This window comes from Geotrypetes seraphini, chromosome 6 (assembly GCF_902459505.1).
Source record: "Geotrypetes seraphini chromosome 6, aGeoSer1.1, whole genome shotgun sequence".
Taxonomy (NCBI): Eukaryota; Metazoa; Chordata; class Amphibia; order Gymnophiona; family Dermophiidae; genus Geotrypetes; species Geotrypetes seraphini.
The window spans coordinates 155,478,104-156,610,558 of NC_047089.1; the positions used below are offsets into that span (position 1 = coordinate 155,478,104).

Sequence of the window (1,132,455 nt, forward strand, 5' to 3'; positions counted from 1 at the left end):
ACCAAAATAAAACACAAACTTTTGTCAGGATTTTTACCAAGCAATCCAGTCTTCTCAAAAACAAAACTCAGTTTCAATATCATACACAATAAAGTTTCAAACTCAAATAGCAAAAGGGCTCTGTATTTATCAATGAGCCTCAGCTTCAAAGTTCTTTCAAAAAGAAAAACTAACAAAAAGAAAACAGTCTCTTTCCTTTGGTAGTACACTTGGATTATGGTCAGTGACACAGCACTGCATTCCTTCAGCAATGTAAATTATGCTGACCAGGTGGTGTGCTCCACGTGTTGTAATATCGCTACAAAATAGAGCCCTCTATCCCACCTCAAAACGTGGGGCTAAATCCCCCGCCACACTGGCTGGATAAAGTATAACCCAAAAGATTATCAAATGTCAGTTTTTCAGTCTCAAATTCCAGTGCTTCCCTGCTTCAGTTTCAGCAGGGCAAAACACATTCTCAAAAGAAAAAAAAAACCCAAAACAGTTCACTGTCCAAGGCAAAAGAAATTGAGATACTTTCTAGGCAGATTTTGTACTTGCCTTGGAGAGACACACTTCCATGGGTTGACTTTCTGAATGAACCTCTGTGCCTGGTTCTAATTCCAATTCCATGGCTTGTGGAACTTCAGAGAGGTCAGGAGTCATCTCAGTCCCAGCTTCAGCAATCTCCATGCATTCTGGTGTTTGTTGGTCCTGCAGAGCTCTTAGTCCTGAGCTAGGCTGCCAGTACTTTCCTTGTGACTGTTCTCCTCCTCTCCAGTTCTCCCTCTGCTTTTCCAACTGCTCAGACCTGAGATTAAGGAACTTGCAGCCCTGCCCAACCTTCCCAGGTGCAAAGCATTTCCGGTCACAAGACCTGGGAAGTTGAGGGGGAGGGGAAGTCTGTAGCTCAACCCCTAAGCTCCCTCTGCTGGCTTTAGTAGGAATAGCAGGCAAAAAGGAAAACTGTTCTTTAGCTTGGTCAGAATGGGCACTAACTGCTCCAGGCATAGGCCTTATACTAGGGCCAATCCTAGCAGGCCTACCTCGCATACCACATACCCCCCCCCCCTTAAACGACTGCTAGGGGTGGGCCTATGCTTATCCGGGTCCTTTTCTCCCACCCGGGATAAAGCATCAGCATTGGTGTGTAAATGGCCAGGCCTATGTATGGTTTTATATCTGAAAGTTTGCAAAGCCAGCTACCACCTGGTGAGTCGGGCATTATTATTTCTCATAGAATTTAGCCAACTCAATGCAGCGTGGTCCGTGACCAAAGTAAACTCTCGGCCTTCCAGATAATGGTCTAGGCTCTGCATGGCCCACTTGGCTGCTAAACATTCCAACTCAACCGTGGCATAATGTTTTTCATTATCATGCAACTTCCGGCTAAGATAAAGAATTGGATGTTCTAGCCCTTCTACCTCTTGACTCAGAACCGCACCTAAACCAGTTTGTGAGGCATCCTTTGTAGCACGAATGGGAGTTGGAAATTTACTGATGCCAACACTGGTTCAGAGCACAGACAAGTCTTGAGGTCATCCAAAGCCTTTCTACTCTCCACGTCCCACCGCAACTTGTCAGGCCTATTTTTTTTAAGCATTTCGGTCAGAGAGGCAGCACGGGTAGCAAAGTGAGGAATAAACCGTCGATAGTACCCTACCAACCCTAGGAATCCCCGCAACTGCTTCTTGGACTCCGGTTCCGGGTACTCTCTAACACATTGGATTTTATCCACCAAGGGCTTTATCACCCCCCTTCCTACCAGGTATCCTAGATATTTGACTTCCTTTTTCCCCACACAGCACTTCTTGGGGTTGATAGTAAGGCCTGCCTCTCTTAACGCTTGTAATACTGCCCGCACTTGCTCTATGTGCTGGGCCCAGGTTTGGGAGTGAATGACAATGTCATCCAAGTAGGCTGACGCATACTCCTGATGCCCCCTTAGGACTTGATCCATTAAGCGTTGGCATTAAGCAGCAGCTCCATGCAAGCCGAAGAGCATCCTAGTAAATTGGAACAAGCCTAAGGGGGACCCAAAGGCGGTCTTAGGTTTTGCAGAGGGTGTAAGCGGGATCTGCCAATAGCCTTTAGTGAGATCCAAGGTGGTAAGATACTGTGCCTGTCCCAACTTATCTAACAATTCCTCCACTCTGGGCATAGGGAAGGCATCAAACTGGGAGATAGCATTCAACTGACGGAAGTCAATGCAGAACCTGGGTGACCCATCTGCCTTGGGCACGATTACAATAGGGCTTGCCCACGGACTCTGGGAAGATTCAATAACCCCCAGTGCTAACATCTCTTCTATCAATTCTTGCACCAGACCCTTCTTCTCTTCCGACAGACGGTATGGTTTAACCCTTACTACCTGTCCTGGAAGAGTTTGGATATCATGACTTACTAGAGTTGTATTCCCCGGGATGGGAGAGAACACATCCCCAAACTCCTCTAGTAAATCTTCTACTCCCTTCTTCTGTGAAAGAGTAAGTTCCTCCCCCATATTAACCTGCTCAGGTAAATTAAACTCCCCGACCTGAGGTCCGAATTCATCTTCCTCACAGCGTTGAGCAATGAGGGCTAAGGTTTGACGCTCTCTCCAAGGTTTAAGGAGGTTCACATGATAAATTTGTTCCCTCCCTTTTGCATCCTTGACCTTATAATCTACCTCATTCACTTGCTGAACAATGGTAACCGGACCCTTCCACTGAGCAAGAAACTTATGGGGATCTTTGGGAATTAAGACAAGGACCTGTTCGCCCACCTGCAACTGTCTGTCCTGGGCTTTTTGATCATAATAAGTTTTTTGTTTCCTTTGGCTTTTCTCCATCTGAGTTTTACCCTTCTCCACCAATTTCTGAAATCTTTGCTTGAGATCGCCCAGGTAGGATATTATATTAGTTCGACACTCAGGCGGGGGGTCCCATTTATCTTTCAAAATATCCAGTAAGCCCCTGGGCTTCCTCCCAAATAACATTTCATAGGGGCTAATACCTAACGACACTTGGACTTTCTCCTGACTAGCGTATAACACCCACGGTATCATCAAGTCCCAATCAGTCAGTTCCTGTCGTGCTACCTTCTTGAGCATCAGCTTAAGGGATTGATTGAATCTCTCCACTAACCCATTCCCTTGAGGGTGGTAGGCTGCAGTTTTTATATGCCTTATCCCAAACCTCTGCCAGAAGGCCTCCATCTCCAGGGAAATAAAGTTACTCCCCTGATCCGTGAGCACCTCCCTCGGAAACCCCACCGAACAGAATAAACTGACCAGCTCCTTGGTAATGTTCTGAGCTGAGGTTTTCCTCAATGGGAAGGCCCACGGAAATCTGGTGGCAACATCCATCACCACCAGTATGTACTGGTAACCTCGTGGCGTTTTCTGTAATGGCCCGACAATATCCATGGCCCATCTACCTAAGGGTTCCTCCACCCAAGGAATGGGAATCAACGGAGCTTTACAGGGTTTTTGTATCGCTAGCTTCTGACAGGTAGGGCAAGAGGCACAGAACTGTGTTAACTCCTGGCGCAATCCAGGCCAAAAAAATCTCTGTAAGATCTGTGTCTCAGTTGCCTCCACGCCCTTATGCCCTGCCAAGGGATGGTTATGTGCCATTTGAAGCACCAAGGATCTAAAACCTTGTGGCACTACCAATTGTTCCACCTTGTCATCTTGCCCTCCTATGGTACTAACCCTGTATAATAGACCCCTTCTAACTTTCATATTAAAGGGCCCTTTATAAGTGGTCCCCACCTGTTGCCATGCAGCCCGTAGGGATGGGTCAGCTTTCTGCTCTGCCTGAAAGGTGGGAAAGGTCTCTAGTACCCTTTCAGGAATCGAGGGGACTTCCCTTTGCTGAGCCGCATGACCAAGGGCTTGTCTCCTTTGCCATTTCTGGCGCTTCACCTGCGCTTTAGAGGGATGCGACACTTTCTCTTTCCCTCTTTGGAAGAGTTCTCCTTGAAAGGGAAAGGTATCGCCTAGAGTCTCCTCAGAGGTTTCCTTCTTTTCACACTGGGCCTGCGTACTAACCAGAGCCTGCTCCGGGTTCCACTCTATTGGCCAACTTTTCCAATCACGGCCCAAAATCATTTCATAGGGTGCCCCAGGAACCACAGCCACCAACAGTTTCTCCTCCCTGGCTCCATATTGGACTCTCAACCAGTGGGTCATATAGTCATGGATGTCCCCATGAATGCACCTAATAGAGACTTTAGGGCCCTCTAGACTGGCCTCCTCTCCTTTATCATAGATAGCGTCCCAAACCTGTTCTTTTATCATGGATTGGGAGGCACCACTATCCAGAAAAGCCACAATAGAGTGTCCATTAATCTGTACAGGCACTTGATACACCTTTTTGGCACTATCATCGGGGAATTGTATCCCCAACAAATTCATGCTTTTCCCACACTTAGTCTGTACATGTCCCCGTGTGTCCCCCTTCCAACCAGCTATAATCTTGTTACCGGCTGTTTTAGGGTCTTGAGCTCCCCTCAAAGACTGGGGTGTACTCTTGTGGGACCTATTCTGAGGTCTCGACTGAATTCCCTGTCCCCTACCCAACCACCTACCCCCCTGGGCCTCTCCCGCAGGTGTAGTGATGTTCAGGGAATCTAAATAGGCCTCTGCCAGGTCGATTACCTGGGCTAAAGAACGACTACCATGTCTCTGGATCCAGGCTTTTAAACTTTTAGGCACCGCCTCAAGAAATTGCTCATGCAATAATTCGGTGAGCAAAGCCTGGGCATCACCAAGACAGGGTTGTAGCCATCTTTCAGCCAATTTTCTTAACCGGTACAAGAGTGCTTTGGGCCTTTCATTTTCCCCCATTTGGGTACCCCTGAATTCTTGCCGGTAGTGCTCCCTAGTGAAGCCTAGATAGTCTAAGATGTGGTTCTTTATGGCCCTGTAGTTACTGGCTAGCTCAGGACTAAGAGTCTGATAGGCCGTCAATGCTGTACCGGCAAGGCACGGTATCAGTCTTGTAGCCCACTGTTGCTACAGCCATCCTTTCAAATGCTAGTAAAAAGTCATCAGGAGCATCTGTGGGACCCATCTTACACACTTGCATGTTATTCAAAGTTTGTAGTCCTACCGGAGATCCTATGGTTGCCGGAGATCCAGCTATAGATCCACCAGTAGTCCCTTGAAATAACTGGGCTAGTGTTCTTGTCTGGTCCGCCATAGACTGAACCAATTCTTCATGCCGCCGCCCGGTCTCCGCCTGACTCGCTCGCCAGAGGTCCTGGTTGCTTTGTAGCACGACTTTCAAATACTCCGTCTGCTTCTGTCGCTTGGAAGCCAAGAGGGTAAACAATTGTTGGAGATCCATGGTGAGGCTGGAAAAGAAAAAACAAAGAAAAGAAACCCAAGTGCGGCCTTTTTTTTTTTTTCCTGGCCCACTCCCGCAAGCTAGCCCCAGCTTATGCCCCCCAGTCAATTTATCACTCCCGTATCCTCAATCAGCTGCCCCCAGGGTACTCTTACCCGACAGACTGATGAGTCTGAGCCTTTGGGTAGTGATAGCTGGACTTGGCACTCTGGAACACAGATGGGCTCACTCCGGCTTGGCTTCTCCGTTCCCTTCCACGACCTTCACCGTCACGGACTCTCCCACAGGTCGCTGTTGCTTGACTGCTGCACTCGTGCACTTGTCAACTCCAACAGATGAATCAAAACAAAACTTTAGTCCTAACTTCAGGCTTAGTCCTTCGCAGTCTCTCATGGAGGTAGAAAAATCAAATCCCATGAATGATACCACGTTTGTAACCCACACTCTCAGGGCAATGTGTCCAGGACTGCGGGAACAAGGATTATGCCCTTGTGAGCCACGGAAGGCTCCACAAGGAAGGAAAAAGCAAACCACTTTAGAATTAGGATTTTGCCCACAAGTCAGGTAAGTTTTCATGAAAACCAGGACTGGATTTATTTCAGTTGCCAAACAGTAGAACCAAAATAAAACACAAACTTTTGTCAGGATTTTTACCAAGCAATCCAGTCTTCTCAAAAACAAAACTCAGTTTCAATATCATACACAATAAAGTTTCAAACTCAAATAGCAAAAGGGCTCTGTATTTATCAATGAGCCTCAGCTTCAAAGTTCTTTCAAAAAGAAAAACTAACAAAAAGAAAACAGTCTCTTTCCTTTGGTAGTACACTTGGATTATGGTCAGTGACACAGCACTGCATTCCTTCAGCAATGTAAATTATGCTGACCAGGTGGTGTGCTCCACGTGTTGTAATATCGCTACAAAATAGAGCCCTCTATCCCACCTCAAAACGTGGGGCTAAATCCCCCGCCACACTGGCTGGATAAAGTATAACCCAAAAGATTATCAAATGTCAGCGTTTCAGTCTCAAATTCCAGTGCTTCCCTGCTTAAGTTTCAGCAGGGCAAAACACATTCTCAAAAGAAAAAAAAAAACCCAAAACAGTTCACTGTCCAAGGCAAAAGAAATTGAGATACTTTCTAGGTAGATTTTGTACTTGCCTTGGAGAGACACACTTCCATGGGTTGACTTTCTGAATGAACCTCTGTGCCTGGTTCTAATTCCAATTCCATGGCTTGTGGAACTTCAGAGAGGTCAGGAGTCATCTCAGTCCCAGCTTCAACAATCTTAGTCCTGAGCTAGGCTGCCAGTACTTTCCTTGTGACTGTTCTCCACCTCTCCAATTCTCCCTCTGCCTTTCCAACTGCTCAGACCTGAGATTAAGGAACTTGCAGCCCCGCCCAGCCTTCCCAGGTGCAAAGCATTTCCGGTCACAAGACCTGGGAAGTTGAGGGGGAGGGGAAGTCTGTAGCTCAACCCCTAAGCTCCCTCTGCTGGCTTTAGTAGGAATAGCAGGCAAAAAGGAAAACTGTTCTTTAGCTTGGTCAGAATGGGCACTAACTGCTCCAGGCATAGGCCTTATACTAGGGCCAATCCTAGCAGGCCTACCTCGCATACCACAGTCCGCTCTGGCACTCTCTTTGACATAATTTCTGGGACCCACGCATAGGAAGTGACGTCAAAGGGTGAGCCGACACCCACACGAGCATGCTGCTCACACCGGAGAAGTTAAAAAGGTACAGGGAAAGGGAAGGGGGGGAGCACGCATGTAGTGGGAAGAAAGCGGGGGAGGGGTGCCACCACCCAGGGTGCCACTCACCCTTACTATGCCACTGACATAAGGTACAACATTTGAAGAGAAAAAAATCAAACCACGGGCAACAATGCAGTAAATACAAGAAGTAATAGAACCGGAATCTAATAAATTCACACCATAAAAGAAACAAATGCATAAATAAAACAGAAAAAACACAAAACAATATATCTAAAATCAAGAAGCTGAGATCTAGATAAAAGGAAAGCATAATCTAGAAAATATACAATTCATGACCCCCCCACACTTTTACAAAACCGTGCAAGATGTATTTTAGCACCAGCCGGCACGATGAATGCTCTGCTCCGATAGTCATAGATTTCTATGAGCGTCAGAGCAGCGCACAGCATTCAATGCACCAGCTGTGCTAAAAACCTGTTGCAGGGTTTTGTAAAAAGGGGAGGGGGGAGAGCCAATAAGAAGTTAATTTATTAGCTTTTAAGAGCATACCTTTCCCCTCCCCCCTTTTACTAAGCTACGGTAGAGCTTTTTACCGCGGCCTGTAGTGCTAAATGCTCCAACGCTGCTCTGATGTTCATAGAATTCCTGTGAGCGTCAGAATATTTAGTGCCTGGGCCGCTGTAAAAACCTCTACCAAGGCTTAGTAAAAGAGGGCCATAATTTTATAAGCTTTCTGTGTAGGTGAAACATTGATTTACATGCAGATAGAGGCAATTATAAAATTACTGAGACTAAAGAAAAAATATCTGGAGTAAGTAAAAGTATTCTGGGGCAGGACTGAGGGTGGAGTTTAGACATAAATATGTATTATAAAATATGCACAGATAACATAACTTAACATAGCTTTATTCTTCTATACCACCATAATCAAACAATTTCTAGGCGGTTTGCACAGAAGGCTGGACAATCAGTGAAATACAGATAATTACAAATACAACACATTACTTAACAGATGCACATAATATTTGGTGAGAGATCTGCACATGCATCGCTGGATATTTAAGTTTGTTTAAGGGTGTGGCATAGTGGTTAAAGCTACAGTCTCGGCACCCTGAGGTTGTGGATTCAAACCCCACGCTGCTCGAATGATGAGGATGATCTTTTGTCTAAGCGGCTCAGTCTGGATGTGCTTAGACAAAAGATCATCCTCATCATTCGAGCATTTTTATTTTTGTTCATCTGGAGATTTGGGACCCCTGATGAAAGCTATTATATTAACCGAAACATGGACCATGTAGGGTCTTTTGGCTCAAACTCATTTCTACCATCTAGATCAGTGTATCATGCAAGATTCCAAGTGTGCCGTGAGGCACAAGGGATGGGGAGAGGCGCCAGCACCAGCTGACTGCCTACAAAATATGCCTCTCCTCCTCTCCAGTGCCTCTCCCCCTCTTTGCGCCTTTTCTCTTTGAGCACAGTCCACTGGCAGCTTAGAGCCCCCGTCTGGAGGGCCTTCTCACATGTGTGGTAGTTGATGTGATGATATCACGCATGTACGTGACATCATTGCATCGAAGTCCGCACACTTCCGGATGCCCTCGAGCCGTGGCCACCAGTTTAGTGTGCCGCAGCTTCCCAGAGTTTGCAAGACACTGATCTAGATACTGGCATAGACTTTTGCATAGACTGATATCGTAGCTTGCCAGCTAAATTGATATACTTGTTGGATCAAGTTACCATTCACTGCTACTATACTGCTCGACAGCTGTATTTGGTCTTATTGACTGACTTATTTGTGAGAATAACCCAGTCCATCGACTCCACTTCCTCGTTCCATATAGGACACAAAAAAATCAAGGTTTGATACAGATTGGTGATAAGAGATATGATAAAACCAGAAAATTAACAACAGTGTCTCATAATACAAGAAATGGCATAGGCACCATATGAAACTATCAGGTAACTGATGTCAAGCAAACAAAGGGGCATGAATAATCCACCTGGATCTGTGGCTGTGGAGTGGAATGGAGTAGAGTAGAAGCCTAGAAGTTGGAATGGCAGGATTCAACTCAGACGAACAGGAGATGATTACATCCCAAAACTTGGAAAGTGACAAACAAACAGCGAAGGAAGAATGATGTGTTTAGGCCCCAACAGGGCCTGCCTCAGGAGTCTATTAGCAGGTTGATGTATAGCCTTCTGCCTTCTTAAGAGTATCCTGTATCACTATTTGAAACGGAACAATTAGCAAAATCACTTTACCCTATATTGCAGTGTCCCACAAATTTTTTGTAGTCGTGGCACATTAAACTCGGTGCCACGGCTGCAGGGCATACGGAAATGCACAGAAGTTGATGTGATGATGTCATGAGCATATGTGATGTCATTATGTTGACATCTACACATGTGCAGAGGCCCTCCAGATGGGGCCCTGAGCCTGCTATCACTATGCCTGTGAGGAGGTGCTGACTTACTGACTTACTATAGGACGTGCCTCTTGCCGCGAAAGGGATGTCCTGTAAGAAGTCAGCCAGCACCTGTGTCTCTCCTCACCGGTGTCTCACGTACACAGTTTGTCATACACTGCTTTATTGCCTCTGATGCAAACTTAGGGGCCCATTTATGCTAATGAGAAAAATGTGCTAATAGAAAAATTAGTACTTGGGCCATTAATAGGAAAATTGGCCATTTTACTCTGGTGAAATAAAGAGATCTTAGCGTGCCCTTTTGTGGGTCATTCTGGCACACTAAGGCCATTTTTACCAATAGAGTAAAATGACTGATTTTACTATTTTTCCTATTAATGGCCCATGCTAATTTTCCCATTAGCTCGTAAGCCTCTACCTATTTTGTAGGCAGTAGGGAGTCACGTACTAAATCTGCACAGAGCACACCCACTCTCTACCCTAGACCTATAAATAAATTTTATTTTTTTAGCACATAAGTAGGTGGTGGTGGTGGTGGTGAACGGTACCCCATCCGAAGCATCGGACGTGATCAGTGGAGTGCCGCAGGGCTCGGTCCTGGGCCCGATTCTATTTAACTTATTCATAAGAGATATGACGCAAGGACTTAGAGGAAGGGTATCACTGTTCGCTGACGACGCCAAACTTTGCAACATAGTAGGCAAAAGCTTATTACCTGATAATATGACACACGACCTACTGTTGCTGGAACAATGGTCAACTACTTGGCAGCTAGGCTTCAATGCTAAAAAATGCAAGATAATGCACCTGGGTAAGAGAAACCCGCGTAGAACTTATGTACTAAATGGTGAGACCTTGGTTAGGACCAAGACGGAACGCGACCTAGGGGTGATCATTAGTGAGGACATGAAGGTTGCCAATCAAGTGGAGAAGGCTTCCTCCAGGGCAAGACAAATGATGGGGTGTATCCGCAGAGGTTTCATCAGCAGGAGACCTGAAGTTATGATGCCGTTGTACAGAGCCATGGTGAGGCCTCTCTTGGAGTACTGTGTTCAGTTTTGGAGACCACACTACCGAAAGGACGTGCTGAGGATCGAGTCGGTTCAGCGAACGGCCACCAGGATGGTCTTGGGGCTCAAGGATCTCACGTATGAAGAAAGATTTAAAAAATTGCGGCTGTACTAACTTGAGGAAAGAAGAGAACGGGGAGATATGATTGAAACATATAAGTACATCACGGGACGCATCGAGTCAGAAGATGATATCTTCTGGCTCATGGGACCCTCGACTACCAGAGGGCATCCGCTGAAAATCAGGGGAGGGAAGTTTCATGGCGACTCCAGGAAGTACTTCACCGAAAGAGTAGTGGATCATTGGAACAGACTCCCACTCCAGGTGATAAAGGCCAGCAGCGTGACGGATTTTAAGAGAAAATGGGATACTCACGTGGGATCTTTAAGGGAGTAAATTCAGGGGAGGAGATACTGGGAATGGGCAGACTTGGTGGGCTATAGCCCTTTTATGCTGCTTTTTTCTATGTTTCTATGTTTCTAAGTAGCGTCCACACATCTCCAAATTACCATGGGACACCTCAGCAAGCCCTGTAGTAAGCCATTTTTAGCTGTGGTAAGCACGGGTCAGTGCTTACCGCAGCATTGTAAACGGGCCCTTTAGTAGGTAAGTTGCTGGAATCAGTGAAATACCTCCTTTATCTCAATTTAACTGGCCTTGAATTATTACTGGAAAGGTAGAAGCCAAAATTTTGAAACAAGATATTTGTCAGGGCAGAATAAAAATATATAGGAATCAAAGCCACCACATACAAACCATTAACATCTTCTGATCTAGCCATGGACATATTACTACTACTGCATATCATTTCTATAACGCTTCCAGGTGTACACAGCACTGTACATTAAATACGTACATTAAACACGTGCTTGATAGAGCTTACAATCTAATCCACAAACATTGATCCCTAGACACATGCCCCTTATTCAGTCGCCAAAGCCCCAAACCTTGTTCCAGCTATAATGTTCCTGGCTATAGCCACACAGCTCCAGCTATATCTCTATTACCCTTTTGTGTAAATTTTAGTTTAAATTTGCAATACCAGTGTTATCTTATAGCACAGAAGTGTGTCAATTTTTTTTATATTTCTTCAAGAATATTTTAATAGTTTTGCCTCTTTAACATCCTTGGCACATTTTAAAACTTTAATGCAATCTTTCTGGCAAGAAAGCATTACCTACATGAGCAACTTTTCTCCCTCCTATGTCATAGTCTGATATCATGCTAGGCTATATCCATTGAAAGAAGACTGCTGGTCCAGCATTCATGAGTCTGGCTGGAAGTAAACGGGAATCTTAACTATCCTGTCTAAACAGATGGTCCCCGTTGTTTGGTAATTGTACAAAACACGCTATCGCCAATTAAACATTTAAATTTATTAAAAGTTATTTCATAACAGAATAATCTTACAAGGCTCATAAATAATTATGATATGTACAATGGAAATTCATCTTTTTACTGCCATCTTGCTGAAGGGAGGAATTCCAATATGCCAGATAAATTATATCATTTATATACCTTTGTTCCTACCTTCATGTGATTGGCTAAAATATTCCTCCTACCATATAAGGCATCTCACACATAGTAGGCTTTCGCTTAACAAAACATTTGGCTTTTACAGGGAACAGGCTTAAAGAAAAGGTTTACAAGATATAACAGTTAAATTTGCTTATAGTAATTTACACAAAATATGCATCACAATGTATATATTTCAAATGAACTCCCCAATTCAACTTAGAACAAAATTTTACCAAAGAAATACAAAACTTATATATTGAAGGCAAACAATAATTGTACCCTTAGACAAAGAATGTATTTTTTTAACCAGCACCCTTCTTATAGCCTTAAAGAATGAATCACTGGCTCTCTCTGACCAAAATTACCTCTGGAAAAAGCAGCTGACAAGTTTCACACAGACACAAAAAGAAAATCCATGCACAGTAGCAGCCCCCCTTAATGAGAATAGCTCACGTGTTTAGATTAGAAACTAACCTGAGGTCTCAGAGGCCCACACCAACACAAGTAAAGGGACTTTTTGCATTCCTACGTTGTTTCACGAGAATACCTACTTGTGCTTTGTATTTGTGAAAAGGAAATAAGGATTCCTGAAACCTAATTCAGTATTATACTATTAAAGAAAGTTATAATATTCAGAATAAAGACAATTCAACCTCCTCCCATATTCCTAAACCAGGCAAAATAACTGACCTTTCTATATCCTAGGCCTCTCAAAGGTCACCAGAGATAATCTCCACATGTTGTATCTGGGTTTTCCAAAATCTCAAGTTTTATAGTATTAGTCTTATCAAACATTTAATATTTAAATACACACAATTCACACATTATCCATCCATTTCATTCTCTCCTGGATCCAGGGAAAACCATTCACATACATACACTTATATGATAATTATTATGAAAACACATATCTTTAGATATAGACTGTCTTGCTCAGAAATTTGATATCCTATCCCCCTTGTCTACGAAACCGCGCTAGCGTTTTTTAGCGCAAAGAACCTCACTTAAAGGCCTGCGCTGCTCCCGGTGCTAATTGAGTTCCTGTGAGCGTCGGGAACAGCGTGGGCCATTCAGCGCAGCTCCCCGTGCTAGAAATCGCTAGCGCAGTTTCGTAGAAGAAGGGGTACATCTCTTCCTTACCACTACTAAGCTACAGAACCATCTGGCATTAATTAAGCCATAAGGGTTTTAGGCGTGAAACTGAACTGTTTTAGACAAAGAAAAAGGAGAAGAACTAAGAGTCCTTATAATTTTTCCTTCACCGCTATAAATATTTTATATATGCAGAGCCAATTATAATTTTGCTTATCCAGCAATTAATTTACATAAATATTGAATATTATTGTCCCCTTTGTTTATATCTCTTCCTGGTCTTTTGTTACACATCTTCTAAAAGTTTTAATTGTGTCTGCATATAAGACCCTCTGGCCAGAACATAGAAAGGTCTCTGTCACGCCCTGCTATTTATTCTGCGCTGTTTGCACTAGGCCCCTATTCAGAAGGTACCCATGCATGTGTGATGGGAGCACTGCCTCAAATTGTTAGACAGTAAACTGGGCAGTGTTTCCATACTGGGCTTCATGGATGATATCACCCCCATATGTGAGAATATCTTGGCCTGCTTGTCCTTGGAGAAATAAGGAATTTTTTCTAATTTTTATTTCTTTCCTAACTACAAGTAACAGTATTTCTCATATGGTCTGCCGACCACAGGCAGGGAAATATTTCCAATTTTTTGTATACTTAATGCACATCTTTAGACATTCTGTGGAACAGGTAAAGGGGATAGGACTTCTGTCAGGGTTTCCACAGCTGGCATTGTGCTTGTTGCAGGTTTTCGGGCCTCGCTGCATCTTTGTCAGGTAGAAACCGACTTTTCAGCCACCATGGCTTTCTTCAGGGTATGCTCTGAAGTCTGCAGTGTGACTTTGTAAATAGTGGGTTCACTCACCTGATTGGGAATAGGGCAGTCTGCCAATTTGAATTCTGGTGGGACTTGATGTACCACTTTCTCTTTATGGTTTACCCCAGTATTTTTCAACTCGGTTCTGGAGTACCCCCTTGCCAGTCAGGTATCCACAATGGATATGCATGAAAGAAATTTGCATATAATGGAGGTAGTATATGTAAATCAAGTTTATTCATATTCATCGTGGATATCAGAGTGCTGAGGTTGTAGCTCTAACCACTACACCACATTCTCCAAGCAGGATGGTTGATATGTTACTTTTTTTTTTCCCATTCTGCTTCCAGGTACCTGGAGACCTGCCAGCTCTGTCAGGCTTGTGAAAGATGCTGTGATCTTCAAATCTACTTTGACTCTCACTAGCTATGCAGCAAGGTTACCTTCGCCCCATGGTGTATGCACTGGCTGCCACCTCTGTTTAACTTTTTTTTTTTTTTTTTTTGCAGCTTGCAGAGCTGCTTTGCTGTGAATCTTTTAGATTTCAAGTAAGCTCTGCATTCCCTAGAGCTAATCACTGACTTTAAAAATGATTGGCTTAATTCTAGGGAGATGCTAGGCATACCTGCTTCTACTTGCAGCACATGGGAAAATACCAAGTCAACCTGCCAGCTCAGTATGCAGCCAACCTGGCATCAGAACAAACCACTTTAATTTCCTTACAGGCAGCCAACTCTATTCTAATAAACCAACTAAAACAAATTTAAACATGCTTAAGTTCCTAAAAAGAGTCATTACCACTCTAGCACCAAAGAAAATCAATAAAAAGGTTTACTGATCACCACTGCACCTGTTACTTCTCCATCTTTGCAGCAGTAGCTACCTGAAGGGCTCAAAATACCAATTTAGTTTAGAGGGAGGAAGACTTCGGAGCAATGTTAGGAAATTCTTCTTCACGGAGAGGGTGGTAGATGCCTGGAATGCCCTCCCAAGGGAAATGGTAGAGAGGAAAACGGTGGTGAATTTCAAAAAAGCGTGGGATACACATAAAGGATCTCTTAATTAGAAACCAAAGGATGTAAATTAAAGAACTAAGGCCAATACTGGACAGACTTGCATGGTCTGTGTCCCATATGTGGTGATTTGGTGTAAGATGGGCTGGGGAGGGCATCAATGGGAACTCTACTAACTTGAAACATGAGGATATCCTGTAAACAGGATGGTTGGATAGGCTGGAGAGAGCTTGGATGGCAACTTCAGCATTTGGAACCTAGAACAATACCAAATGGACTTTACAGTCTATTTTCCAGAAATATCAAAGAAGAGACAAGTTAATTTAATCATTAATTTTTAATGGGTATAACTAATGAGCAGACTAGATAGGCCATTCAGGTCTTTATCTGCCGTCATTTACTTTGTTACTATGTTAAATGTTTTGAAGGTTTTTTAAACTGATCATTTATATTGTTTACTAGTGTTTAAGCCCGTTACATTAACGGGTGCTAGAATAGATGTCTGTCTGTCTTTCTCCTGCCTCCCTGTCTCTTTCTTCCTTTCTTTCTGTCTCTCTCCCTGCCCCGTCTATCTTTTTTCTTTCTGTCTCTCTCCCTGCCCTGTCTATCTTTCTTTATTTATTTCTATCTTTCTTTCTCCCTCCCGTTGTCTATCTTTATTTCTTTCTTTCTATCTTTTTTTCTTTCTGTCGCTCTCCCTGCCCAGACCCTCACTGAAGCCGCCTTCCAGCGGTGCCAGCTAAGGGATCCCTTGCCCTTTCCTCAATCCAGCTGTGGTCAGTTGCCCGCACACTCCTGGCGGGGGAGGGGAGGGGTTCCTTTCGCCGAGGTGGTGGTGGCCCACCCCATCCATGCACTCTCTCTCTCCTACCTGCACTCCAAATGCCTGCTTCTCTCACCCACCCAAAGCCTCTCTCTCTAGTGGCTATCCCATGTCTCTCTTCTCCTCACCAACCCAGGCCCCAACTCCCAATCAGGCATCTCTTTCCGACCCCACCCAACTATCATTCTCCTCCATGTCCTCCACCCTCATCTCATGATTGATTCCCTTGCTCCTGCCCCCAACTGACCATTTAACCTGCCAGTTCCTTCTTCGGACAGATGGGAATGATCTCCCTCTCCCCCCTTGATCCAGGGGAGTTTACTTTTGAGGGTGGTCAAAGTCGCGGGCATCGGGAGTTTTTGTTGTTGCAAGCTCCCCTTCCCCCCTAAATGCCAGTGATTGTTGGGTTGGTTTTTTTTTTCCGGCAGACAGAGAGAGGGCGGGAGGGGGGGAGTGGCTGCTGTGGTGATCTGGCCGACCCCTTGCCGGAGTTATTTTTCAGTTTAAAGGTGCCGCCGCGGCTCCTCTAATGATCCCCGCCTGCATCAGAAGTCTTCTCTGAAGCAGGTGTGGCTCATGACAGGAAGCGCGGCGGCACCTTTAAACTGAAAAATAACTCCGGCAAGGGAGCCAGCCAACTGGCAGTTCAAGTCGGAGCTTCGGTCTGGCCTGCTCCCTGCTCGCCTTGCCGTATTGTATTTTTTAATTAAAAGACGCGGCAGCGGCTCCTCTCATGATCCCCACCTGCGTCGGAAGTCCGCAGGGTTAGGGTTAGGGTTAGGGGTTAGGGTTAGGAAGTCCGACGCAGGCGGGGATCGTGAGAGGAGCCGCCGCCGCGTCTTTCAACTAAAAAATACAATACGGCAAGGTGAGCAGGGAGCAGGCTAGACTGAAAAACAGGATGAAAAACAGAACCCTAAGCGCGCATGCGCACTCCTACCTGTGGGTCCGTACAGCTCACGGAAAACAGGCGCACGCAGTGGGAGTGCGCATGCGCGGCTTAGGGTTTTATTATATTAGATAGATCAGTAATTCAAATCAATCAAATGACAACTGGGGAGGGAGGAGGGAAGAGGATATATTGACCTACAAGGATCTACAATAAATTACTAACCAGAACTTTAGTAAGTGGTTAGGTACATTTTGGAAATGGAACAAAAAGAAAAAAGTTAATTCCATAATTGTAGTGCTCATACTTTCTACATTCCACATGATTACAGACCGAGTTTCATATCAACTAGTACCTAGACGGTTTACAATGCGAAAAAAATTAAAACAAGGGGGAGGCAAGAGTAAAATACATTGAGATAAAATAATTTAAAAAGGGTGGTAAGTGAGGAGTGGAAAAAACCATAAGAGGGGATTGTGCTTCTTAAAAGCGGTTGGAATTCATTATTGTGGACAGAATAAGTAGGTTGGAGGAATTGCCCATTCTTAGGTTAGAAAGCGTCTCCAAATAAGAAAGTTTTTAGATTGATCTTAAATTTGTCCAATGATTCTTCCAGTAGGATATTCAATGGGAGAGCATTCCATAGGGTGGGGGCTCTGACTGAGAATATAATATTGTGCGTAGTATCGTAGAATAACTCTCTAATGGATGGAATAGTTAATAAGTTCTGACTGTTAGATCGTAGTGCTCGAGGGGAGGCATAAGGGATAAGATATTTACCAAGAAATGCTGGTGAGTTGGTAAGTTTGATCTTGAATGCAAGTAGAAGTATTTTATAGGTTGTCTGGTGCGAACAGGGAGCCAATGGGCCTCACAGAGTAAAGGGGTGACGTGATTTTATTTCCTTGCCTTGTATATGAGTTTAATAGCCGTGTTTTGGATGAGTTGTAGTCTGTGTGTTTCTTTTTGCGTTATCACCTTCTACAAAAAAGAAAATCTAATCCTTCAACTTCCTCACTTCCTCTTTTTGCGTTATGCCATGATATAAAGAGTTACAATAGTCGATGCGTGAGATGACAAGTGAATGAATCAGCATCCGAACTGAGGAAGGGTTAAGAAATGAGGTTATGGATCGTATTAATCTCAATTTGTTGAAGTTACCAATGTGTTGAAGTTACCTGAATACATTTCACAGTATCTAAAATTTCAAGTTTCACAAACACATGCTTTTCCAGAACAGTACAGTAAGTCCTAATAATCACAATGGACTTCTGTCCTTAATCTGAAACAACAACAAACAGAACAAAGCTGATAATATCCCATATTTCATGTTTGCTCAGTTATTCTCTGTCTGGCAAGAAGACAAACTTCCCAGTATGCTGGAAAGGTTAGCTAATACATGTTGTAAATTGGGGATTATTTTCAATCTAACATATTAGTGTTACATGTCTAACATATTAGTGCTGTAGTCCACAGAAATGATTTTTCAAGTTGAGACAAATCTAAATCTATCAAGCATCTATTAACATGGAAAGCCATACGAATCCTTCTGCATGCCTTAATGATCTCACATTTAGACTACTGCAATTCTGTCCTAAAAGATATTTATGAGAAGGACATGCACCGCCTCCAACTTATACAGAATACAGCAGTAAAGCCACAAATTCAATCATATGAGCCCTGTGTTAGAAGCTGGATATTGGCTTCCAATTAAATTTAGAATAATTTTCAAGAAAATTTTTTGTGTGTTTTCAAGCACGAACAGGTTGTTCCCTGTCATTTCTACCTAAACATATTGTGCCATATGTTCCGGGTAGAACTCTGCACTCAACAATTCCTCCTACAAAGGCCATCGAGTGGCCAGTTTTAACCACTTCCCTTATGAATACATGATGACAGGTTGTGGGTCCAGTTCGCTGAACTGAACTTCCAATTGCTCTACGATCTATTTCTTCACTTATAAGGTTTAAACAGCAACTTAAAGTGCATCTCTTTTGGGCTGCTTTTCCAGAGGTTCAGACTATCTAGTCTATGGACTCTATGGGTCGTTTTTTAAACTGGGAACCTGGGGGGGAGGGGAAATGTCTGAGTGGCATATCTGTTTTATCTCCTTTTCTTTTAAGAAATTGGCATTCCTTTCTTACTTTTTTTATTGTAAACCACTCTATGGATATTGAATCCACAAGTGGATGAGCAAATTAAAGAAATCTGAAACCTTGTGTCTCTGGGATGGTTTCTCCATTTTTTGATGACTTAGGAGCCTATGAAATAACATTTTAAGTGTAGGTTAAAGGTCTTTTGAGCATGCATCTTGTGACAAACCCAAGTCCGTTTCGGGTTTTGCCCATAACAAACCCGAATCCGTCCTGGGTTTTGCCCCAAGGATCAGGAGAAAACACATTGAGTCTAGATGCAAAAGAGCTGATCAGGTGGCATGCCAATTGACAGAGCTAGCTGACTACTGCTCAGATAGCGAGATGGAGTCAGAGGAGGCATGGCAGGAAAAGGATGGGCTGGAAAGCTATGCCCAGTTTAAACCTGTCCCTGCCACTGTTAGAAGTTTACTTCCTTTTGAGCAGCCTGTGCCTATAAGAACTAGATCTAGAAAGAATCCTGCCTGTAATCATAGGGAGCAGGCTAGGGTATGGAAAACTCTTCCCCCACCCAGTCTGAGGGGGAGTGGCTCTCCATAGGATAAAACGAGTCTCTTCAGAACAGGAAGGGGAAGGAGGCACACTGGAGAGGAGCAGCCAAGAGAGAGACAAACAGCAGGGGAGGATAAGTTCCTCTCTACCCTACCTGCAGTGGCTGGTGACACAGACTGGTAAATGTCTGATGCAGAGGAGATATGTTCTTATGATTTCATGTAATGTAGGTTTTTCCTGCAACTACCAGGCTGGAGCCTGTATTTGATTGATTGGGCCAGTGGCTGAAATAAAGTGTTTTTGTTTTGCCATATCTGACTGAGACTCATTACTTTGCATGCCCACTAGGCTGATAATAAGCCACGTAAAGTCCTGAAGGGTTGCTTAGTGGTAAGGGACACGCCGGACCAGAGAACTGTGTCACGTTCCCGTGGGCTCGCTGCATATTTCAAGAGCGTGGGTGTGACATTCTACAAAAGCCTCAAATATTTTAAAATCATAAGTGTTTGAGGCTTGGGTGGTTAAGGCAGAGCTTACAGGAATGGGACAGGGACAGCGACAACGACAAAACTCATGGGGATGAGATGGGGAAATTGAGTTCTTGCAGAGATGGGGGAACATTTGTTCCCATGTCATTCTCTATCTCTGATACTGCCATGCAAATGTAGTACATTGAGGTCATTAATATTAAAATGATCATTCCAAGCGATTCTCTATAATCGCTGAGTGATTTTCTAAGCTCGTTGTGCCACATTTGCAACTGAAATTTACCAATTGGTCTGAGCTGTCATTGCCTTAATTTCTGATCAGTGCCTGAGGACTGATTGGCTAAGGAACTGACAGGAAAGTAAGGTTTGATAGCTCAGACCGCGCACCCCCCACGCAAATTAAAATAAAAAACAAACAAATTGAAGATGAGCGTTGCACAATCACCCAACACTTCTACCCCCCTCTTGCAGCAGAAGAGATGCCCACTCCCTTCTGCCGCCAAGCAACGCCCACTGACAACCTCCCGGGCAATCCCCTGGCAGCGGGAGAGATGCCCACTCCTTCCTGCCACCGTCAAGTGACCCCCCACCTGACATCCCCCAGCGGTGGGAGAGATGCCCACTCATTCCCGCAGCCATGCAACACCACCTGCCACCCTCCTGTGCCTCCAATGATTCCCGCCCCCTCCCCCTTACCTTGCTTACAATGGCTAGCCAGAAGGATGCCTACTTCCTCCAGTCAGGAGGCCTGCCTCTTCAAAATGGTGGGCCTTCCCCTCCCTGGTGCATCCCATAGGAGGAGCCTTAAACAACCTGGGCAATCGGAGCCTTAGGCCCCTCCCCAGTGCATTCCAGGATACACCAGAGAGGGGCAGGCCCGCCATTATGAAGAGGCATCCCTCCAGCCAGCCAATGTAAGCAAGATAAGGGGGATGGGGCAGGGGGTTGTCAGACGCACAGGTGGGGGGTTGTGTGGTGGCAGGAGAGCATTGGCATCTCTCCACTGCCGGGAAGTGTTGAGGGGGGTGTTGTTTGGTGGCAGGAGGGAGTGGGCATCTCTCCCGCTGCCAGGGGGTGTCGGGGGGTGGGTGGGGCATTGCTTGGTAGCGGGAGTAGGGTTACCATATCTGAAGCTAAAAAAATCCTAGACGCATGGACCCACCCCATTCCACCCCCACTCCCACCCTGTTCTGCCCCCAGCCCCGCCCTGTTCTGTCCCCAGCCCCACCCCCATACAGCCTTATCTCTTCTTTCCTGCAGGGTCTGGAGGGCCTCCGAGCATACACGGATGCATGTGATGTCATCTGCGAATGCTCAGAGGCCCTCCAGATACGGCGGGGCTTTACAAAACCTAGACAAACATCTGGTAACCCTAGGCAGGAGGAATTGGGTATCTCTCCCACTACCGGTTAGCAGTGTCTGGTGATTGTATGATGTGGCAGGAGAGAGTGGGCATCTCTCCCACTGCCGGGATAGGGGGGTGTTGCTTGGCAGCGGAAGTGGGCAGCTCTCCCGTTGTCGGGGGGGGGGGTGTATGTCAGGTGGGAGGTTGCTTGACTTTGGCAACTCGATTTGTTGTTGCTGTTGGGCTTTTTTTTTAAACGTTTATTCTGGAAAATTTACCCCACCCTCTGTAATTGGCTTTTGCAAAGATCCTAAAGCAATTCTAGCTTTTTTACCCAGCCAAATAAATTTAATAAGAATAGTATTCAATTTTTTATAAAAAGACCCCTGAAAATAAACCGGTATCATTCCCATTTGATAACAAACCAAAGGCAAAATCATCATCTTTACTGTTTGTATTCTCCCCCACCAAGACAGATGCAATAGGTTCCAATGCTCACACGTTTCTGATACCTTTAATAATATGGACTTTTCATTTATTTGCAACGTTTCTTCCAAAGTCTTCTGTATCCAGATACCTAAATATTTTATACCTCCTTCTTTCCAAAGGAAATGGAACGTGTCAAATAAACCCTTGGAACAATTAACATTTAAAGGAAGAACCTCTGATTTACTCCAATTTATCTTATAACCTGAAAATTTACCAAATTTATCAATCAATTCAAGTAAACATGGAATGGTGGTCTCTGGATTTCTCAAATGAAGTAAAATATCATCTGCATAAGCAGAAACTTTATATTCCCGACCTGCATAAGGAATACCTTGAATCGCCTTCATCTGCTGAATTGCTAATAACAAGGGTTCTAGAACAATATCAAACAGGAAAGGAGATAATGGACATCCCTGTCTAACTCCCCTCTCCAGATGAAACTTTTATAGTTATCATCAGGCCTATATTATGCGCCAGGGAATGTATTGGATCCTCCCCGAGCTCATGGAACATCTTCCAGACTGACTATATTTAGAGAGGAAAATTATGTCCCCTATCAAACTATCCCATGTATTAAGTATCAGATTACCTAGTTATGCTAGGAATAACAGAATTTTATTGGATACATGGAAAACAATTAAATTTATTGATAAATTAACAGATGTTCCTATAATAAAATCTACTTTACAGTCCTTATGGTTAAACTCCAAGATACAAGTGGGTACTGGGATTGCCTGGAAGAACTGGATGCAAGCAGGAATTCAAACATTAGATGATGTTATATCTAATGAGAAGCTGCTTGAGTTTTCACGACTGCAACAAGCATTTGGTATTTTAAATTCTCAATATTATAGATCATTGCAGTTGAAGAAGGCTATTCAGAGTGGGTTCCCTGAATGGAAAAATTTAAAAACTTATTATAGCTTGCAGATCCTTTGCTATCAGACAGATTTAGTAGGACATCAGGCCGCTCAGTGGTACAAATTAATTTTGGAATTTTTAAATAAAAAGCCAAAAAATAGTCTTAGAGACATTTGGAGTATCGATGAGCACATGTAAATTTAGCGAATCTTCACTACTTTCCACCTACCTCATTTGCATGAGTATTTTTTGGTGAATGACTTGGTTTTTTTTAATCGCTACAATAATGGCTGCGACAGCAGCCCATTGGTTTTTAATGCAAATTTTTGAGAAACTAGCCCTAAGTGAACATGACTAGGTAGCCATTAATTTGCTGGGACCCCTATGAAGAGAAATACTCCCTTCAGATGTGTCTCCTACTAGAAGCATCAGAGTATCTTTCTGACTGAATAATGGGGTAGATGTACGGTTACAATATGCATGGCTCTAGAAAAAGGAGGACAGATTGCGACATCTGGGTTTTACTTCCATTGCTTACAATGGAAGTAAAACCCATCTGTTTCTATCTTCCTTATATCCATTTGCTTTCAGTGGATGTAAAACCCGGATGTCTCAATCCATCCTCCTTTTTCTGGAGCCATATGGTAACCTTAGGTAGATGAAAGTGAGAAACTATTTATACCTAGACACTCACTGGATTGGAAGGTGTTTCTAACAGTGAGGTGTGAACAAAAATCAGATCTAATAATGTAATAAGTGAAAATGTAATACTTTATAGTTAAAATTTACTTAAACATGGAATAAAAAGACTTCCATGGTAAAAGGAAGTCTTTGGCGAAAGGACCCCATAGTCAGAACAGACTGACTATGGGACCCTTTTACCAAACTGCAGTGACAACTGGCCTTAGCACATTTTTATCTGGGTCATTCTTGCACACTAAGGTCATCTTTACTGCAGGGATAAAATGGCCGATTTGTCCATTCTCAGTATTAATGGCCATGTGAAGATTGTCTCATTATTACGTGGAACCTTATTGTATGGCAATGTAGCTACACTAACCGATTAGCACAGAACACACCCACTCTGCGCTCCAGAGCTAAAAAAAAAAACAAATTATGGTTTTTTAGCATGTTAGCGCACAGACATCCAAAAATTACCATGGGATGCCTCAGTGCACCCCCACGGTAAGCTATTTTTTTGCTGCAGTAAGCATGCACTAGTGCTTACTGCAGCTTAGTAAAAGGGCCCCTATATTTTTCTCTGTCCTTCAAGGGTTCTGACTTACATTCATTGGTTAAAAAACCTCCAGTATACTTGAAAATGTGAGATTTTTTTTTGTTCTGTATTTTGAGTGGAGTCTATTACCTCCTGGGCCTGATTAAGCAGCCCTTTAAACTCTATTTGAAAAAACCCACTGGTCATTCTGATTCCAGCAGAGAGAGGAGGAAGAGAGTCAGCTGATTGTCCCGCCTCTCTCCACCTGAGGATTCTCAGCTAAACTGAGGCCCTACCTACCACCTCCTGGGCTTGATTAAGCAGCCCTTTAAAGAGCTGCGTGTCAGATGGGCCTGCACCGTCAGCGGGCCCCGCCAATGGGCCCTTTTTGTGGACCAAATAGGACCAAGCTAAAACTTCCGCTCAACTTCACCCATAAGTAACAACAGTCTACAAAGCTGTTTAATTGAGGACCACTGCATCGGAGGAAATCACTCTTCAAATCCACCTTCAAGTTTCAAGGCACCCCAATTTGGAACTGCCTCCCAACCTGACTTCAGACCTCCTCCTGTCTTATTGCTATGATCCATAATGTTTATGTTGCTAACCTTATTAATCTTATGTATGCCGCAATGATTCCCAGTTGACAATTGTGGGATATAAGAAACAATATGGTATGGTATTATTTGCTTTGTCTTTTAGGCTTTGTTCATGTTGGTCTGTTTGTTGTCTTACAGACTGCTACTTTTATAGCACTTCTGCTTCTTTTTGTAATGCTCTGCTTTAAAAAAAAAAAAAAAATAATTAATAAAGGACCTTGAATTAAAAACGAAATCCTCCTGTAAATTTTATTGTAATGATGCAGGTGAAAAAGCAATATATAATTTAAAATCACTGTATTAGAGCTAAACTAGAAAATAAAGTGCATTTATACTTGTTTGTAAGCAAAAATAGTAAACGTGCACTTATCTTATTTGACCCAGTAGGGCCACTGTTTCCCCCTTCTGATTGGCTGCCTCAGGGGTTTAAACACTTGCATACACAGCTCCATAATAATGTAGATACTCAGTTCAAAATTATCACAGCCACTCTCCATTTTTTTTCTGCCAAGCTAAAGAATGCAAATCTGCAACACAAAAAACACAAAATCAAAATTCACTACACCATTCCCAAACTAGTTATATAAAAGTGCAAATTCAACTCACTACTGCAGTTGGAGCTGCATCTAGACGCAATCAGAGCCGAACACTGCAATGGCACCGATATTTAAAGAAAATGCCAGCACACGTGCATACGCATTCTCTGTGCCTTTCCACGATTGCCACTAAACAACATCATTCCACAATCAGAAAAATGTTTGTTGTGTTTTTTCCACAGACAGATCTTTCAAGCACTGCTGTGATGTAAACAAGCAATACACTCTCTTAAAGAAATACATTCGAGTCAGCATTGGGTTCTAGAGAACTAACCCCCTACCTCTCTATTATTAAGCCACAGTGGAGGTTTCTACTGTGGTTCGGAGCGCTAAATGCTCCGACGCTCATAGAATTACGGACGGTTTCAATGATATCTACAAGTACTCCCAAGTCTCTTTCCTGGAGGCTCTCTCTGAGTATAGCACCGGACATCCTGTATTTGTGCATATGATTTTTGTTACCGACATGCATCACCTTGCACTTATCCACATTGAATCGCATTTGCCATTTCGCGGCCCATTCCTCGAGCTGTTTATCTGCCACCCTTTATGTGAAGTTCACAGCAGTGCCCTCTAAGTTGTCTCTGTTGCCATTTCTAGACGTATGGTGGTTTGCCTTTCGAAAATAGGCATTTTCTTACTGCTGACTTTGGATGTTTAGCGCCATATGTCCAAATATGTTCCTCTGAGCAATGGAAAAAGGAAAAAGTCTCGTGTTTGTTATGTATTATAAGTAAATCTCTCACAGTAATAATGATCTTCCCTTTTCTGGAAGAAGTCAATAGAATAGTTTGCAAAGTCAATTACATGAGTAGACTATCCTGGTTGAAAATTGTACTTTGGACTGCTGCAAGGAGAATAGGGAGTCTTTCAGCATGAAGTTCAGTGTGAATTAAAAGAGGATAGGGCTGTGCTGCTGACAAATGTTGAATTGTCCATGTTATTTCTGGCCTCCCTTGTGACTTCAGTTTGTGTGCTCTCCAGAATTTAGAACTACATCTTTTTTTCTGTTGCTCTATTAAAAAGTACCACATTTTACTAACATTCAAAGATACTAAAAAAAATTAAGATAGCATTTAAAATATACATAAATAACTAATGTTTTAATTAAAGTTTTATTAAGATCAGGCATATAGAATTTTAAATGACAATTTTATAACCCAGTGAATAGTTATAACAGAAAATTGAAGTAGTATAGATTTTTTTATATAATTAAAGGCTAGATTAGGTAGAAGCAGTACTTTTCATTTCTTATCAGGAAAAGCTGAGCTGTGCCTGTGTCACAAAAATGCTATAGTGATGTCATTTATGTGCCTCAGAGTCAGTGGCTGATGGTTGATGTTTGATGTGAGTGATATGCTGCAGGATATCTCTTGCTCTGGTTGCTGTGGAATATAAAAGGTGGAGTGTAAGCAGATGGCTTCTTAATTTGGACAGTTATGAGGAAGATTAGGTGATATCATATAGGATTATAAAGCTTTCTACTTCATTCCAAGCACTCAAAGGTACTGTAGGCCTCCTGATAGGCTGGGTCCTGGATACTGGCTTAGTCCCCGGACAAAGGAAAATGAGTTATTGGCTTTTTCTCTACTTTCTGCTGTCCAACACAGAGAACTCAGAAAATTCTGAACTTCAGACCTTGAGGGATTGGGGCCTGGAAACCAAATCGCCTGAGGTAAAGGAAAAGGAGAACAGAATTCTTCCATTCATGGTTTGTAAGGCCTGCCTTAGAGGGAAGACAACCCAGGATTTGTAAGGTAAGATTTTCTAGTTCTGAAACCCTGCATGAGTAGGTTTGGGATGTCTGGACTGCCCAATTTAGGATCCCAGAAGTCAAGTGTTCTTCAAGATTGAAGAAGGTAGATGTCTAGAAAATCAGTGAGGTAGTAAAACAATTGTCCTATAGGCTCAGTGAGCCAACACTAGGGTTACCATATGGCTCCAGAAAAAGGAGGATGGATTGAGACATCCGGATTTTACTTGCAAATAAGGAGGACAGATGGAGACATCCGTTTTTTACTTCCATTGAAAGCAATGGAAGTAATACCCGGATGTCTCAATCCATCCTCCTTTTTCTGGAACCATATGGTAACTCAGCACGACCGAACACCAAGAGATGTGACTAGGAGAAGTTGGGAGAGGAGTGCTTATTTGGAGGTTTCTCCAGGGTTAGGGTTACGAGACACATCCGGGCATCTGGAAGGCTTTTCAAAACCTGGCACTTTGTATGGGTTTTGAAAAGCTTCCATCTTGGGACCGCGTCGGGAGGGCATCTGCACATGTGTGGACGCAATGCGGTGGTGTCACGCACATGCGAGCGTGTGTGTGACATCATTGCATCACACCCGCACATGTGCAGATGCCCTCCCGATGCAACATCGAGCACGAGAACAGGTTGAGGGGCGGGGCTGGGGGGGCGAGGCTGGGACGGAACAGGTCGTGACTTGGGTAGAATGGGGTGGGGCTGGGTGGAACTGAGTGGGCCTGGGGGAGGGCCATGGGTCTGGATTTTACAATAGTAAAATCTGGTAAGCCTACCCTGGGTTCAAGGATTCTGGGCCTCCCTGCAAAAAGCTGTGCATTACAATGCTGTACTAAGCACCAGTAAAGAATATTCTAATACTTATACTCCCAATGTACTGAACTAATAGCCTACAAATTACCACTGGGTTATAAAGTGTGCACTGTCATAAAAACAGTACACAATGCAGTGGTAAGATGCAATGGTTTGCTGTGTCATGAGTACATAGATCCCTTTCTATCAATGTGTGAATGGGGATTAGCTCACATACTGATAGGAAGGAAGATAAAATATAGGCCATTTCATTTCTCCTTCCTCCTGTCCCCCCACTCTCTATCACATGAAAAAAACACCCCACATTGTGATGTAATCAGCCTCGCTTGATGCTAGTAACATCCGTGGTGGCCCAAGTACTCCCTTGCCTCCCAAGCCCACAAATAACCCGAGTGAGCTCTCCTCCCTGAATACCCAACCCTTCTAAATTAAGAGGCAGGAATGATATCCACTTGCCCCTCTTTCCTTGCTGCCGTTTAAAAAAACAAAATGGCAGCTCTATGCCCCATGTGGTACATCAAAACAAAACAGCACAGGATCAGTCAGTCAAATAAAGTACAACTCCCTCCCACAGCATCCTCGCAAGACTGACACGAGTTTGGTTTTCAAGGGTGACGATGCTGAGGACCTGAAAGAAATCTCGGTAAACCTGGAAGATGTACTGAGTCAAACTGACAAGATAAAAAGAGTGATAAATCACCTGAATCGGATGATATACACCCTAGGGTACTGAAAGACCTCCAATGTGAAATTGCTGATCTGCGGTTTAGCCTTCTGTAATCTGTTCTTGAAATCATTTGTAGGAAAAAAAAAATCATCCATAGTACCTGAAGATTTGAGAGTGGCCAATGTAATGCGACAGCATTGTTGCAATAGTTTTTGAGGCCCCAGAACTGGTTAAAGTCAGAAGGAAAATTTAAAATACATCTTGTACATGTTCATTAGGAAATTCCTGAAAACCCGACTGGGTTGTAAACCTGGAGGTCCAATACTGAGCACCCCTGCTCTAGAGAAAGGGATGCAAAAGAATACCCAAAAGGACTTGGGACTCTGGAATTGATCAGTAGAGACAAAGGTTGTACCTTGGGGATGAGGCATGAAGCCAGAGATATCTCCAAGAGATTGGAGGGCATGGGTCACGAGTAAAATTTATCCCCATAAGAGCAGAGATTAGAGAAATTTGCTTCTTGCTTTTAGAAGACAGGCTGTCAGTACAAAAAGATATAAACAGGATGGAGTCGGTCTAGAGAGCTACTAAAATGGCCTGTGGTCTATGTTATAAGGCGTATGGGGACAGACTCACAGATCTCAATATGTATACTTTGGAGGACATGCGGAAGAGGAGAGATATGATAGAGATGTTTAAATAACTATGTGGCATAAATACGCATGAGGCGAGTGAGAGATCATGGGATGAAGTTAAGAGGTGATAAGCTCAAGAGTAATATAAGGAATGGTGTCCTGGTAAAGGCGGTGGAGACAAAGACTGTGTCTGAATTCAAGATAGAGTGGGACAGGCACACGTGATCTCTTAAGGAGAGGAGGAGATGCTGTGGCAGGGCAGATTGGATGGGCCATTTGGCCTTTAACTGCCATCATGTTTCTCTCCTGATTTGCTTGCCCAGCACTACCACCTAGTATATACGAGTTCAAAGGAGAGCGTTGTTCACTTCGTACAGCAAGAAGAGAAGAAGACAAACTAGATCAAAGCACTGCAGCACAGATACAAGGGGGTCCCCCAGAAGTTAGGGCACCTCCATAAGACATTCATTAGCAAATCCTGAAGCCATTAAACTTATAGGGGATCCTTCAAAATTGTGCTTGTGAATGCAATAGAGTAAAAACCTTGGAATTATCACCACAGAAGGGTATATTCTGTACATAACTTCCACGGAAGAATCTGACTTTTAGTTTTGGGAACATCATCCTTTTTGTGCAGACCAGTCATTTAACAATGTTAAAGCAGCTGCCTAAGGACTCTGAAGTTACATTTTTTTTCTCAGTTTAGGGAAAACACCTGGGGATGTAGTAAACCCCTAGAAACCCTTGTGTCCCAATTGCCAGTAGGATCACAGGATGGGAGAGACTATACTTGTACTTATAACAAAAAAAATTATTGCTAGTGATCAATCAAAGCATCATTTGCCAAGAAAAAATGAAGGTAAAAAAATACAGTCCATCCAGAAACTATATGGATGTCAAAGGAAATGGATTTATTTGCAAGGCTCAGAGTCTGTATAGCTGCTGATCCAGCTGACCTGATTTTAAGAACAATCACGCTAGCAAACTGACTGAATGTATCCTATATATGAACCAACAAAAGACATATCTTCTTGCAACTTATTCACACTGCGATACTGGCAAATGTGCAATATTATTACGGCTAGAAATTTCTGACATAAATCTTCATATGTATATCTCATTCATGATGCATGAATACTTCTCTTGCACATCTAAGGATCTGGGCTCTACATCAACATACAGGCTGGAGAAAGAACAAAAGCATTTGTCTATTTACTGTGAGCACTGAATAAATCTGTTGAAAGCAACATAGATTACAAGCTAACTGCAACAAAGCACGGTCATACAGAAAAAGGTAACAAAAATGTTGACACTTCTCTATGTGAAGTAGATTCATTGCTATAAAGAAACGCAGAAAATTCATAAATCAAGGCCGGAACGTTACAATCCATTGGTACAAACTGATCCAAATTACTCCTACTGTTTTTGCCAACTATGCATCTTTTAGTGTTCTTGGAAATAAATTGACATTATGTTTACAGGTTTAAAATGTTCTTGCCCACAAGGCACTCAAGTAGTCTAGGAAGGAAAGATATGTATATGTGACCCAGGTGTTAGCCCCTATTTCTGGACATGCTGTGTGTCACAAGTAAAGCCTGTGCCCTGGAATCAGCATGAATCCATATCTACGGTAGTAATTTTCCATAAACTAGCTATGAACCCTCACCCCTTAGGAGGGACTGGGAAGGAAGGTTTGTGTAATTATACACTGCGGAAGGCATTCTGTATAAACAATGCTAAGATTTTGATGCTGGAAAAAATTGGCATGCACCAATAAACAGTTCTCCAGGCTGATCATTTAGATCCCATTTCCACACCAAAAATTAGGCTTTGGTATTTATATAACCTGAAAAGTGTAAATGCTGGTGCCAACTCCAAGCATTTTGTAGCTGGAATGGAGCTTTTAGGAATGTTCCTGCCGGTTCACTGGCCAGGTCCCCTTTTGAGTTGCCCACTAGGGAATTTAGGTACATGGGGCTAAAGAATAAGACACAAGGAGATGTGCACACAAATTTCAATTAGTCAATTCACTGCAATAATTTCAATGAATTGGCTCGTAAGCTAATTAAGTTGCGTGTGGACTTTGATTTGTGTGAAAGTTTCAGTGCCGAAATTTTGGCACCATATATAGAATCCAGGGGCATGTTTCAAATAACAAGATCCTTTTTTTATATAAAAAAATAACAAATAAATGGCTGGGTATAAAATAATGGCAAGAGGAAATTTAAAAATAAGCAAAAACCTACTATAATTCAAATAAATCTACAAAGGCAACAAAGCAATGGATATAGTAATGTCTATCTGGATGCTTAAGTTTAAAAATATTTGGGGAAAGACCTCAAATGCCTAAGTGTTAAAATGCTCTATACAGAAACACTTGGCTCACAGTTTCTGATAAAGCATATATACAGTGTAGCCTGATATGTATTTTGAAACATCATGTGAACAAATGAAAATAAATGCATTTCAATTAAAATTTGTAATCACAATTAATACACATTTAAAGGTATGCTTTTAGGGGCTCCTTTTACAAAGTTGCAGTAGAGATTTCTACCTCAGAACCAGTGAGGTAGAAACCTCTACCCCAGCTTTGTATAAGCGTTAGTTATTTTTAATTTTTATTTTTTTTTTATAATTCTTTATTGATTTTATAACTTACATCAAGTACATCAACATTGGTATTAACATTTTAACATAGATATATCACTTGAAATTCTACAATTAATCTTATCAAATCAAATTTATCCCCTTCCCTCCCATCCTTTTAGATTTCATAAAAACATTTTCCAATAATAAATACCCCCCTCCCCCCGCCCAATTTCCATTTGTACTAATCAGGGAAGAAAAATATATACTCATTCTTTACAATAATCTGATAATGGCCTCCACACATCCTGAAATTTATTAAAGTTCCCTTTTTGAATGGCTAATGTTCTTTCCATTTTATAAATATGGCATACTGAATTCCACCAAAAACTAAAGTTCCAACTTTTCCAATTCCAACTTTTCCAATTAAGTGTTATTTGTTGTATGGCAACTCCTGTCAAAATGAGCAATAATTTATTATTTGTAGAGGATATTTGACTCTTAGCTCTCATCTCCATGCCAAATAATATTGTATCATAGGATAATGCCACATGATTTTCTAATAAACAATTTATTTGACTCTAAATTGATTTCCAAAATTCCATAATAAATGGACAATCTATATATATAAAATCGGATGTATGTATGTATGTGCTGCGATCACGCAAAAACGGCTTGACCGATTTGAACGAAACTTGGTATGCAGATCCCTCACTACCCGGGATGATATGTTCTGGGGGTCTCGCGGCCCACCTGCACACGTGGGCGGAGCTACAAACAGAAAATCAGATTTCACCCATTCATGTCAATGGAAAAAATGTAAAAAGCTGCCATTCTCACAGTAATTCAAAAACGGATTGACCGATTTGAACGAAACTTGGTATGCAGATCCCTCACTACCTGGGGTGATATGTTCTGGGGGTCTCGCGGCCCACCTGAACACGTGGGCGGAGCTACAAACAGAAAATCACATTTCACCCATTCATGTCAATGGAAAAAATGTAAAAAGATGCCATTCTCACAGTAATTCAAAAACGGCTTGATCGATTTGAACGAAACTTGGTATGCAGATCCCTCACTACCTGGGGTGATATGTTCTGGGGGTCTTGCGGCCCACCTGCACACGTTGGCCGAGCTGCAAGCAGAAAATCAGATTTCACCCATTCATGTCAATGGAAAAATGTAAAAAGATGCCATTCTCACAGTAATTCAAAAACGGCTTGACCGATTTGAACGAAACTTGGTATGCAGATCCCTCACTACCTGGGGTGATATGTTCTGGGGGTCTCGCGGCCCACCTGCACACGTGGGCGGAGCTACAAACAGAAAATCAGATTTCACCCATTCATGTCAATGGAAAAAATGTAAAAAGATGCCATTCTCACATTAATTCAAAAACGGCTTGACCGATTTGAACGAAACTTGGTATGCAGATCCCTCACTACCTGGAGTGATATGTTCTGGGGGTCTTCCGGCCCACCTGCACACGTTGGCTGAGCTACAAGCAGAAAATCGGATTTCACCCATTCATGTCAATGGAAAAAATGTAATAAGCTGTGGGACCGATTTGAACGAAACTTGGTATGCAGATCCCTCACTACCTGGGGTGATATGTTCTTGGGGTCTCGCGGCCCACCTGCACACGTGGGCGGAGCTACAAACAGAAAATCAGATTTCACCCATTCAGTCAATGGAAAAAATGTAAAAAGCTGTGGGACCGATTTGAACGAAAATTGGTATGCAGATCCCTCACTACCGGGGGTGATATGTTCTTGGGGTCTCGCGGCCCACCTGCACACGTGGGCGGAGCTACAAACAGAAAATCAGATTTCACCCATTCAAGTCAATGGAAAAAATGTAAAAAGCTGTGGGACCGATTTGAACGAAACTTGGTATGCAGATCCCTCACTACCTGGGGTGATATGTTCTGGGGGTCTCGCGGCCCACCTGCACACGTGGGAAGGGTGGGTTCACCCAATAATGTATATGTTCTTGCTCCTGGAGGTGAAACTAAAAATGTTGTTTATAATCAAGTTTTGTGTTAGTTGTATTGTATTCATTTTGTCAAATATTTCACATTATAATTTGAATATTGTACTTTTTATAAAGTAAAAAAATATTTTCATTCACCACTATAAAGTATCTTTATTTGAATCCATTTACAGTGTTATTGCTATAATTAAATACCCGTGCAACGCCGGGCCATCAGCTAGTAGAATAATAAATGGTCTAAAGTTCCTGTTAGCTATTTGTTTTCTCACTGCAACCCCTTGTGACTCTGGACAACCCACCATTGCCTTGAATCACAAGGAGCTGCTATGAGTTTATCTTGTTGGGCAGACTGGATGGACCATGCAGGTTTTTAAAATCTGCTATCATCTATTATGCTACTATGATTATTATGCGCTAGTGATTCCTGTATGGCAAATGCGATGAAACCAAAGATAATGAATGGATTTTGTCGCTTTTGCTTCATAGGACTCAGTGGCAGCATTGTAAAAAAGAGCCCTATATAAGTATTAAATAATTAATATACCTTTAATTATGCAATCAATTTCAATTACAAGTTTTAATTGAATAGCCCTAAAAAAAGAATAGAATGTAATGAAAAAATAAGAAATACAAATTGAAAAATTATAAATTACAGAATCTAAAAGAACGTGCAGAATAGCTATAAACAGTTTTACAGTTTTCATAGCTTACATCAGAAAAGAAAGCCTTAAAATAATACTTGTGAACACAGAACATTATGCTCAAAATCAATTTGCACTAAAATTTGCCAAATTTAAGCTATTTGCGCGGTGTACACGGAGTGGGTCTGTAGAGTGTTCTTTTAACTTAATGCCAGATCTTCAATTTAGTCAATGACATCGGCAGTGCACATTCTTTGGGATCGACTATTTCTGGGGCGGCATTTGAAATCACTGGTAATAATAACTAACAATCGTGTGAATAACTTTCTTCAGTCCACCCAGCTGACCATTGTTTTTTTAGGAAACATTTAAGAAACTTGTTTGCTCCATACTACTGCATCTTCAACTAGTTCAAAATGCAGCAGTAAGATTCATATGAAACTACATTGGCTGCCCATAACCACGAGGATCTCGTTTAAACTAGGCATCACTGCTTTTAAGATCCTAAGAGGGAATGACCCCGCCTACCTAACAGAGTTAACCACCCTACTCCAGGGTGCCTCAACACAATGGTCTCAAACTCGCGACCTGGGGGCCACATGCGGCCTGCCAGTTACTATTTTGTGGCCCTCAGTGTGTTTATCATAACCACCCAAGTAAAATAAAACAGTTTCTTGATCATGTCTCTTTAACTATAATTTATAATATTATTATTAAGACTTTTAAAGATATATAAACTATAAAGAGTTTTACCTCAGGCAAAATTGTCATTTCTTTAATAAGACATTAACTGGTTTTTTTTCTGCGGCCATCCAAGTATCTGCAAATCCAACATGTGGCCCTGCATAGGGTTTGAGTTTGAGACCACTGTTCTAACAGATATCCCATCAGATATCTTTTCCATTTAAAATTATCAGCGTACAACCAGGCAAATTACCTTATCCAATATCAATTAGCAACATGCTGGAACCAACTACTGCTTATTTTTTTTCCCCCCATACTACTACTTACATTATGATCTTGTGACACCACTAACTCGGGTTCAGAAAACTTTTAAAAGTATTTTTCTACCAAGACAGAAAGATAACCCTGAATTACCTGAATGGCAATTGTGAAAGCCCATTCCTAAACTGTCTAATGCAACTCCAAGGACAAAATGAAGAGCCAACGATGACCTACTTGTAACTATGTATTTGTAACTACAACCTAATTGTATTAATAGTTGTACTGATCTACCTATACTAGCAACCATATTGAATATCTGTATTAAACTGTCCACTGCAACTTTCTGGATAACTGACCCAACCTCTTATAATGTAATCTGACCTTGAACTGAATAAGGTAAAGGCGGAATAGAAAACTTAATTAACATGACATAAAATTTTTTGTCTCAGAAATTTTATTATGTTGCATATCTTCTAGTGACAAACTTGTGTTGACTAGCTTTAAATAATTTTGTCATAATTAATTCCTGATTTGCAAATATTTGTCTCACTATCTATTTGCTGCATGATCATTTTATAGCTCTGTCATAGACCTATTTATGTAACAGATTTATTATTTATTTGTTCTGGAGAAAAATAAAAGAGGTCCTCTTTCTCACTTAGGTAGTAGAGCTTGGGACAGCGATAGACTCTATTCCATAAAGCAGGAGGAGACACAATTGAGTGCTTAATTCTCTAAATCTGGTCTGGAACATCACACTTGGCTTTAAGAACCAGATCAGCAAACACGCCAGGTTCAGTGTTAAAGCAGCCATAGTGAAAGGTTCCTTTTTCTTCCAGGCTGCCCTGGGGAAGCCCAAACCAATGGGGTCTCTGAAATCTCACAGAGGGAGATAAATAAAAAAGACTGGGGTATGTCTGGAGGTGCACCATATCTAAACTGAAGAGAACAAGAACTAGAGCCTGGATTACATAGGCCTGGATTAATAAAACAAAGTCAACATTGATTTAGGGCTAGATTCATTAAACTCACCTTTGCTGGGTGATCCGTGGCCGAGTCTTCCCAGGCAACCGATTCGCTACACTACCTCATGCAAATTAATGCAATCGGAGGCACGCCCCACACCGACCCCAGTGCTATCAGGCAGAACAATCCTGACGCATGTGCAGACTATCTTCTTTGCCTGTAGATGGTCTGCGCGTGCGCTTGCTCTCAGCACAAGCGAGGAAGGAGGAGAGGGGATCGAGAAACTAGGCAGGGAGACGAAGAGCCCGGGGCAGGGAATAGGAGCTAGAGGCATGCAACAGGCCCTGGCAGGATCCGAGTGCCAAGTGACTGCCCAGGATAAGCTAAGCCGGTCCCGCAGACTCTGGAGTCAGACCACCTGGCACCGCAGACATTTTTTATTTCACTTTATATCTTGGATTTGAGATCCTACCATATATATATATATATATATATATATATATACAGTGGTACCTTGGATTACGAGCATAATCCGTTCCAGGAGCATGCTTGTAATCCAAAATGCTCGTTTATCAAAGTGAGTTTCCCCATAGGAAATAATGAAAACTCGCTTTGATGCTTTCCCCCTCCCCCCCGAGAACCGGCATTGCTCCCCTCGAAGGCCCCCCCCCCACAATCAGGCACCCCCCCCTGCCTTGAACCAGCACCCCCTGCCATGATCCGACCCCCCCGACACAATTGGGCACCCCCCCGCCACGATCCGACCCCCCCCGCCACGATTGGGCACCCCCCGACACGATCCGACATCCCCCCGACACAATTGGGCATCCCCCCGCCGCTTCTTACCCTCATCTGGGCACTCTTGAAGATCGGCCTCCTCGTCTGCTGGGCCTTGAGAATCTGAGCATGCTCAAGACCTGCGAGTTCACGTTCACGTTCAGAATGTGAACTCGCAGGCCTTGAGCATGCTCAGATGCTCAAGGCCCAGCAGACGAGGAGGCCGATCTTCAAGAGTGCCCAGATGAGGGTAAGAAGCGGCGGGGGGGGGGGTGCCCAATTGTGTCGGGGGGGGTTGGATCGTGGCGGGGGGGTGCCCAATCGTGTCGGGGGGGTCAGATCGTGGTGGGGGGTGCTGGTTCGAGGCAGGGGGGGCGCCGGATCACAGGGAGGGGCTGCCGGATTGCGGGGGGGGGGGGGTGCTCGTAAATCGAGCCATGCTCGGTTTCTGAGGCACCGATTTTGCAAATGTTTTGCTCGTCTTGCAAAACACTCGCAAACCGGTGCACTCGTAAACCGAGGTACCACTGTATATATATATATATATATATATATATATATATACCATATCCTACCATATATGTTTTCCATGACCCCTCCATATGTGTTTGTTTTTCCTTAAATGTTTCTTTTTCTTTTCTTAAAAAATTTGTAGTTCACCCCTTTTGCCTTTTGTACCAGTTTGTAATAGAACGCCAAAATTTGTCTATATTATCTTGTTTTGTCCTCCCCAATTTGTTAATTGTTATTTTAAAAAACAATTGTTATACGCATTGAAATATATGATATTGCATAGATAACAAATCCCAATAAAACTTGAAACTTGAAACTTTTAATACCGCACAGATCCGAAAGCGCCCTGACCAAGAAATAATTTCTCACAAGTCCCAACTCTCTGCTTAACACAGACTGGAACAGCAGAACATGCCACAGTGCAGCCTCTTTTTAAACCCATGGGTTAAAACTGTGGGTTTAAAACATGGGCTCGCACTACAGGGAAGGACGACAGAGAGCAGGAGATTCGGGGTGGCAGAAAGTAGGAGAGTCGGCAGGGACGTGAGTGACTGGTCCTCAGCAGTCGCTTGTTTTCGGATCGGCCAGCCCAATCGGTGTTCCTTCGTTGGTTTAGTGAATCGCTGCCTTCCTACTTATGCATGCATTTCCCTTCATTTACATGTGCGGATCGGATCGGGTGCAGTCAGGATCGGCCAGAAGGTTAGTGAATCAGGTTGGGGTCGCAAACTGCTCAGGACACGATTGGTAAGGTTAGTGAATTTAAGTTAAGGGAAATCTTTGAAGGGGTGATTAAACGTGGATAGTGAGCTGTTAGTTAGGGGATAGTAGATAATACCTTATTGTGGATTAAGAACAGGTTAAAACTGTATTAGCTGAAGGTATTTCCATAGTCTGCATGTGTGACTGAGGCGAAGATTCAGCTAGTGTGTATATCCTGGGATTTCTAGCTGTTTGATTTGTTGTGTTCCCCCTGTATGAGTTACAATATTTGCAGTACTGTGAAACTGAGATGGTGCAATATATACAGTGCTGCCTTTTCACAGATAGGGTTGATACAGTTTGAATCATTGAAGTTAATGACTCGAAATTATCATTTAAATCCCAAGTAGCAAAAGTAGTGCAGATTGCATACTTCGCAATCAGAAAACTACTCCAACTGAAATATTTTTTTTTTATCAGGCTGGGATCTCAGACAAGTTTTACAAACATTAATGCTTTCAAAGCTTGATTACTGCAACGGTATTTACTTGGGCCTTCCATCTGCCAGCTTGAAAGCACTACAGATTGTTTAAAATTCAGCAGCATGTGTTTTGATTGGGGAAATCACGATATGAACATATTACAGTAATTCTAAAGAAACTGCTTTGGTTACCAATCTGCTACTGAGTATAATTTAAAATCTTGAAAATAATCCATCAAGGGTTACATGGTATTTTGCCAGATTATCTCACTAAATGCCTGAAAATATACAAACCAAATAGAGCATTGAGATCAGAGAATAGAATGTTCTTAGACGTACGAAAGAGAGATGAAATCAGATATGCTACCACCAGAAAGTCATGCAAGTCCAGCACTCTGGAATGAGTTGTCTGGAGTGATAAGATTTTGTAATAATGTAGCACTGTTTAGAAAATTTCTTAAGACACGTTTTTTTCTCTTACCATTTAGTTGATTTTAACAATTTATATAGATGTGGGATGGTCCAATAAGTTCTCAATGAAAAAAGAAAATGAGGTTGACTGATGGTTTTTCCCCATTTTTAGTACATGTAGGTCTTGTAATGTGATGTAAGCTGTTTAGAATTTAAGCAGATTATAAATTTTTAAATAAGTAAATGCTATTTTGGTTGGGCATTAACTATGCAGCTTTCAAGTGTCTTTTTTGCAGGGTTTTATGTCACTTCACAAAATGTTTCAAGTGGAAGCTGAGTGTATTCCCAAAGGGCCTGATTCTATAAATGGTGCCTAACCATGCCTAACTTGTTGACACCATTCCAAGTGGTTGTCAATCAACTGCTAGATATCCTTTATAAAATCACGTCTAGTGGCACCTAGGCTTGATTAAGATAGGCACCAGTATATTAGGCCAGGTTTTACCTGTCCTAATTTACCAGTGCTGCCCATCTTGCATGCCTAGGGATGCCTAAGTTTACCATGCCTACTTTTCAGGTAGGCATTGCTAGGCATCAGAGGGTGCCTGGACTTAGGTATAACTAGGGGTTTCTTTTACGAAGGTGCGCTAGCATTTTTAATGCACGCACCGGATTAGCACGTGCTATAGCACGCGCTAGTCGAAAAACTACTATCTGCTCAAGAGGAAGCGGTAGCGGCTAGCACGTGCAGCATTTTAGCGCTCGTTATTCCGCGCGTTAAGGCCATAACGCACCTTCGAAAAAGGAGCCCGAGGTCTCACATGGATATCCATGCACAACTTTAATTTTTTTAAAAATTGGGTTTTAATGGTGTGCTTAATTACCATACCATTTAACCAATTAGAAGACAATTGTGTTACACGTAAAACTAAGTTAAGCATCGCTAAGACCCAAAGGTATACTACAGTTTTAATACTTATATATTTTTATATGCTGAATTATAACGTAAATGTCCTGGCTCAATTATTGGATTATGGACCCTGTTACAGAATTGGGATTAACAGGTTTATATTGAAATTCTGTCCCATTCTTTATAGCAGGGGTGTCAAATTCAATCTCATAAGAGGCCGAAATCTAAAACCCAGGCTAAGTCACGGGCTGAATTTTTTATTAAGATACTTAGCCTTAGTAGAAGTATAGATCCTTCCTCACTCTGAGACACCATATCACATGCCATCCTCATGCATTAATCATGCTCTGAAAATAACAACACGCACAGTCAGGCACTTGTGTGGAGCGCCCTAGCTTTCACACTGGGACTGGGTCCTTCTGTCTGCAAATGAGCACTGAGGCAGCACGGTGAGACGCTTGGAGTGCTGCTGGGAGTGGGGCAGCGCGTTCAGGCGCTTGGATCGTCACTGGGACTGGGGCTGCACAGTCAGGCGCTTGGATGCAGCACAGTCACCATGAGCCACCTAAAACGGCCAGGCGGGCCGGATTCGGCCCACGGGCCTTGTGTTTGACCTGTGTGCTTTATAGTCTCCAACCTTCATTTCCATATGGAGGAATTCATTATATGATCATTTCAAATCATATTTGTTTTAATGAGTGGTTGAAACTATCTAAAAAAGTTTCTAAGGCTTTTGGGACTTCTTAAAGGGTATCTTTTATAGCTAATTTGAAGGCGGGAGAGGGCTGTGATGTACAGATGCCACGTTGGTTTGCCTCCCCCAGTATTTCCTGGCTTGCCTTTCCTGTGCTCCCCAAATACTTTTGTCTAATAACACCACTATGGAGTGGGAAAGATGGGGAGGGAGAGGAATGGGGAAGATGGTGTATATAGAAGTGGGGATAGGGAAGGTGGGGGAAGGGAGTGGGGGTTGTGGAGACCCCATGTCTTATTGAGGGTAGATGGGCTTAATTACAGAAAAGAGCATTGAAATACTTGAAATATCACACTGAATATAGTTCTGCTTCAGCAGACCAAGCTTACCATAGGAGAGCATAAAAAAAGTGAAAAGAAGATGGTGTGAGGAGCTGATGTACTCTTCTTTTACTTTGAAGAGGGAGTTTGCCATTATAGTTCATAAAAATATTCAGTTCATAAAATATGAGAAAGGAAGGGCTAAGGATGGAAGAGCAGTATGGGTAACAGGTAGGATTGATTGCTGAAAGCTTAGTGTCCTCAATAGATATATAAGTAATAACTAGTAGTAGTATGGGACAAAAAGAGATTTATTTTTGAAATATGAGATAGGGAAATTTGGCCAGGTGACTAAGGGACATAGAATAAAAGGTAGATAGATGGATTTCAGTCTGGATAAACTTGATAGATTGGGTGTTACAAGAAAGGGTAGAGAAGGGAGGGACGGGAACTTAGGGAGGCTATGGAGTCTTATGACCTCATCAGTGTGTGGAGAATAAAGAACCCAGGTTACAGGGAATTGTTTTGTATTTCACAGCAACACTACTCTTACTGTAAGATAGATCATCTATTAGTGAAGCAGCAAATAGGATCTAAGATATTGTAGGCGCATATATACCCCATCAGCTTATCTGAGCATGCACTAGTTTAGAATATAGGGAGTAGATTGACCCAACACTGGAGATTAAATGTTGGAGTGATACATAAACAGGCAGTGAACAGTAAACTAGTGAAGGCATAGTAGAAATTTATGGAGTTGAATGATGATGGGCGGACACCTTATTACCTACTGCTGTGTTGTCAGGTGCTGACAAGGCGTATGCAGGGGGAGGGAGGAATACTGATTGTCTCTAAGCAAAAAAGCAGAACGAGGTGAAACTGAAGCAGTGACACTGAAAGAGGGAGAATAATAAAGTCTATAATAGGATGATGGACATGAAGCCGAGAATAGAGGTGCTGGAAGGGGAGAAGCAAAAATTTATATGGAGACTATAGAAGAGACACTTTTTAGAATAGGGTATCCACGCTAATAGATTATTGGCATGGCAATTGAAAAAGAGAAGTGACATAATAGGACGGGATGGAAGAATGGTAAAAGATAATGCCAAAATCACAGCTGATTTCCACCACAATTATTAGCTTCTTTACCCTTCTGGGGCCATATAGAAAATGCAAAATTATATTGCTAATGCCAGTTAGAAAGTGGGGAGAGGGAAGGATTTTAAATGGCCAGTCAGTGGGGTAGAAATTGAGCAAGCAATTTAAGAGTTAGCCAAAGGGAAAGCTACAGGGAGAAATGGGTTCCCAATGGAATATTATCAAGCAACGTCAAAATGGTGGGGGGAGCTATTAGAAAGAATGAGGCTCTCCAGAACAGTGGGTTGCCAGAAACCATGTATAAAATAGATATAATGGTTTTGCACAAAGAGGGTAATCCTGAAGAGAGATGTGAGAGTTGCAGACCAATCAATTTCTCAAACTATGTTATGAAGATTGTGGCCAAAATTCTACCCAATAGACCACTGTATGTTCTGCCAAAAATTGTATACCCTGATCAAACAGGATTTGTGAAAGGAAGGTCAACTGTTGACAATGTAAGGTGACTGAACAGGATCAGACTGAGATTGATCTGGGCCTCCAGGCCCTAAGGGTCATAGAAACATAGAAACATAGAAAAAAGCGGCAGAAAAGGGCTATAGCCCACCAAGTCTGCCCATTCCAGGTATCCCCCCCCCTGAATTTACTCCCTTAAAGATCCCACGTGAGTATCCCATTTTTTCTTAAAATCCGTCACGCTGCTGGCCTTTATCACCTGGAGTGGGAGTCTGTTCCAGTGATCCACCACTCTTTCGGTGAAGAAGTACTTCCTGGAGTCGCCATGAAACTTCCCTCCCCTGATTTTCAGCGGATGTCCTCTGGTGGTCGAGGGTCCCACTAGCCCGAAGATATCATCTTCTGACTCGATGTATCCCGTGATGTACTTATACGTTTCAATCATATCTCCCCGTTCTCTTCTTTCCTCAAGTGAGTACAGCCGCAATTTCTTTAGTCTTTCTTCATACGTGAGATCCTTGAGTCCCATTACCATCCTGGAGGCAGTTCTCTGAACCGACTCGATCCTCAGCACGTCCTTTCGGTAGTGTGGTCTCCAAAACTGAACACAGTACTCTAAGTGAGGCCTCACCATGGCTCTGTACAACGGCATCATAACTTCAGGACTCCTGCTGACGAAACTTCTGCGGATACATCCCATCATTTGTCTTGCCCTGGAGGAAGCCTTCTCCACTTGAGTGGCAACTTTCATGTCCTCGCTAATGATTACTCCTAGATCGCGTTCCTCCGTGGTCCTAACCAAGGTCTCACCATTTAGTACATAAGTTCTACACGGGTTTCTCTTGCCCAGGTGCATTATCTTGCATTTTTTAGCATTGAAGCCTAGCTGCCAAGTGTTTGACCATTGTTCCAGTAGCAGTAGGTCGTGTGTCATATTATCAGGTAATAAGCTTCTGCCTACTATGTTGCAAAGTTTGGCGTCGTCGGCAAACAGTGATACCCTTCCTCTAAGTCCTTGCGTCATATCTCTTATGAATAAGTTGAATAGAATCGGGCCCAGGACTGATCCCTGCGGCACTCCACTGATTACGTCCGACGCTTCGGATGGGGTACCGTTTACCACCACCTTCTGAATTCTGCCGCTCAGCCAATCCCCAACCCATGTAGTTAGAATGTCTCCTAATCCTATCGATTTCAGTTTGTTCAGTAATCTTCGATGAGGGACGCTATCAAATGCTTTACTGAAGTCCAAATATACCACGTCCAGTGACTCTCCGGCGTCCAGTTGTCTGGTAACCCAGTCAAAAAAGCTAATCAGATTAGATTGGCAGGATCTACCCCTGGTGAACCCGTGTTGGTGTGGATCACGGAGATTTTCTTCATCCAGGATTGTGTCAATATGCTGTTTGATCAGTGTTTCCATGAGTTTACACACTATAGACGTGAGACTCACTGGTCTGTAGTTTGCTATCTCTGTCCTGCAGCCCTTTTTGTGGAGTGGGATTACATTGGCGGTTTTTCAGTCCAAGGGGACCCTTCCTGTGCTTAGGGAAAGATTGAAAAGAACAGATAATGGTTCTGCCAGGACTTCCCTTAACTCCCTGAGCATTCTGGGGTGTAGGTTATCCGGTCCCATGGCTTTGTTTACTTTGAGTCTTGATAGTTCGTTGTAGACACTGCTGGGCGTGAATTCGAAATCATGAAACGGGTCTTTCCGGTTATCTCCCGTCTGAAGCTGTGGACCAGCTCCCGGCGCTTCGCGGGTGAACACTGAGCAGAAGTATTGGTTTAGTAATTCTGCCTTCTCAGAGTCTGATTCAGCAAAGTTACCGTCCGATTGCTTCAAGCGTACTATCCCATCTTTGTTTCTTTTCCTGCTCCTGATATAGCTGAAGAAGGATTTATCCCCTCTCTTGATTTTCCGTGATAGCTCTTCCTCCATTCGGAGTTTGGCCTCTCTGACTGCTGTTTTGACAGCTTTGGATCTGTCTAGATAGTCCTCTTTTGTCCCCTCTCTGCCTAAATGTTTGTAGGCGATAAATGCGTCTTTTTTCTGTTTAACTAGGTCTGAAATTTCTTTACTGAACCATTGGGGTCTTTTGTTTCTCCTGCGTTTACTTACTGTCTTTATGTATCGGTCTGTTGCTTAATGTAGTATGGACTTCAGAGACGACCACATATCCTCCACATTGTCAGTTTGTGCTTGTTTATGTAGTTCCTGATGGATGAAATCTGCCATGCAGTTGAAGTCTGCGCCTCTAAATTTGAGAACTCTTGTTGCTGTGTTTGTTTTTGGGTATCCTTTCCTGAGGTTGAGCCATACCATATTATGGTCGCTGGAAGCCAGTGTGTCTCCTACTGAGACTTCCGTGACACTATCTCCATTGGTGAGGACTAGGTCTAGTAACGCCTGGTCCCTGGTGGGCTCCAATACCAATTGCTTGAGGCGTGCACCTTTTATGGAGTTTAATATTCTTTTGCTGCTACCCGTAGTCGCGGAGAGTGTGTTCCAATCTGCATCTGGCATGTTGAAGTCTCCTAGCATTACTGAGTCCCCGCACAGTGTGATATTCTCTATGTCCTCGATTAATTCCATGTCTTTATCTTCCTGTTGCCTGGGAGGTCTATATATCACACCAAGGTATAGGCATTTTTCATTCCCTCTGGCCAGATTCACCCAGAGGGATTCCCCGGTGTATCTAACATCTGTGATTCTGGTGGTTTTGATGCTTTCCTTAGTGTATAGCGCTACTCCTCCTCCCAATTTACCCACTCGGTCGCAACGAAGTAGGTTGTACCCTGGTATAACCATATCCCACCCATGCGATTCCGTGAACCAGGTTTCGGATATCGCTATCCCTAACCACTATTAAAATGATTAAACTAGATGGAAGTTAGGGGAGAGTAGGCTCCTTAGTGTTGTAGACCCCTTGAGCGCTGCCCTATTGTACCAACAGTCAGTCCACCCCTATTTATGAACATTTTTCAGTGGTTAAAACAAAATCAGAAACAGGTATTGAATGTGATGTTGGATGCAGAGAAGGCCTTTGTTAAGGAGGTGTGGAATTTCTTCTTGCACACCCTGTCGGAGAACCTAGGGATGCGAGATGAATTCACACAGTGGGTGAGGGCCCTTTATTGGAGGCACTATTCTCAAATCATAGTGAATGGTACTAGATCAGAGGAGTTCCAGCTATAAAAGGGGACCAGACATGGGTGCCCCGATCCCCAAAGCTGTTCACATTATCGATAGAACCGTCAGCAGCACACATATGTTTGAAAAAGCAAATACAGGCTGTCGGTATCGGATGAAAGTATGGCAAAGCAATGAGGTATGCTGATGATATTTTGTTTGCTGGAAGGTATGTGGCATAAGAGGTTCATTTAATCATTTATTGTAGAGCTGTAGGCAGTACAGTGGTTTTGGGAGGAAGATTGGGGACAAATAGGAATGTGGATAGGCTGGAATAAACCTCTGGATGCCAAAATAAATTGGAGAAAAGGGAATTAGTACATAATCTTTTGATAGTGATTAGGCTCATTGACAGTCAATGAAGTGCTACTATTAGGCCCATGGTAGAGATTTGGAGACAGAAGTGGGGTAAAATGATGCAATATGATAAACTCACATGTTTGCTGTGGTGGAAGTAGACAAATTTGACAAGATTTGGGGATGATTGATAGGAAGGGGAAATGTGGGTATTAGGTAGATGGGGAAGGGAATGGCCATAGAATGGGAAAGGTTCAAGAAGACGAGTGGGGATGGGGATAGTAGAAGTTAAGATGGAGAAAAAATTGGGATGGCATAAGTGAAAAGACTTGAGGTGAAAGTCATGAACGGGGATATTTTGCAGTAATCACAGATATGTTCCAGCTCGATATCCCAGGGGCAGTTGGGGTGATGAAAAGGGAAGATGAAAGAGGGAAGAGGTTGGCAAAGAGGGACAGGGATGGTTTGTATGTCGTATACAGAGAGTCATAGGATTTATTGCCAGTTAAGTGGTTACATTATCACTATGGAATTGCCTTATTTGAAGGCTTGGTTTATGTAATTAGTTTTGGCTGCTCTGCTTTGTGATCAATAAAAATTGAATGATTAAAAAAAAGTAAATGTAGCATAATGATTCAGTCTATTTACAGCTGCCTCTCTAATAACTGACAATCAATTCCCTTCCCCCTTAAACAGGGACTAATGTGAGAAAATAATGAGGTACAATCTCCATTTCTTTTTGCACTCTCACCATCATTTCCTTTTACCCTTCCTTTTTTCCTTTTTGCTTCCCTTGTTCTCTTCAATTCTTCCCTGCACCATCTAGGCTGTCACTCTTCCTCTGCCCTCTCTCACACACAAGCCCAGCTATTCTCATGCTGTCCCTGACTTCCCCCCTTCTCTATGGTTCCGTTCACTAAGCGCTTCAGCCACATGGCCCTGGCAGCAGTTCTTGTGCTACTGGTGTATCTCAGCCTTCTGGCAGCTGGGGGAGGGGAGCCTGCATGGCATCCTGAGCTGATATTTTGACGGCAGAGCAAGCGCCAGCTCAGAGTGGTGGCAGTTCATACTGCCCAATCTGTTATCATGTAAAGCAGCGTCTCTCAAATTTTTTTTTTTTTTAGCTCTGGCACACTAAATGGAGCAAATGTTTTTCACGGAACATTATAATTGAAAATAAAAAAAATTGCAAAACAAATGAAAAATTAAATGTGAGAGTTATTTATTTAAAGTTCTTTAAGTTATGTATGGGTAATTGTAACAACAGGGAAACTAAATTAGATATGAGTAGAATAGAATTGCTAATCAATGCGATGGATGTGCTTGCTTTTGAGTGCAAATTAACATAAAACGTGGCTCGATAGTTGACAAGTTAACATGCATTTTGTCATCTACCATCTGCAATCGCTCTCTTTTTTTCTCTTTAATTTATGTCAGAGCTAAAAATACAAGTTCCCAAAGATAAGAAGATCTGAAGGGTAACAAAGCCTTTGTTGCTCAGGTTAGGATAACTACTACATAAAAGATAAAAATAAAATTACTTGCCTTTTCAATGACCAATCAAATCAAAGAATGATGCTTGTCTGAGCAGTTGTACCCTTATGCATGCAGATGCTCATAACATTGACAGACTTTTGCATACGCTATCTATGTCATCTATCTATCTATTGCATAGCAATTCTATGTCATCTATTCTAGTGTATACTTATGAAGGGAATTTTTAAAAATAAAGTAAAATTCTGGCACACCTAGAACCTCTTCGGGGCACACCACTGTGCTGTGGCATACAGTTTGAGAGACACTAAAGTAGAGTAAGACTGTTATTTGGTTTATGGCATAGGAAAAGCGAAGGGATGTCTGTGAAGAATACAGTGAAATATCTGGCAAACAGCAAGGGAATCCTCTTCCTGTAGATATTTGGCTTAGATGAGCCTCTGGATGAAATAGCAACATTGGGTTCAATATTCAGTACTATCTAACCCAAGTGCTATTGTAGGGTCAAAATGTAGGGTCATGAAATAGTTAACTGTTGTTTAAAATATTGCTCTGGCCTACATAGCTAAAAACAGTGTATAATCTATTGACTGCATCTGCCTGAAATGTATGTCCTTGCCCTACCACATTGTAAGCTGAATAGATAAGAGTTTGAGCCATGATGTGCCCTGCCCTTCTGTACATGTAGCCTTTAGACCTGTAAGATTTAGATAAGCAGAGAAATGAGCTAGTTTCCTATAGGACTATAAGTTGTATCCCTGAGCCTATCATAAGTGCTGGCTTAGGACCAATAATAATTGTAGAAAGTTATAGAAGTAACAAATGAAAATTGTAGTTTTTGCATATATTAGTTTGCGAAAAGGGCATAAAAGTCCGTGTATTTCCTGTTTCTGACACTCTAGTAGGCAGGCTATTAACTGCACTAGAGTCCCGGCATGCTGTGAATAAAACTTGTATTTTCTTCACGCCTCTGACTTTGTGTATCCAAGTGACCTTTCATTTGGCTTCCGAACAGGGACTTGAAGGTCTCTTGACCACTGGTTACTCGATTGGTCACTTGTTTCTGGTCCTACGGCTGATATGTCTGCTTAGCCGGCTGCCTTCCTTTTGGGGGGTTGGCAGACCTCAGGACGTTGGACCGCTTCAACTGACTTATCTAGTCTCAGTTTAAAGTACAAGAATCTGTATCTGTATCTGTATCTGTACCTGGAGTGGCCACTATCTGGTAAGTGGGGATTGATCATCCCTATCCTGTCTCTCGTCTCCTGCCTAGTAAGCCACGTGATCTGTCGCTGAAAAGTTGTGGGAAAGGGATTCTAGGAACTGTTATTTTCTGGTTGAGTAACTGAACTGAAATCTGTTGTGTTTTGTGTGTTTGAGAGTGTCTGAGACGTCCTTGAGGACGAAGCGAGTGTGGACCTGTTAGTACTGCGTTTCCCTAGTCCAGAGATGGGCGGGGCCAGGAATTCAGGGAAGTGTTTTTGTCCTCCATTGCACAATGGGGGGATGTCTGTCTACCTGTGGGGATCCCTTGATATGTTAGCTAATTTTAAAAAAGGAATTTGTCTTTGATTATACTTAACAAATCAACCCTTATTTGTCTGTGCCAGTTAGAATGGCCGATATTTGGTGTGGGCTGGCCCCCTCTGGCTCCCTGGAAGAGGACATAACCCGTTAAGTTTTTATGCATTCGTTTGCTGTCGGTTCCTCTTCCAGTCAGCCTATTTTGCATTCCTATTGGAAAACCCTTCACCGTCCTTGCTTCAGACCTTGCCAAATTCTTCCCTTCATCTGATTCCCAAGTCCTGCAGTATCCCGGGTTTTTTTATGAGTTCTGTCTGTCCAAATGTATTAGTGAAGTTTAAACTGTCAGTTGTTCACAGCATGAGAGGAGAGTACTTTTCCTTTTGTGCTGATAAGGGCCATGAAGTGTGTAGCACTTCCAATGTGGTTTCTCCTGAAACAGATAAGTGGTTTTGCATTTGAAGTTTTTGGCTATGTTATAAAATGTATATGCATATTCAGAAATGCATATAAACGAAAAATATGATTTCTGGAACTTATATTCCATGCTAAAAAGAAGTTCTTTGTCCAAATTTAGTAGTTATTTGTCTAAATTTAAAAATTCTGAAAAGGACTACATCTGTAATTTGATCTCTTTGATCTTTAAGCAACTCTCTCTCCTTTGTGAAATTCTGTAGGAAGGGGGAGTAAGTCTCTACTGAGACCCATGTTGATTGTAAAAAAAAATAAAAATGAACAATGTTTAAACTTGTGAGTACAGTAAAACTTTGGTTTGGGACATAATTTGTTCCAAAAGTATGCTTGTATTCCAGGGCACTAGTGTACAAAAATATACATACTTGTATTGCAAGCCCTTGCTCGTTTGGAACAGTCACTGCATTCCTGCAGCGTCATATAGAGAGGAACCATTGGCTCAGTTGTGAAAATGTGATGTTTCTATACTGTATGTATGTGTATTGCAAGACGTTGCTGGTATAGCAAGTTAAAATTTAATCATTGCTTGTCTTATAGAACACTTGCAAACCAAGTTATTTGCAATCCAAAGTTTTACTGTATATTCCAATCTTTGTTTTGTATTTCTGTATATAAAAATGTAAGTTTAGGTATAACAATGTAATTTTTAGGAATACTTTTGTATTGAAGTAAATATTTTTGCCAGTCAGCTGATAGTGAAGGGACTGCTGCTTTAGAGAGCGCTTGTGTCAGACTACCCTGCTTAGTGGGTGGATCCAGAACTGCATTTAGCTTAATTTTATAAGTCAGCTCTTTGGGGTAGGAACCTGATATAGAATAGGGATTGAGAACAATTCTTATGTGTTAGTACACATCTTAAGTTCAATTATTTTGTACCTTCTCTAATCTTTTGTAAACCACATAGCTCTTCACGGTATTGCGGTATATAAACTGTTATTATTATTATTTATCTGAGTCTTTCAGATAGTGGGTCTGCCTTTTAAATTTTCCTGTGGCCATATTTACATTGATTTCAAGTATGCCTTCCTCATGTCACCTACCTTGGCTTTCAAATCCAGGTCCCTTCCTACACCGAGGTCTAGGCTGTCTGTAGTCTCCCTGTCCCTGATAACTGCAAGGCTCTGAGCACCTTTCTCAGTATTGCAGGATACTGTCTCATCTGGATCCCTGATTTCTCTACTATTGCTCGTCCTCTGTATGATTCCACCAAAGGCGCTGACTCAGCCCCTTTTGTCTGGACCCAACTTCAGGAGCGGTTTTTCGCTGCCTCCAAAAACTTCTGACTCAGGCCCCTGCCTTCTGGCCCTTCTGCCCAAGAAGCTGAGCTTTATGCCCTCACTTTTGCCCTGCGCCACTCTGCCTCTCAGTCTTGCAATATATATATACTGACTCCAAATATGCTTTCCTTAACTTGCATTCCCATAGGGCCATCTGGAAACATCGAGGTTTCTTTATAGCCTCCGGCCGCCTGATCCATCATGCTCCCCTCATTCTTGACCTTCTTGAGGCCGTACAACTACCCTCATGTGTTTCTGTTATGCACTGCCATGCTTACAGACGCGTGATGGACCTTGTCTCTCGTGGCAATGCCCTTGCCGACCGCACAGCCCGAGCTGCCAGTCTCTGCCCCCTCTTTCGGCTCCTCTGTATACAATCATTCCTTTTCTGGATTCCCTTACACCCCAGTACGCTTCTCAGGAACAGACTTGGGCATGCATTATTTTGGGCCAGTCTGTCCTGAAAGGGGGGTGGATACAAAATGCACCAATTCAAGTGCCAATCCAGACCCACACACTGATACTTCAAACGCAAGCACAACACCCTCATAGTTATTCCTCAACACCTGGCCCTCACGATTGTCAAAAGATGCCATGATCTGGCACACTCTGGAGAACCCGCTATTAAAATTGACTCTCAAGAGACATTTCTTTATCAATCACCTTGATCAGCTAGTCCGGAATATGGTCCGACAGTGTGTTGTCGGTTCTAGAATAAAATTCCCAATCAGATGACTGCCACCTCTTGGATACCAACCTATTGGAACATATCCGATGCAGGTTCTGTCTGTAGATTTTACCCACGCCCATTTCCCGTTCCCTCAGTCACTTCCTAGTCTTCACAGACACCCTGACTAGATGGGTCAAAGCCTTCCTTACTTGCACTGAACGCGCCAGAGACGTAACCAAACACCTCCTGAATATTTCCGTGCTTTGGTCTCCCTGTTTCTATAAGCAGTGACAATGGCCCTGCTTTCATTGCCGATGTTGTCCAACAAATTGCTCAGGCCCTCCAAATTGAATAGAAATTATATGCTGCTTACCATCCTGAGAGCTCTGGTCAGGTCGAAAGAATAAACAGAACTCTTAAGACCCTTCTCACAAAATGAATTGAAGAAACTAATCTGTCCTGGCCTGTCCTGCTGCCTTCTGTTCTTTTTCAGATTAGATGCATCCCATCTAAGCCCCATTTGAGCTCATGTCCGGCCGGCCACCACCCATTGTGAACCCAGATCCTGGTTCCTTTGCTACTCTGGGATCAGATATCCTCCAGAGTCAGGTCCAGTCTTTAGCTAAAGCCCTTTAAGAGCTCCACAAATGGGTCCTGGAAAGGGCCCCACTATCGATAGCTACACAAGTCCATGGGTATGTCCCTGTAAATACAGTATGGCTAAAACTTGGAAGTCAGACCCCCTGAAACTTAGGTGGATAGGTCCTTTTACTGTAATAATTTCTTCTCTTACAGTTGTCAAGGTGTCCGGACATGAAACTTGGTTCCACTACAACACGGATCTTCAGCTGAAGCTTTCTAAGACCTCAAAAGTTCTGAATATTTACCACTGTACTTAGCAGGTGTTCTGAATATAATTCTTTATAAGTGTTTGAGTTTAATTGACTTCCTGTGGTTCACACTGCCTTTAGCAAGTGTCTTGAGTATAACTGTTTGAAGTTTTCTAAGTTGTGCCTGAAAGAAAAATGAGCTTCCTATGTTAGTATATAGATATGATATTTGTGTTGCCCTCACTTATGTTTCTTTCTTCTGTATTTTGTACTTAACAAGTGCAGTCCCTTTGCCTGATGTTTGTTTGCATGAAGGAGTTAAGTACAGAAAATGTCAAACATTTGAGGGTATTTTCTGTTTTCAACCTACTGGTGATGAAGTTTAAAAGTGGGCGGAAATCTGCATTGATGATGTTGAGGGTCCACTTATCAACTAGACTCTTATTGTAGACCCCACTCGCCCGGTGTCTTTGTATTGTGATACATGTGTGCTATTTGATGTTTCTCAAGGTCATGGTACTACCCCTAATTCAGTTTTGTGTGGCTCCCTAGATTGACAGCGTTATTATAACAAATGTGCTAAGTATATAGGTCTGTATAACCTGATGCATTTAAGAACTGCCCCTATGAGGAAACCTTCACTAATGGTGGAGCCTGTCCTTTATGAGAAAGAATACCCCGTCTGCCTCCCTTACTATAGGTCCTAGCTCCGGCCCCTTGTGTACTACAGGCTACTGTAATCCCATGGTTTTCACTATCACTGACCCATATAACTGGAATGCCAATGTCCAAGTCCAGAAGGCCAGAGACTGCATGGCATTGTATATTGATGGTAAAAGGTGAGACTCAGGTACTGATGTATATGTCTGAATTGTATCCCGCTCATGTGCTCCTGTCCATCACTCTTTGGTGTTTCCCCAGTTTTATGAAAGTAGATACTGATATCCTGTAATCACTAGAAATCTGTTTATATAGTTTGCTGAAACTATAGGTCAGACTCTTAATGTTAGCAATTATTTTGTATGAGGAGGGACTGGTATGGGAGAACAGTGGCTATGGGAGGCAAAGCAGCTGGACATGTTAAACCTGACTTCACAGACCCTCACTTTTACGTCAGGTCCACGACCTTCACGATGGGCCTTGTGAACCTCCATTGTTGCTTCCCACTGTCTTCAGCGCCCTTCAGACACTGCTTAATGGAACTTCCTATGAATTATGGTCAGCTCCTGATAGTTGATATTGGCTCTGTGATCCGTTTGCCTACTCTTGGTTGCCTGCTTAATGGACTGGTACATGTGTGCTTTGCATGATCCGTCCCAGCTTCTTCCTGTTACCGCTGGCCGATGGTGAACACCTGGGAGCCCCTGTATTCAACACCAGAGGTCGCCAAAAGTGGTCTACTTCCACCAATTCCCTTAAAATAGGTGAATGGGGTGATGACTGGCCTGCAGAATGGATCATTGCTGCTTATGAACCTGCCACATGGACCGAGGATGACACCTGGGGCTATCGGACCCCAATCTATATGCTGAACTGCATTATTTGTCTATAAGCTGTACTTGAACTGATAACCAATGAGACCTCCCGAGCTTTGAGTACCATTGGCAGAGCGAATGCTAAAATGCGCACTGCTATTTATCAGAATCGTCTAGCTTTGGACTATTTACTAGCTGCTGTGCCTGTGATAAATTCAACCTCTCCAACTGCTGCCTTGAACTTGAGTAAAGTGATTGAAAACGATGTGGATCGTATCACCAAACTGGCTCATGTTCCTGACCAGACCTGGCGTGACCTTACTGCAGACTGGATCTCTGGTACCTTCAGCTCCTGGTTGCCCTCTGGTTCAGCATTGAAGATCATCTTGCTGGTTGCTGCCCTGTCTTCTCTGCTCCTTTGCTGCCTGCCCTGTATGGTCCCCATAGCCATAAAGCTGCTCCACTGAACTATGGACTCTGCTGTCAAACGTTCCACTGCTGCATTGGCCCTCTCCCAGTATCGTCCCTTACCCACTGGGGACCCCGACTTTCCTGACCCCTAACTTTATTTTGTCAGGCTTGGCTCCTTAGGTACGCCAGCCTGAAAGGGGGGAATGTAGGGTCAAAATGTAGGGTCATGAAATAGTTAACTGTTGTTTAAAATATTGCTCTGGCCTACATAGCTAAAAACAGTGTATAATCTATTGACTGCATCTGCCTGAAATGTATGTCCTTGCCCTACCACATTGTAAGCTGAATAGATAAGAGTTTGAGCCATGATGTGCCCTGCCCTTCTGTACATGTAGCCTTTAGACCTGTAAGATTTAGATAAGCAGAGAAATGAGCTAGTTTCCTATAGGACTATAAGTTGTATCCCTGAGCCTATCATAAGTGCTGGCTTAGGACCAATAATAATTGTAGAAAGTTATAGAAGTAACAAATGAAAATTTTAGTTTTTGCATATATTAGTTTGCGAAAAGGGCATAAAAGTCCGTGTATTTCCTGTTTCTGACACTCTAGTAGGCAGGCTATTAACTGCACTAGAGTCCCGGCATGCTGTGAATAAAACTTGTATTTTCTTCACGCCTCTGACTTTGTGTATCCAAGTGACCTTTCACTATGTATGTATCATCAGAGCTGAGGGCTAGTTCCTCAACAGAGCCTTTTGGGCCAAATGGATGATATAGTTTTTTTTTTTTTTAATTTATTATTTATACTTTTACAATTTAACATGTCAATCAGTACTTGAAGGAAATATAACAATCCAATAAGAAAAACAAATATTAATTATAAAATAATGCCACATAGTAACTATGAGTAAAGTCCACAATCTGAGAGGAGAAGGAATCAATCACTTCCAAGGGTAGTTGGTTTCAAGAAATAAACTAAATTAATACAATACAAATAACAGAGTGCAGTTGGAGTTATTTAACTAATGGCCTGCTGGGTTGATTCCATGGAGGTATCTGGAATTCTTGTGGTTACTTTACCTTCAAGAAAAAACTGCAGTTGATCGGGTTCATAAAAAATATATCTATTACTCTGATAAGTGATGCAACATTTACAGGGGAAACGTAATTGAAAAGTTGCCCCTAAACTCAAAACTGACTGACGACAAGCCAAGAACTTCTTACGTCTGGCTTGTGTCCACCTAGATACATCAGGAAATATAGAAATTTTGAATCCATGAAATTCCACCTTTTCAGTCCTATAGAATAGACGAAGAATTGCTTCTTTATCTTGAAGAAAGACAAAAGTTACCAATAAAGTGGCTCTAGGCAATAAATCTTCTTGCGATGTCTCCAGCATACCAGTGAGATCCAATTCTCCCGGTATGGCATTCCCTTTATCTTTATCCTCCTTTGGTAAATTTAGGTAATATATCTTTTGTAATGGTGGCATGTTATTTTCAGGAAATTTCAAAATAGTGTTCAAAAAGGAATGAAATAGATCCCTAGGAGACTGAAACTTGGAAACAGGAAAATTTAAAAGTCTCAAATTCAAGTTCCTATTAACATTTTCCAAATTTTCAATTTTCCTAGCAAGTAAAACTTTCTCCTTAAGTTGTAAATTAGTAGTAATCTTCCCATCTGCCACAGATTTCTCCAATTTGTCCATTCTAAGAGACTGTTGCTGGAGTTTCTCTTCAAAAGTTTTAAATTTACTATTAGTATTTTGTGTGGAAAGTACAATTTGGGAGCATACCTTATGTAAAGTCTCCATAGCGCTCCATAATGCCTCCATGTCGATCACCGCTGGTTTAATCAGGGGAGCGGGGGTAGCTATTCCGGGGGACTCCACCATAGGATCCATCTCCACCTTCCCCGCTTCCCGCTGACTTTCAGGTCCTCCGGTTTCCGATGCTGACTCTAAGGAAGTCAGCAAGCTGTGGTTTCCATCCGGGGTCAGGGGTGAGACCTGCAGCGCCGCCAGAGACATCAATTCCGGCGCTTCCTGTGCGTCTGAGGGCGTCCCCGACATCATCCCGGGACGCGGAGGAACTCCGGGCCCAAAAGAGCTAAGCAAAACGTCGCCTTCCAGGACCGAGGTCTGCCCTCCTCGGTCTGCGGATGCGCCCTCTCCAACTGGGACAACATAAGATGTTATTGCCGCTTGCCGAGTCAGTGAAGTGGAAGAGGAGGCAGGAAGCACACTCCTCTGCTTACCCCTGCGCTTGGGCATAGCAGGTAAATTCTATAAGAAAAAGTTGAAAAATTGAAGAAAATGCCGAGCAGAGCAGGAGCCACTTGATAGCTCGACTCACTCCGACGCCATCTTGATTCCCCCCTCCCTTGGATGATATAGTTAAGGATATATAGATATCAACCCTCTTTCTCTGAAAATCCTGTTTTAAAAAGTTTATACTGTTACAATGGATTGCACCAGACTTTAGCCCAATGGCACAATTGAAGCAAATGAAATTGTAAGCTCTTTTGAGCAGGGACTGTCTCTTGCGTGTTTGAAGTACAGCACTGCGTGCATTTGGTAGCACTATAGAAATAACACATAGTAGTAAGTGCAGTAGATGAAGAAAACAATTGCTCTCATGAGAGGCCAGAAAGCTAAGAAGCATTTTTTTAAAATGTGGAATGCATATATAACAGCTTTACCCATGAAGGTCCAATCTGCTATATTGAATGATTTAGATGTTTAATTTTTCACTTGCCTGGGGCTGGGTCTCTGTCTCCCTTGCTGCTTTATAGTGATGCATATCCTTTGATTAGATATGGAATAATTGTTGAAGTGTGTGTAGGTGTAGGGTAAAGCAGTGTTTCTCAACTTCTTCAAGACAAGTACCCCCTAAGCCTAACAAATAACAATTGAGTACCTCTGCCCAAGCTCCGCCCCAGAGCTGCCCAAGCTCTGCCCCAGACTCCACCCCTGATTTCACCCCCATAATAATAGTATTAATTGAATTACAATTTCTTCCATCCATTTTTCATATAAACACAATATAATCTTATTAATACATAATGGTAGCCACAAAATAAAAAAACCCACAAAACACTACGCAAAGAAAATGTTAATTATCATTATATTCAGTTTTTTTCAAAGAGGTTAAGGCAGATGACTTTAAAATATGCAATGTCACCTCAGTAAGCGGTTTGACCACTGGGGACCCTGCCTGCCCGTCTACCCTCCCCCCCAGAAGACACTGTTGGGGATCCCTCCCTCCCTGCCTGCCTCCCTCTCCCCCAAAGCTGACCCAGTTACTTGATGGAGCCACACTCGCTCCCTCCACCCCCAGCGAATTCTATGCAAGGACAGCGTGAGCAGCTGTTCACACGCTGTACGTGACTGGCCCACAAGCCTTCCCTATGACGTCAACTCTGATGTTGGAGAGGAGGTTTCTGGGTCAGCCACTTACATACAGCGTATGGGTCACGTCCTTGTAAGTAGTTCACTGGGGTCAGAGGGAGAGAGTGTGGCTCCGTCAAGTAACTGGGTCAGCTTCGGGGGGAGGGGAGGGGTGCAGGCGGGCAGGCAGGGAGGGAGGGAACGGCTTCTACTGAAGGGCAGGGAATATCCTCTGCAGTGGCCAGGCCGTGTACCCCCAACAAGCAGCCCGCGTACCATACCATGTGTTGAGAAACACTGGCATATAAGTCTGTGTCTGTGTGTGCCTGTCTCTCCCTCACTGGAAGGGGTGGGGGGTCATTAGAAATTTCATCTGTAGTTCTGAGAATTATGTTGTTGTGATGCTTTGCATATTATTGTTCTATGTTATACTAGGTTCTCTGTGTAGTTGATGACCTAATAATGATAATTTTACATTAAATGGTATTCTAATCACCTCTGTGCCCAAACTGGCTTACATGCCCCCGACCTGCCCATGCCTCCTTTGAAGTTGCACATTCTGGAATGTGAGCGTGCAATATATGTAAAAATGACTAAGGGCAATTATATGTGTAACTGCTAATTGGTACCAATCAAGGCCAATTATCGAATTAAGATTCACATTCAACTGATCTCATTCTACTGTATATCTTGTGCATGAAAATTTGCATGCTTGTTTGAAATTTCAGCATGCAAGTTTAAAGAATTAAGGGGTATGTGTATAAATGTTTAGAATGTTGCCTTGGAAGACATAGTACCACTCAGAGAAAAGTGTCTAAGAAGGGCATTTTTGAGATGACATCCAAATCCGAGTTTGGATGTTTTGCAGACGATGTACATAAATCCAGTAGTGAACATGACCATTTTTGAAACAGAAAAAGTCTATTTTTTGTTTTGAAAATGGTCATTTTTCCATTGTGCTTGTCATCAGTGCATCTATCTTTTTTAACCATTTTTGAAAAAAACATCGAAAATAAAAATGCACAAAATAAGCCGTTGGGATGTAGGAGGAGCCAGCATGTTTATTATCATCATTGTTTAAATTCTGCCTATCAATGGAGGTTATCTAAGTATTTTTACATTCAGGTACTCAAAGGGCAACAATAAACAAAGAATCCAACAAAGCTGCAGTGAAATATCCAGTTGAAAGACAAAGGAAAAAACTGCTGTGATGATGTACAAGATACCAAGTTTTTAATGAGCCTTCACGTCTGCTCAGCTGCTCACTGCTGATTCCAGTTTTTATCCAGTTATCCATCAGGTTTCTTTGTATTGACATACGCTAGGACCCCTGAGGAAGGAGTGTTCTTTGAAAAATGGACCATGTCGGGTCCGGGTTCATCGATCCTTTTGGATGCAAACTGTTTTATTATTATATTTTAATATATCTATATTTTTATTACTGTTCATTAAAGACTTGGTATCTTGTACATCATCACTGCAGTTTTTTCCTTTGATATTCAGGTACTCACCATTTTTACCTATCTGTCCTGGCAGTGGCATAGTAAGCTGAGGAGGAGCAGTCTGACCCAGGCACTGTCTTGGTGAGGGTAGGCACCCATCCTCTTCGCCATCCCCTGCTCCTTCCCCTCGCCCGCACTGCCACACATGCATGCCACTTCCCTTCTTCCATACCTCTGTAACATTCCTGGTGCAAGCAGCAACCCCCAACCTGATGTTGCGCCAGCGTTGGCTCTTCCTCTGACGTCACTTCCTGGACCTGTTACAACATTATTATTAAATGAATGGAACTCCACCAATAAGCTATACACCCTCTCAAAGAGAGGAATATATTTTATAAAGAAATATTAAATGGGGATAATTAGCTCGCTTGATTATAATTTAGCTCTGTAATAATAATTAAATATAATATATGTGAATATTTATTCAAGAACTAAGGGCTCCTTTAACTAAGGTGCGCTAGTGTTTTTAGTGCATGCAGCAGATTAGCGCGCGCTAACCCCATGCTACGCAGCTAGAACTAACGCCAGCTCAATGCTGGCATTAGCATCTAGCGCGCACAGCATTGTAGCGCACGCTATGTCGTGCGTTAATGCCCTAACACAACTTAGTAAAATGAACCCTAAGACTCAAAACATTTATAAGCAAACTGAAAATTTATTTCTTTTAGAGCAAATTTATTTCTTTTAGAGCAAGCATAAAATCAAGCAGGTAGAACAGTAGGATCGTTAAGCAAAGATAATAGGATACACCGACAAATTATTATTAAAGCAGAAGGATCAATTGATATGGATTCAAAAAGTTACTCACGATGTGAATAGTCCTTAAAATGGAGAAGAGGCCACATGGCAGGGACAAGCACATGGTCTAGAAGCACATGGTTGTAAAGAGATTGAGTGATGTTGCAGCATAGTGATCCAGGGAAAAGAAAAAAAGAGATAGAGCACTGGCCCATCTTCTGGCTTTATAGATGTGGCTGGCTTGAAAACTGGACCCATGTTGCATAGCAATTGTCCCATCCCTGAGGCTGGCATCACTTCCAATTATAGAGCAGTCTTTCAATTTCCTCTGTTTCTAGGTGATGTCATGATTGAATTACAATGACTTAAAATGGTGTCCCAGTACAGAGTATTGTTATTGTCCTTGCTGGATGTGGTATGAATCTATGTCTGAGTGGTTTAAAATGGAGGATCTCTCTGTTTCTAGGCAGATGAGGTCATCTGATTGAATCTTCTTTGAGTGGCTTAAAATGGTGTGATGAGCTTCTATTGTTCTTGCAGACTGGAGTAGTCCAGAGATGAATTTGGCGTGAAGAGATACTGGCCTACATCTTGTTCCACTGATACACCTTCTATTATGGGGTAGTAGAGTTCAGTTTAGTTCTGGTATCCACCCTGGCCATGTCTTTGTCTTATCTGAAGGTCGGTCTTCCTTTTTGTATTCCATTGAATGGGTGCATTTAACACTTTTCTGAACAGATGGCTGTGCTGGCTCAAAGACCAAGTCAGAATTTAAATCCATCAAAATTACTCATTTAACTTAAATTCAAATAGAAGTTCACTTTACTATAAATCCATAATTTAAATCACATCCTGTCTTGGGTCAGGCAATAATTCCAGCAAACTTAAATAATTTACCTCCAACAAAACTAAATATATCCTGCTACATATTTTAACTCCAAGCAGAATTATAACAATAAGCAGAATTATATTTTCATATCAATAGTGTGCCCATGTGATCTTTGTTACATAGGACATACAACAAGGAGTTTGAAAACTAGATTGTTTGAACATCATTCAAATATCACACACAGGAGACAAGTAGATGTGTTGACTCGCCATTGCGCTGAAAAAGAACATTCGTTTGAGGAATTTAGATGTTATGTACTTGATCATATCCCAATTACAGCATGCAGAGGGGTTGTAAAAGCCAGACTATACCAGAGCGAGCAAAGATCGATTTATTTCTTGAATACCATCTAGCCCATTGGTTTAAATCAAAAAATAGAATGGTTTGTGTTCTATTAAATTAGAAGATTTTTGTTCCTGTTTTTTCAATAAAGTTCGGTTAATAGAGTTTCTGGTGGAAGTGATGTCATGATATTGGGAGTTACAAGTCAGATGCCATTGTGGAGCCAAATTGTGAATGGAATAGGAGGGAACTCCCTGAAGCAGCCACTTGTTGGTGAAACAAGAGCCTTGTTGGATTTGGACACCGGTTCCTTGTCTTCTCTTCAGTGCCGAAAATGTGATTGTGATTGTGGGAAGATCGTTGCGTTTTTGGATTGCGATCCTGGTCTTTAACAACAGCTGTGAAGATAAGTGAAACCTTCCTTAAGCTTCTTTTTCCTGTTCCCTGTGCACATTGGTGAAATATGTTCCCATTTTGAAAGATTACATTTTGAGTAGTGGAATTTTTTTGTCCATGATACAGATTAAGAATGGCTGAAAAACTCATTGGGTTGCCGTCTGCATATGGAATTAAGTTGAGGCTTTTTCTCTACTTTACTTAAATGGTTTTTCAATGGGTAGTTCCACCACTTGGCTAATAACATTTTTGGGGGTAATTAATTTAAACATTTTTATCATATCTCCCCTCTGCCGTCTTTTCTCCAAAGTATCTAATATAATAAAACCCTAAGCGTGCATGTGCACTGTTACCTGCGTGGTTCCGTTTTCTGTGAGCTGTAGGGCCCCGCCTGCAAGTGCGCATGCGCGCTTCTACTCCCTCCATCCCTCACTGTAAATTTGCTGCTGTCGTTGCACCCTTCCCCCCCCTTGCACCCTTTCCCGGCACACAAGAACCCCCCATTGACCCTCCCACCACGAGACGCACAAACCTCCCTCCCGGCTCCAGCAGCGGCCACATCACACTAAAGACGCTGTTTCGCGGCCTTCCCATGCTCTGATTTCCTTTACCGGCATCTCTGATGATATCATTAGAGATGTGGCAGAAGAAATCAGAGCATTGGAAGGCTGCGAAGCAGCGTCTTTAGTGTGATGCGGCCGCTGTTGGAGCCGGGAGGTTTGACGGTCGTCTCGCGGTGGGAGGGTCAGTGGGGTCGGCTGCATGGCGGCGATAGTGGCGGGGTGGAGAGGGTTCTACTGCACAGGGGGATGGCTGGCAGGCAGGTTGGCTTTGGAGGGTGCGGGAGGGACAAAGTATGGAAGGCAGTGACGGGGAGCAGGGAAGAGGTGCTGCTGGACTGGGGGAGCAGGGAAGAGGGACCAGGGGACCAGGGAAGAGGTGCTGCTGGTGGAGGGGGGAGAGTTCTACTGCACAGGGGGATAGCAGGCAGGCAGGAAAGCTGGCTTCGGAGGGTTGGGGTGGGACAAAGTCTGGAAGGCAGTAAGGGGGAGCAGGGAAGAGGTGCTGTTGGACCAGAGGAGCAGGGAAGAGGTGCTGCTAGGCTAGGGGAGCAGGGAAGAGGTGCTGCTGGACAGGGAGAGCAGGAAAGAGGGACCAGGGGAGCAGGGAAGAGGTGCTGCTAGACAGGGGGAGCAGGGAAGAGGGACAGGGGGAGCACGGAAGAGGTGCTGCTGCACAGAGAAGTGGGTTGAAGGAGGGAAATGCTGCTGCTGCACAGGAAAATGGAGGGGGAGGGTATGCTTCTGCTGCTACTGCACAGGGAAGTGGAGTGGGGAGGGAAATGCTGCTGGTGAGAAAAGGGGGCTGGGGCTGAAAGGGAAAAGATGGGAGAAGGGGGCTTGGGGGGTAAAAATGGGTTTGGAGCTGGAGCTGGTGCTGAAAATAGGGGACATGTGAAGGAAGGAGGCTTTACTAGCACCCGTTAATGTAACGAGCTTAAACACTAGTACAGAATAAGATCTTTAAGTCTGTCCCCATATGCCTCATGACGAAGACCACACACCATTTTAGTAGCCTTCCTCTGGACCGACTCTATCCTTTTTATATCTTTTTGAAGGTGCAGCCTCCAGAATTGTACACAATATTCTAAATGAGGTCTCACCAGAGTCTTATACACGGACATCAATACCTCCTTTTTCGTACTGGCCATATATATCTCCCTAGCTTTCGCCGTCACCTTTTCGACCTGTTTGGCCACCTTAAGATCATCACATACAATCACACCCAAGTCCCGCTCTTCTGTCATGTAAATAAGTTCTTCACCCCCTAAACTGTACCGTTCCCTTGGGTTTTTGCAGCCCAAATGCATGACCTTGCATTTCTTAGCATTAAATTTTAACTGCCAAATCTCAGACCATTAAACTAAACTAACTAAACTAAAGCTTAAGCTTATATTCCGTACCTTCTCTATGAAGACAGAGCTTCACCAGGTCTTTCTTCATGTTATTCATACCATGTGTGTCTACTCTATTGCAGATTTTGGTATCATCCGTAAAGAGGCAAATTTTCTCTCGGTAATGTCCAGATCTCTTCTAATTTGTAATCCGCCTAGAACCGCAAGGCACAGGCGGAATATAAATCACTAATGTAATGTAATGTAATGTAATCAATGGAGATTGCTCTGAGGAAAGGGATGATACCAGTGGTGTGCCTCAAGGTTCTGTTCTTGGGTCTGTTCTTTTTAACATTTTTATAAACAATATTGCTGAAGCTGTCTAATATTGCAGCGGCTGTCTAATTGTATTCCCAGAATTTTGAGAGTGCTCTGTATAGGATATTTGATTGCGTTTACTTCCAGTTCTGTTAGTGATGGTTTTTGTTCCTTCTCTAGTAGTAGGAATTTGGTTTTCTCTGCATTCAGTTTCAGCTTATGATTCATCATCCATTTTTCTACAGTTTCCAGTGTTGTTTTCAGGCGTCCATTGGAGATGGGGTCTTGGATGTCAAAGGGGAGGATGATGGTTATATCATCTGCATAGCTGAAAGAAGTTATATTTAGGGCATCTAGGGCAGTGCCTAAGGAAGCTATGAAGAGGTTGAATAGTATGGGCGATAGAGGGGATCCTTGTGGTACTCCGCAGGGGTTTGTCCAAGGGTCGGATAAAAGATCTTTTGTCTTAACTCTGTATGATCTTGTTTGAAGGAATCCTTGGAACCAGTTGTGAACTTTACTTGATATTCCTATGGCATCTAGTATCTGGAGAAGTATGGGATGATCTACTAAGTCAAATGCTGCTGAAAGATCGAGTTGGATGATTAGTAACTTGTTTCCTTTGCTGAGGTGCTGTCTGGCTATATCTAGTAAAGATACTAGTAGTGTTTCTGTGCTGTGATTAGCTCTGAAACCAGATTGAGTTGGATGCAGAATGTGGTGGTCTTCTAGGTAATTGGATAGATATTGTGCTACTAGACCCTCTATGAGTTTGATGTATAGTGGGATAGAAGCGATTGGTCTATAATTTGTTGGGTTGTCTATTGGGCCTTTGGGGTCTTTCAGTATGGGGTGATTATGATTTCACCAAGTTCCGGATTATTACCCTCTGTTGCCTTCCACCCAACCAGTTCTTGACCCTGCCCAAACCATGCCTCTAATATGCCCTCTTGAGATATAAATCCACTTTGGACAAGTACCATAGAAATCCGTCAATAAAATATGTTTCAAAAACTGGAAGGGTATGGTGAGAAAAATGTCCATCTGCTCCTTTATACCACATTTTGGATGTTTTTCTTTTTTGAAAATGAGCCCTAAGAGTCCAAATGCTCTCTGTTAAAGAGTCTTTTGTTTCACATCTCAGTGTAGGATGGCATAGCATGGCTTTGATTCCAATAGCCCCCAAACCTAGGGTTACCAGATTTTACTATTGTAAAATACAGACTAATGGCCCTGCCCCCAGGCCAGTCCAGTTCTACCCAGCCCATCCCCATTCCACCCAAGTCATGCCCCATTCCCCGGGCCCCTCAACCTGTTCTCATGCTCGGAGCTGCGACAGGAGGGCATCCGCGCATGGGCTGGTGTGGCACAATGATGTCACATGCATGCTTGCAAGCGTGTAACATCAGCACATTGCATCCACATATGCGCAGATGCCCTCCTGACACCATCCCGAGCTGGAAGCTTTTCAAAACCCGGACAAAGTGCCGGGTTTTGAAGAGCCATCTGGACGCCCGGACATGTCCCCGAAAAAGAGGACATGTCCGAATAAATCCGGGCATCTGGTAACCCTACCCAAACCTAGCAAGAGTCCATGATTATATGCCAGACATCGAATCACATTTAAAACAATTCTTTGATTGGATGATGGGAGGAGCAATAAAATACAGGTGTTCGTATGAAAAATTTATGAACAATGGTTGAAGTGCAGATGGACAAAACAGGCCAGGATGCACTATGGTATCAGACTGGTTTAGGTCAGTGTGCTTACAATGCTGCTATCCAAGGACATATTTGTTCAGCCTATCATGTGGAAAGTCCCAGGTTCAGGATCACACAAAGAACAATGAACAAAATTATATTCAGTGTTTCTAGACAAACAACATGTCCTTGTCAAAATTCATCATACAATACATTAAGAATCCATGACAGTATGATTATGATGCAGTCAGATCTGGTTCATAGATCTGCATTAAGCTAATGCAGGCATTATGCACACAGACAGCTATGGCAATATAAACTTCTACAGCACTTAAATTTAGGTGCCAGCTTATAGAATTGTCCTTTATGCATTTCATTTTACCTGCATATTGGGTATGCTTTATTAAAGCTGATTTCTGCATGTAAAACACTTTTGCAGCCAAAGACTTGCTTTAGAAAAAGATCCTTTATATAATTAGGCCCTTGGAGGTCCCATCAGCCCAGTCCCCCAGGATTATTAACACAGAGAATCTAACTATGATCTATACACATGAGATAATGAGGTCAGCGAGGTTAGAGCCGCATTGAGGAAGTCCAGATGGTCCCTGCACCGATAACATACAGCAATACAACAGAGTGAGGAAAGAGAGAGAGAGCAGAGCACTGCTACTTGTCAATTAACGTTAATTAGTTTTGTAAAGTGCATGCGTGACCCTCCATTTTCAAGGCACTCCATGAAAACCCATCGAACAGATTCAGAGACTGCAGAATTTAAAAACTAGCTGCAGTAACTGAAACAGAGTTTCTGGGACGGTGGATAGCTACAGCTGCATGGCCTAAGGGATGTGTCACTCGGCCTGTCACAGAAAAAGCTCCATACAATGAGTGTTGCTGAAAAATATACTTTTACCAAAACAAAAATCCACCAAACAGTAGAAAAAGGTAGAAAATCAGAAAAGACAGATGATATAAGGAATTTGCATGCTTGCTTAGGGTCTCCTGAATCCTCTTCTCCTGCTGACACAGTAAGAAGTACTTAAAGGTCCTCAATATCTCTCCTTATACATCATTGGGGGATGGGAGTGTGTCAGTGACCTCTGGGGGGGGGGGGGGGTGCATGGGAGGATGGTCATGCTTTCATCCCTCAAGTGATAATCTGATCACTTTTTTGGCACTTATTTATTGTTAAAACAAGTGTAGCCCCAAACGTCCATATTGTGCCCTGGACGTTTTCTAAAATGTTCGATTATTGCAGGAAAACAGAAACATGATGGCAGATAAAGGCCAAATGGCCCATCTAGTCTGCCCATCCGCAGTAACCATTATCTCTTTCTCTCTCCGAGAGATCCCAATGTGCCTATCCCAGGCCCTCTTGAATTCAGACGCAGTCTCTGTTTCCACCACCTCTATTGGGAGACTGTTCCATACATCTACCACCCTTTCTGTAAAAAGTATTTCCTTAGATTACTCCGGAGCTATCACCTCTTAACTTCATCCTATGCCCTCTCATTGCAGAGTTTCCTTTCAAATGAAAGAGACTCGACTCATGCGCATTTACATTATGTAGGTATTTAAACATCTCTCATATCTCCCCTCTTTCCTCCAAAGTATACAGAATAAGATCTTTAAGTCTGTCCCCATATACCTCATGACGAAGACCACACACCGTTTTAGTAGCCTTCCTCTGGACCGATTCTATCCTTTTTATATCTTTTTGAAGGTGCAGCCTCCAGAATTGTACACAATATTCTAAATGAGGTCTCACCAGAGTCTTATACAGGGGCATCAATACCTCCTTTTTCATACTGGCTATATCTCTCCCTATGCAACCTAGCATCCTTCTAGCTTTCGCCGTCACTTTTCAACCTGTTTGGCCACATTAAGATCATCACATACAATCACACCCAAGTCCTGCTCTACTGTCATGTACATATGTTCTTAACTTTACCCTTCTCCTCTACCGCCAATTCCAGACTTCATTCCTTTCATCTAGCTGCCCCCTATGCCTGGAATAAATTTCCCTGAATTTGTCCGCCAAGCCCCTTCCCTTGTTTAAAAGTAGACTGAAAACCCACCTTTTTGATATAGCCTTCAATTCATAACCCGTCCCCCTTAACTGTATCAATGGCATCCTGTTTGTTTGTTTAGATTGTAAGCTCTTTTGAGCAGGGACTGTCTTCTTTGGTAGTGCTATTGAAATAATTAATAGTAGTAGTACAGTGGTAGTAAAGGTCAATTTTCAAATGGCATTTAGATGTTCAGCACTGTGCCAGATGTCTACGTGTGGTTTTGTTCCATTTTCAGTGACAGTGCACATGTAAGATTATGTGTACACTCAGGTGTGAGCATAGTTTTATATGTACTGTATAGAAAAATGGGTATGAAAAGGGAATTTTTGGGGGGGAGGGAAAGGGGGTGGGAGTCACTCTATAACTGGGAGTTGTAGGAGCCTATTTTAGGAAGGAAAGTAGGTACCTACTTTCCTTAATATAATACTAGTGTAACAGCAAAAATATGTGCCCATAAGTTAAGTGTGCACCAAAGTGTGTGGGGTGTAGTGGTTAGAGCTACAGCCTCAGCACCATGTGGTTGTGGGTTCAAATCCTGTGCTGCTTCTTGTGACCCTGGGAAAGTCACTTACTCCTCCTCTGCCCCAGGTACGTTGGATAGACTAAGAGCCTGCCGGGACAGATAGGGAAAATGCTTGAGTACCAGATTGTGAACTGCTAAATACACCTTGTCCGGGAAGTATATAGAAACCCCTTTCCCTTACACAGGTAACATATAGAATAATGAATAATGGCCAGGACGGAACCTAACCACACCCAAATTCCGGAAGAAACTGAAAACTCATCTATTTGGCACCTAATTACTTGTATCCTCTTCTCCTCCTGTATCTCCTCCATTGTCCTCCCTACCCTCTTCTAACCCCTTCCTCTGTAATGTCGCCAAGAGCTTGTATAGGTATGTGCAACGCACAAATGGAAGAAATAAATAAATATATAAGGGGGTGCTGAACAGTTCTCAGCCCAACCAGCTTCCTAAATTCTGAGCATTATTTTGCCACTGTAGCGGAAAAGAGTGTTATTTTATTTTGCAATGTGCCAATTTGCAGAATTGTAATGTAGAACTCTAAGCCATCATGAAGTTCCAATTCCTGCAGAAGAAAACTCCAAAGGAAATCCATGAATGTATGATGCAAACATTGAGTAACAAATGTCAATCATACGCCACAGTGAAGAAGTGGTGTGCAAACTTTCAGCATGGAGACCAAAGATGCAGCAAGTTCTGGGAGGCCTCAAACAGTGCCAACTGTTGACCATGACCTGATTTTGGCAGATTGATGAATATCGGCTTAAATAACTGTTGAAACACTACAGATGTCCAGGGAACATATTGGATGTATAATCCACGAGCAGCTGGGCATGCAGAAGCTGTCAGTCATGTGGGTGCCCAAAATGTTTGAATGCTGATGAGAAATGACATTGAGTGGACACTTCCCAGGTAATTGTGCTGTGTTTTCAGCGAGCTGGTGCCAACTTTTGGGAATGACTAGTTACTGTTGATGAAACATGGTTACACCATTATGATCCCGAGACAAAACAATCCATGCACTCGGGTTCTCTAAGGCCAAGGAAATTCAAGACTCCAAAATCAGCAGGAAAAGTCATGGCCACAGTGTTTTGGGATCAGAAAGGTGTTGTAATGACTGACTATCTTCCAAGGAGACAAACAGTTAATGCAGAATGCGACTGTAACTTGCTGTGCTGATTAAAGGAGGCATTGAAAGAAAAAAAGGAGTTCTCTTTTTGCAAGACAATGCTCCTGCTCACAAGGCTGGCAAAACGATGGATGTTTTGACGCAGTTGGAGTATCATTGCATAGACCATCCACCCTACTCACCAGATCTTGTGCCATCTGACTATTTTCTATTTCCAAACCTTAAAAAGAGTTTGAAAGGGCGACAGTTTTTAAGTGGTTTAGAGGTGACTGCAGCAGTGGAGCAGTATTTCAGTGACCAGACATTAGAGTATTTTTTGGAAGGATTACAGAATCTTCAGACACAATATGCCAAGTGTGTTGAACTTAGGAATAACTTGTAAGTTTCATGGCTCCACATCATTCCCTTCTTGGTTGAGCTGAGAACTTTTCAGCATCCCCTCATGCAGTGGTGTACCTAGCATATGTGACACCCGGGGCCCATCACTATTTCTGTTGTGTTGCATTTTATGCAGAGTCCAGCTTCTTAGTGGTTCTTTGTCTGCGTATTTCTATTTTATCCCCCCTTTTACAAAACCATAGAGTGTTTTTTAGCGCTGGCCGTGATGGTTACATGCTCCAACGCTCAGAATTCTATGAGTGTCCATGGCTAAAAACTGCACTACCGTTTTGCAAAAGGGGGAAGGGTTAGTTGATGATTACATATTCCATACTAGGCGAAGGTGTTTTCTGTGTTCTGTGTGTTTGAAAGACATGGTTTTCTGTTAGCATTGACTGTGCAGGACTGATCTGTATTAGTCTGTCTTGTTTAGTTTTACAATGGGTGTATTGATGTTCCGCTGCTCACTGTAGTATGTAAGATGCTGCCTTTTCCTAGGTACAATCTTGTTTTGCGACGTGTGGATTCTTACTAAAAATCATGTTTTTCATATAGATTGGGAAAGGGGGTGTAAAAAAATAATGGGCCCTGGGTGTCACTTATGCTAGGTACACCACTGACTATTACTACTGCTATTAATTATTTCTAGAAAGCTACCAGACGTATGCAGTGCTGTCACAAAGGAGACAATCCCTGCTCGAATGAGCCTACAATTTAAACATTACACACATAATCAGCACTTAACTATTGGCGGAATTCCGTAAATGCTGTCCAAAGCAGTGACATAGTAAGGGGGGGGGAGGGAGAATGCCCCAGGCACCATCTTCGCAGGGGGCACCGGTACTAATGCCTCTCCTCCTCTTCCATTTACCTCTTTAAACGTTTGTTGTCATGAGCAGCATCTTCCACCTGCTGCTCACAGCGGCAACGGCTCCCTTCTGACATCACTTCCTTGTTCTGGGACCAGGATGTGACATCAGAAGGGAACTAAGGCCGTGGTGCGCAGCAAGAGGAAGATGCTGCTTGCGCCAGTGATCATTTCAAGAGGCACATGGTGGGAGGGGGGGCACTCAAGCAGCAGGGAAGAGTGGCAAGGGCACTCAAGTGGCAGGGAAAAATGGAGGGCGCACATCGCAGCAATGCCAGGTACCACTGCCCAGGCGCCAACCTTCCTCACTACGCCACTGGTCCAAAGTTAGGTGCTCGGAAGATTTGCGCTATGCTAGTATCCATCAAAGGGCACTCGGTACAGAGTTCTCACGTCTAACTTTGGCCACTGCACATACTTGTACATCTGCTGAAACCTGGTATAAATGTTGGCTTGCAACTAATGGAAGCTGGGCACATAAGTGGCCCTATTCCGTAACATCATGTCTCATTTCTGGAAGCAAACAAAACAAAACTGCAGATCTGTACAAGACGTAGGCAAAATTTATTGTGACAAAATAAATATATGTAAACCCTTTTACCAATCAAGGGACCCGACACGGTCCGTGTTTCGGACAAACCTTCGTCAGGGGTCCATGGTAAAAAAGGATAACAAAAAAAGTCACAAAAATTGTAGAGTAGCAGCAAAATGTTAGCAACGTCGAGATTCGCCAACTGCAATAAAACGTCGCAAAAAGTAAAAAATGCTATAGGAATGCTGGGATAATAAGTGAACAGAAAAACGTTAAAAATGTCGCAAAGATCATAAATGATTTAGGATTAGGAGCTTTGCCTGCCATTGCTATTGTGACTGAATTTCTGCCAATGAATCTGACCTCTTGCTAGGGGCAGGGTGAAAGAGGATAGGTGAACAATGTGAAATGCACCTCGATGCACTTTTACATTTTTCATGTAACTTACTGCCCCGATCCTAATCTCTTCTGATCACCCCCTCTTCCCTTGGGTGCACAGAGAGAGGAATGACTAGCAGGAAAAAGGAAGCGAAAACGCATCTGAATGGTAAGAACTCAATTAGTATACTGCATACAGTTCTGGAGACAAAACTGACATCTTTCCTGTGGATAAAGTAGGTAATGATGGTTGATTGTAGGATGGACCTGTTGTGTTGTGTTTATTTCAGCTACTCCTTGCTGCCCCCTCCTCCCGAAGCTGCTGATCCAGGCACCCACCTAGTCTTGCCTCAGTTTACGGTCTCCCTTGTGCATATGGGTCTGCAATAACCACCACGTGACTGATAATGAAACAACAAACAAAACTGGAAACATGAGGGAAGATTGATGTCATTTTAAGGTTGATAATATTTCACACATAGAGGCTAAACTTATCTGCCCATCACCTGAGCGGCCAGTTTTATTGCAATGCTCTTCTATCATCGCCTCAGTTGAGCTCCAGGCATATTTAAGTGCCTTTGTTCTCACACAGGGACTAAGCAGCCTAGAAATAAAGATAAGATAGAAGAATCAGGAAAATATTTCCTTTTACATTATTGCACAGGGAAGAAAAGGCTCAATAGTGCTCAAACTGCTTTTATTTGACACCATGGGTAATCCTGCTCTTTTTCAAGCTTTGCTCACAAGGGTTTCTTCAATTTTCTGCCACTAGGGAAATTATTCTTTCTGAATACAACCCTTGTAGTCAAATACCAGCTTTCTACCTCTTATCATGTTAAGAGCTGAAATTTCTACAGCCAGAATTAAGCTCTCCTGCTGTTTTGGTTTCAGCGCAGAAACCTGTATTTTCCTCTAGGAAACTGTCACTTCTTTAAAACTTCTCCTGCAGAAGGAGTTCTCAGGTAATATTTTTCTGGCTCAATTAAAAGCTCTCATCAGGCTTGATGAGAGCGATCCAAGATGGCTGACGGTCTCCTAAGCTGAGCTACACGCCGGAGGAGATTGTTAAAAAAAAATTTCTTAGGGGAAGTTATTTACCTGATCATGCTGAAGAGGAGAGGTCACAGCGCCGCTGGATCCTCGCGGCGCCCCGGCGTGTCCTCTGTCAGAAACATCGAAGAACTCCTTCGTCGAATGCAGGATATCCCGGCAGCGTCGGCACCCCCGCTGGAGACGCCTCGGAGGGGCGAGATTGAGGCGGTCTCCTTGGGTTTAGAAACTACGTTGAGCCCCAACGCAAGGGCACCTCCCCCATCTCCTCAGATTACTAGCTCCCCGCGAGTGGAGGAGCTACCGGCGGAAGGCATGCACCAACCCTTGGAGGCCAGGAAGAACATGGAGAGGAGCAAGGAAATGGACTCCCTGAGCTTTCAGGAGAGCCTAGGAAGCACTGAGGACTTGATAACATCTGGGACTACCCTAGTCCAGGAGAAGGAATGCCAGGAACAGATTACAACTGGTGAGACTATTCAAGCTATAAATGTTTCCTATGCTATAGAAAAACCCAGGGAGGTAACACTGGATTCTATTTGGGACCTTGTTGCTGATCTGGCTAAGTCTATAAAGCCCCAGCTTTTGCAGCTGGAAAGTAAAATTATACTTCAAGAAACTGATATAAAGAATATGAAGGTTGAAATAGATGAATCCAAGAACTCTAATGTGAATATACAACAAGAACTAAAAGTATCAAAACAGCTTAGTGAAGCATTAGTAAAAGATAATACAAATTTACGCAGAAAAGTGGAAACTCTGGAGAACTTTTCCAGTAATAATAATCTTCGACTGATTAATTTTCCTAGGATAGCTGCTGTGACACCTAGGGATATGTTGAAACGTTATATGTTGGAGATTCTAGGAATTTCAGAGGATACATTACCACCACTTACTCAAGTTTACTACTTGCCTATGAAAGGTATTGAACCACCATCCAAATTACAGGAAGATAATCAACCACTTAATGTCTCAGCAATGCTGGAACTTTCGGACAGAGAGACTGCATCTGCGGCAACATTGCTTCTTACTGTAGCTCTTGCACCAGATAAAAACTGGTTGCTTAGACTTTTCTTTAAAAATAAAATGAAAGAATTTCTTGAATATAAAATTTTAATGTTCCCAGATTTGGCACGAGATACTCAAAAAAGAAGGCGAGAATTTCTTATGATGAAGCCAGGGGTTATATCTCTTGGAGGGACTTTTTTTCTACGACATCCTTGTAAATGTGTAATACAATATCATATGAAAAAATATGTTTTCTTTTTGCCCTTCCAGTTGACAGCCTTTCTGGCAGGAGCTCGATTGGACGAAGGGAAATAAAAGTGAAGTGCAGTTTGAATTTAATGGTATCCTCTCTCAGCTAAAGGGACCTTGTTTCCTTTTATATTTGATTCAAATATTTTGTTAATATTTGTTAATATGTTCGCTATACTTCGTCTTGGATCTAAACGGAGGGCTTGAGCTGAAGTTAAGCTAAATATTTATTTATTTGACGATTATGTATTTTAATTCTTGAGTATTATTTGTTTGCTTTTCTTCAACTTTCTGTACAAGTGGATACTTGATTTGTAAAATTTAAAAATTTGATAAATAAAATAAAATTAAAAAAAAGCTCTCATCAGAGGGGGCAGCGAGGGGGTGCTTTGCATTTTTCGCTCTTTCTGCAGTGGGACAGATGCTGCAAGTGTAATTCTGTATAGATCACTTAAATTAGGCGGCAGGCTGAAATACTTAGACAGTACTTATCATATTTTGAAGCTTCCAAAAGCAAAAAGAAACCATTTTTTTCTAGGCTATATTATATACAAAAGTAAAGTTAGTACAATATGGGGACAGATTAACCTCATACTGGAATCAACAATCCCTTTGACGTATGAGACAGTTATATGTGGAACATTGCTGTATATTAAGCCTCCCATGGATCGCTACAAATGCAGGCTTTTCCTAATTATGACAGGGATTGCTATGCAAATGATAACCCGCAATTGGAAAAGTTGCGACCACCTTAACTTTCCTTTTTGGTGGGCTAGTTTATGTTTAAGGTTACAAATATGAAAAGATGAATGTTGATATATTGGGGCATAGCAATTTTTAAAATTTGTTTTGGGATCCGTTGGCATCCTTTGTTACTTCAACATAGTTGTCTTTTATTTTTGTTTATATCTATACATATCCAGGATGGGGCAGGTGGGGGGGAAATCTTTTTGGCTTATTTCTTAATTAAATTGTTGGATGGGAGGGGAGGAATATTTTTCTTCTGCATTGTTATTGATGGAATTTAAGTGCTTACGTTGATTATTAATGTATGTACAATTCTCGGCACTTTGTATTAGTTTAATAAGCCCTTATAAGTTTAATAAAGATTAATAAAAAAGTAAAGTTAGTGGGGACTAAGGGTATAGTGAATGTTTTTGCATGTACCTGAGACCCCTAATTTGATGGCATTTTTGAAAGACTCTCAGGATATAATTTCTAAATGAGCACCATTGTTGGTATCTTTTGTTTCTGTTCAAGACAAGGGATTGACTATGAAGGCAGATTTTCAGAATAAAGAAATCCCCTTATGTGGTCAGAGAATACAACTCTTTCCAGATGTGGCTCGTTTGACCCAATTGAGACGTAAGGCTTTTTTTTTTAGCGTTAAAGACATGATTGGTATCTATTAATTGAACTTTTTATTTGAAATTGCCTTGTAAATGTTTACTAACACTAGAAGGGAAGAGCTATATATTCTTTGAGCCTGATCAATTGTTGGATTCAATTACTGCTAAAGGTGCTATGTTAGCAGGTCCTTTAATATAATATTCTTTAAAAATGGTGGGAGGAAACGGTCTAAGAAGTATTTGGCACAATTAAGTTAGGATTATATTTTCCTTTATTTTCCTTAATTATTGCCTATTAAATTTAGTTTCTCTGTATTTCCCTTTCATTAATGTGGACGTTATCATATATTTATTTTCTTTTTCATTGATGATGTGATTTGTTTAAACATTTCTGATATCACTGATTTACAAAGGTGCGCTAAGCTTTTTAGCGCACGCTAAACGCTAATGCGTGCATGTTATTCTATGGATGCATTAGCGGTTAGCGCATGCGTTGATTTAGCGCACGCTAAATCCGCGCTATAACGCTTAGCGTATCTTTGTAAAAGAGGGCTTTAGTGCCCTTGACAACCATGATTGAAATATTATTGAGACTCCATTCTATATGTTTTCATTCGAGTTTTTGTGGCAATCTTGTGCTTTTTCTTTTTTGGGGGGGTCCATCTTTTGGCATTAGTGCTGGTCCATTATAGGAGAGCATTGAGCACAGATTTTTGAGTGCCATTCATACGAGTAAACACAAGCCACCTAATATTCAACTGGCAGCGATCAGCATTTAAAACTTCCACCGTCCCTGGCTATTTTAGTCCCAGATATTCAATGTTTGACCATGTGTGGCAAGGTGAACTAAAAATCCGATGCTACCTAAAAATTGGCCAGGACCTGAATAATTCTTTTTCTACTCCCCCATCCCCTTGAGACCGTGACATTGACAACCTCCCTCTCCCCAGGAATGATACCACAACATCTCTCCCTCCAGGCCTACTTCCTATCCATAGTGGTCCAGTGGGGGCAGAAGCAAACCTCACTCAATCTTGCCCCTAGCAGCAGCATTTTCAAAATACCTCACAGCAACTTTGCAGTACTCCAGGCAAGTCAGTCAGTGATGAAACATTATTAAATATGGCTTAGGTGCCCTTTTGCTTTCATTATAGAGTGATTTTACTTTTTATTGTATTATAAGATCATGCTCTCTTTTAAATTGTGCAAAATTTTAATCTAAACCATATTGAGCTCTTTTGCAGGGATGATGCAGTATATAAAACAAAGGATTACTTTAAATTCCTTCCATTATTGTGGACAGAGATCATTAATATTTCTTCAATCCTTTATTTCTCTCGTTATAATAACTTTATTTGTTATCTCAAGTTATATTACTTTGAATGTAAATTAAAAATGTTATAAATAAAAAAATTACTAAAAAAATTAGAGAACAGTTTGGATTTGGGAGACAGTTGAGAACAAGGTTCCTTCATTATTAGGCAATACCCAGTCTGAAACTGCAACCAACTTATTAAATGATGAAAAAATTATGGCTTAGAGGTTGTTTGGAAGAAATTTTACAATAGGATGCAAATTAGCTTCTGGATCCTTTACACAAGGCCCTAACAAAATTTAATAAGAGGGAAGGTCATGTGTTCTGATATAGTTTCAAGTTTATTTAAATTTCTTATACTGCCTAATCAGCCTTCTAGGCGGTGTACAAATTTATAAAAACAGAAAACAAACTTTAACTACGATGCAAGTTTGAGGAGGCAATACATCCCCAAACTGTAACTCTAAAAACTTTTAAAAACTATTAAAAACAAAGACAAACAAGAACAAAAGGTAAAAGGCAAGAACGACATTAGGCAAAGTAAAAGAGAACAATTAGGGAAAAAAACAATAGGGAGGATTGCTGTTAAATTCAATAGTATTTTCGCTCAATTGCCCTTATAAGGACAGTTAGGTCTCAAAGGCATCAAGAAAGAGAAATGTCTTTAGCTTTGTCTTAAAGTTCTTAAGATTTGATTCTTCGCGTAAATAATTTGGAATACTATTCCAAAGAGAGGGGGCAGTGACAGAGAAGATAGTAGACCTCATTGTATATATAAACTTCAGTGACGGTATAGAGAAAAGGTTATTAGCTGTTGATCTTAGGGACCTAGAAGGACTATAAGGGGTAAGAAGATTATTTACAAATTCAGGTTGATTGTTTTGTCTAGTCTTAAATGTTAACAGAAGAATTTTGTAAGTGATTCTGTGTTCCACTGGCAACCAGTGAACTTCTTGCAACATGGGGGTGACATGGTCGGATTTTACTATCAAAGTTAACAAAACCTGAGTATGTATAGAACAAAAGCAAACACTAGACACAACGAGTTCTATAACATAAATGTTCCAGAAACTCTGCGGTGCAACAGCGGAGAATCCTACTGAAAGATACAATTAAAAATTTTTATAAGTGAAGGAAGACCTTAGTGCAGGATTGTATAGTCAAATAAACGAATAAACGTTCAATACTGCAATCCGTGTATCATCCCAGACCACACACCTCACCATCATAGAATCTTCCATGCGAGATACTAAATAGTGTCAAAATAATAAAGTGAAAAAAACACTAAGGGCTCCTTTTACGAAGCCACGTTAGCGGCTTTATCGCACGTACCTTCTAACCCCCGCGCTAGCTGAAAAACTACCGCCTGCTCAAGAGGAGGCAGTAGCGGCTAGCACGGCCGGCAAATTAGTGCGCGCTATTACACGCATTAAACCGCTAATGCGGCTTCATAAAAGGAGCCCTAAAACATTTAAACGCTCACTGTGACAAATCTAGCTCTCTTTCTAGCCTTGGCACAGGATTAGCTAGGAAGAGCAGTAAGCCCTTATGCAGGAGAGCTGACCAGGTTGGCCCTGCCAATTATGAAAGCACTGACTTTCCTTGTACCGACATTGAGCCAGATACTGACTACCAGGGAGAGTTCAGTCCAGTTGCAAGTTACTCTCCCAAGCCTGCTATTAGATCTCAAAGGAACTCAGGAGCTAAGAAACAACAGCTCCCAGAAGGCCAGAGTCATAGCAGGAAGTTGTCACATAGGCAGACACAGCTGCAGAGAGAGCTTTCTCCCTTCCCCCCTCTTCAGAGCAGGGAGGGGAAAATTGGAGCCTGTTAAAACAGGGCAGCTGAGACCCAGAGTTGGGGAGGAGCAAAGGGGGCTGCAAGGAGAGCCTCAGGGGCAGCAAGGCTTGCCTCTCCAGCTGAATTCTGACGAGCTGGGCAAGGATTGGGACATGGTAGACATTTCAGATGAGCCTGAGATTACAGCTGAGAGGCAGCTAGAAGGCTGGGAACCCATGGACATTAGTGTGCTGGTTATTCCTGGATGGATACTGGATGCAATGGACACAAGCTGAGCAAGGTTGGAAGTGTTTTTGCTATTTTTGGTTTCTTTCCTTTTTGTCTGAAAGTTTTGGGACTAAGTTTGTTTGTATGGTGAATTGTTTGAGCTTCCCAGAGCTAGCCTCTGAAGCACTCAAGAACCTGAACTGTTGCCTTGGACTGTGTAACATTCCAAACTACATATTTGTGTTCTTCCTTCTCAGCTCAGCTGGAGGCTAATTAATTGAAGATAAGATACTGAAGGAACTGAAGTAAAAGCTGCTTTGTTTACCTCATTGGAATAACTACAAGACGGCATTGTATCTTCCAAAACAGACAATATTCGTTTATTGTTAGTATAAAAACTTACAGTATTACAGCAGCAAAGACATATTGGAAAAAAATATATTGGCAGTTCAGAATATGCAATGGAGAGAAGAATGTGCACCCATATGCTTAGCAGGGGGCTAGCAGTTCCCCGTAGCATAAGTAAGTGAATCTCTCTCGCTTTACCTAGAATACACGTGTTTTTTATACAGAGCAATTCTTCCTTTGTTCCAAGAAAGTCCATCCCCGAATTCTGGTTATGTAATTCCCTATTGGTATATAAAAATAATGTAAATCTAACTCCTCCCTTCCGTCCACGCCTCTCTCACCTCCACCCCCCCTCCCTAGTAAAAGGGGGGCCTTGCAGAAACAGAGAACTCTTGGTGAACTTTCTTTCCCAAGCGCTGAGATCACTTTATCACTTTGTAGATGCTAATTAGTGGTTTTACAATTCTGTGCATATTCGGGATGCTGTCCTTGTAAACTGAAAGTTGGCAAAGGTGACCTTTCAACAATCCAGCTGTCTGGTTCCCATAGCGTGGTTCAGAGACAGAGAGCAAATGTTTTGGTACCAAGTTCTTTCATCTCTTTACACCCACATGAGCAGGGCTCCTTGCTCATTATAAAGGTTTTATGGCTTTCTAGGGTGTCTGGCATAAGTCTTATAGCACTGATAACAGTTCAGCAGAACCTTGAAGGGATATCCTCCCAGCAGGGAAACAAGAACATCATTGTTAGCATTGCAAAGGCTGAAGATGTTTACAAACAGCAAGGTACAGGCTGGGCCTGGCTATGGGAAAATATGTCTGTAGTGTCCAGCATAGTGTCCAGCATACACAAGTGAAAATATAGGTCTGTAGAGTCCAGTTGAATCATCTGTATGTCCAGGTTATACATGTCAGAACATAAGACACAGAGGAGCTCCATGTGAATGAGTTCCCTATCTGCAGGTATTCTGTGGGAGAGCTTCAAGGTTAGCAGTTTTCCTTTTTGGTTTTGTAAAACTTTATTTTTCATACTGCAAGAGTTTTGTTTGCTCCTCTCTCCTGCTCTTTCCTGGTAAGGGACTATTGCTGGGACTATCCTAATCTCAGAGGGCTGGTGAAGAGGACTGAGGGAGAAAGACTAAAGTCCAGCCAAAGTCTTGTATGATTTTGTGTTTTAAATTGGAGCCAGGTTGTTGTTTGTGAAGCCAGTGTGGCCAGGTTGGCCCAGAGCTCTATGTTTTGGTTCTTATACAAAAATGTATTGAAAAGTACTGCAAACTGCTAATAATACCAGGCAGTTTAACCAGAGGTCAAAAATAAAAAGTACACCTTTACTTTTGGACATTCCTGGGTGTGTGCGTTTTCCCTTGCCTGTGAACATTGGACCTATTGTTTTCACCCTAGGCAGTTGCCTAGATAGCCTGAAGGATTCTCTGGTTGAAGGGAACGCACTGGGAATAGTTACGGTCACGGTGAACCCGGCTCGCTGCGGTGATCAGGAACCTGTGGGTTGCAACATCACAATGTTGCACTAGCACAGTTTATGAAACATAAAATCAACTGCACAGTCTTGAAACTATAAAGAGACAAATAACTTATCTCAATGGGAGATCTGAAGACCCACGCAGCTCCCGAACTGGTTTCAGGACAAAAATTCAAATGTGTGGTAGTAACTTACTGCTTACTGCTGGAGAAGAAATCAACAAGAGGTTCAACTGAACTCAGTTTTGGATAACATCCTTCTTCAGGAATCTACAGTAGTTAAGGTTTCAAAAAGCAGAAGTGCTGACAAAAGCATGAAAGAAGCAGTGGAGAGGTAATGCTTTACTATTTGAACAGGAAAAACCGGAAACTAGAAGAACGTCACAAAACAGAAAAAAAATTAAATCAAATAATGGTATTCCATTCGATGTTCTCATTTAGGCCTGCTGGATATATCGAGTTCATTTCAAAAATCCAATATTGTTCCCGATGTTGTATGAAACATTTTTTATTGCCCAGAAAATTGCGGGGCAATGTCTCAATAATGAACCACCTGAGCTGATCAAACGTGTGCTTGAATTGAAGACAATGAGGGATCATGGGAGCTGTAGTTGTAGCTGTAAAGAGTCTGCTCTTGTGTTCTATTAGATGAGTTTTTATTCGCATGAAAGTGCGCCCCACATAAATGAGTTGACACGGGCAGATGATAATATAGACGGCCCAGGCAGTCATACAAGTTGTTTTTGTCTAAGAGTATATATCTTGTTAGTTTGTGGATTAGTCCACGTAGTGCAAGTTAGAGAAGTATCACACATAGTGCAAGAGGTGCATGGTTGATGACCTGACAGAGAACCATCATCTGACTGGACTAAGGTCCATTTATATTTTAACAAATTGCCCAAATTCTTTGTTCTTTTCTTGGCAATGCAGGGGCCTTGGTTAAATAATTCATGCACAGAAAGTATGTGCCAGTGACGACGAATACTGGCAGCTACTTTGGCTGATCTGTCAGAGTGTGTTAAAATGCAGACCCGTTTCTCCAAAGGAACTGTAGGTTGAGTTTGGAGAAGGACAACTGGATCAGCATACAAAGCACGATGATACGCCTGGCGTATGGTCCAGGCAGGGTAATTCTGTGCTTTGAATCTGGCTTTCAAAACCTTGGCCTCTTTCTTAAATTCCTGCATAGTGGAACAGAGCTGCGTGGGTCTTCAGACCTCCCATTGAGAGATATGTTATTTGTCTCTTTATAGTTTCAGGACTGTGCAAACAATTTTATGTTTCATAAACTGTGCTAGTGCAACATTGTGAGCATTTACGTGTTTTAGTGTTTTTTCACTTTATGATTTTGACACTATTTAGTATCTCGCATGGAAGATTCTATGATGGTGAGGTGTGTGGTCTAGGATGACACACGGATTGCAGTATTGAACGTTTATTTGACTATACAATCCTGCACTGAGGTCTTCCTTCACTTATAAAAATTTAAAATTGTATCTTTCAGTAGGATTCTCCACTTTTGCACCACAGTTTGTGGAACATTTATGTTATAGAACTCGTGTCTACTGATATATTACTAGGCATTAGGCGTGATCATTTTGAGTAATGGCACAGTACCTGGGAAAGGAAAGAGTGGACATTGTTCCACCTCAAGGTCAGTTTGAAGGAAAGAGGGGGTAATACTGCTTCCCCAAATGACATAGGATGAAAGAGTAAGGTCAAACATTTTCAACCCCCCTCCAGCTGTTGCCGCCACCACTTTTGCTCCCTACTCTCTCACTCACACCTATAGCTCAGCAAGTCAGTATGTTCCCTTCTCAAACCCTCTTTATGCTGGAACTCCATCTTAGAGAGCTAGTGACAGGAAAATTAAAGAGTGAGAAGCCCTGCAGAGCTTTCATTACCTTGTGCTTTGAAAGACTCTGCAGTGTCCCATTCCATATGGTAACAGGAAGTACAAGTAAACATATACTGGTAGACTCTTATCGACACAAGAACCACTAAATATATATATTTAAAACAAATGCTAAACCAAAATAAAAGTGAATGATTTGTGCTTAGTTAAATTAACACCCAGCCGCTGGCAGAGGTGTTCCAATCTACATCATCGAAGAATGCAAAAGAAGGTCACAAATAAGACCCCCTCGTGATTTTCCCAACGTTCTGTTAAGTGTAACTGACCCTCAGAAATGCCACCAGCCACTCAAATGTGTTTCATAGTGGTTGGATTTATACATTACATCCTCACCGGGTTACTTTGATCATTTTTTCAAATTCGTGAATATATTAATTTTTCATAAAGTGCAAAGGTAAAACTTCTTTTTAAATATAAAGCTAATACTTAGCTTAGCTTAGGTAGTCCATTCTAAAGGATACTGTCACCAATATGTTTCATCCACCATGGGTTTCATCTATGGAATGGTCGCGTCGTGGGAAACCAATTCTAGTTGAGGATCCTAACCCTGATGAAACCCGTGGTGGGTGAAACATGTTGGTGACAGTATCCCTTAGAATGGACCACCTAAGCTAAGCTAAGTATTAGCTTTATATTTAAAAAGAAGTTTTACCTTTGCAGTTTTGCATTTTATGAAAAATTAATATATTCACGAATTTGAAAAAATGATCAAAGTGACCCGGTGAGGATGTAATGTATAAATCCAACCACTATGAAACACATTTGAGTGGCTGGTGGCATTTCTGAGGGTCAGTTACACTTAACAGAACGTTGGGAAAATCACGAGGTGGTCTTATTTGTGACTTCCTTTTGCATTCTTCATTGATTCTTACTTTCCCATATTAATAGACCTTTTCAACAGTCCAATCTACATCATAGCATACCCTGCCTGACTCCTAATAAATCGTCCACAAAAAATCTTATAATCAGTTACTTATCTTGCTGGGGTCCAGACTCTAGAGCTGATTTTTCATTTTCAGCAGGTTGCTGCCCACTTCCACTGCAACAATACCACCTCCCCCCTCAAAAAAAAACAGTGAAACCCGCACATAAGGAGGGCAAAAGAAAAAGCCACTTAGATGCCCCAACGGAGCACCAATAAGAGAACATGTCCAGGGAAACTTGGACATAAGGTAACCTTAAGCAAAATAGGCAAACTTGGCCTATGTTCCTTGAGGGATCACTGGAGAAATGGTGTGGCTTTAGGGGGACTGAATTGGGGGAGGTCATAGGTGGGTTCTTTTGAAGGAGGCAGGGTTTTCCTAGGAGTGGTGGCAATTGCCTAGGGGGCCCCAACCCAGAATGGTGCTGGGAAGGGCAGCATGTCGGGAAGGGAACCAGTTGGCTGCCAGAGCTTAGTTTCTCCCAGGGGTCATGGGGACAAGCAGCTCTTGAAGTAAATGATCACCACTGCATACAATTGCCTTTGCAGAACCTCAGAGAAGTAACCAGCTCAGTGAAGGGTAATTATTTTTCTTGCAGAAGTCAGTGTGTGAAGCCTTTATGAGGCACTGGTTTTGTTTTTTTTTAATTTTTGCACATTAATGAGCTGCTTTGCATAACTAAGCATGATAGCATCTCATTAATGCAGAATTTACATAAACCTTCAAGCAAAATGAATTTTGTGTAAATGCTTACTTCTAAGATGGCCCATCTTGCATATTTTTTTGCAAGGGGAACTTGGTACAGAAAATGTAACAAAAGCAATGGCATTTTAGTATATTTGTGAACTTGCAAATGTTTTGCAATTTTTGAGAAAAAAAAATTGTTGCATTTTGGACATCAAGGCATATAAATGAAATTCAGAAATATTTGAAACACAGCTTTAAAAAATAAGAAAAGAGTCAGTGACTGTAAAATAAAAATTGGCACACTGGAAAGTTGATTCCACAGCTAACATTTTTAAGAGGCCAAATATTAGGGGCAGGTGTATTAACATGCAGGAAGATTTTGCACTTACAAACTTTAACTGTAAGGTGCAGTCAAGTGCAGAGTCATTGAGGGAAATTCAGGGTAAGGGGATGGGGGAGGGGAGTGCCTACAAGTGCCCTGTATTTACCACACAGGCCTTAAGGCCATGCAGAGCAGCTGCACTATCAGGTAGAGGGCTGACCAAATTTCAGTTTCAATTTCAGTGCCGAAACTGACCCCAAATCCAAATTCAGTCTCGTTTCAGTTTTGGCTTTAAATGAATGCTTTTGGCTGAAACTGAAATGATGCAGTGTTTCTAAAATAGGTGCAGAACCCTGCTCCCTCTCCTCCCCCCCCCCACCCCAAACAAAAGCAGCTCCCCTAGGACCTTCCTTACAAGTGTTGGTAGTCCAGTGGTGCAATTGGGGCATGAGCAATCCCCACTCTTTCTTGTTGCTGCTGGCTCCATTTTCAAAACTGCTGCTATGACTTTAAATGGCAGTCTCAGAAGACTACCACCAGAAGTCGCAGCAGCCATTTTGAGATTGGGTTGGAGCAATTGTATATACAGTCTCGAAATGGCTGCTGCAACGTCTGGCAGCAGTCTCGCGAGATTGCTTCTTGAAGTCATGGCAGTCATCTTGAGAATAGAGCTGGCAGGTGAAGGAGCGAGTGGGTTAGGGTTAGGGTTAGGGTTAGACCTGACTGTACCACTGGAACACCAACGTGTGTAAGGTAAGCTCCAGGAATGAGCCTATAGGTGGTGGTAGAAGTTCAGGAGAGGAGCTACTTTTGTTGAAGGAAGATGCCTGGAGGGGCATTGCTCCTGTTTGAGTGGGGAAAGAGGGGTGCAGCACTGATTAGAGGTGACCAGTTTCAATTATGGTTTCAGTTTTAGCTGAAACCAAGTGACAAAATTTTGTTACAGGTTCTGTTTTGACTGAAACAAATTTTAAAAAAAAAGGTTTTGGTTATTTTCTCAAACCACACAGGTGTAACAATAGATAATAATCAATTCTAAAAACCCCTACAAAATTGCTATGTAAGTGTCAAATGCAAGGCAATTCATCAGAGACTCGGCTATACAATAAAGCGAAAATGGAGAAAAATGCCTCATAAGATCATTATGACAGCTACATGCACACAGTATACTAAGGCTGTCTCATATTCTCATCGCCATTAAAAAAAAACTCCACATTGCTCTCAAACCAGGTCTCAAAATGAAAAAAATGAAGGATGTTAGGGTGCACAGGAAGAGGTATGGCCAGTAGGAAAAGGAGGTATTGATGCCCCTTTATAAGACTCTGGTGAGACCTCATTTAGAATATTATATACAATTCTGGAGGCCGCACTTTCAAAAAGATATAAAAAGGATGGAGTCGGTCCAGAGGAAGGCTATGGGGACAGACTTAAAGATCTCAATCTGTATACTTTGAAGGAAATGCAAAAGAGGGGAGATATGATAGAGATCTATGTGGCATAAATGCGCAGGAGTCGAGTCTCTTTCATTTGAGAGGAAGCTCTGGAATGAAAGGGCATAGGATGAAGTTAAGAGGTGATAGGCTCAGGAGTAATCTAAGGAAATACTTTTTTACAGAAAAGGTGGTAAATGTGTGGAACAGTCTTCTGGTAGAGGTGGTAGAGACAAAGACTGTGTCTGATTTCAAGAAAGCCTGGGATAGGCATGTGGGATCTCTTAGAGAGAGGAAGAGATAATGAGTACTGCAGATGAGCAGACTGGATGGGCCATTTGGCCTTTATCTGTCATCATGTTTCTATGTTATCTTAATAGCGGCGATCCACGTCCTCTTTGTGCTCGCAATCCAAACTTTATCATCTTTGGATCCCACATTCAACCTGACAAGGGTCCTTGTTTCGCCAAACCTCTGCTGCTTCAGGTGTATCAATAATCCAAAACTCCATGCTTACTGCTTCTACTTCTTAATCATGAAGGCTTGGAACAGCAGGGACACTCAAACCGCACTCTTTTATCTATTCAGTATTCTACTTCCAGAGCAAACATCACTTTCGGAACCTCCCCCCCCCCCCCCCCAAACCACCAAACAAACCCATACACACATGCACAAACCGCCTCCCCCCCAAAAAAAAAAAAAAATACATGCCAATCAATTCTGTGGTTAAGCCCATTAAGACCGACTATTCAGCCAGAATATATACTGTTCTTTTTGAAATAATTTCCGTTTGAAATTACCCCGTCTCTGGGAGAGAAAAATAGAATTAATTACTGCACACTTGAACTCAAAGGAATGTCCTCTTTCAGCACAATGTGTACCCAATCGATCAACACCTTTTTGATGTTAAATATAACGATGTTCAAAAACATCCTTGTTTTCAGAGGACGTGAGATTTGTCCTGTGTAGCACTGCCGGCAAAGACAAATCAGCATATACACTACAAATGCTGAGATATAAGTGTTTTTTGTCTTGCTTTGAATTTGCAATCCTTGTGGAAATTGAATGACCTGTCCTTCCAACATAATGGCACAAGCAGCACAACCACCACCACATTTATAATGTCCCAGAATATCTTGTTTATTTTGAGACCAAATATCTGATTATTGGCCTAACTGCTCTTTTAAATTTTGACTTCCACTGTTTGCTAATACACATTCAGACTCCTTAAAGCAATCGTATACCTGCAGCATTTTCCAATATTTGTGAATGCTTTTGCTACTGAAGGAGATAATTTAGAAAACCACAATGCACAAGGTATCTTTAAGCATTCAGAGGCTTTTGCGCGATAACTTATCAAATCTCCCCTTGGATACCATAGTGCTCTTTTCTTAGCTTTTTTAACCACTGAAGAGGGATACTTACATTCAATAAATTTGTTGCTCAACATTGTGGCTTGTTCCAAAAATTATTTATTAGAGTGACAAATACACCTGTAGCATAAAAACTGGGACACGAGAAGGCTATTTTTAAGTTGTGCAGGATGTGTACTGGAATAATGTAGTTAATGTATTCTTGTCTGTAGATTTATGATAGATCATAGTTATAAATTGCTGTTCTTCCTTCAGTATTTGGACATCCAAAAAATGTATTGAAGTCTTATGATATGATAACTCAAATTGAATTGTAGGATGACATTTATTTAATATTCAACAAAACTTAGCAAAATATCCACTGGATCTGACAACAATACAAAAATATTATCAATAAATCTACACCATAATTTCTCATTGGAAACCTCCAGCAGCATATACCCATTTTTTGCTCAAATCTGGCCATAAGAAATTTGCTATAGAAGGAGCAAATGAACCCCCTATAGCCACTCAAGACAACTGTTAATACAATTTACCATAAAAAAATTAAAATAATTGCTACGCATAGCCAATGTCGTTAATTCTTCCAAAAATCTGTAGGAACCAAATGTGGATGGTCCCTTTGCTCCAAATTATCCCAACTTCATAAGACTGAATATATTTTTTATAAAGGAGTTTCTCCAGTCATAGGTCAACCCCCCCCAACACACACACACACACACTTTGTTTACCACTGTATTGCAGACTTCAAAAAAATTGCAAAAATATGTCTAAGCACAGTTTTCATAGATACAATCCCATATCACTCACAGCTTACAACCATAATTGTGGGAAAAAAGCAAGTCTAGCTCAGTCTCTATCGATATACAGGTCTCCCTCTATATTTTTTAGGCTTTGCTAGTGAGATTATATAGTTTATTCCTCTTTATAACTTCAGTGCAACAATATAATAGTCACATTCGTGAAAGAGAATCCCTTACTCCCTCAGATACTTGTTATAGAATTATTCCTTTAAAGCAGAAATTAGTGCAATGAAAGGTTGCTGCCCTTGACCCCAAATCCAGAGCAATCTATTTGATATTTATTTGAAAGGCTTACCAAACTGCCAAGTGTTTATTTCTCTTCTGAAGGAGTAGTTTGAAATGCAGCCTTCAAATCTATAATACCTTTTAGTGTGAGGTGGCACAAAAGACATTCAAAGGGTTTAATTAGATGGTCCTTTTCATCTCTTGTTTTATCAGTAAGAAATATAAAGTACCAGAGAGAGAATACCAGAGTCGAAAAGAACAGAAGCATCTTGTAGAAGATATAATGTAATCCACCCCCCCCCCCCAATTAACTTGTAAATAGTACTGGAAGAAGGTAACACTGATGTGTGATTCCATACAGAAAGAGAAAACAGGAAGACATAGTATTGCATACTCTGGACTGGATTTCTACAGTTAGGCCCCAAATAGTTAAATAATGTGTGTTAATGTATACTATTAGCAAATGGATAAATAATGGATGTTAATGTGTTTTGTTAGCACATAGGCCTCAAATGGGTAAATAATGCACATTAATGTGTGCTATTAGCAAATTGATCCCTGTGGTAGTGTGTCATAATAAAGTGTAAATCAAAGTAAGGCTTTACTTTTGGTCCTATCACAGACTCAGGCTCAAACATAAGCAGCAACCACACTGACAATTCCACATTTTATAACTATTCTGTTTTTTCTGACTTCTTGAACACAGTTTCAAGTCATTCACATATAAATCCAGGCCTGGGACACGCAGATCTGGATTGTCATCAATAAATCAAGGCAAACCTACTCTTGGCAGACTTTTACCTATAGACTGTGAAGACCTAAGCTTGAAGCAGCTACTCTCTTCCCAGGAACTCACCCACCTGGTACTGTGACCAACTTGGAACACACTTGGAAGCTTTCTTCTTTGGGATATCCCCATTCAGTAGCATAGTAAATGACAGCACAAAAAGACTTGAACAGTCCATCCAGTCTGTCCAATAGTCATACACCTTAAAAATTAATGATTACATTGTCTTTTTTTTTTTTTTTTTTGGGGGGGGGATAATTCTGGGGCCTACCTAAACATTGGAGCCTCCCACCAGTCCTACCTGTAAATTGGAGAGAAGGGGGTTCATTCGGGGGGGGGGGGGGGGGGGGGGGGAAGGAATTACAGAGGCCTTAGGGTAGGGAATGGGATACCAGACATCCAGATTTACCCAGACAAGCCCTCTTTTCAGAGGACTGTCCAGGCGTCTGAATGACTTTTCAAAACCCAGCACTTTGTCTGGGTTTTGAAAAGCTGGTAAGATCGTGGCTGAGTCTGGCATGCATCTGCACAAGTTCGGATGCGACATCATCACGCCACATCTACGCATGTGCAGATGCATTCCAGACCCGGCCCACAGAGGCGAAGTTTGCGTAGGGCTGGGGTTGGGAGACAGAACTGGGTGGGGCTGGGGCAGAATGGGGCGAGCCCAAGGGCGGAACAGGGCAGAGCCACGTGTCCTCCTTTACAAGATGCAAAATCTGGTAACCCTACCTTAGGGAGCTCAGGAAGGATTTTTTTTTTAATAGTTATGTGATCCCAGCCTGATATTCAGCCAGGGCCTGCATAACTTGCTTATGTAGGTCCAGCTGAATATCGGCTGGGCCCATATAAACTCTAGCAGCCTGCCCACTTACACTTAGTCCCCAGTATTCAGTATCGGTGCCCAGACATGGCTGACCACCGCCAGCAGAATATTTGGGAGTCAGCTTCTCCACTATGGCCATGTCTCCATGAGTACAAACCAAAAAATTGACCCTTTATTCCCACAGGCAATGCAAATAACAGCGAAAACATAAATATCTGTGTCCACACCTCTCTATAGTTTAGGTCCTGGATATATTTTATGTGGATTATCCAATTGTACATTTTTGAATAAAGCCTGCATCTTGAACATCATCTCCACAGATCTTTTTGTTTTCCGTGTCTCCATGAGTGCCACTTTTGCTCTTTGATAGTAGCATAGCAAATGATGGCAGATAAAGACCTGAATGGTCCATACAGTCTACCCTGTATTCACAATTTCATGATTAAATTAAAATGTCTTTTTTTCTTTGCTATTTCTGGACCATAGACCTTAGAAAACTACGCGGTACTGACCTTAGTTTCTAAATACTGGAGTCGCCGTTGAAGCTCACTCCAATCTATCCAAATCATCTCATTTGCAGGATTTAGACCATGAAAGTTAACCCATTCCTATTCTATTCCTCTGTGTTCATCCCACGCTTTTTTGAATTCCATCACAGTTTTCCTCTCCACCACCTCCCTCAGGTGGGCATTCCAGGCATTCAGCACCCTCTCCAACATTACTCCTAAGTCTACCACCCCTCAATCTCAATTTATGTCTTCTAGTTCCATAGATTTCTTCATAGGTTTTCTGCTTCTAATGTACTTGAAAAAGTAATTACTATGAGTTTTTGTTTCTGTGTCAAATTTCATATTCTCTTTAAATATGATTGAAGTCTACAAAATCCTGAGTGGAGTAGAACAGGTACAAGTGGATTGATTTTTTCATAAAGACTAGGGGGCACTCGATGAACTCACAGGGAAATACTTTTAAAACCAATAGGAGGAAATTTTTTTTCATTCAGAAAAGTTAAGCGGAACGCATTGCTAGAGATTGTAGTAAGAGCGGATAGAGTAGCTGGAAATTGGTACGACGAGCGAGGTGATTAAATTTGCAGATGATACGAAGTTACTCAGAGTTGTCAGAAGGATTGCAAAGACCTGCAACGTGACATAAACACGCTCAAGAAATGGGCCGCGACATGGCAAATGAGGTTTAACGTGGATAAGTGTAAGGTGATGCATGTCGGTAAAGTTAAAAGAGGATAGATTCCGTACAAACATAAAGAAGTTCTTCTTCACCCAGAGGGTGGTAGAAAACTGGAATGCTCCTCCAGAAGCTGTTATAGGGGAAAACACCCTCCAGGAATTCAAGACAAAGTTAGACAAGTTCCTGCTGAACCAGAACATACGCATACCAGACCATTGGTCTGACCCAGTAAGCAGGGCCGCCATCAGAAATTTCTGGGCCCCTTACTGAGCAATCCTATTGGGCCCCCCACGCACCCCTTCCCCCCCACCCCCGACACTCCCCCCCCTTCTTCCATGGGCCGAATACACACATACTTTTCTGCTAATGCTCCACCTAAGCCAGTCCCGTAAAATCTTCTCACGTCCATTGGGTGATTTGGCATAGAGGAGATATTCATAAAAAGAACGTCCGTCAAGATCTTTACTCATAGACTGTGCCATTTGCTTTAAATCATCTTCCATCATTAATCCAAATTGCACAATTCTTTCTCTGTCTTTGTCCTGAATGGCATCTGGCCACATTGCTGGATCCTTCCAGTCAACAAATTTATAAGCAAGCGCGGAGAACGCATTTTTAAACAAATGTAGTTTATCCTTGTACTCCTTATGTAATTTTAATCATCTATGGATATGTTTGTATGTTTATTGTTCAAATGGTTTTATTTATTTCCCCAAATTTATTTTTGTTATACGCATTGAAAATATTTGATATTGCGTTTAAATCAAAATCTCAATAAACTTGAAACTTGAAACGAGTGCCCGTGAGATTGTGGGAGGGTTAAATACTCAAAACTTAGAAAAATAACAATTTACTTAAAGTTTTTGCTACGCCAGTTTTCTGGTATCTTTATATACAGTGGCATACGTAGCATATGTAACACCCGGGGCCCATCATTTTTTGACACCCCCCCCATCTGTAAGAAAAACATGATTTTTAGTAACAAACCACACATCACACATGAGTACCTAGGAAAAGGCAGCATCTTACATATTGCAGTGAGCAGTACATCAATACACCCATTGTAAAACTAAACAAGCCAGACCAGCACAGATCAATCCTACACCGTCAATCCTAACAGAAAACCATGTCTTTCGAACACACAGAACACAGAAAACACCTTCACCTAGTATGGAATATGTCATCACAAACTAACCCCTCACTCTTTTACAAAACTGTAGTGTGGATTTTAGCCACAGTGGTAACAGCCCTGACGCTCATAGAATTCTGAGCATCAGAGCTGCTACCACTACGGCTGGCGCTAAAAAACGCTCTACTGTTTTGTAAAAGGGGGGATAAAATAGAAATACACAGTTTCAACGCTCTAGCTCAGAGGTGGCCAAACTTTTTGAGCTTGTGAGCTACTTTAAAATGATCAAGTCAAAATGATCTACCAACAATAAAATTAAAAAACACAAAGCACACTATACGCTGAGAAAATGTTAATTATCATTCCTATTCTGGGTTTTTTTCAAAGAGGTCAAGGCAGATGACTCTATGCATTGTCACCTCAGTAACAATCATACAAAAATAGACAAATATACCCTCCATCCTTTTTATTAAACCACAATAGCAGTTTTTAGCGCAGGGAGCTGCGCTGAATGCCCAGCGCTGCTCTTGACGCTCATAGGCTCCCTGCACTAAAAACCACTATTGCGGTTTAGTAAAAGGGGACCATATTGTAAAATATAGACAGCAGATATAAATTCAGAACTGTGCATAGTAAGTGAAGGGAAGTTTTCATCTCTGGGAATTTACCCAGTTAACTATTAAGTTATTTGGGCAAATTCCTTTGAAAACTGTGGTAATACTGCCTCCACTTTGCTAAATTTAAAATAAAATCATTTTTCCTACCTTGTCTGGTGATTTCTGGTTGCACTTTCTTCTGACTGTGCATCCAATCTTTCTTCCCTTCTATCAGCCTGTATGCTTTCTCTCCTCCACACCTCATTCCCTCCCCCAACTTTTTCTTCCTCTCTCCCTGACCTTTCTGTTTCTCTTCTTTCCTTCTGTCTCCCTGCCTGCCCCCTTTCTTTCTTTCTCCCTGCCGTTCCCCAAGCCACTGCCACTGCCGCTGCCATCGGGGAACAGGACCCACCAATGGATAACAGGCCCCAAAGCCGACGCCGACGCATGCTCTCCCTGCCAGGCAGCGATTGGCTGGCCCGAACTTCCTCTCCGACTGCAGAATTGACGTCGGGGAGAGGAAGACTGATCGGCCCGATAGATTAGATCGCCAAGACAAAGTGAGTCCTGGGTGATCGACTCACTTTGCCTTGGCGAGCTACTGGCGCCCCTGCCTTAGAACACTGCCTAGGACCCTGGGGGAGCCCGGGCCCCCTGTCAGCTCCGGGCCCCTGAATGCAGGACTGGTAGTACTACCCTGATGGCGGCCCTGCCAGTAAGGCTATTCTTATGTTCTTAGCCATTTTAATCAATGCTTTGCCTGAAACTTGCCAGTGTTTATGTTGCTTCTTATTTTCTTCTTTTAGATCATTTATACAGTTTTAAAAGATGTTCTTTTGGCTCTAATAGCCTTTTTTTCACTTCACCTATTACCCCTGCTGGCTATCGTTTCATCTTTCTTTCTCCTTTATTAATTCATGGAATATATCTAGTCTGGGCTTCTAAGAAGGTATTTTTAAACATCAGTGCCTGATTTGAAGTCCTACATTTTGTGGCTGATTCTTTTGTTATTTTTTTCAGGGGAGAGAATAGGCACTCTTGCACTAATTAGTTATCACATCTACAAGCGTGGGACAGGCATATGGAATCTGTTAGGGAGAGGAGGGAATAGTGGATGTCAGACCATGGGAAAAATTTCAAGCTATCAGAAGGAGAGGAGAAAGATGCCAGACCATATGAGGGGAAGGGGGAAGACAGAGTTGTCTGACCATAGAAGAGGGATGAGATGGTGCACAGGGAAGGAGAGGAAGGGGAGACAGAGAGAGGAGATGGTGCATAGTAATGGGTGCGGCAGGGAAGAGATAAGAAGAAATGCTTCTTATGGATAGATGGGAGTAGGGGAGAAGATGGTACACATGAATAGATGGGAAGGAAAGAGATGAAAAAGTAGATAGATTATTAGAAGAAAACAGAAAAATGGAAGAAATTTGAATGCTAAACGTTAATGATAAAGATGGATGTATTCACCAAATTACTAGACAGGGTACTAATAGATTGAGAATGTGGAAGATATGAAACAGTATACAAATAGTATACCAATTTATATTGATTACACTCAACATATTTCCTCTCTTTTGAAAAACTGAAAACCAGCCATCAATTGATATGATTTCCAATATGCTCAGGGATATGAAGCTCTAATGGGGAGTGTTTGCCCCCCTCACGGAGCTTTCTGTCTGTTAATTTATTGGCATATATTAAACTTCAGTCAGGCTATAAAATATTAGAAAAGAAAAAAAGAATAACAGAAAGAAGATACACAACAAAGAAATAATGAAAAGCATAGATTGATTGAAATCAGTACAACATATATTATGACTGGATGGAAAGCTCCATGAGGGGGGCAAACACAACCCATTAGAGCTTCATATCTCTGAGCATATTGGAAATCATATCAATCAATGGCTGGTTTTCAGTTTTTCGAAAGAGAGGAGATATGTTGTGTAATCAGAGAAAGATGGATGTATGGTAGAAAGTGAAGGAGAGAAAAACAGCAAATGGATAAGGTGGCCCTGGATACACAGTTAGGAGCACAGACAGAAGAAAGTGCAGCCAAAAACTGTGAAAAGAAGGTTTGAAAAATGGAAGGTAGGGGAAATGATTTTATTTTCAATTTAGTGATTGAATTGTATCAATTTTGAGAATTTACAACTACTGTCTATATTTTGCACTATTCAGGAAGAAATGCATTTGTTTATTTTTTTTCTCTGGGGTTGTACTGCATGCAGAGTCTTGAATCTTAGGGTTTCGTTTGTATATATTAGTACTTTTAGTTTTTGGTCCCTTATTTGCATAGGGGTTTTCTGTGTTCTGGTAGGAATGAATGTTAAGTGTGCTTTGTGTAGTTTAATTTTGTGGTTAACCATTATGTGGTGTTAATAAGATTATATTGTGTGTATATATGAAAAATGAATGGAAAAAATGGTGTTACAATTAGTACTATTATGAGGGCGAGGTCTGGGGCAGAGATTGGGTGGGATCTGGCCCACGACTTAACCTGTGTTTTAGATTTCGGCCCCTTAATGTGATTGAGTTTGACACCCCTGGTTTAGAGGGAACATAAAGATGTAATTCTGCCTCCTCCTTCTTTGGGGCTGCGTAGGCCAGTATAATGATGTCCTGTGTGGACATAAGCAACACCGGCTTCTCCTTCCAGCTCACGTGGGCAGTCAAGAACACAACCCTTAAAGGAGATGAACCTAGAAGCCTTAAATAGCCAAATGCTCAATGCACACAGACTTCTTAAACACAACACATACTCCTCCCCCTTTTACTAAACCATGTTAGCTGAATGCTCCGCACTGCTCTCAATGCTTATAGTGTTCCTATGAGCATCAGGAGCAGCACAGAGCATTCAGCGTGGCTCCCTGTGCTATTAACTGTTATCGTGGTTTAGTAAAAGGAGGGGGGGGATAATGTCTGTTATAAATGAGAGGAAAAAGGATCTCAGAAACCTACTCAGAATATGGCAATAAAAAACTTATCTGAGACTTACCAGTTCCAGATTTAAATCACTAATCCTAAAAATAATCCTCATATATTCAAGCACTCAATATGCCGACAACTAATATCTATTCACACTTTTTTTTTTACTTTTTAAATTATTCTTACTATTTTTTTTACTGCATGCTATATACAAGTACCTCTATTTTCTTTACTGCATATTGTATATAAGAAGACAAATGACACAATATAATGTGCTGGTGAAATTAAAAAATTACAGAAATTCAAACACTTGTTTCCGTGAACAGTTATTATCATAAGTGACAAACATTTATAACAGACACGTATTATGTGTTGTATTTAAGAAGTCTTTGTGTGCGTTGAGCGGTGGACAAGAACCCCAGCACCTGGATTTATCTGGTGTTTTTCTGGACATCCGGCAATTCATGCAGAATCCTGATGTCTGCAGGTGAAAGGTAAAGATTCTAAGTATGGCCTATTGTACATACTGCAGCCTGCTTTCAGTTGACTCCCATTAAATATCTTTTCTCGTTATCACACATAAGTTGTTAGTCTCAAACAGCGCAATAGAGCACATGGCACTCAGGCCCATTTGTAAGGATAATGAATTTGCAGTATGTTTCCTAATTATCTACTTTTTAGCATAACATTAGGCGGCAAGCCTGTTACTTTACCCTGGCATTGCTTAGTGTGTGGGCTAATTACTCTGAAGGCTGGAGGCCACGCTTATATTTATGCAATAACCACAGATGGTACATACATATTAATGAAAATGTTTTACGGTGAGTATTGGCATTGAAGGACACAACAGAATTAAAAATACAATCAGGACAGTTCTATAAATTGGCATCTCAGTCTAGGCGCCCCAATGCTTAGCATCGTTTCTATAATGGCATGTTGGCGCCAAGATTCTCTTTATAGGATGGTAGAGTGAGTCAGCATTGGCGTACTCTTGTTTAGGCACATCCAATTACTCCATGTCAATGGCAGGCGTAGGCGTAATTTCTAATATTCTATAAATTGCATGCATGCCTGGATGACAGGCCTATGACCTGCCAATGCTCCATCTACATATATGCCATCTACCCTTGCAGTTAGGCTCTATGGCACATAGGCACTACCTGTGTATAATATGTAAACCACTTTGGTTATATCATAGAAAGGTATCAAATGCATAACCTGTACCCATACCTAAAGAATAGCACCTAGTGTATATAGGCACCTATCAATTTATAGTGCTTTTGATGCTTGGACCACACCCTTCGAAATGAAGGCATGGATGCCTAAAGCAAAGGAGTGCAATCCTCTGAAGGCTGGAAGTATTGGTGGGATAGATGAGGGTTATAGATACAATACTTGGTAATTATATAACAATACTTGAATCTCCATCCTCATCTGCATTTAATACCTACTGACTTCCTTATAAAATTTAGTAGTATCTCTATGAATCAAAATTATATTTTGTTTAACAAAAATTTTTTACCAACAATGTTGAGGAGTTGCAATGGGAGCTTCTTTTGCTTCCACTATAGCAAACCTATATATGGCTACATTTGAGGAGAAATGGATTTATAGTTTTGGCCACTTCAGATATATCAGTGGTTGGGTCTGCTTCATTGATGATATCTTTTGTCTTTGGAAAGGACCCATAGAAGAGTTTCACCAATTTGTAGCATATATTAATACATGCCATCCAAAGATATGATTTGAAGTGCAATTTCACCCTAGGAAGGTTACATTTTTGCATGTTGAAGTAGAAATTGTTAACAGAAGGTTTGAAACCACTGTTTTCTCCAAGAGGATGGATAGGAATTCTCTGCTTGCATTCTCCAGTATGCACCCACATCCATTGAAAGCAAATATTCCGTTTGCTCAATTTCTGAGGTGTAGGAGAATTTGTAGAACTGATAATTTATATGAGGATAGGTCTGCTGAATTGAGGAGAAAATTGGAAGATAAAGGGTACCCTGCACCTATTATGAATAAAACATATAAAAGAGCCCTGTATAACCCTAGGGATGAGCTGCTTGTATATCAGGTGAGAAGTGTAGGAATGCCCCACAAAGGAAACACACACACGCAGTCTTAGAATCGGGAGGAGGCGCTAGTAAGGGCTAGCTCCGAGTTCCTATTTATTATGCTTCTAAGATAATGACATCATAGTAACTGCCTCATTTACACATCTCATGATTGGTGGGTACAAAGGTACATGGTTTTACATTGTAGATACAAAGATAGGTACATACTTTTACCTCGTGATTACCCTCCCTTTACCTCGTGCTTTTACCTCATGATCATCCTCCAACTCAGCACTTAGACAAGGGCCTGATTAACACGTTGTCAGGGCCTGAGTCTTTGCACATCCTGAAGGCCTATCAGCTAATGTCCTTTCCTAATAAGGACTGCTCAAATAAGATAAGCATGTGACAGTCCAAAGGTTATAATACATACTCCTTAAGCTAACTTAGTCTTAAGCTCAGGGCCTGCACGTAGGCAGAGTCTGATTGCTGCCCATATAAGGAATAAGGGAAAAGGGTAAACTTGTGTCAGGTTAATATGTGACAAGTCATGCTAGCATTTTCCTTTACTTAGAAGTGCTGTATGGCGAGAAGAGAGAGGAATGGGAATAATTCAGAATTCTTTCCCAGGGGCACATAATTCTTTCCCAGGGGCAGTGAAATCAGTGTGCCGATTTCGCCCTGTTTCAGAATGGTAGAATGGCTTCCCTACAGAGAAGTCAGCTGGAAGTGGTGTTGCCTTTTATGTCCAAATATACAGTACTTTCTAGAAAGTGGTTCATCCGCGTCTAGCGCTATTGAAAGTGCATTCTTGTTTTGAAGACTTCAGAGTGATGTTTTCATTTGAAAGAAATAAAAATTTGGGAGATTGGTTGAGCCCAAATGTGGCAGATGTTGAAGAAGAGATAATGCAAGATGGAGAGACTAGTCATAAGGAATGTGGCCAATGTACAGTCTGTTCTATTATGGTTGAGATGAAAGAATTTAGACATCCAGTTACACAGGAGTTCTACTCCCTGAGGAGCACTATAAATTACCTTTATATGGGGGGTGATTTATTTAATTTGGTGTAGTTGCTCTCTGATATATGTCAGTCAAACCTCAAGATCATTAAAAATGTGGTTGTTAGAACTTTGCTCTTGTTTGAATACATGGAGATTGGAGAATCTATGAGCTGGACATGGCACAACACAAGGGTCTAAATTTAAAGATAGAATGGTCCAGCATTGTCAGGTCTAGCGTTCTGTGTTTACTTGTGTGAACTACATTTGTCAAAGGCGTGGTTTACTGCTGCCTGAAGATTTAAGTGGTTACCTGGGAGGAGACATATTCACCATGGAATCAACTGAGAATTTGGATAAGTTAGAACATTTGATTCTCAGTTTCATTATACTGGTATATGATAGATTGTTGGTGTTTTTACCCTTAAGGGTTTTCTCCTTGATGTCAGCCATGCTTAGATGATTTCTTAAGGAGTGGAGGTTTTTTACACCTATGAAGGTCAACTGAGGTCTTTTTCTCCACTTGTTATTTTTTGTATTATTCTGGTGGTATTTATGATTTTGAAAGCAGTTTGTTGCATATATGAGAAAGCTCAAGTGTTAAACACTTTAAGCTGAGTGTGTGGGTTATTAATAGACTGAAGTACCTTAATAAAAAGTTCAGCCCACGACTTAGCCTGTGTTTTAGATTTTGGTCCCTTATGTGATTGAGTTTGATACCCCTGTCAACAGATTTATATTCTGCACCCCTGTTTAACAGATTTATATTCTGCATTATTACTAACTTTTCTAAGTGGAGTACATCTCATCAACATACATAATTAAAACAATTAAAACACATATCCAAAAACAATTTTCAAGACATAACAGTACAAAAAGGTGGTGTCTCCCCAGGGCCAGATTAATGTTATTTTGGACCCTAGGCAAACATACATTTCTGGGCCTCCCTATCATTTATGCTGGGTTTTGGAAAGTCCATCCAGGATCAAGAACAGTCCTCTAAAAAAGAGGACATGACTGGTTTTTCCGGACATCTGGTAAACCTCTACCCAGCTCCACTAAGGCCCCAAACCATTCACACCCATCCACCTAATAATACATGTTGCTAAGGCCTTCCCTCTCCCCGACGAGCTTTCCCCACCCACTAGTACAACCAGAGGATATCAGTGTGGGGAGGAGGTAGTGGCAGGTTTACACTTTCCCTACACTACATCATACAGCAAATTCTTTGGCAACAAAAATAAATGATGTGAACTACTGCTTATTTCCACTGTAAAACAGTGATTGAATAAGAAAACATAGTTTGTTTCCATGTATAAAATTGCAAAGGGCAGCTTCCTGCAAGGTTGTGGGTCCCCAGGTTTGCCCCTGTTTTATCTGCAGGTGATATAACTGGAGCAGAACAACACAGGTAGACATGCTGTTTGCCTCACCTTTCCTATTTCTACACACACCATGGGCCTTTTTTTGCAGAATATATGTATACCAGCCTGGGAAAACATGTTTACTCAAGCATTCAACTAGTACCTCCTTAGTGAACATATCTACATCATTTTGAAAACTGTCCTCCCAAAGCAGGGCCCTCCTGAACCTTTTCCATGTAAAGGGCCGTAAAGTGGACATTCGAAAACTCCAGAGGCCACCAATATACAGGGGCTATGGAAAAGTAGAATCAAAATTATATATATATGTAGGAAGCAGAGAGATCAATCTTTTTTTTTTTTTTTTAGTTCAAAAAACTTTTATTGAATTTTACAGGTTACATAAAAAAGATAACCAGAAGTAACAGAATTCAAAGTGTACATCACCAATAGGAGAAAGCATGTACTGAAACATCATATATATGCATAGAAATAGCAATATTGATAAGTAGATTAAGCAGTTCAATAATACAATGAAATGAAAAGCAAGAGGTTAAGCATTACAGAATTGAAGAAGAGGTTTCCAGACAGCAAGAAATCTATCCATCGTGTTAGATTTTTCAGCAAATATTCTTTCATACTTGCCCGTGAGGCACAGAGCATTCCACCACATATGGAAGTCCACCCTAGTGAGGTCCTTCCAGCAGAATAAAACTGTCTGAATCGCTAAAGTCATCATTATAGTGAACAACCTGGATTCATCATTATCCATGGGTTCTAAAAGAGCTTGAGACATTACAATGATGATGGGATAGGACAAAGTATCAGATAGTTCCAGAATGTCACAAGTGACTGCCCACACTTTACTCCAATAGACCTGTACATGTGGACAAGAAAAGAGTAAATGTTCTAATGAACCAGTCGCTTGAGAGCAGGACCAACATAAGGAAGACATAGTAGGATTGATTCTATTAGACAGCACAGGGGTCCACACTGCTCGGTGAAGGAGAAAGAAAATAGATTGCAAGAGTGAGGCCGATCTAACAGCTTTGAAGAAAGTCAACCAAAGTGCAGACCAGTCAATAGCATCAGAGGGTAGGTTGAGGTCTCTGCACCATTTCACTTCAGATTCTAGTGGGCTCGAAAAATGAGCACGCTGGAGCAATTTGTACCACATAGAAGCTTTGGAGAATCTCCTGGGAATGGTGCGAAGTAGTATGTGTAGACCAGGCTCTTCTAATCGCATTCGAGTTTTGGGCAAAGAATGTGTAATGCAATGACGTAACTGGAGCCAGCTAAAGTATTGAGAGCCAGCAACACCCCAGGTTTCCGAGAATTCTGAGAAGGACATCCAGTCTTCCGCTTTCATCAAATCACGAACCAGCCAGATACCCCGGTTTTGCCAGTCCCGCCATGACACACAGGAGTCTGAGATTTTAAATAAGTTATTGTTCCATAATGGGACCAAAGATGAATCTTTCCAGCTGGATGTGAAGGTGGAGTCAATATTGTCAACCGCAGTCTTATAGGCTAAGAGAATGTTGTCCCGCTTGTCAGATTTAGACAGAACAATGCCAGCCATATATTTCAACTGTCGTTCTCCATATAATGCACATTCAAGTGGGAACCAGGCAGGAGTATCATAAGTATTAGAGAGGTGGTATCCTAAGACCCACTGGCGCATGATAAAAGCATGATGGTAGTGTACAAAACAGGGGAAATTCACCCCACCTGAACTGCGAGGTGCCTTCAACTTAGCCAAAGCTATGCGGGGTTGTTTGTTTTTCCATAAAAACTTCACAAGGATAGAGTCCACTGATTTGTAAAAAGAAGCTGGTAAGTGAAAAGGAAGCATGGATAAGATGTAATTAATCTTGGGGGCGATCATCATCTTAATGGTTTCAATCCTACCCCACCAAGATAGGGTCAGCGGGGACCATTTGGCGATTGATGTCTTGACAATATCCAGCATATGATCTACATTCAGGTGCATGGTTTCTTCAATTGTAGGACCAAACAAGACTCCCAAATATTTCATGGAGCTGGCCGTCCACTTCACACCATGTACCATTATATCTGATTCCGCTGCCGGGCAGTTTAAAGGCATCACCTCTGTCTTGCTCATATTTAACTTGTAACCAGAAACTTCTGCATATGCCGCAATGTCAGTGAGCAGGTGAGTGAAAGAGGGAGGCGTGATGTATAATAGGATATCATCGGCATACGCCGAAATCTTGATCTCCTGAGGTTGTTCTCCAAATGTGAATCCAGATATATGCGGATTAGCACTGATGCGCAGTATCAGGGGCTCTAACGCAAGGTTAAAAAGTAGTGGTGATAGAGGGCAACCTTGCCTGGTGCCTCTAGTAGGGTGGAAGGCTGATGACAACGAACCATTGATGTATGTTCTAGTGGTGGGCATAGAGTAGAGTACCTTGATTTTGTTGATAAAAGCTTCATCGAAGCCAAACCAGCGTAAAGTATGGAAAAGGAATGGCCACTCAATCCGGTCAAACGCTTTCTCAGCATCGAGCCCGACCGCTAATAGTTCATGCTTCTGACTGTGCACTTGAGCGATGATGTGAGAGAAAATCCGAGTATTGTCATTAGAAAAACGTCCATTAATGAAGCCACTTTGGACCGGGGAAATGAGTTTGGTGATGACAGCTTGTAGTCGTGAGGATATCAACTTGGCATAAATTTTTGCGTCCACATTTATTAAAGATAGCGGTCTATAGTTAGTGAGACATCGTGGATCCTTGCCAGATTTAGGTAGTACTATGATGTGAGCTTCGGTGAAAGAGCCAGTAACCTCGCCAGAAGAAATTAGGTGTTCAATAAACGGTAAGTAAAAAGGGATCAGTACATCCTGAAACTCCTTGTAGAACTCTACCGTCAATCCATCTGGACCCGGAGCTTTCTTAAGGTTCATAGAATGAATCACCAATGAGATTTCCTCAGAAGTTATTGGATCATTTAGTCGTAGGTTATCATTCTCGTCCAAACAGGGATGTGGGATGTCGTCCAGAAACTCTTGAACCCGATGTGGGGATTGCAATTCAGAAGTATATAATGATTTATAGTAAGCCATGAAAGCTTGTGAGATGTCAGAGGTCTCATTAATTTCTGTACCAGAATCCAATTTGATACAAGTGATAAGTGCTTTTTCTTCTCGTTTTTTAAGGAGATTGGCCAGCAGGTGCCCACATTTGTTATTCTCAGCGAAATAGGATGCTGATTGTAGAAAAATCGCATGGGAGGCTTTGGTGCTTAAGATTGAGTTATAGTGAAAGCGGGCCTTATTCAGACGTAATAACAGTTGGACATCACAAGGCGTTTGTTGATGTTGTGCTTCCAGGACTCTAATTTCATTTTCGATACGAGTGCGGTCTGATTTCAATTGTTTGTGTTTAGCAGCTGTATGGTTGATTATAACACCCCTGATAAAAGCTTTAAAAGCATCCCAGCAGCATGTCCATGATGTCTGATCTGGCGAATTGAATTGGAAGTATTCTTGGATCTTAGATCTTATTAAGTCACAAAACTGCGTATCCAGTAAGAGAGCATTGTTAAAACGCCATTGCCTCGTGCTCCGAGCAGCAGCTGAGCCTTTAATCTGAATAGTAACTGCAGCGTGATCAGAGACAGTTATTGGTAGAATATCAGCATCCATAACTGAAGAACTCAACGATTCACTTATAAGAAAGAAATCAATGCGTGAATACGATGAATGAGGGGGAGAGTAGAAAGTAAAAGCCTCCGAATCAGCATGTTTGTGTCTCCAGATATCTTGTAGGTTGACATTTTTAATAAGATCTTGTAATGCATACCAAGATTTGGTTTTTTTATATGTGCATTTAGATTTTCTATCTTTGGTAGGGCTTAAGACCATATTAAAGTCGCCCGCTACAATCAATTTTGCAGTAGTGTTCTCCAACAGTGATTCGGTAATGGCATGAAAGAATTCAGGTCGATCCACATTCGGACCATACAAATTAAATAAACAGAATTTCTCCCCAGCATAATCAATCAGGACTTTTACCCACCGGCCATTAAGGTCATTAGCAGATGAGATGACAGCAATATTGCTATTTTTCCTGATGAGAGTGAGTACTCCGCCTTTCCTGTCTATGGCAGGGGAATAGTATGGGGGTAAAGCCCATGGTAAGTGAACTTTAGCAGATGTATTGCTGTCCAAATGAGATTCCTGTAACATAATGATGTCAGGGTTATGGTTATCTAGATAAGCTAGAATCTTCTTCAATTTGACTTTGTTATTGAGACCTTTTGTATTCATTGAAATGAGTTTAAGAGACATTATAATAGAAGAAAAGAATGTTCAGGAGCGTGAGTGAGTGAATAGTACAAAAGTGTGTCAACTGCAGGTACATAGAAAGACATATCAAAAAATAAGTCAGTACAAGCTGAATAAGACTGGGTTTAAGAAAAACAAGTGGTGCACACCATGAATTAACTGAAGTGGAAAAAAAACCACTTCTAAACCATAACAGTGTGAGTGCGGCTGAGGTAGCCAGAAGGCAGGGAAGAACCCGAGCCCCCCTCATCATGTAGAATTCCATAAACAGACATAACTAAGTTTAAAAGCAAAGCGAAAACACAGCCAAAGTGCAATAGATCAACACAGACATAGTAAAGCCAAGCTAGTCAAATAAAAGCAAACATAACTGAGCATCTACTATATAGAAAAGTACATATTTTTCCTGAGGTGCCTGAGACCAAGATGTTCACCGCTCTTGTATTCAAACCTGATTGATTGGAGTTGGTGCATGTTGTTCAATAAAGGTTGCCAGCTCTTCCGGGTTGAGAAAGTCTTTGGTGGAATTATTTAGGGTCACCCTCATACGAGCAGGATATAGTAAGCCAAATCTTGCATTCAAAGCTTTCAGCTGCGGCCTGTAGGAGAGAAGTTGTTTGCGACGACGGGCTGTAGATTTGCTCAGATCTGGAACAAACAAAATGGTGGAGCCCTCATGCTTGATCGGGGCTCTTAGCTTAGCCCGCTGCATGATTTCCAGGACATGTTGATATCTGAGTATCTTTAATACCACAGGTCTGGGCCGCCGGTCACCAGCCACGAGGGAGGAAGGGACTCTGTGTGCCCTCTCTACCTCAAATTCCCTTTGAAAGGTAAGATCCAGGAGTTGAGGGATCAGTGATTCAAGGTGCTTGATGAGCTCGCTATCACGGCCATTCTCCGGGAGCCCTAAGATGCGTATGTTACAACGTCGGGACCGATCATTACTATCCTCCAGGTCCCGTTCCAAAATGGCAATACGATCTGACCTTTTCCGGAGCTCAGACACATGCAACGTGGTCGCCTCCATTTTAGTTTCCAGCGTGCACACTCTAGTCTGCAGTTGAGCAAAGTCTGCTGACATGCTTGTGATTTTATCATTGATTTCCTCTGTGCATGCTTTGGTTTCAGTGGCCAGTTCTTTGAGTTCTCTTAGCTCAGCGAGAATCTCGCGATTAGTGTCCCCGGAAGAGGCAGGAAGCGGCGCTTTTGAGGGGGAGAGTGGCTCAGGTTTGTGTCTCTTGTTTACTTTTTTGTCCGACATCGCGGCGGCGCGGCGGCGCGGCGGCGCGGCGGCGCGGCGGAGGAGCGAATATAAAAAAAAAGAAATAAAAGAAAAGAATAGTAGAGCCCTACCGGCGGCTGTGCTCGCGCTCCGCGTGAAGTTATACGTCGATTCTGTTATGCTGATCCACACAAATGGAGGGAGATCGCGGGAGCTCGAAGTTCAAGCCGCCATTCCGCTCGGGCTCCAGCCACGCCCCCGAGATCAATCTAAATATCATACACACTACCACTCTGTTGCACACTTTTAATATTTTAAAATGAGGACCAGTGGTCAGTGCTCTCGCATTAGACTTATCTCCAATTATTTTTAAGTCTTAAATCTTCAAAGATTACTCTATTAAGAGGATGGGGTTCTCATATCCCCGTGCACTGCCAGCAGTTAACTTAACAGCCTCACTAGAAAGGGAAACAATCTCATCGGCCCTTCTCCTCCTCCTGCCTAGCGTTCTAGCAATCAATAATCTAAAAAACTTAGCTTAGGCAGGGAATGCACAAGTAGTTGTTCAAATGATGGAATTTGCTGTCTTCGCTGGTCCGCTTCTGCCGTGCATTGGGACATGCTACGGAAAAGTAGCCTTGGAACAGCAAATAGTGGTTGAACAGTGGAAGGTTTAGAGATAAGTGTAGAGGTAGGTATAAAATTAGTCAGGGACCGATGCTCAGGCAATATGCCTGTTGGGCCACCGCGTGAGCGGACCGCTGGGCGGGATGGACCTCTGGTCTGCCCCGGCGGAGGCGACTACTTATGTTCTTATGTTCTTAATAATTTTACAACCAACTAACACCAGAAGAAAAAAAATGTACCGCTTTTTCCAAACAGATGGGGCAACATGCCACACTTCATGAACCCGTTCCAGTGAGTCGCGTGAACTGTTTACAGAGGAGCAAACTACGAGCAAGGGGTTATGGCCACCACATTCCCCGGACTTGTCCACATGCGATTTTTATCTATGGGGAAATTTAAAGCAGAAAGTGTACACCAACAATCCACACACCCTGGATGAACTCAAGGAAAACATCACAAACACTATTCGCAGCTTCACTGTTGAAGAGGTGCAAGCAGTATCAGCCAACATGATCTGATGTGTCCAAAAGTGCATAGACGTGAACGGGGACCACTTTCACCATCTGTTGTAACTTGTGGGTAAGTGAATAAAAACAATCCACTTGCTTGTTCAACTTGTCATACTATCGCATATGTGCATGTCAATATGACCGTGCAAGCACTTGACCCTGTGAAGCTTCAGAGGGCCTTTTCTCTACCCGCAGTAGCAGTGGGGGGGTCATTGGATTCGAGGGCCACAAAAATTGACTGGTGAGGTCATGCGTTGGAGACCACTTTCCCAGGGGCTTAGCCAGACACCCAATTTTAGGTGGGTCTGGACCCCAGTTGGGTGGGCAGAAGATCCCATTTATCCCTTTCCCACCTCATAGATGTGCTGCCACTGGGTGAGAAAGGGAAAAATGGGATCTGCCAAAGTAGGTCTGCCTGAGCCCACCCAGGCCCACCCGTTGCTATGTCACTGCACTGTCCTAAAGGAATATTATACTGTATTGCAAGCATGTGAAACTCAAAGGCTGACACAGGCCAAATAAACAAGGTTTAAGTTTATGCGGGCCGCAATAAAGCAAAAATGTCATTTTTCTTAGAAACAGGTTTATTTTGAAAAGTACAGTATAAAAAAAGAACAAGAGCAACGATAAAATTAATGTTTTCTTCCTGACACTTGGCATCTCTTCTCTGCTACTATTTTTCCTATTTCAGGGAAAATCTTGTCCGCAGTGATTACTTTTAAAACTGACCCAAAGTGAATGTCAGTAATTCTGGATCTGATAGGAGACTTATTTCCTTTCATAAGCGTAACTAACTGCTCGCACCGATAAGTACTTCCAAACATGGAAAAAATTTCATATGCAAATTTTTGAGTATTTTCAAACCTGGCTGGCAAATATTTGTAAAATTCAAGCAAGCCAACTTCACTGTATTTTGTCTTCAAATCTGAATGGCACTGGGTCTCAATTGCTTCCATTTGCATATGATTACAGTAGGAACTGATTCTATATTTATTGAGAAAATCAAAGAAAATGTGTCTTCCAAAGATTTAAAATCTGCAAATCTTGTTTCAAACTCAGTTCTAAGGCTTAACATTTCTCTGTGTATTTTTGATACGATGCAATTTCACCTACATTTGATTTGTTTATGTTGCATGTCAGAAAGTGCGTTAAATCTTTATTTTTCAACTGCTTTTCCCAAAGAACTAGCTTACATTGGAATGCTTTAACTTGATCACACATGTTCGTAATGATCTGATCTTTTCCTTGCAGTTTTAAATTTAAATCGTTTAAGTGTTTTGTTATATCAACTATAAAAGATAAATCTTGTAATTATACTGGATCAGAAAACAACTTTGCGTCTTGATTTTTAGTTATTAAAAACTGACATATTTCTTCTTTCAAGTCCCAGAATTGTTTAAGGACCTTGGAACAAAATAGCCAACATACCTCAGTAAAGTAGGACAAACCAGAATATTCGCTTTCTAATTCACTTAAGAAAGCAGAGAATTGTTGCTGATTTAAGCCTCAAGATCTTATGAAATTGATCATTTTTATGACAAATGACAACATATTTTCCATGTTTATTACCTTTGTGCATAATACTTCTTGATGTATGATGAATCTTGGATCCGTCACAATTTCACTTTGGTTTTTTGCAGTAATGCCACAAAACCATTGGTTTTTCTGGCCATTGAAGGAGCTCCATCTGTAGCTACAGAAGTTAGTTTTGACAGAGGTAAATTGTATTTTTGGAGAAGTTCATAAAAACAATTTAATATATCTTGTCCTGTTGTAGTGAAAAGCATTGGTTCTAGTTCCAATAATTCTTCAAAAATGTTGCATGCACAAAGAAACATAGCTAATTGAGCTAAGCCCCCAATGTTCGTACTCTCGTCACAGGCAATGGAAAAAGCTATTCTGGTTGTCCCAAGCGCCTCAGGCCCCACCTGTGGGCGGGGTTTAAGCCGCCTGGGCCAAACCGGCCCCATTCCGGAGCCAGCTGGCCTGCCGGCCGGGCGGACTTGGCACCCGTCCGTCCGGCCTACGTTGACAAGGTATGGAAGGTGGGAGTGGGGGTAGGGGGGTCGTGGGGTCGGCAGGGGGGTTGCGGGTCAACGGGGGGCTGATCAGGGGTTCGGGGGCAGTCGTTGGGGGGAGGTCGTGTCGAGGGCAGGAGGGCCTGGGATCCCTCCTGCCCGTATTATAGTGAGGAGTGGGGGGGGTCTGCCTGGGCAGGAGAGGGTGGGCTCCCTCCTGCCCGATCTTGTAGGGGGTGGGGGGTGAGAGGCCAGGAGGGCTTGGGCTCCCTCCTGGCCCCATCGGACTTGGGGGGGGGGGGATTGGAGATCGTGGGGCAAGAGGGCTTGGGCTCCTTCCTGCCCCAATCTTCATTGGGGGTTCGGGGGTGCCGCGGGGAAAGAGGGCTTGGGCTCCCTCTTGCCCCAGTCTTCATTGGGGATTCGGGGGTGCCACGGGGCAAGAGGGCTTGGGCTCCCTCTTGCTCCGATGTTGTCGGGGGGGGTGATGTATCACGGCAGGAGAGATGCCTCATCTCCCCTACCGCGATGCCATCACTCCTCTACCTGAACTGCCACAACCCACGGCAGGAGAGATAGGGCAGCAGTTCGGGTAGAGGAGTGATGGCATCGCGGTAGGGGAGATGAGGCATCTCTCCTGCCGCGATCATTGCTGTAGGGGGTAGGCAGGTTGCTGGGGCCGCTGAGCTGATCGCAGCAGCCATGATCAGCTCAGCGGCCCCTTTTTCGGCACTTAGACCTGTTTTGACTTCGTCTAAGTCAAAACGTATAAGTGCCGACTAGGCAACCTGCCTAAAGTTTTGATTATACCTGCTGCATACCTAGGTCTAGGTCAGCCCACGTCCCGCCCTTTCCCCTCCTCTAAAAGTGCCTCTTTTCTCTCTGTGCGTTTAGAGGCAGGGGAAAGACCTAAGCTGGTTTTAGATACGTCTAAAACCAGCTTTGATTATGGGTATTTGGATGATCAGGCTTTTTGATCGTCCAAGTAGCCATTTAGGCCACTTTTTTTAGATGATTTTTTTTTATTTTTTTATTATGAACCCCATACTGAATACAAAGAGCTGAAATAAATGAGTAATCGTTAACACAAAAAAAACGTTTCAATATAAATCAATATCTTTTCTTAAATATTAACTTACCAGACACAGAATAATTGCACAAATTAATAAATGTAATGTAAATAAGCCTGTACTCATATTTTTATTGTACTCGGAAGTTGAATTATTTCCTGTTAGGTGCACCAAGCAAGTCAATACAAGACCAATGGCATGGTAGGTATTACTATCATCTGATTCAATGCTAGTATTAGTGGGGGGAAATGGTGCGTTATGACTAGAGGCACAAACTTCTCTTGGGTACCAAAAGTGTCCGCATCGTAGTACTTAATAAGAATAAGCAACTGGCTATACTCGTATGTTGTATCGTTGTTATCGACTGGCTTAGCTAAGCAACTGCTCGACACCAATGAATTGTGTGAGAAATTTCGCAACTCTAGTTATGACTTATTGGATTGTGAATTGGCAACAAAGTTCTTCTCTAATTGTTATAAGCTTACAGCCTGTTTTACAAAGTCGCATGGCAGCAACCCCAAAGCTCTTTAAATCTCTATGGGCTTTGGGGCCGTTACCGCGCAGCAGCCGCTAGTGCGGCTTTGTAAAAGAGGCCCTTAGTGTGCTTCAAGGTGAAAATCAATGTAAATTAAACCTACACCGAAATAATTATATATATATATATATATATATATATATTTGATACATTTTTTTTCTTCAGGCGTCCTCAGTGTGAAAATATAAGCTAGTAGAACAGAGAGTACCCCGTTCAATTGCTTTACTTTTGCAATGGCATATCAGTTCTATGCTACACCCCATCATAGGACCACCATTGTGTATGTGGGGTTTTTTTTTTTTAAATAGTGAGTTAAATCAATCATTAAATAAACAGTGCTAGTGATATATTTTTATTTATTTAATTTATATTTCACATATCCTACAATTCTATTCGGATTACAAATTATTCAGGTACTCAAGCATTTTTCTCAGGCTCACACTCTATCTAATATACCTGGGGCACTGGGGGATTAAGTGACTTGCCCAGGGTCACAAGGAGCAGTGTGGGATTTGAACCCACAACCCCAGGGTGCTGGGCCTGCATATCTAACCACTGCACCACATACTCTCCATATATATCCTTTGAAGCACACTTTATTTAAATAATCATTGAAAGCTCAAGTCCAGGTTACACTTCTCCCTCCATATTCGCAGTTTCCGTATCTGCGGTTTCACTTATTCGTGATTTTTTTTGGCTGCTGACTCCGCCCCCCCAAATTACATCATCACTAAAGTTATTTTTCCTTTTACAGCTCTGGGTAAAGAATCGCTGCTGCGAAGGCGTCTTAGATCGGGGACGGAGGGGGGGGAGAGGGCACTGAGCTGGGAAGAGCTGCAACCTCGGCCCAGAGAGACAGAGGTATGTCACGGGCAGACATGACTTATTGGGAGGAGGGGAAGGGAAGCTTCGGTTTGGTTAGCCAGAGGAGGGGAATGTGTTACTGGTCCGAACGGCACTTTGGTGTTAGAAGGGACGTGGTCGACTTTGTTACGGGGGCAGCGGATGGCAGTACCCCTCACTGCAGTAAAACCCAGCCGCTTGCAGTATTTTCCCATGGATTGGTTCTTTTGTGCTCCCAATAATCGGAGGTGCCTTCCTACTTCCTCAATTGCACCGTAATGGCACTCCCTATGCTAGGGGTGTCCAACCTGCAGCCCAAGGGCTGCATGCGGCCCCGTGAAGTATTTTGTGCAGCCCCAGTCGAGGGCGATGCAGTGTTTTCCTCTGCTGCCCCCGGGTGTTTATTGTCTTGCTGGCTCCCTCCTCTGTCTTGCTGCAGCGTTTGCGCGGCCCAGGAAACATTTTTTTCAGCCAATGCAGCCCAATGAAGCCAAAAGGTTGGACACCCCTGCCCTATGCTATAGATCCCATTAATAATATTGGATTTAGCAGTTTCGTAAAACTTGAGAATTATGAGAAGCAGCAGCTGTGTTTTCATTTATTTTAAAACCAATTTTATTTTTTAAAGTATTTTAAAGAGTTTAAGGTAGCTTGATTCCTAAAAATGTTTTTCTCATTTTGTGCCTATTTTCCCAAACCACGAATAAATGTTGAAACGTTATTCGCGGTTTCAATACTAAAAACGCTAACTTTTATTAAAAGCCGCAAATAATATTTAAAAGTTATTTGCGGTTTTTCGGTATTCACGGCTATGTTGTGCCCGCATCCCCGTGAATACGGAAGGAGAAATGTACTTATCTCAATGAACCAGTGGCGTTTGTAGGTCAATATGATCGGCTAATTAATCTGTGCAATAGCATTCAATTTTTGTGGCTGGCTCGGTCCAACAGAGCTCAGTTTCGGGAATCACCCCTTCATCAGGAACCCTAAAAATTTCCAAGTCAAGCCATTAGTAACTGTGAACTCTATTAGCTGGTGGCAACAAGAGCTCCTGGAATCAGTGGCGTACCTAGGGTATGTGGCACCCGGGGCCCATCATTTTTTGACACCCCCCCCCCCCCCCCATGTAAAAATTTTTTTTTTTTTTTTTTTTTTTTGCAATAACCATGAAATGGAATAAATGGTCAGAATAGAAACAGGCAGTGAAAATTTTCTTTTATTGAACCTCATATATGTAACCATTATTCCAAACATAACAAAACATAAATTATGTCTAAATTGTCATGACATTAGAAGTACATATGGAGTAGTTGCAGGCAGTGGTGTACTTAGGGTATGTGGCACCCAGGGCCCATCATTTTTTGACACCCCCCCCATCTATATGAAAAATATGATTTTTAGTACCAATCTACATATCGCACCACAAGTGTGTACCTAGGAAAAGGCTGCATCTTAAACACTGCAGTGAGCACTAGAACACCAACACATACATTGTAAAACTAAACAAGCCAGATCCCGCACAGTCAATTGGTCCTGTAGTCAATGCCAACTGAAAACTATGTCTTTTTCATACACACAGAACAGAGATACACCCTCGCCCAAAATGGAATAATCACAAACTAAAAATAGAAATATGTAGACAAAAGTTAAACTGATCCGCCAAGAAACCAGACCCTGGATACAATGCAACACCACAAAAAACAGTAACACATGTCCTCTAATACAGTGCAAAATATAAAGACAGTAGATGTAAATTTGAAAAAACTGATACATAACAATCACCACTTTATAAATTAACAAATAAAAATAAAACAAATAATGAGATATAAAAAAATACAATTTTATTGGACTAATCCCCGTAAGCTCGGTCCCCATACCCGCAAACCACCTGATTCCATCCACACAAGCCTTGAATTGTTTATATTAAAGTATAAAAAGAAACAATATTCTGTACAATTGTCAATTTATAAATCAGCGTCTTCTCCCCACTCTCTTCCCCATTTCCCTTCAGCATCCTCAGCCCACTCTCTCTCCACTTTCCTTCAGCGCACGCACATAAAAACAAGCAAGTAATTTTATATCATTTTCATTCTATTCATTCATAGAAATTAAAGTCTAGATAATGCCAGTCACATAACAAAACATGATTTTACAAAAATAATTCCCTGCAGTCAAGCCTGCAAGGATTATTAGATGTCTTTCAGCAGTTCCCCTCCCTCCCTCCCCCTTACCTTTGTGGCCAAGTCAAAATGATCTACCAACAATAAAATTTTAAAAACACAAAGCACGCTGTACGCAGAGAAAATGTTAATTATCATTTATATTCCGCGGGTTTTCAAAGAGGTCAAGGCAGATGACTTTATGCAATGTCACCTCAGTAACAACTATACAAAAATAGACAAATATTCCCCCTCCCTTTTTACTAAACTGCGATAGCGGTTTTTAGCGTAGGGAGCTGCGCTGAATGCCCCACGCTGCTCTCGACGCTCATAGGCTCCCTGCGCTAAAAAACTCTATTGCGGTTTAGTAAAAGGGGGCCATAGTGCAAAATATAGACAGCAGATATAAATTTTCAAAACGGACACATTTTGATCACTAAGTTGAAAATAAAATCATTTTCCCTACTTTTTTGTCTGGTGATTTCATGAGTCTCTGGTCCTTCTTCTGATCCTTCTTCTTTCTCTCTCCCCCTGGCTCCCCTCTTTATTTCTGCCTTTCTTTCTCTCTCCTCCTGGCCCCCCTCTTTCTTTCTGCCTTTCTTTCTCTCCCCCTTGACCCCCCTCTTTATTTCTGCCTTTCTTTCTCTCCCCTTGGTCCCCCTCTTTCTTTCTGCCTTTCTTTCTCTCTCCCCCTGGCCCTCCTTTCTTTCTGCCTTTCTTTCTCTCCCCCTTGACCCCCTCTTTCTTTCTGCCTTTCTTTCTCTCCCCTTGGTCCCCCTCTTTATTTCTGCCTTTCTTTCTCTCCCCTTGGTCCCCCTCTTTCTTTCTGCCTTTCTTTCTCTCTCCCCCTAGCCTGCACAAAGCCATCGTGCCGATTTCTCCACTTCCACGATTCTTTCCCTACCCTCACCCCCAAGCCAGCAGCCGATTTCTCCCTGCTCCTTCCCCGATGTCCTGATGTCCTGAACTTCATTGGGCAGCAGCAGCATTCACAATTCACTGATGTTGCCCGCTTCAGGCCTTCCTCTCTGTCGGGTCCTGTCTTCATGAAAACTGGAAGTAGGCAGGACCCGGCAGAGAACAAGGCCTGAAGCCGGCAACAGCAGCGAATTGTAAACGCTGCTGCTGCCCGAAGAAGGTAATGGAGCACCGAGGCAGTCCGCTTCTCCCCCCTCCCAGCCGAACCCCCGCTGACCCTCCTATCTCCCCCCCCGTGAGCCTTTCCGACCTTCCCAGCGAGAGCAGCAAACCTCCTTCGCGGCTTTCTCCTCCCTCTGCCGCGTTACTGATGACGTCATCAGTGATGCGGCAGAGGGAGGATAAAGCCGACGCTACTGGAGGGAGGTTTGCTGCTTTCGCTGGGAGGGTCAGAAAGGTTCACTTGGGGGGGGAGAGAGATAGGATGGTCAGCGGGGTTTCGGCTGGGAGGGGGGAGAAGCGGTCTGCCTTGGTGCTCCAAGGCCTGGCGCCATTACCTTTTTCGATAATGGCGCCGATGCTTCTTTCGCTGGGAGGGTAGGAGCGCGATAGGGACCGGGCCAGCTGTGCACCCCCCCCTAAGGCGGCACCCGGGATGGACCTCCCCCTCGCCCCCCTTGGTACGCTACTGCCCTGGGGAAACAGCCTGCAACAAGATCGCGCGATGCCAGAGATTTTTGCCTGCTTCGGCTGTTTCCTCCGCCGCGGTCCCGCCCCTCCTCTGACATCAGAGGAGGGGCAGGACCGTGGCGGAGGAAACAGTCGAAGCAGGCAAAGATCTCTGGCATCGCGATCTTGCTGCAGGCTGTTTCCAGACGCGACACCCGGCGCAGGGGGGGTAACTGGACCGGACCGGGAGCACCCCCTCAGGGCTTGGTACCCGGGGCGGACCGCCCCCCCCCCGCCCCCCCTTGGTACGCCACTGCCTGGAATGAATAGAGAAGAATTTTCTTACCAATTGTGATAAAGTGTTCTTCATCTGGGTTGTATTGAATTGATCAATTTACCTATTATTTATTGGATTGTGAAAGCAGTGTATTAATTTTTTAAATTAAAGTTACTCAGTGGCAGCAGGAGAAGGAGAACGGGTTGTTTTATTTTTGTGACTTAGATGCCTTGCCTCTCTTTTGGGCTCCAGATCAGTGCCATGTTCTGAGGCTCTTGGGTTTTATTTTTTTCAGGGGAAGCCAAGGTGCAGATGATACCCTCCGGTGGTAACAGCCTTTGAAATTGTTGAAGGCGGCCACCAGAGGTAGAGGGGGTGGGGCCCAGCTCACGACACAACTCCTGGCGGTGGAATTATTATGCTTGCCAGCCGGGAGGGAAGAGAGGAGCCTGTTTGCGCATGCACTGCGCAGAAGACTGGGGTCTGACTGGCACGGCGGTAATGCGCACCCGTAACAAGTGCACATGCCAGCATGCCAAAGATGGAGAGAGGCCTGAGGGGGCAAAGCAAGGCCCGAGAGGGCTGAAGGAGGCCCAGAAGGGCTGAAGGGAGGCTCCGGAAGCTATTGTGGACCTGGCAACGGAGCTGGGCCGCAAAGATGTTTGTTGTAGGTCACAAGTTTGACATGCTTGCTGTATTGTGATGTTTTGAAACTATTATTACAAAATTCCTTAACATCACCTACTGTTCACAATCACTCTTAGTATTAGGAAAGGTTAATCATAATATCATTAAGCACACGATAAGACCCTGGGCATCACTCCTAGTTTCTTTGTCTTTTCTTTTTGATTTCCACCTTCCTGTGGTTTAGGAATCTTGCTTTCTCTTTCCTATGTGGACTGCATGATTATATTATTTCTTTTATGTGCTATGAGTAACCTTCATATTATGGTGTTTCCTAACATTTCTAAATTTCTTGTCAAAGTGTAATCTTTGTTTAATTTTAAATGCAAATAATAATAAAAAGGACCCTGTGCTAGTGATGCGTGTGATGATGTCACAAACACTGACTGTGATGCTCAGGAAGAGCACGTTGTGTCTGCTCTCCAAGGAGATTCAGTTGATGGCTTGTATCAAAAAAGAGTAGGAGAGAAAATGAATACACTTGGATATTCTGGGAGAGCTGGACAGAAGATGCATTCCCTTAGGTTCCCGATGACAGACAGAACTGGATCCAGCACTTTCAGAGGTAGGAAATCAAAACCTGAAATACATTGTAGTCTATTTATTAAGGTGCAATTGGCTAATACTATCTTACACAGATAATTATTATTTAGTGTTCTCTTCCCTGCTTTCTTGCACCCTTTCAATCCATTAAACTGAAATAAAGGATCACAAGTTTAAAGAAAACAAGGAAAGGGATTCTGGCATGCAGGACATTTTCCTTTCAACGATAGATAGTTATCTATGTAAGCATGGCCTAACTTAGGGAGGAGAATTAGGAAAGGTGAAATTAGGGTGACTTCCACAGGCCCATTGTGGTCTTCCCAGACTGAAGGAGGAGGCAGTGTGGAGGAAGGGCTGAAGCACTGCCATCAATGGTGCACTGTGGAGGAAGAGCCTGCCATCATCACTGCCTTCACAATGCTCTATGCATAAGGAGAGTGCTTACTCACTTGGGAAGAGGAAATGTAGGTGCATGCTTGGGGTCTTGGAAGGGAGAAAAAGGGAATGTGCTTCTTGGAGTTTGGAAGGAAGAGGAGAGTTTTCAGAGGTTAGGGAGGGAGACAGGAAGGGGAATCTGCTTGATGGGATCTTGGAAGGAGGAAAAGAGGATGGCTAAAGTTAGAAAAGGAGATAGTACTGGGTAGGTCCATGGGAACCCTCTTCTAGCCCTGTTCTTCAAACTTTCAATGTCAGTTGGGGGGAGGGGGCGAGGGTATTGCTGATCATGGGGAAGGGGAGGAGGGAAGAAAAAAAGGGTACTGCTAGACATGGGGAGAGGGAGAGGTGCTACTGGACAGAGGAGGATCAAAAGGGAAGGGAGGATAGGTACTGCTGGATATGAGGAAGAGAAGGAGAAGTGAGAAGGGTTACTGCTGGACATAGGGAGATGAAGAGGTGCTACTAGATGAGAAGAGGGAAAAGGAGGAAAAGTACTGCTGGACATGGGGATGGGGAAGATGGAAGGGAAAGGGAGAAGGGGTACTGCTCAACACAGGGAGAGAGGGAGAGGTGCTGCGGGACATGGGAAAGAGGACACAGGGAGAGGGAGAGGTGCTGCTGGACAGGAGAGAAGGGGAAGGGAGGAGAGCTACTGCTGGACATGGGGAGAGGGAGATGTGCTACTGGACAGGAGTGGAAGGAGATGTGCTACTGAGCAGGGGAGGAGGAGAAGGGAGGATAGGTACTGCTGCATATGGGGAAGGGGAGGAGGGAAGAGAGAAGGGGTACTGCTGGACATGGGAGAGGTTGGAAGGGGTACCTCTGGAGACAGGGAGAGTGAGAGGTGCTGCTGAACAGGGGAGGAGGGGAAGAGAGGAGAGTTACTGCTGAAAATGGGGAGGAGGGAATTGGAAGTGAGACGGGGTACTGATGGACATGGGGAGAAGGTGCTACTGGATAGGGGAAATGGAAAGGGAGGAGATGTACTGCTGGCTATGGGGAAGGAGGAGGGAAGAGAGAAGGGGTACTGCTGAACATGGCGAGAGGGAGAAATGCTGCTGGACAAGGGAGGAAGAAAAGGAAGAAGTACTGCTGGATATGGGGAAGGGGAGGAGGAAAGAGAGGTGTGCTGCTGGACAGGAGAAGGAAAAGAAAGGGAGAAGAGGTACAGCTGGGCATGGGGAAGGGGAAGGAGGGAAGGGAGATTGGGTACTTCTGAACATGGGGAGAGGGAGAGGTACTGCTGGACAGGGGAGGAAGGAAAGGGAAGGGAGGAGAGGTACTGCTGTACATGGGGATGAGGAAGACAGAAGGGGAATGGAGATAGAGTAACATAGAAACATAGAAAAAGACGGCAGAAAAGGGCTATAGCCCACCAAGTCTGCCCATTCCAAATTACCCGCCCCCTGGTTTCACTCCCTTAGGGATCCCATGTGAATATCCCATTTTCTCTTAAAATCCGACACGCTGTTGGCCTCAATCACCTGCAGTGGGAGTTTGTTCCAATGATCCACCACTCTTTCAGTGAAGAAGTATTTTCTGGAGTCGCTATGGAACTTCCCTTCCCTGATTTTCAGTGGATGCCCCCTGGTGGTCGAGGGTCCCATGAGGTAGAAGATATCTTCTTCCGACTCGATACGGCCCGTGATGTACTTAAACGTTTCAATCATATCACCCCCTCTCTTCGTTCCTCAAGTGAGTGCAGCCTCAGTTTATTCATTCTTTCTTCATACGTGAGATCCTTGAGCCCCAAGACCATCTTAATGGCCATTCGTTGAACCGACTCGATTCTCAGCACATCCTTCCGGTAGTGTGGTCTCCAGAACTGAATGCAATACTCCAAGTGAGGCCTCACCATGGACCTGTACAGCGGCATCATAACTTCAGGTCTCCTGCAGACAAAACCTCTACGGATACAACCCATCATTTGCCTTGCCCTGGAGGAAGCTTTCTCCACTTGATTTGCAACCTTCATGTCATCACTAATGATCACCCCTAGATCACGTTCCGTCGTGGTCCTGGCCAAGGTCTCACCATTTAGTATGTAAGTTCTGTGCGGGTTTCTCTTACCCAGGTGCATAACCTTACACTTTTTAGCATTGAAGCCTAGTTGCCATGTTGCCGACCACCGTTCAAGCAGTAGTAGATCCTGCATCATATTATCAGGCAAAACGCTTTTACCTACTATGTTGCAAAGTTTAGCGTCGTCGGCGAACATTGATACCTTTCCTCTAAGTCCTTGGCTCATATCTCTTATGAATAAGTTGAATAGAATCGGGCCCAAGACCGAGCCCTGCAGCACTCCACTGATCACGCCTGACGTTTTGGATGGGGTACCGTTTACCACCACCCTCTGAAGTCTACCACTCAGCCAATCTTCAACCCATGTAGTTAGAGTGTTCCCTAATCCTATTGATTTCAGCAGGGAAATATCAATGATAATTTAAAGGGAAATATCAATGATAATTTAGGAGTCACTCTAACCCAAAAGGGGATCTCTTCACAGGTATGGAAGGCTATGTATGTTAATGCACACAGCTTGGGCAATAAAATTCTAGAATTGGAGACTGAGATAATAAATGCTGACCTAGACGTGGTAGCAATATCAGAAACCTGGCTCACGGATTTGCATGGGTGTGATATGGTTATACCAGGCTGCAATCTATTACGTCGCGACAGAGAAGGCAAATTAGGTGGAGGAGTAGCACTATACACTAAGGATAACATCAAAACTACCAGGATTACAGATGTTAGATACACTGGGGAATCCCTCTGGGTGAATCTGGCCAGAGGAAATGAAAAATGCCTGTACCTTGGTGTGATATACAGACCTCCAAGACAACAGGAAGATAAAGACTTAGAACTGATTGAGGACATAGAGAACATCACTCTACATGGGGAGGGAAAGGGAGGAGAGGTACTGCTGAACATAGGGGAGGAGGTAAAGTAGAAGGGGTACTGCTGGAAATGGGAAGAAGGAAAGGGTAGGGAGAAGAATACTGCTAGAGATGGTGAGAGGGGGAGGTTCTGCTAGGCAGGGGAGGAGGGAATGTGAACGGAGGGGGGATACTGCTGGAAATGGTGTAGAGGGAAGGGGTACTGCTGGACTTTAGAGAGGGAGAGTTAATGCTGGATAGAGTAGGATGAAAAGGGAAGGGAAGTATTGCTGGACAAGGGGAAGAGGTAGACAGAAGGGAAGGGAGTAGGGGTACTGCTGGACATGGAGAGAGGGAGATCTGGTGCTTCACAGAGGAGAAGGGAAATGGAAAGAAGGAGAGTTACTGCTGGACATGAGGAAGGGGGAAGAGGTACTGCTGGGCATGGGGAAGGGGGAGCAAGAAGAAGGGATACTGCTTGACATTGAGAGAGGGAGAGGTGCTGCTGGACAGGGGAGGAGGGAAAGGAAGGATTAGTACTGCTGGACATAGGAGTAGGAGGGGAAGGGAACAAAGAAGGGGTACTGCTGAATGTGGGTTGAGGGAGAGGTGCTACTGGACATGGAGAATGGGTTGCTGGACATTGAGAGAAGGACAGGTGCTGCTGGACAGGCGAGGAGGTAAAGGGAGGATTAGTACTGTTGGACATAGGGGAAGCGTGAAAGGGAACAGAGAAGGGGTTCTGCTGGATATGGGTAGAGGTAGAGGTGCTTCTGGACAGGGGAAGAGGGGAATGGAGGACTGGTGCTTCATTCCTTTCCCTTCGCCCAACCTTGTTTTCTCATGCCTCTGCATCATCTGGTGCCTTCAAGGTTTGAAAGTGTGTGGGGGGAGGAGGGGGGCATCATCACTGATCAGTCAGGTACATCATAAGGTTTCCCTTTATATTGTCCCGCCTATGCAAGAACAGGAAGTTGTCCAGAGGGAAGACTTCTGGGTAAAAGGTTGACTTTGATTGGTGATACTGCTGATATATCAGAAGACTGCAGCTTCAGGAAGCAGGAGGAGAAGAAGAAGACATCAGACATCAGGTGGGTGAAAGGTAGGGTTACCAGACGTCCAGATTTACCTCTTTTTAGAGGACATGTCTGGGCCTCTGGACAGCTTTTCAAAACCTGGCACTTTGTCATCAGGAGGGAATCTGCACATGCGCAGATGCAACACGGTGATGTCATGCACATGTGCACATACATGTGACATCATCACATAACACCTGCGCATGCGCAGATGCCCTCCCGCCATGGCTCTGAGCACTTGAGAGGGGCGGGGCTGGTGGAACTTGGCGAGCCTGGGGACGGGGCCATGGGTCCGGATTTTACAAACATAAAATCTGGTAACCCTAGTGAAGGGAAGTGAAATATACTAAGCATAATATTAAGCGATAAAAACAGCCCACACTAAAAGGGCTGCGATGAACTGTCCCATCCTGAAAGGGTTGCTTTGAAAAGGCCGTGCTGAACAGGATCTAGAATAGAATAACTACATCAAACTATATAACAAGTACACTAAATCAAACTGCATTCTGGATCTCTGTCCCCCTGACATTATGAAAGCAGCCCCAGTAGACTTTAAACTAACATTGTGGAACTATCTGACCGATAATTTAAAAAATGGAAAATTCCCAACTAATAATGGTCACATTATAATTACCCCAATTCCAAAATATCGTAAACAATCCTTAGCATCAGTAACCAACTATAGACCAGTAGCATCCATTCCACTCTTCGTAAAAATCATGGAAGGTCTGGTACATACCCAGTTGATGGATTACCTTGATCAGTTCTCTCTTTTACATGAAACCCAATCTGGCTTCAAACCTCTGTTTAGCACCGAGACAGTGATTGCGGCGACCCTGGATTACTTACGCTGCTTATTTAGCAAGGGCCATAAAGCCCTGATCATGCAATTTGACAAAAGTTCGGCCTTTGACTTGGTGGATCATGAGAAATTGTTACAATTCTTAGACGCAATTGGCATCAGAGATGAGGTATTTGACTGGTTCCCAGGTTTCCTTATGTCCCGCACCTATCAAGTACGTTTCAATTACAACCTCTCTAATACCTAGAGAAACCCATCTGGCGTTCCACAGTGGTCACCATTATCCCTACTGCTCTTCAATGTTTACATGTCATCACTAGGTGCACAACTGGCCCAGCAGGGTATAAAATTATTTAGTTACGCAGATAACTTTACAATCATCCCATTCACTACTTCTCTCTCTGAAGCTACCCCCATGGCAACAGAAACACTAAACTTGATGGAACAATGGACAACAGAATACAGACTGAAGCTTAATTCAGAAAAAACGAAATTCTTCGTAGCCTCGCCACACCCACTTGTCACTACGACATCACTATACATTAACAAACTCAGCTACCCTATTCAACCTACAATGAAGGTTCTGGGGGTAATTCTGGACCAAGACCTAACCATGAAAGACCAAGTGGACTCCCTAATCAGAAAGGGTTTTTTTCACTCTCTGGAAGCTTAGGTCCATTAGAGCATACTTTGACGCTTCATCTTTCAGAATTCTGGTACAATCCCTAATACTAAGCCATCTTGATTATTGTAACATCGCCCATCTGGCAATCTCCCAGAAGAACATGCAGAGACTGCAACTGGTACAAAATGCGGCAGTCAGGTTGATCTTTGGGTTGAAGAAGTCCGATCACATAACCCCTTCCTACCAACTCCTACACTGGTTACCAATGGAGGCATGTGCGAAGTTCAAGCTGGGATGTTTTTGCTTTAAGGTACTATCCGGTTTAACCCCTAAATATATAACTGACCTCTTCTCCTTCTCAACCAATAGATATAAGAGAAGCGCACACCTGAAGTTCGTCTCCCCACCGGTTAGAGGATGTAAATTTAAAAGACACCATCAACATCTTCTCTCTTATCAAGCAGCCTTATGGGGCAAATACCTGGAAAAACTAATTATACATGCAAATAACTATGGTGAATTTAGGAAACACCTAAAAACGTACCTGTTCTTGAAGTACCTAGGTAGCGGATCTGCACAATCTCTCCCATCACAATCTCCCATCTCAATCTCTCCCATAACAACTGATCCCTTAAACTGTTAGCTACTAATCTCCAACTATGTAAGTTACACTCAATTTGTAGCATCTTTCTAATCATTGTAAACCGCATAGAACTTCACGGTCCTGCGGTATATAATCTGTTATTATTATTATTATCCCATTCCAAATGTCTGGTAGTAGAAATAAAGTATTGTTCCTATACCACAATTTTAATACTGTATTTATAAATTTCATATGGGTTGCAAGGAGAATGTGTAGAACAGTGCATCGCAAACTGTGTGCCGTGGCATACCAGTGTGGCTCCTGAGATTTCAGGTGTGTCGCCAGACACTGGCGAGGAGAAGAGTCGTCCATGCTGGCTGACTCTCCTCCCGGCCAGTGTCTTTCCTCCTCTCCCCACACCTCTCGGATCCCTCCACCCAAGCGGGTCACGGCCAGATGGGCCTCTTTGCATGCGCCGATGCGATGACATCACGCATGCGTGTGACATCATCGCATTGACGCCCACACACTTCCGGGTGCATTCTGGCCGGGGCACTGGATTTAACTGTTATAAGTTTCTCTTATTCTAATTTGTTGTATTTTATCTGCATCGCATGTACTAGCTATGTTTGTTGTGAACCACCTAGAACTTTTTCAGTATGGCGGTATATCAGAATAAAATTATTATTATTAACTAGTCGTTAAGCCCGTTACATTAACGGGTGCTAGAATTTATGTCTGTCTATATTTTTCTTTCTGTCTCTTTCCTCCCTCCATTTCCCTGTGTAGCGCTGTCTCTGCTTTCTTCCTCAGTCTGCACTCTCGAGCTGTAACATTACTGCTTAGCTTTTTCTCCCTGCAAGCATCTCTGCTCTCTTTCTCATCCCCAGTCTCTTTGCTATTTTTCTCTTCTTGAGGGGTCTCTGCTCTCCTTTCTCTATATGTTCCTGATTCCTGCAAACTTCTGTTTTCTCTGTATGCTCTTGATCCTGTGTTTCCCTGTAGGTGTCTTTTCCCTTTTTTTTTTTTATTCCTTCTTCATGTATGGTTGATTTATTAAAAGTTTTTTTCTTTTTCCTATTTGTTGCATGCCTGTCTCCTTGGCCGCTGTATGTTTCTAATTTTTTGCTTTGTGTGTTTGTTTGTGTTTTTTTGCTGATTGTCTACTTGGTCGCTGTCAGTCTGTCTGTCTCATTGGCTGCTGTATGTCTGTATGCCTTTTTTTCAGTCTAACTCCTTGGCCACTGTATGTCTGGAAGGTTTTTTTTCCTGAATTTATCCTTGGGCATTGTAATTTTTATTTTTTTCTGTTTGTCTCCTTGGCTGTTTGTATTTTTTTGCTGACTCTCTGTCTGTCTACTTGGACGCTGTATGTAAGTATGTCTGTCTCCTTGGCTGCTGTATGTCTGTTTGTCATTTTTTTTCCTGTGTCTCTCTCTCCTTGTCCTCTGTGTTTTGTTATTTTTTCAATCTGTGTCTTTAGCCCCCTGTCCTTCTGTGACTGTCTGTGTGTCTCTCTCTACTTGTGCACTGTTGTTTGTTTGTTTTTTTCAATCTCTCTTTAGCTCCTGATCCCCTCTCACTGACCCTTGCGCGACTGCATGTAATTCCGGTTAGGTTTCCATGGCAACCCTGCTCGCGGGTCTGTGAGTGTAGGGCCGTTTTGTCGGGTCTGGCGGCGCCGGGTTGGGAAGAGTGCTGGTAGCAGCCGCGTCGAAATCGGAGCCCTGCCACTGCCGTAGCACTTTCCCCTCTGCCTTGGTCCCGCCCCTTCTCTGACATATGGGACCGCGGCAGAGGGAACGTGTTACGGTGGCGGCAGGGCTCCAATTTCAAAGCAGCTGCTTTTAACATAGGCGGAGCTGAACTGTACCTGATGGAGGAAGGGAAGGAACGGTGGGGCAAATTTGGTCAACGGCAGGAATTGTTTGGCGGACCAAGCACCGTGAAACCGTGAGGAAGGCCGCCGCAGCCTCGCAGCTAGGTAGGGGGACAACAATGGCGCTTATGCTCAAGCCCCCGCCGCAGCTCCTCTCTCGATCCTGGTGCGGTTCGAGAGAGGATTCGTAGTGGCGGCTTGAGCATAAGCGCAATTGTTGTCCAAGTTGCCGAGTTTGGTGACGTAAACCCGCGCATGCGCACTAAAAAAAAACGCGACGGATCAGGGAACACGTTTTTTTTAGTGCGCATGCACGTCCTACCATTTTATTATATTAGATGTGCCACCGGACGAAAAGTTTACGAGACACTGGTGTAGAGTACGATACAGAACTGAGAGTTTATAATGCAATTCTGTTCCATTCTTTACTCTCAGATAGAAAAATGCTTTGAATGATAGCTGTAACTCTGTGTGGGAGGGGAGGGGATTCTTTGTATGTAAATCACTGTTGGAACTTGCTGTTCTGTGATTCTTTCAAAAATCCATCCCATGGCCAACATTACAGCTTTCGGATTATGATGATACTTTCATACCGAAAGCAGTAGATGGCATCACACTCTTGTTATTCAGATTTGCCAAGGGCAATCCAAACTTCTTTATTATTAATTCTAGGAAATCACTATAAAAATATTAGTGAGTTCCATTCTGTTGCTGATTGCTTCATTATGCTTTATGGGGTAAATATTCAGCTGACGACGGGGCAGTGTTTTTTTAGCTGCTGCTGGCATTATGCTGAGATATTAAACACCGGGCCATGTCCAGGCTTCGGAACTGAATATATGGGTTTCTATGACTGGCTATCTGTTATCCACTTAAGTGTGATTTTCAGAACTTAACTGCCTATGTGAAACTAAATAAGGAAAGGTCTGTGTTTTTATGTAGTCCGGTTTATCTGATTAGCTATGTTGGTTAAGTGCTGATGATGAATATTGGTACTTAACCACATAAATGTTGACCTGGCCCCTGGACCACCTGCAAAATAAATGTCTGGTCCAGAGGACAGCTATTAAAAGGGTCTTTGGTCTCTTACCAAAGGTTAGTACAGCTTTCTGCTCCAAGACCTATAAGAATGAAATGAGTCTTGTGGCTGATAACATGAGCTAATCCGGTGTCTCTCAAACTTTTTTTTAGCTCCGACACGCCTAACAGAGCAACTGTTTTTCGTGGCACATTTTATAATTGAAATTATAAAATTGCAAAAACATAAAAAATTAAATTTGAGAGTTATTTATTTAAAGTTCTTTAAGCGATGTATAGAGGTAATTGTAACAAAAGTGAAACTAAAGCATATAGAATAGAATTACTAATCAATGCGATGGATGTGCTTGTTTTTGAGTGCAAATTAATTCAAAACATGACTTGATAGTCGGTAGTAAACACAGACTTCATCATCCACCATATGCATTTGTTCTCTTTTTTCTATTTAATTTCTGTCAGAGCTGAAAATCCAAGTTCACAAATGTAAGAAGATCCAAATGGTAACTAAGCCTTGATTGCTTTGTTGCTCAAGTTAGGATAACTACTGCATAAAAAATAAAAATAAAATTGCTTGGCTTTAGTTTTCAAGGACCAATCACATCAAAGATTGATGCTTGTTTGGGCAGTTGTATCCTTATGCACACAGACGCTTATAAAATTGACAGACTTGTGTACATGACGTACATGTCTATTCTAGTGTACTGTATATTTATGAAGTTAATTTTTTAAAAAAGTAAAATTCTGGATTTCTTGTAGCACATCACTGTGCTGTGGCATACAGTTTGAGAAACACTGAGCTAATCCCTAGCAAAAGACCCCCAAAGCTTGAAGCTCTCAATATGTATACTTTGGAAGAAAGGTGGGAGAAGGAAGATATGATAGAGACATTTAGATATCTCTATGGCATAAATGAAAGAAAGTTCTGGAATAAGGTCATATAGGATGAAAGAGAAAAGGGGAAGATTCAGGATCCTCTATAATAAAACCCTAAGCGTGCATGCGCACTTAGGGTTTCATGTTCCCTGCCACCGTGGTCTCTGTTTCTGTGCCGAATTTGATTTTCGAACATGGAGGCAAGGAGAGCAAGGAGGCAGGGAACACGCCGGCAACTCCCCCCTCCCTCACCAGCCGCTGCTCCTCTTCAAAGCAGCCTGCTGAGGAATAGCGGCCGGCTGTAGCGAACCTCACAGGCCACTCTCCACCTCGTTAGCACGTTGCCTCTGATGCATGGGATCGCGTCAGAGGGAACGTGCTACCGAGGTGGAGAGTGGCCTGTGAGGTTCGCTACAGCCAGCCGCAATCCTCAGGCTGCTTTGAAGAGGAGCAGGCCAGAAGACACCAGGAAGCCGGGATGGAAGGAGGGTAAGAACGGGAACAATACAGGCAGGCAGGGGGCCAGGGTGAGAGGGAAAGGGGCCTGCTTTGGGGGGGGAGAACAGAAGGGGGCCACAGAGCAGGCAGGCATGGCACGAAAGGGGGCTGCTTGGGGGAGAGGGGTGTGCTGGGGAGCAGACAGCAATCATGCTTTGCTCTGGGAGGGGGGAACAGAAGGAGGGCATGGAGCAGGCAGGCATAGCACAACAGGGGGCCAGGGGGAGAAGGAAAGGGGGCTGCTTTGGGAGGAGGGTGTGCTGGGGGCCAGACAACAATCATGCTTTGCTCTGGGAGGGGGGAAAGAAGGGGGCCATGGAGCAGGCAGGCATGGCACAACAGGGGGCAAGGGGGAGAGAGAAAGGGGGATGAGAGACAGACAGGGGGTTAAGGAGAGACACAGACAGAAAGAATGAGAGACAGACAGGGGGCCAGAGAGACTGACAAAAAGGAAGACAGACAGACAGCGTCCAAGGAGAGAGAGACAAAGAAAAAAAGACAGACAGACAGCGGCCAAGGAGAGAGAGAGAGAGAGAGAGAGAGAGAGAGAAAGAAATAAAGACGGACGCATACATCTATTCTAATACCTGTTAATGTAACGGTATAGACTAGTAAGGAAATATTTCTTTACAGAAATGATAGCGAAGACAAAGAGTATTTTAAAACTCAGTGAGGGAGAGGCAAGGATAGTACATGGAATGAATGAACAACTTTGTTAAGACATGTAGGGGCCATTTTACTAAAGCCGTAGCAAATGTACCAATGCACAGCTCATGCATGTCTTTTCTGAGCACTAAAGCCACTTGTGATGCAGCTGGAAAATGGCACCTTTACCCATTTTCTGAATTAATGCTTCATCTGTCTTTTATTTACGTTGAATATATTCTTAATAGGGCTCTCAGTAGGCAGCACCTGATATTTTCATGTGTTCCTGTTGAAATCTTCTGAAAAGTGTTTAAAATGATGGAAACTGGATTAATGTGTCTTATATATGGTACCGGTACACTCAAATGTGCAACTACAGTGTGAGGCACAAAAAGTAACCCCCTAGAGATGTTTTTTCTGTTTTCTTAGCAACTGCTTGGAATTTTACTATGAAATTTTACTTTATTTGTTATTACTATCTATGCTTATGTGTCTAGTGAAATGAGATACAGTAATCTTTACACACAGTGAGGTTACAGACTTTTTATCAAGACCACTCAATGATTTTTTTGCATTCAAAAATGTTTGTACTGTAAAACTCTTTTATTTTTTTAAAAAAAACCAAATAAACAACAACCCTGGGGTACCAGCATACTGTTAAGGACATCACAGTGATGTGGAGCTAGATGCACTAAAAATACTCGTTAAGACCGTACGAGTCACTGCGGGCTGATTTTTTTTTGCCAATTTCTAAATAGCGATATTCAAATGGCTTCTCATGCAAATGAGCTTTGCGGAGGGCAGCCGTAATCCCATCTGAAGACTCGTTTAGAAACCGGCTTTCAGAAATGCGAGAACCAGTTTGGGGAAGCCCAAACAGCTGAGCAGCAGGAAGTCCCAAAGCAGTCTCCTGGCACTCAGCTGTTTGGGGCTTTTTTCGTTTAAAAAAAAAAATGGCACAGATGATGTGTGTATGTGTTACTTACGCACAATATCTGCTCCATTAAAAAAAAAAAAGTTGACGCCCCCCCCTTACAACCCCTGGAACAAAAATAGAGGTAGGAGGGATACCCATTCCCTCCTACCACCGGGACCCCCCCCCCCCACTGAGCTGAACCCCCTCCCACTGAGCTGAACCACCCCCCTAACTAGGATACCCCGTACTTTATAAAAATCAGCAGGAGGGATGCCCACTCCCTCCTGCTGTCATGACCCCCCATGCCACCGGATACCCTCCTGGCCCCCCGCTGAACCACCCCCACACCCCCATCTTGGGATGCATGGAGAGGGGTCTAAGGCCCTGATTGGCTTAGATGCCTAAGGCCCCGGGAAGGCTCGCCATTTTGGAGAAGCAGGCCTGTGAGCAGGAGGGACTGGGCATCCCTCCTGCTGTCCTCTTCATGTAGAGGTACGGGGTGATTCGGGAGGTGGTTCAGGGGGGCTGGGTGGCAGGAAGGAGTGGGCAAACCTTCTGCTGATTATTTGTAAAGTGTGGGGAAAGGGGGAGGGGTTTTCTGGTAGGGGGTCCTGGTGGTGGTGGGGGGGATGGTCAGCTCAGTCGGGTTTTTTGTGGTGGTAGGAGTGTGTGGGCATCCCTCCTGCCTCTATTTTTGTTCGGGGGTAGGGGGGCTTGACTTTTTTATGGGGCAGATATTCACACATCCGTGCCCGTAGTTGGGGTTTCAGGGGATGGGGGAGGGGGGTGCCGGCTTGAGGGAGTGGGCATCCCTCCTGCTGGGGATTGTTATGGGGTTTGTGGTAGGAGGGTGTGGGCATCCCTCCTGCCGAGGACAGTGTATAAACGTAGCTTAAGATGATTAAATATTGTTTAATAGTGATACATAATTATGATGACTAAATAAGTATGTAAAATTTCTCTTGAAATTCAAAGCAGTTGCTGAGAAAATGACAAAAAGAAGCAGCTTTATGGTTTCATACTCCTCCAACTCAGGGGCAGATCTCACATACTGGGGTTATTCCTCTAGCTTGTTGCAGCCATCACACTGAATCATTCCAGGAACCTTGATTGAGCTATGTAGTAAAAACACACCCCATTCTAAATTTGTATGTTTTTTTTTTTTTTTTTTAATCATGTTTATTAAGGAGTCAACAAGGGAGACAAGCAAATACAGTATGAATACAGGCAAACAACAGCAGCCCGAAAAAGAATACATCAATTGTAGAAATGTGCCCCCATTGTTAGACTTATACAAAAGCAAAGCCTTTTTTTTTTTTACTTTTAGGACTTTTACTTTATTTTATCACTAATGCAATAGCTCCGCCAATTATGTACGATCACAAATTGCAAAATCTTTAAATGTGTGCAGGATGCAGCCAGAATCCTTATTTTGCACATATTTGTAGGCAATTGGATTTTTTTAATCAATAGATTTTTTTTAAATTAAAGACAAAAGATAAGCACAAATGACAACCGCAATACAACTGCCATATGTAAAAAAAAAAAAAAATCCAGCACCCCTCCATTCAAAGTCCCCCTCAACCTCCTCCCCATATGCCCCCCCCATTCAGACAATACATTTATAAAAGTTACCCCATTCTTCAATTAGATGATCACAACCGCATGTAGATGTCACCTATGAAGGAACAGCACAAGACTAGATTTCTGGCTATGCTGAATCCTGGCACATCTGTCATTTTCCAACAAAGGGTGAAAAGATACCAAATAACAGTTTTGTAGGGTGGGGCAGTAGGGTGATCTGCCCCTGTGTGCTGCACTATCCCCTCTTAACTCTAGTGTGTGGTCCATCCTCCAAGCCTTCCAATCCGTGCCTTCCTCTAGTTACCACCCCTGCTGTTGCTTCTTCTCCTCCTCCAAACTAGCAGTAACAACAGCAGCAAAACAAGTTAAAGCTATTATGATTATGAAGAGACCCGTACTCTACTTACCCACATCTCATGGCTGCCAATCCCATCCCGGTAACATCACTTCCCGTTCCAGAGCAGAGCTGGCAACTACAGGTAGGTAAAATGCAGGCCCCCATGATCATGACATCTTTAAGTTGTTTTACCAATGCTGCTACTGACAGATTGAAGCTGGAGAAAGGAGTATGGGGAGGAACAGAGAGGAGAGATAAAGATGGAGATAGAGGGGATGCTGGAATGATTTATGTAAAAAGTAGAAAGGGGTACAGGCTGGATGGAAGGAGGAGGAGTAGGTGCTGGATAGATGGGAGAGAGAGGGCAGACATTGGATGGAAGGGGAGCGAAAGAGGATAGATACCATATGGGAATGAGGAGAAGGCAGACAGAATGGAAAAAAGAGAGAGGGCGGACAGTGGATGGAAGGGGCAGAGAAATGGCATATACTGAATGGAAGAGAGAGGGAAAATAGATAATGGATAGAAGAGGCAGAGAAAGAGATCAGACACTGGATGGAAGGGAGGGAGAGGGTCATAGGAGCCAGCTCTATGGGTGCTGTGTGTACATAAGCATCCCCAATATTGAACAAACTTCTCAATTGTGTTCAAGAAGAGGTAATTTCCATTTGGTTTAGCACCCCAATAATGAAAAGGTGACACCTATGTGGATGGAAGGAGCAGAAAAAGGCAGAAAAAGAGGGCAGATGCTGGATGGAAGAGAGAGGACAAACACTGAATGGCAGGGAAAAAGAAGGCAGATGCCAGATGGAAGGAGAAAAAAAAGAGAACAGATGCTAGATGGAAGGAAGAGAGAGGGCAGACGCTGGATGAAGGGACAGAGGAAAAAATGTAGATGCTGGATGGAAGGGAGAGGACAAACAATGGATGGAAGGGGCAGAGAAAGAGGTAGATGCTGCATGGAAGGGAGAGAGTGAAGAGAAGATGAGGAAAACAGAAACCAGAGACAACAAAGGTAGAAAAGAAGACATTTTACTTTTAATTGTTGCTGTGTTCTCTTATGCTTCTGTGGCTGGTATCATGATTGTTGCTGTTTTCTGGGTCTCACCATATCTGCTTTTGCCCTCACAGATGCTTTTCTTGAGCTTTGATGGTTGTCTGTTTCCTGCCGGTTTTTGTTGTTCCTCACACACGCCAGTGTCCATTCATCCCCTGATGAAGGCCTCAATGGATGCCAAAACTGGGATCCTAGTTGGGACGATCTAGGCATGATCTAGATTTAGTTATATGGACATTATACCATACACTGTGTCTATTTTTATAGTATTTTACTATTGACTCAATAAAGTATTTCCTTTGATTGATATTTTGACATCTCTTAAGCCTCTTGTTGGGTTTCTGCGATATTTTTGAGGCAAATTCTTCTTTCTCCTGTTTTGTTCTCATATTGAAACATTTGTTCTACCTACTCAGATGCGTCAAAACCTGGACAACGGAGACAATCATGACGCCAGCTGCAGAAGCATAAGAGAACACATTTTTCTTTTCTTTTTGCTTTATAATAAAGTAGTATTGTAGCTGTGTTAAAAACATTTATAAATAGAACATGGAAATAGTAAAAAATGTATTAAAATTAGTCCAATAAAAAGATCACATTAATTCCTCTGTCAGAAACCAAAATCCCATTCCTCAGGTCAGGACATACTGACCAGAGAAAGGAGGTTTTGGCGGTGACGGGTCAAAAGCGCGCGAGGACAAAGGCACGCCGACAACTGAGCACACCGAGCGCTGAGAGCAGGACTTAATCACGCTGAAGAAAACCCGTAATATAAAGGGCTCTGACGGGGGTATGGGGGGGAGGGAACCCCACACTCTACTTAATAGGGATCGCACTGCCATGTTGGGGGGGGGGGGTTGGGCAGTATAACCCCCCACATTATACTGAAAACTTAACTTTTCCCCTAAAAAACAGGGAAAAAGTTAAGTTTCCAGTATAATGAGGGTGGTTACAATCCCCCCAGCCCCCCACAATGCCAGCGCGATCTCTATTAAGTAAAGTGTGTGGGGGAGGGGGATTCCCCACCAACACCCCCTTTAAAATATGTTTTTTCTTCGGCGCGATGAAGTCCTGCGCTCAGTTGTCCGCGTGCCTTTGTCCTCACACGCTTTAGACTATGAACCGGTTTTGGCCTATGAAAGCTAATTGAAAAATGTAATAGTCTAATTATCTTATATTCTAATTTTTGTTTTATTTCTATTTCTTATCCCCTCTCTTACTAATCCGTGATAGACGTTTCTACTGCGGCCCAGGGCGCTAAATGCTCTGACACTCATTGGAATTCTAGATAAGGACATAGATAATGAATAAGGGAGCTTTCAGAAAGGACTAGTATCAATTTTGAAGTCTTAGGGGCTCATAATCGAAAGAGAAAAACATCCAAAAACCGGCCTAAGTCAGCACTTGGACGAACATTTCTCAAAAAAGTCCAAGTGCCGATAATAAAAATGGGTTTTGAACGTATTTCTAAACGACCTAGGCCTTCATAGTGCTGCTGAATGACCAAAGCTAAATGGGGCGTTTCGGGAGGCGTGTCAAGGACGGGAGTTGGGCGGGACATGGGCCGGCTTAGACTTAGTTGTACAGCATGTATAACCTAGACGGAACTTGGACGTTTTGACTTAGACCATGTAAAATATGGTCTAAGTCACAAAAACCCACCTAAAGTCACCAGATAAGCACTGCAAACACATAAAACAGATCCCCACACACTACCCCAGTGATCACCAACCCCCCACCCCCATAAAAATTTTATTCATAACTTTAAATTTCAGCCTCCAGACCATCATCACCTGGCTGCCTGGCATAGGAAAGCCTAGTCGTCCAGCCCAAAAGCAGCTTAAGTCGTTTTGGTGGTGGGTTAGGGACTCATGGAGAGGAGGACCCATTGCCATAAGCCCCTGTAATCACTGCATTGATACTTAAATATGTGCACTTTCCCATACACCCCCAAAACCCTTTTATACTGGCATATAAGTGGCTCCTGCAGCCATAAGTGCTATTAGGGTGGTAGATAATTGGGTCTAGGGGATTCTGGAGGTGGTTTGGGGGTCTCACCGTAACCTATAAGGGAGCTGTAGGGAGGAGAATACATGGCACCCTTTTTGTGAAGTTCACAGCAGTGCCCTGTAACGTACCCCACTATTTAGGTGGCATGTCTGGGTGTGCAGTCCATCACTTTGCAGACCCCTCCCACATCCAACAGGGCTTGTTCTAGGCGTTTTGGACTTGGACGGAAAGTTAGACAAAAATGTGGTATAAAGATAGATGATTTAGTGGCTTGGACAATCAGATCGGCAGGACGTATAATTAGACGATTTTCAAAACGAAAAAAAAGTTGGACGTATCTTTCGAAAATGTGTCTTAAGCTCTTTTTAATTTTGGACGACTTGCAAGATGGACGTAAACGGATTTAGACATCCCTTTTGATTATGCCCCTCTTAGGGTTTATAGAACAAAACAAATGCCAATGTAATTTGGGCATCCTTTGCTCTTTTAGAAAATAATTATATTAAGAAATAGTGGAAGGCAAACCAGACTTAATGCTGGTGGGGGAAGGGTACCAAAGTTTCTAAACATGGAAATAAAACTGAAAAACACAGTATATTCTTGCCGGGGCGGGGTTGCGAAGACGAACGATTCAGAGATTTGGGCTATCTGCCTGTATTCCCCATCCATACACTGCGTACGGCAAAACCACAGAAAAGCACATAGCAGAGTGCAAGTACACTTCTTAACAACTCCCTCCAGGGGGCGCTGCATCGCAAGAAATATTCGGTTTCCCCCCCCTCGCCCAACATTCGCACGAAACTTCTTGCGAGCTCGCCCGGATTCTCTTGGATGTATTTCCGCCGCTCTGACGCTGTACCGAGCCCGGGTCTGGTTGGACAGCAGGAAGCAAATAATTTGGCCGAAATTTGGAGCCGGAGAGAGGCTGAACCGAAGCGCCGATCGCGCTCTTGAGCCCTCCTCGCATTCGCAGGTGGGACGCTAGAACCGGACCGAAGCCCACTGGTCCCACTCCCAGCTGCAGCGGGGGGAGATGGCTGGCGTCGGGAAAGGGAGCTGTCACTTGCCGAGCGCTCCTCCGACTCGCCTTGGAGGGATAGCCGCATCCCCTTAAAGCCTCGGTCACTTGTTCTTCAGCTCACTTTTGAGGAGTGGAAAAAAATGCCAGCGCGAAATTACGCACAAATAACACGGGGAGCGCAGTTGGCGTGGATTTACGGAAAGAACTTTTTTTGCCTACTTTCCACAAGCTGATGATTCCTGGATAATTTTCGGTCTCGTTTTGTCGTTCTGTCAAGTTTGACTGCAAGGGGCAAGTCGTGATTTTTTTTAAATAAATCGAAAGGAAATTGGTTTGGATATGTACCTGCAGTTTATTGTATTCCTTGCACTGGGGAAAAGGAGGATAATCTGAAGGTGTGCAAGCCTCCATTCACCTTCTGCCCCTGCATCGCGTCTAAGGCTGACTGAAGACCTGGAAATTTGGGGAACTCGTCGGGCAATTTCCCTTTTTTCTCGCGTTCTGGATTTAGTGGGATTGGATTTTTGTGTGATTCTCCCCCCCCCCCCCGCCCCCCCCCCCCGGCTGGAGGAGGACAGGAATCCTGTTGCTGGAGGCGTGGAGGTGGAAAGCTGGCAGCGCTTCTCGGGAGAGGGACGGAGGCAGACGGTTTCGCCGAGAGTCAGCAGCCCTGCGGCAGTCGGATGCAGCCGGCGCGTCCGGAGCATTTCTCGGCCTGCCCCCGACCGCTTCCAGGCGAGGAGTCGGAGGCGAAGTCCGCGCGCCCGAGCGGCTGCCCCGACCTCTCCCGTTCTCGGATTGAGCGCGCGTTTGCGCTTTGCTTCGTACATAAGGACCAAAGGGAATAGAAGAGGCGCTCCTGGATCCCGCTCCCCCGATGGACGTGTGACCTGGTTTTCGTTTCTGCCTGGCCTGGTGGCTCTTCTGGCTCTGCTTTGTACCTTTTCCTTGGATGTGTGCCACTGCCCACTAGTCTAGATGCTCCTAGGGGCGTCCTGGCTTTGTACTTCCAAAGGACCGCAAAAACCAAGTAAGGGCGAGGAGGAGGAGAGGAGGCGAGAGAGGAGAGGAAGGAGGGAAGGCGGCGGCGGTGGCGGAGGGGGCGGCAGCGGCGGCGGCGGGGGAGAGATGGACGAGTCCTCGCTGCTGGATCTGCTGGAGTGCTCCGTGTGCCTGGAGCGGCTGGACACCACGGCTCGGGTCCTGCCCTGCCAGCACACTTTCTGCCGCCGCTGCCTGGAGAGCATCGTCAGCTCCCGCCGAGAGCTGCGCTGCCCCGAGTGCCGCGTCCTGGTGGAGTGCGGGGTGGACGAGCTGCCCGCGAACATCCTGCTGGTCAGGCTGCTGGACGGCATTCGCCAGAGACCCCGGGGAGGCGGCAGCGAGAGCCCCGTTGCGGCAGCCGCCGCTGGGGGGAGCCCGAGAGCCAGCGGTGTTCCAGCACGCCCCCCAGCCGCTGCTGGCGGCACGGCAACCCGGGGAGCCTTGCTGACAGCAAAGGTGGGTGACAATGGTTTAGCACTTGAAAGGTACCCTTCTCACCCTCTAAAGCAGGGATCTCAAAGTCCCTTCTTGAGGGCCGCAATCCAGCTGGGTTTTCAGGATTTCCCCAATGAATATGCATTGAAAGCAGTGCGTGCACATAGATCTCATGCATATTCATTGGGGAAATCCTGAAAACCCGACTGGATTGTGGCCCTCGAGGAGGGACTTTGACACCCTGCTCTAGGGGGGTTAATTTTTCTTGCCTCACCATATACTTTTCTTATATTCTATCATAAAAGCATCCACTGACCCTTTTATTGCCTAAATTGCAGACACCCTCACTCCCTTTACCCTTAATCTTAATCCTTACCTTCCATTCTACAAGCCAGCTCTGTGGGTGTTTGTAGTATTGAGCAAATTCCTTGATTGTGTCCAGGTCAGGGCATGTTCTGTTGTGTTTAGCACCCCCAATTATTTTGAAAAGTTGACTTCTATGCAGTGGCGTACCTAGGGTATGTGGCACCCGGGGCCCATCATTTTTTGACACCCCCCCCCCCCCCCTCATGTAAAATTTTTTTTTTTTTTTTTTTTTGCAATAACCATGAAATGGAATAAATGGTCAGAATAGAAACAGGCAGTGAAAATTTTCTTTTTTTTTTTTTTTTTTTTCCAAAGTATTTTTATTGCGAATGGCAAAAGGTCCAGACAAGCAACCATGGTCTGTACAGAAACTTATACATTATCAAAAAGAACACAGAATGAGAGTAACAGCAACAACAAGCATGAACAAGCCTCTCCCAAGAGAAAATTGCCAATGAGAGGCATAGCAATACACAACAAAAGGCCAAAACTTGGGGCAAGCAAACAAATCCCACCCCAGAACCCACAAGAATAATAAGCCGGACTAGACCCTCAGCCATATTTTATAATGAAAAAAACCCCCACAAGCAACAACACCCAGACCGCTCACCAGACACACCAATCCGCACAACAAGCACCCAAGAAACACCCAGCCACCACCCAGACAAAACTACCAGACACACCTACCCCACCAAGCCCAGACCCAACCCCCCCTCCCCAGAGAGTGCAAGCGCAAAGTGGACCGTGAAAAGGGCAGCTGCAGAAGTGGAAAGCCCCAGATAAGTAGGTTAGCTAAAGAAAGCCCACAGATAGAAGAAATCAGGATAACAGAAGTTCCAACAAATGCTCCCACAGAAAATTTTCTTTTATTGAACCTCATTTATGTAACCATTATTCCAAACATAACATAACATAAATTATGTCTGAATTGTCATGACATCAGAAGTACATATGGAGTAGTTGCAGGTGATGCTTGGGACAGTTCTGATTATGTTAGTTTGGTTTTATGTGTTTTTTTAATAGAAGGGTTTTTATTTCTTTTTTTAAGGTTTTGTAGTTTGTGGTCGAGGTCAATAGGTTGTAGAGTTGGGGGTCAAGTGTTGCAGCTCGAATGGCTAGGAGGTTGTCGAACAGTTTTTTTCTTTTGACGTTTTTGGTTGGAGGGTGTGTGAATGGTGCGTGAGTTCTCCTATGTCTGTTTGAAGTGGATTGAATTATTTAGCTGAAGAAATTAGTTACCCCCCCCCCATTCCACACACATTAATTCTCTTCCATTTTTGTTCCCATTATAAAAAAACACTGATAAGTTCCCAGGAAAAAAATACATTAAAATAAGAAGTGAAAACAAAGGCCCCTACAGATGAGAACATAACATAAGAATAGCCTAACTGGGTCACACCAATGGTCCATCATGCCCAGTAGCCCATTCTCATGGTAGCCAATAGTGCTGCCCGATTCAGAGAAAAATATTTCATTCGATCCGATTCACCCTGTTGAATCGATTTTTCGATTAGATTCACTGTTAATGACACCGCTTTTTAAGTTTAAACAAAGTATAACAATAAATTTCACAACAACAATAAATTTCACAAAGTACTTAAAAAAAAAAAATCACATTTTTCCATTAAAGCAGTTCTGGAGACATTTGCTTGAACAGTCTTTTTTCCCAGTCCATAAGCAAGCAATATGAAAAAGATTTCCTTAATTATCTACTCAAACATTTTTGCTATTTACTTTCATTGTACCTATACTATTATTCAGTAGAAAAAATGGACTTAACTGTGCAGGAAATGAATCTCCTCATACACCCACCATATAGTGCAAAAATGTGCAAAGGTCTGTTTTTTTCTTTCGATCACTACATAGCCTAATGCCACACAAGCAGCGCTGTTACAAACATATTCTGAAGGTCAATGCTAAGGTTGACAAAGTTTCCTTCCTTGGACCAGAAGGAGATACTGACAAACCACTGGAAGAGATTCTAAAACAACTACCCAGAAATAACACCCAAAGACCCACTCAGTGTGTGAACCAGTTGAGTGGAGTGGACTAACTGGGGGTGGAAATGGGCCCAGAGTTTGCTCAGCAGAATTTCCCAGACTACCTCTTCCTCTCAACACACTGACATGCTACCACCACCACCAACACTAGGAACACCTCACCGAGTATGCCAGCAATGCTTATAAACTTTATAAAACACATTATTATATTTTCTTATAAAGCATATATTTTAACTGAACTCAGCCTTGCCATTCACAAAAATAGAAAAGTTCCCATTTCAAGCTGTCTCATGTACACTTTTCAAATCTAACATATTGTAATCACAAAACAGAAAATAAAATTATTTTTTCTACCTTTTGTTCTCTGATCAATATTCAAATCTTGTTGGTCCCAGGCTCTTGTTGTCTTGCTTGCCAGGGTCTCCTTTCTCCGTGCTAACCATCCGTCTGCCATCTCTGTTCTCCCCTTCCGTTTCCCTTCCCTCTCCCGGAGATCTGGCATCTTTCCTTTTTTTTGTCTCCATCCACAGATTCACCTTTTCTCAACTCCCCACCACCCCAGGATCCACCATCTCTCCCTTTCTGTTCCCAACTATCCTCCTATCCAGTATCTCTATCCCCCCTCCACACCATCCCCTGTTTCCAAGTTCTCTCCCTTTCTGTTCCTTCCCTCCCTAAATCCCATTATGCACCATCTCTCTCCCACTCCTCTGTTTTTAGACCCATTATTTCTAACCCCCAAAGTCTGGCATATGCATGTATCTTTGAACCCCCCCTTCCCTCTCTCCCTCTGTGTACTTTTACACAGGGAACCCCCTCCCCCGAAGGTCTGTCCCCCCTCCGAAGGGCTACACCCCACCCCTGAAGACCTGCACCCCCCGAAGGACTTTACCTCCCACCCGAAGGTCTGTCCCCCTCTGAAGGCCTAAACCCCACCCCTGAAGGACTGCATCCCCCCCCCCGAAGGCCTGCACTCCCTTGAAGGTCTGCACCCCCCCGAAGGCCTGTCCCCCCCTTGAAGGCCTGTCCCACCCCCTTGTAGGCCTGTCCCCCCCTTTAAGGCCTGCCTGCCTGCCTTTCCCCCCCTTGAAGGCCTGTCTCCCCCTTGAAGGCCTGCACCCCCCCTTGAAGGCCTGTCCCCCCCCTTGTAGGCCTGTCCCCCCCCTTGTAGGCCTGTCCCCCCCCTTCTAGGCCTGTCCCCCCCTTGAAGGCCTGCCTGCCTTTCCCCCCTTGAAGGTCTGCCCCCCCCCGAAGGCCTGTCCCCCCCTTGAAGGCCTGTCCCACCCCCTTGTAGGCCTGTCCCCCCTTTAAGGCCTGCCTGCCTGCCTTTCCCCCCCTTGAAGGCCTGTCTCCCCCTTGAAGGCCTGCACCCCCCTTGAAGGCCTGCACCCCCCCTTGAAGGCCTGCACCCCCCCTTGAAGGCCTGTCCCCCCCCTTGTAGGCCTGTCCCCCCCCCCTTGTAGGCCTGTCCCCCCCTTGAAGGCCTGCCTGCCTTTCCCCCCTTGAAGGTCTGCACCCCCCCAAAGGCCTACACCCCCCCCCGAAGGTCTGCACCCCCCTGAAGGCCTGCCTGCCCCCCTTGAAGGCCTGCACCCCTTGAATGTCTGCACCCCCCCCTTGAAGGCCCCCCCCTTGAAGGCCTGTCCCCCCTTGAAGGCCTGCCTGCCTGCCTGTCACCCCCTCCCCCTTGAAAGCCTGCTTGCCTGCCCGCCCGCCCCACCCTGAAGGCCTGATGCCCCGACCCCCCCCGCAGGACCGCTCGCCCCCCTGGCCTCCCCGCACCACCTATGAACAGCCGCAGCAGGATCGCGAAGTCAGCGTCGGGTACCAGCCCTAAGGGGGTGTTCCCGGCCTTGCCGTTCAGTCCCCCGCCACCCCCGAAGGACCGCTCGCCCCCCTGGCCTCCCCGCACCACCTATGAACAGCCGCAGCAGGATCGCGAAGTCAGCGTCAGATCCCTGCTGCTTCCTGCGCCACGGTCCCGCCCCTCCTCTGACGTCAGAGGAGGGGCGGGATCGCGTCGTAGGAAGCAGCGCAGGGATGCTGACGCTGACTTCGCGATCCTGCTGCGGCTGTTCATAGGTGGTGCGGGGAGGCCAGGGGGGCGAGCGGTCCTTCGGGGGTGGCGGGGGACTGAACGGCAAGGCCGGGAACACCCCCTTAGGGCTGGTACCCGGGGCGGCCTGCCCCCCCCGCCCCCCCCTAGGTACGCCACTGCTTCTATGCAGTTACCCTCTGTCATCCAATCATACACTCATTCCCCTCTTTCACCTTTTCTTTTAAAAGAACACACACTAACTTGCTTCCACTTCTGTCTTAAAAGTACATACACATTCAGTTTTCACTCTCTATCCCAGTGTCTTGCAAACTTTCTCGAGCTGCGGTACACTAAAGCAGGGATCTCAAAGTCCCTCCTTGAGGGCCGCAATCCAGTCGGGTTTTCAGGATTTCCCCAATGAATATGCATTGAAAGCAGTGCATGCACATAGATCTCGTGCATATTCATTGGGGAAATCCTGAAAACCTGACTGGATTGCGGCCCTCAAGGAGGGACTTTGAGATCCCTGCACTAAAGGTAGTGGCCGCAGCTTGAGGCAACCGTAAGTGCGTGGGCATCACCGTGATGACATCATGCACATGTGTGACATCATCATGCCGATGTCCGCGCATGAGCGAAGGCCCTTCAGATGGGCCCCGAGACTCCTGTGTGTGTGTGTATGGGGGGGGGGGGGGGTGCCAGCAGGGAAGTGGGCCAGAGAGCAGAGGCACTGGCGCCCAATGATTGCCTGCAGGCGAGAGGCACGTCTTATGGGCAGTCAGCTGGCGCCGACATCTCTCCTCCTCCCCAGTGTGCCGCGGCACACCTGAAATCTCAGGAGGCTCACCAGCGTACCGTGGCACACAGTTTGCAATACACTGCTCTATCCTAAAAGCACATTCACTCCCACCTCCTTCATGCTAAAAACCAGGACTCGTTTTATTACTGGATTTGCTGTTACTTGGTTTAGCTGGTGGTTAGTGTTTATTGAAGTCTGTTTAATATGATTTAATAACTTTCCATTAAAAAAAAAAAATCAGATCATAGTACTGATAGAAAATCATGGAAGGGGAGGAGGAAGACATGGGGAGCTGGTGAGCAGAGAACAAGGAGCCACTACTTTGCTGTGGGCTCTCCAGGGTTGTGACAGTGAACTTTTGACACAGGTTAGGAGCTGGTGACCTCCTCTAACCTACTGCTAAAGTACCCACATGTTGCAGGGCTAGTCTGAGCTTGCTTGCAATGTTTTCATTAGTATGGTAGGAGTTTGTTTTCTACTGTGCCTTTTCAACCAGGCTGTTGCCTCTTGGCTACTACCTCTTTCCAGTTGTCCCCTTCACCCCCGTGTTTGCACCCTTATAGCTTTGGTGCAGTGATCTCAAACTCAAACCCTTTGCAGGGCCACATTTTGGATTTGTGGGTACTTGGAGGGCCTCAGAAAAAATACTTAATGTCTTATTAAAGAAATGACAGTTTTGCGTGAGGTAAAAACGGTGTCAGGTCAAAAGCGCGCCGGGACAAAGGCGCGCCCAGACAATTGAGCGCAGCGCACGCCGCTCTAAATTACTGTTTTTAGGACTCTGACGGGGGTGCGTGGGGGGAACCCCCCCCCCACTTTACTTAATAGACATCGTGCCGCATTGTGGGGGCGTTATGGGGGGTTGTAACCCCCCACATTTTACTGAAAACTTCACTTTTTCCCTGTTTTTAGGGAAAAAGTTCAGTTTACAGTAAAATGTGGAGGGTTACAACCCCCCAAGCCCCCCATAACACCGGCGCGATGTCTATTAAGTAAACTGGGGGGTTCCCTAACAAAACCCCCCGTCGGAGCCCCTAAAAACTGCAATTTAGAGCGGCGCGCGCTGTGCTCAATTGTTGGCGCGTGCTTTTGTTTTTCGTGCCGTTGTCTATGAACCGGTAAAAACTCTTTATAGTTTATAAATCTTTCCTTTTGGCTAAGTCTTAATAATAATATTGTAATTTATAGCTAAAGAGACATATGATCAAGAAGCTGTTGTATTTTACTTTGGTGATTATGATAAATATACCGAGGGCCTCAAAATAGTACCTGGCGGGCAGCGAGTGTGAGACCACTGCTTTGGTGAGAGAGCAAGGCAGTGCCTTAGGGACGTGCAAAGTTCACTGAGATTTAGGGCTACTTTTACAAAGGTGCACTAGCGTTTTTAGCGCACGCACTGGCTTAGTGTGCACTAGCCGAAAAACTACCGCCTGCTCAAGAGGAGGCGGTAGCGGCTAGTGCGTGCGGCACTTTAGCGCGCGCCATTCCACACGCTATTCCGCACGTTAAGGCCCTAACGTAAAAGGAGCCCTTAGTGCTGTTATGGCGCTGTGGAAAGCATTCCTTGTCACTGCTAAAGACAAACAGCGGAGATGAAATGCAAGAACCAGCTCCTGCATTGTTTTCCTATTTACCATACTTTGCATTTGACTGTTGATGGTTTTCATTTGTATTATATCGAATATACTGCACTACGATTCAGGTGTACTGTGATTCAGGTGTACTGTGTCAAAGTTTTGCCAGTTTGTGTAAGAATATCTAGCTGTAGGTTAATGAGAACGTTCATTTTATTAAGCGCCTTGAGAAAACCACACACTAGAGCAGAGTGACCTGTCCGTACGGCTGCAGAAGTTCAAGACTTTAAGAGCAGCTTCAGCGCAAGAATTGAGTTGGGTACAAGACAGCAAGTACCCTCTGGGCAGGATTTGTAGCAATACTAGGAAAAGTAGCTTTCTTTGCTCCCCGACCATTTTTTTCTGTACATAAGATTAACTTCTAAAGACCCTGGCTTTATAGTGCTCAGTAATATCATGTTTCCTTCAGTTGATCTCACAGTTCCACAATCTGTGGCAGTATATATATCGCATTTCTAGGTCATCCGAAGGTTGTAATCGCAGTTAGAAAACAGGTTAATATGTGACCAAAAAAAATGGAAAGAGTACACTTTATTTAAGGCAAGCAGGGGGAGAGTGGCCAGAAGCCTGTAAAAGAACATTTTTTTTATTGAAGGACATCAATGCGATACTTTCAGAGAACTGCTAGACCTGCTAACTAATCAGGGCCCCTGGTATAGGAGTTAAATTTATTCCGGTTATGCTGCAGAACAAACTCTTGCGGAGATCCTGTCCCCTCAGATTTTTTTCCAGCCTTGCATTTGCAATAGAAGCGGAAGGATTTTTAGATACAGGAAAAAAAAAAATTCTACCAGAGGAGTCCTACTGAGTTATTATACATGCATAAATTTCATTATTTAAGTGCTGTAATTAGGTTTTGAGTTATTTTTATCTGTACAGTACCCCCTCCGAATCTGCGGTTTCAGTACCCGTGGATTCAGTTATTTGCGATTTTTGTTCGGTGGTTTGTAATAACAGAAATGCTGCATCCCGGACCTTCTCCAAACCTTACCTGGCGGTCTAGCGGCGACATGGGGCAGGATCGATCGTCCTACACTCCTGCCCTGTGCAGAGCCATCATCAAAATGGCTGCCACGAGTTCCCATTGTAGACTACAACGGGAACACGCAGCAGCCATTTTGATAATGGCTCTGCACGGGGCAGGAGCATAGGTCAATTGATTTTCCCCCGCGTCACCACTAGACCACCAAGTAAGGTCTGGGGAAGGTCCGGAATGCAGGAGGGAGGCGGGGGTGGGTCAGAACCGGCCCTAAAAATTATCCGCGATTTTTCAATATTCGCAGGCTGGCTCTGCCCCTAACCCCCATGAATATCGAGGGTCTGCTGTACTGTGGATATAGTTAGGTTTATGATTGCTGAAATTTGTAGTAATGTCTAGTTTTCATTGTTATGATCCACTCTGAACTTGTGGTAGATGCTGAATATACTGTACCGTATATACTCAAATGTAAACTGAGATTTCAGGGCCAAAATATTGGCCCAAAAATGGGAGTCTCGGAATATATTTGGGCTAGTGCCCACCTGCCCCCCCCTCCCGGACTTGTTGCAGGCCTCTGCTGGGCCGTCAGGCTTTGCACCCCCTCTCCCCTCCCAGCACTGTCCATTGTACCTCCTCTCTGCCGATACCCTGCATGCTGCTGTGCCTTCTGTATGACCTGCGTACCTGGAACCCCTGGTGGTCCAGAGGTGTATGGCAGGAGCGAGCTTTCTGTGCTCCTGCCCTGCTGCTAAGCCGGTCGCTGCCGTGAGTTCTGATAGTTCAGCTTTACCGAGCAGGAATGTGCTTTGGGTGCTGCTGCTTGGCACTGAGTGGCTTCCTGAATGGCTCCCGCAAATTCTTGTCAGACTCGCTGCAGCCATTCAGGAAGCTGCTCAGCAGTACAGCTGAACTGCCAGAACTTGCGGCAACGACTGGCTCAGCAGCGGGGCAGGAGCGCAGGACCACCAGGGATTACAGGTACCTGGGTCATACAGAAGGTGTGACGGCATGCAGGATATCAGCAGAGAGGAAGTACAATGGACAGGGCAGGGAGGGGGGACAGGGTGCAGAGCCTGGGAGGGAGAGGGACAGGGTAGAGAGCCTGGCAGGGCATGGAGGAAAGGGGGCTGGGTGCAGTGCCTGGCAGAGAGTGGGGATAGGTGCAGAGCCTGACAGGGAGGGAGAGGTGCTGGGTACAGGTCCTGGCAGGACAGGGCACTTGAATATTAAGCCCCCTGTCTAATATTCAAGTCACCCAAATATATATTTAGGAATAATTGATTGCCTCGAGTGCACTAAACTGCAAACAGATATGAACTAATGTGCACACAGGTGATTATAACACACACCTTCTAACACTTCTCAGTGCTCAGAGAAACGTTTTTAGCTTTTGAGACCTCTGGGTGAAGCAAAATTTTAGCCCACTACTGATACGGCTCAATTCTCAATCATTGCACTGGTCCCTGCAGTATCTTTAAGTATAATACTCTCTCACTTTTTTTGCTTTTTTAAATTCTTTTTTAAATACTTAACTTCAAAACAGACTTAGCTTTTAATGCAGGGGTTCAACGGGTTCTGACGTGTTTCGCCATGCTGCCTCAGAGAACCCGCATCAACACGAACTTAATTCTACCCCTACCATGTCTGCAAAACATAAAAACAATACAAACAGTATACCCAATGTTCTAACTAGTTTATCTCTACTGCTCTTATATAAAATTCTAGCACACGCTGACACACAGTACCTGTTTTTGCTTCAACCACTCTTGCTAAGACACTGACCCTACAAACTCCACCCCTTTTATACAACATCCATCCAACCAGGATATGACCCATCTAAACTCCACCTCCTGCCCTCCTGATAGGTCAATGCTCCTCACAAAGTGTCGGTCACAAACATTAAAGGTACCCAGCGGTCTCATAAGTTAAAAACGGTTCTCTGAGCACTGAGAAGTGTTAGAAGGTGTGTGTTATAATCACCTGTGTTCACATTAGTTCATATCTGTTTGTAATATTCGAGTCAACCATTTTTCTCCTTTTTGGGGGTCTTGACTTATATTCAGATAGACTTATATTCAAGTATATACGGTAAGATTTTATATTGTATTGTATAAAATGTGTGGGAGTTGAATTGTTTTCCAGTAACCACTATTACTGTTAGCATTTGCCTTTGAAGTTGTGCTCCCTTGTCTAAGTTTAGAAAATTATTTTGCATGATAGCTCAAGCCAAAAGCCTGAGTTCACTATCTTCATTTCTGATTACACTTTGAAAAGCTGCCAGTTACTTCTTAATATAAGAATTTAGGATGTAATTTGGATGCCACTTATGGAGGTCTTGAAAAATGGAGCTTAAAAGGACCTGAACAAGACATTTACAGTGGCCAGTCAGTCCAAACTTCCGCTCTCCTGCCCTAAGTGTGCCTAGCATTTCTAGACAGAAGGAACATGGAAGAGTGGGGGGGATATCAGTGGACTAGTAGAGTATTTCATAAGCAGTTTTAATCTTTAGAACAGACACTTTGGTCCTCTTGATGGTTAGGCTGAACTGGGTTTTGGTATATTTAAAACACTAATGATAACCTCATGGCTTGATAACCTCATGGCATACTGTAATTCTTTCAGTGTGCTAACAGTTCAGGCCGTTCTCTACCATATTCTGTGACGGCAAGGAGTTGTAATTCTTATGGAGTATCACTATCAACTTGATCATGTTAAATTTGGTATTTTTGGTGAAATCAAGAGATTTTTATACTACTATGATATATTCATCACACCAGGATCATGAACTCGGGTCATCATTCTTATTTGTCAATCTAACCCCTGCTAAGAGAAGGCAAGCACCATTTTGAATAGGACAGTTGGTGCTGGGAGGTGTTCTCTTGCATGTGTTGCCAGTTGTACTGCTTGCTGGGGTGTACAGAGATGAGAGAGATTCTGCCTGGGGATGGAGGGTATAGGGATGAGAGAGATGCTGGCTGGGGGTGGGGTTGTACTGCTTGCTGGGGTGTACAGGAATGAGAAAGATGCTGGCTGGGGGTTGGGAGTGGTGGTAGGAGGAATAGGGCACTCCTGCTGTGGACATTCAGGGGGAGGGTGCTTTGGGGGTTCTGGCAGGAGGGACTATCGCGGCCGCTAAACTGATCGCGGCAGGGAGATTTCCTTGCTGCGGTCAGCTCAGTGGCAACCCGATTCTCTAACCGGCACCTGTGACACGGACGCCAGTTGGAGAATCGTGGTGGTTAGGCAGATTTAGGCGTCTGTCCATGAGGACAGAACAATTCTATATAGAACGTCTGTGTGTGATTCTCTAAAGCCGCTTAGGCGGCTTCTGAGACTGGACGTCCTATACAGAATCCAGCCTGTTATGTCCAGAAGTGTGAAGAGCTTTTAATTTTGGGAAGGACTTTTATGTTAAGTACTTGTTTTTATTGTGTTTTTCCTGAATGTTTTGTATTTGAGTTTATGGTCTTTTTTTTACATCATTATGGACTGTTTGGGATATGTATAGTGTATAAATTAACAGTTTGTATTTGGGTGATGTATTTGTTTAATAAATTAGAGGCATTTCCAGCAGCAATTGTTTGGGCTACTCCGACACAAGTTGGGCTAGAATTTTCTTTTGCCATCTGGCAACCCTGCTGCCCATCTCAGTGGTGATGCTGACCATCCAGACATGTTCAGTTTGTGATGCAATCACATAAACGAAACATGTGCTGGTGTTGGCAATTCAGGGAGCTGGAGCCAACGGTGTCAGGTCAAAAGCGCGCCGGGACAAAGGCGCGCGCAGACAATTGAGCGCAGTGTGGAGACACGCGCCGCAGAAAATTACTGTTTATAGGGCTCCGACGGGGGGGGGGGGGGGCGTAGGGTGGAAACCCCCCCCACTTTACTTAATAGAAATCGCGCCGGGTTGTGGGGGGTTTGGGGGGTTGTAACCCCCCACATTTTACTGAAAACTTCACTTTTTCCCTGTTTTTAGGGAAAAAGTTAAGTTTACAGTAAAATGTGGAGGGTTACAACCCCCCAAACCCCCAACAACGCCGGCACGATCTCTATTAAGTAAACTGGGGGGGCTCCCCAACAAAATCCCCCGTCGGAGCCCCTAAAAACTGCAATTTTCTTCGGCGCGCGCCTCCGTCTTGCGCTCAGTTGTCGGCGCGTGCCTTTGTCTTTCGCGGGGTTGTCTATGAACCGTAGCCAACTGCTAAGGTGGGCAGTAGCTTTCTCAGAGTCATTGTGTGGGGAGGGTCTACAGCTGGTGGTTCTTGAGGATCCCTGCCAGCTCAAGTATATATATTTTTTAATTTGAGAAGGGGAGGGGCAGCCAGTGGCCTCACTCAAAATATGCTGTCTGGCAATGCTGCTACCCTGAAAAAAATCACAGCCAATTGCTGTGTGGTTTTTAGATCCCTTTCTATCTGCCCACATCTGAATTAGAACAAGGTAGTAATGTAAAATAGAAAAAAAGGGAAGCAAGCCATTATTCCTCTGGGGGAGGAGGACACAGGGTGTAACAGGAAGCTGGTGAGCAGCAGAGGACAAGGAACCACTACTTTGCTGTGGGCTCTTTGGGTTTTTGACAGTGAACTTTTGACACAGGTTAGGACATGGTGACCTTTTGCCCTCTGCGGGCATTCTCACATGTCTGAGTTCACACACTGTAGAACTGACTTGAGTTTATGTCTCTCTGCTTCCAGAAAAAATGTCATATGAACAGGAGCTGTTATCTAAGAATCGTAAAGAAAAAAAAATAGGAATGGAAAGCTTAGCACTTCAATAGAGGGGGAAGAAGCCCTCTAAAGGGCTATGAATTAAGTTTGCAGCTTCTTAAAGCCTCGGCTGTCTCTGTGCCCCGAAGCACTCATTGCAGGGGACAGAGGAAGACTGTACTCTGTACTCGCTCACAGGACTTCTAGAAAATTTGGTGGGTCTGTATACAGGGCAAGATTAACCCTTCAGTAGGCCATAGGCAAAAAAGAACACTGTTTCCCTCCCTCTCAACCCAGCATCTCCCTCTTCTTGTCTCTTTCTTCCCCACATTCAGTGTCTGTCTTTTCTCGTGGAGAAGAAGCAGACTTGGGGACCTGTTTGGCCAATCTGCGGAAAACTTTGTGGAGCTTGGAGACTGTTTTCCTAATAGTTTTGCTCGCTTACTGATTTGCAGGGGCTTGAGTGCAGGTTGTTAGGCATCCACCGGAGGGGGTGGGGAGGGTGGGGGTGGGTGGGTGGGGGGGGGGAGGGCTCAGCAGGACTTTTCTGGGTTCTGGCTGCAATTTCGCCTTCTGCCCTTTGTGTAAATGGTTCCTCAGGGGTTGAGGATCAGTCCAACTTTGGTCCGACTGACAGTCCGAAGAGCTCAACGTTTGGAGGACTGGCTGATTGAGGCAGAGATTCTTCTCCCAGATCCAGCTACTTCTTAGAACTGAGGCAGGCTGCAGAATCTTTAGAGCAGGGATAAGGAACTACGGTCCTCGAGAGCCGTATTCCAGTCGGGTTTTCAGGATTTCCCCAATGAATATGCATTGAAAGCAGTGCATGCAAATAGATCTCATGTATATTCATTGGGGAAAACCTGACTGGAATACGGCTCTCAAGGACTGGAGTTCCCTACCCCTGCTTTAGAGCATGTCACAGTGATCAACACTATTACAGCCTATGGGCAAAATTGGGAGGTTCTGAAAAACCTAGTTTTGAAGATTTCTGCCACCTCCTCTAGGATCCCCCACCTCTAAAATCCTCTTTTCTGTGTTTTTTACTTTTAGTTAAGGCTTATTTAAGCTGTTTTATGGTGCCAAAATGCTGTCGTGGTGGCCATCTTGTATGTCCCAATTTTTTTTCCAGAGTTCTTCAGATCTTTTAAATCACCTCATTTTGCCTCAAAACAGGCAGGGATGGAGTCCTCAGGCTGTTTTAGCCCTAATTCATGCCGGTTTTGCATTGGATAGACTCCGGAAGAGCGCCCTTGCACCATGTGCTTTGCAGCACATGAAGGGGAGGTGGGAGCATCGGGCTTAGCCTCCCCTTTGGTCTCTAGAGCTGAGGAACCTCTGGGGTGCCTGTCTACTAAGAAAAAATCCCTCCCAGAGCGTAAGAGCGTGGTAGCCGTGGAGCCCAAGAGATGCAAGGTAGAGTTACCTAAAGGGGACTCAGTAATGCCTTGTAAAGCCTTTTCTCCTAAATTTGTGAATTTGATGAAGAGAGCTTATTTGAATACCTGGGATCCTTATATATGAGGTCTGACAGCAATAGCGATAAGGGGTCACACAAGAGGGCTTGGGCTCCCAGAGCACATCAGGATCATTGGCAGAGGCTGACCAGGTTCCAGTGGACATTTCTGACAGGGACTTGAAGGGCGTGGGATTAGTCTGTATGCCCTTGCTTTCAAAGAGATACAGGGTTGCAAACAGGAGCAAGTACTCAGAAAGCAGTGGTGGCCCTTGAACAAGGGGAGGATCTCACAGTATTCTGGCTGTTCAAGCCTTCAGCGCAGTTAGAGCTCATTACTGACTCGCTGTAGGCTCCTTCCACTCAGTGTTCTGTCCTGTACAGAGTGAAAGAGCCAACTGGTTCTATCCCAGTCCCTGGAATACTTGACAGTACTATTCAACATGGCAGAAGGCCAGGTTTGTCCCCCATAGGCATACAAATAGAAGCTTTGCATTCAGATAACAGACATGACGGCCAAGCCAGCTCTGCTTGGTAGTATCTCCTCCATGGCAGCCACTATAGAAGTGGTCCCTTGGGCAAAGGTTCACATGTGTCCTTTCCAGAGTGCACTACTATCTCGGTGGTCCCCACAAATGGACTCCAGATGATTCTCCTGTGATCTCTAGAATCCTGCTGCAGTATGAGTTGGTGACTCTATCCACAGTTGTTATTATGGAGCATCCCACTCAGAATAACATCATGGGTGATTCTCATAACAGATGCCAGCCTGTTTGGCTGGGGAGGCCATTGCAACAGATGCCCAATCCAGGGGCCGTGGTCGGCCTTCCAGGGAAAATGATCCATCAACAGTGCAGCTTTGGGCCATTCGATCAGCATTACAAAGCTGGAGAAGAGTCCGTTTTCCTTTCAGTTTTCGGTGGTTGGCAGCTTTTCAGTATAGTGGGGGGAGGGGGGTCCTCGGGTCCCGCCCCAACAGGAGCGCAAAGACTTGTACATGTAGTGTGGGGGAGGGGATTCCCCCTCACAGCGGTAACGGTAAGGCTTTAAAGCGGTGGGACTCGCGCAGTTGTTGGCTCGCCAAAGTCCGGCGTGCTTTTGACAGGTCACCATTTGAGGCTTGTGCGGTTAAGGCAGAGCTTACAGGAATGGGGCAGGGACAGGGACAAAACTTGGGGTGACAGGATGGAGAAACAGAGTTCCTGTGGGGACAGGGACAAATTTATCCCCATGCCATTCTCTAGTTAAGACCCATTGGGAGATGTCTGATTTCCTCCTTCAGTATACTCTTCCCGTAGAGATTTACCAATAAAAAGATTTACATGATAGGGTGAATACTTCACAGAATAGCAAACCACCCAGGGAGAGTGGTCCTCATAGCTCCAGATTGGCCACGTAGGCTATGTGTCTTCAGAGGGACCAGAGTCTCAGATTACAGGTACAGCCTGATCTTCTATCTCAGGGCCCAGTGGTCATAGAAGATCCAGATTGCTTTGGTCTTATATCATGATTCTTGAGCATGTGACATTAGAGCACACAGAATACTCAGAAGTAGTCATTGCTACTCTTCTCAGAGCCAAGAAGCCTGCGCTAAGGCATGGGAAATATTTCAACACTGGTGCGTGAAAGAGAAGGTGGTGCTAGCTTTCCTCCAAGCAGGTCTTGACAAAAACTTCACAGTGGCATCACTTATGGTCCAAGTGGCAGACCTGTCGTGCTTCAGAGCTGTGGACATTAAACTCCCCTGGCTTCTCATCCAGACAGAGGGTACTTGCATGTCAACTGGTCCAGTTTCAAGGAGAGTCCTCATTTGACATCTTTCATGGATATAAAAATGTGGCCCAAATTAAGGGGCCCCTAACTTTGGATCTAGTTGAGACCATACCACAAAACTTTGGATATCTTCATGAGAGGCTCCAACATATTCCCTAAAAGAATTTCATTAATTTCTGAGATGGTCAAGTGGGGAGCTCTGGACCACTTGACATGTTATTACCCCATAGCCAGGCTCAGACCACTGGTAAAACAACTGTTTCCATCATGGAACCTTAATGTGGTTTTGCACGGCCTCAGTCAAGCTCTGTATGAGCATATCCAAAGTTGTCCTTGTTGGATCTTACTGTCAAGACCATTTTCCTCATGGCCATTATGTCAATGAGATGAGTATCGGAGCTGCAGGTCCTTTTGTGCAGAGAGCCCTTCCTCAAGATCATGGAGGTAGAAGTTTCCTTGTGCATGGTCTGTCCTTTTTGCCGAAGGTCATTTCAACGTTTCAGCGTTTCATGTCAATCGAGAGTAAGATTACCAGCATTCCATTCTTCTTATGTGTTCCTATATAGGGCTATTGCCTGCTTTGGAACAAACTGAAGGGGGCAGCAGAGCCCTCTGGAGAAGGAAGAGGAGTTGAAAACCTGGAATGGATTCCTTCTGCATCACTCACGAGCATAGGGAGAATTCCCTTACTGACCTACTAGAAAAGATATTATCAAGGTAAGAACCTAATCTCTTTTTCTGTTTTCTCTCCTCACTCTCTACCCTCAGTCCATCATCATTACCCTTTTCCTTTCTCTAACCCAGGGCCGAAATCCAAAACACAAGCTAAGTCGCGGGCCAGACCCTACCCAATCTCTGCCCCAGACCCCATCCCCATAATAATACTAATTATAACACCATTTTTTCCATCCCTTTTTCATATATGCACACACAATATAATCTTATTAACACATAATGGCAATGGTTAACCACAAAATTAAACTACACAAAACACACTGTATGCTTTTCAGCATTCATTCCTATCAGAACACAGATAACCCCTATGCAAATACGGGACCAAAAACTAAAAGTGCTAATATATTAAAAAAAAAAAAACAAAAAAAAACACCCTAAGATTCAAGATTCTGCATGCAGTACAACCTCCAGAAAAAAAGAAACAAATGTATTTCTTCCTGAGCAGTGCAAAAGATAAACAGCAGATTAAAATGCTCAAAATTGACACAATTCGAACACTAACTTGAAAATAAAATCATTCCCCCTAACCTTTGTTGTCTCCCTCAATGCTGTGCTTCCCTCCAGCGGGTGACTAACCTTCTGGCCAGCTCCAACCTGGCTGTTTTATGCAGCCCGCAGTCTGATGCCCCATGCTCCCTCTTCCTCACAGCCGTAGTGTGCACAGAGCTGCGTGCAGCGGCTCCTTGTGCTTCCTGCACCTGAACCGGAAGCCTTCTCTCTGACGTCGCAATGTCAGAGGGGATGCTTCTGGATGAGGTGTGGGACGCGCGAGGAGCCGCTGCATGCGGCTTCATGCACACTACGGCTGTGAGGAGGAGGGAGCTGGCCACAAGGTAACACTGTGGGCATCGGACCGCGGGCCGCATAAAATGATCAGGCAGGCTGGATTTGGCCCACGGGCCTGATTTTGACACCTGTGCTCTAACCCACCCCTGTCCATGCTTTTTTCTCCGCCCAACCAGGCAGAAAATGTTGTATTAAGGTATAACACCAGGCCCTCTAAACTATTTGGATCCTAGGCATGTGCCTAGTTTGCCTATGCTTTTAATCCAGCCCTGTCTCCAAATTGTCAGTAATTCAGGCAAATTATTATTAAGGCCTGAGCAAGCGCAACTAAATGCTCTGGTGCCAAAACTGGATACAGCTGACGAAGGCATCAGAGCTGAAAATAACATCTTTTTGTCACTGTGGTAATTTGAGGCCCTGCACTTACGATGTCAGCACTCATCACTCACAAGCTCTTTACCTGTGAGTATTATTGTCCAAAATTGCAGGCGGAAAGGAATCCAGGAAGGAGGGCTTCTGTACCTCAGTTTTCTGAGGGCTGATTATATGACAGTTGTTTAACCTAAGCCATATGTGAACCTTGAACAGCTGGTTAGTTTTCCCACAGACTTGGCTGGATCTCTACCAAAGGATGTGTAAAACTGGACATCGTCTGTATATATAAAACAATGACGTCCATAACTTCATGTGAAGTTCTCTATGGATCTAAGTTGTTAAATAATATGAGAGAAAGACTTGACTCCTGGGAACCCCAAAGCTCAGTAACTAAGGGGATGAAAGACATTTCCAAGGGTGACAAGCTACATCCTGTCAAACATGAAACAAACCATTTAAGTACTGTCCCTCCAATTCTTTTTCCTTTTAAACATTGCAGTAATATTGTATGACTCACTTATCAAAAAGCACTGAATAATCAATCAACACCACAGTACACTCTGATCCCTGGTCTAAGTCTTTCTTCAGATCATCTGTTAATGCCAATAATACAGCTTTGAACCATAACCTGCCCTGAAAAGTGTCTGGCCGGGATCCAGGATGAACCATGAGTAGAAAGAGAGATTAGTTCAGTTCAGTTTATTTGATATACTGCTAATAATTACTTCTGTGGTTCTCCTGTTCGTACAGCTCAATATGCCATTAACTTTTGCGCTGCCAGCACTGTATTTCTGTGTTATATTTGTTTTGTGGGCTGCTATAATTGACTTCTGACTGTCAGCCAAAACACCTCCATCTCCTGATGAGTGGAGTTTATTCTCACAGCGTTCTACGCAACTCTGTTTGTATGCGACTAATAGTGCTGCTTTAGTCACATTTTCACAATAACACAAGACTGTGGATATACAGACTTCCGAAGAAGGCTTTTGTTCGCCGAAACACGGACCGTGTTGGGTCCTAGGAACTTTTACTGTACATCTTGACTTTTTTATGACTATCAGTAAATATTATGGTTTTAATTTTAATTTTTCCTGCATCAGCGGCAAATTCTTATGTTCTTATATACAGTACTCACTTTTTATGTTGTGGCTTATTTTTTTGTGGTTATTATTTACCCCTCCTCCATTTGTTTATTTATTTAATTTTCTATACCATTCTCCCAAGGGAGCTCAGAACGGTTTACATTAATTTATTCAAGTACTCAAGCATTTTTCCCTGTCCATCCTATTGGGCTCACAGTCTGTCTAATGTACTTGGGGCAATGGGGGGATTAGGTGACTTGCCCAGGGTCACAAGGAGTAGCGTGGGTTTGAACCCACAACCTCAGGGTGCTGAGGCTGTAGCTTTAAGCACTGCGCCACCAGCTGAAGCAGGCTTCAGGAGCCACTGTGACTGTGACTGCTGGGGGGAGGGAATGATAAGTGTTGGGGCTCTGGGAGACTGTGGGTGCTGTGCTGGATGGGGGAGAGTGCTGTTTGTAGGTTAGGGAGGAGGGAATCCTCTCTTCAGTTGTAACATCAAAGACATTATTCACATCTGAAAGAGACTTGTATGGTCTCGATAGCACTTGCCCAGCATTTTTAAAAATTCACTTTCACATCTAAAATTCAGATTGCTGACTTTCCTTTTCCAAGGCAAAGTACATGTGGGTACATAAGTAATTTTCCTGCATATGGGCTGCAGCTATCATAATGGTCGGTGAAGTGACTTGCCCAAAATTGCGGAGAGCGATAGTGGAAGAAGTGGAATCTGAATCCTGGGTTTGCTGGTTCTCAACTTGCTGCTCTAACCATGAGACCGCTCTTCCACTCAGTGAGTCACTAAAATCCATTAACAAGTGTAGAGAAACTAGTCTATTCCAGGAGCTCATACAGCTACTCAATCACTCATTTAAAATTAAAGGGAGAGATATTTGAAAAAAGGGATTTATGTAGTTAACTTCAGAGTTAACTGCATAAATCCATTTGTTTTTCATTTTGGAGCTGTCTAATGCGTCACTTTTGGCTGGACAGTTTGATGGAAATTTTTGTGTTGGTCTTAGTCTCTTTTTTTTCTGATTTCCTCTTGTCTTCCTTTTCCAGATTATGCTTTCCTTGACAGTTTTCTTTCCTGTTTTCATCACTTCCTCTTCTCTCCCACTGATTCCTATTTTTCCCTTTCATTTTCCTTTATTTTGTCTCTCCTTTATCTCTAAATTCAGCTAATGTGGGGTTTACTGTGTGGTAAACAGGAGCTCAGACCTGCACTACTGTTTGCTGTGGTAAAAAGACAGCTGCTGTAGTAAAATCCCCACATGAGCTGCTCTACACAGGAGAGGGTGGGATCTGGATGGAAAGAGGAGTGGCTATTTGTGACAGCTAGTGCACGGGTTGATACCATGTGCTAACTATCAGGAATGCTGCGCTACGAGAGGTACCCAATCCTCCTTCACTCAGTATCCCCCTCCCACTCTCCCTCTGGTCGCTCCCCCCCTCCAATCATGACCCCGAGACCCAACACTCCCCCAAGTCAGAATCCTAACTGTCGAACTCTTACCTCACCCCCACTCAAGCACCCCAACCCCCTCTTACAAATTTCGGGCCATTTGAGCCCCCAGCAACAGTACCACACACCCTCCTCAATTCAATCCTGTCTCCCACCACAGAAACCTGGCTCCTCACCTTCTTCCCACTCCTTCAACCTCACCCCTTTTGTGCCCTATTGGGGGGCGGGGAAAGGGTCTATAGAGTTATTAGGTCATCTGGGACAGTAGCAGTCCCTCTCTGCTGTCACCTGGGTCTGTGTCTCCTCCAAAATGGTGCTTGACCCCCTGGCAGTTGTGGCGAGGCACAGTGGAGACGACCACTGCCACTCCGCAAGGAGAAGAAGGGCTGGCATATTAACCAGAAAGAGCTTGGAAAAGTATGATCCATACAGCAAAAACCATTGGATATGTTTTTGTTCTCAGCTGATATAAATAAAGTTTAAAAAAAGAAAGAGCTGTTTACAGTTGCTTGAGATTGAGGGCACTGGCCAGTAGAATTGGGGAACAAGATGGGACTGGCGATGCAAAGGGTAAGCGTGCTGATGTGGCAGGCTATGCTGAATAGGGGAAGAATGCTTTGGGTACATTCTTTGGCTGTTGGAGAGCAGAGTACTGTGTCAGGGTTCATAGACAATGGCGCGAAAGACAAAAGCACGTGCCGACAATTGAGAGCAGCGCGTGCCGCCGCGCCACTCTAAATTACAGTTTTTAGGGGCTCCGACAGGGGGTTTTGTTGGGGAACCCCCCCAGTTTACTTAATAGACATCGCGCCTGCGTTATGGTGGGTTTGGGGGGTTGTAACCCTCCACATTTTACTGTAAACTGAACTTTTTCCCTAAAAACAGGGAAAAAGTTAAGTTTTCATTAAAATGTGGGGGGTTACAACCCCCCACACCCCCCACAACGCCCCCACAACACGGCGCAATGTCTATTAAGTAAAGTGGGGGGGTTCCCCCCCCATCGGAGCACTAAAAACTAATTTAGAGCGGCGCGGTGGCGCGCGCTGCGCTCAATTGTCTGGGCGCGCCTTTGTCCCGGCGCGCTTTTGACCTGACACCCTGTGTCAGGGCTATTCTGGAAAGTGGAATGCATTATATGCAGGGCTTTTGGTATGAGTTGTTTATTTAAAAAAATGCAATTCTATAACAGCACTTGCAGTTATGCATGCCTTGCGTGTTTAAGTGCACAACAAAGTATCCCTTTTGTGTGTAGGAGCAGTACACGCTATTCTACAAGGGCATATGTAAGTGCTATCATATGTAACTGCATGGAATGTACATGGGTAGGGCTGCCACTTACACATGCAACCTATAGAGTAAGTTATGCACATTGCATGTAAGTGTACCCATTTACACCTGCTATTAAACTGGCATAGTTGAAACAATGCAGGTTTATGCTTCTACTCTATTCTTTTTTTTTAAATTTTAAAATTTATTTATCATTTTCATATTAACAATTCAAGTATAAACTTATACAGATAGCAATATAGGTACAGAATGGTACATTAAACAACAAATAAAATTAAAAAGAAAAGATGTCCCCTTATTGCTCTAGTCCTCAATAAATGAGATCCAAAAGGTGGATGGCGGAATAATAGAAAGAAAATACAATAACTGAAGATTAAAGAACTGATCGGGTTGATATCCAGTTGACATATACACCTCAATAACTTAGTTAATTAGGGCATTAAAATATAGCTTTATCTTTCTCCAGTCGCGACATTGAAAGGAAAGCAGTCAATTGGAAAGGTTCAAAGAAGACATACTTTTGTGAGGAATAATGAATCACACATTTGCATGGATATCGTAAGAAAAAGGATGCCCCTAGTGCCAAAACCCCAGCTTCTACTGTATTCTATAACAAAACCGAGGCTCCCAGATGCCATTATGGACCAGGTGCAACACTGGGGTGCCTTCAAGGGTGTACCCAGTTATAAAGCCACCTCCAAAATGTATTGTGAAATAAATGACAAAGCAACCCAATGAATATAATCGGAAAAGAAATGGACAGCTGGATTTTAAGCCTATTTCAGAAACCGTAATTAGCTGAGCAGTAAACCCTGAAAGTTACATTTTATCAACCCTAACTACAAAGGATAAGGGGGGAGGCTGCTGAAAGTGGTCACGGGAGTTCTGTAGACACGGGATCATATGATCGGGATGAGCTGGAGCACTGAGAGTGAACAGGAACCCAAACGCAGCATGTAGATGTGCTGTGCGTTGTAATTATTGCAAGTTTAGCATGCAAAACACAGATCGCTTCTGCTGAAACACAGCTGCCCTGAAGTTTCACTGATATATAGATAATGTTAGAAGGAAGCATATAGCTAAAATTACCACACGTTCTCTTTGCTTGGGAAGTTCGACTTGTCAGCGTTACTACATTTAGCTGAAGCTTACCATTTATAATAATATATGTTTAAAGAAGAGAAAAGAACATCGGGTTTTTTTCTATTTGAAAACAGAATTTTAATTCCAAATCTGGAGTTAGGAAAGGTGATTCTTCAGAGCCTTGCACTGTAACATCAAACTTCCTTCCCACTAGCGCATGCAATGAATTTTGTGAGTTCAGTAACATTTGCAACTAGTTAAGCCTGGAAGATAATTCCGATTCTAAGCCTTAAACAACAGATTCCAACAGATAAAGGCCCCCTTTTATCGAGCTGCAGTAGAGAGTTTTAGCGCGGGCCTGTGAGGTAAATGCTGCGACGCTGATTCAATTCCTATGAGCGCTGGAGCATTTACCTCGCTGGCCTGGGCTAAAATGCTCTACTTCAGCTTGATTAAAGGGAGCCAAAGTATTTTGTAATCATATCTCTAAATACTTATTCAAATTTTGTATTTAACTGGCAGTTTGGATTTGGACTGAGCTCAGTAACTCAAAGCAATTTGCATTCAGGTGGAATAGGTCTTTGCCCATCCGAGAAGGCTCCTAATCTAAATGAGAACATAAGAACAGCCATACTAGGTCAGACCAATGGCCCAGCTAACCCAATTTTCTTTTTCCAGCAGTGGCCAATCCAGATCACAGTACCCAGCAGAAACCTAAATAGTAGCAACATTCCATGCTGTCGATCCAGGGCAAGCAGTGGCTTCCCCCACTTCTGTCGCAATAGCACGCTATGGACTTTTTCTCCAGGAACTTAACCAAACCTTTTTTAAACCCAACTACGCTAACCAGTGTTACCAAATTCTCTGGCAACAAGCTCCAGAGCTTAACTATTCATTGAGGTCCCAATTTTACAGTATACAGATCACTTTAAAAAAAATCAGTGCCGACTATAAAGGTTATAATAAGATGAACTGGTTTCAATGAAAACAAGTCTATAAAGTGTGACCCAATGTGACTTGTAAAAAAGCTCAGAGATATGAAACTCTGAAGGGAAGGCTGTTAGACCTCCCTGAAAAAGAGTTCACCTTCCAGTCATAGCAACTTAGCAAGTCCGTGGTCACACTTGAAGACTCAAATTGTTATCTTTGAAAAAGTCAAAAATTCTTAGTCTTTCCACTATGTGAGGTAAATATCTTCTCTTAGTTAACATAAAAACTGCCACCACTATAGTCACTTAGCTCTGAATACTGCTTTAGGGGGGTCCCAACGCGGCCCCGTTTCGATCTCTGCTTCAGGAGACCCGATGTGAATAGTTTCCAGAGAGTAACAGGTGTAAGCATGAGAATTAATCTGCAATTCTTCATTAGTTGATTATTTTTACATGTCGTGGTGTTCAGTTACGTCACAGCTGAATCTAAGTTGCTATGACTGGAAAGGTGAACTCTTTTTCAGGGAGGTCTAACAGCCTTCCCTTCAGAGTTTCATATCTCTGAGCTTTTTTACAAGTCACATTGGGTCACACTTTATAGACTTGTTTTCAGTGAAACCAGTTCGTCTTATTATATCTAAAACTTTTTCTGGTTTCTTTTTGTTTGATACTTTATCACCCTGAACTACTCATAAAGACTATAAAGGTTAGACACACTCAAATTCTATAAAGCCCACCTAAAGTTAGGCGCCTATATTGCCATGCCCAGCCTAAGTAGGCACCTAATTCAATTAATAGGCTTAATTGGTGCCATTTGGCACTTAAAATTTATTTTAATTGAAGGTAATAGAATGCTAGGCACAATTCTATAAAAGTTGTCCAAAGCATCTCTCTAAAAGTAGGCGTGGTTAGGGGGCAGATCTTGAGTGTTTTTTTTCTTTAGTTATGCGCATGATTATGGAATATGGATTAATGTGTGCTTAAATTATAGGATGCATAGGTCTAACACTGCTTAGGCAGCGCTAAGCATGATTATACTGTATACAGTTGGCGAGATCCAGACAACTGCAGCAATCAAGTGATTCACATTTACCCATTCCACACCACTCAAAACACTATGAGGCGGACTCTGGTTTCTGTGCCTGCCTCTTTTCAACCATTTCTATCCAATCTGCCAATGGGGGAGGTCACAAAAGTTATTTTTGGACTGTTTCCTTCTCTCCACTCCCCGCCCCCCAGCCTGTTCTTCCAGCCGATGATTTGGCCCTTCACTGTAATTCCCAGGTGTTCACTAAGTACATATCACTAAAATGCAAGTGTATTGGGCGTCCTAGCAAACCTTCAGCCTGGCATTCCCCCCCCCCCTCCCCACAAACATTTAGGCCCCTTGTCTCCGCAATAATTACATTACATTACATTACATTAGGGATTTCTATTCCGCCATTACCTTGCGGTTCAAGGCGGATTACAAAAGGTTAATTTAAAAAATACAGAGTTACAATGATTAGCTAGAGAGGTAAGTTGTAGATTTTATAAACATTAACGAGTTGTTGAGGTTGAGGTGGTTTGTAAGAGAATTAATAGTTGGTCATAGTGGAGGTTCTTTTGTTGTTGTTAGTGCAGTAATGGGTAGATCAGATGTCGGTTTTAGAGTTACTGAGAGGTCGTGATGTTATTGCTGCTTCAGGAATTTCTTGAAAAGTGTGGTTTTTATTTCTTTTCTGAACGTCCTATAGTCTGGGGTGGTCATCAGAAGGTTGGAGATCTGGTTGTCCAGCCTTGCGGCTTGAGTGGCTAGGAGGCCGTCGTGTAGTTTTGTTCTTTTTACTTCCTTGATTGGGGGGGGTATGAATGGGGAGTGTGTTTTTCTGTGTCTGGTAGTGGGTGCTTGGATGAGGCGATTGTTCAAGTATGATGGGCTGTCTCCGTGTAGGGTTTTAAATAGTATGCAGTAGAATTTGAATTGGATTCTTTCTTGGATTGGAAGCCAATGTGAGTTGATGAAGGCTTCAGTGATGTGGTCATGTTTTCTCAATGAGTAGATGAGTCTCAAAGCTGTATTTTGGATTGTTTGGAGTTGTTTAATCGTAGTTACAGGGCAAGGAAGGAAGAGGATGTTGCAGTAGTCCAATATACCTAGTATTAGGGATTGTGATCTCCCGGAATAATCTGGGTAAATGGGATAGTAACATAGTAAATGACGGCAGATAAAAACCTGCACGGTCCATCCAATCTGTCTAACAAGACAAATTCATGGCATATGGCATGATGTGATATAGTCTATGCATACTTAATCTTGATCTGTCTTTGCCATTTTCAGGGCACAGACCATAGTAGTCTGTCCGGCACTGATCTACTGGAGTTGTTATCTAAACTTACTCAAAGTTTATTTAATTTTGATATACTTCTAATGGCGAACCTTCAGGGTGGTTTACAATAATAAAATTATTATAAAATATGTGAATAAAAGTTACAACCTTAAAGAGAAATAGTGAAAAGTAGACATGTTTCAGCCATCCAGTCGTAGTCTACCTGGCCTCATAGATCTCCTAGAAAATGTAATTATTTCCAATGTCAATGCAACCGCATAGAGTTAAGATTTAAGATGTCTTTTAAATATTTGGTTTGACGATTCTATCCAGTTCTGTCTAGTCCAGAGGTTCCCAAAATCTGTCGGTTCTTGGCATCCTTAGTATTTACTAATTTTTTCACGGCGCCCCTAGGCAATATATTTTCTTCTCCCCCAACCATTGCCCACTGCCTGTTGAGTCCTACCTTTGCTGGCAGGGATGGCCAATCCTCACCTTCTGAAGACATCCACTGCTTGAGCTCCCCCTTTATGCTGCCTGGACAGCGAGGAAGTTGGCAGTGTGCTTCAGCCACCAACACTGGCATTCACATGCATGCTGAGGTCATGAACTGAGGATGCACTGAAGCATGCTGCTGACTTCCTATGCACAGACGGCTTGGAGGGGGAGCTTGGGCAGTGGATCTCTTCAGCTGGTGGGGCTTGGGCATCTCCACCAGTCATTTTGGAGGGGGGCCTTAAAATATCCCATGGTTCCTCTGTTCTAGAAAAGAGTTAGGTGGGGTTTGGAGGAGAGTGTGGTGTAGTGGTTAGAGCTACAGCCTCAGCACCCTGAGGGTGTGGGTTCAAACACCGCACTGCTTCCCTGTGACCATGGGCAAATCACTTAATCCTCCACTGCCCCAAGTACTTTAGATAGATTGTGAGCCCACCAGGAAAGTGTTTGAAGTACCTGTATATAAACCACTTTGAGTGTGGTTGTAAAACTACAAAAAGGTGGTATACAAGTTCCAATCCCTTTCCCCCTGTTTGAACCTGTGCCCCTTGGTTACAGCCCACTCCTCTGTATCTGAATTGAAGAAAGCACAGGATAAGTACATTGGATCTCTAAGGGACAGGTAGGGATAGTAGATAGCATGGATAGACCATTTGGTCTTTATCTGCCTTCATTTTTCTCTGTTTCCTCTGTGGGTTTGCTGTGGCACTCCAGGGTGCTGCAGTGCACAGTTAGGGAACCGCTGGTCTAGTAATAATCAGGGCACAGACCGTACTACTCATCCTCCATGCTGGTGAAAGTACCGCCTGTTGTTTCTTTGAGTCTGTGTTGTTGTTAGGCTCTATTGTTTTGCCCTGACTGCAGCTGCTCTTTGCTGCCCCTTCAGAAAGTCTCTGCCCTAGGTGATTGCCTAGCTTGCCTGATGGTTGGGTCAGCCTCGCTTAACTGAGGCAGGCACCCACTTTCTGGCGCAGGAGAATTTCAATGCTGAAAGAGTCAGCAGCAGGCGAAATAACTATTCCATCTCATAATGTCCTTGCAGCGTTCACCTGATGAGGCAAGTCCAAGTAAGTGGTTATCTTTCCGTAGGGTTTCCATAAAAATTATGGGGTTGATTTTCAAAAGGCTAACTGTCACATAAAGATAAACAGATGATTTATCTGCATAAGTGCTTTTGAAGATCCGTTCAGCTTAATGTAAAGGAAAAGAAAAATCGCTGTTTAATTTAATTGCTTTTGTGTTTCCAAGCATTTTACACCTTCGGATTGCTATTCTGCCCAGCTCCAGCAATATCTTTTTGGGAACAGTATCAGAATTAATGACCAGAAAATTGATAATATGCGGCCATTTTCAAAATGCCTGGCTACAGAAAGACATTTTCTAATTTCATAGGACTCGGTAATTCCTTGCACCTCCCAGGGGTTTTGCTCCTCCACTTTGCTGAAATATTGAGGGCAGATAGGAGGTGAAAGGTGGTGAGAGCATTTCAGGGGTGCTATATGTAAGGAAAGACACTGCCAATTCTGTGCATTCATGGGCAAGACAGCTGTCAGTAAAGGGGAACAAAGGTAGCTAAAATACAGAATCATCTTTGGATTAGTTTTGACAGATGCAGAGCTGCTGTGATGGAACTTGTTCATGTGTTGTAGTTTGAAGGACCATTATTGCATTTTACCAGTGACAGAAAGGAAGCTTTTTGCGAATGCACTGGTTGCTTCCTTTCCTCCATTACACACTGTGTAGCCTGCTGCATGACTTATCTTCCACTATGCTCGTATAGCCCTTCTCCTCAAATTACTTCATTGGCTCCCTATCTTTCCCATATACTGTTGACAGTCCTTTCACTGAGCTACCAGTGCATTCATTCTGCAGTTCCTCAGTACCTCTGCTCTTTTATTCCTCCCTATACCCCTCCTTGAGAACAACATTCATTAGGTAAGTCACTCTCTTATCTGTATCCTTCTCCTCCACTCGCACAAGCTCCAGACTCTGTTCCTTCCCATCTTGCTGTGCTAAATGCTTGAACTATGCTTCCTGATTGGGTAGGTCATGCTCCCTCTTTGGCTGTATTCAAATCCAGGCTAAAAGCCCACCTTTTTTGAGGTTGTTTTTAACTCTTAACCCCTTATTCACCTGTTCAGTATCTTATGTTGTTTTAATCATTCCCATAATAAATATAACTCCCTAATCCTTTGGGCTTGTCGTACCACTGGGGCTTGCGTGAATCTGAGAAGCTAAAAACGATGCCGTCGGTAGTTTCACTACCAGCAGGGCCTTCCAAGGTGGACAGGTTTCAGCAGAGATGTCAGACAAACGATGCACCACTCATCTCGGCAGCAGCAGATGGGCAATGTTGGAGACGAAGGATCGCGTTTGTTGTGCCAACATTGAATTTATATACTGTGTAGAAGAAAGGCCCGGCAATCAACTTCTGTATTGGGCCACGAAAACTTGATGATGTTCATCAAGACACTAGGACTCAAACATGAGCAGGTGGCACCTAACAATCCTTTGTCCGTCCTGTTTGTCTGTAAGGTCTGTTGAGCAGGTGACTGTGACATATGTATTTGTGTACCTTTGATTCTATATAGGTCACCTAAAAACCCCCAATGCTGAGCGCAATTCTATAAAAGTTAGGTGCACTGTATAGAATCACGCTTAGTGCTACCTAAGTGGCGTTAGGTGCTAGCCCCCACTTAGGTGTCCTAATTTTAGGCACACCAATTCTTGAGACCGCACCTTCAAAATAATATAAATAGGATGGAGTTGGTCACTTTTACTTTTGATCCAATGGAGACAAAGAATTGTCTCTGCATACAGCTGCTTGGCTTTTTAAAGTCATCCCATTGATTTACTCATCGTTAATCTATATTTTGTTTGTACATTATATGAGGAGAGTTACAATTTAGGAATCAAGGATACTCTTATATCTTGGCATCCCAAGTCCTCTAAATTTTCTTCACACTTCTATCTCTAACCCTCTGTTGTAGTTCCTATTTCTTCTAATGTAAACCGCGCCGAGCTCTACGAATGTGGAGATGATGCGGTATACAAACCTAAGGATTAGATTAGATTAGAAAACAGTACTCCGCATTGAGGAAAAGACCCCTGAGGCAGGCCTTACGGCCGAATAAAGAGTGAATAAAAAGATTGAGCATCGCAGGTCTTTGTTTTTCTTTGCTTTTCCTTAAGGAGGTAGAATCTCCTGTTTGAGTGTGTCGGCATATCACTTCTAGTGCATGAACCTCAGAAGGGGCCAAGACCAGGGGAAGAGCGTGGCTGGATTATGGGAGGTCCTAAAAGTTAGTTGCGCTGTTATAGAATAGCTTGATCTGCATACAACTTAGGCATAGATATGTAGGTCTGATTTTTTATTGACCTAGGGCTCCTTTTATGAAGCTGCATTAGGCTTTTATATCACTGGCCACAACTGCATTAACTCTGACGCTCATAGAATTCCTGTGAGTGTCGGAGCTAATACTGCTGTGGCCAGCGATAAAAAAGCCTAATGTGGCTTTGTAAAAGGGGTGGGGATTTAGAGTTTGTAATTTGTTGGACCTCACCGTCTATATTTAAATAGGTGTACTTAAACGCTAGCTGTATGCTAAGCGCAATTCTGTACACTGCATATAACTTTCATAGAATCATGCTAAACTTCCTTTTTGGCACAGATTTTTTAGGTGCTATACAAAGAATATGGCTCTAAGGGAATATCTGGACGATCTCCTTTGAGGGGAAGTAATGCAGTCTGAGGAAGATAATAGATCATTTCTGTGAATTTATAATTCAGGTCTTGATTTCTTTTTTATATAAATTTTCCTTATGCAATCTCCTATTTTCTTTTTTGGAACTCTTAATGGACGACTAGAGACATATTTAAGTTGGGGTTTTATAAACTTTGATTTTATTTTAATATTTGATGTCATTTTTTTATTTTGTCTTAATCGTTTTTACCCTACTCAAATGTATTATGAATATAAGCCGCTTTGAAATTTTGTAAAGGCGGGATAACAAAATTTAAATAAACTTGAAATTTGAAATAAATAAATGAAACCATAGCGCTACCAGATGCATGCAGCACTGCACAGAGTCACAAAGAAGAAGAAAACAGTCCCTGCTCGAAAGAGCTTACATTCTAAACAGCCAAGACAAACAGTTTGTCATGGATACAGTTAAGGGGAACGATTAATCAGCTGGCTGGGTTAATGATTGAAGGCTATATTAAAAAACGTAGGTTTTCAGTCTGCTTTTAAACAAGGGAAGGGAAAGGGCTTGATGGACAAACTCGGGTAATTTATTCCAGGCAGCTAGATGAAAGGAACAAAGTCTGGAATTGGCAGTGGAGGAGAAGGGTAAAGCCAAGAACAGCTTATCTGAGGAACGGAGTTCTCTGGGAGGTGTATAAGGAGAGAGAAGTGAGGAACGATATTGAGGGGCAGCAGAATGAACACACTTGTAGGTCAGCAATAAGATCTTGAACTGTATACGATGGCAGATAGGGAGCCAGGTTGGTAGCGAGGTTGGTAGAAGATGAGTCGAACAGCAGAGTTTTGCACAGATTGCAAGGGGGAGAGGCGACACTGCGGATACCAGTTAGAAGTAGATTGCGGTAATCTAAGTGTGAGATTACGAGAGCGTGGACAAGGGACCAGGTATTGTGCTCAGAGAGGAAAGGGGCAAATTTTTGGTGATATTGAAGAGCTAGAAGCGAAAGGTCTTAGCAGCTTGTTAGTTGTGCGTAGAAAATGCTGAATCGCTGTTAAATTTGACTTTTCCATACAAGATTGATTTTGTATGGCTGTACTTTAATTTGCATAAATAGCAAAAAAATTAACAAGTGTTGGAATTTTTGACATGCAGAAATTGACTTTATGCATATTGTTTCATAAGTGAACATGCATAATATCTGCTACTTTCCTGGGCTGGGCACCTTATCCATGTATGCTTTTAGAAACATAGAAACATGATGGTAAATAAAGTCCAAATGGCCCACATACCTATCCCACATACCTATCCCAAGCCCTTTTGAATTCAGACACAGTCTGTCTCCACACCACCTCATTCTTAAGACAAAAGCTGTTCGCCAATCACAAATGCTGAATAAAGTGATCGTATACTTTGAACTCTTTCGTCTTGTTGGATTTGGCAGAAAGGCAGGCATTATTAAAGGCTGACCTTTAGTGTTGAATTTTGGCAGCTGTAATTGACTGCTGTGGTGTTTCTTTTCTTGGGCTAACAAGCAGGCAGCATCCATGAAATTGTTTATTTTGTCCCTTTTCAATAACTTTTTGTCTCTGAAATGAATGTGGTGGTCGTGATCCTTGCAAGTGTTATTAACGTGAAAGAAAATCTTAAAACAAAACCACTTTAAAAGAAATGCTGAAAACCAGGAGGAAGGAGGAAAAAAATAAGGGTCAGCTTATAGCTGCTGATTCTAGCTGCTTGCTTGCTTGCTATCCTAGAAACAAAACACTGACTCCTAAATTTTTGCTGGGCTCTAGACCAAATGGAGTGATCTGATGGGTTGATGTTCTAAGTAGTTTAAACAGACAAACAATTCTGGAGAACGCACATTCAAAATAATATAAATAGGATGGAGCTGGTCCATAGGGCTGCTACAAAATTGATTAGTGGTGTTTGTCATAAAGCATATGGGGACAGACATGTAGACCTCAATATGTGTACTCTGGAAGAAAGGCAGGAGAGAGGGGATATGATAGAGATATATTTCTTGTATACCGCTATACCAAAAGTTCAAAGCGGTTCACAACAAAGGATAACATACAGCCAATATTTAAAATACAAGATAAACAATTAGGCCCTGATTCTGTATAGGACGCCCGGGAGAGGCGTCCTATTCAGAATCGGGCCTACACTAAACCCCGATTCTGTAACCGGCGTCCATGTTACAGATGCTGGTTAGAGAACTGGGTTAGATTAGACATGGCCAGCTACACTTATCGCAGCAAGGGATCTCTCTGCCGCTATAAGTATAGTGGGCCGCGGCCGCCTGTACGATTGCCGGCAGGAGGGTGCCCAAACCCTCCTGCCAGAAGATGCCCCCTCAATACTACCGATCGCTGGCAGGAGGGTGCCCAAACCCTCTTGCCAGAAGATGCCCCCCGACACTACCGACCGCCCCCCGACACTACCGATCACTGGTAGGAGGGTGCCCAAACCCTCCTGCCAGAAGATGCCCCCCCGACACTACCGATCGCTGGCAGGAGGGTGCCCAATCCCTCCTGCCCGAAGACGCACCCCCTCCGCACCCTCCCCCCCCACACTAACAGCCCCCAAACCTCCACCCCACCAAACTAACCTTTTCTTTTGGCTAGACGGGTCTTGCCCGTCCAGCCGGCAGGCCCGCATCGTTGAAATGAGGCGGGCCCGCCCCTTCCCGGCCCATCCCGCCGAAGCCTAAGGCCTGATTGGCTCAGGCTCTAGAAGCCTGGACCAATCAGGTCTTAGGCATAGCGGGTCCGCCCATCCCCATTTAATCTAAGGCCTGATTGGCCCAGGCTCTAGGCCTAGTTCCTGTCTAAAATATGTAAACTGCTTTGGTTGTGTAAACCACACAGAAAAAGCAATACCGTATTTCCCCATATATAAGCCGCGGCCTGTGTATGGGTTTTGCAATCCAAACATTGGGTGCAGCTTCCTTATATGGGGCGGCCTATCTAACCACATCGTAGATAAGCCGCCCCATTAGTATACTCCCCGTACCTTTTAAAATAATGCAGCTCCCTCGCTGGCCTTCTGCCACTTTCCTCCTGCAATGTTGCGGCAGCAGGAGTCATCTTTTCAGCATCTATCCACCACTGCACTGCTTCCTCAATGCCTCAGTGTCAATTCTTGTGGGACTCGCGTGCATGAACCTCAGAAGGGGCCGAGACCAGGGGAAGAGCATGGCTGGATTATGGGAAGTCCTAAAAGTTAGGTGCGCTGTTATAGAATAACTTGATCTGCATACAACTTAGGCATACAACTGAGGCAGGCATTGAGGAAGCAGCGCCGTGGTGACTAGATGCTGAAAAGATCGCTCCTGCCCTGCCCTGCGGCCGCAACATTGCAGGAAGCAGCTGGTGGAGGTACGATATTTACCGGGGGGGGAGGGGGGAAGAGATGTATAGGCCGCCCCATTTGGTTTTAAAATTCATAAATAAGCCGCGGCTTATCCAAGAGTTTTAAAACATGTATAGGCATTTTTTCGGCCTTTACATTGAGGCGGCCTATATGCAGGGAAATACGGTATATCAAGTCCCATCCACTTTGCCCTTTAAGAGATAATAAGCTCAGGAGTAATTTAAGGAAATACTTTTTTACAGAAAGGGTGGTAAATGCGTGGAATAGTCTCCCAGTTGAGGTGGTGAAGACAGACTGTGTCTGCATTAAAGAAAGCATGGGGCAGGCATGTGGGTCTCTTAGAGAGAGAAGGAGATAGTGGATGCTGCAGATGGGCAGAGTGGATGGGCCATTTGGCCTTTATCTGCCATCATGTTTCTCTGTTTAAGAGGCTGGTTAAATCGCTTGAGCAGAGCTATCTGCTGGTATTCAGCAGCACTTAACTGGTTCGTGCTAACTGCCATAGCGGTAACTATTTTGTAGGTGGTCTGGGGGCGGAGTCAGCACTTATACAGTTAAGTACTGATATTTAGCACTTAGCCACCTAAGTTAACTGGACAAATCAGACCACATAAAACTCAGTCTTTATATGGCACAAGTGCTGACTACTGCGCTTAAGTACATAAGAGAGAGCCAGCCACACACAAGATGGATATTCAGTGCTGATGTTGGGACATGGATGTCATTGAATAAGGGGCATAAAGCCAATGGAGGCTAAACACCCCCCTCCCCCTGCACTGAGGGCTAGATTCTATAAATTGAGGCCGCCTAGCGACACCTAACTAAAATCCATGCTTAACCTAAATTACTTCAATTACCTTAAAATTAAAAGTTAGGTGTGGAATTCCATGCGGCGCCCAGCGACGCCTAAGTGGAGGAGCCTTCTGATGCCTAATGACACCTACCTGAAAAGTAGGCGTAGTTAGGGACGGAGAATAGGTATGGTTGACTTAGGCATCAATAGGCTTCCGAGTTAGGCACTGGTAAAACCTGGTCTAATATACTGATTCTTACATCCAGAATTCCTAGCAATGCCTAAGCATGCCTAGACACTGCTAGGTAAGATTCTATATATGGTGCCTAGTGGTTGATTGACAGCTGCTCCGAGTGGTGCCTACAATGTAGGCTCTGCTAAGCAACATTTATAGAATCTGACCATGATTGCTGCTGGCTGAATATTTTCCTCTTAGTTTTTTTTTTTTACTATATGGCTATGATTGGAGTAGCTGCAATGTTACTGTCAGAACAATTAAGAATGACTAGGCTCCAGGCTTGTCAGACAGGCAGAGAAATTACTACATATATATTTACAATCCATATTGGTTTGATCTCTCTGCCTGTTTAATATGTATAAGAAATACCCGGCCTATTTTGTATACCATTTTTAGATGTTACTCTTTGCAATGTGCTTGTATGATTTGCTTTTTTTGAATGTTCTCCTTCTTTGAAAATTAATAAAGTTTCATGGATTAAAACAAAAAAAGATAAAAGCCATATATGGCCTATCCAATGTGCCCATCCTTACCATCTACTATCCCTTCTTTTCTCTTAGGGATCCTATGTGCAGTAGCATAACGAGGATGGGAGGTGCCTGGGCCAGTGGCACCCCCTCCTCTCCGCACCCCTGCTCCCTCTGCCCCAATCCTCCTGCGCCCTCCTCTTTGCCTCCTCCGCTCCTTCCGCGCCCCCACGCAACACTCACGCCATCCCTTCCTACCCCTGTTCCTCTAAATCTTTTCCAGCACAAGCAGTTTCTACGCCTGCTGCTCGTGCTGGCTTTACCCCTGACGTCACTTCCTGACTTCGCGACCCGGAAGTGATATCAAAGGGAGCCAGGTCTGTGCGAGCAATGGGCTAGAGTAGTTGCTTGCGCTGGCAAAGATTTTAAGGAGGTACGGGGGGGGGTAGGGGGGTAGGGAAGGGAGGGCGTGAGCGTGGTGTAAAGGGGTGGAGAGATGCTGATGCTACCACCAAGATAGTGACTGGGGCGGTCTGCCCCCTGCCTCCCCCCCCCTTTTAGTATGCCACTGCCTATGTGCTTGTCTCATGTTTTCTTGAATTCAGAAACAGTCTTCATCTTCACCACCTCTACTGTGAGGCTGTTCGCTGCATCCACCACCTTTTCCAGTGCATTTTTGCTATTAAAGAGCCTGTACTCACCTAGCAGACCATTTTTCAGGAGTGAGGTGATCACTGAGAAACCCACTCCACAGTAGCCAGACCTCCTGCAAACAGCCACAGAATAATAATTTCTCTGTCTAGATTCGATTCAGTTTAGCAAGGCCTGCAGCTGTCATAATTGCCATTGATCCAAAAGACTAAAATTGGGGATGAAAGAAAGGTGATGACTGCTGTAAGTTTGCCAAGGCTGCACTTTTGAAATGTGCAATTGCTTGTAGAACGTGAGAGGTGCTGAATCCATTTTGTGCTCTATGGAGTGTATGTTCTGTGGCAAGCATTCTACAGCAATCTTCTGCATATTCAGTGACTTTGATAATTCCTCCTCCGGGGTATTGAAAGACTTGTAGGTGAGAAAGGAATTATTCCCTAATAGAATTAAAGTGACTTTTTGACCCACAGGATATTTGTTATCAGGAAAATGAAAGTATTTCGAATAGCTGAACTGAACAGGATTAAGTTTTCCAGTAAAAGTATACTACCACTCTCCATGGAAGGACTCCTTAAGCTCCTAATTATTCTCTCTCTTTCTCTCTACTACTACTATTAGTTATTTGTACAGCACTACCAGGAGTACGCAGCACTGTACAGAGTCATGAAGAAGACCATTCCTGCTCGAAGGAACTTATATTCTAAACAGACAAAACAGGACGCCATGGATACAGTTAAGGGGAACAGTTAATCTGCTGGACGGGTTGAGAGCAGTGGGGTAATGGATTGAGCAGGAGAAAAGCAGCTACATAGAGAGACAGAGGGAGAGAGAAGCCAAAGGGGAAAAAGCAGATAAAACAGCAGGAGAGAGAAGCAGAGGCAGGAGACCAAGAGGGGAATCGGTGAGAGTTAGCTCCACCCACCCCCCGATGTCCACCACCGAAGCTCCGCCTTAAAAGGGGAGGGGCCAACAGAGCAGAGTTGATCTGAGCAGGAGAAAAGCATATATATTTACTGTAAGTTGCAATAGTCTGTTCAACACAAGTATGAACTGAAGCACTTATCTTTGTTGTTCATCTGCTGTTGCTATTTCCTTATTTTCAACTAATACAGAACGGCTGTTCCGGCATTTGCAATTTTGTGCTGGTAAGCTCTGTGTCCTCGGGTTCTACAAAGCTTGGTTTCGAGGCTAAAAGCCACGTTGGTGTAAATTTCTAGCATGCCGTGGGAAAACTGACGTTATGTGCTTCCAATCTGCTGCCTGAGTGATGAGGACTTATGTAAAATGTTATGGAGCAACAGGTAGAACTCTGGCTGCCCTTGTTGAGCAGACTGGATGGACCATACAGATCTTTAACTGCCATCATTTACTATGTTACTATAACTTTTCTATTTTGGGAGCTAAGTTTATTGGATAAAACAACTAGCTATTCACTAATACATGAGGACCAACACCAGTCTGCATTTAGGTCCTGATTCTATAAAAGACACCTAAAGTTAAGCACCTAACTTAATCTATTTAAAAAGCCTTAATCGGCGCCATTACTTGAAAATTACAACTAAAAAAAATGATTAAATTAGCAATTAGTCCAAGAATTTTTATTAGGCATTTACAAGGAAATTCCAGAAGAAACGTTGCTCCCAAGGTTAATACCTCAGGTCGCATTGCCAGAAACAATTTCCTCCTTTCCTGTATGTTCCTTGTAACATCAGGGAAGATCGAAACTTTTCTTCCAAAAAACAACGTTTGAGAGTTATGAAAATAAATTCTCAAAATAGTGTTAAGGTCTTGTTCAAAGACCAAGGAAACCAGTAACATAGCTCTCTCCATTTCCAAAGACAGTGAAGATTCCAATATTTCAGTGAGATTTAGGAAATTTTCTATATTATGAATTTCTTCTCCAGTGGTAGCACCTGGTTTCTTTTTATTAGCTTTTTGGAGTGAAATATACCTTTTTTGTCTCAGAACAACTTTGAGCGTTTCTGGATGTGAAGAAACTGGCAACTGGGAAAGTTTAGTAAGATCTCAAGATAGTCATAAGGAAAAAATAAGATGGGAAAACCAAAAAAACAAACAAACAACCCAACCAAAAAAACCTCTGTGCATTGACGATGTTCCTAAATGGACTTTATTTGAAAGTGTCAGAGTTCCAAAGGTACACTGAAATCATCCACATAAAATAATTCCATCCACATAAAAATAAATCACCCACATAAGAGCCTTAAAGGACCTAGTCCGCTAGGGATACAGGACCCAACACGGTCCGCGTTTCGACAAAAAGTCTTCTTCAGGAGTCCCTGGGGGTCCTATAAAGGTGAGTATGTGGGAAACAATTGTGTGGTGAGCCGGAAGTGAGACACTGCTTGCATAAGATGGGACCATAATTGCTGTTAAGCTTTTTCATGTGGTGTTTGTATTTTATTTAAGTTTCTCCTCACTTATTGTCAGTGATTGTGGTCTAAGAAAGAAAGAAATTGTTTCCTTTTCATAAAATATTAGTTTCCTTTAAATTTTTCTTTCTGTATTTCTTGAACAAGAGATCTCTTGTGAAATAATGTTAAAATTTAATAAAGAAATAATAAAAAATAAAAATAAAAAAATTAGCAATTAGCTGCCACCCATCCTGGTGCAATTAACTTGGCAGGCGCCTATCACTTCAAGGTAGGGGGTCTACTCCAAGGTGCCTACCAGAAAGTAGGTGTGATTAGGTGTGGATTGTGGTGAGTTTTGACTTAGGCGCTAACTGAGGTGCACTCATTTAGACCAAGAAAACACTAGAGTGTGCCTAAGCTTTCAATGCCTACCAGTGCCTAAAACTGCTTTAGGTGCCACTAGGCCTGATTGTTTAAATGTCTCCAAACTTGTGATTGACACTTGCACTTCTCGGCACTTACATGTTAGATGCCATTTATAGAATCAGGACTTGCTTTTCCACTTCTAGCTGAGATTATATTAATTTTTGACTCCATGTTCAACTTTTTTAAATTAACTCCTGTTATTCCATCTTTTCTCTGTGTTCTACCTTCGAGCAAACCCTGTGCTGTCCATTAAGATATTTTATTACGTATTGTGTTGACGTAAGTAGAATGCTAAGCTATACCATGTACTGTTATCTGAATATTTTTACTGCTATAATTGCCTATTCCCTATGTTCAACCTGCTCTTGCTCGACACTGCTTTGGGTGAATTTCTTCAAAAAGGTGATAAGTAAACCCTAACAAATAGATAAATAGATGGATGTGATACACAGAAGCAGGAATAATTCCCCTCCCACTTCCATCTCGCCCTCTCTTCATTTCTCCCACTGAGCTGTCTTGGGTTCCGCAGTCTGTGTCAACCAATTGCAGCTTTCTCCCATGGTCCATATCTGGCACTTGCAGCCTCCTCCATCCTTCACCTGTCTGCCTCACCTTTCTGCACCCAGCTTTACGCATTGGCTAGTTTTCTGCATTCTGTCCACAGGCTTCCTAAGTCAGTGTCAACCCATGCTTGTGATGAATATCAGCTGTTGCTGTACTGGAGATGGGCACAATTGTTTTATATTATATAAAAATGATTAGATGTGGCTTCAGTAATCCTAGAAGCCAGAATACCTCTAGGTGGCCAGTGCAAGGGATATGAATTTTTTTAAAAACAAACATACATCTAGCCAGACTTTGAAAGGGAGGTATCCCTAAGCATTTGTTACGTATTGTGTAACAATTGTATAACTCGGTTGACTATACTGTTGATGCAGCTCTGTTTACTAGTTGATGAACTGTTGTCTGCTTTGGTGAACTTATGTGTTTTTATTGTACATTTTTTTGTATACTTCTTTTTCAAATGATTTAGGTTGATGCTCTTTGTTTTTAATTAACATCATTAACTAATTGTCAGCTAGTGATTGACAGAGGAACTGTGTCCAGGTGTGCATAAATCTGCAATTAATGTTATACTGAGGCAAGCCAGTGAAGTGGATTTAATTGTGCTGCACACACTGCCAACCCCTTCCAAGGTATTCATCGAAGCCTATTATGTCCCTAAGAGGATGTAACGTATGAGGGTGGCATATGCCAGCCAAGGATCCCTCAAAAGCAAAGGAGAATGTGAGCTTGTTGGAAAGTTAAACCACGATTGCACACCACCTTGAATGAGAAAACATCTATTCATATCAATTCACTTTGTGGCCAGGGAACGAGAAGTAGTTGTTAAGGAAATTTACTAGAGAATGTGAAAAAGAAAACAGATAATCAATGAGAAAATCCTCGCATAGGAATACAAACTGTTATTAATTGCTTTACCAAAATATATTTTCAGGCACATTTTGAGGAGAACTATCCCCCCCCCCTTTTACGAAGCCGTGTTAGGCTTTTTTATCGCTGGCCACGGTGGTATTAGCTCCGACCCTCATTGAAATTCTATGAGCATTGGAGCTAATACTGTTGCGTGCAGCAATAAAAAAAGCCTAAAGCGGTATCGTAAAAGGGGTGTGGGAGGGTGGGGGGTATGTATTTTTGCTTGACCTCATTCTAGAGTTTGGATAACCTCCTCATTCTTTCTGACTTCTGTGAAAATTGCTTTATGACCATAATAGAGTATTTATTTATTTATATACCACTTATAGCCTAAGGGGCTCATAATCAAAAAAGAGGAGGGTTTCCACTTTGTTCGGAACTGGACAACTTTCTTGGGGAAGAACAAGCTCTACAGGAGAGACGGACTGCACCTGAGCACGGCTGAGACGAGGATGCTGGCACGCAACGTCCAGAGCATCATAGACTTGGCTTTAAACTGAGGAGAAGGGGAAAGCCGATAATTGATCTGACCTCAACACATTGGACCAAAGTATCAAATAAGGATACTGAGCAAGGACATTGTAAAAGAGGGCTCGGGACTGAGTGGGAATTTTTAGAAAAAGGACCTAAGGACGCAATGCAGGGGCCCAGGGCACAAATGAAACTGGCAAGCAGGATTAACAGAGAACAACGGGAGTCAGAGGGGCAACCAAAAATGGGGAAACAGGCTGAAGACGAAACAGACACACCGCAGGAAGAGGATGACCGAGACGAGGCTCAGGGACTAGCAACCCATGAGGGGGTCGCCAGGAGCGCCAAACCACGAGAAAAACCAGCAGGGAAGGCAAGCAACCGGGACTTACATTGCCTATATGCTAATGCTAGGAGCCTAAGGGCCAAAATGGGAGAGCTGGAAGTCATAGCCAGCAAGAAGGACCTAGACATAATTGGAGTCACAGAAACGTGGTGGATGATGACAATAAATGGGATGTGGCCATACCAGGGTATAAACTCTACAGGAGGGACAGGACACATAAAAAGGGTGGAGGAATAGCACTATATATAAAAGACTCCATACCCTCAACCAGGATGGAAACAACAGTAAGAGCGGATGACTTGGAATCACTATGGGTTAAGCTACCGGGAGGAACTGGAGCAGACATAAAATTGGGACTGTACTACCGCCCACCTGGACAATCGGAAGAAATCGACCAGGACCTGGAGGCTGAACTGAGGCAGATATGCAACAGCGGAAGTGTGGTGGTGATGGGGGATTTCAACTACCCTGGGATAGACTGGAGTATCGGGTACTCAAACTTTACGAGGGAGACCAAATTCCTGGAGGCCACGAGGGATTGTTTCATGGAACAGCTGGTCACGGAACCAACACGAGGAGATGGCACTCGATCTAATCTTCAATGGGCTAGGGGGACCCGCAAAAGAGGTGGTGGTACTAGCCCCACTAGGAAACAGCGATCACAACACGATCCAGTGCAGGCTAGAAATTGGATCACCAAAAGTGAAAAGAACCACAACGACAGCACTCAACCTCAAAAAAGGGAATTATGATGCCATGAGGAACATAAGAACATAAGAACATAAGCATTGCCTCCGCTGGGTCAGACCCGAGGTCCATCGCGCCCAGCAGTCTGCTCACGCGGCGGCCCAACAGGTCCAGGACCTGCATAGTACTCTTCTATCTATACCCTTCTATCCCCTTTCCTAGTAGGAAATTGTCCAATCCTTTCTTAAACCCCAATACCGTACTCTGCCCTATTACGTCCTCTGGAAGCGCATTCCAGGTGTCTACCACACGTTGAGTAAAGAAGAACTTCCTAGCATTTGTTTTGAATCTGTCCCCTTTCAACTTCTCTGAATGCCCTCTTGTTCTTTTATTTTTCGAAAGTTTGAAGAATCTGTCCCTCTCTACTCTCTCTATGCCCTTCAAGATCTTGTAAGTCTCTATCATATCCCCTCTAAGTCTCCTCTTCTCCAGGGAAAAGAGTCCCAGTTTCTCCAATCTTTCAGCGTATGAAAGATTTTCCATCCCTTTTATCAGACGTGTCGCCCTCCTCTGAACCCTCTCTAGTAATGCCATGTCTTTCTTAAGGTACGGCGACCAATATTGGACGCAGTACTCCAGATGTGGGCGCACCATCGCCCGATACAATGGCAGAATAACTTGTTTCGTTCTGGTAGTAATACCCTTCTTGATTATACCTAGCATTCTATTCGCTCTCTTAGCGGCCGCTGCGCACTGTGCTGTTGGCTTCATTGTCATGTCTATTACCCCCAAGCCCCTTTCTTGGGTACTCTCTTTCACTAACATCCCTCCCATCGTATAGTTGTACCTCGGATTTCTAGTTCCCACATGTAATACTTTACATTTCTCAACATTGAACTTCATCTGCCATCTCGTCGCCCATTCTCCTAGTTTGTTCAAATCTCTTTGCAATTCTTCGCAGTCCTCTTTAGTCCGAGCTCGACTAAATAGTTTGGTGTCGTCTGCAAATTTTATTATCTCACATTTCGTCCCTGATTCTAGATCATTTATGAATATATTAAATAGCAGCGGCCCGAGCACCGAGCCCTGCGGGACCCCACTCGTTACCCTCCTCCAGTCCGAGTAGTGGCCCTTCACTCCTACCCTCTGTGTCCTACCCGCCAACCAATTTCTGATCCATCTATGTACGTCTCCTTCCACCCCATGGTTCTTCAGTTTCCGGAGTAGGTATTCATGGGGCACCTTGTCAAAGGCTTTTTGGAAATCTAGATATATGATGTCTATGGGGTCTCCTTTGTCCATCCGTTTGTTAATTCCTTCAAAGAAGTGCAATAAGTTCGTTAGGCACGATCTCCCCTTGCAGAAACCATGTTGGCTGGTTATCAGAAGTTCGTTTCTTTCAAAATGTTCATCGATGTTTTCTTTTATCAGTGCTTCCGCCATTTTCCCCGGAACAGAGGTCAGACTCACCGGTCTGTAGTTTCCCGGGTCTCCTCTTGATCCCTTTTTAAAGATAGGTGTAACGTTGGCTATCTTCCACTCCTCCGGGATCACGCCCGTTTTCAGGGATAGATTGTAAATTTGCTGCAGTAGTTTCACTACTGCAGCAAAATGGTGGGAAAGAAACTCAACGGCAACGCAAGGAAGATAGAGTACGTAGAAAAAGCCTGGACCCTAATCAAGGGCACGGTGTACGAAGCACAGAACCTGTGTGTCCCCAAGTTCAGGAAAGGGTGCAAAAAAAATAGAGCAAAAAACCCAGTGTGGATAACAAATGCAGTGAAAATGGCGATAAGTGACAAGAAAGCATCGTTCAATAAATGGAAAAAGGACCAAACAAAGGACAACCAAAAGGAGCATAAAGAACACCAGAGGGAGTGTCACCGAGTGGTAAGGAAAGCAAAAAGAGAATATGAAGAGAGACTGGCGGGGGAGGCAACAAACTTCAAATCATTCTTCAGGTACGTTAAGGGGAAGCAACTAGCAAGGGAGGAAGTGGGACCCTTGGATGATGGAGACAGAAAGGGAGTAGTAAAAGAGGAAAAAGAGATAGCTGACAAGTTAAATGAGTTCTTCACGTCAGTCTTCACGAGGGAGGACACAACCAACATTCCGGAATCCGAAGAAATCGTAAATGGAGATCAGGATGATAAACTGGTCCAACTAGAAGTAAGCCGAGTGGATGTCCTCAGGCAGATAGACATGCTAAAGAGCGACAAATCGCCAGGTCCGGACGGCATTCACCCAAGGGTACTCAAGGAACTAAGGAACGAAATAGCAGAGCCACTTCGACAAATATGCAACCTATCCTTAAAAACTGGAGAGGTTCCGGAGGACTGGAAAATAGCAAATGTCACGCTCATCTTCAAGAAGGGTTCAAGGGGTGATCCAGGAAACTACAGGCCGGTGAGCTTGACCTCGGTCCCGGGAAAGATGATGGAAGCACTGATTAAGGACAGCATCTGTGAGCACATCGAAAACAATGGGCAGCTTAAGTCAAGTCAGGATGGCTTCTGCAAGGGTAGGTCATGCCTCACAAACTTATTGTACTTCTTTGAGGGAGTAAACAGCCAGGTGGATAAAGGGGAATCCATAGACATCATTTACCTTGACTTTCAAAAAGTCTTCTACAAGGTACCACATGAAAGACTGCTTAAGAGGCTATGGAACTACGGGGTGCAAGGGGAGGACCACCGATGGATCAAAAACTGGCTGACAGACAGGAAACAGAGGGTTGGAGTAAAGGGCTATTACTCAGACTGGCAATGGGTCACGAGTGGAGTTCCGCAGGGGTCGGTACTGGGACTGCTCCTGTTCAATATATTTATTAACGACCTGGAGGCAGGAACAAAATGTGAGGTCATTAAATTTGCGGATGACACCAAACTATACAGCAGGGTTAAAACCACGGAAGACTGCGAAGATCTCCAAAAGGATTTGACGACACTGGAAGAGTGGGCCAAAAAGTGGCAAATGAGCTTCAACATAGGGAAATGCAAGGTCATGCATGTAGGGAAAAAGAACCCGATGTTCACTTACAAAATGGGGGGATCACCGCTAGGGGTAAGTAAACTGGAAAGAGACCTGGGAGTGATGGACACAATATTGAAGGCGTTGGCGCAGTGCGCCGCAGCCTCAAGGAAAGCAAACAAAATGTTGGGTATCATTAAGAAGGGTATCACAACCAGGACGAAGGAAGTCATCCTGCCACTGTATCGTGCAATGGTACGCCCGCATCTGGAGTATTGTGTCCAGTACTGGTCGCCGCACCTCAAGAAGGACATGGCAGTACTTGAGGGAGTACAGAGAAGAGCAATTAAGCTAATAAAGGGTATGGAAAATCTCTCATATACTGACAGACTGAAAAAGTTGGGGCTGTTCTCCCTGGAGAAGCGGAGACTTAGAGGAGACATGATAGAAACCTTCAAGATCCTGAAGGGCATAGAAAAAGTAGACAGGGACAGATTTTTCAAATTATGGGGAACCACAAGTACAAGGGGGCACTCGGAGAAACTGAAAGGGGACAGGTTTAGAACAAACGCTAGGAAGTTCTTTTTTACCCAGAGGGTGGTGGATACATGGAACACGCTTCCGGAGGCTGTGAGAGGCAGGAGCACGTTACAGGGCTTCAAAGAAGTTCTGGATAGGTTCCTAGAGGACAAAGGGATTGAGGGGTATAGATAGGAGTAGAGGTAGGTTATAGGGATAGGAGTAAGAGGTAAGTTATAGAAATAGTCAGGGACCACTGCTCAGGCAATGGGCCTTATGGGCCACCATGGGAGTGGACCGCTGGGCGAGATGGACCTCTGGTCTGCCTCAGCGGAGGCAACTTCTTATGTTCTTAAATACGTCTAAAAACCCACTTAAATCAGTACATGGATGATCAAAAAGACAGGTCGTCCAAGTACTGATAATCGAACAGGGTTTTAGACATATCTAAAACCAGCTTATACCTTTTCCCTGTGCGCCCAGAGCGAAAAGGGGTATTTTTGGAGTAGTGGGTAAGGTGGGAGGTGGGCAGGATGTGGGCTGACCAAGACTTAGTTGTCTGGCAGCCATAAATGAAAAGTTTGACAGGTTGCCTGGATGGAACTTATACGCTTTGACTTAGACCAAGTCAAAACAAGTATAAGTTCCGGATTGGGCTGCTGAGATGATTGTGGCTGCCACAATTAGCTCAGCGGCCCAGGCAACCCGTCCCCCACCCCCGTAACGATTGCGGCAGGAGGATGTCCAGTCCCTCCTGCTCAAAGCCGCCGCAACCCCCCGAATGTTCCCCAGCAAGAAAGATGACCAATCTCTCCTGCCGCGATCCCCCAAGCCCTTCCCAATGATCAGTGGCAGGAGGGATGCCCCCCACACCCCAAAAGTTCGCCCATAGGAGGGGCCTAGGGGATCTGGCTAATCAGAATCTTAGATTACTCCCAGGGAATCCCAGAATGCACTGGGAGATGGGCCTAACATTCCGGTTGGCCCAGGTGCCACTTTCAAACTTCATTGGGGTGTACCTTCAATGATAGTGAGCATTTCCGAATGCATTCTATTTTTGTCTATTTAGAAATGCCTTGTCCTTCAAGTATGCACTCCTTCCTCCAATCTACTTTCCTTTTTCTGTCCTGAGCCTGGATAGAGAGGCAGAGAAGCAAGAAAAAAATCCAGAAAGACAACGAGGACCGCCAAATAGGTCTCTGGGGACTGCCACCGACCTTTGGGCCTTGCATTGAAGAACTGCTTTTGCCCTGGATCCTATATCTTCTTTGAGGCTAAAAATCCCTTTGCATATGCTCCTTCTGTTTGCCATGCAGTGACTACTAATAGTCTCTCCTTTGGCTTTGGAAGGCTGCCACAATCTTCCCTATACTTGCTAAATACCACCCCATCTCCAACTTTCCTTTCGTTTCTAAATTAATTGGCCAAGATTACCGCATAAATAAAACTGCATAAAAATCAGTCATATCTATACAATGCCCTATAGTCTGTTAAGCGCGGTATATCATACTCAACCAGCTATGCTTTAGCCAACTTTGCAAACCTAGAAATTCAAAGATCGGACAACTCTGGGCATAACTCTGGTGGCAGTCAGTAAAACATTGAACATTGCTGGCTGAATATTGATGACCCCCCTCCCCCCAGTACCCACTTTCATGCAGTGTTCCTCAAGTTTCATCCTCACCCTCTTTTCTTCAACAATTTTCTCAGTCCTTTAGCTTCCTTAATTCCAGACAGTGCAACTTCCTTCTGTATCAGGGGTGTCAAAGTCCCTCCTCGAGGGCTGCAATCCAGTCGGGTTTTCATGATTTCCCCAATGAATATGCATAAGATCTATTAGCATACAATGAAAGCAGTGCATGCAAATAGATCTCATGCATATTCATTGGGGAAATCCTGAAAACCCGACTGGATTGCGGCCCTCGAGGAGGGACTTTGACACCTCTGTTCTATATGTATGCAGATGACATTCTCTTGCTATGAGTGCAAGATCCCTATAACCTTAATCTAAGTGATTATCAATCTTGTCGTAATGCTGTAGGCAAGCGGTTATCTATAGCATACTCCTTAACTCAGCTAAAACAGTTGCATTGTAGATCACTGTCAGACTACTGCACGCCTGCATCTTTCCGGGACTGCAAGGTGTGCCTTTAGAGCTTCTGGATTCTTTCAAGTATCTCGGTGTTGCTCTTGATACTGAACTAACATTTTCCCTCACATTTCTTCAGTCATTTGTGCAGGCTTTACAACACTATATCTGATGAGATCAGTCTTCACTTACATTGATGAATCTGCTTGTAAGAATCCCCCCCCGTATGCATTCGTATTATCACAATTGGACTACTTTAATACCATTTATGCAGGATTGCCAGCCTACCTTGTAAAATGACTTCAAACAGGACAGACTACTTCAATACTTCTTTCTAAGGCCAAACATTCTGAGCATGTCACCCACATCTGATCCAACACCTCTGGCTTACTATAACCTTCAGAATACAACACAAGATCTTGACATTGTCTCGTAAAGCCCCTAACACTGGAACTCCACCTTACCTATCTCTTCTGATTTTGTCATATTTTCTTACCAGATCCTTTCATTCAGCACCTGCCTGTCACCTGACTCATCCTTCTGTCTCCCTGTGCACATCTTGAATCAACCTTTCACTCAGCCTTTTTTCTGCATCGCCTCCTTCCTCTGGAATGCTCTGCCTGTTTCATTCCATAGCAAACCCTCAGCTTAAAATCCATTTACGTTCTCAGGCTTTCAGGGGTGCATGTGGGAAGTCCCTGTTTTTAATGGTAGTTATTTTCCCTTTGAATTTAGTTTTAGGTTTGTGAATTGCTTCGTTTGCTTTCACATAAAGGCAATATATCAAATTCCAAAATTAAACATATGTATATATAAACATGTGTAGCATTTGACATATCACATTTAAGGACCCCTGATTGTTTTAGTACGATGCCTGTGATTGGAGTGATCCGCATTTTTGAATGTTGATGTCAGTCATATTGTATTGTGATCTGTTTAGTTTTCTGCATTTTTTTGTATGTTTATCTGTGATCCACCTAGAATAGTAGATAGTGCAGAATTGAATTTGAAATAAATAAATAAATGCAGGCAGAATACAACTGTGCCAATTCGTTGTGTGGATTCCTGAATTCTTTTATTGGCAATTTCAGCACCTCGGCAGCAGAAATCCGTGCAGAACTTACACCTTGAATGGTGAGACCTTAGCTAGAACTTCAACAGAACGAGACTTGGGAGTGATCATCAGCGCAGACATGAAAACTGCTGATCATGTGGAGAAGGTTTCATCTAAGGCAAGACAGTTGTTAGGTTGCATCCGCAGGAGTTTTGTCAGCCGGAAGCCTGAAGTCATAATGCCATTATACAGAACCATGGTGAGACCTCATTTGGAATACTGTGTGCAATTCTGGAGGCCACACTACTGAAAAGATGTGCTGAGAGTAGAGTCGGTGCAACGGATGGCCACCAGGATGGTCTCGGGGCTCAAGGGTGTATCGTACGAGGAATGGCAGAAAAATTTGTGGCTGTACTCACTCAAGGAACGTAGGGAGAGAGGAGACATGATCGAGACGTTTAAGTATATTACCGGCCGTATCGAGATGGAAGAAGAGATTCTCTTTCTCAAAGGACCCTCAGCCACAAGAGGGCATCCGCTCAAACTCAGAGGCGGGAAGTTTCATGGCGAAACCAGGAAATATTTCTTCACCGAGAGAGTGGTTGATCCTTGGAACGAGCTCCCGATGCAGGTGATCGAGGCAAACAGCGTGCAAGAATTTAAGAGCAAATGGGATGCCCATGTGCGATCCCTTAGAGCAGGGGTGTCCAATGTCGGTCCTCGAGGGCCGCAGTCCAGTCGGGTTTTCAGGATTTCCCCAATGAATATACATGAGGTCTATTTGCATGCACTGCTTTCATTGTATGCTAATAGATCTCATGCATATTCATTGGGGAAATCCTGAAAACCCGACTGGATTGCGGCCCTCGAGGACCGACATTGGACACCCCTGCCTTAGAGGGTTAAGCCAAGGGAGCCTGTCACCAGGAGTGGGATCCCTAGGATAGTAGACTTGGGGGTGGGTCAGTAGAGTGGGCAGACCTGATGGGCTATGGCCCTTATTTGCCGTCATCTTCTATGTTTCTATGTTTTTATAAACCTTTGAACTTACTGCACTCCTGAGTTGTCTTTTCAGTCCTATCCCTTGGTTGTCACCACTGCTATTTACTCATCAGTACCTCTCCAGAGTCTTTTCCTTCTTTTTTTTCCCCATACTAATGTTGATGAAATCAAGGCAGGAAAGCATGGGTCTCAGTTGTAATTAAAGAACAAACAAAAACCCCTGTGCCCTGTCAGGGCCATAACAGGGGCCGTCTTTCACTTCAATGCAGTGGAGTTCCAGCTTAGCAGCCTGGTATTACCCTTACAGAAAATTACCAGTGCTGTCACTTTTTTTTGTGTCCAATTGTTGGCTTTAATGCTACATGTCCACATGTGCAGATGGTAACGTCTTCAGGTAGCATTCTTTGGCTTTTTCTGTTTATTCATTAAAAGATCGTGAGTCCTGACAAGCAATGATCAGCTCTCGTGCTATCAGAAGGATCAGAAGGACCCGCACAGCAGCTTGCGCTTGGAAGATGGACTTTCCAGATTGTTATCAAAATGCTAATGATGTATTCTTGCTTCTGTTGCACCGTTGGCTTTCATTTGATGGAAAAGGAGGATAAAAATAAGGGAACTAAGATTTTCTTTTAGAGTTGAACATCTGACTGAGATTGTTTCTGGTATCTGTGAATATCTCATCGAGATGCTGGACGGAAATCCATTTGCGTACAATGACAGATGCTTCTATGGGGGAAGAAATATCTCTTACAAGAACAACGTTACAGTTTCAACACCCAAGACATTACAATGCTTTAAACAAAAGAGAAGCTTCTTTCATTCAGGTAGAGTACGTTGTAGCCTGTATATAAAATCAAAATGTGCGGGATTATAGTGGGTTAAATTATCTCATGAAATAACATTCACATTTCCAGTCTCTCAGTTTTTATTTCATCATTTATACTTGCCTTGTTCTGTAGTTCAAACAAATTTAGGGCTAGATTTCCTAAACTGAGTTTTCACCACCCCTTGTTAGCAGTTTATTTATTTATTTTTTAAAAAAATTTATTGATTGCCTAAGTCTAAGCGGTTTACATAAAAACATGAATAATATTGACACAAATAACAACAGTTAAATATGCATTCGTAGTAAATAGGCTCCCTTTGCATGTAGGGGGTAATTCTCAAAAAGTTGTCTAAAGGTAGGCACTGTCAGTGACGTAGCGAGATTGAGAGGTGCCTGGGGCGGTGGCACCCCCACTGCTCCTTCTCCGCCCCTCTGCCACGTTTGCACCCCTTCCCTTCTGGTGCAAGCCGTATCGCCAGCCTGCTGACCGCATTGACATTGGCTCTCCCTCTGACGTCACTTCCTAGGTGCAGGACCCAGAAGTGACATCAGAGGAAGAGCTGGTGTGTGCAACAGGTTGGAGTTGCTTTTTGCTCCAATGAAGAGCTAGAGGTACGGTGGGGGAGGGGGGAGAGTGAAGGCACATGCACGGTGGGGGGGATGAGTAGGAAGGACAAGAGGGGGAGAGTGCCAGTACCACCACCAAGACGATGCACAGGATGGATGATGAGCATTAATCCCCAAATTCTGTATATGGTTCCCTATGTTGTGCACCTCTAAAACACAAATGTATTCAAGGATTTAACTCTGATATTTTTCCAGATCTCTCCCCTTTTACCTCTCTGCTGCCTTTCACATGACTGACCATCTTCTCTGCGTGCACCGGTGTAATTTATTTCTAGACCAGCTTATTGCGGTGCAGAGTTCTAGCAGCCATGTCTGGCAAGGAGGAAACTATGCCCCAATCTGCCTCCAGCCCCATCTCTAGCCCCGCCCTGTTCCACCTCTAGCCCTACCCCCCCCCCCAAAAGCCACATCTATTTGTTTCTGACCTCCAGCTGCATCAACTGACGTCAACTGCACATGCTTATTGAAGGCTCTCCAGGCGTGGCCGGAGCTCATGACTTTCCAATACCCGGACAAACTGCCGGGTTTTGGAAAGTCCGACTGGGAACCCTATGCAGGGCCACCTTTGCAGCCTGTTAAAGTTTTCCACAGACCAACTCAGAATTTATACTCTGGGATTTTAGTCTCTCCTTTATATGGTTCCAAATCTACACATCCTCCCAAGTAGTTCTAGTAAAGCCTTCATTAGGAAAGTGTGACTGCTATGCTCTCACAGATTGCAGTTTTGAGTTTGAAACCAATTTGTTCCATTGTCAGAACTGCATACCTTATCGCAGCCTTATTATTATTTGGTCGTTGAGCTAGAAACCATTATGTGTAGGTCTGTTTTATTTTCTCTCTTTCCTAACAGTTATCAGAGCAAAATAAGGAATGCATTGTTCCTGACAGCCTTTCCTATGTAATCTGGAATAGAAAAGACTTACTTTCTCAGTTCCCTTGAGCGGTTAAAAGGATGATTGAGTTCTTTTTGCATTCAGCTTTCTTTTGTCTCCATTCACTTCTGAGAGGTGGAGAATTATAAACAGAGCAGCAAAATGGTTATGTGTCCTTTTGTGAATAGCATAAGGCACCTATTAGTCTTACTATTTTTTGACCGGGTGCTGCTGAGCCATACCAAGTGGCATTGCTAGGCTAAGCCTCAAATGTGATATTGCTCCCCTTCTAGAAGAGAAAGCGTCACGTACAATTAATTTGGACTCTTTTCATCACTGCCGCTGTAGATGTAGCCACTGAATAATGGGTTGCAGGGCTGACAGTCTTGTGTTGTTCTCTTTGAACTTAATTACAACCCAGTCGGTGTCTACAGAGTAGACGATTATGCTTGTGCTGTTTCAGGAGCAATGATTTGGTGAACTCACTAGAAAGACTAAAGGCTTTACTTCTGAACACCAAAACATCCATTTATTCCAAGTGACTTTGTACTACCCATCTTGTCCCCATCTATACAGTACTCTCCCGATATTTGTGGGGGTTCCATTCCAGGAACCCCCGCGAATCTTGCAAAACCACAAATATGGTTTTTCGTTGGGGAGACTGGAGAGGGCAGCGGGAGAAGCAGGAGAGAGCAACCGGAGCGCCGGCGAGTGAAGGAAATCACTTGCTGTATGCTCCGACCGCCTCTTCCTGCACTAAAGTCAGGCCCTTACCAATCAGGAGCTGCGTGTCAAAGCAATGAATTAAGGAGTACTAAATTGATTAATTAGTGTTTAATTTAAAGAACACTCTAGCTCAGGGGTAGGCAATTCTGGTTCTCGAGAGCCACAGGCAGGTCACGTTTTCAGGATATCCACAATGAATATGTTTGAGATGGATTTGCGTGCACTGCCTCTTTGAGATGCAAATCTATTTCATGCATATTTATTGTGGATATCCTGAAAACCTGACCTCCCTGTGGCTCTCGAGGAATGGAATTGCCTACCCCTGCTCTAGTTGATATTTAGCCAGCAGCGGACTGTGGGGTTTTTTTGTCTGCTGCTGGCAAAAAAACTGGAAATTCAGTGCTGGGCATTGTACAGGCTTTGGCATTGAATTTCTAATTTTTAAAAGCTGACTAGCTCATGCCCGGTTAAGTCAATATTCAGACTTAATTGGCCATGGGCTAGCGCATAAAGATAGAACAGCTATTTTTACGGTCCTATTTATGCGCTAAATATAGCTGGTTAGCTTTGAACATTGGGAGCTAACCGGACTATGCCCCGAAACATCCCCAGAATGTCCCCAACATATCTGGCTTCCACTTTGGTGGTAACCAGTCATTTTCAGTGCCACTAAATGGTTACCTGGTTGGCGGTTATTCCTGGCTGGTTAACTCACAATGATTATCTGCTGGCCTGCATTTTTTAAGGCACATTAACAAACACATTCCCTTAATGCTTCCCCACTCATGCCTTTTACCCAATATTTTAACCCTATTCTCATCACTGCTCCCCTTATCTGTTTCATGCTTAAGTTACTATGACAGTTACTATATTAGCTGATGCTGTGGTTGACTAGACTAGGAATCCAACACCATCTCATAAAGAAGATTGTCCCTATATTTAATCTGAATCTCCCTTCTATCAGTGGGTTACAGGATTACAGGCAGCATGATTTCACCAGGGAAATATATTTTCAAGCAAACTTGATTGGTTTAGTTGATGATGCGATCAGAGTAATAGACCAGGGGAGTGACGTGCCCAGCATAGAAGGTTGTGAGCTACAGTAGATATAGTCTATCTGGATTTTCAGTAAAAGCTTAGAAGCTAGTGCATTGTAGGATTATAAGCAATATAGTTTCACAAGGGGAATATCTTGCCAAACAAGCTTATTAGATTTTTTTGATGATGTAACAAGAATACTAGAGCAGAGGAATGGAGTGGCAAGCACAGTAGCTCGGGGGAAGGATTTACAGTAGATCTGATCTGGATTTCAGTAAAAGCTTTGAAGCCATTAAAATGCGGGATTATAAGTCATATACATGGGGAAAATATTAATAATCAAACTTGATTGATTTTTTTAAATGATGGTTTCAGAATCATATATCATAGATACCAATAGATGTGGTCTTCCTAGCTTACAGTGAATCTTTTGAAACTGTTCCACTTAGACCTGTGAGCAAGCTAACCAGTTTATGCAATGATAGAATTCTAAACTGATTGAGAAATTGATTGAACCACAGTGGGACTCAGTGGGGCTCATTCTGTGAAGGCAAAATGACTCATGGGTGCCACAAGGGTCAGTGCTAGCTGCAGTCTTCTTCAATGTCGTTCACTGCGGGTGACATTGGGGAAGAGTTGGAAGGGATAGTGCCTGGTTGCAAATGATAAGAAACTTCACAATAGTTTAGGCATGCCAAAGGCTGGAGAAGAGTTAAAAGATGACTTGAAATCATAGTCAATAGTATGGCAATTATGTTTTAATTAAAAAGAACAAGAAAAAGTGAAATCATGCATTTAGAGTGTAGACAACTATGGGATAAATAAACTAAACTAAACTAAACTAAATCTTGGGTTTATATACCGCATCATCTCCACAAAGTGGAGCTCGACACGGTTTACAGGGTTTGGGATAGAACGGAACTCCAATGGAATTATATAAGTAAGTATGAAGAGAAGTTAGGGCTTAGAGTACCAGAGAGGGGGAGAGGATACATTTTGGAGAAGAGCCAAGTCTTCAGATGCTTACGGAAAAGTTGAAGGGAGCTCAAGTTACGAAGAGGGGAAGTAAGGCTATTCCAGAGCTATCTCGTTTTGGAAATGAAAAACTAGCAGTCACAGAAGAGGAAAGACAGGTGCTGACCTCGAGATAGCCAGTCAGTGTTGGGAAAGCTAACAGTTTACTTGCATACATAAAGAGAGGTATTGTTGGTAGAAAGAGGGAAACCATCATGGTCCTTCTTCAGTGTCTATCTCAACCTCAGTCCTTCTACACCAGCATTCTTCAATGCAAGGCTTGAGAGTCAGTGGCTGTGTCCATTCATGCTCTGATTCTTCTCTCTCTCCTTAAAGAATGACATGGGGATGTTTTCCTGCAGTTAACCGCAGGGACGGGGTTGGAGACGGGGACAAATTCTATCACCGTGTCATTCTCTACTTGCTGTCTACAAGAGCTCTGTGAAACCACACCTTGAGAGTTTTCTTCACTTCTAAAACCACACCAAATTGACAAGGCAAAGAATCTTAAACAAGGACTTTCATCATTGTGCTTATTCACTTTGGATTATTATAATTCAATTAACCTTGCTGGTCAGTGTAAAAATCTATATAGATTGTGCAGTTTCCAAAATGCGGCCGTGCGCTTGATCTACAATCTGTAGAAATCTTATGTTACTAAGTACTATAAGGAGCTTCATTTGCTCCCTTTTGAGGCCAGGGTTTTGTTAAATTTGGGCCCTTTGTTATAGATTTCTTCAAGGGCAGGACCCTAGGTATTTAGTGGCTCAATTTAGTTTTTTTAATACTGCTCACCCGTTACGGTTTACTTCATTATTTGTTTTCCCTTCGGTACGAGGCTGTGTTTACAAGAAGTTTTTACAACGATGACTTGCTTTTCAGGCTTAGCTGGAACGACCAATTTCGAAAATTGTTATTATTATCATCATACCTGCATTTTAGAAAATTATTGAAATCATCTTTGTTTGCTAGATTTCTTGGAAACTGATTGTCTTGGTAACTTTTAGCCCTTTATGAATATGAATATCGATTGCTTAAATGAATTTATAGCTCAGTGTAGTAGAACTTCTTTCTTTGTAAACCGCATTGAACTGAAAAGAATTTGCGGTCTAGAAATGGAAATGGACGCACAAAGAGTGCAAAGGAGCTAAGAACTTACTTTATAGAAGGCAGAATGGAAATGGGAGATATGATACAAGCATTCAGTTTTTCAGCAGCCTTCAAGTATCAGAAAAGAAGTAATTACGATAGAATGAAAAGGTCAAAGACAAGAAATCATCATACGAATGAAGGCAGCTCATAAGGAATATGGCAATCTGTGTGGAAGGCAGCTAAAACTGGCTTCCAAAGGAGGTTGTAAGAGCCAAAGTGATAGAATTCAAGCATTTACAGGAAAGAAACAAAAAAGTGACAGAAAAAGAGGTCTACAGCGCAAAAAAGGATCTGTGACATTATAAGCCTCGGTCTTGCCTGTTGTCCTTCCCTGTTTAGATATTGCATAATAAAGCCTTAAAACATCTCCCCTGTATGAAAACATCTGATAGTGAAAAAATGGGGTCTCTAAATGATAAGCATAAAATTTTTTCTATTTCTAATTAATTTTTCCGTTATGATAACAAATTGCATTATTCATTCCATCACATATGATTCTTCATGTACGAAGTGTGGTCTGACCATCATAATGCCGCTTTACAGAGCAATGGTCAGACCACACTTGGAGTACTGTGTCCAACACTGGTCTCCCTACCTAAAGAAAGATATAACCCTACTGGAGAGGGTGCAAAGGCGAGCCACGAAGCTAGTTAAAGGTATCGAGAATTTGAGCTACAAAGAACGCCTCGGAAAACTGGGATTGTTCACCCTCGAGAAGAGAAGACTGCGAGGAGACATGATAGAGACTTTTAAAATACTAAAAGGATTTGACAAAATAGAGCAAGAAACATCGTTATTCACATTGTCAAATGTGACTTGGACAAGAGGTCATGGACTGAAACTAAGGGGCACCAAGCCCAGGACAAATATTAGGAAGTTCTGTTTCGCACAACGAGTGGTGGACGCTTGGAACGCTCTCCCTGAGGAGGTCGTGATGGAGACCAGCATTCTGGGATTCAAGAGCAAGTTGGATGCACACCTTCTTGCAAATCACATTGGGGGATACGAGTAAACAAGGTTTCTCAGCAGGGAACACCTAGCTTGGCCTCCGCGGGTGCGGGTCGCCGGACTGGATGGACCTAGAGTCTGATCCGGCGAAGCCATTTCTTATGTTCTTATGTTCTTATGAATTCTATTTTGTATCATTCTAATTTTTACTCTGAACAATAAAACTTGTGGTGGGCATATCATAACTATACAGACATCAATCCTTAGACCCTCTTATGATATATATATATCATTTCAAGTTCTTGTCATGTATGTTTGTTGTAATCATTTATGCTCACCACCTCCTACCAATTCATGTTTTTTACTTATGGCCTCTTTTACAAAGCCGTGCTAGTGGCTGTGCTGCCCATAGAGATTTAAAGGGCTTCAGGGCTGTTGCCACACGGCAGCCGCTAGCATGGCTTTGTAAAAGAGACCATTAGTGTTGTTAATTTAAATAATTCATATATCAATTAATAGGATTATTACCCATAAATAAATATATTTCCTAACAAAACCCTCTCTGAATGATGTCATAATTCAATTCCTCATTATGGTTGAAAGGCAACACTTATCTGAACTTGGTGGAAACTGCCACCATCATCGTTGATGCTTACGGACTCCCGACGCCTTAATTTATCATAGGCGTTTCTACCCCAAACGGGTCTTCTGCAGGGGATGTTAGTTGTAAGGTGCTTCTCTGTAAAACATATGTGAAAGTGTTGTTATTAATCCTACATTGCCGTGATTTAAAACCATAAAAACTTTATTAATAATAATAGAAATTATAAACCCTCTCTCCCTGGCATTACTTCACTATTAACGTCATTGAAACTCCTCTCGTATATACTCACGCACTTCATCGTGAAAATCATTTTGTCTTGGCTCCGCACTGATCCACCCCACTTCCCTTTATTCTATATCGCTAAATTTCCTTGCAGAGAAATTGATCATCGTATAGCTTACCTCAATAATATATATACCGTGAATTCAAGCTTCTTGCTGTGTTTGTAGACATCTCATTTCTAATCATAACCGATGGTCAAATAATATACCTTTTATGTAAAAGGACAAAATATTGTCCGTTAAAGCAAATTGTCAACAAACATACATGACGGGAACTTGAAATGATATACATATCATAAGAGGTTCTAAGGATTGACGTCTGTGTATGATATGCCCACCATATAAAAATTAGAATGATACAAAATAGAATTCGTACATGAAGAATCATATGTGATGGAATGAATAATGCAATTTGTTATCATAACGGTAAAAATTAATTAGAAATAGAAAATTTTCTTGTCCTTCCCTGTTTATGCAGTCTCTGAGAGTTTCCCCTTCTGATGAAGCATTTTGTGAAATCCAGATCGGGGGTTACATCACAGGGGAGTGTAGCATGGTGTAACAGCACACAAGGTGTAGCAAGAAGTGGCAGAAATGGAATAACACCGCCAATAAGGCAAAGATAAGAACCTTGACTTTATTTAAAGTTTATGGGCGTTATGGGACTTTTTGAAATGCTGTGATGGTCCCATGTGCCACTATTGCTTGAACCCATTGATGGTTGGTCTGAGCACTTCATAAAAAAATTAAAATTTTTAATATATTTGATTTTTGTGTTTCATAATATATACTCTGAGATAAATTGTTAGAGAAGTATTTTCCTACACAGAGGGTTTTTGTAGCATATTTCTCCCTACTTTGGCCTATATCATAATAAGCTGGCAACAGTGGGCAACTGGATGGACCAAATGATTCCTTTCTTCCAACCTTCTATGTTTTTATGTTTCGGTATCATATTATTTTGTCCTTGAATTTATCTTTCTGTAGAAAGTGACATTTTCCTGTGTTATGGAGTAGAGGAGTGGCTTTGTGGTTATAGCAGCTGCCTCAGCACCCTGAGGTTGTTTGTTTTCTACTGTAGCTTTTTGTGACTCTGGACAAGCCACTTAACACTTAATTGCACCAGGTAAAAAATAAATACCTTTCTAAAAATATGTAAACCGCTTTGATGGTAACCGCACAGAAAAAGTAGTATAATAATAATAATAATAACAACTTTATTCTTCTATACCGCCATAATCTTGCGACTTCTAGGCGGTTTACAATCAAGATATCCGGACATTCAGCAAAATACAATAAGCAGATATTCAGAGGAAATACAATACAAAACAATACAATACAATACAATAATTAAGAGAGCTGGACATTCAGTGAAATACAATAAGCAGATATTCAGAGGAAATACAGAGAGCAGAGACTTTAAGAAAGCAAGAAAATAGAAATACAAATTGCTGAGTAAGAGTATAAGATGTACATTTTTGGTGAGTGATGTCCGAGAGGCCCTGTTTGGAATGGGCCGCATGATATATATCAAGTTCCATTCCCTTTACAGGAATAAGCATTTGTTAGCCCACATTTAGTGCATTAATACACCGTAAAATGTGAAGGTACATTACTTGGTGCCTATACGTATGCATCAGAGGTGCCAAACTTGGTAGTTAGGTGTATAAAGTACACTAGGCGCTGTTCTATAAGGTTGTTCTGTTAGGCTTCTGCAGCTGGCATCGTGTTTGTTGCAGTTTTCTGGTCTCACCATATCTGGTTTGGTAGAACCAAACTTTCAGCTATCATGCTCCAGCTTTCTTCAGGGTATGCTGTAAGGTCTGCAGTTTGTTTTTATATATACGTAGTGGGTCCTCAAACCAGTTTGGCTGGGGCTTGAGTTGAATGAAGTAGGGAAAGTCCGTTGTTCAATTTGAATATTGATCTCTTTTGCCTGTAGAATGGAGAATTCTATGGTGCGCCTTTTTGTTTCTTCCCCCGAGCATATTTGGAAGGTTTAAAGCCTTTCTGGGTACATGTGATAGGGTGTATGGAGATCTAAGGAGAAACTCCCAAGAGAGAAGTGCTATTAGAAGACAATATGTGTCTGAGGGTAGACTTATTCAACCTCTTTGTCCCTAGGAGTGAATACAGGAATCCTGAAAGTGGGAGGGAGTAGCTACTAAGAAAGGCTATGTGGGAGGTGGCAGGAATAGACTATCCCTCTTATCCCAAAGGTAATCAATTTCCTTGAACATGGGAAGCCAGAAATTACTCTTTATAAAATCATCTGAGAAATCTAATTTGCATAGTAGTTTGTATAATGTGATAAACCTTGCAAGTTGTGCTATTCTGTTCCTTGGGAGTATTGGGCTGTTAATGTTATGGCCCAATGTTTCCAGGGTGTACTCTTAAAGGGGTCTAAATGGAAAAAAGAGAAGCAGCTCTCCCCTGGAGATACACCCTCTTCCAATAACACCGCCCATATGCCTACCTTAAGCTATTCTTGGTGGTCTAGGGTAGGTCCGGCAGGGACAATCTTCAGTTGTTCTTGCCCTTTCTGGAGCTGGGTTCAAAATGGCACCCATAAACCCTAGTGGCAGTCATGTGATACTACCACTATGGGTTAGGCTATTTGAATTTACATGTATTCCCATGGTAAGATGGGGAAGATGTGTAAATATTTAATTTACCCAAACCATGTCCAAACCACAATGCCTTGAAATATTTGTAGTGTGGGGACTGATTGTAAATAGCATCCTTCTGAAATCACTATTTACGTGTGGAAATTTTTTCAAAATGACTTCTCCTGTTATAGATCTTTGGGTTGCCTGCAGACAAATGCATTTTAACTGAGGTCCTTTTGCATAGTTGTGAATAAAAATATTGAAGAGAGCTGGTCTTATAGAGACACACAGCTTGTAAAAATAATTTTATTTTCAAATCTGTTTGAAAATGTTATGAATTTGGTACTGTTTTACGTTAACTTTTTTAGTTCAACAGCTCAGATATCTAAAACTAAAGGTAGATAATTTAAGAAGCCATTTACAAAGCCATGCTGGTGTCAGCCGCTGTGGTAACTGCTCCAAAACCCATAGAGATTTAAAAGGCTTCAGGGCTTTTGCCGTGCGGCAGCCACTAACGCAACTTTGTAAAAAAGGGGGGTTTAGCTAACTTTCCTTTAATAAAGTCACATTATTTCTTTACCCTTAGTTATGTTGTTTCATAAGTAACGATAATTTTCCATTTTCATATCCTAAACTAAGCATCACATTTACTACCATGTGAAGTTACAAAATTTATAGTGCCCAATGGACTTTCTATGACATTTTCCCAGTTAGAAGGAAGCTCATTTACTGGAAGCAGCTTAAGAACATAAGAATTGCCGCTGCTGGGTCAGACCAGTGGTCCATTGTGCCCTGCAGTCTGCTCCCACGGCGGCCCCTAGGCCAAAGACCAGTGCCCTAAATGAGGCCATCCCTACCTGCGTACGTTCCAGTTCAGCAGGAACTTGTCTAACTTTGTCTTGAATCCCTGGAGGGTGTTTTCCCCTATAACAGCCTCTCGAAGAGCGTTCCGGTTTTCTACCACTCTCTGGGTGAAGAAGAACTTCCTTACATTTGTACGAAATCTATCCCCTTTTAACTTCAGAGCGCGCCCTCTTGTTCTCCCTACCTTGGAGAGGGTGAACAACCTGTTTTTATCTACTAAGTCTATTCTCTTCATTATCTTGAATGTTTCGATCATGTCCCCTCTCAGTTTCCTCTTTTCAAGGGAGAAGAGGCCCAGTTTTTCTAATCTCTTACTGCACGGCAACTCCTCCGGACCCTTAACCATTTTAGTCGCTCTTCTCTGGATCCTTTCGAGTAGTTTAAATCCTGAGAAATAATTGTTTTCTTTAAATGTCCTTACATACATTGCATCTAACATTGTAGCTTTCAGAATAGACGTTCACGTCGAAATCCAATTAGCTAATTTTGGCCTCAAATGCTTGCTAAATTCCCTATTAAGAATGAATTTGTTGTTAGCATTGATGTAATTAGGACTGACAATTTTTAATTACAACTGTACACTTAATTATTTCTGTACTCATTAGCCAGAAAGGATGAAATATTTTATCCCTTGCTATGGAATAAAAAACCAAAAACATTGGTGTAGTTTGCATACTTTAGGGGAAAAGGGTAAGGAGGTTATATTGATGGCAGGATAGGAACGTCAATTTAGCATTTGCGCTTGCAACATTTGAGGAGGCGACACCCCACCATGCCCACCCCAATCCCTTATTTGTCCTGTTTTTCTGTTTTGATTAGAGTGTAAGCTCTGTTGAGCAGGAACTGTCTCTTATGTATTTGTATACAGCACTGTGTACATCTATTAATGCTACAGAAATGGTAAGTAGTAGTAGCTGATTTCTGTGGCCCTAGTGCTCTGGTAGTTAACTTCAGCCTTAGTTACAGGCTTGCAGTAGCAGCGATCCACAGCTTCGTCCATGGCTGCCACTCAGTTGACTGGAACATAATAATAGCCATACTGAGTCAAACCAATGGTCCATCTAGCCCAGTGTCCTGTTTCCAACAGTGTCCAATCCATGGGCACAAGTGCCTGGCAAAATCCCAAATAGTAGCAACATTCCATGCTACCAATCCTAGGGCAAGCAGTGACTTCCCCCATGTCTGTCTCAATAGCAGACTCAGCTTTCATTCTCTTTCTTTCAATGTCTGCTAACTATATATTTTATTTTGTAGGTTGCTTCTGCAGCAATCTGAGTGTGCCATATGGATAATCTCTTCTGCAACATGCTGTTACTGTCTCTTTATGGATTGTCATTATTATATCATAACTAAACCTGTGCTGGCATAATTGCCATAGTGATGCATCATTTTATGTCTTTTCTTTATTCATGGTTGGTTCTGGTGGATTTGCTCTGACCTTGTAGGCCCTGTCCAGAGATGTTAAATGGCTATGTATCTCCTTGTTTGCATTGCGGTTGATTTACTTGGCTCTTAACTATTCTATGAGTTTAATCTATATTATTTTTTATTTTACCTGTATGTTATTTCACATGTTCTGCCACAGGTTTAATTGCTATACATTGTGCTTTTGTTTTGTACTTTTTGTTGTACTGCCTTGAACTTTTTAGATGGAGTGGCATAAAAATATATAAAGTAACTGGTGAAATAAAAGTGGTTATTAAAGCCAAAAAGGCACCTTAGAAAAATGAAAAGCAAATCCAAATGAGGATAGGAAACAGCCTCGCTGCCAAACTAGATGTACGTAAAGCAGTAAAAAGGAAGGTGAAGAGAGACTATGAAAAGAAGCCTGTCAAAGAGGCAAAAGCTAGTAATAAAATCTTATTCAAGTATGTTAGATGCAAGCAGCCTATATTGGATCATTTAATGACTAGGGTTGCCATATTTTTCTTTGGGAAACCCTGGGCACATGATCCCGCCCTGTCCTGCCCCCAGCCCCACAAAGCCTCCTCTCTTCTTTCGGACAAGCTCCAACCATGTCTGGAGGGCCTGGAGCATGCGCGGATGTCTGTGACGTCATCCATGCATGCCCAAAGGCCCTCTATATGCTCATCGGGGCTTTCCAAAACCCAGACAAATGCCAGGTTTTGGAAAGTCTGTCCAAGTTTTCCCAGACGTCTGATAACCCTAACTAGGGTGATAAAAGGGTACTCAGAGAAGACAAAGGAAATAGCAGAAAAACTAACCCCCTCCCCCCTTTTACAAAACTGCACGAGAGGTTTTGAGTGTCGGCCAGTGTGCTGAATGCTCTGTACTGTTCTAACATTCATAGAGTTCCTAAGAACATCGGAGCAGCACAGAGCAATCAGAGCGTCAGCCGGAGCTAAAAACCTCTTGCACGGTTTTGTAAAAGAGGAGGGGGAATGGGTTATGGGTAAATTAATTCTTTGCCTCAGATTTTATTAAAGCAGATGTTGGAGAGATATCAGTACCGGAGCTATTATTTGAAGACAGTGAGTGGAGATGTAGCCTAATGGTTAGAGCAGCAAACTGAGAACCAAGAAAGCCCTGTTCAAATTCCACTGTGGTTTCTTATGACGTTGGTCACGCCACTTAACTTTCCGTTGCTTCAGGTACAAACTGAGGGCCCCTTTTACAAAGGAATTGAATGGGCTTTGACGCATTTGCCATGGGAGTATCACTACTGTGGCTTTGCAAAAGGGACCCTAAGTCATCCAGGAATAGGGAAATACCTACTGTGTACATGAATGCAACTCACCTTGAGCTACAACTGGAAAAAGCCTGAAACAAACACAAATGATTCTGAGAATACGTTGCAAATCATAGTGAGAAACAAAAGAACTTGTGGAGAGTTGATGTCCAAGATGAAGACTTTATTAAAACGAATAGATAATCCACATAAAGATGTCTAGGGCCTAAACCATTGGAAACATATGGACCCAACATGGTCTGTGTTTCAACATTATTGTCTTCTTCAGGGGTCTATATAGGTTCTATAGGCAGGCTTGTGGATTAAATAGTAAAAGCAATAGCTTCGACACTGGTGAGATACTCAATAGCGAAAACAAATCATAGTGAAACAGGAAGATGCATTAGACTAGAAGTTTATCATACATTAGACTGGAAGATTATCATGAATTAGAAGATACATAATAATGAATGTGACAGTTGAGCACACTGGATGAACCACATAAGTCTTTCTTTATTTGTCATCATTTACTATGTTACTAAAGTAACAAACTTAATAGCAGCCCATCACCAGGACCAGATGACCTTCACCCCAGAGTTTCAAAAGAATCTGAACATGAAATTGCTAATGCTAGTTTTTAAAAATGGTTGCAAAGTGATCCAGCAAAATATAGACTGGTATGTCTGACATCCATTTCAAGCAAAATGATAGAAGTTGTTATTAGGAAGAAAATCACTGAATATGTGGATAGGCATGCATTAATGGGGGGGAGAGCCAACATAGGCTTAACAAACGAAAGTTATGTCTTGCCCAGTTGATTTGAATTTTTTGAAGGTGTAAATAAACACGTAGATGACAGAGAGTCTAAGTGATAGAGAGTGACATGGGGACAAATTTATCCCCGTCCCCCCAGGAACTCAATTTCCCCATCCCGTCCCCATGTGTTTTGTCGCTGTCCCTGGTGTTGTCCCATTCCTGTAAGCTCTGCCTTAACCACATAAGCCTCGAACACTTAGGATTTTAAAGTGTTTGAGGCTTGTGCAGATGAGGACAGAGCTTGCAGGAATGGGGCGGGGACAGACAAAGAACTTGCGGGGATGGGATGGGATGGGAAAGTGAGTTCCCACAGGGACGGGGAAAAATTTGTCCCCGTGTCATTCTCTACTAAGTGATAAATCAGGTTTAACTCACATGCTCTGTATCGCTCCTGTTAGAGCATTTTGCTGGCTGTGCTTCACCCTAAATAATATTTCACTTTGTGAATTGATACATTTTTGATGTCTTCACATGCAAATCTGGAAAAAAAAATTCTTGAACAATATCAACATGATTTGCTTCATTAAGGCGTACAATGTCTTGAGGCAATCATAATGGAAATACATAAGGTTAATGCCAGTCACAAAGCTACAGGCAGACTATACCCTGGGGATATATCACTATAAGACAGCTCTATTCCCTTCTGACTTGGAAAGAAATATGCATTTAGTATGTGTTGAAATGTTCTTTCCTTCACACATATCTTAAAGGATACAAAATTTTCTATGTACGAGTTTTGACAAAAAAAATTGAACCCCACACATACTGTTTGACAGATATACCATTAGCAAATCATAATCAGTTTATGAAGGAAAATGAACATGTTCCAAGAACGTGCCTATATTCCATAACTGTAACAAATAGAAAATTCTCTGCACACCAGTTATGCAGGACATTTATTTAGAGAGAGGCTTCCAGAAGTGCTGTGCTGGGCCAGACAAGTGGGCCATCGAGCCCAGTAGTGGTCAATATGGGTTACTCTGAGCACCAATCAGTTCTCAAATAAGAAAGCTTATTCAATTCTGCTCACCCACCAAAAAGGGAGATGGAAATATCAGAGGCTAATGTAAAAGTGAGTTGCAAAAAACAGGGTAGTGCTGCCTGATTCACCGATTCGAAACAATTCACTGATTAACTTCGATGAATTGGTTAGAATCGATTTGTTTGCTGGAAAAATCAGACTCACCGATTCAGTGAGCCCTGACAATACCTCCGGGCCTAAAGCGGCAGCAGCAACAGCAGTGTCCATTGGGCAGAGGCAGCGCTCTGAACAGGCTTCTCCTGGCCTTCCTTGCTGGGGTCTTCCCTCTGCCGCATCCCTGTCACCTCACCCCACCCTATCACTTCTCTTGCTTGCATCTCTTCCTCCCTTCCCACCCTCCTTTCTGGTCTGGGTCACATTCTTCCTCCCTCCCCTCTCCTTATGGGTCCAGCATCTATCTCCCCTCCACTAACTATGGGTCCATCATCCATGTCCCTATCTCTGCCCCCTCTTTGGTCTCCATGTTCTCCCCACCCCCAATTGCGGGCCACCATCCATCTCTCCTCCCCCTTCCTTAGGTCTGCCTTCTCACTTTCTGATTGCCCCCTCCCCCATGACATCTCCCTACCATCCTGCTCCTGACCCGACAACTCCCCTCCCTCCCCTGTACAGGTCAGGCCTCCGATTGGTCTCCCTCCCCATGTAGAACTGATATAGAGTTACCAGATGTCTGGATTTCCCCGGACATGTTCTCCTTCTGTCCGGTGGTCCAGACGGCTTTTCAACACCCGGCACTTTGTTGGGTTTTGAAAAACTTTCCTTCGGGCAGGAGGGAATCTGCACATGCACAGATATGACGCGATGACATCACGTGCACGTGACGTCATTGCATCGTATCCGCGCATGTGTGGATGTCCTTCCTGATGAGAGCAGGCAGCAGGGGGGTGGGATTGGAGGCAGGGCTGGGGCGGGAGTGGGGGCAAGTTCAGGGGCAGGATGGGACAGAATCGGGGTGGGACTGGGCGGGCCTGGGGGCTGGTCTAGGGGTCTGTATTTTCCAGATGGAAAATCTGGCAACCCTAAGCTGGTATCTCATATCCATGGGCCCTCCCAAAGCAGCAGTGGCAGTCGGCTAGCAGAGGCCCTGCCAGGGCCTTTCCTCTGTCACGTCACAATGATCTGTTTCTGCTGTCCATGTTTGCTGTGAACTTCTGGACCAGGTGGGCTGTATGATCTTTTAAAGTCATTTTTTCAAGTACCAAACTGAATTAGCATCTTTTTCTCTGTCTTTACTTGTGTGTGCTTTAAATTTGTAAATTAAGATGCTCCACATAACATTTTATGATATATGTTGTCTGCCTAAAGCAGAGGTTCATAAACAATGTGGCTTGCAGAATTCATTTTTGTGGTCCTGTTTTGTCTGCAGCTGAATCTGACCCATCGGTTTCCGTGCACAGCAGCAGCAGCAAAGGCAGTAATGCTGACAGGGATCCCAGATGCCTAGAGATGGAAGCCCCCCTCCCCCTCCCCCGGCTTAATTGGCCCTTCTTTTAAAAAGTGTGGGATCTCCTGGCTTTTAGTAACATTCACAATCATTGTTTCAGAGCTAGGAAAGCTTGTCTGTCCAAACCTCTTTTTCCAGCCATCTTAAATAATTTTAAATGTACATTTGATGAAACGATGCGCCCTGTTGTATGTTATATGCTATGTAGTATTCTGCCTTTGCTAAGATTAAATGCCAGTTTAATAAAGCAGCAATTTGCTGTGCTCTGTTCAAGGAAGTGATTCCTTGTCAGAATGAATTAATATTATAGGCATCAGCTGTCATCTTCATGTAAGTTAGGGCCCAAGACTTCTAATGCTAGTGTCTGTCTCTAAATGCATAATTGGCAATGGTTTTAAAGCAATGCTTTATATTCTTCAGTGGGAAGCAACAGCTAAATATCCGTACACCTGATTCTGTTGCTTGTCTCAGCAAGAGCCGAAACTTCCAATCAATCATTGGCCCCTATTGGAATAAGCTGTTAATGAGTCTAAAAGGGCAAGAAGCTATACATGAGATCCATGTAAGGTTTCCATAGTAAAAATATGTGATGCCTCATTAACTGTGCACCAGAATCGAAAGATTTATTGCTGCTTAATTGAAGCAGAATGCAACAGGTTGTATCACGTTCATATTAAACGTAGGTACCCTGAATAGATCCTGGTTTCCATCATTTCAATGTGTGTTGGCAAAGAAGCCTTTTCACTAGCAAACTATTTCTTCTTTTGGGAAAAACTGACAGCATGTGGCTGTGGCATTATCTTTTAAAGCATGCACGAAAGGGGACATCCTCGTTACGGGACATCACTGTTCAACAATGAGTTATTTTCCCATTAAATACTAGAAATAAAACAATGTATTGGCAGAAAAATATTGGGGAAAAACCCTAAGTAGATGCAAATGAAGGTTGGGACAGGTTAGAACATAAGAGTTGCCATACTGGGACAGACTGAAGGTCCATCAAGCCCAGTATCCTGTTTCCAACAGTGGTCAATCCGGTCACAAGTACCTAGTAGATCCCAAGTAGTAGAACAGATTTTATGCTGCTTATCCTAGAAATAAGCCGGTAGAATTTACCAAGTCCATCATAATAATGTCTTATGGATTGCACCATAGTGGGAAGACCAGGGGAGTGTCTGGACTAAAACCTGTAGTGAAGGAAACATTACATTTTCCCCTCCATATTTACGGGGGTTAGGGGCAGAGCCGGCCCGCGAATATGGAAAAACCGCAAATAATATTTGGGCCGGTTCTGCCCTTATCCTCCGCTTCCCCCAGCTATTTTTAGCCCTGTAAACCCCCCTTAAGCCTTACCTAGTAGTCTAGAAGGTTTTCAGGCAGGAGCGATCTTCCCATGCTCCTGCCCCATGCAGATCGCTCACAGGAAATGGCTGCCTTGAGCTCCCGTAGTCTCTCGAGCCATTTCCTGTGAGCGATCTGCACAGGGCAGGAGTGTGGGAAGATCACTCCTGCCTGAAAACCCGCTAGACCACCAGGTAAGACATATGGGGGGGGGGGGGGAGGCTTACAGAGCTAAAAATAGTCTGAAAAATTAAAATTTATTGTATGGTCAAAAATCATGAATAACCGAACCCATAGATAATAAATCCCAATAAATAAATAGAAAATATACACTTCCTCCTCTGTATTCGCGAATTTCTTAACTACCTTTATGAAAAAATTCACCCAGGGTGGTGTATAGTAATTTAACATAAATCTTACAATTTTGTTCACAACATAACTCTACTAAAATGGCCAAATATAAGAACAATTTCAGGCAATGAGGCAAACTTGGAAATGGCAAATTGAAACCTAGTAATAGAACTAACATGAAACAGTGTGAGGAATATTATTTTCTTCTATTTGGGGTCCTTTTACTAAGGCGAGCTAACCGATTTAGCGCGCACTAAATGCTAAGACGCCCATAGAATATAATGGGCGCCTTAGCATTTAGTACGCGCTAATCTTTAGCTTGCCTTAGTAAAAAGACCCCTTTGTTTGGAAGATGTTGACTGAAGGCTTCTTAGTCAAGATAAATAATAACACGATTCTATACAGAGCTCTCTTAAAGTACTGTTTTAGAGAGATCTTCTATATTTCATTAAAAAATAGATCAGACAGGAAACAGGAACTCTCTCAAGTAACCTATGTGTTAAACCTGTTGACTCTAATGGACTAAAACATATTCATATAAGTCTAATATATCTTGTGCTGTGATGTGTGGCCTCAGTAGACATCATAGTCTACTGCTAAGCGAAAGAATACAAATAGTGGGATATGTGACTTGTTTATACCACAAGATAGAGGGATACCAACTGCATAATACTGCAAAATTTCATCCTCGGGTATTGATTGATTACATCTTTAAAAAATGAGATTTTATCAATAATAAAGTAATTAATGTGGAGGAGCCAAGATGGCAGCTACAGCCTAGATCTGTCCTGTCCTTTCCATGCTGATGCTGTGATGAAAAAGAAGGGAAAGGTCAGGGTCTTTGGAACCTCAACCACAACCTTCTGCATTGGTTTCTGGCCCTATGAATACTTATTGTACATTCAGCATGAAGGGCTGGTTCCTCCAGGATTTGGTGAATCGCCAGCTGCCAGGTGGAGCGACTTTGATTTATCTTTGGCTAGGCCATTGGAACCTGTTATTGATATACAACATAAGTCACTGGGTAAGAAGGCTCCTGGGACATCAGTGGAAGCTTCACAAGAACCTCAGGGTCAACAAGCTTCGATTACAGTTGCGGGAGGAAGAATGGCTGCACCAGGAATGGAAGCAGAGGCCATTTATTGCTGTTGGCAACGTCAAGTGAAATAGTGCTTCAGAAACCTCCTGTTTTCACATAGGAAACAATTTGGACAGCAATTTTGGATTGGAATAAAGCACTCTCAGTGCAATTTGCTTTGGAGGAACGTCAGGAGAGGGGAGATTTGATAAAGACGTTTAAATACCTACATGGTATAAATGCGCATGAGACATTTTTCCCCTCAAACCCTCCTAATTTGCTATTTTCAAAATGGATTTTTATGCTGTTCATCTGCAGTTCGTCTAAATCTCAAGGGGGCCTGTTGGAGGTGTGTTGTGGATGGGACTAGGCAGGTTTATGACTTAGATATTTTTCTACTATAATCAAACATTTAAGAATACGTCAAGGGCACAGTTTGGATGTTTGGGACTAGACCATTTTTAACAATGAATAAGTGCCAAAAAGGTGCCTAAACTGACCAGATGACCACTGGGGGGATAAAGGCATGACCTTCTCCCACACACTCCCTCAGTTGTGACTGACCCTCCTCCCCCCCAAAGATGTGAATGAAACAGTACATACCTGCCTGTATGGTAGCTTCAGATGTTATGGCCAGTCCTAATTGAGCAGCAAACAAGTTCCTGGATTAGCCTAGTGGGCAGTGTAGTCTATCAGAGATGGAGACTCAGGCTCATACCCTACTCTAACTATTATGTGATCCTTCCACAACCCGCCCAGATTCTACTATACCTACATGTAGGTGACACCTGCAGGCATAAGGGCTATTGGTGTGGTGTACATTTGGGTCAAATAGGTTTTGATAAGGTTTAAGACAGAAAGAAGATTGACTCATTTAAGCTTTGGTGTTAAAGAAGGATTTTAAGCATGCCGTGGACCGCCATAAGAACTAATAAATCGATTCTGGAAGAGATCAAACCGGCTATGTCACTTGAAGCCCAACTGATGAACTTACGACTGTCTTATTTTGGTCACACCATCATAAGAGAGAGATCACTGGAGAAGGACATCATGTTTGAGAAGACTAGCACAAAACCGATTTCTCTTTAGATCAGCAATTCATCAAGTCGCTTGGACTTGAACACAAGTCGATGGCACCTAACAACAACATCATACACAATAAGGGAGTTTATGGTGAAATGTGTACCTGGGCCTTTTAATGAAAAGTTCACTGCAATGCCCTCTAAGGTGCCTCACTGCTCTGCTGGGATGTCTGTGTGGCCAGTCTACTACAAATGCTGGCCCCTCCTACATCATGACTTATTTTGTGTGGGGGGTTTTTGGACACACATCTGAAAAATGGCCATTTCTGAAAAAAACAAAGACATTTTGCAGTTTATGAAAATGGGCATGTTTGGTATTGGATTTTTGTGTCTTCTGCAAAACGTCTAAACTCGGATTTAGACGTCACACCTCCTATGACTCGTATTTACTATTTACTGACTGTAAAGAAAGAGATTTTGGAAGAACAGGTAGAATTGAATCCTGAAGTTGAGACCTCTGAGACATTTTTTGACAGTAGCAACAACATTAGTGATTACTTGGCATTGCCCTCAGATCATGACTAGCTTCTGCATTATTATTATTTTTTTTTTAAGAGAGACTTTTTTTTAGGATGTCAGATCAGAATGTTTCCTGACCTGACTAAGGAAACCCAAGAAAGAAGGAATTGCTGTCTATTACTTAGCCCAGTGGTTCCCAACCCTATCCTGGAGGACCATCAGCCAGACAGGTTTTCAGGATAGCCCTAATGAATATGCATGGAGCAGATTTGCATGCCTGTCACCTCCATTATATGCAAATCTCTCATGCACATTCATTAGGGTTATCCCAAAAACCCGACTGGCTGGTGGTCCTCCAGGACAGGGAATGAGAACCACTGGCTTAGACTACCAGTTTCCACTCTGTTTGAATAGTCATCCCACGTCACTATCTGGATACCAGTGTTGAATCTCTACGTTGTTTTAATCTAGGTGTCCAACATTTAAAAAAAAAGCAGCAACTGAGTAGCAACCCACAGGTTACTAAGTTACTGTGGCAGAATCGATTATTGCTCCATCCAACCAATAATTTAAAGGAGGAAAAAAACCTCTCTAGTGATCTGCCCTCATGCTTCAGTTGGAGTAGAGCTCCAGATGGTTTAATAAGTGGGATTAGACTGCAATTTAGTTAAGCATTTGGTTTTTTGAAACGCAGAACGTGTTTTTGAACTTAGTGGCCTGCTGCAAAGACACACAGACTGGCATGAAAAGATGAAACCCCTCAGCCAGGTTGACTGCTATTTTAAACGATAATTAAAGCATTATTATTTTGCCAGCAGGCACTAGACCTGGGGTATAGTGAGGGCTCAAAGCTGGTTTTCTAAATGGCAGAGCAGTGGGGAATGGCAGGATTTCTTAAGTGTCTAAAAAATTCTGCTGTCTGGTTCCGTTTGCAATCAGCCACTTTTGTGCTGTTGGCTGAACAGCCATGACCTTAGTGAACAAATCGTAGCTATCAAAGGCAATTTACATGGCAAGCTGTTTCTTTCCCCTGCTTATTCTGGGTGGGTTTTTGTTGGTTTTTTTTTGCTTGTTTCTGCTTGTTGCCACTTGTCATCTGCATTCTGCACTAAAGCTTGTCTTTAGGCACTGTTGTGGCATTTTGCTTTCAGCAGTTCCTCAAGCTTAAAAAAAGAAAGAAGGAATATCTTTTATTCTGGAAAGCAATCACTGGCTGCTTAATCTCTGCAAATCTGTAGCACTTGTCTTGGCTATAATACAGCGAAAGTCTGGTATAGAATTTATTTTCCCCATCACCTGTCTTTACAGAGCTATGGCTGGAGTCTTTTCTCATCCCCCCCCCCCCCCTGTTAAGAGGCTTGTGAGTTTGTTTAGTCTCTTCAGCTGGGATTTTGGTGCAGTGTAATGTGTTCCAGCAGCCTAACCCTGTTTGGATCATTTCCCTTTTCAAGTCTGCCTTCCAGCCCCGTTCAGGTAGCAGTTCACTGGTCTTCCTGTACATCATGTGAAAGGAATCCATGTCAGTGCCTGAGAATGTATCACAGACTGTAATACTTTCACCAGGGAGGGGGAAAAAACCCTCACTTGCTCCCTGCTAATGATTTCCTTGCACAGAAAGGGTCACATATATTTTATGCATTCCAGAGTGATGGAGACATGCTTTGTGGGCCTATAAACGTTATTGATGAACACTGCACAAAATCAGTTAAGCTATGCGAGAAAACTGTGCACTTGCAGATTTGGTTTCAACCAGATCTCGTCGTTAAATTAATTTTTTTAGTATTTGCTAGTAAAAGACTAGATGTAGGATTATGTTTTATTTCTTTTTTTTTAGCTCTGTAAAAGAAAAAAAGTTACTTATTTCTTTCCATGTACAGTTGAACAGGAGTGAGAGGAAGGTCACATAGCACAGAAGGGATTTTTAGTTTCATTGCTTGGGCATTACAAAACAGTTCTGCTTGTCAGTATGATCATAATGAATGTTCATGACATACAGTCCAACAACAACAGTTTAGTAAAAATATACAATACACATACTATCACACTTTCACAGAAAAGGTGCACTGAAAGCAGTGAGAAAAACTCCACAAGAGCCTAAAACTTATTCAAAAGGTGACATGCACGAGTTAATTCAAATGGTTGCAATTAAAACAAGTGAATAATAGAAGACCTGCTCTCTTATTCTTAAGGCACCATAAGGATTGAGGGCTTTATAGACTGATTTAAGTCAGTGAAATTTAATTAATGAATCCAGGGTGTTTGATCAGTTCATGGGAACATGTGTACAAGTTTATCTCAAGTTCACCAGGGTTTATCACCGCAAATAGCAAGACAGGAATCACCCACAAACATCATATTAAATACCCTATGGCCAATCAAATCTATAATAGTAAAAATTTCATTACATATTTAATTGAATGTTTTAAGACGTGCTAAATAGCCCAAAATACCCTGGTGCCTAAATAATTTAATTCAAGAAATCAAAATCACTGATACAGTGTCGCATCATTTGAAAAACGTTCCTGCAGTGCCAAAACAATACCATCAGGAATTCAGCACCAAATTATATAAGAGAAATTACATCCCTGGATAAATTTAAAAGTAACTTGAAGGCCTTTCTTTTTAAAAATGCATTCGGTGTATAATAGTCCTTCTAAGGATGGTAGTGGAAATCTGTTTCTTGCCATATTTTAATCATGTTAGCTTATCTTACATTAATAATAATAATAACTTTATTTTTGTATACCGCATTACCATGGAAGTTCTATGCGGTTAACAGATGAAGAGACTGTACATTACAGTGAAGTTACACATTTTTTATTTTTGGGCATAGCTACATTTACATTTTCGGCAACACTACATTTATGGTGAAGTTATTTTTCAGGTCGGTTACAATTGCAGAGAAGTTACATTTGCTGTAGGTTGCATATATATAGCGGAGTTCATACAGTAGTGTTACATACGGCGGTGATATATACTGCGGAGTTCAATAAAGCAGAGCAGAGGCATTTAGTAAGGGAGGTAACGAAGAAGGGGTGATTAGTTGGATAGGGTTGGAGTCCCACAAGGTGTGGAGTCCCACAAGGTTTCCCCCTATCTCCTATCCTCTTCAACATTTATATGTCTTCCCTGAATCTCCTCCACCTATCCCCCCTAGAAATACTTTACACTTACGCCGACGATATCCTGGTCCTCCTCGAGACCGACGCAAACCTCACTAATCTCGCAGCAAACATCTCCTCATGCATAACCAACCTTCAATCCTGGGCCCTCACTGTACAAATGAAACTGAACGAGTCCAAAACGAAACTACTTTGGCTCGGCCCTAAACTAGACCAACTACCCACCTCCATCCCATTGTCCACAGGCTCCTCTCTACAGTTGGAGTTCTCTAGCAAAGTTCTGGGCATCACCATTGACTCCTCACTATCCTTCAACGACCACCTCAACTCCCTGATAAAAAAATGCTTTTGCAGCCTTCACATGCTGAGGAAAGTGAGGTCCTGCTTCCACCAAAAACACTTTGCCGTCCTCGTACAATCCATCATCCTCTCCAGACTGGATTACTGCAATTCCATTTACCTAAGCTTAACTAAGAAAAGCCTCCATAGACTCCAACTAATCCAGAACACCGCGGCTAAGCTTATCTTCTCTAAAAGTAAATTTGACCATGTCTCACCACTCCTGTCCAAGCTCCACTGGTTTCCTGTTATCTCCAGAGTCCACTTTAAATGTGCCTGCCTAACCTTCAAGATACTTCACGGCATCCTTCCTCCTCTTATTCCTCTATCCTGGAATTCCTCAAATCCAATTTCCACTAGATCCTCGCAAAAACTAAAATTGTCCTACCCCTCCTTAAAAGGCATCTCCCTCGTTGGTAAACTTGGGTCCTCCCTCCCCTTCAGAATCACTCAGCTCTGGAATAGTCTCTCTTCCCCTCTCTGTAACTTGAGCTCCCTTCTACTATTCCGTAAGCATCTGAAGACCTGGCTCTTCTCCAAAATGTAACCTTTTCCCCTCCCTGGTACTCTTAGCCCTAACTTCTCTTCTTACTTACTTATATATTTCCATTGGAGTTCCGTTCTATCCCAAACCATGTAAACCGTGTCGAGCTCCACTTGTGGAGATGATGTGGTATATAAACCCAAGATTTAGTTTAGTTTAGTTTAGTTTAGGGTGATCCATTTTGTTAAGCCATTTGGTGGCTGACAGGATTGGAGTAGTCGAGACATTATTCTAGACTATTTATTTTTTTGTTCCACTTCCTTTTGTTTCGGTCCTTTTGTATTTCTGCCCTTCTCCATCCTATATCAGTAAGTTTATGTTTGTCAGTGTGTTTGATTGCTTGTAACATTATTTGTTTTTAACCTACGTTCTTTTTATACTTTGTTTTTATATTATGTAAAACCGCTTTGAATTTTAATAAGGCGGTATATCAAATTTTTAAATAAACCTGAAACCTGAAGGCTACTGTAAAAAGGAACTTATCTTTATCAAAAGACCGCTGTCATTCGTCAGTCAAGAAATGTTTTTATCAGGGAGTGCCAGCTGATCACCCTACAGAGCCCCATTTCATGTCCTTCCTCAGGGGCATATCCCTTTGCAATTTGAATGAAATGCTGGTTCTCTGCGGCATGGCTTGGCTGCAAATGAAAGCGAGAGTACTTAAGTATTCAGGCGAGCTCCCCATTTTTGTATTTCCAAGTAGAGTTCCAGGGCCATCAAGCTTCCAAATGGTATAAATTAATATCCGATTATCTTTCTAATAAGCCAAAAACAAGTTTAAGAGATATCTGGAGCTTGGAAGTACAACAAAATATATATGATGCTCAATGGTCTCGAATTTGGTCTCGAAGGATGTGGTGCACAGCGTCAGCGTCTATGGGACAAACCTTGTCTTTCCTTTTGTATAGAATTTTCTGGACTCCGGTAAGATTACAGAAATTAGATAATACAAAATCTAATAGATGCTGGCACTATCATCTTGCAGTGGGGACATTAGACCATCTCTTATTTCAATATCCACTGATACTTAATTTTTGGAAATCAATTTGGGGGAAAATAAATTGTGTCTTAGGATTCTCTGTTCCATTATTTTATGGGATGATTCTATTTGGGACTTCATTTTTACCTAAAAGTCCAATAGATAGCAATAAAGCCAGACTTCTTATTATTATGATAGGTGTGGCCCTACAATTAATTACTAGAAATTGGAAAAACTGGGACCATCTAAATTTTATCTTTTGGTGGGAAACGCTCTGTTTATGCTATCGATATGAAAGAATGTTAGCAGAGCAATCAGGAGCGATCAAAAATTTTAAAGAAATTTGGAGTCCTTTAGACACATTTGTTAATCACCTTAAAGATTAATAATTTACCTACCAGATTTAGTTATCTTTACTCTTTTGCACACACATCCAGGACGGGGTGGGGGTGGGGAGGGGGTGGGGTAGGGAGGGGGAGGAGTGGGGAAGGGAAGGGGGGAGTGGGGAAGGGAAGGAGGGTATGGTTAATTGATTCATGTTTAATGCAAGTATATAAGTGCTGTTTTGCTTTTGAAATTTTGAATGTATACTGATTGCACGTGTTAGATGCTTTATAAAATCAATGAAGAATTTAAAATAAAACAATTCAAATGTGAAAAGGTGCAGGGAGAAGCGCTTGTTTAGTACTCCCTGAGGAGAACGACTAGCGGTTACACCCTGAGGTAGCATGGAATTGAGAAACGCTGGTTGTCGTTGGTGTGCCGATCCTTGTTTTTTTTTTTTTTTTACTATTATCTGGAACTTTTGTTTTCTTTTCACTGCATTGCACAGAGTCATTTTTAATGTGATAAAAAGGAGGATTTTTATGCCAATGAGGTTTTGTCCAGGCAGGCCTTGTGTCGCTGCTGCGGCTAGCATGCCCTGCATTTTCGGAGACTTTTCCCTCCTTTTCACATTTGAATTAACTCGTTCATGTCACCTTTTTGAATACATTTTAGGCTCTTGTGAAGTATTTCTCACTGCATTCAGTGCACCTTTTTTGTGAACATGCCAGATAGTTTGTGACAGTCCAGTTACGACTGCTACTATTACTACTTATTATTTCTATAGTGCTGCTAGACATATACAGTGCTGTATATTAACATGTAAGAGACAATCGGTACTCAATGGAGTGTACAACCTAATTAAAACAGACAAACAGGACAAATAAAGGTTAAGGAATTTCTCACTGAGGGAATGATAAAACAGCCATGGGTACTTTGCAACTGATTGGGAGTTAGTAGTTAAAAGCAGCCTCGAAAAGTGGGCTTTTAGCCTAGGTTTGAATACTGCCAGAGACGGAGCTTTACCTACTGACTCAGGCGGTCTGTTCCAGGCATATGGTACAGCAAGATAGAAGGGACGGAGTCTGGAGTTTGGCAGTAGAAGAGAAGGGTACAGTTGTTCATGCCAAGATATTCCATGTCCTTGGTTGTCTTCTGCATATAGTATTTTGCACTGAGTCAGTCACTCATGTCTGTGAGAATGAAACGGCGACATAATTTGTCCCTGTCCTTGCATTTAACCGTGGGAAACCATCCCCGTGTTATTCTTTAAGGAGAGAGAGAGAGAGAGAAGAATGAGAGTATGAATCTGCGGAAACGAGGACAAATTCTGTCCCTGAGTCAATCTGGGCAGATAACCATGAGTGGACCTGTGCATTTGCTATCTCCAGCCTTGATTGTGCCTTCCTTTATGAACCTTTAATTTGTGAACACCTATTGATTCTTTTTCAAGCTAATAGTGTGTTAATTATTTAACTTGAAAGTTATGACATTAAAGAGCATATTTTACAGATGGGGTCTTTTTTTCTACTCTGAGTGGCATTACTTCCTGTCTTCCTGCTGTTGATCTGGTACATGATAAAAAGAAGCTTTCGTGGCCTCTGAGTACTATATAGGAAGGAATACTGCATTCTGTGTGCATTTAAGCAACATCATTTCAGTGTTCGAGGTCTGCAGTGGATTTTGAAGGTGTTTTTTGCAAAATTAATTTATGCAGAAGCAGTGTTATTATCCTTCCTTGTTCATCGGATAATTTACCCCCTAACCAACCATGCGTTCTGATAAATCTTTTCTTTTAAATACATCTTGTCATCTGCAAATGAAGATGAAAAAGCATTGAGCGGTGCGTGCGGAATGCTAGTTACTCTGGTTCTTTGCAACTTAGAATCTCTGCTATTATTTTCACTCTAAACAAAAAATCTTGCATTTTCTGTTGGATGAGGATTGATCTATGCTTAGAGTGAAGGTTGAAGCATTAAACTGAAATTTGGGAACCAACAATTTAAATCCCATTGAAGAGACGTTCAATCTAATCTAATCTAATCCTTAGGTTTGTATACCGCATCATCTCCACATTCGTAGAGCTCGGCGCGGTTTACAGTAGAAGAAATAGGAAGGAACTACAACAGAGGGTTTGAGGTAGAAGTGTGAAGAAAATTTAGAGGACTTGGGATGCCAAGATATAAGAGTTTCCTTGATTCCTAATTTGGAGGGAGACTTACATTTTTGAGAAAAGCCAGGTTTTCAGATGCTTGCGGAAGATTTGGAGAGAGCTCAAGTTCCGAAGAGGGGAGGTAAGGTTGTTCCAGAGCTCAGTGATTTTGAAGTGGAGGGAGGTCCCTAGATTTCCTTTGTGGGAAATGTCTTTTTGTGAGGGGAAGGATAGTTTTAATTTGTGGGAGGATCTGGTGGTATTAGGGTTTGAGGAATTCCAAGAAAGAGGGATAAAGGGAGGGAGGATACCGTGTAGGATTTTGAAAGCTAAACAGGTGCATTTATAGTGGACCCTGGTGATTATCGGAAGCCAGTGGAGCTTGGCCAGGAGCGGGGAGACATGGTCAAATTTGCTTTTAGCGAAGATGAGCTTGGCCGCGGCATTCTGAATCCATTGGAGTTTGTGGAGGTTTTTCTTGGTTAGGCTTAAGTAGATAGAGTTACAATAGTCCAATCTGGAGAGGATGATGGATTGGACAAGGAGGGTAAAATGTTTTTGATGGAAGCAGGATCTAACTTTCCTCAGCATGTGAAGGTTGAAAAAGCATTTTTTTACCAAGAATTGGAGGTGGTCATTAAAGGACAATGTGGAATCAATGATGATGCCCAAGACCTTGCTCGAGAACTCAAGTTGCAGAGAGGAGCCAGAGGGTAGTGGGAAGGAGGTGGGTAGGTGGTCTAGTTTTGGGCCAAGCCAAAGGAGTCTTGTTTTGGACTCATTCAATTTCATTTGCACAGTGTGGGCCCAAGATTGTAGGTTCATTATACAAGAGGATATGTTCTTAGCCAGGTCGATGAGGTTCAAGTCAGTCTTGAGGAGGACGAGGATGTCGTCTGCATAAGTGTAAATTGTTTCAAGGGGGGATAGGTGGAGGAGTTTCAGGGAGGACATATAGATATTGAAAAGGATAGGGGATAATGGCGGTGGAAGAAGACATCTTTTTCCTCACAGGACCTATGACTACAAGAGGGCGTCCATTAAAAATCAAGGGTGGGAGATTTCATGGTGACATCAGGAAGTATTTCTTCACCGAAAGGGTGATTGATCGTTGGAATGATCTTCCACTTCAGGTAGTTGAGGCCAACAACGTGCTCGATTTTAAGATAAAATGGGACAAACATGTGGGGTCATTTTGAGGGAGTGTTTAGGGGGGAGGGTTATTCGATGGCCCTTTTCTGCCGTCATACTCTATGTTTCTATGTTCTTTCTGACCTTGGCCTAGTCACTTCACCTGCTATTGTCTAAATGACAAACATGGAAGGGTATTTTCAAAAGGACATACCAATTCAGAATGGAGACATCCAGCTCTTAATGTCCAAAAAGAATATCCATCTCATATCAGGATTTCCTGTTCGAAAATATATGAGATGGATGACCATCATGAACAGCCATTTTATGAACTAGAACAGGGGTGGGCAATTGTGGTCCTCGAGGGCCAGAATCCAGTCGAGTTTTCAGGATTTCCCCAATGAATATGCATTGAAACCAGTGCATGCAAATAGATCTCATACATATTCATTGGGGAAATCCTGAAAACCCGACTGGATTCCGGCCCTCGAGGACCGGAGTTGCCCACCCCTGAACTAGAACGTCCGACATTTGAATGACAAAAAAGCAAGGACAAAGACATCTGTCTTAGAAGAATGGCCACACAGACCTCACTGCAGAACAGAGGCAGCCTAGTGGTTAGTGCAGAGGACCATAAACCAAGGGACCCAGATCCAAATCCCATTTTAACTCTTTTATTTGATAATAACATAAGAACATAAGAATGGCTACTGCTGGGCCAGACCAGTGGTCCATCATGCCCAGCAGTCCGCTCACGCGGCGGCCCTCTGGTCAAAGACCAGCGCCCTAATTGAGACTAGCCCTATCAGCGTACGTCCTTGTTCAGCAGGAATTTGTCTAACTTTGTCTTGAATCCCTAACAGCTGTCAACATTTGCCTATTTCTGATCTGAAGAAGAAGGATCACCTTTGAAAGCCAATCAAATGCCCTATGTTAGTTCAATAAAAAAGGTATTACCTTTATTCTTTTTGTTTTGTTTTATTTTTCTTATTTCTTTATATTATCTCAAACAGTGGACTAACATGGCTACCACGCCATTTCACTCTTTTATTTTGTAATTATAACCCCTCCAGGAATAGAAAAATATCTACTGTTTCTGAACGTATACTTCAATGGTCTTTAGACTTGCAGGTGGCTTATATATTTAGGTATAGTAAATATTTTCCTGTTTCTGGAAGACTCACAATAAAATTTAAAAGTGAAATTTGAACCTGTGCTCAGACTTGCTCTCTGCTTTAAGACTGACTCTAATACCTGAAGCTGTCACAGATCCTGAGGAGTGGGATGGGAACAGCAACCACTGGGGATTCAGAAGGTGTTATGCCTTAATCTCTCCAGTGGTCAGCCACTTGATCAGAGCACCTTTTTTACCCTGGACATGACTAAAACAGGTCTAACTTAGGACGTTCTTTTTAAGCTTCCCATTCGGTAATTGCTGTTGGACGTCTTGATTTTGGGCACTCCGTAAGCATGCCGAAAACATGCCCACACATCCCCCTTTGCTATTTGAATGCCCTGCAGTACCAAGATGGATTTCAACTGCCCCATACATTACACTCTGCCAAGAACTTTTTCAGTCTGCAGAGCATAACTGTCGTGTCATTCCAAATTACCGGGAAATTATTCACATTCATGTCCGCCAATCCATTTTCTCAATAAATGACCCTACACTTTGGAACACATTTCCCGTTACTATGCGCCTTCTCTTTTCACTAGAGTCTTTCAAACTTGACCTAAAAACATTTTTTTTCCTGATGCATACTCATAATAATCCACTCTTACCTGGAGACCCCAGCTTGACCAAATCCTGAAGGCAAACTTACCCCCTCTTTTACTAAGGTGTGCTAACTCATTAGCATGCACTAATCGAATTAGCACGCGCTAAGCGCTAACGCATCCATAGACCATTCAACTGAATATTCTCTATTAGGGATGCAAACTACCATACTTTACCATCTAGACCAGTGATTCCCAACCCTGTCCTGGAGGATCACTAGGCCAATTGGGTTTTCAGGATCGCTCTAATGAATATGCATGAGAGAGATTTGCATATAATAGAAGTGACAGATATGCAAATCTGCTCCATGCATATTCATTAGGGCGATCCTGAAAACCCGATTGGCCTGGTGGCCCTCCAAGACAGGGTAGGGAACCAATGATCTAGACCACTGTTCTTCAACCGCTGGTCCGCAGAAAATTCCTGCCGGTCTGTGCAGGGCCGGCAAGATCGGATTGGGGCCATCAGCAGCGTCTGGGCTGCAATGGCGATGAGCAGCATCGGCGGCCCCCCGTGACGCAATTCAAGATCGGCAACGGGCCTCCCCCCTCCTGCGACAGCACTCAAGTTCGGCAACGGGCCTCCTTCTCCCCCCGGCATCAACAGCACTTCAGATGAGCAACGTGGTGCTCAGCCCAAAGCTTCCCTCTGACTCAGCTTCCTATTTCCGCCCAGGCAGTTCGAGTCAGAGGGAAGCTTTGGACTGAGCACCGCGTTGCCGATCTGAAGTGCTGTTGATGCCGGGGGGAGAAGGAGGCCCTTTGCCGATCATGAGTGTCATTGCGGGGGGAAGAGGGGGGTTGCCGATCTTGTTGCCAAAATCGGAAAGAAAGGTGAGAGGAAGGGAGAGAGATGGGCCTGTGATGGATAGAGAGATTGAGAGAAGGGGGCAGATGATGGAAGTGGGGAGAAGGGGCAGATGATGGAAGTGGGGGGGAAGAGAGAGAAGTGGCAGATGATGGAAGTGGGGAAAAGGGGCAGATGATGGAAGTGGGGGGAAAGAGAGAGAAGGGGCAGATGATGGAAGTGGGGGGAAGAGAGAGAAGGGGGAGATGATGAAAGTGGGGAGAGAGAAGAGGAGAGCAAATGCTGAATGGAAGTGGAGAAAGAGAACACATACTGGATGGAAGGAGAGATAAAGAAAAAGGACATATGCTGGATGAGGGAAAAAGATAGAGTTAGTGAGATAGTGGAGGAGTGAAGGCAAGGGGTATATAAATTTTTAAATAAATAAACTATACATTCTGCCAAGAACTTGGCAGCCATACATGGGATAAGAAGCTGAGGGGGGAAGTTATCAACATTGACTACTGTTAATACATGTTATTTTACAGTTAATTCCAGTCATTAGCAGCTAGGTCTGATTCCTTAAAATGAGACCTGTGCTAAAATAGCATGAGTTAGTGGTAAAAAAAATAAAAAACCCACGCTAATAACTACACAGCTGAATGTTATTTACATAGATCCTTTTCACTTCTCAGGGCTCATTCTGATGCCAAAATGGTTTGGAAATCATCATATTTTGACAGGTATGCAAATGGTTGAATAGAATTAGTACATTAACACAGTAACATAGTAAATTATGGCAGATAAAAGACCTGTGTGGTTCAGCCAGTCTGCCCAATAGTCACATTCCATTATCAAGGCAATATTGAACCAACAGTCCAGTATATTATTACAATTTACATGCTAAGTTCCACTATAAGATGTCTTCCCCTTCCCCTGAGATATGCAACACCTGTACTAAGATGATACTTGCTCCTGATTCATCTGTGCTATTTTCAGAGCTCCATCTATAAAAATGTCTGTCCTGCACTGGACCTACTTCCCCAGCTACTGAGATGCCGACAAAACCTATTCCAACCCCTCTTGATCTGTCTTCCCACATACGAGACACAGACCATATACCAGCTTGGGCCCCACTTCTGGAGTTGCTGTCAAAGCTAACTCCAGCCCATCCTGATCTATTTCTTGAACAATCTTGCTCTTCTGGTATGGACCTTGGGTTATAATCATTCATGCTAACAATCTCAAAAAGTTTGCTTTAGATGCATTTTGTCTCCAGTGGGGTGAACTTAAAGTGGCTTATTTTGTAGCTCACCTTTTTTTTCTTTTTCTTCTCAGTTTAAACATCGAGAACCATTACATATGCCATTACATTGGTTTTCAAACCTTTCCTGAGGCTTCCATTGCATGCAAATTTATCTCATGCATCAAGGCAGATTGGGGAAACAACACTTTAATAAGATCATAGAAACATGATGGCAGATAAAGACCAAATGGCCCATCCAGTCTACCCACCCATATCCACTATCTCCCTAAGAGATCCCACATACCTGTCCCATGCTTTCTTGAATTCAGGCAGTCTTTGTCTCCTCCATCTCTACCAGGAGACTATTCTATGCATCTATCACCCTTTTTCCTACTGGCCATAGCTCTCCCTAAGCACCCTAGCATCCTTTCCAAATTTTATTAAAATTTTCTATCCCGCACCAAGGGTCATAGCCTTCTGGGTGGCTTACAGTCTAAAAACCAACTAGCTTTCACCTTTTCAACTTGTTTGGTCACCTTAAGATCATCACATACTATCATTCCCAGGTCCTGTTCCTCTTTCGTACACTAAATTTCTTCACCGTATCTGGCGAACGACATAAAAAGACTTGAAGCGATCCAGAGGAAGGCAACGAAAATGATAGGAGGTTTGCACCCAAAGACATATGAGGAGAGTCTGGAAGCCCTGAATATGTATACCCTAGAGGAAAAGAGGGACAGGGAAGATAAGATTCAGACATTCAAATGCTTGAAAAGTATTAACGTAGAACAAAATCTATTCCAGAGAAAGAAAAATGGTAAAACCAGAGGGCATAATTCGAGGTTGAGGGGTGGTAGATTCAAGAGTAACTTTAGGAAATTTGTCTTTACAGAGAGTATGGTTGATGCATGCAATTCGCTCCCGAGGGAGGTGGTGGAGAAGAAAACGGTAACAGAGTTCAAACAAGCCACTTTTGCACTCCTTCCTATCACTAATATATCTAAAAAATGTCCCTCCGTTTTACTGTGTTGGCATTTTTTCTTCTATTTTCATCTTTGCATTCCTGAGTACTCGAAGTTAGTAGAAAATTAATCTGACCCTGATATCACAGCTAAAGATATTGGTGGCCATTTTGGAGACCCAGTGGCTATGAGGCATCTCTTTCATCCCAATAAATACTAGGGGCCCCCAGTAAGCCCAAGGACTTGGTTGAGGTGAAAGTGGCAACTTGCAGATCAAGGAACAATTTTGTGGGCTTTGGACAGGAGGAAGGGAGTCTGGGGGAGGCTGTCACATCTTGGACTTGTGTCCACCTGTGGTAGGGTTGCCAGATTTACTCTTTAAGAAAGAGAACACCTGGCCCCACCTCATTCCACCCCCAGCCCTGCCCCCCCCACAGATATTCAGTCTCCTTCCCCCAGCTCAGGTCCACGTCTGGAGGGCCTCTGTGCATGCATGGATATCAATGTGATGACATCACACATATGCATACATGCTTATGATGTCATCACATCGACATCCACTCATACGCAGAGGGCCTCCAGATGCGGCCCCAAGCTTGGGGACTTCCAAAACCTGGACAGACTTCCAGGTTTTGGAAATCCCTCTGGGCGCCCGGACAGTCCTCTAAAAAGAGGACATGTCCAGATTTTCTCGGATATCTGGTAATCCTAATCTACCTACCTACCTACTTGAGATGTGTTTGCTGGTAGGGGGAGGGTGATTGCATGCTTTCATGGGTCAGGAATCATGCTGGGAGAGTTTGGGAAGCTGGTATTGTGATTGGGACATGATTGGCAGGGGAGGGGTGCCATTGTTGTGATTAGAGAGCAGTAATTTTAGAAAGCTGCTCTCGGGTCTGTGTAGGGGAGAGGAGTAAAGTTCCCTCCCTTCCCTCTTCCATCTTTCTAAAATCACTGTGCCCTCTGGACATGAGGGGCTTGAATGTGTAGCTCTGCTTCTATTTTACAAGGAGCTTTATGTTTGGTAGAACCTCTTATAAAATTATATGGGAATTCCACATGTCCTGATTTGGACATTTGAATTCCTCTCTACACATCCTTTCTAAAATGCTGCTCCACAACTCATGCTGGGATCTGTCACCTTAAGCCTTCATTTTCCCTAATTGTGCAGCTTTTTTATATTTTATTTCCTCCCCCTCCCCCCAAACATACTCGAATGGCCATCCTGGGCCCATGTCTATATCACCTAGCTTCTTTCAGAAATGGGCCCCAAATCTTTGAACTTCTAAACATTACTGCAGTGATCATAACTCCCCCCATGCCCCAGGGAGCAGTGAATGTTGCCCATGCAGCATCTGTGCCCCACCCAAGCCAGATGGTTGAAGTCCCAATCCAGGATAGTGCACTTCATTTATCATCTGAGCCACCTGGCTGGACTTTAAGAGTACTGAGTTTTATTCCTAACCTGGCTTGTACTTCTTAGGCTACCCTGGTTTAAGAATAGCAGAAAGATGGTCAGGCCTCGTACAACACTAGCACCTAACAATGAGACTTACGTTGCACGTGTGTTGGGATCTGTAATGAGGCACAGTCTATAAATTCCTAGATAAATACTTACTTTTCAAATACTGAATTCTGGTTCTATTTTTATTTTCTCATCTGATTCCATACTCTCCTAGAAGGGAGCTTTGTTCCTCCAATCAATCCTTACTGACCATCCCATCAATTAGGCAGCTTTTTATAGACAAATAAAATATCTGTAACTAACTGATACTGATGTGGTCATGTCTAGATAGATGGAAGGGAGTTATATGGGAAAAATTCCACTAGAGGGCAACTCTTCTCAAACAGGAAGCCCATAAGAGCAAGAGGAAAGTAGGGCCAAAAAGAGAACGAGACGCTATATTTCCACAGGCAGGGAAATTGGTGTTTTTCCTGAAGAATGAGAAGTAATTTATCGTAGCAATATACGTGAGTCTTTTGAGACAGTCCAGATGGTCTCAGAATGTTTATCTAACCCTTGAGTCCTCTAAATACACCTGGTTTGGAAGGGACTTACTGACTCACAAGTTTCAGCCGTGGCCAGGAGCCATTGAGGAAATCTGTACCACATTATGCACAGAGCAGTTGTACATTATTCCCTAAATTATTAATATGTGAAAATAAAACCATTCTTTAATTTATAACCAAAATACATTAGTATGGAAAAAGAGGGCAGTGCAGCTTTCATCCAGCTGCTCAAACGCACAGCAAAACATGCTGTGTGTTGACATCTAACTCTGTTGCAGACTGTTGTAAACTCATCTTGGTTAATGCCCTTTGGGTGTTTTTTTGTTTTTTTTTTAAATAAAAAGCATATTCGTCAATTTATATAATCAGCTGGACACAGAGTGAGCACTTTGTTACAGCACAGATCATGGGGAGGACTCGGAGAGTGGTTCTTAACCCAATCCTTGGGACACTTTTAGCCAGTCAGGTTTTCAGGATAACACCAGCAACTATACAAAAGGTAAATTTGTATACAATAGAGGCACATGCAAATTTATCTCATGCATGGGTATGTCCTGAGGACCCCTAGACTAGAACCTTCCAGGGCCACAAACTATACCTAGTATAAAACACACTGTCCCCCGAATTCTATATATGGTGTCTAAAATTGCGAGTTAAAATTTGGTGCTTCATTGGCTCTATTCCATGTAACTTAATTGACAAATGAGTAGTTGATTGGTAACAATTGGATGCTAATAATCAATTATTGGAGCTAACCCTAATTGGCAACAAATCAGATTTACAAGTGCCACTTCCTAGTCGAAATTCTACAGAGATGCGCTTGTAAATTTTCCACACGTATCTGAAAAGGGAGCATGGCCATGGGAGGGGCATGGGTGGATCAGGCAGTGTCATAGAATGTGGCTGAGCACGAGAATTTAAACCAGGTTTCAGTTAGCGTAAATCCTTGCACCCAAATTGGCATGGATCTTGGTGCTAAGTGCTGTTCTATAAATGGGGCTCAAATTTGAGTGCCATTTCTGAAATAGTGCGTAGCAACTCATTTTTTTTAAGTGCCCAAATTTGGTCGCCATTTACAATATCTGGTCCTGAAAGTATACCGTTATCTTGCTGGATTTTAGAGTGATTGCTCGTAAATGAAACATTCACACGCTGTCTAACTCCTAGGTGTCGTTTATCATTGTTTTCAATCAACTGCTACACTTGCACCATGTATAGAATTGTGCCTAGTGGCACCTGAGTATTCATATGCTCTGCTAGGCATTAAAATCCTTAGGCACACTCCATATAGGCCAGGCTTTTCCTGGCCTAAATAAGTGTGCCAAAGCTAACTCAGTAATTGTCCAAACTCCACCATGAATCTTCCCCAAACCACACCTACTTGCTGTGTAGGAACTGGTAGACATTTTTTTTTAAAAAAAAACCTCCTGAGGCAGAACGCCTACACTGTATGCGCTTGTCACAGGTCTAGGGAGACGCATAGGGACACTTAAGCTTGTCCAAGGCTGGGCTTGGGCATTGTTTTGCCTGGAAGTGGCCTTAGGCGAGTTTAAGTATCCTTACACGTCTCCCTAGAGCTGCAACAAATGCCCGAAATGTAGGCCTAAATAATACAATTACCAACCATATCCCAACTGAAACACTAAACAAACACCTTATACACATACAGTGCACTTGGGGAGGGGCTCTGGATTCATCTGCTGCTTCTAAAGGAAAGAAAATTAACAGGTAAGACCATAATTTTACCTTCCATTGCAAAGCAGCAGATGAATCCAGACTAGTGGGATGTAGCAAAGCAAACTCAAACCGGGTGGGACGCCAATGCTGCCTCCGCCAGCACTGCAGCGCCAAAACTGGCCTCCGCGCTGGCCGCTACGTCTAAACGGTAATGCTTTGAAAAGGTATTACCCGACGACCAAGTGGCTGCCCGGCAAATGTCCTCCAAAGACATCCCCCCGGACTCCGCCCAAGACGTAGCCAATGCCCGAGTGGAATGAGCATGAAGGTGCTCCGGTACTTTCTTACCTGTCAACACATAAGCCGAAGCAATCGTCTCCTTGACCCAACGCGCAATGGACGCTTTAGACACTTAATCTTGTCCAAGGATGGGCTTGGGCATTGTTTTGCCTGGAAGTGGCCTTAGGCGAGTTTAAGTATCCTTACACGTCTCCCTAGAGCTGCAACAAATGCCCGAAATGTAGGCCTGCAAAATGCTGGCCTACGTTTCATCTGAAAAGCAGACGCGGCCGGCTGAGCTGATCGTGGCATGGGAATCCCCGATCAGCTGAGCTGGCTGGATGCCCCAAAACCACAACTTCAGGGATCCTGCCGGCTCAGCTAATTGGGGGAAAATACCCTTGCCGTGAACAGCTGAGCTAGCAGCGGCAGAGGACACCCACATCCGTATGGCAGGAGGGATTGCTGGATTAGTTGATCGGAGATTCCCTTGCTATTCTCAGCTGATGGCATTATTTTGCCATTCTAGCTGAAAAGGGAGTTATCTTATTTTGCTAAGTGGCAATTTTCAGAAACAAAGTTCTATGTTTTGACAATGTTTCAGATCATTGATTTAACCATATCCACGTCAATCTCTTCTTGGTTGGGCTGAAAACTTTTTAGCACCTCCTTGTAGCTTTAAAAATTGAACCCCCCAAATTAAAATATAGGAACTAAAATTTCATGACTAAAAAGAATGACTTTACTATTAGTGATGTTTTCTTCACATTACTAATGATTTTTTAGTATTTATGTGAAAAAATATGGCATATACATAAACACACTTAGAATTACATTGATGCTTATTTTCTACTGGGGTAAACCACACTCTCCATAATAAAAGAGTTGCTAGTAATTCACCACTGAAAGTCATCATAATATCTAGGAACACATCCACCAGGGTTGGCAACTATATGTGCTTATTGGATTAAGGCTTCAATGAGGGCCTTTAGTGTTATTCTGGACCACATTTTATTTGAATATGAGAAAAAAATATGAGTAGATAGTTTAAGCTGGTAAAGTATTTCATTGTGGTAGAAGTGTTTTCCTATATTCTACCTCAAACAAAATGTTCCTTAGCTTTTTTTAAGCTAAAAGCAAGATGTGGTTAGGAGAGAAAAAGGCCAACAGGATTTTGAGGAGCTTGTGGTGAACATAAGCCAATATGGATACCGTTCTTGAGAATTATGAAGCTGGTGGGCTGAGGAATGCCCTTCTCTTCAGGTGCCAACTCCAGACTCCGCCCCTTCTGCCTTATGCTTGGAACAAGCTGCCTGAATCCCTTAGTCGGGTTCCGTTTCTAGCAGTGTTGAAAGCAATGGAAGTAAAACCCAAATGTCTCCATCCATCCTCCTTTTTCTGGAGTCATATGATAACCCTAACACAAGCAGAAGAAGAAGAGAGCGGCTATGTCTTGGTCTGCCTCTTCCTCCTCCTCTGTGACTTTGGTGCTCAATGCAAACTTTGGACTGTATGGAACACCACTTAAAAGTATGGACCAGCACTAAAAAACATAATAAAAGCCATACTGAGTTAGACCAGAGACCGTCAAGCCCAGCCTCCTGCTTCTGCCTGCGGCCAGTCACGGTCACAAGTGCCTGGCAGATCTCAGAAAGTAGATCAAATACTCCTGGAGGAATTCTGTGCTTCTGTGCAGGGACCAGGAGACGGTAGCATATCATATTGCTGCTCTGCCAGCAAGCCATCTCCTTCATTCTTCCCAGCATGCATGAACACATCCTCCTTTCACGGCCCTCCCCCCATTTGCTTCACTACTTGCCTCTTTAATCCCTCCACCACAGTGGAACTTCTGACTCACAGACACTCCAGGCCTGGGCTAATCATCACAAGCAGAGAAGGAGGAAAGCAGCAGCTGTGCTGTTAAATGCAAATTTTGAACCACAGGGCTCTGTGGCGTTCCATACAGTTCAAAGTTTGCATTGAGCACCGAAATCACAGAGGGGGAGGAAGAGGCAGACCAATGCATAGCCGCTCTTGTCTTTTTCTGCTTGTATTAGGGTTACCATATGGCTCCAGAAAAAGGAGGATGGATGGAGACATTTGGGTTTTACTTCCATTGCTTTCAACACTGCTAGAAATGGAACCCACTGTAGGGATTCGGGCTTGTTCCAAGCATACGGCTCAGTAAGGCAGAAGGGACGGAGTCTGGAGTTGGCAGCTGAACAGAAGGGCACAGAAAAGAAGGACTTACCACCTGAGCGGAGCTCATGGGGAGGGGGGGAGGGAATCATAGGGGGAGATAAGTGAAGAGAGAGAGTGAGGGGCAGCTGAGTGAGAGCATAAAGCTAAGAACCCCCTCCCCTTCTATACTTTGCTGCCTGCCTGGAAGGATGGAGGGGCTGGAGCAGAACAACTCTGATGCTGTGGAGTTTGAAAAGAGGTGGTAGAACTACTGTGTTTCAGGTCAGAACTGTTCTTCCAGAAATTAAGCCCTGCTAAAGGGTATGTTGAAGGAGAGGAAAAGTCCATAGTCTGTTAATGAGAAAGACATGAGGGAAGTCATTGCTTTCCCTGGATCAGTAGCATGGAATATTGCTACTCCTTGGGTTTTGTCCAGATACTAGGGACCTGGATTGGCCACCATGAGATTGGGCTACTGGGCTTGATGGACTATTGGTCTGACCCAGTACGTGGCCTGACAAATGCGCCCCGTCAAATGCATGCACTGACCAGTCTTTTGTCTTTTTGAGGGTGCGAGTATTTGACAGGGCGCGATTGACGGGGCGCAACTGACCTGCGCACATTTGTAGGTGTACTGACCCAGTAAGGCTATTATGTTCTTATGAGAAGCTTTTTCATGCTGCGCTGCTCAATAGAAAAGCCCTCTTCAATCTTAATCTCATGCCAACCACATCATTTCTGGAGCCAACACACTGTGAGGTTTGAAGTTTAAAGGAGAGGCCCTATCGTTTTTTCTATAAAGTGATTTGGTAAAGTGAACTGTTAAGTACAGCTTAGCTGTGCTTAAATGAGCACATAAACTCTGTTTTTCTAAGAGCAGCACTTTTTTCAATTAATGTCTGCTTTCACTTTGAGCACTGTTTCCATTTTGCACACACACTCAATCCTCTAGCACAGAGGTCCCCAGTGGTCTCCAAGATACGGCTCCTGAAGTCCTCCATTGTGGTTGAAATGCTCTTCAAATCCTGTAAGTTTTGCCCACTTGATATAGTAACTGCAAGCAATTTCTTTCTTGTGTTACTCAGGTGTCTCATTTATGGAGTTTGCTACTGTTGACAATCTAGAAAAAGTGGGGGTTGGAGGGGTGGGGGAATAAATATTGATGGGGACATTTGGGTAACTTTATTCTTCATTATACTATATATTTGTTATTTTATGTTATTATTATATGTAGGATAACTGAAAATCTTGAATGATATATATGTTACCTGCACAGATCTTAGTGTAATGTATGTAATACCTACTGTTTGTTCATTTGCATGACACTGTTTTAGATTAAAAATCAATAAAGATTTCAAAAAAAGAAAAGAAAAAGTGAGTTTTTAAAATACAGTATATCCTTGGAGTGTTGTAGAATCAATATTAGCATTAATTTTTAATATTTAATGCCCAGTCTGAACAAACAGGTCAAGGTGGTTTGCAAAATTAATAGTATGTGTAAGATTGAAATCTTTTGGTGGCCTTCAGAGCTTTCTTGTATTCACACTGTGGACCTTTACATGAAGAAGTTTGGAACCCACTGACCAAACCCATATTATGCCCATCAGTGTATCAGCAGCTGGCTCTCAAACTCAAAAGGAATTCATCTGGCCATGTTTATAGGTGCAGACCAGTCTGCTTTTCCAAGATTCTGCAACAAGTATATTCTTTCTGGAAAGCCTGAAAAGCAGACCAGTTTGCGACCCTCAAGGAGCGGATTTGGGGGACCCTTGCTCTACTGTGCTACTGTGCAGGGGCTTAAGAACATAAGAATTGCTGCTGCTGGGTCAGACCAGTGGTCCATCATGCCCAGCAGTCCGCTCATGCGGCAGCCCTCTGGTTAACCCTTTCAGGACCATAAGGATCGTAGGCCAATTTTTGTGGTTTTGACGACATTTTTATGGTAAAAAGGGCTTGCAGATGCCAAAAATTTGATTTTTTTTGTGAAATATCATTATTTTTTTAAAAAAAATCACACTTCTGGCTTATGGACAGTGTGGCAAGTGAATCTTCTCGTCAATCTGGCAACGACGCTAATGAATGAATGTCGGAACCAGTTTGTTTACATAAAGGCAGTATCATATGGAATCCGTACATATCAAATTTAGAACTGTAGACTATCCCAATCAAAATTTATAGGATTTTAAAGTTATGGGACAAATATGTCCCTTGGTCCTGAAAGGGTTAAAGACGCTTAACCGTATGTGGGCTGTGGCTTCTCCAATTTGGAGTCAGGCCCACCCAGTCAGTGACAGTGATCCAAGACAATAACAGAAGACCTGGAAGTGGCATCAGTTTCCAAACTGCCAACTGCCCACCCGCGTTAACCTCAAATCCCTTCAAAAAATCAATTCTGGTTACACCACTGCTGTTGTGAATCTTTAGACCTAAGCCTTTTTCTTCAATTCAGACGTATTTCCTTAGATTACTCCTGAGCCTATCACCACTTAACCTCTTTCTATGACCTGCTGTCTTACTGAAATTCTAAATCACATTTTATCAGCATTAATGTAGATGTTCTTGGAAGCACCCTGAGAAAACATTCAAAAAAATTTTTTTTTTTTTTAGATCAAAAGATGTAAAAGAAATAGATTTACAAGTATCTGGTATTTGTTTTCTGCGCCTGTTTATTCAGGCCAGCGGGTTTACTTGCAGAATTTACAGTTAGAAAAGTGACAGTCTCTTTAGTGCTGGCAGGTGTTCTGTTTCTTTATTAGTGTGATACCTCACGCTTCAGCAGATGCTGTGCCTTTTTGAGACCGTCGTTTGTTTAGTATTCCTGTCATTCCCTGCTTCAGCCTACACTCTTGAAGGAAACAGCTGATATCAGATGTGCACAAATGTGACTGGTGAATAAATATTCACTCACCCACCCAGCGAGTAACAAATAGCGACGGTTCGGCGTTCTTACCTCCTTCAAGATTTGTAACTTGAGGCTTCTCCTCTCTAACACCCTCCCGTTCCCTTTTCATCTTGTCGAAATCTGTGATGCCATCTGAGTCGTGACTGGTATATGAGTAGACACTAAATACAAAAGTTCCCCAGTGGAAAAACTTTACCAAATATTATAAACCAAATAATTCCCACTTAACCTAACATGTTAATGAAAGTTCAATTCTAATAACAGGAATTGGCCTCAGTAATGGAGCCTACGCGTAGTCGAAATCAATGACTGGGGTATTCAGCGTAGTTATCCTTGCTCCTTATTCTCCAATCATTGGCCTTAATCCTGTTAAATTACTTTATTCAAAAAGATTAAATCTACTATAAATTTCTTATTTTAATAATTTCTTTTTTTCTTTTTCCAATTTTATAACTTATTATCATTAAAACATTCTATTAAACTCATTCTAGAATGAGTTTAATAGAATGTTTTAATGATAATAAGTTATAAAATTGGAAAAAGAAAAAAAGAAATTATTAAAATAAGAAATTTATAGTAGATTTAATCTTTTTGAATAAAGTAATTTAACAGGATTAAGGCCAATGATTGGAGAATAAGGAGCAAGGATAACTACGCTGAATACCCCAGTCATTGATTTCGACTACGCGTAGGCTCCATTACTGAGGCCAATTCCTGTTATTAGAATTGAACTTTCATTAACATGTTAGGTTAAGTGGGAATTATTTGGTTTATAATATTTGGTATATGAGTAGCACAGGATTTCTTTTTTTTAAAGTCTACAAAATGCCAGAACATTTTGAAGCTCATTTGAAATAACTATCTGGTTTTGTGGTAGATTGCTTATCTTCCAGTAGGACAAATTACAGAAGTGTCATACAAATGAAGTTTGCAAAATAATCAGAAGACCACAGAATCACGCTCCAAATAAAACAGGTTTTAAAAAGGTGTTGCATTTTGCAATATTCAGACATGGAGAGCAGTCCTTCAAAACGCCCCAAACCTCTAGGCTGAATGGTGACATGCACTCCAATAGAATCATCCACCGCCATTCTCATAGTTACTGTCTGACCTCTGCAAGCTCCACACAGTTTATCAGGTGGATATTCAGCTGACACAGTCACAGCATTAGATTCCTGCACTTAATGCATGTTATAGCCAAAAGCAGGGTGCCTTAAGGGCACTCATCCCACGGGGAAGAGAAGGATGAGAGGGAGAAATGTTGGATAGGTGGAGAGGATCTGGCACGGCTCCCTCACCTCACATTCCCCCACCTTCTTGTAAAGTTTACATTGGTAGTCGAAAGCAGCACCACCAGCGAGGCAGTTTGCCTTCAGCCAGTCCCTGGGTCTTCCCTCTGCTGGGTCCTGCCTCCCCTGATGCAATTTCCTCTATGAGCGATGCGGCAAAGGAAGCACCAGGGGCTGGTCGAGGGCAGCCTCTCATGCTGCTGCCAGCGACTGACATATACTTCATCAGATTGCAGGAGAGTGAGAGAAGTGAGGGAGCGGTTCTGGACTCATGGGGAGGGGGAAAGAGACACTGGATCATTGGGAGGGAGTTGGTGGCCCAAGCGAGGGAAAGATGCCAAATCCACAGGGAGTGGAGGGAGGGGTGCTGGAAGTGATTTGATGAAGGGAGGCGCTTTTAAACAAATTGGCTCAGGGCACAACCAAAGCAAGTTGGCTTAGAGAATGACATGGCGACAGAATATGTTCCCATACCCTCAGTTAACCACAGGAAACCATCCCCGTGTCATTCTTTAAGGAGAGAGGGAAGAATCAGTGTATGAGTGGGCATAGCCCCTGACCCTCAAGCCTTGCATTGTAGAATACTAGTGTAGAAGGTCTGAGGTTGAGATGGACACAGGATGGTTTCCCTGCAGTTTTCATGTCAGTAACACATTCTGTGTCCCTGACTGCATCTTAGTAAATATGCCCCTAAGGGCTCCTTTTACAAAGGTGCGTTAGGGCCTTAATGCGTGGAATGGCGCATGCTAGCCGCTACCGCCTCCTCTTGAGCAGGCGGTAGTTTTTCAGGTACCGTACGCTATAGCATGCGCTAATCCGGTGTGTGCGCTAAAAACGCTAGCGCACCTTTGGAAAAGGAGCCCTAAGTTTTAGCATCACCTTGAAACATACTATGTATATTGTCTCAAGCCTTTAATACATGTGGTGATTTATTTATTTACTAGCTGATGCCCCGGCGTTGCACGGGTATTTAATTATAGCAATAACACTGTAAATGGATTCAAATAAAGATACTTTATAGTGGTGAATGAAATTATTTTTTTACAGCTTAATAAAAAGTACAATATTCAAATTATAATGTGAAATATTTGACAAAATGAATACAATACAACTAACGCAAAACGTGATTATAAACAACATTTTTAGTTTCACCTCCTGGAGCAAGAACATATAAATTCTTGGGTGAACCCACCCTTGAGCAAGCAACATAGAGTTGTGGGCCGCGAGACCCCCAGAACATATCAACCCAGGTAGTGAGGGATCAGCATACCAAGTTTCGTTCAAATCGGTGAAGCCGTTTTTGAATTACAGTGAGAATGGCAGCTTTTTACATTTTTTCCATTGACATGAATGGGTGAAATCTGATTTTCTGTTTGTAGCTCCGCCCACGTGTGCAGGAGGGCCGTGAGACCCCCAGAACATATCACCCCAGGTAGTGAGGGATCTGCATACCAAGTTTCGTTCAAATCGGTCAAGCCGTTTTTGAATTACTGTGAGAATGGCAGCTTTTTACATTATTTCCATTGACATGAATGGGTGAAATCTGAATTTCTGTTTGTAGCTCCGCCCACGTGTGCAGGTGGGCCACGAGACCCCCAGAACATATCACCCCAGGTAGTGAGGGATCTGCATACCAAGTTTCGTTCAAATCGGTCAAGCCGTTTTTGCGTGATCGCGGCACATACACACATACATACATACACACATACATACCTCCGATTTTATATATATAGATTTATTCAATTTTCTATACTGTTCTCCCAAGGGAGCTCAGAACAGTTTACATGAATTTATCCAGGTACTCAAACATTTTTTCCTGTCAGCCCAGTGGGCTCAAAATTTACCCAATGTACCTGGGGGAATGGAGGGATTAAGTGACTTGCCCAGGATCACAAGGAGCAGCTTGGGTTTGAACCCATAACTTCAGGGTGCTGAGGCTGTAGCTTTAACCACTGCGCCACACTCTCCCAGTTGAGACTAACGTACACCACACTGGGATGAGTTAGCTGCACTCCCTGTAATCTGAACCAGTTTCTCATCTTATTCAACTGTACTAAAAATATAGCTTCAGTTTTGCCACCTGTCTATTTACCCCAGTGACTTTGTACTATCCCTCTTGTTTCATCTATATATCTCAACTGTAATCTTTCCGGTGCCTAACTTTGGGCATCATTTACTGAATCTGGCCCAAAATACCTTATGTAAAAATGACCTTAAATATTCAAGTATGTGTAATGATAAAAAACATAACTGGCATAGGCATGTTTTGGACAGAGCTTGAGTGGAATCCTTATCTATGCACATTCTTTACAAAATACACATGTTAATGTGTATTGTATGGGTGTACATTTACACCTGCTCCGAAGCCATCCTTGCTCTTTGTAGGTGATTCCACTAGTGTATAAAACACGCAGATCTCTCAGATCAGTTGATAGTGTACAAAATGATGCCCAAAAAAAGTAATCGTAAAAAAAAAAGGCTTAAGATCTAATTTTTGTGAACGTTGAGATTTTGCTTGAAATAAAGAAAGCACTTTACATCGAGCTATGACCACCATTTTTTCCAGTTCATGTTGATCTTGATTGTTCGGCTGCATAAGTAGCACCAATATTTATTTTTAGACCAGTTTGAAATTGTCAGTGCTGGCAAATTATTGCGATTCTTGTGACTAACAGAGACTGTGTTTAAAAGCTGTAAAAGTTTATAAGGTGTGTGGCTGTAAAAGTTTATAAGGTGTGCGGCGGCCAAAAAAGCAAAAAGGATGCCGGGAATTATTCAAAAAGGGATGGTTAACAATACTAAGAATGTCATATTGCCCCTGTATCGCTCCATGGTGCGACCTCACCTGGAGTATTGCGTTCAATTCTGGTCTCCTTATCTCAAGAAAGATATAGTGGCACTAGGAAAGGTTTCATGAAGAGCGACCAAGATGGTAAAGGGGATGGAACTTATCTCGTATGAGGAAAGACTAAAAAGGTTAGGGCTCTTCAGTTTGGAAAAGAGGCAGCTGAGGGGAGATATGATTGAAGTCTACAAATCCTGAGTGGATCGATTTTTCACTCTGTCAAAAATTACAAAGACTAGGGGACACTCAATGAAGTTACAGTGAAATACTTTTAAACCCAATAGGAGGAAATTTTTTTTCATTCAGAGAATAGTTAAGCTCTGGAACGCATTGCAGAGGATGTGGTAAGAGTGGATAGCGTTGCTGGTTTTCAGAAAGGTTTGGATAAGTTCCTGGAGGAAAAGTCCATAGTCTGTTATTGTGAAAGACATGGGGGAAGCCTCTGCTTGCCCTGTATCGGTAGCATGGAATATTGCTACACCTTGGGTTTTTGCCAGGTACTAGTGATCTGGATTGGCCACCGTGAGAATGGGCTACTGGGCTTGATGAACCATTGGTCTAACCCAGTAAGGCTATTCTTATGTTCTTACAGCATCAGGGAAGGGGACTTAAAAGAGGAATGAACCAAGTGCCTTGTAGCAATAGATCAGCTAGTCAGAGGTACTTTGATGGCAGGGTCCAGTCCGTTTTTTCCTGGAACCCTGCACACATTCACTCAAACAGCACATAAACACTAGCACTTTAAAAGATGCAACAAAACTTTGTATTCTTTTACATGACCTGAGCCTGTTTCCTCACCAGCTAATTTTGAAGCTATATCGTAGAATGTGAATCAAATCATATCGAATCGATTCAATTGGCAAAATCAAATCGAAATTTATTTTTTTCTTGAATCGGACAGCTCTAATCCAGAGGACTGAAGTGAAAGTTTGAAGTTTATTCATTCTTGAAATACTTCAAAATCAGTAATTTTTCTAAGTGATGTACAAAATATAAAAATTAAAAGGAATTCAATATACCAGTAGGAAAGAAATAATTTAAAAGATTATTAAAATATTGATAATAATGGATCTCAGGTGTGTCACTGTCAAATATTATATTATAATTATTATAATATTATTATAATATAAAGTATTATAATATAGGGAATCAAACTAATTAAAAGCATCATTAAATAATAAAAAAAGTTATCAGTTTCTTTTTGAAAACATCTATTGAACATTCCTCACAAAGATACTGTGGCAGATTATTCTACAATGTACAAGGGGGTGCTGAAAAATTCTCAGCCCAACCAAAAAGGGAATGATGTGGAGCCATGAAACTGAGACGCACTTTTCACGCTTTTACCCACAGCTTAACAAGCTTCGGAATCTTTCGTAGATTGTTGTTCTCCACATGGTTCATCATACAAGGAACACTTTAGATCCCTGAGGAAGATGTGTTGATCGAAATTTGGACTGTGTTGGGTCCTTGTTTCTCAATAACAAGGTGGACCACTTTTTATTGATTAAAATAAAGTTCCTGCTTCAAGTACATCAGTTCTACAGTTTCTTTTTTGGATTTCACTGAAATGCTGCTCCACTGCTGCAATCACCTCTGAAACACTCAAAAATTGTCGCCCTTTCAAACTCTTTTTAAGTTGTGGAAACAGAAAATAGTCAGATGGATCAAGATCTGGTGAGTAGGGTGGATGGTCTATGCTTTGAAACCCCAACTGCGTCAAACAGCCATCGTTTTGCCAGCCTTGTGAGCAGGTGCATTGTCTTCCAAAAAGAGAACTCCTTTCCTCAGCTTCCCTCTCCTTTTTTCTTTCTTTTCTTTAATTGGCACTGCAAGGTACAGTAGTATTCTGTTTGGCCCCTTGGAAGACAGTCATTACAACAACTTCCTGATCCCAAGACACTATGGCCATGACCTTTCCTGCTAACTTTTGGATCTTGAATTTCTTTGGTCTTGGAGAACCTGAGTGCCGCCATTGCATGGACTGTTTTGTCTCAGGATCATAGTGAAGTAACCATGTTTCATCAACAGTAACTAGTCATTCTAAAAGGTTGGCACAAGCTCACTGAAAATGAGGTAAAATCAACATGGAAGCATCCACTCAGTTTCATTTCTCATCAGCATTCAAACATTTGGGCATTCACTTGGCTGACAGTTTCTGCATACCCAGCTGTTCGTGGATTATACATACAACATGTGGATATCTGTAGTGTCTCGGCAATTGTTTTAGCCAATCTGCCAAAATCAGGTCATGGACCTGGTCTACAATTTCAGGAGTTGACACCATTTGAGGCTTCCCAGACCTTCCTACACCTTCTGTCTTGAAATATCTACGCTGAAAGTTTGCATCCTACTTCTTCACTCAATGTTTGCATCATACATTCATGAATTTCCTTTGGAGTTTTCTTCTGCAGGAATAGGAACTTCATGATGGCTTGGTGTTCCACTCTTGAAAATGCCGTACTTTTTGTTGACATGGTACAATCACTGATATGAAACAGTGTCAAAACATAGTATTATGATTCTGCAAACTGCCATTTTTGCAAAATAGCACTCTTTTCAGCTACAGTAGCAAAATAACACTCAGAATTTAGGAAGCTGGTTGGGTTGAGAATTTTTCAGCACCCACTTGTAGGGCAGAATTTCAGAACATTTTACTTGTTTGAAAGATGAAAAATTTCACAGGTGCACCAGATTTGAAACTGTTTCCTTGGCTTTGGAAGCCAAAGTGAAAACAGAACTGAATTTATGGTCGGGAGGGCAGTGGCGTACCAAGCAAGGAGGGGGGGAGGTCCGCCCCGGGTGCAGCCTTAGGGAGGTGCACAGCCAGCCAGTTCCGGAAAATGGTCGATCGCCAAGGCAAAGTGAGTCGATCGCGGAGTCCATCCCAGGCTCCGTGATAGACTCACTTTGCCTTGGTGATCGACCATTTTCTGGACCTGGCTGGCTGTGCACCCTCCCTAAGGCTGATGTCGGAGAGGAAGTTCGGGCCAGCCAATCGCTGCCTGGCTGGGCAGAACTTCCTCTCCAACGGCAGAATTGACGTCGGGGAGAAGAATGCTGGTCGTTCCGACGCTGGGAAGCAGAGAAAGCTTGGGGCAGCCACGGCGGCGGCTTTGGGGCTTGTTCCCTGATGATGACAGCAGTGGCTTGGTGGAGGGCAGGGAGAAAGAAAGAAAGGGGGCGGGCAGGGAGTCAGTAGGGAAAGAGAAAAAAAGAAAGGGGGCATGAAGAGAGAAAAAAGAAAGGGAGGCAGGGAGAAAGAAAGGGCAGGGAGAGAGGAAGAAAAAGTTGGGGGAGGGAATGAGGTCTGGAGGAGAGGAAGCAAACAGGCTAAAAGAAGGGAAGAAAGATTGGATGCACAGTCAGAAGAAGAAAGTGCAACCAAAGACTCATGAAATCACCAAACAAGGTAGGAAAAATGATTTTATTTTCAATTTAGTGATCAAAATGTGTCTGAATTTATATCTGCTGTCTATATTTTGCACTATGGCCCCCTTTTACTAAACCGCAATAGCGGTTTTTAGCGCAGGGAGCCTATGAGCGTTGAGAGCAGCCCTGGACATTCAGCGCAGCTCCTTGCGCTAAAAACTGCTATTGTGGTTTAGTAAAAAGGGAGGGGGTATATTTGTCTATTTTTGTATGGTTGCTACTGAGGTGACAGTGCATAGAGTCATCTGCCTTGACCTCTTTGAAAACCCCCCAGAATAGGAATGATAATTAACATTTTCTCAGCAAACAGTGTGCTTTGTGTTTTTTTAAAAATTTTATAGTTGGTAGATCATTTTGACTTGGTCATTTTAAAATTAGCTCGCAATCCCAAAAAGTGTGGGCACCCCTGAGCTAGAGCGTTGAATCTGCGTGTGACTGCCGTAAAGGTCATCTCTGACACAACCGGAAGTTGCATCAGAGACGACCTTTACGGCAGCCATATGCAACTACAACGCTCCAGCTGCTGTAAGAAGGCATTTTAGACATCGCCGGCCACAGGGCAGGGAGGTTTGTCGGACCAGGCCTGTTGTCCGGGGGGGGGGGGGGGGGGGGGACGTTGCAGATCTTGTTGCCAAAATCGGAAAGGTGAGGAAGGGAGAAAGATGGGCCTGTGGTGGATGGAGAGATTGAGAGAAGGGGCAGATGATGGAAGTGGGTAGAAAGGGGAGAGAGAAGAGATCAGATGATGGAAGTGGGGAGAAGGGGGAGCAAATGCTGAATGGAAGTGGAGAAAGAGAACACATACTGGATGGAAGGAGAGATAAAGAAAAAGGACATATGCTGGATGGGGGAAGAAGATAGAATTAGTGAGATAGTGGAGGGGTGAAGGAAAGGGGTGGCATGCTGTGGGTAGACATAGTGAAAAGAGGGAAACTGAAGACTGCATAGTAAGAAAGAATTTAATTTAAACGGAGGCAGAAAATAAATAAGGAAGGCCAGAGAAGGAAAGGGAAGAGAAAGAGGAGAGAGAGATGCCAGAGAACGGGGAAGGAGACAGAGATATCAGATCTGAGTGGAGGAAATGAGAAAAGAGAGATGCTAAAAACCACAGGGGGGAGGGAAAGAGAGATGAAAGGAGAAAGATGCCAGACCATGAGGGAACAGAGAGAAGATGATGGATGCCAGACCAAAGGTGTGTGTGTGTGTTGGGGGGAGGGGGGGGGTTAGAGGAGAGATGGAAGGGGGAGACATACAGTTTCTGGAAGGGGCATAGAAGGAGAGAAGATGCCATATAGTGAGGGGCAGAGAGATGGCAGACAGTGGATGGAAGGAAGACAGTAACAAGAAGACGAGGAAAGCAGAAACCAGAGAAGACAAAGGTAGAACAAAAATTTTCTATTTATTTATTGCTTTATGAGACATATGTCACTGTTTCTGTGGTGTTGAATTTTATGCAGAGTCCAGCTTCTTGCTGGTTCAATTTAACCTTTGTCTATGTATTTCTATTTTTTCCCCCCTTTTACAAAACTGTGGAGCTAATTTTAGCAGCAGCCATAGTGGTAGCAGCTCTGATGCTCAGAATTTTATGAGCATCAGAGCTGTTACCACCGTGGCTAAAATCCATACTACAGTTTTGTAAAAGGGGGAGGGATTAGTTTGTGATGACATATTCCATACTAAGCAAAGGTATTTTCTGTGTTCTGTGTGTTCGAAAGACATGGTTTTCTGTTAGGATTGACGGTGTAGGATTGATCTATACTGGTCTGGCTTGTCTAGTTTTACAATGGGTGTATTGATGTACTACTGCTCACTGCAATATGTAAGATGCTGCCTTTTCCTAGGTACTCGTGTAATGTGTGGCTTGTTACTAAAAATCATGTTTTTTGTACAGATTGGGGGGGGTACCAAAAAATGATGGGCCCCGGGTGTCACATATGCCAGGTACGCCACTGCGGGAGGGGTTGAGAGAGAAATGCAGTGGTACCTTGGAATCTGAACTTAATCAGTTCCAGAACCCCATTCGATTTACAAGACAAGTTTTCCCATTGAAAATAATAGAAACTGGATGAATCCATTCTTTGGTCCCACAAACTAAGATTTTCCCCAAAAAATTAACAGTAAACACATTGGATTTGACAGAGGTAGCAAGATCGGGTCCCCCTGGCAGAAACAACAAGATTGGGTCCCCCTGGTAGAGACTGCAAGATCGGGTCACCCTGGTAGAGACAGCAAAATTGGGTCCCACTGGCAGAGGCAGCAAGATCGGGCCCACATGTCAGAAACAGCAAGATCGGGACCCCTGGCAGAGACAGCAAGATCGGGCCCACGTGTCAGAAACAGCAAGATCGGGCCCCCCACCGGCATAGACAGCAAGATCGGGCCCCCGCCGGCATAGGCAACAAGATAAGCAACGACAACTGCAAGCGGTGCTCAGCCCAAAGCTTCCCTCCCAGGAGGAAACAGGAAGTTGCGTCAGAGAGGAAGCTTTGGGCTGAGCAACGCTTGCAGTTCCCGTACGTTCAGATTCCAAAGCAGCGTTCGGATTCCGGGGCAAAATTTAATTTAAAAAAAAGTTCAGATTCCAAGTTGTTTGCGTTCTGGGGCATTCGGATTCCAAGGTACCACTGTAAATATTTTCTTTCAAGTCAGGGCCTGCCTTCTTGGGTTGAAGCTTTTGAAAGGCAGAAACTTCAAAATGTGATTAAACATGCTTTGCTAACAAAAAGAAAGAGATTAATCTCAAAGGAATCCCTAGAGTTTGGGATTCTTTTACCTTTAAATTGCTACAATTGGGGCCGATGTGGAAAGGCTTGAGGTAGAGCCATGTGTCTAAGCATCTGGCTTCTCCTATGAGTGTAATACTAAACCATTCAGAAAGCTAAATATATGCAGATTTTATGCATGGAAAACTTGTAGCTAATTGTGTGTGTGTGGGATGTACTAAACTCATGCCTAAAGAGGTTTCATGATAAGTATGTCTTTCGTGTGCATGTACAAACAAAGCTGAAAGTTAGAGCTGCAATACTGGCATTTGTTTTCTACATATAAATATGAGCTTTATAAAAATGTATGGGCAGAAAATTTTTGCAAGGTTCGTATTTAGCTACAGAAGAACAGGTGCTGGTATGTACTTTCACTTTTTGTTGTATGAACATGCGCACATGTCTGCTACACCTGCACACATCCTTCTGCTTTTGAAAGTTACAGGTGATTTTGTCTGGTTTAGTTTATTGGCAGTTAAATCTCAAATACTGGCATGGAATCCTTTTCCCCAACCCTTCTAAGTTGCCCTAGACTTGGTGAAAGATTTCTCGTTATGCACGTGTCAGAATCTACTGTTTCCTCATCTGCATTTCACAAAATATTTAAGGTAAATGCGCTTATTACTATACGTCTTAATGGAGATTGCAGCCAAGTCTTCTATATGACTTAACTCACATGCTCAATCCCTTTTTGCATTCAGGCCCAGATTCTATAAACGTTTATTACTGAAGTTAGGCACCTAGATTGGTGCACCTTGCCGATCTAGGCGCCCAATTAATTTTTTAATTAGCGTCATTAATGAGCAATAAGGAACTCATAACTGTCACAAATTAAAATTAATTGAGTGATAGGTACCTAACTCAATAGGTGCCTAAGACTTTCGGGTATGCGCCTAGTCCAAGGCACCTACCAGAAAGTAGGCGTGGTTAAGGACAGATCATGGGCAGATCTTGGCCGTGCTTTGAATGTAGGCACCTAAATTGGACTTAGGCACTGGTATTTAGGCCAAGAAAACCCTGGCATAAATAGGGGTGCCTAAGATTTCGATGCCTACTTTGCCTGAACAGGTTAAGCACCACTAGGTGCGATTCTATAAATGGCGCCTAACTGGAGATTGACAAGCGCTGTGTGCTGCTTTCCTTGGTGCCTTGTTTGTCTTTTAGGCAACGTTTATAGTGCCCGTTTATAGTGTCCAGTAATGTGTGCCTATATCCCACGGTAACAGCTCGGCTGAGCTCGCAGAAGCTTTCTGCATTGGCCCCATTGTCGAAATCCGCACGTGTAGATTTTTGGTAAATGGCTGTATTTTCAGTCTAGGTCTTTATTCCAGGAGAACTACAGGTCACATGGACCTGAAGATGCTTTGTGGATTTTCTCCCAGTTAAAGACAAGGAGCTCAGCTGATGCCCATTTCTGACAATTTTAGCTGCGCCCCAGAAGCTGTGACCTCTATTATTAAGCTACGGGCTGCTGCCTTACTTATTCCCAGTGCAGAGCAGACCAAACACTAAATTGTGCGATGAGCTGATGGCACAGGAAGACTGAAAAAACAGCACGTTGCTTACCTTATGAAGTAACAAGGAAGCTCTGTGCAAAATATTGTTTTGTCATGAAAATTAATGGATACAATACTACTGTTCAATAATTGCTACGACCTGGATTGGTCACTGTTGGAAACAGGCTATTGTGCTTGATGGACCTTAAGTCTGTCTCAGTAGGGCGATGATTGATTATGAATTTGTGAAAATGCTTGATTCACTGATCTCTCTGTTATCAGTTTTAAATGGGAAGTCCAAAAAAAGGAACAAAGTTAAAGAAAATATATGAGCTGTGGAATCAGCTCTTGCCACTTTATAAATGGAAGTTTGGTAGATTTTATTCCTTAGCAGCAGTGGAGTAGCGAGGGTGAGTGGTGGTGCCCCTCACCTGCTCTCTTCTCTACCCCCTCCACGCTTCTTCCCCGCTCCCCCACTGTTGCGCACATGATTCACATTCCCATCCTCCGTACCTCTGCAATGTTCCTGGCACGAGCAACAACCCCCTACCTGCTGTTGTGCCTGCGTGGGCTCTCCCTCTGATGTCACTTCCTATGTGTGAGTCCAGGAAGTGATGTAAGAAGAAGAACAGATGCAGGTGCAGCAGCAGGGTGGGAGTTGCTCTTTGCGCCAGGAACGTTACAGAGGTACGGGGGAAGGGAAGTGGCACGCGTGTGCGGCAGTGGGGGAGCAGGGGAGAAGCGGGGAGGGGGGCGGAGAAGAGGATGGGTGCCATGCCCCTATCAAGACGGCGCCCTGCGCGGACCACCCTCTGCTCCCCCATTACTACACCACTGCTTAGTAGCGGAGCATCAAAATGTCTCAGGTGTAACCTGTCTGACTAATTATTACTATGTAACTCGATCGTCCAAGTATTATGTACGTTCATACTCTGTAACCCGTTCTGAGCTCTCTGAGGAGGATGGAATGTAAAAGGAATTAAATAAATAAATAGTACACGCACAGGTTTATGTAGATATAGTGAACACTTTCAGCTTGGTTCTTAATGGTGTCTTTCTCTGTGCCTTCTAATTTTGTAAATGATAGTGTGGCCATGATTAAGGTCGGTGATCCTCCTACTGATCTCAGAGGAGAGCCCCGAGCCTTTGATCTCTTTCTCTGAAGTCCTTGAGCCTGTGTCTGTTTTGGCATTTGTTCCCACCTGTTTCACAACATAGTAATTTAAAAGACTTAGTTTAGACTTAGTTTAGACCTGCTGGGTTTAGTCTTATGTCTGAGTATGTGAAGGATGCAGATATGATGAGGTTTTATAACATGACTGCACTAGAAACTTTGCCTTTTTAAAGCCTTGATTGGACGTTGAGGCCTGTATTTACAAGGTGGTGCAAGGGCATCAGGCTCTCTAGGTAAAACTTCAGCCTTGTGCCCAACCCCCTCCACAATATTTTTCAGGCTCATAGGCCCTCTCTGAAATTTTGTTAATTAGATGAAAAAGTCATGATTACTTCACCATCACCCTTTCCCAGTACAGTTCTATGATATTAATATTTTCAGTCCCTGAAAGAGAAACTCTTAGGAGTTGTGCAAAATTAGCATATAATAACTAGTGTAAAAGTGCAGTTTTAATATTGGGCGTTCCTCTCAGCCTGGAGACTGATGTAATGGTTGGGCTAGCCAAGAAGGAGTTAAAAGTGGAGGGGTGGGGGTTAGTAGACCCGAGAAGCTATAATTTTAATATGTGGAAGAGAAAACCTACAAAAAAGTTCAGGCACATAGTCAATGGGCTATGGTTATACAGGTGACAAGTATGATAATGGAGTATTTATGGTTTTTCTAATTCAGCCAAGTCATTTGTATGAATGCCCGTGTCATACAGGGAATAATTCTATAAGGAGGTTCCTCATTTTAGGTTGCAATAATACACACAGATGCATAGATGGACATCTCACTTTTAAATATTAAATTTTGTTTTGTTTGTTCATGTGTAATGAAAACAATCTCCTAAATCCATTTACCTGTGTAAATGGCTATTTATCCAGAGAAATGGGCTGTTTGAGAATTACCCACCCTCCTCAGAAAAGCTCACTGGCTACCCATTTCACATAGGATTACTTTCAAAATACTACTTCTTACTTTTAAAGTTCAATTGAATCACATGCCATCCTTTATAGATAGGATGTTAATCCTATATGATCCACATAGAGCTCTACATTCTTCCCAACAATATCTTTTAGCGGTCCCTTCAGTCCGCCAACTGTTTTATGATACAACGCGGAAAACAATCTTTTCTGTAACTGCTCCCACACTGTGGAATACTTTACCTCTGACCTTGAGACAAGAAAAGAATCTCAATAATTTTAAATCTAATCTTAAAACATTTCTTTTCAGAGATGCTTTAGAGATTTATATTTAATTTTTTAATCCAACATCTCAGACATCAGGCTTTACATAAATGATTCCCTTTGTACCTTTTGTTTTTTACTTCCCCTTTCTTTTATTTTATGCAATGTATCCTCCCCATTTGCCCATGTGTATTACATTATTTTACATTAGAGATTTCTATTCCACCATTGCCTTGTGGTTCAAGGCAGTTTACAAAAGAATTAAAAAAACTAAAAAGGTATTACATGAAGAAGATATCTGGTAATTTCTAGAGGAGATAAAAAGTAGATGAGGTTGCTTTGGGGAATCGGGAAGGTATTGGGAAGTGGGAAGGAGCTAGCGGTATTAAGTCGTTTGCAGGAATTTCTTGAAATGTAGCATCTTCTTTTCTGAATGTTTTGTAGTCTGGGGTCATAATTTGTAGATTGGAGATTTGGTTGTCGAGTTTTGCTGCTTGTGTGGCTAGGAGGCCGTCATATAGTTTTTTCCATTTGACTTCTTTAATTGGAGGGTGTGTGAATGGAGTGTGGGTTTTCCTGTGTCTAGTTGATGTAGTTTGGATGAGGCGTTTGTTCAGGTAGGTTGGGCTGTCGCCGTTTATGGTTTTAAATAGTAGACAGTGAATTTGAATAGTATTCTTGCCGGAATTGGAAGCCAGTGTGAGTTGAGGTATGCCTCTGTGATGTGGTCGTGTTTCCTCAATGAATAGATAAATCTCAGTGCTGTGTTTTGGATTGTATACAGTTGTTTTATCATTGTTGCTGGACAGGGGAGGTAGAGAATGTTGCAATAGTCTAAGAGACCTAGGACTAGGGATTGTACTAAGAGTCGGAATTGTGTTCTATCAAAGAGTTTTCAAAATTGTCTTAAGTTTCTCATAACTGTGAATCATTTTTGTTATGTCTGTATGGTAATTGCAAATTTGTTACCTTTATTTTGTTTTTTAAAACTTTGTATTAATTGGAAACCGCTTTGACTATAAAAGCGGTATATCAGGACTTAAATAAACTTGAAACTTGAAGCTTTGCAGTTGCTGTTTGCCACCCCCCAGATTCTGTCACCCAGCTGACTTGGTTTGCCGAATGGTAACAGGTAACTCTGAACCAAAGGTAAAAAATATCCCCCCCATTACAAAACCATAGTGCAGTTTTTAGCACTGGCCGCAGCGGTAACAGCTCTGGTGCTCATAGGAATTCTGTGACCGTCGGAGCTGTTACCACCGCGGTCGGCACCTAAAAACGTGCTACGGTTTTGTAAAAGGGGGGCATATTTGTGTGCTGTTTCAACAAAGGAAAATATATTGGGGGGATTCTATAAAGAGAGCACCAGCATTTAGTTGCCAAGAATGTGCACAAAGAATCGGAATACCAGCATACTATAATATAGTTTATGCAAGAATCTCAGGTTTTAATTTAAGATGTCTTCAAACATTGCAAAACACAGCTTTAAAATTGTTAGGTCATAAACAAAAATTTGATCATGTTACACTGTTGTTTTTACAATATCATTGGCTTCCTATTGAATACAGGACAAAATATAAATTACTTACACTTACGCACAAAGTATTATATCATCATGAACAGACCTACTTGAATTCATTGATTATACCACATATACCTTCTCAAACGCTTAGATTGTTACATGATAATAAGTTAGTGATACCAACGTCAAAAAATGTAAAGTGGGAAAATATTACATCTAAAGCATTCTTTAGTTTAGTTTATGGAATCAATTACTGAATTATTTGTGATTAGAATCTAACTTCATGACATTCAAAAGATTACTTAAAAGTTATTTTCTTTTTTTTACAAGCTTTTGGCAAAGAGAAACCTGACAACGATAAAAATTTATTAATTTGTAATATCTTGACAGTACACCATAAACAATTGCAAATGAAAGTTCTGTATGAGCAGATTAGTTTATTTTATGGAGTTCCTTTCTTGTTTTAATTGATAGTGTGGCCATGATTTTATAATTTTGTTAACCGTTGAACTATTGAAAGCTGGAACAGTATATTACATTTTAATAAAACATAAAAACATATGCATGTATATGTTGTATACAGTATACACGTGAAAATGTCAGTTTCCTCATCATCCTCCTAGATCCATCTAAATCAATGGGTTGTGAACCTGTACCAGCAGATGGGAGGCAGAGACATTTGAATATTCCAGTGATATCACTGGAATCAGCCTGGAACACTTATTTGTCTCCAGCAGATGTTTGTGGCATCTAAACATAGAAACATAGAAACATAGAAAGATGACGGCAGAAAAGGGCTATAGCCCATCAAGTCTGCCCACTCCACTGACCCACCCCATTAAGTCTGAGTACTAATGACCTAGTTCCTTAACTCGACCCTCGTAAGGATCCTACTAGGGCATCCCATTTATTCTTAAAGTCAATAACGCTGGTGGCCTTGATCACCTGCTCTGGAAGCTTGTTCCAGTGATCTACAACCCTTTCTGTGAAGAAATACTTCCTTATGTCACTATCGAATTTCCCTCCTCTGAGTTTGAATGGATGTCCCCTTGTGACCGAGGGTCCCCTGAGAAAGAAGATGTCTTCTTCCACCTCGACACGTCCCGTGATGTATTTAAATGTCTCAATCATGTCCCCCCTCTCCCTGCGCTCCTCTAGAGTGTAGAGCTGCAATTTGTTTAGTCTTTCTTCGTACGAGAGACCCTTGAGCCCCGAGATCATCCTAGTGGCCATCCGCTGAACCGACTCAACTCTAAGCACGTCTTTACGGTAATGTGGCCTCCAGAATTGCACACAGTATTCCAGATGAGGTCTCACCATGGTTCTGTACAGTGGCATTATGACTTCAGATTTGCGGCTAACGAAGCTTCTATTGATACATCCCATAAGTTGCCTTGCTTTGGATGAGGCCTTCTCTACTTGTTTGGCGGCCTTCATGTCTGCACTGATGATTATTCCCAAGTCTCTTTCTTCTGAAGTCCTAGCTAGTGTTTCTCCATTTAAGGTGTAAGGTTTGCATGGATTTCTGCTACCGAGATGCATAACCTTACATTTCTTAGCGTTGAAGCCCAGCTGCCATGTCGAGGACCAGTTTTCCAACGTAAGCAGATCCTGCGTCATACTATCCTGCAGATTGCTTTCACTTACTATATTACATAGTTTGGCGTCATCAGCGAATAGAGTTACTTTACCCTGAAGCCCTTGGGTCAAGTCTCTTATGAATATGTTAAAAAGGAGTGGACCCAGGACCGAGCCCTGTGGCACTCCGCTGGTCACCTCCGATGTCTCAGAGAGGGTGCCGTTGACCATCACCCTCTGACGTCTTCCACTCAGCCAATCTTTGACCCATGCAATTAGTGTCTCGCCTAACCCCATCGATTTCATCTTGTTTAATAGTCTACGGTGTGGGACGCTGTCGAAAGCTTTACTGAAGTCTAAGTACACTATGTCCAGAGACTCTCCCGAGTCCAGCTTTCCTGTTACCCAATCAAAGAAGCTGATAAGATTGGATTGGCATGATCTACCCTTAGTGAATCCATGTTGACTAGGATCCCTTAGATTCCCCTCATCCAAAATCGTGTCTAATTTACATTTAAGTAGTGTTTCCATGAGTTTACACACTATTGATGTGAGACTCACTGGTCTGTAATTTGCAGCCTCCGCTCTGCAACCCTTTTTGTGCAGAGGAACGACGTTAGCTGTTTTCCAGTCCAGGGGGACTCTCCCTGTACTTAGGGAGAGATTGAAGAGCATGGTTAATGGTTCCGCCAGGACATCGCACAGCTCCCTGAGAACTCGTGGGTGCAATTTGTCTGGTCCCATGGCTTTGCTTACCTTGAGTCTTGACAGTTCGCTGTAAACATCAGCTGGTGAGAACCCAAGATTCTGAAATGGGTCTTCCTTGCTTGGCTTTGCTTCCAGCTGAGGCCCGTGTCCAGGTGCCTCGCAGGTAAAGACTGAGCAGAAGTAATCGTTCAGTAGTTTGGCTTTTTCGGAATCTGTTTCCACATAAATCCCATCTGCTGTTCTAAGACGTACTATCCCATTTGTGTTCTTCTGCCTGTCACTAATATACCTGAAGAAGGATTTGTCCCCTTTCTTAATGTTCTTTGCTAGAGTTTCTTTCACTCGAAGTTTGGCCTCCCTGACTGCTGTTTTGACCGCTGCAGACCTTGTCTTGTATTCAATTTTAGCTTCTTTCTCCCCGGTGCATTTGTATGAAAGAAATGCTCTTTTCTTGTCCTTGACTAGGTGTGAGATCTCATCAGTGAACCAACGGGGTTTCTTCTTTCTTTGTTGTTTATTTACCGATTTTATGTAGCGGATAGTTGCTTCGTGTAGTGTCCTTTTCAGTGTTGACCACATAGCTTCCACATCATCCGTTGTTGTTTCCAGAGCCTGTAGCGTCTGATGGACGAACTCACCCATGCTTGCGAAGTCAGTGCCCCGGAAATTGAGTACCTTCGTTTTTGTTTGTGATCTAGGGAAGCCCTTTCTAAGGTTGAACCATACCATGTTATGGTCACTGGTTGCCAGCGTTTCTCCCACCAAGACTTCCGTGACGCTTTCCCCGTTCGTAAGTATCAGGTCCAGGATGGCCTGGGCCCTAGTGGGCTCTAGTACCATTTGTTTGAGCTGTACTCCCTTCATGGATGTTAATATCCTCTTGCTACTACAAGTTGTTGCTGAGAATGTGTTCCAGTCTACATCAGGCATGTTGAAGTCCCCTAACAGGACAACGTCCCCCCGTAAGGTGATATTCTCAATGTCTTCAATTAATTCATTGTCTTTGTCCTCCGATTGTCTTGGAGGTCTGTATACCACACCGAGGTATAGGCATTTCTCTCCGCCTCTGGCCAGGTTTACCCAGATGGATTCCCCAGTGTACTTGACATCTGTGATCCTAGTTGTCTTGATGTTCTCTTTGATGTAAAGTGCTACCCCACCTCCCAACTTACCCTCTCTATCTTGGCGAAGCAGGTTATATCCTGGTATAGTTATATCCCACCCATGAGAGTCAGTGAACCATGTTTCGGATATTGCTACCACGTCTAGGTCTGCATTTACTATTTCTGTTTCTAGTTCTAGAAATTTATTCCCTAGGCTGTGTGCATTTACATACATAGCTCTCCACTCTTTGTGTCTAAACCCCTTTAGAGAGTTACCCATCTGAATTAGAGTGTCTCCTAGCGAATCTTTTGCAGCAAGGGTACTTACCTCTGACTTAGAAGTGGAGTTTTGGTTCACCTTATTAGGATTGTTACTTACTGCTCCGGTATATAAATGGGTACCCTCCCCCAACTTACCTAGTTTAAAGCCCTTCGAAGCAGGCGGGCTACTCGGTGTCCGAAGACGTTCTTACCTCTGTTGGTCAGGTGGAGTCCATCTGATCCCTGGAGTCCCTGTAGTGCCTCCCCGTGATTCAGGAATCCGAAGTTCATTTCCCAGCACCATCGTTGTAGCCACTCATTTGTCTTCAGAATACGTTCGTCCCTGTCTCTTCCCTTGCCCCTAACAGGAAGAATTGAAGAGAATACTACCTGTGCTCCTGTCTGCTTCAGCCTCTCCCCCAGAGCTCTGAAGTCTCTAGCTATGCCCTCCAGAGTGTTCTTGGCAGTGTCATTCGTTCTGACGTGGATGAGCAGCATCGGGAAGTGGTCCTTGGGCCTGAGAAGCCTATCAAGACAGGCTGTCACATCTCGTATTCTGGCTCCAGGCAGACAGCAGACCTCCCTCGACTGCATATCTGGTCTGCATATTGGTCCCTCGGTGCCCCTCAACATGGAGTCCCCGATGACTATTACTCTGCGCTTCCTTTGGGGATGTCGATCAGATGTCCCCGGAACTGGAGTCGTGTGATGGGCGTCTTCCTGATTCTCGTCGGCCGTTCCTTCCTGTAAGATCTGGAATCTGTTCCTCAGGGTGAGTTGTGGGGTTGATGTGAAGCTACCCTGTGTACGAGAAAGAGAAGAAGATGAAGCTAAATAAGGTGGGGGTCTTCTGCGCTTGCCTGTGGAGGAGGTTACTAGCTGCCAGGAGTCGGCGTCTCCGGCCACCTCCTGCACCCCAATCATTGGTCTCAAAGCTGAAGGTTTGGGCGTCTCGAGGATGGACTCGTCGTGCACCGGCACGGTGATGTGGGACAGCTCCTGGACGACCTCATCGATGAATGCCTCATCCTCTCGGATGCTCCGCAAGCGTTTCACCTCCTCCCTCAGGTTCCATAGTTCCTGCAAGATGTCACCGTCCAGCTGTTCCACCTCCTCTGTCTGCGTAGAGACTGTGGTATACTGCTGGGGGAAGGCCTCGGTCTGTACAGCGACCTCTGTCCACCGTCTAAGGCTCACTTCCAGCAAACTCTCCTTCCAGGGTCAGCTTTTGTACAGAGAAGTCTTGGATCTGACAAAGTACAAGATAAAGGATCTGACAGAGGCAAGGCATGCACATCTAAATTGTCCAGGTCTAGATCACATGTCAGACACTGGAGCCTTTGATACAGAATTCACAAGGGTTCTTCTTCAGTAGGTGATGTTCAAAGGAATCAAGGGGTGGAGAGGAGCAGGAATGATGGTCCTTCCTCCCCTGTCACTTCTACTACTAAAGATCTCCATTGAGGAGATATGGGCCCACTTTCTAGAGATTAAATTGGATAGTCAGTGTGTTTTTTCTACTGGAAACAGGCCTGGTTGATCTTGGGACAGAGGTTGTTGGAGGTCATTCACATTGGCTATGCCCTGGAATTTGTGAAACCTGTTTCAGACACCTTTATGTTTTTTTCCATACATTTTGGTAATAAAAGGAAATGTGGTCTAGGACAGTGTTATTCAACTGCCGGTCGGTCCACAGAAAATTCCTGTTGGTTTGCGCAGAGCCAGCAAGATCGATGTGCTGAAATTTCCTGCCGGTCTGTGCAGGGCTGGCAAGAGCCTCCAACAGTGGCTTCCTCCTCTTCCCTCCACTCTCCTCCCCTCCCAGCAGCTCTCAGTACTTGCCTGCAGCAGTGATTCACTTCGGCAGCCTTGGGGCTTTTTCTGAGTTGCGGCCTGCCTCTGATGATGCAACTTCCTCTTTCCTCAGAGGCGGCGTGACCCATCAAAGGACTCAAGGCTGCCTAAGTGAATCGCTGCTGAAGGCAAGTACTGAGAGCTGCTGGGAGGGGAGGGGAACAGAGGGAAGGGGAGGAAGCCACTGTTGGAGGCTGGGAAGCTGCTGAATAAAGGGAGAGCTGCTAATGGACCTGGAGGGAGGTAGAATGAGAGATTCTGCTGGAAAGGGAGGAAGGAAACGGAAGGGAAGAAAGGTACTGTTGGATAGGGGGAGGAGAGAATGGAGAAGGAAACAGCTGGCAGGGAGATTAGAGGAGGGGAAGGAATCAGGGTGGAATGGAGAGATCAGATGAGGGAAAGGGGAGAGACAGAGGAATGAGAAAGTAGAGAGAGATTGATGCTGGGAAGGGGGTCAGCAGAGAAATAAGGAGAGAAGGACAAAGATGCTAGATCTGGTGTAGGAGAGTTAAAAATGAAGAGAGCAGTGAAGCTGGAATGAATCATGTAAAAAATGAGAGAAGGGGCGCAGGCTGGATGGAAAGGGGAGAGGGGCATAGAAAGAAGGCAGATACCATATGGAAGTGGGAGAGGGCAGACATTGGATGGAAGGGGCAGATGCTGGACTGAAGAGACAGAGAGCAGACGCTGGAAGGAAGAGAGTGAAAAGAAGATGAAAGCAGAAACCAGAAACAAAAGGTAGAAAAAATAATTTTATTTCTGTTTTGTGATTTGAATATATCAGATTTGAAATATATATCCTACTAGAACTGGTGTTAGACATAACTGGGGACTGCAAAGCCCAGGCAGTGCTTCTTTAGCTTCCAGCTGGCTTAGGGCTCTCTCTGACCAGAGGGCAGATGCCCTAGTTGCACTCCCCTAACACTGTTCCTGTCATGTGTGACTGCGGTATTCTGTTAGCATGACATTTCTGTGTAGCATTCTATAATAATTAGGCTTATTCAGTTTTCTTGATAGTAGAGGGGATATATGTGAAGGGGAGGGGAGACAGAGGTTTTGTTGTTCCTTGCTCTGTATTATTTGTATTTATAAAATGACAATTGTACAGAATATTGTTTCTTTTTATTCTTTAATAAAATACGTTCAACATAAAATCATAACTGAGGCTTGTGCGGATCGGATCAGATAGTTTGTGGGGATTGAGCTCGTGGAGATGGGGCGGAAAAGGGGTTTTAAATTTCAGTCTTAGTAGTTTGCCGGTCCACAAAATAATTATTTTATTTCCGCCAGTCCATAGGTGTAAAAAGGTTGAAGAACACTGGTCTAGGACATGCCACAACAGTTGCTCTCATGCTCAGCGCACATGCTACCAGCTGAGCAAATTAAGGGCTACAACTCCACCTGCTTTGGGCTTCTCAAAAAGGGAGGGTCCTTTTGCTCCATCTTAGACTTCAAAGGGGTACATGACTTTCTATGGATCCTTGACTTATGCATGGAGACCCATCAGTCAGCGATTGTCTAAGCAAGTCTAGAATGATTAGTAGTAATAGTATGATCAGGATAGTTTCTTACACCTCTGGACCTTTCAGAAGTGTACTTCCACAAATATCTAGGAGCTTCACTGAAGGTTCCTGAATTTTTGTGTACTGGGCCAACATTTTCAATTTAGGGCTCTTCCCTTCAGTCTAACTATGATACTCTGGACGTTCTCTAAGTTTATGGTCAACATAGCAGCCTACCTACTTAAAGAAAGGATTCAGGTGCATCTTTATATGGATGTCCGGCTAATCCAAGGAAACTCAGAAGCAGACTTTCGTTTGGTAACAGTGTTTCAGCTGCTAGAGAGCCTTGCCTGAATAATGAACTGTTTCAAGAGTCAGTTAGTTCTGTCTCAGGTCTTGGAGTATTTGGAGGTACTCTTTGATTTTGGGGCTTTCTCATGCCAGATAGAGTGGGCAAGCTTCAGAAATGATGGTCTCAGGTCCTCTCCCTTCCAGTTTAGAGGGCTTGGGATTATCTGCAGTTGCTGGCCTCCATGGTGGTGACCTTGGAGATGGTGCCCTGGGCAAGGGTGCTCATGATATCTCCAGTGGTCTCTCTTATCCTGGTGGTCTCTCAACTCACAGTAGTTTGTGTAGAGGGCTAATTTAAATATTCTGTGCCCTTTTCCAAGGATCCTCAGTTCCCAAGTTAGCAGGCCAGTGTTCCCGGTTGAAAGTTACAATTGAAGTTTTGCTAAATTTTTCAATTAATAAAGCAGCTTACAAAGTTTATTGAAAACTAAGTTACTCATCTTGCATAATAAAAAGCTACGATACTTTGCACATATTAAGAACATAAGAATTGCCATACTGGGACAGCCCAAAGGTCCATCAAGCCCTGTTTCCAACAGTGGCCAACCCAGGTCACAAGTACCTGGCAGAAACTCAAATAGTAGTAACATTCCAGAGCTTTGCTATTGGTAAATAAAGCACATTATTAATGTGATATTGTCCTGTCCACCTTAGCAAGTATAACCTTGAACTTGCTAACTGGGTTTGGGCTAACCAGATTTAGGGCTCCTTTTACTAAGGTGCGTTAGGGCCTTAATGCGCGTTAAATTGCCGCGCACGCTAGACCTTAACGCCAACATTGAGCTGGCGTTATTCTAGAAGCATACCGCATGGTTTAGTGTGCAGTAATTTTGCGCATGCGCTAAAAATGCTAGCGCACCTTAGTAAAATGAGCCCTTAGTTGTAGGTTTGATATTGATTTGAACATGAATAGTTGTCCCCCCCAAAAAGGAGGCTGCAACAGTTTAACAGTGTCATTGTTAAAAACAAAACAAGCTTGAAAGTACTATATTTTGCAGGTTGCGCTTTGGGAAGGCATTAAAACAAACATGCGTTGGCGCTATTTGATTAGTAAGACAGGTTCACTATGGAATCTGTCTGATTTATAGATTTCTCCGGCATACCTTGTGTCACCTGCATAAAAAAGAAAAGTGGCAGGTTACCATGGAAACAATGTAGGAAAAGGTGGCAGTCAAAGACACTAAGGAAATATTGGGCTTCATTCTGAAATTACATCTAATGTGCAGCAGGTCATTTTTATTTGGGAAAAGCGTATGGGCTGTGGAGTAGTTTGAGAAAAAATGTATAACAGAGAGCAGGCACTAAGTACGTGTTATATGGAAGGTTTATTTATGTGAAGTATTTTATTTATTTATTGGGATTTATTAACCATATTTATCAACAGATTTACCCAAGGCGTTGTACAGCTTGTCATAAAACTTACAATTTTATTAAGAGCTTCACAGTAGTAAAACGACAACATATAGGCATAAATACAATCAATGAGGTAAATTTGGAGATGGCAAATTGATTCCTAGTACTAGGACTAACATGAAACATGACTATCAGAAATATAAATATTTAGCAGTACTGTAATATAATCATATGTCAGAATTGAAATGATGCCATAATAGGCAGACATGGGGGACAAAAAAATATAGAAAATCACTTGACTAAGTGTATAGCCCTTAATGGAGACTGCCCCAACTTTTTTGGCTGGGCTGAGAACTTTTCAAAGGGCCTTCGTATTTAGTTTTTTACCAGGTACTTGTGACCTGGATTGGCCACTGTGGAAACAGGATATTGGGCTAGATGGACCATGGGTCTGAACCAGTATGGTTATTCTTATGTTATCTTCATATGAAAGAACATAAAGCTAGCTGAACATAAAAACTAGGTCTCATTCTTCTTTAAAAAAGGAATTGTGGGATGCATCTCATAATTCAGCATAATCATTGTTGACAACTGTGTATGAGATCTGCTTTCATAACAATATAGGATGGACCATGCTAGTTTAAAACAAAGGTCCAATGATGAGCTCAACCAAGTTTCTGACAGTGACTGTTGCAAATCATGTAGACTTATCCAGCGGGCTTTGAAGTGGCAAACCTTCCCTTGTTAATCACTCCTTGAAGTATGTAAGAGATGACAATTCCTCAAGGAAGAAACTTAGGAACAGCTCAAAGAAATAGCAGACTGCAGAGCAAGCCTGGTCTTTATTCAAGGACACGGTAAGCGAGGTGTAAATCTGTATATCCCCAGATTTAGAAAAGGATGCAAAAAGAGCCAAACAAAAGACCCAGCGTGGATAACTAAAGAAGTAAAGAAAACGATAGGAGATAAGAAGAATTCATTCCGGAAATGGAAAAAAGACAAAACCGAGGAGAACTGGAAAGAGCACAGGAAGCATCAAAAAGAATGTCACCTTGTGGTTAGAAGAGCAAAAAGAGAATATGAAGAGAGGCTAGCAAGGGAAGCACAAAATTTCAAACCGTTCTTCAGATATGTTAAAGGGAAGCAGCCGGCTAGGGAGGAGGTGGGATTTCTAGATGACGGAGATAGGAAAGGAGTGGTGAGGGAGAAAAAGGAAGTGGCGGTTAGACTAAACATGTTCTTTTCGTCAGTATTTATAAAAGAGGACACATCCAACAAAACGGAACCTGAAAAAATCTTCAAAGGAGATCAAGCAGAAAAATTAACATCATGGAGATAAGCCTTGAAGACGTACACAAGCAGATAGATAGATTAAAAATTGACAAATCTCCGGGCCCGGACGGAATCCACCCTAGGGTATTGAAAGAACTAAAGGAGGAAATAGCAGAACTACTACAGAAGGTTTGTAATCTATCCCTGAAAACAGACATGATCCCGGAGGATTGGAAGATAGCAAATGTTACACCCATCTTTAAAAAAGGATCAAGAGGTGACCCAGGGAACTACAGACCGGTAAGTTTGACTTCAATTCTGGGGAAGATAACGGAAGCGATGATAAAAGACAGCATTGATGAGCATCTAGAAAGGAATAAACTGATGAAAACAAGCCAACAGGGCTTCTGCAAGGGAAGATCGTGCCTAACGAACTTATTGCACTTCTTCGAAGGAATTAACAAACGGATGGACAAAGGGAACCCCATAGACATCGTATACTTAGATTTCCAAAAAGCCTTTGACAAGGTACCCCATGAACGCCTACTACGGAAACTGAAGAACCATGGGGTGGAAGGAGATGTACATAGATGGATCAGAAATTGGTTGGCAGGTAGGAGTGAAGGGCCACTACTCTGACTGGAGGAGGGTCACAAGTGGTGTTCCGCTGCTGTTCAATGTATTTATAAATGATCTAGAAACAGGGGCGAAATGCGAAGTAATAAAATTCGCAGACGACACCAAACTATTTAGTGGAGTTAGGACTAAAGAGGACTGTGAAGATTTACAAAGGGACCTGAACAAACTAGGAGAGTGGGCGACGAGATGGCAGATGAAGTTTAATGTAGAGAAATGTAAAGTCTTGCATGTAGGAAACAGAAACCCGAAGTACAGCTATATGATGGGAGGGCTGGTAATGGGTGAAAGTACCCTAGAAAAGGACTTGGGGGTAATAGTGGACAAGACAATGAAGCCGTTGGCACAGTGCGATGCGGCCTCTAAGAAGGCGAATAGAATGCTAGGTATTATCAAGAAAGGTATTACAACCAGAACGAAGGAAGTTATCCTGCCGTTTTATCGGGCGATGGTGCACCCGCATCTGGAGTACTGTGTCCAGTATTGGTCGCCGTACCTTAAGAAGGATATGGTGATACTTGAGAGGGTCCAGAAAAGGGTGCACGATTAATAAAAGGTAGGAAAACCTTTCATATGCTGAAAGATTAGACACTGGGGCTCTTTTCCCTAGAAAAGCGGAGACTTAGAGGGGACTTACAAGATCATGAAGGGCATAGAGAAAGTGGAGAGGGATAGATTCTTCAAACTTTCAAAAACTACAAGAACGAGAGGGCATTTGGAAAAATTAAGAGGGGACGGATTCAAAACCAATGCTAGGAAGTTCTTCTTCACCCAAAGGGTGGTGGACACCTGGAATGCGCTTCTGGAGGGTTTGATAGGACAGAGTACGGTATTGGGGTTCAAGAAGGGATTGAATGATTTCCTGAAGGAAAAGGGGATAGAAGGGTATAGATAGAGGATTACTATACAGGTCCTGGACCTGATGGGCCACCGTGTGAGTGGACTGCTGGGCATGATGGACCGATGGTCTGACCCAGCTGAGGCACTGCTTATGTTCTTAAACAAATTCTGTTTCTGACCTCCAGAAACGTATCCAGGCCTTTTTTAAACAAGGTTATAGTAATAGCTTTGATTGCATCTGTTGTCAATAAATTCTACAAGCCCAGCTTCTGCTTCTTGAACCCATTTGGGCTGGGAATTCTGTGGTATTCATATTTTCAGTCCCTGACAGAAAAAACTATTTTCAGTTCCTGATAATGCACATGTTTCTCAGCTTGGGGACTGCTGATGTCATGGGTGGCCTCTATAAGGAGTTAAAATGGGGGAGGGGGAACAAACTGAGAATCTGCAATTTTAATATGTGGAAAAGAAAATTCACAAAAAAAGCTCAGGATTTGTTGTGCTCTACTTCAGCGAATAAATACAGAAAAAAGAAGGGTGGCTTCATTTCTCTGGTGACATTTCTTGTAGCGTATGGGGCTCATAATCGAAACGGAAATACGTCTAAAAACCGGCCTAAATCGGCACTTAGACGATCAGTAAGACAAGTCGTCCAAGTGCCAATAATCGAACCGGGTTTTAGACGTATCTAAAAATGACTTAGGCCTTCACAGTGCTGCAGTATGCCCAGAGCTAAAGGGCGTTTTAGGAGGAGTGGTGAGGGCGGGATTTGGGCGGGACATGGGCCGTCCTAGACTTAGGGCCTGTTTTACAAAGCTGCGTGGCAACAGCCCTGAAGCCCTTTAAATCTCTATGGGCTTCGGGGCCATTACCGCGCTGCAGCCGCTAGCACAGTTTTGTAAAACAGGCCTAGTCATACTGCATGTATAACCAAAAATTTTACCACACTGCCTAGATGGAACTTGGACATTGTGATTTAGGCCATCTAAAACCAGGTCTAAGTCCACAGAAGGTATCCAAAGTAACCAGATAACCAATGCAGACACAAAGTACAGACCCCACCACACTGCCCCAGTGATCACTGACCTCAGTCCCACCCCCATAAAAATCATAATAACAACTTTAAATATCTGCCTCCAGAACATCAGCACCTGGCAGCCTGGCATAGGAAAGCCTAGTAGAGCTGCACATAGGTGGCTTTAATGGTCTGGGGGTGGGTTAGTGAACCATGGAGAGGAGGACCCAGGCCCATAAGCCACTCTAATCACTGCATTCATAGTGAAACGTGCACCCCTCAAAAAACCCAAACCTTTTTGTACTGCCATATAAGTGGCTCCTGCAGCCATAAGGACTATTGGGGTGGTAGATAGGTGGGTCTAGTAGATTCTGGGGGTGTTTTGGGAGCTCACCATGACCTATAAAGGGAGTTGTGATGAGATGTCTATGTGGCACCCTTTTTGTGAAGTTCACAGCAGTGCTCTATAAGGTACCCGACTACTCTAGTGCCATGTCTGGGTGTCCAATCCCTCAATTTTCTGGCCCCTCCCATGCCCATAAGTTCTTTTTCTAGCCGTTCTTGAGTTGGACGAATTTTAGGTCGAAAATGGGGTATAAAGATGGATGACTTAGTGGGCTGGACGTACAGTTGTACGATTTTCGGAAAAAAAATTATGTTGGATGTATTTTTCGAAAATGGACCTTTTCCCATGTCCGACTTTGGGCGACTAGCGACTTAGGCCCAAAACGGACTTAGACATTTCTTTTCATTATGCCCCTCCATATGTTAAGTCCCCATGCAAGAAGTAAAAACCCATTTCAGATGAATAGGAGAACACCTTAGATTGCAATATAAACTTGAGTCAATTGATAAACCAGACTTGCCCTTTTGATTTATTCATCCTCATAAATGGAGCATCTATCAATATAACTATATACAAGAAACCAATGGAGAGGTAGCTTTGACCTGCAGAATCTCCCAGAAGAGCTAACTATTTGGCTATTTCTACAGTCAGAAAGAATTGTGATATCTAATAAGACTGCATCAGAAGGTCAATAAAAAAGATAGGCATCTTATGAAGAAAGAGTATATTCACCTTGAAATATCACATAGAAATTAAACAGAGGCATTAATTATTCTGCAAGCAGTGTTAACAAGGATCATCTCACATTGTCTATCCAAGGTTAAAACATTTATGAAAATACGTAATTCTACAGCATTGAAACAGCCTTTCAACTTATCATTGTTTTGGTTAATGGAACAAATACTGGTAGATCTCAAATTGATAATATTTATTTAAAGCGAACAAGTGCTCTAGAGCAGTGTATCGAGTGTGTTGTGGCAAGATTCTGGGTGTGCTGTGAGACGCCGGTGAGGAGGAGGGGCGCCAGCTGACTACCTACAGGATATGCCTCTTGAGGCAAAAGGCATGTTCTGTAGGCAATCAGCCGATGCTGGCACCTCTCCTCCTTTCCGCCCCTCCCGTACCAGTTTCATGGTTAGCAAGCTCAGGGCCCCATCTGGAGGGCCTCTGGGCATGCGGGAACATCGATGTGATGACATCAGCCATGCGCATAATGCCATCATGTTGACATCCGTGCATGCCCAGAGGCCCTCCAGCCGCAGCCCCGAGTTCAGTGTTCTGTGGCTTGAAAAGGTTTGCGAGAAACTGCTCTAGAGACTGAAGTTCTCAGACCAGCTTCTCTTATGGTCCATGTTGGACACTATTTTGTCTGTTGTCATATCTTCAAGCACCTAAGGAGTAATTTTATAACAGGGCCCCTAGATTAAGAGGTAAGCATGTACTGAGGAGCTATTTTATAAAGGTATAGAGGTGTGTCTATGAGGTTGATATTCAAAGTGATATAACCAGGCTGGAGAGGTTCCTGCCCACTTAAATCACTTTTGCAGGGCCATCCGCTGATATTCAGCGGCACTTAACAAGTTAGTGCCTCTTGTTTTGCTCCCCATATTCACGGAAGCAGGTTGCTTATGTTTCGTATGGAGTATTCATTGCCTGTGCCTTTAAAAGGTGAGATTGTGCTCTTGGAATACAAATTTGTGTAATAGTGTAGGTTGCTTGCATCCAAGCATGCTGGGCTAGCATCCCCTCTCTTTAGGGTTACCAGATGTCCAAGAAAACCCGGACATGTCTGGGTACTGTGCTCAATTGCTTTATCTAGTTGCTGAGATTTACAAGATGGCAAGATTTAGCTGTGGAAAAGAGAGCTGGGATATGGAATAGTCAAGGAAGAAAATGTATATACAAGGGGGGCGCTAAAAAGTCCTCAGCCCAGCCAAAAAGAGAATGATGTGGATGTGGTTCAATGAATGATCTGAAACAACGGCAAAATAACGCTCAGAATTTAGGAAGTTGTTTGGTTGGGCTGAGAACTTTATAGCACCTCCTCGTACAAGGTGCATAGTTTTTCTATCATGAGGAAAGGTAGGTACCAAATTACCCCCTATCTAATTTTCTTGCTTTTTTTTAAGATGATGGTTTTATTTTCCCCCATTGAGCTTTCAACTCTGACAGAACTAGGAATGACTTTTGGCTTCATGAAGTTTTATTTATAAGGATTAGGGAATTTTTTTCAGTCTGGTAAATAAAATCTATAAACTTCTATTTAATCTTTATTCAATGAGAACTGGATATACTGTACTGTGCTTCAATCCTGGAAATTGGAATGACGAGTGAGATGATTAAATTTGCAGATGACACTAAACGGTTCAAAGTTGTTAAAACGCATGCAGATTGTGAAAAATTGCAGGCAGATCATAGGAAATTGAAACACTGGACATCCAAGTGGAGATGAAATTTAATGTGGACAAATGCAAAGTGATGCACATTGGAAAGAATAACCCAAATCACAGTCACCGGATGCTAGGGCCTATCTTGGGGGTTAGTGCCCAAGAAAAGGGTCTGGGTGTCATCGTAAACAATACGATGAAACCTTCCGCCCAATATGCGGCGGTGGCCAAAAAAGCAAACAAAATATTAGGAATTATTTAAAAAGGGATGGTTAGCAAGACTAAGGGTTAGATTCACAAAGCAAACCGATCGTGTACCGATCGGTTTGCGACCAGATTTCCCTCCTTCCCAATTCACTAACCTCTCCTGCGATCCGCTTCGAATCCGTTCATGCAAATGAGGAGCAACGCATGCAAAGTAGACAGGGATGCGATTCACCAACCAAATTTTTAAAACCGACTGGGCTGGCTGATCAACCCAAGAAGCGACTGCTGGGGACCAGTTGAAAACATCTTTCTGACTCTCCAGTTCCATAGAAGCTCTGCTATCTGCTGCCCCGAATCTCTCCTGCCTGCTGCCCCGATGCTCTTCCCCAGATCTCTCCTGCCTCCTCTGCCCTGAATTGCCACCCTGCTCGACCCGAATTGCTGCCCTGCTCTGCCCCGATCTCTCCTGCCTGCTTGCCCTGAATTGACGCCCTGCATGTCCCCAGCTTTCTCCTGCCTGCTGCCCCGAATCTCTCCTGCCCTTCCCCGCACTGCGAGCCTGTGATTTTAACCCGCGAGTTTAAAGCGGGTTAAAACCAAGGGCTCACTGGGCTAAAAAAAGTAAAAAAGTTAACCCCTCCATAAAAAGTTGCTGCTTGGATGGGTCAAGATGCATGAGCAGACCATCTACAAATGGTCTGAGCATGCGTCGAGATCGCACACCAGCGATCTGTGCCAGCAGATGGGGGCGTTCCTCCGATCGCCCCCATCTGCATATTAGAATTTCAAGAATCCATCAGACGAATCCTAATACTTTTCCCTCCCTATGCTGAGATGGATCCGTCAGCGCTAAATTGTCACCGAGGTCTGTCAGAGCCAGAAACTTAACTACAAGAGGCACGGACCTCAGATTTTTAAGGACGTACGGGTTTAGATCCGCGAGGTCTGTCAGGTCCGTGAGGTCCGCATTTTACCTCTTCCCCACCCTCGCTCATGCTCACATTACCACAGTCAACAACAGATACGTTTCTGCACCTTTACACTTTTTATAATTTTGCACATATTGATCCTTTATAGTATAGGAGGTTTTTTTTTTAAATGACCAGTGATGTTTTTAGCTATGTAATGCAAATTTGTACATGTCCTGCATAGATTAGCTGCATCCGAGATCCTTTTCATCTTATTCTTTTGATATGATTATTTGGGAAATTTAGTTTTCTTTGGCTATTTAAATGAACCAAAATCTGCATTATGTTTTAATTTATTTTTGTTAAAACAGCCATTCCTACAACTTCATGCAACCTGAAATTTCTGGTAAATAGTCTGATTTCTATGTATATCTTTTTCATTATCCCCCCCTTTTTTTTTTTTTATAATTCTTTATTCATTTTTGACTCTTACAACAAGTGTACAATATTCAATCAGATGATTTGTACAAATCACTTGACATTCTTAATAATTATTATCCATTACATATAAAAACAAAGACTCCCCTGCCCCCACCCAACCCAATCATCAATAATAAATTCATTAAGTCACATAACATACCTCCCCATCCCCACACTAATTATATTCCTATGTAATAACAAGGTGTCCAAAGTGTCTAATCAGTGGCGTACCTAGGGTATGTGGCACCCGGGGCCCATCATTTTTTGACACCCCCCCCCATGTAAAAAAATTTTTTTGTAATGACCATGAAACGGAATAAATGGTCAGAATAGAAACAGGCAGTGAAAATTTTCTTATATTCCAAACATAACATAACATAAATTATATCTGAATTGTCATGACATCAGAAGTACATATGGAGTAGTTGCAGGTGATGCTTGGGACAGTTCTGATTGTGTTAGTTCGGTTTTATGTGTTTTTTGAATAGAAGGGTTTTTATTTCTTTTTGAAGGTTTTGCAGTCTGTGGTCGATGTCAATTGGTTGTAGAGTTGGGGGTCGAGTGTTGCAGCTCGAATGGCTAGAAGGTTGTCGAACAGTTTTTTTCTTTTGACGTTTTTGGTTGGAGGGTGTGTGAATGGTGCGTGAGTTCTCCTATGTCTGTTTGAAGTGGATTGAATTATTTAGCTGAAGAAATTAGTTACCCCCCCCCATTCCACACACATTAATTCTCTTCCATTTTTGTTCCCATTATAAAAAACACTGATAAGTTCCCAGAAAAAAAAATACATTAAAATAAGAAATGAAAACAAAGGCTCCTACAGATGAGAACATAACATAAGAATAGCCTAACTGGGTCAGACCAATGGTCCATCATGCCCAGTAGCCCATTCTCATGGTAGCCAATCCAGGACACTAATACCTGGTCAAAACCCAAAGAGTAGCAACATTCCATGCTACTGATCCAGGGCAAGCAGACACTTCCCCCATGTCTTAATAACAGATTATGGACTTTTCCTCCAGGAATTTGTCCAAATCTTTCTTAAAACCAGCTACACTATCTGCTTTTACCATAACTTCTGGCCACTTCATTTTTAAGTTTAGATCTTTCCTTTCAAACAGAGACCTTGCTAGATGTTAAATACAGCACAAGGTAACTTCACATGGACTTAGCTGTGCAGGAAATGTGAATCTCCTCATACACCCACCATATAGTGCAAAAATGTGCAAAGGTCTGTTTTTTTCTTTCGATCACTACATAGCCTAATGCCACACAAGCAGCGCTGTTACAAACTGTACAAATGCTAAGGATAACAAAGTTTCCTTCCTTGGTTACCAGAAGGAGATAAACCACTGGAAGAGATCCCAAAACAACACCCAAAGACCCACTCAGGGTGTGAACCAGTTGAGTGGAGTGGACTAACTGGGAGGTGGAAATGGGCCCGGAGTTTGCTCAGCAGAATTTCCCAGACCACCTCTTCCTCTCAACACATTGACACGCTGCCACCATCACCACTAGGAACACCTCACTGGGTAGGCCAGCTATGCTATAAACTTTATAAAACACATTATTATATTTTCTTATAAAGCACATATTTTAACTGAACTCTCTGACATCCTCAGCCTTTCCATTCACAAAAATAGAAGGAAGAAAAGTTCCCATTTCCTGCTGTCTCATGTCCCCGGCCTATACAATATTTTTTTTTCTGCAGACCCTTCAAAAGTCTGACCAAATCCTTGTTTCACTTGCATTATAAAGTACTGAGGATGCCATCTCTTCCCAATCCCAGGTCCTAAAGTCTAAGACAGTAGCGCAAACTAATGCTGCCAGATTCAGGAAAAAAAATTTCGATTCGATTCAGCCTATTGAATTGGTTTTTCAATTCGATTTTCCTGCCCAGTTGGGAGATTTTTTTCAAAACTCCTGGTGGGTTTTATAGCTTTTTCACCCCCTTTGGCTTCTCCTAACCACACTGGAGCTGTGGTGTAAATAAAATAAAGAAACAAAAAGGACTTTTCCTCTCTCTGTTAAATCCTAGCTCACATTTGCAGTCCAACACCAGCTCTGGCAGGATACACATTTCAAATCTGACATATTATAATCACAAAACAGAAAATAAAATTAATTTTTCTACCTTTTGTTGTCTGGTTATATTTCAAATCTTGTTGGTCCAAGGCTCTGGTTTTCTTCTGATAACTTGCTTGCCAGGGTCTCCTTCTTTCTGCATGCTAACCATCCATCTGCCAACTCTGTTCTCCCTTTCCATTTCCCTTCCCTTCCCTTCCCAGGAAGTCTGGTATCTTTCCTTTTTTTCATCTCCCTCCACAGATCCACCTTTTCTTAACTACCCTTTCATCCGGCATCTCTCCCTCCTTCCCCACCACCCCAGAGTCCACCATTTCTCCCTTTCTTTTCCTAATTACCCTCCTATCCAGTATCTCTATCCCTCCTCAACACCATCCCTTGTGTCCAATTTCTCTCCCTTTCTGTTCCTTCCCTCCCTAAATCCCATGGTCCATCATCTCTCTCCCTCTCCTCTATTTTCAGACCCATTATTTCTTCCCCCCCCCCAAAGTTTGGCATATACACGTCTCTTTGAACACCCCCTTCCCTCCGTGTACTTCTAAACCATGGTCCCCCCCCAAAGGCCTGTCCCCCCTTAAAGGTCTGCCTGTCCCCCCTTGAAGGCCTGCACCCCCCTTGAAGGCCTGTCCCACCCCCTTGTAGGCCTGTCCCCCCATTGAAGGCCTGTCCCTCCCTTGTAGACCTGTCCCCCCCTTGAAGGCTTGCCTGCCTGTCCCCCCCTTGAAGGCCTGTCCCCCCCTTGAAGGCCTGCACCTCCTTGAAGGCCTGCAACCCCCCGAAGGCCTGCACCCCCCCGAAGGCCTGTCCCACCCCCTTGTAGCTTGAACCCCCTTGAAGGCCTGCCTGCCTGTCCCCCCCTTGAAGGCCTGCACCCCCTTGAAGGTCTGCATCCCCCTGAGGCCTGCAACCCCCCCCGAAGGCCTGTCCCCCCCTTGAAGGCCTGTCCCACCCCCTTGTAGGCCTGTCCCCCCTTTGTAGGCCTGTCCCTCCCTTGAAGGCATGTCTGCCTTTCCCCCCTTGAAGGCCTGTCCCCCCCCTTGAAGGCCTGCACCCCCTTGAAGGACTGCACCCCCCCAAAGGCCTACACCCCCTCCCGAAGGCCTGCACCCCCCCCGAAGGCCTGTCCCACCCCCTTGTAGGCCTGTCTCACCCCCTTGTAGGCCTGTCCCCCCCTTGAAGGCCTGCCTGCCCCCCCTTGAAGGACTGCCTGCCCCCCCCCTTGAAGGCCTGTCCCTCCCGCTTGAAGGCCTGCACCCTTTGAAGGTCTGCACCCCCCCCGAAAGCCTGTCCCCCCCTTGAAGGCCTGCCTGCCTGCCTGTCACCCCCCTCCCCCTTGAAAGCCTGCCTGCCTGCCCGCCCGCCCCACCCTGAAGGCCTGATGCCCCGACCCACCCCGAAGGATCGCTCACCCCCCTGGCCTCCCCGCACCACCTATGAAGCAGCCGCAGCAGGATCGCGAAGTCAGCGATCCCTGCGCTGCTTAGGCGCTGCTTCCTGCGCCGCGGTCCCGCCCCTCCTCTGACATCAGAGGAGGGGCGGGACCACGGCGCAGGAAGCAGCGCCCAAGCAGCTCAGGGATCGCTGCCGTCGAGATCCTGCTGCGGGCTGCTTCACAGGTGGTGCAGGAAAGTTAGTGGGGCGAGCGGTCCTTCGGGGGTGAGGGGGGACTGAATGGCAAGGCCGGGAGCACCTCCTCAGGGCTGGCACCCGGGGCGCACCGCCCCCCCCTTTGTACGCCACTGTGTCTAATCATTAGAATATGCATTATCCCCCCTTTTTACAAAAGTAGCATAGTTTTTAGGGCTGCTGTGGCAGTAACGGCTCCGGTGCTATTGTTTTGTAAAAGGAGGGGTGGGGTGGGGTATGTATGCAAACATAATAAAATCACACTGCAGCTACACATTCACTTAACCTTGCATTGCTTCAGAGGCCCTTTTGCTAAAATGAGACTCTCTCATGCTAAGCCTATTTCTTTAATGCTGCAGTATTTCACATTTATTTTTATTTCAAGTTGTGCATTAATATTTTCATTAATCGCAAAGTGTAGGGATAATAAAATTTGAAAATCCCTTAGAATATAACACCCTTCCAAAGTTTCAACGACCCTCAGAAACACCACTTAGGGCTCCTTACACAAAGCTGCGAAAGCGTTTTTAGCGCACGCAGAATTTTAGCACGCGCTAAACCCACGCTATGCGGCTAGAACTAATGCCAGCTCAATGCTGGCATTAGCGTCTAGCACGTGCGGCAATTTAGCGCGCGCTAAGCGTGCGCTAAAACCGCTAGGGCAGCTTTGTAAAAGGAACCCTTAGGGCTCCTTTTATAAAGGTGCGCTAGCGATTATAGTGCATGCACTGGATTAGTGCGCTATAGCGCACGCTAGCCGAAAAATTACTGCCTGCTTAAAAGGAGGCAGTAGCGGCTTGCGAGCGTGGCATTTTAGCGCATGCTAAAACCGCAAGCGCACCTTTGTTAAAGGAGCCCTTAATGTTCAATAGAATTTCATTACACTAAGGGCTCCTTTTATGAAGCCTTGTTAGCGGTAGAACGCACGTAATAGCGCGCACTAATTTGCCAGCCGTGCTAGCCGCTACCGCTTCCTCTTAACAGCTAGCACAGGGGTTAGGGCGCACTAAAAAGGTGCGTGCGATAAAGCCGCTAACGCGGCTTCGTAAAAGGAGCCCTAAGCTTTAAGTGTTAAATCGTTATCGGATCACAAATTTATCTATATAAATATGTTTAAATATTTTTAAATAGTTAAATAGTTTATAATACTTGTTAAATAGTTTATAATAATTAAAGTTGAAAATTAGTTTATAATACTTAAAGTTGAAAATTAATAATCATTTGCTTTTTCATATAACATCAGTATAGTATAGTTTGTATTAGCTATTACTTAGCTTTTTCTTGTGGTATGAATCAGGGACGTGAATTTCCCTAGTTACCGGCAGCAGCAGCGCTCCTCCCCACGACCCTTCCATCTCTCCCACCCACCCGAACCGTGACCGCGAGACCGAAATACAGTACCTTATAACAAACTGCATCGTTGGCAGTACAGGCCCCATCACGGCTTTCTCACACCCGGGCGTTCCTCTGCCGCATTGCTGATGACAAGTATCACCTATTGACAATAGCTTCTCTCCCTCTAGTCTGATCTACTGGAGTGTTGTTTTTTTTTTTTTTTTTTTATCCTGGATCTTGCGAAATGGCTGCCCGTTTGTTTTCTTAATTTCCCATGCCTACACAATAACCTTTATTTGAAATTTTCATGCCACTTCTCGCCACCTCTCTGGTATGATGCTAAAGTTGGTCTTGGAGAGCTAAAAGAAGCTGTTCTGCTCTTTCTTAACTGAGTTGGTCTAGCTCATGTGTTATTTTATCGACAGCCCTGCGAATTATCACTGAACCGTGCTGCTCGTCATTGACGAAGGGCACATTGTAACTCAGGAAACACCACCTAAAAGATAATTGCTTCAGTTTTCATTGTTTTCTGTTATTTTAGCTTGTAAACTGGTAATATTTGCTAGAACACTATATAAATGTAATTTTAGGTGTTTTGATGTTATAGCTTTACTGTTTTATGTTTATGTATTATGTTTTGTCAATGGAACAGCATTTGCTGACTATCCCTTCTCTAAAAATAATAGGTACCAGAAGATCTACAATTTTTTCAGTTATAGCACCCCAGCTTTGGAACAATTTACCAATCTATCTACGTGGAGAAACCTCATTAGAAAAATTTAAAAGCACATTAAAATGCTACCCGTACAAAGACGCATTTGAGCCATAGATAGGATAATTCATCTATCATTAATCCCAGGCTCAAATGCCTAATTTTAACCGGACCTTATGTATTGGTCACAACCTCCCCTATCCTTTTTTTAGGCTTAGCCATATTTTTAAAACATTCTTCATTACCCTCCTGATGTTGTTTTTCCTTAAATGTACTTTTACTTTCCTTAAAGATTGTAGTTCACCCCTCTTCCCTTTTGTATCGCTAATTACTTGTGTACATACATTGTATGTTTATGTGTACAAATTGTTTTATTTTGTCTCCCAGTTTTAAATTGTCATACACATTGAAGTATTTGATATTGCGTGTGCAACAAACTTTTAATAAACTTGAAACTTGATGCGCCGTTATGTATGTTTCTTTGTTCCTAGCCTAGCGTTGGAAATAGTGCAGGCTATAAAGAGTTTGTAAATAAAACAGAAAGTAATTTCTGGTGCTTAGTTTGAATAACTAAGTGGGTTTATATTTTTGTATTTTTTTTATCATCTATGTATATTGGATGTATTGAAATGATAAACAATAAAATAAAAAATAAAATAAAACAGAAAGACTGAAACACCACCAAAGGTGGAATGAGACACTTTGGAAGGTACCCTGTGTAATTAAGCAAAGGCTGCCTCTGGTGTTTAGGTGTCTCTCTGAAGCTTGTGCAAATATGCTAAAAACATACAATATGAGAAATACTTGTAGCATATATAAATAAAATAATTCCATGCTGTGAGACAGAGGTTTCTGGCTCCTGCTTTGTAGTTTTTAATGCTGTTTGCAATTCTTTTCCAGGTGCTTTTGTTTGTGTGAGTTGTTGCGTAGACCTGAGCACTGTTTTCTGCCAAATGCCACATCCCAGAACTCTAGCACCATGCCGTCTGATTGAGTCTTAATGTGCCTCATTATTGACCTTTGAGTAGTTAAAGCGTGCATATCCCTCAGACATGATTATGGCTCTTGGGAAAAAAAAAAAAAAGAAAACTCAGCTTCTCTGTAGAAAAATGTAAAGTGCGTAAGCCATAGGTGGCTGAAAACATTCTGGGTTGTTCTTTGTCCCATGTTTTGAAGCGAAAGAGAAATTTGTTTTCCTTTTCATTTTGGTTTCCACACTCTTGGACTCTTTTGTCCGGAGGCCAAGTCTATGTGGTTGTTGGCAGTCGGCTCTTACTTTGTTTGCATGTAGCATTTGTCAGCACTTCTAAGTTAGTCTTGAAACGATGCGTGACATCTCTGAAAAGAACTTGCAGAAAATACAACCTCAACATTCAGAAGATTAATGAAAAAAGGTTCCGATGAAGCCAACTTCCTGGCAAGCTCCTTGGTCTTTGACCCATAATGTAATTGTTGTTAGAAAAAAAAATCTCAAATTTCAGCATATCATGAAACATCTGTGGGCCTGTTGTGTCTGTCTGGCTAGCCCTGATTTATCTGTGGGACTTCGTAAAACATTAGAAAAAGATAAACATATATGTGGTTCATCAGACTCCTGGGTCATTCAGTTAACTTACTTTTTGGAGCACTGAAGAAGAAGAACTTTTAAAATGAAAACAAAAAAAATGTAATGTATGAAAATAGCCAGATGATCCGTTTGGCTGCTGGCTGCTAAAATGTGAATATTCAGTGGTGCCTGTGATTTTCTTTTAACAAATGCAATCACAAAAATTTTCCATTGCGGTCATTTATAGGTTAAACAAGTATAATAAGTCATATATGTTCTAAGGCCTTCTCGATATCAGTGAGTTGTTTTAGGTGTGAAGAGACATAGAGATGATGGTATACTATATGTTTAACTTTGGGAAAGAAATAGGGCGCTTATTTCATATCCAGGGCCGATCTTAATAATCAATCAAGAGGCAGGAACGGATGGGAGAGGGGAGAGCAATCCAGCAGTGTTACTTTTGACCTTTCAAGTGTAATCTGTAAGGCTAATTTATTTGACTGATCTCCTCTGTCACTGCCTTCATAATCATTTCCCAACTTCCCCTACACAGTTTCCTAGGTAATCATCATATCTGACAAGAAATTAACTTGACCAATCAAGTCCCAGGCCCACACTTAAATTATTGGTAATCAAAGTCTCATAGGCACTGTGACCTGATGTACTAATAAGCAAGTAGACAGCTCAGTCGTATCTTGGACATACTGTATGACATGTTAGCACATTTAATGTAAAACTTCAGAAATATCTGTGCAGCCACATGTGAATTTAATAGCTTCTCATTTTTCTGCTGTCCATGATGTTCTTATTGGTATTATTCATTTATAGTTGAATAAACAGAGGTACAAGGTTCTAATCTACACCATGCTCAAGGTCAAGAGATTTGAACTTGCATCCTGAGAGCTCATCTCTGCTAGTAATTTTGAGCTATAACCTCATCTCCTTTTTGCGTACTGCTCCGATCTGTGTTTTCTGATTACTTTTACTCAGTCAGAGGAAGAGACACTTTTCTGGTGAGTGAAGAGGCACTATAAGCAGTGGTTAATTGTACTTTCATAGTCAACACTCTAAAGACATAGGCACATTTGATTTGACATGATTTATTGTTCTTGATGTACAACTATGATATCAGTATTAAGTGGTTTACTGTGCTATATTCAATAGTCTACAGAGATTACACAATACTACAATTCAGTGGTCTACATAAATTACATAATATTTAAAGCCACAGCACAAGTTAATATCAATATCATTAGCAGTTCCACTAAGTATTGAATCAATTTTTTTTTTTTGTGGTAATTGAAAGCAGGGAGTTCACAATAAAGTACTATTCACCTCAGTATCAAGAAATGTTTTATAAAACTGCTGCTGCCTCTTAGGACTCTATCAGTGTTGAAACTGCAGCTCTCTCTCTCAGGAGTTAAAAATGTTGCCTCCCTTTCTTAACCCTGATCAGGCCCAAAGGAACTGTTTCCACCTCCTGTCCCAGGGCAGACTGAAGATGTAGATGTCTGTCCCTGGAGAAGTAACATAACATAACATAAAAATCCATTTCTAGACCGCAAATACCGAAGAGTTCTATGCGGTTTACAAAAGTTTAGCTAATAATACAAATCATAATGAGAATTGAATAATCAGGGATCAAGAAGTTTCAAAAATAAAAAAGGTTTTCAGATGTCTCCTAACATAGATAACAGCCATTTAAAATCTTTATCCCAAAATGCTGTCTGGCAAGAGAGAGTTCTGTTATGATATCTTTTAAATCTACAGCCCTTGACCGGTGGAAACCTGCTTGCCAACTGTCAAAATCTACTGTCCTCGGGGAAATGGATGAGTGGATTTAGCTCTTTGTCAGGGATGGATTTCATGTGGTATTGCCCATAGGTAAGGGAGGAGTCTTTTTCCACGTTTCTTTCCATATTGCACCATCATATTCTCCCCTCTGTCAGGCAGCCAACTAAACTAAATTCAAACTTAATTTTATAGACTGGGTCTTCAACCCGAAGGTGCTTGACTCGGTTTACAATAATGTAAATATAGTACATAAATATTGAAGAAGAATGTAATCTAAAATGGCTTAGTTTCCAAATGTTTAGTAAACAAGAAGGTTTTCAAAGCTTTCTGAAATAAAACGAAGGGGCCTAGACTTCTAAGTGAAAGTGGTAACTTATTCCAGAGCTCAGTTAGTTTGAAAATGAAAGAGTGGCTGGATCTCTTGAAAGTTCTGTTTTTACCCTTAAGGGAAGGAAATGTAAGTTTTGATTTATTTGAACTCTTAGCGAGATGAGATCTGTATACTGTACATTCCAGTCTAAAGGAACCAAAGTAATAAAGATGCCAAAGAGAATTTAAAATGCAAAACAAACGCACTTAAATTTAATTCTAAAATACACTGGAAGCCAATGTAATTCCTTGAGCAATGGGGTTATGTGATCGAATTTACTCTTACCAAAAATGTGCTTGGCAGAGGTGCTCTGTATCAATTGTAGTCTCTGCAGACTGACCTTTGAGAGACCCAGGTACAATGAGTTGCAATAATCCAACCTTGACAAGATAATTAACTGAACCAATACAGAGAAGTGTTGCTGATGAAAGAGCGCTCTCACTCTTCTCAGAATACAGATGCTAAAGAAACACTTTTTAACAAGAGAATTTAGCTGATCCTTAAATGTAAGAGATGAATCAATAACAATACCCAATATTAGTGAGTAAAACTCAATTTTCAAAGATTCTCCTGAGTCTAAGGTCACAGCTGAGGGAAGAGAATCTAACTTTGGCCCGATCCATAAGAGTTTGGTCTTAGCAGCATTCAATTTCATCTGGACTATCATCGCTCAGGACCGAAGCTTAGCAAAGCAATGGATAATATTGGGTGTTAGATTAACAAGATCTGGGTCAACCCCAAGTAATATGAAAATATCATCAGCGTGGTGGCAGCAGCATCAAAAAAGGTTCCAGAGTGGGACATATGAACCTCCTGGCACAGACAAGTGCTCGGGTGTCCTGCCTCCTCAGCCTATAGGAAGTCTGTCTAAATGCAAGGGGTAGGATGCCACGACTGTCAATGCTTGCAGAGTCCTTGCAAAGTGCTGCTGGTTAGGATCACCCACAGGAGCCTCAGCCCAAATTTTGTGCAAGCAACTGCTTCCAGCACCAAATTCTTATAGGCCCAGAGCAATGCCGCTTCTTTTTTATGATTAGTCAGTGCTTCCACTGTTACTGCCGTTTTCATTAGTTCATTAGTTTCATTAGCTGTGATCACCAGTTGCAAGGCCCAACACTATATTTTAAGTACTTGCAGAAAGCTCAGCATCAAAGGCCCTGCAGTTACCCACCTCTTCCATTGCACTGCTTTCCTCTTACATGGAAATCCACGCAATTGGTGGGATTTTACCGCACCAGATCTGAGGCCCTGCACTAGATTTTTGCAGGTGGTTAATATACAGCATCTGTACCTACAGTCTAAGAAGCAGGCAGGGATGAGGGAGAAAAATGAAGATGTGGATAGAAAGGCTGGGGCAATGGCATAGTTGGGACTTAGTGGGCCCTGGGCAGGACTGAGATGGGCTTCCCCCAGTGTGCATAGACCCCCCTTCCCCCAGGTTCAACACCTCCCTTCCCCTGCATTCAGCTACTTATCACCTGCGGGTCCTACACAGTTACAGCATCATAAACAGCACTAAAGGCTGCCTCTCTGGCCAATGAGGCCTTTCTTCTGCCACATCCCGCCCACAGGAAGTTGCATCAGTGTGGCAAAGGAAAGGTCCTGCCAGGCAGAATGGCAGCCTTTAGTGCTGTCTCTGACATTGTAGCTGAGGAGGACCCGGTGGGTGATTAAGTAGCTGAACAGAGAGAGCAGCAAGGTGCTAGACATTGGCGTGTGAAAGGGAGGGTCAGCTGCAATCGGCCTTTACCATTGGGTAGCGATGGGCATTTTGTTGGGCTCACTCAATGGTTGCTACGTCCCTGGACCAGGACTCAAGCCTACTCAAGTGTCAATTTTTGAGGGATGAAAGAGACTTCCTGCCCAGTCCCTTGCACATGCACAGTAATTTCTGGGTAAACTACAATTTGTGTGTATGTGGGAGGGGGATGCCCCTGTCCCCATTGTGCCTATGGGCACCCAAACTTTAAAGCTGGTACTGCTCTTATCCTAGTCTCATGGTTTAGAGTCAAGGGGTATAAAGATTTATACATTAACATCTTTTTAGTTTCATATTCTTAATTACTTTTTCTAATGCAGCAAAATATTTTCTTTCGCTATACCAGCGAAAAGAGGAAGTACAGAGGTGGGTTTGTAAAACTGAGAGGTGACAAAGAGGAATAGGTGCAGAAAAGAAAGGAAGGCCACAAATCTGGGAAAACAGTTGGCTTTGATGATGTATCCTCAGAGTTCCTTATGAAACTTGGCTCACTTTCAAGGACCCAGACCTGTGTACATTTTTCACATTTTGCTGTCCAAATAATTATAATTCAAAATAACATATTCTATGCTAAGAAATTAAAGTAGAATGATAGATTTTTTTCCCCTAGGCTTATGCCTTTGCTGCCGTAGCTACCTTCCTTTCATTCTTCAGCTTTTCTAGACATTTTCCCCTCCTTTCTATCTTTTGAATACAACTTTTTCTCATATTTTGTCACCCCTCCTATTGGGTCTATCCCTGCTCTAGAGTAGTAGAGGAGGAGAAGGGAGCTAATGCAGAAGTAGCCCTCAGTTACTTCTGCCCCCTAGATTGCTAATATCAAAATGGTTTCTGTGGACTCATAGTAATAGTCTTGCAGAGTCAAGTTACCAAATCAGGCCGAGCAGTAGTACCGTGAGAGTACCACTAAACTCAATTAGAACCATTTTGATGTCAGCAGCCTGGGAATAGGAGTTATTTTGAATCACTCCTGCACATCTTCTCCTAGTGAACACTAGGAACAGATTCATAGGTCTCTGGGGGAGGTTTGGGTGGTGGTGGTGGGGGGTCTGTTTCTAGGGATAAGTGATCCGTTTGTGGAGGTCAGGGCATATAGGTTGGATTGGCAGCCCATTATGTCTTGAGGAAGAATGGGGTGGGGGCAGAGGCACAGTTAAGTGGGATGCAGGGGGAGCAGTTGCTCCCCCAAACAGATTTTCAAAGAAAATGGCGCCTATGTGGCCCGTACTACTAACTTCTTCCTGGCTTCAGCCTTCTTGAGTCCGTGGCAGCCTAAGGGAGCCGTGAGTTTTCCTATCCCTTCCTTACTCCTCACTCACTGGTTCACGTAACTATTACTCCGACTTGGCTGAATTAACATGAAGCCATGCACAGTGCCTTAGCCCCATGCACGCCACTGCTGGCTCTGCCGGTTTCCCTCCTCCGCCCGTCCTCCTTGATCTCTCAAAGTATTTTGCCTATGAATTGGAAATGCCTAGACTTGAACTTTGGACAGTCTAGTGCAGTGGTCTCAAACTCAAACCCTTTGCAAGGCCACATTTTGGATTTGTAGGTATTTGGAGGGCCTCAGAAAAAAATGGTTAATGTCTTATTAAAGAAATGACAATTTTGCATGAGATAAACTCTTTATAGTTTATAAATCTTTCTTTTTGGCTAAATCTTAATAATAATATTGTAATTTATAGCTAAAGAGACATATGATCAAGAAAGTTTTATTTTACTTTTGTGATTGTGATAAACATACCAAGGGCCTCAAAATAGTACCTGGCGGGCCACAAGTTTGAGACCACTGGTCTAGTGCAGGGGTAGGCAATTCCGGTCCTCGAGAGCCGGAGCCAGGTCAGGTTTTCAGGATATCCACAATGAATATGTATGAGATAGATTTGCATGCACTGCCTCCTTGAGATGCAAATCTATCTCATGCATATTCATTGTGGATATCCTGAAAGCCTGACCTGGCTCCGGCTCTCGAGGACCGGAATCGTCTACCCCTGGTCTAGTGCTACTGATACTGGCCTGTGTTGAGTCTGATAAGCATTGGGAAAGCATATGTAGTATTCTGTAAACAGTTCCACCAGTGTCCTCTTCAGTTATCTGTGGCATACACTTACTCCCAAATATTTTTTGTTGTCCTTATATGCAGGTGCAACCATTAGTATTGTCTGACCTTCACCACCCTGCTAGGCAGACACTCCCTAAACATCCGTTTTTGAGCTATATTTGCATTACTTTTGTTGCTGTTTTGATGTTTCCTGCTGAATTTGGTTCAGTTTGGAGATAGCAGGGTTCTATATTTTCACAGATATCCCAGCCAACATGCCTGGATAAGAAGCTCCAGTGCCAGGAGTGCAGAACAAGTTAGCTTTGTTTCTGTTACAGGGAGTTGGGTTTAACAGTGAGCATGCAGAAATAAATGTCATTACTGTTAATTAATCCTTCAGGTTCTTGAATATCAAATCAGAGAGGCCGCTGTGTATCCTAGGTAGCTTATGCAAAGCAGTTTAAAGTGAGCTAATACATCAGCATCTGATAATACACGCTATTTAACACAGTCTCAACCTTATGCAGTGGGAACTATTTACTAATAACACGTGTTAATGTGTGCTAATGTGATAATAAATCTAGCCCAGTGTTTGTTATTTACTGCTTGTTAAAATGGCACTGATGACCTGAACTAACCTGTGTGTCTATAATAGCCTGAGAATCATTTTTGTTGTCTTCTTTCCTGGCATTTTGTTGGGAATTCACTTTTGAAGATGACTGCAACCTGTCAGCGATTTATCTTCTCTGAGCTGTTTTCTTCAATTACTTGTTCTGCCTTGTACCGTCGCGATGCGGTGGTAGGCAGATATAAACTAAAAGCCTGCCTTTCTGAGGAGCAATTTGCAAAGGAAAGGTTAGCTCCCATAGCAAGCTGGTTAACATTTGGTGATTACAAGATTATGGTTGATTGACAGTTGCTAAAGATTTGCAGAAATGCACAGGGAATGTTTACAGCATTTCTATTCTCAGCCTGTGCTTTAACAAATGCTGTAAGTTTGCTAATACAGTATGTAGTGTTTTACTGTACAGCGAAATGCTAACAGCGTTTCAACTTTTGAGATTCCAAGATGCAAGCATGATTCTACCATATTTGGTTTTCCAGCTAGGCATTACTCTTTCTGAAACAATTAATCGTTTAGGGCTCCTTTTATCACGCAGCGGTAGAGGCCCTTACTGTAGACTGGCGAGGTAAGTACCGTGATGCTCATTCAATGCCTATGAGCGCTGGAGCGTTTACCTTGCCATCCTGCAGTAAAAGGCTCTACAGCTGCTTGAAAAAATGCTAATTCTAATGGTGTTTTATATACTGCTATATCGCCTACTGGATTCAAAGCAGTTTACAAAAGGATCACAAAAATTTACAAAGAATTAAGAGCAAATGCCAATTCAGGGTGGTTTATCAAGCATACTTTTCCCAGGAGCAGGTTTCACAAAGCTGGGGATATTTCGTCCCCAACCTGCCCTAAATGTCAACAGGGTTGTAATTCGTTTGTACATACGTTGTGGGGATGCCTTCACGTGAAAGTTTTTTGGAGGACTATACTTCGCTTTTTGGAACGGCTTTTTGGACAATCTATCCCGATGTCACCCGTGGGCTTGCTTTGGGACCGTTATGAATCCGGGGACATTGGATGTTGATTCGGAAGGCTGCTGTTTTGGGTGAGAAAATCATACTTAGTGATTGGATGCACCTGACCGCACCTGTCTACTGGACTTGCAGGAACCGCTTTCATAATTTGATGCTCTTGGAGCAACGGCATGCCCATTTGTCTCTCAAGCGGAAAAAAGGTTTGGTTTTTTTTTTTTTTTTGCAGATCTGGGACTCCTACATTCAATCGCTCTCCCCTAGGGCCAGAAGTTTGGTCTTAAATTTGTTTTAAGTTTAGGCTCTGCTTGTCCGCAGATGTTCCCTGGAGTGCTTGGTATGGTGTATGGAAGTGTATGAAGGGTTGGTGTGACTGTGGTGATATGAGTTTATAAGTGAGTTGAGAGCTGTACTGGTGATTTCTGTCGGGAATGGGGATGGTGTGGGTCAGTCTCTGTTGGGCGCTTGCTGAGCAGCATAAGAACACAGCTTGCTCAGCATACATTATGGCATTATCTGCATTGGAGTAGGGGAGGTGTGGGTGGGGTTGGGGGCGTAGGTATGGCTTCTTGGGGGTGGATGGGTATGGGGTGCGAGAATAAGGGGGGGGGAGAAAATCAAACCTACCTATTGTTGTACTTTTGTTTTCTCGAACTTATGCTACTGGTTTGCTGTGCTTGTTTGTTTGTTGTACAATAATTAAAAAAAAGATTTACACTAAAAAGAGCAAAGAGCATCATGGACTAAGAGAGGTCCAAAAGAAGTAGGTTTTCAGCCATTTGCGAAATAAGCAGTAAGTAGGTATAGTTCTAATTTCTGTTGGAAGATCGTTCCAAATTTTAGCTCCCAGGTATTGAAAGGAGCATTCATGATGTCTTATATATTTGACATATTTGAATGTAGGATATAGCAAGACCTTGCTCCTATTAAGTTTCAAGGAGCCTGTGTTGTGAAGTAGAAGACAGCTTTCACTTAATGATGAAGAACATTGGCCAGCCATTGCCTTGAAAATAATGCAAGCAAATTTGAATTTGGTCCTATATTGTACTGGTAACCGGTGCAACTCAAGCAGTGTAGGGGTTATTCTGTTGAACCTTTATAGCCCACTAATCATTCTGGCTGCCGAATTTTGGAAAAGCTGTATTCTATTCTGAAACTTCTTAGTGATGCTGTCATAGGTTCCCCCTTTTACTAAGCCGCAGTAGAAGTTTCCACCAGGGCTTGGAGCACTACATGCTCTGACGCTGCTTCGATGCTCATAGAATTCCTGTGAGCATCGGAGCAACGTCGGAGCATTTAGTGCCCCAGGCCATGGTAGAAACCTCTATCATGGCTTAATAAAAAGGGGGATAGTGAATTACAGCAGTCAATTAGAGGCAACAACATAGCTTGAGTTATGATACGAAAGCTAGTATGGTCTAAAGAAGTTTTAATGCTTCGTAACTGACTTAACCTGTGGAATACCTTCCTAACAAGGAAATTTATAATAATAATAATAATTTATTTCTTCTTATATAACGCCCAATCGGAAGTTCCGGGCAGTTCACAGCAAGAGAACTGAGACATATCAACGAAGACACAAAATACAGTAGAATTTAGTGGAATACAATTCAGTGAAATACAATATGATGCAGTACAATGTAATATAATGTAAAATCATCGCATAAATTTACCAAATAGATTTTTATCAATTTTCTGAACTCAAGGTAAGATTGGGATTGGGCAATTAGAGGATACAACCAAGAGTTCATTTTCCCCACTTGAAAAGCCAGAGTTTTGTCTAAGAAACTTTTAGAATGACAGGCTTTCAGAACGGGGTACATAAACATACCCGAGTTTCTTGTGTTCTTATTTGATGAGAATAATTTTAGTTGGGTGGATACGTATGATGGTAGTAGTCCGAAGAGTGCTTTTAAACAAATGCAGCCGAATTTAAAAATAACTCTAGTTTCGAAAGGGAGCCAATGAAGTTGCACATAAAAAGTTCTTCATAGTTAAATCTGAGTCAAGTATTACACCTAATACTTTGGATTTATTTTCAAAAAAAGGAGCCCTTAATTACTTATATTCTACTTAAATCTAAGGGGAACACAAATAGCATACATAATACAAATAAAAACAAAACATCTGACAACTCCAGCTAAAACAATAATCATCAAATATATGGCCCTCACAAACATTTATTTATTTCCAGTGCTTGATATACCACAAGGAAATCATAAAGGTGACTAAAGGCTCCTTTTACTAAGGTGCACTAGCGTTTTTAGCGCACGCACTGGATTAGCGCACGCTAAAGCACGCGCTAGCTGAAAAAACTACCGCCTACTCAAGAGGAGATGGTAGTGGCTAGCGCGTGCGGCATTTTAGCGCGCGCTATTCCATGCGTTAAGGCCCGAACGCACCTTTGTAAAAGGAGCCCTAAGTGATAACAATAAAAAAATAAATAGGTAATTGGGGGAGGAGACACGAGGAAGAGGAGACGAGGTCATGGAGTAGAAGAAAGAAAGGACTGGACGAACAGATGAGTTTGAGTAATAATAATAATAATAATTTATTTTTTGTATACCGCTATACCAGAAGTTCGAAGCGGTTCACAACAGAGTAAAAAATACATACGATCAATAAATATTAAGAGTAGTGCTTTGAACTTTGGATAGAAAGGTTCCACCCAGATTTGAGAGAGCAGAGAGCTCCAGAAGGTTTGATCCAGGTAGCTGAAGCTGGTCTCATGAGAAAAAGTTAAAGAGAAGGTAGGAAGGGACTGAACCATAAATAGATTAGCAGTGGAAGAACAGAGGAAATGTGCTGGGGCATAAGGAGTAAGGAAAGAGTTGATATACTCAGTGGCGTACCAAGGGGGGGCAGGGGGGGGGGCGGTGCGCCCCGGGTGCCAGCCCTAAGGGGGTGCTCCCGGCCTTGCCGTTCAGTCCCCCCCCACCCCCAAAGGACCGCTCGCCCCACTGACCTTCCTGCACCACCTGTGAAGCAGCCCGCAGCAGGATCGCGAAGTCAGCGTCAGCGATCCCTGCGCTGCTTAGGCGCTGCTTCCTGCGCCGTGATCCCGCCCCTCCTCTGACGTCAGAGGAGGGGCGGGACCGTGGCGCAGGAAGCAGCGCAGGGATCGCTGACGCTGACTTCGCGATCCTGCTGCGGCTGCTTCATAGGTGGTGCAGGGAGGCCAGGGGGGCGAGCGGTCCTTCGGGGTGGGTCGGGGCATCAGGCCTTCAGGGTGGGGCGGGTGGGCAGGCTTTCAAGGGGGAGGGGGTGACAGGCAGGCAGGCAGGCAGGCCTTCAAGGGGGGACAGGCCTTCGGGGGGGGTGCAGACCTTCAAGGGGTGCAGGCCTTCAGGGGGGGTGCAGGCCTTCCGGGGGGGTGTAGGCCTTTGGGGGGGTGCAGACCTTCAAGGGGGTGCAGGCCTTCAAGGGGGGGGGACATGCCTTCAAGGGGGGAAAGGCAGGCAGGCCTTCAAGGGGGGGACAGGCCTTCAAGGGGGGACAGGCCTTCGGGGGGGGTGCAGACCTTCAAGGGAGTGCAGGCCTTCAAGGGGGGGTGCAGGCCTTCAAGGGGGGGTGCAGGCCTTCAAGGGGGAGACAGGCCTTCAAGGGGGGGAAAGGCAGGCAGGCAGGTCTTCAAGGGGTGACAGGCCTACAAGGGGGGGACAGGCCTACAAGGGGGGTGGGACAGGCCTTCAAGGGGGGGACAGGCCTTCGGGGGGTGCAGACCTTCAAGGGAGTGCAGGCCTTCGGGGGGGGGGGGGTGCAGGCCTTCAAGGGGGTGCAGGCCTTCAAGGGGGGACAGGCCTTCAAGGGGGGGAAAGGCAGGCAGACAGGTCTTCAAGGGGGGACAGGCCTACAAGGGGGGGAGAAGCTACAAGGGGGTGGGACAGGCCTTCAAGTGGGGGACAGGCCTTCGGGGGGTGCAGACCTTCAAGGGGGGTCAGGCAGGCAGGCCTTCAAGGGGGGGACAGGCCTACAAGGGGATGGGACAGGCCTTCAAGGGGGGTGCAGGCCTTCATGGGGGGACAGGCAGACCTTTAAGGGGGGACATGCCTTTGGGGGGGACCATGATTTAGAAGTACACGGAGGGAAGGGGGTGTTCAAAGAGACGTGCATATGCCAAACTTTGGGGGGGGGAAGAAATAATGGGTCTGAAAATAGAGGAGAGGGAGAGAGATGATGGACCATGGGATTTAGGGAGGGAAGGAACAGAAAGGGAGAGAAATTGGACACAAGGGATGGTGTGGAGGAGGAATAGATATACTGGATAGGAGGGTAATTAGGAAAAGAAAGGGAGAGATGGTGGACTCTGGGGTGGTGGGGAAGGAGGGAGAGATGCCGGATGAAAGGGTAGTTAAGAAAAGGTGGATCTGTGGAGGGAGATGAAAAAAAGGAAAGATACCAGACTTCCTGGGAAGGGAAGGGAAATGGAAAGGGAGGACAGAGTTGGCAGATGGATGGTTAGCATGCAGAAAGAAGGAGACCCTGGCAAGCAAGTTATCAGAAGAAAACCAGAGCCTTGGACCAACAAGATTTGAAATATAACCAGACAACAAAAGGTAGAAAAATTAATTTTATTTTCTGTTTTGTGATTATAATATGTCAGATTTGAAATGTGTATCCTGCCAGAGCTGGTGTTGGACTGCAAACGTGAGCTAGGATTTAACAGAGAGAGGAAAAGTCCTTTTTGTTTCTTTGTTTTATTTACACCACAGCGCCAGTGTGGTTAGGAGAAGCCAAAGGGGGTGAAAAAGCTATAAAACCCACCAGGAGTTTTGAAAAAAATCACCCAACTGGGCAGGAAAATCGAATTGAAAAACCAATTCAATAGGCCAGGGGTGTCCAATGTCGGTTCTCGAGGGCCGCAATCCAGTCGGGTTTTCAGGATTTCCCCAATGAATATGCATGAGATCTGTGTGCATGCACTGCTTTCAATGCATATTCATTGGGGAAATCCTGAAAACCCGACTGGATTGCGGCCCTCGAGGACCGACATTGGACACCCCTGCAATAGGCTGAATCGAATCAAAAAATTTTTTCCTGAATCTGGCAGCATTAGTTTGCGCTACTGTCTTAGACTTTAGGACCTGGGATTGGGGAGAGATGGCATCCTCAGTACTTTATAATGCAAGTGAAACGAGGATTTGGTCAGACTTTTGAAGGGTCTGCAGAAAAAAAATATTGTATAGGCCGGGGACATGAGACAGCAGGAAATGGGAACTTTTCTTCCTTCTATTTTTGTGAATGGAAAGGCTGAGGATGTCAGAGAGTTCAGTTAAAATATGTGCTTTATAAGAAAATATAATAATGTGTTTTATAAAGTTTATAGCATAGCTGGCCTACCCAGTGAGGTGTTCCTAGTGATGATGGTGGCAGCGTGTCAATGTGTTGAGAGGAAGAGGTGGTCTGGGAAATTCTGCTGAGCAAACTCCGGGCCCATTTCCACCCCCCAGTTAGTCCACTCCACTCAACTGGTTCACACACTGAGTGGGTCTTTGGGTGTTGTTTTGGGATCTCTTCCAGTGGTTTATCTCCTTCTGGTCCAAGGAAGGAAACTTTGTTATCCTTAGCATTGACTTACAGAATATGTTTGTAACAGCGCTGCTTGTGTGGCATTAGGCTATGTAGTGATCGAAAGAAAAAACCAGACCTTTGCACATTTTTGCACTATATGGTGGGTGTATGAGGAGATTCACATTTCCTGCACAGCTAAGTCCATGTGAAGTTACCTTGTGCTGTATTTGACATCTAGCAAGGTCTCTGTTTGAAAGGAAAGATCTAAACTTAAAAATGAAGTGGCCAGAAGTTATGGTAAAAGCAGATAGTGTAGCTGGTTTTAAGAAAGATTTGGACAAATTCCTGGAGGAAAAGTCCATAATCTGTTATTAAGACATGGGGGAAGTGTCTGCTTGCCCTGGATCGGTAGCATGGAATGTTGCTACTCTTTGGGTTTTGACCAGGTATTAGTGTCCTGGATTGGCTACCATGAGAATGGGCTACTGGGCATGATGGACCATTGGTCTGACCCAGTTAGGCTATTCTTATGTTATGTTCTCATCTGTAGGGGCCTTTGTTTTCACTTCTTATTTTAATGTATTTTTTTTCTATGAACTTATCAGTGTTTTTTTATAATGGGAACAAAAATGGAAGAGAATTAATGTGTGTGGGATGAGGGGGTAACTAATTTCTTCAGCTAAATAATTCAATCCACTTCAAACAGACATAGGAGAACTCACGCACCATTCACACACCCTCCAAGTTTCCAAGTTTATTATTATATAGTTTGATTAATCGCCTATTCTACATTCTAGGCGATGTACAAACGTCAAAAGAACCAAAAACATCAAAAGAAAAAAACTGTTCGACAACCTCCTAGCCATTCGAGCTGCAACACTCGACCCCCAACTCTACAACCAATTGACATCGACCACAGACTGCAAAACCTTCAAAAAGAAATAAAAACCCTTCTATTCAAAAAACACATAAAACCGAACTAACACAATCAGAACTGTCCCAAGCATCACCTGCAACTACTCCATATGTACTTCTGATGTCAAGACAATTCAGACATAATTTATGTTATGTTATGTTTGGAATATAAGAAAATTTTCACTGCCTGTTTCTATTCTGACCATTTATTCTGTTTCATGGTCATTACAAAAAATATTTTTTTACATAGGGGGGGTGTCAAAAAATGATGGGCCCCGGGTGCCACATACCCTAGGTACTGTATACTGGAGCAGAAGGGAGATGTGATTGGAAGACCAAGAAGAAGGTTTTGAATTTAATCCAGGCTGATAATGGAAGCCATTGTCCTGAAGGAAAGAGGGATATAATGTGGTCAAAGCGGTGAGCATAGAGAAGGCATTTAATGTCAGTAGCCTGTGTGAGTTGAAGGCATTTGAGTGAACCGAGAGGGAGGCTGGAGAATAAGGAATCACAGTAATTGATTTAAGAACTAATAAAGGAAAAGATAAGGGTGCAACCAAGCAGTAGATTGAATGAAAAGCGCAGGATCCGAATACAGTGTAGAGCAAAGAAAAAGGAGTAGACAATGGGAGCCACTCACAGGAACATATATGAGTACATTACAATAAATGATAAGCCTTAACAAATAAATTATGTTTTAGCAATTTCTTAAATTGCATGGTATTAACAACCTTCCGAACATTTAGTGATAACAAATTCCACATGGTCCAAGCAGTATATCAAATCCCAATCCCCTTATGGTTTATCATTTATTATAATTTAATATTCTGTCTTTCCTGAGGAGATAACTAAGCAGTGAACAACAGACAATAAATCTAAATCTGGGAGGAAAGAATGCCAATTGTCAAAGGAAAGGAAATAAATTGAAGGAAAGGGTAAGAAAAATAATAGTACCAGTAATATGCAACAAGGCTGGGTAGGATTTCCATGAGAGGTGTGCACACACACAGCCAGTACACACTTTGCAGTCTGATCGTGTACTTCACAGGTTCAGGAAGCAAGTTATACTTTTCAAGGAAGAGAAATAAAGTAAACTTCTGTGCTACCACACTTGTCCTTCTTGGTTCACAGCTGCCTCAAATACAAGTTTAGAAATAAATAAGTTTCCCTCCAACTTGCTAGTGGCGCCACGGATTCTCTCTCTCGCGCTCACTCTCCAAGACACATGCATAAATTATAGAATATTATGGGTTCCTTTTACTGAGCTGTGCCAAAAAGAGGCCTTAGCCCATCCTTATGTGAATCTTTCCTGCCCACTAAGGTCATTTTTAGAACAGCTGGAAAATGGTCAGTTTTCCATTTTCCGAATTAATGGTCATGCACTAATGTTGTCATTAGCACATGGCCATTAACAAACATTAGAGCAGGAGCACTTATTGACACCTATTTTGCATGCAGTAAAGGCCAGATTTTATAAACAGTGCTGAGCGCTCAGTGCAATTGTTAATCAAAAAATGGCGTAGTTTATAAAATCATGCCTAGTGGCACCTAAATGGAGTTAGGCATCACTAGGCATCCTAGACATAGGCACCCCTCCGTTAGGCTTGCTTTTCACTCATCTAATTTGATGGTGCCTATGTCGGACACCTAACGCTGCTTAAGTCAACCACGCCTATTCTTCTCCCATAACCATGTCTGCTTTTTAACATAATCATCAACCGTTTCCCCGAGGTAATATAACTTCATTCAGCTTGATACTCCATAATATATCCCTATCATATATGGTTCAACTCAGGCCTCAGAAACACCACTCCACTGCTCGAAAAAACTCTCACTGCAGTGAGCTTTATGTGTTTAATCGTCACCAGCCTCTTTGCTTTAAGGCAGGGATGTCAAAGTCCCTCCTCGAGGGCCGCAATCCAGTCAGGTTTTCAGGATTTCCCCAATGAATATGCATGAGATCTATTTGCAAGCACTGCTTTCATTGTATGCTAATAGATCTCATGCATATTCATTGGGGAAATCCTGAAAACCCGACTGGATTGCGGCCCTCGAGGACCGACTTTGACACCTGTGCTTTAAGGGCTCCTTTTATCAAGCTGTGCAAGCGAGGTTAACGCGCTAACCCCCGCGCTGGCCAAAAACTACCACCTGCTCAAAAGGAGGCGGTTGTGGCTAGCGTGGCCGGCGGTTTAATGCGCGTTGAACCACTAGCGCGGCTTGATAAAAGGAGCCCTAAATTTTTAAAAGAAATTCTCTTTAAGGTTAAATGTTCCAACGCTGCTCCGATGCTCATAGGAATTCTATGACCATCGGAGCAACGTCGGGGCATTTAGAGCTCCAGGCCACAGTAGAGACCTTTACCATGGCTTAGTAAAAGGGGTGGGGGGTATATTAGGGGCAAAGTTATCAATGTGGGCTACTGTTAAGATGTCTTATTTTACCACTAACTCATGCTATTTTAGCACAGGTCCCTTGTTTTATGCAATGAAATCTAATTACTAATCACTGGGGTTATTGGTAAAATAACATGTCTTAACAGTAGGCCACATTAATAACTTTTACTCAGTCCGTTAAGAATCAACTTCATATTTTTTTCTCATAATACTATTGTATTGTGACAGTGTCTCTCATTGTATGCATTCATTCTTCTGGTATAAGGGAAGTTCCAGATCATCCCTTCAGACCACTTAGACAACCTCGTCTTTCCACATAAGGACTTTAGAGCCCTCAGCTATGTCTCAGAGAGGCAATGCATCATGCCGTGGAAATCCAGAAGCTGACACCTGCTCTGGTTTTTGGATGTAAGGCGGAAGGATCTTTCAAAGCTTGTGATGTATGGCGCAGACACATTCAAAGGTCCTAATTCATCCCATGTGTCTTTCTGAGTCTCATAAAGTAACTCTATTTTGTAGACATGCCCGATTTAAGAATTCAGGTCAGTTCTTTTAAACCAGGGGTAGGGAACTCCGGTCCTCGAGAGCCGTATTCCAGTCGGGTTTTCAGGATTTCCCCAATGAATATGCGTGATATCTATGTAAATGCACTGCTTTCAATGCATATTCATTGGGGAAATCCTGAAAACCCGACTGGAATATGGCTCTCGAGGACCGGAGTTCCCTACCCCTGTTTTAAACGAATGGGTTCCACCGTTTAAGATGATGGTAACGATGATAACAGCGATGATTTGTTCTTTACAGTGGCATAGCCAAGAAGAGCCTTGGGGCCTGGACTCTTCACCCCCCCCCCCCCAATTTGTGTTTGGGCCACTGGCTGGCAGCAGTCTATATGCTTCACACTGGGGTTAGGCCTAACAAGGAGGTGGTAACAGTTGCAGGTAGGAGAAGCACTTTTTGCTGATGGGGTTGGAGACCCTTGCCTGCTCAGGTTTTGGGGGGGGGGGAGACAAAGTCAGTGGCAGAACAGGGCAAAACTTTGTGCTTTTCCCTCTGACCCCCTACAAAGAATTCAAAGTCTGACCATGTGCCTGCTGCTTCCATGTAAGAACATAAGAATTGCCATACTGTTTCCAACAGTAGCCAACCCAGGTCCCAGGTACCTAGCGAGATCCCAAATAGTAAAACAGATTTTATGTTGCTTATCCTAGGAATACACAGTGGGCCATGCTGTTGTAACCTGACTTTTGACAGTGCTGAATTTGGAATCATGAGGCCTAGAAGGGCAACAGTCAGTGAGGCCAAATGCAACAGTCAAAAATTCATAGCACGCTTCACAGAAAATTAAAGAATCAATAAAGCATTTTCTGCAGGTCTATACTTAACAGCTCATCAGGGAGCCCTTAGAACTAAACTGTAGTGTAGTTGTAGTTGCTGTGCCAATCCTGGACAAAACCAAAGCCTTAACAGTTTCTCATATTGATTTTTAAAAGACAACCCCCCACCTCCCCCCCAAAAAAAACACAGATGTGAGGAAGGGACTTGTGTGATCCCTGAATATCCTGCTGCTTTTTGCTGGTCCTTTACAAAGTGTCAGAGCATGGTAAGACCTCTTAGGAAAAGAGCATCACTACACTACAGCACCTAAAACCTCCAGAAATCTACAATTTTGTATTCACTTTCCTATGCTGATAACTCCTGACCAGGAGCTTCCGTCAGGGAACAGAACTACTGGTTTCTTTTATGTAGGTATTTGCTCCTTTTATATCAAATATATTTTATTGAGCACCAAAAGGAAACAGCAATCTGAAACAAGAACAAGAATCAACAAGACAGCTCAAATTTTTTAGCAGAAACTAACAAACCCATCCCACCAACCCAACCCCCAACCCATCCCTCCCCCCTCCCACTCTCACTGATGCCAAACAAAACAATATAATCAAAAGAAAAGGACAAATGCCAGGGGGCTAGCAGTTCAAAAGGCGGCTACGAGCCACCGGGGACAATGTGGTCCAAAAGGGTTATGTGCTCCTTTTATAAAACTGCATGAACTACAGAAGCTACTACTAATTATTATTTTATAGCGCTACCAGACGCACGCAGCTCTGTACCTTAAACACAAGAGATGGTTTCTGCTTGAAAGAGTATACAAACTAATTATTATAGTATACAAACGAATTATTATAGCATTTTTAATCATTGTAAACCGCATATAACTTCACGGTCCTGCGGTATATAAACTGTTATTATTATTATTATTATTAAATGGTGAATCTGTATGGTATGGAATTACAGAGTAGTCTTAGTGCACCCTTACGTGAATCTTTCCCATACGCCAAGGCCATTATTGCTACAGCAGTAAAATGGTCACATACTAATTTTTCGATAAACATTTGGCCATTAAAAAAGATTAGCATGTAAGCTTGTAGGAGTTCTTCTAAAAGCCCTTACCACCATCTGTAGGCGATAAGGGTTCATTACATTAGTGACTTATATTCCGCCTTAACCTTGCAGTTCTAGGCGGATTACAAAAGAGGTAAGCTGGACATTACTAGGAGAGGTACAGGGTAGGCACTAGTTATAGAAATAGAGAAAATGACAGTACTGCGTTAATTTGTACTAATTACAGGATCATGTACCAATTATGCACTAATCACGTTCAGTGTAGCTGTATTAACTGATTAGCACAGAGACACTAACTCTCCACTCCCCAGATGTGCCCTCTCTGCAAAAAATATTTTTTAAATTATTTTTGAACACGGTTTGCATGTGTGCATTAAAAAAATTACCGCAGGACTCCTAAGCGCACCCCTAAGCGGTACACCATTTTAAGCTGCGGTAAGCAAATGTTAGTACTTACCTCAGATTAGTAAATGGACCCCATGTGTTTTTTGTGCTGAATTTTCATTTTGTAACTTTTTTTGGGGGGGGATGGGGTAGGAGTGATGGGAGAAGCAGAAACTGGAAGTGAGCCAAAAAAAAAAAAAAAGAAAGCCTAAGAGGGCCCAATATTAAAAAATACCCAAGCGCCTATGAGGAGCGTTCAATAAGTTATCTACCTCAGTAGATATTCAATATACAGTACTCGCCAAAATTTGCAGGGGTTCTGTTCCAGGACCCCCCACAAATTTTGAAAAACTGCAAATGTGGTTTTTAGGCAGGGGAGAGGGCAGCTGGAGAGGCAGGAGAGGGCAGCTGGAGCGCCGGTGGGTGAAGAAAATCACTTGCGGTCTGCTCTGACCGCCTCTTCCTGTAGTAAAGTCGGGCTATACCAATCAGGAGCTACTTTGACATGCAGCTCCTGATTGGTGTAGCCCGACTTTACTACAGGAAGAGGTGGTCGGAGCAGACCGTGAATGACCGGGTTCGCGATATGCGAATCGTGAATGACCGGGGTAACACTGTAGTCCTCTGACAGCTCCATGCACTTCATCCACTTTTCCTGTAATGACTTTAAAAATAATTCTTCTGTTTGACCTTCAAGCAAGGACATCATAGCTTCCTTGACATCTTCATCACTTGAAAACTGCTGTCCATGGAGAGATTTCTTCAAAACTCAGAACAGGAAATAATCTGAGGGAGCTGGGTCAGGATCATAGGGTGGATGGCTCAGCTGCTGAAACACACATTCTCAGATTTCAGCATGTGATTGTCATGACGTGCACTTTTTACATTGTCATGAAGAAGCAGTATGCCTGCTGGGAGTTTTCCTCATCTTTTATTTATTTATTTATTCATTCAATTTTCTATACTATTCTCCCAGGGGAGCTCAGAATGGTTTATATGAATTTGTTTAGGTACTCCCTGTCTGTCACAGTGGGCTCTAATATACCTGGGGCAATGGGGGACCAAGTGTAGCAGTATAGGTTTGAACCCACTACCTCAGGGTGCTGAGGCTGTTGCTATAACCCCTGCATCACACTCTCAGATATAGCGTGGTTGAAGATAGCATGGCAACCATTGTTTGACAGATATGGCAAACATAGTTTACACGGGAAAAGGAAAGAAGAAACCAAGCCTCGAACTACAATAGAGCAAACAACAGAAAGAGGCACTGGAGATGTCACAAACAACTAATGGTTACGAGTCTTTTATTGAAAGTTGAACATCTAAAATATGAAACAAAGTCTTTGTTTCATTTTTTAGATGTTCGACTTTCAATAAAAGACTTGAAACCATTAGTTGGTTTTTGACATGTCCTGTGCCTCTTTCTGTTGTTTGCTCAAATATAGTTTACAAGCATAGTAAAACACAATATGACAAAACATGGTATGGTGAGACATAGCATGGCATAGTATGGCAGAACATAGCATAGCAAACAGTATTAGGAAGTATGGCTAACATAGTATGACACGACTTAGCAAAGTGATCATTGTGTTGGTGTAACTCTTCCCTGTTATGATTGTTTTCTGTGGCATGAACTACAGAAGCAAAAATCTTTCATCATCCCAGAAGACAGTTGCCATGACTTTGCTGCAGATTTTTCTATCTTGAACTTTTTTGGGGTTGGGGGATGACTTGTGCTTCAATTGCATTGACCGTGTCGGGTCATTGGCTGGATCCTTTCAACATAGGGACATTACGTCCATAGGACTTTTTATACATGTGCTTTTATTTATGTGCTCTTGTATTTGTTTTGAATTTATAAAAATAAAATTTGCTTGTTCCAAGGTTGATGTGTTCTATCCCACTCCCCACTTGTTCTCTTTCCATTACATTGATTCCATTTTGGACTCAGGATCTCTGTGATAGACCCAGGTTTCATCTCCAGTCATCAAATGATGAAAAAATTCACTTGGTCTTCGCGGAGCATCTCCAAGTTCTCCTGTCAACACTGGAGCCTCGTGGCCTTCTGACATGGCATCAGCATTCTTGGAACCCATCATGCACTAACCATGGTCACGCCTAACTTTTCATGAATTATTTTCCAAACTGTACTTGTCCGGATGCCCATTTCTTCAGCTATTTAAGAAACGTTAATTCGTCTGTCTGACAAAATGAAATCTTCGACTTTCTTGCACATTTCTGTGGAAATTGCTTCCACAGTACGGTTACCATATGGCTCCAGAAAAAGGAGGACGGTTAAGACATCAGGGTTTTACTTCCATTGCTTTCAATGGAAGTAAAACCCGGATGTCTCAATCCATCCTCCTTTTTCTGGAGCCATATGGTAACCTTATTCCACAGGCCATCCAGTGAGAGGGCCATCTTCAATGTACTCTTTACTAGTGCTGCCTGATTCAGGGAAAAAATTTTCAATTCAATTTGGCCTATTGAATTGATTTTTTGATTTGATTTGATTCACTTTTCCTGCCCAACCCCATGCCAATTCTGTGGTGTAAACAAAATAAACAAGAAAATACTTTTCCTCTCTTGTTAGGTTATAACTCAAGTTTGCTGTCTAAAACCAGCTCTGGCAGGATACAAATTTCAAATCTGACATATTGTAATCACAAAATAGAAAATAAAATTATTTTTCTTCCTTTTGTTGTCTGGTCATTTTATTATTCAAATCATGTTGATCCCAGGCTCTGGTTTCTATTTGTCGTCTGTTAACTCGCTCACCAAGGTCTCCTGCCCATTTGACATTTTCTTCTTTCTCTATGCTCACCATTCGTCTTCCATCTCTGTACCTTCCCTTCCACTGCCATATCCAACATTTCTGTTTCTTTCCTCGGTCTACAATCTCTTTCTCCCTGCCTTGTGCCCTGGGCCAAACCTCTCTATTCCCCTGTATGCAGCATCTCTCCGTTTCTCCCCTCCATTATGTGTAACATTTCTTTCTCTCTCCTCATGCACCATCTCTCTCTGCCCTCCACCCTATGTCCAACATTTCTCTGTCTTGTCCATGCATGTTTCCCTCCCCTCCACCATATGTAGGATTTCTCCCTCTCATCCCTTTCTACCTCTTTGTTGCATCTCTCTCTTCATCTTCTCCACCCCATGTCCAACAATTCTTCCTTTCTCCTCTCCCCCCATGTGCAGTAGCTTACCATCCCTCCCTCCTATCCCCCTGTACAGCAGCTTTCTATCCCTCCCTCCCATCCCCTTGTGCATCATATTTCCATGCATCCTTCTTATCCCTTGATGCAGCAGCTTTCCATCCCCCTGTTCAGCAGCATTCCATCCCTCCGGTCCCCCTGTGCAGCACTTCAAGATCAACCGACTGTGAATGTATAGTTGTTGTTTGAATCCCTCCTGCCGCGATCGGTTGGGGGTGGGTTTGGGGGTGCTGGGCAGCAGGAACTGGGCATCCCTCCTGCCATGATCATTTGGGATGGGTTCAGGGGTGTCGGGCAAGAAGGATTGGGCAATCTTCCTGCCACGATCATTCGGGGGGGGGGAGTTCGGGGGTGCCATGCAGGAGGACTGGGCATTCCTACTGGTGTGATCGTTCGGGGTGGGTTCGGGGATGCCGGGCAATGGGGGTGCCGGGCAGGAAGGCCTGGTTACCCCTCCTGCCGTGATCTTTGGGGGGGGCAGTCACTGGAGAGATTGGGCATCTTTCCTGCTGTGATCATTTGGGGGGGGGGTCGCAGCGGGTGTCAGAAGGAGAGATTGGCTATCTCTCCTGCTGTGGTCATTTGGGGGGTGTCACAGGGGAGATTGGGCATCTCTTCTTCCGTGATCATTTGGGGGGGTCGCATTGGGTGTTGGAAGGAGAGATTGGGCATCTCTCCTGCCACGATCATTCGGGGGGAGGGGGTGTCACAGGGGAGATTGGGCATCTCTTCTTTCACGATCATTTGGGGGGGTCGCAGTGGGTGTTGGAAGGAGAGATTGGGCATCTCTCCTGCCACAATCATTCGGGGGGGAGGTGTCACAGGAGAGATTGGGTATCTCTCCTGCCACGATCATTCAGGTGGTTTTCAGCGGGTGTCAGCAGAAGAGACTGGGCATCTCTCCTGCTGCGATCGTTCGAGGGGGGAGTGGAGGGAGTTCCAGCAGGAGGGATTGGGCATCCCTCCTTCCGGCGATGTTCATGGGGACGGGTGGCCATTAAACTTATCGTGGCAGGAAGATCCCTTGCTGCGATAAGCTCAACGGCTGCGCATTTTGCTGGCCTATATTGTACGCATCTACCGCAGGCCTAGGGAGATGTGTACGGCTGCCTAGGTCTGCCTAAGGCTACTTCCGGGCCAAACCATGCCCATGTTTAGACTTAGGCAAGCTTAGGCAGGCTTGCGTGCCTCCCTAGGTTCCCGGAGGCACCTCCAATGTAGGCGGCCTGCCTCGGGAGCCTATTTTATTGAAAACGTGCGTCTCAATTAGCTTGTTAGGCAGCAGTTGGCTGCCTACAATCGGGACACCATTTATAGAATTTGGCCTTGTGTGTCTAATTGCTTTGAAACTGAGCCTCTAAGTTTTCATCTTAATTTAGGATCTTAAAAATTATGCTTATAAATTTATTAATTTGCTTAGGTTTATGAGCTTAATTTATGCATCTATGGCTCTTCATTTATGCATCTATGGCTCTCAATTTAAAAAGTGGAGCATCTACATTTATAATTATTTATTTACTCACTTTCACCATTTTCGATTTTATAAGGCACATATGAAAACAGCATTGCATGTCAATCAAAATAAGCCTGTTTAAAATGTGTTAAGTGTGTACAAGCGCTTACCACAGTTTTAACAAAGGACCCTTAATGAGAAACTATTTAAAATACTAAATACCGTTTTGATGATCAACACTAAAAAGAAAATCCAAGTTTTTCAACAAATTTTATTACTTTATGATGTCTATGTTTTTCTTTGTCAACATTTTAGAAGCCATAGTCCAAGAATCTATGACATTCCTTAGTAATAACTGTTGCTTACGAATTTTCTCGCAGTAGCAACAGTTTTTCAAAATGTTTGTTATTTAGCCCCTCTTTTACAATACCGCGCAAGAGGTTTTTAGCGCTAGTTGTTGTGTTGAATGCATTGCGCTGCTCCGACGGTCATAGAGTTCCTATGAGCATCAGAGCAGCGCAAAGCATTCAGCGTGCTGGCCAATGTTAAAACCCTCTTCTGCAGTTATGTAAAAAGGTGGTGGTGGGGGTTTAAATGGTTACATCTCGGCAGTGAAATTAAAGAATCCTTCAAGAATAATCTATTAACAGGTGCAGAAGTTGAGTTTTGCATTGAACTTGTGAAATAATAGCTTGACCGCTGGATACTGGTTCAAACAGTTGAGGGAATTTTAGCTTGACTCCCCTAGTTAGGCATTCTACTATTACTTTAAAAGTCAATGCAACATTGTTAAACTATTAAAAAGATTATTTATTTATTTAGTTTAAAAATTTTATATGGTATCTTCATCCCTCTTGTCCCTCTATTATGGAATACTTATAGATTCTCCTATGCAAGAGGCTCCAAACAATTCAAATGTTCCCTTCCTTCAGTGAAAGGAATCAAAGAAATCAAGAATTTCAGTCAATCCTTAGTCTTCAAATTATCTCAACTATGGAATGAACTTCCTCTTATCTTAAGGGGTCCTGGTCCTTTTCAACTTCTTCGCAAATCCTTAAAAACTTTTTTATTTGCTAAACACTTTGGAAATTCTCTGTATGTTTTTTAGTTTCTGTTAACCGAGTCGAGCTCCATATTGGTTGAAGACCTGGTATACAAAGCTAAGTTTTAGTTTTTAGTTTTAAAAATGTTTATTCCACTTAAAACTAAGCGATGTGCAAATATACAAACATATCAAATACAACTTTAACAGACTAGAGTTAAAATAAGCTCAACTTTGAGTTTGACCTCCAAATTATTATTACTCTAAATTAATGTGCAAATATTTAATCATTGTCCCCCCTCCCCTTTTACGAGCCACATTAGGCTTTTTTATCACCGTCCATGGCGGTATTAGCTCTGACACTTATAGAATTCCTATGAGCGTAGGAGCTAATACCACTGCGGCAGTATTTGAAATACAAGCAAAAAATACTTCCTGTATATTTTAATTACCCTTTTATTCTAAATAATTGAAATTTAAAACTATTCCCAACACTGTTGGCAAAGGCTGTCTCTTGATAAAGTCTATAGAAAATATTGCCATTGATCTACCAGTTTTGCTGAAAACTGGTGTGCAAGTGAATACTGCTATTTCTTCTACCTAAACATCTCAGGCCTTTTGTTTTACATTATCTCCTGTAGTCTACGTCACCTGCTTTATTCATTGAATTGTAGGAGCTTATAGTCAGTACTCCTTTATTTACACATCACGTTTCCAGTTCCTTCCTCTGTTTAGATCTCACAGTAAAAATAGCTTTCTTGCCTTCCATTTTCTATTGCGCTTCCACATCTGGAATAGATAGCCTCTTTCCAGCTGATCCCCTGTGCTAGATTGGCCTTAACTGTTGAACAAACTTAGAATCCAAAAACAGCAGTTTTGTTTTAATACGACCTACAAAGGACATTAGTTTTGGCTGCATTTCACCTGTAGATCAAGTCAAGCCAAATCAGGCTATATGCTGGAGACGAAAACGGAAAGCTGACAGGATTGACGGTCAGTCTAGAGGAGGTGTGTAGGCAGATTGATAGGCTTAAGAGCGATAAATCCCTGGGACCAGATGGAATCCATCCGAGGGTCATCAAGGAACTGAAAAGGACCATAGCTGAACTGCTTCAACTAATAGCCAATCTGTCGATCAAATTGGGAAAAATTCCGGAAGACTGGAAGGTGGAAAATGTTACGCCGATCTTCAAGAAAGGTTCGAGGGGAAATCCGGGAAACTACAGACCGGTGAGTCTGACCTCGGTGCTGGGTAAGATGGTAGAGGCGCTGATAAAGGGCCGCATCATTGATCACCTTGACGGGCACAGGCTGATGAGGACCAGTCAGCACGGTTTTAGCAAAGGCAGATCGTGTTTGATGAACTTGTTGCACTTCTTTGAAGGAGTAAACAGGCAGATAGACAAAGGCGACCTGGTCGACATTGTATATCTAGATTTTCAGAAGGTGTTTGACAAGGTTCCACATGAATGACTACTTCGGAAAATTGCGAGCCATGGAATTGAGGGTGAAATACTCACATGGATTAAAAACTGGCTGGAGCATAGGAAACAGAGAGTGGGGGTAAATGGACATTACTTGGACTGGAAGAGCATCACCAGTGGGGTGCCGCAGGGCTCGGTGCTTGGACCAGTGCTCTTCAACATCTTTATAAACGATCTGGACATTGGTATGACGAGTGAGGTGATTACGATGAAGTTATTCAGATACGAAGTTATTCAGAGTAGTGAAGACGCAGGGGGATTGCGAAGATCCGCAACGTGACATAATGAGGCTCGAGGAATGGGCATCAACATGGCAGATGAGGTTCAATGTGGATAAGTGTAAAGTGATGCATGTAGGTAACAAAAATCTCATGCACGAATACAAGATGTCCTCCAGGGATTCAAGACAAAGTTAAACAAGTTCCTGCTGAACCAGAACGTATGCGGGTAGGGCTAGTGTCAGTTAGGACGCTGGTCTTTGATCAGAGGGCCGCCACATGGGGTGACTGCTGGGCACGATGGACCACCAGTCTGACCCAGCAGCGGCAATTCTTATGTTCTTATGCATATCAAAAAGAGATCCAGAGATCTGCACGGTCTTAGCAGACAGGACAAGCTAGCCTTCAGGAAAGCAAAGGAAAATGAATAAGTTTTATGAGAAAAAAAAAATACAAGGCTTTGAAGGTAGAGTCTGATTGGAGAGAGAAAGGCTACACCTTCTTCTGTGTCCCTTGGAATGGGGAGGAAAGTTGGAGACAAGAATGAATGGCCAAGGAACCTAACAGTTGTGAAGAAGGATTGGTTTGCAACTAAAGCAAGAACATACTTGGAACACTGTCAAAAAAACATTCAGGAGCTGAAATATTACCTATGTTTATCCAGAGCATGCCGTTTTAAACAGTTTGTGGTTTTTGAGCAGCTGTGCAGGAAAACTGTCAAATTCTATGTCTATGGGTGGGGGGGGGGGAACCCTACAGTACCAACATCAGGCTTAAAATCTCTTTACTGTGAGAATTTGCAGGTGTTTTGCAGAGGGTGTAATCTGGATCACTTGAAGGCTGGCTGATGTTCAAATGATTAAAGTGGGCAGGAAAGGCTTTTGATCACTTAAGTCACTTGGCTTGACTGTCAACCAATATCACTATATAACATGATTTTTGTTCTGGGCAGTGAGTGTAATTTCCTAATTGCTCATGCCTAAAAAAGTATAGAAAATGTCTGTTATTTTCATAAAACTTTGCTTTTGTGACCAGGATAGTCAAGTTTAGCAATTTACCTATTTAAAATGTGAAAATGATGAATTTTCATTCTTATAAAGTCATTAAATGCAACATATGAGTCACAATTAATGTGTATTTATATTAAAGTTATACAAAGATGACCACAGAAGATTAAGAAGTGAGTTGTTTTTTGAGATTTGCGATTATATTGTAAGTCACTTTCATGAATCAGCCTCCAAATGTAATCTCCCTTTATGGTAGTGGTGTCTGAAGTCCAGTATATCCTGGTAGAAGCACTTACCTTGCTCCTCTGGGTAAGTTCCCATGTTCTGCTTGAATATCTCATGACATCAAGGACATGAGCTTTGAAAGACATCCTACAGCCCATTTTACTGTAATTCTTCATCAGATTTTCAACCAACTCCACTTATTTTTCGGCCTTGTGATTGCCCAGGAAGACCCAAACTACTGTGACAAAGCTTTTCCAAGCCACTTTCTCCTTCTTAGTTAGCTTCTTGGAAAATTCTTTGCACTCCAGGATCTTTTTTATCTGTGGTCCAATGACAACATCAGCTTTGACCTTTGCCTCAGACAGATTAGGATAGGATAGATGTCTTGAAGATACTTGAAGGCTACTGACTCCTTATCTAGAGCTCTGACACATTGTTTCATTAGGCCCAATTTGATGTGCAGTGGAGGCTTCTGCACATTCTGATGAAAGTCCAGACTGTTGAACCAGTGGCGTACCTAGGGTATGTGGCACCCGGGGCCCATCATTTTTTGACACCCCCCCCCCCCCTCATGTAAAATTTTTTTTTTTTTTTTTTTTTTGCAATAACCATGAAATGGAATAAATGGTCAGAATAGAAACAGGCAGTGAAAATTTTCTTTTTTTTTTTTTTCCAAAGTATTTTTATTGAGAATGGCAAAAGGTCCAGACAAGCAACCATGGTCTGTACAGAAACTTATACATTATCAAAAAGAACACAGAATGAGAGTAACAGCAACAACAAGCATGAACAAGCCTCTCCCAAGAGAAAATTGCCAATGAGAGGCATAGCAATACACAACAAAAGGCCAAAACTTGGGGCAAGCAAACAAATCCCACCCCAGAACCCACAAGAATAATAAGCCGGACTAGACCCTCAGCCATATTTTATAATGAAAAAAACCCCCACAAGCAACAACACCCAGACCGCTCACCAGACACACCAATCCGCACAACAAGCACCCAAGAAACACCCAGCCACCACCCAGACAAAACTACCAGACACACCTACCCCACCAAGCCCAGACCCAACCCCCCCTCCCCAGAGAGTGCAAGCGCAAAGTGGACCGTGAAAAGGGCAGCTGCAGAAGTGGAAAGCCCCAGATAAGTAGGTTAGCTAAAGAAAGCCCACAGATAGAAGAAATCAGGATAACAGAAGTTCCAACAAATGCTCCCACAGAAAATTTTCTTTTATTGAACCTCATTTATGTAACCATTATTCCAAACATAACATAACATAAATTATGTCTGAATTGTCATGACATCAGAAGTACATATGGAGTAGTTGCAGGTGATGCTTGGGACAGTTCTGATTATGTTATGTTTGGTTTTATGTGTTTTTTTAATAGAAGGGTTTTTATTTCTTTTTTTTAAGGTTTTGTAGTTTGTGGTCGAGGTCAATAGGTTGTAGAGTTGGGGGTCAAGTGTTGCAGCTCGAATGGCTAGGAGGTTGTCGAACAGTTTTTTTCTTTTGACGTTTTTGGTTGGAGGGTGTGTGAATGGTGCGTGAGTTCTCCTATGTCTGTTTGAAGTGGATTGAATTATTTAGCTGAAGAAATTAGTTACCCCCCCCCCATTCCACACACATTAATTCTCTTCCATTTTTGTTCCCATTATAAAAAAACACTGATAAGTTCCCAGGAAAAAAATACATTAAAATAAGAAGTGAAAACAAAGGCCCCTACAGATGAGAACATAACATAAGAATAGCCTAACTGGGTCACACCAATGGTCCATCATGCCCAGTAGCCCATTCTCATGGTAGCCAATAGTGCTGCCCGATTCAGAGAAAAATATTTCATTCGATCCGATTCACCCTGTTGAATCGATTTTTCGATTAGATTCACTGTTAATGACACCGCTTTTTAAGTTTAAACAAAGTATAACAATAAATTTCACAACAACAATAAATTTCACAAAGTACTTAAAAAAAAAAAATCACATTTTTCCATTAAAGCAGTTCTGGAGACATTTGCTTGAACAGTCTTTTTTCCCAGTCCATAAGCAAGCAATATGAAAAAGATTTCCTTAATTATCTACTCAAACATTTTTGCTATTTACTTTCATTGTACCTATACTATTATTCAGTAGAAAAAATGGACTTAACTGTGCAGGAAATGAATCTCCTCATACACCCACCATATAGTGCAAAAATGTGCAAAGGTCTGTTTTTTTCTTTCGATCACTACATAGCCTAATGCCACACAAGCAGCGCTGTTACAAACATATTCTGAAGGTCAATGCTAAGGTTGACAAAGTTTCCTTCCTTGGACCAGAAGGAGATACTGACAAACCACTGGAAGAGATTCTAAAACAACTACCCAGAAATAACACCCAAAGACCCACTCAGTGTGTGAACCAGTTGAGTGGAGTGGACTAACTGGGGGTGGAAATGGGCCCAGAGTTTGCTCAGCAGAATTTCCCAGACTACCTCTTCCTCTCAACACACTGACATGCTACCACCACCACCAACACTAGGAACACCTCACCGAGTATGCCAGCAATGCTTATAAACTTTATAAAACACATTATTATATTTTCTTATAAAGCATATATTTTAACTGAACTCAGCCTTGCCATTCACAAAAATAGAAAAGTTCCCATTTCAAGCTGTCTCATGTACACTTTTCAAATCTAACATATTGTAATCACAAAACAGAAAATAAAATTATTTTTTCTACCTTTTGTTCTCTGATCAATATTCAAATCTTGTTGGTCCCAGGCTCTTGTTGTCTTGCTTGCCAGGGTCTCCTTTCTCCGTGCTAACCATCCGTCTGCCATCTCTGTTCTCCCCTTCCGTTTCCCTTCCCTCTCCCGGAGATCTGGCATCTTTCCTTTTTTTTGTCTCCATCCACAGATTCACCTTTTCTCAACTCCCCACCACCCCAGGATCCACCATCTCTCCCTTTCTGTTCCCAACTATCCTCCTATCCAGTATCTCTATCCCCCCTCCACACCATCCCCTGTTTCCAAGTTCTCTCCCTTTCTGTTCCTTCCCTCCCTAAATCCCATTATGCACCATCTCTCTCCCACTCCTCTGTTTTTAGACCCATTATTTCTAACCCCCAAAGTCTGGCATATGCATGTATCTTTGAACCCCCCCTTCCCTCTCTCCCTCTGTGTACTTTTACACCAGGACCCCCCTCCCCCGAAGGTCTGTCCCCCCTCCGAAGGGCTACACCCCACCCCTGAAGACCTGCACCCCCCGAAGGACTTTACCTCCCACCCGAAGGTCTGTCCCCCTCTGAAGGCCTAAACCCCACCCCTGAAGGACTGCACCCCCCCCCCGAAGGCCTGCACTCCCTTGAAGGTCTGCACCCCCCCGAAGGCCTGTCCCCCCCTTGAAGGCCTGTCCCACCCCCTTGTAGGCCTGTCCCCCCTTTAAGGCCTGCCTGCCTGCCTTTCCCCCCCTTGAAGGCCTGTCTCCCCCTTGAAGGCCTGCACCCCCCTTGAAGGCCTGCACCCCCCCTTGAAGGCCTGCACCCCCCCCTTGTAGGCCTGTCCCCCCCCTTGTAGGCCTGTCCCCCCCTTGAAGGCCTGCCTGCCTTTCCCCCCTTGAAGGCCTGCACCCCCCTTGAAGGCCTGCACCCCCCCTTGAAGGCCTGCACCCCCCCTTGAAGGCCTGCCTGCCTTTCCCCCATTGAAGGCCTGCACCCCCTTGAAGGTCTGCACCCCCCCAAAGGCCTACACCCCCCCCCCCCGAAGGTCTGCCCCCCCCTGAAGGCCTGCCTGCCCCCTTGAAGGCCTGCACCCCTTGAATGTCTGCCCCCCCCCCCCGAAGGCCTGTCCCCCCTTGAAGGCCTGCCTGCCTGCCTGTCACCCCCTCCCCCTTGAAAGCCTGCTTGCCTGCCCGCCCGCCCCACCCTGAAGGCCTGATGCCCCGACCCACCCCGAAGGACCGCTCGCCCCCCTGGCCTCCCCGCACCACCTATGAACAGCCGCAGCAGGATCGCGAAGTCAGCGTCGGGTACCAGCCCTAAGGGGGTGTTCCCGGCCTTGCCGTTCAGTCCCCCGCCACCCCCGAAGGACCGCTCGCCCCCCTGGCCTCCCCGCACCACCTATGAACAGCCGCAGCAGAATCGCGAAGTCAGCGTCAGCGATCCCTGCTGCTTCCTGCGCCACGGTCCCGCCCCTCCTCTGACGTCAGAGGAGGGGCGGGATCGCGTCGTAGGAAGCAGCGCAGGGATGCTGACGCTGACTTCGCGATCCTGCTGCGGCTGTTCATAGGTGGTGCGGGGAGGCCAGGGGGGCGAGCGGTCCTTCGGGGGTGGCGGGGGACTGAACGGCAAGGCCGGGAACACCCCCTTAGGGCTGGTACCCGGGGCGGCCCCCCCCCCCCCCCCCCCCCCCTAGGTACGCCACTGTGTTGAACCAAAATTTATTTATCTATTTTATGTTCCGCACAATCTCAACAGAGTTCGATGAATTCCAGCTTCAAACATAATAGATCAAAAATAAAAAATACATAAATTAAACAGAATAGCTAAAACAACATAGTAAAATAACATAGACAACCAGTAAAATGTTGATAACGTACTGTAGAGAAAGACCATATGATTCATTTAGTTTGCCTATCCAAACCTATACTTGGGCATCTGTGGTCCCTTTTTCTGACTCAGAGGTCTTTGATGCTTGAAATCAGATAGTGTCTTGATCTCTACCATCTGCATAAGAACATAATAATAGCTATATTGAGTCAAACCAATGGTCCATCTAGCCCAGTATCCCATCTTCATGGTGGCCAATTCAGGTCACAAGCACCTGGCAAAAACCCCAAATAATAGCAACATTCTATGATACTGATCCAGGGCAAGCAGTGGTTTCCCACATGTCTGTCTCAATAGTAGGTTATGGGCTTTTCCTCCAGGAACTTGTCCAAACCTTTTTTAAAACCAGCTGTATTAACCATATCCTCTGGCAATGTGTTCCAGAGCTTAACTATTCTCAGAGTGAAAAAATATTTCCTACTATTTATTTTTAAAAGTATTCCCCTGTAACTTCATCGAGTGTCCCCTAGTCTTTGTAATTTTTGATGGAATAAAAAAATCGACCCACTTGTACGCGTTCTACACCACTCAGTACTTTGTAAACTTCAATCATATCTTCATATCGGAAGCTAAGCAGGGTCAGATCCTGGCTAATACCTGGATGGGGGACCACTTAGGAATACCAGGTGCTGTAGGCTGCAGGGCCCTGTGTTGGTCAGCAGCAATATAGAGGAGCCACACACAGCACAGGAGAAGGCAATAAGAAACCACTCCTGTATTCTGCCTTTAATCTAATCTAATCTTAATTTTATATACTGAATCTACTCTCTAAGGAGCTCGACTCGGTTTACAGTTCGTTAAAAAAATGAAACATAACAAGTAAAAACTGTGGGATAAAAACAGAAATTGGTTAGATTAAATGGATGGAAAACATTATAAGGAGGATTCCTCACTGTGCATGCAGCCATGGGTCAGTGGTTAACTTGGAGACACACAGATACTTCAAATTATGTTTTTTTCTTTGTATCTGCTGGAAGGATGTTCCACACATCCACCACCCTTTCTGAAAAAAAAAAAAAAAATTTTCTTAGGTGAAAAAGGAAAGGCTGTAATCTTTTTATACTTTCATCTTATTACCCCTTGTTCCAGAGCCTCTTTTCCATTGGAAAAGGCTTGACGTGCATTTATTCCTTGGAGACATTTAAATGTCTCCATTATATCTTCCCTTTCCTTTAGCATGAATGTATTTAGATATTTAAATCTGTCTCCGTATCCTTTATGAAAAAGACCATCAAACCATGTTTCTGGGCTTACTTTAGCTGGTTTATGTCTTTTTTGAAGGTGCAGTCTCTAAAATTGCTTACAGTATTTCAGTTGAGGTCTCACCCAAAATGATAGTTTCCACTCCCTCTTCTGCCCAGACACTTAAAGTAACTTCTTATAATGAAATCATGGCACCAGATGTCATTACAGATGTGAGCGTTCAGTGCACTGCATCTAGGCACCTAATTTGTACAACCCAGTTCTAGAATTGTCCTCCAAACTTCTTTTTTTCCCCCGGCTTTCAGCTTAAGTATGTTTTTATGGTACAACATTGATAGAGACTGAAGCACTCCGGTTCTGTTAGATTAAGAATGGGTTTGTTTTTTTTGTTACATTACTGATCTGGTGACCATCTCATTTCACAAATTGATGTAGTTATTAAATAGCACTTGGAGCCACTTTTGTTGTAAATGTTGTAGTTTATAGTTTGATGTGCAGTAAATTTAATTTTCATTTTCAGAGAGAAGTAATTGCATTCATAGGTCAAGCTAATGGCAGATGGCATCACTGAAAGAGTTACTGGAGGATTTATCTTTGTACCACAAAAGGTTAGCAGAGAATGATAAATTGACTAGATTAGACAGTGTCCTGCTCAATGCTAAGCCCAATGTAAAAATAGTCTTTTATCATTATTAAATATTTTTAGATTTTTCACGTCCTTTTATGACCGAGTAGCTATATTTTATGCATCTACAGAACAACTAATGAGAGTCACAATCACTGCAGCTCCTGTACCATTAGCACATTTTTGGGCAGAATGACCTGAATTCTGTAAACAGCGCCTTAAATTAGGCACTGGTAAGTGCCCCACCGACGCCTAACTTAAGTCAAAAACCCCATTAAAAAAAAAAGAAAAAAATGTAGGCGTCTACCACACCTAAAAAGACGGCACCTGAATTGCACCTATGGAGGCACTTTACTACGCCTAATGCCACTGTATGAGTAGCTAATGCCAGAAATGGCATTAGGCGTCGTAAAGTTCCTCTATAGACATGATTCGGTGATGGGATAATTGCGTACCAGACACCAGCGCGCTGACAATTTGGCGCAAGACACAAGCACGCCATGGGAAAACTTAGTTTTAAAGAGCTCCAACAGGGAGTGTGGGGGGGAACTGCCCCCCTGCACTTTACTGAATACTGTTCGCGCTGCCGTTGGGGGTATGTGTGGGGGTGCAACCCCCCACATTATAGAGAAAACGGAACTTTTCCTGAAAAAATCGGAAAAAGTTCCGTTTCCTCTATAATGGAGGGTTCCAACCCCCCCCCCCAACAGCAGCGCGAACACTATGTAGTAAAGTGGGGGGGTTCACCACTCACACCCTGCTTCGGAGCTCTTTAAAACTAAGTTTTCCCGTGGCGCGCTTGTGTCTTGCGCTGAATTGTCTGCCCTCCATTGTTGGCGCGCTTGTGTCTTGCGCTGAATTGTCCGCCCTCCATTGTTGGCGCGCTGGTGTCTCGCACGCGACTGACTATGAACCCATGATTCTTATAAAAGGTAAGTGCTGGAAATGTAAGCCTTGAAAACCCTGGCCTACATTTCTGGTGCCTATCTTTTCCAAAGCCGCAAATCTATAAACAGCGCCATCACCTGATTGAGATGTGATCGGCAGCTGTTTTTAAGGCATCCGCCGACAACTGTGCCGTTTATAGAATCTGGGCCAATGTAAATAGATTTATGTTATTTGGACAAATAAATCTTAACTAAAAACCTTTTACCAGGCAGGGGACCCAACACGGTCCGTGTTTCGGACAACCTTCATCAGGGGTCCATGGTGATAAAGGAAAAAAGGAAAAATGTCACAAAAAAAAGAAGAAGCCTGGAAAAAATAGCGTTTGGTAGCACACCAGTGAATCGCCAAAATGCAATGCAAGTTCGTCACAGTAAAAATTGCTGTAGGGTTACAACATAGCTGTGACGAACTTGCATTGCATTTTGGCGATTCACTGGTGTGCTACCAAACGCTATTTTTTCCAGGCTTCTTTTTTTTGTGACATTTTTCCTTTTTTCCTTTATCACCATGGACCCCTGATGAAGGTTGTCCGAAACACGGACCGTGTTGGGTCCCCTGCCTGGTAAAAGGTTTTTAGTTAAGATTTATTTGTCCAAATAAAATTTGCCTGCACCCTGTACAAGTCTGCAGTTTTTTTGGTTTGTTTTTTCACTGCAGACGAAGTTGGACTTTTGGTTCTTTTTCTGGTTTGTTGCAATAGATTTATGTTTACATTTAATAAATGTTTTTATATCACGTGGCTTATTCAGAACACTGCAATTAACAATTAAAATACATAATATTTAAAAGAAAAAGAACTCCATTATTAAGATAAGAAAGATCTACCACTTTCACATCAAAGACTTTCGTACCCATAGCGTCAATTCACAATTGCAGATTGATCAGTAAATCTTCATCTTTGCCTCCTCAGGAACATCAAAGGCTTGGCCAAAATAATAACTTTTAAGTATATGCTTGAACTTCTTTAAATTTGTCCTAGCTCACAAATATTTTGGTAGACCATTCCACAAACATGGCGGTAAACAGAAAAAAAATTTCTCTTTCTTGTGTCCATTCCCATTTTGTTCTAGGTGTGAGGCAGCACCATTCTAAAATACTGCAGTGATCTAAAAACCTTACTAGGGGCAAGATTCACCAACCTGCCCGATCGGGCCCGATATGGGCAAGTCCAACGAATTCAGCAAACTAAAATATGCAGATGGGGTGATTGGAGGAACGCATCTGCCGGCATGGATCGCTTTTCTGCGATCCCCACGCATGCGCATGTCCGTTAGAGCCGCAATCTTTTTTTTTTAATATACTTTTATTATTAGTTTTTAGCCCTGCGAGCCCATAGTTTTAACCTGCTTTAAACCCACGGATTAAAACCACGGACTCGCAGGATGGAGAAGGGCAGGAGAGATTCGGAGAAGAAGGGCAGGAAAAAACCGGGGTGGTGATGTGGCGAGCAGGCAGGAGAGATTCGGGGAAGGGCAGGAGAGATTCAGGGAAGAAGGGCAGGAGAAAACCGGGGCGGCAATGCGGTGATTCAGGGCAAGGGGCGAGGAGAGGGCAGCGAGCAGGGTAGAGAGCAGGGCTTCCAGAATCAGAAAGACGTTTTCGACTGGTCCTCAACAGTCACTTCTTTAGTTGATCGGCCAGCCCAGTCGGATGTGAAAATTTTGTATTGTGAATTGCATCCCTGCCTACTTTGCATGTGTTTCACCTCATTTGCATGCACGGATTCGAAGCGGATTGCAGAAGAGGTTAGTGAATTGGGCCCGAGGGAAATCTGGTTGCAAAGGGGTCGCAAATCGATCGGTTTGCTTTGTGAATCTAGCCCTAGGTGTATAAAGTATCACCAAGGTTCTTAAATAAGGTGGTTTTATTTAATTTTCCATACTGTTCTCCCAAGGGAGCTCAGAATGGATTACATGAATTTTTTTAGGTACTCAAGCATTTTTCCCTGTCTGTCCTGGTGGGCTCACAATCTGTCAAATGTACCTGGGACAATGGGAGGATTAAGTGACTTGCTAGGGTCACAAGGAGCAGTGTGGGTTTGAACCCATAACCTCAGGGTGCTGAGGTTGTAGCTTTAACCACTGTTCCACTCTAGAAATCAAAATATGGCAGAAGTGAGCAAAGTATAGGACAATTAAGCCATTGTGACATCACTGATGAGATTGGCTCTTATTGGTAGAATGAGACATTATGACATCACAATACCAGCTCTGGTTATCAGAGACTGAAATTTTTCACACTATTTATTTATTCAATTTTCTATACTGTTCTCCCAGGGGAACTCAGAACAGTTTACATGAATTTATTCAGGTACTCAAACATTTTTCCCAGTCTGTTCTGGTGAGCTTACAATCTGTCTAATGTACCTGGGGCGATGGGGGGGGGGGGGGGATTAAGTGATTTGCCCAAGGTCACAGGGAGCAGCATGGGTTTGAACCTGCAACCTTAGGGTGCTGAGGCTGTAGCTTTAACCACTGTGTCACACTCTCCCTTGACATGAATAGTAAACATCAGTTCTCACAATGCTGTTTTGATCAGGTCGCTTCTTCCTTCTCCTATAGACTTCCAGCTCTATCGAAACTTAGTTTATGTCTCTTCCCAGTCCAGTCATTCTGATGTCAGTCTTTGACCAGGCTGCAGTCATGTAGCAAGGCTTCTTCCAAAACCCTGCAGTAGAGAGCTGCACGGGAACGGGGATGACGGGAATCCCGCGGGACCCACGGGGATCCCGCGGGTTCCCCCTTTGGGTCACGGGGTTCCCGTGGGGACGCCCCCTAGGGTTGCGGGGATCCCGTGGGGACGCCCCCTAGGGTCGCGGGGATTCCGTGGGGACGCCTCCGAGGGTCGCGGGGTTCCTGCAGGGTTGGATCGCAGTGCACTCGAGCCGCGAGGGTAGTCTCCTTCTCCTTACCTGCCCTGTCGCAGCACACAGCCGAACGGAAATCTTCCCGATGTCAGCGCTGACGTCGGAGGGAGGGCTTAAGCAAAGCCCTCCCTTCCTCCGACGTCAGCGCTGACATCAGGAAGACTTCCGGTCGGCTGTGTGCGGCAGGGCAGGTAGGGAGAAGGCAATGGCGTACGAAAGAGGGGGGAAGGGGCGGTCCGCCCCGGAGAATGTGCACAGCCGGTCAGGTCCCCCGATCGACCGACAACAGGCCCGGCCGACAAATCTCCCTGCCCTGTAGCCGCGAATCTAAATTACCTCTTACAGCAGCTTCACTACTCCAGCTGCTGTAAGAAGGTAATTTAGATTCGCGGCTACAGGACAGGGAGATTTGTCCGACCGGGCATTTTCTGTTGTCAGTCCGGTGCAAAAGCGCCACAAAGGTGGAGGCAGGGAGGGAGGAAAGGTGGAGTGGAGAAGAAAAGACGCTTAAGGGGGGAGAAGGCCGCTGAAAGCACTGGGGAAGACAAAGGGGTGGAAAAGAACGTTGAAAGGACATGGGGTAAACGGGAGGAGGGGGGGGAAGGACCCTGAAAGCACTGGGGAAGACAAAGGGGTGGAGAATGCCACTGAAAGGACATGGGGAAAACAGGGGTGGAGAAGGCCGCTGAAAGGACATGGGGAAGACAGAGGGGGGAGAAGGCCGCTGAAAGGACATGGGGAAGACAGAGGGGGGAGAAGGACGCTGAAAGGACATGGGGAAGGCAGAGGGGGGAGAAGGATGCTGCCTGACAGGACATGGGGAAGATGGTGGGGGAAAAGGACACTGAAAGGAAATGGGGAAGAGGGAATGGGAAGAAGACGCTGGCAGGGAAGAAGGCAGAGGTGCCAGACTATGGGGGGAGCGGAGGGAAAAAGATGGGTGCCAGACCAATTTGGGAGGGGGGAGAAAGGGAGAGGCACAGTAACAGAGCAAATGGAAGACACAGAGAGAAGAGAGGCAGTGGATGGAAGGAATTGAATGAGAACATGAAGAAAGCAGAAACCAGGCAATAAAGGTAGGAAAAAATTCTTTTTTTTTTTATTTTTTTGCTTAAGGATAAAGTAGTATATTAGTTGTGTTGATAAAAATTTATAAACATTAGAGGCTCTGGTAGAAACCTGTTTACAAAGTATGTATTCTTCCCAATTAATATTTTCAAATTAATAAAGTCTTTTTGCATATTTTTAAATGGGTTTCTACCAGAGCCTTTAATTCAGTAGCATAATTAAATGAAATAACTATTTCTGTAGTTTATAGGGACGGGCGGGGACGTAGGGGATTCCTCGCGGGGACGTAGGGAATTCCTCGCGGGGATGGGCGGAGACGGAGGAGATTCCTCGCGGGGACGGGTGGGGACGGAGGGATTCCTCACGGGGACGGGTGGGAGTCCTCACGGGGATGGGTGGGGACGGGTGGGACTTTGGCGGGGACGGGTGGGGACGGGTGGGATTTCTGTCCCCGCGCAACTCTCTACCCTGCAGTCAAGGCTCCTAAATCCAGCCACTAGATCTCAGCAGTGAGCGATGACAATGGCTTTCTCCGTCTCCTTCCCCAAGGGCTGTGCATTTTGCTTCAGCAGCATCCTCCAGGGAACAGATGTCAAGCCTCAAAACTAGGTGCCTCTGCGTTGATCCACTGGGCCAGCCTAGCAAGTGATTTCAGTAATACAGTTGGTTATTAAAAACAAGCCAGATCATTAAGATCCCCCCCTTTTGGTTCTGATTGCTACTTAATTCCTGAGCTGTTGCAAAGTGTTTGAAAGCGCCTGTCACTCAGCCCCTCCCACCGTTATGAATCTAAGTAAATTGGGGCACTGCTGTGCTGATCCTCATTAGCGTCCCATACAGTCATCACACTGATATATGTAAAGTATGAATACATTGCGAGCAGCTGAAGGGTAAACCCCGGAAAGGAGATTTAGTATGGTTATATCTGCTATTCAAAAAAAGTTATACATCTTTTGTTCTGAAAAGTGTGTCAGCATAAGAAATAAAATATATTGAGAAATAAAAATGAGAAGACGACTTTGGAAGAAAACCAAAGAGAAAGCAATAGAGTGAAATAATGGGTAAGTTAATGTCTTGAAGAATCTGCCTTATGTCGCTGCTTTTAAATTAGGCACATTCTTTCACTCTGATTTTTGTAACTTTAAGATCTTAACCCATAGACTGCCAGACAGTATACAGCTGTGATAATATTAATGGCACCAGTTCAGCCCTAATGATCTGTGGTGTATACCAGTTTGCTCTCAAAGCCCTCATATTTCTACCGTGGGTGCTACGACTGAACTGTGACGGTCCTGCAGTAGTAATCCAGCAATAGCTATTTGATCTCAGGGGGAAGAGTGAGTTAATGAAAGCTGATGGTGCCAGATGTGCAGTAGGAATTACATAAAGGGCAGTTCTTTAAATTGACACATCAGTCTAGATATCCCAATGCTGGGTACTTAGTGCCAATTCTAGAATGGAATCTTGGCGTCAAGATTCCATTATAGAATGTTTAGCATAAGGTCGGCATTGGCATGCTCATGTGTTGGTGTGCACTTTTACGCCATGTCAATGGAGGATCTAATTGGGCATGTCTAAGTGCGTCAAATGATATGCATAGTATTCAAAGCGATTTAAATGACACTTCAGTACCACTTCCACTCCCCTCTCCCACCCTTGGAATACTTCGCCCTCCATATTCGCTGTGATAGGGGATTAACAGAACCGCAAATACAGAAAAACCGCAAATAACTTTGTCATATGTTATTTGCTGTTTTCTATTAAAAACCATCATGAATATGGTGAAACCGCGAATAACATGGTGGGAGACCTGGCCTGTTCCTGAAGGAGAAGGCAAAACACAGTGAAGAAAGTGCTGGGAATCAGTGATTTTCTCTGTAAACGCTTAGAATCAGTGATTTCTCTATGCAAGCTGATGTAATTTGGGGGGGAGGGGGGGGAGGAGCCAGCAAGCTAAAATCCGTGACTAATCAAAATCGCGATTGCTGAAACCGTGAATATGGAGGGAGAAGTGTACAGCACATTCCCCTCCCAACCCCGGGATCAGCATGTCCTCCTGAACTGATCCTCCCATCCTCCACTGTTTCCACCCATGGATCTATCTTAATGGTCCCTGGTAGTCCAGTGGGGCAAACAGGGAGGAGTAATTCTCACTCTTTCCTACCTGACATGGCGACCTGTTCAAAATTGCTACTGTGACTTCTAGCAATTCCTTTCCTTGATATCAACAAACCCTTCTGATTCTTTCTCCTATATCAACAAATATCAGCTTCCTACCAAATAATAAGCCTCATCTCCAACATCAAAGCATACCTTCAAACTTCTACCTTTGCCTCACCCCTCCTCCAAGATTTGCTCCCTGGGACTTGCCTGGGCACTTCATTGGTAGCTTAGAGAGGGTTCCAGGCAGCAGTGGTCACTCTCTGCTTTCATCCAGGTTGGTGCCATCCTTCAAAATGACACTGATAAACAGCAAGCCCTGATATCAAAGATCCACCCTTCTAGACCCCTTTCCCATCCCCCAACTTCCCCTGGACCTATTAAGGGGCTTTTTCAATATTTCAGGGGGTCCCAGGAGGAAGCAGTCACTCTGTACTGCCTCCCTAGGTCGTTGTGTTATCCAAAATGGCACAGAAAATTTCTAGCAGTAGTTTTGCACATACTGTAATAGTAATGAACCTCACTCCTAAGCCAGGGTATGATGTCAGCTTCTTAAATTTAGCGCAGTACTTACATCATACCAAAGAGAGCTTCTCTCTAGAGTTTTCTTGAAAATTATTTTTAGTTAGGCCTGTGCCACATTTTCTAGATCTTGGATTGTATTTATTGGTACTTAAGGATCTTCTTTTTCTCCACATGATTCATAGAGTAATTGCTTGGGATTGACGCCTCTATGATCAATATTATTCTGGTGGGGGGTTTATTTTTATCACTGGGTCCAGTTTCATCACATCTAACTTTAAAAAAAAATTTTTTTCACAGTACTGCACCAATACAAAAGAAGATAACCATATCACAATCCCAGGTAGAATATTCCATTTTTATCGGTCAATGGGGGTGTCCCATGTGATCATAGCACTCCCTTCTGAGTCTCCTCCTTCTATCTTATCAACCTTAGCCCTGATGTTCCTTCCCAGATCCCTCCTTTCTCTCTCTGCATGAGCTATGATATTTATACTCCATTCTGTACCCCCTTCTCCCTCTGTGTCAGCCTTTCTTCTGATGCTTTTTATTCCAAACCCTTTCTTTCTCTCACTATTCCAGCTTTTCTCCTGTTGTTTCCTTCTGCGACGTCAGTGTATTTTTCAGTATACAGTATATCTTAACTCTGATGCTCCTGCCTAGCTTTCTTCTTGCTCTTTCCATTTCTTTTTCTTCAGAAGCCCTCAGTTCTGTTGTCATCATTCACATACTTATTTACTTTGATCTGTGAATGTAGGGCTCTTAAATTTGCACTGATTGCTTTTTGCAGCATTTTCTGTGACAATATTCCTCCTTCCTCTCTTGGTATACCCTTTTGGTTTAAATATTGGGCATGTAGCAGGATGTTATCTCCTCTTTATCTGTAGGAGTCTACTTACATGTAGTTAATCCTCTTAATTTATTAACTTTTGTGGTTTATCATTCTTGAAGACATACACCATGGCTTTTGTCTGCAGCAGGGGTATTATCTTCATTTGCCATATCTGCACTATTATTAACACCATCTCTAATCCTAGTGTTGAAGCTATAGGTGGGCATCTTTTTATCCTGGGTGACCTGCAGTCCTTCAACTTGTTGAGATTTGGTATAGATTTTATACAACAGGGTCAACCAAAAAAACTCTGTGGAGTGACGATGTTCCCAAATGGACTTTATTTGAAAGTATCAAAGTTCCAAAGGTACACTAAAATCATCCACATAAAATAATTCCATCCACATAAAAGTAAATCATCCACATAAGAGCCTTAAAGGGATACAGGACCCAACACGGTCCGTGTTTCGACAAAAAGTCTTCTTCAGGGGTCCCTGGGGGGTCCTATAAAGGTGAGTACGTGGGAAACAATTGTGTGGTGAGCCGGAAGTGAGATACTGCTTGCATTTGCAATGGAAATATAACAGGGTCACCATCTGACGACACTCAGCAAGGCTTGAGGAGAAAACATTTTTCTCTCCCTCTCAGAAATGCACAACCATTCACCAGCTATTACTGATGTTTATGCTGTACCCCCCTTTGACACCCTACTTTGCTTCTGAACAAAAAGGCATCATAGTAACATTATAGCATAGTAGATGATAGTAGATAAAGACTTGAACATGCCCAATAGTCAATGTTCAATGGTCAATTCATAATTAAACCAACAATCCAACAACTGAAGATATCTTCCCTTTCTTCACTTGGTATAAAATATGTATATTTGATCCTGATCTGTCTTCCTGCTATAGACTATATTTTATAAAAGCAGAGAAATGAAAGGTTCAGGAATAGATAGCTGTTTTAGCCCCCTGCATTTTATGTTATCTGTAATCTTTCTTGAACGGGAGCGTTGACTGGGAAAAAAAGCAGCTTCACTTCCACAAATTTTTACCATGTGAAGAATTGTGTTTAAAAGTGTAGCTGTGGGGCTTTCTACAAGTGCAAAGCCTTGGTTGTGCTGAAAAAAACAGATGTGGTACAGAGGGACATTTTCAACATGAGGTCTAAATACGAGCTTTGATATTTTGGGAAAAACATCCAAAAATCCAGTAGAAAATATGACAACTTTCAAATCAGAAAAACATCTATATTTTTTTTAAAAAAATGACCATTTCCTAGATATGTTTGCCCTTGGTGCGTCTATTTGAACCATTTTTGAAAAAAACCCAAACACTGGCCAAATGAAAAATGCATAAAAAGCAACCTTTGGGACGTAGGAGGGGCCAGAATTTTTAGCAGAATGGCCACACACCCATCCCAGCAGAGCAGTGGGGCACCACAGGGGGAACTGCAGTGAACTTGACATAAAAGGTCTCAGGCATACATCTCACCATAACCCCCCTTACTTTGCATGGTGAGTCCTCCAAAACCTACCCACAACCTACTGTACCAAACTGTAACCACTACAATAGCCCTTATGTCTGCAGATGTCACCTATATATTGGTACAGTAGGTTTTGGGTGGGTTTTGGTAGGCTTACACTTTTCAACAATAAGTGTAGTAGTTAGAGTGGGATATAGGCCTAAGTCCCCTTCTCTACATCCACCTGCTGGCTGCTCTAATAGGATTGGCCATAACATAATAACATTTCAAGCTTTCATATAGGCTGATATATATTGTTTTATCCATATCTTTAGGGGTGGGAGGGGGTTCAGTAACCATGGGGGAAGTAAGGAGGGCCATGCCACCATGACTCCAGTAGTCATCTGGTCAGTTTGGGCACATTTTTGGTACCTATTCGTTATTGAAATAGGTTTAATCTCAAACATCCCAAACAATGAAGTATTTTTTTGAATATGAAGAAGTTTACTTTTGGTCAGCTAGCTGTTAGATAAGTATATGTGATAATGGTAGGGTTATGTACATGTTAAGAGCCTTACCTTAACTTGTAATTCTATTGCTAGCTTCTGCTGTTATTTGGTTACTCCACTCCCAGCTATTGTGTTCTAAATAAGGGTTATTGATTTTCTGTGTACTCATATGTGTTAAAAATATTTTTATTTTTGTTTTTCTTGATTGTGTTTCTTGCCCTGTGTTACTTGAAGCAAGATTTCTCTTCTGTTTATTGTTACTAAAATGCTAAGGCCCTCTTTTCCTAAGCTCTGGAAGCATTGAGCTGGCGTTAGTTTTTGGCACATAGCGTGGGGTTAGCGCACGGGGCAATGCAGCGCACCTTAGTAAAAGGAGCCCTAAGAATTTTTTTTTAAAAATGTATAATGCACTAGCTTGCAAACGCTTCCATTCCCATTCTCCATCCATGTCATGCACCCTCAGAGAAAAATTCAGAAAAATGCAATTAGGTGGATTCAATGTGTCATAACAGGCAAACTACCGCACACCCCTTTATCTTTCTCGTTATATCATTCCATTCACACCTATTAGAACTTTAAAACCCTCTCAGTCCAATTTATTAAATGTACCATCCCTCCACCAGATCTGCCATGATCCCATTAGAACACCTTTACTGTAGCTTGCTCTATTTTATGGAATTCCCTACCTCCAGAACTTAGATCCCTATCCTCGGGCCTGGACTTCCAGAGTTCTCTTAAAGTTTTCTAATTCTGCGATGCTTTCCCTGATTAGACTATGCTTCTACTGTTTCTGCCTCCTTTAACCACACTGGCTGTAGAGGGCCTGCACCTCAGCACATCTGCATCAGCACCTATTCTTTTTGATCTCTCTCTTATTCTTTCCTATAAACAATGGAGTTTGTTTTCCTCCTTCTTTCTTTTCTCATCTTTCTCATCTACTGCTCTAATCTATAATGTGCCCACTGTAGGTTGCTATTATATATTTTGTTTTATTTTATTTATAACCCAAGGTGGCTCATAATATAAACAAACAGAATAAAAAACAGACATTACATATATTAAGCCCCCCCATGGATCGATACAAAGGCAGGCTTTTCTTGATTATGACAGGGATTGCTATGCGAATGATAACCCGCAATTGGAAAACTTTTCGTTTTGGTGGGCCAGTTTATGTTTAGGTTACAAATAGAAAAAGATGTTAGGGAATAGCAAATTATTTACATTGGTTTGGGGCCCATTGACATCCTTTATTAATTCAACATAGTTGTCTTTGTTTAAATTTTTTGTTTCTTTTTATACATATCCAGGACGGGGTGGGGGGGGGATATCTTTTTGGTTCATTTCTTGATTAAATTGTTGGATGGGAGGGGAGGGATATTTATTATCTGCATTGTTATTAATGGAACTTAAGTGCTTATTTTGTTATTAATGTATATATAATTTATGGCACTTTGTATTAGTTTAGAAAATTAATAAAGATTTATATATAAAAAAAGAAAATACATATAAAACAAACAAGATAAGCGACCAGCGCTTTCATGAATACAAATTTCATAATGCCCTTATTTCATCTTGCAAAATAAATGCCTCTTCAGTAATTTCTTAAAAGCCTCGAGATTGTTTTGCATTCTAATATGCAAAGGTAGCCGGTTTCATTCCTGAAGGCCCCTATAGGAAAACATAGTTGCATGCGAGATATTCAATCTCAATTCCTTTACCGATGGCACAAACAAGTCGCCATGATAGACTATATATTTTGTGAACCGCTCTGACGGCTTTTGCCCTGAGCAATATATCAAATTCTTAATAAAACTTTAAAAAAACTTTTTAAAAACTTGTGAGATAGCTTGTTGCTGCACGCTAACCATGTGTTAAGTGCTTTACACCCTTTAGTTAAAGGGTCCCTAATTTAGCTTCCTGTTTGAAGACTGAAGAAAGTGACTTGCTGTCCTCCATCTCACCTCGCCTAGTTGCAGCCAACTTTAAAACCTGAAATAAAAAGAGAAAAAGAATCATCAAACTCATCCTTGTTACACTGTAATATCTGATGTTTGACAGTTTATAATTTTAGCATGATATGACACATACAAATATTTGTTGATAAGATGCAAACACTGGGATGATATTTCATTTTACTGTCTAGAGTGCTCCATTTGACAAAAAACACACAACACATTGACTCAGCGATACAAAAATTAAATTATCAGTAGCAGCTGTTACCCTTCATTATTACCCGTCTCTCCTGTGCTCAATCATTGTTGTGTGATGGGTGGGTGGAGCAGCTGCAGATGTCAAGATGATTGGAAGAGGCAAGCATGTCAATGTGGCAGCCGGCAATATTCTCTCATTAACTCAAGCACTCTTGTTGCAAGAGCGGTTTTGCTGCTGTGGGCCACCTCTGACCGCCTAATTTGTGCACTGTGCAAAGATGCATCCTGTGTTGCCCCATTATCCTGAACCCACCTAGCTATGTCCTTGCTAGAGATGCTTCTTTTGTTCTGCAGAAACATGACTATGAATCTTTGTGGCCTCAAGGAGGCTGGTTTCAATCCAGCCCTGGAACTGAACATGTAATACCTTTATCTCTAAAGATCTTCATCCTGCAGCCTGAACTAAATCCATCACTGATCTTCACTTCTGTATTTTTTTCAAGCAGGGATCTCTTTGCAAAGATCTTCAGTATGAAAGCCAGTATCATCATAGGACAGCCAGTGCCTTGCCTAAAGAGAAAGGTCTCTTTCTAATGATGTGGTCAAGGTGGGAATGATATGATCAACTCAGTTACTCAAATGTAAAGTGTAAGAGTAAAGGGTCATGGATTTGGTATACCGCTTTTCTATGGTACAACCAAAGGAGTTTACTTTTATTATACGCAGCCATTTTCTCTGCTCCTATTGATCTCAAAATCTAAGCTTTTTGTACCTGGGTCAATGGAGGGTTAAGTGACTTATCCAATAACACAAGGGGCACTCAACCCATGCACCCAACCCATGCATTCAACCCATGCACTCCAAACTCTCCTTTTTTCCCCTCAGCCAATCCCCATACTCTCTCCCACATACTTTCTTCCCCTATATTATAAAGTCCCCAAACTCTAATCACAATTTCAACCCCCTTACCCTCATTGTCTTCAAGGTACAGGAAAGGTTAATAAGTGGTAGATTTAATCCTTAATCTGATTCTAGGCATTGGGACAGATCCAAGTTTCCAAGGCTTGATATCCCGCTTATCATAACACGTCTATGCATCTGTTTCCTTCCAGCTGGGGGGCATCTCTCAAAACTCAGGAGTCAGAAGGAATAAGATAAACTACTGTTCTCAACAATTCTTGCACTCAGGGGTTAGATATCCCAATAAACGAAGTAGGCACCCATCTAGAGATAGACACGCCACCACCAGAAATCTTCCTGAAAGTGGTGATCCTGGACTGCCCTCTCCATATTTTTGAGCAGCTAGCTGACATGACCTAAAGGATAAACCCTTTAAGGCCCATCATGACTTCTGGTTTTTGAGAGGATGCCCCCCCCACACACACACACACCAGTGGTCAACCCTGCTATTTCTGTCTGTGATCCAAGGATATATCCCAGCTGGTCAGACATAGAGCATGACCACCTAGTATATCATTCCTTGTCCAAGACAAGTTTTTGTTATCTTGCTCCTTTGTACCCTATCACCCTAGTAAATGAGCAAGCAAGATCCCTTAATTCAGTGCTCTTCATTGTAAAACTTGGAAATCAGTGGTGATTCACCTTTATTTTAAGTGATGTTCCTGAATGACACGGGGACAGAATGTGTCCCTGTCCCCACGGATAACCACAGGAAACCATCCTGTGTCTTTCTTTAGTGTAATATAGTAACATAGTAAATGACAGCAGATAAAGACCTGAATGGTCCATCCAGTCTGCCCATTAGTTATAACCATTAAAAATACAATATTAAATTAACTTATCTCTTCTTTGGTATTTCTGGGTCATAGACTGTAAAATCCATCTGGTATTGTCCTAGATTCCAAATGCTAAAGTTGCCATCCAAGCTCACTCCAGCCTATCAAGCCATCCTATTTGCAGGATATCTACCATAAAGTCTGGCCATTAACATCCTCATGTTTCAAGATAGTGGAGTTCCCATTGATTCTTTCCCCTGCCCATCCTATACCAAATCACCACATATGGGACACAGACCGTGCAAGTCTGTCCAATACTGGCCTTAGTTCTTTAATTTATATCCTTTGTTTTTTAATTAGAGGTCCTCTATGTTTATCACACACGTTTTTGAATTCCATCACCGTTTTCCTCTCCATCATTTCCCGCGGGAGGACATTCCAAGCATCTACTACCCCTCTCCGTGAAAAAGAATTTCCTAATATTGCTCCTGAGTCTTCCTCCCTAAAACCTCAAATTATGCCCTCTGATTTTACTATTTTCTCTTTGGAAAATATTTGGTTCTATATTAATAACTTTCAAGTATTTAAACGTCTCTATTATATCTCCCCTGTCCCTTCTCTCCTCCAGAGTATACATATTTAGGTCTTCCAGTCTCTTCTCATACTTCTTTTGGTTCAAATTTCTTACCATTTTCGTCGCCTTCCTCTGGACCGCTTCAAGTCTTTTTATATCCTTCACCAGATACGGCCTCCAAAACTGAACTCAATACTCCAAGTGTGGCCTCACCAATGACCTATATAGGGTCATCAACACCTCCCTTCTTCTGCTGGTTATTTTTTTTTTTTATACAGCATAGCATCCTTCTGGCTACAGCCACTGTCTTATCACACTGTTTAGATGCCTTTAGATCATCAGAAACAATCACTACAAGGTTCCTCTCTCCGTCAGTGCTTGTTAGCCTTTTACCTCCCAGCACATACGATTCCCTTGGATTTCTACCCCCCAAATGCATCACTCTATGCTATTTCACATTGAATTTTAGTTGCCAGACATTAGACCATTCTAACTTTTGCAGATCCTTTTTCATGTTTTCTACTCCCTCCGGGGTGTCCATCTCAACCTCAGTCCTTGTACACCAGCATTCTGCAATGCAAGTCTTGAGGGTCAGTGGCAGTGCCCATTCATATTCTGATTCTTCCCTCTCTCCTTAAAGAATGACATGGGGATGGTTTCCCACGGTTAACTGTGGGGATGGGGACAAATTCTGTCTCCATGCCAATTTCTATTAGACTGGAACATTAATAGACATTTCAGAAAGATATCCAGACTCCTCTTCTGGGCTCTTCAGCACGGAGAAGATAGAGGGAATATGATAGAGTGGTATAGTTAAATCAAATAGGAGAAAATATTTTTTCACCTAACATATAGTTAAGCTCTGGAACTCATTGCCAGAGTAAGCGGTTAAGGCATTTAGCGTAGCTGGGTTTAAAAAGGTTTGGACAGATTCCTGGAGGAAAGGTCCATAAACCATTATTAAGATTGACTTTCTGAAGTTAAATAGCATTGAATCTTGTCACCTTTGGGATGCTGTGAGGTACTTGTGACCTGGACTAGCTACTGATGGAAACAAGATGCTAGCTAGGCTAGATGGACACTTTATCTGACCCACTACACAGCAACTCTTAAGTTATTATGTTCCTCTGTTGCCTTGTACTTACTTTCTCAGGACAGGCCTTTCTTTCCTGGATCCAAAGACTGACTCTTCAGTAAGAAAAAATGTTAACATATATACATGGTGGATGATGGCAACATCTAGTCTGCCCATTAAAGTGGCTAGATTGCAACTTCCTTGTGTTGCAAGTTACTATCCCCATGCCTTTGGTTGTGGAGGGCTGCAACTGCTGTGCTGTGCAGATTATATCCCCTATGCCAGTGTATGGCAAACTTTTAGAAGTCGTGGCACACTAAACTCGGGACTGTGGCTGGGGGGCCTCCGGATATGCACAGATGTCAACGTGATGACATCACATGCATGTGTGACATCATCACGTCAATGTCTGTGCATGCGTGGAGGCCCTCCAGACAGGGCCCTGAGCTTTCTAACCCCGGGAGGAGAGGTGTGGAGAAAAGGAAAGGCGCTGGTGCCGGCTGACTGCCTTCAGATCATGCCTCTTGCTGCAAGACTAGTCCCATACCAATTTGGCTACTTTTGATAGAAATGCAAAGCTATATCAACATTACACAGCATGCCTTATAGCAAGTTAAAGTGTTTCAATTGTTTCAATGACAAAATCTGCAGAGTGTAGTACTAGTGAACTCTTTGAACTTCAGATTACAGTGCCATGTGATAGCATAACACACATCAGTTCACATCCTCGTAGGTTCCTTTGTTTTAAATTCAATAACCCTTATTTAAAGTGCTTTTATATTCATAGTAAGGTTTTTAACTTTTAGTTTTGAACTTATCTCATGTTGCAGCAAGCATATATTACCCCTTCCGACGTGTTTCAAGAGCTTTCTTCAGGGTCAGGGTATTATCGATGATTAAACCATATCATCTTGTTAATTTTGATATGACTTGCTCGGACCGTTGGCATGCCTTTCGGAAGGGAAGGAGAAATGTTGAACCCAAAGGGTAGAGGAGAAAGAAGAAAAAAAGAAAAATGTTAGATCTGGGGCAGGAAGAGAGAAAAAATATGAACCTATAGGGGTAAAGATGAAGAAAAAGATGTTGACCCTAGAGCAGGGGTGTCAAAGTGCCTCCTTGAAGGCCACAATCCAGTTGGGTTTTCAGGATTTCCCCAATGAATATGCATGAGATCTATTAGCATACAATGAAAGCAGTGCATGCAAATAGATCTCATGCATATTCATTGTGGAAATCTTGAAAACCTGACTGGATTGTGGCCCTCGAGGAGGGACTTTGACACCCTTGCCCTAGACACAAGGAAGAGAGAGGAAGAGCTGTTGGTCTCCAGGAGCAGGGAGGGAGGGACAAGAGAGGAAGAGAGATGGTACAGACTGAGATGCTGGGGTGGAGGGAAGAAACAGATGTCAGGCTACAAGTTGTGGGTGACGGGGAGAGAAAAGAAAGGCTGGTTTCCAAGGGTGGATGGAGAAAGGGGAGAAACTGGTAATGGGGGAACCATGTGGGAGTAATCATGTGGGGTTGTCAAGGAGACTAGTGAGAAGAAGATCATAAGTACGTACAGAGGGTAAAAATGTGGTTTTGGGAAACAGAAAAAAAGAGAAAATGGATTCATATTTTAAAATTTTTATCTTAAATTTTTAAAAAAAATTATTAGCAGAGCATTCCCTACCGGCCATAAAAACAATGTGCTAGTTGCAGAACCCCACTACTATACTTTTTTGAGCACACATCAGGGGGAATTCCTAGACAGCATTCTTGCTGCCAGCAGGGAGACAGAGGCATGGAAAAACTCATTTTTTTCTTGAAAAGAGTATGGGGCCGCCTGGGTAGATGGGGCATGGATAGCTTTATGTGTATTTAAATTGTAGCAGAAGGAAGAGAAAGCTCTGATCCTCAAAGGGAGTGAGTTTTAGTAATATTATGATAGACGCAGAATCAGTAATCTCTGTCAGAAAGGAGGCTGGAGGGGGGGATGAGCTTTTTGCCCAGGGGCTCAGATCATCTGCCCCTGCTACTGTCCATTCCCATTGGGGATAGAATGGCACTGGTCTTGACCTAAGGGCCGCCGTTTGAGCGGACTGCTGGGCACGATGGACCACTTACAGAAATGCTAAAAGTAACATCTCCAGGAAGAAAAACACCTGTTACTATGCAACCAGAGAAAATTGTAGAGGAGAAAAAAAAAATCTCTGGAGAGTCATGATTCATTTGAATAACAAGCCAAGCCAAACAAGAGTATGTCTTAAAAACAGTAAATGGAATACCAGTAGATGCTGTGGAAGACATTTCTGTGCTTTGATCAAGTTTCCTCCAATGTGACAACCATCCAGCTGTTCCTTCTGATCCATTTCCTGCAGACACCACAGCTTACTGTGTCGTGTTGAATTTTTCCACATGCAATCACAGTTTTTGTTCCAGAGCACACCCTTGTAAATAAGCAGATCAATAGAGGAATCTTGGCTTGTGTCTGCTTATATACCTTTCAGTACTTAATCATTCAAAGCATATGTTTGAAAATAGACCATAAAGACATGAGAGACCACACAACTGGCTGCCTTCCTCTCCTCCACAATGGGAATGAATGGCTGACAGCCCTCGCATTATACATTCACATTAAAAGCTTTCCATCTTTTTGTGGTTGTGGTAACCATTAGTCATCATGGTACATTGTTAAAAACCATCAGTCTACTCTCATTTGCAGTAACCTCAGTTAAAAGCACAGATTCCCAGATTAAGTGTTAGTTGTTTAATAAATAAGGAAAATAGGATGGCAAGTGCATTTACTGTGTCAGTGGTAGTCGCCAACTCTAGTCTCTCCCTCTCTGCTAAGAATTTGGCTCCTGCCTTCAAACCCACAAGTTATAAGTACAAGCGTGCACACGACAAACAGAGTGGGAGAGGAGAGTTGTGGCTCGCATATAACCTGTGATAAAATGGTCTGTTCTCTATGAACAGAAACAGAGAGAGGCAGAAGGTACTTATTGTGGGAATCTGTTTAAGGATAATCTAATAGCCTGAGGTGGATTGTGGTGACGCAGGGAATGATGACAGATATTGGTGCTTAGCAGGTGGGTTGCAGTTTGGAATTTAAAGCATCTTCAAAGAAGTGGGTTTTGATTCTGAATTCGAATTCTGACAGAGATGGAGCCTGACGCATTGAGTTAGGCAATTTGTTCCAGGCATACGGTGCAGCAAGGTAGAAGGGAAGGAGTCTGGAGTTGGGTGTAGAGAAGGGTACAGATAAGAGTGACTTATCCAAAGAGCGAAGTGCCTGGGGGGGGGGGGGAGTGTTAGGAAAAAAGAGAGATGAGAGACCCAGAGGATCTGCAGAGGTCAGTAAGAGGTGTTTGAACTGTATGTGGAAAAGGATAGGGAGCCAATGAAGGACTTGAGGAGAGGGGTAATGTTGGGCATAGCAAAATTGACAGAATATTAGGCATACAGCAGAGTTCTGAGCAGATTGAAGGGGAGAGAGATGGTTTAGTGGAAGGCCCATGAGAAGAAAGTTGCAATAGTCTAGGCAAGAGGTGATGAGGATATGGATGAGGGTCTTGACAATGTACTGAGAAAGAAAGGGTCTGATTTTTAGCAGTATTGTAGAGAAAGAAATGACTGGTTTTGGCAGTTTGTTGGATATATGATGAGAAGAAGAGAGATGAGTCAAAGATTACCCCAAGGTTGCAAGCCGATGAGACAGGGAGGATGAGGGTGTTGTTCACAGAAATAGAAAATGGGAGAAGAAGAGAGACAGATTTAAGTAGAAAGATGAGCTCAGTCTTGGCCATGTTTAATTTTAAATGGTGGCAAGCCAGCCAGGTAGCGATGTCAGACAAGCAGGTTGAAACCCGGGACTGAATGTTTGTTGAGATTTCAGGTGTACAGAGATAGATCTATCAGTTGTCAGCATAGAAATGATATTGGAAGCCATGGGAGGAGATTAGAGAACCAGGGGAAGAAGTATAGATGGAAAAAAGAAGTGGTCCCAGAACAAAGCGTTAAGATACATTGACCAACTGCGGGATGGCAGTAGGGGAGGATCCACCATAGCATATGCTAAAGGTGCAATGGGAAAGATAGGAAGAAAACCATGTGATAACAGAACCAGAAATCCAAGCAAGGACAGCATATTGATGGGCACACACACTCTGCCCCTGATCCCTCCCCATAATAATAGCACTAATTTTAATGCAATTTCTTCCATTCATTTTTCATTCCTATGTATTCTGGGTGCATAAGCATGCTGTTGAATCCAATTGGGGAGCTAATCTGGGCCTGGTGGAAAAAGGAATTTGCATCAGATGGCTGGGTATTCGGTGAATGTTGTGGGATCAGCTGTTACCAACTTTGCATCAAGCGAGTCGTTTTTCCTCACCCATACTCATTGTTATTCATTTGGGTGGGAATGATTTATGTTCAGTTAAAGGGGTGGATTTAATTAAGCGCATGAAGAGAGACTTATTCAGGGCTATTACGATATAGTGATCTCATTTTAAGGGCTTATAGGACCTATGGAGGGTGGTCTTGGCTCAATTATGATGAGCAATTACACAAGAGTGTAGCTCAGGATAAATCTGCAGTTTGGGGGATGAGGAACGTCGATTTATGGTTGGCTGAGATTACTCCAGCACGAGGTTGGTCCTTTCGATATGGTGCAGCCTCTGCGGGAGTTTCGGCAGCTGGGGGACCCTACAATGCTTGGCAGGGGGCAGGAAGTAGTCGCCCGGGACTGTTTTCAGGGCCTAGAGTGCTTCCCGGAGTGGGTAGAGGTGTCCCAAGTAGCAGCTTCTGCTTTCAATTCAATGTGGGACGTTGTACACGGCCAGCATGTCATTTCCGGCATGCTTGTGGACAGTGTGCTGGCGGTCACCCTGCATTCCGTTGTACAGGTTCAGGAGTTGGGGGTAGAGGCATGCCATTTCGAGAGTCAGATGGCACCGGTGGGGATTTGGTTTGATAAAGTTCCTTCTCCTATTAGATTGAAGGCTCTTCAGCAGTGGTTGGGTTCATATCCGAAGCAAGGGGATGCTTATTTATTGTGGGTAGGGTTTTCTGAAGGTTTTCCGATTCCATATGAGGGTCCTAGTTTGGTGCACAAAGGGGTAAATGCGGCCTCGGTTTCTCGGTATCCTGAAGTGGTATGTGAGAAGCTGAGCAAGGAATTGAGTCTTGGCCGTATTGAGTCTTTGTCGAATTTGGTGCTTTCACCTTTGGGAGTTATTCCAAAAAAAGCGCCAGGTTCTTTTTGATTAATTCACAATTTATCATTTCCAGAGGGCACCAGTGTTAATTCTTTCATAGATCCTACATTCTGTACGGTGCAGTATGCATCTATTGATGATGCTGTGGCATTGTTGCAAAGATTAGGGGCTGGGGCCTTAATGGGTAAAATGGATATTGAGGCAGCTTTTCGTTTGCTCCCAGTGCACCCCTCATCTTTTCACTTACTGGGTTTTCAGTTTGCGGGGCACTTTTATTTTGATAAATGCGTGCCAATGGGTTGTGCAATTTCTTGTGCCTATTTTGAAGCATTTATTACTTTTATTCATTGGGTAGTTCAGATGGTTAGTGGGGTTGATTATATTGTTCATTATTTACGGTAGATGATTTCTTTTTTGCAGGGCAGAGTAATTTGGAACAATGTCGGGTATTAATGCATGCATTTAAGGTTGTTGCTGCTGAATTTGCTATCCCATTAGCAGCAGACAAAACTGAAGGTCCAACTACGTCTTTGGTGTTTTTGGGAATTGAGTTGGATTCTAATCGCATGCAATCTCGATTACCTGTGCAAAAAGTGGCTGCTTTGTGTGAGGTTATTCGCAGTGCTTGTAGATGAAATAAATTATCATTGAAATTTTTCATATCCATACAATATAATCTTATTAACAATACATTAATGCGGAGTGTAGGGGACTTAGTGGAATATTCAGCAAAATTTGGTGCCCATTGACTACATTTGTACAAATATAATACTGTATTTTGTCTTACTTTTTTCTTGGTTTATTTATCTTTACACATCCAGGGAGGGTGGGGGGGGGGGGGGGTTGGATGGTTGGGAGGAATTATTGATAATGATATTTTAGTTAACTTGGTTTCATTTTATATTATTTACTTGGTTCTTATGTTATTACTATATGCAAAATAATGTAATTATTGAAGGATAGTTCTGTTATCTATATAGATATTAGTGTTATGACTGAATGCAATAATATACTGTTCTTTTATTTATATAACACTGTTCTTGTTTAAAAATCAATAAAGAATTATTAAATAAAACAAAAAACAAAAAAAAACAACAATACATAATGATAACCACAAAATTAAAAAACACAAAGCACACTGTATGCAGAGAAAATGTTAATTATCATTAATATTCTTTTTTTTTTTTTTAAGAAGTCAAAGCAGATGACTTTAAAATATGCAATGTCACCTCAGGAACAACTACAAAAAAATAGACAATCACTAAATTGAAAATAAAATCATTTTGTTGTCTAGGGATTTTATTAGTCTCTAGTTGCACTTCCTTCTGACTGTACATCCAGCATTTCTTTCTTTCTGCCTCCTGCATGCTTCCTCTCCGGACCTTATTCCCTTCCCCAACCAACATCTCTCTCTGTCCCTCCATGAGTCCAACTTTTCTTCCTTTCTCCTCCACCCCCATTGGCAACATGTCTTCCTCTCTCTCTCTCTCACTCTCACTGTTCATCTGTCTTTCTCTCATTCCCTCCCTTGCTGCAAAGGTACTGGGGAAAGAGAAAGAGACAGAGAGATCCTTGGTGCATCTCTCCCCCTCCCCACCTCTACTGCCACATCCAACATTTCTCCCTCCATGTGCATCATCTTTCACCACTGCCCACCAGCCCCATGCCAACATTTCTCCTTCTATCACCCCTCTCTAGCATATACCACATTTCTCCTTCCATTCCTTCCACCACTATGTCCAACATTCCTCCCCCTTGCATCCCTTTCAATCTATCCCACTGTTTCCTCCATGATCATGTCCAACATTTCTCCCTCTCATCCTTCTCTTCCCCATGAATAACTACCTCATTCTTCACTCTCTCTATTCTCAACAATTTTCCTCATTCTTCTTTTCCCCATGTGCACCATCTCTTTCCCTCTCACTTACACACTCATGCCTAACAATTCTCCCTTTCTGTTCCCTCCCTCCTTTCAGTGTCCCAAGTTCATACCCCTCCCTTCCTTCATCCACATGCATCTTTTCCCCTCTTCCTTTTCCTTTCCTGCCATGTGCATCTCCTCTCTATATTTCCTTCCATTCTACTCTATCCATGTGCACCGCCTTCCTCTCTCTTCTTTTCCTCTTCATCCATGTGCATATCTTCCCTTTCTCTTCATTTCCCCTTCCTTCCATTCCATCTGTGTGCATTTCCTCCCCTTTTTTCCTTTCCTCCCCATCCCATAAGAAACATATCCCTTCTCCCCCTTCTCCTTCATTCATGTTCAGTATTTCTCCATACCCAGCCAGCCAGTCAACCACAGCAGCATTAAGCAAGCGGTGAGGGGCCAGGCTGGATGCCGAAAAGATCGCAACTGCCCTGCATCGCTTGCTACAAGATTTGAGGCAGCCAGTAATGAGGGACACATTTCAGGGGGATTTTAAAAAGGTACGTGTGTGTGTGGGGGGGGGGGATTTTTAAGTTTTAGATAGGCCGCCCCATTTAAGTAAGCTGTGCTCCATAGGCAGGTTTGTAAAACCCATGTATAGGCTGCGGCCTATCTAGGGGGGAAATACGGTACTTTCTTCTTGTGGATACCTCACACTTAGTATCCACTTACATTTGTATATATTTTGAAGGATATGCAATTAAATCTGCTGCCCCCCATCTTCTTTCAGAATGTATTAAATGTTATAATACTCATGCTGTGAACATTGTATGTTTGCCTGCACTCTGGTGAGAGGCAGTTTACAGTTGTTTACGCAAGAGAAAAGTTTTGAAAATTTCTCTCCACATGTTTCCATGTGAGCATGATTTTATGAACTTAAAAGAGAATATGTATTTAGTGACTTCTCACTGACTGCTTCCAGGACAATTATTGACTTATAGTGATGTGTGCTATTACCGCACTTATAACATTTAAAAAATAAAACCCTTCCATCCTCCATTTTGGGCCTGGATTTAAGTAATAATGTTTGTAACATTGAGGTCATTTAGAAATAAATAAATAGCTGATTGGTTTAGTGAACGATGAAGAGAAGATGTTTCTTGTTGAACAAGCTACCTGCAGCCACTCATTGCTTTTAGATGTGAAATTATTTAGGAAAGTAAACATTTCAATTAGAGTCTCAGTCAGCTCAGAGACACTGTGATTAATGGCTGGGCAATGTGTGTTTAACCGGAACAGAAACAAATTTACAATTGGAAATTTTCATCTTCCTTTGCCCCTAACAAGGTTGCATGTTGAAAAATAATATGGTTACAATAAATTTTCTGTATACCAAGACATGATGAATATTTGTAGGCAAATCCTTTTCCTTAATTTTCTGCTTATCTCCATGAATTAAGCTCTGGAAGAGCTGCAGCATAGGTACACTTCATTCTGGACTTTCTGATATGGTTGGGAAGAAGTTTCCCCAGATGAATCAAGATATATGGAATTCTGGCTTTGTAGCAAAGCATAGATGATGTTGACCTCTGATCAATTTATTTGACTGGGTGATTTTGGATAGAGGGAGAGTGCAAGATGTGGTAAGTTTAGATTTTGGCAAAGCCTTTGTCACTGTTCAACCCAGGCATCTAATAAGTAAACTAAGTACCCTCAATATGGACCCCATAGTGGTGGACTGGGTTAGGAACTAGTTGAGTGGAAGGTAACAGAGGGTAGTTAGTGGTCAATGGAGATCGGAACCAGTGGTGTGCTGTTATGTTCAGTTCTTGGGTCTGTTCCTTTTAACATTTTTGTAAATGATATTGCTGATGAGCTATCAGAATGAGGAAGAACCTAGTGAAACTTGAAAAATGGTCTGGAATTTGACAGCTAAAATTTACAGTTTAGGGGGTGAAGAACTATGCACAAGTGAGGAGCATGACTTGGTTGTTTTAGTATCTGATGACCTTAAGGTGCTTGCCTTGGGTTAGGAATCCATCAGTGATTTGCGATGAGAGCTTTCAGGGGATTCAGTCCCCAGCTCTACAGCCCTGCTTTTCTATTTTCTTTTTATTTACTTTTTGCTTGATGCGGTTTGACTTGTTGAGTAGGTAGCCTGCTCAACCAGTCAAACTGCATCAAACAAACACACAAAAAAGCAAGGCTCTTGGGCTGTGGATTCTCTGAATCCCCTGATAGTACTGATCTGAATTTGATTGACTGAGCAGCATCGGCCTGTTGCCTGCTTAACCAATCAAATTCAGAGCAGTGCCCTCAGGGCCTTTAGGGGGTGGGGTGAATCCCTTGAAGGCCCTGACCACACGCCACTGGAATCCATAGATCTGAGAGTCCGGGTAGGAGTGTGAAGAATTGTTGATGAGGAAAGATAAACCGGAGTATGCTTGAAATGCCAAAATAAGAATCTTAAGTTTGAGCCTGAATATAATGGGTAACTAATACAGACGGTAAAGCAATGGAGTAACATGATCATATTTATTAGACTTGAAAAAGGAAGCGTTTGAAGTCTTTTACCTTCCTGCCCCCTTATACAAAACTGCGCTAACGTTTTTTAGCACCGGCCACGGCGGTAACAGCTCCAACGCTCTTGAGCTACAGTAGGGAATAAAGGGCAGATGTTCAAAAGCATACCGTTTGAGTAAGGCTAGTTGTAGCCAGTCTAGCTTGTCAAGTTGGTTCAGCCCCCAATGCACAAAAAGGTTCTTGGTGACTTTTACAAATAGCGGTAGCAGCCACTCAAAATCCTATGCAAATGCATTACAAGGAACTCATTAGTATTAAAATAAGCACTCTGTTTAATGGCAAGGAATGCTCACTTTTTACCAAGTTTCAAGTTTATAAAAAATTTGATTATTACACAGTAAGAGTCAAATTTTTAATAAACTTTAAAAAACTATCTGAACTAAAAAAAAAAAAAAAATAAATTTGATATACTACCTTATCATTTATTTCAAGGTGGTTATACATTTTAAAATAGGGTAAAAACAAATAATACAATTATACATAACTTTAACAAAATAAACATACAAGATTAGACAAAACAATGACATACACGATTAGACAAACGGGTATGAGTGGAAAAAAGGGAAGAACTACAATGGTTAAAGAAAAGTAAGATATAAAGGTATAAACAAAAGGGCGGGATTAAAAACAAGTAAGCCCAATATGAGTGGACATACAAACTCTAACAGCAGGTCTGAGCTCTCATAGCTTTACTTTCCTGTCAGTGCCTATGCGCTGATTGGCTTATGTTGGACAGTTTGACGTCTTACAGAATTGTTGGAGGCCTCAAGTTTCCTTGACTACCTTGATAATAACTTGCTCCATCTAGGTGTTTTACAGCTAGGAGGGAGGGAGGGCTCTTTTCTGTATTTTCTTTAAAAATGTCAAATTAAATATCAAAGAGTACAATCTCCTCCTCTTCTGTAACTCCTACATTCTCGAACCAATACTGATTTTTTGGCACTGGTAGGTACCCAAATTCAGTTAAAAACACCATTCAAATGACATTTTTAGCTGAGTTTTAAGGCACCTGTAATGTCTAGCTCTCCTTTACCATCATAGGAGTAGAAGATTTGTATTGATGTTTGCAATAGCTGCTTAAACTAAACTAACTAAACTAAACCTTAAGTTTATATACTGCATCCTCTCCATAAAGATAGAGCTCGGCAACGATTTACAGGTACTTTAATAAATGAGGGAAAAACATAATAAGAATTAGGGCTCCTTTTACTAAGGTGTGCTAGCATTTTTAGTGCACGCACAAGATCAGCGCGCACAAGCCAAAAATTACGCCTGCTTAAAAGGAGGCGGTAGCAGCTAGCGCGCACGGCAATTTAGCGAGCGCTATTCTGCCCGTTAAGGCCCTAACGCACCTTTGTAAAAGGAGCCCTTAGTGGTTATAAAGAGGGTAGTGAGCTTTACATTTAACCTATATCCTTTGGGACATTTTTCTTTGATTAGTGTTATTGTTGAGGACTAGTAAGAGAGTTTCTATCACATTTTTCTTTATGGTTAAATTTGCTTGTAATATTATTTTGAAATTTAGAGGCATAAAATAAAAAAGGGATGCGTCATGTTTTCCCTGAAGATGCTTCCTTAGTATTAAAACTCTCTGATGAGCTTCTTTTGCGTATGATAGCCACATGATGCTTGGAATCATCCCGTAAACTGCTAGAAGAAAAGCAGGTATTAGTTTTTAATTAACATGGAAAGTCATTTTAAGCTGCTTTTTTGAGGGAAGCATGAGAAGTGATAAATCCCTTTAAGCTTCTTCTAATGGTTTTTGCAGCAGGTGTGGAGGGGATTCAGGGACTTGCTGTTCTGGGCTATTTTAACATTCTTGCAGACCCTTTCTCTTTCCTTTGCCTTATGGGCACTGTAAAAGTGAGAATCATGTCTCAATGATACATGCTTTGTTGGTATCCTTTTTTTAATTTTTGTAATCATGATTAGTAAAGCATCCTTTCTTCTATTTCGTTGTACGAGGGTATGATGCTTTGGAAAAAGAACATTTGCAGGATTAAGGTGCTGTTCTACACCTGGAGCAGGAGCCGCCATCAAAAGATTTCTCTTTCCCTTTACCCAGCATTCTTAGATCCATTGGTTTTATCAGTACAAATTCTTTCTTTACACCAGGGGTACTTAAAGCCAATGGCATGGGGGAGGGGTGGTCCACCCCAGGCTCTGTCTGCTAAGAGCACAGCATCCTGCCCCTCTGCTATGCATGCGTGCTCCTTGCCTTCCCCCATACCTTTTTTTACTTCCCCGGGGCATGAGATTGCCTCCCGCATCGGCGCTCTCTCTGACGTCACTTCCTGGAACTGCGCCTACAAAATGCCATCATAGGGCAAGCGGACACTGATGTGGGTGTGCTTCTCATGCCAGAGAAGTTACAAAGGTACAGTAAAAGGAAGGGGAAACAGTGGGATGGATGGAAAGGAATGTAAGAGGGGCCTCAAGGAGGTGGAGAAGGTGGGTAAAATACTAAGATCCAAGTTACATATAAATTCAACTTAAAAATGGTTTAAAAAAATGGAACCTGTTCTTAACCCGGGGACTACCTGTATACAGAATATGCAATTGCGCATAACCCCCTCGATAGTCTTCAAAATTTGTTTTCCTGTTGTTAATGCAAAGTCCAAGCAGATTCTCAATACTGTCATCTCTTTCTTCACTTCTAATTGGACCCCTAGCACATTTAAATGGTCTTGTTATTTTTCATCATCACCTTGATACAGAATCATCACCTCAGTCTTATTAACATTCGGTTGTAACCCATGAGTCGACATCCATGAGCACACCTCCTTCATACAAAGATTTAGTTTCGTCTCAACCGCATATGGTTGTTTCCCTATAGGGGGAAAAAAATAGAATAACGTCTACATACAGTCTGTATTCAACCCCCAAATGTCAAAAAAATTTTCCTAAATTCTCTATGTAGATATTAAACAACAACACGGATAGTGCTGCCCCCTTTGTCAGGCTTTTTATTTAAAAAAATCATTATCCTTTCAGACACCATCTGGCCTCTTTTTACACAAAGAAATTGTCCTATCACATATGAGATAAACCATTTAAGCACCTCTTTGGTTTTCTTGGCCTACATTTCCGGTGCCTACCTATGATGTGAATTACACCTTGGGGGGTGTTTTAGACCGCCTAATGTCACTTCTGGCATTAGCCACGCCCAAAGTGGGGTTCGACAGCCTAAAGCACCTCCGTAGGCACAATTCTGGTGCCGATTTTTTAGGCGCTGGTAGGTGCCTTAAAACTCAGCTAAAAATGTCATTTGAATGGTGTGTGTAGTTTTTAAAAAAATTTATTTATTTATTGAAATTTAACATAATTCACAAGAATATTCCTCTTGTACAAGTAAAGCAGAAAAGAAACAAATTAAGTAAACTCACAATTACTGCTATCAAGAAAAGTTCATTCTTTCTTAGACCACTAACTCAGTGGGGAGAGGAGTTTTATGAATATATTGAAGAGATAACAAACATAAGTAATAACTATATTCTTGAAAGGCTTAACAGTCTTTAACCCCACGGGGCCAAAAGAAGCTGCAGCGAAGTCCAGGATAGAGGGCTCGGCTCGGACGCTACCCTTCCGTTTAGAGTGGGGCATAACAAAGGTATGAGAAAAAAACAAAAACTTTCCCAGACCGCTGGTGTGATCGCAGGCTTCATGCTGCCGCCATCTTAACTCCTCCCCCTCAGAACATCAGAATTCTGAATGGTGTTTTTAACTGAATTTGGGTACCTACCAGTGCTAAAAAATCAGTGTTGGTTCAAGAATCTGGGCCATATTCTATAACTGAACTTAGGTGTCTAGGCTCCATTATAGAATAGACTTCTACCACATGGCTTTGAGGCTCATAAATGGAGATGCCCAGTTATAGAGTTTCTGGTGGAACTCTTTATGTCACATTTATAAAATGGAAAGGACAATAGCCACACAGCAGGGGAATTTTAGAAAATTTCAGGAGATTAGGGAGCCATTAACAAAATATTGTAGGGATTGAATATTATTTTTCTCCTTAAAAATGCACATTCAGGGTGGGGGGAGGGGGGAAGGGTTTTTGATTTAAATATTAATATTAAATAAGGTATATAGGATTGGGGTTTGTGGAAGGTTTTCTTGAATTTAAAGAATGTTATTGTTTAGGGGGGGAGGGGGATATAATTCTGATATGGATTTTAACAGAATATTAAGTGTTGTATTTGAGCTTCAAGTGTTATAAATGCTGTTACACTTATATTAAGTTTTTAAAAAACGAATAAAGAATTGGAAAAAAAAAGAATTTCCCCCATAGGGCTTCTAAATTCACAAATAATGGTTTTATATGTTTAGTAACTGCTGCTAAACATATAAACTCCGTTGAATATCTGTTCTTGTCCTCTTTTTTTTTTTTTCAGTGAGCATTTGAAGTGTGAGTTCTGGGACAATATACAGTAAATCACTGGAATACCCCTCTTTCCCCTTTGTGTGTGTGTGTGTGTTTTTAAACTATTTTTGTATGCTTTTTGCTTGAATGGCAGTGAGAAAATTGTGTCTATCTCATATACAATGTGAACCAGTTGCTGTATGAGCGAAAATGTCATTCCCTTACTTATTGCTACTAGGAAACCTCAGGCACTAGCTGAGAACAGCTTGCAAAGACATTTTAATTAGTGGACATAAGAGCGATTATGGTAACAATCCTGAAGGGAACCTAGGGGAGTTCTGACCCTGTCCTTGCCTGACATGCTTATTCTGACAAAGTTCTCTGCTTGCAGTAATATTTTAGTGTAAGAATCTTAAAACAGATCCTGAGGAGTTTTGCTTTCACAAAGTACTGACTTTAGTTTTCTTTTCCTTGGAGATTATAAAGTGGAAAATCTGCTTCATGTCTGCGAATGCATTAGCAGTTCAAGTAGTCTTTTTTTTTTTTTCTGTTACAACAATAAACGCTGTGAAACTGATCTTTTTAAAAAAAAAATTCCTGATTTTTGCCTTTGTAAAATCACAGAGTTGGGTACTCCAATACTTAATGGAGAGGCTGAAAATATTTGCAGCGTTGAAAGTCTGAATAAGGTTGATCTTCAGCCATCTACAGTTTAACTACTCTTGGGATACCCCTCCCCCCTTCCTCTGTTGCCTTTTTCTGAATGGACAAAATCTAGCCTGTCAGCAGGAAGGAAATTTCCGACTTGAAGTATTTTTGACCAAGTTTCAAAGTTAGATGAGTAAACCTTTTGAATATCTATCAACCAAGTTTTGACTTCATTAAAATGGGCCACACCTGGGTTGATGGAATACCCTATGGGGGAATTCTATAATTGACATTAAACGGGAATTTCTATAAATGGCACATAGGTTAAGCACTACTAGGCGCCTACATGACCTAGCGGAACTTAGCCAATTTCTGTGCATAACTCCAAATTTGCTAATTGACTTTAATTGGCATTTTAATTAAAAATGCCATTAAAAGTCAATTTTAATAAACATTAATTTAGCTTTAATTGAATTTGAGCATGGAATTCAGCAGGGTACCTAATAGTGCTGCCTGATTCAGGGGAAAAAAAAATCGATTTGATTTGATTCAGCCTATTGAATCGATTTTACATTACATTATATTAGTGATTTCTATTCCGCCATTACCATAATCAAGGCAGATTACATAAGATTTACCAGGAGGTTACAAGAATTGTAGCTTTACATGAGAATTCTCATAGGGATTACATATGAATTACCTAAGAAATTGTCGGGAACTTGAGGTGATACATGTTGGATAGTTAAAAACTTTTTAGATTTGAAAGGGGTTAGAGAGTATGGTGGTGGAGTTTGGGAATGAACTGGTCTTGTTATATAGGTTTTATGTATTTTTTGAAGAGTAGGGTTTTAGTTTCTTTCTTGAAGGTTTTGTAGTCTGTGGTCATAGATAGCAGATTGGTGATTTGTCTGTCTAGCTTTGCTGCTTTGGTGGCTATTAGATTGTCATATAGTTTTCTTCGTTTGACATTTTTGGTTGGTGGGTATGTGAATAGTGAGTGGGTTCTCCTGTGTCTGGTTGAGGTGGATTGAGTTAGTCGGTTGTTCTAATAGGATGGGCTTTCTCCATTAATAGCTTTGAATGGTAGGCAGTAGAATTTGAAGTGTACTCTTGCTTGAATTGGTAGCCAGTGTGTGACGTGGTATGCTTCTGTTATGTGGTCATATTTTTTTAATGAGTAGATGAGTCTTAAGACTGTATTTTGTATTGCTTGTAATTGCTTTATCATGGTTGCTGGGCAGGTGAGGTATAGTATGTTGCAGTAGTCTATTAGTCCAAGGATAAGAGATTGTACCAAAAGTTGGAATTGTTTCCTGTCAAAGAATTTTCGGATTTGTCTTAGGTTTCTCATAGTCATGAATGATGCTTTTATTATTTTGTTGATTTGAGGTTGTATGGTGCAGCCTCTGTCAATCAGTACTCCAAGAAGTTATAGTGTGGGTTGAATGGGGTGAGAGATCGAGTTTATTACAAGGTTTGTTAAGGTTGGAGTTTTGCTGTTTTCTAGGAGGATGAAATTTGTTTTGTCAGGGTTAAGTTTTAGTTTGTGTTCAATCATCCATGTTGCTACTGTTTCGAGTGTTCTGTGTATTGTGCCTGTCATGGTGGGTTCTGGGTGGTCGAAGGGGAGGAGAATAGTGATGTCATCTGCATAGCTGAATGAGGTTATGCCATGTTCATCAAGGCAGGAACTGAGGGAGGCTATGTATAGGTTGAATAGTGTGGGAGATAGAGGTGATCCCTGGGGAACTCCGCAGTGGTTGGACTAAGGATCTGATTCTTCTTTATTTGTTTTAACCCTGTATGTTCTGGATTGTAAGAAGCCTTTAAACCATGAGAGAACCTTGCCTGAGATTCCTATGGAGTCTAGAGTTTGTAGGAGGATGTTATGGACTACCAGGTCGAAGGCTGCTGAGAGGTCTAGTTGTATGAGCATGATTTTCTTGCCTGTACAGAGATGTTGTCTAGCTGTGTCCATCAGTGTTCCTAGTAGGGTCTCAGTGCTATAGTTAGATCTGAAGCCAGACTGAGTGGGATGGAGTAAGTTGTGGTTTTCTAGGTATGAGGTTAAGGTTTTGGCTATGAGGCCTTCCATCAGCTTGATGTAGCTCGATTCTCCCTCCTATCTCCTTGTGGCAACAGCTTTCCATCCCTCCCATTCCCTTGTGCAGCACTTCCCGACTCCCCCCCCCAAGTGAACAGCCCTCTCCCCCCTGGGGATGCCCTGGAGGTATGTCAGACCTTGAGGGGGAGGGGAAGAGCTGTTAACTGAATCGGCGAGTCCGATTTGGGGGGGAAACAAATCAATTCAAATCTATTCACCAAAGTGGATTGGTGAATTGATTCAAATCGGCAAATCGGGCAGCACTAATGTCTAACAACCCCTGCCTGAAAAGTGGGAATGGTTAGGGGTGGAGAATAGGTGGGGTATGTCTTAGGCTTCAGTAAAAACCGTGGCTCCTAACACTAGGACGCCTACTGGATTGGACTAGGACTGCCTGGGTTGAGTTAGATGCCAGCAGGCATAGTTCTATAAATAGCGCCTAGTGGTTGATTGACAACCACACTGAGCAGCATCTAGGAATTAGGTGCTGTAACTTCATCAGCGTCAGTCTGTTCAGGTGGCTCTACTGACTATACTTGTGTAACTTGAATTGTCTAGTAGCCACATTTCAAGCAGTACTTGTTTGTGTGGCCTGCTTGGCTATGCAACTTAGAAGCTGACTATCACCACTTAGACATCCAAATTATACATCAAATTAAGCTGCCCATAGAATTACCCAAGTCTCTTCTTTTTAGAGGGTTAATTTTGGCAGTGTAATGATGATCTTTTTTTTTAATGTTTGAAATTATCTGTTTAAATGGCCTGAATGTACAAACGGAGGGTTACCAGATGTCAGGGAAAACCTAGACGTGTCCTCTTTTTAGGGAACTATCCAGATGCCTGGAGGGATTTCCAAAACCCGGCAGCTTGTCTGGGGTTGGAAGTCCCTGACCTCAGGGCCGTGTCTGGAGGGTGTCTGCACATGCTCGGACATCTACGAGATGACGTCACACCCATGTGCGCATGTGTGTGATGTCATCACATTGACGTTCACACATTTGCAGACGCCCTCCAGTCAGGGCTCCAATCTCAGGGAGGTTCATGTGGGGGTTGAACAGGGCATAGCTGAAGGCGGAATAGGGTGGGGCTGTGGGTCAGATAAGGTGGGGCCAGGTGCCCTCTTTTTTAGTAGAGGAAATATGGCAACCCTATAAGAAAGCACTTTCATGGTTGGCCCTGCCACTGACTACTTAAGTACATTTGAACGGTTCATAGACAAAACCGCCGAAGACAAAGGCATGCGCCGACAACTGAGCGCAAGACGGAAGTGCGCGCCGAAGAAAAAAAATGTTTTTAGGGGCTCCGAAGGGGGTTTTTGTTGGGGAACCCCCCCACTTTACTTAATACAGATCGCGGCGGCGTTGTGGGGGGTTTGGGGGGTTGTAACCGCCCTCATTATACTGTAAACTTAACTGTTTCCCTGTTTTTTAGGGAAAAAGTGAAGTTTTCAGTAAAATGTGGGGGGTTACAACCCCCCAAACCCCCCACAACACCCCCACAATGCGGCACGATCTGTATAAAGTAAAGTGGGGGGTTCCCCCCACCCCCCCCGTCGGAGCCCTTTAAAACAGTCATTTTCTTTGGTGCGCGCCTCCGCGTTGCGCTCAGTTGTCTGCGCACGCCTTTGTCCCGGCGCGCTTTTGACCTGACGCCCATTTGAACATCTAACTAATGCATTTATGAATACATATGTATATTTACATAGATATATAGATATGTAGGTATAAATATAGATGATATGTAGAATTATGACAAAAGTACATGTTTGATAAATAATCATTCTCATGGTTCATAGGTATCTAAGAACCTAGTCTTTAAGTCATGCCACCAGGTGGAGAGTGTCTCTACTCTGAGAGATATGGCTTTTATTATTTTACCTCTCAAGACATTTGGCAGACTTTAGCCTTAGTTGAAGAATTATTTCCCCCACCACTTCCTCTAGCAAGCTTTCCCAGACATAACATTCTCAATGAAATATGGTGTCTCCTGCTATTCCCCTTAAACAGCTTTGGAAGCCACGAGCTATTGTTTTTGCTACATTTGTCACTGATTGTGGTAGAATTAGGACCCTTTGTCCAGTCCAGAGTGGAATTCACCTGTGATCCTGATGAATGGAGCTCTGATGAAAATGCTTCTACAGTTCCAAAGGTGCTGAATGTATTGGGGTGGGGGAAGGGGGGAAGGTCACTGGTCAGTTTGCAAGCTACTCAGAATTCTATGATTTATTTTTTTTATCGGTTTGTGCACAATAGACAGAGAGTAAACAGCATGGGATGTAAGAACTAGAGAATGACACGGTGACAAAATTCATCACCATTCCCGTCCCCGCGGGAAACCATCTTCATGTCATTCTTTAAGGAGAGAGGAAAGAATCAGAGTATAATTGGGCACAACCACTGACCCACAAGCTTTGCTTTGAAGAATGCTGGTGTAGAAGGACCGAGGTCAAAATAGATACTAGAAAATGACATGAGATTTTTTCCCACGGTTATCCACGGGGACGGGAACAGTGATGAATTTTGTCACCGTGTCATTCTCTAGTAAGAACCTGAAAATGGACCGGTCAATATTCAGCCCACAGAAGTCAACATTTTTTAAAGCACTGACTGCCATACGCTGAATTATATCTGGATAGTCAGCGTCAGGCCTTATCTGGGCATGGTATTGAATATCTAGGACATTCATGGCCACTGGAAGTCTTCCAGGCCTGTCCAATACTGAGGGCCAGTACCTAATACTTACCGAGATAGTTATCTGAGTACTGGCAATTAATATAGGTAGTGCCTGGATAACAAGATAAAAACATAAAGAAAAAAGGGGTCCTTACGCTGTCTCCCTGCTGGTCAAATTGGGGGTCATTGGGGACAGGAGTGCAGTACCGTGAAAGTACTTGCAAGCTGCTGTGAGGTCAAAGTAGCCATTTTGAAGTGGAGCTGAAAGGGGACTGCATCCCTGCCCCTAATAACCCACCACTAGACCACCAGGGAGACAGGTAGGCCCAGGGGGCTACCTAGATGTTGAGCATGAAGGAGAGAGGGGAAGCTTATTTGGGGGGAGAGGAGTGAAGCTTGGAGCAGTGGGGCTGACTCCAGTATTGCTGGTTTTCACAGCTTAATGTACCTTAAATCCTGTATTTGTCACCTAAGGTTTCATTATTTGGAGTTTTCATACTATTTGGCTTTCTATTTAGTGATACATTTGCAGAGCTGTTCGTCACTTATACTTCTCTGATGCAGGTATAGATACAGTACTCCCCCCGATATTCGCGGGGGTTACGTTCCAAGAAGCCCTGCGAATGTTGAAAAACCGCGAATACGGTTTTTAGCAGGGGAGACAGGAGAGGGCAGCCGGAGATGCAGGAGAGGGCAGCCGGAGCGCCGGCGAGTGAAGAAAATCACTCGCAGTATGCTCTGACTGTCTCTTCCTATACTAAAGCTAGGCCTCACTAATCATGAGCTCCGTGTCAAAGCAGCTCCTGATTAGTGAGGCACGACTTTAGTGGAAGGCAGATGGGAGCTGAGTGGAAGGCAGATGGGAGCTGGAGCTGGAGCTGGACCTGGTCTGGGGGGATGAGTGGAAGGGACTTAGAGGCTATAGCTGAATCTGGTCTGGGGGACTGAGTAGAACGGAGATAGGGGCTAGAACTAGAAGGAATAGAAAGAGGTGCTGGACCCATGTGGGTGGGACTGGGAATGGAAGGGACAGAGGTGCTGGACCCATGCTGGGGGGTTACTGGAGCTGGAGGAAAAGGAGAGAGATGCAGGAAGGAGGCAAGAGAAGGGAAGGGAAAGAGAAGATGCTAAATCAAGGGGATGAAGGAAGTGAAATAAGACAGCAAAGGGAGGGAAGAAAGAGAACAAAAGAATATTGGTGTAAGGGAGAGGTGAGAAGCTGGACACAGGGAGATATACAAAAAAAGGGGAGACCCTGGTGAATTGGTTAAGAAAAGACAGAAGGAAACAGAAACCAGAACCTGAGATCAACATTATTTGAAAAATAAAATGACCAGACGACAAAATGTAGAAAAAAAACCCTTTTATTTTCTATTTTGTGATTAGAATATAGTAGATTTGAAATGTGTATCCTACCAGTGCTGGCATTAGATATAGCTGGGGACCACAAAGCCCACTAACAGGCTGTGCCTGCTTCAGCTTCTAGGGGCAGCAGTTCTAGTTGCATTACCCTAACACTATTTCTGCCATGTGTGGCTGTGGTATTGTGTTAGCATGATTTTTCTATGTATACTTCTCCCTCCGTATTCGCAGGGGATGTGGGCGGACCATAGGCACGAATATGGGAAAACTTTTTATATGTTATTGCGGTTTTTAGAAAACACTGTCGTTTTTATTATTGAAACCGCAAATAGCTTGGAGCAGGCAAGCAGCGATTTCAGGGCTTGGAGCAGGCAAGCAGCGATTACCAGTGATTTTCTCCATGCTGGAAAGAAGCCTTTCTCTCAATGGATGCTGGGAAGCAGCATTTTTCTCAGTGCACACTGGGAAGCAGGAAAGCAGCGATTTTGTGGGAGAAAGCATGGAAGCGGCAAATTTGTGGGAGAAAGCATGGAAGCAGCAATTTTCAGAGTGAATGGTAAGCGATAAACTTTTTTATCGGTACAGTAAAACTTTAATGATGATGTAGTTTTTGGGGGGGCGGAGTCAGCAGCCGAAAAATCGCAAATAAGCGAATCTGCAGATACGGAAACCGCTGATGCGGAGGGAGAAGTGTAGTGGCTTGTTCAGTTTTCTTAGTAGTGGAGGAAATATTTGTGAGAGGAAGGGGAGACAGGGGTTTTGTTGATCCTTGCTCTGCATTATATGTAATTTATAAAATGACAATTGTACAGAATATTCTTTTTATACTTTAATAAAATAAGTTCAGTATAAAATCATAACTGTTTGAGGCTTTTGCAGATGGGATCAGACGGTTTGTGGGAACTGGGCGGGGATGGGGACCGAGCTCGCGGGGACAGGGCAGGGATTGTGACAAATTTTTCCTTGTGTCATTCTCTAGATGGAAATCAAATGCCAGGTTGGCAGTACTGTACTCCTGGCAGGAGTGAAGATGTCCACAAAGGGGGCTTTGGTTTCCAATATCTGGATAGACCGTCACCAACTATCCAGATGAGGCTGAAAAAAATTGGTGCAAAAAAGTGCTATTTTATAAGCTATGTTGAGTGCTTATGTCCCGGAAATGCAACTAAATTTAGGTGTATCCATTTGCACCAATGAAAACCAACTCAATTTAGGTGCAGAGGCCTTACTTTTATAATTGCGCAAGCCATTATGTGCATTACATGCACATTTTTATACCTGTAAAATATAGGGGCAGATCTTGCACCAGAATTTGCACGCATAACCCTTAATTGATTCCAATTAATGCCATTAATTGCTTGTTAATGTGCCAATTGGCACTGATTAGCTTGTTATTCAATGAAATCACACATGCAGTTTGGGAACATGACCAAAATTGAGCGTGCAATTTGTGATTCTTTTTATAGAATTAGGGTGATAATTATTGTGGATAGGTTTATGGGTTTAAATATGTATAAGCTTATTAGGTTAGGGCTCCTTTTACACTAGCATTTTTAGCGCACGCACCGGATTAGCGCGTGCTATAGCGTGCCCTAGCTGAAAAACTACTGCCTGCTCAAGAGGAGGCGGTAGCGGCTAGCGCGCGTTGCATTTTAGTGTGCGCTATTTCGCGTGTTAAGGTCCTAACACACCTTTGTTAAAAGGAGCCCTTAAGTGTTTATACAGGCCAATTTTGGGATGTAAGGGTTTTGATAAAATTGTTCATAATTTGTTTTTGGCTGGGTGCTTTTGATTTGGGAATGATTGTGGAGGTTGAGATCATAGTGTCATGGTTATTGAGAATTAGTAACCAGGTTTTAAGGTATTATCCTGTGTGTATTATATTAGTTTGTACAGTTTCTGTTAAGGCTGCTGTGAACAGGGGTTTTTTTTGTATTGAAATCAAATGTTTTTTATTTGTGTTTTTATATATCCTGCCCTGGCCATTTTTCATTGAGCACAGCTGAAATATGAAAATAAATGAAATGAGATCTGGAATATGGGCTTGCTACCATACTTAAGTCAGAATGATGTGTTACTATGCACACAAATACATTTTAACAGTAAAATTTGTTTGGTGATACACTTTTTTTTTTTTTTTTTAAATATGGCTTATTAAGTAAACCACAAAGTCAAGAAGAAATGTACCGCAGACAAGATAAGTGAATCTGCAGTGGACAAAGAACAATTTGGTGATACTTTTTATTGGACTAATTTAGTGTATTTCTATTTTTTTTTTTTTTTAATTTCTTTATTCATTTTAAAGCATGATTAAGTGCAGGATATAATACAATCATATAACTCTATAAAAGCACTTAAATACATTTACAATTATAATTTATGACAAATAGAAATCTCACCGCCCCCCCCCCCTCACCAATTATATTCAAAAAATACACTCAAATTGAGAAATTGAAAAATACATTCCAACCCATCCTCCCACCCACCCTTGAAATGTATGACCAAAGGGCATAATCACTAACCACTCTATGCAAAATTTTGTCAATGGCTCCCAAATCTTCAGAAACTTCTTATAATGTCATTCCATCTTAAAAATATGACATATAGACTCCCACCAAAAGGTATAGTTCAGTCTATCTCAGTTTTTCTAATTCCTTAAAATAAGCTGAATGGTAACCCCTGTCAAAATAAATAGAAGTTTATTATTGTGAGATGATATTTGGCTTTTAGCTCTCATCACAGTGCCAAATAGCACCGTGTCATATGTAAGTGCCAGTGGATTTTCAGAAACCAGAATGGAATTGTCCAGATCAGAATGATGTGCACTAAAAAAGTATCCTCCAATTCATCTGGTAATATGATGATCTTTATTCCTCCAATATCACAATGATCCATTCAACGACTCAATGACTCAACATGTACATGTCACCTCAGGAGTCTTAAAAGTCACGAATGATGATATTCGAAGTATGCTGGTACTTAAATAGATTTAACCAAAACTCAATCAAAAATGAATGTCATATCTCGGATGTGTTAGTTGGCAGCAGTGGTTAAAGCTACAGCCTCAGCACCTTGAGGTTGTGGGTTCAAACCCACGCTGCTCCTTGTGACCCTGGGCAAGTCACTTAATCCCCCCATTGCCTCAGATAGATTGTGAGCCTGCTGAGACAGAGGAGGGAAAAACTGCTTGAGTAGCTGAATAAATTCATATAAACCATTCTGAGCTCCCTTGGGAGAATGGTATAGAAAATTGAATAAATAAATAAATTATCTTAACAGAGATCCATGATATATTCAGCTATGCACATGCTAATGCTATAAAGATGATACTATTATTTACTTTTAATGAAGCCATTTTTATGCTGTTTTTGCTCTGCTGTTACAATCTTCATGTCTTTATAATATGATTGGATGCTGTGATGACATTTTTCCAAAAGTTGAAATAAGAGGCTTGATGCCCAGATAGCTGGCTAGTTTTATTCAGCTAGCAGTATGTTAATTTTCAAAGAGAACACAGCAGGACTGCATAAATAAAATGTGTGTATATACATGCATATGAATACATACATACGAGTATATATGAAGGTTAATGAATCTACGATTCATTCATAATATAACACAGGGAGAGAACTTTTCAAAGGCATTTCCGTGGGTTAAACAATGCTGTTTCTGCAGAACTGGATTTTTTGAAAAGTGCCTGGCCTAGGTTTACCATATTTGTGAAGACAAAAAAGGATACATGGCTCCACCTCTGTCCCCCGACTATGCCTCTGGCCCCGCCCCTCCCCTAGGCAACTGCCAGCTGCTCACAGTCAGGTCCGTAGCAAGCTATAATTGTGCCCCTTCCGACTTGCTGTCCATGGCGACTCCCATCCTTTCTTTGCACTGCAGCCTGTCATGTTGGTAGATGGAGCAAGTTTAACAGGTCTTTTCTCAACTATTTACTAACTGGGCTCTAAGGTATCAATGAACAGCTGCTGATGCTGGCTTATCTCCTGATCCTCTCCCATTCACTTACCACCCCCCCCCCTCTAATCTCAGCTGCAGCCCTAGGCCCTAAATGTCTCCTCACCTTGAGTGGCACTGCAAGATCACAGTCTCCATCTCTTTGTGTTGGCTGTGGTCACAATAGTGGTGTTGCATGGGAGGTAGGGGGAAATGCAGCAGCATAGGCAGAGTGTCTTTCCTTCTTCTTCCCTCAGCCATGTGGTGCATGTCACTGTGGAGCCCTCAGTCAGTAGGAATGGTCTTGGTTGGCTGGTTCTCCCTGAAGGGCTGGTTTCAATGGCTCGGCTTTCTTAAATTCCTCCCAGTCAGGCAGGTAGGATCAGCTTCCTTGTGCAGGGTTACCATATTTAATGTCGGACAAACCTGGACGCAGGGCCCCGCCCCATACCGCCTCCAGCCCCACCCCCAAAAAGTCTTGTTTTTTTTCCCCCAACCTCCAGGCTGCGTCTGGAGGACTTCCAGCATGCGCGGATGCTTGTGACGTCATCTGCGCATGCTTGTTGAAGGCCCTCCAGACGCGACCAGAGCTCGGGACTTTTGAAAGTGAAAATACGAGCATTCTGGTACATTGTAAATTAGTGCACTGGCCACAAGTTAAAAGTACCCACGGATGTTGCAGTTAGCCAGCAATGTGAAAATTGCTTCCATATTGCTTAGACTTCATGTACACCAACGTTTCTCAACTCGGTCCTGGATTATCCCATGGCCAGTTAGGTTTTCAGGATATCCACAATGAATATGCATGAAAGAAATTTGCATATAATGGAGGCAGTGTATGCAAATCAAATTTCTGCATATTCATTCTGGATATCCTGAAAAGGGGGTACTCCAGGACCGAACTGAGAAACACTGATGTACACCATGGAGTAGATTCCAGATGGAGCACCAAAATTTAGGTGTCAAGATGCGCGCTAAGTATGAGTTCAATAACAGCAGTTCCATGCAGAACTACCGGTCCACAGTGTTGCCCTTAACTTTTGCCACGAGCACTTATGCCATGTCAAAGGTTGCTGCAAGTGCTCATGCCTAACTCCTGTCACTTAGACACACCTACCAGTGCCTAAGTTAAATCCAAAACGCCATTTAAAAGAGGATTTAAAAGAAAATTCAAGGTGCTTACCGGTGCCTAAAAAACTGACACTGGAATCGCGCCTCCAAAGGTGCTTTATGGCTCCTAATAAGAACATAAGAATGGCCTTACTGGGTCAGACCAATGGTCCATCAAGCCCAGTAACCCGTTCTCACGGTGGCCAATCTAGGTCACTAGTACCTGGCCAAAACACAAGGTGTAGCAATATTCCATGCTACCAGTGTTAGTTGCCATAAAGCGCCTATGCAGGCACAATTCATGTCAAAGGCTTTGAAAACCCTGACCTAAATTTTTGGCACCTACCTTTGTCATAGGCGCGATTCTCTAAATAGCGCCATTGCGTGACTGACACACAGTCGCTGACCATTTTTAAGGTGCCCGTTTAGAGAATCCAGGCCATAGGGCCAGATTCTACAAATGGTGCCTAGCAGCACCTAACTCTTAAGCATCACTCAGTTTAGTTATCAATCAACCACTAGATGCCCTTTATAGAATCTCTTGACTTAGGCATCGGTAGGCATCCTAATTAAGCTCATTAAATATTTTTGAGTTCCATGCGGAGTTCATTTTCTGAGCACATTTTCTGAGCACTTCACAAAAACATTTATTAATAAAAATAAATAAAAAGTAATTGTGAAAAAGTTTGATATTGTGTTCTGGAATGAAAGATTAGATTCTTACCTTTGCTAATATTTCTTGTAAATCCACACTTTATTCCAGGGACCAGTGGGTTATTTCCCTCCATCCGCCAGGACTCTGTAGGAAGCCTCAAAACTTCAGAGGCTTAAACCCCTCCCCCTCTTACCTCATCACTGTCCCTGTGAACATCAGTTTGTCTTAAAGCAGCCAGGAACTTCTGTCAAGGATAAGAACAAGAGAGAAAGGGGAACGGGGACACTCCCTGACAAATAAGTCACTTCTGCCTTGATTTAGGCACTAGAGAATGACATGGGACATAATTTGTCACCATTCCCATCCCCACGGATAATCGCGGGAAACCATCCCCATGTCATTCTTTAAGGAGAGAGGGAAGAATCAGAGAATGAATGGGCACAACCACTGACCCTGAAGGTTTAAACCTAAGGTTTAGTTTAGTTTAGTTTAGTTTAGTTTAGTTTAGAGATAGACACTAAAGAATGACAGTCTCTGGTATCCAGAGCAGATATTGTGATGTCATAATGCCTCATTCCACCAATGCTTAAAAGCCAACCTCATCATTGATGTCACAATGGCTTCATTGTCCTTTACTTGGCTCATAAGAATCAGACAATGAATAGGTATAACTACAGACCCTCAAGCTTTGCATTGAAGAATTCTGGTATAGAAGGACTGAAGTTGAGATAGACACTAAAGAATGACATAGGATGATTTTCCACGGTTATCCGCAGGGACGGTGACAAATTCTGTCACTGTGTCATTCGGTGCCATGTATAGAATCTGGCCCCAAATTCCTAATATTCCATAATCTGCATGCCTAACTCTTAGACATACATGCCTTCCTGATCTGCCCATGCCCCTCTCATGTTCCATGCCCCCTAAAAAATTGAACAAAATGGAATTAGCACACACAGCTTCTAGAACAGAGACTAAGGACAGTTGTGCACTTTAAAGCACCAATTTAAGCTAGTAATTGTTGTTAACTCCATTTTAACAAGCTACGCATGAATTTGCATGTGCAATTTTATAGAATCCAGGGGCATGTACATTAGAGAATGACACGGGGCCAAATTTTTCCCCGTCCCAGCAGGAACTCATTTTCCCATCCCGTCCCCGCAAGTTCTTTTCCTTTCTCTGCCCCATTTCTGCAAGCTCCATCCTCATCTGCACAAGCCTCAAACACTTTAAAATCACAAGTGTTTGAGGCTTGTGTGGTGAAGGCAGAGCTTACAGGAATGGGAAAGGCACAGATAAAGCAACGGGGACGGGACGAAAAAATTGAGTTCCTGCTGGGATGGGAACAAATTTGTCCCCGTATCATTCTCTAATGCACATATACTCCTTTATAAATCCATTAGAATGCACATATACTCCATATAAATCCATTAGAATCTTTTCCATAGAAACATTAAAAAAAGTAGATAAAACATTTTCTGTCTGTCTGTGGTACGCATTTAGACTCAGACCACCATGAGACATGTAGGCTTTCCTTTCACAGGGAACTATTTACATGAGTGAAATTAAACTCACGGCTTTCTCCAGTCTACGAAATCTTAGGGTCTCCTGCCGTGTTTGAAAATATTTACACCTTTAATTTTAAAAAGAAGGCTCTGCTTCTGTAGTCTCAATAAATGACTCCAATATTTCTCCTATTGCAATCTTACAGAAAATTTTATTGCTGTTTTGGAGTTATGGCTAATTAAATAAGATAATGTCCACAGCTCGTAGCTGTGCTGATCACAGCAATACGACCTTGGGTTCTTTTGCCATTTTGAGCAAAAGAAAAAAAAAAAGGCAGATAGAAGAATCTGTGCAATTATATCTAGTTCTGTGGTCCTGCCTTGCAGCTCACTGATATAAGAACATAAGAATAGCTATATTGGGTCAGAGCATAGATTCCTATAGCCCAGGGGTAGGGAACTCCAGTCCTCGAGAGCCGTATTCCAGTCATATTTTCAGAATTTCCCCAATGAATATGCATGAGATTGCATGCACTGCTTTCAATGCATATTCATTGGGGAAATTCTGAAAACCCGACTGGAATACGGTTCTCGAGGACCAGAGTTCCCTACCCCTGCTATAGCCCATTATCCTGTTTCCACAGTGGCTAATCCAGGTCACAAGTACCTGGCAGAAACTCAGATAGTAGCAATATTCCATGCTATCGATCCTAGGCAAGCAGTGGCTTCCCCATCTCTCTCTCAATAGCAGACTATGGACTTTAGGAATTTATCCAATTTTTAAATCCAGCTATGTTAACCGATGTCACTACAAGTTCATACATATAGGGCGGATGCAAGAGTATTGGGTGCTGTAGGCCAACCCTCAGCTTTATGCTCTCCCTCAATTAATTTTCAGGTTCCTAGCCTGTGGCCTCTCTCCAAAATTTTTATAAATGCCACAGTATGACAGGGTGAAGTGCCTTTCACAGGTCAGCAAAGGGAAGCTTCAGTAGTGGGAAAGAGCTCATGTGCATATGAGATCCTGCAAAGGCACTTGGACACAGTCCACTCACCCTAAATAGAAAAGGGGACTGAAAAGGACAGTTCCAGAGCAAAGAGCTGAGAAGAGCAAGAGTTCCTTCAGGAGCTTGGGCAGCCCTCAAAGGGAGGAATACTCAGTAAGCCTGATCTAGTCCGTCCTGTCCAGTAGAGTTTGGAGTGACCAGAGAGGGCTTAAGCTTGATGACTAGCAGAAGGCCTGGTGGAGTGAGTCTGAATGACAAAGAGTTCCTCAGGGAGAATAAGTGACTGGGAGTGTCCTCATGGAGAGCAGCTGAGGGACCAGAAGAGTCCTCAAGGAGAGTCTGAGTGACTGGAAGAGTCCTTAGGGAGTGAAGACTGAACCACTGGGAGAGTCATCAGGAAGAGTCTTCAGGGCATGTGTCCGGGAGAAGACGACTGAGTGACTGGGAGAGTTCTCAGGGCATGTGTCCAGGAGAAGATGACAGAGGGACTAGGAGTGGGTCTGGAAGAAGAAGTAGCTGGAAGGCCCAATAGAGTTTTGAGTGACTGGAGAGTACTCAAGTTTGACGACTGGTGGAGGGACCAGTGAAGAGTGTCCAGAACCTGTAGGGATCCAAAGGGCCAGGGTCAGAGAACCAGCAGTGGCCCTACAAGGAGTTAGAAGAGTTTGAGGTCCTAGGCTGATGGGGACTGACGAGTGGCTGGTGGAGGGACTGGCAGGGCTGGTGGCAACTGGCAGAGAGAGTAATGGCACCTGGAGCTGTCAGAAGACCCAATAGGAAACATTGGCCAAAGGTGACTGGTGAGTGACTGGCGTTGGGATCACTGGGGCCGATGGCGACCGGCGGAGAGACTGGTAATGGTACCAGAAGTTGCCCGAAGACCTTGAGGGCCAATGAGGGTTGGGGTGGGGGGGAGACCTGGTGGCGACCAGAAGTTTTTTGGAGGAGCCTGGTTGGGTTTTGGAAGTGTGTGAATGAAGAGTGTTTTGTTTTTTTAACAGAGCCTGAAGGAGTTAAGCAGGAAGGAAGATCAGAAGTGCCTGGGGATAAAGTGATGGTTGATGACTGCTTGGCCCGATCACACACAGTCATGACCACTCTTCAAAAATTCTATAGGAACAAATAATTAGAAATCTTGGCTTTAAATATTAAACTTTGGTTTGCAAATAAAAATAAGTGCCGATGGTTCTTTGAGTGTGTGGCTGTCAGCACTTAAGTACATTTCCATGACTGGGCACTCATAAGTACATTCCCCTTTGTCCGTGTAAGTGTGGAGAGCAGCTATACTTATGAGGGATCTTCAAAACGTTTCCACATCTTTTTTTAACACTATAAAATATCTCAAAAACAAATTACATCACTTTTCCACATAATCACCCTGTTGCCTGACTGACTACTCACATGACATTCTACGATGCACCTTCTTACCATTTCTCCCACCCTAACCATTTCCCACAAAAATATTAAAGTGTGGAAACTTTTTGAAGAATCATTGTATATACATGAGTTGTATAAGGATGTGTGTATTAGCTATAGTGCACAATCTTAAGGGGCATAAAAATGGGTTGAGCATGTGAGGGACATGGGTGGGGCTCCCGGTAACACACGTAACTTACAGCATACTGGCAAGGGTTCTAGCAAGTGTAGCTTTGTGTGCAAAAATGACTTTCTAGAATTACTCCTAGATGTTTTGAGCATTTTTTTTTTTCAGTGAAGGAACTTGAAATCCTTCTTGGACTTGCCAAAAGATTTTCATTCACTCAGGATTAGATTCTGCAGGCATTTACAATTTTGGGTCTGTACGTGGAAAAGGGATTGTTTGTAAACTGGCCCAAGTGAATGTGGTTATCAGTAAGGTGACAAATGTAAAGAATTCTAACAATGGATTCGTCACCGAAGGATATGGGAATAGGGATTCTTCAAGAGAGTTCATGGGAAAGTTTAGATAAATTTAAATTGGCCTGGGAAGGGAATTTAGGAAAGCTTTTGGAGGAAAAGATGAGCCAAAACAATGACAGCCTGGATGGACTATGTGAAAAATGTTAATACACAAATAATTGCATACAGACATTTTTGTGGACTTAATTGATACTCAAAGCGGCTTAACAACATGAACAGAATCTCTAAGGAATGTTGGAGATGTTGTGGACAGGAAGGAACATTTTATCATGTGGCTTGGTCTTGTCCCAGGGTTTTGGAATTCTGGGGCCAGGTGACTGGTTTTATGAAGAGAAAGGCAGGAGGGGTACTCCGTTAGGGGTTGAGTCAGTTGGATTTCCATGGGGACTCAGGACAGATGGTGGTGTCAGATTGCTTTGCTTTTTGGCAGAGAGAATGATTCTCTGAAATTGGAAGCTGTCGGGGCCAGATTTATTTAAGGAACGGAGAGATTTGTTGGCCTATATTGCTTTATTTGAATTGTTTTTAGAGTTCGTGTGAGGGAGATCTTCCTTTTATAAAGTTTGGGGGAATTTGTTTTGAATAGCAGGCTTAGGCTGAGTAATTCATTTACAGTGTTCAATATTAATAGTGAAGCGTGTGTGTGTGTTTGCTTTTGGCTAGGGTTGGGAAGGCCACAGAAGGAGCATTCACAACCTCTGAAGGTGAAGAAGAAAGGAAATTATAGCCATTGCTCACTGGCACCATCTAGTGGTAGGGCTTAGGGCCCATGCTTGTTTGAATTTTGCCTTGACAAGTTGATATATGACCAAAATTTATCCAGCGAACAGCAATGTTAATCCATTATTCAGATAAAGTTATCCATATAACCACATAACCAGGCAGTCCTGATTTCTACCAATAACATATCAGTATAAATTTAAGGCCAAAAATTCAGTGGTCCAGCTTCTGGGAGTAATTTTTAAAAGTCATTTCAATAGGTGAACCTTCCAATCACCTCACTTAGCATCCAATTCCTCTTTTTGGCAACATAAATTACCCCGATTGACATCTGTGCCCATAGAAAAAAATGGCTTTTCTGGGTCAGTCCTACCGACCCGATTCTGGCGTGCAAGTTTAGGGCATCTGTCGGATGCCTAGTTTCAATATTAATGACCTTATTTGTTTGCCAGAATCAGAGAATGTAGGACCACACGGAAAACCACAGAGTTGAGCCTGTTTAGAGCATGGGGTAAGCAAATACGATCAGTGCATCTAGCCCCTAAGCACCTAACAATTGTTTAAAAGGCTTAATTGGTGCCAATAATTAGCAACTAACTACTTGTAATTAATGTTAATTGCACTTGATTGGATGATAGATGCCTAACTTGGTAGACACTACCACTTTGAGACAGGTGCATAATCCAAGGTGCCTACCAGAAAATAGGCTTGGTTGGATTGGGTGGCATGATTTTTATGTAGGTGCCTATTTTGGACTTAGGTGCCAGAAGGCGCCTAGCTTAGGCACGCTCATTTTGGGTTGCCTATGGTTAAGACGCCTACTGATGCCTAAGCCCACTTTAAGCGCCACTAAGCAAGATTCTATAAAGTGTACCTAATTTGTATAAGTGCCGCACTAATTGGTGCCTAACCTTTAGGTGACATTCATAGAATTTCCCCATAAGTGTTCTTGCTTTAACTTCTTTTAGGTAATGTGTGTTAAAGCAAATATGAGCACATGACCTGAAAAAGAAAATTGAATAATGCATTAAAAACTTCCTCATTGGAAATGGATTTAGGCCCAGATTCTATATATGGCATCCTATAATGTGCATGCAAATCAAGGGGGCACAGCCAATTTGCACGCACAACTTAATTGTTTAGCAAGCCAATCAGCGCTGATAATTGCAATTAACACCTCACTGATGCCAATTGCCACGAATTAGAAGTTATGCACACAACTTTGTAGACGCATTCTATAAATTGGTGCATGTCACTCTTAGTGCCTGAATCTCAGAAGGAGGCATGGCCAGGGGAGGAGCATGAGCGGATCATGGGCATTCCTAAAAGTTAGGTGCACTGTTATAGAATGCACCTGACCTGTGCGCAACTTAGGCTCAGGTATTTAAGCCTGGTTTATCTTGGCTTGAATGAGTGCGCCTAAATGTTATGCTGCCTTTCATCGCTAAGTGTGATTCTGTACATAGCAGGAGCCTTGTATAGAATCATGCTAAGTGCTGTTCTGATCAGCTCTGATTTTTTAGACGACGTATAGAATTTGAGGGTTAGTACATGGGAAAGTCCTAACACATTTTAGTTAAAGGGCCCCTAAATTTGTTGAAAAAGTAATGACCACCTTAAAGCAGATTCAACTCTGTAAGAAGTCCTCTGGAGAGGCCATTTTATAAAGACACATAGATGTATACAAGGGGCTGATGAAAAGTTCTCAGCCCAACCAAGAAGAGAATGACGTGGAGCCATGAAACTTACAAGTTATTCCACATTTTTCTTGTCAGTTTTTGTTTCATTTCATATCATCGAAATGAAAAGTGTCAAGAAAAGTGTGGAATAACTTGTAAGTTTCATGGCTCCATATCATTTTAAAAGTATTTCCTTGTAACTTCGAGTGTACCCTAGACTTTGTAATTTTTGACAGAGTGAAAAATCGATCCACTTGTACCCATTCTACTCCACTCAGGATTTTGTAGACTTCAATCATATCTTTCATCAGCCATCTTTTTTTCAAGCTGAAGAGCCCTAACCTTTTTAGTCTTTCCTCATACAAGATGAGTTCTGTCCCCTTTATCATCTTGGTCGATCTTCTTTGAATCTTTTCTAGTGCCGCTATATCTTTCTTAATAATAATAATAACTTTATTTTTATATACCGCAATACCACAAACTGTTCAGAGCGGTTTACAGAGGAAGAGTGTAAACAGACAGTAATATTGCAAAAAACTTTCAAAATTACATTAGCATAGTAAGATTAATCAAATTTTTCCTGGAAGTGTTTTAGAAGTACATCAAGGCAGAAGTGGAGTCAGAGAAATTTATCAAAGAAATAAGTTTTGATTGACTTCCTAAAAGTTTGGTAAGAAAGTGCGTTCGAGATAAAGTTGGTTAAACTTTTATTCCATTTGCCTGCTTGGAATGATAGTGTTCTATCAAGGAATATCTTGAGATAAGGAGACCAGAATTGAACGCAATACTCCAGATGAGGTCGCACCATGGAGTGATACAGGGACATTATAACATTCTTAGTCTTGCTAACCACTCCTTTTGTAATAATTCCTAGCATCCTGTTTACTTTTTTGGCCGCTGCCACACATTGGCGGAAAATATTTAAGATGACACCCAGATCCTTTTCTTGGGCACTAATGCCCAAGGTGGACCCTAGCATCCGGTAACTGTGATTTGGGTTATTCTTCCCAATGTGCATCACTTTGCAGGTTTGGACAATTTTTCTGGAGGAAAAGTCCATAGTCTGTTATTGAGAAAGACATGGGGGAAGCCACTGCTTGCCCTGGATCGGTAGCATGGAATGTTGCTACTCCTTGTGTTTTGGCCAGGCTCTAGGGACCTGGATTGGACACTGTGAGAACGGACTACTGGACTTGATGGCCTATTGGTCTGACCCAGTAAGGCTATTCTTATGTTCTTATATCATTTTCTTCTTGGTTGGTCTGAGAAGTTTTCAGCAGCCCCTCGTATTTTGGATATATAAATGCAGGTGCAACATATAAGCTTATAAGCCTTCACTTCTAGCAACTCTGTTATCAAATTACCTCTAGAGGTGAAACATTGGATGTTGAACATGGCAGAAATAAAGGTCAACAAACCTTTTTCTTGGGCTAACTTACTACATCTGATTTTTTGTTTGATTGTGTCAGTATGTTGTTAATGCCTTCTATAACTTTCATGATTACTATCTTTCTCAAAGGCAACTCTTCCTTAAAGCGTTATGCACTTCACTTCATTGTGCAATCGAAATACAATGAAACTGCTAACTGTAAAGGGGAGAGGACAGTGCATTGACATTATGTGAACTGCAGGACAATATTTATTGGCCTTCTGAATTTCTTTACTCAAAGGCATAAAAATAATGAAAAGAGCTTCTTGAAGTACCTTTGATGTCCAAACCAAGAATCTAAAGAGACCACAGGGTCTTTTTATGTCACCAGAGAGATCAAATCAAATTTTCACTTTTTCCCTTTACTGTCTTTTTAGTACGTCGTAAATCTCGGCAAATGTTGGAGTTTTCTCCTTTTCCTTTCTGTTCCATTTGGAAAGTTCAAGCTGCATGCGTGAAAAGGGCAGCTCCTGTTGAACGCTAGGGGAAAATTTACAGCAGTCATTTTACTTACCATTATTGAAGAAGAAAGGAACACCTTTTATTGTTTTTTTTTTAACTGTGCCTGTTGATTGCAATTTGCAGGGATGGGTTGGTCTGTCGATAGTCTGCTGCCCTTATTAATCAGAAGGGCACTTTTTTCCATGGAAAACCTGTGCAAACCTCAAAGAAGGGCTCTGTGCTATGTAACTACTTCGAACATGGTAATGTAAGGAAGGGAAACAATGGTAGCCAGTCACTTCTGACATGTCACTTTTAACTATGGTTCATCTCCTGTTTGAACAATAAATAATCTAATTTATCCTTATCAAAGTGAGCACTCCTACATAGCAGTGGATAGAAGTACATGGGGTAATCCTATCCCCATCAGCGGTAAAATGTAAATATTGTACAGGATCTACCCTTCAGACTCATTGGTGGCTTTACACCATCTATACTAACGGGCTGATTCTATAAAGGGCGCCTAACTTAATTGGCAAAATACCCTTAAAAGGTTCAATAATTGCTATTAAAAAAATGTAATTGGGCGATAGGTGCCTATCTGATTATATTAAAAAAATAGGCACCTATCACATGGCGCTTAGCGGTGTCTTAACGCGTAAGTGGGAGTTTCTATGGGAGGAGCATGACTTAGGCGCTGCCAAACACAATTCTCCAAAAACTTAGGAGCCTGAAATGTAGACCTTTAAAACCCTCGCCTACATTTCAGGTGCCTACGTTTTTACATAGGCATTGCTAGCCATGATTCTGTAAATGGCGTCTAAGTGTGATTGACACATGGCCAGCACCATTTATTTAGGTGCTGGCTGATTTAGGCTCCTTTTAAAGAATCAGTCCCTAAGAGTCTTCAGTGAAGGCCACAAATGTCCCCAGGCTAAGCAAATCAGCTTTCTTCATAAACTATGTGCATGCAACTGTGCTTGCTGAATATTCATTGTGGATGGCCTAGTAACTTGTATGTAGCCCTGAAATCAAATAAAGCAGACAGGATTTTTATAAATTACATGGGTAGTCCACTGAGTCAGATGGCAAGTGCTAAATGCTATGTACTGCCATGCAAAAGGTCAGTGGCTCAATCCCTATACTGAGCCTTCCTTGATTGGCCAGGAATGATGTAGAACAGGGGTGTCAAACTCAATCACATAAGGTGCCGAAATCTGAAAAAAAGGCTATGTCGCGGGCTGAATTTTTAATTAAGATACTTAATAAAAGGACCCCTAAGTGACTAAGGATTAGTCTTAGTAGAAGTATAGGGTTACAACATCTCCAATCCCACGCTGGCTCTGTGATGTAAACAAAATAAATAAGAGACTTTTTGTCTCTCTATTAGGTCCTAGCTCACACTCGCTGTCTAACACCAGCTTTAGCAGGTTACACATTTCAAATCTGACATTATTTTTTCTCCTTTTTCTTGGTCCCAGGCTCTGGCTGTCTTCTGATAACTCGCTTGCCCGTTTGTCATTTTCTTCTTTCTCTGTACTAACCATCCATCTTCCATCTCTGTCCTCCCCTTCCGTTTCCCTTCCCTCCCCCAGATGTCTGGCATCTTTCCTTTTTTCCATCTCCATCCCCAGATCCACCATTTCTCCTTTCTCAACTACCCTTTCATCCAGTATCCCTCCCTCCTTCCCCACCACCCCAGGGATCACCATCTCTTGCTTTCTCTTCCCAACTACCCTCCTAATCCAGTATCTCTATCCCCTCCTCCATACCATCACTTGTGTCCAACTTCTCTCCCTTTCTGTTCCTTCCCTCCCTCCATCCCATTGTCCACCATCTCTCTCCCTCTCTGTTTTATTTCTTCCTCATCCCTCATCCCTCACCCCTCCCCTCCCCTCAGTCTGGCATATGCATGTCTGGACCCCTCCTTCTCTCTCTCCGGGTAATTCTACACCAGGGCTCACCCCCCCACCATCCTGAAGGCCTGCATGAATTCCCCCTTCTTCTTCCCAGTCTCACCTTCAGATTTGGCCCGCCGTTCCAACTCTCCCTCCATCCCAGCTTCCTGGTCTCCTCTTCAAAGGAGCCTGCTGAGGATTGCCAGCCGGCTGTAGCGAACCTCACAGGCTGCCGTCGAGTTCAGTAGCACGTTCCCTCTGCTGCGGACCTGCCCCTCCTCTGATGTACAGGATCACATCAGAGGGAACGTGCTACCAAGGTTTATGGTAGCCTGTGAGGTTCGCTACAGCTGGCTGGCGATCCTCAGCAGGCTGCTTTGAAAAGGAGACCAGATGAAGACAGACACTCGTGAAGAGCAGCAGCAGTGGCTTGTCCCAGCGGGCTAGATTAAGTATAAAATGGTACATGTCTGGTGGGCCAACTTTTATTACACCACGGGCCAGAGTTTGACATGTCTGATGTAGAAACAATGTTCAAAGCCTGAGGGAGAGAGTCATGGTCCTTGATTAAGGGTGATACCTAGTGGCCAGTTTCAGGACCCAGGATGACAGGCTCTGAACCACTTCAGCTCAAGCACCCCCCCCCCCCCAGCCCCTTCCCATACCTCATTGTAGAAGCCAGCAAGAGGGATTCCCATTCCTTCTTGCCATCAGGCCTGCCTGTTTGAAATGGTGGGCTTTTCCCTTCCTGGTGTATCCTGGGATACACCGGGGTAGGGCCTAAGGCCCTGATTGGCCTTAATACCTTAAGCCCGAGGAACTAATGGAAGTAAGAAGGACAGACTGAGACATCTGGGTTTTACTTCCATTGAAAGCAATGGAAGCAAAACCTGGATGTCTTAATCCATCCTCCTTTTTCTTGAGCCATATGGTAAACCCTAACTAGAGGTCAACCGAATTTCAGTTTCTGATTCAACACTGGAACTGGTTCAAATTTCAGCTGAAAATGCTGGTATAGTGGCTTCTTTGGGGGCAGGAACCAACCCCGCTTGTTGGAACCCCATGTTGCTGCTGCTACTCCTTGCAGTGGCTATCGAGACTTACCGCGGCATTTTCACGAGACTGCCACAGGAGGTCCTGACAGTCATTTTGCAGTTGGAGCCAGCACAAGCAGGAGGCGAGTCTCTTATCTGTGCAGCAAAATTACATGCATGCACATGATGCCATTGCGTCCGTGCATGGCCCCAAGCTCAGAGAAAATGAGACAAGGTTCATGTGGGGGAGGAGAGGCACGAACACCAGAAGTGAAACTCTTATACATCATATGTCCTTCAGTCCCTCGCGGCACACCTGGAATCTTGCCGTGGAACACAGTTTGTGATTCACTTCTCTAGTCCTGAACTGATAAAATGTGCTGCTTCTTTTTAACTGAGTTGGCAGATAGAACTCTCAGCAAATGTATAATGTAGACCAGGAAAGCATGCAGCTTTGCTCAGACTGGCTATGAAATCCCACAAATATACCAAATTGTTTGTCTGACCTTGAGTTAGTGTCTGAAGAGTATATCAGTACCCTGCTGAGGATGTTGAATCATTTCTCATCCTCTCAGAACTGCTGTTCCCGTGTTATGTTGCACTCTAAATCAAGAGATATCTCCTATGCTTACTCATATTGTTAATACTTCTCTTAAGGAAGGTTTACTTCCTAATTCTCTTAAAACTGCAACTAGTTGACCACAGATGAAGAAAAACTGAAGAGTCCAAAAATTCTATCCATTTACCCTCCTGTGATAGTGAAGATTGTGGAGGGAGTAGCTTTATTTCAATTGAATGAGTTTATTGATTGTGAACTAAGTTTAGACCCATATCAATATGGATTCTGATGAGCCCACAACACTGAGACATTTTTTTGTGACTGTTGAGACACATTACAACAAAGGTCAGACCATTATTTGAGATATTTTCTGGTTTGTTTAGAAATTTCCACTGCATATCTAATTTCCACTGCATTTGACACCATCAAACGCTTTATTTTACTAGAGTGTTTGAAATCCATTGATCTTACTGGTACAGTTGTATCATGGTTTCCGCCGCGATCCTAACATGCTGCCTGCGGCCTCCGCTGCACTTTCCCTCTGCCGCGGTATGTCCCAGTCCGAAACAGGACGTTACATCAGAGGAGGAGCGGGACCGCGGCAGAGGGGAAGTGCAGCAGAGTTAGTAGGCAGCCTGTTAGGATCATTGCAGTGCCCGCAATCCTCTGCAGGCCGTAATTACTTTTCAAAGTTAGACCAGGGGGATGGCAGACAAGGGTGGAGAAAAGGGGGAAGCATGCTGGTCTTCGAGGGGACCTTTTAAAGCCGCAGGTCAAGGGCAACTGCCCTGTTTGGCCTAAAGGCTCTTCTTGAAGTACACGGAGGAGGGGGATATGCCGGACTGAGGGGGGAAGGGGAACGGGAAGAAATTATGGTCCTGGAAACAGAGGGGAGAGAGAGATGATGATGGTCAATGGGATGGAGGGGGGAAAAGAAAGGAAGAAAAGTTAGACCCAAGGAGTGGTGTGGAGGGAAGGGGTGAAGAAATACTGGATAGGAGGGTAGTTGGGAAGAGAAAGGGAGAGATGGATCCTGGGGTGGTGGGGAAGGAGGGAGAGAGATGCTGGATAAAATGGTATTTAAGAAAAGGAGAGATGGTGGATCTGGGGATGGTGGGATCCATTGCTGCAGCCGCTCTGTCACTCTTCGGGCTTACAGCAGCGTGAGTGAAGTAAACATGCTATTTTCTGCAGCCTAGAAGCTTCCCTTCTGCTACTGCTTCCTGTTCCCGCTTACTCGCGAAGCAGTAGCAGAGGGAAAACTTCTGGGCTACTGAAAGCAGTGTGTTTACTTCACTCATGCTCATGGCAGACCAAAGAGTGCAAGAGTAGCTGCCTTATGGAGAGGAGGGGAGGAATGCAGTGGGGTCACTGGGGGATCATGGTAGGGGGTGGTCATTAGAGAAATGCTGGACCACGGACACGGAGAGGAAAAACAAGAAAGAGATGCCTGACCTCTGGGGGAGGGAAGTGAAAGGGAAGAGGAAGACAGAGATGCCAGACCATGGTAGGAGAGGATGAGAGAAGGAGAGAAGAGAAGATACCAGACCACAAGAAGGGAGAAGGGGAAGGAGAGAAATGTCAAAATATTGGAGGGAGAGGGAAAGAGAGAGAGATATCATACCAGGAAAGGAAAAGAGAGGAGAGGAGAAAGGTAGGTGAGAGGGGGAAGAGAAGGAAAGGGAGATTCAATACCACAAAGGGGAAGGAGGGAAAGGAAGGAGGGGGAGAGAAATGCCAGACTATGGGAAGGAGAGGAGAAAGATGTCATACCACCAGAGGGGGAAAGAGAGGGAGGAGATGCTGCACAGGGATGGGAAGGGAAGAGAGATTTTAAAATGCTGTTTAAGAAAAGTTGGGAATAAGGGAGAAGAGAGAGGGAGGAGATGGTACATATGAATGGAGGAGAGGGGAAGGGCAATAAGAGTGATGAGATGGTGCACATGGATAGATGGGAAGGGAAGACATGGAATAGTAGTTAGATTTGAAAAGGAAACTGAAAAATTTAAGAAAGTTGAATATTAAAAGTTAATGCCATAGATGGCTGTATATAGCTAATAGATCAGTGTCCTGCAAACTTTGTCAAGCCACGGCACATTAAACGTAGTGGCTGCGGCTCGAGGCATCTGGAAGTGTGTGGACATCAACGTGATGATGTCAAATGCATGCGTGACATCATGTCGATGTCTGTGCATGTGAAGGCCCTCCAGATGGGCCCTGAGCCGCCAGTTTGAAGACGTGCGGAGAGAAGGAGAGGCTCTCAACGCCGGCTGATTGCCTACAGGATGTGCCTCTCACCACCTATCTTGCAGCACACCTGAAATCTCAGGAGGCACACTAGTATGCTGCGATACACTATAATGGATGGTAATAGATGGATGTAGGGCAGAAAGTGAAAAAGGAGAGAAAACCAGCAAATGGATAAGAAGGCCCTGGAAACACAGTTAAGAGCACAAACAGAATGAAGTTCAACCAGAGACTAGGAAAAGATGATTAGAAAAATAAAATCACCAGACAACAAAGGTAGGAAAAATGATTTTATTTTCAATGTAGTGATTGAAATATGGCAGTTTTGAGGATTTACATTTGGCACTGTTCAGGAAGAAATTAATTTGTTTCTATTTCTCGGGTGTTGTATTGCATGCAGAGTCTGGCATCTTAGGGTTTCATTTGTGTATATTACGACTTTTAGTTTGTGGTCCTGTATTTGCATAGCATTTATCTGTGTTCTGCATGTGCGACCAAGGCCAGATATTCTACTAGGAGCGAATGTTGAAAAGTGCCATACAGTGTGCTTTGTGTAGTTTGATTTTGTGGTTAACCATTATGTATTGTTAAAGATTATATTGTGTGTATATATGAAAAATGAGTGGAAAAATGGCATTACAATCAGTAATATTATTATGGGGTTGGGGGCAGGGCGGAGCTTGTCCAGGGTATGAGGTGGAGCTTGGGTGGGGTCTCATGTGGTGCTTGGGTGGGATATGGGGGCAGAGCTTGAGTCTTGGCAACCATTTTGAAAAGTTGGCTCCTATGCTATCATTGTTTTGGTTTTTTTTTAAGGAAAACACAGTGATTAAGTATGAGGTATGTTTGCATGCAGGAGTGGAGGTATAGCTAATGGTTAGTTGGTTGAAGCAGCAGGTTAGGAACCAGAAAGCCCAGGTTCAAATCCCTCAGCAGCTCCTCCTGCCACTTGAGTTACTTACCCTTCAATATCTCAGGAGAAGGCAATTGCAAAGCATACCTGTATCGTACCAAAAATAGAAAACCCCAAATAAACCATTACAGGACTGGGGAGCGGTTCTTCATTGCTTGCTCAGCTGGAGTCAACTTAACTCAAGCACTCATCTGGATCTGGAGACTTGCACACACTGCTTCTATGAATGTGCACAGGAAAAATAAAGTTTCAATTCATTTTCAGAGTTTTGGCCACTTATCCCGATTTTGTTTAATTGCAATAAATTTACAAGTGTTAATTCATAGGTTAACATGCATTAAATTCATGTATGCATTTATTTCATATATATTCATTATGGATAGCCCAACTGGATGTGTCCCAAACACTGTATTGAGAACCGTTGTCCTAAGCTGCAATGACTGGCAAAGATCAGAGCCTTCCTTCCATGTTTACCTCCCTTTATGAACAGCACTTCCTCTGTGTTGTTAACAGATGAAATGTGAACATACACCATCAGCTCTTCTTGTTGCACATTTTACATCCTTAATACTGGAGACACTGTCACTCTTCATAGAACTTGCTAGAAACATGACTAGACAGAAATGTCGATGGTTAAATTAGCTGAAGCCATTCTTAGACCGGTCATTCAAACACAGCACGACCTCACAGAAGACAGTAAGTTAAAAGAAACTGAAAGCCTTCTGCTCTTTGGGTGCATGAGCAGAAATGAGTAATGCAGATTTTCCCGGGTCATACCTGTCTGTTACACTCCATTGGTAAAGATGGCTGATCGGTGTCCTTCAAACACTAGTTCAGTAAGTGGTGGAAGCAATGAACCTTGCCCCAGGTTTTCTCCTCTCTGTACTTGATGCATGATTCCGAAGAGATGTTATTTTTAGTAATTTTATTTCAGTTCGTACTGTAATATAGAGATGTACTGTATCTAACTATATATTTATCTTAGATTTATCTCCACCTGCAGTGTTCTTTCACTGTGTCCAAGGCAGAACTCCCCAGCCATACTGCCCTGGGAGAGTCTGAACTCACTGCAAGCCAAGTGGGATCAAACCTGCCTAGTATCTGGGGGAGATCCAGGTGTTGTGAACTGCAGAAGGTGATGTCAACTCCTGTGGTATTCTGTCAAAGAATAAGGTCACAGGAATTGTGAAGAGGCTGTGTGATTCTAACACTCCACACCCCAGAAATGGGTAGAAGGAAGACAGGATTGGTTTTACCATATGTTTCCAAGCCATCAGGGAGAGGCTGAGTCTTTCCCTTTTTTTTTTGTCCCATTGCATGCTGGGACTTGCACCATTGATTGTCTTGGGGAAATCAAAGTCCATGTGTGCAGTGGGTCAAATCCAAGAATGGCCTGGCCTGTCACCAATGACCCGGAGCCATCTGGTAACTTTAAGATAGGAAAAGCGAATAACATGTCTAAAGCTAGACATGATAAATTACTGTGTGTTGCATTAATCCTGAATGAATGTTTTACCACAGTATAACTTTAAATTTAGTGAGGGTATTGATGGCTTCAAATGAGAGGGAAACCAAACTAAAGATAGGAAGAAATAAGGAGCAATGGTAAACGAGGACCGTGAAGGTCAAATTCAAACTGTCTTGAAATAGATTGTTGAAATGACTGGCCGCCAGTTGTACTCCTTGCCAGATGCTTGCTATTTCTGTCCCACTTTATTTGTACCTGAGAACATATTTATTTCTTTCAGTTTTATATCCCGTCCTACCCAGGAGCTCAGAATGGGTCACAGTAGTACATTCACAGTGTTTGGGGTACAGGGGTAGCGATACATTCTATGTTGTAGGGTAGAAACAATACAATCAGACGGGTCTTAGACACATGCGCATGCGTCGGGATCGCACACTAATAATCCGTTTCGGCGGATGGGGCCGTTCCTCCGATCGCCCCCATTTGAAGTGCCGGTTTGTGAATCCATCGGACACGGATCAGTCACGATCGGGCAGGTTAGTGAATCTAGCCCATGGTTAATTGTGCATATACAGTATACTGCTGGGAGGGGAGAGGACAGAGGGCATTTACAGTATAAGGGTAAAGCATCGGGTGTACATTATATATCAAATGTTGTGGGGGGGGGGGGAGGGGGATGGAATGAGCACACACTCTTGGCTAGGGGCATTAGGTTTGAAGCAAGTCAGTAGCAGTGGTAGCCATGGTATTTAATCCTGATTGGATTTATGCCATGTCGTATATGGAAGCCCTACTTATCAGTGCCAACGTATACCACTGTCACACTCCTTTTCATTCCATTCTCTTCGAGAGGGCTCTTTAAATTGTCTTCAACGGTTTAACTGTTGAACTGTAAAACTACAAGTCCCTTTTTGCATTGCCATAAGTGGACTGTTACAAAGAGAGATTTTTTTCAGACCATGTGTCCAGGGTATAATTCCAAAATCCTTTACATGTTGCACTACTTTGCAAATTAAAGAGAGAAAATTATATGTATGGAGTAACTGCTGGAATACTGACTATTGTCTCAGTTTGTATGATCAACCCGTTATCTAGCAGATCACGACCTACTTCATTGGCCGAAATAGGAAAGAGCCGAGCTGTCGATTAAGCTTCCACAGTAGCCAAGCAATGAGCTTTTCAGCATGTCTGCTGCACTCTTGCAAAATACATTTAAAAAGTATTTTAGTTTTTTTTTCTCATTTAGTTTAAAAATGTTACTGAAAATAGGTTGCCATGGAGATACCTGCACATACACACTAGAAAGCATATCCTAGACCATTATTGCCTTGTATAGCAGTCAGCTTCTTCTTGTGTATAATTTATTCCCCAAAACTTTGTGTATCTTATGAAAATTTGAGAATAGTAAGCAGTATAAACCTGAGGATCCTGCAGTAACTCAGAGATTTAAACATCTTTATTCCAGCATTAAAAAATTGGAAGACCACACTACATCTGGAGGGACTGGAGTTGTAATCACTACTGTTCACTACTTTAAAATGACAGTGAACTCTAAGGTGCTGGCAAGCAATCTTAGGGCCAGATTCACTAAGCAAACTGATCGTGCAACCCCTTTGCGACCCGATTTCCCTCCGACCCGATTCAATAACCTCTGTCCCAATCATTTACAGTTCCGTTCTGATCTTCCCATGCAAATTAGTAAAACCCCATGCAAAATAGCCAAGTGACTGATTCACTAACAATTGCTTGGCTATTTTGAATCGGATTTTACTATTGACAAACACGACTGCTGCAGACCTGTTGGTAACTGTGTTACCCGACAGGTCTGCTGGTTTTTTGACAGGCCTGCCTGTCTTTTTTATTAATTTTTTTTCCATGGCACAGATATTTTGCCTGTGTTACACACGCAAAATATCTGCCCCATAAAAAAAACAATTAATAAAAGACAGGCAGGCCTGTCAAAAAAATGTGCCCCCCCCCCCCCCCACACACACACACATACTCTGTCGTGTCAGTGCTTGAGCTCGGCTGGAGCCCTGGAATCCATTTTCTCTGTTCATTGACTGATTGCATGAAAGAGTGATTTTGAACAGATAAATTGAGCGCGTATCATTCTGGAACCATAGAGAAGATTTGTGCTGCCCTGAGGACCCATTTGAACAGTGCAGTGGAGCAGTATAAATATATTTTAAGAGGCACAATGAAAAATAACTTATGAGACAACCCCCCCTCCCGATAGCAATAATAATAGAAATATGCCATTTACAGTAGACTTTCAGTTAACCGGCACCCATGGGGATTGATGGATGCCAGATAAATGTAGTTTCTTGTTGCTTGAGAGTTACTATTAAAAATAGACCGTATATACTCGAATATAAACCAATCTGAATATAAACCGAGGTAACCTTTTTCCCCCCAAAAAAGGAGGAAAAAAGTTGACTCTAATATAAACCCAGGTTAGATATTTGAGTATATGAGTGTCATTTGTCATCCCCACCAGAACACCTGGCCTCACCCATTCAGAAAACAGAAAAAATAAACCTTTTCAAATACAAACCCACAAACTAAAATTACCATTGTACACAAACGAAACCCTAATATACCGTACTCTGTACACAGTACACCCACAAGAGAAATAGAAAGAAATGCATTTCTTCCTGAACAGTCCAAAATATAAAAACAACATATGTAAATTTTCAAAGTTGACATATTTCAATCATTAAATTGAAAAAAAAAACATTTTCCTACCTTTGTTATCTGGCGATTTTATTTTTCTGGTCATCTTGTTCCATCTGTACTCTTAACTCTGTTTCCAAGGCCTCCTTATGCATTTGCTGTTTCTTTCCTCTCCTTCACTTTTTGCACTACATCCTTCTTTGGCACTGATTTTCATATTCAATTTTCTTCCATTTTTCTGCCTCCATCTCAAATCTATCTTTCCAACTCTTCCCCTTTCCTCCATCCATGTGCACTAACTCTTCCTTCCTTCTCTAATTCCCTCCATCCATATGCCCCATCTCTTCCCTTTCCCTCCATCTATGTGCCCCATCTCTTCCCCTTCCCTCCATCCATGCCCCATCTCTTCCCCTTCCTGCCATCCATGTGCCACTTACTCCTTCCTCTTGCTGCCCATGGCCTTCCTTTCACCGTTCCTTTGCTGCAATCCACCCAAGTGGAAACAGGAAATTGCTTCAGAGGGGTCTGGACTGCAGCAAAAGTAAAGTACAGAGGATGCTATCGTCTTAGGTACTGCTATCCTCCACTACCCGCTCCTCCCTGCCCCAGACTGACATCGCACTTACAACTCGATGCTCCGGAAGCTGACGCCGATACTCTGTGCTGGGCTGGTGAAGGGCTTAAGGCTTGTTGGACTCCCTTCAAGAATCCCGGAGAGGGCAGGAGCCAGCAGTTCTTGAGCATGCACAGATGCTCAAGGCCCTTCAGCCCAGCACAGAGCATTGGCGTTGGCTTCCAGAACATCGGGACTATTAGTGCGATGTCGGTCTGGGGCAGGGGGAATGGATAGTGGAGGATAGGAGTGCCAGTCAATGAAGGAGGAGAGGTTGATGTAGTGCCGGTCAATGAGAGGGGTGGGAGGAAGATAGGAGTGCTGGTTATCAGGAGGAAGGGCGATAGGAGTGCCGATCATCAGGGGGGGTGAGGAGATAGCAATGGTTATTAGTGGGGATAGCAGTGCTGGTAATCAGGAGGGGGAAGAGATAGCTGTGCCGGTCATGGGAAAGGGATGGAGGATCGCAATGCCAGGCATCAGGAGGGGTGGAAAATAGCATTGTTGGTCATCATGTGGGGAAGGGAGGAAAAAAGCACCATCATCAATAGGAGGCTCGAATATAAACTGAGAGACCCATTTTTGGGCCCAAAAATCTTGGTTTATTTTGAGTATATACGGTAATACTATACCCCATACTGTGCCACTCTATAAACTGTTCCAGACCAACTACCGGACATGTGGTAGGCAAAGCGTGTGCATACTCAGGTATGGTGTGCCAAGTTTATACATAAATTTCCACCAGAAATTGATTTTATTTTCATTTCTATTTAAAGTATAACAGTATTTCTTTGATTTTTATTTTTTTTTTGCTAGTTGCTTGAGAGTTCTGGTTGCTTGAGTTCCGGTTAACAGAGAGTCTACTGTCTACTGTATTTCTTCTCAAGTATAGATGATTAGATCATTTTACTTTGTTATTCCCAGATATTTAATGCCACGCTATATCGCTATATCCAGGCACCAGCATCAAATATCCACGTGTTTCTACTGCAGCCCAGTGAGGTAAATGCTATGATACCCATAGGAATTCTATAAGCATTGGAGAATTTACCTCACGGGTCCACGGTAGAGATCTCTACCGCAGCTTTGTGAAAGCTAGCGAAAGATAGGACTGACTTTTATGCAGTCTAATGTAACCAATAAACTTAGGAAGACAATTGCTGAATACTGTTAACTAACCACTTACGTGCCAACTCTGCCCCCCTAGGGCTATCTGGCTCTCAATTTAGCAGTCTATTGTGATATTCAGCAGCACTAACCAGTTAAATGTTGCTGAATATCAGTGTATCGCTAGGAACTAGCGATTTAACTGGCAACTTCGGTTATTCGTGAGTTTCTCCTCCCAGACCTCTCTACACCTTACTTTTCAACCCTGGTGGTCTAGCGGTGAAGCGGGGCAGGAACGATCTTCCTACATTCCTGCCCTGTGCAGAGCTGCGATCAAAAATGGCTGCCGTGAGTTCCTGCAGTCTAATGAGACTGCAGCAGGAACTCATGACAGCCATTTTTGATCATGGCTCTGCATGGGGGCAGGAGCGTAGGGTGATTGTTCCTGCCCTGCTTCACCGCTAGACCACCAGGAATGAAAAGTAAGATGTGGAGAGGTCCAGGAGGTGGGTGGGAGGTGGGGGTGGTTCAGAATCAGCTCTAAAAATTATTCACAATTTTTTTCTTATTCACAAGGGGGCTGTAATATGGAGGGGGGGAGTGTGACCTCTAAATCTTTGGAAAAAAACATCTCAAAAAATCCAGTAGACAAAATGGTCATGTTCAAAAACCAGCCATTAGGATGTAGGAGAGGCCAGCATTCTTAGCTGAATGCCACATAGATATCCCAGCAGAGCAGAGGGGCACCCTAGGGGGCACTACAGTGAACTTTACATAAAAGGTTCCAGGTACACATTACACTAAAACCCCCATACATTGCAAGGGGAATAGAGGTCTGCACGGAATGGGGATTACGGGAATCCCGCGGGTCCTGCAGGACTCCCGCAGGGATCCCCCCAGGCTCACGGGACTCCTGCGGGGAGCCCCCCAGGCTCACGGGACTCCTGCAGGGATCCCCAAAGGCTCACTTGACTCCCTCAGGGATGGAACCAGGGTTCCCGAGGCCTGCAAAGAGAATTAGTAGAAGATAGAAAAAAAACAGAAACTGGGATCAAGATGATGGAAAAACAAAATGTCCCACCAGCTACAGCAAAAGAGATGTTCATTTTGAGGGGGGCTAAGCTCAAAGTGAGAGGCCCAGCCCCTTCTCATGGTTATGCCATCAATTGTGTTTAGTACAAAATGAAGTACTTGCTGAATTTGTTTTGGGGTTTCCAATTCAGTTTTGACACATTTTTCTTGTGCATACATTGTCCTGTTTTAAATGATTTCGATGCTGTTTGATTCTTTACTCATTGCTGCATTAAAAACCATTTGTGGATCATGGAAGGACTTCTCACAAGTTTCCTATGCCAGATGGTGGAAGCAGATTTGTTAGCTCTACAGATATGAGCTTTACATTGCCAAAAAAATCCAACTTTTTAAATTTCTTTTAACAAGAAATGGTCGACCCTACACTCACATGACCTAATGTCTATTCTAATTCTTTCCGGTGATTGTTCCTCTCTTATTTCTGTTCTCTGTTATTGTTTATATTGTATTTTATTGTTAGTTTAAATAAACTAAGACTTACTTTAAAAAAAAAAAAAAAATCAAATCTGTCAGAAGTAATTGCTGCTTTTTATGGAGACTGGTAACTTTTATGGGGGGGACAGGGGGGGACAGAGGAGATTCCTCACGGGGTTGGGTGGGGATGGAGGGGATTCCTCATGGGGATTGGCGGGGACGGAGCGGATTCCTCATGAGGATGGGGGGAACGGAGGGGATTCTGGTGGGGATGGGTGGGATTTCTGTCCCCACGCAACTCTTTAATGGGGAGCCCTCCAAAGCACACCGAAAACCTACTGTACCAAACTGTGTCACACGTATATGTTGGTACAGTATGTTTTAGGTAAGTTTTGGTGGGCTCACACTTTCCACCATAAGTATACTAATTAGAGTGGAATATGAGCCTGGGTCTACTGCAATGAACCCCAGGCTACTCCAGAAACCTGTATGCTGGTTTAATAGGACTAAGCATAACATCTGAAGCTGTCATACAGGCTGGTATGTACTGTTTCATTCATATCTTTGGGAGATGGGAGGGGGGCAGTAAACCTGGGGCAATAAAGGGGCCTTGCTTTCATGCATCCAGTGGTCTTTTGATTGGTTTTGCTATCTCTCTGGTACTTATTTATTACTGAAACAGGTCTAGACTCAGACATCTAAGTTTTGCCCTGAACATTTTCTGCAATGTTCCTTTATTTTTAGAAAAATGTCCAAATCATGTCCGCCCTAATCCTGCCCCACCCCCCTCATATACTCCTTTCAGATTTAGATGCACTGAGACAAACAGTATAGAAAAACCATCTAAAAATGTATTTTGAAAATAGCAATTTGGGCATTTCAGCAAACAAAACCTCCAAATGCTACTTTATGCCATTATTTGGATGTTTTTCTCTTTTGAAAATTAGTCCCTAAATTACTTTGAATATTGACCCCTTGTGGGGTTTTTCCCCCTATTTGTATGATACTGCTTTGTATCTAAGCAGTATCTGTACACAGTGGCGCACCTAGGGTATGTGGCACCCGGGGCCCATCATTTTTTGACCCCCCCCCACCCACCCTCCATGTAAAAAATATTTTTTGTAATAACCATGAAACGGTATAAATGGTCAGAATAGAAACAGGGAGTGAAAATATTCTTTTATTGAACCTCATATATGTAACCATTATTCCAAACATAACATAACATAAATTATGTCTGAATTGTCATGACATCAGAAGTACGTATGGAGTAGTTGCAGGTGATGCTTGGGACAGTTCTGATTGTGTTAGTTCGGTTTTATGTGTTTTTTGAATAGAAGGGTTTTTATTTCTTTTTTGAAGGTTTTGTAGTCTGTGGTCGAGGTCAATAGGTTGTAGAGTTGGGGGTCGAGTGTTAGGAGGTTGTCGAACAGTTTTTTTCTTTTGACGTTTTTGGTTGGAGAGTGTGTGAATGGTATGCGAGTTCTCCTATGTCTGGTTGAGGTGGATTTAATTATTTAGCTGAAGAAATTAGTTACCCCCCCCCATTACACACACATTAATTCTCTTCCATTTTTGTTCCCATTATAAAAAAACACTGATAAGTTCCCAGAAAATATACATTAAAATAAGAAGTGAAACCAAAGGCCCCTACAGATGAGAACATAACATAAGAATAGCCTAACTGGGTCAGACCAATGGTCCATCATGCCCAGTAGCCCATTCTCATGGTAGCCAATCCAGGTCACTAGTACCTGGTCAAAACCCAAAGAGTAGCAACATTTCATGCTACCGATCCAGGGCAAGCAGACACTTCCCCATGTCTTAATAACAGACTATGGACTTTTCCTCCAGGAATTTGTCCAAATCTTTCTTAAAACCAGCTAAGCTATCTGCTTTTACCATAACTTCTGGCCACTTCATTTTTAAGCTTAGATCTTTCCTTCCAAACAGAGACCTTGCTAGATGTCAAATACAACACAAGGGAACTTCACACGGACTTAGCTGTGCAGGAAATGTGAATCTCCTCATACACCCACCTATAGTGCAAAAATGTGCAAAGGTCTGTTTTTTTTTCTTTCGATCACTAGATAGCCTAATGCCACACAAGCAGCACTGTTACAAAAGGTCAATGCTAAGGTTAACAAAGTTTCCTTCCTTGGACCACAAGGAGATACTGACAAACCACTGGAAGAGATTCCAAAACAACTACCTAGGCACAATACCCAAAGACCCACTCAGTGTGTGAACCAGTTGAGTGGAGTGGACTAACTGGGGGGTGGAAATGGGCCCGGAGTTTGCTCAGGAGAATTTCCCAGACCACCTCTTCCTCTCAACACATTAACACACTGCCACCACCACCACCACCACTAGGAACACCTCACTGGGTAGGCCAGCAATGCTTATAAACTTTATAAAACACATTGTTATATTTTTTTTATAAAGCACATATTTTAACTGAACTCTCTGACATCCTCAGCCTTTCCATTCACAAAAATAGAAGGAAGAAAAGTTCCCATTTCCTGCTGTCTCATGTCCCCGGCCTATACAATATTTTTCTTCTGCAGACCCTTCAAAAGTCTGACCAAATCCTCATTTCACTTGCATTATAAAGTACTGAGGATGCCATCTCTCCCCAATCCCAGGTCCTAAAGTCTGAGACAGTAGCGCAAACTGCCCGATTCAGGAAGAAAAATTTCGATTCAGCCTATTTAATTGGTTTTTCGATTTGATTTTTCTGCCCAGTTGGGTGATTTTTTTCAAAAATCCTGGTGGGTTTTATAGCTTTTTCACCCCCTTTGGCTTCTCCTAACCACACTGGCGCTGTGGTGTAAATAAAATAAAGAAACAAAAAGGGCTTTTCCTCTCTCTGTTAAGTCCTAGCTCACGTTTGCGGTCTAACACCAGCTCTGGCAGGATACACATTTCAAATCTAACATATTGTAATCACAAAACAGAAAATAAAATTAATTTTTCTACCTTTTGTTGTCTGGTTATTTTTCAAATCTTGTTGGTCCCAGGCTCTGGTTGTCTTCTGATAACTTGCTTGCCAGGGTCTCCTTCTTTCTTCATGCTAACCATCCATCTGCAATCTCTGTCCTCCCTTTCCATTTCCCTTCCCTCCCCAGGAAGTCTGGTATCTTTCCTTTTTTTCATCTCCCTCCACAGATCCACCTTTTCTTAACTACCCTTTCATCCGGCATCTCTCCCTCCTTCCCCACCACCCCAGGGCCCACCATCTCTCCCTTTCTTTCCCAATTACCCTCCTATCCAGTATCTCTATCCCTCCTCCAAACCATCCCTTGTGTCCAATTTCTCTTCCTTTCTGTTCCTTCCCTCCCTAAATCCCATGGTCTATCATCTCTCTCCCTCTCCTCTATTTTCAGACCCATTATTTCTTCCCCCCAAAGTCTGGCATATGCACATCTCTTTGAACACCCCCTTCCCTATGTGTACTTCTACACCAGGGTCCCCCCCAAAGGCCTGTCCCCCCCTTGAAGGCCTGCACCCCCCTTGAAGGCCTGTCCACCCCCTTAAAGGCCTGCCTGCCTGTCCCCCCCTTGAAGGCCTGCTGCCTGTCCCCCCCGAAAGCCTGTCTCCCCCCATGAAGGCATGTCCCCCTCCTTTAAGGCCTGCATCCCCCCTATGGCTGCACCCCCCCAGAAGGCCTGCATCCCCCCCAAAGGCCTGCACCTCCTTGAAGGCCTTTCCCCCCCTTGAAGGCCTGTCCCACCCCCTGCCCCCCCCTTAAAGGCCTGCCTGCCTGTCCCCCCCTTGAAGGCCTGCCTGCCTGTCTCCGCCAAAAAAATGCCTGTCTTCCCCCATGAAGGCTTGTCCCCCCCTTTAAGGCCTGCATCTCCCCCTGAAGGCCTGCCTGCCCGCCCCACCCCGAAGGACCGCTCAGCCCCCCCCTCCCACCCCCCATCCAAACGTCCGGTTCTTCTTCTCTGGTCTCCCCGCACCATTTAGAGTAGAAGCAGCCTGCAGCAAGATGGCGATGTCAGCGATCTTGAGCTGCTTGTGCTGTCCTCCGCTGCGGACTCGCCCCCCTCCTCTGACGTCAGTGGAGGGGGTGGGACCGCGGCGGAGGACAGCATGAAGCAGCGCAAGATCGCTGACACCGCAATCTTGCTGCAAGCTGCTTCGGTACTCTTAATGGTGCGGGGAGGCCAGAGAGGAAGAACCAGACGTTGGGGGGGGGGAACGGACACCAGAGCACCCCCTCAGGGTTCGCACCCGGGGCGGACCACCCCTCCTGCCCCCCCCTTGGTACGCCACTGTCTGTACATCCCTGGAAAGCTCTTGGTTCTAATTTTTTTCCAGATTAAATGCATGGGAAAAATATTATGACATTATTTGCAAAACTATGAACATAAGAAATGCCTTCACCGAATCAGACCTTAGGTCCATCTAGTCCAGCGACCCACACATGCGGAGGCCAAGCTAGGTGTTTCCTGATGAAGACCCTGTTTTACCCGTATCCCTCAACGTGATTTGTAAGAAGGTGTGCATCCAACTTGCCCTTGAATCCCAGAATGGTGGTTTCCGTCACAACCTCCTCCTGGAGAGCATTCCAAGTGTCCAACACTCGTTGTGTGAAACAGAACTTCCTGACATTTGTCCTGGGCCTGTTGCCCCTCAATTTCAGTCCATGACCTCTTGTCACATTTGACAACGTGAATAATGGTGTTTCTTGCTCTATTTTGTCGAATCCTTTTACTATTTTAAAAGTCTCTATAATATCCCCTCGCAATCTTCTCTTTCCCAGGGTGAACAAGCCCAGTTTCCCGAGACGTTCTTTGTAGTTCAAATTCTCCATACCCTTTACTAGCTTCGTGACTCACCTTTGCACCCTCTCCAGCAGGGTTATATCCTTCTTTAGGTAGGGAGACCAGTGTTGGATACAGTACTCCAAGTGTGGTTCATCATGGTTCTCTGTTATGTATTTTTTGTAAACCATCAGAATGGTTGAAGCACTGATTAAAGATAGCATAGTCCAGCACTTGGATACACACGACCTGATGGGAGCCAGTCAACACGGTTTCAGGAAACGGAAATCGTGTTTGACAAATTTACTTCAGTTTTTTGAAACTGTGAACAAACAAATTGATAATGGAGAACTGATGGACATAATATACTTGGACTTCCAAAAAGCGTTCAACAAGGTTCCACATGAAAGACTTCTCAGGAAACTACAAAGCCATGGAATAGAGGGAGATATACTAAAATGGATAGGCAAATGGCTGGAGAACAGAAAGTAGAGAGTGGGCATAATTGGGAAGTTCTCAGACTGGGAGAAAGTGACTAGCGGTGTGCCCCAGGGCTCGGTACTTGGACCCATCTTATTTAATATCTTCATCAATGACCTAGAAGAAGGAACATCTAGTGGGATCATCAAGTTTGCTGACGACACAAAGCTATGCTGGGCAATCAGATTGCAGAAGGTACTCCAGAGTGACCTGTGTCAGTTAAAGAACTGGGCGGAGAAATGGCAGATGAAGTTTAATGTGGAAAAGTGCAAGGTAATGCATTTAGGCAGTAAGAACAGGGAATACGAGTATAAAATGTCAGGTGCAACTCTGGGTAAGAGCGAACAAGAAAAGGACCTGGGTGTACTGATAGATAGAACCCTGAAACTGTCGGCACAATGTGCGGCGGCAGCAAAGAAAGCAAATAGAATGTTAGGCATGATAAAGAAAGGAATCACGAGTAGATCAGAGAGAGTTATAATGCCGCTTTATAGGGCAATGGTCGGACCACACTTGGAATACTGTGTCCAACATTGGTCTCCCAACCTAAAGAAGGATATAAAACTGCTGGAAAGGGTGCAGAGACGAGCAACGAGGCTAATAAATGGTATGAAGAACTTGGAATATGATGAACGACTCAAGAAACTGGGACTGTTCTCCCTTGAGAAGAGGAGACTGCGAGGGGATATGATTGAGACTTTCAAAATACTGAAAGGAATCGACAAAATAGAGCAGGAAAGAAAATTATTTACAATGTCCAACGTGACATGGACTAGAGGACATGGACTGAAGCTAAGGGGGGACAAATCCAGGACAAATATCAGGAAGTTCTGCTTCACGCAATGAGTGGTGAACACCTGGAATGCTCTCCCAGAGGAGGTTATTGTGGAATCCACCGTTCTAGGATTTCAAAGCAAATTAGATGCACATCTCCTTACGAGAGGCATAGAGGGATATGGGTGACTAAAATTACACCAAGTGTACACCTGGCTGGGCCTCCGCGTGTGCGGATCACCGGACTCGATGGACCGTAGGTCTGATCTAGAGATGGCTGTTCTTATGTTCTTAGGATTATGTTCTTAAACCCTCTCAGCCTCTCCATCTTCCATCCATATCATCTTTGATCATTTCTCAATATTTACAAGCCGCAAGATGTATGGCCCATCTATCAGGAGGTGTTATTTGTACTTTTTTTGTTTAAGGGGCTGATTCGATAAACGGCGCCTAAATCACCTGGCACCTAGAAAAATGACACCGGCTGTGTGCCAATCACTCTTAGCGCCGTTTACAGAATCGTGGCTAGCAGCGTCTATGTAAAAACGTAGGTGCCTGAAATGTAGGCCAGGGTTTTAAAGGCACCTAAGTTTTTGGAGAATCATGCTTACTCCTCTCTTCTATTAAACCACGCTAGCAGTTTGTAGTGCAGAGAGCCGCGCTGAATGGCCTGTGCTGCTCCTGACTCTCATAGGAACTCTATGAGCGTTGGGAGCAGTGCGGGCCATTGAGCACGGCTCACCAAGCTAAAAACTGCTATCGCGGTTTAATAGAAGAAGGGGTTAATGATGTCTAAATTATGCTCAGCCTATAGAAATGCCCAATTAGGCATTAGACACCACTAGGCGCCATGCCTATCTTTTATAGAATTGAATAGGCGCCTATTGCTCAATTAATTTTTTTAACCAATTATTGAGGCTATTAAGGGTATTTTGCCAATTTACACCCCTCCCTTTACTAAATCGCAGGAGAGGTTTCTACTGCAGCCCGGAACGCTAAATGCTCCAACGCTGCTCTCATGCTCATAGAATTCCTATAAGCGTCGGAGCAGTGATGGAGCACTTAGCACTCTGGGCCATGGTAGAAACCTCTATTGCGGCTTAGTAAAAGGGGGGTAAGTTAGGAACCTAACTTTAGGTATTCTTTATAGAATCAGCCCCTAAATATTTATTTTCTCTATTATCCTTTTTTTTAAGAACTAGGAGATGGCATTAAATCAACTCATTCTGCTTATCATTCTTTGCCATTTATTTTATTTTTATTATTGTAATTATGACCCAGTCATATATCCTAAGAGTTAATGTACCAATGTCCTTTTGACATGACAAGCGATGATCTGAAATAGACAGTATTGTATTTTAACAAGTACAGAAATGTAGAATAAAATAGTAAAAGGCAGAGTATACAGAGTAAACAAGGTGTCACTAATCATTGATCCCTGACTTTCTTCAAATAAATATACATAATAATGAAAGTCTGTCACCACCTACAGCAATGAATAATATGTTATTTTGCAAAAGTATACAGAATAATAAAACTGTTGTTAGCATAGATCAGATTTCCTCACTGAGTAGTATTTCTTAAATAGCTATGTTTTTGATAAGTGGCAAAACTACAAGCAATTTGTTTTCTTTATGTAATCTAATCTAATCTTCTATTTGTGCATCGCTTGTACCTATATAGGCTCAAGGTGACTTTAAAGAGAGGGGAGAGGATGGAGAGGGAGGAGAGGAGGGAGAGAGGGGAGGAGAATAGGTAGGAGGGGAGAGATAAGAGGGGAGAGTGGAAGGGGAAGGGGAGAAGAAGAAGAGAGGGTGCAGGAGATTAAGTGTCGAACAGATGGGTTTTCAGTTTTCTTCGGAAGATGATGTGGCAAGGTTCAGTTCTGTATTCTTTATTGAATCACAGCTCTTTATTATGTTTTTAGCTATCAAGCCAATATATTAAAATCAAACATCTATCATTCCCAACAAAATGATGATTCAGTTTCCAATAACGCTGCAACTAATCATATGATTAGATAGTATATCGCAATGTCTAAAAGATCCGACCATTTTTTATCGTACCCATGGTGGAACAAGAGTAAAAGTCAATAGCAGCGTCAATGGATTGTGCAAAAGTACAAACTGTGCAAATAATTTTTTATGTAATGTGCTGAAGTGCTTTTAAAGTGCTAGATAAAGTGCCAAGTGCTTTTTACTTCAATGCCTGGCCCCCCGACCCAGGTTTCGTTTTCTTCGTCAGGAGGGGTCTAGGTAAAAACAGACTAACATTAAAAACATTACAGCAATCAATCAAATACACATTCAATATTATAACTGAATCTCACCAATCATCTATCAAATATCAAGACTTCTCTATTATCAATATAATGGTTGTTAAACATACCTTCTCAGGCAAACTACATCGGGGAACGACACCGGAAGAGGAACTGGCTAAAGTCGCTCTAACTTCCGGGTTTAAATATATATGCACACTAATACACCCGGCAGATTGGAATGCTGCAATTTAAGCAGCGGAAATGGCGTAATATCCGAGGGCACCACACATACGCCTACATGTTTAACCACTCGATTTCTGAATTTAAACCATCAGGAGATAAAGTATTCCAATTATAAATGAAACGCTGTTCTTTCTGCAATAAAAGTTTACATATATCTCCTTCAACGCTGGTTGAATATTGCCATACTATGAGAGTTCCCCGTGGTTTAAGACTATATAAAGAGCCGAGGTTCCAAGAAAATGCGGAGCACATTAAAAACTGGAATGAGACGTTAACTAGATGTTCTGTGGATCTTATGCTCCTTACAATCGATGCTCTGGCCCCCATTATAGAAACACAACAAACAGAGTTAAACAATAAGTTGGATAAGATGAAACAACAGGAATCTGATGAGGATTTTAAAAAATCATATGAAGAACACATTTCTACAATGGACAAATATAAAAAGGAACAGAGGCAATTTAAAATTAAGAAGTTCCGCCGGGACGAAATGGACTTTACTAAGGGGTATGTGTACCCATGGATGAATCGAAACATCAAGACCAAACGACAACGTAAAAACATCAACACTAAAAAAATCGGTTTTTCTTTATCCACGAGTGATTCATCGTCAGATAATGAGAATAAGATCCCCAATTCATCTAAATCACCATCTTTACAAGGATTTAATGAATTATCTGAATCTTTTTTACGTATACCACCAGTGGAACCTTCGAAGAAAGAATTATCCAGAATAGAGACCAGAAGTGCCAACAAGCACAAGAAATAGTACCTACCACCAAGAAAAGAATATTTAACTTGTCATCTAGGAACCTCAACAAACAGGAAGAAGAATTGTTATCTAGGGGGTTATCCTTTGTACCTAGCATTAAGTATGATAGCTTTGATATGCATACATGTTTAAGTAGATTCTTTAGAACATTGAAACTTAAGGCATTTTTTCAAAATAGATCTGTAGTTGTGAATGATGACACTCTACCTGCGGGCCTATCTTGTAAATCTTCATGGCTCCCCCCTGGTCCCCCTGATCCTGTAGTTACTACTTTTGAAAGATTAGTATTAAGAGATGTTAAAAACTTAGAAACTCAGAATATCAGATGTAACTCTAATATTTCTTCAGATCAGATTAAGATCATTCAGGATTTACAAAATGATCAAACTATAATTATACATAGGGCCGACAAAGGGGGTGGGATTGTCATTCAGGACTATATGGATTATCAAAGAGAAGCCCTTAGCCAATTACATGATACTACTTATTACACTGTATTATCGGAAGACCCCACTAATGCTATTAAACAAAAAGTAGACCAGTTAGTTCAATCAGCCAAGAGTGAAGAATTGATTTCATTTAAGGAATTGCGTTTCTTGACCAACAATTATCCGAGGACACCACACATATACTTTATCCCCAAAATACATAAATCTAGCACTCATCCCCCCGGTCGCCCGATTGTAGTGGGTATTGATTCAGTACTGGAACCATTATCCAAGTACCTTGATGGGTATTTGAAGAAATTTGTTCCATATGCTGAATCATATATTAGGGACTCGTCCCATTTTCTACAAATAATTGACCGATTATGTCAACAACCGCTACCTGATAACAGCATCTTGGTGACAGCTGATGTTATGGCACTGTACACAAACATCCCCCAGCAGGCAGCTATGACTGTTGTAGAATCTGCATCTTCTAAATTGGATATAACAGAGTCTAAAAAACATTTTCTTCTACAATTGGCTGAAGTGGTTATTTTTAACAACTACTTCAAGTTTGAAAATACTCTTTATTTACAAACTAAGGGGGTAGCAATGGGGGCAGCAGTTGCCCCCACTATAGCCTGCCTCTACATGTCCAACTTTGAGGAGACGTTTGTGTACAGTTCCAACCATTTCTGTCACGTAAGATGTTGTAGACGTTTTATTGATGATGTGTTTTTTGTGTGGACTGGTGGAGAGGAGGAGCTTGATGAATTTCTTATGGAAATTAATCTGAGGGACCCTAACATCAGATTTACGTATAAGAAGGATAGGGCCCGTATATCATTTCTGGACATCAGTCTTTATATTCATGATCGGGCTATCTCCACCATTCTACACAGAAAACTATCTGACCGCAATGTTCTCCTGCAGTATCAAAGCTTTCACCCTCGTTCACTTAAGAATAGCATTCCAGTGGGCCAATTTCTCCGCATACGCCGAATTTGTTCAGATGAAACTGAATTTAATAATCAAGCTAAGGATTTGTATTACAAATTTGTTGAACGTGGTTATCCTAAAAAAATTATCAAAAGAGCATGGAAGCGAGCCAAGAATTGTCACCGCTCTTGGCTTATGCGTCCAACAGAGAAGGATAATGATTCTCATACGGTGTGTGTTTTACCATTTACTAGTAAGAGTAATGCTATCAAGAAAATAATTTTAAAATATTGGCCCATTGTCCAATACCATTCTCTATTTAGGGATACTCCTAAATTTGCCTTTACCAGGGCCAGTAACTTGGGTGAAAAGCTTAGACGCAGGAGGCGACCTTATTGCAGACAAAGATTGTCAGCTCACAAACCTTGTGGTCATTGTAGCACTTGTAACTTTATATGAGGTCAACCCTTTATATTTATTCCAAATTCACAGGGTAAGAAGTTTGATCTCACTACGGGCACCAACTGTGATTCCCAGGGTGTTGTGTACTGCGTGATCTGCCCCTGCGGTTTATTGTATATTGGTCAAATCAGCAGAAAAATTAAAACTCGTATTGTTGAACATCTTAGCAACATCCGCAGGGGCAGAGAGTCCGCCCCCCTGGTGGATCACTGGTTGAGGGAGGATCATTCGTTACAAGATCTTAAATATACAGTGCTTATCCACATTGATCAATATGAAGGAGATATATGTAAACTTTGATTGCAGAAAGAACAGCGTTTCATTTATAATTGGAATACTTTATCTCCTGATGGTTTAAATTCAGAAATCGAGTGGTTAAACATGTAGGCGTATGTGTGGTGCCCTCGGATATTACGCCATTTCCGCTGCTTAAATTGCAGCATTCCAATCTGCCGGGTGTATTAGTGTGCATATGTATTTAAACCCGGAAGTTAGAGCGACTTTAGCCAGTTCCTCTTCCGGTGTCGTTCCCCGATGTAGTTTGCCTGAGAAGGTATGTTTAACAACCATTATATTGATAATAGAGAAGTCTTGATATTTGATAGATGATTGGTGAGATTCAGTTATAATATTGAATGTGTATTTGATTGATTGCTGTAATGTTTTTAATGTTAGTCTGTTTTTACCTAGACCCCTCCTGACGAAGAAAACGAAACCTGGGTCGGGGGGCCAGGCATTGAAGTAAAAAGCACTTGGCACTTTATCTAGCACTTTAAAAGCACTTCAGCACATTACATAAAAAATTATTTGCACAGTTTGTACTTTTGCACAATCCATTGACGCTGCTATTGACTTTTACTCTTGTTCCACCATGGGTACGATAAAAAATGGTCGGATCTTTTAGACATTGCGATATACTATCTAATCATATGATTAGTTGCAGCGTTATTGGAAACTGAATCATCATTTTGTTGGGAATGATAGATGTTTGATTTTAATATATTGGCTTGATAGCTAAAAACATAATAAAGAGCTGTGATTCAATAAAGAATACTATTATTTTCATCACAGAATCTTAGTGATTTTCTCCCTACTAGTATATTTATAAGGTTCAGTTCTGGCCATTTCTGTAAGGCCATTCCAAATTTTTACTCCTAGAAAGGTAAGCATGGAGTGGAAAACTCGTTTGTAGTGAAGATCTTTTGTGGATGGGAGATTTAGTAGCATCCGTTTGAGGGTTCTGTGAGAAGTAGACCATGCCATTGAGAAGAGCTGGATGAGTGGGGCTGCAGAGTTTCTGTAAAGTATGCGGTGAATGATACAAGATATTTTGAATGTTATTCATGATGAGATGTTTATCCAGTGCAATTGTTTGATGAAGGTTGTGACTGAGTCGTATTTTCTCAGGTTGAAGATTAATCTTACGGCAGTATTTTGGATGAGTTGCATTACGTGAATTAGAACAGTGTTGATTACCATGTAGATGTAGAATTAAAAGTAATGTATTCTAAAAGTTCTTGTGCCTTCAGTCGATCTTCTTCTCCAGTTTATTAATCTAAAATCATTTACCTCATGGTGTTCTATCTTAAATTGCTCTTCTGATCACAGTTGACTTGGTGGATCATACCAGACTGCTCAGTTGCTATATATCTGGGCACTAGGCCATGACAAATCTTAAATAAAAACATAACAAGTTATTTTACATGGTGTTACACTGTCCCTTTTAGAACCTCCAAAAAAATCATTCTGTAAAACTTGCATTCTGGACAACTGACAGACAGATAACCTGTTCAGTATATATACTGTAGGAGTCAAGTGTTGTTAGAATCACTCCTCTAATTACGATTTGGAGTATCACCAGCCTGGGTCTTCTGTGAAACAGTTCATGCATATAGGAGGTAAATTTATAAGAGGCATAGTTATCAACATGGGCTATCATTAAGACATGTTATTTTACCACTAATCACCATATGATTTTCGAACTGTAGCTCAGACTATGGTTTTGCCGAGACTTGATTACTGCAGTGCCCTTTATCTTGGATTAACAAAGGTTAGATGCATTGGCTACCAGTCACCTTCAGAATACAGTATAAAGCCTTAATGATTTGTCATCAGTTTCTGTATGGAAATATTCCAGAATTATTTAAAAATAACATATCTAGCTATATTCCAAAAAACATCTTTGCGTTCTGAGAATTTGGGCCTACTGAAGATGACTGTGAATCCAAGGTTGGTTGATACTGGTAAGAAGAGCTTTTGTTGTACAGGAGTTAAGTTTTGGAACTCCTTGGTAGAGCAGATATGGAATTGTTGTGAGAAGGGTATATTTAGAAAATTACTCAAAACGCAGTTATTTGTTGATGCTTTCTTTTAGACATACCTTTAGCTATTAATTTTAGCTATGATTTACTATTAATTTTTAGCCATGATTTCTAAGTTTTATTTTTATGCAAAGTTATGTTATTTTTTAGCTATGAATTTTTAAGGTTTGCTTGTATGTCTATTTTACTGTGTTCATAAAATTATATATGTATATTCTGTTAACCGTTTAGTTGTAAACGGTATAGACATTTTTTTAAATAAATAAATAAAAATATTCCGTGATACCTAGGGCTCCTTCTATCAAGCCACTCTAGCGGTTTAACGCGTGTAATACCGTGTGCTAAACCGCCGGCCGCACTAGCCGCTAACCCTTGAGCAGGTGGTAGTTTTTAGGCCAGCGTGGGGGTTAACGTGTGATGAAATGTCGCGCGCGTTAACCCCGCTAACGTGGCTTGATAAAAGGAGCCCCTAGTTACTCATTTAGTACTTGAGGTTAATAGTAAAATAACACATCTTAACGGTAGCCCACGTTGATAACATTCCCCCAAACACTGATTTCCACACATAAACTGTCTCTTATAAAATTACCTCGCACATTAAAGTATGCACAGTGCTATTAGGCCTGCCTTTGTACACGACTTTAGAGTTGGCATGTTTAGGGGAGGAGTTTAGGAGCATGGGCAGAGCTGTGATTTACATGTGTATTCTTTTTCTTTTTTAATATAAGCATGTGTGCGCACTTGCTAACATTTTGGCTTCCTGATCAGGCATAAATGTCAGCCACCTCATTCTAGGTTTTATTTCTGCATGATTTTATAAAGGGGGGAAGGAATAGATATTATGCCTGTAGTGCAATCAACAAACTCAAAATGGGAAAAAATTCCCAGTGCATTATCTAAAACCAGTGGTTCTCAAACCTGTCCTGGGGTACCCCCAGCTATTCGGGTTTTCAAGATATCCCTAATGAATATGCATGAGACAGATTTTCATAGAATGGAAGTGATAGATATCCAAATCTGTCTCATGCATATTCTTATGGGATATCCTCAAAACTCAACTGACTGGGGGTCTCCCAGAACAGGTTTGAAACCACTGATCTAAGAGATAAATCCATTTTGCAATATTTGCAGGATATAGGAAGAACTTGTAAAATATTTCTTTAGATATCTACATACCAATGATAAAACTATACAGTTTGGACCTATGATTATATCTAACCCTTCTTGAGTAAATAATAAGGACTAGATTGTTGTTATAAAGGTCCATTATTAAATGATATGCTGTATTATTGCAGACCCAGTGCTGTTTGATGATTTAAAATAGTGTACATATTATATACAGATAGGTTTTCTGTTCCTAGTGGTCTCACAATCTAACTTTTTATCTTTTGTACCTGGGGCAATGGGAGGGCTGAGTGACTTGCCCAGGGTCACAAGGAGCTGCATAAGAACATAAGAACATAAGCAGTGCCTCTGCCGGGTCAGACCATAGGTCCATCCTGCCCATCAGTCTGCTCCCGCGGCGGCCCAAACAGGTCACGACCTGTCTGAATCATCAGAAGGGGCTCCCTTGCCACCTTGGTTTCCCATTTAAGTCCTGCCTTCCTATCGAAGTCCTAGCCCTCCGGTCTTGCATATGCACGACCTGGTTGGTTTATACTCATTACCTGGTTAACTTTCTATACTTGTGTTACATCCCAGCTCCTCCCTCAGTATCCCACGATCCCTTTATCCCTCAGGAATCCGTCCAATCCCTGTTTGAATCCCTGGACCGTACTCTGCCTGATCACTTCCTCCGGCAGCGCATTCCAAGTGTCCACGACCCTCTAGGTGAAAAAAAACTTCCTTGCATTTGTTTTGAACCTATCTCCCTTCAGTTTCTCAGAATGCCCCCTCGTATTTGCTGTCCCCTTCGGTCTGAAGAATCTGTCCCTATCCACCCTCTCTATGCCCCTCATGATCTTGAAGGTCTCTATCATATCTCCCCTAAGCCTCCTTTTCTCCAGAGAGAAGAGCCCCAGCCTATCCAGCCTCTCGGCGTATGAGCAGTGTTCCAGCCCTCTTACCATTCTCGTTGCTCTCCTTTGGACTCTCTCAAGTACCGCCATGTCCTTCTTGAGGTGCGGCGACCAATACTGAACACAGTATTCCAGATGTGGACGCACCATCGCTCGATACAATGGCATGATGACTTCCCGTGTTCTGGTTGTTATGCCCTTCTTTATGATGCCCAGCATCCTGTTGGCTTTTTTCGAGGCTGCTGCGCACTGTGCAGATGGCTTCAGTGATGCATCCACCAGCACACCCAAGTCTCTCTCGAGTCTGCTGTCTCCCAACAATACCCCCCCCAAATTGTAGCTGAACAACGGGTTCTTTTTCCCTATATGCATGACCTTGCATTTGTCCACGTTGAAGCGCATTTGCCATTTGTTTGCCCAGTCTTCCAGCTTGTCCAGGTCCCTTTGTAGGTCCTCACACTCCTCCCTGGTCCTAACTCTGCCGCACAGTTTGGTATCGTCTGCGAATTTTATAACCTCACACTTTGCCTCCTTTTCCAGGTCATTGATGAATATGTTAAAGAGTAACGGCCCCAGCACTGATCCCTGTGGCACACCGCTCGTGACTCCCCGCCAGTCAGAATATTGACCCTTTACTCCGACCCTCTGCAGTCTACCCGACAACCAGTACTTGATCCATCTGTGCACATCCCCTCCCACCCCGTGGTTCCACAGCTTCTTAAGTAGCCTTTCATGTGGCACCTTGTCGAAAGCCTTTTGAAAATCGAGGTAAATGATGTCTATGGGCTCCCCATTGTCCACCCGGCTGCTTATTCCCTCAAAGAAGTACAGAAGGTTCGTTAGGCACGACCTTCCCTTACAGAATCCGTGCTGGCTTGTTCTCAGTAGGCCATTCCTCTCGATGTGCTCGCAAATGCCGTCCTTGATCATAGCTTCCACCATCTTCCCTATAATTGAAGTCAGGCTCACCGGCCTTTAGTTCCCGGGGTCACCCCTCGATCCCTTTTTGAAGATAGGTGTGACATTTGCCAATTTCCAGTCCTCTGGTACCTCACCAGTTTTCAAGGATAGGTTGCAAACATGTTGGATTGTGCCCGCTATTTCCTGTCTTAGTTCCTTCAGAACCCTTTGGTGGATCCCGTCCGGGCCCGGTGATTTGCCGCATTTTAACCTGTCTATTTGTTTGAGGACATCCTCCTTACTTACCTCTATGTGCTCTAATTTCTCAGCCTGTTCCCCACTCATGAGCTCCTCTGAGTCCGGTATATTAGATGGTTAAGGGGGGCCCGGGCGCTGACGCTGCCTCTGACGTGGTGGGGTGGGCGGAGCTTACTCTCGCCGCTACCCCCGCTGGATCGCCTGCCTGCCCGCCTCCGCCCGACTCCTCCTTGGCTCTGCCCGACTTCTCCTTGGCTCTGCCCGACTTCTCCTGTCCTCTCCCTGCTGCTCTCCTGCTTCCTCGGTCAGAGAGCAGTCGTGCTTGGCCCGCCCCTTTTAAGGGGGAGCCCGGGCGCTGACGCTGCCTCTGATGCGGTGGGGTGGGCGGAGCTTACTCTCGCCGCTACCCCCGCTGGATCACCTGCCTGCCCGCCTCCGCCCGACTCCTCCTTGGCTCTGCCCGACTTCTCCTTGGCTCTGCCCGACTTCTCCTGTCCTCTCCCTGCTGCTCTCCTGCTTCCTCGGTCAGAGAGCAGTCGCGCTTGGCCCGCCCCTTTTAAGGGGGAGCCTGGGCGCTGACGCTGCCTCTGACGCGGTGGGGTGGGCGGAGCTTACTCTCGCCGCTACCCCCGCTGGATCGCCTACCTGCCCGCCTCCACCCGACTCCTCCTTGGCTCTGCCCGACTACTCCTTGGCTCTGCCCGACTTCTCCTGTCCTCTCCCTGCAGTGGGATTTGAACCCAATTCCCCTCATTTTTGGGCTACTGTGCTAACCATTAGGTTACTCCTTCATTCCTCACAGGTAATTATTTGCCTTTTAAATAGACGGCAAATTGGCACTTCTCCTAGGACAAGCAGGATGAGTCAGCCACATATGGGTGTTGTCCCAACAGCTCCCAATTTACGGATAAGCTCTCCAATAGCTCAGAGAGATTTTTTTTTTTTTTTCTCTGAGCACGTGCAGTGCCCGGGCACCACTGGGCATGCCCGAGCCCTACCCATTTCCCCCCTGCTTCCCCCTAATCCCCAGTCTTTAGTTTCCGCCCGTTCCCATCGGTCGGATTTTTCCACAGCTCTCCATTTTTCTACAATCAAAACTTGTTCTACTTACCATCTTGAAGATGCCAGAAACATCAAAGAAATGTCCGGGCTGCAGGAAAAGGATGAGCACACTGGACCCTCACGACCTGTGCGTTCGCTGCTTGGACACAGCACACGAGGAACAGTGTTGCATGCACTGCGTCCGTCTGTCTCCACGTGCACGCAAGCTAAGGAAGAGGGCACTGAGAGACTTCATGAAGAGAAGTGAGGCCCGAGAATCTTCCTCCAGCAGCCATCCTCATCGGAGCGTAGCAGCGGGGGATCCACAGACGAATCCGGTGAGGAGCCTCCAGGACGTCCTGGCTCAGTCAACCCCCCCGACTGCAACTTGCCCGGTCGAGAAATCTCTCCTGGAGGTCCTGCATGCTGTCGCTAGCCGTTGGCCCCTTCAGGAAGCCGATCGGGGTTCGCCCTCTGCCCCCCCCCTCCTGAAGTCATCGGGAACACCATTGGCCTCTGCCCGAACGGGCACATCGCTGGAGGCGCCTCCCGGTCTCGCACTTACCCCCACGTGTGGACCGGAAGAGAAGTCATCTCCCTGCTCCTCCACAGCCCGATCCAGCGTGAAGCCACGCCCCCCAGCAACGAGGGAGCAGCAAATGGAAAGGGAGCCCGGGGAGAAACCAGCCTGCAGGCAGCCACGCCTCCCACCAATGGAGGAGCAGCCAGCTACCGGCCTAACACGCCCCCTAGCAACGGAGGAGCCAATCCCCGATCGGCCATGCCTCCAAGCAGCAGAAGATCGCCGCCCAGGTCCGCCCCTCCTGCACAACCAGCCAACCAGCAGCCAGACCCGCCTCCCTGAAGAGAGAACTCGTCGGGGAACCCCTCCTGACATCAGCAGGCAGGGAGATTGCAGGGGCACGCCTCCCCGATCAACTCAGGATGCCGGCTCAGCTACAAGCAGTCTGAGAACGGGGCACAACGAGGCACGCTGCAGGGAGAGGAATCGGCACTCCCCCCACCAGCACACTCGGCATCGGGATGCTTCCCGATCTCCCCGGGGGGAGCCCTTTCGCCGCCACCACCATCAGCGCAGCCGCAGCAGGGGTGACAGAAGGCACAATCACCACTCCCCTGCAGGACACAGATCCAGAGGGAGAGGCAGCAGTTGACCATACAGCACACCATCTCCCTCCAGCCCTTCTGCATCCTCACCACCGACCAAGCGACGCAAGGACTGCACGGAGGGAATGCCCCACCTGGAGCGTCAGATGACCGGCCAGGGGGTCGAGCGTCAGACGACCGGCCAGGGGGTTGACCATCAACAACTGGTCCAGCTTCTGACCCAGCTTCTCGCTCAGCAGGGGACCCCCCAGACACTGCAGCAGCCCAGCACCCAGATGAGCAGCGCCCAAGCTCTACAAGTTAACAGAGCCGCTGACATCGACACGGGGGACGAATCCGACGACAGCTTCTTGAGCGCCTACAACTCGGACCGATCCCCTGCGCCATCTCAAACACAGACGACAGCGAAGCCCCCGGCACAAGCACCGGAGGACCTAGCCTATCCCAAGTTTATCCAGAAACTCGCTGCCCTCCTTGGGATCCATGTGGGGGGACCACCAGAACCCACGCCAGAGGATGACGGCCTCCTGCAATCACTGGACTATCCCAAACAGCCAGTAGCGATCCCAGTTCATACGAACCTCCTTGACTGCAGAGACAAGATTTGGCGGAACCCCTCCTCAGGGCCTCCCACATCTAAGAAACTGAGCGCGAAGTACCAGGTCCTCCCGGTCCCAGGATTTGACAAACCGCAGCTGCCACACAACTCCATCGTGGTAGCCTCAGCGCTCAAGAGACACAAGACGACGCGATCGGCCTCTAACGGTCCGCCTGTGAAGGACCTGAAAACCCTAGATTCCATGGGGAGAAAGACCTTCGAGGGCGCGATGCTTAACGCACGAATCGCCGCACACCAGTTCCAGATGATGCTGTACCAGGAGGCCATACAAAAAAAGATAAAACAGGCTCTACAGCTCGCCTCCCAGCCGGTACAGGACTCTCTCTCATCCCTCCTCCATGACCAAGGGGAATGCAACAAGCACCTCTTCAAGGCGGTTTTTGACATCTTCGAGACATCCAGCCGCATCGGGGGAACGGCTATCCTAGCACGGCGCTTGGCCTGGATCCGTGCATCGGCGCTCCGCGAGGACCTCCACGAGCCCCTTGCGGATGCCCCATGCACAGGAGAACACCTGTTTGGCGACAAGGTCAAAGAGACAGTCGACAGCATTAAAAACGACTGCACCACCCTTCAAACCCTCGCTTCTGACGGCCTAGAACGTTGGGCCCCTCCACGAAGACAGCAAAGGAATCGCAAGCCCTTCACTGCCAACAGACGCCACTCCGCAGCACCACGCTGGCAGCAGTCTGGGAACCTACGCTCCCAGCCATATAGAAACTCCTATGTGGACAAGCATCGCCCAAGGGACAGGGGCAATGAAAGGCAGACTGCCCCCCCAAAGCTAAAGCAGAATCTTTGACTACCCCCCGAACCAGCAGGGGCCAGTGGGGGGCAGGATCAGATTGTTTGTGAGTGCCTGGTCCAGAACCACCACCGACCAGTGGGTCCTCAACATCATCAAACGGAGATACCGCATACGGTTCAACTCCCGCCCTCCAGAAAAACCACCGCAGCGGGCGGGGCACCCAACTTCAGACGAGCCTGTTCTTCTGCGACTAGCAGAGGACCTGCTTCGGGCAGATGCAATAGAGGCGGTGCCACTAGAGGAGATCAACATGGGGTTTTACTCAAGGTATTTTCTCGTGCCAAAGAAGGACAAGGGCAAATGCCCAATCCTGGACCTCCGTCATCTCAACAAGTGCATACACAAGGAACGCTTCCGGATGCACTCCCTGGGCACAGTCCTGCCCCTGATACAGCCCAACGACTGGCTAGCCTCGCTGGACCTACAGGACGCCTACACTCATGTGACTATCCATCCAGCTCACAGGAAGTATCTTCGCTTCAAGATCAAAGAGAGACACTTCCAATACAAAGCCCTACCCTTTGGACTCTCGACAGCCCCAAGAGTGTTCACAAAGTGCGTGGCCGTGGCAGCGGCACATCTTCGCCTGCAGGGAATATGCGTCCTTCCCTATCTCGACGACTGGCTGATAGTGGCCCGCTCATCAGGGGAGGTCCATGCAGCCCTGACAACCACCATAACCCTCCTCCAAGAACTGGGGTTCCTCATCAACTACAAAAAATCCCACCTGATACCCACCCAGAGGATATCATTCATCGGGGCAGTCATCAATACCACACAGACCAAGGCCTTTCTACCGGACGGCTGGATCGACACCTTGACATCCCTGGCCCAGCGCATCTCTGCCAGCAGCTCATCATCAGCACGCTCCTTTCTGCGTCTCCTGGGCCACATGGCGGCCGCAGTCTTTGTTATCCAACACACCAAACTACACATGAGACCCCTGCAATGGCACTTCAGACGTCACTGGAACCAGCATACCCAACCACTGACCACCAAGATTCCCATTCGCCGACCCATACACAAGACGCTGCAGTGGTGGATGTCCCGAGAAAATTTAGCGAAGGGGAAACCATTCAGACCACCACCCCACCAGCTGGTGGTCACCACGGATGCCTCCAAACATGGATGGAGGGCACACCTTCTCCATCTTTGCACAGGAGACACATGGTCTGCCCAGGTGTCCTCACTCCATATCAACCTACTGGAGCTCAGGGCCATAGGGAATGCCCTCAAAACCTTCAATCAATGGGTGACAGGCAGGACAGTCCTCATCCAAACAGACAACCAGGTGGCCATGTACTACATCAACAAGCAGGGGGGCACAGGGTCAGCCTCGCTCTGCAAGGAAGCCTGCCGCATTTGGGAGTTCGCCATCGCCATTCAGTGCCCCATCCAGGCAACCTACCTCCCGGGGGAGCAGAACAACCTGGCCGACAGTCTCAGCCGCCAGCTGGACCCCTACGAGTGGTCTCTCAACCCAGCGGTGACGAAGAAGATCTTCAGCACCTGGGGCACACCGAGCATCGACCTGTTTGCGACAGAACTGAACACAAAATGCACGATCTTTTGCTCAAAGAGACCGACCCAGCGCCGTCTCAGTCCCGACGGCCTGTCCCTGAGTTGGAACCACGGACTCTTATACGCCTATCCACCAACACCTCTCATACCCAAAGTCCTGCAGAAGATCCTCCAGGACAGAGCAACGGTGATCATGATTGCCCCGTTCTGGCCCCGGCAACCATGGTTCCCGTTCCTGCAACGGATAGCAGTTCACCCACCTCTCCGCCTCCCGATCAGTGCAGATCTCATAACACAACACGGGAGCGCCACCCTCCATCACAACCTGCGCTCCCTAGCCCTGACCGCATGGATGTTGAGAGGATGAACCTACCACAAGACGTGGAGCACATTCTCATGGCAGCCAGAAGACCTTCGACCCGAAAATGCTACGGATTGAAATGGAGAAGGTTCCACCACTGGTGCACGAACACACAGCGAGACCCTTACAACTGCCCCATACCGGACATCCTGCAGTACCTACTAAGCCTATCTCAGATGGGCCTAAAACCTACTTCCATCAAGGTCCACCTAAGCGCGATCGCGGCGTACCACGCTGGCTTGGACAACTCACCGGTGTCGGGACACCCGGTATTCGCAAGATTCATGAAGGGACTGTCCAATCTGCACCCACCGGTCAGACCACCACCGCCCAGATGGGACCTGAACTTGGTGCTGCATCAGCTCACCCTCGATCCCTTCAAACCCTTGGGGGAGGCAGACCCCAGATTCCTGGCTTGGAAAACCCTCTTCCTGACCGCCATTGCATCGGCCGGACATATCAGCGAGATCCAGGCCCTGGTCCATCACCCCCCCTACACACTGTTCCATGAGGACAGGGTGGTGCTCAGAACTCACCCCCGATTCTTGCCGAAGGTGGCGTCAGCGTTCCACATCAACCAGTCTATCATCCTCCCCGCACTCTACATTCACCCACAGGGGGGCTCGCAGCTACTACAGCGACACCCCTTGGACTGTGTACGGACCCTGACCATCTACATTAACAGGACACAACAGACCAGACAAGCCTCACAACTGTTCGTCTCCTACGACCATAACAGGCTAGGACGGCCAGTCACCAAACGCACGCTCTCGCGCTGGATATCCCAGTGCATCTCTTTCACCTACAGGAGAGCGCAGCGGGAACCGCCAGTGGGAGCCCACGCCCACCAGCTCAGAGCCGTAGCCACCACTCTGGCTCATCTACACCATACACCAATAGAGGACATCTGCAATGCAGCCATTTGGTCCTCCTTGCACACCTTTACCAAGCACTACTGCCTCGACATAGCATTCCACACCCCGAATGCATTCGGCCAAACAGTCTTGCAAGCGGCCCTCCCCTCCCGGGAGGGATACCAACCACTACCACTGCCTTGACAAGCACTGATCAAGTAGGGGGGCACAGATATTGATTAAGTGCCAGCCAGTACTACATGTCTAGACTAGAGGTTCAATATGCAAGTACTAATTGTTACACGCAATTACGAATTGTTACCGTTTATATGCTATTACGAATTGTTACTGTTGACCAGTTACTTTTTCTCACTGTTCCTTGACGGTTATTGACCAGTTGCACTGTTCGGCAAGTATTATTGCCCAGTTAACACAGCACTTTATTAAAGAAACCTGTTTGCACAACTGAGCCTGCTTTGCCTGATTACCCTGCCTGGCTCGGCCTCCACAGCCAGGCGAGGGATGCACAGAGCGCTAAATCGCAGGTCCATTCGGTACATCCCTCGGCTAGGGAGTCACCCATATGTGGCTGACTCATCCTGCTTGTCCTAGGAGAAAGTGTAGTTACTTACCTGTAACGTAGGTTCTCCGTGGACAGCAGGATAGTCAGCCACACAACCCACCCGCCTCCCCATATGGCCGACCCGGCCACAGCTAGGAACATCCTGGGGATTAGGGGGAAGCAGGGGGGAAATGGGTAGGGCTCGGGCATGCCCAATGGTGCCCGGGCACTGCACGTGCTCAGAGAAAAAAAAAAAATCTCTCTGAGCTATTGGAGAGCTTATCCGTAAATTGGGAGCTGTTGGGACAACACCCATATGTGGCTGACTATCCTGCTGTCCACGGAGAACCTACGTTACAGGTAAGTAACTACACTTTTTATGCCCTTCAGACATATGCAGCTTTTCATAACCTCTTACAGTTCAGCCACCAGACCTGTCCAGCCATACACATTTCTAAAGGATTTAGGGGAGATAAAGCAGCTTTCTTCATCTTTCAGCACATATTGGGATTGGGTGATGGTTAGTGGAGAGCTAGGAGAAAAATATTTGGTTCGATATTTAAATACAGTGGTCAGTGTTTCTTTCAAGCCCGGCTGTGGCATTTAAATCTATTCTGTGTATTCAGCACTGCTGTCTGGATAATGAATGTTGCTGAATATATGTGGACAGCAGTGATTGCCTGGCTCTACAGATAGCTGGTGAAATTCAGATGCAATTCATGTAACGATGTGGTTTAAGTTAAGACAGCCTCATTGCTATCTAGATTGTGTCGAGACCGTCTAAGAATTTTCAGTGACACTAACCCCTGGATTCTTTATGTGGTGTGCTTCCAGGATGCACACACAAATAATTTGGTTAATAAGTTCCGAACCTAGTGGTATAGTCAGAAGGGAAGATGGCACCCGGGGCGGAGGACACCATCCCTCCCCTAGCAATGGGAGGGGGAGGGGGTGTCTCTAACTGCACTTCCCTCCTCTCAGGTGCTTGGTAAATCTCTCTGTTCTTTATTAGCAGTGAGCAGGAACATCTACCTGTTGCTCACACCAGCTTGAGCCATCCCTCTGATGTAAATTCCTTTCCCATGAACAGGAAGTTACATCAGAGGAAGGCTCAGGGCTCATTACTGATGAAGAATAGAAGGAAGTATCAGAGAGAGGGTGTGCAGTTAAGATGCCCCCCCCCCATTACCGAGGGGGGATTGCACTATCCGCCCCTATTGATGGGGGAGGGGGCGGGAAGAGAAGAAATGCCTTGAGTTTTCAGCTGGCAGGGCTTGGGGTTCCCTGCTAGTCACATAGCTGCTATGCTGCTGTTGAGTGGTACCCATGCTAAGATCACACCTTGGTCGTTTTGCCTCCCCCCATCCCTTTTTATGCTACTGTCTGGACCATCAATAATTGGGTGTATCAACCAGTTATTGAAGTTAATTGGCTCTCATTAAAATTTGTGCACACATCTGGATGTGTGCTTGTTCTATAAGGTATGGTACCTAACTCGCATGGTGCATATCTCAAAAGGAGGTGTGGTCACGGTCATATGGGAGGATTCTGAAAAGCTGTACACTGAATTTCAGAATGCTGCCTAATGTGACTAACTTGGATGCCAGCATTTACATCAGGTTTCAGCAGGCATAAGTCCAGTGCCCAAAAGTTAAACATAGAATCCAAAAGTTAGGCACAGAATGATATTCTATTTAAGGTACACACCCTTTATAGAATAACGCTTAGCACAGAATTTTGAGGCACACAAGTTTTGGCACTGCTTATTCCCTCGTATGTGGATAGTGGCTGCCACTCTACAAATAGGGTGAGTACTTTTGAATATTCAATTTTGTTTGACTCTGATTTGTTTACCTAATTAGAGGGAGTTTCTTCTAAGGTAGAATAAATAATTTATAACATTTTATTGAAGGAATCAAATAAATATACAATAAGATAATACAATAAGATATTCATTACAATTATATTCACAATTCGAATTTTTCCATACATATTTCTATCATTCCTCCAAAATATATTTCCATATGACCTGTTTCATACCTCTATGCACTTCCCCTATTCCCTTCCCCCCTTCCCCCTTCCCCCATTATTTAATAGTTAGTCTGTTTCAGCTTTGCATCTTGTTGGTTAAACTTTGCATCTTATAGAATTCTCAGGAAGAGAACTGAGAGGAAGATTCTCAAAACTTATTGTGCCATTAACGATGGTCACTAAACCTGTTCCAGCCAGTATAGCATGCATGTATTTTAGTGGCTGATCATCACAATGACTTGCTGTGGTCTTTTCTAAGCTTTCTAGCAGTCTCTAACTCTGCCATGCAAATGTAGTACCATGAGGTCATTAATATTAAAATGGCAGTAAAATGGACTCAACAATATTCAAAGGAGTACTTCAGGCGATTCTCTATCATTGTTGTGTGATTCCCCAAGCGTGGTGCCGGCTTTTGGTGAACAAAAATCACCGACTCAAGCATGTGTTTCTGACTGTGGCTTATGATAAAATTCAACATAAAAAAATTACAAGAAGCCTGTGAATTTTAGTCATTTGTGAGCTGCGCATGTTTTGTGCTACAATAGCGGGCAGCATGATGAATGGTGATTCTTATCCTGGCGCTTTCCACGTTGTCCCGATGAGAAGATATGTGTTGAGACTTGAAGATGATGATGGTGGTGTTGCTTTTTCTGGCACCTGTACATATGCCTCTTTTCGTGATGTATTCTGCACATGTGCAGTATCTTTAAATAAGGTTATTCAACAGCCAAACAGTATATGCCTGATAGACTTTCTCATGCTCTTTGAAGAGATCTTTGGAGCAGAGCCAGCAGTAATAATGAGAGTTGGCCTTCTATAGTGTTACATTTCCACAACAGAACTAGTTCAGTAGCTACAAATATTTACATTGTCTTCACGTTCCAGCCTCTCTTACTGAACAGAGAACATTATTGAATCATGCCTTATTATCTTCAAGGACTCAATGTGCAGAGCACTGGTATTTACTCCTCCTTGTCCTTCAGGATCACCATCAGATCACGTTTTCGGGATACCATGAAGGAATATGCATCAGAGTGATTTGCATACCATGAGACTAGCAAACAAGCAAATCTCATCTGTGTATGTTCCTTAAAGGTATCCTAAAAGCTGTTGGTGGCCCCGGAGGACTGGGAGTGAAGACCAAAGGGGCAATACTATAACTGCCATAAGAACATAAAAATAGCCTTACTGGGTCAGACCAATGGTCCATCAAGCCCAGTAGCCCATCCAGGTCACTAGTACCTGGCCAAAACCCAAGGAGTAGCAATATTCCATGCTACCGATCCAGGGCAAGCAGTGGCTTCCCCCATGTCTTTCTCAATAACAGACTATGGACTTTTCCTCCAGGAACTTGTCCAAACCTTTCTTAAAATCAGCTACGCTATCCACTCTTACCATATCCTCTGGCAACGTGTTCCAGAGTTTAACTATTCTCTGAGTGAATGGTTTTAAAAGTATTTCCCTGTAACTTCATTGAGTGTCCCCTAGTCTTTGTAATTTTTGACGGAGTGAAAAATCGATCCACTTGTACCCGTTCTACTCCACTCAGGATTTTGTAGACTTCAATCATATCTCCCCTCAGCTGTCTCTTTTCCAAGCTGAAGAGCCCTAACCTTTTTAATCTTTCCTCATAAGAGAGGAGTTCCATCCCGTTTATCATCTTGGTTGCTCTTCTTTGAACCTTTTCTAGCGCCACTATATCTTTCTTGAGATAAGATGATGCCGTGTGCTGAGTGCTAATGCTATTATGACATCTTGGCACCAAGATGCCATTATAGAATGCAAGTGGAAGTCAGCATCAACATGCCTATATTTTGGTACATCCATGTATGTCTTATCAGCGGCAGGCATAAATGGGTGTGCAACTAGATAAACTCTGCTTAAATTATTGCAAGGGCTAAGAAGCTCAGCAATATCACTCTAGTAGCTCAAAATGTCATTGATGCCTAAGCTTTTGTACCAAATCACCAGTCATAAGGCAATCTAATTTTTAATTTCCTTAGTTTAAATACTATATCTAAAATATGAAGACTTAGCACTTAAATATAGAGGAAAATAATGCTTAATCATAAGTAGTAGTATTAATAGAAGCTTGAGAACTTAAAAGGCTTGAAAGCCCATCAGTAGCTTCAGGATGGAAACTGTTTTGCTGACATGTTTCATCCTCTTCCTCAATATGCAGTCACCACCTCTTCACCATGTTATTTCCTCATTTTGTCCCCCTTTTACTAAGCCATTTAGTACAGGCCGAAGCCCTTTAAATCTGTGCGGACTTCGGTGCAATTGCTGTGCGGCACTCACTAGTAAAAGTTTACTAGTGCGGCAGTTTAGTAAAAGAGGGCCTTTTGCTCTTACAATGATTTAAGTAGCTTTTAGCTATTTGTATGTATATCTGTATACTCTGCTCTTTTTTTTGGTGCTCTTTCCCCCCAATTCTTAAAATTTGCCTAAAGTTAGGCACCTACATTGGATTAATCTGTGCCGATAATTGCCACTTAACACCTCAAAATTGGCATTGATTTAACATGATTGAAAGTTAGGCACCTAACTTGCAAAGCGTTATTCTGTAAAAAGTAGGTGCCACTGCCTAGTCTAATGTGCATAGTTAAAAGTGGACATGGTTAGTGGCAAATCATGAGTGTGTTTTTTAGTTAGACAACATTTTTTTTTACTTAGGTGCAGTTGTGAGTTAAAACCATACCAAACCACACCGTACATTTTCTTCTATACCGCAAGTTTTGACAAGGATTCAATGCGGTTTATGACAAGATTTCTAATTAGTGGTCATGAATAATGAATTACAGGTTTGAAGAAGTAGAAATGTGTTTGCATTTTGAGTTATAGGTTTGAAGAGAAGAGATGAGTTTTTAGCATTCTCCTAAAGTTGTAATATGGACACTGTGGAAGGGGGGGGGAGGCAGACTTCACCAGGCCATCTTGGTGGGGGCGCTGGCACCTCTCCACCCCATGCCATGCTCGTGCCCTCCCTTTCCATCCCCTGTACCTCTTTAAATCTTCACCAGCATGAGCAACTTCTATGGCCTACTGCTGGTGCCGGCCTGGCTTCCCTCTGAAATCACTTCCGAGTCCCGAGACCAGGAAGTGATGTCAGAGGGAAAGCCAATGCTGGCATGAGAAGCTGCTCACACTGATAAAAATTTAAAGAGGTATAGAGAGAAAGGAGGGCATGAGTGTGGCATGTGGGTCAGGGAAGGTGCAGAGGTGTGAAAGGAGCATGGGACAGAAAGAAGGGCATGGGACGTGCCACCGCCCCAGGCGCCTTCTATCCTCGCTATGCCACTGAATATGATATAGTATTAGAGAGGTATGATAGTACAACCTCCCCTTCACCAACTTCTATACGCAGAATATTTCTACTTCTTACCGGCCCTCAGAAGTGCCACCAAATGTTCAACAACTTTCATAACATTTGGCTTTATGCACTCATTCGTCACCGGGTCGTTTTTTATAGCAATATATGCAGGTTATATAAATAACTAATTAAATAGTTTAATAGTTTAATAATAATCAGAGTGGTACTTAGCTTGGGCAGTAGGTGCAGAGGTATAGTAACGCCGACATGTTTCACCCATCGGGGTTTCCTCAAGGCAATAATCCCTACAATGCAAAGCTAAGAGGTAGGCATATGGTATGCATAAATACAGTGTGCCTAAAAGTTAGGCAGCCTAGTGACACCTAAGGTCGCTTAGACAGCACTTAGTGTGATTCTGTACAGCAGGGCTGCCCAAGTCCGGTGTTCGAGATCTACTGGCTGGCCAGGTTTTCTGGATATCCACAATGAATATGCATGAGAGAGATTTGCCTGCACTGCCTTCTTGGTATGCAAATCTCTCTCATGCATGTTCATTGTGGATATCCAGAAAACCTGGCCTGCCAGTAGATCTCAAGGACCAGACTTGGGCAGCCCTGCTATACAGTATACCTAAATTTTATAGAATCGCACTTAGCACCACAGTTGTCAACACTGATGATTTAGGCCAGTGGTTCCCAACCCTGTCCTGGAGGACCACCAGGCCAGTCAGGTTTTCAGGATAGCCCTAATGAATATGCATGGAGCAGAGTTGCATGCCATTATATGCAGATCTCGCTCATGTATATTCATTAGGGCTATCCTGAAAACCCGACTGGCCTGGTGGTCTCCAGGACTGGGTTGGGAACCAATGATTTAGGCGACATATATAGAATTGAGGCCTTTGAGCCTAACTTATAGTAGAAACATGGCTATGCCCCTCCCATGCTTCACCCATTTATATACCCCCTTGCAGTTATGCACTTATGCAATTTGAGTCCCTGGTTATAGAATTGTCTTGAAGGTAGGGTGATCAGGTTAATTGCTCAGATACAGAGGCTAGTTGCTGATAAACACGCTTGAGTATGACGACTGTTGCTTTTTCAGGCGTTGCAGCCATGTTTTCATCTGTGAGCAGTAAGGATCCCAACCTACTCCAGATCAGCTATCCCAGGCTGATTAGTCCTGTTTTTACCTTATTTCATGCAGCCATTTGTAGTTTTCTGAGGGAAAAATCCATGTGTGCTATACAACAAAACCAGGACTGGATCAGCCTGTGGTTGACCTGGGAACTTTACTATTCGCAGCCAAAACTGGTGCCTATCAGGAAACTTGGATCTTCCTTAGAGCAGTGCACATTATTTGCTAGTGGGCCAGCTTCAAAGATGTCTTTCATGGAGCAACACAGCGCCAATCTGGCGCTCAGCCAGGAGTGAATGCTTTTCATGAGCGAATGCTTATTTAAGAAAAGAAAAAAGCTGCTTGCTAGTCAGTTGGTTTCAGGATCTTGTTTCTCTGCTTCTGGGGTCATCCATCATGTGTCTGGCACAGCTGCAACTGGTAACGTTGACTTGTCTTCCTCCCCTTCACCCCGTTCTACTGAGAGGAGCAAGTAAGTCAACATTATTTGTTTTATTGCCGAGCTCATGGATGTTTTTGTTCTAAATGTACACATACAGTAACAGATGAATATTGAATGGCTGCAAGAGTCATAGGTTCCAGAGCGACAAAAATACTTATGCCAGTTATAACTTGTACTTTTTCCAGTTTCCTGAATCTTGCACTTTCAAAACAACATTGTACAGTTCTTGATGGAGAAGTTTTCCTGGTGTGATTTTTTTTTTATTTTTTTTTTACTGGAGTTGTTTTCCCTCCCTGAAATTTAAGCCCTTTGAGAAAGAATGTGCTTTTTCAAAATTGCACATGCAAACTGACTGGCAGGATTTTTGAATTTTTATGTTTTACTGCTATTGCCAAGGATTTGGATCTGGTAGATCTGAATGTCTCTTTCAATGTAGCTGACAGTGCACATGGTGCTAACATATATCCCAAACATCTGTGGGTTATAAGAAACTAAATTGAGACTCTTCCATTTCACTACTCTGCTACAAAATGAGAGAAGTGGAGGGGCATAATAAAAAACAACAACATCTAAGTCCCCTTTTGGCTTAAGCCCCTAAATGCTGAAAGTAGCAGCAGGGAAAATGTCCATTCTCAAAAAAACACATCCAAAATGAGGTGTTTTTTTTTTTTTTTTTTTTTGAATGGCCTACCTCTACATTCGAGAAATCACAAAAAGGCAGAATAGTCAAAAGGTTCAGGTAGAGGTAACATACCCCCACCCGCACACCATCACAGGGCACCCGATGTGTGCAATAAATCAAAGGTGAAAAATATCACAAATCAAATAATTAAATAAATAAACTGCAGTGAAAACGAAGTGAAACCTCAGAGTGGCCCCAGCCTGAACCAAGTCAGCCGACTCCCCAACAAAAATCAAAAATGCCAAACTTAGCTGAAAGATGTCAACAACTCTGAAGCGCCAAAATCACAACGCTACCTCTACATTCAGCAGTTTAATCGCCCAGACCACCACAACGTCTACAATTAAAACATATTCCCAACCAAAAAATCACCAAGTCCCAAACCCAGATCTTTTAGGCGAAGGGGTAAATTGCATCTAGTGCCTGTCTTCAATCCAGTTCTCTGGTCACCCATTCAAATAATTCAATAAGATTCATTTGTAAAACCAAGTTGTCTTGGATCTTGTAACCCATTAGGGTTTAGGAAATCCACTATCCTTTCCTTAAGCAATGCTTCTATTATTTTTCCAATAACCAAAGTGAGGTTTACCAGGCTGAAATTTTCCGCTCCATCTCTGTTACCACTTTTGTAAAGAGGAACCACATCTGCTCTTCTCAGCTTTTTGCCCCCTGCCCCATTCCCCCATCCTTGCTAGGTGCCATCAACTCATGTTTGAGTCCTAGCGACCTGATAATGATATCAAGTTTTCATGGCAGAATACAGAAATAGATTACCAGACCTTTCTTCTTCTCGGTATAAATTTGATGTTGTTACCATTGTCACATCAGACGCAATCCTTCACCTCTGACACTGCCCATCTGTGCTGCCCAGATGGGTGGTACATCGTTAGTCTGACATCTCCACTGAAACCTGTCCACCTTGGGAGGCCCTGCTGGTAGTGAAACTACAGACGGCATAGTTTTTAGCATCTCAGATGCACGCAAGCCCAAGTGGCATGACAAGCCCATGTACCGTTCCATAAAAAACAAGTATTTTCATTAAGAAACCCCACAACCCTCAAACATACCAGCAGCAACCCATACATGCCAATCCACACATCAAGCATACGACATCCAACGCAAACACTCTACCCAAACATAACCCCCCTAGGAGTCCGGTACCCCTCTCCTCCCCCCATTGGAGTACAGATAAGAAAGCATTGGTGCTACGAAAATACTATGGGGCTCATAATCAAAAGAGAAAAACATCCAAAAACCAGCATAAGTCGGCACTTGGATGAACATTTCTCAAAAACGTCCAAGTGCCGATAATAAAAACGGGTTTTGGATGTATTTCTAAACGACCTAGGCCTTCATAGTGCCGCTGAACGACCAAAGCTAAATGGGGCGTTTCGGGAGGCGTGTTGAGGGCGGGAGTTGAGTGGGACGTGGGCTGGCTTACACTTAGTCGTACAGCATTTATAACTGAAAGTTTTACAACAGAGCCTAGACGGAACTTGGACGTTGTGACTTAGACCATGTAAAACATGGTCTAAGTCACAAAAACCCACCTAAACTCACCAGATAAGCACTGCAAATACATAAAATAGACCCCCCACATACTACCCCAGTGATCACCAACCCCCCCACCTCAATAAAAATTGTAATCATAACTTTAAAATTCAGCCTCCAGACCATCATCACCTGGCCACCTGGCATAGGAAAGCCTAGTCGTCCAGCCCAAAGGCAGCTTAATTTGTCTTGGGGGTGGGTTAGGGACTCATGGAGAGGAGGACCCATGCCCATAAGCCCCTGTAATCACTGCATTGATCCTTAAACATGTGCACTCCCCTATACACCCCCAAAACCCTTTTGTACTGGCATATAAGTGGCTCCTGCAGCCATAAGGACTATTGGGGTGGTAGATAATTGGGTCTAGGGGATTCTGGAGGTGGTTTGGTGGGCTCATCATGATCTATAAGAGAGCTGTAGGGAGGAGAAGACATGGCATCCTTTTTGTGAAGTTCACAACAGTGCCCTGTAAGGTACCCCACTATTTAGGTGGCATGTCTGGGTGTGCAGTCCATCACTTTGCAGACCCCTCCCACGTCCAACAGGGCTTGTTCTAGGTGTTTTGGATTTGGACAGAAAGTTGGACGAAAATGTGGTATAAAGATAGACGATTTATTGGCTTGGACGATCAGATTGGCAGGATGTATAATTAGACGATTTTCGAAACGAAAAAAAAGTTGGACGTATCTTTTGAAAATGTGTCTTAGGCTGTTTTTTTACTTTGGATGTAAACGGACTTAGATGTCCCTTTCAATTATTCCCCTCTATGGCTGTTGGTCTAGTCTGGAGCTGTTTTAGTTCCGGCTGGTGGGGATCTGGATTGGTTCGCTGTTTGTATTTTTGCTGGACTCTGACCTCCTCCTTGTTGGACCGGCTATTTGGGGAGGTTTGTCTCTGCTAAATATTCCATTGTTATTCTTGTTCCATTGTTATTATTGTTCTTTTGTTGCTTGTGACTTCATGCCTGGGCCATGGGCCATTTGCCATTTTCAATAAAAATATATTTAAAAAAGAAACAAAAGAAAAGAAAAGAAACAAGTACACTAAGTCAGAGCAGAAATTGTCACAGATGATATTTACAGAAAACTGGGGGTAGTTTAGAACCCTACTATGGGCTTTTGGTGTCAGGGTATTCCGAAAAGGTTTCTATATTGTTGAAATTTTAACCCCTTAACTGTTGTAGGTCTTATACATCTTATTGAGAAACACCATTTCTGTATGTTAGGAGCATCTGTTGTTAACCAGGGGGATAATGTGGATTTCTTAGTTATTAAAATTGCAAATTTCAGAAAACTCCTAACTCCTTTGGAAGCCTGAAAAGAGATAGCGAGAAACCTAACACAGCCAGAATATTTAGTATGTCTTAAAAGTTGCATTGTTCCTTTTTTAGAATTTTTATTTGCTCTTAATATTGATTTTTCTAAGTTATGTGTACTAGGAGATTTTAATATTTCTCTGCCACCTGAAAAGCTAGAGACAGAATATTTCAATTATGATATTTTCATATTTTGTCAGGTCTAAGTTTGACAATTAGTGAAGGAAAAGACTCACATAGCAGATAATGTTTTGGATCTTATCTTCCTTTCTGACAAATTATCATCAATGTTAATAGATGGAGTGAAAATTGAAACGATTCCCTGGACGGATCATTCGCTTTTGCTATTTACACTTGTTGATCTTGTAAAACAACCCTAACCTGAAACGCTTCTCTGGACGGATCATTCGCCTTTGCTATTTACACTTGTAAAACAACCCTAACCCAGGAGTAAGGTTTTGGTAAGACCTAGGTTTGAACTATCTTTGTTAGCAAAAGCTCAGTTGCCGATGTTGCAAGTTGATGGTAACAGAACTATATGTGATGATATAGAGATTTGGCGATCCTCTTTCCATTAAGCATCAGCCCCCTCTCCCTCTCATCCAGCATCTGTCCCCTTTCTCCTCCTCATCCAACATCGGTCTCCTCTCTCTCCCCTCTTCTGCCCAGCATCTGCCCTTCTCTCTCTCTCTTTCCCCCTTTCTGCCCAGCATCTACAGTATCCATCTCTATTTCTTCCCCTTCCATCCAGCATCAGCCCCATCTCCTTTTCTCTTTCTTCCCTTCCATCTAGCCCCCTCTCTCTCATTCTTACATCCAGCACTTCCATTCAGTGCCTGCTTCCTATCTCCTTCTTGTTACATCTTCTCTCTCTTCCTAGGCCATCCAGCTTGTCTGTCCCCCTTCACCTTCCATCTAGAGTCTGCCTTCTCTCACCTTCTACATCCAGCGTTTTGCCGCTGCTGCTGTTTCTCCAGACTAACGGCAGCAACAGCAGCAGCAAAACAAAGACAAAGCCTTTGCAGAGCTGCTTGTTTCATCCTCACAGCTGCTGATCCCGCGCCCTCTGACATCAGTTCCAGTTCTGGAACAGAGCCGTCAACCACGAGGATGAAGAAAATGGCCCCACAAAGGCTTTGTCTTTGTTTTGCTGCCACTGAAAAATAGTAGCAGTGAGATATGGTGAAATTGTTGTTTTTTGGGGGGTGGGGGTGCCTTGGCACCTTTGGCTCCCCCCCCCCCATTCTGATGCCTATTCCTGGGCTTTCTGTGGAATGTACAATCATGGCTGCCAAGTCTGGTCACTGGACATTGTTCCCTGTAAGCTGAGTAGGAGTCCTCCAACTGCATTGCTGCCAGTCGAGAGTGATGCTTCAATATTATATTTTCAATTGCTAGGGACAGGCAGGTGTCCTGGAATCTTGCAGAGCTTACCTGTCCCTCACTACTGAAAATGTGATAGTGAAACAGTAGCTTCAACTGGCAGGACTGTAGCTGGAGGATTCCTGCTCAGCTTAAAGGGAACAGTGTCACTGGGTATTGCCTTGTGTAAAGGCTAAGTCTTCCTTACTAGGGTTACCAAATGTCCAGGAAAACCCAGAAATGTTCTCTTTTTAGAGGACTGTCCAGGGGCCCAGGGGGATTTCTGTACAGTTTGTCTGGGTTTTAGAAGGCCCCGAGCTTAGGGATCGCATCTAGAAGACCTCCAAGCACCACGTCACATCCACAAATGCTCAGAGGCCCTCCAGATGCGATCCCTAAGCTCGGGGAAGAAGAAACAAAATTTTTGTGTGGGTGGGGCTCAGGGCGGGGCCACATGTCTTCTTTGGTATCCCTATTCCTTACCAACCAGGAGTTCTGAATGATGCATCCATGGCTGATCTGTGGGGATGGAAAACTTGAGCTGGGGACTGAACCTAGTTGTCTCTGCATGGCAGTGCAACATGCTGCTCATTGAGCTGTAGGGCCGGCTTCCCTCTTGATTCAAGTGGATCTTTAATGATTTTGAAAACATTTTTTTGTTATCCTTCTATTGCCACTGTTATCATTCAGAGTAAATTGAAGTGCTGTCCTCCCAGATTTCGCAGTAGCTGAAAAATAGAGACAAGACACACAATTTGTAAAAAAAAAACCACCACATGAGAAGTGACTATAATGAAAATTGCATATCTTGGGAAAAAGAGAGAGAAAGCCAAAAGGGCAAGCAACAGAATAAAAAAACATATAAGCAGATATTCTGCTGATGCAATGCTGTTGTTTTTAGGTCACCATAGGAATGATGAGCAAAGTTTTGCGGAATTCAACAGCTGGGTACTCCACTTTCAATGTGATTTTTCTCCTTTTGTTTACAATCTTTTCATTCTCCCTTAGTTTCAAAGACCATTTTGCTATGCAAAGGTTTTCAGTAGTAACAGTTCCCCATGCCTTTATAAAAAGCAAACACATGAAGAGGTTCCAGTCACCAGTCTTGGGAAAGCTGATGGCATCATGAACTGAGTGGGTTTTTTTTCTGTTTATCAAGGTTGTCTTGGAAGGGAGATGGGGGAATCACAGACCCTGTCCAGCCAGCTGAGGCTCTATAAAGGTGCTCTCTAATTCAAGCCTCCTGCGGAAATATTGTTTGATCTGGCCCTTCTCAGATTTTCATCCAGAGGGGGTATAAATTGTGGTGAAGAAATGGGATTTGGGTGCAGGTTTCATTGTTTCCAGTGGTGTGCGGTTAGGACCTTCAGGGCATTTGCCCCACCTCCTAAAGGCCCTGAGGGCACACTCTGAATTCTATTGGTTGAGCAAGCAACAGGCAGATGCTGCTCAGCCAGTCATTTTCAGATCAGCACTGTCAGAGCCTGGAGTGGGGGTCAGAGAATCCCCAGCCCAAGAGCCCTGCTTTTTTTTTTTTTGGGGGGGGGTAACGGGGGTTACTTTTTGTTTGGTGCAGTTTGACTGATTGAGCAGGCGGCCTACTCAACAAATCAAACTGCAAAAAGTAAACAAATAAAAAAAGCAGGGCTGTAGAGCTGCGAATTCCCTGAAAGCCCTCACCGCACGCCACTGATTGTTTCAGTAGACTTCTAGCTTTCTTGTTAGTAGGAAAATTAACACAACCGGCCACAATCCGTTCCTGTTTAGGATCCCATTTATGGCCTCTTGTCTCTTTAATATTTCATAAACCACTCATCAGTCAGTGCAGAGTGGTTTTGTTTGTTGTCTGATTCATTTAATAAGATCAGTTTCCAATAACAGATCAACCACTTATTTTTATCAGGGGAGCGATATGCTTTCTATCCTCCGTTCACATGTATGCTTGCTTCTACTTGCAAATGCTTTTGCTTGGAAATGTTCTGGAGAAGAAGGGCCAGGGGATTTCCTCATGCCAAAGCACTGTCTGTCAACTGAAGGTGCTTATATTCTCCTCCATTATTAAGGGTCATCGTTTCACACCCTTCCAGATGTGTAGAGGCAGAAAAGGAAAACCTCAGGGTTCTAGTGTATGGAGAGTTACCAAATTTTTGATTCCTAAAAAGAGAATGCATTGCCCTGCCCATTCCATTCCCGGCCCAACCCCATTCCACAAACAGCCCTAACCCGTTCAGCCCCCCCCCCTCAATCCCAGGCTCACACAAACCTTGCCTCTTTGTGGCTGTGTCTGGAGGGTCACTGCGCGTGCACGAATGTGATGACATCGCACGCAGGCGCGCAAGCGTTTGACATCATCGTGCACTGATGCCCTCCAGATGTGGCCCTGAGCTCAACGCTTTTCAAAACCCAGCCGAACCGGACAGCCCTCTAAAAAGGCCAAAGATAGACCTGCTTTTTAAGCTGGTCTCTCTGGCCTCATGCCTTAGTCGGCCAGCTGAGGAAAATTGGTGGTGACTGGCTATGTTGCACTACATAATTGATCACTAGGATAGCTGGCAAGCCAAATATTCATCAGGAGATAGCTGTTTATCTCTCACTGAATATCAGCAGATAGCCAGCCAAATAGGACTTAGCCAGCTGAAAGACGTTCCCGGCCGTTGTCACCACCTAGTGATTATCATCATGATACACACAGATGTTATTTAACATATACAGTTACCATGGTTTTCAGTCAAGAGGATCTGATTCTTATTAAAAATTTGTAGCTGAAGAAAGGCTTTGGTTCTTGTAGACAGGTACAAGAATGTCCAGAAAAAAGGTGGAAGAGAGTAAGTGTAGAATATGTATTGAAGAAATTGTGAGAAAAGTGCTCAACAGATCGCAAGTCAGGAAGTAGTAGGGCTTGTTTAGCTCCCACTGAAGAAGACATACTGTATTTTTTGCTCCATAAGATGCACTTTTTCCCCCCCCATTAAAGTGGATGGAAATAAGGGTGTGTCTTATGGAGCGAATACCACAGTCCCCCGTCCCCGGTACCTTTTTGTACTTCCCCGCTACCTTTTTGTACTCCTGGTGCTGGATGGTTGCGGCGAACAAGGCAGGGGGAGGGACGGACAGGCGATGCCAGTTCAGGAACAGGTGCTGCAGCAGCAGGGTGAGCAGCGAGCCGGCCAGCAGCGCGTATGTCATGGCTTTTGCCCAGACCCCAACGCTCCCCTCCTCCTCCTCACACACACATTCGGTCCGCCCGCTCTGCTCCACGCCAACCTCTACTTCCGGGACTCAGCCAGCGGGGAGAAGCTTGAATGGACAAGCCCCCCACGTCGCCATGCTAGAAGCGTCTCCTGCGTATTCACGTCACAGCTTTCCAACGTCCGCTTGAGTGCTGCTCGGCACGTGTGGCTGTTGTCAGGTCGCTAAGCTCTAGTAGAGGGAATTGGGGCAGAAGTGGCTTCCTCGTGCTGCTCGCACGTTACTCCGTTCAATTTGGATGCTAAAAGCCAAAAGCTGAAGGCTGCAATCCCATACTGCACCCAGGAGGCCAGTCAGAAATCCAGGGCTGGCCCGCAGTCTCCCTTGCCGGGATTAAAAAAAGTAAAAAAGGTACAGACAGAGTACAAAAAGGTACCGAAGTGGGGGGGATCCCTGCCAGGATTTTAAAAAGTAAAAAGGTACCGGGGGAGAGGGGGGCTGCCCTGTCTGCCATGGAGGGTAGGAGTTGCTTGACTTTGGTGGTAGGAGAGAGTGGGCATCCCTCCCACTGCCATGGGGGAGAGGGGGTTGCTTGACTTTGGCGGTGGGAAGGAGTGGGCATCCCTCCTGCCATATTCGATTAGGATGTTTTTTTTGTGTGTGTGTGTTTATTCTGCACATGTGCCGATTGCTATCACCAGCGATGGGCACATGCAAATTTGGTGAACCTTCGCTACTCTCTGCCAACCTCATTTGCATTTTTGGAGAATGACTCGCCTTTTTGAAATCGCTACAATAACAGCTTCAACAGCGGCCCATCGGTTTTTAATATGAACCTTTGAGAATCTAGCCCTGAGAGGGGATATACCGGTAATAGAAACAGGTCAATAGCAAGTAGTTATTTATGTCTTCAAATTGTACTAAATATGAAACACCCCTTGAAACTAAATTTAGGTGCCAGTAAAGAAAAAAGGACAATCAAAATACATCTGGTAGTAAATGTCAAGAGCATGATAGGTAATATTGATATATCAAAAGTTAAGAGTCCTGCCACTCTCTCCTCTCCCTTGAAGCTTCTCAGCATCATACTTTTTTTTTCTCTCTCTCTCTCTCTCCATTCATAGTACTTTTCTCCAACCATTCCCTCTCTTCTCTCATTCCTTCTATATTACATTATCTTCCCCCCCCTTTTTTTTTCACTTCCCCTAATTTCTTCTTCCCCGTCGCTCCTCCTGGTCCTTTTCTTCCCTCTCCACTCCTCCACATAGGTATAATTTTTGATACTTTATATTTGGGGGCAAGGAGTTCAATAGCTCTCTTCCTGCTCCACTCCCCAAATCTTTTTAGTCTATTCTGCTTCTCATTTTCCCTTGACCCAGCCTTCTATTTCCCTGCATTCATCAGCAAGCTCATGTAAGCCCTTTCTACACCCGGCTGCTGGAATGGAGCTACACAAACTATTTTTTTGTATAATAGGGCTGTGAGATGGGACCAGTGTCAAGCTGGCAGGCCATCACAAGCACTCTCCACACAGTCTCCCTCTCTTTGAAATGAAGCAGACCACTCAAGTAATTATTGAAAGCAAACTAACTTTTACTTGTCCTTACAAATAGAAACAAGAGGCACACTTAAACAATACCGTTTCAACAAAAAACAAGCAATATATGTATTCTTTATCTTGACTCATTATAAAAGGAAAAATCTCCTAACAAAAAGATCCTCCATTTTGGCTGTATCGTGATCTGTTGGGGGAGATCTTCCCAAAGCATGAGCTTAAGAGCCCCTCTGATGATGTCACTCATTTGTTTCTTTGAATCCACCATTCAGAGAGATCCAAGCACTGCATGGATCTCATTCAACTGTATGCTTCCAGAAGTTGCTGGAACCTAAAGACTGGGCTTCCAACTGCCTTCTGAACTTGGTTTGTCCTGCATTAACAGTGCAGATCAGATTTCACATACCAACCACTTTTGGCAGCCCTAAACCTAAAACTGCTTATCAACCATTATAACTCCACAAATCATGGTCAGGGGAGACTTATACACCAAATATACCTAGTTCCCTGCTGGAGCATGAAGACTACCCCTGGCAACACTGGATTAAAACCTGGCTAGATCATAGGAAACAGTGAGTGGGGAGTATGGACAATACTCGGACTGGATGAGCATCACCAGTGGGGTGCCGCAGGGCTCGGTGCTTGGACCCGTGCTCTTCAACATCTTTATAAACAATCTGGACATTGGTACGACGAGTGAGGTGATTAAATTTGTGGACAATACAAAGTTATTCAGAATAATGAAGACACAGGGGATTGCGAAGATCTGCAACGTGACATAATCAAACTTGAGAAATGGGCATTGACATGGCAAATGAGGTTCAATGTGGATAATTGTAAGGTGATGCATGTAGGTAACAAAAATCTCATGCATGCATACAAGATGTCCGGGGCGGTACTTTGAGAGACCTCCCAGGAAAGAGACTTGGGAGTTCTGATCGACAAGTTGATGAAGCCGTCCGCGCAATGTGTGGTGGCGGCGAAAAGGGCGAACAGAATGCTAGGAATGATTAAGAAGGGGATCATGAACAGATGAGAGAAGGTTATCATGCCGCTGTACCAGGCCATGGTGCACCCTCACCTGGAGTACTGTGTCCCGCACTGGTCGCCATACATGAAGAAGGACATGGTACTACTCGAAAGGGTCCAGAGAAGAGTGACTAAAATGGTTAAGGGGCTGGAGGAGTTGCCGTACAGTGAGAGATTGGAGAAACTGGGCCTCTTCTCCCTCGAACAGACGAGATTGAGAGGGGACATGATCGAAACATTCAAAATACTGAAGGGAATAGACTTAGCAGATAAAAACAGATTGTTCACCCTCTCCAAGGTAGGGAGAATGAGAGGGCACTCTCTAAAGTTTAAAGGGGATAGATTCCGTACAAACATAAGGAAGTTCTTCTTCACCCAGAGAGTAGTAGAAAACTGGAATGCTCTTCTGGAGTCTATTATAGGGGAAAACACCATCCAGGGATTCAAGACAAAATTGGACAAGTTCCTGCTAAACTGGAACGTATGCAGGTGAGGCTAGACTCATTTAGAGCACTGGTCTTTGATCTGGGGGCCACCGTGTGAGCGGACTACTGGGCATGATGGACCACTGGTCTGACCCAGCAGCGGCACTTCTTATATTCTTATGTTCTTATAATGCATTTTTCCCTAGCCAGCTGCTTTTCGAAGTAGGTTTGGCTCACCCATCCTTTTGCTGAATCTCACTTTCTAATGTTTGTAGACTTAACTCATCTTCAATTTGTGACTCCCTGTTGACCAAGACTTGGATCATTCCTAGTGTGACCATATGGCTCCAGAAAAAAGGGGACGGATTGAGACATCCGGGTTTTACTTCCATTGAAAGCAATGGAAGTAAGGAGAACAGATTGAGACATCTTGTTTGCTTTCAATGGAAGTAAAACCCGGATGTCTCAATCCATCCCCTTTTTTCTGGAGCCATATGGTCACACTAAATTCCCCTACTTTGCTCTCCCTGGCTCCAGGCACATTCCTGTTTTCTGGGATTGGTTCCCCATCTCCTTTTGCAGCACTTCCCCTAGCACTCACAGATTCCAGGCCAATGACCACCTTCTGTCTGCAGAGTCCACATCAGATTCTTTGTCACATGTTCAATCTGAGCTCTAGAATCCCAGCTAGGATCACAGTTTGAAACCTCAAAGATTACATGCTGAATGTGAGAACATGTTCTAGCAGCCCAGGGCATAGGAGCATGCACTCATACTAATCTACTGTGTTCTGGGCTGCCCTCAGGATTTTGCTCCAGTGACTAAGGCACTGAGGCCATTTTGGTGCTAAGAAGAAGTGGTATCAATGAAGGTGTGGCCTTTGAAATCTGAAAAACCCTGAAATGATTTTAGTTCCTACAATTTTGGGCTGGCTCCTAGATCTAACAAAATTGTATGAATGTCTGCTGTAATGATGGTTAATAAATGGATTCCTGCTTAGCACAGCTGCAATGCGGACTGCAGAAAAGCTGAAGATTTATGTGGGTGTCTCTGGGCAGGCTAAGGACTGCTCTTGGACAAGTTGAATGAAGCACCTTGAAAAGTCACTGAGATTCTGGTGGACACCTCACAAATAACTCACTGATCACCTACCTACATGATCTGCAGGTTCCCTGTCAAGCTGTGAAAACTCCTCTGGGTACCACACGCAGCCCAATGAGAACTCATAAGAATTTATGGTCTTCAGTAGATCATACAGATATACATTCAGTTCATGAATTTGTCTTAAAAATTTTACCGTGCTATACATAAAATCAATTTAATGTGTATTACTCTATAAATTAATCTGGGCACTATCAATTCATGTTTGTTCTAGTTTGTATACAGATTTTGAAAGTTATTTTAAAAGTCTTTGATCTTACTGTTACTGTTTTGGTTATCATTTACTGAAATATAATAAAAATATTTGAATATAAAAAGTCTGTGAAACAAATACCCCCCTTAAAAAAAAATATCAAACTGAAATTATGGGGCCTGTGCACATCCAGATTCCAACAAAAAATGAACCCCCATTCTGTTGGAGAGCAAGAACCACCTCGGTTTGTTGGGGAGCCTGTGCACATCCCCAATTTATTTTTTTGTAAAAACTTTATTGATTTTCCAAATATGAACTGCAAATAATCAATTAAACATATAATAAAACAATAAAAGCACATTCATCTTACAAACATATCTAAACAATCATTTTAACCCACATAATCATTCAATAACCTTCCCTTATATAAAATAATAATGCAATCCTACTCACCTCCCACCCATCCTGGATGTATATGTTCAAAGAGAATGCCAGTAAAATAGCAGTGCAATTTAGAATGAGATCTGGAGAATGTGGGAGGGATGAAAATGAACTGATTAAAAAAAAAAAGAGACAAAAAATGATATCACTTCCTTAGAAGTAAATTTACGGCAAAGAAATCCCAAATGACATAATTGTGACTACAAGGAAAAGAATGTAAATTGTATCTACTGGAACTAAATATCCAATGCCTGCCCAAATATCAGATGCAGCTAAAATAAAGCAATAGCAAAAGACAAATTTAAGAATGACACTTTAAGAACGTAGCATGCATTTGTGACAAGAAACCCATTATGCATAAACTAATTAGATGACCTGCAAGAACATCTCTCAGACTTGAAGAAATGTGCCGCCGGCTGGAAAATTCTCAAAGGGCCAACACAATTGTAGCAGCCTTTAACGTAAAAAAAGCATTGTTAGAATAACTGAAGAGAGGACAGAAGAGGAAGTGTTATTTTTAATTTCACAGTAGCTGCTCAGTCTGTGTTTGGTTGGGTTATGATCTCCTTGCCTGGCTGTAATAATGGACAGTCAGTGTTAATAATGTCATTGTGTAATTTAGACTGTGGTGCAATCCCTGCCAGTGTTGCCTATGTGCAGTGGTCGCTGTTCAGCACATCCTTTGAGATTGGTTTCTTTCAGCTTCTGTCCTGCAGCAAAAAAAGATTCAAGTCACCATTGACAGTAACATATCCTACTTCTTGGGCTGAGAACCTGGTGAACTGAATTCAGTTCCCACTGCATCTCCTTGTGACCCTGGCCAACTCACTTAGCCCTCCTTTGTCCCTGGGTACAAGACTTAGATTGTGAGCTAAGGACAGAGAAAGTGCCTGCATATTATGTACTGCTTTGGTTGTATCACAGAAAGGTGGCACATCAAGTCCATGCATGCCCCTCCCAACATAACTTTCTCTAGTCTTAGCTGGATAGCTGCTGGCTTCACATTTCACATTTGGTTCTATTCACTGATTTATTAATAACACTATTAAAATGTGTATCTGTCCTCACACATTTCGTAACAGTGGGCATAGGTACATAAACATTCCAGTACTGGGACAAACTGAAGATCCATCAAGCCCAGTATCCTGGTCAATTGTGGTCAAAAGTACCTGTCAGGATCCCAAAAAATAAAACTGATTTTATGCTGTTTATCCCAGGAATATGCAGTGGATTTTCTAAAGTGCACTTTAAATAGTTTATGCACTTTTCTTTCCAAGAACAGCTTCAAAACTTTTTTAAACCCTTTAAAACTTTTTTAAATTTCTCTGACAGTAAATTACAGAGCTTAATTATATGTTGAATAAGGAGATATTTTCTTTGATTTCTTATAAATATACTACTTAGTAATTTAGGGGATCAATTTTCATCTGGTGGTGGTCAGCATTATCTTGGCTACTACCAGCTTTATCCCAATTTCAATGCCAGGCCATGGCTGGGTACTGGCATTGGATATCTGGGCATATGTGGCTGACTAATACATGTGTCATTAGGTGCAATAGTCAGCACTTAACTGCATAATGTGAACCATGTAAAGATAGGACTGTATTTTATGCAGTCCTGTTTATAATTATATTGTGCATTTTATAAACATAAGAATTTATCTTTATCATTATTTTCTGTTGTTTTTTCATCCACACATCCGGGGGGGGGGAGAGAGGGAGGGGGTATATCTTTTGTTTTGGCATTATTCCTGATGGTAATGATGGATGGGGGAGATAATTTTTATCTTTTGTATAGATACTGATTGATTATAAGTGCCTGGTTGATTATCATTATTTGTATATAAATTGTATTGTACTTTTTGTTGGCTTCATCACATGACCCCTAGTCCTAGTATTTTTAGAAAGAGTGAACAAGTGATTCACATCTACTCTTTCCACTCCACTCAGTATTTTATAGACCTCTCTGATACTTGTATCAACCCTGAGCCATGTCTTCTTCAAGCTGAAGAGCCCTAGAGTCTTTAGCCTTTCCATATAGGGAAGTCGTCCTATCCCTTTTATCATTTTTGTCGCCCTTCTCTGTACCTTTTCTAATTCTGCTATATCTTTTTTGAGATACGGTGACCAGAATTGCACAAAGTATTTGCTAAGTAGCCCTACCATAGAGCAATACAAGGACATTATAACATTTACTGTATGCACTGAATATTGGCACTTAAGCATGGTGCTAGTTCTGCCCCTGATAAGGATTTATTTTTTACCTTAGTACATTTATAACAATGGGACTCGTATTTCACCATTCACTTCCTTAATTTACTTATCTATTCCAAATAATGACATTATAATATCTGCTTGGGCAAAAACACTGGCCGCAGCTTTATTGAACATTCTCTCAATATTATTTTGAAAAACATTCTTTTAAATACAACAATTCTCAATAAGTTTCAACCTTATGGAGGATCTACGGGAGCTGTTTGGTGTCAAAACTAGCTTTTTTCTTATAACCCCCCACCCCCTGGTGACTTACGGTGGTGTCAAGCCATCTAACTCACGGCGGTGCCACCCACAAACAGCTATTTCAATCTCAAATATCATGTGTCTTAAATTTAAATTTCAATCCTACCTCTGATAATTGCTCTCCTCTAGGTCCTCCCACTAGAGAGCTGCACGGGAACGGGGACGACGGGCATCCCGCGGGTTCCCCCTTCGGGTCACGGGGATCCCGTGGGGACGCCCCTAGGGTCGCGGGGATCCCATGGGGACGCCTCCGAGGGTCGCGGGGCTCCTGCGGGGCTGGATGTACTCAGTCGCGCGGCTCTTCTTCTCCCTACCTTCTCTGCTTGCAGCACAGAGCCGAACGGAAGTCTTCCTGACGTCAGCGCTGACGTCGGAGGGGAGGGAGGGCTTAAACAAAGCTTAAACAAAGCCCTCCCTCCCTCCGACGTCAGCGCTGACGTCGGGAAGACTTCCGTTCGGCTCTGTGCTGCAGGCAGGGCAGGTAAGGAGAAGGAGAGTAGCCTCGCGGTTCGAGTGGCTACCAAGGGAGGGGGGCGGTCCGCCCCGCCCGGTTGCAGCACAGCCGGCCAGGTCCCCTTACTTTTGTGGCACTTCCCTGACCGACCGATAACAGCCAGGGTCCGACAATCCTCCCTGCCCTGTAGCCGCGAATCTAAATTACCTTCTTACAGCAGCTGTAAGAAGGTAATTTAGATTCGCGGTTAAGGGCAGGGAGGTTTGTGGACCGGGGCTGTTGTCAGTCGGTCGGGGAAGTGCCACAAAAGTAAGGGGACCTGGCCGGATGTGCTGCACCCGGGGCGGTAGAGGAGGGGGGGAGAAGGACGCTGAAAGGCCATGGTGAAGACAGGAGGAGGGGGGAAGGACTCTGAAAGCACTTGAAGACAGAGGAGGGAGAAGGACGCTGAAAGCACATGGGGGAATACAAAGGGGTGGAGAAGGACGCTGAAAGGCCATGGGAAGGGCGGGGGGGGGGGGAAGGACTCTGAAAGCACTTGTGGAAGACAGAGGGGGGAGAAGGATGCTGAAAGCACATGGGGAAGACAAAGGGGTGGAGAAGGACGCTGAAAGGCCATGGGGAAGACAGAGAGGGAGAAGGACGCTGAAAGGACATGGGGAAGACAGAGAGGGAGAAGGACGCTGAAAGGACATGGGGAAGATGGGGGGGAGAAGGACACTGAAAGGAAATGAGGAAGAGAGAGTAGGGAGAAGACGCTGGCAGGGAAGAAGACAGATGCCAGACTATGGGGGGAGCGGAGAGAAGAAGATGGGTGCCAGACCAATTTGGAAGGGGGAAGAAAGGGAGAGGCACAGTAACAGAGCAAATGGAAGATGCAGAAGGAAGAGAGACAGTGGATGGAAGGAATTGAATGAGAACATGAGGAAAGCAGAAACCAGGCAACAAAGGTAGGAAAAGAATTCTATTTCTTTTTTTTTTTTTTTTTTTTGCTTCAGGATAAAGTAGTATATTAGTTGTGTTGATAAAAATTTATAAACATTAGAGGCTCTGGTAGAAACCCGTTTACAATTAATATTTTCAAATTAATAAAGTCTTTTTGCTTATTTGTAAATGGGTTTCTACCAGAGCCTTTAATTCAGTAGCATAATTAAATGAAATAACTATTTCTGAAGTTTATAGGGACGGGTGGGGACGGAGGGGATTCCTCGCGGGGACGGGTGGGGACGGAGGGGATTCCTCGCGGGGACGGGTGGGGACGGAGGGATTCCTCACGGGGACGGGTGGGATTCCTCGCGGGGACGGGTGGGACTTTGGCGGGGACGGGTGGGATTTCTGTCCCCGCGCAACTCTCTACCTCCCACCCCAGCTGTGACCGCCCCCTCCCACAAAACCCCCACAAACCAGCCTCACCCTTCACAACCTCAACAGCTACCCTGCCCAAACCCCACATGAGGCGGGAGGGAGGAAAACGCCAAACCCTTTCTTCCCATTCTGCCACCTCAGCAAAAATTCCTTTTGCCTGCCATAAACCTTGCGTATTACACTGCCCCTCTTTCTCTCTCTCCTCCCTTCTTTCCTCCAATCACTGCCTTCCCCCAATCATCAATCAAAATTATTATCTCATTGCTGACCTAAATCTTTATCCTTTTCCTATCTCCTTCCTTCCCCCTCCCCCATCCTTCTTTCCTTCTCTGGCCTCAACTCGTCCACTATTATTGTCCACCCAGTTTAAACTTCGTGGCCCTCTTTATGACAAGTGGGTGACAAGTTGGCCTCCAGCGACCACAATATGATATGGTTCAAGCTCAGGAAGGGTTTCGCCAAAACTAACACATTGACCAGGGTCCTTAGCTTCAAGAACGCCAACTTTGAGGGTATGGGGGATTTCATCCATCAAGCACTACAAAACCGAGCATGAACAGATAACGTAGAGGAACTGTGGTCGACTCTGAAAGCTACCAGTCAGGAGGCGACCAATCGCTATATAAAATCAGTGAGTAAACGGCGCAGGAACAATAAGCCACAATGGTTCTCTGCGGAGATCTCGGACCTCATAAAAGAGAAGAAAAAAGCGTTCATCTCCTACAAACATACAGGATCTCAGGACTCTAGAGAAGTCTATTTGACTAGGGCAAGAGCCATAAAAACAGCAGTTAGAGAGGCCAAAATCCGAATGGAGGAAACTTTAGCAAAGAACATCAAGAAGGGCGATAAATCCTTCTTCAGGTACATTAGCGACAGAAACCGCAGCACAAGCAGGATAGTACGCCTTAAGAAACCAGACGGGACCTATGTAGAAGCAGACTCGGAAAAAGCTGAACTGTTAAACAAATACTTCTGTTCGGTCTTCACCCGCGAGGCGCCAGGTTCCGGCCCTCAACTACAAAAAAAGGATGGCTCAGTAGACCCATTTAGTAACTTCAAGTTCACAACAAGCAGTGTCTACTGTGAGTTGCCAAAACTCAAGGTTAACAAAGCAATGGGGCCAGACAACCTACACCCCAGGGTGCTCAGGGAGTTAAGGGACGTCCTGGCGGAACCACTATCCGCGTTCTTCAATCTCTCCCTTAGTACAGGTAGAGTCCCGTTGGACTGGAAAACGGTTAACGTCATTTCACTCTACAAAAAAGGTTGCAGGACAGAGGCTGAGAACTACAGACCAGTGAGTCTCACATCAATAGTGAGCAAACTAATGGAAACTCTAATCAAACACCAATTAGATATGATCCTGGATGTGGAGAATCTGCGGGATCCCCGTCAGCATGGATTTACCAAAGGGAAATCCTGCCAATCCAACTTGATCAGCTTCTTTGACTGGGTGACGGGGAAGCTCGATGTTGGAGAGTCCTTGGACATTGTATACTTGGACTTCAGCAAAGCATTTGATAGTGTCCCTCACCGCAGGTTGTTGTGCAAAATGAGTTCTATAGGATTAAGTGACACTTTGACTAAATGGGTTGGGGACTGGCTTGGTGGTAGGCTTCAGAGGGTGGTGGTGAATGGCACCCCCTCCGTAACGACGGCAGTGATCAGCGGAGTGCCGCAGGGCTCGGTCTTGGGCCCGATCCTTTTCAATATCTTTATAAGGGACTTGGCTGAGGGGCTTTGCGGTAAAATAACGTTATTCGCCGATGACGCCAAATTGTGTAACATAACAAGCAAGAGCACAACAGACAATATGAAACACGATCTACTCCTATTTTCTGTTTCTGTTCTGCAGCCCTTTTTGTGGAGTGGAATTACGTTAGCTGTTTTCCAGTCCAGGGGTACTCTTCCCGTGCGCATGGAAAGATTGAAGAGCACGGATAGTGGTTCAGCTAGAACTTCACACAGCTCTCTGAGCACCCTGGGGTGTAGATTGTCTGGTCCCATGGCTTTGTCTACTTTGAGTCTTGAAAGTTCGTAGTAGACGCTACTGGGTCTAAACTCGAAATCTTGAAACAGGTCTTTTTGGCTGTCTCTTGTCTGTAGTTGCGGACCAGCTCCCGGTGCTTCACAGGTGAATACTGAGCAAAAGTATTCGTTTAGTAGTTCTGCCTTGGTAGAATCAGATTCCGCGTAGTTTCCATCTGACTGCCTAAGGCGCTCTATCCCATCCTTGTTTCTCTTCCTGTTGCTAATGTACCTGAAGAAGGATTTATCCCCTTTTTTAATGTTCCATCCCCCTTCTGAAATTTCCTGCTTCCGCAAGGGCTGGATGCAGCAGAGAGCAGGCTCGGGCAGATCTGTGAATTGCTGCTGCTTCCGAAGACCTAGGCAGAGAAATGATTTAAAAGATAGGGAGCATCGGACCTATACAAAATCTGTTTTATTCGCTGTCAGAATAAAATTACCTCACTGTAGTATTGTACTGCTCCACATATTAACTCGGCATCATTGGGAGGCATGATGACATTGCACAAAATGCACATGAAATAATGAGGCATGTACAAGCAGTGCTCTACTGGACAAATCTATTGATATCGACATCTATCTGTCTATTTATGTACAGTATTGCTGCGCATTGTCAGAGATGAGCCGTTTTGCTTCTTCAAAGCCCTTGTTATGTGCAGTTTAGAGGGAGGAACAGCCAACATCAGAGTGGACATTGAATCAATGTGAATAAAGATCCTTTGATTGTACCCCGACTTTGGTCTTTTTTGGCAACCGTCCACTTTGCTGTTAGCTGTTGCATATACTGTTCGCAGGGTTCTAGGATGATTCATTGCGGTCGTTTTATCACGGCCAGTTCATCGTGGCCATTTCAGCGCGATGAATCATCCCATTTTGAGTCTGAGTTAGTATTTGGGGTGGGGGGTGATGCCCTCTTACATGTCCCCAAAATTAAACCCTCACCTTCTTCTCCCTGTCCACGATCCAGGACCTCTCCCTGGACTTGGAGACCACTAGCAGGTCTGCATTGGCTGGAATTTCTGGGCTGGACATGGTTGGTTGGAATGGCAGCAGAAAGGTTGTGTAGGAAGATGTAGCAAGACAAGAGGCTGAGGAAGAAGCAACATAGCATTGAGCAGGAACTGGAAGTAACCTACCATTGCAATGTTTGTACCTCCGAAAACTAACCGGCCAGCTCTGGCTCCGGGATCAGAATGGGGCAATTCAGCACGGCTGCAATGAAACATCCCATGATTAACTGGCCTCGATGAATCGTCCCATTCTGGTTCGCAGATTGCGTTATTCTTCTGTCCTTTTTCTTCAATTTAGGGGGAGAGCATACTTCTATGGCCATATACTGTACTTACGTTTGTTATCTGCAGACAAATGATAGAAAATAACTCATTTTTCCAAGTATTAAGAGCACAAGAACATAAGAAAAGCCTGCTGTGTCAGATCAAGATCTATCAAATCCAGTATCCGATCTTTGATAGTAAACAGTTTGGGTGACAAGTACGCAGCGGATCCCAAAAAGTAGATCTAATTTCTTGTAGCTCATTTCCAGGGATGGTCAGTGGCCTTCTCATGTCTACTTGACTAATAATTTGTATGGTCTTTTCCTCCACAAATTCTTCAAACCTCTTTTGAATATCACTGTGGGGTCTTTTTTGCTAAAGGTGTGGTGAAATCTGGGCTTAGCACTTTTCTAACACGGGATTTTCCCAAATACTAAGGCCAGATTTACCATGGCATTAAAATTTAATCTTTTCTTTTTCTGCAAGGTGTGCATTAATGTTCCCATTACCCCATGGTATCTGGAAAAAAACAACTCAAAAAGCAGTTACTACCCTGTTCCCTCTGAAATGAACGGGAGTCCTCCACCTACAGTCCTGCCAGTGGGGGGTGCTGTTTCATTATTATATTTTCAATAGTGAAGCATAGGCAAGCTTCGCAGAATTCCAGGGAGCCTGATTGTCCCTAGCCATTAAAAACACAATATTGAAGCAGCACCCCTATTGGCAGGAATGTAGTTGAAAGACTCCCACCCAGCTTAAAGGGAACAGTGCTTACTGCCTCCTACTTAGGAGGTGCTAAGTGCTCTTGAATCAACCCTGCATCATCCAATTAGCGCATGCTGAAGTGAATATGCTAGCTGGATATTGTGGGAACATTCACTCTCTGCCCATGTCGTGCCCCCCTCCCCCGTAAAAATATTTTTAAAAAACCATGTGTGCAAGCAGACAAAATACCACAGAACATGATAGCTTATTTTTTCCTGCGCTAATCACCTATTAGACCCTAACACTTTTTAATAAAAGGTCCCCTATGCTAGCTGCTGTGAGAATGTCTTCCTGTAACAGATTTCACAGCTTACTCTTGTGAAGTGCTACATGAAATAATATCTTCTGTGAACAAACAGTAATCATTATTTTTAATTATGACTTCCTCTGCAAAAAGCCTACCATCACAAGCACAATTAATATAAATGTTCCATGTTGCAGCTGAATAATGAGGTCTTGGAATGGATGCGTATACACATTTTTGATAATGGCTTACGTCGAATTGATAAATGGTAACTCAGCCTGCGGTGAAACTAGTTTTAGAGCAAAATGAGTAGTAGACCTCTGTACTTTGTTTTGACCTTTGTTAAAGTAATTTTCTAACTTTGCTGCTCTAAATTCCCACTTGCTGTCTTCTCTTCTTCATTTAGTGTATTTCTCTTTCATTGGATTTTCATCACTAACTCCCACCCCTCTGGATGGATTTGGTGATATCTCTAGATGAAAATAATTAAACAGGCAAAAGGGAGGATAGTTAGGTGTCAGCTTTTTCCCCAGTTTTTTGGATTTTTTTCAGTTTGTTTCACATAACTAAGGTGTACAGTGACTAGGTCCTATCCTTGACTCCCCCATTCCCCTCTCTTTATTCCTCTCCCCCATCCCTTTTCCCTAACTGCTTCCTGCCCAGTTTCCCTCATCTTCAGTGAATAAGACTGCCGAGTTTATTTTGCGAAAATGAAAGGCCACAGCACTTTTATAACATGCACTTTATCAATTGCAAATACAGTATAATATAACTTAAAATGATTAAAAAAAAAATAGGTGCATTTCTTACATCTTAACCTATATCTAGTTATGAGCAATCCTCTAGACCAGTGGTCTCAAACTCAAACCCTTTGCAGGGCCACAATTTGGATTTGTAGGTACTTGGAGGGCCGCAGAAAAAAATAGTTAATGTCATTAAAGAAATGTCAACTTTGCATGAGGTAAGTACCTACAAATCCAAAATGTGGATTATCTGAAATTATCAGAAGCAATTAACTGCTTCTGATAATTTCAGCTATACACAGCTGAAAGCAGTGCAACTTACAGAACGTGAAAAACTATCAAAGTATCAACTGCAAGAGACAAGATTTTGGACCAACTATTTTGAGGCCCTCAGTATTATAAAGAATGATTCTTTATGGAAAACTTGTGCCTTAAGTGTCCGGCGGTCGCGTCAGCAATCGCCTTCAGCTCTCACCTCCTCCAGCACCGGACACACGCACAAGCTGCACTGCCTTCCATGGGTACCTTACATTCTGGAACGTTGCCCTCCTGACTGCTGTAAACTCACGCAAGCGCTTTCCTGCGTCTGCACACGATTTGAGGTGGCGTAGAGAGGACAATCGCGTAGAGACACAGGAAAGGGCTTGCGTGAGGTTACAGCAGTCAGGCGGGCAACATTCCAGAACACGACCGCCAGACACTTAAGGCACAAATTTTCCATAAAGACTCATTCTTTATAATACCGAGGGCCTCAAAATAGTACCTGGTGGGCCGCATGTGGCCCCCAGGTTGCAAGTTTGAGACCACTGCTCTAGACACACCACTTTGGTATTTAGGGCCATCGGAAATTTTAAGAATCACATTCAGACTAAGCATCGAAACTCTGAGAGTTACTGCTAGTGGCATAGTAAGGGGAATCAGGGGGACAGAATGCCTTAGGCACCGTCTTTGCGGGAGGCACCGTCGCCTCTCTTCCTTTCAGTCACCCCTCGACTTACCTCTTTAAATGTTTGCTGGCATGAACAGCATCTTATTGGTCACGCCGGCCTCGGCTTCCTTCTGATATCACTTCCTGTTCACGGGACCAGGACATGACATCAGAAGGGAGCCAAGGCTGGCATGAGCAACGGGTGGAAGATGCTGTTTGCGTCGGTGAACATTTTAAAGATACTTGGGGGGGGGCTGGAGTTGCTCAAGTGGCAGAGAAAAGTGGGGGGTATCCAAGCAGTGGAGAAGAGTGGAGGGGGGGGGGCGCAGGGCATGGCGAAGCCAGGTGTCACCACCTCAGGCAACAACCTTCCTCACTATGCCACTAGGTACCACTGTAAAAGCAGGCTCCAATCTGTACCTGATCTCTTCCCCAGGTTGTCCTAGCAAGCTGAGCTGGTGTGTCTCCCTCCCTCCCCCCTCCCCCCTCCCAGCCATCCAAGTCTGAAGGAGTTATATGGCAGCTACCAACAATACCGCCTGTGATAATTATGAATCCAGGCCCTCCCCTCCTGCATTTCTACATGACAGCAGGTGCCCTCACTCTAGAGGGCACCTTTACTTTTGATACATAACCTTTTGATAGACCCCTTTCTCTGGTGTGTGCTCTCCTGACTTCCTCCCCTAACTAGCTCCTATTTATGGCATTGAGAAAGTCAAGTTTGATATTTTAAATCTTGCCACTCTCCACCCCTCTTTTCTTCCCTTCTATTGGCCTGGTTCAACCTGCCTGACTCAGATTTCACTGTCCATCATACCCTGCCCCCCCCCCTCTTCTACCATTCCATTCTCCCTCCCCCCCTTTTTTTTTTAAGCTTCCCCTTTATCTTCCTGCTTCCACCCTTTGCTGTCACCCCTATTTATGTAGGCCCTCAACTCTTCTCCTCTTATTACTCTGGAGGAATGAGGAGATGGCAACAGCAGACCAGAGTATCGATGGGAATGGCAGTTGAAGGTTAGGGTTGGGGTTGTGGAAGGAGGAAAAATAGCACAGAATATGGGGTCCTGAGGAGTGAGAGAGGCATGATAATAATAATAATAATGTTGTTGTTTAGATTTACATCCTCTAACCGGAGGGGAAACAAAATTCAAGTGTGAGCTTCTCTTATGTCTGTTGGCTGAGAAAGAGAAAAGGTCAGTTATATATTTAGGGGCTAAACCGAATAGTACCTTAAAACAAAAACAACCAAACTTGAACTTCACACGTGCCTCCATCGGCAGCCAATGCAGAAGTCGGTAGGAAGGTATTACATGATCAAACTTCTTCAACCGGAAAATCAATTTGACCGCTGCCTTTTGCACCAGTTGTAGTCGCCGCATGTTCTTCTGGGAAATTGCCAAGTAGGTGATATTATAGTAGTCAAGTTGACTCAGTATGAGGGATTGTACCAGAATTCTGAATGATGACACATCAAAATATGCTCTAATGGACCGAAGCTTCCAGAGAATGAAAAAACCCTTTCTGATTATAGAGTCCACCTGGTCTTTCATGGTTAGGCTCTGGTCCAGTGTTATGCCCAATACCTTCATAGTAAATTGAATAGGATAACTTAAGTTTATTGATGCATAGTGAAGATGGTAGTGGCAGTGGCAGATCATGGCCTAGTAGGGAAGAGACAAAGGCTTTTATGACAAGGAAAGAAATTTTATACATTGGTAAACCAAAAATATGTAACCCTGGCCTAGAGGTCATGTGTATCTGGGTCTTACCTCAAATCTCCATTGAGCATGAGAAGGTCCAGGTCCATAATTCCATTTTCAGTTTAGGGTGCAAACTAGAGGCGTTCTTATCTACATTCTTACACTGTGAAGAAAGTACATACTTTTGGCTGCTCTGAGGGGAACAGTTTTCAACAAGAGCAGTCTAGCCAGGCAATTACTTAATCTCTCAAGCTAAATCCTTATAAAAGTTGTCCTTCCCATCTCATAAGTCACAGACCTCTTCTGATTTATCTTTCTCGCCAAGTATCTGAAACGGCTTTGAAAATTATTTTTAACTACAACCCTTGATGGACGATGACGGATGGTTTTACAGCATCAAACTGATTTGAAGCCAGTTTCTAAACTTGTTTCCAAGCAAGAAAGCAAAGTTAGAGCTGTGATTGTCTTGTAGGGAGAATATTCATGTGTGTGTTGCTCTTTAAAACTCCTCTGTTATTGTGTCAGTGATGATGGCTTTAGTTATATTGTCAGACAGTGGGTCACACCCTGTCTGCCACTCTATACAGCTCATTTCCAAATTCCTAAATAGAAAAGCACAAAGAGGCACTTGAACGCCACCAGCAATAAAATACTGCCATTAACAACCTGTGAGTTGTAGGTTATCAACTACTAGCATCTTTCCCTGAGTTGGTTTCTAAATTGTAGACAGTCACAGCAGATTAAAAGCCTTGAAACAAATTGATTATCTTCTCTAATTCCTTTCTTTCTGATATTTTTTTCATGGAACTTTCAGGTAACCATTTATGAGTTAGATTTTCATCAGCTGCACAAATTGGTTGCATGTAAAAACAGTGAGTGGACTTTTTCCAAATAATTACTTGCTTTCCTCTCTGCTTCCATAGGCCTAGCATACGTGCAAGTACCCAGATAAGAACTTAAGAACATAAAAAGTTGCCTCCGCTGAGGCAGACCAGAGGTCCATCTCACCCAGCGGTCCACTCCCACGGCGGCCCATCAGGCCAGTCTGAGTAATGGCCCTTTACTCCAACCCTCTGTTTCCTGTCTGCCAGCCAGTTTTTGATCCATTGGCGGACCTCTCCTTGCACCCCGTGGTTCCATAGCTCCCGCGGCGGCCCATCAGGCCAGTCTGAGTAATGGCCCTTTACTCCAACCCTTTGTTTCCTGTCTGCCAGCCAGTTTTTGATCCATCGGTGGACCTCCCCCTTGCACCCCGTGGTTCCATAGCTTCTTAAGCAGTCTTTTGTGTGGTACCTTGTCGAAGGCTTTTTGGAAGTCAAGGTAAATGATGTCTATGGATTCCCCTTTATCCACCCTTTACCCCCTCAAAGAAGTACAATAAGTTTGTGAGGCATGACCTACCCTTGCAGAAGACATGCTGACTCGACTTTAGCTGTCCATTGTTTTCGATGTGCTCACAGATGCTGTCCTTAATCAGCGCTTCCATCATCTTTCCCGGGACCAAGGTCAAGCTCACCGGCCTGTAGTTTCCTGGGTCACCCCTTGAGCCCTTCTTGAAGATGGGCGTGACATTCGCTATTTTCCAGTCCTCCGGAACCTCTCCAGTTTTTAAGGATAGGTTGCATATTTGTCGAAGTGGCTCTGCTATTTCGTTCCTTAGTTCCTTGAGTACCCTTGGGTGAATGCCATCCGGTCCTGGTGATTTGTCGCTCTTTAGCCTGAATATCTGCCTGAGGACGCCACTCGGCTCACTTTTAGTTTGACCAGTTTATCATCCAGATCTCCATTTATGATCATTTCGGGTTCCGGGATGTTGGTTGTGTCCTCCCTCGTGAAGACTGACGTGAAGAACTCATTTAACTTGTCAGCTATCTCTTTTTCCTCTTTTACCACTCCCTTTCTGTCTCCATCATCCAAGGGTCCCACTTCCTCCCTTGCTGGTTGCTTCCCCTTAACGTACCTGAAGAATGATTTGAAGTTTGTTGCTTCCCCCGCCAGTCTCTCTTCATATTCTTTTTGCTTTCCTAACCGCTCGGTGACACTCCCTCTGGTGTTCTTTGTGCTCCTTTTGGTTGTCCTTAGTTTGGTCCTTTTTCCATTTTTTGAACGATGCTTTCTTGTTTGGTCCTTTTTCCATTTTTTGAACGATGCTTTCTTGTCACTTATCGCCTTTTTCACTGCATTTGTTATCCACACTGGGTTTTTTGCTCTATTTTTTTTGCACCCTTTCCTGAACTTGGGGACGCACAGGTTCTGTGCTTCGTGCACCTTGCCCTTTAGTAGGGTCCAGGCTTTTTCTACGGACTCCATCTTCCTTGTGTTGCCGTTGAGTTTCTTTCCCACCATTTTCCTCATGGCATCATAATTCCCTTTTTTGAAGTTGAGTGCTGTTGTTGTGGTTCTTTTCACCTTTGATGATCCAATTTCTAGCCTGCACTGGATCGTGTTGTGATTGCTGTTTCCTAGTGGGGCTAGTACCTCTTTTGTGGGTCCCCCTAGTCCGTTGAAGATTAGGTCAAGAGTGGCATCTCCCCGTGTTGGTTCCGTGACTAGCTGTTCCATGAAACAGTTCCTCATGGCCTCCAGGAATTTGGTCTCCCTCGTGCAGTTTGAGTGCCCAATACTCCAGTCTATCCCAGGGTAGTTGAAGTCCCCCATCACCACCACACTTCCGCTTTTGCATACCTGTCTCAGTTCAGCCTCCAGGTCCTGGTCGATTTCTTCCGATTGTCCAGGTGGGCGATAGTACAGTCCCAATTTTATGTCTGCTCCAGTTCCTCCAGGTAGCTTAACCCATAGTGATTCCAAGCCATTCGCCCTTACTGTTGTTTCCATTCTGGTTGAGGGTATGGAGTCTTTTATATATAGCGCTATTCCTCCACCCTTTTTGTGTGTTCTGTCCCTCCTGTAGAGTTTGTACCCTGGTATGGCCACATCCCATTTATTGTCATCAGTCCACCATGTTTCTGTGACTCCAATTATGTCTAGGTCCTTCTTGCTGGCTATGACTTCCAGCTCTCCCATTTTGGCCCTTAGGCTCCTAGCATTGGTGTATAGGCAATGTAAGTCCCGGTTGTTTGCCTTCCCTGCTGGTTTTTCTCGTGGTTTGGCGTTCCTGGCGACCCCCTCATGGGTTGCTAGTCCCCTAGCCTCATCTCGGTCATCCTCCTCCTCCGGTGTGTCTGTTTCATCCTCAGCCTGCTTCCCCATTTTTGGTTGCCCCTCTGGCGCCCGTTGTTCTCTGTTAATCCTGCTTGCCCGTTTCATTTGTGCCCTGGGCCCCTGCATTGCGTCCTTAGGTCCTTTTTCCAAAAATTCCCACTCAGTCCCGAGCCCTCTTTTACAATGTCCTTGCTCAGTATCCTTATTTGATACTTTTGTCCGATGTGTCGAGGTCAGATCGACTATCGGCTTTCCCATTCTCCTCAGTTTAAAGCCAAGTCTATGACGCTCTGGACGTTGCGTGCCAGCATCCTCGTCCCAGCCGTGCTCAGGTGCAGTCCGTCTCTCCTGTAGCAGATGCAGCAGAAACACATGTAGTTATGCGTGTGAATTGGAGCCCCACCCATCTCCTGTCTAATTACATGCTATAAGTTATATGCACCCTTACAGAATAGTGTTTAGGGGCTTTGCTGACACTTTCACATGCAAGCGTACAGTCACACTCATTAAGTGCTAATATATCAAGGGTGAATGTGGCCTGCCATTTAATTTTAAGGATAGATATTTATTTTTTCAAGCTTTACAAGCTACTAGTGACCAATTTATGTAGTTTTGCATGCTGAATAAAAGCTCTCTTCAGAAACTGCTTAAAGTGAGTCTTATCTACATCAAATCACAGTTAAAATATGTTGAAATTAAGGGCCAGATTCTGTAAATGGTGCCTAAAAAGATAGACCAAAGAAAAAGGCAAGAGAAATATCCTCCCAATAAATTCATATTGTCCCAACAAGGATCCAGGTTTCAGCATACGTTTATGCCTTCCTCAGGGGACACTGAATGCTGCTCTGTATGATTCACAAATTGGCGTATTAAACATATGTAGCTTAGAAGGTGTCGGTAAACAATAAAAGTTGTAGGAAAAGCATGGACGGCTATTTCATGAAAAGAGTGTAAACACGTAGAAACGTCACAACGTGGTGACATCATATGAATTTTAAAGAATAAACATGTATGGTTGGGAGGATATCTCTCTTGGTCTATTACTATAGTAAAATTTTCTCTTTCGCTTGTTTGGTTGGCCTAAAAAAGATAGGCACCTAAAGTTAGGCACCTGTTGCATATCAATCACACTTAGGCATCCATTACAGCAGTGGTTCCCAACCCTGTCCTGGAGGACCACTAGGCCAGTCAGGTTTTCAGGATAGCCCTAATGAATATGCATGGAGCAGATTTTCATGCAGATCTTGCTCATGTATATTCATTAGGGCTATCCTGAAAACCCGACTGGCCTGGTGATCCTCCAGGACAGAGTTGGGAACCAATGCATTACAGAATCATGCCAACTTAAAACTTAGGTGCCTGTAATGTAGGCCAGGATTTTAAAGTCCTACTTTATAGGCATCTAAGTCCTTTAGAGATTTGCGCCTAGCACCACCTAAGTCTTTCTCCACCCCCAAACATGCCTACTTTGGAGTTAGGCACCTATCTTTTATAGAATCATGCCTAAGAAGATAGGAGCCTATCTCACAATTAAACTTTAAAGCTCATTATTGAAGCCAATTTACTAATTAAGTTAGGCACCTAACTTTAGGCGCCTGCTTATTTAGGTGCCTAACTTTAGACATCTCTTATAAAATTTCCCCCTAAGTGAATATATATTAAAACGTATAAATAGTCTGAACTACATCTGTAACAAAATAATTGTCTTCAAAATGTAATATTTGAATGTTATTTAACAAAATACAACGTCTATATCTTGTTTTAGCTCATGAGCTCTCTTCTGACCATCTGGCCCCTAGTATAATGTTCCCTCCTTTTCTGACTGCACACTTGACTAGCAGCCTCAGTACTGCTTTACAATAAGCTCCCTGTGCTGTCTATATTCATCAGTTTTTAACTATATTTTATGTATTTTATTGTAATGTACACCACCTAGAAGCCTGATTAGGCGGTATAACAAATTTTAAATAAACTAAAAAAAAAAAAGTTGTCATTTTTACACACCTTTCTATGGACTGGGTATGTGATGGACAGTCTGGAGTCAACATGGACTTGCTCAGAAATGCCTTGATCACTTCTGTTATCAAGGTACAAGTAAGAGGATGCTCAGAGACTCAAGCGCTCCAGTCAAGTAATTGGTTGAATGTAGATGCCTCAGTGTTGATGGATGGTGTTTTCCTTGGTCTCATCCTGCTGTCTCCAAGCTGTGTCTTCTCATATCCTCACTTCTGATCTTCAGTATCTTCTCCACTGCATCTCTTTTTCCACCATCGTACACAGGGCATAGAGTCAATGTTAAACTTCCACTTAGCTCTAAAAAGGATTCACTTGCTCTCACGCTGACTCTTTTAACTGTCTTCAATGAATCCCTCCATCAATATATAATCCATCAATATCTTCTGACAAGAACCTTGTTTTGCCAAAATTTGTCTGCTTCATGTCTGTTGTATTCTATAAACAAATCACTGGAGGAATAAGATTATATTCTGTGATGATAATCTATGACGATTTCATTAATCACAGCTCTTGTACAAAAATACTGAATAATATATAAATTTAAATTTAAATGTGAAGTGCTCAGACCTTATAACCAGTGTTTTAAGTGTTATCACCAAAACGAGGTTAACAAAGGGACCATCATTGCCTTCACTGTCCCTTGACCACCTAGATTGTATCACCAAAACTCTCAGCGTGAGTAATTTGTATTAAATGGTGTACTTATCTCTGCCAGGTGGTAGTCGGTGATGTTAATCCTCGTTCAAACAAACGTAAAGAAAGTGATGTGCTTTTAAAAGATTTTTTCTATGTGTGCCTTTCACTTCATAGTCCCTGTCCCCCCGACCCAGGTTTCGTATCTTCGTCAGGGAGGGACATTGATGCTAGAGAAAATCAATTAAAACAATAGTCAACTTTATTAAATCATCTGACGTTAAAAGATCTAAAGTAGAATCTTATAGATTACTCGTAATCTTACAATGAAAAGTATTATATAAGTGTTAAAAAGAAAATATCAATAGGTCTACATACCAGTTGTTGGCTCACTAAGAATAGACCAGACCTCAGAGGTGGGAAAACTAAGTTCCAGAGACCAGAATTTTGGTTTTATAGGTAAAAAAACCGGAACTATTGTATTGGACCCTACCGGAAATGAGATCAACAAGAAAATGTCATGACGCTCCCCATTACGTTATAATAAAAGCCAGTCTATCTCTGAATTTAAACCATCAGGGGTAAGTGTGTGCCAGTTATAGATAAACCGCTGTTCCTTCTGAATGAGTAATTTGGAAAGATCACCTTGAAAGTGTTCTATGTGTAATAACACCGTATATTGAAGATCTTCAAGCGTGTGTGCTTCGCTCAACCAATGGGGAACTAAAGGGGCGGTGATACGTTTTGTACGAATGCTGCTCAGATGCTCTATAATACGAGTTTTAATTTTGCGGGAAGTCTGCCCTATGTATATTTTTAAACAAGGACACTGAATGTAATAAATAACTCCTTTGGAGTCACATGTAGTATCAGTGTTTAATATAAACCTACGACCACCCGAAAAAGGGATTGTTAATTGAGCAGTATTCATGATATGCTTACATACCTTACATTTACCACACGGTTGGTGAGATTTCTTCTGTGTAGTGGAAATGTCAAAATTCTTATGTTTTAATTTTTCGCCCAAATTAGGTCCTCTTGAAAATGCGAATTTAGGTTTTTGAGTAAGCGAAGGATGACTTTGAAGTATTGACCAATGTTTTAAAATAATATGCTTGATCGCATTACTACTACCGGTGTAAGGCATCACACATACCGTATCCGACTTAGATCTTTCACTATTAGTTGGTAACATCAACCAAGGACGGTGGCAATTTTTTGCCCTCTTCCATGCTCTTCTTATTATTTTCCCAGGGTACCCACGATCTATAAATTTCTCATATAACACTGTCGCTTGTTTATTGAAATCATCTTCATTTGAGCAAATTCTTCTTAAGCGTAAGAATTGGCCAACGGGTATGCCATTTCTCAAGGCTCTTGGATGAAAACTTCCATATTGTAACAACGAATTTCTATCTGACGATTTTTTGTATAGGGAGGTAGAAATTTGATTACCTTGTTTAAAAACCATGATATCCAAAAATGATATTTGATGTTGATTATATTGGTATGTAAATGTAATATTCGGATCTTTATGATTAATATCTTCTAAAAAACTTTTCAATTCATCAATATTACCTCCCCATACAAAAAACACGTCATCTACGAATCTTTTCCAACAGGAAACGTACTTAAAAAATGGAGATTTGTAAACAAATGATTCCTCAAACTGTGTCATATATAGACAGGCCAGCGTGGGAGCCACTGTAGCTCCCATGGCAACTCCTGTTGTTTGATGATATGTCAGATTTTCAAACATAAAGTAATTGTTGCCTATAACTGTGGTAGCCAATTTCTTCAACATAGTTCTTTTCCCATCAGTTATATCTAATTTAAGTAGGTAGGATTCTACTAGTGTAACAGCCGCCTGTTGTGGTATATTAGTATACAAAGCCACAACATCGGCTGTTACTAGTTTTCCCACCTCTGAGGTCTGGTCTATTCTTAGTGAGCCAACAACTGGTATGTAGACCTATTGATATTTTCTTTTTAACACTTATATAATACTTTTCATTGTAAGATTACGAGTAATCTATAAGATTCTACTTTAGATCTTTTAACGTCAGATGATTTAATAAAGTTGACTATTGTTTTAATTGATTTTCTCTAGCATCAATGTCCCTCCCTGACGAAGATACGAAACCTGGGTCGGGGGGGACAGGGACTATGAAGTGAAAGGCACACATAGAAAAAATCTTTTAAAAGCACATCACTTTCTTTACGTTTGTTTGAACGAGGATTAACATCACCGACTACCACCTGGCAGAGATAAGTACACCATTTAATACAAATTACTCACGCTGAGAGTTTTGGTGATACAATCTAGGTGGTCAAGGGACAGTGAAGGCAATGATGGTCCCTTTGTTAACCTCGTTTTGGTGATAACACTTAAAACACTGGTTATAAGGTCTGAGCACTTCACATTTAAATTTAAATTTATATATTATTCAGTATTTTTGTACAAGTGTTGTATTCTATAGCCATAGCTGATCTGTGTTTAAGTCTTTGATCACTTCATCATTGAGCTTAGGAAGATCAGAACCAACAGAGATCTTAGTAAAATCAGGATTTTTTTCCCAGTTCAGTAGCAGAATCAAACATTTTTCCAATTTGATCTGCCTATTTGCTGTTGCTTATTGTCTTGCCATCTAAAGCAGTCACCAAGTGCCTGAATGGTAGTTCACCTATATGCAGGTTACATACAATCCACACCAGCTTCCTTTGTAGCTTCTTCTCAACATAATGTATCACTCCTCTCTTCCAACCAGTGTTTGCTCCTCTTTCTCTTAACCATTTAAATTATTGGAATCTTGAAGGGATAAATTTCTTTTCACTCTTTCATGCAACCGGATGGTATCTTAGATTTCCAGTTATGTTGGCAGAAATCTAGTCTAGCTATCCTAGATGAAATTGCACCTAAACGGCTAACTTATAAAAATGAAAGAAATACTGAGGGGTTGTTTGATAAGGAATTGATGAAGTTGAAACATCAGATTAGGAGCCTTAAAAAGAAAATGGAATAAATCAGGTGTAGTTGAAGATCGTTCAGCTTGGAGATCAGCAGTCCATAATTACAAGAGATTAATAAAGGTCAAACGAAAAACTTATTACTCTGCTAGGGTTGGCTCAGTGATTGATTCCAAACAACTATTTAAACTAGTCTCTTCTCTTTTTGAAGTCAGTCACTTATTACAGACTCCACAAAATCTTCTCCCTACCTCTGAAATACTAGCTTCACATTTCAAGACTAAAATTAGTACTATATGATCACTCTGTAAAAACTTTCTCAATTCATGCTCAGAAATCACTACTGTACCTGATCACTCATATCATACTGATTTACTATGGAATTCGTTTACAGTCCCTGATTGAGACTTATTTAATCAGCTATATTCAAAATATGCAAATTATCATTGTACTTTAGATTCATGTCCACCACCAATCATAAAAGAAATTGCATTGCATATTTGGAGGGATTTATATGATTGGTTGTTTGCTATGCTTGGAGTAGGGCAATTCCCAAAGAATAACGGGCACATCATAGTTACACCTAAAAATCCAAAAGAATCTTCTTCTTTACCATCAAATTACAGGCCAATAGCCTCTATCCCATTCTTTGTTAAGATCATGGTAGGTCTTGTTCAATTCCAACTTTTGGAATCTTTGGAACAACACTCTTTATTATATGATACTCAATCCAGTTTTCAATCACAATACAGCATGAAGACATTAGTTGCTGCTCTCTTAGATCGACTGCACAATCTGTTTAGTATGGGTTGTGGTGCTTTAATAATGCAGTTTGACCTAAGTTGTGCATTTGATCTGGTGGACCACGATATATTGTTGGGAAGTTTGGGCGGAATAGGAATTTCTGGTAAGGTCTTTAACTGGTTTTGGCAATATTCTTTCTGGTGTATGGAGTAACCGATGTGGAGTTAACAAGGCTTCCTTCTTTCTCCTTTATTTGTTTATTTGAGTTCTCTTGGTTCTAGATTGTCTGACCTGAATGTTAATTACTACAGTTATGCTGATGATATAACTGTAGTAATCCCTGTTCCAACTACGCTATTACAAATATCTGTTAATATCTGCAGTATTGTTGGTTATAGAATGCTGGATGCAGGAATTTTAATTAAAACTCAATAGGGATAAGACAAAATTTTTTTATGCAACTCCTTGTAAAATGACATCTGATCAAAGTGTACTGTTAGATGGAATTTCCTATCCGTTAAGTTCGATGATTAATATCTTAGGAATTGCATTAGACCAAGATTTATCTATGAAAGAACACATTAATCAGTTAGTTTGGAAATGCTTTTACATACTTTGGAAGTTATGTTCCATACGTTCCTACTTTGACCACTCTGCTTTCAGATTATTGGTGCAGGCCTTGCTTCTTAGTTCCCTTGACTATTGTAACATCGTTTATTATTCTGGTCTTAAGAGTAACCTGTGTAGATTGCGATTGATTCAAAACATGGTTCTCAGGTTAATTTTTAATCTGAAAAAATTGGATCATGTTACTCCTTATCGTAGACTGCACTGGTTTATGATTGAAGCCAGTGTTTTCAAATTTGGATCATTATGGGGTCCTTTTACTAAGGCGTGCTATCCGATTTAGCACGCGCTAAATGCTAAGGCAACCATAGAATATAATGGGTGCCTTAGCATTTAGCGCATGCTAATCTTTAGTGTGCACCAAATCAATTAGTGTGTGCTAAATCGGTTAGCGCACGCTAAATCAGTAAATGCGCCTTAGTAAAAGGACCCCTATGTTATAAGGCAGGGGTAGGGAACTCTGGTCCTCGAGAGCCGTATTCCAGTCGGGTTTTCAGGATTTCCCCAATGAATATGCATTAAAAGCAGTGCATGAAATAGATCTCATGCATATTCATTGAGGAAATCCTGAAAACCCGACTGGAATACGGCTCTCGAGGACCGGAGTTCCCTACCCCTGTTATAAGGTGTTGTTTGGCCTTACTGCAAATTATCTGAAGGAACACTATGAACTGGCTTATATCAAAACAGTCTCAACGCTTCTTAACATACTTTACTTTCCCTTCTGTTAAGGAATGTCAATATAAAAAATACTTTGATAGGTTATTCTTGTTTCAGGTAGCAGTCAGAGACAAGGAACTTAGTCGGTTAATAGACAATGCGGTATCGTATAAACATTTCAGAAAACTCATCTATTTGACAAATTTTTGTAATATAAGATTAGGATTTAACAATCTGTTATTTTGTTGCAATTCCTGAGATTGTCTCAGATGCTTAAGCTGTGAACCGCATAGAACTAAATAAAGTTTTGCGGTAGACAAATGATAATGTCATGTAATGCACAGTTGAAGGTGAAGTCCTCTCTTTTCTGACCTCTGAAATCATTAGGGTTCTAATGCCTTGATGCTATCCCAGCTCTTTACTCTGCACTTCCGCACTCTCTGTAGGTGCAAATGCCTGGATTCTGCAAACGGTGCCCAAATTGGATGGCACCGGCCACGTGTCAATCGCACGTAGGCTTTATTTACAGAATTGTGCCTAGCGGTGCCTATGTTAAAACTTAGGTGCCAGAAATATAGGCAATGGTTTTAAAGGCCTACATTTCAGGTGCCTAAGATTTTGGAGAATAGCGCTTAATGGCACCTAAGTCACGCTGCGCCTATAGAAAAGCCCACTTAGGTGTTAGGTGCCGCTAAGCTCCATGTGATAGGTACCTATCTCCCAATTAATTTTTTTCCCCAATTATTCAGGCTATTAAGAGTATTTTGCCAATTAACCCCTGCTTGCATGAACGTGCGTTAGGATTTTTTATCGCCATCACAGTGGTATTTGTTCTAACACTCATGGAATTCCTATAATATTGGAGCTAATACCACCGTGGCCAGCAATTAAATAAAACAAAACTTAATGTGGCTTCATAAAAAGGGGGGTGGGAAGATAAATTAGGCGAACTTTAGGCATCATTTATAGAATTTGGCCCAAAGTATACATCCATGATGAATTACTCACATTCAAACAGCAGAGATGAGTCCACTTTAATCAGTGTTCATGTAGCAGTATCATAAAGTAAGCATTGGGCTTGGAGTGCCAGACAGGAACACTTAATAAAAAAAAAATAATAGAGTTAGGAGAAAGGCTGTGTGTGTGTGCGCGCTGGGGGTAATTCAGTGATTATAGAATCACTAGTGTTTAAGCCCGTTACATTAACGGGTGCTAATAAAGCCTCCTTCCCTCACATGTCCCCTATTTTCAGCCCCAGCTCCAGCTCCAAACCCATTTTTAACCCCCCAGCCCCCTTCTCACATATTTTCCCTTTCAGCCCCAGCCCCCTTTTTTCACCAGCAGCATTTCCCTCCCCACCCCACTTTTCTGTGTAGTAGCACCTCTTCCATGCACCCCCTGTCCCTCTTCCCTGCTCCCCCTGTCCCTCTTCCTTGCTCCCCCGGTCCAGCAGCACCTCTCCCCTGCTCCCCCAGTCCAGCAACATTTCTTCTCTGCTCCCACTGTCCCTCTTCCCTGCTCCCCCAGTCCAGCAGCACCCCTTTCCTGCTCCCCAAGGTTCTGCTCCCCCTATCCCTCTTCCTTGCTCCCTTGGTCCAGCAGCACCTCTTCCCTGCTCCCCCAGTCCCTCTTCCCTGCTCCCCCGTCCAGCAGCACCCCTTACCTGCTCCCCCGAGTCCTGCTCCCCCTGTCCCTTTTCCTTGCTCCCCCCCAGTCCAGTAGCACCTCTTCACTGCTCCTCCTGTCCAGCAGTACCTATTCCCTGCTCCCCCTGTCCCTCTTCCTTGCTCCCCCGGTCCAGCAGCACCTCTTCCCTGCTCCCCCGGTCCAGAAGCACCTCATTCCTGCTCCCCCTGTCCCTCTTCCCTGCTCCCCCAATCCAGCAGCACCCCTTACCTGCTCCCCAAGTTTCTGCTTCCCCTGTCCCTCTTCCTTGCTCACCCGGTCCAGCAGCATCTCATCCCTTTCCCCCCGGTCCAGCAGCACCTCTTCCCTGCTCCCCTGGTCTAGCAGCACCCCTTACCTGCTCCCCCTGTCCCTCTTCCTTGCTGCCCCCGGTCCAGTAGCACCTCTTCCCTGCTCCCCCTGTCCCTCTTCCCTGCTCCCCCGGTCCAGCAGCACCCCTTACCTGCTCCCCCGGTCCAGCATGGTCGTTTGCAGCCTGGTGAGGATTGCGGACGGCTTATGCGAACCTCGCAGGCCGCTCTGCATCTCGATAGCACATTCCCTCTGACGCGTATGTCAGAGGAAACGTGCTACCAAGGTGCTGTGCGGCCTGCGAAGTTTGCTACAGCCAACCGCGATCCTTACCAGGCTTCTTTGAAGGCATCGGCAGCGGTTGGTGAGTGAGTTCGGGGGGGAGGGGGGAAGCTCTGGAGTGTTCCCTGCCACCGTGTTCTATAATAGAATTTGGCCAAGGAACAGAAAACATGGCTGAAAAGTGCTAGACGTTGTACAAACAATTCATCCACCTCCAGTGGGTGATAGGCTGCCACAAGCAGAACTAAGCTGAGCTTTACGACTCTGAAAAGCAAACACTCTTGAGGAGTTCCCCGTAAATTTTCACAATCAATGTCCTGTATAGCATTACCATTGGCAGAAACTAATGAGATGTTTAATAAAGCAAAGCAAACAAATGAAACACTCCAGTACCGTAATGACAACTACATGATCACTTACCTACCGCTCAGTTTTGATTACATGCACTATGCTTGGAGAATACTTATGGCTTATCAGAGGGTCATTTTTGATACCTAAAGCTCTTTCTACTCTAGGGGGTTCTCAACCCAGTTCTCAGTACAAACCCCAGCCTTTGAGATTTTAGGACATCCATAATGAATAAGTTTGATATAACATTTGCCTTTATTACCTCTATTGCATGCAAAATGTAAAACAAGTACCAATTTGAAGCTTTATTAATATCCCTGTGGCAGTGTGTTGCATTTATTTTCACTTCTGTCCAAGTCTCACACCTTAGGCTGCTGATATTGACATTTATGAAGCTAAGTGAAAGAAAATCTGACCTCTCCTAGTTAAACGGGAACACAATGAAGGAAACGGCTGCCTCATTCAGTACATATTGTTCCTGTGCTATACGACAGGTGTCATAAAGCACTTATCTCATAACTGCAGATAGGTAAGAGCAGTGCAGAGCATTAATTCATCATGGCTGCCTGAAAGATGCTGAATGTGGGGGGAGGGCCTGCTGTGTATCCAAGGGAAATAAATCAGTAACACTCAGCATTCTGGTGGGAAATGGATGGGAAAGGTTCTCGCCATTCCAGCTGTGGCCTGCCAAATGGGGAAGAAAATGACAGGCTATGGTGCTTTCACACATTCTCCTGCAGTGCAAGTTGCGTTTGAGGTGACAACTCAAAAAGTTAGGTGTTAATAGTTATATTAGGCAACTTTTAGAATCAATATCTTGTCAAACAAAAACACTTGTACACCAGTACATTGTTTAATTTGGACTCGAAAGTAGCAAAGGTAGGCTTTTGGTTTTTATCATATATAGTCCATATTTTATAATATATAAATGTATCATGAGATATTATGGCAGAGTCATGGATGTATATAAAGGTGTAGGTTTGAAAAGAGAGAATAAGACAAATGCCTTTATTTTACTTCGTTCCTGAAGGGAGAGGGCAGAATGAGTTGTTCAAGGTCACAGAGGATCAGTGGCCAAGGGTAGGGTTACTAGACATACGGATTTTCTTGGACATGTCCTCTTTTTAGAGGACTATATGGGCATCTGGACAGATTTTCAAAACCTGGCAATTTGTCCTGGTTTTGAAAACCAATGGAAGCTTGGGGCATCATCGTGTCGCAGATACCCTCCAGACCATGACTCCAAAGAGACAAAGTTTGTGTGGGGCCGGGGTTAGAGGGAGGAATGGGGCATGGCTGTGGACAGAACAGGGTAGGGCTGTGAGCATACTGGGGCGGGGCCATGTGTCTTCTTTTTCAACATAGCCAAGAGAGGTCTTAAGTTCATGTTCTAGGTCTTCTGGCTCTAATGCTGCAAACGCTAGACCATTCTTTCTCCTCTATATAGAAAATCTTGATCTAGTCCTCAAGCTTTTCATTCCAGGGATAAAATAGATTTATGTTTTGTATACCACTAGCAGAGCTGATTTATATATAACTCTTGTTAGATATGCATGACACAAGCACATGTGACATAGATGTCAAGGGTTCATCATTACTGGACTCACCACAGGGACATATTGGGACTCTTCCAAAGAACACAAATTGAAATTTGGAGATCCCTCTATATACAGGTGTCTCAAAATCCCTCCTTGAGGCCGCAATCCAGTCAGTTTTTCACGATTTCCCCAATGAATATGCATGAGATCTATGTGCATGCACTGTTTTCAATGCATATTCATTGGGGAAATCCTGAAAACCCGACTGGATTGCGGCCCTCAAGGAGGGACTTTGAGATCCGTGCAACAAGCTTAGGTTTATAGCTGAACATTCTTGTTGTCAAGTTTTCTTCTTCCATTTCTATGTAATTTGCTCAGATGTGTGATGAACATATTCCAAAAACTATATGTACACTATGGGGCTCATAATCGAAAGAGAAAAACGTCCAAAAATCAGCCTAAGTTGGCACTTAGACGAACATTTCTCAAAAACGTTCAAGTGCCAATAATAAAAACAGGTTTTGGACGTATTTCTAAACGACCTAGGCCTTCATAGTGCCGCTGAACAACCAAAGCTAAATCGGGCGTTTTGGGAGGCGTGTTGAGGGCAGGAGTTGGGCGGGATGTGGGCCGGCTTAGACTTAGTCGTACAGCATGTATAACCGAAAGTTTTATAACAGAGCCTAGATGGAACTTGGACGTTGTGACTTAGACCATGTAAAACATGGTCTAAGTCACAAAAACCCACCTAAAGTCACCAGATAAGCACTGCAAACACATAAAACAGACTCCCACACACTACCCCAGTGATCACCAACCCCCCCACACCCATAAAAATTTTAATCATAACTTTAAAATTCAGCCTCCAGACCATTATCACCTGGCCGCCTGGCATAGGAAAGCCTAGTCGTCCAGCCCAGAGGCAGCTTAAGTCATCTTGGGGGTGGGTTAGGGACTCATGTAGAGGAGGACCCATGCCCATAAGCCCCTGTAATCACTGCATTGATCCTTAAACATGTGCACTCCCCTATATACCCCCAAAACCCTTTTGTACTGGCATATAAGTGGCTCTTGCAGCCATAAGGACTATTGGGGTGGTAGATAAGTGGGTCTAGGGGATTCTGGAGGTGGTTTGGGGGGCTTACCGTAACCTATAAGGGAGCTGTAGGGAGGAGAAGACATGGCACTCTTTTTGTGAAGTTCACAGCAGTGCCCTGTAAGGTACCCCACTATTTAGGTGGCATGTCTGGGTGTGCAGTCCATCACTTTGCAGACCCCCTCCCACATCCAACAGGGCTTGTTCTAGGCGTTTGGGACTTGGACGGAAAGTTGGATGAAAATGTGGTATAAAGATAGACGATTTAGTGGCTTGGACAATCAGATCGGCAGGACGTATAATTAGACAATTTTTGAAACGAAAAAAAAGTTGGACGTACCTTTCGAAAATGTGTCTTAAGCTGTTTTTTTTACTTTGGACGACTTGCGAGATGGACGTAAATGGACTTAGACGTCCCTTTCGATTATGCCCCTCTATCTTTTTTGGTATATTTGCAAATTGCATTTTCTTAGAATCTGTTCTCAGCTTCCAGTCAAACTTGGCCCTTACTAACCTGAAATGGACGCACAATATGATTAAAATAATTTTCTGTAACATGTGCCTGATGTGACCACATTTCACCTGAGGGCTGCATCAGAGGCAAAACTAGAGAGGACAGCAAACTTCTCTCTAGAATAACAGCTTACCAAACAATCTAGAGTATACCAACATAAAAAATACACTTCTCACTGGTACAAACATTCAGCAGAAGTACTCCTTCAACCACTTCCTGCAAATTTAACTAGCTCCTTATTATATATTTGGAGTAAGCTGTTTCTTTGCATCAGCTGGCTTTCATTCCTTGTGGAATCTGTTTCTGATCCCAGCTAGTTAAATGCCCCTGAAGCAGCCTTGTTTGGCGAAACACATCAGGCACTGTTGCTGGGAGCACCTTAAATAAATCTGAAATTATCTCCAGATTGTTTGCTGATTATTATGTTCCATATCCTAAATGGGAGTGCGCCTAAGGTTTCAATGCCTACAGGTGCCTAAGAGTGCTTAGGCGCTGTTAGGCATGGTTCTATAAACAGTGCCTAGCGGATGATTAACAATTGTGCTCAGTGGTTCTTATAAGTTAGGCACTGTTTTTACCCTCTTTTTAGAGGACTGTCCGGGCTCCTGGACAGACTTTCCAAAACCTGCCACGTGGCTAGAGCTCGTCTGGAAGAAGAGGAGGCTTTGAGGGGGTTGGGCTGTGGGTAGAATAGGGCGGAGCTTGAGGCAGAACTGTGCAGGGCTACAGGGAATGGGGTGGGGCTGGAGACAAAACGGGGTGGGGTCATGTGTTTGGGGTTTTCTGGAGAAAAGTATGGCAACCCTATGTTTATAGAATCAGGGCCTAAGCACACAGTTTGCACTTTTGCAGGCAAGTGTACATTTATGCACGTAAGGTCGTATTGTATACATTTATGTGTACAAGGGATATGTATGCGTGGGCACCTAGACTATAGAATTGTCCTTCACATGTTTACCAGCAGATGTCTGACTTCTGTACATGAATATTTTTATATGGTTATTATCAGGTAGAAGGAGAGTGAAGTGACAGTGGAGTAAGAAATTACCTCAATGGTGGCTGACATGATGACCTCATTGCACATATATTTAATACCACTGAGTATACATCTCAAAAAGCAGATAGGCAAGTGATCTGCAAAATCTGTAACCTCCAGAAAGAAAACCAGCAGTCCAGCATAAAAATATATAAATAAAGTGTTCTCTGGCTCTGTGTCCACAACTAGGCTGTTATCAACCTGAATAGCAAGCTGTGTTCAAAAGTAGATTGCCACTGACTTGAACTGACTTGTGCTGTGTTTACAGTTAGATTATCACTGACCTGTATTTGTCTCAGCCCCAGAGGGCATGAAACGTGGCCATGTCAGGCAATTGAGAATTGTCAGTGTTTGTTGCAATAAAACAATGTATTTATATATTTTTATGCTGGTTTGCTGGGCTTTTTTCCCAACTGAGTATATGTACAGCCACGATAGAGGCTTTTACCGCGGCCCAAAATTCCTATGAGCGTCAGAGCATTTAGCGCCCCGGGGCTGCAGCAGAAACCTCTACCGCAGCTTAGTAAATGAGGGCCTTAATTTTAACAGATTCTAGTGTTTAAAATAATATGGTGGTCAGGCTACCTCAATATCAGACCATAAACAACATTTCATTAAATTTTGTGTCATTTTATATAGATGGGAACTGCCAGCAGATTATATAATAAATACTATTGATGGTTTTATGTCATTTATAAATGACAGCACTTCCCTGATTCATGATTGTCCTTAAAATGTGCTTTCACATATCGGTTCTCTTTGTATAATTATAATGGCGTACATTCATTTTCATTTTATTTTTTTTCTGTCAAATTAATCACTTTACAAAGCCCAATGGACAAATGCAATCACCATAAACCAACTTGGAAAAAACACACAGAAACAGAGACTCACAACATTTTCGATCTCAACTCCTCCAGTAGCTGCAGATATTGAGATTTTTCTGAGTAGCAATTTTCATAAGGGCTGTCTTGAAGGGGGCATTTGAAAATTTAGGAAGCAATATTCAGCCCATGATCATGAATGTTTTTTAAGCTGGTGACAGCCATGGGTTCATTTAAACCCAGACATTCAATAGTGGGTCATATCTGGGCTCCACCATTGAGAATCTGGATTTAAACAGTCGCTTACTCTTGGAAGTAGTGATTTCACAACATCCACGTGTAAGTGGGGGGAATGGGACTTGTATACCACCTTTTGTGGTTACACATTCTAAGCAGTTTACATATACAGTGGTGCCTCGCATAACGGACGCCTCGCACAGCGAACGCTGCGCACAACGAACTTCAGGTCTTGCTTCCCACAACGAACTTCGTTTCACACAACAAAGTCGCCCGAGCTGCATCCTTAACTGCCCTCTCTCCGCCTGGCTCCCTGTGCAGTGGCGCTACATATTTTAAACCCCCCTGCCGCCGCTGCTGCATATTTTTAAGCCTCTGCTGCCACCGCATATTTTTAAACCTCCCCCCGCCGCCACATATTTTTTTAAAAAAGCCACCACTGCTGCAACTTTAATCTCACCCGCTCACTCGTAACTGGTGGTCTAGCAAATTTCCCAGCCAGAAGCGCAGAGATCAAGAGCAAGCCTTCTGTGCTACTGCCTGGGCCTGCGCTGATCTCTGAATGGCTGCAGTCAGCTCTCGCGGGACTCACAAGAACTAACTGCAGCCATTCGGAGATCGGCATGGGCCCACACAGGCATGCAGAGGAATTGCTCCTGATCTCTGCGCTTCTGGCCTGTACGCCACTGGCTGGGAAAGATGGGAGGAATTAAAAAAGGTACAGAGGGGGGATGATTAAAAAGGTACTGGGGAGTATGTGGTGGGTGATTATAATACACAGCAAGGATCAACAAAACCCCTGTCTCCCCTCCCCTTCACATATATCCCCTCTACTATCAAGAAAATTGAATAAGCCAAATTATTATAGAATGCTACACAGAAATATCATGCTAACAGAATACCACAGTCACACATAGCAGGAATAGGGTTAGGGTAAGCCTCTGCCTGGACTTTGCAGTCCCCAGTTGTGTCTAACACCAGCTCTAACAAGATAAATTTATCTTTTTTTATGTCATCTTAGCATATTTTATGCTACAGAACGAATTATTTTTTTTAACATGTATTGTTATGGGAAAACGCGTTTCACATAACGAACTTTTCGCATAACAAACTTGCTCCTGGAACCAATTAAGTTCGTTGTGTGAGGCACCACTGTACGGTAAAACCTTGGATTGTGAGTAACTTGGTATGCAAGTGTTTTGCAAGACGATCAAAATGTTTTATTAAATTTTAACTTGATAAATGAGCGAGGTCTTGCCATACAATATGTACAGTAAGCGTGCGTCACGTCATCACAACTGAGCCGATGGCTCTTCTCTCTCTGACACTGCGGGAGTGTAGTGACTGTTCTAAACGAGCCAGGTCTTGCAATACAAGTGCGTAGAGCATTTTGTATTAAAGTTTTTGGGTTATGGAGCAAATCGTCTGAGTTTCCATTATTTCTTATGGGGAAATTTGCTTTGCTATACGAGGGCAAAGGTAAGGGAAGGGACATTAAGGTGGGCAGACTAGATGGGCCGTGGGCCCTTATCTGCCGTCTATTTCTATGTTTCTATGTGTTTTGGATTAGAAGCATGTTTCAGGAACAAATTATGCTCGCAAACCAAGGTTTTACTATATACAAGTACTTATATGGCTAATATTCACTGTTGAACCCACCTACCTAGCAGGCAGTTTGGACAGCCTTTATTGCCCAGTCCAGCTTGCCTGATTATGCATGCAAGCACCAGCACTGATATCACCATTGCCTGTAGATCACCTGATTTAGGTTTTCACATGTCTAGGAAAACCCAGATATGTCCTCTTTTTAGAGGACTGTCTGACTGTCCAGATAGCTTTTTTAAAGTGGGGGAGTCTGTCTGGGTATAGCAGGCCCACAAACTCACCCAGACTGGCTGGACCGGCTTACACTTGATGGCTTTCTTAATACAGGAAGAGGGTATTAAGTTATTTTTCTATGCCGCTGATATCTTGCTGATTCATGAAACAAATATTTCCTGTCCTATAGCTGTAGTCTTAACTTTGATCTCAAATTGGCTATCTGAACCCATCAAAATCTCTCGGTTGTTGGATTACTGGCAAGAATCACACTCCAAGCCTAGCTTCTATTCTCCAGAACAACCCACTTTCATTAGTCATTAGGCTCCATTTGGAATATTGTGTGCAATTTTGGAGACCCACCTTCAAAAATATATAAATTTGATGGAGTCCGTCTAGAGGGCTTCTATAAAATTGGTTAGTGGTCTTTGTCATAAATTGTATGGGGACAGACTTAGAGACCTTAAGACGGGAGAGAAGGGATATGATAGAGATGTTTAAATATCTCCTTAGTGGAGGTGAGTCTTTTTCAAATGAAGGAAAACTCCGGAAGGAGAGGTCATAGGATGAAGTTAAGAGGGGATAGGCTCATGAGTAATGTAAGAAAATACTTCTTTACAGAAAGGGTGGTAGATGCATGGAATAGTCTTCTGATGGAGGCGGTGGAAATGAAGATTGTATCTGAATTCAAGGTAGCATGGGACAGGCATGTGAGATCTCTTAGGGCAGGGATGTCCAACCTGCGACCCTGTGAAGTATTTTGTGCAGCTCCGGTCGAGGGCGATGCAGTGTTTTCCTCAGCTGCCCCCAGTTGTTTACCATCTTGTCGGCTCCCTCCTTTGTCATGCTGCAGCGTTTGCGTGTTTGTACAGCCCCAGAAAAAAATTTTCAGCCAAAGCTGCCCAGGGAAGCCAAAAAGTTGGACACCCCTGTTAGGGAGAAGAGGAGATAGTAGATGTTGTGGATGGGTAGACTGGATGGGCCATTCGGCCTTTATCTACAATCATGTTTTTATGTTTCAAGATTCGCAAAAGACAATTATTTACTGACTAATTTTTTCAAAGCTGGATTACTGCAATAGTGTTTACGCAGGTCTACCTCAAATTCAGCTTCACAGACTACAATAGCTATTTGCTTTCTCTCTCATGTTTCACCTTTCGATCGACTTACTCCTTTATTTCTCCAGTATCACTGGCTTCCAATTACATTTGTATTAAATTCAAAATTCTTATCCTAAACTTCAAATTGATTCATTGTAATAGCCCACCTAATTTTTCCTTGCTCATTCACCTCCTCTGTCTACCAAGAGCTTTATGTTCCTTTCATGACCAACGTCTTCATATCTCCCATGCTCGTACAATTCATTATGAGCTCACCAGAGATAAAGCATTCTTTTGCCTTTCATCAACCCTCTGGAATTCTCTTTCCAGTTCAATCCACCTTGAGTCTACATACATGAAATTTGGAAGACTACTGAAAACTCACTTTTTTGAAAGTACATTTTTTATTCAGCTCGATCAGGATGGCATTGTTAGGTTCGACTAGTGTTGTAGTCTGAAAATGCTATAACTCTGTAATTAATTTTTTTTATTTTTTGGGGAGCTGAATTTCTAGGGGGGGAAGTGCATCAATGGGACTAAGGGCCAGATTCTATAAATGGCGCCTAAAGATAGATGCCTATCACATGGCGCTTAGTGGCGTCTAACACATAAGTGGGAGTTTCTATGGGTGGAGCATGACTTAGATGTCACTAAGCACGATTCTCCAAAAACTTAGGTGCCTGAAATATAGACCTTTAAAACCATCACCTACATTTGTGGCGCCTATGTTTTTGCATAGGTGCCTATAGGCGCTATTCTGTAAACAGCGCCTATGCATGATTGACATATGGCTGGCAACATTTTTTTTTAGGTGCTGACTGATTTAGGTGCCATGTATAGAATGCAGGTGTAGTTGCTAAAATTTATTTATTTGTTCATTTAATTTTTTAGGCTATCCTCCCAAAAGAGCCCAGAATGGGTTCCAGTATCATATACAGTAAACCCCCGTGAATTCGTGGTTTGCAAATCGCGGACTCAGTATTTGCGGTGTTTTCCAACTGCCTCTTCCTGATACTAAAGTCATGGTTACACCAATCAGGAGCTGCTTTGACTCGCTATCTGGCATATCAAAGCAGCTCCTGATTTGTGTAACCATGACTTTAGTACCAGGAAGAGGCAGTCGGAAAATGTGCCCAGCTTCATAAGTACAATTTAAGCACCCGCCGGCGCCCCAGCTGCCCTCTCCTGCATTCGATCAGCTGAAAAAACGTATTTCTGTTTTTTTTAAATTTGGAACCCCCATGAATTTCGGGGGAGTACTGTACACAGTGTAATTTCAACATCAGGGTAGTGTGGACATGTATTCTTTCATAAATTAAGTAAATTCTACAATAGGGAATACAGGTATGTACTCTATTTTTGTTTTTAACTCTTATATTAATTGAAATTAGTTTAAGGCTCCTTTTACAAAGCCGTGCTAGCAGTTTAACACGTGTAATAGCGAACGCTAAACCGCCGGCAGCACTAGTCTTTACCACCTCTTCTTGAGCAGGCGGTAGTTTTTCGGCCAGCACGGGGGTTAGCACGTGATTAAAATTAGCACGCGCTAATCCTGCTAGCGCGGCTTTGTAAAATGAGCCCTTAGATATCAGAGTATTAGATATCAGTTTAGTATTGCATATCAGTTTAAATCGTCATCTGCTTGGATTAGCCTTGAACATTTTTTAAGTTTAAGTTTATTAAAATTTTTGATAAAACGCAAATCAAGGCTTCTAAGCGTTTTACAATTTGTATTAAAAAGAGGGAGACAAGATGTGTGGGAGCCATTAACAAAATATTGTACTGATTAGATGACATTTTTTCCCTTAAATTTACAGGTTCAATTATGAGGGGGGGAGGGTGGGCAATTTTATTATTACATATTGTATAAGGTATAATAGGAAAGGATGGGAAGGGTGGGAGATAAGAACATATCATTTGTATTATTGATGATTATTAAGTGATATATTTATTGTTAATCTGTTTTAACATGTTGACACACTTATTGTAAGTTTGAAAATGAATAAAGATTAAAAAATAAAAAAGGGGGCAGACAATAAACAAATACCCATGGAACTATACTTGACCAACATAGAACAATAGGAAAATTGAGAGAAGTACAAATTATAAGTAAAGAGTAAATTTATGATTTTAAAGTGTTTGAGACTTGTATAGATGAGGACAGAGTTTGCAGGAATGGGGCAGGAATAGAGCTCGCGGGTACAGGAATAGAGAGATCCTGTGGGGATGGGGAAAATTTTTCCCTCTGTCATTCTCTACTTCAGAGATTGGTTGATCATATATGGCCTCTTTTACAAAGGCGCAGTAGCAGCTGCACTGCGCTAACGGCCCCGAAGCCCATAGAGATTTAAAGAGCTTCGGGGCTGTTGCCACGGGGCTTTGTAAAAGAGGCTGATAATGTTCTAATTAATTGACTGTGGAGCTTTCAGGCTTCATTTTGTAAGTTGTTAGATTCACAAGGGTCACAAGTCACATGTAGTATGGATAGTATTTGTGCCAAAAAGTGTGAGTCAGTTCATCATTTTTGTGTTATGTCATATACAGTAGATCAGTGTTCTTCAACCACCGGTCCATGGACCAGTGCCGGTCCACAGAAATTTCCTGCCGGTCCACAGGGCCAGCAATGTGCATCAGGCCCAAAACAATGTTCTTCAACCGCCGGTCCACGGTGCGATCAATGCGGCGTTATCTTCGAGCCAGCTCCCTCTTCCTAACTGATTCATTGCATAAAGCCATGGGCAGTGGCTCCTACGGGCATCCTGCGCCTGAACCGGAAGCCTTCTCACTGACATTGCAACGGGACATGCAAGGTGCAATTAGTACTATTATGGGGGCGAGGTCTGGGGTGGAGATTGGGTAGAGATGGGCGGGTTCTGGCCCACGACTTAGCCCAGTGTTCTTCAACCGCCGGTCCACGGACTGATGCCGGTCCACAGAATAATTCTTTTATTTCTGCCTGTCCATAGGTGTAAAAAGGTTGAAAAACACTGCAGTAGATTATACGTATACACTGTGCTCTGCCTGCTACTTGCATGTTCTTTCCTGTACTCCCCATATGCGTGGCATGACTTACCCCACAGAGCCACGTCAACGTGTTTTCATCCTGTGTTGTATAGCAGTCTCTAGTAGGCCTTTTTTTAGAGAACAGTAACATAGCAGCCATGAGGGAAATTTCTCCTACCCTTTCTTTTTCTTTTATTTAATTATTATATTATACATAACAAAGTAAGAATAAATAAGAAAAAGAAAATCAAAATATATCATCATTTCACAAACATTATCTAACCACAAAAATTTTTAAAGTCCACATCATGGAGAGATTTAGAGAGAAAGAAATTAAAGAAACGTTCCTTTAGAAAATGTTGGATTTAATTATTTAAAAAAACAAAACCCTAAGACCCATATAATTTTCATACCCTACTGATTTTTATTATCTTTGTCATGTTCCAATAGAAATTTCTCCAGATGAGAAGAATAAAAATATAACGTTTTGCCCTGAAAATGTAACAGACATCTACAGGGGAAACATAAAAAGAAACTTGCACCAATTGCCAAAACCCTGGATTTCATGGCCAGGAACGGTTTCCTGTGTTCCTGTGTGACTCTTGTCATGTCTGGAAAAACTTTAATTGGCTGCCAGCAAAAAATATTTCTTTTATGGTTAAAGTAATTCTTCAATACAAATAATTTCTCTCTTTCTTTTTCCAATGTCCTTCCTTCTGCTCAACCCTCCCTCACTTGATGAAACATCCTACTTATCCTTCCTTCCAAATACATCACCCTTCCTCTCATCTCTCCAGATCTTTCTTTCTCCTTCCACTCCCCAGGGCATGCCTTAAGCAGAGGCAACAGGAACAGCCATACATGGTCCCATGCTCCTAGGGACCAATGCTTAATTGAGTCAGCTTTGAAACTGGTGACTAACTAAAAGTTAAAACTTCTTTTCCTTTTCCATCTCATAAGATCATAAGGATTGCCATACTGGGACAGACCGAAAGTCCATCAAGCTCAGTATCCTGTTTCCAACAGTGGGCAACCCAGTTCCCAAGTACTTAGCTAGATTCCAAGTAGTAAAACAAATTTTATGCTGCTTAGCCTAGGAATAGGCAGTTGACAAATTTTAAAAATAAATAATGGCCTATGGACTTCTCTTTTAGGAAATTATCCAAACCCTTTTTAAACCCCGCTGAGCTAATTGATTTCACCACATTTTCCGTCAATGAATTCCAGAGCTTAATTACACGTTGTGTGAAGAAATATTTTCACTGGTTTGTTTTAAATCTAATACTTAGTAACTTCATTGCATGTCCCCTAGTCCTAGTATTTTTGGAAAGAGTGAACAAGTGATCTATCTTTACCACTTCACTCATTATTTTATAGACTCTATCATATCACCCCTGAGCTATCTCTTCTCCAAGCTGAAGAGCCCTAGCCATTTTAGCCTTTCCTCTTAGGGAAGCCATCCAATCCCTTTTATCATTTTTGTCGCCCTTCTCTGTACCTTTTCTAATTCCGCTATATCTTTTTTGAGATATGGTGACCAGAACTGTACATAGTATTTGAGGTGCGGCCATACCATCACCATCTCTATCTATCTCTATATCCTTCTCTCTCCCTCTCCCTTGGTAAATGTGCTCTTTAGCACTGATGCTCTTTACTCCTTCTATCACACTGCTGGCCAGCCCTTGGATATTCCAAATTTGTAAATCACTAAGATTACAATAGTAGTTGGTGAATAAAGAATGCTGTTTAAATCAATCAATCAATCCCTTATAACTCATGTGAAATCTTAACTCCTGGATGGGAACCCCACTAAACTGGTCTGCACTAGAGAGTTGAACAAGGACAGAATTTCTACCCATCTCATCTGAGCCCACTGGAATCTAACCTGTCCCTGCTGGAATCTAACCCATTCCCATTGGAATCTCCTCCTTCCCTGCCGTACCATAAAAAAAATGAAGTAACTGTATTAAGGAATGTGGCTGAAGGTCACATTCACCAATCACCAGTTACCATGTGCATATGTCTGGTGATTACCAAGTGCAACCTCCCAATTCCGTTCCCTGATCAGCAAGCAGTTGGTGGCTGCCACCGCTATATGGCCTATAAAGGCTTTGCAGCGGTTTTCATCAAAACATGTTTTGAGTGATTTCTTTTTTCATAAAAGGTGGGTAAATTCCTAATGTGCAAAGGAAGCTCATTCCAAAATTTCAGAAAACAGAGAGCCAAGAGGAAGTTAAATGAAGTTTGAAAGAGGTGGCAGACAAAGCAAGTTACTGTCAGCAGAGCGAAGAGACTGAAAAGGCATTTATGGAGTAATCAGCTTACTAAGATACAAAGATGCAGACAAAGAATGTGATTTGTAAACCACAGTTAAAAGTTTGTAAGTGATATTTGTAGAAAGGGGGAGCCAGTGTTCTAGTTTAAGCAGAGGAGTAACGTGATCAAAATAAGGTGCCGAGCAGAGCAATTTGACTGAAGTAAATGAGTTGAAGCCTCTTTAATGAAGCAAGAGAAAGACCAGCATATAGAGAATTACAGTAGCCCAAGTGTGATATGACTAAAGTAAGGATCAATGATCGTAAAGAGTGGAAGATAAAAATGGCCAAACAGATCGAATACGTTGCAGTGCAAAAAAGGAAGAGTGAATAACTGAATCGATTTGTGGTTTGAAACTCATTTTAGTGTCAAACGTTATACCCAAGATCTTAACTGTGTCTGAAAAAGTAAGGAGATGAATATCAATAGAAGGAGGAGAATGTATTATATTTGAAAAACAAGGAAAACAGATACACTCACATTTAAAGGGGTTGAGTGTAGGATGACTGTCCTTAAGCCAACATGAGACTTGACTCAAACGTTCAAAGGAAAGGATAGGTAGGCTGGCCTGGCACTACACTTCCTCAGGAACCCTGTGGGACCTAGAGGGGTTCCCCACAGGAGTTCCATGGACCTAGAAGGGATCCCTGTGGGATTCCCGCTAACCCCATTCACATGTAGCTCTATAGTCTGCGCAGGGCCCCACAATTGCTAAGGCTAGCCCTGTCCCTCCCTCTGGACACTTCCCTGCCCCCCTTGACACACTTCCCTCCTCCTTCCCTGACACACTTCCCCCTTTCTCCCTTCCAAAAACTCTTTCCTTTTTGACATACATTTCACCTCTCCCTGCTTCCCCTCTCACTCTATGCTTTGGAAATACTGCTCAAAATTTCATAGAGGCAGGTTAGACAGGACAAAGGGAGAGAAGGGAAAATAATTCACTCTGACATAACTGTGAAAATAAACAAATGGGACTGTCTATGTTTTCTTTTTCTCACATGTTGAAGCTATGCTAAACTTCTTTTCTCACATTCTCCCTGTTGACTTTCCCTCTGAAAGTAAGGTACCATGAAATTACCAATATTGACCCAATAGAATTCAACTAAGAGATGCCAAACATAATTTGCTCAGCACTATTTTCTAGAAGACTAGCACCATTTGCCATACCAATAACATTTACATTATACCCTCCAGATGCTTTTCTCTGCTCCTTCTTCCCCCCTCCCTCCTCCCATGCTGACACATGAAGTCTCCAGCTAAGGCTCAGAGAAGTGGCCTTGTAAATTTCCTAATAGTTTGTACTTCCCTCTTCCTGTGTTTGAGTCAATATGTGGATTCTTATGTGCCTTTGTTATTAATTGCCTTGTTTGTTGGGTGCAAATGTTGTTGTTTTTTTAAAAAAGAAAATGTATTTTATGATATTGTAATTTAGTTTTAGTTTTAGAAATATAATTCTGTTTTGTACTCTACAATTATGTATGTTTATTTTTATGGAAACCACTTTGTGTAAAGGTGGTATATAAAATTTTAAAATAAATAATAATAAATGCATGTCATCTTTTGCTGCTATGGGCCACTCATATAGCATGAGCTGTGTAGATCTCTTGGCTTATACCATGAGAGTATAACCCAAGAGAAAGAGATGATTTTAAGAACCATTTAGTTTAGTTTATTATATTATCATTTCTAGCCTATGCCTTTATCTAAGGCAAATTACAGGATATACAAGCATAATAAAATACTTAAAAGTGCATACACTACAATTAACAAGATTGCATGCCTATACAACTCAAGCCAAATGATATACCTCATGGTACAGAGAACCTACCCTCCTATTCATCTTTTCAGTTATTACATCACAAGTGCCATATTTCATAATACAAAACAAGTGTTTTTTTCAAATAAAGTTGCTTAAATTCCTGCAGATGTTTCAACTGTCGTAAATACACAGGTAATTTGTTCCACTCCATAGGCCTCCACAAAAGAACACACGTCCTTGTATTCTCACATTTGAGGCTTTTTGAAGACAGAACAATCAAACTTGCCTGTGTGGAGGATCTTAGTTGTCTTGTTGGGACATTCAGTGCCATATAAATACATAAATACATGTACCTAGGCGCCATATGATTAAAACTCAAATAAACCATCAACAGCAGTTTATATTTTACTTGAAACTCCATAGTCAGCCAATACACTGTGCCTGCCCAGGCTGGGTGGAGCTGGAGGAGGAAGATCAGACTGTATGAGCAATTGAGTGGCTACCTCATTCAGTCCCACTGGCCAATGAAACAGAAAACAACTTTAAGACTGAGGTTGTAGGGGGAGTGCAGTCTTTTTTTTTTTGTAATTCTTTATTCATTTTTATAACTTGCATCAAGTGCATCAAAAGGTATCAACCATTTTAATTTAAATATATCACTTGAAATTCTACAATTCTTCATATTAAATAGAATTATCCCTTTCCCTTCCATCCTTTCAACATCTCATAACGCTTATACCATATGATAAAATCCCCCCTCCCCCCACCCCATTCTTACATTTGTACAAATCAGGGAAAATGATACTTATTCATTGCAATAATTTGTTAATGGCCCCCACACATCTTGAAAGTTTTTAAATTTCCTTTCTGAATAGCTAATATTCTTTCCATTTTATAAATATGACACACTGAATTCCACCAAAAACTGTAGTTTAATCTATTCCAATTTTTCCAATTGCATGTTATTTGTAGTATGGCAACTCCTGTTAAAATAAGAGTTTATTATTTTTGGAAGAGATTTGGCTCTTAGCCCTCGTAGACATGCCAAATAATACTGTATCATACGATAATGCCATAGACAGTCTTAAGGTCACCAAACAGGTAGAAAAGTCAGCAGCCAAAGCTAAAATAATGCTTGTGTGTTTAGTGAGAGGAATGGCCAGTACACTTCTCCCTCCGTATTTGCGGTTTCAGTATTCACGGTTTCGATTATTCACGGTTTTTAGCATGCTGGCTCCTCTCCCTGCCCCCCTAAATTACATCAGCTTGCATAGAGAAATCGCTGATTACAAGCGTTTACAGAGAAAATCGCCGATTCAGTTTCACCATATTCACGATGGTTTTTAATAGAAACAGCGAATAACATATGAAAAAGTTATTTGTGGTTTTTCTGTATTTGCGGTTCTGTTAATCCCCTATCACAGCAAATACGGAGGGAGAAGTGCAGGAGAAAGGAAGTAATGATGCCACTGTATAAGACTCTGGTGAGACCTTATTTAGAATATTGTGTAGAATGCTGAAGACTACACTTTCAAAAAGATAGATTATTTTGAACCGCATTGAAACCTAATTGAAAAATGTGGTATAGAAGAAAATGTATGGTATGGTAAACAGGATGGAGTCAGTACAGAGGGCTGCTACTAAAACTGTTAGTGGCGTTCATCATAAAGCATATGTGTACAGAATTAAAGATCTCAAAGGGTATACTTTAGAAGAAAAGCAGGAGATGGGAGGTATGATAGAGACATTTAAATATCTCCATGGCATAAATGCAGAAGAGGCAAGTCTTTCGAAGCTCTGGAATGAGGGGGCATAAGTTAAAGGGGTTAGATTCAGAAGTAATTTGAGGAAATATTTCTTCAAGGAAAGGGTGGAGGTGGTTTAGACAAAAACTGTATCTGAATTCAAGAAAGCTTGGGACAACGACATAGAATCTCTAAGAGAGAAGAAGAGATGGTGCATTTTTACATATCTTAAAGGGATAAAAATATAAGCATTGCCATACTGGGATAGACCAAAGGTCCATAAAGCCCACTATCCTGTTTCCAACAGTGGCCAAACCATGTCACAAGTACCTGGCAAGATCCCAAAAGAGTAAAACAGATTTTGTGATGCTTATCCTAGAAATAAGCAATGGATTTTCTGAAGTCCATCTTAATAATTGGCTTATGAACTTTTAGAAAATTATCCAAACCTTTTTTAAACTCTGCTGTGCTAACTGCTGTTACCACATTTTTTTTGTTGTTTTAAGTTTACTATTTAGTAGCTTCATTGCGTGTCCCCCTTGTCCTATCATATTTAGAAAGAATAAACAAGTGGCTTACATTTACCTGTTTCACTCCATTCAGTATTTTACAGACCTGTATCATATCTCTTCTCAGCCGTCTCTCTTCCAAGTTGGAGTCCTAGCTGCTTTAGCCTTTCCTTATAGGGAAGTCATCTCATTCCCTTTATCATTTTTGTTACCCTTCTCTGTACCTCTTGTAATTCCACTATATCTTTTTTGAGATGAGGTGAAGTATTTGAGGTATGGTTGCACCATAGATTGATACAAAGGCATTATAACGTTCTTACTTTTGTTTTGCATTCCTAATCATTCCTAGCATTCTATTTGCTTTCTTAGCCACTCCTGCACACTGAGCAGAGGGTTTCAAAGTAACATCAGAGATGGCCTTAAATCCTTTTCCTGTTATTTTTCCTTCTACAATGCCATGTTAGGTGCTAATGTGCATCTAACACGCAAAAAATGGCCTAATGATGGACATGCTGAAGTGTTCCTCTGTAGTTTTGCCATCTGTGCATTCTAATAGGGACATTTTCAAAACATCCAATAAAGGGCATAAATCGGCACATGGACATCCTAATCGCCAGGATGTCCAAGTACCGATGTTTGAAACAGTCTTTCTGGATGTCTTTCAAAGTGTCCTAGCTGTTGTGCATCCAAAACTAAAGGGGGGGGGGGAGGGCATGTTGGAGATGTGTTCTGGGTAGGCTTTGGGCCTGCTTAGACTTGGAAGTCTTGTGGCAATAATCAAACCTTTCCCAAGACTTCCTGGACGGAACTTAGACATTTAGACATTCTGAGCTTGACATATTTTAAAAGCATCTTAGTGACAAAAAGGTACTCAAACTGAACAGATGACCACTGGAAGGTTTAAGTAATGACCCCCCCCAGACAGTCCTCTAATGGTCACAGACCCCCTCCCACCCTCATAAAGATCTGAATGAAACAGATCTATAGAATAGCAGCACCTGGTATGGGGAAGCCTAGTAGAGCATCACAAAGGTTTCTTAAGTAGCCTGGGGGGTGGTCTAGTGAACCATAGAGAGGAGGACCCAGGCCCATAAGCTACTCTAACACTACATTTCTGGTGAAAAGTGTGAGGCCACCAAAACCCTCCTATACTGCTATATACAGTAGGTGCCACCTGCAGCCATAAAGACTATTGGGGTGGTAGACAAGTGGGTATATTAGGTTTTAGGGGAGTTTTGGAGGGCTCACCATACATTATAAGGGGGTTATGGTGAGATGTACTCCTGACACCCTTTATGTGAAGTTCACAGTGGCGTTCCCTAATGTGCCCCACTGCTCTGTTAGTATGTCTCTGTGGCCAATTCATTACAGCACTGGCCCTTCCACATCCAAATGGCCTATATTTTGCCGTTTTGAATTTGGACGTTTTTGTGGTTGAAAATGGTGAACAAAGTTGGATGTCTTGATGACCAGGATGTCTAGCGGTTTTGCCAATTTCAAAAAATCACCGTTTCTCCGCCTCTGACTTTGGACATCTTGCGGAAAACCTTCAAAGTCGGACTTAGACATCCTATCGAAAATGCCCCTCCACAGGGACACTATTTATTTTTTCCTATTTTGGAGGGGTTGGGGGCATATTATGGATGAATAATGGGTGTGGATGTGCTAACTAGCACAATAACATTATTGCTGCACTAGTTAGTTGGCACATCTATAATGCAGGAGCCCTTATGGAAAGGGGGGGGGTTACTAAAGCTTAGTGTGTGTCAAGAGATATTAGCATGTGCTAAGTGCCACATAAGTATAAAACAGGATGGAGGGCATATAGCGCATTCTAAGCTTTGGTAAAAAGGCCCCTAGAGGGCGACCTCTTGTATTAGTATTTTGAAATGGCCGTGTGCTAATGCGAACATTAGCACCTGGGCAGAAATAAATCAAATTGAAGAAAGCCCTTTTTGAAAGCCATGCTAGAAATGTACTTCCTGCGCAAAAGGGTCTGCGGCAGGGCACACTAAGCCCATTTCTTAGCACAGCTTAGTAAAAGGACCCCTTAGTGAGGTCTGAAATTGGGTTGGCCCCCCAGATACTGCGCTATGTGCTTATTAATGACCTTGAAGACAAACTGACACCACAAGACTCATCCCAGTTCTCTGAAGCAACTCGCTCTACTCATCAATTCCTCTGGAAATGGTCAGATAACTCCTTTTGTAATCCGCCTTGAACCGCAAGGTAATGGCGGAATAGAAATCACTAATGTAATGTAATATTATCCTTATTTTGGATTTTTGAGGATACACTTCCCCCTCCCCATTCGCGGTTTCTGCACTTGCGATTTCACATAATTGTGATTTTTTTTGGGGGGAGGGGGAAAAAAAAACCCCATATTTATTGCCTTCCCCCCGGCATCCCGGCCTTACCTAGTGGTCTAGCGGGCTTTCGGGGCAGGAGCGATCTTCCTACGCTCCTGTCCCGTGTAGATCGTCAATAGGAAATGCCTGCCGTGAGCTCCTGCCGTAGTCTCGAGAGACTACGGAAACTCACGGCAGCCATTTCCTATTGGCGATCTGCACGGGGCAGGAGCGTAGGAAGATCGCTCCTGCCCCGAAAGCCCGCTAGACCACCAGGTAAGGCCGGGATGCCGGGGGAAGGCGGGAGGAAGGCGGGGGTGGGTCAGAGCCGGATATTCACGTTATTTCCCTATTCGCGTTCCGGCTCTGCCCCTATCCCCCGTGAATAACGAGGGAGATGTGTATATGTTTCTAACCTAGAGCAAAAGTTGAAATATTCCCTTGACCATCCTAATAGCTACAGAATTTACCAGTGCCTCCTGATCAGCCCTAAATTGGGTCAGTCGACTCTAAATTTATCCTAGGAATCTATCAGCCATGTCTCCCACATACTGATGTTTTCTTAGACAGAGCCCTTTAATTATTGCCAGGGGGGTCATGTAGTTTCACACTTCACGGAAAAGAAAAGCTGTGCCCTCAGTCAGTCAACATATATTTATGGCACATAAGAGAGGTTTTGTATATTGGGAAACTGTTATCTTTGGACGGTAAGTGTGCTTGAGAATATATTACTGTCTGATACTTTATGTATATAATTGATTTTTTTTTTTTTAGTCACTAAGCCTTGCCTTTTCCTCAGCTGTGAATGCTCTTGTTCTGGCCTCTGTTCTCTATTTGTTTAGCAGTCTGAGGTCTTAGAATTTCATCTCCATTTGTCTTGCTAGAGCCATACAAGAATCATAGATGGAACTATTCAGAGTTGTAGGTTAAAAAGAAAAGACAGTCACAGCTCCCTTGCAGACATAAGGGAAAATTGGACTAACATTATTCTGTGGACTTTAATAAAGATACAATAGGAAGGGGGGTAAAGCCTTTGTCTATTGAAATGTCTCCCTGGGGAATTGAACTTCAGGCCATGTTTCCTTCCATAGTCAGAAAAAAAAAACACTCTGAGACCCTCAAAGGATACAGGGTAGGCTGCTCAGAAAGTGCTAGAAAGATGAAATGAATGCTGGAAATATTTTCAGTGGGGTGTCCAGTAGAGCCAGTGTTAATTAAAGGCATGTCCTTAAGGATGGGGCAGGCTGCATTATCCCTCCTGCCACCTGTCTTGAAATTAAGATTCTGGCAAGAGGATGCTGTTTTATCTAAGACATGTAGGATTTTAGTTTGGGTGAAAGTACTGGAGTTCTACAAAAGGCTGTAACTAATGAACCACTACAAGACAATACATCTACTACTACTACTCATCACTTCTATAGCACTGAAAGGCATACCCGGTGCTGTACATTTGACATTTAATAGATGATCCCTGCTCAGAAGAGCTTACAATCTAACTTGGGCAGACAAATATGACATATAGGGTTGGGGATGTAGAACCCAAGGTGAGAGGAGTCAGGAGCTGAAAGCAGTTTCAAAGAGGTGGGCTTTTAATATAGACTTGAAAACTTCCAGAGACGGAGCCCTCTTAGAGATTCGGGAAGTTTATTCCAAGCATACGGTACAGCAAGATAGAAAGGACAGAGTCTGGAGTTGGAAGAGGAGGAGAATGGTACAGATGGGAGGGACTTACCAGCTTAGTGGAACTCATGGGGGGGAACATAAGGGGAGATAAATAAGGAGAGAGAGTGGGAGGCAGCAGAGTGAATGCATTTGTAGGTCAGTAAGAGAAGTTTGAATTGTATTCAGAAACGGATGGGAAGCCAGTGAAGTGTCTTTAGGAGAGGGGTAATGTGAGTATAGCGGCTCTCATTGTATATGAGTCGTGCAGCCGAATTCTGGATGGATTGGAAAGGAGAAAGATGGCTGAGCGAAAGACCTGAGACTTCTGAAAAGGGAAGACTCCTGTCCCTCAAGGCTCAGTATTGAGACCCATTTTATTTAACATTTACCTGCCTCTTGTTGCTCTTTTTTCTTCAATCCCCGAATATGACTTTTTTCATATATCTGGACGATATCCAACTTCTTTTTTCCCCCTGAGTCCAGAAACTCATGGCCCACATCTCCAATAAGTTGTCTCTTATTGCTGATTGGTTTTTTGTTGCCTCACTTAAAGCTCAATCCTTCTAAAACGGTGGATGTGCTTTTCCATTTATGTGGCCCTGCTGACCTTTACTTTGCTCCCTTTATTTCTGGTATACGTATTCCTCTTAAAGATGAGGTAAAAATGTTAAGAGTACTTATTGAGAATCATCTCACATTTGAAAACGATAGGGCCCATATTCAAACTGATTTAGTCAGCTGCTGATTAGTTAAATCACATGGTCAGGGCTAGTCGCTAATATTAAGAGGCACTCAACTGGCTAAATCCCACTGAATATCACAGTTAGCACTGAAATCAAATCTGGCTATGTTGGGGGGGGGGGGTTCATAGACAAAATCGCGCGAGACAACGGCGCGCCGACAACTGAGCGCAGACAACTGAGCCCAAGGTTGACGGCGTGCCGAAGAAAAGCACTATTTTAAAGGGTTCCGACTGGGGGTGTTGGTGGGGAACCCCCCTATTTTACTTAACAGACATCGCGCTGGCATTGTGGGGGGTTTGGGGGGTTGTAACCCCCCTCATTATACTTGAAACCAAACTTTTTGCCTGTTTTTTAGGGAAAAAGTTCAGTTTTAAGTATAATGTGGGGGGGTTACAACCCCCCAAAACCCCCACAACGCCAGCGCGATGTCTGTTAAGTAAAGTGGGGGGTTCCCCCCCCACACACACCCCCGTCGGAGCCCTTTAAAATAGTGCTTTTCTTCGGCGCGCCGTCAACCTTGCGCTCAGTTGTCGGCGCGCCGTTGTCTCGCGCGATTTAGTCCCGTCACCACTGGGGGGTAATCCAGGAATAGAGTCAACTCTTGGCTGCTTAAAGGGTAATATTCAGCCCTTAGGTGGCCAGATTTACCATATGAATGTGACCGCAGGAAAGTCTGTCCTATTTTTGGGCCCCTTTTATCAAACTGCGCTAGAGGTCTTTAGCGTGAGCCGCCGCGGTAAATGCTCCGATGCTCATAGAATTCCTATGAGCGTTGAAGTACTTTCCTCGCCAGCCCACACTAAAAGCCTCTAGCGCAGCTTGATAAAAGAGGGGGGAGGAGGGATTATGCAGTAACCCGTGTCTGCTTAAGTGCTGAATATCAACTTGCATGACAATGGGCTCCTTTTACAAAGGTGCGCTAGGGCCTTAACGCGCAGAATAGCGCGTGCTAAATTGTCGCGCGCTAGACCTTAACGCCAGCATTGAGCTGGCGTTATTCTAGAAGCATACCACAGGGTATAGCATGTGGTAATTTCGTGCATGCGCTAAAAACGCTAGCGCACCTTAGTCAAAGAAGCCCTATGTGTTAGCTGGCTTAGAAAGAACCAGATATTCAAAGCCAGAGCATAGACAGGTCCTGGTTTTGAATATCCTGCTACTATTACTGGTAATCATTCCTATAGTGCTACTAGATGTATGCAGTGCTGTAATCATTGGGCCTGATTCTATAAATAGTGCCCTAGGTAAGGTGCCACTAGGAGCTCTAATCATGAACGCTTAGCGCCGTTTAACTAAAATTTGCATGTAATTTTTTTTTTAATTGGCTTAGGCTCCCTTTTTTCAAGCCGCATTAGGGTTTTCTATGGCCAGCCACTGCAAGAAAAGCTCCGACGCGCCTAGAATTCCTACGAGTGTCAGAGCTTTTACTGCAGCAGCTGGCGATAAAAATACCCTAACACGGTTTGATAAAATGGGTCCTTAATTAAAAAATGATTAAAAATTACTTAATTAGTGTTTTGTGTGGTGCCTAGCGATTAATAAGTCAAGGCTTCTACTTGAAAAGTAGATATGTTTAGGGGTGGAAAATAGGCGTGTAACATAGTAACATAGTAACATAGTAGATGACGGCAGATAAAGACCCGAATGGTCCATCCAGTCTGCCCAACCTGATTCAATTTAAATTTTTTTATTTTATTTTAATTTTTCTTCTTAGCTATTTCTGGGCAAGAATCCAAAGCTTTACCCGGTACTGTGCTTGGGTTCCAACTGCCAAAATCTCTGTTAAGACTTACTCCAGCCCATCTACACCCTCCCAGCCATTGAAGCCCTCCCCTGCCCATCCTCCACCAAATGGCCATACACAGACACAGACCGTGCAAGTCTGCCCAGTAACTGGCCTAGTTCAATATTTACGGTAATATTATTTTCTGATTCTAAATCTTCTGTGTTCATCCCACGCTTCTTTGAACTCAGTCACAGTTTTACTCTCCACCACCTCTCTTGGTGGTTGACTTGGATGCCGCTAGGCACCCAGTAAATTAGTCCAGGAAAACGCTGGCCTAATATACCAATGCCTAGGCGCCATTAAGCATAGAGTTACCATAGGATATGGCTTCAGAAAAGAGGACAGTTTAAGCCATCTGGGTTTTACTTCCATCGAAAGCAATAGAAGTAAAACCTGGATGTCTCAATCCATCTTCCTTTTTCTGTAGCAATATGTCATTGTCTGAACAGACTGAGGCTATCTCCATTATCAGCAATTTTTTAGATGCTACTGTTACTGATAGGAAAGTACCTACCACCTTTATTATACAATTATTAGCCTTGGCAATGCAAAGAAATTATTTTCGATATGGTGAAACGTTTTTTCAGCAAGTTTCGGGTGGTGCAATGGGGGCCACTATGGCCCCCTCAATAACCAATTTATTCATGCAAAATTTTGAAAATCAATGGATTCTTTCGAATCCATTAACTATGCATATTAAACTATGGCTTTGGTTCATAGATGACATCTTTATGGCTTGGACTGGCACCTATGAAACTCTTTTTGAATTTTATAATTGGCTTAACGCACGACATGATAGAATACAATTTGATATTAATATCCATCCTAATAAGATCTCTTTTTGGGATATTCTTCTTAACAAACAGGTTCAAAAATTAGAAACTGCTGTTTTCCGCAAGAGCACTGACAGAAACACATTTTTAGATTATTCAAGCAATCGTCCATTGCCACTTAAACAAAGTTTACCTACCTCTCAGTTTTTACGTTTTAAACGTATTTGTTCAAATTCTGGGGAATTTCATAGACAAAGCAAAGATCTTTTTCGGCATTTACAAGATCGGGGTTATCCTTTACAGACTCTTAAAAAGGCCTACAAACGGGCCAAACATGTGGACCGGAATTTATTGTTAACACCCAGAGCACGTTCTTCTGATATGCAATCTATTACTTTTGTACTCGGGTTCTTGCCAGCTATAAAACGTGTAGTCTGGTCTTTACGTTGTCATTAGGATATTCTAAGTCAGGATCCTGCTTTTTCTAACTGTCATCTCCGTATGGCATACTCTAGACAAAAAAATCTTAAAGAACTATTGAGCCCCTCAGATTGTTTTGCCTATAAACAACAATACCGTCAATCTGTAGGCAGTCATTCTAAATGTCAGACTTGTCAAATTTGTGCCATCACAACAGATTTAACTGATTGTTTTATACATCCGGTGACGGGTAAAACATACTTTATTCGTTTTCATACCACCTTTTGACAAACTATGTAGTATATTTAATAATATGTCCGTGCCCGAAAATATACGTAGGTCAAACTTAACAGACCCTTAAAACACGGATCACGGAACATAAAAGTTGCCTTAACACCGGCAAGATGCAGGCTCCAATTGTTGCTCATTGTCGAGAGTTTAACCATACCTTTTATGACCTGAGGTGTTGTGTTGTAGATCATGTTCCCATGAGTCATGAAAACAGACAGTGAGTGCTCCTGCAAAGAGAACTGTTTTGGATCTATACCCTGGAAACTGAGGAGCCCGGAGGATTGAACTCCGAAACGGAATGGCAACATATACTTTGATGTAGAAACATGGTTTTCAATTTCAATCTCGATTTTGATCTTGAGTACGTCACATACAATTATATCCAATCACGTTTCGATATGCGTGATTGGAGCAGACAAATTAAATAGGTGGGGCATTTTCCATTGTCCATGTTTGAGAAGCCACCATGTTGAATCCTGGAGTCGTATTGAGAGTACGCTGGGGCTTTTGGTTCATCGAATGAAGAGAAGAAAAAAGCTTTCCTACAGACGTTAAGTATTCTAAATATTTTATATTCTTGTCTTGTAGGATTGACCACCTTTTACATCCTGAGGCAGCTTACAATTAGCGAAACGCTGGCCATCGTCGATGTGTGGTGTGCTTTTGTTTCTATCTCTGCGAAATGCTGCTCTTCAATGTTGCTGTAGGCACTAGTAGCTAACCTAAATCTTTTTTGGTGCATTGCACAAGGCTTTTTCTTATAGTGAAATATTATATGAGGAGGTTTTTTATGCCAATGACTTAAATGCACCCCGGTTAGCCTCCACTTATTTACAATCTGAGTCATCGGTTTGGTGGAGGGGGGATCTGAGGCTTTTTCCTACCTCAAGATAATTTTCAGAGAAAAAGTGTTTTGAGGTGCTGGTTGTGGATGGTCCATTTTTATTTCAATATCTAGTGCTTATAGCAACAATAAGTATCTCCTGTGCGGCCCCATTGGTTTTTCATCTTTATGGTTACTGTGCTGTGAACCAGGTCGAGAGTGTAGTTGGATATTGTCTGAACTAAACCAGATTTTGTGCAAAGTGTCCAGCTTCTTATTCTGTGCCTGTAGGGAAGCTGGGGGATGCCTGACTATTCCTCCGTCCCCACATTGAGCAATAATTTTGCAAGGTTCCTTGTATGAGTTTGGCAAGGTTCCTCATATGAGGAAAGGCTAAAGAGGTTAGGGTTCTTTAGATTGGAAAAGAGACGGCTGAGAGCAGATATGATTGAAGACTATAAAATCCTGAGTGGTATAGAATGGTTAAAAGTGCATCAGTTTTTTACTCTTTCAACATTTACGAAGACTAGGGGGCACTCAATGAACTTACAAATAGGAAGAAATATTTTTTCACTCAAAGAATATTTAAGCTCTGGAACTTGTTACCAGAGGATATGGTAGCTGGATTTAAAAATGTTTTGGACAAGTTCCTGAACGAAAGTCCATAGTATGCTACTGAGACAGATATGGGGGAAGCCAATGCTTGCCCTAGGATTGGTAGCATGGAATGTTGCTGCTATTTGGGTTTCTGCCAGGTATTTGTGACCCAGATTGGCTACTGTGGAAACAGGATACTGGGCTAGATGGACCATTGGTCTGACCCAGTATAGCTATTATGTTCTTACAGTTAGTATTAATGGTGGCAGGGGCCCCATCATAGTTCTTATAAAAGTTTCAAAACCCACAAAGACACAGTTTTCTCCAGAAAGAGAAGGGCAGAGACAGAGAAAGAGTGCTTTGTAGGGAAGGGAATGGAGAGAGAGAGAGAGAGTGCCTTGTATGGAGGGAGTGTCTAGGTTTGATTGGGAGAGATTGATAGTTAGGGCCACTACAAATGTTTCTTAGATATCTACTAATGTCACATATAATTTACAGTCATTGTGAACTTGCCACTTTGGAGAATATATGAATGGAGTGGAATGTGTGTTCATTTTCTAAGACCCTTTTAGTTCCCAGGATGTAGAAAATAGATGAATTTGTTAATGAAAGATTTCTGAGAGGTGGGAAGCAGATGGTCATTAAGCTACAGTGGGAGATAAATAACCCGCTGAATAAGTGGGCTTCTGGAAATCTTGGTCGTAGCATGTGGAAAACAGACGTAGGGCCTAGTGCCGGCTATGTGTGGGAGAACAGAACTTGTGTTCAGACTGTAGCAATGAATAAATTGACAAATTTACTGTGGACTTTATTGAACTGCTTGGCAAACTAAAAAGTAACAGCACTGCGGTCTGGTTAGCTTGTAGGCTGTGCTTTGAATTAGCGTTAAACTGTTCTGGAATAATTGGCACTGCCCAGAATCAGTGGGGTTTTCCAAGCTGTCAGAAGCAAAGAAAGATGGAAACCAAAGGAAAAAAAAATCTCCATCATAATACTGTCATTTAGAAAACCTATACTAGACCTAGTCTCTGATCTGTTATATTGAGCTACACATTACTAGCATTAGAATTTAAAATTTTGTTTTATTCCACGGAGATATGACATCTATACATATATAATAATCATAGGGGGTTCAAGTGGGATTTGTACTCCAGGCACAGATATGTGGTAGATGTAGCAAGCTGATGCCAAAGGATGATACTATGGAAGCTGGAGTAACATTTCCACAGGAACATCATAGGGCAGTGGCTTAGCCAAATGGCAGATTTTGGGTGGACCTATGGGCAAAATGGGTACAAAATTTCCTCTCCATCCACCATAGCCCCCCTACTCAACTTAACATGAATGCATGAGAACTGAGCATACGTGAGGTGCCAGCGTCAGTGACTCAGGAATTTTGCTGCCAACTGTCGAACTTGACAGCGGAGAGTTCAGAGTGCCTTCGGACAAGATCTTCAGCTGGTAGGGCTAGGAGAATCCCTGCCAGCTACAGAAATGATGTGCACTGCTGGGTGGGCCTGAGCCCAGAGTGGATGGGTCTTGCCTCCCAGGTCCACTGTTGACTTCACCACTTCAGTAGAGATGGGGAGGGAAGGGCAAAGGGGAAAAGAGGGAGAGCGTTGAGGAGAAGGGCAGAGAGAGATAAAGAGGGTGCCTTGAGGGAAGGGACTGGAGAGAAAGAGAGAGAGAGTGTGCCTTGGATGGAGGAAGGGAAGGGAGAGGAGAGAGTGCCTAGGTTGTATTGGGACAGTTTGATAGGGCCACTACAAATGTTTTGTCACATAATTTACAGTCATACTGTGAAATAACCTTTAATATTCCAAATTTTTATTACATTACATTACAGATTTCTATTCCGCCATTACCTTTCGATTCAAAGCGGATTACAAAAAGAGTTATGGAAGAAGGGTTACAACGTTAGATCAGAGAAGGTTTCCAAGAGAGGGAAAAGTAGGATCTGGGGTTAGGGAGGGGATGGTAAGAGGGGGGTTAAGCTTTATCATGGTATTAAGCTTTATTAAGGGATTTCTTGAAGAGTATAGTTTTTATTTCCTTTCTGAACATCTTGTAGTCTAGGGTTGTTGTCAATAGGTTGGAGACTTGGTTGTTTATCTTCGCTGCCTGAGTGGCCAGTAGTCCGTTGTATAGTTTTCTCTGTTTTACTTCTTTGATTGGGGGGTAAGTGAATGGGGTGTGTGTTTTTCTATGCCTGGTAGAGGTGGTTTGGATGAGGCGGTCGTATGTGTATAAAGAAGTGCTCAGGGGATGAAGGTTCCATCCTAGCTCTGCTTTTGCAGAGTTTTCAGATTTGTTATGGGCAATAGAATCTCCTGATGACACAAGAATGTGAAACATAAGGCAGTGTAGAGATTTGAAGAGTTGTGAAAATAAAGGACTGAGCAATATAAAGGAATATTTTAATATTTTACTTCTGGAATACAGTTAATGAAATGGAACACTTTATGGTGAATGTGTGCTAAACTTTTGGCATTGGAGTTTGATTCACCAACTGGGCTTAGGAAATACTGAAAGGATTCAGGAAATACTGTTTTAATATCTAACCACATCAGTCTGAATGAGAAGTACTATTTTAATTTGTCATCTTGAATTGGAACTGTTGATTATTCTATTGTGGCCAGGAGTGCAATGATTGCAACAATGTGGATTTTACTCACAGTTGGTATAATTACGGGACCCTACTCTGAGAACTTCTTTATACTCAAAAATGTTTTTGTCTCACAGTATTTGATGAGTTGATTATAATAGTGAAAAAGAACAAGAGGGAAATAAGGTTCAAATAAAAGCAAAACAAAGAAATAGTACAAGAGACCTTCAGGTTTTGGGCTTTAAACGTGTATTTATTATAAGGTGAATTAAAACATTGTATTTAGCTGCCTAAAAAACTACTGATTGACAAGTCTTTGAATCACAGTCTTTACATTTTACAACCGTTTCTTCAGTGAAATTACAAAAAGATGTAAAATTGTCTTTCAAATTTCTGCCCATGTGAGCAATTGTTTCATAGACATCTCAAAGGTATTTCACCGGTTTTTGCCACCAGAGATAAAGGTTTGTAATTGAAAGAAATTAAAGAAGGTACCTTCATATCTGATCTTCATTCAACTTCCAAGGGGGAAAGACAAGAGTCAAATCCCTCATGGGGGTTGTTTCTTCAAGTGAGTAGCTTCCACTACATTGGATGAACTCATATCTCCAATTGCAAAACAGGTTGGGAAGGTAGGGTAGGACTTACCGATGATAGGGAAACATTGGGGAAATATATTAGACTCACAGTTGGAGGCAATGCTGTCACCTCTGAAGATTGCAGGTATAGGTCCTCTAACCACCATCACCTCCAAAGTCTAACTAAGTCACCCTTGCATTTCTCCATTATAATGGGACAGAGTTGCTGCTCAGTTGCTCCAAAGGGGGTGCCCAAGGCCACACGCCCACAACCAAGTACTGTGGTCTGAGTAGCCTTTTGATGGTCCACTGATAGCCTCTCGTTGCCCACTCCACTGCCTGCATTATAAGTCCTGTGGGTTCCCAGTGGACTCTCAGAATCTTTGCAGTCTGGGCAGCCTTTGATGGTCTAATAGCACTTCACAGCACCAACACCGAAAGCCTTCGGTTGCCCACTCCACTGCCTGTACAGCAAGTCCTGTGGGCTTCCAACTGACTTTCTCTCAAACTAGCATTTCAAATTTTTTGAAGAATCTTAATAAATAATCAAATTTTGAAATCAATTATCGGCACTAATTGGAATTAAATAAATTTGTGCGCATATCTGAAAAAGGAGCACAGGGATAGGAGGGGTATGGACAGATCAAGGGCGTTCCTGGAATTTGTGCACAGTGCTATAGAATTCAAGGGGATCTGTGTCTAATTTAGGTGTGAGAATTTATACCAGATCTCAGTTGGTGTAAATTCTCGCACTCAAAATTGGGTGCAGATTCCAGCACCAAACACTTTTATAAATGACGCCCAACTCTGAGCGCCAATTTTTATTGGCATCTAAATTGAGTCCTATATGGTTGTGCAAGTTCTTCAGCTTTAAGCAGGAGTAGATAAATTTACCTCTGAGGAATGCTAAAGGCATATAAAAGATACTTGGGTGAATAGATGTTTATGGGCATGTCTAGGGTTACTGGACGTCTGGGAAAACCCAGATGTCATTTTTTTAAAGGACTGTCCAAGTGCCCAGATGGACTTTCCAAAACCTGTTTGCCCAGATTTTGAAAAGCCGCAACGAGCTATAGCCGCATCTGGAGAGCCTCTGAGCATGCACGGATGACATCACACACATCGGTGTATGCTCCTGGCTCTCCACATGTGGCCCGAGCTTGGGAAAGAAGAGAGGAGGTTTGTTGGTGTGGGGCTGGACACAGAATGAGGCGTGGTTGGAGGCTGAACTGGGAGGGGCTAGGGCAGAATGGAACAGAGCCAAAGGCAGAACTGGGCAGGGCAAGACAGAATGGGGTGGGGGGTCAGAGGCGGGACAGGGCGGGGCCATGTGCTTGGAGTTTTGCGGCCCGAAATACGGTAACCCTAGGCATGTCTTCATGCAGAGTGGAAGGTGTTGCAGAGTCTGGATAACTAGAAAAAACATTTTTAACCTTTTTTTTTTCTAAGGCAAGAGGATTGTGATCTATGTTTTCTCCAGAACTGCAGGAATAGCTTCCTTGCATTATTTTTTAAAATTAGTTTTAAATAACTATGGAAGGAAAACTACTCTTTTCTCATGCAGTACAATCATTGCTTAAAATGCAGGTCATTTGGGCAGGTTTATGGAGTGTGACCTATTTAGTTTAACTTACACATGTAGGTATTTCAGTCCAAGGCATGCTCGTTGCCTAAGGGCATGCTCGCATCTTTCAGCAGTACAAGCTGAGTTACTTAGACTAAGCCTTTTGAGATTTGTAATTCTTGGATCTGGGGGGATTCAGAGCCCTGCAGACTGGAAGAGAAACTACAGACAGAGCAAAGCAATGCCGCTAGCGAAGAACTGCTGATCATATTTAAACATCGAACTGGACAGGTGGTAGGTGGACGATAAGGTAGGGTTACCAGATGTTCAGATTTACCTGGACATGTCCTCTTTGCAGAGGACTGTCTAGGTGTCCCAACGGATTCTTGACAATCAGCATTTCATCCGGGTTTTCAAGCTTGGGGCCACGTCTGGAAGGCCTCCGAGCATGTGCGGATGTGATGCGATGACATCACATGCATGCGAGTGATGTCATTGCATCCATCTGCGCATGCTCGGAGACCCTCTTGATGCAGCCACTGACACAGCACCTTTTAGAGAATCCGGGTCTAAGGTTATAAAATATTGTTATTTGAACATATCATTGTCAGCAGTTAAGCAAGAACATTTTCACCTGTCTTTGACATGGCTAAGCGCTCATGATTAAAGATAGAAACTAAAATGCAGACTTATACTAGTATTCTATAAGGAAATTATGTATGTAATTGCTGCTACAGAAGTCATGCTTAGAGCCCAGCATTTTAGCATCTAACTTTAGGCAAACTTTGCAGAATTATTACTTCTTTGTGCTGTGTGGAAAGAGTGGTAGGATTTTGTTTCAAGAACAAAGTTTCTCTAACTGTATGGGTTTTGGGAAGAGCCACCATTAATTAAAAGATGGTAGCTATCTGTGTGAGATTTGGCCCCCAGAAATCTCTACTGACAGGGAGGAAGGCAATTACAGTGGTGCCTCGCATAACGAACGCCTCGCACAACGAACGCTGCACACAACGAACTTCATGTCTTGATTCACACAACGAACTTCGTTTCACACAACGAACTTCACACAACGAACTTCGTTTCACACAACGAACTTCGTTTCACACAACGAACTTCGTTTCACACAACGAAGTCGCCCGAGCTGCCGATGTATTGCATCCTTCCGCGCAGGCACTGCAGGCAGTCATTAGTCACTGCGCTTAACTGCCCTCTCTCACTGTATACAGTCGTCCTTTTAAGATAAACTCAATATTTTTTATATATCATGGCTTCTAAAAAAAGCAGGAAGGTGATTTCTGTTGAAATGAAACGGGAAATAATTAGAAGGAGTGAATGTGGGGTAAAACAGTGTGACCTCGTCAAAGAGTTTGGCCTCAGCAAGACCACCATTTTCACCATTTTGACAAATTTATCTTTTTTTATGTCATCTTAGCATATTTTATGCTGCAGAACGAATTATTTTTTTTAACATGTATTGTTATGGGAAAACGCGTTTCACATAACGAACTTTTCGCATAACAAACTTGCTCCTGGAACGAATTAAGTTCGTTGTGTGAGGCACCACTGTATATTAAATTATTACATCAACAGTTGTTTGTATTACTACTTGCTGAGGAGTTGCTCAGTTTCTGGAGCAAAGCTCTGAATTCTTGTTTGTGCATATGTGGGGGAGGGGAATGGGATGACCATGGCCTTATTCAAAAGATGAACCCCAGCTGCCTGCATATCTTTTTCTGTCTCTTTTTGTCCTTGTTTATACTGTTCAGCATTCATAGTATTTATCATAATATGATAGATGAGGAAACTCTGGAAGCTGATACTGTCAGTGCCACAGACATTGTTTGTCTTGCAGCGGGAGCATCTTCTTATCTTACTGTTGAACATCTCTTGGTTTCAGTTATGGCTTTCTTCAAAGTTTGCCCTTACAAAATATGATCTCAAGAATGTGGGTTAGTACAGAATAAAGTTTGTTCAGTTACAAAGAGACATTTCAGTTACCGAAATATAATAGTAACTTTATTTATATCCCATCATACCTTTTCAGTTCAAGACGGTGTACAACAAGAGGAGCTGTTCGACAGCAAGATGGCATTATATCAGTTAGATTTGGGAAGGAGTGGAAGATAGTTGAGTGACGGGGCGGTAAGGGAAAGGAGGTAGGAACGTGTAAGATGAAGTAGGTGATGAGCAGAATTGAAGGATTAGATATACTTGTCGAATAAGTGGCTTTTTAGTATTTTTCTGAATGAGTAGTATGTTAGTGTGTTCAGGATTAGGTCGCTTAAGATGCTGTTCCATATCCCTGCTTGAAAGGAGAGTCTCCTGTTAAGGAATCTTTTGAATTTGCATCCTCTGAGAGAAGGAAATGTGAACAGTAATGTTCTGCAAGAGAGGTGGAGTTTGTCCTCTAAGGTGAGGTGATGTAGGAGGTAGGTGGGAGCGAAGCCAAGGAGGGTTCTGAAGCAGAGGCACCCAAATTTGAAGATTATTCTGTCCTCGATAGGTAGCCAGTAAAGTTTCTTGTAGTACGGAGTGATGTGGTCTGATTTTTTTTCAAGCTAAAGATTAGTTGAACGGCTGTGTTCTGGATGAGTCTCAGTTTTTTGATGGTTTTTTTGTGAGATCCTAGGAAGATTATGTTGCAGTAGTCCAGTGTGCTCAGGACTAGAGACTGGACCAACAATCTGAATGAAGTGAAATCGAAGTATGGTTTTAGCATGCGTAGGTTCCATAATAAGTGGAAGCATTTTTTAATTAGGATGTTGGTTTGGCCTTGAATGTCAGTTGCTGATCTAGGGTGACTCCTAGGATTTTGATGGTAGGGTTGATTGAGAAGTTCATTCCATTTAGGTTGATAGTCGATTCTGTTGGTTTGTTTGTTGTGAGGCTTTGCAAATTTAGGTTTTTTCCGGATTTAACTTTAGTTTGGAATTTGTTGACCATTGTTCTACTTGGTTGATGGCTGATGAGATAAATTGTTTGGTTTCGGTAGACAGTGTAGAGAAGGGAACAATGATTGTAATGTCATCCGCGTAGATGTATGATTGGAGGTTCATTTTGGATAGTTCCTGGCCTAGGGAAGACGTGTATAGATTGAATAGGGTGGGGGATAAAGGGGAACCTTGGGGGACACCACAGGGGTTGGTCCAAACCTGGGAGTAGGTTTGCTCACAGGTGACTTGGAGGGATCGTTTTTTTAGGAAGCCTCTAAACCAGTTGAGTACATAGCCTGAGATACCTATGGTGTCTAGCCGGTTAAGTAGGATGCCGTAGTCCACCAGGTCGAAGGCGCTGCTAAGGTCGAATTGGAAAATTAGTGCGCGTTTCCCTGAGTAGTTGTGCGATGTGATCTATTATGGAGGCTAGGGCTGTTTCAGTGCTGTGGTGTGTGCAGAATCCTGGCTGGTATTCGTGAAGTATTGAGGATTTATCTAGGTAGTTCATAAAGGCAGTGTTGATCAGCCCTTTCATCAGTTTGGTAAAAAAGGGGATGTTGGCTACTGGTATGTAGTTGGATGTTGTTGATATGGAGTCTTTGTGGTTCTTTACAATGGGTGAGATGAGGATGTGGCCCAGTTGGGTTGGGAATTCGCCGCTTGCTATTAGATGGATGATCCAGTCAAAGAGCATGGCCTTGAAGGGGGTGGGGGCTGCTCTCATGATGGTAGGTGGGCAGTTGTCTAGGCGGCAGAAGGTTTTGACATATTTATTATAGAGCTTGAGAAATAGGAACCAGCTAGGGGGGTTCAAAGTGACTCCAGTTCATGTCTACCGGGATTGAGTCAGAGTGTGTGGTTGACTTTGTTGGGGAGGGGCTGGATGGAAGGAGTTGGAAGGAGGTTCTGAGATTGAGGACTTTTGAGTTGAAGTATAGTGTGAAGCTCTCGGCGGTTGGAAGTTGAGTGGAGGAGGATATTTTGTGGTGATCAATTTCAAGTAGTGTATTCATTAGTCTGAAAGTTCTTTGCTGTTGGTTGTGGGGGATTCAATTTTGTTGGCATAGAAGGAGCGTCGTTTTTCCTTGGTGATTCTTTTATACTCATGGATTTTAGATCTCCATATTGCTTTATCCTCTTCTCTCTTTGTTTTGTTCCAGATTCTTTCAAGTTGGTGTGCTTTTCTTTTAAGTGAAGTTAGTTCCGTGTTGTACCACCTATCAATTAGGTCTTGTCTTTTTTTGCCTTGCTTTAGTGGGGCGATTTTGTCTAGGATCTGGTTGTTGAGGGTGATCTAGTTAGTATTGAAGTTTATTTCTGTGTTTGGTTTAGAAAGTAGATTAAAGTGGGACCAGAATTCTGTGGGATTAAGGGAGGGTCTGAAGGTAGTTGTTGGGTTATCTTTTCTGTGTTTTGTAGAAGTGCAAGGATGTGGGTTATTCCATAGTATTTTGAAGTTGGCCCTCAGGTGATCTGACCAGATGGTGTCTATCCAGATAACATTTGTTTGGTTGATGAGTGAGGGTCTTTAGATGAGAAGGAGATTAGGTCTCGGTGATGGCCCTTCTGGTGTGTGGTGGTCGTGAGGGGGGACAAGAATCTAAGGGAAGTTAAGAAGGAGGATAATTCTTTGACAGTTGGGTTGTCTTGTTGCTCTAGGTGGAGGTTGATGTCACCAAGTAGCAGGTTGTGTTTGTCTTTGGCAGTGTCTAGTAGTAGGAATTTGGAGAAGTCTTCATTGGTGTTACTCCATCTGTTGGGAGGGATATTGAACAGAGTGGTGTATAGGTTGTCTGTCAAGTTGTGCTTCATGAGGTTACATGTGAGGATTTCTAGGTCTTCAGTTGATTTGGAGTCGATGACCTGGAAGTTGAAGTGATTTTTAAGAATAATGGCTATTCTACCACCTCTTTTGAAGTTTCTGGAGAGGGGATGATCTTATAGCCCCTAGGTAGGATGTCATGGATGATTATGTCATTGTTAGAGATGAGCCAGGTTTCGGTTAGGAATAGTAAGTCAAGTTGGGAGTCAATTAGCCAGTTCTTTACTAGTTGGTCTTTATTTCTAATGGAGGGTATGTTAAGGTAAGCACAGGAGAGGGAGTGGGTGTCAGAAATGGGGGTGGGTTCCGAAGTAGTGATGGCCTTTAGCTGACGTTGTTTTCCCAGGGAGTTAGGTTTTGAAGAATGGCAGGTGGTGTGGAGCACTTGGATAGGGAAAGGGCCAAGTTTTGGGTGTCAGGTTGGATTGGGGGCTGTCCAGCCTTATTTGTTTGTGGAAGGAGTGGTGGGTGTGGGTAATGGATTCAAAGGCTCATGCCCCGTAGGACCAGAATTGCAAGCAGATTAAGTATACGATCAGGTAGGTTAGGAGATAGTTTCAGGTGGGTGACATGGTTAATTGGCTAAAATACAAGGTATGGTTAAAATACAAGATATCAGAATACAAGGTGTCAAAATACAAGGTATCACAATGCAAGGAAGACTATAATACAGGTTACATGAGGTGGCAGGCTAAAATATCAGGCTAAAATGCAGGGTACAAGACAAAGTGCAGAAGAGACTTATAGATGCAGCTTAAACAAGATGGCTAGGGTACAAGGTTTCGGGATGAAGTTGTAAAGTTGCGGTAGAATTGACTAAGATAGATTCTGGTGTTGCTGCTTTAAGATGAATATGTTGCTCAGTCGCTTCTTAAGGGGTTCAGCATCTAGTGCGACAAGGAAGGTGGAGTATACTCCCACACCCAGGGCAGCTTTGGTCGCTCAGGTCAGGTTAAGGCCCTCAGTCGCTGTCCTCCGTCGCTGCCCTAAGGAGCGTGCTAGGGAGCATGCCTTTGGCTTGTGCCTTAGGCATCGCAAGGGCCCTTGGGGGAGGAGGGGCGAAGCTGGTCTCACACGCCTGGTCCAATCCCTTCCTTTTGGTGGCAGTGGAGATTGGTTGGGGTAGCTCCCGGCAGGAGTGGAGCTGACCTGAAGAGGAGGCTTCTATTAGAGTTAAAGCCGCAAGGACCATGGGGGGGGGGAGGGCAGAGCTGGTCTTCCACGCCTGGCCCAACTCCCCCCCTTGCAGTGGCAGTGGAAGATCGGTTGGGGCAGCTCCTGACAAGAACGGACCTGCCCTGAAGAGGAGGCTTTTTTTTTAAAGTAAAAGTTAAAGCCACAAGGGCTGTTGGGGGGCAGAGCTGGTCTCCCATGCCTGGTCCAACTCCCTCCCTTGCAGCGGCAGTGGGAGATCAGTTGGGGAAGCTCCAGACAAGAGCGAAGCTGCACTGAAGAGGATGTTAATCACCAAACTGTATTTCTTTGATCTGATTTCTTACGATAAATTGTTTGATGTTAATTCTAAAGTAGGCGTCTTGCAAGCTCTGTATTTTCTTATATAGGGCTAGCCCAAAAACCTGGAAATGGCCAAGCATTGAATATCCAGGATGAACACTGGCAGTGGGCAGTAAAAGTGCTGCCCACCACCCACCGGCTGAATATCAAGTGGTATCTTTTTAGATCTGTAATTCATCAAGTCACTAGGACTCGGGCACGAGTCAATGACACATAAGTAACTAACTATACTGTCTACCTAGTCTGCCCATTCACCCCAAGCACTAAGCCTTATAATCCCTTTCTCTCCCTCAGCCATCCTCTGTGACTGACCCAGGCTTTCTTAAATTAAGGGTCAGACCAATGGTCCATCTAGCCCAGTAGCTCGTCCTAGAGAATGACACGGTGACGGTTTACCCGCGGCCACCGCATTTAAGCCGCGGGTCACCGCCGAAAACGGGGAAGAAAACTAGCAGTCGCTGCGGTGACGGGGACAAGGCCATTCACCGACCGCGGAAACGGTGAACAGGTTTGTCCCCGCGGGCCAATGTACCCCCTTCTAGGAACCGCTATTTCACCGTGCTCCTCATTTGTCATTTCAACCCTTCCTGCCAATCGCAGCAGAAGGGTACCCAACCCCTCCTGCCGGTCCTCCCAATGGCCTCCCCTAAGATCGCCGGCAGGAGGGTACCCAACCCCTCCTGCTGGACCCCCCCCCAACGAACCCTCCCACCCCGGAACCCCCTTAGTCTTACTTTTCAAGTTGGACCGGACAGCTCCTCGCTCGTCTGGCCAGCAGGCCTGCCTCCGTCCAAATGAGGCGGGCCCGCCCCTCCCCTCCCCTAAGATCGCCGGCAGGAGGGTACCCAACCCCTCCTGCTGGACCCCCCCCCAACGAACCCTCCCACCCCGGAACCCCCTTAGTCTTACTTTTCAAGTTGGACCGGACAGCTCCTCGCTCGTCTGGCCAGCAGGCCTGCCTCCGTCCAAATGAGGCGGGCCCGCCCCTCCCCTCCCCTGCCTAACCCACAGGATCCTAGGGCCTGATTGGCCCAAGCACCTAAGGCCCCTCCTATAGCGGGAGTGGCTTTAGGTGCCTAGACCAATCAGGCCCTAGGATCCTGTGGGTTGGGCAGGGTAGGGGCGGGCCCGCCTCATTTGGACGGAGGCAGGCCTGCTGGCCAGACGAGCGAGGAGCTGTCCGGTCCAACTTGAAAAGTAAGACTAAGGGGGTTCCGGGGTGGGAGGGTTCGTTGGGGGGGGTCCAGCAGGAGGGGTTGGGTACCCTCCTGCCGGCGATCTTAGGGGAGGCCATTGGGAGGCAGGGGAGGGGAGGGGAGGGGAGGGGAGGGGCGGGCCCGCCTCATTTGGACGGAGGCAGGCCTGCTGGCCAGACGAGCGAGGAGCTGTCCGGTCCAACTTGAAAAGTAAGACTAAGGGGGTTCCAGGGTGGGAGGGTTCGTTGGGGGGGGGTCCAGCAGGAGGGGTTGGGTACCCTTCTGCCGGCGATCTTAGGGGAGGCCATTGGGAGGACCGGCAGGAGGGGTTGGGTACCCTTCTGCTGCGATTGTCGGGAGGGCCGTTGGGGGGGTCTACAGGAGGGGTTGGGTGCCCTCCTGCCGTGATCGCTGGGGGGAGGGGAGACTTGCAGCCGTAGCCGCGGTCACTATGCTAATCACGGCAGCATTTAAAGTACATGTCGTGTTTGTTTTTGCATTGCTAGCCCCAGGGGTGGTGGAAGATTAGTGATTGAAAAAACTGTATGAAAAATAACTATTTTAAATTTAGTGATCAAAATGTGTCAGTTTTGAGAATTTTTATTAATTAATTTTTTCTCTGCGTGTTTTGTTTTTGTATAGTTATTAACTAATATTTAACTAAGTTTTAAAGTTTTAAAGAATGTTTCCTTTATACGTAAATAAAGAAAAGTGAATGGGATTGCAGTGGCGGTGACGGGGCGGTGAATGGGGTGGCAGTGGCGGTGACGGGGCGGTGAAGAGGATGGTGAGACGGGGACGGGGCGGTGACGGGGATGGTGAGACGGGGACGGGGCGGTGACGGGGATGGTGAGACGGGGACGGGGCGGTGACGGGGACCAATTTTTTCACCGTGTCATTCTCTAGCTCGTCCTCAAAGTGGTCAATCCAGGTCACTAGTACTGTAGGGTCATGAAATAGTTAACTGTTGTTTAAAATATTGCTCTGGCCTACATAGCTGAAAACAGTGTATAATCTATTGACTTCATCTGCCTGAAATGTATGTCCCTGCCTTACCACATTGTAAGCTGAATAGATAAGAGTTTGAGCCATGATGTGCCCTGCCCTTCTGTACATGTAACATTTAGACCTGTAAGATTTAGATAAGCAGAGAAATGAGCTAGTTTCCTATAGGACTATAAGTTGTATCCCTGAACCTATCATAAGTGCTGGCTTAGGACCAATAATAATTGTAGAAAGTTATAGAAGTAACAAATGAAAATTGTAGATTTTGCATATATTAGTTTGCGAAAAGGGCATAAAAGTCCATGTATTTCCTGTTTCTGACACTCTAGTAGGCAGGCTGTTAACTGCACTAGAGTCCGGCATGCTGTGAATAAACCTCTTGTACTTTCTTCACGCCTCTGACTTTGTGTGTCCAAGTGATCTTTCAGTACCTGTAAAAAACCCAAATTGTATTAACATTCCATGCCACCAATCCAGGGCAAGCAGTGGCTTCCCCCATGTCTGTCTCCAAGAAATTTTCCAAACCTCTCTTAAAACCAGCTACTTTAACCGCTCTTACCACAGCCTCTTGCAACGCGTTCCAGAGCTTAACTATTCTCTGAGTGAAAAAATATTTCTTCCTATTGGTGTTAAAAGTATTCTCCTGTAACTTCATTGAGTGTTCCCTAGTCTTTGTAATTTTTGACGGAGTAAAATCGGTCCACTTGTACCCTTTCTACACCACTCAGGATTTTGTAGACTTCGATCATATCTCCCCTCAGCTGTCTCTTTTCCAAGCTGAAGAGCCCTAATCTCTTTAGTCTTTCCTCATACGAGTGTTGTTCCAACCCCTTTATCATCTTGGTTGCTCTTCTTTGAACCTTTTCTTGTTCAGCTATATCTTTCTTGAGATAAGGTGACCAGAATTGAATGCAATACTCCAGGTGAGGTCACACCATGGAGCAATACAGAGGCACTGATTGATTTGGCTTGATATGCCTTCATACAGTAGAACCAGAGCTGTTTATATGGTTGCTTAGTAGCCTAGTGGTTAGTACACTGGGCTAACAATCATGAACGCCTGCTTCAAATCCTGCTGCTGCTCCTTGTGATCTTGGGTAAATCACTTCCCCCCCCCCTCCCTTTTTACTAAGCTGTAGTAGAGCACTAAATGCTCTGACGCTCATAGGAATTCTTTGAGCATTGGAGAATTTGACACTCTGGACTGCAGTAGAAACTTCTACCGCAGCTTAGTAAAAGGGTGTGTGTTAACTTCTATTACCTCAGGTGCATACTTCCCCACCCCCCCATTTTACAAAGCCGCATTAGACTTTTTTTAGCCGGCCCCAGCGGTATGAGCTCCGGATCGTATAGGAATTCTATAAGCGTCAAAGCTAATAGCACTGCGGTGATAAAAAAAAGTTTAACGTGGCTTCGTAAAAGAGGGGGTTTGATTGTAATTCTTCCAGGGACAGAGAAATACTTGCTGTGCCTAAATGTAACTCACCTTGAGCTGAAAAAGTGTGAACTAAATCCTAATAAATCAATACAACAAATCTGAAACAAAGTCCAAAATAAAAATAGTATAACTAGCAGTGAGCTGCTAAAATAAAGCTTTTTTTTTTTTTGCCTCTGTTCAGAGACAGAGTAAAACGCTTCTGATTTTACCAGCATCTCCTCTGTGTTATGCGACATTAGGGAAAAGCGTGATTTCCAGAAAGACTGAAACAGGGAATATGACCTCTCTATTCATGCCCTCACTCCTCAGGTTTATAATTAAAAATAAGTCACATTGTTTCAGTGAACTCCTGACCCTGTGCCCTTATTTTTATGGTTATGTGGGGCAGAACCATGGCTCGAAACTGAAGTTTTGAAGATTACCTTTCAATTTGTTAGAGACCATGTGCAGACCTGCTTGAGCAGGTACATTTTGCACTTCCCGTCTCTTAAAAAAAAAGACCATCATCCTGTGGGTGTGCTAATGATGTGCATTCTTTAGAAGACATTCGGTTTGCTGGCATGCCTTAAAAAATAGAGTGCTTGCAAAATTGATGTAACGTGCATTAATCTACAAATTAATGTGTAAACAATTGATTTGCATATATTAAAAAGTTCTAAAGAATTTTAATTTGTTTTTTAAATAAACTCAAAAATGCTGGGAAATCAGGAAAATATTCATAAATTTCAAAACCCAACTAAAAATATTCTGCCTGTCCACATTCCTAGTGAATGCAGGCGGCAATGCTCAAAAGGTCTCAGCTTCCATTAATATATTTCTACTAGCTAGCAAAACATTTGACCTGTTTTTAGGACTTCCAAATACTTATTACAGAGCTTCCAAAATTGTAGGTTGAGACACCAAATGGGGGCCACAAAACCCATGTTTGGATTTGTGACGTAGTTGGGCTCTCCATAAGTACCGTATTTTCACGTAGATAACGCGCACCCGTGTAAAACGCGCACACGGGTATAGCGTGTGAAAAACACAAATTTATGTACAGAAATTTTTATATACCGCGCACACCCGTATACCATGCATGTTGCCCGACTCTCCCGTCGCTGCCCGACTCGACTCTCCTCTGGCCACCCCGACTCTCCTTTCGCCTGCCCCGACTCTCCTCTCCCCCTTGAAGTCCTGTCCCCACCCTGAAAGCCTGATGCCCCCCCGACGTCCGATTCACCCCCCACCCCGAAGGACCGCTCGCACGCACCCCCACCCCGAAGGACCGCTCGCACGTACTCCCACCCGCACCCGCACCCCCACCCTGAAGGACCGCTCGCACCCCCACAGCCTTCCGACCCCCCCCCATCATGTAGAAGCTCCTACCGGTGTCCTGCTGCTTCCTCTTGGCGGTCCCGACTCCCCGACACGATCGGGGTAAGAGGGAGCTCAAGCCCTCTTGCTCCAGCCAACCGCGGCACCCCCGACACGATTGGTGCAAGAGGGAGCTCAAGCCCTCTTGCCCCCCGACTCTCCGACACGATCGGGGCAAAAGGGAGCCCAAGCCCTCTTGCCCCAGCCAACCGCGGCACCCCCGACACGATCGGTGCAAGAGGGAGCTCAAGCCCTCTTGCCCCCCCAACTCTCCGACACGATCGGGGCAAAAGGGAGCCCAAGCCCTCTTGCCCCGCCGACTACCCAACTCCCCGACAATATCGGGCCAGGAGGGAGGCCAAGTCCTCCTGGCCCTGGCGACCCCCCCCACTAGTTGTTCGGGCCAGGAGGGAGCCCAAACCCTCCTGGCCACGGTGACCCCCTACCCCCACCCCGCACTACATTACGGGCAGGAGGGATCCCAGGCCCTCCTGCCCTCAACGCAAACCCCCCTCCCCCCAACAACCGCCCCCCCCAAGTACCTCCGACCGCCCCCCCAGCCGACCCGCGACCCCCCCGGCTGACCCCCACGATACCCCCCACCCCCCTTCCCCGTACCTTTGTGTAGTTGGCCAGACAGACGGGAGCCAAACCCGCCTGTCCGGCAGGCAGCCAACGACGGAATGAGACCGGATTGGCCCATCCATCCCAAAGCTCCGCCTACTGGTGGGGCCTAAGGCGCCTAGGCCAATCAGAATAGGCCCGGGAGCCTTAGGTCCCTCCTGGGGGCGGGGCCTTGGGCACATGGTTGGGTTGGGCCCATGTGCCTCTGGCCCCACCCCCAGGTGGGACTTGAGGCTCCCGGGCCTATTCTGATAGGCCCAAGCACCTTAGGCCCCACCAGTAGGCGGAGCTTTGGGACGGATGGGCCAAGTCCAAAGCTGTCAAAACGGCAGTCAGAGAGGCCAAGCTTCCGATAGAAGAGAATCTAGCAAAGGACATTAAGAAAAGGGATAAATCCTTCTTCAGGTACATCAGTGATAGGAAAAGAAACACAAATGGGATAGTACGCCTTAGGAAAGCAGACGGGACTTATGCAGAATCAGATTCCGATAAAGCCGAACTACTAAACGAATACTTCTGCTCAGTCTTTACCTGCGAGACGCCAGGGTCCGGTCCACAGTTGCAAGCAAGGCATAGCTCAGATGACCCGTTCTGGAATTTCGAGTTTACACCCAGCAGCGTCTACTGCGAACTATCAAGACTCAAAGTGAACAAAGCCATGGAACCGGACAATCTACACCCCAGGGTGCTTAGAGAGCTGTGTGATGTCCTGGCAGAGCCATTGTCTGTGCTCTTCAATCTTTCCTTGAAGGCGGGAAAAGTCCCCTTGGACTGGAAAACAGCCAATGTAATCCCACTCCACAAAAAGGGCTGCAGGACAGAGGCTGAGAATTACAGACCGGTGAGTCTCACATCCATAGTGAGTAAACTCATGGAAACACTAATTAAGCATAAATTAGATACAATCCTAGACGAGAAGAATCTACGGGATCCCCGCAAACATGGATTTACCAAAGGCAGGTCCTGCCAATCCAATCTAATTAGTTTCTTTGACTGGATAACAAGGAAACTGGATGTGGGTGAGTCCCTAGACGTCGTTTACTTGGACTTTAGTAAAGCTTTTGATAGCGTTCCGCACCGCAGACTATTGAACAAGATGAAATCAATGGGACTGGGAGAGACGTTAACTACATGGGTCAGTGATTGGCTAAACAGTAGACTTCAGAGAGTGGTGGTAAATGGTGCCCCTTCAAAAACGTCGGAGGTGATCAGTGGAGTGCCTCAGGGCTCGGTCTTGGGCCCGATCCTCTTCAACATATTTGTGGGAGATCTGACTCAGGGGCTTCAGGGTAAAATCACATTATTCGCCGATGACGCCAAACTATGCAACATAGTAAGTGAGAACACTTTACCAGACAGTATGACGCAGGACCTACTTCTATTGGAACATTGGTCCTCGACTTGGCAGCTAAACTTCAATGCTAGAAAATGTAAGGTCATGCACCTCGGCAGCAAGAATCCATGCAAAACTTACACACTAAATGGTGAAACCTTAGTTAGGACCAAGGTGGAACGTGATTTGGGGGTGATCATTAGCGAAGACATGAAGACTGCCAATCAAGTGGAGAAGGCTTCATCAAAGGCAAGACAAATGATGGGTTGCATCCGAAGAAGTTTTATCAGCCGGAAGCCCGAAGTTATAATGCCATTGTACAGATCCATGGTGAGGCCTCATCTGGAGTATTGTGTACAATTCTGGAGGCCACATTACCAAAAGGATGTGCTGAGAGTTGAGTCGGTTCAAAGAATGGCCACCAAAATGGTCTCGGGACTCAAAGACCTCCCGTATGAAGAAAGGCTGAATAAATTGCAGCTATATTCACTCGAAGAACGTAGAGAGAGAGGAGACATGATAGAGACGTTTAAATATATCACCGGCCGTATTGAGGTGGAGGATGATATCTTCTTTTTTAAAGGTCCCTCTGCCACAAGAGGCCATCCGCTGAAAATCAGGGGTGGGAAATTTCATGGCGACACCAGGAAGTTCTTCTTCACCGAAAGGGTGGTCGATCGTTGGAATGAACTTCCACCTCAGGTGATTCAGGCCAGCAGCGTGAAGGATTTTAAAAGGAAATGGGATACACATGTGGGATCTCTAGGGGGGTAAATTCAAGGGGGTAGGGTTGTTGGAGTGGGCAGACTTGATGGGCTGTGGCCCTTTTCTGCCATCATCTTCTATGTTTCTATGTTTCTATCCGGCCTCATTCCGTCGTTGGCTGCCTGCCGGACAGGCGGGTTTGGCTCCCGTCTGTCTGGCCAACTACACAAAGGTACGGGGAAGGGGGATGGGGGTGTCGTGGGGGTCGTCCGGGGGGGGTCGCGGGTCGGCTGGGGGGGCGGTCGGAGGTTCTTGGGGAGGGCGGTCGTTGGGGGGAGGGGGGTTTGCGTCGAGGGCAGGAGGGCCTGGGATCCCTCCTGCCCGTAATGTAGTGCGGGGTGGGGTAGGGGGTCGCCGTGGCCAGGAGGGTTTGGGCTCCCTCCTGGCCCGAACAACTAATGGGGGGGGTCGCCAGGGCCAGGAGGACTTGGGCTCCCTCCTGGCCCGATATTGTCAGGGAGTTGGGGAGTCGGCGGGGCAAGAGGGCTTGGGCTCCCTTTTGCCCCGATCGAGTCGGGGGGGCAAGAGGGCTTGAGCTCCCTCTTGCCCCGATCATGTCGGGGGTGCCGCGGTTGGCTGGGGCAAGAGGGCTTGAGCTCCCTCTTGCCCCGATCGTGTCGGGTGTCGGGACCGCCAAGAGGAAGCAGCAGGACACCGGTAGGAGCTTTTACATGATGGGGGGGGTCGGGAGGCTGTGGGGGTGCGAGCGGTCCTTCAGGGTGGGGGTGCGGGTGCGGGTGGGAGTGCGTGCGAGCGGTCCTTCGGGGTGGGGGTGCGGGTGCGTGCGAGCGTTCCTTCGGGGTGGGGTGCGAGCGGTCCTGCGGGGTGGGTGAATCGGACGTCGGGGGGGGAACTATGTAAAAAAAATTTTGTACAACGCACTCACGCGTATACCGCGCAAGGTTATGCATGGTTTGTAAAAACACGTATAACGCGCGCGTTATATGCGTGAAAATACGGTACATCATTACTCTGCCCCTTCAGGGAATCCCACAATTTTATCTACCTGTGATCATGGGTCACAGCAGGGCAGGATTAACCTATAGGCCAAGTAGGCACATGCCTAGGGCCCGTAATGGTCAGGGGAGCCCGACGAAGGAGGGCATCAACATTGTTTTTTCCAAACGGCGATGGGCCCCTCCAGCATAGATCGGCAACGCAGCCCCCCCCCAATTGGCAATGCAGCCCCCCCCCAATTGACAGAAAGAAAGACAAGCAAGCAAGTAGGCAACGGGAACTGTAATTGTGCAAGCGGTGCTGCTTGCTCAAAGCTTCCCTCTGATGCAGCTTCCTGTTTCCGCCTGGGCGCATGGTAGGGTGGGGCGGGGCAGGGGGCCCAGTGTACTTGTGTGCCTAGGGGCCCTCGACGAATTAATCCTGCCCTGGATCACAGCCACAAAAAGATTGATATAAGCACTGACTTTTTAAATCAACACTCAACCTGGCTCCAGTAGTTAAAACCTGACAAAAACCTGTTCCACTAGCTTTGAGAAAATTCAGCATGCCACCATCGGCATTCATCCGCTATCATGTCCCTCTTCCTCCACATATTTTGACCTTTCCTGCAAAGACATTTCCAGTTACATTTTAATTACAGAATTACTCAAAACAGCATAGTAGTTTACATCATGACATACACCCATTTGGAACTAACCTTTAGTCACCAAATTGAATTTACTTCTTTATAATACATATAAAGTGGAGGAATGGCCTTGTGGTTGGAGTCACTGCCTCAGCACCCTGAGGTTGCAGGTTTGATCCCAGATCTGCTCCTTGTAACCCTGGGAAAGTCACAGAACCCTCCATTGCCCCAGGTGCCAACTGGGATAGATGGGGGTAAACATTGTACACCACCATGAACTTCTCCAAGATAGGGCAGTATAACAAATGCCAATAAACACAGAGACAGACTTAGAGATCTAAATGTGTATAAACAGCATATAGGTTTTGAAAAGCTTCTTTAAAATCGTGTTGGGCAGGAGGGCAGGAGAGCATCCGCGCATGTATGGATGCCCTCCTGCCCGATGAGAGCAGGCAGCAGAGGACGGGCTAGGGCGGGGCTGGGGTGTAACGGGGCAGGGATGAGTGGAACTGGGCGGGCCTGGGGGCAGGTCTAAAATCTGGTAACCCTATGTTTGGATAGCTGTTTGGTTATCAGCAGCTGTCCTAATTAGTCTGGATACTTATCCATTCCCGGATACTGCCATTGAATATCGGCAGTATTTATATCGCAGCTGCGTTATACCTAGATATTCAAAACCATATCCAGGTTCTAAATATAAACACAGCAGTTAGCGTTTGAAGTCAGCACTGGTCGTAGTGTTTAAATAGTGGGGGCTTGAATCTTCAAATATTGCAACACAGGTTTTATTAACAGGTATTGAGAAAAATATTTAGAGACTGATACTTAAAAGAAAGAAAAGCAGGAGACATCTAGGACCAGATTCCGTAAATAACACCTAAATCAGCAGCCACCTACAAAAACAGTGCCAACCGTGTATCAATCACACTTAGGCACCATTTAAAGAATAGTGGCTAATGGTGTCTACCAGAAAACTTAGGTGTCTGCAATGTAGGCCAGGGTTTTACTGGCCTACATTGCAGATGCCTAAGTTCTTTTGAGAATCGCATCTAACAGTGCCTAAGATCATCTCCGCCCCTAACCACGCCTACTTTGACCTTAAACGCAATAACAATGCCTACCTTTGTAGGTGTCTATTTGCGCTTACTTTTTTTGGTTTTAGTGAGTTTTTTAATGGCGCGGTCAATTACCAAGCCAATTAAAACCAATTAAAGCAATTAAGTTAGGTGATGGTATGGTGCCCACCACTGCCTAACTTACAGCGACGTTTATAGAATCTGGCCTGCAGTGTTTGTGGCAGATCTTTGGAATGGGTGAAATAAAAATGGTCCTTTTATTCATGGAAGAAGGTAAACAGTCATGTTACTCAAGGATATGCACCTGGACAATTGTGTTCAAGCAGCCTTCTTTTCCTTTGACCTGCTCATTTTGTTTTCACATGATGGAGCACAGCTTCCAAAAGCTAGTCATGAAATATACATAGTCCAATAAAAAAGAATCTCTCTCTATATTATGTGGTAGCTTGACTTCCATCAATAATATTGCAAGACTACTAAAAGAGAGGGCTTTGGTCACTATTTGAACCCAGGTATCTATGGGCAGAAGCAACTCTGGCTCACTTCTGTCCTCCCACTAGCCATCACGGAGACTCCAAGTTGGTGTTGGGGAGGGAGGGGAATTTGGAGTCTAGAGGACAAGGGCATTTAGAAAGTCTGGGGAATTTGAATCAGGAGTGGTGGATCTTGGTTGTTTGAGGAGAATAATACTTTATTCTAGGAGTGACCCTTTTAAAGGCTTTCTGGGAACATCAGACCACACATTAATGGTGCATTACTTCTTGGGAGGAAAGGTAACGTCAGCTCAAAGGTAGCCTTTCCATCAGTAATGCATCGTGGGAGGTTAAATGCAAGCTGTGTGATTAAGTTTCCATAACAATTTGCTGATTTGCATGCATTTGCATGCTTTGCATTTCGTTATTAATTAACACATGTTGTGCTAAAAAAAGATGTGTTTAAGGCAAATAGTATACATTTTGCCATTTAACCCATACTATTTGGCAAAAAAACTACATTACAATATATCCTAAATTCATATTTGTAACTTTCTATCTAAATATTTTAATGTACACTAATGAACCCGAATGTATGCTAATGAATGAGCATCCTTGCTATGACAGGGTGAAACCCTACCTAAGGCTAATGCTGTCTTTTCCAAACGATTAACTTATGTCCCAGAGCGTGCACATGTATAATGTGACAATTGAATTTGGCTGCAGCTGGAGGTTGGTAAGCTTGCCTGCAGAACATTTTGAACCTGTAGGTTACGAGCATACTGCATTTCAGTAAACATGCCATTTTTGTTAGCTTTAGATTAATGAGCTCTGGAAATGTCTGCTGATTTATTTCCTCATCAAAAATATGTTTTAAAAAGAGATTTAATGGCATGTTTGTTCCCAAGGGCACAAATTAAATGATATGAAATGAAGCAAATGTGTACAGGTAGGGAACAGTGAGGACTCAGGATAGTTCTGAAAGTACATTTGGGCCCTGTCGTAGAATTGATTTTTTTGTGGGAATTGATTATATTTTATTTTTAAGATTGTTCTTTCAAATTTTATCCATTTTAAGTGACAGAGAGGTATGGTAGCAACTGCAGGCAACAAAATCAGCAAGTTATGGAGTCCAAGGGCACCAAAATACCCTTTTGGAGTTGAAAGTTCACAGCTTGGATGCTCTAATGATTACAAAGATGTTAGGAGCCTCATAGATTAAGTAACAGTAGGGGTACTAGTGGGTAGGTATGTGAGATGTATGTTGTTGCTCTATCAAGGCTATTCTAAGCTGTAGTTGTATCCTTTCTTATTTGCCTACTATTGCTGTAGTGAGGGGGGCAGCGGGCTGGACTTCCCCAAGCACCATGTTGGTGGGGAAGCCAGCACCTCTCCTCTCCTCTCCACCCCCACCCCACCCCTCCAATCCAGTCCTTGGTTTTATATACCGATTCATCCCTCTAATAGGGCTTGACTCGGTTAACAAAATATTGCACCCTTCCCCTGTGCTAATAACTCTTTACAGGTGTGAGCAGCATCTCTAACCTGCTGCCCGCGCTGGCCTTGGCTCTCCCTCTGAAGTCACTTCCTGGTTGCAGGCTCAGGAAGTGACATCAGAGGGAGAGCCGAGGCCAACGTAGCCAGTAGGTAGGAGATGCTGCTTGTGCCGGCAAAGTTAAAGAGGTACAGGGGAAAGGGAAGGGGTACGCACATGACGGAGTGGGGGATGGAGAAGATGACAGGGGGGGGGCGCCACTGCCCCAGATGCCGCCAATACGGGCTGTACCACTGGAGTGCCTCCCCACCTACTTCACCATCTTGAGGTTGATATTCAAAAGCCTGGTTAAATCCTATGAGGTAGCCGGTAGTCGATATTAAGTGGCACTCAACTAAGGATTGCTGCTGAATATCACCATTAACTGTCCATCGCTGAACCAGCTAAGTTAGGGGAGGAGTTAGGGTGGAGCAGCAAATCATCCAGTTAGCAGAGATGGCATCTAAAGTTAGAACAGCAAAACAGCTGTCCTAACTTTATGCATCAAGTTAACTGTGCACTGGTCTAAATATCGATTGGTGCCTTGATAACTTCCAGGTTGGCAGAAATACCCAGATATTCAATGCCAGGAGTTGAAAAGCTTAAGTCGAATCAACACACGAAGCGAATGAAACACCCAATTAAAGGCATGCCCACTGTGTTGAGCAATATTGTATATCAATGTCATCGGAACACTGGAGACACGTGTTGCCCTTTGCTTGTAAGTACTGTGGATTGTGTTTGGGGGGAGGGCTTCTTTCATCCTGTGCGTATGGCTGACTGTTTTTTGCATGCGGGGCTGTGTGTTTTTGCTTACCATTGTTTGTTTTCCTGTTTGTTATTCAGAGCAAGTTAACATGACAATAATGATAATTAACTGCTTAATTTTCTTTGCTGGCATGCAGCTGTTGGGTTGGACAATGAACAATATAAATCACTTCCCATGAACTCATTTGTCTTTTCACTGTTCTTCTGTTGGAACTGGAGGATTCAGAGAACTGTATGGACTGCTTCAGCTGGTTCATGTAGCATAGACGTGTGGAGGGTAATTCTATACCAGGGTGCCTACTAAGGGTGCTGGTTATGGTGCAAGTGGCTAAAATATATTGTTCTCCCGTGAATTTACGGTTCGTGAATCGCGGACTCACTAATTCGTGATATTCTCTGACCGCCTCTTCCTGTACTAAATTCAGGCTACACCAATCAGGAGCTGCATGTCAAACAGCTCCTGATTGGTGTAGCCTGACTTTAGCAACAGGAAGAGGTGGTCGTAGCATACCGCGAGTGATTTTGCACCCAACGGCGCCCCAGCTGACCTCTCCTGCCTATAAAAACCATATTCGTGAATTTTGGGGCAGTACTGTACTGTCATTCACGTGCATTCCTGTCACCTATTTTAAGCCTATTCCATAAAGGTAGGTGCCTACCAGTGGCATAGAAGGAGGGGCTGGAGGAGTGGTCTGCTCCGGGCGCCATGTTGGTTGGGGCGCAGGCATCCCTCCTCCTCTCCGCCCCCGCCTCTTCCCACTTCTCCTCTCGCCATGCGCGCACTCCCCCCTTCCCTTCCCCTTACCTCTAGTTGTTCACCACTGCAAGCACCAACTTCATCGTGCTCCTCTCGACTGCATCGTCTCCCCCCGCTGACATCACTTCCAGGTACCATGCATAGGAAGTGACATCAGAGGGAGAGCCGACGGGGTCGCAAGGAACACGTTTTTGACTGCTGCGAGCAACAACTTCAACTAGAGATACAAGGGAAGGGGGAGCATGGCAGACATGATTGGGGAAGAAGTGGGGGGGGGAGGGGGGAGAAGAGGGCAGGGAGGGGTGCCACTGGTCCAGGCACCTCTCACCCTTGCTACGCCATTGCAGAAATAATTCAACTGTTAAACTATGGCAATCTAATAAAACTCATACAAGAATAAAACCTGTTCCTCACATAAAGATTGATTTAATAACACCATCCAATGATACTTCATTTCTATTTAATCTGGGAAAACCTCGTAGAAGATTTCAATGGATAAACACCAGACAAAGCAACATTTTTCATTATGGCCTACAAATCTACACTGAAGCAATACTATCTGGAAAAACACTTCAAATGCTTACAGAGAAATAACTCTTTATATTTCATTTAAGACCATTTCCACCAGTGGAAACATGTGCAAAGCCTCATGCCTAAAATGAAGCGCGTATGCTCCTTATTCTATAATTAAGCACATAGTTTTGAGGAGCGCCCCAGTCCACCCATGACCCTCTCATATTTGCGTCCCCTTTTTTGTGTCGTGTGTAAATTTTAGGCGCAAATCCTGCACCTAAAATTTACCCATATAAATTTAAAATCAATTAATGCTAATAATTGCTTGTCAAGAAGCCAGTTATTGGTGCTAATTGGCTCATTATTCAGTTCATTTAAGTGTGCAAACTGGATGCACTTCAAATTTGTGCATGCAACTCAAAACGCCATTTATAGAATTTGGGGCTAGTGTGGAAATGCGAGAGGTGTACATGTGGGTGGAGCATAGACATGATATTGGCATGTTTTCCACTTGCATATATGCAATTTAAAGTATATTGTAAATTACGAGTTACCTTGCCAGTTTATATCAGGTATATGGCTGGTGTATCTGTGGATGCCTAAATGTAAAATGCGCCAATTACAAAAATTATACTGCTGTTCTCATAGGCAGAACGCCATTTTGTTTGGGGGGCCCAAAGGCTCCGCCCTAGTCATCAGTACCCTGCAAAACCTCTCACCAGCCCCCGCCTCCCCCACCCACCATTTACTGGCACTGTACTTTTAAATTTTGGGGCATTCGTCACGCACCGTCAATGAGCAGGCCTGCCCCCAGAAGTAGAGTGAAGGGTTGTGGCCTGGGGCAGACCTGCTCACTGCTGCTGTGTGACGGCTGCCTGAAGATTGGAAAGTACAGTGGCAGGAGGGGGATGAGTGGGCGGGTATCAACCGGCAACCGCCAATCTTTGGGGAGGCTATGGCCATTGTAGCTTCCTTGTTCTGTCACCCATGACTATTCTATAATGGAATCTGGACAACTAGATGCCATTCAGGCACCTAGAATAAGGCACTCACTTATAGAAATGCCACTTAGGGTTCCAAGGATACCGTATATCTAATACTACTTACTAGAAATACAGTAAACACATTTTTAAAAATTTGGCCTCTTTTTACCTATCTTTAATTAGTTTCTGTGTGCTTGTTTTCCCAGTAGAAACATTTGTATCTCAAGAAGCAATTTAATGTCTGTGGAGGGGAATTTCTTCTGACCTGCTTGCTGCTTTGTTCAGATTAGCCGTAATACTTTTGACATAGAGCCTGGTTTTCCTTTCCAGTTTCACTTTCAGGAGAAAGGGAAGGTGACAGAAACCAGTGGGGGATTAAGGAAGGTTCATGCCTTAATCTCTTCAGCAGTCAGCTGCTCTAGGGTTACCAGAAATCCGGATTTACCAAGGCATGTCCTTTTTTTATAGGACAGTCCAGGTTCCAGACAGTTTCCTGGACTGGAGGGAGTTTGTCCAGGTTTTGGACTCGCTCTCTCTAATCCAGCCCTGATCCCGGAGTCGGGAGTCTCCCTTGTCCTCAGTACCTCCTCTCGTGATGCAATTTTAAAACTTCAGGCAGTTGGCAGTGTTAGCGACATGATGCTTCCGCCGTTGATCTGCACCAGAAGCCTTCATGTTTTTAGCAGCGGGACGCTTGTTACCTGATGTTATATTCTCTTTTTGAAAAGTTTTAGTTGACTTTCTTTTTTGTTCGAAGTCTGGTAAGACCTATCAGAGTGGGAATATATTCTAGATATTCACATTGGTGGCTCTCAAGACTCCTGAGGAAGACCTGTTGGCCGAAACATATACATGTCGAGTCATTGAGTCGTTGGATGTATTTTTATGTCGTTGGATGAATAAAGATTCCTATATTATCAGATGCATTGGAGGACACTTTCATTAGTGCACATCATTCTGATCTGGACAATTCCACTCAGCCTTTGTAATATGCTTCAAACATACCACCTTGCTATTTAGATGAATTCCAGTGTGAAATGTCCAAATAATGATTTTCCAAAATCAGAATTTGAATGTTTTCAGCAGCTGGACAGGTTTTTTTTTGTAGGCATTTTAAGACATCCATCTGCTTTGAAAAAGAGCATCATAATCTCATTTTTTGGTTTTCCTAAGTGCAGAATTTTCTCTTGACATTTCACTGTCTTCTCTAGCTTCGTAGTGTTCTGTGATTCTCAGCAAAGGAAACAGCTCTGTGAGTGCTGTAAGTGCTTGAGCACCTGCAGTATTGAGCAAACTCTTTCCGACCTATATTCAACATTGTTTAACTGGCCAGGAACGGCTTCTGGCTAGTTAAATAGCGCTTAATTGGCTAACCGCCAATATTCAGCAAGAGATAGCTGGCAATCTCATGCTGAATATTAGCGGTTAAAATGTAGACTGCTATGTTGCATGATAACCACTACTACTAATTATTTCTATAGCGCTACCAGATGTACCCAGTACTATCCAGAGTCACAAAGGAGACAGTCCCCTGCTTGAGTGAGCTTACAATCTAAGCAATCAAGACAGACAACAGGATGCCAGAGTAGTGGTTACAGTTAGAGGGGATGATTAAATTGCTGGTTAGGGAGGTGAGCAGAGGGGAGTAGGGTTATGAGTTGAAGGCTGTCTCAAAAGGGTGGGTTTTCAGCCTCCTTCTGAATAAGGGAAGGGAAGGGGCATGGTGGACAGATTCAGAAATTTATTCTAGGCATATGAGGCAGCAAGCTAAAAGAAACAAAGTCTGGAATTGGAAGTGGAGGAAAAGAGGGGCATAATTGAAAAAAAAGCATAAGTCCCTTTTAGGCTTAAGACGTTAGGTGCCCAAAATAGGCAGCAGGGAAATGTCCATTCTCGAAAAAAAAGTCCAAAGTGTGGGGTATTTTTTTCGAGAATGGCTTACCTGTACATTCAGGTGTTTAATCGCCCAGAACGCCACTACATCTATCTTTAAGCCCAAACAAAAATTTGCCCAAGTCCCAAACGCCCAAAACAAGACCTTATAAGCGTGGGAGGGCCAATCCTTCACCTAAAACTAACATTCTCTAACCAGTGCCTGTCATAAGCGCTGGTTAGGGAATCATGGAACCTCTCCCACCCACCCCCAGCAACGATCATGGCAGGAGGGATGCCCAGTCCCTCCTGCCAGAACCTTCTGCGACCCCCCCTCCACCCTGCAACAATCGCCGGCAGGAGAGATGCTCAATCTCTCCTGCTGGACATCTCCCCTGAACCCACAAAAGTTTGCCGGCAGAAGAGATGCCCAATCTCTCCTGCTGGACACCCCCCACCCCCCTAAAGGTAGCCCACCCATACCCCCCGAAGCCCACCCGGCCTGGCATTGGATATCCGAGCTCAGTACAGACCACAGGAGTTAGCCAGCCTGCCTTCTGCGGGGTTTAAAAAATGTTTGGATAATTTCCTAAAAGAGAAGTCCATAGGTCTTGAGATGGCTTGGGGAAATCCAGTGCTTATTGCTAGGATAAGCAGCATAAAATTGGTTTTACTACTTGGGATCTAGCTAAGTACTTGAGACCTGGGCCACTGTTGGAAACAGGAGACTGGGCTTCACGGACCTTTGGTCTGTTCCAGTATGGCAATTCTTAAGTTTTCATGTTCTTAAATGTTGGCTCCTTCATGTTGCGGGAGCAGTAATTTCCCTTAGGTTTATTACCCCAATCACTTTGAAAGCTGAGTCCCATGATTCACAGTGCAGATAAGGCAAAGGAAGGCAGACCATTCCCTATTCCAGCTAGTACATTTATCCTTACTCCAGCTAAAAAAAAAAAAAAAGTGAAATGAACAAAACATGCTGCATTGAGTGAATGTTTGTAGCTTTCTAAGAGTTTGTCATGAACTCTGTAAAACGTATTTTGTCATCGAGCAGCCTTTGAAGGATTTTGCTATCATCAAAGCACCCGTGAGTTTAGCTTTCTCTTTCACCATCTGTCAATGCTCTGCAGCAGTTCCTACCTTAATGGGGGATTGTGGCTGCTAGCGTTGCGTTCAAAGGGCTTAGAAAAAAAATGAAAAGAAAACATTCCGAAAATGTGGTGCAGAAACCACTTTTCCCCTCAGTTATTTTGCAGTGTGTTTAGCAAACCTTGATATTGCCCACTGGGAAGCAAAGGGCTCCTTTTACAAAGGGGCGCTAGGGCCTTAATGCGCTGAATAGTGCGTGCTAAAATGCCACGCGCGCTAGTCGCTACCGCCTCCTATTGGCTAGCGCGCGCTAATCCGGTGTGTGCGGTAAAACCCATAGCGCACCTTCGTAAAAGGAGCCCAAAGATTCCTACCTTTTGATGGAAATAGAACAGCACACCTGCTGTTTATTGGACATGTTTTACTTAGGGCTCCTTTTACGAAGGCGCGGTAGCGGTTTAACGCGTGTAATAGCACGTGCTAAACCGCCGGCCACGCTAGCCGCTACCGCTTCCTCTTGAGCAGGCGGTAGCTTTCCGGCTTGCGCGGGGGTAGTGCGTGATTAAAAGTCGCACACGTTAAAGCCGCTACCGCGGCTTCGTAAAAGGAGCCCTTAGTAACATAGTTGGTAAATGATAGCAGAATTTTCCTGCTGCCCTGTGCATACCATGCCCCCCCACACACACACACACACATGTCCTGTTTAAAATGTGAAGGTCATTTAAGTTTTGTTTGATACCATAATTTTTCTATATAAGGATCCTCTGCGTTTATCCCACACATTTTCAGATGTCATCATTCTACCTTCCCAAAATCTAACTCAGGGAATTATATCTGATATTAGGTAGATCCAATGGTGACTTAGTTCACTTGTATATGTAACTGATCTCCCCCATATATTATTTAAGTAAAACTAGCTTGGAAGTGCTCAGAGCCCGCAGGTAGAAAACCCGCAAATGGGGACACACCCCAAAATGCGGACCCCCTTGGTCTATCACTGCACCTCCTCCTACACTAATAAAACTGTTTAATTTATCTTATTTTATTGTGATTATTTTCATTTATATAAAGTGCTTAGTGCTCAAAGTTCTTTCATTCTTGAGATTTCAATCATTTTCCATGAAACACTAAAAAGTCCATAGCCTGGTAAAGTCAATGAAGCTGACTGTGTTAGAACCTGATATTATCATCACAATCAGCTTCATTGACTTCACCAGGCTATGGACTTTTTAGTGTTTCATGGAAAATGATTGAAATCTCAAGAAACTTTGAGCACTAAGCACTTTATATATAAATGAAAATAATCACAATAAAATAAGATAATGAGAAAAATTAAACAGTTTTATTAGTGTAGGAGGAGGTGCAGTGATAGACCAAGGGGGTCTGCATTTTGGGACGTGTCCCCATTTGCAGGTTCCCTACCTGCGAGCTCTGAGCACTTCCAAGCTAGTTCACATATCATTTAATTTACTTAAATAATATATGGGGTATCATTCTACCTTCACCAGGAGGGCATTCCAGGCATCTACTACCTTCGCCATGAAGAAGTATTTCTTAATGTTACTCCGAGTCTACAACCCTGGAACCTCAATTCATGACCTCTAGTTCTACCACTTCCTTTCTCTGTGAAAGATTTATTTGTGTATGAACATATTTTAGGTACTTAAACATCTGTATCATATCTCCCCTGTTCCTCCTTTTCTCTAGGATATACATGTTCAGGTCCTCAAGTCTCTTCATGTACATCTTTTGGTGTAAATTCCATACCATTTTGTGTCCCTGCTGGTTAATGTGTGAAAGTTTCTCTTGCTGTCCTTCGTTAAAATGTTATCCTTCTTTGGTATGTATACTCTTGCATGGCCTATCACCTACTTGCTCAATCATTTCCAGAGTAAAGCTCCAGAGTTCCTCATTGCTTCGAATCCAAATCAATGTTCCATCATAGGTACCAGTTCTGTGACTGCTGTACATGAATATTCCCAGTATTACACTGACCTTGTGATCTTGGGTATGTCATTTAACGTTAAATTGCCTCAGGTACAAACTTAGATTGGAAGCGCTACAGGGACAGGGAAATAATAACTCATTGTGATAATGCAAATGAGAATTGGCCTAAAGCCTAGACAAAGTGAATTTACACAGTGGGTTCAAGTAAACAGAAAATAGTAATTTATTAAAAGTCCTAGGTATAGGGCAGTGTCTCTCAAACTTTCTCAAAACGGGGCACAGTAAAGGTAGTGGCCATGGCTTGAGGCACCCAGAAGTGCGCAGACAAGAGAATGACACGGTGGTTGTTACCCGCGGCTAGCCGCGAGTAGCCGCGGATAACCCGCCAAAACGGGGAAGAAAAAATAGTGGTCTCTGTGGGGACCGGGACAAGGCCATTCACCGCCCCGTGGAGCGGTTAATGGACTTGTCTCTGCAGTGAAGCAATTGCGCGGTCCATCAGCCCCAGCCGCCCGATCGCAGCATTCCGCCATTTCCCTCCCTCCACCTCACCTTATATGTAGAGTTTGCCAGCTTTCTTTTTCGCCCAGCCGCACGCGCGGCTGCTGGAGTTGATCAATCTTCTCTCCTGCAACTTCCTATTTCCGGTTGCGTCAGAGGAGAAGATTGAACAACAGAGCAGCCGCCTGTGCACAGCTCTTTGAAAGCATGCGGCTAGGCGAAAAAGAAAGCCGGCAAACTCGGCATCTAAGGTGAGGTGGAGGGAGATGACGGAATGCTGCATTCGGGCAGGAGGGGGCTGCTGTGTTCCCGGCTCACATTAGGAAGGAGGGAGTGAAAGGGAAAGAGATTCTGGGCCAAGGGGATGAAGAGGAAGAGAAAGAAACCCACAGCAGGAAAGAAAGGGGAGGACAGGCAGGTGAGCCAGATGCTGGAAGCACGGGGGGATAGAGAAGAAAGAGGGAAAAATGCTAGATGGGGTTGAAGAGAAGAGACACATTGGTGTGGAAGAGAAAGAGAGGGGAAATCTAGACACAGGAAGGTAATAGAAACAGGGGAAATTATGTGCATGGGGGCATAGGGACAGAGAGATAAAGGGGACGTACATGCCATGGTGATGGTATATGGACACAGGAGGTGGGCAATGCCAGATACATAGGGGAGATATTAGAAATGGGGAAAATAGGAACACAGAAGCGAGATTGTTTGGGGACCGAGCTCGCAGACTCCAGCGGCTTGCACAAATTACATTGTAACGTGCCACGAAAGTAAGAGGGAGGGAGGTAGATAGATAGGCCACGTGAGAGGAGCTGAAGGGTGATAGAAAGGAACAGATGGTGAAGAAGGGCGGGAAGTATGGTGGTAGAAAGGAATAGAACAGACATTGAAGGAGGGTGGAGAGGAACAGACCCTGAAGGGAACTGTGGAAGACAGAGTGGGGAGAAGATGCTGGAAGGGAAGAAGACAGATGCCAGACTACAGGGGAGCGGAGGGAAGAAGACCAATTTGGGAGGGGTGAAGGGAGAGGCACAGTAACCAAGCAAATGGAAGACGCAGAAAGAAGACACACAGTGGATGGAAGGAATTGAATGAGAAGATGAGGAAAGCAGAAACCAGACAACAAAGGTAGAAAAAAAATTCTTTTTTCTTTTTTTTTGCTTTAGGATAAAGTAGTATATTAGTTGTGTTGATAAAAATTTATAAACAAAGCCCTTCCAGCTGAACATCTCTTTCTCTAGTTCAGCAGCCAGAACTTTGATTTATAAGGAAGGAATAAGCTAAATATTGCAGTACTGAGGCTTATATGGATGCTGCGGGGACGGTGATGGAGCGATGAAGGGGATGGCGGTGACGGTGACGGGGACAGATTTTTTTCCCCGTGTCATTCTCTAGCGCAGACGTTGCCATGATAACATCATGCATATGCGTGACATCATCACGTCAACGTCCGCGCATATGCAGAGGCCCTCCAGATGGGCCCTGAGATGCCAGTAGGGGGTGCCAGCAGGGAAGAGGGCCAGAGATAAGGAGAGGCACTGGTGCCAGCTGATTGCCTACAGAAGTGTTTCTCAACTACTTCAAGCTAAGTACCCCCTAAGTCTAACAAATATCAACTGTGTACCCCAACCACAAACCTCCCTAGGCCCACCCAAGCTCTGCCCCAGATCATATCCCCTTTACTAATTGTAATGCAATTTTTTTCCATTCATTTTTCATATACCCACAATATACACAGCAGATATAAATTCTCAAAACTGACACATTTCAACCACTAAAGTGCTCCCCCGTGAATTCATGGTCCCAGTCATTCGTGGTATTTTCCGACTGCGAATAACCGGGCAGGAGAGGGCAGCCGAAGAGGCAGACGAGGGCAGCCGGAGCGTCGGCGAATGAAGGAAATCACTTGCGGTATGCTCTGACCGCCTCTTCCTATACTAAAGTCGGGCCTCATCAATCAGGAGCTGCTTTGACACGCAGCTCCTGATTGGTGAGGCCCGACTTTAGTACAGGGAGAGGCGGTCGGAGCATACGGCGAGTGATTTCCTTCACTTGCCGGCGCTCCGGCTTCCCTCTCCTGTCTCCCACGCTAAAAACCGTATTCGCGGTTTTTCAACATTCACGGGGGTTCCTGGAACGGAACCCCCACGAATATCGGGGGAGTACTGTATTGAAAATAAAATCATTTTACCTACCGGCGATCCTCTCCAGGCTGCTGTAATTAGCTTTAAAAGTGAGACCGGGAGGCCAGGGGGGAAGCCGGAGAGACACTAGAGAGAAGGGGGAAACATGCAGGCCTTCAGCGAATCGGGCAGCGCTGGTGTTGTACCGCGTAGAGAAGTCAGCTGGCAGGCGCCTCTCTTCCTCCTCAGTGTGCCGTGGCACACTTGGAATCTCAGGAGGCACACTAGTGTGGCTCGGCACACAGTTTGAGATACACTGGTATAGGGGGGTTCTTTGAGCTTCCAAAACAGATATCAACCTCACTAGTAAAGAATTGATTGTAGAGAGGCTCAGAAATATATATCACTATGATACGAATTGTCATTAAGGCCTTCAATATAATGATAGCAGATATGCTAAATCCATAAATTGGTGTGCTTGCTGTTATATGAAATCGTTATCTAATGAAAAAATAATAAAGACAGCAGCTTATATATCATTTACTTATCTTTTAATGCAGTGTCTCTAGTGTGCCCCGACGGGACCCGTTTCGCCCAAATGGGCTTTTTCAAAGGTTCAAATAGGAGCTCTGCATAATACAAAGAATTACAGCATATCTTATTGATCTAATAATAAATATATCGCCATTTTCCAAAATTGTTAAAACATCAATTCTATTAATCTAATAGTGACTATGTTTCCATTTACCAAACTTATTAAAATGTCAACTCAATTAGTTCTACAATCTTCCAGATATTGCGTAACAAATCTAAAAATGTCTATCTTCTCAGCTATCATGACCCCATTACTCAAGCGCTCTATGCAGCTCACTGGTTACCAGTCAAAAAGCGATGCATCTTCAAAGCCCTGGTCATGACACACAAGAGATTCTACCAAAAACCCCCAGCCTACATAGTATCCAAGCTACGCCTATACACCCCTAACTGCCCTCTCCGCTCCAAAGCAGAATAAAGACTCAGCATTCCCGCAGGGAGATCCCTCCGAATGAGTAGGCGTACAAAAGATCCTACAGCCATTTCCTACCTCAGCTATGGAACCGACCACCCACACACAACAGGTCACTAGACTCACTAATGACCTTCCGCAAAGCAGTAAAGACCTTCCTCTTCCGCCAATTGGGCCATTAAAAACTGCCTCCTCGATATGCTTCTCGTAGTAGTCTTCACTATGACCAGTCTGGTCTCTAGAATAAGCTCTGTTATTGTCTACTGTAACCTATTTGTTGTCATGACTAGTCTGTTTTCAAATGATCGTGAGTGTCTACTTGTAACCCATTCTGAGCTTCTGGGAGAATGGGATAGAAATAAAAATAAATAAATAAATGTTGTTTGCGAGAGAATATATTTAGATCTCTTTATTGATATTAAGCAGGTTTTTTGTTTATTGTCTTTTTGAAGGAATAAAAAGGTTACAGCCAATGTTAGTTGAGAGAGAATTTTATAGAAGTCCTTTTTTGTTATAAGTTTTGTGATAATTGCTTGTTTGTTATAGTTTTATTATGTATGCTTTTATGTAGCCCACGCAGAATGTGGGATTCTGCGGGCTGTACATTTTTAAAATAAATAAATACATTTTATTGCAAACATTACTGGAGGGGGGTAGGGTAAAGGAAAGTAAAATAATCCATGGAAAGAAGCACTAACTTTGTACAATGTTCTCTCTTTATTTCCCACTACATTTTCAATAGATGCATTTCTGCCTTACCTGCATTGCTAAAAGTAATCCTGTTTGAGGGCAAAACAATAAAAGTGATTCTCTGTTTGATTGGAGACTACATCTATGAAAATATTTGATGTAGTCTAGGGTTTTTGCTTCTGCCTAATTTGACAGAACATTGCATTACTTTCAGCTGATGTCTTATCTATTCTAAGGAATTGTAGATAAAGTTACCATATGTCTCAAGAATAGAATGACACTTGGTTACTCTTCAAGGAAGTCTCTCGACAAAGTATTCAAAGGCAAGGAGGTAACACTCCAAACGAAGATCAGACTTGTCCACGCACTCATTTTCTCAGTGGTCAGCTATGGATGCGAAAGCTGGACACTTCAGAAACAAGACAGAAAGAGGATTCCTTTTTTAGATATTCATTGTTTGCCGTTTTCTTACTGTAGCATGGTCAAGCCTTTTATGTTATTTGTACACATTATGATGATTTTTTATATTATTGCATAATTCTAGCTTTTTAGATATGATAAGATTATACATATTTTTTTTTTAATTTATCAGATTTTCTATAACAATACAAGTATCCACTTGTACAGAAAAGTTGAGTTAAGTAAATAAACAAATATACGGATTATGATAATATGAAACAAACTAAAAAGAAATTAAAACTTAACTTCAACTCAAGTCCTCAATATTAGGATCCAAGAAATAGATTCAACGAGCTATTATGAAAAGATATTAATGAAAAAAAGAAAACGTGAAACATGGTCAGCTGAAGGAAATGTCCAAATTAAATAATGAGCATTCATACTGTCTCTGCTCTCAGGCGAGCGGCCATCAAGAAAGTTGTCAATTGGGTAGGATCATAGAAGACATATTTTTGCATTATGGGTGATGAAGAAAAAAGGTTGCCGCTAGAGAAGTAACACCCGGTTTTAAAGTCAGAAATTTGCGTCAATATTTTTGTGTGTTTCGTGCCAGGTCTGGAAACATTTGTGTTTTATATCCAAGAAATTTTAATTTATTTTTAAAGAAAAGTATAAGCAACCAGTTTTTATCTGGTGCTAATACTACTGTTAGAAGAAGTGTTGCCGGTACAGCCATTAAGATTATACATATTTTTACTTTTAGATTACATGTATTTTAGGTACCTTTACATGATGTAATTTTCAGATGAGATACCTTATTTATTTCTTCTTATCCTTTATAACATTTCACTTTATTTTCTATTTTCTTCTGCATATCTTAAATAGACTCACAAATTTCATTCTGACCATGCCTAACCAATAAGGGTTTTTTAAAAACGAGTCAGTAAAACATTTTAGACCCATAGTAGCTTTCATACCGGATGTAATGTGTCTCCCTCTTTATACATGTGGAGGGGCATAATCAAAAAAACCGTCTAAGTCCCTTTTTGGCCTGTGGCCTTAAACGTTGAAAGTAGAAGCAGGGAAAATGTCCATTATAAAAAAAACATCCAAAAGGAGTTTTTTTTTTATAATGGCCTGCCTCTACGTTCAGCTGTTTAAACGCCCAGACCACCACTACATCTACACTAACACCATATAATCAACCTAAAAAAAAGCCTAAGTCCCAAAAGTCCAAAACAAGGGCTTTTAGGCGAAGGAGGAGCTAGTCCTTCGCCTAAAAGCTTGATTCTGTAACCGGTGTCTGTCAAAAACACCGGTTACAAAATCCCCCCCTACAACGATCAGGGCAAGAGGGAGCCCAAGCCCTCTTGCCCAGCATTACCCCCAAACTCCCCGACACTATCGGGGCAGGAGGGAGCCCAAACCCTCCTGCCCCACGGCACCCCCGAACCCCCAATGAAGATCGGGGCAAGAGGGAGCCCAAGCCTTCTTGCCCCGCAGCACCCCCGAATTCCCCGACACTATCGGGGCAGGAGGGAGCCCAAGCTCTTCTGCCCTGCGGCACCCCCGAACCCCCGATGAAGATTGGGGCAAAAGGGAGCCCAAGTCCTCTTGCCCCGTGGCACCCCTGAACTCCCCAACACTATCGGGGCAGGAGGGAGCCCAAGCCCTCCTGCCTTCAACACAAGGGCCCCCCACCAACCCGCAACCCCCCCTGCCGACCCCATGACACCCCACCCCCCTCCCCATATCTTCAAAAACGTTGGTCGGACGGACGGGTGCCAAGCCCGTCTGTCTGACAGGCCAGCCATCCGTTGAATGGCTGGCTTTAGGACCTGATTGGCCCGGGCGACTCAAATCCCACCCACAGGTGGGGTCTGAGATGCCTGGGCCAAGCGAAATAGGCCCAGTAGGCATAGGCCCCTCCTGTGGGCGGGGCCTTAGGCATATGGGCCGGGTTGGGTTAGCCAATATCGGTGTCTCCTTTTATGTTACCCCCTGGTTTCAACATTTGGTCCCATCGGTCATGCATTGTGTCTCTGATTTTTTATTTTCGTCAGTTACCTTTGCCACTGTTGGCGTTTTTTCTGATTTTTCTGATTTGAATTGACTCCGGTTCATGTATTTTGTCTTGCTTTTATATTATTAGTTGTTTTTGCTTCCCCTTTTTGAGTTCTTTTGAGTTTAAGCTGTAAATTTATTCATGGTACGGTAGCCAAACACGTTGTGGTAATTGACTTTTAGTAGCATTATACATGTGCTTTTAAATATTCTCCCCTTTCGTTTGTCATGTCTGCCTCATCGTTCTCATAATAAAGTTATTGTTTTTATTCTTGATATATTTTTACTAATGTTTCCTTTTATTGTTTTTAGTTACCTTCATTTTTATTGCAGTTTAATTCAAACCTTATCAACTCTGGTATGTTCCATTTATGCTATCTTTCTCTTATCCATAGACTTTCTTACCACTAGCTATCCCCTTCTGCTTTTTGCATCTATGTTCACCTCATTGCATTTAGTATGTATGGATTGAATCTTATTGTGTTTTTTAGACCTCACTCTTTTGTCTGTTTACATATGTTCACAGCAATTTGGGTGCATTCAGATTTGTCACGTATGATATTATTAATATCCTCAATTTATATAATTTTTGTATATCACATTGAGGTTTATGTCACTTTTTATATTCACTGACGCTATTTTGTTTACCATGATGGTCGTTTTTATGGTTCTTTTATCATTATATTATCCTTTAAGTTGTTATGTCTTCACATATATGTAATGACTTTCATGGATTTTATCTATTTATCAAACCATTTGTCCACTTTTAAGTTGTTTATGTCTTCACATATCTATAATTGGTTATTTTAATTTATATTTGTTAGGACCCCTGAGGCAGGCATGTTTACCGAAACATGGACCGTGTCAGGTCCTTAGGTTTGTTTGAAGGGTGGTAACATTAACCACATCTACATTTGATATAATATAATAAACATAGCCTGCATCTTGTACATTTTGGCCCTGATTCTCTAAAGTGCATCCCGATTTTAGGCGTTTTACAGCTGTCTAATCAGCCAATCGGGATGCACGTTTTTTAAAAAAAAATGCTCCCCAGGCAAGCCTGAAGGCACCTCCGGGAGCCTAGGGAGACCCGCAAGATGCCTAAGCTCGTCTAAGGGCCTTAGGCGGGCCTTAGGCTGAACCTAGGTGGCCCTACGCGTCTCCCTAGTAGAGGAGAAGCTTAAAATGTAGGCCAGCAAAATGCTGGCCTACATTGTAAGTAGACGCGGCCGCTATACTTATCACGGCAAGGGATCTCTCTGCCGCTATAAGTATAGCGGGCCGCGGCCCCCTGACCAGGAGGGGGCCCAAACCCTCTGCCCGAAGACGCACCCCCCCCGACACTAACGACCGCCCCCCCGATACTACTGACCGTCCCCCCCCCGACATTACCGATCCCCCCCCCCGACAATATCGATAGCTGGCAGGAGGGTGCCCAATCCCTCCTGCCCGAAGATGCACCCCCCCCGGCGCTAACCCCCCCAAACCTCCACTCCACCAAACCTGTTCTTAGATGGGTCTTGCACGTCTTGAGCCGGCAGGCATGCCTCGTCGAAATGAAGCGGGCCCGCCCCTTCCCGGCCCATCCCGCCGAAGCCTAAGGCCTGATTGGCCCAGGCTCTAGAAGCCTGGACCAATCAGGCCTTAGGCATAGCGGGTCCGCCCATCCCCACTTAATCTAAGGTCTGTTTGGCCAATCAGGCCTTAGATTAAGTGGGGATGGGCGGACCCGCTATGCCTAAGGCCTGATTGGTCCAGGCTTCTAGAGCCTGGGCCAATCAGGCCTTAGGCTTCGGCGGGATGGGCCGGGAAGGGGCGGGCCCGCTTCATTTCGACGAGGCGTGCCTGCCGGCTCAAGACGTGCAAGACCCATCTAAGAACAGGTTTGGTGGAGTGGAGGTTTGGGGGGGGGTTAGCGCCGGGGGGGTGCGTCTTCGGGCAGGAGGGATTGGGCACCCTCCTGCCAGCTATCGATATTGTCGGGGGCGGGGGGGATCGGTAATGTCGGGGGGGCGGTCGTTAGTGTCGGGGGGGGGGGGGCGTCTTCGGGCAGGGGGGTTGGGCACCCTCCTGGTCAGGGGGCCGCGGCCCGCTATACTTATAGCGGCAGAGAGATCCCTTGCCGCGATAAGTGTAGCGGGCCGTGTCTAATCTAATCCGTTTCTCTAACCCGCGTCTGTAACATGGACGCCGGTTACAGAATCGGGGTTTAGTTTAGGCCGATTCTGAATAGGATGCCTCTCCCGGGCGTCCTATTCAGAATCAGGGCCTAGGTGTCTTGCGGGCCTCGCTTTCAATATAGGCGGCCTGCCTGGGGAGCATTTTTTTTAAAAAACGTGCATCCCGATTGGCTGATTAGACAGCTGTAGGACGCCTACAGCTGCCTAAAATCGGGATGCACTTTTAGAGAATCAGGCCCTTTGTCTGCAGTTTTTTTTGTTTTTTTGGACTTGCTATATTGGAAATAATGCTAAATGATTAGGAAGCAGGAACACATAGAAATGTCTTTTTTAAATTATAAAAGCACCCACAGTGTATGAAAAGGTTACAAATATGATAGGAATAGACTGGACTCTCAGATAGCAAAGTGTATTCTTATGCTGAAGATACTGACCTCAGTTCTCTGGCCTGCTATCTGACATTAGGGTTACCATATGTCTGGGAAAAGCCAGACAGGTCCTCTTTTTAGAGGACTATCCCAGTGCCCGAAGGGATTTCTAAAACCCAACAGTTTGTCCCCGACCTCAAGGCTATGTCTGGAGGGCATCTGCGCACGCGTTGACGTCAATGCAATGACATCAAATACATGAGCGCATGCGCGTGATATCATTGCCTTGATATCCATGCATGCGCAGACGTGGTCCCAAGCTTGGGGAGATTTGTGTGGGGGCAGAACGGGGGACAGGACCAGGTGTCCTCATGTTCCATAAAGTAAATCTTGCAACCCTAGACCTAAGTTTACATCAGGACAAAGTGACATTGGGCATGCAGGAGAAGAATAGATATAGGTACTCTAATTATCCATATTTGCCCTGCTTTGGGCACCTTTAGAGAGCCGCATCTGGAAGAGTAACAGGGCACAGTTATGTACTGTGCTTCAGACATACTCGGGATCCTAAATCCTAATGTGTGGATATTGAGACTGTGATCATTCCTACGAGTCTGCCAGACAGATTCTTGGTATCTTGGAGCATGGATGCTCATGTGAGTACAATCAATATTTCATTTCTACAGTGTGGTTGGGAGCTACCTGACAGAAGCCTTTTCCACATGTCTTCTCTCCTGTTCAGAACAAGGACACAAGAGTTAGTCAGGCATTCAGGTGAATATGATCTCTATAAAGAAGTGCACACATCTAGAGACAAAACATCGACTGATTCAGTTTCTAAATAATGCAAGCTGTCAATATTGCTTTCACCTCTACAGCATGTAGCTGAGATCACACACTTTAACTGTAGCCATTGTCAGGGGCATGGCATTTTCTGGACAAAGCATGGGCTGAGTCCACAAAAATTATAAAATAGGGTAATCTCTGTGCCTACTTGCAAACTTTGCAAGTGTAGCCTGGGGGTAAATTCATGCAGCAGGGGATGTGAGAGATTTGAGGCATGAATCTCCCCAGCTTAGGCAAAGGACATTAGCAGTATGTAATTTAGGGCTGTCTATGTGTTAAAGGTGGTTAGAACAATGTGTACTGGATACCAGCAGCTTAGATGGAGTTGCTGCTGGCACTGAACAGTAAACATCTTGCAGGAAGGCAGCTAGAAACCCAGCTTTTGGGTTTCCAGCATCTTCTAGAAATGTGCAGTGCATGAGACCCCAGGCAGGGCTGGGATCTCTCTGAATAGTGGATTCACATTAATATATGAGTACCATCATCAGAGGTTTCTTAAGTTCCTGCCTTGGGCAGGAGAATGTCTTTTGGGCTATCTCCACCATAAGATCAGGGCTGGAGTGAGCTTTGACGGAGACTCTAGTAGATGGAACCCAGGTACAGTACCGGGCAGAGAGCTCTGGGTTTCTACCCCAGAAATATCTAAGAAAAAGAATAATTTAAATCATTAATTTATAAAGCGTGTATGGTTGAGCAGACTGTATTAGTGTTACTAGACATTTGGGAAAACCCGGACATGTCCTTTTTAGAGGACTGTGCGGGCTCCCGGATGGGCTTTTCAAAATCTGGCATTTGTCTGAGTTTTGGAAATTCCCGACGAACTCCGGCCGCATATGGAGGGCCTCTGAGCATGTGTGGATGATGTCACACACAACCGCGCATGCTCCAGGCGTGACTAGAGCTCGTCGCAAAAAAGAGGAGGCTTGCTGGGGGTGGGGTGAGTTGGGGTGGGGCAGAACTGGACGAGGCCAGAGGCAGAACTGGGCAGGGCTGGGGCAGAATGGGGCAGGGCTGGAGGTGGAATGGGACGGAGTTATGTGTCCAGGGTTTTTCTCTGTAAAATATGGTAACCCTAGATTGGATGGACCATTTGGGTCTTTATCTGACGTCATTTACCATGTTACTACTAACACAGGGGATCTCACAATTAGGAGATATTTACAACATTTATACTAACTTTACTGAAATGTACTCTGTACATAGTTTATTGTTTAAATCTGCAACTGTACTGTTACAAGAAGAGCCTCTCTCCTGTTTGGAGGGAAGAAATAAAGTTGGAGTTCAGTTTCTTCATAACTGCCTGCGTGGTCTGGCATTATTCAGAAGAGAATGAGAAGAGAGTTTGCTGCAGCCTGCCAGAAATATCTAGTCCGGCTTGTGAGGATTCCTGCCTTACAGTCGGGATTAAACTGGGATCATCCGTACTCAAGTAAAGATTTACACCTACTTTTGAACAGGTCTGAGCCTGCATTCAAGGTGTGATTTGTGACGTTTTACACTAGTATTTTATAAAGACAGATAGCCACCTATAGAGCTTATTTTCAAAGCATATGATCATCTCAAAATACCCAAATGCACATCCATGTGCTTGAAACAACCAAATCCCAATTTTGCTAAGGCAGAAAAGGGACGTCCCACACTGCAGGATGTCCAGATAGCAAGGGAGGGCCCAAAATCAGGATGTCTAATGATTACCGAGCAGAAAGAAACATCCAAGCCTAAAAAAAGACATCCTAAATTTAACCTGTTTTGGTCACGTCCAGGGTTCAAAAAGATGCTCTGATTGAACAGTTGACCACTGGAGAGATTAAGGCAGGGGTTTCAAAGTCCCTCCTCGAGGGCCGCAATCCAATCGGGTTTTCAGGATTTCCCCAATGAATATGCATGAGATCTATTAGCATACAATGAAAGCAGTGCATGCAAATAGATCTCATGCATATTTATTGGGGAAATCCTGAAAACCCGACTGGATTGCGGCCCTTGAGGAGGGACTTTGACACCCCTGGATTAAGGTATGATTCCTCCTTAATCCTCCAATGGTTGCTGTTCCCCTCCCTCTCCCCTGGAAGTGAAACTGAAAGGGGATACCAGGTTCTATGACAGCTTCAGGTATTATGGGCATTCGTAGCAAATCATGAAGCAAGCATTTTTATTTATTTATTTAATTAATTCGTTTTATATCCTGTCTTTTCCAGAGAGCTCAGAACGGGTTACAAGGTAATGTACATAATATTTGAACAAACGAGTTGCATAATGATAGACAAATGAGTTACAATGACAATTGTATAGTACAGTTTAATTTCCTAAATTAATACTACATTCATATCCTAAATTAACATTCACAGATACCATGGTTTGGTCATTGTTAAATAACATTACAGTTACATAATAATTATTCGACAGGTGCCTCACATTTATATAATACAGTTTGTTCATCCTAAAATAACATATTCAGCAGCACAACAGCACAGCCTGCTAAATTCAAAGTCAGCTATTTTGTGAGTGGGCTGGGGGCGGAGTCGGCATATATGTGGTGCCGTCTGTTTATTGGTCAAATCAGACCGCATAAATGTGTTCTATCTTTATGCAGTGTTGCTTATGTTGTAAAGGGATGAATATCACACTTAACTGAGTAAAATCTGGCTGCAAAAACCAGGATATCCAATGCCGGTGCCCAGACATGGCCTGACATTGAAAATGCTCTCTCAACCCCCCTTACCACCCCCACCCCCAGCACCTCTCCAAAATCCCCGCCAGCATGAGCAATCATGAGGTGTAGCTAGGGTTACCATATTTAAGGACGGAGAAACCCGAACACATGGTCCCACCCTGTTCCGCTCCCAGCCTCGCCTTGCTCTGCCTCCAGCCCTGCCCCATTCTAACTCCAGCCCCACCCTGTTCTGCTTGCAGCCCCTCCCCATTCTGCCTCCAGCCCCACCCCCCAAAAGCCTTGTATCTTTTTTCTCAACCTCCAGGCCGCCTCTGGAGGGCCTGCAACATGTGTGAACGCGTGTGACGTCATCCTCGCATGCTTGTTGAAGGCCTTCCAGACGAGGCTGGAGCTCAGGGCTTTCCAAAATACGGACAAACTGCCAGGTTTTGGAAAGTCTGTCCAGGAACCCAGACAGTCTTCTAAAAATAGGACACGTCCGGGTTTTCCCAGACATCTGGTAACCCTAGGATGCAGATTCAAATTCCACTTTAACTTTTTGTTGTTGTTGTTTCATATGTGTCTGACCTTTCAGTCTGTAAGAAAACCAGACATTAAGGGCTCCTTTTACAAAGGTGCGCTAGCGGTTTTAGCGTGCACTAAAATGCCGCGTGTGCTAGCCGCTACTGCCTCCTTTTAAGCAGGCGGTAATTTTTTGGCTAGCGCACGCTAATCTTGTGCGTGTGCTAAAAATGCTTGCGCACCTTTGTAAAAGGAGCCCTAAGTGAACCTCCAGAAACAGAAAATAACCTACTGCACCTAATTATATGTCACTTGCAAGCCTGAAGGCCATTGAAGTGGTGTATATCCAGATACAGTAGGTATTTTTCTGTTCCTGAAGGACTCATAAAATAAGAGTTAAAGTGGTATTTGAACCCAGGTCCCTTGGTTTAAAGTTCACTACACAAACCACTAGGCTGTCTCTCTGCTCTTTAGGGAAGCCTGTGTGGCCATTCTTCTAAGAATCCTGCCAGACTGACATCCTTGTCCCTGTTGTGTTGTGTTTTTGGGGTTTTTTTGCCGTTCCAGTTTGTAAAATGGCTGTTCATGCTGGACATCCTCAGCACATAGATGTCCATTTCACATATTTTCAAACAAGAAATCCTTTTTTTTTTTTTAATTATTATTATTACATATATCATATAATAATGAAGTATATGGTTGGGAGGGATGGGCGAGGGATAGGGATAAGAATCTATGTAATATACCAATGATTGTTTATAAGTGATGTATTTATTGTTACTGTGAATGAAAATATTTAACACTTAATGTAATTTTTGAAAATGAATATAGAATTATATATAAAAAAAAAAAAAGAAATCCTAATGCATTTCTTCTTGGAAAATACATGTGAGATTGCCCTCCATTTTGAACTTTATGAGCTGGGCATCTCTTTTCTGACTTGGACATTCTTTCAAAAATACCCCACCACATACTTTATAAAACAGCACCTAAGTACTCACTTGGCCTCTTAACTTCACTCGGCCTCTTAACCTAGGCACCCTGTAATAAAATTACCCTCTGAAGGCCTTCAAATTTAATATTCATAGAGTTGGTTTATGTGTATTAAAATATTTACATGCATTAATTAAATTTTACATACTTTATGAACTGAACTGAAAAAATTCTGAAAATTAATCCAAAATCCAAAATTAATCCAAAAACAAGCCAAGTTGTTTTGTGGACACCCATACCAGATGACAATGGCAGTGTCACTAGTGCCTGCGAATATTTAATACTGGAGGGGCCTGAATGCATTACAAATGTTTTCTTTTAGAAATATTAATTCTAAAATCCCACAAAACATTAATTTTATTTATCTTTTGGACCAGTGAGAAATGGCCGTGGTCCACACTTACTCATGTTGACAACCCCAAGCCAACTGATACCTCAACATCAGTCCCATTAGTTTTATAAATTCCTCTTCTCAAATGATTTCAAAACACATTTCAATGTAGTGTTAAAAGTTGAAAAACTTATCTGGTTAATTATGTTGACATAGATATGTTTTGTCCACTGCACAAACATAAATGTCACCATCTCAAAATCAAAAGACATTTCAAAAAAAAGAAAGAAGAAATAATCTATATCGGAAAAAAAACCTCTGTAAAAAAAAAAAAATCCTTAAATTTACTTGAAAGGTTTTCAAAATCTCCACATAATAAACATTACCTTCAAAACACCTTCACTCTCCTCTGTACGTTACACATAAAATGGCGGCTACAACTTGCCTTTCAGTAGTGAGGGCATGTCACAATCCACTCCAGCCAGTAAGGAAACTTCAGTTCAGGTCAAATAGCTGACATCCAATCCATTTCAAGATTGAGTCCAAAAGGTTGTAATCCACCACTGTTCCTTATAATTCAGCAGATGTTCAAAATCCCCACCCTCTCTCCCTAATACAATAACATCCAAGATCTGCCAGTGTATATCATCAATATTATGCTTCATTTCACCCCCAGTGAGCAACAAGTGAAGCTGTTAAAACCTTCTGTTGAATTCTTGATTTATGTTCATTTAATCTTTTCTTCACTGGGCGAGAAGTATGTCTAACAGGTTGCATGGACATACAATACAATACAGTACTCCCCCGATATTCACAGGGGTTCTGTTCCAGAAACCCCTGCGAATATCGAAAAACCGCAAATACGGTTTTTCGCCTGGGGAGGCAGAAGAGGGCAGCTGGAGAGGCAGGATAGGGCAGCTGGAGCGCCGGCGAGTGAAGGAAATCACTCGCAGTATGCTCTGGCTGCCTCTTCCTGCACAAAAGTCTGGCTTCACCAATCAGGAGCTACTTTGACACGCCGCTCCTGATTGGTGAAGCCTAACTTTAGCACAGGAAGTCCCGGTCGGAGAATACCGCGAATGACCGGGGGAACACTGTATACTACTCCACTGGTCTCACATGTGGTATCAACTCTAGAGGTATATTTGCAAGTTGATTGAGGATCCTGCCACATAAGACCAGTTATAGATTGTGCATACCACTGACAAGTGCCACATATCATATGTCTCACAATGTCTTGTTCAATATATTGGTAATCAATTCTCTTATAACTCAATATTTCACCTAGATTTTTTTAGGCGCCACCTATTTAGGCACTGTATATAGAATCAGTCCCAAAGAGTTCAAGATAAGAACAAACATAAGAATAGCCTTACTGGGTCAGACCAATGGTTCATCAAGCCAGTAGCCTGTTCTCACAGTGGCCAATCCAGGTCACTAGTACCTGGCCAAAACCCAAAGAATAGCAACATTCCATGCTTCCGATCCAGAGCAAGCAGAGGCTTCCCCCATGTCTTAATAACAGACTATGGACTTTTCCTCCAGGAATTTGTCCAAACCATTCTTAAAACCAGCTACGCTATCTGATTTTTACTACAACCTCTGGCAACGCGTTCTAGAGCTTAACTATTCTCTGAGTGAAAAAATATTTCCTCCTATTGGTTTTTAAAGTATTTCCCTGCAATTTCATCGTGTCCCCTAGATCTGTTGACCGCTGTTTTTCCCCATTCACAGTTTGACTCTGCCATAAATCCAGCTTGAATGAAGCACTGGGATGTCTTAAGTCTATGTGATTGTTTTAAGATTCGTCCTATATTTTCTTTTCGAAGAAGTACAAAAGATATGGGTAGTTTCAAAGAGTAATCCATAGGCCGTTATTGAGATGGCATGGGGATGCATAAAATCTATTTTACTATTTGGGATCTAGCTAGGTACTTGGGACCTGGGTTGGCCATTGTTGGAAACAGGATACTGGGCTTGATGGACCTTCAGTCTTTCCCAGTATGGCAGTTCTTATGTTACCGTACTCTGACTCACTGCTTTCTTCTGAAGACAGCTGATCTCTCTCTGGGGGAGTGAGTATGGAGAGCTTAGAGAAATTTGGCACCAGGATGATAGACGAAGTAATGTCCAGATATGTAATTGCGGATACATGCTTGCCAGTTCGACATTTGGAAGGGTCCACCATGCAGAAGTAGAAGTTGCTTGAATGGTCAGTGGGGTCCTGCCAAATTCTTGGGATAGCAAGCTTCATGGCTGCCTTTTCCCCTCTATACCATCTTGTGGAAGAACAAAATTAAATTGTGGTAATGAAATCAATAAAGTTATTTCACCTATGACTAATGTGTATGAGATTCTCACAACATATTTCATATATGATGTATTTTCAAATTACATTGAAAAATGTAAAATTTATAAATTTTGAATAATTAAACATTCTAAGAAATTTTATAGCAGAAAATTCCACCATCCTAGTGAGAAACAAAATTGTTTTACCTTCCACAGTTTTTTAGGCAGTGCTCGCATGTGAAGTGAGGTGCCCAAGATTTATCTTGATCCCCAACAAGCATGCTGAAATATGCCTTGCAGGCATCACACATCTTAGCATGCTTCTATAGAATACGTTTTCCCCTCTTGTCATGATAAATTGGCCGCATACATAGAAAAATGCATTTGTTGGATGTTTGAGCCTTAGTAAAAGGGCCCCTAAGTTTACTCAGCTTGGAATAAATCTGGAATGTTCTGCAAAAATAATAAATTTCAAGATATCAATGTCCTGGCCGCAAAAGCAAAGTTTGAGAGGATTGATAGCCATTTTCTATACTTTGTGCCATAGGCAATTAAGAAAGAACACTTACTCAAATATAAGTCGAGACCTCCATTTTCCCCTAAAAAAGGAGGAAAATGGTTGGCTTGAATAAAAGTCAGGCGGCTTAATATTCAAGTGCCCTGCCCTATCAGGCTCTGCACCCAGCCCCCCTCCCTGCCAGGCACTGCACCCAGCCCCCTTTCCTCCCTCCCTTGTCAGGCACTGCACCCAGCCCCTCTCCCTCCCTCCCCTGTCAGATTCTACACCCAGCCCCCCTCTCTGCCAGGCACTGCACCCAGCCCCCTTCCCTCCCTCACCTATCAGGCACTGCACTCAACCCCCCTCTCTCCCTCCCCTGTTGGACTCTGCACCCAGCCCCCCTCTCTCCTAGGCTCTGCACCCAGCCCCCTCCCTGCCAGGCACTGCACCCAGCCCCCTTCCCTCCCTCCCCTGTCAGGCACTGCACTCAGCCCCCCTCTCTCCCTCCCCTGTCAGACTCTGCACCCAGCCCCCCTCTCTCCCAGGCTCTGCACCCAGCCCCCTTCCCTCCCTCCCCTGTCAGGCTCTGCACCCAGCCCCCTCCCTGCCAGGCACTGCACCCAGCCCCCTTCCCTCCTTCCCTTGTCAGGCACTGCACCCAGCCCCCCTCCCTCCCTCCCCTGTCAGACTCTACACCCAGTCCCCCTCTCTGCCAGGCACTGCACCCAGCCCCCTCCCCTCCCTTCCATGTAAGACTCTGCCCCCAGCCCCCTCCCTGCCAGGCACTGCACCCAGCCCCCTTCCCTCCCTCCCCTGTCAGGCACTGCACTCAGCCCCCCTCTCTCCCTCCCCTGTCAGATTCTGCACCCAGCCCCCCTCTCTCCCAGGCTCTGCATCCTGTCCCCCTTCCCTGCACTGTCCTTATACCTCCTCTGCCAATCCCTGGTGGTCCAGAGGTACAGTGGTCAGGAGCGAGCTTTCCGCGCTGCTGCCCCGTTGCTAACCCGGTCAGTGATGGCTGCCACAAGATTGAGCAGCAAGCAGGAGCGCGCTTTGGCACTGCTGCCCGGCGCTGAGCGGCTTCCTGACTGGCTCCTGTGAATTCCTGGAAGCCAGTCAGGAAGCCACTCAACGCCGAGCAGCAGCGCCAAAGTGCGCTCCTGCATGGTGCCGTTCAGCAGCTGAAGAAACCCAATCTCGCGGCAGCCACCACCGACCGGGTTTGGGCAGGAATACGGATAGTGCCCTCTCCAAGACAGTGCCTGAGGCGATCTGCCCCCTCCCCTCCTTACTATGTCACTGTCCCTATATGAATGCTCAGTAGCAGACTATAGACAATCAATATGTTTTTAACTTCTGTCACTATGATGTCTTAAAATAATCATTGTCCACAGTTCTATTAACTGGAGCAAGCCTCCAAATAATAATAGTAATTATTATTATTATTTGAATAGCAGTAACAGCATATACAGCACTTTACAGAGAGTAATAAGCAATTCTTGTTTCTTGAAGCTTACAGTCTAATAAATATGGTCAGGCAGACAAGATAGACTATTGTAATGCCTTATTTAAAGGAATAGCTCAAAAGGAAATTAAGCGTCTGCAGATTATCCAAAATACCTCGATTAAACTTATTGAAAACGCTAAGAAATTTGACCACGTTACACCGTTGCTCGAGAAAGCTCATTGGTTGCCAGTTTCATATCGAATAATGTATAAATTGAATTTGCTCACTTTTAAATCAATAATTTTTAAGACTCCAGCTTTTATTTATAAATTTTTAATTCCCTATAAAACTTTAAGAGTTTTACGGTCAACTGATCAACATTTATTAGTTGTTCCATCGTTAAAAGTTATAGGTACAAGACGACATTCTATTTTTTCAGTTACGGCTCCTCTAGCCTGGAACGCCTTGCCAATTTATTTAAGAGAAGAAAGAATTTTAGATAAATTTAAGAGCAAGCTTAAAGGATTTCTTTTTAAAGATGCTTTTACCGATTAATTGATTTTTTTACATTTTATATTGAATCTTTTTTCAGTCTATTTCAAATTTCCGTACCTCTCCCTATTGTTTTTATCCTTAAATGTTTCATTTATATTGAATTGTATTTCTTTCCATTACCTTACCTACTGTTGTCATGTATGTTTATTGTTATATTGGAATGTTTAGTCATGTTAAGTATTTCAGACTATTCTGATTTGTTTTAAGTTGTTATAAATATGTATTTTTTACCCGAAATCTGTAATTGATGTTGTACATCGCCTAGAACCTTGAATAGGCGATTAATCAAATCTTATAATAAACTTGGAAACTTGGCAACGTAGATGGGGGAGGCCATATCATGTGTGACGTTTAGGGTCTGTAAATATTTTAAGGAGATCTCGGTTTATATAAGCTTTCATTAATCAGCCATTTCTACATCCCAGCAACTCAAAACACTGGGTGTGGATCATTTTGAGGATAGGGGCAATTTTAGTCGGGTAAAGCTGAAAGAAATAAGGTCCTTGCTCCACAAACAATCCACAGAAGAAAAGCTAGCACTGGGGTGAGTTGGGATAGGAGTGGGGGTGGGTGGAAACGTAACCCAACAAGCTGCAAATTCCCGTTTGGATAAGGGCAGGATAAATGCAAAAGGAAAACAATACAAGTTTAAGAACAAAACACTCTTAGGGCTCCTTGTGCTAAGCTGAGCTAGCGGTTTTAGCGTGCACTTAGCGCACGCTACAATGCCACGCGCGCTAGATGCTAACGCCTCCATTGAGCTGGCATTAGTTTTTCCGTTTAGCGCAGGGGTTAGCGCGCGCTAAAAATGCTACCGCAGCTTAGTAAAAGGAGCTCTTAGATTTCCTATTCCATCCTTATAGACCAGTGGTCTCAAACTCAAACGCTTTGCAGGGCCACATTTTGGCTTTGTAGGTACTTGGAGGGCCTCAGAAAAAATAGTTAAGGTCTTATTAAAGAAATGACAACTTTGCATGAGGTAAAACTCTTTATAGTTTATAAATCTTTCCTTTTGGCTACGTCTTAATAATAATATTGTCATTTTAGCTAAAGAGACATATGATCAAGAAACGGTTTACTTTTGGGATTATGCTAAACATACTGAGGACCTCAAAATAGTACCTGACGGGCCGCATGTGGCCCCCGGGCTGCGAGTTTGAGACCACTGTTATAGATGCAGCATTGCTGCTATCAGGCATCTTGATCAACTTGTGCACCAGACTCAGAGCTGCTTAACAAATTTATTCTTAGTCTTTGAAATAAGGAGAATTTGTTTTAAAGTTAGCATTTTTCATGGCTGCAAACTGGCTTCGAGCAACTAAACTAACAACAAGAGAGCAAAACCATCATTTTCCACAATGACTGGTTTTGAAATTGATAAATACAGCAGCCGTCTACCACAAGAACACAGCTGGGACCACAGAAAAGCATTGGTAATAAAAGCCTTTAGTTTTTGGAACAGGAATTAGTTTCATGGGCAGGAGCTGTGACGTTCTAAGCGAGACCCCCAAAGTTGCACACAACTACCGTAACGCGGAAAGGATATAAAAATCCCTGAAACAACTTCAGATTGTGGGGTCATTTCACAATTTTCATCTATTCTTTCTAGCCCCGTTCTCCTTTCCATCCCTTACCCCAGGGGTGTCAAAGTCCCTCCTCGAGGGCCGCAATCCAGTCGGGTTTTCAGGATTTCCCCCATTGAATATGCATGAGATCTATTAGCATACAATGAAAGCAGTGCATGCAAATAGATCTCATGCGTATTCATTGGGGAAATCCTAAAAACCCGACTGGATTGCAGCCCTCGAGGAGGGACTTTGACATCCCTGCCTTATCCTTTATAGTGCTCCAAGAAATGTGACTTTGAGGGATAGAAGGACCCCCCTCCCCAGAAGAGGCCATTGGTCCAGCAACAGGTGTATCTCATCAAAAGAGATATAGAAGAAAGTCCAGCCAGACACACCCTTTTCTGGTGCAATAGTTTTTCGTGGGGTTGATCTGTGTTTGTTGGTATCCCAGTTCCTTCTGCTGTTTCAGTGCAAGTTTCCCATATTTTCTTCATGCTTGAGTCCTCAGTTCCTGTCACCTGATTTCTGCACCACAGATGGTTCCCACTCTGCCTGTGATTCCTGTTCAACACTTAATTCCTGCTGTTCCTGCTTTGTGTCCACCTTGCTCAACTCTGATCCGGACCCAGCCTCTCCATCCATGTCATTGCCCAGGGGAAGATCTGATGTGTTACTTCATGATTTTATTCCGCAGCATCCCAGGTGCTGAGCTCCCTCTGTGTCATCTTCAGGCTCAAATCCAGTGCCATTTATTCTAAGGCTGGAAAATTCAGTGCAATTATAATTGCATCGTTTGACAATAAATATTTATGTGATGAGATTTTTTTTTTTTTTTTAATTTCAGTTTTGTGTATTGATTATGATGTCTGATTGAAACAGTTTCTAACCTTGAAAACGAGGTGCCTCTCGTTTGCTGTAGAAAATGCAGCATTATAGTTAAAAGTGAATTATTTATCAGATAGCTTTGCAGTGCTACACCTTTGGGAACAATTTACTATTCCGCAGGGATTATAAGAGAAAACAGTACAGGCAAGTACTGCATTAGAACTAGATTACCAAGTAAATATTGACAGAGGAATTACAGTGATGCTGAATCCAACTAGATATCTGTTAAATTAAGTAGCCACCATAACAGTTGTTTTCTTGAGGTAGAAACACCCCCCCCCCCCCCACTAAAGTGTGGCATTGGAAGAGTGAAGGCCAAATTCCATTTGATGGCATTTAAGAGCCGAGACGATGTGCCAACATTTGAGTTGTGAAAGCATGGAAAGATCGCTTTGAAATATGAAGCTGAACCACAGATGCTTTGGCAGGGGTTTTATTGTCTTCTGGCGGGATTGGCTGCTAGTCCGCCTGCTGACTTAAAAATTGCCTTAGCATTTTAGAGTTAAAATCAATTGTGGCGTGTCTTGCCCTTTGCAGCAGTATGAGTAAAGTGACTATGTTGAGAAGCCCAGGGAAACTGACTCTAGCAGGAAACTCCATATGAGGCGAGAAAGGGTAAGATTCAGATAGTACCTTGAACCTGGGAAAAGAAGAAAGAAATACTTGGATGCAAATTGTGAGGGTGTTTTAATGTACTAGGTTGCAGCTGGGAAGTACCGTATTTTCACATAGATAACGCGCACCCGTGTAAAACGCGCACACGGGTATAGGGCGCAAAAAACACATATTTATGTACATAAATTTTTATATACCGCGCACACCCGTATACCGCGCATGCTGCCCGACTCTCCTTTCGCCCGCCCCGACTCTCCTCTGGAGACCCTGACTCTGTTTTCGCCCGCCCCGACTCTCCTTTCCTCCTTGAAGTCCTGTCCCTACCCTGAAAGCCTGATGCCCCCCCCCCGACGTCCGATTCACCCCCCCGCAGGACCGCTCGCACCCCCACCCCGAAGGACCGCTCGCACGCACCCGCACCCCCACCCTGAAGGACCGCTCGCACCCCCACCCCGAAGGAGCGCTCGCACTCCCACCCCGAAGGACCGCTCGCACCCCCACCCGAAGAACCGCTCGCACCCCCACAGCCTCACCCCCCTCCGCCATGGAGAAGCTGTCTACCTTGTTTCCGGATGCCAGCGAGCCCAGCTGTTTCCTCTGCCGGCGGTCCCGCCCCTTCTCTGAGCCCTGCTGTGCTGCTTTTTCTTCCGGCGGTCCCGCCCTTTCTCTGACATCAGAGAAAGGGCGGGACCGCCTGAAGAGGAAGCAGCGCAGCACAAGGCTCTGAGAAGGGGCAGGACCGCCGGCAGAGGAAGCAGCTGGGCTGGCATCCGGAAACAAGGTAGACAGCTTCTCCATGGGGGAGGGGGGGAGGCTGTGGGGGTGCGAGCGGTCCTTCGGGTGGGGGTGCGAGCGGTCCTTCGGGGTGGGAGTGCGAGCGCTCCTTCCGGGTGATGAATCGGGCGTCGGGGGGGAAACTATGTAAAAAAATTTTTGTACAACGCACTCACGCGTATAACGCACAAGGGTATGCGCGGTTTGTAAAAACCACGTATAACGCGCGCGTTATATGCGAGAAAATACGGTACATATGTGTGGATATCTAGAGGGTAGTGCTGTGTATGAATTTTTTTTTTTTTTATAAATCTTTATTCATTTTTAAAATTCACAATAAGTGTAACATAAAATATAAATCATTTATATACTTTAACATCACTTAATATATCATCAAGTTTGAATTCTCATCAGATATTCCCCCTCCCTTATACCAAACAATTCTTCATAAGCAAAAGAAATCATGAAATATTCCCACCCCTCCACCCCACCCTGGACGTGTATGAACAAAAGGGAAAAAATTTATATGCATTCTATGCAGTAATTTCATTCTTCACAGTATCTTGTTAATGGCTCACAAATAACCTGAAATTTCTTAAAATGTTCCTGCTGCAAGACAATTATCCTTTCTATTTTGAATATGTGACACAAAGAGTTCCACCAAAAGCTATAATTCAGCCTATCCCAATTTTTCCAATTATTCGTAATAATACGAGGGATCTTCAAAAAGTTTCTAAACTGTTTATTAAATATCTCATAAGAACATAAGAATTGCCACACTGGAACAGTATCCTGTTTCCAACAGTGGCCAACCCAGGTCCTAAGTTCCCAGCCAGATTCCAAGTAGTAAAACAGATTTTATGCTGCTTATCCTAATGGATTTCCCCAAGCCATCTCAAAAGCACATTACATCAATTTTCCACATAATCACCGTTTTGCGATACATTTTTCCCAGTGTCCTACTAACTTCTTAATGCCATCAGAAAAGAATATTTTTAGTTGAGCCTGCGAAAATATGAAAATGCAGAAACTTTTTGAAGAACCCTCATAGTAGCAATCTGATCAATATTCAAAAAATATGTATCCAGCCCGAGACAGTTGCTGATGGTTAAATCACTTGCACTTGGTGGTGGTGGGAATTCATCAAGAAGCACTGACTGATTTCCTCCCCCCCCCTTTATAAAACTGTAGCATGTTTTTTAGCGCCGGCCACAGCAGTAACAACTCCGATGCTCGTAGGAATTGTATGAGCATTGGAGCTGTTATCGCTGCGACCGTCACTAAAAACTAGTGCTGCCCAATTCACAATTTGAATCGGTTTACCGATTCACTTCGGGTGAATCGATTCAAATCGATTTAAATTTTTAAAAAATCGGCTTTCCGATTCGGACCCTCTCCCCTCGCTCCCTAAAGCAGGAGCGGCAGCGCTGCTCTTGCTGGCTGGCCGCTGCCGCACCAGTTTTAGAGGGCGAGGAGGGAGGGTCAGTCGGGAAGTGCTGCATCCAGCTTTCCTCCTGGCCTCCCCGAAGGACTGCCACCCCCCTGAAAGACTGCGCATCCCCCCGGGAAGGCCTCCCAGAACTGTTTACCTTACAGCTTCAGCCTGCAGCCAAAGATCGCGGTTAAAGCGTCTTTGCACTGCAGTGCTTTGAGCTGTTTCCTCCACCGCGATCCTGCCTTCTTCATGTACGGCGACCAATGCTAGATGCAGTATTCCTGGTTGGGGCGTACCATGGCCCTGTACAGCGGCATGATAACTTTCTCTGATCTGCTCGTGCTCCCCTTCTTAATCATTCCTAGCATTCTGTTTGCCCTTTTCGCCGCCACCACACATTGCACGGACGGCTTCATCAACTTGTCAACCAGTACTCCCAAGTCTCTTCCCTGGGGGGTCTCTCCGAGTACCACACCAGACATCCTGCATTCTTGTAAAAGATTTTTGTTACCGACATGCATCACCTTACACTTATCCACGTTAAAGCTCATTTGCCATGTCACGGTCCATTTCTTGAGCGTGTTTATGTCATGTTGCAGATCTTCGCAATCCTTCTGCGTGTTCACTACTCTGAATAACTTCGTATCATCTGCAAATTTAATCATTTCGCTTGTCGTACCAATTTCCAGGTCATTTATAAATATGTTGAAGAGCATGGGTCCAAGCACCGAACCCTGCGGCACTGCACTCGTGACACTTTTCCAGTCCGAGTATTGTCCATTTACCCCCACTCTATGATTCCTATCCGCCAACCAGTTTTTAATCCACATGAATATTTCACCCTTGATTCCATGGCTCGCAATTTTTTGAAGCAGTCATTCAAGCGGGAACCTTGTTGAACGCCTTCTGAAAATCCAAATATACAATGTCAACCGGCTCGCCCTTGTCTATCTGCCTGTTTACTCCCTCGAAGAAGTACAGCAAGTTCGTCAAGCAAGATCTTCCCTTGCTGAAGCCATGCTGGCTGGTCCTCATCAGATTGTGTTCGTCAAGGTGATCAATGATGTGGTCCTTTGTCAGCGCTGTCAGCCTAGAGGCCTCTGGGAGATTATATCAATCTGACCCTGGCATGGGAAGGCAGATAGACCCTTAGTGCAGGGAAACTGTTTTAAGTAGCCCTGATTGATATATTTTAAGTTTCAAGTAGCCCTGCTTGAATCATGGCTAGCTAAAAGGTGTTAATGTCTGATTAAGAGGGTGCTTAGGACAATGGTGCACAGATCAAGCCAGAGACTTAATCCCATCACCATGCTTACAGGTATCTCACCCTCCTTAGCAATTAAATTAACCATTGTTTCAAACAGTTTACAAATTCTAAACAGAAAGATACTGGGGCATACAGGTTTCTATATTGAGCCAAGGTATAAAAGCCTGCTCTCTGCAACACACAGCTCTCTCTCTTTTTCTATGGAGCTATCAGGAGAGGGGTCTTCACTCCCTCTCTCTCTTTCTATCTAACTACCTCTTGGCTCTTTGCTTGGCACTCTGGTTCTGTCTTGGCTCCCCCTCTCTCGGTCTATCCTTCCCTTTATCTATGGAACACGAAGCTTCCTAGAACTATAAGCTTCTATGTCCCTCTTTACCTCTGACCTCTGTAAGGCAGTGAGACTGCTTGCTCTCTGCTTAAGTGTAATGCTCTCTGCTTAATTGTAATGCTTATAAATATTACTTTTCTGTAAGCCTATTTCTATAATATATTATTTATGCAATAACCTCTGGTTGTGTCTATTATTCTACTTCCTGGTGAGTCATCTGTGAGGGAACTGAACCTGGGACCTGGCGTTTGTCAGTACGCCTTTCACTTAACCCCTACCACCTAATATTGTGGGGGCCACTTTCAAACTGACAAGCGCCTCTACCATCTTTCCCGGTACCAAGGTCAGACTCACCGGTTTGTAGTTTCCCGGATCTCCCCTTGAACCTTTCTTAAAGATTGGCATGACATTCACTACTTTCCAGTCTTCTGGAATCCTTCCCGATTTGATCGACAGATTGGCTATTAGTTGAAGCAGTTCAGCTATAGCCCCTTTCAGTTCCTTGATTACTCTCGGATGGATGCCATCCAGTCCCGGGGATTTATCATTTTTAAGCCTATCAATCTGCCTGCATACCTCTTCTAGACTGACTGTCAACCCTGTCAGTTTCCCGTCCTCATTTCCTGCGTATTAGCCTTCGGTATGTTGTATATATCCTCTTCAGTAAATATAGATGCAAAGAATATATTCAGTTTGTCGGTGATGGCTTTGTCCTCCTTTAGCACTCCCTTTATTCCATGGTCATCCAATGGCCCCACCGCTTCATTCGCGGGTCCTTTCCCCTTAATATAGTGAAAGAACGACTTGAAGTTTTTCGCCTCCTTAGCTATTTTTTCCTCATAGTCTCTTTTGGCCCTTCATACCGCCTTGTGGCACCTGCTTTAATGTTGTTTGTGCTTTTTCCAGTTTTCATCCATTTTTGACCTTTTCTATTCCTTAAGCGAATTCTTCTTGTCTCTGATCGCTTCCTTCACAGCTACAGTGAGTCACGCTGGTTCCTTGTTCTTTTTCCTTTTGGATCCCTTGGTGATACAATATAAGCAAGTTATAGTGACATCTGACCTGAGACTTTTAATGTGACATTCACTGAAGTAACCCTAAGAGTGCTTTCTGCTCTGGAGAGGTATATGAGCCATGTGAATCTGTAAGTCAGACTGGAAAGTACTGGATATTTTTCACATATTTAGGTGGTGGGAGGGTGTCATTGACCACTGGGGGAGTAAGGAGGGTCATGCCCTAATCCCTCTACTGGTCACCTAGTCAGTTTGGGCACCTTTTTGATCCTTCTTCGTTTTTAAAACAGGTCTGGTCCCAAACATCTAAATGGTGCCCTGGACATTTCATTAAAAGTTTGATTATCCTCACAGAATGTCCAAGTCCTAAGCAGGCCAAAAACATGTCTTTAACCCCCCCCCCCCCCTTAAGATTTAAACACACCAGAGAGAAAGTGACCAGAAAGATGTCTAGAGATGAGGTTTGTATGGGGCCGAGGTTGGGGTGGGGGGAGGAATGGGGCAGAGTTGGGGGTAGAATGGGGCTGAGGGTGGAACAGAGCAGTCACATGTCCTCTTTTGAGGAAGTAAAAATCTGGTAACCCTACATATGGGGTACATTTGAGAAACTGTGCACATGCAAACTCCATATCTACCCACCTTCCACTCCCTAAGAGAACCTATGCTGGGAAAATGGGGGGAGGAGATAAGCTACTGTAGGTATTTTCCAGTTCCCAGAGGGCTGATAGGCTAATCCCTTGATACTGAGCCCACGGTAGTGAGTGAATTCAGACTGCCACATAGTGAAGCTGATCCGGATATTCAGTGCTGGACCTAATGAGGGCACGGGCATTGAATATCGAGGTCTTAGGCAGTCTTTGAAAGCTATATGAGTTCCGGCCAATATTCAGACTGGTGCCTTTATAACTGACCGGATAAAGTTAGGGCAGCCGCTAATCAGGTAATTCCCTGTTCCGTCCTTCCTCTGGATCGCCCAGCCGCTAAACTGTTAATGCCTTGGCAGTCAGAGCACACATTCATTAGTGTCTCAGCCCATCACTCTAACCAGTAGGCTGCTCCTTGATTTCCAGGCACTATAGGAAAATCACTAATGGGTCCTTTTCCAAGGCATGCTAGCTGTTTTAGCATGTTCTAAATGCTAACATGCCCATTATATTCTATGGACACGTTAGCAATTAGCGTGCGCTAAATCGGCTAGCATGCCTTAGTTAAAGACCCCCTAATTATTTTAATCACAGTTGATCAGGAAAATGAGGAGGGTAGCATGTTGGCAGATCTCCAGTTTAAGGGAATTCTGCTAGGCACAGGCAGGATTTTTTTTGTATAGAAGCACCAATAAATATTCAGTTTCTATATAGGGACAATAAAAGAATTCTCCCCTGCCAAAAAAAAAGAATTCTCCCCTGCTTTCTGTTATCATACATCCAAGATCATGTTCCAAACACAATAAATGATGCAGGCTGCAGGAGAAAAGTATTTTTCCAGGTTGGTTTCCAGTGTATGGAAGCCTGCTTTGAAATGTTTGCTTTTCTGTGCCTTGTAATTTAAGTAGTGCTTAGTTGCTTAATTAACCAGTGCCAATGTATTGCTTAGTCTGTGTTTAACACCGTATCAAATGATGTCAGTTGTCAGAAATGTGGTGTTGCTCTTTCCCCTACTGGGCATTTGAATTCTCCATTCTCTCCGTCTGGTTGCATCAAACAGAGGAGGCAGCAGTGCATCTTCTGATTTTAGAGGCAACGTGGGAAGAATTGCTAATAATATCCAGTTGTAACCACAATTAGCTCGTAGCAGTTTGGCAGCTGATAAATCAGCCCCGGAGTTTCCAGTGCAATATTACTCACATCCTGGCTATTGAATCAGAACTTAGAGCAGCGTTGCGTAGAGGAAAGTCAAATTTAACTCTTATCTGCATGACTCTCTTCCTTGAAATTTAAAAAGAGGCAATTTTCAGAAAGCCCTTCTGCCCCAGAGATGCAGAAATCCCTGACTCTTAGAGATCATTTGGACATCGATTAGTGTGTTTTATTTGGATTAGTGATTTTATTGTTAGCTCAAATGGAGTTACATTCAGGTACAGTAAAAATTCCCCATAACATGAGCGATCTATTTACTAAACTGTGTTATGGTGATAGCACACATTATTGGCCAATTAACATTCATTAACTGGAAATAATGTGTGGTGTTTGCCAATAACACAGCTTAACAGAAAAAATATTACCCCAATGTGCATTACGAAATAATGAGCAACTTTGCTTGCAGTGAGTACATAGCAGCTCATTTTTATGCAAAATGAATAATGTAGCTTGCTTTGAACTTTACAAGACTGTCTTATTCAAAGGACATTAACCTTTCCAGAGGTATTGTTAACTTTACCCTGGGAGTATTGGCCCTCTAAATTAGGGCTACCATATGGCTCTAGAAAAAAGAGGACGGATTGAGATATCCGGGTTTTACTTCCATTGAAAGCAATGGAAATAAAACCCAGATGTCTCGATCCGTCCTCCTTTTTCTGGAGCCATGTGGTAATCCTACTTCTAATGCACTTCTGAGGATAGAGTTAAAAGGGCTGGCAAGTGTGGAATATGAGCACCCCCCACCAAAACACATACACAAAATTCCTTGTAAACAAAGTAAGTAATTTAAAAATTTTTAAAAATCAGTATAGTTTGCTGGGCCTTTGCTTCCAGATAGATTTCCTAGGGCATCAGGCCGCCAAGTGGTACAATTTTTTTTTTTTTTTAATTCTTTATTGATTTTCCAAACGTCAGTAGTGCAAGGCACAAATATTTAACATATAATAAGTCAATAAAAGCATATTCAACTTACAAATATACATAACCAACCATTTTATTCCCCACCCCCACCCAATGCTTAATCAATAAAACATAGAAACTAGATTTTCCCAATAACCTTACCCTATTCAGATTAATAATAACCTTCCACCCCAGGTGTAAATACTCAAAGGTCAAAATTAGGATAGAAATAGTGCCCCCCCCCCCCTTTCCTGGATGTGTACGAAAATAAACAAAAATTGACTCATAATCAAAGACCTACTATACTGAAGTAATATAAGATGTCAACAGGCCCCAAACCAGTTTAAATAAATTACTGTACCCCAAACTATCGGCATTCATTTTTTCATACCTATAGCTGGAGCACAGATTTGCCCACCAGAAAGGAAAATTTAGCCGATCGTAATTCTTCCAATTACAGGTTACCATCTGCATGGCTATCCCGGTCATGATTAGGAAAAGACGGCATTTATATCGATCCATAGGGGGCTTAATATGTAATGTTCCACATATGACCGCCTCATACGTCAGTGGAATTGATGATTCCAATATGTTGTTAATCTTACCCCATATTGACCTCCAAAAGTTAAGTATCAAAGGACAATAGATGATCCAGTGTTCCAATTGAACAACAGATGATCCATTGTCCCAATGTCTAGATGACAGTGCCAGCATCTATTAGATTTAGAACAGTCTAACTTTTGTAACCTAGCCGGGGTCCAAAACAATCATGTTTGTCTCATAGATGCATACATCTCATCCTCTAAGTCCAAATACGTGGCCATCGAGACACAGAAATATACTGCTTTATCTCAATGCTCCAAATGTCTCTAAGACAGTGGTCTCAAACTTGCGGCCCGGGGACCACATGTGGCCCGCCAGGTACTATTTTGAGGCCCTCAGTATGTTTATCATAATCACAAAAGTAAAATAAAACCGTTTCTTGACCATATGTCTTTAGCTATAAATGACAATATTATTATTAAGACTTGCCAAAAGGAAAGATTTATAAACTATAAAGAGTTTTACCTCATGAAAAATTGTCATTTCTTTAATAAGACATTAACTATTTTTTTCTGCGGCCCTCCAAGTACCTACAAATCCAAAATGTGGCCCTGAAAAGGGTTTGAGTTTGAGACCACTGCTCTAAGACTAGGAGCTCATTTTACTAAGGTGCGCTAGCGTTTTTAGCGCACACACAAGATAAGCGCGCGCTATAATGCGTGCTAGCTGAAAAATTACCACCTGCTTAAAAGGATTAAGGCATTAAGGCCCTAACGCACCCTTGTAAAACGAGCCCCAGATTTTGGTTTTTTAATTCAAGAAATCAGATATTAATTTATACCACCGGGCAGCCTGATGTCCTAAAAAATCTATCTGGAAGGATAGGATCTGCAAATTATAATGATTTTTTAGATTTTGCCAATCGGGGAACCCCTTCTGAATGGCTTGCTTCAACTGCAACCACTTATAATTTTGAGACTTAGCAATACCAAATGTTTGATGGAGTCGTGAAAAATCAAGCATTTTCCCATCTGATGTAGCATCATCTAGTGTACGTATACCTGCCTGCATCCATTGCTTCCAGAAGATATGTGTATGTGTGAGATGCTGAGAGTAGAATCTGTGTGCTGGTCTGGACCTGAGGATTAGGTAGTGATCTTTTTCCATGGCACACCCAGTCAGGTCTGAAGGCATATCAATGTGCCATGGCACGATAACTGGGAAATCACTATGTTAGAGTGTTTCTTATGGTTTATGAAAGCCAAGTTTGGACTGAGCACCCTGCTTTCTGGATAATTTCAGAATTAAAAGAGAAAAAAGTTGAGATGAACAGAAGAATCAAGCTAGTGAAAGTGTTGTTGCACACAAACTATATATATATATATATATTTAAAAATCATATATATTATACTTAAAAAAATAAAAAAGGACCTGTCACGGGCTGTGTTTCGACAAATATACCTGAATCAGGTGTCCGACAAAATCTTAATATACGTGTCCATATTTGAATGATGAAAATGACCCAAAAAGAACAGCACAATAGGCAGGTTCAGAACAAACATAGGCAAACCTGAAGGCTCAACTTAATTCAGTATAGCAGCTGTCTAAGCAGTATGACAACATAAATGACTGGATGACATTGTGCGGGCAGTGGATGTGGTGCTGCATTTTAAAGCATGTAGCTTTGACTTGTTCTCCAGAAATTAACGACCATTGGACTATCAGCCATATCACCACATTAAAGCATAATGCTCTGTCTACTCTTGGTAACATCCATCAAAATGATACTTGCAGTTGCCTGATTTCCTCTTTACTGTTTCTTCTTTGCTTCAGGTACCAGCTCTCGTTAGGAAGATGAAATCCTTGGTTAGATGATCACTTTTTCATTAAACTACTCAGTGATACACCACAGCTTTCTGATGTGTGAATTAATTTACTAATTTGTTTCAGCTGCTTGCCGTGTAAATTATATTTTACCTAGGACTGTCTCATATGTAGCTGGCAGCATGCAAGCACTCTGGAGGGAGGGCCAGAGACATTTATGTAGAACTAGTGTTTAAGCCCGTTACATTAACGGTTGCTAGTAAAGCCTCCTTCCCTCACATGTCTCCTATTTTCAGCACCAGCTCCAAACCCATTTTTTACCCCCTCGGTCCCCTTCTCCCATCTTTTCCCTTTCAGCTTCCAGCCCTAGCCCCCTTTACTCACCTGCAGCATTTCCCTCCCCCCCCACTTCCCTGTGCTGCAGCAGCAGCAGATTTCCCTTCCCCTCCATTTCCTTGTGAAGCAGCAGCATTCCCTCCCCCCACCCCACTTTCCTGTGCAGTAGCATTCCTTCCCTCTCCATTTTCCTGTGCAGCAGCATTTCTGTTTGTTTCTGGCCGGCTCCCTTACAGTCCCTTGCTGAAGTTATTTTTGAATTTAAAGCTGCTGCGGGTGCTCCTCTCACGATCCGCGCCTATGTCGGAAGCCTTCTCTCACATGACGTCAGAGAGGCTTTCGACGCAGGTACGGCTTGTGAGAGGAGCCACTGCAGCGGCTTTGAACTTAAAATTAACTTCGGCAAGGGACTGTAAGGGAGCTGGCCAGACCGCGGGCCACGCTGTGTTAGACAGAGTGAGGGCAGGAGGAGGAAGTCGCCTCCGTGCGTCCCTACTTAAAGTGCCTCCGCATGCGTAGAAGAAACCATCACTGACTCCTTCTGCGCATGCGAAGCCACGGAGCTACAGAGCATGGATCACGCAGGTAGGAGTGTGCATGCGCGCTTAGGGTTTTATTTTTAGTGATATTAATTCCGTTACTGACTGTACACTCAACTGATGCTTGGTAATAATTTTTTATATTTCAGATATAAGATAAGGTTAAATAAAACTTGTAAAAATGGAATCTAATCTAATATAAGATTTCTCAATTGCTCTAATATTTAGTTCAAGGCAATGTACATAAAAAAGAAACCATAATAATCTATCATAGAAAATCTATCATAGAAAAATGTTCTCATCATTCTACAAAATTTCCAATAACTAAGGGCCTTTTCTATCAAACTGCACTAGCAGTTTTTAGCACAGAGAACCACACTGAATGGCTCGCGCTGCTCCTGACACTCATTATGAGCGTCGGGAGCAGCACGGGCCATTCAGCGCGGCTCACCGCACTACAAACTGCTAGCGCAGTTTGATAGAAGGGGCCCCAAATTCTGTCCTTATTTGTATAGGTAAATCTTTCCAAACAACAATAGCAGCATATGTAAAAGAAGAATTAAATTGACGTTTAAAACGTATACCTCTAAAAGGGGGAAACCAAAATAAAAATGTATTGATCTATTAGATGAATAATGCAAACTTAAAAAGAACAAAGTGAGATGATCAGAAGCCTCTGCCTGTATAATATGATGAATCCAACAGTTTTAAACTCTATGGGGCTCATAATCGAAAGAGAAAAACGTCCAAAAACCGGCCTAAGTCAGCACTTGGACGAACATTTCCCAAATACGTCCAAGTGCCGATAATAAAAATGGGTTTTGGACGTATTTCTAAACGACCTAGGCCTTCATAGTGCCGCTGAACGACCAACGCTAAACGGGGCGTTTCGGGAGGAGTGTCGAAGGCGGGAATTGGGCGGGAAGTGGACCGGCTTAGACTTAGTCGTACAGCATGTATAATTGAAAGTTATACAGCCCACGATCGACGGAACTTGGACGTTGTGACTTAGACCATGTAAAAACATGGTCTAAGTCACAAAAACCCACCTAAAGTCACCAGATAAGCACTGCAAACACATAAAACATACCCCCCACACTACCCCAGTGATCACCGACCCCTCCCACCCCCTTAAAAATATTAATCACACTTTTAAAATTCAGCCTCCAGACCATCATCACCTGGCCACCTGGCATAGGAAAGCCTAGTCGTCCAGCACAGAGGCAGCTTAAGTCGTCTTGGGGGTGGGTTAGGGACCCATTGAGAGGAGGACCCATGCCCATAAGCCCCTGTAATCACTGTATTGATACTTAAACATGTACTCTCCCCTATACACCCCCAAAACTCTTTTGTACTGGCATATAAGTGGCTCCTGCAGCCATAAGGGCTATTGGGGTGGTAGATTGGTGATTTTTGGGGATTTTAGAGGTGGTTTGGGGGGCTCTCCATTATCTGTAAAGGAGCTGTAGTGTGATGAAGACATGGCACCCTTTTTGTGAAGTTCATAGCAGTGCCCTGTAAGGTACCCCACTATTTAGGTGCCATGTCTGGGTGTTCAGTCCATCACTTTGCAGACTCCTCCCACGTCCAACAGGGCTTGTTCTAGGCGTTTTTGACTTGGATGAAAAGTTGGACGGAAATGTGGTATAAAGATGGACGATTTAGTGACTTGGAAGATCAGATTGGCAGGACATATCATTAGACAATTTTCGAACCAAAAAATATTTTGGACGTATTTTTCAAAAATGTTTCTTAGGCTGTTTTTTACTTTGGACGACTTGCGAGTTGGACACAAACAGACTTAAACGTCCCTTTCGATTATGCCACTCTATACATTTCTCCATAGGCAGTCAATGAAGTTTCTTATAAAATATAGAAACGCTATCATATTTCTTCAGACCATATATCAATTTCACTGCAGTATCTTGAATCCCCCTTTTTTATGAATTATTGAATTGCCAATTGTCTAAGATGTGTTAAGTTTTTAAATATTGATACTAATCTCAAGTTTTTAGAGAATGAGATGGGGACAAAGTTTATCCCAGTCCCTGCAAGCTCTGTCTCTATCCCCATCCCTGTGGGCTCTATCCGCATCCCTGCCCTATGGGCTTTGTTCCCGGCCCCACCTTGCAGTTATCTGAGAGTACCCGTCCCATGTCATTCTCTAACCACATGCCACAGAAAAGGTTTGCAGGTACCATGAGCCCTACAAAAAAAAAGAAAAAAGAAAAAAAAATAGTTCTAAAAATAGGCTGCGATAAACCTGGGCTTAGCTCATTCTAATGCAGGACGTTCCCACATGCTAAGGCCAGAGTCAGCACACTTTAGTAAAAGGGCCTCTTTATTCCCTATTTGAATTTGACTGTAAATCGCTTTGATAATTTATGAGGGGTGGTATAACAAAAACTCATAAATTGTAAACTGGTTACTCCCATTGTTTATGTGGTGAATGATGAGATTCATAGGTGACACAGAAGAAAAGAAATGGACTTCCAAGAGTTTAAAATCTCAAAATTTATTGGTATGTAAAACAATTAAAATCAATCATAACAATATAAAAATGGTACTGCATAGGCAATGACTGGACCCTACACATGCCGTGTTTCAGCTTTACATGACCTTCCCATCTGAACTTAACACCCTCTGCATCTGGGATGGATGTCAGTGTAAAAGCGAAAGCATGAAAGACATGATAGGTTGTTTTTAAAAAAAAAAAGAAAGATGGTGATGGATTGTAAAAGGAGAGTGTTTGAAATAACTAGGCACCCAAAATATTAATGTAAATCTGTATTCTATAATTAACTTAAATCTAACCATACGTTAAAATGTTCAGCTGCATTTATGGCACACTATTGCAAACCTATAAAAATTATTGTAATGGTACATTCTGTGGAATAAAAAAGAAACAATAAATAACTTTTGGACAGGACAGTTTCTGCTTCATTATCCTGAAGACTGGGATGCACTGTTGATATTTTGGGGTTTTATTAACACTTCAGTCTCTCTCTCTTATTCTTTCATTTGTATTTGGGACAACAGCCAAGTTCTGCTTCAGTACCTTGATTAAGAATTAGATATGAGAGAATGTTCCGGATGTTAAGGTCATACCTGTGCCTCAGAAACTACTATAAATTGACAAGTGGCCAGTAGTGAGACCACTGAATCTAGGCTGCAAGTACAGACAGAGATTTTTGGATATGCAACAAAATAGATTTCAGTGTGAAAATTTGCAAAGCAATGCATCATGGAGGGACAAAAGGGGCTTATTATTTTTTTCTTTCTGCTGTCTATTATAGATGTTTTTCTTTCTGTTTATTGGCTGCTTTGCTTTAAACTATTTCCTTCAGCCGTGAAAATAACATAGTGAGAAATTTTCAGATGACCAAGGATGCTAACTTGCCTGATCTTCCGTATATCCACCAAACACACAAGACTTCATTGATATGGTTCATAGGGTATCAGTGTCAAGTGGTTGAGCTCCATTTACATCATTGTCATTTGGAAGGAAGTCAATAGGTAGCTGTCCTGTCTCTGAAAGTTTTCTGTTTCTCAATCTTGCTCTCTGTGATGTGTTGGCATTCCCTAGTACTCTAGAGCATTGCGATGAATCCATTGATCATTTGAAGCTGACAAAGGACAGAATTGCTTTAATCATGTTCAGTCTGTTTTAAATGTTACTTTGATGGTAGAATAGAAGTGTGGCGTTGTCCTCCGTTAATTTCCAACTCCCTCTATTCTTTTATCAAGATTAATCGTCCTTGTAATGGATATTATAGAAAAATGAAACTAGAGAAGAGCAGCAAGCAGATGTGGTGGATTTTGATGTGTCTTTGGCATCCATTGAGAATTTTAACTTAATGACCCTGCTGCAATATGGATATTATATTCTCACTCACACTGTCCAAATATCCATGCCTTCTGTAGCTGTAGTCAGCACAAGAAAGTTACTGGTGCTCCTTGCTGAAATTATGAATGATAAGCATGTGTAAGCCAAATGATATGGAAAGTTGAGTGAACCTTGATGATGCAGCTTTTTGTAATCTGCTAGAAATCATACAGCAGAAATCATTCATTTACAATGAAACAGCTGGCATTCTGGTAGCTCTTTCCTTGTGATGTAGTGATTAGGGATATGAATCTGTTAGCATGCATTTTAGAAAAAGCAAAAAGAAGCTGTGGTAAAGGTGTTATTGAGGTAGGCTTTTATTCTATCAATATAAAAAGTCCACAATTGCATAAGGTAGAGTAATTTTTGCAAGGGTGACTACGATAAAATGAGGAAAATGGTTAAAAAGAAGCTAAAAGGGTCTGTTGCAAAAGGCAAAAGTGTAAACCAGGCATGGATGTTTAAAAATACCATTGTGGAAACTCAGACCAGATATATTCCACATATTAAAAAAGGTGAAAAGAAGAGAAAACAAGAGCTGGCATGGTTAAAAGGTGAAGTAAAGGAGGCTATTACAGCCAAGAAAACATCCTTTAAAGAATGTAAAAAGGATCCCAATGAAGAAAATAAGAAGAGATATAAACACTGGCAAGTTAGATGCAAAGCATATAATGAAAGCTAAATAAGAATATCAAGAACAACTTGCCAAAGAGGTAAAAACTCATAGTAACAATTTTTTTTAGGTACATCTGAAGCAGAAAACCTGTAAAAGGTGTGTTCAGGGAGGATAAGGCCATAGCAGAGAGACTGAATGGATTCTTTGCTTCAGTCTTTACAGAAGAAGATGTAAGAGATCTTCCTGAACTGAAAATGGTTTTCAAAGGTGATGAGGCAGTGGAATTGAAAGAAATCTCGGTGAATCTGGAAGACGTACTAAGCCAAATTGATAAGTTAAAGAGTGATAAATCACCTGGACTAGATGGTATGCATCCCAGGGTACTGAAAGAACTCATATATGAAATTGCTGATCTTTTGCTTGTGATCTGTAAACTGTCACCAAAATCGTCTGTAGTACCTGAAAATTGGAGGCTGGTCAATGTTACACCAATTTTTAAAAAGGGTTCCAGGGTCCAGGGGAGATCTGGGGAATTACAGACTGGTAAGCCAAACCTCAGTGCCGGGTAAAGTAGTGAAAACAATTATAAAAAAAATAAAATAGTGGAACATGTAAACAAATATGATTTAATGAGACAGAGTCAGCATGAATTCAGCCGTGGGAGTTCTTGCCTCACTTGCTTGACTTTTTGAAGGTGTGAATAAACATGTGGATTAAGTCGAGCCGGTTGATGTACTGTATCTAGATTTCCAGAAAGCTTTTGACAAAGTTCTCATGAGAGGCTTCTGAGAAAATCAAAGAGTCATGGGATAGGAGGCAATGTTCAATTGTGGATTAATAATTGATTATTGGACAGAAAACAGAAGGTAGGGTTAAATGGCTATTTTTCTCAATGGAGGAGGATAAATAGTGGTGTGCTGCAGGGATCTATACTGGAACCGGTGCTATTTAACTTATTTATAAATGATCTGGAAATTAGAACTACGAGTGAGGTGATTAAGTTTGCAGATGACACTAAACTGTTCAAAGTTGTAAAAATGCATGTGGACTGTGAAAACCTGCAGGAAGATCTTAGGAAATTGGAAAACTAGGTATGCAAATGGCAGATGAATTTAATGTGGACAAATGCAAAATGATGCACATTGGGAAGAATATGCCAAATCATAGCTACCAGATGCTAGGGTCCACCTTGGAGGTATGCGCTCAAGAGAAAGTTCTGGGTGTCATCGTAGACAATGCACTGAAACCTTCTGCCCAATGTGCGATGGTGGCCAAAAAAGTAAACAGGATGCTAGGAATTATTAGAAAAGGGATGTTAAACAAGACTAAGAATATTATAATGCCTCTGTATCACTCAGTGATGCAACCTCACCTTGAGTATTATGTTCAGTTCTGATCTCCTTATATCAAAAAAAAGATCTAGCGACACTAGAAAAGGTTAAAAGAAGAGTGACCAAGATGATAAAGAGGATGGAACTCCTCTCGTATGAGGAAAGACTAAAGAGGTTAGGGCTCTTCAGCTTGGAAAAGAGATGGCTGAGGGGAGATACTAGGATATGATTGAAGTCTACAAATCCTGAGTGGTGTTGAATGGATACAAGTGGAGCAATCTTTTACTACATCAAGTTTTACAAAGACTAAGGGACACTCGATGAAGTTGCAGAGTAATACTTTTAAAACCAATAGGAGGAAATAGGAGGAAGTTAAGCTCTGGACTGCGTTGCCAGAGGATGTGGTAAGAGCGTTAAATGTAGCTTCTGCTGTTGAGACAGACATGGGGGAAGCCGCTGCTTGCCCTGGATCAGTGGCATGGAATGCTGCTACTATTTGGGTTTTTGCCAGGTCCTTGGATTGGCCTCTGTGAAAACGGGATACTGGGCTAAATGGACCATTGGTCTGACCCAGTAAGGTTGTTCTTAAGTTCTTATCTTCAAAGCGCCATTTATAGAATACTGCTTAGCGCTCATTTTTTGGGCACTTTAAGTGCCATTTAAAGATGTGGAGAGCCATTTTCGATAGTGTGTCCAAGTCTGACTTTGGACATTTCCAAGCCAGGGCAGAGAAACAGCCATTTTCAAAATCGTTGACCGTCTTTTTTTTCTGACCGCCAGAATGTCCAACCTTAGGATGCTTTTCTTTTTTGGCTATTTTCGACCACAAAAACATCCAACACAAAAATGTCCAAATAGTGATGTAGTGGGGGTGAGCAGTGCCCGTGACGGTGGCGCCCCTCTCCCGCCCTCTTTCCCACACTCCTCCCGCCACTCATGCGCACCCCTTCCCCATACCTTTTTATCTTCATCGTGAGCAGCCACAAACTTGCGTCTGCTTCTACGCTTTCTCTGATGTCACTTCCTGGGCACAGGTCCCAGAAATGACATCAGAGAGCATGCCGAAGCTGATGCGAATAGCGTGTTCGTGGCTGCTCGTGCTGAAGTTAAAAAGGGAAAAAGCATCTGTGCAGCAGGATGAGGAGTGGGAAGGAGGGGGGGCCGAGAGCAGGAGGGGTGCCAGCGCCTTGAGGGAGACCACGCCCCCCCCCCCAGCATCACCCTTACTATGCCACTGTGTCCAAATCTAAGGATGTATGAGGGACCACCATTTATACTACACTGGCCACACAGAACTAGCCACAAAGACATGCCAGGAGAGCAGTGGGGCACATAATGGGTGCCAGAAGTACATATCACTATAACCTCCTTATAATGTATGGTGAGCCCCCCAAACCTACTATACCTACCTATCACATTAATAGCCCTTTTGACTGCAGGTCATGGCTATCATTATTTGATATACCTGCACAGATATCAAAAGAATTTACACTACATTGACTAGTAAGCAGGTACTCTAAGTATTTTTCCTATCTGTCCCAGAAGGCTCACAATCTAACTATAGTAGGATTTTGGTACGCTCACATTTTCTACCAATGCTGCCAGGTACACATGACCTGACTTGGCCACTATTAGAAACAGGATACTGGGCTAGATGGACCATTGGTCTGACCTAAGATTGTTTACATGCAAGAATGAGGGGGTATGTGTCCACCTAACCGCAGGGAGAAAGAAGAAAGGAAATTGTCATTCTAGGAAGCAGGGAATTGTTTTTGAGGATTTAACTTCTCAAGTGAAGGAACGCAGAGAACTCAGTCTGGTTAGGTTGGACCAAAATGCACAAATAATTTATGGAGAACAAAACCCACTGTTTTCCCTGTCATTTTCAGAAGACAGCGACAGAGGCAGCCTCCCCTCCCCGAAATTTCATGTTCGGTTGTCTAGCATCTCGAGATTTACGATGGGTTTTGATGAAGTTAGTTGCTGGCATGGTTTCTCGACAGTGAAATATTTGAGCAGACGGGGTTTGCACATTTCCAAAGAAGTACATCAGACTGAGCCGATCTTGATTTAGAGACAGTCTAAAGAGAAGGAAAGATGAGAGATGCAATAAATTCAAGTGCTAGACGTGTACCAGACAATGGATGTCTAATTTAGTTTTACACTTCCTTTTTCTTTATTGTTCTTCAAAACATTTTTTGCATTAGGTTGTAAAAATAAGTCATATGAGATGGAATGAATCTTTTTTTTCACCATGATATCTTGACTGATTTAGTTGCAAAAAAAGAGCCCATCTTTTCATCCAGCATTTCTAGGATGCAATTTGTGTCTGATGAGCATTACCTAGATTGTTGCACTTGTGAAAAGCATATCTACTTTTGAACCTATTTCTTGTAATACAGCTGTTTGCGCAATGAGATGCACTGAGGGGGTCGTGCCCTAATGGTTAGTGTATGTTAGCGCTTCCCCTGCGTACCTTTAGTATCCTTGGTATTCTAGTGGTGAATCGTGGCAGGAGCGAACTTCCTTCGCTCTCGCCTATGCAAAGCCACTAGCTGATTGGCTGCCATGAGTTTAGGAGGGGGGGTGAGTCAGTGCTGACCCGAATATAAACCGAGATCCCCATTTTGGGTACATTTTTTTGGCCCAGATATCTCAGTTTATATTCAAGTATATATGATTATTAACCTCCCCCCCCCCTTTTACAAAACTACACAAGAGGATTTTAGCTCTGGCTGGCATGCTGAATTCTCTCGGTGTTCCGACACTCATAGGAATTCTATGACCATCAGAACAGCGCAGAGCATTGAATGCGCTGGCAGGCGCTAAAAACCTCTTGCATGGTTTTGTAAAAAGGAGGAGGGGTATGTTAGCCACCTATTTAGTATCTATCTTTAGGTGCCTTTTATAGAATTTCCCTGAAAATGATCCCCTGTCTCACCCCAGCACTAAAATATACATTTTATTTTACAGTACATGGGTAGTGCATGCATATATAAAAATTACCATAGGACGCTTGAATGCACCCCACACAGGGCAGGATTAATTCTTCGAGGGCCCCTATGCACACAAGTACACTGGGCTCCCTAGCCCTGCCCCACCCACGCCCCATCCTCATTTATTTACCTGTTTTCTTTTTTACTTCTTTATTTCCACTTGTATTTCTTTTTTTCTTTTATTATAAAATTCAAAACAAACAACAAAGATTACCATACCAGTGCCAATGTATAGTTTTAGTTCTATGCAAGCCCCAAACATCTCTGAACAAATCCCCCCTTCCTTCCCTTCCCACCTATTGCCCAGGATTTTAACTCTGAACCCTTTCCGTACATATATAAAAGTGTTCAAATGCATTATAAAGCAGTAATACTATTCAAAACTAAGTCTATATTAATAACCAAGTTTGCAACTTCTCTCAACTGCCTCACTCTATGTCATCCAACTTTAACCCATATGTATGTATAAACAACCAAACCTGTAATTCCTCTAGTACGTTCCACTCCATGTATGTTAATTGGTAACAAAACAACGAGGCAAGCGGTCCACCAAAGAATCCAACGTGGAACAAAAGAAGATCAGCAGACAATAAGGAGATTCAAATCAGGTTTTTTCAAGGTGCTCCCAGGAACCATGCCTGATGCATTTCGCCAAACAAGGCTGGTCAATGCTAACAGAAAACCATGTCTTTCATACACACAGGACACAGAATCACCCTCACCCAGTATGGAATAAGTAATCACAAACTAACCCTTCCTCCCCTTTTTACAAAAGCACAGAAGAGGTTTTTAGCGCTGGCAGGCTGAATGTTCTACGCTGTTCTGATGATCATAGGAATTCTATGACCATCGGAGAAGTGCAGAGCATTCAGCATGCTGGCTTGTGCTACAAACTGAAGGAACAGTACAGTTTAGGGGGTGAAGAAACAGTGGTTCATATCCCCCAATACTGAACAAAATATAAACATAGAAGTAAATTTGAAAAAAAGAGAACTAAATCACTGAACAAATTAACAAATAAAAATAAACCAAAAAGTGGAAAATAAGATAATACAATTTTATTGGACTAATACATTTTTTAATTAGCTTTCAGAAGCCAAACCTTCTTTTATTAGGTCAGTAAAGTATTCTGCTGTTACTTCCATCATCTGCCCCTTTCTCCCCACTTCCATCATCTGTCCTCTTCTCTCTCCCCACACCACTTCCATCAACTACTCCCTTCTCCCCACTTCCATCATCTGCCCCTTCTCTCTCTCCCCCACCTCCATCATCTGCCCCCTTCTCTCTCTCTCTCCCCCTTCTCCCCACTTCCATCATCATCATCATCTGCCCCCTTCTCTCAGTCACTCCCTTCTCCCCACTTCCATCATTACCATCTGCCCCTTCTCTCAATCTCTTCCTTTTTCCCACTTCCATCATCATCATCATCTGACTCTTCTCTCAATCTCTTCCTTCTCCCCACATCCATCATCATTATCATCTGTCCCCTTCAACGGCACTTAAGATTGGCATCGGCAAAAGCCCTACCATCTCCCTTCACCTCACCTTTTTTTTTTTTCAAACTACGACAGCACTTAAGATTGACAACCCCTCCCTCCCCCCGGTGACAGCACTTAAGATCAGCAATGGCCCCCCCCCCCTGATGACTGCACTTAAGATCGGCAACAGTCCCCCCCCCTTCCCCGGCATCAATGGCACTTCAGATCGACAACACAGTGCTCAGTCCAATGCTTTCTTGTGACGCGAACTGCCCGGGTGGAAAGAGGAAGCTGCATCAGAGGGGAAGCTTTGAGCTGAGCACTGCATTGCCGATCTGAAATGCCGTTGATGCTGGAGGGGGGTGGCTGTTACCAATCTTAAGTGGCGTCACTGTTTGAAAAAAAAAAAGGTGCGGTGAAGGGAGATGGTAAGGCTGCTGCTCTCTGTTCCTTCAGCGGGCCCCCTTACAATTTCGGACCCTAGGCACGTGCCTACTGGGCTTATCCTTTAATCTGGCCCTGACCCCACGTTATGCTCTTTTTTTGTTGTGATAATCACATGTTAGTGCTTAATATAGCCTTATAAAAGAGCCCCTTTGTGATTTTCTCTGGGGATCGAATCTCTACAGAATCTATGTGCCACCTAGGTCTTTGTTCAGTTCAGTTTCACTCCAAAGTTCCTGCATTTCTGTGTTAGTGCATGATAGAGAAGATATGGAGAGTTACCTAAGCATAGACATTTTTTGAAAATTATTTTTTATCAAAGGGGAACAGCATTAAAGCTGCACGCCAACTGTAATTGAGTACTGGTCCAATAAACCTAAAAAGTAAAAATAGTCATTATTGCATTTCAAGGATCAACAGATAACATATTTTATGATGGGTATTTTATTTTACTCTCTCCCCCTTCCCCCTTTCTACCTATCACCTTACCACCCCCTAAGAACAGAAAGACATGCCAAATCTGGTGGTTTGGTTTATTTATTTATATCCCGCCCTTACCCAGGGCGGGTTACAAACTAACATACAAAACTACAAAATTACATACAAAAATCAACAATAAATACACCCACGAAACCGAGCAAAAATGCAAACAATAAAATACATAGGCGGCCAGCACCTCAATGCCACTATCTCCTCTTCATTAACCACACAATCTCGTACCCTGTATTTCATCTAGCAAAACAGATGCCTTATCAGCAGGTTTAAAAAAAAAAAATTCTGTATGTTCTCTTGTTGACGAATGTACTCGGGGAGATTGTTCCATTCCCTAGGCCCTATGCAATGAAATATACTATCCTAATTCTATACACCCTAATTCTGGTGGTGTTACTTACAAGCATAGGCATTTCAAGAAATTGCTCTAGCCCAGGGGATTCTCAACCCAGGCCTCAGGAGATACTTAGCCAGTCTGGTTTTTAGGATTCCAAAAATGAATATGCATGAGCAGTGGCATAGTAACGGGGAGCGGACCATCCCGGGCACACCTCTCCTCCTCTTTCCCCCCACATACCTCTTTAAATGTATGCCAGCGTGAGCAGCATCTTCCACCTGCTACTTGCGCCAGGATGTGATGCCAAAAGGAGGCTGAGGTCAGTGCCAGTGAACATTTCAAGAGGTACACAGTGGGGGTAGGGGGTACTCAAGTACTCTGCCGGATGTCACCACCCCGGGGACCAACCTCGCCAGCTACACCACTGTGTGCTAGATAGATTTGCATACAATAGAGGCAGTGCATGCAAATCTATCTCATGCAAATTCATTATGGGTATCCTGGATATGTCCTGAGGACTGGGTTGAGAACCCCTAGTCTGCACAGATCTGAAGAATGCATAAATAGTAATAGAAAGGTTTATATTATTTATGTCATTTCCTATATACTGTTTGCAAGCCTGAAAGCTGTTGAAGCAGTGCACATGAGGTACAGTAGGTATTTTTCTATCCCTGAAAGGCTCATATTATTTGCCCAAAAGCACAAGGAGCCACAGTAGGATTTAAAACTGGCTTCCCTGGTCACACTAATAGCAGAATTTGAGGAAGCCTGGGTAAACAAGTAGAGTTCTTAGCTATAAAGTTGTGAGGGTAAACTTGAAGCTAAATAGGCCTTCTCTGTGGTATTACATACGTTACCAGGCATACAGAAAAACCCGGATATTCCTGTTTTTAGAGGACTATCCGGGCTCCTGGATGGACTTTCCAAAACCCAGCATTTGTCTGGGTTTTGGATAGCCCTGACGAGCTCTGGCCGAATCCGGAGGGCCTCTGAGCATGCACGGATGATGTCACACACATCTGCGCATGCTCCAGGCCCTTCAGACACAGCTGGAGCTCATTCGGAAGAACAGAGGAGGCTTTGTGGGGGTGGGGCTTGGGTCAGAATGGGGTGGGATAGAAGGCAGTACTGGGCGGGACCGGAGGATGAACTGGGCAGAGCTGGGGCGGAACAGAGCGGAGTCATGTATCCAGGGTTTCCCTGAGAAAAATATTGTAACCCTTGTATTACATGGATAAAGGGTAGATTAGGATGTTGAGGGTCATTCCCCCTGATATTTTCTCTGTTTTTATATACATTAGGATGTGCAGCTTTTAATGCACGATTATGCCCATTAGTGCACACTTAAGTATTGTTCATAGGGGTCCTTGTGATAAGCACTAACGCGTGCTTACCGCAGCTTAAAAGGGTTTACTGCAGAGCAAGCACCACCCATGTGCTAAAAATTAATTTTTGGCTAAGAGGGCGTGTCTGGGGGGGACGGAGAGTGTGAGCTTCTACATTAATCAGTACATCGGCATTGCTGCATGCTAACTGACTAGCGCAGGATTAGAGCGTGAGTCCTTACCGCCTACAAAATAAGTGGTGGTAAGTGCTTGTATGCTAATTTTTGTTAATGGCTGCACACTACTGACAACATTAGTGCATGGCCATTAATTCGGAAAATGGGAAAGTGGCTTCTTGAAAAGATCAAATTATGATATCCAGAAATGAAAGAAAAAATGGCTACCAGCATTAGCTAATTTCAATTCTTTACCTATTGTAGAAGCATAATTTACCGACGCCTAACTCGGATGCCTAGCAATAACAAAGTAAACCACGCCTATTCCCCACCCCTAACCACACCTACTTTTCAGGTGAATCCTTAGGCGGTAGGCATTAGAGAGTGCCTCGACTTGGGCGTCACTAGGCACTGCGCCGATATCCACACACAGCCTAAATTGATAATTAAAATAATTGATTTTTTAATGCTGTGGTCAAGTGCCACACCATATATCGAATTAAAAATCAGTTTAATTACGCAGACATTTTTATTAGGTGTTGCTAGGCATCCGTGATTAGGCGCCATTCATAAAATCAGCTTCTCACTGCTTACAAAATAGGTGTCGGTAAGTGTTCACACAATAATTAATTTTTATGGCAATATTAATGTATAGCCGTTAATACAAAAAGGGTGCGCTAAGGCCAGTTTTTACCTCAGTTTAGTAAAATGACCCCTTACACTTCTTTGTAGTAAGCCGTGGGAGCGAGCTCCGTGTGGCAAATGCTCCGTCGCCTATTCAATTCTTATGGGTGTTGGAGCATTTGCTGTGCCGGCCTGCGCTGTTGGGCTTAGTGAATGGGGAGGTGGATGTTAGTTCTCTATGAACTCAGTCAATATGGCATTTTCTCTTCTTTCACCCCTGTCAGAAAAATCCTTGAAAACTGGGTGCTAAGTGAACAGAATACATTCCTTAGTCAGGAAAAACATCTCCCGGGAACCTGGAATCAGGCTGAAGCTAATTGCTAAATAAAGTGATAGACATTTAGAAGAACAGCTGGAGTTCTTGCATGGTCGGATTAAAGCAGCTTTGTAACTTCTCACTGCATTCATTATTTACAGTGCTGCTGATTAAGTGAACCACTGAGCCATGATGACATTAAGAGGCATTCGACACAGAGCTGATTCTGAAATAGTACAAATTTGGATTACTACGCTCTGCCGCTCTAGTAAGATCTTATTGCTTTATGAAGCAGTGTGCAAGTGTAGGATCTAGACTCAGATGAAAAGGCATAGGAACCAGGGTTTCAAAATGACTTGGGGTGCCAAACATAATGCAAATTACCCATCCCTGGACACGACGAAGAAGCTTGTTCAATATTGGGGATGCTTAACCCCCACTGACATCTGCAGAGATAGCTCCTGTGTAGAAAGACATTCTTTCTTTAGTGTTTTAGTTCTGAAAATGTTGGTAAAAAGTGGCCCGGAGGTGCACGAATCGATTTAGGATAAATCCATTCCAAAATCAAATTGGCAAGCGAGGGACTTGGAGAATCATATTGTTTCACAATATGAAGGGACTTGGGTAATCCCAGTAGTTTTCAACTCAGCTGGGCTAAATTGGAATCATTCTTGGCTCCGTGTGACCGGTCATACTTGCCAAACGTGTTTGGATGTACGTATTTATAGACTTGAGCTTTTGGTTGGGGGAGTGCCACTATCCATGAATCACAGAAACCATAGGCAGTGGAACACTTTTTTGTTTTGGGGGGCCCAAAAGCTCTACCCCAGACCCGCCCAAGCTCCACCCCAGACTCTGCCCCCCCATAATAAGAGTACTTGTAAACGCCATTTCTTCCATTCAATTTTCATATACTGTACACACAATATAATCTTATTAACAATACATAATGGTAACTGCAAAATTAAACTACACAAAGCAGTCATTTTCCCCTCCCCATCCCTGCACAATATTTCTTCCTCTCTTTCACTGTCCACCATTTCTCTCTCTCTCTCATTCCCTTACTTGCTGCAAAAGGAGTAGGGAGAGAGAGGGAGGGATGGATCCAGGGTGCCTTTCTTCAACTCCCTTTACTCCACATTCAACATTTCTCTCTCTCTTATCCCGCGAACTATGCACAACATTTTTTTTCCCTGCCTATCATCCCCCATGCCCAACATTTCTCCTTCTATCACCCCTCTCCAGCACCATGCCACATCTGTTCCTCCATTCCCTCCACCACCATCCATGTCCAACATTCCTCCTTCTTGCATCCCTTTCCATCTGTCCCACTGTTCCCTCTTCACCACAACCAACATTTTTCTCTCTCAACCTCACTTCTCTCCCACCACCATGTCCAACAATTCTCTCCCTCCCGGCAATTCTCCTATTTCTTCCTTTCCCCATATACACCATCTCTTTTCCTCTCACACTCATATTCAACAATCTCACTTTCTATTCCCTCCCCACCTCAGCATCTCTTTCCCTCCCTCCATCCTATGTCTCAAGGTCATGCCCCCTCCCTCCTGTGTCCCAAGTTTGTGCCCCCTCTCTCCCTTCTGTGTCCCAACACGTTCCCTTCTCTCCATTCTATGCCCCGAGTTCATGCCCCTCCTTCCTTTCTCATAATTTCACACTCCCTTCCTTGTCTCAATTCGCCCTTCCCCTCCCTTCTGTGTCCCAATGCACCCCTCTCCCTCTATCCCTCCCTTTTGTGACCCAACACACCTCTCTCCCTCCCTCCCTTGTCCCAAGTTCATGCCCCTTCCCAAGGGTGTGTACCTGTGTCCTGGCCAGCTCTAAGACATCCAAGTAGGCCTCCTCTTCCTTCCTTCCAGCCACACTTCTTCACAAAGCTGCAGCAGAATATGGCCAGAGGTCCTGGTGTGCTGGCTGCATGGCCCGCTACTAAAAAGTATGTGGCCATGCAGCTTAGAGGGAACATTGCGTGTATTCCTTTTCACTTTTTATCTAATCAAATTTCTATATCCTTCTCTCACCCCCTAGCTTTCACATTTCTCATCCTCCTAGTCCCTTTTATCTGCTTCCCATTGCCACATTTCTATCCAAATATACTCATTCTGCTCATTCATCTCCTTGACAACTCTCCCACATGGATCCACCATTTCTAGCATCTCCCCTCCTTGTTGCTTACTCTACCCTGGTTAGCACAAGGATACCACATGAATCCTTAGGGGCTGATTTCTATAAGAAGCACCTGAAACAGCAGGCACCTAAAAAAATGGCACCTGATGCATGTCAATCATGTTCAGTGCCAATTAGAGAATTGCGACTACTGGCGTCGGTAACGTAGGCCAGGGTTTTAAAGGCCTACATTTCCCACACCTAGATTCATTGTAGAATTGTGCTTAGTGGGCCAACTCTGCCCCTAAACATGCCTACCTAGGCGTGCGGCATAACTAAGTGCTTCTAGGTGCCCTGGTGTTAGTCACTGGTCCTGGAAGGCACCTAGATTTTTTAAAAGTTGTTTTTTAATCATCTTATGATGCGATCAATAATTGTGCCACTTAAACCCAATTAAAACAATTAAGTTAGATGCCAGCAGGTGCGATCCGGGCAAAATTTCCCTCTTACTGACCTTCATTTTGGCACGGCAGCAGCACACGTTGATTCTTCAAGCTAGCAGTTCAGCCCCATATGCAGGTTTTATACAGACAGAGTACTACTTTCCATGATGAGGAAAAGAGCATTGTGATTCTGTTTATCATGACTTAATTACAATTAGTTTAATATGTGACGCACTCAGACCCTACAACCAAACTGTTAGGGACAGTGAAGGCAATGATGGTCCCACTGGCAGTCATAGTTTGGTGTTATCATTAAACAGTTTGGTTGTAGGGTCTGAGTACTTCACATATTAAACTAATTATTTATATATTTTTAATTAATTAAGTTCGGAAATAATTTCAGAGCTTTGATTTTGGAAGTGGGTACCTATCAGCATCATCACAGATTATTTATTTATAGCTCCTTAGATGTATGTGTTAACATAGTCATTAGAAATGCACATATTTGATATATTGTATTTCGGTATCGGTTTCTCTAGTATTGCTATATATGCTGAGTCTCACTTCTTGAGGTTTCCAGTTAAGTTTTTTTGCCTTCATTGGTCCCTTGTTTCATATCTGTTCAGTGTCTGTATATGTCTTGTGTTTTTGACCAGGGTGTGGTATTCTGTTAGTATGTCGTTTCTGTGTAATTATCTTGCAGCAGTCCCACTGCTCTGTTGTATTAGGGAAAGATTCTCTAATGTTCGTGGTAAAATCTGACAGGCCGCTATTGCGGCCACTATTATAACAATTTCAAAAAGGCGAGTCATTCTTTAAAAACCAAGCATGCAAATGAGATTCGCGGAGGGTCGCTAAATTTGCATGTGCCGATCACTGGTGATAGCCATTGGCACATGCGCAGAATACACACACAAATTAACAACAAAATAACTAAGACCCCAAATTGAAGATTGGCAGAAGGGATGCACACTCCCTCCCGCCGCCACAGTCAAGCACCGCACCCAACACCCCCATGGCAGCTGGAGGGATGCCCACTCCCTCCTGCTGCCGCCGTCAAGCAACCCACCTGACATATACACACACACCCGGCAGCGGGAGAGATGCCCACTCCTTCCTGGACACTGTAAAACATCCCCCTGACACTCACAAACCCTCTCCAGCAGGAGAAGGCATGCACATTTCTCCTCGCAACCGCTATTGTGCCCCCTATGACTCCCCCAATGCCTTGAATGACCTGCTGTCCCCTTTACCTTGTTCACAAAGGCTGGCCAGAAGGATGCCTGCTCCCTCCAGCCAGCAGGCCCACCTCATCAAAATGGTGGGCCTTTCCCTCCCCCCAAAATGGGGTTTTAGCGATCGAAAAAAACAACTGTTATGGACAGGTCTGCCTGGTGGTTTTTTTTTCCAGTGACATAAATATTTTGTGTGTGTTACACACGCAAAATATTTGTCCCATTTAAAAAAAAAATAAAAAAGTCCCCCACCGCCGATGATGGCCCTCCCCATGACAAAAAAGGCATGAGAGAAAATTGGCAAGAGGGTGCCCACTCCCTCCTGCCATGCAGAACACCCCTGCACCATGGCTCCCCATGCGCCAGGCACCCCCCAAGCCACTGTCCCCTCTGAACTCCCCAAAAATGACAAGAGGGATGCCCACTCCCTCTTGCCACCGGACTATCCCCCTCCTTCCACTGGACTCCATTTGCATCACATGATGCACCAGGGATGGGAAGGCCCGTCATTTAAGACTGGCAGCCCGAAGCAGGAGCTTCAGAGTGGGCTTCCTGTTTCCAGCCTTTTAAAAAGGTATGGAGTGGGGAGCGTCCGGTGGCTGGAGGGAGTGGGCATCCCTCCTGCCATTTTATTTTTGATTTGAGGGGGTGGGGGCTCGGGGGTGCTTGACGCGGGGGGGCATGGCACAAGGTGTTCTACATGGCAGGAAGGAGTGGGCATCCCTCCTGCCTATTGTGGGGGGGAGGGGATTGGTTCAGGGGAAGGGGTGTCAGCGTGGGTGGGCTTTTTTCTTTTTTTTAATGGGACAGATTGTGTATATGTAACACACACACAACATCTGTGCCATTAATAAAAAGCCCTAACAGCAGTGGCAGGAGGCTGCTTCCCCTGTCACAGCTGTTAAAGCTCTGCGCAAGTGCCAATTACTCTCTGAGCGATTGATCGGTCACGTTTGCTTGCAAATGATTTGCACCTCCGTGCAAATCATTTGCATGCAAACTTGATAGTGCATCGATCGCTGCTGGAGAATCGGCCAGAGAATCAGCCAACAGCAATCCAGTCAGTATCTGTAGTGCATTTAGTCCTATGTTTCTTGTCATTGTACCTTCTCCTCTTAAGTACGATCCTCTATTTAACCATTATTAACCGCATCGAATTTCACGGTGTATTGTGGTATACAAATTAAATTTAATGTTATGTTATGAAATATATCATGCCAAGTGTGTCTTGGCCTGTATGTCAGTTGCAATCACCGGTATTTGTTATGTATGTTGCCTAGTTACTGTTTAACAATAAAATGTCCATTTCAAAAACTCTGCTGCTCAGAGCTCGAGGGTACTCAGTTGAAATTTATTCATTCTAAGGGATACTTGGTTTGAAAAAGTTGGGAAACATTATGCTACACTGGTAAACAATATGCAGACACAGGTGCCTCGTTAATGATATTTGCTGCAGTTGACAAGCCACAGTTAAGCAAGTGCAAATATATCCTATTTGTGTTGTAGAATCAATATTTCATGTTTAATAATCACTTGATATAGTAACTGCAAACAATCTCTTAAATGTATTACTCAGGTGTCTCATTTACAGAGTTTGCTGAACAAAGTAGGACAGCTGTGGGTGAAACTGAAAGTAGCTATTTTAGAGGCGACAAACCTTTATGTTAGAAAAGTACATAAAGGGAAAAGGGAAAAAAGGCAGCTTTGGTTCTCAAGTAGCTGAAAGGGTAAGAGAAAAAAGGTTAGCCTCCATAAATTACAAGACATCACAAAAAGAGGAAGACAGGCAAAAATTTGTAGAAAAGCTATGAGAAGCTGGAAAAGCTGTCAGAAAAGCAAAGATGCAAATGGAAGAAAAGATAGCCGATATGGTAAAATTGGGGGAACAAAACGTTTTTTTTAGATATGTAAGTGATTGGAAAAAGTATAAAAATGGCATTGTGAGACACAAGGGTGAAGGGACAAATATGCAGAAATTGATAAGGAAAAGGCTGACCTGCTTAACGATTATCTCTGTTCTGTGTTCATGGATGAAAAACGAGGGGTAGGACTGCAGAAAATGAATGCAAATGGGAATGGATGTGTGGTAGATCAAGAGAGACTGTGTTTGTAAGGAGCTAGCTAAATTTAAAATAGACAAAGTGATTGGGGCTTGATGGGATACATCCAAGGGTACCCAAGGAACTCAGAGAAATTCTGGCGGCTCCATTGTCTCGTCTTTTCAATGCTTCTTTAGAGTCTGGAATGGTCCCGGCAGACTGGAGAAGGGCAGATGTTGATCCTTCTGCACAAGAGCAGAAGTAAGGAGGAGGTTGGGAATTACAGGCTGATTAGTCTGACCTCGGTAGTGAGTAAACTAATAGAAAAGCTTTAGGATAGTGAGATTTCTAGAGTCAAATGGACTGCATGACCCGAGACAGCATGGTTTTATAAGACTCGGGTCTTGTCAGACAAATCTGATTGATTTCTTTGACTGGGACACAAACAGTTGGATATGAGAGGGGTGCTAGATATGATGTATTGGACGTTAGCAAAGCCTTTCACATGGTGCCGCATAGGCAGGTGATAAATAAAATAAGGCCGGGATTCTTTAAACGGCACTGTTATTGGTGGCCACCTAAAAAGCAGCCGCCAATTGTGTGTTAATCACCACCATTTAGAGAAAGATAGGCTCCGAAAATGTAGGGAAGGGTTTTCAAGGCCTATATTTCGAGTACCTATCTTTGCCGTGAATTGCTCCTACCTACATAAGAACATATGAATAACCTTACTGGGTCAGACCAATGGTCCATCAAGCCCAGTAGCCCATTCCCATGGTGGCCAATCCAGGTCACTAGTACCTGGCCAAACCCCAAGGAATAGCAATATTCCATGCGACTGATCCAGAGCAAGCAGTGGCTTTCCCCATGTCTTTCTTGATACAGTAGGTGCTTTATGGCTCCTAATGCCACTTCCGGCATTAGCTTTGTCTATAATGGCATTAGACAATGGTAGGCACTTCTGAAGGTGAAATTCCAGCACCTTTTGTTTAAGCACCAGTAGGCACTTTAAATTTAACAATGATTGCTGTTTCAAAGGGCATTTCCCAATTAACTTAGATGCCTTCGATATGGGCCCTAAAGTGACAAACTGAATTAAAAGTTGGTTAAGTGGAAGGAGACAAAGGGTGGTGGTAAATGAAGTTTGCTCCGAGGAAAAGGATGTTGTTAGTAGAGTGCCATAGGGATATGTCCTTAGGCTGGCTCTTTTTAACATTGTGAGTGATATTGTGGAAGGACTGTCTGACAAAGTTTGTCTTTTTTTGCGGATGATACCAAGCTCTGTAATAGGGTAAACACCTTAGAGCACAGTTCTTCAACTGCCGGTCCGCAGAAAATTTCTGCCGGTCCGCGCAGGGCCGGTGAGATCAAGTCGGCAGTTAAATTTCCTGCCGACTGCGGTTCCTGCTGACTAATGTTCCTCCCAGCCTCAGGCGATCAAGACAGGCTGCCAACGTCGGGGCCTTCCCTCTCTGAGTCTCGCCTGTTCGGAAACAGGAAGTTTAAACAAAATAGGCGGGACTCAGAGAGTGTAGGTCCCAACATCGGCAGCGTGTCTTGATCGCCGCCCCTGCCGAGTTGCTGAAGAGGGCCGCGGGGAAGTTGCGATTAGAACGGAGAGAGCTGCAGGTTCAGATGGAGGGAGATGGTCAGCGTGTGCGAACAAGATCCTGGGGAGCCTTCATAGTGGCTGTCTCCCCTCCTACCAGCTCTCCTATTTGCCAGGGCAGTGATTTACCGGCAACTTCCTGCAGGCAAGTACTGAGAGCTGCTGGAAGGGGAGGAAGCCACTGTAGGAGGTTGGGAAGGTGCTGGATAAAGGGAGAGCTGTTACTGGACTTGAAGGGAGTTAGGAGAGATGCTGCTGGGAGGGGAGGAGGGAAAGGGATGGGAAGAGAGTTAATGTTGGATAGAGGGAGGAGGGAAGGGAGAAGAAGGAGAGATGCTGCTGGGAGAGGAGGAGGGAAAGGGATGGGAAGAGAGTTAATGTTGGATAGAGGGAGGAGGGAAGGGAGAAGGAAAAAAAGGAAGGAGGGTAGGGAGAAAGAAAAAAGGAAGGAAACAGCTGGCAGGGAGATTACAGGAGAGGAAGGGGGTCAGGGTGGAATGAGAGATCAGATGAGGGAAAGGGGAGAGAGAGGAATGAGAAAGTAGAGAGACATTGATGCTGGAAAGGGGGGTCAGCAAAGAAATGAGAGAGGGATAAAGATGCTAGATCTGGTGTAGGAAAGATAAAAATGAAGAAGGCAGTGAAGCTGGAATGAATGATGTAAAAAGGAGAGAGGAGGATGGACAGGGAAGAGGGGCATATAAAGAAGTCAGATACATATGGAAGGGAGAGAGGGCAGACATTGGATGGAATGGGCAGATGCTGGAAGGAAAAGAGTGAAAAGAAGATGAAAGCAGAAACCAGAGACAACAAAAGGTAGAAAAAAATAATTTTATTTCTATTTTGTCATTAGAATATATCAGATTTGAAATATATATCCTGCTAGAGACATAACTGGGGACAGCAGTATTCTGTTAGCATGATATTTCTATGTAGCATTCTATAATAACTTGGCTTGTTCAGTTTTCTTGATAGTAGAGGGGATACATGTGAAGGGGAGGGGAGACAGGGGTTTTGTTGGTCTGTGCTCTGTAGATTTGTATTTATAAAATCACAATTGTTCAGAATATTGTTTCTTTTTATACTTTAATAAAATATGTTCAATATAAAATCATAATTGCGGCTTGTGCAGATGGGATCAGATGGTTTGCGGGGTTTTTAAATTTTAGTCCTAGTAGTTTGCCGGTCCACAAAATAATTCTTTTATTTCTACCGGTCCACGGGTGTAACAAGGTTGAAGAACACTGCCTTAGAGTATATGGATAACATGAGGTAGGATCTTGCCAAGCTTGAAGAATGGTTCGGTAATTGGCAACTAAGATTTAATGCCAAAATATGCAGGAGAACATTATGGTATAGGAGGCAAAGCACTTCTGTGTATAAAAGAAGAGCGGGTCTTGTGGATTATTGTGTCTGATGATCTCAGAGTGGTAAAACAGGTAGAAAAAGCGATGGTCAAAGCTATGAAGATTCTTGCGTGCATAAAGAGAGGAATGGCCAGTAGGAAAAGGGAGGTGATAATGCTGTTGTATAAGGCTCTGGTGAGGTCCCATTCGGAATACTATGTGCAGCTCTGGAGACCACTCCTTCTAAAAGATATCAATAGGATGGAGTTGGTCCAGAGGGCTGCTGCAAAATTGGTTACTGGCCTTTGTCATAAAGCATATGGTGACAGTTTTAATATGTATACTCTGTGTAATCGTGGTCCCAAAACTTTTAGGTGCCTACTGATTTAGGCACCTAACTCACAATGAATTTTAATTTAAGCCAATTAAGCTTGTTATCAGCGCCAATTAATTTAAATAAATAATTAAATTAGGCACCTAAATCGACTAGGTGCACTGATTAAGGCACCTAACTTTAGATATCTTTTATAGAATCATGGTCTTTACGCACATTCTTGCACAAGCATGGGAAACTGTCAAACCTAAAACGAAGAGAACTTTTCCAAAACTGAGTCCATCAGCAACAGGTTTGAGAAAAATAGGTAGCGGCCTTTGGACTGTGTGAGTTTTGCACAGAGCATTCAACACAAAGTCATTAAATTATCATGGACTGAGTGAGTTTTGGCACAGGAATAACAGTTACAGTTACTATAGTAGCTGTCCACTGGCACAGAGTATAGCATTACACTTCTCCCTCTGGATTCGCGGGGGATAGGGGCAGAGCTGGACCGCGAATGGTGAAATACCGCAAATATCTTCTGGTCCGGCTCTGACCCACCCCGCCTCCCTCCTGCCTTCCCCCCGGCATCCCGGCCTTACCTGGTGGTCTAGCGGGCTTTCGGGGCAGGAGCGATCTTCCTAAGCTCCTGCCCCGTGCAGATCGCCAATAGGAAATAGCTGCCGTGAGTTCCCGTAGTCTCTCAAGACTATGACGGGAACTCCCCACAGCCATTTCCCATTGGTGATCTACCCGGGGCAGGAGTGTAGGAAGTTTGCTCCTGCCCCGAAAGCCCGCTAGACCACCAGGTAAGGCCGGAACGCCGGGAGGAAGGCTAAACTGTGGATTTTTTTTCTTATTTTCCCCCTCCTCCAAAATCGCGAATATGTGAAATCACAATTGCCGAAACCACAAATGGGGAGGGGGAAGTGTACATAAGAATTGCCGCTGTTGGGTCAGACCAGTGGTCCATCATGTCTAGCAATCCACTCCTGCGGCAGCCCTTCGGCCCTATTTGATTCTAGCCTTACCTGCATACGTTCTGGTTCAACAGGAACTTGTCTAACTTTGTCTTGAATCCATGGAGGGTGTTTATCAATTTGCTCCACCACTAAGCTTTCCGTGTCAAAAAGATCACAGCAGAGTATAATCTCATAATAAAATATAAAACACAGAAAATGTATTCCAGTATACAACAGTAAAGCACATCCGTACAAGACAATTCAATCATAAAAATAATTCAGAACCACAGAAACCAGTCAACCCTCAGGGAGAAATAAGCTACAGTAAATGAATCTTACCTTGGTGAACAAAATTAATCACATAACTCAGAACTGGCAAAAAAATGGCCTGAGTGAGTTTTGGAAAAGTGCTCTTCAAAGGTCTATCCAGTTTATTAGAATAGAGACCAGCTTATAGACCACAATACAGATAAATTTGGCCCTGCACACACACATAAATATATAAACGTATGCTTCATATGTTCAGCACTTGCAGGAACACACACAAAAAAGGTCAGTTTTTCTGTTAGCAGGAGTTAGAGTGATGCCTACTGGTGTTTTGTGAAAAGAATGTGTGTCAGAAAATTGCAAACTGTGGCCAATGACTCATTATCTGGAATGGAGAAATGTTAAAAAGTATAGAGCAGCCAGGTGCTTTGAATGCCGCTGTGCTACTAACCTCCCGGCCTGTGCATGATGCAGGCACTTCTTTGGAAAGACATTTTCCTGATTTACCTGTACTATGCTGGCTTGGCATTCATTTTTTTCTATTATTTAATATTTCTACCCAGTCTCTTTATAAATAACTTGCCATTCAAAATGCTTGATAGCTAGTGAGCTGACTAATTCAATCGACCCACTGAGCTCCCTTTCAGTTTGCTAACAGCGGGGCCTGTTTTTCACAATGACTATTTCCAACTAGGGAGCAGTTCTATAAAGTGGGGGCTAACATTTATATGCTAATTACATTTCTAAATGTTCAGCATAATTGCATATATTTATGTAAATGCCAAAATTCTGCCTAAGTGCTATTCTGTAAATATGATATATCTTGCATAGCACATGTTTGACAGATGAATGTACAAAAAGGCGGAGTCTGCGGATACCATGGGCAGGACTCACAGTCACATGAGGAAACTTATAGTGTAGGGTCATGAAATGGTTAACTGTTGTTTAAAATATTGCTTTGGCCTACATAGCTGAAAACAGTGTACAATCTACTGGCCTCATATGCCTAAAATGTATGTCCCTACCCTACCACATTGTAAGCTAAATAGATAAGAGTTTGAGCCATGATGTACACTACCCTCCTGTATATGTAACATTTAGAATTGTAAGATTTAGATAAGAAGAGAAATGAGCTAGTTTCCTATAGGACTATAAGTTGTATCCCTGAACCTATCATAAGTGCTGGCTTAGGACCAATAATAATTGTAGAAAAGTTATAGAAGTAACAAATGAAAATTGTAGTTTTTGCATATATTAAGTTTGCATATGTTTAGTGAAAAGGGCATAAAAGTCCATGCATTTCCTGATTCTAACACTCTAGTAGGCAGGCTGTTAACTGCACTAGAGTCCGGCATGCTGTAATAAACCTCTTGTACTTTCTTCACGCCTCTGACTTTGTGTGTCCAAGTGACCTTTCAATAGAACACTGTTATGCACATATTTTCAACTTCTTAGTGTGAATGCTCACACCACCTCTGTGACTGGCATAAGTGCTCGAACCTAAATTACAGTATAATCTCGTTATAACGGACTCACTTATAACAGAACCTCGCTTATAGTGGACGAGGTCCACTGGTCCCGGCCGAGCGCCATTATAAACATACAGAAAATCATTGGATATAGCGGACTCGCATATAACGGACTTTTGGATATAACAGGTAAACAATTTGGTCCACCGAGCCACTTTTAGCTGTAGTTTCATTCAGTTATAACGGACATGCAGGCCCCGCCTACAAGGCACATGGCATGCCGGTGATATAGCATCAAAATGCAGCCTAGAAAAGAATGACAGAGTATTTTTCTTTCCAGTACTGTGTTCTGGTTTGCAATGATTTTGTACCATACCAATGTTTTGCTGAGTTTTGTTCTTGATGTTGCTGATATGGCTTGTGCAGTGACTGTTGTAAATTGATTGTACATTGTTTCAAGTTGCCCTAAATAAAGTTTTAAAAAAATGCAACTTTGGATATAACAGACTCTGGATATAATGGACCGTTTTTCCAGGTCCCTTGAAGTCCGTTATAACAAGATTATACTGTATAGGTTTGTTTGTTTATTTATTTATTGTTTGCTTTGTACAAAGCGAAGCACAAGAAAACAGACAAAAAATATACAGACATAAAAGCATAAATAAAAACAAAATCATAAACTAAAATATTGCACAGAATCATTTGACTTCAGCCATGACCAATGTTTACAGACATCACCATATCTACCCTAAGAAGATTACACCATCATCCCGCGTACTTCATTTTGCAAAAAAGGTGGTGTTTTAACAACCTTTTAAGTACCTTCAAATTCCCTTGTTGCCATATGAAGCCGTCCACGCAATGTGCGGCGGCGGCAAAAAGGGTGAACAGAATGCTAGGAATTATAAAGAAGGGGATCACAAACAGATCGGAGAAGGTTATCATGCCGCTGTACCGGGCTATGGTGCACCCTCACCTTGAGTACTGCGTCCAGCACTGGTCGCCGTACATGAAGAAGGACATGATGCTACTTGAAAGGGTCCAGAGAAGGACGACTAAGATAGTTAATGGGCTGGAGGAGTTGCCGTATAGTGAAAGATTAGAGAAACTGGACCTTTTCTCCCTCGAACAGAGGAGATTAAGAGGGGACATGATCGAGACATTCAAGGTAATGAAGGGAATAGACTTAGTAGATAAGGACAGGTTGTTCACCCTCTCCAAGGTAGGGAGAACGAGAGGGCAGTCTCTAAAATTGAAAGGGGATAGATTCCGTACGAATGTAAGAAAGTTCTTCTTCACTCAGAGAGTGGTAGAAAACTGGAATGCTCTTCCGGAGTCTGTTGTAGGGGAAAACACCCTCCAGGGATTCAAGACAAAGTTAGACAAGTTCCTGCTGAACCAGAATGTACGTAGGTAGGGCTAGTCTCAGTTAGGGCGCTGGTCTTTGACCAAGGGCCACCACATGAGCGGACTGCTGGGCACGATGGACCACTGGTCTGATCCAACAGCGGCAATTCTTATGTTCTTATATATATTGCGGAAGCCTGTTCCATTCTTCTGGACCTACATAGGAAAACACACCTGCTCGCATTGTTTTAATCTTATTTTCTTTTCTAGTTGGAACAGTTAAGTCCCGGTGTCCAGCAAAATATAACTTAGGAAACGCAATATAGTATTAAAGACACTCAACCAAGTATTTAGGGCAAACCCATGCAGGCTTTAATGGATTAACAGCAGCTACTTATATCTGACTCTAAGGGCTCCTTTTACAAAGCCATGCTAGGGCCTTAATGCGCGGAATAGCGTGCGTTAAATTGCACGCACTAGCTTTTGAGCAGGCAGTAGATTTTCGGCTAGCGCACACTAATCCGGTGCGTGCGCTAAAACCGCTGGCACACCATCGTAAAAGGAGCCCTAAATTCTATTTTAAGCCAATAAAGCTTAATATAGTAGTCAGATATATGTTCACCTTTTGTCAACCTAAACAATGTCCGAATAATTGAGTTCTGTGCTACCAATAAAACATGCAATACAGTAGAAGGTACACCAAGTAAAACGATGTTACTTTTTATACTTTGTTCCCTTCCTTTTGTCTTGAACCCTCTTCCCCACTCTTTCTCTGTTTACAAATTGTATTTCTGCCCTTCTCCATCTTGTATCGGTAGGTTTATGTTTGTCAGTGCGTTTGATTGTTTGTAATTTGTTCTTAATGTTCGTTTTTATTATACTCTGTTTTTATATTATGTAAAACCGCTTTGAATTTTTAATAAGGCGGCATATCAGATTTTTAAATAAACCTGAAACCTAATCAAGACTGGACATTACAACCATTTGTGACACAAATTACTCCTGGTTTTTCCTCCTGTTAAGTTAGACATCTACTTTCCTTTACAGAATAGGCACTCTGTTATAGATTTACTCCCTCTGAAGGTAATTCTATAAAGGGGTACCTAGATTTTGCTGTCTAAAGGACCCTTATTAGGGAGCCTTTTCTATAAAATAAAGTAGGGCCCAAGTTCTATAAATGACACCTAAAGTTAGGCACCTAGATGTAGGTGCCAAACTTAATTATTTAAAAAGCTTACTCGACGCTGATAATTGACAATTTACAATTAGTAATTGACATTAATCGCACTTAATTGGATGGTAAGCACCTAACTTGGTAGGCAGCTACCACTTTCAGGTAAGTGTCTAGTCCACGGTGCCTACCAGATAGTAGGCGTAGTTAGGGGGCAGATCGTGGGTGGGTTTAGGCGTCTAAGGTGCCGGTGTTTAGGCCAAGAAAACCCTCTCATAAATTCGGTACACCTAAAGTTAGGACACCTATCAATGTCTAAGACCACTTTTGGCGCCATTGGGCACAGTTCTATAAAGTGCACCTAACTTATATAGAATCAAGCATAAGTGGCTCACTACTAGGTGCCTACGATTTATGCGCCTTTTACAGAATCAAGCCCTAGATCTCTTTTTTCCTTTTATAGCAGTGTTCTGCAACCTTTTTTATTTTTGCTCCGGCACACTAACAGAACAAATGTTTTTCTGTGGCACATCCACATCCACAACCCTGCCCTGTCCCGCCCTGTTCCAGCCCCACCCCACACCTAGTCTCGTTTTGCCTGAGCTCGGGGCCGTGTTGGGAGAGCCTTTCAAGCATGCGCAGATGTCAATGCAATGACATTGTATGTATCATCATCATGTTGACATCTGCGCATGCTTGGAGGCCCTCCAGACACGGCCCCAAGCTCAGGGAAAATGAGACAAGGTTTGTGTGGGGTAGAGGGGAGACGAGATACCGACGCCGGAAGTGACACTCGATATACGTCATGGGAGGATCAGAAATTAGGAGCTAGTATAAATATCGATAACAGCACGATCAAAGAAGTTACCAAGGTAAAGATTCTCGGGGTCTTTTTAGACCAGAAATTGAGCTATCATGATCAAATAAGTTCACTTGTTAGGAACTGTTTCTACAGGCTAAGGCTGATTAGATCACTATCCTCATCCCTGGATGAAGAATCTCTAAACATCTTAATTCACTCTTTAGTCATATCAAAAATTGACTACTGTAACGCTTTGTATAAAAGAAATACGCAGACTACAAATCTTACAAAAGTCGGCAATAAAAATAATTACTAAAAGGAAAAAATTTGATCATGTGACTCCTCTTCTGAAGGAAAAGCATTGGTTACCTGTTAACCATAGAATCACATATAAAATAGCATTACTTTCATACTAAATTTTAACGATTGAAGCGCCTGTATTTTTAGAAAGACTCTTAATTCCTTATCCTATATAATAAAAAGCTAGCCACGCATACACACTCCTATTTGCGTGTTCCGTACGCTGTAGGTCTGTGGCCGAAGGAGTGCGCATGCGCGCTTATACGTCACCAGCCGATCGCCTCCACAAGCAGGACCGCAGCCAGCCGCCGATCTCCGTTCCTCCTGCACCATGGCACACCAGGCATGTCCCTGCCTCCCCCGCCGCCGGCCTCGGGCTCCTGGGGGCCGGCGATGCGAGCCGCCCAGCTGGTGCTGAGGCCCTGCCTCCCCACTTCCGCCCTACACGGCGCCGCCAGACCCAACAAAACGGCCCTACACTCACAGACCCGTGAGCAGGGTTGCCATGGAAACCCAGCCGGAATAACATGCAGTCGCGCAAGGGTCAGTGAGAGGGGATCAGGAGCTAAAGAGAGATTGAAAAAAACAAACAAACAACAGTGGACACACAGACAGTCACAGAAGGACAGGGGGCTAAAGAGACAGATTGAAAAAATAACAAAACACAGAGGACAAGGAGAGAGAGACACAGGAAAAAAATGACAAACAGACATACAGCAGCCAAGGAGACAGACATACTTACATACAGCGTCCAAGTAGACAGACAGAGAGACAGTGGGCAAAGAGACAGCAAAAAATAAATACAAACAGCCAAGGAGACAAACAGAAAAAAATAAAAAATACAATGCCCATGGATAAATTCAGGAAAAAAAAACATACAGACATACAGTGGCCAAGGAGTTAGACTGCAAAAAAGACATACAGACATACAGCAGCCAATGAGACAGACAGACTGACAGCGACCAAGTAGACAATCAGCAAAAAAACACAGACAAACACAGAAAGCAAAAAAAGAGAAACATACAGCGGCCAAGGAGACAGGCATGCAACAAATAGGAAAAATATAAAAACTTTTAATAAATCAACCATACATGAAGAAGGAATAAAAAAAAAAAAGGAAGAGACACCTACAGGGAAACACAGGATCAAGAGCATACAGAGAAAACAGAAGTTTGCAGGATTCAGGAACATATAGAGAAAGGAGAGCAGAGACCCCTGCAAAAAGAGAAAAATAGCAAAGAGACTGGGGATGAGAAAGAGAGCAGAGATGCTTGCAGGGAGAAAAAGCTAAGCAGTAATGTTACAGCTTGAGAGTGCAGACTGAGGAAGAAAGCAGAGACAGCGCTACACAGGGAAATGGAAGGAGGAAAGAGACAGAAAGAAAAATATAGACAGACATAAATTCTAGCACCCGTTAATGTAACAGGCTTAACGACTAGTACTCCTATAAAATCTTTAAGATCGGAAGAGAAATCACTCCTCCTAGTCCCCTCATTAAGAGTCATCTATTCTAGCAGAGATATGATCTTTTCCGTCACAGCCCCCCAAATCTGGAATTGGTTCCCAACTAATATAAGGGAAGAAAAATTACTTGGCAAGTTCAAAAGTCTCCTGAAAAGCTGGCCTTTTAAGGATGCTTTTAACTGAGATACGCTTATTTTATATCTCCAGGATACTCGTTAGTGTAATAGTAAGGTCAACAAGCGAAAATTAAGTGGGTAACCTTTCCCCCATCCTTTTGTTTCATTACCTTGCCTTTTTTGATTTGATTTACAAATTGTATTTAATCCTTTTTTATTTTTGTCTTGTTTGAGTAATGTGTTTTTCTCTTTTTACCCCAGTTTTACTAGTACTTGTAAATCGCATTGAATTAAGATTTTGCGTTGAAATCAAAACTTTATTAAATTTGAAACTTGTCCTTCAGTCCCTGGCGGCACACCCAGAATCTCGCTGTGGCACATAGTTTGGGATTCATTGCTTTATAGAATACTAATGTAACTGGATATATATGCACATATACTTATGAGGGGCCGCTGAAAAGTTCTCAGCCCAACCAATAAAGTTGGAGCAGTCTCCATCGAGGGCTATATGCTTAGTCCAGCAATTTTCCACTTTTTTTTCATACTGTATTTTTCTGACAGAATGAAAAAAGTTGAAAATTGCTGGACTAAGTGTATAGCCCTTGATGGAGACTGCCCCAACTTTGTTGAGTAGGCTGAAAACTTTTCAGCGGCCCCTCGTACAGAGTTGTTGTCGGCTCTAAAATAATATCGGGTGCCGTGCAAGTTGGTTTCAAAAGTGCAAGAAATCTGTATTTGATAGCATGGAGCTTTTTTTATCCAGAGCTACAGGCAGTAAAGTTTGCTTCCTTTCTAAATTGCTGTGTTTATGAACTAGACTGAGGTTTGCAGTCCTATGGTAGCATGCCAGGTATTTCTAGTTACCCAGGGAGACCACACATCAGTTTTTAGGAAGAAAACTTCAGTATTTCAGATGATTTTTGCATGCCATTAGAGAAATTGAGTACAAGTCCTGTGCTGGATTTAAATTCTGTCTCACCACAGACGTTCTTGATGTAAAAAAAAAAAAAAAAAAGACATCTTTTCTTTCTTGGAGTGATTGACTCCTCGCCACTGAAGTAGATGCGTTCCATCTGCTCATGTATTCTTTCCAGGGTGTATTAGAAGATTCATTTCCATAGCTTATTGTACCACAGAATTCCCACACCTGTTATCCTTGTCCAACGGGCAGGTTGATTGTGAGGGAAGGAATAGCAGCTGGCTCTGATACCTACATCTGTCCCATACCAAGAATGTGCTGGCAAGGAATGGATTGATTGATCAGCATTTTTGATATAGCACCTCTCCCAAGATAGCTTACAATAAATTATTTAGGACTCAAGACCAATACTGAACTCATGGAAGCACACAGTTAAGCTGAAACAGCTACATTGAATCTCAAACGGATACCCAATGGAGTTCCCGAAACAGGCTCATTATCTCTCACATGCACCAAACGCTTTGCCAGGAGTGTGGGAGTGCTGAGGCTGCTCTTGGGCTCGAGTCCCCAGTATGACTCTGCACGAGTAATCCACAGCCTTGCCAACATTGCTGGGAGCCCCCGGGGGGGAAGACCATCATTCCCCAACCCAGTCCCGCTACATTTTCTAATTGTTGAACATCTGTTTGGAGAACCGACAAATGCTAACCTTGAGAGAGAGCACACATGCTTCGTGTATTTGGTTTGCCCAAATTATTCTAAGAGTGTGGGTGTTTAATAATGAAGTCTACGTGTATTTACAATTTGTAACTTTCATTTATGTATGTGTGTGTGTGTTTACTAGATATGGGTCATCTTAGTGACATTCACTACTTATTTATCCCTTTGAGCAGTAAGCCTGGTAGTTGTATATCAGCGCCATGGACGCAGATGTGCTGTAGGAAGGTAAATGGTTTGGTTTATGACCGGTATTTGTTTCTTTTCCTATTTCCTCCAGGCTACAAATTGCAGAGCCAGAGCCATCAGCAATCTCCCTTTACTGAAAATGAAATATGCGTTTCTGTGTGCTGCACCTTGTAAGAACACATCACTCATAGCTGTTTAGCTGCAAGAACACCAGATTAGGCAAGGCATTATATTTATTTTAACATTCTTTTTACTGTCCTATTAAGCTCCATGGCTTTCCGAAATCCTGACAAGCATGTTCTACAGCAGTGGTCTCAAACTCAAATCCTTTGCAGGGCCACATTTTGGATTTGTAGGTACTTGGAGGGCCTCAGAAAAATATAGTTAATGTCTTATTAAAGAAATGACAATTTTGCATGAGGTAAAACTCTTTATAGTTGTAAATCTTTCCTTTTGGCTAATAATAATATTGTAATTTATAGCTAAAGAGACATACGGTCAAGAAACTGTTTTATTTTACTTTTGTGATTCTGATAAACATACCGAGGGCCTCAAAATAGTACCCGGGGGGGCCGCGAGTTTGAGACCACTGTTCTACAGTGAACATTTCTTGGGGATGACACAAATAATGTATAGGGATATGCATCTGTTTGGGCACCTTCAACATTTTACTGCATGCAAAATCAATACGCAGACAATCAAATGGCAGGTATTAAAATATTCTATTGAGCGTACCAAAAAAAAAAAAAAGCCATTAATCTAATCCAATTCATTAATCGCACTATGCCAAAAAGGTTCAAGGCAATTTACATTCAAAGAGGCCGTAAAATCTACAGGAAAATACAAAAGCCTGCACTCTTTGTGGAAGCATTTCGATGATTGATGATTCTAGAATATAATGGTTTTTGTATAAGCATACAATTGAATGTTGCATATAATTGTTCTTTTTGAATGATTTGAAATGTTGTTTGTATAAATTTTGTTTTTTCTGTGTTTTTATTTTATGTATGTTTTTCTTTGTAAAACCGCCTAGGAATAAAAAAATAATTAAAATATCATCATAACATGAATATTACAACAAGTCATATAAAAAAGTTCTCATATTTTTACAAAACCTTAAGTAATTGATATCGGTCCTAATGTAAACAGTGACGGCGAAAAGGACAAACAGAATGCTAGGAATGATTAAGAAGGGGATCACAAACAGATCTGAGAAGGTTATCATGCCGCTGTACTGGGCCATGGTGCACCCTCACCTGGAATACTACATCCAACACTGGTCACCTTACATGAAAAAGGACATAGTACTATTCAAAAGGGTCCAGAGAAGAGCGACAAAAATGGTTGTGGGACTGGAGGAGTTGCCGTACAATGAGAGGCTAGAGAAACTGGGCCTCTTCTCCCTTGAAAAGAGGAGACTGAGAGGGGACATGATTGAAACATTCAAGATACTGAAAGGAATTGACTTAGTAGAGAAAGAGAGATTGTTGCTGGCCTACATTTCAGGTGCCTACTGTGGGCCTAGGGAGGCGCATAGGGCCGCCTAGGCCAGTGGCAGGCAAACTCATTAGTCAAAAGAGCCAAAGATCAGCAGTACAACGATTAAGATTTCTTTTGAGAGCCATTCCCTGCGCCAGCTTGTGCTACAACGGCTACGTCAATCCTGCTGACACCCGCTCGCCCGCACGTAGTAGAAACTGATTCGTGGCATAGCCTAGAGAATGACACGGAGAAAAAATTTGTCTTCATCCCCACTCCATTCATGCAAGCTCGGTGCCCGTCCCCGCAAACCATGTGATCACATCAACACAAACCTTGAATAGTTTTATACTGAACTTATTATATCTACTAAAATAAAACCCTAGCCGCGCATGCGCACTCTTACCTGTGTGTTCCGTGATCTCTGATCTGTGATCAGTAGGTCCGTGGCCGGCAAGAGTGTGTATGCGAGCTTACAACGGCCCCGCATTCACAGTCTGGCTGGCTCCCTTACTAAAGTTTTTCGCGGTGACGGCTCCTCTTGCATCCGGCCCTGTGTCCAAAAAGCTTCTCCGAAGGCTGGTTCCCATGAAAATGTTATTTTTCTGTTTAAAGCTGCGGCGGCAGCTTCTCTCAAGAGCCGCACCAGCTTCAGAAACCTCTCTGACATCACAACGTCAGAGACAAGGCTTCCAACGCTGGTGCGCCTCTTGAGAGAAGCTGCTGCCGCAGCTTTAAACAGAAAAATAACATTTTCATGGGAGCCAGCCTTCGGAGAAGCTTTGGACACAGGGCCGGATGCAAGAGGAGCCGCCACCGCAAAAAGCTTTAGTAAGGGAGCCAGCCAGACTGTGAGTGTGGGGCCATTGTAAGCACGGATCTGTAGAGGAGCCGCCGCTGCTCGCAGCTTTGAAATTAGGCAAGGGAGCCGGCCAGAAAAGAAAATAAATGCTGCTGCACAGGGAATGGGGTGGACTTCTAAAATGTAAGGTGGCCCGGCCTACCAAAAGCCCCAAGGCTTCATGGTTTGCAGGTAAGGGAGAAGGGTTCCTAATGGACAGTGGGGAAGGTATAAGTAAGGGAAAAGGGCTACTGCTGGACAAGGGGAGCAAGGAATGGGGGGTGACAAGTAAAGGAGAAGGGCTACTGCTGGACAGGGGGAGCAGGGAAAGGGGGGTGCTGCTGGTCAGGGAGAGATAAAAGTAAAGGAGAAGGGCTACTGCTAGATAGGAGGAGCAGGGAATAGTGGGGTGCTGCTGGACAGGGAGGAGGTAAAAGTAAAGGAGAAGGGATGCTAGCACCCGTTAATGTAACGGACTAAAAAACTAGTTAAAGTATAAAAAGAAACAATATTCTGTATAATTGTCAATTTATAAATCAGCGTCTTCTCCCCACTCTCTCTTACCCATTTCCCTTCAGCGTCCTCAGCCCACTCTCTCTCCACTTCCCTTTAGCGCACGCACATAAAAACAAGTAAGCAATTTTATATCATTTTCATTCTATTCATTCATAGAAATTAAAGTCTAAATAATGCCAGTCACATAACAAAACATGATTTTACAAAAATAATTCCCTGCACAGTCAAGCTTGCAAGGATTACTAGATGTCTTTCAGCAGCTCCCCTCCCTCCACCTTACCTTCGTGGCCAAGTCAAAATGATCTACCAACAATAAAATTTTAAAAAACACAAAGTACACTGTATGCAGAGAAAATGTTAATTATCATTTATATTCTGCGGGTTTTCAAAGAGGTTAAGGCAGATGACTTTATGCAATGTCACCTCAGTAACAGCTATACAAAAATAGACAAATATACCCCCTCCCTTTTTACTAAACCGCGATAGTGGTTTTTAGCACAGGGAGCTGCGTTGAATGCCCTGCGCTGCTCTCGGTGCTCATAGGCATCCTGCACTAAAAACCGCTATTGCGGTTTAGTAAAAGGGGGGCCATAGTGCAAAATATAGACAGCATATATAAATTCTCAAAATGGACACATTTTGATCACTAAATTGAAAATAAAATCATTTTTCCTACCTTTGTTGTCTGGTAATTTCATCAGTCTCTGGTCACACTTTATTCTTCTGACTGTGTATCCAATATTTCTTCCCTTCTTTCAGCCTCCTATATGCTTCCTCTCCTCCAGACCTCATTCCCTCCCCCAACTTTTTCTTTCTTTCACCCTGCCCCCTTCTTTCTTTCTCTCTCCATGAACATGCCCCCTTTCTTTCTGTATGTCTGGTTTTCTCTCTCTCTCTGTGCCCTCTTTCTTTCTTTCTGTCTGTCTTTCTCTCTCCTTACATGCCCCCTTTCTGTCTGTGTCTCTGTCTTTCTGTATCCCGGCCCCTCCCTTTCTTTCTTTCTCCCTGCCCTCCCCAAGCCACCACCATTGGGGAACAGGCCGCCACCGCCGCTGGGGAATAGGCTGCCACCATCGCCATTGGGGAACAGGCCGCTGAAGCACCGGGCCGACCAACTTTTGCCACTTGACATCAATTCTAACATCAGAGAGGAAGTTCCAGGCCAGCCAGCCAGCGATTGGCTGGCCCTTAACTTCCTCTCTGACGTCAGAATTGATGTCGGGTGGCGAAAGTTGGTCGGCCCTGCGCTTCAGCGTCCTCTTTACGGGGAAGGGAAGCAGGTTGGGCACCCCTGCTCTAGCTAGCTGAGCCGCGAGCCGCACTCAAGTGGCTAAAGAGCCACGGTTTGACGACCACTGGCCTAGGCCCACCAAGGCCACTTCTGGGCGAAGCCATGCCTAGCCTTAGGCGAGCTTGGGCGGGCCTATGCACCTCCCTAGGCTCCCGCAGGTGCCTACAATGTAGATGGCCTGCCTCGAGCTATTTTTTTGTTTGTTTGTTTTTTAAACGTGCATCCCGATCGGCTGGTTAGGCAGCAGAAGGCCGCCTACAGTCAGGATGTCGTTTATAGAATTTGCCCTAGGGTCTGCAAATTTTTTTCTTGAGCCATAGTTACCATTGTATCCATTACTTCTCTCCAACATTTGGAATAGATATAACACTATCCTGTGTTCTCAGGAAGGCTATTTCTTTTTGTAATAGCCTGATAGATTCTGGTAAGCAAGCCACTTAATTCATCTGGGCAAAAGACCTGGCAGGCAGTTCAGGGATTTTCTTTACCCCTACCAAAGCCAGACTTGCTGACTTCTGCTCCTTTTCCTCTCTGACCTCTTTGAGCAACTTTAAAAACCTAGGTTTTGTTCTCCTCTAATGGAGCATCAAGTGCATGATCATTCTGTCTACATGGGGAATATCTCTTACTAGTTGTTCTATCATGGTAGTCTTTTGAGGGTGCTAAGCCATCCTTCCTGACTACTTTCCTAAACAGAGCTTTTTTGGCATGTGTTTCTAAATTGAAAATACAGGTCAGCCCACTTTCTGCAGTGCCAAATGTTCTTTACAATGGTTCTAGTCACTCCTCAGGTGAGGCTTGAGGATTTTCAGCTTTTACAGCCCCCCAAAATCTGTAGAGCTAGGCCCCTTTAGCATGTTTGTTTTTTTTCTATGGCAGGGCACTCCTACTTCTGCACCATCTGGGTAGCTTGCTCCATCTAATTTTCTTAATCATTTTCTCCTCCAGGAACAGGAAGTCTGCCTGAAAAAGTTCTTAACCTCTTATAGACAGGGTTTTCTCTTTGAGACTTCTGAATCGTTTCTAGCACCTTTCCTATTGCTAGAAAAATGTTTCCTGTGACTAAGCATAGGTTTAATGTCAGCTAGTGTTCTACCTTGCTGATTTAAGAATTCAGTGAGTTCCGTCTCTAGTTCTATCCTCTATTCTGAGGGGCCACTAGCTTCTCTAAGTGCTAGAATTTTCCAGGGTGTGGCCTCAGTATCTGGCACAATCTCCCTTGGAAGTGTTCTAGGGTCTGGGTCATGAGAGCATACACACAGGACTAGTATTTTTCCTGTGTGGAGTCCCCCATCCTACTTAGGATTTTTAAACATTCCACTTTGTGTTTTTATCTAGTACAGTATGAATTTCCTGAAAACTAATTTCCAAAGGAACCTCTTCCAACAGAAAGATTCTTGCAGAATCAATTCCCTCTCTTGAATACCAATTTAATAAAGTTTGCTTTGCCATTCTCACTGTTATATGCAAAAGCACACAAACCATTTCTATTTCAGACCTTTTTTATGTGTTTATTTTATTTTCAAATCCCTGCCACTCTGACACACTGGTATAGCAAACAGTGAGCTCCAAAGTAGTTAGAATGGAATGCAGCAAAATATACCAAAATTAAGGTAAGCTCATAAGGATAGTTCCCTGGTATTCGGGCACATTTGTGTAACCTCTGGCCTCCATTGGTACCCTCTGGCTGGTTATGTGCACAGGAGGCAGGCCAGAAGAACACTATCAGGTAAAAAGAGGATAAATAGAAAAAATATTAATTCCCCCTTTACCATGTATATTCAGGGTTCTAGGACACAGATCCCCGGAATTATATGTATAGAGGTAGTCAGCTGCTTAGAGAAATTTTCTGCCAGCTCCCACCAAACTGTTAACCAGAGAGAGAGACAAGCTGTTTCTCCCTACTCCAAACTACTCACTTCCCTTTCGCACTCCAACTGCAGTTCTGTCTCCCTCTATACTGTTCTCAGACTGAAATAAAACTCTGAATCTTTCAAAACAGCCAATAGTAGCTCTCTGCTCTTGGCAGTGGGAGTATGTGGTGCAGTGGTTAGAGCTACAGCCTTAGCTTGTGGGTTGTGGGTTTGAATCCTGCACTGCTCCTTGTGACCCTGGGCAAGTCACTTAATTCCCATTGCCTCAGGTACATTAGATAGAGCGGGAGCCCACCAGGACAGGTAGGGAAAAATGCTTGAGTACTTGAATAATTTGTAATCCACATAAAATTGTAGGATATGCAAAATATAAATTATGGAGCAAACAACGAAAAAGGAACCAACAACGTCTGCAGTCAGGGATACGAAAACAAACCAAAATAAGGAAAACTGCAGATGGGCGTACCATGATGCAGCCAAAGTTTATTATGACAATGGATAAAATGTGGTAAAAACAACTCCTAAAGGAAAAACAAACCATAGGACCCGACACGGTCCGTGTTTCGGAAAACACACCTTCATCAGGGGTCCCAAGTTGAGAAGGGATCAATTAAAACCGCAAACAAGCTTTAGCCTGTGTGAAAACGAACTCCAGAGATAAATCTGTACATAGGCGCTGGATATCCAGTGATAACAAATGTCTTCTGTATGCAAAAGGTACAAATTTAGGAGAAATGTTAGGATTATGATGTTACTTGATAACATAACATAAAAGCATGCTTCTACACCGCATTACCGTGAAACTCCATGCGGTTTACTAACGAGTGAAGAAACAATCAAGAGGAATGTTTTAATTACCTAGAAATCTGGTGAACAAATATATTTTTAGGTGTTTCCTAAACTGTTGATACGTACTAAATCACAAAATTAGCCTACACATTTATTTATTGGGATTTATTAACCGTCTTTATGAAGAGATTAACTTAAGACGATGCACAACAGGTATACTTTAACATACAACGTATAATTTTGTTAGCAGCATAACAGTAATAAAATGGCCAAATATACTGGTAAGCATAAATACAATCAACGAGGTAAACATGGAATGGTCATATGACCAGCCCACTCAGATCACATCCCGAATACTGACTGCATTCCATCTGGAAACCGCCCGGAAACGTTCCTTTTCTCACACCATGGCAAAACTATGGAACCAACTCCCCCAGACATCTGAGCTATAGAAGACTTACTACCTTTTCGGAAAACGGTACAAACCATCTTGTTCTCCAACCATGGCCCTCCTGCACTGAAACCTTAGGGAATAAACCCTAATCTAACAGCATACTGCCAGTATCAAGGTACTGATCGCTACGAGTGCCTTCTACCTTTGTCATGTCAATAGTCCAATTACGAACATTCCCTCTCCCTCTATAGCCATTGACCCAAGCTCATGGACCTGGCTTCCATGCTATCGACAGAGTATATGACATGATGCAAATCCAGTCAAGACTATATGGCTACCACTGCTACTGACCGGGTATCCTTGCTTCATACCTAAAGCCCCCAGCCAAGAGTGACTGCACCTTCCAACCCCCCCCCCCCCCAACATTTGATGTATACACCTGATACTTTATTCTTTTACTGTAAATACTCTCTGTCCTCTCCCCTCCCAGCAGTATACTGTATATGCACGATTAACCATGTACCTCTAAAACATTGTGATTGTATTGTTTCTACAATATAGAATGTACCATTACTTCTGTACCCCAAACAATGTGAATGTAACCCGTTCTGAGCTCCTGGGTAGAACGGGATATAAAACTGAAATTAAAAAATTAAATTAATAAATAAATGGAATGGCAAATTGAAACCTAGAAAAAGGACAAACATGATACAGAAATATACACATTTAACAACACTGTATAACAATCATATAACAGTAAAATATAAACACTACTATAGCAGACAGCATGAAAGAACATTAGATAACATAGATATAATATGATATCAGCATAATACTAATGAAACACCTAATAAGCACACAGAGCATTTGAATAACAAACATAGATTTGATGCGAATGTTCTTCCTAAATACAATGAGGCATCGTACTGTGTAGCCAGGGGCCAAGTGCTGATAAATAGGCGGGAACAAGATGGGTAGTACAGAGTCAACTACGATAAATAGATGGATGGCTAAATTCTTCCTCCTTGTGCAGTGGTATTCAGTCTCATAAGAGCATAAGATTTGCCGGTCCATCATTCCCAGCAGTCCACTCACACGGCGGCCCTTAGGTCAAAGACCAGTGCCCTATTTTAGTCTAACCTTATCTGCCTATCTTCTGTTCCAGCAGGAACTTATCCAACCTTTTCTTGAATCCCTGAAGGGTGCTTTCCCCTATAACAGCCTCTGGAAGAGTGTTCCAGATTTCTACCACTCTCTGGGTGAAGTAGAACTTCCTTATGTTTGTATGGAATCTATTCCCTTTTAACTTTAGAGAATGCCCTCTGATTCTCTTCACCTTGGAAAGGGTGAACAATTTCTCTTTCTCTACTAAGTCAATTCCTTTCAATATCTTGAATGGTTCAATCATGTCCTCTCTCAGTCTCCTCTTTTCAAGGGAGAAGAGGCCCAGTTTCTCTAGCCTCTCATTATACGGCAACTCTTCCAGTCCCTTAACCATTTTTGTCGCTCTCCTCTGGACCCTTTTGAGTATTACTATGTCCTTTTTCATGTACGGCGATAAGTGTTGGATGCAGTATTCCAGGTGGAGGCGACCCATGGCCTGGTACAATGGAATGATAACCTTTTCAGATCTGTTTGTGATCCCCTTCTTAATCATTCTTAGCATTCTGTTTGCCCTTTTCGCCACCACCACACATTGCGCGGACGGTTTCATTGACTTGTCTACAAGTACTCCACAGTCTCTTTCCTGGGGGCTCTCTCCGAGTACAGCACCGGGCATCCTATATTCGTGCATTTGATTTTTGTTACTGACATGCATCACCTTGCACTTATCCACGTTGAACATAATTTGCCATTTTGCGGCCCATTCCTTGAGTGTGTTTATGTCTCGTTGTAGGTCTTCGCAGTCCTGGTGTGTCCTCACTACTCTGAATAACTTTGTATCGTCCGCAAATTTAATCACCTCACTCATCGTGCCAATTTCTAGGTCATTTATAAATATGTTGAAGAGCACAGGCCTGAGCACCGAACCATGCGGCACTCCACTCGTGACGCTTTTCCAGTCCAAGTATTGTCCGTTTATCCCCACCCTCTTTTTCCTATCCACCAACCAGTTTTTAATCCACATGAGTATATCACCCTTGATCCCATGGCTCACAATTTTTCGAAGTAGACGTTCATGCAGTACCTTGTTGAACGCCTTCTGAAAATCTAGATAAACAATGTTAATTGGGTCACCCTTGTCTATCTATCCATTTACTTCCTTGAAGAAGTGCTGCAAGTTTGTCGAGCAAGATCTTCCCAGTCCTTGAAGAAGGTGGCATAATAAGGGGGAGCGGGGGGGGGGGAGGGGAGAGACTATCAAGGGTGACAACTTAGTGGGGGCCCCACCATCTTCCCCCCCCTCAGCAATGGCATAGGATGAGTCTCTGAAGGTCACCCTCCCTATCGCTACCTCTTCAAATCTTTTTAGGCAGCGAGCAGAATTTCTTACATGCTACTTCCGACAACCTCATCCCTCATTCTAATGTCACTTTCTGTTCACTGGGCCAGGAACTTATATCAGAAGGAAGACAGCTAGTGCGAGCAGTGGGTATCCAGCTTGCTCATTACTGGCGAACATGTGAAGAGGTATAAGGAGGCATGGTGATAATGGGGAAGAGTAAGGGGTGAGGTAATGTCGGAGTGGCGGGGAAGAGCACATCAAGGGGGTGCACAGGGGGTAAAGCTGGGTACCTCCACCCTGGGTGCCAACTTCTCTCACTCTGCTACTGTTTGAGGCTGCCAACAGGTCAGGTTTCAAATGAACATATATGAGAGAGATTTGTATATAATTGAGGAAGAAGGCATTCAAATCTAGCTCATATATATTCATTAGGGATATCCTGAACACCTGACATAATCTCAAGGACTGGGAATGAATTCCACCATCCTAAAAGTCCTTAGGGTCGTGTGTACAGCTCAAACAGGCATATTGTGAAGCAAATGGTATTTCAATATTAAGAGGCTGATGGAAAGTGAAAACCCAGAATGAACTCACTTAGGTCCATGTATATTAAACATTTTCCCAAAGATATAAAGCACTCAGCAAATCTTTTGCTTCCGTTGGATTTGGTACAAGCATATGGACAACAGCCCTATCATGGCCCCTATTTCTCCTTTCATTGCTACTGAATCTACTTGATGCATGGTGAGATGATATAAGCCAGTGGCACTCACTCCCATTCCTCAAGGACTGCCAATCAGTGACATCTCTAGACAGAAATATTTGGGGTGGCAAAAAGGGAGGCAAACTAAAATGACATTTCTATGCATCATAATCAATCACCTTTAAATAAGCTCTAAAAGACTACTTCTACTACTGTTTATCACTTATATAGTGGTGAAAGACGTTTGCAGCGCTGTACATTTTGACATTTATAGACAGTCCCTGCTCAGAAGAGCTTACAATCTAACTTGGACAGACAGACATGACATAGAGGGTAAGGGATACAGAAAGTCTATAAGAGACTATAAGAAAGTCTCAAGGAATCCACCAGCTAGTTTTAGTCATCCAGGAAAACTACCATTGTAACTGTTAGTATGAACTTTATTTCACAAAATCTATATGGGAGTAAAGTTCAGAGATGCCGAGTTACTCTGTTCTAAGAAGGAAAAAAGACTTTTAGGCCAAACCTGGTTTTAGAAAAGCAGTGTGGGAATTATAGTTCTTGATTATACCCATTGGAGTTCATGCTGCAGGTACCATAATGCATCATAATAGGGTTGTCAGAATGTAAGAATTGGCCTAAAATTTCTCAGTTGGAACTGGGTAACTTGGCAGCTCTGTGAATCTCGTATACAGTATAATCTCGTTATAACGGACTTCAAGGGACCTGAAAAAACAGTCTGTTATATCCAGAGTTGCATTTTTTTTTTCAACTTTATTTAGGTCAACTTGAAACAACGTTCAATCAATGAACAACAGTCACTACACAACCATATCAGCAACATCAAGAACAAAACTCAGCAAAACATTGGTATGGCACGAAATGATTGCAAAGCCAGAACACTTAAAAATGTTTTAAAGCATACTGGAAAGAAAAATACTCTATCATTTTCTTCTGGGCTGCATTTTGATACTATATCGCCGGTATGCCACGTGCCTTGTAGGCGGAGCCTGCATGTCCATTATAGCCAAAGAAAATTACAGCTAAAAGTGGCTCTCGGGATCAAAATAGTTGTCCATTATATCCGAAAGTCCGTTATATGTGAGTCCACTCTATCCGATGATTTTCTGTATGTTTATAATGGCGCTTGGCCGGGACCAGCGGACCTCGTCCTCTATAGGCGAGGTTCCGTTATAAGTGAGTCCGTTATAATGAGATTATACTATAATCACCGAACCTCCATGTTTGTATCATACTCCAGAGTCCCGAACAGGGGAGTTAGGACCCTTTCTCATTTAACACATCACACAAAATTATTATTCAAATTGTGATATCATTTCTGGAACAGCTGCACAGAAACTGCCAGAAACTGTGAAATAACACAAAACCCTGCAAAAGGAGACTCAGAACCTATAAAGCAAACTTATCAAATCATAACTGCCATAATTCTCAGGACTCAAACTCCAACAGAATGCACTTAAATATTACACCTGGCCCTTGATCACTAAACACACCTGCTACTGAGAAACTAGAACAAGCTGCTTTGCTATTGATCCCCAGATAGAAAATACATATTAGATAGAAATTACACATAACTCCTCAAACTTGCAAAACACAGCCAGACCCTCACCTAATACACAGTAAGAAACCACACATAAGATGTAGAAAAAGTATAGACAAAAACTAAAATGGAAATATCAAGAAAGCCAAACTTTATCAGTGCAATGCTCAAAAGATACAACAGAAAGGATACACATTTCCCAGAGCTGACACATTCTAGTCCCTAAAAATTTCATAAAAACATAACATAAGAATTGCCGCTGCTGGGTCAGACCAGCGGTCCATCATGCCAGCAGTCCGCTCACGTGGTGGCCCTCTGGTCAAAGACCAGCGCCCTAACTGAGACTAGCCCTATCTGTGTACGTCCTTGTTCAGCAGGAACTTGTCTAACTTTGTTTTGAATCCCTGGAGGGTGTTTTCCCCTATGACAGACTCCGGAAGAGCGTTCCAGTTTTCTACCACTCTCTGGGTGAAGAAGAACTTCCTTACGTTTGTCTGGAATCTATCCCCTTTCAACTTTAGAGAGTGCCTTCTCGTTCTCCCTACCTTGGAGAGGGTAAACAGCCTCATGTAATTTTTGTTCTAGCTTTGTTCTCTGGGCATTTTATTTTTCCAATTGGATTGATTCTAGTCATTTTCTCTCCTTTCTGCTCCTAAGTTCTCTCTCATAGTCTTCTTTACCGTAAGACTGACATTTTCCGTTCACTAGATTAAAAATAAAATTCTTTCTATCTTTGCTGTCTGGTCATTTGGGGAATTTTTTTTCTGCTCCAGTTTCTGCTTTTCTCTGTCTTATCTTCATTTTATTTATATGATCTCCAGTCCATCTACCATTTCTTATCTCCCTTTTTCATTTCCTCTCCTAAATCAGTTTCTGAGTGACTTTGATCTCTTCCTTTCAGCTTTCCTCCATTTATTTTTCTGTATCTCTATCTGCTCATTCTACCAGGTCTTTAATCTTCCCCTTTTTTGTACTGCATCCATTTATAGCTTCCGACTTCCCTTATCCCAGCCCTCTCATTCTTCCTCCTATTATTACCCCTCCTTCTCTTCTCCCTTCCAGGACCTTCTCCCTTTTCTCTCTATGTTCACTTCTCTGACCAATATCTCCACATTCTCTATTTCCTTCTCTCCTTTCCATCCAACATCTGTATCCCCTACTTCATCCATTATCTATCCCCATCACCTTACTCCTCCTGTCATATCCAGCATCCCACTCTGTCCCTATCCACCTTCCAGGTTAGCACCTCCCCATTCTTCCCATGTCCAACATCCCTCTCTCTGTGCCTATCCCCATCCAGTGTCAAGTTCTTCCTTTGTCATCTATCTCCCCCACTCCCTGTGTCTAGCATCTCCCCTCAGTCTCCCTACTTACCCCAATCCTTCACCCTAAGACCCCCCCCCCATGCCCAGCATCCTCCCATATCTCTTTTTCCTCCCTACTTCTTTCTTTCCCCTCCTAAGTAAGCATTTTCCCTCATCTCATTACAGTGCTTCTCTTCTCTTCCCTCATCCCGATCAAGCATCTTCTTTCTATTGCCCTACTTCTCCATCCCCTTCTCCTCCCTCTCCCCTGCAAGAAAACATACTTCCTATCTATCATAAGAACATAAGAACATAAGCAGTGCCTCCGCCGGGTCAGACCATAGGTCCATCATGCCCAGCAGTCCGCTCCCGCGGCGGCCCAAACAGGTCACCTGTCTGAATCATCAGAAGGGGCCCCCTTGCCACCCCGGTTTCCCATTGAAGTCCTATCTTCCCATCGAAGTCCTAACCCTCCGGTTTTGCACATGCACGACCTGGTCGGGTTTCTATACTTATTTCCTGGATACTTCTCTCAGTATCCCACGATCCCTTTATCCCTCAGGAATCCGTCCAATCCCTGTTTGAATCCCTGTACCGTACTCTGCCCGACCACCTCCTCTCCCTCATTTTGTTCAGCACCTCCTCTTCCCTTTCCATCTAGTATCTTCCCATTGTCTCCCTACTCTTCTTCCTCCATTCTCAGCATATCCCTGTTGTCTCCCTACTCCCCCTTCCCATGCCTCCCATCTCCCCTTTTTTCTTTCTGCTCCTTATCCTAGAAGTCTTCTTACTCTTCCCTCCTGTGTCTAGCATTTCCCCTGCACCCTATACTCTTCAGTGTTCAGTATCTCTATTTGTCTTCTGTACCCTTTTACCTCACCCTCCCCACCCACCCCACCTCAACTGTTTCCAGTAACTCTTCTCTCCCATTCTGATCCATCATTTCTCTTCTGTCACACTATTCTTCCTGTGTCCACCATCCCACTCCATCACCTCTTCCCCCCAAAAGACCAAGCATATTCCCTTTCTTCCAAGCCAAAATATATCCTCCAAACTAGCACCCAAATTTTGGATATATGAAGGCAAGCCTCAGAAACCTTGAATTCAGGCAGCGAGCTACTAGAAATACTAACAGGTCGAAATCTCAATCATTGGCTCGAATTTCATAAGTATTTATCATTTTATCATGTTTTGAATATAAATAGAAAAAATAGTGCACAAATTTTCAAATAGCACTTATCTTGTTAATTGTGATCAACAGCACTACAGTTGAAACCCGACAGGGCCTCCGTTTCACCCTTATCGGCTTCGTCAGGGGATATACTGAAGCAGTACCTAAACATTGAAAAAGTAATTATTTTCTTTGACAGTGTCCTTATTTCAATCTAAAGCAACCTTAATATAAGTGCTTAACAAAAAATAACTTACGGAACACAGCTTATCCTGTGGCTCAAAAGATTTATCTCAAAATGGCGCCGTTAGCTGGCGTTCTCAGCTGACAGCGCCATTTTGAAAACAAATATCTTGGCGTTTTTTCTATTTATATTCAAAACATGATAAAATGATAAATATTTATGAAATTCGAGCCAATGATTGAGATTTTGACCTGTTAGTATTTCTAGCAGCTCGCTGCCTGAATTCAAGGTCTCTGAGGCTTGCCTTCATATATCCATAATTTGGGTGCTATTTTGGAGGGTGTATTTTGGCTTAGACTGATCATTTTCTATATCTTTTTTGTTTTTGATTTATTGGCTTTCTTCCTTCTTCCCCAATCCAGTGTCTATACTAATCTCCGCTAGGTGGCTAGCCCTGATCTTACAGCCTCAATAAGTTGACACTAGCCTTAGCCCTTGGCCTCAGTCCTACATCTCCCACCACCACTAACTTAGATGGCAGCAGAGAAGCCATGCGGGCCTTCCATTTTGCATTCATGGCTAAAGACTCTGCCCCCAAAGCTCACTTCCCATTTTTGAGAGTAGGAACTGGAACTGGAGTAGCAAACCTTTTGGGGGTATATATACTGGAACAGGGGTGGCATCTGCCACCCCGTAGCAATGCCTATGCCACCAATGGATCAGATTTTCAAGATATACTTAACAGGGCTAGCTGAAGTTATGAGCCAGGTGAGGGATTAGCTCAAGGCACCAAAAGCCTGCCTCATTGGCTCAGCCTTCATAGTGGCAAAAATGTTTTTTTCTCACTTCTTTGTTGTCTTCAAGGCCACTGGCACCACTGCGGGTTTATATGCAAGAACAGCTACTTCCTATTCTTGTTTCATATGTTTAAACTTGGGGCAATACTAGAGTCCAAGCATACTTTTTACTTTTTGGGATCTTGCTAGGTACTTGTAACCTGCTGGGATGGCCACCACTGGAGACAGAATACTGGGCTTGATGACCTTAGGTTCTTATGCTCATGGAGTAGAGAGCACAGCAGTAAGAGCAAAGCAACATGTTCCTCATGCTGTTTAAGTTAAGTTGATGCTGGTGAAGGGATAGGGTGCTGGTAAGGAGATGCTGATGGAACTGGGGGGCATTTGGCTCAGGGCACCACAACCCCTTGAACCAGCTCTTGTCCTTAATGAATATGCATGAAAGACAGTTGAATTCACTAGAAGTAAGAGGTATGCAAAGCTCTCTCATGGATAGATTTTCATCCTTCTGAAAACTTGATCTGTTGGTGACCCCCGAAAACTGCAAGTGAAGACTAAGGCAACAGGCTAAAACTATAGTCCCTGGAACGTGTGCCGAGTATCCCAGCAGTCGGAAACAAAGAATACATCTCTCTGTCTTCCCTCATGTTTTCCAGATAATTACAGAGCATTAATTTAGAATTAGAGGTTTGAGTGATGCTTCTGTGTAATGAGGCACACAATTAACATTATAAATTGTAATTATTATTGATGATTTGTGGTGGCTGACATTTGCTGTATCACTCTTTGTTCACTGGATGTGTATTTCCATTGTTTGTAGCTGATAATTGATAGCTAAGCTGTGACCTGTTGAGATCCTCAGAGAACTGAGTTTAAAACAAGTCTTTTACTTTGTGAAGGAAGAAAGTGGAGGTATGGAAATTCTGGCCTACTTTTTTAGGTATGTACTGTACACCTGTGCGTTTGTTTTTCTTTTTTGCCTACTGTCCACAGTCTGATACACAATCTTTTTAGTAATTTCTGAAGAGAGAACTGAGTATAGATTTGCAATCAATTAGGCATGTAATCAGTTAGGGCCTCCCAACACAGATCTTTTTCACATTCTCTTTATTCCTTTTCAAGTAACGCTAACCAACATGAATCTCACATTAAGTTCAAAATGCGTTCCCCAACCATAACTAATACAAAACAGAAGGCAAAGTGGATGGGTCTTGATATACTGCTTTTTCTGTACGGTTACACAATCATAGTCATTTACATATTTTAGACAGGTGCTTATTTTGTACCTGGGGCAACAAGGTGTTAAGTGTCACAAGGAACTCACAACCTCAGGGTGCTAAGGCCGTTGCTCTAACTGCTAGGCTACTCCACCTAACTTCCCTCTTCCCTTAGCCCCAGCACCCTCCCCCCACCCTCAGCCCTTTAATTCCTGTCCAACTCCTGCCATGCAAGTAACTATTGGTACAATTAAAGGGGTACAATTAAAGGGTTACTATACAGTACAGAAGGCTGTAAAAGTAATAGAGTAGTAGAGTAATAGATCACTACAGGTCATTGACCTGGGGGGCCACCGCGGGAGCGGACTGCTGGGCGTGATGGACCTATGGTCTGACTCAGCAGAGGCAATGCTTAAGTGCTTATGTGCTTATATACTTAGAAAAATCTTTTGTCATTTTTACTTGTAAAGAAGTACATGAAACATTTGTTACTTTCACTTTTACCAAAGTAATAATTTCACCAATTTTTACTTTTATCTAGTTGCATCTGATGCTTGCAGTTAAAAGTGAAAAGTAAAACTGGAAGTGAGATATATATGAGGATTCCTCAGCAAATCAAATGAAGCAGTAAAACTGGAACAGAATTTTGCTAATTCAAACTTTTCATGCAAACAGTGGAACATCTTATCCTAAATTTTTCTGTTCAGGGAGTACAGCCTATTTATTTATTTTTATAGCCCATGCTCCCCCAAGAACCCAGAACGGGTTACAAGGATACATACACACAGTTTTCAGGATCAGAGATACATAGGATACAGATTCAATAACATGCTATAGGATCAGAGACACAAAAGCTATAGGATCAATAACATGCAACTTACAGAGAAATTAGACTGATTCATAAACATGTACGCTATGGGGAGTTAAATGCATACTATGAGGAAACTAAGAAACCTATGCTTTGCGGAATCTACAGCAATAGAGTCTTAGAATTGGTATCTATATGTCTTCAGTGGACAGGAGAAGACCTGATAGGCAGGCTCAAGTGCTCCAAGGCATGGTCTGTTATGTCTGTTAAAGCTTGAGACCAGAAGTGTACCGGTTCATGAAAAGTAGTGTATTTATTGCATTCCAGAAGGGCAATAGATTATCAATTGCCCTGATGGCAGGAGGGAGTTGATTCCATAATTTGGGTATGCAGTAGGAATATGATTGTTTTCGGGCTGTCTCCAGGTGGAAGCTATTTGCTGGATGGTTGGACAGCCTGGGTTCAGCTGCAATCAGAGAGGCTGCTGGGAATGGTATATTGTGCATTTCCTCGCTACATAGTCAGGTGTCATGTCATGGAAGCATTTAAACACTAATACTAGTTGCATGAAGATGCTGCACTGGCATATTGGGAATCAGTGAGCCTGGTTCAGTGCTGGGGAGATATGGTCGAAAGGGCCAAGGTTCTTTAGGAGCCGCACTGAAGCATTTTGGACTCTGCAGTCAGTTTTGCTCTTTGGCCAGTAGACTGGTGTAAAGACCATTTCAATAGTCCAGGCGGGACAGTACAAAGTAATATAACAGTTGGGTGAAGTCAGATTCGGTGAAGTAACGGTGGATAGTCCTTAGTTGCCGCAGGTAGTAGAAGGAGGAGGATACTACCTTGGAAATTTGTGTTGTTAGAGTCAGACCAGCATCCATTGTAATGCCCAAGCTGGACACTTAGTCTTGGGGTATCAGAGCAGAGTTGCCTGTGTTTGTTGAACTGGTTACTAGTCTCCAGCCATACATAAAGTATTAGTTGGGTCAGTTTGAAGCAGCAATGAAGCTGATGGCAGTTCTTGGTGAAAAGACATTCGTCTACCCCAGCATCCCATAGAAAATTTGATATAGTGGTGACTGTCCACCGGATTGATCAAATCTTCAGAGAGAAAGTCTACTCGACTGGACTTAAGAAGATTGAAGGGTTCTCAAACATTTGATGTTCTTGCATAAGTTCCTGAAGACATTCCTTTTATTTCTTTTTATTTTCATTAAACACATCAAAGGAAAACATCGTATAGTGACACAGTTATAAGTAATGTCTGGTGTTCTGTAGAGGAAAAGTCCATAGTCTGTCATTGAGAAAGACATAAGGGAAGCCACTGATTGCCCTGGATTGGTAGCATGGAATATTGCAGCTCCTTGGGTTTGGGCCAGGTACTAGTGACCTGGATTGGCCACCGTGAGAATGGGCTTGATGGACCATTGGTCTGACCCAGTAGGGCTATTCTTATGTTGTGTAGATTGAGAAAGTATTTAACTGAAGATATTTTCAGGATGGTGAGTCAAATTATAGTTAACCCATTTTTTGGCTACTGTAATGCATTATTTTTGAGTATGTCAAAAATTTAATGAATATAGCTGTAGGTGGTGTTCTAAGCCACCCTAGATACCTTGTATGAAAGAATTTTTTGTAATGATAGTACTTCTCGGCCCTCAGAGATGCCACCAGGGAATCAAAAGATCATATCCCCTGGCTTTATGCACCTGATCGTCACTGGGTCAGTATTAGTGTTAAACTAGTGTTAAACTAGTGATCTTGAGAACTTAGATCGGGTGGTCATGTCGTGAACAAGTAGCAACAGAAAGGGATAGTAGCCCTGAGGAAACCCCCTCTACGGGTGAAACATGTTGGCTTGTATATCCCTTGTCAACCACCATCCCGGTTAAAGCTAAGTATTGACTTAAAAACTCTTCAGCAATATTTATTATTTTAAGTTCAAGAGTTAATTAAAATAAATTAAAATGATTCATCCTAAGATGATACACTAGTTTAACACTAATACTGACCCAGTGACGATCAGGTGCATAAAGCCAGGGGATATGATCTTTTGATTTCCTGGTGGCATCTCTGAGGGCCGAGAAGTACTATCATTACAAAAAATTATTTCATACAAGGTATCTAAGGTGGCTTAGAACACCACCTACAGCTATATTTGGTATCTACCTTGTAAAATCACCAGTTAAGCCTACCATCCAATTCAAAAATTTAATGAAAGCACTACAGGTAGTACAGAATACATCAGCAAGAGTGATTTTTGGAAGATCGCAATACGAGCACATGACACCATTGCTAAAATGTCTCAGCAGAGAAGATTATGTTACTAGTATTTAAGGTTTTGAGTAATACTGTCTCTTTCATTATTGCTGCTGGTTTAAGATTCTACCAGTTGACCAGAACTTTGAGATCTGTGAATCAAGCTAAATTAGATGTGCCATCATTTCAGATAGTAAGGCTGGAACAATATCGGTCCTCTATTTTTTATTTTTATTTTCTTAATTATAAGACCAAAGCTCTGGAATGCATTACCTTACCAACTTAGAACATCACAGAGTATAAAATAATTTAAGAGAGGTTTGAAAACTTTGTTGCTTCAGCAGTCATATGGGGAAATATAAATATTAGAATTATGATGCAGAGCTGTTGTGCTATATCTTATTTAGATTATTTGTGATTTGTTTGAAATTATCCCCCTCTTTTACAAAGGCACGCTAAGTGTTTTAGCGCACGCTAAACGCCAACGCATCCATAGACTTATAATGGGCGCATTAGCATTTAGTGCATGCGTATATTTAGCACATGCTAAAATGCATTCCGCACCTTAGTAAAAGGAGCCCTATATATTTCAGTTTCTATTGGTTTTATGAGTGTTCTTTTAAGTGAAAACAATTTTTATTGACAATCAAAAGAGGAGAACCAATACTGAATACAGGATAAGCAGAACACAGTCATCAAAACAGAACCAGTTCTTTTGTGCTCTGCCTAGAAGGTTTGATAGGCAAATTATAAATATAATAAATAAATTATATACCAAGCACAATAAAACATTACCCCAAACAAAGTACACCACAAGTTTTCCAGTATATGAAGAACTCCTCCTTTTATTTTTGTTTTAAAAGTTTTATAGTAATAACATAAGGAGAGGGTGGTTGATGCCAGGAATGCCCTCTTGAGAGAAGTGGTGGAGAGGAAAACGGTAACGGAATTCAAAAAAGCATGGGATAAACACAGAGGATCTCTAATAAGAAAATGAATAGTGTAAATTAAAGAATTAAAGCAAGTACTGAGCAGACTTGCAGAGTCTGTGTCCCATATATGGTGATTCAGTGTAGGATGGGCTGGGGAGGGCATCAATGGGAACTTCAGTAGCTTGAACATAAGAATTGCCGCTGCTGGGTCAGACCAGGGGTCCACCGTGCCCAGCAGTTCGCTCACACAGCAGCCCTACCTACGTACTTTCCAGTTCAGCAGGAACTTGTCTAACTTTGTCTTGAATCCCTGGAGGGTGTTTTCCCCTATTACATACTCCGGAAGAGCGTTCCAGTTTTCTACCACACTCTGGATGAAGAATAATTTTCTTATGTTTGTACGGAATCTATGCCCTTTCAACTTTAGAGAGTGCCCTCTTGTTCTCCTTACCTTGGAGAGGGTGAACAGCCTGTCCTTATCTACTAAGACTATTCCCTTCAGTACCTTGAATGTTTCGATCATGTCCCCTCTTAATCTCCTCTGTTCGAGGGAGAAGAGGCCCAGTTTCTCTAATCTTTCTCTGTACGGCAACATGAGGATGTTGCTGGGCAGACGTTACAGTATGTATCGCACAAACGATGAGAAGGTTGGATAGGCTTGAGTGAGCTTCAACAGCAATTCCACTAGAGCAGTACCAGGTAACTTTATAATCTATGGCCCAGAAATATCAAAGAAAAAAAACTATTTAACTTAATCATGAATTTTAATTTATAATTTGTGCATCTAATAGGCAGACTAGATGGACCATTCAGGTCCTTATCTGCTGTCATTTACTATGTCTAGAAGGTAAAAAAAAAAATGGAGGTGGTAAAAGGGAAGGTGGAGTAAAGAAAGAGGAAGAAATACTCTTCATACAGAGTTACCAGTTAAGCACCTCTCGAATGGAGGTTGAGAAGGTAAGATGCAAAGGCCCGGACTCTCTAAATGGCTTCGTTGATGGCAGCTGCCAATTGCGTGTCAATCATGAGATGGCGCTGTTTATAGAATCATGCTGCCAGCAAAGGTAGGTACTAGAAATGTAAGCCAGGGATTTCAAGGCCTACATTTCTGGTGCCAGACTTTGATGTGAATCATGCCTGCGGAGGTGTCCACTGGTGCCTATTTATTTATTTATTTTAGTGTTTATATACTACTTGTAGTCTAAGTGGTTTACATTCAGGTACTCAAGCATTTTTCTCTATCTGTCCCGGTGGGCTCACACTCTCTTTAGCATACTTGGGGCAATGAGGGATTAAGTTACTTGCCCAGGGTCACAAGGAGCAGTATGTGATTTGAACCTACAACCTCAGGGTGCTGAAGCTGTAGCTCTAACCACACACTTCGACATTAGCCATGCCTAAAGTGGTGTTAAGTGCTGGGAGGCACCTTTGGAGGTGCCATTCTGGTGCTAAATTTTTTAGGCGCTGATAGATGCCTGGAAATCTCTTTTAAAAACCTTCTAAACTGCATTTTCCTCTTCGCTTAGGCACCAGTAGGGCATCTACCAGAGCCTAAGTTAAGGTGTCATTTATAGAATATGGGCCAAAAAGAACATCAGCACCTGGTATAGGAAAGCCTAGTAGAATTGTACACAAGTGTTTTAAATAGTCTGGGGGTGGGCTAGTGAACCATAGAGAGGAGGACCCAGGCCCATAAGCCACTCTAACTACTACATTTATGGTGGAACATGTGTGCCCACCAAAAAACCCTAAACCCTACTCTACTGCCGTATAAGTGCCACCTGCAGCCATAAGGGCTATTGGGGTTGTAGACAGATGGTTATAGTGGGTTTTGGGGGGCTCACCATAACCTATAAGGAAGTTCTGATGAGATGTTTACCTGGCACCATTTTGTGAAGTTTACAGCAGTTCCTTGTAAGGTTATCCACTGCTCAGTTGCCATGTTTGGGTGGCTAGTCCATTACAAGATTGGCCCCTCCCATGTCCAAATGGTCTTGTTCTGGGCATTTGATTGGATGAAATTTTGGTGGAAAATGTGGTATAAAGATAGACGTCCTTGCGGTCTGGATGAACAATAGCCTGTATGTTCAGAAAAAAAAGAAAAGAAGAAAAAGTTCTAGATGCATTTTTCGAAAATGGGCATTTTTCAAAAATGGGCATTTTCCCACTGCCGACTTTTGGTGTCTAGCACCGTATGCCCAAATTGGACTTAGATGTATGTTTTGATTATGCCCCCCCCCATCTCTCTCTCTATCTATCTATACACACACACACACACAGATGAGGGGGTGTTGAAAAGTTCTCAGCCCAACAGAGAGGAGAATGATGTGGATATGGTTCAGTTAAAACATATAGTTTTGTTTCTGCAAATTGGCACTTAACAAAATAAGATAACACTCTTTTCAGTTACAGTGGCAAAATAACATTCAATTTAGAAAGTTGATTGGTTGGATTGAGAACTTTCCAGCACCCCCTCGTGTAGCAGCTATATATAGATAGATAGATAGATAGATAGATAGATAGATAGATAGATAGATAGATAGATAGATAGATGTATTTTTTCCTGTACATACTGTATATACTATATATTTATCCACATGAAGTCCTTTCAAAATTGCACATCTGGTTGGCACATCACAAGCAATTTGCTGTGTAGAGCACTCTGAAGGTAATTCTGTACATTTTCAGATTCATAGAGCTCAAATGTCAGCATGTGTAGCTATCTTTCTTTCCTGTTTATCAAAATTTTGCAAGTCAAATTTATTCACAAACATATGCACATAAAATATCCAGCTGACGTGACTAATTTAAGCACATGTGTCAACATAAGACTAACATAATGGGGATGAAATATTATATCTAGATGGAATAAAATGTGGAGTGGAATTTTGGAAGGGCCGTCCAGCTCAGAATATGAATGTCCAAGACTGTTTGTCAGATATGGACATTCATGCCTCATGTATTTTAGAACAGGATCAAATAACATAGAGCATGTTCTGAAATACAAGAAAAAAATGGATGTCCAAGTTCTGGCCATGTCCAGCATGAGCATCCGTTTTACAAACTGAAATGTCCAAACTATGAATGGGGCAAAACACGGGACATGGATGTCTGTATGTTAGCTTAAGAATATCCATATTATAAAATGGTCACTCAAATAAGAGGCTTTCTTCTTCTTTAAGACAAGGATTGTTTATCGTTTATTAAATTTGATACACTGCGGTTGCCTTAGTGGCAGCACAATTAAAGGTGGTTTACAATAAAAATAATTTATAAAACAGAAACAGAATAAGATAACACAAATTCTCAGCAATAATAATCCCTCCAACTGCTAAAGAATTCATATCCCATCCTCCCCTTTACGAAGCTGCGTTAGGCTTTTTATTACCGACTGCAGAAGTACTAGCTCTGGCGCTCATAGGAATTCTATTAGCGTTGGAGCTAATACTGCTATGGCCGGCAATAAAAAAGCCTAACGCAGCTTCGTAAAAGGGGGGGAGGGGTTTAGAGTTTATAATTTGTTGGACCTCAGCGGCTATATTCAAATAACTCAGTTGTTATCACTGAGATATTACAAGCCAAAGTTGTCATTAGTCCATTGCTCATATTCATTATTTAAATTTAATACCTCAAAACTGTTGTAACTTCACTGGAAATGTCCAGTTAACTCTTTTGTAATCCGCCTTGAACTGCAAGGTATAGGCGGAATAGAAGTCCCTAATGTAATGTAATGTAATGTAATAGAAATATATCTTAGATTAATATTATATTATAATATGGCCACACAGTCAACTGTGTGGAGGAAGCTAGCTGATAACCGAAACAGCAAACCAGAAATTGCTGGCTCAAGTCCTGCTATAGGTGTATTGAGTAAACTTCTTCAGTGTGTCTGGGGTGGGTGAATTTAGCCTCCCAATTGTTTTGAATAGCTGACTGCTATGAAATGAATTGTACTGGAATGAAATGAGAGAAAGTGGCTTAATTATACACAGATTGTGTTGACCTTCAGGGAAAGAGAGATGTTCAGCACCTGGGAAAAGGAGGATGAATGTTCCAGTGGCAAAGAATAAGAGAGACCAGAGAGGTGGTGGACTGCTAGCTTTCTAAAACCAAGATAGAGAATTTCTGCATTGAAGGGAGGGATATAAAGAACACCTATATGTATAGGCATCTATAGAAATGATCAATAGGGTCAAAGGATGCATGAAGCCAGGCAGGTCTTAAGGAGACTGGAAAGAATGGGTCACATGGAAGTAACCGATAAGAACAGAGATTATAATCTCTAGCAGGAAGTTGCTTTATGTTCAGGTTTACATTGCTATTTCTGTTATGTCCCTTCCGGAATCCATATTAAAGGAGTTTCACTTCTACCCGCAATTGGGTCTAGCAGAAATCCACAGACTTTTCTCTGCACTGCTCCCTTCACTTAGCAGAGGAACACAGAGCCCCCTGTAGTTCTTAATTTCTGCATGCAAACTATGCAAAAGTCTTTCTGATCTGATCTGCTACTTTTTTAATTTTTTTTCACTGTTTGTTTGTTTTTTTTCAGTGGCTTTGGCTCATTGAGACCCCTTTGGAGGGGTTCTCTGCCAGGGAAAGGATGCAGGTCTGCAAAACCAGACTGCTGCTTCAAGGGCCACCTTCGGAGCTCAGGGTCTGTCCCCCTGGGAGCGTGCTTACCTCTTGACCTTGTTAAAGGTTTAAGCGGAGGCTATTTGCACCCTGTGTAACAGCCTTCGGAGTATCAGGCCACAGGCTGCATTTTCCCGCCCACGGTTACGTGAGGAGGTTTCTGTGGGAGCGGAGGTCATGGTCGGGGTCCCGAACAACTGGCAGCCTGAAGATCCTGAAAATTGGACTGTTAGAAGAAAAATTTGAGGCAGGAGTTCCTTTCCATTTACTTTGGAGACTGTTAAATATAGCCCAATTGCTTCCTATGGGAGAATGTGTGTGTGTGTGGGGGGGGGGGGGGGGGGGCTCTCTGAAAAAGTGGTTTTCAGCCCTTTCTGGGGTAGGTCATGTCTCCCACCCCCAAAAGTCCTAAATCGCCATTTTTGACCTTTAGTTCAGTCTTCATGAGGTGTTTAAAGGATCCGTACTCTTCAACATATTTATAAACGATCTGAAAATTGATACGACGAGCAAGGTGATTAAATTTGTGGATGATACAGAGTTATTCAGAGTAGTGAAGATGCAGAGGGACTGCAAAGATCTGCAACATGACATAACCACGCTTGAGAAATGGGCAGCGACATGGCAAATGAGGTTCAACGTGGATAAGTGTAAGGTGATTTTCATATCAGTAACAAAAATCTCATACACGAATACAGGATATCTAGGGCGTTACTTGGAGAGACCCCCCCAGGAAAGAGACTTGGGAGTACTGGTCGACAAGTCAATGAAGCCGTCCGTGCAATGTGCGGTGGCTGTGAAAAAGCGAACAAAAATGCTAGGCATGATTAAGTAAGGGAATCACGAACAGAGAAAGTTATCATGCTGCTGTACTGGGCCATAGTGTACTCTCACCTGGAGTACTGCGTCCAGCACTGCTCGCCGTACATGAAGAAGGATACGGTACTACTCAAAAGGGTCCAGAGAAGAGCGACTAAAATGGTTTAAGGGGCTGGAGGAGTTGCCGTTACAGTGAGAGATTAGAGAAACTGGTCCTCTTCTCCCTTGAAAAGAGGAGACTGAGAGAGGACATAATCGAAATATCAAGATACTGAAGGAATAGACTTAGTAGTTAAAGACAGGTTGTTCACCCTCTCCAAGGTAGGGAGAATGAGAGGGCACTGTCTAAAGTTAAAACGAAATAGATTCCGTACAAACGTAAGGAAGTTCTTCTTCACCCAGAGAGTATGTTCTTATGAATTTCTTGGCGGTAGCCATTTTGGATTTTTAGCGATCTATTTTTAAACTTCATTTTTTCTGCCTCAAAATCGCTCGATTTCATAAGAACATAAAAATTGCTGCTGCTGGGTCAGACCGGTGGTCCATCATGCCCAGCAATCCGCTCCCGCGGCGGCCCTTAGATCAAAGACCAGGGCCCAAACTGAGTCTAACCTTGCCTGCATACGTTCTTGTTCAGCAGGAACTTGAATTCCTGGAGGTGTTTTCCCCTATAACAGCCTCCAGAAGAGCGTTCCAGATTTCTACCACACTTTGGGTGAAGAAGTACTTTCTTACGTTTGTATGGAATCTATCCCCTTTTAACTTTGAAGAGTGCCCTCTCGTTCTCTCTATCCCTACGATCTTGAATTTATGTGTGGATTGTGCACATTGCCAGTGGAGTAGCGTCCATATGCCCTGTGCCGTGGCACGGGAGGGTAGGGGGCAGAAGCTATAAATACAATACAAAACAAGAAATAAACAGGACAGAATATTAACGACTGATGTACTTCTCCACTCTTCCAAAGTAAGTGCCTTGGGGATAGGGAATACCCATCATAGGAATGAAAAAATGGGATTGGCAGATTATAAATTCTAATAAATAAATAAATAAATAAATGTCTTTTTATGTATTGTGGCATCTTGTTGGCTCCCATGAGTTCTGTTTTTGCTGCTCAGGAAGGTTGCTAACACATTTTTTTCTCCCTTGTACATCCATTAAAGATTATTGACAAACACCTTTTACTTTCAACTTCACAGTGCAGGGAACTATTAAAAATGTGCATCCCTTACCGTACAAAATGTTCTTCGGTGAGGATTATTAAAAACCACCATTAGGTTTTGCTGTCTGGAATGAAAAATCCTCTGATATTACCATTTAATTGCTTTGTGGTTGATGTGTGTTGCTTTGCCAACTGCCTCGTACTGAGCTGCTGCAGTTTAACCTTGCTGAAACATCAAATCAGAGTAATTGAGTTGTCTACATATGATTAAGCCTATGGTAGAGTATTTTCAGTGAGTTAAAGCTTCAGGATCCTATGCCAATATTAGTCATTTCAGATATAGTGTGAAAGAAACGTCTCCTGTAACTTTCTTTCACCTCCTCCCCCTCATTCGGGAATTTTCTGGCAGATAGCAGAAGTACAACTTTACCTGGAGACAAAACTATCCTAGTTGTTCTCCAATGGGCTGAGTGTTCAAGCATTAACTTACATATTATTGCTAACTTGAGAAACATTTGTAAGGTCCTAGTTAGGGTGCTGGAGAATGTGACAGCCGTGATAAGCAGATGAAGGTTTTGTTGAGTTGATGATGGAATATCAAGACAGATTTTCCCTTGACAAAGGCATCGTCCATGCTGAAATGTTAGAGCTGGGGTTTTTCTTAGAGTTAAATGCTCAGATAAATATATATACTTACTGCACGATTTATGAAGAGTCTTGTGAGATACATGATTAAATATAGCACTCGACATTATCAGCAAACTTTGGCAAGTAGGTTCAGTACAATACCCCTTTAATTTGTGAATTTTTCTGCGATAGTGGTTTTGGCTGATTATAATAGGATTTAAAGTTACTATCGACTACCAGTTGATTTGTTATAGATTATTGGGGTAGACAACAGTAACTAACTTAAGGATTGGATTGATTGGTTTGGAAAAGACTGGTGTTTGGGTAATATTATCGTTGTCATGTTTATATTTTTTTTATGTTCAATGGCTATTTAGAATTTTTAAATTTTTATATGATGTTCTTTGAGCAGATTTATTGTGTGTGTGTGATGATGTGCTCCGCTTTGTGAAAGGCGGACTTATAAATAAAAAAACATAAACCATAACCCATTTTGGATTTAAGGCCCTTGGCCTTTACATAACATTACCCTAATAGAGAGAATGGACTAGTCCTTTTCTCCTCTTCAGTTGAGGAGTGAGCCACTCCAGTTAGGTGTTGAGGAGCAGGGAAAATTTAGAGAGTCTAAAGCAGGGGTGTCAAACTCAGGCCCGTGGGCCAAATTTGGCTTGAGATTTTCCCACTGTTCCTTCCCTCCCTCCATCCCGGCTTCCCAGTCTCATCTTCTGAGCAGCCTGCCGAGGATCGCCAGTCAGCTGTAGCGAACCTAGCAGGCTGCCGTCGACCTCTCCAGTATGTTCCCTCTGCCATGATCCCATACGTCAGAGGAAAGGCAGGGAATGTGCTGTGGAGGCCAAGGCAAGTTGGTTCAGTATGATTACCTATGGATGGTGTACAGATGCAGCCAGACCAACAGAGGTAGAAGAATTTTTTGGGCATGGCCTTAAGAGGCAATTACGTATATCTATAATAATAATAATAACAGTTTATACTACGCAATACCGTTAAGTTCTATGCGGTTTTACAGAAGATTTAGTGGAGTAAAGTTGAGTTGACGTACAAGTTGAGTTAACATAAGGGATGTGGGAAACAATGGGGAGAAAGGGCAAGAGAGGGGAAGGAGGGAAGTGGGTCAGCTGTCTAGGTATTTCAGGAATAGGTGAGTTTTGAGGCGTTTCCTGAATACCTCATAAGTGGTGGGCAATAGGAGTTGTTTCTAGGTCTTTACCCCATAGAGCAGCCTGATGTGAGAGAAGATGCTCATGGTGTTTTTTTAGTTTGCATCCTCTAACCGGGGAGAAACGAAGTGCGAGTGGGAGCTTCTCTTGTGTTTGTTGGCTGAGAAGGAGAATAGGGTCAGTGATGTATTTAGGGGTTAGACCGTAGAAAACTTTAAAAACAGAGGCAGGCAAACTTAAACTTTACACGAGCTTCCATCGGCAGCCAGTGTAGCTGTTTGAAGTATGGCGTCACGTGATCGAACTTCTTTAGACCGAAGATTAGTCTGACCGCAGTGTTTTGCATTAGTTGTAATCGTCGCATATTCTTTTGGGGATTGCTAAGTAGGCGATGTTACAGTAGTCGAGTTGACTTAATACGAGGGATTGTACCAAGATTCTGAAGGCAGTGTTATCAAAGTATGCTTTAATGGATTTAAGTTTCCAGAGGTGTGAAAAAAACTCTTTTTGATTAGGGAGTCCACCTGATCTTTCATGGTGAGGCATTGGTCCAGAGTTACACCCAGTATTTTAATGGTGGGCTGTATGGGGTAGTTATGTTTGTTGATGTCTAGTGGGGTTTTGGTGTCAAGAGGGTGCAGTGAAGCGACAAATAATTTTGTCTTCTCGGTATTGAGCTTGAGTTTGAAGTCTGTCATCCAATGTTCCATCAAGTTTATGGCTTCTGATGCTTTTGGAATTGTTTCCGAGATGGAGTTGGCAAATGGGATAATAATTGTGAAGTCATCAGCGTAACTGAATAATTTTATCCCCAGCTGGGTTAATTGAATGCTCAGTGAGGTCATGTAGATATTGAAAAGCAGAGGGGATAGTGGGGACCCTTGCGGAACGCCGGATGGGTTGCTCCAGGTGTTGGAGAGATCATTGTTGAAGCGAACCTGATAGGTTCGGGACGAAAGGAAACCATGAAACCAGTTAGCACTTCGCCTCTGATGCCAATAGCGTCTAGACACTGTAGCAAATTCGCATGGTCTACAAGGTCAAAGGCAGAGCTCATGTCGAATTGCATGATCAGGGCACTGAGGCCTTTGCTTAAAAATAGGTGCAAGTAATCTAAGATGGCCGCAATTACCGTTTCTGTGCTGAAAAGCGGTCTAAAGCTGGATTGAGTCTCATGAAGGAGTGAGAACTGGTCTAGATATTCCATTAATTGGGAGTGTACCAGCCCCTCCATGATCTTTACAAAGAGTGGTATGGAAGCAATTGGTCTGTAGTTGGAAACTAGGGCTGACGATTCTTTGCTATTTTTTAGGATAGGGGTTATTATTATGTGGCCTTTGTTGGTGAGGAATTTCCCATTTTTCAGGTTATGGCTAAGTAGTGCAGTAGAGATAGTTTAAATTCAAGTGGTGCCGCTTTTCATGATTTCCGGGGGACATTGAGTCCAGGAAGCAGTATGATTTGGAGTATTTGTTGTATAATTTGGTATAGTTATTCCAATCTATGTCTTGAAATGAATCCAAGAACATGTCTGCAGGGGTTTCATTTCCTTGTGTGTTAGCTATATGGTGTTCATTAGGTTCTTCTGTTGGGCAATTGTTTCTTAGTTTTTTAATTTTTGAGTCAAAGTGCAGGGCTAGGTCATTCGCCGAGGGTAATTTAAAGTTGTGTGTGGGTAGAGTGTAGCGGGTGGTGTCAAATAGGTTAGTAACCAGATTGAACAGCTCTTTTGTATTAACTCCTCGTGAGCTGTTGCAGGATGGATTGATTTTGTTTGAGTAAAATGCTTTGCGTTTATCTTTTATTAGTTGTTTGTAGGTTTTTATATTGGCTCTCCAATTGTTACGGTCTGATAATTCTCCTGTTTTTTTCCATTTTCTTTCTAGACGTCTGGCTAACTGTTTCATTTTTAGGAGATCGATGTCGAACCATTTGTTATATTTATTTGCATTACTTTTACTGGTATGTTTAGGTGCAATGTTGTCTAAAATGCAGGTGCTGGTAGTGGTCCAGTGATCCCAAAAATCAGCTACTTCCTTTACCTCTGCTTGTAGTTTATATTGCGCCCAGTAGTTATCTGGGTTGATGTGGCCTCTTGTGAGATGTTCTTTTTTTATTTTTGGTTGGGTAATTTTGTTTTCGTTGGAACCAGATTAACTTGAAGTAGAAAGTGAAGTGATCGGACCAGATGTCGTGGCACCAGGTGCCTCCTGGTAATGAGATGGTGGGGTCTGGGAGTTCCTTTGTGGACATGGCTACTACGTCTAGATGGTGGCCTTTTTCGTGAGTTTGTGCGGAGGGAGGGAGGTTGTAGTTAAGTAGGGATAGGAAGTATTTTGAATTCTTTTGTGTCTGTGTTGTCCCTCTTCATCGAGAATGTATGTTTATGTCTCCTGCAATAATATTGTAGGAGGAACTAAGAGAGTTGTGTAGGACGAATTCGCTTTGACCAACTTTTCGGTGGGACGTAGAATAGTATGCATGAGAGGAAATCTTCTAAGTGGATGTTACTGATTTTACAGGCTAGGATTTCTAGTTGGTTGATGTTTTGGAGTCCATAAGTTTGAACTCGAATCCTTCTTTGAGAAGAATTGCTAATCCTCCTCCTTTTTTTCCCTCGCGGTTTAGTGTAAGGATTTTGAACTTGTCAGGAAGGAGATCGTAATTATTGGGTCATCTTCAGACAGTAGCCAAGTTTCAGTTAGAAAGAGGCAGGCTATTTGTTTGCTGATGATCCAATCTTTGATTAGAAAGGCCTTGTTCCTGATTTAGTGTTAAGATAAGCACAGGGGGATAGTAGCGGAAGTGATGGATTGGTATGGGTAATGGTTCTTATGGTTTTTACTACCCTTGTTCTTTTTTTGCGGGTGTGTTGATGTGTTCTTGTGTTTGAGATAATGCTAATGTTATATGTATTGTCTTCTCTTGTGGAATGGAGATGTGCGTGGTCGATAAAGCGGGGAAATGGGTAAATTGTAGTTGAGGGTAGAGAGTGTGAATCTCTTTGATGCTAATACTTAGCATGTAGAGTAGTAATATTAGTAAGAGGTTCATGGTTGGATTGTAGATGAGTTAGGGTGAAAAAGAAGATAAGTTAAGTGGAGGTTGGTTTTGAGACGTCTCTGACCGTATAGCATCTAACAGTGCATGCGTCTAACAGTGCATTCGTCTAACAGTACATGCGTCTAACAGTACATACCATTAAGTTCTTCATGCATCTAACAGTTGCATGCCATTAACATAACAGTACTTGTCATTAACAGTTTTCATGCGACTATCAGTACCTGTTCCTTGCGACACATGCGTCTAACAGTACATGTTGTTAATATAACTGTGCATGAGCCTAACGGTTTTTCATGCGACTATCAATACCTGCTCCCAACAATACATGCGTCTAACAGTACATGCTACTAAGTTCTTCATGCGTCTAGCAGTGCATGCCATTAACATATACAGTACATGCCACTAACAGATTAGCATTGCAGTTTAACATGCGGACTTTCAGTATAAATTTTTTATTTATACTCGCACGCCCCGGTGGAGCAGGCTCCCGATGCGCCCCCTGGGCCCGCCGCTGCACCAACCTAAAGAAGAACCCCGCTGGATCGGGGGGGGGCGGAGCGGTGCTCACACGCCTCGGTGGAGCAGGTTCCCGATGTGCTTCCTGGGTCCGCTGTTGCACTAACTGAAAAAGAACCCCGCTGGCTCGGCGGGGGAGGGGGGGGGGGCGGAGCGGTGCGCGCACGCCTCGGTGGAGCAGGCTCCTGATGTGCTTCCTGGGGCCCGCTGCTGCACTGACTGAAGAAGAACCCCGTTGGCTTGGGGGGGGGGGGGCGGAGCGGCGCTCGCACTCCTCGGTGGAGCAGGCTCCTGATGTGCTTCCTGGGTCCGCTGTTAGCACGGCTCAACTGCCACAGTTCAGGAGGGTTCCCCCGGCTGCTTCTGAGGGGCGGAGCTTGCTCACACGCTGAGCCCCCGGAGGAAGAGAGGTGGCCTGGGAGTCCCGGAGGTGTCGATTTTAATGGATATAATGGATTTTTCATGTGCAAATCATGTTTTACTGATATAAAAGGGCCTCTTATAATATTACCCCATGGGATACATGCTTAAAAAGTAATCTTAGGGGGGGGTGTTGGAATTCAGTAAAGGTTGACAAAGTTAGGCACCGGGATGATGTGTGCTAAGCGCAAATTCTATAATGGCAGTTTTTAAGCAGAACAGCCTTTATGAAATACTACATTAATGTAGCACTATAGTCCACACTAGAGGCTACACAGGAACAGGGATCGCGGAAATCCCCCCCATAACCCACGGGACTCCCATGGGGACCCCCCTCTGGCACACAGGACTCCACGGGGACCCCCCCTCTAGCCAACGGGATTCCCACGGGGGATGGAAGGCTTTGGGAAGCAAGGTTCGTCCATATAATATAATGGGACATGTCAGCCTTAGTAAAGAGGGGATTTATAAGTTAATTACCTGTTCAGTTAATTACCTGAACAGAAAACAAAAAAAGGGTTCCACCAAAGAGATTCCACAAAGAAAACAGCCGCGCAAACACAAAAGAAACTGTGGAATTGATGATCCTGTCAGAAGTAATTGCTGCTTTTTATGGGGACGGGCGGGGATGGAGGTAATTTCTTGCAGGGATGGGTGGGGACGGAGAGGATCCTGATGGGGATGGGTGGGGACAGAGAGGATCCTGATGGGGACGGGTGGGGACGGAGAGGATCCTGGTGGGGTCGGGTGGGGATGGGTGAGATTTCTGTCCCCGCGCAACTCTCTAGTCCACACATAACTTTGGGCATGAGCGTTTACGCCTGCTAACGGTCGGGTCAGAATTTCATGTGCATCTAATGGCATTTAGGAGTGGAAATGCAGGTATTCTAGAACCCCATGCCTAATTTCCAGGCATGCTCCAATCTGCTTATGCAATGGCATAGTAAGGGTGAGAAAGGCCCAGGGCAGTGGCACCCCTCCCCTGCCCTCTTCCCTGCCAAGCGCACGTTTCTCTTCACATTCCCCGCACTTTTATAACATTCTCCGACATGAACTGCATGCCCGCATCAGTGTCGGTTCGCCCTTTGACATCACTTCCTAGACGCGAGGACCAAAAAATAACATCAGAGAGAGCACCGATGCTGACACGTGCAACCATGCTGCTCACGCTGGAGAAGTAAAAAAAGGGATGGGGGAAGGCAAGGGGAGCGTGCAGCAGGGGGGAGGAAAGAAGGAGGGGTTTTGGCGTCCTTAGCAAGATGGCGCCCAGGGCAGACCACCACCCTTTACTATGCCACTGTGCTATGCTCCTACCCATGGCCATGCCCTCTTTGGAGTTGAGTGCAAGGTACATAAGAACATAGGAATAGCCCTTACTGGGTCAGACTAATGGTCTATCAAGCCCAGTAGCCCGTTCTCACGGTGGCCAATCCAGGTCACTAGTACCTGGTCAAAACCCAATGGAAGTAGCAATATTCCATGCTACCAATTCAGGGCAAGTAGTGGCTTCCCTCGTGTCTTTCTCAATAACAGACTATAGACTTTTCCTCCAGGACTTGTCCAAACCTTTCTTAAAAGCAGCTATGCTATCCGCTCTTACCATATCCTCTGGCAACGCGTTCCAGAGCTTAACTATTCTCCATGCATAACTACAAAGTCATCTTAACTTAGACATCAGGCACCCTACCGGTGTCTAAGTTAAGAGGGAAATGCCGTTTAAGAGTTCTTTTAAAGAGATTTCCAGGCGCCTCCTGGTGCCTAAAAAAATGGTACCAGAATCGTGCATCTGGAGGTGCCTACTGGTGCCTAACACCACTGTAGGTGTGCCTAATACCGGAAGCGTCGTTAAGAGCCAGTAAGCGCCCACATAAGCACGATTCACATCAAAGTTAGGCGCCGGAAATGTAGGCCTTGAAAACCCTGGCTGTTTCCAGCACCTACCTTTTCCAGAGGTGCAATTCTCTAAACAGCGCCATCTCATGATTGACACATGATCAGTGGCCGCTTTTAAGGCGGTCAGTGACAACGGTGTTGTTTAGAGAATCCAGGCATTATTGGCCCAAATTAACGCTTGTTAAGGTCAATTGATCTATAGCACTATTTAAGAGCCAATTAAGCTATTAAGTTGCATGTAGAAATAAAATCCGTGCACGGAAATCTGTGCCTAATGTTGGGTGCCATATATAGAATCCAGGGAATAGTGACAAGATGATGTTTCAAGTTTCAAGTTTATTATAAAATTTGATTAATCGCCTATTCCAAATTCTAAGCGATGTACAAATCGATAAAATTACAGAATTAGGGGAAACAAACACAACTAACAAAGGGACTAAATCTACTAAACATAATAAAAACCAGCTTATACAAACATAATAAAACACAAGGAAAGGCAAGGAAAGAAATACAATCTGATTAATATGAGGAAAAACAATTAAGGTTAAAAACAATAGGAAAGGGAAGGAAAAAAACTCTCAAAAACTATAAAGATAAAAAAAGAGATCCATAAGCAATTCATTTAGTTATTGAATGCATCTTTAAAAAGAAAGCTCTTAAGTTTGCTCTTAAATTTTTCCAAATTCTTTTCCTCTCTTAAATAAATTGGAAGTGAATTCCATGTTTGAGGAGCTGTGATGGAAAAGATAGATTGCCGCCGTGTGTTAATAATTTTGAGAGAGGGAATGACCAATAAATGTTGGTCATTCGACCTCAGTAATCTGGATGAAGTATAAGGTATCAAGGCTTTATAAATAAAAGCTGGGGTTTTAAATATAAGAGATTTAAAGGTGAGCAAGCTTAATTTATACAATATACGATGTGCGACTGGAAGCCAATGTGCTTTGTTAAGTAAAGGAGTTACATGATCAAATTTCTTTGCTTTCATAATAAGTTTAATTGAAGCATTCTGGATGATCTGCAGACGCCTAATTTCCTTTTGAGCCATTCCCTTAAATAGGGCATTGCAGTAGTCAATTTTTGAAATAACCATAGAATGAATTAATATATTCAACGGTTTTGGACATAAGAATTTAGATGTTGAGCGAATTTGATGAAGTCTGAAAAAAGTTGATTTAACAACGTGGCTCAATGTGTGCATTTACGCATCATGCATGTAGTTAGAACAGACTGTAGGAGAAGTCATGAAGTACAGGCATAGGTTAAAAAATACATATACATCTACACATGTATGAGTATCTCAGCCACATACACCTGCTTCTGAGCAATGATAAATCTATACAGCTGCATTTTATTTGTGATTGTGCAGGTTTTCTGAAGCTATTTTTTTATGTGTGTGTGTGTTGATTGGGATTTAGCAACCGCATTCCAAGTTTCCAAGTTTATTAAAATGTGATATACCCCTTAAAAAAAGTGTCAAAGCGGTGTACATTACATTAAAAAGAAGTGTAAAAGTCGGGAAATATAATTAATACTTAAGACAAAGACAAACTGGAACATAAAGGAAAGAGAGGTAGAACTACAATCATTTATAGGAAAGAGGGAGAAAGGGATAATAGTGAGGGAGGGAGGCTACACTCTTCCTTATTTATATATTTATTTTGTTGAACGTACTAAGTGGTTTAGGATGGAAAGGATATCACATGCGTCCTTTAAAAAAAAAAGTTTTTAAAGTTAATTTTAAATTTGTCAGTGTTTTCTTCCTCTTTTAGGTAGAATGGTAATGAGTTCCAATGTACAGGTGCAGTTACTGAAAAAATACGTTTGTGGGTGGTGTCATAAAAAAGGTGTCTTATAGAAGGAACATGTACTAGATCTTAGAGTTCTTGGTGAGCAATTAGGGGCAAGTAATCTGTCAGTGAAACCAGGAGATGTACAGCGGGTTCATCTTGGCGCGCACTTGCAATTTTATAACTTAACAATAGTAAAATGACCAAATATAAGTAGAAATGCAGTCAATGAGGTAAGCTTGGAGTTGCCAAATTGAGTCCTAGTAATAGGGCTAACGTGATACAGTATCAGAAATACCAACATTTACAGCACTGTAAATCAATCGCGTTACAAAAGTATGAGAAGCATCAGCAGAATACAAATGATACCATAGCAGACAGCATGGAAGAAAATTCCTATTGACATGTTAGCACCTGTGGGTCTTTATAGAATAGTTTTGCCCAACAGTAGATGAATGGGGTGCAGATATCTCATAGGTCAGGGGTGTCTAACCTTGGCCCTCGCCATGATTGGGTTTTCAGGGTTTCCCAAATGAATATAAACAATATATGATGAGATGTCTGGCATAATGCTAGATTATTGTGGTTAGAGGTTCATTGTACATTTAATTTAATTTTGTCGTAAGGTTTATGGGTTAAGGTAACATTGGGATTGTATATTGTAGAAACTGTGATGAAGTGGAGCCGGTTTCAGTCTTAAGCTCCTGATGACGCCGTAGGGCGACACACAGAACTGTGTCGAGCTAAAATGTTTTCAAAGATCAAGTTTGACTGAATGAATGTGGAGGCAAATCCAGTGAACAGTGGCGGGCAGAAGATAAACAATTAAGAACTGAGACAGATAAGAAGATTGGGCACTGAACACAGTGTTTGATTGAAGGGATGAACTTTTCATGAATTTTTACTTATTTAATGTGTTGGATAGAGTGGGAGGGCTTCACTGTTTGGAAGTATGATTGTGTGTATGTATTGTATAAAATAATGATATAATATGGTTTAAAGATATTGATGATGCTATATAATTATAATAAATGATGAATTATTTATAAGCATAAAAAAGTAATGTGAGGTATAGCTCGTTTGTGTATTTTGTAAATGAATATGCATGAGATCTATTTGCATACAATGGAAGCAGTGCGTGCCAACAAATCTCATGGAAATTCATTGGGGAAATCCTGAAAACCTGACCAGGTGGCGGCCCTCAAAGACCGTCGTTGGACAACCCTGGCATAGATTATTACATTACTACTACTACTACTTATCATTTCTATAGTGCTGCTAGCCATATGTAGCGCTGTACATTAATTAATCCCAGCTTGATTGAGTTTATAATCTAATTAAAACAGACAAGACAAATAGCATCTAATCCCATCATAGTTACAAGTGGATAACATAAAAGAAGCTAGGTAATCCACCTAGGAAATTATAAATAATAGCAATTAGAGAATGATACGGTGGTTGTTACCCGCAGCTAGCCGCGGGTAAACCGCCAAAACAGGGAAAGAAAAAATAGTGGCTTCTGCGGGGACGGGGACAAGGCCATTCATCTCCCCGTGGAGCGGTGAATGGACTTGTCTCCGCAGTGAAGCAATCAAGGATCGCGCGGGTCCAGCAGCCCCCACCCGCCCGATCGCAGCATTCCGCCATCTCCCTCCCTCCACCTCACCTTAGATGCACCTTAGATGCACCTTAGTTGCCAGCTTTATTTTTCGCCCAGCCGCATGCGTTCAAAAAGCCGTGCACACCGCGGCTGCTCGAGTTGTTCAATCTTCTCTTCTGCTGCAACTTCCTGTTTCCTGTTGCATCAGAGGAGAAGATTGAACAACTGAGCAGCCGCGCATGCACGGCTTTTTGAATGTGTGCGGCTGGGCGAAAAAGAAAGCTGGCAAACTCTGCCTCTAAGGTGAGGTGGAGGGAGGGAGCTGACGGAACGCTGCAGTCGGGCTGGAGGGGGCTGCTGGACCGCATGATCGTGCGTGTTCCCGGCTCACACTAGGAAGGAGGGAGTGAAAGGGAAAGAGATTCTGGGGCCAAGGGGATGAAGAGGGATGAGAAAGAAACCCACAGCAGGAAAGAAAGGTGAGGACAGGCAGGTGAGCCAGATGCTGGAAGCAGGGGGGGGGGGGGGGAAGAAAGAGCGAAAGAAGCTAGATGGGGTTGAAGAGAAGAGACACATTGGTGTGGAAGAGGAAGAGAGGGAAATCTGGACACAGGAAAGGTAACAGAAACAGGGGAAATTATGTGCATGGGGGCATAGGGACAGTAGACATAAAGGGGATATACATGCCATGGGGATGGTATATGGACACAGGGGGGGCAATGCCAGATACATAGGAGAGATATTAGAAATGGGGAAAATAGGAACACAGAAGCGAGATTGTTTGGGGATCGAGCTCGCAGGCTCCAGCGGCTTGCACAAATTACATTGTAACGTACCACGAAAGTAAGAGGGAGGGAGGTAGATAGATAGGCGCGTGAGAGGAGCTGAAGGGTGGTAGAAAGGAACAGATAGTGAAGGAGGGAGGGAAGGGTGATGGTGGAAAGGAATAGAACAGACATTGAAGCAGGGTGGAGTGGAACAGACCCTGAAGGGAAATGTGGAAGACAGAGTGGGGAGAAGATGCTGGAAGGGAAGAAAGACAGATGCCAGACTATGGGGGAGCGGAGGGAAGAAGATGGGTGCCAGACCAATTGGGGGGGGGGTGAAAAAGGGAGGCACAGTAACAGAGCAAAGTGAAGTCGCAGAGAGAAGACACACAGTGGATGGAAGGAATTGAATGAGAAGATGAGGAAAGCAGAAGCCAGACAACAAAGGTAGAAAAAAAAATTCTATTTATTTTCTTTTTCTTTTTTTTTGCTTTAGGATAAAGTAGTATATTAGTTTTGTTGATAAAAATTTATAAACAAAGCCCTGCCAGCTGAACATCTCTTTCTCTAGTTCAGCAGCCAGAACTTTGATTTATAAGGAAGGAATAAGCTAAATATTGCAGTACTGAAACTTATATGGATGCTGCAGGGGCAGTGATGGGGCGGTGAATTGGATGGCAGTGATGGTGACGGGGCGGTGACTGGGATGGCGGTGACGGTGATGGGGTGGTGAAAGGAATGGCGGTGACTGGGTGGTGAAGGGGACGGTGGGCCAGGGACAGGGCAGTGATGGGGACAGATTTTTTCCCCATGTCATTCTCTAATAGCAATCCATTAAAATCACAATGTTGTTTATTGTTTCATTCCTAGAGTACATATTTACAAAATAAGAACGTACCAATGAAGTACCTTTGGCATGGGGGGAGTTGTAGTTCTATAACAGGGGTCCAATGTGGCACCTATTCTGTAAAGCAGGGGTGGGAAATCTTATTAAGGGCCCGCTTGGATGCCAGCACTATCCCTAGTGGACTGTACACATTAAAATTAACAATGTGCCCATATAAATCACTGTCAGTGTGATGACTGAATGAATATAAATTATTACCAGAATGGTCTCTTATCGTATATTTCTGTCATAAAAGTTTAATGAGATCTCTGTTACTGTGCACAGTTCTTCTCCAGTTTGCTATAATCAAGGTTCATAGGGCTGGTTGTAATGTGCAGTATAGACTGCAAGTCCGAGTCTATTAGCTAAGACGTGTATCTCAATTTATTGATGTTCATGCATGAGAAAGTTTGTTTGCAGATGTAAATTCAGGCAAACAATGTACACATTTTTGCCCAAATGTTTTGAGATTGCAGATGTCTTACCAGGAAAATATAAGTGTACATAGAGCTGGTGTACGTACTTGTGCCTTGATATTGGAGACATGTGCGTAATGTATAGGGTTCAATAAATAATTATGCATGCAAATACAGAGATGCCAAGTTACCCAGTTGCAAGCTGCAAATGTTGAGACAGTCCTGGTTTTGAACTTACATCCTAAAGCAGTATGGGATTTATAGTGCCTAATCCTGCCCATTGAGATCAGTCCTGCAAGTACCATAATGCATTAGGATGGCTTCGTCAGAAAACCAGGAGTGACCCAATAAGAGTCCTGCCCAGACTCTGCTTATGTGTACAACTACCTATAAAAAATATATGCTATGGGGCTCGTAATAAAAAAAATATAAATCTAAAAAGTGGCCTAAATGGGTACTTGGACGATCAAAAAGCCTTAGAGGCTACTGGGCCGATTTGGAAGTCTTACAAAAGGAGTTTCCTGTGTGTCGAATGACTGGAAAGTTTGTATCATAAACTTGTGCTTTTGCTATAAAATAAGTAGATTTTCAAATTGTACATTTAGTAGATTGCCATATTGTATACTTTTCTTTTAATTTTTAATATGTTTCCTTCATGCTTAAAAGATATTAATTTAAACACTACATTCAAATATCCTGATTTTTACATGAATGAGTAGAGTGAGGAGGGTTTATGGGACATGTTCTGTATCTCAAAAACTAGAGCTGATAGAAGAAAACTGGTGCATTTTTGGAATTAACAGGTCAAATATACCCGGAAACAGGTCTAACATTTGAGGCAGCAAAATGAGTGTTGGCCGATGTAATATACTGCTGGGCTTAATCTCAAGGGTAGGTCACAGATGGACTCTTGTCTACACATTAGGTCTGTTGACCTAAGACATTAATCTTACCAACCTTGCTGAGTATCAGGGGATTCTCTTCTCTCTTCCTTTCTGTATTTTACTATAGAAACATAGAAACATAGAAACATAGAAAGATGACGGCAGAAAAGGGCCAAGGCCCATCAAGTCTGCCCACTCTATAGACCCTCCCCTTAATATTAGCCAATGTTCTACCCTGATCCACTTAGGGATCCCACATGGGCGTCCCATTTATTCTTAAAATCTGGCACGCTGCTGGCCTCGATCACCTGTACTGGAAGCTTGTTCCATTGATCAATCACTCGCTCCGTGAAGAAATACTTCCTGGTGTCGCCGTGAAATTTTCCGCCCTTGAGTTTGAGCGGGTGCCCCCTTGTGGTTGAGGGGCCCTCTGAGAAGGAAAATGTTATCTTCCACTTCTATACGTCCGGTGACATATTTAAACGTCTCAATCATGTCTCCCCTCTCCCTGCGTTCCTCAAGAGTGTAGAGCCGCAAACTGTTTCTCCAAACTAACACAATGTGGTTACGTTATTTAACATACCACAGTACAAATAGCATCCTATGATGGTGAAAACTGTTTCTTCACTCTTCTGACTAAGGAGTAAGGATTCCCCTCTGAAAGTGGAGTTTGAGCTGCGTTTGGCTTATTTTTTTTATTTAATGATTTATTGACAGCATCCTTGGGGCTGTAAAGGGTATCCTTTCCATGTGGTGAGTAATATAGCATTTAGAGAGGCAGTTTTACAATGGAATACTTATGTTGAAAGTCTAAGAAGGTGCTTATTTTAACCTTATTTTATAAATATATTATAGACGCCTAAATACCTTGATAAACTAGGCCCCCTGAACCCACCCCCAAAAGAGTACAATTTTACATCTATTCAGAAGATGGTGGAAATGGGTGCATATATACACGTTTGTAAAATACACGCATGTGTCATGGTGCCACCTACTGTCTGCTCCAGAGAATGCCTATGTTTGGCATGCATATAAGTTCTCATGATCATGAAAGTATACTTAATTATTTTTGTAAATGACTGTGCAATTTTAGGAAAGGCTTTTCATAAGTAAATGCTATGCAAAATTTGCTGCCCTATGCACACATAAAAGTATATGAAGAGAGAGCAATCCCACATATACTTTTACACATGTAGAAGGTTTTTCTCAGACCAAAGTCAGATGGCCTTTGGGGTTTGCACCATGCAGATTATACATCCATAATCAAGAAGAAATACATGTGCGTGTTTATACTTGCTGCATAGCACGCATAAATATACACATTCTGCTGCTGGTGGCTTGTATAAGTGCTGATTTTCGAAAGGAAAGTGGCTACATCCACTTATGCAGCCAATTCTAAAATTGCCTCCCAACTGCCTAAATAATATGCAAAATAAAACAGAAAGAAATCACATCATTAGCTCTCTCTCTCTCTCTCTGCAGCCAGATTTTATACGACCTCCTACACCTCCAACCATGACCTCCATTCCCTTTGATTATCTGCTTGATGGAAACAGAAGAGCTTTTCCCTTTTCCCTAAAGACTACATAATGTCTCTTACATCTAAGCCCTCTAGCAAGCTGTTCCACATGCAGGTCTGAGTGAAAGGCATAGGCAGACTTTCTTATCTCTTTGAAAGAGTTCACTGGAAACCATTTATTTACCTCCTCTATAAATATTTGCTTTATTAAATATTGGATTTACAAGTCCATATCTTATCTTAAATTATATAAATCTCCAGGCCTCGATGGCTATATCGGGGCATTTTTAAAGATATTGTCTTGATAAAATAGCCCTAGTCATCTGTATGCCTTTCACAAATAGGCTGGCACACAAATTCTACTATACCCTATTCAAAGCCCTAAATGGAAATGGACCAAGCTATCTGAACAACTGCCTAATCAGGAAAAACACATCCAGACCAAGGAGAACTCAAGCACACTTTACTCACCCCCAATCAAAGGCATGCAAGCAAAAAAATATATGACGGTCTACTAGCCACCAGAGCAGCAAAAATAGACCACCACCTCTCAAATCTGACCACGACGTCCAACTACAAAACATTCAGAAAAGAACTGAAAACCATACTATTCAAGAAATTTATCAAATGATCTAATCAAACCATATCGACCCTTCCCAGATCCCGACGCATACTATAGCTATCAACCTTGTAATCTCCCTGGGAATGACCAGGCTAATATCTTGTTGTAAACCACCTAGAACCAAAAGGTATTGGCGGGATAGAAGACATCAATGTAATGTAATATAATTTAAATGATTACACATCATACTGAGTGAATAATGACTCCACAGTTTTTCTGATTCTGATGTTCTGATGTTTAGTTCAGCAGTTCTCAATCAAGTCCTCAGTCTAGTTTTCAGGCTATCCACAGTGAATAGGCATGAGATTGATTTTCATGCACTGCCTCTGTTATATGCAAATCTGTTTCTTGTATATGGATTGTAGGTATGCGGAAAACAGACTTGTGGGTGAGAGCCATTGAATTAGAGTAATGATTTATTTTTATTAAAAAGAGCTATTTTTAGCCAAGTTATAACAGAACTTTAGGTGACTTTAAAATGGACCAAATCATCGATTCATCCAGAAGGTTGAAGTCTTTTTTTTTTTTTTTTACTTACTTTATATTGGTATTTTACAGTTTTTACAAGCAAAGCATTATACTTGACCAGAAAATAGGATTACCTAAAAAATGACAATAGACAAGTAATAAACTAACCTTACAAAAGCAATAACAAAATCCTCTTTTAGTCCCCAGTTATGGGATTCTTCAGAATCTAAAGCGTGAACATATTAATCACAAATAACTCGAATAAAAGGCCTAATCTCGCTGACATTCATATCTATGCCCGATTTACAGTCAAGAATCTAAACAGAGGGTACATTTCCAATTTAAATGGGACACATCCAAAAATGATTTGAAATGAACAGGGTCATACATATTTAAAGTCCCCTAAATTGTAACTCCCTGTGCCTCTACTATGTAACCGTCCCCTAAATTGTAACTTCCTGGAAATGTCCAGCTATCTTCTACTGTAATCCACTTAGAACTGCAAGGTACAGGCGGAATAAAAGTCACTAATGTAATATAATGTAATGTAATATATTTATCGTAAAGGTTTTTGGATCTTTATTTTTAGAAGTGTCTTGCTTTACTGTCCACAGGAAAAATGTACCGGTAAATCTTAGTGTGTATTAGTTTACAGGACTTCTTTCTGCGATGAAGTATATACAGCAAGTAAAGGACTGTTAACCAAAATCCCTAACCTAGCACTTCACAAACTTTTTATCAATAAGCCACTATTTTTTTTCATTCTCAAAAAAATGAATGTTCTGGCACTGGTTTTTCCTGTTGCACCTCTGTTGTAGGGCAATTCCCACTCCCTCCAATTCTTTTTGTGTCTCTTCTGAGTCACTTTTTTTAAATTGAAAATCCATATAAACAATTTATAAAATTCTTGCAGTGAGATATACAATGAGATGCCATTTCCAAGCGACAATACAAGGTACGAAATCCAAATATCAATCCAAATAGACAGAAATTATCCAATGATAAAGGTTTACTTTTCTTTTATTATATCCTCCCCCCCAAAATTGTTCTAGCCCATATAAAATGGGTCACTCTTATAATATACAAAAATGTGCACTTTTAAAGTATGTGTCTTTCCTCCCTAGGTCATCCTTGTCCCTTTAAAAAATGGAAATAGGGTATGCATAATGCATTAGCTGGGCAAGAGAGTTAAGAACATAAGAATTGCCGCTGCTGGGTAAGACCAGTGGTCCATCATGCCTAGCAGTCCACTCACGCGGTGGCCCCCAGGTCAAGGACCAGCGCTCTAAATGAGTCCAGCCTCACCTGCATAAGTTCCATTTTAGCAGGAACTTGTCCAACTTTGTCTTGAATCCCTGGAGGGTGTTTTCCCCTATAACAGACTCCGGAAGAGCATTCCAGTTTTCTGCCACTCTCTGGGTGAAGAAGAACTTCCTTACGTTTGTACGGAATCGATCCCCTTTCAACTTTAGAGAGTGCCCTCTCGTTCTCCCTACTTTGGAGAGGGTGAACAACCTGTCTTTATCTACTAAGTCTATTCCCTTCAGTATTTTGAATGTTTCAATCATGTCTCCTCTCAGTCTCCTCTTTTCAAGGGAGAAGAGGCCCAGTTTCTCCAGTCTCTCACTGTATGGCAACTCCTCCAGTCCCTTAACCATTTTAGTCGCTCTTCTCTGGACCCTTTCGAGTAGTATCATGTCCTTCTTCGTTCTAAAATGTTTCATGCATGTATTGATATGCATATGGGGGAATTCTGTATATGGTATGCAGTGTTAGATGCTACTCTCACACCAAATTTTGGGTACAAAAAAGCATTCTAATCGATGCAAGGCACCAAAATGGGGCAGAAACGGCAGATATGCGTGAAAACACACAAACCCATTTATAGAATAGCGCCTTAAGTGTTTCCATGTGGATCTACAAAGGGGGAGGGAGAGCGTGACCATGAGTAGGACATAAGTGGGTCAGGAGGATTCCCTTAAAATGCATGCAGTGTTATACAATAGTGTAGATCCATCCAACTTGTGCGTCATGATTTACACCTGCTTTCAGTTAGTGTAACTCCTCGCACCCAACGTTGGGGGTGGATCCCATTATAGAATACCATTCAGCACTGAATTTTGAGTGCCATTTACTGAATCTAGCTTACAGCGGGTAATTCTCTATAGGTTGCTTAAAGTTAGGTGCCGGGATAGGGCATGCTAAGAGTGAATTCTATAATGGTAGTTTCAAAAATTACACTGCACCTTATTGCATGGCATGCCTCTGACCTGTCCATGCCCTCCCAGGTCCACACCTTATTAGGGGAGAGGGGATTCATCACCGGGTGCTACCATGTTAGCGTGCGCTAACAATTAGCATGTGCTAAATGCTAAAGACACCCATAGAAATAAAATGGGTGTCTTTAGCATTAGCGCACTAACACAGTTAGCCCTGTTGATGAATTTCCCCCTTAGAGTTGTGTACCATAAAAAATGAGACGCTCACTTTATAGAATAGTCAGTTACAGGTGCAACTACAATTGCAATTTAGTGGTTGTTAAGGCCAATCATTGATACCTATTGCCAATTAAGTACCAACTTAATTCTTTTGGTAATGTCCAAATCTCCTATAATTTGTATTCCGCCTTGAACAATATATAATGTATAATGTATTCAAAATTAATTTTCCTATGAACTGTTTTCCTACCTTCTTCTACTCTATGTTTATAACCTAACTAATTTATTTTTCTCAAGTACCGTATTTGCCGGCGTATAAGACGACTTTTCAGTACCTTAAAATCCTCCCCAAAGTCGGGGGTCGTCTTATACGCCGGGTACTGTTTACATGCCCTTACTTTTACATTAGAGAGCTGCACGGGGACGCCCCTAGGGTCACGGGGATCCCATGGGGACGCCTCCGAGGGTCGCGGGGCTCCTGCGGGGCTGGATGCTCAGTCTTCTGGATGTACGCGGCTCTTCTTCTCCCTACCTTCTCTGCTTGCAGCACAGAGCCGAACGGAAGTCTTCCCGACGTCAGCGCTGACGTCGGAGGGGAGGGAGGGCTTAAACAAAGCCCTCCCTCCTTCCGACGTCAGCGCTGACGTCGGGAAGACTTCCGTTCGGCTCTGTGCTGCAGGCAGGGCAGATAAGGAGAAGGAGAGTAGCCTCGCGGTTCGAGTGGCTACCAAGGGAGAGGAGCGGCCCGCCCCGCCCCGGTTGCAGCACAGCCGGCCAGGTTCCCTTACTTTTGTGGCACTTCCCCGACCGACCAATAACAGCCCGGGTCCGACAATCCTCCCTGCCCTGTAGCCGCGAATCTAAATTACCTTCTTACAGCAGCTGTAAGAAGGTAATTTAGATTCGCGGTTAAGGGCAGGGAGGTTTGTCGGACCGGGGCTGTTGTCGGTCGGGGAAGTGCCACAAAAGTAAGGGGACCTGGCCGGCTGTGCTGCACCCGGGGCGGTAGAGAAGGTGTGCGGAAGAAGGGGTAGTCTTATACGGCGAGTATATAACAAAACTCTATATTTTAACTAAAAGTTGGGGGGTCGTCTTATACGCCCAGTCGTCTTATACGCCGGCAAATACGGTACTTTAGCAAGAATGTGAGCCTTTGGGACAGTCAGGGAACTCTAAGTACTCTCTCTTCATCTTAATTAATCTTACTTATTGCATTTCTTCTGTTTCTACTGTAAACCGCTTAGAACTTCACGGTACAGCGGTATATAAGAAATAAAATTATTATTATTATTATAATTGGCAAATTAACTCCCACTTTTACAAAGCCACATTAGGCTTTATTATTGCTGGCCATGGAAGTATTAGCTCCGACGCTCATAGAATTCCTATGAATGTCGGAGCTAATACCACCGCGACCGGTGATAAAAAAAAAGCCTAATGTGGCTTTGTAAAAGTGGAGTAATATACATGCTTAACTTCCTATTGTATAACTGTGTGCTCAGCTTTGGCCATTTAGAGGATATTTCATGTTTGGCCCTGTAATTCCTTCTTTCTTTCTTTCTTTCCTTCCAGCTTAATTGACACCAGGGCTTGAATTTTGGTACTATGGCTCTTCCTTTGCAATAGTTTGGGGATTTTTCCTTCATTTTTATACAATAGACTCTCTCGTTTTTCCTAGTCTGATCATTGCTACAGTAGTTCTGAGGCCAGGAGCCAGGTGCTGTGATCCTGTCTGGAATTCTTTATCATGGGCTCTATATCAGACAGACCACTGGATATCACTCCTAATGATGTCCATGGCTCTCTTTTCCCCTAGGGGCTGTGAGTGCAACCTCTGCACGGTCATTAGTCAACCTTTGTTTCATAAGGCCCAATAGGAGATCCTACCCTGCTCCAAAGCTGACACACTAATTGTATTTTTAACAGTTCCCCAATACCCTGCCATGCCTTTTCCAGAATATCTAACTACAGCAGGCATGTACAGCTTGGGCCTCAGAGTCCATAATCAGATCTGGTTTTCATGGCAACACAGCTATATACAAATGAACCTGGATCTTAGACTAAACTATGCAAATATATCCAATGAATATGCATTGTGGATGTATTATAAATCTGACTTGTTTGTAGTTTTTTGAGGAGTGAAAGTATGGTTTACAATCTGCCACTGGAAATATGATATTGGAGCACTTGGCTTCTGCCTAGCACTGTATGGTAATTATAAAGACTCCTTCTAAATACCACACCATCTAACCTTGCAGTTGACTTGGCCCTGATGTCTTCTTGTAAGAAGATTATAAGTAAGTTTACCTCTTATAGGGCATCTGAGTGTGGGAGAACCTTCTGTTCATAACAGTGACTTAGAAAAATTATTTTACTAAAACATTAGTTGAGACGCTCCGTAGGAAAAAAAAAAGCCAGGAAAAGCATTATTAGCACATTGAGGGCAATTTTTAAATGAATCTACCTGTTAAAAAATAAATTAGCAAGGGTAGATGAAGCTGTTTGGAAGTTGGCCATCTCAATGCCAGTAAAAGTATGCACAATGTTTTGCAGCCATGTGCTTTTGCCTCCTACAAAGGGTTGTGCTTGGGTGACAAAAAGAGAGATAATGCTATTTTAGGGTCAAGAGAGATACAACCTGGTCTAGAGACACCAAGAAGGCTGAAGAAATTCCAGTAACCAATCAATACTTTAAAGGTGATTTATTCTTAAAACAAAGACTGATATGGCCAGATAGTGGCAGCCACCTGCTTTGGGGTGAAACATTTGACAAACTTATAAGGAAAATAAAAATATTGATAACACTGTATTCCGAGGATTTGGAAGATGTCTATATCACGAATTGTAGAGCTGATGTAGTTCAGAATAGTAGTGGCAAAAACAGAGCAGATCAGGTACAAGTATTCTTCAAAATCCTTTATTTTTTTGTGATGTCTAAAATGCGAGGTCAGACAAGCCCAACACTGCCCAATTTTCACCCATGCAAGAGCTGTGTCAAAGGGGATAATAGTAATGGCTACCAGAATCAGTAATGCTGGATTGCTGTGTGAGGTTGCCTTGCCATCTTTTGGAGAAACTTGATTTGACAAAATTAGTGAGGGGTGTTTTTTTTTTTTTTTTACACCCCTTGGTATTATCAAGCCCCTGACATAGCTCTTGTGTAGGCGAAACATGGCCTTGTATTTTAGACCAAATGAAAAAATAAAGGATTTTGAAGAATACTTGTATCTGATCTGATCTGTTTTGCTGCTTGCGGATTGTTTGCTCTATTGTTTCCTTGGACCTTGTTCAGAATAATAGCTACTGGTTTGTTTGGTTTGGTTTCTGGTGTTTTGTATGGCCTTCTCCCAAAAATGCCACAATATCTTTCTATGGGAAAAGCAGCTGCAATACATACACTGATCACTGTGTTATGATTAAGAAGAAATTGTACCTTTCTAACTGCTTTCTCTTCTTATTTCCTCTCCTGATTATGGAAATCATGCAAACACACACAAACTTGAACACCCACCCTCTGTAGCAGGGATCCTCAAACTTTTTTAACAGGGGTCCAGTTCACAGTCCCTCAGACTGTTGGGGGCAGGACTATAGTTTAAAAAAAAAAATCAACCCCATGAAAGAACAATACAATATTTAAAATGAAGAACAATTTTAACCAACATAAACTTACCAGTACTGGAGAACCAGCATGAAGCTTGAAATATACTAAGAAAAGCTATTGGAGAGCCAGAATGAGGTTTGGAATTCACAAAAACAGCCACAGCAGCATACTGAAGTTTGGAACATTCAGTAAAGTACTACCAAACCCATGGAAAAAAGTAGCCCAAATATTCGGTAACTCACTAATGCTAAAAGTTTCCCGCCAGCTGTACTGAACTTCCAAGAAACCCTCCTAGCAACAGCAAGGCTGTGCACACCAGCCCACACGCTCAGCGGATGGATCACGCGGCATAGAAGCCTGATGTCAGCGTTGTGTGTCTGGCCGTCCAGCTCAGGCGAGGGGGTTACTGGCGGGCGCACAGTGAGGGGCGATGAGAATTGCAGAGCGCTATAGTGAGCCACAATGGAGCAGGACAGCAATGGTTAGGAACATGAGCAGTAAACTCTCAAACAGGGGCTAGGTTAATTACCTTGGAGGGCCATATCTGGCACATGGGCCATAGTTTGAGGACCCTTGCTCTACACCTATGCATTTACATGCAAAGGGATTGAAAATAATTCCATGAGCATTGCTATGCATGTTTTCCCCTTTTGTTATAAAAGCAATATAGGGGGCATTTTACTAAAGCTCACTGACTCCCTGATTCTTTAAATGGACACCCAAAATTGTACACGGTCCTGAGATTCCCACACAAATAAATTAGGTAATGAGCTGTTAAAAATTTCTAATAGGATGTTAAGAATTTATTGAAATTAATTGGCTCTAATTTGGATTTGCACATGGATCTGGCTGTGTGCGATTCTATAAAGATCCATACCCAAAATCTTCTTGTGCATAAACCAAAAGGGGTGTGTCCACAGGAGAGGCATGGATGGGTCGGGGGCATTCTAAAGAATTACGTGCAATGTAAAAGAATTGGGGGGCTGCAAGTCCTAGTTACCCTAAAACAAGTCAAGCAAAAACAGCACAAAGGGTTTCAATGAACATGGACTAGTCTTTATTGATCCAACACGAGCCGTGTTTCGGCGTACAATGCCTTCATCAAGGATCTTGGCTACAGATCAGAGAAGTTGGGAGCCAGCATACATGCTAAGTGCTACTCTATAAAGAGCGTTCAGCCTGGATTGCCTTTTAAAGAATAGCGCTTAGTGTGAATATTTCCTGGTGCCTAACTTTCTGTGCCATTTACTGAATCTAGCTCTGTGTATTGTTTGCACTTAACATGCATTAATAGCAAAAATTAAAATGCATTGTTTGAAGGATGTGCAGTAATTGTTGAGGGCATGCCTAACATATCCTCTGTAATTAAGCACTGTAAACTTTATTAGCGCTCCTAAATTTGTTTGCTGTTTGCACAGAGGCACTAAGTAAACCTGCATTAACAGCAAAAGTGACAGTGTATAGTAAGAACATAAGAATAGCCTTACTGGGTCAGACCAATGGTCCATCAAGCCCAGTAGCCCATTCTAACGGTGGCCAATCCAAGTCCCTGCTACCTGGCCAAAACCCAAAGAATAGCAACATTCCATGCTACCGATCCACAGCAAGCAGAGGCTTCTCCCATGTCTTAATAATAGTCTTTGGACTTTTCCTCCAGGAACTTGCCCAAACCTTTCTTAAAACCAGCTACGCTATCTGCCTTTACCACAACTTCTGGCAATGCATTCCAGAGTTTAACTATTCTCTGAGTGAAAATTTTTTTCCTCCTATTGGTTTTAAAAGTATTTTCTTGCAATTTCATTGAGTGTCCCCTAGTCTTTGTAATTTTTGACAGAGTGAAAAATCGATTCACTTGTACCCGTTCTATTCCACTCAGGATTTTGTAGGCTTCAATCATATCTCCCCTCAGCCTTCTCTTTTCCAAGCTGAAGAGCCATAACCTTTCCAGTCTTTCCTCATACGAGAGGAGTTCTATTCACTCTTGGTCACTCTTCTTTGAACCTTTTCTAGCGCCGCTATATCTTTCTTGAGATAAGGAGACCAGAAATGAATGCAAGACTGCAGGTGAAGGCGCACCATGAAATGATACAGAAGCATTATGATATCCTTAGTCTTGTTAACAATCCCTTTTTTAATAATTCCTAGGATCTTATTTGCTTTTTTGGCCGCTGCCGTACATTGGGCAGAAAGTTTCATCATATTGTCTACAATGACACGTAGACCCCTTTCTTGGGCCCTAACCCCCACTTTAACTGTAATATCTAGTCTCTGCCCATTCTCTGCCTAGTTCTGGTTCCTAGTTATAACGTGGATAAAGTGCAAATGCCGTTGCCGTAAGGAGCAAACCAGTGGTATGCCTAAAGCTGCCAAGGCAGGGATTCCTTATTCATGCTCAGTTTATGTAAGAACTGAGCATGCATGAGGAATTCTGGTACTGGTAGCTGAAAGTACATAGAATGTTAAATGAACTCTGTGCTCCCTCTATTCTTTCATCCTTACGGAACTGTTTTTCACAATTGACTTGTTTATTACAGGATATGTATTGGCTCCTGATGCAGGCGCTTTAGCCGAAACACATTGCGTGTCGAGTCTGACGACTTGTCAGATGTTTTTATGACTGATTGTTTATTTACTTACATTGCACTTTGGGTTGATATTAAAGTTTGAAGACCTGGCTCCTTCTGCTCTTGCTTGTTCGATTTCATTTGTGCAGAGGTGTCTGTCTCCTTTGTTTTTGGCTGAAGGCATGCCACCAGCTTGCTCTATACCGCAGAGATAGGAGGAGGAGAAGAGTAATTCAGCAGCGAATTTCTTTGACTGGAGGGGCATCAAAATTCTAGTCAACAAAGACAATATTATTAAGCAGGGGTGAAGGAAGTTCCAAAATTGAAGGGCTAGCTTTGCCCCTATGATGCACTTGTGCATTAGTGTTTAATACATGTTAATTTGTGTGTTACCAGCTTTATGCACCTTAGTAAAAGGCCCAATTGTGTCTTTATCTGTTTTATCATTTTACATGTTCTACTTATATGTGTTTGTTGTATACTGCCCATATCTCTGAATAGTGTGGATTGCATACATTTTTGGAAAAATTTGTGCTAACACCCATGTAAAGCAGTTTTGTGAAATGGCTTCACAATGGTGCATTTGTAGTAGTAAACTTTCAAGTTTATGTAAATTCCACATTGATAAGATGCTATAATGTAAATGTATGCAAAACATTTCATGAATGTAGAATTTTGTGAAAAATAGCAGGCCTTGTATGCTGTACCTATAGCTCAGAAAAAGCTGTTATTTTTCAAATGACCTTGATTTTATCTGAATTTACTAAAAGATAATGTATGTTTTGTCTTGCAGAATATTTCTCAAATTCCTTTTGGAAAAGCTCTTTACAACTATGAAGGAAAAGAACCCGGTGACCTCAAGTTTAATAAGGGTGACATCATCATTCTGCGACGAAAAGTAGATGAGAACTGGTACCATGGTGAACTGAATGGAAATCATGGCTTCTTTCCAGCCAGCTATATCCAGAGCGTCAAAGCTGTTCCCCACCCCCCACCTCAGGGCAAAGCACTTTACGATTTTGAAATAAAGGATAAAGACCAAGACAAGGATTGCTTAAGTTTTACAAAGGTATAGTACTGTGACATTTTACTTTTATCATTATGTAAAATCCTAGCTCATAAAGTATTTGTACAGAAGACTGAGAGAAGATGTGAATTGAACAGTGATTTATTTGTAAATCCCAAGCCAGACACCAAATCCCCTCTTTTGGCATAAACTGGAATACGAAGAATCATTGTCTTAGTATGGTAATATACTCTCAGGTCTGTACAGTGTTAGTACTGAGATAATTGCACTTTCCTGATGGCATCTTTGTCGCACATTGTAAAATATTCACAGAGAATGTGACTACATTTTATTGCTTTACTTACAATTATTCAAGAGAGTTTCCCTGTAAAACTGGGATAAAAAATGAATGCATTGTGCAGGAGGCCTGGTGCTTGCTTGTTGTGGGAAGTTAAGAGCATAAGAACTGTCATACTGGGACAGACCGAAGGTCTATCAAGCCCAGTATCTTGTTTCCCACAGTGGCCAACCAAGGTCCCAAGTACATGACTAGGAAGTGTCGTTGGAAGGGAGCCGAGGTCAGTGCAAGCAGCAGGAGAAAGATGCTGCTCACGACGGCGAACATTTAAAGAGATACTCGGGGGGAGAGGAGGAGAGGGGCTGGCGTCCTTGCAAAGACAACGCCTGGGGTGGTCTGGCCCCACCACACACACTTTCTTGAATTCAGACACAGTTTTTATCTCCACTAATACCAGGAGGCTATTCCAAGCATTTACCACCCTTTCCGTGAAAAAGTAAGTTATTTCCGAATCTAACCCCTTTCAATTTCATCCTCTCATTCCAGAGTTTCCTTTCAATTAAAGCTATAAGATTATAGGTGGAAATATGACTGATTGTGATCCTACTCGAGTAGCCACAAAATATATACAGCTAAGGTTACTAGACGTCCGGATTTCCCGGGACATGTCCTCATTTGTACAGAAGACTGAGGACATGTCTGAGAGTGCGGAGGGCTTTTCAAAACCCTGCACTGTGTCCGAGTTTAGAAAAGCTTCTAGCTAGCAGCGACGTCGGGAGCGGCATCTGCGCATGCGCGGATGCAACGCGGTGATGTCACGCATATGCATGTGATACCATCACGTCACACCAGCACATGCGCAGATGCCCTTCCGACAAGTGCCCCGGGCCTCAGCCATTCAGGGCCTTAGGCCCCTCCTTGCGCATCAGATGATGCATCGGGGCGTGGCCTAAGGCCACACTCGTCAGCGGAGGAGGCGTGGAGCAGGAGGGACTGAGAACCCCTTCTGCTCCCAACAATATTAAGGTACGGGGAGGGGGTGGGCCTTGCCCGGTCATCCTGCTGGCCTCGGAGGCCTGGAGCAGGAGGGAATGAGCACTCCTCCTGCTCCCAACGATTCTTAAAGGTAGGGGGGAGCGGGTGGGCCAGGCCCGTCCATCTGTCTGTCCGTCCGTCCTGCCGGCCTAGCAGGGCCATGTTTGGGGGGCATTTTGCAGGGGTTTGGGGGAGGGAGAAAGCAGTTCGGGGGGGGGGCTTTATTTTTTTTTTTTTTAAACGAGCTGATATTTTGCATGTGTAAAACAGGCAAAATATCTGCCCAATTAAAAAAAAAAAATTACAAGGTCTGACAGCAGTGACAGGAGGCTGCTTCTCCTGTCACTACTGTCAGGGGCTGCACATGATTGGGGATTGCACATTTGCGATCCCTGCTCTCAAATGGGGGCGTTCCTCAGATCGCCCCCATTTGAATATGACTGATTTGTGAATCAGTTGGACCTGCTCGAATCGGAAATGGATTGTTCCTATTCGGGCAGGTTGTGCACTAAGCGTGAAATTGTGTGTACAAGTTTAAGGAATTGGGGGGATGAAATCATCCTAATATACCTTATTGTCCCTTTACTTCTCCACCTTGATGATTAACATCTATGAATTTTGTTTTGTATTTTTTATGGGCTTCCTCTTTTATACTGTGTTCCTAGTCTTTCCTTACATGCTCCATGTATCTCTTCAAAATGTGTCATACTGTATGCTCTTATTCGGAGTGAGCAAATTAACTGATTGCATATGAAGAGCAAACAATGCCCACTTACACAACCATAGAGCCGCGATCATATAAAAGATGTGTCCAATCAACACAAGTAGCAGAGCAGATCAAATTGAAGATACAAACGTTTATTAGGAAGGTGCCTGATGAGGCCACATTTTGCCTTAAAATAGGCTGCATCAGGGACTGAACCATTGAGAACTCCAAAATCTTTATTTTTTATTATTTTTTTAATTTATACTCCACTTAAAACCTGAGCAGATTACAGCATTTACATACATAACTCCAGTTATTACTACATTATTACATAACAAACATACGATCTTCTACAATAGTAAAAGGTCATGCCAAAACCTGGGCTGAGATAGGAATTTGCAGACAGTATACAGTACAGTGGAACACATTTACAGGGTCAGCATAGAAAGGGTAGTGAATGCTGTGAATGGGTATCAACTGCCATGATTCCTCTGTGCTGCCACTAGTCCAAATGATCCTCTCTTCACCTGATACTAGGCCTGAATTGACGACTCACTTTTATCTGAGAAAAAGAAAAACACAATGATACCAGGGTTAAGGAGCCTTAAATATAGCGATCATAGTTTGAACTCGTCTCTGCTCACTTCCACAGTCCTTTGTAATTCTCATCAGGTAAAATAAGAACATGAGAATAGCCTTACTAGATCAGACCAATCAATGGTCCATCCAGGGCCGGATTTAGATGAAAAGAGGCCCTAGGCTATTCCACTTATGAGGCCCTTTCACCTCCCATTTTTAAGTTTGTAGATTACTTGAGAGATAATAAAATACATCATTACTATGATATATGTCAATATGGTAAATGAAACGTTATTGGTACTAACCTTTATAAAAAATGTGACACGGATCTTGAGGCCCTAGGCTGAAGCATAGTTAACCTAGTTAGCCTATAGGAAAATCCGGCCCTGGGTCCATCTAGCCCAGTATCCCATCTTCATGGTGGCCAATCCAGGTCACAAGTCCCTGGCAAAAGCCCAAATAAAAGCAACATTCCATTACCAATCCAGGGCAAGCAGTGGCTTCCCTCATGTCTGTCTCAATAGCAGACTATAGACTTTTCCTCCAGGAACTTGTCCAAACCTTTGTTAATGGCATTAGTTCCAGTCATTGGGATCATTTGTTTGTGTGATCTACACAGGAGTGTTCTACGTGCTAACTGGTGTTTCAAGTTTGGATGTGTGGCAGTAAAATTTAACCCCTGACGCAGCTTTGCGAAACAGCGATTTCACCGTCGGGTGCCTTTGGCAGTGGTGCTCCGGGATTGCAATTCGCAGCACTGGCGTTGCTGTGGAGTCCCAGTTGAATGAAGATTGCAGCTAAGTGTACTTGGATTTGGCTCAATCTTTATGAATGTGTAGACTTTGCACAAGTGTTTTTGGCGTACTTGTGCTTTAGGGAGTTGTTCCCTCAGGCTGCTGCTGAGCCCCAACTTATTTTTATCTGCACTGTGATTACATTTGGAAGACTTATTTCGATTCAAGATGTTGCTGATAAGTGGAGTTTTTTGTTTTTGTTTTTTTTTTTTACCAATGAAGCTGAACTGAGGTTTTTCTCCACTTCTTTCAGAATTTTTCTCAGTGTGGGTTGTTGTGATTACTAGTTGAGTGGGGTCTAGTAGTGTTGAAGGGTGCCCCCTAAATTATCACATAGGGCATAGGTTGGTATGTTTTGAGTGGTTTGTGTGCCCTCTCCTTAGGATTTTTAGGGAATTGAAATCACCCATTATTATACTGTTGCCATATTCTGCAGCTTTCCTAATCTCTGAAAACATTTCTTCATCTGTCTGCTCCTTTTTTCCTACCTTTATATTCCTTCCCTTCACACATGCAATTTTTATCCATATGGATTCCACACTGCTATCTATGTCATGCAGAATATTTATTTTATTTGATTCAATTCCCTCTTTAACATATAACCCAACCCCCCTCCAATTTGATCTACTCTATCATAAGAACATAAGAACATAAGCAGTGCCTCTGCCGGGTCAGACCACAGGTCCATCCTGCCCAGCAGTCCGCTCCCGCGGCGGCCCAAACAGGTCAGACCTGTCTGAATCATCAGAAGGGGCTCCCTTGCCACCTTGGTTTCCCATTTAAGTCCTGCCTTCCTATCGAAGTCCTAGCCCTCCGGTCTTACACATGCACGACCTGGTTGGTTTATACTCATTACCTGGTTAACTTCCTATACTTGTGTTACATCCCAGCTCCTCCCTCAGTATCCCACAATCCCTTTATCCCTCAGAAATCCGTCCAATCCCTGTTTGAATCCCTGTACCGAACTCTGCCTGATCACTTCCTCCGGTAGCTCATTCCAAGTGTCCACGACCCTTTGTGTGAAAAAAATTTCCTTGCATTTGTTTTGAACCTGTCTCCCTTCAGTTTCTCCGAATGCCCCCTCGTACTTGTTGTCCCCTTCAGTCTGAAGAATCTGTCCCTATCCACCCTCTCTATGCCCCTCATGATCTTGAAGGTCTCTATCATATCTCCCCTGAGCCTCCTTTTCTCCAGAGAGAAGAGCCCCAGCCTATCCAGCCTCTCGGCGTATGAGCAGTGTTCCAGCCCTCTTACCAATTTCATTGCTCTCCTTTGGACTCTCTCAAGTACCGCCATGTCCTTCTTGAGGTGTGGCGACCAATACTGAACGCAGTATTCTAGATGTGGACGCACCATCGCTCGATACAATGGCATGATGACTTCCCGTGATCTGGTTACTATGCCCTTCTTTATGATTCCCAGCATCCTGTTGGCTTTTTTCGAGGCTGCTGCGCACTGTGCAGATGGCTTCAGTGATGCATCCACCAGCACACCCAAGTCTCTCTCGAGTCTGCTGTCTCCCAACAATACCCCCCCCAATTTGTAGTTGAACAACGGGTTCTTTTTCCCTATATGCATGACCTTGCATTTGTCCACGTTGAAGCGCATTTGCCATTTGTTTGCCCAGTCTTCCAGCTTGTCCAGGTCCCTTTGCATGTCCTCACACTCCTCCCTGGTCCTAACTCTGCCGCACAGTTTGGTATCGTCTGCGAATTTTATAACCTCACATTTTGCCTCCTTTTCCAGGTCATTGATGAATATGTTAAAGAGTAAAGGCCCCAGCACCGATCCCTGTGGCACACCGCTCGTGACTCCCCGCCAGTCAGAATATTGACCCTTTACTCCAACCCTCTGCAGTCTACCCGACAACCAGTGCTTGATCCATCTGTGCACATCCCCTCCCACCCCGTGGTTCCACAGCTTCTTAAGTAGCCTTTCATGTGGCACCTTGTCGAAAGCCTTTTGAAAGTCGAGGTAAATGATGTCTATGGGCTCCCCATTGTCCACCCGACTGCTTATTCCCTCAAAGAAGTACAGAAGGTTCGTTAGGCACGACCTTCCCTTACAGAATCCATGCTGGCTTGTTCTCAGTAGGCCATTCCTCTCGATGTGCTCGCAAATGTCGTCCTTGATCATAGCTTCCACCATCTTCCCTATAATTGAAGTCAGGCTCACCGGCCTGTAGTTCCCAGGGTCACCCCTCGATCCCTTCTTGAAGATGGGTGTGACATTTGCCAATTTCCAGTCCTCTGGTACCTCACCAGTTTTCAAGGATAGGTTGCAAACATGTTGGATTGTGCCCGCTATTTCCTGTCTTAGTTCTTTCAGAACCCTTGGGTGGATCCCGTCCGGGCCTGGTGATTTGCCACATTTTAACCTGTCTATCTGTTTGAGGACATCCTCCCTACTTACCTCTATGTGCTCTAATTTTTCAGCCTGTTCCCCACTCATGAGCTCCTCTGAGTCTGGTATATTAGATGTGTCTTCGCTCGTGAAGACCGACGAGAAGAACGTGTTCAACCTCTCAGCTACCTCTTTTTCCTCCTTAATCACTCCCTTCCTGTCCCCATCGTCCAACGGCCCTACCTCCTCTCTCGCTGGTCGTTTCCCCTTAACATAACTGAAGAATGCCTTGAAGTTTTTCGCCTCCCTGGCCAGCCCCTCTTCGTACTTCCCCTTTGCTTGTCTAACCTCCCGGTGGCATTCCTTTTGGCATTTCCTATGCGCCTGGTGATTTTCCTCTGTTGGGTCCTTTTTCCATCTCCGGAAAGATACTTTTTTGTCCTTTATCGCCCTCTTTACTTCTATTGACATCCAAACCGGGTCCTTTGATCGCTTGTTCTTGCTGCCTTTCCTGAAATTGGGGACGTACATTCTCTGTGCTTCCTGCAGGGTGTCCCTGAATAGGGTCCAGGCGCTTCCCACAGTCTCCATCCTAAAGATTTTTCTGAACTTCCTCCCCACCATTTCCCTCATAGCAACATAGTTCCCTTTCTTGAAGTTCAGTGCAGTTGTTGCGGTCCTCCTAACTATGGGTGTCCCTCTTTCTAATGTGAATCTGATCGTGTTGTGGTCACTGTTGCCTAGTGGTCCTCCCACTTCTACCCCTCTTGCAGGCCCCCCTAATCCGTTTAGGATGAGGTCAAGAGTAGTACCCCCTCGCGTCGGTTCTTTGACTAGTTGCTCCATGAAGCAGTCCTTCACAGTTTCTACAAATCCTGTCTCCCTAGTGCAGTTGGAGTGACCCGTACTCCAGTCAATCCCTGGGTAGTTGAAGTCCCCCATCACTGTTACACTTCCAATCCTGCACTCCTGTCTCAATTCTGCTTCCAAGTCGTGTCCGACTCCCTCTGGCGTACCAGGTGGTCGATAGTACATCCCCAGTTTTATGCCCGCACCCTTGTTTCCCGGTAATTTGACCCACAGCGATTCCAGCCCCTCTGCCTTCGTTGCCATATCCATCCCGACCGAGTGGATAGAGTCCTTTATATATAGTGCTATGCCTCCCCCCTTTTTGTGGGTCCTGTCCCTCCTATAGAGCTTGTACCCCGGCAGCGCTACATCCCATTGATTTTCCTCTGTCCACCAGGTTTCTACAATTCCAATTATATCCAAGTCCTCCCCCTTGGCCACGACTTCTAGTTCACCCATCTTGGCCATGAGGCTTCTTGCATTTGCGTATAAGCATCGCAGGTCCCGTCGTTTTTCTTCCACCTCTGCATTTACCTGGGCCACTTGCCCTTGGATTTCTGGCAGTTTTCCCGCTCTCTGTGTTTCTGCTTTACCCTCAGCCTTTACCTTCTTAGCTTTCAGCTTCCCCACATTCCTGCCACCCCACTTCCCCGCTTTTCCTCTGGGATTTCTAGCCCTACCGGCCCCCTCCTGGGCTATCATCCCTTGCGCCTCTGTTTGATCCCCCTCGCCTAGTGGTACCTCTATATTACCCTCGGCTTTCGCCCTTATGCCACCCAGTCCCCCTGTGTCCACAAGCCCCTTAGTCTTCTCCCAGCAAGCTCCCTTTACCTGATGTTTCCCTCGCTGTCTGATTTGGAGATCTTCCGGTCCCTCTGTTTCCTCCCTGCAGTCAGCCCGTTCAGCATCTGTTCTGGATACTGTTGTCCGAAGCGTCAACATCAGATCAGCTGTCGGCTTTCCCCCTCTCCTCAGTTTAAAGCCCTCTCGATCTCCTTCCTCAAATTGGCTGCCAGTAGTCTGGTTCCCGCTGTGCTCAGGTGCAGGCCGTCCCGCCGGTAGAGCTTGCTCTTTCCCCAGAAGGACGTCCAGTTCCTCAAAAAGCGGAAGCCCTCCTCCTGGCACCATCTCCTCAACCATGCATTCACAGCTTGGAGGTCTGCCTGCCTCTTTGCATCTGCTCTCGGCACAGGCAGGATCTCCGAGAATGCTATCCTCCGAGTGCTCCGCTTCAGCTTTCGTCCCAGGACCCTGAACTGGTCAGTCAGTGCGTCCATGCTGAAATGCCTCCGGCTCACATCGTTTGTTCCGACGTGGATTATTACCGCAGTCTCCTCTGTCTCTGCTCCGTCCAGGATCCTCTCGATCCTGTCAGTGATGTCTCGTGTCTTGGCCCCTGGGAGACAAGTCACTAGCCGGTCCTCCCTTCCTCCAGCCACGTGACTGTCTACCTCTCTCAAGATCGAGTCTCCCACCACAATAGCAGACTTCCCTTTCCTCAGCAACCTCCTATGCCTCAGGTCCGTGTCCTCGGTGTAGTGTGGTGTCTCTCCCTCGGGGTCCTGGTGAGTCGCGGTCTCCTCCTCTTGCGTTGTCCCTCCGCTAGGTCCTTCCCCGGTATCGCCTTGTGGATCCTGGGTCTCGTCTACCGACATCCGTCTGTGCTGCTGCTGATCCCGTTCCTCCACCGTCCTATAGGCCTCCTCAATGAATCTCTCGAGGTCCCTCACCTGGTCCACAATGGGGCCTGCTCCGTCTGTGTTCTGGGTAGACCAGCTCGTCTCCTCTGTGGTGCGCAGTTCCTCCAGTCCTTCTAGTTCCTGGACCCTGACTCTCAATCTGCCAACCTCCATCCTCAGGCTTTCCAGTTCCTGACACCGACTGCATATGTACTCCCGCCTTCCCAAAGGGAGGTAGTCGTACATATTGCACTCTGTGCAGTATACCGGAAAGTACCTCTGGGATCCTGGGTCCTCCATCGCTCTCGTGAAGTGCTGGTGTGCTCCTGCTGTGGGTAAGAGAGAGAGAAAAGAGAAAAGAGAAAGAGAAAAGGAAAAAAGAAGAGAAAAGAAGTGAATTACTTGACGTTTCTGGCTCCCTCGCAAGGCTCCTTCGCAAAGGCGCTCTCGCTAAGGCGAGCGCCTTTGCCGCTCGCCTTCGCCGCGCGCCGAACGGCTGCGCGCCGTTGGCTCCTCCCCTTTTATGGGGGGAGTTAGTCTGGTGACGTCGGGGGGTAGGCGGAGCTAACTCTCGCCTCTTCCCCTCTCCGTGTACCGTCTGCCTCTCTCTCGGTCTGCTCTGCTACTCTGGAGTTCCTCCGCTCCACTCGCCGCCCTCTCTGTCCTCTCTCCGCTTCACTGCCTCCTCCGCTCTGCCTCCACTCACTCCTCCGCTGCCTGCTCCTTCCTCTCTCGCCCTGCTAGCCCTCTCTCCGGTTCGTTCTCCTCCCTGCACCGGCCTCTCTGTCTCCTCCGCTCTGCCCTCTGCTAGCGCTCTCCTCTAGCCGCACGTAGCCACGTGCTTGCCAGGCTCAGCTCGCCCTGCAACTCCTTGGCTGGCCCAGCGCTGTGAATTCCTTCGTTGGCTCCTCCCCTTTTATGGGGGGAGTTAGTCTGGTGACGTCGGGGGTAGGCGGAGCTAACTCTCGCCTCTTCCCCTCTCCGTGTACCGTCTGCCTCTCTCCCGGTCTGCTCTGCTACTCTGGAGTTCCTCCGCTCCACTCGCCGCCCTCTCTGTCCTCTCTCCGCTTCACTGCCTCCTCCGCTCTGCCTCCACTCACTCCTCCGCTGCCTGCTCCTTCCTCTCTCGCCCTGCTAGCCCTCTCTCCGGTTCGTTCTCCTCCCTGCACCGGCCTCTCTGTCTCCTCCGCTCTGCCCTCTGCTAGCGCTCTCCTCTAGCCGCACGTAGCCACGTGCTTGCCAGGCTCAGCTCGCCCTGCAACTCCTTGGCTGGCCCAGCGCTGTCCTTGCGATATAATTTGTAACCAGGTAGCACAGTGTCCCACTGATTGTCCTCCTTCCACCAGGTCTCCGAGATGCCTATTATATCTATCTCATCATTCAGTGCTATATACTCTAACTCTCCTATTTTTTTAGGCTTCTAGCATTTGTAAACAGACACTTCAAATTGTGTTTTTACCTTGTAACTATGGGCTGCTGGAGCAATAAGAAAGATCCTCAGTCTGCTCTAAATATAGCCTTCACTTCCTTCCCCAGTTCCAGAGATTTGCCCATTACAAAATCTATACTTTGACAGAAATGTAAATAAAGGGAGATATGATAGAGAAATTTAAGTACTTCCATGCCATAAATGCACAGGAAATGTGTTATTCAGAGTAGTGAAGACACAGAAGGATTGCGAAGACCTGCAATGTGACATAAACACACTCGAGAAATGGGCCCTGACATGGCAAATGAGGTTTAACGTGGATAAGTGTGAGGTGATGCATGTTGGTAACAAAAATCTTATACACGAATACAGGATGTCCGGTGCCGTACTCGGAGAGAACCCCCAGGAAAGAGACTTGGGAGTACTGGTCGACAAATCGATGAAGCCGTCCGCACAATGTGCGGCAGTGGTGAAAAGGGCGAACAGAATGCTAGGAATGATTAAGAAGGGGATCATAAATAGATTGGAGAAGGTTATCATGCCGCTGTACTGGGCCATGGTACGCCCCACCTAGAATACTGTGTCCAGCACTGGTCACAGTACTTGAAGAAGGACACAGTACAACTCGAAAGGGTCCAGAGAAGAGCGACTAAAATGGTTAAGGGACTGGAGGGGTTGTCATACAGTGAGAGATTAGAGAAACTGGGCCTCTTCTCCCTTGAAAAGAGGAGACTGAGAGGTGATATGATCGAAACATTCAAGATAATGAAGGGAATAGACTTAGGGCTAGATTCACGAACCTGCCCGATAGGGCCCGATCCGGGCAGGTCCGATGAATTCTGAAAATGCCAATATGCAGATAGGGGCGATCGGAGGATCTTTAGATGGTCCGCGCATGCGCTGGACCTCCGGGCCTGGCAGAGATTTTTAAAAAAAATTGAACCCATGGTTTTAACCCGCTTAAGCCCATGGGTTAAAACCACGGGCTTGCACTACGAGAAAGGGTAGGAGAGTCGGGGCAGGCAGGCAATCCGGAGCAGCGGGAGAGTTAGGTCTGCAGGAGGCGTTCGGGGCCGTGACTTCCTTTTTAATTTTTTAACTTTGCTTTTTATTTTTAGTCCAGCAAGCCCAGATCAGAGCAGGCAGGAGAAGAGCATCAGGGCAGACCAGGGAGGAGAAGAGCATCGGGGTGGCAGGCAGGAGAGATTCTGAGGGCAGCAGAGAGCAGGGCTTCAAAGAGTCGGAAAGACGTTTTCAACTGGTCCCCAGCAGTCGCTTCTTGGGATGATCGGCCAGCCCAATCAATTTGGAAAATTTGGTTGGTGAATCATGTCCCTGTCTACTTTGCATGTGTTTCTCCTCATTTGCATGCACGGATTTGAAGCGGATCGCAGGAGAGTTAGTGAATGAGGCCTGAGGGAAATCTGATCGCAAAGGTGTCGCAAACCGATCGGTACACAATCAGTTTGCTTTGTGAATCTAGCCCTTAGTAGATAAAGACAGGTTGTTTACCCTCTCCAAGGTAGAGAGAACGAGAGGGCACTCTCTAAAGTTAAAAGGGGATATATTCCGTACAAACGTAAGTAAGTTCTTCTTCACCCAGAGCATCGTGGAAAACTGGAATGCTCTTCCAGAGGCTGTTATAGGGGAAAGCACCCTCCGGGGATTCAAGACAAAGTTAGACAAGTTTCTGCTGAACCAGAACATATGCAGCTAAGGCTAGTCTCAGTTAGGACACTGGTCTTTAACCTAAGGGCCGCCGCGTGAGCTGGGCACGATGGACCACTGGTCTGACCCAGCAGCGGCAATTCTTATGTTCTTTCAGTTTAAAGGAAACACGCATGAAACAGGTCTCTTTCAGTTAAAATGAAGCTCTAGAACTGTGTCCCACAAAGTTTTTGCAGCCACAGCATAGTAAACTCGGGGCGGCAGCTGGAGGGCATCTGGAAACGTATGGGCGTTGAAGCGATGATGTCACACACATGTGATGTCATCACGTTGATGTCCATGCATGCATGGAGGCCCTGAGCCTGCAATTGCTCCGCTGGTGAGGGGGTACTGCAGGAGGAGAGGATCCGGCGCTGGCTGACTTCCTACATGACGTGCCTCTCGCCATGAGAGGTACGTCCTGTGAACAGTCAGCTGGCACAGGTGCCTCTCCTCGCCGGCGTCTCACAGCCGGCACACAGTTTGCAATACACTCCTCTTGAACAAGGGGAGTATAGGATGAAGGTGAAAAGAGCTAGACTCAGGAGTAATCTAAAGAAATATTTCTATATGGAAGGGGTAGTAGATACATAAAGGAAGTGGAGATGAGGACTGTATCTGAATTCAAGAAAGCTTAGAACAAGCAAAGGCGGTCTCCAAACGAGAGGAAAGTATTGTAAAGATTATTAATTGGTCTAGATGGGCAGACTAGATAGGCCATATGGTCTTTATCTTCTGTCATTTTCTCTGTTTCTTTTATAAAGCACCTGCTCTCTATTAGTTTATGTTATTTTTATCTTCTTGTTTAGTCTTACAGTTTGTGTAGGGTATCCTTTATTTTTATTTTTCCACTAGCAGAGCAACAGGCAGAAGGACAGAGACTGAGAGAAACAAATCTGTTCTCTAGTCATGTACTTCCACTGATTAGAAATACTTTTGGATTCTGAAATCTTTATCGCCATGACAATTTGTACATGAGTTGCCAAAGTAATACATAGGGAGAGCAATAATAAGTCTCCCTGCGAAGCATGAAATATGCAAGACTGAAAGCTTATTTTCAGACAAAGGGAAACTTCTTGCCGAGTCTCATTTAGGTTCACTGACTGAGGAACGACAGGATGCAGTAGAGAGACATTAGTGTTTGCTCCAGGTGGCTCGTGTCCAACCTATTTTGGTTTTTAGGTTCTGTTGGCTGCTGACTTCTCTTTAATCAAACTAGCTGAATACTGGATAGTGGACAATCCTAGATTTAATTGTATGAAAATTATAGACACTAATGAAAAGCAGAGTTCATATCTGAATAGACACTAATGAAAAGCAGAGTCCATATCTGAATGGGCGGGTATGAATCGAATGAGCAGATGAATAAATAAAGCACAGCAGTATTAAAATGGCTATGTTAAAGACAGCACAGTCATGATAACATTGCCATGTTTGGAAAATGAAATTATTCTCTGCTAACCAACAAAAAGTAAAAAGGCCAATAAGTGGGAGGAAGCTCCCCCTACCCAAAAGAAGTGACCTACTGGTTTATTCCCTGTACTTTATTCTTCCATGCCCTAGTACAGGGCCCTGTAGGCCTTGTTTCCCCCTCCTCACCTTCCACTGTACAGCAGGTCTCTAAGCTTTGTTTCTCTCACTTCCACCCAACTGGCAGTAAAAAGTCTCTGGGCCTTGTGCTCCAAAGTATTACCCCCTGATTTAGAAAAAAGTCTCCAAGTCCTCACCACTCCACTCCAGCCCCACTCCCTCTGAGATCCATTATTTAACCTCCCTATGACTCGCAATGATGGTTGACAGCAAGAGGGCAAATATTTTCATACTGCTTGGGTAGTGTTGAATTCAGAATAATACCAGTTACATTTTTCCTGTACTTTGAAGCAGTGCTGAGCAGATTTTTTGATTTGGGTGCCGGGGTGGCAGGAAACACTTTCCATCCTCTTGATAAGAGACCTCTGAAGGCCACAAGCAAAGTAAATAATGGGTCAGAGTTGTTGCAATATGAAAGGACACCAATATGGGGGGGGGGGGAGGAGACTCATTTGGGCCAGCTCTTTATGGGGGGATTAAGAGAATTCTCTGTACCAATCTCCCTGATGCTTATTTTCCCCATCCAGAATTAAAATAAGAAAGAATTGCAGCCTCTGTTCTTAATAAGGGTCGTATATACATGTAGGTTTGCAACATTGCAGCACTCATAACTTACACATGTAAGTTGTGAAACACCAAACTGCATGTGTAACTTACATGTTTACTTTGCACATGCAAGTTGGTATTCCAAAACTGTGTATGCTGCCATTTTGCAAACCTACAGAGTTATGTGGAATAAATGAGGGGGAAAAAAAGCCAGCGCTAAAGAAAGCCTAGCAGTGTCTGCAGATGTTTAGTCTCCCAAGAGTGAAAGACTATATTTTGGCCAAGGCACAACTGAATTTGTGATTGTGTTTAACATTCTCACTCTCCCTTCTTCTCTACCCCCCTATAAACAACTAACATTCTCATTCACTCATCAAATTCCTCTGTGCCGACAGTGATGTGCAAACTAATTGTAATTCTTTCTGTGTTACCTCGCAACTAGAAAAGACTCACCGTCTCCAACCTCCCACCATTACCAAACATAATGTGGTTATAATTTGTTTGCTAAAGGACAGAAATCCTGCTACACAAAAGCTGCACTTATGTAGTAACATGGCTATAGTCGAGTCTCTTTCATTTGAAGGGAAGTTCTGGAATGAGAGGGCATAGGATGAAGTTATGAGGTGATAGGCTCAGCAGTAATCTAAGGAAATACTTTTTTTTTAAGAATGGGTGGTAGATGCGTGGAACAGTCTCCCGGAAGAGGTGGTGGAGACAGAGACTGTCTGAATTCAAGAAAGCGTGGGATAGGCATGTGAGATCTCATAGAGAGAGTAAGAGATCATGGTTACTGCCGATGGGCAGACTGGATGGGCCATTTGGCCTTTATCTGCCATCATGTTTCTATGTTTCTAAGAGATGTTTCAGGTTATGTGGGATGAACCATGCAGCCAGGCAACTGTGTGGATGATTTCTCTATGTGATCATGATTGCAGTACTGCATGTGTCTTTCGGTAACCAAAGAACCCTGACAACCAAGCTAAGTGTAAACTCTATGTCATAAGTCTAATAGTTTAATATATGATTTAAGCCACATTCAAAAGGGCAATGTCAAACAATTAACACAAGTGCCAGTGCAGTGATTGAGAAGAGAGTCTTTACTTCTTTGGGTGTAAACCCGTTGATGATCTCTTTTGTTAAAGATTTCAGAGCACTTTAAAGCACTTGAGGTTGATTTCACTTTAGTTGTAAGAAGGCAGCTCGGTGTCTATTATTGTTATTGCTTCTAATCAGGAATATTTTGGCACCGTCTTGCACTTTACATCCCTAAAATTTTTGGGGTGCTGTTTTCTTGACAGGTTTTGCAGGGTCCCTTGGATTCTGTGTATGGTGCCCAAAGTTGCGCACCCAACTTAGTTGAGTAACGAGGCCTGAACTAGAAATAATTGGGTGCCAACTACTAATTATTGCAGTTAATTGACTCCAGTTAGGATTTGCATGTGTGTCTGGCTGTGCACTCAATTGTGCACAGCCAGACACAAACACAAATCCTAATTGGAGCCAATTAACTGCAATAATTGGTAGCTGGCACCTAACTTTTATAGCGTATATCTGAAAAGGGGGCCTAGCCAGGGGCATGTCGGGAGCATTCCAAAAAGTTATGCATGGATTTGCTGGCCTTGTTCAAGCTGACCACCAGCACACTTGGCATTTGGTTTTAACAGAACAAGTTTGGTGCCTAAAAGTTTGGCATGCAATTGTTACTAAGTGTGATTCTGTAAAGTACACACATCCCTTAATTGCATGTAGCACCAGTGTTTTGGGGCACCAAATTTTGAGCGTGATTTATTGAATTCAGTCCTGTATTTACTGAGTGTGCTGCTGCGTTGTAGTGCGTTGCATATCATCAGTGGCATAGTAAGGGGAGAGGACAGGGGTTGCAGACTGCCACGGGCACCTTCTTTGTGGGGGGTGCTCGCTCCTCTCCTCCTCTCCGCACCCCCCTCCACATACCTCTTTTAATGTTCGCAAGTGCAAGAAACATCTTCCACTTGCAGTTGATGCTGGTGTCAGCTCCCTTCTGACATCACTTCCTGGTTATGGGACAGGACGTGACGTGAGAAGTGAACTGGCATGAGCAGCGGGTAGAAGATGCTGCTCGTGCTGGTGAACATTCCAAGAGGTACACAAGGTGTGGGGGCACCCAAGCGGCAGGGAATAGTAGTGGGGGCACACAGCGCATTGATGCTGGGCGCCACGACTCCAAGCACCAACCTTTCTTGCTATGCCTCTTCATGTCTTACCTTCTTCAAACATATTTCATAAGTTAGCTCTAAGAACCACTCAGTTTCCATTTTTGGGTTACCGTACCCTGAAAACTTGACTTTTTTTTGTATCTGCATTTGGTGCATCAAATTTGCGACTTCTTGTCTCTCAAATGCCTATGACAGGTAGACTTGGCAGTTATTTAGTCGTACCAGCATATATCTTCAAATATTCAATAGTGTCCATAAATATAACATTTAAAAATTTTTTTAATTTATAATGTGAAAAATGCTGAGTGTCCTTTGTCTCCTGCACAGACGGTGCCGCTAAGAGAACAAGTTTGGGACCATCATAACACTTTTCCGTCCCAATACAAACAAGTTATTAGAACGGCTACTTATGGAAATGGAAAAGGTAGCACTTATCTTATTTTGGAGGTGGCTGCTCTTGTTTCTTCATTATAACCAAATAGCGGTCTGGCAGGAATTTTTCTTTGCTATTGTGCTTTAAAGTGACTGGTGCGTGCTCAGAAGGTTGTGCACAAAACAACTGCTCCTCTACTCAGACCTGAGTTTCACCCAAGAGGGCTTCCTCAGGAGGAGATTAATCTAAAATGCACATGTAAATAAATATATGAATTAAAACAAACTTCCCACCACAAAACAAAACACTAAGCAACAACACTACCCTAGTTGATAAAAACCTGATGCACCCACACCCCAAAATAGAAAATCTTGTACCCACCCTTCATTACATTCCAATTTTATTACTCTATTACAGGGGTAGGCAATTCCGATCTTCGAGAGCTGGAGCCAGGTCAGGTTTTCAGGATCTCCACCATGAATATGCTTGACCCTCAGCTACAGACAAGGGATGACTCAATTGACCCGTTTAGTAACTTCCAGTTTACGCCCAGCAATGTCTACGGTGAGCTGTCAAAACTCAAGGTTAACAAAGCAATGGGGCCTGACATCCTACACCCCAGGGTGCTTAGGGAGTTGAGTGAGGTCTTGGCGGAGCCACTGTCCGCACTCTTCAACCTCTCCCTCAGTACAGGCAGCGTCCCGTTGGACTGGAAGACGGCTAACGTTATTCCACTCCACAAGAAAGGCTCCAAGATGGAGACGGCAAACTACAGACCGGTGAGTCTCACATCAATAGTGAGCAAACTAATGGAAACTCTAATCAAACACCAATTGGATACGATCCTAGATGAGGAGAATCTACGGGATCCCCGTCAAAACGGATTTACTAAGGGGAGATCATGCCAATCCAACCTAATCAGCTTTTTTGACTGGGTGACGGGGAAGCTGGATGTTGGGGAGTCCCTGGACATCATGTACCTGGACTTCAGCAAAGCATTCGATAGCGTACCACACCGCAGGTTACTAAGCAAAATGAGTTCTATGGGATTGGGCGGTACATTGACGAAATGGGTTGGGAACTGGCTTGGAGGTAGGCTTCAGAGGGTGGTGGTGAACGGCACTCCCTCAGAAATGACGGAGGTGATCAGTGGGGTGCCGCAGGGATCGGTCCTGGGCCCGATCCTATTCAACATCTTTATAAGTGACTTAGCAGAAGGGCTGCGAGGTAAAATGACATTATTTGCCGATGACGCCAAACTGGGCAATGTTGTGGGCATAAACACAACGGCCGAAGATTCAATGCCTGACAACATGATGCACGACATGCTCCTCCTGGAGCGCTGGTCTAGGAACTGGCAACTCAGCTTCAATGCCAAAAAATGCAAAATTATGCACCTGGGCGGCCATAACCCATGTAAGACTTACACCCTTAATGGCGAGATCCTAACAAGAACGGTAGCAGAACGAGACTTAGGGGTGATCGTCAGTGAGGACATGAAAGCTGCCAATCAAGTGGAGCAAGCTTCATCCAAGGCAAGACAAATCATAGGTTGCATACGGAGGGGTTTCGTCAGCCGTAAGCCGGAAGTCATTATGCCATTGTATAGATCAATGGTGAGGCCCCACCTAGAATACTGTGTGCAATTCTGGAGGCCGCATTATCGCAAGGATGTGCTGAGACTGGAATCGGTCCAGAGAATGACCACCCGGATGGTCTCAGGACTCAAGGATCTCTCGTACGAAGAACGGCTGGATAAATTACAGCTATACTCGCTCGAGGAGCGCAGAGAGAGGGGTGACATGATCGAGACATTCAAGTATCTCACAGGCCACATCGAGATGGAAGAAGATATCTTCTTCTTCAAGGGTCCAGCGGCAACAAGGGGGCATCCGTGGAAAATTAGGAGCGGAGAACTGCATGGGGACACCAGGAAATTCTTTTTCACTGAAAGGGTGGTTGATCGTTGGAATAGTCTTCCACTTCAGGTTATTGAGGCCAGCAGCGTGCCTGATTTTAAGGCCAAATGGGACAGACACGTGGGATCTATTCACAAAGAAAGGTAGGGGAGGGTCTTTGGGGTGGGCAGACTGGATGGGCCGTGGCCCTTATCTGCCGTCTATTTCTATGTTTCTATGAGATGGATTTGCATGCACTGCTTCCTTGAGATACACATCTATCTCATGCATATTTATTGTGGATATCCTGAAAACCTGACCTGACTCCGGCTCTTGAGGACTGGAATTGCCTACCCCTGCTCTATTACATCAGACCAGCAAACTGCATGGAAGGGAACCCACAGGTAACCATAACCTCCAGGGGCAAGGAAAAAGGGGGAGGAAGAGAGAAGAAAACTCCTTTAGTACTTACTGAGGCAGAGCAAGCTAAACAGCTCAGGTAGCATAGACGCTGAAAGATGAAGGCTAACTGACACAGACGCCACTATTGAATATTTGAAGATATATGCTGGTATTTTGATAATTAAATTTTGAAGAGCATATTTATTAAAAGTAATTTTCCTTTTTTTGCTTAGTTATTTAGTTATGCCTGGACAACTGTAATATTGTTTACTTTTGTCTCCCATAACAATCCCTTGCTCATCTACAATTTCTTCAAAATATAGTGGCTAAGGTTATTGAGGAGAACTGAGTCAGAGAGAGGCATGGGAGGGCAGGGACGGGTCAGGGGAGGTCTCAAAAGAGGTGCATAATGTTATAGAGTTCTGGGGATCTGTGCTCAACTTGTGCACCAGGATTGACACCAGATTTTAGCTGACGTAAGTCTTGGGTGTGAGAATCTCCACTAGGCGCTAATCCTGGAGCACCCTTTATAGCTAACTTTTCTCAGGGCCTATTTTTCAGTGCTGTTTACTGAATCCCGTCCTAAATGTTGCTGTTAAGGCATGATAAGTGTAAAACTTAATGCATTTAGTAAAAGGGCACCTAAGGGTGATTATGCTAGGAAGAATCAGCCTTGGAAACAGTAGCGTAGCCATGTGTGGGCTTAAGTGGGCACGGGCCCACCCATTTGTGGCTCAGACCCACCCACCAGCGGCACCACATCCCTTACTCCCTCTCCTGCATCAGTGACATTGTCTCTGAATCCCCTCTCTGGTGAACCTCAGAGGCTTCCTCAGCGATTCATTTTTGCTGCCTGCACCAGTCCGGCAGGTTTCCTTCTGCCGCGTCCTGCCAGTAAGGAAACAGGAAATGATGTTAGTGAGAGCGGGATGCAACAGAGGGAAGCTTACTGGCCTGGTGCAGGCAGTGAAAATTAATCTTCAGCTGCCTCTGAGGTATAGCGGGTGGGGATTCAGAGAAAGGGGGAGCTGCTGGTCCATGAGGGGGAATTGAGGAGGGAAAGAGAAAACATAAGAACATAAGAATAGCCTTACTGGATGGTCCATCAAGCCCAGTAGCCCGTTCTCACGGTGGCCAATCCAGGTCACTAGTACCTGGCCAAAACCCAAGCAATAGCAATATTCCATGCTACTAATCCAGGGCAAGCAGTGGCTTCCCCCATGTCTTTCTCAATAACAGACTATGAACTTTTCCTCCAGGAACTTGTCCAAACCGTTCTTAAAGCCAGCTATGCTATCCGCTCTTACCACAACCTCTGGCGATGCGTTTCAGAGCTTAACTATTCTCTGAGTGAAAAAAAATTTCCTCCCATTGCTTTTAAAAGTATTTCCCTGTAACTTCGAGTGTCCCCTAGTCTTTGTAAATTTTGTCAGAGTGAAAAATCGATCCACTTGTACCCGTTCTACTCCACTCAGGATTTTGTAGACTTTAATCATATCTCCCCTCAGCTGTCTCTTTTCCAAGCTGAAGAGCCCTAACCATTTTAGTCTTTCCTCATAAGAGAGGAGTTCCATCCCCTTTATCATCTTGGTCGCTCTTCTTTGAACCTTTTCTAGTGCCACTATTTTCTTTCTTAAGATAAGGAGACCAGAATTGAACACAATACTCTAGATGAGGTCACACTATGGAGCGATACAGTGGCATTATAACATTCTTAGGCTTGTAAACCATCCCTTTTTAAATAATTCCCAGCATCCTGTTTGCTTTCTTGGCCGCCGCCACACATTGGGCAGAAGGTTTCATCCTATTGCCTATGATGATACCCAGATCCTTTTCTTGGGCGCTAATCTCCAAGGTGGATCATAGCATCTGGTAACTGTGATTCAGGTTATTCTTCCCAATATGCATCACTTTGCATTTGCATGTTAGGTGTGGGGGAATGAAAGCCGAGAGAGGTAAAAAAAAAAATTATATATCTACCAGGGGAGGGGGCTTGCACCTTTACAGTTTTCTCTGGTGGATCCTCCTTTGCTGCTATCCCACTAACAGTTGGTGTACCCCAGGGTGCTGTCTTAGGACCTCTTCTCTCTCTCTACACCTCTTCCCTGGGTGCACTGATTTCCTCTCATGGCATCCAGTATCACCCATATGTTGAAGTGTTCCCTCTAAGCTGAGCAGGTGTCCTCCAGCTGCATTGCTACCACTAGGGGGTGGAATATTTTCAGTCGCTAAGGACAGGTATGTTCCCTGGAGTCCTGCAGAACTTGCCTGTCCCTCACAATTGAAAAATGTGACAGTAAAACAGCACCCTCTATTGGTGAGACTGTGGGTGGAGGACTCCTGCTCAGCTTAGAGGGAACAGTAAACATATGATATTTCACCTAAAATCCAAGAAAGAAATCTTAGCCTGTTTGTCTGACATTGCTGCCTGGATGTCCTGCTGCCACCTGAAGCTAAATATGTCCAAGACTGAGCTATTCCTCTTTCCTCTAAAACCCTCCACTCCTTCCATTCTCCATCTCCGTAAATATTACAGTACTGCTATTGTTCCTGTCTCCTCTGCTCGTAACCTTGGAGTTATCTTTGACTCTGACCTCTCCTTTTCTATGCACATGCAACAAACTGCTAAAGCCTGTCGCTTCTATAGCTACAACATCACCAAAATTTGCCTCTTCATCTCTGAACACACTACCCGAACCCTTGTGCACACCCTTGTAACCTTACACATAGACCACTGCAATTTACTTCTAACGTCTCCCGATGAACCACCTCTCCTCCCTACAATCTGTGCAAAACTCTGCTGCACGACTTATCTTCAGCCAACCTCCCTACACTAAGGTTACCCCTCTCCTCAAATCACTTCACTGACCCGCTATCCACCTTCAGATACAGTTCAAACTCCTATTACTAACCTACAAGCGTATTAGCCTCTCAGTATCTTTCCTCTCTTGTCTCTCCTTATACAGCTTTCCGAGAACTCCAGTCCTCAGATAAGTTCCTTTTAGCTGTACCCTTCTCCTCCACTGCCAGTTCCAGACTTTGTTCCTTTCATCTCACTTCCCCAATTTCCTGGAATAGACTACCTGAGTCCGTGCATCACGCCCCTTCCCTTGTTCAAAAGTAGGCCGAAAACCCACCTTTTCAAGATTGCTTTCAATTCATAACCCTACTCCCAACTGCCCTCTGCTTACCACCCTAGCCATCAGTTTAAACATCTCCTCTAGCTGTAACCCCTATCCTGGCGTCTTGTTTTTCTCTCTTGACTGATTAGATTATAAGGTCATTTGACCAGGGACTGTCTCCTTCGTGATTCTGTACAGCTCTGCGTATGTCTAGTAGCACTCTAGAAGTAATTAATAGTAGTGCCCCATCTAAATTAACCCAAAATACCAGTTCTAGCTACACCACTGCTTGGATAGTCTGGAAATTGACCAGTAGACCTAATAAAATGTAAATAATTGTCACATTTCTCTCCTACCTCCACTTAAGTGAAATAAAACTAGCCTGTACATTTTCGTCAGCTTGCTTTTTCCATTTTTAGCTATTTCTGCACAGTCAATTCAAGAAATGACAAGTCTGTGGAGCAAGAGTGTATGCAGGTCACTGCTGTGTGAGCCAAACATTCTGTTACAGCAGTACTAACAAGTGCAAAAATTCACTATTAAAATGGCTAAAGCTGACATAGAAGGTTAGGAGAAACTGTAATATAGTCTGGTCATGAATCCAAAAAGTGAAAATCAAACAGGAACAACATTTGTTTCAAGTATGCTATGAAAATATTCAACTCGAAGCAGGGGCATGCATTAAACGAAGGAACATGTACCTGAATACACAGTGTAAGATCATTTTTAAAGCAAATGCAGTTTGCTTTCCATCCAGTATGCTGTTCTGAGAAATGGCAGGGCACACAGGGCAGTAGAACTCCAGGTGATCTAACGCCCTCTGCTTTTAGGGCAGTGCTTTTTCTGTTACAGTGATAATGCTGGGTCAGACCAAATGTCAGGGCCAGCCTAAGTGTATCTGATGACCTAAGTGAATCTTCAGCCATGTGTCATCCCCTCTCAAGGACAGCTCAAGCCGCAGTCTGGTGTATGCAGTTGTGGACTTTGCTGGTCCCGTGCCTCAGAACAAGAAGTTGACAAAAGAATAGTGTTACCAAACGTCCAGGAAAACCCAGACCTGTCTTCTTTTTAGAGGACTGTCTGGGCTCCCGGATGGATTTTCCAAAACCCAGCATTTGTCTGGGTTTTGGAAAGCCCCTACAAGCTCTGGCTGCATCCAGAGGGCCTCTGAGCATATGAGGATGACGTCACACGCATCCGTGCATGATCTCTAGGCCCTCCAGAAATGGAGCTCCTCGCAAAGAGAGGAATCTTTCTGGGGATAGGGCTGGAGGATATAATGGGGACAGGGCTAGATGCGGAATTGGGCGGAGCTAGAAGCAGAACTGGGTGGAGCTGGGGCATAATGGAATGGGACTGGAGGCAGAACAGGGTGGGTTTATGTGGATAAAAAGAAGACCAACTCATTTGAGCTTTGGTGCTGGAGAAGGATTTTAGGTGTACTGTAGACTGCCAGAAGAACTAACAAATTGATTCTGAAAGAGATCAAACTGGCTATGTTATTCAGATTCCAAAAGATGGACTATCTTATTTTGGTCACACCATCAAGTTTCAAGTTTATTAATATGTTTGATGAATCGCTTATTAAAATTACTAAGCGATGAACAATATCAAAATAGAGTATAATACAAAGAAACTAACATTTTAACAATATACTTTCATAAAATACAAACATGAGTCGGGAGGGAAAAAGCAAAAGTTGCAATTGTCAATTTTTGGTAGAAAAATGGAAAAAACAAGAGGGTGAGAGGTGGTTAAACTATAGCACAATTTGAAACCTCACTTAAAAAATTTAAATATTAAAAGCATCTTTAAACAGATAAGATTTTAAAGGACATTATGTTTGGGTAGATTGAAGGAACTAGGCGGGAACCAGGCAAAAAGGGCGACCTGCAATCAGATGGCTGGATACATTGAAAACAACCATGAGGATGATGCTGGAGGACCTTTCCGGACTAGCACAAAACTAATTTCTTTTTAGATCCGCAGTTCATCAAGCTGGATCTGGGAGAAGAAATCACCATCTCAAATAGAATGTCCTTCCAAAGCTGAATCTTCAGGCTGTTATGTCTGACCGGTTTCTGACAACCTCCAACCCCCACGGACCCACGCAAAAATGGAGGGAGGTGAAATTCAGTTGGCACTCTGCGAGACCCTGCTGAGCCCTCTACGGATGCCTAACAGCTTGCGCTCAATTTCCTGCGAGCAGTAGATGAGCAATACTACCAGGGGGATGAACCCGAGCTCCAAAAGAGCTTCTGCAGGCTGGCTAACCGGGATTGGCCTGTCATCTGCAGACCTCTGTATCTGATGACCTAAGTGAATCTTCAGCCATGTGTCATCCCCTTTCAAGGACAGCTCAAGCCGCAGTCTGGTGTATGCAGTTGTGGACTTTGCTGGTCCCCTGCCTCAGAACAAGAAGTTGACAAAAGGGTAGGGTTACCAAACGTCCAGGAAAACCCAGACCTGTCTTCTTTTTAGAGAACTGTCCGGGCTCCCAGACGGATTTTCCAAAACCCAGCATTTGTCTGGGTTTTGGAAAGCCCCTACAAGCTCTGGCTGATCCGGAGGGCCTCTGAGCATATGAAGATGACGTCACATGCATCCGTGCATGATCTCTAGGCCCTCCAGAAATGGAGCTCCTCGCAAAGATAGGAATCTTTCTGGGGATAGGGCTGGAGGATATAATGGGGGCAGGGTAGATGCGGAACTGGGCGGAGCTAGAAGCAGAACTGGGTGGAGCTGGGGCATAATGGAATGGGGCTGGAGGTAGAACAGGGTGGGTTTATGCGTCTGGGTTTTTTTTTTTTAACATGGTAACCTTACAATAATGGAGGCAGGTGGTAGATGCTGGTGGAGCTGAAAGCCACACTAAGACATAGTCCCCATGGCTTCTTCATGCACCCCCCTTACTGCCTGCACCCAGGATGGACTGTACCCATTGCTTCACCCTTGGTATGCCATTGCTTTTATGCCATGCATCTCTCTTTCCTCTCCCTACTCTTCCTTCCAGGTTGGTATCTAGCAACTCCCCTTCCCCTCTTACCTTCCAGTATCTCATCTCATCATCTCTTCCCTATCCTTCATGTCCTGTATCTCATATCTCTCCTCTTTTCCTTCTTGGGAAATTCCTTGCACTCCAGAATCATCTTTATCTGTGGTCCAATGAAGACACCAACTTTGACCTTTGCCTCAGACAGATTAGGGAAAATGTCTTGAAGGTACTTGAAGGCTGCCAGTCCTTATCTAGAGCTCTGACAAATTGTTTCATTAGGCCCAATTTGACATGCAGTGGTAGCATCAGCACTGGATTACAGGACCCGAGGCAACAAGGATTTACTAGAGGCAGGTCTTGTCAGGCAAATCTGAACAATTTCTTTCACTGGGTGACCAGAGAATTTGATAGAGGGAATGCACTAGATGTGGTGTATTTAGATTTTAGTGAAGCCTTTGACAGGGTGCCACCAGGCATCTAATAAATAAACTGAGTGCCCTCAGTATGGGCACCAAAGTGATGGACTGGGTCAGGACCTGGTTGAGTGGAAGGCAACAGAGGGTAGTGGTCAATGGAGACTGCCTTTAGGAAAGGGATGTCACCAGTGGTATGCCTCGAGGTTTTGTTCTTGGGCCTGTTCTTTTTATTATTTTTTGAAATGATATTCTGAAAGACTGTCAGGTAAGATCTGCCTCTTTGCGGATGATACCAAAATATGCAATAGAGTAAGACACACCTGATGGTGTCAATAACATGAGGAAGGATCTAGCGAAGCTTGAAGAACGGTCTGAAATTTGGCAGCTAAGATTTAATGCTAAGAAATGCAAGATCATGCATTTAGGCTGCAAAAAAACCAAGGGATCAGAACAGTTTATGGGGTGAAGAACTTTTGTGCATGAAAGAGGAGCAAGACAGATTTAAAAGGTGACAGCGAAAGCTAGAAGGATGCTAGGGTGCATAGGAGGAGGTATGGCCAGTAGGAAAAAGGAGGTATTGATGCTCCTGTATAAGATTCTGGTGAGACCTCACTTAGAATATTGTGTACAATTCTGAAGACTACACTTTCAAAAATAATAATAATAATAATAATAATAACAGTTTATATACCGCAGGACCGTGAAGTTCTATGCAATTTACAATGATTAGAAATGTTACAGATTGAGTGAATAAACAAAGTTACAGATTGAATGAATAAACAAAGTACAAATTTAGCGACAGGTGGTTCTTGCGCTCGGTTGTTAAGGACTAAGATTGAATAGGATGGTTTCCTAAGTATTTCAGGAATAGATGTGTTTTCAGGCGTTTCCTGAATTTTCCATAGGTAGTAGGCACAAGCAATTGTTCAAGGTCTTTACCCCATAATGCTGCTTGATGTGCGAGAAGATGTTGATGAAGACTTTTAAATTTACAACCTCTAACCAGTGGAGAAACGAAGTTCAGGTGTGAGCTTCGCTTGTGTCTGTTGGTTGAGAAAGAGAAAAGGTCTGTTATGTATTTAGGGGCTAAGCCATAGAGTACCTTGAAGCAAAAACAACCAAACTTGAATTTCACACGTGCCTCCATCGGTAGCCAGTGTAAAAGTCGATAGGAAGGTGTCACATGATCAAACTTCTTCAGTCCACAAAGTAGTCTAACCGCTGTATTTTGAACTAGTTGCAGTCGCCGCATGTACTTCTGGGGGAGTGCCAAGTAGGCGATGTTACAATAATCGAGTTGACTCAGAATAAGGGATTGTACTAGAATTCAAAATTATGAAGCATCGAAGTAAGCTCTGATGGATTGAAGTTTCCAGAGGGTGTGAAAGATTTTTCTGATCAAGGAGTCTACCTGGTCTTTCATGGTCAGGTTCTGGTCCAGTGTTACACCCAATATCTTCATAGGATAACTAAGGTTGTTGATGCACATTGGTGCTTTAGTGTCGAGTGGGTATGGCGCTTCTATGAAAAATTTTGTTTTCTCTGAGTTATAAACAGGATGGAATTGGTTCAGAGGAAGGCTATTAAAATCGTTGGTAGTCTTCATCATAAGGCCCGCCCACAGGAGGGGCCTAAGGCTACTGGGCCGATTCCAGGCCAGCCATTCCTGGGATGGCTGGCCTGCCAGACGAACGGGCTTGGCACCCGTCTGTCCGGCCAACTATTTTAAGGTATGGGGAGGGAGATTAGGGGGATTGAGGGGTCGGCTGGGGATCTTGCGGGTCGGCAGGGGGCGGATCTGGGGTTCAGGGGGGCGTTCGTGGGGGGCCTGGAATCCCTCCTGCCCATATCTTAGTGGGAGTGGGGGATAGGGGGTTCGCCTGGGCAGGAGGGCTTGGGTTCCCTCCTGCCCAATCGTAATCGTGGGGGTGGGGGTGCCGCGGGGCAAGAGGGCTTGACACTGTTGGAAAGCTAATATAAAACACTCAGATTTGACTGTTCCAGTCATTGGTAGTGGTATATAAGCTTGAATAAACAATAAACTAGATTTTAAGCTCTTTCAAGCAAGGACTGCGTATTCCAGGGGTGCCCATACTTTTGGGGCTTGCAAGATACTTTTAAAATGACCAAGTCAAAATGATCTACAAACAATAAAATTAAAAAAAACACAAAGCACACTGCATGCAGAGAAAATGTTAATTATAATTTATATTCCAGGGTTTTTTCAAAGAGGTCAAGGCAAATGACTTTATGCAATGTCACCGCAGTAACAACTGTACAAAAATAGAGAAATATACCCCCTCCCTTTTTACTAAACCGCGATAGCAGTTTTTAGCACAGGGAGCTGCACTGAATGCCCCGTGCTGCTCTCAACGCTCATAGTCTCCCTGCACTAAAAAAAACGTCTCCCTGCCCCTCCTTTCTTTCTGTCTCCCTGCCTGCCCCCTTTCTTTCTTTGTCTTTCTCCCTGCCCTCCCCCAAGCCACCTCCATCGGGGAACAGGCCCCCAAGCTACCGCCGCCGAGTTCTGAGCTCTCCCTGCTTCCCGACGCAGTGAACAGAGCACAGAAGCACCAGGCCGACCAGCCTTCCACCCCAATGTCAATTCTGATGTTGAAGAGGAAGTTCCGGGCCAGCCAGGCAGCGATTGGCTGGCCCAGAACTTCCTCTCTGATGTCAGAATTGACATCGGGAGGGGGAAGGCTAGTCAGCCCAGCTCTTTTGCATCCTGTTTACGGCATTGGGAAGCAGGTAGAACGAAGGCAATGGAGTATATCATGAAGCCAGGGCTCCGCGATCTACTCATGTTGCAATCACGATCTACTAGTCGATCGCGATCAATCTTTTGGGCACCCCTGGTCTATGCCTATGCCTAGTAGCACTTTAGAAATGATAAGTAGTTGTAGTAATTGGTCTGTGTTATCTATTCAGTTTAAGTAGTAGTCTGCAGAGCAGTGTTTGTGATTTAGCTCCAGTAATTAAGAGATAGATTACATTTGACAGAGCAAAAAGAGCTTGGATCAAAGAGATAGATGTGTGTATATGATCTCTGAAAAGCTTTAAGGAATTTTTTTTAGACAGAGTGCTATGTAATGTTCCATTTTTTCTAAACTGAGATTCTGTCATCTAGCCTTTTACTTGGTTTAGAGCCCCTTTTACAAAGCCGCAGTTGGATTCCTGTGCGGCAAATGTGACGCAGCCCGTTCAATTGCTATGGGCTGCATCGCATTTGCTGCGTGCTGGGACTTGCTACCGCAGCTTTGTAAAAGGGGCCCTTATTTCTGAAGGACAATATTTATTTGTACTTTCAAACACAAATGCATTCAATACATAATCCTTCCCAATACATTTCATTTGGCTATTTTCAGGAGGGCATCACAAATGTTTCAGTCTAGAGTGGCAGCAAAACGGCTGTTATTTTAGAATTATTCTGTTCTGTATTTTGCTGAGGTTGGATGAAGCAAGTTCGGAGTCTCAGGATACTTATTCCATACAACTCTTCTCGCTCCCTTCGCTCATCAACCCAAGGTCTTTTGGTAGTCCCTTCTTTAAAAGTGATCGGCACCAGACGACATGATATATTTTCAGTAGTAGCCCCCCAAACCTGGAATTCTCTCCCCCAATATATAAGAGACGAAAAAGACATTAGCCGTTTTAAAATTAATTTAAAAACCCTCCTGTTTAAAGATGCTTTTACCTCCTATATGGAATAATCACAGTGCAGCAGTCCTTTATCAAAAACAGAATAATTAAAAAAAAATAAAAATACCCCTCCTAATGTTTTTCTCCTTTTTTGTCTCTCTTTTCTTAAAATGATTAATATTGTAACCTTATCCCCTCATCCCTTACCATCCTGTCAAGTCTGTTGGTCTGTAGGTCTAACCCCTTTTTTGATTTGTTATTATTATTTTGTATTTAAACGTATGTACAAATTTGATTTTAATGTAATTCGCTTAGTATTTTATGTATAAGCGATTCATCAAATTTTGAATAAACTTGAATGATAAGAGCATTATCCTTATCCACCAGGTTGGTTATTGCTTGCAAGCTAATGTAGCTAGTTTGCATCTGCAGTCTTTTCGCCAATTTGTCAACATTTGACATGATAACTCCCATGCACCTCAACCATTTGTGATTTAGTCTTTCCCTGACTGTGTAAAGCTATCTTCATCTCTTTCGCCATTCTTTCTTCCTGATATTACTTCAGATTGAAAGTTAATATTCAGGCATATCTCTGATGCAGTCATCTCTGTCATCCTCAATGTCTGTACTAGTAAATTATGTATTTTGCTTGACATAATATTTTAAAAGTTCATTGCTGTTTGATTATTTATCCCGCTGAGTGCATTGTCACCTTTAGTCGATAATTTGATTTGTGGTGTGTTCTTTCTAAAGGAGTCATAATCTTTTTTTTCTTCATCCCATTACTTTATTCTGTTAGCAAATCTTTATGTTATTGTGCTGATGTGGTTCTGTACTTCAAACTCATTCTATTCATGCCCAGAGGAGACTTTTATATATGCCAGCAGATAAAGGAGATGATAGAACCTCTATAAAGAGTCTCTGAGACCTCATTTGGAGTACCATGTACAATTCTAGAGACCACACCTTCAAAAAAGGGTATAAACCAGATAGAATTGAGCCTCAGGGCAGCTAGTTGTCATAGTAAGGACTTCCGACTTTAGCTTATAACTGATAAACATTGGTAAAACATACCAAAGCCAAGGTATTTATTGGATTAACACTGAAAAGTCATTACTCTGTGGCACTCTTTCATTCCTCCTCTGCCTTATTTTGTGCCCACCACTCAGTGTTTGGGCTTTTTCTGTGCTGATAACTCCTAATGATCCAAGGGTACATGGATTATGGTTATGGGATGTTTACTTTCTATGGGCTCCTTTTACGAAGCCGCGTTAGCGGTTTTAGCGCATGCAGCTTTTTAGCGCACGCTAAACCCGCGCTACATGGCTAGAACTAACGGCAGCTCAATGCTGGCGTTAGCGTCTAGCGCGGCCGGCAGTTTAGCACGCGCTATTACGCGCGTTAAACCACTAACGCGGCTTCATAAAAGGAGCCATATATTCTGCCTATACCTAAATTTTATTTATTTATTTATTTAAAAATTTGTATCCCGCTGCATCCACAGTTTTGTTTTGATTCCACTAAAACACACATAATCAAGCTGTGACAAAACAAACAAACGACATATAAAATATAACTCTTATAAAATTTGCATTCTACTACTGTTATCACTACTCATTTTGTAAACACATATTAAACTGATAATCTGCCTGCAATGAATAAAAGAACTTACTTATATTCTCTCTCAAATAGCAAAGTTTTCACACTTCTAAATTGCATCACAGTGGAAGACTGCTTAATTTCAGTTGGCAACCAATTCCACAAAACTGCGCCCTGGACTTTTGAATTCTGACTGACTTCACCAAATTCAATGACAGAATTTCAAGGTTCATCTGATTCACAGACCGCAATGCTTTCTTTGATTGATAACGGGAAAATAACTAACTTAAAAATGCAGGACAATTGTATTTGAAAACTTTAAAAATCAAATTCAAAATCTTAAACTCAACATGCCGGGCAACAGGTAGCCAATGCAAACTACTCAAGATTGGTGTTAGATGCTCATATTTATTTATTTATTTTTTATTTTTATTTCTTCCATTTGTGTGTCACACATATCTATACAAGCTGTAAGTGACATTACAGAGGAAGGGGTTAGAAGAGGGTAGGAAGGAGTGGCGAGGAGAGAAGCATGCAGAATATTTATAATAATAATAATAATTTTATTCTTATATACCGCCAAAGCCATAATAGTTGGAGGCGGTTTACAACAAGAAGTGCTGGACAATCAAGGAATAAAACACAATATAAAATCATCAGTACGTACTTACACTGTGAAAGTAAAAAAAACAATAAAACCTTAACTTACAAATCGATTAAATAATTTTGTTTTTACTAATTTTCTAAAACTGAAGTAGAATGAGGAATGCGTAATGATATTACCAACCATTCATTCAATTTACCCACCTGGAAAGCAAGAGTTCTATCTAAGAATCTTTTATATTGACAGGTCTTTATTGTAGGATAAGTGAACATGTGAATTCCACAAGTAGGCCTGTTAGAACAGTTCAGTCTAAAATGAGAGACCAGATACGTAGGGGCCAACCCAAATATTGATTTAAAACAAAGACAAGGGAATTTGAACAGAACTCTTGCTTCCAGGGGTAACTAGTGCAATTTTTGATAATAGGGACTTATATGTTCCTATTTTTTCAAACCAAAGATCAATCTAACAGCCGAGTTTTGAATAACTCGAAGTCGTTGAAGAGTTTTCTTAAAAGTTTTCAAGTGAATGATATTACAGTAGTTAAGCATACTTTGAATGGAAGATTGAACCAATCTTTACAGATAGGAGCACCATCTATGTAAATGATATCTAAAGGACTATGTAAAAAGGAATAGAAGGGAGGAACCGTTAAACAATAGAATTAAGGGAAATTCAATTAATAAAATAAAAAGGATAGAGGTAAAAACAATGGAATAAAATTTAAAATAATTCATAAACTAGGGGGAAAAAAAAAAAAAAAATACCGTAAGTCTGACAGAAGTCCAATTTCCTGAAGCAGCACTGTTGCCTCAGCATATTTTAAATAATCACAGCGGCAAAAGTCCAGACGGGACAGATATCAGCTCGGGCTTTCTAGCTGCTGCAGCCCCAACTTAATGTTTGAGTGCCATAAGTTAATCAGTGGCTTACCAAGGGCAGATACAGGCAGTAAGGGGATGAATTGAAAAGCCGCGGGGCTGCAGTCTGCACAGGGAGATATGATAAAGACGTTTAAATACCTATGTGGCATAAATGCGCATGAGTTGAGTCTCTTTCATTTGAAAGGAAGCTCTGGAATGAGAGGACATAGGATGAAGTTTAGAAGTGATAGGTTCAGGAGTAATCTAAGGAAATACATTTTTACAGAAAGGGTGGTAGATGCATGGAACAGTCTCCCGGAAGAGGTGGTGGAGACAGAGACTGTCTGAATTCAAAGAAAGCATGGAATAGGCAGATGAGATCTCTTAGAGAGTGGAAGAGATAATGGTTACTGTGGATGGGCCAACTAGATGGGCCATTTGGCCTTTATCTGCCATCATGTTTCTATGTTTCTATCATCTTTGCTGTCTCCCCTCCCCCTCCCCTCTTATGTTAACTTCCTGTTCTGGGTCAAGGGACCGGCAGAGTAGAGAATGACACGGTGACAAAATTTGTCACCGTTCCCGTCCCCGCGGATAACCATGGGAAATAATCCCATGTCATTTTCTAGTGTCTATTTCAACCTCAGTCCTTCTACACCAGCATTTTTCAAAGCAAAGCTTGTGGGTCAGTGGTTGTGGCCATTCATACTCTGATTATTCCCTCTCTCCTTAAAGAATGACATGAAGATGGTTTCCCGCGGTTATCCGCAGGGACGGGAACGGTGATGAATTTTGTCACCGTGTCATTCTCTACGGCAGAGCCAACAGCCGCATGCACGTAGACCGCAACCCTGTGAACACTCCACACAGTCCCCCACTGCCTGTAGGAAGGGGGATTGATATGCCTGGAGCAGGGAGTGCTCCGCCCTGAGTGGCAACCAAGCCAGATGCGCCACTGCACCTAACTGGTATCTAAATTTTGGCGCACTATATAGAATTACCCCTACACGAATCACTAGTTTAATGTACAAAATGAACATGCTCAAAAAGGTACAGCTCTCCTAGCTTCTGTATTTCTCCTCTCACAAAGCAGTAAGATGGATGGGAAAATGGGTGCAGGGGTTTCTTTTTTAGAGAGGGCAGTATATCAGTTCTCCCTGTAATGAATAACACTGTCAACAATTATTCTAAACACAGAACCACCACAAAGGCATTCCAGAGCTGGCTTCCTAATTCAATATTTTCTCTTTCTTAAGTGGAGAAAGTGTGAAAAATGCCTATTGTGTTCTCGTGGCAGGAACACACATCTGGAAGTCATTGTAGCTTAATGAGTTTACTCACTGATCCAGCACTGAATATATGGACAGGGAAGGGAATGTATTGTAAGGTCTGTGCATTGCTCTCTCTCACAGACAGACAGACACAGTAAGCTGCTGACTTTCATCCTAGGAAAGCCAGTGCCACCACCTAATCCCTGAAACATTTGTTTAGCGCTGTAAGAGCAGCTTTAGGAATGCTATTTCCCTTAGATACCATGACAGATGTAATGTTCTGCAGTGACAGCTGGACCACTGCACTGACCCACCAGGAATGCAAGACATATGTAAGCAAGATTACACATCTGTATTAAATTTTTTTTAAAAATCGACAGATCTCATATACTGTGCAAAAAAGACTGGGCAAGCTTCAGTAAATGGCATCCAAAGTTAGGGGCCGGGATGATCCGTGCTAAGCTAGTATTCTGTAAATGGTGCTCTGTGGAGAGTGTCCTTTATAGAATACTAGCGTACTGTGCGTTTTGGTCCTAATTTTAAAAAAAATGGCGCCTAATTTCTATGCACCAATGAGTGTATTTGTCAATCACCTGCTAGACACCGTTTATAGAATTGCACCTAAGTGGTCTTAAGCACTGGTAGACGTTGAAACCTTAGGCGCACTCCCATGTAGGCCTAAGTCAAACCACACCCAAAATCTACTCAGAATCCGCCCCTAACCATGCCTACTTTCTGGTAAGTACCTCGGAGTAGATGCCTACCTCAAAGTGGTAGGCACCTACCAGATAATTCATTTTTTTGTATAGCTTTTTAAATTATTTTGTAATGAAGTTTTCAATGAACGGCGCCAATTGAGCTAATTAAAAAAATTAAGTTAGGCACCTAGATCAGCTAGGCACGCCGATCTAAGCACCTATCTTCAGGCACCATTTATAGAATCTGGGCCTTTACACCTAAATTTGGTCATGGACATTTATGCCTGCCAGTTAGGTGCACTAATGTAGGCATTCTGGGCTTATATAATTGGCAAAATACCCTTAATAAGCTCAATAATTGCTAAAAAAAAATATGAATTTAATTGGGCGGATAGTCACCTATCCGATTCTATGAAAGACAGGCGCCTATCGCATGGCGCATATATGGGCGTTTCTATGGGCCGAGCTTGACTTAGACGCCGCTAAGTGAGATTCTCCAAAAACTTAGGCACCTGAAATGTAAAAGCCTTGTCTACATTTCAGGCACCTAAGTTTTTAGATAGGTGTGATTCTGTAAATGGCGCCTAAGTGTGATTGACACACGGCCAGGGTGGTAGATGCGTAGAACAGTCTCCTGGAGGAGGTGGTGGAAACAGAGACTGTCTGATTTCAAGAAGGCCTGGAATAGTCACGTGGGATCTCTTAAAGAGAGGAAGAGTTAATGGTTACTGCAGATAGGCAGACTGGATAGGCCATTTAGCCTTTATCTGCCATCATGTTTCTGTTTCTCTGTTTCAATTTAGGTGCCATTTATAGAACCAGCCCTTCTATAACATCGCACCTAATTTCTGGGAATACTCCTGACCCACCTATGCTTCTCCTGAGGCCACGCCTCCTTTGAAGTTGTGCAGCGCGCTATGAAATTTAGGTGCACATGTTATAGAATAGAGCTTATGGAGATCTGTGCACAACTTCTAATTACTGTCAGTTAAATCATTGTTAACTCCTGTAATTGAATGTTAGAGCCTAATTGACTACGGTAATTAGCTTAAGCGTGGATCTGGGATCCACATTCATAATTTGGGCAACCTATGCAGAATGTGGGGGGAACAGTCTTACTACCTCTAAGAAAAAAATAACATTAAGATCTGCAAGAGGGAAGAACAACACTGAAAAAAAAGAGAAAAAGAAAGAAAAATGAACGTATTTTAGTGTAAAGCCGAGACGCTCCTCTGTCCTGTTTGAGCTCTCTCTACTTATACTTCATTTTAGTAATGTAGCCAGCAACACAGTTAATGGGATCACAGCAGTTAAAGCGTTTGTAATGGGCACACCACCCCCACAGGGCTGCGCAGGGGAAACAAATGCTGCCTCTCAGTCCGTGCACATAAAAATACTGATGAGAGCGCCTCTTTTCCGCTTGGTAATAATGAATCCCAAGCCAAGAAGTGATGAGTTTGTGAATCCCAGGACTCTAAGGCAAGAGTTCAGCATTCTACAAGAGCTTGATCGAGCTCAGGGGTGATTTGCTGCTTGCTGGGATATCTCTTACAGACCACTGCTAGTGTCTGGGAAAGTTTGAATGCAATTAAAATTCCAGTGGCTAGTTAAGAATTCACTACTATTATGTAAATAATAGAGGCCAAAAGATCTTTCTACTGACTCTAAAGGAATATGGAGGATGGGTTGGCCCACATGCAAAGGTACCAAGCTGTTCCTTTCCCTCATGGTAAATATTGACAATAATGGACTATTGTTTCTTTGGTGGTTGTTCGTTTTCTTTTTTTCCATAGCTTTAATTGTTTATGGTCAATTATTGACTGTGTTTTATCTTTCAAGTTTCAAATTTATTTGATATACCATCTAATTAGTATTCTGTTTAGGTAGGGCACTATGGTGATTTAAGAACTGGGGGCTAAGACCTCCTTGAGGTCCACTGTGCGCCAATCAAGGCCGGGATGGGAGGAGGGGAGGCAGAGTCAGGGAGAGCTGGAGGAAAAGTCCCAGCCCATGGAAGACAAAAGCCCAACCATAAATACAGAGGGAGAATTTGAAGACATGAAGCTGGAGGAAGCTAAAGAGCAAAAGAGAGCAAGGAATAGCCGTGACCTTACAGAGGAAAGCTAGTTGATATAAAGATCACAGATAAAAAATGTAAACTAAAAACAGTATAGGTGCCTTTGAGCAGATCACCAAATTGGCTGTAGTACAGATGGAGTTCCTGTTGATGCCCTCCCCTGCCCATCATACACCAAATCACCATATATGGGACACAAAGGCCTGATTCTATATAGGATGCCCGGTCACAGCAGCCGCCTAAGCAGATTTTGAAAATGGCACATGGGCGTCCTATACAGAATTGCCACCCCAATTCTCGAACTGGCGTCCATGTCACAGATGCCATTTAGAGAACTGTGTTGCCGCTGAGCTGATTGTGGCAAGGGAATCTCCCTGCCGCAATCAGCTGAGCAGCAGCGGCAGGGAACTCACCCCTCTCCATGAAAACCTCCCATCACCCCCAAACGCATCCCCCCAAAGCATCCCCCAACAGGAAGTGTGCCCAAATCCTCCTGCCGGACCCTCCCGAACAATCCCCGGCAGGAGGAGTGCCCAATTTCTCCTGCTGGACCCCTCCCCCAAAACACCCCCCCCAACCGTGATAGGCAGGAGGGATGCCCTCTCCCTCCTGCCAGAACCCCCCCTGAAATACCTCTCCAATCGCAATAGGCATGAGAGATGCCCACTCCCTCCTGCCAGAACCCCCCCCCCAAAATACACACACCCCCCACCGCGATAGGTAGGAGGGATGCCCACTTCCTCCTGCCAGAACACCCCTCTCCCAAAACACCCCCACACCCGGCGACTCACTGACCACCCACCCGGCGACCACACCTCCACCCGCTGATCCCCTTCCTACAGGCGATCCCACCAACATTCCCCCATACCATGTAAATAGAAGGTCTAGCCAGAGGGAGGCATACACCTTCTGGCTGGCAGGCTCGCCAATGGAAAATGGCAGGCCTTCCCCTTCCCAGTGCATTCTAGGATGCACCAGAGAGGAGCCTAAGGTCCTGATTGGCTCAGATGCCAAAGGCCCCTCCCATAGTAGGGGTCTTAGGCACCTGGGCCAACCGGAGTCTTTGGCCTCCTTCCCAGCGCATAGCCTAAGACTCCGATTGGCCAGATACCTAAAGCTACTCCCATGGTAGGAGCCTTAGCTATCTGGCCAATCGGAGTCTTAGGCTGGGAATGTACTGGGAAGGAGGCCTAAGACTCCAGTTGACCCAGGTGCCTAAGGCCCCTCCTATAAAGCACTCGTTATTAATGACAAGGAATGGCTCACAAAAACTGTTTTGGGAAATGTTGCTACCAGAGAGAAACCTGGTGAAAGGGAACCAATTGGTGCGAGAAGCACCCTGCCCATGATACTGCAGAATAATATCACAGAGGAACTTCTGTGGAATATGTCCACGACCGTATGACATATGAGTACAGGTGCCTAGAATACTTCTGCCTTCCTCCAACAAAGGATTCTGTATCCATATCCATATGCTGTTTTGCAGTGACCCTTTAAATTTTAATGTTCTACTATATTAATCATGGAAGATCAAGACTTTAGCTGTGCCTTGTATTGGTGGCTGGAGGGGACTGATGTGGCTCGAGCAGTTAGGAGCATATTTAACGACATGTACTATATATGAGGTTTGGAAAGAGATTCTCATGGAGATTAATTGAGCCTGTTTACTGTACTAACAGTGCATGCTAACATGTGAGAAAAGGAGTAGCATAGTGGTTAGAGCTTCATGCTGACAGCCAAGGAAGCCTGGCTTCAAATTCTTCTGCAACTACTGGTAATGGACAAGTCATAAAAGTGCAAGCTAAATCCAAATAAATAAAAATGTGAAGCCTTATTTTGCATAGATGGTCCTGTGTGGGAAATAGGATGATCAGAGCATTAATTTAAAAACCTTCATGGCAGAAAAAGAACCACATCACTTGAGGCTCAACACATGCAAAATGTGTAGGTGACATACATACATGTGTATTTGCTGGTGCTTTCACGTGTATGTGCTGGATTTTATAAAGCAATCAAAAAACAAAAAAAACTCACTCAGTGAATGATACCACTAAAACAGCTGTGCACCAAGTCAGTCTCACAAACGAAAGAAAAAGCCTCAGATAACTGGAGAGGTAAACCCACACTCTACCACCCGTGCATCACAGGCAGAAAAAAACTTTTGTTAGTGTGAAGACAGGGAGGTGAAAAACTAATCGTTCAAACAAAGACAGATATCTTTTCAAATTAATATTTAGGCCAAACAATGAAGTCCATCTTCCGACGATCGTTTCATGACAAAAAGCTACTGCTTCAGGGCCTCAGTGAAAAGAACTCAGTTTAATGGACAAACTATCTGTTTGACGTGTTTCTCCTCTGCAAATGAGCACGACCGTTTGCAAAGGAGAAACATGTCAAACAGATAGTTTGTCCATTGAACTGAGTTTTTTTCACTGAGGCCCTGAAGCAGTAGCTTTTTGTCACGAAACGATTGTCAGCCGGTGGACTTTATTGTTTGGACTAAATATTCATTTGAAAAGATATCTATCTTTGTTTGAACGATCAGTATTTCACTGTTTTTTCACCTCCCTGTCTTCACACTAACAAAAGTTTTTTTCTGCCTGTGATGCATGGGTGGTAGAGTGTGGGTTCATCTCTTCAGTTATCTGAGGCTTTTTCTTTCGTTTGTGAGACTGACTTGGTGCACAGCTGTTTTGGTCATATCATTCATGGAGTGAGGTTTTTGTTTTTTGTTTTTTGATTACTTTCCCTCCATTTCCTATTTTTCATTTTTGTTTAGGATTTTATAAAGCTACACTTTCAAGAAGAGCTAATTGAGAAGCCAAATGAAATAACTCTTTGTAATAATTTATTAAAATATTAGACACTATCCCCCTGATATTCAGCGGAACTTAGCCAGCTAGAAATGGGTAGCTCCTGCTGAATATCAAGTGAGCCTGGGACGGTTGATTCAGGATTTTTCAAATGAAGCAAAATATCATCTGCATAAGCCAAGACTTTATAATCTTGACCTACATATGGTATTCCCTGTATCTCCTTTGCCTGCCGAATGGCCAACAACAAGAGTTCCAAAACAATATCAAAAAACAAAGGAGATAAGGGACATCCTTGTCTAACTCCCCTTTTCAGACAAAAGCGTTCTGAGAATGTATTATTAATGTATAATCTGGCAGAAGGGGAACTGTACAAGGTTTGAATCATTTGTATAAATCCGGGCCCTATTCCAAACCAATCCATTGCTTGGTACATAAAAGTCCATTCTACTCGATCAAAGGCCTTCTCTGCATCCAAAGAAAAAGAGAAGGCCGGATCTGACATCCTGTTTCTTGAAATTTTAGACTTCCTCTGAGCCGCAACTGTGCATGAGTAACCTTGAGACATGTCACAACATGCACAGACTTGTTTCAACACTCTTGCTACTTTCTGTCATACTCGGGTAGATAAATTATTGAATGCCCTTGTAACACACAGTTCTGTCTTTGTCCAGTTTAACCTATCCTGTTAAGATCTGAATATTGCCTCATCCAGATAAGTGCTGGCTGTCCAGACATATCTGGATATTCAGTGCTGGTGTCTGGATATGGCCTGGCATAAAGCTGGCAGTGACTAAAATATCGCTCACTATTACTGGCTGAATATTTACTTCTAGAGAGATTTCTCACTGCTTCACTGGTATAGACTTCAGGTCCACATTATCAAGTATCTGGCACTTGCATGTGTCGTGGAACAGGTGGAAATGTTTTAAAATATATGTGTATTCCCATAATGAAATGGGAATTAAACATACAAATTTTCAACTCCCCCCCCCCTCCACCACCTCCCCAATTATACCTACTTGAAATCTCTTTCTCCTTGGGCCTCTACATGAAGAAAAAGCAGAGAAATTTCAATTTTTAATAAACTTGAAACTTGATTTACACATGTAAATGCTGCTATTTCCACAGGTAGGTTTCTAAAATGACCTCCATTAGCATTAGCCATTGCAGTGTTAATGTGCCCTTAGGTTTCCCAATGCCCTAGCTTTTTATATCTTTTTGTGGCCAAAGTATCCCTAGTAATGCTGTATCATGAACTTCTACATGGATGCTGAAAGGATGCATAGCAATTCCCATGACAACTGCATTTCTAGTGCACCAGTCTCCATGGTGACACTGTTCTCTGATGTGCCAGTGTCTCAGACTGCTGCTGAGGTGGTTCCTGATTGTACTAATTTTTCAGAGCTCCAGTTGTTTTTATTTTTTACCCTAAAGCATACGGTGCAATGAGTTATAAGCCCAAATATTTTAGAAATAAAAAAATAATTAACAGGTTAAAATGGGTAACTTCCAATGGGCTACAAAACTGAATATGAAACTTCAAAGTGTTGTGTTTTGTAATCAAAACAAATCTGAAACATATTTGAAGCTGAATATTTTTATATTTTTTTTTCCTTAAAGCTATCTCAAAACATGCAGTGATAGAAAAGGCCAAAAAAAAACTGTGCATAACTAAATGCTTGCTTGGAAAACCAGTTTACTATGGAGAATGCTCTTCTGTAACTATTAAATCTAACTTATGGTTGGTTTGTTTTTTCTTTCATTTGGGGTGATCGAATACATTTAGGATGAAATTTTGACTGTAATCAGACGAGTCGATGACAACTGGGCAGAAGGAATGTTGGGAGATAAGATTGGGATTTTTCCTATCCTTTATGTTGAGGTAAGATCAGCAGGTTTCTCTTGAACTTCGTCCTCTGTTCTTCTGTGGAATGGAAAATTTATAGATGTGCAATCAATCTTGGTGATGTTCAGAAGAAAGGGATAAATGGCCATGAAAGAATCTGAAATTAAAAAGCTGTCTCTAGAGGCTTGCTCTTGTCAAAATCGGGTTTTCCCCTTTTTTGGGTTAATAGATCATCTTTCCCATTTATGTTTGTTAACACTTGACTCTGTACACACGGGGATCAGTATTCAGCCAGGATGAAAAACTGTTTAAAGTTAAGCACTGGCCCCAGAATTTAGGGGGTAATTCTATAAGTGGGTACCTCCTTTTTCGCACCCCAGTGCTGCATGGTGAAAGTGTATTCTATGACAGCAACTGGGCAACTGGATTCCGTTATAGAATACTTGTATAATCCAGTATTGGAACACCTAAAAACTAGGCAACCACAGTTAACACCAGCCATAGACCTGGTGTAAAAGGAGACATCTAAATGCAGCAAAGGTGTGCGTAATAAGGATGTCCTGAATATTTGTATTTGATTCAATTCAGCCTCAAGTACAGTATTTGCTTCTATATAAATGGTACATGTACAAGTTCTATAATAGTGCACAGTACAATGCAAGAACTGCAATATATAACTTGCTTTTTGTAAACAATCGCGAACACCAACGATAAGTTTTATTCACGATTTCATGGTATTTGTGAGGGCTATACCACAAACCACACGAATTTGACAGCATAAAGTTAGTCGCGATTTTTTAGCATTCGTGGGTCGTGTTTGTCCCTAACCCCTGCGAATATGGAGGGAGAAGTGTATTTGGTTAAAGTGATAATAAAATGTTTAAAGCAACTGCTAGTGTGTAAAAATTGCATTTTCATTGTATCATTATTATATTTGTATGGTTTTCAAATGATGGAGCATTTATAAGTAATGAGGTACTATAAGTATGTATGAGCATAAAAGGATAATAAGTAAAATTATTCCCCTCTTGTATTAGTGTGATTGAATGCAAATAATGAATAGTATTTTGGGCCGAATATGAATAATAGGCATTGTTTAACATAACAAATAATAAAAGAAGCAACGTGAAATCAGAGATCAAAGGGCAAATTCCATAAGAAGCGCCCAAAAGGTAGGCCCCTAATTAGGCACTGTTCAGCGTGATTCACGTAAACTTGGGTGCTGTTTAATGAATCACGCTCAGCGGAACCTATTTTGGAGGCGCCCAAGAAATAGGCCCTCTCTAGGCACAACTAAAAGTTAGGCGCCTAGCTGAGCGCTTAAGCACGCTTAAGAGCAGTGATACTGCAATAAGGCGCCTAACATGTAGCCACGCTCACGCCTAACGCCTATTTTTTTGAAGGCCGCCTAAATTTTTAGAGGCACCTTGTTGCAGAATCGCTCTTTTGATTAAAAAGCTTAATTGAGCTTGTTACTCGATCTAGATGGGCGCCTCCGAAATAGGTGCCTAACATTTGGGCCCAAGTGTTTATTTCAGTAGCATTTAGCACGGTAGAGTCCCGGATTATTGGTATTTGAATTTAAATTACTATTCGACGAAATACGAATAATATATTTGGGGTAGTATTGTAATCCCATTAAAGCATGGTTCATTTATAGTACAGTATAGTATTCATATACAGTACGCTGCCCTTTGCTCAACCACACTGAAGCAAGTGCTGCATTTTTTTCTCTGCACTCCAAGATGACATCATTCGGGGGGGGGGAGGGGAGCTAGCAAGCTAAAAACCGTGAATAATCAAAGTCACGGATGCCAAACCCGCAAATATGGAGGGAGAAGTGTAACACCCACTTTTTAAATAAATGAAAATTTCATAGCATCTTTCAGGTTCCATTGCCGGAGGACAAATAAACGCCATCAGTATCAAGTCTTCATCACACTGCTGTAAACTCCCATTTCATGGTGTAATGAATTCCCCTTATGTTTTATGCATGTTTGAGGTAAAATATGTTCTAATCTCGTGACCAACTACATCACATCCGGGGGCTCGAACAATACTACCAATTCATTAGTATCTTTATTATTTTTGCTAACATGCTTTCAAATGGTGAACTCTCGCCACCCAAGTCTACTGAATATTTTAAAATGAGTCAGACTAAAGGCCACTTCACCTCTTATGGAACTACTGTGTTCCACATATAGATGAAAGGAACACACAGAAAATGGAGTTACATCAAGTCTTCAACTGTGGAATTAAAACTGTAGGTGGCATCTGATTGACAACAAGAATCTTTATTAGTCTATATAAAATGGACCCATATATAGATGAAACACTGTTCTTTGAAAGTAAGTAAAGTGAAACGTCTCCCCCCTCTGTTTAAATGAGCTTGCAGCAAAACTTCAAATCATGGCTGGAACGTCTCATGCACAAAAAATATATATCCAACAGAGTACCATACTGCATTAATATTGTAATAAACAGTGCCTGCATCTTGTTCATGGTCTGCAGTTTTGGTTTTGGTTTTTGGGACATCTCATGTCCATATTGTTGCCAGTGTTAAGTGGGAGGAGCCTCCATTCTGTTTGTTCTAATATTACGTAAATGTTCTGCTATTCAAATCTTGATCGTGCGCCACAAGTGGCCAATATATATTTTTTCACAAGGGCACAGTATACGACTATCACTTGCTGAGTATCACAATCTGTGTGATATTTAAACATTATTTATTAATAAAAGTTGTTTTATTTATTAATAATTTATTTATTAATAACAGTTGTTTCCATGGCAAAGACACAATCATTACAAAGGCCCAGATTGTATAAGTGGCATTGTCATGTTCAGCCGCCTAAAAAAACAGCCGCCGATCATATGTCAATCACGCAATGGTGCTGTTTATAGAACTGTGGTTTTTGAAAGCTAGGTGCTGAAAAGGTAGGCCAGGGCCTACATTTCCGTCACCTACCTTTCACTTGAATCGTGGCTACGGAGGTGCTTTACAATGCCTAATGACACTTTCGATGTTAATTATAAATGGTCCACTACTGCATAAATATACATTTCACACCATGTTTCTCAGAATGCCACACTGTATATTATGTGTGGTAGCCGTCCTCATCGGAACCTTATAAAGTGTGATGTATAACTGCAATAAATAAGTTATTTTTATAAAGTGTCAGTGCTCATTTATAAAACGATTATGTTGAATAACTTTAAATAGTTTAAATAATGATAAACTTATCTTTAACCGGAAATGCCTTGTTCCCCTCCGACGCGTTTCAATAATTTCTTCAGGGTCGGGGGTACAAAGGCAAGGTTTATCCGGATCTTTAGCAGAACGCTAATCTACAGAATTGTTCACCGGGAGTGCACAGTTACAGCACAGTGCCTACATATTGTTTTAACTTTCGATGTTAGCCACGTCTACAGAGGCATTAGGCATTGTAAAGCACCTTAGTAGCCACGATGCAGGCGCCTACATTTTAAAAAAATTCTATTACTTTTTATAAACAGCATTTTGCACTTAAGGTAGGCTCCAGTAGAATGCCTACCGGTGCCTAACTTATGGTGCCATTTATAGAATATGGGCCAATGTCCACATTGGAAATGTCCTGGATTTAATTCTTGAGCATATAATCTAGATGTTAAAGTTTCACCTAAATTCTTACTTCGTTTAAATGCAAACCTGGATTTTTGAGAAAATTGGTGATGTGCACCTATTATATGCCAATATTTTCTAATAATGCTACACACATGGAATGAACAAGAAGAAAATAGTAGTACACATGTTATTCTATTATCAGAATGGGATGCATCTCATTTATGCGCTATCTCCCACTCTCTATGATAACACATCACCCGCTTATAGGCTTGTTTTACAACATACTGTGGATATACTGTCTGAAAAAAATGTATGGACTACTTCTCCTGCTTGATATTTAAAATCCAAATCTGAAGAACATAATCATCTGATTCAAAGAAATTGCCCCAATGGAATATTATTATTTTAAGCTCTAGGGTGACAATTAGTATAATGTAAAAGAGTGTTACGATCAGTATTTTTTCAGTATAAAGAGGTGGAGAATGTGCCTTGTGTAGAGTTGTACTGTATTGTCATGTCCAAAAATTGAATAGTAATATACAGTAATTCTCCTGTTGTCAACTGGGATAGGGCTTCAGGGTGCAAGGAAGGAAGCAAGGAGATGGGGAAAGGAGGTGACAGATGACACCTATGAGTGTTGGACAGAGGAATTGCTAAATATCAGTAAGATCTACCCCATTAATATATTGATGGTTTGGATCCCCGTCAGATCATTGTGACATCAATATACATACCTATTCCAAGATACAATATGAGAAATACAAGGGTTGATTCATAAGTCATGGCAACTATTTTTTTCTCTCTCGAAAATGTGCCAACACTTGAAATCTAATATGTATGTTTGAAAGTGTGTGACATGTAATTCTTAATGTTGCCAACCAGATGAGAAATGAGTACAGAGGGCTCTGGTAGGGAAGAAGCAAAAAACCTTATCTAATTCTGCTATATCTTTTTTGAGATACAGCATTCAGAATTGTACGCAGTATTTGAGGTGCAGCCATACCATAGAGAGATACAAGTACATTATAAGTTCAAGTTCAAGTTTATTAATATTTGATGTATCGCTTAATCGGTTTGCTAAGCGATGTACATAATTATAAAAAGAGTAGAAGTACAAAACTAACGAACAAAATAACAATTACTTGACAACAAGACATACTTGAGTTGGGAGGAAAAGGGGGAAAAGTTACAATTTTAATCTTTGTTTTCCATTCCTTTCCTAATAATTCCTAACATTCTGTTTGCTTTCTTAGCTGCTGTCGCACATTGAGCTGAGGGTTTCAACGTATCCTCAGTGATGACACCTAGATCCTTTTCTTGGGCAGTGACTCCTAACATGGAACCCTGCATCACGAAGCTATAGGTTGGGTTCCTCTTTCCCACATGCATCACTTTGCACATACCTACATTAAATGTCATCTGCCATTTTGATGTCTAGTCTCATAAGGTTCTCTTGCAATTTTTCACAATCCTCTTGTGATTTAACAACTTTGACCAACTTTGTGTCATCAGCAAATTTAATTATCTCACCAGTTATTCCCATCTCTAGATCATCAATAAATATGTTAAAAAAAAAAGCAGTGGTCCCAGCACAGCCCCTGGGGAACCCCACTATTTAAGCAAATGCAACAAGCAGATAGAGAAATTCAAAAATTGTCCATTATACCATACAAAAAATACAAATAGAAGCAGCTAAGCCAATAAACCAACCCCAGAACAACCTCACTGTTCACCAAATTGCCCCATACGCCAAAAAAGTTGACAATAACTTATTATAAATAATGAATTAATGTGAAACATACCCTCAGCCTCTGCTTCTCAGTATAACATTCAAAAATATTTGTATCTGACACGTTTAAGCCCTCTTGGGGGAAAATACTTGAAACTGGATGTACAGCTGCTTCAAAAGGAGGAAAAAGCCTCAGATCCCTGTCTGCCATCAGAACTGATCATGCATGCAGACTAGAGAGGGAACAATTCTCAAAAAACCTCCTTCTGCCTCCACCTTCTTAATTGACTTCAATCTATTTATGTTTATATTTATGTTGATGTGTATATTAACATTGCATTTTAAATGCACACCATCAATATTCAGTCTTTTTGTTACTTCAACTGTTCCACAAATTGTTTGTTACTTATCTTGAATAAGCTCTTCACCGGTGTGCACTTTGTTTTACTCAAATGCCCATCAGTGTGCTTCACGTAGGGCTCCTTTTGCTGAGGTGCGCTAGCGTTTTTAGCGCATGCAGCAGATTAATGCTGGTGTTAGCGTCTGGCGCGTGCGGCATTGTAGCGTGCGCTATTCCGCGCGTTAATGCCTAACGCAGCTTAGTAAAAGAAGCCCTTAGTGCTGCGTCAAGGATTAGGACCCGATGTTTTGCTGCTTGTCGGCACCTCCCTCTGTGCTCACTCTCACAGCAAACATAAGCAGTATGCCCATGCTTTGCCTGCCACATGTCTGGTAGTTTTTCTGGAACAGTTTATGGCAGGGGTGTCCAACCTACGGCCCAAGGGCCGCATGCGGCCCCGTGAAGTATTTTGTGCAGCCCCGGTCGAGGGCGATGCAGTGTTTTCCTCTGCTGCCTCCGGGTGTTTACCGTCTTGCCGGCTCCCTCCTCTGTCTTGCTGCAGAGTTTGCGTGTTTGTGCAGCCCCAGAATCATGTTTTTTTCGGCCAATGTGGCCCAGGGAAGCCAAAAGGTTGGACACCCCTGGTTTATGGTATGGCATAGTATGGGGGTACAGTATTAGGCCTGTTTTTAATAGTAACTCTCAAGCAACCAGAAACTACATTTATACGGCATCTATCAATTCCCATGGGTGCTAGTTAATATGGAGGGGCATAATCAAAAAAAGCGTCTAAGTCCCCTTTTGGCCTAAGTCCTTAAACGATCAACGCAGAAGCAGGGAAAGTGTCCATAACCAAAACAAACATCCTTGTTTTGATTATGGCCTTCCTCTGCCTAAACGCCCAATCTCCACTACGTCTACAAGTACACCTACACGACGTCTACACTTTTTAGCCATAATGAAACAAAAAAACGCCTAAGCCCCAAACTTCCAACAGAAGGGCTTTTAGGCGAAGGAGGAGCCAGTCCTTCGCCTAAAAGCTGGATTCTGTAACCGGTGTCTATCAAAAACAACACCGGTTACAGAATCACCCCCCCCCCAACCATCCAGGCAGGAGGGTGCCCAAGCCCTCCTGCCATGTAAAACTGCGAAACCCCCCCCTCCCGACAACATCGGGGCAAGAGGGAGCTCAAGCCCTCTTGCCCCGGCCAACCGCGGCACCCCCGATGATATCGGGGCAAGAGGGAGCCCAAGCCCTCTTGCCCCGCCGATTAACATTGGGCCAGGAGAGAGCCCAAGCTCTCCTGGCCCCAGCGACCCCCACCCCCCCCCAGTGACTGGCTTGGGCCAGGAGGGAGCCCAAGCCCTCCTGGCCCCGGCGACCACCCCCCCGCGACTCGTTCAGGCCAGGAGGGAGCCCAAGCTCTCCTGGCCTCGGCGACCACACCCTCCCCCCAAAGACCGCCCCCCCAGAACCCCCATATCCCCATCCCCCAGCCGACCCACCAGCCGACCCCACGACCCCCCACCCCTACCCCCCTTCCCCGTACCTGTTTTCCCGTTGGCCGTACAGACGGGTGCCCAAACCCGCCTGTCCGGCAGGCAGCAACCAGCAGAATGGGGCCAGATTGGCCCAGCCGTCCCAAAGGCCTGCCCACAGGTGGGGCTTAAGGCGCCTGGGCTAATCAGAATAGGCCCGGGAGCCTTAGGCCCCCTCTGGGGGCGGGGCCTGAGGCACATGGGCCGAGTTGGGTGGGGTGGGGGTAGGGGGTCGCCTGGGCCAGGAGGGCTTGGGCTCCCTCCTGGCCCAAATGTGTCGCAGGGTAGGGGGTCGCCTGGGCCAGGAGGGCTTGGGCTCCCTCCTGGCCCGAACAAGTCGTGGGGGGGGGGGGAGGTCGCCTGGGCCAGGAGAGCTTGGGCTCTCTCCTGGCCCGATGTTAATTGCAAGGGGGGGTGATGGATCGCGGCAGAAGAGATGCCTCATCTCCCCTACCCCGATGCCATCACTGCTCTACCGGAACTGCAGCGACCCGTGGCAGGAGAGATAGGGCATCTCTCCTGCCGTGGGTCGCGGCAGTTCCGGTAGAAGAGTGATGGCATCGGGGTAGGGGAGATGAGGCATCTCTACTGCCGCGATGGTTGTGGTGGGTAGGTTGCCGGGCCACTGAACTGATGGCGCCAGCGGCCATCAGCTCAGCAGCCCCTTTTTCAGCACTTAGACCTGATTTGATTACATCTAAGTCAAAAAGGTCTAAGTGCCAACTAGGCAACCTGTAAATGTTTTGGTTATACCTGTTCTATGCCTAGGTGTAGGTGGGCCCACCTCCCGCCCACTGCCCGCCCTTTCCCCTCCTCTAAACACACCTCTTTCATCTCTGTGCGTCTAGAGGCAGGGGAAAGGCCTAAGCTGTTTTTAGATACGTCTAAAAACCAGCTTTGGTTATGGGTACTTGAACGATCAGGCTTTTTGATCGTCCAAGTAGCCATTTAGGACACTTTTTAGATGGGTTTTTTTTATTATTACCCCCATAGAGTCTACTGTATATCTATATCTACTGTATATCTATCTATATATAATGTACTGTATATATCTTTTTAGAACTAGATTTATATAGTAATTTAAATTCATTTCTAGAGATGATCCTGTTCAAATTTGCCTGAGATAACAAGTAAAACACTTGTTGCTGATAATTTTCTGTGGGATCATCTTGTAATTTAGAATAAAACTCACTATCTGAAAGCTGTCGATAGGCTTCTTCTAAATACAGTAATGTTGTTTGTTCTATATTACCATCCTTATCTGCCCGCTTATTATCTAGGATTATAAAGCTCTGCGCTGAGGACCTGACATATTATGATAAATCTTTTTAGGTTCTTAGTCGAAACAATCCAAATTCCTTAAAACTAATCTTTCAAAAGCCCTAATCGATGGGACATGGTGGAACCCAAGCTGAAGGTAATTTGCCCTGTAAATTAAATTCTGTGAAATCTGATTGAGGTTGTGAATCCTCAAAAAACACTTTTAGTTTTAAAGATCTAACAAAAAAAACCCTTTGAACATGACACCTGACATTAAACGAATCATACCCAACTGTGGGAACAAAAGAGAAGCCCCGCTGGAAGATGTCAAGTTGATCTGAGGTTAAATCATAAAACTGCACAGTTTAATAATGTGTATCATTATTTTGTTTGTATGGTTTTTAAATGATGGAGCATTTATAAATCATTTGTATTCAGACAAATAGTAAAATGTGCTACTTGGTACATCTCTAATGTATAATTTACAATATCCTGAAAGTGGTGTACATAGGTGTGTCCATCCATATTCCACTTATATTTGCATTTGTGTGCTATACAACTTACACACACCCATAGAGAATAGCACATAGCTGTTTTGCCATTTACACACATAAGTGTACCCTTGGCAGGATTAATTCATCGAGGGCCCCTAGGCACAAAAGTACACTGGGCCCCCTACCCTGCCCCACCCCACCATGAGCCCAGGCAGAAACAGGAAGCTGCGTCAGAGGGAAGCTTTGGGCAAGCAGCACCGCTTGCACAATTACAGTTCCTGTTGCCTTTCTTACCCACGTTGCTTGCTTTTCTTACTTTCCGTAGATGGAGGGGGCTCGTGTTGCCAATCAATGCTGGAGGGGCCCATCATTGCAAAAAACAATGTTGATGCCCTCCTTCATCGGGCCCCCCTGACCATTTTGGGCCCTAGGCACGTGCCTACTTGGCCTTTTGGTTAATCCTGCCCTGAGTGTACCCACAGAAGTGCAGGCATTCTGTACAGTCACGTGTGTTCGTGACGCTTCAGTGTATACACCCAGTTGTAGAAATGCCCGTTCTAATACATATCTTTAGCACCGCTATACTGTTTAAATATTGCTGCTGAATATATGTGTACAAGGTGGATGCATGGACACTATCCATTCAGATATAGGCCCTCATTCTATAAATAACATCTAACTCCTAGGCGCCGTTCAGCGTGGTTGTCAGTCAGCAACTAGGTGACATTTATGGAATCGCATCTAGCGGTGTCTAAGCATTCTTAGGCACCTGTAGGCATTGAATTGATAATGTAAGCTGGTACTGGGTAGGCCTGAATCAAACTGGGTGGGCCTCTGCCCACTTTGGTCCACCTGTGGCTATGCCACTGCTGTCATATGAAAGACCCAGACTTGTTTCTTGAGTCCTGGTGCAGGGCTGTCAAGCTGCAGTCCTAAAGGACTACAAACCAGTTAGATTTTCAACCTATCCATAATGAATGACAGCTTACAGTAAAAATGTATATCATTAAGTTAAACACAGAGAAAGATAAAACAAACTCTGTGAATAATTATATAAAAAAGACAGGTCCACACCTGATGCGCTCATACACACCCATTGGCATTACCAAACCATGATGCCTTGATTTTCTTGCAGAATCGCATGAGATCTTGTTGCAGCCAAAGTGGTTGAGGAAAAGCATTCCATAAGGGGGCCATGAAACAAAAAAGCCTGAGACCCAGGATTGCACTTGTCTCCCCCTAGAACAGGGGTGGGCAACTCCGGTCCTGGATGGTCAGAATCCAATCGGGTTTTCAGGATTTCCCCAATGAATATGCATTGAAAGCAGTGCATGCAAATAGATCTCATGGATATTCATTGGGGAAATCCGGAAAACCTGATTGGATTCCGGCCCTCGAGGACCGGAGTTGCCCATGTCTGCCCTAGAAGGATTGGGTACCCTTAACAACTGTTACATAGCTTATCTCAAAGGTCACTCTAGCCTATACCTTTGTAGTAGCTCTGTTAAATGAGTTAGGAGCTTTATTTTGCACAGCATGAGACATTGTCCATAAGACTTTCAATTTAACCCCGCCTTCAAGAGGAAGCCATTTAGGGCTATTAAGGATGTATAAGGGTTTACAGGTGGCTCTGATACTATGAGGGAGTATGCTTAAGGGGAAGTGGCAACATTCTATAAACTCCTTCACAGTGCTTCTAATCAAATTAAGTGCTTCTAAATATCAAGCCCTTAGACATCTCATTTTAGTTGAAAATAAGGGGAAGATTTAGGGCTTCAACTTTTTTTTTTAGATATTAGGTCGGGATTATTATTACTACAAATATTTATAGTTCACCTTTGATAAACAGCCAAAGCCGACAACATTTAAAAAACCCCATCATTTATGAATAACATAAAATATAGTGAAAAATAACAGAACATAAACAATAGTTAATAGCAAAGCAAATAACTAAAATCCAGTAATTTAGGCAGATCATATTTCTTAATGGGGAAAAAAAGCAAATAAACACTTTTTTAAATCAGTTTCCTGAATCTTAGGGAGTTATTTTCTACCAAGAATACTGTAAGATCCATAATATTGCCAGTAATTAGTTGCGCTGTGCTATCCTGTACCAACTATTCCCCTAAAAGGTCTTCTGTGGCAGCCTCTGTTTAGGGGCCCTCCTCCTCATTCCTCCTTAGTGTAGAATCCGGGGCTTCATTGAACTCGGGGGATAGGCGTTCCCCCTATCTTCCTAAGTCTTCCTTCCTTGGGAAGGGAATGGTAACGAATCAGCCTGAATCACCTCCAATAAAGTCAATATTAACTTTAAAAGCTGTAGAATTTCCTCAAGAATCAATTTCTCAGAAATAGGTCCATCTAAAATTGCTTTGACATTTGGAAAGTAGTGAAAAAGACAGACCGTGATTTGTGGTCCTGTATAATGACTCTGTGAATTTTCCAAAAAAAGCAGTCTCTAAGACTGAGAAATTAGATCTTAAGATAGAACAAGGAGAGGGTCCATTGAAGAAATTAGATGCTCATATCACTCTACAACAAACTGGAATGTCTGGAATCAGAGACAGTTTGCTTATTCATAGATCTTTAGAGATTCGACTGGAAAATTAAGTTAGGGCATGTAATTTGAGATTTTTGGATTTTCCATAATGTCAGTTACTCTCTGGTGGGATACTATTGAGGAAATATCTCAGAGAAGTACTCTCTCCTTATATGAGCTTCGGAGCAGTGTTGGAACATTTAGGGCTCCTTTTACTAAGGTGCACTAGTGTTTTTAGCGCATGCAGGAAATTACCGCGCACTACGCTTCTAGAACTAATGCCAACTCAATGCTGGCGTTAAGGTCTAGCACGCACAGCAATGTAGCGCATGCTATTCCGTGAATTAAATTCCTAGCACACCTTAGTAAAAGGAGCTCTTAGCACTCTGGGCCATGGTAGAAACCTCTACCACAGCTTAGCAAAATGAAACTGCGATAGTAGTTTTTAACGTGGTGAGCCGCGCTGAATGGCCCGTGCTGCTTCTGACACTCATAGAGTTCCTATGAGCGTCGGGAGCAGCGCAGGCCATTCAGCGCGGCTCTCTGCACTACAAACTACTAGTGCAGTTTAATAGAAGAGGGGGCAAGTGTTATTATTTATTTAGGAAGTATTTGAATTGAGACCGGGAGGATAAGAGGATCGATATGTTAACTGAGAGAGAGAATGCTATTGAAAATTTGACTGAGTTTCTTGAGACTACTCAGGATGACATACCTACCCCGCTGTACCATCCTGGCCTCTTGTTCTAGTGAAAATGATAAAATTGTAATATTGAAAGGTTACTGTAATAAAAATGTTTTTCTTTAATGTGGTGGGAAAATATAGCTTTTTCCAGACATTTCCAGAGCCCCTCAAGCTATGCAGAAGCAATTTTTGCTATTTAAATCTAGGGTAGTGGCTCTTAGTGCAACATTTTTTCTTAAATTTCCTTATAAATGTTTAATTTTCCTGATAAGAGATATGTTTTCTTTGAGCCAGATCAGTTAGAATGACTGTTAATAGAGAAAGAAGTAAAATAATGTGATCGAAGAAGGGCTGAAATATTGAGGTGGTGAACGGTAAGGGACAAGTACGCCGACATGTTTCACTCTTGTTTCCTCGCGTCGCATAAAACAAACTCTAGTTAAGGAATTGTAGCCCTGAGGAAACCCCCTAAGGGTGAAACATGTCGGCGTACTTGTCCCTTACCGTTCACCACCTAAGTTAAGTATGAACATAGCTGGTATACTATACTAATTTGCAAAGTTGAAGGTTTAATACATTCTATTCAATCTAAGTTAAGAAAATAATGTTAAAAGTGACCCGGTGAAGATTGAATGCATAAAGCCAGTTGTTATGAAATGTTGTTGAACATCTGGTGGCATTTCTGAGGGCCTGAAGACTAACATTCAATAGAAGGTAATCAAGAGGTAGCCGAAGGGAGACCATCTCTTAACATTGGTTTGATATATACCGTATTTTCACGTAGATAACGCGCACCCGTGTAAAATGCGCACACGGGTATAGCGTGCGGGGAACACAAATTTATGTAATAAAATGTTAATATAGCGTGCACACGTGTATATCGCGCATGCTAAAACCTCCTCCCGCCTACTCTGAACCGGCATCTTCCCCCCCCCGCTCGCGTCACCCCCCTCCCCCGCGATCCTACATCCCCCCCAGCACCGCAAATACAACTCTTACCCGATTGGGCACCGGCACCAGCACCAAAGCACAGCATGTGCCAGTGCCAGTGCCCGAAGATCCTCCCTCGTTGGTTTGGGCTGGGCTGTGCTGGGCCGGGCGGTGCGAGAGAGATCCTCCTTCTTCCTCTGCTGGGCTGGACTAGGCTTTGAGCATTTGCGCATGCTCAAAGCCTTCTGGTCTCGCTCTCTCCGAGATAATCTCAGAGAGAGCGAGACCAGAAGGCTTTGAGCATGCGCAAATGCTCAAAGCCTAGTCCAGCCCGGCAGAGGAAGAAGGAGAATCTCTCTCGCACCGCCCGGCCCAGCCCAGCCTAGCCCAGCCCAAACTAATGAGGGAGGATCTTCGGGCACTGGCACTGGCACATGCTGTGCATTGGTGCTGGTGCCGGTGCCCAATCGGGTAAGAGTTGTATTTGCGGTGCTGGGGGGGATGTAGGATCGCGGGGGAGGGAGGGTGATGCGAGCAGGGGGGGGGGGAAGGATGCCGGTTTGCAGGGGGAATGCCGGATCAGAATGTTAAAAAAAAATTGTAAAACGCGCTCACACGTATAACGCGCATGGTTATGCACGGTTTGTAAAATCGTGTATAACGCGCGCGTTATATGCGTGAAAATACAGTACCTTCTATCAAAGCACATATTTTGAAACGCAAGATATTAATTTACATGGTTATATGATGTCATTGCATTGACACCCATGCATGCGCAGAGGGCCTCCAGACATGGCCCCGAGCTTAGGGACTTGCAAAACCCGGACAAACTGCCGAATTTGAAAATCCCTCCAGGCACCTGGACAGTCCTCTAGAAAGAGGATATTTCTGGGTTTTCCTGGGCGTCTGGTCACCTTACAAGGCATAAGCAGCTGGACTCTGGTCTGGCTCCCTAGAGTTAGTACGAGTATGCTCATTAGCAGTTCAGTGATACCAACCACAGCCAACTGGATCAAAGATACCAAATTGCAAAGTTCCAATTCAAACTTGGTCTACCTGACTGTAGCAGTTGTAGTTCATAGATAGATGATGGAAATGAGGTGCTGCTGCTTCCCTCCTGGCTCTACTCCTCCCGTGTCACTTCCCCCTTGGGTGGGACTGTGGGTTTACAGGTGCCTCTGATACTGTGAGAGAGTATCCTGAAGGGAAAGTGGCAACAGACTCCCTCACAGTGCTTCTAATCAAATTAAGTGCTTCTAAATATCAAGCCCTTAGACATCTCATTTTGGCTGAAAATAAGGGGACGATTTAGGACTTCAGCTTTTTTAAAAATATTAGGCCAGTATTATTATCACTACAGATAATTGTAGCCCACCTCTGATAAACAACCAAAGCAGATAACATTTTTTTTTAACCAACATTTATGTACTGTATAAAAGTGAAAAATAGCAGGTCATAAACTATAGTCAATGGCAAAGCAAATAATTAAAATTCAGTAATTTAGAGAGATCATACTTCTTAAGGGTAGGGAGGGGGGAAAGCAGATAAACACTTTCTAAAATCAATTTCCTGAATCTTAGGCAGTTATTTTCTACCAAGTGTGGCAATGGTAGCAAATTCCAAATGGAAACTGCAATGAGAGAAACGTCCTATTTTTATGGGTTTTGTGGTTGCAAAATTGTGAAAGAATGTCCCACTAGGACAGCACTTTTCAACCCTCAGCTGGGGGTACACATAGCCAATCAGTTTTTCAGGATTATCACAATGAATATATATAACATAAATATGCATGTAGTGAAGTCCCATAGTATGCATATCATTGTGGTAATCTTGAAAATCTAACCAACAGAGATGTCAAAAAATTGAACCAAACAGTTAATTTATTAATGCAAATGGTAAAAAAAAATCACATGAGATCTATAAAATCTATAACATAATGTCCATCTTGATAAAAGGATCTCCTAGAGAATCCAAAGTCTATAGCAGAAGGTCAATCTTGGTTAAAAAAAAAAAAAAAAAATCTCCTAGATTGTCCCAACTTAGGATCCCAGTTTCGGCATCCGTAGATGCCTTCTTCAGGGGATATAAGACATTGTAGTGGACAATTAAAGCACAAGTAGTCAAACGATTTATGTGTAAGCTGTCCGAAGACGCGGGACGGCGTCTTCAGTGACTTTGGATACTCTAGCAGATCCTTTTATCAAGATGGACATTATGTTATAAATTTTATAGATGTCGTGATTTTTTAACCATTTGTATTAATAAAGTAACCGTTTGGTTCAATTTTTTTGACATCTCATTTGCCTCCTTTTGTTGGTTTGCTTTGCTATATTTTTGAGGCAAATTTCTTCTTTCCCCTTCTGGTTTGCCTGTAATCTTGAAAATCTGCCTGGCTAGGGGTGCTTCCAGGAGAGGGTTGAAAAGCACTGCCCTGATATATAGGAATGTGCATTCATTAGTACTTGAGTTCCTTAGTGTGCATGGAAAAAATTTAGGAAGGCCCTTTTACTAAGCTGCAAAAAGCTGCTTACTGCGCGGTAAACAGTAGTGCAGACCTACGGAAAAATCCTAATGCAGGAGTAGGCAGGACCTGGACATGACATGGGCAGGTGGAGATGTGGCTGGCTGTGGCAGCTAACATGTGGGCCAGTATCGTGCACTAGCTGTCACAACTGCCAATAGTGTAGCCAAATCGCCACCTCAAGAGAAGGTGATAAAAGCAGTTTATTTATTTATTCAATTTTCTATACCGTTCTCCCAGGGGAGCTCGGAACAGTTTATTTATTCAGGTACTCAAGCATTTTTTCCTGTCTGTCCTGCTGGGCTCACAATCTATCTAATGTACCTGGGGCAATGGGAGGATTAGGTAACTTGCCCAGGGTCACAGGTACACAGGTCACAGGCTTCAGGTACATAGGAGGATGGGGAAATACATGGAAAGACAAGAAGCTATATTGCACTGATGGGCTACATATTACTACAGCAGGAAAAAGAAACCTTGCAGAGAAATTTAGACAATATTTTTCTAGGCATTTAAACTAGAAGGTGGGGGTGGTGTATGTACGAAGGACAATTATAGAGACCACCCCCGGCAAAAGAAAAGATGTGATAGTAGTAAAGGCTGCAACATAAGCAATATCAGCAACTCATTTCTTAGTATTGCAACGGAAAGTGAAATGACACAAAAATCCATACGAAAAAGGAGATTATCACTGAAAAATAGCTGGAAAGCGATGACCACAAATGCTCGCAGTCTAAGCAACAAAGTTCATGATCTGCAAGCCCTGATATTAGAGGCAGATCTAGATATTGTTGCTATCACAGAGACATGGTTCAGTGAATCACATGGATGGGATGCAAACATACCGGGATATAATCTTTTTAGGAAGGACAGAGATGGTCATAAAGGTGGAGGAGTAGCTCTCTATGTAAAGATCAATATCCAAGCGACCGAAATGCAAGGGACCTGGGGAGAGGAAGAAGCGATATGGATTGCTCTGAAAAGAGAAGATGGAACTTCTATCTACGTGGGTGTAGTCTACAGACCTCCGACTCAATCGCAGCAAATTGATAAGGATCTGATTGTGGATATCCAAAAGTTTGGAAGGAAAGAGGAGGTTCTGCTGTTGGGAGATTTCAACCTGCCGGATGCGGACTGGAATGTTCCGTCTGCGGAATCGGAAAGAAGTAGGGAGATTGTGGATGCCTTTCAAGAGGCTCTGCTCAGACAAATGGTGACGGAACCCACAAGGGAAAAAGCGATATTGGATCTGGTCCTCACAAATGGAGAGAGTATCTCTAATGTTCGAGTGGGTGCTCACCTGGGTAGTAGCGATCATCAAACGGTTTGGTTTGATATAACGGCTAAAGTGGAGAGCGGCCGCACGATACTTAAAGTCCTAGATTTCAAACGTACGGACTTTAATGCAATGGGAAAGTACCTGAAGAAAGAGCTGTTAGGATGGGAGGACATAAGAGAAGTGGAAAGACAGTGGTCTAAGCTGAAAGGAGCGATAAAAATGGCTACGGACCTTTATGTGAAGAAAATCAATAAAAACAAGAGAAAAAGGAAGCCGATATGGTTCTCCAACCTAGTGGCTGAGAAAATAAAGGCGAAAGAGTTGGCGTTCATGAAATATAAAAAAACCCAAGAAGAGGAGAGCAGAAAGGACTACAGGGTGAAATTGAAAGAAGCCAAGAGAGAAATACGTTTGGCGAAGGCACAGGCGGAAGAACAAATGGCTAAAAATGTAAAAAAGGGAGATAAAAATTTTTTCAGATATATTAGTGAAAGGAGGAAGATAAAAAATGGAATTGCTAGGCTAAAAGATGCTGGGAACAAATATGTGGAGAGTGATGAGGAGAAAGCAAATGTGCTAAACAAATACTTCTGTTCTGTGTTCACAGAAGAAAATCCTGGAGAAGGACCGAGATTGTCCGGCAAAGTTACACGAGAAAATGGAGTAGATTCTGCGCCGTTCACGGAGGAGGGTGTTTATGAGCAACTTGAAAAACTGAAGGTGGACAAAGCGATGGGACCAGACGGGATTCATCCCAGGATACTAAGGGAACTTAGAGAGGTTCTGGCGAGTCCTATTAAAGACTTGTTCAACAAATCTCTGGAGACGGGAGTGATTCCTGGGGATTGGAGGAGAGCGGATGTGGTCCCTATTCATAAAAGTGGTCACAAGGATGAAGCAGGAAACTACAGGCCGGTGAGCCTCACTTCAGTTGTTGGAAAAATAATGGAAGTGTTGCTGAAAGAAAGGATAGTATATTTTCTTGAATCTAATGGGTTACAGGATCCGAGGCAACATGGCTTTACAAAAGGTAAATCGTGCCAAACGAACCTGATTGAATTTTTTGATTGGGTGACCAGAGAGCTGGATCGAGGACATATGCTAGATGTAATTTACTTGGATTTCAGCAAAGCCTTTGATACAGTTCCTCATAGGAGGCTGTTGAACAAACTTGAAGGGCTGAAGTTAGGACCCAAAGTGGTGAACTGGGTCAGAAACTGGCTGTCGGACAGACGCCAGAGGGTGGTGGTTAATGGAAGTCGCTCGAAGGAAGGAAAGGTGACTAGTGGAGTCCCTCAGGGTTCGGTGCTGGGGCCAATCCTGTTCAATATGTATGTAAGTGACATTGCTGAAGGGATAGAAGGAAAAGTGTGCCTTTTTGCAGATGATACCAAGATTTGTAACAGAGTAGACACCGTAGAGGGAGTGGAAAATATGAAAAAGGATCTGCAAAAGTTAGAGGAATGGTCTAATGCCTGGCAACTAAAATTCAATGCAAAGAAATGCAGAGTAATGCATTTGGGGATTAATAATAGGAAGGAACCGTATATGCTGGGAGGAGAGAAGCTGATATGCACGGACGGGGAGAGGGACCTTGGGGTGATAGTGTCCGAAGATCTAAAGGCGAAAAAACAGTGTGACAAGGCAGTGGCTGCTGCCAGAAGGATTCTGGGCTGTATAAAGAGAGGCGTAGTCAGTAGAAGGAAGAAGGTGTTGATGCCCCTGTACAGGTCATTGGTGAGGCCCCACTTGGAGTATTGTGTTCAGTTTTGGAGACTGTATCTGGCGAAAGACGTAAGAAGACTTGAGGCGGTCCAGAGGAGGGCGACAAAAATGATAGGAGGCTTGCGCCAGAAGACGTATGAGGAGAGACTGGAAGCCCTGAATATGTATACCCTAGAGGAAAGGAGAGACAGGGGAGATATGATTCAGACGTTCAAATACTTAAAGGGTATTAACGTAGAACAAAATCTTTTCCAGAGAAAGGAAAATGGTAAAACCAGAGGACATAATTTGAGGTTAAGGGGTGGTAGATTCAAGGGCAATGTTAGGAAATTCTACTTTACGGAGAGGGTGGTGGATGCCTGGAATGCGCTCCCGAGAGAGGTGGTGGAGAGTAAAACTGTGACTGAGTTCAAAGAAGCGTGGGATGAACACAGAAGATTTAGAATCAGAAAATAATATTAAAGATTGAACTAGGCCAGTTACTGGGCAGACTTGTACGGTCTGTGTCTGTGTATGGCCGTTTGGAGGAGGATGGGCAGGGGAGGGCTTCAATGGCTGGGAGGGTGTAGATGGGCTGGAGTAAGTCTTAACAGAGATTTCGGCAGTTGGAACCCAAGCACAGTACCGGGAAAAGCTTTGGATTCTCGCCCAGAAATAGCTAAGAAGAAAAAAAAAAAAAAAAATTTAAATTGAATCAGGTTGGGCAGACTGGATGGACCATTCGGGTCTTTATCTGCCATCATCTACTATGTTACTATGTTACTATGTATGTTACTATGTCACAAGAAGCAGCATGGGTTTGAACCCACAACCTCAGGGTGCTGAGGCTGTAGCTTTAACCACTGCGCCACACTCCCAGCAATCAAATAGCACACTTTATCTGAAATGTGAAGGTACGGACGGTGGTGCTCTTTCTCGCCTTCTGATACCTCTCCCAACTCTGACAATTTCCTCCGATCCCCCTTCCAACGTTGACAACTGCTTCTGGAAGGGGAATTGGAGGCATTTGTCAATGTCAGTTGGAGGTTCGGAAGCAGCTGTCAATATTGGTTACAATACTGGACGCAACTGTCAGTGATGGGAAAGGGACTGGAGGCATTTTCCCTGCATTTACCACCCAGAATTTCCACTCACTGCACATTCATTTTTTGCTGCAAACATGGGGTAAGAGCAAAACTTGCTCCATTTTAGTACATGTCGTTTAGTGTGAGCTCAAATCAGTTTAATGTGTGTTAGCCTGTTGATTAGTGCATGCTAAGAAACGTTTATTGAAAGAAATGTATGAAACAAGTGAAGCAGGATATAAATGGAGAAATAGATAATAAATAAAAAAAACATCCAAAAACCAAAGAAAAAATCCAAATGAACTGAAAACAAAATGAATATTTCTGCTCTGCGCACATTCCTACTAGCCAAGTCCTATACATACAGTTGGATAAGTAGACACATGAAATGCTAAACAAGACCAAATGCACCAAGGGACACTTTCTTTTAAGGCCCTGAGGGCTAGACAAACTGTTTTAAAACTAGACCTCAAATATATTGGTAGCCAATGGTGATTCAGTCTTGCCTTTTCTATTCAGGTGGTACAGTTCGGTGAACCAGATGACTTAGGGTCGGCTCTTAATCATAACCTTAATTTATTATTTGCAATCCTTGGAAACCAACGTAGATCTCATACGAATAAAACATTTCATCTATGCAGACGACATAATGATAATGCTACTTGTAATAGCTGCATTAACCAACACCCTCACCACTGTCAAAAAATGTGTCCACATCATAGAAGCTGGACCTCATCCCACCGCCTCAAACTAAATTAGAACAAAAGCAAATTCCTTTGACTTGGACCCTCAACGCTACACTCAAAGGATTAAGAACATAAGAATTGCCGCTGCTGGATCAGACCAATGGTCCATCGTGCCCAGCAGTTTGCTCACGTGGCGGCCCTCTGGTCAAAGACCAATGCCCTAACTGAGACTAGCCCTACCTGCATACGTTCTAGTTCAGCAGGAACTTGTCTAACTTTGTCTTAAATCCCTGGAGGGTGTTTTCCCCTATGACAGATTCCGAAAGAGCGTTCCAGTTTTCTACCACTCTCTTGGTGAAGAAGAACTTCCTTATGTTCGTACAGAATCTATCCCCTTTTAATTTTAGAGAGTGCCCTCTCATTCTCCCTACCTTGAAGAGGGTGAACAACCTGTCCTTATCTACTCAGTCTATTCCCTTCAGTACCTTGAATGTTTCAATCATGTCCCCTCTCAATCTCTTCTGTTCGAGGGAGAAGAGGCCCAGTTTCTCTAATCTTTCGCTGTACGGCAACTCCTCCAGCCCCTTAACCATCTTAATCGCTCTTCTCTGGATCCTTTCGAGTAGTACCGTGTCCTTCTTCATGTACGGCGACCAGTGCTGGATGCAGTACTCCAGGTGAGGGTGCACCATGGCCTGGTATAGCGGCATGATAACCTTCTCCAATCTGTTCGTGATCCCCTTCTTTATCATTCCTAGCATTTTGTTTGCCCTTTTTGCTGACGACGACACAGACTTTCCATTAGAACTACAAAACCAAATCTTAGGAGTAGAAATTGATAACCACCTTTCCATGAAGACCCAGGTACAATCAATAATAAAACAATTTTTCCTTTTGATGAGAAAGCTAAGATCCATCAGAAAATACTTTGAAACTGAAGCTTTCTGAATCATAGTGCAATCCCTAAACATATCTTGACTAGACTACTGTAATGTAACACTAGTTCCGTGTAGGAAAATGTTGCTAGTCTACAGCTAGTTCAAAATGCAGCACTAAGATTTATATGGACTATAGAAATTGGAACATCTATAGCCCTACTAAATGAAACTACATTGGTTGCCCATAACCACAAGGATTAAGTTTAAATTAGGCATCACTGCCTTTAAGATCTTCAACCACTTTACAGAGTTGGCCATCCTATTTCAGGGCACCTCCAACAGATATTCCACCATAAATCTTTTCCACTTAAAATTCCCAGCATGCAACAATATAAAGTCTACTAAGCAAATTACCTTATCCATCCAATATCAATTAGCAAAATGCTGGCACCAGCTATCACTTACACTACAATCTTGTGACCACTCTCTCAGGTTCAGAAAACTTTTAAAAGCATTTCTATACCAAGACAGGGAGCCATCCCTGAAGTAACTGAAATGGTAATTGTAATAGTCCATTTCTAAATTGTCTAGTGCAACTCCTGGGACATAGCAATGAGCCAACAATGACCTACTTGAACTTGTAACTATGTATTTGTAGCTATAACCTAACAGTATTAATAACTGTACTGATCTACCTGTACAAGCAGCTCTATTGAATGTCCATGTGTGTCTTATGGTGCATCTTATGGACCGAATACACTGTGCGCTCCCCCCGGTTCCTTTTTTAGTGGTGGTGGTCTAGCACGGTCTACTGGACGGCTGCCTTTGTTTTAAAAGAGCGACACACAATCATAGAGCGGCGCGGGACCAGGCAGGAAACGCAAAGGGTGGCTGCAGGCAGTTTCGGGCTTTAGGCGGCTGAAGGCGGGTTCTGGCTTCGGGCAGCTTTGGGCTTTAGGCTTCCCAGCACCAGACGCACCTACGTGTAGAGGAGGAAAAACCAAGAAGAAAAAAATTCTGAAACAAATTTTTTTTTTCCTTGGTTTGTCCTCCTCTACAGGTGGGTGCGTCTTGTGGTCCGAAAAATAATGTAATTCAAATGGTGATATTGTTTATTTATTCAATTTTCTATACCATTCTCCCAAAGGAACTCAGAACATTTTAAATGAATTTATTCATTTAATCTGTCCCAGTAGGCTCACAATCTAGTGTACCTGGGGCAATGGGGATTAAGTGGCTTGCCCAGGGTCACAAGGAGCAGCATGGGTTTGGACCCACCACCTCAGGAACACCACATACATCTTCTATTATCAGATACTTTTAAAAATAATACAGGATCTACATAGCACGTTTACCACATCAAAATATAGCCCTATCAGGACTCAGACTGAATCAGTGCTAACTACTCTGATCTGATTGCTGAAGCTGAGTTGGCCAATGGGGGAGATTATTTTGGGTGGCAACCACCCTTATCAATAGGTATAGGAAATGCCTAACAATAATCAATTTCACAGCACCAGCATGAGGTGCTCCCCTAACTTATAGCAGAGTTGTGCACCAGTTAGACTTGTCAGTGTACACTTGCAGGTGACTGAATATAATGTGTGTTCCAGTAATCCAAAAGGGTGATAACAGCATCATACTTTGTTCAAATCAATAGACTGCAATAGATGCAATGGCCACAGTTTATAAATGCCAGCATTCATTGATAGAGCTGAGTACAATTGTGATCCCTAGATTGTACACTTTTCATTTTAAGCACACGGGCATACCCTCTAATTCAGTGGTCCTCCCTAATTTTTATGCTGGGACCACTTTGAATCCAAAAGAGCTGCAAATATCTTCCCATGCGGGAGACTCTTACTGGCAAATGCTAACAACATCCATCCTTTCAAGCCCACTTTTAAACTTTTCATTGGGGCTATTATATCACATCTCTTATATTCCACTAAAGGTATCCTCAAGGATGTAGGTAGGCATTTCCAAATGCGCTCTTTTCTATTGAGAAATGCCTTGTCCTTCAAGCAAAAAGCACTTCCTGCTTTCTGTCCTAAGCTTGGAAAGAGAGTCAAGGAAGGAGTAGTGAAGGAAGGAACAGAAGGAAGGTCTCAAAGGGCAGCCAAGGGCCCCGGAGCCTTACATTGAAGAACACTGCTCTAGTTCATTGTAAGATCCTGCTCAGGCTTTGGCCTCGTGCTCACTCAACAGCTTGACTTTTATGGGGATTCAAAGCAACCTTCTTTAGTTTCATCCAAATGTAAACATTTTGCAGCACGTAGTTCAGCTATAAAAGTGATTGCACTCAAGACTGCCTCAGTGGGAAAAAAATAGCACATCATCTGCCCATATTAATAAGAAATACCCACTGATTTCAACATTTTCCCCAGGGAGAACATTGATTGATTGAAGGTGTGTCTCGTAGGGCCCGACTTTAGTGCAGGAAGAGGCAGTCGGAGCATATATAAGGTGACCATATGTTCTGTTTTGAACGGGACTGTCCCGTTTTGGGATCCCCTGTCCCGTTGTCCCCACACACAGCTTCGGGACGCCAAAAATGTCCCGTTTTCAGGGACAGCGTCCCGAAGCTGTGCGTGGGGACAACGGGACAGGTGATCGCTTCCTGTCCCTCCCTGCTGCGCAAAAAAAAAAAAAAAGCCTCCCTCAGGGCTGGATTAAAGGGTCCTAGCAGTCCGGCCATTTCTCCCCCTAACTAGCCCATCTCCCTCACCTTCGCGGCCGACTCCATTGCTGGAATTGCCAGCAGCAGCACTCCTCACTCTCCCCGCGCAGCTGACCCTCCTACCGCGAGACGCCTGACATACCTCCCTCAATAGCAGCGTCGGCAGCACTCTAAACAGGCTGCTTTGCAGCCTTCTCCTGCCAGGGCCTTCCTTGTGTCGCGTTGCTGATTACATCATCAGTGATGCGGCAGAGGGAATCGGTGGCGGGAGAAGGCTGTAAAGCAGCCTGTTTAGAGCGCTGCCGACGCTGCTGTTGAGGGAGATATGTCAGTCGTTTCACGGTCAGAGGGTCGGCTGCGTGGGGAGAGTGGGGAGTGCTGCTGACAGCAAATCCATCCAGTACTCTGTATGATTGCAGGCAGGATCTTTGAAGACACATTTAAATGGCTTCCAGAGCAATCTCTGATGGACAGACTGAGGTTTCCAAACTCTCTCTTGCCGGCACTAGACCCTGTGATGAATTACCTCCCATAGAAACTTCTGCACTCAGCCTACTCACTCCTACTGGCAATGCCCTAGAGGGTTCTGGCAAAGGTTCAATTCTAGGATGTAGGAGAGAACTAGGGCCTGCTTGGCTAAGTGTACTTGTGTGCCTAGGGGCCCTCAAAGAATTAATCCTGCCCTGGCCTCCCTCCAGCGCCCGATTTGACCCCCCACCCCCACCCACCCCGGTCCACTGCTGCTGCTTACCTCCCTGCTGCTGCTGCTGCTAATCGCAGCCTAGAAGCCTTATTCCCGACGTCAATTCTGACGTCGGAGAGGACGTTCCGGGCCAACGTCAGAATTGACATCGGGAATAAGACTTCGCGGTTGGAAAATACCGTGAATGACTGGGACCACAAAACACCGACCGCGAATGACCGTGGAAACACTATATAAAAATAAATTATTATTATTATTATTACTAACAGAAGTTGTTCCAATTGGATAGGATCAAAGAAAATATATATTTTTTATCAGGAAAATTCACTAAACATTTACAGGGGGACTTTACAAAGAATATTGCCCCAAATGTAGGAACCCATGGCTTTTACTGAAGAAAGGCCTTACAGATTTGTTGGGTGGCTTGTGCATACACATCCATACACATCCATAATATTGGGTTCAATATTCCAAAAGGCTGGGCTTCTAAATTTAGGTGCTTCCTAATGTTAAATGTCCAGATTTGTTCCCTGTTTCCAGCCAAACATTAACCTAAGTTTTCAGCTAAAAATTCATCTAAATTTAGGAGCTTAAAAGTTATGCACTAAACTCAGGCAGCCCCTTCAGCCTGGAATTAGAAGCATAGCCAAATGAGAAGTTTGAGGTCCAGGAAAACTAGGGTTCGTATCTCACTACCCCTCCTTTTGATCTTGGGCAGGTCACTTATGGGTCCTTTTACTAAGCTGCGGTCTTTAGCACACCCTTACATGTATTCTCCCATGTGCTAAGGCCACATTTACTACTGCAGTGAAATAGTCGATTTCCCTTTTTTACATTAAAGGCCACGTGCTAATATCACCATTAGCAAGCAGCCATTAAAACAAATTACCGTGTTAGCATTTACTGACATCTATTTTATAGGTGGTAAGGGCTCATATGGTAATCCTGTAATAATCAGCGTGCAGTAATGTAGCTTTGCTAACTGATTAACACAGAAACATCCACGTTCTGTCCCCAGACATTCCTTATTCTGTGCAAAAATAAAAAAATATTTTTTTGTATACGGTTAACATGTGCCAATTTCTAATTTACTGCAGGACACCTGAGCACATCCAGTGATAAACCATTTTAAGCTGTGGCAAATGTGCATTAACATGTACCACAGATTATAAGATCTCTATGGACAGGAAAACACCTTCTGTACCTGAATATAATTTCTTGAGCTATAACTTTGAGCCAAACCATTTGCCTAGATCAGGGGTGTCAAACTCAGTCACATTAAGGAGCCGAAATCCAAAACGCAGGCTAAGCTCCGCCCCAGACCCTGCCCCCATAATAGTACTAATTGTAACACCATTTTTTCCATTCATTTTTCATATATACACACACATAATATAATCGTATTAACAACACATAATGGTTAACCGCAAAATTAAACTACACAAAGCACACTGTATGCTTCTCAACATTCATTCCTACCAGAGCACAGATAACCCCTATGCAAATACGGGACCAAAAACTAAAAGTACTAATATATACAAGCAAAACCCTAAGATGGAAGACTCTGCATGCAGTACAACCCCAGAGAAAAAGAAACAAATTCATTTCTTCCTGAACAGTGCAAAATATAGACAGCAGATGTAAAATCTCAACATGGATACAATTCAATCACTAAATTGAAAATAAAATAATTCCCCCTACCTTTGTTGTTTCCCTCGTTCCATGCTGTGCCTCAACTAGGTATCTCCCTCCGGCGGATGTCTTACCTTCTGGTCGGCTCCCGCCTGGCGATGTTTCATTTCCATCCCCCGGTGTTATCTTCTGGCCGGCTCTCTCCTCCTCACTGCCACAGTGTGAACAAAGCCACGGGCGGCGATTCCGTGCACATCCCATACCTCGACCGGAAGTATTCCCTCTGACGTTGCGACGTCTTACCCTCGCTATGCCACTGAAGCTAGGAATGATTTTTATGTGGTTCCATTAATGCAGTTACCTTGGTCAGTTAAGTACTGAATATTGGCACTTACCCAGCCAAGTACTGACTCCGCACCTGGAACACCCCCAGGATAGCTGGTTTTGACTTCAACCCTAACCGGACATTTTCAGCCTGTTCATTTTTTCAATGGCAGCTACTTGAAAGGGGAAGGAACTGGTACAGCTTTTCAATTTTCTGTTTTCCTTAAAATTTCCTCTTGAGTGTTTAGTCTTTGAAAATTAGTCTAGGTGAGAAATGCTTTTAGCTATGTGTGCAAACAAGGCAGGTGATGACTGAGAAATTTTTAATGTTAGAAACACTTTATTCTGCTGTAGTTCCATTTCAATCATTTTTGAAATTAACACATGCTTGGTGGTGTAAATTCCTACCAGGCAACTTCTCAGTATGTGCATGTGTGGGGAAAAGGGGGGGAGGATTGATAAAAGGGGCCAGCAATACCATACTGTGGGGATGGAAGCAATACACAGTAAATGCTATTTCTTTTAAGAAAGTTGTTTCACCTCCTACCTCCAGTTATTGTTAATTAAATTACATAAGCCCCACCCCTCAGCAGCTGGTGAAGCGCTTAAGAGCCTTATCTCCAGCTGCTGAATGCTGAAGTCTCACAATGATAAAGGTGAAACCATAGGGCTGTGTTACTAGAGTGGTCCTGCTGTAAGAGATGAGGTGCATAAGTGCTTCTCCAGCTGCTGGGCAACCTCGAGTAATTAAATTAAGGAAATCTGCAGAGGGGTGGCTTGACAAATTTTGGAAATAATGCTTGCCTCCTTAAAACCTAAGGTTAGAGAAGGGAGACGGTTATCTCTTCTCTCTACCATGAGGGCATCCTCAGCAAAATTTAAAATAAAGAAACTTGATGGCAGATAAAGGCCAAATGTCCCATCCAGTCTGCCCATCCACTACCTTCTTCTCTCCCCATATGCCTTATGGTGAAGACCACCGACCATTTTAGTAGCCTTCCTCTGGACCAAATTCATCCTGTTTATATCATTTTGAAGGTGCAGTCTCCAGAATTGTACACAATATTCTAAATGAGATCTCACCAGAGTCTTAAACAGGGGCATCAATACCTCATTTTTCCTACTAGCCACTCCTTTCTCTATGCACCTAGCGTCCTTCTAGATTTTGCCAGCGCCTTTTTAACCTGTTTGGCCACCTTAAGATCATCACATACTATCACACCCAAGAAAGTTCTTCACTCCTTAAACTGTACCGATGCCTTGCATTTTTGCAGCCCAGATGCATGTCCTTGCATTTCTTAGCATTAAATCTTAGCTGCCAAATTTCAGACTATTCTTCAAGCTTCACTAGTCCTTCCTCATGTTATTTACACCATCAGGTGTGTCTACTCTATTGCAGATTTTGGTATCATCTGTAAAGAGGTAAATCTTACCTGACAGCACTTCAGCAATATCATTTACAAAAATGATAAAAAGAACAGACCCAAGAACCGAACCTTGAGGCACACCACTGGCAATATCCCTTTCCTCAGGGCAATCTCCATTGACCACTACCCTCTGTTGCCTTCCACTCAATCAGTTTTTGACTCTGTCCGTCACTTTGGTGCTTATACCGAGGGCACTCATATTTATTAAACGCCTGGTGGCACACTGTCAAAAGCTTAGCTAAAATCTAAATACACCACATCTAGTGAACTCCCTCTATCAAATTCTCTGGTCACCCAGTCAAAGAAATTTGTCTGACAAGACCTGCCTCTAGTGAATCCATGTTGCCTTGGGTCCTGTAATCTACTACATTCCAGAAATGTCACTATTCTCCATTAATTTACTTACCACAGAAGTCAGACTTATCAACCTGTAGTTCCCTACATCTTCCTTACTTCCACATGAAGCTTGATTTTCAAAATCTATTGGTTCAGTACATAGCCATTGTAATCTGAGAAATTGACTGTATGGCAGATTGTGCTTAAGATTTTTACTGTGGAAACTTGTGTAATGTGAATAACTGATTTTGTTAATCAGTTTTCTATAAATAGAAGTTGAAAATTTATAATCCTCTTTCTGTATTAAAATGTCCAGGAAGGGAACCTCTTTTGTGTTATATACCATTTTAAATTTTAAATTAGCATCTCTAGTGTTGATCCATTCCCCCCAAAAATCTTCAAATGGGTGACATTTCCTATCTATAAGATTAAAATAATATCTATATAATTTTTATACATTCTAATTTCAACAAGAAAAGGGTAATCACATAAAAATAAATCTTCAAAATGGGTAAAATATAGATAGCAATGTCAGGGGCCATGGATGCCCCCATTGCAGTGCCCTTAATTTGTTAATAGAAACTATGGGCTCTTTTTACGAAGCCGCATTAGCGGTGTAATGCGCATAATAGCACGCGCTAAACCGCCGGACACATTAGCCGCTATCGCCTCCTCATGAGCAGTTTTTAGGCTAGCATGGGGGTAGCGCGTGATTAAAAGTCGTGCGTGCTAAATCCGCTAACGCGGCTTCATAAAAGGAGCCCTATGTTAATAGAAACTTAATTTATTAATAGAAACTATGTTGGAAGCTATCAACAACTTCATTGGCTGCCATTTGAGGCAATAATTTTTGTATCTGTTTTAAAGCGCTATTTGGCTCCAGGATACCTACCTCCCCAATTTAAACTGTATATTCCTAATAGGAATACTCCCAAAAAATTGTATGTTCATGTATCCAACTCCAAAAGCTTGCCGATATATGAGGTTTCTAGAAAAGACCTTTGCATTCCAGGCAGGAAAAATAAATTCCTAGTTAAGTACTTTTATTCCTCAAGCACAGTCTTATTATTCTTTTAGAAATATATTAAAAACTTATTTGTTTGATAAATTGGTAATTTGATTATCGTTGTACTTCCCTGACATATGTATGTATGCTTCACTGACTGTACAGTCTTCTTGATGTGAACCACTCAGAACTAATGGTAGGGCGGTATACAAGAATAAAGTTATTATTATTAATAAATAATTTTGGGTCAATGCCAGAGTAGCTAGAGTTAGTATAAATTGATTAGGAATGTGACATGGCATTTATCTGTTATCCAACATTTTCTCTATAATAGTGAGTGCTTCTGTTTGAGGAATATTTGTGTACAAAGATTCAATGTCAAGGGTTAAAGCAATATGTCGCTAAGATCACCATCAAAGTCATCAAGTAGGGTGATCATATGTGCCAAATCCCAACTATACGATGGAATTTGAGGAATGACTGGTTGTAAAATGTAATCCACAAAGTTAGATAATGGTTCAAACACAGAGCCATTGCCTGAGATGATAGGTCTACCTGCCAAATTGTTCAATGATTTATGCACTTTGGGGAGCATATATATAGTAGGAATAATTGGATGTTCAACAATCAAGAATTTTTTCTCGTTAGAAGCGATAAGCCCTAATGTGTGTGCAGCTTCAATAATCTCCTTTTTTTTCCTGCAGTTGCATTGCCAGAGAAAGTTTGAGTATGATACCATGAAAATGTAAGGTATCATGCTTGTTGGGTTTCTTGAATACCATATATTGAAATAATGACTGAACATATTGCGGTCCATAATTTTCATTTGGTCTTCTAACTCAATAGATCTGAAACTGTCCTTCAAGAACTGTTCTCCTTTCATACATCAATTTCAGTGACAAAAAATAGTCTTATCCACAACTTATTTGTTGACTATTATTTCCTTTTAGAACACTTCATTGACTGGTTTGTTCTAGGTTCTCATCAAAGCAAGGATTTACGATAGTTGGTACCCACAGGAAGGACCAAAAAGTGATAGGAAGGGGAGGTTTCCTTCAGGGATCAAGGATCAAGAGAAAGTGAAATCAGGCAGCTGTGTAGCCCAAGCAGTTGGAGCCTTCAAAATTTTGGCACCTTAGCCAGGTGCCTATGTTACATCACATGTACCTAATCCCAGGCATGAGAGAGGCTAATACTGTTAGTATCTCTTACAGGGCTTATTCTACCTACCTATTTATTTGCCTGTCTGTGAATATATGGAAACAAATAGGATAGGAAAAAATTCTTATAAGAAAACCTTCTATTTCTATCCTACATGCCTAAAATATGCTTCAAAGGAACTTACCACCATGATACTATTACATATGTAATTAGGGTTACCAATTTTAGGTTGTGACCTAAAAACACCAATGAAACACCTCTGATGCAGAACAAAAAAAGTAAAATAGTTGTTTATTGGCTAAATATGGGAAAACCACCACTTCCTCTGGCTTGTCTGATACCTTTCACTCAGTTTTTGTGCCTTCCCTGGGGTCACAACTCCAAAGTGACACAAATGTATATATTTCATGCTCCCAGAGAAAGTACTCAGAAATAATACCTGTAAGTCTGACTTTGGTTCCGGGGAAGATGGCAGAAGCGCTGATAAAAAACAGCATCTAGAAAGAAATAAATTGATGAAAACAAGCCAACACGGCTTCTGCAAGGGAAGATCATGCCTAACGAACTTACTGCACTTCTTCGAAGGAATTAACAAACAAATGGACGAAGGGGTCCCCATAGACATCGTATACTTGGATTTCCAAAAAGCCTTTGATAAGGTATCCCATGAACGCCTGCTATGGAAACTGAAGAACCATGGGGTGGAAGGGGATGTGCATAGATGGATCAAAAATTGGTTGGTGGGTAGGAAGCAAAGGGTAGGAGTGAAGGGACACTACTCGGAAAGGAGATGGGTCACGAGTGGTGTTCCGCGGGGGTCGGTACTCGGACCATTGTTGTTCAATGTATTTATCAATGACCTAGAAACAGGGACGAAGTGCGAGGTTATAAAATTCACAGATGACACAAAACTTTTTAGTGGGGTTAGGACTAAAGACGACTGTGAAGATTTACAAAGGGACCTGAACAAACTGGGAGAATGGGCGAATAAATGATAGATGAACTTTAATGTAGAGAAATGTAAAGTCTTGCATGTAGGAAACAGAAACTCGATGTACACTATACGATGAGAGGGCTGGTAATGGATGAAAGTAGCCTAGAGAAGGACTTAGGGGTACTGGTTGATAAAATGATGAAGCCGTCAGCACAGTGCGCAGTGGCCTCAAAGAAGGCAAACAGAATGCTAGGTATTATCAAGAAAGGTATTACAACCAGAACGAAGGATGTTATCCTGCCATTATATCGGGTGATGGTGCGCTCGCATCTGGAGTACTACGTCCAATACTGGTCGCCATACCTCAAGAAGGATATGGCGATACTCGAGAGGGTTCAGAGAAGAGCGACACGACTGATAAAGGGTATGGAAAACCTTTCATATGCTGAAAGATTAGAGAAACGGGCTCTTTTCCCTAGAAAAGCGGAGACTTAGAGGGGATATGATAGAGACTTACAAGATCATGAAAGGCATAGAGAAAGTGGAGAGGGACAGATTCTTCAAACTTTCAAAAACTTCAAGAACGAGAGGACATTCAGAAAAGTTGAGAGGGGACAGATTCAGAACCAATGCTAGGAAGTTTTTCTTCACCCAAAGGGTGGTGGACACCTGGAATGCGGTTCCAGAGGGAGTGATAGAACAGAGTACGCTACTGGGTTTCAAGAAGGGATTAGATGATTTTCTGAAGGAAAAGGGGATAGATAGAGAATTACTATACAGGTCCTGGACCTGATGGGCCGCCACATGAGCGGACTGCTGTGCAAGATGGACCTCTGGTCTGACCCAGCAGAGGCATTGCTTATGTTCTTATGGTATGAAAATGACGATATTTTTTTACCCTTGAAGAACCCCTAATTACCTGGAAAATAAACCTAAATTTGCAATACAGTACAGTCTTGGTTAACCGGATCTCAGTTAATCAGGTCTCTTACACAACCAGAAAAAAAATCACCAGTGTAAAAAAAAATGTCCCCTGAAGTGGCAGCATCCTGAGCCGCAAACCCTCTCTCCCTCAAGCCCCAAGCAGCTATGAGCCCCCCTCCCTCCTGCCCCAAAGTACCAGCATGGCAGTGGTCCTGAGCCACAAAGCACTCCTCCCTCCCTCAGGCTCCGAAGTGGCAGAAGCAGGTGGTGATCCTGAGCCATGAACTCCCTCCCTCCCTCTCTCTCACCCGAAGCGCAGCGGTCAGCAGGAGGCAGGCTGCTTATGGCCAGTCAGGTAGGGCCTTTCCTCTGATGCATCAGAAGTGACGCATCAGAGGAAAAGTCCTGCTAGGGCTGGTCATGAACAACTTGTGCCTCCTGCTGACCGCTGTGCTTTGGGTAAGGAAGAGAGAGAGGGAGAGAGGGATGGAGCAAGGGGGTTTGTGACTCAGGACTGCCGCCTGCTTCTGCCACTTTGGAACTTGAGGGAAGGAGAGAAGAGGGTTTTGTGGCTCAGTACCACTGCTACACTAGTGCTTCAGTGTGGAGTGGGGGGGGGGAGGAATTGAGAATGTGTTAGACAAGGTTTCTAACACACTTTCAATTAACCAGAAAAACAGTTATCCGGTATCTACCAATCCCCATGGGTGCTGGATAATTGAGATTCTACTATATATAATGCCTAAGAACAGAAACCCTATATGTAATCTATTAAATGTGAAGAAGCATTTTTAATATGACATCTAAGTTCGAGTTTAGACGTTTTTGGAAGTACATTCAAATACTTAGAAGAGAAAAGGACCATTTTCAAGAACTGCATTTCTTTTTATTATTATTTTTTTTAATGACTTTTCTAGATGTGTTCGCCTTTAGTGCGTCTATCTTTTTTGACCATTTTTGACAACCAAAACGTCTAAATGAAAAATGCACTAAACAAGCCATTGGGACGTAGGAGGGGCCAGGATTTTTGGTGGACTGGCCATACAGACATCCCAGCAGAGCAGTGGGGCACCTTAAGGGGCACTTCAGTGAACTTCACATAAAGGATGCCAGGTATACATCTCACCATAACCCCTTACAGGGTATGGTCAGCCTCCTAAAACTCACCCAAAACCTACTGTACCCCACTGTATACCATTTTAATAGCCCTTATACCTGCATGTCAATACAGTAGGATTTTGATGGGCTCACACTTTCCATCACAAGTGTACTAGTTAGAATGGGATATGAACCTGGGTCTCCTCCTCTGCAATCCACTACATGACCTCCAGGGTACTCCAGATACCTGCTTTCTGCTCTAATAGGACTGGCTATAACATCTGCTGCTGTCATACAAGCAGGTATGTACTGCTTCATTCACATCTCAGGGGAGTGGGAGGGGGGTCAGTAACCACTGGGGGAATGGAGGGAGTTATGCTTTCATGGTCAGTTTGGGCACCTTGTTCACACTTATTCATTATTAAAACAGGTCTAGTCCCAGACGTCCAAATTGTGCCCTGGATGTTTTGAAAAATGTTTATAACTGCAAAATGTACAGATCATAAGCCTACCCCTAGTCCCACTCAAAACACACACCCTTGGAATTTAGACAAACTACTGACAAACAACATAGAAAACTGTCTAGAAAATAGGTTTGGAAAATGGCAACTTGGACATTTTGGCGAATAAAACATCCAAGTGCCATTTTATGCCAATTTTTGGATGTGTTTATCTTTTGAAAATTAGCTCCATAGTAAATACAACCGCCAATAACCCATCATCTCAATCCCCTCTCTCACAGAGGGACTGGATTAACTACTTCCCTCACAAATATGAAAATGAGTTGAGAAAACCCACAATACAGTTAGATAGAGACAGTGGCTTAGCAAGGGTGGGAGGTACCTAGGGCGGTGACACTTCCCCGTTCCCTCCACCGTGCACCCCTTCCCCGGCATGGGCAAAATCTCCAACTTGCTGCTCACGCCAGCCTCGGCTCTCGCTCTGACATCACTTCCTGCTCCCGCGATCAGGAAGTGATGGCAGAGAGAGAGCCACGGCTGGTGCGAGCAGCAGGTTAGAGCTGCTTCTCATGCTAGGGAAGAACTAGAGGTACGGGGGGTGGAAAGGGAAGGCACTTGCACGGCAGGAAGGAACAGGGGGATAGACAGGAGGAGAGGTGCCAGTGCTCCACCAAGATGGCGCCCTTACTACTCTACTGGATAAAGATGGTGTTATGGTAAGACTTAAGGTTTTTGGGTTACCTAATTCCCTTTTCGGGAGTCTTCAGTACATTTAGAAACATTGGATGCTGTTATCAATTCATCCACATAAGTGATATTTTCCTGATTTTTTCTTGGTGCTTAATTGTCTTAAAAGAAACTATAATATTGTAGGATTGAAAGAAAAGTGAAATAAGGGCTAGATTCACTAAAGTCCACAAATCTATCCTATTCGTGTCCTATCCATTTCCGAGTCTTTCTGGCCGATCGATTCAGTAAAGCTTGTCCATGCAAATGATCAAATCATAAACACGCCCCCACGTCTCGCTGTAACATTGATCAACGTGCGTGCGCACTGTCTCCTTGTTGGTTTTGAAGCACATAACGCATGTGCTAGCTCTATAGGACTTCACTGCATAGAAATGGGGTGGGGTTTAATCGCGGACATCACTGGCGGGCTCCAAATGCGCCTACCGCAAAGCATTGTTGTCGTAAAAGATGCAATATAAGAACTGTAGTTTTTACCAACCTCTCTTTTTTTCTTAAGTGCTGTTGCAAGCTGTATAAGCTGTGACCGTAGCTTTTTGAAAAATTTGTTGGAGAGGTATAAGGAGAAATAACATCGGAGGTTTGTGAGCAAGCTATGGAATTCTTCGAGTTCATCCTTTTTTTACGGATCAATCTCAAAGTTTATTGCGTGCTTCCAAACAGCTTAACATTTCTCTCAGGAAAATAACTGTTAAGTTTCTAGAAGGCACAACAGTTAACAGCAGTTGAATGCGCTGGGATCACGCGCTGTTATATATAGCCTACGAATCCCAGGAGGCTATGTGGCTCTTTCTGCCGTGAAGCACGAAGCAACCAAAGGCGACCCGTGACATCAGATGCACGCGACAATCTAGCTGGAAGGAAGGGGGGGGGGAGGGTTAGCTGGCCCTTAAAAGTTATTTTTGATTTTTTAAAAAAATTTGGCATTGATATATGAAATGTACAATGCGCAAGGAGAGCACGGGATTAATCCGTGATTTTCTCACCATGCGCATTACAAATCCGAGATTCACTCCCACGCTTGCTATGCACATTCCAAAAAAAAAAAAATGTTTCTAACACTTATGTACATGAAAGTTTACATATATTTAAAGTTTAGATATATTTTGGATTTTTTGCAGGGTAGATATATATTTTTAATGGGGTTCTTAACGTGCATGCGGCATTTGTTAGGCAGGAATAGTCAGCGAGGATGTAAAGCGACTTGTCCTCAGCAGTCAAAACTTTTTGGAACGGAAAGGCCAGTCGGTTTGGACGAAATGGTTTCATGAATCGATGCCTTAAGAAATTTACATGCCTTTTTACTCATTTGCATGCGCAGATCGGATCGGGAGCGGATGGGGTCTGGAGGAAGGTTAGTGAATCGAGCCGTAGTAGGAAAGTGAGCGCAAACCGAGCAGTACACGATCAGTTTGCTTAGAGAATCTAGCCCTAAGTTCAGATCGTACACAGATATATTTTTTTAGTGGTGGACTGCTACCTTGGAAATTCATTTTATTGTAAATGTGTAATACAATTAGTAATTTTCTGGGAGTTCTCCTTAGAGTCATTTCCATTCTGCTATTACTTTATAATTGCTTACAGTTGCTGAAAACAGTCTTAACAGCTTGGAGATGCTGAACAAAGGGTGTCTTTGAAATAAGTCCTCATCTCTTGCAGCTTTTGTTTGCCACTCAAAGCAAAGTTAAGGCAATTAGCACCATAGAAAACATCATTATTAAGGGAACATTTGTCAGAGGTGGTATGATAGGAGTTGGAAAATTGCTTCCCATTTCTTTGCAATGCTGACGCAGGAAAGAAAGGTGCGTGACTGTGGAGCTGCTTCTGAGTTTCTCTAACTTTACTTTGCATACAATCTGTACCTTGCTTTCCACCACAATTGTTACAAATGTTGGCCATTGCAGCGTAGACCAAAAGTTTTCACTTTTTCTCTTTCTGATAGATGGAATCATTTTGAAGTGATTATTTTGCATCCACAAAAAAAGGGACTTTTAAATTCAGTTGCATTAATTTCTAAAGAACAGCTTACCTTTCTTCCTTTTTCCCTTGATGCTGTGATTAATCACCTTTCCAAGCCCTGCAGAATATTCTCCTGGTAAGTACTAATCTTTTTGGACTAATTGTTAGACAGTCTTGGAGTTTTGGAGGACATATCTCACTAAAGATGCAAAAAGCCTTAAAGCGGGTCACAGAAAAACAATGAAAATGGTATGAGGTTTGCACCAAAAGAGAGCCAGATATGACACAGACATTCAAATATTTGATGGGGAAGGCATAAATTGAGGTTACCGATGGGGGGAGTGGAGGCAACTCAGGAATAACATCAGGAAGTAATTTTTCTTGAAGAGAGTGGTAGATATCTTGAATGCCCTCCCAAAAGAACATGAAAGTTTGCTCATTCATATACTAATTAGCGATCCTCTTTGTTCATCCCATACTTTTTTGAATTCCATTAGTTTTCCTCTCTATGCTGACTATAGTTTTTACTGGACAATTTATAGCTTCATTGAACAGTCTTTACCATAGATTTCCTCAGGTTTTGTACTGAAGAACAAGGACACCTCTGAAAGGTCAAACACTGTTGAACTCACTCTGAGTTATATTGGCAATTGTATGAGGCTCCTATTCAGTTAACCCTTGCGTCTGTAATCTTAGTGTTATTAGTCAGATTCTGTAGTTCTTGAACAACTTTCTTTATGTTCAAATGATTTTATTGATGAAAATAACGAAACAATCAGACACAAACTAAGCTTATCAAAGTCGAGTAAGAAACAATGGAACATCATCAACAGCAGAGGGAAACAGTCATTATCAGTTTTATATACATAATATGCAAAAATCACCTACCCTACTATTCCCCACTGACAGACCTGGGCCCAGAAGCAAAGCAAAGCACACCAAGACCCTGGACTCTTATGAGCCCTGGAGTAGTCCATCTGAACAACTTTCTTTAATAACATGAAGTAACGAATAAACACTTACAATTGATGATTTCAAGGCAGTACAGCTTTCATAGAATCTTCTCACTCTACCAGCCCATCCTATTAAAAGGGAAGCTGGGAGTGTAACCAGACTTAGATATAACCAGACTTAGATATAACCAGACTTAGATGTAACCAGACTTAGATAGAACCTAAGCTGTGTTAGACTGTTAGAAATAAAGGATGAAAACTTGGTAGGAGAACAATGCTAGACTCAGGTTCTCATGCAGCCATGCGGTCTACAAATATGACAACTGTTCTCTCTCAAACTGAAAAAGGGCAGGCTTAAGCTTTGTATTTGCAGCCTAGTTCTCTGGGAAAAGCAAAGTTTTCTGGGGATTTAAGTCCACAGAGCACATTTTACCTATACATCTTAGCATAAACACTTATACTTGATCTTATACAAGAAACTGAGCAAATGCCCACATAAAATGGGGGAATAACACTCTCCGATGAAAACAAGATAATTGATCCAATGATCTCCACAGACAAATCCAAGAAGAAACAAAAAACAATGTGGAGAAAGATGTTCCTGAGATGGACTTTATTAATATTAAAATAATATTAAAACTTGGCAAACCACATAAAAACCTCTAGGACGCAGTCTGCTGAAAAGCTTTGGACCCTGAACCCAACGTGGTCCGTGTTTCGACAGAATGTCTTCTTCAGGGGTCCCTATGAAGTCCTATGGTAAAGATACGTGGATAAAAATGCCAGTCAGAAATAAACTGTTCCGTAGAAGCTGTGTGAAAAGGCCCATGTCCTACACATAGCTTCAACAGAACAGTTTATTTCCGACTGGCATTTTTATCCACGTATCTTTACCATTGGACTTCATAGGGACGCCTGAAGAAGACATTCTGTCGAAACACGGACCGTGTTGGGTCCAGGGTCCAAAGCTTTTCAGCAGAGGTTTTTATGTGGTTTGCCAAGTTTTAATATTATTTCAATATTAATAAAGTCCATCTCAGGAACATCATTTCTCAGCATAACACTCTCCACCATCTCCCTCGGGAGGGTAGTCCAGGCATCCACCACCCTCTCCTTGAAAAGTAATTTCCTAACATTACTCCAAGCACCACTCAACCTCAATATATATCCTCTAGTTTTACCAGTTTCTCTTCTCTGGAAAAGATTTGGTCTTTTATTAATACCTTTCAAATATTTAAATGTCTGCATCATATCATCCCTGTCCCTCCTCTCCTTCAGAGTATACTGTACATTTATACAGAGTATACATTTAATCATCTAGGAGCCTCTCTTGGCCACTTAGGGCTCCTTTTACAAAGGTGCGCTAGCGTTTTTAATGCATGCACCGGATTAGCGCGTGCTAGTTGAAAAACTACCGCCTGCTCAAGAGGAGGCGGTAGCAGCTAGCGTGTGCGACACTTTAGTGTGCGCTATTCCACGCGTTAAGGCCCTAATGCGCCTTCATAAAAGGAGCCCTTAAACTGCTTGGTTGGTTGTTTGGTTCCATTCTCTTTCCGTACATGATTCCTTTCTGTTTTATCCCATGCTTTTTTGAATTTCATTACTATTTTCATCTTTCATGTTCTGAATCCTGCAAAGGAGATGGTTTAGATAGTCCAGAGTGAGCTTCAATGGCAACTCCGGTAGTTGGAAACTAAGATCAGTACTGGGCAGACTTCTAAGGTCTATGGCCCAGAAATAAAGAAAAAAAAACAATTTAATCATGAAATTGTGATTACAGGGCAGAATGCATGGAGCATTCAGATTTTTATCTGCCATTATTTACTATGTAAATCACTTGACCAGGGCTAACCAGGTATATTCAGCAGCACATATTTGGATAGCGCCACTGAATAAACCCAGTGAGCATCAAACCAAAACCAGCCATTTTGTAGGTGGTTTGGGGGGGGGGGAGGAGGAAACGGGGTGGGTAGTCAGCACTTATTCGGTTAAGTGCATAAGTTAACCAGATAAATTGGACCACATAAAACACAGTCCTTTCTTTATTCGGTTTAAGTTATCCGGTTAAATTCTCAATGCCACACTTAACTGAATAAGTGTTATCCAGTTATGTTTAACCAGATATTTATTTAAATATTTATAGCCCGCATTTCCAAAAATTCTATGCAGCTTATAACACAACATACATAGTAACAATAAGCAAATAAATAGTCAAGCATACATTCACGATAAATCAACTAAAACAGATATAGTAGGAAAATAAGGAGAGGTAAAAAATGGTCTTTCTCCTCATCTTCTTCTTATCTAATCGATTTGCAAAGCATTGGCCCAGCATTGAATATCCAGGGATGCTGCTGGATTGACCCCTAAGTTTTAATTACATACCACTCAGCACTAAGAACTCAAAGGCCCAGTTTCTATAAATGGCACCGGTATCAGTGGCTGCGGATCGCATGTAAATCACGCATCGGCACCATTTATAGACTCATGGCTGTTTTTTTTTTTTAAACAGGTGCCTTAAATGTAGGCCAGCATTTTACAGGCCTACATTTAAAACGCCTGTCTTGTACCTATAGAAGTGCCAATGGTCGCCTAAAGATACCTAAAGCCACTTGTGGCATAAGCCATGCCCCCGCCAGCCTCAGATGTCCTTAGGTACTTCTGTAGGTGCGTGAACAGCGCCTTCAACGTAGGCACTGTTTGCTGCATCAGTTTTTTTAAAAAACCGTGCATCCCAATTGTTTAGTTAGACCAGGGGTAGGGAACTCCAGTCCTCGAGAGCCGTATTCCAGTCGGGTTTTTAGGATTTCCCCAATGAATATACATGAGATCTATTTGCATGCACTGTTTTCAATGCATATTCATTGGGGAAATCCTGAAAACCCAACTGGAATACGGCTCTCGAGGACCGGAGTTCCCTACCCCTGAGTTAGACGATGGTAGGACACCTACCGCCTCCTAATTTCAGGATGCCGTTGCTAGAATCTGGGCCAAATTGCCCCAACCCTACCTAAGAAAAGTCAGCAGTGCAAATATTCTAGAAACACTAGTATACCTCTAGCTGAGAAAAGAGAACAAACCAGTCCTCTACAGCAGTGATTCCTAACCCTGTCCTGGAGGACCACCAGGCCAATCGGGTTTTCAGGCTAGCCCTAATGAATATGCATGAGAGAGATTTGCATATGATGGAAGTGATAGGCATGCAAATTTGCTTCATGCATATTCATTAGGGCTAGCCTGAAAACCCAATTGGCCTGGTGTTCCTCCAGGACAGGGTTGGGAACCACTGCTCTACAGAATCCTGCACAGACCTACATATTAACAGAAGCCCTCCCCTTGGTTATATATGGAAAACATAGATCGTCACCAAGTAAAGAATAAGGAAGCCATTCTCGTTTCAAGTTTATTCGTTTCAAGTTTATTTAAGTTCTTTGATTTACTCGCATACTCCAAATCCAATGCGATTTACATAAGTTAGAAGTTGGGTTAAAATAAAAGACAAACAAATATAACAATTAATACTAATTACAATAATACATTTAGGGAAAGGAGGCCAATAACAATTGGCTTAAGTACAATTCTAAAAAAAAATAATAATAATAATAATACAAAAGGTAGGGGAACAAATACCTGCTTAATTTTTACTAGATCATCTTCCTAGTCTATTGTAACTTAGAATGAATCCATTAGAAAGCGTCCTTAAATAGCCAACTCTTTAGGAGACTTTTAAAATTGCTCAGTAATTTTTCTTCTCTTATATTGAGTGGAAGTGAGTTCCAAATTTGCGGGGCTGTGACAAGAAAGATCATATCTCTCCTAGAATATATAAGTTTTAGTGAAGGAACTACTAGTAAAGATTTATCTTCAGATCTTAAAAATTTTATGGGGGCGTACGGTATTAGATATCTTTCTAAGAATGTAGGGGCTTTGTTTATAAGTATTTTGTGTGTGAGTAATGCTATTTTGTAAGTGATTCTGTAGTTTACCGGTAACCAGTGTTTTTCCTTTAGAAGTGGTGTTACATGATCAAATGTTTTCTTTTTCATAATTATTTTTATTGCAGTATTTTGAAGAATTTGCATTCTGCGTATTTCTTTTAAGGAGGGCCCTTTGTACAGGGCATTACAATAATCAATTTTTGATATAACTAATGAGTGTATTAATATGTTTAATGATGACTCGTCAAGGAACGCAGATAATGATCTGATCAGTCTTAACCTATAGAAGCAGGTTCTTACATGTGAACTGATTTGCTCGTGGTAACTATGCTTTTGGTCTAATATGACCCCAAAAATCTTTACCTTAGAACTGTTTTAAGGTTAGTTGTATTCATAATTATGTTGGTTCCTAATTCCTGCCCTACAATTGGACGCTTCCATTTAGGCATCCTGAGACCATATAGTAGGACCCTAATTTACAGTTGGAATTAGGCATACCTAACATTTAGTTGCCCACAATTACCCCAGACAAAGAGCTGGCACAAGTGCAGATATCTAAATGCAGAAGGGATACGCTTAACATACAATATTCTGTAAGTTACCCACAAAAGCTGAAACCAAGCCTATGTCTTGCCCATGCTCCGCCCTCATGTATGCCCTCTCTGCAGATATGCAGTGTAAATTAAGTGGGTATTTGCAGAATATACATAAGCACCTACCCCCTATGTCATGTCTGTCTGTCCAAGTTAGATTCTAAGCTCTTACGAGCAGGAACTGTCTATAAATGTCTAAAGGGTTATTTTATCAAGCTGCGGTAGGGGTTTAACGCGCGTAATACCGTGCGTTAAACTGCCTGCCACGCTAGCCGCTAACGCCTACATTGAGCAGGCGTTAGTTTTTTAGCCGGCCGCGGGGGTTAGCGCGTGATGAAATGTCCAATGCGCTAACCCCGCTAGCGCGGCTTGATAAAAGGACCCCTAAATGTACAGTGCTGCGCGTACGCCTTTCAGCACTGTATAAGTGATAAGTAGTAGTACCATGTTTCCCTTTCTGATAGATGGTCCAAAAAACACATTAGGGCTTATTTTCGGGGGATGTCTTATTTTTTTTCATGCACAAAAATCATTTCTTCCTTCCTCACCTCCATCCCAATTCTTCCTCTTTTCTTTCTTCCCTCTCCCATGTGCAGCATCTTTCCTCTCCTCTCTCCCATCCCCTTGTGCAGCATCTTTCTATCCATCCCTTCCATCTCCCTATACAGCAGAACCCCACCGACCCTCCTACCATGAGACTGATATACCTCCGTTCCGAGACCTCCAAAAACAGCGGTGGCAGCAGCGCTCTGAACAGGCTGCTTCACGATTTTCCCTGCTGGGGCCGGGCCTTCCCTCTGCCGCATCTTTCTATCCCTCCCTCCCATCCCCCTGTGCAGCACTGACCCCCCCACTGTGATGCAGCAGAGGTAAAGCTCCAGTGGGGAAGACCATGAAGCAGCCCGTTTATAGTGCTGCCGCTGCTGCTGCATTAGGAGGCCTCATAGTGGAGGTATGTCAGGTCTCACCGGGGTGGGGGGTCACTGAATTGATGAGTCTGATTTTTTTCTGCAAATCAGGCAGCACTAGTGTCAGGGATGGAGTCGGGGAGTGTCACGGATATTTGGGGGTGGGGGCTTCAGGGGTCAATCTTAACTAGGGCTTATGTGGGGGGTAGGACTTATATTAGGAGCATCTTTAAAAATCATGCTAGGGCTTATTTTCAGGATAGGTCTTATTTGGGGGGATACAGGGTAAGTAGTATGTGTGCACAATGGATGCATAAATACTGCCACCTACAGTACATTCATAGAATTGCTCTTTACAAGACTACAAATTAGAAACAAATGTAGAGACAAAAAAATTAAATGGAATCTCTAAGACACTAGACTCCATGCGCAGAGAAACCCTTCCCCTCTTTCTGTACTCAGACTCAGAGCTAAACTCATACCCCTCACCCACACTTAACAAAGTTTAGTTGTTTGTTACTTATCAGAAATTGTTGAACTTGTTCTGAAAGTTAAGCTGATCCTAAAGAAAAGTTCTGTGAGAAAATGAAATATTAGTCAATAAATGCAAAATTTATTATTACTTGCATTGCATGGTAGTGTTCTTACACATAACTGTGACACCTGAAGTGTTCATGTTATTTAATGATAACTTTTCATCCTACTGACACCAACTATCATCATATGGCTTTCTAATTCAGATTTGCATTAATTCTTCAACACTCTCCTGTCCTACCTCCAAGGAGAACCCAACTTATCAATAGTAACAGCAATAGAGCCCCAAAGGGAAAATAAAATCCTTAAAAGTTACAGTGCCAAAACGAAGGGCTTGCCTTGGGAATTCTACACCAAATGGAACTTCAGTCCCAGAAAAATTCCACTGGTCAAAATATTTAAATAGTGAAGGAGCGCCCTCAGTATGCAAAACCGTTCTAATGCTCTTAATACAACAGAGCCGGCACCACTAAAAGGGCCAGCCACACACCATCATCGGGCTGCTCCAATTTATAGCAGTTTGTGCTATAAATTAATTCAGTGAAAAACATTTATGTCAAATAATGTGACAAAAAGAACAACACCCCATTGAAGCCAAACCCGCAAACCCACCGGCGATCAGGTAGAAAAATCTATTACTTGAGTTTGAAGCTAGTAAATGCCAAAGTACAGTCAAACCTTGGTTTGCGAGTAATGCAGTTTGCGAGTGTTTTGCAAGACGAACAAAACACTCAAAACAAATCGTGCCTCACAAACCGAGCGTTGACTCGATTTGCGCTGACAACCAGCATCGTGCCCCCCCCCTGACAACCGGTATTGCCTGTCCGCCCAAACCCTTACCACAATCTGGCACTCAGAGAGAGTGGGAGCCAGAAGGCCTTGAGCATGCACAGATGCTCAAGGCCCAGCCCAGCAGAGATCAGCAGCAAGAGGCAGGATCTTCTGATACTTCCTGTGGGTTGGTGCTGCATGCTGGTGCCGGTGCAAGATCGCAGTAAGGGTTTGGGTTTGGGTTTGGGGGGGGCTCGCAGGCGGGGGGGGGGCGATGCTGGTGGGTGGGGGTTCTTTTTGGGATGTGATGTGGTGGGGTGGGATGGAAGTGAGCAGTGCCGGTGGCCTCGTGGGGGGGGGGGTTCTGTGGAATAAATCAAGCGAGTTTCCCTTACTTTCTATGGGGAAACTCGCTTTGATATACGAACACTTTGGTTTACGAGCATGCTTCTGGAACGAATTATGCTCGCAAACCAAGGTTCCACTGTACATTTAAATGTTCATAGATGATTCATACATTCAGTTCCTGTGTCCAACCATGGTCCAACCAAGCTAGGTTTCAGGGCAAGCAGCCCCTTCATCAGGAACTGGACAAGAAAAGCAGTAACGCCGTGGAGTCTGGGTGTCAGCGGGCTGGCTAGGCAAAAGAGGGGGATAGTCAATAGTAACAGTACAGGATGATGTTGTCCTGGTTTTGAAAGAGGAGCAAACTAGATGATCCATAAGCAACCAGATCACCACCAATTTTATTAGTCTATTTCAGCAAAATTTCCAATAAAAAAAATTGGTTTTGGAACTTTTCTTTTGTGGTAAATTGGTTTCTTGTGAGATCCTTTTTTTTTTGTTGTTGCTCTTCTAGTGTGGATGCTCACCTCTTCTCATTTGTGAACTGGTTTTGGAAGAGATAGGAGGTAAATTTAAAGCCCAGCCTGATAAAGTGACAAAAGGCCAGATTCACTAAGCAAACCGATTGTGTACCGATCGGTTTGTGGCCCGTTTTTCCTCCTGCCTGATTCACTAACCTCTGATCCAATCTGCGCATGCAAATGAGGGGAATCGGCATTAAAATGTAGGCAGGCTGCGATTCACAAAACAAATCTTGAAAACCGACTGGGCTGGCCAATCAACAAAAGAAGCGACTGCTGGGGACCAGTCGCTAACTGCTTTCCAACTACATCTTGCTCTCTTGGCCTGGATTCTCATGTCTGCTCTCCTGCTCTGAGTCTCCTCTGGCCGCCCTGCTCCGCTCTCCTGCCCGACTCTGCTCTCCTGCCCCAAATCTCTCCTGCCACCCTGAATCTCCTCCTCTCGTCGCCCTGACTCCCCTGCCATTCCCCGCAATATGAGCCCATGGTTTTAACCAGCAGGTTAAAACCACAGGCTTGCAAAGAAAAGTAAAAGCAAAAAGTTAAAAAAAAAAAAAAAGGTCGCTGCTCTTTAAGCATGCACAGACCATCTACAGATGGTCTTCGCATGCTCAAGGATACCGATTCAGTCAGTTGGAGGCGTGATTCCGATCGTCCTCATTTGCATGAGGGCAATTGGTGAATCAACCCCCCCCCCCAGACACGGATCCGATCCGATCCATGCCCTTAGTGAATCTAGGCCAAAGTTTCTGTTAGTGGTAAAGTGTAAGGTAATCCCTTTCTAAACTCAGGTGTTACAAGAGCATAAAAAAGAATACCACTTTTTGGTTCCCTTGTTCTGTTAAAAAGGGAGACCAATTGTAAACAGTACACATCTGATGTTGCTGGGAAATGTACATTCAAGGGGGAAAATCTTATATTTTACCCAAAGGAGGCCTGGTCCTGGGAAGCATAAATACAGGTTACTGATGTCTAGCCTTCAAAGGATATACTGTTAGAGAAACTGATATTTATTTTTTATCCTGCTATATTAATATAGTGACATTTAAATTGGTGAATTTTTTGACTACTCCATTCTTTGGCTATTTTACATACATGCACTTTGACCAACTTGGTTCTTGCTTCCATGTTTTACCATTGTTTTAGTGAACATAAACCCGGTCAAAGACATAACTTTGTCTTGTCCTTCATCTCTACCTTCACCCCAAGAGAAACAATCATCCTTTTATTTATATTAGTGCCAGCCCCTTACCCTTGTTTCTGCATCATCCATAATAACTAGTAGACACAGATCAAAAGAAGAAACATACCGTTATAGAAATATAGAAGGTGACCGCAGAACAACAAGTCTGCCCACTCTAATGACCCACCCCCTAAATTCATATAGAAACATAGAAGGTGATGGCAGAAAAGGGCCACGGCCCAACAAGTCTGTTGTTCACTGCCATGCAGAAGACCCATTTTGATTCTCAGGTCAGACTGACTCGGGCTATGGATGTCTTAGAGCAGAGTTTCTCAAACTAGTCTTCAGGACATACTCAACCAAAATTTACATGCAACTTCGAATTCTTTATAGTTTGAAGCCAATATTACCAGCACACAATTTCCGTACTGTGGTTCATTCAGACATTAATCCTGAGTAGGGTGGATTATTGTAATTCACTATACTTAGGAGTTGTGAAAGGGAAGTTGGGGGCTTTGCAAATACTTATCAACTCCGCTGCAAGATCCATATAACTCCTGTGTTGAAGAAATTACACCGGTTACCTATACAACAAAGAGTGCAGTTTAAGATTGTTGCGATTATACATCAGACATTGTATCATGCTTCCCCAAAGATCTTACAAGAATTCTTCCAGATTTATAAACCGAGAAGAGAGCTTAGAGATGTAAATGGGATAAAATTAAGTTTGGAGGGTAGAATGTCGACTATGCATGCTAGGATCAGAGCATCAATGATATCTATGGCTGGCGTAGAATTATGGAATGCCTTGCCTAATATCCTGCGGTTTTGTATGGGGAGGATGAATTTTAAGAAAATGCTGAAAACTCTATTGTTTGCCAATGCCTTTTTATGCTGAGGTATATTTCAGTTGATAATTGTCTTTTAGAATTTTTCTGACATCAATGTATGATTTAAAGCTTGCTTGTATTTCTGAATTGATTGAATTTGTGCTCTATCCCTGTTTTAACAGGGGCGATTGACGATGTTGTTTGGACATGCCTATGTTGTTTGTGATGATCGGAGGGAAACCTGATTTTGTGTGTGTGGTATGGAAACAGCATAGTTGTATGCGGTATATAAATTTTTAAATAAATAAATAAAAATAATAAATTGTATGCAAATCGTTTTCATGGGTGTCCTGAAAACCTGATTGGCTGGTTGTGTCCTGAGGACTGGGTTGAAAATTCCTGCCTTAGGGGGAGATGCTCAAAGCAATCCAGACTTGCAGTGTTTCATTTAGACTGGTTTAAGCCAGTCTAAATGAAACATTATTTTACAGGTAATGCACAGAGGTCTTCCACCAGAGAATTTGTAAGGTTGGAGAAGAGTGTTTTCCAGCACTGTTTCTTGCACCATAGAAGTTCTGTGCATCTCCCCCTTTGAGACAGCATTTATAGACCGGGGGAGGGAGGGAAATGTTCGTAGTCCTTACATAATCTTTGATCCAATGTTTGTGTAAGTCCCAGGAACATTTTAGGTTTAGTTTCTACATATTATTCCTTCCCACAGTAATAACCACTGTCATTTGTGGATTCCTATATAACGTTGGTAAATTCTACATGTGGTGATTCGTTCTTTCAAAATTCAATGTACCAAATAAGAAAAATGAACGACTGCACATATAGATAAAGAAATAGAGGGCCATTTTTGATAGTGCATCTAAGTCCGATTTGGACATCCTGAGAAGTGTGTCCAAAATTTGGATGTCAAAAACCATTTGTGAACCCACTAGATGTCTTTTTTTTTTTTTTTTTTTTTTGAAAATTGTCTATTTAGATATCTTGGCCATCAGGACTTAAAACCTTAGGATCCCTAACTTTTTTGGCCATTTTTGACTACGAAAACATCTAAGTTTAACATGTCCAAACACAAGCTATTTGGATGTAGGAGAGGCAACCATTTATACTACATTGGTCATACAGACATGCCAGCAGAGCAGTGGGTCACCTTAGAATGTACTACTATGAACTTTACATAAAGGGTGTCAGATACACATTTCACCATAACCCCAATATAATGTATGGTGAGCCCTCTAAAACTCCCCCCAAACCTACTATACCTACATGTCTGTCACACCAATAGCCCTTATGGCTCCAGATGGCACTTATATGGCAGTATAGTAGGATTTTGGTGGGTTCACACTTTCCATCATAAATGTAGTGGGTAGTCCTGGGTCCCTCTCTCTCTGTGGTTTACTACACCACCCACCAGGTTACTCCAGACACCTACTTACTGCTGTACTAGGCTTTCCCATACCAGATGCTGCTGTTCTAAAGACAGGAGATATTTGGGGAGTGGGAGGTGGTCTGTGACCACTGGAGGATTATGGGGAGTTATGTCTTAATCCTTCTAGTGGTCATATGGTCAGTTTTGGTACCTTTGTGGCACTTAAATGCTTCTAAAACAGGTCTAGCTCCGGATTAAGTTGTGTCCTGGAAGGTTCAATTATTACCGCAAGATGTCCAAGTGCTAGGTGCGCCCATAACATAAATGCCCCCTTGAACTTTGGATGCTCAGTGGGAAAAAGACTAGCAAGAAGTCTAGAAAGCTGATTTCAAAAATCGGCACATGCATGTTTTGGTGAGAAAAACGTCCAAGTGCTGATTTATGCCGTTTTTGTGGATGTCTTTCTTTTTTTTTTTTTTAATGAGCCTCATAGCTTTCAGGCTTTCAAAATAAGACTAATGTGTGTAGATATGTATGAGCTCACATCTGTTGTGAATTATTCCCTATCTATAAGGTGTAGCAACCAAGCAAGTTCAGTAAATATTGCAGTGGTCATAAATAGGTCATGGGCCTTGATTTTGTGAAAAGAAATTTGATCTTGAACAAGTGCCATGATCTCATTTTACAATATGAATGTCAATCTACCATTTTTCTCAGATCTTCATCGTAGGCTAATATGTTATAAAAGCCATAGGGATAAAGAATTGAAGATACATGTGGCAAGAACTAAATTAAAAACAAAAAGTAAGTTGAACTAATAAAATATATGATTACCGTAATAAAACGTCAGACCAACTCCTGAGACAAATGAGAAAAGCAAGAATCAGCATACTGCTGAAGTGCCCTGATGCAGAGGAGCTGGTAGAATGGGCTACCATTGGGAAAGATGCTGATTAGATGACTCCTCAAAGGCCTTTTTTTTCATAACATTCTAGGAAACTTCACCCTACAGTCAAGAAATAATTATTGGAAGCAGATTTTATTTGGGAAAGCAATGGGACATTTGGGCTCTTCTTTTGCTAATAAAAAGAACAAAACAAGCGAAAATTGGTTTTTTGGAACAATAAGGAGGCATTAGAGAAATGAAATGCGCAAGAAGGAGAAATTTGAAATACTAAGACAACTTAATAGATTATACTAAGCAAGGGCATTGCATAAACCTAAGCAATAAAAATTTAAATAGCATGTGAACATCAAACGATATGCAAGGCAATAGTTTAAGGTGTGCTAAAAATTAGACCCTGTGTAGTGCAGCCAAAGTTGCATGCACAAATCTGTACACATTACTGATTTGTGCTCACAACCTAGTCACAAGTTAGTCAGCGTTGATAATTGCCAATTAACAAGCAATTATTGGCATTAATTAGAATTAACACACACCACTATCTAAACATATTCTATAAAATGGTGCATGGATTAGAGAATGACACGGTGGCTGTTATCCGCGGTCAACCGCGGGTGACCACGGGTTACCTGCCGAAATGGTGGTGGGGGGAAAAACAGTGTTCGCCACGGCTATGGGGACAAGGTCATTCACCGCCCCATGGAGCAGTGAATGGCCTTGTCTCTGAAGTTAAAGGAGGGAACGCGCGCGGTCACCGATCACGCTCCCTCCCTCCATACTGATAGCCGCCGCCACCACCCAAGCATCTCCCTCCTTCTCTCCTGATCGCTACCGCCTTATCACCGCTGCCGCAACCTGAGCCTAATCGCCACCGCCACCTGAGCATCTCCCTCACTGCTCCTTACCTTAGTGGCAGGCAATTTCTCTAAATTTGCCTTCTACAAGCAGCTGGAGCGTTGAAATCGTGTGTGGCTGCTGTAAAGGTCATCAGAGATGACTTTTTCTACAGCCACATGCAACTTCAACGCCCTGGCTGCTCGTAGGAAGCAAATTTAGAAATTTCCTACCACAAAGGTAAGGGGCAGGGAGGGAGAAAGGGAAGAAAGGTGGGGTGGAGAAGAACAGATGCTGAAGGGACCTGGGGAAAGTGGGGTGAAGAGGAACAGATGCTGAAGGGAACTGGGGAAGGTGGGGTGGGGAGGAACAGACGCTGAAGGGAACTGGGGAAGGGGGGATGCAGAGGAATAGACACTGAAGGGAATGGGGAAGAGAGAGATTCCAGACTATGGGTGGAGCAGAGGGAAGAAAATGGGTGGCAGACCAATTAGGGTGGGGGTGGAGGGAGAGATGGAAGGGAGAGGCACAGTAACAGAGCATATGGAAGAGACAGAGAAGGCAGACAGTGGATGGAAGGAAATGAATGAGGAGAAGATGAGGAAAGCAGAAACCAGACAATAAAGGTAGAAAAAAAATTTATATTTATTTTTTTTGCTTTTGGATAAAGTAGTGTATTAATTGTGTTAATAAAAATTTATAAACAAAGCCCTGCCAGTTGAACATCTCTTTGTGTAGTTCAGCAGCCAGAACTTTGATTTATACGAAAGGAATAAGCTAAATATTACAGTACTGAGGCTTGTATGGATGCTGCAGAGACAGTAATTGCGGGGACGGGACAGGGACAGTGGTCGCAGGAACGGAGCGGGGACAGGGTTGGTGGTCACGAGGATGGGGCAGTGATGGGGACAAATTTTTTCCCATGTCATTCTCTATTCCAGAACTCAGAGAGCCAATTGAGCCAACCCATGAAGATAGAAATGGGCTCTGATTTATTAGGCCAGGAGCCACAAGACATGGAAATTAACTAAGCAGGGGTGTCCAATGTCGGTCCTCGAGGGCCGCAATCCAGTCGGGTTTTCAGGATTTCCCCAATGAATATGCATGAGATCTATTTGCATGCACTGCTTTCAATGCATATTCATTGGGGAAATCCTGAAAACCCGACTGGATTGCGGCCCTTGAGGACCGACATTGGACACCCCTGAACTAAGGGAATTGAGGCAAGTGAAAAGCTAACAGCTACTTTTTGTGACATGTGCAGTTTTGGTTTTGCTGCTGTTGGCTTAAAAGAAACATTTTCTTTTTTTTCTTTGTTTGCCTGGCAACCCCTGCATTTGTTTGCTGAAAAGACTATGAGAAGCTCTTTGAAGATTCTTAGCATAGCTCCAAGGAAGTTGAGGAGTTTGTGTTGCATTGTGGTGGGATTGTGGGCTTAATGATTAAAGTGTTCCATCACACAAACTCACAACTCTCCTCCCAGTGCTCGGTATTATTTGTGTCTATAAAATGACTAGAATAGTCTTTTTTTTATACTTTAATCTAATCTTTGGTCTTATATACCGTGTCATTCCCCTGAGGGACTCGAACCAGTTAACAAAACTTGAGAGACATTAATGAACGATAATAGGAGAAGGAAAAAATCAGTTAATATCAACATACAGTTATCAACTAGAAAATTCTTAACAGATACATCATTTTTCAATTATCAGTTAGATATTTCTTAAACAGATACGTTTTCAAGGTTTTTCCCTAAATACCAAAGAGTGCGAGAGCCTACCTAAAGTTTGAATCCATCTAATAGAAGGGAACATTCATTTTTATTTTAATTCTTTATTCATTTTTTAATCTTACAACAAGTGTACAAATAATAAAACATTTAAAATTAAATACATCACTTGAATTTCTTTCTAGTATAACATAAAATAAATAAATTTATTCCCTTCCCACCCACCCTTTCCTTTAGCATTCTATCAAAAATATACAACTATAAATATTCTTTACTATTGATTAAACCTATAGTAAAACTTTAATTCACCCTCCTCCCCCATTTGCAAATATACTTTCAATAGAAAATGGTGTCTACTCATTACAGTAAGTCGTCAATGGCCCCCAGATCTTTTTAAATTTATTATAATACCCTTTTTGAATAGCAATTATGCTTTCCATTTTATAAATGTGACATAACGAATTCCACCAGAAGGTATAATTTACTGCAGTTTTTCCAATTACTTGTGATATTTTGAATGGCAACCCCTGTCATAATCAATAAAAGTTTATTGTTGTTTGATGAAATCTGACTTTTTGTTCTCATTGATGTACCAAATAGAATCGTATCATATGATAATGCTACATGATTCTCTAATAAACAATTAATTTGGGACCAAATTGATTCCTAAAGGCCATGGCCTTTGGGAATATTAATTTAAATTTATGTATATTCCTAGTAGACCAAAGACGATAAGAATTAAAAGAAAGAGGAAATAGTGGGGGAAAAATCCCATATAAACTCTTAGGGATCCTTTTACGCACGTGACTTTTTGTCATGCGCTAACACCCGCGCTAGCCGAAAAACTACCACCTGCTCAAGAGGAGGCGGTAGCGGCTAGCGTGGCTGGCAGTTTAGCACGTGCTATTACGCGCATTAAACTGCTAACACGGCTTCGTAAAAGGAGCCCTTAAAAACAACATTAGAACATTTAAACTGAACCCTCCAATATATCGGAAGCCAATGCAATGCCTTCAACAGTGGAGTAACATGATCGTATTTGTTTTTACCAAAAATAAATTTGGCAGCCGTGTTCTGAATAAATTGTAATCTCTACAAGTTACACTTAAACCGAGGTAAAGCTAATATTATAGCCTGGACCAATATAGCAAAGTGATGTTGATGAAAAAAACAACGAACCCTCCTTAGCATCCGTAAACTAAAAAAACACTTTTTAGATATGTTATTAATTTGGTTGGTCAAAGAAAGGGAGAAATCCAAAACGAATCCAAGGATTCTAGATGAAAATTCAATCTTCAGGGAATCACCTGAAGTTGTGTGTAACAGGACCAAACCATAACATTTTGATTTTGGTGGCATTTAACTTCATACGCACAAAAGAAGCCCAATCTTGAAGTCTTGAAATACAAGAATTAATTTCTACTCTTAAATTCGACAATAATGGATCAACGTCAAGTAAGATGAAAATATCATCAGCGTACATATAAATCAATTCTGAGTTAGATAATTTCAAATATTTCAGTGTTGTCATATATATATTAAATAATATAGGAGACAATGGAGATCCCTGAGGTACTCCACAAACAGGAGACCAAGGTGGAGAAAATTTATTCTCAACGTGTACTTGATACGATCGTAGTTTCAAGAAACCACTGAACCAATTCAAAACTCCTTGATCTAGACCAGTGGTTCACAAACCCTGTCCTGGGGGACCCCCAGCCAGTCGGGTGTTCAAGATATCCCTAATGAATATGCATGAGAGAGATTTGCATACCTGCTGCTTCCATTATATGCAAATCTCTCTCATGCATATTCATTAGGGATATCTTGAAAACCCGACTGGCTGGGGATCCCCCAGGACAGGGTTTGGGAACCACTGATCTAGACCAATATTAATCAAAAGTTGTATAAGAATATCATGATCAATGACATAAAATGCTGCCAAAAGATCAAATTGCAGCAAAACAGCACACCGGCCATGAACCAGGCAATCATAGCTATTTGAGGCTTGTGCGAGTGGGATTTGACAGTTTGCAGGGCAGGGATGGGGACCGGGACTGAGCTTGTGGGGTGGGGGCAGGGACTGAGCTTGTGGGGACAGGGCAGGGACAGGGACTGAGCTCGTGGGGACGGGGCGGGGATGGTGATAAATTTTTTCCCTGTGTCATTCTCTAGCATGGATCTCAAAAGAGGGCGTGGCTAGGGGAGGAGCATGGATGGGTCATAGGCATTCCTAAAATATAGATGCACTGTTATAGTATATGCCCAATCTGTATACAACTTAGGGGCAGGCATTTAGGCCTGGTTTTCATTGGCATAAACACCTGTGCCTAAATGTTAGCCATGTAAATGGGTACTATGCATGATTCTATAAATTGTGCCTAACTCCAGTGCCAAATTCAATACATGATGTCCAAAGCTAGGTGGCAAAGAAGACAGTGGAGGCGGACAATGAACACTTCGCAGGAACAGTAATGTAAAGTAAAAACTTGTTTATTCCAATCTGAGACATAAAGTAATATAGAGCCGACACGGTACTATGTTTCGGCGAACAGAAGCGCCTACATCAGGGGTCACTGTGGCCTTGGATACACAGATAAAAACAAAACTCTTTGTAGCAGTGAAATTCCAAGCCAATAAAATATGGGAGACATACGTCCAAAAACAAATTGTCAAAGCTACAAAGAGTTTTGTTTTTATCTGTGTATCCAAGGCCACAGTGACCCCTGATGTAGGCGCTTCTGTACCCCAAAACATAGTACTGTGTCTGGTCTATATTACTTTATGTCTCAGATTGGAATAAACAAGTTTTTTACTTTACATTACTGTTCCTGCGGAGTGTTCATTCTCCGTCCTCACTGTCTTCTTTGCCACTCTGCACCTGTGGGATTTTGTCCTGTTGGACTTTCTCTTGGTTGTCCAAAGTTAGGTGACAGGATGATTTACGCTCACGCTAGTATTCTATAAAGTGTGCTCTGCACAGATCATCATGGGATAGAATTATATTGACACAACCCCACATAGAACAAATAAACATGCTCAGTATTAAATCGCCCTTCAGTCCTTAGTTTATATTTATAGAATTATATTGCCCAGAATTATATTGCCCAAGAGAATTTGAGGATCCTTAAAGAACTTTCAGCTGATTTAGCAGGATATTTCTGAGCCTTAGGGGGAGAGGTTTGGAGCTGTCCTAGCAAGTTATCGATTATGTTGTTTATTTCCAAAAGATTTGTACTGCTAGTGGCACAGTGACAGAATTTGTCACCCTCCTCATCCCCACGGATAACCATGGGAAACCTTCCCCATGTCATTCTTTAAGGAGAAAGGGAAGAATCAAGAGTATGAATGGGTACAGCCACTGATCCTCAAGCCTAGCATTGGTGGTGTAGAAGGACTGAAGTTGAGATAGAGAATGACAGGGGATGATTTCCCACAGTTATCCATGAGGACGGGGACAAATTATGTTCCCATGTCATTCTCTGTTCAGCCTATGAATATCAGCTTAGTTGGCTATGTCTTTACTGGCCAAAAAAGTCTTGGAAATTCAATACTGGTCACTGGATACGGCACCATTATTGAATTTCCAGTTTTGCTGCCAGCCGTTGGAGATACAGTAGCTGTCCTTCTCCCACAGTCTGAATATTGGCTGGGATGAGTATTTGGCTGCGATGCCAAAAATGGCGCTTTTTTTTGGCATTCTGTCTGACTTTAGATCTCTGTAAAGTAGAGGCCAGCAGTTCTGGTACCCATACCTATTAATCTAAATAGCTCAGTGACTGCAGGAACTATCATGTTAGACAGACCAAATCAAGCATCTTCTCACATTGTCTGTCGTTCCTTTTGAAAATCACAGACTCAAAGGCTAGCAAATTAAATCTGAACTTGCCAACTCATTCCAAAAATTTTAGGGGAAAGGGAATGGGACTTGTAAGCTGCCTTTTTTTTGGTTACATATTCAAAGCGGTTTACATATATACAGGTACTTATTTTGGACCCGGGGCAGTGGAGGATTAATTGTCTTGCCAAGTGTCGCAAAGAGCAGCACTGGAATTTGATTCCACAACCTCAGGGTGTTGAGACGGCAGCTCTATCACAAAAATGAAAAGACCGCAGTGAGCTACACCTGGAACATTGTTTACTTCTCAGGGTGTTCAACTTACCTTCAACACAGCCATTGGGCTAAAAAAAAGTATAGGCCAACATTCATTCTCTTCAACTTTTGCAAAGCCAACTAATCCAAAGCTTTAAGGTGTTAAAAACAGTGCAATTAAGAATGCCTTTCTGAAATGTCTGTGCAACAAGTCAACGACTGTGACAAAGCCAAAAACACTGTAAACAAAGAAAAATATAGAAAACAAAATGATCGTAGAAGCAATCTGAATTCAGAAGATCAGTTGTAGCGTCTTTACCTACTCTTTTTAAACAGCAGTTCACATGTGGCGGCAAAAACATAACATATTTGAGATGAAAGAAAACAGCTCACACACAGCAAGCACAGGCACAAGGTATTTTGAATGAAGGAAGCCCCCGTGGAGGTCTTTGTTGCGTCCAACTGGCTTTATTGGGGTGCAATTTAGATCAAACCGTGACAGTTTCCATTTGTTGTAATGAATTGGTGAGTTCAGATTTGCTGCCAGCCTCTGTATTTCTGTTGTTAGCAATTATGGGTGGCGTTTTCTCTCTCCTTTTATCTGTTTTTGACCTGAAAATAAAGAGATTAAAAAAAAGTCTGCTGTACAGAAAATCTTTTCAGGTTAGGGAAGATAATGAAATCAGTGGGTAGCTCAAAATCCATTCAGTTAAGATATATAATTTACATCTTGTGGGTAGTAATTTTATATTCCAGAACAGTGGTTCTTAAACCTGTCCTGGGGGACCCCCAGCCAGTTGGATTGTCAAGATATCCCTAATGAATATGCATGAAGCAGATTTGTAGATAATAGAGATGACAGGCATACAAATCTGCCTCATCCTTTGTCTACTGTAGATTTTGAAAGATTCACTTTTTTTTAGCATACCTTTGTAGATCTCATGGTTCTCCCTGGGACATATCTGGCTACAGTTTCCAAGAGATAAACTGGACCTTGATTCTGGAATATTCTAAAAGCTAGAGTCAGTGATTTCAACTAGAGAATGACACGGTGGTTGTTACCCACGGCTAGCCATGAGTAGCCGCGGATAACCCGCCGAAACGGGGAAGAAAAAATAGTGGCCTCTGTGGGGATGGGGACAAGGCCATTTACCACCCTGTGGAGCGGTGAATGTACTTGTCTCCACAGTGAGGCAATCAAGAATCACGCGGTCCCCACCCGCCCGATCGTAGCGTTCCGCCATCTCCCTCCCTCCACCTCACCTTAGATGTAGAGCACTGTTCTTCAACCGCCGGTCCGCAGGAAATTTCTGCCGGTCCGCTCAGGGCCAGCAAGATTAAGAGACAGGCGCAAAAAAAAAAAAAAGCCTCCCTCCTTTTCCCCTGCTCTTACCGCCCTGCTGCAGTTGCTAAAGCCGACAGGAAGTCTTTCCGACGTCATTTCTGACGTCGGAGAGGACGTTCTGGGCCTTCTAATGTCCCTCTCACTGCCTTCCACACTTTGTCCCACCCCCACCCCCAAAGCCTGCCTGTCTACCTCTCTCTCTCTCCCTCCCTAGCCATAGCCAGCCTGCTGCCTCCCTGCCGCTCAAAAAAAAAAAGTCTCCCTCCTTCCTTTTCCCTGCTCTTACCACCATGCTGCAGCTGCTAAAGCCAACAGGAAGTCTTTCCCGATGTCAATTCTGACGTCGGAGAGGACGTTCTGGGCCAGCCAATCGCTGCCTGGCTGGCCCAGAACGTCCTCTCCGACTTCCGAATTGACGTTGGGAAAGACTTCCTGTCGGCTTTAGCAGCTGCAGCATGGCGGTAAGAGCAGGGAAAGGAAGGAGGGAGGCTTTTTTTTTTTTTGAGTGGCAGGGAGGCAGCACAATATCTGCCCCTATTTTAATAAAAGAGTCATGCTGGTCCCTCTCCCAACTGCAGCCCCCACTGACAACAACCGTGAGTCCCCAAACTCCCCCCAAAATGACAGCTGCCCCTGTGAGAGACAGGAAGGATACCCACTCCCTCTTACCTCAGCAACCCGCAGCAGCAAAAATGGCAAGAGGGATGCCCACACCTTTCTTCCAATTGAAGCACCCCCCCCCCGAGGCCAGGTGCCTCCCGTGAGCCATCTCCTTCCTTCCCCCTTCCCCCCAAAAAGGCAAGAGGGATGCCCACTCCTTCCTTCCACTGGATGCTCCCCCAAACCTCCCCCTACCCCATGTACTTTTATCAGAAGTTAAGAGCAGGAGGGACACTCGGTCCCTCAGGCTCCAAGGCCTTCCAGTCTAAAATGGTGGGCCTTCCTCTCCCCGATGCATCATGTGATGCATGGGGAGGGGCCTAAATCCGTGATTGGCTCCCCAGTGCATTATGTGATTGGAATGGGTAGGCCTGTTAGGGATAGCAGGTATAAATGAAAAAGGAATCTTTTTATAAGGTGTACCTATCTTCAGTTTTCTGTAGGGTAGCTTGTATAGCAGTGGTCTCCAAAGCAATCGGACCCCAAAGTCTTCCATTATGGGCCTTTAACAGTTGACATCCTGCAGCTATAATCAAACCTTTTCCAGGACGTCCTAGATGGATTGTAGACGTCTTCAACTAGACCTGTTTGAGAAGCATCTAAGAGTCAAAAGGGTACTCAAATTGACCAATGACCACTAGAGGGATTAAGTAATGAGCCCCACACACTGCCCCAGTGCTCATTGATTTCCTTCCACCTCCCAAAAAATTTGAATGAAACAGTACATACCTAGCTCTAGAACAACAGCACTTGGTATGGGAAACCTAGTAGAGCATCACACAAGTATCTTAAGTAGTCAGGTGGGTGGGCTAGTGAACCATAGAAAGGAGGAGCCAGGCCCATAAGCCACTCTAACCACTACATTTTTGGTAGAAAGTGTGAGCCCATCAAAACCCACCAAAACCCTACTATACTGCTGTATAGATGCCACCTGCAGCCATAAGGGCTATTGGGGTGGTGGACAAGTAGAAATAGTAGGTTTTGGGGGAGTTTGGGGGGCTCACCAAACATTATAAGGGAGTTATGGTGAGATATACTTCTGGCACTGTTTATGTGAAGTTCACATCAGTGCCTTCTAATATGCCCCAATATTATGTTGTTATGTTTGTATGTCCAATCCATTAGAAAACTGTCCCTCCCATGTCCAAATGGGCTTCATTTGGACATTTTCAACTTGATCAGTATTGTGGTCAAAAATGAGGAATAAAGTTAGATGTCCTGAGGTTGGGCTTCTGGTTGGATGTCCTGGTGGCCAAAATGTCCAACTAGACGATTAAAAAAATCTGGAAGAACAATTGTGTATGTTTTGCAGGAAATGTTCAAAGTCGGACTTAGACATCTTATCAAATATGTCCATCAATATGCAGATGATATTTTTTTTTCTAGATTATAGATCGGGGAAAGATCTGACAAACAAATTAGAATCCTGCATGTTGAAAGTTGTAGATTGGACAAATGCCCATGATTTAAGTTTGAACATGGAAAAGACTGAAGTAATGCTCGTGGGATAGAGTGGTGAAGAATGTGGCCAGAGGTTGTGGATGTATTGGATGTAGACTTATTGGAAATGACAGTATTTTGGGTAAAACTGGACTCTGGTTTAACGATGAATTGTCAGATTGATAAAACTATTCAGGCCTGTTTTGGCTACTTAAATCGTTTAAAGCCAATGCTGATACCTTTTGATTTTAAAAACTGTAGTTCAGGGAATGGTAACTCCAAATTGGACTACTGTAATGCACTGTACTTTGAAATAACTAAAACAAGGAGCAGTATATTGCAGTTAGTCCAAAATGCTACAGTACAGTTGGTTATGAGCATTGCAAGAAATTTGTTTTATTTATTTATTTCGATTTTTATCCCATTCTCCCAGTAGCTCAGAATGGCCTACAAGCAAACATTCACAGTGGTGTATATTTGGACAGTACAAAGATTATACAGTAGTTCAAGTATGGGGATTATACAGCAATTTAAGTACAGGTTAAGAGAGGACTATACAGTAATTTAAATAGAGGTTCAGGATGGAGGGGGGAGGGGGGAGGGGAGAAGGAAGGGGAACTTTAAGAGGTAGATCGCAATTGTCATTTTAGTTGAAGAGGAGGTTCTTTACCGCTTTCTGGAAGGTCATCAATGAGTTCTGTGATCTGAGTTGCGGGGGGGGAGTTGGTTTCAGAGTTGGGAGATGAAGTAGCTGTAGGAGCATTTGCGGGCGGTTTCTGACAGGAGAGACCTTCCTCGGGAGATGCGTAGGCGTTTCTCCATTTCCGAGCAGAGGGGGCGAATGGGGGTGTACAGAGTTAGCTTGGATTCTATGTAGGCTGGAGTGGTGGCGTAAATTCTTTTACGTGCTATTACCAGGGCCTTGAATGCGCAGCATTGGTTAATCGGAAGCCAGTGCTCTTTGCAAAGGGCTGGGGAGATGGGGTTGTGGTAGTTGAGGTTGTGCAGGAGGCGGATTGCTGCATTTTGTACCCGCTGGAGGCGCTTGAGATCTTTTTTTGGCTACTCCATTAAATAGGGATTTGTAGTAATCCATCCTGGAGAGGACATTGGCTTAGAGAAGTTGGGCCAGGTCAGGTGTGGAGATGTAGGGTTTGATTCTTTTCATTTGGCGGAGGTAGTAGAAGGAGGTGGAGACTACTTGAGAAATGTGGGCAGACAGGGATAGTACATAACCCCAGTCCTATAAAAGTTGCACTGGTTACCAGTAGCACAGAGAGTCCAATATAAAGTAATCTTGATTGTTCATCAAACGCTTTACTATCTAATACCTTTATATTTTAAGCAATTGCTGATGTTATACTGTCCAGTAGAGCACTGCATTAAGAAAATGCCATGATACGTTAAACATCGACTGAAGTGCAATATGCTGAGACTAGAACAGCTGCTTTTTGTGTGGCAGGTGTTAAAAAGTGGAAAGCATTGATGGGGCAATTACGTCTATGTGCTGACAGATTGAAAATTTAAAAACTAGTGAAAACGCAGCTATTTGTATCTGCTTTCATGTAAGGAAAGATTTCTATTTGTACAGGTAATAGATGGAAGTGGGCATGAAATGTCATGAAGACTCAGCTTTTTGTAACGTTGATTTTAGGTTATGTATGCCATATAAAACATAAATAACCTAAAATCAATGTTACAAAAGCTGAGTCTTCATGACATTTCATGCCCACTTCATCTTGGACTCCTCCCGGTCCCATGGACCCTTACATAGCTACCTTCCGGGATCTGGTCCTTAAAGATCTTGTTAAAATTGAATCCAAGCATATTAAGAAGCCATTTATTAACATGATGTCCAACGTCTGATTATCAAACCAGCAGACAAAGGGGGTTCTATAGTTATACAAAATAGGCAGCAATATCTGTCTGAGATTATTCGTCAACTTAGTGACACTCAATGTTATGTCTTATTACATCAAGATCCTATAAAAGATCTTCAAGCTGAGATATGTAAGTTGGTCACCGAAGAATTCCATTCCGGTATTATTACCAAGGCAGAAAGTCGTTTTCTTCAGAATCCTCACCCTAGGACTCCTGTCTTTTATACAGTGCCTAAAATCCACAAATCCCTTATCAGTCCTCCGGGGAGACCTATTGTTTCCTTGAAAAATACGATATTGGAACCCTTGTCCCAATTCTCGGACAATTTTTTCCAACCGCATGTAAGCAAGGCAAGATCCTTTATCAAGGACACTACAGATTTTTTGTGCAAATTACAAACTTTGGAATTTACTACTACTGAGATTTACCTTGTTTCCTTGGATGTGGTGGCCCTCTACACCAGCATTCCTCAAAATCAGGCTTTAAATATTGTCAAAAAAACCTCTTGATCAACTCCAGGCTCCCTGTAGAGTTTCCACATCCTTTCTCATGAGTATGGCCTCCCTGGTTCTCACTAGGAATTATTTTAGGTTTGATAGTTCCTTTTATCAACAGACCCAGGGAGTTGCTATGGGCACTACTGCAGCCCCCAGCATTTCCAATCTCTTTATGAGTCAATTTGAGGAAGATTTTTTATATCCCAATCCTCAATTTTCTTATGTGCAGGGTTGGATGCGTTTCATCGACGACATCTTTTTGTTTGGACTAATTCTGATGAACAACTTCATGGATTTGTGGATTGGCTCAATTCCCTTACTCAATATTTGCGTTTTACTAAGACATATCATAGACAATCTATCACTTTTTTAGATACTGTGGTCACTTTTGAAAATGGAAAATTATTTACCAAGGTTCATCACAAACCAACCGAGAGAAACAATTTTTTGTCCTTTTCTAGTTGCCATCCTAAACATTTAAAGGCTGCCATTCCCATCAGGCAATTTTTACGCATCAGATGCATCTGTACCACTGAGGAGGAATTTAAGAAAGAAGCGGACATTCTCAGAAAAAAATTTTTGGCCAGGGGTTATCCCAATAATGTTATTCATAAAGCCTATCTTAGTGCCAAACATGCAAATTGGGATCTGATGCTTAAGGGAAGCAATAAAGAAGTTTCCTCAAATCAAATTTGTATATTATCCCACTTTACACAGTCTGCGGCAGTAGCCGCCAGCATCAGATCCCATTGGCACGTTTTACAACTCCACCAGGTTTTTCAAGAGGGCCCCTGTATAGCTTTATCTAGGGGCAAAAATCTTTCTGAACATCTGGTGTCTTCTGATTTTCATCCCAAGCCCCAATATATTCGAGGCTTAGGTTATCATTCCCCTTGTGGCAAATGCTCTGTTTGTGATATATCTGTCTCTGGAAATCAGTGGGTACATCCCAGGACCAATAAAGCCTACCATCTTATATCACGTACCACTTGTGAGTCTAAATTTGTGGTTTATGTGATCTCTTGTCCTTGTGGACTCATATATGTGGGTTGCACCTCTCGTAGTATAAGGACCAGGCTTATTGAACACCGCAGCTGCTTAAAAACAAGCAAAATTACTGCTCCTATGGTGTCCCACAATATGACTCACCAACACAGCTTTGATCAACTCCATTGGTATATTTTAGAACAGATTTTCACAAATTTTGATGGGGACAAACATTCTCATCTTATGAAACGTGAAAACTTTTGGATTTTCCACCTTCAATCATATCCTCCGATGGGACTAAACGAGAATGTGGATAGATGTTTTATTGTTTGATTGCCTTGGTGGTCAGTGTTTTACTTGGTCATTTTCATTTGGTTACCTTTATTATTATTTTTTCTTTCTACTCATTTTTCTCTTTTTTCATGTATTTTTTCAGATTTTGGTTTTGTTTTATTCCTTTTTTTGCGTCCCCATTTCTTCTGGCATTATGACGTTATGACGTCATTACATCCTTCGTACTTCCTCTCCGTTTGAGGGCGTTGTCCATGTAGGGTCTCCAAGGCGTCTTTAAATCCTGAAGACGCCATGTTCTATCTTTTCGGTTCCAGCGTTTTTGACTGCAGTACGCTGTGGAACTTTGAGACTTTTTACCGACAGACTTAGAAGTCGATGTCGGTCCTTCATCCACTTTTTTTTCAAACAATCTCTGCTCCTGACGAAGTAGCGAAACAGAGCTCTGTCGAGTGTTGATTTATAGAGTGGTGATATTTATGAGTGATGTTAGATATTTTGAGTGTGATTTGATATGACCATTATGCGTTTTTGAATGTCTATTGATTGATGCTATTTATTACTTACTATTTATTGCTTTGTGTGCTTGTGTGTTCTTGGCAGTTTATAGTTTTTGAATGTTAGCAAAAACTCCTTTCTGATTGTTGTTAGGGATTTACACAATCCTCTTTTTCTTTTCAGGGTTTTGTATTTTGTATTTGATCTTCTAACAAACCCCAAACCTCATTATTTATGCTATGAATTTTTAGTGAGGATTTGTATTTGCACTTTATACGAAATTGTACATGTTATGGATTTCTAATGTGGATTTGCATTTGCACTTTATATTTATATTGTTCCTGGTTTTTTTGCCATATCTTAATTGATTTATATACATTTGCATACTATGAATTATCAATAAGCACTTGCACTTTGAATTTTCTCTTAGAATTATTTGTTATTTATACCTTTCATCACTTGCACTTTATATATGGGTATTGTCTCACTGTATTTGTCTATTGCATGGTTTATTATATTATTGTATTAGCTTATTTATTTCTCTATTTATTAGGTTGGTCTTCAGGGAGTGTATGTATTTATTATGCCTTCACAACCCCTTCTCCTTGGTGTACAAGTCTGATTTTTCATTGGGAGTGTGATTTGATCCACACATTTATTAATTTATTTATGGACTACATGATGTATGAGGCTATTCTCATTTAGACTACAGTCTGGTGCTGGTCACCTTTTGAGATATTGCCTGAGCCAGAGGTTCACGTGGATTCATCAAGGGCTCATACTGATGTCCATTATTTATAAACCTGTCTTACTTCTTCAGACTTGTTCCCCCAAGGACCAGGTGTGTTAGCCAATTCCTTAGTGTTGTTATTTTTAGGATATTATTGGCTATTATCCAAAAGGGTTACATTATTGTGCTGTTTTATATGGAGACCATCTACAGTATATACATTTTAAAACTAAAATAAATTTCTGGAATTTGCTACTATTGACAATTCAAAATAAAATGAGTTTTTAAATATATCCTTGAAGTGTTGTACATTCAATATTAATATTAATTTTTAATACCCAGTCTGAGCAAGCAAGTAAAGGCAGTAAATTAGCAGTATTTGTAAGCTTGAAATCTTTTGGTGGCCTTTAGAGCTTTCTCATGTTCACACTGTGGCCCTTTACATGAAAGAGGCTGGAGAGTATTGGTGTCTAGCCTTCTTTTGACGGCATTCCATGAAAACGCTTCTGATTCTTAAAAGCTTACAGATGACCTACTGTGCTTTGGAGAGGGTTTTTGCGTTAACCCTCTTAGGCAGGCATCTGTGTCTATGTATATGGTGAGTATTTCTTTCTATGGTCTGCACTGAATAAATCTTTTCTAAATCACAGCAGGAACTGCTGTGACTGTGGTTCCCTTTCATGTAAACCATTTCCAGAAGAATCTGTTCCGCATTTGTCGATCATAACTAGGCTGTAATGTAAATCAGAAGGCGTGCAAAAATGACTTGTGGTATAGATCAGCACACCGAACCATTGACTAATTCACTATTTCTCATTATATGGTATTCCAGTGTTATATTGATTGTCAGCAATGCTTTCTTTTATTGAAACATCAGTAGTCACTTTTAGCTTTTATTGGAACCAGTATCAATAATACCTGTTTCGTATGTTATATATTTATTCTATGAGCGTCAGGAGCAGCGCGGGTCATTCAGCACGGCTCACCACGCTGAAAATTGCTAGCGTAGTTTCGTAGAAGGGGTTAGTTTCGTAGAAGGGGTTAATTTTACAGAAAAGGTATTTTTTCAGTAATTTTTTTTTTTAATTCTGCAAATTGTCCTGCTGATGAATGTATAATGGAAGCTTGTTCCATTCCCTGGAAACTTGCAATCATAGTTCCTTGACTGTTCTAATATATAGGTCCAAATAGGCTATAGAATGCAGCTGGTGAGGTGGAGCATGTGAAATAATGTTTCCCACAGGATACTTCGGTGCTAAATTATGTACACAAAGATAAACCATTACTAGCAATTTGTAACAAATCCTGTATTTCAGTTTAAATTTTAATATAGAGATGTAAAGGTGTGACTTAAAAAGATCAGTGAATGCAGCATCAAAGCCGAGGCTGATTTTGACCCCTGAAATTGGATGAAATGTTTAGCAAAATGCAAATTAGCATACTTCTCCCAAACAAACGTTTCAAATCACATAATGGGTAATTTGATAACAGATTTCCTGTTTGTGAAAGCCAGGTAAGCACTTATTTCTGTCCTATTTATGACACATAAGTACCTACTAGGGGGCCAATCAAGAGAAATCTCGGCTAGATTAAAGTTCTACCATGTATACCTGCTGAGGAGCTGATGTGAATGTTAGTGTGTAAAATATATGCATATTTTATAAAGTACATACATAAATTTTAACTCTATCCATTCTCCATCCAGACTCCACCCTGGAGGATTAGCAATTGTAGCCAAGGAAGGATTTGTAATTGAACTATTAGATTCCAAAATGACCAACCAATTAGAAATATTAGCCTGTAAAATTAGCAATAAGGAACTAGAAGATTCCCTTATTTGTATATTATTCTATGTTCCGCCGAAAAGCTGGCCAAAAGCTAGAGAGGACTTCTGCGAATTTGTCCTACATAACTCAATCACTTCATCACATAATGTAATCGCGGGAGACATAAACTTACATCTAGATGAATCAGACAATCTAGAAGCGAACGACTTAAAAAATTTTCTCTCTTTACTCAATTACACTCTCCCTTCTCCCACTCAAACACATGAAAAAGGCCATCATTTAGACGTGGTAGCGATGTCCATAAAGGAAATCATAAATCCTCCCATCTCTCTTTTGGACGGTACTTGGTGTCATGATATCTGGTCTGACCATTACACTTATTATTTCAATTTATTCTGGACTCAGCTAAAATCTAAGGCACGCCCATGGACAAAAAGAGAACACCTCACAAGGGGCCATATCAACCCAGAGGAATATTGGTCACAATATAATCTACAAGCGAAGATAGAAGGAGTCGATTTCTATGACCACTGGATGAAAACTAGCACATCCATTTTAGATAATATTGCCCCTAAACAAAATAGTAAAAGCTGCTCAAACAAATACAACAAATGGTTTGACATCGAACTCCTAACAATGAAACAATCAGTAAGACGATTAGAAAGAATCTGGAAAAAAACGGGAAAGCTGTCAGACCGGAATAACTAGAGATCCAATATTAAACTCTACAAACAGCAGATAAAAGAAAAACGTAAAACATTTTACTCATCCAAAATTAACTCATCAAACACTAGCTGAAAAGGAACTAATACTAAAGAACTGTTCAACATAGTAACGAATTTATTTGACACCACATGCTACACTCAACCCATGCATAACATCAAGTTACCCTCAGCAAATGATCTAGCACAACATTTCTATTCAAAAATTAAAAACCTAAGAAATAGCTACTCGATAATTGCCGAACACGAACATCAATCAACTGATATACAAAGAAATGAAACACCAGTGGACATGATTTGGAATACCTTCCACAATTTAGAATGGAATAACCACATCAAGTTATATAACAAATACTCTAAATCATACTGTGTCCTGGACTCTTGCCGCCCCAGAAATTATGAAAGCAGCTCCATTAGACTTTAAACTATCTCTAACCAATTACCTAAACAATGGAAAATTCCTCACTAATAATGGTCATATTATAATAACCCCAATTCCAAAAAATCATAAAGAATCACCTACATCACTGACTAACTATAGACCAGTAGCATCCATCCCATTTATTGTAAAAATTATGGAAGGAATGGTACACACCCAACTGATGGAATATCTCGACCAGTTCTCTCTCCTGCACGAAACTCAATCTGGTTTTAGGCCTCTGTTTAGCACTGAGACAGTAGTTGCGGCTATCCTGGACAATGTGCGCTACCTGTTTAGTAAGGGCCTCAACGCCCTAATCATGTAATTTGACATGAGCTCTGCCTTCGACTTAGTGGACCATGGGAAACTATTACAATGCTTAGACACAATTGGAATCAGAGGAGAAGTATTAAACTGGTTTAGAAGCTTCCTTATATCACGCAGCTACCAAGTCCGTTTTAATCACGATCTCTCTGATACATGGAGTAATCCATCTGGCGTGCCACAGGGATCATCATTATTCCCACTGCTCTTCTATGTTTACATGGCCTCATTGGGTGCACAGTTGTCCCAACTGGGGATAAAACTATTCAGCTACGCTGATGACTTCACGATAATTATCCCATTTACTACCTCTGTCTCAGAAGTCACCCCCAAAGCAACAGCAGCACTAAATCGGATGGAGCAATGGATGACTGAATTCAGACTAAAGCTAAATTCAGAGAAAACAAGATTTTTTATATCATCGCCACGCCCACTTAACACTAAAGCATCATTGTGCATCAATAACCTTAGTTATCCCATTCAACCCACTTTGAAGATATTGGGAGTAATACTGGATCAGAGTCTGACCATGAAAGACCAGGTAGATTCCCTGATTAGAAAGATCTTTCTCACCCTCTGGAAGCTTCGGTCCATCAGAGCTTACTTCAATGCCCCATCATTTAGAATTCTGGTGCAATCTCTCATACTGAGTCAACTCGATTATTGTAGCATCGCCTACCTGGCACTCTCCCAGAAGAACATGCGGAGTTTGCAACTGGTACAAAATGCATCAGTTAGGTTACTTTGTGGACTGAAGAAGTTTGATCATGTGACACCTTCCTATCGACTTCTACACTGGCTGCCGATGGAGACACGTGTGAAATTCAAGTTTGGCTGCTTTTGCTTCAAGGTACTTTACGGACTAGCCCCTAAATATATAACAGACCTTTTCTCCTTCACAACCAACAAATTCAGGAGAACTTTACATCAGAACTTTGTTTCTCCACCAGTTAGAGGTTGTAAATTTAAAAGTTATCACCAACATCTTTTCTCACATCAAGCAGCATTATGGGGTAAAAACCTGGAACAACTGCTCGTGCCTACTACTTATAGGGAATTCAGGAAACGCCTAAAAACACATCTGTTCCTGAAGTACTTAGGTAACTGACCTATACAATCTTAGTCCTCAACAAATGTTCTTTAGAACTGTTATTCACCAACTCTGAACTTTATTTATTCCACTTGACCTGTAATACCTTTTAATCATTGTAAACTGCATAGAACTTCGATGTCTTCTTTTCATCATGTGTACTTTTATGCACATAACCCCAAGGTAATTTTATAAAATCCCTTTACATGAGTAAAATGACCTTTATGCATAAATCATCCCTAATAAAATTACCCCTTCACTGTACTTCTAGGAATCCTATAATGTGGAAGCTGATCCAACATAATACAGGGCATGACATTCTGCCCTACATCTTGCTACTTACCGAATATAGGACAAGATTTTTGGGCCCAAAAAATAGCTCAAAAATTGGGGTCTCGTCCTATATTCGGGTAATTACCCAGTGACCACCCAACCCCCATCCCAGACTTGTTGCAAGCCTCTGCCGGCCTGCCGTATGACCTGGTAGGCCAGGACAGGAGGGATCCCTCCTGCCCCGGCCAATTCTAACAATTTTTTTTACACACACACCCCTCTCCCCGCGTATCTGTTTTCACCTTTTTGAATCCCTGGTGGTCCAGCAGTGTATCAGGCAGGAGCAAGCTTTCCATGCTCCTGCCCCATGCTAAGACCCTCCCTCCCTGGATGACTGCCTCAGATCTCGCGGTCAGTGGCGCACCTGGCAGGAGCCAGCTTTTCAAGTTCCCGCCCAGCCCTGCGCCGTTCCCTGAATGGCTGCCGCCAGTTTTCATAGTACTTTCTCTTTCATTATCAGACTATTTAATATCGCACCATATTCCTCACAGAAGCAAGAGGTCCAGAAAGCGCTTCTTTCAAGTTCTCCTGCTCCCATTAGTTTTGAGTGCCCCAAAAAAAAAGAGTAGTCTAATGGTTAGAGCGGTGGGGTTGAACCCCAGGGAGCTACAGTATGGTTCAAATCCCACTGATACTCCTTGTGAGCTTGGATGAGTCACTGTCCATTGTCTCAGGTACATTCTAAGGAAGAAGTTCTTTAACTGGGTGCCATAATGTACTCTGTGTGCACATCCCTTTGCAATTACACATAAAGTGAGTTGTGCACTGACATTAAAGAATGCTTCTAATCCCTCAAATAGCACCTACAACATTAGTAGTCAAGAACCCAGTGTGGTACAGCTGAAAACTATTTGGTCAAAAACCTTTGGCCATGACTGTATACAGATGCCACCTCTTATTTATACCTGCTAATACAACTCTATTCACCAACAAAATCTCTCCAATCCAGTGGTTTGTGGTCAGGGCCTTCAGGGGATTCACCCAATGTCCTGAAGGCCCTGAGTGCACTGCTCTGAATATGATTTTTTTGAGCAGGCAGCAGGCAGAAGCTGCTCAATCAGTCAAATTCAGATCAGCACTGTCTGGGCCTTCAGGGGATTGGGTGAATTCCCAGAACTAGAATTCTGCTTTATGCAGTTTGACTGGTTGAGTAGGCTGCCTTCTCAACAAATCAAACTACATCAAGCAAAAAGTAAACAAAAAAAAATGCAGGTCTATAGAGCTGGGGCTTCACTGAATTCCCTGAAATCCCTGACTGCACACTACTGCTCAATACAACAGCCACATTACCAAACCCCAAGGAATAGAGCTTTTTTCTGCATTGCACCCTCTCTATGGAACTCTCACCCTCAATACCTGTAACTTGAACACCTACCTATTTGAGAAAGCTTTTAATTTATAGTTGGGCGAGTCAACGGTTTTTGGAATTCACTGATCTCCACAAGTATTTTTGTTTCCTACTTTTTTTTTACTATCCATGTTTTTGATATCATTACTGTTAGGTCACTCTCTGCTTTGTATCTTCCCCTTCTTACTTCCCCTTCCCCTTCTTCCCCTTCTTACTGCTTTGTATCTTCCCCTTACTTACTGGTGTTATATTCCTCCTAAGTGTACTTTCCTGTCATGACTTTTTATTTTATATTATACCACTCTACGTATTATTGCCTAAAGAAAGAGTGGTACATTCATTCATTCTGGAAGGGGGTAATGGGATTTGATACATTGTACCACCTTTCTGTGGTACAGTCAAAAAGCTTTACAATTATTATAAGCAAGTACTTTTTCTGTCTCTAGTAGGCTCATAATCACAAAATGAACCATAAGCCATACACGCGTATGTAAGTGCTAGTATTCTATAATTTACACATGTTCCTGGTGCACTAAGTTATAGAAGGAGGAAATTATGGCTTCATTTACTAGTGTACTGATGCCTTTTAACATGCATAAATGCAATTTAATGCAAGCATTATTCGCAGTGAGGCCTATTAATTATCTCCCTAATTTTATAAAGGATGCTAAAAATTAGGCACACAGTTGCATGCCTAGTTATAAAATAAGCTAGTTATGGTCATAACTTAATTCGCCAATTAGTGCTATATTGGCACTTAATTGGCGATAAGTACCAATTAGTGCCTTAACAACACAAATTGACATTAATTTCTGATTATGCCCTTATTCTATAAACTTAGGCCTTGATTCTATAAATCACTATTGTCTTTTACTCACTAAGTTTCTGGAGTCGGATGACGGCGGCGACCTCGGGAGACCCTTGAAAAAGCACAATTTACGTGCGAAACATGTCGGGTCTAGCTCCCTTGGTTTGGCTGAGATAAGTACTACTTATATTTTGAACTATTATCTATCAACACAGTTAAAAGCGGAAGCACTGTAGGAAAACACACAAGGCTAAAGTAAATTAAACATTAGTAATAATAATACAATACGTATAGACAGCCAATGATGAAGCACCACACTATGCTTCCCGCGAGATAAAAATTCTTTTTGCGGTGGAGTGGTGGGGCTGAGGCGTCTTATACACCATCATAAGATTCTATTCTTTAAACAAATATCCAGACTGCACATACATAAGGTGGTATTGATTCTATAAATGGCACCTAAAACATAGGTGCAATGAGCGCGATGCAAAGCACATATCAATCTTAAGTTAGGCACTGTTTATAGAATCACTCCTAGCGGTGCCTAAAGTGGGCTTAGGTGTTGGTAGGTGACCTAACCTTAGGCGCACCCTATTTATGCCAGGGTTTTCTTGACCTAAATGAGTGCACCTAAGTCCAAAACATGAACCTACATACCAAACACATCCACGAACAGCCCCCTAACCCCCTACTTTCTGGTAGGCACCTTGATCTAGGCACCTACCATCCAATTAACTGCAATTTAAGCCAATTATGAGATGTTAATTGCTCATCAGCACAGATTAAGCTTTTTAAATAATTAAGTTAGACGTCTAGATTAGAGAATGACACGGGGAAAAAATCTGTCCCCGTCACTGCACCGTCCCCAGCCCACCATCCTCTGCACCGCCCCATCACCGCCGTTCCCTTCACCGCCCCGTCACCGCCATCCCTTTTACCACCCCGTCACCGCCACTGCCATCCCATTCACCGCCCTGTCACCGTCACCGCCATCCCTTTCACCGCCCTGTCACCGCCACTGCCATCCCATTCACCGCCCCGTCACCTTCCCCGCAGCATCCATATAAGCCTTAGTACTACAATATTTAGCTTATTCCTTTCTTATAAATCAAAGTTCTGGCTGATGAACTACAGAAAGAGATGTTCAGCTGGCAGGGCTTTGTTTATAAATTTTTATCAACACAACTAATATACTACTTTATCCTAAAGCAAAAAATAAATAAATAAATATAATTTTTTTCTACCTTTGTTGTCTGGTTTCTGCTTTCCACATCTTCTCATTCAATTCCTTCCATTCACTGTGTGTCTTCTCTCTGCGTCTTCCATTTGCTGTTACTGTGCCTCTCCCTTCACCCCCTCCCATAATTGGTCTAGCAGCCATCTTCTTCCCTCCACTCCCCCATAGTCTGGCATCTGTCTTCTTCCCTTCCAGCGTCTTCTCCCCACTCTGCCTTCCACATTTCCCTTCAGGGTCTGTTTCTCTCTACTCTCTTTCAATGTCTGTTCTATTCCTTTCCACCACCACCCTTCCCTCCCTCCTTTACCATCTGTTCCTTTCTACCACCCTTCTTTCATATCTTCTATCAGTCCCCCCACCATCACTAGCAGTTTCTCTTCTCCCTTACCATGAACAAATAGAACTTCTGAAAATTGTATTGCTGAGGAATTATTTCTAATGCCTCAGCATTAGATATCAATTTTATAATTCTTACTGTCTGCTCTGATTTCATTCACAATTTGGTTTGTGTTGTGGCTGAGGATTCCATGAGGCATTTAACCTTTTTCTGTCTCTTGAACTATAATTTCAAGTTGATTCCTTCAATAATGGAGTCTCACGGCAGTAGCAGTTTTCTCTTTTGGGCTCTGTTGACATTGTTTAAGGGATTTCTTGTACATTTGGTGCTGGTCTTCTTTGATGAGGTCACTTCAGAATCTATTTCCAAGGAAGAGAAACTTTTGCCCTTTCACTCCCTCCTTCCTTGTGTGAGCCGGAAACATGCGGTCACCGCAGCCCCGACTCGCACACCGGCTCAATCGTTTAACCAGCTTCCTCTCTCCACCTCACCTTAGTTTGCCGGCTTTCTTTTTCGGCGACCGGCACACTTTCAAAGAGCCATGCACGCGCGGCTGCTCAAAGTTCAATCTTCTGCTCTGCTGCAACTTCCTGTTTCCGGTTGGGTCAGAGCAGAAGATTGAATACTGAGCAGCCGCGCATGCGCGGCTCTTTGAAAACGTGCTGGTCGCCGAAAAAGAAAGCTGGCAAACTAAGGTGAGGTGGAGAGAGGAAGCTGGTTAAACGATCGAGCCGGCGTGCGGGTGGGGGCTGCGGGGACCGCGCGATCCTTGATGCCTCACTGTGGTGACAAGACCATTCACCGCACCACGGGGCGGTGAATGGTCTTGTCCCCGTCCCCGCAGAGGCTGCTATTTTTCATTCCCCGTTTAGGCGGGTTACCCGCGGCTAAACGCGGAAGCCGCGGGTAAACCGCCACCGTGTCATTCTGTAGTCTAGATCTGCTAGGCATGCCTAACTTTAAGCGTCTTTTATGGAATTAGGATCTTAGTATCTAATTTCTGTAGTGTACAACTATTGTACAAGGAGTATGGACCAGGAAGGAGCATGGGCAGGTCAGAAGCGTGTCTGGCAATTAGGTGCTATATTATAGAATACTATGAGTTACGACGTCTAACTCGCCATTATTTAGGCATGAGCATTTACACCACGTGGCATAAATGCTTGTGTCTAAAGTTAGACGCAAAAATGCAGACTTACACTAGTATTCTATAATGGCAATTACCTGTTTAATTGCCAATATAGAATTTGTGCTTAGCGCACAGCAGTTTAACACTTTTATAGAATTTCTCTATCACGCTATTTAGTATAGCACCTTTATAGAATTTACCTCCATGCGCTTACATTGAGTTTATGCAAATAATTCATTAACAGACTTTAATATATGGGAAAACACTCCCTGTCTCTCCATCTGCCTCCTGCCCAGAGTAAGAAGAATCAACAAATGGAGAAAACAAGTACTGACTGTAGTGAAAACGAAAGAGATGAGACAGAAAGAAATACATATAGCAAGGGGAATTTGGGTAGAAGAGAAAATGAGGAGGGTGAGAAGAGAGAAAAGAACAAAGAAGAATATAAGAGTGAGAGCAATCAAGAGGGTACAGAGGAGCGAGAAAGGAGAAGGAAGTAAGAGACAGAGAAGAAGAGGAGAGGAGTAAACGAGAGGAGACAGAAAAAGCCAGAACAAAGGAAGAAAAGAGAGAACAAGACATAGGCGAAAAGGAGAGTGAGAGCAAGGGAAAGAAGGACTGAAAACAAAAAGGCCAAGGAGGAGAGGAGTAAGGCATGGGGAGGGAGATCTGGGCTTAACTGGAAAGTCCTGGTTCTTGCTCACCATGAGATTAGTGCAGGAGAAGGGAGATTCTCGACTAGGAGTAGTAAAGTTAAGTTTGGTGATAGTTTCAGAACTTGTTGTAGAGGTGACTGTGTAACTTTCTAATAGAAGGCTGCCACCAATATTATTTATTATTTCATACTTTATTGATTTTTGTTATTAAAAGATAACAAAATACAGGAAAATAAACAATGTCATACATAATATAAATCTGATCAGGAAAAAGTTAGACTTCAATTCCAGTCCACATTAATGGAGCCAAATACTACTACACTTCAATTATAAGGAAAGTAAAACAAAATAGAGTATTCCTGGCAGGCAAAATAGTCCTCGAACAAATAAGTCACTTTTTATCTTCAACCAAATTAGTATCTGAAATTTTCTGCACAGGTTTATCTTTCAAGAAATTTTCCAACTGTAATGGATCTACAAAAATAAATTTCTCATTCCCATATGTTACGAGGCATTTACAAGGGAATATTAGGAAAAATGCAGCTCCCACAGCCAAAACTCAAGGCTTAAGCTGTAGAAATTGCCTTCTCCTAAACTGTGTCTGTCGGGACACATCCGGAAAAATATTCAATTGTTGTCCACAGAACAGTGCTTTCTTATTCACAAATACAATTTAAGAATTTGCTGTTTTTCCATCTCCGTTTTAAAGGTTACCAATAATGTAGCACGTTTGGTTATCAAATCTTTAGAAGATTCTTAAAATTGAGAGATGTTCAGACTATCTGGTAAAACCAATCTGCCATTTTCCCCTTCCTCCCTTATTTCTTTGGAACTCCTAGGAATGTAATATAGATTATCTGGTACAAAAGAATCTACCTGAGGGTGTTGTAAAATATCCTTCAGGTACATTCTTATGAGTTCCAGAGGTGCCAAATAGTGCGAGATAGGAAAGTTAAGAAATCTAAGATTCTTTTGCCTCATTAAATTCTCTGTTTTCTCCATTTGTATATGGAGCAAGGTACTCTCCTTAATATTAGACATAGCTGTTTGCTGAAAAGCTTTAGCTGTACCTTCCAGTTTTTCCACCTTATTTTCCAAAAACTTTATCTTAGATTGTTGCTCATTTACTTTAACAGTTACATCTGAGGAAAATTGACATAGATTAGATACAGTAGCCTGTAGGACTCAATCCTGTTAACAACCAGCCAGATATCATTCAAAGAAATTACTTTGTCTTTAGGAAGAACTTCCTTATTGGACCCCGGTTTCCATTTGAACCGGAGTCAAAGGCTGTGCTCCTAAGGACTTTACATCTTCCTGAAGTAAATCCATAGTATCAGTTGGTTGAGGAAATTGTAAAAGAGTTTGATGATTCCCCATTCCTAGGGGAGTCAATTAAACTCCCAAAAGAGTTAAGTAGCGGTTGAAGAGGAGGTGACGGTTTCCCAGAGGAGAGAGACACAGTTTGAGATGTTATGATTACTTTGTCTTCCATTAATGGTGAAGATAGGGGTTGAAGATGTCTGTCCATTGGTCCTGAGGTCGGCTGAGATGGTACAACTTTAGCTTTCCTTTTCCCCATTTTGAAGCACAATGGTAATTCCCTGGCCTCTGCTCCTCATGGCTCCTTGTGGTTCATAAGGGGCATAACCAGCCCCTTAGGCCAGGCCCCTTTGGTCACGTGACTGCGGGCCGTGTACCGCGGCTCACAGCTGACTGATATGCTCTCCACCAGGTGAGGTTAGGTGGCTGCAGGGAAGCCTGCCCGATCTCCCACTGCTCCAGTAGTGGCTCTGCCACCAATATAATTTAATAGGAAGAGATCAACCTTGTTGGTATTAATAACCTGTAGGAGAGGAAACATGGCAATTTTGGCACTAATTTGTAGCCAGAATATGTTATAAAAATCCAGTTTCCTCTCATTCCTTGAACCTTAGTGGCATAGTAAGGGGGGAATCGGACCACCTTGGGCACCATCTTGGTACTCTCTGTCCCCCGCCCCCCCCCCCCCCCCCGCTCCTTCCCACTTCTATATCGTCTCATGTCCACCTTCAATTCCTCGCTACTGTACCTCTAGCTCGTGCCAGCACGAGCAGCAGCCCCAACCTGCTTCTCACGCCGACCTCAGTGTTCCCCTTTGATGTCACTTCCTGGTCCCGTGACTATGAAGTGACGTCAGAGGGAGCGCCAACACTGGCAGAAAGTTGGAGATGCTACTTGTGCCGGAGAAGCTAAACAGGTACGGGGAAAGGGAAGGGGTGCATGCATGGCAGGAGTGGGGCGGGAAAGAAGTGGGGGGGGGGGTGAAGAAGAGGACAAGGCGGCACCACAACCCCAGGTGCCTCCCACCCTCCCACCCTATGTCACTGTCCTCCTGTACTCATGTGCTTCATCTTCTCCACTGTTTCTACCTTTCCTCTTCTCTTCCCTCACTTTTCTGTCCTTGTGACTCTGCTTTTTCCTCATCTCTGCAGAGTCTCCATGTTAGGAGGGGGTTGGTGATCATACTTATCAGTGAATTCCTAAGGTAATCTGGAAAGCTGTTTCTGTTCACTCAAGTTTAGCTTGGAAATTATCATTCACAGACTTTGGTGCATATTTTCTATCATGTAACATCTTTATTTTAATGACTGGATTATTCATATTCATCATTTTTGTAAAAATGGGACAGGGGAACCTCACGTGTTTTAGATCAGTGGTTCCCAACCCTGTTCTGGAGGACCACCAGGCCAATCGGGTTTTCAGGCTAGCCCCAATGAATATGCATGAAAGGGATTTGCATATAATGGAAGTGACAGGCATGCAAATCTGCTCCATGCATATTCATTAGGGCTAGCCTGAAAACCCGATTGGCCTGGTGGTCCTCCAGGACAGGGTTGGGAACCATTGTTTTACATAAATAAATCACATTTGATAGCCTTAATACATAGTTCATTAAGGTATAGCACATCTAAAAATGAGGGAGCAATGTCCAGCCTCCACAGTTACTACATCGACAGAAAATATAACATCCATTTCTCTTCATGCCAAATATTTAATGGCCTTACCTATTTCAATACATTATCCATTCAAGTTAGGATAGTTTTCTTTTATGTCCCTACTAAGTAGATAAAATTATCTGGATAGCACTGAACATCAGTGACATGTTCACAACTTTTGGCCTTGCTCCCAGACATGTTTCTCATCCTGTCTCCTGCTAAATATGTAAGCAGCAATTCTATAATTCAGGCGCCTGTATTTACATGTCCCTAGCGCATGTAAATGTCTAGAATATTAGCACTTACGTACACACATACCCTGATTCTATAAATGGCGCCTAACTCATAAGCACCGTTAAACGCAATTGTCAATCATCCATTGGTGCCTAAGTGTTCTTAGGCCCCAGTAGGCATTGGAATTTTAGGCACACTCCCATTTATGCCAAGCTTTCATGGCCTAAATGAGTGCACCTAAATTAGGCACCTACTGGCACCTAAGTCAAACCATGCCCAAAATCTGCCCCCAACCATGCCTGCTTTCTGGTAGGCACTTCAGAGTAGAAACTTACCTCAAAGTGGTAGGTGCCTACAGCTGATTAATTTTTAAAATTGTTTTTTAATAGTGCTTTTCAATTAATGGCACTGATTAAGCCTAACTGAATAATTAAGTTAGGCACTTAGATCAGCTAAGCACGCCAATCTAGACTCCAGGTGTAGTTTATAGAATCTGGGCCTAAGTGTACACTTACTTCTAAAAGTGCCATCAGAGTGCCGAAGAGCTGTTTTGTAATGTGTGACTAATTTACTTAGCATGCCAAAAGCAAGGGGGGGGGGGGCAAATGCAGGAGCTGAACTTGATGAGGCCCTCATTAATGCACATAACCTACAGTGTTCTATAAATTATATGCGCCTACAGTGTTCTATAAATTATATGCGACTCTGTCGCATTTAGGCATCTGCATATATGCCAGGTCTGTGGCTGGTGTAACTGACTGTGGGTGTCTAAATGTAGTTCATGCTGATGCTGGTTTTCTGTAACGGAATCTGGATGCCTAGGAACCATGACAATTGGCTCCTACTTTGTTTCCTCGAGGGACCTAAATGAAAGCGTCCACTTATAGAACTGCCCCATAATGTTTGACCCGACATTGGGGTATCCAACCAAAATGTTATGCATTGGCCCGCAGAAAATTTTCCCAATAGTGTGTAAATCCTTTAGAACATTAACCCTTGAGTCGATAAGCCGGATTATGTGTTCCAGTCTGTTTCCTTTTCTGCTGGAATGTGTTTGCTTTTTGTAATTGACCATGTGAAATCGTAAGCCTTTTCAAACTCTGCTCTCCCAGGGAGAGCTGAGCTAATGCTGTGGCAGTGTGGATTTTGGTTTTCAGCTGCTTATAGGCAGCAAGTGGAAATGAATGGAATGCAACATATGCTCTTTCACTTACCAGCCTTGGAAAAGCAACACCAGCAAATGGATGTTCTGTACGTATGCCATGGACTCTTACTAGCAACTGGGTAACAAAAGATTTAAAACAGTGTCTCGCAAACCTTTTGAAGCCGCGGCACACTAAACTCAGAGCCGAGGCTTGAGGGCATCCAGATATGCAAGATGTCGATGTGATAATGTCACGTGCATATCAAACCACCTCCAGTGGTATGGGATTTGAATGTGGTTTGCCAGGTTGATGTAGCCTCCATTTGAACCAATGTCTACGGTTCATCTCAAATACTTCATTTGGAAAGCTGTTTTTCTCATTTCTCTCACTTCTGCAGAAGAGTAAGTGAGCTGCAAGCATTGGTAGTTGATCCACCTTTTACAGTGTTCTACTATGACAAGGTTGTGCTTCACACTCCTCTGAAATTCCTACCAAAGGTTGTTACCGAATTCCATCTAAATCAATCGATTGTGCTTCCAGTATTTTTTTCCAAAGCCTCATTCTCATCCTGGAGAGACGGCTCTTCATACCTTGGACTGCAAACGAGCTTTAGCTTACTATTTGTAAAACACTAAATCACATAGATCGTCCCCCCAGCTTTTCATCTCCTTTGATCCTAACAAGTTGGGGCATCCTGTTTCCAAGAAAACAATATCCAATCTGTTGACTACATATATCTCATTATCCCAGGACAAGCAGGCAGGTATTCTCACTAGTGGGTGATGTCATCAGACAGAGCCCCGGTACGGACGTCTCACAAGCACGTGTTGCTTGTAGAAACTTAAAGTTTCTAGATGCCCGCACCGCGCATGCGCCGGTGCCTTCCTACCCGGAGATCCGGGCGTGTCTCCTCAGTTCTTTCTTTTCCGCGGAGCTGAGAAGTTCAACTTCTTCATGCGCTAGCTGAATTCAGTTAAATTTGCCTTCCTTGTCCGCGTTTTCGTTTTCGTTTCTTTTAATTACTTTAACAGTTCTTTTTCTTTTTCAAAAAAAAAAAAAAAAAAAAAAGGAGAAGATTATTTCCTCCGGCGGGTCGAACGGGCCGGCCACGTGGCTCAGGCCCACGGGCTTCGACCTCGCGGCAGAGATTTTCCGGCCTATGTCCCGGCCAATCACCGGTTTTAAAAAGTGCAGCAAGTGCCAACGCGCGATTTCACTCACGGACCCTCACTGGCGCTGTTTGCAGTGTTTGGGCCCTGACCACATCCCGAAATCGTGCGGGCCTTGCTCTACCCTTACGGCACGCTCTTTCAAGCGGCGTTGCCTATTGTGGGAATCGATGTTCAAGATGGACGCAGCTAAGGATCCCTCAGCCTCCACTTCATCTGATACCTCCCCGGTGCGGGCGAAACCGGCATCGACTCCTCCTGCATCGAGTGCGGTGAAACCGGCATCGCTCGCCCCGACACCATCCACGAGCTCGACGTCGGTGCCTGCCCCGGTCTCCTCGGTTCAGGTACCTCTTCCTTCCACAGTGCCACCAATGGTCATCAAAGTGCCGAAAGCTACTAAGCAGAAGCACTCGACCTCGAAGGAGCGCGATGCCCGTGCAGGAGGACCCCCTTTCGGTGCGGATCCCTCCCTATCGGCTTCGCTACGGTCCGTGCTGGAAGCTCAATTCGTTGAGCTCATGCAGACCATCGGACCCGGGCTCATCGCTGCCATACAGGGTGACCTCCCGGTACCGGTCCAAAGGGGCGGTCCGCCCCCTCCCCCTCCCCCACACCGTTCGACCTCGACAACCGACGAGGACGAACGAGGGAGGGCGGCGATACCCACGCGGCAAGCCTCGCTTACCGACATGCCGCCATTAGAACCCATTACGCCTCCGCGCCAACATGGGACCAGACCTTCGATCGATACTCGAAGCCCTGGGCATAGTCAGGAAGAGTTCCTCCGTACTCCTTACCAGACTTGGGTAGCATCGCAGGAACCCGCATCGCAAACCCAGTGGCGATCCACTGCTTCCAGCCCTATCCACTTGGGGACCTCGGGAGACCATGCGATGCGCAGACGATCCCGATCCCCGTCCCGCCACCGAGACGGGCACCGATCGAGACACTCATCCTGGCACTCCTCACGCTATTCGGAGGTGTCACCGCAGAAAAAACTGCAACGTAGGGGATACTCCTCATCAGAGGCGTCCCCTCCGAGGGGCCCAGAGTACGAGGAGACACCGGTGCCCGATTCTCCTTGTCACTCCCCGATGTCCACGGACCTGGAGGCCTCCTCCTCCGCCAGCCCGTCCCACAGACCGACGCTGGCGGAACAATTGTCATTCTCATCATTCCTCCGACAAATGGCGGATGATCTGGATGTGACCCTTGACACGGGCTCCCGATACTCCAAAGAGTATCTGGACACCATGCATTTACCTAACCCCCCAACGGAGTCGCTTCGGCTCCCCCTGCATAAATTGCTGGATCAGACCTTCATGCAGTGTTTCGAAACACCGTACTCCATACCGGCGATTCCCAGCAAACTCGATGCTCGATACCGCATCGTGCACCATAAAGGGTTCGAGGGCCCCCAGCTCTCCCACCAATCCCTGCTGGTCGAGTCCTCCCTAAAACGCTCTCATCCCTCCCAGGTCTACGCCTCTGTACCGCCGGGCCGAGAGGGGAGAACGATGGACAAATTTGGTAGAAAATTCTACCAAAACTCCATGATGGCGTCACGGGTGCTAAACTACAACTTCTTTTTCTCTTCCTATTTGGAGTTCTTCTTGCCGGTGCTCCGCAAGTTCACTCCGTTCATAGACAACCAAGCTCGATTCGAGTTCGAGGAAGTGGTAGCCTCTCTCTCCCAATTACGCCTCCAGCTGATGCAATCCTCCTTCGATGCATTCGAACTCTCGGCACGCGCCGCCGCAAGCGCGGTAGCGATGCGTCGCCTGGCATGGCTCCGTACCATCGATATGGATCCCAACCTTCAGGACAGACTCGCCAACGTACCATGTGCTGGAGCTGACCTGTTCGATGAGTCTATCGAAACTGTTACCAAGAAGCTGTCGGATCATGAAAAATCCTTTCAATCCATCCTGCGGCCCAAACCCAAACCTCAACAGTCTCGACCTTCCAGGCCACCCCTGATTTACCAGCGGCGTTACATGCCCAGACAAACGCCTGCTGCGAGGCAGCCTGCGAAGAGACAACCTCCCCAGAAGTCTCAGCAAAAACCTCAGCCACCGGCCGTACCTAAGGCCCCCCAGCCCTTTTGACGCCCCCCCCGGGAGCATAACCTCGGCCTCTCCCATAGGGGGCCGCCTCCATCTTTTCTACCATCGATGGGAGGCCATAACTACGGACCTATGGGTCCTCACCATCATAAGAGAAGGATACTCTCTTCAATTCCACCGGGTCCCCCCGGACCATCCCCCAAGAGAGTATCCTTCAAGCTCGACGCAGACCGCCCTTCTTCTTCAGGAAGTCCAAACCTTACTCCAGCTTCGGGCTGTCGAGCCGGTCCCGTCAGACCAATTGAACCGAGGGTTTTACTCCCGGTACTTCCTCGTCCCGAAGAAAACGGGCGACCTGCGACCCATTTTAGACCTTCGGGCCCTCAACAAGTTCCTGGTCAAAGAGAAGTTTCGCATGCTGACTTTGGCTTCTCTATACCCCCTCCTCGAGCAGAACGACTGGTTATGCTCCCTGGATCTCAAGGAGGCCTACACTCACATCCCCATTCACCCGGCCTCCCGAAAGTTCCTCAGATTTCGGGTGGGAAATCTGCACCTACAGTATCGAGTGCTACCATTCGGCCTATCTTCGTCCCCCAGAGTCTTCACAAAGTGCCTGGTGGTAGTGGCCGCAGCACTCCGGGACAGGGGTCTACAGGTATTCCCATACCTCGACGACTGGCTCATCAAGGCCCCGTCAGCCCCAGAGGCCACTTCGGCGGCCGTGGCTACAACCTACTTCCTCCAGAATTTGGGCCTCGAGATCAACTTCTCCAAGTCTCATCTACAACCCACCCAGTCCCTCCCCTTCATCGGAGCGGTCCTGGACACCACCCGACTCCGAGCATTCCTACCTCGGCAACGCATGGAGTCTCTTCTTCATCTCTGCCAGTCGGTGTCGACTCGCCAAACCCTACCGGCGAGACAACTGATGGTGCTCCTGGGCCATATGGCCTCCACAGTACATGTGACACCCTTCGCCAGACTCCACCTCAGGATCCCCCAGTGGACCCTGGCATCACAGTGGAATCAGACATCCGATCCACTATCCAAACGCATCTTAGTCACACCTGCTCTTCGGCAGTCTCTACTTTGGTGGATGACCTCTTCGAATCTATCCAGAGGTTTGCTGATGCACTCTCCCCCCCATCAGAAAGTCCTCACGACCGATTCGTCGAATTACGCATGGGGGGCCCATCTGGAGGGTCTCCGCACCCAAGGATTCTGGACCAATGCGGAGAGACTACACCAAATCAATCTACTGGAACTCAGAGCCATCTTCAATGCGCTCCAAGCTTTCCAACACCTACTCCACGACATGGTAATCCTCATTCGCACAGACAATCAGGCCGCCATGTATTATATCAACAAGCAAGGAGGCACGGGCTCGGCCCTCCTTTGCCAGGAAGCTCTACGAGTCTGGGACTGGGCGGTGCGCCACAACACCCTACTCAGAGCAGTATACATCCAGGGGGAGAACAACGTCTTAGCAGACAAACTAAGCCGTCTGCTACAACCGCACGAATGGACTCTCCATTCCAGCCCCCTTCACCAAATCTTCACGCAATGGGGGACGCCTCAGATAGACCTCTTTGCGGCTCCCCACAACGCCAAACTGCCTCAGTTTTGCTCCAGGATTTACACTCCTCATCGCCTCGAGGCAGATGCTTTTCTACTGAACTGGGGGAAACGATTTCTATATGCGTTCCCACCATTCCCGCTGATCCAGAAGACTCTGGTCAAGCTGAAACTCGAACGGGCCACCATGATTCTAATAGCTCCTCGGTGGCCCAGACAACCTTGGTTCTCCCTCCTACTCCAACTCAGCAGCAGGGAACCAGTACCACTTCCAGTGTTTCCTTCACTACTTACTCAACATCAAGGATCACTACTTCATCCCAACCTGCAGTCTCTCCACCTGACAGCTTGGTTCCTCTCAACGTAACCCCTCACCAATTCTCACAAGAAGTGAGGGAGGTCTTGGAAGCTTCCAGGAAGCCCGCCACTCGACAATGCTACTCCCAGAAATGGACCAGATTCTCCTCATGGTGTGTTTCTAAGTCAAAGGAACCTCAGCGAGCTTCCTTATCCTCCGTGCTGGACTATCTCCTACACCTATCTCAATCTGGGCTCAAGTCCACATCCATACGAGTCCACCTGAGCGCTATTGCGGCGTTCCACCAGCCTCTACAAGGGAAACCCCTCTCGGCCCATCCGGTGGTCGCCAGATTTATGAAAGGACTCTTCCATGTTAACCCTCCTCTCAAACCACCCCCAGTGGTTTGGGACCTCAATGTAGTCCTTTCCCACCTCATGAAGCCCCCGTTTGAACCACTCAACAGGGCCCCTCTGAAGTACCTCACCTGGAAAGTGCTTTTCCTTGTAGCCCTTACGTCCGCTCGCAGAGTCAGCGAACTCCAGGCATTGATGGCGGACCCACCATTCACAGTATTCCACCATGACAAGGTGGTCCTCCGCACTCACCCGAAATTCCTGCCTAAGGTGGTCTCCGAATTTCATCTCAACCAATCCATTGTACTTCCAGTATTCTTCCCTAAGCCTCATTCTCACCACGGAGAATCGGCCCTTCACACTCTAGACTGCAAACGTGCCTTGGCTTTCTACCTGGATCGCACCAAGCCACACAGATCCACTCCTCAACTTTTTGTCTCCTTCGATCCTAATAAGCTGGGAAGACCCATATCAAAGCGCACCATCTCTAATTGGATGGCGGCTTGTATCTCTTTCTGCTATGCCCAGGCTGGATTATCACTTCCTTGTAAGGTCACAGCCCATAAGGTCAGAGCAATGGCAGCCTCAGTAGCATTCCTCAGATCAACACCAATCGAGGAAATTTGTAAGGCTGCCACCTGGTCCTCGGTTCACACATTCACCTCACATTATTGTCTGGATACCCTCTCCAGACGGGATGGACAGTTTGGCCAAACAGTATTGAAAAATTTATTCTCTTAAGTCGCCAACTCCCCCTCCATCCCACTGAGGTTAGCTTGGAGGTCACCCACTAGTGAGAATACCTGCCTGCTTGTCCTGGGATAAAGCAATGTTACTTACCGTAACAGTTGTTATCCAGGGACAGCAGGCAGCTATTCTCACGTCCCACCCACCTCCCCTGGGTTGGCTTCTCAGGCTAGCTACCTGAACTGAGGAGACACGCCCGGATCTCCGGGTAGGAAGGCACCGGCGCATGCGCGGTGCGGGCATCTAGAAACTTTAAGTTTCTACAAGCAACACGTGCTTGTGAGACGTCCGTACCGGGGCTCTGTCTGATGACATCACCCACTAGTGAGAATAGCTGCCTGCTGTCCCTGGATAACAACTGTTACGGTAAGTAACATTGCTTTCTGTAACACTATAACTGGAGAGTCCCAAAAAGTTCAAGTAATGGCAGCTTCAGTAGCTTTTCTCTGTTCCACTCCTAGAGAGGACATCTGCAAAGCTGCTACTTGGTCTTCAGTTCATACATTCACCTCATATTACTGTCTGGAATCTTTTTCCAGACAGGATGGGCACTTTGGCCAGTCAGTATTACAAAATTTATTTTCCTAAAGGCCAACACTCCCACCATCCCATTCTGGTTAGCTTGGAGGTCACCTACATGTGAGAATATGCTGCCTGCTTGTCCTGGGATAAAGCACAGATAATTACCGTAACAGGTGTTATCCAGGGACAGCAGGCAGAAATTCTCACAACCCACCCACCTCCCCTGGTTAACTTCTTAGCTGGCTACCTGAACTGAGGAGCCTACGTCGGGCGGGAAGGCACTCGCACATGCGTGGTGCGGTCGGTCGCAAACTTTCTAAAGTTCTTAAAGTGGCAATGCACTTGGGACCTTCTGTGCTGGGGCTTCATCAGTGATGTCACCCACATGTAAGAATATCTACCTGCTGTCCCTGGATAACACCTGTTATGGTAAGTAACTGTGATTTTTCAGTAGTAGCTCAAGGTAATCAAGGGATTGCATTCTAAATTTGTACCTGAGGCAATGGAGTGTCATGTGACTTGTCCAAGGTTACAAGGGTCAGCAGTGGCAACAAGAGAGGGATCTAGGCAGGAATAAAACTGGGGCGGTGTTTCAGCAAACAGGTCGCTGGAGTAGGAATCCATAGCTGCAGAGGGGTTTTTAAGAGGAGGCACTAGACAGGGACAGTGGCATAGCCACAGGTGGGTCTGAGTCCACCCCAAATCAGTGTTCCATTGGTATGGCTCTATCTGCAAGCCCTGCCAGCCAAAGACCTCCTCTCTGGAAAAGGAACATTTACACCCTTTGCATTTTGTGGCAGTGTTCCCAAACCTCTGCTGTCCCACCCCTCATGCATGCTCATTTTGCACACATGCACAGAGGTTGACCATGTCAGTGGCTCATGGACACTGCTGCCAGCTACGGGGTTCATAAGAGCCAGCTCTGTGGGTCCTTGATCACCCCCAATACTGAACAAACTCCTTGACTGTATCCAGGGAAAGATAATTTCCATTGGGTTTGGCACCCTCGCTGATTTTGAAAAGTTGGCTCCTATGCTTGGGTTGTACATGTTCCTTCTTTCAGGAGGAGGTGTTCAGCTGGCGGTGCTTGTGGATCTGTGCTAGATCCGGTATTTCTGGTTGGTTGGGGTGGGGAGAAGAGCAAGCTGGGCGGAGAAGAGATGAATTTTCAGGCCCACTCCCTTTGGGCACAGGCCCACTCTAAATTGGCTAGCTGGCTATTCCACTGCTCAGGGCTGTGCCTTTCTGAGCAAAAGAGTAGGAAGCTGGTTGGAACTTCAAAAAGCTATCAGAGAGGGTTAGGTTTTCTTGGATTAGTGACTCATAGTAAATTTCCCTTTTGCCTGGGACATAGTTTCAAGTAATATCATTGTAGCCGCACCTAGGGTTACCAGATTTTATATATGGTAGTGGTATCATATTGAAAAACATTTTTTAATTTATTATGGTTACAAATATGACAAAATAGTGTATCTTTTTCCCAAAAAACATTGGAATAGAAGTTTCAATACTATCTATTATAATAAAACCCTAGCCGCGCATGCGCACTCTTACCTGCATGTTCCTTGATCTCTGATCTGTGATCAGTAGGTCCGTGGCCGGCAAGAGTGCGTATGCAAGCTTACAACGGCCCCACATTCACGGTCTGGCTGGCTCCCTTACTAAAGTTTTTTGCGGTGACGGCTCCTCTTGCATCCGGCCCTGTGTCCAAAGCTTCTCCGAAGGCTGGCTCCCATGAAAATGTTATTTTTCTGTTTAAAGCTGCGGTGGCAGCTTCTCTCAAGAGCTGCACCAGCGTCAGAAAGCTCTCTGACGTCACAACGTTAGAGACAAGGCTTCCAACGCTGGTGCGCCTCTTGAGAGAAGCTGCCGCCACAGCTTTAAACAGAAAAATAACATTTTCATGGGAGCCAGCCTTCGGAAAAGCTTTGGACACGACGCAAGAGGAGCCGCCACCGCAAAAAACTTTAGCAAGGGAGCCAGCCAGACCGTGAGTGTGGGGCCATTGTAAGTGCGGATCTGTCGAGGAGCCGCCGCTGCCCGCAGTTTTGAAATTTGACAAGGGAGCCGTCCAGAAAAGAAAATAAATGCTGCTGCACAGGGAATTGGGTGGGGGACTTCTAAAATGTAAGGTTGCCCGGCCTACCAAAAGCCCCAAGGCTGCATGGTTTGCAGGTAAGGGAGAAGGGTTCCTAATGGACAGTGGGGAAGGTATAAGTAAGGGAGAAGGGCTACTGCTGGACAGGGGGAGCAAGGAATGGGGGGTGACAAGTAATGGAGAAGGGCTACTGCTGGACAGGGGGAGCAGGGAATGGGGGTGGGGGGTGCTGCTGGACAGGGGGAGATAAAAGTAAAGGAGAAGGGCTACTGCTAGATAGGGGGAGCAGGGAATAGGGGGGGTGCTGCTGGACAGAGAGGAGGTAAAAGTAAGGGAGAAGGGATGCTAGCACCCGTTAATGTAACGGGCTAAAAAACTAGTTGTATATAATTATGTATAAAACGTAATAATGAAGGCTAAAACAACCAGGTGGAGCTATCATGCCTTGTTACAGGCCTACCCTTTGCATGAGTTTCCTATGTTACAGGAGCCTTTTGTTTCCTTACTCTTCCTTTTTATTTATTTTCAAATCATATTTAATCCATTCTTTTTTCCCCCCCTCCTCTTCATCAGTGTTTATGTCATAACTGTCTTTAATGTCCTGTTTATTGGAGATTTTTTATTTTTAATTTTGTAAATTGCATTGGATTGGATACTGCGATTATATCAAATATTTTAAATAAACTTGAAACTTGAAACTACTAGAGGAAACAGTGGGCTGTGGCAGGAATTATATACATTCTAGAGTTAGAGGCCTTCCACTGAATGCATAGTATTCTTTTTACTTTCAATATTGCTTATGGAGGTGGAGGGAATGGCTGTCCTGAGAAAGGAACCTTGTTGAAGACAGAGTACAGTGGTCCCGGTACTAGAAACCTGATCTGCACTGTTTGCCTGGCCTCTTGTGTAGTGGTGACTGCTGAGTGCTCTTCTCTGGACTTCCTTGCTGTTCCAAGTTTCCTCTTATCTTTCAGTCTCCTCCACCTTCATCTCTTTTGACATCCCTTTTCCTTTTTGTTGTAATCTTGCTGTGACCTTTTAATGGAAAGGTGTGTAAGAAATAGCATTGGCATGTCTCTCTTTATTCCCTCTCTCTCTCTTTCAGCATAGGCACAGTTATTAGTAACTAGATCTCATTGCATAAAATGGGGCCTGTGCTATAGCCCACACTGATAACTACTCCCTAAGTTATCAACATAATGTTATACTTTTACCATTATGTTGAATATCTGGCAGCATATTGTTACATCATATTCTCAGCAATGCATACAATGAATAAATAGTGAATAAAGGGGAAAACAGCCACTTTAAAATCTCACCCCTCTGCCATATCCAGTAATTATTCTGACTTTGTTATTGAAGTCAAGATCTTCTTTTAAAGTGTGTATAAAATATTCCTGGGAAGTCTCTGAAACATGATTCTTTCATCTCCTATCAGAGATAAGGGTTTCTTATATAAGGCAATAGTCATACAAGTTATGTGTACTTATTGAATCTCATTCTTCTGGTATTCCTTGATCTCCTCCACACATGATTCCTTCATCTCCTATCAGAGATAAGGGTTTCTTATATAAGGCAATAGTCATACAAGTTATGTGTATTTATTGAATCTCATTCTTCTGGTATTCCTTGATCTCCTCCACAGTATCCAGGGAGATGTAGCGAAGGGGGAAATGTTACACTAAATCATGCCTTATCATTTCCCCAAACTGTATAGGGTTACACATGGCTAGCCTCCAGAAAAAGGAGGACGGATTGAGACATCCAGGTTTTACTTCTATTGAAAGCAATGAAAGTAAATAGGACAGTTTGAGACATCTGCGTTTTACATTCATTGAAAGCAATTGAAGTAAAACCCAGGTATCTCAATCCGTCCTCCTTTTTCTGGAGCCATATGATAACCCTAGTTGTACAGCTATACTGTACATTACCAACATATATGCAAGTATAAACCAGGCGATTCATAATCCTTCCAAAACAGTGGACTAGAGTTACAAAGAAGGCCATTTTAGAAGTTTCCAAGTTTATCAAAATCTTACTATCCCGGACCCGCACCAATAGTAAACCTTCTGGGCAGCTTGCAATCTGAATCTAATAATAAGTTTAAAATAAAAACATAAAATCACAAATACAACAAATTGAAAGGAGGGATAACTACAATTAAAAAGAATAGAATAATAATAATAATAATAATTTTATTCTTATATACCGCCATGCCCATCGAGTTCTAGGCGGTTCACAACAATTACATTAGGATCCGCATTGACATGCCGATTTACAAACAATGTATTGGAATTACAACATTTTCAGCCGAACAAGACTGAAGAAGCGGAAGTGGGAAGGAGAGAAGGAGGAAAGCGGTCAATAGAGGGGGGGGCAGGGCTGGGCGGGCCGATTTACCACAATTTATTGGATTTATAACAACTTTAGCCGAACTTGGCTGATGAAGAAGGAGGGGAGCAGGAAGACAGCGATCAATAAAGGGGGGGAAAGGGTCGAGCGTGTGGCCAGGTAATTCCGGAGAGTGGGCGTTACGGGGCTTGTTTGTTGAATAGATAAGTTTTGAGTGTTTTTCTGAAGTCGAGGTAAGTGGGAGCCTCGAGGATCATTTGGGCGATCCATGGGTTCATCTTGGCTGCTTGGAAGGCGAAGGTTTTGTCTAGGAATCTTTTAAGATGACAGAGCTTTAGCGAGGGGTAGGCAAACAGTTGGATTCTGCGGGATTTCTTGTTGGTGCAGTAAAGGTTAAAGAGGGGATTGATGTATCTTGGCGAGAGGCCGTTTACCGATTTGTAGCAGAAGCATGCGAATTTGAAGAGCACTCTGGATTCGAAAGGCAGCCAGTGAAGTTGGTGGTAGAAAGGGGTGATATGTTCCCATTTCTTTAGGCCATAGATGAGGCGAACGGCGGTGTTTTGGATCACTTTTAGTTTCCTGGTAGTTTTCTTCGTGGCGTTCAGGTAGATAATATTACAGTAGTCTAGAATGCTGAGAATGGCAGATTGCACTAGAAGGCGGAACGAGGAGTCATTGAAGTATTTTTTTATGGTGCGGAGTTTCCAGAGTACCGCGAAGCATTTCCTGATGCTGAGGTCAGTGTGAGTTTCTAAGGATAAATGTCTGTCCAGCGTAACACCCAGGATTTTTACGGTGTTTTCAAGGGGGAAAGGCCTTCCTTTCAGTTAGATTGTGGTGTCCTTGATTTTGTCGTTGGGGGAGGCCAGAAAAAATTTTGTTTTGTCGGAATTTAGTTTCAGCCTGAATGCTAGCATCCAGAGCTCAATCTGGTTAAGGATAATTGTAATGTGCTCGAGTGTTTCAGGTGAGAAACTGGTAAAAGGGATGACTAATGTGATATCATCTGCATAGATGAAAAATTTGAGCTTGAGGGTGTGTAGTAGGTTACCTAGGGAGGCTAGGTAGATGTTGAACAGGGTGGGGGATAGAGGGGAGCCCTGCGGTATACCGCAGGTGTTTTCCCAGCTGTATGAGAAAGCGTTGTTCTGGTGTACTTTGTAGGATCTATTTTTTAGGAACCCCTGAAACCAGTTGAGGACCTGATCAGAGATACCAATGTGTGACAGACATTCAAGGAGAATGGTGTGGTCGACCAGGTCGAAGGCACTGCTTAGGTCTAGTTGTATGATCAATGCACTAGAGCCCTGACTAAAGAACGTGTGGAGATGGTCAAGAAGGGTGGCTAATATGGTTTCCGTGCTGTGTTCTGTGCGAAAGCCAGATTGATAGTCGCTTAGGATGTTGAATTTTTCTAGATATGTGGAGAGTTCTACCTTTACTATCCCTTCTGCTATTTTGGTGAAAAGGGGGATGCTTGCGATCGGTCTGTAGTTGGATGGGGAGTTTGGTGATTCTTTTGCGTTTTTTAAAATGGGGGTAATCATGATGTGACCTTGCTCTGGTGGGAAGATTCCTGTGGATAATAGGGAGTTAACCCATGTCATCATGTGTGCTTTGAAGTGTCTCGGGGCTGCTTTCATGATGTTTGGTGGGCATGTGTCCAATTTGCAGAAGGAGTGGTTGTATTTATTATAGAGGGTATTAAAGGTTTTCCAGTCAATTGTTGAGAATTGTTTCCAGCTAAGGTTAGTTCTGGATCCTGGGTCTGGTTTAATTATACCCGGATCTGAGTTAGGTGTAGTAGAGTCTGGGAGGATGGGGAACTGTTCGAGGGAATTGGTCGTGGTAGGTAAAGTTGATCTTAATCTTTGGATCTTGTTGTTGAAGAAGTCTGCAAGGGAGTTGGCAGAGAGAGTGGATTCTTCATATAGATTTGTGAAGGTATCGATGTTGTAAAGGTCATTAACCAATTTAAATAGGTTACTGTTGTTGGTCTTAATGTTACCTATTTTGTGGGCATAAAATTTTTTTCTTTTTTCATTAATGGGGTTTTTGTAATTTTTTAGTTTATGTCTCCAGGTTAGTCTGTGTTCTTGGGTTCCTGATTTCTGCCATGCTCTTTCTGCTTTTCTGAGCTCCTTCTTTACTAGCCGCAGTTCTGAGTCAAACCAGCCTTCGTGATTTGTAGTTCTTGTTCTGCGAGTCTTGATGGGGGCAATTTTGTTTAGTATGTTAGTACTGTTCTCAATCCAGGAGGTCATGAGGTTCTCCGTTTCTTCAGTTTGCATGGTGTTTGTTTCAAAGCGGGACCAGAATTCCACTGGGTCAATCTTTCCTCTGCTAGTGTGTGTTTTGATGTTTCTAGTTTTGCTGTTTTTGGGGGGTTTAAGTAGGCATCCTATTGAGAAGGTGCATAGATGGTGATCTGACCAGAGAGAGTCTGACCAACTGTCTTGTTTCCAGTAAAATGTGGGGGTGGTCTGTTCCTTGGAAGAGAAGGTTACTAGGTCTAGTTGGTGACCTTTTTGGTGGGTTTTGATAGGGGGTTGTTTGGCAAAGCCTAGTTGGGTGAGCAGAGACCAAAAGTCTGCGATCTCTGGTTGGTCCGTTTGCTCAAGATGGATGTTAATGTCCCCGCATAGTAGATTGTAAGGGCTTGTTAAGGAGTTAGTAAGTAGGGATTCCGCGAAGTCATCTTTGGATAGGGACCATTTTTTTGGAGGGATGTAAAATAGCGTGATAGTAAGCGAGGCGGGTAATGATTTTGAGGTTAGGGAGATGGTTAGAATTTCTGCATTTGGTGAGGAGGTTGTGTTGAGCGTGGTGCAGTTTAGCTGGTCTTGGTAGATTATAGCTAGTCCTCCTCCTCTTCCCCATGTTCTAGCTAGTGAGAGAATCTTGAATCCTGGAGGTAGAAGGGGAGTCCAACACATTAGGTACTGTATATTCTGTATTTTACATAACTCGTCCAGCGTAGTCAAATACTATCTTGTTTGGTATGCATCAGAGAAAATAAATGTTTTCAAATCAACCTTGAACTTATCAATGGACGTCAATAACCAAAGTGATAATGATAAGTAATTCTAGAGTTGGGAATCTTTGACTGCTCATGAATTATTTCCTGATACGTAGGAATTGAAAGACGATTTTGGTTTACCGATCTCAAAGTTCTTGAAGGAATATATGGATTCAAAAGATGTACAAGATATAAAGGCTCTTCCATATTTAATACTTTAAAGATTAATAACAGTATTTTATATGTAATTTGATGATTAATAGGAAGCCAACGGGCTGCTTTCAGAAATGAAGTTACATCATCAAATTTATGAAGATTATGAATTAGTTGAATAGCAGTATTTTGTATAATCTGAAGTCTACAAATATCTAGATGTGTAAAATGGGGAAAGGGATTTGTATACCATCTATTTGTAGTTAAACACCCATACTCAAAGCAATTTACATGCAAGTATTTCAAGCATTTTCCCTATCTATCCCAGCGAGCTCACAAGCTATCTAATGTACCTGGAGGCAGTGGAGGATTACATGTTGCCCAGGTTCACAGGGAACAGCATGGAGTTTGAACCCACAACCTCAGGGTGTTGCAGCTGTAGCTCTAACCACTACACCACAATAGTGGCACCTATCTACACATCTAGATCACATACCGGTATATATTCAAACTAAGTTTTCAGAAAGCTGCTGTTTGAACATGTATACCCCCAGGACAGAGAGATTTGAAGTAGGTATGGCAGGAGTGGTGAGAGCATAATTTAGGCTTGTCCTACACATAAATGTGTAGTTTCCATTTTACAGTGGGAGAACATGTCTAGATCTTTAAATATCATCATTGGCTTTTGTACCTGGCCCGATGCATATGCTAATATTCTAAACATTAGCTCTTTCTAGCCGATATTCAACCGATAGTGGTCAGCATTTTTAAAATGCTGACTGCTTTTAGCTACTTTAGCCCCTGATAGTTAGTCCTGGGCCATGTCTGGACACTGGCATTTTTCCAGGGCAAACAACATGTGGCCTGGCCCTGGTGGGTATGCAATGAGGAGAAGTTTGAGTTCTCAGGGAAAGAATTGGGGGCTACAGTGGAGGGGAGGTATCCAAGATGGGTCTGGAGTAGAGGAGAGAATTCCCAGCTCTGTAGGGAAGAGTTCATAGGTGCCATGGAGGGTTCAAAGCATACAGAGTATTTTAATCTGGAAGGAGGCAAGCATGACAATCACAATCTTATTTTTCTTGTTTTAGTTCAATAAGTTTTAATGGGCTGGAGGAGTTTCCGTACAGTGAGAGATTGGAGAAACTGGGCCTCTTCTCCCTCAAACAGAGGAGATTGAGAGGGGGCATGATCAAAACATTCAAGGTACTGAAGAGAATAGACTTAGTAGATAAGGTTGTTCACCCTCTCCAAGAGAGGGAGAACGAGAGAGCACTCTCCTAAAGTTAAAAGGGGATAGATTCCATACAAACATAAGGAAGTTCTTCTTCACCCAGAGAGTGGTAGAAAACTGGAACGCTCTTCTGGAGTCTGTTATAGGGGAAAACACCCTCCAGGGATTCAAGAAGAAGTTAGACAAGTTCCTGCTGAACTGGAACATACGCAGGTAGGGCCAGTCTCAGTTAGGGTGCTGGTCTTTGACCAGAGGGCCGCCGCGTGAGCGGACTGCTGGGCATGATGGACCACTGGTCTGACCCAGCAGCAGCAATTCTTATGTTCTTATGATGTAAATGCAATTTTAAAATTAATTATATGTAAATGTATATTTTAATGCCTTATTTTTGAATGAAAAATTAATAAAGAGTTAAAAAAAACAAGGAAATAAAAGAAACAACTATAATTGTATTTAGTTTTCTATACTGTTCTCCCAGGGGAGCTCAGAACTGTTTATATGAATTTATTCAGGTACTCAAGCATTTTTCCTTGTCTGTCCTGGTAGACTCACAATCTATCTAATGTACCTGGGGCAATGGGGGGATTAAGTGACTTGTCCAGGGTCACAAGGAGCAGCATGGGTTTAAAGTTTATCAAGTTTCAAGTTTATTAAATTGTTTGATTAAACGCTTTTCCAATTTCAAAGCGTTTTACATAAAATAAAACAGAATTTAAAATACACATTTTATACATGACATTCTACTAAACGAACAGGGGATACATATTTGGACAAGAAAAAAAAAAAAAACTGGAAACAACGGGAAAGCGGGGAAGAAATACAATATTTGTTAAAAGAGTACATTAAAGGGAGACAAAATAGGGAAATAAGGGGAAAAATTGAGAGATAAAAAAAAAAGGTCATAAGAATGAGTAATAATAGTCTATATTTAAGAGAAAAGAAATTAGCTGATATTATTATAAAAGTGAACTGTCAGTTAAAGGCTTCTTTAAAAAGAAGACATTTTAAGTTCTTTTTAAATATTTGCAAATCTTGTTCTAATCTTAAGTACAAAGGGAGAGAGTTCCATAACAATGATGCAGTAACGGAGAAAATTGAAGCACGGCGGGTTCCGATAATTTTTAAAGAGGGAACATTTAAAGTAGATTGTGAAGCTGATCTGAGAACTCTGGAGGAACTATATGGAATCAGGAGCCTATCAATGAAAGCAGGAGTATTAGTTTTTAATGTCTTAAAGACAAGGAGAGCTATTTTGTAAGTAATCCTGTAAGATATAGGCAGCCAGTGAGCATTTTGTAATAGGGGTGTGACATGATCGAACTTTTTTGAACCTGAAATAATCTTTATTGCAATATTTTGAATGAGTTGAAGACGTCTTATATCCTTTTGGTAAGCCCCTTTTAATAAGGAGTTACAGTAATCTAACTTTGAGATAACTAAAGAATGAATTAATGTATTAAGAGAAAATGAATCGAGAAGGGGAGCAAGCGAACGGATCATTCTTAACCTGTAGAAACAGTTTTTAACCATTGCACTAATATGTGCTCGGAAAGTGAGGTTGTTGTCTATTAAGACTCCCAAAATTTTTGTATTGGTAGTTTGATTGAGGGGTTTATTGTCAATTATAATTGGACTAATAAGTTGAACTCCTTCTTTCCCTGAGAAAAGCACAGTTGTGCTCAGTGTGCTGAGGCTATAGCTTTAACTAGTGTGCTAAACTCTCCCCTATAACATAACAAAAGAACGGTGTCAGCATATTAATGTATTCACTCTTACTTTTGGCTGTACTGCCATGCTGCCTCCCATTCAGTCTTTATATTCTCCCCATTCAACCAGACTGCTGATAGAGTACTTCAGCGCTTCAGCTCAGCCTGGCATGGCTGAATTCTTAATGAGCCGTGAAGTCTCATGGTTCTTATCACAAGACTTTGGCACTGCAGCAGCAGGAAATGAAGTGCTATAGCCCTTTACTTGCTGCCAGATTGCAAGAGAAAGACTTTAAGAAATGATTGAGAAGTGGCATGGCAGCACAGCTAGAGGTAAGAGCCATCTATTCTATGTTCACCTTCTTCCAGCGATGCCACTGCCCAGGGCTGACTCGAGGCAGTCTGCTATCTGAGTTGAAGGATAAGATGGCTTCCCTCCTCCGAAGTACCTCAAAAAGAGAGGACCAACCAAGAACTGTGGTTAGGAATGAGAGTATCGAGGTCCCCATGGAGGCAGTTGCAGTATGGAGGCAGTTGCACCAAAAAGTAAAGAATGCAACATATTCTCAGGCTATTACACTAGAAAACAATGAAAATTTTACCAACATTAGTTATACTCAGCAAAAATTATTTTTTTATTCATTCATTTTTATAGCCCATCCTCCCCAGGAGCCCAGAACGAGTTACAAGGATACATTCACAAAGTTTTCAGGAACAGAGATACGTGCATTACAGAGTCAATAACATGTTACAGGATCAAAACAGTTAAATTATTTAGTATGGAACTCTTACATAAAAAATACTGATCCCCCTGATATTCTGCATCCCCAGAAGCCTTCCTCGTGCAACAATGAATGCAGAGCAGAACTAAGGCATTTCCCCCTAGAATTCACCATTCAAAATTAAAAAAAAAGTCTGATTCTGGTTTCATCTCAATAACAGCAATATAACCCCTCTCATTATGAATTAACACAAAACCCTACAAAAGTCACTCAGATCCTATAGAACAAATCTGCTATTCATAACAGCACCAACCAGGACTTTCCTAGGAAAAGGTAGTTGTGTAAATATTACAACGATTGCTAGTACATCAATACTTGTATTGGGAAAATTGAACAAGCGGTGTGCCCCAAGGCTCAGTTCTTGGACCCATATTATTCAATATATTCATAAATGACCTGGAAGAGGAAACCACGAGTAATATAATCAAGTTCGCAGATGACACGAAACTATGTCGACCAGTTAGATCACATAAGGACATTGAAGAACTCCAGAGAGATCTGAACCAGCTAGAAAAATGGGCAGAAAAGTGGCAGATGAAGTTTAATGTAGACAAATGCAAAGTGATGCATCTGGGTATGAAAAACAAGGAACATGATTATATAATGTTAGGTGTGACATTGGGCAAAAGCGAACAAGAAAAGGACCTGGGGGTACTGATAGACAGGACCCTGAAGCCATCGGCACAATGCGCAGCGGCGGCAAAGAAAGCAAACAGGATGTTGGGCATGATAAAAAAGGGTATTACAAGTAGATCGGCGGAAGTCATCATGCCTCTTTACAGAGCAATGGTCAGACCACACCTGGAGTACTGTGTCCAACACTGGTCTCCTTACCTAAAGAAGGATATAACTCTGCTGGAGAGGGTGCAGAGGCGAGCCACGAAGCTAGTAAAAGGTATTGAGAATTTGAGCTACAAAGAACGCCTCGTAAAACTAGGATTGTTCACCCTCGAGAAGAGAAGGCTGCGAGGGGATATGATAGAGACTTTCAAAATACTAAAAGGTTTTGACATAATAGAACATGAAGCATCATTATTGACGTTGTCAAATGTGACTCGGACGAAAGGCCATAGACTAAAATTGAGGAGCGACAAGCCCAGGACTAATGTCAGAAAGTTCTGTTTTACACAGCGAGTGGTGGACGCTTGGAATGCTCTCCTGGAGGAGGTGGTGACGGAAATCTCCATTATGGGATTCAAGTGCAAGTTGGACGCACACCTGCTTGCAAATCACATTGAGGGATACGGGAAAACAGGGTCTTCATCAGGGAACACCTAGGACGTAAACAGGGAACACCTGGATTGGCCTCCGTGTTTGCGGGTCACCGAACTGGATGGACCAATGATCTGATTCAGTGGAGGCATTTCTTATGTTCTTATGAACAAGCCAGAGAACTACAGATTCCTACAGATGCTCATTGCTAAAAGAATACTTGACCTCTAGAAATCTATCTCCCCCGATCTTTTCTTTATCTCTAGCATCTCCCCCTAATCTTCCCTTCTGTCGCCCATTATCTATTCTCACCTCTGGAAGCCATCCTGATGGAAAGAAATTATCAACAGAGGGCCTCGGAGTTTAAGCACTTGCTCTGCGTCTTTTGGTCCTGTCCCCTCTGATGTAACATCTTATGTCAATAGGGGCAAGACTGGTGGGTGCCAAGCATATGCACAAGCTCTAAAGCCTCATGTTGCTTTTTCTTTCTGCCACATTCTTGTTCCATGATTGGGGTGTTGGGGAAGGGGGAGGGACTGCTCCTACCATCAAGCAGCCCCTGGCATTTTGCAAGGCCCAACCAATGGTAGCTATCTCCCTGTACATAGTCCGTTAATAAGCGCCAGTACTGTTGCATCATTTTTATTTTGCGCACCCAAATACCTATAGACATAGGAGCTAACTTTTCAAAATGATTAGTGGTGTTCAATGTGGCACAAATTGCCAAGTCCATATAAAGCAGGGGTGTCAAACTCAATCACATAAGGGGCCAAAATCTAAAACATAGGCTAATTCATGGGCCAAATTTTTTATTAAGATACTTAGGGGTCCTATTATTAAGGTATGCTAACTGATTTAGTGCGTGCTAAATGCACACCTTAATAAAAGAACCCCGTAGTCTTAGTAGAAGTATAGGGTTACAACCTCTCCAACCCCACACTGGCTCTGTGATGTAAACAAAATAAATTAAAAGACATGTCTGTACTAGGAAGAACCAACGTACATGACTAACACAATTTATAAGAAGTTTGTATCTCTTGAAATCTTTTGAACAAAAAAAAACCACCCTGTGAAACTGATGTTTTATTTGGTAAAAACCATAAAGCCCTACTTTTAAGAATGAGGACCCTGCGCATGCATACAAAGCCAATACTCATGTTTCAAACTCAAGCGCATCAATTACTCATACAAATATTTTATTAAAACTGCTTGAACACTTAGTTATATGGCTTTGAATTGAAAGGTCTGACAGATAAAAAAAAATTACCAAAGAAGAAGTCAAGAAAGCAGCCTCAAAACTTAACCCCCAATACACCCTCACACCGAAACCAATGATCACCGTGCTTACACCCACCATTGTGACGTGCTCATGCCTTCAAATGCCTCGCACACGTTCCCACGCTTCTTAGCTCGTCTTAGGAAGCAGCCGAAACTTTGGAAGGCAGCTACCGGTATTCCAGCCTAGCACACCGGCACCTCTCCTGCATTAGGAAGCGGAAGTCATGGTCCATTGCTCAACCTATTACCACTAGCAACATCAGGACAGTGAACTATAGTTCTGCTGCCTGGCGCTTGTATCTGTCTGTCGATGGGCCAGCTTAAGTGAAATTTTGTAATTGTCTGGTGGGCCAAATTTTATTACACCGCAGGCCAAATTTGGCATGTCTGATATAAAGGAAATTAAAGCATTGTGGGTTGTGGACACAATTGGTCAGGCTGTCTTTAAATGAAAAGTTATATAAACTTCTAAAAATCGATCAATAAATAATTCAAATAGTTATCAAAGTGCCAAAGTATAACTTATTCTGCCAATCAGTCTATAAAAGTGAAGCGCTCTAACCACAGGATCTTCAGAATGCCAGCAGAGCCATAAAACTCACGCTGGCTGAACTCTTCATTAGTCCTGTATTGGTTATGGTGATTTGTGTTTTAATTTATAAATATAATTTCTTAGTGCAATCTTATTATAACTCTGAAAAGATGATTTCTTTATAAGTATAATTCATATCGCTCATTTCATTGATATAATCACTAAATACACTGTCATCTAATATAAGTGTACTTAGCTTGCTAAGCAGCCACACCGCTCTGACGGAATATCCGTTTCAGCCCTTCCTCAGGGAGCCGGTGCGCCTATTAAAGCGAGGTGCTGCAAAGCCAAAAAATAAAAAACATTGCGTTAATATTGACAGTAAAGCTTTACTTTTTTTGAAATATTAATCTTATTAATTCCATTTATCAGCGCGGCCCTATTGTGCAAATAAGTCCTTCAACAGAAGTATAGCCTTTAACTTTAAATTTATGACTCACCGGATGAACACTCCTATTCATTTCTCTCTGTGGCTCTGAATAAACATGGCCGCGGTGTCTTTCCTCTTATCCAGGAAAGAGTCCGCCCACTTCAGCAAAGCAAATAAGAACGTAATTACGTGCTGACATTAGAATGGTACGTCATTCAGCTACTATTAACCAATCGGCCTCTTCGTTTAAGTATGCAGGAGCTATACTGTCAATTTTGAATATCCATTTCAATTCTCTATGTGTGAGCAGTTTATCTATATCACCTCCCACCCACCCTACATTAATTACTTCAATATCTCGCCAGCGTATATCTTGTAATGTATGTTGATACAATGCCCAATGTTTAATTAAAGGGCCATTTTCCTTCATTGTGTGCACCCTAGATTTGTGTTCTGTTAATCTGATTTTGATAGATCTTTTCATACGACCTACATAAATTTTGTTAACACAAGTCACCATAACCAATACAGGACTAATGAAGAGTTCAGCCAGAGTGAGTTTTATGGCTCTGCTGGCATTCTGAAGATTCTGTGGTTAGAGTGCATCACTTTTATAGACTGATTGGCAGAATATGTTATACTTTGGCACTTTGAGAACTATTTTAATTATTTATTGATCAATTTTTAAATGAAAAGCACAACAGGTGGTACACATATAGGTATGACTAATGGGTAAAAGAAATGTTAGGGGTAGCACTGCAATTCCCACCAGTTTCGATTTCTCCCCAACCCCAACTCATCACCAGAGTTTACCATCCTTCTCCCAGCCCGTCTACACCACATTTACAGGACTACAACAAGATCTCTATACAGACACTACATATTCACAGAATACCTCATCTTGTTACACGCTTGTTGAGTGTCTCTGTTCTGAGTGTGTGACCAAGGAACCTCAGTTCAGTAATAGAAACATGGAGGCAAAAAAATGAACAGGAAACCTTAAAGTATCAGACTCTACATATACAGCATAACTATTAAATTCAGAATAAAATACATTTTCTACCTTTGTTGTATGAGCATTTTATTTTTCTATTTCTTGGTCTTTTGCAGGGCCTCATGTCTATTTGACATTTCTCCTCTTTTCATGTCCATCATCCATATTCTCTCTGCATCCCTATCCATCCTGTACAGTTTGTCCCCATCTCTCCCCCTGTGATCAGCATTACCCTGTGTGTCTCTCTCCTGTCACCATCCAGCATGACCTCCATGTATCCCTATTCCCATCCCCATGCTCCCTCTCTATCCTGTATCAGTTCTACACTATCTCCTTGTCCCTCCCTTCTCTCTTCCCTTCATAAGAACATAAGAATTGCCATCTCCGGATCAGACTCTGGGTCCATCAAGTCCGGTGATCCGCACACGCAGAGGCCCCACCAGGTGTACCCTGGCCTAGTTTTAGTCCCCATATCACCATATGCTTCTCAAGGGAGATGTGCATCTAATTTACCCTTACCTGTATCACTCTATGCCACTCTTAAGGAGATGTGCATCTAGTTTACCCTTAAATCCTAGAACGGTGGATTCTGCAATTACTTCCTCTGGGAAAGCATTCCAGGTCTCCACCACTCGCTGCATGAAACAGAACTTCCTGATATTCGTCTTGGACCTCTAACCCCTCAGCTTCAGTTTATGACCTCTTGTCCGTGTCACATCGGACATTGTAAATAACTGCTTCCCCTGCTCTATTTTCTCGAATCCTTTCAGTATTTTGAAAGTCTCGATCAGATCTCCTCGCAGTCTCCTCTTCTCAAGGGAGAACAACCCCAGTCTCCTAAGTCGTTCCTCGTAGTCCAGGTTCTCCATACCTTTCACTAGCTTCGTTGCTCGTCTCTGCACCCTCTCTTGCAGTTTTATATCCTTCTTTAGGTATGGAGACCAATGCTGGACACAGTATTCCAGGTTTGGTCTGACCATGGCTCTGTAGAGCGGTATTATAACTTTCTCTGATCTACTCGTAATTCCCTTCTTTATCATGCCTAGCATTCTATTTGCTTTCTTTGCCGCCGACACACATTGCGCCGACGGTTTCAGGGTCCTATCTATGAGTACACCCAGGTCCTTTTCTGATTGCTCTTTCCCAGAGTTACACCTGACATACTATACTTGGTTCTTTGTTTTTTCTGCCTAAATGCATCACTTTGCATTTTTCCACATTAAACTTCATCTGCCATTTATCTGCCCACTTCTCCAATTGATTCAAGTCGCTCTGGAGTTCCTCGCTGTCCTTCTGTGATCTGATTGCCCGGCATAGCTTTGAGTCATCTGCAAACTTGATTTCACTGGATTTTCCTTCTTCTAGGTCATTTATGAAAATATTAAATAAGATGGGTCCAAGTATCAAGCCCTGGGGTACACCGCTAGTCACTTTTTCCCATTCTGAGAACTTCCCATTTATGCCCACTCTTGAGGCCAATATCTCTCTCTTTCTCTTCCTACCGGGCCTCACAGTTCATTATCTGCCTCCTTCCCCTTTCTCAGTCCAGTTTCTCTTTCCTTCTCCCCCCCTCCCCCACTGGTCCAGCATCTATCCCTCTTCCTCCCCCTCCAAAGTCCAGTACCTCTTACTGTCTATCCCTCCCTCCACTCCTCCAGAAGAGTTCTCATTCCTGGGTCCAGGACAATTCTCTTTCTCCTTCCCTCCCTCATCCAGAAGAGGAAATTTCTCATTCCCTGGGTCCAGCATCCTCCTCTCTCCTACAAGTGCAGGCCTTCACCTTCTCCCTTTCCTCTCCCTTCCTACGGTCCTTCTACCTTACTCCTTGCCATGATCACGCAACACCGGAGCAATTACATCAGTGCAGACTCAAGATCTCGGTCTTCCCTGAGATGTGTCCCCTCTCAGCCCTTGCAGAAACAGAAAGTTACATCAGAGGAGGTCAGGGCACATCCCAGGGAAGACCGAGGCCCCGAGTCAGCGCTGGTGTAATCACTTTGGTGTTGCTTGATCAAGGCAAGGAGAGAGAAGGAAAGATGCCTGCAGCATGGGAAAAATATTGGGGGTGCTCAAGCACCCATAGAGCTAGCGCCTGTACCTATTGATATTAGCAACTGTTCCTTCAGCCACATTAATTCATGATAAGAGGTACTTTTGCAAAATCTTTTCATAAGTGAAGATACAGATACTATTTATGCACAGGAAATGTGATTCCTCTCTTGAAACCTGAAAGGTTTTAATGTGTTGTACTCTGCTCTCATTATTAATTTGGAAAGAGAGGTAAAAGTTACATAAATAGATAGCTCCATTCCATATTTTTCTCAGAAAACTCCATCCCAATATGTGCCAAAACTGGGAGTCTGGAGTAATATTTCTGTATTAGAAGATGAAAATGGGAGGAAGGTTAAGATTTTCTGTACTTTTTCTTTAAGCATCTCTAAACTGTGCAGGAATCCTTCACTAGTGTTCCAGCCGGTGGGGGGAAAGGTGCTGCAGTTCTGTGTTGGTGCCTAGAAAAATGTTGTTCCTGTACGTTAACAACTATCTTGCTGGTGCCCTTCCAAGGGTTCTCTTTTGTACCTGCTACTAACTGCTCTAGAAGAAGAGCCTTTATTTTTAAACTTTAAAAATTCACAATAAATACTAAACCATTTAATGTACATATAGCATGAGGAGGTAAATATTCAGCGAGATGGATGCCGCTTATCCATTTGAAATTGTACCTGCTACTGATGTGTCCAAACTAGATGGATAATTTGACCATTCAGGGGCTGAATTTCAAGTTTATTAGGATAACTTTTGGCCAATGCCATGAATGTCCCTATCCCAGCCTCCATCAAAATGGATAACTTTTGGCAGGTTAGAGACCCTTTTACTAAAACTTAGCATGTGCTAATAGACATTAGTACGCCATGTGGCATTTAGCGCACGCTAATGTTTATTAGCATCTACTAAACTTTAGTAAAAGAGGCTCTTAGTGATTTAGGCTAATAGATACTAAGCTTCAATAAAAAATTGCAATTTGCCATAGCAAAATTCACCGTGCAAAATACCAAACCTGCAGTACCTCAAACCAGCACATAAGGCATACTTCAAGATGACTGCTAGGGGATTGAGAGGTGCCATTTTGAAGCCAGCAACTCACCCATCCAAAACACATAGAAAACCCTTAAAGAGATGATGCAGAAGGTTGTTGAGGGGCAGTACTTCTGAGGTTAAATATAAGCTATGTTATTCTGCTTGCATTAAAAAAGTCACTTATGAGTTCAGCTAACTTTTAGTGGCTTTGAACACCGGCCTGAAAGGGTGCAATGCTTAATAATCTCATTGTCACTAGCATGCTTATTTCTACATTAAGATAGATAGCCAGATTAAGATTAATAGCATCTACCATGACTTAAAACAGTCGCAACAGCATATTAGTAAATGGGGGTGAAGTGTTTTTGAAAATCCCGGTAAACACCTTTATCGCACCTGTAAGAAATGCTACTATATTTTAGTATACACGGGTGAAATGCATTTTTACCCTAATAAAAACCCTTTATCATGTGGTAAAAATGCTCTAGAGCAGTGTCCCTCAAACTTTGTCGAGCTGCGGCACCCCAAACACAGTGGCCGGGGCTCGATGCAGCCAGAAGTGCGCGGATGTCGATGTGATGACATCATGTGCATGTGTGACATCATTACATCGACATCCGCGCATGCGCAAAGACTCTCCAGACGGGCCCTGAGCTGCCAGGCCAGTGGGGGGTGCCGGCAGGGAAGACACGTGGAGAGAAGGAGAGGTGCTGGCGCCAGTTGATTGTCTATAGGACGAGGCACGTCCTTTAGGCGGTCAGCCAGCGCCTCTCCTTCTCCCCACATGTCTCGCAGCACACCTGAAATCTCAGGAGGCACACAGTTTGCAATACACTGCTCTAGAGAGAATCAGCAAAGCAGACAAGCAGAAGACAAGATTTCACAAACATTATAAATCCCCAGGCAGACAGGGGACTGCAAGTAAAACTTGAATTTCTTTACCCTGTGCTGTGAAACCATTGCTTTTGATTTATAGATCATTAAAGGCATTATCAAAATAATGTAAATTCAGAACTGCTAAATTGTAAACAGGACATAAAATATTTGCGCCTGTCTAGGCCTTTGTCCAGTATATGAAATATGCATTGCATGAGTTAAAATTCCCATTTCCGTGCTTTTAGTTACAAAAAAAACTCCCAGTACAAATTAAAAAATTCTATATTGCTGAAACCCATTTGAGACAACACATCTGGTTAATATCGTTGGGATGGCTGTAGCGGACATTACAACATGAGGTGCTTTTCTTGTTTTAATGGCCAGATCATGTCTCTGCCTCCATTCAAGACAATTCTAATGAAACTGACACACTGTAGCACAAGATCCAAAATTCCAATATTATTAAATTAGCTATAGGTTATCCTGTTTCTGGTTCGGCTTGTGGTGCAGAGATGACAGTATATCTTCCTCCTCTTCTGCATTTGTCAGTTTCGTGCAATTTAGGGTTTCCCCTCATCTGTTTAGTGTAGCTAAGCTCTAACACCCCCTTAAGTTAAGATAAACCATCTGGTTTCCTTGGAACTTGAGGCCTGCTGGTGGTCATTTGACTGCTCTGGTTTAGAACATGATGAAGTGGGAATTCATGAAGAATTTGAGTCTGAAAGGGGATCAGCTGTTGATGGTAAAGCTGGCAAGCATAATGGACTATGATGGCTCCAGTAAGAGCCCCATGTTGTACAGTGCAGCTGTTGAAAGGGTGTTTTAATTGAAGGGTATCAGTGGTTCTCTTCAGCTATTCCCAGCATTATTGGTGCATGACAGGTTACGGTCTGTGGGCTGCAGTGTTGACATTTTCTGTACGACAGAGTTGTTGCGGAGTGGTAAAATTGCTTTTAGTTTTAAAAATGTATATACTTTTGTTCTTTCGCTGTGATAAAAATTGTAATAAAAGGCTCTATTGAAATTAGGACTCTCCTTAAGTGCTTTAAAACATACAAAAGCATTTGGAATTTGAGCAATAAATTCCTTGGGACATCTAAGAGCCAGCAGTGTTCTTTCTGTATTAGTCGAACAGCTTAATCTGGCGTTATTTTCTGTAAAGGCTTAAATTCAAGCATCATTGCTGGCATATTGCATCAAGTGAGAAAATGCGCACCAGAAAATTTCAAATAGATCAATGCAGTTGACTGATTCTTCTTTCTTGGTGCACATCTCTGTTCTGCCCCCCATTTTTTTTTGTGTGTGTGTGTGCGTGTCTTGGATGTAGTATCAGCAACAAAGAAGAGATAGCAAGTTGGAATGTGATAGCATTTTAATTTTTTTTCCTACCTTTTTTTCCCCCTTCTGCACTTAGCTCAACGAAACAGCAAAGCTGCTAATTGAGACAGACAAGACATGTTTGGCTGTGGCATCTGCTTGTGAGGTCCCTTTGCCCTCTGACACCAGCATGATAGTCAGTAAGGCCCCGTGCTCTACACTAACAAGCACAGGAGCGGTCAGTGTCATTCAGCGGCGCATCGATGGCAAGAAGAGTGCCAAGAAGCGCCACTCCTTCACTGCTCTAAGCATGACGCACAAGTCCTCTCAAGCCATGAATAACAGGCACTCCATGGAAATCAGCGCGCCAGTGCTGATCAGTTCTAGTGACCCCCGCGCTGTTGCCAGAATCGGAGAATTGACTCATCTTTCATCCAGTGCACTTGTCCAGGTAAACATATAGTAGCTTTGAGCTCTGCTATATAGCTCAGTTTCAGACCCCATGTGGCGACCTTTGATGGAATTTGGAGGGTAATTTTATAAGGAGGCACGGTTTCAGAAGGCAAATAGGTACCTACTTAGGAACTATTACATGAAGGCACAAAGGCACCTATGAATCTTTATAAAATACTGGCGTAATCTGCAGAAATCACACCTATATTGGAGGGGTGGGAATTTACGCCTGCTCTTGAGTGGATGTACATTTCTACACCTGCAAAGTTCACCCTTGTACGTACATACCAGCAAAGTCGTGTCAGCCTGCATATTTTTACACCAGTTGCAATTTTACAACAGACCATTTCTACACACGGAAATGATTTATAAAATTACCCCCCAAATTTCTCTGCATTGCTTATATTATAGTGCAGTGGTTTTCAAACCAGTCCTGGGGACTCACCAATCCCAATGGGGTTTCAGGATGACTGTAATGAATGTGTATGAAATAGATTTGTGTACAATGGAAGTAGGGCGTACCAATCTCATGCATATTCACTGTGGATGTCCTAAAATCTGATTAGTTGGCTGAAAACCAAGGATTAAATTGATAACAACTATAGTAGTATCTTTTACTACTTCTAGTAGTATAGTTGTGATAGAATAATTCTAGTGTAAAGTATTTATTTTATATATCTACACACACATACAGCATGTAGTAGCAGTGCATGTATACAAGTATGTATCTAAATAGATACATATATACTGTATATACTTGAAATTTTTTGCCAAAAAGGGCCAAATTTTAAATCTTGGTTTATATTTGAGTTTGCCGGCATTGTTTCACTTCTTTCCTCCCAGTGGTGTCTGGTATTATTCCCTTCCTCCCCCGTGCTGTCCCTTCTCCATTGCTGTCTCCCTTCTCTTCCTGAACAGAGACAGCATCCTTCCCGGCACACCCAAGTTCGCTCCGGGCCTACCATTTCACTTGATGGTCTGGTGCAGAGTTGTTGCAGGACCTGTTCTCATGCATTCCTGCCCTTGCTATCTTCCTCAGTGCAAATGGCTGCTTTGACTTCCAGCAGTAGTCTGGTGCGATTGCTGCTGGAGGTCACATCAGCCATTTTGGGACTGGAGCTGCTACTGGCAGGGGCAAGAGCATGTAAAAATAGCTCCTGCCCTGACTCTCCACACCAGGTGAAATGATAGACCTGGAGGGAATGCGGGTGGGCAGGCAGGGACTCTCTCTGTTCGGGGTTTGGGAAAGGGGCATGGGGCTGGCCTATGGGTGTGTTGGGGGAGTCTTTGGGTGTGTTGCTGTATTCAGGGATTGAAGATGGAGGAGGGATGGAAAAGGGAGGAATTCTAGACACCATGGAGAAGGAGAAGAGAACTTGAATATAAACCCTCAGTCTATATTCAAGTTAACATTCCCCTCCCCCCCCCTTTTTGGACAAAAATCTTATCTTGGTTTATATACAGATGGGTTTATATTCATGTACATATGGTATACTGTATACATGGTGTCTGGAAAAAACAGAACCCCAAACATTTTTCCAAATAACTCTAAAACATCCTACTGCAGCAGACATTTCTGCCTGAAATGTGACACATTTCAAAGTACTTTATTTTTCAACAGGATGGAGCTCCAGCATCTCAAGCTCACTAGACAGTTGAATTCTTAATGAAACCCCAGAATCCGTTAAGCCAGTTAGGGGCATAATCAAAACTCTTGGATGTCCAAAAACCAGCATAAGTCGGCACTTGGAAGTTTTGGCCACCCAAAACATCCAAGTGCTAATTTTTGAAACCGACTTTGTGGACATCTAGCGGAACTTCTATGCTGCTAAATGTTTTTAGTTTCAGTGGGCATGTTGGAAGGCATGTTATGGGTGGACTATGGGCAGGTTTAGACTTGGACTTTTGCAGCCATAATCAAATGTTTTGCGGGACGTCCTAGACGGAACTTAGACATTTTGGGCTAGACTTGTTTTAGAAGCATCTAAGTACTAAAAAGGTACCAGATGACCAGATGACTACTGAAGGGATTAAGTAATGAATCCCCAATACTCCCCCAATGGTGATGACCCCCTTCCTACCCCCCAAAGATTTAAATAAAAGAGTACATACTTGTCTCTAGAACAACGATATCTGCTATGGGAAAGCCTAGTAGAACTTCACACAGGTATCTTAAGTAGCCAGGTAGGTGAGCTTGTGAAGCATAGAGAGGAGGAGCCAGACCCATAAGCCACTCTACAACATTTATGGTGGAAATGTAAGCCCACTAAAAATCCTACTATATTGTTATATAGGTGCCACCTATAGCCATAAGAGCTATAGGGCTGGTAGACAAGTGGATATAGTAGGTTTGGTGGGAGTATTGGAGGGCTCAGCATAACTTATAAGGGGGCTCTAGTGAGATGTAGATCTGGCAGCCTTTAGGTGAAGTTCACAGCAGTGCACTTAAAGGTGCCCCACTGCTTTGTTGGTATGTCTATGTGACCAGTCATTAGAATGCTGGCCACTCCCTCGTTTAAAAGCTCTGCATTTGGATGTTTCTAAGTTAGACATTTCTGTGGTTGAAAATGGGGTATAAAGTTGGACATTCTAGAGGTCCCAGCAGCCTAGAAGTCCAAGTAGACAATTAAAAAATTAAATTTTGGACTTCTAGAGGTTTAGGTTTTGAAAATGGCTGTTTTTGTGTGTTCAACTTTGGACGTTTTGTGGAAAAAGTCCAAATCAGACTTAAACCTCATTTTTCAAAAATGCCGCTCAATGGCGTTGAAGACTTTGTGAATGTGTCCAGTTTGAAGGAGGACACTTTGAACACAAATTATGAATTAAGTAAGAGAAAAACCCATTATACTAATGTATTTTCAGAGGTCATACTATATGTTTAAACAATTGCAAAGTAAACCAGGCATGGATGTTATTTAAAAATACCATTGTGGAAGCCCAGATTCCATGTATCAGCAAAGGTAGAAAGAAGAGGAAATGAGAGCTGGCATGGTTAAAAGGTGAAGTGAAAGAGGCTATTAGAGCTTAAAAAAAATATCCTTTAAAGAATGGAAAAAGGATCTGAATGAAAAAATAAGAGACACAAGCACTGGCAAGTTAGATGCAAAGAATTGATAAAGAAAGTTAAGAAAAAAATGAAGAAAAACTTGCAAAAGAGGCAAAACCTCATAACAGTTTTTTTTAGGTATATCAGAAGCAGAAAACCTGTAAGGAAGTCCATGGGACCGCTGGATGATTAAGCAGCAAAAGGGGTACTCAGGGAGGATAAAGTAATAAAGGAGAGACTGAATAAATTCTTTGCTTCAGTCTTTACAGAAGAAGATGTAAGAGATCTACCTGATCCGGAAATGGTTTTCAAGGGTGATGATGCAGAGGAACTGAAAGAAATCTCAGTGAATCTGGAAGATGTTCTAAGCCAAATTGACAAGTTCAAAAGTGATAAATCATCTGGACCAGATGGTATACATCCCAGCGTACTAAAAGAAATCAAACATGAAATTGCTGACCTGCTATTAGTGATCTGTAACCTGTTGCTAAAATCGTCTGTTGTAACTAAAGATTGGAGGGTGGCCAATGTTATGTCGATTTTTAGAAAGGGCTCCAGGGGAGATCCAGGAAATTACAGACCGGTAAGCCTGACATCAGTGTCAGGTATAATGGTGGAAAAATTATAAAAAATAAAATTGTGGAACACATAGACAAACATGATTTAATAAGACAGAGTCAACATGGGTTCAGCAGAGGGAGATCTTGCCTCACCAATTTGCTTGACTTCTTTGAAGGTATAAATAAGCATGTGGATAAAGGTGAGCTAGTTGATGTAGTGTATCTAGATTTTCAGAAAGCTACTGACAAAAGTTCCTCATGAGAGGCTCCTGAGAAAATTAAAAAGAGTCATGGGATAGGTGGCAAAGTTCAGTTGTGGATTAGGAATTGGTTATCGGATAGAAAACAAAGGGTAGGGTTAAATGATAATTTTTCTTAATGGAGGAGAGTAAACAGTGGAGTGCCTCAGGGATCTGTACTGGGACCGTTGCTATTTATCTTATTTATAAATGATCTGGAAATTGGAATGACAAGTGAGGTGATTAAATTTGCAGATGACACTAAACTGTTCAAAATTGTTAAAACGCATGCAGATTGTGAAAAATTGCAGGCAGACCTTAGGAAATAGGAAGACTGGGTGTCTAAATGGCAGATGAAATTTAGGGCTCCTTTTACAAAGCCGTGTTAGGGCCTTAACGTGCAGAATAGTGCACGCTAAATTGCCCCGCGCGCTAGCTGCTACCGCCTCCTTTGGAGCAGGCGGTAGATTTCTGGCTAGCGCATGCTAATCCTGTACGTGCATTAAAACCACTAGCGCGGCTTTGTAAAATGAGCGCTTAATGTGGACAAAATGCAAATCACTGCACATTGGGAAGAATAGCCCAAATCACAGTTACCAGATGCTAAGGTCCACCTTGGAGGTTAGCACCCAAGAAAAAGATCTGGGTGTCATCGTGGACAATACGATGAAACCTTCTGCCCGATGTGCGGCGATGGCCAAAAAAAGCATACAAGATGCTAGGAATTGTTAAAAAAGGGATGGTTAACAAGACTAAGAATGTTATAGTGAATCTGTATCGCTCCATGATGCAACCTTACCTGGAGTACTGCATTCAATTTTGGTCTCCTTATCTCAAGAAAGAAATAGCGGCACTAGAAAAAGTTCAAAGAAGAGCCACCAACATGATAAAGGGGATGGAGCTCCTCTTGTATGAGGAAAGACTAAAAAGGTTAGGGCTCTTCAGCTTGGAAAAGAGATGTTTGAGGGGAGACATGATTGACGTCTACAAAATCCTGAGTATAGTAGAACAGGTACAAGTGGATCGATTTTTCACTCCGTCAAAAATTACAAAGACTAGGGGACACTTGAGGAAGTTACAGAGAAATACTTTTAAAACCAATAGGAGGAAATATTTTTTCACTCAGAGAGTAGTTAAGCTCTGGAACACATTGCCAGAGGTTATGGTAAGAGCGGACAGCGTAGGTGGTTTTAAGAAAGGTTTGGACAATTTCCTGGAGGAAGAGTCCATAGTCTGTTATTGAGAAAGGCATGGGGCAAGCCACTGCTTGCCCTGGATCGGTAGCATGGAATGTTGCTACTCTTTGGGTTTTGGCCAGGTACTAGTGACATAGATTGGCCACTGTGACAACGGGCTACTGGGTTTGATGGATTATTGGTCTGACCCAGTAAGGCTTTTCTTATGTTCTTATGATCCTGTTTTTTCCAGACACCGTGCACATATAAAGAGTAATTCTATAATGTGGTGCCTATACTTACAGCAACTTATGTGCATCAAAAGTGTCAAAATTTGGCAGTCACATTACATGCATAAAACAACTAAGCGTTATTTTCATAAGGTTACGCCTATGTGCTCTAGCATAGGTGGTGTATATGTGGTGGTCTATGGATGTGTCTCCAACTTACATGCCTAACTTCTAGGATGTTATAAGTTACACGCTTTGCATGATACACTTAGGTGCACCCGTTTATGCCTGCTATCGACCTGGCATAAATGACTGTGCCCAACTCGAGTTTATGCTAGTATTCTAGAACAGTGTTTCTCAACTTCTTCAAGCCAAATACCCCCTAAGTCTAACAAATATCAACTGAATACCGCTGACCCCGATTGCCTAAGCTCCACCCCAGACTTGCCTACCCCAGACCCCGCCCCTTAACAATAGTACTAATTGCAATGCAATTTCTTCTATTCATTTTTCATATACACACAATATAATCTTATTAACAATACATAATGGTAGCCACAAAATTAAACTACGGAAAGCACACTGTAAACAGAAAATTTTAATTATCATTTATATTCTGTTTTTTTCAAAGAGGTCATGGTGGATGACTTTAAAATATGCAATGTCAGTAATTGCTACAGAAAAATAGACAAATATAGTGCAAAATATAGACAGCAGATATAAATTCACTAAATTGAAAATAAAATTATTTTCCCTACCTTTGTTATCTGGTGATTTTATTTTTCTAATCATCTTTTCCCAGTCTCTGGTTACACTTCCTTCTGTCTGCTCTTAACTGTGTTTTCAGGGTCTTCTTGTCCTTTGAACATAAGAACATAAGAATTGCCGCTGCTGGGTCAGACCAGTGGTCCATCATGCCCAGCAGTCCGCTCACACGGCGGACCTCTGGTCAAAGACCAGCGCCCTAATTGAGACTAACCCTACCTGTGCACGTTCTTGTTCAGCAGGAATTTGTCTTGAATCCCTGGAGGGTGTTTTCCCCTAAGACAGATTCCGGAAGAGCGTTCCAGTTTTCTACCACTCTCTGGATGAAGAAGAACTTCCTTACGTTTGTACGGAATCTATCCTCTTTCAATTTTAGAGAGTACCCTTTCGTTCTCCTTACCTTGGAGAGGGAGAACAACCTGTCCTTATTTACTAACTCTATCCTCTTCAGTATCTTGAATGTTTAGATCATATCCCCTCTCAATCTCCTCTGTTCGAGGGAGAAGAAGCCCAGTTTCTCTAATCTTTCGCTGTACAGCAAGTCTGCCAACCCCTTAACCATTTTAGTCACACTTTTCTGGACCCTTTCAAGTAGTACCGTGTCCTTCTTCATGTACGGTGACCAGTGCTGTATGCAGTACTCCAGGTGAGGGCGCACCATGACCCGGTACAATGGCAAGATAACCTTCTCCAATTTGTTTGTGATCCCCTTCTTTATCATTCCTAGCATTCTGTTCTCCCTTTTCGCCACCGCCACACATTGCTTGTACAGCTTCATCGACTTGTCGATCAGAACTCCCAAGTCCTTTTCCTGGGAGGTCTCTCCAAATACCACCCCGGACATCCTGTATTCGTGCAGGAGATTTCTGTTACCGACATGCATCAATTTACACTTATCCACGTTGAACCTCATCTGCCATGTCGATGCACATTCCTTGAGCCTGATTATGTCACGTTGCAGATCTTCGCAATCCCCCTGCGTCTTCACTACTCTGAATAACTTCGTATCGTCCGCAAATTTAATCACCTCGCTCGTCATACCTATGTCCAGATCGTTTATAAAGATGTTGAAGAGCACAGGTCCAAGCACCTGCGGCACCCCACTGGTGACGCTCTTCCAGTCCGAGTATTGTCCATTTACCCCCACTCTCTGTTTGCTATGCTCCAGCCAGTTTTTAATCTACATGAGTATTTCACCCTCGATTCCATGGCTCGCAATTTTCCGAAGTAGTTGTTCATGCGGAACCTTGTCGAATGCCTTCTGAAAGTCCAGATATACAATGTCGACTGGGTCGCCCTTGTCTATATGCCTGTTTATTCCCTCGAAGAAGTGCAGCAAGTTTGTCAAATAAGATCTGCCTTTGCTGAAACCGTGCTAGCTGGTCCTCATCAGCCCGTGTCCGTCAAGATGATCAATGATGCAGTCCTTTATCAGCGCCTCTACCATCTTTTCCGGTACCGAGGTCAGACTCACCGGTCTGTAGTTTCCTGGGTCTCCCCTCAAACATTTTTTGAAGATCGGCGTAACATTCACCACCTTCCAGTCCTCCGGAATCTTTCCCGATACTATCGACAGATTGGCTATTAGTTGAAGCAGTTCAGCTATGGTTCCTTTCAGTTCCTTGATGACCTTCGGATGGATGCCATCCGGTCCCGGGGATTTATCGCTCTTAAGCCTATCAATCTGCCTACATACCTCTTCTAGACTGACCGTTAACCCTGTCAGTTTCCCATTTTCACTCCCAGCATATAGCCTAATGGGTTCCGGTATGCTGTGTATATCCTCTTCGGTAAATGCAGATGCAAAAAACGTGTTCAGTCTGTTGGCGATTGCTTTGTCCTCCTTTAGTGCTCCCTTTATTCCTTTGTCATCTGCTTCTTCACTTTCTGCCCTACATCCATCTTTAGCATTAACTTTTAACTTTCAACTGTTTTTCCATTCTTCTGCTTTCTTCTCAAATTCTACTTTTTCCATGACTTCCCTTCCCTTCCTAGCTCTCTCCTCTCCCATGGTCCGGCATCTCTTTCTCATTCCCTCCTACTTTCCATGGTCCGATATCTCTCTCCTTCCCTCCCTCCCCTCAGTGGTCCGACATCTCTCTCCTTCCCTCCCTCCCCTCAGTGATCTGACATCTTTCTCTTTCCTTTCCTCCCTCCCCTCAATGGTCTGACATCTCTCTCCTTCCTTCCCCCTTCCCACAATCTGGATTATCTCTCTCCCCTCCTTCCATTCCCTGGTCTAGCATCTTCACTCCCCTTCCAGTAGTCTGAAATCTCTCTCTCCCTCTTTCCAGCACTCTTCTCCAGATCTGATAACTCTCCCTTCCTTAAGTCATCTCTCCTCTCTCCACCCTCCAGTGTAACATTTCTCCCTTCCTTCCTCCTTTCTGCTCCCTACAGTCCAACATTTCCCCTCCCTTCCTCCTTTCTGGCCCCCCTCCCAGTCCTACATTTCTCCCTCCTTTCTCTCCACCAGTCCAACATTTCTTTCTCTCTGCCTCCTACACACTCTCTCTCCTCTGGTCATCATTCCCTCTCCCAACCAACATCTTTCTCTCTGTCTTCCTCCATAAGCCCAACTTCACAAGCCTTCTTCCCCTTTCCCTTAGTGTGACATTTTTCCTTCCCTCCTTTCTGCTGTCCCCATCCAACATCTTTCCCTCTCTTTTTCTATTAGTCCAATACTTTCTGCCTCCTGCCTGCTTTCTCTCTCTTCATTCCTTCCATCAGTGTGACATCCCTCCTTCCCCCCACCCCAGTCCATCTCTCCCCAACCTCACTCACAACTAACATTCTCTCTCTCCATACACCATTTCTACTTCCCCTCCACCCCTATGCCCATTTCTCACTCTTTCACCACTCTTGTCCCTCCTACACCAATTTTCCTTCCTTCCCTCCTCCCCAACCCCACACACAATTAATGTGTTCTCTCCCCATGCACCATTTCTCCCTCCCCTCCAACCCATATCCATTTCTCCCCCCTCTCACCACTCTCATCCCTCCTGCATCCTTCACTCCTTCCCCCAACCCCAGCCCAATTTACAACGAATATGCTCCCTCTTTCTTGAACAGATTTGCGTCAGCGATTCCTGCTAACCTGGAAGCCATTCTTCTGTCACGTCCCGCCCAGGTAGAAACAAGAAGTTATGAAAGAGGGTGGGACCTGGCAGAGTAGAAGCTTCCAGGTTAGTGGCAGGGAGTGTATAGGAATTGCTGCCGCTAACCCGTTGAAGCAACAAAGTAATGTGGGAGAAGCAGGGACCATAGGACCAAGACTGCAAAATTCATTTCAGGGTGGCGGCGATGTCGATAGTGGCTCCTAGGCCCCTAAGGCTATGCGTACCATGTGTTGAGAACCTCTGTTCTAGAACAGCAACTTTGGCACTCAGATGCTGTTATAAATTTGGCACTTAGTGTGTAGTATCGATGCACCAAGTTATAAATTTGCCCCATTATATATATGCATGTGTGTGTATGTTCATCTGTCTGTGTATATATATATATATATATATATATATATATATATATATATATATACATGTACTGTATATAAAATGGGTAAAGGATCAAGGATTTGATATACAACCTTTCTGTGGGTAACAACCAAAGTTGTTTACATATACTAGATATATAGATATAGATATAGATAGACATACTTTATATATAGATACATATACTGAACGCTGAGAACTTTCTTAGAGATCAGACTTCACAGGTGACCCTTGAGGTTAATTCCCACCCGCCCACCCAAAAGTGGAGCTTTTTCTGGCTCTTCAGCCAATCAGGAACAGGGCATCGCTTTGGTAGGATTTTTCTGTTCTCTCTTTTTTCTTCCAGGTGTAAGTACTTCTACAACCACATTATGACTGGGAAACATCATGTCACCAAAGCTGCTGCTCAGGTTACAACTTCTGTCTCTGTACAGACAGAAAATGTTACCCAGGCAGAGGGAGTGGTTCTATATGCCAGCTGTCTTCAGCTTGAATCCCTCATTAAGGAAGTAAAGGAACTGAGAGAGGAGGTGGCCAGACTGAGAAGCATCCATTAGAATGAGAGGAACATTGATGAAACGGTTCATGAGGTGTCAAAGATTTCTAGCAGTGGGGAAAAAGAGGCTATGCTGAGGGTAGACAGCTGGACTCAGATTACGGAATCTAGAAAGATTGGTACTGTAACTCTACCTGCCCTTAAAGTGAAGAACTGGTATGCTGCCCTGGAAGTGGAAGAGATGAGAGCATCTCAGGGAGAGGAAGGACCAAAGCTTGAAATCCAAAATTGCTGGATCCATGACCACTAGGAGGCATAAAGTAGTGGTGGTTTGCAATTCTCTTCTGATGGGTACAGAAGCGTCCATCTGCAGACCAGCCATGATGTCCTGGGAGGTATGCTGTCTACCTGGTGCTAAAATCCAAGATGTTAAAGAGAGATTGCCAAGACTCATCAAGCCTGATGACTATTATCCGATGCTGCTCATCCACATTGGCACTAATGATACTGCCAGGTACCCCTGGGAATGTATCAAAAGTGACTCTGTGGTTCTGGGAGAGAAGGTGAAGCAGTCAGGTACGCAGGTGGTATTCTCATCCATCCTCCCTGTCGAGGGTAAGGGCCAGGTCAAAGAAGCACTCATCCTTGAGATGAATGCATGGCTACATGGATGGTGTCTTCAAGAGCATTTTGGCTTCGTGGACCATAGGATGATTTTCCAAGGACTGCTGAGCAGAAATGGTATACATCTATCAAAGAAGGGAAGAAATGTCTTTGGCGGCAGGCAGACTAATCTTCTGAAGAGGGCTTTAAACTAGAAGTGATAGGGAAGGGTGATCAAAACCACTGAGTGAGAAAAAGCTCTCAGGTAAGTAAATCATTGAATACCTCTACATGGATGGAAAAAGAGAACAATGTCTGGAAACAGTTTATACTAATGCTCAAAGTATGGGAAACAAAATTCTGGATCTAGAAGCAGTGATGGAAGAAGATGAGTTAGATATAGTGGCAATCACAGAGACATAGTTCATGGAGAACCATGACTGAGATGTAGTTATACCGGGCTATAGTCTGTTCAGGAAAGACAGGGTAGGAAGAAAAGGAGGGGGAGTAGCATTATATGTTAAAGATCATGTTAAAGCCACACAATTGCAGGATCTGCAAGGCAAGGAAGAGGCACAGTGGATCAAATTAGAAAGAGGAAATGGTAAATATGTTTACATTGGTGTGATATACAGGCCTCTTTTACAGACGGAAGATGTGGACAGAAATTTAATAGTAGACATTCAAAATATATCTAAAAAATGGGAAGTTTTACTAATAGGTGATTTTAACATATCCAGATGTTGATTGTGGAATCCCTATTGCAGTGTCTTCTAGAAGTAGGGAGATCCTGGATTCTCTACAAGGAGAACTGTTCCAGTAGTTGGTAATTGAACCCACATGGGATGGGGTCATATTGGACTTAGTGCTTACAAACAGGGAAAGTATTTCTGATGTTACAGTGGGTGATCATCTGTCATCCAGTGATCACTGCATGGTACGTTTTAATATTAAGATGGGTATAGAGGAGGCTCATTCAAAAGTAAAGTTTCTAGAATTTTTAAAAACTAACTTTGTTCGGATGGGGGATAACGTCAAAAAATTGTCTGGATGGGAACGTCTGGAAGGAGCAGAAATGCAATGGTGACAAATCTTTTTATGAGACAAGTAAGTAAAAGTAAGAGGAAAAGAAGGCTGCTTTGGTTCTCAAAAATAGTACCTGAGAAGGTAAGGAATAAGAGGTAAGCTGTCATAAACTACAAAAGATTGCAGAAAGAAGAAGACAGGCAAAAATATCTGGAAAAGTTAAGAGAGGCTGGTCGAATAGTCAGGAAAGCAAAGATACAAATGGAAGAAAAAATGGGGAGACAAAACATTTTTTAGATATATCAGTGATAGGAAGAAGTACAAAAATGGCTTTGTGAGACTCAAAAGTGAAGGGGAGGAATATGTAGATATTGATAAAGAAAAGGCTGAATTGCTTAACAGATATTTCCATTTTGTGTTCACGGCTGATGATCTAGGAACAGGACTGCAGAAGACAAATGTGAATAGGGATGGTGGAGTGATATACCCTGATCAATTTTCAGAGGGTTGTGTTCATGAGGACTAGCTAAATTAAAGGTAGACAAAGTAATGGGGCCGGATGGTGCACATCTGAGGATGCTGAAGGAACTTAAAGAAGTTCTGATGGCTCCACTGACTGACTTTTTCAATGCTTCTCTAGAGTCGGGATCGGTACCCGAAGACTGGAGAAGGGCAGATGTGGTCCCTCTACACAAAAGTGGAAGTAAGGAAAAAGTAGGGAATTACAGGCCAGTAAGTCTGACTTCTGTGGTAAGCAAATTAATAGAAACGCTTTTAAAACAGAGAATGGTAAAGTTTCTGGAATCCAGTGTATTACAGGACCAGAGGCAACATGGATTCACTAGAGGTAGGTCTTGCAGACAAATCTGATCAATTTCTTTGACTGGGTGACCAGAGAATTGGATAGAGGGTATGCACTAGATGTAGTATATTTAGATTTTAGTAAAGCTTTTGACAGTGTACACATTATCGGGTAAAGTCTAAATATGACACCTACAACATCAGTGCAGAAAAATGAAGCGATTGCTGAGGACCAGTTGCTTTACTATCCTTGATGACTCTCCTGCCCCCTTCCGCCATGAAATCTCAGTATCGAGGTTACAACCCCATATAAAACAAGCAACAAAATGAATAAAAAGCCCCCACACATAAACGCAGCCCTGCGGTTCCCCCAAGAAGAAAAAGCAGGAGGGATGCCTCCTCCCTCCTGCCATCGATACTCCCCCAAAATATGGCAGGAGAGATGCCGACTCTCTCCTGCTATCAAGCCTGGCTCCTCCTAAAAAAATAAAAAACAAAACTTCCCCGATGCTGCCCACCCCCTTCCCACCCATGCGAATATGGCAGAAAAGATGCTAACTCCCTCCTGCCATTGCAAACCCCCCCCATTGCCAACGGCCGGGCTGGGCCAGGTCCACCCCCTCCTGTACCTTTAAGAAGTTGGGAGCAGCTCCAGGCCTCCTCCGACGGTAAATGAGGGCCTTAGGCCAAACAATGGCCAATCAGGGACTTCCTTAGACTCCTCCCTAAGGAAGCCTCTGATTGGCTCAGGCACCTCAGGCCCCTCCCAAGGGAGGAGCCCGAGGCACCTGAGCCAATCAGGGCCTTAGGCCCCTCCCCATGCATCACATGATGCACCAGGACAGGGCCTAAGGCCCGCATTCACCGTCGGAGGAGGCCTGGAGCAGAAGGGACTGAGAACCCCTCCTGCTCCCAACTTTGTAAAGGTACAGTGAGGGGGATGGGTCGGGCCAGGCCGGCCGATGGCGGTAGAGGGGGGTTGTGTGTGTGTGGGGGGGGTTGTGTGTGTAATACACGCAAAATATCTGGCCCATTTTTTTAAAAAAAGCCACTGACAGCAGTGACAGAATGCTGCTTCTCCAGTCACTACTGTCAGGGCTGTCCCGACTCAATTGCTCACTGAGGGACTGAGTCAGGGAGTTTGCATGCAAATGATTTGCACCTCCGTTCAAATCATTTGCATGCAAAAAAGGTATTGAATCAATCGCTGTTTCAAAATCGGCCAGTAATCGGTCAACAGCGATTGAATTGCTACCTTTCATGAATCTGGGCCTAAGTCCTTAAGATATGAACATTGCCATACTGGGTCAGACCTAAGATCCATCAAGCCTAGCATCAAGTCTCCAATGGTAGCCAATCCAAGCCAGAAGTACCTGGCAGGATCCCAAATGAGTAAAAACAGATTTTATGCTGCTTATCCCAGGAATAAGCAGTGGATTTTCCCAAGTCCTTGTAGGAACTTGTCCAAACCTTTTTTTTTTAACCCAGCTAAGCTAACTGTTTCTAAGCTAACTGCTTTTTTCCACATTCTCTGGCAACAAATTCCAGGGTTTAATTACATGTTGAGTGAAGTTCTCCCATTTATTTTAAATGTACTAATCCTAGCCCTTGTATTTTTGGAAAGAGTAAACAAGCGATTCATGTCTACTTGTTCACTCAGTATTTTGTAGACCTCTATCATATCTCTCTTCAGCCATCTCTTCTGCAAGCTGAAGAGATGGCTGTTTACTAAGCTATACTGCAAAAATAGCTTGTGCTAATTTGCCAATTAATACTTAATATGAGATGTTTTTTACCATAACATATGATAAAGAATGAGCTGCAAAGCATGCAAATGTATGCAAATCAGCTTATTATTATGCAGTTTGTGTTAAACCTCGCAATCTGTGTTATTCATGGAAAGCTAACAAGTGTTGTTGGCAACGTTTCTCTCCAGGAGCCTCAGACTGCTAATACAGTTTTCCTGGAGAGCAACTTAAAGGAACCAGTCCTATAGCAAACTACCCCCTTCAATATCTAATCTATGTGTAATGAATGCACCATCTCCCCAACATACACACAAACACAGAACCCACCCATTGCAAGATCCTTGAAGAGCCCCACTCCTGAAAACACACTTGTAATAAAAACAACTCCTTAGGCCCCTCCCCCAAATTCCATTTGAAATGAAAATCTTCCCCTAGATCTCCCTTGTGGGAAGTGGGGGAAGGTGGAGTGGAGGTAGGGGGTAGAGAACGACACGGTGACAAAATTCATCACCGTTCCCGTCCCTGCGGATAACTGCGGGAAATAATCCCATGTCATTTTCTAGTGTCTATTTCAGCCTCAGTCCTTCTACACCAGCATTCTTCAAAGCAAAACTTGCGGGTCAGTGGTTGTAGCCATTCATACTCTGATTCTTATGTGAGTCAAGAATAATGAAGCCATTGTGGCATCACTGATGTGATTGGCTCTTAGGCACTGGTGGAATGAGGCATTATGACATCACAATATCTGCTCTGGATACCAGAGACTGGCATTCTGTAGTGTCTGTTTCAACTTCGGTCCCTCTACACCAGCATTCTTCAAAGCAAAGCTTGCGGGTCAGTGGTTGTGGCCATTCATACTCTGATTCTTCCCTCTCTCCTTAAAGAATGCCATGAAGATGGTTTACCGCGGGGACGGGAACGGTGATGAATTTTGTCACCGTGTCATTCTTTAGCAGGGGGTAAGGGAAGAATGATATTCCTTATATTGGTTGGCCCTTTAGTCTATCCAAACTAATGGACACTATCTGCCAGTGAGTTTCAGTTCCTCGTTCAGATATAATCAAGAGCCTTAGAAGGCCACTTCTCATTATGAACCCCCCCTCCCCAAAGAAGATTCAGGCCCTCTGCCCCCTCCCCAAGAAAATCCAAAATCCCTACTGCTGCTGTGGAATTTCCATTTGTAGTTACAGATGGGTTTTCCAGATGTTGCTTGTATCTAGACTACCAGATGTCCGGATTTACCCAGACATGTCCTCTTTTTAGAGGACTGGCTTTTCAGAAAACCGGCACTTTGTCCAGGTTTTGAAAAGCTTCAAGCTCGGGGCCGCATCTGGAGGTCATCTGCGTATGCGTGAGTGCAACACGCTAATGTCACACATGCGCACACGCATGCAACATCATTGCGTCACATCTGCGCATGCTCGTAAGCCCTCCAAATGCAGCTCCGAGCTTGAGGAGAAGAGGTTTGGGTGTGAGGCTGGGGCGGAGGGAGCGTGACTTGGGCAGAACAGGGTAGGGCTGGGTGGAATGGGGCAAGGCTATGGTCGGGACTACATGTTCGGATTTTAGTTGTAAACTCTGGTAACCCTAATCTAGATACTAAAAAACTGGCAAATTTTTTTTTTTACTATGTATGTATATAAAGAGGGCTGCTGCCCACTATATTCCTTTAAATAAAGAGAGCATCTGAAAACATAGAAGAAAAGAAACCTCAGTACTGGGGAACTGCACTCGGTCAACTGGCAGTATAACCCCGGGCTGACAACTCATAGAACACAATGTGCCCACTATAGCTGAAATGAGTTTGCCCTTTACATCATATTATCTCTTCTAGTATAGAATGTACTAATATTCAATGCATGAAAAACTTTTTAGAAACACCATTGGAAGTAATCTTATCATTTGACTGAATTAACTAATCTAATTCAAACACTATCCTATATAATAAAACGCTAGCCGTGCGGGGCTTAGCAATATATTTAAACTAGTTTGGGGCCCGCTGACATCTTTTATTACCTCATTGTAGTTGTTTGTAATTCTTATTTTTTGTTTATTTCCTCATGCACATCCAGGGAAGGGGGAGAGGGTGGGAGGGCTTATTTTTATTTTAGTTTTACACCCTTGAATACATACATCCAGAGTGGGTGGGAGGTGGGTGGGATTGCATTCTTATTCTATATAAGGAAATGTTAATGAATTATTATTTGTATTATATATATTTGTGCTTGTATTGATTAGACGGGTGGGTGGGTTAAAATGCTTGCTTATAGATGTTTGTAAGATGAATGTGCTTTTATTGTTTTATTAGATGTTCAATTGATTATTTGCACTGTTCATATTTGGAAAATCAATAAAGTTTAATTTTAAAAAAGTGGTACAAAAAAATCAATACATGAAACAAATTCAAACTTATCTGAGTCCAAAGGATAATAGTCACTGCCCGACAGAGCTCCGTTTCGTTGTCTTCCTCAGGAGCAGAAACGGATTTATCCCTTTTATACCAGTAACCGGTTGTAATACATCTTTTAAATCATAGTGGCCTGAATTGGAATAGCATAAAAAATGAAGTGAGGTAAAGCTTTCTCAGCAAACTCTGAAATGAAAAAAAAGAAATGTAAATAAATAAATAATTGTATGTTAAAGGGCTTAACGGTCTTAAGTAAAAGGATCCCTAATTTATTGTACATTGTATTGATGCCAATTGCTTTTCAAGCCCAATCTACATTGTGACATAGGTTATATATATTTGTGGCAGTTTCAGTAATCCTTTTTTTATTGTTTTTGGTGCACAATGTTGTAGCATGGCGTCACAAAGGATTCTTACTCATGGCATTATTATGCTGTGGACGTGTGATAACATCCAAGTTGAAAGAGGCCAGTTTGCAGGAGGTAGTTATCACTGAGCTACTCAGGACAGCTGAGCAAATCCCACTGGCACTATTCTCACTTAGGCCTCAGATGGCTCATCCAACTTCCATTTTCTTTTTCTATGCATTATTCGTCCCTGCTGTTTGGCAAGGTTAGAGGTCATCTCTGCTCCAGATCCCCAGGTGTAATTCTTTCTTTCTTTTTAAACGGACATGCATCTCATAAATAATGAAGCAGCATAATGCGAGTATCCTCTGTGTAGTCTAATGTTTGAAGGATGGAGCTGGGGGACGTTCAGATGTTATTGTAAATGATTGCTTACCTTCTGGGGAGACTTGGGAATAGAGAGTCAGTGCCCAATGCTCCTGGGAACACACATTTGTGCCCACATTTTTTTTAAAATTCAGTTTTCTCATTCATCTTTAAAGAGGCCTATTCCCCACTCCTTTTGTCAGCCTTTCTCTGCACCTGTGAACATACATTTTTTGAAAAAAGCATGCGACACCATTGTAGGAAGTATCCCTCTGTTGTGGTTAGTCAAAAGCTACAGCTCAAGGGGGGTCTCTTTCTAATGGTTAATGTGTATTATCCGCTACCGGACCCATTTTATGCAATGCATTAAGGGTCATTTATGCATTTAGGGAGTCATTAACTAAAAGTTAGCCCAAGATATCATTATTGAGCATTCTCTGCCACAGCATCTAATTTCTGCAGTGCATTAGGTGATCATTTACTAGCATTTAGAGTGTATGCAGGGCAGGATTAATTCGTAGAGGGCCCCTAGGCACCCAAGTACACTGGGCCCCCTGCCCCGCCCCACCCCACCATGCGCCAGGCGGAAACAGGAAGCTGCGTCAGAGGGAAGCTTTGGGCAAGCAGCACCGCTTGCACAATTACAGTTCCCGTTGCCTTTCTTACCCGCGTTGCTTGCTTGTCTTACTTTCCGTCGATGGGGGGGGCCGTGTTGCCGATCGGGGTGGGGCCCGCATTGCCAATCTGGGGGGGGGGGGGGGCCCGCGTTGCTGATCGATGCTGGAGGGGCCCATCGCCGTTTGGAAAAAACAATGTTGATGCCCTCCTTCATCGGGCCCCCCTGACCATTATGGGCCCTAGGCACGTGCCTACTTGGCCTATTGGTTAATCCTGCCCTGAGCGTATGCATTTTGGAGTCATTTACTACTCATACACTGGTGTCACTATCACATGTTATCATACTTGGGGATTTCATGCCAGACCTACACCAAACATGATATGAATAATCAATTTGTAAACAAAAGACATGGTTCGATGTTGTAAGACATAAGAACATAAGAATTGCCGCTGCTGGGTCAGACCAGTGGTCTATCATGCCTATCAGTCCGCTCAGGACCTGAGCCCTAACTGAGTCTAGCCTTACCTGCGTACGTTCTGGTCTAGCAGGAACTTGTCTAACTTTGTCTTGAATCCCTGGAGGGTGTTTTCCCCTGTGACAGCCTCCGGAAGAGCATCCCAGTTTTCCACCACTCTCTGGGTGAAGAAGAACTTCCTTATGTTTGTATGGAGTCGAACCCCTTTTAACTTTAGAGAGACCCCTTTCATTCTCTCTACCTTGGAGAGGGTGAGCAACCTGTCTTTATCTACTAAGTCTATTCCCTTTATTATCTTGAACGTTTCAATCATGTCCCCTCTCAGTCTTCTCTTTTCAAGGGAGAAGAGGCCCAGTTTCTCTAATCTCTCACTGTACGACAACTCCTCCAGCCCCTTAACCATTTTAGTCGCTCTTCTCTGGACCCTTTCGAGTAGTACCTGTCCTCCTTCAAGTATGGCGACCAGTGCTGGACGCAGTATTCCAGATGGGGTCGCACCATGGCCCAGTACAGCGGCATGATAACCTTCTCCGATCTGTTCATGATCCCCTTCTTAATCATTCCAAGCAATCTGTTCGCCCTTTTCGCTACTGCCGCGCATTGTGCGGACAGCTTCATCGACTTGTCAACCAGTACTCCCAAGTCTCTTTCCTGGGGGAGTCTCTCCGAGTAAGGCACCGGACATCCTCTATTCGTGGAGAAGATTTTTGTTACCGACATGTATCACCTTACACTTATCCACGTTAAACTTCATTTGCCATGTCGTAGCCAATTTCTCGAGCGTGTTTATGTCCTGTTGCAGGTCTTCGCAATCCTCTAGTAGTCCTTTTTTTTTTTTTTAAGTTATTTTTTAATCTTGAGCTGAGAACCTCCCCTCTTCCTCTTGTTTATAGCGGTACAAAAAAACTGCACAGCAGAACACCCAGAGCTACCAAAGCCTCACACGTCTGTTTCAAGAGTCTATCTTCTGGGTGGAGATAAAAGTTTGATTAATATACTGTACATCCTCCTCCCGAAGACGGCAAACATTCGCTGGGTTTTACCAAACTGCAGGAGAGCTTCTTACCACGGGCCGACAAGATAAATGCTTCGACACTCATAGGAATTGAATGAGTATCGGAGCATTTACCATACCAATCCATGGTAAGAAGCTCTTCCACAGTTTAGTAAAAGGAGCCCATTAAAACATAATAAACTCTTATTGTCCGGTAATATCACAAAAAATTTAAACAAAATATTTTTAATGCAATTAAATATCAACTTTTTTTTTATAATCAATTTAACTTTTTATCACCATATATCACCCTATGCAATGATTAACTACATTTGTGAAATTGTGTTCAGAAAATTGAATTCGTACCTAACTGACAGGGTTATGCGCAGACGAAACCTATTCTTTTACTGATGATAATACCCCCATAGAAACATAGAAACATAGAAAGATGACAGCAGAAAAGGGCCACAGCCCATCAAGTCTGCCCACTCCATTGACCCACCCCATTGAGTCTGAGTGCTAGTGACCTAGTTCCTTAACTTGACCCTCGTAGGGATCCCACGTGGATGTCCCATTTATTCTTAAAATCGAGCACGCTGGTGGCCTTGATCACCTGCACCGGAAGTTTGTTCCAGTGATCTATCACCCTTTCCGTGAAGAAATACTTCCTGGTGTCACCACTAAATTTCCCCCCTCTGAGTTTGAGCTGGTGCCCCCTTGTGACCGAGGGTCCCCTGATGAAACTATCATAGATGAAACTAGTACCCTTGTTGGGAAAGATTTGGATACGTTTTCAAGATGAGGCGTGCTACCAAGTAGCGCTGGAGTAGAAAGTATGCAGAGCATACTTCTTAAAGGAGAGCTTGGCATAGTGGTTAGAGCTACGGCCTCAGTACCCTGAATTTGTGGGGTCAAACCCCACACTGCTCCGTGTGACCCTGGGAAAATCACTTAAGGGCAAATTCTATAAGAAGCGCCCAAAAGTTAGGCGCCAAAAATAGGCACTGTTCAGCTCTTTAATGAACCACGCTGAGTGGCACCTATTTTGGAGGTGCCCAATAAATAGGCCAGCTCTAGGCACAACTAAAAGTTAGGCACCTTTGTGAGCGCTTAAACACGCTAAAGAGCAGCGATTCTGAAACACGGCACCTAACATGTAGCCACGCCTAATTTGCATAGTGCGTTGTTGTTTTTTTAAGGCCACCTAAATTTTTAGAGGTGCCTTATTGCAGAATCGCTCTCTTGAAAGGCGCCTAAGTTTCAATTATTGCTGATTAAAAAGCTTAATTAGGCTTGTTAATCAATTCCTATCTAGTTGGGCACCTCAGAAATAGGTGCCTATCATTAAGCGCCGGTTACAGAATTTGGGCCTTTATCCTCCACGTCCCCAGGTACATTAGATAAATTGTGAGCCCACCAGGACAGATAGAGAAAATGCTTGAAGTGCCTGTATAGAAACTGCTTTGAGTGTGGTTGTAAAACTGCAAAAAGATGGTATACAAATCCCTTTCCTGTAAAGTTCAACAGAGATTTTATTTGGAATGAACAATATAAAATAAGTGGAATTTTTTTTTTTTTCTTCTTCCATTATTTACGACTTTTGCGAAGATTTAGTAAAATGAAGACAGGACTGTGGTCATGAAGGGCCTGATTCTATATATGAGGGGCCCATTCAAGAAGAGAATGATGTGGAGCCATGAAACCTACAATTTATTCCACACTTTTCTTGTCTTTTTGTTTCATTTCCTATCACTGAACGAAAGTGTCAAGAAAAGTGTGGAATAGCTCATAGGCAGCGGAACACTTTTTTGTTTGGGGGGCCCCGCAAGCTCCGCCCCCAGACCCCGCCCCCATAATAGTACTAATTGTAATACCATTTTTTCCATTCATTTTCCATATATACACACAATATAATCTTATTAACAATACATAATGGTTAACCATAAAATTAAACTACGCAAAGCACACTGTATGTTTCTCAACATTCATTCCTACCAGAACATCTGGCCTTGGTCACACATGCAGAACACAGATAACCCCTATGCAAATACATGACCACAAACTAAAAATACTAATACAGTGTTCCCCTGGTCATTCGTGGTCGGCGGTTCACGGTCCCGGTCATTCGCAGTATTTTCCTAACGCGAACCTCCAACCAGGAGAGGACAGCTGGAGAGGCAGGAGAGAACAGCCAGAGCGCCGGCAAGTGAAGAAAATCACTCGCTGTATGCTCCGACCGCCTCTTCCTGCACTAAAGTCGGGCCTTACCAATCAGGAGTTGCTTTGACACGAGCCTGCCTGCCTGCAGTCACGTGTGTGTGGGCAGAAGCATCTCCTCTGACGCATCCGGAAGTTGCATCAGAGGAGAAGCCTCCGCCCACACACACACAACTGCATTCAGGCAGACTCGGCTGGCCTGAGCAACCCACTCCACCAACGTGCCGCGAAGGTAAGGGGGAGGGAGGGGAATAGATTCAGTAGATAGGAAGGAGGCAGGGGGCCGCGGGTGATCGGTGACTGCGTGCGTTCCCTCACTTAACTGCGGGGATAAGGCCATTCACCGCTACACAGGGTGGTGGATGGCCTTGTCGCCGTGCCCGCAGTTAGCACTTCCCCACCCCCCAACCGTTTCGGTGGGTTATCCGCGGCTAGCCATGGCTTGCTGCGGGTAATAGCCACCTTGTCATTCTCTAATTCAAATGCAGGTAGGAAGCGATTCACTAAAATAAAAAAGCAACACTGACTGGGCTGACCGATCCAAAAATAAGTGACTGCTGAGGACCAGTCCCTGAGGTCCTTTCCGACTGCCCTGCCTTCTGCCGCCCAGCTCTCTGCCCTGCTTCTCTGCTCTCAGCCCCGATCTGCTCTCTCCTGCCTGCCCCGAATCACCTGCTCTCTCCTGCCTGCCCTGAATCTCTCCTGCCTCCCCCGACTCGCTGCCCTGCTCTTGCCCTGACTCTCCTGCCCTTCCCCTGCACTACAAGCCCGTGGTTTTAACCCGCAGGTTTAAAGTGAGTTAATACCACAGGCTCGCGAAGAAAAAGTAAAAACAGCTAGATTAAAAATAAAGTTTAAAAAGTGATTGCTGCTCTTAAGCATGCGCAGACCATCTACAAATGGTCTGCACATGCGTCGGGATCGCTAGAGAGCGATCCCGACAGTTGGATGGGGGCATGATTCCGATCGCCCTCATTTGCATGAGGGCGATTCATGAATCAGCCCCCCGGACACGGATTGGATCCCTCTCCAAGTTGTATGTATAATTTCTAATTGATGCCAATTAGCATCAATTAACAGATGTTAATCGGCAATTATTGATGCTGATTAAGCCAGTTAATTAAGTTGTGCATGCAAAACCTTAGGTGTCATATACAGAATTTGGGACAAAATGTGCAATGATAGAAAATATAGTACTGCAAGCTGCTGTGAGGTGTTTTGGCATCCATTTTGTGAAGATCCCATAAGGGGTAAGAGTGAGGGCGCTGCACTCCTGCCCCCCCTGCCCCCCCACTGGACCACCAGGTATGGAGGTAGGTCCGGGGTGCCTACTAGACCTTGTTGACTGGGGGGGGCCTTCCAAGGGGATTTGCCACCAGTAGGGAGGAGGGCAGTGAGAGGGGGACATGGTTGGGGGCGCTGTTGTGTTTTTGTTTTTTTAATTTCAAAAAATGTTTTGCAGATGGCTGATTCAGAGCCACATGTCTCTTATATGGCCCAGGCTGAATATTGTCCATGCCCCAGATTTATGTTCTGATTCAATACTGGTGCCTGGACATAGCCCAGGACTGAATATCAGTGTATAACTTAGCCAGTGATGATCAGCATTTTAAAAAATGCTGACCGCCACTGGCTGAATATTAGGGGGAGTGAGTTTTGGTACAGAAATAAGCTACAGTAAATTAATCTTGCCTTGATGAACAAAATTAATTGCATTGCTCAAAACTGACAATAAATGAACTGAGTGAATTTTGGAAATGTGCTCTTCAATTACTAGCCTAGCTGGTAATAACAGAAAATTCATTTTTATTTATCATTAGTGGCTTCTGCCTTCCATTATAGCCTATTAGCACTAGAAAGAAACGACAAGGAATCTGTGTCGCCATGATTGAATAATATTCTCGATCTCTTCCCAGAGAGGTTTAATCTTATTGCATTCCCACTGTATACTGTATGTCTGAATATACCTTTTCTCCACACTCCCATGCTCCTATATCTATCAGTGCCTTTCCTTGTTAATTCATATAACTAAGTGAAAAAAGTTATTTTTATAGTGTATAGTTCTTTATGGGAAATGCATCTGTCAGACTTTCTGATATTATCCTAGATCTCTTCCCATTGTTATTCAGTCCATATATTACCCTCATGTATTATAAAATCAGGCCCTTGGCTGTGTATTTTCTTGGAATAACATGTGTTAACATCCTCAAATACATTTTGATATTTGCTTGTAAGAAGCACTCTACTTAAATCAATGAGAAGTCTGGAAGCTGTTTAGGAAAGGAAGGATCTCTTAAATCCATATTCATTTATTTCAGTTTGGTGGCTCTGTTCCATCTATCTAAACATGTGTGGTTCCTCATTCCAAGGCGGGAATATGTGGTTTAGATGGGGGTCTGTGGTGATGTTTCTATTTCTAAGTCTAAGCATTTTGCTACTGTCTCCAAGCCTGGATCATCATGTAAGGAGTTCTTCCAGTAATGCTTGAATTAGACTGATGGTTCTCCTTTCTAAATCACCGTTGGCTGGGAAGATTATTGCCATCTGTATTTTGTGTACATGTAGTCACTTTTTCAACTCTGCTTTTTCCTTTGTATTCCAGCTTACCAAATTTCCTTGGCAGTTGGTAGTGTCAATATTGCTTCCTTACGGTGAAAAATTAGGGGTCAATATTCAAAAAGTGTAGACACCTCTAATGGTGTGGATAAGGAAAGATCTAGCAAAGCTTGAAGAATGGTCCAGAATTTGGCAGCTAAGTAATGCTAATAAATGCAGGGTCATGCATTAAAGCCCGAGGGAATGGTACAGTTTAAGGGCCAAAGATCTTTTGTGCATGAAAGGGGACCACAACTAGGGCATGATCTTATGTGATAATCTTAAGGTAGCCAAACAGGTAGAAAAGGTGATAGTAAAAACTAGAATGATGCTTGAGTGCATAGGGAGTGGAATGACTAGTAGGAACAAGGAGGTGATGATGTCTCTGTATAAGATGCTAGTGAGACCTCATTTAGAATACTATGTAAATTCTAGAGAATGCACCTTCAAAAAGATATCCAGAGGGCAGCTACTAAATTGGTCAGTGGTCTTTGTCATAAAAATGGGCATTTTTGAGTACCAATCTGAAAAGTAAATATAGTCAGGGGTGGAGACTAAGCATGGTTAAACTTAGGAGTTGCTAGGCATATGAGATACGTGCTGGTAAATATAGTGGAGCCTATCTCTAGGATGCTTAGTGATGCCTGAGACCACTTAGGTGCTGTTAGGTGTGATTCTATAAAAGACGCCTGCGGTTGATTGACAACCATGTGGACCAACGCCTAAAAGTTAGGTGCAGTTAGGCGCCATTTCTAAAATCAGGCCCGTAGTGTCAGGGGGTCTGTGCTGGGGCCAGGAGCTAACCAGGTACACTTCTCCCTCCGTATTTGCGGTTTCAGCAATCGCTGTTTCGATTATATTTGCGGTTTTTAGCTTGCTGGCTCCTCCCCCCCCCAAATTACGTTAGCTTGCATAAAGAAATCGCTGATTCCAAGTGTTTACAGAGAAAATAGCTGATTCCCAGCATTTTCTTCATCATGTTTTGCCTCTCCTTCAGGAACAGACCAGGTCTCCCACCATGTTTTTCACAATTTCACCATATCCACGATGGTTTTTAATAGAAAACAGCGAATAAAAAGATATTTGCGGTTTTTCTGTATTCGCAGGTCTGTTAATCCCCTAGCACAGCGAATGCAGAGGGAGAAGTGTACTGCTAATATTCAAGAGCAGCAATCAGATTAATTTAGACAGAAAATAGGCTGTTTTAAATTAACCGGATAACTCTCTGCATAACACCACTAAATATCAAGATATCCAGAGCCACCCCAGACCCAAATATTCAATGCTGGTACCCAGATAGGAGCCAGATCTAATTCAGCTGGTTGCAGCCAGTGCTTAAAAAAAACACAAAAAAAACGCTGACTCCTTGCTACCTATTATAGATGTGGCTTCTTCAGCACAGCTTTAAAATTCCATTTAACACTCATTAACAAATGAATTAATGCATGTTAAGTCAATTAGTTGAAAAGTTCTAATGAGCATTAAAATGTTTTTATTAAACTAAACATGTAAAACAAAGCTGAAAATAAAAACAGAAATCAAGAAATTTCTGAAAATGAACCACAGGTTTTTTATTATTATTATTTATTGTACATATCTCTTCTATTTGTATTTGAGTTCACCTAAACAGTTGCTACAGTATACTGTATACTCAAATATAAGTCAAGAAATTTGGGCTTTGAAAGACCTTAGAAAATGTGGTTGTCTTATCTGTTGGTAACATCCTATAGCACTAAGAAATTTAATCCCCTCTCCCATGCCCCACACCCTTATCGATGGCATGATCCAGAATCTGTGGCACCACTTCCCTTCCTCCACAAGTGCAGTTCAGCATCTCAGTTGCCCCCCCTACCCCCATATACCTTTAAACCTCTCTTCCATTAGATCAGTGGCAGTACACCGGTACAACTAGGCCTCCTGCAATCTGCTCCAGAACGTTGATGTTAACCTGTCCCACCAATCGGAAACAAAAAGTTGAGTCAGAGGGGACGGGATGAGTTAGAGGGAGCACTCCAGAGTAGGGTTGCCAGATTTTACGATCGTAAAATACGGACACCCTAGACCTGTCCTCAGGCCCGTCCATCTCTGCCCCCTGCTGCCTGCTTTGGTCGGACAGGAGGCAATCTGTGCATGCGCGGATTGCCTCCTGCCCGATGCGATTGAGAGGATGCTTTTCAAAACCTAGACAAAGTGTTGGGTTTTGAAAAGCCGTCCGAACCCCTGGACATGTCATTAAAAGAAGGACATGTCCAGAATTGTAGGAGGCCTAGTTGTACTGGTGCACTGTTGCTACTTCTATGGAAGAGAGTTTTGAAAGTACACAAGGGAGGAACCAACAAAAAAAGTGCAAGCTGTGTGAAGCTGTGGCGGTGGAAAAAAAAAAAAAAGACATGCTTTGGGGGGGTGGAGGTAGCAAAGAGAAAAAAAGAGGCTGTAGGGGGCAGCAGAGAGGGCTGAGTCTAGAGAATGACACGGTGACAAAATTCATCACTATTCTTATCCCCGCATGTTATTCTTTAAGGAAAGAGGAAAGAATCAGAGTATGGATGGGCACAACCACTGACCCTCAAGCCTTGCTTCCACTACTATTAATTATTTCTATAGCGCTACCAGATGCATGCAGCGCTGCACAGAGTCACAAACAGTAAGAGCTTACAATCTAAACAGCCAAGACAGACAAACAGGATGTCATGGATACAGTTAAGGGGAACGGTTAATCAGCTGGCTGGGTTGGAGGGCAGAGGAGTAGGGTTAAGGATTGAAAGCTATATCAAAAAGGTGGGTTTTCAGTCTGCTTTTAAACAAGGGAAGGGGTTTGACGGACAAACTCTGGTAATTTATTCCAGGCATAGGGGGCAGCTAGATGAAAGGAACAAAATCTGGAATTGGCAGAGGAGGAGAAGGGTAACGCTAAAAGTGACTTATCTGAGGAACAGAGTTCTCTGGGAGGTGTATAAGGAGAGAGAAGCGAGGAGAGATATTGAGGGGCAGCAGAATGAGCACACTTGTAGGTCAGCAATAAGATCTTGAACTGTATATGATGGGAGATAGGGAGCCAGTGAAGTGACATGATCATAGCGAGATTGGTAGAAGATGAGTTGTGCAGCAGAGTTTTGCACAGATTGCAAGGGGGAGAGGCGACACTGAGGGATACCAGTTAGGAGTAGTTTGCAGTAATCTAAGCATGAGGATACGAGAGCTTGGACAAGGGTCCAGGTAGTGTGCTCAGAGAGGAAGGGGCGAATTTTCGTGATATTGAAGAAATAGAAGCGACAGGTCTTGTTGGATATACGTAGAAAATGTGAGGTCAGAATTGCATTGAAGAATGCTGGGGTAGAAGGACTGAGGTTGAAATAGACACTAAAGAATGACACGGGATTGTTTCCCGTGATTATCTGCGGGGATAGGAACAGTGATGAATTCTGTCACCATGTCATTCTGAGTCTGTATGTGGGGTGAGGAGCAGCAGAGAGGACATGCTGGTGTATATGTGTGAAGAGGCAACAGTGCTGGGGGCAAAGAAAGCATGCTGAATCCATATGTAATAATAATAATAATAACAGTTTTTATACCGCAGGACCGTGAAGTTCTATGCGGTTTACAATGATTTGAAATGTTACAGATTGAGTGAATAAACAAAGTACAGATTTAGCGACAGGTGGTTCTTGCGCTCGGTTGTTAAGGACTAAGATTGAATAGGTTGGTTTCCTAAGTATTTCAGGAATAGATGTGTTTTCAGGCGTTTCCTGAATTCTCCATAGGTAGTATGTAGGGGGCTGAAAAGAAGTAATGCTGGATTTGTGTGGTGGGGTGTAAGTGAGGCAGGTGTGTGTGAGAGAGAGAGTGTAATTCTTTCATTTATGATCTTGACTTATATACAGCTCACACCAGTTTTGGCCATTTATAGATCTAAAACCGCCTTCGACCTATCCACAAGATCGACGAATATATATGGTAATATTAACAAATAATGGGCTCCTTATACTAAAGTGCACTAATGAATTTAGTACATGCTAACGATGAGCACACATTAAATGCCAAGAAGCCCATTTTATTCCTGTGGATTTCTTAGCATTTAGCACGCAGTAAACGTTAGCCTAAATCAGGGATCTCAAAGTCCCTCCTTGAGGGCCGCAATCCAGTCGGGTTTTCAGGATTTCCCCAATGAATATGCATGAGATCTATGTGCATGCACTGCTTTCAATGCATATTTATTGGTGAAATCCTGAAAACCCGATTGGATTGCGGCCCTCAAGGAGGGACTTTGAGATCCCTGGCCTAAATCAATTGACACACCTTAGAAAAAGGAGCCCAATAACTATACAGACACGTGTAAGTCATTTTAAAGGGCATTTCCAGTGTAAAACAAAAATTTTGCACAAAAAAAGTTGCCTTTTTAAATTGCTTGGGTTTATGTACATAAATTTGTGCACATGTACCCTACATATGCATACACGTTTATCTGACCTGACAGAGGCATTCCTAGGAGCTAGGGTGGTGTAGATAGATAGCAGATTTATGTGCAGTCTTCATAAAATCTATACATATGTATGCAAATTACAATGGGAAATTTGTGCAAGCCAGGGAGGAGGTGTAAACATGTGAATGTATTTTCCATGTGGCATGCACATAGTTTCCCTTAATGTGCATATGTTTAAAAGTATTCCTCATCAGATGCAATTTTCTAGCCATCTGTTTCAGGGCAGACTCTGCAGGTATTTTTTAACCACATACTGAGTTTCCAAGCTTTAAAGTGTAAATATACACTGCCATGATGGCTCCCTGGATGGTGGTTTATAAATCTTTCAAATAAAATAGCTTTCTGATTCTTTTGCGTTGAAACTCTCGTAACACAGGAGGGAAGCCCCTGCAGATATTTGCTCCTGTTTGGGGTTTTTGTTTTTGCTGTGCTGTCTTCATAGAAATAATGTATGACGATCTCAAAATGCAGTCTCCATGCGTTACTTTTCTCCCCTGACTTAATCACACCCTAAGGAATACCTCCACTGTCTCTACATTGTCAATAACTTTGGCACAGGGCCCATAGTGTTCCGTGCTCTATTTTCTACAATACCTGTGCTCCTGGGGGAATTCTGTGCAAAATAATTGAAACCTGCACAAAAGCATTTAAAATTCTGAGCACAATATTTGAAAATTCTGCAACTCTCTTTGTCGTAATAGCACAATATAGGCACCATCTTTGAGCCATAATAAATTAAACTTCAACAGAGGAAAAATATTTGTGCTCATCTAGGTAGGATTTTAAGGATTTGGGGCAGAATTCCCCTAGGAGTACTGTAATGCATATCATGGGCCAGATTCTATATATGACGCTCAAAATTGTGTTTGCAAATTTGAGCAAATGTCCAATTTGAATTGATTAATGAGCCAATTAATGCTAATAATTAGGCTCTAACAACCCATATGTGCAGATGTTTTGCAAAAATTTGGATTTATATGTACATCTTGCTAAATGCTATTCTACAAATATACCAAGCGCTTCACTATATAAATCTAAGAGTTGATATTGCAATCAATCAAGTTTGGAGAGTTCGGAGAGTAATCAAAACCGTACTGTTTGACAGATTCATCTCCTAAACAGAAGCCACACTAAGGGCTCCTTATACGAAGCCGTGTTAGCGGCTTTATCGCACGCACCTTTTTAGCGTGCACTAACCTCCACGCTTACCGAAAAACTACCGCCTTCTCAAGAGGAGCTGGTAGCGGCTAGCGCGTTAGTGCAAATTAGTGAGCGTTACACCGCTAATGTAGCTTCGTAAAAAGAGCCCTAGATTCATAAATTTATATTTTCCGTCTGTCTATTTCTTGTGTACTATGTTGTACCCTCACTTTTTGCGTTCTGTAATTTTCTGACTGTCCAGCTTTCTACCTTGGGTTGCATACTTGAGATTCTTTTTTTTTTTTTTAAATTCTTTATTCATTTTTAAACTTTCAACAAGTGATTCAAAATACATCCATATATACTTTAATATTACTTATTAATCATACATACATTGAAATCATAATATAATTCCTCCCTCCCTCCAATATAGTCTAATAGTTTCAGATAATTTAAAATTAATCCCACCCTCCCCCCATCCTATACTTCAATAAATAAAAGGGGAGAAATAAATTATTCATTATAATCAATCCTTACAATAATTCGTTAATGGCTCCCATAGATCAATGAATTTTTTATATCGTCTCTGTTGAATAGCTAATATTTTCTCCATTTTAAAAATATGGCACAATGAATTCCACCAAAAACTATAACTTAATCTGTCATAATTTTTCCAATTTCTCATAATTTGTTGAATGGCAACTCTTGTCATACTTGAGATTCATATTGCATTCTTGAGATCCATATTTTCCTTATGTCTATTTCTTATGTAATATGTTGTACCCTCACTTTTTGCATTCTGTTATTCGCTGTTTGTCCAGCCCTCTTCGATGTGAACCACCTAGAAGTCATCTGACTATGGCGGTACAGAAGAATAAAGTTATTATTAAAGTTATTATTATATAGTAAATTCATAAATTAATCAACTCCTAAAAATCTTCTTTAATGGATTTCTTAATCTATTTCAGGATCTCAGCAATTTAAATTTCTTTGATCGCTAGAGTTTTACGCACTTATTATCTTCACTTATCCCACTTTCAATATTTCAATAATTTACTCTCCAATAATTTCTAAATCAATCTCTGTTAATGTCTTCAGTACTTCATAAATTTAAGGGCTCCTGTTACAGAGGTGCGCTAGCATTTTTAGCGCACGCACCAGATTAGCGCGCACTAGCTGAAAAACTACCGCCTGCTCAAGAGGAGGCGTTAGCGGCTAGCGGCGCAGCATTTTAGTGCGCACTATTCCACTCATTAAGGTCCTAACGCACCTTCGTAAAAGGAGCCCTAAATCTGTTTCAAACAAATTAAATACGTAACTTTTGCCGAGAAGGGGGACCATTCCTCCGACATGAATTATGTTTTGTCATAGGGTGCACTATCTGCCATGCTAAGCTGCCATCCTGTGGTTGTTGTGCAATGCTCGTCATGCTGTGTCACACTGTGCCATATTTGTCATGTTATATTTTACCAGGATTTATTATGCATGTAAACGTGTGACCTAGGGGTGTCCAACCTGTGGCCCGAGGGCCCATGTGGCCCCATGACGTATTTTGTGAGGCCCCGGTCGAGGGCGATGCAGTGTTTTCCTCTCCTGCCCCTGGGTGTTTACCGTCTTGCCGGCTCCCTCCTCTGTCTTGCTGCAGTGTTTGCGCTTTTGTGCGGCCCCAGAAACATTATTTTCGGCCAATGCGGCCCAGGGAAGCCAAAAGGTTGGACACCCCTGGTGTAACCCATTCTGAGCTCTCCTGGGAGGACGAGATATAAAACCAAATAAATAAATAAGGTTTTGTCCCCTGAAATAGAATGTAAATCCATTAGTTTTTATATTAAAAGCTGTTTTCACACCATATTTATTAACCAGAATAGTTTTCTCACACACTTCACCTCGTACAATCCACTGCTTACTTCAAACGCTGCCAAGATGGTGACGCCGTTTTTCAAAAGCCTTTATTTAAAGAGACTAACCCCCTCTTCCACTAAACCGCGCTAGCGGTTTTAGCACAGGGAGCCGCGCTGAATGGCCCGCGCTGCTCCCGATGCTCATAGAGTTCTTATGAGCGTCGGGAGCAGCGCGGGTCATTCAGCGCGGCTCCCAGCGCTAAAACTGCTAGTGCAGTTTAGTAGAAAAGGTCCTAAGGGGTCCTTTTACTAAGGCGCGCTAGCCGTTTTAGCGCACGTTAACTAAAACGCGTCTATTATAATCTAAGGATGTGTTAGCATTTAGCACACGCTAATATTTAGCATGCGCTAAAACAACTAGCACGCCTTAGTAAAAGAACCCCTAAATCAGCTGATATCCCTCCATCCAATCTACACACTCTATCCTCATATCAGTGTCATCCATTCTGTTTCAGCATTGTCCTGAAGGGGTTTCTTCGTTCAGTTGAGAAATCCAATTTTGTTCTCTATAATTAATCTGTTTTTCTTGATTTCCACCCTCCCACCCTACTAATACTTGATCAATTACTCTCCATTTCAAGTCCATAGCACTATGTGCTTTATCCATCCAATACTGAACCAGCGGAGCTTGAAGATTTCCCTTTGTGATCCGCTACTGATTCCAAGTCAAGCAGTGGCTTCCCTCATGTCTATGGACTTTTCTTCCAGGAACCTGTCCAAACCTTTTTTTACCATGTCTTAGTGGCAACAAGTTCCAGAGCTGAGCTATGTGAAAAAATATCTCCTCCTGTTGGTTTTAAAAGTGTTTCCCTGTAACTTCATCAAGCGTTCCCTAGCCTTTGTAATTTTTGATGGAATAAAAAAATCGATTCACTTGTACCCATTCTACACCATGCTGGATTTTGTAGACATTAATCATATCTCCCCCTCGGCTGTATCTGTTCCAATCTGAAGAGCATGTCGTATTATGGAGTTTGAGGAATGTGTGCTTAATTTGCGCACCAGGATTTGAACCAGCTTTCACTTGGTTGGGTATGGATCCTGGACATAGTCTATAAATGGGGTCCATTTATACAATAGTGCCGAGCATGGTTTTTGTTCAGTGCCCAAATCTGGGCACCATGTATAGAATTTTCCCCCATTATTCTTTATTATGTATACCCTGTTATGCTTTATTATGTATGTAAACTTGTAACCTGCTCTGAGCTCTTCTGGGAGGATGGGATATAAATAAAAAAACCCTTTTACGAAGCTGCGTTAGGCTTTTTTATCGCCAACTATGGCAGTATTAGCTTTGACGTACATAGGAATTCTATGAGCGTATCTAAAACCAGCTTAGGCCTTTACCCTGCCTCTGAACGCCTAGAGCGAAAAGAGGCATTTTTAGAGGAGGGGAAAAGGCAGGAGGCGGGCCGACCTAGAATTAGTCATACTGCAAGAATAACCAAAAGTCTATGGAGATCGCTCAGTCAGAACTTATATGTTTTGACTTAGCGGCCCCCCGAATAGGGGCCGCTTGGGATCCCTCCTGCTGGTATTTGCACAGGAGGGTTGGGGTGCTGGCAGGAGGGCTCCTTCGCCTAAAAGGTCTTGTTTTGGGTGTTTGGGACTTGAGTGATTTTTTTGGTTGGGGAATATGTTTTCATTTTAGACGTAGTGGAGGTCTAGGTGATTAAACTGCTGAACGTAGAGGTAGGTCATTCTAAAAAATAAAAAAAAAACCCTCATTTTGGATGGTTTTTTTTTTTTAGAATGGACATTTTCCCTGCTGCTACTTTCAACGTTTAGGGGCTTAGGCCAAAAGGGGACTTAGATTTTTTTATTATTATGCCCCTCCACGTATTATTTCAATATTTTTACTGATATAATTGTTCCTTATGTTCATCTTATTCTTGCTGTACACCACCTTGGGTGGATTGTTTTCAAAAAGGTGGTAAACTAAATTTAACTAAAGCTTAACTTTGTATACTGAGTCATCATTCTGAGAAAGCTCGACTCGATTTACAGCAATTAAATTAACAGGGAATGATTTACAAATAATAAATAGAAGATAATAGCAAAATTTCAAAAAATAATTAATTTTCAAAATGTTTGGCAAATAGAGTAGTTTTTAAAGATTTACGGAAAAATTGAAATGAACTGGAACTCCTTAAAAAAAAGGGGAGATCATTCCAGAGTTGAGAGAGTTTAAAGACCAAAGATTGACTGAAGATCTTGACTCCTTTAATAAATGCTAATAAATAAAACTTGTCCTCACCAGTTTCTTGCCAGAAAGCCTATCACCTTTCTACAAGCCAGTCTGTTCTCCCCAACCCCCACCAGTCAGACAGCCGTCCAGCCAGCTATTTTCACGCTAATTAGCTGTCCCAAGACCAGCCAGCCAACCCTTCTACCCCTTCCTCAATCAATCAGTCTGCCTGCTTTCTCTATATCCTCCTACTCAAGCAGTAGTGAGCCTATCCCCCCCCCAGTCTGCCTCACAAGCAGGCAGCCAGTTTATATAGCTTTAGGTTTTAATTATTTGTAACTGTTACATTCTAGAAAGGTCTAGTACAATTCTTCTATAATATGCTTTGACCTGAATGGTAAGCAGTAGAATAGAAGCCCTAGGTTTACTTCATTTCTCCCCACTGAACAGCTAATAGCCACATTACCATTCATTTTAATATATTGTGCACTAGTGTCTTATATGTGGATTCACACAGTGTTATCTTCTGCGTGAAACACTTTTCAGCATCATTCAGCCATAAAATTGCACCAAAATATCTAATAAGTGGCTATTTCCCAGCCACAGCAGAAAATAAAAGCCAAAGGGGTCTTTACTTGTTAGTTTCCTGCCTTTTCTCTCTCTCTCTGCAGTGTCTTCTTGTAATGCACTGTGTTTGATCCATGTCGGAACGGAACTCTCCCACTGACCTCTTGTAAGACTAGCACAAGACTACAGGTACAGCGAGGCTCAAACACACTGTGGGGCTGATGGAGAAAGCAAGTGCGGATAGAAGAACTCCATTAGCAAGATATTTGTGTGCAAGTTTGTGGCTGCACAATGCCAGCAAGTGTTTCACGCAGACGACGATGCGTAAATCCACTTGTAGGACACTGGTGCACAGCATATTAAAATGAACGGTAATGTGGCTATTAGCTGTTCTGTCCCAATGCAAAGAAGTACGCAGAAATTTTAAGGCAAGCTTTAAAATGGAACGTACTAAGGCTATACAACAGAGACATTATAAGAAGTTTTTGAAGATTTGGGAACCATTGACAAAATTTTGCAAAGAATGATTGTTGATATTGGCCTTTGATCATGCACATCCAGTGAGGGTGGGTTGGAAAATATTTTTAATTCTTTAATTTGAGTGCAATTTTTGAATATGAGTAGAGGGGGCTGATATATCTATTTTTCATAGTTAAAATTTGTTATCTGTTCCATCTTTGAAGATTATCAACACAATGAGGTCTACCATTTTCTCTGTCAGCGCTCCATCTCTTTGGAATAATATTCCGGTCCACTTACGTGAAGAATCAACTCTTCACCATTTTAAGACAAATTTTCTTGATGCTTTTGAGACCTAAATGCCCTTTTTAGGGCTACATAGTTTTATTCCCTCCCTTATTGTTCTTTCCCTATATGTTCTCTCTTTTACTTGATAAATTGTAGTTCTACCCTTCTTTCCCTTTTTTTTTTTTTTTGTTCCTATTTGTTTTGTATTGTTTTTAAATGTTTTTAACAATGATTATTGTTTTAACGGATGTATAGTTACCCCATACATGTTTTTAACTTAATGTTCACCGCCTAGAAGACCGATTGGGCGGTTTATAAAATTCCTAAATAAACTTGAAACTTGAAAAAAACTTTAAGTGCTTTTGTAGTGTAATATGATTGTATAATATGTTGCACTTATTATGGCTTCAAAATGAATAAATATATTTTAAAAAAGGCAAGCTTACACTAGAACTAAACTGCAGGCTTCTATCCCACTTTATACCATTCAGGTCAGATTTCTAGAATTTTCTAGAAATTTGACAGTTACAAATAATTGAACCAGTAAATATTGAACCAGTGTCAGTGAGCGATTTTTTACCCACTGCTGGCTTTATGCCAGGATTTTCAATTCTAGGCCACAACCAGGCACTGGCACTAAATATTCAATTATGTGTGGATGGCCAGCACTTATCTGGTTAAGGCAAATATTTAACCCTTAGAGTGGAGGAGTAGCCTGATACCCTAGAGAACTGAGTTCAATTCCTACTGGGCCTCCATGTGATTCTGAGTAAATCACTTAACCCCCAGATGTAAAACTGAGTACCTATTATGTAAACCACTTTAACTGTAACCATAGAAAGGTAGCATATCAAATCCCATCTCCCTTAACAAGAAAGATAGGACTGTGCTTTATGTGGTCCAATTTGTCTTGTTTAGTGCTCAGTATTGGTACTTAACCTCGTATGTGCTGACTCTGCCCCCAAAATGCCCACAACATAGCTGGTTTCAGCTTAGGCCAGTGGGTCCCAAGCCTGGTCCTGGAGGCACCACCAGCCAATCAGGTTTGCAGGATAGCCACACTGACCATTCATGAGAGAGATTTGTATGCACGGCCTCCACTTCATGCAGATCTCTCTCATGAATATTCATTGTGAATATCCTGAGAACCTGATTGTCCGGGGTGCCTCCAGGATTAGGAACCACTGGCTTAGGAACCTCCAGGTGGCTGGATAGGATATTCTGTGACACTATCTGGTTACAAGTCATTGAATATCCCTGGATAGGACTGTACAGGCAAGCAGGCAGGAGCCTCTCTCACCTGGTTCAAACCCCTTTGAATATCAACCCCCTAATGGCAAATTTTTAAATTGACTTTAAAAGGTTCTTTTAAATAAGAAAGCGTGCATGTCAAAATTGGTTGTATATACTGTAAATCTCTCAAAGATTTTTTTTTTTTCAAATAGTAGCAGAATATCATATAATTTGGCTGACTTCTAATAGAATGTGGTGAGCTATTCCAAACTGAAGTGTGTTAATAGGGGAATGAAAATAACATTGAGCTAGGTTTAGCTCCTTTAAAAACCAGGAAATACAATCAGTTTTTCTTTAGAATGCAGACTGTGAAATGAAGGCGGCAGTTCATCTGAATGATGTCTATAAAATGGTGTTTGACCATACAGTATTTTAAAGGTCATGCAAACCTGTGTATCAGTAGAGTAGCCTTTACAAACTATTACATTAAAAATTGTGTAGCAGTATTCTGTAACATTTGAAGTTTCTTAGGCAACATTTTGGCACAGCCTGCATAAAGAACATTACAGCAATTCAGCTGAGACAAAATATACTGTATATATTTGAATATAAACCTATCTGAGAATAAACTAAGATACCATTTTCCCTCTTTTTTAGGGGAAAAATGATAGCTCAAATATAATCTGGAAGGTTTACAGTATATTTTACAATTCTTCCCCTTGCCTTCTCTGTGTGAATTGTGGTGCAATACCACCCTCCCAGTAATCCACCCTCCTAGTAATCTTCTCCTCTGCTGCCGCCAAGACCCTTGAACCAGCAGTCTTCAGTGCGTGCCTGTACCCCTACCCGTAAACCCACCTGCAGGCAGCTAGAGTTTCTTCCCTCCCAAGCAAGAGTAAACCTCTCCCTCCAGGCCTACCATGATTTCCTGGTGGTCTAGCAGCACGTTGGGGCAGGAATGATTCTCACTTGCTCCTGCCCATTCTTTCTCCACTGTAAAATTGGCCGCCGAGACTTCTAGCAGTGCTGAAGTCTGCCAGTTGGGGGGGGGGGGGTTGCGGCTGAGGGAAGGAAGACTCAAATATAAACCGAGACCCCCATTTTGGGGCCAAAAATCTCTGTTTATATATGTGTAAGCCTATACTGTAATATAAAATTGATCTATTTGGGGCAAAAAAAATGTAAACTCTTCAGCTTTCACGGTTTCATAGAAAAACAACAAATCAAAATGTTAACTTATAACTCCGTCATCATTGATGGATCAAAAATAATTCCCAAAAGGCCCCTTTTACAAAGCCACTGTAGCGATTCTTCTGCGACAAATGAACCAAATCCCAAAGGAATTGAATGTGCTTCGGTGCATTTGCCATGGGAGAATTGTTACTGCGGCTTTATCAAAGGAACCCCAAATTTTCAAGGATATTTCAAAACGTCCTTGAATGTCAGGACTGAGGAGGTATACAAGGGTGAATTAATTTTTCTGCTATAGGGACTGAGAGGATTTAATGCCAGTTCTTGCTGTGAGTACAACAGTACTCGTGACTTGTAAAACAGAATGGGAGGTCCAAGCAGAAAAAAAAATTGCATTCATGCATACTTTTCTATATTTAAATATCAAAGTCACAACAATTTTATGTGCAAAACATTTTTGTCAGACTCATATTTATATACAGCATCTAGGACAGGGGTCTCAAAGTCCCTCCTTGAGGGCCGCAATCCAGTCGGGTTTTCAGGATTTCCCCGATGAATATGCATGAGATCTATGTGCATGCACTGCTTTCAATGCATATTCATTGGGGAAATCCTGAAAACCTGACTGGATTGTGGCCCTCAAGGAGGGACTTTGAGATCCCTGATCTAGGACATGTGCAGAGGTGTATGCTCACACATTTTTGCTCAGACGGGAGCACAATACTAGCTTTTCTTGGCGCAGAATTTTGTGCACTTGCATCCAACAGGATTATCTTCATAAGCGCACAAGTTCTGTGTGCTTCAGATTAGCTTACTACTTTGGCAGACAAATCTTTCTCATTACCTTTGCATTAGAAGTTGTGTGCTCTTCCATCGGCGCACAGATCTAACAGAGGTGTAGCTAGGGGTAATACAAGGGGTGCAGCTGCTCCCCCCCCCCAAAAAAAAAGACCTTACAACTTAAACAAGCATCTAAGCCAGGGGTAGGGAACTCCGGTCCTCAAGAGCCGTATTCCAGTCGGGTTTTCAGGATTTCCCAATGAATATGCATGAGATCTATTTGCATGCACTGCTTTCAATGCATATTCATTGAGGAAATCCTGAAAACCCGAATGGAATACAGCTCTCGAGGACCAGAGTTCCCTACCCCTGATCTAAGCTGTTTTAAAAAATAACTCACACTGACACTTTTTTTTGTTTTTCTACAGTCTGCTCCCCCAGCATCAAAACTTGGCTTCTGCTCTAATGTGTAGCTTTCTGCATCAGTCCCTGAGGGCCGCGTGGTGCCCTAAGAGCCACTGTGTGCAATGCACACCACAAGAAGACACTGCAGAGAGAGAAAAAAAAAAAACCCAAAAGTAACTTTTGAGGAGCCCTGTGGCTTCTTGCAAGATTTTTGATCCGAGCAGCTGACCAAATTCCGTGGACCGCTCATAAATTCTGTGAGGAATTCTGCGCAAATTCTGCATTGCGTAGTTGTGCTGAATTCCCCCAGAAGTAAGTGCCTTCTGAATAAGCCCTACACAGCAGCCGCTGGATAGAGCCATCAAACAGAAAGAGGACAGCTTAATGCACTTTTACCCATGTTCTATTAGAATGAATGGCTTTATTTATGAAAGTCTTAGAATGAATGACTTTATTTCAAGTGGAAGTTAATTCCAGTTCTAATATTGTAGGCAACATGATTTTGACTGGTGTACTGGGCGTCTTATAGTGAAGTTATGAGAAATTGTTCTGCTGCAATCATTCTGTACTCAGTCATGCGACTATTTTATCATTCCTGGCGCTTTCCTTTTATCGCGTTCACTCAGTGTATTTTCTGCTTTCACCCACTCCCCTCTCCCTCTCCCCCACCCCAGCCTTTTCTTCTAAAGTTTCCATTTCCCGGCTTCATTTCATTCAATCACTCTGCTTCACTAAAAGAAAATATAGCTCAACAGCCATGGGTTTCAGCAGAAATGTGTTGAAAGAGTCTAGTCAGAACCTTCTTTAATTTTCTGGAATGTATGTCTTGCTGATCAGAGGTGGGTGGACAAGATACTCCTCGGTAAGAAGTGGGCAGCACATCACTGCTTTTGGTTAATACCACCCTTTATTGCAAATGCTAAATCTTCTGTCATGACAATTTTACATGTTGGCAAATATAAAAAGCAAGCAGGAAAATATCTATCAAATAGTTACAACAGTTTTAAAAATTATTACAAAAAAATACATAAAAATACGTGGAGGAGAATAATCAAAACATATGTCTAAGTCCCATTTGGACATAGGGTGCAAATCGCCCAAAGTCGGCAGGGCACAAAGGTCCATTCTCGAAAAATACATCAAAAATTGTCCATCTGTACTTCCAAGTATTTGATCATCTAGACCGCCAGTACATCTATCTGTATTCCGCAAGGTACTACATACATCGACTTGACATGCGCATGTTTTGGCCCAAATGGCCTGCCTCAGGAGTCTCTCAAGTCTGTGTATAAATCAGAAAAAAATCCAATGACCAGTTAAGCATCAATAGTATGCACTGCAAAAATGCCACCACTCGCAAACTGCATACGCCGGTGGCATACTATTGATGCTTAACTGGTCGTTGGATTTTTTTCTGATTTATACACAGACTTGAGAGACTCCTGAGGCAGGCCATTTGGGCCGAAACATGCGCATGTCGAGTCGATGTATGTTGTATTAGAGCAATAAAGGATCTTGTGGAATACTTAGAGTTCACCAGTCTTTTTTGGACTTATCCACTCTTTCGTGTCTGACTGTTGTTACTGTGGATTTGACTCTCCTGTGTTTTCCAGTCACATCTATCTTTATACCACATTCTCGTCCAAATATTCATCCAAGACCCAAACACCCAGAACAAGACCTTTTGGGACGTGGGAGGGGCAAGCAATGTGATGGACTAGCCACCCAGACATGGCAACAGAGCAGTGGGGCACCTTACAGAGCACTGCTGTGAACTTCACAAAAAGGGTGTCACATAAACATCTCACCAGATACTTAAAAGGTATTAACATAGAACAAAATCTTTTCCAGGGAAAGGAAAATGGTAAAACCAGAGGACATAATTTGAGGTTGAGGTGTGGTAGACTCAAGAGCAATGTTCTTTACGGAGAGGGTGGTGGATGCCTGGAATGCGCTCCCGAGAGAGGTGGTGGAGATGAAAACGGTGACTGAGTTCAAAAAAGCGTGGGATGAACACAGAGGATCTAGAATCAGAAAATAATAGTAAATATTGAAGAACTAAGGCCAGTACTGGGTCTGTGTCTGTATGAGGCCAATTGGTGGAGGATGGGCTGGGGAGAGCTTCAATGGCTGGGATGGTGTAGATTCAGGGATCTCAAAGTCCCTCCATGAGGGCCGCAATCCAGTCGGGTTTTCAGGATTTCCCCAGTGAATATGCATTGAAAGCAGTGCATACACATAGATCTCATGCATATTCATTGGGGAAATCCTGAAAACCTGACTGAATTGCGGCCCTTAAGGAGGGACTTTGAGACCCCTGATGGACTGGAATAAGCTTTGATGGAGACTTCAGTAGTTGGAACCTAAGAACAGTAGCGAGCAAAGCTTTGGATTCTTGCCCAGAAATAACTAAGAAGAAGAAAAAAAGAAAACCAAAAAATTTTTAGACTGGGCAGACTGGATGGACCATTTGGGTTTTTATCTGCCGTCATCTACTATGTTACTATGTTCACCAGAACTCCCATATAAGTAATGTTCAGCCCCCCCCAAAAAAAACCCCCCCACTATATCCACCTGTCTACAACCCCAATAGGCTAGGGGGGAAGCGAGATGCTAGGGGAGGCACCTATATGGCAATTCAATAGGGTTTGGGTTTTTTGGGGTGGGCTTACATTTTCCACCATGAATGTAGTGGTTAGAGTGGCGTATGGGCCTGGATCCTCCTCTCTATGGTTCACTTGCCCTCTCCCCAGACTTCTTAAGCCACCTCTGTGCAGCTCTACTAGACTTTCTTGTAGCAGGTGCCGTTGTTCCGGAGACAGGTACGTTTGTATTCAGATTTTTATGGCAGTGTGAGCGGGGTTAGTGATCACTGGGGAAGTGTGTGGGGTCAGTACTTTGTGTCTGCAGTAGTGCTGCCCGATTCACGATTCGAATTGGTTCATCGATTCACTTCGGATGAATTGATTTGAATCGATTCAAAACAAAATAAATCGGTTCCCAATTCGGCTGACCCTCTCCCCTCGCCCCCTAAACAGGAGTGGCACCGCTGCTCTTGCTGGCCGGCCGCTGCTGCACCTGCTTTAGAGGGCGAGGGGGGAGCGGCAGCCAGTTAGTGCTGCTATTCGGTTCACCCTCCCCTGGCATCCGGTTCTCCCCCCTGGCGTCCAGCGTCCCTCCTCCCCTGGCATCTCGCTTCCCCCCTAGCCTCTCCGCACCGTATAACGTATAGAAGCAGCCTACAGCAAGATTGCGATGCCAGCGATCTTTGCGCTGCTTCGCTGCTGTTTCCTCCGCCGTGGTCCTGCCCCTCCTCTGGTGGTCTAGTGATTTCTTCTGTGCAGGAAATGATCCCTAGTCATTCTTCTCCCCTCAGATTCCTCAGCAGAATGGAGTGACTGGGGATCACTCTTGTCCAGAAGAAGCCACTAGACCACCAAGCTGTTCAGATATAGGTCCAGGGAGATCCTTCAGGTGGTGGGAGGGTAGAGGGGTTGGATGGCTGACCAGTCTGGGAAGACCCACCATCTTCCAGGGGGGATGACGGCGGAGAGTGATTGCAAGGGTAGGGATTGGAGAGTTTTTGTTTCAGATGAAAATGCTATTTCCTTAGCCTAAAGTACAAACACCTAAGGTAGTTGGCTACCGACACCTAACTCTTTCCATGCCCATACTCCATCCATAACCACGCCTACTTTTCGACGGCTATCCGATAATTAATTTATTAAAATAATTTTTAAATTGGTTTTTAATGGCATTGTTCAATTAACAGCACCAATTCAAACAATTTAAAAATTAAGTTAGGCACCTAACTTGGTAGTCTTCAAGTTCCAGGCGCCTACCAGTAGGTGCAATTTATAGAACCATTGTTGGTATTCAGTGGCACTATCCAGTTAAACACTGCTGAATATCAGTGGATAGCACCACACAGGCAACATAATTGTGCAGGTGAAGTGGCATAGCTGTGGTTGGGCTTGGATGGGTAGACCTCTTGGCTCAGGCCCACCCAGAAATGGCACCATACTACCCTCTCCTCTTCTCAACTCCGCAGCCTCCCGGCATCTGCCCTCACATCTCCGAACTTCATCCCTCCCCACTATACTTTACAGGTGTCCCCAGAGCCATCAACAATTCATTTTTGCTGCTGGCACCAGCCCCCTAGACTTCCCTTTGCTGCATCCCAGTGAACAAGAAACAGGAAGTGACATCAGTGAGGGCGGGATGGGGCAGCACCGGCAGCAAAAATAAATCACTGCTGCCTCAAGATACACCTTTAAGGTACACCAGGGAGGGATGGAATTTGGAGATGGGAGGACAGATGCTGGGAGGCCGCAGAGCTGAGAGGAGGAAAAATGTTGGATGTGGAATAGGGAGGGGGGTGGAAAGACCCATCTAAGTTAACTGTGGGCCCAACCAAAATACTGGGTCTAGCTATACCACTGGTGCAGGAGTCTTTCCTGTCCAGTTAAATCCAATCTTATTTTTATTAATCGCCTAAGTTAGCTATGCAGTTGCAGATGCCAGTAGATCACTGCTCTTCCTAGTACACTGAGCAGATTTAAGATGAAGAATAATAAGGGAGTATTACTAAAAAATGCAAAGTTCTGTTTTTAGAATTATTTATTGTACCAGATTGTTATGTTAAAGGCCACAGTAACTTCCATTACAACAACTCCCCAACAGCATCTGAAAAATTACTGGAGAAGCACAAACACTACAGACATATATATAGGAGCAGAGCATTCCTGGAGTCCCCACACTTTAGAACAACGTCTGTTGCAACTGAGAGTAGAGACCCAATTCTTCTTTCCATTGATAATATGGCTCAGGGGTGGTATCTCTTAAATTGGAAGTCTGTTACACCATATAAGCTCGGATGAGGGATCAAGACATGATTTATTCTGGCATCCTAAACTCAAAAGATGGAGGTATGAGAACTAGCTCCAAAAAAAGATGTGTCACCTTGTTGTAAAAAAGCCTTTGAATTTCTCATTCATGGATGTTCTGCAATATTTACAGTTCAAAATGTGGGGGGGGGGGGGGGAAAAAAGAATTTATCAAACATAACTTTCCAAGCTCCATCTGCTACTGTGTGCCTTTCTGACAATAGTCTAAAACAGAGATGTAGTAGAGGCGATGGGAAGTGGTGGGCAATCAAGCTATTTGCTTCACTCTGTTCCCAGCTGCATAGGGCTATGATATAGTAAGAGAGCTTATTGTGAGAGCAATTACTGTATTATCTCGTGTATAATGCACACTTATTTTCCATCCAAAGAAATGTCAAACTCTAGGTGCGTATTATACACATTGTGATAACTGGGCTCAGTCAGAAGGTGTTGAATTACCTATGGTATTACTTTAACGTTTGTAATTTATAGAATATGATGTCTAGAACTCATATCTAATACTTACAGGTAGTTCAGTGTGTTCCGAATTTAAATTCCCTATCTAGTAATCTTAGCACTTGTCAAAGATTTTACATATATAGCTTATGCTGTGCTACATTTACATTAAAGGGACATCGACAATTATGCCTGCGCATTATACATAGGTATACAGTTTTTTGTATTACGTTATTTTTTAAAAAGTCGGGATGCGCATTATACACGAGATAATACGGTAATGAGAAACTACTGTGCAGAGTTTTAAGAGACATATTGGTCCTGGATAAAGCTAGATTTTTTTGGAGGGTGTGATACTGTTTAGTGGAAAGTAAATCACTTGTCTGAAAGCAATATGGTTCATGAGCTATCAAGAGCATACACCATAGAGAATGGCATGGGGCCAAATTTGTTCCCTTCCTCGTGGGATCTATCTCTATCCCTGTCCCGGCCTCACAACTTCCATCCTTGTTCCTGCCCCATCCCTGCAAGCTCTGTCCTCATCTGCACAAGCCTTGAACACTTATGATTGTTTGAGGCACCCACCGGCACCTAACGATGCCTACCTGAAAAGTAGGCATGGTTAGGGGCAGAGAATAGCCATGCTCGACTTAGGCATTATTAAGCATCTGTGTTAGATGCCCTGTAAAACCCTGGCCTAATATACCGGCACCTACTACAAGCATGATTCTATAAGCAACATCTAGCGATTGATTGACAACTGTACTGACTAATGCCTAAAAGTTAGGCACCATTTTTTTGAATCAGGCCCTTTCTGTCAATACAGAGCAGACTGCATGCATTCAATGACTGAAATGTATTTATGGGAACAGTAGGAGCAAAAATAATTGACTTTGTCTTTGGTTCTTAAAATCTGCCTTACTAAATATAGCAACATGTATTTCTGAGTTCACTATCACTTTCTTTAGCTCATATTCAACATTTCTAGTGCATGGACTGAGTTGAGCCTCAGAATCTCTCAAATGGATTTGAGAACCAATGAGAAACTTATAATAGCCAAGGTTCCAAAAACTCACTCCCTTTCAGAATTGATGAAAGAAGGAAAAGTAACTGAAGAACAGCCCTAGTGCCGGTGTTTCTATTCCATCAGCCACCAAAGTGAAGTTCCTGTGCCATGGTAACTGGGTGAAGTCACCCTGCTAACTTCTGAAGAGGATTCCCATATATGGCAGACTGGCCCACCTGCTGCATCCCAGGAAGCACTTTATGGAGCAAGGTGCTGCCATTTTTGAAGATAGCAGCATCAGAGGCAGGACTGAGTGGGCATCTCTCCTGCCTCTTACAATATGACGGAGGAGAGAAGGGGGAGGATGTATATGGGAGGGCTGGACCATCACGGTTATCACTAGAGAGCAGGGAGTGGGGGGGGGGGGTTGGAGTCTGGGGGTTGGAGTTACCTGGAGAAGGGTTCAGGTGCATGGGGCAGATGCCACTAGACACCAGAGATTGGGGGTCTGGCTCAGGTAGGGGGAACAATGGCTGGCAATGGCTTGGCACCAGCAGAAAAAAAAACCCATTGATGGAGCCCTCTTCAACCAGCCACAAGATGAGCAAACTATTTCTATGGATTAACTTGGATGTATTTAAAGCACCTTTATATGAAGACTCTCATATGAAGTATTTTAATAAAGCTTGGCATCAAGATCATCGTCGCCAGTTTCCATTCCTTGTGTTGACATTAATATAATAGAAACATGAAAGCAGATAAAGGCAAAATGGCCCATTCAGTCTACCCATCTACAGCATCTACTATCTTATCCTCTCCCTATGAGATCCCATGTGCCCATCCCATACTTTCTTGAATTCAGAGTCTTTGTCTTTACCACCTCTACCAGGAGACTATTCCATGCATCTAGCACCTTTAAAACTATTTCCTTAGATTACTCCTCAGCCTATCACCTCTTAACTTCATCCTATGCCCTATCATTCCAGAACTTCCTTTCAAATGAAAGAGATTTGCCTCATGCACATTTATGCCATGTAGTTATTTAAATGTCTCTATCATATCTCCCCTCTCCGGTCTTTCCTCCCAAGCATACCTAAGTCTGTCACCATAGGTCTTATGATAAAGACTACCAACCATTTTAGTAGCCCTCCACTGGACCAATTCTATCCTGTTTTATGTCTTTTTGAAGGTGTTGTCTCCAGAATTGTGCTCAATATTCTAAATGAGGTCTAACCAGAGTCTTACACAGGAGCATCAATACCTTCTTTTCCCTACTGGTCATATCTTTCCCTAGGTCCTCTAGAATCCTTCTAGCTTTCACCATCACTGTTTGGCTTGCTTTAGATCGTTACAGTACATACTATCATACCCAAGTCCCGCTCCTCTTTTGTTCACTAAAGTTCTTCACCCCTAAACTGTACCATTCCCTCGAGTTGTTTTGCAGCCCCCTTGCATTTCTTAGCATTAAATCTTAGCTGCCAAATTTCAGAACATTCTTCAAGCTTTGCTAGGTCCTTCCTCAAGGTATTCACACCATCAGGGGTGTCTACTCTATTGCAGATTCTGGTATCATCCGCAAAGAGGCAAATCTTACCTGACAGCCACTTACAAAAATGTTTTTAAAAATTGGGCCCAAGAACCGAACCTTGAGGCACACCACTGGTAAAATCCCTTTTCCTCAGAGAGATCTTCATTGACCACTACCCTCTGTTGCCTTCCACTGAACCAGTTCCTGACCCAGTCCATCACTTTGGGGCCCATCCCAAGGTCACTCAGTTTATTTATTAGATGCCACTGGGGTTGGTGGAGCCCATTTACCAGCTACAGAAGAACACAAGTTCCTGCTGAACTGGGACGTATGCAGGTGAGGCTGGACTCATTTAGAGCACTGGTCTTTGATCTGGGGGCCGCCGCGTGAGCGGACTGCTGGGCACGATGGACCACTGGTCTGACCCAGCAGCGGCAATTCTTATGTTCTTATGCAGCTAGTGGAGTCCACTGACCTCTGGCTGAAGAGAAGCCCAACTGCAGCTGGTGTAGCTTATCACTGCACACACTGACGGAGCAGCTGTTGTTAAGTAATTCAAAAGACAGTAGCACAGTACTTTCTGTCTCCACATCACTTTTCTTCCAGCATGAACTTTCCACATTTTAAGAAAATCATTTACAAGTAGAGAAGCAGGAGAAACAGTATGAGTATTTTAAAATAGTATCCTAGTACTGCTGCTATTAAAGCTGTTCCAGTACTGAACTGTGTGGAGTTTGAGAAAAGAATGGAGAGCTGGGCTCGGGCTTAAGAAGAACCCCTCCCCACAGGCATTCTGATCTCTCCCGCCTGGGTGATCCAGTCTCTCAAGCCACCACTCCCTGTTGCCCCCGCCCCACCCACGCATACCTTTTAAAGTTCAAGATCTTCACCAGCAGCAAACAGTGTGGCTGATATACTGCTCACGCCAACCTCACAGCCTTCCTTGTGATGTAACTTACACTTTCCACACAGGTGGAGCACGTCAGAAGGAAGACTGTGGGGCCGGTGAAGATCTTGAACTTTAAAAGATGCAGGAGGGAGAGATGTTGTGAGATTTAGCTGGCAGGGCCTGGGGATTCATGCCAGCTACATCAGAGGTGTATTGCTATTGGGTGGGTCTGGGCCCATCCCAGCCCACCTGCGGCTATGCATTGATCAGGGAATTGAAGAGGAAAGGGCATGGGAAGGCAGTTGTGAGAAAGCAAGAAAATTTAAGAAGGAAGATGTTGAGAACTTTAGGGGGAAGAAGAAAGTAGGGGGCTGAGGGGAAAGTAGGTTTGAGAAAGTAGGGGACTGAGGGGAATTAAGAATAGAGGTGAACTGAATGGTTGTAGGGGATCTGCATTGTTAGATTTGGAAAAAGGGCATTGAACCCAGGTCATAAGTACCTGACAAGATCCCAAGAAGTAAAACAGATCTATGAATAAGCAGTGGATTTCCACCATCCATCTTAATAACAGCTTATTGACTTCTGTTTTAGGAAATGATCCAAACCTTTTTTAAACCCTGCTAAGCTAACTGCTTTCACCACATTCTCCAGTAGCGAATGCCGAAGTTTAATTACACGTTGAGTGAAGAAATATTTTCTTAGGTTTGTTTTAAATGTACTACTTAATAACTTCAGTGCATGCCCCCTAGACCTAGGGTTTTTTTTTTTGTTGTTTTTTTTTTGAAAGATTAAACAAGCAATTCATATCTATCCATTCAAGTTTAAGTTTATTATAATTTGATGCTCCGCAAATCAAACAATGTATAAGCAGTATACAACAATTTATTTTAGAAAAGAGGGGAATGGATAACTCATTGGGGTAGGTCAGAGTGCTCTGGCCAGTAATTTTAAACTCTCTATATTACATTACATTAGAGATTTCTATTCCGCCATTACCTTGAAGTTCAAAAGATTTGAGATTAGAAACATTGAAAAATAAGCATCGTTAAGTAAAAAAAAAGTTTAAAGATCTTTTTAAAAAATATTAAGCGAAGTTTGAAGTTTAAGATGAGTAGAAGGCAAGTTCCATTGTTCAGGTCCTTGAAAGGAAAAAATAGAATTATGAGTGGAATTTAGGAAAATCTCTCTAAAAGTAGGAACGATCAAACGATTTTCACTAAGAGATCTAAGGTTTCGAAAAGAGGTATAAGTTGTTGAATATTTACTTAGAAAAAGAGGAACATAAGTTAAATGAATTTTGAAAACTAATAATAGAATTTTGTAGGTTATATGATGTGATATCGATAGCCAATGAACTGACTTTAGTATTGGTATAACATGATCAAATTTCTTATGGCCGGTTATAAGTTTTATAGCAGTGTTTTGAATAAATTGTAATCGTTTGATTTCCTTTAACTGTATTCCTTTATATAATGAACTAGCTGATGCCCCGGCGTTTCACGGGTATTTAATTATAGCAATAACACTGTAAATGGATTCAAATAAAGATACTTTATAGTGGTGAATGAAAGTATTTTTTTACAGCTTAATAAAAAGTACAATATTCAAATAATAATGTGAAATATTTGACAAAATGAATACAATAAAACTAACGCAAAACGTGATTATAAACAACAATTTTAGTTTCACCTCCTGGAGCAAGAACATATAAATTCTTGGGTGAACCCACCCTTGAGCAAGCAACATAGAGTTGTGGGCCGCGAGACCCCCAGAACATATCAACCCAGGTAGTGAGGGATCTGCATACCAAGTTTCGTTCAAATCGGTCAAGCCGTTTTTGAATTACTGTGAGAATGGCAGCTTTTTACATTTTTTCCATTGACATGAATGGGTGAAATCTGATTTTCTGTTTGTAGCTCCGCCCACGTGTGCAGGAGGGCCGCGAGACCCCCAGAACATATCACCCCAGGTAGTGAGGGATCTGCATACCAAGTTTCGTTCAAATCGGTCAAGCCGTTTTTGCGTGATCGCGGCACATACACACACACATACATACACACATATATACCTCCGATTTTATATATATAGATTACAATAATCTAAATGAGAGTGTGAGCCAGTATGTTAATAGAACATATACAGCATAAATTAAAAAGATAGTTCCATATCAGCGTCAAAATCTGGTCTGAGTATGAAAGGGTGGGGTCTAAAATAACACCTAATACTCGCATTGATGTTAGCTGATATAACTTCTTGTGGCCAGGACACAATAGAAGAAAGGCTTGCCCGGCCAGAGACAGCCAGTTTTTACTGCTGCCTCTGCCAACGAGCTACTGTAGTGTTTCAAGGAGCGTGGTAGGGAGAAGCTAGAGAGATGTTGGTGCGGGGGAGGGGGAAGGTAGGAATTGATGAAGGGATGCCAGACCAGATGGAAGGGGGAGAGGTAGGGATGATGTCATACTTCCAGAAGAGAGAGAGGGATGGTGCAAGCTCAGGCAGCCTCTACCATTTGGTGGCCCGGAACATTTTGCTAGGCTCGCTCAATGGTAGCCACGCCCTTGTCCGTGCTACTAGTCTCCTGCTCGCTCTCTGATGGGTGATTTCTCCCCCCTTTCCTCCTTCTATCTCTTGACAGATAAATCTTCAGTATACAGGTTCAATCCACAGTCAGAGAAAAGATGACAGATATGCATTTACAACATTAGGATGCGACTTCCTTGAATAAATGGAAGAGGTAGAGCCCTGCCGTGAGAATGCACTAGATTCAGTATGAAGTCAAGAGTACAAGTTTCTGCTTGGCGATTTTTATTGTCGATAAGAAGCACTTAGCTGAGAGCAGCAGCAATTATTTTTAGCAGGGAGAGTTGCTGAAACTTGCACTGCCGCTGTGCCACTTTGTTGCCAGCCTAATTCCTTTCTCCCCAACTCCCTGCTCTCATCAAGAACCATGCTGATGAGCTCGAGCTCGAGCTCTGCTAAATCATGGAGGCGAGTTCTGTGTTTGAGCACTGGGTATCTTTAGGTAGGATGATGCATAGATGAGATTTCAGCCTCTTGGCCCATCAACCAATATTAAACTCTTCTGATGGTGTTCTTATGATCCCAGGCGCAGCTTGGACTGGTGTGCTGCCACCTCGCCACAGAACTGGTGTGAGTATAGTGTTTGATGACAGGTTCAGGAACATATTGCTCATCTGTGAATCCAGATGACCTTGGAATCTGCTAATTAAGTAGCAGCCACATCATAAAACGAAGCAATCTAATTACAGATATAAATTACATTTATCCATTCCGGATTGCTTACATACATCATTAAACCTGCTTTATTGCTTGCTTTTAAAGAAGCAATAACAGCTAGAAACCTGGAAGCACCAGCTTGCTTGTTTCTAGACTCTGTTTCCTTTTTTTTTTTTTTTTATCTTACTCTTGTTTTTATTTTAACTTCTTTCTAGTACAGATTTTGCCTAACCAGTTCAGATGACTCATGGACAAAGAGCCTTTAAAAATTCCTTGGACCTTTAGCAGAGAAAATTGTGAATGCTATATGACAGCACCAGAAAGGATATAGGTTAAAAAGAACCTGGTGTCATGCTGTGACAGCACCTGAAAGTAGGTAGGTTAAAAAGGACCTGGTGTGTTGCTGACAGCAGCTGAAAGAAGCTGAAATTAGGTAGGTTAAAAAGAAGCCAATGTCTTGTAAACAGCACCTGAAAGTAGGTAGCTTAAAAAGAACCCAGTTAGCACCTGAAAATAAGTACACTTCCCCCTCCGTATTTGCGGGGGTTCGGGACAGAGCCGGCCCACAAATATTAAAAAAACATTCGGGCCGGTTCTGCCCCTAACCCCCGCTTCCCCCGGCTATTTTAAGCCCTGAAAGCCCCCCCTTAAGCCTTACCTGGTGGTCTAGTGGGTTTTCGGGGCAGGAGCAATCTTCCTACGCTCCTGCCCTGTGCAGATCGCTCACAGGAAATGGCTGCCTTGAGCTCCCGTAGTCTCTCGAGCAATTTCCTGTGAGCGATCTGCACAGGGCAGGAGCGTGGGAAGATCACTCCTGCCCCGAAAACCCGCTAGACCACCAGGTAAGGCTTAAGGGAGGGCTTACAGGGCTTAAAATAGCCGGAAAAATTCAAATGTATTTTTTGATCTAAAACCGCAAATAAGCAAATCCGTAGATACGGAATTCGCGAATACAAAGGGGGAAGTGTAGCTTAAAAAGAACCCAGTCAGCACCTGAAAGTAGGTTATGGGGCTCATAATCAAAATGGAATTATGTCTAAAAAATGGCCTAAATCAGCACTTAGATGATCAGTGAGACAAGTCGGCCAAGTGCCGATAATCGAACCGGGTTTTAGATATATCTAAAAATGACTTACTTCACAATGCTGCAGTATGTCCAGAGCTAAAAGGGATGTTTTAGAAGGAGTGGTGAGGGCGGGATTTGGGTAGGATGTGGGCTTCCTAGACTTAGCTGTACTGCATGTATAACTGAAAGTTTTACAATGCCTACACAGAACTTGGACGTTGTAACTTAGGCCATCTGAATCACAAGAAGGTATCCAAAGTGACAAGATCTAAGTCAGGTATAAGTCACAAGAAGGTATCCAAAGCGACAAGATAACCACTGTAGGAACAAAGTACAGACCCCCCCCCCCCCCCCCGGTGATCACTGACACCCCTCCCCCTCTGCCATAAAAATCATAATAACAACTTTACATATCTGCCTCTAGAACATCAGCACCTAGCAGCCTGGCATAGGAAAGCCTAGTAGAGCTGCGCAGAGGTGGCTTAAGTGGTCTGGGGGGTGGGCTAGTGAACCATGGAGAGGAGGACCAAGGCCCATAAGCTACTCTAACCGCTTCATGTATGGTGAAACTTGCACCCCCCAAAAAACCCCAAACCCATATGTACTGCCATATATGTGGCACCTGCAGCCATAAGAGCTTTTGGGGTGGTAGACAGGTGGGTCTAGTCGGTTCTGGGGGTGTTTTGGGGGGCTCACCATGACCTATAAGGTGGTTGTGGTGAGATGTGTATATGTCATCCTTTTTGTGAAGTTCACAGCAGTGCCCTGTAAGGTACCCTACTACTCTGGTGCAATGTTTGGGTGTCCAGTCCATCACTTTGCTGACCCCACCCATGTCCAAAAGGTCTTTTTCTTGGCATTTTTGACTTGGACAAATTTTTGGATGAAAATGGGGTATAAAGATGGACGACATAGCAGTCTGGATGATCAGATGGCTGGACGTACAGTTAGGCGATTTTCGGGAAAAAAAAAAAAATCTTGAATGTATTTTTCGAAAATGGACCTTTTCCCATGTCTGACTTTGGGCAACTAGCAACTTAGGCCCAAAACAGACTTAGACCTATCTTTTGATTATGCCCCTCCACGTTTCCAAGTTTATTAAAATATAATATACCGCTTATAATAGCTGTCTAAGCAGTGTACAAAGTTACAATATAAAAAGTTTAAAATTTTTGAGGGATAAGACAAGGACATAAGACTTAACACGACATACTAGAACAAATGGAGGGGAGGGCTGAACTTGAAATTGAAATAGGACAGAAGAACAGAAATGGATGGTACATTAGGAAAGGGTTGTTATGCTCTTCCTATGATGGAATTGGGAGGAGTAGGGATGTCAAAGTTCGTAAGCATCCTTAAATAAGAAAATTTATAAATTTGCTTTAAGTAGGTAGCTTAAAAAGAACCCAGTCAGCACCTGAAAGTTGGTAGGTTAAAAAGAACCTGGTGTCCTGTTGATAGCACTTGAAAGAACCTGGTGTGCTGCTGGATCTTTAAATGGAAGTTCTGCAGGGAATTTCTCTTTGAAAATTAGCCTGTAGATCAGTGTTTTCTATGCTCTGTGTGTGTATGCACAGATAAGAAATGGAGCACAAAATCTTTCCTGGCCTTATTGTGAACTTAGTTATACCGCAAACATAAAAGACTTAGGCACCTATAATGTGGGCCTTTAAAACCCTGTCTTACAATACAGGTGCCTATGTTTTAAGTTAGGTGCAATTCTGTAAAGGGCGCCTAAGCTTGATTGACACATGTCTTTCTAGACAGCATTTACAGAATTTCCCCCCAAATATTTTTCATGTGTACATCGTCCAGAAAAAATGAGAGCGAACATTGCTGCACATGTGAAATACCCACCTGCTGAAAATTGGCCTCCCGTGAATTCCATGGCTATCTCCCACAGTCGGCGGCAAACCTGGAAATTCAATACCGGGCCATATCTGGTGACCGGCATTGAATGTCCAGATGTTTTTTAAAAACTGCTTTTGACATAGCCTGTTAAGCTGATATTCATCAACTAACCAACCAGCTTAGTTATAGCAACAAAGATAGACCTGTTATTTGTGCAGCTTTGTCTGGCCACTAAACTTAGCCGATCAGCCAATGAATATTGGCGCCAACCAGCTAACTCACACAACATAGCTGGTGACTGGGCTAGCCACTAACTGCAAATATTCCGCAGTGATAGCTGATTATCTCCCACTGAATATTTGCAGTTAACCTGCCTAGCACTATTTAACCGGCTAGGAACTGAAAATTGAGTGGCATGTGGCTAGTTTATCAGTTTGTGGGTATTTTTATATTTAATTTTCAGCTGTTATTTACATAAAAAGGATATTTGCAACCAGCGGAACATAGTAAATGACCTGAAAGGTCCATCCAGTCTGCCCTATAATCACAATTTCATGATTATATTAAAATGTTTTTTTTTCTTTGTTATTTCTGTACCTAGTACGGACCTTAGTTTTCAACTACTGGAGTTGCCGTTGAAGCTCACTCCAGCTTATCCAAACCATCTTTGTGGAAATCAGACCGTGAAAGTTAGCCCATTCATATTCTAATTAGTGATCCCACACTTTTTGAATTCCATCACAGTTTTCCTCTCCACCACCTCTCTCGGGAGGGAATTCCAGGCATCCACCACCCTCTCTCTGTGAAAAAGAATTTCCTAACATTACTCTTAACCCCTCAACCTCAATTTATGTCCTCTAGTTTTACCAATTTCCCTTCTCTGAAATAGATTTGGTCCTGTTTTAATACCTTTCAAATATTTAAATATCTGTACAGTGGCGTACCTAGGGTATGTGGCACCCGGGGCCCATCATTTTTTGACACCCCCCCATGTAAAAAAATATTTTTTGTAATAACCATGAAAAATAAATGGTCATAATAGAAACAGGCACTGAAAATTTTCTTTTATTGAACCTCATATATGTAACCATTAATCCAAACATAACATAAATTATGTCTGAATTGTCATGACATCAGAAGTACATATGGAGTAGTTGCAGGTGATGGTTGGGACAGTTCTGATTGTGTTAGTTCGGTTTTATGTGTTTTTTGAATAGAAGGGTTTTATTTCTTTTTTGAAGGTTTTGTAGTTTGTGGTCGAGGTCAATAGGTTGTAGAGTTGGGGGTCGAATGTTGCAGCTCGAATGGCTAGGAGGTTGTCGAACAGTTTTTTTCTTTTGACGTTTTTGGTTGGAGGGTGTGTGAATGGTGCGTGAGTTCTCCTATGTCTTGTTGAGGTGGATTGAATTATTTAGCTGAAGAAATTAGTTACTCCCCTCCCCCCCCCCATTCCACACACATTAATTCTCTTCCATTTTTGTTCCCATTATAAAAAACACTGATAAGTTCTCAGAAAAAAAAATACATTAAAATAAGAAGTGAAAACAAAGGCCCCTACAGATGAGAACATAACATAAGAATAGCCTAACTGGGTCAGACCAATGGTCCATCATGCCCAGTAACCCATTCTCATGGAAGCCAATCCAGGTCACTAGTAGCAACATTCCATGCTACCGATCCAGGGCAAGCAGATGTTTCCCCCATGTCTTAATAACAGACTATGGACTTTTCCTCCAGGAATTTGTCCAAACCTTTCTTAAAACCAGCTACGCTATCTGCTTTTACCATAACTTCTGGCCACTTCATTTTTAAGCTGAGATCTTTCCTTCCAAACAGAGACTTTGCTAGATGTCAAATACAGCACAAGGTAACTTCACACGGACTTAGCTGTGCAGGAAATGTGAATCTCCTCATACACCCACCATATAGTGCAAAAATATGCAAAGGTCTGGTTTTTTCTTTCGATCACTACATAGACTAATGCCACACAAGCAGCGCTGTTACAAACATATTCTGTAGGTCAGTGCTAAGGTTAACAAAGTTTCCTTCCTTGGACCAGAAGAAGATACTGACAAACCACTGGAAGAGATCCCAAAACAACTACCCAGGAAAAACACCCAAAGACCCATTCAGTGTGTGAACCAGTTGAGTGGAGTGGACTAACTGGGGGGTGGAAATGGGCCCGGAGTTTGCTCAGCAGAATTTCCCAGATCACCTCTTCCTCTCAACACATTGACACGCTGCCGTCACCACCACTAGGAACACCTCACCGGGTAGGCCAGCAATGCTATAAACTTTATAAAACACATTATTATATTTTCTTATAAAGCACATATTTTAACTGAACTCTCTGACATCCTCAGCCTTTCCATTCACAAAAATAGAAGGAAGAAAAGTTCCCATTTCCTGCTGTCTCATGTCCCTGGCCTATACAATATTTTTCTTCTGCAGAGTGCAGACCCTTCAAAAATCTGACCAAATCCTCATTTCACTTGCATTATAAAGTACTAAGGATGCCATCTCTCCCCAATCCCAGGTCCTAAAGTCTAAGACAGTAGCGCAAACTAGTGCTGCCAGATTCAGGAAAAAAAATTTCGATTCGATTCAGCCTATTGAATTGGTTTATCGATTCGATTTTCCTGCCCAATTGGGTGTTTTTTCAAACATCCTGGTGGGTTTATTTTATAGCTTTTTCACCCCCCTTTGGCTTCTCCTAACCACACTGGCGCTGTGGTGTAAATAAAATAAAGAAACAAAAGGACTTTTCCTCTCTCTGTTAAATCCTAGCCCACATTTGCAGTCTAACACCAGCTCTGGCAGGATACACATTTCAAATCTGACATATTGTAATCACAAAACAGAAAATAAAATTCGTTTTTCTACCTTTTTGTTGTCTGGTTATTTTTCAAATCTTGTTGGTCCAAGGCTCTGGTTGTCTTCTGATAACTTGCTTGCCAGGGTCTCCTTCTTTCTTCTTTCTCCGTGCTAACCATCCATTTGCCATCTCTGTACTCCCCTTCCGTTTCCCTTCCCTCCCCCGGATGTCTGGCATCTTTCCTTTTTTTGTCTCCCTCCACAGATCCACTTTTTCTTAACTACCCTTTCATCCAGCAGCTCTCCCTCCTTCTCCTCCACCCCAGGGTCCACCATCTCTCCCTTTCTTTTCCCAACTACCCTCCTAACCAGTATCTCTATCCCCCCCTCCACACCATCCCTTGTGTCCAACTTCTCTCCCTTTCTGTTCCTTCCCTCCCTAAAACCCATGTCCATCATCTCTCTCTCTCTCCTCTATTTTCAGACCCATTATTTCTTCCCACCCAAAGTCCGGCATATGCACGTCTCTTTGAACCCGTCCCCCTTCCCTCCGTGTACTTCTACACCAGGGCCCTCCCTCCCCTGAAGGCCTGTCCCCCCCTTAAAGGTCTGCATCCCACCCCTGAAGGCCTGTCCCCCCCCTTGAAGGCCTGCCTGCCTTCTCCCCTTGAAGGCCTGCCCCCCTGAAGGCCTGTCCCCCCCTTGAAGGCCTGCCTTCCTGTCCCCCCCTTGAAGGCCTGTCCCCCCCTTGAAGGCCTGTGCCCTCCCTGGAAGGCCTGTCCCCCCCCCTAAGGCCTGCACACACACACACCCCCGACGGCCTGTCACCCCCACCCGAAGGCCTGCCTGTCCCCCTTGAAGACCTGTCCCCCCCCCGAAGGCCTGCACCCTCCCGAAGGCCTGTCCCCCCCCTTGAAGGCCTGTCCCCCCCTTGAAGGCCTGTGCCCTCCTTGGAAGGCCTTTCCCCCCCTAAAGCCTGCACACACCCCTGACGGCCTGTCACTCCCCCCCCCCGAAGGCCTGCCTGTCTCCCTTGAAGGCCTGTCCCCCCCCTAAGGCCTGCACCCCCCCCCCTCCCCGAAGGCTTGTCCCCCCCTTTGAAGGCTTGCCTGCCTGTTCTCCATGAAGGCCTGTCTCCCCCCCTCCACAAGGTCTGCCTGCCCGCCCCACCCTGAAGGCCTGCTGCTCCCCCCCCCCCACTACCTCGAAGGACCGCTCGGCCCCACCACCATCACAAAGCACTACTTATTCCCCCAGCCTCCCAGCTTCATTTCTCTGGGGAAACAGCCTGCAGCAAGATCGCGCGATGCCAGCGATCTTTGCTTGCTTCGGCTGTTTACTCCGCCACGGTCCTGCCCCTCCTCTGATGAGACCGTGGCGGAGGAAACACCCGAAGCAGGCAAAGATCGCTGGCATCACGATCTTGCTGCAGGCTGTTTCCAGATGCAACACCCGGCGCAGGGGGTGGAGAACCGGACCGGACCAGGAGCACCCCCTCAGGGCTTGGCACCCGGGGCGGACCTCCCCCCACGCTCCCCCCTTGGTACGCCACTGTATCTGTATCATATCACCCCGACCCTCCTCTCCTCCAGGGTATACATGTTGGTTCTTCTAGTGCTTCTCATACTTCACACTTCAATATTCCTTAGATATCAATATATTATAGAAGCTGAATCATCAGTACTGCTTCTTATGAGTTATTTATCTTCTTATGAGAGGTTTATGTATCTTTGGCCACTAGGCCTTAGCCAGCCTGGCCAGCTATGTCCACAGTGGCAAACTTTGAGCCATATATTCAATGCTGGTGGCTAGATATGACCCTGGCATTGAAAATCTATGATTGCCATGGACAACAGGAGGTATCCGGACTGCCTCCCACAGTCTCAATATCTGATCCCTGGGGTCTATCCTATGAGTTAATGTTCTATTGTGGATTAAGAACTGCTTAAAAGAAACTAGAGAGTAAGGTTGAATGGTCAGCATTCTCAATGGAGAAGTTATTGAAAGTTGTTAAATCGCAAGAGGATTGTGAAAAATTACAAGAGGACCTTAGGAGACTAGCCTGGGCATCCAAATGGTAGATGGTGATGAATGTAAGCAAGTGCAAAGTGATACATGTGGGAAAGAGGAACCCAAACTATAGGTACGAGATGCAAAGTTCCACATTAGAAGTCACTGTCCAGGAAAAGGATCTAGGTGTCATAATCGATGATACGTTGAAACCCTCTGCTCAGTGTGCAGCAGCAGCAGCAGCAGCTAAATTAAACCTTTGGCTTATTATCCCGCATCTTCTCTATAAAGGTAGAGTTCGGCATGGTTTACAAGAAATTAGAAAGGAGAACAGATACAATATGGATTTGGAATAGTATGGAGAGGAGTGAAATTTACAACTTTGAAAATAGCCTAGTTGTCAGATGTTTTTGAAATGGTTGGAAAGAGAACAGATTGCGCAGTTGAATAGGAAAATTATTCCACAGCTCAGTAATTTTGAAAAGTAGAGACTTCCCTAATTTGCCAATGTAGGTAATGCCTTTTGACATAGGAAAGGACAATTAAAATTTTTGAGTAGATCTGGTAATGTCAGATATTATTCCAAGACAGGGGAATTAAAGGAGGAAGGATGCTCTGCAAGATCTTAAATGTTAAGAGGGCACATTTAAAATAAACCCTGGAAATTATTGGAAGTCGATGAAGTTTTTACAGGAGCGGAGAGACGTGATCAAATTTACTTTTTCCAAAGATCAGCCTAGCAGCAGTATTCTGGATCAGTTGAAGTCTTTGAAAGCTTTTCTTGGGCAAGCTTAGATAGACCGAATTACAATAATCCAGCCTCGAAAGGATGATTGATTGAACAAGGACAGCAAAGTGTAGATGATGAAAACAGGATCTCACTTTCCTCAACATATGGAGACTAAGAAAAAAAATGGATTGAGCCATTTGGCCTTTATCTGCCATCACGTTTCTATGAATGTTAGAAATTATTAGAATTATTAGAAAAGGAATGGAAAACAAAATGAGAATGTCATAATGCCTTTGTATCGTTTCATGGTGTGACCACGTCTTGAATACTGTGTGCAATTCTGATCACTGCACCTCAAAAAAGATATAATGGAAATAGAAAAGGTACAGAGAAGGGCAATAAAAATGATAAAGGGGATGGTACAAATTTCCTCTGAGGAAAGGCTAAAGCAGTTAGGGCTTTTCAGCTTGGAGAAGAGATGGCTGAGGAGAGATAGGATAGAAGTCTATAAAATACTAAATGGAGTGGAATGGATAGACATGGGGACACGCAATGAAGTCACTAAATAGTAAATTTAAAACAAACCAGAGCACATATTTCTTCATCCAACATTGAATTAAACTCTGGAATTCATTACCAGACAATCTGGTAAAAGCAGTTAGTGTAGCAGGGTTTAAAAAAGGTTTGGCTAATTTCCTAAAAGAAAAATCCATAAGCCATTATTAAGATGGTATTGGGAAAATCCATTGCTTATTTCTAAGATAGGCAGCATAAAATTTGTTTACTCTTTTGCGATTTTGCCAGGTAGTTGTGACCTGGATTGGCCACTGTTAGAAACAGGATTCTGGGCTTGATGAACCCTTCAGTTTGTTCCAGTATGGCAACTCTTATGTAGGAATGAGCCAGGGAGGAGTCAGAGTGTGCCACGAGCAGAGAAGGATGACAGAAGTGAGATGTTCAAAGAGGAAGAGCAGAGATTAAAAGCCTCTTCAAGGACTCCAGGTGCCAGCAGAGCTGAGCGCAGGGAGAAAAATGCTAATAAAGAATAATGAAATTCTGTGTGAGTTAAGAGTTGTCAGTGAAATGCAGGCTGAACTGATTCAACATGTAACTCGCATGGTAGGTGCCCTGGGAACCCTAGTTCCCAGAGTCAAGAAAAAATGTCTGCTCCTCATCGGCCAGCCATACACTTAATATTTTGCAGGACTGACTCTAGTCTTGTCTCTCAGGCTGTGTGACCTCAGGCATGGGTCTATAAAATAGTCCTGAGAAATTAAAAAGTGGTTGATATAAATATTCTCTATCTAATGAGCAATAAATTTTACATGCTGGCACATTAAAAAATGTTATACCATTTATTTCTAGGACAGCAGCATTCTCTTTGTTCTAGTCTAGAGTGTCCTCTCCGGATCTTACTCATGTTTAGAATTGCTATCAAGTTGATGCATTGCTTTTGCTTTTCCTCTTCCCTCAGCCTAGATATTCTGCATTCATTTGCTATTTTATGCAGAATATAGTGCGACTTCCTTTTTGCAGGGCCACCCCAAAAACCCAAGCAATTCCTTTAAAGGCTGCTGTGTGAAAAACTATTGTCTACTATATCTTGGAAACAGCATAAGCTGGGAGGTCTTTAGAGCAGTGATTCTTAACCTTTTTTGAGTCACGGACCCCTTTAAGAATCTGATGAAAGCTTTGGATCCCCTTCCCCAGAAATAGTCACATAAATACAACTTTGCATGCAATGAATATAATGTACTTTATTTGTCAAGATTTGATAGTATTATACGTATATGACTTACAGAAAGGCCCTCTTTTATTAAGGTGCGCTAAGCGTTTTAGCACGCGCTTATCGTGCGCTAAATCAGTGCGCGCGCTAAACGCTAGCACGTCCATAGGATAACATGCACGCGTTAGCGTTTAGCGCACTCTAATATTTAGTGCGCATTAAAAAGTATAGTGCACCTTAGTAAAAGAGGGGGGAAGTATTATTAAACTTTAAAGTAAACAATCTAAAAAAAAACCCACTCCTTTTTTATGCAAAAAGTAATGGCCACTCATAATTATGAACGACAATCCTCTTGTGCAAATTAAAAGAGATCTACTACTACTTTGTTTTCTACTACCATTATTACCACTCTCTCGTTATCTGTGAGAAAAATTAACAGTACCAGGCTGTATAGTGAATATAAATGTTAATTTTTTATCTGACCCTCATGGACCCCCTGAAACACACCGAGGCTTGTTTTAAACCAGAAAATAAAAACTTAGAGGGGCATAATCGAAAGTGTGCCTAAGTCTGAGGCTGCACGTTTTGTGCAAGACGTCCACAAACCCAGTAGGAAAAAATATCCATTTTCAAAGCTGTCAAAAGTCTATCTTTCATTTTTGAAAATGAGCTAGGTATAAGTTTTGGTCCTTAGGACGTCTTTTTTTGCCCATTTTCAAATAGAAAAACATCCACGTGAAAAACGTTCCAAAGCAAGTTTTGTAGACATATCCACCAACTACCTTGTCTGATTGTGACAAAAGAATTTCCATCAGGTGAGCTGGTTTGGGGGGATTCCTGGCAGCTTAGCTGATGGGGATATCCCCCTGCCAGGTTCAGCTAAGCTGTGGAGCCCTACACCCCTCCCCATGACATCCCGATATAATAATAATAATAGCTTTATTTATATCCCGTCATACCTTTTCAGTTCAAGACGGTATACAGTAAGGTAGAGATACAGTGTAGATACTGCAGGTATCGAAATAAGTGAAGAGAGCAGGTAGATTACAGCATGGGTTTAGATATAGAGGGGGGGAGGGGTGTTGTGAAGGTGTGAGGGGTGTGTGTAAGAATTGAAGGTAGGCTGGAAGGGTTCCGTAGGATCAGATAAATTTTTTGAATAAGTGGGTTTTCAGAGATTTTCTGAAGGATTGGTATGATGGGGAGTTCAGGAGAAGAGCGCTTAGGGTGTTGTTCCCGATGCCTGCCTGAAAGCATAGTGTCCTTTCAAGAAATTTTTTGTAACGACGTCTTTTGGGAGTGGGGAATGCAAACAGAAGTGTTCTGCGGGAGGGGCGGGGATAGTCCTGTAGAATGAAGTGTTTCAAGATGTAGGTGGGCGAGGTGCCAAATAGCGTATTGTAACAAAGGCAGCCAAATTTGAAGATGATTCTGGCTTCGAGTGGTAGCCAGTGCAGTTTTTTGAAGTATGGGGAGATGTGGTTGGATTTTTTCAGGCCCAAGATTAGTCTTACTGCAGTGTTTTGAATCGCTCTTAGTCTCCTGGTGTTCTTTTTGTGGGATCCTAAATAGATTATGTTGCAGTAGTCCAATGAGCTTAGAATTAGAGATTAAACTAGCAGTCTAAGTAAGGTTTTAGCGTACATAATTTCCATAATAGGCAAAAGCATTTGTTGATCAGGATGTTGGTATGGGCGTCAAGGGTGAGTTGTTTGTCAATGGTGACCCCCTAAGATTTTTATGATAGGTTGATTGAAGAGTCATGGTTTTGTTTGACGGGGTTGTCAGGAAGAATTTGGTTTTAGCTGGGTTTAGTTTAAGTTTGAAGTTTTTTGTCCATTGTGATACCTGGTTGATGGCTGAGAAGATGAAGGATCTGGTTTCGATCGAAGGATCTGGTATCCCTCTCATATCTCTGACATCCTGGCCCTCCTGATATCTCTACCCCCCCCCCATCCCACAACATTCCTGGGCACCCCTCCCATATCCCTGTCCCCTCGATACCTTCAGATGAGAAAATGGCAGGAGGGAAGCCCACTCTCTCCTGCCTACAGAGCCATGTGCTGCAAATCATAGGCTTCCCCCTCCCATTGCATCTTGGAATGTAGTGGGAAGGGCTGAAGACCCTGATTGGCTCAAAATGGCATGCGGCACTGTAGGCAGGAGGGAGTGGGCTCCCCTCCGAAGGAATGGAGGGTTCGGAGATATGGGAGGGGGGCCCAGGAATGTTAGGGGGATGTCAGGGGTGGGGGCGGAGATGTCAGGGGAGGTCCAGGATATCAGTGGGACGTTACAGATGGCAGGGGATGTTGCAGATGGCAGGGAAAGGTCAGTGGAATGTTGGAGATGTTAGGGAAGGTTCGGGGATGCCAGGGGAAGGAGTGTAGAGCTGTGTAGCTCAGCTGATTCTGTCAGAGGGAATCCCCATCAGCTTAGCTGCCAGGAATCCCTGAAACCGGCTCAGCTGATGGGGATTCCTCTGCTGCAATCAGCTGATGGGAAGCCTACAGGTGTGGGGTTTTTTTTGCTCTTTGGGTGGTGGGAAAGGGTTGTGACCACTGGAGGAGTAAGGAAGGGGGGATCATGCCTTAAATCCTCCAGTGGTCTTCTTGTCAGTTTGAGCACTTTTGTGGAACTTAGACGCAACTCAAATAGGTCTAACAGCCGGCATCTAAGTTCCCTCTAGGAAAGCTTTGTTTATGGCTACAGTGCATCCAGGTTGAAGCCTACCCGAATCCCGCCCAAAACACACCTCCCAACATAACATGCCCTTTTGATCTCTGGATGCACAGCAGCTTAAAAGTGCTGCTGCATATCCAGAAAATTGGTTTCGATTATCGTCACTTTGACATCCCTGCTATTAGAATGTCCAAGTGCCGACTTAAGCTGGTTTTTGGAAGAGCCCCTTAGTGAATTAAAAGTAATCGAAAACAGTACATAAAAAAATGCAATAATGGGTCAGATCAAAGGTCCATCAAGCCCAGCATCCTATTCCAGCCAGTCCAGGCAAAGTTTCCTAATAGGAGACTCTTGAACAAACTTGAAGAGCTGAAGTTAGGACCCAAAGTATTGTCAAGTTCAAAATATCAATAAAGAAATTAAAAAAAAAAAGAAACTGGTTGATGGACAGATGCCAGCAGGTGGTGGTTAATGGAAGTTGCTCGGAGGAAGAAAAGGTGAGTAGTGGAGTCCCTCAGGGTTCAGTGCTGGGGCCAATCCTGTTCAATATGTTTGTGAGTGACATTGCTAAAGAGTTAGAAGGAAAGGTTTGCCTTTTTGCTGATGATACCAAGATTTGTAACAGAGTAGACACCGAAGAGGGTGTGGAAAACATGAAAAAGGATCTACAAAAGTTAGAGAAATGGTCTAATATCTGGCAACTAAAAGTCAATGCAAAGAAATGCAGATTAATCCATTTGGGGATTAATAATTGGAAGGAGCCATATATACTGGGAGGTGAGAGGCTGATATACACAGATGGGGAGAGGGATCTTGGGGTGATAGTGTCCGAAGATCTAAAGGCGAAAAAACTGTGCAATAAGGCGGTGGTTGCTGCCAGAAGGATGCTGGGCTGTATAAAGAGAGGCATAACCAGTAGAAGAACCAAGGTGTTGATGCCCCTGTACAGGTCGTTAGTGAGGCCCCACTTGGAGTATTGTATTCAGTTTTGGAGAACGTATCTGGCGAAGGACACAAAAAGGCTTGAAGTGGTCCAGAGGATGGCAACGAAAATGATAAGAGGTTTGCACCAAAAGATGTATGAGGAGAGACTGGAAGCCCTGAATATGTATACTTAAGAAGAAAGGAGGGACAGGGGAGATATGATTCAGACATTCATATACTGGAAAGGTATTAACATAGAAAGGAAAATGGTAAAACCAGAGGACATAATTTGAGGTTGAGGGATTGTAGACTCAAGAGCAATGCAAGGAAATTCTTCTTTACGGAGAGGATGGTGGATGCCTGGAATGCGTTCCCGAGAGAGGTGGTAGAGATGAAAACGGTGACGGAGTTTAAAAAAAAGTGTGGGATGAACACAGAGGATCTAGAATCAGAAAATCTATATATATAAAATCGGAGGTATGTATGTGTGTATGTATGTGTGTGTGTATGTGCCGCGATCACGCAAAAACGGCTTGACCGATTTGAACGAAACTTGGTATGCAGATCCCTCACTACCTGGGATGATATGTTCTGGGGGTCTCGCGGCCTACCTGCACACGTGGGCGGAGCTACAAACATAAAATCAGATTTCACCCATTCATGTCAATGGAAAAAATGTAAAAAGCTGCCATTCTCACAGTAATTCAAAAACGGCTTGACCGATTTGAACGAAACTTGGTATGCAGATCCCTCACTACATGGGGTGATATGTTCTGGGGGTCTCGCGGCCCACCTGCACACGTGGGCGGAGCTACAAACAGAAAATCAGATTTCACCCATTCATGTCAATGGAAAAAATGTAAAAAGCTGCCATTCTCACAGTAATTCAAAAATGGGCTTGACCGATTTGAACGAAACTTGGTATGCAGATCCCTCACTACCTGGGGTGATATGTTCTGGGAGTCTCGCGGCCCACCTGCACACGTGGGCGGAGCTACAAACAGAAAATCAGATTTCACCCATTCATGTCAATGGAAAAAATGTAAAAAGCTGCCATTCTCACTGTAATTCAAAAACGGCTTGACCGATTTGAACGAAACTTGGTATGCAGATCCCTCACTACCTGGGGTGATATGTTCTGGGGGTCTCGTGGCCCTCCTGCACACGTGGGCGGAGCTACAAACAGAAAATCAGATTTCACCCATTCATGTCAATGGAAAAAATGTAAAAAGCTGCCATTCTCACTGTAATTCAAAAACGGCTTGACCGATTTGGACGAAACTTGGTATGCAGATCCCTCACTACCTGGGGTGATATGTTCTGGGGGTCTCGCGCCCCACCTGCACACGTGGGCGGAGCTACAAACAGAAAATCAGATTTCACCCATTCATGTCAATGGAAAATATGTAAAAAGCTGCCATTCTCACATTAATTCAAAAACGGCTTCATCGATTTGAACGAAACTTGGTATGCTGATCCCTCACTACCTGGGTTGATATGTTCTGGGGGTCTCGCGGCCCACAACTCTATGTTGCTTGCTCAAGGGTGGGTTCACCCAAGAATTTATATGTTCTTGCTCCAGGAGGTGAAACTAAAATTGTTGTTTATAATCACGTTTTGCGTTAGTTGTATTGTATTCATTTTGTCAAATATTTCACATTATTATTTGAATATTGTACTTTTTATTAAGCTGTAAAAAAATACTTTCATTCACCACTATAAAGTATCTTTATTTGAATCCATTTACAGTGTTATTGCTATAATTAAATACCCATGCAACGCCGGGTCATCAGCTAGTAGTATATATTGAAGAACTAAGGCCAGTACTGGGCAGACTTGCACGGTCTGTGTCTGTATATAGCCGTTTTGTGGAGGATGGGCTGGGGAGGGCTTCAATGGCTGGGAGGGTGTAGATGGGCTGGAGTATGTTTTAATGGAGATTTCGGCAGTAGGAACCCAAGCACAGTACCGGGTAGAGCTTTGGATTCTTGCCCAGAAATAACTAAGGAGAAGAAGAAAACAACAACAACAACAAAGTTTTAGATTGAATCAGGTTGGGCAGACTAGATGGACCATTCGGGTCTTTAACTGCTGTCATCTACTATGTTACTATCCCAGAGAGAAGCTAGATTCCGTGCTGTTACCCCCTCTTTTACTAATGCGTAATGTAGGTTTTAGCACCGGCAGCGGTGGTAACTGCTCCGCCGCTCATAAAATTCCTATGAGCGTCAGAGCAGTTATCGCCACTGCCGGCACTAAAACCCACGCTATGCATTAGTAAAAGAGGGTTTAATCACTAGAAATAAGCAGTGGATGTCCCAAAGTATTTTTTTTTTTTTTTTAAATAACAGTTTAAGGATGTTTTGTCCAGGAACTTTTCATCTAAATCCTTTTACAATCCAACTTCACTAAGCGCTTTAGCCAAATCTGGCCAAAAATTTTAGACCTTGATTATGCATTGCATGAAAAATATATTTTCTCCAATTTGTTTTAAAAGTACTGTGTAACTTTATAGCTTATCCTCTAGTCTTTCTAGTTGTTGTTTGTTTGTTTTTAATAGGAGATCACGTGGTGATTTGAGCAGCTCAGACGTCTGGCTGAGGTGCTCCGGGGACTCCCTGCTGTCATACTAGCCGTGTATAACTAGCATAGAACTTCTGCTTAGTATATGGAAAGTTGTCAAGAAGTCCAGAGACTGATCCAAGATGGCTGCTGCATAGACGTGCTGAGAAGAATGCACCTGAACCGCTCTACTCTTGGCCTTTTTTCCTTCTCTGCCATTGGCTTTTGAAGCCCGACATCGTCCTTGATGCCGAAGAAGAGAGGCAGGAGTGCTGATGGTGCCTCGTGACGCTCCAGTATGCCGACTTTCGGCAACATTGAGGAGTTAGTGCGGCAGATGCAGGGAGTCGCAGCGTTGACGTCAGAGGTCATCCCGTTGAGGGCGCCAGGGCTAGGCAAGACCGGAGTTGTTCCTCTTGGGCCGGATACCACCCTCAGCCCCGACGTGCGAGCGCCACCCCCGCAGCCTCAGATCACCAGTTCTCCAAGGAGTAAGGAAACCCCGGAGGTGGGGGAGGTCCTTTCTCCTGAGGCAGCCAGCATTACAATAGAGAGCATGGAAGCAGAACTCCCTGTTCAGGGAGTTTCTGCAGGAGAATCGGGGGCTTGTTTAGCAACAGGAGGTAGAATAAGCCAGACGGAGCAAAGCCAGGAATTTTCTTCAGAGGGTGAGAATTTCTACACCCAACAAAAGTTTTCAATTTTGGAAAAGCCCGCTCAGGTGACCCTGGAGTCTTTATGGGACTTAGTGGCAAATTTTGCTAAGACTGTTAGCCCCAATTTCCAGTACATAGAGGGTAAATTGATTCAACATACTAAGGAGCTTAAGGATTTAAAACAAGATCTGACTGTTTCAAAATCTTCACTTCAAAAGCTTGACCAAGACATATCATCGTCTAAACAATTGCAAGAGTCCCTAATTAAGGACAATGTGAATCTTAGAAGGAAACTAGAAATGCTTAAGAATAATTTGTGAACTAATAATCTGAGACTTTTTAATTTTCTTAGACTAACAACAGTAACTCGCAGGGAGATGCTTAAAAGATACTTGGTAGAAATTCTGCAAGTCTCGGAGGACACTTTACCCCCATTCTTTCAAGTATATTATTTGCCAAATAAGAATGGGACTCAATTACAGTCAAAAATACCTGATCAAGTACCACTGAATGTATCGGAAATTCTGGAAACATCAGATAAGGACATAGTAACACCTTCCACTGTTGCTCTCTCGACTGATAAAGTATTGTTATTGAGGCTTTTCTTTAAAAATAATCAGAAAGAGTTTCTTGAATGTAAAATTCAAATGTTCCCTGATCTCTCAAGAGAAACTCAAAAATGTCATCGAGAATTTCTCCTTCTGAGACCAGGGGTCATCTCATTGGGGGCTACATTCTGTTTGAGATATCCTTGTAAGTGTATTATTTGCCACCGCTCAGTTAAATATGTTTTCTTTGAACCTCAACAGTTAACTGCTTTTTTGGCCTTGTCCCGACTGGACGGGGAAAATCAAGTGCTCTATAGTTTAAATATGTTACTCCTACCTCAGCTCTATGTATAGCACATCCTAAATATATAGATTTATATTCTTCTTTTTGTTCGCTCATGTGAAATCTTGGATTCAATATAGAGGATTTGAGTTGAGTTAGCCATTTTTTTTTATTTCTTCTGTTTTTAGGAGCGTTAAGGTGTAATATGGTTTACACTTTAAAGAAAGTAGTATCTTGTCTAACCATCTTTCTGTACAAGTGTGTACTTGATATGTAATTTTAAAATTCATAAATAAATAAATAAAAAGCCCAGAGACAGAATGTCAACTATGGGCCTCATTTACAAAGCCACGTTAGCGATGCTACTGCGGTCAATGCACCAAAGCTCATTCAATTCCTGTGGGCTTCGGTGCATTTATCGTGGCGAGAATTCATAATTGTGCTCACAAGGAAGAATTGTGCCTATATAAGCAGAAAAGAGACTCTTTAAAATATGACGGGGAACTAGTGCGTATATTTCAGGATTATTTACCAGCTCTTTTGGAGAGATGCAGACATTTTATGCCTCTCTGCAACATGTTATATGAGTGCAAAATTCCATTTATATTTCTCTATCCAGCAGTCCTAAAGATTTTTTTAGAGGGCAGATGGAAAACCTTTTGAGCCATTACAGGACTGTAAATAAATTATCAGGCTTGCCTGAGAACACAACATGGATCACCATTTTCAGATTGCATTTTGGTTCTTATGTTTGCACTGGGGTGGTATAGCAGATGCTGGGCCTGTGGCTTAGCCAGCCTTTGCTTCAATTGTTACTCATGTTGCCATTTCAGTGGTCGCTTTTATACTTTTAAGCATTAAGGGGTCTTTTTACTAAAGCGCGCTAACCGATTTAGCACATGCTAATCAATTTAGCGCAGGCTAACAATTAGCACGCGTCAATGGGTGCCTTAGCATTTAGCATGCGCTAATCGTTAGCGCACCTTAGTAAAAGGACCCCCTAATAGAGGCATGCCCTGGTTGTGTTCTAGGCCTCAAGTTGGAGACAGGGTGCCTCCTGATTCAAAAAGTGATCTCTTGTTCCCCTGTGCACCTCTGGAATGCTTACTTTATTAAAAAGGATACATGTACGGAAAGGGGGGATAGGGGAGGGGAGGGAAGTGAGTGGGTTTAGCCTGCTGTAAGGGATCAGTGCTCACTAATTTACAGAGGGCACTACTTGCTGAGGGGAGCTGCTTGCTGCTCTGTTGGGTCTGCCCATAATATGTGATGCTGTCTAGTGTTGGTTTCAATTTCACATTTTAAGAGGGTAGGATGGAGACAGCATCAGCTAGGGCAGGGGTAGGCAATTCCGGTCCTTGAGTGCCGGAGTCAGATCAGGTTTTCAGGATCTCCACTGTGAATATGTATGAGGTGGATTTGCATGCACTGCCTCCTTGAGATGCAAATCTATCTCGTGCATATTTATTGTGGATATACTGAAAACCTGACCTGGCTCTGGCTCTCGAGGAGCGGAATTGCCTAACCCTGAACTAAGGGATTATGGAGTGGTCAAGCCTTATTCCCTCCAGTGGTCAACTGGTCAGAACACCTTTTTTAAAATAAATTAGACCTGATTGAAACAGGTCTAGATATACATTTACTTTTTTTTATGCCCTGGACATTGCTTCCTGTTTCATTACATTGAAAGACGTCCTAATTTTCAGGCCCTCCCTAGTCCCACCCAAACCATACCTCCTGGCTATTTGGACGAAATCAGTGAAAAACATCCCAATTCTACTTTTTTAAATATCATGACTTAGATATTGTCAGCAGATGGACACTTTTCTGGCCATTTTGAGACATCTTTCTGCATTGAAAATGAGCTCCTTCACATACAGGTAATTATTTTGTACATGTGGCAACAAAGGGTTAAGTCAGTGGTTCCCAACCTTGTCCTGAAGGACCACCAGGCCAATCGGGTTTTCAGGATAGCCCTAATGAATATGCATGAAGCAGATCTGCATGCCTCTCACTTCCATTATATGCAAATTTATCTCATGCAAATTCATTAGGGCTATCCTGAAAACCCGATTGGCCTGGTGGTCCTCCAGGACAGGGTTGGGAACCACTGGGTTAAGTGACTTGCCCCAGAGACATAGGGAGCCTGAGTCTATATACAGTGCCTAACTTGTAGGTGCCAGTCGGCACAATTGTCAACTACTAGTTGCTGCTTATAGAATCACACTTAGCTGTAGCTAGGTATCGCTGGTCATCCTCGTAGTAGGCACTGGTATATTAGGTTAGGGCAGGGGTAGGCAATTCCAGTCCTCGAGAGCTGGAGCCAGGTCAGGTTTTCAGGGATATCCACAAGGAATATGTATGAGATGGATTTGCATGCACTGCCTCCTTGAGATGCAAATCTATCTCATGCATATTTATTGTGGATATCCTGAAAACCTGACCTGGCTCCGGCTCTCGAGGACCGGAATTGCCTACCCCTGTGTTAGGGTTTTCCTGGCTTAATTTATTGGTGCCTAACAGATGCCTAAGTCAACCATGCCTATTCTCCACCCCTAACTCTACCTTCTTTTCTGGTAGCTGTTGGTATGTGCCGTTCAACTTTAATGTTTATTAAATTAGGTTTTAATGGTGTTTTCAATTACACTGACAATTTATCTGTACCGTTCTCCCAGGTGAGCTCAGAACAGTTTACTTGAATTTATTCAGGTACTCAAGCATTGTTCCCTGTCTGTCCCGGTGGGCTCACAATCTCTCTAATGTACGTGGGGGCAATGGGGGGATTAAGTGACTTGCCCAGGGTCACAAGGAGTAGCCGTGGGTTTGAACCTACAACGTCAGCCTACTGAGGCTGTAGCTTTAACCACTGCGCCACACTCTCCCCCTTTTTAATTTAAAATAAAATTACGTTGTGTATGGAATTCAGTTTGGCGTCACAAGGCACCGCTGATATAGGCAGTGCTAGAGCATGACATGGTGACAGAATTTATTACCGTTCCAGTCCCCGCCCCAGTGGATAATTGCAGAAAGCCATCCTGTGTCCTTCTTTAGTGTCTATCTCAACCTCAGTCCTTCTACGCCAGCATTCTTCAATGCAAGGCTTGCGGGTCAGTGGTTGTGCCCATTCATACTCTGATTCTTCCTTCTCTCCTTAAAGAATGGCATGGGGATGGTTTCCCATGGTTATCCGTGGGGACAGGGAAGGTGACAAATTCTGTCACCATGTCACTAGCAGCACCTAACCTAGGTGCCGTTTATAGGACTCCCCCAAGGGAGCTGCAGTGCAAATTGAACTAGTTCTCAGGTTGCTGTATTAAACATTCGGCAACTCCTCCACCCGCAATACGACACCTTGTGATTAAGAGTTCCTTTTATAAGCTACTAGCTGATGCCCCGGCGTTGCACGGGTATTTAATTATAGCAATAACACTGTAAATGGATTCAAATAAAGATACTTTATAGTGGTGAATGAAAGTATTTTTTTACAGCTTAATAAAAAGTACAATATTCAAATAATAATGTGAAATATTTGACAAAATGAATACAATACAACTAACGCAAAACGTGATTATAAACAACAATTTTAGTTTCACCTCCTGGAGCAAGAACATATAAATTCTTGGGTGAACCCACCCTTGAGCAAGCAACATAGAGTTGTGGGCCGCGAGACCCCCAGAACATATCAACTCAGGTAGTGAGGGATCAGCATACCAAGTTTCGTTCAAATCGGTGAAGCCGTTTTTGAATTAATGTGAGAATGGCAGCTTTTTACATATTTTCCATTGACATGAATGGGTGAAATCTGATTTTCTGTTTGTAGCTCCGCCCACGTGTGCAGGTGGGGCGCGAGACCCCCAGAACATATCACCCCAGGTAGTGAGGGATCTGCATACCAAGTTTCGTCCAAATCGGTCAAGCCGTTTTTGAATTACAGTGAGAATGGCAGCTTTTTACATTTTTTCCATTGACATGAATGGGTGAAATCTGATTTTCTGTTTGTAGCTCCGCCCACGTGTGCAGGTGGGCCGCGAGACCCCCAGAACATATCACCCCAGGTAGTGAGGGATCTGCTTACCAAGTTTCGTTCAAATCGGTCAAGCCGTTTGTGAATTACTGTGAGAATGGCAGCTTTTTACATTTGTTCCATTGACATGAATGGGTGAAATCTGATTTTCTGTTTGTAGCTCCGCCCACGTGTGCAGGAGGGCCACGAGACCCCCAGAACATATCACCCCAGGTAGTGAGGGATCTGCATACCAAGTTTCGTTCAAATCGGTCAAGCCGTTTTTGAATTACTGTGAGAATGGCAGCTTTTTACATTTTTTCCATTGACATGAATGGGTGAAATCTGATTTTCTGTTTGTAGCTCCGCCCACGTGTGCAGGTGGGCCGCGAGACTCCCAGAACATATCACCCCAGGTAGTGAGGGATCTGCATACCAAGTTTCGTTCAAATCAGTCAAGCCATTTTTGAATTACTGTGAGAATGGCAGCTTTTTACATTTTTTCCATTGACATGAATGGGTGAAATCTGATTTTATGTTTGTAGCTCCGCCCACGTGTGCAGGTGGGCCGCGAGACTCCCAGAACATATCACCCCAGGTAGTGAGGGATCTGCATACCAAGTTTCGTTCAAATCAGTCAAGCCATTTTTGAATTACTGTGAGAATGGCAGCTTTTTACATTTTTTCCATTGACATGAATGGGTGAAATCTGATTTTATGTTTGTAGCTCCGCCCACGTGTGCAGGTAGGCCGTGAGACCCCCAGAACATATCATCCCAGGTAGTGAGGGATCTGCATACCAAGTTTCGTTCAAATCGGTCAAGCCGTTTTTGCGTGATCGCGGCACATACACACACACATACATACACACATACATACCTCCGATTTTATATATATAGATAATAATAATAATAATAACTTTATTTTTATATACCGCCAACTATCTTGCGACTTCTAGGCGGTTTACAATAAAGAGGAGTGGTTTACAATATAGAGAAACTGTAGTTACAATATAGATAAACTGTAGTTACAATAAAGAGAGACTGTACATACAGCGGATTAAAGGGTATAACATTGTACATCTGGTAGTTCCAACATTAATAAATATTAACAGCAGTTTGCTTAGCAGATTTTAAAAAATTGTATCCCCACAGAGGACTTCAGAACAGTTGTATAGAGCATGCTTATTAGTGAACTGGATTACTGTAACTCACTTGTCTCTTGGATTACCTACAACAAGCTTGAGATCGCTACAGGTTATTCAGAATGCTGCAGCTCGCCTGTTGGAAAGCTCCTCCCATTTCATCTTAAGATTTATCAACCAAATAGATCATTGGGATCAGAGTGAGCAGCATGATTTCTGGCAATTCCTACCATTTACTATGTCGAGTGAAACCAATGCTGTCATCCTTTGACTTTCGTGCTGTTGTGCAGGCGATGGTCCTGTCACGGCTAGACTACTGCAATGTCCTGTACCTTGGAATAACCAAGTGATACAAAATGCAGCGGCCAGATTGATAACAGGAACTTCAAGATATGAACATATTACACCTTATCTCCAACAGTTAAACTGGCTGCCAGTTGCATTTAGAATTCAATATAAAGCAGTTATGATTTGTCATCAGTTTTTATACGGTACGATCCCTGAATTCTTTAAGAACAAGATGGCTAGTTACCAGCTGAAAAGATCATTGCGCTCTGAAAATTCTGCGCTGCTGAAGGCAAAATGTTAATCCAAAATACGTGGAAACCAACGCAATGACCTTTTCATGTGAAATTCCCTCGTTGAGCAAATACAGAAATGTAGTGATAGGGGTGCATTTAGAAAGCTACTTAAAACACAATTGTTTGTAAACATGTTCCTTTAAGTATTAATTTTCCCTGTTCGCTGATTTTCTGAAAGAATTGAACTGATTTTGTGTTCATTTGTTTTATTTGTTGTAAAATTTTATGTATGTAATATTTTTGTAAACCGCTTTGGCTTAAAATGGAATAGAAATTTTTAAAATAAATAAATAAATAATGAAAGGTACATTTTGAGAAAACTAGAAAACTACTCTAGAAAGACCACTTTCATAGGGTTACCAGATGTCAGGGTATATCCAGCCATGTTCTTTTTAGAAGACTGTCCAGGCATCCGGATGGTTTTTCAGAACCCAGCACTTTGTCTGGTAACCATACACTTTCTGTATTGCTGAACCAGGCTCATGGAATCAGTTTCCACCACAAATTAGACTAATATCTAAATCAGGGGTGAGCAAACTTTTTGACTTGTGGGCTACAATGGGTTCTTAAATTTGACAGAGGGACCGGACCAAGAGCATCTTTCTATTCATCCATCCCTCCCATCCCCGTGTACAGCAGAACCCTTGACCAGCTTCTATCCTTCCCTCCCGTCCCACGTATAGCAGAACCCTTGAGCACCCGCCGCGCAGCCAACCCCCAACTGACCCTCCATCCTTCCCTCCCATCTGAACCCCACCGACCACGAGCCCTACCTACCTCCCTCCAGAGCAGCGCCGGGCCGGCAGCACTCTAAACAGGCTGCTTCGCGGCCTTCTCTCGTCGGGGCCATCCATGTGCCGCGTTGGTTTTATTTTATTTTTATGATATGATTGTTTGCAGTCATTTATTCATGTTTTTTTGTAATATCAGCACTTCATGTTTTGCAAGACATGCACTATCCATACGTTTGCTGATGTTCACTGCATATCTTGAACACTTTTGTTCATTGTTTTCTTCATTTTTTATGCATATGATCTGTATTTTGAAACATTTTCATTTCAATAGCAACTTATTATGGGTGTTTTATCATTTTATTATTTTATCAGGCTTTCTTCCTGCACAAGTATGGGTGCATAAACTATGTATTTTTTATGTGTCATTCCATCTTTTATGTATTATAATGTCATTACTGATATTTGTTTGATGTGTTTCATTTGGTATTTTATTATTAACTGTTTTATGTCTATATTTTGTCGACTCCTGAGGTAGGTCAGTTAGGGCCAAAACATGTACATGTCGAATCAACTAGATAGGCGCCTATCTAAATTGATTAACAAGCTCAATTAAGCTTGTTAATCAGCAATAATTGAAACTTAGGCGCCTATCAAGAAAGCGCGATTCTGCAATAAGACGCCTATAAAAATTTAGGCGGCCTTCAAAAAAAATAGGCGCTATGCATGTTAGGCATGGGCGTGGCTACGTGTTAGGTGCCTTGTTGCAGAATCGCTGCTCTTAAGCATGCTTAAGCGCTCACATAGACGTCTAACTTTTAGTTGTGCCTAGAGCTGGCCTATTTATTGGGCTCCTCCAAAATAGGTGCCACTCAGCGTGATTCATTAAACAGCACCCAATTTTACTTGAATCGCGCTGAACAGTGCCTATATTGGCGCCTAACTTTTGGGCGCTTCTTATAGAATTTGCCCTTGAGTTTGAGCTTTTTCAGTTATTTGATGAATAAAGGACTTTCATGAGATAAATTGAGTTCACCAATCTTTATAGGACATATCCACTTCGATTTTGAGCTTGTGGATTTGGTTCTCGTGTGTTTATCTCCGAAAATTGCACTTAACCACATTTGTGTTTGATGGTTGCATATGCTTGGACATTCAATGCCGGTGCCTATACATGGCCCAGAATTGAATACAGCCGGTGGCAGTTTAAAAAATTGCTCACAGCTACCTGCTGATATTATGAGTAAAATGGAACACCAAGGAACACTATTGTCTTCATAAAGGATCTTTTTTTTTTTTTTCTTGAATGGTTTTTATGTTAATTTGTGGTTTCTGACAGTTGATGTAAGCTTATATTCTGGTGAGCAACAAGTACCTCCTACACTATAGAAGAAAAAAAACAGAGGCATAGCTAAGTGGGGTGCAAGGGTAGCAGTCACTCCCTCAAACAAAGTTTTTAAAAAAACAGCACTTATGGGCATGGTAGGGTTTCCAACCGGCCCATTGTGCAAAGGCCAGCTGCTGGCATACCCTTAAAACCGACACCTAAAATGTCAGTTTGGGATTTTTTTTTTCCTGCCTGGCATCGCACTTCTCCGTGTCCCTTCCCCATGCTGCAGTTTTTAATCTTCAAGCACCGGCAGCATCGCTCAGCTTAAACATGTTGCCTTTGGTGTCCTGGAAGCATTTCCTCTGCGGCAAACCTGCCTATGTTGCCGAAAGCAGTGTGTTTAAGCTGACTGACACTGCCAGCACCTGAAGATTGAAAGTTGGAGGGAGGAAAATGGAGAGAGAGGTACTGGATCCAGGAGAAGGGGGGGGGGAAGGCGGGGAGAGAGAAATTCCACACCACATAAGAGGGGAGGGTTAGAGAGAAAGGCCAAATCATGAGGAAAGAAAACGAGATGCCAGACCACGAAGACAGGGATAAGGGAGGGGAAGTAGGGAGCCTGGGTTAGGAAGCAAACAGAAAATAAAATGCTTAAGGAAAGGTAAGGGTACACATAGCCCTCTTTTCCAAAAGTGTCTAGTTGTACCTTCTCTGTTGTAGGATGTTGTGGCCTGCCTATCCCTTTCTAGCGTCTATTTTTTTTTTTTTTTTTAAGTCTGCTCTCCCAGATGTCAAAGCCTAGCTATGCCTCTGGTAGGCATGGTCATCCAGATTGGCAGATGAAAAGAAAACATTGCAGGAAATATTAAAAATCTTAAGTTAGACAACATTACAAGGATATAAAATATTGAAGTGTGATAAGCCAGGCAGTCAAAAAGATTCGCTCCCCAAATGCCTTGAGGTTCATGAGCAAGTCACAGTTGAACTGTTTTGACACGCCTGTGCGAAAGCTGTTAACAACCATAGGTCCCCAGAGGCAGAAGCCACTCCGTAGGATTTCTAAGGTTAAAAGACCGTCATGCTGTCATGCAGCTCAAGACAGGTGGCAAATCTGTGAAGCAACAATTCATTCAGGCCATTTCTGTGCAAAGAATAGTAACAATCAAAGCCTTGTTAATGGTATACTGTTCTTTGTTTATTTTATATTTTTAGGATTCATCTTCCTTTGGATCCCTTCCTGTGGCTGGTGCTGCTGGACCCAGAGCAAGTGCAATAACCGGAGATCAGGGAACTTCACCAAAGGTTCAGCTACCACTCAACATGTAAGCTGCCTTCAACTCAGAAATACATTTTACAAATGAGTTGCTATTGGTTGGTTTGATATTCATTTGGAGGGAATAAGTGCTGCCACTGCTGATGTTAGAATGCAGGTTATTGTCATTTTGGCTTGAATGAGCTCGCACAGGGAACTGACAACCGTTGTGACCAAGGCCATGTCACTTTCTCTCAGTCAACCCTGTTTAGTCTTGGGACTATTCATTACGGCTTTATGAATATTTACAAAGCAAATGCTAGAGGCAGAACATTCATCGGCTAGAACTGCAATGGGAAACAAAAGTCTTGGTTTTCAGGCATGCCAAATATACAGATTAATTTGGCTGTTATTGATATGATACCAATTATTTAGTAATGAAATGTCTCCATTAAGCATAACAATTTTTGTTGTCATTAAGAAAAACAACAACAAAAGGCTTCTGAGAGTCCCTTTGAGTCCCTTTAACACATCCCTGCTTACCCATAAATCATGAATATCCAGTGTGGACATTCTAGAAAGCACTGAGAAGAGCCTGAGGGGCCCTGACTGGCCCAAGCACCTAAGGCCCCTCCCATAGGAGGGGCCTTAGGTGCCTGGGCCAATTAGAACCATAGGCCCCACTCCAGTGCATCCCAGGATGCACCAGGAAGGGGAAGGCCGCCATTATGAAGGTGGGCTTGATGGTGGGAGGGAGTGGGCATATCTCCAGCATGATTGTCATTAAAGGTATGGGGTTGATGTCGGGATGGGGTGCTGGGAGTTCGGAGAGTGTCGGGGTGGGGTACCAGGAGCTCAAGGAGTGCAGCGGTTTGGAGTGGGGTGTCGGGGTTCGATGGGGCTCAGCGGCAGGAAGGAATGGACATCCCTCCTGCTGATTGTGCTGAGGAAAGGTACAGGGGTGTATGGGAGTTGTTGGGGGATGTTGGGGAAAAGGGGGTGTAAGGTCGGGGTCTCTGTTTAGCGGGCTGCAGGATCAGTGAGTGTCGGTTCAGCTGCTCCTAGCAGGGGAATCCCCCATCAGCTGAGCTGGCAGGACTCGCCAAAACCAGCTCAGCTGATCAGGATTCCCCTGCTGTGGTCGTCAAGGTAGTTAGGTACGTCTGCAAAACTTGCTTTTGTGCATTTTTGATATGGACATTTTTATTTTTGAGAATGGCCAAAAAAGATAGACATCCTAAGGACCAAAACGTCTACATAAGTCATTTTCAAAAATAAAAGATAGACGTCTGGCTGTTTTAATTATGGATATTTTCTGGATAATTATGGATAATTACTGGATTTCTGGACGTTTTTTCCAAAACGTCCAAATTTGACTTAGACGTCCTTTCGAAAATGCCTCTCTTAGGCTCCAGTAGACTGTGCCTACCTTAGGTGTACTCATTTAGACCAAGAAAACCCTAGCCTAAATGGCAATGCGCCTAAGGATTTAACGCCTAAGAACACTTCAGCATGACTAGGCACAATTCTATAAACAGTGCCTAGCATTTGATTGACAACTGTGCTGAAAGGCGCCTAGGAGTTAAACGCCATTTATAGAATCAGGGCCATATTTCCTGATGTTGCCCCTAAGTTTACCTGCTTGCAACTTCATATCATGTCTTCCAGTTCTACAGTTTCTTTTCCTTTGGAAAGGGTTCATTTTTTGAGTATTAATATCATTAAAAGATTAGAGTAGCCTAGCCCAATCTAGAAAGACTTCTGCTATACAATCATTTTGGGGCTGAACTTGCACAAAAATCTCATCGAGGAAAATATTGGTGAACTGTATAACTTTTTTATTAAACAACATTAGTTTCAGCCTTTAACTCACAGTAAATGCAAAATTTTGATGCAGCTTAGTAAAAAGAGCTCTAATGCAGATTGTGATCAAATTTGTGGCTAGGATAATGCCAGGAAAGTTAACTACACCTCAAATAGTAGAGTGGCGCGGGGACAGAGATTCATCTCATCCCCTCACCATCCTCGCAATTTCATCCCCGTCCCCTCACTATCCCAAGTGTCTTAATTTTCTTCCCCACATTTCCCCACTCAAAGCAGAAAGAAAAAAAAAGATTTTATGCAATTTTATGGGCCGAAGGCGCTAGTATTGGGCGGCACCTCCAAACACAGTGCTGTTCAAATGTCAGTCACACAACAGTGCTGGTTGCAGAATCGGGGCTACGTAAAAAGTAGGCATCAGAAATGTAGGCCAGGGTTTTCAACGTCTACATCTTTGCTGCCTACCTTTCACAAGGCTCCTCCTTAGATGGGAGAACCGTGCCATTTTTGGAGGTGCCCTTATGTGCCTCTATATTTTTAAAAGGTGTTTTAATTGGTTTTTAATCGGTGCAGTCAATTACTGTGCCAATTAAAACAAGGCGAAGTTAGGACTCCTAATGCCACCTAACTTATGTTGCCGTTGTTAGAATCTGGCCCTTTAAAGGGGGTGGGGTGAGTTGAACTATTCTCATCCTGATCTCAGTTCAGTGCCATTCAGTCTTGTCTACTTAGGATCTCTAATTGGTTGTTTGACCACCGATTAAAACTAAAAGACTGTGGCTGCCTGGGTAACAGGGTCCTTGTCCTTTCTGTCAGTCACCCCAAATTTGCAAGGTTCTTGTATATAACTTGTTAGCTCCCTAAAGTATTTAGGTGTTTGGTTACCAGGGGTGTCGAAGTCGGTCCTCGAGGGCCGCAATCCAGTCGGGTTTTCAAGATTTCCCCACTGAATATGCATGAGATCTATGTGCATGCACTGCTTTCAATGCATATTCATTGGGGAAATCCTGAAAACCCGACTGGATTGCGGCCCTCGAGGACCGACTTCGACACCTGTGGGTTAGACAGTGCTCTTACATTCCATTAGCATATTTTATTTATCTATTCTATTTTCTATACTGTTCGCCCCAAGGAGCTCAGATTGGTTTTATATGAATTTTTTCAAGCATTTTTCCCTTTCAATCTATCTAATGCACCTGGGGCAATGGGGGGATTGGGTGACTTGCCCAGGGACACATGGAACAGTGTGGATTTGAGCCCACAACCTCAGGTTGCTGAGGTTGTAGCTTTAACCACTGCGCGACACGCTCCCCTGGTTATTTCCTGGGTTACACGCTCATGTTTCAATTCACTTCAGCACATACATTCCATTCATCCTTACATTGACCAGGCTTGTTGTGCAACACTATTCTATGCTTAAGTTTCATCAAAGCTGGACTACTATAACATTGTTTACAATGGTCTTCCAGCATCTGTGATAAAGCAGTTACATTCAATCCAAAACACTGCCATCAGACTGTTAACTTTAGCGTCTCGTTATGATCATATCACTCCACTTTTTAAGGAACACCATTGGCTTCCTCTCAAATATTGTATTATTCATAAAACTTTGACAATTGCATTTAAAACAATCTGGTATGCCATACTATTTGGCCAATCGTATTGTTCCCTACCGTCCCACTTGTCCTCTCAGATCTATGGATTTACATTGTATGTCCCTTCCTGCTGTTCATTTGACCAAACTCAGTTCTACCCATCATTCTGCATTCTTTTCTGTCGTTCCTTTCCAGTGGAACTCTCTTCCTTTCCAGTTGGAATTGTCCTATTTGAGGTTCTGAGCACTTCTCAAGGCTCATCTTTTCACTCAAGCCTTTGGTGGGGAATTATGAAGTATTTGGAGGACTGGGAAGGTGCCAGCATACTGTTTGCCTTTGATAGGTTTTTTGCTGTCCTTTTTAGAACCCCTTTTATCAAGTCACATTAGGGGTTTTTATCGCAAGCCACTGCGGTAAAAGCTCTGATGTGCATAGGAATTCTAACGCAGCTTGCTAAAAGCGGGCCTTAATCATATAGGGGTCCTTTTACTAAGGGGCGCTAGCCGTTTTAGCGTGCGCTAAACGCTAACACGTCCATTATAGTCCATGGATGCGTTAGCATTTAGCACGTGCTAAAACAGTTAGTATGCCTTAGTAAAAGGACCCCATAGGTTTTTTTTTCATTTTTTGGTTTTAACTGTAAACCGCTCCGATGGTTTGAGGCATGCTGGGTTCTGGGTGCAAGGAAAATGAAACATCTGTTCAATACTAGTGATATTTTAGTTCAGACAATAATTTTAGTTTTAATTATTCATGTACAAAATGTGAAATTTTAATTCTTATTTAATTCTGGTTCCATCAATGATGATAATTTTGGTTTTTATTTAGTCCTATCCCAAAACTTGTAGTCCTTATTCAATTCACAAACTCACGGCAAATAATTTTAGTTCTCCCATAAATGTTAGTTCTTATTCAGTTAAAATCGCAACAAATAAAGGCCCCCTTTTATGAAGCTGCGTTACGGTTTTTATCGCAGGTCACTGCGGTAAAAGCTCCAATAGGAATTCTATGAGCATTGGAGCTTTTACTATAGAGGCCTGCAATAAAAACCCTAACGCAGCTTGATAAAAGTGGTCCAATGCAAGATGTGATTTTTTTTTTTTTGTGAGCAAAACAGACACAGATGCAAACATATGAAGAACAGCCCTCAGAATATTACATACAAATAACTGAGGGGGAACTTCTATAACCAGTGCCTAAACTTCGGTGTCGGTAGGCGCCCTGCCGATGCCTAAGTAATTGAAAAATGCAGTCAGAAACGGTAGGGTTGAAGCACTTACTGATACCGAAATAAAAGGCAGGTGAAATGGCCATTCGAATCACAGCTTGGTAGCCACTTTAGGCCGTGGATCGGTAAAGTAGGCATGGCCAATGCCAGAAGTGGTATTAGGCGGGCTAAAGCGGCTACCCAGCCGCGAGTCACACCAAGATAGACAGCTGAAAAGTAGGCCTGGAAAACCCTGGCCTACATTTCTGCTTCTTATCTTTGGGATCTGGCCAATCAGAGTCTTAAGCCACTCCCAGTGCATCCCTAAGACTCCAGTTGGCCCAGGTGCCTAAAGTCCCACCTATGGGAGGAGGCTTAGGCATCTGGGCCAATCAGGGCCTTAGGCCCCTCCTCGGAGCATTCCAGGATGCACTGGGTAGAGGAAGGCCCGCCATTCTGAAGAGGCGGGCCTGCTGGCCAGAGGGAGTAGGCATCCCTCTGGCTGGCCTTGCAGATAAAGTTATGGGGTGTCTGGGTGGGTTTCAAGGGGGTGTTCAGGGGTGTTTGTGGGTGGATGGGTGTTTATGGGTATTCAGGAGTGTTTGTGGGTGGGAGTGCCAGCAGGAGGGAGTGGGTATCTCTCCTGCCGGGGATGTTGCGGAAGGTGCAGGCAGGAGAGATTGCTGGGGATTGTTTTGGGGGTTCTGGCAGGAGGGAGTGGGCCTCCCTCCTCCCGGTTTGTGTGGGGGGGTCTCTGTCTGTGGCAGCTGGCTCAGCTGATCATGGCAGGGGAATTCCCCCTCCCCCATCTTCTGAGCGGCAGGGACTCCCCAAAGCTGTGATTCTGTAACGAGCACCTTCCAATGATGGACAGGCAATCTGACTTGGGCATTGGTTACAGAATCTCAGCTTTGGGGAGTCCCTGCTGCTCAGCTGATGGGGGATGGGGGAATTCCCCTGCCACAATTGGCTGATGCGGTCTAGTGGCAAAGATAAGCAGCTGAAATGTAGGCCAGGGTTTTCTGGGCCTACATTTCAGGCGCCTATCTTGACTGAATAGACGCGATTCTGTAACCAGCGACCTGGAATGATTGACAGGCGATTGGCAGCCGCTTTCAAGGCATCCACTGACTTGGGCGCTGGATACAGAATCTGGCCCTTAGTGCTTTTCTCAGTGTGAAGTAGAGAGTGATATGGTAACCATTACCACAGTGAAGGGAACCGTGTCTAAAGAACACCTGGTATTACCACAGTACCAGTAGACCGTTCCACTGTATTTTCTGTGGAAAATAAAAAATGCGAGAGTTCCAACGAAACAAATATTTTCTATTGTATCAGTTTTTAAAAACATGGGTAATCTAATAATAGGACTAGAATAATGCCAGAGGCAAATGAATTAGCAGATTTTTGTTCTTTCTAAAATTTTAGTATTACGGTCAGGGTGAAAAAGCGTTCAATCTAATAATGTTGAGTTAGATATAGTTGAATCAGAAGAAAAGATTATAAACTTAGAAAAATCAAGTTGGTTAGTTTTTCCAATTACCAACTTTGACAAAATTAGAAAAACTTCTGAGTAAAATGCATGTTACTTTTTGTGAGTTATATCCTATTCCATCACAATGGCTCTCGTGTTCTAGACATGGATTATTGGTTTTGGCTCTAAGCATGATACATAATAGTTTAAATAGTGGGGAGGTGCTGGCATGTTGGAAAAAGGCAATTATTAAACCTATTTTGAAGAATAAAGACCTAGATATAGTGAATCCAACTAATTCTAGACCAGTTTCTAATCTTTGCTTCTTAGCAAAATTGACAGATCGGGTATCTTATAAAGAATCAACAAATGTGTTAAATCCAAGACAAGCTGGATTTCGGACTATGTACAGTACTGAGACAATGTTAGCAGGTTTTCTCAGTGAAGTTCACTCTATCTTGTATAGTAGGAACTTTGCTATGGTAGTATCATTAGATCTGAGTTCAGCGTTTGATCTAGTTGGATCATGAACTCCTATTAAATTTCCTATATGAGACTGGTCTAAAAGGAGTTGTTTGATATTGTTTTCGGCTTTTCTCCGAGGTCGTGCTTTTAGAGTAGCTGTTGATGGATCAACATCTTGCGATAGATCATTAGACTGTGGAGTATCATAGGGTTCAGCCCTATCACCAATTTTGTTTAACATATTTTTGAGTCCTCTTGCAAGACAAATTCAGGAACTAGGAATTAGTACAGATGATATTAGATTTGGGTCCTCTTTTAGATGGTCTAAAAAAGATAGAAGAATGGTTGAGCAAACATAAATTAGTACTAAATATGTCAAAAACAGTAGCATGCTGTATCTCAGGAGATAAGGTAACACCACAACTAGATCTTTCATGACATCATTATTGTATAAAGATGGTAAATAGCTTTAAGTATTTGGGAATTATAATTGATTGTCATCTGAATTTTGAAAAGCAGGTCTCATCCGTAGTTGCTAAAGGATTTGGGGCATTAAGACCGATTAGAGCTATTTGAGATTTTCTGGATGAGAAACCGTTACATACTTTAATTCATGCTTTTGTCCTATCTAAATTGGATTATGGCAATTTAGTATATGCTGGAATAACAGCAGAGCAATTAAAACGCTTACAAACAGTACAAAATTCTGTGATTCAGTTGTTAGGTCGTGCTCATATCCATGATCATGTAACGCCTTTGTATTTGAAATTCCACTGGTTACCAATGGAATTTAGAATCAGATTTAAGATTTTGATGTTAGCACAAAGAGCATTGTTTGAGTTACAACCGTCATATCTTTCTAACCTGGTGTTGTTTTATGCGCCTAGGCATTTATTAAGATCTCTGAATGATAATAGAGTGGTCGTTCCCCATATTTCAAAGGTTCATCTTGCCTCGACTAGAAATGGTGCATTTTTTTTTTTTTATTTAGTCCCAATATTATGGAACAGCTTGCCGGTGGAATTGAGAAAGGAATAATCATTCCAAAATTTTAAAAGACCTCTAAAGGCACATTTTTTTCAAATGACCTTTTTAAATTGATGAGCTGAATTCGGGACTGCAATCTACATTTATATAATTTTTTATTTTTTTATAATTTTTAATTTGTATTAATTCATTTTTAGTTTTATTTGTTAATTTGGTTGTAATAGGATATTATGTATTAGAAATGTTAATTTCTTTCCTTTTCTTTTTCTTTCCTATTTAAATTAAGTTCTTTTTATAAATTTGATTGAGTTATATTGTAAAATGCTTTGATCCTTTTTGGCTGTATATGCAGTATATAAAGATTTTTATAAATATAAACATTGCCGCGGGAACAATAACTGATACTACAGTAATCCCATGTAATGGGGAACAGACCACCCTTCCCGCATGTACCTTAAAAACTTGGTGGTCTAGTGGCCTCTTTGGGAACAGGAAAGACCCCCAGTTTTTCTTGCCCAGTTTTTCTTGCCCTCTTGACCGCTAACTGCCGAGACTTCATGTGGCAGCCTTGTGAGACTTCTGTGAAGAGGAAGGAGGAAGGAATGTGTTGACCCCCCTCACAGTCTTCCCCAGGGTGCTACCAAAATTGGAGACCTGGCTATGTCCCTGGTTTGAAAACATGAAAAGCTAAACTTGAATCTAACGTTGAAGTTTGCTGAATAAGACAGCCTTGCCATTTTTTGGTACACCCTAATTAGCGATTATCTTACACACACTGATTACCTCAAAATTTACCCAGTGAAAAAAAAGATTGTGATGTTTCTAGATAATTTAAAATACTGGTGCACACTTTCTAAGAGGATGTGGGAAGGGGATCATATCACCCTAGTTCTCTTTCAGTAGGGTCTCCTGTAAATTTAATTTAATTTATTTAATTTTAATTTAATTCTTATATACCGCTAATAACTGTGAGGTTTCTAAGCGGTTTACAAAAATGATGCATTAAAAGATACAATAAATAAAAATAAATAAGATAGGTACTTGGAAATTCCCTAACTGTCCCAAAGGCTCACAATCTAACTAAAGTACTTGAAGAAACAATTTATGAAAAGTAAAGATAAAAATATAAAGACAGAGATAGAGATAGAAATTAATATTCCAACAAGTAATGAATAAATAAATTAAAGATAGAATTAAAATAATAAGTAAAATAAATAAACATAGAGATAAAAAATAAGTATCAAGAGAAATAAAAAATATATTCCAAAAAGCATTAGGATCTGATGTTAAATGATCATAATAATTACAAGCCAAAGAGTGAAAAAACGTTCAACCGCCATCAACCCCAGTTCCGATGGCTATCATCTTCAAATTGAACCTCTCTATAAGAGACAAATTGGTGCACCCATGTAAACAGGCTGTTTCTATCATGGCTCCTTCTTTTAGGAATGCTCTGTTTTTATGTTATAGTCCACCAATCCATTGTCCTTGGTGGATTACAAAAAACATACATAATTTGCAGACAAACACAGTGAAACAGAATGAATGACAGCAGATAAAGATCATATGGCCCATCCATATCAATTAATAAGTTCTATAGTCCCTTCTACCTCACAGACCCTTTGCGCTTGTCCCATGCTTTTTTGTATTCAAACACAGTCCTTGTAGGAGGCCATTCCATACATCCTCAAGCCTTTCTGTGAAGAAGCATTTCTGTAGGTTACTCCTGAATCTGTCCCCTTCCCTCTTTATCCTATACCCCCTCATTCCAGAGCTTCCTTTCAATTGAGACTCACTCCTTATGCATGAATGCCAAGAAAGTATTTCAATGTCTGTACACTAATAACAACAAAAGAATCTCCACTATGACCACCTATTAACTCTCTTACAAACCACCTAACCCTCAACAACCCGCAAAATGTTTATAAGACCTACAATCTACCTCTCTAGCTAATCATTGTAACTCTGTTCTTTTTAAATTAACCTTTTGTAATCCGCCTTGAACCGCAAGGTAATGGCGGAATAGAAATCCCTAATGTAATGTAATGTAATGTAATATAAATATTGAAATCTTTAAGTCTCTCCTCCTATGCTTTATGATGAAGGCCACTTATCATTTCAGCAGCCTCCCTCTGGGTCGACCCCATCCTGTTTATATATCTTTGAAAGTGTAGTTTACAGAAATGTATACTGTACTTTAAATGAGGTCACATTGGAGACTTGTACAAAGGCATTATCACCTTCTTTTTCCTGCTGGCCATGCATCTCCTTGTGCACCCAAGCATCCATCTGGTATTTGCTGTCAACTTTTCTTCCTGTTTGGCCACCTTCTTTCATGCTCTTCTTTCATGCACAGAAGTTCCGGGGTGATGCTGAGGAGCCCAAAGTTATGTGAGCACTAGCGATATTAATTGCCCAAGTCCACATAGTTAACTGGACATGTAGGACTTCAAAAAAAGCAATCGTAACTTTGCTCAGCTAGCTATATATGCACCTGCATAATTTCTGGCCATCACCAGAGACAAATGCCAGTGCCCAGATAAAATCCAGCTCTGAATATTTGGGTCTAATTTAGCTGGCCACAGTCAGTGGATAAAGAAATGTTGATTGTCTCTGACTGAATATTGACCCAGTAGAGGCAGTAGAGGGTTAAAGGGGCATTTTCAAAACGAAGACGTCCATAAAACCCCAGCTTAAATCAGCACTTGGCCATTTTAATCACCAGGACATCCAAGTGATGATTTTCAAAACCATCTTTCTGGACGTCTTGTGAGGCATTCTACCCGCTGTGCGTCCAAGACTAAAGGGGGGGGGGAGAGGGGAGGTTGGAGGAGTGTTCTGTGTGGGCTTTGGGTGGGCTTAGACAGCTCCCCTCCCTCCCCCTTACCTTTGTGGCCAAGTCAAAATGATCTACCAACAATAAAATTTTATAAACACAAAGCACGCTGTACGCAGAGAAAATGTTAATTATCATTTATATTCCGCGGGTTTTCAAAGAGGTCAAGGAAGATGACTTTATGCAATGTCACCTCAGTAACAACTATACAAAAATAGACAAATATTCCCCCTCCCTTTTTACTAAACTGCGATAGCGGTTTTTAGCATAGGGACCTGCGCTGAATGCCCCACACTGCTCTTGAAACTCATAGGCTCCCTGCGCTAAAAAACGCTATTGCAGTTTAGTAAAAGGGGGCCATAGTGCGAAATATAGACAGCATATATAAATTCTCAAAATGGACACATTTTGATCACTAAATTGAAAATAAAATCATTTTCCTACCTTTGGTAATTTCATCAGTCTCTGGTTGCACTTTATTCTTCTGACTGTGCATCCAATATTTCTTCCCTTCTTTCAGCCTCCTGTATGCTTCCTCTCCTCCAGACCTCATTCCCTCCCCAAACCTTTTCTTTGTTTCACCCTGCCCCCTTATTTCTTTTTCTCTCTCTCCATACCCCCTTTCATTCTGTATGTCTGTCTTTCTCTCTCTCTCCGTGCCCCATTTTTCTTTGTTTCACCCAGCCCCCTTTTTTTTTTTTTTCTGGCTCCCTGTCCCCCCCTTTCTTTCTTTCTTTCTCCTTGCCCTCCCCTATGCCACCACCATTGGGAAAATGCTGCCACCGCCACTGGGGAATAGGCTGCCACTGCCGCTATCGGGAACAGGCCGGCGCCGAGTTCGCCCTGCTTCTCTTCCCCGCGGGGCCGACCAACTCTCGCCACTCAATGTCAATTCTAACGTCGGAGAGGACGTTCTGGGCCAGCCAGGCAGCGATTGGCTGGTCCAGAACGTCCTCTCCGACGTCAGAATTGACGCGGGTGACGAGAGTTGGTCGGCCCCACAGGGAAAAGCAGGGAGAACTTGACACCGGCCTGTTCCCAATGGCAGCGGTGGCACTCAAGTGGCTAAAGAGACGCAGTTTGCCAGCCTAGGGAGAACACTGGAGGGTGGCCAGCTGTGCACCCCTTTGGGACGTAAACCTGGGGCAGACCGCCCCCACCCCCACCTTGGTATGCCACTGTCTGTACCTCACTCCCTCCCTATGACCAAAAATTCTCCTTTCTTCTATTCCCCGTGTACACAACCATCTCTTTCCCTCCCTTCCTCTCTCCCAAGTCCTTGCCTTCTGTGTTCAAAAACACATTCCCTCCCCCACCTCAGCATCTCTTTCCCTCCCTTCCTCTCTCCCAAGTCCATGCCTTCTGTGTCCAAAAAGCATTCCCTCCCCACCTCAGCATCTCTTTCCCTCCCTTCCTCTCTCCCAAGTCCATGCCTTCTGTGTCCAAAAACCCATTCCCTCCCCCACCTCAGCATCTATTTCCCTCCCTTCCTCTCTCCCAAGTCCATGCCTTCTGTGTCCAAAAACCCATTCCCTCCCCCACCTCAGCATCTCTTTCCCTCCCTTCCTCTCTCCCAAGTTCATGCCTTGTGTCCAAAACGCACTTCCTCCCCCTTTTGTGTTCCCCGTTTGCCTCCCAGCCCATCTTAGGAACTTTCTCAGCAAAATGTAGCTCGAGCCACGTAGGCTTGTCTTCTATTTCCTGCCTGTCCCGCCACGCACACATAGCCAACCAGAAGTCTTCCCCGACTTCAGCGCTGATGTCGGAGGGTGGGCTTTGCTTAAGCCCTCCCTCCGACGTCAGCGCTGACGTCTGGGAAGACTTCCGATCGGCTGTGTGAGCGACAGGGCAGTCGGAGTAGAAGACGAGCCTCGCGGCTCGAGTTATATTTAACCCCGCGGGTCCCCCATCGTCCCCGTTCATCTCTCTCTCCTGTGCACCCCCTTGGGGCGTGTACCCGGGGCGCACCTCCCCCCCTAGGTACGCTACTGGCTCGGGCCCCCTGTCAACTCCGGGCCCCTGAATGCAGGACTGGTAGTACTGCCCTGATGGCGGCCCTGCTCTAAGGTGCCCTACTGCTCTATTGGTATATCTATGTGGCCAGTCCATTACCAGGCTGGATCTTCCCACATCCAAATGGTCAGGATTAGGACATTCTGAACTTGAATAGGTTTGTGGTCAAAAATGGTGAATAAAGTTGGATGTCCTAAGGTTGGTCGTCCTGGTGGCCACCTTAAGTAGACGATGGAAAAAACTTTTGGCGGGACGTCTTGTGGAGTTGCCTGTTATGAAAATTACTGTTTTTCTGCCTCCGACTTTGGATGTCTTACGGGAAATGTCCAAAGTCAGTCTTAGATGTCCTATCAAAAATGCCCCTCCATTTGATTTGATGAAGGTCACAAGGAATGTCAGTGGGATTTGAACCCTGGCTTCTCTAGCTCTCAGCTTACTACTCTAAACATAGGGTTCCCCATCATTTTTCTTTCTGCACACTCAAATTCTCTAATATGGTAATTATACTACTTTATCCAAGGAAAGATAGCAGTTCTTATGTTAAAGTGTGCCAAAGATTCCTGTTGTACGGCCATGTCCAGTTACAGGTTTGTCCAGTACATTTCTAAATGTCTCTGTATTGTGAGTACTGGGATTCACTTTATCAAAGAGTTATGGCTTTATTTCATTTGTGTCAAAGATATGGATTTCTGTGTGGTGTGCACAGTTGGTTTTTGTAAAATAAGTATGTTTGGGGAGGACCTTTTGCTTGACGTCATGGTTTGACCGGTGTGATCTTTCCACAGATATTTAGCACTCTATGCGTATAAGCCACAGAAGAATGATGAGCTGGAGCTCCGCAAAGGAGAGATGTACCGAGTCATTGAAAAATGCCAAGATGGGTGGTTCAAAGGGACATCACTCCGAACTGGGATGTCTGGTGTGTTTCCTGGCAACTATGTAACCCCAGTTTCCAGGTGAGGGTATAGTTCCGCGATTATCAAGGTACTTAAAACAAAGAGAGCAAAATCCTGCTGCTTTCCTTTAGAAACTGGCAGATTTATTTTGAGAATAACTTAGTAGCGTTGTGATTCTTCCATGTGCATGTTTTTTTTCTTCACCCTTCCTAGCCAGCTCATTAAATCTTTAACCAACAATATTTTCCATGTCCTCCCACATACTCTCCCACCTCCTAGCCAAAAACTCAAAGCATATCAATGAATACTGCCAGCTATATGGCCACTAGGCATACCATAAAAAGCCTTCCTAGTTCAATGGCTCTATTTCTGCATGCTTCAGGGCTGCCAAATTGCCCTGTTCCAGGAGGGAGATTTTGGACAGTCTATGACATCCAACAACCTCAGTATGATACATATGGGACCTACAGTACGGGGTGGATAGAATAGGAACTACAAATCCCATACTGCTTTGGGATGTAAGTTCAAAATCAGGACTAGCCAAAAGTCTTCCTCCTATAACTGAGTACCTTGGCAGCTCTGATGCTATACAACAGAATCCCCAGTTACTGCTGAAGAATTTCCAGTGGAAGACCACTGTAATTATATCTAATTTTCAATTACTGTTGCATAGAAACTTGCACATATGCATTCTGAACACATGGCAGCACAAGCATACTAAAAACTGGTTGTTTTCTTCCCATATTTGGAACTCATGCACATCAATGCAGATTGCCAAGGTGACAACCTTTGTTACTGTCACATTTGCATGGGATTGCTAACTGGTTCCAGAGTCATCCATCCGGGTTGATCCAGTCCAGGTTTTATCCCATGGCATGCAGGAACTTGTACTCTTGCAGTCTTGCTTTTCTTAGGGAATCCAGTTTGGAAATCAGAACTACAAGAACCCATATGACATGGGGTAAAACCTGGACTGGATCAACCTTGTCAGGTAAATATGGAGCCATCTGGCATCCTTAAATGTGCATGTATGTATATGTATATACAGTAAAATCTTGGTTTGCGAGCATAATTTGTTCCAGAAGCATGCTTGTAATCCAAAGCACTCGTATATCAAAGCAAATTTCCCCATAGGAAATAATGGAAACTCAGACAATTCGTTCTACAACCCAAACACTTTAGTAGAAAATACTATACATACTTGTATTGCAAAACCTCGCTCGTTTAGAACAGTCACTACACTCCCGCAGCGTCAGAGAGAGAAGAACCATCGGCTCAGTTGTGATGTGTGTATACTATATGTACTTGTATTGCAAGACATTGCTTGTATATCAAGTTAAAATTTAATAAAATGTTTTGCTTGTCTTGCAAAACACTTGCAAACCAAGTTACTTGCAATCCAAGGTTTGACTGTGTGTGTGTGTGTGTGTGTGTGTGTGTGTGTGTGTGTGTGTGTGTGTGTATATGAATTACATTTTTATTAAATTTTTAATTATGATTAATTGTATGATTAAAGATATGTTTATTTACTTTTATCCCCACTGCAGCTCTTTGTAACTCTGGGCAAGTCACTTAACCATTCATTGCCCAGAGTCACAAGGAGCAGCAGTGGAAAAAAAAAATAGCATTCTTTCAAAGCGTGTAATTAATCTTGATTACAAATTTTAATTGAAATACAGCCATAAAACAATTAAAGAATAAAAAATAATGAAAAGATAACAAATGGAAAATGCAAATTGAGAAATGGCAAATTAAAGAATCTAAAACAGAGTGCAGAATAGCTATAAACGGCCTTATGGTTTTCATAGCCTTCACAGTAGAGGAGTGGCCTAGTGGTTAGATGCTGCCTCAGCACCCTGAGGTTGTGGGTTCAAGCCCTATGCTGCTCCTTGTGACAAGTTGCCTAACCTTCCATTGCCCAAGGTCCTATAACTAGATTGTGAGCTTGTCAGGACAGATAGGGGAAAACACTTACCCCCTGTTTTACTAAGGTGCGCTAACCGATTAGTGCGCACTAATCGAATTAGCGCACGCTAAATTCTAATGCATCCGTACACTAACATGCATGCGTTAGCATGTAGCGCGCTAATCGGTTAGCGCACCTTAATAAAAGAGGGCCTTAAAGGGCCTAGTTCAATGCCATCATAATTTAGCTAGCCAAACTTTCGCTTGGTTTTACTAAATGGCGTGTTTTTAGCGTGGACCAGTGAGGTAAATGCTCTGATGCTCATAGAAATTCTATGAGCATCAGAGCATTTACCTTGCCAGGCTGCGCTAGAAACCTCTAGCGCCATTTATTAAAAGAGCCCTTTGGCAGGCTATTAGGTACTCATTCACTTTTATGAAAGTTGCCCTCTAGATTCCAGGTGATGCCTCACTGAAGGACTTACAGAGAGGCATTTTCACAGCCTTTTTTTCTGTTAGTTATACCTCTCTTTAATGTACCTCACAGCCCCAGCCCCATCACTATTTTATAACTTTATACTGTATATAGAAATAAAGCAAAACATAAAGGAGATAAGGTGATACCTTTTTTATTGGACTATCAATGTATTTTTTTGATTAGCTTTCAAAGATGACCCTTCTTCTTTGGACAAAGAAAAAATTTTATTACTTGAGTTTATCAAGACATGATCACACTGAGGTCTGTCTCCTGGTTATTATCTATCAGTTCTGTTATCCTTAGAAAGTTAGCTTCAGCAGACACGAAGAGAGTTATCTAGAATTTGGCTTCTGTTAGAAAACATTCCTAGAAAAGTGTTCAGATCTGTAGAACATGTGCAAATAGGCCCTGAGGAAATCTCATTTATGACTTGCTAATTAGCCGGCCACAGCCATCTTTCTGAAAGTAATTAAGGCGTCATTTTCTTCTGGCTGGTGGTGTGCACGTCTGTTTCATGAATAAAATAAGAACTTTGCATTTTAAATACCTATAACTGGGCTGGGTTTTTTTTCATGGGACATTATTATCGTATTGTGTCCGAAACTGAATCAGAAGAGAGCACCGTTTTCTATCACTCGCATCCTCTACATGAAAATGCATAAAGATGATGATTGCTGAGCTGGAAGGAAAACGAGCATTGCATTTTTTGTACAGATTTTATATATCTTATGATTAGGTCTGGGATCAGGCGTAAAGGCTTTATGAAAGGGGGAAGTGTCTCCTTTAAAATAGCTTGTGCTAGCCAGCAACTGTTTGCTATGAATTACAACGGGGTTCCTCTCCATCGATGTGCAGGGAATGGAGTTGGACTTGAGCCAGCTTTAACCCCTCATGCTGTCTCATAGAATCCTTGGGATTTCATTTCTTGTTTGTCAAAGCATGAAGGGTACAAGACCCTCAACAATGGTCAATGCTTCTGATTCTGAGAAGAGCAAGGGATTGTCATAGCAAAGGCAACACTTGCTGACACATGTGCATCACGCCAGGGTTCATCTTCAATAAAGATTTCTCTTTCAACTGATGACCAAGCCAATGTCCTTGGAGTAGGTGGGGGTGAAAGAACAGTACATCATTTTTATTAAGAATAAAACAAATTACAGCAGAGCAGAAGAGAACTAGATTCTTGGAACCATATCAAAAGGCAATTTCAAGCTCTTTGCACTGTCGATTTGCAGCCACTCATCTCAGCATTTGATTAGCCAGTTCAGCCTTTTCTGGTGACTGAAGCAGAGATGCAAAGTCAAATGCCAGCTAAGCAAACACTTTGAACTGACTCTAAAGAGGTTTGCAATCAAAGCCAGGGCAGGGGCAATGGACACCCTAAGTGAATCTTCAGCCTTATACCCCCAATTAATTTTCATATCCTTAGCCTGCAGAACCCCCTCCCTCCCCCAGCAAGATTTTAACTATCATGATCATCATACAAACATGCTATAAAAAAGCAGGTTATAGTATATACAGTACTCATGCTTCTTGCATTTGTATCCTTGTCAGGATTTACCATTGTGCTTTGACTGCAGCTGCTGTTTGCCTCCCCCAAGAAGCCGATGCTCTAGGCGACTGCCTATTCATGAGAAATGGTTGGGCCAGCTCTGTTTGCTATGCAGCTGTAACCCTGGTCTCACTCACACAGTCTTATTGCACTGGTCTCAGTGGCGTAGTAAGGGGGGGGGTCCTCCCCTGGTGCCATGTTGGTGGGGGCGCCGGCAACCCTCCTCCTCTCTGCCCCCTGCCTCTTCCCACTCCTCCCCTCGCCACACTCGCATCCCCCTTCCCTTCCCCTGTACTTGTAGTTGTTCACTGCCGCGAGCAACAACTTCAATGTGCTCCTCGCGACCGTGTCATTTCTCCCGCTGACATCATGTACGAACGCCGCACATAGGAAACGATGTCAGAAAGGGAGCCGAGAGGAGCACGCTGACGTTCTTGTTGCTCGCGGCAGTGAACAGCTAGAGTTATGGGGAAGATAAGGATGGGCGCGCATACGGCAAGGGGTATCAGGGAAAGGGTGGGGGCAGGGGGGCAGAGATGAGGGTGGGGGAGGGGTGCCACTGCCCTGAGCGCCTCTTATTCTCACTACGCCACTTACTGGTCTGCTCCATTTTGCTGTTGTTCTGGATCTTGCAGATCACTTGCCAGTTTGTTTTTTGGGGATCTATGAGAACAAGGCCTCCATTTTCTGTATTATGGTGCAGTGTGTTGTCTGCCTATTTCTAGAAAGCTCAGCACTCAGATTTCTGTCTAGCGCACAACTTTTCAGCCATGACTTATATGGTGAGTTGAGTGCATAATTTAATGAATCAATTAGCTGATAATTGGCCTTAACACCCAATTATTGGCTATAATTGTTACTAATTGGCAGTTAGGCACAAAACTGCCCTTACTATTCTATATGATGCGCACTCAAATTCAAGAGCACTAAATTCAAGTGGCTTAGATCTGAGAGAGGTAAGAGCAGGTCAGGGGAGCTCTAGGCAATTACACGCACAGGTTATACAATACTAGCACTATGGGTCAGATTCTAGAAAAAGACGCTGCTCTGCACAGCTGTGAATCAACCGCTAGGCGTCCTTTATAAAATCCCACCTAGTGGTGCCTAGGTGCGCTTAGGCGTCATTAGGCATCCTAAAAGTAGGCGCCTAACTCAGATGCCTAGAGACACCTTTCAACCACGCCTATTCTCTGCCCCTAACCTTGCCTACTTTCAGGCATAATTAGGTGTCAGAGCGCGCCTTGACTCAGGTGTCACTAGGCGCCACTCTGAGTTCTGAGCAGAACACTTAGTTATTTTTTTTAAAAATGTATCAGTTAACTTCAATGGCGTAGTCAATTACCATGCCATTTAAGCTAATTAAAACAATTTGGGTTGCGCACGTATTTTAGTTAGGCATCACTAGGCGTCTACAATTAGGGCCCTATGTGCGTAACATGAAAAACATGAACTTCTGATAACCAGCCAGCATGGTTTCTGCAAGGGAAGATCGTGCCTAACGAACTTATTGCACTTCTTCGAAGGGATCAACAAACGGATGGACAAAGGAGACCCCATAGACATCATATATCTAGATTTCCAAAAAGCCTTTGACAAGGTGCCCCATGAACGTCTACTCCGGAAACTGAAGAACCATGGGGTGGAAGGAGACGTACATAGATGGATCAGAAACTGGTTGGAGGGTAGAAATCAAAGGGTAGGAGTGAAGGGTCACTACTCCGACTGGAGGAGGGTCACGAGTGGTGTCCCGCAGGGCTCGGTGCTCGGGCCGCTGCTATTTAATATCTTCATAAATGATCTAGAAACAGGGACGAAGTGCGAGATAATAAAATTTGCGGACGACACCAAATTATTTAATGGAGCTCGGACTACAGAGGACTGCGAAAAGTTGCAAAGGGACTTAAACAAATTAGAAGAATGGGCGGCGAAATGGCAGATGAAGTTCAACATTGAGAAATGTAAAGTATTACATGTGGGGAGCAGAAACTCGGGGTACAACTATAAAATGGGAGGGATGTTATTGAATAAGAGTACCCAGGAAAGGGACTTGGGGGTAATGGTGGACATAACAATGAAGCCGTCGGCACAGTGTGCAGCGGCCGCTAAGAGAGCGAATAGAATGCTTGGTATAATCAAAAAGGGTATTGCAGCCAGAACAAAAGAAGTTATCCTGCCGTTGTATTGGGCGATGGTGCACCCGCATTTGGAGTACTGCATCCAATATTGGTCGCCGTATCTTAAGAAGGATATGGCGTTAGTCGAGAGAGTTCAAAGGAGAGCAACACGTCTGATAATAGGTATGGAAAACCTGTCATATTCTGAGAGATTGGAGAAGCTGGGTCTCTTTTCCCTGGAGAAGAGGAGACTTAGAGGGGATATGATGGAGACTTACAAGATCATGAAGGGCATAGAGAGAGTAGAGAGGGACAGATTCTTCAAACTTTCGAAAAATAAGAGAACAAGAGGGCATTCGGAAAAGTTGAAAGGGGACAGATTCAAAACAAATGCTAGGAAGTTCTTCTTTACCCAACGTGTGGTGGACACCTGGAATGCGCTTCCAGAGGACGTTATAAGGCAGAGTACGGTACTGGGGTTCAAGAAAGGATTGGACAAATTCCTACTGGAAATGGGAATAGAGGGGTACAGATAGAAGATTACTGCACAGGTCCTGGACCTGTTGGGCCGCTGCGTGAGCAGACTGCTGGGCACGATGGACCTCGGGTCTGACCCAGCAGAGGCATTTCTTATGTTCTTATGTTCTTATGTTCTAACTGCCTACAGTTAGACGTGAGCATTTACACCAGCTGCTGAGCTCGTGTAAGTGCTTGTACTTAAAGTCAGGTGCACATCATCTCAGTACCTAAATTTAGGCAATCTATAGAAAATTAGCTCCTAAGTGTGTTAGCAGGTAATCTATATACACTGTAGGCCTGATTCTCTAAAGGACACCGATCATGTGTCAATCACGCATCAGCGTCCTATAGAGAATCACATCTACTTTTACTAACAGACGTCTTAAATGTAGGCCAGAATTTTACAGGCCTACATTTAAGGTGTCTGTATCACACCTATGGAAATGCTTAGGGACACTTATAGAAGCCCAAGGCCACTTCCCGTGGCGACCACGCCCATGTCATGCCTTGAGTGTCCGTAAGCATCTCTATGTGTCTCCGTAGGCACACAACATGCCTACAATGTAGGTGTCCTTCCCTGCCTGCATTTTTTTTTTACAAACGTGCATCCCGATTGGTGGTAGGCACTTTCCGCCAGCAACAATCAAGATGCCCATTTGATTTCACAATCGATGGGAGGCCCTGTGTTGTAGATATTGAACATCAGAACTTTTCATTCACTTTGCTGGTCTCATGTTGATGAAAACATGTTAGGAGTCCTGACTGTTCTTCACATTTTGAAGAGTGTTTCAAAGGTATTTTAAGAGGGCCGCCGGGTGCACACTTTCAGCAGTACTAATACAGGGTTTGATCCATGCGTCCACATGTAAATCAGTGTAGTTCTAGGCACCAAATTAGCCCTTGGAAAAACCAAATTAATAGGTTGTCCTACTTTTCTGAAAACCAGTAAAATGTGTTGTGAAATATGAGATTTTGAGCCCATATTGCTCCCTCAAATTCGCATCAGTTTTAAAAAAGCATCACAACATTCTACGTAAAATTCCTGTATAAATCAGGAACAGTAAACCAGTGAATTGCATGATGTCAGAGTCCAGTGCCTTGGATTCCACCCAGGAAGACTTATATCTTCCCAAATAATTTATTTATGTGCTGATTTACTTTTTTTCCAGAGTCCCTGTAGGAGCTGGACAGCCGAGAAACTGCATCACAGGAATGTCTCATACGGTAAAAGGTGCCCCGGTAGCTTCTCACTCAAATATCGCTGGTCTTACAAACACAGTGACTGCTGCCAGACCTGTTGGTCCAATACCTGTGCCTCAGACTCACCCCCAGCTGCAGCCGGCCTCTCCTTCGATGAACAGCTGCATCAGATATGCCTCACAGCAGCCAGCCAGCCAGCCGCGGGGTGTTGGATCAATGGGTATGTACCACGTATCTTTCTAAATTGTGTCTATTTATTTTATAATTGCACTCTGTTAGTCCCAAACTCAGCCAGTGAGTCAGCTTGCTAGACTTTCTCTACTAATTGTTAGACTGTTCCATGTTTATTCATATCCTGAATAGACTCCAATTGTATTCTGGTATACCTGTTTGACATCTACCCCCACCCCACCCATCCGTGCGCTGTAGTATTTCTGTTGGTGGGGAAGGGAGGGAGGAAAGGGGGGTGGTGGGGTTCTTTCTGTGGGGTAGGGGTATTGATCATGACCATGGAGGACATAAGAGTCCAGTCCTCCACAGTAGCTCGTTGCTATTGTAAACCATGTCTTTTATTGCTCTTGCTGTTGTCACTGTTTAATAAAAAGATTTAAATATAAATTATATATAGGGCTTTGGATTCTTGGGAGGGAGGGGGGGGTCAATATTCAACCTGTGGTGGCCAAAATGTTTGTTTTTAACACTGGCTGCTGTGGCCTTTTTATACCTGGATATTTGGCACAGAGTAGTGAGGTATTGGGCAACCACTGACACTATCTGAGTACCACACTATTCAGACCGGTACACAAATAAAATTAGGCAGCCTGCTGTCCTGACTTTATCCGGATAGTTATGCAGTTAATTGACTGAATAATGGGGCTAACTTGGTAACCCCTGGCTCCTCCCAGACTCCACTGCCAGGTCTGGCACTGCCCAGGTAGTGCCATGGTGGTTTACCCAGATTTTCAGGCATACCATCTGGATAAGTGGCACTGAAAATCCAGTATGAACCACTAAGCAAAGCTTATTTGGGTAGGAGCCATTCCTATGAATCCCAGTGAATATTGACTTGGAGAATGTAATAAAATTTGTACATCAGTGTTTTCACATTGTAGAATTAAATATTGAGAACAATTTTTAGCTAGATTCCATTCTTTCCATCCCTGTAATTTATTTCAATGCTGCCATCCAAAGCAATCTGCCTTTAAGCTTCCTCTCTCATTCCCTGCAGCAAATTCTCCATCACAACATCTCCTCACCTTCCTCTTCTTCCTCCCCTGAGCAAACTCTCTCTCTTTCAGTGCCCCCCGGGCCTTGGCACGATATATGCACCTGGCGTTTTGCACAGGGCACAAGGAAAGTGGCTTGGCAAAACTGTACCCTGTCCTTGGGCGTAGTTTGAGGAGCACTGCAGTAAAGAAGTAATGATACCTTACTGTGTCTTTGTATGTGTGGGATGGGGGAGTAGAGAGAGAGAGTTGGAAGGAGACTAGGAGGCACTCTGGGGGAAAGCTTTCAGAAAGGAGATGATGCATTTGTGAGGGCTTTGGGAGAGAGACGGGGTCGGAGGGGGGCGCCATAGTGGATGAGTTGCACAGGACGCCCCATGCTTCATTTTAGCTATGTAAGCAGCAGAAAACATTTCTTTGTCCTGCACAGGCTATGTCCAGTTTGCTCCTCTTCCTCCCATGCAAGCTGCCAATGCCTTCTTCCTCCATCGAGCTGACTGTTCAAAGTCACCAGAGGGAAGGTGAAGAGGTATGTCCAGGTCTGAGACGGCACTGCTAGATGATTTACCTTTATAGTTTTTATTCAAGTGCTTTACATATTGTGCTTTGTACCACATATATTCGTGTCTACTTACTTCAATATTGCACTCGCTGCTAGTCTCAAACTCAGCCAGTAGATCAGCTTGCTAGACTTTCTCTAATTGTTAGGCTGTTACATGTAATAACCTATTTGTTAACTACACTATATACTAGGGAGATTCAAATTACCCAATGGTGATAAACTAACAGCTCTATCACTGATCACCTTAAATAGATAATAATAAATATAATACATGTAATGAAATTGCACTATCAAACTGGCTTCAAAAAGTGCTATTAAGTGAACACTCAGACCCACAACCTGAACTCTAGTAATTTTATTATATATATTATATTTATTATTATCTATTTTAGGTGATCCGTGATAACCTATTTGTTGTCATGACTAGCCTGTTTTCAAACGATTGTGAATGTCTACTTGTAACCCATTCTGAGCTTCTGGGGGAACGGGATAGAAATCAAAATAAATAAATAAACATGCGGGAGCAACTTTGGGGACTTTTTTTATTTTTAATTGTAATTGGAAATTCAGATTTCCTATCAGGAATTTTTCTCAGGAAAAGAGAAGGTCACGTTATAACCAAAAATTAAAAGCCCTAATTGTATAAAATGAAGAAAAAGAGACATCTGGTGTTCTACACTCATAAATCATGGAACCACAGAGGTCAGCAAACAAGTTAAAGTTGAATTAATTTGCATGAACCTCAATATTCCTTTCTGGTACACAGTAAGGCTCACAATCTCAGCTGGGACCAGGCACAGGGAGCATACTGAACATCTTAACTTAAACTGTAGCCAAGAAGTTGATCCTTGTCCCTATTTTGCCCCTCTAGACCTCCATCTCCTGCCTGTCTTCCTCGATCCTGCAATTTGCCCTTCTTTCTCCTCTGCTTTTGCCCCACTTTTCAGCCTTTCATTTCCCCTTCTCTTTGCTCTTTTCAAATTTAAATTAAGTCCTAAGTGATCAAAATTTGCCTTCCCATTCCCTGAAAACCTGTAGAAAGTGAAAACTCTATTTATGGACCAATGGAGCTGAAAAATTGCAGCATCTTTTGAATAAGTGCAAAGTCCATGTTCTTCAGTTCCTTACTTAAGACTGAAATCTTTCTAAAGTTTGCATTGTGATACTGATTCCGAAACAGCTTCTTTTCTAATGTCCTTATCACTTTTAGGGCTCCTTTTACGAAGGTGCGCTAGCGTTTTTAGCGCACGCACACGATTAGCGCGCGCTAGCCCAAAAAACTACCGCCTGATTAAAAGGAGGCGGTAGCGGCTAGCGCGCGGGGCATTTTAGCGTGCGCTAAAACCGCTAGCACACCTTTGTAAAAGGAACCCTTAATGCATTTTCCTAATTTTAGTTGGTTAGCTTTTTGAATACTTTTGAGCTAAACTTTATCATCTAGTAGAGAATCAATTGAGTCGTGTCCAAAAATTAGTTTGCTGTGCGAGACCAACAGCCTCCTCTGTGAAATTGCTCTTGGCATAATGGCAGAGTTTCACAGGCCCAAGCCCCTCCCCCTACATTTTTCTTCTATTTTCATGTCACTCAAACTCTCTTCCAGAGTAGCATTTGTGGATGACACAAGGTACCAGAAATGGCTAGATTTTCTATACAGTCTTCAATACATAGCGTGATTAACTATATATTTATTCTGCACTAGCTGACCACACATAATAATTAAATCGGGAGCTCAGAACAGTTTGCATGAAGTTATTCAGGTACTTGAGCATCTTTCCCTGTCTGTACCTGCAGGCTCACAATATATCTAATGTACCTGGGGCAATGGGGGATTAAATGACTTGCCCAAGGAGCAGGATGGGTTTAAACCCACAACCTCAGGGTGCTGAGGCTGTAGCTTTAACCACTGCCACGCTCTCCCCTACTTACACCTTCTTTAACTATATAAGCAACTTGCCTTGAGTTTAGCCTCCCATCTATCTATCCCAAAGCACTCTGTAACATAGTAACATAACATAGTAGATGACGGCAGATAAAGACCAGAATGGTCCATCCAGTTAGCCCAACTTGATTCAATTTAAATTTTCCCTTCTTAGCTATTTCTGGGCAAGAATCCAAAGCTCTACCCGGTACTGTGCTTTGGTTCCAACTGCTGAAATCTCCATCAAAACCGACTCCAGCCCATCTACACCATCCCAGCCATTGAAGCCCTCCCCAGCCCAGCCTCTCCCAAATGGCCATATACAGACACAAACCGTGCAAGTCTGCCCAGTACTGGCCTTAGTTCAATATTTACTATTATTTTCTGATTCTAGATCCTCTGTGTTCATCCCACGCTTCTTTGATCTCCGTCACCATTTTCCTCTCCACCACCTCTCTCGGGAGCGCATTCCAGGCATCCACCATCCTCTCCGTAAAGAAGAATTTCCTTACATTGTTCTTGAATCTACCACCCCTCAACCTCAAATTATGTCCTCTGGTTTTACCATCTTCCTTTCTCTGGAAAAGATTTTGTTCTACGTTAATACCCTTCAAGTATTTGAACGTCTGAATCATATCTCCTCTGTCCCTCCTTTCCTCTAGGGCACAGTTCTTCAACTGCCGGTCCGTGGACCGGTGCCGGTCCGCAAAAAAATCTTGCCGGTCCGCAAAGGATTCAGACCCCGCTGCAGCAAAAGGTGCCGGCGTCAGCTGACGTGCAACTTCCTGTTGCAGTCGCTATGCCGGCACTCCTGCCTGCCACCACCGATTTCTCCGCACCCCCAGAAAAGCAGCGGCAGGTCTGTGTGCTTTTAACTTCGGCACACAGCTGCCCCTAGGCAGTATTTTAGCGCGGTTTCTTGAGGCAGCCTCGGGGCCTTTGGTAGGCCGTCCCACATCGCATCATCGAAGCGGGCCTGCCTACCAAAGGCCCCGAGGCTGCCTCATGAAACCGCGCTAAAATAATGCCTAGAGGCAGCTGTGTGCCGAAGTTAAAAGCACACAGAGCTGCCGCTAGCCTACAAAGAGGAAACATTTGCTGGAGAGGAAAGGAGGGAAGGGAGTTGGGGTGCTCCTGGACAAGGGAAGGGAAGGGGCTACTGCTGGCAGGGGAGAAGGGAAAGGGAAGAGAGTTACTGTTGGATAAGAGGAGGAAGAAAGGGAGAAGGTACTGCTGGACAGGGGAGGAGGAACATTGGAAGGAAACAGCTGGCAGGGAGATTAGAGGAGGGGAAGGAGTCAGGATGGAATGGAGAGATCAGATGAGGGAAAGGGGAGAGACAGAGGAATGACAAGGTAGAGAGAGATTGGTACTGGGAAGGGGGGGTCAGATGAAAAATAAGGAAAGAGGGACAAAGATGCTAGATCTGGTATAGGAGAGAGGGGCATAGAAAGAACGCAGATACTATATGGGAGGGGGAGGTGTAGAGGGCAGACAGTGGATGGAAGAGGCAGATGCTGGATTGAAGAGAGAGAGGGCAGACACTGGATGGAAGAGAGTGAAAAGATGATGAAAGCAGAAACCAGAGACGACAAAAGGTAGAAAAAAATAATTTTATTTCTATCTTGTGATTAGAATATATCAGATTTAAAATATGTATCCTGCTAGAGCTGATGTTAGACATAACTGGGGAGTGCAAAGCCCAGGCAGTGTGTCTTTAGCTTCCAGCTGGCTTAGGGCTCTCTCTGACCAGGAGGCAGTTACCCTAGTTGCACTCCCCCTAACAACATTCCTGCAATGTGTGACTGTGGTATTCTGTTAGCATGATATTTGTGTAGCATTCTGTAATAATTTGGCTTATTCAGTTTTCTTGATAGTAGAGGAGATATATGTAAAGGGGAGGGGAGACGGGGGTTTTGTTGATCTTTGCCCTGTATTATTTATATTTATAAAATGACAATTGTACAGAATATTGTTTCTCTTTATACTTTAATAAAATATGTTCAATATAAAATCATAACTATTTGAGGCTTGTGCGGATGGGATCAGATGGTTAACGGGACCGAGCTCGCGGGGACAGGGCGGCAATGGGGTTTTTAAAAATTTCAGTCTTATTAGTTTGCCGGTCCATGAAATAATTATTTTATTTCCGCCGGTCCATAGGTGTAAAAAGGTTGAAGAACACTGCTCTAGGGTATACATATTCAGGGCTTCCAGTCTCTCTTCATACGTCTTCTGGCGCAAGCCTCCCATCATTTTCATCGCTCTCCTCTGGACCACCCATCTTGTCCCCATCTAATATCTGCATTTCACCCCTCAACTATAGGATATGCTGTATTATAGACAAGCATTAGCGCCATATCTGGGTTATTTGAATGTTCTGTTTTTGCTCATTAGATGCTTCATAAGTATTATGTCTCCCTTGTTGTATGTATTATATCGCTCTTATTTTAATTTCAGTGCTGTTAATAAGTATATTTTTGAAACTGTTATTAGGTTTCAATTTATTGAGTTTAACTCTACCTCATTCATTGTATTTATGTTTATATTTGGTCTTTTTACTACTGTTATGCTGTTAACAAAATTGTATGTTGAATTATACCTGCTGTATACCGCCTTGGGTAAATCTCTTCATAAAGGCAGTTAATAAATCTCAATAAATAAATAAATAGTCCCTGTACAATCTCCATATTATCTAGCTTCCTTTTAACTCATAAACTGGTATTCTTTTCCACATTCTGTACAATTTGTATATTGTACACCTTTTTAAGGAAAAGTGGTATATCAAATAACCAAAAAAAAGAAAAAAAAAACCCACAAAAAAGTCAAAAAATGACAAACTGCAAAAATGTGGGGTGGAATTGTTATTGATCAAAAATCACAACCTCTTGTTCATTATTATAAAAGAAGGAGGTACAACTGAGCCTTCTCATTGTTTTTCATATATACATTAATCAATTTGACAGTGGTGAGACCTCAGATATTCTTAACCCAGCTCATTATAGAGCAGCAAGGGTGGTCTTCTCGGCGGGTGTCTTTATAATCACTTGTCGATCACCACCTCTTTTTCGTATTAAAACTATATATATATCATAAATACTGTAAATGTGGAACTTAACTTCAGATAACAATGAGGCTTTAGCTCAATCACGATCCCAACGGGGCCCGTTTTGCCCTTGGCTTCCTCAGGAGATCATGTGAAACAATTATATGTAGCCATGCTCCAACCACATTTAACATACAGTCACTGTTCAGCAGAACTCCCTGCTCAGCTCGTATTTTTGCATTACTCTAAATTGTCTTCCTTTTCAGGATTACAATGCCACAGAAACTTTTCCCTTAATGTCGCCGGCGTGCATAAGCACAGTGCATTTACAGTTTTTATGAAATATTTATGATATTTATAGTTTTAATACGAAAAATAAGTTTACATTGGGTTGGAGGTGGTGATCAAGACCAGTGATTATAAAGACACCCGCCGAGAAGACCACCCTTGCTGCTCTATAATGAGCTGGGTTAAGAATATCTGAGGTCTCACCACTGTTAAATTGATTAATGTGTATATGAAAAACAATGAGAAGGTTTAGTTATACCTCCTTCTTTTATAATAATGAACAAGAGGTTGTGATTTTTGATCAATAACAATTCCACCCCACATTTTTGCGGTATATCAAATAAACCATAAATTATAACAAGGGAATGAGCTGAGTATTGGCCAAGAGCAGTGTTTCTCAAGTTCTTCAAGCCAAGTACCCCTGGCCTAAGTCTAACAAATTTCAACTGATTACCCCCTCCCAAGCTCCGCCCCAGACCCACCCAGGCTCCGTCAAATGGAAGGCTTCTGGCTCAGCCGCAGGACATGCGTAGGTACCGTTGCCTGTGGCTTTGTGAAGAGAAACAGCTGTGGCTGGAAGGAGGAGGGAGCCAACCAGAAGATAAACACCCACCAGAAGGAGGCATATATTTGGGGCACAGAATGAAGGGAGGGAGGGAGAGAGAGGGGCATGTTGGAACTCATGAGGGAGGAAGAGAGGCGTGTTGGAACACCGAAGGTAGAGCAGGACCCCTGTTCATAAGTACAAGTCCAACGTAAGTCGGATGTTCATAAAACAGGGACTACCTGTATTGTCAAACATAAAGACAACCGTATACTTGTATCCAACTCATACTAGACAAAGTTTCTGAATATTCCGGTATAAACATGTGGTTAATTTCTCCTTCATTGAACAGTATCCCTACTACCTTTGGTTTCATTCCTTTGGGATACCTCATACTATTTCAATTACACATCAGCACCTGTGGACTTTTCCAGACTTTCACTGACTCTGGGAACCTTTTCCCCTGTCTGGGCTTTCCAGGCTTCAAATGGGGTGTCTCTCTCTCTCTCTCTCTACTAGTCTTCAAGGAGCTGTAAGCCTTCTTACCTCTCTCCCCATCAGCAGGACAGTTGGCTTAAGCTGTTTCTCTCTGACTGTTTGCATTGCTGCTAATCAGCACCAGCTGGGGAAGACTGTTCACTCAGCCTCTCCCTAAGGCTGTCTCAGCGCTGAGCTGCAAAGCCCAGTGCATTCTGGGACATGTAGTTCACCCAAGCCTCTATTTCACCTTTTTAAAGTGTTACGGTGGGTTAATATTTCATTGTGGTGAATTATTTTAACTGTAGTGACAAGCAACTTTGGTTTGCTTGTCACAGGTAGGTATGAGTCCACAAGAGCTACAGTCTTTAAGAGTTGAATAAAGGTGTGGGGGGGAGGGGTAAGCAACAAGTTTCAGTGGCAGATATTCATTTTTGAACTTGCAAGTAAACAGTTACAATGTAGATTGTGTATCTAGTTGTAGAGAGAGGAAATGTTAGCAAAGGCGTAAAACTAGCATCTATAAAATTCACTCACAGTGCTGAAAACACTGGAGAGTAGCAAACTATAACAGCAGTTGCAGCTACAGAATAAATCACGTTTTTCCACGATTCTAGTCAAAATTGGTAACCTACAAGACCCAGCCTCTCTAGGGGAGAAGTATTCTACTCCAATCTGAATCTTTGCTAAGGGGAGATTCATAATATAACTACATCACACACATTTGGCCTGGTGACATGGAGTGTTGGAAGGCAATCAACCTGAGGCGTCTAGGTCAATCACAAACAGAAACAGCATTTCACTGAACAGAGTGGAGCTCCAATGTTACAAGCCCATCAATTCACTGAAGCTCTGGGGATTTTCCAAGCCTCCATGAAAGCCAAACATACATCTTGGAGACAGTTTTCAAACTACCTCTGTTGGGACAAAGATCTGCAGGTGCTTGAACTCCAGACTTTCCATTAATTTTTTTCTTCATTTTGTTTTAATAGGAGTTTGAAACATAGAGGTTGATATTCAGCCAGTGGTGGTCAGCGATTTTAAGCTGCTTATGGCCGCGGGCTGAATTAACCCTCGGTATTCAATGCTGGGCCATTTCCAGACTCCTGCATCACATATCCAGGCATATACCATCACCTGAAGTTAACCAGGCAAAGGCCGATATTTACAACAGTGCCCGATAAAGTTAGGTCAGCCTTTTTGTTGTACTATCTTTATTCACTTACTTAGCAAGTTAGCAGACTCAGTATTGCCCAGTGGCGTACTAAGTGGGGGGCGGGAGGGGGGTGGTCTGCCCCGGGTGCAGCCTTAGGGGGGGTGCACAGCCGGACAGGTCCGGAAAATTCCTGGGCTGCGACGGCTCTCAGCGGCATCGGTGCCCCCCCTTCCGCGACGGCACTCAAGTTCAGCCTCATTCTCCCGGCATCAGCAGAACTTTAGCTCGGCAAAAGGTGCTCAGTCAAAAGCTTCCCCTGACTGAACTGCCTGGGTGGAAACAGAAGCTGAGTCAGGGGAAGCTTTTGACTGAGCACCTGTTGCCGATCTGAAGTTCTGCTGATACCGAGAGAAGGAGGCCGAACTTGACTGCTGTTGCGGGTCAGTGGGGGCGCCGATACCGCCGATGCCGCTCAGTGCCGTCGTGGGGGGGGGGGGCTGCCGATCTTGTTGCCAAAATCGGAAAGGTGAGGGAGAAAGATGGGCCTGTGGTGGATGGAGAGATTGAAAGAAGGGGACAGATGATGGAAGTGGGGGAAAGAGAGAGAAGGGGCAGATGATGGAAGTGAAGAGAAGGGGGAGAGAGAAGAGGGCAGATGATGAAAGTGGGGAGAGAGAAGAGGGCAGATGATGGAAGGAGGGGGGAAAGAGAGAGAAGGGGCAGATGATAGAAGTGGAGAGAAGGGGAGAGAGAAGAGGGCAGATGATGGAAGTGGGAGAAAAGAGAGAGAAGGGGCAGATGATGGAAGTGGAGGAAAAGAGAGAGAAGGGGCAGATGATGGAAGTGGGGAGAAGGGGCAGATGATGGAAGTGGAGAGAAGGGGGAGAGAGAAGAGGGCAGATGATGGAAGTGGGGGGAAAGAGAGAGAAGGGGCAGATGATGGAAGTGGGGAGAAGGGGCAGATGATGGAAGTGGGGATAGAGAAGAGGGCAGATGATGGAAGTGGAGGGAAAGAGAGAGAAGGTGCAGATGATGGAAGTGGGGAGAAGGGGGAGATAGAAGAGGGAAGATGATGGAAGTGGGGGGAAAGAGAGAGAAGGGGCAGATGATGGAAGTGGGGAGAAGGGGCAGATGATGGAAGTGGGGGGAGAGAAGAGGGCAGATGATGGAAGGAGGGGGAAAGAGAGAGAAGGGGCAGATGATGGAAGTGGAGAGAAGAGGGAGATAGAAGAGGGCAGATGATGGAAGTGGGGAGAGAGAAGAGGGCAGATGATGGAAGTAGGGGAAAGAGAGAAGGGGCAGATGATGAAAGTGGAGAGAAGGGAGAGAGAAGAGGGCAGAGGATGGAAGGAGGGGGATAAATAAAAGGAGGGCACATGATGGGGGAAAAGGATTGAGTTAGGGAAATACTGGAGGGGGTGAGGGAAAGAGGTGGCAAGCTGTAGGTAGACAGTAAAAAAGGAAATTGATGAGAGGGTAGTAAGAACGTAATCTAGATGGATGCAGAAAATAAATTGAAAAGCAAAATGAGGGAAGAAAGGGATTGCAGAAGAGAGGTGTGGGAGAGGGAAGGAGAGGAGAGAGATGCCAGACCAATGGGGGTGAAAGGAGAGATGGAAGGGGGAGGCATACAGTTTCTAGAAGGGGCATAGAGGGAGAGAAGATGCCATATAGGGGCAGAGAGATGGCAGACAGTGGATGGAAGGAAGAGAGTAACAAGAAGATGAGGAAAGCAGAAACCAGAGAAGACAAAGGTAGAAAAAAAATTTTCTATTTATTTATTGCTTTAGGAGACATGTATCACTGTTTCTGTGGTGTTGAATTGTATGCAGAGTCCAGCTTCTTGCTGGTTCAATTTAACCTTTGTCTATGTATTTCTATTTTATCCCCCCCATTTACAAAACTGTGGAGCATTTTTTAGCGCCAGCCGTGGTGGTAGCAGCTCTGATGCTCAGAATTCTATGAGCTTCAGAGCTGTTACCACCGTGGCTAAAATCCACACTACAGTTTTGTAAAAGAGGGAGGGGTTAGTTTGTGATGACATATTCCATACTAGGCAAAGGTATTTTCTGTGTTCTGTGTGTTCGAAAGACATGGTTTTCTGTTAGGATTGACGGTGTAGGATTGATCTGTACTAGTCTGGCTTGTTGAGTTTTACAATGGGTGTATTGATGTACTGCTCACTGCATATGTAAGATGCTGCCTTTTCCTAGGTACTCATGTGTGACGTGTGGCTTGTTACTAAAAATCATGTTTTTCATACAGATGGGGGGGGTGCCAAAAAATGATGGGCCCCGGGTGTTTCATATGCTAGATACGCCACCGGTATTGCCACTAACCGATTAAGTTCTGGCTCCCTCCAGACCCCTCCCCCAAATTGCCCTGGCACTAACCAGACAATGCCTGGGAAGTCATAGGCTGTATTCAGTAGTACTACCCACTCAAGTGCCACTGAATATTACCAAATGGTCAGCTCAGTCTAGCCTGCCCGGTTAAACCATTCTGAAAATGGGGTCCATGGATTCCAAAAGATAATATACAAAGTAAACGGGACAAAAATAAAAATAAACACATATAGGGCCAAATTATATATATATATATATATATATATATATATATATATATATATATATATATATATATATATATATATATATATATATAAACTAAACCTTAAGGTTATATACCGCATCTTCTCTATAGAGATAGAGCTCGGCACATTTTACAAGAGTTTTAAAGAAAGGAAAATATAATAAGAATTAGTGATTATATAGAGAGCAGCGGAATTTACATTTTTGAAAATAGCCATGTTTTCAGATGTTTTGAAAATAATTGGAAAGAGCCCAAGTTACGCAGCTGGACAGGAAAATTATTCCAAAGCTCAGTTATTTTAAAATAAAGAGATTTCTCTAATTTTCCAATATAGATAACACCTTTTCCAAGTTTTGTTATAAATTTGATGAATCGCTTATTCATTATTTACTAAGCGAATTACAGTAAAATCTAAAATAAACATACTAATCAACATACAATTTAAAAATTTAGTTAAAGTGGGCTAGACAAACAGACATACCGACAAAACTGAAAACAAGGGGAGTAAGGGGTAAAGTTATAAAATTAATACTTTTGAAGAAAGAAAAGAGCCATAGAGGGAAAAAAACATAAGGAGGGGTAACAATTTTTCTTTCTTTTGTTTTTTCATTTTTTAGTAAGGAGTCTACTGCACTGTATATATTCCATTTAGAGGTTAAAAGCATCTTTTAAAAGAAATTTTTTAAGTTATTTTTAAAACAGTTAATGTCTTTTTCATTTCTTATATATTGAGGTAGGGAATTCCAGACTTGGGGGGCCACTATTGAAAACATGTCATGATGTCTAGTGCCAATAACTTTTAAGGAAGGGACTGCCAGAAGCCCTTGGGCCATAGATCAAAGAGAGCGGGATGTGTTATACTATTTATAAATTGCGGTTCACTAGTGGATAGAGTTTTAAATACTAGGAGCATAATTTTAAAGGTAATGCGATGGTTAATGGGAAGCCAATGTGAATCGATCAAGAAAGGAGTTATGTGATCATATTTTTTTCCATTGTGAATAAGTTTGACGGCAATGTTTTGAATTATCTGTAGACGTTTCTTTTCTTTTTATGTAATGTTTATTAGTAACGAATTACAATAGTCGAGTTTGGCAATGACAAGTGAGTGTATAAGAATATTCAGAGATTTTGGTTCCAGAAACTTGGAGATAGAACGAATCAGACAATAAAGAAGTAAACCACTCTAAAATTTGGTCGCAGACACCAATAGATTTTTAACCTGTCTAGGAGTAGAGTGTGATCGATAGTGTCAAATGCTGCCGATAGATCCAAAGAAAAAAGAATAACGGAATTGTGATGGTCTAAATCACAGTTCTTCAACCGCCGGTCCGCGGACCGGTAACAGTCCGCAGGAAATTTTTGCCGGTCCGCGCAGGACCGGCAAGATTGACTCATTTGAACTTCCTGCCGGTCCGCACAGGACCGGCAAGATCAGCATCGGAAGCGTGCGCTGGGCCGGAGAGATCTTGGGGAGCCTCCGACAGTGGCTTTCTCCCCTCTCTGCAGCTCTCCTTTACTTCCCAGCGCAGCGATTCACGAAGGCAGCCTCGGGGCTTTTGCTGAGTCGCGGCTGCCTCTGATGATGCAACTTCCTCTTTCCTCAGAGGCGGCGCGACCCAACAAAGGATCCGAGGCTGCCTTCGTGAATCGCTGCACTGGGAAGTAAGAAGAGCTGCTGGGAGTGGAGAAAACCACTATCAGAGTCTGGGAAGCTGCTGGGCAGGGGGGAAAAAGGGACAGCTGCTACTGGAGAGGGAGAAGGAGAGATGCTTCTGGGAGGGGAGGAGGGAAAGGAATCTGGGAAGCTGCTGGGCAAGGAAAAAAAGGTACAGCTGCTACTGGAGAGGGAGAAGGAGAGATGCTTCTGGGAGGGGAGGAGGGAAAGGAATCTGGGAAGCTGCTGGGCAAGGAAAAAAAGGGACAGCTGCTACTGGAGAGGGAGAAGGAGAAGGAGAGATGCATCTGGGAGGGGAGGAGGGAAAGGAATCTGGGAAGCTGCTGGGCCAGGAAAAAAAAGGACAGCTGCTACTGGAGAGGGAGAAGAAGGAGAGATGCTTCTGGGAGGGGAGGAGGGAAAGGAATCTGGGAAGCTGCTGGGCAAGGAAAAAAAGGTACAGCTGCTACTGGAGAGGGAGAAGGAGAGATGCTTCTGGGAGGGGAGGAGGGAAAGGAATCTGGGAAGCTGCTGGGCAAGGAAAAAAAAGGGACAGCTGCTACTGGAGAGGGAGACGGAGAGATGCTGCTGGGAGGGGAGGAAGGGAAGAGAGTTACTGCTGGACAGGAGGAGGAGGGAAGGGAGAATGAAAAAAGGAAGGAAACAGCTGGCAGAGAGATTAGAGGAGGGGAAGGGGAGACACAGGCATGAGAAAGTAGAGAGATTGATGATAGGAAGGGGTCAGCAGAAAAATAAGCAGAGGGACAACGATGATAGATCTGGTGTAGGAGAGATAAAAATGAAGAGAGCAGTGAAGCTGGAATGAATCATGTAAATAGGAGAGAGGGGCACAAGCTGGATGGAAAGGGGAGAGGGACATAGAAAGAAGACAGATACCATATGGAAGGGGGAGAGGACAGATAGTGGATGGAAGGGGCAGATGCTGGATTGAAGAGACAGAGAGGGCATACGCTGGAAGGAAGAGAGTGAAAAAAAGATTGAAAGCAGAAACCAGAGACGACAAAAGGTAGAAAAAAATAATTTTATTTCTATTTTGTGATTAGAATATATCAGATTTGAAATATATATCCTGCTAGAGCTGGTGTTAGACATAACTGGGGACTGCAAAACCCAGACAGTGCTTCTTTAGCTTTCAGCTGGCTTAGGGCGCTCTCTGACCAGGGGGCAGTTGCCCTAGTTGCACTCCCCTAAAACTATTCCTGTCATGTGTTACTTCAGTATTCTGTTAGCATGATATTTCTGTGTAGCATTCTGTAATAATTTGGCTTGTTCAGTTTTCTTGATAGTAGAGGGGATATATGTGAAGGGGAGGGGAGACAGGGGTTTTGTTGATCCTTGCTCTGAATTATTTGTATTTATAAAATGACAATTCTACAGAATATTGTTTCTTTTTATACTTTAATAAAATACATTCAATATAAAATCATAACTGAGGCTTGTGTGGATGGGATCAGATGATTTGTGGGGACCGAGCTCGCGGAGATGGGGCGGAAATGGGATTTTTAAATTTTAGTCCTAGTAGTTTGCCGGTCCACAAAATAATTCTTTTTTTTCTGTCGGTCCACGGGTGTAAAAAGGTTGAAGAACACTGGTCTAAATGATAAATTATGTTTGTGGTTAGCCCAATCAATGAGTATTCTGTGTTATGGTTTTTTCGGAACTCTATCTGGTTCAGATGTAACACATTGGTTAATTCAACAAAGTCAGACAGTTGGTCAAATACTACTCTTTCTGTTAATTTCGCCAAGAAAGGGATATTTGTGATAGGGCGATAATTCGAGGCTTCCTCGGGACTTGTTTTACGATCTTTTATTATAGGAAAGATTGCTGCAGATTTCCAAGATGATGGCACAAAGCCTGTGCTGAGGCTTTTTAATATAAGGGAATGTATGAAAGGGCCAAAACAAGAGAAGAATTTTTTTAGGATTATTGGAGGAATAATCTCAAAACGGGAGCCTTTTAAGTTGACTTTTTGAAAAAGGCGTTCGATGTCCGCTAAAGATGGAAGGTTAAAAGTGGAGCATTTAGCAAATGGGAGATAGCTATTATTTAAGCTATCAGTGGAATCAACTGGCAGGATATGGTCAAAGTTTTTACGTATGTCACTGATTTTTTTACAGAAGTAGTTAGCAAGGTCTTAAGCTGTTAAATTATTTTTATTGTCTTCCTTTTGTAAATTGGAAATAATGGATTTTAAGATGGAGTAAAGGATGGAAGGATTTTTTGCTTTTAGGATTTTTTTAGAATAGAAATGTCTTTTGGCGTGGTTAATTTTAGTCTTATATAGAGATGCATGTTCTTTATAAAATTTCAGGTATTCGACAGATTCATTTTTGTGCCATTTCCTCTCCAGGGAACTCAGTTGGCTTTTAAGTAAAAAACGCTCGTGCGAAAACCAAGGATTTTGTGTTTTACGAGTGGAAATGGTTTTGTTAATGACTGGGGCTTCATTATCCAATATAAGTTGAATTGATGTGTTCCAAGTAGTGAGTTGATCTTCAAGGAAATCCGAATGGAAATTTTGGATTAATAAATGATTGGATGTTTATTAGTTCTAATTTTGTATAATCACGATAGGTAATTTTTCTTGGTTGCAAAGTTAATGTTGTTTTATTTTTTTAATGCAACCTGAAGGTAATAAGATGGTGGTCTGACCATGGGACTGGTGTATTGTGAAGATCAGAGAAAGTAAAAAATTGTGATTTTGGAACTAATATCATATCTAGAGTGTGTCCTGCTGAGTGTGTTGAATCTTGAATCATGGGCTGTAGATTCAGGGTATTGGTGTAAATTAAGATTTCTTTGGTAATAGGGTTTGATGATTCATCAAAGTGAATGTTAAAATCACCTAAAATAAGCGGGTGATTTGATGATGAACAAAAATTGAAAATTAGGTTTTGGAGGAGGGTTAGATTACTGTGGTTAATGGGTGGAGGAATGTAGAGTAGTAGGATATCTATTTTTGGGTTAATGTTAAGTTTAATTTGAAGAAATTCTATGGCTAAGCTTCCTGAAGAGTAGTCTACAGATTTGACTATATTATTGTAATAGATAACGGCTAAGCCACCCATTTGCGTTTATAGCGGTGATTAAAGACATAAGAGTAGTTAGAAGGACAACAGAAAGAAAGGTAGGCTTCTTCACCATCAGTTAGCCAAGATTCTGTTAGGCAAAGGACATGTAAATCATGTGAGAGAATGATCTCTTTTATGAGATGATATTTCTCTTTGATGGACTTTACGTTAATAAGCCCTAATTTTAACTGCGCCTGATTTGAGGTATTGGTGTCAAGAGAGGATGTCAATGAGGTGTCACCGGTAGAATTAGTAGTGGGGGAAGATGACGAGAAGATTTGTGTAAGTACCGGTTGGCGGAGGACATGAGACTTGAGATTTGTGGGGCGTGAGCCGCAATGTACTGGTATATTTACAGGTATGGAGAGTGGCTTGGAATTGTTAGCGAGGTTGTCAGGTGATTTAACGAGGGGAAAGATAATTTAAGCTTTTGGATAGATCTGGTAATATTAGGTCTCGCAGAATTCCAAGATAGAGGAATTAAAGGAGGAAGAGTGCCGTGCAAGATCTTAAATGTTAGGCAGGCACATTTAAAGTAAACCCTAGAGATTACTGGGAGCCAGTAAAGTTTTAACAAAAGTGTGGAAACATGATCAAATTTGCTTTTTGCAAAGACCAACCTAGCCGCAGTATTCTGGATCTGTTGAAATCTTTGAAGACTTTTTTTGGTTAGACTTAAATAGACCAAATTACAATAATCCAACTTTGAAAGAATGATTGATTGTACAAGGACAGCAAAACAGGATCTCACTTTCCTCAGCATATGGAGACTAAAGGAACATTTTTTTACCAGAGAATTAAGATGGTCATTAAATGAAAGTGTTGAGTCAATAATGATACTCAAAACTTTACTTGAGAATTCAATCTGCAGTGAAGATCCAGAAGGCAATGAAATGGATGAAGGTAGTTGATCTAGTTTTGGGCCAAGCCAAAGAAGTTTTGTTTTGGACTCATTCAGCTTCATTTGCACAGTAAGGGCCCAAGATTGAAGTTTCATTAAACATGCTATTATATTCTCAGCGAGGTTTGTAGGATTCGAATCTATCTCAAGAAGGACAAAGATGTCCTCTGCATATGTATATAATGTTTCAAAGGGAGATAAATGGAAAAGTTTTAAAGTAGACATGTAGATGTTGAAAAGAATAGGGGACAGAGGGATCCCTGCGGGATTCCGCATAACAGCTTCCAAGAAAATGACATGGTGTTATTCTTTTTTTTTTTTTTTTAATTCTTTATTGATTTTCCAAACTTCAATAGTGCAAGACACAAGTATATAACATATAATAAGTCAATAAAAGCACATTCATCTTACAAATATACATGGCCAACCATTTTATCCCACCCACCCACCTAATGATTAATCAATAAAACACAGAAATATAGATTTTTCCAGTAACCTTTCCCTATTCAGATTAATAATATCCTCCCACCCTCCTCCTACCTACCCCAGGTGTAAATACTCAAAGGACAAATTAGGACAGAAATAGAAATAGACCCCCCCTTCCCTGGATGTATACGAAAATAAACAAAAATTGACTCATAATCAAAGGCCTACTATAGTGAAGTAATATAAGATGAAAAGGGGCCCCAAACCAGTTTAAATAAATTACTGTGCCCCAAACTATTGGAATTCATTTTTTCATACCTATAGCTGGAGCACAGATTTGCCCACCAAAAAGGAAAATTTAGGCGATCGTAATTCTTCCAATTACAGGTTACCATCTGCATGACAGCATTTATATCGATCCATGGGGGGCTTAATATGTAATAATCGACTATAATGACTATAGTATATGTAATAATTGATCACATATGACTATAATATATGACAAAAATAAATAAATCCAAGCTGAATATCCAAAAATCATATTACCACATACAATTAAATACTACACAGAGTTTTGTAGACCAAGGATGTTTTTCCTATGTAGCTGTATAGCGAACATAGAGTTTTTCCATGTGACAATTATCCTCTGTTTATGATAGGAAATTATCTTGATAATCTCTGGCACAGTGGTTTTTTTCTGAATATATTTTATGTGGTAATGCCATATATGACTATCTTATACGTCAGTGGGATTTATGATTCCAATATGTTGTTAATTTTACCCCATATTGACCTCCAAAAGTTGAGTATCAAAGGACAATAGAACAACAGATGATCCAGTGTCCCAATGTCTAGATGACAGTGCCAGCATCTTTAGATTTAGAACAGTCTAACTTTTGTAACCTAACCGGGGTCCATAAAGATCTATGTAACGAGAAAAAACATGTTTGTCTCATAGATGCTGATGCTGTACATCTCATCCTCCAAGTCCAAATTTGTGGCCATTGAGACACAGAAATGTACTGCTTTATGTCAATGCTCCAAATTTCTCTAAGACTAGATTTTGTTTTTTTTGTTCAAAGATTCAGATATTAATTTATACCACCGGGCAGCCTGATGTCCTAGCAAATCTGTCTGGAAACATAGGATCTGCAAGCTATAATGATCTTTTAGATTTCGCCAGTCAGGGAACCCCTTCTGAATGGCTTGCTTCAACTGAAACCACTTATAATTTTGAGACTTTGAAATACCATATAATTGCTGCAGTCATGAAAACTCAAACATTTTCTCATTTGATATAACATCATCTATAGTACGTATACCTGCTTGCATCCAGTGCTTCCAGGCAATTGTAGACTCAGCAATTTGAATCTTGGAGTTTAACCATAAGGACTGATAAGTGGATTTCTCTACTGGAATATCTGTTAATTTATTAATAAATTTCAAAGTTTTCCAGTTGTCAAATAAAATACTATTGTCCTTAACATATCTGGGTAATCTGATATTTGACACATGAAACAGTCGTAATGGGGACATCAATTGCCACTCTAAATATAACCAATCAGGGAGATGTTCCATGAACTCAGGAAGGATCCAATACATACCCTGACACATTATATAGGCCTGATGGTACCTATAAAAATTTGGGAAATTTACCCCACCCGCCGCAATTGGTTTTTGTAAAGATACTAAAGCAATTCTCGCCATTACCCAGCCAAATAAATTTAGTAAGAATACTATTTAATTTCTTATAACAGGACCCCTAAAAAACACTGATAACATACCCATTTGGTAGCAAACCACAGGCAAAATCATCATCTTAACTGTGTGAACTCTCCCCCACCAAGACAGATGTAAAGGGTTCCATTGCTCACACATTTCAGTGACCTTCAGCAATAAAGACTTTTCATTTACTTTCATTGTCTCTTCCAACGTTTTTTGTATCCAAATACCTAAATATTTTATACCCTCTTCCTTCCAAAGAAAAGGGAATGTATCAAATAATCCTTTTGATAAATGTACATTTAGTGGAAGAACCTCCGATTTACTCCATTTTATTTTATAGCCAGAAAATTTGTCAAATCTGTCAGTCAAGTCCAGTAAATGCGGGATGGAATTTTCAGGATTCCTCAAATGAAGCAAAATATCAACTGCATACGCAGAGACTTTGTATTCCCGACCTGCATAAGGAATACCCTGTATCTCCTTTGACTGTTGAATAGCCCATGGACACCCTTGTCTAACTCCCCTCTCCAGACGAAAATGTTCTGAAAAAGTATTATTAATATATAATCTGGCAGAAGGGGAACTATACAAGATTTGAATCATTTGAATAAATCCAGAACCAATACCAAACCAATCCATTGCTTGATACATGAAGGTCCGCTACACACGATCAAAGGCCTTCTCTGCATCCAAGGATACAGAGAAGGCCGGATCTTCCATGGCTTTTGTTAAATTTAACATGTGGAAAGCCAGTCTGGTGTTATTTGAAGAATGTTTTTGAGCAACGAACCCTGTTTGGAGCATACCAATGATATAAGGGAGAGCCTTGGCCAAGCGTAAAGCCAATAACTTAGCCAGAAGTTTTCCATCTACATTTATCAAAGAAATAGGCCTGTAATTTTAAACCAACGTAGGATCTTCATTTGGCTTCGGCAAAACAATAGTTAAAGATTCTGCCATAGTACCTGTAATGCAATCTTTAGTCAGTTGAGCCTGATATAAATTTAATAGATGAGGCAATAGGCTAATTTGAAATGATTTGTAAAACTCTACAGTGAACCCATCACCACCTGGAGTGGATTCAACTCTAAGGGACTGCTTGTAATTCTTTCAGTGATATAGGTGCCTCAAGCTTTCCTTTTATATGCTCGGGAATTTTTGGTCCCTCGATCAACTTTAAAAACTCTAAACCATCAAGTTCTTTATTTGAATAAGGCTCAGAAGAATATAAAGCTTTATAAAAGTTCAAAAATTGTTTTAAGATATTTCCAATTTGAGAATGAGTTTCACATGGTGCCATTCATATTAACAGTATATGAGTGAGATGGTAAGAATTTCGAGAACCAGTCTAAGACTGTAGAATCAGTGCCTATCTCAGAAAGTTGGTAGATCAAGAAATCGTGGTGAACAACGTCAATGGCCGCAGATAGATCAAATTGTAATAGGATTGCGAACTTATTATGTGAATGTAGTTGCTGAACCCTTGAAATTAGTGAGACCAATAGAGATTCAGTACTGAAATTGGGTCTGAAACCATATTGGCAAGGTAGAAGAATGGAAAATCTCTCAAAGTAAAAGAGGGGGTTAGTGGCTGTATGCATCGCTAACATTTAGGCACACCCATTTAAGCCAAGAAAAAACAGGCCTAAATGCCTGCACCTAAATTGTGCACAGATTAGGCATATTCCATAACAGCGTGCTTAACTTTTAGGAATGCTCACGATCTGCCCATACTCCTCCTTTGGCCATGCCCCCTTATAAGATTCACACACTAGAACTGGTACGCACCACTTTATAGAATGCGCCTACCAAGTTTTGCATGTAAGTTCTAATAAATGTCAATTAACATCAATTATTAGATGTTGATTGCCAATTATCAGCACTGATTAGCTTGTATAAACAATTAAGTCTTGGACACAAATTGGCTAAACACACTGATTTGTGCACATAACTTATAGCACCCTATACAGAATTTGGGGGGATAATGCACAAAGCAATATTATACTTCCCTCTATCAAGCTCACATAACAAGAAGAGAGAGTTACCATATATACTCGAATATAAACTGAGATTTTGGGGCCAAAAAGGATAGCCCAAAAAATGAGGGTCTCGGTTTATATTTGGGTCTCAGGTCAATGCTGACCTGACCCCTCCCGAACCTGTTGCAGGCCTTTGCTGGGCCTGTGGTAAGACCTGGTAGTCCAGCGGTGAGCCAGGACAGAAGCAATCCCTCCTGTCTCCTGCCCCACAGCCAACTGTAACAATTTTTATCTCACACCTGCCACCTCCCTTCCCCATCCCCCCTCCCCCCCGTACCTTTTAAATCCCTAGTGGTCCAGCGGTGGGCCGGAACAGGAGGGATTACTTCAGTCTCCTACTCTGGCTGACTTTACCTCTTAAGTCCCTGGTGGTCCAGCGGTGGGCCGGTACAGGAAGGATGCCTTCCATCTCCTGCTCCAGCCAACTTTAAACAACTTTTATCTCCCTCCCACCCCTTCCGTGTATCATTTAAGTCCCTGATGGTCCAGCAGTGAACCGTGGCAGGAGTGACCTTCCTTTGCTCCTGCCCATTCAGAGCCGCTAACTGATTGGCTGCTGGGAGTTCTCATAGTCCCTTGAGAACTCGCAGCAGCCTCCTGTCCCGGCCCATCCCTAGACTACCAGAGATTTAAAAGGTACGTGGGGTGGCAGAAGGGAGATAAAAATTGTTAAAGTTGGCTGGGGCAGGAGACGGAAGAGATCCCTTCTGTCCTGGACCACCAGTAGACCACCAGGACTTAAGATAGACCCGGTGGATGCCTGTAAGGCATCCGGAGGGAGGGGGGACAGGGTACAGAACCTAGCAGGGCAGGAAGGAGGGAGGAAGGGATGGGAGACAGATGTAGAGCCTGGTAGGGCAGGGAGGGAGGGGGGCTGGGTGCAGAGCCTGGCAGGGTAGGTGAGTGATGGGTAGAGGGCTGGAAGCAGAACCTGATAGGTGAGGGCACTGCTTAATATTATCTACTCTCCCCCCCAATCCCCCCCCCTGGGTTTATATTCAATTCAACCTTTTTTCCTCCTTTTTTGGGGGGGAAAAGGTTACCTCGGTTTATATTCGGATTGGTTTATATTCGAATATATATCGTTAAAACTAATAGATTTCCTTTGCATTCGGTTTATCTTCCTATCCATTGTGCCCAAAATCTTATCACCCCAAATTCCACCTACACAATAATGAGATGAACATGTTAGCAAGGAAAAAAAGGACATTATATCCTTTATTTTTCCAAAGAAAGTTCTCTGAGATTAGTCTACAAAGACATATTTATTCCATTGAAAAGTAATCAGGCATTTGCATGGGAACCTTACATAAAAGATCACTCCTATCACAAACACCTGGATCTTCTGCTGGGGAAATAATTTCCTACTTGGCTGAGTGAAAAGAGCCACATCTGAGAAAAATTGGAACTTTCTGACTAGAAAGCAAATCTTTTTTTTTTTTTTTTTACAGTAAGTTTCCAGACAGGAACTTTACCTTCCTTGGAAAGAAAAGAATAGAGTGGCTCTCTCAGTAATATCCTGTGCAAAAGCCTGTGTGCTGACTTTCCCTGTGGATATCACAAGTTAAACCCTTTCCACACTCTCAATTCCTTAAGGAAATGAACTTGTAGTTTGTTGCTTGTACAGAATTGCAGCTCTTGCCAAGTCTACCCTCTACTAGAATAAAGTCAGCTGCTTGCTGGGGGTGGGGGTGGGGGTGGGGTAATGCTCTACTTTCATTAAGATAAGGTTACTAGACGTCCGGGAAAACCCGGTCATGGCCTCTTTTTAGAGGACTATCTGGGTGCCCGGAGGGATTTCCAAAAACTGGCAGTTTGTCTGAGTTTTGGAAGTCCTGAGCTCAGAGGCCAAGCTGGGAAGCCTTCGCGCATGCACGGCCTTCACCATGAGAGAAAGCAGTAGAGAATAACAAAGAGGCTACCAGCCCAGAGTGCTAGTGTGTCAGCAACCACTAGGAAGCATCCCATAATACACAGGGGGAATTCATTCTTAAAGACATTATTGCAATAACCTGCTACAAGCAGCACATTCATGTTAAAGGCAAAATTAAGCATACACTTTAATACAAACAGCCTGCTCCCATGAATATGGGGGCAGAACAGCCTGAGAGATGAAAGGAATTTATCACCAAAACCAGCCTATCTTCAGTCTCATCCTCAACATGAACAATACCATCCACATTGGAGATATTCAGAACTTTCACCAAGACCTCCAGTTCTATCCATACACATAGTTCCACCTTTCCCTATTTTTCTTCCTCTATAGGCAAACCCTTTTTCTCCCCACTATCAAGCATGTACTCTGTCGTCCTCTGTCTATTCCCCCTCCACTGTGGCATACACCCAGTTTACAAGTCTTCCTACTGGCTTTGCTGGAGATGGAGAGGGGGGAAGGACAGAACAGCTTCCCAAACTGGGGGTGAAGACCACAAGTGGTGTCACAAGATCCATAGAAACACGACAGCAGATAAAGGCCAAATGGCTCGTCCAATCACCCTTCCGCAGCATCCACTATCTCCTCCTCTCCCTAAGAGATCCCACGTGCCTGTCCCACACTTTCTTGAATTCAGACACAGACCTCATCCCCACCACCTCTACTGGGAACCTATTCCATGCATCTACCATCCTATCTGTAAAAAAAGTATTTCCTCAGATTACTCCTGAGCCTAATCACCTCTTAATCTTAATCTATGCCCTCTCACTCTGGAGTTTCCTTTCAGTTGAAAGAGACTCGCCTCATGTGTGGTCACAACCTGGGTGGGCTCTCCATAGGAACATCTTATTCTGCATCTCCAGAGGGTGGGGGGAGGTGTCATATAGGTTTTTTGGGCCCACAGCCACAAAATATTGACAAACACTAGGATAGAATCTCCAAGCAGTCCCAGTCTACTTCTTTACGGCTCTAGGCATGATTTTCACCCAGCCTCAGGATCTATAAGGCAGCACTGCAATGGCCACCCCTTGCATCTATTTCCATGGTAAAAGGAAATTTGTAAAGGAATGGGGGCGGGAGTAGAGAATGACACGGGGACACATTTTTCCCCATCCCCGCGGGAACTCATTTTCCCATCCCGTCCCTGCGAGTTCTTTTCCTTTCCCTGCCCCATTCCTGCAAGCTCTGTCCTCATCTGTGTTTGAGGCTTGTGCGGTTAAGGCAGAGCTTACAGGAATGAGACAGTGACAGTGACAAAACTCACGGGGACAGGATGGGGATATTGAGTTCTCTAGGCAGGAGTCACCTGTGAGCATGTGCTGGTCTATGAGCCCTTCACTGATGTTTTTCTGCTACTGCTGATGTTACCACAGCTTGAAGATTCAGCAGACAGTATCACTCCTGATTTTGACACCCTTGTTTGCCCCAGCACCCTGTACAGGAGCATAGTTTGTACATTCTGCGGGGCCATCCCTGCAAGCATGAGGAGAGCCTCAAAAGACACAGGCAATGGGGGAACACCACAAACTGTATAATACCGGTGATGACACAATAGGCAGATCCATATGGAAGATAGGGTAGACCAGTGGTTCCCAACCCTGTCCTGGAGGAACACCAGGCCAATTGGGTTTTCAAGCTAGCCCTAATGAATATGCATGAAGCAAATTTGCATGCCTATCACTTCCATCATATGCAAATCTCTCTCATGCATATTCATTAGGGCTAGCCTGAAAACCCGATTGGCCTGGTGTTCCTCCAGGACAGGGTTGGGAATCACTGGGGTAGACTATCAGTATCATCTTCTATGAAATAACAGAATTTGAAATTTCTTTGATCCTGAGGTCATGGTGTAGTACAGTGGTTCTTAAACCTATCCTAGGGGACCCCCAACCAGTCAGCTTTTCAAGATATCCCTAATGAATATGCATGAGGCAGATTTGCATGCCTGTCACCTCTGTTATATGCAAATGTGCCTCAAGCATATTCATTTGGGATATCTTGAAAACTCGACTTGCTGGGGATCTTCCAGGACAGGTTTAAGAACCACTGGTGTAGCCCTTGTAATCAGGGCTAGTGTTAGAGATGACAATGAGGGTAACTGCCCTGAGTGCCCATGTCACAATGGTCCCAAAAGCCTTCCTCAAGCTAAAGGAAGCATAGTTGAAAGGTAGGCTTTGGGGCAACCTCCCCAGCTTCTGCTTTGGGCCCCTGCATGACTAAGACCAGCCCTGAATATAATACTAACCTGAATGCAGAGTTGGATTACTGCAGATTTTTGGATCTTAGCTTCCATTGACGTCATTACCAAATCAATTCTCCACTTGGCACAGAGAAGCAGCTGCCATTGCCATGTTTGTAGAATGAATAGAAAAAGGTTGGTTGAGCTGTCAAGAAGATGGGGAAATCCAGGTTGTGAAGTCACCTGAAGAATCTCTGAGAATGAGACTGAAGTCACTGAAATGATGATTTCCCTACTAGAAAAGGAAAGTGTTGTAGAATTGATGAGTAATTACCGGTAATACCTGTTTTAAGGTCTTTAGATATAACACCTCTGGCAGAGAAAACTGTATTTAAAAGACAGCAATTAAGAGTACATGGACCATAGCTGAGTTGTGACAGATACATTCACAATGGATTATTTCAGGCTGTTTTACCCATAGGTTAATCAAGCCAATTATTTTTTAAATGCAGTTTATATTGTGACAATGTATTGACCTCCTTTTGGTGTTCTCTGGTTTCTAGCACACTCTTCCGTTCAGGCACAGGAGAGACCCACAGCAACAGTTTCACCAATAAGAACCCAGAGCTCTCCATCTCGTCTCCCAGCTAATGTAATCCGACCGCACTCCATGATATCACCACAGCACCTCCATCAGACCGCTGCCATCATTACGCAAGGTGCCCCTGGGCCACCACATTGTACCAGGTCACCTATCCCCTTGACTTCAGCAGCAGCAGCCATTACTCCTCCAAATGTTAATGCGGCCAATTTAAATGGGGAAGCATTAAATGGACCCGTCAGCAGCTTGGTAACTTCCAGCCCAACAAACACAGCTGGTAAAACCGAAGAGCGGAAGAATGAGAAGGTAAGAACATTTATACGCTAATTCTATATATGGCGCTCAAAATTGCTCTCACAAATTTGGGCGTGCACCCAATCTGCTTGCACAAGTTAATTGACAAACAAGCCAATTAGCGCTAATAATTGGGCAATTTCTTGGAGAGACATGTCAGTTCCGACTTTTTGTCTCTGTACTTTTCATAACTCATGGGGGGAGGCGGTTGGCAAAGAGCAAAAGCGCACAGAGAGAGAGAGAGACCGATGCTGAAAAAGAATGTCTGCTTCTAAATGTAATACCATGGCATGCAGCAAGCTAAATGTTTGCAAATTGTACTTGTGCAGGCCTTGCGTGCAAATTGGGAGGAGCCTGCAGGACACATGTACATAAAAGTTTTGCAGTGTCTGCAAATTAAAAAAACTAACACGAGGTAACAGAGCTTGAGTGCATGTTGGAACAAAATCAAAAATGTCATAATCCATCTGCACCTGTTCAGCCGGTGTCAGGTCAAAAACGCGCCAGGACAAAGGCGCGCGCAGACAACTGAGCACAACGCGGAGGCGCACGCCAAAGAAAATGACTGTTTTAAAGGGCTCCGACGGGGGGTGTGGGGGGTAACCCCCCACTTTACTTTATACAGATTGCGCCGCATTGTGGGGGCCGAACCCAAAGGCGCGCGCCGAAAACTGAGCGCAAGATGGAAGCGCGCACCGAAGAAAAAGAGTGTTTTTAGGAGCTCCGATGGGGGGTTTTGTTGGGGAACCCCCCCACTTTACTTAATACAGATCGCGGTGGCGTTGTGGGGGGTTTGGGGGGTTGTAACCCCCCACATTTTACTGAAAACTTCACTTTTTCCCTAAAAAACAGGGAAACAGTTAAGTTTCCAGTATAATGAGGGCGGTTACAACCCCCCAAGCCCCCCACAACGCCACCGCGATCTGTATTAAGTAAAGTGGGGGGGTTCCCCAACAAAACCCCCCATCGGAGCCCCTAAAAACACTCTTTTTCTTCGGCGCGCGCTTCCATCTTGCGCTCAGTTTTCGGCGCGCGCCTTTGTGTTCGGCGGTTTTGTCTATGAACCGTTCAGTCTCACACACATTTCTTGCACATAAAATTTATGTGAGACTGATATTTATACACAGAAGAACTGGCATCGATGTGTGCTACCATTTTTGTGTTTGTTCCGACATGCGCACAAGCTCTGTTACCTGCTGTTAGTTTTTTTAACTTACTGAAGAAGCTAAAACTGGCAGTTAAATCTCTTCTAATTCTTCTATGCTGCCCTGGACCTGGTGAAATATTTCTTGCACTGTCCTCGCAGCAAAAGTCGCTGTTTTCTTTTTTGTATTGCCTGGAATACATTTTAATGCATTTTAATATATATTTTAATGCAGCGTGTGGCCATGTCTTCTCTCTGCACTGATTGCTCATTAATGTTTGAGCACAATCTGCAGTAACTGTGGGCTAAATTCACTAAGCAAACTGATCATGTACCGATCGGTTTGTGAGCCCTTTGCGACCAGATTTCCATCCGACCCGATTCACTAACCTCTCCTCCGATCCGCTTCCGATCCGTGCATGCAAATGAGGGGAAGCGACATGCAAAGTAGGCAAGGACGCAATTCACTAAACAAATCCGGGACACCGACTGGGCTGGCCGATGAACAGAAGAAGCGACTGCTGGGGACCAGTCGCACACGTCTGCTCCATTGCCGCCCTGCACTCTGCCCCGATCTTCCAGCCCTGCTCTCTACCCCGAGCTCTGCCCCGATCATCCTGCCCTGCTCTCTGCCCCGAGCTCTGGATCTCTGCTGCTTTCCCTGCAGTGAGAGCCTGCAGGTTTAAAGTGGAGTTGCATGCCGCTTTAAACCCGCGAGCTCGCATTGCAGGGAAGGCGGAAGAGAGTAGGAGAGTCGGATGGGTGCGTGTTCTAGCTGATTACCCCATCCCCTCCCTGCCTCCCTCCCTGCCTGCAAGTGTCTTCTTTGCGCGGAGAGTGCATGTGCAGACCATCCACAGGGAAAGCATATGGTCTGCGCATGCGTCAGGATTGCACACTAGCGATCCGTGTCCTCGGATGGGGGCGTGTCTCCGATCGCCCCATTATAATATTGTTGGTTGCAGAATCCATCAGACCTGCCCGGATCGGACACGGATTGGTCACAATCGGACAGGTTAGTGAATCTAGCCCTGTGTGGCTAGGCTTTGTACATCAGCCTCCCCCCAAAACTAGTACTAGCACTTTCTTTCTTTTGAATCTCAGACAGCCACATATACTCAAAGTATCGGTGTTTTAAATCACTTGGGGGGTGAGGGGTCATCATACATTTATACAAAAGTCCATACAGTAAATAATGGACATATTAGGGTTAAAAATGAGCATCTTTATATCTGTACTCGATTATAAAGCCATACTAAGTCCTGCTTTTCAACATGATTGTTTATTTTGGGAATTTGGGCTTCTGAATTTTTAAGTTGTTTCACTGGCTTTGTGAGAACACCTCTGTCATTACCCTGAATAAGCCACTTCAGTTCTGTGCTTTTGTTAGAGAAGAGGAGCTTAGGGAGCAAGGTAAAGATTTTATCCTTGGAAAAGGAAAGTGAATAAAAGTTATAACTGCTAACTCAAGGACTCTTTTCTCTTCCCTCTGTCAGCCATACTCATTGAAGATGAAAATGTTTAATAAGCTATAGTGCTTCTCCTATTAAGCTTTTCCTTTCTGCTTTAATGCCCATGTAGCCATTCGTTTTACAACACTCCCTAACTGCTAGGAGGAGTCCCAGGAGAGCCTAGGTATTTAGCATTTGTTCCCTCTTGCTGGCTTTTATTACAATGGCCTTGTAAAACAAGTACAGAGCTTGCTACTGCTGAGAGACAGAGGAGGCAATGGGGAGGGTGAGGAGGACGATGGAGAGCCACAAGAAATGGGGAGGGGTAGTGGGGAAGCATGGAAGCCCAGAGTGGGAAGAAAAAAAGGAGAGAGATTCAGATGGTGGTTGTAAGGGGGTGAGGGAAAAAGAGCGGGCAGGGGGAGAGAATTATTTAGGATGCATGAAAATGAAGAGTTGTACAGATGAGGAGGGGAGAGAAACAGACAAGTAGGTCAGGTAGAGAGGAAAATGAAGGGAAAAAGCCAAAGGGGTCACTGAGGAAACAAAGAGGGAAAACTGGGAGGGGGAGGATAAAAGAGAAGGTGACTGTTTGGGGAAGCAAGTAAGAGAAAAATGACTGGGTGGGAATGAGATACCAGAAATGGAAAGCTGGCATGGAAGGAAGAAGGAATAAGGCCTAGATTTTCTAAACCTCCAAACCGTGTGCGATCCGTTTCCGTTAGCATGCCAGCCGACCAATTCAGTAAAGGACTGCATGCAAATGGGGACGATCGTTAACATGCCCCATACCCACGGCCAGAGCGATCACCACTCATGTGCACACCCTGACAGCAATGACAGGAGAAGTAGCCTCCTGTCACTGCTATCAGGGCTCAGCCCAGTTCAGATCTCTCTTGCCCCCTCCCGGACTCTCCTGCTCTCTACCACCATTCTCTGCGGTGCAAGCCCGTGGTTTTAAAGCGAGCCTGCACTGCAGAGAACGGCGGCAGAGAGCAGGAGAGTCCGGGAGCAGGCAAGAGAGATCTGCCCGACCCCCCCCCCCCCCCCCAAGCCCCGATCTCTCCTTCCTGCCCTGTTCTGCCTCGATCTCTCCCTCGCCTCCCTCCCGGCACGGCCCTCGCAGCACCAAAAAGTTGGGAGCAAGAGGGATGCTTAGTCCTTCCTGCTCCTAGTCCTCCCACCCCCCAGCCCACCCCTGGTTGGCCCAGGCGGTCGGGCCCGGCCCACTCACCCCAGTACTTTTAAAATAGTTGGGAGCAGGAGGGGTGCCCGGTCCCTCCTGCTCCTTCCAGGCTCCCATCTTCGGGAGCAGGAGGGGTGCCCACACCCTCCTGCTCCTACGCCGACAGTCTTCTCTTCGGGAGCAGGAGGAAAGTCCTCCTGCTCCTGCCACTCCGGCCGGCCAGCTGCCACCCAATATCGGCCTTAGGCCCCACCCCGGAGCATCATCTGATGCACCGGGGGAGGCCTAAGGCCCTGATTGGCTGAGGCACCTCGGGCCCATAGTTACTGTTACTGATGCTTTAACAGCCTCATCAATACTGCCACATTGTTCAGAAAATGACATTGCCCTCAATGAGTGAAACAGAGAAAGCAGGGAATGGGATTAAGTTGGACCTGATTTTAGATTGGATGGTACATTTTTAAACTCAGGCTCTTGAAGAAAACATTTGAGCTATATTTCAGTGTCTGTGTGTAAAAATGCAGATAATGAAAGCCAGTACAGGGTCCGCATGCATTCCAAGCCTCTTAGACACATCACAAATATGTTCCTGTGCCTGGTGTTTACACGTCTCATGCATGAGTATTCAGAGTTTTCCATTGGATACCACAGTTTCTGCCATCGCCGGCTGACTAAAATGGCATATTTCTGTTTGGACTCTTCAGCTGGCCATGTAATGTGTTGGCTCTCTAAGCATCTCTGGAATGAGAGGATTACACAGAGAGTAGATGTTTTTGGTCTGTAAAGACGAATACTTTATTTAAAGGATTTTTTTAACATGTATTCTTCAGGAAGTCTGGCAAATATAAATATGTCAAGCACTTGGAAGCAGGCTTTTTCCTGACAAAAAAAGGAATACTGGTGTTAAGGGGTGTCGATGCATGGTTGACATCCGCCGAGATTGGTGTCCTAAACAGAATCAGGCCCTTTGTGTTTACTGGCAAAGCACGTGAAGTCTGAGTTTTAGATGTGAAATGCCACTATGATATCTTTCAAATGATTCCCTGTTAACACCATTGTGAGACCAACTTTCTTACAGATGAGATAAAACTACTCTTGGCAAAGGGTCTATTTAGTGATGCAAAATTTGTTTATTTGTATCATTTATCAACAGCCTATTAATACCAAGCAGTTTACAACAAAACATACATAAAATTTAAATTATAAAACCATATATTTGCTTGTTTTAAAAACTATATTAAATCAATAACACTTAGTTGAATCAGCAATCGGCTTGAATCCTTCAAATATTAAAGGCTTCTGTAAAAAGTAAGACTTTCAGCTGCTTTCTAAATACAGATTTATCTACCAGTAGTCTACTGTAACAGCAACTGTACCTGCAATTCAAAAGGTACAATTTCTGGAGTTGTTACAGACTGCAGGGACTGACAATAATTGAATTCCTTCTTAGCAGAATGCTCTTGGAAGTCTATGTTTGGTTTTTTTTGAAATGGATGTCAAATGAGAAGGAGCATGATTTATGAATCAATAATAAAATCTTAAATTTGACTCCTGAACAGGCAGCCAATGTAGCTTATAAAAAATTGGAGATATATGAATCGAAACCCAAAAGTTGAGCATTTTGAGGGGCCGCTGAAAAGTTCTCAGCCTAACCAACAAAGTTGGGGCAGTCTCCATCGAGGGCTATATGCTTAGTCCAGCGATTTTCCACTTTTTTCGTTCCATATTTTTCCAATGGAACAAAAAAGTGGAGAATCACTGGACTAAGGGCTAAATTCACAAAGCAAACCGATCATGTACCAATCGGTTTGTGACCCCTTTGTGACCAGATTTCCCTCCTGCACTATTCACTAACTTCTCCTGTGAGCCACTTCGAATCCATGCATGCAAATGAGGAGAAACGCATGCAAAGTAAACAGGGAAGCGATTCACCAACCAAATTTTTAAAATTGACTGGGCTGGCCGATCAACCCAAGAAGCAACTGCTGGGGACCAGTCGAAAATGTCTTTCCGACTCTCCAGTTCCATAGAAGCCCTGCTCTCTGCCATGCTTTCTGCACCCCCTGCTCTCTGCTGCCTCGAATCTCTCCTGCCTGCAGCCCCAATGCTCTTCCCCGGATCTCTCCTGCCTGCTCTGCCCTGAATTTCCGCCCTGCTTTGCCCCGATCACTCCTGCCTCCTCTGCCTCGAATCGCCACCCTGCTCTGCCCCGATCTCTCCTGCCTCCTCTGCCCCGAATCGCCGCCCTGCTCTGCCCCGATCTCTCCTGCCTCCTCTGCCCCGAATTGCCACCCTGCTCTGCCCCGATCGCTCCTGCCTTCTAGCCCCGAATCGCCGCCTTGCTCGTCCCTGGTTTTCTCCTGCCTGCCTGCCGCCCCAAATCTCTCCTGCCCTTCCCTGCACTGCGAGCCCGTGGTTTTAACCCGTGGGTTTAAGCGGGTTAAAATCACAGGCTCATTGGGCTAAAAAGATTTTTTTTTTAAAAGGTAAGAAAAAAGTCGCGGCTCGGACAAGTCTAGATGCATGCGTCGGGATCGCACATCAGCGATCGGTGCCGGCAGATGGGAGCGTTCCTCTGATCGCACCCATCTGCAAATTAAGCTTTGAGGAATCCATCGGACCTGCCCGGATTGGGTCTCGATCGGGCAGGTTCATGAATCTAGCCCTAAGTGTATAGCCCTTAATGGAAACTGTCCCAACTGTGGCCCAAATTTGCTAAAATGTAGCGATTCAATCGCTGTTGGCTGATTACTGGCCAATTCTGAAACAGCGATTGATTCACTACCTTTGTTGCGTGCATATGATTTGCACGGAGGTGCAAATCATTTGCATGCAAACTCTCCAGCTCAATCGCTCAGTGAGCTATTGAGTTGGGGCAGCCCTGACAGTAGTGACAGGAGAAGCAGCCTCCTGTCACTGCTATCAGCGGCTTTTTTCTTTTTCTTTTTCTTTTTAAATGGGCCAGATATTTAGCATGGCCACATAAAAAAAAAGAAAAAAAGCCCCCTACCAAACAAATACACCCCCGAACCCCAAGAAGAAAAAGGCAGGAGGGATGCCCACCGCCAGGCTTCCCCACCAAACCCCCTTCCCAAAACGGCAGGAGGGATGCCGACTCCCTCCTCCTGGCAAATACTTCACCCCACCCCCGAGTAAACCCGGCAGGAGGGATGCCCACTCCCTCCTGCCACCAACCCCAGATCCCCTCCCCCTTCCCCATACCTGAAAAAGTTGGGAGCAGGAGAGGTGCTCAGTCCCTCCTTCTCTATAGGGCTACTCCGTGAACTGGGACAGGGCTTGGACCGGGCCGACCCCCACTCCCCTCCCTGTACCTGAAAAAGCTGGGAGCAGGAGGGGTGCTAACATAGTAACATAGTAGATGATAGCAGATAAAGACCCGAATGGTCCATCCAGTCTGCCCAACCTGATTCAATTTAAATTTTTTAATTTTTTTCTTCTTAGCTATTTCTGGGCAAGAATCCAAAGTTCTACTTGGTACTGTGCTTGGGTTCCAACTGCCGAAATCTCCATCAAAACCGACTCCAGCCCATCTAAACCCTCCCAGCCATTGAAGCCCTCTCCAGCCCGTCCTCCCCCAAATGGCCATATACAGACATAGACCGTGCAAGTCTGCCCAGTATTGGCCTTAGTTCAATATTTGCTATTATTTTCTGATTCTAGATCCTCTCTGTTCATCCCACGCTTCTTTGAACTCAGTCATCGTTTTCCTCTCCACCACCTCTCTCGGGAGCGCATTCCAGGCATCCACCACCCTCCCCGTAAAGTAGAATTTCCTAACATTGCTCTTGAATCTGCCACCCCTCAACCTCAAATTATGTCCTCTGGTTTTACCATTTTCCTTTCTCTGGAAAAGATTTTGTTCTACTTTAATACCCTTCAAGTATTTGAACGTCTGAATCATATCTCCCCTGTCCCTCCTTTCCTCTAGGGTGTACATATTCAGGGCTTCCTGTCTCTCCTCATACGTCTTCTGGTGCAAGCCTCCTATCATTTTTGTTGCCCTTCTCTGGACCGCTTCAAGTCTTCTTACGTCCTTCGCCAGATACGGTCTACAAAACTGAACCCAATACTCCAAGTGTGGCCTCCCCAATGACCTGTACAGGGGCATCAACACCTTCTTCCTTCTTTTGGCTACGCCTCTCTTTATACAGCCCACAGAGGGAGGATCCCGAGGTGCCTGAGCCAATCAGAGCCTTAGGTCCCACCCCGTGCATCACATGATGCACTGGGGCGGGGCCTAACACCCACATTCGCACGGAGGAGTTCCACGGAGCAGGAGGGACTGAGCATCCCTCCTGCTCCCAACTTTTTCAGGTACGGGGAGGGGAGTGGGGGTCGGCCCGGCCTGCCCCGCCCCGAGCCGAGCCCCATTCCAGCCAACAGAGGAGCCCTACGGTGCAGGAGGGACTGAGCACCCCTCCTGCTCCCAACGTTTTAAGGTATGGGGAGGGGATGAGGGGAGTGGGGATGGGCCCATCCATGGGGGTTTGCTACGGCAGGAAGGAGTTAGCATCCCTCCTGCCATATTCGTGCAGGATGGTGGGGATGATGGGGGGGCAGCATCGGGAATTGGTGTGTTTTGGGGTTTTTTAAGTGCAGACGGCAGGAGGGTGTCAGCATCCCTCCTGCTTTTTTCTTCGGGGAGGGGTACATCTGTGGGGGGGTCACATTTTTTTGACAGGCTTCCCTGTCTTTTATTAATTTTTTTTTTTAAATGGGGCAGCTATTTTACGTGTGTAACGCATGCAAAATATCTGTGCCATGGAAAAAAAAATAATTAAAAACACAGGCAGGCCTGTCAGAAAACCAGCAGATCTGTCGGTAACACAGTTTCCGACAGGTCTGCAGCAGTCAGGTTTTCAATAGTAAAATCCGATTCAAAATAGCCAAGCAATTATTAGTGAATCAATCTCTAGGCTATTTTGCATGGGGTTTTACTCATTTGCATGGGAAGATCGGATAGGAGCTGTAAATGATTGGGACAGAGGTTAGTGAATCGGGTCGGAGGGATATCGGGTTGCAAAGGGGTCACAAACTGATCGGTACACGATCTGTTTGCTTAATCTAGCCTTTTGTTGGTTGGGCTGAGAACTTGTCAGCGACCCCTCGTACAGTAGTCAACTTTAGCCAGTACAAGGCTATGTAGAACTGCTCTGAAATCATCAAAGGACAACATCAGTTTTAATTTAGCCAATAAACAAAGCTTAAAGAATGTTGAGAGATACAATAGCCGTCTGTCAATGCTTAATATATTGTAGACTTATTGGAAAGAAACCAGTTATATCTAGAGCAGTATGAAGTCTCACTATACCTTGCTCCTTTATTCGATTGGTACTAATAAGTAGGCTTGCTTTTCTGAAGTAATCTATGAAAATTGTAAGGCTGTCTATAATTATTATGCAAGCTGTTTTAGATTCTTTAATATGTAATTTTTCATTACTTTTTATTTAATTTTTTTAGCGGCTGCATTTCATGTCAAAAGCTTTGCTGAAATTTAAGTAAATTACATCTAGCATATGCCCTTGATCCAATTCTCCGGTCACCCAATCAAAACATTCAATCAGATTCCTTTGGCACGATTTACCATGTTGCCTCTAATCCTGTAACCCATTTGATTCTAGGAATTTCACTTTCCTTTCTTTCAGCAACGCTTCCATTATTTTTCCAATAACTGAAGTGAGGCTTACCGACATGTAGTTTCCCATTTCATCTCTACGACCGCTTTTTTGAATAGGGACCATCCGCTCCTCCAATCCCCAGGAACCACTCCCATCTCCAAAGATTTGTTGAACAGTCTTTAATAGGACCTGTCAGAACCTCTCTGAGCTCCCTCAATATCCTGGGATGGATCCCATCTGGTCCCATCACTTTGTCCACTTTCAATTTTTCAAGTTGTTCATAAACACTTTCTTCCGTGAATTGCATGGTATCTACATCATTCTCATGTGTAACTATGCCAAACAATCTCGGTCCTTCTCCAGGATGTTCTTCTGTAAACACAGAACAGAAGTATATGTTTCCTCATCACTCTCCACATATCGATACATATCATCTTTTAGTCTCACAATTCCATTTTCATCTTCTTCCTTTCACTAATATATCTGAAAAAATGTCTCCCTTTTTTATATTCCTAGCCATTTGCGCTTGCGCTTTCGCCAGATGTATCGTCATTTTTAATTTTATATGTAAACGTGTTTTCAGTTGTAGTTTGTTGACCTTACAACCCCTGAGGAAGGCTCTGCATAGCCGAAAAACAACCTGTGTCGGGTCACTTCAATAAAGGGTCATTCCAATAAAGCCTTGATTTACAAGAACACAGACTTTGAGACAGAGGCTCTTTTTATAGACTTTTAGTACTCTTGACTACTACGATTGAAATATTATTGAAACTCCACTTTTTGTTGTTTCTATTTGTAGTTTTTGTGGATACCTGGGGAGGTTGTGTTTATTTCATTGTTCATATGAGACATACTTTGATAGCAGGTGCGTGGGTGGAGTGTCCATGTATGTGAGTGCATTATAAAATACTATGATTTACACACGTTCTTGTGAACATCTAGGTGCGGACATTTATACCAGTTCTAGGGCTGGTTTAACTGATTATACTTTAAATCAAGGTGTATTTTTGTCCATTTACACTCGTAATTTATAAAGAACAGCGGGCGTTTTAATTAGCACTTCTAATAGGTGCCTTCTTCAGGAGTAGCACTAGTAAAAAAAACAACAACAACAAAAAAAACGATTGCATAAAACAAAGGCCAGTTCATCAGTCGTCTCTTATCTTTGATTTCTGCCATGTAAGCAGAGCTGTATAAAAGATGTAACGAGTGGTTTCAAAGATAAAAGATCATTTTTACAAATGAAGGAGAACAATAGGCAAGGGGAAATTGTGGCATTGTTCTGGCTCTTTGAGAACCTTTGATCTTTGGTTGTGTCAAGGTATAATGATCTTAAGAGCAAGTAACAGCATAATTTTGGGAATGCTTTGTGATGTAGCAGGGGATAGGTTTGTGGTGGAGATGCATTTGAGGAGTATGGGGGATATGGGTGTTTGGGGGCAAAAGTGTGTATTCAAATGAATGAGCGAGTAGCATTAAGGTGTCTGAAGGCATTGGGTTTGTTAGAGAATTGTGGATATATGTAGGGTATGTTTGTAGGCATACAGGGAGTATGTGTGTCCTAGGGGGCGTGCTTAGCAGCACTGTGAAGGATAAGTGTGCAGCTTTGGAAATATGGAAGGAGGTGGCTTTGAAAGTTCCTTTTTGCCAGATTTTGCCAGCATTTTCGAGGTTTTTCCTTGTCTGTCTAACTTGCTATAGGCCCAAAAACTGGAAGAGGATGGGGGGCTTTTGAACTCAGGCATTAGATGACATTCTACAGTTCTAGTGGTTTTCTATACTAAGCAACGAGGAATGTTTTTTTTATGGAGACTTAAGGCCTCTTTTACGAAGTCATTTAGCACGGGCCGCTGCGGTAACGGCTCCGAAGCCCATAGAGATTTAAAGGGCCTCGGGGCTGTTGCCGCACGGCCTTGTAAAACAGGCCCTTAGTTCTCTGAATAAACTGACTCTCATTGGTTTTCAAACTTTTCCCGAATTAGTCACATTTTCTTTCTGCCTACCAAATTTGATGAATTTTCATCTCTTTTTATTCTTAGTATGCCTTTTATATAATTCTTTCCAAAATATGATTTGTGTAATCAAAACCATAAAACATAAGCCTCAGAATTAGAATGTCACACTACTGATTTCTTTTTGAATTGATTTAAATGTCAAGGCAGAAACTACTTAATCTAATCCTGCAGCTCAAGTGTGTTGCATGTGATACATTCTTACCACTAGGAGGCAGGATGACAATCTTCTATACATGTGATAACTATCATACAACCATCTTTTTAACTTCTTCCACAGCACATTAGAAACCAGTTTCAGATTGTGTTAAAAAGTGCTCCAGGTTGATTGAAAGAAACTTAAATTCTGTGTCATTTTCAGCTATATGTCTCACTTCCATGGAAAGGAGTTTTGAAAACGCCAGAATAAACTGTTTCAGCTCTCTGAATATATTTCACATTAATTTGTAATTGGTTTTCAGATACATTGTGAGAAAGATAAAATGATTATAGCTAAGAGAAAAAAAGGAGTCAGCCCCTTTCTGTATAAATCGTGGCACTATACTGTACCTAGTATTGAAGCTGAAGCATCCCCTAAGTGCTGCGCTGTGCTAGATGGAGCTCCTAAGAGCCCCTTGTTAAACTTATTTTATGAAAACAGAGTGTCTCACTGATTGGAACAAAGCTGGCACGAGCTCCTCAATAAGTAATTGTTAGATGTGAGAGTCTCTTAATAAGAAATTGGTAGCAAACCAGAGCCTCGGACTGAATGATCTACCTCAGTGGTTCCCAACCCTGTCCTGGAGGAACACCAGGCCAATTGGGTTTTCAGGCTAACCCTAATGAATATGCATGAAGCAAATTTGCATGCCTATCACTTCCATCATATGCAAATCTCTCTCATGCATATTCATTAGGGCTAGCCTGAAAACCCGATTGGCCTGGTGTTCCTCCAGGACAGGGTTGGGAATCACTGATCTACCTTGCCTAAGCGTTCTGAATAAAGCCCTAGCACTTTTGCAGCAGGGCAATAGTAGATTCTTCAAGGGTTTGAACATATCTGCCTACACTATTTTTGAAATTCTGCACTGCATCATCAGGCTGGATCGTGTTGAAAGCCTTTTCCTGTGTAATTAGATTCTTGGAGATGCTTCACTTCTTATTTCTCCTCTTGAGCTTATTTGAGTATGCCTCTAGTTATTATGATATAGAAAAGGTATACATATCTGAACTATATTTCTGCAACTTGAAAAACCAATTTATTGTACTTGGCATGATTAGTAGTTAAACCTTGAGAAACAAGAGTCTTTTCAGTCAATACCCCATAATTAAATGGAAGTTGGAATTGTGAATAATAAAAATATTGTGTAAGTGACTAACTAAATGGAATGGTTGAAATATGTTTAGCCTTGTGAGTCAATACCAACATAGTCTAAGTAAAACATTATTTAAGTTAAAAGTTGCGGTGGTCTAGTACAGTATACTGATTTGGTCATTTTGGTCATTTTTGAACAGTTGGGATGTATCTGGATTTTAAGCAAAAGTTGGCATTAAGTCCAAGCCAGATCTCCTATTACAGTGAAATTATAGAGTTTTTGTTTTAGAGTCATTAGAAATATAAACCATTTGGGAAATTGAGTTTGTCTAAATCAGCTTCCCAAACTCATATGGGGGGGGGGGGGGTCACGATCTAGGTGGGCTCTCCATAGGTGCATTATTATTCTGCACCTCAAGCAGGTTGCAGTTTAATTTTGCCATATTCATGGGGTCACAGCCACAAAAAATGGGGAAGCACTGGTCTGAATCTATACTGGTCAATATTCTACTGGCAGTGGTGATCTTTTTTTTTAGACGCTATCATTAGGTAATTTAGGCCTGGATATTCAATGTCAAGTCATGTCAAAACTGGCATTGAATATTTGGGCATATCCAGGCATGTGCGAGCCACTGGCAAATATCCAGGTTCTGACTGATGTTCATCCGAGATCCAGATAAGACACTTATCCACTTCCTAGCTGAATATCAGACAGGATCTGGATATTGGGATTTATCACTGAGCTGCCTTAAGCAGCATATATGACAGGTCACCCCCCCTCTCCCCCGCCCCCCCCCCCCCCACACTCTGGTTCTGATCCCCCATCTTAGCTCCCTCATGTGACCCCCCTCATTCTTTTCTCTTGCTCCAGTCCCCCCTGTCACTCCTCAGATGTAACTGTAGGAAGTCCCTTGTAGTCCAATGGACCTAGGTAAGAGCAGTCCCCCTCCATTCCCACCCCATCTGGATCTGGGTTCAGAAATGCTGGTGATGGCCTCTAGTGGTAGTTTTGCAGTATTACTGCTAGGGGACAGCCTTCCATATAATGGCATATTGGCCTATTTTTTGCTGGTGTTCTTTTCCTCATTTCTTTTTAAATAACCGTACACCATTGTGTTCTGCATGTCAGTGATCAGCGGTATAGAAGTCTTAATCAAACTGTAAACTGCTGAATGGTGACGAGTCAAAAGCGCGCAGGATAATCGCACGCCGACAAAACTGCTCAGGCAAATGTGCGCAGGATGTCAGCGCGCCAGAATAAAACTTAACTTTAAAGCGCTCTGATGGGGGGTGTGGGGGGAACCTCCCACTTTACTTAGAAGTGTTGCCGCTGCCATGGGGGAAGGAATCCCCCACTTAGAGAGGAAACTGTAATTTTTCCCATAAAAAATAGAGAGAAAAATTACACCCCCCCCAACGGAAGCGGCAACACTTCTAAGTAAAGTGGGGGGTTCCCCCCAAACCTCCCATCAGAACGCTTAATCCAGCGCACTGATGTCCTGCGCACATTTATCCAAGCAGCTTTGTCGGCGGGTGTTTCTCCCATGCGCTTTAGTCTATGTACCCTGCTGAACATTGGTTCTGACTGCTTAGGCACAATCTGGACAGTTCTGGGGGCAGAGTCAAGCTGGCACCCACATAACAAAGTGGCCAAAGAAAGAACTCCACAAAAGCCTGTCCTGTTATGGGGGACTGCTTAGCTATGAGGATACCAGCATTGATTATAACCATGCCCACATACTGTAAGTGCTGACTCCTCCATGACTGTCCCCAGACTTCCCTAGTATTAACCGGATAATTCTGTGGCAGTTGGAGTGGATATTCAACAGCACTGTTCAGTAAGTACTGCTGAATATCTTCTTCTCAGCATGCTTTAAGTATGGAATATCAAGTCCATAGAGTTTTCTCAGTTTAATTGGCTCTGTGTGTTATTCCTCGGGGATTTGACTCACATAGATATGGGTCTAGAACAAATATCAGTGGTATAATAGGTGTTTTCTATCAAAAGATGAAGAGGAGGAAGGCAGGTGGGAGAAAAGCTGTCCAGGGAGTAAGGACCAGAAAGAGAATTGGGTGGGGAAGCAGAGGAAGATCCTTTCCACTTGCTTTGCAGATCAGTTCATTAGTCAAAAAAAGTTTTTACAAACTGAGAATAATAAGATCAATTACTAATGTACTAGAGCCCTCTTCACTTAATATTCTTCTACACTCATCAGTCATATCACAATTCGACTACTGTAATTCATTATATCTCGGAATCACACAAAAAGAACTCAGAAGATTACAGATTATGAAAAATACTGCAGTCAAAATAATATATAAAGCTAGAAAATTTGATCATGCCACACCTCTACTAATAAAATAACACTGGTTGCCAATTCAACACAGAATTACTTATAAAATCTTATTGTTCACATTCAAAACAAAAAACTTACATACACCAGGATTCATTGAACAAACTGCTTATCCCCTATTGTTCATCAAGAATACTCTGCTCCAGCAATCAATTTCTTCTCTACATCCCCTCATTAAGACATATCTTTTATAATACCACCCAGAAGCGAATATTTTCAGTTACTACCCTACAGTTTGGAACATACTTCCACTATACTTACAGGAAGATACTAACCTTGAAAAATTTATATACAAATAATGATAATCAACCAAGCACTTATAATCAATCAGTATCTATACAAAAGATAAAAATTACCTCCCCCATCCATCATTACCATCAGGAATAATACCAAAACAAAAGATATACTCCCCTTCCCGCTCCCACCCCACCCCCCTCCCCCAAGGATGTGTGGGTGAAAAACAATGGAAAATAAAGATAAACTTAAAAACCTTCCTGTTTAAGGATGCTTAAGACCTCTGACTTCCTTATTCCCATCCAAACTATCAAAGGAAGAGCATAGCTACCCTTCTCTAATGTTCCATCCATTGCTGTTCTTTTATCCTATTCTCAAATGTAGTTCAGCCCTCCCTTCTATTTATTCCTGTCTGTCGTGCTATGTCATGTGTCTTCGTTTTATTCCCCCAAATTTTATTTTAAAATTTTTATATTGTAATTTTGTACACCGCTTAGACAGCTATTATAAGCAGTATATCAAATTTTAATAAACTTGGAAAAAAATGTATTCTTTATAATTCATCCCTGGAATTTTTCCAAGCCTTCAGTATAAGCGAAAGACCCCATCCTTGCTTAATTCAGTCTTATCTCGGTGTAATATTTTTTTCCATATCCGAGATGCTCCAAAAGGGAACAATTAGTCAAGAGGCATCCCTGTAACCAATCAGCCATTGAATGTAATCTGAAGAAGCTACTTGATCTTGAGAGAAGTGAGGAGCATTTCCAGCTCACCAGGACCATCAAGCTAAATTAATGTATACTTTTTATAACTTCTCAAGAGAATCAGCAGGATCAGTGTGTGGTAGAGTTGGCTTCCTGTTCATAAGCTGCAAAATGCTACTGTTTCTTCTGTGCATTCATATATGTGAGTAACATTTGACAGCCGTGAGGGAGATATGGCAACAACATATGGGAGAAGAGAACAGCAACAGACTGACTTAACACAGAATGCAGGCTGAATTTGTAGGCTGCCAGCATCAATGGATTTGTGTTATTGGCCACCCAATCAACATCTTAGAGTTGAGATGTTTGAGGGGAGCAAAGAGGATTATAGATGGTAAAAGCTTCTGTGTTTCAGATGTTATCCCAGGACAAGCAGGCAGCATATTCTTTACGCATGGGTGACGTCACCGACGGAGCCCTCGGTACGGACCTTTTTACTAGAAAGTTCTAGTTGGCCGCACCGCGCGTGCGCGAGTGCCTTCCCGCCCGACGGAGGAGTGCGTGGTCCCCAGTTTCTTCGTTTCCGCGGAGCGAAGAAGACGTGTGTTTTTTCAACAGAGTTGAAATCCTCCTTTTGCCTTCCCGCTCGCGTTATTTTTTTCGGTTTTTCACCTTCGGGTACTTTTTTCTTCCCAATTCCAAAAAAAAAAAAAAAAAAAATCTTTCTTTTGTTTTATTTTTTCGTTCCTACCCCGGCGGGGCCTATTGCCACGATCCAGGCCTCGGGGTTTGATTTTGCGGAGGCCGTGTTTCCATTCATGCCCCCGCAGCCAGGTTTTAAGAAGTGCCAGCGGTGTGCACGCCCGATCTCCCTCACTGACCCACACAATTGGTGCTTGCAGTGTCTGGGACCAGAGCATCGGGCGGACTCCTGCACCCGCTGTGCCACTCTTAAAAAGCGCACGTTGAAGAATCGTCAAATCCAACAGAATTTACTTTTCGGCACCGGCCCGTCTATGGATTCGACATCTTCATCTGCGGCACCGTCGAAATCGACACCGACCACTTCGACGCCGCCTGAGACGACGTCGGCGCCTCCGGCGCCAGGTAAGCCGGCTAAGAAGCCTTCCACCCTTGAGCGCCCTCCCACCTCGGGGACGGCACCAGTCCTCTCGGCTCCACGCCGGGCCAAGAAACGCTCCACTCCGATATCGGTGAGTGCCTCGTCATCGGCACCCTCATCGCCGGAGTGTAGAGCGGCACCCAAGGAACCAAAAAAGAAAAAAGTGGTTCCGGTGCCTCCCCTGGATGACCGCATTGCGGCCATCCTCCAGGACAAGTTGCAAGAGCAACTCCACCAGCAACTTCAGCAGCTCTTACCATCTATCTTGGCACCGCTGCTCTCGGTACCAGACCGGCCCGAGCCCCGCACCGTCCAACCGGTATCCACTCCATTGGTACCTATGGACTCTTCCATGCCCATTCTCTCGGCACCGCATCTCCATTCCCATACCGAGCCAGTCGCCTTAACGACGACGGATCCTCCTCGGGACCGAGCAGGACACCGGTCTTCCCATGACCCGGACCGGCACCGGTCTTCCCAAGACCCGGACCGGCACCGTTCTTCCCGGGATCGGGACAGACACAGGTCTACATCGCCAGGAAATGTCTCGGTACGCTCAGGCAAGTCTTTGTCTAAGACTCACCATGCCGACCCGTCCACTCCGGTCTCTCGACACGCAACCACCGATGTCAGAGACCCGGACCTATGGGAAGAATCCCCCCCCGGTACCGAGGAGGATGCATCGTCGTCGGACGAAGAGCCTTCCGCACCCGAGACCACTTCCAAACCTGAACAATCTTCCTTCTCTAAATTTCTCAGGGAGTTGTCAGGGGCTTTGTCTTTGCCATTGGAATCTGACTCCAAAAAGTCACAAGCTTTCCTGGAGGCTCTGGATTTCGATCAACCTCCCAAGGAGTTCCTAAAGTTACCTGTTCACGATATCCTACGGGAAACTTTTTATAAAAATTGGGAGAACCCGCTAACTGTCCCTGGGGCCCCCCGTAAATTGGACAGTCTCTATAGGGTCATACCAATCCCAGGTTTTGATAAACCCCAACTGCCCCACGAGTCTCTCCTGGTAGAATCCACCTTGAAAAAGACTCAGGGCACCAGTGTGTATGCCTCCACCCCTCCTGGCAGAGAAGGAAAAACTATGGACAAATTTGGCAAACGGCTCTACCAAAATGCCATGCTTGCCAATAGGGCAAACAACTACTCCTTCCATTTTTCCTTCTACCTGAAACATCTGGTAATGCAACTCTCCTCCATGCAAAAATACATGCCGGAGCACAAGGTCCCTCTTTTCCAGCAGCACATCTCCAGCCTGCTTCAACTGAGGAAGTTCATGGTGCGCTCTGTCTATGACTCCTTTGAGCTCTCCTCCCGTGCATCTGCCATCGCTGTGGCTATGCGCCGCCTGGCCTGGCTCAGGGTCTCTGATCTAGACGTCAACCATCAGGACCGTCTAGCCAACGCCCCATGTCTGGGAGATGAACTATTCGGAGAGTCCCTGGATACCACCACTCAGAAGCTCTCCGCCCATGAGACCAGATGGGATACTCTCATTAAACCAAAGAAAAAGACTCCTCCTGCTCGTCCTTATAGACTGCAGACATCATATCAACGCAGGTTCTCTGCCAGACCGCTCAACCCACCTGCACAGCAACCTAGGCGGGCCCGCCAGCACCAACACACCCAGGCTCGTGCCCAGCCTAATCAACCTGCCAAGCCTCTTCCTCCTGCCAAACCTTCTCAGCCCTTTTGACTCCTCTCTCCAGGGCTTAGCCAGTCTTCCACCCTCATTGCCTCTTCCTCAGCCAATCGGAGGCAGGCTCCACATTTTCTTCAGCCGTTGGGAGGTCATCACATCGGACCAGTGGGTCCTCAACATCATCCGCCACGGCTACTCCCTCAACTTCCAGACTCTTCCGCCAGACAATCCTCCCGTCGAGTCTGCTTCTCTCTCAACTCAAACCCCCCTCCTCCTGAGGGAGGTTCAATCCCTCCTCCTTCTCAATGCCATCGAAGAAGTACCTCCAGATCAAAGGGGTCAGGGATTCTACTCCCGCTACTTCCTGGTACCCAAAAAGACAGGAGACCTTCGTCCCATTCTCGATCTCAGGGACCTCAACAAGTGTCTAGTCAAGGAGAAGTTCAGAATGCTCTCCCTTGCCACGCTTTACCCTCATCTCTCTCACAACGACTGGCTATGTTCCCTGGACCTCAAAGAGGCCTACACTCACATACCAATCAATCCAACTTCACGTCGCTACCTGCGATTCCAGGTGCACCATCGCCATTATCAGTACAAGGTGCTACCTTTTGGCCTCGCTTCATCACCCAGGGTGTTCACCAAATGCCTCATTGTGGCGGCGGCCTTCCTCAGGTCTCACAACCTCCAAGTGTTTCCCTACTTGGACGATTGGTTAGTGAAAGCTCCTACGTCTCCTCTTGTGCTACAAGCCACTCAACATACCATCTCTCTTCTCCATCTACTGGGGTTCGAGATCAACTACCCCAAGTCGCATCTGCTTCCCACACAGCGCCTTCAGTTCATCGGAGCAGTTCTCGATACCACACTAATGAGGGCATTCCTCCCCTCCGATCGTCGACGGACTCTGCTCCACCTCTGTCATCAGGTGCTCCTTCATCACACCATCCCAGCTCGACAGATGATGGTCCTCCTGGGACACATGGCATCAACGGTGCATGTGCTTCCCTTAGCACGACTCCACCTCAGGACACCTCAATGGACTCTGGCCGACCAGTGGTCACAGACCTCGAATCTTCTTTCTCATCCCATCTCTGTGACATCATCTCTTCAGCGATCTCTACAATGGTGGTTGAACTCCTCAAATCTTTCCAGGGGCCTTCTGTTGCATCTGCCCCCACATTCCATGATCATCACCACGGATGCCTCCCCTTATGCATGGGGAGCTCACCTGGGAGACCTACGCACCCAGGGTCTTTGGACCCCACAGGAGCGTCGACATCACATCAATTTTCTAGAACTACGAGCCATGTTCTATGCTCTCAAGGCCTTCCAGCACCTTCTTTGTCCTCAGGTTCTGCTCCTGTGCACGGACAACCAAGTCGCCATGTACTACATAAACAAACAGGGCGGCACAGGATCTCGCCTCCTTTGTCAGGAGGCTCTTCGTATTTGGACCTGGGCCACGGCCCGCAGTCTCTTCCTCAAGGCGGTCTATATCCAGGGCGAACAGAACTCCCTGGCCGACAATCTCAGCCGCATCCTTCAACCTCACGAGTGGACTTTAGATCCTCCCACGCTCCACTCCATCTTTGCTCGCTGGGGCACTCCGCAAGTGGACTTATTCGCAGCTCCTCACAACCATCAGCTGCCCCAGTTCTGCTCCAGACTCTTCTCTCCTCGCCGTCTGGCCCCGGATGCATTCCTACTCGACTGGACGGATCGGTTCCTCTATGCCTTTCCTCCACTACCTCTGATGTTGCGGACTTTATTCAAACTCCGCAGGGACAGAGCCACCATGATCCTCATAGCCCCCCGGTGGCCTCGTCAACACTGGTTCTCCCTCCTGCTTCAACTCAGCTCCAGGGAGCCCATTCCTCTACCTGTGTTTCCTACTCTACTTACACAGCAGCATCAGTCTCTACTACATCCCAATCTGTCTTCACTCCACCTGACAGCTTGGTTTCTCTCGGGCTGACCTCTCCAGGAAATCTGTCTCAGCCTGTTCGTCTCGTTTTAGACGCCTCCAGGAAACCAGCCACCCTTCAATGCTACCATCAGAAGTGGACCAGGTTCTCCTCTTGGTGTCTCCGGCATCATCACAATCCCACCTCCTTAGCGGTGGAACCTGTTCTGGACTACTTGCTCTCCCTGTCCAACGCAGGCCTCAAGTCTACCTCAATCAGAGTCCATCTCAGTGCCATCACGGCTTTTCATGAACCTGTCCTAGGAAAACCCCTCACGGCTCACCCTCTGGTTTCCCGATTCATGAGGGGTCTCTTCAACATCAAACCACCCCTACAACCTCCTCCGGTCGTCTGGGACCTGAATGTGGTTTTGTCTGCCCTCATGAAACCTCCTTTTGAGCCTCTTGCCACAACTTCGCTCAAATTTCTAACCTGGAAGGTGCTTTTCCTCATTGCCATCACCTCTGCCAGGAGGGTCAGTGAGCTTCATGCACTGGTAGCTGATCCACCGTTCACTATCTTTCATCATGACAAGGTGGTTCTGCGTACCCATCCAAAGTTCCTCCCCAAGGTGGTCTCAGCCTTTCACCTTAACCAATCCATAGTGTTGCCTGTTTTCTTCCCGAAACCCCATTCCCACCCCGGGGAACAGGCACTGCACACTCTTGACTGCAAGCGTGCCCTGGCTTACTATCTTGATCGTACAAGGGCTCACCGCTTGTCCCCTCAGCTCTTCCTGACCTTTGACCCGAATCGTTTGGGTCGACCGGTCTCTAAACGAACGCTATCCAACTGGCTTGCAGCTTGCATCGCGTTCTGTTATGCTCGGGCCGGTCTGTCACTGGACGGTGCTGTCACGGCCCACAGAGTGAGAGCTATGGCCGCTTCTGTTGCTTTCCTCCGTTCCACACCCATTGAGGAGATCTGCAAAGCGGCCACCTGGTCCTCAGTTCACACATTCACTACTCACTACTGTCTGGATGTTTTCTCCAGACGGGATGGGCTCTTCGGCCAATCTGTACTTCAGAATTTATTTTCCTAATGGCCAACCATCCCTCCTCCCTCTTTGTTAGCTTGGAGGTCACCCATGCGTAAAGAATATGCTGCCTGCTTGTCCTGGGATAAAGCACAGTTACTTACCGTAACAGGTGTTATCCAGGGACAGCAGGCAGATATTCTTACGTCCCACCCTCCTCCCCGGGTTGGCTTCTTAGCTGGCTTATACTAACTGGGGACCACGCACTCCTCCGTCGGGCGGGAAGGCACTCGCGCACGCGCGGTGCGGCCAACTAGAACTTTCTAGTAAAAAGGTCCGTACCGAGGGCTCCGTCGGTGACGTCACCCATGCGTAAAGAATATCTGCCTGCTGTCCCTGGATAACACCTGTTACGGTAAGTAACTGTGCTTTATTGGAATGCCTAATTGTAATACAAAGTTTCAGCACTAATTGTAGATCCCAGGCAGTTGGATTTGATTTGATGAAACTTTGAAAATCCTTAAAGGCAATTCTAGAAATGGTGCATAACAGTTATGAATTCTTTGCACACACAAGAGGGAGCCTGTGTGGGCAAATATGCATGCAAATGAGTTATATTGAATCCTATGGTTTTGTGGTCTAGAAATCTGATGCTATGTTATGCACAAGTGCCTCAGTGTGCCCCTGCAAAGGGGTGCACACGAGGACAGAGCATGGGTAGTTCCCCCAGGACAGATTTGAGAACCACTGCTCTACAGCTTTTCAGCTCCACCTCCTTGAGTCAATGGACAGTGCCCCATCTCCCCAGTTTTTCCTTTTGCAAGCTAGTTGAGAAGGTATCTTTCTTCTGCTCTGCAAATTATTTATTATTTTCAGATTTTAATCTGAAGTTTGAGGCTTGCTAGTGCTCCAGAGGTTCCCAGGATTTCTGAGATAGCTCTGCCTAGGAGAATATACAGTCTCGGGATCAGAGGGCTTTAGCTGGGGGGGAGGGCACAATCCTTTCATAGGGCACCTACCTAGCTGGCCTGCACTTAGCTCGGGGCACATTCCCCTGGAAGCTCAGCTCACCCCTCATTTATCAGGTGCTTAAGTGCAAGCCGAGTGGTACAGAGGGATGTAGCGGGTGCCAGCTATATTCCTCCTTCCCCCCGAAGATGCATGAGGAGCTAGTAGAGTTGAGGGTTTCAGGCTCTCAGAGCCTGTCTAAAAGGCAGGTCAAAGAGACAAGTGGCTGAAGAATCCTATATGCTAGTCTGAGGTGGAAATCTCTATTGTCAAGTTGCAGTGTGAGCTGATGTAGGCACAGCACCAAGCAGTTCTGTGAGTGCAGTCTATCACTGTCTATGGGAGACTTTGGGGTGATTCAAGAAATGGACTTTTGAGGGTCTCTGGGGATTCCTATAGGGTCCCCCCTCCTCCAAAAACCTCTTTTCTGATTTTTTAAAGTTATATATGGCTCTCCCAGGCCGTTTTCTGGCAGCAAAATGCTGCCATAGTTGCCATCTTGGATTTCCCGCTTTATTTTAAAAGCTTCTGTCTGCCTCAAAACACCTCATTTTTTATAATAATCAATTTCTATGGACTCCTCAGGCCTTTCTACCCCCTGTATCATGCCAGTTCTGTGCTGAGAAGCATCCATGTGCAATATGCCGCAGGGCATGTGAGGAGGGTGGAAGTGCTGGGCTTAGCCCCCTCTGGTCTGTTCAGGGTCATGGAGTCTCAGGATGCTTGAATGTTGGATCAAAAATCCTTCCTAGAGCCCTCAAACAACAACTTGGCGTTGTTGGTGATGCACAGATGCGCAGACGCCTCAGAACCCAAAAAAGAGACAGTAAGTATCCCTACCGAGTTCCTTAGGAAATCGAGTTCAGGGATTTGACTCTGATTTTGTGAGCTTCATGTTTGAAGCTTATATGAAATATAAAGGTCATCTGCACATCCTGGTAGTACGCTGGTGGCTGTTTGGGGGAAAAGGGGTGTTCCCTTACAGAGCGCTGGTCCATCACAGAAGGGTACTGCACAGAAACCAGAGGTCTAGTCAGACAAAGACTGGAATGACTGGAGGTCAGGATCATTTTCTTTGCTCCCACAAAGTGAGTCCTCAGGTTTAGAGGTTTCCGGGTCACAAGTGAGTGCTACCAGCCAAGAGTCTGTGGCAGCCATGAACCAGGGAGAGGACTCGAAGGTGTGAAGACTGTTTAAATCAGCAAATTTAATGGAAGTCATTACAGTATCTCTGAGAGAATTAAATTTGGCACCGCTGCAAACTTCCATGGCTCAAATTTCCCTTATGAGCAGCTCTAAGACCCAGTCTACATTTTTCCTTCGTATCCAGAGATCACCGTAATGCTGACAGTGCATTGGGAGAATCCAGAGGACCCTTTAAGAGTTGCCAAAGCCATGAAGGAATTGTGCTTGATGACTCCTGAGTTCCAGCAGTTATTCATACCACCTAAGGTGGTAGTGCAAGTTACAAAACACATGTCACTTCCTAGTGAAGGTGAAGTAATTCTAAAGGATGCAGAGGATCGCAGAGTGGACTTAGTCCCCAAATGACAATTTGAAGCTCTAGCTTTGGATCTGAAAGTGGCAGCGGCAGCTTCCTTTGTGGTGCATGCTTGCCATGAGATGCATCAGGCTCGAGCTTTGGAAGAGAACGCATGGTACTTTTGGTTTGATTATGTAGCAGACGCTCTATATGACATTTTTAGGGTCATGAGCAAAGTGACTGCTTATTCTTTCTCTGCTCGCAGATTGCTCTGGATCATACAATGGGTGGGAGATTCTGCTTCCAAAGTTGCTTTGAGCAGGCTTACTTTGAAAGGGAAAATGCTCTTTGGCAAAGGATTGAATGACCTTATGGCCAGTGTGGCAGATCATCGTCCTTTGTCATTACCAGACAGTAGACCATGTGTCCTGGGGGGGAGGAAATTGTGGTTCCTTTTGTGGTTGCAGAAATCATTTCACAGATCTAGACAGAGGTTTGGGGCTCCAGAAGAGCTCAGACACCAGGTTCCAGCTCAGCAGCCACTTCTAAGAAGTCCCAATGATGCCAGGCCAAAGTCCAAATAGAAGGGAGACTCTCAGGATTAAGGAAGGGCTGGGCAAAGATTTCTTCGGACAATTGGGTCCTTGACATTATTCAAGAAGTCCACAAGCTCAAATTCTTTCATTCTCTTCAGGATTTCTTTGTGGAGTTTTCCAGCTGAAAGACCAGAGAAAGTGGACAGTAAAACAGCTTCTGGATATTCAAGCCATAGAGTCTAGGCCAGATGCAGAATCGGGCTCAGGCAGATACTCCATATACTTATTGTGCCCAAGAAAGACCTATCCTGAATCTGAAGTCTGTCAAAGCAACACTAAATGTGCCCAGGTTTCAGATGGAGACTGAGGGCTCAGTCATTGCCTCAGTGGCACCAGGGGAATTCATAGCCTCACTGGATTTGATGGAGGCTTACTTATATATCCCCATATTCCCAGAACACAGAAAGTTTTACAGGTTCCATGTGCTGGAAAAGCATTTTCAATTCTCAGCACTACTGTTTGGTTTGTCAACAGCACCTCACATCTTTACCAAAGTGATGGTGGCAGCAGCAGCACACCTGCACAAGGCAGGGATTTAGGCGCACCCTTACTCGAATGATTGGTTAATCAGGGCTCCATCCAAGACTGAAGATCACAAGGCAGTGACACAAGTTGTCCAACTCCTGCAAGACCTGGGATGGATTATCAATTTCCGAAAGAGTCACCAGGAGCCATCTCAATTTCTGGAGTACTTGGGGATCCTCTTCAACAAGGCAAAAGGCCATGTTTTTCTTCTGGAATCACGCAAGCTGAAGTTAAGAGCCCAGATTTTAGAATTCTTGGCAATGCAAAATCCTATGGCTTGGCACTACCTACAGGTATTGGGGTCGATAGTAGTGACCGTAGAAATGAAACCTTGGGCAATAGCTCATTTATGCCTTCTTCAGAATGTGCTGTTATTCCATTGGTCTCCACAGATGGACTCGTTCCAGATGCCATTGATCTGGGCAGTTCAAACACATCAAAGCTCGCGTTGGTGGCCATGTTCAGAGACACTGTCCGAAGGCTTGTCTCTCTGCATTTCTTCCTGAGTGATATTGATGAAGGATGCCAGTCTTTACTGCTGGGAAGGTCATAATTGAAACGAACAAGATCCGTTTCTAGGCCCCGAAATCGTTCTGCAAAATATTCTGTCATCTGGAGGCAATTCCCCCCAGAAAGAAAGATAGATAGCCAGTATTCTGAAGAGATTTTTGCCTGATTTATTATGAGTCTGCAAAACATTTATATATCTGTTACATATCAGTGGTAACCATCACAAGAAAAGGGGGATGGACAAGAGAGGGGAGGGGGTGCGTGAGCAGGATATGTACTTCATTGTTTAAATCTTAAAGGTGTTAAGAGCTGTGGGGGGTTGAGCCTTCATGTCTCAGACAACTAACCTAGTTAACATAAATTAAATGACCTCTTCCCAAACCATTAAGAGAGTAAGCACCCAACATTCTACATTTGATTACTTCCAGCATGGACAGAGACAGAAAACTTAAAATGTGTCCTTTCATAGACAGAGACAGAAAATCTATCCTTTCATTACAATCCCCTCTTACGTCATGAAAATGACGTCATAAATGCACAGCATGAGCGTGGAGGGAGAGATATTCTAGATATGTCTCTTGAGGAGGGGTTTTAGGGGCTGCAATGAGTCAAACAGCACAGGAACAGTCTAAAAATTACATAAGCAACAAGAGTGCAGATAATAATAAAGATTATAACAATAAGAAGGTCTAAGTTCAACATTCTTATTGATAGTAATAAGGGACTCAAACCTAGCCTTAACCTGGTCTCGGGCCTTGAATTCATCTGGGACCCCTATCTCATCTATGTATAGCTAAAGTGCACTGGCCTATCTACTGGCTGAGTAGTTTAATACGGAGCCGGAGGTCTCCACAGAGCCAGTAAATATCACCTAAAGAAAAATCTAATGCTGCAACAGTGAAGCATACCTATAATTTCCAAAAAAGAATACTAGGCTGTAGTTAAATTTCCAGTATGCCTCGGACAATAGTTTCTGATTAATACATTAACACATTTTAGCTAATCATGATTTAATCAGGACTACTTGAAACCGTCTTCCTGCCCTCAGGGTCTATCTGCATCCCCATGCCAGAGTCAGATTGATACAATTTCCCATAGGCCTTTGGTGACACCAGCTATGCCAACCGAAAATGCTGAACGCCTGCAACGGCTATGCTGACATCTTCCATATTCTTTGAAATGAAAGCAAACTTGTGGTACCCTTAGCCAGCTTGCCTCGCTTATGCCTTGCCAATCTCTAACAGTATATCATAGCTGTCCTCCAAGCTATGAAGATGAACAGTTCCCATTATGAGTTCAAACCTCTGTCTTAGGTTGCATAGATCGTATCTATATCTTACCCGTCGTTGAGCAAGTGAACGTGCATAAGGGTTGTAGGAAACTTTCTCAGGAGGCCCAGGCAAAAAGGTACAAGGATGTCATAAGAGAGTATGGGATATGGGATAATATTATCTCTGACCCTGGTAATGGTAATGCAATAGGCCATGCCAAATTAAAACCAAATGAGAACCAAATTAGCAAGTTGTCAGAGAAGATACTGGAAATTCATGTATAACTGCCTTAAAAGCTAGAGGGAACTTTGTGAGAAAAGAAATGTACACGTGTTTCACTCTACAGCAAAGGAGAATCATAACAATACATAGCAAAATTTGTAGAATAGTTAAGATAGGATGAATTAAAACATTAAATACATGGTTTGCAGTGGGCGAATACTCAAAGAAAAGTTCCAAAGCTTGAGACATGAGCATCTTGGAGCAAATTTTGTGCAATCTGTCCATTTTCAAAAGTGATAGTATGATTCACTTCTTTGGAGGTTTTCTTAAGTTGTTCAATGTAAGTATGGAGTTCAGTAAAGTTCAGCAGCTTTTGGAATGTCTCATTCCCCATTCCAAGAGGTAGTGGATGTACAGCATATGAAATAAAGTCTGAAATGTCCATAGAATAGGTTAAATAGGAGGAATTGTACAGCAAAGCGTTCTTAGGAAGGTGGCTATCTCCGATGAACAGGAAACATTGTGTACAGCATGTGTGGAAAAGTCTTTGCAGTCAGGGTGCAGGAAGATGAATTAGTCCAGCAGGAACCGGCAGTCTCTTTAAACTGATGAGATGGGATGAAATGATGTTTGCACAGGATCTGATGTTTGCACAGGATCTTTCAAGTCACTGGAAACTGGTGGTGTTCACCCTTGAGATGGAATGATGTTTGTGCATACAGGGAGGGATTTGAAAAGAGTCCCGATATCATTCAGCAGCTGTACTCCAGTGTGATCCAAATAAGAGATAGAAAATGGAAGAGAAAACATGTTGCCTGTACTGAATGTAGAGAGAGAGAAACCAGGTTGCCTGTACTGAATGCATAGAGAGAGAGAGAGAGACTAGTTGCCTGTACTGAATGTGGCAACATGTAACAATATTAATGCATTTATAGTTATGGCAAAAGACAGACAATAATCAGGTACTTAAGGTTCTTAATCAGACATTTCAAAAAGATATGTTTTTGTGTGCTGCATATAACTATAATGGTAATTCAGAGAGACCATAATTCTGTACTGAATGTATTTAAAAAATTATGTCAGAAATGTGTACTGAATGGTTCATATCAAGTGAGCACCATAGAATATAGATATAGAATAAAACCTTTTCTTAAAATATAACCCCTAACTAAGCTACATTTAGCATATGCAAATTATAGGGAAAAAAGAACATTGCGCAATTTGGCTAGTTAAAAAAATTGGGGAAAAGAGCTCTAGAAATGGCCAATGTTATGTATCCTGGGGTACCCCCTAAACAAATAGACAAAAGACAGACCACATAGCACAGACAACATAAAACACAAATTTTGAGGCATCGGCATTATTCTTCCATCTGTCAAGTGTTCAGGGCTGAATTTAACTCTGCAAATAAACACATTGTTATAGAAAAACAAAACAGAGATGAAATGCATATCATAACCATCTCATATTTAGAAAAGCTAATGTCTCTTTGGATCGTCTTTATCTCTGCAGTGACAAAGAGGATCCCTGGAAAACACCAGAAATATCCTAGTGCCAAAACTGGGATGGGCATGCATATATCCGAACCGCTGCTAAGAAAAAGAAAAGAAAAACACATTTTAATTTTGCAACATCCTAATTTCAGCTAAAACAATAGGAAGGAATTTTTTCCATTCACAAATGTGCCAGCTGTGGCTTTCCAGATTTTATCTTTAATAGTCCTGTTCATGCGTTCGACAATACCGAAACTCTGTGGGTGATATGGGAGATGAAATTTCCACTCAATGCGGAATGCGATAGCTAAATCTTTGCATACTCTGGCAGTGAAAGCAGGACCATTATCTGTTGATGTGTGTGGGACATCCCCACCTAGGGATGATTTCGCGAAGTAAAATGTTCACCATAGTCTGAGCAGTTTCATTTGTAGTGGGAAAAAACTTCAGGTTATCGGGAGAATATGTCAACAATAACAAGGGCAGCTGGTATACAGGGTTTCCCCTCTTTGCACCAAAGTCCGTCCGAAGGGCGGCTTTGGGCACCGGCCAGATGGGCATTGATTAAGCCAGTGACCAGGGTCTCTGCAATTAAAACATCCAGTACTTCTAGATGGATTATTACCATCTCAATCGGAGACAGGGGCCCGCCCGCTACGAAACCCGTGATCCCTTCTTCCGCGAGGAGCGGACAGGCGCAGTCCCCAGGTAGGTAGCTGGCCCTAATAATGCAGGATTTCCCAAGGCTTAGAGATCTCAAAGCGTAGGAGAGTGTTGCGTAGTGGTTAGCGCTACAGCCTAAGGAACCTGAGGCTTGGGGGTTCAAACCCCGCACTGCTCCTTTTTTCAATCTGAAATTATGCACGAGAACTAGTGGGCCATTCAGAAATCATTTGTTTGACCAGAATCTGCAAAGGAGAACGGAGGTTAGAAAGGAAAGTCTGAATAAGTAGGGAATCCATATTTGCATGGGCACTAAGACTCATTAAGCCTCTTCCACACCTATCAAGCTCTGTCTGCAATCCTAATCGAATCACATTGGATTCCTGTTACTCATCGCATTACCTTTAAAATCCTACTTTTAGTTTTTAAAACACTGTCTTTGAACGAACCCCAATTCATTAATAACTATTTACTCCCCATAGTATATCACGTTCTTTAAGATCCATTAATCAAAAACTCTTAACAATTCCATCACTGAAAGTAAAATAGGTAGGTAAATTCATTCTGAATTAGTTCTCCCACTGAATTAGCTCTTGGCACCTGGCACTTTGGTCTGTAGGAAAATTTCTGTTTAGTTTCTGGACTTCCCTTCTATCTCAGGGGTGAGTGTGCCACTTTTCTCACCAAGATATAAACTTGTAGGATTAGAAACAATTATAAAAAATTATTGAAGAAGAAAATGACCTAAACCATTTTAAAAGCAATCTGAAGAGCTTCCTTTTTAAAGACGCCTTTAATTTATTTATTCCCTATTCCTATTGCCCTCACCATTCACGTCTTCCCTTGTGTTCTATTAATACAATTGTAGTTCTGCCCTTTCTTCCTTATGCATCTGTTAGTTTGTATGTCAATATGTCAGGCTCATGTAATTTACTATAAATAAGCATATGTGTACACCTTTTGTTTTTTATGATCATATTAGCACTATAATTAAATCTACATTTTACAGATTACGTAGGATACGATCTATTGCAAAATTCCTATGTCAGAACATATCCATTAAACTCATCACTAAGTCTAGAAAATATGACCATGTTACACCCCTTTTGATAGATGCACATTGGCTTCCAGTTAATTTCGGATAACGTACAAACTCTGTCTGCTTGTTTTTAAATCTCTTCTTCATAAGACCCCAACATTCATATTTAAACATTTAATTCCTTATCATTCAAACAGAACCCTGAGGTCTAATGAGCAAAACTTATTAACCATTCTATCACTTAAAATTATTAACACTAGACGTCAATTTATTTTTTTTTCTGTAACTGCTCCTCAAACTTGGAACGATCTTCCCATTTATCTGCGGAATGAGCAGGATTTAGGAAAATTTATTTTACCCAATGTTATTATTTAAAGTTTGTTTTTGTATTGTATTGTCCTTATTTGACTATATTTTAATATGTTCATCGCTTAGAATTTGATTAAGCGATTAATCAAGAAAAATAATAAACCTGAAACTTGATTTGTAAATCGCTTAGCAAATTAAATTAAGCTATTCAATAAGTTAAAAATAAACTTGAAACTTGAATCTCACAAATTTCCATATTTTTCTTGCTCTATCTGTAAAACTAATTCTGGCCCCTGTATTAATTAAAGTTAATTTATCCTGACCCTCTTTAAGACAATTGCCTCCAAATTATTCAGAATACTGCCATCAAAATCATTTCACCTTAAAAGCTCAAAAATTTGATCATGTCACACTACTTTTGATTAACTCCCATTGGCTTCCCATAGATCATTGATTTACTTATAAAATAATGTTACTGATACATAAAACCATAGCTTCCGGTCTACCTGATTTCATCAACAGGTTATTAATCTCCCACAACCTGCATCACACATTACATTCTTCTTATCAAAACCTGTTATCCATTCCCTCTTTATAACACCTTGGCACCGTGCATACTAATAAAGTTCATCACTTGATAAATTTAAAACTAGCTTGAAGGCCTTTCTTTTTAAAGACGCATTTGGAGTATAATAGTCCGTTTTAATAATTACACAAATGTATTTTCTACCCTTTTTCATTTTGTTTCGGTAAGTTCCCCAAACAAACCTGAAACCTAAAACGGAATTTATTTTTTATTTATTTTTTTATTTTATTTTTTTTTTTTCGGCGACACAGCACAAGAAAAAGCAGAAATTTAAACCTATAAGCAGTGCAAACACATACGGGAAAGACAAGTGCTGAAAAGTTCTCAGCCGGCCTACAAACAGCCTGCTTGTCACTGCTGAAAAGTTCTCAGCTGGCCTACAAACAGCCTGCTTGTCACTACAACAAAGGACAAAGACTGCCACAGAATCAGCTCTAGGACACCCACTGCAAAAACCAAACTTGATCCAATACATATTGTGACAGGGAAGTGCCTGTCAGCAGTTTAAACCCGGTTTTAAACCCTGCCTTGCAAAGGGCTGTCCCTATTCCTAAGCCCAGGAAACTGCCCAGCAACCCTGTGCCCATCACCAAGAGCCAACAGGTAGGGCAAGGCAGAGAGGCAAGGACAGAAACCATAGCGTTCTTTCTCCCTTAGTCTAACTGTGAACTAGTATGAATAAATTACTTAGAGCCTGAGAGGAAAGCCGGAGGTGAGAACCTGTAATTAACCTCTCCCGAAAGCTTGCACGGAACTTAGAGTCCCGAGAATTCTTAACCCTTAAGAGCAGTCTGAAATGGTTGGGTAATAAAGTTCCCTAACCCTACCCTGGGAGTTTGGGGTAGTGGGGGCATTGGGCTTCAGGTGGGACAGTGCTAAAGCCTCCTAAAGATTTCTCAAACAGAAAAAGCAAAATCAGGAGAAAACGTTTTTGGTTTTATTTTTTTGGCTTTTCTGCCTGGACAGCAGGCTGGACTGTATGAAAGTATGCTTTTGTCCAAGTCTCCTCAACACAGAGGGACTGCTGGAACCCCAGTGCTGCAAACTGAGGGAAATAAAGAAAAGCTGAACTTTACCACTAACGCAGCCTCCACTAATTATTTCACTGTTTCCCAGTGGGAATCCTCCTGGGAGCGCCTGGTCCCCACGCCTGGGGCGGGAGCTGGGTTGCCAGCGCTAGGCTTAACCCCGGCCCCGCCACAATATATGCAGACGACATCTCCATCCTAACAGCATAACAAATGAAATCTCAAAATACATTACTCATATAATGACTGAAATAGAACATTGGACAAGCAACTTCAAACTGAAACTTAACACAGAAAAAAACAAAAATCTTCCTTGCAAGCCCAACGGATAAAATTACCAATTCAACGCTACATATAAAAGACCTTCGTTTAGATTACTAGTGCAATCACTAGTGCTTTCTACCCTGGACTATTGTAATATCGTTTATTTGGGTATCATTCAGAACTCAGCTGTCCGCTTGATATATGGATTAAAAAAAGAATGACCATGTCATCTCCCATCACAAACCACTGCACTGGTTGTCAGTCGAGGCAAGAATATTATTTAAGTTCACCTGCATATGTTTCAAGCTAGTTTGGGGACTAGCACCTACGTACCTGCAAACACACTGGTATTCTACAACCCAATAAGACAAACCAGAAACAGCTATCTTTTTGCATACCCAATTGTAAATACAAAACTTTTCATGCACCAAGCAAACAAACAACAACATTGGCTAGACAGTCACATTAATAAAGCCGAACTGACCTACAATGCCTTTTAGAAAACTCATAAAAACTACCCTATTTGACAGATACATCACCTAAACAGAACCTCACCAAGCACTCTTTCTTTTCACAATGCTCTCTGAAATCCTAATTCGTGCTGTTTCTGAATCTCTAAACAAACTGTACATTGTAATTTTTTCCCTTTTTTTTTTTTCTTTTCAGGAAAGCTGTGATTTTTCTTTACAGGTCAGCTCCGAAATTCTTAGCAAACATTATATTTTGTAATTTCGATTCCCAATAGTCTCCGTACTCTGTACTCCCTCCACACATTGCAAATCGCTGAATGTTCAGCTCTCCTAAATGCAAACCGCCCAGAGTCGCAAGATTGTGGCGGTATAGAAGAACAAAGCCATTACCATTATTATTATTATTACTGAAGCGAACAAAGTCTCATCTGTCTAGGAGGTGGAAAATCCTAAGTGTCTTTATGACCCATTAGAAAAACAATATCACAATGCAGGAATTTTTTCAATAAAAAAAAACAATGTAACAATGCAGAAATTTTCGCTTACCTTACCTTATAAGCGAGGTACATTAATAATATACAATATAATCTTATACTCTATAAAATCTTATCTAAGCAATAGATGAGAAAGCGCATGCAAAGAATAGCACAGATGACAGAATGCGCAGACGTTTCTATAAATCCACAATAGAGACTTTCCAAAAGTCTTCACTTAATTTCATTCTTCCCGAAAGAATGGATTTTCACGGCGGGAATTTACCGAAAACTCCACATTAATATTTGTCCTTACCAAAAGGACAATAACCGTGGCGGGTTTACCGAAAACCCTGCAATTTAAATAAAGGGTTGGAACATGATGCCAATACCTGTGAGTATTAAAGAACAGAATTCAAAATTCAGAAATACTCACAAAATATTGGCAATGTCAAGTCCATCCCGGACGTAGCCCCCAAATTGAAACGAACAAGATCCATTTCTAGGCCCCGAAATCGTTCTGCAAAATATTCTGTCATCTGGAGGCAATTCCCCCCAGAAAGAAAGATAGATAGCCAGTATTCTGAAGAGATTTTTGCCTGATTTATTATGAGTCTGCAAAACATTTATATATCTGTTACATATCAGTGGTAACCATCACAAGAAAAGGGGGATGGACAAGAGAGGGGAGGGGGTGCGTGAGCAGGATATGTACTTCATTGTTTAAATCTTAAAGGTGTTAAGAGCTGTGGGGGGTTGAGCCTTCATGTCTCAGACAACTAACCTAGTTAACATAAATTAAATGACCTCTTCCCAAACCATTAAGAGAGTAAGCACCCAACATTCTACATTTGATTACTTCCAGCATGGACAGAGACAGAAAACTTAAAATGTGTCCTTTCATAGACAGAGACAGAAAATCTATCCTTTCATTACAATTGTGAGGGTCACCCACTTCAGGGTTGAGGGTTACCTTCTCAATGAAAATGGTTCATCAACAGATTGGAACTGAGAGCTAATTACCTAGCACTGCAGTCTTTTGAGAAGACCGTGGAAGGCAATGCAGTCAGGGTCTTCTCAGACAATGACAAAGCGGTGGCATACATCAAGAGACAGGGAGGCACCAAGAGTACACTGTTGAAGCTTGAGGCTCAATTATTGGTTCGCTGGGCAGATTCCTACCTACAAGTCATTTCGGCGGCACATATAGTAAGGGTGGACGGTGTGAAAGCAGACTATCTCGGTAACCAGACTATGGATCTGGGGGAGTGGCCCTTATCCCAGAGCACTTTCAACAAAATTGTAAGGCACTGGGGAAGACTGACATTCAATCTAACGGTGTCATCAGATAACAGGAAAGCTTCTTGATTCTTCAGCCACAAAGTAAAGCCAGGAAACGTCAGCATAGATGTCATGGCCAACAAAGGAACAGTTGTACATTTTTCCCCCGTGGCCAAGGATAGGCCAGAAGGGATGGTGATTCTTGTGGCCCCGGATTGGTCGCATCACCCATGGTACATGGATCTAGTTTGGCTACAACAGTACAAGTACCTCAGACTGCTACTTTACCAAGCGCTGCTCTCGCAGAATACAATTGGCCTGGAGAGTTTGGAATGCTTTGGGCTTACGGTAGGCTCTTGAGCATTCAGCTCTAAGGAAGAAAGGGTCATAGCTACTCTCCTACGATCTAAGAAGCCAATTACAGTCACAGCCTATGCTAAGGCTTGGAAGACCTTTCAGTGCTGGTGTGCAAAACAGAAGGTAGAACCTTTTAAGGCTTCAGTTTCCCCCTGGTGGGGGGGTCAGTTCAGTGAGGGCAGGAGGTTGTGGCAGCAGGAGGGCATGGGCATCCCTTCTGCCAATTTTTATTGAGGTGCACCGCTGAGTGGCAGAAGGCTGCTTTGGGGCTTCCCCTGCCACTCATCTGTTCAGGCTTCCCCAAACTAGCCCTGTGCATGTGTCAAAGTTGCTCTCACAGCAACTGGTTGGACAGGATTATGGCGAACCTCCGCGCAAATCATTTGCATGCAAACTTGTTGGAACATCGATTGCTGTTACAAAATTGGCCCACAGCAACCTGCACGGTCTCAGTGCATATAGCCCTCTGTCTATAAAGAGGCTGGTTGTGACTGAGCTGGAAAAAAAAGAAACTCCCAGTTCAAATATACATTAATGAATGTGTACGAGAAGCAGCCAATGTTTAGAATCATTATTAGGAATGTGTGGAAAAGAAAAGCATCGCAGAACTGAAGGGTAAAGCAACAGAACTGTGCAGACTTCTAACTTCCATCAGAGTTATGTGCACAAGACAGTTTTAATAATAAGGGTTGCTTACTTCAGTATCAGCCATCCATGGAAAAGTTTAATGCCATATTCAAATCATTCGTGCAAAATGTAAAATGTATGATATGTCATTTCACTCCGGACCATAAACATTTATGAATGCTGCTCTCGTGCAGCTGTAAACAATAAGGTACGAGATCTAGCCTTTGAATCATTTATATTGGGGCAGTGTACAGAATGCACTTAGGATGTTCTAAGCCTCAGTAATGCTATACAGTAGACAAAAATATCTTTTGAAAGATTTCCCAATGATTGCTTTTCAGGAGCAATACATTCAACAAATGCCATCTAGGGGCTAGACATACTATTAAACATGAGATGCAAAATTTTTGCGTATGTTGGATGGCTCTTGAAATTGTCTGTCACCTTCCATGGGTAAAAGTACCTTTGGAAGATTAGCAATGCTTTTTATTTTTATCCTGAGCAAAAAAAAGATAATTTGGGGTGAGTTTAAGTAAGAGAAGGAAAGGGGTTGTCGATAAATGTCACCTTTTGGTGCAAGATTGACACCCTCTGGCACATTTCAGACAAGACTGAACCTCCCCTCCCCCCTCACCTTAAGCCTCAAACAAATGAAATGCCCATGGGAAATAGCTGTCATTGTTTCAATAAAGCAAAAACACCAGTCTGTTCTAGTTTACTAATGGAAAGCATCATGTGCTTTAGGCCTACTGGAAACAATTTGTTTGTTAACTGTCCTAATATTGCTTCCACTCTGTCTATGTCTTATCAGAAGCATCAGAGAAAGCTAAGCTATTATTACATACAAAACCTTTTAAGAACATAAGAATTGCCGCTGCTGGGTCATACCAGTGGTCCATCGTGCCCAGCAGTCCACTCCTGCGGCGGCCCTTAGGTCAAGACCAGTGCATTAACTGAGTCTAGCCTCACTTGTGTAAGTTCTGGTTCAGCAGGAACTTGTCTAACTTTATCTTGAATCCCTGGAGGGTGTTTTCCCCTATAACAGCCTCCGGAAGAGCATTCCAGTTTTCTACCACTCTCTGGGTGAAGAAGGAACTTCCTTACGTTTGACACACTACTCATAAAACACATTCTCTAGGGCAGTCCACCCTTGGTATGCCTGGTGTGTACCAGAGGCAGTGTAGGGTGTAAATGACTTGCCTAACTTTCCAGGTCTGGAGCCCACTGCTCAAGAGCTAAGTTGTCTACTTACAGGATGGAGACTTTTTAGTTAGCCCTGTTTTTGAACCGACATCTTTGATCCCACCCACTAATATAAATACTACACGTTCCATAATGCACCAGAAATCTGATTTTGATGTGCTGGATCAAGACCGGCAGAATCTATAGCAACTCGGCAAAAGGGAAGGCCCCTGGCATCATTATTGCCAGCTGATTTAGCGGGACCGTGACCAAAGGCAGGGCTGACTCCTCAGTCCACCCCCCCCCCTCCTTCCAGCAGCAAACAAACAGCATGGACAACTGCTGTGGCTGCCGCTGGACCATTGGGAGAAATCAGCTGCCTGCCTTGTATGCCAGGCCTGCCCCTAACCCGTGACTTCATTCCCCACAGACAGACCCCTCAGGTAGGTAGTGCTGGAAGAGCAAAGGGTGAAAGGTGATGGGGAGAGATCTTGGAGGGAGGGAGAGAGAGAACGATGAGGTGTTGGAGGAAAGAGGGAAGAAGATATGCTGGATGGAGGAGCAAAAAAGTAGATATTGGTTATAAGAGTGAAAATAAATGGTAGAAGGATGAGAAAGAAAGAGAAGATGCTGGAAGGGGGATGGAAGGAAAAGTTAGTAAAAAATAAAACTGTAGAATAATAGGATGAGGGAGATGGAAATCTGTAAATAGAAGCAGATAGAGATGCAGAATAATAAATGAAGGAAAATTTAAAGGAAAAGATTAAAGTCAGAGATGGCTGTAGGAGAGGAAGTAAATAAGATAGGAAGGGGAGAAGAGGCAGATAGACTGAAGCCTCTGGAAAGAAAATTATGAAAAGACTGAAGAAAGCAGAAACTAGAAACTGGGATAAACATGAATAAAATGGCCAGACAACAAAGGTAGAAAAAAAAATAATAATTTTATTTTTAATTTCATGAACAGAAAATGCAGTTTTACAGTAAATTTACATTGCTTTCTTTTTATTTCCCAAAGTGTAGAGTGCTGTTTCTCCTTCTCTGGTTTTGAACTGCATATGGCTTCTTAAGGTTTAAATGTGATTATTATTTTTTTTTTTTACATTTATTTAAGTTTGTAGTTGTGTTTTCCTATGTAGGGGCCTTCTTGTGAATATGTTAGCTTTAGGATATATGCATCACGGATATTTGTATCATGTTTAGTGACTTCCGGAGATAGCTGATGGGGAGGGAGGGTGGCTCACCATGATAACCCAAATGTCTAACCTCGATTTATATTTGAGTTGTCCTTTTTCTGAGAGAAAAAGGATATCTCAGTTTATATTCAGATATATATAGTACATGCTGCAAGACACAGCGAAATCAGCCTGAGTTCTCTTAGTAGAAGCCTGAACTGCATTTAGCCAGCCTAAACTAGATCACAGTGTTGTGTCCTCAGCTGCTGGGCCATGCTACAGGTTAATAACATTTTGTATTAACTACAGGCTTCCCAATGAAAGTCCACACTACTAAAACTACTGTAACTCCATCTACCTAAGCCTAACAAAGAAAAGCCTTCTTAGACTCCAGCGGATTCAGAACACCGTGGCTAAACTAATCTTTGCAAAAAGAAAATTCGACCACGTCTCCCCGCTTCTGTCTAAGCTTCACTGGCTTCCAGTAATCCTTAGAGTTCACTACAAATGCGCCTACACGGCATCCTTCCTCCCTTTTTTCCACTATCTTGGAACTCCTCGAATCCCAACACCACCAGATCTACTCAAAAATTTAAACTATCCTTCCCCTCTTTAAAAGGCATATCCCATGCAGGAAAATTAGGGACATCCCTCTTCTTCAGGATCACCGAACTCTGGAACAGCTTTACTATCCCGCTTCGGAGTCTGACCTCCCTCCAACTCTTCCGAAAACATTTAAAAACATGGCTTTTCTCTAAAATGTAACGACCTCTCCCTCTTCGATATACTAAGTCTCTCTAAACTTCTCTGTATCAAGTTCTTCTACTTTTCTTTGGAGTTCCTTTCTATATCAATTCCTGTAAACCGTACCGAGCTCTACTTCTGTGGAGTTGATGCGGTATACAAACTTAAGGTTTAGTTTAGTTTAGTTTATGATTTCAGCCAGTATGATCTGGGTATCTGGGTGCTATGTTTATTAGGATTACCAGATTTTACTATTGTGAAACCCAACGGCAGAATTGACGTTGGGGAGAGGAATGCTGGTTGGCCGAAGCAGGGAGAGCTTGGGGCCTGTTATTGGTGGCGTTTGGGTCCTGGTCCCTGATGGCAATGGCAATGGCAATGGCAATGGCAGTGGCAGTGGCAGTGGCTTGGGGGAGGGCAGGGAGAAAGAAAGAAAAAGGGCAGGCAGGGAGACAGAAGGAAAGAAGAGAAACAGAAAAAAAAGAAAGGGAGGCAGAGAGAAAGAAAGGGCAGGGAAGAGGAAGGAAAAGTTGGGGGAAGGAATGAGGACTGGAGGAGAGGAAACATACAGGCTAAAAGAAGGGAAGAAAGATTGTATGCACAGTCAGAAGAAGAAAGTGCAACCAGAGACTCATGAAATCACCAGACAAGGTAGGAAAAATGATTTTATTTTAAATTTAGTGATCAAAATGTGTCTGAATTTATATCTGCTGTCTATATTTTACACTAAGGTCCCTTTTTACTAAACCGCAATAGAGGTTTTTAGCGCAGGGAGCCTATGAGCGTCGAGAGCAGCGCTGGGCATTCAGCGCAGCTCCCTGCGCTAAAAACTGCTATCGTGGTTTAGTAAAAAGGGAGGGGGTATATTTGTCTATTTTTGTATGGTTGTTACTGAGGTGCATAGAGTCATCTGCTTTGACCTCTTTGAAAAACCCTGGAATAGGAATGATAATTAACATTTTCTATGCGTACAGTGTGCTTTGTGTTTTTTTTTAATTTTATTGTTGGTAGATCATTTTGACTTGGTCATTTAAAAAGTAGCTCGCAAGCCCAAAAAGTGTGGGCACCCCTGCCATATAGGTATTTAAACATTTCTATCATATCTCTTCTCTCCTGCCTATCCTCCAGTCCATAGTATACATATTGAGATCTTTATGTCTTTCCCCATACACCTTATGATGAAGACCACTGATCATTTTAGTAGCCTTTCTCTGTACCGAATCCATTCTGTTTATATCTTTTTGAAGGTGCAATCTCCAGAATTGCACACAATATTCTAACTGAGATTTCATGGGAGTCTTATACAGAGGCATCAATATCTCCTTTTTCCTACAGGCCATACCTCTTCCTATGCACCATAGAATCCTTCTAGCTTTCGCCATCAAAAAGTTGTGGGGGGGGAGGGGGGAAAGTGATTTCCACGTTTCCATGAAAATATTTGGACCTGAACCCATTCTCAGAGGGAAAGCTTAAAAGAAGACTATCTACACTTTGATAAGAAAAACGATGGCTTAGTAAACGCAAAGAAGAGAATAAAATCTCAGAAGGGTAACCTTCCAAAATTTTGAAAACCCAGCAACAGATCTTAAACAGCTAGAATGAAAAGATATGGAGTCTGAATCCCTTTTCATATAGACCACATGACCTCAATATTAAGTTGACTTATGCCTTGCTAGAAAATCAGCCCCCACTCAATAGCTTCCTGACTCATGACTCAAATCACACATCCTTCCCATAACTTCATTATCACATATACATTGAAGCTTCCTCATAGTTTGTGCCATCAACACTCATTCATACCTACTGTACCTACATATTTATGTTTATTTTTTATTATTATGATTATTATTATATTTATCATTTTAATAAAGATTTACAAAACAAAGCCAACATCTTTCCTCAGAAAAAATAAAAACAAATATTCCATTGCAAAAATACAGCAAAAAAACCAAACCGTCAAGCCCCCAATAAAGTTGAGGAGAGACCCCCCAGAAATAAGTGAGTATAATTATTAATTAAAAAAATTCTTATGTTTGTGTTTATTTATCACCTGGTATACTGCCTAATGAATGGAGCTTCTAGATTGGTTTACAATACAACAAAAAGTCAGATAAGAACATAAGAATATGCCTTGCTGGGTCAGACCAATGGTCTATCTAGCCCAGTATCTTGTCTTCGCGGAGGCCAATCCAAGTCACAAGTACCTGGCAAAAACCCAAATAATATCAGCATTCCATGCCACTGATCCAGGGCAAACAATAGTTTCCTCCATGTCTGTCTCAAAAACAGACTATGGTCTTTTTGTCCAGGAACTTATCCAAACTTTTTTTTAAACCAGCTACATTAACCGCTCTCATCACATCTTCTGGCAACGCATTTCAGAGCTTAACTATTCTCTGAGTGAAAAAATATTTCTTCCTATTGGTTTTAAAAGAATTACACTATAACTTTATCGAGTGTCCCCTAATGTTTATAAATCTTGATGCAGTAAAAAATCGATTCACTTGTACCCGTTCTACACCATTCAGGATTTTGTAGACTTCAGTTATATCTCCCCTCAGTCATCTCTTTTCCAAACTGAAGAGCCCTAACCTCTTTAGTCTTTCCTCATACGAGAGGAGTTCCATCCCCTTTATCATCTTTGTCACTCTTCTTTGAACCTTTTCTAGTGCCACTATATCTTTTTTCAGATAAGGAGACCAGAACTTAACGCAATACTCAAGGTGAGGTCACACCATTGAGCGATACAGAGACATTATAACATTCTTAGTCTTGCTTGCCATCCCTTTTCTAATAATTCCTAGCATCTTGTTTGCTTTCTTGGCTGCCACCGCACATTAGGCAGAAGGTTTCAGTGTATTGTCCACATTGAAACGCAGATCTTTTTCTTGAGTGCTGACCCCCAAGTTGGACCCTAGCATCCGGTAACTATGATTTGGATTATTCTTCCCAATATGCATCACTATGCAATTGTCCAAATTAAATTTCATCTACCATGTGGACGACCAGTCTTCCAATTTCCTAAGGTCTTTCTGCAGTTTTTCACAGTCTACATGTGTTTTAACAACTTTGAACAGTTTAGTGTCGTCTGCAAATTTAATCACCCCACTCGCAGTTCCAATTTCCAGATCATTTAAAAATAAGTTAAATAGCACCGGTCCCAGTACAGATCCCTTTGGCACACCACTATTTACCCTCATCCATTGAGAAAAATGGCCATTTAACCCTGCCCTTTGTTTTCTGTCTGATAACCAATTCTTAATCTACATTTCAATATTGCCTCCCATCTCATGACTCTTTAATTTCTCAGGAGCCTCTCATGAAGAACTTTGTCAAAAGCTATCTGGAACCGGCATGGCTCACTGTAGCAGTGAAGGAAGCGATCAGAGACAAGAAGACTTCGTTTAAGGAATGGAAAAGGTCAAAAACGGACAAAAACTAGAAAAAGCACAAACAACATCAAAGCAGGTACCATAAAGCGGTAAGAGGGGCCAAAAGAGACTACGAGGAAAAAATAGCCAAGGAGGCAAAAAACTTCAAGCCATTCTTTCAATATATTAAGGGGAAATGACCTGCGAAGGAAGCAGTGGGGCCGTTGGTTGACCATGGAATAAAGGAAGTCCTAAAGCAGGACAAAGCCATCGCCGACAAACTGAACATATTTTTTGTGTCTATGTTTACCAAAGAGGATATACGCAACATACAAGCTATATGCAGGAAACAAAGACGGGATACTGACATGGTTGACGGTCATTCTGGAAGAGGTATGCAGGCAGATTGATAGGCTTAAAAACGATAAATCCCCCTGACCAAATGGTATCCATCTGAGGGTAATCAAGGAACTGAAAGGGGCTATAGCTGAACTGCTTCAACTAATAGCCAATATGTCGATCAAATCGGGAAGGATTCCGGAAGACTGGAAAGTGGCGAATGTTACGCCGATCTTCAAGAAAGGTTTGAGGGGAGATCAGGGAAACTAAAGATCGGTGAGTCTGACCTCAGTATCGGGAAAGATGGTAGAGGCGCTGATAAAGGACCGCATCATTGATTACCTTGACAGACACGATCTGAAGAGGATTAGCCAGCATGGCTTCAGCAAGGGAAGATCCTGCTTGACAAACTTGCTGCACTTCTTCGAGGGAGTAAACAGGCAGATAGACAAGGGCGACCCAGTCGACATTGTATATCTGGATTTTCAGAAGGCGTTTGACAAGGTCTCGCATGAATGACTACTTCGAAAAATTGTGAGCCATGGAATCAAGGATGAAATACTCACGTGGATTAAAAACTGGTTGGTGGATAGGAAATAGAGAGTGGGGGGTAAATGGACAATACTCGGATTGGAAAAGCGTCACCAGTGGAGTGCCGCAGGACCCGTGCTCTTCAACATATTTATAAATGACCTGGAAATTGGTACAACAAGCGAGGTGATAAAATTTGTAGATGATATGAAGTTATTCGGAGTAGTGAAGACACTGAAGAATTTGGAAGAACTGCAACAGGGCATAAACACGCTCGAGAAATGGGCTGCAACATGGCAGATGAGGTTTAACGTGGATAAGTGTAAGGTGATGCATGTTGGTAGCAAAAATCTTATACACAAATACAGGATGTCCAGTGCAGTACTCAGAGAGACCCCCCAGGAAAGAGACTTGGGAGTTCTGGTCGATAAGTCGATGAAACCGTCCGCGCAGTACGCGGCAGTGGCAAAAAGGGTGAACAGAATGCTAGGAATGATTAAGAAGGGGATCACGAACAGATCAGAGAAGGTTATCATGCCGCTGTACTGGGCCATGGTATGCCCCCACCTGGAATACTGCGTCCAGCACTGGTCGCAGTACATGAAGAAGGGCATGGTACTACTCGAAAGGGTCCAACTAAGAGCAACTAAAATGGTTAAAGGGCTGGAGGAGTTGACATACAGTGAGAGATTAGAGAAACTGGGCCTCTTCTCCCTTGAAAAGAGGAGACTGAGAGCGGACATGATCGAAACATTCAAAATAATGAAGGGAATAGACTTAGTAGATAAAGACAGGTTGTTCACCCTCTCTAAGGTAGGGATAACGAGAAGTCACTCTCTAAAGTTAAAAGGGGATAGATTCCATACAAATGTAAGGAAGTTTTTCTTCACCCAGAGAGTGGTGGAAAACTGGAATGCTCTTCTGGAGGCTATTATAGGGGAAAACATCCTCCAGGGATTCAAGACCAAGTTAGACAACTTCCTGCTAAACCGGAACATACCCAGGTAAGGCTAGACTCATATAGGGCACTGGTCTTTGACCAAAGGGCCACCGCGGGAATGGACTGCTGGGCACGATGGACCGCTGTTCTGACCCAGCAGCAGCAATTCTTATAAGAACATAAGCAGTGCCTCCGCCGGGTCAGACCATAGGTCCATCTAGCCCAGCAGTCCGCTCCCGCGGCGGCCCAAACAGGTCATGACCTGTCTAAATCATCAGAAGGGGCCCCCATGCCACCTTGGTTTCCTGATGAGTCCTATCTTCCCATCGAAGTCCTAGCCCTCCGGTCTTGCACATGCACGACCTGGTTGGGTTTCTATACTTTCTCAGTATCCCACGATCCCTTTATCCCCCAGGAATCTGTCCAGTCTCTGTTTGAATCCCTGTACCGTACTCTGCCCGATCACTTCCTCCGGTAGCGCATTCCAAGTGTCCACGACCCTTTGGGTGAAGAAAAACTTCCTTGCATTTGTTTTGAACCTACCTCCCTTGAGTTTCTCCGAATGCCCCCTCGTACCTGTTGTCCCCTTCAGCCTGAAGAATCTGTCCCTATCCACCTTCTCTATGCCCCTCATGATCTTGAAGGTCTCTATCATATCACCCCTGAGCCTCCTTTTTTCCAGAGAGAAGAGCCCCAGCCTGTCCAACCTCTCGGCGTATGGGCAGTGTTCCAGCCCTCTTACCAGTTTCGTTGCTCTCCTTTGGACTCTCTCAAGTACCGCCATGTCTTTCTTGAGGTATGGCGACCAATATTGAACGCAGTATTCCAGATGAGGACGCACCATCGATCGATACAATGGCATGATGACTTCCCGCGTCCTGGTTGTTATGCCCCTCTTTATGATGCCCAGCATCCTGTTGGCTTTTTTCGAGGCCGCTGCGCACTGTGCAGATGGCTTCAGTGATGCATCCACCAGCACACCCAAGTCTCTCTCAAGACTGCTTTCTCCCAACAATGCCCCCCCCCCATTTTGTAGTTGAACAACGGGTTCTTTTTCCCTATATGCATGACCTTACATTTTTTCACGTTAAAGCGCATTTGCCATTTGTTTGCCCAGTCTTCCAGCTTGTCTAGGTCCCTTTGCAGGTCCTCACACTCCTCCCTGGAGCTAACTCTGCCGCACAGTTTGGTATCGTCTGCAAATTTTATAACCTCGCACTTTGCCTCCTTTTCCAGGTCATTGATAAATATGTTGAAGAGTAACGGCCCCAGCACCGATCCCTGTGGCACACCGCTCGTGACTCCCCGCCAGTCAGAAAATTGGCCCTTTACTCCGACCCTCTGCAGTCTACCCGACAACCAGTGCTCGATCCATCTGTGCACATCCCCTCCCACCCCGTGGTTCCACAGCTTCCTAAGCAGCCTTTCATGTGGAACCTTGTCGAAAGCCTTTTGGAAATCGAGGTAAATGATGTCGATGGGTTCCCCATTGTCCACCCGACTGCTTATTCCCTCAAAGAAGTACAGAAGGTTCGTTAAGCACGACCTTCCCTTACAGAATCCGTGCTGGCTTTTTCTCAATAGGCCATTTCTCTCAATGTGCTCGCAAATGCTGTCCTTGATCATAGCTTCCACCATCTTCCCTATAATTGAAGTCAGGCTCACCGGCCTGTAGTTCCCGGGGTCACCCCTCGATCCCTTTTTGAAGATAGGTGTGACATTCGCCAATCTCCAGTCCTCTGGTACCTCTCCAGTTCTTAAGGATAGGTTCTTATGAAATCTAGATACACTATATCAACTGGCTTGCTTTTATCCACATGTTTATTCACACCTTCAAAGAAGTCAAGCAAATTGATGAGGTAAGACCTCCCTCGGATGAACCTATGCTGACTCTGTCTTATTAAATCACTAGTCTTGAAGCCTGTTACATTAACAGGTGCTAGAATAGATGTCTGTCTTTCTGGCTCCGTCTGTCATTCTTTCTCTCTGCCTCAGCACTGTGAGGTTCTAGAGAATGACACGGTGACAGAATCTGTCACTGCCACCGTCCCCACACATAACCGTGGAAACCATCCCATGCCATTCTTTAGTGTTTATCTCAACCTCAGTCATTTTACACCAGCATTCTTCAATGCAAGGCTTGAGGGTCCGTGGTTGTGTCCATTCATACTCTTGATTCTTCCCTCTCCTGAAAGAATGCAGATGGTTTATTGCGGTTATCTGCAGGGATGGGGGCAAATTCTGTCACCGTGTCATTCTCTAGAACCTCACAGTGCTGAGGCAGCAGCTTTAACCACATCAAATTTGGTACCTTCCCATTACATTTTCAGAGAATAGTTTTGCCCCCAGTTATCCAGCCACTGGTCTGTTTTTCTTCCCCTAACCTAACTAAAACAAATTAGCTCTGACATTCCTGCATCTGAGGCATATGACTCCTGCCATTGAAAGGCTATGTTTCAAGAAACAGATTGATCTGACAAAAGTTAACACCAGCCTTTTTGTGAGGGGTAGGGTTGGGGGGCAGGTGATCACTTGGGTAACCAAGTCTACTTCTACCTTTGTAGTTACCCTGGAAGACTGTTATGAGCATCTTAAATAAACTAAAACCCACAGGCAAAGCCAGCATCTCTCTCTGTTAACAGGCCACTTTGGTGTCTTTGTAGAGCGCTAGGAAGCCTCTATAGCCCTTCAAAATACTGCTGTCAATAATTTGAAGGTGGGCTGTCCAGGATCTCCACAGGGCTCCCTCACCGCAGGGGAAGTGTCTCCGGGTGGGGTATTTGGCCTAACGCGCCTTACCGTCACTCTGTACTTGAGCGCAATGCCCTGCAGCTTATTGCCGTCACCCACCCAGTGCTCCATGTAGCTCTCGGCCAAAGGCGCCGTCACGCTAGCCGTACTGCCGTAGGAGCGCATCTTGGTGCGGGCTAGGCTCTGGGAGAGCTCGCGCAGACCTCCATCAAGGAAAAACAGCACTACCGGCCGAAGTTTATTTTAAAGTTTAAAGCCACCACGGCGGCTCCTCACACTATCGCTGCCTGCGTTGGAAGCCTTCTCCGATGTAGGTATGGCTCATGAGAGGAGCCACCGCAGCGGCTTTAAACTTTAAAATAAACTTCGGCCGGTAGTGCTGTTTTTCCTTGATGGAGGTCTGTGCGAGCAGGGAGGCGGTGTGGGGCCATTTATTTTTAATTTTGAAGGCGGTGCGAGCTGAAGCAAGTTTTTAATTTTGAAGGCGGCGCAAGCTGGAGCAAGTCGTCTATCTGCAGACCGTCCTGGCCCGGCGTCTGCCCTCTGCCAACAGCCGCCTTGCCTCAAAGCCCTACTCCTGGCAGCTGACGCTCTGTGAGTCCTGGTGTAGCGCTTGCGCACTCGTGCCACCACATCCCGATAAATCAGGGAACACGCGGTGCGAGTGCGCATGCGCGCTTAGCATTTTATTATTATAGATGTTTGTCTACTTGTTCCATAATTTTATTTTTTATAATTGTTTCCACTATTTTGTCCAGCACTGAAGTCAGGCTTGCCGGTCTGTAATTCCTTGGATCTCCCCTGGAACCCGTTTTAAAAATTGACGTAACATTGGCTTCCCTCCAATCTTCAGGTACTACAGCAATTTCATATTTGAGTTCTTTCAGTACCCTGGGATGTATGCCATTCAGTCTAGGTAATTTATCACTCTTTAACTTGTCGATTTGGCTTAGAACGTCTTCCATATTCACCGAGATTTTTTTAAATTCCTCTACCTCATCACCCTTGAAAACCATTTCCAGTTCAAGAAAATTTCTTACATTTTTTTTCTGCAAAAGACTGAAACAAAGAATTCATTCAGTTTCTCCGCTATGGCCTTATCCTCCCTGAGCATACTTTTTACTCCTTGATCATCCAACAGCCCCATGGATTACCTCATAAGTTTTCTGCTTTTGATGTACCTAAAAAAAATTGTTACTATGAGTTTTTTGCCTCTTTGGCAAGTTGTTCTTCATAATCTTGTTTAGCTTTCTTTATCAATGCTTTGCATCTGACTTGCCAGTGCTTATGACTCTTCTTATTTTCTTCATTGGGATCCTTTTTCCATTCTTTAAAGGATGTTTTCGTGGCTGTAATAATCTCTTTCACTTCACCCTTTAACCATGCTGGCTCTCGTTTTCTCTTCTTTCCACCTTTTTTAATATGTGGAATACATCTGCTCTTTAACATATTTATAAATGACCTGGAAATTGGTATGATGAGCGAGGGATAAAATTTGCAGACGATACAAAGTTATACAAAGTTGTAAAGACGCAAAAGGATTGCAAAGACCTGCAACAGGGCATAAACACGCTCAAGAAATGGGCCGCGACATGGCAAATGAGGTTTAACATGGATAAGTGTAAGGTGATGCATGTCAGGAGTAAAAATCTTATACACAAATACAGGATGTCCGGTGCAGTACTCGGAGAGACCCCCCAGGAAAGAGACTTGGGAGTACTGGTCGACAAGTCGATGAAGCCGTCCGCACATCCACACCTGGTTTACACTTCTGACCTTTGCCGCAGACCCTTTTAGCTTCTTTTTAACCCATTCCCTAATTTTATTATAGCCGCCCTTAAATTAAATGTCACTAGAGTAGATTTCTTTAGTGACATCACTCCAGTTATCAGCTCAAATTTGATCATGTTATGATCACTGTTTCCCAGCAAACTAAACACAGTTACCTCCTATACTATGTCCTGCATTCCACTAAAGACCAAATCTAAAATTGCTCCCCCTCTTGTGAGTTCCTGGACCAGTTGCTCCAAGAAGCAGTCATTTATGACATCTAGGAATTTTACCTTCCTAGTACTCCCTGATGTAACATTTATCCTGTCAATGTTGGGGTAGTTGACTGTAAAGCCCCTGGACCGCATTGTGAAGTTCTGGCGTCTTGTGGATTCCAGTGGATCATAAAGTACAGCTAAGTGACTGTTTCTTACTGTTTTATGCTTATGGAAACAGAGCAAGGCATTATTTGAGCTTTGGACTTTGTGCTATATTTAGCATAAGTGTGCTCGCACTTGGACCTTAGGAATCTGCTCTTCCAGTTGTAATTGTGCTCCATATAGTAAACAGTGCTGGATATAGGAATACTCTTCAGAATAGAAATCTTGGACTTTATGTGGAGTGAAGTTTTCTTACCTATGAAGCTCAATGAAAGATTAGGTTCTTACCTTTGCCAATCTTCTTTCGTATAAATCCATACTTTATTCCACGACCAATGGGTTATTTTCCTCTACCCTCCAGGACTTTGTAGGAAGCCTCAGACTTCAGAGGCTTAAACCGCTCCCCTCTTACCTCATCCCTGTCCCTGTGAACATCAGTTAGTCTTAAAGCAGCCAGGAACTTCTGTAGAGGATAAGAGCAATAGAAAAAAGGGGAATTTTTTGGAAAAAGAAGTTTCTTCTTAAATATCTCAAGAGAGGGCTCCAAAAGTGATGGGCCTGGACTGGAAGACCTGAATATGTAGATGAGAGGAGGGACAGAGGAGATATGATACAGATTTTTAAATACTTGAAAAGTATTAATATAGAAACAAATCTTTTCCAGAGAAGCAAAAATGGTAAAACCAGAGGACATGAATTGAGATTGTGGGGTAGTAGACTTCAGAGCAAAGGAAATTCTTTGGTGGATGCCTGGAATTCCCTCCCCGAGAGAGTTGGTGGAGATGAACATAGTGGCAGAATTAAAGAAAGCGTGGGATGAACATAAAGGATCTCTAATTAGAAAATAAATGGTATAAAATGTACTAAGGCAGGTACAGGGCAGACTTGCACTGTCTGTGTCCCATATATGGCAATTCAGTTTAGGATGGATTTGGGAGGGCTTCAATGGAAATCCCAGTAATTTGGAACATGAGGACAGTGTTGGGTATCTCACAAATGACAAGATTATTTTTTGATAGGCTGGAGTGAGCTTTGATAGCAACTCCAGCAGTTGGAACCTACTGGGCGGAATTCTAAGGTTTATGGCCCAGAAATACCAAAGAAAAGTTAATTGTGATACGTGTGGCTATTGGGAGACTAGATGAACCATTTAGGTCTTTATCTGCTGCCATTTACTACATTACTATGTAATAGCATCTAAGCAGATAACATAGAAAGATGGTACCACTAGTTTGTGTTCCTGCATCACACCCACAGATTAAATTCACACGCCCAAACAGCAATCAGTACATACAATATTCAGCAACATGAAGGCAGAAAGGTCTGGATTCTATAAACAGCGCCATTGGTGGCTTCCGCCGCTCACGTTTCAGTCATATCAGGACGCACTTTATAGAATTGCAGCTTCATGAAAGGTAGACGCCATAAATGTAGGCCAGGGTTTTTAAGGCCTACATTTCCAGTGCCTACCTTTCATGTGAATTGCGGCTACAGAAGTGCTTTACAATGCCTAACACCACGTCTGGCACTAGCCAAGCCTACAGCGTCTCTGTAGCAGCAATGCAGGCGCTGGTTTTTAAGTCACCAACAAGTGCCTACAATTTCTTTTAAAAGCTGCTGTGAATTTTTTTCAAACGTCATTTTCCACTTAAGTTAGGCGCCGTTTATGGGCCAAAAAGAGCACACCTAAAAGACAAAACCGAAAAAGAACAAAACAATACAATAGTTCAGCTGATCAAACATCAGGGACATAATCACCCTGGGCTCCTTTTACTAAGGTGCGTTAGGGCCTTAACACGTGGAATAGTGCGCGCTAAATTGCCCCGCACGCTAGACCTTAACGCCAGCATTGAGCTGGCGTTATTCTAGAAGCGTACCGCGCGGTTTAGCACGCGGTGATTTCGTGCGTGCGCTAAAAACGCTAGCGCACCTTAGTAAAAGGAGCACCCAGTTTCGCTGCCACCACAGTTGAGACTTGCTATGCCTGATAAACTTCTCAGTCCTAGCAAATTGCAGTGAGTATCCTTAGTAAAACTCAGGTCAAACAAAGGCAAAGTCAGCTACATGTAGGAATCAGTCGAAAAGCAACCAGCTGAAGAGAAATTCATTGTTTTTCATGGACCTGCTTTTGGACTTCGGCAACAAAGATACAAATATTGTCTCAGGAAAAGTCAAAATTCACCTCCAAACACAGATTAAGCCGAATTTGAGTGCATTTCATGAAGGTCCAAAAAAATCTCACAGCATTGCAGGGTATATTGTGATGTCCAGTAGTTTTATTAGTACAGGTAATCTACATACATGCCTGGTTAAAAAAAAAGCCTGTAACGAGCATGTACATTAGGTCATTAAAATATCTTTCTTGTCTCTACGGTCAATTTTATCCTGAAATAAAGACAATAATTGCAGCTTAACTTTTGTCGAGATCTTCAACGCTTGAGGATAACTAAAGAAATTTCCAACAGTTTGGGATATTTTGCATTGAGGAATCAACTATGAGGATATCTAACATGTGGGTTCTATGTTGAAGCACTTGGCAATGATTAAATTCAGTAGTGCCTCTTTAAAAAAAACAAAAAAAAAACCCAACAACCTTGTTTGTTCCCTCTGATTCTTTCATCCTCCTCAAAATTCTATCACTCCTCCTGTTTTGATTAGCGAGATTCTCCAGATCTGTCGGCAACTTTAAAATCACAGCTGTGTTCACAGACGCTTGCTGTGCATTGCATTCTTTTTCTGTCTTTTCTTCCAAATTAACTATCTTTTGATGCAACGCCATCAGCTGAGAGGAAATATTCCTAGCACGGACTGAATTTCTTTACTGGCTTCAAACTGTAGATGCCTCATCTTTTAGCACGTGAGTCACAGTCATCGGATCAGTGGTAGGAAACTGGTCCTTTAATATTATTTTCTCTATATTCAAGAATCGTCCTTATAGAGTTAAACAGCCAATATTATTCTGAATTTTGCCTCAGATGTGATTAACAGTCATAGGCAGTATGAAATCAATAAAGTAAAACCAGTTCAAATAGCTTTTCTGAAGTCTAGATTAGCTCAGCTAATATATCCATCCAGGTAAAGTGCCAGAGCACCTCCTACCCTTGAAAATTTAAGCTTCTTTAAAAAAAAAAAAGTTATCCTCCAGCCATTTCTTATTTATGGTATTCAGTTCTTTAGCAATTAATGAAAACTCTTTGTACCAAATCCCAGCCCTGGCTCTGAATGAGCTGAAAGTACAAAGGAGAAGGAAAAGAACTAGTGAGTGAAAAAAAAATTGACTCAGAGGTGTTGACCTGTACCCCTACAATGATATGGGCTTTCAATGTGTGAAGGTGGAAGGGTTACTCTAGTTTTTCTGTTGGCTTTTTTGTTTACGAGGTGAGGATTGCAGTCTGAACTTCAAAACAGGTTAATGTCATGAACTCAAACACACTTAATTTCATTTAAAAAAAGAAAGAAAACTCTTCTAGATGTCCTTCCTCCCAAACAGACAAGAAAAATATGACAGCGAGTCCATCAGCGAACGCCACCGGGCTCTTATCTTGGCAAATTAAAAGGAACCTGACTGGATGCAAATATTGTTCCATAAATCACTCAGGTAGAAGTCAGCTTAACAGTCAGGCGAGAAAAGATGAATAAGTGAAAGCCTTTTTATAATAGACTACATGCCTCCCAGAGCAAAACGGATAATGATGCTTAAGAATCTCTCTCAGCACTGCTGGAAAAGAACAATGTGGCTTGATGGCTTTTCTAAACAGAAAATGGATTTAGCTCTTTCTTGGCTTATAGTGGCATTGATTACATTCTCTAAACATGTCATTCTCAGCCCATCCCAATACATAAATGCCCTGAAATGCTGGATTTGCTACCGGTAGTTAATGAACTTTATTCATAATGACCACTTCTATTATGTGTGTATAGAAGAAATCTTTATCAGCTTATATGTCCTCCTTTATTCACCACAAAACTTTAAACATCCCATAGCAAATTCTTAAACTGATCTTGAATGACACTGAAATATCTGCATGATACAAATGCCATCTATACCACCAAATGACTTAAATATTATACAGTATAAGCTTAATGGTAGTATTGTAAGAATTAAAACTATAGCAAAAAAAAAACTCGGATATGGTGAAAACCACTAATAGTAACAAAAACACTTTCACCAAAATGGAATAAATAAAGGTATAACAGTAACAAAACTCAAGCAGAAACCAATCTTAACGGAGGAAACCGATCCTTAAAGGAGAAAGTTAAGTTATTATCTTCTTCTACTTCACTCAACTCTCAAAGCAATTTTCAAACACATTGCTAGGACCATCTAAACAGGAGGTTTTTTGCCAGTGAAGTGATCGTCCGAACACCGCTATTCCACCATTGTGGAGGTGGGCGGGCCCCTGTCTGAGGCTTTATCCTCCGTTAAGATTGGTTTCTGCTTGAGTTTTGTTACTGTTATACCATTATTTATTCCATTTTGGTGAAAGTGTTTTTGTTACTAGCATTGTAAGAATTAAACATAATATCAAATTTCATCTTGGCCTCAACAGATCAATCTTTGATGCATAAATTATCCATTCTGTATTGCAAAACTCAAAGTGTAGTCTGTAGCTTCTGTTCATGCTTGATTTATATCAGGGGTGTCAAAGTCAGTTCTCGAGGGCCGCAATCCAGTCGGGTTTGCAGGATTCCGCCAATGAATATGCATGAGATCTATTTGCATGCACTGCTTTCATTGTATGCTAATAGATCTCATGTATATTCATTGGGGAAATCCTGTAAACCCGACTGGATTGTGGCCCTCGAGGAACGACTTTGACACCCCTGATTTATATGAACAGTACTGTGTAGAACAGTGGTTCCCAATCCTGCCCTGGAGGATCACTAGTCAGTCAAGTTTTCAGGATAGCCCTAATGAATATGCATAGAGCAGATTTGCATTCCTTTTACCACCATTGTATGCAAATTTCTCTCATGCATATTCATTAGGGTTATCCCAAAAACCCAACTGGCTGGTGGTCCTCCAGGACAGGGTTGGGAAACACTGGTGTAGAACCCTTACAGCACCTTTTCCCCCACAAGCTTTGCTGCAACCAACTGAAATCACAAGTATCTTTGGAAGTGTTGCCCATTTGCTGTTGGCAGGTTCTGCCATATGAAATCCTTTGCCACAGATCTTTGGGTTAGCGCAAAATAACATAATAAATAAATAATTGTTTATAAATAAACACCGGGTCTAGGTAAGCATTTGCTTTGCATGGAGTGGTTTAATGTTTAGATTTGGAGAGCTGCCTAGTTTACCAGATCTAGGATGGAGATTTTAGGCCAGCCCTAGATTTCTGGTGCTTTCTGGTACGTGTAATATTTATTTTAGTGGGTGGGATCAAGGATGCCAGTTCAAAAACAGGGCTAACTAAAAAATCTCCATCCTGTGAGTGGACAACTTGGCTCTTGAGCAGTGGGCTGCAAACCTAGAAAGTTGGGCAAGTCATTTTCACCCTCCATTGCCTCTGGTACTTGAAACGTTGATAGCACTGCAACTTTTTGCTGTAAATTATTACTTTTGTATTAGCACTAGCACTTTATAAATCATTAATTATTATTAGTTGTGCACAAGTGAGGTCTATGATGGTGCACAGCGTGACTTGAAAAAGAGTCCCGCTTTACATGTTAAGCCAGGAGCACTGGTTTCCAGCGCACCATAGCTTGGACTGTTGCACGGAGACCTCACTACATTATATATATTTATTGATACTTTGTTATTTTCTGCAATTGTGGGGTTGTGGGCATTTGGTTGTAGTAGTGCTACCTTCTTTTCTTGGGTTATGTTTGGGGATTGTGATAACAGTGATTGATTGATATTCCCCTTTGGGTATTTGAAAGTTCTGGTACAAAGCAGGCATGCCAAGGGTGGACTGCCCTAGAGCAGTGGTTCCCAACCCTGTCCTGGAGGACCACCAGGCCAATCGGGTTTTCAAGCTAGCCCTAATAAATATGCATGAGAGAGATTTGCATATAATGGAAGTGACAGGCATGCAAATCTGCCCCATGCATATTCATTAGGGCTATCCTGAAAACCCGATTGGCCTGGTGGTCCACCAGGACAGGGTTGGGAACCACTGCCCTAGAGCAGTGGTTCCCAAACCTGTCCTGGGGGACCCCCAGCCAGTCAGGTTTTCAAGATATCCCTAATGAATATGCATGAGAGAGATTTGCATACCTGTCACTTCCATTATATACAAATCTCTCTCATGCATATTCATTAGGGATATCTTGAAAGCCTGACTGGCTGGGGGTCCCCCAGGACAGGTTTGGGAACCACTGCCCTAGAGAATTCATTGGCAGAGATTTTAGTAAAAACAGCATAACAGTTTTAAAAAAAAAGTTTGGACAAGTTGCTTAAAGAAAAGTTTATAAATTATTAAGGTCTTTTGGGATCACTAGGTATATGTGATCTGGACAGGTCACTGTTGGAAACAGGATACTGAGCTTAAGAACATAAGAAACGCCTTCACCGAATCAGACCTTTGGTCCATCCAGTCCGGTGACCCGCACACGCGGAGGCCAAGCCAGGTGTTCCCCGATGAAGACCTGTTTATCCGTATCCATCAATGTGATTTGCAAGAAGGTGTGCATCCAACTTGCCCTTGAAACCCAGAATGGTGGTTTCTGTCACAACCTCCTCCGGGAGAGCATTCCAAGTGTCCACCACACGCTGCGTGAAACAGAACTTCCTGGTATTTGTCCTGAGCCTGTCGCCTCTCAACTTCAGTCCATAGCCTCTTGTCTGATTCACATTTGACAACGTGAATAACGATGCTTCGCGCTCTATTTTGTCGTATCCTTTTATTATTTTATAAGTCTCTATCATATCCCCTCGCAGTCTTCTCTTCTCAAGGGTGAATAAGCCCAGTTTTCTGAGGCGTTCTTTGTAGCTCAAATTTTCCATATCTTCTACTAGCTTCGTAGGTCGCCTCTGCACCCTCTCCAGCAGGGTCACATTCTTCTTTAGGTAGGGAGACCAGTGCTGGACACAGTACTCCAGATGTGGTCTGACCATTGCTCTGTAAAGCGGCATTATGACGTCCGCCGATCTACTCGTGATTCCCTTCTTTATCATGCCCAACATCCTGTTTGCCTTCTTTGCCGCCGATGCACACTGCGCCGACGGCTTCAGGGTCCTGTCAATCAGTATCCCCAGATCCCTTTCTTGTTCGCTCTTGCCCAATGTCACACCTAACATTTTATATTAGCCTGTCCAAGTATAGTGATGCTTATGTACTTATGAGAGTTCTTCCACTGCCTACTCCAGACTTCGTCCCTTCTATCTTGCTGTGCTTTATGCATGGAACAAACTGCCCGAGTCTTTACATCAGGCGCCTTCTCTAGCAGTATTCAAATCCAAGCTAAAAACCTACTTTTTTTGATGCTGCTTTCAATCCCGACTCCCACTCACCATAAAATTACCTACATCAGTCCTATCATTCTCTGCAAGAAACTCCCCAACCCCCATGAGGCATATTTTTCAAAGCACTTAGACACACAAAATTCCATAGGTTACAATGGTGCTTTTTGTGTCTTAAGTGTTTTGAAAATGAGCCCCTATAAGTCCTGTTTCTCTGTCCAAATTAGATTGTAAGCTCTTCTGTTGTATGTTGAATGTACAGCGCTGCTTACACTTTTCAGCGCTACAGAAATGATAAATAGTAGCAGTAGTTCAAAGTGAAATCTGCTATTCCATAATGAAAGACAAGCTGAGAACAACAAACCCATTACTGGATTCACACTGAGCAACTGAAAAAAAATGTTTTGAATGCATTTGTGTTCAGGAAAGGGATAAACAACCTGTGTTGTGCATTTCTTTTGAGGGTTTTTTTGTGGAACAAAAATAATCAGCTTTTGACAACTGACAGATTTGAGGCCAAAATATTACAACTCTGAAGCAGGGGCATAAGCAAACACCCAGTTTTGGTTGGGCCTGAGCCTGAAGTGGGTGGGCACAAGAACCCCACCTCACCTCCCTGCCCCAGCATCTCTCCCTCCCCTGCCACTTCCCAAGTGATTGGGGTTCTCTTTATATCACTCCCCCAACCCCACCAAATACTTTTTAAGAACGTCAGTTGTTCGCTGGCAGCCCCAAGCCTTCCCTCTGACACAACTTCCTGGTGATGACTTAAATATCGTTTGCTGTCAATGCAAGGCAACATGTACTGACATCTGAATGGTGCTGAAAAATTCAGTCATAGAAAATGGCACTGTAGCAGATGGAAATAAACAGTAAATAACAGAACAGAACAGAGTGAGGTGAAGTTGAAAAAATGGGAACGTAACGACAGTTGGGAAATGTTACACCCTTCTCCATGGAACCTGTAAAAGTGGTGAAAAACACAGTTAGACACATAACTATAAACTCACAAGTAAGCTAGATCTACAGTCCACCTCTGTTGAGGGATACTGTAAAACAGTGTTTTTCAATGTAAGGCCTAGAAACCGATGGTGACCCGCAGAGACCTCTGGGGCAGCTCCCATTGTCTTTCTGGAGTTTTTTTCTTTTCTGCTACTCTGTCTCTCAGACTAAGGACAGAAAAGGGAAAGTAGATTGGGGAAAGAGCTGCATGTTTGACGTGCAAAGCATTTCTCAGTAGACAAAGTGCAGCAGACAAGTGCAGTGGGAGTGTGTGGTGCAGTGGTTACAGCTACAGCCTTGGCACCCTGAAGTTGTGGGTTCAAATCCCACACTGCTCCTTATGACCTTGGGCAAGTCACTTAATCCCCATTGCCCCAGGTACATTAGATAGAGTGGGAGCCTCTGTGACAGTTAGGGAATAATGCCTGAGTACCTGCATAATTTGTAATTTGCATAGAATTGTAGGATATGTGGAATATAAATTATTTTAAAAAAGCGAGAGAGAATATGTTTGGAAATGCTCACAACCTTGAGGATACCCCCAATGAAGTTTGAAGGGGTCACTGGTCAGCAACGTCATGGCCAAGAATTGGAAGATATCTGGTGGCTCTCCTTCAGTTCATTAGAATCCAAAGTGTCCCCGGCACAAAAATTAATGAAGACCATCTCTGTAAGACATCCATCAACCAGAAATTGCATCATCATAATAATAATTTATTTTTATATACCGCCTAACCAGCAGTTCATAGCGGTTTACACAATTAGGTACTCAGCATACAACATAATAATAATCATACATAATAAAATCAGAGTAACTAATGAATAAGGATAACATAATATCGACTAAAATAAGTACAGATAAAAGAGTGAATTATAACTACATGATAATATGAAAATCAATAATGTATATTATATTGTTTAAATAAATGGGTTTTTTTTCAAAATTTTCAAAATTACAATAAGTGTTATATATGTTCAATCAAAATAACAATAAATACATCACTTAAAAACTATCATTGGTACAATACATAAACTCTTATCCCTCCCCCCTTCCCACCCTTCCCTACCATGTATTCCATTATCTTATAGAATATGTAATAATAAAATATCCCCCCCCCCTTCACTATTAAACTTATAAATTTAAAGGAAACAATGTCAACTAATCTGTACAATATTTTGTTAATGGTTCCCACACATCCTGAAATTTCCTGAAATATCCCTGCTGGGTTTTAAGATTTTTTCGAAATTGATAGTAAGTAAGAAATGGAGAAACAAGAAGATTCAAACATGAATTCATCAATCCTGCTTGGAATGCTAAGGTCCTATCCAAAAATTTTTTGTAACGACATGCGTTTGCTGAAGGAAAATAAAACCAACCAAATCTACGGATATTTTTCTTAAAAATAAAAAAACTAAAATGAGAAACAAGGTAAGCTGGTGCTAAACCAAATAAAATTTTAAAACAAATGCATCCAAATTGAAATAAAACTCTAGCCCTCTTAAGCATGGAAGTTCAATTGATTAAAAAGTGATCCCTAAAATTTTGGACAAGTGAACTTGAACCATCAGTTCCATATCAGAAGCAAAATTATGCATGACATAGCATCTTCCACCTCCAGCCTCTTACAGAAAATTAACCTGAATGACTGCTATAAGTAGCTGAAGTGAGAGTTTGAAAAGAATCCCAAAGATTATTTCACTAAGATAATTAAGTAATGGCAATTATAAAGGAAGGAAAGATAAGGTGTGAAAGTGTTGGAAGTGAATGATTTAAGACTTGTCTGCACTTTGGTAGACATTATAAAGATAAATGAGATATGAAAGAAAACTTTGGTATCAGACTGACATGAACCTGTTTTTTAATCTCTCTACTGAAAATCTGTGCTCTTATGGATGAAATCTTCTCATATCAGCAATAAAAACAAATTAAAAAGACCAAATAAGAAAGGAATTGCTCAGTAGTGAATAAGGGCATGAAGAGGCTTAAAAAAAAAAGACTAAACATATTATTTAAAAGACTACCGTATATACTCGAATATAAACCGATCCAAATATAGACCAAGAAAACCTTTTCCCTAAAAAAAGGAGACAAAAAGGTTGGCTCAAATATAAACCAATGGTTTTATATTCAAGTACCGGTACAGGGCAGAAGCGACCCCTCTTCCCTTCCCTGGTGTCTTGTTTGCTGACTCTGCAGCCAAACAGCCAGTCAGTCTGCCCCCTTCCCGGAACGGGCCCCCACTCCTAGACCTACTGCAGGCCTGCAGAACTGCCCTGGTGGTCCAGTGGTACAGACAGTCAGTCTGACCCCCTTCCCGGAATGGCCCCCCCCTCCTAGATCCACCGCAGGCTTCCAGTACTGCCCTAGTGGTCCAATGGAGCGGGAAACCAGAACTGCCTTCAATTTCTCCCTCCTGGCAACTTTATGCGATTAGCCCACCCCTCCCCTTCTCTCCCCTCCCCCACATTAAACCGCTGGCCGCGCTAGCCACTACCGCCTCCTCTTAAGCAGGCAGTAGTTTTTGGCCAGCGCAGGGGTTAGCACGCGCGTTAACCTCGCTAGCACGGTTTGATAAAAGGAGCCCTTAGTAGAAGTATAGGGTTACAACCTCTCCAACTCCACGCCGGCTCTGTGATGTAAACAAAATAAATAAAAAAGACTTTTCCTCTCTCTTTTAGGTCCTAGTTCACGCCTGCTGTCTAACACCAGCTCTAGCAGGATATACATTTAAAATCTGACATATTGCAATCACTAAACAGAAAATAAAATTATTTTTCTACCTTTGGTTATATGGTCATTATTCAAATCCCTGTGGTCCCAGGCTCTAGTTGTCTTCTGATAACTCGCTTGCCAGGGTCTCCTTCCCTTCCATTTCCCTTCCCTCCCCTGGAGGTCTGGCATCTCCCTTTTTCCTCATCTCAGTTTTCTGCCCACAGAATTTTCTTGCCTATTTTTACGCTTCCCCTTCCTAACTCTGCTCTAGAAAGTTTCCCTGGGCAGGCCAGACACTGTTCCCTTCAGCAAGGATTGCGCAAGGATCAAAAGCTGGCTGCCAGTCTACCCAGTGCTCACTGCAGGGTACAGGCCCATACTCACTCCATCATTGACTCACACCCAGTAGCATGTGACCGCAGCTCCCAGCAGTGGTTCCAACCCCTTACAGTCATACACAAGCCCCATTGTCTTCTCACTCGTCCCCCTTTCTGGCTTGACCAGCAATACTTCCCTGCCTTCGCTCCACGACACACAAGCAGCCTGCAGAGGATCACCGATCAGCTGTAGCGATCCTCAGCAGGCTGCCATCAGCCTCTGCAGCATGTTCCTTCTACAACAGTCCCACCTCTCTTCTGAAGTACGGGACCGCGGCAGAGGGAACGTGCTGCCGAGGCTACGCCAGCCTGCTCCGATCACTACAGCCGCCAACGATCCTCTGCAGGCTGCTTTAATGTGAGACCTACAGCTGATACGGGGAAAAAAAATGTCTGCCAGCGGGCCAGCTTAAGTGCCAATTTGGAATTGTCTGGCAGGCCAAATTTTATTACACCACGAGCCAGAGTTTGACATGTTTGCACTAGGCTATTCCTCAGACTTACTTCCTGCTTTGCTAAGAATGCTCATAATTCCTGAAGCTGTCATAGTCAGGGCTGGTTTTAAACATGCTGGGGCCCAGGGCAGAAATTAAGGAGGGGGCCCCTCTCCCACTTGCCCTTCTCCCAATTTCCCCATGCACCATTACTACCATATGGGGCTCATAATCAAAAGTTTAAAACGTCCAAAAACCAGTCTAAGTCGGCACTTGAATGTCCTAATAGCAGGGATGTCCAAGTGCTGATAATCAAAACCAACTTTCTGGACATGCAGCAGCACTTCTAAGCTGCTGTGCTTCCAGAGATCAAAGGGGCGTATTGGGAGTGTGTTATGGGCGGGAATCGGGTGGGCTTCAACCTGGACGTACTGCAGCCATAATCAAAGTTTTTCAAGAGGGATCTTAGACGCCGGCAGTTAGACCTATTTAAGTTGAGTCTAAGTTCCACAAAGGTGCCCAAACTAACAAGATGACCACTGGAGGCTTAAAGGCATGACTCCCTCCCTCCCCCATTAGTGTTCACAACCTCCTTCCACCACCCAAAGAGTGAGGTATGTAGAGAGAGATCCTGTTCTTCAAGTACTCTGACCTATTCATGACCTATTTCCTTTAAGGGTCTTTAAGACCAGACTGTTTTAAATTAGGCCTGTATTGTTCTGGTAGCTGGTGAAGTTTTTGTAGAGTGATATGGTCAAGTCACGTAAAACATTCTCTCAGTCTTGCTGCAGCATTCTGGATCAGCTGTAGTTGGGACAAACCTTTTGTAAGAGCATTCCAATGACAGTCTCAATGGGAAAGAAGGGGTGGGTGGGATGGGGGTGATCAGGAGGTAACAAATACAGTGGAATGTTATGGTTTACACTGTGATATGAAACCCAGATCTTATTTTAACTTCAAGCATCTTATGTTTCTGGAGTATTTTAAAATTTCCTTTTGCGGTTCTGGCCATAAGATTATTGATGCAGTGCTCAGTGATAAGAAAATCTATTATGTTTCATTTCCTGGATCTCTCAGAGGACTGAAAAAATTAATTCACTTAAATATGTTTGGGGTTTTCTTTCTTTCAGAAAGAGAAGAAAAGTGGGCTGCTAAAATTGTTAGCAGGGGCATCAACAAAAAAGAAGTCCCGTTCTCCTCCCTCCATCTCTCCGACGCACGATGCACAGGCAGTAGCGGATGGAATGCTGCAGGGCGCAGTGGGACCCGAGCTCTCATCGTTGTCCAGCCATGGCAGGGCAGGCTCCTGTCCTATAGAGAGCGAAATGCAGGGGGCCATGGGAATGGAACCGCTGCACAGAAAGACGGGCTCCTTGGATCTGAATTTCTCCATCCCTTCTCCCGCCAGGCAGCTGACCTTTTCCATGGTGGCAGTTCGTCCAGAGCCTAAGCTGCTACCTCGAGAACGGTAAACAGAAACCTTGGGACTGCAGATTTATAGGGGGAAAAGGGAAGGGGTTTTGGGTTCCCAAATAGGGGTTACAGAATAAAGCCGTTCCCTTCTCTTCGTGACCCAAAGCAATGGCAATCAGTCTTAGGGGTGTGCCACCAGAAAATTTTCATGTTATGTTGTATTTCAAGTCGATTTCAGGAATGTTTGTGTTTTGTTTAGGAGCAATATGCTCTTTCAGCATGCACTTAGGTCTGCTGCTTCCTGATAATGTGCACATGTGCGTACGTGTACTGTTTGGGGGGAAAAGCGTGTGTTCTTCCCCCCAAATTCTATAAAAAGTGCTAGAAATCACGTGTGCAGTTTTGACTGTGTACCCAAACTGTCTATGCAATTTAATTGAATGACAAGCAAATTCTTGCCAATAATTGGCTTAACAAGCAATTGGTGCTAATAAGAATCAATTACATGTTAAGTGCATAAATTTAGCGGTAGGATCTGGGCCTAAGGGCTAGTTTCACTAAGGGCACGGATCCGATCCGATCTAATCCATGTCCGGGAGGCTGATTCACGAATCGCCCTCATGCAAATGAGGGCGATCAGAATCGCACCCCCAACCGCCTGCCCGGATCGCTCTATAGTGATCCCAGCTCTCTGAGCCTGGCAGAGATTTTTTTTTTAACTGTTTTTAACTTTTTTGCAAGCCCATGGTTTTAACCCGCTTTAAGTCCATGGGTTAAAACCACAGGCTTGCAGAGCGGGGATGGGTGGGAGAGTCGGGGCTTCAGGAGTTCAGGGCATGCAGGAGATCATGGCAGGCAGGAGAGTCAGGGCTTCAGGAGTTCAGGGTATGCAGGAGTATGGGGCAGGCAGGAGATTGGGGCAGGCAGGAGATCGGGGCAGGCAGGAGTTCGGGGCAGGCAGGAGATCGGGGCAGGCAGGAGTTCAGGACAGGAGGAGATCAGGGAAGGCGGGAGAGTTGGGGCTTCAGGAGTTCAGGGCATGCAGGAGATCAGGGCAGGCGGGAGAGTCAGGGCTTCAGGAGTTCAGGGCATGCAGGAGATCGTGGCAGGCAGGAGAGTCAAGGCTTCAGGAGTTCAGGGTATGCAGGAGTTTGGGGCAGGCAGGAGATCGGGGCAGGCAGGAGAGTCGGGGCTTCAGGAGTTCAGGGCATGCAGGAGTTCGGGGCAGGCAGGAGATCAGGGCAGGTGGAAGAGTCAGGGCTGCAGGAGTTTGGGGCAGGCAGGAGATCGGGGCAGGCAGGAGAGTCGGGGCTTCAGGAGTTCAGGGCATGCAGGAGTTCGGGGCAGGCAGGAGATTGGGGCAGGCAGGAGTTCGGGGCAGGCAGGAGATCAGGGCAGGTGAAAGAGTCAGGGCTGCAGGAGATCGGGGCAGGCAGGAGTTCGGGGCAGGCAGGAGATCGGAGCAGGCGGGAGAATCGGGGCTGAAAGCAGGAGTTCGGGGCAGAGAGCAGAAAAATAGGGCAGAGAGCAGGGCGGCAGAAGGCAGGACAGTTGGAAAGGACCTGAGGAACTGGTCCTCAGCAGTCTCTTGTTTGTGATCGGCCAGCCCAGTCGGTGTTGCAGGGTTATTGTTTGTGAATCGCTTCCTGCCATCATTTGAATGCCGTTCCCCCTCATTTACATGCGCGGATTTGAGGATGATCGGGATACAGGTTAATGAATCGGGTCAGAGGGAAATTGGGTCGCAATGGGTCGCAAACTGATCGGTACACGATTGGTTTGCTTAGTGAATCTTGCCCTAAATTTTAAATGAGTCAAAAAAAAAAAAATGGGGCGCAGAATAAGCAGGTCATAGGAAGACCAAGGTGTTATTTTCAGTTACATGCATAATTGTAGAATATGGGCATCTGTACCTAAATTTAGGTGCAGGCATTTGTATCATGTTTTCTTTGGTGCAAATGGCCATGCCTGTATTTATTTGCGATTCCTGAGCATAAGTGCTATTCTATAAAACGTGCCTAATTTTAAGCGCAGATTATAGAATAGAGTTTTTTTCCAATTTTTGGGACACCATATATAGAATTTAGCCTTTTGAGTGTAGTTCTGTAGTTTGGCACTTCAATTTAGGCTCCGAAAGCCGTTGAACATACTTGAAGAAGACCGCAGTGTTTGCAGTTTTGGAATAAGGGTTCGCTGAAAAGCTTTCTCTGAAAAGCTTTCTGAAAAGCTAAGTCCACAACATATATCTAATCTTTTTATTATATGGTATTAATTACATGATTGGGGCAGCATCATTTTAGTGATTGAGAGAGTGATATTGCTGTTGGGCTTGTCCCTTGTTTCGGGGTATCATATACGAGGGCTGTTCAAAAAGTATCAGACCTTAATTTTTCTTGTGTAAACAAATAAAGATAGGGAGGCGTGGTTTGGTTCATTTATGTAGGCGACCCTAAGGCCGGTACTGGGCAGACTTGCACGGTCTGTGTCTGTATATGGCCATTGGTGGAGGATGGGCTGGGGAGAGCTTCAATGGCTGGGAGGGTGTAGATGGGCTGGAGTAGGTTTTAACAGAGATTTTGGGCAGTAGGAACCCAAGCACAGTACTGGGTAGAGCTTTGGATTTTTGCCCAGAAATAGCTAAGAGGAAAAAAGTAAAAAAAATTAAATTGAATCAGGTTGGGCAGACTGGATGGACCATTCAGGTCTTTATCTGCCATCATCTACTATGTTACTATGTTACATGCTTGAATTTTTTCACGTCCTAGAAAAGCTGTCATTCGCTGGCAGACCGCCAATGAGTGAGGAAGTGTAAGTGAGCGCCGCCTGATTTTCATTTTTGACAAAATGACAGAAAAAGTTGAACAACACTACTGCATTAAATTTTGTGTAAAGCTTGGCGATTCCCAAGTGGAAACGATCCGCAAGATTCAACAGGCCTTCGGGGATGAAGCAATGGGCATCACACAGATAAAGGAGTGGTACAACTGCTTCAGAGATCGCCGCACATCAGTGGAGAGTGAAGCACGTTCTGGTAGGCCCTCAACATCCAGAAATGAGATCGTCATTGACCAAGTGAGGATCCTGGTGAGGTACTACCAAGAGGTTCTGTGCCTCCTCCGTAACGCTGTGAGATGCAAATGGCCGGACCTGTGGGCAGTTGGCAATTGGCAGCTCCATCACGATAACGCAACTGCCCATTCTTCACATTTGATATGGAGTTTCCTGGCCAAACACAACGGACCTGTGATTCCTCAGGCTCCCTACTCTCCCAAGACTCTCCGTGTGACTTCTGGCTTTTCCCCAAGCTGAAAATGCCCCTGAAAGGGACCAGATTTCGGTCAAGAGAAGACATTATGCAGAATGTGACGGACCAGTTGCGAACAATCTCAAAAGTGGCATTCCAGCGCTGCTTCCGACAGTGGCAGAACCGTTGGAAGAAGTGTGTGGCAGCCCAAGGGAACTACTTTGAAGGAGATTAGTATAAGATTGTTGTATCTGAATACGAGTATTTTTTATGAATAAAGGTCTGATACTTTTTGAACAGCCCTCGTATACTTCTGAGCACACCTCTATACCTCTGATGTGGGTTTCTGTTTCATTTTTAGTTTTCACTTACTGTCAGTTTGATTTTTTGAGTGTTTAGCCCAGTTCGGTTTTGGGGAATTTAGGAAAAACATTGGGACACATTTAACATCAGTTCTGTTACAGCACTTAACTAAACTGTTATAGAATAAAGATATAGATAGGGCTCTAACCTCTTGGCAAGAACTTACAATTTCAGTTCTGGATAGAATTGCCCCAACCAAACAAATAAAACTGAAGCAGAAAAATAGCCCATGGTTCTCAGAACCATTACCAGCTACGAAAACAAAGATAAGGTTAAAAAGAGCTTGGAGGAAAGATCAAAATTAGGAACACTATATCAACTGGAGGAGAGAAATAAAACAATAACGGCCTCTTTTACAAAGCCACGCTAGCGGCTGCTCTGCGCTAATGGCCCCGAAGCCCATAGAGATTTAAAGGGCTAGCGCAGCTTTGTGTAAGCTAGCAGTAACTGAGGCTGAGAAACTTTATTATGACAACCTGATTAACCAATCAAAAAACTCCTCCAAATGTCTGTTCAAAAGTTTTAATACGTTAATATCCATTGGAGATATAACTTCTGATCCCACAACAAAACAACCTGATGAAAAAAGTCTCGCATATTACTTCCAAGAAAAGATTAGAACAGCCAGAGCATCATTTACACACACCCAGGATGACTGCATCAAAATAGTTTGTGTAAATGATAATATAAACAGAGGGATACTGGCTGATAGATGCTGGAAAGAATTCTCAACCATTACTTCAGAAGTACAGTGGTGCCTCACACAACGAACTTAATTGGTTCCAGGAGCAAGTTTGTTATGCGAAAAGTTCGTTATGTGAAACGCGTTTTCCCATAACAATACATGTTAAAAAAAATAATTCGTTCTGTAGCATAAAATATGCTAAGATGACATAAAAAAAGATAAATTTTTTGTTATTATTTTTATTTAGATACATCTAAAAACATAATTGTTTTTTAAAACAACACACATTTTTTAAATTTAAAGACAGGCTAAGTAGAGTCTAATTTTACAGTGAGAGAGGGCAGAGTCTCAGCGGCAAAAACTGGGACTTAACTGTTCATTTTATTTTTTTTTTCTAGCATCGGGGAAGCGGCGAGAGTAGCTCCGCCCCCCCCAACGCATCAGCAGTAGGCGCCGGGCCCCTGCGAGCCGACGGTCCGCCACTGCACAGGGAGCCAGGCGGAGAGAGGGCAGTTAAGCGCAGTGCCTGCGCGGAAGGATGCAGCTCGGGCAACTTCGTTGTGTGAAACGAAGTTCGTTGTAGGAAGCAAGACATGAAGTTCGTTGTGCGCAGCGTTCGCTGTGCGAGGCGTTCGTTATGCGAGGCACCACTGTAATCTGTAGCTTAATAAGCAGAATTCCCCAAAGTTTTTGCAGCTTAAATAAATGTCCAGCTACTATGCTAAATCGCGCTCCTCCAGGTTTCTTGCTATGGCTGATAGATTTTGTCAATTTATGCTTGGAAAAGGGTTTGTATCCAAAATCTATAGCAGCGACTGCACTGACTCTTTTTCCCAAGGCCTCAAGACTTGATTTAACTAGTGTTGAAAACTTTAGACCAGTGGCAGGAATACCATGGCCTGCTAAATTGTTAGAATTCTGTGTAAATCTACAACTTACAGACTTTCTCAATCAGGTAGAAGGCTTCTATAGTCCACAACACAGCGTTAGGGTGATGTATAGTGCCAAGACCTTATTGCTCAAACTGACATCAAAGGCGAGATCATACCTGAGCAAAAGCAAGCAGACTGTTCTGCTGCATTTCATGCAGTCGACCACTCCCTACTGCTTCTAAAACGAAAGGAACTAGGTTGGCATGGAATGGTACTAAAATGGTTTACAGAATTCCTGAAAAATAGAACATTTGAGGTAAGAAAAGGTTCTAGTAGGACCCAAAACTGGAATGCTTCTGCGGTGTTCCACAAGGTTCCCCGCTATCCCTTTCTCTGTTCATTGGTTACTTGAGGACCCTAGGCACGAGTTTTAACTTACATCAAGTTCATACATTTTCCTACACAGATGATATCTTCCTTTTTTGCTTAGCCAAAGAATTCTTTAATGACACATTACATTATCTAGCAAGGATTATTGAGGTTCTGAGTGCATGAACACAGAGGAATTTCCTTAAACTCAATAAATTGAAGATAAAGGTTCTTTGGTTTGGGGATTACAATTCACTTCCACATACAGACCTGATGTTTATCTTGGGAGAGAAACTTAAGAAACATAAAATTGAGAACTCATCAAAGGTTCTAGGTGTTATTCTGGACTCATATCTAACATTTGGAGACCAAATTGATTCCAAGGTCAGGAAGTTCTTCAGATTAAGACAATTTAGATCAAAAAGGCAAGTTTTAAACCAGATGAGTTTCAGGATAGTTGCACAGGCTGTTTTACTCCCTTATTGCAACTCTCTGTATTCTGGTTTCACAGAAAAAGAATTCAAAAGATTACAACTGCTCCAGAACACAGCAGCTAGACTAATCCTTCATAGAGCCCTATTTAAAATAGCTTGTATGGTCTAAAAAGCCATATATGGAGAAAATTCTCAGGGCTAGTATCTAATATCATAAGGTTACATGCTCCTTCAACTATTCAAGAACAACACAGTGGTTTAACCCTTTGTTTGGCCTTGTTGCTCAGAAGCAACATGTGTTTCTAAGGCTCTTATTGGAAATCTGCATCTCCCAATGCCTGTTATTTGGCACTGTTCTCGTTCGACATCAAATTATATAAAGTAGCTGGTTTCACCATCTGCCAATTAAATAGTTAAAATGGTTTTTCCACTTCCCGTTCAAATTCACCAAAACTGTTCAATTCCACATTTGGAATAGCTTGCCACTATGCCTGCGTCAGATCCCCTCATACTACCAGTTCAGGAATACGGTAAAAACATACCTCTTCTCTATGTAATGCCCAAAACAATCCCTTAACTTACTTCAAATACTTAACCATAACTGTAAACTTCTGATATCTTATCGTAAGTCACAATGAATCCTGTTGAAATTTTGTGGGGTCTAAAAATTGTATGGTATGGTAGGTTCAGTGGTGTGCCAAATCTTCAGTATACCCACATACATGCATCATACAGCATGTGCAACTGATAATCTATAAATTGATGTGTTACGTGGCAACACAGCCATGGCTCAGCTGTGCTCTGTCCATGTTTAAATATCTTTGTGGCATTAATGTACAGGTAGCCTGTTTGAAATGAAGGAAAACTCTGGAATGAGAGGGCATAGGATGAAGTTGAGGTGATAAGCTCAGGAGCAATCTAAAAAAGCACTTTTTTTTTTTACAGAAAGGGTGGTAGATGCATGGAATAGTCTCCGGTGGTGGTGGTAGTGGAGAAAAAGACTGTCTGAATTAAGGAAAGCGTGAGACAGGTACATGGGATCTTTTAGGGAGAGGACGAGATAGTAGATGCTCCAGATCGGCAAACTGGATGGGCCATTTGGTCTTTATCTTGCATTTAACACGCTAAGCAATTTTGGCATGTACTTTATAGAACAGTCGAGCCACTACTGTCACTGATCACCTTTAATTACATCAAAATAACAAACTCTCATACACATCATAAAAGTGATTTTTGTGAAGTGCTCAGGCCCTTAACCAGGAACAGACAGGGAACAATGCTTGAGTACCTGAATAAATTCATGTAAACCGTTCTGAACTCCCCTGAGAGAACGGTAAAGAAAAATTGAATAAATAAAAAATAAAAATAAAATAACGTTAGCCTAGTGCAATAACACAGCGCAGGTTGTCTTAGAGACCAACATAACCTTCACTGTCTCTTACCATCAATTCTAAACAATCAAATCAATAGAATATTGATAGATGTGATATAATAACTTATCTGTATCTCCATGGTGGTGATGTTATAACTTGACAACCGCACCAAACTCAAATTCAAATTATAACTGATCTGTGCTCTGTGTTATCTCAACTATATTGACCCCCCCCTCCTCCTCCCCAATTCGAGTTTCGCTAGCTGGTGCTTCTTTAGGAAGGGACACATGTTTGCAATCTATCCTTGAAAACTGGAGAGGTACCAGAGGACTGGAAATTGGCAAATGTCACACCCATCTTCAAAAAGGGATCGAGGGGTGACCCCGGGAACTACAGGCCGGTGAGCCTGACTTCAATAATAGGGAAAATGGTGGAAGCTATGATCAAGGACGGCATTTGCGAGCACATCGAGAGAAATGGCCTACTGAGAACAAGCCAGCACGGATTCTGTAAGGGAAGGTCATGCCTAACAAACCTTCTGTACTTCTTTGAGGGAATAAGCAGTCGGGTGGACAATGGGGAACCCATAGACATCATTTACCTCGATTTTCAAAAGGCTTTCGACAAGGTGCCACATGAAAGGCTGCTTAGGAAGCTGTGGAACCACGGGGTGGGAGGAGATGTGCACAGATGGATCAAGCACTGGTTGTCGGGTAGACTGCAGAGGGTCGGAGTAAAGGGCCAATATTCTGACTGGCGGGGAGTCACGAGCGGTGTGCCACAGGGATCGGTGCTGGGGCCGTTACTCTTCAACATATTCATCAATGACCTAGAAAAGGAGGCAAAGTGCGAGGTTATAAAATTTGCAGACGATACCAAACTGTGCGGCAGAGTTAGGTCCAGGGAGGAGTGTGAGGACCTGCAAAGGGACCTGGACAAGCTGGAAGACTGGGCAAACAAATGGCAAATGCGCTTTAACGTGGAAAAATGTAAGGTCATGCATATAGGGAAAAAGAATCCGTTGTTCAACTACAAATTGGGGGGGGCATTGTTGGGAGACAGCGGTCTTGAGAGGGACTTGGGTGTGCTGGTGGATGCATCACTGAAGCCATCTGCACAGTGCGCAGCAGCCTCACAAAAAGCCAACAGGATGCTGGGCATCATAAAGAGGGGCATAACAACCAGGACGCGGGAAGTCATCATGCCATTGTATCGAGCGATGGTGCGTCCACATCTGGAATACTGCATTCAATATTGGTCGCCGTACCTCAAGAAGGACATGGCGGTACTTGAGAGAGTCCAAAGGAGAGCAACCAAACTTGTAAGAGGGCTGGAACACTGCCCATACGCCGAGAGGTTGGATAGGCTGGGGCTCTTCTCTCTGGAAAAAAGAAGGCTCAGGGGAGATATGATAGAGACCTTTAAGATCATGAGGGGCATGGAGAGGGTGGATAGGGACAGATTCTTCAGACTGAAGGGGACAACAGGTACGAGGGGGCATTCGGAGAAACTGATGAGAGATAGGTTCAAAACAAATGCAAGGAAGTTTTTTTTCACCCAAAGGGTCGTGGATACTTGGAATGCGCTACTGGAGGAAGTGATCAGGCAGAGTACGGTACAAGGATTCAAACAGGGATTGGACGGATTCCTGAGGGATAAAGGGATCGTGGGATACTGAGAGAGGTGCTGGGATGTATCACAGGTATAGAAAGCTAACCAGGTAATAAGTATAGAAACCCAACCAGGTCGTGCATGTGCAAGACCGGAGGGTTAGGACTTCGATGGGAAGCTAGGACTTAAATGGGAAACCAGGGTGGCAAGGGGACCCCCTCTGGGGATTCAGACAGGTCTTGACCTGTTTGGGCCGCCGCGGGAGCGGACTGCTGGGCAGGATGGACCTGTGGTCTGACCCGGCGGAGGCACTGCTTATGTTCTTATGTTCTTATGACACCATTCATGGGCTTCCTACACCCGGACAGACAGGAACATTTGAAGACTTTATAGAATAGTGCCTTGGATTTATGCACCTAAATGCCAACTATCAGTGGCAATGATTTGTGTAAGTGCCAGTATTTGGCACCTACCATTAGGTGCCACCTTACAGAACTTCAATTTATGCGAACCGTGAAGATGGACTACTGGGCTAGATGGGACTGTTAGTCTGACCTAGTAAGACTATTATGTTACACTGAATATTGCCCCCCAGTTTTTTAAATCACATTTTCACATATTAGATGATTGTAAATTTAGAATGAGTCAAACAATACAAAGAAAAAACATCCCACAGGCGAAATACAGAAACAATGAGTGAGGAAAGGACACAAGTGGACAAATACGTTTATTCAAGGTGTTGAACAAATCTCAGATAAAATCACTCAAATAAATAAATTAAATGTGGCATATATAGTCCTTGAAAATAAAACATATACTGGACCCCAACACAGTTTGTGTTTTGGCCACAGTGGCCTTCTTCAACGGTATAAAAGACAGCCCAGTAGATGGCGCCAAATGATAAAATCTAGCCAAAATGAAATTATTTGTGGTATTTCAAGCTTCTTACCACTTGGCACAATGGTAAAACAGATCGCAATCTTTCTTTATTGTACAATTTTCAGAGTGTGCATTTGTTTTACCATTGTGCCAGGCAGCAAGAAGCTTGAAATACTTACCGCAAGTAATTTCATTTTGGTTAGATTTTACATCATTTGGCACCATCTACTGGGCTAACTTTTATACCCCTGAAGAAGGCCATTGTGGCCGAAACACGGACCGTGTTGGGGTCCAGTATATGTTTTATTTTCAAGGACTATATATGCCTGCCACATTTTATCTATTTATTTGTGTGATTTTATCTGAGATTTGTTCAACACCTTGAATAAACGTATTTCTCCAAATTTAGAATGAGCCCAGGATAACCTCCCCCCCCCCTCAATACATGTGTTCTTCTGACAGGTTTCTTATTCTCATCTTTATCCATTAAAGGCACGTTAGATCTTATATACAGTGTTACTGACAATGATTTTCCCAATGCAAATCACACTCTCCAATCTAAATCACAATTTGTACTTTGCATTTTTATTTCTTTCACTGCCACAAATGAAGCTGATTTCAGCGCCCATGGGGAAGAATTGGTTTTGATTTAAAGTGCTTTTGAATTTGTTTCCTGAATCTTAAGATCTGAAAAGAAAACGTAACAGCATAACCTTAATTGCACTGCACAGAAAGGATTCACTAATAGTTTATGATCAGTCATCTTAGTGCATTCTGCCTGCCATAAGAGATCACATGACTCCCTAATAAAGGGGAATATTAATTACATCCATGTGCTAGGAAATCAGTGTTTATAGTGCTAGAATAATCCAAATAGTTACTTCTATCTTTTAAATTCATGAAATATTCATCTGTGCTCATTAAATTGCTAAAACTGATCAGAGAGGCCAAATTATTTCAACATGCTAATGAAACTTTTGCCACGGCTTGCTCAGTGTATACATGGCTTCAGAGTAAGGTAAAACCTAGTGCATGGAGGCGATAAGCATACAGACCTATATTTCCCTGAGCCAGAAATGCACCCTGTGCAACACCCCCCTAGATCTCCTATCCTGCCCACTGCATCACAGACAAGCAGGGAAGACAATGGACAGAAAACAATTTTGGAGTCCTCTACTCCAGTGGTTCCCAACCCTGTCCTGGAGGACCACCAGGCCAGTCGGGTTTTCAGGATAGCCCTAATGAATATGCATGGAGCAGATTTGCATGCCTGGCACCTCCATTATATGCTGATATCTCCCATTCATATTCATTAGGGCTATCCTGAAAACCCGACTGGTCTGGTGGTCCTCCAGGACAGGGTTGGGAACCACTGCTCTACTCCCTTGTGCGGCCACACTGACCGCACATAGTTCACTACAGCCCTAGTATTTATATAAAATGGATTTTAAAATTACACACATAGAAACTCGCATTTGGTCTAGCACCCTTACTCAGATTGTGCTGCTGTGCAAGTTTGCTGTTCATGTTGGGGAGAGGCAGGGGTATAGCCAGGCACCCAATTTTGGGTAGGCCAGTGAAGATCAGCTCTTTAAAGGTACATGGCAGGAGAGATTTTGGGAGTTTTTAGCTGGCAGGGCTTGGTGATCCCCACCAGCTTTTTCAGAGAAATGCTTCTTCTGGGAGGGCCTGGGCACACCCTGTTCCAATCATGGCTACTTCACTAAAGAGGGGACGTGTTTGAGCCTGGGGAAGGAGGGAGAGAAGAGAGCTATTGCGAAAGACTGCTCCTGGCTACCTAGGGATCATATCAGAGATGAAATTTGTGCAGCCCTTGTGGCTGGCAAAAGTATTTGAGGTGCCTGGCTTGCTATCTGGGATTGGTAGCTGTATAGCCCTAACATTGAACAATTATGTTTTTGGCACAGGGCCCTATTTATGGCTCCACATTTCCGCCCTTACTGACCTAAACAAGTGAAGCGTCACAGTGAATCTTAGCACGTATGAACTCTTATTCAGCACTTACTGACTTAAGTAAACGAGGCTGCACAATGAATTTTGACATGTGACCACTTCTTTCCTTGGTGCTCTAATTTCCTTCCATGGCTTTCAGTATCACCTCTATGCTGATGACTCCCAGATCTGTCTCTCTGCGCTTGAAATCTCGACAGACATTCAATCCCGGGTTTCAGCCTGCTTGTCTGACATCACTACCTGGATGTCTCATCACCATCTAAAATTAAACATGGCCTTATCTTTCCACCTAAACCCGTCTCTCCTCTTCCCCTGTTCTCTATTTCTATGAACAATACCCTTAATCCTCCATGTCTTGTTGGCTCACAACTTTGGGGGTAATCTTTGACTCATCTTATCTCCTTCTCTTCATGTATCCGCCAAAACCTGTCATTTCTTTCTTTACAATATCGCTAAAATCAGACCATTCCTTTCTGAACGCACTTCTAATACTCTCATCACCTCTCACCTAGACTACTGCAACCTGCTTCCCACTGGCTTTCCACTAAACCATTTCTCTCCCCTTCAGTCTGTTCAGAACTCTGCTACACGCCTCGTATTCCACCAGTGTCGCCATGCCCATATTACGCCTCTCCTCAAGTCACTTCATTGGCTCCCTATCCGTTTCCGCATACAATTCAAGTTCCTCTTACTGACCTACAAGTGTATTCTCCCCACACTCCCCCCAAAGGCACTCAGCTCATCGGGTAAATCTCTTTTATCTGTACCTTTCTCCTCTACAACCAACTCCAGCCTCTGTCCCTTCTACTTTGCTGCACCATATGCCTGGAACAAACTGCCTGACTTGGTATGTCAAACTCTGTTTCTGGCCCACTTCTTTGAAGCTGGTTTCAATTCCAAACTCCAACCCACCAACTAAGCACCAATATCTGTCTTTATCATTCCCTCTGTAATTCCCCCACCTGAGCACTGTGTATAGATGCACCTTCTTGTCCAGTTTGTCTGTCTCAACTAGACTGTAAGCTCTTTTCAGCAGACACTGTCTCTACTATGTTTTGATGTATAGTGCTGTGTATGTCTAGTAGCACTATAGAAATAAGTAGTAGTGGTAATATAATACTGAAGCAAGTGAGGCCTCACAATGAATCTTGGCAAGTGGCTCCTTATTCAGCACTTATTAACTTCAGCAAGTGAAGCCTTGCAGTAAATCTTGGCATGTGTACCTCCTATGGACTGTCCCTAATTGGTAGGTTGGACAAAGAAGAAAATTGGTGGAATTAGTCCCCATGCACACACATACTTGTGTTCATAGAGTATGGAAGAAGCAGTGTAGTATTTTATAAGTTTATATCCCCGGGATTATTGCAGACACTAATGCAACCAGGATAACTAGGCTTTTTTTTTTTTTTTCTTCATTAACAATAGGCTTATGATCTTTGGGTTTTTGACCCTCTCACCACTCAAGCTTACTCTGCATCAAATCAGAGCTCTCAGCATCACCTCTCCCCATTTATTAGAGGCATGTCAAAAGGCTATAATTGCCTTCAGACTGGCGTTCACAAATTAAAAAGGAATTAGCTATGGTTCGCCTCCAGCTTACAGTATGTTCCTTAGTGCACAAACGACATTGCAATACAAGGGAAATCTTCAGAGTCATAACAGTGCTTGTAAAGCTCTTTTTTAATCTGAGACGCCTGAAATTACAATTTGTCATTCTAGAAGGGATTTCATTTTTGGCTAGGGAAATGAACATTCAGTTTGTTTGTGAGACAAAAAAAAAATAAAGTACAGGCACAATGTACTGTACTCATATAAACTAATAAATCTACATGCATATAAAAAAATTTTAATGCATGTAATTTTTTTTATTTTTTTTATTAAAACAAATGTTGAAATAAACTGAAAGAACATCTGAAATGAACTGCAAATTTAATGGCCATGCCCTTCCCTACAATTGGGGGCAAGTTTTGGGGGTTTCATTGAGCTACTAATTTTATCTTTTTGTTTTGTCATATCATTTTCTGTTTTTCATATATAGATAATTTCTGGGGTGGAAGCTTGATTTCCTACAGCATTACCCACCTTCCAGTCTTAACCTTGGCTCTCCGCTACCTTAATTTGGCTTCTTTGTTCACGTTTACTAGATTGTAACGCCACAGAAGAGATAGTTGTATTTGTACAGCAATACAGTATATATAAGGGATCTTCAAAAAGTTTCTGCACTTTTATTTTTTTAAACACTATTAAATATCTCAAAAGCAAACTACATCACTACTTGCAAGGCAAATAGTTCTTCTATATGCCTTCCCTTCATGGCCCATGATAGGCCATCTTCTGCCCAGGATCTTGGGCCAAGATGCCCATGGAATGCAGACTTGGTCCATCTGCAACAGGATCAGAGTCTCAAACTTCCCTGTCATCCTCGGCTACTCATGCAGGGCCCAATTGCCCTTCAGGATCTGGAACACTTTGGTCTTACAGCTTGGCTCTTGAGGGTGCACTGCTAGCACGTAAAGGCTACTCAGATGGAGTTGGTTTCACCATTTGGAGGTGTAGCAGCTTATGCAAAGCTCCTGATTGGTGAGGCCCAACATTAGTACAGGAAGAGGCGGTCGGAGCAACCACGAGTGATTTCCTTCACTCGCCAGCGCTCCGGCTGCCCTCTCCTGCCCGGTCATTCGCGGTCAGAAAATACCACGAATGACCGGTCCGCGAATTCGCGGGGGAGCACTGTATACATATTGAGATCTTTAAGTCTGTCCCCATATGCCTTATTTCAAAGACCACGCACCATTTTAGTAGCTTTCCTCTGGATCGACTCCATCCTTTCTATATCTTTTTGAAGATGCGGTCTCTAGAATTGCACACAATATTCTAAATGAGGTCTCACCAGAGTCTTATACAGGGGCATCAATATCTCCTTTTTCCTACTGGTCATACCTCTCCCTAGATACCCTGGCATTCTTCTAGCTTTTGCTGTCACCTTTTCAACCTGTTTGGCTGCCTTAAGATCATCACATACAATCACACCCAAGTCCTACTCTTCTGTCATGCACATAAGTTCTTCACCCTCTAAACTGTACCATTCCCTCAGGTTTTAATTGCATCACATTGCATTTCTTAGCATTAAATTATAGCTGCCAAATTTCAGACCGTTCTTCAAGCTTCCCTAGGTTTTTGTCATGTTATTTACACCATCTATTGCAGATTTTGGTATCATCTACAAAGAGGCAAATCTCCTGACTCTAACGAAGCATTGAAATGGTCAGTCAGCGGAGCCACCAGAACTTCCCTAAATTCCTTCAGCCACCCTAGGATGTACACCATCTGGGCCCATTTGCTTTGCCTACCTTTAATTTAGCTAGCTCCTCATGAACACAACCTTCTGAAAATCGATCAGGGTCTACCACACCTCCATCCCTATTTGCATTTGTCTTCTGTGGTCCCGCTCCCGGTGCTTCAGCCGTGAACACAGAACAGAAATATTTGTTAAGCAATTCAGCCTTTTCTTTATCAGCTTCTACATATTTCTCCCCTTCACCTTTGAGTCTCACAATACCACTTTTGCACTTCTCCCTATCACTGATATATCTAAAAAAAAGTCTTGTCTCCCCATTGTACCGTGTCAGCTATTTTTTCTTCCATTTGTATCTTTGCTTTCCCTTCTATTTGACCTGCCTCTCTTAACTTTTTCAGATATTTTTGCTTATCTTCCTCTTTCTCGATCTTTTGTAGTGTATGAAAGCTAACCTCTTATTCCTTACTTTCTCAGCTACTACTTTTGAAAACCAAAGTAGCCTTCTTTTCCTCTTACTTTTACTTACTTGCCTCACAAAAAGGTCTGTCACCCTTACAGTAACTCCTTTCAGTTTTTCCTACTGCATTTCTATTCCTTCCTTCATGAAGTTTTACAGAGTAGATGTGGCAGCCAAACAGGACTCCGCATTTGGATCTTTGATTCTGGCGGCAGGCTCATCTGTCCTACCCTAAGCTTGGAGGACTGCTCTGATACATCCCACAGGTTCAGGAATAGAGTGTCTATCATACTAGAAGGAAAGGTTAGGCTTTTACCTTGATAATCTTCTTTCTAGTAGACACATTCTATTCCTGAAGCCTGACCCTGTCAGCAGTGAATTCACCTGATTCCTCCTGAATAAGTCCTGACAATTCAGACATCTTATTTCTTTGGTTCAGCCTTGATGATAATAGAGGCAGTGGCTACCACATTGAAGTATCCAGGGAATATCTATACCTGTCTTCCCTGAAGTTGGTGACTTGTTTGTTTTTCACCCTGTTATGTATTGCAAATGTTTAAATTTGATTATCTGCAATATGTAAGAACATAAGATTTGCCCCTGCTGGGTCAGACCAGTGGTCCATTGTGCGGCAGCCCTTAGGTCAAAGACCAGTGCCCTATTTGAGTCTAGCCTTACCTGCATATGTTCTGTTCCAGCAGGAACTTATCCAATCTTTTTTTGAATCCCTGAAGGGTGCTTTCCCCTATAACAAACTCTGGAAGAGCGTTCCATATTTCTACCACTCTCTGTGGAAGAACTTCCTTACGTTTGATGATATGAGCAGAACAAACATGTTTCTCGGGGAAAGTCCCCGTTCCCATCCCTTTTCTGTTTCTTCTTCAGGGCCGAATGTCTGCTTTATCATGCACTGAGGAGTTGAGGGACAGCCCAGAGGTAAGGGAGGAGGAGCAAAATGAATGCAAATGAACCTCCCTACAAGAGTTCTCATGAGAAGAGGTTGACTATCCACAGGTTCAGGAATAGAGTGTATGTCTACTAGAAAGAAGATTATCGAGGTAAGAACCTAATCTTTTCATACTGGGCTTCCAGTGTAGGTAAATGAAACTTGTACATATTCAGTATAGATATGTATAGATCCTATAAATCTGACTGGTTGCTAGGTCCTCAGACAGGTTTGGGAAACCCTACTGTAGAACCTCTTTTCCACCGAAAAAGTGTTTTCATGTGCATTATTTTTATATCTTTGAGGTACCTCCACTTTATTCTTTCCTCTGTGGTTTGAGAATAAGGCCAGTATCAGACAGATTTCTACAGTGTGTGCTCTGATCATGGCTGGACAGACAGGCCAGTGCTGAGCAGACAATGTCTATGGTGTATACCCCAATGGTGACTGGAGAGATTTGAAAAGGCTAGAATGAGGCTTTGATAACAGCTTTAGTAGTTGGAGAACTAGGCTAGAAACAGGCAGACTTCTGTAGACTGTGGCATGGAAACAGCAAGGCAATCAACCTGTGATATCCAAGTTGGAAGGAAACAGAGAAGCAGATTGTAAATAAAATAGTCTTTTATTCAAATATTTAAATGCTCGTACGTTTCAAAGGTAGCTGCACAACATGGCCATGTTTTGCTGATCGGCAGCTTCAAGGGCAAAACTATTAAAGCACAAGCCATGCAAACACATCATTATATAATCTAAAACAATACACTATTAAAATCAAGTAAATAAATAATTCCAGGGGCAGCTATTTTTGTCGCTGACAGAGCATGGACAAGAGTGAGTAGAATCGCTCCTGCCCCAGTGCTGCCACTAGACCACCAGGGAAACAAGGTAGGCCTGGGGTCTTTCCTGTGAGGCTGGGAGGGGGTTGGTGGTGCATGTTCCGGGAAGGAGGGGGAATGCTGCCTTTTCTTGTCAGGGGGGGGTGCGCTGAAGGTATTTTTAATTAAAAACAAAATAAAAAAATTAATGTCCAATCAGTGGGGGCAGCGGTGGCAGAAGCAGAGAAGGAGCACTAATGGGAGGGAGAGTGATAGGAACAGTACTTTGGAGGAAATGAAATATAAACTGAGACCCCACAAAGCAATCCAGATAATTGGGCATCCGGATAATTGGAGTTCGGATAATCGGCATTCCACTGTACTTATATCTCAAACAGTGAAAGTACAGTACATTAATAGCATCAAATCAAAATCATATCATAATGAAACCATAACATCAACTAATTCAGTGTTGCCAAGAAAAACTTGATGTATGATCTCCAACTTGTGCTCCGAACATAAATGGTGGCACTTCAGAAATTCAGAAAAAATGGGAAGCTTACCCAGTAAGTGCAATGCTCAAAAACTCTTCTTAAGTCATATCCTGTCAATTCCATGGCTATTCTCTCCAGTTGAACCAGCAAAACCAGAAGTATTTTATGGACAGTCCAGAACATGCCCCCTTAGAATCTTTGTATATTGTGGCATTTACACCTATAAATAGCAGCACTGTGAATTGACTTTTACATATGTCTGACTTTCCATGTATAAATACCACACAACCATTCTAAAATGCCCACTTTTTGTCTGATTTATAATAATTATATATAAGAACATAAGAATAGCCTTACTGGGTCAGACCAATGGTCTATCAAGCCCAGTAGCTGGTTCTCAAGGTGGCCAATCCAGGTTCCTAGTACCTGGCCAAATCCCAAGGAGTAGCAATATTCCATGCTAGCGATCCAGGGCAAGCAGTGGCTTCCCCTATGTCTTTCTCAATAACGGACTATGGACTTTTCCTCCAGGAAATTGTCCAAACCTTTCTTAAAACCAGCTACGCTATCCGCTCTTACCACAACCTCTGGCAATGCGTTCCAGAACTTAACTATTCTCTGAATGAAAAAATATTTCCTCCTATTGGTTTGGGTAGAACAAGAGGTCCTTATATGCTGATACTTTTTGTGTTACTGTTTAAAGACTTTTTATGGGAGTTAATATTAATAAACTGGCAGTCCTCACAACTATGCAGTAATTCCTTTCTTTTCCTGTTCACTATGTTTTCATATAGGTATCGTGTCGTGGTCCCGTATCCACCTCAGAGTGAAGCAGAAATTGAACTAAAGGAAGGAGACATTGTGTTTGTTCACAAGAAACGTGAAGATGGCTGGTACAAAGGAACGTTACAGAGAAATGGGAGAACTGGACTCTTCCCTGGAAGCTTTGTAGAGATCTTTTGAAGACTGTTTTCCTTTACAGGTTCTGGTGACCATTTGGCTTGATCTGAAGGATTTCCCAGTTGTTGACAGGGAGGAAGGGTTAGAGGGGAAAAGAAGTCCTTATTAAAAGTGATAAAGCACAAGAAATAGAGAAATTTCACAGTTGTCCACTGCCATTGTTACTTCCAAAGATGCCCCAGGCTCTTCGATCTTGCAGCACTGGAGAAACAGTATATTGCTGTCCTTACGAATAGCAAAATGATAGCTTGAGCCTATAGGGGTATGTTGAAGCAGTGCCTTCCACTTGGAATGAAAGAGTGAGAGGATGCACATTTGGACAGTATCTAAGCACCATTGACTTAATTTGTAAATTGTAGAAAAAATGTATCTTTAAAAAAACAAAAAAAAATGAAAGTTATTCTATTAACATAACTTATTTGTCTGAGCTGCAGTCACTGGCTTATGCAAGAGGAATCGAACAGTTAATAGAGAAGTCCTATGAGGCTTTAGCACAGCGTGTATGGGGATGGTTGGTACTGGAATCAGATGAAAATGTCGGAAAGAATTAAAAAGGCCAAAATGCTTGTGTCATGCTTCTATATACCTCAAAAACATGCTGAATAAAACAACTTAATTTCCTGTAATGTGTTACATCTGAAGTAACACTCCCCATGTGTTGGCGTACACAGAAGACTAGGAACTCTTTTCTCCTCTCAAATCTATATGCAGCGTATTTTTGCTCTACCATTGCTTTTTTTTCATAAGACATACCTAACAGGATTTCTATATTTCTGATAGCGTACACATTTTCTATTTTTCATACATCTGGTACAGTCTTTGTATTAGGAAAGATTGTGTTTAGCTGAACTGCACACTGCAATGTGAAACATGAGCTGCTTTTTTTTTTTTTTTTTTCCTTTTTACTGTGTAATTCCAAAATGTACATAATGTATGCTTCATCGAGATCAATCATTTTTGTGGCAAGGAAAGAATTCCATTCAATGACAGTAAGATGAAACTGGTGTGTTAAAATCCTTAATAAAGCAGAGTGCATACTATCTGGACAGTGATAATCACTCAAGCAGCAAAGGTGATTAAAGAATGTTTCCAGGTAGAAGAGTCATTTTTTATTTATGTCTTTTCTAAGGCAATAACAGAACAGTGCAGATCCCTAGTAGTTGTAGAGATGGTTTGGGTTTTGGAAGGGGGAAGGGCAATATCTGATTTTCATTGTGTTGGATCTGAGAAATATTGGGAACGACACTAATGAGAGCTTATCAACGTGTGATTTCAGGAGCCGTCCCAGGCATTGTTCAATTTTAAATCCCACTTAGAAAAAAAGCCTTAAAACCATCTCAGGCAGTACAGGTTTCCATTTGATAATGAATCATATAAAAACTGATCAACCCATAGCAGTGATATTAGGAAATACGCCTTCAGGCCACAAAGTATTTTTTTTATATAGATGCATGATGGAAGAAACCCTTCCATTTGTCCAACCCCCAGGCTGGCACTAGTCACAAGGTTTTCAGAAAATATTATTATTTATTATTGTTTTTTAGGAGGAAAAGATTCCTTTGAGCCGCTTTTTAACAAGGGTTGACAGCTTGCTATTATTCCAACTTTGACCAAGCTAGATCTTAATGAGTGGATGAACATGTCATCTTGCCAGACTTTGCCCCCCTAGATGAGTGCATTTGAAGTGCATAAGTGAACATTTGTGTATTCCATTCAGCTCCAGCACTAGGCTCTGTAAAATAGTTCTGGAAGCGCTAGCATGGGTAACAAATGGAATGGAGAAACATAAACAGTTTTTAGTACCACCCCCCAATCTGGTTAGCAACCTGCATCCTTGTTTGTTTAAATATCATCAGATAATATCCATATATATTTTGGCCATATGAGTCAATATACTGGCAAAATGTATATGGATAGGAGGAAGAGGGGCCAAGGTGTTCTGGGTATTGGGCCTTAAGTTATGGTTATGACCAAACATTGTATGGATAAGTTATCTGTTTAAAGAGTTCAGCTGGTATTATCAGCAATCTAACATACCTAGATTATACTGCTGAAAAGTCACATAAAGAAATATCGATAAATTGTTTAAGCAGTCACCAAAATACTAAAGAGTTACTCCATAGTTGATCAGGGATTGCACCTTTAAAAATGCATAGACACTGTCTGATTTTAAGCTTTTACAGCCTTGTGTAAGGAGACCCCAGTTTAAACCTTTTATAAAACTATCAACTTGCTTCCCTGATTTGGTCAGTGTCTCCCTGCCCCCACCACCCCCAATCTGAGAGTGCCCTTCTATGCAGTTTCCTAATTGCTTACAACTGATTACCAAGAGAGTTTTTAGCAAAAATGCTCCTTATTAGAGTCATTATTACTTGGCTGCTGATCTGCCAAGCAGTGACTGATTTTACTAAATTATTCTAAAGAGGAAATTGCTTCGTTCGATCTATTACATCTTAGAGACTATCTTTTTCTCAAGAATACTTGGGGCAACCAGTTAATTTGGCTTTTAACATGCAGGTCCAAGATGGGAATGGGTGCCATCATGAATAATAACCAATTGAACTGGCTAGCTAAGTCTACCAGATAACTAGAGACTGAAGCTCTGTCACTTTAGACAACTTTCAGCAAACAGAGCATTTTTTCCACAAGGCGTGCAGTTAAATATCAGCGAGAGGTCCACAAAGCAGCAAAATACGTCATAATTTCACAGAACCTTTCCGTTCCTGGCTTTTTATCCACCACCACCGATTGTAGCATTTTAGCAGTACAGATGTCACCGTGAGCAAGAACACAGACATGGATGAACTGGTGATGGTGTCCAAAAACAGGTGTTTTCCAGCAAAGTATGCTATCCTGAACATATTTGCCAACTGGAAACAGAAAGGCCACCTTTGGTCAAGAGAATGATTGTTAAATATTTACACCCCCTTCTTTTATAAAACCGTAGCACGGTTTTTAGCACTAGCTGTAGCAATAACAGCTCCGACACTCATAGGAGTTACCTCAGCAGCTGGCGCTAAAAACCGTACTACGGTTTTATAAAAGGAAGGGGGGGTAATGTTTCTGAAGCATAGCTTTATGGGCCTGGTATTTCTTCAAAATGCTGCTTCTGGTGGTTGGGTGAAATTTGTTGTAAGGAGGGGAGGAACAAATGCCATTTGAGGAGCACAAGTATAGATCGTAAGCCTGGTGGATGGAATAATTAACTGATGCAGTGCCATTTCTAAAATATTTGACTGTTGAAATGTGGTAAAATATTCTTCAGGTGACAAGGGTCATTGCAAGTTACAAGTGAGCTAAGAACACTTCACCTGGGGCCTAACGACCCTTAGGGCCCCTTTTATAAAGCCGCAGTAGCGAGTCCTGGTACAGCAAATGCTACACAGCCTATAGAAGTTGTCCATGCAGGACTTGCTACCACAGCCTTGTAAAAGGGGCCCTTAAAAAAGAGGATGATATTGTCAAATGCTTATCCATCCACGAGAGCATCACCCTGAGTTTGTATTAGATTTCACTCTGTACATATTCAAAAGTGAATTATACCAGTGCATATACTAAGCAGATTTAAATTTTGCAGTGGAAAGTCACAGAACAGCAATGGGTCTTAATTGTTGATGAGTGATTTTTAAATAAAATAAGAGTGTATAAAGCAATGAATGATGAGATAAAGATAATAGGCAGAGACCTATTGGAAAGAGGACAATCAATGGGACACTGTATTACCTGGGTATAAATTATATCGCAAAGAAAGAGTAGATCAAATAAGAAGGGGGGGGGGTGTTGCGCTATATGTTAAAGAGGGAATTGAATCAAAATTAACATTCTGCATGACTTAGATAGCAGTGTGGAATCCATAAGGATAAAAATTTCATGTGTGAAGGGAAGGAACATAAAGGTAGGGTTATACTACCGTTCCCTGGGATAAAATGAGCAGACAGATGAAGAAATGTTTTCAGAGATTAGGAAAGCTGGAGAATTGGGCAACAGTATAATAATGGGTGATTTCAATTGCCATCAAAAAAATTTTCAAAATTATGCTTGACAGTATTTAAAAAGAAGCCACACTATTACACATAAACCAGAATGCCAACTGAAAGGCTATTCTCACACACTACGTAAATGCCCAATAACCAGCACACAATTGTGGAGAAATAAAATACCTCAGTTAAAGCTTCATGGGTCTTTAAAAAAAAACTCCACTTATCAGTAGTGCTTTAAATTTGTGCAAAAGTGTGTAAGGCAGTGAAATTCAATACATTTCACAGTCCATCAAGGTCTATTAATTCTAAAGTTTAAAGTCACAGTTGGCCTCCTTTAAATCAACCAACAATTATGGTGTAACGGTAACCAGCACTGTCCATGCTACATAGAGTACCTAGCTGCGCTCCCAGGGATTCAGGCTCCAGCATTGTCTTGTTTTGATACCTGTAGTCCACTAAATTCCTTAGTCATTCTGCCTCAAGTGTACAATACCCTACAGGGAATCCCCATTTCACCGATCAAGGCTGTATCAGGGGTTCAAGACAAATTAACAGCACTCACTCGCACTACAGCACACCAAATTTACACATGGGACCCCTGATGCAGCCTTGACCAGCGAAACTGGGACTGGTGCTATTTAACTTATTTATAAAAGATCTGGAAATTGGAACAACAAGTGAGGTAATTAAATTTGTAGATGATGCTAATCTGTTCAAAGTTGTTAAAATGCATGCAGACTGAGAAAAATTGCAGGCAGACCTTAGGAAATTGGAAGACTGGACATCCAAGTGGCAGATGAAATTTAATGTGGACAAATGCAAAGTGATGCACATTGGGAAGAATAACCCAAATCACAGATGCTAGGGTCCACCTTGGGGGTTAGCACCCAAGAAAAGGATCTGGGTATTATTGTAGACAATATGATGAAACCTTCCACCTAATGTGTGGTGGTGGCGGCGGCCAAAAAAGCAAAAAGATGCTAGGAATTATTTTTAAAAGGAATGGCTAACATAACTAAGAATGTTATAATGTTCCATGGTGTGACTTCATCTGGAGTATTGCATTCAATTCTGGTCTCCTTATCTCAAGAAAGATATAGCAGGACTAGAAAACATTCAAAGAAGAGTGACCAAAACGATAAAGGAGATGCCATATTCCAACTCTTTATTTTTTGAATCAAATAGAATAGGATCTGGATACACTTCTAGTTCATCCTTATTATTCGTTATTTTCAAAGAAAGCCTCAGCCCCACCACTCCACCGCAGTATTATCTCACAACTGTGGGAAGAATTACATGGTGCCTCATCATTGGCTACCCATTCTAATCTCTTTTTAATGTCTTTTCCAAAATTCAATTCAATAAATATCTAAATATTGTAAAATAAATATAAAGTGCAAAAGTACTTAGCTCAATTCCAGCCAAAACCTGGGAGTCTGACCCGACATGTTTCGCACAAAAAGTGCTGTATCAAAGGTCTCCCTATATGACAAAGAAAAGGAAGTTGTAAACACATAATCATGCCCAACTATCTCTTCTATTAAGCTCATCATCTGTTGTTCTCTTTGCTCCTCAACTTGTATCAGAGACTCACCGAGGTCGCTGCCGTCATCCGACTCCACTTTAAGTTTATGAGAAAGATGGTGGTGGCGTTCTCCCCCAGAGTTTAAATTCTCCCACCAGACTTTACTGATGCTCACGCCCCCTGTGATTCATTCACTCGATTATCATCCAATCACTGACACCCATTCAATCTCACTGTTCAACCCCAGTGGTTCCACCATGTCAAGCATAAAAATATATCGCTGCTTGCTCTCATTCAGCTTTCTCTGATCTTTCCCTCCATCCCACCCAGTAACCTTATTAATGACACGCCATCTCATCTCCTCTAATGCATGGTTGTGCGTGAGCCAGTGGTCTACTAGGGGGGCTTGGGCTACCTTGTTGACAATACGTGATTTGTGCTCCGTTAATCTTATCCATATCTTCCTATTTGTCCGCCCTATGTAAATCAGGTCACAGGGACAGACAATCACATAGATGACATCCTGTGTATTACAGTCTGTGGCTGTTCTAGACTGCAAAACAATCTCTCTACCTGGAACCCTCCATACATCACCTTAAATGGTGAAAGGACACCACTGGCACTTCCCGCATGCCCCATGATAGGCCCCCCTCTCCCTTGTTCTAACCCCGAGGATAGCATACTCAAGGGGAGTGCCACTGGGTCAAAAATGCAACTTTCAGAGATACCATCTATACAAATATTTGGCTGTATCACCCGCTTACCTATCCTATTGAGAATAGTTGGAATAAGACCAGTTAAAAGGAGGAAGGTAGGAAGGGTGCTATGATATCTTAAAGTCAGAGCTGGTGGGGTCTATTGCTCCTATACCTAAGGCTTGTTGGCTTTTTCACTGAGCACTTCTAATTTATTAATATATTTTGGGGGGTTGGTAAATCAATTCTCTGTGTTAAGAATTTTAGTATATTTGTGAGAATTGAATTTTTTACAGATTATACTCCTATTATATTGCGTGACTTTTTTCTGGAGCCATATGGTAACCATAACTAGGCGTTGCTATGCACCAGGGATGCAGGCGCCAGTCCAGGAAGACGCCTAGAGCCGCCTATTTTTTATGTTAATTGTTTAATAATTGGCTTTCAATGGTGTGTTCAATTAAAACCGATTAAAAACAATTAAGTTAGGTGGAAATAAAACCCAGATATCATAAGCCGTCATCTCTTTTCTGGAGCCATATGGTAACCCTAACTAGGTGTTGCTTCAATTACGTCTAGGTCAGTGCTAGTTCTTTCTCTGCATCTAGGTCAGTGCTAGTTCTTTCTCTGCATGGATTGACAGTTTAGAGTAATAAGAGCTGGAATTATTAAACCCTACTAAGCTAACTGCTAGTGGCATACCTAGCATATGCCACCGGGGCCCATCATTTTTTGACACACACATACCCCCTCCCCATCTATATGAAAAATATGATTTTTAGTAAAAATCCACATATCACACAAGAGTGTACCTAGGAAAAGGCAGCATCTTAAACACTGCAGTGAGCACTAGAACACCAACACATATATTGTAAAACTAAACAAGCCAGATCCTGCACAGTCAATCGATCCTGTACAGTCGATGCTATCAGAAAGCCATGTCCCTTTCATACACACAGACAGATACACCTTCGCCCAATATGGAATAATCACAAACTAAAAATAGAAATATGTAGACAAAAGTTAAACTGAACTGCCAAGAAACCAGACTCTGCATACAATGCAACACCACAAAAACAGTAATACATGTCCTCTAATACTGTGCAAAATATAAAGACAGTAGATGTAAATTTGAAAAAACTGATACATAACAATCACCACTTTACAAATTAAAAAATAAAAATAAAACAAATAATGAGAAATAAGAAAATACCATTTTATTGGACTAATCCCGTAAGTTCGATCCTCATCCCCACAAACCACCTGATTCCATCCACACAAGCCTTGAATTGTTTTATATTGAACTTATTATATTAAAGTATAAAAAGAAACAATATTCTGTACAATTGTCAATTTATAAATCAGCGTCTTCTCCCCACTCTCTCTTCCCCATTTCCCTTCAGCGTCCTCAGCCCAGTCTCTCTCCACTTTCCTTCAGCGCACGCACATAAAAACAAGCAAGTAATTTTATTTCATTTTCATTCTATTCATTCATAGAAATTAAAGTCTAAATAATGCCAGTCACATAACAAAACATGATTTTACAAAAATAATTCCCTGCGCAGTCAAGCCTGCAAAGATTACTAGATGTCTTAAAGCAGCTCCCCTCCCTCCCCCTTACCTTTGTGGCCAAGTCAAAATGATCTACCAACAATAAAATTTTAAAAACACAAAGCACACTGTACGCAGAGAAAATGTTAATTATCATTTATATTCCGCAGAGAAAATGTTAATTATCATTACATTCTGGTCACTGCATCTCAAAAAAGATTATAGCGGAATTTGAAAAGGTACAGAGAAGGGCAACAAAAACGATAAAGGGGATAGGCCGACTTCCCTGAGGAAAGAACCTAGAGCTCTTCCGCTTGGAAAGAGATGGCTGAGGGGAGACGTGGTATAGGTCTATAAAATACTGAGTGGAGTGGAATGGGTAGACGTGAATCACTTGTTTACTCTTTCCAAAGATATAAGGACTAGGTGGGTAGTACATTTATAATGAAGTGGAGAAAATATTTCTTCATTCAACGTGTAATTAAACTTTGGAATTCATTGCCAGAAAATGTGGTATAAGCAGTTAGCAGTGGCGTACCAAGGGGAGGGGGGGGGGGGCGGTCCGCCCCGGGTGCATGGCCCAAGGGGGTGCACAGCTGGCCACTCACCGGGGAATAAGCTGCCGCCGGGAAAAGGCTGCCACTGCCGTCATCAGGAACAAGCCGGCGCCGAGTTCTCCCTCCCTTCTTCTCTTCCCCGCGAGCCGACCAACTCTAGCCATCTGACATCAATTCTGACATCGGAGAGGACGTTCTGGGACAGCCAATTGCTGCCTGGCTGGCCCAGAACGTCCTCTCCGATGTTAGAATTGACGTCGGGCAGCGAGAGTTGTTCGGCCCGCGGGGAAGAGAAGAAGGGAGGGAGAACTCGGCGCCGGCTTGTTCCTGATGACGGCAGTGGCAGCCTTTTCCCGGCGGCAGCTTATTCCCCGGTGAGTGGCCAGCTGTGCACCCCCTTGGGCCATGCACCCGGGGCGGACCGCCCCCCCCCCCCTCCCCTTGGTACGCCACTGCTAACTGCTTATACCACATTTTCTGGCAATGAATTCCAAAGTTTAATTACACGTTGAATGAAGAAATATTTTCTCCACTTCATTATAAATGTACTACCCACCTAGTCCTTATATCTTTGGAAAGAGTAAACAAGTGATTCACGTCTACCCATTCCACTCCACTCAGTATTTTATAGACCTATACCACGTCTCCCCTCAGCCATCTCTTTCCAAGCGGAAGAGCTCTAGGTTCTTTCCTCAGGGAAGTCGGCCTATCCCCTTTATCGTTTTTGTTGCCCTTCTCTGTACCTTTTCAAATTCCGCTATAATCTTTTTTGAGATGCAGTGACCAGAATTGCACACAACATTCAAAAGTGTAGTTGCACCACGGAGCGATACAAAGTCATTATAACATTCTCATTTTTGTTATCTATTCCTTTCCTAATAATTCCTAACATTCAATTTGCTTTCTTTGTTGCTGCTGCACACTGAGTAGAGGGTTTCAATGTACTATCATTGATTACACCTAGAGCCTTCTCCTGGGCAATGACTCCTACTATGGAACCTGGTGACCCGTCAAAAGCATGCTGGTACATTGGCATGCTGACAATCCCGCCCCGACATTTGCATGCAGGACAAATGCACGCCGCCACTTCCAGGCTTTCCCCTTGGTGCTCTGAGGAAGTGGGGTGTGGAGGGAACCCCCTCACTATACTTACAACTCCTCGCACTCCCGCTTGGGGAATGTAGGAGAACCTCCCCCACTACACTGAAAACTTCCAAAGAGCAAAAACGGGAAGGAGAACCCCCAACCCCCCCTAATGGGAGCGCGAGGAGTTCTAACTTTGTGTCATCAGCAATTTTAATTACCTCATTAGTTATTCTCATCTCTAGATCATTTATAAATATGTTAAAAAGCAGTGAGCCCAGCACAGACCCCTGGGAACCCCTTCTCCATTAAGAATACTGATCATTTAACCCTATTTTCTGTTTTACATCCCATACAGCCAGGTTAGCCATTTGGTGTTTTGCTGCCATGTGGGTATGTAAATGTACACTTACCCAATGCTATAGTCTTACATGCTTATGTGAGACCTAAATGTTGGTAGCCAATTACAGACTTGACTTTTTAACAACTGCTACTAAAAACATGCCTCTTTGAATATCTGCCCCTTGCCTCAAACTGAAAAGAAGCACCAGAAAGAAAACAGCTGATGGTTTTATTTGCATCATAACCACAGCAAATTCAGCGTATGAGGAGCCAAGACACAGACAATTCCCATTAATCTCCCTCATCACATTCCAGCCCGCCATATACTGTATATACAGACACCCCTAAGGAAGTCTAAGGAAGTACTGTAGTTATGATAACTCTGACTGGAACTTGTCTTTAACAAAAACAAAATTGCTTTGGCTCCTTACAATAAGAATTTACTTTTTGTGAACTTAGATTATTCCTTACAAAGGAAAAACACAGCCTGGAGTACAGAGTGTCCTCATGAGATCCACTGGGAATATATGTATTGAATTACCCGAAGCAGACACAGGATGTCAATCTTGCTGCACAGAAAGACAGTCAAAATGTAAGGACTGAGCAGCAGAGGCTCAGGGGAAATATGACAGAAGTCTATAAAATACTGAGTGGTGTAAATCACTTGTTTACTCCTAAAAATACTGGGATTAGGGGACATGCAATGAAGCTGCTAAGTAGTAGATTTAAAACAAAGCGGCAAAAATATTTCTTCCCTCAATGTAATTAAACTCTATTGCTAGAGAATGTGGTGAAAACAGTTACCTTAGCAGGGTTTAAAAAACGTTTGGAGAACTTACTAAAACAAAAGGTCCATAAGACAATATTAAGATGAACTTGGGGAAATCCACTGCTTATTCCTAGGATAAGCAGCATAAAATCCATTTTACTGCTTGGGTTCTTGCCTGGTATTGTGACCTGGGTTGGCCACTGTTGAAAACAGGATACTGGACTTGATGGACCTTCAGTCTGTCCCAGTATGGCAACTCTTATGTTCTTTTGCAGTAACAAATTCAAATTCCCATTCAATGGATATATGCAGTTATTTACATATTATATATCAGACTGATTTTTGATAGAGCAGATACAAATATGAACCACCAATACCTCCAAAGAGATCTCAAGCTGCCCTAGTATTTTATCAAGTTAGGTCAAAAAAGAGCCAGACCTATTGATATCGTCCTTGTAATCCCTATTTGTCTTTATGGCTCTAAGCCAGGGGTGTCTAATGTCGGTCCTCGAGGGCCGCAATCCAGTCGGGTTTTCAGGATTTCCCCAATGAATATGCATTGAAAGCAGTGCATGCAAATAGATCTCATGCATATTCATTGGGGAAATCCTGAAAACCCGACTGGATTGCCGCCCTCGAGGACCGACATTGGACACCCCTGCTCTAAGCAAAGAATATCTTTTTCAGCTTTAACAAACTTTGTAGGATATAGATGCTTTGTTTTATTGATTACTTTAATATTCACAATCGCCCCAAAGGCCAAAAAAAAAAAAAAAAGAAAGAGGAAAATGAGAATTCTGAAAACCAATGTAAATAGAGGACAATAAAATACTCCCATCCCCTCAAAAACAGCTCAAAATCAAAATTAAAGCTGCAAATCAGAAAAGCTTCTCCTCATCCACTGTGGATAGCTCTGCTGAAGTCCCAGGAATAGTTTCTGATACCTTAGCAATGAATTACATGAATGAGAATATGCAAATATCAAAATAATTTTTAGAACAAAGGTCTGTTATATAAAGCCCAGCTCCAAGAGAATTAGAGACATGCGTTCATGTAGAATATTGTATATACAATGATCATCCTTGCACTGCTATTGGACTCTCTACCAATTCTTCTCTCTTGTCAGCTATATCCTAAGGGTCATGGAATATTAAAGACCGTGGGTCGGCTCGGATCATCAGAGTTAGAAACTCTATCCATCATCCCATAATAGGGACTTAGCCGTGCTCTTTCTTGTTCTGCTACAGGGGTAGGGAACTCCGGTCCTCGAGAGCCGTATTCCAATCAGGTTTTCAGGATTTCCCCAATGACTATGCATTGAAAGCAGTGCATGCACATAGATCTCATGCATATTCATTGGGGAAATCCTGAAAACCTGATGAATACGGCTCTCGAGGACCGGAGTTCCCTATCCCTGTGCTATAGTCTTGAGAATTTCCAAATGTGCTTATCAGAAATCGCAAATAGCTGGAGTGCGTTGTTGAAAATAAAGTACAAAGGAAGAAAGACACAATGGTCCTTCAGGTAGTTCAGAAATCCTTGGAACCAGCATGCTTTCTAACTGGTAGTAAAAAAAAAAAATCCACACTCAAACATATTGGGAGCAATTCTACAACTGAGCACCGCTACTTAGGCGCCCCATGGAGCTTATTCTATAATGGCATTTGGGTATCCAGGTTCCATTACAGCAGGGGTAGGGAACTCTGGTCCTCGAGAGCCGTATTCCAATCGGGTTTTCAGGATTTCCCCAATGAATATGCATTGAAAGCAGTGCATGCAAATAGATCTCATGCATATTCATTGGGGAAATCCTGAAAACCCGACTGGAATATGGCTCTCGAGGACCGGAGTTCCCTCCCCCTGCATTACAGAATACCAATCTAAACTGGTATCGGTGTGCCTATCATTTATGTTCCTGCAGTTACATCAGCCAAAGACCTGGTGTAATGGTGGATGCTTAAATGAGGCAAACAAGAAAATGGGGAAGACCACTTTGATTCCAACACAAGGGTAGGCAGAGAAAAAGACTAAGAAGGAGTCTTTCCAACCAGTGATAAGTCTTTCTTGTAAAACAATGGTCCCTACAAGGATCCCAGTTTCAGCGTGCAAAGAACGCCTTCTTCAGGGGACACTTAGCTAAATCAATGCTGAAAGAGAAAAACAGTTCTGTGGTCAAACTGCTCCGTTTATGCAGTATCACGAACGGAACAGTTTGACCACGCTGAAACTAGGATCCTTGTTGGGAGCATTGTTTTACAAGAAACACTTATCACTGGTTGGACAGACTCCTTCCTTGCTTTTTCTTTGACTACATATATTTTTGTTGGGTTCTCTCCTTTTAAAACTTATGTGGATTATAATTGACTGCAATTTTGGATGCAATAAACTCTGAACAAGCAAACTTGTTTCAGAGAACAAAGAGATCTCTTCTGTATACTGAGCAATATTTGTAATATGTTATTGTTTATCTTTTTTATAATAATGATACTCCTTTCTAGAAATAAAAATATATTTTCCTCTCAAGAATAGTTATACAGAATTGTAAAATCTTAATTCTAGCATGCGGAGCTAACAACAAATAGAGATGAGCAGTCCTTTGAAACTTTTCCTATGAAATTTCATGTCATTTTCTAATACAGTGTTCTTCAACCACCGGTCCATGGACCAGTGCTGGTCCACAGAAATTTCCTGCCGGTCCACAGGGCCAGCACGTGTATCAGGCCCAAAACAGTGTTCTTCAACCGTCGGTCCACGGTGCGATCGATGCGGCGTTATCTTCGAGCCAGCTCCCTCTTCCTAACTGATTCAGTGCACAAAGCCACGGGCAGCAGCTCCTACGGGCATCCTGCGCCTGAACCGGAAGCCTTCTCTCTGACGTTGCAACGTCAGAGGGAAGGCTTCCAGATGAGGCACGGGACATGCAAGGTGCAATTAGTACTATTATGGGGGCAGGGTCTGGTGTGGAGATTGGGTAGAGATGGGCGGGGTCTGGCCCACGACTTATCCCAGTGTTCTTCAACCGCCGGTCAATGGACCGATGCCGGACCACAGAATAATTATTTTATTTCTGCCGGTCCATAGGTGTAAAAAGGTTGAAAAACACTGTTCTAATAGACATGACACTAAAAAAACAAGCTATACAAAATATATCACTTCCCCAAAAGCAAACTATCACCAGGGAAAGAGTGATCTTCTAACCACATATGTCATCAATAAGCAACTGATATATATATATATATATAAATTTTTTTATTATTTTTTTTTAAATAAAAGAGGAGGAGGAGTGCACACCAGGCACTAATATCAAGTCAAATAAGAGTCTAAAAAGACTCAGTTGTCACAAACAACTCACTTTATTTTGCTCCTATTTATATACAGTAAAACCTTGGTTTGCGAGCATAATTTGTTCCGGAAACATGCTTGAAATTCAAAATACTCGTATATCAAAGCGAATTTCTCCTTTAAGAAATAATGGAAACTCCAGAACCCAAAAACTTTAATACAAAATACTGTAGGTACTCGTATTGCAAGACTTTGCTGGTTTAGAAAAGTCACTACACTCCTGCAGTGTCAGAGAGAGAAAGAGAGAGCGAGAGAGAACCATCAGTTCAGTTGTGATGATGTGATATGTATACAGCTCCCCCTCCCGATTCGCGGTTTCCCCACTTGCGAATTCAGTTATTTGTGATTTTTTGGCCCCTTGTTTTCTAATGCAGAAACGCTGCCCCGGACCTCCCCCAGACCTTACCTGGTGATCTAGCGGTGACGCGGGACAGAAGCGATCTTCCTGTGCTTCTGCCTCGTGTAGAGCCGTCATCAAAATGGCTGCCGTGAGTTCCCATTGTAGACCACAACGGGAACTCAGCAGCCATTTTGATGATGGCTCTGCACGGGGCAGGAGCATAGGAAGATTGCTCCTGCCCCGCATCACCGCTAGACCACTAGGTAAGGTCAGGGACGGAGGAGGGAGGCAGGGATGGGTCAGAGCTGGCCCAAAAAATTATTCATAATTTTCCCTATTTGCGGGCTGGCTCTGCCCCTATCCCCCGTGAATATTGAGGGTTTGCTGTATACTGTATGTACTTGTATTGCAAGACTTTGCTTGTATATCAAGTTAAAATTTACTAAGATGTTTTGCTTGTCTTGCAAAACACTTGCATACCAAGTTACTTGCAATCCAAAATTTTACTATATATGTATGTGCATTCAGGAGTGTGAAAATATCAAAATAAAACAGCAAGGAGAACTGTGTCCCAAGGGAAAAACCTCTGGAAAACTGCAGACGAAAACAGCTGCCCACTGTGAAACAATGTTCTGGAAATTAGATATGACAGATCCCTGAGGAAGAAGTTCAAATGAGGTCCTCATCAGACGCGTTCATTCAGTGGTGTAACGAGGGTAGGAGGCACCCAGGGTGGGGACGGTGGCAGTAGTGATTTAACAAGGTATGGAGGGAAGGGCGGGCGTGAGTGTGGCGTGAGGGGGTGGAAAGATGCCGGCGCCCCCACCAAGATGACTCTTGGGGGCAGTGTGCTCCCCCCCTCCTTGCTACGCCACTGCGTTCATTCATGTTAGAGTGCTTGACAAGATAAGTCTTTTTGTAATTTTGTTTGATGTTTTGTGCTGGTGGGCAACGGCATTCTTCAGCAGTTTTCCAGTGGGTGTTCCCTTGGGACACAGTTCTCCCTAACACAAAATTATGCTGAAGAAAATTTCAATCTCCGCTTTAAATCGTGCCATCTTAAAAGATTCTTCGAACGAACCTTCTCTTTTCAAGCGGCCAAACTAAATTAATGGCTCGCCCAAATCATACTTGACTGCTCTTCATACCCCCCCTTCAGAAAAAAGCTCAAAACTCTACTTTTTAACGGACCAAATCCCTAACGCTCCCCTCTTCCGCCATAACGTTTCCCCTTCTCCACCTTAGAAAACAGATCAAACCCTTCTTTGCAACAGACCTATCCCTTAACGTCCCCTTCCCCCATCTCACCCCCCCTCTCCTCTTCCTCTTTTTCCGCCCCCCCCCCTTTTTTTCCCAGCTAATATGCTTGGTTCCCCCCCTCTCTTAAACTTAATTGTATCCTACTACAGCACACTCTGTATGTACCCGTATTTGGCCCTTCCCTCACCTAAATTGTTATTGTAAACGAGTTTGACCCTACGATTGCTTTGTTATGTTTCCTCTTTTTCTAATCGCACTGTATGTAATTCATCTATCTGTTGTGAACCGCCTTGAACTCCCTGGGTATGGCGGTATACAAAATAAAATATTATTATTATTATTAAATAATGCGCATAGGTTTAGACTTTTCACAGAGCATGCATAGAGGCCTGTCAACTTCCTTTTCAAATTTTCATTTTATTAGACAAGCGACACTCATTTTCCCATTTGATTCCAGCATCAGTCCTCTTTTCCCAATCCCATTCCCAGCATCTTCCAGTATCAGTTTCCTTCTCCCATCTCTATCCCCCAGCATGGTGAAGATTGATTTGATGCTGTTTGAAGCACATTGCTCTCTCCCCTCCTATTGTTTTTTCCCCATACCTGTCGTATTTAAAAAATACTAGGTGTCACTCTAGACACGCACTTGACCATGGCCGACCATACAAACTTAAAAGTGAAGAAATGCTTCTACACTCTAAGGACTATCAAAAAATATTTTGACACAACATCCTTCAGGCTACTGGTCCAATCGCTGATCCTATCCACCCTGGACTGCTGCAACATCATCTACCTGGGTATCCCACAAAAAACAATTAAAAAACTGAGATTAGTACAAAACACTGCAGAAAACAAGACCACATTAGCCCATACTACAAAAAAGCTGCACTGGCTACCAATGGAAGCACAAATACAGTTCAAATTTGCATGCATCTGCTTCAAACAAATTTGGAGCCTAGCACCTTCCTACCTGCAAACACACTTTACTCTACACAACCCCACAAGAACTACCAGAAACAAAAACATCTTCGCCTATCCTAAAATTACTGCCTGCAAATACAAATCCTACCTTGAAAAAACCTTCATGTTCTAAGCAAACAGACCACAATCCTGGCTGGGAAACTACATAAATAAAACCAGAGAGACCTGCAACGCATTCCGAAAATCTATCAAAACCGCCCTGTTTGACAAATTCATCACCTAAAAACAGATCATTCCGTGCTCACTACACTTTTTTCCCCTCAACTCGAAGCAAGCCTCAGGCAATTCCTTCCCCTCTCACTTTCCCTCCCAATTTTCTACCCCTACACTACATCCCTTTCTTCTGTAACTTCCCCTCATGCATTTGTCATTCGCTGAATGTCCAGCCTTCTTTTGATGTTGAACCGCCTAGAAGTCGTCTGACTATGGCAGTATAGAAAAATAAAGTTATTATTATTATGATTATTTACTATCAACAACTTGTATTTCTTTTCCCATCCTTTCTTTTTGTTTAATATGTTTTGTCAGGTTAGTTCTATTCGTTTGTTTTGTTTCCCCCAGACATTTGTAATTTTATTTGATTGATTTGTACATCGCTTAGAATTTTGAATAAGCGATTAATCAAATTTATAATAAACTTGAAACTTGTTTGCTCTAAGCTGGATGTTCAAAGACTCAAGGCAGACGAGTTGACTTTCTTGGGCGATTATGCTTCTGTAATGAAACCCTGTTGCTCAATGTTTGACTATCCTGCAATTGAAATATGATGTTCATGACTTTCTTGCTGCCGCCTATTAACAGCTTTGTGAGTCTCTCATTCAGAAGAAAGTATCAGGAACAGCTTGTAAGCTTCTTGTGGCTGCCTTCATAAATGCAATCGATCAGCGCTTCTCCGATCTATTTGATGACTCTGAAGCAATTGCAGCAGCGATTCTGCATCCCAAGTTTCACACTGGGTGGATGAAAAAGCATTCTTTGCTGTAACGAAGGCAAAGTGTTTCACACAGAGATTCCTTTGTTCAAAACCTACAGATCCAGTCAGAGACATCAATAATATTGCAGCTTGGCCTGATTTAAAGGATTTTTATTTTTAAATCAGACTGAAAACTCTTCTTCCTGGCAGGGCAGTTATTGAACATCCTTTTCACTGGTACTAGTTTAATAATGACTCACAAATGCACCTGCACATGTGATAGTCATTTCCAAAATGTATTAAAAGCAAACAAGAGGACTGAATATTAGAGCAATAAAGTTGGGATAAAAATGTGAAGAGCAGTTGCATTCATTGTAGTCTTAGTATATTTACCGCCCCCCCCCCCCTTTACAAAGCCTTAGGCCCATTTTTAGCGCCAGCCACAGTGGTACAAGCTCTGATGCTCATAGAATTCCTATGAGCATTGGAGCCATTACTGCCATGTCCAGGGCTAAAAATGGGGCTACGGTTTTGTAAAAGGGGGAGGGAGCTAGTCAAAATGTACGAGAATCGACTTTTTTTTTTCTTCTTACTTTTCACTACCTGTAGTTTGGAAAGCAGGTGAAAGCCTGGGTCTTTACTCAAACCTTTAATACACCAGAGCTAGCTTACCACACGCACTAACTAACCCCGCCCCCCTTTTTTTTTTTTTACATAACCACTTGAGGTTTTTAGCACCAGCCGGCATGCTGAATGCTCTGCTCTGCGCTGCTCTGATGGTCAAAGAGCTCCTATGAGCATCGGAGCAGCGCAGAGCATTCAGTGTGCCAGCTGGCGCTACAAACCTCTTGCGCGGTTTTGTAAAAAGGGGAAGGGGATAAATCAGTTCCTTATACCTTATTTAATTATATAAACAATTTGCCTTGAGTTTAGCTTCCCATCTGTTTATCCCAAAGCACACTGTACCACCCATCTTGTCCCCATTTAATATCTGCATTTGATCCCTCAGCTATATGATAAGCTGTATTATAGAAAAGCATTAGCGTCATATCTAGGTTATTTGAATGTTCTGATTTATGCTCATTAGATGCTTCTTAAGTATTGTGTCTCCCTTTTAGTATGTATTGTATCTCTCATATTTGAATTTCAGTGTTGTTAATAAGTATGGGGTCCTTTTACTAAGGTGCGTTCTAAACGCTAACGTGTCCATTATAGTCTATGGACGTGTTAGCGTTTAGCGCATGCTAATATTTAGCATGCACTAAAACGGCTAGTGCACCTTAGTAAAAGGACCCCTAAGAACATAAGAATAGCCTTACTGGGTCAGACCAATGGTCCATCAAGCCCAGTAGCCCGTTCTCAGGGTGGCCAATCCAGCTTACTAGTACCAGGCCAAAACCCAAGGAGTAGCAATATTCTATGCTACTGATCCAGGGTAAGCAGTGGCTTCCTCCATATCTTTCTCAATAACAGACTATGGACTTTTCCTCCAGGAACTTGTTCAAACCTTTCTTAAAACCAGTTACACTATCCGCTCTTACCATGATGACTCTGTTTCTCTACCACCAGCTAACAGTAGTCAGGTAGCTTGAAAAGGCTGTGGTCTCACTGTGAGGAAACCCAAGATCAAAGTTCAAAAATCTCAAGTATCACACCAAAGAAAACCTCATAGTAAGAGCAGAGTGTACTGAGAAAAATCAAACCACAGCAAGCACAAAATCCATGCAGTCCTCAACCTGCTTTTATAAACTTACCCCTCTTTTGATGGGGTAAGTTCTGAAAGAAGGAATTCTAGGCTTCCCACATTTTACTTCACTCAAATAATAGCGCAGTGATTCACTGGGAAGTGTGGGTGACTGGGATTGTGGCTAATATTGAAATAAAGAAAGAGGATGCAGGTTCGCCTAAAAGCATGAAATTCTAGCTATGAATAAGAAACACCTGAAGCGCAGCACAAAACACTCATGGCAACAAGCAAGGCAGAGAAAGGGTGCAATTCAAGGCCTGCACAAAATTCATAACAGGAATTATTACATAATGCTTAAAGATGCATTTACTGGATCGGCCACAGGACTTCCACAGCTATTAGAGGCACCTCAGAATTTCAAGATTCAAGCTCTGTGCTGGACTATTTGGGCATGGGAATCATCCTTCAGACATTTGACACTGTATAATGGTAGTCCTAGTACAGTAATAAGTTTCAGTTTACTGATTTTGACTTTACCTCATTCATTGTATTTATGTTTATATTTGGTCTTTTTACTACTGTTATGCTGATAACAAAATTGTATGTTGAATTATACCTGCTGTATACCGCCTTCAGTGAATCTCTTCATAAAGGTGGTTAATAAATCTCAATAAATAAATAAATAGTCGCTGTACAATCTCCGTAGCTTCCCTTTAACTCATAAACTGGTATTCTTTTCCACATTCTGTAAAATTTGTTTAGTGTACACCTTTTTAAGGAAAGGTGGTATATCAAATAAACCATAAATCAAAACAAGGGGATGAGCTGGCCGAGAGGTTAGCAAAGCACTTTGCACAAGAAGAGTTTGAACTAGTATTTGATAGTGCAGAAAAATTAGGCCTCTTAAAGTGAGATTCAAGCCAAAGAGAAGGGTAGTGTGACCACCACCCTATTTGGGTCTTCAAACTCTCTGAAGTGCCATCTGCTGGTTACATGAGGCAGAGGCTTCTCTCACTTCTAAACTACCAGCCCTACCCTACCTTCTTAAACTGGAAACCAAACACTGAAACCAATGATATAGTAGGCTAAATATTTTAATTGTCAAACATAAACATAGAAACATGATGGCATATAAAGGCCAAATGGCCCATCCAGTCTGCCCATCCACAGTAACCATTATCTCGTTCTCTCTCCGAGAGATCCCACTTGCCTATCCCAGGCCCTTTTGAATTCAGACACAGTCTCCACCACCTCTTCTGGGAGACTGTTCCATGCATCTACTATCCTTTCTCTAAAAAAGTGTTTCCTTAGGTTACTCCGGAGCCTATCACCTCTCAACTTCATCCTATGCCCTCTCATTGCAGAGTTTCCTTTCGAATGAAAGACTCGACACATGCGCATTTACATTACATAGGTATTTAAATGTCTCTATCATATCTCCCCTCTCCTGCCTTTCCTCCAAAGTATACAGATTGAGATCTTTAAGTCTGTCCCCATATGCCTTATGATGAAGATCACATACCATTTTAGAAGCCTTCCTCTGGACCGACTCTATCCTTTTTATATCTTTTTAAAGGTGCGGCCTCCAGAATTGTACACAATATTCTAAATGAGGTCTCACAACCTTATTCTTGTATCCAACTCATATTGGGCTTTCCATGCTTCAAACAGGGAATCTTCTGTCTGTCTGTCTGTCTGTCTCTCTCTGGAGTGACACTGACTACACATACTACAGCAGGACATGTTTATCCACTCCTACCCTAGCTGAGAATTCTCAAGCACCATTCTAACCTCATATGCAACTTTTTAAAATTAGTCCCCATATTTTCTTCCTCCTGCTACTCTTTCTTATTTACATACGTATACACTCCATCTTTGCTTACAAAACAGTACGGCATGGTACCGGTGAGTCTTTGAGGGGACTAGTTTTCTTTCACGTGCTGTTTGTTGCTGTATTTGGGAGATGAAGTGGCCAGAGCCCTTGATATAGCTCCATGTGAAACAGGGCCGCTGTCTGGTCTAGCTGAATTTGTTTTGCCTGCATTTCTTTGTGAAGTGGGTTTCAGCAATAGAATTCTTTCTATGCCTGTCATTGATCATTCATGGCAACTATGAGGATAAGTACCTGACTGCATATTGAAGAAAGTGAGAAGAGTTAATATGTTTTTGTGGAGTTTTTGAGAGACCAATGACTGTGTTAGCTCCATTGCAGGACTTGATGTTTGAAGAAAGTGAGAAGAGTTAATATGGAGTATTTTGAGAGACCAATGACTGTGCTAGCTAAGTTGTAGGACTTGATGTACTGAAAGTAATGAGCAAAATATTTTTCTGAGGTTATTTTGTCTCCACTTCTTTTTTAATTTTTGTGTGTTAATGAGCTGTTTGTGTAACTTGTATGCAGTGGACTTTTGAGTAGAGTATAAAACAGGAGAACCAAATCCACAAACACAAAGACGCAAAGCAAGCAGTGGAAACGTCCAATACAGACTGGTGGACTCGATTTATTTCACAATTGTCCTTTTATTCATCCAAAGATAACTCAATGACTCGACATGTACATGTTTCGGCCATGAAAGCCTGCTGCAGGAGACTTAAAAGTCTCAAGGATAATGTGGATTGATTGGTCTGCAAATGCAGACTTTCAAGTCGTTGGTACAGAGATGAATCTTCTGAATAAAATGATGCTGGAACCAAAACGATTTCCTTCGCATTCAAAATCTGACAACAGACTCTGTAACAACGACTTGAAAGTCTGTATTTGTGGACAAATCAATCCACATTATCCTTGAGATTTTTAAGACTCTTGAAGCAGGCCTTTTTGGCCGAAACATGTACATGTCGAGTCATTGATTTGGATGAATAAAAGGACAATTGTGAAATAAATTGAGTCCACCAGACTTTACTGGACATCTCCACTGCTTGCTTTGTGCAATGGACTTTTGATCATAGCTATATTGTTATTTGACATTGTAATATAGCATACTATGCTATGCTTTGCTATGCTTTGATTGTAATTTTAATATTTTTACTACTGTAATTGTCTGTTGCTTATGTTTGACTTGTTCTTACTGCACACCATCTTGAGTGAATTCCTTCAAAAAGACGATAAATAAAAACTAATAATTAAAAAAATCTGTTTGAGATTCTGGGACAGTCCTGCTTTACATTGCTACAAGCAGAAGTGGCTAAGCGGAAGTGGCTACTCAGGGAGCAAAATAAAAATAATTTTAAAAAACACCTTTAAACAGCAAGTGATTAAAAAAAGCAGACCAAGTTAAGGATTTTAATGGATATTCTTGTTTTAAATGCCAAAGGTTGCTAGCATTATGTTAGAAACTAGAAAATCACAGAATTGAATCAGTAGTGCCCTCTAGAGACATACTCTGAATAGGTATTAAGATATATTTCTCAGAACAAGTTTATGTATTTTCTCAGAAATGCTTAAAATTTTAATTTTTGTGCTTTTCTTTCCCTGTTCTGTGGGTGTTTGATCTGAAACATAAAACATTTACCTACTGAAATCCTGAAAATAAGTCTTTCATTGTATTTTCTTGCATAAAAACCTATTATACCTGAATGTACATCGCTTCAGTAGCTTTCAGGTATGGAAATGGTATATAAAAAATAAAAATAAAATAAAATATCACTCGGCACATGTGTTCAACCTGGCAATGTGTCTTCTTCAAATGAAGCTCTATGGACCCTTTGGTAAATTTTGGTAGTAAGTGGTGTGCACTTTCACACTGAAATGCCCTCCTAGATTGGGTCTTCCATCCCCCAGTTTGGCTGTGGCTCAGGATGCTAGGGAGGCAGTGTTCACAGCTCAAGTGGGTGGAAGAGAGAGTCATGGCCACTGCCGGGGATGTCAGATATTGGTTTTGGGGAGACCCCAGCAGCAGTGGGAGACCCCTGCTGCCAGGGATGTTGGGTTTTGGCTGTCGGTGTTGTAGGGGGATTCCAGCGACAGCGGCAGGAGGGAGTGGGCATCCCTCCTGCCGATCTTCGATTTGGGGGGAGGTCTCTTTTTTAAAAAAAATTTATGGGGTGTATTCTGCACATGTGCCAATCACTATCACAAGCAACTCATCCCAGCGAATCTCATTTGCATGTGCAGTTTTTAGAGAATGACTTGTATTTTTCAAATCGTTATATTTATGATCGCAACAGCGTCCCATCGGATTTTAGCACGAGTATTAGAGAATCCACTCCTGAGTAAAGGTGCAGCCAAGTGACTGAATTCAGTTCTCACTGTTGTAAGGTTCTGAAAGGAAAGTTAGTGCATGTTCCTGGCTGAGGCCCATCACTGTAATAACCAGACTGGATATGTTGGAAAAGTGAGATACAAAATAGAAGGAAAAATCCACAGATCATTGCAAATAAAGATCAATAGCATCAGATCAAAGCCCTGATTTCAATGAAACTGGAAGGATAAAGGAATTGGATGAAAACATTAAATCCCCAAAAAGTTATATTTATTTTGACAGAGTAGTAGATGCACAACTCAGTCTCACAGCCACAGACAAAGAGGCAAAAAACAGTAAAAGAATTCACAAAAGTATGAAATAAGCATAGTGAGAGGAAAGATGTTGATTAGGTGTTAATAATAGTAGTGCAACAGAAAGGAAATTGAGAAGTAGAAATGGGCTACCTCCAGGCAAATCATATATTCACTCTTATTTGTTGCCATAATCCTGAAAGGTTTTTCTTCATTATGTAGCTTAAATTAAAAATTCTATCTCATTCACTTCTGAAAAAAAATGTTTTGAGGATTTATGATCATGTGATTGGGCCGAGCGGTCAACACCTGTCTCAAATCCCTTATGACGTCCCTCCAGGCTCCTCATGGTCATCTCCAGGTCCTCCCTGGACTCCACGGTCTTCTGATCCTCTCCTGACTCCCCTCATTGGCCCCTCCAGGTCTTCCTGCAGCTCCTAGTGCAATTACTGGTCTCTCTGCCAGTCGCCACCAGCCCCTCCATTGGTTGATTGCCAGACCCCCTCAGCCTTGGACCTTCTTGTGGAGCCACTGCCAGTCCCTATGCTCACTGGCCTCTTGGGTCCCCATTCCCTGGAAACTTTGCTGGTCCCACTATTGGCTGTCAAACCTGAGACCCTCCCTTGACTCCAGGATCTACTGGGCCCTCTGGCTACTCCTTCAAGGCCCTTCCAGTCACTCAGGTATCTTTTCCTGGATGTATGCACTGAGAACTCTCCCAGCCCCTCAGTTGTCTTATCCCAAACACACAACCTGAGAACTCTTCCTGGGACTTACTTCCTGTCCCTTAGCTGCTTACTGTGAGAACAGCCCTGTCACTCATTCTTCTGGTCTCTTACACCATAACCATCAGGATCTCTACTGGCTATTAACCCTGGGATACCTTCCTGGTCATCCCCAAGGTTTACTGGGCAGGCTAGTCTAACAAGCTTACTAAGGATTAAGTCAAAAACCAGCATTCCTCTACTTGAGAATTACCTAGCTCCTGAAGGAGCTTCTAATTCTTACCAGCCTTCTGCTCTGGGCCTGTCCTTTTCAGCACCACTGTTCCCTCAGGTGCTGCTTCCAGCAGCCTTTGCAGGATGTTATGCAGATTAGCTCTTTCTTTCTACTGCTCAGACTGCCTCCACTGGGAAGTGATAGGAATTCCACCCTGTCACAGGATTATTGGGTCTCTATTTAAAGAAACATCTTGAAATCATTTCACCACAGTCACTTTTAATTTTCTAAATACATATATTCTTTTAATTTTGGAGCACTGGAAAAATTCTACAATCTTCATCCCCTTCTCATCTGACCTGTGCTATTGCCCTATTTCATTTTTGTAGCCCTTGCACCTCTGGTGCGTCCAGTTCTACATAACATAACTTTATTTTTCTATACCGTCTTAATCAAAAGAATTCTAGGCGGTTTCCACAAAAGAGAAAAACTGGACAATCAGTAAAATACAAAATAGTAAAAAATGAATACAGCTTGTTGTATAAAAGACATTAAAAGTTTAAAATTAATAGAATAAGATTGGTTATGTTTAAAAAGTAAAGATAAAAGCACAGATTAAGAAATGAATTTATCAAATAATATTGTCTTTTCTAAAAGCGCCATAGGACAACATGGCTCCACTGATATAGTTACCCAACCAGGACTGTTGTTTGCTTGCTTGGAAAGCAAGTATCCTATCTAAATAAGACCTGAGTTTACAACCTAAAATCTTCGGGTAAGCAAATAGGTTGCAGTTCCTGGTTATCCACACAGGGTTATATAACACAAAATGAGATAGCAGGTATGTAGGTGCCAATCCCCAAACTGACTTGAAACAGAGGCATTTAAATATTATTCATGCCTCCACTGGCAACCAGTGCAGTGATCAGTAATAAGGACTGATATGATCACTTTTCTTTAGTCTGAATATCAGACGAATAACCGTGTTCTGCACTATTCTTCATTTTTTCACAACTTTCTTCGGTGCGCCCATGTAGACAATATTACAGTAGTCCAATATGGATAATACCAATGCCTGCACCAATAGTCTAAAAGCTAAGAAATCAAAATAATTTTTGATAGTCTTTAACTTCCATAATATAAAAAAGCACTTTTTCACCACCAAATCTGTGTGCTCTACCAAAGTTGAATGGGTGTCTAAGGTGACTCCCAATATTTTTATAGATTTTAGAATTGGATAGTCATGACCATTCAGGTGAAACAATGTCTTAGTTATTTTATCGTTTGGACTTGCTAAAAAGATTTTTGGTTTTTCTGTATTCAATTTTAGTTTAAAATTGGTTGTCCATTGTTCTAATTCAGACATAATATAAGAAATTTGTTCTAAAATTTCTTTTGTTATGTTATTCAAATGAATTAAAATGGAAATATCTTCAGCATATATGTAAAAGATTAAATTTAGCTTCTGCAGTAAATGTCCTAGAGATGAAATGTATATATTAAATAGCGTGGGTGATAACGGGGAGCCTTGAGGTACCCCTGAGGGATTACTCCAAAAATGGGAGTATTTTCCATCACTCACCACTCGAAAGGATCTTTTTTTTCAAAAAACCCTGAAACCAATTCCAGGTTCTTCCCAAGAGTCCCATTTCATCTAAGCAGTACAACATTATTTCATGATCGACCAAGTCGACCAAGTTCTAGTAATAGTCGACCAAGTTCTAGTAATGTATCTATTCAGTAATGTAATCTATTCTAGTAATGTATCTATTCAAGTTCTAGTAAATGAATCTATTCAGTTGTCCAAAATAAATATTTATTTTGATGCCACAAATTCAAGAATCCTTTAAATACTGTTTGTATCACCTGTGGCTAACTACACAATATGTTTCCATTAAAAGGGTGAGTCTGACCAGAATGGTTCATGCTATGATAGCATCATAACTAGATTACTGCAATACCCTATACATTGGTCTGACCATAAAGAGTTGTACCAGCTCTAATTAATTCAGAATGCTGTAGCACAACTCACCAAGTATTGCAAGCATTGTGATCACTTCATACCCTTCCTGCACAGACTGCACTGACTAGCAATATCCTACAGGCAGTGACATAGCGAGGGAGGTTGGCGCCTAGTGCGGTGGCACTAGATATTGCTGTGCTGTATGCTCCCCATTCTTCCTTGCTGCTTGGGCACCTCATGTACCTCTTGAAATATTTGTCGGCCTGATCAGCATCTTCCACCTGTTGCTCACGCTGGCCTCAGCTCCCTTCTGACATCACGTCCTGGTCCCACAGTCTAGACTGTCACCCAACTTCTAAGACCACTTGCACATACCTTAATTGACTGTACATACAATTACCATCAGTCTACCCATCTGCTTTTATTTATCCCAATACTTTTGTCTTACTCGTCTTCTCTGTCAGTTTATCACAACTATGTGTATCTTTTGCTGCCAATTAATTTGTTGTTTGCGACCAGTTCATTTGTATCATGCTGACATGAGTATGGTTTCTAATTTTAGGTTTAGACCAATAAGCACCAATAGAACACCTTGATGAAAAACAATTAAAACAGTTGGATTTTTTTTTTTTAATAAACACTACAAAAAATTACCACTTCACATAGTGCTTTCCACTCCACTCCACTCCGGTTTTGTGCTTTTCCTATACTGATGATTCAAAAGTAGCGTATACATTTATGTTTGATTCCACTGGAGAAGGTACCTAGCAATAGTACCTATGGTGTGAAAACACCGAAAAACACCAGGCCTTATTTCAAAAGATTTATGCTCCTAACTTTGAGAGTTATGCTCATAAATTGGTCTCTGAAAATTTATGAATGAGTAAATATTATTTTCTCAAAACTTCACTAAACTCTTAAATTAGGGAGCATTAAAAGTATGGCATGGTAGCTTTATTTATATCCCGCCCTTCCTCAGGACAGGTTACAGGCAAAAAAACCCAACATAATATATAAAAAACAAAAAAATAACAATAACAATAACACATCAGACCAACAACAGTTTTTAGCGCACGCAGGATATTACCGCGAGCTTGTTACCGCTAATTGTTTTTCATCAAGGTGTTTTATTGGTGCTTTCCATTTTTGTTTAGAAAGATTATATAACCATGAATAAATCTTCTGATTTGTATAGTCCTGCTCGTCCCTTTTATACTTCTTGATTTTATTTTTTTGTAAATTTGCTCTAAAGGAATCAATTTTCTTTTGGATATTAGCCAATTCTTTGTCAAACTGCTTTTAATCTCCCCCAATTTTGTATTCAGTTCGAATTGAATAGTTTTGGTGGAGGTTCTGATTTTCTCAATAATGAGAACCATCACGTCCAGGGAGCATTTGTTGAGGATCCCTATCCATTGTGATATAAAAGTCTGATCCCCTGTGAACAAGGTAGGAGGTTTTACTATCCTCAAACCCCTGGGATATATTCTTTCTTGCAATACTCTAAAAGAGTAGCCCCATGCAGTGTAGCGCTCACCAATTTCTTGGCCATATTGAAATAGTCAGGCCACCTGAGGTCACTTCCGGTTTCACATCTTTCTGTGTGATAGTTTAAATTCCTGCCAGCGCTGTGAATTTGACGCCATCTTTAGATGCAGAGAGACACGCTCGTCCATGTCCTGTTGTGAAAGGTATGCTTATCTTCATTTGTAATTTCCAAAGTGACAGTTTCTAAAACTTTTTAATTTTTAGCTCATGATCAGAGGCACACCCTGAGGCAGCTTTATGTGAAACATTGGCCATCGTTAGTGTTCCGACCAAGATTCACACAGATAAGTTTGAGTTTAATGTCACACATATCACTTTGAATATTTTTGATATAGTTTTGTTACATTGCACAGAGTCTTGAGAGACCCAAGGGAAGTTTTTTGTCAATGAGGTTCTCCGCCTGAACACCTTATGCCACTGCTGTGTCAGTGGGAGAGCCTTTTCAGAGGCTTTTTCTTCCCGAGTGGTCTGTTCCTGCCTTGTGTATTAGCTTTGTCTCTTTGCTGCACTGCCTTTGTGATTTTGGGGTTTCAGATTAGGAACTGCCAGATCACAAGAGGATGACGAGCAGAGGGCCTGCCGAGGACATAAATGATACCCATAAATCTAGGCAAACAAATGAAAGGCCTAAATTTATAAGCACAACTTTTAAGCTCCTAAATTAAGATGAATTTTCAGCTGAAAAGTAATTCTCCTACATTTGGCTGAAAATAGGGCACAAATTTAGGAGCTCAGCATTTTTTGAATATTGGGCCCACTGATATTTTTTACTACTGCCACTGTTACCTCATCTAGGTGAGAGGGAGTCCTCCACCCACAATCCTGCCAGGGGGGGGGGAGGGGGAGCTGTTTCACTATCACATTTTTAATAGTGAGGGATAGGCAAACTCTGCAGGACTCCAGGTGTGGTTGCCAGATTTTCCAGTCAGAGAATCTGGACCCCCTAGACCCGCCCCCCCAGGCCCACCCAGTTGCACCCATCCCCGCCCTGTTAAACACCAACCCTGCCCTAGCTCTGCCCCTGCTCCACCCCCTACTGCCTGCTCTGGTTGGGCAGGAGGACATCCATACATGCACAGATGTCATGCATGTGACAACATCATCATGTGGCATCCGTGCATGCGCGGATGCCCTCCTGCCCGACACCGGGATGAGAAATGGTAGAAGCCAATAAGAGAGTAGCGCAGGGCCGAGCAAGGAGCACAATAGCTCGGTCCTGTGGGGCGCCGTGAGATCAAAGGTAGTGGCTCGACACGGGGCAGGAATGTGGAAAGATCGCTCCTGCCCCATACACCGCTGGACCACCAGGGATTAAGACCTGCAAAAAAGATATGCGTGGGTGGGCAGCTAGGCGGGCGGGCAGGAAAGGGTGAGAGAGTTAAAAAAAAAAATTGGTAGGTGACTGGGACAGGAGATGAGAGGGATCTCTCCTGTCCCAGTCTACCAGAAGCCAGCATGATGTCTGGGAGGGGGTCGGGTGATGACCCGAATATAGGACGAGACCCCCATTTTTGGCCCATTTTCTTGGCCCACAAATCTCATCCTACATTCGAGTATATATGGTAGTTCATGGATAATCTTAAATATTTAACTGTGTGGAGAATGACAGTGTGGTGCCAAATGAAGTAAAATCCTTCTAAAACCTGTATCTCACGCAATCTTCTTCAAAATTGACTGGATGATTATTTTGCCTTTCTTACATATGTTTCTTAAATAATGAGCTGCTGCTTAGCAGATGGTCTCCTAACACAGACAGGAGGATGACAAGAGACGTAAATGAATTTTTGACGAGGCATGAGAGAGTGACCACTACTTTACAGTTACAGTGCGAAAGGAGCTTCCTGCTGCTAGAAGTGCCTTTACCTGTGTATCCTGCAAAATATAAATACGGGTCAAATGAGAAAACAAAAAAGTATTTATGAATCCACAATTCCTTCTTCTCTTGCCTGGGCATTATGCCAGTACACATAGATTATAGTGCCTTTTGTGTTTTGGCTATGATTTTCTTTACATGCCTATTACCTCCTTTTTAAATATAGCCCGCCTCTATTTTGTCCCATATACTGGGTGTCAACATCCTGCTTGCTGATTTAATGCTGATTTAGTTGGGCAGCCCTTTGAATTCATTTATAGATTAGTGTTGCAATCACTAAGGGATCCTTTTACAAAGCTGTGGTAGCGAGTCTCCTGGTGCAAATGCATCAGAACCCATTCAGTTCCTATGGGCTCTGGTGCATTTGCCCAGGGGAGCATCACTACCATGGCTTTGTAAAAGGGGCCTTTGAGTTACAGAAGATAAAGAGGAGGGCAGGTCTCGCTGTCTATTGGCTAGTACAGCAGACTTAGAAACAGGGAGGCTTAGGGATCAAATTCTGTTACTCCCACTCTGGTCCTTATGACCTTGGGCAATTACCATCTTCCATTGCATTAGAGATGTAAGCAGGAAAATAATTACAATACCTCAAAACTAACTCACATTTGGAAAGATAAATACAATTTTCAGTTTTAGTAGCATTCCAGGAGATGAATGAGAAAACTTGTTTTGGTTTAATTTAGATAGGTATGCTTTTATTTTAGCAGTTTGTCTCTGGAGGTCTTTTTGATAATCCTCATAGTTTTTCTAGTATTACTTCTGGGCTAAGGTAGTAAAAGTACCAATCCTCGATGTGCTTACATAAAAGAAAAGAAAAGGGAGGAAGGAAACACTTTGTTGGAGCTAATGATTTGTTCATGGTGAGTATCATAGGGAGCAGAACACTTTTTTGCTTGGGGGAGGGGCAAAAGCTCTGCCCCAGACTCCGCCCCTGCAATATCACTAGTACTAATTGAAATACCATTTTTTCCATTCATTTTTCATAAATATACACACACACAATAAAATTTTATTAACAATACATAATGGCTAACCACAAAATTAAACTGCACTGTATACTTCTCAACATTCATTCCTACCAGAACACCTGGCTTTGGTCAAACATGCAGAACACAGATAACCCCTATGCAAACACAGGACCACAAACTAAAAGTACTAATATACACAAATGAAACCCTAAGATGCCAGACTCTACACACAGTACAACACCAGAGAAATGGAAAGAAAATAATTTCTTCTTGAACAGTGCAAAATATAGAAAGCAGATATAAATTTTCAAAACGGACACATTTCAATCACTAAATTGAAAATAAAATAATTTTCCCTACCTTTGTTGTCTGGTGATTTTATTTTTCTAACCATCTTTTCCCATTCTCTGGCTAAACTTCCTTCTGTCTGTGCTCTTAATTGTGTTTCTAGGGCCTTCTTAGCCATTTGCTATTTTTCTCTCCTTCACTTTCTGCCCTCCATGCATCTTTGGCATTAACTTTTAACATTCAACTTTCTTCCATTTTTCTGCTTTCTTCTCAAAATCTATCTACTTTCCATGTCTTACCTTCCCTTCCCATCTATTTATGTATACCATCTCCTCCCTCTTTCTTCTTCCCCTATTCCCATCTATCCTTAAAAAACATTTCTTCTATCTCTCTTCTCGTCCACAACCTTCACTGTGCACCATCTCTTCCATCTCTCTCCCCTTCCTCTCCATTGCTGTGCATCATCTCTAATGAATCAGCATTCCTATCTCTTTTTTCTTTTTGCTATCATTTGTCCTTCGATTCAAATAAGGACTGTATTACAGTTGTGGATGTACAGAATCAATCTTGCAAATGGTGCCATTTTTTTTTTCCATTACAATACCAGCTGCAAGGATAAGGGGTCATGAGCTTGATATACTGCCCTTCTATGTGGTACAATCAAAACTTTTTACACATTCTGTGCAGGTATTTTTTTTCACAATATGTTTTTGTACCTAGAGTAATAAAGGGTTAAGTGATTTGCCCAGAGTCACAAGAAGCTGCAGTGGGAATTGAACCCAGCCCCCCCAGCTCATTGTGCTAACCATTAAGCTATTCCTCAACTCTATCAAATATAGGCTGGGGAGCCAGTATCAGTGATCATCACACACAAGTAACATGACTAAAGTCTCAGTAGCTTCTTCAGGGAAGGGGTAAAACGCGGACCTCATAGACCTCATGGACCTCGCAGATCTAAACCCGTACGGCCTTAAAAATCTGAGGTCCGTGTCGGTCCGTGTCCCTGCCGCTTGTAGTTTCTGTCGCTGACAGACCTTGATGAGATTTTAACGCTGACGAATCGGTCTCAGCATAGGGAGAGAAAAGTGTTAGGATCCATCAGCGCTAAAAATCTCTTTGAGGTCTGTCAGAGCCAGAGACTAGTGCTGGAGTTTGGAGACTTCTTTTCCATAACGCACTTCCAAAACCTATGTCCCCGCTCTCTTGGCTTCTGCTCTGCCGCTCCAGAAAGTAGCAGAGTTGAGACTTTGTCATCATCAAGTGTATCCAAATACAGAAAGCTTGTATCCTTAAGAGTTCCAACCATATAATCCAACAGGCTCAGCAGTGTGCTCCGGCTTTATGAGTGATTCTCAGATACTGCAACCATGCAGACCACATAGTGTATATTTCAAGAACGGGGACCCATAAGGTTGACCATTTTGCCATTAGCAAGAACATGAAGCTTCCTCTCCTTCTGTTCCATCTCCAGTCTTCTGACAATCTAGCCTCACATGCATTAACAATTCCATAAGCATGGTTTCTCTTGTACACATATTCTCCCAAATAGAACAGTGGACAATTAATTTCAAACTGAAACTCAGTACGGAAAAGATCAAATTTTTCTTGGCTAGTCCCAATGACAAAATAACAAACTCATTGCTTCATCTTAATGGTCATGACTACCCAATTATTAAATCTATCAAAATTCTGTGAGTCACACTAGACCAACATTTAACACTGGCAGAACACACGAACTTAGTGGTACAAAAATGCTTTTTTACATTGTGGAAATTAAGAACCATAAAAAAATATTTTGATCCTTTATCATTCAGGCATTTATTGGTGCAGGCATTAGTTTTATCTATTTTAGACTATTGTAACATCATCTATTTAGGAGCATCCAAACAAATTCTAAGGAAATTAAGGATAATTCAGAATACAGCTGTTCAATTGATTTCTGGTTTAAAAAAGAATGACCATATTAGTCAATATTATCATTTACTTCATTGGCTGCCTTTGGAGGCAAGAGTATTATTCAAATTTTCCTGTATCTGCTTTAAGTTGATATCAGAATTGTCTCCAGCTTACCTTTTTCCTCATTTTGTGTTGTATAGACCATCAAGAGAAACTAGAAACTTCTACTTATTTGCTTATCCAAAAATTAATGGGTGTAGATATAAGACCTTCTTAGATAGGACCCTAGGATTTCAAGCTGGTAGGCAACAATCTTGGTTAGGTAAATGTATTCAGCAAGCTATGTTATCCTATTGCTGTTTTGGGGAAAGTTTATTACTTAGTGAGTTTTAGTATTGAAATTCTATTTTATAAAAAGTTGTACTTTTTACTGTATTATTGTATTTTGCTGATTGTCCAGCTCTTTTTAGTGTAAACCGCCTAGAACTTTTGGTTATGGCGGTATAAAAGAATAAAGTTATTATTATTATTCCTCCCATAGCAAAAATTCTGCACAAATTTCAACAATTGTTAAGTACCACGATTCTCATAACTCTATACTATCCTTAAAAGACCGTCTTCTTTTCTTAAAGAGGTTAACAGTTCTACCACCACACCGACTTCAAACATTTCTAACACAAGGGAAGTCTTTCAAATCTGAAGTCTCTAGCCACACAGTGTGGAAACTGAGCACTGAATAGACTGCTCTAGGTTTGCCAACATATTATTTTATTAAAATTAGCACTAATTGTTCTATTTTTTGTTGTTTTTTTTTAAATTTTATATTTTAACCTAATATTTGACTAAATGTAAATCGCATTGGATTTGAATTTTGCGATCAAATCAAATATTTTAAATAAACTTGAAACTTGATAGCTGCAAGAAAACAGACATTCAAATATTTGAAAGGTATTAATATGTAAACAAACTTTTCCAGAGACAGGAAGGTAGTAGAACTAGAGGACATGAATTTAGGTTACGGGGGTCTGATTCAAGAATACATCAGGATAGGGTAGGCAGGCTAGATGGACTGAACATGTCTGACCTGCCATCATCTACTATGTTACTATGGTACATCCTGTGAGCATATTTATTTATTTTAAAAAATTTCTTCTCCGCTTAGTACCCATATACAGTAAGCTTTCAAATGGAAAAGGATTTCTATTTGGTGCTTCACAAATGATCACAATCCCGCATACGTCTCTCTACTATTATATTTCAGTTTCTGTATCATTTATATCAGTGGTCTCCAGACTCTGCAATGCAATTGCAAGGCCCTCAATGTCCTTTACTGTGACCCCCAGACAGTTGGTTGAAATGCTCTTCAAATCCTATAACTATGTTAATTCCAATCTTGCCCACTCAAATAGTGCATTAAGGGGGGGACTCATTAGTGCTAGGATTTAATGTACCTTAACCTGTGTTAAGGGAATTAGCACATGATAAGCACCAAGGTCCAAATTCACAAAGCAAACCGATCGTCTACCAATCGGTTTGTGAACCCTTAGCGACTCCGGCCTGATTCATTTACCTCTCTGCTGACCATCCTCCGATCCATGCATGCAAATGAGGACAATGGCATGCAAAGTAGGCAGGGACCCAATTCACAAAGCAAAACCCTCCAACACCAACTGGACTGGCCAATCACAAACAAGCGACTGCTGAGGACCAGTCGCTGGAGCCCTTTCTGTCTGCCCTGCCTTCTGCCGCCCTGTTCTCTGCCCTGTCAGCCCCGGCACTGCACGAAAGGAGGCAGAGAGCAAGAGAGGCCGGGCGGCAAAATTGCCTGGAAGGGGGAGCAGGAGAGCCAGTCCACGCAAAGGATTTAAAAAAAAAAAAAACAACACAAAAAAGTTGCGGCTGGACGGGCATGCACAGACCATCTACGGATGGTCTGCGCATGCGCGGGGATTGCTTAACCGCGATCCGTGCCTGCAGATGGGGGCGTTCCTCCGATCTCCCTCACCTGCAAATTTTGGCTTGAAGAATTTGTCGGACCTGCCCAAATCGGGCCCGGATCGGTGAATCCAGGCCTAAGGGCCTGATTCTATAAACTACATCCTAGTTAGGCACCGGTAGCTGCTGTAATTGAGGCTGGCTAACGATGCCTAACTAAATCCGTGCCTAACTTAAATTAATTAGCTTAAATGGAATGGTAATTGACTATGCCATTGAAGTTAATTGAATAATTAAGTAAAACAATTAAAATCAGAAGTTAGGTGCAGAATTCCATATGGCACCTAGTGACACCTAAGTCGAGGGGCTTTCTGATGCCTAATGACACCTCCCTGAAACGTAGGCATGATTAGGGCTGGAGAATAGGTGTGGTTGACTTAGGCGTCACTAGGCATCCAAGGGCAGGATTCACTAAAATCCCGAAATCTATCCTATTCGTATCCTATCCGTTTCCGAGTCATTGTAGCCGATCGATTCAGTACAGCTTGTCCATGCAAATGATCCAATCATAAACACGCCACTATTAGCACTGAAACATCGATCAACGCGCGTGCGCACCGTATCCTGGTTGGTTTTGAAGCTCATAATGCATGCGCTAGCTATTTAGGACTTCACTGCATAGAAATGGGGCGTGGTTTAATCATGGACATCATTAGTGGGCTCCGAATGCGCCTAACATCACATGCACGCGACAATCCAGCTGGAAGGAAGGAGGGAGGGATAACTGGCCCATAAAATAGTTTTATTTGATTTTTTTTTTTTGGTTATTTGGAATTGATATTTGAAATGTACAATGCGCAAGGAGAGCACAGGGTTAATCCGCTATTTTCTCACAATGCGCATTACAAATACGAGATTCACTCCCACGCTCACTATGCGCATTCTAAAAAAGAAAAAAATATATTTCTAACGCTTATGCACTTGAAGGTTTACATATATTTAAAAGTTTTGATATATTTATGATTTTTGGAGGGGTAGCTATATATTTTTGATGGGGTTCTTAACATGCACGCATCAGTTGCTAGGCAGAAATAGCCAGCGAGGATGTAAACGACTGGTCCTCAGCAGTTGTAACTTTTTGGAATGGAAAGGCCAGTCGGTTTGGATGAAATGGTTTCATGAATTGATGCGTTAAGAAATTTACATGCGCTGATCGCATACGGTGCGGATGAGTTCTGGAGAGTGGTTAGTGAATCGAGCCGGGGTCGGAAATTGAGCGCAAACCGAGCGGTACACGATCGGTTTGCTTAGTGAATCTAGCCCCCAAGTTAGGTGCCGGTAAATTAGGCTCAGTAAAACCTGGCCTAATATACCGATGCCTGCCTCCAGAAGGTCTAGCGACACCTAAGTACAACTCAAGAAGGATATGGTAGCATATAGATAAAGCAGATGGAACTCTTCTCGTATGAGGAAAGACTAAAAAGATTGGAAAAGAGATGGCTGAGGGGAGATATGATTGAAGTCTACAAAATCCTGAATGGAGTAGAACGGGTACAAGCGGATCGATTTTTCACTCCTTCAAAAATTACAAAGACTAGGGGACACTGGACGGAGTTACAGGGAAATACTTTTAAAACCAATAGGAGGAAATTTTTTTTCAGTCAAGAGAATAGTTAAGCTCTGGAACGCGTTGCCAGAGGTTGTGGTAAGAGCAGATAGCGTAGCTGGTTTTTTTTTTTTTTGAATATATTTTTATTGTAGGAACCAATCACAAGAGATACAAACAGCAACCAAGCCAAAAGGGAGATCTCACGTCTCGTTAAGGAAAAGAAAAACGCATTTGCTTCCTTCAAACGCACGGGGAAAAGCGAAGATCAACTGCTACACAGGATCAAGTCCACAGAGGTCAAAACGGCAGTCAGGGAGGCCAAACTTTGAGTGGAAGAAACTCTAGCAAACAACATTAAGAAAGGGGACAAATCCTTCTTCCGGTATATCAGTGACAGGAAAAAAAACACAGACGGGATAGTACGCCTGAAAAAAACAGACGGGAATTACGCAGAATCAGATCCCGAAAAAGCAGAAATACTAAATAAATACTTCAGCTCGGTCTTCACCTGCGAGGCGCCAGGGTCCGGCCCTCAATTGAAACCACAGTCAAACACAAAAGACCCGTTTCGGAATTTTAAATTCACACCCAGCGAGGTTTACTTTGAGCTAACAAAACTCAAGGTGGACAAAGCCATGGGACCGGACAATCTGCACCCCAGAGTGCTTAGGGAGTTAGGTGATGTCCTGGCAGAACCGTTAGCCGTACTATTCAATCTCTCACTGAGTACAGGGACAGTCCCCTTGGACTGGAAAACAGCTAACGTCGTTCCTCTACACAAAAAGGGTTGCAAGACAGAGGCTGCAAATTACAGACCGGTGAGTCTGACATCAATAGTATGCAAAATCATAGAAACACTGATCAAACGCCAGTTGGACACGGTCTTGAACGAAGGGAATCTACGGGACCCCAATCAACATGGATTCACCAAGGGTAGGTCCTGCCAATCAAACCTCATCAGCTTCTTTGACTGGGTAACAAAAAGACTGGACGAAGGAGATTCACTGGACATAGTGTACCTGGACTTCAGTAAAGCTTTTGACAGCGTCCCACACCGCAGACTGTTAAACAAGATGAAATCAATGGGGTTAGGAGAGACTCTGACGGCATGGGTCAGAGATTGGCTGAGTGGCAGACGTCAGAGGGTGATGGTTAATGGTACTTTCTCTGGGACATCGGAGGTGACCAGCGGGGTGCCTCAGGGCTCGGTCTTGGGTCCGCTCCTCTTCAACATATTCATAGGAGATCTGACTCAAGGGCTTCAAGGTAAAGTAACATTATTCGCCGACGACGCCAAACTATGTAATATGGTAAGCGAGGGCAATTTACAAGATAGTATGGTGCAGGACCTGCGCACATTGGAATGCTGGTCCTCAACCTGGCAGCTGGGCTTCAATGCTGGAAAATGTAAGGTCATGCACCTAGGTAACAGAAACCCGTGCAGAACTTATACCTTGAACGGGGAGACCTTGACCAGGACTTCAGCGGAACGAGATTTGGGAGTAATCATTAGTGCAGACATGAAATCTGCCAATCAGGTGGAGAAGGCTTCCTCAAGGGCAAGGCAGATGCTGGGTTGCATCCGTAGAAGTTTTGTCAGCAGAAAGCCTGCTGTCATTATGCCATTGTACAGGGCCATGGTGAGACCTCATCTGGAATACTGCGTGCAATTCTGGAAGCCACACTACCGCAAAGACGTGCAGAGGGTCGAGTCGGTCCAAAGAATGGCCACCAGAATGGTCTCAGGGCTTAAAGGTCTCCCGTACGAAGCAAGACTAGACAATTTGCAGCTCTACACTCTAGAGGAGCGCAGGGAGAGGGGAGACATGATTGAGACGTTTAAATACGTCACCGGACGTATAGAAGTGGAAGATAACATCTTCCTTCTTAGAGGCCCCTCAACCACAAGAGGGCACCCGCTCAAACTCAGGGGCGGAAAATTTCACGGCGACACCAGGAAGTATTTCTTCACGGAGCGAGTGATTGATCGGTGGAACGGGCTTCCAGTGCAGGTGATCGAGGCCAGCAGTGTGCCAGATTTTAAGAATAAATGGGACGCCCATGTGGGATCCCTAAGAGGGTCAGGGCAAAACACTAGCTAATCTTAAGGGGAGGGTCTATAGTGGGCAGACTTGATGGGCCTTGGCCCTTTTCTGCCGTCATCTTTCTATGTTTCTATAGAAACAATAATCAGAAAGGCAATACAGCTAGGCAAGAGATCAAGCAATCAAACAAAGCTCTCTCATGAAAGTCCACAATTTTCAATTTTTAAACAGAACAGCAAGAAAACAAACCTCCCTCCCTCCCACCGCCCCCAATCCGCCCACCCCCACCCCCTTGCATCCTTAGAAACCGACCCAGCTTAGAACGAGTTCCAGCACTCCAAATAAGCCACTGATTGCCAGCTAGTGGCACCCTTCTTGCGTTGCCTTTCCCATACCGCCATCTGGGACATACTAGCTCTCCATTGTTGGAACGTAGGGCACACACTTCCCACCCAGTGCTGTAGAATTAGCTTCTTAACGAGCCCTAGAGCCACCAGCACAAAGCGTTGCAGAGGCGCACTAATACCAGCCTCAGTCAGGGGACCCGTGACACCAAGCAGCAGAGTCTTATACGACCATTCCAGGGAGCGCCCCAAAACATCCTCCACCTCTCGAAGTACACGCACCCACAGCGATCCCACCAAAGAGCATTCCAAAAAGTGATGCACCAGCGTCCCCTTGAGAGCAGGGCACCGGGTACAAAAGACATCAGGCCACAGGCCCATAGCATGTCCGACGCAGCGGGTTATATACGCCCTATGCAAGATCTTAAGATGAATTTCCTGTAAAGCAATGTTAGGAGTTGCCCCTGCACCATCCACAAAACACTGAGACAACTCATCTGCCGTAACCTCTTCACCCAACTCAGAGCTCCAGCCCTCTGCCATCCGGGACAAAAAAACCTCAGCAGGTCTCCAGTCTCTCCCTAGCTTGTACCAAGCCGATAGCGAATTAAATTCAAGCGAGAGGGAAAGGAAAGCCCTGTCCAACGGGGAAAAAGTAGGTAACCACCCGGACGGCAACCTAAGCGAAGAACAATAACTACGTAGTTGTAGATAGAACAGTACGGACCCTGCACTCCACGCCCAGTGTTCCTGACATGCAGGAAAATCTGGTAGTCGCCCCGAACCCAACTCTATAAGCTGGCCAACAAATCGGCACCCGGATCGACTCGCCGGCACGAAGAAAACATGCTTACCCGCAGGGAAGGCAGGGTTAGCCACGAACTCCAAGAAAGGAGAGGGGCCCGACGAACCCCCCAGTTCCCTGCGCCACCAACCCCACGCGGTCCGCAAAGGTCGTAACAAGGGAGCACAAGAGCCAGCCCCGGGTCTCAAGATATTAAACACCGACACCGGAGCCGCCAACAAGGACCAAAATCCCGGCGGGGCAAACTTGGTCTCACCCGTGTAAGCTTCATGCACCCAGCGAAGCAGAGCCGCCACGTTATAGAGACGGAGATCTGGGAGATTTACACCTCCCTGAGACCGCTCTCTGATAAGCTTTTGGTAACCAATTCGCGCCCGTCTAGATCGCCATATGAAAGATGAAACAATACCTTTATATTTCCTAATATCTCTACATGTGACCCACATAGGCACCATTTGCAGAGGATAGAGCAACTTTGGCAAGAGGACCATCTTAATAAGAGCGATACGACCGAGAAAAGAAATCGGAAAATCCATCCACCTCTTACAAAGCGCTCCAACCGCATCCAGTTTGTCCAGCACATTTTTCCTATATACCACCCGAGGGTCCGCATGCAAAAACACTCCCAGGTATTTAAGCGTACCCCCAGACCATTTTAATTGAAAGGAAGGGTCATGATGTGCCGCACATTGTGAGTTGACCGCCAAAGCTTCCGACTTTTCAAAATTAATACTCAAACCGGAAAACATGCCAAATTGTTGGATAAGCTGAATTAGTACAGGCACTCCCGTAGTTACATCCCCCAAAAATATGAGCATATCATCAGCGAATAGATTAATTTTAAATTCTTGCGTCCCCAGTTGTATACCCCGCAGTTCTGTAGTGTGCCTGATCTTAGCTGCTAGAGGTTCAAGGGCCAACACGAACAGCATAGGGGAGAGCGGACATCCCTGACGCGTGCCTCGAGCTAAGGAAAAGGAGGAGGTGAGCGCCCCATTCACCAAAATCTGTGCAGTCGGCTGCTCATAAAGTGAACGGATCCCGGCCAGAAAGCTCCCCATAATACCCATCTGTGGCAAAATCCAAAACAAATAATCCCAGAGAACTTTATCAAATGCCTTTTCCGCATCCAGACTAACAATAAGGGCATTCTCTTGACCCGGATGTTTCCTTAGCAATGCAGGGTTCTGCAACACAGATAGTGCTCGTAAGACATTAGCAGAAGAATACCGCCCTGGGACAAACCTGGCCTGGTCCGGGTGAACCAGACCGGGCAAGGCCTGGCCAAGACGCGCAGCCATAAGGGCCGCAAAAAGCTTAATATCTTGATTCAACAGAGATATAGGCCGATAAGACCCCAGCTGGTCCTCCGCTCTTCCGGGTTTCGGTAACACAACAATATGAACATGAGTAAGCCGATGTGAAGGCAAACCCCCCTCACACAAGGCCTGACATAAAGCCTGAAAGAGACCAATAACCCGCTCCCCTAGCAGTTTGTAGTATTCAGGGCCCAGGCCATCCGGGCCAGGAGCTTTCGCAAGCTTTAAAGCCTGTATAGCTCTCTGGATCTCAATTCCCTGCACCAGAGCGTTAAGTGCATCTCTCTGGGCCTGGGACAGCTCAGGAAGACGAAGGCCACGAAAAAACTCTGCTCTCTGCTCAGTGTCACAGCTCCCCCGATCATAGAGAGCCTGATAAAACTGTACAAAGCTCTGTTGAATAGCCGCGGGCGAAGTTGCCTCAGAACCATCAGGAGCCCAAATTTTGGGAATATTTCTCCTGCGGGCCTTGTGGTTAACCAAGGAGGCCAACAATTTCCCTGCCTTGTTTCCCCATCTATGCAAACGGTATTTATACATCTGAATATCCCGTAGGGCCCTCTGCGCCAGTAAATCATTAATTTGACGTCGCAGCTCCATATATTGGCTCTTGAGGGCTGTGGAACTCTTTCTATGCAACTCCCCCCGCACCAGGCCCAGCTGACGGGTCAGATCCAGCAGTGCCTTATCTTGTACCTTCCGCTTATGGGAGGTATAAGCTATAATTTTACCCCGTAGAACAGCTTTACTAGCCTCCCAAAATACCACCTCGGAAACATCAGAAGAGGAGTTATCGGCTAGATAAGAATCCCATTGGTCTACCAAAAAAGTGCGGAAATCATTATCCTCATACAATGTGGGATTCATTCTCCAGCCAGACAAGGTCCTCTGGGGCGCCTGGTGATCAAGAAGCTCCATCCAGACCACATGATGATCGGAAAGTACTCCATCCTCAATCATCACTCTCCGGACTCCAGACAAAAGGGGTGGGGCAACTAACAAGTAATCCAATCTGCTGTGTACTTTATGCACTGGAGAGTAATAAGTAAAATCAGATTCGTCTGGATGGAGCGTGCGCCATAAGTCCACAAGGCCCAACTGCGAAGTGACAAAGTTGACCCCCTTGTGTTCCCCCTGATGTAAACGAGGCTTAGGAGGCTTACAGTCAATAAGGGGATCAGCAGTAATATTGAAATCCCCACCGAGCACCAGTTGGTACTCAGAAAAGGGAGCAAGGGCAGCAACCAAAACAGAGAAAAAACGATGAGAATACACATTAGGGGCATATATAGAGCAAAAAACATATTTCGTTCCCTGAAACACCCCTGCCCAGATTACATACCGGCCCTCAGAGTCCGAAATCACCTTGTGCACAGTGCAAGTATGTTTCTTATGGAAAAGCACAGCTACACCTCTCTGTCTGTTATTAAAGGAAGCAAAGACAAGCTCACCCACCCAGTCCCTGCGGAGCTTAGCATGCTCAGAAGCGCTGAGGTGTGTCTCTTGAAGAAGCAAAACATCCACCTGTAGTTTCCTACAGTACTGAAGTACCTTACTACGCTTAACAGGAGAGTGCAACCCATCTACATTAAAGCTAGCAACCTTAACCCCAGACATAATAACCAGATATATCCAAAAAGCACAAAGAAGACCAAAGATCATACGGGACCGTAGCACCAGCCTCCCAGCCGAGCCGGCGCTCCGTCCACTCAAACAAAGAATCAGACTGAACCAGATTCCCAGGATGCAACCCAGTCCCCAAACTACCCATCAACTCAACTGCCCACTTCCTCAAACAAGCCCCCCCCATACAATCAAAGTAGCCCTCCCCCTCCCTCCCAACAACCCCGCCACCCCTTCCCCCATCCATACTGGCGACCACACCCCCATGTCACCAACACCCACTGCAAACAAACACAGATGCTCACACTCACCCCTCACCCTCCCCCAATCTCCCCCCCCCCCCCCAAGCAATCCCAACCACAAGTACCAGTCTCGTCCAGGACCGAAATAAAATAGAACAGTAGAGAACTGAGGACGGGAAAACATCCCAGCCTCTGGACATAAAGGCCAAACACAGAGGGTCAAAAAGTAGCAGAAGAGAAATCAAGACAGCCAGACCCTCGTCACAAAGGAAGGTATCTAGCTCTCTCGGTCAGGCCAAAGAGAGAATCTGAAAATGTTTATCAGGTGTCCAGTCCTGCTCTAAAGCCGGCTGAAAGGGGCAGGAGCATCCCCTCCACAAGTATCTTTTCTGCAAACCGCCAAAGTTCCCCCACCTCGTATCTGGAGGCAGTGCAACTATGTCCAAACAAAAAAACTCCATTCAGAGGGCAGCAAAGCAATCCAGACAGGCAATGGTGGTCCTTGTCCTAGATGAATCCATTGGAAAGCACGGGAGGCCCTAAGGCTCACCCCCAGATCAAAACTCTCCGTGTCCTCTGGCAGGAATGCCCCCTGTAGAGCAATCTCCTTACTGAGCAGGGAGACTCTCAATGAAGCGCTTCAGTTCCTCTGCCTTAGATACCGTAAAGGTGCGGTTCTCGTAGGTCAAGCGCACCTTAGCCGGGTAGAGAAAGGCAAATCGAATTCCTCTGGAAACCAGTTGAGAGCAGTAAGACGTGAAGGTTCTTCTCAACTCCGCCACTTTAGTAGAGAAATCCTGAAAAATCAAGAGCTTAGCGCCCCCATATAGCAGATGTCGCGCCTTGTTAAACAAGTCAAGTAAGCGGGCCTTAACAGCATAGTTGTGGAAGCGGGCCAGCACAGCTCGAGGTCTGCTATTACCATCAGAGTCACGTCGTTGCCCCACACGATGAACACGCTCCACCACCACAGGGCCCTCAGCATCTGGTAAGCCGAGCTCCTTGGGCAACCATTGTTCAATCAAGTGCTTAAGCTCAGAATCTTGTACAGTCTCTGGGATTCCAATGAATCTAAGATTCTTTCGACGAGCCCGGTTTTCCTGGTCTTCCACTTTCTCCTCCAGCTGGGAAACTCGGGCCTCCAGAGAAGCAAGCCTGCCATCAGCCATTCCTGCCCTATCTTCCTGAGCCGATAGACGCTCCTCCACTTGTTGCAGTTGTGCAGCTTGCCCCACCAGGGTATCTTTAAGGTCGTCCATAGAGGCATGCAGCTTAGCCAGTTTCTCATCAAGCAGCTGCGAGAGGTGCCTCATGGAGACCTGCATCACCTCATCTGGGGAGTGGGTCGTCACAGCGTCTGTTTGGGTCTCCGCCATCTTGCGCGCCAGGCTCCCAGAGGTCTTTGTCGGCCGCAAAACTTTTGGCGGCATACTCTGCCGCCAAGGAGTGCAAGCCACGTTTCTCAGCCGCCGGTTCCTGTTGTCTAGCACCGGCTGCGCCGCTCAGGTTTAAGTTTGTGCCGGTCAGGAGCGCGCCGGGGGGGGAGGAAGTCGGGGGAAGCAGAGCGGAGCTCAGTGCTCAGACGAACCAGCCATCACGTGACCCCCCGCCATCTTGCGCGCCGGGCTCCCCGAGGTCTTCGTCGGCCGCGAAACTGTTGGCGGCACACTCCGCCGCTAAGGAGTGCAAGCCGCGTTGCTCAGCCCACCGCCAGTTCCCGGTGCCTAGCAACGGCTGCGCCGCTAATTTTGAGGCATGTGCTGGTCAGGATCGCGCCGGGAGGGGAGAAAGTCGGGGGAAGCAGAGCGGAGCTCAGTGCTCAGACGTCCGCTCAGGAACCAGCCATCACGTGACCCCCTTTAGCGTAGCTGGTTTTAAGAAAGGTTTGGACAAGTTCCTGGAGGAAAAGTCTATAGTCTGTTATTGAGAAAGACATGGGGGAAGACATTGCTTGCTCTGGATCGGTAGCATGGAATATTGCTACTCCTTGGGTTTTTGCCAGGTACTAGTGATCTGGATTGGCTACTTTGAGAACGGGCTATTGGGCTTGATGGACTATTGGTCTTATGTTCTTATGTTAACTATGCACAACTAAGTGGAATTCTATAAATGGTGTCTAGATGGGTGTCTTTTATAGAGTCTGGCCCTAAAAGCCCATAGGTATAAAATGGGCTGTCGAATTTAGCGCGCGCTAATTCCTTTAACGCATGTTAAAGGTGCATTAAGCTCTAACACTGCTTGAAGAATTCCCCCTTAAATGTCTTAAAAAAGGATTGTTGGAGGCTAGGTGTGTGTGTGTTACAAATGTGCAAGAAAACTATGAACCATGATTTGCTATGCTGGTAAACAATAAGCAGACCAAAAAGTATCTCATTAATGATGTTTGTTACAGTTGACAAGCCACAGTTAAGCAAGTTTAAATAGATCCTATTTGTGTTGTAGAATCAATATTTCATGTTTAATAATCACTTGATATAGTAACTGCAAACAATCTCTTAAGTGTATTACTCGTGTGTTATTTATGGAATGTGCTACTGTTTGACAATTCAAAATAAAGTAAGTTTTTAAAATAGATCAATATTAGATTTAATTTTTGTTTAATACCCAGTCTGAACAAGTAGCTCAAGGCAGTTTACAAAATCAGTGGTATGTGTAAGCTTGAGATCTTTTGGTGGCCCTCAGAGCTTTTTTGTTTTAACACTGTGGCTCAAAGGTTAAAGACCACTGATTTACAACATGTGTAACCCTTGGTCTTCTATAGTACGTTGTGGCTGGCCCTTGCCACGCATGCGTGCCAGATCCCTGTCGCCATACCTTTTTAACTTTGGTGCAAGCAGTGACTAACTTGCATCCCATCTTGACTGTGGAGCTCTCTCTGTCACTTCCTCCTGCAAAGTTAAAAAGGTATAGGGAAGGGGCGCATACACAGCAGGGGTAGGAGTGGGAAGGGGGGACGGAGAAGAGAAGGGGTGCCAGCGCCTTGAGGAAGACCATGCCCAGGGTGGATTGTCCCCCTCGCACTCCCCTTACGCCCTTATGCCATTGTATGCACAGGAGGCAGACCAGAAGGCATGGAGTAAATAGGACATTCATGGTTTTGGGATGCTGATCCCCCAGAGCTAATGTATAGAAGCAACCAGCTTCTTAGAGAAATTCTCTGCCAGCTCCTACAAAACTATTAATTAGAGAGAGATAAGCTGCCTCTCTCTCTACTCCAAAACTGTTTCCTTCCCCTTCTCCCACCAACTGCCTTCTGTACTTCTCTCTACACTGTTTATCAGGCTGAAAAAAGCTGACTCTTTCAAAAAAGCCAATAGTAGCTCTCTGCTTTTGGCAGTGGGAGGAGTCCACACAATGTGTATGATAGCTTCACTGTTACTATGACATCAGAGGCCTGCCTGCTGAATCTCTGCACCCAGACAGATTCAGGGAACACAGGAATCCCCCTCCTCAGTGCACTTTGAAAGATGCAATGACCATGTAGCGAGGGTGGGAGGTACCTGGAGTGGTGGTGCTCCCTTGTGCCCTCTTCTTCATCCCCTGCTCCTTCTACACACTCCCGCTCCTTCCCCACCCCATACTTGTACCCTCCCTCTCCCCGTACATTTTAAATCTTCACCAGTGTGACCAGCTTCTCTAGCCTGCTGCTGGTGCTGGCATTGGCTTTCCCTCAGGCTGGCGCAAGCTGCAGGCCTGGAGCATGCGCGGATGTGTATGATGTCGTCCGCACATGCTCAGAGCCCGGACAGTTCTCTAAAAAGAAGACATGTCTGGGTTTTCCTGGACATTTGATAACCCTACAAGCCTTCTGTTCCTTGGGACCTTAATTTTGTTTTAACTTCCCTTAGGAAGACACATTTGAGCCACTGGAGTTGGCATTTCAGAAGCATCTATGTGGTAAAAAAAAAAAAAAATTATAATAATATCAGATGGAAAAGTCCTTTAAAAAATCTTTATTAATAAACTACACAAAAAATAGGCAGTAGCCTGACAAGGCCATGTTTCGCCCCTTCCAGGGGCTGAATCAACTAATAGAACTGTTAATAAACGTATAAAAACCAGGTTAGTATAAAATCATAAAAACTCAAAACTTGCAAAATGAAACTATTGAATGCATCAATAACCCCCTCCAAGTTTCCAAGTTTATTATGTATTTGATTAATCGCTTATTCCGCATTCTAAGCGATGTACAAACATTAAAATATTAAATTACAATAATCAAAGGGAAACAGACAATGTAAATATGTCCCCTCCCCTTTTACTCAATCGAGATAGCGGTTATTAGTGCAGGGAGCCGTGCTGAATTCTCTGTGCTGCTCCCGACGCTCATAAGAGCTCTATGAGCATTGGGAGCAGCGCGGAGCATTCACCACAAATCCCTGCGCTAATAACCGCTATCGTGGTTTAGTAAAAGGGAGGGAGGGGGTTAAATAAATAAATAAATAGGTAATTCCACAGACCAAACATAAAAAGTTAAGAACACTAAAAGTCAAATATAAAACATAGGGACAACCATACAACTCCATAGACGTAGATATATCAGTAATAGGAGGAGGAATAATCAATACATACTCATACCTACTACAAACAAATAAGTTGTTTTTTTAAAGCCCTACTAATAAACTGCAAGAGTAAAAATGGAAGTAACACTATAGAACTAGCAATAAATACTGTAAATATAAAAACAGCCTTACTATAAATGTGCCAAGGTAAAAACAGAAGTAGTACACTACTACTGAAAAAGAGAAATGATGCACTCACTTCTGTGCCCTTTTAAAGTAGCAATAAATAAAAATAAGAGAGTCAAAACAGAAATAGTGCAAGCACATACTAAACTTCTGCATAACAGCAGCACTAGAAAAATAACATGCATTAACCCCCATAGCATGATTGGGGCAGGCAGGAGATTGGGGCTGAAGGCAGGGCAGTCGGAAAGGACCTGAGCGACTGGTCCCCACCAGTCGCTTCTTTTGGATCGGCCAGCCAAGTTGGTGTTCCCTGAAAAGTTTAGTGAATCGCGTCCCTGCCTACTTTTCTGACCCTCATTTGCATGCACGGGTCAGAATAGGATCAGAGGAGAGGTAAGTGAATCGGGTCGGAGGGAAATCGGGTCGCAAAGAGCTTGCAAACCAATCGGTACATGATCAGTTTGCTTATTGAATCTAGCCCAAAGTGCCGGGTTTTGAAAAGTCATCCAGACTCCCAGACATGTCCTTGAAAAGGAGGACTTGTCTGGGGAAATTCAGACAACTGGTAACCCTACAAAGAGTAGCAATATTCCATGCTATCTGATCCAGGGGATGCAGTTCTACTACAAAAGTGTCAGAGTAAAACCAGAAGTAATGCACTCACTTCCCAAATCTTTTTGTGGCATTCGCAACATCAACAACATCATGCAGTCCTACTATAAAAAGGAAGTAAAGCTCTCAGGCCCGGGATTCTATAAACGGTGCCATTGTCATCAGTCGCAATGGCGCCTTTTATAGAATCGCAGCTTTGTAAAAGGTAAGCACTGGAAATGTAGGACAGGGTTTTCAAGGCCTACATTTCTGGTGCCTACCTTTCTTGTGAATTGTGGCTAAGGAGATGCTTTATGATACTAAATGCTACTTCCGGCTGTTTGGACATATCCAGAGACATTTTAGGTCTCTAAATCCTGCTGTGCGTCAGAGCTAAAAGGGGCATTTTTAGAGGAATGGTTAGGGTGGGATGTGAGCTGACCTCGACTTAGTCATCCTGCAGGGATAATCAAATGTTTGACGAGACTGCCTAGATGAAACCTATACGTTGTGACTTAGACAATGTAAAGACAGGTATAAGTGCCCAAAAGGTATTGAAAGTGACCAGATAACCACTGCAGAGACAAAGTAAAGACTCCCATACACTCCCCCCATGTTCACTGATCCTATTGTGCCGCCTCACAAAGTTCAGAATACAAATGCACATACCTGCCTCTGGAACATCAGCACCTGGCATAGGAAAGCCTAGTAGATCTGCAAAGAGGTGGCTTAAGTAGTCTAGGAGGTGGGTTAATGAACCATAGAGAGGAGAACCCAGGACCATAAGCCAATCTAACCACTATATTCATGGTAGAAAATGTGCACCCACCAAAATCCTATTGTACTGCCATAAAGGTACCACCTGTAGCCAGAAGGGCTATTGAGGTTGTAGACAGATGGGTATAGTGTGTTTTAGGGGGCTCACCATAAGCTATAAGGGAGTTCTGGTGAGATATTTATGTGGCACCTTTTTGTGAAGTTTACAGCAGTGCCCTGTAAGATGCCTCACTGCTCTGTTGCCATGTCTGGGTGGCCAATCTATCACAGTGCTGGCCCCTCCCATATCCAAAAGGTCTTGTTCTGGGCATTTGGGATTTGGACAAATTTTTGGTCGAGAATGTGGTATAAAGATAGACATAGTGGTGGTCTGGATGATCCAATGCCTGGATGTAGAGATAGACGATTTTTGAAAAAAATATTTTAGACGTACTTTTCGAGAATGGACATTTTGCCACTGCTGACTTTGGGCGATTAGTGTCCTACGTCCAAATCGGACTTAGACTTTTTTTTATTATTATGCCCCTCTTTGTCTTTATTTTCATCTATCAGAAGTGAGTCTAGGTGTTATTGTTGATATGTTGAAATTCTCTGCTCAGAATGCAATGGTGGTTAAGAAAGCAAATAGAATGATAGGAGTTATTACAAAAAGAATAGAAAATAAAACCGAGAATATTATAATGCCCTTGTATTGCTCCATGGTGCATTGTAACTGCACTTAGAATACCGTGTGCAATTCTGGTCATTGCATTTCATAAAAGATGTAGTGGAATTAGAAAAGGTAGAGAGAAGGGTGACCAAAATGTTAAATGGGATGACTTCCTTATGAGGAATGGCTAAAGAGGCTAGAGCTCTTCAGCTTGGAGGTGAGACAGCTGAGGGGACATATGATAGAGATCTATAAAATCATGAGTGTAGTGGATTGGATAGGTGTAAATCGTTTGTTTACTCTCTAAAACTGCAAAGACTACAATGAAGTTACTAAGTAGTACATTTAGAACAAAACAGAAAAAGTATTTCTTCACTCCATGGGTAATTAAACTCTGGAATTTGTTTGGTTTTTTTTTCCTGTTAATTTTTTTTTTTTTAAATATATACTGTATATCTTTATTCATTTTCATTCTAAAAACAGTGCATACAAAAATTGCATAACAAACTGCCTGAAAAAACAGCTCTTATATCCATCAGTGAAATATAAAAGAATAATTTTCACCCCTTCCCCCCCCCCCAATTTCAATATATTCAAGATACCCATACAATAGTACTAACAACTCATAAATAAACCAGTCCTATACATTATCCTTCTCCCTCCCACCCACCCCCTTCCCTGGAATTTGTTGCAAAGAATGTGGCAAAAAAGCAGTTAGCATAGCAGGGTATGAAAAATGTTTTGACAATTTCGTAAAAGGAAAGGCCATAAACTGTTCTTAAGGTGGACTTGAGGAAATCCATTGCTTATTTCTGGAATAAGCAGCATTATATCTGTTTTATTCTTTTAGGATTGCCAAGTATTTGTGACCTGGAATGGCCATTGCATAATGCTTATGTTTTATATACGAGTCCCAAATTGTTGATCTATATCTTTTACACTTCTGACCATCAACAACTCAACATAAATAAACAATGGTACAGAATACACTTTCTTTTTCTCAGCTATAAGTTTTTAAATTATTGTGAACAGCAATGGATTCTCAATCTACAATCAGTGTCCGCTGATGGATTAAATGAAGAGCTTGAAAGGATGTCTCTCGTTTAAATAAAAGTTCATCACGATTGGCTCCATTGGATATTTAAAGATGACATCAGATACAGGGGCCATCTTGACCACAGCTTTGTTGCTATCAGGGGGTAGTAAGGCTCATGTATGAATGTTAAAAGTAAGAAGATACTCTTGTGGACTTAGGATAGTGGGTTGTATTCTATGAATGAGAAACTGTTTTTTGCATTATAGAAGGCACTTCCCTGATGCAGCCTCTCCTCTGGGCAAAACATAACGTTATGTCGAAAACATTGCAAGTAATTGGAAGCAGTTGAAAGACAGCCAGTGGTGTGAGATTTCAAATACTATAGTAATAGAAGTGACTGGAGGCTTACATTGTTTAGATAAGTAGATGTTATATTTAATATGAAGAATTTATGAAAGCTGAAACTTATTGATGATTTTCATATATAAAAGTTAATGGACCAATGATTATGTGATCGAGATCTAACTAGAGATATTTGGATCCAGTTTGGAGATAGCCATCTGAAGTTCTTAAGCAAATTGAGAAAAAGAAAGTGTATTTTGCTTATGTTATATTTTTATAGAGTCATTATGTAAAACAAATCATAATGAATCTGTCTCATTAACTGGAACAAGTGGTTTATTAAAATCCAGCCACAACAGATTATGTGCTTGAGTCTTGTTCATCTGACTCCCACTAACCATAGGATTCTGCCTTTTTAATGAGAGTTCTTATAGTGTATTTGACCCAAAGAAGGATATCCATAATCTGTTCACAAAATACTTTTAAGACGATGCTTATATGATGATTTATTCTTTCATTAGTTTTCTCTCATTTGGGGTGGGGGTGAAAAAAGCATAACCTCCATTCTTGAAATATTGAATAGATTTGCATACTCAGATTTTCCTTTCACAGAAACATTTTTTTTTCTCTTTGTAAGCGGATTGTGAGGGATAGCTCTTGGCTGTTGCCATGGCGAATTCTTAAGCTTTAAAATATTTCTCATTAGGAACCATTAACCAATAGAATTACAAAAAAAAAAAAGACATATTATAAATATGTTTAGGACAAATAGCCAGGCCTTGAGATTATCCTTCACATTTAATAAATCTCTTGCTTTCCTCTAAGCCACATTAAGGCTATCTTGGGTGCATAATACATGCAGTAATAAAAGACTGCCATCTGATTCCTAACTACCCAAGGAGTCATCAGTTTCAATTAAAGAAGGAGCCTCTGGCACATAATAGAAGCTGTAGAAAAATTGAATGTGATGCAAAACTTAGTTTCCTTATGTCTTAGCACTGATTTGATTTTTTTTTTCTTTATAATTTTATCATCAGCGGCCCGAACGTAGCCAAATTGTTTAAGCTGTACCTTAGCAAAACAAGACAATGTTCCTAAATACAATAATCATAAAATCACCTAGCTTGGAGAGCCTGCATCTTTTGCAACTGATGTCTGCTACCATTCTTGGATAACAAGCTATCTTACCATCAGCAAGTAAGCAGAGTTCAAAAATGTTTTTATAAATTGAGAATGATGCGTTCAATCTCTTCTCTTTCAGAGCCTTCCTCTATTCATATTTTAATCCATTCTTTGGTCACTAATCATCTTATATCAAGGGATTAGGCAAAAAGAGCTCCGACGGTTGCAGATAATGCAAAATACTGCTGTTAAACTTATGACAAAAGCTAAAAAATTTGATCATGTGACTCCACTTTTAATTGCTGCACATTGGCTGCCGATCTCACCTTGACTGACATATGAAATTCTTCGCCTTACATTCAGACCTAGGAAAAAACATTCTCCAGCATTCATAGATTACTTCTTCCATATAACCCGTCACAAACACTTCATTCTGGTTAACCAAATCTTCTCATTGTTCCTTCAGTACACCATATCACCTATGGCACTACTCGTAATTCTATATTCTCTGTAACAGCTCCTACCTTATGGAATGTTCTTCCTGCCTCTCTTCATCATGGACCCTCTTTGGCCAGATTCAAATATAGCCTCAAAAACTTTTCTTTTTAAAGATGCTTGTTATAAGAGGCTTTTATTATAACATTATCTTCATTTTTAAAAAACAAATTCAGCTTAGATGAGAATTAATTTTTTTTTTTTTCCCGAGCCCAATTTACATTTATTTGCTTTTACCTTATGATAATGTATTTCTTTCCCTATTTTCCATATGGGCTTTCCGTACCTTCTCTCATTTGTCCTTGTCTTGTTACCCCAATTTGTTTTATTGTTTTCAATTTATTTTTAAATTGTAAACCACTCAGATATCTAATGCACTGTATATCAAGATCTAAGTAAACGTAAAACTCATAAGACAGAAAGTGGGCACAGATAACATGGGAGGCAGTACGGCTGTATATCAGAAGGGAGGCTAGCTGGCTGCTGTGACATTAGATTTGAAGGATGTCATCATTTTATTTATTCAAATTTCTATACTGTTCTCCTAGGAGAGCTTAGAACAGTTTACATTAATTGATCCAGGTGCTCGAGCCTTTTTTCCCTGGCCTGGCGGGCTCACAATCTATCTACCTGGGGCAATGGGGGCATTAAGTGACTTACCCAGGGTCACAAAGAGCAGTGTGAGTTTGAACCCACAATCTCAAGGTGCTGATGCTGTAGGTTTAAACACGGCCCTACACACTTCCCATCTTCATGTTCACCTGGAATCACCTGTCTCCCGCTGTCCACATGCCTCTATAGGAGGCCTTGCTGTCGAGTGGTAAACCATCTTTGTTAATACCTGGGGGTAGTATCTTCAGCCTGCCTTTGTGGCTTTGTGAGGGTTGGTGTGTACTTCTCTAACCACTTGATAGATAAGCATAAGTGCCTTTCATTCTTCCATTACACATACATTTGTTCCCCGTAGATTGGTTCCTTGCGGGCCAGGAGTCCTATGCCAGCATCTTTCCTTCCTCTCACCTCTTCCCCTGCCCTTGTGCCACCAACTTTCCTTCTTCTCACCTCTTCCCCTCCCCCTGTGCCACCAACTTTACTTCCTCTCCTCCCCTGTACTCTAAGGCTTGACTCTTATGGTTGCAATATCAGCAGAGACTCTCAAGTTTCAAGTTTCAAGTTTATTCAATTTTTGATGAATCGCCTATTACAGATTCTAGGCGATGTACATATTACAATTTAGATAGAAGAAACTTACAAAATAAATTCAAATTTAAAATTTAAAACAATACATACATGAGTTTGAGGTATGGGGATAAAAATTACAATATTTGGGTATAGTTAAAAAAAGGAAAAAACAATAGGAAGGGTATTATAAAACCAAAGCACCATGTAAGAGATAAATTTTAAAATATTTGAGAAAAAAAAAGAAAGAAAGAAAAAAAAAAACACACAAAAAAAACTAATTTTAAAAATCGTAGGCATCTTTAAATAAATAGGTCTTTAAAAGTGATTTAAATTTTACAATATCTAGTTCCGATCGAATATACTGAGGTAAAGTATTCCACCATTGAGGGCCCATAACTGTAAAAATATCTAATCTTCTGCCTGCCACTAACCTGGAAGCCTCCCCTCTGCCATGGAAAGACTTCTGGGTTAGCAGCAGGTGTGTGGGAATTGCTGCCAATACGGCGACCTGAAGATGCTGACGCGGTCAATATTCTGAGTGGGAAAAGGGAATGCTGCACGACTGTGCAATTCCATGGAAATTCTACATTGCGCAGTCATGCAGAATTCTGCCAGGCGTACACTGTACCCCGTAATTAAAACTACTGTGGCTGTAATCCTCACCCATCTCATCTCTTTTTTTCTTTTTCAATGGCAACACATTCTTGCAAAGGGAGGGAGGGCAGGTTGTCATATGGATGCTGGAGTTGTAAAAAAATCATGACAAATCCAATACGCTACTCTAAGCTCATTTTCCATATAAATATCCTTTATTGCCTAATAAATAGAACGTGAATGCTCCGGCAGTTTTTTTTCTGCAGTTAATCTGAAGTACTGGCCACTCTTCATTGAACCACTTAGTTCAGTCATACTGAATTATTATATTCTGTTTAAAAAATATTTGTAAAGATCCTGCAAGCTGTTTGTGATATGAAACGAATCAATGTTTCTGACCAAAAGCTAGTACAACTGATTTAGAAAGAAACTTCAATTTTTACGGATGCCCAAATGGGTTTAGCACATAACAGTTTCCCTAACCTCACTGTGTTTGATTTTTCAGCTCAAACTGTTTTCCTGTTTTTATGGATTGTTGCGGGGCATGCCCATGAAATACAGGAAGATAATTATAAAACTATAGTTGTACTAACACCATCTCATATTTGTGGTGAATACATTTTATTTTGGACTTTACTTCTGGTGATCTGTTTCTGTGGTAGACCCACTGTGGATCTTCTGGAAGATCATTTGCCTTTGTTTTTTAGGACCTAATTATAAAACCGTTGCAGAATTGAAATATGCTGGGCTCTATTTTTAAGTGTTTTTGAGGCTTTATAAAGGTGTAAGCTGCAGTAAAAAATTAGCTTAGTGCATGCAAACACAGTGCTTTACTAGAAATAAGAGCCTTACTCTAAATGAGGGGTCAAAATGACTTGAAACGCCAAAAACCAGACCTGCTCTCTATTCTCGACACCTGAAGGGTTTTGGGCTAACTGAGCCCCTTATACCAAATCAGAGGTGGTAAATGCTCCTGAATATTTTTTATTTTTTGCAAATCCTGCATGCTAATTAAAAAATTAGCAAAAGACCTGCAAAACTAAAAATAGAAAATGTTCTATTTTACGGTGCCACCGTAAAAATGGGCTTTGCATGGGTAAAGCACTGTGTTCCTCCAAAAATCAGATCTGCTCTCTATTCTCCAGACACCTGAAGGGTTTCGGGCTAACTGAGCCCCTTATACCAAATGTTTGGTTGGAAATTATAAACAAGAGTGTTACATCAGTAAGTGGGAACTCGTGGAAGGTTTTATCTGAGTTCACCAGGGTTCAACACCACCAAATGCACTAACGTGCTTGGCAAATATTACCCACTCACATCATTTTATTTGCACCGTGGAGAACCAACTTTTGATCCGTACTGCTTTGGGAGATGGCCCTTAGGTTGCCCCTGATGAAGGATACGAAACGGGGCTCTTTAGAGCAATCAGCTGGCACCCCACATGATATAATAAACAGCGGTTTGCAGATAAGTTCCTGTTTTTCAGCCATTTTATTAAGGGTTTAAAATTCACCAGGCTTTGTATTTCTCAGGAGCTTTTTCACCAATGTCATTTAAAAGCATTGTTGAATTGTTGATTTATTTCTTTCAATCCTATTTAAATTTAATTCGTCACACTATATAGACACCAAGGTTTTTGGGCGATTGATAACAATTTTTGCATTCACTTATAGTCTAAGAGAAAAAGAAAAAAAGCAGTTTTAAAAAAACTTTTGCACTATGAATTACAGATTTTTAGATTAGCCCACAGAGTGTTTCAAAATGATGTGAGTGGGTAATATCTGCCAAGCATGTTGGTGCATTTGGTGGTGTTGAACCCTGGTGAACTCAGATAAAACCTTCCACACGAGTTCCCACTTACTGATGTAACACTCTTGTTTATAATTTCCAACCAAACATTTGGTATAAGGGGCTCAGTTAGCCCGAAACCCTTCAGGTGTCTGGAGAATAGAGAGCAGATCTGATTTTTGGAGGAACACAGTGCTTTACCCATGCAAAGCCCATTTTTACGGTGGCACCGTAAAATAGAACATTTTCTATTTTTAGTTTTGCAGGTCTTTTGCTAATTTTTTAATTAGCATGCAGGATTTGCAAAAAATAAAAAAAATACAGGAGCACTTACCACCTCTGATTTAGAAGGCACTAAGGGTCTGATTCTATATGCAAGGGTGGTTTGAGAAGTTTGGTTGAAAAAACAAAAGCACATTAAACAAATATTTTTTAAATTTGACAACCATATTTTCCCAATAGGATGAAAAAACTAGAACTTGCTAGACTAAGTGCATAGTCCTTGGTGGAGATTATGTTGAGAAATATATCAATTTTCAAAAAAAATATTTAACTTGCTTTTTTTTTTTTTTACCAAAAATTTCAAAACCACCCTTGTATGTCATCTAAAAAAAAAATAATGTGAACAGCGTGTCTAAATAATAATGAGAGAGTATACAATCTGGTGCTTCGAGAGTAGTCCAACTCTGACTACCTCTTAATCCCCTTCACATATATTGTTAGTCACCTAGACCCTCAGATATGCCACCAGAATACTCAAGTATATTTCATAGTATCTGGCTTTATGCATTTGATCTTCACCGGGTCTGTTATATTGGTTTATAATTTTTTAATATTGAATATGGTTGTATCTTTCAAATTAACAAATATTTTATAATTTATATATTTGATGCTTTGTGATTTATGTGATACTTAGCTTAGAGTGGTCAAGTACTAAGGGATACAAAAGCCAACATGTTTCACCCCGAGGGTTTCTTCAGGGCTACTATCCCTTTGTGAAGCTAATCATCCACGTCGCGATCACCAAGTTCCTGTTGTCAAGATCATAAAATATATAAAATTATAAAATATTTATTAATTTGAAAGATACAACCATATTCAATATTAAAAAAAATTATAAACCTATATAAGAGACCCGGTGAAGATCAAATGCATAAAGCCAGATACTATGAAATATCCTTGAGTATTCTGGTGGCATTTCTGAGGGTCTAGGTGACTAACAATATATGTGAAGTAGTTAGAGTTGGACTACTCTCGAAGTACCACCTAAAAAAATCAGCATCAAGTGCAATTCTATAAAAGTTAGGCACCCATTATAGAATCACACTTAGTGCTGCCTATGCATGCCAGGGTTTTCTTGGCCTTCATAACTGCCCCTAAGTTAGGCACACAACAGCTCCTAACTCAAAAACAGGCACCCAACTCAAAAACACACCCAAGATTCACCCCTAACCATGCCCATGCTTTGCACTAGGCGCCTTTTGTAGAATCACACCTACTAAATTAGGTGCCTAACTTTCAATTAACTTCATTTAGTGCCAGTTATCAGCGCTGATTTACCCTATTAAGTTAGGCAGGCTGATGTTGGTGCCTAAGTTTAGGTGCACTTTACAGAATTTGGGGATAAGGGCTCCCACATTATCCAGTTAGCATGTGCTAATGTGAAAATTTTAGTTAGATAACTCTTTCAAGCCCATTCTTTCAAGCTATGTCCCCTGCAAAAAAATAGTGATAGATTAGCATACACAAACAAGGAAATTAGTCTTGAAAGTAGTCACAGTTTCAGTGATGGTGAAAGAAAGTGCACCTTAAAGCAGATCCAACGCTTTAAACAAGACGTCAGTTAGCCTGAATATTAAGTGCCAGTACCTGGATATGGCCCGACACTGAACATCTGGGGCTAATCTATCCAGTGATGGTCAGCATTTAAAAATATGATGACCGTTGTCTACTGAATATCAGCTGGTTTCCCTCTGGGCCTCTTTAATGTAGCTGTGCCCTAGTGGCGTAGTAAGAGGGATAGGGGATAGGCTGCCCTGGCACCATCTGGGGGCTCCAGCACCTCTTATCCTCTGCCCACCCGCCTCTTGAAATCTTCTCGAGCAGCACCTCCTTTCTGTTGCTTGCGTCGGCCTTGGTTCTTAAGTTAGAAAGAGTTGAGGCCTGTTCGAGTAGCAGGGAAGAGGTGCTGCTTGCTGCTGGCCAATATATTTCAAGAGGTATGTGGGCGGGGAGGGGGGGTTAGACACCACCCTGGGTGCCTCTTTCCTTCATTACACCACTACTGTGCCCAGAACCTTTATACTTCCTGGACCATGTCCTCCTGGCTCCACTCCTCCCATGTCACTTTCCCCTTGGGTAGGACTATGAGGTTTGTGGATGTTTTGATACTGTCAGGGTGTATTTTTAAGGAAGTGTTGCAGCATCCTATGGACTCCCTTACACATGTCCATAAAGACAGTTTAAGATATATTTTTTATTTGTATTCACAACCTGCCTAACAAGTTTATGTGATAAATTGGAATAATTTATTTTCTGTCTGCATCTGGGCTACTTCGTCCTTTAAAACAATTTCTCTACTGGGATATTATAACCTAAAAGTGTTTTGCAAAAATCTTTTAAATATATCTTAATCAAACTACTGTATGTGCTCTTGAGCATCTACCTCATTCAGAAAGTTTAGCAGATATTGGCTTGTAACTCACTAATAAGTTATGTTAGAGATGAGCAGAACATTCTAGTAAGCTTTTCTCCCATAAATATTTACAGGCCATTCTTATCAGGAGAGTGTCAATGAGTGGGATTTTGTCTTCTTAATAGTAATCTGTCCACCACTGATTTCTATGATAGTTGCTGCTTTTTTAATCCAAGAAATACTTTGGACTCTGCATATGGGTAGACTAGATGGGCCATTGGGTCTTTATCTGCCATCATGTTTCTATGTACATAAGCGGCCTTCATGTTGACAGGCTATACTGAGAAAGGAGTCTCCCACATTCTCATCTATGAATCTTTAAAGATATTGCAACCAGTTAGAGGCAAGAAAATGGAATATGACACAAGGGATATTAGGGTTGGCTCATGGCATGCCAGACTCAACTGATGGTAGTCTATGACAGCACCACCTGCACTTCTTTTTTAAAAGAGCCCTCCTACCCATTGTGATAATTTTGATGCAGGAAGTTCTGCATGTATGAAATCATTATTCTAAAAATCAGAGTTTCTCTGGCCTATCTGATGATGTTACTCACTTGCGAGGACTGCATATCCTGCTTGTCATTGGGTAAACAGAAAAGCACGCAGATAATAGCTCATAGAATTATTTCTAATTCCACTAAATGTGTATGTGTTTGGGGGGAAGGCATGGGGTGTGTATACATGTTTGTGGTCACATGTGTGTATACATGTGCTTTCTGTGTTCAAGAGAGGAGAGTGGAAGGTAGTTTGGTGCAATTCTTTAATACTATAGGGCAAGGCAAAAAAAAAAAAAAAAGTAACCCCCTACAATTGCTTTGAATGTTATTGAGAAATTTTAAGTACTTAGTCATCATATTTATATCTTACTGTGAAACATTTAATTCTCTTAAGCTATGCTGAAGGTACTGACATGTTAGCATTACTACTTAATTTTTGTGCATTAAAAATGTTTGCGCTAAAACAATAAAATAACATCATTCAAACGATATGATTAACAATATGTCAATTTTTCAGTCACTGTGAATGCTCAAAGTGTACACCCCCCAACTTTAACACAGGCCTTCAGTCACTTGGGAAGTTCTTAACAGCTTTGGCAATCAGTCCTTGTGGCGGACTTCCCCAGATCATCTGCAGCACTTTTTTGATTTCAGCAACTGTTTGCGGCTTTGGCTGGCGTTTTTGATAGACTGCCACCATTGCTCCTGAGACAAACATCTATAATCACTGTGATATCATTAACAGTAAGCTTTCAATGCAAAATACTGACACTGGGGAGTCTCAATGATACACTATGTAATCAAATTAAGTGCAAATATATAAAGGTCCTCAGCATTCACTACTCTCGAGTCAGGACAGTCCTGTAATATGAGTTGTGAGCCAAAATCAATGATTTTGTGTACATAGTTTCAGTAAAAATTATCTACACAATAAACTAAAAAGTGTCCAAAATAATCAGTGTCCACAAAATGAGATGGCTCTCAACTCTTATTACTGGCCTGACTCGAGAATAGTGAATGCTGAGGACCTTTATATATTTGCACTTAATTTGATTACATAGTGTATCATTGAGACTACCCAGTGTCAATATTTTGCATTGAAAGGATTCTATTTTCAGCCATCTATTGTTATATTCTTTTGTTGGGTTCTACGTTGTTTAAAGCACTTGATTAACAGTAAGCTGACACCTTTTCTTTCCAAATAAAGGCTGTTTTACAGTGCAATTTTGAATTACAAAAATCACTGGATGGTCATTCTAATAAGTCTTTGACTTTGCCACGTTTAAATATAAATTTATTCTACTTGGCACATAATCCTAGATAGTAACAAATAAAGCTGTAAAATTTCACACTGAAATTCTAAGCAGGTGCTGAGCAAAAAAACTCTAGGGGTGTACTTTTTTTTGCCTCACCTTGTACTGACTGTGTTTTTCAAAAAATTGAATTTTTTTCTTCTGTATCCCCACTATATTCAGCAAGTTCACTTCACTAAAGAATGGCAATCTGATGCCATCTGCTGGTGAATCTTTTGAATGGTATGTTTAAAATATATCAATATAGATAGCACTAGGGATTTTGGGCATTTTCCTACTGTGATGGATGAAAAGACAATAAAAGTAAAAATATTAGTCCTAGAGAAAACTGCACCACTGAAAAATGTCTTATGCTCCAATCACAAACATTCTTCTTGATTCTTTACATTACTTTGGACAGAAACGAGCAAGAAGATGGCATAAATCTCACAGGCTAAAATGTAGGAAATACATGATAAAGAACTACCAAGCCTTAACAGCAACCAAAATAACCAATATTTCTTTTGAACAGGTTGCCAATTCAACCAAGCACTTGTTCAGTATAGTAAATGGACTACTGCAGTCTACAGAACAGAACCAGCCTGCCTAGTCAAAACTAAACTGCAAAAAAAAAAAAAAAAAAATTAAGTCTCCACCAGGATTTACAGGCAGTCTCTTTCAGTTAACTACAGAAGCACACAAACCTGCCCTCTTTTTACACAGACATAGGGGGACTCAACCTAGTAACAGAGGAGGCAAAACCCTGACAAAATCGTAAGAGGCCTTCGACCAACTTTGACTCCTGCCCATCAAAAATAGAGCAGCAGGTAAGTAGAGACCTCATGAAAGGAGCAAAAATCAAACTCCTCTCTTGCTGGGCAACTACCAACACAAAGAATTAAACTCCAAAAAACTGCCAGAGAAACTTAGCAAGATACCAATGAGGAGGCAGATAAGATCAATAGGTTCTCAGAGAAATCGTAGGCTGTCTAAAATCCGTGGCACACAACAACAAACACCACAAAAATGAAACCTCAATAATTTCTGCCTTATCACACTGAGGGCAACTACCAACAGCATTTTAAAAAAAAGGCAGTAGTGTTTCCTCTGCCAAAGAACACATTTTTCCAGGACAAGCTTGAAAGTTATCTGCCAGTATCTAACTTTCCATTTTAAGGAATACTTATAAAACAAAAAGTCTGTGTTCAGCCCAACTGGCTACAATAGAGAAACTGCCTAGATCCATGTCAATCTGGATTCAGACTCAATTATGGAACAGAGATGGTACTCATACTTCTACTAGATGATATTCAGTGAAACTGAGACAGGGGATTTGCCTTGGTGTTAGTATTGCTCGAATGCTCAATAGCCTTTGACTCTGTAGACAATAATATAATGTGCTTGACTGGCAGAAACAGGTATCAGTGGCATAGCAATTGCTTGGTTTAAATTCTATCTATCAGATAAGTAACAATCCATACTGTTTGGCAATACCATGAGCACTGACCTGCAAGTATCAAAAGAATCAATACTGTCACCTATTCTGTTTAATATCTACCTCAATCCATTAGCAGAGCTGATTTGGTTGATGGATACTCGGTTCTACATCTACATGGAAAATGTCCAGCCAACTATACCCAATGAACCAGACTTACCTACAAAAAATTAACAAACTACCTGTTTAACAATTCAAGAATGACCTAAAAACACAAACTTCGCCTGATTCCAGTTAACCCAAACTCCAGTTAACATAAGTGGGTAAATACCTGACATTAAAATCCCCAAATATGGGGTCCTCTGGCACCAAACCCTTCTAAAAACAGAGGAAAAAGACCCCAAAATAAGAAAAATCAAACAGAGCAGATCAGAGTACCTCTTCTTGGTTTGCTTTCAGAAGGAAAACTGGAGAGAAAGCTATACGGTACTCCACTGGTTTCAAGTTTCAAGTTTATTAAATTATTTGATTAAACGCTTTTCAGGATACAAAGCGTTTTACAAAGAAATAAAATTGGATTTCTTAAAATCACAAATACATCGTAAATAAAAATAATTACTTAAAAATTAAAAAACGAACTGGGGTAACAAACACATGGAACAGTAGGAAAGGAGGGATAAGAAAAAATACAATAAAAAAAAAAGATGAGTTAATCAGATTGGGTTAGAACATAAGGATGATGTGAGAAAAGGATTTGCAAACTTGAAAATCTAAAAAAAAGGGGATATATAATCAGAGTTTAATACAAAACGATAAGATTAGGAATGAACCGAAAAATAAACTTTTAGTTAAAGGCTTCTTTAAAAAGAAAACACTTTAAACTATTTTTGAATTTATTCAAATCTTGTTCAAGTCTTAAATGAAGAGGGAGTGAGTTCCAAATAGTAGGGGCTGTAACCGAAAAAATCAGGTCACGGCGAGTACCGATGATTTTTAAAGAGGGAACATATAGGGACGCTTGTGAGGATGATCTGAGAACTCTTGAGGGGCTGTAAGGAATCAGAAGCCTATCTATAAATGCAGGAGTATTATTTCTTAATGTCTTAAAGACTAATAGTGCTATTTTATAAGTAATTCTATATGAAATTGGTAGCCAGTGAGCGTTTTGAAGCAGCGGTGTAACATGATCGAATTTTTTTGAACCTGAGATTACCTTTATTGCAGTGTTTTGTATGATTTGGAGGCGCCTTATGGTAAAGGAGTAGGAGCTGAAAATTTAATGGACACCCTTCTGCAAGTGGTTTGTGAGCATGGATTGATCACCTTGTGTATGGACTCCTATGTATATGTAACAGAAGAGGTGATTAGACAGTTACTTCAAAAATTGGGAAATAAAGGCCAGTGTTGGGCCAATTTCTATGGTTTGTGTTCTGAAAATAACAATGACAGGTCAGGATGAGCTAGAGTGGGCTTTGACAGCAATTCCATTAGTTGCGAAGTAAGTCCAGTGCTAGGCACACTTATACAGTCTTCTAAAAATGGCAAAAAACAAGGCACTATCACATATGTGCATTTTATATCATATGCTATGAGTATGGATGTTATTTATTATTTATGGTTATGGGGTAGAGAAAAACATCTTAAGGTTGAAATCAAAGTAAAATGTGAATTAGCAATATGGTTGGATTGTTGGTTTAATCTTTATGGTGGTGTGATTCTGTAGCCCTGGTTTGATGCCAGTGTTCAGTCATGAAGAAGCATAACCTGCAGTGATGGCTGAGACTCTGGCCACTTTGTTGAGCAGACTGGCTGATTCATGCAGGTCTTTATCTGCCCTCATTTATTTTGTTACTGTGAGTGTGTAAGACTTGCTTATCCATTCCTATCCTAGCTGAGATCAAATTCTTCATGTCTAACTTTCTTTCAGTTAGTCACCATAATGTCTAACTTATCATAATGTCTAACTTATCTGTCAATATATTCCACTTCCACTTCCATTCTATGAGGTCGATGTTTTATTGTGTGTTGTGCTAACATTGAAAGTAGCATACTGTACCATTTGAATACTTTTCCTATTGAAATTGTCTGTGTCTAGATTGTTTTTGTTAAACATTGCCTTGGGTAAAATGTCTTTAAAATGGCAGTAAATAAAGCCTCATAAATGATTTTAAAAATATACACAAAGTTAAAAATAAAAGGTGTCACATTCTCTGCCTAATCCAATCTGCCCTGTGGTGTTCCCAATTCCTTGTCAAGAGTCACAAAATTTAGCTGCAAAATTATGGAAGTGCCTGTGGAATTGATATAATGAGGATATAGGGAAGAATGTCTGGGCCTAATTCTCTATTCCACTCACTGTAATTTGTGACCTTTACCCTCACTGATCTCTCTCGCACTACACCTGATCACACCATGAGAAGCAGAAGGGCAGCAGTGAAATGGGCCCCAATTGCTGTTTCAACTCCAGCTGCTTTCTGGTGCCCCTTAGAAGCTGCTGCCAAGATGATTGCTTAGTTCTGCCTAATGGTTGAGCTGGCCCTGGGGCAAAGACACACAGGCCTTAATCTATTATAGCTTCACAGGACACATTTAAAAGTTGATATGCCTTTGGCAAGCCAGCTTACTGTATCAGTTAGCTGGCTGGAGTCATTTATTCAATAAACAGACTTTAATCAAATTATCTTCTAAAATGCCAGCAATATGATAATCTGTGTGTTAAATGAATGTGTTAACAGTGTTTTTACACTTTGGTGAAACTATTAAAAACTAAGCCAACATTAAAACACATGACATTTTATTAAGCATGTATTTTATTTGTCAAGTTGCCAATATTAATATATTCATACACAAATACCATCTTTGGCCAAATATTTCTCACAAATTGTTTCTGATATACTACTATTAAATCAATGTATATGAAGTATATAAAACATTTTGCAAATCAGAAAATGGTCAAAGTACATTGACGTAGGCTCTGCCATGTCTTCTTATAACATTTCCATAAGAAAAAGGTCATTGTCAACACCAAATCCTTTGCAGATTCTAATGTCAAAAGAAAGATAGTCTTGAAAGCTCAGGCATATATTTGCATAAATGCTTGGATCCAATAAAAGGAATCACAAAACTGCATGTGATCAAGTTTTCTTCCAGATTAGTAGGACCACTAGTACAACTGGAAAACTGATCTCTTTGGTCTACTAGCCTTCTAACTTTTTAAGCACTCAAGATTTTATGAAAACTATTGTGTCTGCCATTTTGCAGGTTTGATAATAACACATTGGCTTAGTGCTTGTCCAATAAGAACACATTTCTGTACAATTTTCTAACAGTACAAAACACTATAGTTGTGAAGCAAATTTTTCATGGTATTATTTCATCATATTCCTTATATTGAGTCACAGTACTAGTGCAATACTTCCACAGGTAAACAATATTTGAGCCCTTTTACTAAGCTGTGCTAAGCAATAGGCTTAGCACTTCCTCACGCAAGACTTTTCCGTGCGCTAAGTTCATTTTTAAAATGGCCCTCTAATAGGGCTTTTTTCCTATTGGTTGAATATATGGCTGTGTGCTAATGTTAGAATTAGCATTTGACCATTAAAAAAAAATTAACGCAGGAGCAGGTGCTAAGGGCTCCCACGTTATGGACATGCTGACTAGTTAGCGCAGTGGTGATGTCAATGCATTAGCAATTCGTGCATCCACACCCATTCTCTGCCCGACATGCCCCCTCCTAAAAAATGTTAAAAATAATAACTGCATGCTTAGTATATGCAGAATGCAAAACTAATGCAGAACGTTTTAGCGTGTCCCATGTTAGGCCATTTTTGCTGCCTTATGTGCACATTAGCACCTAATATAGCTTAGCAAAAGGGTCCCATTATTATTTGCTAATAAAAGTTAAGTGGTTTCTAAAGCATCAGCTGCCGTAGTTGAAATTCAGCTATATACAATGGTGTAATGTAGTTAACACAGTATGAAAACATAACTAACCGTTTGAGTTAGGGTATACAGGAGTATTTCTGATGTGTTTGCAGCTCAGCTGGACACATTCTTGGTAATATATAAAGCCCGTAGTCTTCAGCCTTTTGCAACTCAATGCCGTCTTACTTTAAAGATGAAATGCACTTCACTTTAACTGATGATACATTGAAAATTGTCTACTGTACAGGAATTGCATAGAAAGCCAAAATGAGCTTTTTGAAGCTCCTTAGCAATTAGTCTTAACACTGGTCTTGGTTGATATAAAGGCAATAGCTCAACAGAAATGTGCATTTAAATTACAAATATAGAAACTGATATGTATAAAAAAGGAACACTAATTGATTACCATAGACAAACTTAAAAAGGGGGGCAGTAACAAATTTCCACAGCTTATGGTTACCCAAAAGTTTCATTTTCCAAATACATAAGGTAAAAAATTCTAGAAGTCATCATATTGTAGTTTGAATGATTGATTGAGTTAGCTCAGCTGGTAAAATGGTCCTCAACATTACATAAAACTGAAAAGAAAACAAAGAATCTGTGTCATTATTTGGCATCTGTAAATCATCATAAAAAAATGAATGTACTAAGGTTACCAAAAAGATTACTAATAAAGTAATAAACCCAGTGGACAGCTCATTTCTTGGAATGAGTACTATGCTCCTGTTTTGGCAATCTGATCTGTACAGCAAGATGACTGCTAGAGGTCAAGTACTGCTATTTTGAACCTGGGAACTGATGGGACAGGAGCAACTAGGGATTGTTCTTGCCCCCCACTAGCTACCAGGAAAACCCTGTTTTGGTGCTCGGAGGTCAGGTGGTGATGGCTTTTGTTAAAAAGGCTGCTCTGGTATAGGAAGTGTAGCGTTGGGTCCAGGGGATGGGTAGAGTTATTTGTGCCCACAAGCAGCCCCTTTAAAAGGCTCCTCAAGCATTGGGCCACATATTTTTGGCCTAATGCTTCTGGGAACTAAAGATGATGCCAGCTCAAAGTTACTGTTAATTTTCCATTAATAATACAACTTGTGAGGTTACTGTTATTCATGTTATAATGAGCTCCTTTGCATTCAATTGCATTGTCATTGCTTAACTTGTGCTGCACTACAAAAACATGCATTAAGAGAAAATAATGCAAGATATTGCTATTTAATCCATGCATGTTATTCCCTCAGCACACAACTACCCTTCTTGTCCAAGGGAAATATTGCATGCTAAAAACCTTTTTATTTTTAAAAGCAGAAGCAGAAAATATGAACTGTCTTAAGTTTACATTAAATAAAAATAAGCTTATATTCAAATTCTAACTAGTAAGATAATAGGTGCAACTTCATTGTTAGAATTAGTGTATACAGGTTTGGGTGAAAGGACTGTAGGAACTATATAGCAGGGTTAACAATTCTGTCAATGAATCCTTTTATAAGAAGCAATTTTTGAATTCCCACATAGGGCTAGATTCACTAAGGCCACGGAATCACACCCACAACCAACCGCACGAATCGCTCTCCAGCAATCCCGATGCATGTGCAGACCCTCTTCTTTGCCTGTAGATGGTCTACGCATGCGCTGGCTCTCCATGCCCGGCAGAGCTGGAAACATTTTTTTTTTAAACTTAATACTTCGCGAGCCCGTGGTTTTAACCCATTTTAAACCCGCGGGTTAAGACCACGGGCTCACACTATGGGGAAAGGCAGGAGAGTCAGGGCAGTGAGAGCAGGGAAGCGAGTCAGGGTGGCAAGAAGGAGATTCAGGGCGAGAGCAGGGTGGCGAGTCGGGGCGGCAAGAGGAGATTCAGAGCAGAGAGCAGGGTGGTGAGTCATGGCAGGAGAATCCAGGCAGAGAGCAGGAGATGCAGTCGGAGAGCACGTGAGCCAACTGGTCCCCAGCGGTCACTTCTTTTAGTTGATCGTCCAGCCCAGTTGGTGTTCCAGATTTGTTTAGTGAATCACTGCCTGCCTACATTTGCTTGCGCGGATTGGATAGGAGGTTGCTCAGCACCGAGGTTAGTGAATTGGGTCGGGGAACAATCGGGTCGCAAAGTGGCTGGGACATGATCGGTGTCCTTAGTTAATGTAGCCCATAGTTCTAAACTAAGCAAGTACTTTTAATGCAAAAACTTTATACAAACATTTAAAGCAAAACTACCCAAGTTGTTTCCCTTAAAAAATTAGCAAGTACAAAATAAGAGCTAAAAACATCTGCATACTTTACACTGTTATTTGTATGTGCAGCCATGCAGTAAAAATACAGCATAAGATCAAAAGATATCCATACCATTTTGTTCTACCAACAGATGCGTGGGGTGAGAAGGATCGCACAATATTTAGTTAACCTATTTTATTCACACCAATCACTATTTGCTTCTATACTTGCCTTATGGCTTATTCTAAATTTAAAATAATACCACCTTTAAAACTATATAACAAAGCAGTGAACAAAGTAATGCAAAATTAATTGAAAAATTATTTTCCCCATAAATAATTCTCTGATAAGCAGATACAGTGAGGTAGAGGTGAGTAACATGTCAAAGTGTCAGGTCAGAGCATTTTTGGGATGATTACCCAGAAAGCTTATGAATAAAAAACGTTTGCTTGTGCAACTTATGGACCTGCTGCTCTTTCAGGTTTGTATTTTTTTCAAATAAAGAACAGTCTGCTGCTTCCACCATTTTAATCTTAATCAGCTCACTGCTAACTCACTCCCTTCTAAGGTCATTTTAGTTGAGTTCCAGGGTTTGTTTTCATGTTTTCCAATTTATCTTTAGCAACATTGCTCACCTGTAACAAGTTTTTCTGTTGAAGCAGGACTTTTGGCTGTTGCTGTTTTGGCAACGGTATTTCTGTGCCGTTGTCACAGTGCAGAATTGTAGGCCACAATCATTTTGGCTATGGCCAAAATGATTGCTCCTCTCTCACAGAACGTGCCCCCATACTTCTGCCAGTGCCAAAACAGCTACCATCTTCAACAGGGTCACCCTCCCAGCTGCACATAAACCTGTGCTCTCATACCTCTTACCTACTTCTGATTTGTGCTCTCTTAGGGACAGTGTGTGGTTGGGGGGTGCTATCCCTGGCTGACTCCCTCTCCCCTCTACTGTCTGTCACCACTGGCCAGTTGCCTGATTGCTGCTGTGCAGGGTGGTTCTTGAGAACAGTTGGAAGAGTTGCCATACAGCGAGAGATTAGAGAAATTGGGCCTCTTCTCCCTTGAAAAGAAGAGACTGAGAGGGGACATGATCAAAACATTCAAGATAATGAAGGGAATAGACTTAGTAGATAAGGACAGGTTGTTCACCCTCTCCAAGGTAGGGAAAACGAGAGGGCTCTCTCTAAAGTAAGGAAGTTCTTCTTCACCCAGAGTAGTGGAAAACTGGAACGCTCTTCCAGAGGCTGTTATAGGGGAAAACACTCTCCAGGGATTCAAGACACAGTTGGACAAGTTCCTGCTGAACCAGAACATACGCAGATAGGGCTGGTCTCAGTTAGGGCACTGGTCTTTGACCTAGGGGCCGCCGCGTGAGTGGACTGCTGGGCACAATGGACCACTGGTCTGACCCAGCAGCGGCAATTCTTATGTTCTTCACCAAAAGAGGAATGTGGGCTGCCCCAGGTAGTGCCTGTTGGAGAAGACAGAACAGGCTGGACGGGAAGACACTCATGCATGTGCAGTGTATGCTGCCAAAGGCTTCTTTAAAGAGAAAGAACGCTGGTTAGCGTCTGCACCAGGGCTCTTTCAGTTGACATCACCTATATATGAGAACACGCTTATTTGTTTTGGAGAACTGGGCAAATACTAATGCCAGAATATTTACTTCAATGAAATTTGACAATTTGTTGGGAGAGTTTTATTTTTCATCTATTCATCAGAGAGGAAGAAAAAACCCAAACTGAGTAGCTGAGGAGACTGCTGCATTCTGGAAGAGCAGCTCCATCACGACACCATCTAATAATGTCAAACATTTGCATGCCTGACTCAATCTTGCATGTCGATGGAAAATATTGCTTATAGCTACTAGATGTGTCCACATCTTGTCTTTTCTCTTTTGTGCTGAAGATAATTCATTAACTAAGAAGTCTTTTCACTATGGCTCATTGCAGCTGCACATCAGAAAATATATAATTGTTTACCTCTAATTAGTATTCTCCGATGACAAGCTGTGCAATGAACCACACAAACCATCTGCCTCCCTCTTGAGAGTTGTTCTTACTGCATTGATGCAGGTTCAGCTGGGTTAACACAGTATATAGAGGAGCAGAGTTTGTCTCTTATGTGTCTGTAAAGTGCTGCATACATTTTATATGTTTAATAATGGGAGCAGTAGTTCTAGTGCTCTAATGCTGAAGAGAAAATTCTTATGTATGAGGGGCTGCTGAAAAGTTCTCAGCCCAAGAAGAGAATGATGTGGAGCCATGAAACTTACAAGTTATTCCACGGTTCATAGACAAAACCGCCGAAGACAAAGGTGCGCACCGACAACTGAGCGCAAGACAGAAGCGTGCGCCAAAGAAAAAGATTGTTTTTAGGGGCTCCGATGGGGGGTTTTGTTGGGGAACCCCCCCACTTTACTTAATACAGATCGCGGCGGCGTTGTGGAGGGTTTGGGGGGTTGTAACCTTCCTCATTATACTGGAAACTTAACTGTTTCCCTGTTTTTAGGGAAAAAGTAAAGTTTTCAGTTAAATGTGGGGGGTTACAGCCCCCCAAACCCTCCACAATGTGGCGCGATCTGTATAAAGTAAAGTGGGGGGGTTCCCCCACATACCCCCCGTCAGAGCCCTTTAAAACAGTCATTTTCTTCGGTGCGCGCGCCTTTGTCCCGGCGCGCTTTTGACCTGACACCACTTCTCCTGTTCAGAGTTTCTGAGGGCTGTACTCATCAATACTGCAGTCCATACTAAGGCCACTTCTCCAGGAACCTTAGCACTGAGGTGAAACCAACCTACCTGGAAACCAATCTACCAGGAAGGATGAAGGACCATCTGGGGAAGTGAATACCTTTCCACAGAGATAGCTGCATCCAGAGGGAAGCCTCAATGACTACCCAACAACTGAATGAAACTGTAGGAATCCAACAGAATCCTTCTTAAGTCAAGTGCTGCAAGAAGTTGGCTAGAGTAAAGCCCAGAAAAAATACTTAGAAATTAGGCTTGCCTAATGAGGAGGACCAGTGAAGCAAAATATACATGTCAAAATGTGTACTATCCCTGCTGAGAATGATAGCGGGAGACATCGCAGGAGGCCTAACCTTCAAGTGGGAAAATCCACAGCCCAGTACAAGAAACAAGGCTTAGAGTGGAAAGGAAGAAGAAATTTGGAGGGTAAGAAGTGCAACACAACTAATTATACAGAAGAGCCCTGAATCACTTATTAATAAAGGGAGACTACACTAAACAAGGAAGATGGATACTCCCTACCTAGTCATTCCTAATGAACCTCAAAGAGAGGATTGAAGCTCCCTATCTCTGCAGGAAACAATGTAGAGGTGTTAACAAAGGCTAGGGAGAGCATAAGCACTTTTCCCTTTTAGGGAAAAAATGTTACTAGGTAGCCCCCAAATCAAATAGCTCTGGGATGGACAGCCCCTGTCGAAGGACCTCCCTCCCATGTCCTCTGAATTTTGGATTCATCCCTTTTATTTTTTTTTTGTTATTATATTTTTAGCAAGACTCTAGAAGATGCAAACTATTAGGCTTCAAGTAAGAATATCAAAAACAGAGGAGTAAGATTTTCAAACTCCCCCATAACAAACTGAGAAGGAGAAGGAAAGAAACAAAAATAAGTGTCCAAGGTTCCAAGGCATCAGTCAAGAAGAAGTTTCTAGCAATTTCCCCACAAAACTATCCATAACGGGACAAATAAAATAAAACTCAAACTGAGGCAGACCTCTTATCCGTCTGTCCCCTTCATAGAGCAGATTGTTCCTTTCTGTTTTACTCTTTGACCTTTTCTTTTTTTATTCAAAGGAGAGAGATGAGCTTCCCTGGGACATACAGCACCCTGCTAAGTCCCCTCAGGAAAATGGTGGGTAGGTAGAAATAGACTGCCATAACAGGGGAGGGGGGAGGGAAATTACTGGGCAAGGCAACCCTGAGGTCCTCAAATTCAAAAGTACAGCCTAACTGGAATGGGGTAAACAATTCCATAAGTTTTAGAAGACAGATTACTTCCCATTGCCTACTGGCTACTATAAGAGCCAAATGAAAGAAAGGAGAGCTATCAAGAACAAGGCAGCAGCTCAGAGCACTGGAGGAGACAGGAAACAACTGAGGCATCTACGGATGTTTAGTGCTTGAGCTTCTTTGCACTCACTGTCATGCCTCATGAAAAAGAAGGAATTGGAGGACCCAACTTCTCACTGTCAGAGGACTCAAGGCAGATCAAAGCACGGAATCCAGACAGACTGCAACTAGACAGACTATATCTAATATCCAGACAGACTGTTCCAACCCCAAATAATGTCCACTACACAGAAATGCTCAGGTAACTGGGCCCTCCTCATAGCTGAAGCTTCAAAGGAAGTGGCTGTTGTGGCATCCTCAAGTTGCCCCCACACAGCCAGACTTCTGCTTATCCCATCTGAAAAGGCTTAGTGGGAGCAGGCTTAGGAATGCCAGCTAGCCTCTGTGAGCTAAAACCTATGGACTAAAGCTCAAGCCCCTGGAGGAATGGACCTTGCCAAGCTCAACTAGAAGGTGGTCCATAGAAGGAACCTTGGATGTGAATCATAGCCAAGGCTCAACCTCAGGGGCTGCAGACTGTGCTCTATACCCAGGAGAGACAGGCCTGCTTTGAAAAGATCCCACTACACCAGACCTATCTGCATCATCTGCTGTAGGCAGAGAAATACTGACTAGTTCCAGAGCTGCATCACTCTACATACTAATGATGAATTCTCAGTAGTCTCTACCTCCATCAGCTGGTTGGAAGACATACCCCATTTGTCTGGCAGGTCTAGCAGAATGATAAGGAACTGTCTTTTTAATGTAGACTAAACATAGCATCTTCCTGCTCTCTGGAACTAGACAATCTATTATAAAAATAACTTCACTATGTTTTACCCTATCTACATGTTTAGAATTTTCCTCTCAGATAATCATGGTTCTCTTCCTTTTGAATGAAAAAACAAATACTCTGGTATTTTATATTATTAAAATAATTTCTGTTGCTTAATTTTGCCCTATGGCCTTGTGTTTCTACGACTATGACAAATCTGTTTTTCTTGGGGCATTGTTCTTTTTTAGTTCCAAACATCAGAGCAATTATTGAAGAAGGAAAGATATAAGAAAAGACATTTTACTTTAAGAAAACTTATTAAATTAGTTATATATATATATATATGTGTGTGTGTGTGTCATATTTAACATGCTTAATGAAAAAATTAGGACACCCCATGAAATATTCAATTCTTTCTTAAGAAATGCTCACATATCGATATCAAATCTTTTTTTTATTTATCTCTGGAAAAGAAAGTGATGTAATTGCAGGTAAACAACAAAATGTTTCCTTAATTTACTCATGAAACAAAAGATATCCACAAAAATGTATATTCTGAGGAATAAATTAGGCCACCCTACACCCTAATAGCTAGTGTTACTCCTTTGGCTGAAATAATTGCAGTGAGATGCTTCTTGTAGTCATCTACCAGTCTCCGACATTGGTCTGTAGAATGTTTGGCCCATTCCTCAATGCAGAATTATTTCAGCTGTGAGATGTTTGAGGGGTTTTTTGCATGTACAGCCCGTTTCAAATCACCCCACAGCATCTCAATGGGCTTAAGATCAGGGCTTTGACTCAGCCACTCCAGGACTCTCTATTTCTTAGTTTTCAGCCAGTCCTTGGTGGATTTACTGGTATGTTTTGGGTCACTTGTCATGTTGCAGGGTCCAGTTCCGCTTCCGCTTTAATTTTCTTATAGATGGTCTCACATGTTCCTCAAGCACCCTCTGATACACGGTAGAATTCATGGTGGATTCTATGATGGTGAGCTGGCTAGGTCCTGATGCAGCAAAGCATCCCCAAACAATGACACTTCCACCTCCATGCTTCAGTTGGTATGGAGATTCTTTTCCTGGAATGCTGTATGCCAAACGTGTTCTCTCTTCTGGTATCCAAATAATTCAATTTTAGACTCATCTGTCCATGGAACACTATTCCAGAAGTCCTGGAGTTTGTCTACGTTCTGTCTGGCAAACTTCAGTCTGGCCTTGATGTTTCTCTTAGAGAGCAAATGTTTCCTCCTTGCACACCTCCCATGCAAGTTAAATATTTGCAGTCTCTTTCTGATTGTAGAGGCATGCATGTTCACATTAACAGTAGCAAAAGCCTGCTGTAGGTCCCATGATGACATTTTAGGGTTTTTGGAGACTTCTTTTAGCATCTTGTGGTTTGCTCTGGGATCAACTTGCTTGGATGGCCAGACCTGGGCATATTGGCAGTTGTTTGGAAAGTCCTCCATGTGTATACTATTTTCCAGACCGTGGAAGGGCTAATGTCAAATTCTTTCGAGATCTCTTTAAATCCCTTACTAGACTTATAAGCTGCCACAATCTTCTTTCTGAAGGCCTCAGATAGCTCTTTTGATCTCACCATGTTGTTCATGCTCACCGCAAGTCATGAGCACACCAAACTAAATGTCTAAGATTTAAGTAGGCAAACTTCCTTTAAAATGCTGAGTAACGATGTTCTAATCATGTGCACCTGATGTGATACACCTGTGTGTGATTTGAGCCACTTTAAGTGGGAGGATATGTGGGGGTGTCCTAATTTATTCCTCAATTAGAATATACATTTTTGTGTATATATTTTGTTTCATGAGTAAATCGAGGAAAATTTTTGTTGTTTACCCGTAAATACATCACTTTCTTTTCTAGAGATAAATAAAAGAAAGATTTGACATCGATATGTGAACATTTCTTCAGAAAGAACTGAGAAAGCAAACAATGAATAGGGATAGAGGAGTGGTAGACCTGATTGATTTTCAGAGGGCTATGTTCGTGAGAAGCTAGCTAAAATAAAAGTAGACAAAGCAATGAGGCTGGATGGTGTACATCCGAGGGTGCTGAAGGAACTTAGGGAAGTTCTGATGGCTCCGCTAACTGACCTTTTCAATGAATCTCTAGAGTTGGGAGTGGTATTGGAGGACTGGAGAAGGGCGGATGTGGTCCCTCTCCACAAAAGTGGAAGTAGGCAATTACAGGCCAGTAAGTCTGGCTTGTGTGGTAAGCAAATTAATGGAAACGCTTTTAAAACAGAAAATGGTGAATTTTCTGGAATCCTGTGGATTACACGACTAGAGGCAACATGATTTACTAGAGGTAAGTCTTGTCAGACAAATCTGATTAATTTCTTTGACTGGGTGACCAGCGAAATTGGATAGAGGGAGTGCGCTACATGTTGTGTATTTAGATTTTAGCAAAGCCTTTGACCGTGTTCCACACAGATGTCTAATAAATAAACTGAGTACCCTTGGGATGGGCCCCAAAGTGATGGGCTGGGTCAAGAAAGTTGAGTGTAAGGCGACAGAGGGTAGTGTTCAATGGAGATTGCTCTGTGGAAAGGGATGTTACCAGTGGTGTGCCCAAATGTTCTGTTCTTGGGCCTGTTCGTTTTAACATTTTTATAAATAATATTGCTGCAGGGCTGTCGGGTAAGATTTGCCTCTTTGTGGATGATACCAAAATCTGCAATAGAGTAGACACCCAGAATGGTGTGAATAACATGAAGAAAGACCTGGTAGGGAGAACGAGAGGATACTCTCTAAAATTGAAAGGGGATAGATTCCATACAAACATAAGGAAGTTCTTCTTCACCCAGAGAGTGGTAGAAAACTGGAACGCTCTTCCGGAGTCTGTTATAGAGGAAAACACCTTCCAGGGATTCAAGACAAAGTTGGACAAGTTCCTGCTAAACTGAAACGTACACAGGTGAGGCTGGACTCATTCAGAGCACTGGTCTTTGACTTGGGGGCCACCGTGTGAGCAGACTGCTGGGCACAATGGATCAATGGTCTGACCCAGCAGCAGCAATTTTTATGCTCTTATGTTGGCAAAGCTTGAAGAATGGCCTGAAATTTGACAGCTATAATTTAATGTTAAGAAATGCAAGGTCATGCATTTGGGCTACAAAACCCCGAAGGAACGGTACAGTTTAGGGGGGTGAAGAACTTATGTGCACGACAGAACAGCGGGACTTGGGTGCGATTGTATGTGATGATCTTAAGGTGATCAAACAGGTTGAAAAGGTGACGGTGAAAGCTAGAAAGATGCTAGGGTGCATAGGGAGAGGTATGACCAGTAGGAAAAAGGAGGTACTGATCCCTCTGTATAAGACTTTGGTGAGAACTCAATTAGAATATTGTGTACAATTCTGGAGGCTGCACCTTCAAAAAGATATAAAAAGGATGGAGTCAGTCCAGAGGAAGGCTACTAATTTGGTGCATTGTCTTCATCATGAGGCGTATGGGGACAGACTTAAAGATCTCAATCCATATACTTTGGAGGAAAGGCAGGAGAGGGGAGATATGATAGAGATGTTTAAATACCTACGTGATGTAAATGCGCATGAGTCGAATCTCTTTCATTTAAAAGGAATCTCTGGAATGAGAGGGCATAGGAAGAAGTTAAGAGGTGATAGGCTCAAGAGTAATCTAAGGAAATACTTTTTTACAGAAAGGGTGGTAGAGGCATGGAACAGTCTTCTGGTAGAAGTGGTGGAGACAGAGAGTGTATCCGATGTCAAGAAAGCCTGGGATAGGCACGTGGGATCACTTAGAGAGAGGAAGAGATAATGGATGGGCAGACTGGATGGGCCATTTGGCCTTTATGTGACATCATGTTTTATGTTTAATACTATACTCCATACTATGTCATACTATAAGCTGTTCCAAACAAACTACCAGACATGTGGTAGGCAAAGTGTCAGCATACTCAAGTGTGGTGTGCCAAGTTTACACTTAAATTTCCACCAGAAATTGATTTTATTTTCATTTAAAGCATTACAATATTTCTTAGATTTATTTTCTGGTTGCTTGAGTCTACTGTGTGTGGGTATATATATGTCAATATTTGATTAAGAATAATGAACTTGGTGGCAAACAACTCTTCGCTGCTGCTATTCTAGGCTGAATACTACACTTACTTTTTACGGTCCCTTTTCAAGCTGCCAGACACATTTCCATACCCCTGTCCAGGATAAAATTCAGTTGCAGCTTTCATCTGGTTGAATAAACTCCATTCTTCCTCCAGACGCTGCCTCTTTTCCTCTAGCTTCAGTCTTTCATCATGGTCAAGCCTTCGTAGATGTTCATATCTGTTCATTATCTGTTAAATACAAAGCATGGGCTGCAATTCACACCAAAAACACAAGGTGGTAGCCTACTCTTTCCAAAAAAATGTACTTGACCTACAGACTAGAGTACTTTTTTGGACTTAAAGATGAGCTGGATTCTTGAATAATAGCTTTGAATCACAACTACAAGTATTTTACCCTTACTTCACCAATCGGGCTGGACCTTGCAATGGGTCATGAATCCAGCTATCTGCTACTACCCTCCAGTAATAGCTGATTCCCTCCCTACTCTATAGCAGTGTTTCTCAACACATGGTACGCGTACTCTTGGGGGTACGTGGGCCGCTTGGGGGTACGTGGCCTGGCTGCCGGGGATCCCTCCCTGCTGACAGGGATCCCTCTCTGCCTTTCTGCCCACTGCACCACTCCCACCCCTGAAGCCAACCCTGTTACTTTATTGGAGCAGAACTCCCTCCCTCCTTCCCCAACAGCACTCCATACAGGGAGGCAGGCAGCAACTCATACGCTGCATAGCAGACCCAAAACCTTCGACATCAGAATTAATGTAAGAGGGAAGGCTTGTGGGCCAGCCACGTGCAGCATGTGAATCGCTGCACGCACCGTCCCTTCACGGAGTTGTTGCTGGGGGAGGATGGAGTGTGTTTAGCTCCATCAAAGTAGCAGTGTTAGCTTTGGAAGATGGTGCAGCAGGCAGGGAGGGATGCCCGGCAGCAGCTTCAACAGGAGGCGGGTGGAGCAGGCAGGGATCCCTGGTATGCAACTTAATTTTGGGACAAAGCTGGAAGGTAGGGAGGGGGCACAAACTCGACACAGAAGAAGGTAAGGGGTATGAACATGAGACACAGAAGGGAGGAAATACAAAGAGAGAATTGATGGGCATAGAGAGAGATGGTGCACATAGGGAAAGGAAAATTGAGCACAGAGAGAGAGAAGTGAGATAGAGATGCATGGGGAATAGAAGGATGAGAGAGGGAGAGGGGAGGAGAGAGGGAGAGAAATGTTGATGGAGGCGGAGAGGAGGTGAGGGAGATAGATGTTGGTTGGGGAAGGGCATGGGGTTTGAGGGATGTGGGCTGTCGTGGAGGGGGGATCTCGGCACAAGTTTTTAAAAAGATTTTTGATGGGGACAGATATTGTGTGTGACATGCACATCTATGCCCATAAAAAAAGCAAGCTGCTGTTCAGTGCTTTTTTTAATGTTACTGGCACTTCCAGACCTGTCAGAGATTTTGGAGAATTAAAAAAATGGCGCTTCATTTTGTGCATCATGTGGACATCAATCGAAGTATAATGTATTTACATACGATTATCTGAGGCTGCTATAAACCACGCACAGACCGCGATTTGCCATTAAAACTGGTTTAGCGATGATCGTTAAATGCTCGGTAAGTTTTGTGCATATGGGCCTTGGTTGCTCAATCTCCTGGTTTGGTCCTTCTGTTTGCTTTGTTTTAAAAATCAAAGATGATAAAATGAAAAACTAAGTTTTAAGTGGATAATTTTAAAGTATTTTCTTATAAAATTACTCCAGAATATATGTGCATTTAAAGTAGACAAGAGATACAGAGAGAGCAATTTTGTAACAAATTATCTAGTTTGAAAGGTTACACAGGTTCCTATGGGGCTCTTTTACAAAAGCTTAGTGTGTGCTAATGGAATTATGTTAAGAACCCTTTTTTAGACCTATGGGCTTCTTAGTATTTAGTGCGCTAAGCATTAGTAAAAGGATTGCTATGTGTCTTATCACCACATAAAAATTGCATCAATTTTGACTAAAATGCCCAAAATCCATCTCCGTTCATAGCTATGCCAAAGTTGCATACAATTTTAGACATTCTTCTCATCATTGTGAATGCATTTATGTGGAGCCATTTTTATATGCAGTATTTTATGCAGAAAAGTATTTTTAACATATAAAGAATGGAAATTGATGATAACTGAAAGTAGCACAACAGAGCTATCAATGACAAACTTAAGAACATAAGATTTGCCGTTGCTAGGTCAGACCAGTGGTCCATCGTGCCCAGCAGTCCACTCATGTGGCGGCCCTTAGGTCACTGCCCTATTTGAGTCTAGCCTTACCTGCGTATGTTCTGTTCCAGTAGGAACTTACCCAACCTTTTCCTGAATCCCTGAAGGGTGCTTTCTCCTATCCGGAAGAGTGTTCCAGATTTCTACCACTCTGGGTGAAGAACTTCCTTACGTTTGTACACAATCTTTTCCCTTCTAACTTCAGTGAGTGTCCTCTTGTTCTCTTCACCTTGGAGAGGGTGAACAATCTCTCTTTTTCTACTAAGTCAATTCCCTTCAATATCTTGAATGTTTCGATCATGTCCCCTCTCAGTCTTCTCTTTTTCAAGGGAAAAGAGGCCCAGTTTCTCTAGCCTCTCATTGTACGGCAAGTCCCCCAGTCCCTTAACCATTTTAGTTGCTCTTCTCTGGACCCTTTTGAGTAGTACTATGTCCTTTTTCATGTACGGCGACCAGTATTGGACGCAGTATTCCAGGTGGGGGCATATCATGGTCTGGTATAACAGCATGATAACCTTTTCAGAAATGTTTGTGATCCCCTTCTTAATCATTCCTAGCATTCTGTTTGCCCTTTTCGCAGCCGTCACACGGATGATTTCATTGACTTGGCTACAAGTACTCCCAAGTCTCTTTCCTGGGGGCTCTCTCCAAGTATAGCAGCAGACATTCTGCATTCGTATTCGTGCATATGATTTTTGTTACCAACATGCATCACCTTGCACTTATCCACGTTGAACCTCATTTGCCATTTCGCGGCCCATTCCTCTAGTGTATTTATGTCTCTTTGTAGGTCTTCGCAATACTTCTGTGTCCTCACTACTCTGAATAACTTTGTATCGTCCGCAAATTTAATCACCTCACTCATCGTGCCAATTTCTAGGTTGTTAATAAATATGTTGAAGAGCACAGGCCCGAGCACCGAACCCTGTGGCACTCCACTCATGATATTTTTCCAGTCTGAGTATTGTCCATTCACCCCCACTCTCTGTTTCCTATCCGCCAACCAGTTTTTAATCCATGTTAGTATATCACCATCTATTCCATGGCTCGCAATTTTTCTTATGCTTGTCCCCAAGGATTCTCATTTTATTACCATCACCGTAACAACAAAAGAGGAGGAGGCCTAGCTACAATCTTTCGAGAACCCCTACTAATACATACTGATGCCTCCCCAGCAAACTCCACAATCGAGTTTCTACAGTTCTCTTTACTAACCAAACCAAAAACTGATATACTTCTAATTTATGTACCGCCACCAATAACTTCTGACAATATTACACAACTTCAATCATTACTGTTTGATTTTGGTAGTTCTACTTTAAATCCCTTAATCTTGGGTGATTTTAACATTCATTTCGATGATCTTAATAATAACTATTCAAAAACTATTCTCTCATATATAACCAATTAGATCTATACCCATTAATAAATCTTCCAACTCACCAGGCTGGCCATACAATTGATATGGCTTTAACATCAACAGCTGCAAAGAAAAATTTGGTATTAAACGATTGTTTACCTGTCCCCTGGTCTGATCATTTTTTAATCTCATTAACATACACTACTTTTGATAACCCAAATCATATAAAACAACGAACAATCAACTTTAGAAATTATAATAATCTTTCTTTAGATTTAATTCATTCTTCATTTAATTTGGACTTCACTAACTCTAATACTAATTCTCTAGATGAGTTACTTTCACTTTGGAATATAGCCATAAAATCACTTTTGGATAAATTTGCACCTGTACAAACTAAGATTATCCCCGCCCGTAAAATTCAGAATCCTTGGTTTACAGCTGAACTTTTCCTTATCAAAAAACAAGTAAGATCTTTAGAACGCAAGTGAAGAAAAAATAAAACACAAAATAATTTACAAATGTTCAATGAACTATCTAAACTTTACAAAACAAAAATAAATCAAGCAAAAAAGAAATATTACTCAGATAAAATATTTAAAGCCAAAAACCCATCGGTTCTATACACTATACTAAACACAATAACAACCTCGCATTCCCAACAACAACCTGAAGTGGTTAACACTATTCCCACTGCTAAGGAACTGGCCAATCATTTTACTGAAAAAATTGATAAAATTAGAAAAACATTTACAATAAACCAATCTCTAGCAAACGATCACGAACAATCTGCTACTGAAACATTAACTTCTAGATGCTCTAAATTTAAATTACCTAGCCTAAAAGAAATTGAGTCTATTATTAAATCTGTTAATATTAAAGGATCTAAAGCTGATTTAATTCCACCATTCATTTTAAAACATTATTTTGATATTTTTGGACCATTCATCCATACGTTAATTACTGAAAGTCTGATTCAAAATACAGTACCTTTGCTGTGGAAAAAATCCATTATTCGTCCTATTATTAAGGATAAAAACGTTAGCTCTGATGACCTTTCAAATTATAGACCAATTGCTAATATTCCCTTTTTGGCAAAGCTGACAGAAAAGGTAGTTTTCAATCAAATTTCTGATTTTGTGGAAAAGACTAATGTATTGCATCCCAACCAAACTGGTTTTAGACATCCATCATAGCACCGAACTTTCATTAATTGGAATGACTACCTCCATTCAATACTTTCTCGATCATCACCAATCAACTCTGCTAATCTCTATTGATCTTTCCGCGGCTTTCGACACAATTGACCATCAACTGCTTCTTAACAAACTTAAATCCTTTGGTATCACAGACCAAGTTCTTTCTTGGTTCGAATCGTATCTAACAGACCGTACATCTACTGTTTTCTTTAAAGATGCAACATCAAAATCTTCATTTTCCACTCACGGGGTGCCTCAAGGGTCTATTCTCTCTCCTTTACTATTTAATATTTTCCTGGCTCCCTGAATCACTTTATGTCAATCTGTGGGATTTCAGATTTATGCATATGCAGACGATATCCAGCTCCTGCATCCAATAGATACTAATAAAACATCTGATATCCAAGATATTAATGAGAAACTGGATCTAGTTTACCACTGGTTGAACACGAATAAACTGGCACTTAATATTAAAAAAACAAATATTATGTTATTTCCATGGAAAGACAGTTCCGTTCTTCCCGCTTCAATTTCTATAAAAATCACCCCCCTACAATCAGTCAATAATATAAAAATTTTAGGGGTGATTTTCGATAACAAATTAAATTTCCACATCAGCAATATCGTTAAAACAACATTCTATAGATTACGTAAAATTCGTTCAATCTCCAAATTCTTATGTCCAACGTCATTAAATATTCTAATTCACTCTTTGGTAATCTCTAAAATAGACTACTGTAACGCACTCTTTAAGGGAATATCATTAAATGAAATTAAACGCCTTCAGATAATTCAGAATGTTCCATCAAACTTATTACCAATTCTCGAAAGTTTGATCATGTTACACCCCTTTTAAAAGATGCACATTGGCTTCCAGTTATCCATAGGATAACATATAAACTCTGTTTGCTTACCTTCAAATCCCTTCTCAATAAAACACCAGCATTCATATATAAGTGCCTAATTCCATATAATCCTGTCAGAGTTTTAAGATCAAATGAACAAAACTTATTAACTATCCCTTCACTTAAGATTATAAATACAAGACGCCAATTTATTTTTTCAGTAACCGCGCCACAGACCTGGAATGCTCTTCCAATTTATTTACGAAAGGAGCAGGACCTAGGAAAATTCAAAAGTAATTTAAAAACATTTCTTTTTAAAGATGCCTTTGATATTTAATTTCTTAATACCCAGGTCATTGATTTTATTCTATTAATATGCTTTTATTTTTTGTTCCCTTATGTACCTTTCCTTTTTTGTTCTACTTTCCTATATTAAATTGTATTTCATTATCCCTTTTTTACCTTATGTTATGAATTTGATGAGTTAATTTTTAACCTATTGTATTGTCTTAAGTTTGTATTGTATTGTATTGTATTGTTCCCCTTTGAATGTATTTTAAATTGTTCATCGCTTAGAATTATGATTAAGCGATTAATCAAAAGAATTAATAAACTTGAAACTTGAAGTAGACGTTCATGTTGAACGCCTTCTGAAAATCTAGATATACGATGTCGACCGGGTCACCCTTGTCTATCTGCCCATTTACTCCTTCAAAGAAGTGCAGTAAGTTTGTTAAGCAAGATCTTCCTTTGCTGAAGCCGTGCTGGCTGTACCTCACCAGTTTATATCCATCAAGGTGATTTGATGATGTGGTCCTTTATCAGCGCCTCTATCATCTTTCCCGGTACTGAAGTCAGACTCACTGGTCTGTAGTTTCCCGGATCTCCCATCGAACCTTTCTTGAAGATCGGTGTAACATTCGCCACTTTCCAGTCTTCCGGAATCTTTCCTGATCTGATTGACAGATTGGCTATTAGTTGAAGTAGTTCAGCTATAACCCCTTTCAGTTCCTTGATTACCCTCGGGTGGATGCCGTCTGGTCCCAGGGATTTATCTTTATTAAGCCTATCAATCTGTCTGCATATCTCTTCTATATTGACCGTCGTCCCTGTCAGTTTCCCGTCTTCATTTCCTGTGTATAGCCTGTTGGCTTCTGGTATATCCTCTTCGGTAAATATAGATGCAAAAAAAGTGTTCAGTTTGTTGGCAATGGCTTTGTCCTCCTTTAGTACTCCCTTTGTTCTATGGTCATCTAAAGGCCCCACTGCTTCCTTCGCGGGTCGTTTCCCCTTAATATATCGAAAAATGGCTTAAAGTTTTTGACCTCCTTGGCTATTTTTTCCTTGTAGTCTCTTTTCGCCCCTCTTACCGCCTTTTGGCACTTGCTTCAGTGCAACATTCTGAATGATATGAAGTGAATCCATAAAAAGCACTTTTTGACAATTCAGCTAAAAACTTGGAATTAATACGTTTTGAATGGTTAAAAAAGGAATATTATAGTTTGGTGGGATATATACTGAATATTGAAACCTATATTTTATACAGTATATACACAAAATACAGCCTTTCTATAATTAACCCTATAGCATCTACTTCTAAGTGATATATTTGTCAGTGATCTTAGATAGGGGGGACAGGTGAAGCAAAGGCAGAATTGGCACTTGTGTATGCATTTATAAAATACAATCAAACCTCGGTTTGCGAGTAACGTGGTTTGTGAGTGTTTTGCAAGATGAGCAAAACACTCGGGCAAACTGTAACTCGCAAACCGAGCATTGACTCGATTTGTGAGTCCCCACCCCACCCCGGGAACCGGCTTTGCTGCTTCCCCGAGGCCACCAGCGCTGCTCCCTCCTTCGTGACCGAAATCACCTCCCCCCCCCCCCCTTGACCAGCCCTGTCCTTATCCGTGCGCTGGTGCTGAAAGTGCCTGCTGCTGGTTCTCTGCTGGGCTGCTGTGGGACCTTGAGCATCTGCGCATGCTCAATGCCTTCTGGCTCTCACCCTCTCTGAGATTCTCATGAGGGTGTAGCCTTTCCTGTGATTTTAGCAACTAAATCATTTGCTAAGCCTGCTAGTATTAAAGAAGTAATATATTTATTCCAATCAGAGACAAGATTAATTATACCTGGAAGAAAACCAAGTGGCACACTTACTTCTCGTTCAGCTTCTTTCAATACAGTTTCTTTCTCCCTCACTTTCTGCACAAACTTTTGCCTCATCTCTTCTTCTTTCTTTTGCACGTCGCCCATGTACTCATTTTTCTTGAAGTCATGACTTTCCTGGAAACTAAAGGCCATATACCAAATCAACATTACATTTATGATAGAGTCAAAATTATAGCAAAAACATACACATGGTAATAAAATATAGAACTTATCAGTGCTTAAAACACAGTTGTCTGATTTTTAGATTTCCAACAACATCTTAGCCGACTAACCATATGTACGTAAATAGCCAAAACCAGATTAGCACTACAGCTAAAATTTATGTCTCAAACTTCAGTCCAGAATTCAATCAGTTCTTTATAGGTGACTGCAAAGAAATTTACAATCCACCCAGCATAACATTGAAATCAGAATGAGCATCCTTATCCCTAATCTATAGTACGTCAGATAGAATGACATTAATGTTATGTTTATTGAACTATTGAGCTAAGGCACATAGGCCACTATTAATTCTCAATAGTTCACTCATTACTCCATTTACCATAAACAGAAAGAGCAGGATATCATCCATGAAACAATCAAATTGCAGCCCTGTCATGTTAGTATCATAGCATGAAACTGTTATGCAGATGTCAAATAAATGGGGTGGCATGACTGAATCTTGAGGTATTTCACGCACTAAATCCTAAAATGTACAGTGACACTCTTCTACAATTTCTTGTTGTGTTTGTCTCTGAAAAATGATGACATCCAAAAAGCACAGTTACTTACTGTAACAGGTGTTATCCAGGGTCAGCAGGCAGACATTCTCAACATGTGGGTGACGTCACCAATGGAGCCCCGTAGCGGACGTTTTCGCAAACAGACTTGCTTGAAGACTTTCAAGCTTGCGATTGGCCCGCGCATGCGATCGTGCCCCTCACGCCCGACCTAGGGCATGTGTCTCCTCAGCGTGTCCTCAGTTCAGATAACTAGCAAAGAAGCCAACCACAGGGAGGTGGGTGGGTTGCGAGAATATCTGCCTGCTGTCCCTGGATTTCACCTTTATGATAAGTAACTGTGCTTTATTCCAGGACAAGCAGGCAACATATTCTCAACATGTGGGAGACCTCCAAGCTAACCATAATGGGATGGAGGGAGAGTTGGCAATTCAGGAGAACCGATTTTGCAAAACGGACTGGCCAAAATGGCCATCATGCCTGGAGAAAGTATTCAGACAGTAGTGCGAGATAAACGTATGAACCGAGGACCAAGTGGCAGCCTTACAGATTTCCTCAAGTGGAGTAGAGCGGAGGAAAGCAACAGACGCCACCATCGCTCTGACCTTGTGGCCCGTGACTTGACCCGGCAGGGAGAGACATGCCTGAGTGTAACAGAAAGAGATACAAACGGCCAACCAGTTTGAAATGGTCCGCTTAGAAACAGAGCGACCCAAGCGATTAGGATCGAAAGAAAGGAACAGCGCGCTTCAAGTAGAAAGCCAACGCATGCTTACAATCAAGAGAATGCAGAGCCACTTCTCCAGGGTGAGAATGGGGATTCGGAAAAAACACAGGAAGAACAATGGATTGGTTGATGTGAAACTCAGAAACAACCCTAGGCAAGAACTTAGGATGGGTACGGAGAACCACCTTATCATGATGGAAGACAGTGAAAGGTGGGTCCACTACCAAGGCTTGAAGCTCAATGACCCGACGGGCAGAAGTGAGAGCAATAAGAAATACAACTTTCAAAGTAAGAAACTTCAAGTAAGCCTGCGCTAGTTGCTCAAACAGGGGTTTCATCAAGCGAGTAAGGACAACATTAAGATCCCAAACCACCGGAGGAGTTAAGGGTGAAGGAGGAAAAGGCCTTTCATGAAGCGGGAAACCACAGGATGAACAGAGATAGGCTTCCCGTCAATCGGTTGATGAAAAGCAGCAATGGCACTAAGGTGGACTAGAACCAAAGAGGACTTGAGTCCAGCGCCAGACAAGTGTAACAAATATTCCAGGACAGCAGATAAGGAGGCGGACAGCAGCTCCTGCTGCCGAGAAGAGCACCAGGAAGAAAAGTGGGTCTACTTCTGATGGTAATATTGGCGAGTGGACTCCTTCCGAGAAGCCTCCAGGACGTCCAGCACAGGCTTTGAGAACTGGAACGAGGGCATTAAGTCTCGAGGAACCAAGCCGTCAAGTGCAGAGACTGAAGGTTGGAATGAAGTAGAGAACCTCAACTCTGTGTAAGCAGAGAAGGAAAAACAGGCAGAAGAAGAGGCTCCCTGGAGCTGAGTTGCAACAGAAGGGAGAACCACGGCTGTCGGGGTCACCGAGGAGCTATCAGAATCATGGTGGCACTTGCAGACTTGAGTCTGACGAAAGTCTTCAGAATCAGAGGGAATGGAGGGAATGCATACAGAAACAGGTTCGTCCAGTCCATCAGAAAAGCATCTGCTTTGAGCCTGAGAGGGTTGTAAACCCTGGAGCAGAAGCGGGGTAACTTGTGATTGAGGGGGGATGCGAACATATTGACGTCCGGAGTCCTCCAACGAGCAAACACCTGACGCAGGGTCAAGGAATGGATGGACCACTCGTGAGGCTGCAGAAGATGACTCAACCAGTCCGCCAGAAAATTGTGCTTGAAGGAACATGTTGCGGCGAATGGCCCAATCCCAGAGCCGCATCACTTCCTGGCACAGGGACAGGGACCCCGTGCCCCCTTGTTTGTTGATATAGTATATGGTGACCTGGTTGTCCGTGCAGATCAGCAGTACTCGGTCGTGAAGCAGGTGACAAAAAGCCTTCAGGGCGAGGAAAATCGCTCAAAGCTTCAGCAGATTGATGTGACAAAGGCGGTCGGCACTGGACCAAAGACCCTGAGTGCGAAGACCGTCCAGATGAGCTCCCCAAGGCATAGGCCGATGAGTCTGTCGTGAGGACCTTCTGCGGAATGGGGGGCATGAAACAGAAAACCTCTGGAAAGATTGAAAGAGAGTATCCACCAACGGAGAGACTTCTTCAACAAAGAAGTCACGACAATGAGTCGAGAGTCAGGGTCTCGATCCTGGTTCCATTGGGACGCAAGAGTCCACTGTGCAATACGTAGGTGAAGTCTGGCAAAAGGAGTCACGTGAACTGTAGAGGCCATGTGACCAAGGAGGACCATCATGAGCCGAGCCGGTGCCGAGGACAGATGGGTCACCCTCTGGCATAAACAAACAAGGGCCTCTAGACGAGGCTGAGGCAGGAAGGAGTGGAAACGGACCGTGTCCAGGACCGTGCCGATGAATTCCAGAGACTGGGACGGACAGAGGTGAGACTTGGGGAAGTTCACCTTGAAGCCGAGACTCTGTAGGAGCAAGATCGTCTGATTCGTCGCTCGCAGAACTTCGTTGCGTGAGGACGCTTTGATCAACCAGTCGTCGATGTAGGGAAACACCTGCAGACTGCAGAGACGGAGGGCTGCAGCTACCACAACTAGACATTTCATGAAAACCCTCGGGGAGGCCACCAGGCTGAAAGGAAGGACATGATATTGGAGGTGGAGATCCCCCACCCGGAATCTCAGATACCGGCGAGAGACCGGGTGTATCGGAATGTGCGTGTATGTCTCCTTGAGGTCCAGCGAGCACAGCCAGTCCCCCCTCATCCAAGAGGGGATACAAGGTAGGAAGGGTGAGCATTCTGAACCATTCCTTGATTAGAAATTTGTTCAGAGCATGGAGGTTCAGGATCTGGCGCAGATCCCCCGTCTTCTTGGGTACCAGAAAGTACCGGAAATAAAATCCGGTATTCCACTGGTCCGGAGGAACCTCCTTGACCGCCCAAAGGTGAAGAAGGGCCTGAGCCTCCTTCAGAAGGAGAGGCAGCTGAGATCGGGCAGAAGGAAACTCTCTTGGAGGAAGGTCCAGGGGTACGTGACTGAAGTGCATGGAGTATCCCTCCCGGATGATGGCACCCAACTGTCGGTGGTAAGACTTTCCCACTGGGTATATAAATGATGGAGACGACCCCTGATGGGGAGGGGAGTAGGCTCCAGGAGGAAAGGAGCCCGAAGGCTCACACTGGAATTGTCAAAAACATGGCCCAGGCTTTGCCGGAGCTAGCAGCTGGACCTTAGCTTGTCGCTGCTGCTGAGGCCACTTCGAAGGAGGACGAGAGAACGCAGGAGTAGATTTCTGCAGAAACCTCCGGAGAGGAATTTGTATTGCCGAGTCGGAGGGGTCTTCGGCTTAAGTCTCACCAGAGACACGAAGGACCGTTTTTGTTCTGAGAGGCGCTTAGTGGCTGCCTCAATGGAATCAAACAGCTCATTACCCACACAAGGGAGATTGGCTAGACGATCCTGGAGGTTCGGATCCATGTCCACAATCCTGAGCCAAGCAAGGCGACGCATGGCGATCGCAAACGCCGTGACCCTCGAGGACAACTCGAAGGCGTCATAGGCCGCCTGAAACATATAGAGGCGGAGATGAGAGAGGGTCTCCTCGAGGAGATGAAACTCCTGATGCCGAGAATCCGTTACATCCTCCCGGAACAAGCGGAGAGCGTCCACACAGAACCGGAGGTAGAATGTGAAGATAAAGTTATAGTTGAGGACACAGTTTGCCATCATCGAATTTTGATAAAGACGGCAACCAAATTTGTCCATCGTACAGCCCTCCCTGCCCGGAAGGAAGGCAGCGTAAACCTTCGAGGGGTTGGACTTCAAGGAAGACTCAACCACCAAGGACTGGTGAGAAAGCTGGGAACTCTCAAACCCCTTAACCTGGATAGTCCAGTAGCGGGATTCCAAGTTGGAGGGAATGGCCATGACCGCATAGGGGGTCTCCAGGTTCTGGAGAAACGTTTGCCGGAGAACCTGGTGCAACGGCAAATGCAGCGCCTCAAGGGGCTGATGATCCACACCCATTTCTGCCAGGAATTCCTGGGTATAACGGGACTCAGACTGGAGGTCCAGGTTCAAGGCCCTACCCATGTTAGAGATGAAACGAGTAAAGAAGGAGTTTCAAGAAGAAGATACAATTTCCTGAGGAGACCCCGAGCGAGATCTGGGGGCAGCCGAGAAAGAGGGAGAAATTTCCCTCGAGTAGTGAGCCGGAGCCTCGGAGTCCCACGAATGGGAAAGGGAAGAGGCTCAACTAAAGCGTCTGGGGGGCGTGGAGGAACGACCCCGTGCAAGGTGGACTGGGGAGAACCCCGGAGTCCGAGGAATCAGCTGGTGGAGCCTCGAAGACGGGGCAAAGGAAAATTCTTCCACCAGTTTTGAAGAAGACCCCTTAGAGGCTGGTATTTGCCTCGATGGGGAACGCACACTGGAGTCCAACTTGAGGACAAGGGTGTGCCTGGAAGGCTTCGCTTTCGGAGATCTGCCCTGAAGGGGCGGAGAAGACTGGAGCTTTTTATGAGAGGCAAGCCTCGACAAAGTAGTGGGCGAAAAGCGGGCCCCCGTCCTGGACCCTCGAAAAGTCGCAGGGGACTCGGAGGATGACGAATCGCTCGAGGAAACCCAACGAGTCTTGCAGGCATGGCCCCGAGAGAAGGACGCTCAGCCTGGTCAGACCGAGGCTGGGTCGAGACCGATGTCAGAGGCATCGAAGTCGGGACTAGTTGGATCTCCACCGAGGAAAGCTGTGTGGTAAGTATAGCCTTAAGCATGTCCTCGAACATGGGCACCGAGACCAAGGGCTGTTGGATCGTAAATGCAGCAGTGCGCTCCTTCGGGGGTGACTTCAAGGAAGAATATTCCCTACATGAGGAGGCACGCTTAGAATGATGTCTCGAAGACGCCGACGAGGCAGCGCTTACTTGAGACTATGAGGCAGGCTTCTTTGCCGGCACACCTGAGGAGGCAAGAGGAGACTTACCCGAGGCCGGAGTAGCAGAAGGAGTCGAGGCCGGGGCCTTCGAGACCGAGGGGGACTTCGAGGCCGTGGCCCCCTACGAGGGCGCTGAGGCCGAGCTCGAGGCCTGTCCCGCAGGATCCATGGGGCCAAAAAGTTGGAGAATCTTGGCCACCCTCCGACGAAGAGCCCGCGGTTGCAAAGTCGCGCAACGAGGGCACGATTCAGCGCGGTGCTCCGCACCCAGGCACTCCACACACCAGCGATGAGGGTCGGTGATGGAGATAACCCGGTTGCACTTAGTATAGTTTTTAAACCCGGAATGAGGCTGGGACATAAGAAAAGAGATGGCCGCGGCCCCACGAGGCCAGGGGGCCAGAACAAGACCGGGGAACCCGGCTATAAATACTCAAACGGAAAAAAGAAAATAAAGACACGGGCACAGCAACTTAACCAATAACCAAATAAGCTGCGGTGCAAGAGGGACAATGAGATCGTGCGAAGCAAGGGAGCTGTGCTTCTGGCTCCGCGGAAAACATAGAACTGAGGAGATGCATGCCCTAGGTCGGGCAGGAGGGGCACGCGTGTATGCACAGGCCAATCGCAAGCTTGAAGGTCTTCAAGCAAGTCTGCTTGCGAAAATGACCGCTAGGGGGCTCCGTCGGTGACATCACCCACATGTTGAGAATATGCTGTCTGCTTGTCCTGGGATAACTGCATTTTGTCTCTATTATCACTCAATTTTAAATTTATGACTGTATCAAAGGCATTCAACAAACTCAGAAAAGGTCACCATACTGTCCTTGTCTCTGCCTCATGTTGAAGCAGTAAGAGGTAAATGGGTGCACCGCTTACACACATATACAGCCACAAATCATGTGCTCTTCTGTGCAAGTAGTATAGTATGTAAATGCAAAGGAAATATCCACATGGGCAGTGCATGAGAGGGGTATGGGCAGTGCTGCCACTTATGCACATAACTTACAAAATTCTGTAAGTTACACATGCTCTTGCTGCATTTAGGTGCCCACAGTTAATATATACAGTGCTGGTATAATTGCGGATACTTGCATTTTAGGTGCTCTGATACTGGGATACACTAGTATTCTAAAACAGCATCTGGGTGACTAGGTGACGATACAAAATAGGCTCTCATCACACAGCATGCCTACAAGGATGTGCCCACTTACAGGATATTAAAAGTGTATGTTGAAAGTTAAGTTTAAGTCAGGGTTTAGGTTAACTAAGGGCATATTATATTCAAGATAGTCCAATAACTGTTGTGTCACTGACTCCTTCAATAAATTGCTTTAAACAGTCAAACAATGCTGGCCTGTAGTTGTCCACACTTAAAAATATATTTTTGTCAGAAGATGCTATAATACTACTTAATATAATATACTTAGAGGGGCATAACCCAAAAAACGTCTAAGCCCTTTTTGGCCTAAGCCCCTAAATGCTGAAAGTAGCAGCAGGAAAATGTCCATTCTCAAAAGACATCCAAAATGAGGTTTTTTTTTAGAATGGCCTACCTCTACATTCAGCAGTTTAATCGCCCAGACCACCAATATATCTAAAATTAAAACACATTCCCCAACCAAAAAATTGCCCTAGTCCAAAACACCCAAAACAAAACCTTTTAGGCGAAGGAGGGGCCAGTTTTTCGCCTAAAAGCTGGATTATGTAACCAGTGTCTGTCAAAAACAACACCGGTTATAGAATCCCACCCCCGCAAAGATTGTGGCAGGAGAGATCCCCAGTCTCTCCTGCCGAAGGTGCACCCCCCCTCGTATACCGGCAGGAGGGATCCCATGCCCTCCTGCCGGCACCCCAACCCTCCCGTTACAATACCGGCAGGAGGAATCCCAAGCCCTCCTGCCGGCAACACAACCCTCCCGCGACAATACCAGCAGGAGGGATCCCAAGTCCTCCTGCCAGCAATACAAACCTCCCGCTGGCACAACAACCCTCCCGCGACAATACCCACAGGAGGGAGCTGAAGCCCTCCTGCTGAAGCGCAGGCCCCCACCCCTTCCCAGCCAATACTGGCAGGAGGGAGTCCAAGCCCTCCTGCCTAGTCGCTGGCCTCCACCTCCCTGAACCCCCCCAGACAATACCGTTCTATAGCCTCTTTTCTCAAGCCGGCCTCTATTCAAACCCTAGTTCACTCTGATTATCTCACATAGATTACTGCAATTCCTTATACCATGGAATCACGCAAAAAGAAATCCGCCGACTGTAGTTGATTCAAAATACCGCCATTAAACTTATTCATAATGCAAAAAAATTTGATCATGTCACCCCCATTGCTAAGTGAGGTACACTGGCTTCCTGTCTCGCATCGTATTATTTACAAAATTTTCCTCTTGGTTTTTAAAATTAAACTCACTCACTCCCCATCTTTCCTAGATAAGTATCTCATTCCTTATGCTTCTCCCCGGGCACTGAGATCCGCTGATCTTAACCTATTGACTGTTCCATCTCTCAAAGATCTTTTCTACACTCAAAAACTTTATCTTTTCTGTCACAGCCCCCTCCTTCTGGAACGCAATCCCGCCTCATCTTCGAATGGAAAACTTACTCGATAAATTCAAAACTAAGCTAAAAACTTTTTTATTTCATGACACACCAAAATTCCGGATAAGATCCTTATTGCTTTTATTTTTTGCTCAAAACAACTGCTTTTATAAAGCAACCTCCTCCTCTCTCTTTTTGTCCTCTCCCCTCCTCTTCTTACCTCCCTTTTATTATTATTTTTTTGACTTTGATGTAATTTTAAATCTTCCCCTCCCTCAGTGCCTATCCATATCTTTGTCTTTGTTTTTTATGTTCCCCTATTTATTTATTTCTATTATTGCATTTTTTTTAAACTCTAATTTTAGAAATTGTAAACCATCCAGATATTTGTTTGATGGTTGGCATATCAAATTGTTAATAAACTTGAAACTCAAGCCCTCCTGCCGAGGCGCAGGCCCCCACCCTCCACAAATACAGACAGGAGTGATCCCAGGCCCTCCTGCCCATGGTGCACCCACCCCACCCCCGCAACCCCATCACCCCTGAACGGCTCCCCTAACTCCCCCAACTTACCTTAACACTGGCCGGACTGGTTTCAAGCCCAGACGGCCGACAGGCCCGCCATCCTCGGAATGGCGGGTGTAGGGCCTGATTGGGCCAGGCGCCTAAGGCCCCACCAATAGGGGGCAGGGAGACAAAGAAAGACAGCAAGACAGAAAGGGGGGCAGGGAGACAGACAGACAGAGAGAAAGACAGAGAGACAGAAACAGAAAGAAAGAGACAGACATAAAGGGGGGCAGGGAGACAGAAAGAGCGAGACAGACAGAAAGGGGGGCAGGGAGACAGAAAGAGAGAGACAGACAGAAAGGGGGGCAGGGAGACAGAAAGAGAGAGACAGACAGAAAGGGGGGCAGGGAGACAGAAAGAGAGAGAGACAGACAGAAAGGGGGGCAGAGAGACAGAAAGAGAGAGAGAGACAGAAAGGGGGGCAGAGAGACAGAAAGAGAGAGAGAGAGAGAGACAGAAAGGGGGGCAGGGAGACAGAAAGAGAGAGACAGAAAGGGAGGCAGGGAGACAGAAAGAGAGAGAACGAAAGAAAGGGGGCAGGTAGACTGAAATAAAGGGGGGCAGGGAGACAAAGAAAGACAGAGAAACCAAAAGACCACAAGCAGAAAGGGGGGCAGGAAGAGAAAGAAAGAAAAGGGGCAGGGAGACAAAGAAAGACAGGGAGACAAAGAGAGAGAGAAAGAAGGAAAGAAAGAAAAGGGGGCATGGAGACAGAAAGAAAGACAAAGAAAGAAAGAAAGAAAGAAAGGGGGCAGTGAGAGAGGGAAACCACATGGCACCATACTAATTACACATTTTATTTACTATTTACACATTTTATTTAGTATGTGCACTTATGAGGCAGATCTCATTGGTTTGGTTAATAGAAGAGTTTATTAACGGTTTAATTTTTTATTCTATTTTTCTTGAGTTGAATGCACTATTTTGCTGGAACATGATTCTAAGGCTTTCCTAAGGTGGTGGTATACCCTGGTGTGCTTCACTAAGATGAGAGGTAGGGGAACTGGAAAATGTTGGAGGGATTGTGGAGAGAAGGGGAATTATCTTCATATGTGGTAGGACTGTTTGATGGTACAGGGCTTTTAGGTTAGGTTTTTCAGGTTGTTTTCACAAATCCTGGAAAGGCGGTTGGATACTAAGTGAGAACTTGTATTTTAATATCACTATGAATCCGACAGGGATGTGGCTTTTTGCAAAATTCTGCTGACCACCGCTAGCTAGGCTGGTGCTGGTGGCTGATTGGAAGCTGCCGGTGACACCTGACCAGGGGTCAGTAGTTAATAAACTGGACAATTGGTATGTTCTATATAAACTTACTCCTTTGAAGTACTACAAAATGGGGAGTTCTGCCCAAAAGTGTTGGACGTTTAAAATTTGGAAATGTTTACAAGTATTGTGTGTGTGTGTTTTTTGGGGGGGAGAGGGGTGTTGGGAGGAGGAGAAGGAAAGTGGGTAAAGGTGAAAGTTTGAACTATGGTTGGACTTTAAGATGAGTACATTGAAGAAACCCTGTGTGCCTGTCTATTGCTTTGTATTTCTATGTTAAATGTGACTTGCCATATTGTTGCTGCTGGTTATATCAATATTAATAAAAGCTTGTAATTTTAAAAATATGCATGTAAGCACAAACATATGTATTTCCAAGTTTTTGAACAAAAGGAGAGCTTACGCTTAGTATGATCTCTCTGTGATACAGTCAGAGGAATGCATGTTTAGCAGCATTACAGTAAGCACCAAGACTCTGGAGGCGGCTTAGCAATGCCCTTAATTACTGTAAGTACACTTCAAGAATTTTAATCACATTGAATCTGCTTAGCAAAACTTTAAAAGCAACATTAAAACTAAAGACCAAATTCTAATAGGATGTTTTGCAACATAAGAATGGTTCTGTTCACATGCCCAAATAATGCGCACTTAGGACGGCATGTTCCCTGACAGTGTGATGTGTCCCTCCGTGCTGAATTCCATTTTTGAACCCAGAGGCAGGGAACACGCCGGCGACTCCCCCCTCCCGCCTTCACTCACCCAGACAACAAACCGCTGCTATTCCTCGCAGGCCACTCTCCACCTCAGTAGCACGGGATCATGTCAGAGGGAACGTGCTACCGAGGTGGAGAGCGGCCTGCGAGGTTCGCTACAGCTGGCCAGTGATCCTCAGCAGGCTGCTTTGAAGAGGAGCAGCAGCGGCTGTTTGTGCCGGTGGGCCAGAAGAGGGAGCAATACAGGCAGGCAGGGGGGTCAGGGCGAGAGGGAAAGGGGGCTGCTTTGGGGGAGGGGTGTGCTGGGGGCCAGAAAGCAGGGCTGCACTAAAAAACACAAGGGTTACAATAATTCATCTTTTTGTGTATAATAATTTAAAGTCCTGACTATATTTTCCATTTGACTACTGAAATCTGAAGACGATCCCAGTGTCCCCAGCGTAAAGATTCCTGCCAAAGTTATTTCTCTCATTCGCACAGAAAATGTAATGTAATGTAATGTAATTTATTTCTTATATACCGCTACATCCGTTAGGTTCTAAGCGGTTTACAGAAAATATACATTAAGATTAGAAATAAGAAAGGTACTTGAAAAATTCCCTTACTGTCCCGAAGGCTCACAAATGAATGATAAGGAGGGGAAGCGGAGACAGAGCAGCAGATTCAGCGTGAAGGAACTGGATGGTGAAAAGGGGTGAGAGAAGTTTTCGGGAAGAGGAAATAGGAGCAGAGTGAGAGGTGGTAAAATACTTTTAGAGTTTGAAGAGAAAGAATGCGTGAGATCAGAAGGAGAACATTTAATTGTGGAAAGCTTCAATAGAAAGAGATTGAATTTAATATTGGCAGTTTTACGGCACTTTGTCAACCAAGGGTTCAAGGGTTATCACAAATAGCAAAAAAATAATCAAAACAACAAAAAACTTCTATTTGATCACAGAGTAAATCATAACATTAGCAACTAACCCGAGCCTATACCATCCCTTTTTTTCATAAAGACAGGGCACATCACATCACAGTGTAAGAAGTACACAGTCAGACTTTGCTCTGGGAGAGGGGGAACAGAAGGGGGCCACGGAGCAGGCAGGCATGGCACAACAGGGGGCCAGGAGGAGAGGGAAAGGGGGCTGTTTTGGGGGGAAGGGTGTGCTGGGGGCAGACAGCAATCATGTTTTGCTCTGGGAGGGGGGGAACAGATGGGGGCCACGGAGCAAGCAGGCATGGCACAACAGGGGGCCAGGGGGAGAGGGAAAGGGGGTTACTTTGGGGGGAGAGGTGTGCTGGGAGTGTAGACAGCAATCATGCTTTGCTCTGGGAAAGGAAAGGAAGACAGACAGCGTCCAAGGAGAGAGAGACAAATAAAAAAAGACAGACAGCGGCCAAGGAGAAAGAGAGAAAGAAAGAAAAACACACATCTATTCTAGCACCCGTCAATGTAACGGGCTTAAAAAGACTAGTTTCCAATAAACTGGGTTAACACTAAAATAACTTGTCTTAATAGCAGCCGATGCTGATGACTTCCCCCATAAGTCTTTAAACAGTCCCAGCTTATGTGGTATAAACTGAGTGGGATTTGGGACAAACCAGAAGCAGAGCATAAATGTATATGATAGAAGTGATGCACAGCTGCTAGCTATATGTTATATGTATAAATACCACTGCATAAATAGCAGCTATAACTTTATATGGCTAACAAATTCAGAAACAGCATTTCTATGTTCATCGCCACTGAATATACATGTAACATTATAAGAATATTTTATCCATCTATATTTATATACATCTAATTCACTCCCCAAAACATACCGCCATAATAATTAGTTTGCTTTTTAAGCTCAATTCATAAATCTATGGACAACTACATTAAATTTATCATTTTACCTTCACTACTGCATGAAGTACAAAGTGAGGAAAAGTGTTCCATATTCAAATTCAAGTTCAAGAAATTCATACCTGACTAGTTTGTCACTAGGGCCATTGTCTCTGAATCCCATTTCTTCCAATCTACAGCGTCTATATAACTCATAGTGTCTTGCATGAGTCTGCTCCCTCAGGTCTTCCATGTTTATGCAAATAAGCATCTCTCGAAGCTTTACAAAGTCACAGTGGCTTTCATTTTCCACTATCAAATAAGTATTAACATTGATTCACTAGTTAGTTAAATTAAAATAACAAAAAGCATTGTAATGGAAGATGTTAGAGAAGAACAAATATTTTTCTTCAGTCTTTTCTGATCATGCCTTTTTTTCTTACATATACATGTGTGCCTGTTAACTCCAATAGACATCATTTAGTCCTTTACTCAAAATGATGATTGGGAAAATATATTTACCAGTACTGTTTGCCCAATTAACAGAAGGGAATAATCCAGTCAATATTCAGCTGGTGCACATTTTTTTTACATGTTGAATGCCACAAGCAGAATTAGGCCTTGATATGCCAATCTGTGTATGGCCACAGGCACTGAATATTCAGGCCCGACCAGACTGCATCTCATCACTAGGACTTATGTAGATCTTGGCCAATATTCATTTGGGATCTGCATGAGATTTTTTTAGAGGTCTTGGCTGTATATCAACTGAATATTGCAAAAATGTGCTACATCCTTTTCTCCATCCCTCCCTCTGCAGAACAGTGCTCCCCCCCCTTCTTCTCTCCCTCTCTTCTGATAAACAAGGCCCTCCTAGTAGGCACCCCTAGATCTTCTGTTTCAGTCCCTGGTGGTCAAGTGATCTTTGGGGTTGACTCCATGGTCAAAATGACTATTGCAACCTCTAGTGGCAGTCTCACAATACTACCACACTAGCATGAAACTACCACTAGAGGTTGTGGCGAACATGCAGACCATGGAGCCATCCTAATCAGGAGCAACTGGGTATCACTCCTGCCCTAAAGACCATTTGACAACCAAGGACAGGAATGGTAAGCCAGGACTGGGGGGGGGGGGTGCTATTCTTTGGATGTGGGAGGAGTGCAGATAGCTTCAGTCTGGTACCTGGAAGTTAGGTGGATGGCCAATATTCAGTACTACCTGCACCTGCATAGCTAACCAGGCAAATAGTCAGGACTGCTATTTATGTGGTCCAACATATCCAGTTAGCTATGCGTGCACTGGTACTGAAATTTGCTGGCAGCCACATAATTTGCAGCTTCTCCCTGTCTCTGCCCCTGGAACACCCAATCTCTGCCTGCACTGTACATCTGCGCTCTCTGGGAATATTCAGTAGCACTGCCAAACTTTAAGTGCCACTGAATCCGCAGATAGCCTACAAAATATGATTTAATTAGGCAGGAGCCCCACCTGCCCGCTTAAATATTAGTTTTAAACTAATATTTTTAGTTATGATAAAATGTCCTAATAACATTTCCATCCTCCAACAGCCTGATCAGATTCTTATTATATCAGTGTCCACATGCAAATTATTTACCATATTTTATACATGTGCTTTAATTTTAATCTTTATTTATCAAAAGTTTAAATGTAAATATAAGAATATATGGCATAAGACAATGTTTCTCAACTTGATCCTGGAGTACCCCCTTGCCAGTCAAGTTTTCAGGATATCCACAATGAATATGCATGAAAGAAATTTGCATATAATGTAGGCAATAAATGCAAATCAAGTTTATGCATATTCACTGTGGATATCCTGGAAACCTGACTGGCAAGGTGGTACTCCAGGACCGAGTTGAGAAACACTGACGTAAGATACAAGATGAAATTCTTACCCATACGCAAACATCATGTTGGAGAAAACAGTAATATGCAAAGAGTCTGCATCTAAGATGGGAATGGGGACATGTATACTGCCTTTTTGTGGCTTTGGCATTTCAAAGCTTACATTCAAAGTGTTGGGCACTGGAGGATTAAGTGACTTGCCCAGGGTCACAAGGAACAGCACCGGGATTTGATCTTACAACTTCTAGGTGCAGAGGCAGCAGCAAGACCAGTGAGACAAAGAATCTGTATGTTAAGCCAGATTTTGAACAGATTGAATTGACAGGAAAAAGGACATCCAACTTGGAATGTTCACAATTTGCAGAGTAGTTTAAAAAAGGATTGCAATGTAGAATTTATTTTAAAACACTTTTAAGGCATCTAGGCTCTCTTTTACTAAGCTGCGATAGTGATTACTACCGCAGCCCAGAGCGCTAAATGCTCCAATGCTGTTTCGACGCTCATAGAATTCTTTGTTGTTCCCTGTTGTTCCATTTTCTTGTATCCATCAAAATATGAGAGCATTTCATAATGTAAATTCTATTCAATTAGTCACACTGAATTTTTGATTTTCACATTTGCAAAGACAATAAGCAATCACAAATCATTCACATGTAATGTTTTTTTTATTTTATTTCCACAGCGAATTATATATATACTAGTGTTTCAGCTCGTTACATTAACGGGTGCTGGAGTAGATGTCTGTCTGGTTTTTTATTCTTCGTCTCTTTCTCCTTGGACGCTGTCTGTCTGTCATTATTTCTGCCTGTGTCTCTCCATGGCCCCCTTCCTATGTCCATAGTGTCCCATCCTATGTCCTTAGTGCCCTCAGTGCCTCTTTCCTATGTCCTTAGTGGTCCCCAGTGTCGTCTTCCTTTGTCCTTAGTGTCCCATCCTATGTCCTTAGTGTCCTCAGTGCCTCCTTCCTATGTCATGAATGCCCCTTCCTGTGTCCTTAGTGTCCTCAGTGCCTCCTTCCTATGTCATGAATGCCCCTTCCTGTGTTCTTAGTGCCCTCAGTGCCTTTTATGTCCTTAGTGCCCTTTCCTATGTCCTTAGTGCCCCCAGTGCCTCCTTCCCATGTCCTTAGTACCCCTTCCTATGTCCTTAATGCCCCCCAGTGCCTCCTTCCCATGTCCTTAGTGCCCCCAGTGCCTCCGTCCTGTGTCCTTAGTGCCTCCTTCCCATGTCCTTAGTGCCCCCAGTGCCTCCTTCCTATGTCCCCCTCACTGCCTTCCAGACTTTGACCCCCCCAACCCCAAAGCCAGACTGTATGCCTGCCTGCCTCCCATCCCCCCGTGCAGTAGAACCATTGAGCAGCATCTTTCAATTTCTACCGCCCCCCCCCCCCCATTCCCCCGGTACATTAGAAGCCGGCATTTTTCTTTCCCTCCCTTCCTCCCATCCACCCTGTGCAGTAGAACTGGTAAGCAGCACCCCCTCCCCCCGCCACTACCGCCCCACCCCAGTTCTGGGATTGCAAGGATTACAAGGAAAGCAGTTTATAGCAGCCCAAAATTAATTAATGAAGGAACTTAAGGAAGTTCTAGCGGCTCCGTTGGATGACCTTTTCAAATCTTCTCTAGACTCGGGAGTGGTACCAGAGGACTGGAGAAGGGTGGATGTGGTCCTTTACCGCAAAAGTAGAAGCAAGGAAGAAGTAGGGCCATACAGGTTGGCAAGTCTAAGAATAGATTTGTAGATTTGAGGTATATATAAAAAAGTTATAAATTGAAAATTTCTGGTCCAGTGGACTACAGGACCTGAGGCAACATGGATTCACCAGAGGCAGGTCTTCACAGACAAATCTGATCAACTCCTTTGACTGGGTGACCCAATAATTGGATAGAGGAGTGCACTAAATGTGGTGTATATAGATTTTAGAAAAACCTTTGACAGTGTCCATACAGGTGTCTAATAAATAAACTGAGTGGCCTCGGTTTAGGCCCTAAAGGACAGACTGCATCAGGAACTGATTCAGTAGAAAGTAACAAAAGGGTAGTTGTCAATTGAGATCTGTCCGAGGACTAGGATGTTACCAGTGGTGTGCCTCCAGGTTTGATTCTTTGGCCTACTCTTTTTAACGTTTTTGTAAGCGATATTGCAGAAGGGCTGTCAGGTAAGATTTGCCTCTTTGCAGATGATACCAAAATCTGTAATAGAGTAGACACCCCTGATGGTGCAAATAACATGAGGAAGGACCTAGCGAAGCTTGAAGAATGGTCTGAGGTTTGGCAGCTAAGATTTAATGGTAAGAAATGCAAGTTACGAGAGGATATTGAAAAGTTCTCCAAATTCTGAATGTTATTTTGCCACAGTAGCTGAAAAGCACAGTTACTTACCGTAACAGGTGTTATCCAGGGACAGCAGGCAGATATTCTTTACGCATGGGTGACGTCACCGACGGAGCCCACGGTACGGACCTTTTTACTAGAAAGTTCTAGTTGGCCGCACCGCGCGTGCGCGAGTGCCTTCCCGCCCGACGGAGGAGAGCGTGGTCCCCAGTTAGTATAAGCCAGCTAAGAAGCCAACCCGGGGAGGAGGGTGGGACATAAGAATATCTGCCTGCTGTCCCTGGATAACACCTGTTACGGTAAGTAACTGTGCTTTATCCCAGGACAAGCAGGCAGCATATTCTTTACGCATGGGTGACCTCCAAGCTAACAAAGAGGGAGGAGGGATGGTTGGCCATTAGGAAAATAAATTCTGAAGTACAGATTGGCCGAAGTGCCCATCCCGTCTGGAGAAAGCATCCAGACAGTAGTGAGAAGTGAATGTGTGAACTGAGGACCAGGTGGCCGCCTTGCAGATTTCCTCAATGGGTGTGGACCGGAGGAAAGCAACAGAAGCGGCCATAGCTCTTACCCTGTGGGCCGTGACAGCACCGTCTAGTGACAGACCGGCCCGAGCGTAACAGAACGCGATGCAAGCTGCAAGCCAGTTGGATAGCGTCCGTTTAGAGACCGGTCGACCCAAACGATTCGGGTCGAAGGTCAGGAAGAGCTGAGGGGACAAGCGGTGAGCCCTTGTACGATCAAGATAGTAAGCCAGGACACGCTTGCAGTCGAGACTGTGCAATGCCTGTTCTCCGGGATGTGAATGAGGTTTCGGGAAGAAAACAGGCAACACAATGGACTGGTTGAGGTAAAAAGCTGAGACCACCTTTGGAAGGAATTTTGGATGGGTGCGCAGAACCACCTTGTCATGGTGAAAAATAGTGAACGGTGGATCGGCAACCAGTGCATGAAGCTCACTAACCCTCCTGGCAGAGGTGATGGCAATGAGGAAAAGAACCTTCCATGTCAGAAATTTGAGCGAAGTTGTGGCAAGTGGCTCAAAGGGAGGTTTCATGAGGGCAGATAAAACCACATTCAGGTCCCAGACGACCGGAGGAGGCTTCAGAGGTGGTTTGATGTTGAAGAGGCCCCTCATGAATCGGGAAACCAGAGGGTGAGCCATGAGAGGTTTTCCAAAGACCGGCTCATGAAACGCCGTGATGGCACTGAGATGGACTCTGATAGAGGTAGACTTGAGGCCTGCGTTGGACAGGGAGAGCAAGTAGTCCAGAACAGTTTCCACCGCTAAAGAGGTGGGATTGTGATGATGACGGAGGCACCAAGAGGAGAACCTGGTCCACTTCTGATGGTAACATTGGAGGGTGGCCGGTTTCCTGGAGGCGTCCAGAATGAGACGGACAGGCTGGGACAGATTTCCTGAAGAGGTCAGCCCGAGAGAAACCAAGCTGTCAGGTGGAGCGAAGACAGATTGGGATGTAGTAGAGACTGATGTTGCTGTGTAAGTAGAGTAGGAAACACAGGTAGAGGAATGGGATCCCTGGAGCTGAGTTGAAGCAGGAGGGAGAACCAGTGTTGACGAGGCCACCGGGGAGCTATGAGGATCATGGTGGCTCCGTCCCTGCGGAGTTTGGATAAAGTCCGCAACATCAGAGGTAGAGGAGGAAAGGCATAGAGGAACCGATCCGTCCAGTCGAGAAGGAATGCATCCGGGGCCAGACGATGAGGAGAGAAGAGTCTGGAGCAGTACTGGGGCAGCTGATGGTTGTGAGGAGCTGCGAATAGGTCCACCTGCGGAGTGCCCCAGCGAGCAAAGATGGAGTGGAGCGTGGGAGGATCCAAAGTCCACTCGTGAGGTTGAAGGATGCGGCTGAGATTGTCGGCCAGGGAGTTCTGTTCGCCCTGGATGTAGACAGCCTTGAGGAAGAGACTGCGGGCCGTGGCCCAGGTCCAAATGCGAAGAGCCTCCTGACAAAGGAGGCGAGATCCGGTGCCGCCCTGTTTGTTGATGTAGTACATGGCAACTTGGTTGTCCGTGCACAGGAGCAGAACCTGAGGGCAAAGAAGGTGCTGGAAGGCCTTGAGAGCATAGAACATGGCTCGTAGTTCCAGGAAATTGATGTGATGAAGACGCTCCTGCGGGGTCCAAAGACCTTGGGTGCGTAGGTCTCCCAGGTGAGCTCCCCATGCATAAGGGGAGGCATCCGTGGTGATGGTCATGGAATGCGGGGGCAGATGAAAAAGAAGGCCCCTGGAAAGATTTGAGGAGTTCAACCACCATTGTAGAGATTGCTGAAGAGACGATGTCACAGAGATGGGATGAGAAAGAAGATTCGAGGTCTGCGACCATTGGTTGGCCAGAGTCCATTGAGGTGTTCTGAGGTGGAGTCGTGCCAGGGGAAGCACATGCACCGTCGATGCCATGTGGCCCAGGAGGACCATCATCTGTCTGGCAGAGATGGAGTGATGAAGGAGCACCTGACGACACAGGCGGAGCAGGTTCCGCTGACGGTCGGAGGGGAGAAAAGCCCTCATTAGTGTGGTGTCGAGAACTGCTCCAATGAACTGAAGGCGCTGTGTGGGAAGCAGATGCGACTTGGGGTAGTTGATCTCGAACCCCAGGAGGTGGAGGAGAGAGATGGTATGATGAGTGGCTTGTAGCACAAGCGGCGACGTAAGGGCTTTCACCAACCAATCGTCCAAGTAGGGGAACACCTGAAGGTTGTGAGACCTGAGGAAGGCCGCCGCCACAATGAGGCATTTGGTGAACACCCTGGGTGATGAAGCGAGGCCAAAAGGTAGCACTTTGTACTGATAATGGCGATGGTGCACCTGGAATCGGAGGTAGCGACGTGAAGATGGATTGATTGGGATGTGAGTGTAGGCCTCTTTGAGGTCCAGGGAACATAGCCAGTCGTTCTGAGAGAGATGAGGGTAAAGCGTGGCAAGGGAGAGCATTCTGAACTTCTCCTTGACAAGACATTTGTTGAGGTCCCTGAGATCGAGAATGGGACGTAGGTCTCCTGTCTTTTTTGGAACCAGAAAGTAACGGGAGTAGAATCCCCTTCCCCTTTGTTCCAGAGGTACTTCTTCGATGGCATTGAGGAGAAGGAGAGATTGGACCTCCCTCAGAAGGAGGGGGGTTTGAGTTGAAAGAGAAGCAGACTCTACGGGAGGATTGTCTGGTGGAAGAGTCTGGAAGTTGAGAGAGTAGCCGTGGCGGATGATGTTGAGGACCCACTGGTCTGATGTGATGACCTCCCAACGGCTGAGAAAAATGTGGAGCCTGCCTCCGATTGGTTGAGGGAGAGGCAATGAGGGTGGAAGACTGGCTAAGCCCTGGAGAGAGGAGTCAAAAGGGCTGAGAAGGTTTGGCAGAAGGAAGAGGCTTGGCAGGCTGATTAGACTGTGCACGAGCCTGGTTGTGTTGGTGTTGGCGAGCCCGCCTAGGTTGTGAAGGTGGGTTGAGCGGCCTAGCGGAGAATCTGCGCTGGTATGAAGACTGTGGTTTGTAAGGCCGAGCAGGAGGGGCCTTCTTCTTTGGTTTAATGAGAGTATCCCATCTGGTCTCATGGGCGGAGAGTTTTTGTGTGGTGGTATCCAGAGACTCTCCGAACAATTCGTCTCCCATACATGGGGCGTTGGCTAGTCGGTCCTGATGGTTGACATCCAGATCAGAGACCCTGAGCCAGGCCAGTCGGCGCATGGCCACAGCGATGGCAGATGCACGAGAGGTGAGCTCAAAGGAATCATAGATGGAGCGCACCATAAATTTTCTAAGTTGAAGCAGGCTGGAGATGTGCTGCTGGAATAGTGGAACCTTGTGCTCCGGCATGTACTTTTGCATAGCGGAGAGTTGCATTACCAGATGTTTCAGGTAGAATGAAAAGTGGAAAGAGTAATTGTTTGCTCTGTTGGCAAGCATGGCATTCTGGTAGAGCCGCTTGCCAAACTTGTCCATAGTTTTTCCCTCCCTGCCAGGAGGGGTAGAGGCATATACACTGGAGCCTTGAGTCTTTTTTAAAGTGGACTCAACCAGGAGAGATTCATGGGGCAGCTGGGGTTTATCAAATCCCGGGATTGGAATAACCCTGTAAAGGCTATCCAGTTTACGGGGTGCCCCAGGGACAGTTAATGGATTTTCCCAATTTTTATAAAAAGTTTCCCGTAGGATGTCATGCACGGGTAACTTCAGGAACTCCTTAGGAGGTTGGTCGAAATCTAATGCCTCCAGGAAAGCTTGTGACTTCCTGGAGTCAGATTCCAGAGGCAAAGATAAGGCCCCCGATAATTCCCTGAGGAATTTTGAAAAAGAAGATTGCTCAGGTTTAGATGTGGTATCGGGGGCCGAGGGCTCTTCGTCCGACGACGATGCATCCTCCTCGGTACCGGGGGGAGATTCTTCCCAGAGGTCCGGGTCTCTGACATCGGTGTGTGCGTGCCGAGAGACTGGAGTGGAAGGCTCGGTATGATGAGCTTTAGACCGAGACTTGCCTGAGCGTACCGAGACGGTACCGGGGGATGAAGACCTGTGTCTGTCTCGGTCCCGGGAAGAACGGTGCCGGTCAGGTTCGCGGGAAGACCGGTGTTCCGCTCGGTCCCGAGGAGGATCGGATGTCGTCAGAGCGACGGTCTCGGCATGGGCATGAATATGCGGTGCCGAGAGAATGGGCATGGAGGGGTCCATAGGCACCGATGGCGTGGATACCGGTTGGACGGTGTGGGGCTCGGGCCGGTCTGGTACCGAAAGCAGCGGTGCCAGGATAGAGGGCAAGAGCTTTTTAAGTTGCTGTTGGAGTTGTTCCTGCAACTTATCCTGGAGGATGGCCGCAATGCGGTCATCCAGGGGTGGCACCGGAACCACTTTTTTCTGCTTTGGTTCCATGGGTGCCGCTCTACGCTCCGGCGATGAGGAGGCCGATGACGAGGCACTCACCGATATCGGAGCGGAGCGCTTTTTAGTTCGGCGTGGAGCCGAAAGAGCCGGTGTCGCCACCGAGGTGGGAGGGCGCTCAAGGGTGGAAGGCTTCTTAGCCGGCTTACCTGGCGCCGGTGGCGCCGATGTAATGTCAGGCGGTGTCGAGGTGGTCGGTGCCGACTTCGATGGTGCCGCAGTTGAAGAAGTCGAGTCCATAGTCGGGCCGGTGCCGAACAGCAGACTTTGCTGGATTTGGCGATTCTTCAAAGTGCGTTTTTTAAGAGTGGCACAGCGGGTGCACGAGTCCGCCCGATGCTCTGGTCCCAAGCACTGTAAACACCAATTGTGTGGGTCAGTGAGGGAGATCGGGCGTGCACACCGCTGGCACTTCTTAAAACCGGGCTGCGGGGGCATGAATGGAAACACGGCCTCCGCAAAATCAAACCCCGAGGCCTGGATCGTGACAACAGGCCCCGCCGGGGCAAGAACAAAAAACGAAACAAAAAGAATATTTTTTTTTTTTTTTTTTTTTTTGGAAATGAAAGAAAAAAGAACCCGAAGGTAAATAAAACGAAAAAAGAACGCGAGCGGGAAGGCAAAAAGAGGATTTCAATCGGAGTTGAAAAACGCACGTCTTCTTCGCTCCGCGGAAACGAAGAAACTGGGGACCACGCTCTCCTCCGTCGGGCGGGAAGGCACTCGCGCACGCGCGGTGCGGCCAACTAGAACTTTCTAGTAAAAAGGTCCGTACCGTGGGCTCCGTCGGTGACGTCACCCATGCGTAAAGAATATGCTGCCTGCTTGTCCTGGGATAAAGAGTATTATTTTATTTTACAAAGTGTCATCTTGCAGAATTGTAATGCTATGTTTTGACATTGTTTTAGATCATTGATTGAACAATGTCAATGAAAAGTATGGAATTTTCAAGTGTGGAACTCTGAACCGTCATGAAGTTCTTATTCCTGCAGATAAAAAAACTCCAAAGGAAATCCATGAATGTATGTTGTAAACATTGAGTGACAAATTTCATTCTTACTCCACAGCGTGGAGATCGAGACCAAAGATGCAACAAGGTCTGGGAGGCCTGAAATGGCGTCAACTTCTACAACTGTTGATCATGTCCATGACTTGATTTTTGTAGATCAGTGAATATTGCCTAAAACAATTGCTGAGACACTACAGATATCCAGGGAACATTTTGGGGTATATAATCCACGAGAAGCTGGGTACGCAGAAGGTAAAATTATGGTCATACCTGTTAATTTTCTTTCCTTTAGAAGCAGCAGATGAATCCAGAGACTAGTGGGTATAGCTCACATCGACCAGCAGGTGGAGATAGAGAACTGATTAACAGTTGGCCTTAAAGCCTGGTGTTCTTTCTGTTGATTCAGTTATGCACTTTGCCCAAGCATCCCGAAAGGAGAATGAGCAGCCACAAACTCCATTCCAGTAAAAAATGTGTCTTTCTCTTCTGAAGCCCATTGATATTTTCTCGTTTTACGTTTCTTGTTTTTTTTTTTTTTTTTTTTTTTCAGTCATGAAATAATACACTTACCAACCATAGCCCCGGCTAACCTAATGACCTAAACACCCTACACACAGCCCGTGCACTTGGGGAGGGGCTCTGGATTCATCTGCTGCTTCTAAAGGAAAGAAAATTAACAGGTATGACCATAATTTTACCTTCCATAGCAAAGCAGCAGATGAATCCAGAGACTAGTGGGATGTAGCAAAGCAAACTCAAACTGGGTGGGACGCCAATGCCGCCTCTGCCAGCACTGCCGCGCCAAAACTCGCCTCTGAACGGGCTGCTACATCTAAACGATAATGCTTTGAAAAAGTATTCCCTGACGACCAAGTGGCCGCCCGGCAAATCTCCTCTAATGACATCCCCCCGGACTCCGCCCAAGATGTAGCCAAAGCCCGAGTGGAATGAGCATGAAGGTGCTCCGGTACCTTCTTCCCTGACAACACATACGCCGAAGCAATAGCGTCCTTGACCCAACGCGCAATGGACGCTTTAGACACCGCCATCCCTTTGTTTTTACCCGCGAACGCGACAAAGAGATGGTCCGACCGGCGAAAAGCATTCGTCACCTCCAAATAATGGAGAAGCATACGGCGGACATCCAGGAGCCGTACCGACAAAAAACGCTTCCCCCAATCCTCCTTCCTGAAGGATGGCAGAAACAGACTCTGGTTCACATGAAAGGACGAAATAACCTTAGGCAGGAAGGACGGCACCGTACGCACCGTCACCCCAGCCTCCGAGAAACGCAAAAAGGGTTCCCTGCAAGAAAGCGCTTGCAGCTCTGATACTCGCCTTGCTGAAGCCATCGCCACCAAAAAAACTGTTTTTAGTGTGACATCTTTCAAAGTGGCCGCTGACAGGGGCTCAAAAGGTGCCCCCTGCAATCGAGTTTAAGGTTCCAAGTTGGACAAATTCGCTTAACCGGCGGCCGGATATATTGAACCCCCTTGAGGAAACGGACCACGTCCGGCTGTGATGCGAGAGCCGAGCGAGCCACCCGGCCCCTGTAACAGGCAATGGCCGATACCTGAACCTTTAAAGAGTTATATGCTAACCCTTTCTCTACGCCCTCCTGCAGGAACGCCAGAATAGCCGGCAGAGAAGCCTGGAAAGGCGCAATTCCGTGTCTGCCGCACCATGCCTCAAAGATCCTCCAGACCCTCGCATAGGAGGCTGACGTTGAAATCCTCTTAGCCTTAAGCAGGGTGGAAATCACCCGTTCTGAATAGCCCTTCTTTTTCAGCCGTGACCTTTCAATAGCCAGGCCGTAAGACCAAAGCGGCCCGGATCTTCCATTAATATTGGACCCTGAGTTAGCAAGTCCGGAGTTACCTGGAACGCTACCTGCTCGCCTACCGACAGCAGCATCAGATCCGCGTACCATGGCCGCCGTGGCCAATCCGGAGCCACCAGGATTACTCTGCCTCGAAAGCGAGCGATGCGTTGCAACACCCGCCCTATCATGGGCCAAGGCGGGAATACATACAGAAGGGAATTCGGAGGCCACGGGAGAGCTAATGCGTCCACCCCTTCCGATCCCTGTTCCTTGCGTCTGCTGAAGAACCGAGGCACCTTCGCATTGCGGGAAGAGGCCATGAGATCCATCTCTGGCCACCCCCATCGACGGACTAGCAGGCTGAACGCTCGAGCCGACAACTCCCATTCTCCCGGATCGAGAAGAGTTCTGCTGAGGAAGTCCGCTTGCACGTTTTCGTGCCCTGCAATGTGGGCCGCCGACAGAAGCGGAATCTGCCCCTCTGCCCACCGAAACAAAAGTCTTGCCTCTTCGGCTAACTGCGGGCTCCGGGTACCCCCCTGACGATTGACATACGCGACCGCCGTGACACTGTCCGAAAAGATCCTGGTCGGTCTGTCTTGAACTAGGGTCTGAAAAGCCCGCAGCGCCAACCGGATCGCTCTTAATTCCAGTAAGTTTATGGGCCATTGAGCCTCCTGGGAAGACCACCTTCCCTGCACCGACGTGTGCATGCACTGGGCTCCCCAACCCTGCAGGCTGGCATCCGTTGTAACCACCACCCAATCCGGTGTGGCCAACGGCATGCCCCTCCAAAGATGCCCGTCCTGGAGCCACCAGCGCATGCTTTGAGCCGCTCGAGGACTCCACTGGAGACGCACATTGTAGTTCAGAGAAGCTGGAGACCAGCGAGAGAGCAGAGACTGCTGTAAGGGTCTCATGTGGCTCCGGGCCCAGGGAACCACCTCCAGCGTCGCCACCATGGAGCCCAGCACCTGCACATAATCCCAAACTCGAGGTCTGGGCGACCCGAGAAGGAGGCGAATTTGCGCCTGCAATTTCTCCCCCCGATCTCGGGGTAGAAACACCTTCCCCAGAGCCGTATCGAACCGCACCCCCAGATGCACCAAAGACTGCGATGGGGACAAAACACTCTTGGGAAAGTTGACAATCCACCCCAACGACTGAAGGAGAGAGATCACTCTCTGCGTCACCGACAAACTCTCCTGCCGGGACGAGGCGCGGATCAACCAATCGTCCAAGTAAGGGTGTACCCGAATCCCTTCCTTGCGTAGAAAAGCGGCTACCACCACCATGACCTTGGAAAACGTGCGGGGAGCCGTCGCCAGGCCAAAGGGCATTGCCCGAAACTGAAAATGTTGGCCCAGAATCGCAAACCGCAGATACCGCTGGTGCGGAGGCCATATCGGAATATGGAGGTACGCCTCCTTGAGATCGAGAGACGTGAGGAACTCTCCTGGTCTTACCGCCGCAATAACTGAGCGCACCGTTTCCATTCGGAAATGGCGCACGCTGAGGAACCTGTTGACCCCTTTGAGATATAGCACTGGTCTGAAGGACCCCCCCTTCTTTGGCACAATGAAGTATAGGGAATAGATCCCGCAGCCTACCTCTTCCGGGGGCACCGGTACCACCGCCCCCAGATCGAGCAGCCCCTGAAGAGTCCTGCGGACCTCGGATCCCTTGGCCTTGCCACGGCACGGGGACACCAAGAAAGAATCTACGACGGGAGCGGCGAACTCTAATTTGTACCCTTCGTGAACAATGTCCAATACCCATTGGTCGGACGTGACAGTGGCCCACTCCGCCCGGAATGCCGAAAGCCGACCCCCTAGGGGCAGGGCGGAGGGAGCCAAGCCCCCGTCATTGTGGAGGGCGACTGGCTGGGGTACGGGCTGACTGCCCTGAAGAGGGTCTCGCCGCACGAAAGGAACTTCTCTGCTGAAACCGCGGTCTCGACGCAGAGAACGGGCCAGATGCAGACCTGGAAAAAGGTTTACCAGCCCTGGCCCGCCTAACATCCCGGAAACGCGGTCTAGACGATGCGGCCCTTACCGGGGGCCTAGCCCTGTCCTCCGGTAAACGCTGCGTTTTGGTATCCCCAAAATCTTTTACCAGTTTATCCAACTCCGCTCCAAACAATAAACCCCCTCTAAACGGGAGTCTCACCAGCCGGAGCTTGGACGCTGCATCGGCCGCCCAGTGACGGAGCCACAAGGACCTGCGGGAAACCACAGACAGAGACATCTGTTTCGCAGACGCCCGAACAATATCATACAAGGAGTCCGCCAAATAAGCCAAGCCGGACTCCAAATTAGCCAGTTCCGAAGGGATAGTACCTCCAGACTCCAGCAATATATCGGTCATCCCTTGTGACCACTGCAGACAAGCCCGCGCCGCGTAAGAACTGCAGATTGCGGCCTGTAAGGTAACTGCAGCCACTTCAAAGGACATCTTTAGGGAAGCTTCAATCTTTCTATCCTGTGCATCCTTGAGTGTCACGCCTCCTTCTACCGGCAAGGTAGTTCTCTTAGTCACCGCTGCCACCAGAGCGTCCACCTTAGGCAATCTAAACCTGTCCAGTTCGGACGGTTCGACCGGATACAAGAGCCTCATGGCCCTTGCTACCCGCAAACTGGCCTCCGGCGCCTCCCATTGCGCCGAGATCAGCTCCTGCATGGCCTCATGTACCGGAAAGGCCTTAGACGGCCTACGGGTACCTGCCATCAGGGGGTTACCGGACCCCGTGGCATCTTCCTGAGCAATGTTCAAACTCTGCAAAGCTTTTGAAATAAAAGAAGAAAGCTCCTCTCTATGGAACAATCGGATAGCCGTAGGGTCATCCCCCTCCCTACCCGGGATACTCTCCGTGTCCCACTCCAATAGCTCCCCTTCCTCCAATGACTCAGGCAGGGAGAAAGGAGATCTGGGCAAAATATCCACTGCCTCCGCAGACACTAGCCTGCGCTTCTTAGCCCCCTGCGACTGCCCCGGGGACCCTGCTGCCCCTACCGTGGGTCTAGCCTCTGTCCCCTCCCCCCCCCCGTAGAGGTAGAGGGCACCGCAAGGGACCGCCCGGCCCCCAGCCCCGGCTGGGTAGGCTGCGAGCGCTGTAATTGAAATGCCTGATGGAGCAACAGCACAAAGTCGGGCGAAAATGCACCCCAGCTAAGAGGCACTCCCCCGCCCTGCTCCGAGCCGAGGGGAGGGGCCGTGCCGGCCTCCAGCGCTGACGCCTGTTCCCCCGCCGCCTCACTCTTGTCCTCCGTGGCCGAGTCCTGCAGCAACCCTGCATCGGCTCCGAGCGGCGGGGACATTGCGCAAGACTCCCGCACCCGGGACATGGCCGCCTCGCAAGCCGCCAAAAACGGGTCGTCTGCCTGTGCTTCCAAGCACCCGGCAGAGCAAAGACCCGCCCGTGTTCGGCGCTTCCCACAGCGCGAACACAGCTGACTAACTTCTGCAGCCATCCCCCCTCGGCCTGATCAAACAGCTCCGACGCGGTTTTTCTTTTTTTTTTTTCTCACACACGCGGCGAACGCCGCCGAATGACGACTCCGCCCCCCAAGACGCCCGGCACCCGGGAAAACGCGACCACACTCGAGAAGGAAAGAAAACACTCACCCGGTCAGCCGCTTACCCCCGAAGCCAGGCAATCATTGGTAAATGTACTGCATGCCGAGTGAAGCACAGCACGGCTCAGTACAAGCAGGAAGGCCCTTTTTTTTTTTTTTTTTTTAAACTGGAATGAAGAAGCCAGCCACTCCTGCACCTGGAAAGGAACCCCTCTATCCAACGGAGGGGAGGGTGGAGCAGGGACCTGGGAGGGCCCAGGTGTACCTCCCAAAGCCGGCACCAAACAGCCAGGCACCCCCACCTACTGAAGAGAACTAGTCTCAACAGAGGAATCCTACCGGAACACCACTTCAATCTATCCTGCAGCAGGCATAGACCAGGAGCTAGAAGGATAGCTCCAACCCTGCTGGGAGATAGAGCAAAACTGAATCAACAGAAAGAACACCAGGCTTTAAGGCCAACTGTTAATCAGTTCTCTATCTCCACCTGCTGGTCGATGTGAGCTATACCCACTAGTCTCTGGATTCATCTGCTGCTTTGCTATGGAAGTTGTCAGCCAAATGGGTGCCCAAATGTTTGAATGATGACGAGAAATGACATTGAGTAGACACTTCCAAGTTGATTTTGTAGCATTTTCAGTGAGCTGGTGCCAGCTTCTTGGAATGACTAGTTACTGTTGATGAAACATGGTTATGCCACTATGATTCTGAGACAAAACAACAGCCCATGCAAAGGCAGCACTCAAGTTCTCCAAGGCTAAGGAAATTCAAGATCCAAAAGTCAGCAGGAAAGGTCATGATCACAGTGTTTTGGAATCAAGAAGGTGTTAAGGGGCCAAACAGTTAATGCCGAATACTACTGTAAATTGCTGTGCCGATTAAAGGAGGCACTGAAAGAAAAAAGGAGAGGGAAGCTGCGGAAAGGAGTTCTCTTTTTGCAAGACAATGCACCTGCTCACAAGGCTGGCAAAATGATGGATGTTTTGATGCAGTTGCGGTTTCAATGCATAGACCATCCACCCTACTCGCCAGATCTTGCTCCATCTGACTATTTCTGTTTCTAAACCTTAAAAAGAGTTTGAAAGGGCGACAATTTTCGAATGATTCGGAGGTGACTGCAGGAACGGAACAGTTTTTCAGTGAGCAGATAGCAGAGTATTTTTTGAAGGATTACAGAAACTTCAAACACAATGTGCCAAGTGTGCTGAGCATAGGTGTGAATATGTGGAATAACTTGTAAGTTTCATGGCTCCACATCATTCCCTTCTTGGTTGGGCTGAGAACTTTTCAGCATCCCCTTGTATGCATTTGGACTGCAAAAACCCAAACGAATGGTACAGTTTAGGGAGAGAAGAACTTTTTGTGCACGAAAGTGTAGCGGGACTTGGGTGTGATAGTATGGGGTGATCTTAAGGAGGTCAAACAGGTTGAGAAGGCAATGGCGAAAGCTAGTAAGATGCTATGGTGCATAGGGAGAAGTATGGTCAGTAAAAAGGAGTATTGATGTCCCTGTATAATACTCTGGTGAGACGTCATTTAGAATAGTGTGTACAATTCTGGAGACTGCACTTTCAAAAAGATATAAACAGGATGGAGTCAGTCCAGAGGAAGTCCATGGTCTTTATTATAAGGCGTATGGGAACAAACTGAAAGATCTCAATATATTTTGGAGGAAAGGAAGGAAAGGGGACATATAATAAGAGATGTTTAAATATCTATGTAGCATAAATGCGCATAAGACCAGTATCTTTCAGCTGAAAGGAAGCTCCAGAGTGAGAGGGCATGGGATGAAGTTAAGAGGTGATAGGTTCAAGAATAATATAAGGAAATAGGGTTTGTTTGTTTTTTACAGAAAGGGTGGTAGATGTGGAAAACAGTCTTCTTGTAGAAGTGATGGAGACAAGGACCATGTCTGAATTCAAGAAAGCATGGGACAGTAACAATGAGATTTCTTAGGGAGAGGAGGAGATAGTGAATGCTGCAGATGGGCAGACTGGATAGGTCTTTTGGCCTTTATCTGCCATCATGTTTCTATGTTTCTAATGGCATGGTTCTTACAGTATCAACAAACTATGCTTATGTGACTCAAAAGTCAAGTGGAAGTTATTAGTATACAACAGCCCAATATTTGGAGGTGATGAACCTTAAACCACCCCTTAATTACCCTCAATTTCTTGTTTGTAACAACTCTGTTTACTTACACTAAATACGCCTTCAACTTAGCAGATTGATTAATGTGACTACTATACTCATACTTAGCTTAGGTGGGTTTCCTCAGGGCCACAATCCCTTAGCTGAAGTTTACAACACTTGACGCGACCACCAAGTAACTGTGGTCGCGTCGAGTGTTGTAAACTTCAGCTAAGGGATTGTGGCCTTAAGGAAACCCCCAAAGGGTGAAACATGTCGGCATACTTATCCCTTATCGTATACCACCTAAGCTAAGTATGAGTATAGTATTCACATTAATCAATCTGCTAAGTTGAAGGCGTAACACATTGTATTTAGTGTAAGTAAACAGAGTTGTTACAAACAAGAAATTGAGGGTAATTAAGGAGTGGTTTAAGGTTCATCACCTCCGAATATTGGTTTGATATATACCCTTTCATACTCGCATTATATATTTGAAGTGCAAGACGTTAATTCAGTATACAACAGCATATAACAATAATTTAATGTTCCTTCAAAACATATTACAAAGCATTTACTCAGTCATAACTACATATTTAAATAGATTTCAATAAACCAAAATATGCCCTTCTTGAATTTTCAACAGCTTCTAAAGTGGCAATCTAGAAGATGGTAAAATGTTTCAAGTTTATTTAAAATATTTGATTTGATCGCAAAAACCAAATCCAATGCGATTTACATTTAGTTAAAAATTAGGTTAAAATAAAAAATAAAAAAAACCCAGGACAATTAGTATTAATTTTAATAAAATAATACGTTTGAAAAAGTGAGGTAAAAAAAGAGGATTAAATACAATTCAAAGACAAATAAAAAGGGATGGGTAATGAAACAAGAGGTTGGGGGAAGGTTACCCACTTAATTTTCACTTGGCAGTATTCCTAGTCCACTGTAAAAATCATAAAATTTAAATGAATCAGTTAAAAGTGTCCTTAAAAAGCCAACTTTTTAGGAGACTTTTAAACTTTCTAAGTAATGATTTGAATATGTGGCCATTTTATAAGCAGTAAGGGCTCCTGCATTATCCACAGAACACCCACTCCATTCCTCAAAAAAAATATAAGAATTTTTTTTTTAATGCATGATCAGCACTTGCAGATTTCAATTTTACTACAGGACACGAGAGAGCATCCCAAGGTACTCCAATTTTTGCTGCAATAGGCACATGTTAGCTTCTAACGTAGCTTAGTAAAAGGACCCCTTATTTGGAAAAGAGTTATCCAAATTACTTATTTGGGTAAGCGTTTTTCAATATTAATCCTTTAATCTGCATTTTAATAAGCTAATAAATAGTGGAATTTTGCAAAATATTAAGACTCACAAATTACAAACTATAACAATTCAATCATTTTTCTTTTTGGACTATAAATGGTGCTCAAAGTCAGGATCCATTTATAGAATATTACTTGGTATCAGGAACCACGCCTAACTTTAGACACAGCCATTTACACCAACTAAAATGTGGTATAAATTGTTACACCTAAAGTAGGGACCCCCTTATCCTATAACCATGCAAGCAAATTGAAGGAACCCTCCTGACACTTCCATAGCCTCACCCCATTTTGGAATCATGCGTAAAATATTTAGGTGCAGGATCCGCACATATAAGTGTGTAAATTTTAATTCCAATTAGTACTGATTATTGCTTAAGATCCCATTTATCAGTGCTAATTGGCTCACTATTCAATTAAATTATATGCACAAATTTTAGTGCGTTTTATGGAATTAGGCTACAAATGGCCAACTTCATTTAAAAAATATTGTCCAACAGTAAACACAAAGTATTACTTTCCCATGGCATACTATGTTGAGTTCAACATCTTCTGTATATTCTACTAGATAAAACTAGCATATGCCATGAACAAAAAGGGTTTTCTATTTGGTCGGACAACTTAGGACCAGCTATACTGATACTGAGCTGTCTACTGATAAATATTTGAAAGATTTTCTATATCAGAGCGTTTTATAGTTCACACACAATAATTCACAGATATATGTACAAGCTTCCGTAGAACTTCTGTTGTTTACCTTGTACAATGCCCCAAGGATACTGTCGAACTTTCACCATTTTGTTTCCGATCATTATTTCCTCCATACTTCCCACTACAGCAAAAGGTAAATGTCCCTGGAAAACAACTGTAAGGTTTCATGACAATCTCTTTGATCCATCCCTGCCTCCCCTCACAATACATTTGAGTGTAATTTTGAATAGTTTTGTGGCGTACACTTCTCCATTCTCCCTGGACTGAGGCAAACTAATTTTAAAAAACTTTTTTTTGTTAAAGCATTTGACAATTGGTGGTTGGGAGTGATCATGAGAGGATGATATTACAATGTTGATGGATCCTACTGCTGTAACTTGATTGAAAGATTAGGTTACTCACCTCTGTTAATCTTCCTTCTTGTAAATAGCCTCTGAAAGCTTCACCTTAGGGTTCTGCATCTATTCCAGCCTTGGCTGCAGAACTTACAAATAAATCCATCCCCCTCTCCAAGGTCATCTCTCTGGACACTCCCCTCTAAGCTCAGTAGGTAGGAAAGCCAGGAGGATCTAGTACAAACTGGAAACACAAGACAAGAGAGGGGGGTGCAACAACTCCCCGCTACAAGTCAATTCTGCTCATGATAACCAAATGCATAATTAACGGACGCCAAAAAGGCCAAATTTAGCTAAACAAGAAATTTGAACATTCATAAACTGCAAAACTCAGATTTGGAATGCTTAGATTTATGAGATTTTTCTCCAGAACTATTCTTGCATTTTGTGGAAGCGCCCTCTGCGCCCAAGTTAGGCATCCCAGATGCTGTAATCCTATTTCTGGTGGAATCGGAGGAAGGTATAGCCTCTCCAGAGGGGGGTAATGCGGGACCCATGCACAGTTCACACCCCTCACGGGCTGCGGCAAACTTGATACACAGCTGCAAATCAGTCAGCCACCTGCCGCATTTACGGCATGAATCCATGCCATCCTGTCCTGAGGAGGCCATATGAGAAGTTTAGAGCAAAAATGAAGCTTGTAAGTCCAAAAAAATACACTTCTAAAAACTTTAATGAAAATCCAAGATGGCCGCCGTGGGGAACCAGGGCTTGCAGGGAAATACCCAAAACCCCGATTTCAGCATCCCCCAAAATCGCCAAACTCAGAGGCACACAGAAATCGCAGACATATGTGCTGGAATGTATTTTAATCCAATGGTATCCAAGTTTCTAAGGTACTGTTATGCTATGCATCAGCTTCCCCTTAATCCAATATGCCTTTATTTCCTTTAAGACCTCAGAACCACCACTCCTCCGTCTCACACTAGGTGTCATAACGGGGAGAATCACGTGCTGAACTCCTCACTGGTCTTACTTGTTCATGATTAGAATAGATGCATAAACCTTCATATTCATTAATTTTTTATATTACTTATCTTTAGTAATGGTGATATATCTGTGTCTCAAAAAGAGTTAAGCGGTCAGGGATCCACACTACAAAAATCACATAATCCGGATTAACAACCCTCAAATGTATCCCATTACTTAAAACTTTATTGTCAACCCATCTACATAATCTCATCCTTACCATAACCGCTGTCGTCCAACCTACCTATCCGTTTCTGTTTGTAAGATGGCGCCCGCGTTTTAGGGCTCAGAATATATAGCCTTACTGTTGAAAGACCGCCCCTCCTAGGTGTTCCTGATCCGAGGAGGATCTGCCCTCAGCCCACCATAGCATAACAGTACCTTAGAAACTTGGATACCATTGGACTATTAATATTCTAAGGACACACATTTTTGCCATTTCTGTGGGTTTGAGCAATGTATTTCAATGGCAGCCAGCAAGACACAGTACAAGCCAGGGAGATCAGTTCTTCAGGAGCTGATAAAACTGGATTTTCAGGTCTTCTGACAGCCTCACCTTCCCTGTCACCTCAGATCACGACCGCCAGGACCCCTCAGGGGAATTAGAAAAAAGATACGCGGTCCAGTTTCGATTTCGGCATACCTCCATGGAACCGCAGCAGCCTGCGCTCTACCCCCTGGGGGTGAGATGGCTCCATATCTGGAGAACCGATCTGATCTGCAAGCTGTCTGGAGGGCTTACTGCAGGTTCTGCTAACAGGGCACCCACAGAAGCAGATAATCTTTAAGGAAAAGTCTGCGATCTCCCGCCAAAGGATCACTCCCCCAGAGTGAATCCGCAGCACTTGGGCAATACCCATAGCACAGAACAAAATAAAAGACTAGAAATTGAGAAAAAAAATCACGAGAAGAAACTACAAGTCAGCAGCAAGGCTGCAGAAACAAACTAAGCTTAGAGGGGAGTGTCCAGAGAGATGACCTCGGCGAGGGGAATGGATTTATTTGTAAGTTCTGCAGCCAAGGCTGGAATAGATGCAGAACCCTAAGGTGAAGCTTCCAGAGGTTATTATATAAGAATACTCTCTTTCTCTCTCTTCTACTATATATCTGCTCTAACTGCCTTTTCTCTATTTCATTTTATTATGGATAAAGATGTAACTGCTCTGAGTGATTACCACAAAAGAAGGTATAGCAAATTTCTGAAAAACAAACAAACAAACAAGGCATCTATGCAAAAAAATCCCATAGGTGCATATTTTGTGCATATGTATATCTTATATAAATACATGAGTAAGTATCTGGACCATCAAACTAAGTACATGTTAGGAGGGAAAATTCATGAAATCGAACTATAGAAAACAGACCACCTGCTGTCTATGTCATCATAGTCCAGTTCTCTATATATACTTTGAATTATCTTCTCTTACTATATACCAGGGGTATCAAACTCAATCATATAAGGGGACAAAATCTAACACACAGGCTAAGTCACAGGCTGAATTTTTTAAGATACTTAGTCTTAGTAGAAGTATAGGGTTACAATCTCTCCAACCCCACGCTGGCTCTGTAGTATAAACAAAATAAATTAAAAAGACGTTTCCTCTCTTTTAGGTCCTAGTTCACACTTGCTATCTAATACTAGCTCTAACAGGGTACACATTTCAAATCTGACATATTGTAATCACAAAATAGAAAATAAAATTATTTTTCTACCTTTTGTTGTCTGGTCATTATTCAAATCATGTTGGTCCCAGGCTCTGGTTTCTCTTTTTTTTCTGATAACTCACTTACCAGGATCTCCAGCCCATTTGTCATTTTCTTCTTTCTTGGTGCTAACCATCCATCTTCCATATCTGTCCTTCCTTCCCCTGGAGGTCTGGCATCTTTTCTTTTTTTTTTTCCATCCCTGCAGCTATTGACCCCACCGTCCCCAGATCCACCATCTCCCCTTTTCTCAACCACCCTTTCGTCCAGCATCTCTCCCTCCTGCCCCACCACCCTAGGACCCACCATCTCTCCCTTTCTCTTCCCAACTACCCTCCTATCCAGTATCTTTATTCCCCCTCCACACCATCCCTTGTGTTCAACTTTTCGCCCTTTCTGTTCCTTCCCTCCTGCCATCCCATTGTCTACCATCTCTCTCCCTCCCCTGTTTTTAGACCCATTATTTCTTCTCCTCCCACCCTGTCCAGAATATGCATGTCTCTTTGGACCCCCCCCCTTCCCTACCTTTGTGTACTTCTACACCAGGGCCTGCCCCCTCCCCCCGAAGGCCTGCATGTTTTCCCCCTTTTTTCTAGCGTCTTCTGGCTTCCCAGTCTCACCTTCAAAGCATCCTGCAGAGGATCCTAGCAGGCTGCCGTCAACCTCCGCAGCACGTTCCCTCTGCTGCGGTCCCACCCTTCCTCTAACGTATGCTACTCTATTAGGCTTTCCCATACCAAGTGCTGCTGTTCTAGAGACAGGTATGTACTGTTTCATTCAGATCTTTGTGGGATGGGAATGGGTTAGTGACCATTGGGGGAGTGTGTGTTTGGGGGGGAGTCATTGCTGAATTCCTCCACTGGTCATCTGATCAGTTTAGATAACATTTTGGCACTTAGATGCTTTTAAAACAGGTCTAGCCCAAAACATCCAAGTTCCATCCAGAATGACTTGGAAAATGTTTGATTATCACCACAAGACGTCCAAGTCTAAGCTGGCTCAAAGTCCACCATAGCACAGCTCCTTGAACTATGGACACAGCTGCTAGGAAGTCTAGCAAGATGTCCAGAAAATCTACTTTTGGGAAGAAAAACGTCCAAGTGCCAATTTATGCCATTTTTTTGGCATTCTTAGTGTTTTGAAAATGCCCTTAAAAATCACATAAAAGTAGTCGATATGTATTCCTATCACCTAATTTTATGTACATATATCCTAAGTCAATTCTATAAGCATCTACAGTATTTGAACAAGTAAAATACCGGTCTATAAATTCAAATTGATTTATGAAATCACCCCCAAATCAACTGACATCAGTTTTTCCTACACCAGTTTGGTTTTAAAGTCCTTGAAGCAGCCCAAGTAGGGCAAAACTTAGCTAAGCCAGGCTTTGTGTTTTATCCCTCCTGCAACTTTGTTAATTAAAGGTGTTTGGATCAACTTTTGTGGCTTGGTCTGCTATTTGTTTCTTGCCTCTGTGACCATTGAGTGTTCACCAGGACACCTTCTCAGAGAATGGACACTTTGGTACTGCTGAAGGCAAGACAGATCCTGGTTTGAGGCTGGGCATCTCAGTGATTCTCTTAAACCCACTTGAACCCAACTTCCAGTGTAGGAGTAATAATTGCTGCTGGCAGTCAGCTCAAGGATGTGTTACAATGCAGATCTGATACAGACTTGAAATTAGAAATGTTCAAATCCAGTCCTCTACAAACTAATCTTACTTTTATTATATCCACAATGAACATTCATGACATATTTGCATGCATTTGGTCCAAGAAAGATATTAATTTTGCATATTCAGGTTATGCTAAAATTCAGAGTGATTTAAGACTACCAAGAACCAGACTTGAAAATGGCTTAAGGCCACTAAGTAAATATGAGGAGGAGGTCTTTTTAAAAGATTCAGGTAATTATTATTGGAAAAGTTTTCTGTTAAAAGAGATAGTTCTACTTTATTAATATGCACTGACACAAGTTAACACACGCTATTTGCAAATGGTCTCATTGGTTAAAATGGGACCTCTGGTTATATAAGCATGCAATAACAGTGTTAAGGTATACTAATGTAATAGCAAAGGGCCGCAATCCAGTGGGGTTCTCAGGATTTCCCCAATGAACATGCATGAGATCTTTCTGCATGCACTGCCTCCATTGTATGCAAATAGATCTCATGCATATTCATTGGGGAAATCCTGAAAACCTCACTGGATTACAGCCCTCGTTCCCCACCCCTGTAGCATGTTAGTAATTCTAGTTATAATACTACTGAAGAATTGGCTAACACAGTCCCTTGGATAAAAAGTCTGAATTAAAGAAAAAAAATCAAAAAGAATAACAAAATTTCTATAAGTGATGGACATCAGTATGAGCCCTTGATAGATAAACGGGGACTTATGGCTCAGGCGATATCTCTTAGGTGACCAGCACCAGACCGCAGTCTAAATGAGAACTGCCTCATACATCATTTAGTCCATTATGAAATAAATTAACTTGTGAATAAAATCACACTCCCAAGAAAAAAAAAAGAAGAAAAATTCTTCAGACTTGTACACCAAGGGAGAAAGGTGACAGAGGCACAATAAATACATGCACTCCCTAGAAACCAACCCAATAAATCACACAATACAATAAAAATATATATAAAGTGCTGAGTAATAAATAACAATAGAATGAAGATTAGAACAAAAGTGCAATTCAAGATAATAAACAAAGTTCACTATAATAAAATATTAAATAGCAGATAGAAATGTTCACTGGCAATTCATAATATTCCAAAATAAATTCAAATGTAATACAAATATGATATAAATATAAAGTGCAGAGTGCAAGAATATACTGGAAATTCATATAGGGCCCGTAAAGCAATGTTACTTACCGTAACAGTTGTTATCCAGGGACAGCAGGCAGCTATTCTCACTAGTGGGTGATGTCATCAGTCAGAGCCCCGATACGGACATCTTGCAAGCATGTCTTGCTTGAAGAAACTCAGAAGTTTCGAGATGCCCGCACCGCGCATGCGCCAGTGCCTTCCCGCCCGATGCTCCGGGCGTGTCTCCTCAGTTCAGGTAGCTAGCAGAGAAGCCAACCCAGGGGAGGTGGGTGGGACGTGAGAATAGCTGCCTGCTGTCCCTGGATAACAACTGTTACGGTAAGTAACATTGCTTTATCCCAGGACAAGCAGGCAGGTATTCTCACTAGTGGGTGACCTCCAAGCTAACCTCAATGGGATGGAGAGATAGTTGGCAACTTAGGAGAACAAATTTTGTAACACAGTTTGGCCAAACTGCCCATCCCGTCTGGAGAAAGTATCCAGACAATAATGAGAGGTGAACGTATGAACCGAGGACCAAGTGGCAGCCCTACAAATCTCCTCAATCGGTGTCGATCTGAGGAAGGCTACAGAGGCTGCCATTGCTCTGACCCTATGTGCTGTGACCTTACAGGGAAGGGGTAATCCAGCCTGGGCATAGCAGAAAGAGATACAAGCCACCATCCAGTTGGAGATGGTGCACTTCGATACAGGTCGACCCAACTTGTTTGGATCAAAGGAGACGAAAAGTTGAGGAGCAGTTCTGTGTGGTTTGGTGCGATCCAAGTAGAAAGCCAAAGCACGTTTACAGTCCAGAGTGTGAAGAGCTGATTCTCCAGGATGAGAATGAGGCTTTGGAAAGAACACTGGAAGCACAATGGATTGGTTGAGGTGAAATTCAGAGACCACTTTAGGCAGGAATTTCGGGTGAGTGCGGAGGACCACCTTGTCATGATGGAATACTGTGAAAGGTGGGTCCACCACCAAGGCCTGAAGCTCACTGACCCTGCGAGCAGATGTGAGGGCCACCAGAAAAACCACTTTCCAAGTGAGAAACTTTAGTGAAGCCTTGCTCAGAGGCTCAAAAGGAGGTTTCATAAGCTGAGAAAGGACAACATTTAGATCCCAAACCACTGGAGGCGGTTTGAGAGGAGGATTGACATGAAAAAGTCCTTTCATAAATCTGGAAACCACAGGATGAGAAGAGAGAGGTTTCCCTTGTAGAGGCTGATGGAAAGCCGCAATAGCACTCAGGTGGACTCGTATAGATGTCGACTTGAGACCAGACTGAGACAGATGTAAAAGATAGTCCAAAACAGAGGATAGGGAGGCTCGCTGAGGCTCCTTAGAATTGGAAATACACCATGAAGAAAATCTAGTCCATTTTTGGGAGTAGCATTGACGAGTAGCAGGCTTCCTGGAAGCCTCCCAGACATCCCTCACCGCCTGGGAAAACTGGTGCGGAGTTATGTTGAGAGGAACCAAGCTGTCAGGTGGAGAGACTGCAGGTTGGGATGAAGCAGAGACCCCTGATGCTGAGTAAGCAGTGAAGGAAACACTGGAAGTAGGTACGGTTCCCTGCTTCTGAGTTGAAGTAGAAGGGAGAACCAAGGTTGCCTGGGCCACCGAGGGGCTATCAGAATCATGGTGGCATGTTCGGACTTCAGTTTGACTAGAGTCTTTTGAATGAGAGGGAATGGCGGAAACGCATACAGAAAGCGATTCCCCCAATCCAGCAGAAAAGCATCTGCCTCGAGGTGATGAGGAGCGTAGATCCTGGAGCAAAATTGAGGCAGCTTGAAATTGTGGGGAGCCGCAAAGAGGTCTATCTGAAGCGTTCCCCACTGAGCAAAGATCTGATGAAGGGGCTTGGAGTGGAGTGTCCATTCGTGAGGCTGAAGACGACTCAGTTTGTCCGCCAAGACATTGTTCCTCCCCTGAATGTAGACAGCTTTGAGGAAGGTGTTGTGGCGAACCGCCCAATCCCAGACTCTGAGAGCTTCCTGGCAGAGGGAGGCCGAGCTCGTGCCCCCTTGCTTGTTGACATAATACATGGCGACCTGATTGTCGGTGCGAATGAGGACCACCATGTCGTGAAGCAGATGTTGAAAAGCTTGAAGAGCATTGAAGATGGCTCTGAGCTCCAGAAGATTGATTTGATGGAGTCGGTCCGCACAGGTCCAGAATCCCTGAGTGCGAAGCCCATCCAGATGAGCCCCCCAGGCATAGGTCGAGGAATCGGTTGTGAGAACCTTCTGATGAGGAGGAGTGTGAAACAGCAAACCTCTGGATAGATTCGAAGAGGTCATCCACCAAAGTAGAGACCGCCGAAGAGCAGGAGTGACTATGATGTGTCGAGTCAACAGGTCTGACACTTGAGTCCATTGAGAAGCTAGGGTCCACTGAGGAATTATGAGATGGAGCCTGGCAAAGGGTGTCACATGAACTGTAGAGGCCATGTGGCCCAGGAGGACCATCATGTGTCTCGCTGAGATGGACTGGCGAGAAGATACAGACTGGCAGAGACGAAGAAGAGCATCCATGCGCTGAGGAGGAAGGAATGCTCGAAGCTGAATGGTGTCCAGTACCGCCCCGATGAAGGGAAGGGACTGGGTAGGCTGCAGATGAGATTTGGGAAAATTGATCTCGAAGCCTAGGCTCTGCAGGAAGCAGATCGTGGTCAAGGTCGCCAAAATGACCTTTGGAGCTGACGGGGCCTTGATGAGCCAGTCGTCGATATGGAAATACCTGAAGACCCCTGTTCCGGAGTGCAGCGGCCACCACCACCAGGCACTTCGTGAAGACTCTGGGAGACGAGGACAGGCCGAATGGAAGCACTCGATACTGCAGATGTAGATGTCCCACCCGAAATCTGAGGAACTTGCGGGAGGCCGGATGAATGGGAATGTGAGTGTAGGCCTCCTTGAGATCCAGAGAGCATAACCAGTCATTCTGCTCGAGGAGAGGGTAGAGAGAAGCAAGAGTCAGCATGCGAAACCTCTCCTTGACTAGGAATTTGTTGAAGGCCTGAGGTCCAAAATGGGTCGCAGGTCGCCCGTCTTCTTCGGAACAAGGAAGTACTGGGAATAAAACCCCTGGTTCAGTTGGTCCGACGGGACCGGCTCCATGGCATGAAGCCGGAGCAAAGCCTGAGCTTCCTGGAGAAGAAGGGCGGTCTGAGTCAAGTTGGAAGGATACTCTCTTGGAGGGTGGTCCGGAGGGACCCGATGGAAATGAAGAGAGTATCCTTCCCTGATGATAGTAAGGACCCAGAGGTCGGTTGTTATGGCCTCCCAGCAATGATAAAAGTGATGGAGGCGCCCTCCGATGGGAAAAACAGTGGGAGGCAGAACGAGGTTGGTTATGCCCTCGACGAGACAGTCAAAAAGGCTGAGTGGTCTTAGGGACAGCAGGCGACTGAGACTTAGGCTGACCCTTCTGGGGAGGCTGGCGCTTCGACGGTTGCCTCGCAGGTGGAGTTTGCCTCGGCTGATAACGCCGCTGATAAATCAACGGCGGACGAGAAGGTTGAGGCTTAGGCTTTGGCCTAAGGATAGATTGGAAGGACTTTTCGTGGTCAGACAACTTCTTTGTAACAGTCTCGATGGATTCGTCAAAAAGATCCGCCCCAGCACACAGGACGTTCGCCAGGCGGTCCTGAAGATTCGGGTCCATATCAATGGTCCGCAACCAGGCCAACCGGCGCATCGCCACCGAGCAGGCCGCCGCTCGGGCTGAGAGCTCGAACGCATCATAGGCAGATTGCATTAACTGAAGCCGAAGTTGGGACAGCGAAGCAACCACTTCCTCAAACTCAAACCTAGCCTGGGACTCGATGTAGGGTGTGAACTTCCGAAGCACAGGTAGAAAAAATTCCAAGTAGGCTGCAAAGTGGAAATTGTAATTCAGGACTCGAGACGCCATCATCGAATTCTGATCGATGCATCGACCAAACTTATCCATGGTTCTGCCCTCGCGGCCCGGAGGCACTGAAGCATAGACCTGGCCAGGATGAGACCGCTTGAGCGAGGATTCGACCAGGAGGGACTGGTGAGAAAGCTGAGTACCCTCGAAGCCTTTATGATGCACCGTGCAGTACCGCGCATCCAATTTGCCAGGGACCGCCGGGATAGAGTAAGGAGACTCGAAGCATCGCATGAAGGTCTGGTCGCTTGTGCAGGGGAAGTCGCAAGGACTCCACCGGAGGACGAGGCAAGTGCATGGTATCGAGGTATTCCTTGGAGTATCGAGACCCAGCATCGAGAGTAATGTCCATGTCATCTGCCATCTGCCTGAGGAACGATGAAAAGGACAGTTGGTCCGCCGTCGCCGGTCTGCGAGACGGACTAGAAGAAGAAGAGGCTTCAGGCTCCAGAGAGGCCTGCGAGCAACAGGACGAGTAGAAAACCTCAGGGTCCTCGAACTCCGGGCCCGGAGGAGGAGACCCAGTCGAAGCAGCATATCCCAACCGAGGCAATTTCTTCTGAGGCGAGACGGTCGAGTGCCGAGAGGAATGCTTCGAAGAATGTCTGGATCGATGCCCCTCCCGATGCCTGGAAGGGGATCGAGCCCGCCTGTGAGAAACTGGTTCAGACGCCGCCAGGGAGCATATTGGACTCGATGCCGTCGATCGCAGAGGCGGAAGAGTCGGCGCCTCCCCCGACGACGCCCAGGTTTGATAGGGGGTTCGGAAGAACTCGTCCTGCTTCCTGCTATGCCCAGGACTGGGTGGCCCCGAAGGTGGACGCCACACTGAGTCATGGGGCGGAGTAATCGGTTCCAAGGGAGGCAGGTCACTAAACGAGGCTTTCCTCGAGGGGATGGGCTCCAACCGAGGCATATCACTAAGGGAGGCCCTCCTCGAGGGAATCGGTTCCAAAGGAGGTACAGCGCTAACAGAGGACCTCCTCGAGGACCCGGACACCGCTCGCCGCTCCTCCTCGCCGAGCAACGAGGTCGTGCGGCGAGAAGGAGGAGGAGGGGGCGGTCCGCCCCTCGAAGCCGAAGCTGGAAGGTCACCCTGGATGGTGGCAATCAGCCGAGGCCCCATGGTCTGCATGAGCTCCACGAACTGAGCCTCCAGAAGGGACCGCAACGAAGCCGATATGGAGGGATCCGCACCAAAAGGGGGCCCTTCCGCACGGTCTCCGCGCTCCTTCGGTGCTGCGTGCTTCTGCTTGCCAGTCTTCGGCACCTTGAGCACCACCGGTGGAACTGTCGGGGTCGATACCTGCTCTGAGGAGACGGAGGAAGGCACCGGCGCCGAAGCCGGGGCCGAAACCGGTGTGAACGATGCCGGTTTCAGGAGGCCCGAAGCAGCCGGGGAGGCAGAGGGCTTCGCGGAAGGAGTCGAAGCACCCGTCAATGTCGATGTCGAAGCTGCAGGATCCGATGAAGCTTCCATCTTGAACATGGACTCCCACAGCAGACAGCGGCGCTTAAACGCTCTCGCCGTCAAAGTGGAGCAAGGCCGGCACGATTTCGGGAAGTGATCCGGTCCCAGACACTGTAAGCAGCGTCGATGAGGGTCCGTGAGCGAAATCGCGCGCTGGCACTTGCTACACTTTTTAAAACCGGTAATCGGCCGGGACATAGGCCGGAAAAGCTCCGCCGCAAGGTCGAAGGCGCGGGGCCCCAGCCACGCGGCCGACCCGGTATCGGAAGGAAAATTTTTTTTTTTTGAAAAAAGAAATCAAAGAAAGAATTAAATGCACAGGAGAGCCAAAAGAACTCAACCTGCGGCAAAATAGAAGGCAAAAAAAAAAAAGATTCAATGGGCGCAAATTGAAGATAGACTTCTCAGCTCCGCGGAAGAAAAAGAACTGAGGAGACACGCCCGGAGCATCGGGCGGGAAGGCACTGGCGCATGCGCGGTGTGGGCATCTCGAAACTTCTGAGTTTCTTCAAGCAAGACATGCTTGCAAGATGTCCGTATCGGGGCTCTGTCGGATGACATCACCCACTAGTGAGAATACCTGCCTGCTTGTCCTGGGATAACACTAACTACTTCTATAAACAAAACATGCATTCTTATACCAAATCCATACACACTCTGAACAGTAATTCATGAGGTTGCTTGAAAAAAATTTGAAAAAACTCATACAAAAATTGATACAAAAATTGAAAAACCAATATACAAATCCTCACAAATCCATAAGGACATAATATATAGGTCCGATAAAGTTAAGAGGATAAATAATTAAATCAATAAATAATAATAAATAATTAAATAGAGTGAGTGAAAAAGATACATGTCCATAACACTATTTAAATTACAGAATCCTTAACTTCATTGAATAAAAGGCGTTTTTCAAAGTACTTATTCATTTCATAAAAAGGTTCATTCACACTAAAAGAACCCCAAATAATGTGTGACTCTAAGGCCAAAAGCACCCATACACTAAGAATCACTAAATATAATCATTGAGATTCCAAAGTCACACATAAAATAAATGTCACCAATCAATTGATATCACCACTCAAGTCAATAAATGGCATCGTAAAGATTCCAAAATCACACATAAATGGATATCACCAATCAGTAAATATCAGCACTCGACAGAGCTCCGTTTTGCTTCTTCGTCAGGAGCAGAGATGAACCGACATCAACTGCTCAAGCCTGTCGATCTGAAGTTACACAGCGTACAACAATCAAAACGCTGGAACAGGAAAGGAGAAAAACATGGCATCTTCGGGATTTAAGAACGCCTTGGAGACCCCGCAAAGGCAACGCCCTTGATGAGCGTGATGATGAAAAAACGTTCAACACGCAGAAATATACCAAAAACAAATAAAAGAATAGATAGTGAAAAATAAAAATGAAAAGACTATTGAAAAAATAATGAATAGACTACTACAAAAAGCAAAAAAAGAGTAACAAAAAATATATATTAAAAAATATAAGTATGTTATGAGAAAAATATTGCGGAAAAGGAACTAAAAAGAAAAAACTGAAGAGAAAACAGACCCATGTAAATCACTGACTACCAGGTGGAAAACTCACAAGAGAATCAATTAGTAAAACATTTATCTATATTTTCATTGAGTCCAATGGGGGAATATGATTGCAGATGAAAGATCCAGAAATTTTCACGCTTGAGAAGGTGAGTATATCTGTCCCCATCAAAATTTGTGAAAATCTGTTCTAAAATAAACCAGCGTAATTGAGAAAAGCTGTGTCGTTAAGTCATATTGTGGGACACCATAGGCGCAGTAGATTTGCCTGTTTTTTAAACAACTACGGTGTTCAATTATTCTCGTCCTTATGCTGCGAGAGGTGCAATCCACATATATGAGCCCACAAGGGCAAGAAATTACATGTACCACAAACTTGGACTCACAAGTAGTACGAGATTTAAGATGGTACACTTTATATATTTTTTATTGTATTGTTTGATTTATTGGATTGGTTTCTAGGGAGTGTATGTATTTATTGTGTCTCTGTCACCTTTCTCCCTTGGTGTACAAGTCGGAAGAATTTTTCTTCTTTTTTTTTTCTTGGGAGTGTGATTTTATTCACATGTTAATTTATTTCACAATGGACTAAATCAGTGGTTCTTAACCTGGGTTCGACCTAACCCAGGGGTTCGGTGAGTCAGTCTCGCGGCTTCGGCGGAGGTCAAAACACACCTCCGACTCATATAGCGCTTCGCTCACGTTCAATCATCTATCAGTTATTCAGTGATTTTGATCAAGACTGATCGTGTACTCGGTTTCTTGATCTATCAATCTGTAACTAACGCCTTATATACATCAATCAATTCCTGATCAAAATTTGTGATTTAACTGATAGATGATTGAACGTGACCGAAGCGCTTATGATTCGTGATGATGTCCATAATTGGCTGCAGGTGATCACGCAACATCGCTTGGCCTATCTGTGCTGCAGGGGATTTGATGCGCACAGTAGTCGAATTGTAACTGTTGTGATGGTACGTCGTGTGATACCTATCTTAATATTTTAATCCCTCTGAGAGGCAACAGCAGAAGTCACACTGATTTGCAGTAAATTTCATTATTATGTTATTATTATTCGAAATATAGGAGAACTTTTTTGTTTTCAAAATTGATATTATTTTTTCCCTCACTGTATACCTATGTTTTGAATTTGTAAAAATCATATTTTATTTTTCCAATAAAGAAGGGTTCGGTGAACACGCATATAAAACTGGTGGGGTTCAGTACCTCCAACAAGGTTAAGAACCACTGGACTAAATGATGTATGAGGCAGTTCTCATTTAGACTGTGGTCAGGTGCTGGTCACCTATGAGTTATCGCCTGAGCCATAAGTCCCCATTTATCCATCAAGGGCTCATACTGATGTCCATCACTTATAGAAATTTTGTTATTCTTTTTGATTTTTTCTTTAATTCAGACTTTTTATCCAAGGGACTAAGTGTGTTAGCCAATTCTTTAGTAGTATTATTTTCAGGTTAATATTGGCTATTTTCCAAAGGGTTATAGTATTGTGCTGTTTTAGTAATTCTAGTTGCCAGTTTCTCAATAAAACTGGATAAATTTGGAAGAGGTAAAACAGAAAACAATCTTCTTTTAACTCTTTGTAAAGAAAGAAAAAATATCCATATCTTTAAAATACATGATCAACTGATTACAAATACAAAAAGAAAAAGCAGACTGTTAAATACTTAGAAGCAATATGTTGCTTTCCTCATGTATAATTTGCCCCAGATACTTCACAAGCACAAATTAGTTAACCAAAAAGTGGTATAAAGTAAGCGAGAAAACATAAAAAGGTTACTTTTGAAAAATTGTACAATGTTTGCACTTTAATGATATTCCAATATTTGTAGAATTAAAAAGAGAAAAAAAGCCTTTTGGGGAAAAAATGTCACTACTTATTTATGCTAAACAAGTTGAATCAAATCCTTAATGAACTTCTCCAATCCAGTTTATCCAATTCACTTACATTCATGTCTGCATTTCGTTTGGAAAAAGTATCATCATCTATAGGGAATTGGTATATCTTCACAGCATTTTTCACTAATTCACTCAGGAGCCTAGTCTTAAATCTCTGCAACTCGCTTTTAGAAATAACATCTGCTTTGGCAATGACTGGGATAATATTTACCTATAGAGACAAAAACAAAATTCCTTTAGTTTGCAGATTTGTTTTCTCGTTTGCAATGGTATACACTCACATATGTCCTGTATTTAGGAGCTGCTTTATTAAAGCTTAGCACTTGCTAACAGACATTAATTATTTAAACAATTTCTACAAAAAAACAGAAGAGTCATCTGGTGAAGGAGCCAGCAGGAACAAGGAAAGCTCCAACCGATTTCAAAAAAAGGTATCGAGGGGGGGGGAAGGCCTGCCTATGGGGGGTGCCTTTTGCTGACTACAGGGAGGTGCCTGTGCTGACTATGGCGAGAGGGGTGCCTGCCTTTGTTGCCTCCGGGGGGGGGGGGGGGGTGCCTACGCTACCCACAGGTTTTTCACTCTGTAAGAACCTGTCCCGGCCTACCATTAGACCACCAGAGGGGGTACAGGGCAGGAGTGGTGGGATTTTTTTTTTCTTGGGTTTTCCTCCTCTACAGGTGGGTGCATCTTATGGTCCGGTGCGTCTTACAGAGCGAAAAATATGGTAATTTTTATTTTGGATTTTTTTTTTCTTATCCATATACAAGATGTTATGAATTGTACCATCATAGTGTTTCAGAATTTTCTTGTGGTGTGAGCTTTGAGATTTAAACATAACTACTTCTGAAGGTTATGGGGACGGGCGGGGATATAGGAGATTACTAGCAGGCACGGGGGGTGGGGGTGGGGGGAGATGGAATGGATCTTAGCAGGGACAGCTTTAATTCCAGCTGGAACAGGTTTGCTTGTTGCAGTTTTCCGGGTCTCACTGCATCTTGTCAGATAGAACCGACGTTTGGCCATCATTTCTTCAGGGTATGCTCTGAGGTCTTCAGTTTGTTCTTTATATATAGTGGATCCTCAAACTGGATTGGTTGGGGCATAAGATGAATAGCACAGGAAAGTCTGTTCACCAATTTGAATTTTTGGTGGGAAAATCAGTTGGTCTCTTTCCCATATAATGGAAAATTCTCTGATTTCTGTCCCTGTGCAACTCTCTAAGTCCAAACTGTTTGTGATCCAAGGCAGCTGAATCTGTGCCAAGAAACAGTGCAGACCAGGTTTGAATAGGATTTGAATTTAGCATTAAAATTTACTTTTTATACCTATATAGCATTTTATGGGTAGAAAGCTATAATAATTATATTTTTTATTTTTAGCATTTAGCAAAAAATGCTCTGTAATTTATGGTGCCAGTGATTTTTCTTTAAAGTCTTATGCAATATGTCTCTTTTCACACAATTGGAGCAGTAAGCAGATGTGACCATAGAAGTTGTTCATTTAACTAGTCAAAGATAACATTCCCTGCTTTATATATTTACCCCCTCCCCCTTTTATAAAACCGTAGCACACTTTTTAGCGCTGGCCGCAGCAGTAACAGCTCTGAGGCTCATAGAATTCTTATGAGCATTAGAGCTGTTACCGCCACGGCCAGTGCTAAAAACCACCCTGGGGTTTTGTAAAAAGGGTGTGTGTGTGCTAATGTTTAATTTAATTTTGCAAAAGTATTATTATGTATATAACTCTTCAAACTGATTAACACTAATTTAGTTAAAACTCATCCTTACATTTGCTATAATTACCTTACAATCAAGGCTCTTCATTGTAAGTAAATCAAGGTTCTTAAGGGAATGACCAGTAGGTGCAATAAAGTACAGGCAGACATGGATCCTAGTATCGTGGTATCTGTACAAGGCACGTTTTATCTTCGTTTCTTCTTGAAGGTAGGCTTCAAACTGTCGATCTATATAGTTCACTATAGGAATGTAACTGAAAAAAATTGCAAAGGTTCAGGTTATAATAGCATTCCAAGTGTTCAGTGATTTATTATCAGTGTTTAAGGCTTATGTACATCTTTTATCACATGGAAAATCATAAGTGATCGAGGCTTGTGCAGATGAGGAAAGAACTTGCAAGGATGGGACAGGGACAGAACTTGCGGAGATGGGATGGGGATAGATCCTGTAGGGACAGAGACAAAATTTGTCCCTGTGTCATTCTCTATGATCCGGCATCTCTTATCCCATCTTCTGTGTTTAGCTTAACAGATCTGGTTCCTCATATGGTCGCTGACAAAGGCAGCAATTCCTACACATTGTCTACAGCTGACTCGGAAGCCTTTCCCCGGTGTCCTGCCCATCCCCAAAACAACTTCCTATTTTGCTTTCACATGCCATTATTAAGCACAATTAATTGTGCAATTAAAATTTTAACCTTTGGTTCGCAAAAGTAGTAGCTGAGAAAGGGAAAAGAGGCTAGCTTTCACAGAAAGAGGAAGACAGCCAAAAATATCTGGAAAAGTTGAGAGGCTGGTCAAGTAGTCAGGAAAGCAAAGATGCAAATAGAAGAAACAATAGCTGACATGTTAAAACGGGGGAACAAGACCTTTTTTAGAGATATTAGTGATAGGAAGTGTAAAAGTGGCATTGTGAGACTCAAAGGTGAAGGGGAGGAATATGTAGAAGCTAATAAAGATAATGTTGAATTGCTTAACAAATATTTCTGTTCGGTGTTCACAGCTGAAACACTGGGAGCAGGACCTCAGAAGACAAAAGCAAATAGGACTGGAGGAATGGTAGATTGATTTTTAGAGGATTGTGTTCATGAGGAGCTGGCTTTACTAAAAGGTGGTCAAAGTAATGGGGCCGGATGGTGAACAGCCGAGAGTACTATAAGGAATGTAGGGAAGTTCTGTCGGCTCCGCTGGCTGATCTTTTCAAAGCTTCTCTAGTGTTGGGAGTGGTACAAGAGGACTAGAGAAGAGCAGATGTGGTCCCTTTCCACAAAAGTGGAAATAAGGACAAAGTAGGGAACTACAGGCCCATAAGTTTGACTTTTGTCGTAAGTAAATTAATGGAAATGCTTTAAAACAGAGAATAGTGAAGTATCTGGAATCTGAAGGATTATAGGACCCGAGGCAACATGGATTCACTAGAGGCAGGCCTTGTCAGATAAATCTGATCAATTTCTTTGACTGGATTACCAGAGAATTGGATGGAGGGAGTACGCTAGATGTAGTGTATTTAGATTTTAGCAAAACCTTTGATAGTGTTCCACACAGGCATCTAATAAATAAGCTGAGTGCCCTCAGGATGGGCCCCAAAGTGATGGACTGGGTCAGAAACTGGTTGAGGGGAAAGCAACAGAGGGTAGTGGTCAATGGAGATCGCTCTAAGGATAGGGATGTTACCAGTTCTTGGGCCTTTCTTTTTAACATTTTTGTAAATGATTTTGCTGAAGGGCTAGCTGGAAACATTTGCCTCTTTGTGGATGATACCAAAACATGTAATAGCATAGACACCCCTGATGGTGTGGATAACATGAGGAAGGACCTAGTGAAGCTTGAGGATTGGTCTGAAATTTGGCAGCTAAGATTTAATGTTAAGAAATGCAAGGTCATGCATTTGGGCACAGGTCATGCACAGGTCTCTCACCAACTACCTATCTGTTGTTTTTCAGTGAAATCACTCATTCTAGGCAGGCTCATGCAGTGAAAATATTGTAAGCCCTGGATATACTGCAAAGTCCTAGCACTGCTCTCATGCATTGCAGAATTAAAGACCTCAACTTGTAATAATCACAGGCAGCATTTCTAGAATATCCTCACCCAGTCTCACTCATGCTTCATAGCTCTGACAATCACACTCCCCAGCTTCACAGATACACATTTCATTCTCTCTATAGCATTGCTGCATTCACCTACTCGGTGCCACCAAGATTGAAAATTTTACCAGATTTTTTAAACTCCAACTCTTCTCAGAGCCACTACACATTTTGCAGAACCAATACCATGCAGCACATACCTCCTCAGTCACTGCTCATTCTCTTAAGCTAGACAGCTCCAGGCTTCCTCCAGATCTTCCTCTGCTTCACTGAGCTGCATGCTGCCTCCTAATCTATCCCCAAGCTTCAATGAAGCTCAGGGGCCTTTTAAAATTCAGTTGTGGCTGCCCCGCAACTGTCTCCATGCTGTCTACATTCTCTTTACCCCTGGACCTGTGCACACGTGCCCTATGAGTCCTAAATCTGCCTCTACAGCTCAGTCTCTCAAATCTCGGAGTGCCTTCCCTCACCAGCACTTCCAGGTTGTAGGTATCCGTGGCTCTGCCATCATGCTAGCAACTGCAAAGTCTGCAGCTCTAGGACTTCCAGAACTCCTTCCCGTGGCCACTTTTTATTTTTATTTTTTACCTTCTTACTCAGGCAATACCTTTTTATTGGACTCACTTTCCCTCCTACTCATGGAGAAACATTACAATAGGTGGCTGGTAAAAACAGTAATATATAAACATCCCAGTCAGAAGGCAGGACATAATTCTGGTAGTGTGGAAGTATTATGCCAGCGGTGATGACTGTTTAGCTGCTGTGCTGTATGCCTATGCTCCACTGTGTGAGTTTTTCCTGCTTTCACGTCTCAGCACTATGTTAAAGAACATTTGGAATACCACATTTTCAGATAAGTGATGATATTGAAAGACTATGTTACTTTATAATATAATTCCACTTATCTTGGAGTTTTTGACCGAGGATGTGTCTGCTGGTCTCAAAGTGGTGATTTTGAGATTAGCTTGTCTATGTGGGTAGTTTTTTTGGAACCCCTATTAGACACCGAGGTCTTTTCTCCTTTTTACTGTGTACTATAGGTAGTGCTGCATAACATTGGATGTTATGTTTTTGGATATAGTGTCACACCTACACCAGATTACAACCAGTAACCAAGATGCATCTCAGCGTTGGAGAAAGCTTCTCTGAAATCCACCAGTTCAGTGAACATTGGCAGTCCCCTTGTTTTAAAGAAATCATTCTGAGTTTTCTCCTTAAAAGGAAAAGATTTGGTTCCTCAGATATAGGGTTTTCTAATCACCGAAACCTATTTGGAAATCACAGTGCCATGTAGCAAGACTTGAGTCTGATTCCCAACTAAGGGCTAGATTCACTAAGGGCACGGATTGGATCTGATCCGTGGGAGATCGATCCGTGTCGCTGATTCACAAATCGCCCTCATGCAAATGAGGGCGATCGGAATCATGCCCCCAACCAAGCACTTATAGCAATCCCGACACATGCGCAGACCATCTGTAGATGGTCTGCGCATACTTAGAGTGACCTTTTTTAGTTTTGTTTTTACTCTCCGTGCCAGGTAGAGCACTACTTTGTTTTGCTTTTTTTTTTTTCTTTGCAAGCCTGTGATTTTAACCCGCTTTAAACCTGTGGGTTAAAACCACGGGCTTGCACTGTGGGGAAGGGCAGGAGAGATTCGAGGCTTGCAGAGAAGCAGGATCAGGGCAGAGAGTAGGGCAGCAGAAGGCAGGGCAGTTGGAAAGGACCTGAGCGACTGGTCCTCAGCAGTCGCTTATTTTTGATCGGTCAGCCCAGTCGGTGCCCCTCTTTTTTGTTTTAGTGAATCGTTGCCTGCCAGCATTTGAATATCATTCTCCCTCATTTGCAAGTGCGGATCAGAGGATAATCAGGACAGAGGTTAGTGAATCAGGTTGGAGGGAAAATGGGTCGCAAAGGGGTCGCTAAGTGGTCAGAAGTTAATCAGTGGGCTTCTTTCATTTCCCAGTTAGGCTAGGAATCAATGGATCCATACATTTGATAATAGAAAGAATTTCAAGTGATGTGTATGATTCAACTGATGTAATATTGTACACTTGATGTAAGATGAAAAAATGAATAAAGAATTGAAAAAAAAAATGGATCCATACATGAAGCTCCTAAAAAAAAAAAAAAAAAAGGCTGGGATGCTTAAAGGCTGATCTTAACGAGGAAAAAAGGGTGAGAAATTGAGTGATAGATGATAGTGATAGAATTTACACCAAAGAACAAAAGCTAATAAGTGAAGTATCTCAAGATCAATAGTGGGTCTACATCTTTTCAATATTTTTATAAATGGTATTGCTATCTTTTTGAAGCTAAAGACCTGCAACAGAGTAAACAAACCAGATAAGCATAGAAAAATGAAGTGATCTGGTGAAGCTCAAATTTGACAACTAAAATTTAATTCATTAGCCTTCTTATTATCCCACAGTCCTTGTCACCTTTTTCACTGCTCATCCAATACATATCCTAAATGATTCTGAAGTTTTAGTCAGTTAATTATCAATGTAATGAAGCCCAAATAAAAAGGAATAAGGAAAATCAAATACCTGCTTGCGACCATTTTCTTCGTTCCTAGCTAAAAATGCATTTCCTTTCTAATAAAGAATGAGGATATCAGATATCCACTTTTATTCAAACAAGGCTCGTCTCCTATGTACATCAAATGTGATTTCTGACCCAAGTAGGTAGCACTACTGTGTTATTACCCATAAAGAAATACTAACCTGTCTTCCTTGTTGATCTGGTCACCAAATCCTACAGTATTCACAATTGTTAATTTCAAATTAACATTGCTTTCTTGAAGATCATATGTTTGAGCTTTCAGTTTTACAGAAGGTTCAAAATGAGTTGACTGATAGTCCTCGAAGCTTGTGTTAAACAAAGAGTTTATTAATGTTGATTTACCAATTCCAGTCTCCCCTGAAATTAAGAACATGAAAATAAAATCGTTGTTTTAAACACTATATTGAACAGTTATGTTCATCCTTCACTACATTTTATAAAATTAAAAAAAAAAAAAAAAAAAAATCACCCATTAACAAAACCTTGTGCAAGAAATACCATACACCAATCAATGTGATATAAGACAAAATTTCTAATATGTGCAAGTAGAGAACACGGAGTGAGAAATGATTTAAATTTGAGTGCTCCCCTTGCACCCCCTAGGGATTTTTTCATACAAATGTAATGTTTTCCCTGAATGATCTTCATTAATTGGTGTGTTTCCTTTTAGTGTTCAATTTGTTTTATTATTTTCATAAGAAAAAAAAAACCAACCAATAACTATTATAACAATAGGTTTGCAGGATATAATAGTACAATTTCAATAATACAAAGTATAATAAGCTCCAGTTTCGGAACAGTAAACACAGCATATAATTTGTACTTAGTATGTTACATATAAATGAAAAGAAGATTGTGTACAGGAAAAATGATTCAATTGCAAGATGACATACAATATTCCATAACCCCTGACATACTTTATTAAATGATAATGTGTTTGTTTTTTTCTGCAGCTATCCTTTCATATTTAGCATCGAGACAAACAGTATTCCACCATGTATTGTAATTTAGAAAAGTTAAGGCTTTCCAATGAGATATGGTTTTCAGTGCAATTAATAATAAACATTTGAACAGTTTTGATTCATATTTGTCTAATCTGGATACAATGGCATGAGCACCAAAAATTATTACTGAATATGACAATGAGTCTTTAATAGGTAATAATTTGCCAATGGTGGACCAAATTTCAACCAGTATAATTGTGAGAACAATGAAAAAAACATGATCTAATGTGCCAATGGCTTTGTGACATGACCAACATAATGCCAGAGGCATTGATTTTCGATAACTTGTAAGGGGTCAAATATGCCCTGTGGTATAAGAATAGTACCATTTGCATCATAGATGATGACCTCAAAGCCTTGAATGAAGTTAACCCAACTTTTTACTCCCCCTTTTTCCTACTGTTTTTACCGTTTATGTCCTCTTCTTTACCTAATAATAATAATTGTAGTTCAGCCCTTCTTCTCCATATGTATCTGTAAGTTTGTATGTCAGTCTGTTTAACCCATATTATTTACTGATTACATTGATGTAAATTATATTTTACTTGTTTTAATTTGTACATCGCTTAGTAAAACTTAATAAGCGATTCATTAAGTTAAAAATAAATTTGAAACTTGTCACGCCAAACCTGAGAAGTATAGTTTAATGAGGTATCACTCAACCAAATATCATACAGAGCAGTAGATGCAGAGAATTTGGCTTTTTGTAAAAATTTTATATCAAGCGGAGGCTTCGCCTGATTTAGATCTAATAACAGCACACCAGTGGACTATGGAAGGAGTTTCCGATACAGGAAGATATTTCTGGATATAAGATGTGATACAATGATGTAACTGTAACCATTTGTATGACTGGTTAATAGGTAGCTCAAAAGTTGACAACAGTGTCGAGAAATCTATGACATTATTATCCCATTAACTGCTTAATTGAACAAATTCCACATTTCCGCCATGATTTCCATTCAATGTATTGGCCTTGGATTTTTAACTGAGGGTTATGCCAAATTGGAGCTGATGTAGTACTGTTCCATTTTATACTGGCAATTTTGTCAAGTTCTAAATAAGGTGGATTTTGTTGAGTTGAGGAAAGAATTATTTTTTACTTGTCTTTAAGCCCGTTACATTAATGGGTGCTAGAATAGATATGTGTGTCTGTCTGTCTTTCTTTCTCTCTCTCTCCTTGGCTGCTTTCTGTCTCTTTCCTCAGCTGTCCACCACCACCACCCATTGCCTGCTCCCCCTGTCCATCAGTAGCCCTTCTCCCTTCCTTTAACCTCCCCCATGTCCAGCAGCACCCCTTCCCTGCTCCCCCTGTCCAGAAGTATTCCTTCTACCTTCGCTTAACCTCCCCCTGTCCAGCAGCACCTCTTCCCTGCTCCTCCTGTCCATCAATACCTGTCCAGCAGCACCCTTCTCTGCTCCCCCTGTCCAGCAGCAGCCCTTCTCCCATTTTATCTCCCCCCTGTCCAGCAGCACCTCTTTCCTGCTCCCCCTGTCCAGCAGCACCCCTTCACTGCTCCCCCTGTGCATCAGCAGCCCTTCTCCCTTCGTTTTATCTCCTCCCGTCCAGCAGCACCTCTTCCCTGCTCCTTAATACCTGTTCCCATACCGCCGTTCCTACCCTCCCTCCATCCTGGTTTCCCATTCTCTTCTGGCCCACCGGCACGAACTGCTGTCGCCGCTGCTGCTCTTCTATTTCTGTCTGTCTGTCAATGTCTCTGCCCACTGCCTGTCTATCATGCCCCTTCTCCCACCTACCTGAAGGGCAACCAGCACACAGTAACCGCTGCCGGATACAGTAAATTGCCACACGCACACTCGTTGCAAACCGTCATGCATGCACGCTCCGAACGTGCGCATGCGCAGCATGCTTTAACATTTCTCTGCCGGCCACAGAGATACAGATCACACAGGTAGGAGTGCGCATGCGCACTTAGGGTTTTATTATTAGTGACAGTAGCTATCAGATGACATAAAAGATAAGTGTTTCAGGTAAAGGTTACCATATAATTTATATTAAAGAATTAACCAGGTAGGCGAACATTGTAATTGTGCTTCTGATAGCCAATATGAGACTTGTCTACAGAGAAATACAACATAATAATTAAATAGGCTTGGAAAATTCACACCACCATCTTCCTCAATGCATTTCAACTTTTTCATAGCTAAGCATGTTGTTTTGTTGTTCCAGAGAAACTTGAGCATTTTTGTTTCAAATTTGGTATAATCAGCCAGTGGGAATAAAAATGGTATTATTAATGTTATAATATACACTTCTCCCTCCGTATTCGCTGTGATAGGGGATTAACAGACCCGTGAATACAGAAAACTCGCACATAACTTTTTCATATGTTATTCATTGTTTTCTATTAAAAACCATAGTGAATATGGTGAAACCGCAAATAACATGGTGGGAGATCTAGCCTGTTCCTGAAGGAGAGGCAAAACACGGTGAAGAAAGTACTTGGAATCAGTTATTTTCTCTGTAAATGCTTGAAATCAGCGCTTTCTCTATGCAAGCTGACGTAATTTGGGGGAGAGGAGCCAGCAAGCTAAAAATTGCAAATAATCGAAACCGCGATTGCTGAAACCGCGACTACGGAGGGAGAAGTGTATAGATGACTTTTGGGGCCAAAATCATCTTGATAGTGTCAAGACGATCCCACCACGATAGCTTCAGAGAAGACCATTGTGAAGTAAGGGATTTGAAAACTGAGTGATGTATTCTATGTTAAAATCTCTTATCACTTTTATTGTGGTGCTGAAATAAACTCCAAGGTATGTCAACTTATTTGGAGAATATGAATATGTCGTCACTATAGAGTGAGCCATTAAGAGGCATAACCTCGGTTTTAGAAAGGTTAAGTTTATACCCAGAGACTTTAGCATAATCTTTGATTGTCTGTAGTATACTAGGTATCGATTCCAGAGTTGTATAAATCAAGATGTCATCTGCATCCGCTGATAGTTTTATGGACAAGTACTCTATCTGATAACCTTTGATAGCTGAGTTGGATCGAAGTGCAATTAAAAGTGGTTCCAAGGCCAAATTGAAAAGTAAATGTGATAGAGGGCATCCCTGTCTAGTGCCTCTCGTTGGATGAAACTTCTCAGAGAGTACATCATTGATACATAGCCTGGTGGAAGGGTTGGAATATAGCACCTGAACTATATTGACAAAGTTATCATGGAAACCAAACCATTTCATCACATTAAATAAAAAAAGACCATTCCACGCAGTCGAAAGCTTTTTCAGCGTCCAATGCCATTTTAATCAATGAATCTTGACTATTTTGAGATTGTAATATTATGTGTGTAAAAAGTCTAGTATTATCACTGTATATTCTGCCTTGCATGAAGCCATTTTGGTCACAATGTATAAGTTTAGGTAATACAGACTGAAGTCTTAAAGCCAGTAATTTAGAATAAATTTTGGCGTCCACATTTATTAAAGAAAGTGGACGATAGTTTTGGAGCTTTAAAGGATCTTTTTCTGGTTTCAGTAAAACTATGATTGTTGCTTCAGTAAAGTACCATATGCAGACCCCTTCATTATAAGATGTGTAAAATACTGCAGTAAAATGGGGAGAAGAACATTTTGGAAAATTCTGTGGAAGAAAATTCTGTGGTAAGACCACCCGGTCCAGGTGATTTTCCTTTGGCCAGCGGAGAGCTTCTTCAATATGTGATTGTTGAATTGGTTCAGAAAGTGCTTGGTTGTCTTCTTCTGTAAGTGCAGGGTGACGTAGGCCATGAAGAAAGGGTTCAAATAGCTGAGAACCCGGCATTTCTGATTAATATAACTCTTTTGTGGAATGCTTTAAAATGAGAGCAAATGTCATTATTGTTCAATAGAATTATATCTAAGTCATCTTTGATCACTGGGATTGCTTTCTTTTCAGATCTCAATTTTACATAAGTGGCTAGATGGTGACCACACTTATGCAAATGTGAACAATAGTGTGCAGCCTTCATGAATACTTCTTGTGAAGCTGTAGAACTAAGAAGTAGATTATATTCATATCTTAACTTTTGAAGTTTAGTGTTTAAGGCTGGATTAGATAAATCACTGAAATGAAGAGCCTCAGTGGTCTTAATCTGTTGTTCTAAGGACTGCAGCCCAATCCTATTTTCCCTCTTTTTCTTAGATACATAAGATATTATGATGCCTCTTTATCTTATATTTCCTTCTTTTTATGTTGTCTTCCCTCCTATGTTGTTGTTACCTTTATATATTTAACTTGATACAGATTGTAACCTTTAAAGAATTTTCCTATTGTTTCTCATAGTTGTTTGTTTTTGAAATATTGTTTGTCTATGTAATAATTTACCTATGTTTTTAAATATTTGTACTATTTTGTATATCGCCTAGAATATAGATTAGGCGATTAATCAAACTGTATAATAAACTTGGAAACTTGGAAACTTAAACGCATTCCAAGCGTTAGGCCAAGATGTATCAGGAACTTTATTGAGATCAAAGAATTCCTTTATGTTTGAAGTAATGTGCTCTACGAAAATTGTGTCAGACAACAAGGAAGAGTTGAATCTCCAAGTTCTTTGATTTCTTGTGGAACCAACATTTTTGAATGTAATCAATATGGAGGCATGATCCAATACAGTTATTTGATGTACAATATATCTGAAGAGTCTAGTTTATCAGCCAGAGAAAAACTAGTCAGGAAGAAATTGATTCTTGAATATGAGGTACGAGGCGGAGGAAAAAAGGTAAAAGGCTGTTCGTCCAGATGCATTAATCGGCATGGATCAATCAGTTTTAATTGAAAAATACAGTCTTGAAAACTATATCAAGATTTAGGTTTTTTATATGATACTGATGATTTCCTATCCTCCTCCGGGTTCAAGATCAAATTGAAGTCCCCACCTACAATACATGGTGTGTCTCCAATGATGAAATATTTTCAGCCAAGGATTCAAAATAAGATGGATTATCACAATTAGGATCATATATGTTAATAATACTTATATGAGAGGTACCAATGCTCAAATCTACTTTGGTCCAGCGACCTTCAGTGTCTGAGGAGTGGGATAGTATTTTGATATCTGATCTATTTCTCACTAAGGTAATTTCTTCCCTATCGCCAGTGATAACACAGCAGGGTAGGCCCAGCGAGGTGATATTTTAGCAGATTCTATTGCAGAAAGATGCGATTCTTGATATTGGTTTTGTATAATGCAAAATGTTACACCTTTTGATGGGGTTATTGAACCCTTTCAAATTTAATAAAAAACAAGAGAAATTGGAACAAGAAGCTAAGAGTTACCAAAGCCCAGGGCAGGATTAATTCTTCAAGGGCCCCTAGGCACACAAGTATACTGGGCCCCCCTGGCCCTGCCCTGCCCCACTCTCATTTATCTGTTTTCTTATTCACTTCTTTATTTCCACTTGTATTTCTTTTTTCTTAATTCAAAACAAACAAAGATTAGCATAACCGTGCACAGTTTTTCTTATATGCAACCCCCAAACATCTCTGAACAAATCCCCCTTCCTTCCTACCTACTTACCCAAGACTAACTCTGAACCCTTTCCTTATATATTTAAAAGTGTTTAAATATATTGTAAAGCAGTAATACTATCAGAAATATAATTCTATATTAATAACCAAGTTTACAACGCCTCTCAACTGCCTCATTCTATGTCGACCAACTATAACCTATATGTATTTATAAACAACCAAATCTGTAACTCCTCTAGTATGTTCCACTCCCTGTATGTTAACTTGTAACGAAACAACAAGGCAAGTAGTCCACCAAAGAATACAACATGAAACAAAAGAAGATCGGCAGAAAATAAGGAGATTCAAATCAGGTTTATTCAAGGTGCTCCCAAGAACCATGCCCAATGCATTTTGCCAAACAAGGCTAGTCAACGCTAATAGAAAACTATGTTTTTCATACACACAGAACACAGATATACCCTCACCCAGTATGGAATAAGTAATCACAAACTAAAAATAGAAATATGTAAATAAAGGTTAAACTGAACCGCCAAGAAGCCAAACTGCATACAGTGAAACATCACAGAAACAATGACACATAGACCCCTAATACTCTGAAAAATATAAATATAACAGATGTAAATTTGAAGAAACTGACAATCACCATTTTATAAATTAACAAATAGAAATTAAACAAAAATTGAAAATAAGAATATACCATTTTATTGGACTAATCCATTTTTTAATTAACTTTCAGAGGTCATAGCCTCCTTCAGGTCAATATAGTATACTGCTGTTACATTATACTGTCCTGACCTGAGAAAGGGGGTTTGGGTCTAAAAGTTAGTAAAAAAAATGTATTAAAATTAGTCCAATAAAAAGATTACCTGTTTATAAAAGTTTTATCAATAACTACAATACTATTTTATTCTAAAGCAACAAAAAAATAAGTAAAAACATTTTTTTTCTACCTTTTGTCGTTTCTGCTTTAATCATCTTGTCTTCACTCTCTTCTTTATAGCCAGCATCTATCCTCTGTCTTTCATGCAGCATCAGCCCCTTCCATCCACTGTCTGCCCTCTCCCCGTTCCATATGGCATCTTCCTTCTTTCTATGCTCCTTCCATAAACTGTCTATCCTGTGCCCCTTCTCTCCTTTGTACATGATTCATTTCAGATCTGCCACCTCTTCATTTTTCTCTCTCTGTCACCACCTCCTCCCCTATGCTCTGGCATCTCTTCTGTTTTCTTTCCTTCCTTCCCACCCCACGGTCTGGCATCTTCCCTTCCCTGATGACCTGGCATCTCTCTTTTTTCCTTTTCTTCCATCTCTCTCTCTCCCCCTCCATGCTCTGACATCTCCTCCATCCTTTCCCCCTTCCTTTTCCCTTGGTTGGCATACCTTCCTCCTTCCCTCTATGCCCTGGCATCTCTTCCTCCCTCCCTTTCCTCAGAGCCCTGGCATCTCCTTTCATTCCTTCCCTCATCTTCCTATGAGTTTCAGAGCAATTACCGCCGCCACTGGTGCTAAAACCCACGCTGTGCATTCATAAATGAGGGGATTACATATTAAAGAGTCTAAAACAGCAAGCAGAATAGCTATAAAAAAAAAGCCTTATAGTTTTCATAGCTTACTTCAGAAAAACAAGCCTTCTTTAAATATCTCTTAAGGACTGATAGAGCATTTAGCACACAAATTCTTGTCTACAAAGTACCACAGAATTGTGAAAAACCATTTTTTTCTCCCCTGTGATGTAATCATTGTATGTGCTAACTAAAAGTTGTCCTTTTTAAATATGGATTCTTACATATCAGCTCTAGTTGAAAAGTGTAACTGGAGGTTAACACCACATATTTGGCATACCTAATGAGAATGACACACATATTCATTAAGCTGCTTTACTTACCAATACAGAGAATATTAAAGCAGAATCCCTGACTGATGCACTTATTGACCAGCTGTTGTGGTAAGCTGTCAAAGCCTACATGCCCAGATAGAGATAAGGTACGGATATCGACATTCTGTGAAAGGAAAATATAAACCTGTTAGTGCAGGAAGATGTAATATAAAATGACTGTATGATTTATGTTTATCTCATGGCTTTTCTGCTCACGTCAACCAATGATGAACAAATTAAAAAGCTAAAAGTCTTGAAATGTATTATTCTTTTTTCAAATGTCAAGTTACTTCCAGTAAGAATATAAAGAGATTAGGTTCTTACCTTGCTAATATCTTTTCCAGTAGATAGGTATGGTATTTTAGACAAGCGGGTTATCTCCCTCAAGCCACAAGCCTCTGCAGAAGGAATCCATTCCAGATTTTTTTCTCTAACCCTCCTACTTCACAGAGAGCTCTACTGCCATCTACAGTTAGTCCCCAAGCAAGCAAGAGTTCTTCCGAAATTAGGTGAAGTAGGGAAACGGAAAACCATCCTCAACAACAATAATAATAATAACTTTATTCTTCTATACCGCCACAATCTTGCAACTTCTAGGCGGTTTACAATCAGGAGAGCTGAATATGCAGCGAAATACAATATGCAGATAATCAGAGGAAATACAGAGAGCAGAGACCTTAAGAGGCATTAGTATAGAGTTACAATTTGTTGAGTAAAATATAAGATGTACATTTTAGAAGATAATTTCTGACAGGACCTGTTAGGAATAACTGGCAGCGAAAAATTACGACAAGATGAAGGTAACATATTATATATACGACAAGATGAAGATAACATATTATATTTATAACAGTGCAGTAAATTCAGGTGGATTAAGGGGGGGGAAAAGGGGGAGCGGGTCAGTTGTTTAGGTATTTCTGGAACAGGTATGTTTTTAAGCGTTTCCTAAATTCCCCGTAGGTAGTGGGCGAGAGCAGTTGGTCTAGGTCTTTGCCCCATAGGGCTGCTTGGTGAGAGAGAAGGTGTTCGTGGTGTTTTTTCATTTTGCAGCCTCTAACAACAGATCTGCTCTGCTCCAACAACTAAGATATGAACTAAGAACAATTAAACATCAACAAAATGCCAACAGAAACATCAGATCAGCTAGTCATCTCGGTAAGAATGATCCTTTAGCCCCCATCTTTCGCAGGTGTACTGCTACTACCACCACCATCATCACTTTGGTGAATGTGCAGGGATCTGTCGGCAAAACGACAGGGCCGAGAACTGGAAATGTTGTTCAAAGACATGAAAGCTGTGGTCTGGGAAAAAGGAAGTAGGCCTCTGTCAAATCTAGAGAGGCTAGGAACTCTCTCATAGCCATCACTACTATGACAGATCGAACTGTCTCCATGCGAAAAAGGGGGACTCTTGAGCGCTGCATTCACGTATGTAAGGTCTAAAACGGGTCTCCAATCATTGGAGCCTTCTTTTACACAATGAAGTATACGAACTGCCCAAGCCCAAGTCTTTGGCCGGCACAGGTTCTATGGCCTGAATATCTAGAATTCTGCTCACAATGGCTTTCACTCAGGAAGCTTTATCTGGGCGCCCTAAAGGAGAGTCCACAAACAAATCCATTAGAGGCCTGGTGAATTCCAGCTTAGTATGAGATGAGTGACGAGGGACATTGCGGGGTTGTGGACTGGATGCACTTGTTAGTCAATAAGAGGAGTTTGAATTGTATATGAAAATAGATGGGGAGCCAATGAAGTAACTTGAGGAGAGAGGTAATGTGAATATAGAGGCTCTGGCAGAATATAAGCTGTGCAGCAGAATTTTGAACAGATTGAAGGGAGAGAGAGAGAGTCAAGCGAAAACCTGAGAGAAGCAAATTGAAGTATTGTAAGCGAGAGATGAGTGTGGATAAGGATTTTAGTTATGTGTTTGGAAAGGAGGGGTGGGATTTTGGTAATATTATAGAGGAAGAAGTGATAGGCTTTAGCGGTTTGTTGATCTAGGTAGAGAAAGAGAGACAGGAGTAAAGATGACCCCAAGGTTCCACGCTGACAGGACAGGGAGGAGAGTGTTATCCAAAGAAAGAGAGAACGGGGATGTGGGATGTGCGTTTAGATGGAAAGATAAGGAGCTCAGTCTAAACCATATTTAGTTTTAGGCGGTGGTGAGACATCCAGGCAGCAATGTCAGACAGGCAAGCTGAGATTTGGGCCTGGATTCCTCTACAGATGTCTGGTGTAGAGATAGATCTGGGAGTCATCAATATACAGATGATCTTCAAAAGCCATGGAAGGAAATCAATGCACCAAGGGAGTATGTATATATGGAGAAAAGAAGAGGGCCCAAGATAGAGCCTCTTGGAGTACACCGATTGAGAGTGAGATAGCAGTGGTGGAGGATCCACCTATGCAAACACTGAAAGCGCAATGGGAGAGAAAACCAGGAGAGAACAGGACCCTGGAATCCCAGTGAGGGCAATGTACTGAAAAATAAGAGGTGATTAACAGTACTGAAGGCAGCAGATAGATTAAGAAGGATGAAGACAGAATACAGGCCCATTGGATCTGGCCAGGAACAGATCATTAGAGACTTTAGCAAGGGTGATTTCCTTGGAATGGAGCAGGTGAAAGCCTGATTGAAGTAGATCAAGAATGGCATGAGATGAAAGAAGTCCAGGCAACAGCAGTAAACAGAACGTTCAAGTAGCTTGGATAAGAAAAGGAGGAGGGAGATGGGGGTGATAGTTGGAGAAGGATGTGGGGGGTCTAGTGAGGGTTTTTTGAGGAGAGGTGAGACTGGGATATGTGGATTTCTTCTCTTTCTTTTAGTTGTCTGTTGAAGCAGTTGAGTCTGCTGAACTATTGGCAGAGAAGGAGTTGAGTTAGTGGAACATTTATTATGGTGAGAATGTATAGAATGTTTGGAAAAGGTTCTTGCTCTTTCAGCAGAGTACTGCAAATCTGTTTGAGTAAATTTGAGCGACTTACTTGCTGAGGTGTACGACTGGTGGTCTGATTTTTTTTCTGAAGAAGTCATCATTTTTATTTTAATGTGAGCAAACTGTTGTTGCAGCGATTTCAATGAGGAAAGTGAACTTGAACACTTTGACTCATGCATGCCAGGACTTTTAAGTACAGTCTGAGAATCCGTCAGGTCAGTAGCACCGAGTGTGCTAGTATTTTCAGATACTGCCGGAACCTGCAAGAGGTTCTTTGGGTAGGCACTTTCTTCCATGTCCGGTGAAAAGAGTAATTTTCCCAAGGGAGGTAAAACTTTTTTTTTGAAGAGAAAGCCGAGCGGAAAACTGAAAACCTGAAGAGATCACGCTCACATTCAGCATGGGAAGGACAGGATGCTTTATGACTGACTGTCAAAGATTGTGCACGAGCTTGAGAAAGCAGTTCCGGACAAGCTGCCTGCAGCTGAATTAACCAGTGTGTCTGCATTGGCCTGTGTCCACAGAGAATGCTGTATTTATATTACTCTTGTATTTATATTACTGGCAGGAAAGCAAAAGAATGCTATGGTACTCAGTTGATTAAATACCATTGGCATCCTATAGAGGCAAGAATTAGGTTTAAAATTCTATGTTTGGTCCCTAAGTGTTACTTTACTGGGGATACCATAGTATCAGTTTAAAATCCCAGCGGTCTGCAATAAAAATCCCTTACGCAGCTTAATAAAAGGTGGGGAGGGGGGTTGTTTTTTGTTTGATTTTCTAATTCTTACTAAGTGTGCATGTCATTTTACTTTTGGCACAATTCTATATTAATACTGCTGTGAAGCCAGCACAGCATCGTGAGTTGTGGTAACCCCCAAACTTTATCAATTTTACTCAATTTTTATTTTTAGTTTCATCACAAATCATATTTATTCCACCTTTTCCATCTCGTAATGTTTTTTATGTTCTTGGTTTTAACACAGGGGTAGGGAACTCCGGTCTTCGAGAGCCGTATTCCAGTCAGGTTTTCAGGATTTCCCCAATGAATATGCATGAGATCTATTTGCATGCACTGCTTTCAATGCATATTCATTGGGGAAATCCTGAAAACCCGACTAAAAACGCAAAAGAGAGTCTGAGAAAATTGGCTATTTAACCCTACTGTCTGTTTTCTGTCTTTTTTCCAGTTCCCAATGCACAACAGGTCATTTCCTTCTATCCTGTGAATTTTTAGTTGCCTCAAGAGCCCCTCAAAAGGAATTATGTCAACATTTTCTAAAATCCAGATAGTGTTTTTAAAATACTGGAAAATGCTTTCAAGTGCATCAAGAATTTAATGGCATGGGCTGCACGCTTGCTTACAGCAGAGATCTCAATCTGCAGGATCAGCTTTGTAGATCAGATGTTTGGACTGAACCATATAACAGGATGAAAGGACATTTTAAATGTGAGCAATGTGAGATATATGAGAACATGCTTGAAGGAGAAGAGGTTAAAGTTCCCTTGAGGCGGACAGTTGTACTGAAGCGATATACAACATGTATTTCTAACTATGTAATTATAAATATCACACACACATATATACATACACACATATGCCCATGTCAACTGTGTTATATAGGACAAATCTATCACCCATCGAAAACCCGTCTTTTTGAACATCACTATAATATTAATCACCATAAAGGGATGAATGTATTGGGCCAACATTGTGCTCAGGAACAACATACATTTCAGGATTTGAAATGTATAGTACTGGATTGACTCATTAACCTTTCCTCAACGTCGAGGGGCTGTTACAAAAAAGCAGTGATGGATCTTTATGCTTAAAACTGTGTGGCTGCAGGGACTAAAATCAAAGAATTGAATAGCATGCCTTTTATTGAACTATTGGATGATGTTTGAGTTTTGCTGAGATAGGAAATGACGCCGGAAACCAGAAGTATATTTACTGCAATTGTTTGGCATTCTGTTGTCTAAGACCACCATCAGAAGTGGATATGTGCATGGAAGATTTTTGAGTCTCTCCCTTGAAGCAGCCAATAGTGTTGGGAGTCTCAGGACAGCAAATGAGCAGTAAACAAGTTGGATTGGAATGAAGTTCCAATCCTGAGATAAGTCCCATTATGTGCATCTGATTGGTAGTTTTACTTTTAAACCCTATTTGCAGTATGAGGGAGTTTTTTGATGCCTATATTATTGAATAGCAGTTGAAATGAAAATACTAAATGCAGCTATGTTACACTGAAGCTTTTTTCTCCCTCTTATAATTTAATAACTGACCACGATTAAACAACTTATTTATTTAGATTTGAGTTGTTAACCTTTCAGTTGTTATCTTTTGAGAATTTTGTACAGTAAAATAGGACACACTCTGGTGGCTTGGATTTGAAAGAAGGGAGGTGGGACTGGAACCAACGAAGGAAACTCAAGAAAACAAGAGCACCCTAAGTACAAATAAAAAAGCCAAAAACAGAAAACTATTACTGTTGGGGGATTCCATCATCAGAGGCATTAACCTTGGAACACAGGGCGAGGAGTCCAAAATAGTGAAATGTCTTCCAGGATCCTCAGCTACCAGGAGTTCCAGGCAAATACTGACTATAATTAAGGAAGAAACTAAGGATTTTAACACTGATGTTGTTATCCATCTGGGAACAAATGACCTGGCCAACAACTCCACACTTGCAGCACAGAAAGCTTTTCGGGAGCTTGGTGAGGGCGTGAAACCTTTTGTAAAGACTTTAGCTTTTTCTGAAATACTGCCTGCATATGGAAAAGGAGAGCAAAGAATGAAAAACACAGAGGACTTTAATAGATGGCTCAGAGCCTGGTGTCATCAAGAAGGCTTCAGGTACATAGGAGGATGGGGAAATACATGGAAGGACAAGAAGCTATATTGCACTGATGGGCTACATATTACTACAGCAGGAAAAAGAAACCTTGCAGAGAAATTTAGACAATATTTTTCTAGGCATTTAAACTAGAAGGTGGGGGTGGTGTATGTACGAAGGACAATTATAGAGACCACCCCCGGCAAAAGAAAAGATGTGATAGTAGTAAAGGCTGCAACATAAGCAATATCAGCAACTCATTTCTTAGTATTGCAACGGAAAGTGAAACGACACAAAAATCCATACGAAAAAGGAGATTATCGCTGAAAAATAGCTGGAAAGCGATGACCACAAATGCTCGCAGTCTAAGCAACAAAGTTGATGATCTGCAAGCCCTGATATTAGAGGCAGATCTAGATATTGTTGCTATCACAGAGACATGGTTCAGTGAATCACATGGATGGGATGCAAACATACCGGGATATAATCTTTTTAGGAAGGACAGAGATGGGCATAAAGGTGGAGGAGTAGCTCTCTATGTAAAGATCAATATCCAAGCGACCGAAATGCAAGGGACCTGGGGAGAGGAAGAAGCGATATGGATTGCTCTGAAAAGAGAAGATGGAACTTCTATCTACGTGGGTGTAGTCTACAGACCTCCGACTCAATCGCAGCAAATTGATAAGGATCTGATTGTGGATATCCAAAAGTTTGGAAGGAAAGAGGAGGTTCTGCTGTTGGGAGATTTCAACCTGCCGGATGCGGACTGGAATGTTCCGTCTGCGGAATCGGAAAGAAGTAGGGAGATTGTGGATGCCTTTCAAGAGGCTCTGCTCAGACAAATGGTGACGGAACCCACAAGGGAAAAAGCGATATTGGATCTGGTCCTCACAAATGGAGAGAGTATCTCTAATGTTCGAGTGGGTGCTCACCTGGGTAGTAGCGATCATCAAACGGTTTGGTTTGATATAACGGCTAAAGTGGAGAGCGGCCGCACGATACTTAAAGTCCTAGATTTCAAACGTACGGACTTTAATGCAATGGGAAAGTACCTGAAGAAAGAGCTGTTAGGATGGGAGGACATAAGAGAAGTGGAAAGACAGTGGTCTAAGCTGAAAGGAGCGATAAAAATGGCTACGGACCTTTATGTGAAGAAAATCAATAAAAACAAGAGAAAAAGGAAGCCGATATGGTTCTCCAACCTAGTGGCTGAGAAAATAAAGGCGAAAGAGTTGGCGTTCATGAAATATAAAAAAACCCAAGAAGAGGAGAGCAGAAAGGACTACAGGGTGAAACTGAAAGAAGCCAAGAGAGAGATACGTTTGGCGAAGGCACAGGCGGAAGAACAAATGGCTAAAAATGTAAAAAAGGGAGATAAAATTTTTTTCAGATATATTAGTGAAAGGAGGAAGATAAAAAATGGAATTGCTAGGCTAAAAGATGCTGGGAACAAATATGTGGAGAATGATGAGGAGAAAGCAAATGTGCTAAACAAATACTTCTGTTCTGTGTTCACAGAAGAAAATCCTGGAGAAGGACCGAGATTGTCCGGCAAAGTTACATGAGAAAATGGAGTAGATTCTGCGCCGTTCACGGAGGAGGGTGTTTATGAGCAACTTGAAAAACTGAAGGTGGACAAAGCGATGGGACCAGACGGGATCCATCCCAGGATACTAAGGGAACTCAGAGAGGTTCTGGCGAGTCCTATTAAAGACTTGTTCAACAAATCTCTGGAGACGGGAGTGATTCCTGGGGATTGGAGGAGAGCGAATGTGGTCCCTATTCATAAAAGTGGTCACAGGGATGAAGCAGGAAACTACAGGCCGGTGAGCCTCACTTCAGTTGTTGGAAAAATAATGGAAGTGTTGCTGAAAGAAAGGATAGTGTATTTCCTTGAATCTAATGGGTTACAGGATCCGAGGCAACATGGCTTTACAAAAGGTAAATCATGCCAAACGAACCTGATTGAATTTTTTGATTGGGTGACCAGAGAGCTGGATCGAGGACATATGCTAGATGTAATTTACTTGGATTTCAGCAAAGCCTTTGATACAGTTCCTCATAGGAGGCTGTTGAACAAACTTGAAGGGCTGAAGTTAGGACCCAAAGTGGTGAACTGGGTCAGAAACTGGCTGTCGGACAGACGCCAGAGGGTGGTGGTTAATGGAAGTCGCTCGAAGGAAGGAAAGGTGACTAGTGGTGTCCCTCAGGGTTCAGTGCTGGGGCCAATCCTGTTCAATATGTATGTAAGTGACATTGCTGAAGGGTTAGAAGGAAAAGTGTGCCTTTTTGCAGATGATACCAAGATTTGTAACAGAGTAGACACCAAAGAGGGAGTGGAAAATATGAAAAAGGATCTGCAAAAGTTAGAGGAATGGTCTAATGCCTGGCAACTAAAATTCAATGCAAAGAAATGCAGAGTAATGCATTTGGGGATTAATAATAGGAAGGAACCGTATATGCTGGGAGGAGAGAAGCTGATATGCACGGATGGGGAGAGGGACCTTGGGGTGATAGTGTCCGAAGATCTAAAGGCGAAAAAACAGTGTGACAAGGCAGTGGCTGCTGCCAGAAGGATTCTGGGCTGTATAAAGAGAGGCATAGTCAGTAGAAGGAAGAAGGTGTTGATGCCCCTGTACAGGTCATTGGTGAGGCCCCACTTGGAGTATTGTGTTCAGTTTTGGAGACCGTATCTGGCGAAAGATGCAAGAAGACTTGAGGCGGTCCAGAGGAGGGCGACGAAAATGATAGGAGGCTTGCGCCAGAAGACGTATGAGGAGAGACTGGAAGCCCTGAATATGTATACCCTAGAGGAAAGGAGAGACAGGGGAGATATGATTCAGACGTTCAAATACTTAAAGGGTATTAACGTAGAACAAAATCTTTTCCAGAGAAAGGAAAATGGTAAAACCAGAGGACATAATTTGAGGTTGAGGGGTGGTAGATTCAGGGGCAATGTTAGGAAATTCTACTTTATGGAGAGGGTGGTGGATGCCTGGAATGCGCTCCCGAGAGAGGTGGTGGAGAGTAAAACTGTGACTGAGTTCAAAGAAGCGTGGGATGAACACAGAAGATTTAGAATCAGAAAATAATATTAAAGATTGAACTAGGCCAGTTACTGGGCAGACTTGTACGGTCTGTGTCTGTGCATGGCCGTTTGGAGGAGGATGGGCAGGGGAGGGCTTCAATGGCTGGGAGGGTGTAGATGGGCTGGAGTAAGTCTTAACAGAGATTTCGGCAGTTGGAACCCAAGCACAGTACCGGGTAAAGCTTTGGATTCTCGCCCAGAAATAGCTAAGAAGAAAAAAAAAAAAAAAAAAAAAAATTTAAATTGAATCAGGTTGGGCAGACTGGATGGACCATTCGGGTCTTTATCTGCCGTCATCTACTATGTTACTATGTTACTATGTTAGTTTACCTATTTGAAATTATACATATCAACTGAAGGAGAGATTGTCTGGTTGCTATAGACCAGTGGTCTCAAATTCAAACCCTTTGCAGGGCCACATTTTGGATTTGTAGGTACTTAGAGGGTCTCAAAAAAAATAGTTAATGTCTTATTAAAGAAATGACAATTCTGCATGGGGTAAAACACTTTATAGTTTATAAATCTTTCCTTTTGGTTAAGTCTTAATAATAATATTGTAATTTATAGCTAAAGAGACATATGAACAAGAAATTGTTTTATTTTACTTTTGTGATTATGATAAACATACCGAGGGCCTCAAAATAGTATCTGGCGGGCCACATGTGGACCCCAGGTCGTGAGTTTGAGACCACTACTATAGACACAAAGGGAAAGTGAAAATGAATTGGAGAATCAAGTCAAATTTTATTCTGAATGGATCATCGACTGACAAATAAGTCTAAAATTAATTTATGTTAGGGCATCAGGATTTATTTAATTTTTGGAACAATTTTTTTGAAATCTGTTGCTAATTACCTTAGTTGTTTATAACATTATTTAACCACCCATTGTTGGGTTTTTTGGGTTTGTTTTTTTACCACAGTGGCTTTTCCTCTAAGGAGTTTATTTCAGCTGGGTTTTTTCTCCAAGGGTGTGTGGAACAAATATGAATATTGGGACTCCAAGCCTATATCTACTACTAAAAAAATGAACTTGGTGGAGCTTTGAGGTTCCTATTGATAAAATTATTGAGCTATACATAGGTTAGCAACAGCTTTCAACTTTGCAAACTAATCCTATTGATACTAGGAGACCCCCAGGCTTTACAAGGGTGTGCTACCCTGCTTACTTCCTTTTTTAAAAACAAAAAAACAACAAAAAAAACCTCTCTCTAACCTGCTAGTCTTCTTCCTTTTAGTCCTACCAGAGCAGTCCCGAACCAGTAGGTATTATGCTCATGTTCCAGTGGATGAAGACAAAAATCATAGTAACATAGTAAATGATGTCAGATGGTCCATCTCTGTCCAGTCACATTTATTATCAAGGTAATAAATGTTGAGCCAACAATCCATAAGATGTCTTCCCCTCCCCCTGAGATATGCAAGACTGGTACACTCGGGCCATACTTGCTCTTGATCCATAGTTGTCATTTTCAGGGCTTAGTCCTACCCTACACTGGCCCTACCTTCCCCAGCTACCAAGGTGTAGTCAAAAGCTATTCCAACCCCTCCTGATCTGTTTTCCCACATACGAGACACAGACCACAGAAGTCCATCTCACATGGACTACACTGCCCCACTGCTAGAGCTGCGGTCAAAGCTAACTCCAGGTTATTTTATATGCTATGTTCAATCTTATATTGTGTCAAATTCTCACAGATCAGAGTTCTAGGCAGATTACAAGCAGTGTAATACTAAATAGAGTTCTGTTAAACATACTATTTATTTATTTTAGTATTTATACATCGCTTATAGCCTAAGGGGCTCATAATCGAAACTTAAATATGTCTAAAAATACGCCCATGTCGGCACTTGGACAATCTAAAAAACAGGTCGTCCAACTGCCAATAATAATCAAAACTAGCTTTTTGGACGTATCAGAAACATTTTAGGTTTCTGAAGGCTTCTGTGCGTCCAGAGCTGAAAAGGGGCATTTTTTGAGGTGTGGTTAGGATGGGACATGGGCCAATCTAGACTTAGTCGTCCTGCAGGGATAATCAAATGTTTTACGAGACTGCCTAGGCGAAATTTATACGTTGTGAGTTAGATGATGTAAAGACAGGTATGTGTCCAAAAGGTATCGAAAGTGGCTGGATAACCACTGCTGAGACAAAGTTAAGACCCTCACACACTCTTCCCTACCCTCCCCCCCCCCCCACATGCCTCCGGAACATTAGCACCCGGCATAGGAAAGCCTAGTAGAGATGCACAGAGATGGCTTAATTAGTTTGGGTGGGTGGGGCTTAGTGAACCATAGAGACAAGGACAAAGGCCTATAAGCCACTCTAACCACTACATTCATGGTGGAAAATGTGAGCCCACCAAAACACAAAACCCTACTGTATAGCAATATAGGTGGCACCTGCAGCCATTAGGGCCATTGGCGTTGTATAATATAGGTGGATATAATAAGTTTTTTTTGGGGGGCTCACCATAACCTATAAGGGCATAACCTTTAAGGGAGTTCTGGTGAAATGTTTATCTGGTACCCTTTTTGTGAATCTAATCTACCGTATTTTCACGTAGATAACGCGCACCCGTGTAAAACGCGCATACGGGTATAGCGCGCGGAAAACACAAATTTATGTAAAGAAATTTTTATATACCGCGCTCACGGGTATACCGCGCATGCCGCCCCGACTCTCCTCTGGCTGCCCCGACTCTCCGTTCGCTGCCCCGACTCTCCTCTGGCTGCCCCGACTCTCCTCTGGCTGCCCCGACTCTCCGTTCGCTGCCCCGACTCTCCGTTCACCCGCCCTGACTTTCCGTTCACTGCCCCGACTCTCCTCTGGCTGCCCCGACTCTCCTCTGGCTGCCCCGACTCTCCGTGCGCTGCCCCGACTCTCCTTTCGCCCGCCCTGCCCTGCTCCCAGCTCTGTAAGCATGCGCAATGGTCTGAGCATGCTTGCCGCTTAGTTTTCTGCGCCGGGTTGTGGGGGCGCGCTTTTGACCTATCACCAAGGTGGTTTTTCTGGCGGTGTGCTTTTCACCACGTGGCTGTGGCCCCCCTCTATCTGGCCTTGTAATTTGCCCAGTGAATACTATTTTGACTATACAACAGCATCTCAGCCTTTGGGTAAGCCTATAAAAGATTAATGCTGCATGTAGAGCCCACATTTTAATTTGATCTCTTCAGATTGTTATTCTGCATATATCTACCCGGTAGTAGAGTTTATCAATTAAATTTAAATTTACCGCCATAATGGCAGGAATGAGACAAAAGTCATATACAGCGGACTTTAAGCTTCAAGTCGTTGCGAAAGCTGAGGAAATAGGCAACCGGGCCGCAGTGAAAGAGTTCGATGTTGGAGAAACATCGGTGCGTGAATGGAGAAAAGATAAGAAGGAACTGGAGAAATGCAATCCGCGAAAACGGGCACATCGTGGGGCCAAACCAAAATGGCCTCAGCTGGAGGATGACTTGAAGCAGTGGATTCTGGCGAGAAGGGAGCAAAATCAATCAGTCTCTACTGTTGCGATTCAGATGAAGGCAAAACTACTTGCCAATGGAAGAGGACTACCCGACTTCAAAGCTGGCTTCACATGGATCTCAAAATTTATGAAAAGGAACGGACTATCAGTTAGAATGAGAACAACTGTTGGCCAGCGACTTCCAGATGACTGGCAGCAAAAATTGATTGATTTCCGTGACTTTGTCGCCAAAGAAATATCTGAACTTGGCATCACTGCAAAGGACGTCATCAACATGGATGAAATTCCAATGGCATTCAACATTCCAGCGACAAGAACCATAGCCCCCACAGGTACTAAATCTGTTGCCATCACCACAACTGGGCATGAAAGAACGTGTTTTACAGTCGTTCTTGGTTGCTCAGCTAGCGGGGTTAAGTTAAAGCCCATGCTCATTTTCAAAAGGGTCACTATGCCCCGTGAAAAGCTGCCCACCAGTGTGGTTGTGCACTGCAACAAGAAGGGATGGATGGACTGCGACGTAATGAGATTGTGGGTAGATAAATGCTTTAGGGCAAGACAGGGTGGATTCTTTGCAAAAAAATCCTTGTTAATTTTTGATGCCATGGCTGCCAACAAAGAAAAAAATGTTCAGGCCTACATTAATTCTACTCGTGCCCACATCGCTGTGATACCTGGAGGCCTGACATGTAAGCTGCAACCACTTGACATCGCAGTGAATCATCCATTCAAGACTTTTATTAGAAAGGAGTGGGAGGAGTGGATGCAGAGCGGCATACACGAGTACACACCCGCAGGGCGGCTGAAGCGGGCAACTTTCACAGAAGTCTGCAAGTGGGTGGCTTCAGCATGGGACAAAATAACACCAGATACTATTCGAAACGGATTTAGAAAAGCGGGCATTGTTTATGAAACCAATGACACTACGGGTACTACCAGTGCAGCGGAAGGAGGCAACAACATGGATATCAGCGATGATGATGACAATGATGACGATATTACTTCGGAAATAAACGAGGATCGTCTGCAGGCCGTGCTCACTTTATTTAATGACGATGATGACAATTCGGATTTTGATGGATTCAAGGATTCAGATGACTGTGATGATGATGACTGAATAAACCTGTAAACTTTGTTTATTTACAACTTTACCGTAATTACGGTAACTGTATTTAGATTATTTTGTCCTCGATACTTCGTTTGATCTACCGGTTAATGTTATAGTTTATAAGAATGAACATGTAATTTCTGTTCTTGTTGCTGAATTCATACTCACTAACTCTAGATTAAAAGTTATACAGTTGTTTATAAGAATGAACAGTTTTTTTCTTTTCACGTGTTTGGTTGGAGGGTGTGTGAATGGTGCGTGAGTTCTCCTATGTCTGGTTGAGGTGGATTGAATTACTGGTATTTAGCTGAAGAAATTATGGTAGTTAAACACCCCACCCCCATTCCACACACATTACGGTAATTCTCTTCCATTTTTGTTCCCATTATAAAAAACACTGATAAGTTTCCAGAAAAAAATACATTAAAATAAGAAGTGAAAACAAAGGCCCCTACAGATGAGAACATAACATAAGAATAGCCTAACTGGGTCAGTCCAATGGTCCATCATGCCCAGTAGCCCATTCTCATGGTAGCCAATCCAGGTCACTAATACCTGGTCAAAACCCAAAGAATAGCAAACATTCCATGCTACGGATCCAGACTTTTTCTCCAGGAATTTGTCCAAACCTTTTTAAAACCAGCAACGCTATCTGCTTTTACCATAACTTAAATCTTTCCTTCCAAACAGAGACCTTGCTAGATGTCAAATACAGAAAGAACAAGGTAACTTCACAAGGACTTAGCTGTGCAGGAAATGTGAATCTCCTCATACACCCACCATATAGTGCAAAAATGTGCAAAGGTCTGTTTTTTTCATTCGATCACTACATAGCCTAATGCCACACAAATATATTCTGAAGGTCAATGCTAAGGTTAACAAAGTTTCCTTCCTTGGACCACAAGGAGATACTGACAAACCACTAGAAGAGATCCCAAAACAACTACGCAGGCACAACACCACTCAGTGTGTGAACCAGTTCAGTGGAGTGGACTACGGTAACTGGGGGGTGGAAATGGACCCGGAGTTTTCTCAGCAGAATTTCCCAGAACATCTCTTCCTCTCAACACATTGACACGCTGGTGGGTTTATTTTATAGCTTTTTCACTCCCTTCGGTCTACCTGTCCCCCCTTGAAGTCCTGTCCCCCCTTGAAGTCCTGCCTGTCCCCCCTTGAAGTCCTGTCCCCCCTTGAAGTCCTGCCTGTCCCCCCTTGAAGTCCTGTCCCCCCTTGAAGGTCTGCCTGTCCCCCCTTGAAGGTCTGCCTGTCCCCCCTTGAAGGTCTGCCTGTCCCCCCTTGAAGGTCTGCCTGTCCCCCCTTGAAGTCCTGTCCCCATCCTGAAAGCCTGATGCCCCCCCCCCCCGACGCCCGATTCATCATCCGGAAGGACCGCTCGCACCCCCACCGCTCGCACTCCCACCCCGATGGACCGCTCGCACCCCCACAGCCTCCCCCCCCTCCCCCATTGAGAAGCTGTCTACCTTGTTTCCGGATGCCAGTGAGCCCAGCTGTTTCCTCTGCCGGCGGTCCTGCCCCTTCTCTGAGCCCTGCGCTACGCTGCTTCCTCTTCCGGCGGTCCCGCCCTTTCTCTGACGTCAGAGAAAGGGCGGGACCGCCGGAAGAGGAAGCAGCGCAGCAGGGCTCAGAGAAGGGGCAGGACCGCCGGCAGAGGAAACAGCTGGGCTCACTGGCATCCGGAAACAAGGTAGACAGCTTCTCCATGGGGGAGGGGGGGGAGACTGTGGGGGTGCAAGCGGTTCTTCGGGTGGGAGTGCGAGCGGTGGGGGTGCGAGCGGTCCTTCCGGATGATGAATCGGGCGTCGGGCGAGGTGGGAACTATGTAAAAAAAAATTTATATACCGCGCTCACGCGTATACCGCACAAGGTTATGCACGGTTTGTAAAAACACGTATAACGCGCGCGTTATATGCGTGAAAATACGGTAATCTAAGGCTTGGCTTTATATACCGAGTCATCATTCTAAGAAAGCTCGACTCGGTTTACAATAATTAACTTAACAAATAAAAACCATAAAAAGTAAGACTAAATTTCAGTAAATTAATTTTCAAAGTGTTGAGCAAATAAAGTAGTTTTTAAAGATTTGCAAAAAAAATTGAAGTGAGACAGAACTCCTTAAAAGAAATGGAAGATCATTCCAAAGATGAGAAAACTTAAAGATCAGAGATTGACTAAATATCTTGACTCCTTTAATCCCTTTTTTGGAAGGAAGAGATAATTTAAATTGTTACCTCTTGCAAAAGAAAGTCTGTAAGCATTCCAAAATTAAAGGAAGGAGAGGAGTAAAGATACCATATAGGATTTTAAAAACAACACAAGCACATTTAAATTGAACTCTAAAATAAACTGGGAGCCAATGGAGACTGGTGCAACGAAGTCAAGTGATCAAATTTACATTTCCCAAAGATCAATTTTGCAGCAGTATTTTGAATCAGTTGCAATCTATAAAGACAAGTTTTTGTGGTACTATGGTAGACAACATTGCAGTAATCAAGGCGAGATAAAATAATTGACTGAACTAATATGGAAAAACGACGATGACCTTCCTCAACAAACGCAGATTAAAAAAACATTTCTTGACCACAGAGTTAATTTGATCCTTAAAAGAGAGAGAGGAGTCAAAGAGGACTCCCAAAACCTTAGCAGACAACTCAGTCTGAAAGAAGGATACAGAAACCAAAGCTACAGAAAAGGGAAGACAATTCAATTTTGGGCCTAATCATAATAATTTGGTTTTAGTTGTATTAAGCTTCATCCGGACCGACTGAGCCCAGACTTGAAGTTTTGATATACAGAGATTCATTTTAGATACTAGGTCAGTAGTATCCAGATCTATCTCTATCAATATGAAAAATCATTCGCATAAGTGAATAAAGTTTCCCAGGTTGACAGCTTAAGAATATTCAGGGTGGTCATGTAAATATTGAATAAAATTAGAGAGAGTGGGGAATCCTGAGGAACCCCACAGGGAGGCTGCCTATAGTATTATCTTCAAAATTCACTGAATAGGAACAATTCAAAAGAAATTTAGAGAACCAGTCCAAAACTACCTGGTGGAGACCAATATCTGAAAGCAACTGAAGGAGAATACCATGATGGACTACATCAAACGCTGCAGAAAGATCAAACTGGAGTAGAATAGAATATTTGTTTTGGAGACAGATTTGTTGAATTTTTTTAAATAAGAGAAATCAGTAGGGTTTCAGTGCTAAAATTAGAGCGAAACCCATTTTGGAATGACTGAAGTAACATTTTTGTCAACAAAGGTGTATTGGCAATTGGGTGATAATGAGAAGGAATTGTAGGATCTAAATCTACTTTTTTTATATAAGAGGAGTAAGTTCGTAGCAATGCCCTGTAAAGTGCC

General features: G+C 43.1%; 2 protein-coding genes across 4 annotated transcripts in view; one reads left to right on the forward strand and one right to left on the reverse strand.

Moving 5' to 3' along the window:
• The first annotated feature begins 133,658 nt into the window (after positions 1–133,658).
• SH3RF3 (SH3 domain containing ring finger 3) lies at positions 133,659–969,827 on the forward strand. 3 transcript variants are annotated; one of them, XM_033949354.1, is made up of 10 exons: positions 133,662–135,409; positions 614,203–614,478; positions 654,728–654,823; positions 761,739–762,092; positions 839,779–839,888; positions 853,002–853,172; positions 860,850–861,100; positions 887,208–887,551; positions 949,721–950,058; positions 968,612–969,826. In XM_033949354.1, exons 1-10 carry the CDS (start codon positions 134,888–134,890, stop codon positions 968,778–968,780), a joined length of 2,631 nt encoding a protein of 876 aa, XP_033805245.1. In that variant the 5' UTR covers positions 133,662–134,887; the 3' UTR covers positions 968,781–969,826. The 3 variants fall into 3 exon arrangements, with proteins under 3 accessions (XP_033805247.1, XP_033805245.1, XP_033805246.1); XM_033949356.1 differs by lacking the exon at positions 949,721–950,058 and having other exon boundaries at positions 133,659–135,409; positions 968,612–969,827; XM_033949355.1 differs by lacking the exon at positions 761,739–762,092 and having other exon boundaries at positions 133,663–135,409.
• Positions 969,828–1,033,671: 63,844 nt separating this feature from the next.
• The window catches only part of SEPTIN10 (septin 10), a 126,606-nt gene continuing 27,822 nt past the window's right edge, over positions 1,033,672–1,132,455 (reverse strand). The window contains exons 2-10 of the mRNA XM_033948226.1: positions 1,115,642–1,115,756; positions 1,107,434–1,107,629; positions 1,102,691–1,102,877; positions 1,100,937–1,101,098; positions 1,086,180–1,086,276; positions 1,066,606–1,066,774; positions 1,053,760–1,053,892; positions 1,045,997–1,046,178; positions 1,033,672–1,035,381 (exon numbers count right to left, since the gene is read on the reverse strand). Of these exons, the coding sequence (XP_033804117.1) occupies positions 1,035,372–1,035,381; positions 1,045,997–1,046,178; positions 1,053,760–1,053,892; positions 1,066,606–1,066,774; positions 1,086,180–1,086,276; positions 1,100,937–1,101,098; positions 1,102,691–1,102,877; positions 1,107,434–1,107,629; positions 1,115,642–1,115,756 (1,251 nt within the window). The 3' untranslated portion in view covers positions 1,033,672–1,035,371. The remainder of the gene's footprint in view (positions 1,035,382–1,045,996; positions 1,046,179–1,053,759; positions 1,053,893–1,066,605; positions 1,066,775–1,086,179; positions 1,086,277–1,100,936; positions 1,101,099–1,102,690; positions 1,102,878–1,107,433; positions 1,107,630–1,115,641; positions 1,115,757–1,132,455) is intronic.

Coding starts and splice junctions, on each gene's coding strand:
- SH3RF3 (XM_033949354.1), top strand. CDS start 134,888: ATGCTCCTAGGGGCGTCCTGGCTTTGTACTTCCAAAGGACCGCAAAAA. Junction 614,479..654,727: donor ATTGCTTAAGTTTTACAAAG/GTATAGTACTGT, acceptor GAATACATTTAG/GATGAAATTTTGACTGTAAT. Junction 950,059..968,611: donor AAGCTGCTACCTCGAGAACG/GTAAACAGAAAC, acceptor GTTTTCATATAG/GTATCGTGTCGTGGTCCCGT.